Here is an 845,119-nt window from a genome sequence, read left to right on the forward strand (position 1 = left end):
GCTGCTGGCGGCTTGGTTTGTTTAAAGAACGCGTTGTACTTTCTAGGAGTCTATGGGAGTAGCCTTGACGTATTTGGACTGCATGGGCTATGACTAGATATGGACATGATTCCTATGCCTTTATAAGGATATGTTTTGTTATAACAACATAAGGGCATGAATCGGGGATATCTTGATTAGGGTCCTAGATAGATTTACAACACCTTTACGAGGCTGAAGAGCTCTTTGCTGTCATGTGCATTGTTATCCAAGCGGTCTTTGAAGGAGGATCTCTTGGCTAATCTGATGAGGTGGTGGTGTCTGCGGTTGGCGTCCTTTTGAGCTGTCTGGTTGCCCGGTGTGTGTTCGTGGAGCCATGTTTTCTCCAGTTTCCGGCATGCGCGCTTAGAGGTCTGGATCTCGTCGGTGAACCAGTTGGCTCTCTTGTTGGCGTGGCTGTTGGGGAATTTCTTGAGCGGGGCGAGGGTGTTGGCGCAGTCGTCAATCCACTGTCTGAGGTTTCGGGCTGCGGTGTCTGGGTTGGTGGGGTCGGTGGGTGGGTTCTTGGCAAGGGAGTTGATCAGCTGGTCTTCGGAGACTTTGCTCCAGCAACGGTGCGGTGGTGCGTGGTTGGTTTCTTGAAGGTGAAATGGATGCAGCTGTGGTCGGTCCAGTGGAGTTCGGTGGTGTGGTCAAGGCGACGTGGGAGCCTGTGGAGAAGACGGGATCCAGAGTGTGGCCGGCGGCGTGGGTGGGTGCGGTGACGAGTTGTCTGAGGCCGAGGTTGGCGAGGTTGTCGATCAGGGTGGCTGAGTTGGCATCGTTGTTGTTCTCAAGGTGGAAGTTCAGGTCCCCAAGGAGGATGTAGTCCGTGGAGGCGAGTGCGTGGGTGCTGGCGAGGTTGGCGATGGAGTCGCTGAACTGAGCCCGGGGTCCAGGGTGTCTGTAGATGAGTGTTCCGCTGAGGGTGGTGTTGGGGCTGGTGTGGATCCGGAAGTGCAGGTGTTCGGCAGTGTTGAGGGTGTCGTCTGCATGGGTGGTGGACTTGTGAACGATGGCTATTCCTCCTCCGATTCCGTTGGCGCGATCCCTGCGGATGATCTTGTAGCCGTCTGGGATGGCTATGGCAATGTCAGGCGCTGAGGAGTCGTTCCACCAGGTCTCGGTAAGGAAGGCCACGTCTGGGGCAGAGGTGTCGAGCAGATCCCATAGCTCGACGGCGTGTTTGCGTGCGGAAGGGGTGTTGAGGAGTCGGCAGCGGAGGTGGTTGGGTCTAGACCTTGGAGGTTTGGTGGTTCTCTCGCAGGTGAAGCTGCAGAAGTGTCTGTGGGTCCGTTTCGGGGCGGCCTGGAAGCAGGTGTGGTTTCGGCTGGCATTGAGTGCGTGGAGGGTTCTGGGGTCGTAGTGGATTCTGGTGTCTTGGCGTTCGCGGGGTCCAAAGGTTCTGGTACTGGGTGCGGTCCAGGCACGGACGGGTGCAGACGGGCTTGCCTTAGGCATGCCCTTGGCGCGCTCCAGCGGCGCGCCGTGTGCGCAGCTGCTTTTCGGCCTGCATATGAGGTGGCTTGGGAGGGAGGAGCAGCTGGGAGGCGGGAGTGTGGAGGCAAATGGGTGTGCAGGGGGGCGGGCTGCAAGGAAGCAGCGGCGGGAAAAGGCCGGATCGGGAGCAGTAGGGGGGCAGGGGGAACTGGCGCGCAGGGCAGAGGGGAGGGAAAAACCCAGTAAACAAGGAGGCAGCAGGGAGACAGGAACCAGGCAGTCAGGTGACGAGCAGTGGCGTAGGGGCGACCTGCCTGCAAGCAGGGTCAAAGGTCACAAAAAAGCACAGAAAGGTCACAAAAAATGGGGGAAATGAGTGGCACAGAGGCACAAAGGTCACAAGAAAGGGCAGAAAAGGTCACAAAAAACAGGGGGAAACGAGTGTCACAGAGGCAGAAAGGTCACAAGAAAGGGCAGAAAGGTCACAAAAACGGTGTGAAACGAGTGGCACAAAGGCAGAAAGGTCACAAGAAAGGGCAGAAAGGTCACAAAAGACAGGGGGAAACGAGTGGAACAGGAGGCAGAAAGGTCCCAAGAAAGGGCAGAAAGGTCACAAAAAACAGGGGGAAACGAGTGGCAGAGAAGCAGAAAGCTCACAAGAAAGGGCAGAAAGGTCACAAAAAAACGGGGGGAAACAAGTAGCACAGGAGGCAGAAAGGTCCCAAGAAAGGGCTGAAAGGGCACAAAAAATGGGGGGGAAACGAGTGGCACAGAGGCAGAAAGCTGACAAGAAAGGGCAGCAAGGTCACAGAAATGTGGGGGCAGCTAAGCAACAGAAGCCAAAATGGACAGAGAGACACGTTGGCCGCGAGGGGAACAGAAGGAAAAACCAGGCAAAGAGACATGGGGGCAGCGCGGGAGAGAATGGGCACAGGCGGTGCTGTGCGGAGGAGGAGCAACCTACCTGGAAGGGTCAAGGGTCCTGCGTGTTGGGTGTTCCAAATAGGGTTTCAGCTCCTCAATCAGGTCCGAATGGTCTGTGGGTGCAGCCTGTACTTGGATCTCCTCTTCAGTCTGCTGGAACAGAGTGATGCGCAGCCTGAAGATCCGTTCTTGCCTCATTCTCCTCTGTGCTAGAGCCCGAATTCGCAGCCTCCTGGCTATCACAAATAGTGCTGTCATTGTGGAAAAATCTGTTGCATTGTGGGCTGGTTTAAGTAGCTTGCACCTGGTTACCACCTGCATGCACTTGGTGGTAATTGCGGTTTCTTAATTTGCGAATTTGTGTTTTTTGCAAATTACGAATTCTTCATCCATTTCCTTGCGATTTCTTAAAATGCGATTTTAATTTTGCGAATTTCGCAAACCTGAGAAAATCGCAGTTTGAGAATTCGCACAGAAATTCTCCGATTTTTTGTTTCGCAGAATAAGGAATCGCTATTTTTGCGATTCCTTATTTTGCAATGCAAATGTATCTCATACATCGCGATTTGCGGATTTTTATCGCAAACGCTGTTTTTTGTGATTCACAGCATTTGCGATAAAAAATTTGTTTCTTACATATGCCCCTGGGTCCGTGAGTTGGTGCGTGAGTGTTTGAGTTGGTCTATGAGTGGGTGCATAAGTGTGTGACTGGGTCTGTGAGTTGGTGCATGAGTGGGTCTGTGAGTGGGTGATAAGTATCTTAGTGGCGCAGAGTGGATGTGTGAGTATCTGAGTGGATCTGTGCATGGGTCAATAACTGTCTGAGTGGGTCTGTGAGTTGGTTTATGAGTATCTGAGTAGATCTGTGAGTTGTTGCATGCATCTCAGAGTGGGTCTGTGAGTGGCTGGATAAGTGTCTGACTGGGTCTTTGAGTGGGTGCATGACTGTCTGAATTGGTCTGTAAGTGGGTATGTGAGTCTCTGAGTGAGTTTGTGAGTGGGTGAATGAGTCTGGGGGTGGGTATGTGAGTGGGTGCATGAGTATCTGAGTGAGTGTATGAGTGTCTGTGTGGGTCTGTGAGTGGGCACATGAGTCTCTAAGATAGGCTGTGAGTGGTGCGTGAGTCTCTGAGTGTGTGAGTGGGTGCATGAGTGTCTGAGTGGGTCTGTGAGTATCTGTGCAAGTCTGAGTAGGTGTGTGAGTGGGTGCATGAGTCTCTAAGTTAGGCTGTGAGTGGTGGGTGAGTCTCTGAGTGTGTGAGTGGGTGCATGAGTGTCTGAGTGGGTCTGTGAGTATCTGTGCAAGTCTGAGTAGGTGTGTGAGTGGGTGCATAAGTGTCTGGGTCTGTGTGGTGGGTACAGAAGTTTCTGAGTGGATCTGTGACTGGGAGTAAATGAGTTTCTGAGTGGATCTGTGAGTGGGTGTGTGATTGTCTAAGTGTGAGAGAGCATGAGTCAGCCACGGCTTGAGCAGGTAACAGTGGTGGGGCCAGGTAGAGGGGGATTTCAACAGAAGACCACAAGGGGAAATTCATTATTTATTTAATTTTCCCTCGTGGTTGTCTCTTGAAATCCCCCTATACACGGCCCCACTGCTCTTACCTGCACACGCTGCGGATGGTGTGAGTGCATCTGTGATTGAATGCATTAGTGCCTGAATAAGTCTGTGAATGTATTTTTGTTAATTTAATTCATGAATACCTTACAACTTCACATGGGGGGCCACCACACATTCATGAATATCAGACATTGGAAAAACAAAATTTGATGCGTTTTACAAATAAGTGGTCCCTCAAACACACCTATTATCCAGCCATGGGGTCAGAGTACCCGTTAGGATATTTTGAATATTTATTTTATGCCCCACAGAACCGTCTCCTGGTACATAAAATGGCGTCTGCGACTATCTGCTCAGATTGTGCGCAGTCAATCACAGCATTCCTGTTGGCACGTGTATTCACAAATAATCTTGAAATTGTGGTGACGTATTCTCACATCTAGAAATCCATATTTGCTCATCTTTAAAAAGCTCAAAAACTACTGTACAGATTTACACCAAATAATAAAAAGAGCTTTTTCTTGACAGAGACTTACCTTTCTGCCAAAATTAATGTTATTCCGTCCAGCGGTTCGGGAATCGGGCTGCAGTTTTGTTCAAAATCCCTATTAGAATTAACATGTGAAATACACAAATTGTTGTACTCCCTCTACTTTTTCTCATATATATATATATATATCAAACAACAAACTCCCAAGTGCTTTCGCGCACACACAGGGACACGGACTCACGATATAGCTGGTGCCAGGTTCTTGCTTTATTTAACTGGAACAGTGCTGCCTCTGACGCGTTTCGGACACAAAACGGTGTCCTTGATCACATGACATACAGCTATCAGAAATGGGAATTTAAAGGGAAATCGATGCATCCTGTGACCAAGTTGGTACTGACAATCATAGACAAAATACTATGCATTTCTGTGACTGTTTTTCATATTTAAGAGCAACAAATCAACAGATATCGTCTAAAAACATGCCACGCCTGTAAAAAATGCATGGAATATGGGTACAATATAAATTAACGCCCAAACCTTATTTAGATTCTTATTGACAAAACCTTGCTCACAATTTATAGTTTGAATACAGTCCTATAAAAGGCTTTACAAGGACAGAACAATTGTTTTCATGTCATTTACATGCTTTCATACATCATTATATACATAAAGTTCACAGTGCATATTTCAATTGAATATTAAATACAAATTCATAAAATTCCATCTTAAGAAATCGGCACTTTTTCTATACTGACCGTTCCAATACCACAGGTCCACCCGAAGAACTGTTATCTAAAGAGCACAATGTCTTCACTAGGTGTCGGTGAGTCCATAGGTAACACCGCATGCATAATAGATGTGCCTAAATACATTGGCAACTAATTGCCCTGTTGGCTTGTTAGAAGTGCAATCAGTAGTAATTTTGTCTTTATCGACAAATACCGTTGTAAAGTGACTCTTGCAATGTGCAAATACACTTATAGGGCATAATGTGCTTTAATACTAGTAAACTAGTAGCTCTATGTATAAAGTGCTAGTGTCAACTCAGTTCTGGAGCGTGTAAAGTGCAAATTGATAGAATTTTTTTAGTGCAAATTTGCAAATACGAATACAAAATGGTGATTAAAAATGAGATCATATAACGGCTGCTCGTTATCCTGTTCTCTAAATGTGGGCTCTACTATATCCCTGGTGAACCTAAGATCACTTATGTGTCTCTGGGTACAAATACCCTATTGATGATCACACTGGTTCACAATAGGACAACTTTATTTACTGTAGATCCACATGGAAGACAGTGGTCAGGGGGCGCCCTGACACTACTGTATACACCCCTATTGGCGATATATATGGCCAACTCATTAAACTCTTGATATATATATAGCTTGATCCTTACTAACAGCGAGATTGTCTGAGTCACAACATTCTATTTTAGCATCGTAAAAACAGGTACTGTTCTACCCAAGTAATGACCATGTCTGGCAACTTGGATTTGACCCACTCACAGAAAGTTGTGCAAATCGTCTCTGATATTTAAGCCAAGAGGGGTCTTTGTATCCAGCTCTACTATATATCTTGATTCGAGCTGGAACAATTATTTCTCCCTATTGCCGCCTCGTTTACCCTGTGGCACTGCGTCAATAACTAAATATTGCAAGCTATTCAAGTTACTACTATTGATTACTTTGAAGTGCCTATCGACGGGGTAGGCTAGATCAGAGTTCACTATCGCACATAGGTACTGTGAAAAAAAGACATACACTTGCAATTTAGTATATATATATCCACTCCACACTCCCTTGTGTCTACAAGGAAGACGAGCACACACAGGTCTTCACAAAGAGCTGCTTTTATTGTTGGCCATCGGCATGACGCATTTCATCTAATGACTTCCTCAGATGCCGCCTGTTGTACATTGATTCTTCATGTAATATGGTTGCCTTTTGTCTTAGTCCTTTCTTTGTGTTTTCTTGTTCTCTCTCTACCACGATGCCTATGTATGTTCTGACTTCTACCTGGAGAATTCCACTAGTGTCAGTTGGTGGTCTGGTCAGCTGGCGAGGCTTGTGCTCGGTTGTGTCCTACATTAAACCTATCTGTAACCAACACAAAGTATCCTGTCATCTTTACAACATTTTGGCGACGTTTTCTGCTGACCAGACCAGGGAAGAAACCACCAAACACAGCCTGAGCTACACCTCGCTAAAAGAACCCACAACGGTCAACCTATCTGCTGCCAGTAACATTGTCAGAGGAAGCTTGAAACAGGATGAAAGAAGAAAAACTTTACAACACCGCCATATTAAAATTCAAAAACTTCTGCCACGTTTAAATGCTGCAAGCCTCGTTGCGATTGACTGAGGCTCTGCCTGGAGAACAACATGAGAAATGTCCTGAACCCGGTAAACCAAGCCTGTTGTGGAGTAGGCACTGAATGTAAGTACTGCCCCCAGTGGGCGGTATCTGCCCTTCTCCTATGCCTGCCAGGATCTTTGTGTGTGCGGTAAGCAGCTTTCTGGAACCTATACCCCACCGCTGGAATCCTTAGGTGAGCTCCCAGGCACTACTTACGTAAGTGGTAACCCCCGCGAAGTCGCAGTCCACAGCAATGATGGTAGGGCAAAATTACAGGCAAGTGGCGGTCCAGCGTTTTCAAAAGGTTTTTGAAGTCTCCAAAAGGGCCACGAAGTCCACTGAACTGCTTTGGGGGTGGGTACTCCTTGAGACGCTTGTGGCCACACCCAAACATCCACTCTACACTCCCTTGTGTCTTCAAGGAAGACAAGCACACACAGGTCTCCACAAAGGGCTGCTTTTATTGATGACCTTCGGATTGACATGTTTCGTCTAATGACTTCCTTAGATGCAGCCATATTAAAATTCAAAAACTGCTGCCACATTTAAAAGCTGCAAGCCTCGTTGCGATTGGCTGAGGCTCAGCCGACAGAACACCATGGGAAATGTCCCGAACCCGGTAAACCAAGCCCGTTGTGGAGCAGACACCGAATGTAAGTACTGCCCCCAGTGGGCGGTGTCTGCCCTTCCCCCATGCCTGCCTGGATCTTTGAGTGTGCGGCGAGCAGCTCTCCGGGACCCTCACCCCACCGTTGGAATATATATATGTGTGTGTGTGTGTATATGTATTCACTAAAGAAAACAAACCCTCCGCCACACAAGACGTGGGTCACAGTAACTATCAATGCACACAGTGACAATGCTGGACTTTGTGCCACCTCTCCTCCACAGCTAACATGACAGCAAAATTACAGAAGACAAGCAACCAAGTGGATTTCCATGCCATGTCTGGATACTTCGTCAGACTGGTGGATTTTAATCCGCTTCAGGTCTCAGAGGTTACAAACTTGGTGTGGGCATTGAGGTTTGGGTAACCAAAGGACACCTGCCCAGCTGCGGTACTAAAACACATTCCAGAGGTCGTGGCTTCCATCCTCACGCCAGTGTTTAATACTATCATAGACGTGGGCGAATACCCTAGGCCTTGGAAATCTGCTTCTATCCTACCGCTATTGAAAAACCAATTTGGACAAAGAGGATCCCAATAATTATAGACCCATATCTCGTCTCCCGTTGCCGGCCAAGTTGCTGGAGAAAGCCATTAACAGGCAGCTTAGCGCTTTCTTTCAAAGCACTAATGTGCTTGACCTTACGCAGTTTGGGTTTCATGCAGGGCATAGCACGGAGCTGGCCCTTATCAAAGCCACAGAGGAGGTTAGAGGAGCGGTTGATCAGGGAGGTCTTGCAGTCCTGATTCTGCTGGATCTGTCCGCGGGCTTTGATACGGTCCATCACCATGTGCTGATGGACGGTTTGTCGAAGGCAGGGGTGGAAGGGAGGGTTTGGCACCTCCTGAAATCCTTCTTGACGGACAAAGTCCAAACAGTTGCGATGGAGCAGGACAAATCCAAGCTGTTTACCCTCCCATGTGGAGTGCTGCAAGGTTCCTCCTTGAGCCCAATGCTCTTTAATGTCTATGTCAGCCCGTTGGCGGCATTGATAAGATCCTTTGAGCTGCAATTAATATCTTATGCAGACGACACACAAATCGTGTTGTCCATTCAACGAGGAACAAAAGACATGATGGCCACAAGATGTCATGATTGTCTGGACGGTATCTATGGTTGGATGGCCTCTAATTGCCTGAAATTGAATGCAGGCTAGACCGAGGTCATTATATTTGGGAATAATCCACACATCTGATCTCCTGACATGTGGCCGGAGGGTATGGGGAAACTCCCAGCTCCTGTAGACAAAGCCAAAAACTTGGGTGTGATCCTGGATCACAAACTCGATTTTGGTGACTAGGTCAGCGGAGTGGTATCTACCTGTTTCTACCTCCTTAGGATTTTGAGAAAAAATCAAATTTCTCCTTCCAGCAGGTGGTTTTAGGACAGCGGTCTCAGCCCTCATCTTGTCCTGCCTTGATTACTGCAATAATCTGTACCTTAACTTGAAAAAAAACATCTGGTCATACTACAGACAGCACAAAAACAGCAGCACAACTGCTAATTGGGATACCTAGGTTAGCCTCTGCCCAAGATGGTCCCTGGCAACTGCATTGGCTACTGGTTATATACGAGCACAATTCAAGGCACTGTGCACTGTTTTTAAGGCGCTGAGTGGCACTGGCCCGGATTTTCGAACTAAGTGCTTTGAATGGTATGTTCCAGGCAGAGAGCTACGTTCCAATAATGGAGGGCTGGTAGCCGTGGCCCGAATAAGAAGGCCAGTTGGGGAGGCGAGAGTTTCTACTATGGTGCGGCGAAGTCCTGGAACAGTTTGCCAGTACATCTGAGGAAGGGCTTAGAGCTCCTTTCCTTCAGAAAGGGGCTGAAGACTTTGTTATTGACGGTTTAGCCACCCTGCTTACAGTGAGTCAGTGTGTAGCGCCAGAACACCCATGGGTAGATGCGCGCTTTATAAGCTTCGCTAATATAACATAACATTACAGTGCCCCCTGCCCCAGGGGCTGTGTTGGGTTTACCTTAGGCTTGATTTATATGTAAAAAAAAGAGTTTTAGACTTGGCAAGGTGGCTATTTTGCTGAGTTTAATTGGAAGTGTAAAACTGCTGGCAGGCTGCCATGGCAGGCCTAAGATATGCTTTATAGGTCTTCCTAAGGGGTGGCACAAATACCTCTGCAGGCCCACTAGTAGCATTTAATTTACAGGCCCTGAGTATATGATATACCACTTTTTTTTTTTTTTTTTTGGGTAAGACGTTTATTACGCATTGTCACATGAATTGTACAGTCAATCTCGCCTACAACCACAGATGGCCGGCTTTGCAATGTACACAGGAGTAAATGAACAGCTTATCATTACACAGCCCATCAGCCGACAACCATAGGTCCGGCGGCGTGAGTTCAGTAGCAGTGCAGTTGATGGTTTCGACAATGCAACCGCATGGTAGGTTCGCCTGATCAGTCTTACATTTTCCAGTTTTTCTTTTTCTGTTCCTGTCAAACAAAAAGAAAACCCCCATAACCTAGGGGGGGTATCTCAAACAACATAACAACAACCCCCTGTGAAACCCAAAGCACTGTGTCACAGCATTCTTCCCCCCACACTGCCCCATCAAGTGTAGCTCATAGCGGTCATAAGTCTTTAGCAGCCAGGCGCTCAGCCCTCAATATCTACAGACGCCACTGTCGTCAGATATTGTTGGAATGGCTCCCAGAAGTCTCTGGGGCGGGACCCCATGGGCAGCTCTTCCTCATACGTGACTAGGGTGTCTCTACAATAGGCCAGATCTTCCAGCCAGTGCTTCCCTGTTGGCTTTCGCTTACTATTCCAATGCAGGGATATTCGTCTCTTCGCCACCAATAGCGCAATCACACAAAGCTTACGCCGTCTTGCCCTCAAGTGTGGCACCAATCCCAGGAGACAGACTTTGGCAGTGCACGGCAATTGGGCCCCCAGCATAGTGTTGAGTGTCCGTATCACCTGGTCCCAGTAATGTGCTATCCCAGCGCAGTGCCATGCCAAGTGGATGAAATCCGCATGTTCCTGCCCGCACCTAGTGCATCTAGAGTCGTCTCTCAGACCATATCTGTGTAGACGTGCAGGGGTGTGGTACATCTGGTGCAAATACTTATAATGGATCAGCCTAAGATTCCCGTTAGGCGTCAGCATCCCCGTAAGCATGCAGGAGGCCTCCCAGTCCGCTTCCGTGAGATCTTCCCCCAGTGCTGTTTGCCATTTCTCCCTGGCTCTTGTTGAGGAGCCACCATTGCTAGATTGTGCGCAGCGGTACAATCGGGATACCAAGTGTGCCGCTGAGGGAGTGTTGATTACAAGTGTCAGTGGTGCGAGCTCTTGTGGTTCTGCTGGAAAAGACACAAAGTGTTCCTTCACCGCCCTCTGTAGCCTATAATAGTTGAAGCTGAACAACAGAGTTGGGTTCTGGATGTATGTGAGTTGGTTCAACTGTACAAACTGCCCTTCTTTGTACAGATCCCCAAGGGTGTCTATGCCTGCGCGCTTAAGAAGATCCATCCCCACCTGTTCTTGCGTGACAGACAGTGCCGGGTGGTGAGCCAATGGGAGTGTCGGTGCATAGAGTGGTGTGCAGTGCGCCATCTTGCTAAGTGTCCTCCATGCATCTATCGTGGTGTTCACAGGGTTTATATCATGGTCGTGTAGCCTGGGGCGTTTGTGTGTAAGAATGCTCGTTAGTGGGATGGGGTCAGCATCTCCATGTTCCACAGCCACGTGTGTCAGAAAGGGAATTTCGTGAAACCAGTAATGCGCATATTGCGCCTGTGCACACTGATAGTACAGGTAGATGTCCGGCACCTTGAATCCACCTTTGGCGTATGGGAGCGTCAATGTCTGCAGGTCTAATCTAGCCTGTTTACCCGCCCAGATGAGGGAAAGGATGAGGGATTTAATGTTACGGAACACCTCCGCCGGGGGCTTAATAGGTATATTATTGAAAAGATATAAGAATTTTGGCAGGAGCACCATCTTCACAATGGCAAGCCTGTCCGCCAAAGAGAGCGGTAGACCTATCCATCTCTTGACCTTGTCTTCCAATGCAGAGACAGCCCTCCCATAGTTGGTGCGGATTACGAGCTCTGGGTCCTTGTGAAACCAGACGCCTAGGTACTTTGTCGGTTCCTCCTGCCATTCCATGGGATAATCCAGTTGCGTGGGCTGGGTGCCATCTGTCAGTGGGAGTACGAGGGACTTGCTCCAATTAATGTGGAGCCCTGAGTATTGGCCGAATTTAATGTATTCCCGCATTAGGGGGTTAAGGTTGGACTCCGGGTTTTTTACGTATAAGACCATGTCGTCCGCGTACAGGGCGATGTGTATGGGTCGTGTGGGTAGCTGAATAGCGGAGTAGTGGTGATGCTGTCTTATTTTACACGCCAGCGGTTCCAGTATAAGGGCAAACAGCATAGGCGACAGGGGGCAGCCTTGCCTGGTGCCGCGCCCTATGATGATCGGTGATGATAGATGTTTGTTTACCCGTATGCGGGCCGTCAGGCCCGAGTACAGCATCGTGATCCAGCCGATAAATAAGGGGGGGAACCCCATCCGGAGTAGGACTGCATGTAGGAACGGCCAGGCAATCGTATCGAATGCCTTAGCCGCGTCCAGTAGGACAGCTACCGCTTTGATATCCGGTGCCAGGTAGTGCGCCAGAGCAAAAAGGGTGCGAGTGTTATGCGCAGTGGACCGGTCCGGGATGAAACCCGCCTGGTCCGGTCTTATTAACATCGGCATTAATGGCTTCAGTCGGTCCGCCAGGATGCTGGCTAGGATCTTGGTGTCAACGTTTATCAATGAAAGAGGGCGGTATGAGTCGCACTGTTCTTCGTCTTTACCAGGTTTCAGAATGGCAATGATCAACGCCTCGCGCATGGACGGTGGTAGGGTTTGGGCCTCATGGGCGGCCTCGTACAAATTTACTAGATGAGGTGCCAGCGTGCTAGCGTACATTTTATAGAATTCTATGACGAAGCCGTCTGGGCCCGGCGCTTTGCCATTAGGGAGTCTTTTGATGGTGTCGATGACTTCCTGTGTCGTAAGGGGCCTAGCTAGATATTCCCTGTGTCCATCCGCCAACCAGGCAATCTCAACATCAGCCATGTATTCTAGTATCTCCTCCCGTGGCACCTGTGCTCTGGCCTCATATAGAGCCCCATAGGATTCCCTGAATTCACCCATAATGGTTGGCATGTCGTGTGCGCGTGTGCCCTGTTTAGTGCGTATGGTCGCTATATGTTGTGGCGCCCTGCCCGAACAAATCTTTTCCGCCAAGGCCCTGCCCGGTCTACCTCCCTCCCCATAGCGTCTGGCCGTTGTTCTTTTGAATATATATTTGAGTTCGTCATCAGCAAACGTGTTATATTCTAACAGTATGGATTGTATGTCACTCAGTAGTGCTGTGTCCCCAGTGTTCGTGTAGCGCTGTTCCAGGTCCCTAAGCATCTCCTCCCTCCTACTAAGTTGGTGACGAATGTCTTTCAGTATACCAGCAGATGTGTTAATGCACACGCCCCGTATAGTCGCTTTAAAAGCTTCCCATAGGAGGCACGGGTCCTCCGTGGTGGGGGTGTTTAGGTCGAAGTAGTCGGTGATCGCTTTTTGGACTGTATCCACATAAAGCGGGTCGCGCAGAGCCTGCGCGTTGAAGCGCCAGGTGTAGGGCGGTGGGACATAGTGTTGAATTCGTAACCGTAGGAGCACAGGACTGTGATCTGACAGCGTTCTCGGGAGATGCGTTATCTGTTCCACCCAGGTGAGAACGTCCTGTGTGGCTAGCCAGAAGTCCAGTCTGGACCAGCTCTTGTTCGCAGCATTCACGTGTGTGGCCACCTGCTCTCCCGGGTGTAGTATCCTCCACAAGTCACTGACATGTAAGTCAGACATTACGTCAAGTAGCATTCCCCTCGCCTTGGTATGTTGTTCCAGTGTGTGTGCTGCCCTGTCGAGCCCATCCTTTAACGTGACGTTGAAATCCCCTCCCCAGATAACATTGTCCGCTTGAACACCAGCCACAGTATGCCACAGCCTTTCAAAAAAACCCGCATCATCTATGTTCGGGCCATACACATTCACAAGTGCCAATTTATGGTGTCTCGTCTCGCCTACCACTATTACAAAGCGCCCTCCTGGGTCAGTGTGCGTGTCAGTGATTTTGAAGTGAGTCCCTTTTTTTATCAGTATGCTGACGCCGCGGGAGTACGATGAGTAGTAGGAGCCAGTGGTGGATTCTGCCCATTTGTTGCCCAGCCCGCGTGTGGAAGTGGGTGCCATGTGAGTTTCTTGTAGGAAGGCCACATCGACCCTAAGCCTGTCAAAGTACGCAAACATTTGCCTTTTCTTTTTTGGGTTCCCCAGCCCCCTGACATTCCATGTTATGAAGTTGAGCGTGTCAAGGCGCGCCATTAGCATGCGTTACAGTGATTTTGTGCGTCGCGTAGTCTGTGCGGCCATCTATGAAACAGCGCATCCCTGACAAATGCAGTGAAGGCAGTAAAAGAGGTCGCAATGCTTCTCAGACACAGAGCAAACATAGTTATCACAATCCGCTTCCCCATCCCCCCCCCACCCACTTCAGCACCCAAACTTTGCCAAAGCCATTCCCCCCCGAACTTCAAAACTGTGAGTAAACTTTTCGTGGGGAACACCCTCCTGGGGGTGCCGCCCGAAGCACACATCTCCATCCACATAGTGGATGTGGACGGGCGCAATTTGCATGCTAGTTAAATCGACAATGTTTACACCCCATCCCCCCCATCCCGCCCCCGATCCCCCGCAGGCATTTAGTGACCATCATCGCTCTTCTCAGCCCCCCACAGTACAGGAACGCTCGTGGGTGATGCCAATCCCCCCAATGTCAGTGTCTCAGGGCACTCCAGTATGGCCGTACATAGCTTATCGTGCTAGCCACTTGTTCTTTGCCAGCGAAGGCCCCAATGTTCCTGTGTAGGTACTAGATTAAAGTCACCACATAGTACTCACTGCGTTTTCGCCCTGTACAGCTCCCGTTCATAGTCCGACAGCAGTGGGAGTCCCAGTCTCGTGGCGTATCACGTTAAGTTTCACCCAATTCGCAGTGCCCGTCGTGTGTCGCCAGCAGTGCTGAAGCTGTCTGATCAAAAGACGCTCGGCGCGCCATCCTGTCGTCAGTCATTGTCGCTCATTCTGCCCGCATTCTCTTGATGTTTCCGACGTTTGATGAGGGTCTTTATATATTCCTGTGCGGCTTGTACCGTCGTGAGGACCACCGGCTTGCCATCCGTCAGAATTTTAAGCTTTGCAGGGTACAGCATCGCGTATCCGATATCCAGCTCTCGAAGTTTCTTCTTTACAGGAGCAAACTCCTTCCTGGCCTGTTGTACCGCCATTGTGTGGTCTGGGTAGAACTCCAGCGAGTTGCCCTGATGTGTAATGGCTCCCTTCTCCCTCGCCAGCCGAAGTATAGTGTCCCTGTCTCTGTAGTTGAGTACTCTAGCGATAATTATGCGAGGCGGAGCCCCTGGTTTCGGAGTGGGGGCCAGAGAGCGGTGAGCACGTTCGATCAGGAAGACCTCAGAGAAGCTGCCAGCCCTCCACGTACGTCTCCATCTTGCCCGTGTTGGTCGATTCCGGCAGGCCCGAAATGCGCACGTTGTTGCGGCGGGACCTCGCTTCCTGGTCCTCCACCTTTGCCTTCAAGGTTTCCAGTGTCCTCTCAAGAGCGCTGTGCGTTTTGTCGGTGTCTCTGGAATGATCCTCCATCGAGGATATCCTGCGCTCCGCCTCCGTCAGCCTCTCCTCGTGTTTCTCCAGCGTGTTAGATAGAGAGTCTACCCGCGCCACGACACTGTCCATCTTGCCATTCATGTCGTGCAGGCTCTGCTGGATAGCCCTCAATACTGCTTCCATGCCAGTTCCTTCCTCTAGTGCCTGGTCTCCTTCAGCATCGTGGGCAGCGCCCGTTTTCGTCGCTTGCTTCCTTGCTTCGAAGGGCAGCTTTGACTGTTGTTTGTCCGGCTTGCCCATTGTGCCCTGGGGGTCAGCTGAGCTGGAGACTGGTGAGCTCGTTGGGGTTGCCGGCTTGGCCGTTGTCCGTGTACGTCGTAGCAGTGCTCCAGTCGCCCTCCGCGCCAAGGCCCCACTCATCAGGCCATGCACATTGCTCAGTCGCGGTGCAGGTCAGCCCCGCGCACCATGTAGGAGTGTCCTGCGGTGGTGTGGATGGTATAGGGCGCTCGCCGCGCTCTTCCCTGGCCGTGTGAGGTAGTCGCGCTTGCACTCGCGGGTCTAGTATGTCCCCTCAGGGCGGCAGTCAGCAGTGGTTAGCAGCTTCCAGCCTGCGCGCTCCGCGCCGTTTACCTCCAGTCGCTTCTCCTTCCAATGCGCCGCAGTAGCTACGCATAGAAGTGTTTCCGCGCCTTTTGGCCCATCAGTGCAGTATACTGGGAGCTGGTATCGCCTGGCGCAGGGTCTTCGAGTTTGCGTTTCACCGCCGCCGCCATTTTGGCCGCCGTGGAACGCACATCGTCCGCTGGGATTTCTGCATGGTCTGCAGGCACCTCGTACCTGTAAGTCGCCGTTTCTAGCAGCCCCTTGCTAGCGTGCCAGGGGGAGGTTCGTCCTGTGGCCGTCCAGCGGCGGTATCGCTGGGTTTCATTCGCGGACATCCCGGTCGCTGTCCGCCATTTTGGGGAGCCGGTCCGGTCCGCGAGTGGTCTTGCCGTTTTCTCTGGCGTGCGGCTTTAGTCCCGGCTGGGACCGTCACAGCGTGTAGGCGAGCCCGTCAGCCATCCATTTCGCCGGTTTGCGCGAGGATCGGGACAGTTCTGGGGCCAGGGGTTCCGATGAGATGCGCCCGTCCGGCGGAGCCGACTTAGAAGTCAGCCATCTCGCAGTGCGCCCTCTAGCGCCCCTATGATATACCACTTTAATAGGGGCTTATAAGTAAATGAAATATGCCAATCAGGTGTAAGCCAAATTTACCATATTTAAAGGAGAGAGCACAAGCACTTTACTACTGTTTAGCAGTGGTAAAGTGCACAGAGTCTTGAAACAATGAAATATACGCATGTTGGTTAGAATGAGGAGCAGGTTGTCACAGGGCCGCTGTGTTTGTGTTTTTCAACTCTAAGAACACCCTGGAGAAATACTGTAATAAAAATATTAACTCTCAAGGAAGTCTGGGGCTGATTCACAGAACTAACTAAAGACAAAATCCTAAACCTACTACTTTTGGTATTCACAGAAGTTAGGATTTTGTCTTAAGACAGACTTAAGACAGACTTCAGACAGAATCCTAACTTAAGTCTATCTTAAGTCTATCTTATGACAAAATCCTAACTTCTGTGAATACCAAAAGTAGTAAGTTTAGTATTTTGTCTTTAGTTAGTTCTGTGAATCGGGCCCTCTGTTTTTTTCCAGGTCCCATGGACTTCATTTAGATGTTGCTAGGGGTCACAGCTGGGTCCCTGTCTTGCCCCTTGCTATCCCTGGCACTGCCTTTGCCAGACTGGGCCTCAGGGCCAGGAACACGAGGGCAGCTTTATGGATGTCCGTTGGGGTTCCACTTTCCTTGTTTTCTATCCACTTTTTATCAACTTTTATTACACAAATAGTGAATACAATTTTATTTACTATTATAATTAGCTGGAATATGACTACTTTGCATCTGGGGTCAGTAAAAAATGATTTTAAATGTATGTTATGTGCGTGCCTGCTGGTGACTTGTTTTAAGTGAAAGCGAATATGAGTATTTTTGAATATGTGTGTATGCTTAAACATGGCGTGTGAGCATAAGTAGAGGTTAACTAGCGTGTGATGTCACTTCCGGTACCCCAGGCATTTTGGTGAAATGACGTTCACGGTAGGCCTAGACGAGAAAGGGTGGTTATTTCTGTCATTTGTGAGCGGAATGTCACTCTGTAGGAACCACCATGGCTTTACCAGAAGATGCATGAATAGCATCTTCGTCATCGAGCCCTTCAGCTAGGTTGATGTTGGCAGCGAACGTCTCCAGAGCTAAGATACGACAATCACGCAAACACCACACACAGCAGAAAGGAATGAAGGTGTGCAACTCATGCAGAAGAACGGGAGGGGTGCAGAGCGATTACAGGAATGTACAATGAAAGATGTTTATAGGAACCAATCACTAGGAGCCACATAAGGTGGATGAATGGCCATAATTAAACCTCGAAAATGAAAGAACAATAACGTGCAAGCACACACTGAGACACCCAACGCACTTAGACACAAGTTGGAGAACACGCGCGCGCACACCGGCAGATGGAGAGGAAGACATGATACCCAGACTCACGCACACACGCACACGTCTGTAAATGCACAGGCTGGGGACCTCACACACTCAGAGGAACGAGGATGCGCGCGCCCAGGGATGAAAGAAGCATACGCCGCTATGGACGTGTGCAGGCCGTCACCCTCAGGAAGGGCCCTCTGGATCCTGCTGCTGGCTGGACTGTGGTGAATGTGACCTCCAAGTGACCTTTCTCTGCTGCCTCAGCGCCTGAGAGGGAGTTTACATCAGGGAGAGGGTAAGGGTATGTGTCCTCTTCCCCTATAGGAGGACACAGAACTGAATGCACTGGTATACCCGAGCCAGAGGCGAGCCACGGGTGTTCTGACCCTAGGAGACACGAGCCGAGCCACAGACCAATCAAATAAGACGCTCATAGACGGCATTTTAAAATATCAAAATTACTCTTTTTTTTTTTTTAAGTCCTCATCAAGCAAAGAAAATTTAGAGAATGGAGGAGTCAGATGCCCCATTTCCTTGACTCGACCCTTTTTCCTCGAGATATTCTATTTACCTTGTCCTTTGGGGCCTCCTTTTGTCCATCTCTTGGCACATGATTAAAGTAGTGGGAAGAGCTAGTCATTTTGACTACTCGATTCAAGACTCAGCTTGAAATAAAAGGTACCTTTGCCTTAATCATTGGACCCCCTATCCGTTACCAATTTATACATTTCCCAAATGTTCCAAAACCGGTTTTTCTTACTCTGCCTCCCCTGTTTATCCAGTTTATATACCCTAAGGATTGAGTTTAACCAGTCAGAGTGTCTTGGTGGTGATTGTTTTATCCAGTTTATACATATTTCCCTCCTGGCTAACAGGATTAGTAAGAAGAGGATATTTTCTTGCCCCTTAGACAGTATGATGTTTTGTGAGTATTTACAACACCCGAAAATAATTAGATCCATGCTTACCTCAATGTGCTGTTCTATAACATCGGAAAGCATCTTACCAATCTGGTCCCAAAATTCTTCCAGCCTCGAACACTCTCGGAACATGTGTAGATCGTCCGCTCTCTCTATTCCGCATTTGGGACACTTCTTTACCATACTATTTTTAAATGTTGACAATTTATTTGGAGTCCAATATGCTCTATGTATTGTGAACAAATGATTCCTCTTCAAAGGGGCAGATTTTATCACTCTGCCTGCAATAGTATTCAAAGTTTGCCAAAGATTCCCAATGTTGCATTTGGGATTGTGAATCCCAAATGCCAAAATTGCACTCGCAAAAGGCAAGATTCTGAGAATCTTGCCCTTTGCGAGTGCAATTTTGCTTCATGAATCAGGCTGATAATCTCTTCATCCCTTCTTAAAAGGCAAGCTAAGGGTTCTCTGTAAAAATTAAAAAGTAGTTATCTATTTTTGTGCAGGGGTAACTCCGGGTTGAGATAGTCGGAAGAGTTCCCAAACTTAACAGTTAACCTCAATTAGTTACAGTTGACGGCCTAGAAGCACATCATTTGGGATATGACCCCAGGATTGTTGCCTCACAGTCTGCGATCCACAGGCTGAGCCTCTTATGTTTACTGTGAAGGACAATGCTTGGTGTATAGTCATCTTTCGACGCTGTTCAATAAAACTGACTGGCATTCATAAATGGGATAAAAAAGGGGCGTGGCCCAAAAAGTTTAACTAGGAATCAGGACTGGACTGGGTCAGAAAATACGCCCAGAAGCAAAATTGAAAGTGGCCCTCATTTGTGAATTAGATGGCTATAAAGTTGCCCATATAGGATACGAGACAGAAAAGTGAAAGCAGAGGAGGTGATGGGTAGAATTGTGGGTGGGGGGTTGGTGTGGGGAAGGGAGGGAGTGGCAAGTACTGTGTCTAATTGTATCTTTTTTCGTGAGGGTGTCCTCCAGTATGGTGAATTGAACACCTTCCCAACAGGTGTGGGAGGAGAATTTGGAAGTCTTTCCTTTTGGAGAGAATGGGTTAAGGGCCAATTGAGACAAGGATGGCCCATAAAAGGCGGTGTTCTTTGTTAAGAGTATAGATTCCGGGGGGTCGGGAGGTAGGAGGGGGAGGCGGTTGGACAAAGAGTAGAATTTGTGTAGAACTTGTGAGATGCTTTTGCCAACGTCCGACCAGAACGTCTTAGAGAAGGTACAATCTACTAGCATATGCCCCAAGTCCCCTGGTTCTCTTCCACATCTCCAGCAAGCATCAGAGAACCAAGTTTGAACAATTTGACAGGGGTACAGTAGGCCACATAGGCTACCCAACATTGACTTGGCGCTCGTGATGGAGTCAGTTTGAGGTATGATGAACCCCTATGGACTGCCAGTTCAAAGATTCCTCCTTAGTGTTGTTTGAATTGAGTAGGAGTGATATCCATTTATTTTGTACTGATTTGCTTAGAGTGGAGTTGTAGGGGAGAAAAGAGAGTAGAGTTTGGAAGTTATGTGCCTTCGTTTGGTGTAGCATTGTAGTGTGTTGGGCCTATTGGCTTACACAGGAGATTCCTGACTGCCTATAATTGCTTTAGGTTTTAGTAACTGATAAAAATCTAGGTAATTTCGGTCCAATTTAGCTATGAGTTGGGAAAAGGGTAAAGGCATGCCTGAAGTACCAAGATCTCCTACAAACAGCTTACCATTTTGTGCCAATTTCTCTAAAAATTGTGGGGCATATTATCAAGGGGGTTTATCTCCGCTTTTTTGGCTTTAAAAGCCAAGAAAGAGGAGATAAAATTATCTCCCTATTACCTAGCTGTCGCTAACACCAGTTAGCGGCAGCTAGTAGGAGATAGCGACCATCTTGGGCCCCACTTTGCATGTCAGTGATATTTATCACTAATGACATGCAAAGTGGGCGTGCCAAGATGTTAGCGACTGAAAACAGTCGCTAACATCGCTATCTCCTATTACCAACTTTTGGAGATATTCGCGCTAAGCGCGAATATCTCCAAAAGCTAACACCTGCCCTGAGCAGTTCTTAGCCATGTTATCCAATGGGAGGTGGATAACATGGCTAAGAGCATTAGCTCGGTAATGCATGAATATCGCTGATTTCTCAGCGATATTCATGCATTGCGGCCGTTGTTTATTGCATTTGCGATAAACCTTGGTAATACCAAGGTTTATCTGCGGTAAAAATCGCCGCAGCTCAGCGGTAAAATGTTGTCTCTAACCAAGCAATAGCGATAATTATCGCTATTGCTTGGTAATATGCCCCTGTGTCTTGCCTTCTAATTTCAGGTTTTCATTGCGCTACAATGAAGCTATGGGTGAATATCGCATTTTATTGGATATTTTGTTATCAATTTTGCTCATGGCCTGCAGTGTTTGAAAGGATGCTTTCAGAGTGGTCCATTTTTATTTTCTTAATGGCAATAATAATTTTACTTAAAGAGTGGCCTAGGTTGAGGGTGGTGAGAGTGGCATGGTGAAAAGACCACAAGATCTTATTGAAGGCCTTCCTCATGTCTTATGCTATTGCACAGGCATGGTGATCGAGGTGGTGGGCTTTAGCAATAGTGTGGCAAAATATTCTAATGTGATCTGCACTGAATCTGCCTTTGATGAGTCCAGATTGTGATTGATCTGTTATTATTATTTTGAAGATAGGATCCAGTCTGAGTGCATGGATTTTGAAATTGATATTTATTAGGGAACGGGGCAGTAGCTTTTGGGATTGGATGGGTCTTTTCCTTCTTTGTTTATAGCTATTATAGTTGCTTCAGCAGCAGATCCAGCGATGGCGCCTGTAAAGGAGAAATAGGAGAAGAGATCTTCTAGGGGGTGATTAGGAACAGTCCTTACGTTTGGTAAAAGGATGCTGGGAAGCCGTCTGGGCCCGGTGCCTTCCTAGCTTTGAGTTTTTTAATTGCTTTTGAAAATGAATTTCGAAGAATAGGATTTCCTAGTGAGAGTTTGGTTGCCTTTTCTACCTTGGGGATGTTAATCTTGTTGAGGTATTCTTGGCAGTTTTCCTGGGGAACATTTTTGCTATTTGAACAAAGGGTACAATATAACTTTTTAAAGGTGGATACAATGTCTTTCTCATTCATGGAGGGAATGTTGTGTTTAATAGGGATGGAGGTCATCCTGGCTTTCTGATAGTTTTTTCTATATAAGAAGCTAGTACTGTGCCAGCTTTGTTCATTCCACACAGTTTGATGACCTTATATCTTTGGACTATTGAGAAGTGCAATTTGTCCACTTAAATATATAGTCTATTCAAGAAAATGAGTTGTGGTGGTGAGAGGATAATGTACAGTCGTTGCCAGTGGTGTTGAACAGTCTCCAAATGTCTTTTAGTTTGTGGGAAATAATTAGCATCTGTTGGTGAGAATTGTTGGATTTGAAGGGGCATGCAGAATTTATTTGAAGGATGCTGTCCCAAGGGAGGTTAAAGCCTACACCTACACCGATTCTGCAGTGAGGAGGCAAGAGTGGCAGTTTTGGTACTTTTGTTTCTGGAGTTCAGTGAAGAGCCACCTGCCTTCAGAGTCTGATTATGTAGATGTAATTATGAGACCAGAAGAGCTGGAAATAAGGATGATTAGGCCATTTTTAGATCGAGCCTAGTGGCAGCACGCCTGCGCTGCTCGCCCTGCGAGACTTTTGTAGTAGAGTATGGGAGAGAAGCAGCGCCCACTCTCCGCCCATATTTTTCATTGCCGTTTGTCATATTCCTTCGTAAATGATGCATTCGGATTCATTAATAGGCTTGTTAGTCCCTCCTTAATATGACATTGTCTTCATTTCTACCCTCCCATAGGGACTGGCCCCTTTACTTCGGTTGCTACACGGGACCTGTTATTTAGTCTGTAAGCACTATTTACTTTATTGAGCTTCTCTTACTGCAGGCTGGACATGCGCTGCTTCAGCTGAAACCAACTGCTTTCAACCACTTTAACCCGGCATCATCTTGTGTCCTTTTCAACCCCCCAAGTAAAATGAATTTAGAAATGATTAGCAAATTAAGTCATGAGAATTCCAGGTAGCACATAATCCTATGTTAATGGGCTGAAGCTGACAAAATCACATCTGGAACACCATCACCACCACCACCAATACCAACACCACCAATACCACTACCACCACAGCCAATACCACTATTACCAACAATACCACCACCACCAATACCACTACCAACAATACCACTACCAATAGCACCACCACCAATACCACCACCAGCACCATCAATATCACCACCCTGCAATACCACTACCACCAATACCACCATCAATACCACCACCACCAATATCACTATCACCACCAATACCACCCCTACCAACAACAAAACTGCCACCTTCAATACCAACACCAATACCACGACCACCATCAATACCACCGCCACCAATACCACCACCACAATACCACCACCAATACCACTACCACCAATACCACCATCACCACCAATACCACCCCTACCAACATCAAAACCACCACCTCCACCAACACCACCACCAATACCACCACCAGGAATAGCACCACCTCCACGAATACCACAACCACCACTAATACAACCACCACCAATACCACCTCCACCAATAGCACCATCACCAATACCACCACCACCAATATCACCACCACCACCAATACCACCACAACCACTAATACCACCACCAATACCACCACCACCACCACCACCACCAATACCACCACAAAAAACAATACCACCACCATCACCACCAATACCACCACAAATACCACCACTAATACTACCACCACCACTAATACTACCACCACCAATAAAACCACCAATACCAACACCACCACCCCCCAATCCTACCACCACCAAGACCACCAACAACACTACAACCACCACCACCAATCCCACCATCACCACTAATACCACCATCACCACCAATACCACCCCTACCAACATCAAAACCACCACCTCCAGCAACACCACCACCAATACCTTCACCACGAATAGCACCACCTCCACGAATACCACAACCACCACCAATACAACCACCGCCAATACCACCTCCACCAATACCACCATCACAAATACCACCACCAATATCACCACCAATACCACCACCACCAATACCACCACAACCACTTATACTACCACGAATACCACCACCACCAATACTACCAGAACCACCACCACCACCAATACCACCACCACCACCACCAACAATACCACCATCACCACCAATACCACCATAAATACCACCACTAATACTACCACCACCACTAATACTACCACCACCAATACAATCAGCACCACCAATACCAACACCACCACCACCCCAATACTACCACCACCAAGACCACCAGCACCAACAACACTACAACCACCACCACCAATACCACCACCACCAATACCATCACCACCAGTACCACTACCAATACCACCACAACCAATACCACACATCACCAATGCCACCCATACCACCACCAATACCACCACCATCACCAATACCACCACCACCAACACCACCACCAATACCACAACCAATATTGCCACCATCACCATCAATACCACCACCACCAATACCACCACCACCACCAATAACACCACCAGCAATACCACCAGCATTACCACCAATACCACCACCACCAATATTACCACCACCACCAACACCATCACTACCAGTACAGTTGGGTGGGTATACGATCTAGGATATGAGAAGAAGGTTTGGAGGTGGGGATTAGATTGACTATCTCCGTTTCCAGGATAAGGTTGAAGGATTTCCAGGGTTTTGGGCGTGCTTGGGTGTGAGATCTTCTGTCCCTGGTGGTGAGATCTTGTGACTGTGGTTGTTGTCCAGTGAAAGCTCAATCTTGGTGATTTTGTCATTGAAGAAGTTGGCGAAGTTGGCGCACCGATCTTTGAAAGCTGACCTGAGGATGTAGGGAGCTTGAAAGTTTGCTGCCTAATGAGGTTGAGGAGCTCTTTGGGCCTGTTTTTTGTGTTGTTTTGGGCGCTGCAGAAACATATTTTTTTTGTTCTTTATGTGTTTTTTGTACTTTGAGCGAACTGATTTGAGTTGACATGGAGAATTTTGGAAGGGTTCTTCCGCCAGAGTCTTTCTGTAGCTCTTAGTTATTGTCTTCTTTCAAAGTTAATGTCTGTGTTGAACCAAGATCTGGATGGAATGTTTCTGACTCTATTTAGTTTCAAGGGGGCTAATTGGTCCAGAATAGATGTCATAGTTGTATTGTAATAGGAGGTGAGTTCTGTTGTGGAGAGAACCTCTGTGGGGATGGGAAGGCGAGAGCTTACATTTTCCTCTAGGTCAGCCAAGAGGATCTGCTATAAATTTCTCGGCCATTTGGGGGGGCATGGGGGTTGGTATTGGATCATTTGGTTGATGTGGAATAGAATGACTTGGTGGTCGGACAGTCAACGGGCAGGATGTGATTGATCGTGACTGTGTCTCGCTCTGCAATAATGGCATCTAGGAAAGCTACTCTGCTATGAGTTTCCTCTGAGCAGTGTTGGGTAAGGTTGCTGGTGTGAAGGAGATCCTTCAGGGTTTGGATTAGCGAGCTGTTTTCTTTGTTCCAGTGCAGGTTGAGGTCACCTAGAATTAGGTTGTTTGAGTCTCGGAGTGAGCAGAAAGCAATCAGGTCAAACAGGTGTTCACCAAATGTGTTGGTGTTGCCTGGCAGATGGTAGAGGAGATGACTTAGTAGTGTTGTTTTGTCAGTTGTCTTAATGTTGGCGATTAGGTATTCAAAGGTGTTGTAGTTGAAGGTGTTGGTTATGGATATGTTGTTCTTGTGAATGATTGCTATGCCTCCTCCTCGTTGGTCCTTTCTGTCTTTATTGATGATTGCAAAGCCTGGGGGCACCAGCATATCCATGATTAGGAAAGAGAAATCATTTAGCTAAGTCTCGGTGATAAACATGATGTCTATGTCATGTGTGAGAATTGATTCTACCAGCTCTGTTGCATGTTTGGTGGCTGATCTTCAGTTTATGAGCATGCAGTTGGTGGAGGTCCCCTCTTTTTTGGGTTTCTTCTTAGGGGGCCCTGTGGATGTTAGTGAGGAAGGCAGGGGGTCTTAGGGATCTCGAAGGGGAGTAGACTCTTCTAAATCCCGTGATCACCTGTATTTTATTTTTTTTATTGACAGTGGAGGAAGTGTCATATGAGGAGGCAAGATCCGACGCTTCGCTCGTGGACATTGCAGCTCTTGTTCTTTTGGGTCTGTGTGTCTGGTTCAAGAGGGGGGTTGAGATCCAGCTAGGGTACAGAGCCTTGGAAGGCCTTTGGTGTGTGGAGCTGGAGAAAGTGGCAGTTAGGTAGGGGCGTTGGGTGGGCTTTTGGAGCGTGGCGAGGTTCATTGTGATTTCATTAAGGCCCAGTATTATAGTTTCTAGCTGGGTTTCTAGTAGGGCAAAATGATGTGCCATCTCCTCAGAGGCGGGGGTGGATGTTTTCTGGGTGGGGTCATTCTGAGCAGGAGATAGCTTGTTGTTGCTATGTTGCCTTTTATTTTTTTTGCTGTCAGTATTGACTCTGTGGGCTGCTGTGGGCGGTATACAGACAAAATATCGAATCAAAAATATAGAATAGCACTAATATCGAAGTCAAAATATAGAATGGGCAAAATATCGAATGGACAGAATATAGTCAACAAAAATATCAAATTTAAGGAATGTAATTTAATATTGATTTTCATAAATATAGAAAGTCAAAATATCGAAGTATATAATATAGGTATGAAATATATCGAATTTTTAATAATATCGAATTTTTATAGTGTTTTGTATGTTAGTATATGTGTGAAAAGTGTATTTTTATTTTATAATTAATTTTAAGTAATGAATTTTATGTTATTTAATATTTGCGTAATTTAATTCTGTAGCGGGTTGCGTTTTTATAGGGGAATAGGGTGGGAAGTAATTTAATTGTAATTATTTAAATATTAAAATGTATTTATTGGTATTTATTTTGAATTAATTGTTAATTAATTTTTAATTGATAATGAATTAAATTTTAATTGATAATTAATTTTACTTAGTTGACTAATTGATAATTATGTTAATTGTATTAATTTATTTTCCGTAGCGGGTTGTGGGTTTATAGGGGAATAGGGTGGAATGTAATCTAATTATAATTAATTATTTATTTTAATTTATTTATTGGTATTTATCTTGAATTAATTGTTAAATAATTTTTCATTGGTAAATAATTACATTTTAATTGGTAATTATTTTTTATTAATTGATTATTGATAATTATGTTAATTATATACATTTATTTCCTGTAGCATGTGGGTTTATAGGGGAATAGGGTGGGAAATAATTTAATTGTAATTAATTAAATATTTTAATATATTTATTTGAATTAATTGTTAATTAGTTTTGTATTGCTAATTAATTAATTGTTAATTGTTAATTAATTTGCATTAATAGGTAATAAATTTTAATAATTCGTTTTTTCCGTATTTTTAATTGATTAAATATTATAATATATTAATTTATTAAGTACTTTTAATAAATGTTTTATTGGTATTAATATTTAATTTATTTTTATTAATATATGAAGTATTTACTTTGCCTACTGTTGCACTCACTGGAGTGGGAATAGTCATTTTTACCCGTACGCTATCCAATGCTTTCCCTACTGTTGCACTCTCTAGAGTGGGAATAGTAATATTTACCCCTACGCTATCCAACGCTTTCCCTACTGTTGCACTCTCTGGATTGGGAATAGTAATTTTTACCCCTACGCTATCCTACGCTTTACCTACTGTTGCACTGTCTGGAGTGGGAATAGTAATTTTTACCCTCCCGTTATCCAACGCTTTCCCTACTGTTGCACTCTCTGGAGTGGGAATAGTAATTTTTACCCTTACGCTATCCAACGCTTTCCCTACTGCTGCACTCTCTGGAGTGGGAATATTAATTTTTACCCCTACGATATCCAAGGCTTTCCCTTCTGTTGCACTCTCTGGAGTGGGAATAGTAATTTTTACCCCTACGCTATCCAACACTTACCCTACTGTTGAACTCTCTGGAGAGAGAATAGTAATTTTTACCCCTATGCTAGCCAACGCTTTCCATACAGTTGCTCTCACTGGAGTGGAAATAGTAATTTTTATCCCTACGCTATCCAACGCTTTCCCTTCTGTTGCACTCACTAGAGTGGGAATAGTAATTTTTACCCCTAAGCTATCCAACACTTTCCCTAATGTTGCACTCTCTGGAGTGAGAATAGTAATTTTTACCCCTACGCTATCCAACGCTTTCCCTACTGTTGCACTCACTGGAGTGGGTATAGTAATTTTTACCCCTACGCTATCCAACGCTTTCCCTACTGTTGCACTCACTAGAGTGGGAATAGTAATTTTTACCCCTACGCTATCCAACGCTTTCCCTACTGTTGCACTCACTGGAGTGGGTATAGTAATTTTTACCCCTATGCTATCCAACGCTTTCCCTACTGTTGCACTCACTAGAGTGGGAATAGTAATTTTACCCCTACGCTATCCAACGCTTTCCCTACTGTTGCACTCACAGGAGTGGTAATAGTAATTTTTATCCTTATGCTATCCAACGTTTACCCTACTGTTGCAGATGCTGGAGTGGTAATAGTAAATTTTACCCTCACATTATCCTACAGTAAAATATTGTATATTATTAATTAATATTATGTTAATACATATATATGTTTTAAAAAGTTAAATTGTATGTTTATTTTTTTAACTTAAATTAATTATTTAATACTTTTAACGTTATTTATGTATTTTTAAGTATGTTTTAGTTAATTATAGTTATTATTTCATAAATTTTAAATTACTTTTAAGACATTTAAACAAAATCGATATTTTGACTAACTATATATATTTTTTCGATATTTTTGTACTTACCTGTTTGTAGATAGGACTTCGATATTTTTGCTTTCTATATTTTTACTTCGATATTTTTAGTATTATATATTTTTGTATTATATATTTTGTCAGTGATCCGCTGTGGGCATGGGGTATGGCAGGTCGTGGTTTCTGTGTCCTCTTGTGTATGGGAAGAGAGAGATTGTTGACGGTCATTGACTGTGGGTTGGGGTCCTTTGTTGTTGGTGGTGATATGAGGGGGGTGTAGGTTAACCGTGGGCAATTAACTCCGCTACACTAGCAGAGGTTGAGGAGATTTGGCAACTATGCATTGCATTAAAAACACGTAATTTATTTAAAAATTCAGATTCTGCTACGTAGTGGATTGAGCTTCTGCACCCAAAACCCTATGATAAAATACCTTAACCTTTACATGCTAAAAAGTATATAACCAATTCACAAAAATGAAGTTTAAAAAATATACGGCAATTAGAGAGGTGATGATTTGGGGGTCACCCCTAGCCTAGAGGGAGGATCAAGCAGATACCTTGAACACAAAGATTATATCATGATGAACGATTTGGTGGTGGTCCCATCCTCCTAGGACCACTCCAAGCAAAGTTATGGGCAAAAATACAATGCCAACCAAAGGTCTAGCAAAGCATTATGGGGCGAGATTCAAGAGTGCAGTGAATATTATAGTATTAGCTCTCAGCTGAGTGGGAGAGCCTGCCCCTTGAGGAATGTTTTAATATTGCATACTATATTATTCACTGCACTCTAGAATCTGGTCCCAATATGCTTTGCAGTGCCTTTGGTTGGGATTGTATATTTGCTCAGGGTGGTCCTAGGAGTATAGGACCACCACTGAACCATTCAGTATGATGTGCTCTTTGTGTTCAAGGCATCTGCTTGGTTCTCTCCCTAGGTTAGGGAGTACCCCAAAATCATTACGTCTCTCACTGCTTGCTGTATTTTCATTTTCACTTTTGTGAGATGACTGTATGCATTTTAGCATGTAAAGATAGAGTTGTTTGTTGTTTAACTAAAAGTATGTTTGATGTCTGTTTTATTACTTGGGATAAGATGAGATGAGTTTCTGTTTTATTAATTGGGATAAGATGAGGGGAGATTACACCGCATTACATTGTAAAAAACACCAAATTCATGCAAAAACTCTGGAATAAGCTACTGCACCTACAAGCCTTTGATAAAACAATTTTACCTTTCCATTCTGAAAATGATATAACCAATTCACAAAAGTGAGCTTTGATAAATATCAGGCAATGACAGAGGTGATGATTTTTGGCCCGCCCTAACCTAGGTGGAGGACCAAGCAGATGCCTTAAACACAAAGAGCATATCATGCTCAACGATTGTGGTGGTCCCATCCTCCTAGGACCACACCAAGCAAAGTTATGGGCAAAAATACAATGCAAACCAAAGGCCCCGCAAAGCATTATGGGTCGATATTCTAGAGTGCAGTAAAATGACTACATAGCATGTAAAAATAGAGTTACTTGTTGCTTTACCAAAGGTATGTGAGGTTTCTGTTTTATTAATTGGGATAAGACGGAACGGAGTTGCGGAGCGGAGTTCACAGAGTTGTTCAATTCCGCAGAATTCTGTGTAGTAGTGCTCCGCCAACTACACCCACCCTTAGTGTAGGAGGCGGTCAGCAGGGGGTTGGAGAGCCTTGTCCATGGCGTTCTCGAGTTTGTATTGGAGAGGGGGATGTATTGAGTGTGTTTTGTGCGGAGAGGGCATTGGTGCGGTTGGTGTCTAGGGGGAAAGGTTGGCGGTGTTGGTATAGGGCATGGGGTTGGTTTGTGGGCTCTCCTGTCATGTCAGGCTGTCCAGGGATAGGTTGTAGGTCGGGCAGGGGGGGTGCGTTTGAGAGCGGGCGTTTCATAGCAAGGGAAAGAGGGAGTCAAATGCATCAAGGTTGTCATTGATGACTTGAATCAGGACTGTGCTGTTAGAGAAGATGGTCGCAGAGGTATTACCGCTCCGCATAGGGCGGTTAGGTATTGAGATCTTCAGTTTGCAGCTATGGGGAGTGTTAGCTGTTTTGGATATGTGAAGCTGTGATCTGAGAATGGAGTTCCAGTTTTCGTGTCTTTCCGTATGGAAAATTAGATCAATTTTTATCTGTCCTTTGGAGGAGGAGTGATAAATGTCCATGAATAGTGTTTGTGGGTGTTGTCTGATCAGTCTGTGTTTGAAGTTTCTTTTCGCTTTCAATGAGAGGTTGGGGGGAGACTGATAGAGAAGAAATTTGGTCCATATGGTTTTAGGTAATTCGGTGTGGAGGGGCTGATTTAGGTTGACGTGGCAGATGGCATTTTGTCTTAGTCAGACTGGAGTATGACTACCTTAGGGATAGGTTTGTTACATTTCCGTAGGGGAAGTCAGGGGCTTTAACATGTGGAGTGGGTCACATATGGCCTGAGCCGCCATCTTGGGGACAGGCATCGTGTGGTATGGGGAGATTAAGTGTTGTGAGACTTCCGTTTTTAGTGTTCTGCACGTCTGTGATTCGCTGTTGACATGCTCAGGGGGACGATGGGGCAGTGGAGATGGTAAATGGGGTCAAGGGCAATTGCTCGGCTTGGAGAGTGATCCGACATTTTGAAGACAGGCAGCGGGGTCACATGATCCTGGGTCTGCGCTTCTTGTAAGCAAGTAATTCAGGTGCCAATGTGTCGGTGGGTATGCCCTGTCTTGGTTCTTTTTAGAGGATTCGCCTTAGCTGAATTCTTGTTCTTAATTGGAGTGGGAAGGGGCCTTCTTGCCGCTAGGGGGAGACTTTTTGCAGCTTATCACACAGAACAGCTATTTGCTGCTCATCCAGTAGCTTCTCTCCGTATGTACTTCTTCATTTGGGTTTGTATATTCTCATTGTTGCTCCTCACACAGTTTTTCTGGAAGGTGGTAAGTCAGTATGTAAGCTCGATGGGTCACCATCTTAGGGTTAGGCATTTCTTACTTGTTTAGTGGCCATCTCAGTGCCAGGCCCCCAAGTGTTCTCAGTGCTGCCTGCGCTTCTGGGACCAGTGTATACAGTTCTGCTCCAGGTATTCTATATGGGTTTATAAATTGCCGGTATTGCTCCTTGTGCTGTTGTTCTAAGGAGCGCTTCGATGGTCAGTGACCCCATCTTTGGGGCAGGCATTTCTGTTCTGTTGAGCGGCCATGAAGTGCTTGGCCCCAACAATGATTACGGGCTGTGGGCGCTTCTTGGACAGTTATTAGCAGTTTTGCTCAGGGTACAGTGTCGTGAGGCAGATTATCGCACCTTGCGTTATGTTTGATGAGTGCGCGTTTGAGGTGGGGGAACTTTATGGAGCCGCCCTCTTAGGGTAAGTTAGACATTTCTATTCTAGTGAGCGGCCATTGATGTTTCCGCCTGCCAGTGATTTCCGACTGCGGGCGCTTCTTGAGCAACTATTTGCAGCTTTGCTCTGGGAATAGCGTGGCGTGGCACAATATCACTTCCACGCGCTGTGGTTTTAAGATCGTGCCTCTGAGATTAGTGAACTTTACGGAGCCGCCATCTTAGGGCCAGTCATACATTACTGCTCTTGTGAACAGCCATCGGGTGCTTGCCCCCCAGAGTGCACTCCTTGGACAACTATTTGTAGCTGTGATCCGGGTACAGAGTGGTGTGGCAAAGTTTTGCTCGCTGTGCTGTGTTTAATATTGAGCGTCAGTGGTGGGTGAAACTTCACGGAGCCACCATCTTAGGGTCAGGCATCTGGGTTTATTCTGCTGGCCCGCGTCTCTTCATTTCTGTGGTCTGCGAGTTAGGGGCGAGTGGCAGTGGTGATCTCATGAGAAGACCGCTTTATGCCTGGGTTATTCCGGTACTCACCGGCGTTGTTTGTTTGTCCGGGAGCGCTTATTATAATTCCTTCCCACCTTACCCCCCTATAAACCCACAACAAAATCGAATTAACATAAAATTGATAACTACTAAAAAATTAACACATATATTAAAAAACAAAAGCAATATTTAGACAAAAAATAGAGCACATACATTCAAAATACATACTAAAATAGATAACACTAATTAAAAAACAATATTTTCAACAACTATACTTTTGCAAACAGTATTATTGACTTCAATATTTTTAAAAATGATGCTTTCAAAATTTAAGTGTCACGATATTTCCAACTCCATATTTGTGTAGGTCGACATTTCCAACTCGATATTCTGCCAGCATAACGGAGAAGTTATAGTAAAATGGGCTTGTATTAACGCCAGACTCAGTTGTGCTGAGTAAAAACAGTTAACTTGGGAGACTTTTGTAGAAAGGAGGCAGGGACTTTGAGATGAGGTTGACCCTGTGGCCCTTACTTTTGGTCACATGTAATGTTTCTTTACCACACCATGGGGAAGGGAGAATGCTGGCGTCGATGTGTCTTGAAGAAAGGGGAGAACAAGGTCTATCTGCTCTTTAGGCAGGAGATAAAATGCAGAAAGGGTCAGACTAGCCACTCTGTCTTTTATATTATGGGCTGCGAGCTAAGGATGCTTAATTTAAGCTGGTAGCTGTAGATGGCGCCCAACTGCATTCTTTTTTAGGACCGGTACATTTTTTAAACTACCAGACTTTAAAACAGAACAAGACAGAAATGCATCAAAGGGTGTGGGCAGAAGGAGGGAGGGAAATATGGAAAACAGTGAAAAGGGAGGAAGCAAAGATGAGAAAGAACCCGCAACATTGAGATAATGTGAATGAAGAGTATGTTGAGTGATAATTGAAAATAGAGCCTTGGGGGCACATTAGGATGGCGGGTGGCTTTGCCTGCCCGCCCGCCACGCTAGCGGAAATCGTGACCGCCCGCCTAAAGGGCAGGGGTCCCGACATTGCCATCAGGATGCGCCCGCCACAGTGGCGGGCGCATTCCTCAATTTAACATCGTGGCGGGCGGAGCTCACTGCACCGCCCGCCACAATGTTAAAAAAAAATGCACAACCGAAGCGGCAGGCACCGCGCGGTGCCTGCCTCTTCGATTATGCAAAGGCAGGGGGGTACCACAGGTACCCCCCCATGTGCCACCCCCCTCTGGTCTTCATTCTGGGGGCCCAGAGGGGGCCCCCAGAGTGAACACCGCATGCCTTTCCGCCACGGAAAGGCATTGAAAAAAGCCCATTGTAATATGGCGGGCGTTGTCTAACAGACACCGCCATCATGTTACTCGTTTTCCACCCCGGCCGCAAGGCGACCGGGGAGGAAAACAGGCAGGCAGTATTTTGCACCGCCGCCTTCCCCTCCGCCATCCTAATAAGACGGGGAGATTTGGGCTAGCGATGTCGGGCAGTTTGCCTCCGCCAGGCCGGCGGTGGCCACTGCCAGCCTGGCGGAGGCAAACCGCCCGACATCGTAATGGACCCCTTGGTATTCAACAACCCAGCTCCACCACGGATTCCTTCACTACCACCCTTTAACAGTGCACCTCAAGGTTCCATAACCACTCTCTCTGATGCATTTAATTAGTTATATTGTGCCAGTCATACCAGTGTAGGGTGTCAGATCACTTTAGATCACACACACTACACAGAGACAATCAATCATAGGTGTGCAAATCAGTGTATGGGAAATGTTCCATACGTTTGTGGACTACAAGGTGTAGGAGTCACATGCCTTCTATACTTATAGATAGTATAGTTTAAGAGTGCTAGGTCTGGTGAAGCACCAACTCAGAATTCAAAATGTAACACAATGGTTTGGGGTTCTCTTTAAAAATCACAATTGATATCTATCCAAATGAACCAGTTTTCCAAAATTAGGATAATGAAAGACTGGGGAAAAATAATAATGCTCTTATTTATACCTTACAGTTTTCATGCAGCTCTTTGATGACGGTTAATAGATCACTATTCTATGTTAGGATTAAGCATGGGCGGATTTTGCGGATCCACGATTCGCGGATTCAGCGGATTCACGGATCGTGGATCCGCAAAATCCGCGGATTCTGCGGATTTGCGGATTTGGGGGCGGGGCTTCCTCGAGCGTGTGGGCGGGGCCAAACGGACGGGGCTTCCACGCGAGCGCACATGCCTCTTGTGTGTCTAAAAGGTCAGAGACCGATCAGAGCAGCAGATTAAGAGACAGAAGCCCCTGGTCACAGGAACAGCACGGGGGTTGCGCTCGTAAAAGTCAAAGATGCCCAGCCTCCCAACGCTCACGTTTTTTTTTGGGCTGCTGAATGAGTCACTGCATTTGCGCTTCAACTAGTTCCAGCGACCAAGTGTGTGTCACTATGCAATCGCGCCGAAGTGCGCAGGGGTCCCTTGAGTGAAATGTCCATCATAGTGGGTAAATGGCGGGAAGACGGTGCACACCTCGAGTGTGTGGGCGGGGCCAAACGGACGGGGCGTCCATGCGAGCATGCCTCTTGTGTGTATAAAAGGTCAGAGACCGATCAGAGCAGCAGATTAATTATTTAATTGTGCCAGGACCGTCGTGCCCGAATGAACCCTGCCCTTCATATTTATTCAAGAAGACACCACTGTTGAAGTAATTTACGATGGCGCCGGCAAGCTGCCAGCGCCATCCTGCAAAAGTTACTTAATTAGCTTCAACAGGAAGCTCCAACTGCTAAAATAAAGCAGGCGCTCGAGCCCCTGCTGTATCTTATCTGTTAGAGCTTCCTGTTGAAGCTAATTAAGTAACTATTGCAGGATGGGCGCTGGCAGCTTGCCGGCGCCATCGTTAATTAGGCGCGCGCGCTTGAACTTTTGACCGCAAAATCCGCTCCGATCGCGGATTGCGGATTTTCGGCAAATCCGCGAGAGTTCGCGGATCGCGGATTTGCCGAAAATCCGCAAAATCCGCGATCGGAGCGGATTTTGCGCTCATGCTTAGTTAGGATTTTAACTTATAAATAGGCCTGGGTGGTGAACGTAGCTCTGTTCACGGAATTTGCAGAGTTTTCTGCACTCTGCGGAGCTCATAGAGTGCAGAAAATTCCACTTTGCTATGTGCAGCGGAGTTTTTTCCCCACTCGCGAATGGTAAGTTCGCGATTGCAAATGGTAAGTTCCGTAGCGCAAGCTGCTGCTCGAGTAGAATTTCTATCCTAGCAGCAGGAATGCCAGCACAAACTGCAGTTCGCACTGCACTCCGCCACTCGTGGATCTTCACAGAGGTTTTTTGTAACTTCACTGAGTTCCGTGTAGCAAAACTCAGCAAACTATGGCCAGGCCTGCTTATAAACTGCAAGTAACAAAAGAACCTCTCAGACAAAAGCAGTAACCCACTGAACTATTTACCTTATATGCACGTTGTGATCTGCATGGGGCATGTTCTTTGCAGCAGGCATATTACCCACTTTGGCTACCTTACCACGAGTCACTAGACAAACCTCCAATCTCTCTCAATGAAGAACATTAATCACCAGAGTTATCTTGACATTTTCATTGTTGCCTGAAAATTGCTGGAGACCAGGAATGCAGCAGCAGGTACTTTTGAAACCATAATGCACTTGAAAACACAACACCCCCACCTGAAGTCAGCAACCTTTGTTTGCTTGGTGCATGAAGATGCAAGATTTTTTTAACATTAGGTCTGATTACTATGTGAATGTAAACAACAATAATGCATACTTGCAAACTGTAACTCCATGCCTGCCTTACCTAATGTTTCACTTCAAAACTATGCAATTGTATTTGTTTAATGAGCGTATGGTCTGACACAACAGGCACATTGTATAGAGTCACTGGAAAGTCCACAAGGTTGTCCATCCCCCCTCCCCCACAGTTTTAATGTCTCGTATGCCCCTGCTAACTGGCCTGTCAAAGTTAGCAGGGTCAAAATGGCCAGACATTTGTTAGAGAAAGATAAGGGAAGGTTTCCCTTGAGTGGCATTTAATAAAGGAAGGTTTAATAGGTATATCCTATGTTATTTATAGCAACTACAATATAAGATGAAGTGTGTAGAGCCTTCAATGGAACTTGCATCACAAGGATAAACTACCATTACTGAATCATTTGTCCATATTCAGGTAGTCCGCCAGAAAATGGTCAATGCTCAGAAAGAACCTCATTAGAATATATTGATGATTCTGAATTGGTACAGACACAAAAGATGGCTTAATTGAATTATTCAAAAAGACCAATACTTAGGTGGCTAACCTGGCATTAGTTAATTCTTTGTTCTCTCTAATAAATCTATTCGCTTAAATCAGGTGATGTTTCTTTTTCAATTTTCACACAGCTGTGAAACAGTTTGTGTCCTCATAAATTTGCATCTTGGTTAGAGTTGGAATGCCAAGGACTCCTGATAGTTGTAGTCACTTCAATGCTACTTTAGCAACACTTGCCAAATGATCAATATACCATATCTGTTGGCAACATGCAATTGGGATGGAGCATACATTTACATTTTAACATATATCATGGGTCCTGGATAGATATTTTATTGGAAATAGGACTCATAATGTTGTATGAGTGAAGATTACTTTAGTAGATCCAAAATATCACTTTATATGCTTTGTCTTGTTTCATTTCATTTACACCTGTCCAAAATAAATGTTTCCCAAAAACCTCAAGCCACATTGAACTTTAATTTGCAGCATCTCCCAGCCTGCTTCCATTATGGGAAAACAAGTCACATAGGAGCAGGTATACACATAATATATCCCTGACGAAGTTCCCAGACCTGGTTGGGCTCACGTAGTGGGCCAAAACATGTTGACACAAGGGGTATAATTGAATAATTACACTCAAGCGAACCCCACAGTTTTTGTGATTTTATGTGTACACCAGGTACCCTTGAAATAAGGAAAAATCTTTGGGTATATCTGAAGGTATTTTTAATTAATCACTCTTCTGAATCCTTGCTTGTCCGGTTTAACTTTATCTTAGAACTCACATTCTAGCTATGGGGGAGTCTGCCCTTGTGGTACCATCTTACCAGGGTGTGGATAGGCATCAAGGATGAAGCATGTCATGATTAGTGAGTTAGACGTCTAATTTAATATCTTTAAATATTGCAGAGGTTGTGAACTAATATCCTGAATTAGAGGATTTGTGTAGGTCGACATTTCCAACTCGATATTCTGCCAGCATAACCGAGAAGTTATAGTAAAATGGGCTTGTATTAACGCCAGACACAGTTGCGCTGAGTAAAAACAGTTAACTTGGGAGACTGTTTTTGTAGAAAGGAGGCAGGGACTTTGAGATGAGGTTGACCCTGTGGCCCTTACTTTTGGTCACATGTAATGTTTCTTTACCACACCATGGGGAAGGGAGAATGCTGGCGTCGATGTGTCTTGAAGAAAGGGGAGAACAAGGTCTATCTGCTCTTTAGGCAGGAGATAAAATGCAGAAAGGGTCAGACTAGCCACTCTGTCTTTTATATTATGGGCTGCGAGCTAAGGATGCTTAATTTAAGCTGGTAGCTGTAGATGGCGCCCAACTGCATTCTTTTTTAGGACCGGTACATTTTTTAAACTACCAGACTTTAAAACAGAACAAGACAGAAATGCATCAAAGGGTGTGGGCAGAAGGAGGGAGGGAAATATGGAAAACAGTGAAAAGGGAGGAAGCAAAGATGAGAAAGAACCCGCAACATTGAGATCATGTGAATGAAGAGTATGTTGAGTGATAATTGAAAATAGAGCCTTGGGGGCACATTAGGATGGCGGGTGGCTTTGCCCGCCCGCCCGCCACGCTAGCGGAAATCGTGACCGCCCGCCTAAAGGGCAGGGGTCCCGACATTGCCATCAGGATGCGCCCGCCACAGTGGCGGGCGCATTCCTCAATTTAACATCGTGGCGGGCGGAGCTCACTGCACCGCCCGCCACAATGTTAAAAAAAAATGCACAACCGAAGCGGCAGGCACCGCGCGGTGCCTGCCTCTTCGATTATGCAAAGGCAGGGGGGTACCACAGGTACCCCCCCCCATGTGCCACCCCCCTCTGGCCTTCATTCTGGGGGCCCAGAGGGGGCCCCCAGAGTGAACACTGCATGCCTTTCCACCACGGAAAGGCATTGAAAAAAGCCCATTGTAATATGGCGGGCGTTGTCTAACAGACACCGCCTCCATGTTACTCGTTTTCCGCCACGGCCGCAAGGCGACCGGGGAGGAAAACAGGCGGGCGGTATTTTGCACCGCCGCCTTCCCCTCCGTCATCCTAATAAGACGGGGGGATTTGGGCTAGCGATGTCGGGCAGTTTGCCTCCGCCAGGCCGGCGGTGGCCACTGCCAGCCTGGCGGAGGCAAACCGCCCGACATCGTAATGGACCCCTTGGTATTCAACAACCCAGCTCCACCACGGATTCCTTCACTACCACCCTTTAACAGTGCACCTCAAGGTTCCATAACCACTCTCTCTGATGCATTTAATTAGTTATATTGTGCCAGTCATACCAGTGTAGGGTGTCAGATCACTTTAGATCACACACACTACACAGAGACAATCAATCATAGGTGTGCAAATCAGTGTATGGGAAATGTTCCATACGTTTGTGGACTACAAGGTGTAGGAGTCACATGCCTTCTATACTTATAGATAGTATAGTTTAAGAGTGCTAGGTCTGGTGAAGCACCAACTCAGAATTCAAAATGTAACACAATGGTTTGGGGTTCTCTTTAAAAATCACAATTGATATCTATCCAAATGAACCAGTTTTCCAAAATTAGGATAATGAAAGACTGGGGAAAAATAATAATGCTCTTATTTATACCTTACAGTTTTCATGCAGCTCTTTGATGACGGTTAATAGATCACTATTCTATGTTAGGATTTTAACTTATAAATAGGCCTGGGTGGTGAACGTAGCTCTGTTCACGGAATTTGCAGAGTTTTCTGCACTCTGCGGAGCTCATAGAGTGCAGAAAATTCCACTTTGCTATGTGCAGCGGAGTTTTTTCCCCACTCGCGAATGGTAAGTTCGCGATTGCAAATGGTAAGTTCCGTAGCGCAAGCTGCTGCTCGAGTAGAATTTCTATCCTAGCAGCAGGAATACCAGCACAAACTGCAGTTCGCACTGCACTCCGCCACTCGTGGATCTTCACAGAGGTTTTTTGTAACTTCACTGAGTTCCGTGTAGCAAAACTCAGCAAACTATGGCCAGGCCTGCTTATAAACTGCAAGTAACAAAAGAACCTCTCAGACAAAAGCAGTAACCCACTGAACTATTTACCTTATATGCACGTTGTGATCTGCATGGGGCATGTTCTTTGCAGCAGGCATATTACCCACTTTGGCTACCTTACCACGAGTCACTAGACAAACCTCCAATCTCTCTCAATGAAGAACATTAATCACCAGAGTTATCTTGACATTTTCATTGTTGCCTGAAAATTGCTGGAGACCAGGAATGCAGCAGCAGGTACTTTTCAAACCATAATGCACTTGAAAACACAACACCCCCACCTGAAGTCAGCAACCTTTGTTTGCTTGGTGCATGAAGATGCAAGATTTTTTTAACATTAGGTCTGATTACTATGTGAATGTAAACAACAATAATGCATACTTGCAAACTGTAACTCCATGCCTGCCTTACCTAATATTTCACTTCAAAACTATGCAATTGTATTTGTTTAATGAGCGTATGGTCTGACACAACAGGCACATTGTATAGAGTCACTGGAAAGTCCACAAGGTTGTCCATCCCCCCTCCCCCACAGTTTTAATGTCTCGTATGCTCCTGCTAACTGGCCTGTCAAAGTTAGCAGGGTCAAAATGGCCAGACATTTGTTAGAGAAAGATAAGGGAAGGTTTCCCTTGAGTGGCATTTAATAAAGGAAGGTTTAATAGGTATAGCCTATGTTATTTATAGCAACTACAATATAAGATGAAGTGTGTAGAGCCTTCAATGGAACTTGCATCACAAGGATAAACTACAATTACTGAATCATTTGTCCATATTCAGGTAGTCCGCCAGAAAATGGTCAATGTTCCGAAAGAACCTCATTAGAATATATTGATGATTCTGAATTGGTACAGACACAAAAGATGGCTTAATTGAATTATTCAAAAAGACCAATACTTAGGTGGCTAACCTGGCATTAGTTAATTCTTTGTTCTCTCTAATAAATCTATTCGCTTAAATCAGGTGATGTTTCTTTTTCAATTTTCACACAGCTGTGAAACAGTTTGTGTCCTCATAAATTTGCATCTTGGTTAGAGTTGGAATGCCAAGGCCTCCTGATAGTTGTAGTCACTTCAATGCTACTTTAGCAACACTTGCCAAATGATCAATATACCATATCTGTTGGCAACATGCAATTGGGATGGAGCATACATTTACATTTTAACATATATCATGGGTCCTGGATAGATATTTTATTGGAAATAGGACTCATAATGTTGTATGAGTGAAGATTACTTTAGTAGATCCAAAATATCACTTTATATGCTTTGTCTTGTTTCCTTTCATTTACACCTGTCCAAAATAAATGTTTCCCAAAAACCTCAAGCCACATTGAACTTTAATTTGCAGCATCTCCCAGCCTGCTTCCATTATGGGAAAACAAGTCACATAGGAGCAGGTATACACATAATATATCCCTGACGAAGTTCCCAGACCTGGTTGGGCTCTCGTAGTGGGCCAAAACATGTTGACACAAGGGGTATAATTGAATAATTACACTCAAGCGAACCCCACAGTTTTTGTGATTTTATGTGTACACCAGGTACCCTTGAAATAAGGAAAAATCTTTGGGTATATCTGAAGGTATTTTTAATTAATCACTCTTCTGAATCCTTGCTTGTCCGGTTTAACTTTATCTTAGAACTCACATTCTAGCTATGGGGGAGTCTGCCCTTGTGGTACCATCTTACCAGGGTGTGGATAGGCATCAAGGATGAAGCATGTCATGATTAGTGAGTTAGACGTCTAATTTAATATCTTTAAATATTGCAGAGGTTGTGAACTAATATCCTGAATTAGAGGATTAAAGTGCAACTTACCAGAGCACACGTCCTCCTCTATTCCTGACAAACTTTCAGTAAGCAGGATGGCCAAGACCTTCTCCTCCCAGGGAAAGAGTTGTAAGGGTGTGCTGGGAGAGCCAGTGCCAGTCCTCAGAGCCTCCAGGTAGTGGCTGTTGTACTTTGTATTGACCCTTAGTATGAGGTCATTCCACCGCTTCTGCATGCCTACCTGTGTGCACAGGGTGTTATTGACAGCATTCACTCTGTCAGCTATCCTGTCCCACATTTCATTATTCGTACTGAGAGGAGGTTGCAAGACTTGGGGCCCAAAATTCAGTGGCTCTACTTTAATAATATCATCCACCATGACTGTCAGCTCTTGCTCAGTAAAACTTAGGGGCATATTATCAAGGAACGGCGTTATAATTATCGCCGCTTTAGCGGAAGAAAACTGCAGCTAAAGCGGCGATAATGGGCTTGATAGTACGCCTTTGTGAATTCCCATAGAAGCCCATGTTCTGGTCTGAACATGGGCTTCTATGGGAATTGTCTACGGCATATTATCAAGCCCGTTATCGACGTTTTAGCGGCAGTTTTCTGCCGCTAATGCAGCGATAATTATAACGCCATGCTTGATAATATGCCCCTAGGTTTTTTGTGACAGGCATGCTGTAAAAACAAATATGTGAGTGAGTATTTGAACGAGCAACCAAGTGATAGAGGTAAAAAGTTGCAAAATTAATGAAAGTAGAGGTTGTGGAGACTGCTAAATGTGAAGTAGAAAAAAGGGGTGCTTTGTCTAACAAGTGCAGTGAATGGCTGTCTTGCTGTGCTGCAGTTGTGGAGCAAATGATGCTGGTCAGGGGTGGGGTGTGTATTGTAAGGTGATTTGTAGGTGTGTCCACCGGCCAAAGGACATCAGGTATGTCGTGTTTAAATCCATCCAATGGTCACAGTTTTCTTTTTTCTTTTGGGGGGTGTGTGAACCGTGGCTGTTGGCTTCTGTTGGGTAACTGTCATTTTTTGAGCACTGGTAAAAAGACCGAGAGTATGACTGTGTAGTCATAATAAGCTCTGCGGGAGGACTGCTGACCTGGTGGCATTGGTGGATGCACAGCCAACAATTTATACTGCTGTGGTCAGCGTTTCAGACAGTAGAACTCATAATACTGCAGGCGGTAGATTGCTGGTGCAGCGGTGGCGTAAACAAAGGAGATGCGGTTCTCCGGCAGTCTGACCGCCAAACTCGTAATAAGACCCTAAATGTTGAAAGGGCCTTGTAGTTAATTAAGATCTTCATGAATATTGGGGGCTGTAACTGAACGTTCGTTATTTAATAACTTCCCAGATGTCCTTCCGTTATTGATGAAGGATAATTATAAAGCAGGCCCTAAAAAGTACCTGGGGGTTTTCAGAAGAACGGAAAGAAGTTTTTAATAATAATTTTGATCCCCTAATGAGAAAGAATGTTATCCTATTTGAAATATGGAGAGACATTTCTCTATTTTCTTGAAATATTTCTGCAACAGCAAGATCTCTGGTAAATCAACAGACTTTAACTACGAAGCTAAAGGGTTCAGATAGGGCACTGTTGGCACTGCTGATCCAAATATGATAAATTACTCTTAACTGTGTCTACTACTAAAATTAATTATAAAATGTTAAATGCACATGCATTTTTGATTTTGATAAACTGTGTGTACAAGCAGATGCTGTGTGTTTTTCCAATATTTTCACTTAACTGAGTGAACCGGGAAGATGGGAACTAAAATGGAGGTGTCCCAGGCCCTGAGTATAAAAATGTATAAATATATAAATGTTTAAATGGTCTGCATCACATTTAGACACAATGAACAATTATACCTTTCTCGGCTGTTCTTTTTTACATTGTTAAGTAAAGGTATTGAACTTATCGGTGTTAAAGAAAACTAACAAATGAATATATTAAATATTATTTTTTCTCCCTCATAATTTATATGTGTGAAGATTGCTTTAGTACATCCAGAATATCACTTTATATGCTTTGTCTTGTTCCATTTAATTCACACCTGTCCAAAATAAATATGTTTCCAAAACCTCAAGCCGCATTGAACTTTAATTTGCATTATCTCCCTGCCTGCTTCCATGATGGGAAAACAAGTCAAAGGGATTTTTTCATAAAACAGCACCTTTTCTTCAGTCATGATTAAACTTTGGGGCATATGTACTAATAAGTGAGAGAGCATGACATTAGCCTTCTTGGCTTAATGCTGCGCTCCACCACTTCAGGAACGCAGGGTTGCACCATATTTACCACATATAGTTCAGCCTTTCGTTTCCTACTGCGCTGGTGCTAAAATTAGCTTCCTTGCACAATAGTGAAAGGGTGTCTGGAATGCAGGGGAAGATCGTTTATGTGCAGGAAGGTGTCCCTTTCTGCACATAAACAATCTTTAAATTGCCTTTTGTAACTTCTATGTGTGATGCTTAGCAAAAACAAGGTGAACTGAAACATTTCTCCTCATTTCACCAGTGAAAGACCATGATTTTCCCTTGTCTCAATTTTGAAGCTGCCTTCTACTGTAAATAGGGGGCAGCGTCAAAATCAATGGGTGTTGTGGTGAAACGCAAACTGCAGCATCCATTGCCCTCCCCTTTCACGCTATAGCGTAAAAGGGGTGTCTTATTTACAAGACAGCGTTAGGCCACATTAAGTGGCTGAAGGCTGCCTTGTAAATGAGGCGAAGCCCCTAACACTACCGCAACATCCCAAAAAGTAATGTTGTGGTGGAAATAGGTGGTTGTAAATATGCCCCTTTTTTGCAATTTTTAACTATATCATAGGAAAATCACTATTAATAACATTTTATAGAGTTCCCACCACACAATTGCTTATCTTTTCATCCATCAATGTAGTATGTCACCTCCATATTCATTTGTGCACTCGCTCATCCATCCTTTTATCATTTAACTCTTTGGAGTCATTTGATATTATCTGCATAGCTCCTGCAATGTGTCCCAGTATCAACAACCTATAATGCAGCTTTGCAGGTGAAGAATTGAGCTAACACAGCCACTATCGTACATTCACTCAAAATAGCTTACACATATTGGCATTGAATCAATCAATCAAACATTTGAAGAGCGTGCTACTCACCCGTGAGGGTCTCAAGGCACTGAGGAAGGTAGGGGGAGCCGCTACTGTTCGAACAACCAGGTCTTGAGAAGTCTCCTAAAGGTTAACAGGTCCTGGGTCTGTCGCAGATGGATGGGGAGGGTGTTCCCTGTCTTAGCGGCGAGGTGAGAGAAGGATCTGCTGCCAGTGGTCATTCGGTGGATGCATGGAACGTTGGCGAGGGCGAGGTCTGTGGAGCGAAGCTGGTGGTTGTGAGTGTAGAAGCTGAGTTGTTTGTTGAGGTATGCTGGTACGGCGTCATCGAGTGCTTTGTGGGCATGGATGAGGAGCTTGAAGGTGATCCTCTTGTTGACGGGGAGCCAGTGCAGGTTCCTTAGGTGGGCAGTGATGTGGCTGTGGCAGGGGATGTCGAGGATGAGGCATGCAGAGGTGTTCTGTATATGTTGAAGTATCTTCTGGAGTTTAGCAGTGGTGGCCGCAAAGAGGGCATTGCCGTAGTCCAGCCTGCTGGAGACGAGGGCCTGGATGACCGTTCTTCTGGTTCTGGTGGGGATCCATCTGTAGATCTTGCGAAGCATACAGAGGGTGTCGAAGCAGGAGGAGGAGATGGCGTTGGTGTGGTTGGTGGGTGTTGGCGCAGCTCCCAGCGAGGCCGGCCACCAGGAGTCGTCCCAGGCGGAGGGGGTAGAGCCAAGGATGAGGACCTCCGTCTTGTCCGAGTTCAGTTTCAGGCAACTGTTTTTCATCCATTCTGCGATGGCCTTCATTCCATTGTGGAAGTTGGATTTGGCACTGGCGGGGTCGTTGGTGAAGGAGAGGATCAGCTGGGTGTAATTGGCGTATCAGATGATGTTGAGGTTGTGTGATCGGACGATGTTGGTGACCGGTGTCATGTAGACGTTAAAGAGGGTTGGACTATGGGATGATCCTTGGGATACGTCGCAGATGATCTTGGTGGCTTCAGATCGAAATGGCGGGAGGCAGACTCTCTGGGTCCTGTCGGTGAGGAAGGAAGTGATCCAGTCCATGGCTTTGTCACGGATCCCTGCATTGTAGAGGCGTGTGCACAGGGTGTGCTGGCAGACAGTTTTGAAGGTGGCCGAGACATCTAGGAGGATGAGGGCTGAGGTTTCGCTGTTGTCCAGCAGGGTCCTGATGTCGTTGGTGGCAGTGATGATGGTGGTTTCTGTGCTGTGGTTGCTGCGGAATCCAGATTGGGACGGGATCAAGGTGTTGTTCTCTTTGAGGAAGCGGGTCAGTTGTCTGTTGACAATCTTCTCGATGACTTTCGCCATGAACGGGAGCAGGGAGATGGGTCGGAAGTTCTTAAGATCCTGGGTCTGCATTGGGTTTCTTAAGTAGGGCGTTGATCTCTCTGTGTTTCCAGCTTTCTGGGAAGGTGGCGGTCTCCAATGCGCTGTTGAAGATCTTTCGAAGTTGGGGTGAGATGATGGGGCTCGCTTTGTTGAAGATGTGGTGGGGGCAGGGGTCTGACGGTGATCCGGAGAGGATGGTGTTCATGGTTGTGATGGTGTCTTTGTCGTTGACGTGGTCCAGGAGATCAGAAGGCCGGTGTTGTTGGGGGGCGGTGAGTCTAGGGTGTCGGCGGCTGTCAGGGGGGGTCTGGATGTTGAAGCTGTCGTGAATGTCTATGATCTTGCGCAGGAAGAAGGTGGCTAGAGAGTCGCAGAGGTCTTGTGGCGGCGGGATGTTGTTGGAGCTGGAGCTAGGGTTGGCAAGTTCCTTCATGATGTTGAAGAGCTCTTTGCTGTTGTGTGTGTTGTTGTCAATGCGTTCCTTGAAGGACGTCCTTTTGGCGGTTCGAATGAGTTGGTGGTGTCTGCGGCTGGTGTTCTTCAGGGCTGAATGGCTGTCCAGTGTTTGCTCGTGGCAGCATTTCTTCTCTAATCTTCGGCAGGCGTGCTTGGATTCCTGGAGTACCAGATGGCCCTTCTGTCGGTACGTCTGTTTGACGGTTTCTTGATCGGGGCGAGAGTGTTGGCGCAGTCGTTGATCCATTGTCTGAGGTTGCGGGCGGCTGTGTCAGTGTAGATGTGGACATTTGGTGGATCTCGGGCGAGGGTGGTGATTAGCTGGTCTTCGGTGACCCTGTTACAGCATTGTGTGAGGTGGTTTTCTCGAAGGAGAAGTGGATGCAGCGGTGGTCGGTCCAATGGAGTTTGGTGGTGTGGCTGAAGGTGAAGCGGCTGCTGGCGGAGAAAATGGTGTAGAGTGTGTGCCCAGTGGAATGGATGGGTGTTATGATGAGCTGTTTGAGACCGAGGTTGGCGAGGTTGTCCAGTAGTGTGGTGTAGTTGCTGTCGTAGGCGTTCTCGAGGTGGAAGTTCAGGTTTCTCAGCAGGATGTAGTCTGTGGAGGTCCAGGCATGTGGGCTGATGATGTCTGTTATGGAGTCGCTGAACTGTGTCCCGGGGGTCATTGCCAACGCTTGTTGAACTTCTATTTTCTAGACTTTACATAACTTTATCTATGATTACCCAAACACCTGGTTTGCATCTCTCCTCCTACAGAGGTCTAGGCTGCTTCACCACTGTGTGCTCTTTACCTCTAACGCTTCCCCACTGAAATGACCTGTAATGCTGCAATGTGTACCTTGCCCAGCCACCATTTTCTGCAACTAGGACGTCGCCTAAAAGACATAGACCTCTCTGCACTCCAAGGTAGGAGTAAACTCATTGAACTCAGTGGAAAACAGCTTCAAGTCTGCAGGTTCTCTCCAAATCGGTGCTCTTAACCCAAGAATCACTTTGTAATTCCAAGGATTCCTAAATCCAAGATGGGTGGCCAATGTTTTTCTTTCTTGCACCTCAAATACTAGATACAACTTCTTTCTTCAATTCATATATATACTTTTTTGCATTTTTCAAGTCATTGAGGACTTTTATGTTTCCTGCTTGGTAGTTTCTCGCTCATTCCAGACACTTCTCTCTTTACCCTTTACTCTTTGAAGTAAACGCTTGCTGGAGCAAACACATGAGAAAATAAACCTTTTATCAACTTACATAGTTTATGTTTGCCTTCTCCAATCTTTCTAATCTTTCTGCTCCAAGAAACAATCCCATCTACACCTGGATCTCCGTATGAGGCACATGGACTCCACACACATGCATTACTAGAGCTACAGAACTCTTATAAGCACTTTCTGCACTCTGTATCCCTATTGGTCACCCCCTACCTTTCTCTGCCAGTCATCAGCAATAATGCCAGTGTCTAAAAATGTTCCACTTTATATCTTGTTTTTCTGTTCACTGTGGCTTAGCTATCACCTTTTTTCTTCTAAAAGTTTGGAGGTTTTTGTACGTCTTCTGCTGTTTCCTTATAACTCATCCTCTTACGAGCAGGTGCTCAGCTCTTCTCATGGGAATAATATGAGAAACTTTGAAAACTTGATAAAGTGGGAGATGATAGAAAGCTGACTTAACTAAACTAGTAAGCAATTGTGAATCAAAACATTTTTTTTTCTTCTTAAACATGTGTTTTTCTACTGTGTTCTTCCTTCTTCCCTTATAAATGAAGATACGTTGTTCAGCATTCACATCTGGACCTTACAGGTATAGGTTAAGCATGCTTTGAAGAATACAAAATGCTTGAATTTTGTTTTAGAAATATCCAATAAGTAACACTTGAGTGGATATTCACTATGTTTCCACAGGATTTCCCAGGCAGTTCCTCTTACAATCCCGGGTAAAAATAAGGATAAAACTTAAGAGTGCGTTATGCACATATGACAAGTTTATGTATTTGTATTTCACTGACTTAAAGCAGTTCTAGTGACATTAAAATCATGTTGGAATTCATGAAGCCTTAAACAGCATGTGTTCCATGTGATCAGCTTCATTCAGACATAAAAAATCTTAGTATATCAAACCATTCCTTGTCATGGTTTTTTGCACCCCACAGGTTCTACATCCTTCCCTCACCTACTATGGCTTTCAGTCTCCTGATCTCTATTTTGCCTCTATGGCTCCCTACTTGCTAGACACTTGCAGAAATGCAGCTGCCCTGAGTTCTGTATTGTGCTGTTCAAAATAGAATCATTTCCACTCTCTTGTTCCCTTCTTTAACTTCTGTCAATCCTAGTGCTTTGAGGTAGCCTTCGAGCCACATAAATAGCAATACAAACAACTCACATACCACGCCTGTAGTTTCAGGTGACTTCAGGACAGGAATCTCTGTCTGGGTAACTGTTGGTCAGTGAGCATGGATGTAAATGTGTCTGGTGATCTCTCTGATTGGATGTTTGGGGGCTGCCTGGGTCTTGGTGCTCTGGGTAGACTATCTTGCTGCGTACCCCATGAGTTTTGTGGGAACCACATTAACAGACACAAAAACCTTGGGAAGCCTGTTGGGCTTAGTGGCTGGGCAGGAAGGGATGTGGCTGGTAGCCTCGTCACTACCACTGAGGCCATTAGCATCATAGGGGAAGGTCAATAGTGTTAACTATCTCATTGAAGAGGCTGGTGAGGATGGGTGCCAGTGTGGTGCAGAATGTCTTGTAGAAGAGGGCCGGGAAACCATCAGGGCCCAGGGATTTAGGAAGCTTGAGGTGGTCTATCGCCAAGGTCACCTCCTCTATTTGTATTGGACTATCAAGACTGTCAACCTGATCCACCGTTAATTTCAGGAGAGTGGCCTCCTGAATATAGGCAAGCGAGTCTGATTCTGAGAGATGTTCGGCTGTGTATAATTTAGTGTGGAAATCGTGAAAAGCCTGTGTGGTGTCTCAGTCCGTATAGCACTCTATACCTGTCTCATCGTAGTTCATGTGACTGAAGCTGCCTGGCATTGGGCATAGAGTTTATTGGCTAGGAGGCATCCGCATCGGTTCCCTCCTACATAACAGGAATGTCACAACCTAAGGGCGTCATACTCATCTTATCCAGATCAAACCTGGCCAGATGCTGGCGCACTGTTTCTAATTGTCGCTGCACCCGAGGGGCTCTTATGGATGCACTCTAGCACCCGCACCTGCTTTGTGAGGTCCTCCCTCTGTTCCCTCCTAATTGTATTATCCCCTGCAGAAATAGCAATAAATTCTCCCCTAGCAAAAGCTGTAAGTGTTTTCCAAAGTGTGACAGTGGAGACGTCAGGGCTATCATTAAGGGTCAGGAGTTCTTTTAATGCTGCTTCAAGGCGTTTTATCACCACCGGGCGGTGCAGGAGCGTATCGCGCAATCTCCATGTATGTGCTGGCCTGGCTGGGGAGGGGAGCGCCAATGTGAGTGTCAGTGCAGCGCGATTGGGTTGAGAGCGAGATTCAATATTTGAAGCCTTCTTACTTGGAAGCAAAAAATGGGACCCGATAAAATATTCAATCCTGGCATATGTTTTATGTGCGTGTGAATAATTGTGAAATCTATGGATTGCGGGTATAATGTGCACCAAAAATCGGCCGGTCCCTGTTCCCTCAGCCATTCCCGTCCGGCCTGTGTAATAGCATCTCCCTGCCTAAATTTCGGTGACTAACGGTCCAGTTGATTATCAAAGACTGTATTAATGCCCCCCCCCCCCATTATAAGATGACGATCGGATAAGGTAGAGAAGTCCATCACCGCTCATCGCAAGAACGACACCTGCCCCTCGTTTGGTGCATAGATAGAGCCACTAGTGTAGGATTGAGTGTCTACAGTGACTGTGTAAGCAAAGAGTCTCCCCTTGATTTCAGCCCACCTCTCACCCACTTTGCCCCTAAAAGTTCACGAGACAAGAATTATGACCCCACTGTTTTGGTGGGGTGTTAAGAGAAATATTGTTGCGGGAAAGCAATTGACCTGAGCCTGTGTACATCTGTACTCAATAGACGGGTCTCCTGTAGGAGGCAGACTTGGGCTCCAGAATGTTCTAGATAAGATAACCCAGCCCTTGGCTTGATAGGGTTATTCAACCCTCTTACATTCAATGAAAGTAGTTTAATGTTGCCTATCGTCATAGTATATCACCAAACTAACGCTGATTAAGATATAACCATCCCTCTGGACTCCGTCCCCAGTACATGCATTCAGGGGACCCAAAGACCTATCCGATAGCAAGCAACGTTGACAGTTAGGGCTGCAGATCCGTGAAACCTGGGAGGAAGAACCAACAATAGAAAAAAGGGACCCAATAAGTAAACTTACAGAGTAAATATCTAAAAGCATGGTGTAAAACATTGTCCAGAGCCACGCTGAAAAAGGGAAATTGCAATGAATGGGAACCAGTGGCCATCATCTCCCCGCACTCACCTAGTCCTGACCCCTCAGAATATGATAAGAAGATAGACAGAGGTCATCTATATACATCTACTATTTCCTTCCGCCTCACTACATTTATTCACTGGAGGGGTCTTTTGCGAGAGTCTTCAAGACTGCTTGCTGTTCTTTAGCCATGGTGGCCAGATCAGGGCACATCACACTTGTTGAAGGTTTAATTGTAGTCCACGCATGACCTGTGCACCGATTTTTGCGGACTTTGCTTTGTGGCATGCCTTCCTCCAAAGGGACCTCTATGTTTAAAAGTCTACAGGCCTCCATCACCAATCGGAGCTGCCAGAGTTCACCGTTGTAGGAGAAGTTGAGCCAGACAGGGTGGCCCAAGGAGTAGGACATGCCAGCTGACCTCAGGTGTGTGGTAACTGGTCGAAATATTTTACGCTTCACAAAGTTGAGGTGGCTAAGTCTTGATATAGGATTTGTTTCTGGCCCTTGTACTTGAATGTGGGGTCATCTCCGGTGGCAAGCAAAATCCTCTCCTTAAGTTGATAATTAGGCACACGCAAGTTAAGATGTCGGCCGAAGGGGCGTAGGCCCGGGGGCCTACTCTGTGCATGCAGTCTAGCTCAATACCAAAGTCTTCTGGCTCCCCCAATAGCGCACCATGGCCTTAATATTAGTATCCTCTGTTCCTGTTGCAATGCCCCTAATATAAACTTTATTTCGCCTAGACTGATTCTCAAGGTCCTCCGAGTGTGCCGGGAGGTCTAGATTTTGCTACCTCAAGTGAATGACTTCTTGTTGCAAGCCCTCAATCTCCTTAGCCCTGCTCGTCTAGTGAATCTTTATCGTGACAAGAGGTCACACTTCATGGTGGTGTGATCCTCTCGGAGGGAAGCAAAGAGAGACTCCCATAAAGAAGCGACTGACTGGACCCTCTGTGTCTTCAGGCCTTCCTGATTCTACTGATGGCCCCTGAAAGGGATAGCCCTCCGAGTTCATTTGAGGAGTTTTGAGGAACATATCTTTGACTGATCTATCCTTTTAATTCTTCTGGTGGTCATGTCTAAGCACACACTCACTTTGGGTAGCTCTGCTTCTCCACCTCAACAGGGAGCGGTGACAAGGGTCAGTGCCTCCCGGGGGGTACCCCCTTTGTCTCAGACGGGTCGGCGTGCATTTGTCTGCAGTCCCCACGTTTACAGTTTTCCTTGCTCTCACTGTCATAGGTGTGGGATTCTAGCTGCACCCCAGGGGGTCCTTACAATGGTCTTTTTTTCTGCAGAGCTCTCCCCTCAATGTCTCAGTAGAGCACTGCTAACGGCCCAGCTTACCCAGCGCCACGTGCCTACTTCACTCCTGTGTGGACTCCAGGGCTGTCCGTGCCATGGACTGAGAGTCTTGTCCCGAGACACCACAGGCCTGGGGCGTCTTCTCAGGTGCCAAGTACCAAGCTAGCCTGGTTGATGATGGCTGTTATGAAGTAAGCAAGCCTCAGCAAGGACTACCAGTGCAAGGGGTTCGCCCTTCTCTGCACAAAGGCCTTAGACCATAGGAAGAAGTTGGCACAGAAACTGGAAAATAGAAAAGCATAGTTTATTAAACCTTTAAAGGTGGTACTACAGTCCACACAACACCCTTCAGTATTGTACAGAGTAGCACACAAAACTTAAGCACATGGCCGCTTTTATACACAAAGAAGGGGTTCAAAAGAAGGCGGTACAGAAATGGAGCATGATTTACGCAGATATATAAGGACATTTCAGAAGTCAATCGATACATGGGTGGAGTTAACGGTTCTTGAGACCCCCAAAAGCACATTCCTATCTGAATCTAATTACAAACAGATGTGGACTCTACTGGGCATGCGCTAACACACAATGGATGCTAAATATAGCCTGTTGCTGGGCAGATTCCAAGTGTAGCTAGCAAGGAGGTAGGACAAGACTCGTGGTGACCACATGGCAATGTATGGCATACAAAATGGCCGTTTACAATTACAAAATGGAGTCGGTCAATTGCTACGATAACAGCTAAATGCAGCATGTCTTCTGCTAATGCTTAACCTAATCGCCGTTGATTTACAACAGATGACCCTTTCAGCATTAGCTGAAGCCATTCGATTTCCTAGGATAAGCTAAGTACTCATCTCTTATGTCAATGACCATCATATCAGCTATTTCTTTATTTAAATTATTTGGCATTTTGACTTCTGCAACATTTCTTTTGGTCGTAATGCAAGCAGTAATACACATAGAACATATCATAGGACTACACTGAATACACACACAGCATGTAAAGATTATTGCAACTATTACGAATAGGACAGTCAGTACTTTCCAGCCCCAAGCAGAAATTAGAGTCCAGAACCATCCTGCAAGAGTCCAAGTACCATTCTCCGTGTGGAGGTCTGCAGCGATCTTATGAAGTTTATTAATCGCTTTATATACAGATGAGTGTGGTCTGGTATGAACACACAGCAGTTACTTCCTATAATGCGACATGCACCACCTCTGTCTGCTAACATAACATCTAGAACCATTCGGTTTTGTAAAGCAACAATTCTAGCAATTTGCAACTCTTCAGTAAGGTTTCCCAGGGCTATAGCAGCTTGATTTGTGACAGCTTCCACAACTCTAGTTAATTGTCGCACCTTTCTGCTATTTAATGTAGCACCCACAAAGAAGAACAATCCTAAATTAAAATCCACATATTGTTGCAGGCTAGAATCTGTTTGATCTACATCATCAGTGGACAAGGTCCTCTTATAACGATTTACAGTAATATTACTAAGCAATTTAAGATCTCGGTGATACAATGCAGGTGCCAAAAATACGGGAGGTAACAAAAATGACACATAACACACACACCCGACCACCCAGCTGGTAGCTGGTAATAACCACGATTCCCACATATAAAATACGTATTATGGGAAGCTAAAAAGGTACTACTATTTAATCCATCGATATTCAAAACAGTAATACAGTCACTAATTCCAACAGGAATATGTCCAATGCTCTATACACATAAATCTGCTTGTGCTTGAGCGACCGAGATAACAAAATATTCACTTTCAATAGAGTCTCTCGTGTTTGTGAAGATATATGGCGTTGAAATATTGTCTGGTCAGTATTCTTCCCACTCCCATATAGTTCCATTTGCTTGAGGATATCCATATTTATCCTGGTGACACTCTTTATTCAACCGAAAAAGAAGTCTGCCTACTGTAGGCTTCCTAGTTGCGAAGAGCAGGGTATACCAGGCTCGACAAGAGTCATTATGCGAAAAAGGGAGAGGTATAAATGGAGTTCCTCCCTTCTTTTGATGTGCAGACATCATCCTACATATCCAACAGTTCGTGGCGTTTGTAGCAATGTGGGTATGATGTAGCATCTGAATGAAAGTGTTATTCAAATAGGACTGTCGGTGCTTCAATTCTTGAAACAGGAGTGTAAAGAAAAAGTGATCCTCAGGTGTCGGTTTAGTAACAACAAACAACTCACGAGCAGGAGTTGTCTCCTTAACAGACCATGTGATTGTCGCCGCAATCACCGAGACAACAATGAACCCTACTGTTGTGGACGAATCTAGGACTCTAGTTTAATATTCCCAATTTATGCCCTTATATAGTTACTAGCAGCCCGTCCTGACGTTGTCCGGGTATGAATAGCTGCTGGCCAGTAGTATATTGTTTTGTAGTATTTCGTTTTGATAGCATTTCTTATCTGTGACAGGCCTGTGAAACGCTCCGATTCACAGTGCACTGCTGATGCACTTAAGAGTGCGCGTTCAGTAGTGTGTGAACTCGAGTTTCCCTACTTTATTTTTCCTTGCAATATTATATAGTGCGAACTCGACAACATGGCATGAGCACAATTTACATTACAGAAGAACACATTCATTTGTGGTAGGCACGGGGAGACAAAGCGATTTGCCATGAATGAAAGGATGTTGAGCTGATGCCGAGATTCGAATGTAGCTCCCCAGCTCTAAAGTTCGCAATTCTAGAACTTGTGGCGGGAGGTGTGTCTAAAAGTGTATGTCGGTGCTGGCCATCAATGAGAGAGACCTGTGCATTTTTAAAATCGGTTGCATGTTGCTGGAGATGTGGGCCGCCGTGCCACCAATATACTTACCGGGGGAGGGTAAACACCCATTATTCCTCAACTTTCTTTCCGCATACCATCACTCCGCATACTTTCATTACGAAAGTACCATGACTCCACAATGCCATTATAACGCATGGCATTACATTTTATATGCTTTTACCACGCATACATTTACAACGAAATTCGTTGTGAATGCATGAATGGTAAAAGCATGTTTTTTTAAATGTTTGGATAAGGTAAGTATGGGTGTAGGGGTATATGTTTTGGGGTACTGAGGTATATGTTTTGGGGTGTTTGGGTATTTTAAGGGTTCAGATATAGTTTTGGGTTATGGGGTACAGGGGTAGTTTTAGGGTTTAGGGATAGGTATGGGTTTTGGGGTATAGGGGTATTTTAAGGGTTCAGGGCTAGGTTTGGGTTTTGGGGTACAGGGGTATTTTTAGGGTTCAGGGCTAGGTTTGGGTTTTGGGGTACAGGGGTATTTTAGGGTTCAGTGGTATGTTTGGGTTTTGGGGTACAGGGTTATTTTTATGGTTCAGGGCTAGGTTTGGGTTTTGGGGTACAGGGGTATTTTTAGGGTTCAGGGGTAGGTTTGGGTTTTGGGGTACAGGGGTAGTTTAAGGGGTCAGGGCTAGGTTTGGGTTTGGGGTACAGGGATATTTTAGGGTTCAGGGGTAGGTTTGGGTTTTGGGGTACAGGGTTTTTTTTAAGGTTCATGGCTAGGTTTGAGTTTTGGGGTACAGGGGTATTTTTAGGGTTCAGGGGTAGGTTTGGGTTTTGAGGTACAGGGGTATTTATAGGGTTCAGGGCTAGGTTTGGGTTTTGGGGTACAGGGGTATTTTTAGGGTTTAGGGATAGGTTTGGGTTTTGGGGTACAGGGTATATTTATAGGGTTAAGATGGGTTAGTGTTTAAGGGTGTTGGGGTATTTTAAGGAGTACGGGTGGGTTATGATTATGGGGTGCTGGGGTATTTAAAGGGTGCATGGTGGACACCCGGAGCTGGAATGTACAGATTCTGGGAAGAAAAAACAATGAAATATTGGGCACAAAGTTCGCTTTTCTTTTTCCGTAATCCTGCGCCCCGCACACGCCCCCAAAACACACCCACAGCACATGATATGAGACATGGCATGAAGGGCGGAACATACCACACGCCCCCAGCATTTGTCTTGCCCCCCAGCACAAGCCCACAGCACAACGCAGACACGCCCACAAGGGACTACTTTGCTGGCACGGTTCTTTTACCTTTTAAATGTATATGGTGGGCGTCTGCATAGCCTATGTCCTTCTGCTGCAACTGCCCTTTCCAATGCTGTATTGGGTGTTGTGATTGGTGCTGTGGTTCCTGAGATTACCCGCCTCAAAGGTTTGGGCTGTCTCTTTATTATTTTAGTAAGGATATCAAATCATATCCTTATATAGGCATAATAATCATACCCATATTAAAACATAGCCAATGCAGTCCAAATACGGCAAGGCTACTTCCACAGACTCCTAGAAAGCACAACGTGTTCTTAGAGAAACCAAACCTCCAGCAGCCCGGGACTTCCCCCTGCTTCTGTGTTGATTTGTCCTAGAACTCCTGGAGTCCTGAAAGAACTGCAAGTTCTTAGTGACGTCTTATGTCCAACCTTACGTCAAGCTCGTCACCTTCCAGGTATAAATATACCAGCATCTGCCCTAGCAAAACACACGGTGGTTAGGAGCAGATCGACTATCTACGTGCCCGACGCCCTGCTGTAGCAAGTGCCGAACGAAGCCGACCCTCCTGCTGATGCCCTGAGAGAGACGCTGTCTTTTCTCTTGCCGAGAAATCCAGCTCCAGTGTTTCCCGACTACCCTCGCAGGTTGCTGGGAGATCGAGTCCTGAGAGAGAGATACAAGACCTCCCACATTCTGAACAAGGTACGGAGCTGATTAGACCCTTAGAGAATTCTTGGTTTAGATTCTTGGCAGAAACTATTTAACTTTAAACTGCTTCTCCTGTACTTCTTCCCATGTACTAGACTTAGGTTAGGTACACTGGAGTAGGCGTATCTTAGAAGCACCAGTTGAGTACGTTTAGTCATTATTTTATCATTGTATGTATTTTATCCATTTTAAATACCGTATTGCTTAGAAACCATACCATGCTTTTACAGTATTATTTTATAATACTCTTTTTACTGTACGCACTTTACTTTATGGCAAGTATTGCGATTGTAGCAATTCACTTCTCTTGCATGAGAAAGAAGACTGTTGAATAAATAACCTCTTTTATTGAAAACGCCCGTCTCTCTGTTTCTCTGCACTTCTGGTGAAACTATTCAGAAAAGGGGGTGGTGATGAACAGAGTGTCTGAATTAAGCAGACCACTCTTACCCAGTCCAAAGATCAGGGCTTGATCCATCACCGTTATTTAGCTCACTGCCCCATCCGAGCTCAGAACCTGGCTACATGCAAATTAGTCTGTCCCTGGCCCAGTGCATCATGGGAACAGGGCAGACCAAACTACCAAGCCAATTCTTCACCAGAAAGGAGATAAGCTACAAGGGACCGGTTTCTGGCATTTCAGCCTCGTCGGCCCGGCTTGCTTGAATCCTGATGGAGCAGTGAGCAAGGGACTCATGTCTGAGTATACCCTGCCACACCTATAGTGGCCAAAAACGATTCAGAAAAGGGGGTGGTGATGAACAGAGTGTCTGAATTAAGCAGACCACTCTTACCCAGTCCAAAGATCAGGGCTTGATCCATCACCGTTATTTAGCTCACTGCCCCATCCGAGCTCAGAACCTGGCTATATGCAAATTAGTCTGTCCCTGGCCCAGTGCATCATGGGAACAGGGCAGACCAAACTACCAAACCAATTCTTCACCAGAAAGGAGACAAGCTACCGGGGACCGGTTTCTGGCATTTCAGCCTCGTCGGCCCGGCTTGCTTGAATCCTGATGGAGCAGTGAGCAAGGGACTCATGTCTGAGTATACCCTGCCACACCTATAGTGGCCAAAAATGATTCAGAAAAGGGGGTGGTGATGAACAGAGTGTCTGAATTAAGCAGACCACTCTTACCCAGTCCAAAGATCAGGGCTTGATCCATCACCGTTATTTAGCTCACTGCCCCATCCGAGCTCAGAACCTGGCTATATGCAAATTAGTCTGTCCCTGGCCCAGTGCATCATGGAAAAGGGCAGACCAAACTACCAAGCCAATTCTTCACCAGAAAGGAGACAAGCTACCGGGGACCGGTTTCTGGCATTTCAGCCTCGTCGGCCCGGCTTGCTTGAATCCTGATGGAGCAGTGAGCAAGGGACTCATGTCTGAGTATACCCTGCCACACCTATAGTAGCCAAAAACGATTCAGAAAAGGGGGTGGTGATGAACAGAGTGTCTGAATTAAGCAGACAACTCTTACCCAGTCCAAAGATCAGGGCTTGATCCATCACCGTTATTTAGCTCACTGCCCCATCCGAGCTCAGAACCTGGCTATATGCAAATTAGTCTGTCCCTGGCCCAGTGCATCATGGGAACAGGGCAGACCAAACTACCAAGCCAATTCTTCACCAGAAAGGAGACAAGCTACCGGGGACCGGTTTCTGGCATTTCAGTCTCGTCGGCCCGGCTTGCTTGAATCCTGATGGAGCAGTGAGCAAGGGACTCATGTCTGAGTATACCCTGCCACACCTATAGTGGCCAAAAACGATTCAGAAAAGGGGGTGGTGATGAACCTGATCTCTTGACTGGGTGAGAGTACTCTGCTTAATTCAGAGACTCTGTCCATCACCACCCCTTGTTGTAAATAATTTTGTCCACCCTAAGCGTGGAAGGGTATACTCAGATGTGAGTCCCTTGCTCATTGCACCATCAGGATTCAAGCAAGCCGGGCCGAAGACGGCTGAAATGCCAGAAACCGGTCCCCGGAAGCTTGTTTCCTTCCCAGTGTAAGAATTGGCTTTTGTAGTCTGGTCTGCCCTGTTCCCATGATGCACTGGGCCAGGGTCAGACTAATTTGCATACAGCCAGGTTCTGAAACTGGGAGGGTGCAATGAGCTAAAAAACGGTGTTGGATCTTGCCCTGATCTCTTGACTGGGTGAGAGTACTCTGCTTAATTCAGAGACTCTGTCCATCACCACCCCTTGTTGTAAATAATTCTGGTGAAACTAAGCATGCACAAGTGACTGAGTAAAATAGCTATCTATTTTTTCCGCGACTCTGGAGATATACTCCTTATTCTTGGGGGAGCAAAGTTGTTATGTTTATGCGGTTGTCAGAAACTAATCCCTTGTGAATTCGAGAAAGTTTCTAGTGACCTCTGAGCTAGCTGGCATTCATAATTAAGTCTAACATATTCAATAGAGACCTAGTCGACTTCAGTCCTACGTCTAAACTATCGTTTATGTTATTCCAATGCGCAGAGCCTATTGGGAATATAGGAACTACACTACATGGCGCCCAACGTTTGGTAAGGCGATAATTTAACGCTAGATACTAGAGTAACTCCGTTGTGCTAATAGACGTCTAGAGTGGGTGAAAGGTTAATATCCGCCAGAACTAAGTAGGATGAGAATCCTATGTATTAGTTTTTGGGTTGTTCAATGTTGAAGGATAGAGTGTTCCAAAATATTGAGCACCTAATCTTTGTTTCCTTGAAACTCGATCTGCAAACTTTTGCTCAACAAAAATGACACACAGTGAGGACGAAAGAGAACAGGAGAGAGAGACTCTGGCAACTCAACTGTTGTTAGACGACACAGCTCTCCAAAGAGACAACCCGGATGCTACAACCATCCCGGTTAATGTAAGGAATAGTGTAACTTACAAACTTATAAATAACAGAGTATCATCGAGAGATGGTACAGTTATTTTTGTAATAGAGGCACATGAGTATCGGCAGACAGAGGTATTCTTTTCATGGATAACTCTTTCAGCAGCAAATGCTGTGACACGCGAGTTCCACTTCTACAAAGAAGAGGAACCTCCAGCGGAATATGTTCATTTGAGGACATTGAAATTCCACTAACTTACCAGGAGCATCAGCTCTGGTTTAATGGTGCCCTTAAACATCACAATGAAATCACCAGGCTCGGTCCAGTAGGTAGACGAGGAGCAACATGGCCGGTATTAGCTGGTTACATACCTCATCCTGACATCGAAAGAATGTCAGATGGTGAACTATTGATTCAGTTAAAGAAATTAATAAAAAATACATAGACAATTGGTCCAATATGTCATGAGGACTTTAACAGTCCAACCAGCAATAAAAATTCCACAGCACACCCCTCACCAGGGGAACACAAACAAAATTACAGCACAGACTATACAATCAGTCATTGACAAACTACCTGCAAAACAGGAAATTACTGAAAGACTTTAAGCAAGTCTCGGCTATACTTCTAGCCAACATAAGAGGAAAAGCAGCATCTGTGGCGATACGCCAAAAATTAAAAGAAACAGAATTAGCAGACCAGCCTTTTGAACTTGCCAGAATAATTGAAAAGTGCTATGAAGAATTAGGTAGAGATAGTTTGGGTGGGAAACCTCTGAAACCACAACTACCTGAAAATCCTGAAAAATCTTTTATTAACTATAATCTCACTACTCCCAAAAAGAAATGGGAGGGTAATAAACAGACCACTCCCAGAAAGAAACAGTTTCAGTCCAGAGGAAGGTCTCCCCAAAGGAGAGAAAGATCCCCAGAACGGGGGGTAGGTCTCCCCAACGAGAGCCCTCTGAAAAAAGATACAACCTTAGAAATAGGGATAATTTGAGAAAACCTGACAGATATCAAGATAATGATACATGTCCCTCTCGATCTTTTCAGACTTCCTCACAGAAATCGGAAAGAAGAGGATGGTCAGAACATAAAGAAGAGCGCGTCAAGTCCAAAGACAAGGAACCTGCTCAACAAAGTAAAAAATCACAATTTTCCAAAAAGAAGGTACCCAGTATAAAAATAAAACATGCCGAGGATCCTGAGTACACAACTCAAGAACGGAGAATGGGCCCTGACAATGCTAGACAGTGCAGCAGAAGTGACCATAGTTCGCAAGATCCTGATGAATCTTCTGGAGACGGTGGACACGAATGAATACATTCAAGTGGAAACTGCAGACACCAGAGTCAGTGTCCCCCATAAATTATATGAAATAAAACTGCGTATATGCCACTTATGCGAGGAAATGGGCTGTGACCCAGGCTCCAGCACTATATAAAAATCATGTAGGATGGGATGAGGACTCTCCTCACTATAAAATCCAGTTAAAAAATCTACCCACTGCACAAAGGCAATATCCTGTAAAGCAGGAAGCTAAAAAACAAGTCAGGGTGATCTTAGATCAACTTGAATACCAGGGGGTGATTGAAACATGCACCTCACAAATGAACAATACTTTGTTTCCTGTCTCCAAACCAGACGATTCATATCGTCTAGTATCGGACTACAGACACCGAAACTCTTGTTGCAAAACATTTGCAGTACAAAATTCACACAGTGCAGCATTGATGAATAACAGCGTGCGCAAAAAATATAAAACGACATTAGATATTTCAAATGGTTTCTTCTGTCGAAACATTGCACCAGAATGCAGGTATTTAACCACTTTCTACAGTATGGGGGCCCAGAGGCAATTCTGTCATCTCCCACAGGGATTCAAGAATAGCCCAGGATTATTTTCAGCCAGGGTAACAGAGTTACTACAAATGTATGATGAGGAGGCATTATCTTATGTCGATGACATCTATCTTACAGACGATGACTTGGACATACACTTAAAGAGAGGGAACACCATTATACTTGGGTTCACATCTGAAGGGTACAAATTCAACTTTAAAAAATCAAGAATTGCCCACCTCACTGTCCTATTTCTGGAATATGAGTTATCAAGTGAAGGCAAAAGCCTAGCAGACAACTTCTTGGAGTAGTGTGCAGTGCTCCAAGCTCCAAAAACGCTGAAAAACTTACAATCAATTCTAGGTTTCCTGAATTTCGGAAGAACATACATTCTAAACTACGCAGAGAGGGTTAAACCTCTCTACAAATTAATCAAACCTGATTTCAAACCAAGTAATTGGACACAGAAACACACAGACATTTTACGTTCAATATAAACAGACATGTTAACTAAAACAAAACTGCAAACATGCGTAAACAAACGCAACCTTGTAATCCGAGTCATCCCAGGAAGATGCGGATTTAAGTACCTGACCTCTAATGATGGAGAAATGGTACCAATAGCTTATAAATCACACTAGTACACACAAGCCGAAATGAAATTCAGTTCTACTGACAAAATTCTGACTGCGGTTCAAACTGCTGTAGCAAAAGAAAGAGCCCTAGCCCAAGGGAATCGCATATCTGTTTTAACAGCAGTATCAGCCCTTGAAGCAGTAACAAGACCGAGTATTCGAAATGCTATAGCGTTACAATCAGAATGGATACAATGAGTTAATTCCCTTGCTGCAACAGACGTTGTACATGCATTTGATCCCAAAATGAAAAAACTAGACCATCTAGAATACGAGTATGAATGTCCTCTGCCGACCGAAATTCTGCCTCTCGAACAGTACGTCTGTGTAATCTACACAGATGGATCTGCACAACACTGGATTGTGGAAAAACAAGTATACAATGCGGCATGCGTGATTGTAAAAGGTCGCTGGCGCATAGGTAAATTCAGACCAATGGTCACTAAAACTCAATCACTCAGAAACTGTACAGCTCAGCGAGCTGAACTACAGGCTTTAAAGATGGCGCTTGAAAATGCCGATCGCGAATTCCCCACACTAATAGTGTGCAATTCACATTACTGCGTCCAGTCTTACAATAATTTCTTGCAGACCTGGATTGAAAACGATTACAAAGATGAGACAGGTGTCACAATAAAGCATAAAAAGCTATGGGAACAAGTAGTTCTTTTACAGAAAGAACTACGAAAGACTCATGTGATATATACACTGAGTCTTCAACGTGATGGCGTTCACGTTGCAGGGAATTTATTGGCTGATAAAGCTGCAAAGACAGTCGTTCAACCGGCTTCCGTAGCTACAGAAAAGCATTCTAAAAAACAAATAGATGGAGAAACTTGGCTTGCAGTAAAAGCCTCATTGGAAGGCAACTATGCAGCATTACCTCTAAATTATCCACTCACTGGTTAGAGGCGGCAGACCCGTAAGCAGAGAACGGCCCGGGACCAGGGTTCAATTCCCAATGCGGCAGGGTCGTGGACCAGGGTCAAAACGGACTCGATAATTCTCGCCTTGGTGCCTACTCTAACCAGGGAACACACTCTGCAACTCTGGGCATTAAGCTTGCCTCATCTCTACAACAGCCCCCCACAGACGCCGGGGATGCCTGGTTTCACCCTGGAGATACCCAGAAAGGGACCATCTCACAGGGAAAACCAGGACGGGTTCCCCAGTAGTCTTCAGCACCAGGATACTCCTTTGAGTCGCAGTGCGCTTTACAAGTACACCCACATTTACATTTACATTTACATAATTGATGCGAACTCCGTTCCTTTTGCTCAATTCCCTGGAGTGGGGGACAGAGTAATTCCAAACAGGAACCAGAGGGCTTACTTGATTCAAGAAGCACACATGGGAATGGGTCTTAGGCACCAAGAGATTTTAAAATCTCTAATAGAATTAAAATCGAAGTACTGGTGGCGGGGAATGAGCATGCACGTTTATAACTTTGCATTAGATTGTCAGGACTGCAATAGAGATCGCATTTGTGAACCGGACCAGATATCTGACTCAAACACAGTAAGACCAGCCCAGACATCTCTATTAGACAGCATTAGACTATCTACACTGAACCTAAAAAAACTACTATTCGATATCACTGAACCTAAAAAAAAACCTACTATTTCCTGGACTTACCATCACGAGTCGGGCCGCCGCTGATTCAGAGCGGTTCCTGGGCCCCCCTCGAGAATTGTCAGAGCCTTCGGCTCGCCTACCACCGAACTTCCGGGTACGCCTTCTTGGGTGTGGCACCCGATCACCTTGCTAGGCCCCTCCCACCCCGAAGCACAGCCAGCTTAAAAGAAATCGACCAAAGCACCATTCCCACTGATTACGAGTGAGTGTGGTGGTGTATGATGTGGTCCTGAGGCGAAAAGCCGGGACAGTGTGGTATTTTGACTAAAAACTGTTGTTGCTCGATTTTATAAGCAGCACCTTGTTCTAATTGCGCACTCGGGAAAGCCCGATTTTTAAATTGCACTGAACCTAAAAAAACTACTATTCGATATCACTGAACCTAAAAAAAAAAAAAAAACTACTATTTCCTGGACTTACCCTCACGAGTCGGGCCGCCGCTGATTCAGAGCGGTTCCTGGGCCCCCCTCGAGAATTGTCAGAGCCTTCGGCTCGCCTACCACCGAACTTCCGGGTACGCCTTCTTGGGTGTGGCACCCGATCATCTTGCTAGGCCCCTCCCACCCCGAGGCACAGCCAATACATAATGACTCCCCCTCCCAGGAGGCGCAGCTGACGGGCACAGCGGCGGCGCCGGCGGGGCGCCAAAGGTGCGCCAAAGGCAAGCCCGTCTGCGCCCGTCCGTGACCGCCCGGGACCAGGGGCCATAGCCGCTGGTCAAAGTTCACTAAGATCTTATTCCTCCAAAATATTACATCAACTATCCCTGTCTCAGGTCTTGGGACCCAACCTCACAACACTTCAACTGTCCACACTGTATGTTCCTCAGTCAACCTCCCTCACTCCCCCTCTCGTTTCGCATGTTTCTGCTTAATTGCAGATCTCTACCCAAACATGCCGTTGCACTATCCCTGCTGATCTCGGACATAGACCCCGATGCCATGTTCCTTACGGAAACATGGCTCAACTCTGACTCTGACCCCGACGTCATTCAAGCTCTCCCTACTGAATACCTTATACACCGAGTCGATCGCTCAGTAGGGAAAGGAGGCGGCATAGCCATTATTTACAAAAATCGCTATACCTGCCGATCCTCCCCCTTGAACCTTCCCAGCTGCGAACATCTTACCTTCTCGCTGGACTTCTCCCCCACCTGCACCTTCTCGGGAACTCTTATCTATCGACCACCTGGCACCCCAACCAACTTTATAAATCAGCTTGCCCCAGAGATAGCCAATGGTGTCTGCTCCTCACCTAACTACACCCTACTAGGTGACCTAAATGTGCACCTGGACGACCCTCTAAACCCAGCAGCCACCGAACTCCGCAATAACTTACTGGCACTTGATCTTTCCCAGCTAGTACAACAACCCACTCACGAAAAAGGTCACCTTCTGGACCCTATCTTTAGCAACTGCGCGCATCTTATAGTTAGTCCACCTATCACCCTTCCTTGGTCAGACCACTCTTTGATCCCATTCACATGGGCACCATTAGGACCCCGTCCCTCACCTCTCTCCGCACCTAGCAGAGGCCGCAAATGGTACCAACTTAATACCAATCAGTGGACCTCCTCACTGGAATCCTCCGTCCCACGGATTAACTCAGATCCAATTATCAGCAAAGACAACTTTAATAACTGGATCACAACCTCTCTTGACCTTATCATCCCTTTCAAGGATCTTCCATCCAAACAGAGACCAAAAAATGCCCCTTGGTACTCACAGGACCTGCGTACTCTCAAGAGAGAATGCAAGAGACTGGAAAGAAAATGGTGCCTCGACTACTCCCACAGCAGTAAAACTGAATATCGGGCGTCTATAAAATCCTATAAAACCAATATAAAAAAAGCTCAAGCCAGTTACTTTGAAAATAAGATTAATGAAGCAGCATCCAAACCTAAGGAGATCTACCAGATTGCCAAAAACCTACTCAAACTCCCTGACAAACCACCAGATCCCCTGACCGCTCAAACCCGCTGCAATGAACAGGCTGACTATTTCTACAACAAAATAGCCACAATCTATTCCTCCTTCCCCCCTCCCCCACACCCCCTCCCTGAACAGCAGTATACCAGACCCTCCCCCTTTCCCTCCTGGAATCCTTTCCACCTTTGGAGCCCGACAGCCTTGAACCCATAATACTACAAGTAAAATCTGGATCCCCCAGCGACCCAGCCCCAGCCCGCTTTTTAAAAACTATCACGCCGGTCATCCTCCCTACTATTCAGAATCTGATCAATAATTCTCTCTCAACAGGGATCGTCCCCCCTAAATGGAAACAAGCTACAGTTAAAGCCCTCCTGAAGAAACCTAACCTAGATCAGATGAACCCGGGAAACTACCGCCCGATCTCTCTGCTACCATGGATCACCAAAATCGCGGAAAAATACGTTAATCAATGTCTTACCAAATTCCTGGAAGCAAATAACTCCCTGGACACATCACAGACTGGGTTCCGCCCCATGCACGGAACCAAAACTGCACTACTAGCAGTAACAGAGGGCGCCAGAAAGATTGTAGATGAAGGTGGCACTGCGGCCATTATTTTATTGGACCTCAATGCCGCCTTCGACACTGTGAATCACGACATCTTACGCCACAGAATGTCAGAGCTTGGAATAACATCTACTGCAGCAGCCTGGCTCCATTCCTTTCTCTCAAACCGCTCCTTCAGAGTCTGCGAGGGCAATACCATCTCACCCAGCAAACCCCTCAGTTGTGGAGTGCCTCAGGTCTCGTCCCTGAGCCCCACACTGTTTAATATTTACATGCTCCCCCTCGCAGAAATAATCCGCCCTTTTGGCATTCAAGTCGTGTCATACGCCGACGACACGCAATTGGTGGTCACTCTAACTCATCCCTCCTCCCACCCCAGCGAACTCAGAAGCTGTATGGAAGCAGTCTGCACCTGGATGAGCCAGTCCTACCTAAAGCTCAATGGAGAGAAAACTGAGCTAATGGTGTTGGGCAACTCCCCCCAAAAATCCATCAACTCTCTATGGCCCCCCGCACTTGGCCCAGCCCCCCCGCCTAGGGATTCCATCAAGAGCCTGGGCATCTGGCTGGATACTGCACTTACCTTCGGCCACCAGGCAACAAAACTAGCAGCCACCTGCATGGGTATCATCAGACTCATTCGGAAGATTTTACCCCTCCTTCCTTTCAAGTCCAGACAGATCATGGTCCAGGGTCTCATCCTCTCCTGGCTTGACTTCGGCAATGCCCTATACCTAGGATCCCCTGAAGAAATCGCTAAAAAATAGCGAATTTCTACATACATCCCAATTTGAAATTCCCAAATAGCGATTCCTTAAAAATCGCTATTTGGGAATCGCAAATGATGGGGATGATACATCTGCCCCTTAGTCAGAGAAAAAATTGCAGTAAAGAAGGAATTTGGGCCTTCTTACAGAAAAGCAGTACCTGTCTTAGCAATTCAAGGAACAAGATCAGTAGTACTACCACCCCTTGCTGGTAAAAAGGAGAACTGAGTTGTATCAATAGACCTGGTAAAACCACAATCGTGTGGCCAATAATAAGTAGTAGGCCCAGTGGACTCCCAAGATGTAGCAGAAGACCAAACCTAGCTACAAGTCAAGAGGTTCAAATTGAGAGACTAATCACTTTTGATAAACCTGCAGTGTGAAAAGAAGGACTATGCAACAAAGCCATGGAACTTGTGCCTCTTGAAACCCAAATTGCAACAGTTCGTCAAGAAATACCTGTCTACAATGATGTAGCCTCTGACTATACAAATATGCTAAAGGAAGAATCAAATAGAAAGATTAATGAAAATCCTGAAGCAATTCCAACAATTGATAGAACTGCATCTGGCTACTTCATCAATTTCGATGACTTTTCTGAGGATCCTATTGAACATGAAGAACAACCAGCCAACAAAACTTTCAAAGAAAAAACAACAGAACTCTTTCATCAACTTGGAGAAACATATCTGATTTCACCATGGATTGAATTGTGGATTGTGTTAGGTGTACTTTTCCTCCTGCTCTGGCTCATTTTAGTGTTATGCTTTGGAAGGATGATTGATGGAAAATACAGTACAATGGACACAGCAAGTCAGAACGCCAACTTGGTTCTAAAGCCTCACAAATCATCTCACATTGAAAAAGGAGAACTATCATCAGTGAACATCACAGCCATTCCTATACCTGGTGGTATAGCATGGGACGCAACTGATTATGACATTTATGGCCCTTTTGAGCTTCTGAAGTATCTACACCAGTTTAAAGTTTCTTTAAGTGACTTTGTCTCGCCAAGTACTTTCTCTGATGATTGGGACTTTGAAATGATTTATAACATGATGTCAGATTTATAAATATCTGCCAAATTTACAGAACATGATTATTTAGAAGGTTCATCAAATTATGAACAAATGTACTGTTTTAATCATTATGGTCACCACTATCTGCATAAATCTGCAAATCCTAGAAATGTTTTAACTTATAATCAATGGGAACATTGTCCACCTCCGCCAAAAGGCAGCTCTAAAACATTTTTTGAGAAATTCCCATACTTCTCAGGGTTTAACACCACAGATCCAGAAACGTTTTATTTTAAAATTGTGAATAAAACAGGGATGAAAAATATGTTGACCAATACAAAACAGATATATTCTGCAAAATTTTATGAACAGTTGTCTACATTTGTTTTTGATTTCTGGAAAGACAAAATCAAAACAAAAACAATCTGGGGTTCGAAAGATTGGCAAGTGCAGGGTTTAGAATCATTATTCAGGGCCTGCATGATCCCAGAAAAAAAAATGTTCCTGAATGACACCATTCAACAAACAACCTGTCTTGGACTACCCAAGATAAAAGATTTATACCAAAGCCCATACCTGATAGTACTAGCACTACATATGAGGAGATAGATGTATCCCATATTTTAAACCAAAACAGAACAAATCATGATTGGATGATCTGGCCCACAGACACTAATATCTGTCAAGATAGATTCCTGAATAAAACACAGGGGTTCACTCAAAACAGGCCAGACCCAAGATATTCCCAGAGACAACATCCAGGGAGAGTCACCACATACTGTGTAGGAAAACTATGCCTCGAATGGCTACAGAAATCCACACTTCCTAAAATTAAGCAACACTTGACCTTACTTAAAGAAGGTGCTGACTTACGAGATTTCTTATTGGGACCTCGCAAACAATGTCAGAAACGTTTCATATACGCCGGTATATATGATGCTTACAACGAGGGTTGGAAAAATAACGCAAATTGAAACTGCTTTGAGTGGATAATACATGGAACAATAACAATACCAATTACAACATTTCAGTTTAAATATTGCCTAAAGCACATACCAGCAGGCCTTTATGAAAGGTTGGGTAATGGGTCATCAAGTCAACCTGGAGCATACCTTACACACATAAATGTAGAAATGGGGGAAATAAAGAAGTATTTCTTAGTGGGAGAAATTGTGAAAACTCACTGAGCGGTACACTACTGTGTCAAGAAATTACCTTCCATGGAGCCTGTGAAGGTTCATCTAATGACCTTTCTTGCCACCTGCACGGCACCCCTGCTGCACAAATAGAGCCTTTTTTCACACAACTTTCCAATGGCAGTTACGTTCAGTTAAGTGACCACAGCTGCTGTGGCATGGTGCCGGGAACGGCCTATCTCGTCAGTGTTATATCCAGGGTCACTTGTTGTATGCAAGTATTGTATCCAAACATTAAGCCAGACAAGGAGGCGACGATATGGCCTTCATTGAATATCTCTTCTATTCGAATTGATACTTTAAGCAGAATGAAATCCATTATTTTGCAAAAAACTGTGCCTTTGACCTCGTCTAGAGAAATGTATGACCTGCAAGTAGCAAGGACTTCTCCAGAGATACATGCATTATTATCAACAAATGCCCCGTGCATTTTGTAGAAATGCTTAGCTAAATCTTGAACATGTCTGATACCAGAGGCATCGCACATGTTTTTAAGACAATTTTTTCGGGACTATTATCACCCTTTGAAGCAGTCTTGAGCATCTTCCCGAATTTCGTGCACTCTGTGTTCGGCGGCCTGCCTCTCATCTTGGGACTCGTAGCAGGAATCTTATTTTTGTTCCTTCTGCTCCGATATGGCAAGTCCAGCCACAGGCAAGACTCAGGTTACAATGGAAGAAACGCTCCTTGCGATGCGGTACCGAGATAGGATTAGCAAAGTACTTGGCTTGGCTCGGCTAAGAGATCTGAATACCACCTGGTTCCTGTCATTCAGACCAATCTGGCAAGATTGCATCTTACCTTTTCTACGATGCCTGCTCTGCGGAGAAGAATGCGTGTTAGACGTCTGTCTCACACTCCCATCAGCAGTACCAAAGGATGTCGATACTTTGCTTGGATCGGTAACGGCTCATGCAACGTGTTGTCCCCAGCGGCTACCTATTCTGATGACAGCATTCGTTGAGACCTCACAGCTACAAGCTGGCAGTGAGGTACGAGAAGAAAGCGGCACACAGGTACAACCTTCTGTGACCATTGCTAATCTTGACAACGATGACGGCAATGCATCGCATATGTGCACTATTTCTACTTTTTCAGACATGGCCGAACTTTCACCTACTGTTGTAGACGAATTCTTTGCTAGCCTATCTGAACTAATGTTCTCCCCTAACAACGAGAATAACTTTTGAAAACAGGAGCACACAGCGTTCCCTGAACTTTGAATTTGGCCTTCGATTTTGATAAATAGAACTTCCAAACCTGTTTGAATTTTTTCTTTAAACACACAGAGATTATTTTTCCCCGTTCCCAAAATATTTACTTTTTTTTGGCACATGATACTCTGCTTAAAGTAGAACTATTCTTAGAGAACAAGAGTTCTATTTTTGAAAACCTAGAGACAATATTTAGATTTAGCCTCTGGCACATGTACAGTCTTGTATAAATATGTCATGAAATGGTCTCGACATTCTCTTCTGTATTAAGAGCCATTTCATAAATGTAAATTTCGTGAATCATTTGAAGTACAATATATGCAATATTTTGAATGATACCACTGCTTAGAAAACGTACAGTACAATACTCATTTTTCGTGTACATGCCATTTCAAATGCATTTCAAGTCTTTTGGGGTGGGATGGAAAACACATGCATAGATATGTTTTAATTGCTTAGTATTTAGTAATGATGGACATTATACGTGGAGTGGGCGTTGTGGACGAATCTAGGACTCTAGTTTAATATTCCTGATTTATGCCCTTATATAGTTCTATCAAATCATATCCTTATGTAGGCATAATAATCATACCCATATTAAGACATAGCCAATGCAGTCCAAATACGGCAAGGCTACTTCCACAGACTCCTAGAAAGCACAACGTGTTCTTAGAGAAACCAAACCTCCAGCAGCCCGGGACTCCCCCCTGCTTCTGTGTTGATTTGTCCTAGAACTCCTGGAGTCCTGAAGGAACTGCAAGTTCTAAGTGACGTCTTATGTCCAACCTTACGTCAAGCTCGGCACCTTCCAGGTATAAATATACCAGCACCTGCCCTAGCAAAACACACGGTGGTTTGGAGCAGATCGATTATCTACTTGCCCGATGCCCTGCTGTAGCAAGTGCCGAAGGAAGCGGACCCTCCCGCTGATGCACTGAGAGAGACGCTGTCTTTTCTCTTGACGAGAAATCCAGCTCCAGTGTTTCCCGGCTACCCTCGCGGGTTGCTGGGAGATCGAGTCCCGAGAGAGAGATACAAGACCTCCCACATTCTAAACAAGGTACGGAGCTGATTAGACCCTTAGAGAATTCTTGGTTTAGATTCTTGGCAGAAACTATTTAACTTTAAACTGCTTCTCCCGTACTTCTTCCCGTGTTCTAGGCTTAGGTTAGGTACACTGGGTTAGGCGTATCTTAGAAGCACCAGTTGAGTACGTTTAGTCATTATTTTATCATTGTATGTATTTTATCCATTTTAAATACCGTATGGCTTAGAAACCATACCATGCTTTTACAGTATCATTTATAATACTCTTTTTACTGTACGCACTTTACTTTATGACAAGTATTGCGATTGTAGCAATTCACTTCTCTTGCTTGAGAAAGAAGACTGTTCAATAAATAACCTCTTTTATTGAAAATGCCCGTCTCTCTGTTTCTCTGCACTTCTGGTGAAACTAAGCATGCACAAGTGCTATCTATTGTTTCCGTGACTCTGGAGATATACTCCTTATTCTTGGGGGAGCAAAGTTGTCATGTTTATGCGGTTGTCAGAAACTAATCCCTTCTTGTGAATTCGAGAAAGTTTCAAGTGACCGCTGAGCTAGCTGGCATTCATAATTAAGTCTAACATATTCAATAGAGACCTAGTCAACTTCAGTCCTACGTCTAAACTATCGTTTATGTTATTCCAATGCGCAGAGCCTATTGGGAATATAGGAACCACACTACACTACAGCACAAAATATCTTCTTCTTTCCATCTGGATAAAAGCACAGAAAAATTCTTCCTGAAAATAAAGTAGTTGTCAGAGCTCTTCCCCCTGGGTAGCAGTAGATTTCTTCACCACGGGCCAAGACGGGTGTCACTACTCTAATGCTGGGCTGATTCCCCCCCCCCCCCCCCTTGCCACATCGGCTCTCCATTTCACTAACCCAGGGGCTGCTCAGACAACTTTCACAAAACCGCAGGCTCTTTTCTCAGCCTCAAATTATATCTCATTGCTCCAGAAATTGTCGGGTCCGGGAATAACTCCTCAGATTCGTCAGGTACCACAGCACAGCCTTTCTCCGCAGTCAGAACCTCTCGATGATCAGTCAACACAGCTGGCTCCACCAAAGCAGGATGCACTCTTCGGCAGTTCACACCGTGGATCCAGTTTCTCTGATTGGTGACTCGAACCGCTGTGCTCGTAGCGAGCAACACTTGCTCAGGTCCACACCACCTTTGTTCCAGACTGCTCGACCTCTCAAAGGACTTCAGTAGAACGTAGTCCCCAGGTCAGAGATCATGGCCTTCACCTGTAGATCTGTCAGGGAGTGCTTCTCGAACCTGTTGATGAATAGAAACCAAGTTATCAGTTAATTGTGCCAAATAGTCATTCATTAAAACACAAGGTACATCATACACAGAACTCGGTTTAGGAATTCCCCAGATATTCATAGGCCGGCCAAACAGTATCTCATAAGGGGTGAGACCTGTTCGAGAATGAGGCACTGACCTAATAGACAACAATGCCAGTGGCAACGCATCTGGCCAAATCAGAGAAGTAGAAGCCTGTATCTTAGCTAATTTCAGCTTCAGAGTAGCATTGTATCTTTCCACCAGTCCTGCTGATTGCGGATGGAACACTGCATGGAACTTTTGTTTGATCCCTAATCCTTTCAGGACATACTTGATAACATTCCCTATGAAATGAGGTCCGGTATCACTCCACTAAAGTCTACAAACACCATAACAAGGGAAGAATGCCTTCAAAAGTACCTTTGCCGTAGTAATTGCAGTATTATCCTTTGTAGGGTACGCCTCAATCCATTTGCTGAAGGCACATATCACCACCAAGACATATTTCATATTATTGCAGCGTTCAAGCTGAATATAATCCATCTGCAAAACTTCAAAAGGCACAGTTGGAGTAGCAAACGCTCCTGCTGGAGTTCGTGTCCCTTTTCCAGAATTGAATTGCAGGCAAACCATACAGGACTGTACTACTCTCTTAGCTGTGCTAGCAATTTCTGGATGCTCCCAAACTCAGCTTGTGACTTCACTACATACATAGAAGTAGTGTCTGGCTGCATCGCAGTCTCACGTGCCACTCGATCTACAAAAGCATTTCCTTGTCCCACTTTATCAGTCACTTTCTTGTGGGCACTATATTTCACTATAGCTATTTCTTTGGATATGTTAATGCAGTTAAAAGATTATGAACTAATTCTCCTTAAATTATGTGCATCCAGTGTGATGTCTGAAAACCTCTTTCCTTCCAGAGCAGGCCAAAATCATGCACTACTCCAAAAGCATAGCGGCTATCTGTATAAATGTTCACACACAAACCTGTACTAAGCTCAAATGCTCGTGTCAAAGCTATTAGTTCTGCTGCTTGAGCTGAATTCTGTGGTATGGGAGCAATCTCCACTATCGTGTGAAGCGTAGTAAGTGCATATGCGGCTGAGGTTTTACCATCCGGTAACTTTAGACAAGACCCATCAACCACAGTTCTCCATCTACATCTGGAAGGGGCGTATCTTGCAAATCAATATGACCCTTTGTCTGTTCCTCAGTCAGGAAAATGCAATCATGTGTTTCATGCGCCTCAGGCTGAGTCGCTGAAAATGGCAACAACGTGGCTGGGTTTAATGTTGCACATCTCTTCAGTGTAATCTGAGGAGCTAACAGCGTCAGCTCATATCCTGTTAGACGAACACTAGTTAAATGCTGCGTCTTTGTTTGATTCAAAAGGGCATCAACATCATGGGGTACCAGCACCAACAGTTTATGTGATAAGACTATCCCTTCACTCTGGCGTATTGACACAGCTGTTGCTGCAACCGAGAGAAAACATCCAGGCAACGCTCGAGTAACAGGATCAAGTACTGCTGAAAAATATGCACAAGGGCGTTGCTTATCGCCATGTGGCTGTACTAAAACTGACAATGCACATCCATCTCTCTCGTGTACATACAATGTGAAAAGCTTTTTGTAATCTGGAGTACCTAACACTGGTGCTGAACAAAGGGCTTGTCGTAACTGTCGAAAAGCATTCTCACATTCATCTCTCCATGGAAGGGGTATTGGAGTGTCTTTTGTCAAAAGGGCTAACAAAGGTTTCACAATATATGAAAATCCTAATATCCATTGCCTACAAAAGGAAGTAAGACCCAAAAATGCTCGAACTTCTTTCTGTGTGGAAGGTACTGGTGTGTCTAAAATTGCCTGAATGCGATCTGATGTGAGTGCACACTCCTCCTTAGACAAAAGGTGACCTAAGTAGGTTACCTTTGGTCTACAATATTGCAATTTCTTTTTCAATACTTTGTGATTATGTGAAGCAAGGAAAGAAAGCAAGGACAAAGTACTCTTTTCACATTGTTCAGGGGTATCGGCTGCCAACAAAATATCATCGACATATTGTATGACCGCCACACCTTCGGGTAGGACAAAAGAATCTAGTTGTCTTTTTAGTGCTTGACTGTAAATACTAGGACTCTCAGTATAGACTTGAGGAACTCTACAAAATCTATACGATTGATTATTCAAAGTGAAACCGAACAGATATCGGCTATCAGGATGAATAGGGATCGAAAAGAAAGCGTTCTTTAAATTTATAAGAGAAAACGTGGTTGCAGTTGGTGGAACTAAAGTAAGAAGTGTCGTAATGTCGAAAACTACTGGGTATTGTGGCACCACTATCCTATTCACCTCCCGTAAGTAAATTATAAATCGATAAATCCTAGTGTCAGTGTCTTTCTTCAAATTTGGGAGAATCAGGCTGTTACAGACATTAAATCAACCTCTTCAACCACCCCTACTTCAATGAGATCTTGTACAATTTGTGTAAGTGCTTCCTCACCTTCCTGTGAAATTTTATATTGGGGCAGACGTGGCAACACAGCTCCCTCCTTTACACTAATATGCACCGGAGGAATAACCATCTGTCCAACATCAGTATCTGAAATAGCCCACAAAGTTTTATGTAGGGAGGCTAATGCAGTATCCTCTTTGACAATGCAAACTCTGTCCATCACTGGGTGATTATCACTCAAAATCACAAATACTCCTTCAGGGGAACATCTTATTGTAGCTCTGAAATACTTGAGCATATCACGACCCACAATATTATCTGGTGTATTTGGGGAGAGCAAAAACAGGCATGGAGCAGCAAATCTATCAACATGAAATGCAAGTGGTTGTGACAATGGGCTAAGGGAGGGTGTTCCATCGAACCCTATCGATGTGATCGTTCAGCCAGACAGGGGAGCCCTCGGAACCAATTGTTTAGACAGAGCGCTACGAGTAGCTCCTGTATCAACCAGAAACTGATCAGTAGAACCCAAAACATGTGCTGTAACATAAGGACCCCTCTGATCTACTGGTACTTCAATTGATTCCTTACCCCATCCTACGCAATCCTATGCATAAGCAGAATCATGTAAATCAGGCTGCACATAATCAGACATTTGGTATTGGTTACGCCTATCAAAAGTGTTGAACCCGTTTTGTGGTCGCACATTAGAGTCAAACCTAGCGTGATCGTTCGCGTTGCCCCTGGGACCTGAATATCCCGTGCGATTTCTCATTGGTCCCCGGCCACGAGCATAGCGTTGTGAGAGCAACAGTGGACACTCATCTGCCCAGTGACCACATTTTCTACAATACACGCATTGATCAACAGCCAAATTTGAACGAGTATAGGAAGAACCATAAAATCCTCGTACACCTCTATCATTATTTCTAGGGGGTGGACCATAAACCTGAGATAACATAACCTTTGTTTTTAATTCCTGGAGAGATGCCGGAGACGAGGTAGTCCAAGAGCTTTCACTAGCTTTTAAACGGCTAGCCACTCCTGGCAATAGATTTGTAACATATTTCTCTACAAACAAATGTCAGGCCGAATCGTCCATTAGCGTCTAGCCACTAAAATCATGAAATGCTTCTTCAAAACGCGTAAAGAAATCTGAAATCGATTCATCTATCTTTTGCTTACACGATGCTAAAATAGTCCAGTCAATCTTTTTAGGGGGAATGATTGTTTTTAACTTAGTTAATATCGCAGCGGGAAGATCTAAAATCAATCTACATGGCTTTTGCGCTGGTCCGCTTCCCTGATCTTCTGTCTCTATATCTGCCCATTTCGCCCATAAGCTGCGCGATCATCAACTTTACGCACGGATATCCACATATCAGGTGGTAGTATAAGCCCGAAAAATAAATCAATATCAGCTAACGTCATGGTACAAGAATTTATAGCTCCCTCAACTTCCTCATAGAAAGCGGCTGAATTTTTCCGCAGATCAGGCAATGCAGCTTTTAGTGCCATTACATATGCCCTATTCCAGGGAGTATACACCCAATTATAAATAAAATATCCCTTTTGCATGCACTATTGCGGTCTTATCTGTTCCAGAGATAGGTGTTTTCTGCCGACCGAACCCGTCCATGCATCTGCTTTCGCTTTCCGTTTCTCCTCCCGCAGACGGAGCGCCTCAGTTCGTAGTTTAAACAGCCACCTGATCGTATCAGTCACCTGGGGGAGAGTAAAGAGACCTTTACGCAATTGCTTCCAATCGGCTGCTACATCATTAGGTTCGAAAACATCAGAAAATTTCCGAAACATATCAATAACTTCTGCAAAATGCTCAGTAAAATATATTTGCTCTCTGTCCTGCCACCACCGTAAACTATCTAAGATGCTAGAAACAGTAACAGAATCATGAAGTGCCTGACGAGCAATCTTTCTAAGTTTGGCCGTACGCTCGACTGACATCATGGAAGGAGTATCTGGTTTCGTTTTATCCGTCTTAGACAGGATAAAGAGGTTGCTGAACAGCATAATGACCAGATATCTGTAATCTGCGTTTCTTTCTCAACTCTTGCTCTTTTTCATGCACACTCTTCCGTTGCTCTTTCTCAATCAGCGCTTGCTCACGTTTCTCACGCTCACGTACTTCCTCGACCCACATTCGCACACACTCAAACATATCTTGTCTGGATTTCCGCTCGAACATACACTGTTCCACATACTCAATCTTTCGCATATCAAATGACCCATACATCGGCCAACGTAACTCAGGATCCTTGCATGTGTATTTCCTCCATAATGTGCTGTACATTATAGAAGAAAGACCATATTTAAAATACATGTCCCTATTCGGCGTCCCTTCTGGGGGAGCCAGTTGCAATTCTTCAAGTCTTAACCGGTTATTTCCACAAAAGCAGCACAACCTACGAAGTGCGCTAACAGCATGCATTCCAAAAATAGTGCAAAATATGCAGTATTATAATCAAAGTAGCACTTAAAGTATCTGTAATACGCTGTTCAAATCAAAATCACAATTTTTAGAGAAAAATCTCCTCATTACCTGCCTATATGTGTTGCAACGCATATATTTCACTTACACATACACATTATGACTAGTCATATCATATCATATTGCCACAGCAAGCGTATTCTTAAACTGCCTTGCCAATCCCAGGCTTCCAAAACTCACAGCAAGTACTGCACAACGGTTCTTACCAATCACAGAGCATCCAGATTCCAACTGCCAAGTTCTAAATTCGACCAAACGGCCACTGTACGGCAAGCCAACAGAAGAGATCTCAGTCGAGGACCGACACCACCCAGACGGTCAGATCGGAAAGAAAGGAAAAAACGCCTTGGATGCCAAGACTCGGGTCTCTTCTGGCAGTGATCACATCCGCAGCGAGATTCCAATCCTTCGTCACAACCACTCCTTCGGGCATCCGAGTCGCCGATGAGCCTTACGTTGGGCACCAATTGAAGTAAGGAAGCCTCAGCAAGACCTACCAGTGCAAGGGGTTTGCCCTTCTCTGCACAAAGCCCTTAGACCATAGGAAGAAGTTGGCACAGAAACTGGAAAATACAAAAGCATAGTTTATAAAACCTTTAACGGTGGTACTACAGCCCACACAACACCCTTTAGTATTGTACAGAGTAGCACACCGAACTTAAGCACATGGCCCCTTTTATACACAAAGAAGGGGTTCAAAAGAAGGCGGTACAGACATGGAGCATGATTTACGACCATATAAGGACATTTCAGAACACAATCAATACATGGGTGGGGCTAACGGTTCTTGAGACCCCCAAAAGCACATTCCTATCTGAATCTAATTACAAACAGATGTGGACTCTACTGGGCATGCGCTAACACACAATGGATGCTAAATATAGCCTGTTGCTGGGCAGATTCCAAGTGTAGCTAGCAAGGAGGTAGGACAAGACTCGTAGCGAGCACATGGCAATGTATGGCATACAAAATGGACGTTCACAATTACAAAATGGAGTCGGTCAATTGCTACGATAACAGCTAAATGCAGCATGTCTTCTGCTAATGCTTAACCTAATCACCGTTGATTTACAACAGACGACCCTTTCAGCATTAGCTGAAGCCATTCGACTTCCTAGGATAAGCTAAGTACTCATCCCTTATGTCAATGACCATCATATCAGCTATTTCTTTATTTAAATTATTCTGCATTTTGACTTCTGCAACATTTCTTTTGGTTGTTATGCAAGCAGTAATACACATAGAAGATATCATCGGACTACACTGAATACACACACAGCATGTAAAGATTATTGCAACTATTACGAATAGGACAGTCAGTACTTTCCAGCCCCAAGCAGAAATTAGAGTCCAGAACCATCCTGCAAGAGTCCAAGTACCATTCTCCGTGTGGAGGTCTGTAGCGATCTTATGAAGTTTATTAATCGCTTTATATACAGATGAGAGTGATCTGGTATGAACACACAGCAGTTACTTCCTATAATGCGACATGCACCACCTCTGTCTGCTAACATAACATCTAGAACCATTCGGTTTTGTAAAGCAACAATTCTAGCAATTTGCAACTCTTCAGTACGGTTTCCCAGGGCTATAGCAGCTTGATTTGTGACATCTTCCACAACTCTAGTTAATTGTCGCACCTTTCTGCTATTTAATGCAGCACCCACAAAGAAGAACAATCCTAAATTAAAATCTACATAGATATACACAGTATTACTTTACCTCAAAAAGCTTTAATTACTATTTTGCTATCCTGTCCCAAACTCATTATAACTCGGGCATGGATTTCGCCACAACCACCACAGATTATGCAGTGGTGGTCCCTGGTTAATGAAATCCACAAAATGGAAGTTGGATTAGCCCGAATAAGGGGTACCAGATCTATGCTTAAAGTTGAGAAAATCTGGGGCAATTTTATTTAAAATCTTCTTTGCAGGGACTTTGTTTCTTTTTCTATTGTATGAACTTTCTTGTATAATTTGTAATTCATTTTTTTTTAGTTTGTATTATATGCCTTTCTGTATAGCTCTATGTATAGACTTTGATGATATATACGTATTCTTTTTGCTCAAGTTTTCATTATGTGCTGATAATAAAAAAAAAAAAAAAGGATGGCATACAAAATGGCCGTTCACAATTACAAAATGGAGTTGGTTCAATTGCTACGATAACAGCTAAATGCAGCATGTCTTCTGCTAATGCTTAACCTAATCGCCGTTGATTTACAACAGACGACCCTTTCAGCATTAGCTGAAGCCATTCGACTTCCTAGGATAAGCTAAGTACTCATCCCTTATGTCAATGACCATCATATCAGCTATTTCTTTATTTAAATTATTCTGCATTTTGACTTCTGCAACATTTCTTTTGGTTGTTATGCAAGCAGTAATACACATAGACGATATCATCGGACTACACTGAATACACACACAGCATGTAAAGATTATTGCAACTATTACGAATAGGACAGTCAGTACTTTCCAGCCCCAAGCAGAAATTAGAGTCCAGAACCATCCTGCAAGAGTCCAAGTACCATTCTCCGTGTGGAGGTCTGTAGCGATCTTATGAAGTTTATTAATCGCTTTATATACAGATGAGAGTGATCTGGTATGAACACACAGCAGTTACTTCCTATAATGCGACATGCACCACCTCTGTCTGCTAACATAACATCTAGAACCATTCGGTTTTGTAAAGCAACAATTCTAGCAATTTGCAACTCTTCAGTACGGTTTCCCAGGGCTATAGCAGCTTGATTTGTGACATCTTCCACAACTCTAGTTAATTGTCGCACCTTTCTGCTATTTAATGCAGCACCCACAAAGAAGAACAATCCTAAATTAAAATCTACATAGATATACACAGTATTACTTTACCTCAAAAAGCTTTAATTACTATTTTGCTATCCTGTGCCAAACTCATTATAACTCGGGCATGGATTTCGCCACAACCACCACAGATTATGCAGTGGTGGTCCCTGGTTAATGAAATCCACGAAATGGAAGTTGGATTAGCCCGAATAAGGGGTACCAGATCTATGCTTAAAGTTGAGAAAATCTGGGGCAATTTTATTTAAAATCTTCTTTGCAGGGACTTTGTTTCTTTTTCTATTGTATGAACTTTCTTGTATAATTTGTAATTCATTTTTTTTTAGTTTGTATTATATGCCTTTCTGTATAGCTCTATGTATAGACTTTGATGATATATACGTATTCTTTTTGCTCAAGTTTTCATTATGTGCTGATAATAAAAAAAAAAAAAAAAAGGATGGCATACAAAATGGCCGTTCACAATTACAAAATGGAGTTGGTTCAATTGCTACGATAACAGCTAAATGCAGCATGTCTTCTGCTTATGCTTAACCTAATCGCCGTTGATTTACAACAGTTAGCCAGAAACCAGTCCCAGGATGCTTGTTTCCGGTCCAGTGAAGACATGGCTTGGCAGTTCGGGCTGGACTGTTCACATGAGGCACAGGGTCAAGACTGATTTGCATATGGCGGTGTCTGAACTGGGGTGGCAAAGTGAGCTAAAGAGCGATGTTGGATTCAACCCAAATCTGTGACTGGGGGGAGTGTCTGAAAAGTTTCAGCGCTCCGTCCATCATCTCCTTGTGTTTGCCAAGTACCCAGATGCTATGGGGACCCAAGTAGCCGATGGCCTCCGGCCAGGCCGCACCTCACACAGGCCCTCCGTGGCACTCACCCACTGGATACAAGGTACTCTCCGGGCCTCCTGATATCAGTGGGCCTCGGGCCCATGCCACCTCCCAGTTTTTCCCCCTCTTCATCGAATCAGGGGGCCACGCGTCAGCTGCTGCACCTCGGACCATGGGCACTCAGGCCACACTCCGGCCACCCTCTGGCCACCCCCAGGCCACCCTCCAGCCGCCCTCTGCCAACTCGAACCACACCTCGATAAATTTTCAGAGACACGTCACCGGTCTCACCCTTCCTGCTGCAGTGACACAAAGGGTGTGCCTTGTGCCTCTCAGGGGAAAACATCCTTTATGACGCAACTTTTACCACGCAGTGCCTTTACAACGCAGGTTTTTCAACGTAAGTCATTACAACGAATTGCGCTGGGGGGCGCTCTAGGATAGGTAATAGTTTAATTTACTATCCAACACCTTCCCTACTATACACGGGAACTGGAGTTGGAATAGTAAATTAAACTATTCACTATCAAGCACCCCCCAACGCAAGTCGTTGTAACGACTTGCGTTGAAAAACCTGCATTGTAACAGCATGCGTGGTAAAAGCATGCATTGTAACAACGTACATCCCCTCTCAGGCCACCCTCCGCTTGTTCTCTCCAAGAGCGCTACACTGGCCAGCTACGCGGTTGCCCACAAGCTTCCTCCGCTCCGGGCTTGGTCTGGCAGCCCACAATCGCACAGCCATTCTCTACTGTTGTGCACCCCAGCCACCGGCTGATTCATCCGCTGGCTGCTTAAATGACGGGGGGAGATTCCCCTGCAGGATTTCCCCTCCTCCAGTCTCCCGTTTCGTGGCTATTGCTCGGGACCCAAACAAGTGAGAGCGGAGAGATGAAGGAGCGCAGCCTACACCTCCGCCATCTTGTCCACACCCTAAGAAACAGTTTAAATGAATGCCATTGCAAACAAACGTGTATTGTACATAACATGTGTGTTGTGTGTTTTCAAACTAACCATGCTTCGCATGAGATGCTTTCCTGTTATATATTCATTTCATTTTGTTTTTAATACTACCTTTAAATGTTCTGTATAAGTACTTGCAAAATATAACATTGTGTTACCAATTAGTTTATTTTTTTCATTATGTCCATGATTTAAATGTTTTTTAACATCCCTACAGAAGTTCTAATGTTTAGGGACGAAACGCGTTGGTTGTGTCCTTGTTCCTCTCTTTGTGGAAACAAGAAATAAAAAGAATGAATATTGACAATATGCAAAGCTTTCTTTGATGCTTCTTGATTTGCTTATTTGACATAATTTTTCATTGTGGGTATAACATGACGTTTTTGTATGACCCTGCTACTAATAGAGTGCTCCTCTCATTGTTTTTTAAAAGATAAGAATTGGGTAGCTTGAAAAGCAGTTTTTGTTTGATTTTAAGGTTGCTGTCATTACATTCTGTTAGTGTCCAGATGTTACACTAAGTCCTTTGTGAAGCATGGAAGCTATAGTAGTTCAAGTTCTACCAGAAATAGATATTTGTTTAGCTTTGAAGTCTGTAATCTCTGTTTCCAATTTACTTCCATCTGCTCTGCATCTTTCTAGCAAGATACTTCCACTTCATTGTATATGTTAAGTTTAGTTTAAGTTAAATGATCTATTTAGCACAGATTATCACCCCTAAGAGTATCGAGGCGTGGTCCATGAGCACAGGGAGATTAAGTGATTTGCCCACAATCACTGGATGTTGCTCTGATGTCAAAACCTGAAACAGGAAAACCAGCTCCCAATTTGGTAGCTCTGGCTGCTGCCCCAAATCCACTCTCCTCTGTTGACATAACACCTGATCGACAATTTGGACTGGTTTTGTTTTGGTTAGCTTCTTGGATTAATCTTACAAAAGACACAGTTTTGCAACTGGTAGTATTAAATATAGAAATTGCTCTGAATCTGTTTTTGTACTTGACTTGAAAGAGCAATCTTAACACTCATGGTTTCATGAGTAACTCAGTCCAGATAAATTCTCAATACTAATTTTTCTTCTTCTAAAACTCCAAGGATAACAATTATAAACTCCTGTGCATCTGGTTGAGTGTTTTGAGTAAATTGTACTGATCCACTACATATATCTACAAGATCTCGAATGTCTGAAGCACAATGTATTACAGTCCTACAACAATGTAAACGTTGTAGCAAATCACACAGTGTAGCGCATAATCTCTTCTGTGGTTTCTGTTCAGTTGCATTTACAAGATGTGGTAATTGAAAGATTTAATTAAGACCAACATTGACATAGCAGTCCACACCAGAAAAAATTGACAACTTGTAATCTACAATATCTACCTCATTGTCAGATTTCTTGTTCTCCTTTTTTCCCTTTTCAGTAACATCTGTAAAATCCTTTGCAGGCTTTTCTTTTGGAACAATAATTTTCATAAATGGGATACTGTCCTAAATTAGGAGCATATACACTTCTTAACTGAATGTATTCTTTGACAAAACTTGCATCAGCGCTTACTTTGCTGTCATCAAATTCAATCAAAAACAAACCAGACAATGTTCTAACTATAGATAATGCTCCATATGACATACATTTTTTAAATATAGTACTACCTATAATAATAAAAGCTGTGTCTACACTTAAACCTTGACCTCTATGCATAGTGGCATAGAGAAACTGGAAACTGCTGCTGCCAAACATACAAGTCTTTTACAAGCAAAACATGTACACTATATCCATCAATCTGCTTTATGTCATCAATGTGATCAAATTTTAATGATAAGTATTCAACCTTGTTCCTATTTGGAACAAATCCTTCCTCGACATTTAAATTACACTGCAAAATCTTTGCAAACACATGGGGGCATATTTACAAGGATTTAACGCCACCGTAGCATCATTTTGTTTATACTAAGGCTGCTTTTTTTCTCAGCGCCATATTTACAAAGTGTCTGAAAGCTTGTTAGCGACATTTTCACACAATTACTTGTAACTTTATTACCACGCCAGTTCAGTTAAAATAATATGCAAGGAAGGTGTTCCAGCGGTGTAACTCCTGCAAACCACACAACGCAATGTTTACAAGGATTTCTTTGTCTTTAAAAAAGAAAAACTGCTGCTAAGTCCGAATGAGGCAGTTTTTAACACTAGCATAAAAGTAAAACTATCCCAATTTATCCATGACAAGCTCAACTATGCCATGGATCTTCTGCTACTGCAGCTAGGAGCACCAAGGAGACCACCATGAAGGCAGTGCTAGGGAAGGGAGCAGATCTACCGTCAGAGCATCCCTCTCATTCACCTCTGGCTAGAATAGGTCATGGCCCATTACAGGCATAAGAGGGAGTTCATTGTCTGTCTTTTGAACCAGATCGCACCAAGGCTACAGCCCCAACCCAGCGCTGCATCTAAATCCCTCTGCACACCAAGCTACTCATTATCCTCCACATGCTGGTATCAGTAACTTTTCAAACTACCACCGCCAGAGTGGCAGGAATACCACAGGCATCCTTTTACCGGGTATTCCCACTGTCTTGAATGGCATTATAATCCTGATGCCACTGTACCTCTGCTTCTCCAAAACTATGCAAGAATAACTTGAAAACATACAAGGTTTTTATGACATTTCTGGCTTCCTGCATGTGTTGGGGGCAATGGACAGCACCCATGTGCAACTTGTGCCTCCTGCCGAAACTGCACACATTTACAGAAACAGGAAGCACACCTACTCAATGAATGTGCAGCCTATTGTGGACCATGTAGGTGTCTTTATCAATGGAGTCTCAAAGTACTCTGGCAGTGTCCACTACTCTAAAATCGTCTGCTAATGTGCCTTCAACCTCTGTTTCCAGAATAGCACCCAGGAGAATGGACTGCTTGTTAGTAAGTACAACTCTGACACATGACATACTACAAGGCACTCAATCATGTATGAAAACAATGTTAAGTTGATCATGTTTCCAATCACACTGTGCATTCATTATTGCTATTGCTGTGCAAAACCAAAGGGGATGATGGACCGAGTTTTGAACATTGCAAACACTCACCCCCAGTCAACTGATCTGGGTTTAATCCACCATCATACTTTAGCTCACTCCGCCACCCAATATCAGAACCGGCCATATGCAAATCCGTCTGACCCTGTGCCTCATTCAGTCCGAGCCATGTCTTTCCTGGACCGGAAACAAGCATCCTGGGACCGGTTTCGGGTTCATAACCCTTATCAGCCAGGCTATCTTGAATCCAGTGGCAAAGTGAGCAAGCGACCCACGTCTTGGCATACCCTGCCAACTTAGGGCAAACAAAGCAAAACCTGAGGGGATGCTTGTTTCTGGTCCAGGGAAGACATGGTTTGCAATGTTCAACACTCCGTCCATCATCCCCTTTCGTTTTTCTTTGTTCGCCTTAAGTTGGCAGGGTATGCCCAAACGTGGGTCCCTTGCTCACTTTGCCTCTGGATTTAAACTAGCCTGACTGATGAAAGCTGATTAGCCAGAAACTGGTTCTAGGATGCTTGTTTCCAGTCCAGGGAAGACATGGCTTGGCAGTTCTGGCTGGACTGTTCCTATGGGGCACAGGGTAGACTGATTTACATATGGCCATGTCTGAACTGGGGTGGCGTGGTGAGCTAAAGAATGATCATGGATTAAACCCAGATCAGTTCACTGGTGGCGAGTGCTTGCAATAGACAACACTCCATCCATCATCCCCTTTGGTTTTACATTATTGCTGTGGCTACAATTATTTCCAAACATATAATGAAGATACAACATTTTGTTAATATGTTGCACCACGGAGTAGGCAGGAAACAAATTAACAAATTAACACTCACTTTGTGCCTCAAGTAACAAAGTATCCTTTCAAAGTAAATAAGTCCAACACTTACTATTACAGTGCCCGTGGAATTTGCTTTCATTAGTACATTGAATGAAAATGAGGCATTTTGCAGCAATACTTTAAAAGAATTTGGCAAAACTGCACATTTACCAGTGTAAAATACTTTCTTTCAATCTGACCTTTTATCTCTGAATCTTTCTTTCCTACCTTCTATTTATTCCATCCATTTCCATTCTCCTCAATAATTTTTTACTCTTATTCTTTTCCTTCTGTTCATTCTTTTGTTTCTCATGTCATGCGCACGCCTTTCTAGCTTTCTGCCTTTCTTAATACTCTTGTTTAATTTTCTTTGCTGTTTTTCATCTTAACATTCTTCTCTCCTTGTCTTGTCCTTTCTTTTATTCATACTCCAGTCCTTCTATCGCACCTTCTCTACATCTTTCATTATCTTTTGTGATCCTTCCATTTTTTTAATTCTTTCTTTGTCTTCTTTCATTCTTTTGTACTGCCATTCAACACTCAGTTATACTTTCCATTTTATATTTTTTGTCTTATTCCATATAATTTTTTTAAATTCTGTTATCTGTTTACCTTTTATGTTTTTACCCTTCATTCCAAGCTTCATACTTTCCTTCCCTCTCATTTCTTTTCTATTCTCATTTCTAATGTTTTTGTACATCTGCTTTCTCCTAGCATTCCTTGTTTACTCATTTGCATTCTGCTTTCCTTCGGTTCCGCTGCTGCATTGTCTTTTCATCTAGCTTCATATTTTTTTTCAATATAAATAAAGTATTTTCATGTTCTCACTGTTTTAATCCTATTTGAATCTCAGTTATAATCTTGAAACTTTGGGGTATATTACTAAGGAAGGCGAAATGAAAATATCGCCGCTTTTGCGGACGTTTTTGGCCGCAAAGCGGTGACAATTTCATTGCCCTATTAGCAAACGGTCGCTAACATCAGTTAGCAACAGCTTTTAGGTGATAACGAGCAGTTGGGGTCCGCTTTGCATGTCAGCGATATTTATCGCTAATGACAAGCAAAGTGGGCGTACCCAACCTGTTAGCGAGTGAAAGCAGTCGCTAACATCACTATCGCCTATTATCAACGCAGGCGTAGCGATTAAAATATTCGCGCTAAGCGCAAATATCGCCAAACCCTAACGCCTGCTCAGACCACTTCTTAGCCTGTATATCCAATAGGAGGTGGATATTCAGGTTAGGTCCCTATTAGTGATAATGCCTGAATATCGGTGAATTTCCAGCGATATTCCCGCATTTCGCCTCTATTGCCGGATATTTTATCGCTTTGGAGATAAACATTGCTAATTGCACATTATCTCTGCGATAAAATCCAGCTATGCGCAGCGATAAAAAAAATGTCGTTAAGCCTATTTAGCTTAAATATCGCTAGTTGTTGATAATATGCCCCTTTCACTGTTCATAAGTTTCTCGATCTGACTTCCAATGATATTCCCGCCACAGATGCCAGTTAAGAAGGCCTGTAAAATTGTATTTGTATTGGTTATTTATGAGACACACTGTGACCAGAATAGTATCCTGGCACTAGCTAGCCAAACGATTCTTCAGTAGGGATATATGTAATGAAAAGAAAGTATTGTGTCGGAGAACCAGAGTTTCATCCCAATAGATAATGTGGGGAGAGTCAATTTTGTAGGGCTTTCCTAAACTTAAACAGATTGGATTGGGATCTTACTGAGACTGGTAGCTTGTTCCATAGCTGTGTTGCTTTCACATTGAAAGCACATCCTCCCTTCCGTACTTCATCAAATTTCTGTTTATGGACAATTAAGGGTGGTGCATTTCGTTAATCTGGCCTGCAGTGGCTTTGGAAATTTGTTATTTAAGGCCTTAAAAACAATACAAAGTTATTTAAAATAATCCTGTGTTTAATGGGTACCCGTGGTGATCTTTCAGAGCACCAGAGGCAGAGGAACTCCACCATCTATTTATTGTTAATTTGGCTATGACTGTCTGAATACATTCCAATTTCTTTAGCAGATAATTGAGGGGTCATAAAAGGAGAACATTGCAATAATCCAGTGTACATAGTATTTCATCTCTGGGAATCATGGATCTTGCTTGGGCAGTTAATATTGGGTACAGTTTCCTGTGGCCCCAAATCAAAGTGAAACAGATCCCTGCTACTCTAGTCACATACTTTCAAGTAAGAGGCCCTCATCCAACACTACTCCCAGATTACGGACTATCATTGAGTTGCCAGGCGGGGTCTCTGTGGATAGAGGCCAGAGATTGGCAAGTACAGATCTTGGGATTTCACTAGGGGGGCATCAGAGAAGTCCAGATTTACCTCCATTTGACTTGAGGTAGTTTACATTCATCCAACTAAATATATCTAATATGCAGGCCTGAAAATTGCTGATTGAGTCAGTCTGATTATTGTTAAGTGACAGAATCAATTGAGTGTTATCTGCTTAATTAATAATCTTGATCTTGTAAGATTTGATAAGAGAGATTTTTCGTTTGATGTGAACAATAAACAAGATTGGCCTAAGGTGGATACCTGGGGAACACCATTTCGAATTGTGAGCAGAACTGGGCATGGCTACAGCCTGACAGATTATTCTTCCTCTAGCCATGAGTGGTCCTCCACATATTGGGACAGAATGTTGCTGTCATGTTGTTCTAATATTTTTATTGGGAAAGGGAGAAGGGAATTCGGTCAATATTTGGTCAATATTGTAGGGTCCACTGAAGCTTTCTTTATTAATGGCTTAACTATAGCCCTTTTCCAACATTTTGCCACCACCCTAGTTTCAAAGGATTGATTACATAATTATAATAGAGGTGTCAATAGTTCGTCTTCCCATCTTTTCCATTGTTTTGGGAAAAGAGGGTAAGGGGTGATCACGAATTAATAGATCTATACAGTGACTTGAATGCTTCTGTAGGGATCAATACTAGTTCATTTTGCTGTAAAGGGGTTTGGACAAATGTAAAGTAGCATGCCGAGGTAGGCCATTTGTGTTGGCGGTTGAGATTTCTAATGCATAAGAATCTTCAATGTCTTCTAAAATCCTCTTGATTTCATTTTCAAAGAAGTCTGACAATTCATCACATAATTGCTGTGAAGGTATATTCCCTTGCCTGTGGAGGATGTGTGAGATTGCTGGGTATTTAAATAATCTGTCCTAATCACCCCCGCTCAAGCTGCTATAGCGGGTGCTTCCCTACGCCCATGAGTTGCACATGGTGACACTCACCAAGCAAGTGTGGCCCAGTATACCAGTCTAATGGGATGAAGAACTGTCATGTGTCATGGTTTCATGGTGAAGCACATACAATTTCATTCCTGTCTGGTAATGTGAACGATATCTGTAGAACATTGCAAGGCCCAATAGATATGAAGTAAGGAAGACCACTACAAAGAATATGACATAGTTTGCCAATGTTAATATTGTATACAATGTACAACGTGCTACCCCTTTTTAGTAAATAATAATGTAGACCGCAACATGATTACACACTTCCAATGTACAGGGACCATGTGACAGTGTGCAAGTGGTGTGCTACTCTATGGAATCACAACAGAACAACAGAGGATACAGTTGCATAGGGCTCATTGTCATCTACACTATATATAGGAGCCAAATTCTGTAGCACACATTGTAAGACGGAGAACCACATGTTTTGCAACAATGTTTTTGAAATATGCAAAACATAACCTAACATCATATCCAATCAACAAGATGGTACATGTGCACACAGGTGCAATGGTGGCTGCTTGTTTAGCCAAAAAAACATTTTGCCATTATTGAACAAAGGACAAGATTTATGTTGTGTATGTCAAAGTTAAGCACATACCTTCCACTTCCCCTTGGATGCAGGAATAGATCCGCCTTCTGCACAATCAGCGATGTACAATGGTAGAAAAAAAACACGAGGACCCATATGCACACCCAAATATTGTCTTAGACACTCAACCATCCACGATTCGTAAACATCTGGTTCAAACAGACCTTGAGAAAGCCCAACATCCCCTGTATAAACACTGTGTCCCATAAGTCATTAGCATGGGCAAGAGGAGAGATGACATAACGCACTTCTGTGAGATTGCAAAACATGGACATATAGTAGCACTGCAATAATTACACACAGCAATGCAGCATTAAATCACAAAATAAAGACACATATCACATCCAATGCACACAACATGTAAAGAATTGTAGTAACTGAATCACCCACAGCTGTCATACAAGGGCCCAGAATGTGCAGCAAGGTGTAACCTGATATACACAGACCACATCCCCTGAGACAGCTAACATTAATGTTCTTAAGGGCATGTCATGAGTGTCATAGAGGAAAGCTGTACTGCTATTGGCAGTGCAGACACACAATGGATGGATACCAAATACTGTCAAAGCTATCGCCTACACTTGGTCCAAGGTGTCATGCAGTGCAATGTACATGGTCTACTTGTTCAATGGTTCTGTGCAATCTCACAACACTTCTACCAATTTCTGTATAGTGTCCCTATAGTGGACACTGTGCACCACCATGAGTAGATAACCAGCTCACAAAAATTGGGATTCCTAACTTTACTACTACTAAATAACTTTTGTGAATACAAAAAGTCGTAAAGTTAGGATTTTTCTCGGTTTAGTAGAAGTAAAGTTAAGAATCCTAACTTTACTACTACTAAAGGCCTTTTGGGAATACAGAAAGTCGTAAAGTTAGGATTTTTCTCAGTTAGGCTTTAGAAAGCCTATCTTTACTACTACTTTATTTATTTTATTTATTTCTTTATGTATTTATTTATTTGCAAAGTTTTATATAGCGCTGGCTAGACCTGGAGGTATCAGAGCGCTTTACTTGAGGATCAGCGAGTTACAGGATACATAGTTATCTCATTTGAATCAGCGAGTTATTGGTTACATAGTTACATCAGTTTGAATCAAAGAAACACAGCGGGAGAGGGAGCAAAGGAGACCAGAACGGACAGACGAGGAAAACAAAGTCAGATGACCGGCTGGGTAGGTGACGGCCAAGGACCCAGACTCCTCTATAGCTGCTATAGGACAGCTCCACCGGGTATCGGCCATGGTTGCTCGGGCTCCACGGTATGTACAAACAGTTTTGGTATCCGCCCAGGGGGTGTTGTCATAGTTCCATCCAGCCCGAACAGCACACATAGAGAGCCCAGAAGAGCTGAGGCTATAGGCAGTTCACAAAGGGCCTTGACATTGAATTGAATTGAATTGAATATTGATTTATATAGCGCGATTGCTGCCCAATGGGCGTCCAAGCGCTGCGCATGTAGACAGAGCTGGGCAGTGCCGAAGAGGTTAGAACTCGGTGGACCTTGTAAACAGAAGAGTCTTCAGTTGTTTGCGGAAGGAGAGCAGGTTCGAGTTGGACCGGAGTTGTAAAGGAAGTGTGTTCCACAATTTCGAGGCGTTCAGAGAGAACATCCTGCCTCCGGTCCTAGCTCTCCTAACTTTTGGTACCACAGCCAAGAAAGCCTCCGCAGAGCGAAGATTTCTACTTGGGTGGTAGTGGGAGACTAAGTTGTCATTGATTGCTGGGCCTGTCTTCCAGAAGGCCCGATGGGCAATGCATAGTGCCTTGAATGCCACTCTCTGCCTCACTGGCAGCCAATGCAAGCTTTTTAATCCGGGTCTGGCTGACTGAGTGCCTGGGATCTGTAGCAAGGTACGGGCTGCACAGTTCTGTACCACCTGCAACTTTCGTAAGGTCATCTCAGGGGCTCCCACGTATAGGGCGTTGTTCGAATCTAGCCGGGACTGAATCCGGCCTTGTACTGCCACTTGTTTGGCTTCCATTGGCAGAAGGGGTAGAACCTTCCTCAGTGTTCTGAGTAGGCCAAAACATGTGGCAGATAGCTTAATGGCCTGAGTGGTGAAAGAGAGACTTTTGTCCAGCCATACTCCTAGGCTTTTTACACTTTCCTTAGGGGTAGGAGGGGTGCCCAGACAGGAAGGCCATAGGGAGATGAGTGGCACTGGTGATACTGGGCCCAGGAGCATGAGCTCAGTTTTATCTCCATTGAGTTTTAGAGAGGAGGATGTCATCCACTCCTTGACATCCTCTAGACATTTCATCAGGCCTTCCGAGGTTTGCCTGTTGCCCTCTTGAGCCAGAGAAACCAATAGCTGGGTATAGTCGGCATACGATATGATTTTAATACCGTGCGGTTCGACGACCCCAGCCAGTGGTTTCATGTATATGTTCAACAACGCAGGGCTTAAGGAAGAGCCCTGCGGCACCCCACAGCTCAGTGGTTTGCTGGCTGACACTATTTCCCCGTCAAAGATCTGAAAAGATCTGTTGGTCAGGAAGGAGTCAAGCCACCTCAGTGCATCGCCTGTTACTCCGATGTTACGTAGACGGTTCAGCAAGGTGGTATAGCTGACCGTATCAAAGGCTGCACTTAGGTCAAGGAGGATCACTGCCACTGATCCTCCTTGATCTAGTATCCTGCGTGATTCTTCGGTAACCGCTAACAAGGCGGTTTCAGTACCGTGCTTAGGTCTGAAGCCTGTCTGGGTCATGTCCAATAGCAAGTTGTTCTCAAGAAATTGGACTAACTGGGTGTTTATATGCTTCTCCAGGACCTTGCTTACCCAGGGGAGTAGTGAAATAGGATGGTAACTGGAGTGATCTTCTGGATCAAGATTGTTTTTTTTTAATAGTGCCCGTACCATGGCTCTCTTCCATACAGTAGGCACTGTACAGGAGGAAATAGAGGAGTTTAATAGATCCAGAATTACGGGAAGGGTGGCTTGGCATGCCTGGAGCAGGATCTCCGGGGGGGCTGGATCACGAGGAGAGCCAGATTTGACTTGGAGTGCCAGCTGCTTAAGGGTGTCAAGGTCTAATAGGGGGAAATGTTCAAGATTTGGCTGGTCTGGGGGGTGGGGTGTCTCGAAGATATTTGGTTGGCTGCTCCTGGATTTGTTATCCTCTTCCCTTGACAGTATCATTCCTCTAAAAAATCGTGAGATCAAAAATAGGATAAAGGGCCATGCCCTATGGTACACCTCGGAACTCCGAGACCTCCGCAAAGATTGCAAAAAGGCTGAGAGACAGTGGAGAAAAGACTGGCTCCATAGTAATAAGGACACCTACAATAGCTCGGTAAAACGATACAAATCAGCTATAAAACTAGCTAAGGCCACATTCTATGATAATAGAATAAAAAATGCGACCAATTCTGCTAAAGAATCTTACCTGATAGTCAAGGAACTACTTAACATCCCTACAGCATCTGCTGCTCTTTCCTCTCCCCCGGATAGAAGCAAGGACCTAGCCACTTACTTCGACTCCAAAATTTCGCGTATTTTGGACTCCCTCCCCTCGATCAGCCCGCTCAATCAGGCTGATACAGTCATCTGCACTAACAGCCCGCGGTTGACCTCCTTCAGAGCAGTCTCCCTCACTGAGGTCACCGCCACAATGGCCAAAATGAAAAGCGGATCCCCCTTGACCCGGCCCCTGTCAGATTCTTAAAAACTGTGTCGCCCAGCATAACCCCCATCATCAGGGATCTCATTAACACCTCTCTTTACCAAGGCTCAGTCCCTCCCAACTGGAAGAGCGCTGTCGTCAAGGCCCTGTTGAAAAAACCTCAATTGAACCCGGACGACATGGCCAATTACAGACCCATCTCGCTGCTTCCCTGTATCAGCAAGATGGCTGAGAAATTGGCTAACGTGCAACTTTCCCAATTCCTTGAGACTAACAAAATTCTGCGTCAGTCTCAAACAGGATTCCGGCCGGGCCAGGGCACGGACACTGCCCTCCTCTCCGTCATCGAGGAGGCAAGATGTATCCTGGATTCAGGAGGATCAGTGGCAGTGATCCTCCTGGATCTCAGTGCCGCCTTTGATACGGTGGATCACCGTGTCCTCCTTCATCGCCTGGCCAGGGCAGGAATTGTGGGAACTGCATATGCATGGATCGACTCCTTCCTTTCCGGTCGTTCATTTCAGGTGTGGGACGGCAATGCTCGCTCAGACCCCTTCCCTCTCACATGTGGAGTGCCCCAGGGGTCATCGCTTAGTCCCACCCTGTTTAATGTTTACATGGCCCCCTTGGAAGATGTTGTGACCCCTTACGGGATAAAAATAGTAAACTATGCTGACGACACGCAACTTGTCGTCTCTCTTTCGCACCTGGACAAGCACCCATATAATCTACTGAATTGTTTGCAGGATATCCACACCTGGATGTGCGAATCTTCCCTGAAGCTGAACGGTGCAAAAACCGAAATCATGCTCCTAGGCAACAAATGGTCTTCCATCCCTCCATCAGTTTGGCCGGATGCCTTCGGGATTATCCCCACGCCTAAGAAAGAAATGAAAACACTAGGATTCTGGCTGGAGCAGGACCTCTCCATGAGGACCCAGGCAGCCAAGACCGCTGGAACATGCTTTGGCCTTCTGCGGTCAATTCGTAAGATTCTCCCGCTTCTTCCCCCCCTATCCAGGAAACTATTGGTTCAAGGGCTTATATTAGCTCGGCTTGACTATGGGAACGCCGTGTACCTCGGAGCCCCTGAATTCACCCTGGTCAAGCTCCAACGTGCACAAAACGCTGCGGCGAGGCTCATTTTGAACCTCCCTCCCAGAGCCTCGACCAAACCGGCCCTCAAAGCTCTGCACTGGCTTCCTGTGCGCCAGCGAGTAGAGTTCAAGGCCCTGTGCACCACGCATAAACTTATCAATGGGGCTGGCCCTGCCGCCCTTAAAGACATGGTCATCCCCTACAAAGCCCCCAGAAACCTTCGCTCTGACAGGGAACATCTGGCTACAGTTCCTAAATTCAAGAAGTCGCGCACCGGTGGCCGCCGCTTCTCGGTCAATGCCTCCTTAAAATGGAACGCTCTCCCTCGCAATCTGCGTCTTGAACCCTGTCTCCCCCTCTTCCGTAAAAAACTTAAAACCTTCCTTTTCCCCAAATAGTTCCCCCGGTCTCCCTTCTCCTGGATCTCACAACTCTATAGCGCGGGGATGCCCTCGGGTCACCAGGCGCTCTATAAAATACAAAATAAATAAAAATAAATAAATTTGTGGCTGCTATCGGGAAGAAAGAGTAGATCTGGGTAACTTTATTATGGAAGAATTCCGCTAGCTCATTGCATTGGTCTTGCGTTTTTGCCAAGGGAGGAGCTATGTTCATTTTAGTGCATTTTTTTACCAAGTGAAAAATTTCCTTGGGTTTGGATTTGGCTTCCATAATTTTGTCCGCGAAGTAGGTAGCCTGGGCCGCCCTAACCCCATCTCTGTAGGCCTTGATAGCCTCTCTATATTGGGACTTTTTTTCAGGTAGGAAATCTAGACGCCACGCTCTCTCTCGTTTCCTACAGAGGCGTTTTTTTCTCTTAAAGTGTCTGAGAACCAGGGTGCTGATTTATGCAGCCTCTTTGATATAGATCCCTGAGAAGGGAGAATCGTATCCAGTGAGTTCGTGATCCAGTCCTCATAGTTCTTGTTTGCCAAGTTGGGGTCTGTGCGGGGGGACGGGCGGGTGAAATCTAAGTTGGTTATCCAAGACTCCATAGGTAGTTTAGCCCAATTCCTTTTTGTTACGACTTGGGGGGTAGGCAGGGAGGTTTCACAGGTGAGCCAGGTAAGCGGGACTAGGAAATGATCCGACCAGGGAAGGTGAGTGGGCTGGCCCTCCACCAGCTCGGTGCAGTTGCTAAAAATTGGGTCAAGTAGGTTACCCTTTTCATGAGTAGGGGCTGTGACAAGCTGACTTAATTGTAAGGCTGCTAGATCATCTGTTAGTTCCATGGCAGTATGATCTGTAGGGGAGTTGAAATGGAAATTAAGATCTCCTAGGACCGTGTAATTGGCGGAGGTCATAATTCGTTTGGCTATGATGTCTGGAAGAGACCTATGGAACAACTTAGCCGGCTCTGGGGGGCAGTATTTGTATGGTTTCACTAGAGGGACGACTATTCAGCAGGGGTTGGTGCAGCCAGCAAGCTCTACATAGTCCTGATAAGCGTGGGTATAGGTTTTACCTCAGGAACAATTGGAGGTGTCCTCAATGGGAAGGGTAGTCAGGCAGGCGCACCAGAGGGTAAGAGGACCAGAGATGGGTGAGGGCTGTCTTGGGGCCAGATAACGGACAAAACCCCTTCCGGCGTCTAATGTTTTCAGAAAGAGAGGGTAGTGCGAAGTTCCCACACCCACCTCGTGCATCACCGCTATGAACGCTTTGCTCCAAGCGCCAAGATTCAGGGTGGGGTCCAGTGACCTATTCTGTATATTCCTCAATAGGAGGCTCACATATGCCGAGTGAGTCAGTGGAGGCTTCACTCTCAGGTCCATCCCAATGAGTGTCTGTGTCTCTGGAAGGACCCCCACCCCCCCAGAAAGCGCTCCACATCAGCAGTCACATAGGGGGGTCACACATGTCACTGGAAGGACCCCCGCCTCACCATAAAGCGCTCCACGTCAGCAGTCACATAGGGGGTGTCGCATGAGGGGGGTCACCTGCCAAGCAGGCCCAGTGCAGGTCCACGGAGCGTTCAGGGTAACCAGGGGGTGGGCGCGCAGAAGGCCGACATCGAGCGCTCAATCACATTCAGAAACACCACATCGACCTCATGTGGCCCATAAGTCTCCTCAGCAGTCCTCGGACACGAAGCTGGGCCGTAGTGGAGTCACTGCATCATCTCTGGGCAGCAGGTATAGCGTGCAAGGCCTTAGTGCTCTATAAGGGGTAGCATTACGTTCTGTTTTTGCCATCACGGTGTCTCAGACGCCATTTTAAGGTCAGGCAGGCTCTATCTCACATACAGCCTCAGTACCTCCGGCCGCAGTTATGATCACCGTTACCTGGGCGGGGGAGGTCAGCACCGCAGCGGACCAGGGTTGGTGATAGCAGGGGAGCACTCGGTTAGTCGCAGCGGTACAGGGCTCCGTCTGGGAAGCATCTCTCTCCCCCGTCCGCCATCTTAGGGACGCCACTCATCTCGGCATGCTTCATCGTTTCTGTGTGAATTCAGCCTCACAGCACAGAGACGAGTGCACCATCCGATGCCCCTGCAGCTCCGATCGTGGAAGTGAGCCTCTCCGACCCAAACAGCTCTCCGAAACCGCTCAAACTTGCGCCGGAGCTGAACGCGGACCGGGAGCAGCAACGATCCGCAACCCCCGCCCCTTCCCCCACTAATTATCCCCCACTAAATGCCTTTTGTGAATACCGGGGGTCGTAAAGTTAGGATTTTGTCTCAGATTACTTTTGTGAATCTGGCTCATTGTCATTGGTGACTAATCACATCCTTTCCATTTCCATTTTCCATTTTATTTCATTTGTATCATGCATAAATCACCCGAACGTCTCAGAGTGCTAGTAGGCAAAAAGGATCCTCATGACCAACTGATACAAGGAGTAGGAGTACTCAACTGGCTAGAAGAGCCAGGTTTTCAGTTGTTTTCGAAATTTCATGTGGTCGGGCTCTAACCTCAGCTGAATAGGGAGGGAGTTCCATCCTTCAAGGCATGGCACTTTAGTGATTCTCAAACAGTGGAGTTATCACAGAGAACAATGTAAATGGCTGTGTAGTAAATGTGTAAGAAAATACCAAGCTACACTATTATGTATTTGATGTTGTTTCATGGCATGTACATGACTGTGTGCAAGGTAAATGTCAAAAGCTGGACAATGAACACAGTGCTGACTAATGTACTTCTCACCTGTAGCAGGGATTCTGTACCTACACAGAACTGTGCATAGAGACTCAGAACCTCAGTGAATTAGGGTGTACCAAAAACTCACCTTAGTATCCAAAATCCCCTACCAGACTAGCTATCAGTGTCTCATCCGTTCTTTCCTATCCCCAATGTTTAGACAACCCAGAACATGAACTCAGAACACCTCAGGTAGCGTGGAACACATGATCACTCTTTCGTTAAACCAACATATCAGTCCAGAACTAGGAGTAATGAAAACAAATGCAAGTTTGAAACATTTATTTCTAATGCCGTGTTCTCAAGCGCAGTATCTTAGATAATACAAGTGAACATATTATCAGTAACAAGGTTATCAGCATTGTTAATATTCCATAAACTACAAAGGGTGAAAGCATGTTAAAATGCTAAAAGGGAACAGTTCTAGTTAGAACCTAAGTTCACCCTCTCTTGCTAGTTTATTATATTATATCTAAAGAAGGTCTCTTTGGGTTTAGAAGGGCAGACCCATACCTCTTGGTTTTAGCAGAAACCGATCACACCATCTTCTGCACCAACTGCCTGCATACAAATCTCCATCAAGTGTATTTTCCTACGCTTGTGCAGCACATTATTAATCCCGCCTAAACCCAGAGTTGGCCACAGCTGCATACATGTTATGTCTAGACCGTGCGCTGATCAACCTGAACAACAAGCGCTGTGTTGAAACAACCTTGAAGGCCTCGGCACTCACTGTACAGACATAGATTACTAAGCAATACTGATATTAGAAGCAAACATACTGTTCTCGTGTGAAGCAAAATATCTACCAGGCCAGAAGCTATAATAACATAATTTGTCGTGTGCAGAGGCTGCAGAAAAGGAAAAATGGCGTTTAAACTCTAGTAAGCTCATGCTAACTTAACACAGCATGAAGTCACTCCCACCCCCATGTGACACACCCACATCATGATTGCTGACTAATCTAAAAAAAAATCTCCAATTTTTATGCTGTCCCAGGGTGTGCCTTTATGCCATGGGTCATAACAGCAATCAAAAATACGCAAACTCAGGTACAGATTGTCTACAATGTTGCACTTGGTCACACCAGGTCCATAGTTGAAAGGACTTTTGGCGTCTTCAAGTCCCGTTTTTGTTGTTTGGACATATGTGACGAAGATTGTTGTACTCTTCACCCGTGTTATGTAAAATCATACTTGTATGTAATATACTACACAACATATGTGTCTAAACTGATGCAGCTTTGCCCGCAGACAATGTTGTTCATGATAATCCTGAGGATGCAGATGAAGAAGAAGAGGAATTGAGGCAACCTGCCATTACAGGAGCAGCAACACAGAGGAGTGATGGAATAATAAATATTTTTTTACAGAATGACATATGATTTTAAAAATAATCCCAAAATAAGGTCATATGAAATTTCTGATATTTATATAAATAAACAGTCACTAGACTAACACCTTGAATGCAGTAATATCTAGTTTGCACATTCCATACTGTAGTTGATCCTCTCATATCTGTTTCACAGTGCAATCATTATATTGTATTGTATAGAGAATTTATATAGCGCAAAGAAAAAACTGTCTCCCTGCAGGTATCCTGGTGCTTAGACTTCAGAATGGTCAGCACGTTGGTAAACCTAAGCTGGCAGTGTAGGATCTAGGTTTCCACCCTTGGAAATAACCAGGTTTTCAGATTCATTCTGAAACAGGTCAACAAATCGGCCTGTCTGATGGTCTAAGGTAGGTCATTTCAAAGACGTGGCCCCCCATCCTGGTTTTCTTAAATCTGGTCGTCCTTATCAGGTTTGCATTAGAGGAGCAGAGCTGCCTTTTCGGATTATGCCAGGTAAATCTTTCCTGTAATGGGATGGGGCCCAAGTCATGCGCCGCTCTATACACAATACAGAGAGATTTGAAACAGATTCTCTCTTTGACAGGCAACCAGTGTAGGTCTCTCAGGGCTCTGGTTGTAGAGGCCCTACGTTGCCTGTTCATTGCCAGTTTTACTGCCATGGACTGGACTCTCTGCAGTCTCTGTAAGATATACTGCGGTGCTCCCAAATACAGAGCATTGCAGTAGTCCAACCTACTTAGGATTACGCTCCTTAATACAAGCGAGCGAGTATCTTTCGGCAGAACCGGGAGGATCTGACGTCACATCCGCAACAGAGAGAAACAAACATTAGCAGTTTTGTTTGCCTGGGACTCCATTTGGAGACTACCATCCACTAGTACCCCCAAGTTGGCATCGTTTTGGCAGGAGCAAGGGTATCTTCCTCTGGGATGAGCTTAAACTCCAGCATTGGATGTTGATGCAGGCTGGTGGGTGGGCAAAACATCCCCTCTGTTTTCCCACCATTAAATTGCAGAGAGTTTTGCCTGAGCCAGCGTACTGTCTGGAGCCTACACTCCTGGACCTTGTCCATGGACACCGCCTGTTTCACTTCCAGGGAGAACACCAATTGGGTGTCATCCGCATATTTAACCAGGTCCAATCTGTAAGACTTGATTAACAAGGGTAAAGGACGCATGTAGATGTTAAAGAGAATGGGACTTATCGCAGACCCTTGCGGAACTCCGTGAAGTACAGGGGACTGACTGGACTCAAACGGTGGCATAGTCACAGTCTCTTGCCTCCCTGAAAGATAAGATTGTAGCCACTGCAAGGCTCGACCTTTTATCCCCAAGTTTTTTTGTCTTTCCATCAGTACTGTATGGCTCACCGTATCAGATGCGGCCGACATGTCTAGGAATACTAGAACAGAGAAATCCCCCTTGTCGGCGCGCATCCGTAGATTATCCATTACGGTGACCAAGGCAGTCTCAGTACTGTGGACTAGGCGAAAGCCAAATTGATGACTATCTAGTAGCTGATTATCCTCTAGATAACCTAACAACGTTTTACTGACTAATTTCTCAAGGATTTTGACCGGGTAAGGCAAAAGGGATATAGGTCTGAAGTTAGCCGGGACCAGGGATCTAGGGAGGGTTTCGTAAGCAAAGGGGTGACTACTGCCTGTTTCCAAGCCTCCAGAACCACTCCTTCTTCCAGGGATTGGTTGCAAATTAATTGCAGCCAAGGAAGCCTTTTCTTTCCAGAAACTTTCCAGATTCTATGCGGGAGCGGATCCCGGGGGGATACTTTTGGGTAATTTGACAAAAAGGTCCTCTGAGAGAACTTGAAAGTTTTCCAGGCAGGAATTTGCCCTAAGCCCTTCTCCTGGTCTCTCAGGCGGGTCATTCTGATTATCAATATTATAAGGGTGGAGTTCACCCACAATTTTGGTGATTTTTTCTTCAAAATGTGTGGCAATTGCATCGCAGAGTTTCTGCAAACCAGTCACCTTGCTGCCGGTACAAACTGAATGGGAGAGATCCCTAACAATGTTAAACAGAGCTTTAGTACTTTTTGTAGCCAGCAGAATGGAGTTAGCATAAAAATATGCTTTAGTCCTAGCTATAGACTCTTTGTACCTGGTCTGTGCCAATTTCCTTACCTTTCTATCCATCTCTAGATAGGCCGTTCTCCATTTTCTCTCTGCCTGCTTACAGCTCAATCTTAGTGATTTCAGTTCCTCACTGAACCACGGAGTAGAGGCTTTTTTTTCTGTTTTTGAGTCTCGTTATCGGAACTATGTTGTCCAGAGAGCTAGCTATAGAACTACAGTATACTTGATAATTTTCACCAATCAAATTTGTAGGGACAAAAAGATTTTGATTCGGAAGTCCTTGGATTTTGCATAAGGGCCTGTTTTAGTTCATTATGGGCAGCTGTACATGCACCCCTGACGGACCCCACTTTTTTCTTCCCAAGAGCTTCTCAAACTGCCATCTGTGTTGTACCTTACCGCTACAGTGGTGTTTTCATAGGTAATATGCAAAAAGGAGACCAGCTCTGCATCTATCCCCAGATCACGTAACACCAGCCAACCTGTTGACATAGTCAAAAGCTGAGGTTAAGTCCATGAAGGCCAAATGAAAGACTCCCATCTTGACTGGTGCAGGTTAAGGCACTGATCCAGGGTCCCTTTTCCCCTGCCTGAAGTCATACTGCAGATCTGAGATGATATTGACCAGATCAAGATAGCCTGTTAGGCGATCCAGAATTACTTTCCCCAGTATTTTAGATGCAGAATCTAGTCACAAGATTAGTTTATAACAGGCAGCATCATCCCAGGCTCCCTTTTAAGCCCTTCCATGCTGATGACGGCCCCTGTCCATCATGCATCACGGTGGGTGTGTGCTGATGACGGCTGGGGGCCATCATGAACCCGCCCACTCATTAAAACGGCCGCACAGGCGCAGAATCCCGGCCGGGCCCAAGGGGTTAAAAAATGGGAATAACTGCCTTAGCCCAAGAGGGACGAAAATCGTTGGTGCAGGCTGCAATAAAAACATGGGTTAAAATTGTGGCCCTGACTTTGGGGTCAGCCTTTTAAAGGTCTGCTGGTAACCCATCTGGACCAGGCACCTTTCCTGCAGAGGTTGAGATAATAGCTTTGTAAACCTCATCTATGTTGAAATGGAGAGGGTTGCTAGGTATGCCAGGAACTGATTGTCCCACGGCAGATTCCACATTTACATCGCTATAGATGTTACCAAAATGCTGGACCCAGAGCTCAGTAGGTATCGTACAATCGCTGCTAGAGTTTGGTGTGTCTGAGAAATAGGGGCTTTTGACCACCAACCAAAATCTGGTGCTGTCAGCCAGGACACTGGTGAGCTTGGCTGAACGCTTTCCAAGCATGCTCCCTTATCTGCTTTTCCTTTCCTGGGCTGCAAGTTTATAGGCCTTCCTGCAACTCCTAATTAATATTGTGTCCCTTGGATTTTGCATAAGGGCCTGTTTTAGTTCATTATGGGCAGCTGTACATATATTGTCAAACCACCTCTGGCTTTTGGGCATCTGGCTCTAGTTTTGAAGGGTAAATCGGATGCTACCTGCTTAACATCTACCGCGCTAGTGGGTTTTTCCGCTGTGCGCTGAAATTTTAAAAACGAGCTGTTTGTGACAAAGCCAGCTCGTCATCCGCGTAGCGCAGGTAACGCCCATGACGAGCTGGCTTTGTCATCAGCGCTGAAGGGGTTAATAATTATGTCGAAAGCTTTAAGAGTGGCTCTGTCATGTGAGACCGTATCCATGCAGACTTGGAACTCTGGGGCACAGATGGAATGCAGATTGTCTGGAAAACTCTCCAGAATTATCATTTCCCACTTCTATCTCCTTGCTTGATTTTAGTACTGATGTTTGCATTAGAAATTTGACTCACAAGCCCCCCTTTTATGGCGGCCGACAGGGAGAGGTCCAGTATTAGGGGAATATGATCACTAAGACTGTTCCATGTGACACCCAAGTTATTGACAGCTGGCGCTAATAATGCTGATAACATTATATAATCAATTACACTAGAACTACAAGTACCTACATAGGTGGGGACTAGGGCTGAAGCATCTGATTGCTGTAGGCATTGCAAATTGTGGACTGAGAGAATTTTTTCTAAACAAATGCCCGATGGTGTATGCTAAAAATGATTGGATAAATCAGATCCATCACCCGCCTCCAATATAGAGGTACTGTTGAGACAACACTGATGGATGTCAAAGTCCTCTAAAATTAATGTGTCATGATAGACTTGACTGCTTTTCCCCAAAGCGTTCTAGGAAATCCTCTAAAGCTGATAAATGTTCTGCCTTATTAGATCTGGTGAAGGAGTTATACAAATTAACCAGTGGGGAGATTCGTACATGACAGTTCCACTGATAATACATTGGGTGAATCACAATCAATCAGTTTGGCTTTGTAAGAGAGCTTAAGTAAGAACATTAAAAAAAGAACCCCCCTAGCTCTTCCCGAGTTCAGGGGATGGCATGTTTACAAAAAGTGGTAAAAGCATCCAAGTAAAAACAATTGTCGGGCTCCCATGTTTCCTTTAAAGCAATAATGTGATGTGTACCAAAAAAACTGTTCCCAAAAATATTACCCCACTTAGACCTAAGGCCTATGTTCTAGGATAGTACTTTTATTATGGGGTCAACAGAGTTGGCCATGGTAGAGATAGAATTGGAGAGATTGTCCAACAATGGTAGAGGTGTAGGCGCGGATACACATAGCTTAGTAGGGGTGTTCAATTATAACATCTTGCCCTGGGTTTTTTCAGCCACAGGCAATAGTGAATAATTTTCATCAAAGCTCAGTGGACAGGCTAGAGGTAGATAACGGTTAGTCAGAGTTAACCTTAGATTCACATTTCTTTCTTGAGTGGACTTAACCAACTTAAACGGGAACTGACATTGGTGATTTGCTAGGGGTCGTTTAAAAGGGTAAAAGGACTGTAAGGGGGCTATTCTAATTCTGATCTTGATGCCATCCTTAAATTGGCAACCTGACAATGCTCTAGCCTGCATGGAATGCTTTAAGTTAACAATAATACAATCTCCCTCAACGTTTTTCCTGGTCTCATGACCTATCCACCCCACTCTTCTGGCTATGATGATATCGGAGGTAATCCTAGGGCCATTAATCACATAGTTATTGCACAAATGAGTGGTCTTACGGATGAGATCCAGAGAGGTTTACTTAGTGCCAGATGTAAGTGTGGGAACCACTATTAGGATGGCAACTAAAGGCGCTGATTGGGGGGAGAGGTCAATTATACTAAGGTTATTAGCTGTGTCCATATTAGGGACTGAAAGAGGAAATATGGATGGTGGGCCTTTTGTTGAAACATTCCTGTCCTTCCGTGTGGGCCATCTGGGGTGCAATGATCGGTTCCCCAGGTGTATAATTGATATAATTAGTGTTAGATTTGCTAGTTAAGGATGGTGCTGTCACTTCTTGGGAGCTGCTTGTCTACAAAACCTGGGTCGCACCACCAGACCCCAGGCAGGAGTCCCCCCTCCCTATGGCTGTTGTGTCACTTTCAGAGGGGCAATAATTATACATGGAGACAAAAGAATTCATTTTCACCTCAATCTCATCCACTTTTTAAAATATTGGGTGCTAATAAGTCTTTGGTCAGACTCTCTAACCTTACTGTGAGATTGTCCAACAGTTCCATATTACAATCAGCAGAAGGTGTGGTACTTTGTGGCTGCGGTGATTTCCTCAGTGCTCCCTTGCCCCCAGTTCTCTTTCTTTTGGTGGTTGGACAACCCAGGTAATCACCCAAAGTCAAAACAGCTGTGGGGGTGCAGATAGGGGCTTCCACCTCCTCTCTTTGGCCTACTATCAATAGTGTTCGAGACGTGAGCAGGAGCACTTCTCCTGCCGGTTCCTTCATGGCACTCTTCGTGTCACCCTCCCTTACCGATGCCAATGCTAATTTCTCAGACTCCAAAGACAGCCTTTTTTCAGTTAGGGCTATTTCCTTTGTGATAATGTTAGCAACTTTAGTTAAAAAGGAGTCTATTTCCAGAGTGGTAGTCAATGGAGGGCGCTCCGATACATTCCCACACTCATGGGGGACTCGGCAGGGGTGCCCTCTATCCCCATTTCTCTTTGCCCTCAGCATCGAACCTCTAGCCATGGCAATTCATAATAATCCAAGCATCAGGGGCATCCCGTTTACTGGAGACTCCCACAAAATCTCGCACTTTGCAGATGATGTGCTTTTATCCCTCACGGAGCCTGAAAGCTCCCTACCAAGCTTACTATCCAAGCTTGAACGCTTTGAGAAACTGTCAGGCTTTAAAATAAATGCTAGGAAGTTCTATATTCTCAATCTCTCTCTCGCGCCGGAGAAGGTTGCCCAGCTACGCTCCCTCAAGTTGCTTGCTTGAGGCTCTAAGTTTATTCAGTATCTAGGAGTCTCCCTGACACCAAACATCCGGGGGCTATAAGGGGCCAATTTTCCTCCCCTTCTTGCACAGATTCAAGCTGAGCTCACGAAGTGGAAGCCACTTTTCCTCTCCTGGCTGGGCCGCATACATGCCATTAAAATGACCCTTTTGCCCAAGCTTCTCTATTTATTTCAAGCTCTACCTATCAGACTAGACCCTGATTTCTTTCAAAAACTCAAAACCATGCTCCTGGCTACATCTGGCAGGGGGGTCATGCCCGCTTCTCCTTCTCCCTGCTTCGCCGGCCCCGCACGGATGGAGGAGTAGGCCTGCCGGACATCCAGATGTACTACAAGGCTGCTCAGTTGCGGGTACTGGTCGAATGGTCCCAGAAAGACTCTGAAACACACTGGCTTCATATGGATTGCAGTGTGACAGGTCGGACTATATGGGATCTGATGTGCCCCCTCTAGGGATAGAGCCCCAAACACCTATCTTAGCATACCTACTCACACCACTATTAGGGTATGGGACACAATTTCGGGTGACGATGGGTGGACTCACCATTCAACCCGATCCACCACACCTCCCTTTTCCCTCCGGCTTTTCATGAGGGCCCCTTTGATTCTTGGAAGCAAGGTGGCTGCTTAGCCTTGATCCATGTCTTTCGTGAAGGTGAGCCGCTCACCTTTGAGGAGTGCAAGCGGGAGATCGACCTGGAGGGTACGGAATTTTATCATTACACACAGCTAATGCACTGGGTCCTCAACCCTCAGGTTAGGGAAGCTGCAATGCGCCCCCTCACAAAATTCGAAGCCTTTCTCGCCAAGTCGTCTTCCATGAAAGGGGTGATCTCCTTTATGTACGCCCTTCTGCTCAAAACCACCCCCTCACCTCGGCCCAGATATATGGGTATGTGGGAAGACCTGATCCAACGCCCTATTTTAGATGAGGAGTGAGCCTACCTTTGGTCTGATACTATCCGATTCAACTACTCCATAGATCTTAGAGAGGCACACCTTAAAACCATGATGGACTGGTACCTACATCCCTCCAAGCTCCGGCGTATATTTCCTACTGCTTCAGACAGATGCTGGAGGGTGTGTGGGCTCCTGGGTGACTTTCAGCATATATGGTGGGATTGCCCATCTATCCGGCCCTTTTGGGAGGAACTTTAAGCCCATCTAAAGGGAATGCTGGGCTACCCTATCCCTACTACTATGGCGGGGGTTCTCTTGGGGCTGCGTGACCCTTCCCTAGAACATCAGACTTGTTCGGACAAGATGATCATGTGGTTGTGCATTGGGGCCGCCAAGGTCACTCTGGCAGTTGCCTGGAAAAAGAAGGAAGCTCCGGCTATATCCCGGAGGCATGCCCGCCTCTGGAGGCTACTGAGCCTCGAACGTATGGCTGACATCTTCAGAGACGACTACAAGAGTTTTGAATTCAAATGGGGACCGCTGGACGCTTTCCTCTCTTGAGGCCTCCCCTCTGCTGTCTGTCCTTCTACCATTAGGGCTCTACACCACAGGTTTCCGGGACGTTATAGTTAGTTGGATATTAAACTTGTACAAAACCAGAGAAATGTAACTGTTATAGTTAGTTGAGCTAACTATACTTTAAAAAAAAAATAGTACAAGAGAGGGATGACTTTTGGCCCCAGGAACCCCATCCCCTTCCCTAAACTTTGGGGACCACGGGGGAGCCCCATTGCTCTTGGACAAGGGGTGCTGCTGACATGCAGGTGCCTTTGCCCAAAAGCAATTCTGCTTTGCTTCTTGGACAATAGATCAGGTTTCCTGCTTTCGCTTCCAAGAACCATAGCAGTGTTTGCTATGTGCAATAAAAAACTGCAATGTCTCAGGGGTGGGCACCCCAGCACATTGGAGGAGCCAGCCCTGAGGGGTGGCGGTCCCTAGGGGCTTGAAAAGCTCTAAGAGGGGGGAACTGTGGCTTCCCTCTCAACATGTATGTATGTATGTATAGCATACTTATGTAGCGCGTACTGTCACCCGGAGGGTATGCTGGCGCTTGACTCCAAATCACTGAACTGGGGTGGTGTGGAGTGCAAAAAAACGATGGATTTAGGTCCAGATCTCTGTACTGGGGTGAATGCATGACATTGTTCTGCATTCTGTCCATCAACTGTTGTTTTGCATTTGACTCCAAATCACGGTACATACAGAGGAGGATCACACAGCCCTGGGAAAAAGGTGGGACTTCAGACCCTTGGCAGACATGTGAATGGCCCCGGGGAGGTAGTGGTCTCCAGGGCTAGGGGGCCTGCGAACCCCCACCCCTAATTACTTAAAGCCCTGGAGAAGTGACAGTCCCAGGTGTTTGGGGGAGCCTGTGAGGCCCCCCAACCCGAAATAAATTAAAGCCCCGGAGAGGTGGCGGTCCCCAGGGCTGCAGGGCCAATTGTGCCCCCACCTATAATTGATAAAGGCCCATGGAGGGGGCCCCCGTGGGCCCCTACATATAATTTCCACCTAGACCCCGGGACCTGACCCACACGGTGCTCAAAGAAACAAAGCGCTGGAGCCGGCGCTTTGTTTTTTTTTTGAACGGATTCGCACACCAAGCATGAATTTGGCCGAAAATATTTTTTAACAATGCTTTCTTTGGCCCTGGGGCTCCTGGTAGAAATCCATGAGCAGGCATAGGGGATCAGGGTGTTTCTACCTTGCCCCCTGGTTTTACCCAGTCACAATATGGCTGCCAACACTTCCTGGTTTAGAGTATTGACAGCCACACAAAATTAAGGTCATGCTCGGGAGGGTGCGCAAATCCTCTTCCACCCTCTCATATCAATATTTTTTTCTTTTTTATTACTCAGTAACTACTGAACGGCTTTACACAATAACTACCTTTTTGCCAAATTTGGTGCAATTCTGTTTAACTGTTCGGGCTGTAGTTGTGTCCGAAGTTCCTGTGGAAATTAACTTGCGAAAACATGTTTTGGGACCTCCATTTTTTCTCGCCCTCCACTTGACGAATCACCCCGAACCTTTCAAGACAGGAGGTGACCTGAGGGAACCATTAGTTTTGAAACTTTCATAAAGTTTCAGCAACGGCGCCAAAGATATTGGCAAAAGTAAAAACGGTTCTTGAATAGAAACAAGATCCTAACAAGATCCTAACTATAACTACCTACTGGCGACCGCCAGTATGTAATTTAAATATAAATATATATGTATATATATATTCACTGAAAAAACCATAGGTTATAGACCATATATAGTTAGGAATTAGCATTTAAAAAACCTTATTTTACTCACACAAAACCATTGAAATTCCATATATAGTTAGTTGCACTAACTATATATCGCGCACCCGCAATCCACTGCTGATCATGTCACATATTACATCATTCATGACATGGTCAGTGACATCACTGATGACATCACTGATGACATCTCAAATGACATCACTGATGACATCACTGATGACAACATCCAGTGACTGTATGTTTCTGTAAAGTTAAAATATGTCTTACAAATTGAAGAATGAGTGGATGTATAAGTGTCTGGATGAAGGATTTAGTAGGTGCGTGACTGACTGTATGAGTGAGTGATTAAATGTGTCTCACTGAATGCATGGGTTAGTGACTAAACTGTCTTAATTTGTGCATCATTATGTCTGTTGTTCTGTAAACTGCTGCATGTGTTGATCATTAGCTATACGAGAGGCTATATGTGTTATTAATTGGTTGCCCAAGTATTTCTATGGGAGATTGAGTTTGTGTGGGGGTGGCTGGAAGGTGTGTGACTCTATGCATAGATGTGTGAGCAGTTTATTCACTAGGTGTATGAGTTCAAGAGTGCATGTGGAAACAGCTACATGGGCAGTTGACTGTGTGCATGAGTGTATTGATGAGTGAATGGATATCTCAATGCTACATGTCATAGTAAGTACATATGTAAAACACAGTACATGTGAGAGTTGGCATATATAAATAACTGTGCATGAGAGCCACTGAATGAGTGAGTGGTTGTATCGATCATTGTGAACTTGTATCAGGGATTGTATAAGAGAGTAAATATGTGTTAGTATATGTTTCAATAAGTAAGGTGTGTTTAACTGTATAGTTGAAGAAATGGAGGTGAGATTGTTTCTTTGCATGACTGACTGGGTGTGTGAGTAACTCCATGGATGAGTGGCAGTGTGTGAGTGTCTGTATACACTGAGTGTATCTAAGGTTATATTAGAGTCTGAAGAGGTTTATCGTATTAGCACAAGAATGATGTCAAATGAGATGTCATCAGTGATGTCATCAGTGATGTCATTTGAGATGTCATCAGTGATGTCATCAGTGATGTCACTGACCATGTCATGAATGATGTAATATGTGACATGATCAGCAGTGGATTGCGGGTGCGCGATATATAGTTAGTGCAACTAACTATATATGGAATTTCAATGGTTTTGTGTGAGTAAAATAAGGTTTTTTAAATGCTAATTCCTAACTATATATGGTCTATAACCTATGGTTTTTTCAGTGAATTTTCAAGGTTTTGTAAATGCTAATTCCTAACTATATATGGTCTATAACCTATGGTTTTTTCAGTGAATTTCAATGGTTTTTTAATAGCAAATATCATAAGCTGTCGAATGTCAAGTACGTGGTAAGTGAAAACATTTTCGTGTTTATGCACACTGATCTGCTTTGAATGGTGCCCCCCCCCCTCATTTCTATTAGGAGTACTCTCTCTTTGCAGATAGTGAAAGGTAGTTAACGCAGGCCTTTGCCCCCGTTGTAATCCGTCGTGCCTGCTTCTCTCTCCATTTGATTGATTGTTATCCAAGTATTTACTGTTTTAGAATTAGTTCTCTTTGGTTCATTCTCTATTTACAAACAAACACAGAGTCGCAATACTCTGTTTAGTCTTTGCAGATAACGAAAAATCGTGTAAAAAAAAAAGAAAAGGAATCGAGCAAAATCAGTAGGCCACTAATGGGATCTCTTTTTGACCTCGCTAAAATAGAAACATTAGGAACAACCCCTCATGACAAATACAAAACTAGTGAGATGAACTGAACTCCACACAATGATGGCTGCAAAACAGCTCGGCTCCGCCACCCACCCCGCCCAAAATAACGATAAAGAACGGCTGCCATGATTGGTTGCGGAATGACCACGACGGAGCTACGAAATGGTGCTGCTCTCATGCTAACCCCAGCTTCAGTCTGAAACATCCAGAAACACTGTAGACTACCAATTCGATCAGTTCCGGTAGCGCCCCAATGTAACCCGGTAGAGAAGAACTAGCCCTCCCCTCTTTGACTGATGGTTCTTGTTGCCTGTCCCTTCTGTTGTCATTTAACAGAACTATTTAGCCTGCTGAAAGGGGTTGTGTTCCGACCGCTGGTTGGTGGAGACATTTTGACTATATTCTGTACCTGCGTTGTCGCGTAATGCGTCATATGACGCGCCGCGTTAGCGCATCCGGAAGTCATCCGGGGCGCGCAGCGCGTAACGTAAGCATAACAAGTCATGTGACTTGTTAATAAAACTTTTCATTGGTTCATTTTACTTTTCTTATTGTAATGATGAAAGGCTTGGTCATATGACCTAAAAATTACGCTTTTCATTACTTCCGAACATTATTTTTTCTTAAATATATGTTATAATGTTCCAGGCTAATGTACTTTCCCGGAAATTTTACAACTGTCCTGCAAGTAAAATATATTCTTTTTTCGAGAAAAAGAGCGTTTCTTCGTCCCATGACGGAGCCGTTGAGCAAAAGAGGGTCGACCTGCTGTCTTAGTCGCCGATACGCCTGAATATGAGATTCTTATCGATCACTTTATGTTGCAGGAATAGAAAACACAACAGCCCTTGACCATTTATCTTTACTGCGTTCCTTCGTATTATACCTTTTACCCTTCATGTAATTGGTCTGCTTTATTTCACTTGCCTTTTAATGATTCTAAAACAGTCACTATTATTAAAAACTTTACCAATGTATATACTACTACCATGTTTTCTTTTAAAAACCTTTATTGTGAAAATTTCATTATACAAATACGAGCCTATAACCACGTGGGCCTGCCACAGAGCAAACTGTAATCGTATATGATGAATAGACATTTACACTGTAGAGGAACGTAACGGGCGGGCCATTAGGTTGCAAGAACTAAGGTGTCTAACAGTTACGGAATCGGTGGACGTACATTTTATAATTAAAATACGACAGGGCCAGTTACAATAAAATTATCTAGATATACATTTGCGGGCAAGTACCATGGGTGACGTTAATTCGAACTTTCAACAGTACAGTAATCAATAACACATCAGAACTTAATATCAATAGGGATGTCGAAATAGTCAATCAATTCTCGTCCCCGCCCGCCATGTGCTTCAAAACTGCATACGTATCTCGTGATTTCAAGGTTCTGCAACCAGTACACAACAAGGAGTTACGAGTCCCATTTATTCCGGCGCCATTTTGGGCGAGGACGGGCAGGTCCAGGATATAGTCAAAATGTCTCTACCAACCATCGACTATGATGATGTTCATATGCTGTATTTATTAGAGTAACACTCATCTGTCCACATGAAATTAATTTGCCACAATCTAAACATGTCATTTTAATCTTTCCAAAGTTCTTCTAAATATTTGGGACCGTTTCCCTTGCCTCTGAAGCTCTCAGTGCCACTTCTTTGATGAATGTACTAGCAGGTCAGGGGTTCTCCTCCAAATCTCTCTTTTATGCAGCACTATAATTAATTGGTGCCACCTCTCCATATGACGATGCATGGTATAGTTACCACAACTATATTTTTTTTCGGTTCCTCTGGAGAGTTCATCGTGGCAGATGAAGCGTGTAACGTACCGGGCATTTACCTTTTTTTGCATGTACAGGAAAGGAAAAAAAAATCGAGCGTCCGAGTTCTAAGGTGTCCCAGGGCCATTTTAGTGGACCAGGCCCAAATCCAAAGAACAGGCCGCCATTTTGAGAGTCCTCTTGCAGCCGCCTGTCGCTGTAGCATCAAGAGCAGCCGAAACTCAGCTGAATGGCAACTGAAACGGTAAAGGGGCGCCCCACTACAGCAGACGAGCCTCCACCTAGGAAGGCCCATTCACGCCGGCTCCCCCCCCCTTCGGGCACCCCACGCCGTTATTCGGAGCAGTATTGTAGGATGGCCACACCAGTGCGGCAACTTGCTAGACATCACCTCGGTGGTAACCGAATCTCAACGCCTTGTGGTGTCTTCTATTAAAAAAACATTGTTATGCTGCCTTCGACCTATTCGCCGCAAGTGCGCACACAACTCAACTGCATAGCTTGCTAGACACCACCTCGGTGCCATCCGGATCTTGGAATGTCAGCACCTTTTGGTGTCTTCTCTTCAGAAAATATTGTTGCGCTGCCTTTGGCCCCATTCGCACATCAGTCCGCTACTGACGCCATCTCACAGGCTAATGGGGCGCCCCACGCCGACTTTCAGCATTGTAGAATGACCACACCAGTACAGCAACTTGCTAGACATCACCTCGGTGCCATCCGGATCTCGGCGCCCCACTGCAGATGAAGTGCCTCTCAACTATGAAACCACCACGGTGACATCCGGATCTTGGCGCGTTGTGCTGCCTTCGGCCTATTCGCACATCGGTCCGCTACTGACGCCATCTCACAGGCTAATGGGGCGACCCACGCCGAGTTTCAGCATTGTAGGATGACCACACCAGTACAGCAACTTGCTAGACATCACCTCGGTGCCATCCGAATCTTGGCATCTCAACGCCTAGTGGTATCTTCCATACAAAAAATATTGTTACGCTGCCTTTGGCCCCATTCGCACATCAGTCCGCAACTTAGACATCACCTCGGTGCCATCCGGATCTTGGCATCTCAGCGCCTTGTGGTGTCAGTCAGAAAATATTGTTGCGCTGCCTTTGGCCCCATTCGCACATCGGTCCCCTACTGACGCCATCTCACAGGCCAACGGGGCGCCCCACGCCGACTTTCAACATTGTAGGATGGCCACAGAAGTGCGACAACTTACTAGACACCACCTCGGTGCCATCCGGATCTTGGCGCGTTGTGCTGCCTTCGGCCTATTCGCACATCGGTCCGCTACTGACGCCATCTCACAGGCCAACGGGGCGCCCCACGCCGACTTTCAGCATTGTTGGATGGCCACACCAGTGCGGCAACTTACTAGACACCACCTCGGTGCCATCCGGATCTTGGCGCGTTGTGCTGCCTTCGGCCTATTCGCACATCGGTCCGCTACTGACGCCGCCTCACGTACCAACGTATTTTCTCCGCATTTTATACCCTGTGCCGCATAACAGGTCATGTGACTTGTTTATAAAACTTTTCATTGGTTCATTTTACTTTTGGTTTCCTAATGATGGAAGGCTTGATCATATGACCTAAAAACAACACTTTTCATTGGATGAAAACTTTTTTTTTCCCAAACGATGAAAGCCCCACCTTGTTTCTGGATGTTTCAGACTAAACTGGCGTCAGCATGAGAGCACCACCATCTCGTAGCTCCGTCGTGGTCATTCCGCGAGCAATCATGGCAGCCGCTCCCCACCAGAAGCCTGCAGGAGTCGGGGCCCCCAAAACTTTTGATGAATTCTCAAGGCGGAGGGGACGCTTTCGAGAATGGGGTCCAAGGCCTAGCAGACAAGCGTCCGATTTCCAAGGTGTCCCAGGGCCATTTCAGTGGACCAGGCCCAAAAAGGAAAGAGCCTGCCGCCATTTTGAGAGTCCTGTGACAGCCGCCTATCGCTGCACCGCAAGAGTGGGCGCAACTAAGCTGAATTGCGGCTTTTGACACAGTGGACCAAAAACGGACGGAATGGCAACTGAAACGGTAAAGGGGCGCCCCACTACAACAGATGACACTCCACCTGGAGAGGCCCGTTCACGCCGCCTCCCCCGGGGCGCCCCACGCCGTTATTCGGAGCAGCATTGTAGGATACCAAAACCAGTGCGGCAACTTACTGGACATCACCTTGGTGCCATCGTTCTGCTGCCTTGGAACTATTCGCACAACAGTTTGCTACTGATGACCCACCCCCCCGCGACGCCCCACGCCGTTATTTGCTGGGTGGCAACTTACTAGACATCACTTTCGTGTCATCTAGATTTCGGCGCGTTCTGCTGCCTTGGAACTATTCGCACAACAGTTTGCTACTGATGACCCACCCCCCGCGACGCCCCACGCCGGAAATCTGGACGTTGTGCTGCGTTGGGACTATTCGCACAGCCGACCGCTACTTCGTTGTTTTTCCCTAAAAATGTTTATATGTTATTACTATTTTTGTTTTCTTGTATATATTTATAAATTATTAAAGTTTTATAATCTTACTACTTTGTCGGAGTGCTATATATTTTTAATGTGACACATAATTGTAAAAACTTTGATGTACAAAGAGTCATCCCTGGAATCTTCCGCTTCACGCTCGGTCCCCTCCCCAATCACAATACAGGATGGTTTTCAGATAATAGCAACGCTTCTGCTGTGACGGATCTCATTGAGTGTGGGCCTTGATCTACTATAACTCCTTTGAAGAGGGGTGATTCTTTACAGCTGTGGCCATAAACTACATCTGCAGGGCTAGCTGATAGCCTAGGACCGGCCTGGACAATCGGACACAGAGGAAAAGGAGTGTCAGAGGGTGCGGTAGTGAATAGGGCGAAAGGGAGGTGTCGGGCGGGCACAGGGTGTGATTCTCAGGGAAGAGCAGCGCAGATGGGGGGAGGTTTATTACCCATGCATAAGACAGAGAGCGGGGGTGACCACTGCCTGGGTGAGATGCTTGCGAGGGTGGGGAGCCATGCTAAGGATCGACAGCGTGCACAGAGTGGGTCTGGTCAAGGCATCTAAAATGGCTGCCGTGCACGACAAAAGTGTGGCATTTGAAAAAAGACAAGATGGCGCAGACAATGTTTTTCAACACTTCCTGATTTCCTTCGAATCGAACGTTAACAGACGTTGGGGCATATTACCAAAGTTAAGCGATATTTATCACTAACGATGCATTGCAAAGATTTTTTTACCGTCAGAAATTATCGCAGATAAACCTTGCTATTATCAAGGTTTATCGCAAATACGATAAAAAACGACCGCAATGCATTAATATCGCTGAAAACTCAGCGATATTCATGCATTACCGAGCTAATGCTCTTAGCCATGTTATCCACCTCCCATTGGATAACATGGCTAAGAACTGCTCAGGGCAGCTGTTACTTTTTGGAGATATTCGCGCTTATCTCGAATATTTCCAAAAGTTGATAATAGGAGATAGCGATGTGAGCGACTGTTTCCAGTCGCTAACATCTTGGCATGCCCACTTTGCATGTCATTAGTGATAAATATCACTCACATGCAAAGTGGGGCCCAAGATGGTCGCTATCTCCTACTAGCCGTCGCTAACTGGTGTTAGCAACAGCTAGGTAATACAGATATAATTTTATCTCCGCGAAGCGGAGTGCTGTTACAGATATATATCTTGTTTTTGAACGTTAATTTCTCAAAATGCACTGAAGCACATATATTGAGACCTAGCAAAGGCACATCGGGCTACCAGTCCCTAATATTTTACCAAGTTTCGTGCAAATCCATTCAGCCGTTCGATTATTATTATTATTATTTTTTTTTGCCCCGCGGGGCCCTTTTAAAACCTCCACATCAAACCTAGGGGGTCAGCGAGGATCTACTATGCCCCCTTATGGTCATTTGCCCCTTCGCTTTGACCTCCTCTTGTCTCTCGATCCTACCGAGAGACAAGATGGCGGCCGCTACGTACTGTTTGGAATGTTTACAGACACCGGAGAGCCAATCAGCTTCGCTTCGCAAAGCTCCGTAACGCGAAAAGTACGCGAAGCAGTGCGCTGTTACAGATATATATCTTTTTTTGAACGTTAATTTCTCAAAATCCACTGAAGCACATATATTGAGACCTAGCAAAAGCACATCGGGCTACCAGTCCCTACAATTTTGCCAAGTTTCGTGCAAATCCATTCAGCCGTTCGATTATTATTATTATTTTTTTTTTTTGCCCCGCGGGGCCCTTTTAAAACCTCCACATCAAACCTAGGGGGTCAGCGAGGATCTACTATTCCCCCTTATGGTCATTTGCCCCTTCGCTTTGGCCTCCTCTTGTCTCTCGATCCTACCGAGAGACAAGATGGCGGCCGCTACGGACTGTTTGGAATGTTGACAAACGCCGGAGAACCAATCAGCTTCGCTTCACAAAGCTCCGTTGCGCGAAAAGTACGCGTCCTGGAGCGCTGCCCGGTCCGCTGTTACAGATATATATCTTTTTTTAAACGTTAATTTCTCAAAATCCACTGTAGCACATATATTGAGACCTACAAAAGGCACATCGGGCTACCAGTCCCTACAATTTTGCCAAGTTTCGTGCAAATCCATTCAGCCGTTCGGGCTAAAAGTGAGGCCAACCGCCCTATGGAAAACTCAATGTTAAAAACACGTTTTGGGACCCCCCTTTTTTCTCGACCCCCCCTGGACGAACCCCCCCCCAATTTTCAGGGGCTGCTCAGAAACAAAATGTGCCATTTTCCTGAAAATTTCAGCCAATTCCGTCCACAAACGCCAAAGTTATTAGACATAGAATTTTCAAAAAACCCATAGAGAAAAAATCCTAACTATATATACCTACTGGCGACCGCCAGTAGGTAATATATATATATATTCACTGAAAAAACCATAGGTTATAGACCATATATAGTTAGGAATTAGCATTTACAAAACCTTGAAAATTCACTGAAAAAACCATAGGTTATAGACCATATATAGTTAGGAATTAGCATTTACAAAACCTTGAAAATTCACTGCAAAAACCATAGGTTAGAGACCATATATAGTTAGCTGGACATTTTATTGACATAAAACCAATGAAATTCCATATATAGTTAGTTGCACTAACTATATATCGCGCACCCGCAATCCACTGCTGATGATGTCACATATTACATCATTCATGACATGGTCAGTGACATCACTGATGACATCACTGATGACATCTCAAATGACATCACTGATGACATCACTGATAACAACATCCAGTGATTTTTTGTTTCTATAAAGTTTAAATATGTCTTACATATTGAAGAATGAGTGGATGTGTAAGTGTCTGGACGAAGGATTTAGTAGGTGCATGACTGACTGTATGAGTGAGTGATTAAATGTGTCTCACTGAGTGCATGGGTTAGTGACTAAACTGTCTTAATTTGTGCATCATTATGTCTGTTGTTCTGTAAACTGCTGCATGTGTTGATCAGTAGCTATATGAGTAACTATATGGGTTATTGATTGATTGCCCAAGTATTTGTATGGGAGACTGAGTGTGTGTGTGGCTAGCTGGGAGGTGTGTGACTCTGTGCAGATCAATCTGTACTTGTATCAATGATTGTATAAGAAGGTAAGTATGTGTTAGTATATGTTTGAAAATGTAAGGTGCTCTATGTTTAACTGTATAGACAAGAAAATGGAAGTCTCATTGATTCTTTACAGGACTGACTAGGTGTGTGAGTAACTCCATGGATGAGTGGCAGACTGTGAGTGTCTGTATAGGTGTATGAGTGCATATGATAGTGTTGTAAAGATGAGTGATTGTATGTATGAATGATTGTATGGGTGAATGAGTGAAGGTGTGTGTAGACGTAGCAATCAGTGAGTGCGTATGTAGTAACTAGTATTGGTGTGTCAATGGTTTCAAAAATTATACTCTTTTTAACACTGGGTGAAACAGAGGTTATATTAAAATGTGAGGAGATGCATTGTATTGTCACATGAATGATATCATCAGTGATGTGGTCATTGATGTCAAATGAGATGTCATCAGTGATGTCATCAGTGATGTCATTTGAGATGTCATCAGTGATGTCATCAGTGATGTCACTGACCATGTCATGAATGATGTAATATGTGACATCATCAGCAGTGGATTGCGGGTGCGCGATATATAGTTAGTGCAACTAACTATATATGGAATTTCATTGGTTTTATGTCAATAAAATGTCCAGCTAACTATATATGGTCTCTAACCTATGGTTTTTGCAGTGAATTTTCAAGGTTTTGTAAATGCTAATTCCTAACTATATATGGTCTATAGCCTATGGTTTTTTCAGTGAATTTTCAAGGTTTTGTAAATGCTAATTCCTAACTATATATGGTCTATAACCTATGGTTTTTTCAGTGAATTTCAATGGTTTTTTAATAGCAAATATCATAAGCTGTCGAATGTCAAGTACGTGGTAAGTAAAAACATTTTCGTGTTTATGCACACTGATCTGCTTTGAATGCTGCCCCCCACCCCTCATTTCTATTAGGAGTACTCTCTCTTTGCAGATAGTGAAGGGTAGTTAACGCAGCCCTTTGCCCCCTTTGTAATCCGTCGTGCCTGCTTCTCTCTCCATTTGATTGATTGTTCTCTTTGGTTCATTCTCTATTTACAAACAAGCACAGAGTCGCAATACTCTGTTTAGTCTTTGCAGATAGCGAAAAATCGTGTAAAAAACAAAAGGAATCGAACAAAATCAGTAGGCCACTAATGGGATCTCTTTTTGACCTCGCTAAAATAGAAACATTAGGAACAACCTGTTGAAAATAGCAATGCGTATGTACATAAGCGGCGTTCATTTGTGTTCACAGTACCCCTTGTTGATTGTTTCAATCGAGCATTGAATTGTTCGAAGTTGGTTCTCTTAAGGATCTTCTCTGCCTGCAAACGAGGAAGAATAGGAATATTCTCTCTCCCTTTGCAGATAGTGAAGGGTAGGTAACGCAAGCCTTTAACACGTCGTACCTATTTCATTCCTCATTGATTGATTGATTGTCCGAACATTGACTGTTTGGGAATTAGTTCTTTTTGGAGGTATTCCCTGTTTGCAAATAAACGTAGGAAAATCTTTGCAAGTAGTGAAAGGGTACGTAATGCGGACCTTTCTCCCCCGTTGTAATCTGTCATGCCTATCTACTCCCCACTGATTGATGCACCTGTTTCACCCGGACCATTTACTAGAGATACGTCATCTGGCCCGACCAGAGAGCACCCCTAGTGAAAAGGACATATGCAATAATAACGAAGTGATCACTGTATCCTGTTAACAGAAACTTTAGCATGAAACAACCTGGAAAGAAAAGAATAGGAAAACGAAAATCAGTAGGCCACTGATGAACATGAACTTTTATTAAACAACGAACAAAGAAACGATAACATAACGTAATGATAAAACCTATTAATGTCCTAGAAACAAGAAAACGTTAAAATATGCCAGTGGTGAGAGACCAGAAAAACAGTAAGAGAAACCAAATCACCCCTCGCTGTCCCACCGCCTGCCACGCCAAAAAAATCGATAGACTAGGGAAAATGCAAGTCAGTAGAACATCCGCCCCCACTCTGGAAACTTCCAAGGTGGGGCAGGGTTGCGGCTACGCCCAGCCGGGAGCAGCCCATATAAGGCAGGTCCTGCTGCCACGCCTCGGCCAGGAGATCCTAACGTAGGGTGTAGCAGGAGGAGAGGCCGAGGCCAGCGGGACCCGGCCAGGGGATTGCCTTTACAACGCTGAACAGTTGCAGGGGGGGGGAATGTCTCCTCGACCCTCCCCTCTCTCTCCCAGTCCGGCCGCGGTGGCCCTTGAGAGTTGCAGGTACTCCCGCCACATGCTCTTCCGGTCCGGCCACCAACGGTCGGGGGGCCGAGGACGACGGGATCCGGCTGCAGCCGATAAACCAAGAAACCCGTTCATGGGGCCAGAGCCAGGGGCGTCCGGCCGACATCTACCGGAAGCCCGGCCCGAAGACGGACGGGACACTTCTTCTTTCTTGAATAATGGCTGCGACAACACTGGGGGGGGATGTCTTGCACATGCCTCCGACCCCCCCCCTCCCTCGTCCTCATCGCCTGGTCCGGCCATAACAAATCTCAAGCGAGACGCCGTGGGGTGCACTGGGAGGGAGAGACGGTGCGAACAGGCCTCTCCCGCCTCCCCAGGTGGAGGCTTCCCAGCTGCACCCTCAGCGCTCCAGGCGCCCGGAAAAGGGTTCTTCCACTGTTGCCATGCTGCAACGTCTCGCCCGGCAGGGTGGAGCCCGTCCGCTCATTTGACCCCGCGATCGCCAGTAGCTACCGAACTCTCAAAATGGCGGTCGACCTGGCAAGAGCGGGCCCAGCATAAAGAAATGGCCCGGTCACTGCTTGACTCCACCACCGTAGTCCTCCACGACCTTGAAGATTCTAGAGGAGCCGCGGGAGTCTCCGACCCCCGATGGGGAATGACTGCCATGATCGCCCGTGGAGTGAAGAAACTGTATCCGCGGGACGTCGGCGCTCCCATGCTGGCGCCAGCCTCACTTTGAATTACTAGAATCCTGCAGACCTCAGTTCCGGTGAAAGCACAGTGTGACCCGGTAGGAAAAATTGTTGCACCCCCTCCCCTTTTTCACTGATAGTTCAAACCACCGATCGTTTCCTTTGCCCTTTTAACGGAACTTTGGACTGCCTCCCCCTCTTTTACATTTTCTAGAGAAAACAAAACATTAACCACTACATTAGCATAGCAGTTGACACCAGAACTGTTTTCAAATTTAAAACCAACAACATCTTCAACAAAATCCTTTTTGTTTCTGCTGTGACCCTGCTACAGCACAGGCATTGTCCCCAGCAGTAATTCTGCGATGCCGGTAAGAATAGCTGTGGTGCCTACTGGACTCACTCACCCCCGCGGCGCCCCACGCCGTTATTTGCTGGGCGGCAACTTACTAGACATCACTTTCGTGCCATCTAGATTTCAGCGCGTTCTGCTGCCTTGGAACTATTCGCACAACAGACCGCTACTGACAAGAATATTTCATTATTGGTGCTGTCAATTTCAATAAATCTATTGGATAATTCAAAAGAAATTGCCACGGTCTCTTCGTTGTTTAAATGTTTTTACTGTTTTTGTTTTGTTGTATATATTTATATGTTATTAAAGTTTTATATTCCTACTACTTTGTTGGAGTGCTACATATTTTTAATGTGACACATAATTGTAAAAACTTTGATGTACCAAGAGTCATTCCTGGAATCTTCCGCTTCAGGCTCGGTCCCCTCCCCAATCACATATACAGGATGGTTTTCAGATAGTAGGAACACGTGTGGTGTGACGGATCTCATCGGGTGTGGGCCTTGATCTACTATAACTCCTTTGAAGAGGGGTGATTCTTTACAGCTGGGGCCATAAACTACATCTGCAGGGCTAGCTGATAGCCTGGACAATCGGACACAGAGGAAGAGGAGTGTCAGAGGGTGCGGTAGTGAATAGGGCGAAAGGGAGGTGTCGGGCGGGAACAGAGTGTGATTCTCAGGGAAGAGCAGCGCAGATGGGGGGAGGTTTATTGCCCATGCATAAGACAGAGAGCGGGGGTGACCAGTGCCTGGGGAAGATGCTTGCTAGGGTGAGGAGCCATGCTACGAATCGACAGCGTGCAGAGAGTGGGTCTGGTCAAGACATCTAAAATGGCTGCCGTGCACCACAAAAGTGTGGCATTTCAAAAAAGGCAAGATGGCGCAAACAATGTTTTTCAACACTTCCTCATTTCCTTCGAATCGAACGTTAACAGACGTTGGGGCATATTACCAAAGTTAAGCGATATTTATCGCTAACGATGCTTACCAACGAATTTTTTACCGCTAAGCATCGTCAGAAATTATCGAAGATAAACCTTGCTATTATCAAGGTTTATCGCAAATGCGATAATAAACGGCCGCAATGCATCAATATCGCTAAAAACTCAGCGATATTCATGCATTACCGAGCTAATGCTCTTAGCCATGTTATCCACCTCCCATTGGATAACATGGCTAAGAACTGCTCAGGGCAGGTGTTACTTTTTGGAGATATTCGCGCTTAGCGCGAATATCTCCAAAAGGAGATAGATATCTTGCATGTTGTAATGCAAGTTATTGTGGTATATGGAACTCATACCATAATCTCTCAGGAAAGCAGAAACTGATCCTTTTGGGACCGCCTAAAAAGGCCTAGGGGGTGAGGAGTACTCTACTTTGCCCCTTTTCACGTTCCGAACTATTTTATTTTACTCTCTTCTGTAATTACACAAAATAGCAGCGATAAGATGCATCGGAGACACACAGGGGCATATTACCAACAACTAGCAAAAATTTTTGTCTCTAACTTGTTTAGAGACAAAAATTATCGCCGCACATCGGCGATTTTTATCGCAGATAAACCTTGCTATTAGCAAGGTTTATCGCAAATGCGATAAAAAACGGCCGCAATGCATGAATATCGCTGAAAAGTCAGCGATATTCATGCATTATCGAGCAAATGCTCTTAGCCATGTTATCCACCTCCCATTGGATAACATGGTGAAGAACTGCTCAGGGCAGGTGTTAGCTTTTGGAGATATTCGCGCTTAGCGTGAATATCTCCAAAAGTTGGTAATAGGAGATAGCGATGTTAGCGACTGTTTCCAGTCGCTAACATCTTGGCACGCCCACTTTGCATGTCATTAGTGATAAATATCACTGACATGCAAAGCGGGGCCCAAGATGGTCGCTATCTCCTATTACCTGTCACTAACTGGTGTTAGCGACAGCTTGGTAATAGGGAGATAATTTTATCTCCGCTTTCTTGGCTTTTAAAGCCAAAAAAGCGGAGATAAACCCCCTTGATAATATGCCCCACAGTGAGAGAAAGGAGGCCGGAGATGAAGAAGAGATGTCAAATACACATTGGAGATAATATAGTGGCAGAAGGGAAGTAAATATGAGTAAACTTACCATGTAACATAAAAATGTTGCACTCTATACTATAAGTCTCATTTTATACTACAATCACTTCTCTACAACCTCATAAATTAAAAATAAAAATGAATAATGTCTCAAACAATTTTTGATTTCTAAATATAAATTTATTCTTCAGAATTTTCTAAATTTGAAAGAACTAGTAACATGTCCTCATCAGCAATGTCCTCATGAAAAGTCTGCAATGATGATTCTTGTAACTCTATGGTCTCCAAACATTCGATAAATTCGCCATCAAGAGATTGATCAAAAAAATCATTCAAGTCATCTCCTCCTTGTGACAATATTTCATTATTGGTGCTGTCAATTTCAATCAATGTAGTGGAATCATTCAAGTCATCTCCTCGTGACAATATTTCATTATTGGTGCTCTCAATTTCAATCAATGTAGTGGAATCATTCAAGTCATCTCCTCCTTGTGACAATATTTCATTATTGGTGCTGTCCATTTCAATCAATCTAATGGAATCATACAAGTCATCTCCTCCTTGTGACAATATTTCATTATTGGTGCTCTCAATTTCAATCAATGTAGTGGAATCATTCAAGTCATCTCCTTGTGCCAATATTTCATTATTGGTGCTGTCCATTTCAATCAATCTAATGGAATCATACAAGTCATCTCCTCCTTGTGACAATATTTCATTATTGGTGCTCTCAATTTCAATCAATGTAGTGGACAATTCAAAAGAAATTGCCACGGTCTCTTCATTGTGAGCCATTTTATTTTGAAATTGCTTGCTGTAAATTGCAGAAAAAAATAATCACTTTCATTTATCGTTTTTAGTAATACATAATATAAAACTAACTTTATCAAGTATTTAGTATAACAGAAGGACTGCAAATAAATAACAGAAAACATTTTTCAAATTATCTTCAAGTGTACAACATAGTTCCCCTTACAAATTAACAACTCACCTTTTTAAAAGTAGGAGAAGTGTTAGTACTGTGTAAATCAAACACCAGAAATTCACCACCAAAAATTCCTCACAAATGTACCTCAGACAGTAGTATCACAAAATGGCTGTGGTTTCCTCTCATTTGAAATATATACATAACCAATTAACTTTCATCACACACAAATACAAAACCAAACTAACATTTTAATTGGTTCTAAATTTCAACACTTTCAAATGTGTTTTCCCCATGCAATTTTCCATAGGACATTTACATACGTCTACAGCCTGAATGGCTGAACGGAATTACACCAAACTTGGCAAAATGGTACATCAAACCTAAGAGGTCAGGAAGGATCTACTATGCCCCCTTATGGTCATTTCCCCCTTCGCTTTGGCCTCCTCTTGTCTCTCAATCCTACTGAGAGACAAGATGGCGGCCGCTACGGACTGTTTGGAATGTTGACAGACGCCGGAGAACCAATCAGCTTCCCAAAGCTCCGTAACGCGAAAAGTACGCGAAGCGGAGCGCTGTTACAGATATATATCTTTTTTTTAACGTTAATTTCTCAAAATCCACTGGAGCACATATATTGAGACCTAGCAAAGGCACATCGGGCTACCAGTCCCTAAAATTTTCGATTATTATTATTATTTTTTTTTTTTTGCCCCACGGGGCCCTTTTAAAACCTCCACATCAAACGTAGGGGGTCAGCGAGGATCTACTATTCCCCCTTATGGTCATTTGCCCCTTCGCTTTGGCCTCCTCTTGTCTCTCGATCCTACCGAGAGACAAGATGGCGGCCGCTACGGACTGTTTGGAATGTTGACAGACGCCGGAGAACCAATCAGCTTCGCTTCACAAAGCTCCGTTGCGCGAAAAGTACGCGTCCTGGAGCGCTGCCCGGTCCGCTGTTACAGATATATATCTTTTTTTAAACGTTAATTTCTCAAAATCCACTGTAGCACATATATTGAGACCTACAAAAGGCACATCGGGCTACCAGTCCCTACAATTTTGCCAAGTTTCGTGCAAATCCATTCAGCCGTTCGGGCTAAAAGTGAGGCCAACCGCCCTATGGAAAACTCAATGTTAAAAACACGTTTTGGGACCCCCCTTTTTTCTCAGCCCCCCCTTGACGAACCCCCCCCAAATTTTCAAGGGCTGCTCAGGAACAAAATGTGCCATTTTCCTGAAAATTTCAGCTAATTCCGTCCACAAACGCCAAAGTTATTAGACATAGAATTTTCAAAAATCCCATAGAGAAAAAATCCTAACTATATATACCTACTGGCGACCGCCAGTAGGTAATATATATATATATATATATATATATATATATATTTCACTGAAAAAAAAATAGGTTTCAGGCACATTATAGTTAGAAATTAGCATTTAGGTGTTAACATTGTGCTTTGGTCTCAAGAGCATTACAATAAAGAAGCATGCAGCCAACTTAATGGCAGGTCATGATACAACCGAAGCAACTTTATGAACCTCAATCGGTCGTATAAAGAGTATTATGGTAAATTGTATACATGGAGAAATGCCAACCTTATTACTGCTGAGGAATACAAATATTTGAAAAAAGACAATCCCACTACTCCTTTATTTTATTTTATTCATAAAATACACAAGGACTAAAAACAAAACCCTGGCAGACCTATCTTCTCTGCCAGAGATGGTCTGTTGGAGCACATCACCAGATAGGTCGACTATTTCCTACAAGACTATGTAGCTCGGCCTCTAGACCCGCAGCAGACATAACTGACATCATAATGACACATGACTTAGACTTGATAATGCTAACGGAAACATGGCTCACAGAATCCTCCTTGCCACTCCTCGACATTCTTGCTCCCCAAAATGATGACATCATTATATTGGACAGGTCCGGTAAGACAGGGGGAGGTATCGCATGTATACACCATAGCAACATCACCGTAAACAGAGCCATATCCCCTCTATTCCCCTCTTGTGAATACATATGCCTTGACATCAACAGCAACAGCAAACCAATATGCTACTTACACACTAACTATCACCCACCTGGTGACAACCTCCTCTTCACCGAACACCTCATGGACATGATCACAACGAACACCGGAAGACAAAACACCCAAATATTCCTTGGAGACCTTAATCTACATTGTAACAACTACAACGACTCAGTGGTGAATAGTCTCAAAAACTTCCTCTGCGCTTTAGACCTCACCCAAATCTGCAACAGCCCTACACACGATAAAGGCTCGATCTTGGATTTAATAATCTGCAAAAACAACTCCATTCAGCTAGATTTGATCCAACCCTGTGACTGGTTTGATCATCACCTTCTTTTTCAATGAATCATTGAAATTTAACTTGGCTCAATTCACAAAACCCAAGGTCTGGAAAAGAGACATGAAAAAACTCAACCCTCTCACACTACCTTCTACCTGTTACAAGCGTCTTCTGCCCCCTGCCGACTCATCCAACGTACATGATCTCTCCAACCACTACCTCAACACTATGACTTTGATAATCAATGAGGCTGCTCCTCTTCAACTAAAGAGAGTCTCCACAAAAGACTCTAAACCCTGGTACAATGGTCTACTTAATGAAGATAGACGTTCCCTTAGAACTTCGGAACGCAACTGGAGATCAGTACCGTCTGCTAAACACCTCAAAATTCTAAGAAAAAAGAGAAACCCATACTATAGAAAGATCAAGCGCGCAAAAGCAGACTTCTTCAGCCACCAATTAGATCAAGCAAGAAACTGTCCCAAAAAATTGTTTGAGTTAATCAAAAGCCAATCTAAGGATGCACCTCAACAACCACAAGATATAGCCCGTCTCCAATCCATATGTGAAGAATTTTCTACCTTCTTTAATCTAAAGAGTGACAACATCAAGAAAGACCTCTTCAAAGACTTAAGCTTACACTCGAGCTCCCTCATTTTAACTAAGCATGGGCGAAATCTGCGAAATCGCGATCCGCATAATTCGAGAATTCTTGCGAAATTGCGCATTTTTGTTTTTTTGCGTGTTTGCGGGGCTTTTTGCGTGTTCATGAGCCGCTTGCATGGCAAAGTTACCCATGCGGTCGTGTATGGGCACAGCACCCTCTGGTTCACCACTGCCACCCTCTGGGTCATCACTGCCACCCTCTGGTTCATTACTGCCACCCTCTGGTTCACCACTGCCACCCTCAGGATCATCACTGCCACCCTCTGGTTCATTACTGCCACCCTCTGGTTCATCACAGCACCCCCTGGTTCACCAGTGCCACCCTCTGGTTCATCAATGCCACCCTCTGATTCACCACTGCCACTCTCTGGTTCATCACTGCCACCCTCTGGTTCACCACTGACACCCTCTGGTTCACCACTGACACCCTCTGGTTCACCCCTGCCACCCTCAGGTTCAGCACTCACCACTGCCACCCTCTGGTTCATCACAGCACCCTCTGGTTCACCCCTGCTGCCACCCTCTTCTTCAGCACTCACCACTGCCACCCTCTGGTTCATCACAGCACCCTCTGGTTCACCACTGTAACCCTCTGGTTCATCACTGCCACCCTCTGGTTTGCCACTGCCACCCTCTGGATCATCACTGTCCCCCTCTGGTTCATCACTGCCACCCTCTGGTTCATCACAGCACCCTCTGGTTCACCAGTGCTATCCTTTGGTTCATCACTGCCACCCTCTGGTTCACCACTGCCACCCTCTGGTTCATCACTGCCACCCTCTAGTTTGCCACTGCCACCCTCTTGATCATCACTGTCCCCCTCCGGTTCATCACTGCCACCCTCTGGTTCATCAAAGCACCCTCTGGTTCACCAGTGCCACCCTCTGGTTCATCACTGACACCCTTTGGTTCACCACTGCCACCCTCTGGTTCATCACTGCCACCCTCTGGTTCATCACAGCACTCTCTGGTTCACCACTTCCTCCCTCTGGTTCACCCCTGCCACCCTCAGGTTCACCACTCACCACTGCCACCCTCTGGTTCATTACAGCACCCTCTGGTTCACCCCTGCTGCCACCCTCTGGTTCAGCACTCATCACTGCCACCCTCTGGTTCATCACAGCACCCTCTGGTTCACCAGTGCCACCCTCTGGATCATCACTGTCCCCCTCTGGTTCATCACTGCCACCCTCTGGTTCATCACAGCACCCTCTGGTTCACCACTGCCACCCTCTGGTTCACCCCTGCCACCCTCAGGTTCAGCATTCACCACTGCCACCCTCTGGTTCATCACCGCACCCTCTGGTTCACCCCTGCTGCCACCCTCTTCTTCAGCACTCATCACTGCCACCCTCTGGTTCATCACAGCACCCTCTGGTTCACCACTGTCCTGTCACCCTCTGGTTCATCACTGCCACCCTCTGGTTTGCCACTGCCACCCTCTGTATCATCACTGTCCCCCTCTGGTTCATCACTGCCACCCTCTGGTTCATCACAGAACCCTTTGGTTCACCAGTGCCACCCTCTGGATCATCACTGTCCCCCTCTGCTTCATCACTGCCACCCTCTGGTTCATCACAGCACCCTCTGGTTCACCAGTGCCACCCTCTGGTCATCACTGCCACCCTCTGGTTCACCACTGCCAACCTCTGGTTCATCACTGCCACCCTCTGGTTCATCACAGCACCCTCTGGTTCACCACTGACACCCTCTGGTCCACCCCTGCCACCCTCAGGTTCAGCACTCACCACTGCCACCCTCTGGTTCATCACAGCACCCTCTGGTTCACCCCTGCTGCCACCCTTTGGTTCAGCACTCACCACTGCCACCCTCTGGCTCATCACAGCACCTTCTGGTTCACCACTGTCACCCTCTGGTTCATCACTGCCACCCTCTGGTTCATCACTGTCACCCTCTGGTTCATCACAGCACCCTCTGGTTCACCACTGCCACCCTCTGGATCATCACTGCCCCCCTCTGGTTAATCACTGCCACCCTCTGGTTCAACACAGCACCCTCTGGTTCACCACTGACACCCTCTGGTTCACCCCTGCCACCCTCAGGTTCAGCACTCACCACTGCCACCCTCTGGTTCACCCCTGCTGCCACCCTCTGGTTCAGCACTCACCACTGCCACCCTCTGGTTCATCACAGCACCCTCTGGTTCACCACTGCCACCCTCTGGTTCATCACTGCCACCCACTTGTTTGCCACTGCCACCCTCTGGATCATCACTGTCCCCCTCTGGTTCATCACTGCCACCCTCTGGTTCATCACAGCACCCTCTTGTTCACCAGTGCCACCCTCTGGATCATCACTGTCCCCCTTTGGTTCATCACTGCCACCCTATGGTTCATCACAGCACCCTCTGGTTCACCACTACCACCCTCTTGTTCATCACTGTAGATTATGGTGGGGAAAGCACACCTTCCCAGCCTCAACTGAGATTAATTAATTTGGGGCTGGTTAATGTGTCACTGAATTTGTGCTTCAAGTCTGGCACCTGCTTCTTTAGCTGTAAGTGCTTCCTGTTGCAGTTTAATTTTTTTTTACTGGAGCATTGTGCCATACTTGTAACTATTCTCTGACCCTGCTTTGAGGGTCAGAGCAGGGTCAGAGAACAGTTGCAAGTAGGCAACTGAACTCTGGAGGGGCCCCTCAGGAAGCACTACAGGGAACGGTTACAAATTAACTTGAACTTTTGCACTTGCTAAGTGCTTTCAGTTTTCCAAAGTTCGTTTTTCTGCCATTTCCCGAGATTCGCGGGGCGCGAATTCGTGCGAAATCGTACTTGCAATCCTGGAATTCGTGCGAATTTGTGGATCTCTTTTTTTTCGTGTTCGCGCGTTTTTTTGCTTATTCGCGGACCGCTTGCAGCGCACCGACCCCGAGGTTGCCCATGCGGTCGTGTATGGGCGCGGCCATCTTGTTTGCGTGACCTGTTTCCGTTTCCGGGCGCTAGTTGCATCCTCACGTTGTATGCGGCGCGCGTTTACGTGTTCACGGGCGTTTTCGCGTGCTCGCAAGGGAAATATCACACGAACTTACCCACGCGGTCCTCAATGGGCGCGGCCATCTTGTTTTTCATTCATTGCTATGGTTCTGTGCATGCTTTCTAATCCTCCATTCATCTGTGCAATCCTTTGGACTTTTTTATCTTTTCTACTCTATATCTATCCCTCTTTTTTTCTAGATCTATATTTTGTGTTTTTTTCAATTTTTCGGTACTTTTAAAGCTACTTTAAAAAAAAATACTTTACTTTTAACCTATTCTTTCCTTTTTTTTCTTCTTTCTACTGTATAGGACCATGGTAAAGGGAGCCGGGAAGGAGAAGGGGAAGGGTCCCGCACCCCGTACCCGGCTCCCATGCGGGCGATTGCGGGGGGAGAACATCTCAGTCCGGGAGATCTTTCGCGCGGAGGAAGTGGCCGCACTGGTTTTTTATGTCCAGCGCCGCCTCCCCCAGACCATCGCGGCAGGCGGCAGGATCTCTGGCGGGTACGGGCTCCGGGAGCGTCGGAAGTAGTGGGAGAAGGTGTGCCGGGCCATGTACCAACACTCTCGGGTCCGGCGCACCTACAACCAGGCCACGCACCGGTGGTCCGACCTCCTGGACCGTGAACCCGACCTGCTCGACCTGCTAGGAGTCGAGATCCCCGGGCTTGGAGATTAGTAGTAGCTATTTAATCACTACTCTGTTTTCTCCTGCTCTATGTGTTATCATATTGCAAATTGTTTTTTGTTTCCAAAGAGCAATAATGCTGCCGATTACATTGTAGGTAAATTATGTTTGAAAATGTTCTGTGATTGCATTTCAGGTGCACTGCTCTCCTGCTCAGTGGCAGTGCTACTATGCTTATTTGTTTTCGATTTTGTGTGTTCATTTCATTGGCCTGAGTAATTATATATGAGTGTACTTTACAGAACTGCGTAATGCTAGACATCAAGGGGCAGATTTACAATTACTGGCGCATCCCTGCAAATTAGCAGGGATGCGCCAGTAATTGTGCGCCATGCCTCCACCACCCATGGTGCGCCGCATTTACAATGCGGCGCACCATGGGGCAAAAACGACACAGAAGCATCACGCATCAGTGCCCTAAAGTCAGCGCATTGCTGGAGTTGCGTCGCAACCACGACGCAGCTCCAGCAATGCTCTTGGGTGCCCTATTTCCCCAATGCTGCGTCAAGCCGTACGTCTGCTTCAAGCAGCCGCAGGGTTTAGAGTGAGTGACACAGCATTGGCCTAAAAGTGACTGAGTGAAATCTTGTAGATTTCATTCAGCCACTTTTAAGATGCGTTCCTGCGCAGGAACGCCCTCCCTTGCGCCGGAACGACCCCTGATGGCGCAGGGCTTTACAACGTGATGCATCTCCCAGATGCGTCACGTTGTTAATATACCCCACACCATGGCGCCTCTTTTGCGTTGCCGCTGCGTCACAAAAGTCACGCAACGACGGAGCAAAAGAGCCGCAAGGGACATGTAAATCTGCCCCTAGAGACTCAAGTGCAGTCCTTCCTTTGTACACCTGCCACTAATAAGAGTGGTGGCGGATTGATAGTTTGAGTATTTTAATGACTGGTTATGTAGTAGGAAACTCACTTTTTAGTGTTCTCACTGGTCTGCAATCACGATGGACTTTGTCTGTCACTTCGCGTGCTGTGGAGTGCTGCCTGCCAGTCCTAGTCGAACCTTTTTGTAGTTGGTTTAGTGAGTTACATAACTTTCCAAGTCGATGGTCCGCGAATCCAGCAATACTAATATCCTAGTAGACCACACCAGATAGGTCAATAAATGTAGTGCAATTGTTGTCTATTTGCTATTTCCCCGAAATAATTTGTTATTGTTCTTTTGAAATGTTTGATTTGGTTGACAACATTCATCCATGTTTGGATCTTTCTTTCATGTTATACATCAGCTTCGCCCAGGGGCAAGAGGACAGAGGAGGAGGAGGTAGCGGCGCCGGCGGACGAGGACCAGGAAGGCCAGGATCGGTCCGGCGAGGGCTCCTCTGCTGGCCCCAGTAAGTTTTCATGTTAATATTAATAATTATACTTCCCTACCTTTTAGAGTACCTATTTTTCATTAACGTTCCTCATTCAATTTTTCCTACTTCGTCTTTGATCTTCTTGTAGACTGTTTCTAAATTCTTATCCTGCCTCTACTATGACTCCCTGTGGTACTACTAGGTTATTATTATTAGTCTGTCTGTGTAGCTAACTAAGCTTGCACAGTTGGCAAAAGGTGTTAAACGAAACTCCAATTCTATTCATCAATAGCTCTATGCACTGAGTGCAGTCCTCTGGGTTGTCCATAATGTCTTTTGAAGTTTTCTAAATGTTTATGCTTTGACAATTCCCAACAAAAAACTGTCAATGACCACCAAGAAAGAATAAGATACTAGTTTACTTTTTGATTGGATAGGAGGACAATCCATACTACTATTGTTGCAGGGACAATTCTGCACAAACAGAACTATGGACACTAAATAGTGCATTGTTTATCAATTATTATAGGCGCTTTTAGAATTTCCACATACCTCAGTCATAACAGAATTTGAAACCCCCATCTCCTTACTGCCTAGCAAGTGTGACAGAGTCATTTAGCTCCCTAATTTATCGATGATTGATCCCCAATGATGATTATCCAACCCAGGACATAAGACTACTGAGTCAGAATCCAGAACTGTCAGAGCCACGGACTCATGCTTGCAAATTGCAAACCCTTTCGCTCACTCACTCATGACTAAAAACCACAGAGTCTATGTAAGTTTTGAAGCTTTATTAAAAGTAAAAACATTTATTAAAATCAAGTTCATCATACAACATAAACGGTGGATTGAAAATGGAAAAGTGCTTAGTGATGTCACACATTAATTGTGGGCGAGCCCTCACCTGACTGGAACTTCAAATCTTCTTTGTGGTGCTGAATCATAGCTGACTCCGTCCTAGTGATGATGATCTGATGTTGCTCTTGTTCTTAGAAGGGAAGCTTCTGTCTGTTATGGGAAAAATGGTGCATGTTAAAAAGCAAGCATTCATCAGTTGTGCCAAAAACTGTAGCAAGACAAGCAACACCTTTCCCGGAAAAAAAGTGCAATTTTTAGTTTTGACTAGACAGCCACAAATTATAACATTTGTTTGTGTAGTCGTAGTGACATTTTTTCATTCAGAGACAAAATACTAGGGAGTGGTGTATATGGCAACTAAGAATCTGAAATGTATTTTCTAGGCGGAACATCGGCACAACCATCCACTGGTGCCGGGGCCAGCGCAGAGATGGGCACTCCTGGGGCGGAGGCGGTGCAACAGCCAGCGGAAGCTGCTGTGGGGGACAGTGGTAAGCTATTATATTCCTTACTTATTGAGATAGCAGACTGCAGAGTGTGCTCTCTGCACGGGTGCATAAGTTGTACAGTACAAGTATACTATACTGTTAAGAAGACTTACAAATTTAAAACTAAGTTTTTATTAACCAGGTAGTAGCCTCCTCTAAATTGACTTCAACTCAGCTGTCAAAGTTTTTTCGAGAATCCAAGTCAGATCAGAGATGAACTTAATGGATGGGATGAACGAAATGGGAAAGAAGGGTGTAAGTAAGTGTGGAAGGACGAGTGAGTTAAAAGTAATGATGACTGGCAAAGAATGATACGTGTTTTTGAATGCTACCCGAGGTGACTGGGAAAATGATGCATGGCCGGTTGAAGGATGAAGCAAGGATGGGTGGAAGGAGAAAAGAAAGAGGACTGCCTGGGTGGGTGAAACAGAAACTGTATGTGTGCGCAATAAATCCTTTGGTTGAAATTCAAATGCAAGTCAAGCACGGATGCATGGCTTGCGGTTTCCAAAATAAAATGAAAATGTTGTTTTCTCATGAGAAAAAGTAAGGTTTGTCCACTTGAGACATTAAGAAGAATGATTGACATTTACTTTGAATGGATGGATGCCTGGATCATGGTACTATCTGACTCATAGATATCATATGTGTATGTAGAGGGAGTAGATGGTCACTGGATGAACTAAGTGTTACTTTGAAGAGCATGTAACACCGCACCCGCACGTCCGTTCCAGTGTAGGAAAGGCAAGGAAAAGAAGTTGTAATTTTTCCGAATACTACCATGAATAGTAGCAGTACTTTGTATTGCAAGCACAGCATATATCCGGCAATTACGGGGGCCACTCACTACCTCTGTTAATAATTTTAGTACAACTCTGTCATTCATGTGTGGCCTATCAGTGTTCACTCAATAAAAAACAAAGCACCTAAAGTCATCCCATATGTAATCAAATACATATACTGTGAAGGGATAGATAATCATATTATTTATCTTCTTCATTTTCCTTTTCTAGTAGTCATTGGCACTGTAGGGTGAAAGTTAAATTAATTAAGCAGTAGCCCTTGTAACAGAGTATTCTCAGTGCCACCCGTAATAGAAAAGTAAGAGCTTCACCACCTGCATGTACTGGACTGGTACAGTAACGCAAGCCCGTGTCATCATGGCGTGCATCTATTTTTCTCGGGTGCAAGTTGACTGCGCTGGCATTATGCCGGCTTCCAGAAGTTTACGTACCAATTTCGCTAAACAAGAGAGAAGAAGAACAATAAGACTGGTGTACTGTTATAGTCGACTCTAATGAAGTGAGTCCATAGTGCTCATAGAATTGATTCCTGAAACTCCCACTAATGTTGGAGCAAGGCTGAAGAAGTGGGAGGTTAGATAGATACAGGCCACAAATGGTATGTTCTGTGCTAGCAAGTTGCTAGTTCTACTGTGACACAACTTTCTGCTGAATTATTTTGTGTTAATTTTAAAGAGCATTGGTTACAGACTATGTTTTTCTTTCTTCATACAGATGCTCCTTCCAAATTGTCACGGAAGGAGCTGGCTAGACAGGCCCGGCAACGGAAACTGGAGGCGACTGTCGCCAAATATCGGAGGCCTGTGGCCCAGGAGGAGGAGGAAATGCAGTCACAGACCACCACAACATCCACAGGGACAGCTGCATCCTCCTCCGTGCTCCCTGGGTCAGCCAGTCAGCGCAGGCCTCCAGCGGTACGAAGCCAGGGTACAGCAGCCACCCGCAACTGCCAAGCAGCCAAAAAATCAGCTGCCCCCCACAGTAGGTGCAAGGCACGCGTGCACCGCCTAACACTCAGGGTGTCCCACCTTCAGCAGGATCAAAAGAAACTGAGAATCCTGCTCAAGAACCTCCGCAAGGAGCATGACCACCTGGCCCAGAAAGTACGCCGCCGCCGGCATTAGAGAAGGAGAGACTGTCCCTTGCCCCTTTTTTAAAGACTTTTGGGGGGTGGGAATTGGGAGTTGGGTTTTTTGGACCTTGGGGACTTTTTATTTCACGGACATTCTTTGGGGTGGGGGGGTGGGTCGGGTCTTGCGGGATAGTTTATTTTCGTTAGGGATATAAATAATTATTACTTTCAACTTAAACATAGCATACGTGTTTTTACTGCAGTTGAGGCTGGAGGGGGGGGTTAACTGTAAGTTTGTTTTCCGGAAACTTAAGTGGCTTCTTGATTCAAATTGTGTAAGTAATTGCCCAAATGTTTACAAAAGTAAGTGCCTCTCACAGAGTTAGTGAATTCAATTGTCCTAGGACTTTACTAGTACCACCGCCAGTCTCTCGTCTCTCATACTACTCCATTATTCATCCTTCCCCCAAACGCTTATCTTACCTTTAATTCGTGTTTGAAATTAGGGCTAGGCACAGGGCTGGCTACATGGCTGCATGACGATTAAGGTTGGCAATCCTTGGCGGTTGAAATGGCATAATTGCGGAGGTACTAGTGGTGGTACACAGTGGCAGTTGCAGCATATGAAAAAAAAGAAATCGAAACCTTGATTGGCCTTAGCGGACCATTAGAACGGTACGATAGATACTATAGCACGTGACAGTATACTAGAACAGTGCCAAAATGTAGTCTTACAAACGCTAAAGTATTGAAAGTATAACTACTACTTGCGTGGAATTTGACATTGGCTACTACTACAAGAAATAGTACTGAAGGTGAAGGACACAGCAGCGTAATCATTTGCCACGTGTAGGAGCAGGATGTTCTTCATGATCAATCCATTTAATGGCGCCCATGAAAATCTGCTTTGATTTGCAAATAGTCATGGGTCTATGTCAAGCTGAGTCAGAATATATCCTTCGATTCCTTCACCAGCCTTGAAATGTAATTCATTTTCAGTTGCTATGACCTTATCGTCCCCAGCAAGTGTGTGGAATTATTGCTGTCATTTACTCACACATCAATGAAAACCACACAGCCCAGGGGAAGAGGGTTAGGGTTTGGAAATTGGATGGGAAGGTTTTTTTTTGGGAAAGTTTTGTTGAGAGAGGAAAAGAAAACACAGCATGGACAAACAACAAATGAAGATAAACAAATCTTTGGATATGAAGATATCCATAAATATTTTAAGAGGCATAAAGGAAGTGCATGCACTTCTGCAGGCATGAAGTTGATTGCTAAATGGATGGTTAGGTTACTTTAACTAAGTACTACTTTCAAATGAATGAAAGAATGCGACAGTATAGGGCTGCAGTAATTATGCGTTTTCACTTGCCTATCTCTGCACTCTTTGCTCATTAAATTAGTTTGAAAAATAGCAAAGTAAAACTATAAAATAGCTGGAGGGATTACTTTAGAAGCAGAGAGCAAAAATATGCAAAGTCACACTCAAAGAAGTTCACAGCAATAACATTACTTAAAAGATAAGTAGAAATGAATGGATACTGTTACTGTATGTTGTTGTACTTGTCCTGTTCAATTTGGGAAGTTGCATGCATCAAGCCATTCCTCTTATTTGCGGTATTCCTCCGTTCCATCTGATGCTCCGTCGATCAATGTTGGTGACCAGAAGACACCCTGTCCACTGCCTGCCTGGCGGATGCTGAATTGCGGGTCGCTAATGTGAAGCCTGACTTCATCCTTTGTTCCATTGCACAGGGTGAAAGCCGCCCTGTAAATGTTGATGGAAAAACAGGAAGTGATATTAAAACACCACCGAGAAAAAAATATAAGGTACGTACTCTGTGTAGTGCAAAAGGTCACAGTTTCAGTTTCAGAATCGACAGTACAATAGTTTCGAAAGGGCGTACTCTGAGTCTCCTTTTGAAGGATAAATAAGTATGGGCAAATTTTGCGGATCTTTCCCCTCAAGCTAGGTGTAGTGTAAACTACGATTTTAGAACAAAATTAGACCTTCCCAGCAGTGCTCCCAGACCCTTAAACACGGACGCTAAAATGTAGAAAACCCCCAATCAGACCCCAAAAACATGCGATACTGCTACCTGTCTGAGGCCTAGTGGAAAATGGTGACAAAACGTACTTTGGAAGTAAAGTAGGCCCAAATCCCCTCTTTCCCACCATGGATGTTCTTCAAACCACTTGCAACCAAAAGTAGTCATTTCTCGACAAGTGCTCCAAGAGTAGACCCCAGAACCCAGTTGCCAAAATCTCAAACACCCCCAAACACATGCAATACTGCTAACCCTAACGAGCCCTAAGTTAAAAATAGTGTCAAACGCTTTCTTCAACTATGCCCCAACTCCCCTTTGCCACCATGGATTTTCTCCAAACCTCTTGCAATCAAAAGTATCCATACACAGCGTTGCTCCAAGACCCCAAAACCCACCCACAAACACCAGGAACCCCCCAAGCAGGCCCCCGAAAATGCTAAAGTGAGCGAAATGCCTGAAAATGGAAAAACCTTTTCACCTCCGATTTTCTCCAAACCACTTTTATCCGGTATTAGACCTTCACAGCAATGCCCCCTGACCCCTCAACCCAGGCGAAAACAAGTAGAAGACCCCCAAACAGCCAAAAAGCAAAAATACAAAAATGGGGACTTGGACATTTTTTAGGCACATTTCCAAAATCACTCCGTGCGCGCTCTGCAGCCAGGCCCTAACTCCCCTTTGTCACCATGGATTTTCTTCAAACCACTTGCAATCAAAACTACCCATACCCAGCGTGGCTCCAAGACCCCACAACCCACCCCCAAACACCAGGAACTCCCCCAAGCAGGCCCCCGAAAACACGAAATTGAGCGAAAACTCTGTAAAGTGAAAAACCTTTTCACCACGGATTTTATCCAAAACACTTTTATCCGGTATTAGACCTTCCCAGCAATGCCCCTAGACCCGTCAACCCAGGCGAAAACAAGTAGAAGACCCCCAAACAGCCAAAAAGCAAAAATACAAAAATGGGGACTTGGACATTTTTAGGCACATTTCCAAAATCACTCCGTGCGCTCTCTGCAGCTAGGCCCTAACTCCCCTTTGCCACCATGGATTTTCTTCAAACCACTTGCAATCAAAACTACCCATACCCAGTGTTGCTCCAAGACCCCCCAACCCACCCCCAAACACCAGGTACCCCCCCAAGCAGGCCCCCGAAAGCACAAAAGTGAGCGAAAACTCTGTAAAGTGAAAAACTTTTTCACCACGGATTTTATCCAAAACACTTTTATCCGGTATTAGACCTTCCCAGCAATGCCCCATGACCCGTCAACCCAGGTGAAAACAAATAGAAGACCCCCAAACATCCAAAAAGCAAAAATGGAAAAATGGGCACTTTAACAAATATTTTGCATAGTTCCCAGATCACTCCGTGCGCGCTCTGCAGCTAGGCCCTAACTCCCCTTTGCCACCATGGATTTGCTTCAAACCTCTTGCAATCAAAAGTATCCATACCCAGAGTTGCTCCAATACCCCAAAACCCACCCACAAACACCAGGAACCCCCCAAACAGGCCCCCGAAAACACAAAAGTGAGAGAAAGCTCTGTAAAGTGAAAACCTTTATCACCACGGATTTTATCCAAAACACTTTTATCCGGTATTAGACCTTCCCAGCAATGCCCCCAGACCCGTCAACCCAGGCGAAAACAAGCAGAAGACCCCCAAACATCCAAAAAGCAAAAATGGAAAAATGGGCACTTTGACAAATTTCTGCATGCCTGAAAATGGAAAAACTTTTTCACCTCCGATTTTCTCCAAACCACTTTTACCCGGTATTAGACATTCACAGCAATGCCCCCAGACCCGTCAACCCAGGCGGAAACAAGTTTAACACCCCCAAACAGCCAAAAAGCAAAACCACAAAAAGTGAGACTAAGCTAATTTCGGGCCTACCTGGAATTCTGTCCAAATGCGCTGTGCAGCTAGGCCCTAACTCCCCTTTTCCACCATGGATTTCATGAAAAACAAATGCAATCAACATTAGACTGTGCCAGCAGTGCTCCCAGACCCCAAAACCCACCCACAAAAACCTAGAAGCCCCCCAAACAGCACCCCAAAGACAGGCAAGTGAGCAAAAACGCAAAACCTTTTTCACCATGGATTTTATCCAAAACACTTTTTTCCGATATTAGACCTTCCGAGCTATGCCCCCAGACCCCTGCAGCCACCCGCCAAAAAGCAGAACACCCCCAAACAGGCAAAAAGCAAAAATGGGCCTACCTTCAATTCAGTCCAAATACGCTCTGCAGCTAGGGCCTAACTCCTCTTTTCCACCATGGATTTCCTGAAAAACAAGTGCAATCAACATTAGACTGTGCCAGCAGTGCTCCCAGACCCCAAAACCCACCCACAAAAACCTAGAAGCCCCCCAAAAACATGCAATGCTGGTATATTCAAAACATGGCAAATTGCGCTGTTCACAAAACATTGCTATTTTCAGCACTTCCACTACTTCGATCCTCTTGAAACTCACCTGGACAGTCACTTGTTCCAGCGAGTCACAAGAATCTCAGCAAGGCAGAACAAAATCGAACCACTGCGCTCTTTGATGAAGTAGAAGAAGGTCTACGACTAGTTTTCACTTATTTTTCACCCAAACACACGCGCCCGAAAAACACCCAAGAGGCCAAAATTCTGCCAATTCTGGACCAAAGAACACCAAACTCCCCTAAAACATTGCCAACATCATTATGAACGAGCCTGCATCGGGCCCAAGCCCTAGAATCAGCCTAAACCATACCAACTTAATCCCAAAAACCCTAGTAAATCGCACTGACTGAACCCTAAACCGTAGATATGCTTTGTCTGTCTGTGTCAAAGAGCCTAGGTATGCTACATCATGAGGATGCTTCACTCAGTAGTGCCTGCCTTGACCGTCTGCATGGCCCTGCCTCAAGCATGTCCCAAAACTCCGTTCCGCTCAAGAATTTGCGATTTTTCGATACTTTCGCGAGATTTGCGAAATACCGAAAAACAGCAAATTTTGCAAACATAACGGATGTTTGGCCCAAGCTTGAGGTAGTGCCAAGACAGGCACCACTGAGTGAAGCAACCTGATGTAGCATACCTAGGGTCTTTGTCAGACAGACAAAGCATATCTAATTGTATGCAGCAAGCCACATAGCCCCAATTTTACATGAACTGCTGTCTGGAGTGGACTCTGCCTGGCATAACAACAACAGTACACTGCCTCGCCCTCGACCAATACATACCATGAATAGACAGACATGTAGTCCTGCTGTAGTAGTTGTTGTAGACTGGTTTACCTGTTTGCCACTCAAGAATTGGCCATTGTTCTTCCGTAAATCGACGCTGATAATCCATCCATCCAAGTGAGTGACTGTAAAGAAAAAAGATATATTATTTAATCAATCATCATGGTATATTGGCAAGTGAGTCCGCTCCAAGGTCATTTTACATATTTTGTGAAATGCAATATAATGGCCCCTGAATTTGAAGTACAATTTTAATCAAACAAGGTAAAAACATGAGGTACAATTACTGTGTGAAAGATTAAATAATAACTAAGACAAGACATATGAATCATCATTTCATGCAAAAAAAACAAACAGCAATTGGTTTCATCAGAGCCAGACAGACATTGCTGTCCAGTGCATGCCATCTTCTCAATTATTCATTACCTGTTCTACTTTTTGTCCGCATCTTCTTCGGAAAGTGAGGGCCCACTGGGCAGCCTCTCCTGTCAATATCAGAAGTAACTCTGTCAGCAATCAGCAAGCATGATAGTCAGTCAGTAATTTCAGTCCCACTTGAGGGGACTCGTCTTAATCCATCCATCTGCCTTGAGGGAAATGGATAGGTGGAGTCTGGAGGAGGAGTATAAAGGAGCATCATTGAGTTGTGAACTTGTGAACCTCAGGATTGCAGACTGAGGCACCCTCGAATCAATAAGGAATATAAGATGAAGACAGTGCTGCTGATGGACCTGTTGTGATTAGGTGATTAGAGTTTTGTTGTGGTAAAAGTTGGAAAACAAAGAAATACACGCAGGAATAAAAGTGAATAAGGACGAAAAAAAGGAAGTCATTTTCAGGGCTCGGTGTCAGGGAAGTAGAGCTCGTCCTCAAACTCCATGAATTGAGAAGGGAGTAGGTCAGGTAACAGAGAAGAACTTCCGTCGCCTAAGTCGGTGTCCTCTTGTTCCTGCGTGCATTCACGTACTTTGTAATCTGGTGGTATCAAGTGCTGATTCCTCTTGATCGGTGTTAACCTGTCTACATTTTTGGCCGAGAGGCGGGTCCATTTTGAAGTTACAACAGCAGCACTGAAAACACGTTCAGAAGACACGCTTGCGAGTGGGCAAGACAAATAATTTATAGCCAGGTTGGCGATCAGTGGCCATAGATCCATTTTCCTGTACCAATACAGCAATGGGTTCATATTAGCTAACACCTGTGTTGGCTCATCCAGATAGGCCTGCACCATCAACTCAAGGTTCTCCACGGTTGCTCCACTTTACGTACCATCTGTGGCCTTCTCAGCACTAGAACAAAGAAACCCTTTATGAGTTAGCCAATTCGCTTCCGACAATATTATGGCTGGGCCTGGTGCAGGTGAGAATGATGATACGGTTGCTGCTGGTGTCGTTAATGGCTGTGAGGGAAAGTGACTCCCTTCGCCCACAGATTCAGAAGTGGAACTTGAAACTGGATGGCCTGCTGATTCAGTTGGACTTCTGACGGCACCTTGAATTTTCTGCCGATCTTTTTCGAACCGACGGCACCTTGAATTTTCTGCCGATCTTTTTCGAACCGACTGGCTGACACAGCTAGCCAATGTTTGTACTTTGAAACATCTGCTTCATCAAAAGGAATGAATGCTTTGCTTGCCACTGCCTTTTTGTACTGTGGATTCAGAATAGTGGCACAAATGTAATGATGTTCTGTATGTATGTTTTGAAGCCTTTCATTGGCAACTAGGCAGTTTAATAAGTTCACCTCCAACCGATATGCATCTAGCTTTCCAACATCATCTCTGAAAGTTGAAGACACGTCCTTCAGTTGGTGCTTTAGCATGACCAACAATGGGATAGCTTTGCTGAAAGAACAGTCCTCCCTGCTGACTTCACGCGTGAAGACCTCAAAAGGACGAAGCATGTCTGTCAGGCTTTTAACTAGCTTCCATTCCTCCAACTCTAGCATCTTGTCTTTATGATCAGAACCTAGGTTAAAGACATAGTCATTGATTACCATGCACTGCTCAGACAGAAGCTCAAGCATGTAAAAGGTTGAGTTCCAACATGTTGCCACCTCCTGGATGAGTCCTTTGACTGGCACTTTACGTTCATGTTGAATGCTCCTCAGCTCCTTCCGGGCTTTAAAAGAATGGCTGAAATGTGTGCAGATTTTTCGGCAGGTGGTCAGTAACTTTTTGACTGTGTTTTCAGTTTTCAAGAAATCTTGCACAACCAGGTTTATACAGTGTGCCAAACACGGCACTAATAATAAAAAAATATTGACCCTCCTGCATGGCATTAACTATATTACTGCCATTATCTGTGGAAACATAACCAACTATGCGATTTCTTGGTTGCAGCCATTCAGAGACCTTACTGTTAAACTCCTCCAAAATGTTTTTTGCAGTATGAGTTTTCTCCATGGCAAACATGGCTAATGTTGCATGTTTCCGAGTAGCTTGAAAAACTGTGTTCAGGTCAGCAACTGCACTTGACTTGTCTCTAACCCCTGCCAAAGACCCTGCAAAATAGACCCAGTGTGCAGTGATGCACATGTAATCAAGGGCTTGGCAACTGGTCCACATGTCTGTTGTCAAGTGGATAGCGTGAACAGCACTCTTCTGCAAAGCTGCCCCAATCACCTCCAGCACATCTTGATGTAGTGCTGGAACTGCAACTCTGGCAAAATAGGACTGGCTAGGAACCTTCCATTTAGGGCAGACTGTTGCCTCTAATTCTAGAAACCCCACCCCTTCGATGAAAGAAAAAGGGAGAAGGTCCAGCGCTAAGCATTTTAGCCAGCTTTGCGTTATATAGACGTACCGTTGGGTGGTTGCGTTCAAATGGCGCCTCCGACCACAACATTTGGCGAATGGTGGGCTGGATCATTTTACGTGATGATAATGATGATGACTTCTTCAAACTAGTTAGGCCCATTGATGTAGTTTTTCGCATAGGTGTCTCTCCCACACTCTTAGTGTGCCTCATAGATGTTGCAGGGTTAGAGGGTGTGGGCGATACCACTGCAGTGCCGCTGCCAGCAGAACTGGGTGTACCAGAAAAAATGTCTGTCGCTTCTTCACTTCCCCCCTACACGATTAGCCTCTCGTCATCATCAGATGCAATATCAAGGGATACATTTGGATTTGTTTTTCTTTTGCCTTCCTCGATCTCCCTCATGTGTGCTTCCCAAATGATAGTGAGGTGTTGCTTGAGATGACCTCTCTGGCCTCTGGTACCATAGTTGGTACCAAGCTTACCCCGACTAACTAATACTTTACAAATTGAACAAACAACCATGTTTTCCGCCCTTTGGCTAACAGTAAAGAAGTCCCAAACTGGGGACTGGTGATGTCTGCTGAAGGTGGAGGTGCTACTTTGACTTTCAATGTCAGATGAAGTGGAGGATGGGCGTGGCTGAATTCGTTTCTGTTGTTCACTTACAGCACCACTACTTGAGGTCGAGCTGGATGGAGGTCCATGCCAGCCCTTCTGACTAAAAAAGTTGGGAGCTGTAGGTCGTGTTGGTGTTGTAGTTAACGGTGGTGGTACCAGTGCCACGCCGCCCATATCCCGCTCAACTGCCTTTCGGGCTAGGGTGAAAATGTCTGTCTGCTGCATGCCTGCTGGGGCTGGAGTGATGACTGTGATGACTTGGTCATCGTCAGACTGTTCATCAGCAGCAGAAGACATCGTTTCTTGTTCGTCGTCATCACCCATAAGTGGAAGCTTTGCGGGAGCCTTTCTTTTAGGCTTAGCTACATTTGTCGGCTCATGGCGTGACTCACTCTCAGACTGCATTGCTGGGTTCCAATCATGATCAAGGTCATCAGAAGGAAGAGGGCTTGAAGAAGAACTTGTAGTAGTAGTAGTATCCCTCCTTGACCTTTTGTAGCTGGGGATCTGGAAGACAATGCATAATCATCATCAGGATGAGTGGTTTCCTCGGATGATACCTCCTCTTGAATATCAATTTCCTGATGTGCCCCTACTTCTGGAGGAACAAGCGTTGTAGGCAGTTGTGCCGCTCCATGAACCTCAGTTGCACCTCTCCATGCACCTGTCCATGCGCCTCTCCTTGCACCTAAACTTGCGCCTCTACTTCCGCCTCTCCTTGCGGCACTACTTGCGCCTCTCCTTGCGACTCTAGTTCCGCCTCTACTTGCACCTCCTCTTGCCCATGTACTTGCGATTGTGTGGAAAAGTAAATTTTGCCATGTTATATGTGCCTACGTGTTCCCCATGTTATGTCATATGTGCATGATCGATATGCATGTATTCCCCTCTGATCGATTAAAGACGCAATTACAGTTGTGTCCATCTCTAGTATGCCAGTTTCCAGTTTTCGTAAATATAACGAATATCAGGCCTATGTAAAGCTACGTTGCCACGTTTTACAGTGTGCACGTTAATTCATTGAATTGTCCCCGTTTCTAGGCCTCAAAAGGGCCCGGACTCAGATTCAGCTCCTGTTTCCTGAACCCTCTCCAAGGAGCGATACAGCCCCCACCTGTATCCCTGACCCTTAGCTTACTTCCATGCCTCACAGTGCCCGGCTCGGCCTGGCTCTGCCTCTTAGTCTGCCAAAGAGTATGTTATGTTTCTAGTTATCAGTCCAGCCCTCCTTCTCTGCATTCCTAAGCTACTGAATCGCATCAATAGTTTCCGTCATGGTCTAGCCTTTATGTCTCCATGTAAGAGAAATGCTGTATTAATATTCATAGAATATTCCTCGCACACACACTACATATAGGATTATGCATGCATCAGTCTTAATGTCTGTTAGCCTTTGCCCTGATAACTTTTGGATTCTATCAACATGTTCTCTAAACACTAGATACTAGATAGGCTTTAGGTACATGTCGCTCTGACCCTCCAGACTTTAGTCTCCTCTTCTAGTACAGAAGTCATAGCCCCCCAGTTCTCCCTGGTAACACGTCATTGTCAGTTTGCGCGCACCACTAGGTTAGAGGTCCCAGCTGCTCAGATAGCCCCCTCCATGTTTCCGCCCCTTTTATGACATATTCTGTTACGTTTGCATCACATGTCTATGTATACGCCCTGTACACACCTCTTGTTACACCCACTTTATGCCTTATCTTTCGCGACTGCTACAAACTCCGCCTACTGCTACGCCTACTGTACTGAATACAATGTATTTGTTTAACTATAAATATTGTGCACTGTTATTAAAAGTTACCCCTTGTTCCTTATGCTCCCAGATCCTGCCCCCGGCAGCTGCCGGGCCCTGCCATCCCATTCCCGTACAGGCTGTCCTGTTCCAGTCCTTTATGCTTAATTAAAGCCTGTCAACTCCAGCTACCTCGAATCTTGACTCTTATTTATTGAGCTACCTGTTTATTAATTATAGTCAAAAATAGAACCGGTAATTAATTATTTATTTACCACATAATGGCGCCCGAATAGGGACTTGCCCTTTCCCCACGCGCCGGAGAAGCCACGCAAGCCCCCTGACCCTCTGCAGCCGTGACGGAACCATCCTGCGCACCGGCAGATATTTCTGCTTTAAGTATCCCTCAGGTCCACGGAGGAGACGGAGGTTGCGGTCCAGCATCCAGACGAGGCGGTGGAGGAACGCGGCGAGTCCCGACCAGAGCCCAAGCCGAGAGTCCAAGGTCCGAGGTATCCGGAGGCCCACCTGTAACTGAAGTCCGAAGTTCGTCCGTCCGTCGTCGTAGCAGTCCAGTCCAGTCCGAGGCCTTCCGTTCTTGCTGCCCGGTGAGTACCGTTGCTGGGGTAGTATCTATACAGGGTCAATTAAATTGTCTCTGGTCCGTGGGTTTGGGTACACAGATCCAACACGAAGTGTCCACTTAGGTGGATGCGGGTCCTGACGTGTCTCTTTATGGGACCGGTAAGTTTCGTACTGTTTCAGCAGTGCATCTAGTCTGTTCTAGTAAGTTCTGTTCTCGAGAAATTCATGTGTTCTGTTCTCAGTATTTCAGGTAGTATCTTGTCCGAACTGTTATTCTAAATGTTATTCCATGTGTTTTCAATGTCGTGGTATGAATGAGTTGTTTTTCAAGTAATTATTGTGTTCATTGTGTATAGTATTGTGTCTAGACTCCAGTCCAGTCATGCCTCTGTTCTCAAGATTACGTCAGTTAAAAACTAGAAAAGGTCTGCTCGAAGAAGCAGTTCCTGTCCCGCCTAGGGACAGTCCAGGTCATTTTATGTATCATAAGCATGGCATAAGTGCCATATTATATCTAGACTTATGGGTGGAGTACACCAAGGAATTAGAGGAAAAGTATAGATGGCCCGTATCGGGTACATGGGATGCCGAGTGCATCATGCGAGTAGAAGAAGCATTATGGAAAAAGAAAGCCAGACAGTCACAGAAAGATGCCATCGAGTTATGGCGCAAAGAATCTCATAAAAGAACCGAAAAAGAAATCAGAAAGTTAGAATTAAGTAGAGAATCCTCAGAAAGAGCCCAAGAAAGGGAATTAATCGAAGTAGGTGAACGAGTTAAAGCCGAACAGTCAGACAGACAGAGAAATGCCCTCATTAAGGGTATGTATCCTCTTCTTGCCGAGGGCTTGCCAAAAGCAACCCTGGAAGCACCATGTAATTTTCCGCCGCCATTAGTTCCGATTAAGCTACGTCACAAACCGACCGCAGCTGATATTTTTCTCTCGTCCTATTTGGACGACACAGTCCCAGAATATGCAAATCCTGTTCCGCCAGCTCCTGTAAATAATGTAATACCTGTTCCTCCAGCCACCGGGGCACCTGTTACAGCACCTGTTACGGTACCCCCGGTCCAGCCTACAGTACAAGTACCCGCTACATCGGTCACTCTGCCAGCACGAAGAGTATCCGTCGACGATTCCAGTTTAGGGGCCGCGGGGGGAGGTCCTCCTGGTACCCCGCCGCCACATAAACGTGTAACGTTAGTCGAGTTACATGAACGTGCGTTACAGCGTACGCCCAAACATCAGTCCGTTGCAGATATCAAGCGAGCTCTTACCGAATGCCGTTATGATCCAGTCCCAGGCGATGATAATATGGTTATATATTCATTGCGCGTAAGACGGGTGACCGAGTATTTGGACACCCTACCGAATATGAAAGAAGATCTAGACAGAATATATCGTTTCATCCGTACAGGGGATGATCCAGAAAGTATTGGCGAAATCATGTCTCTAAGGAAAGCTGAGACCCAGCTCATGCTATTAAAGTTTCTAATTAATTGTTTAGTAAGGGAACAAGATTGTCCGACTAAAGATCCGACCGAAATGAAAGTCCTGACAAGGTGGAGTGATAATATAGCCGAGGGTAGACACAAGACCCTCAGTAGTATAGAGAGTATGTACAAGAAAATTCGTAAGGAAATAATAAGGTTACACGAAAATCGTAAAGAAGCACAAGTAAGCGAGAAGGAAAACGACTCTTCTACTGAAGAGGTAGACGACGAGAATCCTACCAGAATAGCGTATGTAGGTAAATCTAGATTTCCAGACCGACATTTACGCCTAGAACACAAGAAAGTCTTTCGTCTTCCAGCACCGGAACAAGGTTCTCTAGAACAAATATTTCAAGCAACCGATCACATTCTAAAATCACGAATCGGTTATAGTGAACTCAGTACCATGCATGAACAAGAACTAGCCCGATCAGCAGTCCGATGGATTACTGATTCTACCACTTTTCCAGACGAAATAGTGGCACAAATGTTTCTGAAACTGCCCCCAGCCGAGCAGCGACTGGTGGGTATGTATATGATTCAGCACCTCATTACATTGTATGAGGGACAGCATTCTGATCCAGGTCCGTTACATGATGTTCTGAACGAGTTACTCCAGTATAAATGGAAAGGGTTAGGTACCGATTTAATTAGTGTCATTCTAGAACAGCGCCACAAATATAGAATGTTTCTGAACCCGCATTTTGTTCACGTCTCATCTCCGGAAAGTAAACCGTTTTACATAGATAGACAGCATCCGTTACGAGAAGTACATCCAGTTAGGACAACGGATGGTGAAATGCAACGAGTATTTGTTTACACCCCTATTACAAAGATGGAGCTCTTAGAGATGAAGAAATTAATTCCCTGTCACGACAAAGATCCAGCAGGGTTCCATCGAGAATTAAAAGACATGCTCCGTATGGGAGAATACACTTATCCAGATATAATTAAAATGCTAAAGGTCCTGTTGCCCGCAGGGGTATACGAGAAACTCAAGGAAAAAGAATGGGAGGTGGGAGAGAAAAAGATCGATTGGGCAGTTCTAGAAGCTGAAGATAAGATACAAGTACCAGGTACCGGTCTTGGAGACAAATGTAAAGAATTACCAGAGTTATTGATTCAGGTTTTGCCTAGGTTATTAGCCACGAAAAAGGAAGACTGGGATGCAATCTCTGCATGCAAACAGAAACAGGATGAAGACACTAGTGATTTTTATTCTAGATTTGAGAAATGCTTTATCATCAACAGTGGTTTGAAGACAGGTAGCGAGTCATACCCTCATCTTTTTGTTACTAAACTAGTCGAGAATTCAAGTCCACAAGTTAAAAATCGAGTTTTGAAAGTCGAAAGTACATGGCAAGCTAGTACCCCGTCACAGATGCTCCAGATGCTCCAGTATCACCAGAATAGAATCAGAGAAGAGCAAGAACACGAAAGGAAACGTATGAAAGATACGAAAATGAAAGTACTATTTGCACAATCTGTTCCACAAGACAGTCAGAAGAGGGGTCCGAATCAAGCCAGTCATCCTGCAGTTCCCGTTAAAGGGACATGCAATTATTGTAAACAGCCAGGTCATTTTATAAACGAGTGTGCAGTTCTGAAACACAACATAGCCACTGGTAAAACTAAAGAAAGACCACGCCCGCCTAGACAAGAACAAGTTTCACAGACTTCTCAGCCACAGAATGCACAACAGACAGTTCCAGCACCGCAGCCTATCGCTGCAACACAGCATGTTACACAGCAGATGTACCAGTATGCTCAGTCAGAGTATCCAGAGTATCAAGCATATTCATGAAACAGCCTAGAGAGGGAGGTAGGCTTGCCTCTCATCGAGATACCTGTAGATCAAGAGGGTCCCTATGTACATAGTCAAGTATTAGGGAAAGACAGAAAGTTTTTGATTGATACAGGGGCAAGTAGGACTACTATCAGTCATGACGAGGTTCCAGGGGCTCCGCTCTCAGGCTCTAGAAATGTTTCCCTTGGATTTTCAGGAAAACCTATTGTAAACGAGATATCAAAGCCAGTTACTCTAGAAGTTGGTCCATTGTCCCGAACTACTGATTTGTTACTTACGAAATCGTGTCCAGAAAATTTGTTAGGTATTAAAACATTGAAAGAATTAAGTGCAGTTATTTGCTGCTCTCCAGAAGGAATACGCTTGTTTTTGAGGGATTTCAAGGGTCACTATGTATTACGTGATTTTGATCCAAGATTGTCCAATGTACCGCAGCATTTATGGGCGCAAGGTCCAACTGATGTAGGTTTTATGCGAATCACACCCCATCGTGTGACCCTCAAGCAAGGTGTAGTCTTGCCACGAATCAGACAGTACAGATTGCCACCTGAGGCTGTAGCAGCCTTATCCAAAATTATTGACGAGCTCATTGCTCAAGGAGTGGTTGTAGAAACTGACTCCAATGTATGCAATTCTCCTATCATTCCAGTCATGAAACGTACTGATCCAAATGCACCTCCAGTATATCGATTAGTGATTGACCTTCGAGAACTTAATAAATGTATCATACCCCAGTATCCAGTAGTCCCAGATATTTCATCCCTATTAACAGCCATTGATCCTGAAGCTACATTTTTTACTGTAATAGACCTCAAGAATGCATTTTTCAGTGTTCCCATTCATCCAGACAGCCAGTACCTTTTCGGTTTTTGTTTAAATGGAAGGAGCTATAAATTCACACAAGCTCCTCAAGGTTTCACAGAAAGTCCTAGTATTTACAGTCAAGCACTTAAGAGACAACTAGACAATATTCACATGCCAGCTGACACTGCCCTGCTCCAGTATGTCGATGATCTACTGATCACAGCCCGTTCTGAACGTGACTGCGAGCGAGCGTCACTTACAGTTCTGTATTTCCTAGCCGAGATGGGGCACAAGGTGTCCCCTTCGAAGCTCCAGTTCTGTGTCCAGCAAGTGATCTACTTAGGCCACTTACTGTCCAAGTGGGGTAGGCAGTTGACACCAGACCGTATCCAGTTAATAGCGAGTCTTCCACAGCCCAAGACACAGAAGGAGGTACGTGCTTTTATCGGCCTTACTTCTTACTGCAGACAATGGATTCCTCAGTATGGAGGTACGTGCTTTTATCGGCCTTACTTCTTACTGCAGACAATGGATTCCTCAGTATGCATTTCTAGCCAAGCCACTGATACAGTTAACGACACAGGAGGCAGCTGTATCGACTGTCCTCCCTTGGACCCAGGAACATACACTTGTTTTTAATGAATTAAAGAAAGCCTTATGCCAAGCACCTGTTCTAGCTACACCGAACTACAGTAAGCCTTTTACACTTTTTGTCACAGAACGTGATGGTACTGCATTATCTGTTCTCACACAAGATCAAGCAGGACAGTACAAGCCCTGTGCTTATTTTTCGAGCACATTAGATCCAGTAGCCCAGGCTCTGCCTGCGTGCCTCAAGTCAGTTGCAGCCACAGCTCTAGCTATTAGACAAAGTGATTCCATAGTATTAGGACACTCCCTGACAGTACAAGTTCCACACTCCGTGGAAGTTCTTTTAAACCGAACACAGACTCAGCATTTGACCATTGCACGTTTAACAGGTTATGAACTGACACTGTTCCAGCCACACATAGAAATCAGACGCTGCAACGTTTTAAATCCTGCTACACTGTTACCGTCAGTTACTTCAAATCCCGCCACACATGACTGTGTGGAAGTCATTAACACTATGACTAAGCCAAGACAAGACCTGACAGACATTGCATTACCAGATCCCGACCTGACACTTTATGTGGATGGTTCATGTATGAGAACAAGTACAGGAGAACTAGTAGCCGCGTATGCAGTGACTACTGAAACAGAAGTTATTGAGACACACCGTATTGACACCCTGTCTGCTCAAGCAGCAGAGCTAGTTGCTCTGACCCAGGCCTGCATACGTGCCAAGAACCTGAAAGTAAACATATATACAGATTCACGTTACGCATTCGGAGTTGTACACGACTTCGGAGTACTCTGGCAGGAGAGAGGTTTCATGACTTCTCATGGAACCAAGATTCAGCATGGTCTCCTCATTCAAGCTCTGTTAGATGCGATACATTTACCGACAGCTATTGCTATCATGAAGTGCAAGGCACATACGAAAGTTACTGATATCATTTCCCAAGGTAATGATCTAGCAGATCGAACAGCCAAGCTTACAGCTCAGACACCAGACATTCCAGTTAACAAGACACAGACATTCATTCCAGAACAGACTACATGTATGACAGTTAAGGACCCTACACAAGATGTCATAGACATACAGTTACATGCTACTCCTGAAGAAATCAAGAAATGGTCCGAACAAGGAGGGGTCCAGACAGATCAGGGATGGGTGACGAAGGGAAAAGCCACATGGTTTCTCCCCGACTCTATGGTTCAAGTCATTATCAATACCGCACATAGTCCAGCACATTTAGGAGAAAAAGCTATGTTAGACAGTATACAGAACCTTTGGTTCAACAAGCACTTACGAGCTGCAGCCAAGCAGAAAGTCCGCACTTGTATGATATGTTGCCAGTTCAATCCAGGTAAAAGTGTCCCGGTGGAACAAGGTGGATTCCAGCCCCCTGACCACCCTTTTGAAGTCCTCCAGATGGATTATATTCAGATGGAGCGATGTCGAGGTTTCAAATATGTCCTCGTAGTTGTATGCGCTTTGTCCAGGTGGACAGAAGCATATCCAGTTCCAGATTACACAGCAGCGACCACTGCCAAGCAGTTGGTTCGTGAATTCTTCCCCCGTTATGGACTCCCTAGGGTCGTGTATTCTGATAACGGCCAGCCATTCTCATCTGAGTTAATGAAGCATGTTTCCCTTTTGTTAGGGTACCAGTGGAAGTTCCATTGTGTGCGCCATCCTGAAGCAGCCGGTCTCGTAGAGAGACATAATCAAACCCTGAAAATCCGTATTGCTAAGACATGTCAAGAGAAAGGTGTACACTGGCTAGTTGCCCTGCCAGTTGCTCTATTCTTCATGCGAATGGTTGCACACTCCAGATCAGGTCTGTCTCCTTATGAGGTCGTATTCGGCCGTCCCCCAAACATGTGGGGAACACCTAGACCCCGCAGTATAACAGATGTTTCAAGTAATATGCTGACAGATTACCTAGCTTCCTTGATGTCTGCCCTACACTCTTGTCGTTCACAGGTTGCCGCCGCATTTCCAGACAACACTGAAGTGAAACCGCATGAGGTCATCCCCGGGGATCTCGTTTTGGTCCGGAATTTTGATCGTTCAAGTCCGCTGGAGCCCCGTTGGAAGCAACCTCAACTAGTCCTTCTGACCACCCGTACGGCCGTGAAGTTGGAAGGCCGTAAGGGTTGGGTCCACCTGTCTCACGTCAAGAAATTTCATGGACTCTGTAATAAAACTTTTGCCAAGAACATTTCCAAGGATTGTTCCTTTTCTAAAGACTGCCTGAAACCAGACTCTAAACCAGACACTGATTCAAATCCAGAATTGACAGTTCCTCTGTTAGAGAAAACTCCGCAGCAGGAGTATAAATTAAAACTCCGGTCTAGTAAAATAAGTCAGCCAGTTTAATTGTCTAAGTCCCCCTCGGGTGAAACGGTTAGACAGGTATCTGACATGTATGAGATAGACCCCCATAGTGAGAGAGTTAGTCAAAACTCTATCCGATGTATCGTTTTTCTAAGTTTTCTATTGTTTCTAGGTTTGATGGTTACCTGCACAAGTTATGCATTGCATTTATGTTTTCCAATTTCTCATGTAAATAAGTTTCCTAATGCTACAGTAGAGCACACGTTTAGTGATCTGCCTCCTCACGAGTTATCCTATCGTCTTGCTATGAGAAATAACACATTCATCAGAATGTTACACTATTCACACCAGACCAGCAATGCCACTAATTGTTGGGTGTGTGGTCGACTCCCCCCTTTCCAGACACCGAAGGGAGTTCTGCCACTCTTTCCTTATCCGTTTTCACATAATGGTTTGTGTGGAGCATGGTCCATGTTAACGTCATCCTCAAATGATATGTCCCTTCTGAATAGAACATGTTTTCCAGACAAGCAAGGTCTCCCCCATAGAACAGGGTTAGATCTAGAAAATGAAGTTTATAATTTAGGTAATTATTCTTCGAATTTTATGGTCCTGAACGTTCAGTCTGATACTACTCCAGACTTACCTGCTATTTCAGTACTACCAGTCAAAGGCGAATTATGTGTCCGAAATAATGGTTCCGCACATGTAGGACATAGTGATTGTACTACTACTGTCGAGTATAGTGACAGTGGGAAATCTATTTTCAAAGCTTCACGTCATTCTTATTTTGTTTGTGGTCAGACCGCATATGTTCGTCTGCCCCTCGATTGGGATGGAACATGTTACATCGCCTTCCTACTGCCACCAGTTTTCCTAGCCCCATCTGATTATCATAGAAACACACATCTAGTACACGTCAGACATAGAAGGGAGATCGAGTCCCCGATTGTCGATCAAACTGAAACTGCTCTAGAACAGTATCAAGACTTTAATAAAGGTTTCTTCTTCTTTATAGGACCTGTCCAGAATAGTAAGTTAATACGTAGGTTAACCAGAACCCTTGAAGCAGTAGTGAATGAGACTACTTCTGCTCTAGGTAACTTAACCGAAGAGCAATCTGCTATGAGATTTGTCGTGCTCCAAAATCGTCTCGTTCTTGACGTCATACTGGCCGATAGAGGAGGAGCATGTAGAGTCATCGGATCTAGTTGCTGCATTTTCATTCCTAATAACGCGCCGTCTGTTTATTCAGCTATAACCAGACTTCATAAAATTGCCCATCAGTTACACCAGAATCCAGGCACCTGGACATGGTCCGGTTGGCTTTGGAGTATCCTATCTGCCTGGGGATGGAAAGTATTGTCATTTCTAGGTATTGCAGTAGCGATCATATTCAGTTGCTGCCTCTGTATACAATGTGGCCCTGCGATTTGCGGCATTTGCGCTACCTCTTGTATTCCTAGTCCTAAGTCCCGTTCCAAGACAATTCGAGACGAGCAAATGATGCTATATGAAATGATAGATGGTATCATGAATATTGATGTTTCCTGATGGAAACGTAGGGCACAAGGAGGGAATGTGGAAAAGTAAATTTTGCCATGTTATATGTGCCTACGTGTTCCCCATGTTATGTCATATGTGCATGATCGATATGCATGTATTCCCCTCTGATCGATTAAAGACGCAATTACAGTTGTGTCCATCTCTAGTATGCCAGTTTCCAGTTTTCGTAAATATAACGAATATCAGGCCTATGTAAAGCTACGTTGCCACGTTTTACAGTGTGCACGCTAATTCATTGAATTGTCCCCGTTTCTAGGCCTCAAAAGGGCCCGGACTCAGATTCAGCTCCTGTTTCCTGAACCCTCTCCAAGGAGCGATACAGCCCCCACCTGTATCCCTGACCCTTAGCTTACTTCCATGCCTCACAGTGCCCGGCTCGGCCTGGCTCTGCCTCTTAGTCTGCCAAAGAGTATGTTATGTTTCTAGTTATCAGTCCAGCCCTCCTTCTCTGCATTCCTAAGCTACTGAATCGCATCAATAGTTTCCGTCATGGTCTAGCCTTTATGTCTCCATGTAAGAGAAATGCTGTATTAATATTCATAGAATATTCCTCGCACACACACTACATATAGGATTATGCATGCATCAGTCTTAATGTCTGTTAGCCTTTGCCCTGATAACTTTTGGATTCTATCAACATGTTCTCTAAACACTAGATACTAGATAGGCTTTAGGTACATGTCGCTCTGACCCTCCAGACTTTAGTCTCCTCTTCTAGTACAGAAGTCATAGCCCCCCAGTTCTCCCTGGTAACACGTCATTGTCAGTTTGCGCGTACCACTAGGTTAGAGGTCCCAGCTGCTCAGGTAGCCCCCTCCATGTTTCCGCCCCTTTTATGACATATTCTGTTACGTTTGCATCACATGTCTATGTATACGCCCTGTACACACCTCTTGTTACACCCACTTTATGCCTTATCTTTCGCGACTGCTACAAACTCCGCCTACTGCTACGCCTACTGTACTGAATACAATGTATTTGTTTAACTATAAATATTGTGCACTGTTATTAAAAGTTACCCCTTGTTCCTTATGCTCCCAGATCCTGCCCCCGGCAGCTGCCGGGCCCTGCCATCCCATTCCCGTACAGGCTGTCCTGTTCCAGTCCTTTATGCTTAATTAAAGCCTGTCAACTCCAGCTACCGCGAATCTTGACTCTTATTTATTGAGCTACCTGTTTATTAATTATAGTCAAAAATAGAACCGGTAATTAATTATTTATTTACCACAATTGTACTAGTTGCACGTGTGGTTGTCGTTGTGGCTGTGGTTGTTGAACACTCGTCAGCTGAGTTACACCCGGCGTTGACTAGATGGTACTTTCTTGTGATGACCCAACATCACTGGTCGATGGTGATTGAACAACCAAAGTAGCTGCCGTAGCAGCACTCATGGTCTTGGAGCTAAGTTTGCGTGGTGGCACTGAGCCCATTGAAGCGGAGGTGCTGCTTCCAGCTTGGTCCCCGGCGGACACCGCTGCTGCTGTAGGTGTAGTTTTTTTTCCCGAAAAAGGTGTCGGTGGGCACACCAGTCTCCTTGGTAGGTGGTGCCACTTCTTCTGCTCCTTCTTTCTGGCAGTGGCACTGGCAACTTTTTTCGCTGAGGCGCTGCAGGCAACTTTCTTTGGGGCCATCTTCTTGAGATGTTAGAACAGCAGGCCGCAGTTGCACGAGTTGCAGAGTTGTCTTGGCTGTGGCCACCCGTGACGTCACGTGACGTTGTGCTGCACACACCGCTGCAGGACTTCTTCCTGGCACTGGTGGTTCTCTTGTGCACCTGAAAGCAAGGGAAGCCAAAGGAACATCAGTTAAACACCCCAAAAAGTCGAAAAATACATAAAAATCACCACAATCCCATGCCATCCATGCCCTCAATGATGTTTAAATTCAAGGCACCCCACAGAAAGACTTGGTCCATGCACCACTGAGTACCCCTGGGCATAATGGATGAAAGCAAGGCAAAATGGTTGCAGGCCTGAGTACACTGCCTGCCTTCAAAATGAGCCCCTGACCCCCAGCCACATGGCCAGGCCCTGCCTGTACCAGCCCTCAAAATGGCACCCACCCACCTGGCCAGGCCCCAACAGCACCCAAAAAGTCGAAAAACACCTATAAATCACCACAATCCAATGCCATCCATGCCCTCAATGATGTTTACGTTCAAGACACCCCACAGAAAGACTTGGTCCATGCACCACTGAGTACCCCTGGGCATAATGGATGAAAGCAAGGCAAAATGGGTGCAGGCCTGAGCACACTGCCTGCCTTCAAAATGGCCCCTACCGGAGGCCAGAGAGGTCATCTCCAAAAACACCACATTATCCAGTGGGACCTAAGTAACATCCGGAAAGCCAAAATTACAAATCCAAATGTATCCATTGATATTGCATCTGATGATGACGAGGAGTTGATCTTGCAGGGGGGAGGTGAAGAACCAGGAGACATTTTTTCTGGTACACACAGTACCACTGGCAGCAGCACTGCAGTGGTAGCTCCCAGACCCTCCTCTACCCCAACAACATCTAGGAGGCACAGTAAGAGTCTGGTAAAGACAACGATGCGAACAAGTACATAAATGAGCCTAACTGGGTTGAAGAAGTCTGGATCATCATCATCACATACGAAAACGGTCCAGACCACCATTAAAAGCATGTTTTGGTCGGAGGCGCCATTTGAATGCAACCACCCAACGGCACGTCTGTATAACGCAAACTGCCTAAAATGCTAGCGCTGGACCTTCTCCCTTTTTCTATCGTGGGAGGGGTGGGTTTTCTAGAATTTGTGGCAACAGTCTGCCCTAAATGGAAGGTTCCTAGCCGGTCCTATTTTGCCAGAGTTGCGGTTCCAGCACTACATGGGGATGTGCTGGAACTGATTGAGTCAGCTTTCCAGAAGAGTGCTGTTCACACTATCCACCTGACAACAGACATGTGGACCAGTTGCCAAGCCGTGGATTACATGTGCAACACTGCACACTGGGTCTCTCTTGCGGGTTAGAGAGAAGGTATCTGCAGGTGTTGACAATGGCACCATTTTTCAACCTTCTCGGAAACATGCTACAGTAGCCATGTTTGCCATGGAGAAATCTCATACTGCCGTAAACATTTTGGAGGAGTTTAACAGTAAGGTCTCTAAATGGCTGGTGCCAAGAAGTCGCATGATTGGTTATGTTTCCACGGATAATGGCAGTAATATAGTTAAGGCCATGAATGATGGTAAAATTGATACTTGTATAGCGCACTACTCACCCGCAAGGGTCTCATGGTGCTTGTACGAATACGGCTGTGGAACCCATCCTGGCTTTCCCTGTGAGGTGTCCACTCCTGGGCACCCCGAAGGTGGAGGCCAGGCATCCTTAGCGTTGTGGGGGACGTTGTGGAGATTAAGCAAGCTATTGCCCAGAGTTGCAGAGTGGGACTCCATGATTGGAATAGGCACCGAGGCGAGAATTATCAGGTCCGTGGAATTTTGAGCCCAAGACCCGCCGAGGCGGGGAATTGAACCCTGGTCCCCGGCTAGACCTCTGCATCAGGGTCTGCCACTCTAACCATTGAGCCACACTTCAGAGTTCCATGTTTGGCGCACAAGGGGGTGGTAATGGACGGAGCATCTGAACCAATCAAACACTCACACCCAGTCAAAAGATCTGGGTTTAATCCATCACCGTTCTTTAGCCCACTCTGCCACCCCAGTTCAGACATGGCTATATGCAAATCAGTCTGACCCTGTGCCTCATGGGAACAGTCCAGCCCGAACTGCCAAGCCATGCCTTCCCTGGACTGGAAACAAGCTTCCAAGGACCGGTTTCTGGCATTACAGCCATCTTCAGCCCGGCTTGCTTGAATCCAGTGGCAAAGTGAGCAAGGGACTCACGTCTGAGCATACCCTGCCACACTTATTGTGGCCAAAAGCGGTACAAAAGGGGGTGGTAATGGACAGAGCATTTGAACCAATCAAACACTCACACCAAGTCAAAAGATCTGGGTTTAATCCATCTCTGTTCTTTAGCCAACTCTGCCACCCCAGTTCAGACATGACTATATGCAAATCAGTCTGACCCTGTGTCTCATGGGAACAGTCCAGCCCGAACTGCCAAGCCATGCCTTCCCTGGACCGGAAACAAGCTTCCGAGGACCAGTTTCTGGCATTACAGCCGTCTTCAGCCCGGCTTGCTTGAATCCAGTGGCAAAGTGAGCAAGGGACTCACGTCTGAGCATACCCTGCCACATTTATGGCGGCCACTGGATTGTGTGTTTGGTGCACAGCATTAACTTTAACCTCTTCGACGCTGATGACGGATCCTAGCCGTCATGAGTCACGGTGGGCGTGTGCTGATGACGGCCGGGAGCCGTCATGACCACGCCCGCGATTGGAATGCTCAGAACTGCTGCGGGATTCGCGTCGCAGTGATGAGGTTATTGTTCAAGATATCTTGAAAAAATAAAACACAGTCAGCAAGTTACTGACCACCTGCCGAAGAATCTGCACACATTTCAGCCATTATTTTAATGCCGGGATGCAGCTGAGGATCATTCAACGTGACCGTAGAGTGCCAGTCAAAGGACTCATCCAGGAGGTGGCAACGCGTTGGAACTCAACTTTTTACATGCTTGAGCGTCTGTTTGAGCAGTACTTGGTAATCAATGAGTATGTCAATAACATTAACATACGGTCTGCTGCTATGAAAGACATGAGGCTGGAGGTGGAGGAATGGGACCTAGTTAAAAGCCTGACAGACATGCCTCGTTCTTTTGATGTCTTCACCCGTGAAGTCAGCAGGGAGGACTGTAGTTTGGGCAAAGCTATCCCATTGTTGCGCATGCTAGAGCACCAACTGAAGGCGGTGTCTTCAATGATTCAATTTGAACCTGAAAAACAAGACGCATATCTGTTGGCGGAGAACTTAATAAGCCGCCTAGTTGACAATGAAAGGCTTAAAAAAATACATTCAGAACAAATTACATTTGTGCCACTATTCTGGATCCACGGTACAAAAAGGCACTGACCAGCAATGCATTCATTCCTTTTGATGAAAAAGATGTTTCAAAGTACAAACAGCTAGCTCTGTCAGCCACTCGGTTCGAAAAAATGCGGCAGGAAATTGAAGCAAACTCCACAAGTACTACTGAAGCAGCAGGCCATCCAGCGTCAAGGTCCACATCTGTGGCTGAAGGCAGTCACTTTCCCTCACAGCCGTTACCGACAGCAGCAACAGTATCATCATCATCACCTGCACCAGGCCCAGCCATAATATTGTCGGAAGCGAATTGGATAACTCACCAAGGATTTGCTTGCTGCAGTGTTGTTGCAAAGGCAACACATGGTACGCAAAGTGGAGCACCCCTGGCGGGCCTTGAGTGGATGGTGCAGGCCTATCTGGATGACCCAACAGAGTTCTACATTGATTGTGACCCATTGGTGTATTGGTATGGGAAAAGGCCTCACTGGCCACTGCTCAGCAGGCTGGCTCTAAATTATTTGGCATTGCCCACTCGCAAGCGTGTCTTCGGAATGAGTTTTCAGTGCTGCTGGTGCCATTGTCACTTCAAAAAGGACCTGCCTCTCGCCCAAAAATGTGGAAAGGTTAACAATGATCAAGATGAATCAGCACTTCATACCACCAGATTACAAAATACGTGAATCTAAGCTGGAAGAAGAGGACGCCGACTTAGGTGATGGAAGATCTTCTCTGTTAGCTGACCTACTCCATGTTCAATTCACTGAGTTTGAGGACGAGCTCTACTTCCCTGACAACTAGGCTTGAAATACTTACTTTTTTTCTTCTGTCATCATTATCATAATCAAAACACTTTATTTGATTAATTAAAATCATAAAAGGCAGTAAAATTCATACAATTCGAAAACATACATCTCATATATGTACATCCTTTGTGCAAACCAGCAGTGGAGAATAAAAATTGTTTTTTCCAATAAAAACACACATGATAACAATCAACCAGATAAAAAATCAATCAATCGGGGTCGAATGGGGAAGGCAGTCTCTTTGTTTTGGCCTGCATAGCTACCACCAGAAAGCTGGCCGCATAAAAAAATGTCTCGGGGATTACGTAGTGTCTGCAAATAGGTGAGAGCAGGTCTAACTTTATAAAACCTGCGTCTCGTAAAATTGGTAACAGATATTTTTTCCTTAAATCAGGGTAAAACCCGCAAAACATAATAAAATGCATTGTATCCTGGCGAGAGAAATTGTCACAAATGCAAGGCTTACATCAATCTGGGTTGCTCCAGGACGAGTAGGTACCCAGGGAATAGTGGATTAAGTTAAATGTAAATCTGAACTATAGGAATCTGTGATAAGGATTGGAAACAATCCTCAGGTAGGGCTCAAGTGAGGGAGATGTTAGTAACACAAAACTGGCTCTGAGTGATGTTTTTTTTAATTCTCTCTCCTCACGTTCCAAACTTGCCATATCTGAATAGTGAGTCTTAATCCAGTTTACATCCTCCTTTATGATACGACCTGGGGATGAATAGAGCTCAGGGCGCCCGAGACTGTAAACACCGTTCTCAAATACTCCAGCCAGGGAACCCTTTTAGCATTATCCATTGCTACAATATCACCAAGAATCACATGGTTCAGGGTGATTTCCTGGTTTAACCAGGTTTTAGCCCAACAAATCAGTGGGGCCACCTTCAGTTTATCTGTGACATAGCCCAGCCCTACCTCACAGTGTGTGGAAAAAGTGGGGGTAGGCTGGGGCACAGTCAGAAGGGATCACAAAAATCTGTTCTCAACTAATTGAATCTTATCCTGAGAAACATAACCCCACAATGAAGACCCATACATAGCAATGGACAAGCATGTTGAGTTATAGACTTTCAACAGTGCCTCCATTGGTCAGGACCCCAACCGTTTCGTAAAGCCCATGAGTGCAGAGGTGGACCCTGCCACAGAAATACTTTTGAGCTTTATTTGGGGGCCCCAGGAGCCTTTGTCATCAAAGAGAACACCCAAATAAGAGAAAACGGCAACCCTTGACACCTCCTCTCCCTTACAAAAGAAGGATTTGGATTTAAGTCTGTTGCGAAGTTTACCCATCACCATGACATGTTATTTTTTATGTTAACTTTCAGATCCAGCGAATCCATAAAAACTCCAAAAGAGTCCAACAGTCTCTGGAGGGCCACTCCTGTGCGGGCCAATAAAACTGCATCGTACGCGTGTAGGAGAACCGGTATTACCGTTTCTCCTACCGCGGAACATCCACCTTAGGACCCCCTAAAAACGTCTCTAACACGTTAATATAATTACTAAAGAGAAGGGGGGCCAGGATACAACTTTGCCTAACCCCCCTCTCCGACCTAAAGTGGCTCGTGCATCTGCCTTCCTGAGTGACCCTAACTGTGGCATGGAGATCCTGATGTAAGGCTGCTAAGAAGCTAACCAGGGGAGGGTCAATACCAATCTCTAGTAAAATCCACCACAATTTACCCCGATTCACCAGGTCAAAGGCCGAGGATAGGTCCATAAATGCCATGAAAAGGGACCCATCCATCGCCACCGTATATTTGCTAATTAAAAGCTGTAGGTTTAAACACTGATCGAGGGTGCCTCTCTTCTCTCTAAACCCATACTGTAAATTAGAGAGGACCCCTAAACTCTATGTTATCCCTGAGTTTATGGAGTAGGACTCTGCCCAAGATTTGTACTGCAGAGTCTAGGAGGGAAATGGGTCTATAACAGGAGGGATCCTCCCGCTGCCCTTTTTTAAAAATCGGAATGATAACAGAAGTAGCCCAAGAGGCGGGGAACATGTTTGCAGTTAAATCATTAAAAACGTTTGTTAAAATCTTGGCCCATAAATTCAGGGGTTTTGCCATAAAGATCAGCTGGCACCCCATCCGGGCCCAGGGCCTTGTTTTTGGAGGTCTCCTGAATCGCCCTTTCTACTTCATCAAGGTTAAAAGATAATAGGGGCATGGACTCAGGCACCAAGGGAGGAGCAATCAAGGCACATGGGCCTACAGCGCCATAGATCTCTTTAAAATGGCGAAGCCATTATTTCATCTTGTATAACACAGTCCAGGATTGTGTTCTCTGAGGCGGCAAAGAACGGATGATTAATTGTTGCCCAAAACTTCCCACTATCATGCAATATGTCGATTGAAAAGAGCTTATCCCAGGCATCCTTTTTGACTTCTTTTTGCCGTCTGATAGTGCCTTGTTTATATGACCTCCTTAAATCTGTAATGGCCATCTTATTTCTTGGGCTAGCTTTTAGTGCTCTAAGCAAAGCCCCATGAGCCCTGGAACAACTGCTGTCGAACCATCTTGGTTGGGGGTTGCATTGCATAGTTTTTGTGGTAGTCAAGTACTTCGAAATCTGTGTGCATATTGCTTCAAAGGCACTGATAATCTCTAGTCTTGTTGAATTTCTATCAAGGCAGATGGCCATGTGCCCATCTACCTTGACGAGTAGATCCTCCAGAAAAGTTTCAGGGACCACCTTAGACCACTTTATCCTCCTTCCTTGATCTTTAGTGGCTATTGATTGACCATCCTGATAGGAACGATTCTGGATAACTGTTACAACTACTAAGTAGAACTCAAGGAACATGGGGTTGTGGTCGCTAAATATTGAAGGTATGACCTTGTAGGCCCCTAACCTATATATAACCCCGGTAGAGATAAAGATATCATCAATAACTGTGCCAGGATGGGTGCCCTTATAAGTGGCAACCCTTGCCTCCACCTCTATAAGACTTGATTCAAGGATGTTACAGTTGGCCAAGAATTCTTCAAGTGCCTCCCCTTGCCTTGCATGCTCACAGTGAGAGACTGCAGAGGCGGGCGGCCCCTCGTGAACCCCCGCATAACACTCCTCATCACAGGGGTGTATATTAAAATCACCCATAAGGATGAACTCAATTACAGTGTTTTGATTGAGACTATCGTTAAGCATAAACTTTTCCAGGGCTTCCAAATGTTGGTTACCATGTTCGTGCTCTCTGGAATTATAAAAGGTAATTAAAAGAATCTTTCGGGAGATTGAAATCGACCATTCCACTACTAGTATGTTTCACGAGCCAGATTCCATTTAATTAAAAGACCCAACGAGATTTAAAGAAAAAAGGGAAATTTTTCCTCCCTTTGCTCTCCCCACTGTACCCACAATTGCCGGAACTACAAAGCTAGTATAGCCATCCAGGCTAAAGCTACGTGAGGGGTCCCAGCATTCTTGTAAAGCAATTATGTCGTGTTTAATAAGAAATCCAACCAAACTGGTTCAGATCTCTTAGTTCTAGTGCCAGCAACATTCCAGCTAATTATTTTACATCCAGCCACTGCCTCAGTATTGGGGGGACTTGGAAAAGTGGACTGCACTGGGGCTACCTGTCAATCGTTAGCGTCTAAATCTGTTAGTGGGCTAAAGCGGTTATTTAAAGCCAAACCGGGTGCCTGAATTGCGGTACAGTTTGGAGGTGGTTGAGGGCCTGTAATAGTTGGACCTCCTCTTAGTCTTGGTCTTTGGCCCCCCACAGACAGTTGGTATGAGCAATTGAGCTGTGGTTTACGGGGTAGGAGAGCCTTGTGCCATACGGACTAAGCATTATACATATTGTTGGCCCCAAGAGGTGGGTCTGGTGGTGGATAAAAATATCCCAAGGGAACTGGTCTAAACCCTGCTTTGGCTAACTCAGATCCATCCCAGAACAATCAGTCTGCCAAATCGGGACTGTTAAAATTAACTATAACACAATCACCCTCACTGGTCTTTGAGCATTGCCCGATCCAGCCCACCCTTCTGGCCATGATGACACTTGAGGAGATATCCAAACCTCCACTGCAGTAGTTAGAACACCAGGATCTGGCCACCCTCATCAGTGCAACAGTTGATTCCTCCTCGCCAACCTTAAGCGGAGGGACCCCCAGAAAAACTGCCACTAAAGGTGCAGCCTCTGGGGGGAGATCCAGCACATCCCTCTGCCTGGGTAGCGGGAGTGCTGGGCACACAAGGCGCACCGCCTGGCAGGCTGACCAGATGGTTACGCCTACCCGAACTTAATGAGCCCAATGAGCCCAAACTCCCCCCTCCTACCATTGTAGCTACACTGACATTTGAGCTAATTGATGACAAAGGCCCATAAGATGCACCAGAAACCTCAGCCAGACCATGGCCAGAATGGGTAACAGACTTTTCCAAAGTTTTCTGGGATTTGAACTCGTTAATAAATATGTCAATATTGGCACATTTTTTTCATTAGTCTAGCAACACATGTATTCAAAGTGTCCACAATGTCTTTGACTCTATCAGCTAACAAAGGCTCAAGATGTGAAATAAATAGAGCTTCCAGCAACTCGCCCAGATTGTTCAGTGTAAGGCTATTGGTATTCACTGAGGACTCCTGCTTTTTAGCCCGTTTGCTACTACTTTTCTTGACACCCTTTCCTGCGCCCTGGGTAAGGTTTACGCTAGGTTCTAACTGCTCAACACCCTCCAGCAGAGTATTATTGGAATCAGCCATACTGGAAGGATTAGCCACAATCACAGCAGGTTCCAAGGGAATATTGGACACTGGCTCGGTCACATTGTCAATCTCCTCGCAAACCAATAGAGGTGGGGCCAAACCGAGTTCCAGCTCTGCGTTGGCAATTTCTTTGGTAAAGACCCCAACAGTAGAAGACAAGTAAGAGATGATGGATTCAGATTTCCTGGGGACTTTAGCCTTCTTTCCCCCCTCATCGGAGTGAACCTGATGTTTTCGCTTACCCATTTGTGGGCGTTAGGGGGTGGCCTGGCCCGTCCTCCTTCGTCCTCTGATGGGCGCAGAGGGGCCCGCCCTTGGGCCGGGTTTCGCCCGGTGACCGCCAGCACGCGTCCCACGATGCGGGATTCCGCTGGCAATTAAATACCCTCGAGTAATGAAGGGGAGGGGCTGCCGGTCACTCACGGCCCCCGCTGACCTCTGGGGCTTGCAGTCCTGCCCCTGTCTCCGTAGTGCTCCTGTGTGGCGATGCGTCTCCCGCGAAGCGGGAGGCACAAGAGGTGTTTGTAGCCCTCGGGTTGTGAGGGGGAGGGGCTGCCGGTCACTCATGGCCCCCGCTGACCTCTGGGGCTTGCAGTCCTGCCCCTGTCTCCTTCGTGCTCCTGTGCGGCGATGCATCTCCCGCAAAGTGGGAGGCACGAGAGGTGTTTGTAGCCCTCGGGTTGTGAGGGGGAGGGGCTGCCCATCACTCACGGCCCCCGCTGACCTCTGGGGCTTGCAGTCCTGCCCCTGTCTCCTTCGTGCTCCTGTGCGGCGATGCGTCTCCCCTTCTTCTGTCCTTAATAACTTTTATTTATGTGTGTCTTGATTTGATTTCCAACTTTTAGCACAACAAAACTTTAATCACAAAAAATCCATCAGCAGCACTGTCTTTGTCTTATTTTCCATATTGAAGGTGCCGCTGTCTGCATTTCTGAAGTTCACAAGTTCATTACTCAGTCATGCTCCTCTATCCCCCTCCTCCAGACTCCCCCTATCCATAATTTCCCTCAAGGCAGATGGCCGGATTATGCAGAATCTAGAAACTGTCGCTTCAGTTCGTACACGAGTCTCCTCAAAAGAAGTGGGACTGGAATGACTCACTATGCTGACTGCACCTTCTGAAATTGACACGAGAGGCTGCCCTGTGGCCCCTCACTTAAGAATAAGATGCTGACAAGTGGAACAGGTAAAGAATGATGAGATGGCATGCAGTGGACAACACACTGGCTGTCTGGCTCTGATGAAAGAAATTGTTGTTTATTTGTTGTACATGAAGTGAATCCTATCTATGTGTTCTGTTATTATTATTTAATCTTTTAACACCAAATGTAACTCAAGTGTACTATGTTACCTTGTTTAATACAAATTGTACTTCTACTGCAGGGGCCAGCCACTACGTTGCATTTTTCAATATGGAAAATGTCCTTGGACTCACTGTGTGTAGACAACATTGAGTTTGCCAATAATATATACCATGATGATGATGAGTCTTGATGATCAAAGTTACATAATATCTTTATTCTTTACACAGTCACTCACTGGGATGGATGGATCATCATCATTGTTGGTTTACGGAAGAACTATGGCCGTTTCGTGAGTGGTAAACAGGTAAACAAGCCCAAAACAACCACAGCAGGCCTACATGTCTGTCTAGTTGTGGAATGGGAGTGGTCGAGCCAGTGTAGTGTTATGCCAGAGACCAGACAGCAGTTCATGTAAAACAAATCCGGCTATGTGGCTTGCTGCATACAATTAGATATGCTTTGTCTGTCTGTGTCAAAGAGGTATGCTACATCATCAGGTTGGTTCACTCAGTTGTGCATGCCTTGACCGTCTGCATGGCCCTGGCCTGCTGTGTGCTAATTACTATCCTTGAAAAGGAGACTCAGAGTACGCACTTTAGAAATGAAGCTTGTATGTAATACTGTCGCCTCTGAAAGTGTTATTTTTGCACTACGCAACGTACCTTATATTTTTTCTCAGTGCTGTTTTAATATCCCTTCCTGTTTTTCCATCAACAATTACAGGCCGGCGTTTAACTTGTGTCATGGGAAAAACATTAACTCAGGCTTACCATTAGCTATCCGCAATTCCGCATCCGCCAGGCAGGCAGTGGACAGTATGTCTGGTCCCCAAGATTGGAATGGAGGAGTACCGCGAATAGGAGGAATGGCTGGATGCATGCAACTTCCCAAATTGAACAGGACAACAACAGCATACAGTTACAGTATCCTTTTCACTTCTCCTTATCTTTTAAATAACTTATAGTTGTGAACTTCTATGAGTGCGTTTGCTCTCTGCTTCAAATTCATCCCTACAGCTATTTCATAACTTTCTTTGCTATTTTAAAAACTAATGTAATGTACTACTAAGTGTTTATTCTCTCTGAGGGCAAATAGGCAAGGGAAATTGCATAATTACAGCAGCCCTGTACTGTCTAAATGTTTAGTACTACTTAGTAAGTTGTAGTAGGTACTACTTTTCAGTAACTGAACCATCCATTTAGCAAACAACTTCATGCATGCACTTCCTTTATGTCCCTTAAAAGATTGATGGATATCTTCGTATCCAAATTGTTTTTCTTCATTTGTTGTTTGTCCATGCTGTGTTTTTTTTCCTCTCTCCACAAAACTTTCCCAAAAAACCCCATTCCCATCCAATTTTCAAACCCTAACCCTCTTCCCTAAGGCTGTGTAGTTTTCATTGAGGTGTGACTAAATGACAACAATAATTCCACACACTTGCTGGGGAGGATAAGGTCAAAGCAACAGAAAAACAATTATTTCAAGGCTGGTGAAGGACTTTGAGGATATATTCTTATTCTTATTCAGCTTGACACAGACCCATGACTATTTGCAAATCAAATCTGAATTTCATGTGCGCCATCAAGTGGATTGATCATCAAGAACATCCTCCTCCTACACGTGGTGAATGATTACGCTGCTGTGTCTTCACCTTCAGTACTATTTCTTGTAGTAGCCAAAGCCAAACTCCCCGCAACTAGTAGTTATACTTTGAATACTTTAGCATTGCTTAGGCTAAATTATGGCACTGTTCTTTTGTACTGTACTATCTATCGTACTGTTCTAATGCTCCGCTCAGGCCACTCAATGTTTCATTTCCTTTTTTTTCATATGCTGCTACTGCCACTGTGTACCACCACTACTACTATCACCACAACAATGCCATTTCATCCGCCCAGGATTGCCAATCTTAATTGCCATTTGCCATGCAGCCAGCCCTGTGCCTAGCCCTATTCTCAAACATGAATAACAGGTAAAATAAGCGTTTGCGGGGAGAAAGAATAATGGAGTAGGAGGAGAGAGGAGAGACTAACGGTAGTAGTACTAGTAAAGTAGTAGGACAATTGAATTCACTAAGTCTGTAAGTGGCACTTTTGTACACATTTGGGCGATTAGACAATTTGAATCAACCCGCCAGTTAAGTTTCAGGAAAACAAATGTACAGTTAACCCCTCCGCCTCCCCAACAAAACAGTAAAAAACACATATGCTAAGTTTTTAGCCCTAACAAAAATAAACTATCCCACAAGAAGACCCGAACCACCCCCTTCCCTAACCCCAACGAATGTCCTGAAATCAAAGTCCCCAAAGTCCAAAAACCCCAACTCCCAATTCCCTCCCCAAAAGTCTTTAAAAAAGGGACAAGGGACAGTCTCTCCTCCACTACTGCCGCCGGCGGTGCCCTTTGGCCAGGTGGTCACGAGGCTCCCTGCGAAGGTCCTTGAGCAGGGATTTCAGCCTCTCAACCTCCTGCTCAAGGTAGGACACCCTGAGGAACAAGCCGGGCAGACAAGCCTTGCACCTGCTGTGGGGGGCAGCTGATTTTTTTGCTGCTTGGCCGTGGCGGGTGGCTGCGGGACCACGGCTCCGTCCCACTGAAGGCTTGCACTGACTGGATGACCCAGGGTGAGCGGAGGAGGATACAGCTGTCATGGATGTTGTTGATGTCGACTGAGACTGCGTGTCCTCCTCCTCCCTGACCACCAGCCCCCGATATTCGGCGACAATCGCCTCCAGCTTCCGTTGCCGGGCCCTCTAGCCAGCTCCTTCCATGATAGTTTGGAAGGAGCATCTATATGAAGAATGAAAAACATACTGTAACCAATGCTCTTTAAGATTAACACAAAATAATTCAGCAGAAAGTTGCAACTTGTGTCACAGTAGCACTAGCAACTTGCCAGCACAGTACATAACATTTGTGGCCTGTATCTATCTAACCTCCCACTGCATCGGCCTCTGCTCTAACATTAGTGGGAGTTTCAGGAATTCTACTAGCACTATATGGACTCACTACATTAGACTCAGCAGTACACCAGTCTTCTTCTTCTTCTCTCTTGTTTAGCGAAATTGGTACGTAAACTTGTGGAATCCGGCATAATGCCAGCGTCAACTTGCACCCGAGTAAAACAGACGCAAGCCATGATGACACAGACTTGCGTTACAGTACCAGTCCAGTACATGCAGGGGGTGAAGCTCTTACTTTTCTATTACGGGTGGCACTGGCCATACTCTGTTACAAGGGCTACTGCTTAATTAATTTAACTGTCACCCTGCACTGTCCCTGACTACTAGAAAATGAAAATGAAGAAGATAAATAATATGATCATCTATCTCTTCACAGGATATTTGTTTACATATGGGATGACTTTAGGTGCTTTGTTTTTTATTGAGTGAACACCAATAGGCCACACATGAATGACAGAATTGTAATAAAATTATTAACAGAGGTAGTGAGTGGTCCCCGTAATTGCCGGATATATGCTGTGCTTATAAACTACTGTTACTGGTCATGGTAGTATTCTGAAAAATTACAACTTCTTTTCCTCGGCTTTGCTACTCTGGCACGTACGTGCGGTGTTACATGCTCTTCAAAGTAACACTTACTTCATCCAGTGACCGTCTACTCTGTCTACATAACCTATGCTATCTATGAGTAAGATAGTACCATGATCCAGGCATCCATCCATTCAAAGTAAATGTTAATCATTCTTCTTAATGTCTCAACTGGACAAACCTTACTTTTTCTCACGGAAAAACAACCTTTATATTTTATTTTGGAAACCGCCAGCCATGCATCCGTCCTTGACTTGCATTTGAATTTGAACCAAAGGATATATTGCGCACACATACAGTTTCTGTTTCACCCACCCAGGCAGTCCTCTTTCCTTTCTCCTTCCACCCATCCTTGCTTCAGCCTTCAACCGGCCATGCATCATATTCCCAGCCACCTCGGGCAGCATTCAAAAACACGTATCATTCTTTGCCAGTCACTACTTTTAACTTGCTCGTCCTTCCTTACACCCACTAAATTTATTGACCTATCTGATGTGGTCTACTAGGATATTAGTACTGCTGGATTCGCTGACCATCTACTTGGAAAGTTATGTAACTAACTAAACCAACTACAAAAAGGTTCTACTAGGATTGGCAGGCTGCACTCCGCAGCACGTGAAGCGACAGGCACAGTCCGTCATGATTACAGACCACTAAAAAGTTTCCTACAAAATAACCAGTCATAATATACTCAAACTATCAATCCACCACCACTATCTCTTGGCACGAGTACAAAGGAAGGACTGGACTTGAGTCTCTAGTGTCTAGCATTACGCAGTTCTGTAAAGTACTCACTCATATATAATCACTCAGGCCAAATGAGCACTAAATTGAAAACAAGTAAGCATAGTAGCACCGCAAGTGAGCAGGCGAGCATCTGCAATCACAGAAGCTTTTGAAACATAATTTACTGCAGCATTCTTGCTCTTCGGAAAAAACAAATTGTAATATCACACAGAGCAGGAGAAAACAAAGTAGTGATTAAATACTAGCTACTACTTCTCACCATGGCCCGGGATCTTGACGCCCAGCAGGTCGAGCAGGTCTTGCTCCTGGTCCAGGATGTCAGACCACCGGTGCATCACCTGATTGAAGGCGCGCCGGACCCCAGACTCCCGATACATGGCCCGGCACACCTACCCCCATAGCTGGCGACGCTCCCGTAGCCCGTACCCGGCACCAGACCTGCCGCCTGCCGATACGGTCTTGGCGAGGTGGCGCTGGGTGAAGAAAACCAGTGCGGCCACCTCCACCAAGCTGAAGATCTTCCGGGGTACTACTGCCTCCCCCCTTAAGCGCTCGAAAGGGAGCCGGGTACGGGGTGCGGGAACCTTCCCCTTCATGTTCTTACCGGGTCCCTTTGCCATGGTCCTGGGCAGGAAAGGAAAATAAAATAGGAAAGAAAGAATAGGGAAAAAGTTAATAAAGAAAAGAGTTAACAAAAGTAGTTTTCAGTAACCAAAAGTAGAAAAAAACACAAAATATAGATGTACAAAAATAAAGAGATAGGTAATGAGTAAAAAAAAGTAAAAAAAATAGTTCAAGGAAACAAAGGATTGCAAAGATTAAGGGAGGATTGAAAAAGCATGCCCAGAACCATAGCAATGAATGAAAAACAAGATGGCCGCGCCCATTGCGGCCGCGTGGGTAAGTTTGCGTGATGTTTCCTCTGCGAGCACGCAGAAACGGACGCGAACACGTAATTGCGGACAGCACACAACGCGAGCATGCAACTGGCGCCCAGAAACGGAAATATGCAACGCGAAAACTGAAAACAAGATGGCCACGCCCATGTACGACCGCGGTCGCAGCGCTGAAAAAAATACCTGCGAACACGCAAAGCGCCCCGCGAACACGCAAAAATAAAAAAATCTGCATATTCGCACAAATTTGCAGATTTTGCGGACCGCAAATTTGCTTTCGCGTGAATTCGAGTACCGCAAATTCGCAAATTTCACCCATACTTAGCCCCTGGTCCCTGGCAAGTGACCCAGACTCTGTCCCCTCTGCTTTCAGGTTCTTCTCATCTTCGATCCAGGCTTGGATCCCCCCAGACACTTTCCACTTCGACGACAGCAGCACTTTGCAGCAGATCGCCATTGAAATCAATGACTATTCCCAACACCAAAAATATGTGACTTTCCCCATTCAAGTTAACGACGATTCGAGGCTGTGTTCTCACACTGCACGCATCCCCCGTGGGTCCTTGTGGGCCCAGTGATTCTACAGGCTCTAGGCTTCGTGTCTAGTCTAGTTGTGGTTCTTATACCACTTTCTTAATATATGGTTTGATACGCCCCTAGGGCTCAACGTTTATTGCGCTAATTTAATGTGTGATATTAAGTGTAACATATGTGCTTTTACTTCTAGCCTTATAAAGAGACTGGTAGGGTGTGTTTAGAATAAATAAATATATTTTATATATATACCTGGTGTGGTTCTCCTTTCATTTGGTCATTCACCAGATTATAGAATGGTAAAACAAGCTGCTTTACATTCCTTCAAGACTTAGCCTGAAGGCTGCTCTCCATAGCTATAACTAGGATAGCTTTTAAATAAGGTTGTCTTTAACCTAGCACCTCTAAGGGGTTGTTTGGACTGGTGCAAGGTGTCCACTATAACGAGTGGACAGCATATGCCAGGCCAACTTCCCACACGGGGAAAGTTTGGGAATTTCATTTTTCAAACCTATTTAACCCAAATGGCATTTCACCTCAGGAACTATGCGAAGAAATGTCAACAGATTCAATTGCGGCACACCAACTTAGCAGTTTCCTGACAGTGTGTGAGATTGAGGAGGCCCTGGCGAAGGGGATCTGCTTGAAAGCCTCAGGTCTTGATGGGGTCCCTTTAGACCTATTTAAAAGCAATCCTCAACTTCGTGCACCCCTGTTGACCAGTGTCTTTAGAGCAATGATAACTGGTCCTATTCCATCATCTTGGAAAGAGGCCACAGTGGTACCAATGTACAAAATGGGTAACAAGAACGACTTGGCTTGCTATAGGCCCATTTCTTTAATTGACTCCAACGTTAAGGTGTTGGGGAGGGTTATTCTCGCGCGCCTTGAGACCTGGGCAGATACCTCCAGGTTTATGTCCCAAACAAAATATGGCTTTAGGAGGGGATGGGGACAAATGGACAGTGCCTCAATTTGTCTTAGATTTTGGGTATGTACATGAGGGCCAGGAAGGTGTCTATCCATCTGGCCTTCATGGACTTAACCAGTGCCTTTGATATGGTTAAGCAGGGGAAATTGTGGGCACAGATGGAGAAAATGGGTTTTGAGGAAGCGCTCATCACCCTCTTGCGTAGGTTGCACGTGTCCCCACTGTTGCCATATGCTTTGGCACTGGGGGAGAGAAGACCAGGTCCATGGTCTCCTCAGAAGGGGTTCATCAGGTGTGCCTTCTGGCCCCATTTCTCTCTCATCTGTATACAAATGGCCTAGAGACATCCCTAATAGAGCAGGCACTTGACTTCTCTAGTATAGGAGGTAACCAGGTCCCTTTGTTGTTGTATGCGGACCTCACCGTCTTAATGGCCTTCACCGCCAATAGCCTCCAAAAATCATTGAATGTTTTTACTGATTTTATGTTAGCATTGGACCTAGAAGTAAATTTTATTAAATCTTATATCATGGTGTGTGAGCTCCAATCAAACTAAAACAAGAACATTTATTGTAAAGGGTACTACCATTGATAAGGTCTCCAATTTTACATATCTGGGCAATGTTTTGATTAACAAACTGTATTGGGACCATCTTGTCACAGCAAGGGTACAGCATACTAGTCGTGTAGTAGAAGTTCTATTCCGCTTCACTTGTACGCTAGTCCACAAGCCAGTAGCGAAATTGATCACCCTATACAAATCAAAATGTTTGTCTGTCGCATTGTACGGGCCAGGAGTGTGGGGACACCATAAAAGCACTCAGCTACAAATTTTAGAAAATAAGTTTAAAAAAAGGACTGTTGATGATACCAAAAAGTGCCCCCACAGTCCTTTGCCACTCATAGGTAGGGTTGGATTTTTTAGAGGACCAAATTAATATTGCCCCACTGGTTCTCTGGGCTACAATTTTGACGTAAGAGGATCTAACGTTCTCAATGGAAATTGTATGAAACTTGACACTGCCCTGGCAATTCCATGGCGTGACTATGTCAGAGAAAAAGTTAATGAGATTGGCCTGGGGCACTAATATGACAACCCGGAGAGTATTCTCACAAACATGAAATGATGATAAAAGAAGCATACTACGCTGAGTAGAATATGTCATCCGCACTCTGGAATGCAGTCACTCAGATCAGTCTACCACACAACAGCATTTTTACCTGCCCTTTACTACTAATGCACAGTTTTCGATTTCTCATGACTAGATTTCGTCTTTACATGTTGCACTTTCTTATGGCCTTTCCTAAACAGTCAGGTTGGTGCGAGAATCTTATTCCTTGTCCCTGCAATATTTTAGCTCTACACTTTATGCTGTTTTGCACACTTTATGAAGAGCCAAGGGCATGATTCCTAAGTCCTATCCTAAGGGAAATTCACCCTTGTACCTATCAGAAGGGTTGTAATTTTTTACACTCTTTGTCTACTGTTGCTATTTGCACTGCTGTGCTGAATTATATTAGAATCGCATTCTCAATAAGGAAACGGTATGACTCTTGAAAAAAGAAAATGGTGTTTTAATGGGTTTTTAAAATTTCTTTTTCTCATGTACTGATCCGATGGAAGACGATAGGCAACCAAGAGCCTTGAATTTGGGGGGTTCGGGCCTCTGAGGTTGTTAGGCCTAGTTTGTTAGGTAAATCATAAATTGCCTCAAGTATTTTAATTCTGAGCTTTTAGTGAGTTAAGTCACATTCTTGTATAAATTGGACATGCAATTTTACAGTTTTATGTATGTATGTTAAACTCTTATGGTCCCCTTGAACTGAATAAAGTTATTTTGATGATGAAAAAGATTTTCAGACATGGTGTATTGAATTGATGGTCCATTAAATTAATGCAACTGATTTACGACTCCAACTAGCAATTTTCACTCATGAAGTGATATTGTTAAGGAAAAAACATAGCTTTAAGCCTGATATTAGCTTTATGTTTGTCAAAGTGTCTTACCACCCTCATGTGCCTGATTATAACTAAGAATTCCATTTGATAATAGCTACATTCCTTTGTCTTTTACGGTGAGAAAACAAAAAAGTGACGCGAGAAATAGTTTAATCAATCCTAGCCACTGGTGTTTCTGTGGTCACATTTGTTTCTTACTGTGCCACTCCAGTCGATGATCAATCTCTTGGTCTTTCTTTTTCTCCAGTACGACCTCCATGGCCAGGCCATATGCATCTCCCATCCTGCGGCCTGACCCAAGACCAATTTCAGCCTTATTGGTCATCATGAGTGAGGTGAGTTAGTGGCACAATCTGATAGAAGCCTCAAGCCTCAGATTCCTTGCTTTAGAATATTTCCCAGGAGTCAGACTGGATCTGGAAAATCTTGAGCAGTGCCCCTGTAACCCAGTAAGTGGCATTGAATTGCTCCGCATAGGCATCATTTGCACTGGATGTGACGTTTGTGGTGCCAACATATGCACGACCCCAGGGTGCTGATATCAATTACTTTCTTTCTGCGCCACCAGCATAGATCTGAAAAAAACGACCATTTCTTTCATAGCTTTGTTGACTTTTTCAAGCATTTCTGCTCCCAGTATGCTAGGTATGTGCTCAAAAACATGTGCGGTTTAAAGCCTGTGGCGCCTGCCACTAACAAATGTCTGTGACTAACCTAAACCTGGTTTGTTTTTGGTGCCTGGAGCCAGACCCTGACTCCAGGGCCTGTCCTGACTGCCGCACTATGAATCTGGAACGATTCAGGAGCGGCCATTAAAGTTCCTGGTGGCTTGACATTGGGTGACTCTGCACCGTTACAAGTCACATGGTAGGTCTCGGGCCGGCTCTTGGAGTCATTCACTTCAGTCTTCATCAAAGTTGTCATCGAGTAAGTCCCTCAAGTGCAGAACTCCAAGTTAATGAATGAGGTACAGAAACAACATCACAAGCCTAGGATCCACTCTCTCACAATCCACCTGCAGACCCTAAGTCTGGGTCCTGCTCAAGGGCTCCTTGAATTTTTCCAGAGCTGGAGAGACCCCCACACAAATTGAATTTAATGAGATCACACACCTCATTTTTGGGAAAACAAACCCCTCTAAAGCACCTTTGGGCTTAACAGTAGTTAAGGAACACTGACTGGGTGTCTGCCCTCAAGTTCAACTTTGGTTCCTGTTGGGCCCACTAGATCCAAATCGACTCTGGTCACGAATATATGTTGATGTGCCAAACTCATAATCATTCCTAACTGCAATCCAGTGCAGAATCCACGTCGCTTGACGTAGACATCAGCGCTGACCAGAATTATACCATCTGGGCCGGACACAATGCCTTCTTACTTTGACAGACCTTGTTGGGTGTAATACTGGGGTGGTTCTGAGGATCTCTATGGTTACCATGATCCCCTTGAAGATCCTTTGGTTGAAGGTAACTGGTATAAAGACATGACTGATGCCAGTCATCTGGAACCCTCACCAAACACTGGACTCGTCTCGCCTCCTTGTGTGGCGGATGTATGACACTACAACGCATGCTTTTACCACTCATGCTGTTACGACGCAGTTTTTACAACGCATGCTGTTACAACGCATAGCGCTTTGGGGTGCTGGATAGTGAATAGTTTAATTTACTATTCCAACTCCAGTCCCCGTGGATAGTAGGGAAGGTGTTGGATAGTAAATTAAATCTATTCCCTATCCTAGAGCGCCCCCCCAGCGCAATGCGTTGTAATGACATGCGTTGTAATGGTTGCGTCGTAAAGGCACTGCATGGTAAAAGTTGCGTTGTAAAGGTTGTTTCCCTGTGTGGCTACAGAGTAAGGGACCTCCTTTATTATGGTGGCGTGGAGGGCGGCTGAGGTCTTCAGCCTCATGCTATCCTCACTAGAAGCTAGGACCAATGTTGTGGCAGAGGTGCTTTACCAGGGGGTGTTCTACTCAGAACTCCTCTTGCCCTTCTATGAAGCCCTCTCTGATGTCCTGCTGGGGGCCTGAGCCAAGTCCAAGTTCTGCGTGGTCACTCTTGCGCACAGGACGATTGCATGTCATCACCGTCCGCCACCTGTGGACCCACTTTCCCCACACAGCATACAACAACAGAGACCCTGGTGGTGCAGGCCTCAACGTCAACCTCAAAGGTGAATTCTGGTATGTTCCTCCCACTGCACAGGATAGGAAATACAAGAGGCTAGATACCTTAGGGAGGAGCAGTTTTCTTCCTCCAGCCTTGCGTTTTGTGTACACCACATGTCTCTTGGACTGAAATAACCACATGTTGTGGAACTCAGTTGTGCAAGTGATGGAGGTTTGAGCTACCTTGACTGAGGCAATTACCAATAGGAGGGATGTAATAAAGTTCACAATACAACGGGCACTGAACATAACAGACTGACTTCATCAGTGATGCTTCATCACCACGCTTGACTGGAATCAACTGGCTTCTCAGGGGATGTCCAGGCATCCCTTATGGATATGCTCTTTGGTGACAAGTCTGATTTGGCACTTGAGAACTTTAAGGAGAGCATAGCCACCACCTCGTGGCTGGGTCTCACTGAGGCACCATTCCAGCCACGCATTTCCTTTTTTTCCCTAAGGGGCTATGGCCTAGCCACCAGGACCAGTAGCCCCATTCTTTTTGTGGCCTGGAAGCAACCAAAGCCAGATATCTGCCCAGTCTGCTACTCCTCCTGCAGCTACAGCCTCCCAAACCTCATTAATGTACCCCCACAACATCACAGGCAACATTTTGGTGGCAGGATCAGGCACCACCTGCCCGCTGTCAAGCCTTAACTTCAGACAAATGGGTGCTCCACATTGCTCGGTGGGATTATGCCTTACCATTTAAAGAAAGTCTGTCACTCCTGCCACAGTCCTCAGACCAGCTGATGGAGCACAATCTCTCCCTGCTGTATCAGGAAGTGCAGGCTCTTTTGCCCAAAGATGCCACCAAGAGGGTGCCAAGATCATTACTGCACAAAACACATTACACACATCAAAATCTGACACACACAAGTTCATAATACATCCCGTCACAAATTAGAAACATATCCACACTCACTGTCATGACTACACAAATAATACACATCCTAAACATCTTTATCCCCAATTTTTTTATCTTCAACAACACTAACAAGAAATACTCCGACACAACAAATGTCAGTGACCCGTCTCTCATCCATTACATAATTTAGGGCCTGAAACATGAGCCACATGTTCCACCACCACCCCTAACACATGGACCTTCCACCATAAGAAAGCAAAAATAAAACAACATGGCACTTATCACAGTTTTGCATATTTCATGTTTATTACACAACAAGGCTACTGTACAAAAACAACACAGCTCACCAACTTACTCCCAGCCACTAACTCTTGGACATTCACATGCAGACCTAATAAAGTGCCTTATAATTCTGATAGTCAACAAATACGATATAGAAAACAGAATTGCTTTAATTATAAAGTTGATACCAGCACTAATGGCATAACTGCTACAAGTTAAAAAAATACTGCCCACTTCTCCAGAAAACAAAGTCACACTATCAATAAAACACAATCTCTAAACTGCTTAATAATAAATGCTGGTTTACTCTCTAAAAACTAGCATCACATCTACCACCTTCTCATTGAAACACAACCTGACGTACTCGTCATAACTGCATCATGGTTGGGGCATGACATGGCTCCAGTGTTGCATGAAGCCCTTCCTTCACAATATAAACTATCATACAACATCGTATAGGTGAAAGAGGAGGTGCACTAGCTATTATAATCAAGGAATCAATAAATCTAACCAAATCTGACATTTCCATACAAAATTATAAGGCCCTCTTCACCAGATACAACCCTGCACCATCTTCCTTCTGTATCTTCCTACTCCTTTACAGACCACCACCTAGCAATGTAAAATTTGCAGATATGTTTCCAGACACCGTTTCAAACCTCAGAACACTGCACTCCAACCTATGCAATCTTGGTGCCGTAAACATTTGGTTTGATAAACCCAATATGTCCAATCCAAAAACTATCATTACTGGCCTTTCATAGTGAACCTATATCGGATCATACACAAACCCACACACATTCCTGGATACATCCCAGATGCTAATTTTGTAAATTCAGAACTAGTTACTTTTGAACCAATTACTGCAGTTTCTTGGTCAGACCAACATTTGGTACCACAAATCAACGCACTTCAGGACACCTTGCACCTTGCATGCATCCAGCTATCGACCATGGAACAAACTTTTGTTGGGACCGTGTTGGAAAGGCATGGATGGTAAATGCATGCATTGTTCAGACATACAACTGGTGGTGTTCAGTCTAGAGCAATGTTTTACAAGTTTAGCCTAAAAGGTGTTTTTTCAAATATTTATTCACTTTGAGGCACTGTAGGCCATTTTTTTTATCAAGAATCATGTTGTCTGTGAGTGATCCATAGTATTATTATCCACTCCTACGATCGAACTATATTTAACACGTTATTTGAGGGAACTCTTCACCAAAAGACTCTTGGGGCACCCAAGGGCCATGTGCAGTTTATAATCTCTTTATGGTCACTTGAGGAAGGCACGAGGAGCATAGAGTCAGGACTGAAACTGAAACCTCAATTGACCACATGATATCTTTACCATATATGCAACAAAAATGCAATGGGGGTGTAGAGCAGCTGTATATAGGTGTACACCACTTGTGCAGAGAAATATTCTTTGGGGCAGATTTACAAGAAACTGATGCATCTGTATAGATGCGTCAGTTTCCCTGCGCCTGAGTGAAAAACCCTTGCACCACCATAGATGCGCAGAATTTACAATAAGGCGCACTATGGTGCAAGGATTGGCAGATGCGCCAGAAATTCTGATGCATCTGTTAGTGGAAAAAGTCACGCATTGCTGGAGTTGTGTCGCAAGCACGACACAACTTCAGCAATGCGTGTTGTGGCCTATTTCCAATACACTGCGTCACTCATTATATCTGCTTCAAGCACACGTAAGGTTTTGACGCAGTGGCGTTCTAAAAGTTACGTAGTGAAATTTTGTTGATTTCACTGCGTCCCTTTTACGAGGCTTTCCTGCGTGGGAACGCCTACCCTGCATACATTATACCTGAAGCAGGTATAATGTCACACAGGGCTTTACAACATGAAGCATCTCCCTAGATACATCACATAGTAAATTTGCCTTATTTTGTACGCCGCTGTTGCGTCACAAAAGTGCAGCAACAGCAGCGTAAAAATGACACATGATTTGCTGCCTTTTCCTATTGATACATGGTAGGAGGAAAAGTAGGAAAGGCAGCAAATGGAGGTCGAATATCACTTGTTAATGAAGGTGCATATGTCCATTGCTGTGGTAATGTATGCACTAAGAGTTCCACATCATTCCAAACGTGTTCCTTGTAATACCTTTTACTTGTTTTTACCTATACTTAGTTATTTCTTACTTGTTGTTGTCTAAGACTGCCTTCTACCTACTGTTCCAGAATGAAATGCGTGTGTTCTGAAATTCCAGTATTGTTTTGAGAAAGTTCTTTGAGAAAGTTGCTCCTTTAATGCTGTGTGGATAGGAGGTCTTTTATATCCTGAAATACCTGAAGAATAAATCTTCAGCCTCATGCTATCCTCACTAGAAGCTAGGACCAATGTTGTGGCAGAGGTGCTTTACCAGGGGGTGTTCTACTCAGAACTCCTCTTGCCCTTCTATGAAGCCCTCTCTGATGTCCTGCTGGGGGCCTGAGCCAAGTCCAAGTTCTGCGTGGTCACTCTTGCGCACAGGACGATTGCATGTCATCACCGTCCGCCACCTGTGGACCCACTTTCCCCACACAGCATACAACAACAGAGACCCTGGTGGTGCAGGCCTCAACGTCAACCTCAAAGGTGAATTCTGGTATGTTCCTCCCACTGCACAGGATAGGAAATACAAGAGGCTAGATACCTTAGGGAGGAGCAGTTTTCTTCCTCCAGCCTTGCGTTTTGTGTACACCACATGTCTCTTGGACTGAAATAACCACATGTTGTGGAACTCAGTTGTGCAAGTGATGGAGGTTTGAGCTACCTTGACTGAGGCAATTACCAATAGGAGGGATGTAATAAAGTTCACAATACAACGGGCACTGAACATAACAGACTGACTTCATCAGTGATGCTTCATCACCACGCTTGACTGGAATCAACTGGCTTCTCAGGGGATGTCCAGGCATCCCTTATGGACATGCTCTTTGGTGACAAGTCTGATTTGGCACTTGAGAACTTTAAGGAGAGCATAGCCACCACCTCGTGGCTGGGTCTCACTGAGGCACCATTCCAGCCACGCATTTCCTTTTTTTCCCTAAGGGGCTATGGCCTAGCCACCAGGACCAGTAGCCCCATTCTTTTTGTGGCCTGGAAGCAACCAAAGCCAGATATCTGCCCAGTCTGCTACTCCTCCTGCAGCTACAGCCTCCCAAACCTCATTAATGTACCCCCACAACATCACAGGCAACATTTTGGTGGCAGGATCAGGCACCACCTGCCCGCTGTCAAGCCTTAACTTCAGACAAATGGGTGCTCCACATTGCTCGGTGGGATTATGCCTTACCATTTAAAGAAAGTCTGTCACTCCTGCCACAGTCCTCAGACCAGCTGATGGAGCACAATCTCTCCCTGCTGTATCAGGAAGTGCAGGCTCTTTTGCCCAAAGATGCCACCAAGAGGGTGCCAAGATCATTACTGCACAAAACACATTACACACATCAAAATCTGACACACACAAGTTCATAATACATCCCGTCACAAATTAGAAACATATCCACACTCACTGTCATGACTACACAAATAATACACATCCTAAACATCTTTATCCCCAATTTTTTTATCTTCAACAACACTAACAAGAAATACTCCGACACAACAAATGTCAGTGACCCGTCTCTCATCCATTACATAATTTAGGGCCTGAAACATGAGCCACATGTTCCACCACCACCCCTAACACATGGACCTTCCACCATAAGAAAGCAAAAATAAAACAACATGGCACTTATCACAGTTTTGCATATTTCATGTTTATTACACAACAAGGCTACTGTACAAAAACAACACAGCTCACCAACTTACTCCCAGCCACTAACTCTTGGACATTCACATGCAGACCTAATAAAGTGCCTTATAATTCTGATAGTCAACAAATACAATATAGAAAACAGAATTGCTTTAATTATAAAGTTGATACCAGCACTAATGGCATAACTGCTACAAGTTAAAAAAATACTGCCCACTTCTCCAGAAAACAAAGTCACACTATCAATAAAACACAATCTCTAAACTGCTTAATAATAAATGCTGGTTTACTCTCTAAAAACTAGCATCACATCTACCACCTTCTCATTGAAACACAACCTGACGTACTCGTCATAACTGCATCATGGTTGGGGCATGACATGGCTCCAGTGTTGCATGAAGCCCTTCCTTCACAATATAAACTATCATACAACATCGTATAGGTGAAAGAGGAGGTGCACTAGCTATTATAATCAAGGAATCAATAAATCTAACCAAATCTGACATTTCCATACAAAATTATAAGGCCCTCTTCACCAGATACAACCCTGCACCATCTTCCTTCTGTATCTTCCTACTCCTTTACAGACCACCACCTAGCAATGTAAAATTTGCAGATATGTTTCCAGACACCGTTTCAAACCTCAGAACACTGCACTCCAACCTATGCAATCTTGGTGCCGTAAACATTTGGTTTGATAAACCCAATATGTCCAATCCAAAAACTATCATTACTGGCCCTTCATAGTGAACCTATATCGGATCATACACAAACCCACACACATTCCTGGATACATCCCAGATGCTAATTTTGTAAATTCAGAACTAGTTACTTTTGAACCAATTACTGCAGTTTCTTGGTCAGACCAACATTTGGTACCACAAATCAACGCACTTCAGGACACCTTGCACCTTGCATGCATCCAGCTATCGACCATGGAACAAACTTTTGTTGGGACCGTGTTGGAAAGGCATGGATGGTAAATGCATGCATTGTTCAGACATACAACTGGTGGTGTTCAGTCTAGAGCAATGTTTTACAAGTTTAGCCTAAAAGGTGTTTTTTCAAATATTTATTCACTTTGAGGCACTGTAGGCCATTTTTTTAATCAAGAATCATGTTGTCTGTGAGTGATCCATAGTATTATTATCCACTCCTACGATCGAACTATATTTAACACGTTATTTGAGGGAACTCTTCACCAAAAGACTCTTGGGGCACCCAAGGGCCATGTGCAGTTTATAATCTCTTTATGGTCACTTGAGGAAGGCACGAGGAGCATAGAGTCAGGACTGAAACTGAAACCTCAATTGACCACATGATATCTTTACCATATATGCAACAAAAATGCAATGGGGGTGTAGAGCAGCTGTATATAGGTGTACACCACTTGTGCAGAGAAATATTCTTTGGGGCAGATTTACAAGAAACTGATGCATCTGTATAGATGCGTCAGTTTCCCTGCGCCTGAGTGAAAAACCCTTGCACCACCATAGATGCGCAGAATTTACAATAAGGCGCACTATGGTGCAAGGATTGGCAGATGTGCCAGAAATTCTGATGCATCTGTTAGTGGAAAAAGTCACGCATTGCTGGAGTTGTGTCGCAAGCACGACACAACTTCAGCAATGCGTGTTGTGGCCTATTTCCAATACACTGCGTCACTCATTATATCTGCTTCAAGCACACGTAAGGTTTTGACGCAGTGGCGTTCTAAAAGTTACGTAGTGAAATTTTGTTGATTTCACTGCGTCCCTTTTACGAGGCTTTCCTGCGTGGGAACGCCTACCCTGCATACATTATACCTGAAGCAGGTATAATGTCACACAGGGCTTTACAACATGAAGCATCTCCCTAGATACATCACATAGTAAATTTGCCTTATTTTGTACGCCGCTGTTGCGTCACAAAAGTGCAGCAACAGCAGCGTAAAAATGACACATGATTTGCTGCCTTTTCCTATTGATACATGGTAGGAGGAAAAGTAGGAAAGGCAGCAAATGGAGGTCGAATATCACTTGTTAATGAAGGTGCATATGTCCATTGCTGTGGTAATGTATGCACTAAGAGTTCCACATCATTCCAAACGTGTTCCTTGTAATACCTTTTACTTGTTTTTACCTATACTTAGTTATTTCTTACTTGTTGTTGTCTAAGACTGCCTTCTACCTACTGTTCCAGAATGAAATGCGTGTGTTCTGAAATTCCAGTATTGTTTTGAGAAAGTTCTTTGAGAAAGTTGCTCCTTTAATGCTGTGTGGATAGGAGGTCTTTTATATCCTGAAATACCTGAAGAATAAATCTTTCATCCATCAATTATCTACTGGTGTGTCCTACTTCATTACACTGGCGACGAGGATGGGATGAACCAAAACTTGGAAGCAAGACATTTGTCTCTCATCCATGACTGAAAAAGTTAAGTATTGGGACTGCATCCTCTGTACAGCTCAAAAGGAACCTTATTAATGGTAGAGTGAGGAGTGAGCCGATAGATTCTTACACGTTCAGCAATTTCTAATTTCCAGTCTTTTCCTTGAGCTTTAGCCAACTGTATAGTCTCTTTAGTTTTGGGATGATAGAGGGAACATCTCTTGTGTTTGATGCCGTTTACTGTTAAATACTATTTCATTGCTTTTGAGACCAACTGGACTCCATTATCGGACAATATGAAGTCAGGAAGACCCTCTCTTGAAAAGATTTCTTCTAGAACGCTGATACCGCCTTATGTCTCACTGCTTCTTACAACTTTTATTTCTGGCCATCTAGAAAACATGTCAATTAAAACTAACGCAAAGTATTGACCAGAAGAACCAGAAATAGGTCCAATAATATCGAGAGCAATCTCTTCCCAACACTTGTTAGGTGTTTCTCGTATTACCATTGGTTGAACTCTCGTCTTTAATGTTTTGTCACAAGTATTACATGCTGCACAATCTCTCACCACTCGCTCAACTTGCAGATCAATACCTAGCCACCAAAAGTGCATGAAAATTCTTTCTTTGGTCTTTGAGATACAGATATCTCCTAGGTGAGCTTCATGAATGATTATAGACCACAGGTAGGAGGCACGAGTTTTGTACCCCTCCATAAGACTCCTAAGGTGAATGATAATTCATCACAAATGTTCCAGTACTTGCAAATATCTTCATCGAGACCTTTCATAATCTTCCACCCTTCAGTCACCAGTTGAGATACTTTCATAAGAACAGTACCGTCATTGAGGGAATCTTTCCACTCTTTCTCACTAAAAACATCTGTAATAATTGTGCATACTTTGCACCCATCATCATCCCACAAATCACCCTGGTTCTCTGAATCAATATTGGGATTGACAAGAGAGACAGTCTGACACTTTGTTTTTTACACCAGAAATGTTGTTCAGCACAAAGTCATAATCCTGGAGAGCAACAATACACCTGCAAATTCTTGAAGAAACAGCCTCTAAGCTTTTCTTTGTAAAGAGATCTTTCAATGGTTTATGGTCCGAGCAGACAATAAAAGAGCTTCCCCACAGGAATTTTCTTAATTTCCTAATCGCGAAGAAAATGCATAAAGTCTCCTTCTCTATGACCGAGAATTGAGCCTTGGCTCCCACAAGTGCTCTAGAAAGGAACATGATGGGCACTTCTTTATCAACTCTTATTTGTTTGAGAACTGCCCCCAGTCCCTTTGAGCTAGCACCAGTAAGCAAGAAATTCCAGTAGTGTTTTGAGAAATTTCTTTGAGAAAGTTGCTCCTTTAATGCTGTGTGGATAGGAGGTCTTTTATATCCTGAAATACCTGAAGAATAAATGTTTCATCCATCAACTATCTACTGGTGTGTGCTACTTCATTACATTCCGCTTATCCATTTAAGGGGGGGGGGGGGGGTTGAAAAAAAGAATTACAAGGGATGTGAAAAATGTATAGTTCAAACTTTACTTTTGTGTAGCCCAAACGGTGAATGATGTCATAATATATAGCTGGATATCTCCCAGCACCCTGTAAAAGCTCAAAAAACAACTGACCTTCCTAGAATTCTTACTCTGTAAAGACTACGCCCTTTTCACGTGAGGCCTCTTTAGGTGCATTCCTAGGGGAGGAAATGGTCAGGTGAGGTCGTGTTGGTCTACCGCCTCCATTTTATAGAGACCAGAACACAGTTGTGGGAAAATGCCAAGTTTATTTTCTGTCCAGTATTGTTTATTTATTTTTTATGGAAAAGAGTTATGGTTTGGAAATTTAGAAGCATTACATCGTGAGTGCTAATAATCACAGCATCTTTGCATGCAAGTTATAAACATGCACTCAAGACCACAGATAATGGGGTACTGGGTCGGCACCCATGTTTTTCACTTCTCTAGTAAGTTTGTAGCACATCATGTATTCATTCATTCATCAATGATTTCTTCGGCACTATGTGTTGCTTGCAGTCACTGAGGGTGTTCCTTGTTTTCTTGATGCATATGAAACCTTTAAAGATAAAATGAAAGTAATGTCATTGAGAAACAATTAACAAAAACATCCATATATAGTACTGAGAAAATGTGCTAGGAGAGAAAGCCAATAGTAATTCAGAAAGCCAGTTGAGAATACTTTTGGAGAGCTGAAAAAAGTCTTAAATAAAGTTTAACACTCCAATGTATTTCTGCTTGCAGAATTGCAGTAGATGCACATTTTTGCAGGTAAAAAGTAATACAAATAGTGTTTTTGTACCTATGGTCCTTTCTTATTTTTATGAGTTAAGGAGCACATTTTTCTCTGTGGAGAAGCATCTTCCCCTACTATTTTGTCCTTTTGAGATCCACTCCTGGGAAAGCACTGCTGCCTTTGCCACAACATTTTGATTTTAAAAAGTTGGGAAATTTCCTTTAAACAAGTGTGGGTGCTCAGCATTTTTATGGTCTCGGATGACAGTGGAGCTGTCGCCAGACAATTATGTCAGAATCATCAGAAGAGTATATTTAGCTCCACCCACATTTTCAGAGCTGTGTAACATCTCAGGGGCACAATACCCAGACCAGTTTTCTATCCAGTCCAAGAGATGCCTACAATGTATTCCTGCTGGGATTCCTCGCTGGACACATCATGGGACTTCTAGACCCATACCGCCCACTGTCTTCAGGTAATCATACATTCTCTAACTGCAGCTAATATCATGACAGTCCTCCAGAATAAACTACCATTTAATATGGTTAAACCCATGATTAATTTTATTTCACTTGACACCTGATGACGCATACATATGAGACTGGCGCTTTATCCTTGTTTTTTATGGTTTAAACAACTATTGCTCATAATGAACATAACTGTTCCGTGCGAGTACATCTTGTCAGTCTGACAGTGTCTCATCCACATGGTCCCCCTCAGTGGGCTTCTGCATCTCAACCTGACCCATCTGTCAGATCTCCCTCCATTCTATGAACATAATTAGTTTGTTGATTGCATCAGCAACCCTTACACTACGTTTTTTCCTGCCAATCCCTCCTCCCCCTTTTTTGCTTACATTTGGTATCTCGATGGGATTTTCATCGCAAAGATTACTATACTTCCGTTTTCAACCCGGAAGCCTAAGAGGTCCGCTCTCTAAGTTTCTTTGATGAACAACACATCACACGCCACACATGAATGTCATGATGTAGGCAACCACGCCCCACCTAATCGCCTGGAAGCCTTTCTTTAAATAGATTCCGGCCGGCGTCATGGGTGTCGTCCAGAACCACGAGTAGACCCAAAATAGGTATAAACAGCGGGCGTCCTGCCTTGACAAAGTAAGGTTTTCTTTACAGCTTAAGATACCAAACAGCCATGCTGGCTGCTTATAGAGTTTTGACCCAAGGCTCTTTTGCTTACAGAGCCATTTCGAAACCCATGTGTTTTTAACCCTGATCTCCATTACCTTTTTACCCCACCAGTGTGTGACTACAGGCATTGCCCCTTTCAGGTTCTGCTTAAAGCTACAACAAACGAACATGACTCATTACAATGCAAGTCATCACAACACGTGCTATTACAACACGGTCGTTACAATGACCGCTTTGTTACCACGCAAAGCCATTACTCAGCAAGTCATTACATTGACTTGCACTAGATGGCGAACTGACATTATAAATGTATAATTTACTATTCCAACTCTAGCCTACGTACAACTAGGGCAAGTGTTTGACTAGTAAACTATACTATTTGTAATGTTAGCACGCCATCTACTGCAAGTCGATTTAATGACTTGCGTAGCAATTGCATTGTATGGAAACTACGCAGTCGTTGTAACAACAGCGTTTTGATGGCATTGCGATGTGATGACGGCGTTGTTAAGGTTATTTCCCACAACAAAAACATAGCTAGTGTAAATATGTCTTTTTTGTGGTGCCATTTTTAGATGTGACTTGCAGTACACACAGTTAATGGCACAACAAGGCTCTCCCTTCTTTGACAGAGACAGAAGTGTGGCACCTTCTCACTGTCACAGCGGCTTTTCCATTCTTTTAATCATATACTGAAACACAATGGCATGTAACATAGGCACTTCTACAGATAGCCTACTCGTCTATTAGTTCACGTACCGCATGTTGGTTATGCACAGTGTGTTGCACTTAGTGCTGACCACATGATTGGCAGAATTGATCGACTCACTTTTGAGCGAGATTGTAAAAAACAGCGACATAGTCCAAGGAGACGGCACAAATGAAACTGTATAAAGCTTGCATTTTATGTTACTTTTCATTTTCCTTTCTTTTTCCTTACAGGTATTTATATTTTGCCAGTGGGTCCGTAGGTACGCCAACACCGCTGCATGCACGAGCGCCATGAGACCTTACGGTGATTTGTGCGCTATATAAGAATGTTTGACATTGACATTGACTTTGACACAGCACACCTTAGCACGTGTTCTGAATAAATATACACGTTGCTTGTTTTTGCCACTACCTCACTTATTTTTCACATCACCCAGTCCTGAAGAAAGCCTCCAAATTTCCAACAAGGCTAAAACCTGTTGACCACATGGACAACTGGGATCAGTTCAACTTGATGTTGTCTGCACTTCCCTTTTAAACCTTGTCCTGGGCCTCTGGGAATTGAAACCATTCAGTAAGGATTCCCAGACATTTTGAACTTGCACTATTTTTACAGCACTTTTCCTGCACATAATACACAAATTCAGCTCCGCTCTAATCAGGCGTCACAGCACAACTGGGTGGCACTTGGCTACCCAGCAGGGGCCCCGACGATTAAGCATGCCACCAACTAGGTTGGTGGGTGAAGGGTCTTTTTACAAAACTAAAGGGTATCTGGCATTCGAAAAACTTCCACTGAGTTGACTTTACTAGTCCACTGTGTTTGTTGTGATAATGCACCAGCAACTTTCGGTGACAATTAAACATATATCACCTCCGCTGCATGTATTCCCATTGGTGTTAAAGAGACCCTGTGCTTGTGCCAATATTATGAGTGTAATATATACCACTACTTACTATCATTGATCTCCTTATAGGACTGGCTGTCTACACCAAAAGCAATAATAACCTAAAAAGACAAGCACCATAGTCACCAAATATCTCTTAAGCAATACGTAGTTCAATCTCTAAGTCAGTAGAGTGATGGAGAATGTTTGTTCCTCTTCAAGAAGTCTGAGGGCTTACAAACTGCCACTCAGCATGGATCTACAATGAGACACAAAACCGTTCCTCTAATTTCTGGCAAAAAGAAGAAAAAACAACATACCATCAGGGTTCCGTACTTACGCCTCGCCTGAAACATCATCAGCTTATTAATCCAATGGTGCTAAAGCCTTACCTTATTCCTGTCACTCTTAAACTCCGGTATATATATATTGCATGTTGAAGGCACTTGTAAACACAGAGTGTAAAATGTGGCGTGATCACGCTATGTCTTCATAAGTTACCAGTATGGGCGCCATCTTTAAATGTTGTAGAACGCCTTTAGATTCTTACGGCTAGCTAAGTCAATCTGATCGATTCCTCACCCACATACTTTACCTTGAGAGGTGGGATCTATACATAAATGCACCCTAATCACGGGCATTCACACAACATGATGCCTCACTCAGCACTAATCGGGAGTGCACTCCATATTAACACAAAGTATTTTATTTTTATTTATTTAAAGAGTTTTATATAGCGCTGGCTAGACCCAAAGGTATCAGAGCGCTTTACATGAGTTTCAACAATGTAACAGAACATGTTCCACAATTACACATTACATCAAAAAATAAGCAATACATTAGGAGAGAGAAAGGAGAGAGACAAGTAGTGGAGGGGGAAGGGGAGGTGAGAAAGAGGGGATAAGGGAAGGGACAACAGGAGAGATGAAAGGAAGTCTGTCTAAAGACCGACTGGGTAGGTGACGACCAAGGAGGGAATCCATGGCCCATCTCCCCTATAGCTAAACCAGATAGCACCATCGGGCATCAAATAGCTCGGTCTCAAGTGTCGAGGGAAGAAGTTCACAGAAAAACAGGTGGGGACAAAGTGCAAGGGCAGGTGAGGGCAAAGGCAGAGACTGGAAAGAGTAGGAACGGAGAGTGGTGAGGGGTGGGGGAAGGGAGAGGGGGGAGATAAGGTCAGGAGAGACGTGGGAGTGTTTGCCTAAAGTCTGTCTGGGTAGGTGATGGTCAAGGAGGGAGTCCAAAGTCCATCTCCCCTTTAGCTAGCGAGGTAGCTCCACCGGGAATCAGACAAAAGTAGCTAGGTCTCAGCTATCTAGGGAAGTAAGAAGCATAAGGTCCTGATGGGTGGGCGGGCGGGGAATAAAACGAGACAAATGTCCGTCAGCTGTGGGAAGAAAACGAGACAAATGTCGGTGATCCAGCTGGGTAGGTGATGGCCATAGCGGTGTACCAGGGCCAGTCTCCCCTATAGCTCTGGATGCAGCTCCACCGGGAAGCGGCCATGTATGCGTTTAGGGCTCCGCCAAAGAAGAGTGAGGATCAGGAAGGGGTGAGAAGGCTAGAAATCAAAGACGTGTGGTAGGCGCTGGCGTGGATGTTAAGGTAGGATAGCGCTGGTTAGACCCGGAGGTATCAGAGCGCTTTACGTAATGACACATCGAGTTACAAGTTAAAAAAATCACAGTAGTTACTTAATGGGTAAATAAACAATACAGGAGTAAATTAGCGAACACGAGTCAGGATAGGAAAGACAGGACAGGAAAGGGACAGCAGGTAATCCACAGGGAGGAGACAGCAGCGGGGTAGTGAACGAGACAAATATCCGCGTCATGGTCAATCTCCCCTTTAGCTGTCGGTGCAGCTCCACCGGGAAGTGGCCATGTATGCATTTAGGGCACCGCCAGAGAAGAGTGAGGATCAGGAGGGGATCAGAAGACTAGAAACCAAAGACGGGTGGTAGGCGCTGGCGAGGGCGGTAAGTTAGGAAAAGGAGTGTGGTTTTTGTAGCCATTTAGAGTCGGGCACGTTGAGTCTATTAGTCTCCATGGCTCAGTGGCTAGTTCTAGTTGCCACCAGTTCTAAAGTCCGTGTACTTCCAGGCTGCAGGCATAGTCCCCACAATAGGTCCGGATGCTAGGGAAACCACAGGGCAAATTTGCGGGCCACTCCCTTGTTGCCTCTCATTCGGCACAGGCAGGCAAGTTCAGGGGGCAATTAAATGAAGTCTGTGTTGTAGCAAAGTACAGACCGCTGTATTGCCTATTGATTTTGCCGACAAGTAAATCACGGGCGCAATCTTAAGGTCAGGCCCTCTCAGATAAAGATCATTGTGTTGATGAGGTCTGATTCGTGGGAAAACTTCCTTAAAGCTTGCACACAGCTTTCAGAACGGTAGTTGTCACAGTATCAGAGATGATCAATGTGTGTCCCGCCCCATGGGCGCCATATTAGAGTGGACTAACTCTGCAGCAATCTCATGTGGCTTGCCAAAGTTACCCGCACCGTTACGTAATGTTGACCCTGCTGCCTGATTGTGATGCTAGTTTACAGGTGCTTTCTTTACACCAATGTCTGGTTATGGTGTGTTGAATGGCTACAACATTACAAACGCATATCGTCAAAATGGATCATCAAAAAATTGCGAACATCTTTAAATATGATCTAATTACAAATGTGTGGTGATGTGATCATCTCAGAGGGCTGGAACATTCCCTGATGTTATTTAGAATATTGTGTTTAACATTCTCTTGAGGCTCATAGTGGCAGTTGCTGTCTATGCCTTGGTTGTACCAGGGACGGCTCTCTGTACTCCCTAATAAATATACATCTGGAATCTCTACAGTGTAATATATCTTCATTTCACTGGCGACGAGGATGGGATGTGACTCACCCTGCCCTGCTTGACCTACATTGACCTTCTCTGCCAGCTGATCAGAAGTATTCTCGGCATAGATCATTCTGACTCAACAGTGAGTACATGTTTATATATCTTCCCAAGGGAAACATATATTCAGGAATTGGGACAGAGAGCTGTGCTCAGCAGCAGTTTATACTGTTATCAGTATCCTACGTTTATGTTTGCTGACTGTATGCCCAAAAAAGAAACATTCGGAAGAAATCAGCAAAAAGAGATTTTCTTCGAAATTTTCTTGGGGATTGATTAATTGAGGCCTAGTGATTTTTCCGCTTTGTTTGAAATTTCTGCCATTTATCGTTTGCACAAGGCATCATTGTCTGTTATCTCACCGTTGGTTTTCGGAGAGATCCTTCGCTGGCGCTGTGTTTTTCCTTCATGATGATGTTGTAGAACTTCTAAGAATCAGCGCATTTCTCCCAGTAACCTGTTGCTTCCTGTCACCTAGCTACCGGTGGCTGACTTCCAATGCATCATCGCGCAACGACGCGTTAGGCATGACGTCAAGTCAAGAAGCAATTTTATAGCTCTGTGGCACTGTGGTTTGCATAGCAATGCTACCAGGAAGCCATCAAACATTACCGGAGCCGCAACTGTACGGGAGCTGTCATCGGTAAGGAGAGCTGAACCTCCACGGTGAGTGCAGTGTTAGCCGCTTCGGTGTGAGATGCACTAAGGATAGATGCGCTTCAGCATTGGATATCAAATTGCTGCATTACAGTTATTATGCTGATACGTGCAGCTTTATCTGCATGTGTGCATGTCAGTATTGGACATCAAGTTGCTGCATTACAGTTATTACGCTGACACGCGCAGCTTTATCTGCGGGTCCTTATAGCTTTTTCACGCTGATACACACAGCACCTGTGTGTCAGTTGGCAACCTTAGGAAGTTTCACATATTTACGCTGATACACACAGCACCTGTGTGTCAGTTGGCAACTTTAGAGAGTTTTGCACATTTTCGCTGATAAACACAGCATTATTAAAGCTTCAATACATCATTACTCTTCTGTATTCAATCCCGCTGACACGCATAGCCTTTGCGTTTCAATTTCATTTTACATCCAATTTTGCTGGCATGCACAGCACTGTTTAAATACAACACTGCCATCTTATGGCATATTCCTATATTGCACTTTTATTCAGTTTCTTCAAGCAACCATTTTAGTGACATTTGCTACATCTTATAATTTAATTATCATATTTATTTTTATCTACACATTACTTGTTGACTCGGATTCTCATTTTTATCACCCTCATCTACAAACATGCAAAGTGTCACACCTCCTGCACCTTTTTTACAAGAACCTGGAGAGCCACAACTTGAATGGAAGTTATGGATTAGATATTTCAAAGCGTATTTACTATTTAGGTGCAAACGAGGGTCAAAGATACAGACCTGAAGGGAAGAAAAATTTGATGTATTATCATTTAGGAGTTGAAGGACAAAATGTTTTTGACCATTTACCTCATTTTGAACCACCAGAAAATGAAGATCCTGATGAGTTTGACATAGCTGTTATGCAGTTAGATAAGTATGTTGATGAAACAAAAAAAATAGTGGTACACAGGTACAAATTCTTTACAAGAACACAGAAACCGAATGAAAGCATAAACACTTTTATTACCGCTCTAAAAGTTCTTGCTGCCAAATGTGAATTTGATAATTTTACATCTTAACTTGTAAAGGATCAGCTTGTAGCATGGTGTTATTGAAAAAAATACAAGAAAAATTACTCACTTGTAAAGATCTCACTTTAAATGAAGCTGTCAATATCGCCAAGAACATTGAAAGCTCTATGGATGATGCAAAAACAACTTGAGTCTGCTTTATCTAATTCTACATTCTCCGGTGCTGTCACTACTAAATCTTCTTCTTCTACTCCTCTTCTTCCTAATATCTCCAGAGGATTTACTATACCTAGGGGTGGTAGAAATTTCAGACCAAATAGAAGTGAAAAAACTTTTACACCTAATAGACAATTTAACTATAGAATAAGTTGCTATAGGTGTGGATATTCTATGCATGTTGTTTCTTTTTTAAACTGCCCAGCTGTGAATCAACAATGTGATCAATGTGGAAAAATGGGTCATTTTGCGAAAGTTTGAATGAGTGGAAATAGAAGACATGTAAGATGTGTACTTAATGATTCTGATGAACAATTTGAAGACCAATTTACTGATGATATCACTAGTCAGGAGTATATTATTGTAGTAAAAAACTGTTCAGAGAAAGGTATTACGCAACATATTCCTGATCCTGAAGTTGAAGTCACCATTGAAACTAACCATATCCAACTCCTTGTTGATACAGGAGCAGGCATCACTATTGTGTCTCATGAATCATGATAGGTATTTGAAGTTCTGGCCTACCAAGAGTCTACTTACTCCTGAAATACTTACAGTAGCTTTTGAAGGCAGTAAGATCAATCTATGGGCTACTTCTGGGCTTAAATACGTGTCTTTGAAGTTGCTATCAATGGCGTTGGATCATTGTTCTTGGTCTCATCCATCAGGCTGAGATTGGTCTCACCATCAAACCTGGTTTACCTAATCCAGTTTTTATTGATCATCAAACTAACATTAATCACTCTACTCCCACTAAAAATATTAATTATCTATTGTTTAGCCCGTGGGAGCAAAAGTACAGTAACATTTTCGAAGACCGTCTAGGCAAGATCACAAATTTCCAACATTTCATCAAAATCAAAGAAAATGCGGTACCTATCAAGCACAAATTAAGAAATGTCCCCTTAAGTATAAGAGGTGATCTTTCCAAACATTTAGAATCGTTATGTAACCAAGGCATAATCAAAAAAATTGAATCTACTCTTTGGTTGTCACCCATTGTTTTGGCCAAGAAGAGGTCTGGGGATCTGAGGATGTGTGTAGACTTAAGGAGCCTTAATGATGCAATTTGGGTTGATGGTTTTCCCCTGCCACGTATTGAAGATCTCATTGCCAAAGTGGGTTCCTCCTCATGGTTTACAAAACTTGATCTTAAGGCTGCCTATCATAAGGTCGAACTACATCCTCAGTCCAGACATCTCACAGCTTTTGTCACCCCAGATGGTGTGTTTCATTTTGTCGTCCCCCCTGTGGTCTTGCTTTGATTGCTGCCATATTTCAACGATTGATGACTGAAATGTTCCATCAAAATCCCCATGTTGTTGTTTTTCAGGACGACATTCTTATTTTCACCCAAACTGAAGCTTAGCACAATTTTGTTCTTGATGAGGTGTTCAATGTTCTAGCAAATAGAGGAGTCACTTTACAAAAAAAAAAGTGTACCTTCAAGGTCAAGGAAATTGAGTATTTAGGCCATGTCATTTCCGAGAAAGGTATTAAACCAAGACCAGGTCTTACAGAAAGCATTGTTGATGCACCTCCTCCTCAAAACAAAGAACAATTCATGTTTTTTCTGTGAATTTTATTCGAAATTCACGAGGGAAATCGCTAAAACCACAGAATGCTTCAGGGCATTATTAAAATTGTTGAAATGCAAAAGAAATGCTGTAAAGTAATCCAATGGAAACTGGTGGAGCAATTATCGTGTTGCCAAGGATCCTTCTATTCCTTCTGAAAGTGTCAAAGTCAACCAAAAGGTTTCAAAGGGGGATGGTCTAAGGAAAAGTACCAGAGTTTGTGTTAGACCACGACAATTACAAGACTATTTTTAAGTTCAATTTCTTGTCTATCTTTTAGCTATGTTCTGTTTTTATCGTACTCTCTCTTTTATTTTCTTTAGCTCTCTCACTTTACTTATTTTCACTTTGTGTTTTTTATCAAAGAGGGGGAGGTGTGATGATGTGATCATCTCAGAGGGCTGGAACATACCCTGATGTCATTTAGAATATTGTGTTTAACATTCTCTTGAGGCTTATAGTGGCAGTTGCTGTCTATGCCTTGGTTGTACCAGGGACGGCTCTCTGTACTCCCTAATAAATATACAACTGGGATCTCTACAGTGTGATATATCTTCATTTCAAAATGTCATCCAACTTACGTATGTCATCTCTTCAACATTAACACTTATAAATATTGAAAGATTTTTTGAAAACAGATTTTGAAGTTAGGTGAAGTTATTGTGAAAATTGTTCAAGTAACTTATAAGTAATGTGCGGTTAATGTGTATGAGCTGGTAGCTTTAGATCACTGGTAAGAACCTAAGTGACTGAAAGGTTCTGAATGTTTTGATAACTAATGACACTATACTGCTTGTCATAAGAAGCATGCCATTTCAAATTTGTCATTCAGGTCTTACATTTTTTAATCCAAAAAGCTTCCTGTTGCAAAAGCTTTTTAGAGTTGTCTGTTCCTTGAAGGATGGGTACTTGTTCTATGATTTGAAATTTAAATTGTGCAATGGTATGCCGACTCTGATCCCAGTGCGTTGCCAAGCTTGATTTTGTGATCTTGTTCCTGATTTTACTTTTGTGCTCCGTGAGACGATTTTTAATTTTCCTTTCAGTTTTACCTATATATAATAGACCACATGGACATTGTATGGCATAAACTACATTATTTGTGTTGCAATCTGTGGAGTGTGTTAGTAAATGTAAATGTAAATGTCAAGGTATTTGTAGAGCGCACTGCCACCAAGCGGTTTCCTGGCGCTATTACTCATACCGCTGTGGAACCCTTCCTGGCTTTCCCTGTGAAGTGTCCACTCCTGGGCACCCCCAGGATGAATCTAGGCATCCTAGCGCTGTTGGGGCCAGTGTGGAGGTTAAGCAAGCTATTGCCCAGAGTTGCAGCGTGGGGCCCATGATTAGAATAGGCACCGAGGTGGGAATTGAACCCTGGTCCCGGGCCAGAACTCTGCATCAGGGTCTGCCGCTCTAACCATTGAGCCACACTCCTCCACTCATTGTTGTTAGTTTGATCCATTCTCCTGTTCTGGGATGAAGTAATATGTGTCCTGATTTGACATTGTTACAATGAATGCAGTTCCTGCATTTCTTGGGACCTGCTTTCCCTTATAATGTCTTCATCCTATTACATGATAGGATTTCATTAAGATTGCATGATCTTGTGTAAGTGAAAAGTGGTTTCTCGGTGAACAGTCCATGAAAGTACAGCTCTTCCTCTAAAATTTCTCAACATTTACAAAGGCTTGTCTTAATCTCCTTAGATACAGTGGAATATCTAGATACAAACACCATTCTGTTGGTTGTCTTCTTAGGTTTTTTCTGTAAAAGTCCTCCCTCTCAATGGACATGGGCCGTTGTGCATGTTTTTCCAACAGCTCATTAGGATATCCTAGTTCCATGAAATTGATCTTTTGGATTTCCATAGTATGTTCACATGTTGTTGTTTCTGACGATATTCTGCGCGTTCTCAAGAACTGAAAATATGGTAAATTCCTGACCAAGGTCGGGGGATGAAAACTATGAAACTATAGTGAGTTGTTTGTGTCCGTTGGTTTCATATACATTCTAGTGGTTATCTTGTTCGATGCAAGTTCAATCCAAATTTCCAGGAACCAAGCCCGCTCTTGTTGACGGTCTGCGCGTGTCCGTGCCTGGACCGCGTCTACGCCAGAACCCCTAGCCCCTGCGAATGCCACAACACCTGGCACCGCTACAACTCCAGCACCCTCATCGCACTCAATGCCAGACGATCACGCACCTACGGCCTGGCTGCCCATAAGCGCACCCAAGGACTCTTCTCCTGCCGGAACTGCAGCTTCACCAGCATCCAGCCTGCCAACCCTCCGACCAGGAAAGAACCCAACAACCTCAGAACTTTATATATCTGAAAAACGGGTATGTATGGAGGAGGTCTAGCCCCCTCCTTGATCTGCACGTCAGATGAGCGTTATGTTTCCCGTTTTTGTTGCACATATTCTCTTTGCCTGCAATCAGATCGCCCTCCTCTGTCGATCTGTTGGCTAAACCAGTTCTGAAAGGAATGAGAACAGGGATCAGGAAACTGATACCAATAAGGAGTCCTAATTTTTGTGCAATCACGAAACATTGTATCGCCTCTCAGAGGATTCTGGGGGCGGAGTACGTCCACATTGTCTAGGTTTTTGTTGATGTTTACACGTATCCCATGGAATCTTAGGAAACTCATGTGTTGGTCAGACATCCTTGTCAGAAGGAGTCTTGCCAAGCGGTGGTAGTGAAGGCCAGGTTCACAAACTATGACGTCCCAAAGACGTATATACTTTATCAATATTAATCAACAACTCTCGTTCACAGTCGACTATCGCAACAAGACCAGTGCATCAAGCTCTAGGTGCACTAAATTAATATGGGGACTACCCTGTTAGTGCTGGTCAGGAGGCCCCTTCAAGGATCAAGAGGCCTATCCAGAGAGTGACAAGCACATGGGGAAGGGCACCATTAAACCAAGTCTGGTGCTCCCAGACAGTAAGTGGAATTTCAGTAAAGGCATAGAAACAGCCAGCAGAGTGTATTCATGACAAGTATTATCATTAGCGTCCACGGCCGGGAACTTGACCCAGGAATAAAAAACTTCAAAGCGGAACGCTGCGTCCACTTCAACCACAAAAATCACAGTAGCACCTGCATTGGGAACTCCATGTTGCATTAACTGTTGGGTTACTGCTGGACAGCCATTAACAAAAAAAGCCAATGGCTAAGCCATAGCAAACCAAAAATGGATTCAAAGTGTAGCACAATCAGGGTGTAAAAAACCTTTTAATATTCAAGCTTGAAAAACCAACAGCTAGGTACTGCCTAAATACTGCGGCTGAAAAATCCATAGCACCAAGGACATCTCTGGGAAAAGGTTTGAGGGTATTGTGGACAAGCACAAGCAAAAGCACTACTTAGGGTTTCCGCAAGAAAGTACCAGACCAAATGTTGGTGGAGCCATGTTGCATGGATTCTGCGCTTAGAACAGAACTTTGCGTAGAACCATAGAACATCAAGATGTACGGACTGACTAAGCATTTCACTTCAGTACCTAAGGGTCTAAGTGCGACTAGCTATAGTGCCTCTCTTATCATCCTAACCTTACAAGTGAGTTGGCACCCCAGAACACAACCCTCTCAACCCTCTCAGGGACTGTGTTGACAGGAAGCACCACTTGCACTAGTCCACGGTAAGATAGCCAGACAACACAAAGACAGAATAGATATTTATTTTAACTATTGTGCCCTGAAATGCAGTGTACCTGGTACAATTAGAAAACAAATGCGTACTAAAAATACTGTCAGCATGGTTAATAATCCATATATCATAAAAAGTCCCATCATTTTATAGGACAGAAAAACCTAAACGCCCCCCTCCCAGCTAATAAAGCTAATGGATTATATATCAAAGATCTCAAGGATTACTGGCAGACCCCTTACCTTGGCATTCACAGATGGGTGCTCTGGATCTCAGCAGATGGAGTGCTCTTTTCATAGTAGTCTTCTTTGATGTGTTTTTTTTGCTCATGTGCTCATCTATATGATAGGACATGTGTATGCATAAACAACAGCTGCATTCTTGTGTTATGCCTAGGTGCCTGTTTCTGGCCAGAACGACTAACAAAGGAGATTATAGTTTGACCTAGTCAGTGGTGTCAGGCTACATTTTTATATAGTAAGGTATGCAAACATAATTGTGATCGACAACATGTACAATTAGGCTAACCGGAAACACATGACACTATGCCTGACAAAAGTCTCAAAGGAAGGTCTTCCTTCAGCTTGCCATCCGGCTAGTTTAGGTGGGTCTTCCAGGGCAACAGTGTTCCACCCTGTAGGTTCTGGGGTATCACCCTCAGGATCAGCTTCCTCCCATAACATAGGAAAGTCTGCAGCAGGTTTTCCACGCCACCTGTCCTTTCTCTTGCTGGCAGGGACCTCTCAGGCACGTCTGTGATCTCCAAGTTGGACCGGAGTTCTACCTGCACTGGATAGTGATTGACTTAGTCGTGCTCTGTCACACTCCTGTGACCCACATTAGGGATTACGTGCTCTGAGGACAACAGTGGAAACCAAACAGTAGTCAGAAGGGCCCCTGTGTCTTTCAGAGACTCTACCCTCTGCCTATTGGTGGTGAATCACTCCCTGTATTTCTTATTATAGTTAGGTATGTCAGCCTTTGGCACCATCTCTCCCTGTCACATAGGGGCACTAGGGAAACCTCTGTAATCCCAACAATAATAACTGGAGTCGGCTTATCCCTGAGCGCTACACTTGCAATCCCGGAGGTGGCCTCACCGTTGCCTGCAAGGATAAATGGCATCCATCTTTAACTGCTCATGCTGATAGCACACATGTCACTTGGCTTCAAGTGGTCCTGGTGTTTGTTCTGGAAACCCCCTCCTTTCCTTTGATCAGGGTTGGACTGGGTCTCCCTCTGCTGGAAACATTTTTGGGGGCCTTTAGAAAACTCTCTCAGTTTTTTTCTGTTTCTTCCCTCTCTTCTTCTGCTGGGGGGGGCCCTGTTGATCCTTCTTGGGGTCTCCCCCTGGTATTTGGTTCTGAACTGCTTCTGTGGCAAGCTCACTGAGTAAAGTGAGTTTGGAATCAATGAGATATTGGTGCTGCTCTGCAAACACAATCACTGAACATGTGCTCTTAGAGAAAAAGATTGTACAGCTCATCATAATTACTTACATTAGTGCCCTTCACATAAAGAGTGCCTTCTTGGAGTAATCCCAAAAATATACTCATGACTGGCTTGACATCTTCTGGCTGTCTCTTAAATTTAAGCTGTACTTCTCAGGAGGGTGGGGTAGATCATATTTCCTGACAAGACAAGGCTGCCTTTATGAGGGGATACTGTATCCTGCTTCCTTTTCCTAGGGCCACCAGAGAATCTGTACCCTCATTGGGCATATGACTCCAGAGATTGGCTCCCCAATCCCCCTCATTGAATCTATGCATCTACAGAGCTACTTCATAGGCTTCAAACCATTTGTTTATGTTGTCCCCACCTCATATCCAGGCACCGGGACCTTGGATATTTGGACCCTCTTGTCTTTAGACACTAGATGGTTGATGCCACCACCTTCACTAGAATCTGTGAGTATCTTTGTTTTCAAGCCCAGTTCCTTTTGACTCACTTCATGAGCCAGAAATTCTTGCATCTCCTCTAGAGCGTGTTTTCTTTCCTCCAAGGCCCTTTCTGCCTCAGCCTTTGTCTCCTCCTGGGCACTGGTGGTGGCTGCCTCCTCCATGGTCAGCCTTGTCACCTCCATGGCCATCTTTGCTTTTTCATCGTCAGCAATCGGTTTCAGCTTTGTCAGCTGCAGTTTGAAGTCTCTTTCTGCTCTCCTGTCCTCATATTTCTCAGCGGACAGGTTGGTATGGCTCACAGCCTTAGAGAAGGAAGTTGGCCTGGCTCCTGTGGACAAGTTTTCATCCTCCCCTTGTAGGAGTTTAATGATTGAAAATAGTATTAAACACCATCCGCACACTTTAAATGCTTGTGCATGTTACTAGCTGCCTTCACTTTTCTATCTGGATCTGTGGTGCTATATGAAAATGAAAATAAAGTTATTTTCCTTTGGTAACACTCTCTCTGGTAGAGAGTCTATCTAGCCACTGATTCCTCACCTTTTGAATATTCCCCATGTGTCAGACCTGATCCAGAAACCTTTCAGCAGTATCTATGTGCATTATCTGGTGGGCTGTGTGGCTCCTCACTGAAGCCGTTCCACTCTAGAAATATTATACGGAGCCCATATAGAAGCCATCCCTACGCACTGCTATCAGTTGCTTTTGAGGCTGTCCTCTCCGTCCACCAAGATGATTTATGCCTGTCTTTGGTGCAAGTTTGTGGCATGGTGTACAGATAAGAAGTTTACCTTCTGTTTGTATTCATTTCACAGGTTATTTTGCTTATTTTTACCCTAGCCCAGTAGGGCTCTGCCTTGGGCACACAGAAACGTTATTTCTCTGCCATATTGGCATTTGTGCGGTTGGCAGAGCTGAAATCCCTTTTCAAATTCTCTATTGTGCATAGGTTTATCCAAGGTCTTCAGCATATGTTTTCACCAGCTCCTTTCATTATGCCGTTGAAGGACCTCAACTTAGTTCTCATATTCTTGATGTGTGCTCCCTTTAAGCCGCTACCAAACTGATACTTTAGGCTCCTTAACTTTCATGTAGGTACATTTTATGCTCAGCCTCACCCCTCTAAAAAAGAAAAGAGACTCTTTTAGCTGGACCCAAAAAGATCACTGTTGTTTACCTTGACAGAACAAAAGAGTTCTGGATGAATGATCATGTTGAGCTGCAATGTGTCCTTCCCAGCACACGTTTATGAAGCACTACTACCTGGACAGTCAGGTTCAGCTAGATTATCATTTGCCTGTTCAGTTGCTACCGGATTTTCTAGTCTACTCGATGTAGTAGTCCCACATCTTGGGAAGTATTGCTTGGGTATCTATTCTAAGGTAAGTACTCTGTGGCTAGAGGTCTTTATCAGATTCATAAGTTACATACCTTCGGTAACGCTTTATCTGGTAGAAACAAAGTAGCTACAGTTTCCTTACCGACTCACCCATCTTCCCCACTCAGAACTAACTTTAGAGTAAAAGGTTTATTCCCTTTTTAAGTGCCCTAGTTCAAATGCACCAGTGGTAAGTGTCCTCCATAGCTCTGTGCTTCTGGCATGGAAAGTGGTGAAAAAAACCTGACGTCAGAGGGCTGGGGAGGCGTCTTAAAGGGCTCATGCATGTTACTTCTGGCACGGATGATGCTGATGCCACATGGAGCTGAACGATGCAACCTACTGGCGTGCACGGATACTGTTCACAAAAAGTTTCTGGATCCAGTCTGATGCCTGGGGAGTATTCTAAGGTAAGGAATCTGCCGCTAGATAGAGTCTTTACCAGATAAGACATTACCGAAGATAAGTAACTTGTCAGTTCAAGCCACAAAGAATCATGATCACAATCGTCTTGAATACCCGGAGTCAGAACATATTGAAGGTCTTTTGGTGCACCATGCAGGACTTGTGCCATTGAATCCAAAAGGGCAGGGCAATAACAGCCCAACCACCAGCTGCTGTTAACAGATTGGAAGGCCAGATTGGTGGAAGAAAACCCATGTTTTCCAAACATTTCCACCTGCTGTTGGGGTGGTGGTCGTAGGAAATGTATTGGGATGGAATTGGCACAAGGAGGCTTACACCACTAGGCTTTCTGGTGCTGCAGGAGAACAAAATAGGATCGCCTGCAGCAGGGTGGTGCCTGGAAATTTGTTGCTTGCTTAGGGGGCCAAAAAAACGTTTCACGCAAGCCCCCAATAAGTTATTTGGTAGTGTCTCGTTAAATGAAAGAAGGGCCTCTGAAGATGTCTGCCATGGTTGGAGAATGTCTGTCAAGACATTGGTTTTAACCTCCATGGTGGGGATTAGGAGGTCATGTACTGTCCTGCGCATTACCGTAGCATAGGGAGTGGATTCTTCTTTGGTTGGTCCGGGGGTGAGCGGAAACCCATTTCCAGTAGGGTATTGCGATTGCTGCCTCCTGTAATTCCTTGTACCAATTATCAACCTGTAGGGTTGAGCAAACTTGTTACCCATGTCACAGTAAATGTCTGAACTTGTTCTAAAAAGGGAATACAGAGGGTGCGTTCTCCCTTCTGGAGGCGGTAAATCAAGTGGAGTAAGTAGGGCTTCGGGCTCATTCAGTCACAACTTCTATTGAGGTCAAAATGGCAATGTATCAGAGGGAACTATCGGGACCTCCTGTATCGGGATCAATAGAGTCAGCATTTCATCCATCTGAGGTCGATAAAATGAGTACCATTGAGTTGGGTAACAACAAACATCTGTTATTCAGCGCCAAGATACCCATAGTGGTGAACGTACGCTTTACAAATACACCTGTTATGTTATGTTATGTTATTGGCATCGAAGTGTCTGGGCCTGGCATAGGTCATGGCACCTGAGTCGAAAGACAGGCTCACAGTGTCAAACCTGCATTGTGGATGAACCCACCCATGATACTCCAAATGGGAGGCTTCTTGGTTTCTTGGAGCCTGAAGGTGTGCCAGAGGGCGTCGGTAAGGATCCAAAGAGCAGGAGCTTGGCTGCACGGAACTGTTCGATCTGATGTAACATTGCTGTAAGTCACAGAAACCCAGGTTGTACTGGAAGGCGCTGTGGGACCGGCTCCAAAGTCATCTGACTGGCAAGGGAATGGAACTCAATTTTTATTTTTTGGTTTACTCTTCGAGATATCTGACGATTTTATGAATGGGACCAGGATCGAACTTTGGATGTGGACCAAGATGTCCGGCAAGGAGTCTTTTTATGCTTGGTGATGTAAAGCTTCACCTCGTGGTCACTGATGGACCACGAGGTTCATCAACGTGCAATTGCTCCAGACCTTGGAGCTGTGGCCCGTCCCCAGACACCACAGGGAAATCTGGTGGGAATCTATCTCAGATAATTGTGTGTGACAGTTCCTAAGGGGCATGTATAACAATATACAGTACACATTCAAATTAAGCCAATTGTTTCTTATGATAGGATATGGTGTTGGAAATGTGGAGGATGCGATGAAGTTAGTTTATAATATGAATTCTCCGGATAAATGTTTTTATATTGCCACTTTTATCTCCAAATCAATTCAGATGAGAAATAGCATGTTGTTTTAAATATTTAATTATTTTAACCTTTATTGTTTTTATTACGCACCTTTTTTAATTGTATTATATTGTTCCATGCATTTTGCCTATGTGCTTTTATGGTCATTGTATATTATGAACCGAATAAAGCTTCATGATTTGAATTGAATTGATAGGAAAAGTCAGAAATGGAGCAGGATTGTTAGAAGCGGTCATGGCTTCATGTCTGTGCACATTATGAACATGACCTATGGTGAAGGCTCTGCCAGCATTATTTTTAATTGAAAATGAGGGTAGGGACTGAGGAGCAGAAGTGTTATTGTTAAAATTAGCTTTAGAAGTATGTTTTCCTTTGTTGTGTTAACAGGAAATAAATGTTATCACATGTGCAAAATCTGCCCCATGCCAGCAGCTGAGTGGCAGGGTATTAAAGCTGCAGGAATAACAGGCATTGGATCAGCAAGTATCCCACTAAAGGGGGAGACATACTTCTCAAAGAGCTGCCATACAACCTCTAAAAATAGCATACAACCACAAAAATATATGCCAGCTAATTTACTTTTTGAACTCACAATAAAGAAGACTCCAAAGGTGCAAACACAAAATTCAGAGTTTGTGGACAGAAAGGCCTCACCCACATTTTCGCGTCATGCTTCATCATCGGCCAGTCCGACTCACCTTGCTAAGACAATGCCAACACTCAGGTCTCAACTTTGCTGTAAGGGAGAATAAGAAAAATGATTTCTGGTAAATCGAGGGATCCAGATCTATTCTTACAAATATCTCTGCATAAATGGAAGAGATTTCTTTTATTCTGTGGATACTTAGTGCAGGAGTAGAAATGCAGCATTGGATCTTAAAATGAGTTAATGTATTGTACATCCACCATAATCAACATTTGCCACTATTTTTCCTGCCCAAAAGCTGTACCCCACGCTAAAAAGGGGACAGTCCATGGCTTTCGTCAGGTCAAAATTGGTACCCCCTGTGTGTCTATGCACATAGGTAACAAGTCTTACCTCTACTGGTCCTGTAAACTGTTGTTGCCTGTAATGATAAAACACAGTTTTCCCTAAGTTTTGTCCGGAAACTTTAAAAAATACCTATGGTGAGTCTTAATCACATTAGTGCAGATGTTTGACAAATTTATGTGTAATACATGTGAAGGCCACTCTTCTCTCATATACGGCATGCTTGAACAAAGAATAGCTTGAAAACAAAAGACCATGACTGGAGTCTGCATTAAATCCTTGGATTTAAACATGATGCTATTGATTGATCATTTCATTTTACAACTATATGTGTCTGATGTACCGTGAGAGAATGAGCGGGGCACATATTTAAAATCCTTAACGTTTGTATAATCTAAGTATATCAGTCAATCAATCAGGGGTTTATAAAGTGCGCTACTCACCCGTGAGGGTCTCAAGGCGCTGGGGGGGGGGAGGGGTATAGCGTTGGATCAGTCGAAGAGCCAGGTCTTGAGGCTTTTCCTGAAGGTGTGCAGAGTAAATATATGCTCATTGGCTCTCATCATAGATTAACGCCAACAATACCTTAGGCAAAGCCGTTATTGAAAATACCCAATTACCACCAAAAATAAAGAGATATCTTCCATTATGGGTTTATGATTGGTCAAATACAAATGTTGGTTCTCTATACAGAGCCTTAGTGCTCATGTTCTACGATAGAAGTTGTTTGGAAACAATTACATTGCTTTTTCACATATGAAACAGAGAAAGCGACATAACCCTTGAAAATTAGCATGTTTACTAGCGGTGCTAGTAGGTGTGGTGGCAGCACTGCTGAAGGTCCGCTGAGCGTGGGGGGCAGATTGCGAGCTAGTGATACAGCGTGGAGCTCTTCTGTCACCCGTTCCCCATTTTGCCATGTCACTTCTTTTATTTAGCCTTTGTTGCTCGATCGTTTTTAAAATAACCTATTCCCTCATTGTCCTTACCTGATTTTATTTGGGCCAGACAGCGGGTGATCTAATACCCGTTTCCTCAGTAGGGTGTGCCTCCCTGCCCCGGTCCATCACAGCTGACGTGCCGATTGCTGTGGAGGGCAGGCGCCATCTTAGGGGAGGACCTGGCTCCCGGCAGTGACGCGCGCTGCGGTCTAGCTGGGGGTGGGGTTTAGCCTCAAATTGACCACAGGCGTGGGGCGTCTCGCGGTGCTAGTAGGTGTGGTGGCAGCACTGCTGAAGGTCCGCTGAGCGTGGGGGGCAGATTGCGAACTAGTGATACAGTGTGGAGCTCTTCTGTCACCCGTTCCCCATTTTGCCGTGTCATTTCTTTTATTTAGCCTTTGTTGCTCGATCGTTTTTAAAATAACCTATTCCCTCATTGTCCTTACCTGATTTTTTTTGGGCCAGACAGCGGGTGATATAATACCCATTTCCTCAGTAGGTGTGCCTCCCTGCCCCGGTCCATCACGGCTGACATGCCGATTGCTATGGAGGGCAGGCGCCATCTTAGGTGAGGACCTGGCTCCCGGCGGTGACGCTCGCTGCGGTCTAGCTGGGGGTGGAGTTTAGCCTCAAATTACAATGGCCCCCGGGAAGCGCAGCGGACGAGGGCAGCGGGCGCGACGATGGCGCGCCGAAGGTGCGCCTAAGGTAAGCCCGTCTGCGCCCGTCCGCGGCCAAACGGGGCACGGGGCATGTCCTTCTGCCAGCTCATTCAGATATTCATCTTCTGCCCTAACCCAGCTACATGCTAAATGGCCCCTTATTCTCACTACTCGGCTGAAACTTGAGTCACTGGGGTTATTTTGTGTCAGGGAAACTTTTCCTGAGATAAATTTTCCTCCGGCCCCAGTCTCTGCAGTTTCCCCGGCCTCATCCCCCCCCTTAGGTACTAACACCTCTTCTACTAAAGGGCCCTTATCCTCGAAACTCACTGTGAGCTACCTTAACACTCGCTCACTGGTAAGACACCAGTTGGAAATTTTTAATTATTTAGACTCTATGAAACCCGACATACTGCTGCTGACCGAGACCTGGCTCAACGCCGAGTCTTCCCCAGATATTCTTGCTGCAATCCCCCCTGGCTATTATATTCTGCAAGCAAATCGAGCCTCGGGTAGGCCAGTCGGTGGGGTAGCAGCTATTATTAAATTTTCCATCAGATTTTCTACTTTGACTACGGTCAGTATCCCTTTGGTTGATTACCTTGTGCTAAGATTGGAATCCCCAGTGCTACATCTTATTTGTGTATTAGCATATCGCCCCCCTCAACCTATGCCTAACTTCCCGACGTTGTTTGGCGACATGCTTTCTCAAATAATTATTAATAATTCCAAAATCTTAGTCCTAGGAGATTTTAACTACTGGCCTCTCGACGAGAAGGAGAGTGCTTGCTCTGTTATGTTCTCGGATCTTCTATCTGGCATGAACTGTTGTCAACATATAAATGCACCGACCCATATTAAAGGTCACGTTCTGGACCAGGTCTGGACGTCTAATGTGGAGATTTCTGTTCCCCTTATCTCCCCCTGCCTATGGTCAGACCACTTCATAATTTCCTTTTCTCTCACGGCCACCACCCACTCCAGCAGGGCCTTTGAGGGTAACTTTCTGGCAAGGAACTGGAATAGGGTCGACCTTAGTGAATTTGTTAATCTACTTAGTACCTCTTCCCCCCCTCTGCTGATCTTATTGACACCCAAGCCTCAGCCCTTATGCACTGGCTTGAATCAGCCAGTAATGCTGTTTCCCCGCTTAAACAGATCAAGCTTAAGCGCCTTCACGATGCACAAAGGTGGTTTACTGAGGATCTCAAAGCCTTAAAGCTTGGACTCAGGCAGGCTGAGCGCCGCTGGCGGGAGGCTATGCCGCAGATACAAGGTTGCGGTTTATGTCTCTGCTCAAAGAGTATAAAACAGCGGTCCTATCTGCTAAGACCTCCTATTTTTCTAAAAAAATTGTTGGCTCTGCCACCAAAACTAAAGACATCTTCTCCATTGTGGAGGAGCTGTCGCATCCAGATAGGGTCACCATTAAACCTCTCCCCTCTCAAGTGCTCCGCGATTCCCTCAATCGGTTTTTTGTGGATAAAATCTCCAACATTAAAAACAGCATCCTACCTGCAGGCCTACCTCCATCCCTTAGGCCTGATTTGTCCTTGTTATCTCCTAACCCGCAGCAATTGACTCAGATCCCTCCAATTTTAGAGGAGGAGTTTTTAGCTCTTTTAAATAAGGTCACTTCTGGGTCCCCCACGGATTGCTGTCCCCCTCTGATTCGTCACGAGGCTTTTACAGCTTGCCCGCTCCCCCCTTTGGGACTCCTGAATATGTCTCTTTCCTCTGGATTGGTTCCCAGCTCTTTCAAAATTCCCGAGGTTGTGCCCATTTTAAAAAAACCTACGGCGGACCCTACGGTCATGAGTAACTTTCGCCCCATCTCCCTTCTTCCCTACCTCAGTAAAGTTCTTGAGTCTCATGTTACCAACACTTTGAGCTCATTTATTGAACACTCCCAATATCTTGACTCCCAACAGGCCGGTTTTAGACCCGCCCACTCTACGGAGTCAGTCATACTTTCAGTTATGGAGGAACTGCGGAGAGGGGCGGACTCTAACATCAGCCAGGTCTTGGTGCTCCTGGATTTGTCGGCTGCCTTTGACACGGTCAACCATGATATTCTGGTTGATCGTGTCAGGGAGGCCGGCATTCGGGGCACCGCTCTGGACTGGGTTAGCTCCTTCCTGACTAATCGCCACCAGGCGGTCCGGCTCTCTCAGTTTACTTTACTGCTGATAGGGTCGGACTAACATGCGGCGTCCCGCAGGGTTCCTCCTTATCCCCTCTTCTTTTTAATTTATACATGACCCCCCTTATCCGGTCCTTGCGAGGTAGTCATGTCACCGCGTTTAATTACGCGCATGACATCCAGCTGATTTTTAATCTTGACGTCTCGGATGAGTCCATTTTTAATTTTTAGTCTACCCTCTGTTACATCAGTGACTGGATGGGGGTCAACCACCTCAAGCTCAACCCCGACAAGACAGAACTGGTCCTTGTCTGGGGGGCCGCCAATCCATGGAAATCCATCTTCTGGCCTGCGAGGTTAGGTCTTCCCCCTAGTCCAGTCGACTCAGCAAAAAGTCTGGGGGTCATCATTAGTAATGATCTTACGATGAAGCCCCAGATTAATGCTGTAGTCTCGTCTAGCTTCTTCCAGCTGCGAAAAGTCTGTAAGATTGCCCGCTTTTTGACCACTGAGGCCCTTACTTTAGTCCTGTTAGCTTTAGTCATCTCGAGGATAGACTATGCTAATTCCCTCTATGCAGGCATCCCGGCTTATCTATTGAAGAGGCTGCAACTCGTTCAGAACTAGGCCGTACGTCTCATCCACCATCAACCCAGGCACCAACATGTCAGTCCTCTGTTAAAATCCCTTCACTGGCTTCCTGTGTCTGAGCGTTGCAAATTTAAGTTAGGTTGTACTATTTTTAAGTCCCTTGCCGGCGTGGGCCCGTCTTTTATCACCTCACTACTACACCCTTATGTCCCTTCCCGTAATCTTCGCTCCTCCTACCTGGCCCTACTCAAGGTCCCGGTTTTTAAACGCAAGAAACACGGAGGACTGAGATTTTCATTTCTTGCCCCCTCCTTTTGGAACTCACTCCCATTAGGCATTAGATCAGCCTTTCCCTATGCCAGTTTTAGGTCCCTTCTTAAAACTTACTTGTTTTGTAATGCCTACCGCTAACGCCTTTTTCGCTCTGCGGACTGTCTTCCCCCTTCTGCTCGAGCGCCAAGAAACCGCTAGGTGTTAGTTGCGCTTTAGAAATATTTTTTACATTACATTACATTTACCTTTTCTCTCAACACCAGGTCGGTAATAGTTATTGCCTCTTGGAACGTCATGACATTAATTACTGACCAGTGATAAAGTAAGACTACAATAGCCTCTACATAAGGCTATAAGAACTGGTGTGTATTGACTATGAAATATAAAGCCTCCATACTATTAGGCATTCCTGTCAGGTGTCTTTCGGACAGGAGAGCTGTCCATTTTCCTAATGTAGAAATGTACTGATTCAAATGGCAATTTCAACTTGTTTTTTCTCTCTCATTTTTGTATTTAAACTATCAGTGTACAAGAACAGGAGTGTTCCCCCACAGGTTTGAACCCTAAAAGTAATAGGCTAAGTGGATGCACTTTTGTGTGCTCACAAATGCCATATATGTCACTTTGTATGATGTTAATAATAGCTGATGACACAATGTTACTCAGAGAATAAATTCTAGTGGATAACATAGTCTTATCATTGTCAACTACTGCTAGAGCTTTTTTCTAGATTGTATCTGCACAGGAGCTTCCTGCCGTGAAACTTTCCACAAATTGTTTTACAAATCATACTAAAAGCCCTTTTGAAGTGGCTTTCTAGGCACCATCAAAAAATCCTGTAAATCATGTCATCAGAAAGGGCAGACAAGTGTTCTTTCACCACATCTAACGTGGAATGTTTTAGCCATTCTACACACAATTTCCTCACGTTGTTACTACAGGCGAGTGTTGTGTCTGCGTGTAACGTGGGTCTGGTCTACTTATCCTGAAACCCTATGTGTTGTTGAGAAAGGTTGCATGATGACACCCATTAGTACCTAATGGCCACTCTAGCCCACCCTATGGACTGGAATGTGTGGAATTTATATCTACCATTCTTGAGCATGTTGTTGAACATTTTCTCTTTATAATTTGTGATTTGCAAACAGTTTTTTTCAGGAAAACTATTTATCTTGGTATGAGATACGTTCTAAACAAAACATAATTGCTTTAAATCAATATTGTCCTTTTAAAAATCATACCCTTGTATTGAGAACTGTGAAATAAAGGGGGCCAAGTAAATAAATTTAGTGTCTGTTAACATATTTTTCTTTGCTGGGGAAGGGCAACATTTATAATAATAAGACTCTGGGTCTATGCAGTTATTGCCAGAAAAATATACAAACTTCTGAGCAAATGTTTTGGATCTACTCAGTGGTGGCAGTGGGCAATGTTCCCAATGTGTGTAATTAAATACTGCACTTGGAGTACTAGCTCTGTGTGTGTGATATTTCTCAAAACAAAACATTTAATCAAACTAGATGTTCCATTGTACATATATTCACGTTCAATACAATATACTGTTCTAGTGCGTCAATCATTAACCTGACTGTACGTATATCTCACTCATCACACATGCTGCAAGGAGTAATGATGTCATTCAAAGAAATCTTAAATACAGATGATATATGCAAAATTTCAGTTATTCCCAAAAATATCATACGGGACCGTATATCAAACAATTCCATTAAGTACCAGAACCGCTGATTTGTTCACAAGGGAGAGGTCTCGTCGCATTTTGTGTGATGAACAATGCGGGCTTCAATGCCTCTGTTACCAGTTCAACAGCAGAGCCTTCTGGGAGATGGTGTCCATTCAGAATCAAAAAGCATACTGTCACAAATCCAATCCAAAGGAAAAGGAAGAGCAACAAAATGAAAATCCAAATGCAACTCCAAAGTCGAACAAAATATGTGTTTTTGAGCCAAATTATAAATGCAAAAGTTCCAAGCGGTGGTGGGTCTAACAAATCTGAAGAAAAAATCATCAATTTGGGAAACATAGCCTGAGGCAGTCTGTGTTAAAACAGGAACCTCATGGAGTGGTGTAGAATTGGTATTTAAGGCAAAAGGAGATGAATTATAACAACTTCCTATTTGGCACGTGGTGTTGAAACCTGTGAACTCGCCTAGTGTGATTGTGTGGTAGATATAATGTATGTATGACGGTACAACGCGTGGTATTACCAGGCGTAACGTTACAACGCGTTTTTTACAACGCAAGTCGTTACCACGATTTGCGCTGTAGGGGTGCTGGACTTGGAATAGTTAAATTTACTATTCCAACACCAGCCTACGTACAGTACGGAAGGTGTTGGAATAGTAAATCTACTATTCCTTGTCCTTGAGCGCCCTCCAGCGCAAGTCGTGGTTACGACTTGCGTTGTAAAAGACGCGTCGTAACTGTAGTGCGAGGTAACAACCGCGTTGTAAAGGATGTTCCCCAGATATAACAGGAAGCAGGAAATCCTCAGATTCATGCTATCCCCAGCCGAGGTGTAGAAACCTCAATGCCACTATGAGCTTGTAGAGAGATTTTGTGTACTGTAGTGAGAGGAGACAGGTAACTACCCAGGAGCCCTCGTGGCCTACTTTGTAGAGCTGGGCCCACGGTGTGGTTTTAGATCAATTGATACAAATCGTTTGTGTTTACAACCAGCAAGGGGCAGTAACAACTCAGATCTGGTATATCCAACTGCCAGGATAGGTCCATTGCTCTGTATGATGGACAAAATGCTCTTCTCTCGAACCAGATCCCCTATCTTTGGAATCCAGCCAGGAGTTGCTGGTTCTCCCTTCACCTTGTTAGTGGCAGAACATTTCTGAAGCTCATTGCTTTGATTGTCAAGGTCTGGAACCAACATCTTGTCCCCAAACAGGACCTCATAGGGAGGCCAACCACCCAAGGATCTTCTTGGCAGATTGTTTAAGCCTTTCTGTAGAACTTCTAGGCAACACACAGTCTTCTCAGAGGGCCCAAACAACAGTAGGCACCTCTCCGCAGGTAAAATTCCCAGCAAGGGAATTCAGGGGAGCTGGTGGTGAAGTCTTGAATCCCTGAGACTTCAGCGAGGAGGCAAGCATACTTCAAGCCCTTGGATATTCTTCTTCAAGATTATGAAAAGTTCACAAAAGTCCTCTTCCCCTTTCCTTCACAAATAAAGTAACCACTCCAGGCCAACCCTAGAAATCGCAAAACAGCACAGGAGCAGTCTCCTCCTTAATCTTCCTTGGTTCTTCTCCTTGGCAAAGGTTCGTCTTGATTCCCAGAAGTGATCTAAAGTTCTGTGGTCTAGGCCCCAATATTTATACCAGTAAATCCTTTGTCCTCTGGGGGCCGAGGGTACCTGTGCTCAGTCAAAACCAGTTCTGTGCAGCTTCCTGGCAGGAGGTGGAGACAGCATTGTTGAAAGCAGACCTGGTGAGCTAGCTGAAAGGAAATCTATGCCTCTCACTCTTTATTCAATGCAGGTCCTATTCAGCCCAGCCCTGAGCCATCAAACTGCTGGAGCCACAGCCCTCTCCAGCCCCCTGTCAATCACAAACCAGGCATGGAATACTCAATCCTAGCAGAGGCATGCTGTATGGTTAGGCAAGAAAATACCTACTTTCCAAAAGTGGTAGTTTCAAACACAGAATGTAAAAATCACCCTCACTAAAATATGTACTTTAACATTCTGAGTTCAGGCATACTAAACTCGAATTTCTATCTAGTTCCCTGGGTCAGTTAGGATTATAAGATGTTATATTCAAACTTCCCATTCTGGCCTATGGAAACAGGTAGCCTTGCAATAGTGAAAAACGAAATTGGCTGTAATTCACTATCAGGACATGCCACACGCATCAGGGCATGACCTACCTTTTACATACAATGCACCCTGCTCTTGGACCTACCTTAAGGGTGACTAATTTGTAGAAAATGGAAGGTTTAGGAACTGGCAAGTGGGTGCACTTGCCAAGTCGACATGGCTGTCCCGGACTGCACACAGGCTCAGCAATGGCAGGTCTGAGACACATTTTTCAAGCTGCTTCTGTGGGTGGCACAACCAGTGCTGCTAGTCCACCAGCAGCATTTGATTTACAGGCCCTGGGCACACATGGTGCAATGTAGGTAAATCAAATTGCCAATCACGGAGTCACTAATCCATTACAACAATTTACAATAGGGAGCACTTGCACTTTGGCACTGAATAGCAGTGGCAAAGTGCCCAAAGCATCTAGACAAGCAAAAACACAGGAGTCAACAGCAAAAAACGGAAAGGAGACCCATGCCAATGTTGCCAGGTCTAACAACAGCCTAATCTGTATACCCAGCGCTGTTCTCTGCGGAACAGTACCTTATCTAGAGGGCCCACATCCTCACAGTAATGTGGTTTGTCCAGGACTACCCAAGTGATATCTTCTTCAGTATGTCCCGCATCCAGATAATTTAGTGTAGGTTTGGTATTAGATTTCTTCCACTTGATTGAACTCCTATGTTCAATATTTCCGGTTTTGACCTTGCGGGTCTTCATACTTACGTACATCATATTACAAGGGTATTTAATCAAGTAAAAAAGTCCTTCGGAATTACAATTAGTATCACACATGAGCCACACTGGAAATGGCCCTGTGCGGGTGCCCCTTGCCAGATGGTGCATGGGGTGTCAGTGGTCATGATATTTCGTGGCCTACTGTGTACCAAAATATTACCCAAATTGCTTCTGCGTTTTCAGGTGAAGAGGGGTTTCTCACAAACATTGTTGCCCTTATTAAGAATGTGCCAATTGGTAATAATAGCCTGCTTGGTGGTCTCAGTAAGATGGCTAAACGTGCTCACACATACCAGGCGATCGGAAGAACGTTTTGGATGAGATTCTAGCAATGCTTCAAGGTTATTATTACATGCCCGATTAGATGCTCAGTAGACTAGATGGGATGGATATTGTAGTGCCAAGAGATTCTGGGTAAGATTGTTAGCATGTTCTCGATATTTCATCAACTCTGTACAATTCCTCCTTAGCCGCAGAAACTGCCCCACCTGAAGATTGTGACAAAGTGTTCATGGTTGAAAACTCCTGTAGCTCAATAGGGAGTTGCGTGCCATTGGTATAATTCCGTAAAAATCTGGCAATCGTTGGGGTATAATTTAAGGTCAAGAAAGATAGGTTCTTTCTGCCAAATTCACACGTGAATTTCAGATGAGTATTCAAAGAGTTAAGCCATACAGAAAAGGCCCCAAGGAGACCTGCTCAGCCTCCCAGATTACCAGCATGTAGTCAATATATCTCTTCCACAGTAATAAATTGCCATAGTGGCGTGGCTTTGGTCACCATGTCATGCCAACCTAGTGTTTTGTGTGTTGTGTGCCATAGTCTGACTGTGAGCTCTGTTAGTCCTGTGAGGTGAAACACTTGGACTGGTGTAAAATGTGCGCACATACCCCTGGCAGCAGAACATACCTGTCTATACGATATGCCAGATCCACCGGAGGTTAGTTAACCCATTGAATATTGACCGCTAGCCGTGCGGTCCAATAATATTTTTGGATATCATTCTGTCATATCACTTTCACATTGATTTCCAGTAATGCTATTTATGGGGGCTTTCCATCCCATAGAAGGGCTCTGACCTCGCTCTATGGTTCTAAAATATATGCGCGCAGATCTAAGGCGCGGCACTGACAAGAGACTCCTGAGGCGGAAAGCCGGGAGCGCGAAAGCTTATTTTAAATATTGTGTGATACTTTGTCTTTTTAAAACTTACCTGTGATACTTGCACTTCCTAGCACTTCCTGAACAGCGGGTCTTACGCTGCAACGTTTAGCTACATCCTGGTCGCCATTCCCGAGGGCGAGGTGCGCCACGAGACACGCCCACCTCGGTTGGCCACGCCCCCTCACCATAGGTATATATAGTGCGCGCAGATCTAAGGCGCGGCACTGACGAGAGACTCCTGAGGCGGAAAGCCGGGAGCGCGAAAGCTTATTTTAAATATTGTGTGATACTTTGTCTTTTTAAAACTTACCTGTGATACTTGCACTTCCTAGCACTTCCTGAACAGCGGGTCTTACGCTGCAACGTTTAGCTACATCCTGGTCGCCATTCCCGAGGGCGAGGTGCGCCACGAGACACGCCCACCTCGGTTGGCCACGCCCCCTTACCATAGGTATATATAGTGCGCGCAGATCTAAGGCGCGGCACTGACGAGAGACTCCTGAGGCGGAAAGCCGGAGCGCGAAAGCTTATTTTAAATATTGTGTGATACTTTGTCTTTTTAAAACTTACCTGTGATACTTGCACTTCCTAGCACTTCCTGAACAGCGGGTCTTACGCTGCAACGTTTAGCTACATCCTGGTCGCCATTCCCGAGGGCGAGGTGCGCCACGAGACACGCCCACCTCGGTTGGCCACACCCCCTCCAACGGCCCGACCACCCAACATAAAATATGTGCCTTGGCAGAAAGCGCAGCGGACGAGCGCAGCGGGCGCGACGATTGCGCGCCGAAGGCGCGCTTAAGGCAAGCTCGTCTGCGCTCGTCCGCGACCGTTCGGGGCAAGGGGCATGTCACTCTGCTCGTCTTACCACCTATTCCCCCGCCCAACTACGCTGCCTCCGGGGCCCATGGCCGTTACCTGCCTCCACTTGCTCTCGTATTTCGTCTCTTGGCCTATCTCCGCCTGCTCCTCTCACAATTCCTCTCCCACAACCTGCCCCTCCTCTTCCCTCTAGAAGTAGCGCTTCTCCTGCTACCTCTAGATCCCTCACGGCATTTTATTTGAATACTAGGTCTGCAGTAGCCCACGCCCATGAACTTTCGGTACTGCTGGATCTTCATGCTCCTGACCTTCTTTTTTTAACGGAAACTTGGTTCTGCGATGACTCCCTCCCTGCCTTACTGGCTACCCTACCAGCTCCATATTACGCTATCCGTGCAGACCGCCTAAATGGCAGAGCCGGGGGCGGGGTGGCGATCATCGCCCGAACCGACCTTCCCTTTCAAACCCTGTCCCTGCCTGATATCGCTACCACGGAGTATTTAGCTATCCGTACCACTTCCATCACGCCCCCTCTTACCTGTATATTCATCTATCGTCCCCCCAATCCCCTTTATTGTTTCTCCCGGACTTTTTGGAAGTTTTGGCCACTATCACAGTCAACAACTCTTCCATTTTGCTTTTGGGCGACTTTAATTTTTGGCCTTCTGACCCAGCCGAATGTCCATCTTCTAAGGAATTTTCAGACACCCTCTACTCTCTCAATTTCATTTCTCATATTCACTTTCCCACTCACATCAAGGGTCATACTCTTGACCAGATCTGGTCCCTAAATTGCCCCGTAGAGTCCCTTTCAATCTCGCCCTGCACTTGGTCTGATCATCACCTGATTTCCTTTGCTCTCTCTATTCACCCCCCGGTCAAGCCCCCACTTCCCAAAAATATCTGGGTTCGTGCATGGGGCCGAGTGGACCCGGATAGTCTATCCTCCCTACTTACCACCTCCCTTCCCTCCCTGCAAGACCTGTCTACCAGCTCCCAGGTCACGGCCATTGATCAATGGCTCTCTGCAGGCTGTGACTCCATTGCCCCCTTGAAACGGGTCTCAACCAAACGAGAGAAGGACGCCAATCAGTGGTTTAATCAAGATCTTAAAGCCACTGAACTGGCGGTACGTCGAGCGGAGCGGGCCTGGAGGAAAAACTACTGCCCCTCTTTGCGCTAGGAGTTTATTAACATCCTGACTCTATATAAAAAAAACATCCTGGAGGCAAAAACCATCTATTTCTCCTCCAAAATCCTCGCAGCCGAAAACAAATCGAAGGAAATCTTTTCGATCGTTCACAATCTGGCGTTTTCGGACAGAACCTCCCTCAAACCCACCCCTTCCCAGGAACTCTGTCACTCCCTCAATAACTTTTTTATTCAAAAAATCGCTACTATTAAAGCCAACATCCCCCTTCCTTCCCCTACTTTTGTGGACCCCCAGTGTCCTCCCCCCAAGGATCATCTTACCACCCTCCCACCTCTAACTAAGGAATCTCTGACTGCCATAATTCCACTCGTCAAATCTGGTTCCCCGCTAGACCCCTGCCCGGCCCATATTCTCCGTCACATTTTTTCTAGCTGTCCAGACCCCCCCCTCCACCTTCTCAATAGTTCTCTATCCCAGGGTGTGGTACCTAACTCACTTAAATCCGCTGTCATTGTCCCCATTTTGAAAAAACCGGGCGCCGATCCCTCAGTCCCAGTCAATTTTCGCCCTATCTCTCTTCTGCCGTTCCTGGCGAAAGTACTCGAGCGCCACGTCACCTACGCCTTGAGCTCTTTCGTGGAGAAGAACGGGGCTCTCGCCCCCCGCCAGGCCGGGTTCCGCCTCCTCGATTTCTCAGCCGCTTTTGACACGGTGGATCATTCCATCTTACTTGCCCGTGTCAAGGCGGCGGGGATCGGGGGCACCGCGCTGGTCTGGTTATCCTCCTTCCTGAGGGACCGCACCCAGGCAGTTTGCCTGGGCGATTTTACTGCGGACTTCCGCGATGTTAAGTGCGGGGTGCCCCAAGGTTCCCCCCTTTCCCCCCTCTTATTTAACCTTTACATCTCCCCTCTTATCTTTTCACTACAACAAATGGAGGTTGCCGTATTCAATTATGCGGACGACCTCCAGCTTGTTTTCAATCTTTCCTCTTCCCCCGATTCTGCCCTTAACTTTCAAACCATCATGATCCACATCCGAGACTGGATGAGCCACAACCATCTTAAACTCAACCCAGACAAGACTGAGCTGGTGTTGACGGGTGGTTCATCCAGCCCCTGGTCTCCCATCTTCTGGCCCCCTTCCCTTGGTTCCCCACCTGTTCCCTCTACCTCAGTTAAAACTCTAGGCATCAAGCTCAACTCCCAACTCACCCTTCACTCCCAGGTCAGCTCTGTGGTTTCTTCTTCTTTTTTGGCACTGCGTACCATACGCAAGGTGTCCCGTTTCTTTTCATTTGATGCCCTAAAACTAATCACCCTTGCCATGGTCGTATCCCGCCTGGATTATGGCAACGCCCTATATGCAGGTATTCCTGCATATAGTCTTCGGCGTTTGCAGCAGATTCAAAACCAGGCAGCGCGCCTGGTGTTCAAACTCCCAAAGTCCCACCATACCACTCACCTCCTAAAGTCCTTACATTGGCTTCCTGTCTGTGCCCGTGTCCAGTTTAAGCTTGCTTCTATCACCTTTCAAGCACGACTGGGCACGGCACCGGCTTTCATCTCATCTGCGATTATCCCCTATGTTCCCTCCAGGGAACTGCGGTCATCTACCCGATCCCTTCTCACTGTTCCGCGGTTCCGAAGAAAGAAATGGGGAGGCTCGAAATTTGCGACCCTCGCTCCGATTTTCTGGAATTCGTTGCCTTTTGAGCTTAGAGCTTCAACCTCTTACCTGCTGTTCCGGAAACAGCTCAAGGCACATCTCTTTGCCAAATTCTTTAATTAATACATCATTTTCTCATTTTCTGGTTCCAATTTAGCCCCTGTTTTTCTGCCCAGTTCTCTGTCAGATTAGCGCCATGAAACCGCTGGTGTGCGTGCGCTGTACAAATAATTTTAAATAGAAATAAAATATGCATCTGGCACTATAAACAGTGTATTTTGTAGGGCATAGAGAAAATGCGGTGGCACCATCATTTTAAAAAAAGCGGCCCTTCCCAGCAAGGAGAATGACAGTTATCCCCAAAGGTGGACTGTTAGACTTGGCATCTTTTGGCGTGTTTTCCCAGGCTTTTTGCATTCTGACCTCCCGGTTTTGACTCTGTTTTTGCTGGTGTAATGATCTGCGCACTTTCCCTCACTGCTGTCCAGTGGTTATGTGCAAGTACTCCTGTATAAAATGTGTTATAGATTGGTGTTTCCATGATAGGCCTATTTTATTTATGTGTCAGTCTCTAGTAAATTGCACTGCGGGTGCCAGGGCCTATAAACAAAATGTTGTTGGTGGGCTGCAGCACTGGATTGTGCCACTCACGCAAACAGCCCTTAAAGTGTAACTCTCGCCTGCCATTGCAGAGCCTGTGCGCAGCCCGGGCTGCCATGTCAACTTGGCATGCGCACACACTTGCAAGTCCCCAAACATTTCCCTTATCTACATGTGAGTCACCCCTAAGGTAGGCCCAAGGCCCAAGGTACCACCATGGGCAGGGTGCATTGTATGTGAAAGGTAGGACATGCCCTTGTGTGTGTGGCATGTCCTGATAGCGAATGACAGCCTAATTTGTTTTTTACTATTGCAAGGCTACTTGTTCCCCATAGGCCAGAGTGGGCAGTTTGATTATAACAACCTAACATCCTAAATGACCCAGGGAACAGGGTAGAAATTCGAGTTTAGTATGCCCGCACTCAGAATGATAAAATACATATTTTAGTGAAGTTGATTTTAACATTTGGTGTTTGAAAATACCACTTTTAGAAAGTAGATATTTTCTGACCCAACCATCCAGACTGCCCCTGCAAGCTTGTGCATTAGCTGTCAGGTTTGTGAGTGACAGGGGCTGGGGGAGACTCCAGGAGACAGGTCGAGTCAGCACAGGGCTGAATAGACATAGATGGGTAAGAGGAGTAACACCTTGCTCTGGATGGGACTGTGCCTGCCTACCACAATGCTGGCTCGACCTCCTTTGGTGTGTCTGAGAACCCGGGCCCACACTGAGGAAGAAAGAAGGTGCACACTGGCAGGATGCACCCAAGACTGGTTTGAACTATATCCAGGCACCTCTGCCTTCAGAGGACAAAGGAATTGCTGGTATAAATATTGGGGCCCAAACCCCAAGACTTTAGAACTCGCTGGAATCAAGGAACCTGCCAAGAAGAAGAGCTGGAAGAGCTGACAGGAGGAGAACTGCCCCTTTTCTGTGTTGTTGCTTTGTTGGGTTGCCCTGCAGCTGCTGCTTCTGCCTTGGGTAGTGAAAGGACTGGACTGCACTTTCTCTACTTGTGCTGAGTATCTCCAAGGCCCTGAAATCGAGCTGGCCTCCTGTTAAGAAGTCTCAGGGACTGCAAAGACTTCACCAACCTCTGGGTACTGCTCCTGGCACCGCTGTTTTAGTTGCGACAGAGAAGAGGGAACAGTGACTGTGTGGGGGCGTGGAAGGAACAGGACGGAAACTGGCTCAAGGTAAGTATGTTTTTATTTTCTTCAATACACGTTTGTTTCTGCTGGTGAGTAATTCAGTGGCAAACTGTGCGGGGTCCGTGGTGGTGTGTACTGTTCGGGTCTTCCTGATGGTTTCAGGACCGGGGCAACCTCTTCTGGTCCACTTCAGCGAGGGCAGTGTCAGCTCCCGAGTAAGAAGAAAATAGGTAGGTGTCAGCGTTTCCCACTACTAAAGGACTGGGGGTGAGGAGACCTGCAACAACCGTGCACTTTTATTTACAGTGGCGTTTGGTGAGGGGGTGAGGTGGCGGGTAAGGTAAGTGTTGGGAGGGGTTAGCCGTGTGAGTCGGAGCAGCGTGCTCTTAGTTGAACTAAGGGCGACCCCACCTCCCTGCCCAACCCGAGAGACAGTCTCGTACCTGGAGTAGCCATGCTCTCCTGTGAGCGTGGCTCGGGGATGAGTGGGGTCGTTGGCCTCTAGGCTCTGCTTCCGCCGACTCCGTATGCGGTCCTTCGTTCCTCCTTGGACTGTACACGCTGACTGTGTTCGATTCTCCCGCGGCTCCACTACTCTCCTCCTTCTCCGCGTCGGTGATGTCGCACACCATCTGCTGGGCTTCCGGGATTATATCCAGTGACTCCCTGCTGACGTTCGTTGTGGGTGGAGCCTCGTCACAGAAGTAATCCCAGTTAAAGGCTCCCTGTTCTTTTTCTTCGTGCTCAATGTCCCAAGACCAGTTCTCCTGTTGGGAACGAGAGAGAGAGGGAGACGGGGGTGACACGGTCCACCAGTCTTCTTCACGTGGCCTCTGAGGCGGGCATGCCCGTCCAAAGACTGACTCTGCCACCGACTCCATCGCTTGCCTTGTGTCCTGAAGGCACAGCAGGCCACACTGTATTGCCCTGCACCGCAAGCCTTGGTCTCACCGAAGCCGTCTGCACGATTGTCACCGAGCCGCTGCCTGTACCTCATCAAGAGGACACCGCAGCCTGCACCGCCTTGCTGCACTTTGCTGACCTAGTCTCACAGACACGATCGCCACTGGCTCGACACCCGTAACCACCTCGTCAAGCACAGCGTTCCAGCTCCGCCAGCGCCAATTTCTCTGTCGCTCACATAGTGGCCTCCCAGCACGCATCAAGCATTCTCGAAATGTACTTCAAGCCTTGGTCTCAGCGGCCCCTGGTGTCCTGAAAGCACAGCATGCCGCTTTGTATCGTCCTGCACTGCAAGCCTTGGTCTCACTGGCACGGTCTGCAGGATCGTCACCAAGCCGCTGCCTGCACCGCAGCGAGAGGACACAGCGCCCTGCACCACTTCCACTTTGCACCGTAACCACGGCAGACACCACAACCAACTCTGTTACCTACACTGCAACATACCAGGACCGCATCGAGCACCTTCTCGCCCTGCATTACAAGCCTTGGTATCAACTACGCCGTCTCGACAATCATTACCGAGCAGCTGCTCGCACTGCATCAAGAGGACACCGCACCTTGCACCGCTTCCACTTTGCATTGCAACTGTGACGGATGCCAAGACTGGCTTGCACCCCCGTGTGAGCTGCACTAATAAAGGTACTGTTAACGAGTCTGTTGACGCTGTTGCTGGCCCCGTACTGAAGCGGTCATCTGGAACTATGAGACTCTGTTGTTTTCAGCATCACCGTAGGCTCAGACCAAGCTAACAACTCGTACGAACTGTGTTTTCAACGTATTTTTGCAATTTAAAAACATCTTGCAAATTAACTATTTTTAATGTACCGTACTGTGGATTTTTACCTATTTGGTCTTGTTTTAAGTATATAAAAATATTGGCTATTTTTCAAAAATGGTGTGGTGTCCATTTTTTTGTGCTTACACTGTATTACTGTTGGTTTTGTGCAAACGCTTTACACACTGCCTCTAAGATAAGCCTGACTGCTCGTGCCAAGCTACCAAGGGGGTGAGAAGGGGTTATTTTAGGAGTGTAACTCCCTTATCCTGACTAGGAAGAAGGGTCCCTACTTGGACAAAGGTGCAAGCCCTTGCCAAATAGAGACCCCCATTTCTAACATGGCTGTCTTCCTGAAGTTGCATCAGTGGGGTCAGGAGGTTATGGGCAAGAAAGTGGTCTGAGATGGTAGTAACATATATACCAAGATATCTAAAACCATCCGTCACCACTCCTGCTGCGTACTCCGGCGGCAGGACTGGCACAGGGACTCACAGAATGTAAACCGTGGATTTGGACCAATTGATAGTGTAGACGGAGTATTTGCCAAAATTGGTGAATATTTGCAGAATGCTGGCAATGGAGGATTGTGGTGTTGGAACATATAGCAGCACATTGTTGGCGTATAAGGATATTGTATTTTCCCAATCCTCTGACCAGCGTAAACCCGGAATGAACAGGTCTCCCCAGATGCAGGTCCAGGGCCCCAGGATTAAAGCAAAGATTAGTGGCATAAGGTGACTGCCTTGTCTGGTTCCCCATTTGATGGGGAAATATTCAGGAAGTATGCCCATTCACTACCACTTTAGCCAATGGCCCCAAGTGGAGAAGTCGTAGCCAGACGAGAAACTTGGGGCCAAAGCCCATATGTTCTAGAACTCCAATTTGTCATAATGTGAACAAATACTAGAATTGTGTGATCTACTCTGGAGAGATATGTTTTTAAATAATCATCTGTGAGATATATGTCATCAACATAGGACAACGCTTCATTGTCAAAGCACTGTAACAGTTGCCTTATCCGGGCAGAGTACAAGATTGGGCTATTCTTTTATCCATGTGGCAATCAACAGCATTGTTTTTGTGACCCGAGGGCGGTAAATTAAGTCAAATACCTGCTTACAGGTGCTATGTTTTGGCAGAAAAAGACATTTGAAATGTCTAATGTGGTTTTGAAACTTTCTGCATTATATTGTTCCTTAGTGGTGCGCCCTGCACATTTTTTCTGCAAATGTTGATGTGTGACTGTTAAATTGACTACAGTCCAAGACCAAGTGATATAAATGATCTGGGCTCACTACTTGAAACAAAGGATTGTTCATTAGTGATGTGCAGGTTTCATTACACCTTAATATTCAAGTTGTGCTAGACTTTCTCTAACGTGTTTTTAAGCCTCATGTTTGCTGGGGTATTGTGGCTATACTTGTGGGCTGGACCTTATGGGTATAATATGGTAAGGAGATTCTTCATCCCACGCAGCTTGGTTGCGTATAATTCTTGGGCTTGTGCAAGGGTCCACACCTTGGCGTAGTATTTTACATTCTGGAATGTGGTCGGAGAAGTTGGTATTATTACAAACTCCTTTTCAGCATAGAGAATGTTGTAACCAAAAAATAAGTTCTCCCAAAAGAGAACATTAATAGTAGGAGGTATATCACCCCTGATTTGTAAATGTAATTCATGCAACTGGCTTGGAACACTTTATCTCTGGTCCAGTGTTTCTGCCTGGATATAGTCACTCATTGCTACTGCCCACAGACACTCTTGAAGATTATGAAGTACTGTTGTGACTTCTGCTACGCTGTCTTGCAGAATCAGATCCCACTTTCCATTCAGAAGCAGAGTTCTCAATATGTGTGGCAGGTTAAACTTTTAGCCCTGCCACTTTCTTCTTTTTAAATTGAGGCTTTTTCTGTGGAAGCTTTTCTTCCATTTGTACTGTGAAGTCAAAAAAGCTTTGTGAGTCCTTCTTTGGTTTCATGTACTCGGCCGTTCTATGTTCTGATTGTCTTCCTCTCTCCAAGCATTTTTGGATTACTCCTGAAATGAACAAGAATGATGCATATCATATCACTATACTTATACTGAGGCTGTTTAGTTGTTTCACAGATGCGCACATTGTAGCACTTTTCAGGGGACTGCTGTAAAGGACATTCTCTCTGTGGTTTAGTTTTTTCTTTATTTTTCTTATTATGCAAACATTCAGGCACCTGCTTTGAGTTATCCTTTTCAGAATTAGCTTTAACTTGTGGTTTATTTGGTCTGGCATCCAAATCATCTCGGCTTATATTTGAATAGGTGTCAGCAATCATTTTTGAAAGTTCTTGCTCCTGATCCAATAATGGAACTTGGCAAGATTCTGACATACCTCCAAAGCTGCTGCTTCCCCTTTAATATTACTTAAAATAATTGAGGAGACTATGGCATTAATTGCCAATAGGTTTAATCCCCAGGTACAGGGTTGGGGCTGCCCCATATTCATTTTGAATCTGCTTTAGCACCTCAGGCAAAACAGGAATAGATGGTGTACCATGTGTTATGGTATAGATCACAGCAAATACTGTGCCCCAAGTGGCACAGTCGTCTACCTTGGGAAGCATTCCTAATGGTAGGAACAGTGTAAGAATTCTATGTTTTTTTTAGGTCCGGTATGGGGAAATACTGCTTTAAGCTGATCTGCTTTTTGTGCAATCCTGAACAGAATTTCCTCCTGTCTGGTGGGAACTTTTCCCATTATTGAATTAATAGTCACTGGACTAATTGCTGGTATTGTTATTTGTGGTTGTGCAGCTTGAGCATTCCTCGCTGACATTATTGCAATTGTTTGCATAATGTATTATGTCATGCATCTATGTAATCTTGATGGACTTGTGTATAATGTACATAGCTCTGGGGCTGTAAAGTTTGCTACGTCCAATAACTCAGGGGGAGCAAAAAGTTCTCTCTATGTGTTGACCTTGGTGGCTCTGTTAGGTTAGCCAGACTTTCATAAATAGCACATGCACACCGAGTTTGTCTTGGGGCTAAACACACCATAAACCTGTAGTCTCCTCTGCTGTTATCTATGCAGTGAGGTGGAGCAGTCTCTAAGTTACATTTGCCAGACCTAGCAAGTGCCTTATCAAAAGACATCAGAGACCAAATCACATAAAGGAGCATGGAATCAGCTGTTAAATGCCCTTTTCCATGTTTTTGTGCCATATAGTATTCAATCAATCAATCAATCAATCAATCATCTGACTTATAAAATGCCACTTATCAGTCATGATGGCATTCAGGTGCTGATGAGAGTCCTTTCCTGAATTCCAGCAGAGACGAAGAGATCTACTAATGGCATATTGCGGGTGCCAGAAAAGAATTAGAGGAAGACAAAGCCCCAGCATATTGGGAGCGCTATGACATCATCACCCTGCAAGAAACATGGATGATGGAGTGTAAGGATATACCCAACTATACACTCCACCAAGTAAAAGCTACCAGAACACACAACTATGGAAGGCCGAAGGGCGGCTTGGCAACCTATATATCAACCACGCTAAATATCCATGCTGAACAATTACCGAGTACGAAATGGATCTACAAGTTATAAAAATGGAACAGGGTCAAAAAAATAATACAACAGTAATTTTAATAAATCTTTACATTCATCCGAATGCAAGAAAAAAAGAGGGTACAAACAGAATCATTAATGTCACTAGTTCCTTCAATCAGATTCGATAATCCAGAATGGGAGATAATATAACTGGCGATTTTAATTCATACTTAATCTTTACACCAGACGATGATGATCAGCTGCTAGCAGACAGCGAGCCATGGTCCGTTCTTCCACAAGCATATGCATTAATAAAGAGACAGGACTTAAAGGGCCAACAGTTGGTCCAAACACTAGAACATCTAGGCCTTCAAGTCCTAAATGGTAGAACAAAAGAGGACAACCCACCACGCTGGACCTATCAAGGTAATCATGGCCAGTCAATTCTAGACTATACTATTTTAACTCTTCCCTTACTGGCATGTGTGATGAAATATAAGATTAAATATTCCACCCGAAGTGATCATGCATATCAAGTATTTGAACTGGAAACAGGTTACAAGAAACTTCGTGCAGCGCCCGCCGAGCTGGGTCAGTTGACCACGATAAATCTCAAAAGAATTCGATGGTCAACAGAAACCTTACCTGAACTATCAACAATGGCAAAAGAAATAATCGAAGCCAAGAATACAACAGGCAAAAATACAGTAGAATGCTGGTCTATCTTCACTGAAACGCTATTGCTTAAGGCACTAAAAATCAATTTCGCACAGACTAGGAGGCTTAAGCCCAAAACAAATATGCCTAGGACAGCCTACTTGTTAAGAAAAGAATTAAGAAAGATGGTGAGGAAAAACAATACACAGAAAATCCCCAAACATACATGGCAGGATATAAAGATCGCCACGAGGCAGTATAACATCCAAATTTGGAAGGACCTTAAAGCACAACAGGAAAACCTCTGGACAAAATTACTTTTCAGTGCCAAACAAGCAAACAATAGTCTTTTCTGGGAACAAGTCAACAAATTGATAAGATCAAAAAAAGTGATAAACAACGCATCTGTATCAGAGAATGCATGGGCATCCCATTTAACAAAAATATTTGAGGACCAAATAACATTTGTGAGTCAGTCAACTACTTTGAATAGCAAGACCTTAATCGCAGTACCCATTGTGAAGAATCTTTCAGGATCTTTAGACAATGGAACCACCATAACCCAGGAAAGTCTGGCCCATTCTGTAGAAGATATTGCAAGAACAATAAAAAAGGGACGCAATGATGGCGCCCCAGGTCCAAATGGCATCCCTCAGGCCATTTTCAGGACGGATCCAGACTACTGGGTGACATCGCTACAAGGTCTTTATAATGAGATTACCATAACAAATACCCTCCCCACAAGCTGGAAGGGGTCAATCATTAATCTGATCCACAAGGGTGGTGACCGGGCAGATCCGGCCAATTACCGGTTAATTGCACTCATGGACATGGAAGCAAAATACTTTGCCACACTAATCCTGGAGGACCTTTTGGAATGGTCTAATACAAATGCCCTGATTCCTGTAAACCAAACTGGATTTCGTAAAGGCTGTGGCACCACAACAAATATTTTAGCTCTTGCAATGATAGCCGAAAAATGCAAACGCCAGCGAAGCCCGCTACAAGCGTGTTTTATAGACTTCAAACCGGCATTTGATCGAGTGAAACGTGGGCTACTATGGACCAAACTACACAACCTGGGGCTTCTGGAAACAATATTACACCCTATCATACAACTCTACACAAATACGTGGGTCCGTGTAAAACTGGCGAATGGTACCAAATTATCAAAAAAAATACCAACTGAGATCGGATTAAAACAAGGCTGTGTTTTAGCCCCCCATTTATTCAACCTTTTTATGTCCGACCTCTCACCTCGATTGGACCAAGCAAATGCTCACCCACCACCTCTGGGAAGACTGCCCATAACGCATCTCTCTTATGCAGACGACATCGTTTTGTTGAGCCTGACCCGTGTAGGCCTAAAAAAAGCACTTAATGAACTTTTGCTGTTTACCAAAACCAACGCACTGGAGATTAACGAGACAAAAATAAAAACTATGTCGTTCACTAACTGCTCACGATATCAGTATCATTTCAAATTAGGAGAAAAGTGCCTTGAAATAGTAAAAACCTATAAATACCTAGGGGTATATATCGACAAAAGTCTGAATTTTCAATCGCAGATTCAATATCTTGGAAAAAAAGGAAACGGAAATATTTATGCCTTTTGCGCTATCGCGAAGAAGCTATATGGCCCATCATTTACGCCTCTAATCTCTGTAATGGCCACAAAACTTCTACCGTCAATCACGTATGGAAGCATAGTGCTAAATGGGAAAGATGTTAAAATCTTAGACTCATTACAAATAAAGGCATACAAAAAAGCTTTCAGATCACCCAAGTCAGCAGCCCCGGAACAGGTCCGACTTGAATTTGGCCTCATCAAGCAGGATATTGGCAGAAAATACGCAGCAATCAAAACATGGTATAAACTATGGCAGAATCAATCTAATCTGCTAAATGATGCCTTGTGGCAAGCCCAGGAGGATCCAAACTCAAGCTACGGTAAATTAAAAAAAAAGGCATTAGATGATACTAAGACGAAGGAGCTATGGATAAAGAACCCGTCATTTCGAATCTTCCGTAGCTTAGTAAACAAGGCGTCAAAACTCTAATCATTATTGGCAGACAAAGCCATCTTGGAAAAAAGATCGCACGGATGGATGGTTCTCCAATCATATACAACACTTCGACCCGCGGAATACTTCGGAGCAACATACTCGCCGCACTTGAAACTCAAATTAATGGCAACAAGATTTGGGGTATTACCAAGCCTAGCGGAACAACCGTCGTGGAAATATAGCGGCGTCAAATCTTGTGGTTTATGTGGGGCAGCCTGGCAAGACATCATCCATCTAATATGCGTCTGTCCTAACTTAAAAATGCAACGTATGCGACTACTGAAAAAGGCATTTAATGACAGAGGAATTCGAACGTGTAGAGGTGCAATAATTAAAGGACTCAGCACGACTGACCCTCAGCTGACTTGTAAAATAATGAAATTCTTACTGTATTATGAGACAAATTTTAAATTGGCATCAGGAGAAGGACACTGTTGTTGCTTTATTGGAATGATATAATTAATATGCTTGTTCATGTTTTTTTTTTCTTTTTTAAATATTATTTTCTTTTTTCTTTTTCTCTTTTAATAATATTTTATTGTGACATTATATTTGTGATAGGATATTGTTATGGTTTTAATTAACTTAAACAATAAAGACATTCATTCATTCATACTGGTGAAAGGGGAGGTAATTCCAGGACTCCGCAACGAGGTAGGAGAAGAAGCGTCGTCCACTGTTGTTCCGGCAGATGCGGAGAAGAGAGCTAGAGAGAAGGAGAATGAACAGATGATCGGAAGGTTGGTGGAAATTCAGGTGGCGGTTAATATATGCCAGTCCTTTGGTTGTGATGGGCTTTGTGGGTGTGGGTCAGCAACTTGAATAGACATCTCTTCTTGTTGGAGAGCCAGTGGAGGGGGTGATGCGGGTCTGATTAGGAAGGGCAAGGATGAGTCTGGCTGCTGAGTTCAGTATGGTCCGCAGTCTCTTCAGGAGGTGCAAGGTGATTTCTACGTAGAGTGCATTTCCATAGCCAAGTCAGCTGGTGACAAGGGCTTGAGTTACAGTACGTCAGTTGTTGACGGGGAGTCATTTGAAGATCTTACGGATCATGCAGAGTGTGAGGAAGCAGGCAAAGATGACTGCATTGATCTGGCTTTTCCTGGCGAGTTTGCTGTCCAGGATGATACACATTGTGGGCATGGTCTATTGGAGTGGGTGAGGGTCCTAGTTTGGAAGGCCACTAGAATTTGGTCAAAGGTGAGGTATTGTTCCCAAAAATCAGTACCTCTGTCTTGTCAGAGTTGATCTTTTGGGATCTGTCCTTCCTCCATGTCGGCGACTCTCGTCATGCACCTGTAAGTTGTCCATCTTGGTGGAGGGGTTTTCTGAGTGCGAGGATATGCTGTGGGTCATTGGGGTAGTATATGTTGTTTAGTCCATTCTAAAGATGTAGACCAAACTCCTTAAATTCATCATATGTTACCGACATTACTTTGAGGAGAAGAACCTGCAGCAGGGTGCATGGTATTTTTTACCCTTTGGCAGTGGTAATTAAGTTGCTTCACTGACTTTATCAGCAAACTTAGCATTATTTCTAGCAGTCTATAAACCAAGCTACCTAACACAGCAATGACTTAAAACAGCAACAATGAAACAAAACAATGCAGCAATACAGCAAAGAAACAAGCAAACACAACAAAACACATCATAAAAAGCAAACGAAAGTAAATATCTCAACTTGAAAATACAGTAGCACGATGGCGGTGTGTTTTACTGCTGTTTTGCTGTTATGTGAGTGATTCAATATTTTTGTTGGTATGCTGTGTTGTATTGCAGTTGTGTTATTGTAATGCAGTATCGTTGTTTTACTTCCCTTGCAGACCCTATACAAATGGACACAGTCTCATTACACAATACTATGGGAACAAAGCCATTTTCATGACGGAGTAATAGAAAAACTAAGTCATAAAACTGCAGCGCCCAGGATATTATTGTGGTCCACCCTCTGATGTTATACACTACCATTCTAGCTTTATAAAAGACAACACTAACCACTATGATAGAGAGCTGGCTGAGTAATGCTCACAGCTTTAAAATGTTTTAAAATCCTTCCATCTCTCAGCTGGAGACACTATGGAACATGGACTAGGGGTGCAGCTCCTATCAGCATGAAACACTTTAGGAAAGGCTTGCAGATATGCTGGCCATAGGGCCAACGCACAGCCTGTACCATTAAGACTCTGTAATGGGTGGAGTCCTGTAGGGACAACGCCTCCTGTGGTTTAGGTTGTTTTAATCCTTTCCTGTCTTTTACTCACCTTCATACCTTCCATTGGAAATGACTGCAATATCCACATACTGAAAGAGACAATATTAAAGATTTAGATCAATATTGTATCAAGGGTTGAGCTATCATGCATACCTAATACAATAAATAACAGCACAGGCAATGCCGTTACATTTGCAGCTAAGTAGAACATTGGGGCATATTTACAAAGAAGTGGCGGAGTGAGGCATTAGCCGTTAGCGTTTCCCCTGAGGGTTTCCCCCTGAACCACCATAGTGCAAGGGTGTTTGAATGCAGGGGAAGATTGTTTATGTTCAGGCAAGTATCCCTTCCTGCACATAAACAATCTTTAAATGACATTTTGTCACTTCTAAATGTGCTGCTTAATGCAGCACACATGGACGTTACAAAATGTCTTTTTTTTAAAGATTGTTTATGTGCAGGAAGGGTCATGTTCCTGAACATAAACAATCTAAGCCATTTTGCTTTTTCCATGTTGGCTTCACAAGGCAGCATACATGGAAAAAGCAAAAACAAGGAGAAATAAAGCATTTCTTTTCTTTTTGCCAAGTTAAGACCAGGTTATCCCTGGTCTCAATTTTGGAGCTGCCACCTATTTACGCCACCCTTGTAAATAGGGGGCAGTGTCAAAAACAATGGGTGTTGCGGTGGAACGCCCACCGCAACACCCATTGCCCACCCCTTTCACTTTGAAAGGGGGCCTTATTTACAATACAGCATTAAGCCACATTAGGTGTCTAAATAAGTCAAGGCCCCGATCGCCACAGGTATGTCGAAAAATGTGACATTCCTGTGACAATAGTGGCAACTCCATTAACGTTGGCTCCATCACATTGTTCTCTTTACTTTTCATGGCGTCAGTTTCATGGGGTTTCATTTCAGTGATGTTATGTTATCGTGTTGGTATAACCAAATGCAATAAACTTTGAGAGAGCTTTGGGGTCTTAAGAAATACCATACATAATATTGTGGAACACATGGTATGCAGCAGGTTAATTTATTGTGTGGTAAGGAAGCAACAAAGGAGCAAACATCAGAAAGATGTATGAGAGAGACAACGTCTGCGGATCAGCTGGTGAGGTCATGCATAGAGGAGACAATAGTTTGTAGAGGGCAAAAGGTTGGCAGCTATGGACACCCGCCTAAGGTCTGGTGGCCAGGGGAACATACCTAAGTTGTGGAGGCCAGGGGCACCTGCCTAGGTCTAGAAGCCATGGACACCTGCCTATGGTCGGGTGGCCAGGGCACTTGCCTAAGGTATGGAGTCCACGGGCACCTGCCTAAGTTCTGGCAGCCAGGGGCGCCCGCCTAAGGTCTGATGGCCGGGGGAACGAGCCTAAGTTATGAAGGCCATGGGCACCTGCCTGAGGTCTGGAAGCCAGTGGCACCTGCCTATGGTCTGGTGGCCAGGGGGACCTGCCTAAGTTATGAAGGCCAGAGGCACCTGCCTATGATCTTGCAGCCAGGGGCACCTGCCTAAGGTCTGGTGGCCAGGGGTGCTTGCCTAAGTTAAGGAGGCCAGGGGCACCTGCTTAAGGTCTGGAAGCCAGGGGCACCTGCCTGTGGTCTGGTGGCCATGGGCGCTTGATTAAGTTAGGGAGGCCAGGGGAACTTGTCTAAGTTATGGAGGTCAGGGGCACCTGCCTAAGGTCAGGAAGCCAGGGGCATCTGCCTATGGTCTGGTGGTCATGGGGTCTTGCCTATGTTATGGAGGACAGGGGCACTGTCTAAGGTCTAGCAGCTATGGACACCTGTCTAAGGTCTGGTGGCCAGGGGTAATTGCCTAAGTTATGGAGGCCAGGGGCACCTGCCAAAGGTGTGGCAGCCAGGGGCACCTGCCTAAGGTCTGGTGGCCAGGGGTACCTTCCTAAGGCCTGGTGGCCAGGGGCACTTGCCTAAGTTATGGTGGCCTGGGGCACCTGCCCAAGGTCTGGCAGCGACGGACACCCACCTACGGTCTGGTGGCCAGGGCCACTTGCCTAAGTTATGGTGGCCTGAGGCACCTGCCTAAGGTCTGGAAGCCAGGGGCAATCACCTATGGTCTGGTGGTCAGGGGGACTTGCCTAAGTTATTGAGGCCAAGGCACCTGCCAAAGGCCTAGAAGCCAGGGGCACCCGCCTATTGTCTGGTGGCCAGGGGGACTTGCCTAAGTTATTGATGACAAGGGCACATGCCTAAGGTATGGCAGCCAGGGACACCCGCCTACGGTCTGGTGGCCCGGGGCACTTGCCTAACATCTGGAGGCCAGGGGCACCTGCCTAAGGTCTGGCAGCTAGGGGCACTGGCCTAAGTCTGGTGGCCAGGGGCATTTGCCTATCTAAGCATGCATAAAGACAGCATAATGGGTTATTAGCAAAGCATTTACAAATAAGCCTAAAAGGCACTGTATTATAACCATGGATTATATAGATTTTATATTAGGAGTTTAGAATCCGTTTAGCCTATTACTTTTGATTATTCCAGTTTTCAACAATGAATAAATAAGTATCTTGCCACATATTTAGGTAATGTTGAAGCCTTGGAGAAGCATTTATTACTGTTTAGTGTTTGGAACTCGCTGCAAAGTCAAAGTGCTTATTTGAATTTTGATGCCTTTCGTACCTGTTGATGAACTGTAAATATGTTAAAGCATGATATTATTTGTTATGTTTTGTATGCGCCCATCCATACAGATATTTTGATATAGTATTATTTACTAATAAATACACAAATTAAATTAAATATATAAAAAAACTATATATTTAAAAACATTGAACAGATATGAAACATTATAACAATACATTCCCTAGTGAGTAATATGCAAAGGACATGAGTAAGAGAAAAATGTGCTAATGTACAAATGATGCCCCCTTAGCTACGGATGGACAAAGCATGTGAATTGACAATAAGGCATTCATCCAGAATCTTTGGTGGCTTTGAGAGTCCATAAAGAGATTTGGTTGGTTATTGCTGGTCAGAGTGCCTGCCAATTACAGACTGGTTGGTATATTTGCCATATGTGAAGTCAGTGTGCCGGCTTGAAGAACCGGGTTATTTAAGACCCAGCGGTGCCAGGGGACATACCCGAAGTCTCCGGATTCACCTGTCCCAGAACTACAGAAAACGCGGTAACTTCTTGGTGACGTCAAAGATCAAATGTATTGGCTGCAACCAGTAACAGAGGTCCACGAAGTACATTGGCTGTATATTCGTAGGAGACTGCTCAATTTTACAAAGCAAGCCATCCCTTTTATACCAAATATTGTGCTTCAGGCAAACATTCCTTACTTACAGTTGACCAATCCCATGTGTACACGACAAAAAGCATTGTATGACAAACCCACATTTCATTGTCCAGCCCATCATCAATTATTGGTCGAACCCAACATTCTTCATCAGACAAGTCGAACAGACCCCTAATAAAAACGGGCACCTCCTCATCGTAAACGGACCATAAAGAAAGGAGCAGAGACAGGTGTGAGCAAGATAAGATGTAGTTGTGTGTAATAAAGGTTTCTGATGTCTTGTGCCTTGATCCGTAATCTTGATCAGCTACTGGGAAAAATGAACTGGCCTAACGAGTTTGGCTTCGGGCATCGGAGTCAGCTTGCCCAGGTCACACAGAAGTCAGCTAAAGGTGTACATGTCCCAAGGACTCATTCGTCCTTAGTCATCGGCCTATGTGAGGGCAACCACAAAATGGCTGCGTACACAAAATGGAACCTAAGGGTTCAGAACGAATTCCCTGATTTCATAGTGAATTCATCACTTGAATATGACGAAACCACTCGTACTTCTTACACTCGCCATTTTCGGTCCGCTGATACCAAAATCGTCATGATATGACGACATTTATGAAACGGGTTCAGAATTCACGGAACCTCACACCCTCCTTTTGCCCTTACATAGGCAATAACCTAAACCCATGTCAGTCTGAATCTAGGTCTATACTCATCAGATCATCAAGATGTTGCTGTAGCATCATCCTATTACTTAGCACGTCTCTTGATACAGGTCTCTTTGCACACAATGTAGCACAAAGGCCACATATAGCAGGAGCACACTGCACACGAAGACAGAACAGGAAGAGAATGGCTAAGATCATCCTAATGATCATCAGAATCTTCCATCCCCACGTGGATAACAGTTCCCAAAACCATCCCATCAACGACCAATCTCCTTTATCCACGTGTATAGATTCGGAGATCTTATGTAATTTGGAAATGGCCTGGTACACTGTCGGAGCGTTGTCTGGAATGAAAATGCAGCAACTTGATTGGATCACTTTACATACCCCACCTCGGTCTGCAAGTATTACATCTAACACAACCCTGTTCTGGAGAGTCATAAGGCGTTCCGACTGGAGCTCAGCAGTCAAGTTACTAAGGGCACCGGCAGTTTCAACTATGGTGGACTCAGCCACTCTCGTCAATTGCCGTATGTTCCTGCTGTTAACCATAGGTTCCCAAAACGGCAGAAAACCCTTCAAGAAATCTCCTAATTCTTGTCCTGCAGTATCTTCCTTACTGAAGACACCTCTAACAACTCTTGTCTTGTGGTAATCTGCCGCAGCTGTGTAGGTGGGAGGCAACAGGAACGAGACAAAACATGTGCCCGAGAAATCAGGGGGCAACCATGTGTACGCTCTATAGTAACAGACAAAATAGGTACCCTTAGCTGCTAGAAACGATGGGGAAGTCTGGGACGCAAAAACATACGTCTCAGTGCAGATACTCTTCCCTAACTGAGCTCTCGGATTCTTGCCATTACCTTGCAGACAAAGATGAACCTGATGGGGTACGATCCAAATCGGAGAGGATCTTGTCGCTCGCTGGTTCTCACTCAGACTAACTCGATATCCAGTCACGTTCCATCCAATATACGCTAGTGTCTCATCTCTCGGGATAGTCTCATAGGAAGTAGCTCCTCTAATCATGTCGACTATACCCTTAACTAGAGCACTATTCTTTGGGTTGTCCTTCACAGAACGTAGGGGTTGGACTTCACGAGCATAGATGAACATCGTTCTGTATGCCCACACAGAACCATTATAGCTAAATGGCAGGACCAGGTAGGGAATACCTTTATCAGTAGTATGAGGCATAAGACCACACACCCAACAGTTAGTTGTGTTCACTACTAATTGGTGTTGGTGCAGAAGCTGAACAAAAGAGTTATTAACAAACTCTAATCTCCTAACGGACTCATGTTCAGGCAAAGGATGAAAAGAATGCGAAGAAACAGTAGAAGAAGGGATGGGTTGTGTAGTGGGTGCAAACGTCACTTGAAAAGAGAATGTAATATATCCCATCAAAAACATCATTAAGCTAAGTAACATAAAAAGACATAATATTAAAAAACATTTTCTACTCATAATACGACACATTTTGGTTCTAAAATTCATTTCTTAAACAGGTCTCTCCATCTTGAAAAACTCCATCCTCTAACCGTGCTGCTCGCGGAGGTAGGGTGTTCCGTGCTAAGGAATGCGTCCTGTCAGTCCAGGGAACGCCCTTGGACCAACCAGAACCGTCGACCTTGTGTCTTCGGCTTGCACTCCAAAGACTTGACGCCGCGACCCTACAGCTGAACCCGGATGGCGGTTCGAAAAACAAAAATCAGTCAAAACAGTTTCTCAGTTGGGAGAGCTGAACTTTCAAAAATAGTAAAGAGGAAGAATTAGCATTTTATTTGTCCATGGTTCTCAGGCGTAAATTATAGCGGCTTTTCCCAGGCAATGTCTGGTCACAGAACAAGAATTCAGGCTCAGTAGTGTCCAATCGAACTGACGGTGGCACAGCTTCTTGCAGAAGGTCGTCACTTTCACGCTCAGAACTTGTCCCCTTTAAACGTGCATCGCTAAAAGGCAGAAAACGAGGCACAGTCTCAGTTTCAGAATCTGCAATACCCTCCTGGACCCACCGGTCGTACAAAGGGACCATCTTACAGTGTACGCCGTGTCCTCAGTTATTTTTCCCTTGTACTCGCACTGCAGATCGTGTAGAGAGCAGGACTAGATAGGGGCCGGTCCAGCGGGGCTGATCGTTCTTTGTCCGCTGAAAATTCTTTATTAACTCCCATGAGCCAGGAACGATGACATGTCCTGGATCTTCAGAAGCTAGAGGCAAAGTATCGTGAACCTGTTGGTGTAAAACACGCAATTTAGCAGTCAAAACATACAAGTAATCAAGCAGCACAGGGTGTTTAATCTCGCTGGATTTTGTCGGCCTCGGCACTCCCCATATGTTTGCCGGGCGACCAAACACGATTTCATACGGACTAAGTCCCACTCGTGAATGTACAGTCATTCTTGTCGTCAAAAGTGCTAAAGGCAAAGCATCAGGCCATTTAAGACCAGAGCCCGCTTGTATCTTGGCCAGTTTCAGTTTTAGCGTGCCATTATAACACTCTACTAGTCCAGCTGATTGGGGGTGATTTGCAGCGTGAAACTTTTGGCGGATTCTTAGCCCTTCACATACTCCCTTCATCACTTGACCCACAAATTCACTCCCATTTTCACTCCAGACCATTCTCGGCAAACCGAATCTAGGGAAAAACTCTTTGACAAGGGCTTTAGCTATGGACAGGGCAGTATTATCTTTCAGGGGATAAGCTTCTACCCATCTCGAAAAGGCACAAACCACCACAAGTACGTATTTCAGGTTGTTACATCTCTCCATGTGAATAAAATCTAGCTGCAAAACCTCGAACGGATACGTCGGAGGCGCAAAATGACCAGCTGGAGTTGGAGTTCCCTTACCAGGATTGTATTTCAGACAAACCATACAATTCCTGACAACATTCTCTGCACACTTAGGAATTCCAGCATTTTGCCATACTGGAGCCAACAACTTACAAATCCCTTTCATACTGATATGAGCCATCCCATGCGCCATCGTAACCACTGCAAGCACGTACGCATCGGGTAACAACCATCGCTGATGTTCTGACAACTCAACCCAACAACCATTCGAATCCAATTTACCCGTACTCTCTCTCCACCCACTCAACTCTTTCTCTGTAGCTTCAGCTTGGATTGACTTCACACTTTCTATCGTATCCTCACACATTCCAACGTCACCAATCCATCTTGCAGGGCCTGAAACATACATTCGACTCATCACATCCCTCGACACATCTTTCGCAACTTCATCCGCAAACGCATTACCGCGACCAACATCATCGGTAATCTTGTGCGCACTGCATTTCACAATCGCAACTTGCAACGGCAAGGTAAGTGACTCAAGGAGCTCATTCACCAACTGACCATTCTGAATTTTTGTCCCATGAGACGTGAGAAACCCACGTTCCTTCCACAAACGTCCAAAACTATGAGCCACACCAAACGCATACTTTCTGTCAGTGTATATGGTCACTTTCTTTCCTTTCGATAACACACACGCTCTCGTAAGTGCAATCACTCTGCTGCTTGGGCTAAATTATGTGGGATACGTGCAGCTTCAACAATCGTATGCAAAGTCGTAACAGCATATGCCGCAGTCGTATCACCATTCGGAAGCTTGAAGCATGAACCATCCACCCATAAGGTACCATCACATTCCGCAAAAGGAGTGTCCCTAAGATCTATTCTCTCTTTCGTTTCTTCCTCTGTCCTCAGAAAGCAATCATGTTCTTCAGAAATATCGGTCTCTACTGAAATCTGCAACAACGTGGCTGGATTCAACGTATTGCATCTCTTTATGTGCACATGGCTCGCTAAGAGTGTCAACTCATATCCTGACAATCGAGCACTAGTTAAATGCTGTGTCTTGGTTCTGTTTAACAAGGTATCCACTGCATGTGGAACCATCACAACCAGCGTATTATTCATCACCAAACCAGCAGACTGTCGAATAGAAACAGCTGCTGCCGCTGTGGCTCTCAAACAACTCGGCAATGCTCTAGCTACCGGATCCAAGGTCGACGAGAAATACGCACATGGACGTTGCTTCTCGCCGAACTGCTGTGTCAAAACCGACAATGCACATCCTTCTCTCTCGTAGACATAGAGTGTGAAAGGCTTACTGTAGTCGGGAGTACCCAACACAGGAGCCGCACATAACGCATCACGCAATTCAGAAAAACTCTTTCCACATTCGTCACTCCAAGGAACAGGATTTGGAGTATCCTTAACAGTAAGAGCTATCAAAGGTTTCGCAAAAAGCGAAAAATTTGGGATCCACTGTCTACAGTATGACGTAATACCCAAGAAAGCATGCACTTCTCTCTGTGTCGTTGGCACACTCATTTTCGCAATCGCTTGGATTCGTTCTGGGGTCAATCTTCTTCCCTTCTTCGATAAGAGATGACCTAGGTAGGTCACTTCTTGTCGACAATACTGTAACTTTGAAAGAGACACCTTGTGATGGAAGTCAGACAAATGACGCAACAATGACAAAGTAGCTTCTTTACAAATTTCCTCAGTATCAGCAGCGACTAACAAATCGTCGACGTACTGAAGTAGTGCGGCACCATCAGGTAAGACAATCGTATCAAGTTGTGATTTCAAAGCCTGGCTGTAGATTGATGGACTCTCACAATAGCCCTGAGGAGCGCGCTTGAACCGGAAACTTCAGCCTCGTAAACAGAAGCCGAAAATATCCCTACTCTCCTCGGCAATCGGGATGCTGAAGAAAGCATTCTTCAAGTCAATCACCGAAAACCAAGCAGCTGAAGCTGGAATCATAGTCAATAAGGCAGTGATATCCGGAACAACAGGAAATTGTGGCACGACGATTTTGTTAACCTCTCTAAGATCGATCCCAAACCTGTAAACAGGCGGCTGAGAAGAGTCAGTGCGTTTCAAGACAGGCAAAACAGGACTATTGCACACATTACCTCTTGTTTCCTCTATCACATCTTTCTCAATTAGATCATGGATAATCGCTAGCAACACCCTTTCACCATCACTAGAAATCCTATATTGGGGAATACGTGGCATTTTAACATTCGCTTTTAACGTCACAACATAGGGCGGTATCTCCAAGAGACCCACATCATTAGGACCAGTAGCCCAAATAGTATCAGGAAGAGAAGACAATTCTATCGGAAGTTTATCCTTCGACAAATACATCGGGGAAACCACTTTTTTACCTAATGTAAGTTGTACCCCCGAAGGAGAACAATACAACGTCGCATACAATCTTTTCAATAAATCCAATCCCAACAAGTTCTCACCACAACCTGTCGTCAGAATAAGGGGTGCTTCGAATTCACGAGGTCCAACAGAAAGAGACATAGGACTAGAAATTGGGTTTCTAACTGGGGCGCCAGAAAAACCTACTGAAACATTCGTTAAGCCAGACAAAGGTGCGCCAGGGAGTCAAGAGTGCATAATATAACTCTTTGCAGCACCAGTATCCAACAGAAAAGGCTCTGACACACCTGATGTAATCACTTTAACATAGGGTCCACTCTGATCTACTGGAACTAAAATGACTCCCTCTCTTTGTCCGTGGTTGTCCTAGCAATCATTACCGTCCATATTCTCACCTTCAACGTAATAGTCGTCAGCGTAGTACTGAGTCGTCCTACCAGACGCACCATTTTGCTGATCAAAACAATTCATCATATTTTGTGGAGGAAAGGAACGTGCGTTCTGGGGGAACCCTCCACGTCCCCTACCTCTAGGACCTTGTTGAACACCTCGACCTCTCACACCAGTAGCACCATTTGCGCGCTGTAACAGAATCGGGCAACTAATCTTAAAATGGCCTTCTTCTTTACAATATGAACACTGATTAGGGCCTACAGGAAAACGTGGCTGAGAAGACTCGATCCTTTGCGAGTTTCTCTGAAACTGCTGAGGCTGCTGATAGTCACGCTGATTACTACGAGGCGGATACGCCTGCTGTAAAAGAACCTTCGTCTTTAGCTCTTTAGTCTTTTTGTCTGCTCTATCCTTCTCGACTTTATCCCTATTTTCATAGTACTGTGCAGTAGCCAATATCTGTGCTGAAGAGGATACAGCCCAAGAACTCTCTGAATCTTTCAACTTCGTACACAACTCAGGAAGCAAATTATGCACAAACTTGTCAACAAACAACCGTTGACCACCTTCTGTGCTCATGTCTTGACCACTATGGTCAATAAACGTTTCTTCAAACCTGGTGAAGAAGTCAGATACACTTTCATCTTTCTTCTGCTTACACGCAGACAATTTATCCCAATTTACTCGCATCGCGGGCATTAAAGACTTCATGTAAGTAACAATCCTACCAGGAAGTTCTGCAACTAAAGGCTCAGGTTTAGCACCGCCAACTTGTCGGCCATCTTCCGCACTAATATTATTCCATGTGTCACCCAACTCTTGCGCATGATCCGTATGACGAATCAATCCCCATAGAGGCTGTGGAACAACATTTCCAAACAACATGTCTACATCAGCTAGATTCATAACACATGAGTCTGCCGTCTGTGACAAATCCTTATAGTACCCTGCAGGATTTTTGCGGGGGTCAGGTAAAGTCTGCTTAAGAGCCAAACACGCTGAAAATGTGCTGGTACAGCATCAATATTATGAGCGGCATCAGCCTGAACTGCTTCCTTCCACACCGGAGGAACCTCTCTCATTGGATATTGCCGCACCTTTCTCCTAACAGAAGGATCAGGCTCAAACAACGACTGAGTAGGAGACTCACTCCTAAATCACAACAACGTCGCAACTGCTTTCTCGACGTCGGAACCCACTATAGTTCCCTTCGCAAACTCAGACTGTACACGGAACAACTCAGGCGGAGTCTGTCCCAAATCACCATCTTCCCATTCTTCACGAAGGAAAGTACACATCTTATCAAAAACATATCTCTGCTTTGGTGCTTCCCATTGATGGAAGACATCCATAACAGACTCTACATCGTATCTGAAAGGGCGAGTGACCCATTTACGCGCTAAATGGTACAACACTTCCTTCTCTCGGGAATCAGGCAGTTGGCTACGCAACTGTTTACGCTCTGAAACAGGGGTCATACTCAATGACCCAAAGAAAGGAGATAAAAGACTAGTAACAGTATCAGTCATTCTCTGTCGAACAGAAGGAGAAGTCGACAAAAGAACAGGAGGAAAAACAGAATGAGACAAAGCAGACGCAGAGGCAGTATCAGAAGGAATATCAGGAACAGTAGGTAATACAGGAGGTAAAGTCGTAGGAATTAGAGACGAAGCAGGTAGCAAAGTCGGTGGCCCATGAGGAGGAGGCTGCACCAGAGGAATAGGAGCCAACTGAAGAAGAGCTGGCGGCGGAGGAATAACCGGCGGCAAAGCAACCGGAGGTTGCGGAGGTGCTGTAGCACTCTGCATATAAGGGGGTGGCGAACTCAGCAAATGCGACATCAAAGGATCTTTCTCAAGTTCCTTCGCTGCATCCTGCTGAAGAGTTGACAAAACTGGATAGCACTTATCAATCGTCATTTTACGTTGTCTGTGCAACTGCTCACTAGCTTGTTCTCCTTCATTATCTTTAAACTGTATAGCAGCCTGCATTATCGAGATACCCTTCTCTCTTTTATTTCTCTGCGCTAATTTAATTTCCTTCTGTTTGGCTTCCTTTCGCCATAGGCGGAAAGAGTCAAACATCGCCGGCCGGGCTTTCTTCTTAAAAAGTTTAACCTCTAGATTATCTAAAATCTCAGTATCAAAACTACCATATTGGGGCCATTTTAGGACACCGTCCTTCCTAGTGTATCGGATACACACTTCATTATACGTGATAGGACCCACGCCATGCTTCACATAGAGCTCATAGGTTGGAGTAACCGGACACGAGTCCTCCAATCGGGAATCCCTATTTCGACCACAACAAAACAAATTTCCAAATCTGCTAAGACCAGGCATCTTCGCTCACTAGTCTAGCTTCAAACTTCAAAGGATTATCGAATACGATAGTCTCGTGAATACACAAATCCCTCGGCTTTGGTACTTGCAAGTTCCAAATCAAAGATCCCAAGGGGATACCCAAAACTAAGGACTGGGAGACGCTCCACTCATACTTAACTGAGGTATCGATGACGTCACCAGAAGACCCGTCTATCGTCTCGCTCTACAAATCATCTAAGGCTCCAAGACAGGGCGACAGTCAGGGCAGCAGTCCTTCGTAGCCGTCGGAAAGCGGGGAACCTCGCAGCAAAGACTTTCGGACCACGACGACATACAGGGGTCGATGAAGTGGCTGGCATTCCTCCAGAATTTTCACACGAAGCTCCTCACGATCATCAGGCTTGGACCGGTACCGCTGAAGTCGCCCCACGTTGGGCGCCAAATGAAGAACCGGGTTATTTAAGACACAACGGTGCCAGGGGACACTCCCGAAGTCTACGGATTCACCTGTCCCAGAACTACAGAAAACGCGGCAACTTCTTGGTGACGTCAAAGATCAAATTTATTGGCTGCAACCAGTAACATAGGTCCACGAAGTACAATGGCTGTATATTCGTAGGAGACTGCTCAATTTTACAAAGCAAGCCATCCCTTTTATACCAAATATTGTGCTTCAGGCAAACATTCCTTACTTACAGTTGACCAATCCCATGTGTACACGACAAAAAGCATTGTATGACAAACCTACATTTCATTGTCCAGCCCCTCATCAATTATTGGTCGAACCCAACATTCTTCATCAGACAAGTCGAACAGACCCCTAATAAAAACGGGCACCTCCTCATCGTAAACAGACCATAAAGAAAGGAGCAGAGACAGGTGTGAGCAAGATAAGACGTAGTTGTGTGTAATAAAGGTTTATGATGTCTTGTGCCTTGATCCGTAATCTTGATCAGCTACTTGGAAAAAGGAACTGGCCTAACGAGTTTGGCTTCGGGCAACGGAGTCAGCTTGCCCAGGTCACACAGAAGTCAGCTAAAGGTGTACGTGTCCCAAGGACTCGTTCGGCCTTAGTCATCAGCCTATGTGAGGGCAACCACAAAATGGCTGCCGTACACAAAATGGAACCTAAGGGTTCAGAACGAATTCCCTGATTTCATAGTGAATTCATCACTTGAATATGACGAATATACTCGTACTTCTTACACTCGCCATTTTCGGTCCGCTGATACCAAAATCGTCATGATATGACGACATTTATGAAACGGGTTCAGAATTCACGGAACCTCAGGCTGTAGTTGGACTGCAGAGTGAGCTGCGGTAAAGTGGGACCCAGGCACTACTTGCAATGATAAAGGTTGTGTAAATTTCAATCTTAATCTCAGAGGTTCAGATGTGAAAACTGTTTGCTTTATGCTTCCTATTATGCATTTTCACACACCTTTGAGAATTATCCAAAAAACATCTGAAATGGGAAGATTCAGGGAATGGTCATATGCAATCAGTAGAACTCCAAAATAATGTGACCTCTTTTGATTAATAGAGGGTTGCTCTTTTCAGGCCAGTTCATATATGCATGCCAGAGTATGCTAGAGTACTCCTGTGGAACTATGTATGCTCATAAATGTTTTTGTACACTGTCCCCAATATGTTTTGTCTGATTCGACCAGTCACAAATAAGTTTCCTGTTTGAATCAGTCTGGCCAAAAGCTGGGTGCGGGGAAGTTGGGCCCTGTTTGCTTCTGACTACCATGTGTCTTTAGTGAGTGCACTTACTCCATTGACCTGTCAGGTTAGCAGTTTCAGAGGACAGATGTACATTTCATTTCACTTCACTTGGGCCAGATGAACGACCCAAGTTTTTTGTAAGTTCCTTAATGCTATTTTTGTGACTCGCAATTCGGAACTCACAAAATGCTATGTACAATATTTATGAGGCAGGTCGCAATTTGAGATGCATTGGGATGAAAGGGCCTGTAAACACCGTGGATGATGACCTGCTGGGGTCTGCTGAACACGTTGCCTGTGATTTCTTTTAACCCCTCTGTTGCTGCCGTCGGCCAACGCCCGTCGCAAGCACTACCTCGGTAGTGCTGCGCACGTCCATTGGCCGACGCGGTCCCGCCCGCGCAAAAGAACACCCACAGCGGGGAGGATTTTGCACAGCGTTAAAGGGGATAAATTAAAGAATTTATTTTCATTGAAATGCAGCCTATTTTCCTTACTGGAAAACTGGATTAAAAAAAACAAATAATAAAAATGAAAAGCTATCTTTTCATTTCTTACAAAATGTTGGCGACCACATTTACAATGGTGAAGAGGTTCCTTGGGAAACCTTCCCATTTGAAAATGAGTTACCATCCCCTTCACAGAGTCGGTAAAATATGAATGTTTTGCAACTGCATTCTGGTTGCAACACTTTTATACATGCCCCTGCGACTCGTTATTAGGAAGGGATGCCCTTGAAACACCACTTCCTAATACCGATTCTCCAACGTTATTTGGCAAGTTGGTATTAGGTTGGTACTCGCAAAATAGGATTAGTGGTCGCAAATGGCCAGATTCTCTATTTGCGACTGCTAAAAGCGGTCGTACATCTGGCCCCAAGTCTTGGTGTGGCTGGTGCATCACATAAAGGTTATCTCATCCCTGGTAAGTTTTCAGGATCTATTTTCCAGATGCATTTTTTTCAGTCGTTAAGCCACCTGGTTTCGTGGTGAGCCTCAGCTAGGCCTACCAGTGCTAGGGGTTCGCCCTTCTCTGAACAAATCCTCAGACCAATAGAATGGAAGTTGGCACAGAAACTGGAATATAAACAAAGATCTTTTATTAAACCTCATGAGGTGGAACTACATTCACACAACTCCCTTCGTTAGTGTATGAAGTAGCACACTTAACAGAAGGAGCAGGGACCTTTTATACCCAACACACAGGCTCAAAAGAAGGTGGTACAAGTACAGAAGAGAAGGTTTACATACATAAAAGGTCATACAGAAATGCACATTCAACAGTAGGGAGGAGCTAAGCAGTTTACTAAGTACGGTAAAAGTACCCTGACAGTTACAGACTAAAACATATGTGAACAGTTACAGTGTCTTCTGCGCAAGTGCAGAGTAGCTGAGCCTAAATATAGTCTGTCCATAAGCAGAGTACAAAAGTAATCGACAGCAAGGAAGGACAAAGCACATGGTGAGCACATGGCAGACAAGATGGCTACCGAAAACAAGATGGCTTCAGCTAAATGCTAACCCCGATCGCTGCCAATTTACAACACTGGGGCCTGTTGAACTTATATTGGATTAGCAAAAAGTGATTGCAATTTGTGCAACAAGTTTGAGTGAATTCAGTGGTGTTGGGCCGGGCACTTTTTGCATGGCTATCCCTCAACTTTTTGCCTTCTTCTTCCTATTTTTTTTAACTGTTTTTGTTGATTTTAAAACTCTGGGCACTTAACACTGCTGGTATCTAAAGTGCAAGAGCTGCTGTTACAGGGATTCTGCTCAGACACAGAACTGTGCACAGAGACTCAGGACCGCAGTGAATTAGGGTGTGCCAAAAACTCACCTTAGTACTCAAAATCCCCTACCAGACTAGCAATCAGTGTCACATTAGCACTTCGTCCTATAGCAAAGTAACCAATGATTAGACAACCTAGAACATGCAACTTAGGACCATCTCAGGAATGGTGGGAAGTGAAAACACTCTTTGGTTATACTCTCATACCAGTCCACAACAGGAGTAAAAAAGAGACACAATAGGGTTAAAATATTTATTTTAACGACGTGATCTCATGCACAGTATTTTAATCAACATAACCTGACATATGATCAAAAATAATATGGTCAGCATGGTTAGAACTCCAAATACAAAAGGAGGGATCATATTACAATGATAGTGCAAACAGGTGATATAGTGCCGGGATTGATTAGCCACACAGGTCTCCAAATCAGGCATAGACAAATCAGTGGGGTAAGTATATTCAGTGTCATTAGGAGGATCACCAGCAGGTTGATTCAATAAAGGATTTGTAAGTGGACTCATTGCAACTTCAGGCTCGATGGCAGGATCAGGGACCAATTTCAATAACAGACGAGGGTCCCTGAGTACAGAATACTAGGAGAGAGAGGCAGGGAGCAAAATTGAACAAGAACAAGACCTCTCCTAGAAAACACATTTAATACATTGGTAGTATATCCATTCATTTGTATATAACTTCATTGTCCCACAACAATTTATTTGAAAAACATGTTTCTTGATTATTTTTTAGACATTGAAAAATTATTATCTTTAGATATATACAATGCACATTAAAATATTATAAACACAACCGCCCCCAATCAATCTGAAGCAACCAACCATCCTCACATGCATACAAACACCCATACACAATAACACAACAATACAGAAATATATTTACAAAACAGAGCACAGAAAAAGGAGAAATATAAAAAATACAGTGATTGTACACATACAACAAGAAACAAGGGAAAGGCGCCGACGCGCGTTTCAGAAAGGACACTGTTCAGAGTTCCTTCGTCAGGGCGCAAAGAATACTGTTCTTCAAAAAGCAATGCTTTCTTCAAGTTTCAAATAGTAAATCAAACAATGTATGTTATACCAAAAGCGGGGGGATCAATCTTGAGATATTCCAAAGCATATGAGTATACTCTCCAATGCAGATAAGTCTATTCTCTGTGGGGACAATAAGACAAAGAATAATTACTAAATAAATAATTTGAACCAACCATAGAATGGTTGGTTTAAACAGAGTGTCGCACCATTGCTGGACACGAAACCGCAGGCGTCATACTATAGAGAATCGGCCACCCTGAGTGGTTTGACATTGTCAATTGAAATTTACCTGTTCCCCTTTTGCCCAGGAAGAGTAGGTATAATGTATGTTCTTGTACCCTGCACACCAAGCACAGCAACCGGAGCTCGATAGGAAGGACCAAATTATTTCTTGTTGTCGATCTTCTCTCAGATCAGTTCTCCAACTTGGGGTAGCCAGCTGACTACCCGAATCTGAAACGCAGCTTCAGATGTGGAGGGCAAGTGTTCCCTTGCAAGACTGTCTCTGGTCTTTGTAGGTTCTGCAAAACATTAGAATGTTCATCTACGTCAAAGGATGCGGCTTCCTGCGCCATGTCTAGACCATCAAGGTCCGGAACAAACTTCCTGATGCCAAAGAGCATGTCGTATGGGGTCCGCCCACCCAGAGACCTTCTAGGGAGATTATTTAGTGCACGTTGTACACTATTGAGGTGGGTAATCCAGTCTCGACCAGAACCTAAAACTTTCGCTGTCAAGGATTGCTTTAAACAAAAAACAACAAGTGATGGACTGAATGTGGATCAATGTCACACACTCCCCCAGTCAAAAGATCTGGGCCCAAATCCATCGTTTTTTTTGCACTCCACACCACCCTGGGTAAGATAATGGCTTTATGCAAATCAGCTCTGACCCTGTTGCCCCATGGGAACAGTCCAGTCCGAACTACAACAGCCATATCTTTCCCAGACCGGAATCAAGCATCCGAGGACCGGACCGGTTTCGAGGTAACACCTCTCTTTAGCCCGGCTAGCTTGACTCCAAGTGGTGTGGAGTGCCTGGGACCCACGTCTGGGCATCCCCAGCGCACTTAGGGCGGCAATTGCAAAAAACAACAAGTGATGGATTGCTTTAAGTCATGGTTCATCCGACACACAACACTATTACGCTCAGGCCGGTATGGAGATGGAAATTTGACCTGGACCCCCAATGAAGCCATGGCATCCTTGTACCCCTTAGAGGCGAACGCTGGACCCTGGTCCGAGTGGAAGGTACCACACGCAAAAATTCATACAAAGACACGCAAATCCCTTATGACAGTTCTAGCATCAGTGCTTCTTTGAGGCCACACCCAGACAAAGCACGTTCAAGAGTCAACTGCTACTAAGATGTACTTATATGCAGTATCAGAGGAGAAAGGACTGCAGTGATCCAAATAAACACATGCAAGTGGTTTATTAGATATGTACAATTGAGATTTGGGTGGGCATGCAGCAGAAGAAGGTTTAAATTGCTGACAAATGCCACATTGAAGGAGAAAATCATGTGTGTGTTTGTACAAACCCCGCCACCAATCTCGTTGCGGGAGAAGAAAAACAGTAGCTGACAAGCCGGCATGCGCCGAAGCCATCCCGATGTGGGCTGCTGTTATCAAAGCCTGACTGCGGTCCACGGTGGGAATCAACCTGTCACCAATGTCGTTAATTCTCACAAAAGGAACTTTATCAGGACTTAAATGATAAGAGTACGTCAAAGGGAAACCCTTAGGATAATTACCTCCCATCTAAGTTGTGGCAATAGCTGCCAAGATGTCATTATCAATCTTACTTTTGGACCGTGTAACCGCTGCCAATGCAAATGTTGCTACTGTTGTCTTCGCAGCCTCGTCAGCAAGACAGTTGCCAACAGCGTGAACCCCAACATGCTGGTGACCCAGAGTATGAATCACAAAGACAAATGGGAGCCGTTCTTTTAGCTTAGCTACTCGAACCCGGATCATTTTATGTTTTATTGTGCAGCCCTTGGAGTCACGATAATCATTTTGAGTCCAAAAGGGTAGATTGTCATTGTAAGACTGAACACAATAGTAAGAGTCACTCACAATAAGAGTAGTCCCACTGTGGTTTGCGTACTCCAATGCAAGCATCAGAGCACGAAGTTCTGCCAATTGGGCGGTACAGTCCCCTAATGTCTGCATATCCACGACATTGGACTTGAATTCACCATCCACCATAGTACCAACCACAATTGCGCAGGCCGCGGAATATGCGTGTCTAGAACCTGTAGCCGCTTGCGCACTTCCATCAGTGTAAATGATACAACGAAAATCCTCAAGGGGGCGCATAGTCAGAGGAGCAGGATGAACAAATTCATACTGCAAGAACTCTTGAGTCTGCAAAGAGGAATCAAAAATGAACATAACATCCGGGGAAGCCAGGGATGTAGCCCATTGTATCCACCGAGTGTACAAAGCATTGGAATTCGGTACACTGGCCTTCGCCACTGCCTCCAAGGCAGGATAAGGAGTAAGAACCACAATGCGCTTTACCTGTGACAGTGCATGTTCCGTAAGAATTGCCACCTCCACTGCTGTCAAAACTTTTTCCATAGCGGAAAATCGCAATTCAGCCAAAGTATACAAGTGTGACTTTTAAGTGATAGGGACTGTGTCACCCTCATTAAAAGTGAGGTATGTGGCTGAGGAGCTACGTCGCGAACCAAGATGGCCGCATAAGCTCCCGGCTCCGTCGACCTCCGCCGGCGGCTCGTCTATCCTGTTGTCTATCCTCTACCCACGCCCTATGCCTGGCTGCATGAAGGTTGCCTGATGCCAACGGTGCCATCCCGGACTTCCTACCTTATTCGGTGACGGAGTTATGTCGTGTCTCATCCTCGGCCTACTCCAGGGCTGCCGCCGGGACATCGATTACTGACCCATCCGAGTGGGGACTGATCAACATCGGCTGTGGGACCCAGATCGTGGCCGGTCTTCCGGATTCGAATAATTCTTTGCACTTCCGATTTGTGGCTTCGTTGATGGAGGGTGCCGGAGATGAGGCATCGTGACGTGTTGTGATCCTCCTGAGCTGTGGCCGCGGGCTGTGTGCCCGGACCCCCGTTTCCCGGTCCGGGGCTGGCGGGCTGCTCCCTCGGCCGGTGACGGTGTTGGGCGTGCCAGTTCGGGGCGCCCCTGTTGTCGAGATCGCCTGAATGTGTGCCCGAAGCCCAGCGATGTTGTCTGGGGCTTGTATCCCCCTCCGTCCTCTGGGCCCTGGGATGGAGGGGACGGGTGGTGCACCTTCGTTGAGATCCGTAATGGCAGCAATTGGGGCGCTCCGCTCCCAATTCACCGTCACGTATGTCTCTCTGGCGGCAAAGCTGGACGATGTCTGCTCGCGACCGGCCACTGACGCTGCGACACCTCAACAGCACTTTGTGGTCCCGTCGAGCGATTCGACCCGCCATTTTGAGGTTCCCGAGCGGCAGCCTGACAGTGCCTGGTCTTCCCCTCACGTTTCCTATTCGATGGAGTATCGTCGCTGGAGGTCCTGATCGTCAACGCCGAGTCTCAGGGTATTGTCGTAAGGGATTGCCGTTCTTCTTCATCCTGGCCCGTCTGTACGGCGGAGGCCGCCATTTTGTGTTCGGACTTTGTTCCATCCTCAGTGCCTCGGACTGCCGTGGACGCTTTGTCTGCCTCTGGTCGGCTGTGGCTTGGTTGGCGCGTGCCACGGGAAGGATTCGCACTGGTCAGGGCTGATTCCAACTTTGTGGTGTTCTTGCTCCTCGCCACTGCTTTGGCCTACCTGAGACGCTTTTCCTGATCGCATTTGCTGTGACTCTGGCGATAGGTCTCCCCGTGATCCTTTCAGGGTTGACTTTTACTTTTCTGGGATTGCTCAGTTCATCTTTTTGCCGGGATTGCACCGAGTATCTCACCGGGCGCTGGGGTGGGGGGTTTTCTTATTGGTGACTGTCCTCCCCGTGTTATTGCCAAATCTTTGCTTTGATTGACGATGATTGTGCCTTGGGGAGGTCACTGCTGGCGGGGGGTACCGGGTGTCCGGGAGTGTGTCTGTCTCTCTCCTCCTCCACTTCTTTTACTTTTTCCCTTTCTGTGGGGCAGTTCCGGGGCGACAGGCACGCTGTTAGTGGGTTAGGCCGTAGCCATTACAGGGGTGCGGGGTGGCGGGTGTGGGGGGGGTTTGTTATTTTAGTTTGTTTTGTTCTATGGTCCCTATCGCTCTTTTCCGGCTTTGGGAGGGTCTTTTCCTCTTTAGTAGGGTTGGCTGTCTCTTGGTCTTACACCTTTTTTCTTTTGCTGGCGTCTCAACATGCCTCTGTTTCCCTGTCCTTGGGGGGTGGGCTTTCTGGGATGATACTTAGCAATGTTGCTTTCTGTAGTGTCGCCTGCTGCCCAGTTCGGCCGCCGCGGCCGCCTAGATTTAATAGTTGCTGGAGTCATAGCCCGTCTCCGACTGTAAGTGGGGTACGTCCCCCCTCGTCTCCTTTGTGTATTTCTCCTGTAAGGTGTGACGTCCTCATTGTTGCAGCCCCTACTCTTCTCTTATATTTTAAAATGAAAACGTCCTATCCTGTGTTGCGGACCTCACAGCCACGTCTGAAATAACTCTGAATATCCTGATTGTTGATCGACCTGCGTTTCTCCTGTTCCTATTTACTGTCTTTGCGGCCGGCCATGGTGGTTGTGGGCCTGCACATGTATCTCCTTACTTTTTAAATAAAGGTTTTAAAAAAAAAAAAAAAAAGTGAGGTATGTGAAACCCACTGCCCCTGGCACGATGCTTATCACCAGGTTGGTGTGGTTATCACGAGTCGACAAGAACTTAGATTCAAGTAGGTCAGCCCGCAAAGATTGCAAGATGGCTGAATGTTCTGGCAGCCAGCCCGATTTGGAAAAAGTAGGTTGTATCAACTCATAAAGCAATTTGATACGCTGGGCATATTCCGGAATATATTTACGACCAAAATCTAAAAAACCCAGTAAGGACTGTAGATTTTTCAGTGTTGTGGGAGCACGCAAGAGTGCGCATTTGTCCAAGAAGTGAGGGGCTAAACCTCAACTCTCATTGTTGAGCTCGTAGCCCAGGAACAACACTGTGTACACTGCAATGTGTGATTTCGCAAAGTTAAACTTATAGCCAAAGTCCGCAAAACAGCAAATTATGCGGTCAACACGGCACAGATGCGGCCATAATTCGTCCTCCGTGAGATAAATGTCATCCACATGCGAACAGGCATCTGCGTTGAGCCTCTCTAGGAGAGGGACTATGCGGGCGGCAAATACGCCCGGACTATTCTTGTAGCCCATAGCCAATCGAAGGAATTGACGCTATTTGCCGCCACACGTTAAACTCGTCCACTGACTACTAAGGGGTGACAAATTATGGGCAAAAAAAAATATTGGAAATGTCTAGGGTGGTCTTAAACAGCTTGTGCACTAGACTATCCACAAGAGCAGAACTGTGAGTATTCTGCACCGCACATGTACGACAATGAGAGTTTAAGTGGCGGTAATCCAATACCAAACAGTAGGAGCCATCTGGCTTGGTCACAATAAAAAGTGGCCTTTCGCTTCTCATCGTATGGGGTATTGGAATTGGGGCTGTGGCATTGACCGCAATGGAATCTCATGTCTAGGGGTTAATTTGTCCCATCCACAATGAGCACGGTACAACGCAGGCACAAGCGCCTTAGCCCAATCTTCTGGAAAATGCAGAGCCTGCTCCCTCATCACTGTGTGCGCGAACGCAGGAAGGATCACCTCCTCCCCTTGCAGAGCAGCTAAGACCAATGGTGGGTGCCAATCGACCTCCGCCAACAAAATATCATAAGTAGTTGTTAGATTTTCCAAAAAAAACCTTTTATGGTACGTTATATGTCACCTTCAATTACAAGGACAATTTCATAAAGTCTTTCTCGGGGGGGGCCACTCTAGTGTCAGCCGTTTCCACTACAACGAAGGTGTCAGTCGCTGTCACCCTCAGTAGTTGACACAGCGCCTCTCGAACAATGGTAATCTCCACTGCACTGTCCAGCAGCGTCACCGCCCATGTTAGATTCCGAAGCTGCGTTCTCACTATCTGTGGCATATCTCGTTGTTACTGCAGCAACCTTTTTCTTCTGAAACACAACTGTGTGCTGGAATATCAACTGCAGCCATATCGAAACAGTAATAGAGAATCACAATGCAATACAAAAAGGCACAACTGGGTAGCAATTCAAACTGAAAACCTTTCTAAATTTATCAAGCATGAACAAACCTATGTAACTATAGGTAGTTATATCCGTCACTATCGTCAACTGGAAACAATAGTGAGGGGGTCCTGGACTGATACAAGCACCACTCAAGTGTCTCACAATAAGACCACACTCGTTGGCGGCGCCATGTTACAGTGATTCTGCTCAGACACAGAATTGTGCACAGAGACTCAGGACCTCAATGAATTAGGGTGTGCCAAAAACTCACCTTAGTACCCAAAATCCCCTACCAGACGAGCAATCAGTGTCACATTAGCTCTTCATCCTATAGCAAAGTAACTAATGATTAGACAACCTAGAACATGCGACTTAGGACCATCTCAGGAATGGTGGGAAGTGAGAACACTCTTTGGTTATACTCTCATACCAGTCCAGAACAGGAGTAAAAAAGAGACACAATAAGGTTAAAATATTTATTTTAACGGCGTGATCTGATGCGCAGTATTTTAATCAACCTAAGCAGACATAGGATCAAAAATAATATGGTCAGCATGGTTTCAACTACATAAAATACAAAAGGAGGAATCATATTATAATGATGGTGCAAACAGGTGATATAGCGCCTATTTTAAACACCCTCCCTATATAAGAACTATGTATTATAAAACTATAGAAGGTCTCTTGAGCTTGTTTTGGGGGACCCCATTACCTGTCCGCTCAGTAAGTATAAATTACATCAGGCCGGCTTGTATCTCTGCATGTCTGGAATCTTCCAAGTGTGTAAAATGATGGCAAGTGTGCTATGATAAAGGTGCCAGAATCTTGCTCGTCTCGCAGCTGCCAAAATGTTGTGTCTAGAATGTGTTACACTGGCATGATGATAAACAGGCTCACATGTTATGATAACTGTGACGGCTCAGCACTTAATGTACAGACTGGGGGCACGATGTATGTCTAGAGATGTCGAAAAGCAAACTTTTCTCATGTATAGACCTTCGTGAAAGCCTACTTGCAAAAAGAACTAAGCAGTGTCGTGTGCAAAAGCAGCACAAAGTAAAATGGCGTTTAAGCTTCTAATACGTCATGCTAACATAACATGCAGTCAAAAAGAGGCCCATAAACCTCACTACACTCCCTTTGTAGATTGTGATTGTAATTGGTTATCCATGATTGGCATTTGATTTACTGGTAATACCCTAGTAAATGCACTCTGTGTGCTCAGGCCCTGTAATTCAAATGCCAATAATGAGCATGCAGCACTGATTATGCCACCCAAATGAGTAGCCCTTAAAACATGTCTCAGACCTGCCACTGCAGTGTCTATGTGTGCAGTTTTAAACTGCAATGTCGACTTGGCAAGTGCTCCTAACCTTCCCTTTTTACTACATGTAAGGCACCCCAAAGGCAGCCACAGGATAGCCCCATGGGCAGGGTGCATTGCATGTGAATAGCAGGATGTGTACTAGTGTGTTTTACATGTCCTGAAAGTGAAATATTCCTAATTCGTTTTTTACTATTGAAATCCTATCTCTCCAAGTGGTTATCATTAGAGATGCCTTGTAACATCTTACAAGTGTAACATTCAATTGGGAAGCGATGGAGATTGGGAGTTTGATGTCCCTTACCTCACAATTTAAAATGACATATTTTAGTGAACTTGTTTTTTAAATTTCATGTTTACAAATACCACTTTTTAGAAAGTGGGCATTTTATTATTTTACCATCCTGCGCCTCTGCCTGCCTGTGGAATTCATGTCTGAGTGAGGTTGACAGTCGGGCTGTTTGTGCATTCACTCTAGACAGTCACACAACAGGAGCTGAGGTGTGCCCTGCATATCCTGATGGCCCATCACCAGGCTGATGGGTATTCCTGAGCTAGAGTGTTGGGAGGAGTTGTAACTGATAACTGAATAGGGCTGTGTCTGTCCTCCCACAAAGCCGTCTCACCCCGCTGTAGTGTGTCTGGAGCCAGGTCAGGGAGAGGCAGGGCAATGTGCACTACAAAGACTTTCCTTTGAAGTTTGCCTTCTTCAAAAGCAGAAACTGGTATAAATACCAGAACTGTGGCCCCTAACTAAGGAACACTTCTGGACTGTGGACTCTGCTAAGGAGAAGAGATGAATAGTTTTCAAGAGGGAACTGTCACTTCTGGACTGAGGACTCGCTAAGAAGATGAGATGAATAGCTAGCAAGAGGGAACTGTCACTTTGCTTTGTTGCTTTGCTGTGTTGGCCTGCAGTTGCTGCTTCTGTCTTGGGAAGTGAAAGGAAATTAATTTTCCATTTGAATTCCTGCTTTCCGAGTTTCTTCAAGGGCATGTGTGTGAGTGCTTCCTGTTGGAAGTCTCAGGGCCATCAAAGACTTCACCTACAGTTCCTGGACTTCATTGGAGTCCTGACCTGCCAAGGGGTTCCCAATCCAGTTCAGGGCCAATGGAGGTGTTTTGCTCTGCTGTAACTTTAAGAAACGTATTCCAGATGCCGTCACCGACTCTGCTGCCTGCACAGATGCCATGGTCACCACTTGATAGGAGAGTGCAGCATCTACCTCCACAACACCGCAGCCCTGGACTCACTGATGACGACACTTCTTGCTGACATCGATGCCACTATCTGCACTGTGGCCATGGCCAATAAACGTCCTATAATTGCATAGTAGAGTGGCAACACATCAGGCCCAATTCACAAAGGTAACCTGGGATAAAAGTCTAACTTTACAAATTTCAGTATTTACAAAGGGCATTTACCAGTAATAAAATTAAACTTTTCTCTTGGTTTAACTCAAGTTTTGGTCTCAAGTTTAACTGAGACCAAAACTTAAGTGAAACTGAGACAAAAGTCTATCTTTACTACACCTAGACATTCATCTCAATTTAAGTTTGTAAATTGGGCCCTGAGACATTTTACACAAGTCAAGTTCATTCATTAGAAACTTTATTCGGTTATTGTCATTAAAACAACAATAAAAGTACAATCAAATTTAAAACATAAAATAATAATCATGGCACAATAGAAATAAGCCGATTAGATTTCATACACAAATTGATTTTCGGGATCTAAAAATATATTTTTTTAAAGCAGAAACAGATGCCACAGTTAATGTGTTATCTAATTTCTGATTAGCTAACAAAGCAGGGCGGCACTGATTAACTTCCATGATCTTTAGTATGGGCACAATCCATCTCTTCCTTGGAATTGTGTAAGCCAAGTTATATGAATGAATGACTTAATACGAAATTTTGATAAAGCACCCTGGTGCTACAGGTAAATGATTGATCCTACTTGAAGTAACTAATTTGACAAAGTGCACAGGTAAGGTTTTACCAATTTCCGAAATTTGGTTAAATACGGTTCTGCACATAGCATTAAAAGAAATCTTTCCCATGCCTTGACCATAACCTCCACAAGGGAACGACTGCCCAGTCTGGCTCACCAGAACCTGCGTACTGTAACTAGGCAAAAAGAGCTAGAATGTAGAATCCTAACTGGATTGTACATGGTGAGACGAGTGGACAGGAAACTGTTGTTAATGTCTTCATAGATGGCCTGGTGATAACAGCAAAGAGCTTTAAAAACACTAAGTTTATAAACCATAAGACAATGAAGCAGAGAAAAAAATCAAAAAGGCTGAGGCATTTTCAACCAGCTGAGGTTTTTAGTTAGGTAGACCAACAAACAAGGCATTATAGTAGCCCAAGCTCTTCCTGGAAGAGTAGGGTAGAAATGACAATTTCTGCTTAATAATGATGAGTAAAAAAAACAGGGGGATGTGAACTTGTTAATGTGGTCCTCAATGATCAGCTATGAGTTGATATAATCCCCAAATTGTTAGCCGTCTGTAAAAGGGAAGGAGGATGTCCTAAATTGTCTGGCCACATTCCAAAGACTAGAACACAGCAGTGCCAAAGACCAAAGCTTTGGTCTTCTCCGTATTCGAAATTAGTAAATTGGATTGCATCTAGGTAGTTGCAGCCCCAGGACCGGACTTGAATTGTTTTTGAAGCAAAGGCAAATCACACTGTAATAAGAGGATGATTTGTGTATCATCCGCATAAGTAAATAAAACGGAGACCAAACAAATCAATAAGGTTGGTCAGTGGGAAACCTATAGATTGGACAATGGAGGACTTAAGGTGGAACTCTGAGGCACCCCAATGATAATAGCCTTGACAGTAGAGCAAAAAACCTGCCCTGAACTGAACTAGACCCTGACACTGATGCCAGGCTAATACAATGCCATGGGGCACATAGTCAAAGGCAGTGTATAGGTCAAGGAGAATAAATGCCAACTCCCTGATTACCACCCAATATCATTTTCAGGTTAGCCTCAATTTCTATGATTTTTGTCACGAGACGTAATAATGAAATAAGACTAAATTTAAATATGATTTCAGGGTTCCTGTAAAGGGACCACTGGAGCTTATCTCCAGGAGTTTGGGACCAATCCGGTCAGCAAAGAGTTGCATTATCTTGTAGACAAGGCGGTGACAATATGACTGACTGCCTTCAGATTAATAAACTGACATAGATCGAGGGTTGAGCCAAGGCTGTCCGATGGTCAGGGACTAACTTAGACCTGGGCAGTGTCTATGTCGCATGTCTACAGATAAGAAGCTTCCTGAATTGATAAGAATAGAAACAAATGTAGCCAAGTGTCAGTCCAAATCAGCTTCCTCGTAGCTAGAATGCAGAAAAGTGAAAAAGTCATTAAATTAACCATCACTGTGAGTGTGGTTATGTGTGGTATTGAAAAGAGCTAGATTTATTGTCAGGCCTATAACTAGATATTTTTTAACATCTGAATCAGACGAGTGATCAATGTGTAAGTTAAGATCTTCCAGCATCACTAAATTCTCCATGTCCAACAGGCAAGTTTAAGCCACCTCAGACAGAGAATTGGTAAATCTCTCACCACCTCTGGAGGGGCTATAAGAATGCATTTAAAAAAGGTAGTAGCATTGCTGTTGATTACTAATTACACCAGTGGAGTGAGGGGAAACAGAGATCTAAAAATGCAGGCAACCTTGCCTCCCACTTGATCAGGTCTGTTGATATGTTTAATAGAATAACCCCAGAGAATTGCTGACACTAAGTAAGGAGTCCAACATTCCGATAACTCTGTTTGATTACATTTTAAATCGTCACTGGAGGCCTAATTTATGAAAAGTGTCACATCGCTGCATGAAAGCGGTAATGCAACACTTTTCAATGCCCCATCCTTGCGACACCATGGATGCGCAGTTTTTACTGTACGGCGCTCCATGTCGCTAGGATGTCCAGATATATCAATATTACTAACGTATTTGCAGGTGCAAAAGTGGTGCATTGCTTGGGTGTGTCAGAAAACAGATGAAAGTCCAGCAATGTGTCCTTGCACTTGGGGCAAGCCCCATGTGAAAGGGCCTGCTTCACGCAGGTCTAAGGTTTTGATGCAAGTGACGTCCTAGAAGTGGCAAAGTGAAATCTTATAGATTTCACTGCACCACTACTACGAGCCATTTTTGCAGGTGAACGCCCACCCTGCATTCTTTATTCCTGATGCAGTTCTAATGTAGCAAAGGGCTTTACAAGGTGACGCATCTGCCTAGATGCATCACTTTGTAAATAGGGCACCGCGTGGTGCATATTTTACACTGCTGCAGCATCACAAAAATGAGATGCAAAGGCTGCGTAAAGGGCTAATAAATAAGGCCCTATGTGTTTACCCAAACATTTTATATTTAATATTACAAAGTATTGGATTCCATTCCAACAAGCCTTAGCATTGTATGAAGTGGATGCCTATGTACAGAAATTAAGTCCTGCCTGTGTCATCTTCACGTACTCCGATGAAGTATAGTGTTATAATCATACATAAAATCCAACATTTACCAATATTTGATATATACATATGGATGGTGTTTTATAGTAACTTGAATATTCCTGTGGCATTTAATAGGCTTGCTAACTTTCATGGCTCAAGTAGGGTGCAATGCCAGAAGGCTAAGAGTTGTACATTTGCACAGTTCCTAGAAGCGCTCTTTAGGGAGAAGATTCTGACACCTGATTGTTAGATATGTTTTTGCAGAGAGTAACACATTTCTGTCACATGTTGAAGCTCCATTGATTCATACTGAAAGAAAGCATATAAACACTGGTCTACATTTCCATGTATTTTAGCCCCATGCTCTAACTGACCATTTTCTAAGAAGCCCTCGTAAATTGAAATCAGGGAGGCGCTTTTTCTGTTGTCATCAGCTGTTGTACTCGGCCGGGCTTTGCTCCGCCGTGGTGCCTGTGGCCGGGCTTGGCTCCGCCGGCATTTCCCTGCACCGTGGTGTTCCCGGCCGGGCTTGGCTCCACCAGGGGGACGCCCTGACTACAATCCCCAGCTGCCCCAGCGCTACAGGACGACGCTCACGCAGAAGGGCAGCGCCGGGAGGCGCATAAAGGAGAACACGCCTCCCGGTCCCGCGGGACGCGCGCGGGAGCGCCCGGGGCTAAGCCCGGGCAAAGGGCGGGCCCTCTGAGGCCCTCTGAGAGACCGCAGGAGACCGGACCGGGCCACCCCCCTGATATTTACCTTTCACTGCCTATTAAAGGTATCCAACTCCTCCCTGATTTATATGGTAAATAGTGGATATCAGGCCTGATGGAGGTCAAAAATAAAAGTAGGGTGGCGGTCAAAAAAACACCTATGCTCACTCGCTCAACTACCAGAAAACAAACTTTGGCGCCAACCCCTCTGCCCACCTTAACTGCAATCGATAGGATGCTGCAACAGACAATTGGTGTCGTTGTCAACGCCATTGAAAGTACTGAAAGAAGATTATCACTACCAGCTAGTATGTGTTTAATAAATCAAACATCACATACCGATAATACACATGTTAGCGTTCCAAATGAGACAACAATGTCACATGATTCACTTTTATTGGAATCGTTTGCAGGTTTGCCAAGGTATGATTTTACACAATCTGATGTACCACAACTTTTAGATCCCACGGTTCCCTGTACTAGGGAGACTAGATTGTCTATAACACCTGACCTATCAGCCAGCATATTGCCACAGCCCCTAATATCTAGTATTGTGTCTGTAACTAATGGGGATTTGGATGGCTATGCTACTAATTCTGTCATTCCAACTGTACAAATCAGTGATAACAGTCTGTTAAGTAGTGAAACTGACTGTGAGCCTGTACCCTCAAAAAGGAAATTAACCCAAAGTCGAAATAGGTTAATAATAAACAACCAGACTAAAATATACAGAAGGAAAAAGAAGAGGGCTATACAAACTCTAGAAACCGATGAAAGAGAATGTGTGAGACAGCAGAACAGTGGAGGGAGACATGTAAAAGATATAAAATCACTGGAAATGCAGGCTTCTAGTAATGTCGTGGCGGTCAAAGAATGTCTCGAGAAAATGGTAAGGGTTTGCATTGCACCAGTGATGGAATCTCTGGAAATTCTAAGTAAAAAAATAGAAAACCTAGAGAAATTGGGAATAGCTAACTTGGATGTTTTAGAACAACTGGGTTCACAAGTTAGATCTCATTCAAGTAATCTAAATTCTGGGAATCAGAGTAATGGTAAATCAAGTGCAGTAAATTGTACTCCTAGTGTGCCCATTATGAAGGGAAACCCGGTACCCTCTACAAGTGGAAGGCAGAGGCCAACAACCACTGTCCCTAAGGTTATACGAGGGCAAAAGGTAGACGGGGCCCAAAGAAACACCAGAAACACCAGTGAACCCACTCCCACCTACAAGAACCTACCTGTACCAAGGCGCCATATTGATAATGTCATTCCAGCCACTATCAATTTGCCACCCGATTGCAGACCATTTGTAGCGATACTCGCGAATGTCCCCAAGTTGTTGCCTAACCAATTTGAAAATCAAGAAACCTTGAAAAATAAGACCTTGTATTGGTTGGTGAAAAATTGTGGGTTCCCAATGCGAGGCGCGGAAGAAATTATAACTACACAAAGGGTAGGTTGGGTAGGGCCTAACAAAAAGGAGGTAGATGGGGACTGCATAATCATAAATTTTAGGACTACAGAATGGGCGAGAGATTAGATTTTACATGCACCTATGCCATTGAATCACGAATATAATATCACACTGTTCCCACTTGATTATTTTTATAGGAACCAGTCAGGAAGACAAATTATTACACATAACTTCCAGCATCCAAGAGCGGCTTTTATTAACTATCCTAATGTTGTACCTATTTGTGCCCCCTTACTGCCTAACCTGTATGACAACTTCCTGGTTCCAACTTCTAATAGATTCCAGCTGCTCAGCTCACTTGAGGAGAATGATTGACTGAGCAATCCATCCCTGACACCGAGTTCTGGAAGTACTGTCATAGGTGATACATTGCCTTTGGAGAAAGAGCTGGGTGATGAAAGCTGTGTAAATAATATAACTGAACCACAATCAATTTCATCACATACCGTGCTGTGTATAGGCAATGTTGTAGATAATGAACCAATTGTAACCAATGATAATGTTAATGTTACTCCGACTGTAAGATTTGAGGCTTCAATCTTGTCTATTCACCCTGAAAGTACTAGAACTAATAATGCTGATTCTCTTGTATTTAATAGTTGGAATATAGCCGGAATTGCCTCTAAATTATGTACCCCATTTTGGGAAATTTTTATCATATGTGGTTATGACATAATTTGTCTACAAGAGACATGGCATACTGGACTAATAGAAGTTGAAGGTTACACCTCCTATAATGTGGCAGCAGTAGCTTCCAAAGCTGGTAGAGCTAAGGGAGGTCTGCTGACTTTGGTTTCAACTAAATTGACAGAATTTACTCTTGGGGAGCATTCTATAGTTTGTCAGCATGCGTCTATTGTGCGCCTAAAACATAGCCATGGTAGGGATCTAATTGTTGTAAATTTTTACAATAATATTGTGGGTCCTAAACGTGATATGATTGTTCCTGTTGTCGAACGCGCTATTGAAGCTGCAATCACTCTCTCTAAGAATAACTCTGTAATTCTGTGGTCAGGCGACTTTAACATCCAAGCCTGCAGATATGCCCGGAAGGGGATATGTGGTCACCACGAGGATTATGCAGAGGGTGACAGTGTTTATGTTAATCACTTCCCGCATAGTAATTATGGCAGCGCACTGAATAATTTAATAGCCAAGTTTAATTTGGAATTGCTTGATTGTACAAAAAACAATAATAGTGAAATTTGCCCAACTTTTAGGGGGAGAGATGCCCATACCAATATTGATCATATTTTGGTGTCTAGTGGTTCAATTTTTACCAATGTCTGGGTAATAGAGCAGCCTGTGAGTGATCACAACAGCATCTCTGTGGAGTTAATGGGTTGGGGTCAAAAAAGCGTTGTGAAAAGTAAAGCAGTTCACGGGATTTCCGCCGAAAGATCAAATGGTACAAGAATCAAGTGGATTAAGATTGACCCTAACAAACTAACAAAGGATATTCTTGGTAAATGTACCAGAGAGGTTGAATACTGCCTTGCTCCTAATGTGATAGCACCTGAGGTTCTCTCCAATTTGATGAGAATTACATGCACAGTTGAAAATTCCCTGTTAAAAAGAAACAGAAGTGTTAAGAGAAACCAAACCGTGTGGTTTGATAAACATTGTGCCGAGACCCTGAAAAAATTAAAAAGTGTACTTAATACTGAACCTAGAAATAAAGAAAGAGTCAGAGAAGAACGTACTAATTATAAACTGGCCCTGTCAATCAGGAAAAGGGAGCTACAGGACGAGGCCTGGAATAAACTCGATATGGCCGCTGTAACTAAAAACCATAAACTTTTTTGGGAAACGATTAATGGCCCATTCTTAAAGAATGAAAATATCCCTGAAGTCAGTTCCCATGTCAGCTGTCTTGCATGGATTGCACATTTTTCTGAGATTTTTAATTCAGATCTTAAATTTGATGGGTCTATTTTATGTTTTAATTGGAAGAAAATGCAGTTGTTTTTAACCCTAAATGAAGTGACAGATGCAATTAAAAATAGTAAGGGTGGTAAAGCACCCGGGCCCAATGGGGTACCCATGGATTTTTATAAGCATGAAATAACATTATGGGCCCCAATCCTAACTCGTTACTTTAATGCTGCGGTGGAAGATATTCTACCACTGACATGGGGCCAATCAATCATTATACCCCTTTATAAAAAAGGATCTAGGTCAGAGGCAAGGAACTATCGTCCAATCTCTCTTTTGGACTCGACAGTTAAAATCCTTAGTCGAGCCCTATTAGTGAGACTGGAAGCCTGGGTTGAGGAGAATAACATTCTGTCCCCAGTGCAGTATGGGTTTCGCAGGGGATTGGGAACAATGGAGCAGTGCGTGAACCTGGAACTCATAGTCGGCAAGTATACCAAAGCCAAATCTGGTAATCTTTTTCTATGCTTTGCCGACTTGAGTTCCGCGTTCGATCTGGTGGAACACGCACTGCTCTGGCCCATACTACTAACAATGGGCGCCCCCATTGAAATTATCCATCTGTTAGCTCGCTTGTATAGTAATTTATCAAGCAAAGTAAGGTTTGGAACAGATGGTGAGTGTACCCCCTTCTTTGAAGTTAAGAGAGGCATCAGTCAAGGATGCGTACTTGCCCCTTTACTATTTTCACTTTTTATTAATCATGTGGATACAGTTTTAAAATTGATTAAATCTGATGCCCCAACTATAAATGGTAACCCCGTCCCTGTCCATTTATACGCGGACGATGCGGCCCTCCTCTCTAGGACACGTAATGGACTACAACAATTAATTGACCAATTCCATATTTTTATTAAAAACAGACACTTGAAAATCAACAAAGGAAAGACTGTTACTATGGTTTGTGGTAAGAACATTAGGAAAAATAAACCTTTTTTCCTAGAAGGAGAGAAACTAGAACCTGTTAATAGTTTTTGCTATTTAGGCATCACCTTTTCGGGAAATGGGAAATGGATTATTGAACAAAATAGTGTCCTTTTCAAAATGGCCCGGAATACAAACTGTATTTTTAGATTTGCTGCTAAATTAGGGGATCGCAGAATTCGTGAAATGCTTACCCTTTTTAATGCTAGATGCATTTCCTCAGCTATATATGGAGCTGGAATATGGGGGTATGATGTACAGTGTACCAAATCTATTCAGGTGAGGGAGAATGTGTTTTTAAAAAAATTAATCAGTGTTCCAGTTACAGCTTCAACGGAGCTAATACATAAGGAATTAGATATGTATCATATCAATGATCTAATTGCCCTTCGTCCTCTATCCCTGTGGCGCTCAATATGGGCAAAAGAGGAAACCAAGTTTACACAGGACGTAATAACAGATTGTATTAAACTTGATCGCCGTTCGAACATTCCATGGCTGAAGCATATACATCATTGGTATAAAACTTTATATGGACTGGACATTTACAATGAATTAATAATGGACCCTATTTTATCAAAGCGGGAGCTGAAGGTCTCGTTTATGAAATTTACAGAAGAGACCAGGATGGAAAAATATACTAAACAGAGTACATTCAATCTTTACCAGCAATATAATATTAATGTAGGCTTCCAATCTTATTTTGTAACAGTTAGTATTCCCTCCCACCGATTTGTTTTAACCCACCTCCGTCTAGGAATTGTGCATCATCTTGTGGCTTTCCCTGTGCCTAAAAAACCTGGAACCTGTGTATGCCCATGCGATGGCAAATCAAAACAGGGCACGTGTCACTTTATGTTGTCTTGTACTTTTTATACTTTTTTAAGGAAATATTACTTGAAACCCATCTTTTTAAAATACAATACGCATCATCTACAAACAGCAATGACACTAGTTTTTAACCTAGAGTCCCCAGATGTATGCTTTCATGTGGCTACTTATATTTTAAAATGTATCTCTGCAAGAAAATCAATCATTATATGAGTTCCCTTAGCTGCTAAAATGTACTATGCACTTTAAATTTGATGTTGCTGAATCACGTATTTGTATTTTGCACACATATGTTTGTCGGACTAATTGCTGCTACTATTATGTTTTTTTTTTTGTTTTTTTTGTAGGGTAGGCTTATCACTTGTATTTTATCATTGTTTTTAGTTAATAGTTAGACTAGATGCTGCTACTTGCATATGCACTTTAGAATTGCCAACTTGCACATATACTAATCTAGAGACAATATTTAGCACTTTAAATTGCATATTTGTACATAATTAAAGGTCGTAGGATTGTTAAAACCTTAAGTCAATATTTGAACGACCCAATGACTATGCTCTATTGATTTTGCTAAAATGTCCTATCATGAGTGCTATTATGTAAAATTGTTTTCCTTTTTTTTAAATGTATGTTGCTATATGGTTGTATTTCTTTACAAACCGAATAAAGCATCTTTTGAATTGAATTGAAATCAGAATTGGTTTTGATCTCTTTTTCTGCTACTTGCTCTTTTGCTTTAAACACTAGCTGAACTTTAGCTACCTGAAGCGTTATGTTTTATTTTGAAAAGATAGTGCATTAGCTGGAAATTGCCTCAACAGACAGAAAGCAGGGGGCGTTGGACCGAGCTCGACATTTTGACTCCAGGGTAAAGGAAATGTTTCTCCCGAGGAGCTGGGGTGGAGAATGGCCAAGTGCTTGACCTGGCAATTTAGCTAAAAGTATGAGCATTAATCAAAGCAAAATTTTAGGGTAAAGTCTAACAGCGCTTACGATTTGTTTGTTGCTTGCTTGCAAGGTTTTTATTGTATGTGGTTACTGTATTGTCAAAGAGGAAGCACACAAAATGTCATCAGGGTAACAGACAATGGGAGAGTAAAAAGGATAATTGGTTGGTTAGCAAGGACTTGCAGGGTCCACCAGAAAAAAGGGAAAATGTGTAAGAGTGTGAAACAAGGAAAAAGAGTAAATGAACTCTAGAAGTAGTGCAGTAGTGGGGGCAGCAGGCAGGAGTGCCAAGACTCAGAGCGTAGACCCTAAAGAAAGGATTATGTGAGAGAAAGAGGCCGTCTGATATGGCCGCAAACACTGCTTCAGGAGCCCTCCGAGTGTTGACTCAAGATTAGTCATATGCTAGGAGATCTTTGGGTGTGAATACATGATACCTTCCCTACCTCCCACCATGAAATCAGTTAGGAAAACCTATAACTAAAGAGAGCCTTATGCCGTTTTCTATTTCACTTCTTACCTCCCTTCATGGTATGAGCTGCAGACCCTTTCCCTGTTTCTGAGTGCGAGAAAACAGTGATGGGGGCTCGACAATCTAAATGTAGTGACCTCCTCACCCAAAGGGACTCTTGCACATACTGTGTACCAACAAAATGGTAAACACATGTAAATATTTAGGAGAGTGGGTAGGGCTCACTAATGATTATGGGAAGAAGTCCATTCGGAACACAGTGACCCTAACAATAGAATATAGAATATATTATCCACATCGCTGCGGCGGCTATTCCGCCGCAGCGCTAAGGGGGCGGGGCGGCCGCATGCTGGTGACGGAACCGCTCCGTCATCAGCCGCGGTTGGGTTGTGCTCATGACGGAGCGGTTCCATCATGGCCCCGCCCGCTCAATAGAACGCTCAGCGCAGGCGTAGAATGCGCGCCGCGAAGGCGCGGGGGCCGGGCCATGACGGAACCGCTCCGTCATCAGCACAGCACCACCGCAGCTGATGACGGAGCGGTTCCGTCATCAGCATAGAAATGGTTAAATATGGCAGTAGGAGGCACATAATCATGAATTCCAAGTGTAAAATAAGGGGAAATTGAACCATTAAGTTAGCCAGCTTAGGGGCCGAGATAGGGCTTCTGTTTCAGCTGGCCCAACTCCTTCCTATCTATTGTCTTAGATCAGAGAACCATGAGCGAAACAGAAGGACAGCGAAAGCATAAGGCAGAAGGATTTGTTGGGCATGTCCCCCATGCGGGCCAATGGGTCTGGGGTTGCAGCTGATGATTCACCTGGAATTGGAGCAGCGCCTATTTAACTAGTAGTGGCAGAAGCACAAGGAGATAAGGTGTAAGCAAGCGCTGACATGAGGGGTATATGTGGTGGTATAGCGCCCAGGTCAGAGGTTGAGTCCACTACTGTGGATCGATCTAGAGAATGCATGCACTCTTCCCTGGGGCACAGAGAACAATGAAAGCAAATTCCTACAATCACTCTCAATAGCTTGACTGCAGGGTGACTGTCTAAATGGCATCCACCTTTCTTCCCACCCAAGTGAATCAAATGATGAAAGTCCATCTTGTAGGAAGCTGACTTTTTATATAGTGAACCAAAAAGAGGTACAATGTGTAAAGAATCCAGGCAAACCGCAAAGGAATTACATAGGCACAAATGACTTCCTAAATGTTTTCTTTTTTCTTGGTAGTATGAGCGAGTAGTTAGACATATCAGAGGGTAGTGCTAGGCATTTACTACACACACATGGGGCCCGATTCACAGAACTAACTTAAGACAAAATCCTAAACTTACTACCATTTTCGTATTCACAGAAGACACTTACTCATTTCGGTATTCACAGAAGTTAGGACTCCTAACTTCAGGACTACTAAATGCCGTCTGTGAATACCGAAAGTCTTAAAATTTAGATTTTTCTCAGTTTAGTAGTAGTAAAGTTAGGACTCCTAACTTTAGGACTCCTAAATGCCTTCTGTGAATACCAAAAGTCTTAAAATTAGGATTTTTCTCAATTTAGTAGTAGTAAAGTTAGAACTCCTAACTTTTGGACTCCTAAATGCCTTCTGTGAATACCGAAAGTCTTAAAATTAGGATTTTTCTCAATTTAGTAGTGGTAAAGTTAGGACTCCTAACTTTCGAACTCCTAAATGCCTTCTGTGAATACCGAAAGTCCTAAAATTAGGATGTTTCACAATTTAGTAGTAGTAAAGTTAGGACTCCTAACTTTCGGACTCCTAAATGCCTTCTGTGAATACTGAAAGTCTTAAAATTTGGATTTTTCTCAGTTTAGTAGTAGTAAAGTTAGGACTCCTAACTTTAGGACCGCTAAATGCCTTCTGTGAATACCGAAAGTCTTAAAATTAGGATTTTTCTCTACTTTACTACTACTAAATTGAGAAAATTCCTAATTTTAAGACTTTCGGTATTCACAGAAGGCATTTAGGAGTCCTAAAGTTAGGACTCCTAACTTCTGTGAATACCGAAATGAGTAAGTGTCTTCTGTGATTAGCAAAATGGTAGTAAGTTTAGGATTTTGTCTTAAGTTAGTTCTGTGAATCAGGCCTAAAGGCAGTAAGTGAGACACACTCAATAAGGAAATCACACAACAATTCATAAAAATAACACATACATTTATATAAACGTAGATACGAAGATCATCGGAATAGGGTAAGTACTTCTCGAGTTATGAATTTTTACAGTTGTCAGAAATGGACACTCAATTTCTCAAGCAGTAATTTTATTCTATGGAGGAGAAACTTGTATTGCATTCGGGCACTTGACAACGACTTACAGGACTGTTCTTCCGGACTTAAGGTGAGCATTTCGCAAGGTCCAAGACCACACCAACAGGTCACCTTAGGAAGCTCTTGGATGTCCGGGTACAAATGTGGTTTACGGCAACAGGTATCCCACTACCTTCAATGGAGAATGGTCTAGTTGCAAAGAGGCTGCAGGGTGGGACTGGGAGACCAGTCCAGGGGAACCTACAGGAGGGCTCAGCCCATGGGATACTCAAGCACGTAGGGATGCTGTTGGTCCACTTCTCCACGTGCTGTAAGGATCAGGTGCAGTGGTGTCTTTTTGCATTGGGTTCAGGTGCAGCAGTCCCTGGTTTGGAGTGAGCCTGCAGAAAGAGGTTGTAGGTGGCAACTGCAGCTCCAGTCTGGGCAAACCCATGCATGGGCCTGGCTCTTGTGAGTCTACCATATTGCATACGGGCTATGGAGCGCCGGTACATAGGTCCTTTAGGCGTAGGGTGGCAGCTGAAGCAGACTCACATCTTTAATTAGCAGGAGAGGGGCAAACAGGACAGCTGGTCCACTCACCGTGTGGGTCTCACTTGATGTGCAGGTTGTTCTTCCTCAGCATTGGTGTCGGGACTGGAAACAACAAGCCTTGGCTGCTGCAAGGGGCCCGGTACCCCAGGTGTTGATCCTGTTTGGCTCTGTTTGGTCCTGGTATTCTACCCCTCACTGGGGCGGGGGGCAGATATGACCTTTAGGAGCACAGGGTCCTCTTCCTGTGGAGCAGGTGTTCATTGGGGTCGGGAAGTGTCAACTTCATGGACCACCCCTTGCGCCTTTTGTGCCTGTGGCCGTAAGATAGTAGCTCCTCTAGTTAAAGGGAATTTCACTGCCAATTAGCGAAGCATTGGTAGCCCTCTGGGTTTCTTGTAGTCTGCACAGCAGCAGGACAAGTTCACTTCTTCCACGATTGTTGGGGGCAGCAGTTAGTAGTTGCTTCTCAGTTCTCATGACAGGACTCTTCTTTATCCACTCCTTCTCTTGATCCATCACACTCTGAAGCCTAGGGTAGTGAGGTGTAGTAGACCCCTGGGGTCACTTCACTCCCTTGATGACCACTTCCTTTGGGGAGTGGTAATCAATCACCCGGTCCCAGAATTCTGAATTCCATCACACAGATGGCGGAATTCTAAATTAGGTTTTCACTTCAGGCTTAGTCACCCTGCAGGTATGTCTAACCTGGCAGTGCAACACATCTCCTGCATAGCTAATTTCCTCATCTGTCCTGGTGCCAAATAGGCCCTGGACAACTGGCATGGGGAGGTTTGCAGCCCATCACCTCCTAGGGAAGCCAGATTTTCCTACCAAAGACGGTGGGCTCTTTAAAGCCCCATTCCTTGGAATGCTAATTTACCAGACTTCCACCGGGAGAAGGTGAAAGCACCTCTCCTCAGAGCAGGCATTGTTTGTGTGCTCTGAGAGTGGGGCACTCACCTCCTAGTGGGTGAGATACTCGTTTGTGGTAGGAGGCAGGACTCGACCAGTCACCAGCACACTAGAGGGCTGGTAAGTTTAAGGGGTACCTCTACGTTACTCTCTAGGTGCATGTAATAATAAATCCATCACTAGAATCAGTGTGGGTTTATTAATATGAGGTGCTGGATACCAAACACTATATGTTTCAGTGAAGCCATTATGTAGCTGGGGAACTCGTTTTGACTAGAGCCCAATATATACCTTAAGATGGCTACCTTGCTCAATTGCAATATCTAGCAATAGAAGTAGACATCACAGGGGCATAGCTGCTCATGCAGATATGTCCTCAAGTAAAATATAAGTAACCCTGCCTTAGGGTTCAAAGGCTTGCTGTAGGGGTGATTCATATATATTAGATGCAGTGACGTTTTCATGCCACACAGGAGTGTGTCGTGTCCCTTTTTTAGTCAAGGTTTTCACCTCGTCACTCAGCCTGCACTGGGAGTCTCTGTGGGCATATATGTTGGTCCCTCAGGGTGGCATAAGAGATGCTGCAGACCTGAGGGTCCCTCATTAGTACCCCTGCCCTAGGTACATGGAGTAACATTTACTAGGGACTTACAGTGGTTCTAAACTACTGAGCCTATTTTAGAACAAATAGAACTGGTTTCCGGAAAGGAGCACTGGCACTGAGATCTGGCCTATAAATTGGGAACAAAGTGGGGGACAACTACAACAGAAACCTAGCTCCCTACAAATCATTTTCACTTTGACTGACTCCCAGTGGCTTGACCAGAGTTGTGGTCCATGATCCTTAGCCCTCTCCCAATATAACGAGCATAAAGAAGCAATTTATCAACTTTAGGGAACATCTAACTCTGTCTCAGGAAGAACTGCTCAGTGTGCTTGAGATGTTTACACCCAACTATTTGGCAGAAATGAATCAGTTATAGCACTTGAAAGTGCCACATGAAGTGAGGGAAAAGCTGGTGGAAAAGTGCCATTACAGAGAGTTGCCCTTAGGACCGATGGGGAGTTCAAGTTGTGAAAGATGTGCTGTTTAATGTGATTTAAACATAATATACCATGCAAAAGTTCTCATTCAAAATGATCGTTTTTTACTGTACATGATTCAAATCAATCGTGTAAATAAACAAGTCTGTGAATTATAATCATTGTGTGATATACTTCAGCTTAATACATTGTTACAACACAATTGTATTTGTCTTTTTTAAAAAATCAATCAAAAAAGCATCATAAACATCAAAACATATCCCAATGCATTTCGGGTCATTACTGGACCCTTCTTCAGGGGTTATTCTTTTCAAACCAAAGTTGAATACTTCTTATCCAGTGAATGTTCAATTCTTGAAACACTTCACAGTTGTATCGCAGACCCTGTAAAATAGTTATAATCGCCTTAATGGAAATGTGAGTATTCTCAAGTAAAAGATACTACTACACTATATCTAGTGTGATTAATCGTAAGGGGTAAACTAAAGAGACTAGGTAGTGCGGGAGTGTGTGGAACCAACGTCTATACGTAAGTGTTGTTCTCGAAATTCAAACTAAACAAGTGTTAAAAATACCATCTACCACGTGTTTCTGTACCAGTCACCAAACACCAAGTGAAAAAACAAGCAACACCCCAGTGCGACTCGTGTACACCAAAAAATCACAAAACCAATGAAACAATGCCGGCTTACCCGCCCATCAGGAGCACTAGCGGATGGTCTTGAGAATTCAACGAGACTATCCGGTTCTAAAAATGCGTGAATGCAACTATCAGTCAACGAATCGTATGAGACAGAGAAACGTCTCTAAACAACATCTTTCAACTGGCTTACCTAAAAAAGACGAGCACTGTGCGCAGAAATGCCTTTATTCACACCATCTGCGGTTCTTCAAGAGACCCAATTACCTGAAGCGCACTGTAATGTAAGGGGGGAGTATATTATTTATCCGCCTTTATTTAAATCGTGTGATATGCAATCACACACCGCGAAAAGCGCTTAAGGAGTTCCTACCTTCAGTCTCACAGCGTGCTCTGCCCCTCGACCTCGTAAAAGCTTCCGGAAACAACATCCGGTCTCAAACGCCCTGTTTAAATGGTCTGACGCCCTGTGATTTAACTGATAGTCCGTTCTCTGTTCGTGCGGTCTTAAAGGGCTAGATACTTATCAGAGGCTCAAACGCGATAGAATATATAGTGTATTTGGAAAAAGAGGTGGTATTCAAAATACTACCGTTTATTGTACCAGACTCGCCGGTAAACCAAAACCATAGGTGAGATCAGAAGGTGCCAAAGTTTCAAAACCCCGTGAAACCCCCAGTGAGACATCAGAAAAGTGCCAATATTTCAAAACCCCGTAGAAACCCCAATATAAGTGCCTAAATATAATCTGATTCGACTAATACGCCAACTAATGTGCCAATCACTGGACCAAAAAATTGTTAAAAGATAAAGTGTAGTATTCCTAGCTCACTAGATGAAGAAAATGAACGGACACATCTATAACTTTCCAACCAGCGGACAAGGGAGGAGCGCTTGTAATTATGGACACTACCTTTTATGATCGAAAAGTAGAGGAGCATGTGCATGATCTATCCACGTATATTCAACTTGAAAAGGATCCCACTCTTGAATTCAGTACACTTTTAGATAAGATCATTTCCAAAGCAGAAAATGATGGTATAATCAACATCAACACGGCTAGATTTTTGAAAACCACCGAACCACAAGTGCCACATATATACATGCTCCCTAAAATTCATAAGAGCTTAGAGGACCCACCATTTCGACCTATTGTAGCTGGATGCGGATCCATACATGAACCAGTTGGACGTTATGTGGACTTTTATTTACAGCCCTTAGTACAATCATGGGGAACCTATTTGAAAGACACCACAGATTGCTTGCTTAAACTATCAGAAGTCAATCATCTTATCGACGACAGTACAATACTGTGCACCATAGACGTGGTGGCACTGTATACGTCAATCGCTCACATGGAAGGTCTGGAGGCGATAGAATGGAGACTGTTACAATCAGAGATCGATCAACAATTGTGTGTATTTTTACTTGAATTGCTACATTTTTCACTATTCCATAGTTATTTCAACTGGAAATCAGATTTCTTCTTACAGAGGACAGGTACCTCCATGGGGTTTTCTGGAGCGCCATCCTACGCTAACACATTTATGGCACATTTCGAGCAACAGTTCATACTCACAGACCAGAGATGGATGAACAATCTGATACTATTTTTAAGGTATATTGACGACATTTTGGTACTCTGGCGGGGTACCAAACAGGAACTGGTTGAAAGAATTCAAGAACTCAATGAACGTAACCCACGAATTAAATTCACTTATGACGTCCAAGATTCAAGCATACATTTTCTGGATATTGAAATATCAAAAACACCACAAGGCATCTCAACCACGGTTTACCGTAAAGCCACGGATGTGAACAATGCATTACACTATACCAGTGCACACCCAAGGAATTTGAAGAACCATCTGCCTACATCTCAACTGATGCGCATTAAAAGAATTTCCTCGGATCCAGGGGAATGTGAAAGGTCAATAAAAGAGCAATTAAAGAGGTACACTGAAAGAGGTTATCCTCAAAAAGTTCTGGAAGATGCCGATCTACGAGTACAACAAACCGATCGAGATAGCTTGTTGAAAAAAACTGAGAAGTCACCCAACGAACGTATTGTGTTCGTTATGAAACACTCTACTCAATCACAAAGAATCAGACAAATACTTAAGAAACGGTGGGAAATGATAGCGAATGAACCTGATTTCATCCACATATTCAAAAACTTTCCCATAATAGCACACACCCGAGCGAAGAATATCAGGGAAATACTTAAAAAACCTCGAAGAAATCAGACAGACACCTTTAAAGGTATGAGAAAGTGCCACAATTGTGGACAGTGCAATAACACAATAGTGAGCAAAACCTTTTCGCACCCTCAAACTGGTAAAGACATCATCCTAAAGTTTAGCGCTGATTGCAACTCTGTAGGAGTCATTTATGCAATACAATGTCCCTGTGGACTCACATATGTTGGGCGAACGTCGAGAAAAATCAAGACTCGCATTATAGAGCATAAAAGCACAATACGTAACAAGTCCACCACCTCAAGCTTAGCGACACATTGGATCAATGCAGCACACACGATACCACAGTTGAGATATACTGTATTAGAAGTGGTAGAAAAACACTCAGGCACGGATCATAATGTTGCATTGTCACGCAGAGAAACCTTTTGGATTAAGAAATTGGGCACCCTCACTCCGGGGGGGTTAAATGATCAATATGAGATGCTCTGTTTTTTATGAAAAACACATGTGCGCATGTTTATGGTTTCGAAAGGATTGACAGAGTCATCATGTTATAATGAGGTCATCTACTTGATTAGATCTATACATGTCTTGTATTCAATGTAAATGTGTTGTTTAATGAATATATTGTTTTTAAGGGAACATACATTTATCTTCACTGTAAAAACATTGTATACCACTAGTTGTTTCAACAGTTACTGTTCCAATATCAACCTGTAGTTTTATGGACACTGTCAAATCAGTTCTTATCGCCCTCCACACAGACTATCTTACATGCCGTGTTTATTTGGAGTTACTGTGACACTATCAGTGTCAGTAGCACAGCTCAATTCAGTAGATGTAAGCAATTCGTGCTTATCGCATAGCTCATCATCTCTTTGTTTAGACACTATTAGCGTTCATTTTCTTCATCTAGTGAGCTAGGAATACTACACTTTATCTTTTAACAATTTTTTGGTCCAGTGATTGGCACATTAGTTGGCGTATTAGTCGAATCAGATTATATTTAGGCACTTATATTGGGGTTTCTACGGGGTTTTGAAATATTGGCACTTTTCTGATGTCTCACTGGGGGTTTCACGGGGTTTTGAAACTTTGGCACCTTCTGATCTCACCTATGGTTTTGGTTTACCGGCGAGTCTGGTACAATAAACGGTAGTATTTTGAATACCACCTCTTTTTCCAAATACACTATATATTCTATCGCGTTTGAGCCTCTGATAAGTATCTAGCCCTTTAAGACCGCACGAACAGAGAACGGACTATCAGTTAAATCACAGGGCGTCAGACCATTTAAACAGGGCGTTTGAGACCGGATGTTGTTTCCGGAAGCTTTTACGAGGTCGAGGGGCAGAGCACGCTGTGAGACTGAAGGTAGGAACTCCTTAAGCGCTTTTCGCGGTGTGTGATTGCATATCACACGATTTAAATAAAGGCGGATAAATAATATACTCCCCCCTTACATTACAGTGCGCTTCAGGTAATTGGGTCTCTTGAAGAACCGCAGATGGTGTGAATAAAGGCATTTCTGCGCACAGTGCTCGTCTTTTTTAGGTAAGCCAGTTGAAAGATGTTGTTTAGAGACGTTTCTCTGTCTCATACGATTTGTTGACTGATAGTTGCATTCACGCATTTTTAGAACCGGATAGTCTCGTTGAATTCTCAAGACCATCCGCTAGTGCTCCTGATGGGCGGGTAAGCCGGCATTGTTTCATTGGTTTTGTGATTTTTTGGTGTACACGAGTCGCACTGGGGTGTTGCTTGTTTTTTCACTTGGTGTTTGGTGACTGGTACAGAAACACGTGGTAGATGGTATTTTTAACACTTGTTTAGTTTGAATTTCGAGAACAACACTTACGTATAGGCGTTGGTTCCACACACTCCCGCACTACCTAGTCTCTTTAGTTTACCCCTTACGATTAATCACACTAGATATAGTGTAGTAGTATCTTTTACTTGAGAATACTCACATTTCCATTAAGGCGATTATAACTATTTTACAGGGTCTGCGATACAACTGTGAAGTGTTTCAAGAATTGAACATTCACTGGATAAGAAGTATTCAACTTTGCTTTGAAAAGAATAACCCCTGAAGAAGGGTCCAGTAATGACCCGAAATGCATTGGGATATGTTTTGATGTTTATGATGCTTTTTTGATTGATTTTTTAAAAAAGACAAATACAATTGTGTTGTAACAATGTATTAAGCTGAAGTATATCACACAATGATTATAATTCACAGACTTGTTTATTTACACGATTGATTTGAATCATGTACAGTAAAAAACGATCATTTTTAATGAGAACTTTTGCATGGTATATTATGTTTAAATTTGGACAAGTACCTATAAATTTGTTTGTATATTGATGAAACCGTTAATGGACTAAGGTTGAGCTCCCAGTCTGACCTGGTTTCACCAGGTCCTTACAGAGCTGTTGTACATAGGATTGTGGGCACAATTCATAACTGGGACAGCTCCCATATCTAGTAAACTTGATTCACATTCTACAAAATTGGTTGAAATTAGGTAGGTGTGCAGGCTAGCTAATTACATTGCTGTTTAATGTGATCCCAGAGCTATGCCCTGTGAAAACTGAGGTGACTAAGAACTTGAATGGTACACAACATAAGCATGATGTGCCAGCAAATTATTTAGACAGATGTCTTTGAAAGGTATTCAGGTGGTATAGCCCATCTGCTATAGTTGGCTCAGGAAGCTGGCTGTGCTGCTTTTGTGCAGGCATTGTTACTGAATGTTAAGAAGAGAATGCTGACTCAAAACAAATATTTTGAAAATTCAAAATATGCAGCAAGTGACTAAAGGAGCCCGTTATCCTGTTATCCTGTTAGCCTGGTCACATCGCCACTGCTGAGGAGCTAGAGAGCTGGGGACACTGACTGACGTCAAGGATCCGGGGACTACACCCCCCATCATCCTTTGCGGCACGCACGATGCACACTGCGTCACATGCCGCGCACTGGGTCGCAAGCGCCAGGAGGCGCTCGAGAGGGGGCCAGGGCTCCCGCAGCGCGGGAAGCATGCGGGTGGGCCCGTCCAAGCCCTTTAGAAGCAGGAAGATGCTGGGCCGGGCCATCCCCCTATAACCTTGGACTGAAGACAACGATTCCATATGCTATATATAGGTACTGTGTAGCCGTACTGTGAATTTGATTTGCTGAACTACAAGTTACCCTAGAATGGAGAAACGTAAGGGAGGTGCGGGTACGCTAGATGCCTTTTTGGTCAGGGGGAGTCACTTTTAACACCGAAATAGAACTTACTGAGAGATGACTTTCCATGGACCTGTCTATCTTGCAGAGACATTTAACAGCAGGAACCCCTTCATCTGCAACGGGATGCACTGCCCAAGATTGTGTGCCCGATACTGCCATAAATGTTTCTCCTACTCCAACCCCGTAACACTCGCAAAATCCCCGGTAGTTTCTGCTAGAGCTACTAGGACGAGGGCCTCGAAGAATGGGATAGCTCGAAAGGTGGAAGCTGTGTCAGTAAAAAGAAAGTGGGGTTTGGGGCAAGAAAAGTAAAGGCTGTCAAGGGCTCCCAAGTAACTGTTTGTGTCAATATTAATCATAATACTTCTTCTCCCCCTTCAAAAAGCATTTCCGTTGGAACACAACTGATATAGTTCCGCCCTCACACGTTGTGAGTGCTGTTAATGCTAAGGATACTGTGACTGAGTCTGACGCCAGCCTAAATGATACAGTATTAGGAGCAGTGCTATCTTGTGTCCATGACTTGGTCGAAAAAAAATTGTTCTACTTTGGGAAAAAATACTATTTTAGACACCGCCATAAAAAACTTAAGTAGTAACAACGTGGGCCTGCAAGTGAGCAGAGTAGAAAGGGTAGACTCGAGGACAAAGTTGGATAGTTACCCACCATTAGTGCATGATGGGAAAGTCAAGAAAAATCACCTGATCATTCCCACTTCAAACAGCATGGGTGATAGCTTGCAGGAGGCATCTAATGGCATGAATGGTATGAGTGTCCAAGGCCCACATGGCCAACTGAATAATTGTATAACACCCTTAGACTCAGGAGGTGGTGTGAGTGCTCATGTTAAGAATCTAAGAGTCAATGTAACTAATGACTCTTCGAACCCTAACGTAGAAGTATTAAGTCTTCCCCCAGCTTCAAATCCTTATGTTTTAATTTTGGCTTGTGTTCCTACGTTAAGGGCTGGTCAGAGAGAAAATTGGAATGATCTACGGAATAAAACTATGGACTGGTTGATAAAACATGAAAGGTTCCATCCTTCGGATGTTGAAGAGATTTTAATTGCTGGGAGAGTAGGGTGGGTAGGCCAATCCGCAAAGAGTATAAAGGGTGACTGTGTTGTGGTTAATTTCCGTAGGCCAAAGGTGGTTTGTTACCTTTTACACCACCATGAGACAACCTTTGCTCCTAACACTGGCATTTGGCACTCGCTTTAGGATATTTCTACAAACCGTCAGCTGGATCCTTAACCAATAGACTTACACCAGTTACAACATTTATTAGGTTTCAGGCACTGTCGGACTTGGATTCCAAAGACTGACAACTACCTATAGCCCAACAGGGAAAGAAACTAGTTGTTGATTCTAATGTCTTGGAACCTATGTATTCAGTAAATGACCACACGATGGAAAATACCACTGACAAGGTCGTTGTAGGAATTGCTTGTAGCATTTTAGAAAGGGATGCAGGAGAATTAAGCATGAATATCTGTCATAGGTATCAAACATGTAACCCTGGCAATAGGCAGAAGGCTACAACATACAGTAATTCTGGTGGACCATTGACATGTATAGCAGATGTGAATGGTGTGTATGCTGAGATGGGTTCCTTAGCTCAGATTAGAGGGGGACACCACAAACAATACCACAAACAATAACTGTATTGTAATTTTGCAAATGAATGTGAGGAAATGCCAAGATTAGGAAATAAAGCTGAAGGAACAGGTTATAAACAAAATGTGGAAGAACGCCAAGTTGAGATAAAATTGACTTCGTGGAACATAGCAGGGTTTAGAAGAAATCAAGGGGATGTAATATGGCAAGAATATATGGGTCAAAGCAAAATAATTTGATTCCAAGAAACATGGGCTTTGGAAAGCCTCCACAAAGTAGGCTTTAAAACTTTTATGTTGCCCCTATACCTTCAGTTAGAGGGAGGGCCTCAGGAGGTCTTGCTATCTAGGTAAAAATTACCCTAATTGTTAATTTAAAACAGATAGATTTCCCTTGTCAGGATATTTTGGGAATAAGGTTTCTAGTACCAGACAAAAGGGAAGTATACATTCTAAATATATATTGTAGACCAAATTTAGCAAGCAAAGAATCTGAGGTTATTGAAAATTTAGATCAGTTTTTTAAGTCAGTTAACCAAAGGGCTTTGATAATTGTGGGGGGGGATTTCAACTGCAAATTCGAACCTGTTTTTGGATTTGAAAATATTTTCGAGGAAGAGGATATGGCCAATAACATCCCATCACTGGATAGTAGCCTTGTAGTATCCTGTACATATGCCGTTGCGCAGTTAATAAGATTGGCGTCAGGCCACTGCCTACGTGCCTGCAATGTACGATTGCCTTCTGATAGCCCAAATACCCCCACATTTAATAGGGACAATTCTAAAAGTTGCATAGACTATACATTGGTATATATTCCCTTATAGTCATTGGTATATGATCTAGTAATTGAGGAAAGAACTGAGAGTGACCATTACCCTTGTTGCCTGACACTGAACGCTAACCTCTTTCAGTTAGCCACTCAGAAGGTAGGTGCCAATAGCATTAGTGTAATTATCTAACAATCGTAGAGCCCTTAGGTGGCCCTCGATAGGGGGAAATGAAATGGCTATTAAAAAGATTTACAACACTTATGTCGAGATAGTTTCCCCGTACATAGATCTATCTACAACAGAGATTCAAATTACGGAAATACGTCATATGCTGGTAGAAGATCTAATGCCAATATTAAGTAAGACTCCAAAAGAACGTAAAAAGGGTGCAACAGAGGTAGCCGCAGTGGATAATCCATGGTATAATAAAGAATGCCGAGATGCAAAAAAGTATCTCATTCAGGCAACGAAAGCCAAAGATATACTGATCCTAATGGAGAAGAGAGTCCAGCACAAGAGGTTACTAATCCAGGCAAAAAAAGCTGTGAAGATAACATCTGGACTGAGTTAATTACTGCAGCTAAAATAAATGACCAATCAACCTTTTGGCGTTTGATATCAAAGGGCAACAAAAAGGGGAAATGTAGCATAGATCTTTTTTTAGATGCAAATACATGGGTAACCCATTCACCCCGCCTCTATTCTTCATCCACAAATGATATTGAGTATAGTCTACAAGACTATGAAACATCCTCAAGCTGCGCCATATTACACTTTAGTTTGAATGAAACAGTGGTCGCAATAAATGCAAGTAAAACCGGGGAAGGCACGTGGACCTGACAAGATACCAGGTGACCCATGGAGACACGATAAAGAGGTTTGGGGTCCCTACATCAATCTTTCATCCAACTTGATTGCCTCAGGCACGCCCATACCGGAAACGTGGAAAGAGGCTGAGATTGCAAACATTTTTAAAAAGGGTAACCATCATGACCCTTCGCACTATCAACCGATTAGTTTAATTGATGTTTTACATAAGATATATGCATGACACATTTTAAATAAATTGAGTGATTGGATCAAGCAGCATAATATTTTATCCAAATATCAGGCAGTTTTTAGTGCTAAAACTAGCACACTAGCACAATTGACCAGGTTTTTAGATTCCTTTGTATAATTTGGAAGTATACTACATTCAGGAAGGGCCATTTGTATATTGCTTTTGTGGACCTTAAGGCAACCTTTGATCTCATCCCTAAGAACCTCCTCTGGAAATCATTGAAAGATCAGGGAGTTCCAGGGGAAATCCTCTTGCAGATAATACGACTACATGTGGATAATTTTGCAAGGGTTAGATGGGGTCTAAAGGGTGAACTTACTGATCCTATTACCGTAAAAAGGGGGTAAGGCAGGGATGCGTGCTGGCCCCCACTCTATTTTCGCTGTATGCCAATGACATTCCTGAATATCTTTTGGACTGCGAACATGATTCTCCCAAATTAGGGGGGTTGCCAGTACCAGCACTTTTATTTGCTGATGACTCAATTTTAATATTGCAAACCCCCAAAGGACTCCAAAGTTTATTAAATACCTTTGAGACATATTGTGAAACTAAGGGCCTGGAAATAAATTCTATCAAAACAAAATATAATGCAATTAACCCACACAAATCTTTTTTTTAAAACTTAACTGTCAACAATGAGAAGATAGAATATATGCTAAATTTTAATTATTTGGGTATTCCTCTGGACACCAAAACCGCGACTAACAATACTTTTATGGTGGAGTAGAACACGTTTTTTAGAAAATTATTAAGCCCTCCGGTGCGTACACCGCTGATACCAATAGCAATGGACCTAAACATATCCCATTGTTCAAAATTAGTCACACTATCTTCACGGTTCCTATCAATGAAATCATATTGGAACTTTGAGTCTTTTTTGGACGAAATACAACCTCAGTTGGCTAAATCTTTATATTTGAAACTTCGCTATGGTGTTTTACAGATAAATGCAAATACAGTAAAATGGCTCAATAGCCATGGAGATGTTGGGACAAATGTGGGATGTTGTGTTTTATGCCATACAGGTGCAAAAGAAAATGAACTACATCTATGATTTTTCTACCCAGCTTATATACATTGCAGGAGGAAATGAATCAAACCCATTTGTTGTCTTTTGGGCACCAGATCCTGTCACGAGGCAGAAAGAATACTGCAAACAGACACCACGCAAGCAGTGGTTTTTAGTGTCAATAGATACCTGTTTGGCGTAAACCTAATAAGAAAGAGAGTAGGGTTGAAACTTTAGAATTCGTGTGCACACTTCTTAAGTACACATGGAACCCTTCCTTAGGTCTCTACTAGCTTGTTATTGCCTTACCATATTAGGCGTACCTTACGCATTTGGTACATTTTAATAGATTTTTTACAGATTATACCTGATCAATTATAAAAGATGAACTTGTTTTAAGAATATCAAAAACAAAATGCTGCTCAATACCATTTTATTAACCAATATACTAAATGATGGGATTTTATCCATATTTATTTCTCTTTTTAATCTTTAAGAAGGGTCTTGCTTTGGGACACTGATTCCCAATATCTGCGTATTTGTCCGGCAGAGTCCCTTTTGTAATTTCATAACATGATGTTTTCTTTTTTACTATGAAGTGTATTAATTGAATGTAATCTTTTATGGTTTTTCAAATCGAAATAAAGATCATTGAATTGAATTGAATTGAATTGACTAAATGAGTGGGAAGAGGAGCCCCATAAAGTGGGAATGGCAAAGAAGTACACACACATGGGAGAATTGAAAGAGGAAACAGAAGTGGCTGAGGAGAAGCTCCAGGATTAGGAGGTTCTTGCGTTGCATGCAGTCAGCTGGGCATTGTTCAGAGTCCCTACCTTTAATTTTAGGACATACCAATAGGTTCAAACTGTGTATCTAATATCGGTATACATCACTAATATCAGTTGATAAGAAGAGCCCTTATGTGAATTGTATCATTGATGGTAAATGCATCACTGGAAGTATTGACATTGGTTCAAGCCACTATGCCCATAGACGTAGTCAGTATTTCCAATCAGTAGGCCCCCTGCATTTTACTGATCCAGTGTCTATTTCTGTAGGGCATATTAGTGATAAAAATTCCTTTAAGCTTAGTAGTCCATCTTCTCCAATAAACTTGCCAGGCAGGACCAAATTGGACTGTATTGTGTACCTTACAAGGGTTGTTCTTCAATATACCTCATCAACGACCCTTGATTTAACGGAATTAGTTTCACTGGTACCATCTGCATAGTGGTCCAGAGAGGCCAATTATATAGGCTTCCTTTCATCGATGAGAAGACTCAGGGGGATATTTTCAACTGAAGGAGCAGAGTGAGGAGTTAACCGTCATGGCTTAACACCTCACTCCGCTGCTTCAGAAACACACGGCTGCACCATATTTACTAGAATATTGTGCAGCCTTGCGTTTCCCTCTGTGATGGCACTACACTTAGCAGAGTAGCGCCAACGCAGGCACCCTTACACCATAGTGCAAGGGTGCCTACATGCAAGGAGTTGATTGTTTATATACAGAAAGGTCCCCCTTCCTGCACATAAACAATCTTGAAATGTAATTTTGTCACTTCTATGTGTGCTGCTTAATGCAGCACATATGGAAGTCACGAAATGTCATTTTTTTTTAAAAACTGTTTATGTGCAGGAAGGGCATCCTTCCTGCATGTGTGAAGTTGGCCTGGTAAATGCTGTCCACTTGTTAAAGTGGGCACCCTGCACCAGTTCAAATGACTCTTATGGTGATTAGGTGAAAGATAACCTTTATGAAAGCTATCCTAGTGGTAGCTATGGAGAGCAGCCTTCAGTCTAAGTCTTGAAGGAATGTAAAGCAGCTTGTTTTACCAGATCAGAACCTCCTGAGTAGCCAAATAAAAGGAGAACCACACAAGTGTTATATAAAATATATGTATTTATTACTAAACACTCTCTACTAATCTCTATACGAGATTAGAGCACAAAGCACACACTACTTAATCAATATAATGACAGTGAATATCACAATACACAGCGGGCTCCAGGGGGAGACTGAACCAAAAACAAAAAAAAAATGGTATAACAACAACAACTTCACTAGACACAGTGCCTAGAGCACGTAGAATTGCTAGGACCACAAGGAACCATGCCAAGGAGTGACACAGGGAGCCTATGGAGGACGGGTGCAGTGTGGGAAAACAGACGCGAGCTCCGTACAAATCTATGGGAAAGTCGTGGTTGGAAAATTACAGTTTAAGGACACTTCGGAGAGGACTTCAAGCAATTCCTTTGGAACATGGAAGGTTCTAAGGTCAGCACCCTTGTGAGTACCGAGGTACCTGTGTTACCTATCCCAGAGGAGCCGGGTGCATAGGGGTCAAGTGGTGTCAGAAACCCTTTTCAATTGGGTGATTCGAGAAAGTGCCACTGCGGGGAAGATAACAAGTGTCTGGTAGAATCCAAGCCTGGATCCGAGGTGAGAAGAACCTGAAAGCAGAGGGTACAGAGTCTGGGTCACTTCAGGGTGACCAGGGACTCGATAGACAAACGCCCACCGATGCTGGGTGCTTCAGGAGTGAAGATAGAATGCTTGACTCTGCAACCACGGGGACCAAGAGATGTTGACAATGACAAAAGTCCAGAGGTGAGCTGTCCCTTGAAGAATTTCGAGTGCTGATGGGTCAGTGTACAGATTGAACACCGACAAGCCTTGGCAAAGGCAACCCACACGGGCAGAGGAAACAAGTTATGGTGAGGACCAGCAAGGTCCTGGGGACTCTCCAAGCTATGGGGAGTCAGGGCATGTCTGGAGCAAACAGGCAATCCCAAGAAAATTCATAGTGACCCTCGCTTGGACCCACAGGCCAACGGACCAGGGATCGCAAAGGGACCTCCAGCTGAATAATGAAGTACCAGTCCCCGGAGCACTCATAGGGTGGAGGCCGGAAATCTTCAGTGGAAATACTGCTCAGGGTCAGGACTACATGTAGCCCAATGCACAACCTCAGGGATCGCCAAAACGCAAATGCAGCTGCAAAAGTCCACGGTGCATAGGGGTTGGGGTTTCACGGTCCCCACGAGGGATACTGGTCTCAGGATTCCTGAGAGAGCAGATTAACTTCAGAGACGCTCAGCAACCCACCCCCTGTGTTGCAGAAAACTTCAGAGTCCTCAAGAGCTTGAGAGATGTAAACTGGTCAGAAGCGTTAAGGTGCCTGCTGCTGCAGGGGAGTAACTCCTGTACTCCAAGGTAGATTCTTCTGTCATCCAGCAAAGTGTAGACAATCTAAGTACTTGTTTTCTACTTGCAGAGTTTATTTGAGGTAAAATCTAAAGTCCTGTAGTAAGGTTTCCTACTTTATACCCAAGGAAGGGGTTGGACTAACTCTGGGGACCCACCTAGGGGAGGGTCAGGACAGAGGGGTGGATACACCCATGTCCTTGTCCAGTTTCACACCAGAGCAGGAGAAAATGGCTCCTACAACCAATTTGAGCAGGACTATGCACAGGGACACCAACTCCGCCCCAACTGCAGACTTTCTGACACTCTAAGAGTGCACCCACCCAGCCCCAATACTCTAAAACCTGTCTGGGAGGTAGGCACACCTCCCTGTGAAAGGAAACCTATTGTCAGGCCTTCCTCTGCTTGAGCTTGGCTCAGCAGCAGGAGGGCAGGCTCATGTCTGTGGCTGGCAGCATCCATTTTGTGATGCCCAGTTCGAGAAAGCTGGTACCGGATGTACTGGTGTTTCACATAAGTCTCTCTAGAAGGGTGGAATCATAATTTCCCTGTCAATTACTGCCGGGCAGGTATGATTCCAAGGTGTTTGACACCAAACACTACATGTTTCAAAGCAGCCGTTTTAAAGTTAGCATTTACCACGAGGTTATAATGACCTTAATGGTTAGCTGCATCACAGACAACCCCGGAAAATAGGTTCCGAAGGCTGCAGAGGGGCGCTGCTCATGCAGGGGCACCCTCCTACATGAAACCCAGCACCCTGCCTTCAGTATTGATAAGGCCTGCCATAGGGGTGACTGATAGGTTTATATGTGCAATGATTTAGAATAGATGGTATAGTTAACCTATATATAAGTAAGGGGTGCATGCACCACCTTACAGGCTGCAGTAGCAGACATTTGATGTAATTGTGAATGGCCTCTCAAGGGTGGCACAATACATGCTTCAGCCCCTGTGAGGCCTCTGGGGTACCTATTCCCTGGGTACATGGTGTACCATATACTAGGGACTGATAAGGGTACCCCGGTATCCAATATGGAGTGTACCTAAAGTACATGCAATTAATTTAGAGGAGAAAGCAAATAGAGTGGGGTCCTGAATAGCAGGATCCCAGTCAGTCTAGGTTGAAAACAGTGATACATCATCAACATGTGGGTGTAACAGTAAGAAGCAGATCCTACTCTCCTACACAACCCCCTCCCCCAAACATAGGGACATTAAACTAACCTTGACCAGCTGAGTCTTCTTGTTCTAAAAGGATATATCTTGAGAGTCCATCTGCATTTGCATAGTGTGGAACGGAAACGTCCCCTACCTCCCTGGGGCGATGGCTCAGCACAAACTCTCTGGGCTCCGAGCCCGACCATACCGTGTCCCTGGCAACACGGTCTCCTCCCCTTTCTCTTCCCTTGCAGGAGCCAATCGCGATAGACGGAAGACCGGAAGGACCTTGCGCTGACCCCGGAAGTCCCACCTTCGATCCCGACCCGGAACCCGGAAAAGCCGACAGCAGCGAGGAGAGAGCGTTCCAGGCGGCGGACTCGTGGCAGGAGACAGCGTGCAGAGAACCGGAGGTGGAGAACGGAGATAGCGGAGGCAGCGGAGAAGAGAAGACCGGAGGGGAGGACGAGGACATCTGGACCGAAGACTGGTGGAGTCCCCTGGAGGTGGCTGGAGAGCGGCCGCAACTCGCGGGAGAGTTGCGGCGGGGCATGTGAGTACCCTATCTCCTGGCTCCCAGGTGGACCTGTATATTTATGTAAATAGAGTACCCCTCACCGTGTAGCACCCCTAAGAGCACTGTATATATATAAATACCATAGACCACGGCCCGAGTCACGTAGAGTAGAGAATCCCACACCTGAACCCTCACCAAGTCCACCCTCTTCCTTCCCGCTCGTACTCCTTCCCATCTTCGACCCTACCGTCCCCTTCCTCACTCTCACTTTGCCCTCCGCACAACCCTGGTGTTGGTGACAGTACTCAGACAGTCCTGCGTTTGAGGACTAACCGCCCTGTTCTCTCTCCCTTTAACTCCGAGGACCGCCGGACCGGCAGGGAGAAGAAGGATCTCCTCCAGAGACGTCCAGCCAGAACCTTCCCGGACCTTCCCTCACCCGACGATGGCAGCCAGGAACACTTCCTCCATCCCTACCCTCTGCTTCTTTCCCCTCCACAACCCTGACTTTGTGTACCACAATAAAGAAAGCTAAGACATAGCTCACTACATCCGGCCTCCACGCCTGTTATTCCGGTCCGCCCAAACCCCTAGTCCACACATAATCAATCAATCAATCAATCATAACACTTGTATAGCGCACTACTCACCCGGAAGGGTCTCAAGGCGCTTGGAGGAAGGGGTCCGCTACTGCTCGAACAGCCAGGTCTTGAGTTGTCTCCTGAAGGCGAGATGGTCCTGGGTCAGCCGAAGGTGGATGGGGAGGGAGTTCCATGTCTTGGACGCCAGGTAGGAGAAGGATCTGCCTCCGGCGGTGGCTCTTCGGATGCGTGGTACGGCGGCGAGGGCGAGGCTAGTAGACCGTAGCTGGCGGGTGGGCGTGTAGAAGGTCAGGCGGTCGTTGTACTTGGGGCCCAGGTCGTGGAGAGACTTGTGTGCGTGGGTGAGGAGCCTGAACGTGATCCTCTTGTTGACGGGGAGCCAGTGCAGGTCCCTCAGGTGGCCGGAGATGTGGCTGTGTCGGGGGATGTCCAGGATGAGTCTGGCGGAGGCATTCTGGATTCGTTGGAGTTTTTTCTGTAGCTTGGCTGTGGTTCCGGCATAGAGGGTGTTTCCGTAGTCCAGTCGGCTGGTGACGAGGGCCTGGGTGACCGTCTTCCTGGTTTCGGTCGGGATCCATCGGAAGATCTTGCAAAGCATGCGTAGGGTGTGAAAGCATGATGAGGAGACGGCGTTGACTTGTCTGGTCATCGAGAGGGAGGAGTCCAGGATGAAGCCCAGGTTGCGTGCGTGGTCTTTTGGCTTGGGAGTAGTGCCCATGGGCTGGGGACCACCAGGAGTCTTCCCAGGCGGAGGGCGATGGTCCTAGGATGAGGACTTCCGTCTTGTCTGAGTTCAGTTTCAGGCGGCTGTTCTTCATCCACTCGGCGACGTCTTTCATCCCTTCGTGTAGGCTGGTTCTGGCAGTGTCGGGGTCTCTGGTGAGGGAGAGGATCAGCTGGGTGTCGTCGGCGTAGGAGATGATGTTGAGGTTGTGTTGGCATGCGATGGCTGTGAGAGGTCTTATGTAGACGTTGAAGAGGGTGGGGCTGAGTGATGATCCTAGCGGTACGCCGCAGATGACTTCGGTGGCCTTGGATCGAAACGGGGGGGAGGCGGACTCTCTGTGTTCTTCCGGCGAGGAATGAGATGATCCACTCCAGTGCCTTCTCTTGGATGCCGATGTTGCTGAGGCGTTGAACTAGGGTGCGATGGCAGACAGTGTCGAACGCTGCAGAGAGGTCCAGCAGGATGAGTGCCGCTGTTTCCCAGTTGTCCAGCAGGGCTCAGATGTCGTCGGTGGCTGCGATGAGGGCGGTCTCGGTGCTGTGGTTGGCTCCGAAACCGGACTGCGAGGGGTCGAGGGATCTGTTTGTCTCGAGGAAGGCAGCGAGCTGTCTGTTGACGATCTTCTCGATGACTTTGGCAGGAAAAGGGAGGAGCGAGATGGGGTGGAAGTTTTTGAGGTCGGTGGGGTCCGCTGTTGGTTTCTTCAGTAACAGTTACTATGTTACTATGTTACTATGTTCCACTGTATAGTCCATCCCCTGTAGGGAAATGGACCACCTTAAAAGTTTGGGGTTTTCACCCTTCATCTGTTTTAACCATAAGAGGGGCTTATGGTATGTTTGAACAGTGAAGTGAGTACCAAACAAGTATAGCCTCAGCTTCTTCAAGGCCCAAACCACAGCAAAGGCTTCCCTCACAATAGCTGACCTAACTTTTATCTCTGGGCGTCAGCCTTCTGCTAATAAAATCTACTGGCTGATCCTGACCCTCATCATTCAGTTGTGATAGCACAGCCTCTACCCCCAACTCAGAGGCATCAGTTTGAACAATGAATTATTTGGAATAGTCAGGACTTTGCAGAATGGGAGCAGTGCACATGGCCTGATTCAGGTTATCAAATACCTTTTGACAGCTAACTGTCCACTGAACTTTCTTAGGCATTCGTTTGGAAGTTAAGTCATTCAAAGGGGTCACTATAGGTCCATATCCTTTGACAAACCTCCTGTAATACCCAGCCAGGCCCAAGAAGGCTCTGAAGTGAGTTTGGGTAGTTGGAGCAACCTAGTATGGATTTTGACCTGCAATGGTTGAACCTGACCTCCACCCACAAGGTGGCCTAGGTATAAAACCTACTCTGCCCTATCTGGCACATGGTGGTCTTTTTAGTGAGGCTTGCTTTTTGCAGAGCCTCCAAAACATTTATCAGGTAGATCAGGTGATCCTCCCAGGTGGAGCTAAAGATAGTAATATCATCTAGATAAGCTGCACTATAGGCTTCCAGGCCTGTAAGGACTTTTTCCATCAACCTTTGAAAAATGGCAGGTGCATTCTTCAAACCGAAGGGCATCACCAAAAATTGGTAGTGCCCACTAAGGGTTGGGAATGCTGTTTTGGGCTTTGAATCCTCAACTAATCTGATTTGCCAGTGGCCAGCTGTCAGGTCAAATGTACTCAGAAACTTGGCTGAGGCCAATGTATCTATAAGTTTATCTGCCCTGGGTATTGGATGGGCATCAGTCTTAGTGACTGCATTGAGACCACTGTAGTCAACACAGAATCTCATCTCTCTCTTACCACCCTGGGTGTGAGGTTTTGGTACCAATACTACTGTACTAGCCCAAGGGCTATCTGAGGGCTCAATTACTCCCAGCTTCAACATTTTCTGGACTTCAGTCCTGTTGCAGTCCCTGACATGGACAGGTTGCCTGTAAATCCACTTCATGAGTGCACCAGGTAGTCTGACTTAGAGTCAGTGAAAACATATGTCTGTACTGATTGAGGACTTTCCTACAATCAGTTTGCTGCTGGTCAGTGAGGCTGTCTGCCAAGGCTACACCATCAAGTGAACCATCATCAGGGTTCTCTGAAAGCAGGTCACGGAGTGGCTCACTCTCTTCCTCCTGTCCCTCATCAGTAGCCATGAGTAAGCCCATGACTGCCCTGTCAACATATTGTTTGAGCCTCTTCACAAAGAGCACCCTATGGGGGTTCCTGGGAGTTCCACGGTCCACCAGACAGGTAACGTCTCCCTTTTGCTCCATGATTGTATGAAGGCCACTCCACTTATCTTAGAGGGCTCCTGGGGCCACAGGCTCCAACATCCATACTTTCTGCCCTGGCTGATAAACAGCCAACAAGGCCCTTTGGTCATGCCACGCCTTTTACAATTCCTGGCTAGCCTTAAGGTTTTTGATGCCTTCTTCATGTATTCAGCCATCCTAGACAGGAGACTAAGTACATAGTCCACAATATCCTGTTTAGGAGGTTTGAGAGGTAACTCCCATCCCTCCTTCACTAGACATAAAGGACTCCTAACAGGATGTCCTAACAGAAGTTCAAAAGGGCTGTAACCAAGCCCCTTCTGAGTAACCTCTCTGTAGGCAAAGAGAAGGCAGGGCCAAAGGATGTCCCATCTTCGCCTGAGCTTTACAGGGATACCTTTAATCATGCCCTTGAGGGTTTTGTTGAATCTCTCAACTAACTCATTGCATTGTGGGTGATAAGGGGTGGTGAACTTGTGTAATTTACCCCTCACTCCTTCTACATAGCAGTCAAGTAACCAGACATAAAGGTTACAACTCTGTCTGATTCTACCTCCTTAGGAAAACCCACCTTGTAAAATATTCCCTGGAGGGCTCTAGCCACAACAGGAGCTGTGGTAGTCCTAAGTGGAATTGCTTCTGGACACCTAGTGGCATGGTCCACCACCACTAGTATGAATCTGTGTCCAGATGCAGTTTGAAGATCCATGGGACCAACAATCTCAATCCCCACTCTCTCAATGGGAACCCTCACCACAGGTAGTGTTATCAGGGGGGCCTTTGTTTTACCACCTGCCTTACCACTGGCTTGGCAAGTGACACAGGAGCGACAAAACTCCTATGTGCCCTCTGACATATAAGGCCAATGAAAGTGAGGAACAAGTCTGACCCAGGTCTTGTTTTGGCATAAGTGTCCTGCTAATGGGATATCATGTGCCAGTATCAATAGGAAGCCCCTAAACTTCAGAGGTATAACCAACCTCCTGGTGGCACCAGGTTTGGGGTCTCTACCCTCTGAGTATAAGAGTCCATCACCCCAGTAGATCATGTGGGACCCACTGGCACTCCCAGCAGCCTGAGCAGCAGCTTGCTGTCTGAGGGGATCAAGAGAGGGGCATCTCAGTTGCTCCTGGCTCAGATCTGACCTGGAAAGGCCCCCTGTGCCCAAGAACTCATTCTAATCAGGTTCAAGTTCCTCTGAGTCAAAAACACAATAGGAGCTCAGAGGGAAAGAGGAAAGGGTCGCCCTCCACTCAGAAAATGTCATACAACACAAGACCCAGTCCTCGGGCGTCAAAACATGTCGGTGACTACCGTCAAGTTCCTCTGAGACAGTTCCTTCTTCAGGACTAAGATCATCTCCCTCGAGAGACTGATCTGTATTCTGAGGCAAGGGGGAAGACACTGTCTTACCCCTACTGCTTCTGCTCTTGGAAGGCATCTGGTCCATTATTCCAGGATCCAGGGCCTGTTCAGTGGAAGACATTTTTGCCTGTGACCTAGTCATGGCAAACACATATGCAGGGATGCCCAGCATTTCTGCATATGTCCTGGGTTCCACTTCAGCCCAAGCCGAAGTTTCCAAATCATTGCCCGCTAAGTATTCAACAGGGAGGTCTGCACTTACCACAACCTTCTTAGGGTCAGTTACCCCTCCCCAGGTGAAATTCACAACTGCCAAGGAATGGTCTGTCCTGACATTGCTTCCATTGGTCATTTGGCAAATCTCAACAAGTATGATCTGTTCAGGGTCCAAGAGATCTTTTGTCACCATTGTGGCACTTGCACCGGTGTCCCTGTATGCCATGGCCTCCTTACCATTGATCAAAGGCTGTTGTCTGTATTTGCCCAGATGTCTGGGACAGATAAATATTGAGGCGATATCCATGCCTCCATCAGAGACTAGCACAGCCTGAGTTGGATGTCTGACTAGGCCAGAATCCATCTCAGATCCCAGGGTTAACCCTACTAGAACCTTATTCTGTGTACCACCACCTTGAGCTGAACTAGGGGGAACAGTTGTCTTAGGGGCAGTGGTGGTTGGAGTATATTTGTTGGCCTTTGGACAATCATCATCCTTTGTCCAATGGGTCTTATCCTTACAGACATAGCACCAAGGTTTCTTTTTCCTTTCACCTTTGTTTGATTGTAACTCCCCCCAGATGAAGACGTGTGGGGCCCTTGTGAAGACTTCTGGTCTTTACCCTTCTCCCCACCCTTATCTGAGGTTTTAGAATCTTGATTCTTAGAGTCACCTCCTTGGTTCTGAGCTTTCTGCTTCACCCTGGTTCTGACCCATTTGTCTGCCTTCTTTCCCAATTCTTGGGGAGAGGTCAGATCAGAGTCCACCAGGTACTGATGCAACAACTGATTTTGACAATTATTAAGGATCTGCTCCCTTAGAATTAAAGTGTACAATCCTTTGAAATCACACACTTTACTGCCAAGTAACCAGCCTTTCAGAGCCTTAGTAGCACAATTTACAAAGTCAACCGAGCCCATTGGTCTGTGTCTTCTGGGTGTATCTGAGCTTAATCCCGAATACCTCAACAGCCGCCTCTCGTTCTACACTCCCACCCGTGAGCTCCGCTCCACCAGCCTCGCCCTCGCCAGCTTCCCACGGATTCGCAGAACCACCACCGGAGGAAGATCGTTCTCCTACCTAGCAGCCAAGACATGGAATTCCCTCCCCGCACACCTATGACTGACCCAAGACCATCTCACCTTCAGGAAACACCTCAAGACCTGGTTATTTGAGCAATATTAGGCACCCCCCCTCCCTTCAGCGCCTTGAGACCCTCACGGGTGAGTAGCGCGCTTTACAAATGTATTGATTGATTGATTGATTGATTGATTGATTGATTTACTGTTCAGTGGTTAAGCCAAACCCATCCATTAGAGCAATTTTCAGGACTGAGTAATTGTCAGCATCTTCTTCTCTTACAGTGAGGAGCTTATCTCTACCTTTGTCAGCAAAGGAGAGCCACAAGATAGCTGCCCACTGCTCTTGAGGGACCCTCTGTACTTTACATGCCCTCTCTAGAGTAGTCATACATTTGTAGATGTCATCCCCACTCTGATAGGGAGGGACTATCTTGTTCAGGTTCCTATGATCATGAGAATACTCTCTAGTTCTATTGACACTGTTGCTGCCACCATGGGACTCTAGTCCCAATCTTCTGGAAACTCTCTGGAGTTCTAGGGATTCCCTGTCTAAGGTCAATTGGTCTTCCTTGAACCTGAGTTTGATTCTCTCAAACTCTAGTAATTGGCACTTCTTATCATAAGATGATTCTCTTATATGAGAAGCAGAGGTCCCTACAAAGTACTTGAATAATTAGACTCCACAGGGGAAGTTCTTGGCAAATGCTGTACTCTTCCTGGTGGAGTAAAGAGATGGCCACTGGGGCCTTCTCCCCCACCTATAGGAAGAAATGGATTTTTCCAGGTTGAAACCATTTTGATCCTCCTGGCCGGGGTTTGAGTTCAGATCAAAGAAGTGTTCACTTCCTGCTCTTTCCTCACCTCCTTTCCCACCCGCTCTTTCTACTTAATCAGACCTTGGGGTCTTTCTGATGTAATCTAAGACCAACATCTCTACGAGACGTTGGGTGCTTGCACCTCTCCATGTCCTCAGCTTCCTAGATGTACACACATTTCTCAATTCCTGGAATGAGATATAGTCATACCTAGTTGGCAGAGAGCCACTGGCTTCTCCTCTATAAGAGATACTAGTGTTATGTGGTGTAAGCACCTACCTAACCAGTGTGAACTAAACTCTCTTGAGTTAGAGAAAGAGTATGCTAGACCCTTGACTTGCCCAACTCCAAGTTCAATAGAACTTACTTATTCTAATCTTGATGTATTATATGTGCCTAATACCTTTAGTGGTTTTCAGTTAATCACTCAATGAGATGTATCTGGTAAATCAATAGCAAGGTTGAATCCCAACAGCTGTACACCAATAAGAGAAAATGGCCTGGTATATGCTGTCCGCTTGTTAAAGTGGGCACCTTGCACCAGTCCACACAACCCTTATGGTTATTAGGTTAAAGATAACCTTCATGAAAGCTATCCTAGTTGTAGCTATGGAGAGCGGCATTCAGGCTAAGACCTGAAGGAATGTAAAGCAGCTTGTTTTTCCAGATCAGAACCTCCTGAATAACCAAATGGAAGGATAACCAAACACGTGTTATATAAAATGTATGTATTTATTACTAAACACTCTCTATTAATCTCTATATGAGATTAGAGCACAAAGATCACAATACCAAATCAATAGAACAACAGTAAATAGCACAATACACAGTGGGCTCCAGGGGGAGACCGAACCATATACTAACAAAAATGGTATAACAACAATGACTTCAATAGACACACTGCCTTGAGCACATAGAATCCCCAAAGAACCACCACAAGGAGTGACACAGGGAGCCCACGGAGGACGAGTGCAGTGTGGTAACACAGACGCTAGCTCTGTACAAGTCTATGGGAAAGTCACGGTTGGAAAATTAGAGTTTAAGGACACTTCGGAGAGGACTTCAAGCAAACCCTTACATAGAGGGTTCTAAGCTCAGCACCCTTGTGAGTACTGAGGTATCCATGTTACCTATCCCAGAATAGCCAGGTGTATATCAGTCAAGTGGTGTAGAAAAAGCCTTGTCGTTTTCAATGGCGTGATGCGAGAAAGTGCTGCTGCCGGGAAGATGAAAAGTGTACAGTGGAATCCAAGCCTCGATCTGAGGTGAGAAGAACCTGAAAGCAGAGGGGACAGAGTCTGGGTCACTTCAGGGTGACTAGGGGCTCGATATACGAATGCCCACCGCTGTCGGGTGCATCAGGTGTGAAGATAGGATGCTTGACTGTGCAGCCATGAGAACTAGGAGGCGTCGACGATGACCAAAGTCCGGAGGTGAGCTGTCCTACGAAGGGAGTACTGAGGGGTCAGTGACCGGATGGAACACCAACAAGCCTTGGCAAAGGCAACCCAAGTTACGGTGAGCACCAGCAAGGACATGGGGACTCTCCAAGCTATGGGGTGTCAGGGCACATACAGAGTAATCAGGGAAGCCCAAGGAAATTCAAAGTAACCCTTGCTAGGACCCACAGGCCAACGGATCAGGGATCGTGAAGGGACCTCGAGCTGAATCACGAAGTACCTGCCCACGGAGCACTCGTGGAGTGGAGGCCAGAAATCTTTGGTGGAAATACTACACTTAGCCCAATGCGCAGCCTCAGGGATTGCCAAAAAGCTCATGCAACTGCAAACGTACATGGTGCACAGGGGTACGGGTTGCACGATCCCCACAAGGGATACTGGTCTTGGGATTGCTGAGAGAGTAGATTGACCTCAGAGATGCTCGGGAACCACCTCTTGTGCCACAGAAATCTTCGGAGTCCTCAGGAGCATGGGAGATGCAAACCAGTCGGATGCGTGAAGGTGCCTGCTGCTGCAGGGGAGTAACTCCTTTACTCCAAGGGAGATTCTTCCAGCCGCGGTGCGTCCATTGGGGCGTAGGGGCGTAGCCCCACTAGCCCATGGACCCGCGGCTGTGCAAGGAAGTTATAAATATTTTCATTTTATTAATCCTCATGTCCAGGCCGTCAGGAATCTGGGCAGCACCCGGCGTATCCGGGAGTCGGGGGGGGAGTGCTCTGCGGCAGGGGGGCTGGACTGCTGTGCAGCTTGAGTTGAGTGACAGTCCACGTCACTCAGCTGCAGCAGCAGAGGTGTCCCGAGGCTCGAGTGCGCAACTGAAGCTCAGGGCTGAAACTAGCCCAAGCATGCGCATTAGTTTTTGTCCTGCTAGCGAGTGGCCAGGGGGGGCTGGGTTTAACCAGGCGACAGCCCCCGGCGATAGAAAGGGCGACAGGGCGAGCACGCAGTGTGCCCCCCCAGCGCCAGGATTGGCCAGTCACCACGCGCAGGGCAGGGCAATCCATTATTGGATGCCGCACCACTGCCTAATGGCCATTGGCCAATCACTGTGTCTGACTTCAGTCATGCAGTGATTGGCCAGCTGCTGACGTCACGATCCTGTTCTCTACTCTCTCTCTCTGGGTGGGTCAGGTGGTGGTGACTCTCGCTGCCTCAGCCAGCCTGTGTGCTCTCGAGTCCGTCGAACCGTCGTGTGTGAAGTACTGAGTGAGTGACCACCACCACTTCAAATCTGGTGAGATTGTGGGTTTTACGACCGTTTATGTCACATCTATCCTTATTTAACACTGGAGAAAATAAACCCCGATTCCTGATAGTGCGCTTACACAAAGAGGGCGAACATTCCCATCTTCACCTGATTTGATATTGAAACTCCAGTGCGAGATGCTCTCAAGTGTATTTTTTCACCCATCCGACTTCACCCATGTATATAACCTGGTACAGATTTTAGGTGATCAAATATTGGGAAAGCGTGCCAGTAGGGCGAGTCCCCTATTCAGAGACGTGCAAAGCAGAATTGGGTGCAAAGTGCACTCCTGGTCACTACAAACCGTGCAATGTTTACCAGGTCCACGCTTAGCGCCTAGTAAGTGGGCAGATCAAAATAGGACTCTCAGCGCTGTTTTAGGGTTAGTCATAGAAACCCTTTGCAGAAGGTAAGCATGCTGAGGCACGTTCTGCATCACTAACTGGTGGGAACACCCCCTCCCCCAACTCCCACCCACGAAAATGGACGATTATCAATGAGGGACAGCAACTTTGTTAACAAAGCAATATTCGCACCTGGTGCGGCCACTACACCTTAAGCAAGTCTGTAATAATGAATTGAAGGCAATTGTCCTGTACAGTGGGAATTCATGATATTTGTAAATTGTTTCTGCCTTATAATCGTTTTTTAAAAGTATTCAGCAATGTTTGTACTGTACTGGGGCACACAGACATATCAGTCCGGTTCTTTTTCTTCGATTTTTTAAAGTAAATAAAAAATAACTTAAAAAAGGAAGGCATCTTTGCCACACCCATACGACATATCATTTATCCAGCATTGGCAGTTTAAATGTAAAGTGCTTCTTATTTTGTTTGGATTTTTTTTTAAATCATTTAGCTGTATAGTGTGCAAGAAGAATGGGATTTTATCTAGCCGCTACCACGAGGGAAGACAAGAAGAGATGCTGAAGCTGATAACGGCAAAGAGGGGCTAATTTAAGGTTTAGTAAACCAGAAAACTCTTTGTTGCTTTGGAAAGGCACCGAGAGAGGCGCGTGTCGCGTGACCATACTTCTCACGCGAGACTGCTCTAGAGCATAAGCCCTTGGCAGTGGCGTCACTGGGGTTGGTGTCACCCGGTGCGGGTAACTCATGGTGTCACCCCCTCACGACTTACCGCATGGACCACCTCTATCGGAAATGTCCGGCGCTAGGTACTGTCTTACTCCCTCTAGCTCCCTCTCTCTGTCTAGCTCCCTCTCTCTGTCTTACTCCCTCTAGCTCCCTCTGTCTCCCTCTCTCTCTCTGTCTTACTCCCTCTAGCTCCCTCTCTCTCTGTCTTACTCCCTCTAGCTCCCTCTCTCCCTCTCTTACTCCTTCTAGCTCCCTCTCTCTGTCTTACTCCCTCTAGCTCCCTCTCTCTCTGTCTTAATCCCTCTAGCTCCCTCTCTCTGTCTTACTCCCTCTAGCTCCCGCTCTCTCTCTCTTACTCCCTCTAGCTCCCGCGCTCTCTCTTACCCCCTCTAGCTCCCTCTCTCTCTTACTCCCTTCCCTCCAGCACCCTCTTTCTCTGTCTAGCTCCCTCTCTCTCTGTTTTACTCCCTCTAGCTCCCCCTCTCTCTCTGTCTTGCTCCCTATAGCTCCCTCTCTCTCTCTTACTCCCTCAAGCTTCCTCCCTCTCTCTCTTACTCCCTATAGCCCCCTCTCTCTGTCTTGCTCCCTCTAGCTCTCTCTCTCTGTCTTACTCCCTCTAGCTCCCTCTCACTCTGTCTTGCTCCCTCTAGCTCCCTCTCTCTCTTACTCCCTCTAGCTCCCTCTCTCTGTCTAGTGCCCTCTAGCTCACTCTCTCTCTCTGTCTTACTCCCTGTAGCTCCCTCTCTCTGTCTAGCTCCCTCTCTCTCTGTCTTGCTCCCTCTAGCTCCCTCTGTCTCCCTCTCTCTGTCTTACTCCCTCTAGCTCCCTCTCTCTTCGTCTTACTCCCTCTAGCTCCCTCTCTCTTTGTCTTACTCCTTCTAGCTCCCTCTCTCTCTCTTACTCTCTCTAGCTCCCTCTCTCTCTGTCTTACTCCCTCTAGCTCCCTCTCTCTGTCTTACTCCCTTAGCTCCCGCTCTCTCTCTTACTCCCTCTAGCTCCCTCTCTCTCTTACTCCCTCTAGCTCCCTCTCTCTGTCTAGTGCCCTCTAGCTCACTCTCTCTCTGTCTTACTCCCTCTAGCTCCCTCTCTCTGTCTAGCTCCCTCTCTCTCTGTCTCCCTCTCTCTGTCTTACTCCCTCTAGCTCCCTCTCTCTTCGTCTTACTCCCTCTAGCTCCCTCTCTCTCCGTCTTACTCCCTCTAGCTCCCTCTCTCTCTGTCTTGCTCCGTCTAGCTCCCTCTCTCTCTGTCTTACTCCCTTTAGCTCCCTCTCTCTCCGTCTTAGTCCCTCTAGCACCCTCTCTCTGTCTTGCTCCCCCTCTCTCTCTTACTCCCTCTAGCTCCCTCTATGTCTTGCTCGCTCTAGCTCCCTCTCTCTATCTTACTCCCTCTAGCTCTCTCTCTCTGTCTAGCTCCCTCTCTCGCTGTCTTACTCCCTCTAGCTCCCTCTGTCTCCCTCTCTCTCTGTCTTACTCTCTCTAGCTCCCTCTCTCTCTCTGTCTTGCTCCCTCTCTCTATCTAGCTCCTTCTAGCTCCCTCTCTCTTGCTCCCTCTAGCACCCTCTGTCTCCCTCTCTCTCTGTCTTACTCCCTCTAGCTCCCTCTCTCTCTGTCTTACTCCCTCTCTCTCTGTCGTACGCCCTCTAGCTCCCTCTCTCTCTGTCTTCCTCCCTCTAGCTCCCTCTCTCTCTTACTCCCTCTAGCTCCCTCTCTCTCTGTCTTCCTCCCTCTAGCTCCCTCTCTCTCTTACTCCCTTTAGCCCCCTCTCTCTCTGTCTTCCTCCCTCTAGCTCCCTCTCTCTCTATCTTACTCCCTCTCTCTGTCTAGCTCCCTCTCTCTCTGTCTTGCTCCCTTTAGCTCCCTCTGTCTCCTTCTCTCTCTAGCTCCCTCTCTCTCTGTCTAGCTCCCTCTCTCTCTCTGTCTTACTCCCTCTAGCTCCCTCTCTCTCTGTCTTACTCCCTCTAGCTCCCGCTCTCTGTCTTACTCCCTCTAGCTCCCGCTCTCTGTCTTGCTCCCTCTAGCTCCCTCTCTCTCTTATTCCCTCTAGCTCCCTCTCTCTCTGTCTTGCTCCCTCTAGCTCCCCCTCTCTCTATCTTACTCCCTCTAGCTCCCTCTCTCTGTCTAGCTCCCCCTCTCTGTCTTACTCCCTCTAGCTCCCTCTCTCTGTGTCTTTCTCACTCTAGCTCTCTCTCCCTCTGTCTTACTCCCTCTAGCACTGCATAACTGGGTTTGGTTTGGCTTCGGTTTCGTTTCGACTTTCGTCACAGGACAACAATGCAAACCCAAACCCTTGACTACTTGACTTCTGTGACCCATCCATTCCGTGCACGTGCAGAATGCAGATGGTGCCCCTAGCTACGGCGGGCCGGGTGCGGTGGTGGCGCGCTTCTTGCACTAAAGCAGGACGCAGGTAGACTCGTCAGTGTAGGTTGGTGTCACCCCCCAGATGGGGTGACAACCGGTGCGGTCCGAACACCCCGCACCCACCTAGTGACGCCACTGGCCCTTGGAAAGAGGACTGTCAGCCGCCCTGTGCTCTAGATTGACAGGTCGGCTGCATCAGAAGGTGTTTACCTTGCCAGCGCATACTTTGTTCAAGGTACAGTGCATACCTCGACCTGCGCCGACGGGAGCTTTGAACACTAAAGCGAAGCAGGTTCGTGTATTTACCACAGCATTCTCCAGTCGATAATTTACAATTTAGAACGACGGCGCTGCCACGCTGGGTCTTGTGTGCTGCAGCCAGAGAGGCCTAGGCCGGCTCATTTCCGTTTCTGATCAAAACGGCGTTGTTGAATGACGTGTTACTTATGTTGTTATTTGCCACGCGCTGGCAAATTGTACATCCCTCCCACACACACACACTGCCAACAATTTTGCTCCGGATTGAGACAACATGGTGAGAACCGTCACGGCAAATAAAATATTGCACACCAGGGTGGGAAAAAAAATCACAATGTGCAACACCAGCGTGGAGTGCAAATTGTGCAGGGTCTGTACTGTAATCTCGTTTTGGGCACAAATTGGAGATTGATTGGTGATTGCACCCAAAAGTGGATTTGTAATCCCGCCGTTGGAATCGTGTTTCGGAAGTAGTAATTGTTGTTGACTGTAATAATCTCTCTCTAGACTCTAGTCGACGACTAGAGTCTAGAGAGAGATTAGTAGTCGATTATTTAGAACGACGTCGCTGCCACGCTGGGCCTTGTTGTGCTGCAGCCAGAGAGGCCTAGGCCCGTTTCTGATCAAAACGCCCGTTGTGAGACGTGTTATGTGCCACGCGCAAATTGTACCTCCCACACACACACACTGCCAACAATTTTGCTCCGGAGAAAACATGGTGAGAACCGTCACAGTAAATATTGCACACCAGGGTGGGAAAAAAAATCACAATGTGCATGCTTGTTAGTTCACCATCCATCACCAGTGTGAAGAGTTGAGATCCTGGTATATGTCAATGTAAGGACATATTTCCTTCTGTACTGCACCACCTGACCTTACCTTTCAGTGCACAGGCATGCAGAATGAATCCCTGTTTGCAGACAGAAGGGGATCGCGCGTACAAGGAGGCTTTGGTTGGTATAGGGGCATTTTATACAGAGCAAATTCTTTCTATTTGTTTTTATTGCAGATTTATTATATAGTGCGAGATCGACCCAAAGAATAAGATATCAGAGCACTTTACATGAGCACCAGGGACCTTACACAGTGACAAGGACACATTCTGAATTCATTATTTTGGTAGGCGCTGGAGATTAAGTGATTTGCCCAAAATTCCAGACCGGTGAGGCCACACCTAGGCTTGAACCCTGTTCCCCAGCGCTAAAGTCGGAAGCTTTAGCCGTAAGGCTACATCCACCGATGAGCTGTAGATGCTCTCTCTACATACTTTCTTTGTTGTCAATACCACAGTCAAAGTGATCCCGGCAGATTCTGGTGGACGTGAACGTGCAGATAACGCAAGCATGACATTGATTGAATTGGCGTATTTCAGGCAGCACTTTAAGCTTGAGTGCACATGGTTATTGTTTGTTTTGTTTACCAGACTCATCATCAGTGACTAAACAGAGCTTCACAAAATGCTTTGAGGTAATGCTTTACCATGCGTGGCATAGTGTTTCAGTAACATACACTTCGTGAAAGCTAAACTGTTGCTCTGGCATCCTCCAATTTATGCTTAATGTCAGGTTACGTTAATAGGGAACATGTGGTTGGAGTGAAATTAATGTAAGTGCATTACTGTGTTAGACTGGGGTGCAGTCGTTTTACTATATTAAAAGAGCAAAATCAATGCACTTTGCACAGTATGACGAACAAAACACAGAGACACAGGTCTGTAAAACAAAAGGCAGGGAAATCGACAATTGTGCTCCAAAAGCGCATGCAAATGGCTGCTTCACCTCAACCTGCCTGATTGTGTCTCTGGTCTCTGATCTATGAGATGCAGGCTCGCATGTGGTAGGAATCATGAAAAAACACTTTCTTCCTTTGATTTTCTTAATAACACCACGTAGCGCCATTAGACCATCACGAGCTTCAATGTTCCCCGGGGTAGAAAACACAGACCTGACTAGCTGCACCTGTTTTTCGCAGGGTGCAGGATGTGTCGGGTTCAGCAAACAACATTTGTTTTCATTGACCAATTATGTGTCATTTATAATTCAATTGCAAGGAAATCATTATTCCCTTACATGAACAACCCTATTATTAAGACTAATAATAACTATGAAAATGATGATGATAGTAGTAAAAATAATAATAACACAACAATAACCTGGCAAGGTACACAAGCAGCTACACTACTAATATTTTCATCTTCCAGTCGTCCAACAATTATGTCGACTGAAAGAACTTCCCTCATCGCCGGCGCTGTAGTGTCAGCTTCGTGAGGGCATTGGGTTGTAACTTCATGATCTAGGTTTTTTTTGTGTGATGTGTGTGTTACTTAAAACTCTTTAGCAAGTCGGACACCTCTCGTTTGGCACCTCTGTGCTCCCTCTGCACTTGAAGTGATTGAGAAATATCTGCGTTTATCTCTGTTCTCACTAATGTCTTGTTAATTGTGCTACAGCTGGAGACACACTGAGTGTGTCATTAATGGGGGTGAGACAGGCAGAGAGTGTGGTCGTGATTTAAGTGCTTCCAAATAAAGGCGACCAAGATGCTGAGATTGTCTCTTGGAAGTTGAGGAACAAATTAAACACTTTCCACAAAGAAGGCACATGCTCATGAGACGGAAATTCGTTAAATAAAGACATATTTACCCTGTTACACCAACAATCTAGCAATTTAAGAGCCGTGTAGGAGACAAAAAACATGTATTATTCGTTGTGCTGCAGATTTGGTTATGTGGTTTCTTATTCTTATAATTACTTTATTTCGATCTCCAGGGCCTTAGATTACTAATATGAGGACATTGACGCGGCGCTTGGACAGGTTCAACGCGACTCGGGGAGAGCGATAGGAGCGCACGAGGCAGCGAGACCCTGGTCGCGAGAGTATGGTGGGAGATAGCATGGGAGGTGAAGGGATAGAGAGGTTGGGGAGGGTGAAGTCAGCGATACTACTGTAGTGATGGAATGGGACAACGTGATAGGGAGGGGGGCATGTGAGGAAGAAGGGTTGAGAGCGATGATGGGGTGATAGGAAGCATAACATGGAAGTATGGCAGGGAGTGGAGAGCGGGAGCATGTTGAGAGGTAGGGAGGAGGGTGTTACCGACCGTATAAGCCTCAGACAGTTACAAAGTCACCCCTCTGTCCACTCTGCTGCACTGAGAGGTGTGTGTGAGGCAGCCTTCTTCTACTCTTAGAGCTGAGATTTCCATGAAAGTCTTATAGTCTGTATTCAGCACCTGAGCATAATAGGACGGAATGTATGAAGCTCTGTGGTTATACTGAATAAGCAGCTACCTATGTTATGCCATCTATTAATGTAATAACTGCACTTTCACAATTGCTTTATAACCTTCCTGCTTTCTCAAATTTGCTTGAAAATGCACGATTTTTCTTCTTTTTTTTCAAAATTTTCTTGGGGGAGGGGGTAATCCCCCAAACCCCCCTTTTGGGGTTCGGGCTCGCTCGCTGCGCTCGCTCGCTACAGTGCTGTATGCAAATCACTTTGCGCCCCACCACTTTAAAATCTCACCCACCGCCCCTGGATTCTTCTGCCGTCCAGCAAAGTGTAGACCGTCAAAGAACTTGGTTTCTGCTTGCAGAGTTTAATCCAGGTAAACTCTAAAGTCCTGTAGTCAGGTTTCCCATTAATGGAGCAAGGTTTCACATATACCAAAACTTGCTTGTATTTAGCCCTCTCTAAATAACCTGAAATATATTAACCAACATGTTTTGTTCACTAACTTTTGCACTACACGACATTTCTAGTATCTAGGGGAAGCTTACCTATGTGCTTTTACTAACAGTAACTCGAGTGAATTAATATGGCTGCCAAAAACGTGGGAAACCTTCTGCGCATGCATCTGTCACATCTACGTGGCACGACGTACCTCTATGCTTAGTAGGAAATCTTTGCTTCTGCGCACTAGTGCCAGAAAAGGCTGCTTCAAATCTCACATGCTAATGCTTATGCGGCAGCTTGTAATAAGCTTGTTCGTTCTGCTTAATTATTAAGGCACAAGTTAATATAAATTAAAAGGGTTAGAGTAGTGATAAGTGATATAATGTGTTTCTCTTTGACTTTGCTGATAGCTCGTACTTTGGGGCCAAATACTGTCACATCTTCCATCTTGAACGACGCCGCACATGCGCACTCTGACTCTGAAATTGCTGAAGCATTAGCATTGAACCTCGTCCAAGATGCATCTTACCCACGATGTCTATGAGAAAATGCCCTTGTGACCTCTGAGGGGAACTGAAAATATATAAATTGTATCAAACATGTCGAACAGTATTGTTGGGTGGAATAAAATCATGGGAAAGTAAATTGTGGGTGGGGATTCAATCAATATGAATCGAACTGAAATTACATCATTTTAGTATGGTGTGATGACCTCTCCTCATCTTTCCAACCAATCACTGAAGGGAAAACTGAACGGGCTGTACGAACCCCTATCACTGAGCATAAAAGCTGCATTAGAACCAACACTGCCACTTCTCCCATTGCCCAACACTGGCGGAACATAAGACACAACATTGCTCAACTAAAATGTGGTGTGCTTGAAGTAGTCGAGCATCACCAGGATAGGGACATGAGCAAATTCTTATTCCAGCGTGAGACCCACTGGATATGGTTCATGCAATCACTGACCCCACTAGGGCTCAATGATAAATTTGAAAGAGCATGCTTTTTATGATCTCATAGATTTTTTTCCTATTATGACATTTCCATGGTTACTGTGAGAAGGGATTCACCAATTTTGCTACAGTTAATGCTACTGTTATTAGTACGATCAACTGCACTATTCACTCTTATTGTGCTGGACATTTTGTGTATTTTCCTGCTTTCATGTACTCTTGTTCAACTTGTTCTGAAACGCTGGGCCAACCCTGATGTGAATGTTTATTTTACTTCCGAAGTTCATAGTAGCGATCGTCACTATTTTTCAGTTGTTAAGTTGACCTTTCTTCTCCATCACATCTATCACTCTCACTGAGATGGCCGCCACCAATCCTCTTCACCTAGTCCGTTTTCACTATCTAGTAAACTCTGCTATATCGAATAGTAGCCAGACTCGCTCGCGTCTTCCGTTTCGGTGAGTAATGAATGTTAGCCACCTTCTTTTTAATATCCATCGTGTCTTTGCACTTTTGTTTATCATAGCGCTTCGTGTGTGTTTTTTTAATCACACAGAGCGTTCCGAAATTTCGAATTAACCAAAGCGTCCTGCTTTGCTTGGATGTTGTCCTCCACCCATGTTACATTTGGAACACTACGCTTCACGAATTCTAAACCCTGATCGGTAAGTCAGTCATGCACAATAAGATTTTCCACCTAATTTAACTGCTTTTAACCCCTTCCATGCTGGTGACGAACCCCAGCCGTCACGCTCCATGGTGCTCGCGTGCTGATGACCGCTGGGGTTCGTCACAGCCCCGCCCTGTTCGTGCGGCTGCCGCACACGGGGGGAACCGCAGCCGCACGGAAGGGGTTAAATAGTCACAATAGCTTGTGTTAATCTTTTCCACAGCCATTTATCCGCAGTGATTAGCCCTTCACGCTGCTTTGGCTCCTCTTGAATTTTACCCTTCACTTACCGTTATTTTGTGCCTTTGACTTAACCGGGTAAGGATTAATTTCATCCCTTGCCATGTGTCATTACTCTCGACTCAACTCACTTGGTTGTCAAATCACCTGCATTTTTACTTATCATTCACTTGGGAGCTTGGTCTCTTTCTTTTTATACACATACTTTCCTCAAACCCTTTTTTTCCTCTTTAGTTAAACTAGCTGTTTATCACGATCGCAAGTATATTTGACTTAAAACTGATTATATGTCTTCCAGCATCTCTGCTCTAAGTTTGTAGTTTTCTTCGCTGTAAGAGGCAAACACATTATATTGTATATCATTGTTCTTCACAGAAGCCCCTGAAGAAGGGCAAATGTTAATGCCCAAAATGCATTGGGATTTTTAATTTATATCATGATGTCTACAGAACCTGTATACAATTGGAACTTGTGAAACCTTTAACAACTTCCATGAACTTTAAATTCAAATAAAACAAGCATCAAACCAACGATCGAAGACTTCAGTTTACAAGTTTTTCCAAATGTGGTGATACAAATGTTTATTAGTGTCCTGATAATGAATGGTATTGATTATGTGTTACTATATGTTTCCGCGGAGTACACTCTATTGAGTGACTTTAGCAGTGCACTAGGTTTCCCAGATAGCTGCAAAAGATGGCATCTCTTCAATTGTAGGGACTGAATGTTGCGCTCAACCTCCCAAACTACTGTTAGCATACCCAAGCATATTACATATATTGTAAAGAAATATCAAGAGATTCGTAGTGACTTGACCTAAGTCCCAACAGCATTTGGACGTGGTTGGCAGAAGTTTCCAGCCCTTGAGATATGAACATTTGTGAATCCTTTAAAGGTATTGCTCTTGTTGTGCTTGCCACAGATATTGCTGAAAGACTAAGATTGTGAATCATCCAATGTTCTTGCACAAATAAAGGTACTGCCAATACTCTTACCACTTCTAGGGATAGTGAGGAAAGTGATCATGATGAGGTTGATAATAACACAATAACTGAATCCTTTGCCATTGACTGGGTCCCAACTGCTGCCAAAGCTGTTGCAGCAGCAGGAGGCATGAGCTCAGGGCAAGCAGAATATATCTTCAAGATCTCTGGAGCTTTCACAGTGCTACGAGGAGCATTGCACAAAGGTAACAGGAAGTCACGGCTCACCTAATTACCTGGCAGCATGTCTGGCTTGGACCAGGGCTGGAATGGCACTGAGATGCTTGCCTTTGCCACACCACAGGTGTGTCTGCATTTAAAGGAGGACCATTCAACATGGCATAGAGTGCTGGAAAATCTTCCCTGTATCCTGGTATACTCTCAGTATTGTTATCTCTCATCTTATTGTAGAAAAATAGAAAAGAATACTGGTTTTAAGGAACGCTTGGGAATAAGACCACCTTGGAGAAATATGGTCCCCACCAAAAGCGAAATTAAAATAAAGTACAAATGCCTAATATCAACAATACCCCGATAAAAGCCAAGTTAAAATCAAATTCAGATATCCCACTCACATAAATCAATCAGAGCCAAGCAGCAATGAATGTGTCTCATCCGCATTTGCATGAATACCCCTGCTGAACAAAGTCAGGAGCTATGACCAAGCTTCCCTGCAGCCTGGTATACTCCTGGTATGGCAGATGGTAGAAAGAGAGAAAAGACAACTGCTTTAGAGGAAGATTCTGGAATACAACCCCAATCGTGACCTTCTCTCGGGGATCCTCACCTACCCCCTTTCAAGAGCCCATGCTGCCTCACAATGTCCCGCTTTGTTCCGGATAAGGCTCCACATGCTATTATGATTGGCAGAAATATGCTAGGATATATCCCAGATTAGTGGTATTCAATGTACTGTTATGGCCGGTCCATGTCTGATAATTAGGATTCCTGCTGGCTGTGTAAATGAGTTTATATCAGATTGAATGTTTGAACATTTATTTTAAAGGTGTATGCTCAAAATCCCAGTCTGCATTAGACAACCTTTGCTTATACCAAACATTTGAGCTACAGATCTATTAATCACAAAATATATATTGCACATGGGTCTGCGGAGACCAGATATATTTCTGAAAGTACACATTATTACACTGTGATTCTGGAAACAAGAATTCTCTTTCAATTTTCCTAACAAGTATTAGATACCAGATAAAGAAATATTTTGTACTACAGACCCCGAAGAGCATTAAGTCTTCAGGACCAAAAGGTCCACCTTTTAAATTGAGCAGACTCTGTTCCCCAAAACGTAGAACCGTCTGTAGTGTAATGGCATTCTGTGACATCTACAAAAATCATTATTGATCCAAGATATTGATTTGGTGGAGAAAGGGCCTTGTTTGCTGAATTTTGAAAAGTCTCTGTGGACATCTTTAACTACATCTCCTAGTAGAAACAGTTATCTTATTAAGGAGAAAATAAATGCTGCATAGATACATTTTCTGTAAATAGCATCATCTTATCAAAATGTAGCAAGAGAGTTTGAGTCTGTATAATACTTTTGCTTCAGATGATTAGGCATAACATTGTGTATTTTACTTACCACATTCTCCTCTGCTCTGACAGTGGTCGTAATCGTGTCTAAAAAAGATACAACATGAATTTTATTGCAGAGTACGTTGGGCCTGTGTCCAGAAATTAAAAACATCACTTTGATTTTCATTGTTTGGATCAATTAAAATGTATTACACTAATGCATATAATGGGAAATGTTTTTATTAAAAACTTCAATATTCACCCATGTGCTATATCATAAAAGAATAGAGAGCACTTTTGGAATAGGACTTTCTGGGTGAAGTAAAATCAAGCAGGTAGGATCTAGTGATGCTCCCACTAGCAATCATGTTTATATATTTATTAGCCAGTTCTTAGTTCAACCAGCTTATTTTACCATTATAATTTTTGTTTTTAAGATTGGATTAAATGTACGCTTCTCCGGCCTCATCATTAAGCAGAAATGTATCCTATGGTACACCACGCATTCGGTGCACCATTTTGGTACATATCACTCTGCAAGTGTATCTCCCTGTTCATATCACAGTAGCATGTAGCATAAAGAGCTGGGTTGCACAAGGGCATACAGTAGTCAATTATAGGCTCCTGAGGGTATTAGCCGGTGATCTGCATGCATGACCTTTGCTAGCCTTGCCATTGCTCTCTCAAGGTTTGGTATTAGTGTTCAGGAAGACTGTGAAACATTGTGTTATTGGTTGTGGGGGGAGAAAGTCTTGTCAGGGTGAAACACAAGCAAACCCCAAGTAACCTGTGTTTAACTCTCTGGTAGCTTGGCACAAAGCAATCAGGCTTTATGCTTTACTATGGTGTAATCTGTAATGTATTTTTGTAGCACATCAAACAGAAATAAAGTGAAAATTCAGCAGAAGAAAAAATACAACACCAATAACAGGAAAATGTAGTAAACAATCTAAGCTCAAAACAACAAAAAACCAAGTAGTAGAACCGGAAATATGAAAAAAAGATGTGAAAATAGAACCTAAAAGCACAACACGCTAATTGTAATAATCTGGGTGCGCCGGGCCAAGAAAAAGTCACAAGTTCAGGCAGAGCACACTGGAGCGACAGCTGGATGAAATGGCCCAGTTAGTTCAGCTGAGCAACGTACGTTAATCCCGGTTCCTGAGCGTTACAAGTTCTCATGTTCAGGAGGCGTTGCACAACTGCAGTGATGTGAGGCCTTGAAGATGCGGAGTGCAGTGGAGGTTCCGATGAGCTGTGATGTGAGAACCTGCGTAGAGGATGCGTTGTGCAGTGGAGGTTCTGAGGGCTGCAAAGTGAGGGACTGCATTAATAATGTGTTGAGCAGCTGCGGCTCCTAAGGCTGTGATCCGAGGTCCTGAATTGAAGATGCAACATGCAGCAGCAGTTCCGTGTTGCACCCTGTTGTGAGTCCTAACCCTCAAGTGGTGTGGTCCACCACCTGTGGGTTACGACTCACAACTGGGAGAGTCAAAATGCTGGGTTAAAGGTAGTTTAGAGCCTTTTCTGTACCTGAGGCTCAGATCAGGAGGCCAGCAAACTAGCCCTTGGAATCAATCTGGCTATCATACGTTCAAGATGCAGGTCCAGTTCTTCTCACTCGGGCAGCAAGACAGCAGAGTAGCATTCTTTCTTGCAGCACAGCAGTCCTTCCTCTGAGTCGTTCACAGGTCTTGACGTGTACTGAAGGGTGCTGTCTGAAGTTCCAATATTTATATTTGATGCCAACTTTGAAGTGTGAGAAGTTTTGAGAGGATTCTACCGCCAAAAGTGTTTGGAACTCCCTCCATGCCCTGGTCCCAGCTTGTCGGGGTACACAAAAGACTAGTGTGAAACCATTTGTGAGTGTGCTGAGGAAAGGTTTTAGAGATATACAAGTGTGGTAGGTTACAGCACCTCCCCCTCAATCTAAAAGAGATGACCCAACCTGACAACATCCATTCCCCCTTTAATCTACTATCTGGGAGGAATACACATTCTGCAGCACACATAGAAGAGGCAGTAACAAGCAGAAATTAAGATATTTTTCCTCATTACGACTCCGCTGAGAAGGCGTATCTTTTTGGGATATTCCCAGGTTTACCAGTTTTGTTAAATCTGAGAATGCATCAAAAACCAAGAGATTTGCATGCCCATAAAACACCTTTCCTGGGCAGAGTAAGGCAACACAATGGTTTGCGCTGCTTTACTACAGATTTATGAAGCCACTTAAGGCCACGCAAAGTGGCCTTGAGGGGCTTCATAAATCTCATTTAGGACTTGTGCCACTCTAGCATCACCTTGGTGGTGCAAGAGTGATGCAATTGTGCTCATAAATAGGCTCCCCAGTGCATGGCCTCACGTTGAATGTGCGAAATTAAACAAACCCTGTAAAAATGCAAGTCGTGGTGGCATACAGAAACAGGCAAGGGCTTAAGATAGCCATGTTCCAAGAAACCCACCTTATGAAGCAGTTTGAAGTATCAAATAGCCAAGAGCTGGGCATCCTATGTTATACTCCTCATCATATTCATCCCACTCCTGTTGGTTAACTATCATAGTGAAGAGACATACCATTCACACCAACATACTCACAAATGGATGAGCATGACCGGTTTGGGGTGGTCCACATCAAGCTCTGGATTCCATTTATTACCATAATTAATATATAACTCCCCAATGTGGATAACCCATGGTATTTTATAGAACAGAGATAGGGTGCTAGCACTAACTCCTGGGATGATTATACGGGGGAGTGACTCCAACACCACTTCGAACCAAAATCCGGACCAAGCAGGATGAATCAAAGATTTATCAAGGGGACATGTTAAAATGTATTCTCCTTCATAAACTATATTCTGAGGAAACACGACTTACTGAATATCTGGTGACATAGAAATCCTGCTTAAATGGGGGCTACACTCACATCTTCAATGCAAGATACCTGGTCAAGGCTGAACTTCTCTTTGGCCACAAAGGGTATGGGAGTGCACACAAGAACAATACCATACTTTGCAAAAAACATATCAGATCATTTCACCAGTCTAACACTGCTTGGAATTTCTATAATTTGTCTGAGCCCAATTGTCATGAAGGCTTCCTCCAGAAACACTCTGTAACACAGTGTTTAAAGACATCATAAGAGTAGGGATAACTGTGTACTCACCCAAAAATATGGACCCCTGGAGTCGTTGTGTACAACATGGGAAGATTTGATTTTATAATGTTCTTAACTGAACTCTGTATTCCACAACAGAATGGGGTTCTCAAAAATGTGCAGTCTCACTTGAAGAGCCTTGAGCAGGAAATCCATAATCTGAACACTAGACTCTGACCCAGCTCTCTTGGTAGAAATCCAGTAAAACAATAGCAGATTACAATGAAATTGAAGACAGAGAAGTTCAACGTCTGAAAGGAGCACTTCAACAAGGACATATGAAGAAGGGGAATATCCACGTATGTCACTGGTGGAACTGATTAAACAACAAAGGGCCACCAAAACACCAACCACAGTTTACTGTGGAACTGATCAGACATCCCCTGTCACTTAGCGGGCAGATTTACAAGCCCCTTGCGCTGCAAGTACGTCACTTTTTGTGACGCACAAGCAGCGCATTTCTTTGCCCCATATTGCTTTTCTTTGCTTTTCCTGTCCTTGAAAATACAGCCCCTTTACATGCAGCACTTTGCGTGAAAGGGGCATACCATGGGTGTTGCTGTGGATGTTCCCTTGCAACACCCAAGGAACCAGACCTTGGTTCTGCCATGCCTACATTCAGGTCTGGGAAGCAGCTGAAGATGTGTGTTACAGTGACGTGTGTTGCAGAGCCTTGCCGTTCCATACTAGACACATTATTATGATTTTATTGTTTTTGCTGACTTTTAACACTGTTGGTTACCATGAAAGTAATGTGAAAAAAAAATCACAGAAAAATGTAATGTTTCTTGTGTCTTCTGATTATTCAGGAAGTACCGCAGTGCCGGATCAGTTTGTCCCGGGCCTTGGATAGGGTTGAACATGTTCCCATGGGCCCTACAGCTGTTTTTAAGGATTGTGATGATAATGTGTCACCCCTCCCCGTATTTTAGCTTTGGACCCATCGGGCAGTCTGTGCACCATGTGCGTGCTGAGGTTTCACCAGAGGTGCAGAGAAAATAGATAGACGAGCGTTTTCAATAAAAAGGATTTATTGAACAGTGTTCTTTCTCAAGCATAAGAAGTGAACTGCTACAATCGTAAAACTGGTTACAAAATATAATGCATACAGTAGAAAGAGTAGAATAAAATAATACTGTAAGAGCATTGTATGGTTCCCAAACCATAACAAAATACATACATAAATAACAGAGGCTAAAAGTACTCAACTGGTGCTTCTAAAATACGCCTACCCCGATGTACCTATCCTAAGCTTAGTACGAGGGAAGAAGTAAGTGAGGTGTAGAATAAATATAATATCCTTTTGCCAAGAATCTGTCCAAGATTTCTCTTAGGGTCTAATCAGCTCCGTACCTTATTTTGGAATGTAGAAGGTCAGGCTCATGACTCGATTTCCCAACAACCCTCAAGGGTAGCTTGGAAACACTGGAGCTGGATTTCTCGGCAGGAGAAAAGACAGCGTCTCTCTCAGTGCGTCTGCTGGAGGGTCGGCTTCCTTCGCCACTTGCAGTAGCAGGATGCGTCGGGCAAGTAGATAGTCAAACTGCTCCAAACCACGGTGTGTTTGGTAAGGCAAGTGTGGGCATATTTATACCTTGAAGTTGCTGAGTTTGACGTAAAGGTTACATAATTACGTCATAAAAGAGTCTCAGTTCTTTGAAAACTCCATGGGTTCTTGGATAAGTCAGTTCTCGAGCAAGGGGAAGTCCCTAGCTGCTGGAGCCGAGTTTTCCAAGAAATCGTTGTAGATTTTTGGAACTAGTGGAAGTAGCCCTGCCGTATTTTGAATGCATGAGCTATGTCTAAATATGGTTAAGGTTCTTATGCCTATATAAGGACATAATGATTTATACCTATATAAGGGCATGAATCGGGAAAATTACAATAGGGTCCTAAAATGTTCCACAACATTAGGAGTTGATACTACAGCTGGTTCCGGCACAACCCTCATTTTCAGGGCCTTCACCCCTGCTGAACCAGTTTGAAGAGCTCTGTGTAGTCATGCTCTGGCTCTTTTGATCTCTGCTGACTCCTGCTGTGTCACCTTTGAGCCCCTAGGAGCTAAGAGGCCCTCAATCTGGGTTACTTCAGGCAGGTTCGGGCTTCATGCCAGCAGGACCCTCTTAGCCAGCCCTGAACCTGCGCCATGCACTTTTCCTCTGCCAATTTTGCCCTGCATGTCTATTAAGGTGTCCTGCTTATTTATCTGTTACACCCATGCTCTTTGGGATTAGATGGCACAAGTCCTCCCTGGTGTTTAGGAGGACCTTCGCCCCATCAACTCAAAGGTCTTGAGCCTGACTTTGTGTAATATACACAAGGCCAGTCGCAGATATCATCTTACCCTTTAGGATCTCAATAGTTACTTTGGCTGAAAATAAACAAAAGGTTTTCTCTCTGACTCAAAGTCAAGTCTACCCTTCTTTCTCTTTAGGCCCATGTCTTGAAAAGGTAGCTAAGTGGATGGAACACTCCTGTCTTAAGCTTTACTGGGACAAAACTGAGCTCATGTTCCTCTGCAACGGTTTTATCGCGGTGCTGACACTGGCCAGGTTGTCTAGGTCCTTCTGCCCCCTCTAAAACCATCATTAAATGCCTTGGCATGTGGCAGGATAATTCTCTCAAATTTGACTATCAGTCAGTGAAGCTTGCAACCACTTGTTATAGCATGCCCAGAATGCTTCAGAAGATTATTTCTTTTCTTTCTTTTACAGTTTAAAGGTTGGGAGTCCAGGTTCTCCTGCCTGGATTACGGGAACTCTCTTTACCTAGGAGCTCCAAACACCACAACAAAGAAATGTCAGGTGGCACAGAATTGCGCTGTGCGATTTCTATTCAATATACCTAAGAACCAATCTGCCCAACAAGCTTGGAACTCTCTTCATTGGCTCCCTGTGGCTGAGAGGACTAAGCTAAAATGCCTGTGTACTGTCATTAGGCACTGTGGGGTAAAACACCCCAGATTTCTGGCTCTTTGCTTTCATTCTACTTCCCTCGAGGAACCCTGAACTTCTCTAATGCCTACCTGCCATAAGTACCCTAAGGAGAGAAGGATTTGGAGGGTGCTCTTTTTCATACAATCCGGCGGGGTTATGGAACACCCTCCCCCTATCTCTGCGTTCTGCAAACCAGCTACTTCCCTTACAGAGAATGCTGAAACCTCAGCTGTTCCAGAATATCCCCCATCAATAGAGGTTGAAAATACCCTTCCCTATGCTTCTGTGCAGCACTATCAGTGCTGGGGTGACTATGAGTAGCTACGCCCTGTATAAGTGCTTCATAAAATAACATAAAATAACAGACGATCAAAAATTGTAGCGAAGTGGCCAATTTCACAATTTTTTACAGCTTGGACAACACCTAGTCCATTGGGTTAGATCAGTCCTCCTTGATGTATATGCCCTTAGCTGGGACTCACCTCTAAGGAGACAAGGCTGACTTGGCTCTTAAACAGTTTAAAGAAAGTAGATCTATCATCCATTCTCTGGGTCTTGGACTCTCTAGCGTGCCTCATCAGCCTTAATAGTTTCATTGCTTCTTTTCAGGCTTTGGTCGACCCATTCCTCCTTACGTACTATCAGCAGTACCAGCCTTTGCAAGGGACTCAGCCCTTTTATGGGAGCGGACGAAGGCCATTCCATCCCCACACTCAAGGTCAGCATGCTGCTTAGACCTCTGCCATCTCATTCTCCAAACATGCAAAACCACTCGCAGGAGCAAAGCCACCTGGTGGGAGGCAGAATCCACTGAATCAATGCGAATTTGCAAGAGATAACATCAGAAAAGTGGTCCTGCACAGTTTCAGAAAAAGTTATGCTCAGCATTTCATTTTGTTCACAGTCACACCTTTCAACGTCCACCCAATATCTGATGGGGGACCATCTCCCTGTTTTCAGTAGGAAGTGCAAACCCATTTGGCCTACACAGCTATAGAGAGGGTGTCAGGACCAGAAGTGAAATGTAGTTATTATTGCCACAGCTTTGTGATCCTCAAGAAGGACGCAGACCTCCAGCCGTATTTAGACCTAACTATCTCAATGCCTTCATTTGGAAAGAGAAAAAAAAGAGATGCACACTTGAAGAAATGCCCTGCATTACATGGTGTGGTTGTGAGACCTTACTGTGTAATACACTCACAATACCATCTTAGGTCCAGTCAGGCTTATTTGTAAAACATTTAGCTCAACCATGACTTACTGTGGCTTCAAGTCGCAAGGCTCAAATAAATTAACAAGTGTAAAGCATTTTAGCTAAACCAAAATAATTCAACCTTAAATCAATGCAACAAAAAAATGACATCAATTTATAAAAATAGACAGTATTTTTATGACATTTTAGACACCAAAATAAAAAAGACATACCAGACAGTTCAGAGGATATGAATATTTTAAGAAACAATAAATCACAGTTTTTCGCTTAACTACAAATAAGCACTGGAAAATTCATTTAATTTAGAGCTTAAATACTTTTACAAGAAATGTTCTATTGAAGTGGAATTGGAGTTACTTTTGGCAACCAACAGATTTAATCAGATAAAATATTTGAAAGATTTCCTAAAAATTGCAAATATTGTTGGCAAATGTATTCTCAGCACCAGAACATATTAAACATTGAGGGGCATATTGATCAAAAATTCATGCAGTCACCTTGCTGTGCTGCATGATAGGGAAAGGCTAGGAATGCACCGTACTTAACACTGCATGGCACAGGCAGGATTATATTAGTTCACGAAGGGGCACCTTTCTGCAAAATAACAATCCTGAGAGCAGCACACACAGAAAAAAGACATAATAAGGAGAAGTCCTTGTTATGCCTCAAATGGGAAGGAGTAGGATTTTGATGCATTCACAGGTTTACCAGTATTAGTCATTTTGAGAATGCACCAAAATCCATGGGTAGATGTGTGGGAACTCCGCGCTACACCCATGGAACACCTTGCCAGGGGTGAGTAACGCAACAGGGCGATTCGTGTTGTGTAGCGTTATTCTAGATTCATCAAACTGGCCTAATCTAGCATAAACAATCCAATTTAAGAGCTGTGTCGCTCTTGCACCCCGTTGTGTGGTGCAAGAGCGACACAACTCTTTAATAAATATGCAAATTTGTTATTGAAATTGTTCTTAAATAAACCTATATAGGTATACAGCAAAATATATATTTAAACATCGTAAATACTACATATTCTATTTTCATTATTTAAGACATTTAACCCCTTCGCTGCTGGGTGTTTCCCCCCGCTGTGCGGGGGGGCCACGCGCAGCCCCCCCATGCTGGTGACAAGCTGAGCTCATCATGAGGCACAGCGGAGCTGCCCTCATTACGAGCTGAGCTCGTCACGGCCACACCCGTTTTGAGAACGTTCAGCACAGCGGGATAATTAGCCCCGCGTGCGAACGTTCCAGCGGCCGTGACGAGCTCAGCTCGTCATGAGTACAGCTCAACTGTACTCCATGACGAGCTGAGCTCATCACCAGCATGGATGAGGTTAAACAACTTTCAAAATTAAAGTAAAATTCAAAGTTTACAGGCAGTGTATTTACAATTACATAAATATTATACATTTCAAAGTATAGAGGTTGTGTTAGTAGAAATGGTGGGGTCAGGAAAAATATGCTTTTAATTAAAATATGTACTCACTACTATTTCCACGTTTTGTATAACAATTGGTTGTAAATGTATATTGCTTCCTAGGAGAAAATAACTCAGCAGTCAACTTTATGCTGTTCTGGACACAACTGTATGCTTATCCATACTAATATAATAAAGAGAGAGCCCAAACCTTTGAGGCGGGTAATCTCAGGAACCACAGCACCAATCACAACACCCAATACAGCGTTGGAAAGGGCAGTTGCAGCAGAAGGACATAGGCTATGCAGACAGCCACCATATTCAATTAATAGGTAAAAGAACCGTGCCCGCAAAGTAGTCCCTTGTGGGCGTGTCTGCATTGTGCTGTGGGCGTGTGCTGGGGGCGTGACAAACGCTGGGGGCGTGTGGTACGTTCCGCCCTCTGGGCTGGACTGTTCCCATGAGGCACAGGGTCAAGGCTGATTTGCATATGGCCATGTATGAATTGGGGTGGTGTGGAATGCAAAAAAACTAGTGATTTAGGCCCAGATCTCTGTACTGGGGTGAATGTATGACATTGTTCTGCATTCTGTCCATCAACTGTTGTTTTTGCATTTGTCACCCCGAGTGGTATGGATATGCTCAGACGTGAATCCCATGCTCTCCACACCACTGGAGTCAAGCTATCCTGGCTGAAGAAACTGGTCCTAGGATGCTTGATTCCGGTCCAGGAAAGACATGGCTTGGCAGTTCGGGCAAAACTGTTCCCATGAGGCACAGGGTCAAGGCTGATTTGCATATGGCCATGTCTGAACTGGGGTAGTGTGGAGTGCAAAAAACCAATGGATTTAGGCCCAGATCTTTGTACTGGGGTGAATGTATGACATTGTTCTGCATTCTGTCCATCGACTGTTGTTTTTACGGTCCGCCCTTCATGCCATGTCTCATATCGTGTGCTGAAAGCCTGGGCGTGTGCGGGGCGATTTTTTCTTCCCAGGTTCTGTACATTCCAGCTCCGGGTGTCCACCCTGCTCCCTTTAAATATCCCTGCACCCCATAATCATAACCCACCTTTACTCCTTAAAATACCCCAACACCCTTAAACACTAACCCATCTTAACCCTATAAATATACCCTGTACCCCAAAACCAAACCTATCCCTAAACCCTAAAAATACCCCTGTACCCTAAAAGCCAAACCTAGCCCTGAACCCTATAAATACCCCTTTACCTCAACACCCAAACCTACCCCTGAACCCTAAAAATACCCCTGTACCCCAAAACCCAAACCTAGCCCTGAACCATAAAAATAACCCTGTACTCCAAAACCCAAACCTACCCCTGAACCCTAAAATACCCCTGTACCCCATAACCAAAACTATTTCTGAACCCTTAAAATACCCAAACTCCCCAAAACATATACCTTAGTACCCCAAAACATATACCCCTATACCCATACTTACCTTATCCAAACATAAAAAAAATAATGCTTTTACCATTCATGCATTTACAACGAATTTCGTTGTAAATGTATGCGTGGTAAAAGCATGTAAAATGTAATGCCATGCGTTATAATGGGATTGCGGAGTCATGGTACTTTCGTAATGAAAGTATGCGGAGTGATGGTATGCGGAAAGAAAGTTGCCGAATAATGGGTGTTTATCCTCCCCCGGTAAGTACATTGGTGGCACGGCGGCCCACATCTCCAGCAACATACTCATATTTTTTCACCACGATTTGAAAAATGGACAGGTCTCTCTCATTGATGGCCAGCACCGACATACACTTTTAGGCACACCTCCCGCCACAAGTTCTAGAATTGCGAACTTTAGAGCTGGGGAGTTACGTTTGAATCTCGGCATCAGCTCAACATCCTGTGATTCCAGGCAAATCGCTTTGTCTCATCGTGCCTACCACAAATGAATGTGTTCTTCTGTAATGAAAATTGTGCTCATGCCATGTTGTCGAGTTCGCGCTATATAATATTTCAAGGAAAAATTAAGTAGGGCAACTCGAGTTCACACACTATTGAACGCGCACTCTTAAGTGCATCAGCAGTGCACTGTGAATCGGAGCGTTTCACAGGCCTGTCACAGATAAGAAATGCTATCAAAACGAAATCCTACAAAACAATATACTACTGGCCGGCAGCAATTCATACCCGGACAACGTCGGGACGGGCTGCTAGTACCTATATATGTATGCTTATTGTAATGCATCACTTCCATTGTAGACCTCGGTCTCAATCTAGTAATTCAGCTCTGTTATGTAGCAACAGTTAATAACAAAACACTTTACACATCTATAATTCTATGTGTTATGCATGTTTTCTATTGAAAGTCTGTATTATTTGCACCAGATTCTAAATCAGGGTACTCACTGCTATGATGTAGCAACAGTTGATAACAAAACTCATTACACACAGTTGCTACGTTGCAAAGGCCTTCCAGGCCAGGTTGACAGGGATCTCTGAGAGCCTGTCAGGCTGTGCTGCTTCTCTGCTTTCAGTGAAAGCAAAAGCATAGCTGCAGGAGGGGTACAGAAGGCATGAAAGGTAGTGGGCGTTCGTTAAGAATGGTACAGAAGGTATTATTTTTTACATTTGGATAAGGGAGAAGAGACCATGTTATGTGTGGCTACCCCATTACTCCTCTGACCCTGAGTAGCAGTTGAAGAAAGAGAAGATGATTTTCAGGGCCATCCTTAAAAAAATTATTGATGAGTAAAAAGCGAATTACGTGTATGTTTTACACAAATGGGGTTAAAGAGACTTCAAATAGATAATGAGAGGCTCTCAGAATCCCACACAGAACCCTATGGAAAAAAATAGTCCTGAAATTCCCTGTTACTCAGCTCTTACAGTGTCCTCTATTATTTATACGTTATACTGTAAATGTAATTTAACGAATACAGCAAATTATGCTGCCTATGGAAGGTATATACAGTACTTAGTTTGATAATATGCAATGTCATTGTTTATGAAAACATTCATTAAAAGAAAATTGGCAAAGCTCATAGGCCTGCCTTGTCAAGCTTGTAATTTTATGTTCATTCGTATTTTTTGCCAATATATGCAATAGGCAAATGTACCTATGGTTGCAAAAAAGTCAAATCTGTCCCATAGCATGCAATGATGGATTAAGCAGAGTCCACTACAAACCAGATTCAATGATTAAGAAAAATTAACCATCCATGTTTTACCTTTTTTGCAACATTTGCAATGTGTTAACCATGCCCAACGTTCTGAAAAGTAGAGAATAAAATGTTATGAGCAAACATATGTGAATTACTGTCATTTGCACATATCAACCCTATCAGTTACGCTAAAGTAACACGCTTATCTACGACTATACCATAATGGCAAGTATAACAATGTTGTTCATCCAATGAATGTCACGTTTGATACATCAGCATACTAGTGCCTGTTTTTATTAATGCATTATAGAGATATATGAGTGAAACACAAATTATATAAAAACAAAGATAGACCCCCCTACTTTTTAGTTTTTTAACAAAAGAATATTTTATGGAACTTTTTTTTAGAAAGTTTTATGATAAGTATTTCAAAGATTTCTCTTTTCACAGAAGCTGGCAGATCATCCACAGGAACGTCGCTGCTGACATTGAAAGGCACACTGTCCCAATCTGAGGCATTCAGATCCTGGCTCTCCCACACCCAGATCTCCTGGGGTCGGCTTTCTAACTCACTTTGTGGATGGACTCATTTCAGTGCACCAATATGAATTAGGGACCAGATTTATAAACAGCTTGTGCGGGAAACATCCTTTACAACGCAACTTTTACCACGCAGTGCCTTTATGATGCAACTTTTACAACGCAAACCATTACAACGCATTGCGCTGGGGGGCGGTCTAGGATAGGGAATAGGTTTAATTTACTATCCAACACCTTCCCTACTATCCACGGGGACTGGAGTTGGAATAGTAAATTAAACTATTCACTATCCAGCGCACCAAAGCACTATGCGTTGTAAAGGTATTCGTTGTAAATATCGCATTGTAAAGGCATGCATGGTAAAAGTATGCGTTGTAACGTCATACATCCGCTTGTGCTGACCTTGCGTCACACAAAGTGATGCGAGGCCAACACAAGCCTTAATTCAGATTTACTAAACTACGCAAGGCCAGCTTGCATACCATGGTAAATCTGGAGTAACACAACACAGAGCAAGTTGCTGCCTTCTGTTATCCTGCGCTAGGGAGGCATTTCATGATTGGAGTGTGGGTGTTCCCATCACTCATCCACTCATGTATTTTGGTGCATTCCCAGCTTTACAAAGACTGGTAAACCTGATAATGGTTCAAAATGCTGGTTTTCCCAGGATACTTGCAACAAGGAGAATATGATTCTCCTCTAAGGATTGCTTTTGAGCAGGAATGTGTACCTTCAATGCTGGGTGTAAGGCGGGATGGTGCCAGCGTTGGGGCTAGGTAGCAGATTGTGCACAAGTGCAGGCAGAGAGCAGGAATTCGCCATATATTCTTAAATATTGGGCATTCCTGCCCTCTCCCTTATACCCAGTGCAGCATGTTATCTTGCTGCATTGCATGAACTATTTATGAATCTGGGCCACAGTTCTACTGCGACCTCCACACACCTCACTGAGCACAACTATATAGAAAATATGTTTGGGTCACTGTCGGTCCAACTAGATGAGTTCATGGGGACACCTAAAATAGCACGAACAAGAGTGGATAAAAAGTTACAAATGTATATATCAAAAACCCAAGTCTAGTGAATAATATATGAACAGTAACCACATAGAAAGTGAAAATAAATGCAGCAGTGCATAACATGACTAGTGAAAACTATATAAACATTCCTAACATGGTTAGCAGATCCCTAGCACCCTGTCACTACTTCCAAGTGTTATGCTAAATTTGAGCAGAAGTAGAAAAAAGCAATCTATGAAAAGAGATTTCGAAGACGGATCACGCAACATATCTTATCTCAGTACAAATAGCTGTTTACCTATTTGCTATCACAGCTCTAATCTGTAAATGATAAGCAGGGTATGGCTGAAGCACAGCACACCCGCTCCTTCTCCATTTGTAGCGGCTTCCGGCGGATTTTTCCTGGCGGATACAACTTTCTCCAGCTTTATTGAGCCTTATTGTCCCCGCCGCTATTATTCACCGATTACATTACCAAGTCTGCAATTGGATTGTACCTGCAAATACCCAAAAGTGTGGTTCTGATCGGAACCTGAAATCGACTCACGCTTCACATGGTCTAGAGCCCAGCCGGGTTGGAAGTATCACCGGCTAAGCAACCTCTCTTCTTTTCACCTGAACCTTACAGCCCTGAGGAGTCACATTGCTATGCGATGAAACACGTGTCGGCTGGCAACAAAAGATATTAAAGAAGACTTTCTTTAGACACTGTGGGGCAGATTTATGAGTTCTGGCGCATCTCTGCAAATCAGCAGGGATGCACCAGAACTGATGCGTCACGCAATTCCCTCCTTGCGGCACCACAGATGCGCCGCATTTACAATGCGGCGCACCATGGTGCAAGGCAGTGAAGATGCGTGACGCATCTCTCGGCGCACGGGCGGTGCATTGCAGGAGTCATGTTGCAAGTGCGACATGACTCCTGCAATGCACAGGGGCCACCTCTTCAATGTATGGTGCGTCACCCTTACGCCTGCTTCAAGCTGGCGTAAGGAATTGACGTAGAAAGTGACTGAGTGAAATCTCATAGATTTCACTCAGCCACTTTTAGGAGGCATTCCTGCGCAGGAACGCCCCCCCCCCTGCGCAGGAACGCCTCCTTATGGTGCAGGGGTTTCCAACGTGACGCATCTCCTAGATGCGTCACGTTGTAAATAGGGCGCATTGTTTGCGCCGCCGTTGCGTCACATTACGTGACGCAATTGCGGTGCAAGGAGGTGCAAGAGCCTCATAAATCTGCCCCTGTGTTTTCTCTGACAGCTTTATATGTATACTGTTTCGTAACATTTGTCCATTGAGACATGCACTCGAACAATTGAGAAGAAATTACTCTCTTGTTGTGTGCAATAGGCATTCTGCTTTATGTTTGTAACGTGTGTTCTGGTAACAGATGGATTCGGGGGGTTACAGGGCTTATCCCCTCGCCTACATGCACCAACACCAAATATTGATAATCCCTTTTACTTTGCGTGTACAATAGGTGAGCGCCCCTTTCCCTTTACTTTAAAAACCCTTTCTTTTGTTACATATGGCTGAAGGACACTTCTCTCCACTGTTCCAGGAGACTGGTGTGAGCTCCTGATAGTCTTGTCTCAGAGCTCCTCCAATTGAGGGTCAAATACATGCCGTTTGATGTATGTGTAAGCTAATTTAATTTATCACATATTAATAAAACTCTACTTGCAGACATTGAAGCACCAGAAAGACTCAGCAAACAGGATGATAAGTGCATCATCTCGATTTACATATAGAAAATCGTTTCCTATAACAAAAATAATAAAACAGATCAGATTCTACTAGAAGCGTAGGGATGTAATGGCAACACTCATGCCAAAAACAACAACAATATTTCAGCCGAGATAGAAGGAAGACATGAACCTAACACTTCTTTTTATGTTTAAACTTTGACACTTTCTAATAAAAATAGATAAAAGGAATCTGCAAACCAGCACTTGATAAAAATTAAAGAGGTCTACACGGGCATGGTCACAGTGTTCACAATAAAGCGGCTAGGCACTTGTAGAGTACATAAAAACACCATCCTGAAAACATAAACAACTCCACTCCACAAGGGTTTATGGAAAGCAGAGATGAGGTGAGGATTGTTCAGGTCATAGACCTGAGGTATCGAACCTGCCCACTATATGTGTACCCCCAGCTACATCTCCGTATGTAATTATAATGACAGGAATACCAGAAATTAAAAATAGCCAGAGGGAGACACAATTGGACCTCAGGAATAAATATGTGTTCTAGTTGGCAAGGTACAGACAGTTCCGATATGACAGGGGAAGTCTTAATGGTCAGTAGAGTTAGTTGGGTGGGAAGCGGTTAAAAAACAATACAAGGGGGCTGTGTAGTTATCAATTTCAAAAATCCCTAGACTGTTTGTAGTATTTTAAATCAGAAATATAGACCCCAGTACCCACCAACAGGGATAAGGGCCTTTTCACTGGACTATTTTTATTCTTATTGCCACATGACAGCTAGGGTGCATGGCAGCCCAGATCTAGGCAGGTGGCTGCTGGTACTTCAAACTGTGGGCCACTGCCACCCACCTGCTAGTCTCTTGCTATTTAATGTACCAGTAGCAAATAGATTTGGGCCCCTGGAAGAGTCTGGTTGATATACAATGACAATAGGACCAGCCCATGGATTTAGAGCCCTGAGATCTGTAAGACAATTAGAGGAGCATAGTTGCGGTCAGACCACTCGCCTAGGGGTAGGGACAGAATCAAAGGAGCTTGAAATAGTAACACAACATACGACCATTAGTGTACTAGGGTTATGGCATGAGTCGCATGCAATTCCATCTGCCCTAATCCCTGTTTCTAACAGCATACTGAGGAAAGGTGCACCCAAAAGAGTATTACTGAATTATCCCCCAGTCCAAATGAGGGACATCCAACCCCTGCTATTTATACTTTTGATGGCACCCCTGACAAACTTAACCTAGGTCATAAGTTAAGGGTCTTATCTTGGAACGTTGCTGGTCTTAAAAACAAACTGTCCTGCCCTGATTGGGGGCATTTTGTGGACCAAAATGACGTATGCATGTTCCAGGAAACCTGGACACGGGAAGACTCTCTGTGGGTGGGGTTTGCATCATTTAATGTCCCTGCTATCTGGGAGGGAAGGGGTAGACCATCTGGGGGCCTATATATCTGGGTTGGCTCTCATAAGGGCTGCAAAGTTGAACAGTTGAATCCCTTGTCTAATGTTATCCAGTGTGTGGTACTTTAATTTTCCCCTAAACTCAAGATCGCTTTTATTAACGTTTATTCACGACCTGGAAGCTTGAGCAATAAATCCCCGACTTTTGACCAACTGAATCTCTTTATTCCTACTGTCCCCCCAAATGTGTGGTTATTTGTAGGGGGAATTTGAGCCCCTAGTAAAGTCCACTGACACAACTCCTACTGAGGAGGATCTGTGATGGCTAATTCCAGACCCTCAAATCCCACCGATTGAGGCAAGGCCCCCGCTGGCACTCCAGATCAATTCGGTCACACTGACTCACTCTCTGAGAGCGTGTAACAGCAGTACTAAATCGGATATACCTGGGAAGTAAACATTCAATAGAATAGGTCAATCATCATTGCTGGACTTTATCCTAGTGGAGACCAGGGTATGGCAAAGGGTTGTTGATTTTGCTGTCCTGCTGCATCACAACAGGGATCAGAGCGCTCCGACCATGGTACTGGAGATGCCAGATTTTGGAAATGACATGGTCAGCTGCATCCCCTTAGACAATAGACTAATACTCTCCAACAACAGAAGAAGAATAAGGTGGGGGACAATTTAACAGTCACCCGATAAACTGGCCACAGTACATACAAAAATCATCCGGTCTCTTTTAGAAATCGGAGAGGTTGTCCTAGAAATGGGAGAGTCTGTCTTAGCAGAGGGTATCTTACTAACCATTAACAGAGTTGCAGATTTGCATTCAGTATTAACTTTCAAATTGGTTGATATATTTTCTCCAAAGATTCCCTGTAGGGCGAAAAAAGGGACTACACGATCCTGGTTTAACAATAGGTGCGAAAGGCTAAGCGGGCCCTGATAGACGCCATATAAGCTAAGGATATGTTCCTAACTAAACAAATGCAAGTGTTGTATGAAGAAAGTATCCAACAAGCAAAAAAGACCTGGGATTTGGATAGATGGGATGCTTTACCAAGCATTGGCAAAGTCAATAGGTCTCGTCTAAGGAGGTACAGACTATAAATTGCCCCCTGTGTTTCCACATAGCTGAACCAATTATCTGAGTACAAACAGGACTCACCTGCAGCTGATAGTGAACCAGCTCAGACCAACCACTTGTGCAGAGAGCTTCGACTGAGTGAAGTCTGCTTCCTCTGCAGAGCTGGATATCATGCAAAGTCAATAGCACTCACCTTTGTGGCCTATTGTCTCTGCCAGCGTCTTTAGTTCATTCTCACAACGTATTGAATATCAATAAAAAGGCATCATTTGTGTGCGTGTATTTCAATGAAGTGGGTGCCCTTTTCTTATTCACGATCCGAAATAGACTAGTAACTTAGCTCAAAAGCATTTCTTTGGTTTAGCAGTAAATAAAAAAATAAATAATTAGGATTACAGGAGTGAGAGCAACTGAAGAGTGAGTGAAAAGAGGTGAAAGCGGAGGAAACGAGAGACAGCAAAGATAGAGGGGCCGATTACGATGGTGGGAAGTCTGCCCCCGCTGGGCTACCGGTGAGGACCACCGGCCCGGCGGTGGTGTACTTCCCAGCATCACTCTTAAAATTCTCACCGCCAAATAAGGATGGCGGGGGGCAGGGGAAAGGTACCTCGGCGGACGGAAACACCGTCCGCTGTGGTCCCGCAAGGGGGGCCTTTTTCGCCCGCCTTGCGGGACCAGGTACAATGGGGCTAAGGCGGCGGTGTCTTGCAGGCACTGCCGTGGGCATTATAATGCCTGTCTTTTCCGGCGGAGATCCTGCCGCAAAAAGACAGGTGGAAAATGACTTTGGCGGGCCCGTAGCGGGCCCCCAGGAGGTGGGGGGGTGCTGCCCGTGGGTGGTACCTATGGTACCCCCTTGCATTTGCATGTACAAGGTGGCAGGCACTGCACAGTGCCTGCCACGTTGTACATGCAAATGTAAAACATGTATTTTTACATTGTGGCGGGTGCTGCCACCCGCCACAATGTAAACATACAGGATAAGCCCGCCAGTGTGGCGGGCGCATCCTAATTCGTTTTGTGGGACCGCCGCACCTATGGCTGGCGGTACCTTTTCCAGCAGCGATGGCAGGCAGATTTTGTCTGCCTGCCATCGTAATCGGCCCCAGAGTTCGGAGGAGAACACAAACAAGAGATTGATGACACAAGGACTGTGAGCTATGATTTTGATATATAGCATGAAAATTGAACAAATAGCATCAATCCCCATGTCTATTGCATGTGCAAACAGAGAGTGTTGAAGTAAACTTTAAATCAGTGAAATATTAGTGTCTTCACAGTACCGGAGACACCAGAATAAAGAGCTATGATAACGTGCATCATGCAAATGAAACAAAAAGAATCAACAGGGTGCACAAGGGGTCACAAACAGTAATGAATGGAGGTGACTGCATGCAACAGTGACAAGGAAGCAACTACGGGGAAAGCAGTGATGTACTCCATGACAGAGTAAGTGCTGGGTGGCTTAAAACTACAAAGCCTGTAAAATTGTCGGGGCAGTCTGTTTTTTGAAGATACTGGACAGTCAACAATAAACCCATTTCCATGTAACTTTGTCCACCCCATCTTTAAGAGGCATGGGTTTGTGGTGTTATGTTATTTTTGACTGTACATTGAAAGGTTTTTGTAGCCTATAATAAGTTAAAGGACAGATCACGATTGCAATTCAAAAGAACCTTACATGACTAAACTTTGAATAATGTATATGTAGCAATAGTTAAGGACAATGTCGATTTACTATGCTTTCCTTAATGATGGCGATATATGTCTCTACAGTTAGGTATGGAGTTAAGAATAGTCCAGGCTATCCTATATATCATTACCATCGCGATATTGCAATAGCCAATATTCTGGATACAATAGTCTTGCAGGACAACATTTAAACCCAATATTTCAGAAGAAAACACTTTGTGACTGCTACACTTGGGAAGATCCCTTGTGTGATTTCAGTAGTGCAGCACCAATGTTGACATTAACTGAGAGATATGCATGCTACATGCTGCTTATTCATTGTTTTTGAAAGACACTATAATGGGCGCTCAGTGTCATGATGCTGTTGGGTCAATAACAGTATAAGAGCTTCCTTCCTACAAAGGGTCTTGAAGATTCTGAGGTAATTTGGAGGGCATATTACCAACGATTAGCGATATTTATCGCTAACTAGGCTTAGCAACACATTTTTTATCGCTAGCATCGCTGGAAATTATTGCTGAGATAACTTGCTATTAGCAAGGTTTATCACCAAAGCGATCATTTTTCCGTCGATAGCGTGAATATCGTTGAGAATACAGCGATATTCAAGCATTAGCGACAAAATGTTCTTAGCCATGTTATCTACCTCCCATTGGATAACATGGCTAAGAACTGGTCTGAGCAGGCGTTAGTTTTTGGAGATATTCGCGCTTGGCGCGAATATTTCCAACGCAACACCTGCCTTGTTAATAGGCGATAGCGACATTATCGACTGCTTTCAGTTGCTAACGGGTTGGGTACGCCCACTTTGCATGTCATTAGCCATAAACATCGCTGACATGCCAAGGCGGCCCCAAACCGCTCGCTATCGCCTATAAGCTGTCGCTAACATCAGTTAGCGACAGCTTGCTAATGGGGCGATAGAATTATCGCCGCTTATCGCCGAAAACGGCCGCTAAATCGGCGATAATTGTCTATCGCCCTCCTTGGTAATGTGCCCCCTAGTTCTCATGGAGGAAGATGTGCATCACCAGCAGGTTACAGATTCTCAACCACTTGGGCTTAAATAAGTATATCATCCTTCCAAACTCGAATGAATACCATGGAGTCGGATAGTAAATGGCACCTGGGGCCAGATGTAGGTAGCCCAATACCGGTCGGTAATGGCCAAAAATACCAATTTTCGGCCGTTTCTTACCGGTATTGAGCATTTGGGATGTAGGAGACAGAAAATCGTCCGAATCGGTAAATTTACCGAATCGGTAAAGTTACCGAATCGGTAAACATTCCGAATCGGAAAATTTACCGAATCGGTAAATTTACCGAATCGCAACGGTTTGCGAATCGGTAAATTTACCGAATCGGTAAATTTACGGAATTGGTAAAATTACCGAATAGGTAAAATACCGAATCGGTAAATAAGAAGTGGTAAAATTGAATATTGAGATGTAGGTAAGCTCTTAAATACCGAATTTGCTTGAAATTTGGTATTTAAGAGTCGGTATTTACCATGGATTCAAATCAGGTGGTAAACAGGTGCAGCCTATAAAAAAGGACCTAAAATGCAATACTTTTTTCACAATGGCGGCATTCTATGTCATTGCGAGACGGCTACGTCTACAGGAGGAGGGAGAGAGGGAATGGCAGAGACTGGAGCAGGTCTACAGACAGAGGATCACCTTGTTCATGCTCACAGAGGCAGAGATACTCCAGAGGTACAGGTTGGACTCAGACACCATCTTGGACCTCATCAGGGACCTCCAACCACTGTTGGAGCACACTACCTCAAGGGCACATGCTAGTCCCACCCACGTGCAGGTGCTGTGCACCCTACACCTACTTGCGTCTGGGAGCTACCAGAGTGTGGGTGCTGCAGTAGGTGGGGTGACCCAGAGCAGCCTGTCACGCTTTTTCCACAAATTCCTTGACGCCATGTTACAGAGGATGGACCATTATATATCTTTCCCTGCAACCCATGCTGAACTGCTCCAAACAAAAACTGACTTTTATCTGAGGGCGCATTTCCCCAATATCATTGGCTGCATTGATGGCACCCACATTCCCATTTGTCCCCCTGCTGCCACCGAATACATATATAGGAATAGAAAGTCCACCCACACCATCAATGTGCAGATGATCTGCAATGCCAAGTGCGTCATCACTGACCTTGTGGCAAAATTTCCTGGGAGTACCCACGACTCCTTCATATTTCAAAACAGCGGTATCTATGCACGTCTGACAGCAGGGGAATTTGGTGAAGGATACCTCCTGGGTAACACACAGTGTGCGAACCCATTAACACCTAATGCAGTAAGAAGTACATGTATGCATGTGAGTAATGTATTCCCATTTCCTTTTAGGGGACAGTGCATATGCCCTATGCTCCTTCATACTCACCCCCTACCTCAACTCCTCAACACCCAACCAAAGGAGATATAACAGGGCCCACAAGAGCACAAGAAATATTGTGGAGCGTACCTTTGGTATATGGAAGAGCAGGTTCAGGTGCCTGCACAAGAGTGGAGGTGCCCGGCAGTATACCCCCATCACCTGCTATAAAATCATTGCTGCCTGTGCTATGTTGCACAACCTTGCTGTGAAGAAGGGCACTGAGGTGGAGTTGTCAGACTTTGAGGATCATGACGACGAGATTGCTGTGCCTGAAACACAACCTGCTGGAGTGTCAACACCAAGTGATGGCAGATACAGACGTGAGGAGATTACACGCAACTATTTCTGAGTAAGTAATGAGACACAGACAGGTTGTGTATGGGGCCAACGTATTTTAATGGTGCCACAACGTTCAAGCACTTAAGTGCAACAAAATAAACATAATAAACGTGGGGACTGTATGTCCCGGGTTACTTCACCCATGACTGGTAATGTCACTTGCGCCCGCGCTTCCCTGAGCCACTAGGATGTTGTTCGCTTTGTTCAGCGTGCCCTGCAGCCTCAGCTTGGTGCCTGGTACTCCTCCGTGTCTCCACATTAGTGCTTGCTATGCTGCTCCGGCTACTAGTGTCATCAGCCTCCGCCACGTCCAGGGCAGGATTCTGTGCTGTGGGAAATCAACATTGCCTCTAGTTCACTCGTCATTCTGGCCATGCCTCTGGTGACCTCAGCTGTATTCTGTGTCAAAGCCGCCTGCATATTTTTGCCTCTCCTGCATAGCAGGGATGTGGCAGTGGCCAAGCGATTGATGGCCATATTGTGGGCATGGGCATCCCTGCGCCTTGTGTGTGACAGACTGTCAAGTTTGGAGCATAGCTGCGTAATTTAGTTGCTCATCTGCTGCATCCCTGCTGCAATGTCCGTATTTGTTTTTGCAACCTCTTTTTTCGCCTCAACAATGTCTCTCATGCCCTTCCCCATGTCTCCTATTTGCACATTGAGGGCTCTGATTTGGCGTTGGCAGGCTTGGATGGATTTGCCCTGCATCCTTTGAATGCGCACCATGCTCCCCTCCAGCCCACGGAACACAGTGCCCTCACCACGTCCACCTGCACTGCTGGGTCTGCGTTGTCTTCTGCGAGCAGTGACTGTCTCATTTGTGGACTGAAGTGCTGCTGAACTCACATCTACGGTGACTTGAGCCTCCCCCTCACCCTCTGCTGCCTCCATGAATGGTAGTGGGGCCAAGACACGCCTCCTGGCTGGTGGGGTTGAAGGAGTGGACTGGAGCAGTGATGGTGAAGTTTCTGGTGAGAATACCAAGGGAGGGGATTGGGAAAGCTGTGGTGAGTGCAGCAACTCTGGGGTCTGTACAGTGTCATCTTCATGGGAGATGCCAGTCGTGTCACCTTCCTCCTGCGAGGCTTGCACTTGGCTTGGACCTGCTTCCTCACTCTCTTCCCTCGCTGGTACAGTCACTTCTGTGTCAGTGGGTCAACTGCCTGATTTGGCCCCTAGGTATAAATAAGCGTATATCAACTGAGTGTTACTGTGTCACGGTCACTACAATAAATGCTTTGCACATTTCACTTTCATTTATCTGCATTCATTTCACTAACTTGCTGATGTCTGCGCTGTTACACATGGTCTTACATTTGCTGACTACATTTCCCATAATGCATTGCTCCTGTATAGTGATAGCAGTACTGGACTGGGGTTTGCTTGTCCACAAAGGGTAAAGGGAAGCAGGTTGGTATGGGGTGTAATGCAGCGCATGCGTCTTACCTTTTTTGTTGCAGCTCTGGCTGAGCTATCCACATCTCCCAGTCCGCAGACGCTGTCTGCCTCAATGGTTGAGGCCACCAACTCCTCCAGGTCAGTCAGGGTGGGCGCTGTGTTCCTGCCTCCACCGGTTAGGCCTGCCTGCTTGTGGATTTCAGCAATTTTTTTCTTGGTGAGGCTCCTGAGGTCATAGAATGAGATCCTCAGTATTCCTGGTTGTGACTCCCACAGCATTCACTTTTTCAACAATTGCCTGCCAGATTTTTCTTTTGGCAGACTCGGGAACAGTGAATGAGTGCCTGCCAAAAAGTTTGTTGTGCACCCTCACTACCTCCTCCACAAGTACCTGCAGCTCCATTCTGCTGAACTTTATTTTCCTCTTTCTTTCTGCCTTCTGGCTTTCACTGCTGCTTGCCATTTTTCAGTTGTTAAAGTTAAAAAAAAAATCTCCCTGCTGCTCTGTGACTCTGCTCAGCTCTGACTGCCTCTCCAGAACCTTCTAATTAGTTGCAGCTGCCTGGGTAGCCACTTCCTGGTAGGGAGGGGGAGGGTGGTAGCACCTGATTGGCTGTTTTCTTAAGTTTCACTTTTGCTTCCTTTCCGATTCGGAATTTACCGATTCGGTATTTACCGATTTGGTATTTCCCATTCATTCCTATGGGCCTTTTGGGCCATAGGAATGAATGGGAAGTACCGATTCGGTAAATACGGATTCGGTAAATACGGATTCGGTAAATTCCGAAAGTCCGATTCCGAATTTTACTGATTCGGTAAAAAATAAAGATTTTTTATCTACATCTCATTTACCGATTCATGAATACCGAATCGGTAAATGAGATTTACCTACATCTGGCCCCTGATGTATAAGCAACATGAGACAAGTGAAAATGTACACTGCAAATTAAATCAAGTGATGGACAGCCGGAAGATGTTCACCTTTAAATGAACTCTTTAAACCAAAACCTGTTTTAAAGTGGAATCTACAATTTCCCTGGGTGCAGTCAGGTGGAGATGGCACAAGATAATTCTAGAGACTCCTTACTGAAGCAACAGCGTGAGGAGAAGAAACCACAAATTGTAACGCTAAATTAAAAGGTTAAACTGGCTCAGTGAAAAGAGTGCTGCGTTACAAGATCTTTATGCAAACAAGAAGTCAGGAGATCAAGTCCCAGCAAGGCTGATGTTGTCTTTGAGTACCACGATGTTAATGAATATTTATGGTTAATATTTAATACAGAAACACCATTCAGTTTGTGGTATGTGCTTTATAAATGGGATTTATATATATTTTATGTTAATACCATAAACAAGAGTGCTCAGCACATACCAATATAAGTATCAAAAAGGTGATGTAATACAATCTATAAGAATGCAATCTAGTATCAATCACAATCATAATAAATACACTCCCAAAGCCCAATAAATTTGCTGAAGACTTAGTTTTATCAAAACTTTTCTTCTTTCTTTATTTTGATAGATGATATTTTCATTCAATTGTTAAAAACATGATATATGATCATCTATCTTGTTTTTAACAATTGAATGAAAATATCATCTATCAAAATATAGAAAGAAGAAAAGTTTTGATAAAACGAAGTCTTCAGCAAATTTATTGGGCTTTGGGAGTGTATTTATTATGATTGTGATTGGTACTAGATTGCATTCTAATAGAATCACCTTTTTGATACTTTAAATATATTGGTATGTGCAGAGCACTCTTGTTTGTCGTATCAATTTTGGTTTTCCAAAATATCAAGGGAACCAGGGAGGTCAGGTTCCCAATTCGCGCACTACCACCATTCTGTTTATATTACCTAGAACTTTTTTTAAAAAAAACAGTGCAGGTCTAGGATGCCTTGACCTTTTTCTTTTGTGATTTATATATTTTATGTTAGTCTCTTTTAATATCTGCCTTTCACAGGATTGCAGCAAATGGAAAAGTGTGATAGACATTTTCCTGTAAAATTCAGTGAAACAACTCAGAAATATGGTGAAGTCTAATAGCTTTAAACTTATTTATGTAAAGAGATTAACCAGGAAAAATCTTCTTAGGTGTTATGAACTTCTAGGGTGGCTCAGATGTGAAAGCCAAAATGATTCTCAAAGAGAGACCATAAATGTTGGGGGAAAAAAGTAGGTTTACACGGATTTCTGGATACAATTTTCCACTGCTCCAGACAATAAACCATCCAACACCTAGGCCTTTATTTCTCCTGTGCTTTCCCCCCTTGAACGTTGCAGCTCTGGACTTAAAACCTTAAAGCACCACACCCAAAGGTTTATGTGCGGGGTTAAAGCAATGAGACACCCTGGCTGGCCCAAGGGATCACAAATGCTGGAGGTTAAGGGAGGGTATTCTGGAGGGCGCTCAGCATGGTTCTATGAGGCGATGGTTCGGGTGAGATTCGCTGGGATGGTCTGTAGTGGAAGGACAGGGCAAGTGGTACAGCCTGGAGGGGTGACAGAGGTTTAACTCGCCGAGGTTGGAAAGTAATGGAGAGAGGGGTTTGCATACATGTAAGAAGCCACACCGAGCAATCAGTGCCTTTTTACACACCAATACGTAAATCATTAACCACTAGTGCACACACTAACACCGGTAAATGAGTGGCTGAACACACAGGAACATAGATATAACTCTCAGAGCTCAAACATGTTTGCCACGTACAACAACGAAGACATGCTGTCCTGACATCACAGTCCTAACCGTGGAGCAGCTGAACAGCGAGCTGCTGCCTCTGGAAGAACTAAGGAGGAGGAATATCACTCGACCAGCCCAACCACAAGCCTGCTATCGGCCAGCGCTTCAACTACTGGCTATGTCATCCTGGAATTCACAGTTTGACCAAGAGGAGTGGTGGGGGCGGGCACTGGGAGAAAGAGGGAAGTGGTGCAGGAGAGACAAGGAGGAACTGCAGCTGCCTCCCTGCGCGCCGCTGCTCGCTCCCGCGGCAAAACACAGTGGGAGTGAACTTTTCAGAAGAGATGGGACTTGCACCCACCTTTAGCCATTTGCAGGCTTAGGGGCCCATTAGGATGGCAGGCAGATCGCTCCCGCCAGGCCGTCGGTAGCCACCGCCGGCCTGGCGGGGGCGATCTGCCAGCCATCCTAGCTGGAATGACCCCCTGCCATATAAGTATAGCTGGGGGTCCGCGGCAGACGGAAAGACTGTCCGCCACTTTTCCGCCCCGGTCGCCTTGCGACCGTGGTGGAAAAGGGTTTATATGGTGGGATGTCTATCAGACACCGCCAGCCATATTACAATTGGCTTTTGCAATGCCGCCACAGAAAGGCATGCAGTTTCTGCTTTGGGGGCCCGATGCAGGCTCCCATCGACTCCGAGGGTTGGAGTGTGCACATGGGGGGTACCTATGGTACCCCACAGCAGTACCATGCACGGGATGTCAGACACCGTGCGGTGCCTGCCATGCTGTGCATGGAAGTGCACAGCATGCCTTCCTGCCATTGTGACGGGCAGTTCTGAGTGCACCGCCCGCCACAATGGTAGGTTTGCAGGATGCGCCCACCACTTTGGCGGGCGCATCCAAATGCTGGCCACGGGAACCCCGCCCTTATGGCGGGCGGTCCCTATCACCGGTAGGATGACGGGCGGACAAAGTCCGCCCGTCATCCTAATGAGCCCCTTTGTTTCCAAAAAGACGTACCCAAAAGACAACCCAATGAGTGGGAGGAGTCAGAACCAAACAGAGTATTTACAAGAAGCCTCACAGGGCAGCACAGGCTCGACCTAAAAAAAGGCCTATGCAAAAAAAGACATGAAGGCATTTTGATCCATAGTCAGCACAGCAAGCAGTGAAGAGAAGCCAGCCATGGAGCCTAATATAGCAGCAGATGTATGGAAGACTCACTTCCAGGCTCTATATACCACTAAGGAAGCAGTTGGCCCAATTGATGAAACATCCACAATATCTCTGGGAAATACTTATGGCTTCTATTTGACGCTATTATAAATGGTATGGTAATCCCTGAAATTTGTTTGGGGCTGAAATTGTCCCAGTTTTTAAAAATGTTTCACCCCTTTTTCCTGCAAACTATATGCCAATCAGTTTGATCTGTGTTACCCAGAAACTGTTTGCACGGGTACTACTTGATCGCCTCCAGGTGTGGATGGAAAAGCATGAAATTCTGAGCCCATATCAAACTGGATTCAGAAAAAACATTTCCACCATTGACCAAATACATAGGCTCCAACTTTTATATTGGAAAACGGTGACAATAGAAGGTGGCAGTCTCTATTTAATATTAGTGGATCTGAATTCGGCTCTTGATTTGGTGCCCAGAGCTAAATTATGTGGTGTACTTAGAGATCTTGGGTTCTCCATCTACCTCCTAGGTTTGCTTATTACATTGCACGAAGGCAACTTCGCCCAAGTGAGGTATGGGAAATGTGGCGACCTAACCTTTCGACTCCCAGTTAACAGAGGAGTAAGGCAGGGTTGTGTGCTTGCACCTACCCTGTTTTGTCTCTTTGTTAACGCATTGATCACCCAACTCACTGAGGTTAAGGATAATGATGCCCCGAAGATAGCACGTAGGAAGGTACCAGCAATATTGTTTGTGGACGAAACCGTTTTACTGTCAAAGTCGCCTATGGGTATATAAAGGGTCTTTGATAGCTTTGATACCTTCTGTGAACTCAGGGGGCTGGAGATTAATACACAGAAGACTACATTTATGGTCTTAAACCCAGCCAACATATCACGTTCTAACCATTGCGTAGATGCCACCATGCTTGAGAGGGTGTCAGTATTTGATTACCTAGGAGTCACCATGACAGAAGATCTGGAGTGGGGACTGCAAATGGCCAAAACAAGCCTCAAGTTTGCCCAGAGTGTGGGGAGAATGGTAAAATTGTATAGAAACTCCTCCTACAAGCGAGGTGGGCCAACAACATAGAGTTACAAAGCGCAAGCAAGGGGTACAACAATGTATAGGACTGAATTATGGGGTCATTGCTCTTCTGGTAGTTTGAGTAAAAAAGAGAACAAATTTATGAGGCAGTTGTTGATCCTCTCCCCTAGTACTCTCCTTACCCCCATACAACTGGATTTAGGAATGAGCTCAATTGGGGATGAGATTAAACTTAGACCCCTAACTGTTTGGTGCAGACGTGGGTGACCCCAGAAATAGACGTTTATCGATCAGAATTAAAGGAGCTATTGAGTTTTCTGGGCGTAGGTAAAATACCGTAGTTTGCACATGTAAAGGACGAATGTTGTAGGCTGTGAAACTCAGGTTTATGGAGCAATGTAGAGGAATCATGCCCTGTAATTTCACGCTCAGAAATGGTAAGATCTTATAGGATGCACAAACTTGCGGATATCCAGGGGAATTTGGCCTTAGGACTTCTGACAGCAGAATTTGTAAAATTACTAGAGCACCAACCCTGGAAAGGAAATTGTATGTCCAGTTTAGATTTGGGACTTTGCTGATTTATGCTTTTTCTAACAAATGGTCAAAAACTACACCTCAAGGGTGCCCTGCCTGCAACTGAGAGGAAGAGTCAGAGATTCACGTTTTTTTCTTTTGCCCTGCTATAAATTAGCAAGACAGTGATGGCTTATCCAACTATGCAGGAACTTAGGGTTTGCTTACTGTGAGGAGGAATTCAGTGTCCTAAAGTACGACACTTCTACGCCCATTGTTTTTGTTGATCCTAAAATCATTAATGCAGCCCTAAAGTACATATTGTCTGCATCTTTTAACTCTTTTACTCTTTTTAAGTTTTTAATACCAAGTCTGCTGATGAAATGAGTTTTGCTTTGGCAAATTGCTTGCACAGTTGTTTATGTCCGTGTGTCTTTTACAAATGGGGAAATATAGATGGCAGCTGGAGGTGGGTAGGTTGTCCAGTGTCTAACCCAGGGTGGTGTGGAGTGCAAAAAAACGATGGATTTAGGCCAAGATCCCTGTACTGGGGTGAATGTATGACATTGTTCTATATTCTGTCCATCAACTGTGTTTTTTGCAATTTTCACCCCGAGTGGGCTGGGTATGCTCAGACGTGAGTCCCAGGCTCTCCACACCACTGGAGTCAAGCTATCCAGGCTGAATGAAGGCTGATAGCCAGAAACCGGTCCTTGGATGCTTGATTCCGGTCTGGGAAAGACATGGCTTGGTAGTTCGGACTGGACTGTTCCCATGAGGCACAGGGTCAGAGCTGATTTGCATATAGCCAGTGTCTAACCCAGGGTGGTGTGGAGTGCAAAAAAACGTTGGATTTAGGCCCAGATCCTTGTACTAGGGTGAATGTATGACATTGTTCTACATTCTGTCCATCAACTGTGTTTTTTGCAATTTTCACCCCGAGTGGGCTGGGTATGCTCAGACGTGAGTCCCAGGCTCTCCACACCACTGGAGTCAAGCTATCCAGGCTGAATGAAGGCTGATAGCCAGAAACCGGTCCTTGGATGCTTGATTCCGGTCTGGGAAAGACATGGCTTGGTAGTTTGGACTGGACTGTTCCCATGAGGCACAGGGTCTTGTGAAGCTGCCTCACAGATGGTTCACGTAATCAATAGTGAAATCTGTGCACGACTTGCAACAGACAGGTGAGGCCGAAGTGGGGCGGTGGGCCCTTGCTGTGCGCGAACAAATATCCAAGGTTGCCAATTGAGGAAATATTGCGCCTGTGATAGCCGGGGAGGCACTGAGAGCGGGGCTTTGGAGAGGACGGCCTGTCTCTGAAGAACAGTGGACATTCTGTCACTAATAATGAAGCCCAAAGGTGGGGGAGTAGACGCGTTGGGGCAGGCAGACGCCCAGGATCACGGGGATGATGCTGAGAGCATGGTGTCCGAAAGGAGGCTGAACAAACGATTAGATAAAATATTAGAGGCCATCACAGCGACGAAGGACTCCTTGCACAACGACATCACGCAGGTCGCGACGGGGCTGGGACTCCTGAGGGCTGACCACTCGAAATTGGTGGACAGGGTAAAAGAAACTGAATTGGTGGTTCAGCACTTGAAGCCGGCGGTAGTGACAATAGAACGTAAGATGGAGGATGCGTTGCAACGACTGGCGATGCTGGAGAAAAAGGCAGAGGATGCCGAAAGTAGAAATCGGCGCAACAATGTAAGAGTGGTCGGCTTGCCAGAAAAACTCGAGGGAACGGACATGATAACTAATCTAGAGAATTGGTTCAGGACGCAGGTTGCCCCGGAGGGTCTCTCCCCCTTTTTCACGCTCGAGAGGGTGCACAGAGTTCCGGCCAAGCCGCCATTGCAGGGCCGACCACCCCGACCTGTTGTGGCTAGAGTCCTTCACTACAAGGATAGAGATCTCCTGATTCAGAACGCGCGGACAATGGGACCTTTTAAAGTGGAGAACGGCACAGTCACGATCTTCCCGGACTACACACAGGAGATACAGAGGCGTAGAGCCTCGTATTTGTCGGTCAAAAAAGAACTCAGGGATGAGGGGATCCAATATTCACTGTTATTCCCTGCCAAATTACGAATCATCATGGACGGCACAACACAGTTCTTCCTGACGCCTGAGGAAGCTTGGACCTGGCTTGAATCCTACAGGGCTGGCACGGATCGTAGGAGCAAGGGAGACAGGGGACAGCCTAAACCGCTGAGGATGCGCCAATCGCAACGCATTCGTAAGAGGAACAAGACTCAACAAGCCCAACTGCTGGCACGACTGGCTGCGGACAAGCAGGATGCACTAGCGGCAACGGCAGTGATAACGGGGTCACAGAAGGAGGACTCGGTCAGGGGGTCAGAATCGGAGGACGACTGGAGTAACTGGTGCATTGAATTATCGGATGTCGACAGCGCCGAGGGACCGGATGTGACACCGAGAACGGCGGACGATCTGTAAACTGTATGGCCTTCTAGGCGAACCTCTGCCCATGGACGGAAATTAGAAGAGCTGGAGTGCCTGGTAATCTGTATGAACATTATAAATGTACCATGCTACAAAGCGGGATTGTGGGGCGGGAGGCTGGGGCGGGAGCTGCCGCCTGACGGGGTCGAGCCGAGGTCCTATTGCCCTTAAGGCAACCTGTAGTGGCTACTGCAGGATAGTCTTGTGTGTATTGTGGAGATAGTTTGGATGGGGACTGATACATTGCTATTAGGTCCTGTTCTGGGGGGGTGGGTAATGGGGGTTTTATGGGGTGTTCAAAGGATGGAAGTTAGCAGTTATGGTGTGGGCTGGCAGGGTTTGGAGAAGGGGGTGCTGGGAGAAGATAGCAATGGGAACATTACCTGAATTGAAATGTATCACATGGAATGTACGTGGGTTGCATACAATGTCCAGGCGTCATACGGTGCATGCATATTTGGTGCGACGTGGGATTCAGATTGCACTACTTCAGGAGACCCATCTTAACAAACAGGAGTGTACGGCGCTACAAAAGAGATGGCGGGGCCAGGTGTTTGGTACAGCATATTCGGCATTTGCTAGAGGGGTCTTGATATGGGTAAGAGCGGGGATTCCCTTCCAGGTCACGAATCAGGCTATTGACCCAGACGGCAGATATGTGGCGGTAGAGGGGAGACTGTATGGCAGGGAGGTGGTGCTCTGCAGTGTTTATGCCCCGAACATAGATCAGTCCCGATTCTTCAACACATTATCCGGCGCATTAGCACATTATCTGGCGGGTCCGATAATATTGGGGGGAGACTTTAATTCGATTACTGACACCACACTAGATAGATCGCACCCACCACTAGTTGAGTCCCCGGTACGCAGAGTAGCAAGACAGAGGGTGGAATGGCAGGACAGATGGGGGCTGCTTGACATATGGAGAGGACACCACCCTGGGGAGAGGGATTATTCTTTCTTTTCCGCGCTCCATGAATTGCATGTTAGAATTGATACGATCCTATGCGACTGCACGATAGATCCTTTGGCGACACACTCAGAATACTTGGCTAGGACCATTTCTGATCATAACCGCCAACTGATTTCCATTCACTGGCAGCAGGTGAGGACCGCGATCCCTAATTGGAGATTAAACCCAGAAACATTAGAAGACCAGGTTTTTAGCTCTGAGATTCGGGAGGGTGTCGAACACTATTTCACTGCAAATACAGGGACGGTGTCTACAAGAGGTATAGAATGGGATGCTTTCAAGGTAGTGATGAGGGGGATATGCATTAGCAAGCACTCGGGGAAAAGGACTGTGGTTCTGGCGGAGGTCAAGAAAGCAGAGGAGGCGCTGAGGGAGAAAGAGAAGCAGAGGCCGGGACACAAGGAATTGCAGGCGCATCTTTTAGAAGCTAAGGAATTAGTGGCTACAGAGACGGAAAGGTTGCGGTGCTATGATTACAGAAATATACGGCGAAGGTACATGCTGAGGGAGACAAGGTAGGCACGCTGCTAGCGAGGCTGGCGAACCCGGTCTCAAGGGGATGCCCGGTTCTGAGTGTGCGAACAGAAACGGGAGAGACGGTCTATTCCCAAACAGCGATCCTCTCACGCGTCTTGGATTACTACACAACCCTTTATCGGAGCCACCTGAGATAAGAGGTAGAGGAAATAGAGACATACCTGGCAGGGATTCAGTTCCCACAGCTGGAGGAGGAAGATGCTGAGAACCTGGGTCACGCTATCACACTGGCTGAGGTTATAGGAGCAATCAAGCAGATGGCAAGAAACAAGACACCGGGGGTGGACGGACTCCTGATAGAATTCTATGTCAAGTATATTAACATTCTGGCGCCCCACCTGCAGGAAGTTTTTAACGAGGCAGTGGAGCAGGGCCACCTACCCGGGTCCATGAGGGAGGCGCTGGTCGTCCCCCTGCTGAAACCTGGGAGAGAGAGCACTGACGTGACCTCCTACAGACCACTGTCCATGCTGACGGTGGACTATAAAATTCTGAGCCGCATATTGGCCACGAGACTGCTGCCACATATGACGGCACTAATCCATGTGGACCAAAATGGGTTTATTCCCACTAGGAATACATCGGCTAATATCCGCCGCCTCATGAGAGTATTAGGGAGCGATCTGAATGTGGATGAGATGCCAGCTGTGTTGTCCGTAGACATAGAAAAGGCATTTGACAGCCTGGAATGGGAGTACTTGGACAGGGTACTGGAGAAGTTCGGCCTAGGTCCTCAGTTCCGAAGATGGACGAAAGTCTTATACTCCTCAGCTACCGCCAGGGTGCGTTTGGGTTCAGTAATATCGGCAGAATATCCGGTAAAGAGGGGAACGAGACAGGGATGTTCACTTTCACCTCGATTATTCACGCTGGCAATTGAGCCTCTGGCTATTCGGGCTACAACGGGGACGGCATACGGGGGCATCATGTGCGGAGGAGATCAGCAATTTATCACATTGTATGCGGACGACCTGTTGCTGTTCTTAGAGGACGCATCTGTGGCACTGCGGGGAGCAGTACATATGCTTACAGACTTTGGGACGCTATCGGGCCTTAGAGTTAACTGGAACAAAACGTGTATCTTTCCACTGAGAGCGGAAATGCCACAAACACTGCTGATCGCAGACATGGTATGGGAGCGGTCGTGCTTCACTTATTTAGGAGTACGGATCTATCATGGTGCTGATGACTTGTTGGAAGGGAATATAGGACGCTGCATTAGAGCCTTGAAGGGCTGCATGGCGTTTTGGGCCACCCACCCACTGTCTGTGGTTGGAAGAGTGGCGCTGCTCAAAATGGTGGCCTTACCGAGACTGCTCTATTATTTCCGAACGCTGCCACTGTGGATTCCGCCCATGTTCTTTAGGGAACTGCGATCGCTCACCATTGACCTTCTATGGGGGCGCGGAAGACGACGGGTGGCGCTGGACACGCTGCGGAGGCCGAAATCGGAAGGGGGAATGGCGGTTCCTGATTTCGAACTCTACTATCTGGCAGCGCAGCTGCAGATCCTTACGCAGAATGTCGCAAAAGAGTTTAGGGGCCTACTCAGATTTGGGGGGCAGGGATGCCAAGGCATGTCCTGTCATACATAGTCATGCAGCAACAACTTGATGTGAGGGACTTGACAATGGAGGAAAGAACTCTGAAGTTATGCTGGAATAAAAGCCAAAAGAGAGCAGGGGTGGCACGTCCATATGCACCTGAGATACCTCTGGGCATGCTGACAGCGTTGCCACATGGGGGGGATTGGTCCCCCCTCATGGAATGGGAAGAGATGGGGCTGCAAATGATTGGTGACCTGTATGCGGACGGCGAGGTGTTGCCAATTCGAGCAGTGCAGGATCGGTTCGCTCTCCCGGATGGTGGTTTCCTTTTGCATATGGCTGTGACATCAGCGATAAGGAAACACTGGAAGAATGGGCAGTTGGAGTCACCGACCGCGATGGCCTGCCAATATGTGGTAATGGCGGCGGGAACAGTTAAGGCGGTCACTTGCTTGCATTCTAGAATGCTTCACGAAGGACTAGAACCCCTCACGGCCCTAAAACAAAAATGGGAAGAGAGTATAGGGAAGCCAATACCGGACACGTCATGGGGGCATGTCCTAAGAAGGACGTGGAAGGGGTGCAGGAACGCTCGATTTCAACAGGTGCATTTCTTTTGTAGTGCACAGAGCCTACCTTACCCCAGGGAGGATTAGGAAGTATTTCCATGTGGAGGATGCGAAGTGTCCTAGATGCTTGCTGCCTGAGGTGGAGCTGGAACATATGCTATGGTCCTGCCCGAAACTGGGTTCGTATTGGTCTGAGGTGGGGGCAGTGCTGAACGAAGTAACTGATAGACAGGTGGACTACGACATGGCGACCTGTCTATTGCTCTGGTTCGCTCACACGAAGACAACAAAAGTCACTAGTAAATTCATCGATCTAGGTCTTATCTTAGCCCAGAGGGAAATCACCTGGCATTGGAAATCGACAGAGGGGCCATCTAGTAGGAGGTGGGCTACTGAATTTCATAAATGGGCCCGTAGTGAAAGCACTGTAAGAATTAGGCAGGCATCTCGTACGGCTAATGTGAAAAGTTTGGAATTGGTACGAGCATGGGAGGGACTGGTACAGACATTGAGCGACTACCAGGCTGGGGAGGGGGACTAGGGTATGAGAAATTTGCCCGGGACACCATGTGATATACTGATAGCTGAGCATTGATCCTTCGGCGCGTGTCCAGCCGGAATGGCCCTGCATGCCCACACCAGCAGTAGTTCAGTAGTTGGGGGAGAGGGGGGGCAGTTATTGGTCCTGCAGATGATACAAGAGATGACTGACTACTAAGTGCCTAAGGTGAGGACATTTGAATGGGGTGTCTCTGTACAGAATTCCCCGGATTCGGGAGTGGCAAACTGAGACTGGCATTTAGATGACACACAGGTGAGGATATTCGTGGGTGGAGGAGGGCTACTGCAGTTTGCTGGCAATGTTTCTCCACAAATATCATTGGTGCTATCGGGACAAGTTATTTGTTGGGTTTAGGGGGTGGGTAGATATAGAAAAACAGATCCTAGACCACCTGCCGAGCAGATGTCATTGATTCCTTTGATATAATATTTTCAATGCCTCCTAACGATCGCCGCCCAGCCTCCGGGATGTGGGCTGAATGGCTGTGTGATGCATCCGTTACGACCTGCGTATGATATCTGTAGGGGATGGGAGAGTCGGGCCAAATGATTGTATATGCTCTGAATCTGCAATAAAAATACAATAAAAAAAAAAAAAAAAAAAAAATCAAGCGACAACCCATCACAGTACTCAAACGCAAAATGCACTTTTAAAAATAAATTACTAACTTCTAAACAATCAATACATATTTTTAAAAAAATAACACAAAAAAATAACACAAAACATAACAAAACATGTGGAACACATACATATATAATACATACTAAAATACATAGCACTAACATAAACATCGATATTATTAACATCGATATTTTTACTATCGATATTAATAACTTCGATATTAACAAAAACAATATTTCTTACCGTGAGGCCGATTCTGGTCACCGATATTCTTGATGTTGATATTATCTCCCTATGATATTTTAACCTCGATATTAATGTAGGTCGAAATAAAAAAACTCTATATTTTGTCTGTGCACCCAAAATCCATCCACGTGAAAAGAATGAACTGTTTTTCGAAATTTTATTTTAGTTTGTTCTTATGATAAAATGGCTTGTGTCCATTTACATGCTTACTATGAATAACTAACATTGAGACCATAAGCGATGTGCTTGCGATTTCCCTCTCGTAAAAAACCTTCTAAAACCGTACTTTGGAAAATGTATGGGCCCCATCGCACTACAAGGCTCTGCTACTGCCATATCAGTGATGCTTTCCAGTTTACATTTCATGTGTGTTTACCCCATCTGGCCTTCCCCAGGAGTGTTTGCTTTCCCAGATGAATTTCTATACTTTCTTAATGCAACATACAGCTCTTGTATAGTGCATATAGGGCCCTGAGTGCTTCTACGTGTCTAGGTCAGCTCAACTTATGGATTTATGCTCATGACTGTGCTACATTGGGAGGCCTGTAGTTGAGGCTGAATGCAGTGTGAGTGGTGCTAACAATACATATTAATCCAATCCTTGGCCTCTATGTAGAGCGCACAGGGCAATGGTCCCATACTTGGCTATTGTAATTTCCATTTTATCTGAAACATTAATAGACTAGGAGACACTAAAGAAAAGTGGTGTGACAGGAACCACAGGAGTGATCAAGAAAGTTTGAAGACCACTGCCCCTTCCATAGACCTGAGTGATGTTAAATTCAGTCAAAACGTTTCAGAATTGAATATTTTCATTCTAATTATTTCAATAAAAAATCATAGTTGTTACTTGTTTATCAGATGCTTCTAACAATGAAATTCTGTGGGACTATATTGAAAGTTAGAATTAACAGAAAACTGCATACATATTGTGGAAATATGTTTAATATTAGTATTTTTGGGTAAAGAACAAGGCACCTTACCTACTCCTAAATGCCCTTTGTGAATACCGAAATTTGTAAAGTTAGGATTTTGTCTCAGATTACATTTGTGAATCGGGCCCTACATTTTGGCATTTGGCAAAACACATTAGAAAGACACCTGCTCCTACCCTGCTTGCATAACCCTTCTCCCCTGGTGGAGCCTGGCTGCTGCTAAAGAATGGATTTATGGTCATTCAGAGTTGTGGATGGACTGCTAAAGACGCACTTCCTGCACTTCTGTTTGTCACCATGATTTAAACGAGGGTCCCTCGTATTGTATGTCAGATTTCTACTAAACTGAAGAAACCGACACTTCAGAATGAATCCTAACCAGATCATGCCCCTTTGACAGTATATTGGTCCCGTGCTAATAAAGGTATAGCAGCTCAGCTCATATCCTTCACAGTAGATCTCTATAGGTTTGAAATTACATTAAAACATGTGGTATAACCTCATGCATCTGACTAAGGAACACTGATTCTCCTTCCATTTAACTTATCCATCCACTCTAAGTGGTTAGGAATGGCAGCCTAACCAAGTCTGAAACTTTTCACACATTTCTCCTTTACCTACTTGTGAGTGATTATCCCTGTACTAGGGCATGGGAATGCATCATCTGCTCACTTTGATTAGCTCTCTTTGCAGGCTAGTGAAAACTGGCATATTGAAGAGATGTGCTGCACCATCTCAGACCCCATTGCCTTCAGTTGATTTTAGATGTTAGTTCCATGAAGGAGGACTGAACAAATGTTCTGAGAAAATTTGATATACCTAAGATATTGCTTTTAGAGCAATCTTTCCAAACTAATCATGCTTTGACATCTATTACTACTTCACCACAATGTATTAAAACATCAAGATTAAGCTCAGGTTATATTGAATTGTTCAAGTGTGCGCTTTCTTTCTGATGATAATAAACACCTATTTGCTTGGTGAAAGCATGGCATCATAAACCAAAATCCCTTTTAAACCTGTTGAGGTAGCTTGGTAAGCTAAGCTTGCTCTAATGAAATACGAATCAACATAGTCAAATCCTGCCAAGGCTCACTCACATCTTCATCCATTCTAGGTTGATAAAATCACCACCTCTGAATTGGGTCATTTTTAAGAGATGTTATTAGTAGACCAAGAAAATTTCAAACAGTCGTAACAAATAATATATCAAAGACGATTTTTTTTTACAGTATACAGAACGTTCAGCATAACAACACGGAACTGATCTGAATGGAGAGCTAATTGGCCACAAGTTTTCAAATAGTTCCTCTTGAACTATTTTAAAATCAATACTGTGTCTCAATGCTCTCAAATATAACTATTCGTCCCCCAGTTTACAGCACACTGAAACAAGGTATCTCATTCACTACAATCTTACATTGATGGGACGCCTTACCTCCTTTGAATGCCACTAAGAAAAGTACTGAGCTGCATGGTGAGTCCGAGCACAAAGCATTGCCTGCAGAGCACAGTGGTTTCACAGAAGGAACATTGGTCAGCACCCTAATATAAGTGGATCCAAAAAAGACATACGTATTCTATTTTTCTATTAATGATGGCGCAGTTATAATGTATCTTCTGTGTTAACAATTACTGTTTAGGTCAAGTGAAAGGCATTTCCTAGGAAGATTCAGGATGAAAGGTCATATGACCTTTCAAAAGGTGTGTGATGTCACTTCCGCCACACCTAGCATTTTGGTGAATCGACGTCCATGCGGGCCGGTTGATATAAACAGTAATATTGTTGTGGCCCACCGACAAAATGTGATAGCGCCCTCTAAGGTTTCACTTGGGCAGTCCTCCTACAGACAAACACAGAAACACAGACATTGGCAAAGCCGAGCAGCCTGAGCTTCAAGCCCCCTGAGAGGTTTGAGTTTCTGCGGGCATTTAGTTAAAAAAATAGAGATGCTATAAACATATATTACAAAATACGCTAAAAAATATAGATAAACACCATAACTACCTATAAATAAATCCATCTTTGAAAAACTCCAAAATGCACCTAAGTTCACTTTAGATATTTGTACAATTTAGTAAATATATTCTTTTCACTCAACTGGTGGGAGAAGATGCAAGTCGGTACATTGCTGAGTAGATATTTCTGCATGCTCATTTTGGTGGAGTATATTTCTAGTCTTTTGTATGGTACCCATGTGGAGCCTTAATTATGTGCATCAATAGAATGCTGTGGTGTCAGAGAGCATGTTCCAGAGTCTTTGGTTAGAATCAGTGTTTGGGTGAGATATGCAGACCTGCATACCTAAACAGCCACCTCTCCTTCCACGCACACAAAAGGCACCTCTGATCAGCCCAGCTCTATCTGGCCACCATCCCACATATCAACAAGACTAGAATGGGAGGAAAGTCCTACTCCTACATTGCCCCAGTTTAGGAAGGACATCAAGACCTGGCTTTTTGGATGATCCAAGCACTCAAGAGTGGCGCCCCTAACCCAAGCGCCTTGAGACCCTTCTGGGGGAGTACTTGCACTTTACCAGCCCCTTATTGATTGATTGATTGAGTGTGCCATGGTGGATGTGCCCGCCTCAGTCCCATATAAAATAAGTGCACCAGTGTGCTACAGGGAATGGTGCCTGAGAAGCAGGATATTGTGAATTAACTACCTTATATCAGTGGAGGGGGAAATTAAAGGGCATCGTCTACTTTCACTTCTCTGTTACACGCACACAAAATACCCATGCAGCATATTACCTTGGCAGAAGCAGCAAGAGCAACAAACATAGATGGCTAGAGGAATCCCAATTGGAAAGATCACCATTGCTGCAATGTTGAAGTATCCTGCCCCGACTCCTAAAACTGAAAAAAGAAATAAGCATTTCATGTTTCGACCAGTCTGCTCTGTTATTGTATGAGATTCAAATAATTATGAATATACTAGTATGAAAGATTAATTTGAACATTTACTTTAAACAAATTATGCGAATGCATCCACATAATGTTTGAATATATTTTAGCGATGATTTATGACAAAAAGTATTTTTAATCAATCATATTAAAAGTTTATTTTGTCCATACAAATCAAATAATTTTCTTAAATTACTTTTAGCAATTATGCTACAACAATTACTAAAATACTAGCTATAAAATCACAAGTTCAATACAAGTATCAAAATTCGTTGTGTTTACCTAAAACTATTCAATAAGGTGGGCTAATTCAGATTTTTTCCCAAACTACAGATCTTACAGATAATGTAGCTATATGTCAGTTACGGCTCTCTCGTATAAAAGAAATTACTACGTGCTTGTGCAATTATAAAGCTACAAACATCTTACATATACAAATATTTGAAGCAATGATATGTACATATTTGTCCCTAAGAGGATTTTAAAACAAAGTTTTTAGACAAAATCCAAAAAAGCATCAAGATGATATATGTACTGTTTCACTGCATAAGTTAGCAAGAGAAGTAATCTACTCTTATAGCAAACTAATCATGTCCCCACATTCTACCCATTTTACTTCTGGATCAGTCAATATTGTGGGGGGGGGGAGATTGGATTCAACAACTTGAGAGAGAGGGAAGAGACAAGACACTCTCAGTCCCCCAGGTTAGTGTATGTTAAACAACAAAAGAGTGCTGTGAGAGTAAAGTCTATTAAGCACAGTAATAGAGAAGGACAAAATCAACCTATTTGTTCGCAATGGAGGTCATTTAGGGATTTCTTTTAGAAGCCCTCACTCACCACCCTGGGTGGTGAAATGCTTCATCATCGGGCCCACCAGGAGAAGCCGAATGCATCCCAGGTGTGCTACAACGCCAGATTACTGCGGAGCTGGTTTTTCGTGACAATAGTGTGAAAAGTAGTGTGGATTAAAAAATGTCAGTAAGCTGTACCAACCAAAAAACTTTATTATGTGGTCAGCCAGACATTAATAAAATATATGTGTCGGGAAATTTACCAACTAGTGTGTTGGGTATTTCCACTTAAAGTGGGGTCGACATGTTTCTGCCCATCTATGTGTAAATTTTACTGGGCTTTCATCAGGACCGTTTAGTAATGTACCTCGGGGGTGTGGGCGCGCTAAGGCCCACCCTTACCAGAGGACGGGAAAGTTAAAATCAGGTGTAAAAATGGGTGCAAAAGAACAAACCGGAAAAAGTGAATGTTCCCTCGGATTTGAGGAACCTGTGGTCTGAAAGGAAAATGGCAAACACACAAAGAAAACAACAACCTAAAGTTAATATAATCGGTCTCAGGTTTTTTTTGCAGAAATGGTCTCTGAACACTGTGCTTGGGCTAGTCAATATACGTGCCCATGGTGCCATATAATGCTATATTAGTGCCTGAAACGCTGTCCTGGAATTCAGGCAGTCTTGGGGCATGCACTATGGCATAGAGAAATTGCAGTTTGACAGAATGGTTAATTAGACATCACTCGTGGTTCAGCGATCAATATGCCCGAATGCGGGGCTTGTGGTGATGTGATCTAAGACTATACAGATTAAAATAAGGAGAGAGATTCTCACTTGTTGCTTAAAAGATCCACACCCCATGGGTCTCGGGAGGGGGGTGGAGGCGACAATGGCACACCCTGAAAAGAGACATAGAGGTTAGATGCATGAAAAGGAATGAGAAACACAGGTTATGGGTTACTTAGCTGAATGCTGCTCTGAGAAGTATGGTCTTACGCCCGCAACGCCAAACACCCGCTCGGCACCTAGCAACTCCTGCTACCGGACCCCGTGGATAAGGTCCCGGAAGCGGAGTAACGGTAATAAGGAGTGTCGGCAGGGCAGCGGGTGTGGCTGGGCCGTGGGTGCGGCCAATAGGCGGGAACGAAGCAGAGCAAGCGTGCAGTGACGTTCGCGTGTAGGCCTCCAATCACCGGCTAATTTGAGAGCGAGGCTTGGAATACAAGCACTCGCTTGGTTGGCAAGGAAACCGCAGTGCCGTAGCGCGGACAAGGAAAGGAAAGAGACTGTATTACTAGTTGAACACGGCGGGGGCCAGGCTCGGGCAGTAAGCCATTGTTCTGTAGTCGTATATTTATATTTTTAGAATATTTAGAAGAGCGGGAGACCGGGGACACGGTAGACTATTATTGAATTTAGCAAAGGGGCGAGAGAAATATTACTTTGAAAGAAGTAATTAAATTGTAAAATTTATGAAGTACTGTTGTGATTGCGTTAAAAACATCACTGGCCAAGGTGATGAAAAAATAGGAATTGGGAGTTTCAATTATTGAAAAGGGAGGTAGTAGGTAGAACTCTGTTGGTGGGTCATTATCGTTTGAGCACTGAAGACCAGGGTATTTGGTCATTCAGCCCATTGTTATGAGTTCCCAATCTGTATACCCAGCGTTGTTCTTTTTCAAAAAGAATGCTGGCAGTATTTCTTTCCGTGGTGATTTGTTCGATGATGGTCCAGCGAAGATCATTGGGCGTATGATTCTGTTGGAGGAAATGTTCGCTCATCTTGGTGGTTGACTTACAACATCTGATGTTGCTGCGATGTTCGCAGATACGCTCTTTTACCTTGCGGGTAGTCATTCCTACATATTTCTTCTGACAAGGACATGTTATAAGGTAGACTACGTTTGTAGAGTTGCAGTTGGTGTGTGTCCTCTGTATCCATATTTTCCCTGGTTCCAATGAGAGTTGTTTCGTATGTGTCGCCAAGTGGCATAAGCTGCAATTTGAGCAGGGATAATGCCCGGTCACTGGGGGAAGACCCCAAGCATTCGTGACGGACCTCTAGTTGAGGGTGTTAGACACTTTTGTTTTAGGGCGTGTGTGTACCAAAGAGTCTTTCAGGCTCATACCTATTTTAAAAGAGAAGAGTGGTTTCTCCCAGGTCCTTTTATTACTCGTTATAATCTTCCAGTGTCTGTTGACAGATTTTTTCATGGCATCTGAAATGGAACTATATGTGGTCACACATGTTAGTGGTATGTTAGAGGATTCCTTGACAGTGTCTTCAAGGAGTGCTACACGAGGTTGATTTCTGGCACGTTTGTTTCCTTTGTCCAGGTTCTTTGCAGGGTAACCTCTTGATTTTAGTCTTTCAGTGAGGTCTGCTGCTTGGGTTTTGTAGTCCCTGATGTCACTATAGTTCCTACGTATCCTAAGGTATTGGCCGTAGGGTAGGTTCTCCCTCAAAGGCCTAGGATGAAAGCTCGAGAATTCTAACAGATTGTTTTTGGCTGTAGGTTTATAGTGTGTTTTAGTTGGTAAGACAGTGTCGCTTACTGTGATGATTACATCTAGAAATACCACTGTCTCCTTGCTGGAGCAGTTATTAAACTTCAGGTAAGGATCTCGAGTGTTTATCCAGGTTAAGAATTGTTCGAGGTTGGTCTCATCGTCCTTCCAGATCAAGAGGATATCGTCAATATACCACTTCCATAATCCTATGGAGGAGTAGTAGGGATTGTCGGTGGGCAAAACATGCTTAGTCTCGAAGTCATGGACATATAGTCCTGCAATACTAGGAGCAAAAGTACTGCCCATTGACGTACCTGTGCTTTGGAGGTAAAGCTCCCCTTGATATTCAAAATAGTTTTCTTTCAAAGCCATAGTTGCACATTGTACTATGAATTCCTTAGGTGTTCTATAGTTCCACTCATTTGAGTCTAGAGCTCTTCCCATGACTCTGAGGGTATCGTCCTGGGGAATGCTAGTGTACAGACTTTCAATGTCAAGTGTGACTAGGATGATAGAGTCTTCTGCAAAGGTGACTTGTCAGAGCAATTGTAACACATTTTTGGTATCTTTAAGGTACGTTGAGGTGTTCTGTACCAAAGGTTTTGGGTAGTGATCACAGAAAGTGGAAAGAGGTTCCAGGATGGAGCCGATACCTGACACTATAGGTCGTCCTGGGGGTGGGTTGACATTTTTATGTGTCTTGGGCAGGGTATAAAAATAAGTGATGGTGTTACCACCTGCCGTGAGAAAGGCTGCCTCATGTTTAGAGATTTGGTCGTTTTCTTCGGCGTCCTTCACTAGGCTGTGGCTGCGTGCCTTTAGTTGGGGTGTGGGATCAGTTGTGAGGGGGGTGTAGTTGGTCCTGTTATTCAGTAATTTACGGCATGTTTTGTCATAGTCCTGGGTGTTTTGGATCACTATGCCGCCTCCCTTGTCCGCTGGCTTGATAATTATTTCCGTATCCTTTTTCAATTTTTCCAATGCTTGAAATTCTAGAGCGGAAAACTTTTTGAAGGGTGTCGGTATAGGCAGGGATTCCATATAATTGAAAACCGCTTGTTCGATTGCAGTTATTTCCGCAGGGATTGTATGTGGTGGCGGGACAAAGGTAGATTTTGGTCTAAAGTTGGTGTCAAAATCAGATGAATCATTGGTGGTAGTGTCTGCTCGAGCCTCAAAAAAAGCTTTAAGTTTTAGTTTCATGAAAAATTCAGATAACTCACAGTGCAGTTTACATTTATCAGGTCTGGCAGTAGGGACAAAGCCAAGTCCTTTCTCTAGGACCTTGACTTCCATTGGACTTAGAGTTTTGTTCGAGAGGTTTGTTATTAGACTCCCTGGGCACTGGTGCCCGGTGTTGCTGTTTTGCTGCGGGTGTGGTCGCCCACTCGGTCCTCTGCTTGCCAAGTGACTTGGGTGTTTTGGTTGTTCCCTCGTCTCCTTCCTCTTCCCCTCGCGCCTCTCTCTAAAAAAGGCATCTGATGTTGATTTTGGGGATAGTGGGGTTGCATATAGGGATTCCACCCCATTAGGGGAAAAGGCGGCTGTTGTGGAAACATGAATGGAGGTGGGCCATGCCCGGGTGTACCATATGGTGGCCAACCAGATTGTTGGTTGTGAAAGTTAGATCGGCCTCTGCCGCCTCTTCGTCCTTTCTGTCTTAGGCCATAATTGCTGGAAGTACTACTGTTCGAGGAGTTGCTGTCAATATCGTCTCATTTGTTAGAATCCCGCCATGGCGGAGTGTAATCAGGTTCCGAATAGGGGTATACAGTTTTGAACTCAAATTTCTTAAGATCCTTCTGAAATTTGGTGACTTTTGATTGCATAAGAGAATCTTTATATTCAGCCAATTCCTTATTGATCTCGTCCAGCTTCTTTTTATAGCCAGTGATAGTTGTTTTAAAATGCGACTCGGTCAGTTGGATTTCGACCATAAGTGCTTCAGATAGACGCAGCGGTGTTTTTATGATTAACACTAGCCAGTCACGAGTGCCAGGCTATCATTGCCCATTCCTTACGAAATGTGGCATAGTTAAGGAATATATGTGGGGCATTGGTCACAAGAAGTCCCCTAGGTGCGGTATTAGTTGATAAGTACTGTTTCAGTATTGTGCCATGTAGAATAGTCCTTATCCGGTCTCGTTTTTGTTCCATTAGTTTCTCCCATTCTGAAGTGTGGGAAATAGCTTGTGATATTGCTGGATCCGCAAAGAGATTGGGATCAGCTAGTAGTGCTCCACCTCTTCCTCCGAAAAAGTGAGACCAAAGTTCGCCATTGTTTATATAAAATTGGTTCCCTGTGATGTACCAATTTTTTTATTCTACTCTCACAGGTGTGCGCTGCTAGAACAGATTCAACAACTTGAGAGAGAGGGAAGAGACAAGACACTCTCAGTCCCCCAGGTTAGTGTATGTTTTTTTTTTTGTTTTTTGTTTTTTTGTCCAAGACCTTTATTGTTGATATATGTCAAAGGATACACAGCTTAGTGCCCACAACCCTGAATAGGCTGGCAGCATGTTGTTACGTCCAGGTTAGTGTATGTTAAACAACAAAAGAGTGTCGTGAGAGTAAAGTCTATTAAGCACAGTAATAGAGAAGGACGAAATCATCCTATTTGTTGGCATTGGAGGTCACTTAGGGATTTCTTTTTGAAGCCCTTACTCACCACCCTGGGTGGTGACATGCTTCATCATCGGGCCCACCAGGAGAAGCCGAATGCCTCCCTGGTGTGCTACAATGCCAGATTACTGCGGAGCTGGTTTTTCGTGACAATAGTGTGAAAAGTAGTGTGGATTAAAAAATGTCAGTAAGCTGTACCAACCCAAAAACTTTATTCTGTGGTCAGCCAGACATTAATAAAATATATGTGTCGGGAAATTTACGAACTAGTGTGTTGGTTATTTCCACTTAAAGTGAGGTCGACATGTTTCTGCCCATCTATGTGTAAATTTTACTGGCCTTTCATCAGGACCGTTTAGTAATGTACCTCGGTGGTGTGGGCGCGCTAAGGCCCACCCTTACCAGAGGACGTGAAAGTTCAAATCAGGTGTAAAAATGGGTGCAAAAGAACAAACCGGAAAAAGTGAATGTTCACTTGGATTTGAGGAACCTGTGGTCTGAAAGGAAAATGACAAACACACAAAGAAAACAATAACATAAAGTTAATATGATCGGTCTTAGCGTTTTTTTGCAGAATTGTCTCTGAACACTGTGCTTGGGCTAGTCAATATGCGTGCCCATGGTGCCATATAATGCTATATTAGTGCCTGAAATGCTGTCCTGGAATTCAGGCAGTCTTGGGGCATGCACTATGGCATAGAGAAATCGCCGTTTGACAGAATGGTTAATTAGACATCACTCGTGGTTCAGCGATCAATGTGCCCGAATGCGGGGCTTGTGGTGATGTGATCTAAGACTATACAGATTAAAATAAGGAGAGAGATTCTCACTTGTTGCTTAAAAATCCACACTCCATGGGTCTCGTGAGGGGGGTGGAGGCGACAATGGCACACCCTGAAAAGGGACATAGAGGTTAGATGCACGAAAAGGAATGAGAAACACAGGTTATGGGTTACTTAGCTGAATGCTGCTCTGAGAAGTATGGTCTTACGCCCGCAACGCCAAACACCGGCTCGGCACCTAGCGACTCCTGCTACCGGACCCCGTGGATAAGGTCCCGGAAGCGGAGTAGCGGTAATAAGGAGTGTCGGCGGGGCAGCGGGCGTGGCTGGGCCGTGGGTGTGGCCAATATGTGGGAACGAGGCAGAGCAAGCGTGCAGTGACGTTCGCGTGTAGGCCTCCAATCACCGGCTAATTTGAGAGCGAGGCTTGGAATACAAGCACTCGCTTGGTTGTCAAGGAAACCGCAGTGCCATAGCGCGGACAAGGAAAGGAAAGAGACTGTATTACTAGTTGAACACGGCGGGGGCCAGGCTCGGGCAGTAAGCCAATGTTCTGTAGTCGTATATTTATATATTTAGAATATTTAGAAGAGCGGGAGACCGGGGACACAGTAGACTGTTATTGAATTTAGCAAAGGGGCGAGAGAAATATTACTTTGAAAGAAGTAATTAAATTGTAAAATTTATGAAGTACTGTTGTGATTGCGTTAAAAACATCACTGGCCAAGGTGATGAAAAAATAGGAATTGGGAGTTTCAATTAATGAAAAGGGAGGTAGTAGGTAGAACTTCGTTGGTGGGTCATTATCGTTTGAGCACTGAAGACCAGGGTATTTGGTCATTCAGCCCATTGTTATGAGTTCCCAATCTGTATACCCAGCGTTGTTCTTTTTCAAAAAGAACGCTGGCAGTATTTCTTTCCGCGGTGATTTGTTCGATGATGGTCCAGCGAAGATCATTGGGCGTATGATTCTGTTGGAGGAAATGTTCGCTCATCTTGGTGGTTGACTTACGACATCTGATGTTGCTGCGATGTTCGCAGATACGCTGTTTTACCTCTCTGAGGGCCATATGTAGAAAGCATTTTTGCACTGAAAACAGGACCACAAAAATGGTTTTGCATCAGTTCAAAGCACAGGTTGCGATTTGGTCACACATCACCTCCTCACAATTTGTGTTTGTGATTGAATTTTCTAGAAAGAGTCTGTTCAGGGCACCCCTTCCAAATACATCTTCTGAATGGGATGTATTCATAATGTTTTGCAACCGAATTCCGGTTGCAGAAAATTAATACTTTGCTGATTCCTTGAAGGAGGTGTTAACCCATTCGCAAACGGTAAGGGGTCGCAATGGGGTCCTTTCTCCTTTGGGAATGATTTTTTTTTTTTAAAGCAGGAAGTAGTCTCATTGCCTACTCCTAAAAAATGATCCTGCAAAGTTTAATTTTTTTACTTTTTGAATATATCCAGTTTTCCTTTAAGACAAATGAGCTGCATTTAAAATATTCATGAGGTAGGTAGATTTAGGTTTCACTAGGAGTTGGTATTTACGACTTGCACATTTTCGTAAATTTGGTAAGAATTGCAATTAGGAAATGGAAATTCCTATTATTTGAATATGTGGCCCTAAGAGCTTAGGGTGTGCAGATTGGTTGTGGCATCCTGGATAAGCTATTCTCCTGTAGCGATGGTGCTTTTTAGGTCGAGCAATACAGTACATGTGCTCTGTCTTCGAGACCTGCTCTAATCAGTCAGTGGCTATCCAGTCCATCCTCGTTCTTGCAATTGCCTTTCATTTGTCTGTGTCAGTATCCTTTCCAAATCCTTGCTTGCTAGTGCTCCCTTCTGCCACTTCTTTGTCCCTCCTTTCTCTCTTCTGTTTCTCCCACAGAGCAGGGGCTTGGTATTGTCCCATTTGCACTGGTTCCTTAGCAGTTCTCTGGGGGACTATTTGTTCTTGGTTTCCTGCTCTGTTACTGGTTGTCTGAGATCCGCTTCAGTGCCCTTGCTGGTTACATTTAAATATAGCATTCTTAGTGGCACAGTAGTGTTACTGCTGCCTCTCCTGCCGTGCCTACCACTACGTTGCTTGTTTCTTCTACTCCAGCTCCATGGCCAGGGAAGGCTCTCATAATGCACAGTGGCCTGGGTTTTCATTTCAAGCACAAGTGGAAATAGGCCTGCAAAACTACTCACTGCGCTTTCATGTTTCACAATAGTGCCTTTTATTTGATCAGCAGGCTGCCATACAGCTGTTTCCAATAGCCATAGGGTTAATCGCTGGTTTCACTTTCTTTGTGGTGTATTGCCCAGCTCCTGCGTCCCACCTTTTCTGCTCTCCCTCCCCCTCCCAATCAGTCAACAGGCTCCAGCAGAGCAGCGGAGCCAGGCAGACAGAGAAGGTGTCTTATTCTGCAGCCTGCCTCAGAGAAGGCGGCACTGCTGTCTGTGCCTGCTCCTCCAAGTTGCTCGGCCGTGGACTGGCTCTGCTCTTCGGGACAACTGTAGGTCTGAGCTCTTTGTATCATCTTTGTTGATCAGTGTGGTGCCTTTTCATGAGCGCCATGCTGGTTTTGCTTTCACTTTCCTGTCTTTTTCCCTGGCTCCTCCACCCCACTCTCTTTGCTCTCCTTTCTTCTCACATCATCCCCTCACCTCCTCACTCATCACAGCTTGGATTTAGGAGCTTCTATTTATTTTCCTCATTAAAAGTTAATAAAAGTCACGGAGCCACCTTTAAAACACCTCATGAAAACAATGTTTGTCAGTAGACTTGTGTTTTGCTTTTGAAATGACTTGCAGTACAGTGGATTGTAGAAGAAAAAGAAGTTTATTCAAAGTAACAACCCCAGGGAAATTCAAGGACCAACTCTCTCAGTACTGTGCATCTCTGGACTGCCTCCTGGATTCCACACTCTGGAATCCAGTGAGCACAGCAACCATAGAACATTACATCATTTCTAAGATACAACATATCTCCCTTTCTATAAAAACAACAAAACAATTACAAAACAAGAAACTAAAAAAAAACCTAAAAGAAAACATATTTGGTATGATACAAACTTGCATCCCATATTAGAATGCCCAAATCATGAACAAATGTAATCCTTCATCCACACGGGTTTACACTTAGGCCTAGTAGATAAAGACACAGAAATGGGTACATCATCTCTTTTCTCAACAGATGTTTTTGGAGAATTGTCTACCTGACCACAAATTTGTTTGCATTCAAGATCATTACATCTTGTGATACTTCTTACATTCCATTGTTTACCATCATCTAATTTCACTATGTTACCAGTCACTTGAATAATTTGTTTAGGTTTAGACCATTTAGAGGAACCAGGTTTCCGATTTCCCATTAATTGTGAGCGTACCCAATCACCAACCTTAAATGCTCTACCACTACAATTAATTTTAGAATTATTACTATGAACATATTTATTTTGATATTGTCGAACTTTAATTGCTACGTTCTTACCATCAGTTACATTTGGAATATTTCTAGACATCCATATAGGTTTGACTTTAGATCCAGCCACACGCCCCTTTAATAAGGAAAATGGAGATATTCCTGTAGCTGTATGGGGAGTATTTCTATAACACCATAACATCTCCTTAACAGCATCTTTACAGTCATCATTATTGTTGCTGGCAAGTTGGATGCATTCTTTCAACACTCGGTTGAATCTTTCTATCAAACCATTTTCTCTTGGATTATATACAGAGGTAGTAATGTGTTTTACACCAACTTTGTTTAGATAAGCAGAAAATTCCTCTGCTATAAATTGCGGACCATTATCTGATAAGATGGAACCCGGATAGCCCTCTCTACGAAAAATTCCTTCGCAAAATTCAATTATATTGGAGGCCTTGATATCCCTTACAAAAGCCACTTCAGGCCATTTAGAGTGAAAATCCATCAAGACAATTGCAAACTTATTTTCAATACCCTTGACATGAAATGGACCACAAATATCAATAGCAACTTTGTCCCAAGGCTTGTCAGGAAAAGGAGTTGCAGAAATAGTAGTTTCTTGGGATTTGTGAGATTTGTCACTAGACATACATGCTAGACAATTCCTAACGCATCTGTCTATGTCTTTGTCCATTCCAACCCACCAAAAATCATTCCTAGCTCTCCTTTTCATGCTAGTCATTCCACTGTGTCCTTCATGTAATAAATTCAATAATTTGTCACGCAAAATTGCAGGTACTACTATTCTGTCACCTCTCCTAAGAATGCCATCATATACAGATAATTCTGGCCAAACCATCTTGTAATCGGCCAAAATAGACTTGTCCAAAGATGATAGATCTACACCAACATGTAAGTTATTAATAATTTGTTGTAGAATGGTGTCCTCAGTTACAGCTTGAACCCATTCTTGTTCACTGAATGCATTATTACAGGATTTTTCGATGCTGGCAATTAACCACTCATCATTATCCTCAGTTGTATCATCCTTGTCATAAGGCAAGTGAAGGCGAGATAAACAGTCTGCATTTATATTTTTATGACCGGGAACATAGTTTATTTGAAAATTATATCCCTGTAGTCTATATAACCATTTTGCTATTCTAGGCGTGGCTCTTGAGGCACCTTTGGTGGTAAAAATATCAATGAGAGGTCGGTGATCTGTTCTCAATTCAAATGAAGTTCCCCAAATGAAAGTTTTGAAATGGTCTACACCCCACCAACATGCTAAAGCCTCCTTTTCAATTACGGAATACGAAGGTTCAGCACCCTTAAGTGTGCGAGACGCAAACGCTATAATTCGTTCAATTCCATTGTACTTTTGCATAAGAACGGCACCTAAACCATAAGCACTAGAGTCCACAACAATTATAGAAGCATGATCAGGATCATAGCGTTTGAGAGCTACAGCTTTTATGATATTATTTTTGATGTTTTCAAAAGCCTGTTGACACAAAGTTGACCACACAAAAGAAGTACCTTTTTTCATTAGCAATCTTAAATTATACACTTTGTCAGCAAAGTTTGGGACAAATTTAGAATAGTATTCAGCAAGTCCCAAAAATGATCGTAACTGATCTTTATTAATGGGGTGAGGTGCTTTTTCAATGGCATCCAATAATTTCATCTTAGGTTTAACACCTTCATTGGAAATGGTATGGCCAAGATAATCAATTTGTTTCACTCCAAACTTGCATTTTTCACCACATACAGTCAAACCAGCATCTTGTAATTTCTGCAGCACACTGTGTACAGCTTTGTCGTGAGAAAATAGATCTTTCCCCCAAATAAGAACATCGTCTTGAAATATTCTCACATTCAATTCATCCTTCAAAATACTGCACATGACTCTCTGAAAAACTGAGGATGCAGATGCCAAACCAAATGGCATTCTGAGATACTGAAAAGCACCCTCAGGCGTAATGAAAGATGTTAGATGCCTCGAGTCTGCATGTAATTTGATTTGGTGGTATGCATTTGACAAATCAATTGATGAGAAATACATGGCATCCTTAATACTTGAAATCATTTCATTGATGTGTGGCAGAGGATGTCTATCAACCCAAATATTTTTATTCAGATCTCTCAGGTCCACACACATCCTAATTTTTCCATTGGGTTTGCGAGCCAAAACAATGGGACTAAGCCAATCTGAAGCTTCGATAGGTTCTATTACTTTGGCATCGCACAATCTATTTAATTCTTCCTTCAAAGGATTTCGTAGGGCAAATGGTACATTCCTTACTTTATGAACAGATTGAATATTGTCTGTTTTTAAAATGATCTTATGTTCAAATTTGACTAAACATCCTAGATCCTTCCTAAATAATTTGGGAAAGACAGATTCCCATCTTGCAGATGAATCTTCATTAGTTAATAATACTTGGTTAAGATAATCATTAGCCAAAACTACCTGATCAGGATGATTTGGATCTAATACTAATCCCATCTTTTTAAGATCTTTCCAACTTAATAAAGCACGTCCCTGTTCAACAACAAATACTTTAGTTGAACAAGACCTACCTTTGAAAGTTACTTTGGCGTTAAAATAACCCAAAACAGGTAACTTAATGCCACAATAACCTTTAGGTCGTGCATCAGAGGTTATTAAGGTGTCTTTGTTTCCATTTTCCCACATGTTTTTATCAATGATAGTGTACGGCGAACATGAATCTGCCCAAAGCATCATGTACACTTCATTTATTAGCACTTCACATTTAGGCGGACAATAATCTTCAGAAATATCATTAACAAAATCATCCTGCAGCATCATTACTTCAATATCATTATTATTGCTGTCACTTTCCTCATCATCACTGTCAACATGAGATTCCACAAGATTTACTGAACGTTTCCAATTACTATTATCACCAGTTCTACACCATTTGGCAAAGTGACCAATTTTTTTGCATTTAATGCATGTCACCTTACTAGCAGGACATTTATTGAAGTCCGCAGTGTGTTTTTGACTACCACACCTAAAACACACTCTTTTGGTAAAACCAGATTTATTTTTAGAAAAATAAGGTTTAATCTCCTTGTTGTCACTTTTAGGATCTGACTTTTTATAACCGGTAGTTAAAGCATTGACATTACTAGATTCATCTTTAGAACTTAACTCTTTAACATAATGGGAAGTATTCTCCATCTTTCTAGCTGTATCAAGTGTTTTCTGTAAAGATGGATTTTTGAGCTCAAGTAAACGCTCTTGAATTTTGATGTTTTTAATCCTATTTATAAATTGATCTCTAATGATTTCTTCATGTAAATCTTTGAACTTACATGTAATGGTTAAGGTTCTTAAACATGCCACATATTGTTGCACATTTTCACCAGCCAATTGTGCTCTAGAGAAAAATTTGTGTCTTTCAACAACAATGCTAGTTTTTTTCTTTAATTTTCTTCTAGAGCTTTTAATGCATCAGAATATACATCTATGGATGTATCATTGGCGCTTGTTTCACTAGTTTCACTGCCTTCATCATTGTCAACAACAGTTGAAACAACACGATTTATTACAGGTAGAGTTTTTAAAACTTTTTTGCCCTCAACTCCCAAATTATGTTTTAATAATGCTAATTTCCTAGATGGCAAAAACACATCACCGCCAATTGCCTCTAAATAAGTCTCAAAAGATTCTGACCAATCCTCCCAATTCATTGATGGAGGAGCAGGAGATTGCAAAAATTTGGGAGGAGCAATTACAGAAGATGAAACATCCATAGTAAATACAATGTAATATCAAACACAATAAATAAACAAGAAGAATAAAGAAATTAACTAAAATAAATAATGTAGTCACCGTTGTCAATTGGAATATAAAATAATGAATTAAAATAAATAATGTAGTCACCGTTGTCAGAGTAGAACATATGCAGCTGTTGTTGAGTTCTACTAAACTGTTTTCATTTTGTAATGTGCGTTGAATTTCCACAATTTCATGAGGGGAATGGAGAAATCTTTAAGGAGTTCACTGTAATATCGTAAGCGCGGCACGTTTATAAGGAAATTGAAGCCGGGAGCAATGACATTGAGTTGCCGTGGAAATCAGTGGTATCCGGTTGCTATGGCGATCTAAGATGGCCGCCACGTATTCAGCGTGATGACACAGGTGTGTGTTGACGCGTGATGACGCCGTTGTGCGTTAATGCGTGATGACGCGTGAGAAAGCACAGCAATAATGGAGGAATCGAGTGCACGCAAAGAAGTTGAAAATCAACTCTGCATCTTTCAAGTAGGTAGCAATGGCAGTTCGTTAAAGTCTTTAACGTTCCCTCACGATTTAACAAACATGAATAGGTTCCAATTACGATGTTGCGCGAAAAATATTATCTTGCATATAATGCTTCACAGATTCTGACAACGAAGGATTTATCGAATAAGTTCCGAATTTAACGCACAGTTAATAGTTTTTTTTAGTTGAGTTTTAAGAAGATGTATGTAGAGAAAAAAAATTAAAATATACATCAGATACCTTGAAAATCCATTGAAATGTTCAGCTTTAATCTGGGGTTGTTCGAAATCTTCAGTTGTAAGAAAAGCTTCACTTCATCAATCGATTTTCTTCATGAATTCTTCATCTAATCAGATTTCAATTCTTTAAATCCTTCAAATCGTATCCCATCCTCGTGGCCACTGAAATGACTTGCAGTACAGTGGATTGTAGAAGAAAAAGAAGTTTATTCAAAGTAACAACCCCAGGGAAATTCAAGGACCAACTCTCTCAGTACTGTGCATCTCTGGACTGTCCCCTGGATTCCACACTCTGGAATCCAGTGAGCACAGCGACCATAGAACATTACATCATTTCTAAGATACAACAGCTTTCACATTTGGATGTAGCAAGCAAAACAGGTTTGAAATGAGGTCCTATACATGTCTCAATTATGCTTCTGCATAATGAATTAACATCACATTAGCCACCTGTTGGCCTATGCCCTCCCCTACCTCTGTTTGTTAGGGGTGGGTTACAGCCAGTTACTTGTGTGCTCGTTGCTGCTTTCAACGAGAGTGGTAAAGTTGATCTAACGTCATAATACATAAAACACATAAAATAGAACATTACCTTCAAATGTATTACAACATGTATGTGCACTGTTACAATCTTGTTTTTTGGACTAATGTAACCTTCTTTAAGGGATGATGAGGGACAGTGGACCGTGTATTGCCCACTCTGGATGTTGTCAGTCACTCATGTTTTGTTGGGGGAATAATTTGATGCCAGCTTTTCCTGTGACTCAGCTTTGCATCACGCAGCCAGCAGGGACAACTTTACTCCTAAAGAAAGGAGCTACCAGGCACCAGCAAGCATGGGCTTCAAGAGGATGCTGCAAAACTGCAGACAAAATGCAAAGATGATCATCAAGGCGGTCCATGGAGGTAGCATGGACTCCCCAGCCTCGCTGAGAGGAAACCTTTGGTACTTCTATGGAATGGGCACCCTCTGGTGCTAGCTGTACCGTGGTGATGAGGGTTGTCCTGGTGAGAAGCTGTAATTACCGTATTTTCTGATCAAGTTATCAGCTCACCCAAAGACCACAAACCCAGTCATCACGTAACTTCATCCCTTCCCAGGCCCTATTTACAACAGTACCTGGTGTACTTACCTGGGAATGGGGAACCCACACTATATACAAGCTTGCACAGCTAACATACTACTAAATCCTAGAGAAGCTACGGAATTCCATCTTATATCCTATGATCTCACCTTATAGCCCCACAACAATCTGGCTTGGGCTAATCTACTCTCACTTGTGTCGGAGAGCAGCTCCAGTGTATAACGCCCTATCCTGAGCGACCTCTCTTTTAAGTGTTCCCACTTGTAGTCCCACGACTATCCGGCCCGGACTACTCTACACCGTCGCTCCTCGGGGAGAAGCTCCAGTATATAACGCCCTATCCTGAGCGACCTCCCTTTAAAGTGTTCCCACTGTCCTAATAATACCTCCTGCTCTTCTATTGGGAATTTCCTAAGTACCTAATATCTACTGGAAGTATCTTCTATTATATATGAAATATTGTTAAGAACTGCCAAATTATTACATTCAAGAATTATTCCCTGATATGACTTACACTCTCCCCGTCATCAGTTACCTTCTCAGAGGGGAATGTCCCATCCTTCTGTTCATCAGCACCTGGCTAAAAAGAAAGGTTAACTCTATCATGGAAACAATACTCAGATGCATTTATTAAGAACTGGGGTCCCTTTTAACACAATGATAGAATGACAAGACAAAGAAAACATTGCATTATGAAATCATATGAACACCTAGCAACCTAAACATAGCTTGGAAAGTAAAGAAAAGAGTTAGTGTAGTGTATGTGTATGAGTTATGTGTATGGCGTTGGACAACAGTCACCATCAGTCCAAATAGGACAAATTATCCGGGCACCACAGAAGCGTGCCGGTCCACTGGAAGAGCTCGTTTATCAACAAGGGGGCAAAACTTCTGTTTTTGGTAAAGTGATTTATGATCGATGGAGTTAATTTAAATTGGGCAAAGTTTTGGTTGTCATACCAGTTGTTTTATTTAAATAACTTGTTGGATGACTCTACTGGGGCACGCTCACTTTTACACAAACTGAAAATCTGAAAGCGGCAGCTTTGCATCTGAGCCCCCTTTTATGCCCCACGCATCTAACATCTACGTCGTCTCTCCTCTGCCATGTATGTCGGCATGGTTTTGTTAGGTAGTGGCCACCTCATAAAACGTTGTACTTTGGTACCGAGCCTCTGGTGATCTCTGCAGTTTCTGGTTTGATTGTCCAAACTGGGTACGCGTATACAAACAAATTAAGTGCCCCTATCCTTTCTCACGGTTGCCAAGTGCTCCTGCATCAGGTCATGAGCATGCTCTGACATTGTAATCCATCACCCATTTGATGTTTTTTGTTGCCAAAACGTATAGTTAAAGCGAAACTACCAGCCCCAGAATGTAACATTTTCAGGCATATTGTTTCACTTTTAACACGTTTACTGCAGCAGCAATTCCGCCGCAGTGTGGGCGGGGCCGCGTTGACCAATGGACGTGTGCAGTACTACCGAGGTAGTGCTCGTAAAGGCTGTTGTCCGACGAACGCACGCAAGGGGTTGCCCAATGAATATATCCTGGAGGTCAAAGTTGGTAGCCCATTATGTGCACCAATACAGATCGGGGCCCCCTGGAACAGATGTAGGGCAGACTGGCAGGGGAGAAAAATAAATCCAAATTCAAAGACAAGAGGTCTGCCCTATATATTTTAATCTAAAGGCTCATAAAGAGTCCTGAGATAGTCAAGCACCACAACTTTGAGCTCACTGACGATCACGGCCGCCACATTTAAATTCTCAACACAGTTTCAAAATGAATATATAATTTTATTTTCGTATTTCATGATATAAAAGTTATTTCAAAAACATGTAGAAACATCTTCATTCAAATATATACAAAGCAAAGTAATGGAATCACAATATGAATAAATACATATCCCCTAGGCACCCTCTTATCTTTCATTCAAATTCGCAGACTCATTACACTCAACTCAAACTCCACACTCAGTCAATTCATTTAACACACTACAAGAAACCTCAAACCTCAAACCTCAAACATCCTTCGCACACAAATACACTGAGGTAATTCCGCGGTATCCTCTCAGCAACTTGCTGGGGAGACAACAGGTGGTATAGGCAGAAATGTTGATCACCACGCCGACGCGCGTTTCGGTGCCCAGTCCGTTCTACGGCGGCACCTTCATCAGGGCAAGTATACGAGGGGGAGCAAAAGGGGGGAACAACACAATTTTACAGCCGTGATCACTCTTAGATCCACACGGTGCAAGCTGGATGCCACTCACGATATCTCGAGGAGTTCAAATCGGTTAGTTAAGGTGACAGCGGTGACTCTGGCAGGGCTTTTATACTCCTAAGTGGTAGAGGCTTCCTGCTTCCAGCGTCATTTAGCTGTAGATATCCATTTTTTCACAAGAATGACTGAAGAACGGACAACTATTCAGGCAAGGTTTCCAGTTCTAAAGGTTTCTTCCCAAAGGACGATATTTCATGGCTCATGAAACCAGCAGAGAACCAGCCAGGACAGACCTCCTATTTTCGTCTAGAGGCTCTACGAAATAAGGGGGTCAGGGATTTTCATAGCGGGTCCTCAGGCAGCAGTTGTAGTGGTCCGGGTGTTCAAAAAATTATATATTCATTTTGAAACTGTGTTGAGAATTTAAATGTGGCGACCATGATGGTCAGTGAGCTCAAAGTTGTGGAGCCCCTTATGTACCACAGCTAAAGCTTTTTGTAAGTTTATAAGTATTTGCTCTGTACTTTAAGATGTCATCTAAAGTGCCCCTTCTTGTGCAGTTGAATTCTGCCACCCCCCATATGTTGGTGTTAGAAACCTAGGGGTGTTCAGGTCCTTGTTCTTGGCTAGTACAAGACGGGATGTCTGTTGCACAGTATCATTTAATAAGATCATCTGCAGTGAAATGAGGCATGCTCTAAATAGTGCCTCTGTACCCTGGACTTGCCAGTCCCTCGAACTCCAAACTGATTTTAAGTCAATTTCTTCTTTCCATAAGTCGAAACGCTGTTCAGACAATTGGGCCAAAAAGGAAGCAGAGTAAATCTGTTTAGTCTTTGTCAACATAATTTTCAGTGCTGATGTTGGTGCAACCTTATAGTAATAGGAGGCTGGATCTGTGGTGTTAAAACCTGAAAAGTATGACAATTTGTGTACAAATGTCTGTGAAGTACTTTTTGATGGTGTTGGGCATTGTTCCCACTGATGGTACTCAAAATCATTCCTAGGTGAAATGGATTTGTGCAGGAAATGATGACCATAATGTTGGTAACAGTACAATGTGTCATTATCTGAAGATCCCTCTAACATTTCATTATTAGAAAATGCATCAGTTTTCTCTAAATCAGACAGCATGTTATTAACTGTTTCAGATTCTCAATCATCAGAAAATGTACTTATGAGGTAATGATATCACTTAATGAAATTTTAAATACATGATACATTTTTGAAAGCTTGGTCAAACCAAATCTGTTAAAATCTTCCTTGTCCAATAGTATACTATCCGGTATAGGAACTGCTGTAATGTTCACTGATGACAAGTCTCTTTGCTCACGTTGTGATGACGGATGTGGCTTCAGTAGTATGTTGACCTATTGGGCTGTGGACATTTGTTGAAGATAGTGTCCATTAGTAAGCATACTAAAAGTTGGTACTAAGCCAAGGCAGAAAAGAAAAGAACTAAATCCCAGAAATTACCCAGAGGCAATACCAGGTATGTCTTATTTAGAAAGTGAAGAAAGTTATTTATGTGTTACTTGAATGGTGTTTTGGCTGGCATCATTTCCAGATCGCTTGGATCCAGAGAAAACATATCAAAGTTCATGAAATAGCTGGAAGCAGTTCGATCAATTGTAGGAATTGCATCAGGATTAGTTAAAATGTTATTTTGCTCTTTGCGAGGCATGTTGATGTAAACTTCTGTATTAGGTCTAATCGCAACTTGTGAATTATTCTGATGTTCATTTTAAGTTTGAATGTCTGGTTCAAGTGGAACAAGTTCCATAGCATTGTTGCTTAGTCCTTTATTCCTTACAGGTGGATCTTCAAACGTGATGAGTCTTCTTGGATTGTAACAAGAGGAAGGAGTCTGCTACTGTGGAGGCCAGGAGGCCTACTGCTTATTATTGGCCACATAGTGTGGTTTGATTACGTCGATTTAGACAAATCTTTACTACTTTTTCTCTGCAAGAGGTGGCAAAATTACAGTTCTTGTTACTTGTTCTGCAAGGTCTGGTACAGGTGCTCTGTATGAAGGTCCAAATTCCTTTTTGTCGGCAATATTCTCTTTGACCAGATCCCCAACTTTTGGGATCCAGACAGGTCTTGCCGTGTCTGCCTTGGCTTCCTCAGTGGCTGTCTGCTTTAGTCTGACATTGCTTTGTTTTGTCCTGGATTCATGTAGATCCTGTAAAACAGCTAAACGATCATGGATATCAAATTGTTTTTCATCCACCACTGTGCCATCACAATCAAGATCAGGTACCCATATTCGTGTCCCAAAGAGGACTCCATATGGAGGGATTCCCCCAGAGACTTTCTTGGCTGGTTGTTTAACACCCTTTGTACCCCGTAAAAGTGTTTGACCCAACTATTGCCCTTGCCTAATACCCATAGTTGTTACAAATTGCTTTAAATCCCAGTGTGTTCCCTCCACAACCGAATTCCCATTCCTTTCACATTTCTGCGTTTGTGTACAGGTGTGATTTGTATGCTATTGGTACTGTTTCTCCTTCATTGAAGGTTAAGTAAGTGTACCCACAGTGAGCCGTAATTATACAGATCACCAAGTGGCGTAGATTTACGTGTGTTTGCAAGTTTTTGGAAGCTATCATTACTTCCTGGAGTGAACAAAGTATACTAGTATGTTCGTGTGTCCAATTTCTGGCTGAAAAGTCAGGTTTTATTAAGTCGTAGAAAGGTTTTATCCTTTGTACGTAATTTAAATTGTATGTTCTGCCAAAATATAGGAATCCCAGTGTTGATTGTAAATTTTTTAATGATTTTGGAGGCTGGAGCAGCGCACACTTTTCTAAAAAGTTAGCTGCCAGACTTTTCCCTTCACTTGACAGCTCATATCCCAAAAATAGGACATTGAGGTGGGCTATTTTTGATTTTTTAAAGTTAAATTTGTAGCCCTCAGTAGCAAAATCCATGATAATGGTGCTTACCCTGGTCAAGTGCGTCTCCAAGTAGTCGTCCATTAGATAAATATCATCCACATAGGACAACGCTTCTTCATCAAATATTTGAAGTAACTCTGTTACCCTTGCTGAAAGTACCCCGGGGCTATTCTAATACCCTTGGGGGAGTCAACAAAATTGTCTCTGAGACCCTAACACTGAGAATCCAGATACCTGCTTTCAGGTGCTATATTTTGGCAGAAAAATCAATTTGAGATATCAAGGGGGCCATTAGGATGGCAGGCGGATTGCGCCGGCGGCCTGACGGGGGCAATCCGCCCGGCATCTGCTCCAGAATGACCCCCCACCATATTAGTATGGCTGGGAGGTCCACTGCGGACGGAAAGACCGTCCGCCGCTTGTCCACCCCGGTCGCAAGGCGCCACGGAAAGGCATGCAAAGACTCCCTGCAGGGGCCCGTTGTGGGCCCCCAGGGGTTCTGGGGGGTCGAGGGTGCACATGGGGGGTACCTATGGCACCCCCCAGCAGTTCCATGCACAGCATGGCAGGCACCATGCTGTGCATGGAAGTGCACAGCATGCTTTCCTGCCATTGTGGCGGGCGGTGCTGAGTGCACCGCCCGCCACAACGGTAGGAATGCAGGATGCGCCCGCCACTGTGGCGGGCGCATCCTAATGCTGCCCACGGGACCCCCGCCCTTATGGCGGGCGGTCTCTTTCACCGACAGGATGGACCCCCAAGTGTTTTGAAATTTTTCCACACAATGATGTTCATTAAATCGGCATTTTGGACAGCGAATGTCTTTGTGCATGAGTTTAAATGTCTGTAATCTAAAACTAGACGATATATATTGTCAGGTTTAGAGACGGGAAACAAACGATTGTTTATTGGAGCTTGGCCTACTGTCCACTCTTGTGTATATGTATGTTTAAATTGAACGGGAATATCATTGGAAAATGCAGGAAAAATTATGCTTTCTCCCCTGGGGCACACTCCATTACAAATGCTGGCGGCCAATCTTGTTTGTCTAAAAGGATGTCATAACCAGATGATAAGTTCTTCCAAAAGAGACCTTTTACTTTCCTGGGCTTGTCTCCCTCCATCTGGAGCATTATTTCATGTAACTTATATGGGACCCTCACCTTTTTATCCGGTGTTTCCACCGTGATGTAATCATTCAAGTCTGCTGTCATCAGAAATTCCTTCAGCATTGTCAGAGCCCATTCGCCATTCAGAAGTTGTGTCCTCAGAATTCTGGGCATGTCTGATTTTCAGACCAGCAATTTTCTTTTTCTTAAATTGAGGTTTTGATTTTGGCTTATCTTCTATTTTGGAAGTAAAGACTTGAGCTCGATGCTTGTCTCTGGACTGTGTCCTCTCCTCTCTGTGTTCTAACCGTCCTTCTCTCTCAGAGTTTTTCTTCGAGCCCTGACAGGAACAAGAAGGAATGTGTATCAGTATCCTGATACCTGTCAGGTATCCTAATATCATCCCTATTCCTAAGGTTCTGCCTCTTTTCAAAGGGCTCCTGTGGAGGAGAACTACCTCAGGACTGAGATCTGTTGTCTTTAAAAATGTGTTGTTTTTTATTTTTCCACTTCTTTTTAGAAAAAGTCGGTGTCTGCTTAGAAGTGTCCTTTTTGATACTGCCCATTCGTTGAGGTTTTAAAGCCTTTCCCCCCCAAACTATCCCTGTGCAACTCTGCATACGCAGTGTCTATTATTTTGGGTAGTTCATTCTTCTGAATTAATGGAAAGAGCTCCCGTAGGCGTTGGTGAATTGCCACTGATGCTGCTTCCCCTTTAATGTTAGCTAGTATTATGGTTGATACCTGGTCAAAGTTATTTAATAACTTCATCCCTAGGTTCAGAGCAGGCTCTGCTCCATACTCATTTTGTATTTGTCTTAATACATCTGGTATCACTGCTAATGAAGGAATACCATGAGTTCTGGTATATTTGGCAGTAAAAGACTGTACACTAAGGGGCCGATTCCAATGTCGGACAGACCTGAGTCTGTCCAACATCGGTCCGGAGCAGTAACCCACCGACCTGCTGTCGTGGGTTACTGCCCTAGTAGTACGATGCGACCGAACAGGGTTCGGTCGCATTCGTATACCTGACGATGCAAGCATGCTTTCCAGTCGGAAAGCATGCTTGCATGGCTGAGAGCAGGGGTGCAGTTCATCCCTGCACACTGTGGCCGGCACCCCAAGCTGCAGGGATCAATAGTGCCCCCATGCCACCATCTGGCGGCCTCACACCCAAGGGGGACACCCAGAGACAGTTTCCGACTGCCTTTTTCTGCCGGACAGACTGACACGAAAAGGCAGTGAAAAGCTGCCATCGTACTCCCTCGGTGAAAGAGGCGAACAGGGGAGTACTGGAAGATTTCCGGACTGCGGACGGGCTCTCCGAGCCTGTCGTCCGCAATCTGGAAATCCCAGTCGGATTCCTTCCCGACCGACATGGTTCGGAGCCCTTCCGGCCAAAATCGGAATCGGCCCCCTAGTGGTACAATTCTCTAACTGTGGTGTAATCTCCATGGGCAGGCAGATTGTTTACATTCAGGGTTTTTCAAATGGTGTGGTATTTGGGAATACTGCTTTTAACTGGGATATTTTCTGAGCTACCAAGAAAGGAATTTCTTCACGTTTTGTGGGCAATTTACCCAATATAGCGTGTAATGTTTGTGGAGTAAGTTTAGTAGCTGTGCTCTGTGAAGGAGCTGCATTTGGTGTAATTCCTGTTGACTGGACCGCTAGTGTCCTCATGACGAATTGTGTCATGTTTCTGTAAAGTTTTATCAACTCTTTGTGTTAAACGAGCAATATCTGGCTTTGTGTTAATGTCAGGATGTGGTACATAGGTCGCTAATATCCACCACGCTGCTCCTGGTCTTCCTAATGGAACGAGTCTTGCTCTTCTTCTTGAGTGGGGTAGGGTGTCATTAAACCAGAAAATATGTTCCTAGTAGGTAAGTGCAATTTTAGTCTTCTCAAACAGCGTGTAGACCGCTGGGACTTCTTCATGTGTGTAATAATGACAAGTTTTTGGCAACCTCAGAACACAACAACCCTGATTCCTCAGACTCGTGGAAACAATGTACTACTTTTCGCTCAGCCACTCGTGCTTGCTCATTTGGTCACAGAGAGTTACACAGAAGAAACATTCAAGTGTGTTTACAATAAGAATTTTGTGCACAGTTTTTCTTCTAGTGCAAAATATATGTGCTGCCACAATTGTTAAACAGTAGAAGAGATATTTGATCAGCAGCACAGTGAATAAAAAGGAATAGTACAGTTCTACCATTTTGCAATAGTCAAGAACACATACATGAATATAAAATGCATTTTTAAAATAAAGTGCATACTTCTATGATGCCTGTCTACATGTACCTAGCATGTGAGTAGATGCGAAAGAGCCAAGAAACCTGCTAGGATTTAGTCCAACCCCATTACCTGAATAATAAGAGTGTGGGACCTCGTCCTGGTCTCGATTTGGACAGCCCGCAAGGGATGATTAGACCACTGTTAGCTGGAGTGACTGCATGTAGGAGCGTCAGTGTCTCTGGTAAGTATGTCAGCCTGGAAGTCACGGTTCCCTCTAACTACTGATAGCAAGAGGTTCTGTATTTATACAGAAAAGTATAGAGTCCCTTTGTCCCTTGTGTCTTGTGTTAGCCATTGTTAGGTATGAAGATGACGTATGGGATGTACCATTTACTTAGATTTTTATGCAGGTGGATTCTAGCCCCTACCTCGTTTCCTAGAACTCTTATGAATATTTAATCATACTGGATGAGCACATTGAGGATGTTATAGGAGGCCATTGTTTGGAAAAAACTCTTGTTCTGTACCCAAACCACAGTCTAGATAAAGTTCAGCCCACAGCACCCGTCATTGAGGAGAATAGGAAACTAATGTAGGTGAAAGATTAGCCTATATAAGGGCATCTCAAACCATGCCTATATTAAGGCATCTGTATGAAACATTAAACTAGTATTTACCCATATTTTGCGGCCACACTTTAGTCTACCTTTGGTCCATTTCAAGGCAGACATATTGAACAATGTGTTGATGTAGTACAATCAAAGTTATGGTAAAAGCATTAGCAGTGTTCTGTAAGTCATTGTTATGGCTGCTGTATCCTGGTGCTCTGAGAACAGTGAGCATTGATGCCGGCAGTTGCAATGAGGCGCTATGGGAATCCGAGCTGACCCGCCACAGAGCATCGAGGGCGGTCCTCTACAGGATTAAAATACCCATTTGCACCATCTTGTTGAAGTCCTCTGCCTCGTTGTTACATTTGGAAACAGGACTGAACCTGTGCGATCACCCACCAACAGTCAGTCTTTTTTTTTAGTACTTTTGACTGACAACTTTATTGCTGCCCTCCTGCCGAGATTCGAACTGCGCAGACCTCCTCCAGCTCTTCTGTTGTTACTGCTCCTTACTTTGGTCCACCCGGAAGTAATTGAGGCTCCCCTGTGAGCACAGCTGAGCACCTGCTCTGTTTCTGCACTGCTGCTGCTCACACTGTGTTCAGAATGCCTACTCTCAACAAACAAACACTTGAGAGTCAACAAGATACCTCGCTGTGGCCTCTCCAAATGTGGCACGACTTCTGTGATCCATCATTGTCATTACCTGATTACATAAAGTATTTAATCTTGATTATTGATTATTTTTCAAAATGGATGTACTTTTCAATCGTGATGTCACCCAAGGTTGATGCTGCTTAGAATGTCAGATATTTTTCCTGGACAGTGTACTGAAAAGCAAAGTCACTGACAATGGCAAACACTTTACCTACTTTATTGTTGTTGTACGCTCTTTCTTCTATTGGGTTGGTGAAGAGTGGAAACAACACCATTAAGGAGGGGGTAAAAACCGCTTTAGCAGCAGGTCTTGAAGCTAATAATTTCCTCAAACAAAAAGGGTGGTGTTAAAATATTACACCGCATTGACTGCCGATGTATCTTCGCGGCAGCTCGCGGCTGAGACGACGCACCTCACATCATCCTCTCATACACACACTTGCATCTGAGGCGTGACGTACTACGTGGTGGCCATCTTATATTGGGATGCATTCAGGTAGTGTGTCAAAATATCATAGGCATCAATAGCGGCTGCTACCAAACCCAAGGGGTGGGAAGGGGAAGGGAATAGGAGAGGGGGTATAAAAAAAAGTACAAAAAAACCCACTTACCTGTGACTATCAGTCGCTGCCTCTCCTCCGTCTTCTTTTTCCTGTCTCCTGTCTGCCAGCAGGAAGCACTCAGGCTCCCATGAGCCAATCACAATGCTACAATTGAACATTGAGATTGGTCTGAGCACTGTGGTTCGGCTCTCAGTCGGGGTTAGGGAGCTTTTGCCTGTGCCTCACCAGGCTGTGTAATGCAGCCTGCTGGGAAAGATGCAAAGTGTGCATGACTGTTTGGCCGGCCCAAGAGGGCCAGCCAAGTAGTTGTATGCACTTCACACCTGGGCCTAGGGGCTTAAGGGCAGCCCTGGTAGAGCCATTGGAAAGCATTGCAGAGGGGCGATCAGATAGCCGGGCTCAAGGGACAGCCATCTGGTCATGCTGTGCCTTATTGGAAACGCTTTCACTTTCCTTTTGAGGGCCCATGAGCTCCATCAGGCATGGTTAGGCTTCTCCGCTTCACCAGCATCTTTAGATGGCCTCAGGCCACAGGTCAGAGGGCCCCCTCGCAGCCCTGTGCCTGAGGCCCAGCTGGGACACCAAGCCCCCGTGCCCTCCTCACCTAAAAAGTATCTATATAATTGTAGACATATTCTTTATATTGCCTCCAAGGGAAATATAGTTCCCTCTTGGAATGGAAGAAAGGCTGTGGATTCATTAATTTCAACAAATTCAATGCACACATGACATGACACAATTATGCAAACATATAAATTAAGGCAGATTCACACCTGTGGTACAGTGCAGCAATACTTTTGATGCAAATAATGTGTCCCACAGAGTATCTAAATGCCCGGCCCGGTAACAGGTTCAAACACATATACCAAGAGTCAGTACCAGAAATCAGTAATAAGTGCAGACGTACTTACAGCATCAATATTGTGCCCCATAGAGTATTTCAAATCCCTCAATACGGAGCAGGTATAGACAAAGAAGCAAATAATAGTGCAAAGATCATCCAGGGGGTTGTAGGATGAAGTGCAAAAGTGGCCAGTTTTACCGGTGACTGCTATGGCTGTGGTCTGGTATGCACAGTGTCAACAGCAAAATGCAAAAAATCTAAAAGAAATATTTCAAACACTGTACGAAGCCTCTTTTTCTCCACACTGATCGTCACTTATTCACTTATTCCTCCCACACCAACTCCTCAAGGTTCATGACCATCTGTGCTGACACCTCACCGCAACAAGAGTCTGACAGCTAGTTCCCGCACATAACAGGGCATTTGAAAAGAATTTTCACCCCCACAAATTCTGCTGTAATGTCAGCCAGCATCACTATCAATGGTCTGGCACATGAGCAGATTGCCAAGATGTCACCCAGAGGATGGGATGACCAATTCCTAAATTAATAGTGATTGGTTTAATTTTTATGAAGTTGGAAATGATCCAAGTGTTGTGAATGGTGACTTGGATGATGGTGTGTGTGATGTAGGCTCTCTAACTAAAGGGAGTCAGGAAAAAGAAAATGAGCTCGGTGTTCCAAAGAGTTTTACAAAGATAATAACTGTTAACGCAAAAGGGGCAGATTATGTGGAGTAATCACCAAACCAAAAGAATAGGACTACTTTATCATCCACGTTGAACCAAATGTTGTTGGTATGCCTTTTCTTTTTATATTATATCATATTAACTTCATCTTCCTATGCACAATTTTATTTTCTTATGATGCATGGTATGTGACTATCTGTAGAATGAAAAATACTACCATATGCGGGCTATATAGGTTATGGTTTCCTCACCCTTTCTCACATTTATTTATTGTGACTGATGGAGATGCATTTTTTTCACACCAATTTTTTCCTTTAAAGATTTACCACTCTACAAGGGTCAACACTATAAATATCGATTCCAAAATATCTAATGGACAGAATATCGATTCAAAAATATAGAATAGACAGAATATCGAACTATCAAAATATAGATAGGACAGAATATCGGAATTGGGGTAGGAAATATCGAATTCCACAATTTCAGATTTTATAATATAGATTCCCACAATATCGAATTTTATAATATAGATGCCCATAATATCGAGAAAAAAATTAGCGTTATGTATGGTAGTATATGTGTTAAAATTATGTATTATTTTTCTAATGTATGTTTAATTTTTTTAATGTAATGAATTTTATGTAATTTAATTTTTGCGTAATATAATTCCGTAGCGGGTTGTGGGTTTATAGGGGAATAGGGTGGGAAGTATTTAATTATATTAAATTAAATATTGATTTTAATTTATATGTATTGATAATTGCTTGATTGATAATTAATTATGAATTGGCAATTACAATTGATAAATTGGTAATTAGTGCATCGCATGCACTCCTGAGGCGGAAGCTGGGAGTTAGTTCCTTTCCTTTAAATTGTATTTTTTGCACGTTTTGATTTTAATAAAACTGTAAGATTCCCCTGGAATTTTTAAAGCATGCATTTAATTCTATCTGCGCTGCTTACTGGTACTGGATTGCCCCTTCTCAGCCGATTAGGTTGCTGAGTGGTTCTGGGGCTCGGAGGCGGCCGGCAATTCTCAGCGGCCATCTTGGGGTGGAGGCAGGTTAGCGCTCTAGGTGTGGGGAAGAAGGTAGACCCTCGCACTGAAGCGCATAAATTGAGCCCTGATGAAGGCTCTGGTCAGACCTAGTGCATCGCATTCACTCCTGAGGCGGAAGCCGGGAGTTAGTTCCTTTCCTTTAAATTTTAGTTTTTGCACGTTTTGATTTTAATAAAACTGTAAGATTCCCCTGGAATTTTTAAAGCACGCATTTAATTCTATCTGTGCCACTTACTGGTACTGGATTGCCCCTTCTCAGCCGGTTAGGTTGCTGAGTGGTTCTGGGGCTCGGAGGCGGCCGGCAATTCTCAGCGGCCATCTTAGGGTGGAGGCAGGTTAGCGCTCTAGGTGTGGGGAAGAGGGTAGGCCCTCGCGCTGAGAATGGGACTCAGTGCAGCAGGTAACTTGATCTACAGTGGGGAGCAGCTTCGGAACTTGAGGGGGGTTCGTGCTGTGCTTTGCCCCCACCTTATATTACCTGGGATGGTGATGATTCCTTGCTCTCACTGTAAACCTAAGTTGGGTCCCCAGATTCCATGTTTGCCAACTACTGTAAAATCAAAAACCTACTCCTTATTGCTTCTGAACTGTCGCTCTCTGCCTAAACATGCTCATGAAATGCGTTTGCTACTGGAGGATCGTGACCCGGATGTCCTTTTCCTCACGGAACCATGGCTATCTGAGGCTTCGGGCCCTGATATAGTTTGCGCCCTGCCTCCCTGTTATGTGATAAGCAGGTATGACCGTCAAACCGGACAGGAAGGAGGGATTGCAATTATTCATAAAAATTCCTTCAAGTGCCGAACCTCTGACAACCCGCTCTCTGAGTGTGAGATTTTGGAGTACGCTATTTCCTTCTCCCCTACATGTACCCTTTCGGGGATTTTGCTGTACAGACCACCGGGAGCACACAACAGTTTTTGTAGTGGTCTTCACGATAAGATTACCCATATCATAAGTAGTACTTCTAATTCTCCATTTTAGGTGATTTCAACATACATCTGGACGAGCCAGAGGCTCCTGCGGCACAAGACCTTTTGGAGGGATTGGGGATTCTACAACTTAAACAAATTGTAGATGGACCCACTCATTCAGCGGGTCACTTGATTGACCATTTTTTCACTAATCTCAATGACATGCGCTGGGTTGAGTCACTTTTCGTTCCATGGTCAGATCATTCGTTGCTTGCATTCACGTGGGCCCCGGCTGACCCCACCTATCTGGTTAAAATCTCTAAGAAGATGGGTCGAACATGGTCGAAACTTCCCGTGGAAGAATTGGCAGCTTCCCTGAAGAAGTCTCCCCCCCACTCAGTGATAACCCGGTTAGAGCTAATGCGGCCTTTAATAAGTGGCTAGAGACTTTCCTAGACCTTACCCTTCCCAAAACAGAAGTACTTCATCGCGCCGGTACTAATAAAATGCCCTGGTACTCCGCTGAATTGAAAAATTTCAAGCGTAGCTGTAAGAGGGCTGAAAGAAAATGGAGAAAGAATTTCTCCCCTGAGCACAAAAAGGAATACAGGTCTGCTCTTAGGGCATACAAGAATCAATTAAAATCGGCACAATCATCCTACTATCATGTGAAGATATCAGAGGCTGCTAATTCCCCTAGGGAAATTTATAAAAATTTTAAATCCTTGGTCACTTCCCCTTGTCCCCCGAATGAAGCTTCGGACCCTCAGAAACGCTGGAAGGAGCTAGCCAACTTCTTTGCCTCAAAGGTGTCCAATATTTATTCTGCCTTCTGTATTCATGACAGTACTCCTGACACGCCTCCCCTCTTATCGTGCCTGTACCGCCCACAACTCTTAATGCTCTCCCGCTGATTGATCTCCCCACGGTAGAAAGACTCCTCGATAATCTTAAATCTGGGTCCCCTTAAGATATCGCTCACCATCTGTACTCAAACAGGTCTCGGAGATCGTTGCCCCAGTCATCAGGGACGTCATCAACACCTCTCTGGCCGCAGGTGTGGTTCCACCTTTATGGAAGCAGGCCAGAGTTAAGGCCCTTTTAAAAAAAACCTAGCCTTGACCCAGAGGACTGGGCCAATTATCGCCCCATTTCCTTGCTCCCGGGGCTTGGCAAAATTGCAGAGAAGCATGTCAACCTGGCTCTATCTGCCTTCATTGAGAACGAGGGAGCCCTTCACCCCACCCAAACGGGGTTTAGAACTAAGCAGGGTACAGAGACCGCTCTGGTTGCGGTGGTGGAAGAAACAAGGAAAATTGTGGATGCAGGAGGCTGCGCTGCGGTGGTCCTGTTGGACCTCAGCGCAGTCTTCGATACGGTAAATCACACACTGTTGAGCCGGTGCCTGCGGGAAGCTGGTATCTCAGGGGTGGCCCTAAAATGGCTTCAATCCTTTCTTGCAGAAAGAACCTTTTCAGTTTTTGAAGAGGAATCAGCATCTAAACAACTTCCACTGCATTACGGCGTTCCCCAGGGATCATCACTGAGTCCAACCATGTTCAACATCTACATGAGGCCTTAGGCTGAGGTGGTTCTTCCCTGGGGAATCAAGTTGGTCACCTACGCCGATTATACGCAGTTGGTTGTCTCCCTTGCTAGGTCGGAAGATGTGGTCTTCGGAACAAACAATCTGTCCCCCTGTCTTACAAGAGGATGGACTCCTCTTTTTTAAAACTTAACGGGTCAAAAACTGTGATCATGCTCATGGGATATAAGGCCCCCATTAATCTTGATCCTTGGTGGCTGAAGTGTCTGGGTCCTCCCCCTGTTCCTAAGGACCAAATCAAGAGTTTGGGAGTCTGGCTCGATCCCTCTCTCAGGTGCAGGCCCGAAAGGTTGCCTCGACCTGCTTTGGCCTGCTCAGGCTGCTAAGGAAGGTTCTGACCCTTCCTCCATTTGAGGCCAGACTGCTTCGGGTCTGGTCCCTAATTCTCTCCCAACTGGACTATGCCAATGCGGTCTATCTCGGAGCCCCCGTGGGCACTATTAAAATACTTCAGTCGGTTCAGAACTGCGCAGCTCGGCTGCTACGTGAGGTACAGAGACACTGCTCTGCGAAGGCCGCAGTGCGCTCCCTACATTGGCTGCTGGTGCAGGAGAGGATCTGATTTAAGGCTATGTGTATGACTCAGAAGTCAACAACTAATAATGGCCCGGCTATCCTGCGCCCTCTGTTTTGCCATCATCAATTTTCCAGAGTACTTAGGTCTAACCATCTTATTCTTCTGACCGTCCCGAGGGTTAACAGATCACGAATGGGGGGCCGTCTGTTCTCTCTTCACGCAGCTAAATGCTGGAACCTACTTCCTGAGAACATTCGGCTCGAACCCAACCATCTCGTTTTTAGGAAACGACTGAAGACTCTCCTGTTTCACTGAGTTGTGGTGTCTTGCTTGGGTCTCAAAGTGCTGGGATGCCTTCGGGTAGCCATGCGCTATACCAAGTGTGTAATCATTCATTCAATTAATTTTTATTAATTGATTAATTTATAATTCTGTTAATTGTATTTTTTATTATTAGGAGCGGGTTGTGGGTTTATAGGGGAATAGGGTGGGAAGTAATTTAATGATAGTAAATTAAATATTACATTTTATATTGATAATTAATTAATTGATAATTAATTATTAATTGGTAATTAATGTTTATTAATTGGTAATACGTTTTTATAACTTGGTAAATCATTTTTATTAATTGATTAGTTGATAATTATGTTAATTTAATTTTTTATTATTAGGAGTGTGTTGTTGGGGGCGTTGCCTGGCGCCTGATGGCGATGCCAGAAACCGGTCCCCGGAAGCTTGTTTCCTTTCCAGTAAAGAATTGGCTTGGTAGTTTGGTCTGCCATGTTCCCATGATGCACTGGGCCAGGGTCAGACTAATTTGCATGTAGCCAGGTTCTGAACTGGGATGGTGCAGTGAGCTAAAAAACGGTGATGGATCAAGCCCTGATCTTTTGACTGGGTAGGAGTGTTCTGCTTAATTCAGATACTCTGTCCATCACCACCCCCTGTTATGAATCGTTTTGGCAACCACAAGTGTGGAAGGGTATACTCAGATGTGAGTCCCTTGCTCACTGCACCATCAGGATTCAAGCAAGCCGGGCCGAAGACGGCTGCAATGCCAGAAACCGGTCCCCGGAAGCTTGTTTCCTTTCCAGTAAAGAATTGGCTTGGTAGTTTGGTCTGCCCTGTTCCCATGATGCACTGGGCCAGGGTCAGACTAATTTGCATGTAGCCAGGTTCTGAACTGGGATGGTGCAGTGAGCTAAAAAACGGTGATGGATCAAGCCCTGATCTTTTGACTGGGTAGGAGTGTTCTGCTTAATTCAGATACTCTGTCCATCACCACCCCCTGTTATGAATCGTTTTGGCCACCACAAGTGCGGAAGGGTATACTCAGATGTGAGTCCCTTGCTCACTGCACCATCAGGATTCAAGCAAGCCGGGCCGAAGACGGCTGCAATGCCAGAAACTGGTCCCCGGAAGCTTGTTTCCTTTCCAGTAAAGAATTGGCTTGGTAGTTCGGTCTGCCCTGTTCCCATGATGCACTGGGCCAGGGTCAGACTAATTTGCATGTAGCCAGGTTCTGAACTGGGATGGTGCAGTGAGCTAAAAAACGGTGATGGATCAAGCCCTGATCTTTTGACTGGGTAGGAGTGTTCTGCTTAATTCAGATACTCTGTCCATCACCACCCCCTGTTATGAATCGTGATGGCGATGGCGGCGCTGGTGTGAGGCTCCGCAGAGGCTTGGGAGCTTCGCCGATTCAACTACCGCTTTCTACCTGTTGGACAACGTTCCCCGGCATCGGAACATCCCCGGAGGCTGCCACGGCTGTTTCCGACCCAAAATAATGCCCTGAAGACTCGGACTGCGCATTTGTATTTTTCGCCACCTCAGGTACGATGCGGCCGCCATTTTGTGCCGACCTTCCTCTCTGATTTGACTTTGCTTCACAGCGCATTTGGCAATCTTCTTGTCTTTAAAGGCTTGCAAGCTCCTCATTTTACCAGCATTCTTCAATTACCAGCTTACAGTTACGCATTGCTTCCTCACCTTGCATCTATCGCTATTTTGGCTTCATCTCCACGCCCCAGCATCTAAATACCCGCCATTTCGCGTGACTCTCTCTCATTTTATCAGAGTTATGATGGTCAGCACTGCTGGAAATAGCGCTATTACTATTAACATGCTGCTGATTAATTGAAATGCAAACTTTTCAATTCAAGTTATCTAGGTGATTTACTCCCTAGATTTTGTTACTGTGGTAGCTGGCTTCATTTCTCATAGTCACTATTGACTCGCCCCTTTACTTGCACAGTTGCTATTACACGGAGTGTCCGTTTCTTCCTTTCTCAGACTTCTGCCACAAGTTTGCTCATAGTTCTGAGATTCGGACTGTAGTGTAGCTCCTATTTTCCCAATAGGCTCTGCGCATTGGAATAGTACCTACAGCAGTAAAGGCCTAGACCAGACGTTAACTAGGTCTACTACTGTCGATACTAGACTTAATTTTTGGGTTTGCCAGCTAAGCTCAGAGTTCGCTAGAAACTTTCTCGAATGTTCAAGGAAGGAATTAACTCCCCTGATTAGACAAGAAGGGATTTAGTTTCTGACAACCATAGAACATGACAACTTTGCTCTCCCCTAATCAAGAGTCAATCTCGAGAGTCGTGTGAGCACAAGGCAATTATTTTACTCAGTCAGTACGTGCATTCTTAGTCTCATCAGAATGTAGAGAAAAGGAAGAGACGGGCGTGTTCAATAAAAAGGTGTTATTTATTGATCAGTCTCTTTTCTCATACATGAGAAATGGATCGATATTATTGCAATACTTATAGTTAAGTAAAGTGCATACATTAAAAGCAATAGTATAAAATAATACTGTAAAAACATTGATATGGTTTCTGAGCCATATGATGTTTAAAATGATTAAAATATATTTACATACACATATACATTTGACTAAACGTACTCAACTGGTGTTTCTAAATACGCCTGCCCCGTGTACCTGACCTAAGTCTAATGCGTGGGCGGGAATAGAAAGTTACAGTTTAAGTTAAGTTTGTTTTTGCCAAGTGAATAACTAAAGATTCTCTGTGAGGGGTTATTCAGTTCTGTACCTGGAATTTAGGATGGATGAGGAATAGTATCTCTTTCTCTGCTCTCGATATTCCAGGCTGCCTGCGAGGGCTGCCCAGAAACGCCGGTGCTGGGTCTCTCGGCTTGAGATAGCAGCACGTCTCTCAGCGCGTCAGGAAGGCGGGGCTGCTGCCAGCGGGGTCTGCTTCTGCTCTCGGCTTCGGCAAGTATGGCTGCTCCGTCTTGTCACCACGCGTGTGTTTGCATAGGGCAAGGTCGGCAATATTTATACCTTAAAGGTGCCGAGATTGACGTAAGGATGGACATAGATACGTCAATAAAGATGTCATACGACTTGCTCGTTAGCACATTCTTTACTAAAGTTCTCTGTGAAATCAAAACAATGGCCGCACGGATTATCCAGGTTGTCATAGGTTTGATTTGTTATGAGAACGTCGTATGCCTTATCAGGGGCTGGAGGAATGTCGCTTGTCTAATTAGATCTCAAGCGTTATGACCTAATCAGATAACACGTTCCTGTGCCGTAGTGTGACTGCGTCAGATAACGGTATCTGCATCATGGGGGTTTTCTTGCCTCATGGGCTGACTGTTAGTTAACTTGATAGTTAGTTTAACCAGAATAGGGTCAGGAATAGGGGGACTGATTCAGAACCTATAGAAATACACGACACCCACTCCACGCTAACTATGGTCATATCTACTAATCTATGCATAGTATAACATAGTACAACATACTATAGAGTATAGTGTATACCTTACCACCCCAAAATACATAAATGCATTTCGAAATTTTCAAATACACTGAAAAATTGCAGTCATATATATTGTATGCACTTAAGCTATGAATTAAATGCAAAAGTAAACACGCATTTTTATGCATTATTGCTTATTGGTATATGAGAAATACACATGAAATGGCTCTTAATATGGCTATACAGAAAGGAAGTTTGAGACCATTTCATCACATAATAAAATATTTGTCAACATACCAGCGAGCAGCTAAAGTCTATAAAGTATCTAAAAATAGAAATTTTAGTTCTCTAGGAATAGTTTCTTACTTTAAGCAGAAGATCAGTGTCCCGGGAAAAAAATATGTAGAAAAATATTTTAAGGGGCTTGCTGAAAAATATTGCTGTCCGTGAGCTGGAGTGAAATTGTTCATGTAACTTTATTTTTAAAGTTGAAGGCCGAATTCAGGGAACGCCGTGTGCGAGTTTACTCAAAAGTCTCTATTTCTGTTCTGGAGAGAACATCATATCATTCAGGCTTTCGAAAAAACTGTCAACAGCTTCATGGGAAAGTTCCACTAAGTCGGAAATAGGGGTAACCATGCATTCGTGCGCATGATTGTCTCCATTGACATTCTGATTCGCATTGCTGACAGAAGGTCGTACCTGTTCGATGTTGCTTTCATCTTGAACTTCACTACTCTTCAATCGTAGTGGTGAAGATTCCAGGAATGCCGTCATCAGGATTGGCAGCCTTTGAGGGCAGCACAAAGCGTGAACCTTGGTAGGAACCAACAGTGTATCTGCATCCACTGGCGCATCCGATTGTAGCGTCAGACAGGTGTCTAACACGCATTCTTCTCCGCATAGCAGACACCTTAGTACAGGTAAAACACACCTTTGCCACATTGGTCGAAATGATAGAAACCAAGTCATGTTCAGGTCTCTAAGCCGGGAGAGTCCCAGGATTTTTGATATCCGGTCCCGGTATCCAATGGCTAGGATCGTATCTTCCATTGTCGCGAGAGTTTGATCTGTGACATGGGTTGCCATAACGAAAAATAAGGACTAGGAATAGGATTCCTGCAATTAGTCCCAGGATCAGGGGAAGTCCGCCAAAAATCGAATGGACGAAATCTGGAAAAATACCCAGTATGGCTTTGAATGGTGTTAATGCCATCGAAAATACTGTCTTAAATACCTTTGAGACCCCAGTGGTATCAGAAATATTTAAGATTTCGCTCAGGATTTCCGCGAAATGTACAGGGGAATTAGTCGATAATAATGTATGTATCTCTGCAGTTGTCCTTGCGACTTGTAGATCATACGTTTCTTTTGATGACGTGAGCCTTGTAGGCGTCTGAAGAAGCACTGTTTTCATTCTGCTTAAAGTATCTATTCGAATAGAAGTAATTTTCAAACTGGGCCATGCCCTTGCCTCCCTGTCTGGAAAGGAGCTGGGGAATAAAGAACGTCCACAGCACTTGACCTTCGCCGTTGTAGTTACTAGATAAGGAGTCCCGGGCATAAGACTGCATTTCTGCGGTCTACAATAAGAATGTAACTCCCATTATAGAGTCTTTGAAAGAATGGTTCTATTTCAGTTGCAGGTGCGCCTTGCTGGTGACATGAAAGGTTGTATGAATTCCCTTCACAGGCTCCATGCAAACTAATTCCGTTACACAGAAGCGTGCCGCTTAGTGACATAGCACAATTGTTGCCACTAAGAAACACTTTCTGTCCTTTATTACTGACACATGCATGTGAATAGGGCAGGTTCCAAGTTGTTTTAAGGTACCCTTTTCCCAATTTCTCGTACATGCCAGCCTGTATATATTTTTGGCAGTATTGAAACCTGAAGGTTGAGATTGGAATATTTATGATTCCGTGGATTATCCATTCACTGACAGGTCGTTCTGACATTGTCAACGGTAATCTTTCTAGTTTTTCAATGCTCAAGATTGTATAATCAGCACCCTTTTGCGCCATACCGATTTGTCTATCAGTAAGGTTAAAGATTTGGAATAGTGACGTTGTGTTGATTAAACGCCAAGGCACATAGCCTGAACGCAGATTTTGTAACGTCCAGCCAAGCTGTACAATGGAACGCAATTGTGACTGACCATGTTGTAATAACAGTAAGTCTTGCGATAATATATCGATTGCTGAAGACACAATGCTGTCCAATGAAAAAATTCTGGAGGACAGAGTCATTAACCCATTGTCCACTACAGATAGTGATTTTTCCAAATTAATACGGTCAATTTCCCGTATTCTTTCTGCTGTCTCAATTTGAGTAACCTTCCAGGCCTCATTGTATGCTGCATATACAGAGGCTGCTATGAAACACTTTTGACGCTGTTTGCGTGGTCCCAGTATGAAATCACGCAAGTCAGCACCATCAGTAAGTAAAGTTAGGTGTTGCTTAATTTCAGGCAGTGTGGAAGTCTGTAGCCATTGAAGGCATAATTTGCCCACACTGTAGGTTGTTATTATCCCTGGGTGATGTCTTTGGGGATATCTAGGGTCTGGCCTGGTCATTTTGAAACCCTGTGTTTTATTCAGGAATCTATCTTGACAGTGATTTGTATCTGTGGGCCAGATCAACCATTGTTTCCAATCAGGATGTGTTCTGTTTTGGTTTAATATATGGTTTACGTCTATCTCTTCATCTGTATCAGAGCTATTGCTAAACATTGTTGGCTTTGGAATAGACGGTTTATTTAAATCTTTGATTTTGGCTAGGCCAAGACAGGTGGTTTGTTGAACAGTGTCATTTAAAAATATCATTTGTTCTGGGATCATGCAGGCTCTAAACAAAGCTTCTATACCCTGTACTTGCCATTCTTTTGTACCCCAAACACTTTTCAAATCAACATTTTTGTCCCAATAATCAAATCCAAAGGTATTCATTTTTTCAAAGAATGAATCTGAATATATCAATTTTGTGTTGGTTATCATGGTTTTCATCCCTGTCTTGTTTGACAATTTAAAATAAAAAGTTTCAGCATTACTTGTGTTAAAACCTGAAAAATATGAATATTTGTCATAAATGGTTCTTGAGCTCCCTTTTGGAGGTGTAACACAATGTTCCCATTGATTATAATTTAAAACATTTCTAGGTTGTGCAGATTTATGCAAAAAATGGTTACCATAATGGTTATAGCAATACATACTATCATAATTTGTAGAACCTTGCAAATAATCATGTTTTGTAAATTTAGCAGACATTACTAAGTCAGACATCATGTTGTTAATGCTTTCGAAGTCCCAATCATCAGCAAATGAGTTTGGTTTTGCAAAATCACTCAATGAGATCTTGATTTGGTGTGGATATTTCAGGATCTCGACCGGACCATAAATTTCATAGTCAGTGTTGTCCCAGGCTACCCCACCAGGTATCGGATTGGCTGTGAAGTTGGCTGAAGAAAGTTCTGAAGAAAGTTCTCTTTTCTCGACGTGTGAAGATGTGTGTGGTTTGAGGATCAAGTTGATGTTCTGACTTGCTGTGTCCATTTTAGCATATTTTCCCTCAATGAAGCGTCCCAAAGTAAATACCATGATGAGCCAAAGTATGAGGATAAATGCACCAAAACCCACCCAAAATTCAAACCAGATATGTTTCTTTCAGATGTTTCAAAAGTTCCTTAGCTTTGTCTTTAAAGGATTTTGATGATGGCTGTGTCTTTGATTCACTGAAGCCGTCAGAGGAATCAGCGAAGTTGATGAAGTAACCGGATGCAGTTCTGTCAATTGTTCCAATTGGTTCAGGATTTCTGTTTTTTGCATTTTCACTTGGTACTTCAGTATAGATTGGTGTGTCTCTGCTAAATGTCTTTATTTGGGTTTTCAGAGGTCTGAGTTCTATTGCATTGTTGCATAGTCCTTCTTGTTCTTCTTTAGGCGTTTCAAATGTGATGAGCCTTTTTGTTAGGACCTCTGTGCTGGTAGCAAACCTTGGTGTTCTGCTACTTATTGGGAGTCCACTTGGCCTACTGTTTGTTATCGGCCACATGTTGTGGTTTTACCAGGTCGATGGATACAACTCGGTTCTCCTTTTTTCCAGCAAGTGGCGGTAGTACAACTGATCTTGTCCCGTTGACAGACAAGACAGGAACTGCTTTTCTGTAAGAAGGCCCAAATTCCTTCTTTACCGCGATCTTCTCCCTGACTAGATCCCCGACTTTTGGAATCCAGACAGGTCTTGCTGGGACAGGTGGTGATTCTTCAGTGGTCGTTGGCTGTTGTTTCAACTGTATGTTGCTCAGGTCTTTTCTTGTTTTGTTTAAGTCCTGCAAAATAGCCAACGGTCTTTGACATCAAAGGTTTTTTCTATTACCACTGAAGTCTGACTATCAAGGTCAGAGATCAACATCCTAGTTCCGAATAATAATTCGTACGGACTGAATCCCTTCAGAGAATTTCTTGGCAAGTTATTTAGACTACGTTGGACACTTATTAGATGTTTGACCCACCCAGCTCCCAAACCTAATATCCTTTCCATTATAGATTGCTTTCTGCCTTGGTTTTTTCTTTACACCATCCCGTACCCTCAGGAAGGAAGTGAGAAGATTCCCGCTGGGCTGTGCTCATTTGGCCATGTTTCCCCCCCAGACTGGATTGCCTGAGTGAAAACAATGGTCGAACGTAGCATGCTCTTAGCGTATATGCCATTTAGACTCGCAAATCTTGTATAATAGTCCGGACGTCAGCCGAGTGCTGAGGATCTACATTATAAGTGGAAACTAGCCTGTATATGTTAATCGCAAGCCATTCTTTTTGCTGGTAATATTATCTGCCTTGATACGACGAGGTATTAAACTGCTTCTCTCCCCACTGCGATCTCTGTTGCAGTTTGGGCAGTTTTTTACAAACATGGTGTAGTGCAGGCTCATGCCTGGCCACCAGTACCGTGATTGTAATTCTTCCAGAGAATCTTTTAATTTAAGGTGTCTGAGACCCTCGCCCATGTGTGCGTCTGCGATTAACAAGTTTCTCCTGTCCATGTTTGGAATCACTCTATCCCCCACTCCAGGGATTCGAGCAAAAGGGACGGAGTTTGCATCGATTATGTATGTATAATTGAGTGGATAGTTGATCGGTAACGCTGAGCAGTCGCCTTTTAATGACGTTTTCACCACCAGCAATGTTTCACCGTCAATGTATTTTAATGTACGCTTTTTTCGAACTACGGGAGCCGGTTTAGTGGCTGCCGCTGCGGCTGTTTCAGCCAATGAATTCCCTACAACGTGAACGCCATCACGTTGATGACTCAGTGAGTGAGTCACGTGAGTCTTTGGTAGTTCTTTTTGTAAAAGAGCTATTTGTTCCCAGAGCAGTTTCTGTTTTATTTGTGCATCTGTGTCATCTTTGTAACCGTTTTGAATCCATGTCTGCAAATCGCTGTTATATGATTTGACGCAGTAATATGAATCTGACACTATAAGTGTCGGGAATTCGCGATCCGCATTATCTAGCGCCATTTTCAATCCTATTATTTCAGTTTGTTGTTCTGAATTAGTTTCTACTGAGTGTGATTTTGTTAATAGAGGTTTTAATATACCTCCGCGCCACACTTCTTTTGTAATCTCACATGTGGGGTTGTATGCTTGTTCTCCCCAAACGGAGGGTTGAGCATGTCCGTCTGTATAGATTACACAGGCGTAATGTCGTAGAGGCAGAATGTCGATTGGCAGAGGATACGTCTTTTCATATTTTAGATTTTTTAATTCTTCTAGTTCTTAGAAAATTGTCAACCAGGCTATACTTGATAATTCATATCCTACGTACAAGACTGTCAGATGGGCAATTCTGGATTTTTTAAAGTTGAATTTGTAACCCTCTGCGGCGAACCCAAGTATTATGGTGTTCACCCTTTTCAAGTGAGTCTCCAAGTCATCATCTGTTAAGTAAATGTCATCGACATAAGATAATGCTTCATCATCATATAGTTGTAGTAATTCTGTTACTCTCGCTGAGAATACCCCCGGGCTGTTCTTGTACCCCTGGGCTAACCGACAGAATTGTTTTTTGAGTGCCATTTACTGAGAATGCAGTTAAATATCTGCTCTCTGGTGCTATGTTTTGACAAAAGAATCCATTGGAGATGTCCAGGGTTGTTTTGTATTTTTTGCGCACTATGTTATTCATTAGTGCAGCACTGTGTGAGTTTTGCACTGCAAAGGTTTTGCAACATGTGTTAAGGTGTCGGTAATCCAAAACTAGACGATATGAATTGTCTGGTTTGGAGACCGGAAACAAAGGATTGTTCATTTGTGAGGTGCAAGTTTCAATCACCCCCTGGTATTCTAGCTGATCTAGTATTTCATTTACCTGTTTTTTAGCTTCTTGCTTAATTGGGTACTGCCTTTGTGCAGTAGGTTGTGATTTTAACTGGATTTTGTGAGGAGGAGAATCCTCATCCCATCCTACATGATTTTTATAAAAAGCAGGTGCTAAGGCCACTGCCCACTTTCTAGCAAGTGTGTATTTTTTATGAATCGGTATTTGATTCGAGAAGGCAGGCATAATTACTTCTTCGCCATGAGGGCACTCCCTGACAAACTCTGGTGGCCAGTCTTTTTCAGCTAGAAGGATGTCATAGCCTTTGGAGAGGTTATCCCAAAATAGTCCCCTTATTTTCCTAGTCTTATCTCCCTCTATACGTAATGTTATCTCGTATATCTTGTGGGGCTTGCTAACTCTGGTGTCTGCAGTTTCCACTTGAAGGTATTCATTCGTGTCCACTGTCTCCAGATGATTCATAAGGACTTTGCGAGCTATGCTCACCTCTGCTGCGCTGTCTAGCTTTGTCTGAGCCCACTCTCCGTTTTTCAGTTGTGTCCTCAGTATTCTCGGCATTTTTAACTACCTTGATACTGGCTACCTTCTTTTTTGGAAATTGTAATTTCTTTTTTTGTTGAGCAGGTTCCTTGTCTTTGGACTTGGCGTGCTCTTCTGATCGTCCTCTTCTTTCCGATTTCTGCGAGGAATTCTGAAAAGATTGAGAGGGACGTGTATCAATGTCTTGATATCTATCAGGTTTTTTAATATTATCCCTATTTCTAAGGTTATATCTATTCCCCGAGGGGTCACTCTGCGGTGACCTCTGTCTTTGGTTTGGAGATTTCTCTCTTCGCCTAGGAGACCTTCCTCGGGACTGGAATTTCTTTTCTTTAGGATTGGATTGTTTGTTTCCATCCCAGTTCTTTTTTGGTGAATTATTATTATTAAAAAATATTTTTTCTGGACTTGTAGTCAGTTGCGGTTTTACTGGTATTCCACCTAGACTATCTCTGCCTAGTTCTTCATAGGATTTTTCTATGATTCTTGCAATTTCAGCTGGTTGGTCTGCTATATCTGTCTCTTTTAACCTCTGGCGGATCGCCACGTTTGCTGCCTCACCTTTTATGTTGGCTAATAATATAGCCGAGACCTGCTTGAAGTCTTTTAGTAATTTCATACCAAGAGTTAAAGCAGGTTCTGGACCGTATTCATCTTGAATTTGTTTTAGCACATCTGGTATTACCGAAATGGATGGAACACCGTGCGTTTTTGTGTAGATGGAAGCAAAGACTGTACCCCAAGTGTCACAGTCCTCAATGTGTGGTGCGATTCCCATTGGGAGACATATAGTCAGAATCCTGTGTTTTTCTAATGGGGTGGTGTCAGGAAACACCGCCTCTATTTGGGTGATTTTCTGTGCCAACCAGAATGGTATTTGTTCCCGTTTAGCTGGAACTTTACCTAGGCAGGATTGGATGTTCTGTGGTGTAATTTTATTTGTGTTCCCCTGGTGAGGGGTCAGCTGTGGAAGTTTAATCGCTGGCTGAATTGTTGAAGTCCGCATTACATACTGAACTAATTGTCTATTAATTTTTAGTAGTTGTTTTAGCTGTATTAACAGCTCTGCTGCAGGCATTCTTTCGATGTCTGGATGTGGTGTGTATCCGGCTAAGACCGGCCACGTTGCTCCTGGTCTTCCTAAAGGACCGAGCCTTGTAATGTGATTGTTATGTATTAGGGCGCCATCAAATAAGAGCAAATGCTCTTGGAATTTGAGTGGTACTTCCACCTCCTCGAAAGGAGTGTATGTTTCAGGAGGTTCCTCTACTTTGTAATAGTGGAAGTACTTTGTTACAGCATTTGCTGCCGGAAAATGTATCCATGAATAGTATACCTCTGTCTGCCGATATTCGTGTGCCTCAATTACGAATATGACTGTGCCACCTCTAGGTGTCAGTCCATTTTCTATAAGTTTTAAGGTTATAGATCTCCTTTTAATGACCGGAATGAGTGTTATATTCGGGTCTGCTGCTTGCATGGTAGCATCAGCATCTGCGAGTTCAGTAGCTAATCTAACTGCCTCTCTTTCTTCATCACTGTCTCCCATTTTACAGACAGGATGGTATTATGTCTATTTGCAGATCAGGTTTCTTTATGGAACAAAGATTAGATGCACAGTATTTTGGAACTGTTTATCCTTCAACGTTGACTTGACCAAGAACCATACATAGGAGTTCCCTCCTGCGAGGTTTTGGAGGATATAACCTTTCACCCACTCCAGACGTCTTTGGAGTATTTGGGAAAAGGGGTCTGAGTGAGAAAGCACGACTGAGTTACTCTAAATGTCTTACGTTAGTTTTATCGCCCTTTCCAAACGCGTTGGGCGCCATGTGGTGTAGCTCCTATTTTCCCAATAGGCTCTGCGCATTGGAATAGTACCTACAGCAGTAAAGGCCTAGACCAGACGTTAACTAGGTCTACTACTGTCGATACTAGACTTAATTTTTGGGTTTGCCAGCTAAGCTCAGAGTTCGCTAGAAACTTTCTCGAATGTTCAAGGAAGGAATTAACTCCCCTGATTAGACAAGAAGGGATTTAGTTTCTGACAACCATAGAACATGACAACTTTGCTCTCCCCTAATCAAGAGTCAATCTCGAGAGTCGTGTGAGCACAAGGCAATTATTTTACTCAGTCAGTACGTGCATTCTTAGTCTCATCAGAATGTAGAGAAAAGGAAGAGACGGGCGTGTTCAATAAAAAGGTGTTATTTATTGATCAGTCTCTTTTCTCATACATGAGAAATGGATCGATATTATTGCAATACTTATAGTTAAGTAAAGTGCATACATTAAAAGCAATAGTATAAAATAATACTGTAAAAACATTGATATGGTTTCTGAGCCATATGATGTTTAAAATGATTAAAATATATTTACATACACATATACATTTGACTAAGCGTACTCAACTGGTGTTTCTAAATACGCCTACCCCGTGTACCTGACCTAAGTCTAATGCGTGGGCGGGAATAGAAAGTTACAGTTTAAGTTAAGTTTGTTTTTGCCAAGTGAATAACTAAAGAATTCTCTGTGAGGGGTTATTCAGTTCTGTACCTGGAATTTAGGATGGATGAGGAATAGTATCTCTTTCTCTGCTCTCGATATTCCAGGCTGCCTGCGAGGGCTGCCCAGAAACGCCGGTGCTGGGTCTCTCGGCTTGAGATAGCAGCGCGTCAGGAAGGCGGGGCTGCTGCCAGCGGGGTCTGCTTCTGCTCTCGGCTTCGGCAAGTATGGCTGCTCCGTCTTGTCACCACGCGTGTGTTTGCATAGGGCAAGGTCGGCAATATTTATACCTTAAAGGTGCCGAGATTGACGTAAGGATGGACATAGATACGTCAATAAAGATGTCATACGACTTGCTCGTTAGCACATTCTTTACTAAAGTTCTCTGTGAAATCAAAACAATGGCCGCACGGATTATCCAGGTTGTCATAGGTTTGATTTGTTATGAGAACGTCGTATGCCTTATCAGGGGCTGGAGGAATGTCGCTTGTCTAATTAGATCTCAAGCGTTATGACCTAATCAGATAACACGTTCCTGTGCCGTAGTGTGACTGCGTCAGATAACGGTATCTGCATCATGGGGGTTTTCTTGCCTCATGGGCTGACTGTTAGTTAACTTGATAGTTAGTTTAACCAGAATAGGGTCAGGAATAGGGGGACTGATTCAGAACCTATAGAAATACACGACAGGACGCCTTACCACATCTTCAAAGACAGCTCCTTTATTCAATATGCGCATATCCCCCTGCCTTCCTACCTGATCTATGGCGACCATGTTCGTGCAATTCCTTTCGTAATGTTCTTTGCTGCATGATAATTATTGCTCCCATCAACTTTATGGCCTTATGACTTTATTTACAACGCTCCTATTTCATGGCCGTACACCCCATGGTGTTTGCCCTTTCTCTGTCTATCGTTTTGCATTGCTGTTTCTGGGCGTCACAGAAGCTGTACTGAATTCTTCATTGTGATTTACTGCACAACCTCTCATCCTCAGAAGTGCCTTTTTGCACCAACTTTACTTCACCAAAGTAGTGCGCTTTCCATGGACTGTCATAGCTGCTACAGCTTCCTACAATATTTATGGGACGATTGAAATTCATGTCTCGTTTACCCTCTAAAACCAAAACAAAGGTGGCTTTTGTGAAAAACTCCAAATTGTTCTCAGAGTTTTCCAAATTAGAGGACTCTCTCACTTCATCCAGTTCTGATACTGTCATGGATCCTCCTCAGCCATCATCAGGGAAAGTTACCACCAAAAGACTAAAAAAAATCCTCCCTCGCCTCTCAAATCATCTACGCCTGTCTCCATGGAACTTTTGCTGGAATAAATAAGATCTTTTTGCCCTTTTCTGGAGGAAATTGGGACCTTGCGCCCTTTTATGGAGGAAACTAATGTTAAGCTTCAGACTCTTACGGACAATTGGTCACAAATTGAAACCAGAGTCTCTTCAGTTGAGCAGTCTGTTGCCTCATTCCAGGAAACACGCACCACAGTTTCTCACTTAACTTCACAGGTTGGCGCCCTCCAGAAGCAGGTGGAAGAATTGGAAAACAGGAATAGACGCAATAATCTACGCATTTACAGACTAGTGGAGGGTCTTGAGGGTTCAGACCCAATTGCTTTCTTTAGCTCCTTTCTTCCTGAACTGCTCCATCTACCAGAAGGAACATCTCTTAACATTCAACGTCCTCATCGATTGGGTCGTCTGCCGATGTCTGCTTCCGTGTCGCAGCGTCCAAGAGGCGTCATCATTTATTTTTTGGAGTACACTGACCTCCTGAAAGTTCTACTGGCGGCTAAGGCTTCACCAAAACTAACATGGTCTGGTTCTCCTTTGTACTTTGCTCAAGACTATGCTAAAGCAACTGCCAATCGACGAAAGGCCTTCTTAGGCATGAGGGATGTCCTTCGCTCCATGGGTGCCAGATATGGGTTGTACCACCCCTGCTTGTTCAAAGTCACCTATAACAATAAGACGACTACCTACGAAGATCCAGTGCGTCTCCAAAGCTTCATCAATGCGCACAAAACCACTGCTATGGACTCTTCTGGGCCTTCTTCATCTCATCCTGGCTGATTAACTTCTTCTGATTGCTTTTGTCATGCTGATGTTCTTGTTTTGACCATGTTTGACTTTTTTCCCCGTTTGCTTCTCTGTTGATTATCCTCTCCTTTTCATATTGTTGTTACTTACTTTTTCTTCCCTATGTTCCCAATGTGTAATTGTTTTGTATTTCCTCATTTTGCTTCCACAGGTTCCCTTCCCCGTCTGATGATGTCTCCCCGGCTTTCTGCTTAGCCATGGACGATGTTGCTGCCTTGCCTCGGTGGCTTCCCCCCCCGACTCCATTCTTGTCTTCTCCTTTTGTAGGTATGTTTTCCCCTTTTTCCTATTTGTTCTTTTATTCCCTTTTTTCCTTACCCTTCCTTTTCTATATGAGCTCTCTTGTTCATGTGAAAGTTATAACTTCTTCTTTTACAGGTTGTAGTTCTCTTCATTCTATCCCTCCACTTCCATTACTCTTCCTGTGTTTTTTGCTACTTCTCACATCACTCGCCATCAGCTATTGCTCCATTTCTCTCTATGATGTACTCTTTCCATATTTTTCTTTCCTAATCTCCATTCTATCTTTTCCTCCCCTTTCCCTTTCTTCCTACATTGACTTTTCTGTCATTCTGATATACGTTTTATTTTATAACCTCCTTTTTCAACAATACTCTTGTATTTTTTATGAACTTGTTATTTTATTGTACATGTTATGTCACTAAATATAACTTCATGGAATGTTAAGGGTATTAATTCTCCAATTAAGCGTCAACGTATTTTATCACACCTAGCCAAATTAAACGTTGACATTGCGTTTCTTCAAGAAACTCACCTTTCTGACACAGAATCTGCCAAGCTTAAAAGAGGTTGGGTGGGTGAAGTCTTTTACTCACAATGCGATGGTAAACGCAATGGTGTTGCAATTTTATGTCGTAGGTCTCTCCCTTTTACAGTTGTATCCCAAGAATCTGATACCAATGGCAGAAGGACGCATGTCAAACTATCGCTTAGAGGTGTTCCAATCTCTCTCCTTAATGTTTATGGTCCGACCACTGGTGAACCTCTTTTTTGGGCAGAATTTTCACCACGCATTACCCAATTTATGGATGACAACTTCATCCTTGCAGGGGACTGTAACCAACCCCTGGATCCATTTTTTGATAGAAAATCTGATGCCACCTATATCCCCACTGAACCACACAAATCTTTTACCCAAGCTATTTCTCAGCATAAGCTTGTTGACTCCTGGCTACTTTGTAATCCGACTTTGCAGGAGTATACCTTTTATTCACCATACCACCGTTCACAGTCACGGATTGACTAAATTTTTGTTTCCCATGACCTTGCTCAAACACTTCACTCGACGGATATTGGTCCGATTTTGCTTTCGGATTATGCCCCTGTTATGATTAGTCTTGATGTGCTCCCTAAACTTGATGGACCCAGAAGATGGCGTTTTAACAATACCCTCCTTTTAGATCCCAAATTTTCCACTTCTTTCATTGCATTCTTTGATGAATTTTTTCTATTGAACGATATTCCGCCCATCTCTAAACATATTTTATGGGATACTTTTAAAGCAGCTGCACGTGACTTCATTATCAACTATGTTGCTAAGAAACACAGATCTGCTCGTCACTCTACTAAAAACCTCCTTCTGGAAATTAAACGATTGGAACGCGCCTATTACACTTCACATTCCAAGGATAGTTTGACAACTCTGGTCGCTGCCAAACTCATGTTTAATGAAAAATCTACTGAAGATGCCTCCTTATACTTACTTAAGTCAAGTGCTAAATTTTATGGGGGTAGGAATAAAGCTGGGAAAATCCTTGCTAATTACCTGAAGGTTGATAATGAATATTGAATCTGTTTATGATACTAATGCACATTTGCAGCACAAAGATGCCGATATTCTTGCTACATTTTCCCGCTTTTATGAGACCTTATACACCTCTGATACCCAACCCTCTCCTCACTCTCTTACACATTTCTTCTCTACTATTCAGAAACCAGCACATTTCCCTCTTGATCTTTCCTCTTTGGAGACTGATATTTCACAAAAGGAGCTGCTCACTGCACTTCAACGTCTTAAACTCAACAAAGACCCTGGCCCAGACGGTTTCACCATTGAATTTTACCTTAATTTCTCCAAAATACTAATTCCTAAGCTATATTCCCTGCTTCACTCCTTTGTTCAGTCAGGTGCCTCTTCAGGGACTTTTTCGGATGCACACATTTGTTTAATACCTAAACCCGGAAAAGATGTGCAATATTGTAAAAACTACAGACCTATATCTCTTGTCAATATTGATTATAACATTTTCGCTAAATCTTTGGCTATAAGATTAGATCATTTACTCCCCGACCTCTTAGGTGAGGAACAGTCTGGCTTTGTTAAAGGTCGTTACATCACTGATAATACCAGGCTTTTATTTAATATTTTATCAAAATCCTCCCACCTCCAACATTCCCTCGCAGCAATTGCCCTAGATGCCGAGAAGGCCTTTGACAGGGTTGAATGGCCTTGCCTCTTTCATACTCTTGGATGGTTCGGATTTGACCCTAACTTTATCTCTCTAATCTCACTACTCTAGTCTCACCCAAGAGCTGCAGTTTATGCCAATGGTCAGATCTCCCCCTACTTCGATCTTGGCAGAGGAGTTCGACAGGGTTGCCCTCTCTCTCCTTTTCTTTTTAACCTTGCCTTAGAACCTTTCTTGTCCAAGCTACGCCAAAATCCTGACATATACGGTTTTCAGACCGCCGAAACTTCCATTAAACTCGCTGCTTACGCAGATGATATTTTACTCTTCATCTCAAACCCAATAGTTTCCATTCCTGCTTTCCTGGAGGAAGTTCGGCAATATTCCTCAATATCTGGTTAAAAACTTAATAATGATAAATGCGAGATCCTCTCCCTAACAAAATTCACTTTTAAACCTGACTTCAGTACCTCTACTTTTACTTGGAGCCCTTCCCACATTAAATACTTGGGTTTGCATATTACCCCTTCCATTCCTGACACTATTTCTCTATGTCTCTCTAAGTGCACTCAGAAATTATCCGACCTTACAGCCAGGTGGCACCCCCTTTATTTGTCCTGGTGGGGTCGCTTGGACACTATCAAGATGATGCTATCCCCCATTGTTTTGTACACACTCTCTAATCTCCCGGTCTCTGTTCCGGCAAAGTTCTTAAAGAAAATCAATTCAATTTTATCCTCCTTTTTGTGGCACAACAAAAAACCTAGAATGTCCCTTGCTAGACTTATATGCCTAGCTTCTGAAGGAGGAGTTAATTTTCCTGATTTTCCAACATATCACAAGCATACGTCAAGCCTCCTTTTGGCTACAAGATCCTGATTCCCCTTGCCCTTTATGGACCAAGGTTGAGCGTCTATTTCTTTTTCCTTTCTCTTTTGCTGAATATCTCTCTTTTTCTCGTAAGCCCTCCTTGACTCCTACTCTCATTTATAGATACACTGTTAAACTCCTCCTATCTTCTAATCCCCCTCCCCCTGCAACAGTTGGTGACTTTCTTTCCTCCCCCATTTGGCACAATAAATCTCTTCTAATTCGAGGTAAACCTTTATACTGGAAATCTTGGAGATCCAAGGGATTACTCTGGATATCGCAGCTCTTCTCCCATTCCACATTCTTACCTTTCTCTGCCCTAAGTTCCACTTTTGATTTACCTTCCTCATTTGCTTTCAAGTATCCTCTTCTCAAAACAGCGGTTATGGAGGTTTATACGAAGCTCTTGCAGGCGTCTTCAACCCCTACTCCACCTAACCCTGCCCTTCATCTTCACTCTATTTTGCAAGTTACTCCTAAAGCTTCTGCTATCTACAAACACCTTCATATGCACACACTCCCTAGACCCAAATCCAAGGTGGAGGAACAATGGGAGAATGATTTTTCCACTTCATGGCTGATATCTCTATGCGACAAGATTTGGACAACAATTCGTAAAACTTCTAGAGCGGCGTCCCTGATGCAATCTTTGTTCTTCATTTACAATAGATTACTTCACACACCTACTACTCTTCATAAGCGATTTCCTGTCACTTCAGACTCCTGTTGGTCTTGCACTTTACCCAATGCCAACCTTTTTCACATGCTATTTCTTTGCAAAAATGTACATGCTTTTTGGTTGCAGGTTTGGGCACAAATTAATGTTATTTGTCACACCTGCATTCCTTTCTCCCCCACCCATGTCTTCTTGGGTAGTCTTTCACCTTGCTGGGAAGTTATTCATTCTACTGTTCGTATTGTTGATTTATTATTATCAGTTGCCTTTCAACAAATTACTATTAATTGGAAATCTTCCTCAACTATTACTTTCCAAGCATGGTGTTATAATGTTTGTCACAATCACAGGCTTGACACTGCTTTTGTATTCCCTGCCCAGTTGGCAGCTAAACGTGCAGAATTGTGGCTCCCTGTTACGATGTATTTAGATAATTGTACAACCCGTTCTTTTCGTCCACAACCTGCCCAACAGGAAGTTTCCAAACCCCCTTGATTTCCCCTTTACATTCCAATTTCTATGTTAACATACTTACTTGCATAACCTTATTTGCATTTGCTGTTTATTTTTAATGATTATACTCTTCTTTTTGCTTTTCTTAATACATAGAATGAGTTCATTGTTTATTATTCACCCTCCTATTGCATACTGATCTTCCTTTACGCCTTCCCCCCTTCTTCCCTTCCCTCCTATATCTCTTTCTCATGATTATCTTACTGTATTTTGTATCATTATCTTTTATTATGATTAATAAACTTTTCTTGAACTAAAAAAAAAGGAGTGTGTTGTTGGTGTATAGGGGAATTGGTTGGGAAGTAATTTATTTGTAATAAAGTGAATATTTATTTTTATTTATATGTATTGATAATCAATTGATAATTAATTATTTATTGGTAATTCATGTAATAATTGGTAATAATTGATTTTAGTTGGTAATTAATTGTTATTAATTGCTCATTATTTTTAAATAATGTTTAATTGGAATTGATAATTAATTTAATCTTATTTTAATAATAAATAATTTCTTTCCCTACTGTTGCCCTATCTAGAGTGGGAATAGTAGTCAAGTCAAGTCAATAATTCTTTATTCAGTACTTAGAAAATACCATAAAACTGCATTTAAAACAGTTAAAATCAATAACATATAGTTCGCAACACATGATTGGAGACGATTAAACAAGCAATTCATTAAGTACCGCCCTCTTGAGTTCCTTAGCCTTACGGCAACCTTGATAAAATTCATAATGCAACACAGTGTATGAGGATCATTAGCCCTTTGCAAGAATAACAGGGCAACCTTGGCGTGTTTAAACTTGGCCTGTTTTAAAATTCCTATTAAAAAACTATGCCTAGGTAAAGCGTAAAATGGACATAATAGTACAAAATGAAGGGTGTCCTGCGGAGACCTATTGTCCCAGCCGCAGGCACCCTTGACTCAACGGTTGAGGTAAAAACTGGTGGATCAGCCAGTAGGTGGTGTAAAAAGTTGAGCCTAAAACGAGTAATTAAAAATCTGTCCTGGTTACCCCTTTCGCTTTATTGTACTGTACTGTTCTTCTGTAATAATGTAAATGTACATGTATTTGTAAATGTACATGTATTTATATAGCGCAAATCACCGACCCGGTATCTAAGCGCTTGCTTAGGGAACCCGTCCTGGTATTCCCCTGTGAGATACCCCGGCAGGGTATCCACAAGGTGAAAGCCAGGCATCCCGCCGCGAGGGGCCGTAGTGGAGATTAAGCAAGCTATTGCCCAGAGTCGCAGAGTGTGACCCCGTGAGTTGAGTAGGCACCGGAGCAAGAATTATCAAGTCCGTGGAATTTTTGATCCCAAGACCCGCCGAGGCGGGGAATGGAACCCTGGTCCACGGCCGATCTCAGCTTCCGGGTCTGCCGCCTCTAACCACTGAGCCACGCTTCTCCAATAATGTATGACTTTAAGTCTGTACTATTTGTATTTTATTTGATACTGAAACACCCAATAAAAATCTATTTGAATTAAAAATCTGTCCTGGGAGTTATACATAAGAGCAAGATATTGTTCCATTCCTTCCACTGTTTCACCATTCTATGTGCGCAGACTGAGGTTTTACTTTCCACCGAGGCCGCTCTACGTGAGGCTACATCGTCCAAGAATTTTATCTTAACTCTCAGTATATCTTGGGGGATGATTTCTATTGGGTTGATAAAAAGATCCTTACAACCAATTCCCTCAAGTGTGGACTTGACATATGTTAGCCAGGGAATGCTCATTCCATTATCCCTGTCCCTTCAGTCTCTAATAATCTGTCTGCTCAGGTCTGCCTCAGTATTTGACGAGATCTTTAGCCAGGCCATTAAAGGTCTGACCTTTATCAGGTCCTCGATGTATACCTTTCCTAGTTCTTCGTGGATAATGTAGGCGGGAATACTTTGTGGAGTTTTGAGGACCTTTCTCAGGTATTTGTTCTCCTCTGTCTGTAATTTCTGAGTGTTGACAAACCCCAAACTTCGGCCCCATATATCGTTTTTGAGCAACAGATTGAGCTGTACAGATTCATAACTTGTTCTGGCGACCATCGGCCCAGCCTGCGTCCGTAGTTAATGATCGCCCCAGTCGAGGCCACTAGTTTGGAACACCGCTCTTCAATTAAAAATTTAACATTTAAAAGCCCATCAAATAACAAGCCATGGTAAGGGAAGGTCTGTACTTGCTCTAATTTATGAGTGGGAATAGTAATTTTTACCCCATCGCTATCCAACATTTTCCCTACTGTTGGACTCTCTGGAGTGAGAAGAGTAATTTTTATCTCTATGCTATTCAACGCGTTCCCTACTGTTGCACTCACTGGAGTGGGAATAGTAATTTTTACCCCTACGCTATCCAACGCTTTCCCTACTGTTGCACTCACTGGAGAGGGAATAGTAATTTTTACCCCTACGGTATCCAACGCTTTCTCTACTGTACCACTCCTCGGAGTGGGAATAGTAATATTTACCCTCCCGCTATCCAACGCTTTCCCTACTGTTGCACTCTCTGGAGTGGGAATAGTAATTTTTACCCCTACGCTATCCAATGTTTTCACTACTGTTGCACTCATTATTAATTACCATATATTTTTTATTTTTATTAAAGTAATTATTATATTTGATTTATTTTTACATTTATATAATATGTTTATTTATATATGTATGTCAATATATTTTTATTAATGTTCTAAATAGTTTATAATTAAGATTAATAATTATTTTATAATAATATTAAGTAAATTTATATTAAAAAATTATTTTTAAATTTCTTTATTATTTTTACATTTTAGGCTTTTTTACATTATTTTAAATATGTTTTATTTAATTATGTTCATTATTTAATTACATTTCTAGTATTTTTAATACATTTAAAAAATTCTATATTTTAGTTAACTATATTTTACCATGCTATATTTTGGAATCGATATTTTAGTACTTACCTGTTTGTATATAGGCATTCTATATTCTGTCCCTCTATATTTTGCCGTCAATATTTTGATAATTCGATATTTTGTCCCTCGATATTTCAATACGGATCCCTCTACAAGATCTACCTTTTCACTTTACATCCCATTCGTTGGTGAACTCTCATGTTTTAGTTTGACACTATGATTTATTACAATCATATTATTTGTATATTTGCAGCCTGCCTTGAGAAAGCCCCAGGGGATCGAGCAGCCATTGGGTGAAAAATCTTGCTGCTGCTACTGAATTAGCACTAAAAAGTTAAAAGAATTGTTAGCACAATTTATGTTGGAAAGAGTTCTGTATTTTAAATTACAATTAATAATATGGATACCTGAACAAGAACCATAAAGGCTTCTCTTTTTTTCGGTAGACACACTAAAAATCCCTTCAGCAATGCCAGACTTTTTGCCCTTGCCAATGTTTGTTTGATATGTTTTGTTCTTTAATATATGTTTCAAAGGATGGCTATCCGACAAAAGCAATTATGATTACTTTTGGGCTTATGATCTGTAGTGCATCATTTGATAGTGGCCGTTGTGTTTTCCACCAGTTTGCCTTTCTTTTCTCACCTTGATTACATAGTGGCCCACCATAATCTTCGACACAAACGCAGTCGCGAGTCGGACAATCGCCACGACGGCAGGTTTGCCAGGAGCAGGATTGAACCTCTGTAGTGAAGGAGAAAAACCATAGACAGGAATCATAAGGAAATGTGCATAACAATAACTATAAGCACTAAATGTGATTTTGTTTTTAAACTTACTTATTATAGCACTTGGTTACCAAAAATGTAGAACACACAGATAATTTCATGTTGTTATCAAATGGCAATTTCACATCATTTCATGTTGTTATCAAATGACAATTTCACATTAGGGATGTTACAACAATATTGCAAGGACCTAGTGGCTCATGTGTTGGTTCCGAACTATTCTGTTGTCATGGTTCAGGAATGTTATAATTCAATTGATACAGAGCTGTTGCTTGGATTGGATGTGGTACTGGATGGGTTTTATCTTCTTCTTGGAAATTATCTTCAACTTCATACCTGCCTTCCTCTTAATTCCTTTTTGGAGGATTTCACAATATGTCTTCCTAACTAGCTTGAACAGGGGAACATGCATCATGACTGAGTGGGAAAGAGTGCAGGTGAGTATATATATTCTTGCATCTAGTAGATCACAGCAACATGATAACATAACCTCAAACACCCCTTCACTAGTGGTAGGTTATTGACCCCATTCTCACCCTGTTTCACATTTCACTTTGTCAGCAACAATGGGACTGGAGCATATTTCAGGATTGCCACAGTAACATCAAGCACACAGACTAACAAAGCAGTCAAAGGGGAAGGGTCACCAGTTATGCCATGACTCCTTGACAGCTCGATAAATGGAATGTGGAGGTTTGTGTATAGTGGACAAGGGAAGAGGAAAGAAAATATATCTCAGGTCTGGTATTAAGTAAGGATAGAAAAAGAGAGAGAATGGAGGTGGTTACATTTATTCTGCGAGTTGTAGTGGTTATTTGAGAGTTCACCACAACAAGTTACAAATAGTGTTTCAACATGAGCTGCTGCGGCTCCATTCTCTCAGTTCTTCCATCATTATTGAGATGCTCGTTCTAAGTTGTTGGACCAATGGTATTAACTGAAGTTAAATACTTTCAAATAATAAAATCTTGCTCTGATAATCAGAGTTTTTATAAACTTGGGTGGCAAAAGAAACATTATTCTCACTGAGTGGTGTGGCCTGATCTCCCGGAGGCTGTGGTGCCACTTCTCAACTTGCCCTTTTACTGTTTCATATAATTTTTAGGTGCTGCCTCCACAGTGCTTGAGCTGTACTTGCAAAATCAATTGTTTTGGTATATCTTAAAAGGGACTAAAATTCTGCCTTTACTTTTTATTGGTCTGTATGCTTGTCAGTTTACTTTCCTCTGTTTTGATTAGTTGTAGCTTATTCTTGCCTCTGTGTCTCTCATATCAGTTTCCCGTGGCCTAACTACTCATTCCCGTCTGTGTTGGTGGTTTGAATTTTTTTCAATTGGTTAATCCTGCATAATTTTTATTGTTTACATTTTGTTATCCTTCCCCCAAAACACCTAATATTGCTATATTGTACTAATAACAAGCAGTCATAATTGCAGTTAAAAGGGGCTTGATTTAAATGGTGCAGGAGATGCAGTCACACTGGAACCAAAACGTCTAGGGAGCCAACTAACTCATATTATTGCTAAATTTTACTTCTAAACAGACAGTCACAAGTGCAGTTATCTAGCAGACATTGGGGTTGTACCAACGGTGCAGTGACACCCGGACCAATAGCTCTATGAACGCCACTAAACAGCTTGTATTACAGTATTACTATACATTGCTACTTAACAGGTAGTCACAAGTGCAGTTACCTTGGAGGCAATAGGGTCATGATTGAAATGGTGCAGCAGATGCACTGGCACCGGCCCACACTTTGTCAGAAATCTTCTAAGCAGCTGGTATTGCTATAGTTTACAACTTAACAGACAGTCACAAGTGCAGTTACCTTGCAGGCAATAGGGTCATGATTACAATGGTGCAGCAGGTGCAAAGGCATTGGGCCCAAAATTTGTCTTAACTCGTCTAAATACCAAATATTGTTCTATTTTACTTCTAACTGGGCAGTCACAAATGCAGTTACCCTGCAGTTAAAAGGAGAATGATTTGAAAGGTGTGGCTGGTGCTGTGAGTTTGTGGTCAAAAGCTATAGGCACTCCACTAAACACAGATTATTGCAAAATGTTAAGAACTAAACAGAAGTGCTGTTACCTAGCAGTCACTAGGGTCATGGTTACAATGGAGCAGCAGGCGCAGTGACACTGGGACCAAAAGCTCCAAGCACAGCAATAACCATCTAATATTGCTATATTTTACTACTAAATAGTAACCCTGGGCAGAGCATGCAGTTTGTACTAATTCGCACTTCGCAAATTGCACGTAGTACAGTACCAAAACTGTGCTTAATCACGTAGCGTAGCAGCTAAATCAACAACATCCTCAGATGCTTTGAAAATGCAATTTTACATGTTTAAAAGCATATAACCAATTCACAAAAGTGAACTTTTACAATGAAAACATTAGGCAATGAGAGAGCTGATGATTTTGGGGTCCCCCCTAACCTAGGGGTAGGACCACGCAGATGCCTTGAACATAAAGAGCATAAACAAAAAGCACATTTTGTTGAGCTTCAGTTGGGGTTCCATCCTCTTAGGACCACCTAAAGCACAGTTATGGGCAAAAAAAACAATCCCAACCAAATGCCCCTCAAAGCATTATGGGATGAGATTAGCAGTGGGCAGTGAATATTATAGTATCCAATATCAAAATAATTCTACAAAGAGCTGCAGTTCACCTAGTCAGTACTAGATTTCCCTCACAAGTCAAATGCAAACCATTGAAATTATTCTTACATCAAGCTGCAGTTCCACTAGTCGTTACTAGATGTCCCTCACGAGTCAAAGCAAAACCATTGACACCCTTTCATCAATCATTTGCATTTGACTCGTTCAATAAGATGTGCTTTTTTGTTTTCAAGGCATCTGTTTGGTACTCCCCCTAGGTTAGAGAGGATCCCAAAATCATCACCTCTCTCACTGCTTGCAAACTTTGCGGTTTCACTTTTTTGAAAGTACTATATGCACTTTAGCATATAAAGATAGAGATACTTATTTTATGGTAACTGGAACTGTGCAGGATGCCATTTGTAATTATTTTTAATAAAAATTCATAGTGCAGACAAGTACACAGTGTCATCAGCTACACTACGCAGACTACGTGTACTATGTGAAGTTCAAAGTATACTACGTGAAGCTGCGTGTAGTGCTGCTATGCAAACTACGCCCAGGCCTAAATAGCCTGTCCCAAGAGCAGTTACCTTGCAGGCAATGAGGTCAAGATTGCAATGGTGCAGCAGGTGCAGTGGCACTTGGGCCAAAGGTTTACATAACTCCTGTAAACACCAAATAATGCTATATTTGATTACTTAACAGGGAGTCATAAGTGCAGTTATCTAGCAGGCACTAAGGTCATGATTACAAAGGTGCAGCAGGTGCAGTGGCAATGGGACCAAAAGCTCTAAGCACCCTTTTGCTATATTATAAACAGCAGTCACAATTACAGTTACTTTGCAATTAAAAAGGGCTTGCTTTGAATGGTGAAGTATGCGTAGTGGCACCGTGGTCAAAAGCTCTATGGACTCCACTAAACACATATTATTGCAAAGGTTTACTGCTAAACTGGCAGGCATTATCTCACAGGCACTAGGGTCATGATTTGCATGGTGCGACAGGTGCACTGGCTTGGGCCCAAAAGTTGTGGTACTATTTTTCTTACCTTCTGGCTGCACAGCGTTTACTGTTTACCAATACTTATGCCTTGGCTGCACTCATTTAGTATTAAATGTTTTTTTATTGAACAAAAGGCTCTCAGAAATGCAAAAGACAAGCAGCATACACAACGTAAGCAATTGGACCCAGATGCAGGGTGGTAACATCGAATCGAAGTGTCCCAAAGGGTGTATACACCCAGCCAGACCCCTGAACAATGCCCAGCAATATCTGCTCCAGAGCCAAAAGCGAAAGAGCCATATAAGGGAACACCCCCCTCCCCCATCCCCTGAAACCCCAACTACCCCGTGCCCTACCCACCCTCCTCCCCCGTTCCAGGTCCATCGCTCCATTACCAGCACTCACCCATTCTCCTGATAACAAATCAGACATCAGGCGACGACAGTCGCAACAGACGTAAGTACCGGAGGCATGTCACTTCTCTGAATTCCGTGGCCAACAGAGATAAGAATGGTTTCCATAGCTCCGCATATCTGGCCCCTTCACCTGCTTGAACCAAGGAAAGTTTCTCCTTCCCCAAAACTGACCAAAGGCGGCCTAGCCATCCCAGAAAAGATGGGACCTGTGATGTACGCCAAAGCGCCAAAATGTTTTGGATGGCGGAGCCCAGTGCAATTGCCTCTTCGCGCTCTCAAAGGGAAAGTGATAGCATTGGGGAGCCCCAGAAGAATATATGCCGGGAATCTCGGAAGTTCTGTTTCGAAGTGGGTATCAATCTCATCAAGGATCAACTTCCAGTACCCCTGTATGTGTGTGCAGTCCCACAGAAGGTGAGTCAGTGTGCCTATCGCGCAGCAGCCCCGCCAGCAGGATGCATCTCTGGCGCGGTCCATCTCGTGTAGCCGTTTTGGCGTGCAGTACCAGTAGAACACCACTTTAGTAAAAGTATCCGTCAGTCCCATGTGGTAGGCAGAGTGACGAGCTCGATAATAAATATCTTCCCATTCCTTATTGCTCAGAGCCCTCCCCAGTTCCCTCTCCCAGCGTGCCATCCCCACGTTATATACCCGGGGGTATCTCTGTAAGAGCATGCGGTAAAGGTCCGAAATGAGCCGCCTGTCCGTCGTCCACGTAATGAGCCAATATTCGTACCGGCTAAGCTTCCGGTCGGCCTTCTCCCGAACCTGGGGACTAAGCGCCCAATGACGCACCTGAAGATATCGCAGGCGCTCTGACTCTGGTAGACCCTGCTCCTGACGTAAGCGCTCAAAAGATGACACGCCCTCAGCAGAGTACATGTGGAATAAGCACCGACAACTTGCCGGACGCCACCGAGCAAATGCCTGTATATCCCTGCCAGGCCCGAAGTCTGGATTTTCCAGCAGAGGCGTCATGGGCGACGGGAAGGTCTTCAACTCGTGCCTGGCGCTAGTCTGGTCCCATACCCCCAGAGGCACTCTAATGATGTAAGACGCATAAAGGTTAGGGGGGCGATGTCGGCTGCGCAGGAAGGGGACTTCCTGTAACGTCTTCCCGCTACCGCCTGATCCTGAAAAAGCCAATGCCGCTCCGATTCCCACCTACTCCACTCTACCAGGGTCCGTAGCTTTGTCGCTTGATAATACAGTATCAAATCAGGCAGCCCCAAACCCCCCTTCTCAGGGGGGAGCATCATCAGCCTTAGCTTCATTCGAGGGCGCCTCCCATTCCAAATAAACTGTGCGAGTTCCGACTGGGTTTGGCGGATCCAACCCTCTGGGGGGCGAAGCGGTATGGCTCAGAAAATATACAAGGCATGTGGCGGGATTGTCATCTTCACTGCCGCCACCCGTCCCAGCCAGGAGAGTGGCAGATGCCGCCAGCGCCCCAACTCAGTGCGAATGGTGTGGCGGAGGTTGGCATAGTTAATACGCACCGTACCCTGTAAAGTCGCTGCCAGTTGAATCCCCAAATAGGGGACTGCCTCCGTCGCCCAGCTGAAGGGGAAACCCGCTTCTATAGAGGAGCCTGTTTGATGGTCCAGGGAGAGGTCCAGAGCTAGGGATTTCGTCATATTGACCTTGAAGCCGGGGGCTTCTGCAAACGCGTTTAAAATCTCGACGCTGGCCGGCAATGATTCCCTCGGTGTAGCCAAAGAGAGGAGTACATCATCAGCATACAAACTGATCTTGTGTGTGTATGCACCCATTTTGATCCCCTTGACTCTAGTGTCCTCCCGAAAGGCCTGCGCTAGCGGTTCCATGTATAACGCAAAAAAAAAAGGGGGAGAGGGGGCATCCCTGCCACGTTCCGCGCTCTATGGGGAAACGGGACGACGAGCATCCATTAACCCGCACCGTGGCCATGGGGAAGGTGTAACAATTCAGTACCCAAGTGCAGAACTTGGGGCCCAGACCTGCTCGCAGTAGCACCTGTTCCAAACACGGCCAATGGACCCGATCGAGCGCCTTCTCGGCGTCGATCGCCAGCATCGTGAATTCGCTGGGCAGTCTCGTGGCCCGTTTGATCAGGTGTAGCGCCCGTTTGGTATTGTCGGCTGTCTGCCTCTCAGGAATAAATCCTGTCTGGTCCGGGTCGAACAACCCCTGCATAAGCGGCACTAGCTGTGCCGCCAAAATGCTGGTATAGAGCTTGAGGTCCACATTTAGGAGGGATATGGGCCTATACGCCCCCGAATTCGTGCGATCCTTCCCAGGGTTGGGGATAACCGAGATTGTGGCGTCCATCAGGTCTCTCGGAATGGTACCGGCGTCCGAGAACGAATTATAGAGAGCAGTTAGTAGCGGTGCCAATTGGGGGGAAAAAGTTTTATAAAAGATCGCTGTGTACCCGTCCGGGCACGGTGCCTTCACCAGTTTGAGTCTCGCTACCGCAGATATTACCTCCTCTGGGCGAATCGCCCCCTCGAGGAGTTCCGCCTGGTCTGTCGACAGGGTTGGCAACGTGACCGATTGCAAGAAAGCTGCACTGTCCGCCGGATCCAAGCGGGCTCCAGCATATAAAGAGGAGTAAAAATCGCTAAAGGCATCCGCGATCTCCCTGTCTCCAGTCACCCTTCGTCCTTCCTGCGTACTGATCTCCTGCACCATGCATCGTTGTTGTCGCTCCCGTAGGGCACGCCCCAGCAGGCGCCCGCAGCGGTCCCCGCCTGTGTAATACACAAATACGCAAATATGCACCCCTGAGACGCACTCTCAGGGGCGCATATTTGGCTCGATCTTGATCGAGAGCCGCCAATTGCTGACGCGCTAGGCGCAGCTGTCGCCAAATTCCCGGCGCGCCGGTGTGCTGGTGCATCGCTTCAAGTTTGCGTGTGCTTGCTGTCAATTCCTCTCGTTTACGCGTCCGTTCCACATTCTCCACCGCAGACAGCGCTATGAACTCGCCCCGTAAAACTGCCTTGAGGGCCGACCAACGCGTGGCCAATGAGGTGTCAGTGGGCTGGTTGTGCGCTAGGTACTCTGTTATGGCCCCCCTGATTTTGTCTACTGTGGAGTAGTGTGTCCCGCAATCGCCAGCAGGGTGGGGCGTGGGGAAGGGGTGGGAATGCAAACGTAGCCGTGACCGGCGCGTGATCAGAGAGTGCCATTGCCCCTATGTCTATCTGGGACGCCAGCGCTGTGAGTGAGATGGACGTCAATAAATAATCTAGTCGTGCGTATGTTTTGTGAGCATTAGAATAGTATGTGTAATCCCTGTCCCCTGGGTGCCAGGTCCGCCACAAGTCAGTCAACCCCACCTCCCTCAACCTGCACAGCCCTCCTTCAGATAGAGTGCCCGACTGCATGGAGCGCTGTCCTGACCTATCCAGCAAGGTATCAAAAACCACATTAAGGTCGCCCCCAACCACGATGTGCCTATCAGAGAACGTGGCCACCTCGTTGAGTACCCTGTGAAAAAACTTCTCTTGCCGCTCGTTAGGTGCATAGACAGAGCAAGCAGTGAAAGTAGTATCTCCCAATAAAAACCTATATGAAAGCATTCTCCCCTTGATTTCAGCGTTCTTCTGGAGGACCTTGCCCCGAAAGCTATGGAACACTAAAATGGCGACACCCGCAGTTTTAGTGGTGGCTGAGGAGAAAAACTGCATTGGAGAATGGCGAGATTTTAACCTGTGGCAATCTTTGGAAAGGAGATGTGTTTCTTGGAGGAGGCATAGGTCTGCACCCGAGTTTTCCAGAAGCGACAAGATTGCTCTCCGCTTCACAGGGTTGTTAAGCCCTCGGACATTCAAGGTAAGGAGTCGCAAATCAGTCGGCGGCATCAGTAAGCTGCCTCAGTCCGAGCCTTGCAACCGTCTCCATGCCCCAACTCCCTCTCCCAGGGATCTCACTTCCGCACTCCTCTCCATCCACACTCGGACCTGGAACCCCCCCACCCAGCAGTAACCCCCCAAAGAACCCGAAACAACCCCTGCTCCCCCCCTACCCCCCTCCCAGTGCCCACCCTAACCCCCCCTCAAACTCCTCATCAGTCAGAATAGTCCTGGGCCAGTCAAGTCCCGTGGCAGGCCCATAGAATGAAGCAGTAAAGGGAAACGTGGCACTGGCAACCCCAGCGGGTCCCCACCCTGCCCCAATCAGACCCGCTTGATGACGAAGCTAAACGTAGAAAATCCCCCCCCTCGAGCATGAGGAAGAGACTTAGTCTTGAGACGCCGTGTCTCTGGACACTTCTTTGATGGCAGCCGCCTGCTCCTGTGCCACCGTAGTCGGATCTGGCCTGCGTGACGCCCTGGATGACCGCCTGCGTCACACTCGCTGCCAGCCCTCCCCTGTGGAGCGGGAGGGCCTTCCCTGTGAGAGCCCGCTTGCATCTTGCCTGCCGAGTCCTCCGCCATATCTATCCCCAACAGGGCGCACGTGTCCTTCAAAGACCTAAGCTGATGCAGCACACCATTCCACTTGAAAACTAGGCGAAAGGGGTGACCCCATGAATACGGGATCCCCTTCTCAGTCAGGAACGCGGTGGCGATTTTGAAGGCTCTTTTTTTTTGCAGGGTAATAACGGATAAAATTGTAATTGTAATTGTAATTTATATTTATATAGCGCATTATCACCAACGGTCTCTAAGCGCTTGCTTTGGGAACCCGTCCTGGTTTTTCCCTGTGAGATAACCCATACTGGGCACCCCCAAGGTGAAAGCCAGGCATCCCGCCGCGGGGGGCCATAGTGGAGATTAAGCAAGCTATTGCCCGGAGTTGCAGAGTGTGAACCCGTGATTCGAGCAGGCACCGAAGTGAGAATTATCGAGTCCGTGGACATTTTGGGCTCAAGACCCTGCCGCGTTGGGAATTGAACCCTGGTCCCGGGTCTGACCTCTGCTTCATGGTCTGCCTCTTCTAACCATTGAGCCACACTTCTCCGGATAGGTCCTGATAGAGAGCCACTTGCTGTCCCTGGTAACGTAGAGGCTGTTTTCGACGAGCTGCTTGCATTATCCGCTCTTTAAATGGAAAGTCAGGCAAAAATGCTAATATATCCGGGGGAGGAGCGGGCGCTTTGCGTGTTAAGCCCACTCGATGAGCTCTATCAATGCGGATCAGGAAGTCCTCACTTTCCCCCAGAATGTCTCTGAAGAGGCCCTGTAAGAACAAAGTGATATCAGTCCCTTCCGCCTTGGATGGCACCCCAGGGACACGTATGTTGTTCCTCCGTGAACGATTTTCGAGGTCCTCCGCATGTGCCTGTAACTCCAGTTGCTGCTCCTGCAGGCGTAGTAATTCCTGCTGGAGCTGCTCAACTTCCTCTCTCCGCGTTTGATCAGCATCTTCGACTGCAGCCACCCTCTCTCCCATGCCGTCCAAGTCCCGGCGAAGCTCTCTGTATTCGCCCGCCATTTCTTGTTTCAAAGTCTGAAAGTCATCCCGCAATGAGTTAAACAGGGACTCCAGGAATGTCTTAGTAATTGGGGCTTCTCCGTCCTCTCGCCCCGTAGAGTCCTTGACCACCTCCGGACCCACAGGGCTCTCCTCTCCCTTAGCGGACCCCTTCGCTAACATGTCCGGTATGGTGCGGCCGCCCTTGCGCGGCCCACCCGACATCACGAGGCACACCACTGACCTGCTCTGCGAAAGATTTCAGCTACTGCGTTAGCGTCCAGCCTCTCTGAGCTCACCACCATCACCCAGGCCCGCCGCTTCCAACAGGGGCACCCACCCTGCGCTGCTGCAGACCGAGAGTGCCGTCCACGTGGTCGGCAGTGACCGCTGTGTTCCGGGTCCTAGTCACTGCCCGGTCCTCAGTGGGGGTAGTCGCTTGCGCCCCTCCGGACTTTTCACTCGGTTGTCGGTTCCCTTCCCGATCCTGCTCTTCACCAGCCGGCCAAATCCTCAAAGAGGGGCCCCCTGTCGATCAGACCCTTATCTCAGGCCTCGCACTATGGGCAGGCTACAGAGTCCCGGTGGGCACTTTCACTCCGCAATGGTCGCGGCACGGATCCCCTACTCACTGCCACGTGGTCCTGCCAACCCGGTGGCGCTCCCTCGCTGCTCTGTGGTGGGCCCCTAGATAGCGGGGGCCAGCGGAGTAATCCCCCAAACCTCCGAGCCCCGGCCCCAGTAGGCGTGGTCTCCAATTCACCCCCGCTGCTTTCAATGAATCGTCCAGGCCTAGGCCCCGAAGTCCGGGCCTCAATATCCTCCCACGCCGCCTGCCTGCAGGTGGGCCTTGCCTCCTCCCACTGCCGCAGCCGTATATCTTCCCGTCCTCCACCGGCTCGCACTCCTCAAGGGGTCCCCTGGCAAATCCTCCTCAGCTCTCGGGGCGCCGGTATCCCCTGGGTCGACCCTCTCTCCAGGGGTAGACCCCGAATCCCGGGCCTCGATTTTCGCACCCCCGGGCTCTATGCACGTCCCGTCCGGGGGCACCACCCCCACCTCTCACCTCCGCTGTTGTCTACTTCCCGGAGCTGCTGCTCACCTCCGCCGCTCTCGGTGACAGCCTCCCGTGCTCCGCTAGCACCCAGGCCAGTCAGTGTCAGCCCCGAGTCCGTCGCGCTTAGGGGGCACTCAGCTCGCGGACCGCGGCTGCTCCGACAGGGAAAGAGCCGCCGCCTCCGTCCGCCTCTGCAGCCTCAGCCCCACCGGTAAAATCAGCGCTGCTACTCGCCTGCCAGATCGTCACAGGGCGATATTTGGGGGCGGGGGGGTTAAAAGCTATTTTGCGGGCATAAACCAAGGCCGGGATCGGGAGCCTCACAGACACACGTCTGCCGCGGTCGCCATCTTGGCCACGCCCCGGCTGCACTCATTTAAAGCTTACCTGTTTTACTCTGCTTTAGTGGGTGGAAATTTTGACTAAATTTCAAATTTCTTTATGATATTGTTTTGCTAATATAATTGCATTTTCTTTCTGTGTCATGTGTTTGTGTAGTTATTTTCTTTGTTGTGTTTGTTGTTTGCTCATTATGTAGCATTAACCCAAATGAAGTGATAGCAGTGCTTTACATGAGCACGCTCCGATGTGCTCTAACGGAATGTTTCTACCTGCTTTATTTATTTGGACAGTTTCGGTATTACATTGTAGCACTAGACATCGGCCGCAGAGTCTTGTGTTGTAAACACGGCCATGTGCCTGTTTTAAAAGTATTCCTCGAGTTTTGGGATTGCAGTCTTTTCCTTCTACTGGCCGGGAAGGGAAGCTGTACATTTTTAAGAGCAGTGAATTTGTAAATTCCAGCTGCTGGACATTGTGTGGTGATGTGTATTGCGCAACTTGGAACTATCCTATGTCATTGTGAATGTTCCTTGCACAGTGTTCTAGTTGGGGCAGTTATTTCCTTGCCATCGGCCTGCCTGCTGGGACGGCTCTCCCTTCCTGCAATAAACTACACCTGAAGAATATCTCCTCGTGTCCAGACCTCGTCTTTTCACTGGCGACGAGGGTGGGATCTACCCAGCGACCCTGCCATCTTACCAGGAAGAACTTTCAACCCTTACCGTTTTTTTTTTTCAAAAACTCTACAGTCTTCCTTCACGCAAAACCGTGAGTACATTTCCAAACCTAACTTACAAGCACTCACTCGGGAGAGCGCGGGAGAGCCGTACCCATTCTCTAACACAGTAATCTACTCCTCTGCTTCCGTACGAAAAGCACAAAAACCCACAAGGAAACCCCACCGCTCCTCTCAGAGATCCCTCTGAATTAAACAATCTCCAGAGAGGTTTCCAAGGTCCGTATAGCACACGCAACTGTTTAGAGTGAAAATAAAAAGACATTAAATTATTTATAGACGCTGGTATCCTCACCGTATTTCACCGTGTTGAGGAGATCTTCACTCGACGCTGCGTCCACTGCTATGATGACGTCGGGGAATCTTAGGCGAATGACGCGACCAGCTGTTCGCCCCTGACCAATCACAGGCGCGCTTCCACACATCCATGTTCTGTGCCAGCTCGCGTGTTACTTTCCATAGTAACCAACTTACTACCAACCAAATCCGGCACTGGATCGTCATCTGCACATGAATTGACCAGTTAAGAGGGGAATCGCAATGTCCACACGTCGGACACTTTTACCATCTCCTCGTTTTTTTTTATTTAACAAAATAAGTAAACTCCGAGATCAAATTGCTCACTCTACCAGACAATTCCTGTAACGCTGCGCTGACACACACAGCATCTACACGTGTTTGTCAAGCATTTATTTCTTTTTCATTTCACAGCGTTTAAAATGCAGAGTTCGTCTGTTTGAACAAATTCTCACGCTGCCTCGGAATTCAAAGCGAGAGACAAGATTTTCTGTCTCATACTGCCATCTAGCGACAGAAACTGGAACTAAACCAGAATTGGACAAAAAAAAAAATTTTTTTTTTTCCTTTCTTCAACACAACCCATTGCTTCTGTGATACACACACATTATTACAGTGTGTACAATTTTTTGCAGCATATTACTTCTGTGATATGCTCACATTTTTGTGGGTGGAAGTAAATCCTGGGGAATTCACATTTTTCACGACCAGCACTTATTTTATTTTATTGAAGGTCCAGAACATATTCTAATTTTCAAACAACTTTTATTGAAACTTATCCAAACTATCAAAATTAATCTACATCTCATCAGTAACTATTCCATTTAACTATGCAAAGTGTCACCCCACCAGCTCCGTTCTTGCAGGTACCTGATGATCCTCCTTTGGAATGGAAATTATGGGTCAGATCGTTCATGGCTTACTTGGGTGCCATTGATGGTCAAAGATATAGACTGGAGAGGAAAAAGAACCTCATGTACTACCATTTGGGGGTCGAAGGTCAAAATGTTTTTGACCATTTACCTCCATATGTTCCACCTGAGGGTCAAGATCCTGATGAATTTGAAATAGCTAAGGCGAAATTAGAGAAATATTTTACTAAAACAAAAAACTTAGTTGTACATAGGTATAAGTTTTTCACAAGGACACAAAAGAGTGATGAAAATATTGATACCTTCATAACTGCTTTAAAAATGTTAGCTGCAAATTGTGAATTTGACAATTTCACATCACAGCTCATTAGAGATCAGCTTGTTGCACGTTGCTATTGTAAGGAAATTCAAAAGAAGTTGCTAACGTGTAAAGACCCCTCATTAGATAAGGCGGTAGATATAGCTAAAAGCATAGAAACCTCTATGGATGATGTCAAACAGCTGGAAACAGCCTTGTCCAATACCACAATTTCTGGTGCTATGTCCAGTACCACAATCTCTGGTGCTATCTCTAATTCTCCTGCAACCAGAACTCCTTTTGTACCGCGTGGCAATTTCAGAAGACCCAATTTATCTAGAGGTGGTAGATTCAGACAGTCTGACTCTAGAATGTTCTGCTATAGATGTGGTTCTTCCTCTCACGTCTCTTCCTTTAAGAACTGTCCTGCAGCCAACCAACAATGTGGACAGTGTGGTAAAATGGGGCATTTTGCTAAGATATGCATGAGAGGCAGTAGAGGAGGCACAAGAGGAAATGTTCGATGTGTCATCAATGATGAAAGTATGAATGAAAATGGTGACAATTTTTCGTATGAGGGTGATCTTTCTCATGAAGATATCATGCATCAAGAATATGTAGTAGTAGTCATGGATTCTCATGACAAAAGTATTTCTCATGACATCCCTGATCCCGAAGTTGATGTTATCATTGGAAAAGATCACGTTCAGTTGCTAGTCGACACTGGTGCACGCATAACCATTATTTCACAAGATAAATACACCAAATTTTGGCATAACAAGAGTTTATTACCCCCAGATATCCTTACTGTGGCCTTTGAAGGCAGTAGAATTAATTTACTTGGATTTTTCTGGGCAGACATCAATATATTAGGAGTAACTATCAAGGGGAAGGTGTATGTGGCCAAGAAAGGAATTAATGTTCTTGGTCTTATCCACCAAGCTGAAATAGGTCTAACTATCAAGCCAGGATTAGCTAATCCAGTTTTCATCGACAAACAGATTAAAGACACTCCTGTTTCCGCGATTACTAATAATACACTATGCACTCATGCGCACTACACTTGGGAACAAAAGTTTAGTAGAATTTTTGAGAACCGTCTTGGAAAAATCACTAACTTTCAGCATATCATCAGAGTAAAAGACAATGTTGTTCCTACCAAACACAAATTACGCAATGTTCCTTTGAGCATCAGAAGCGATCTGTCTAAACATTTGAAGGCTCTGTGTGATCAAGGGATCATTGAAAAAGTCGAATCTACTCTATGGCTTTCCCCCATTGTCTTAGCCAAGAAGAGGTCAGGAGATTTGAGAATGTGTGTTGACTTACGCACCCTAAATGAAGCCATTTGGGTTGATGGGTTTCCTTTGCCACGAATTGAAGACCTTATTGCCAAAGTGGGATCATCTTCGTGGTTTACGAAACTTGATCTCAAAGCTGCCTATCATCAGGTAGAATTGCACCCTCAATCTAGACATCTCACTGCTTTCGTCACTCCTGATGGTGTTTTCCAATTCTGTCGTCTCCCCTTTGGGCTGGCATCTGCCGCAGCAGTCTTTCAAAGACTCATGTCGGAAATGTTTGTCCATAATCCCAATGTAGTTGTCTTTCAAGATGACATTCTCATCTTTACCAAAACAGAGAGTGAGCACGATCAAGCAATTAATGAAGTTTTCGAAGTTCTCGAAAATAGAGGTTTAACCCTGCAGAAAACTAAATGTATTTTCAAGGCCAAAGAAATAGAGTATTTAGGACATATAATTTCAGAAAAAGGTATCAAGCCTAGGCCTGGTTTGGTTAAGAGTATTATTGAAGCACCGGCTCCTCAAAACAGGGAACAACTGTTGTCTTTCCTCGGTTTGTGTGAGTTTTATGCAAAATTCATGAAAGATTTTGCAAAAACTACTGAATGTTTCAGGTCTTTACTAAAGAAAGGAGCTATTTTCGAGTGGTCAGAAGAATGCAAAAAAGGTTTCCAGATTATCAAAGATCATATACTTTCGGCTCCAGCTTTACAAGCATTTGTTGAAGGAAGACAAACTTTTGTCACAGTTGATGCATGTGAGTATGGTTTGGGTGCAGTTCTTTCTCAATGTTCTGGCGGGAAGGAATATACAGTTGGCTTTGCCTCCCGCACCCTCCGTCCTGTGGAACGGAAGTATTCCGTCATTGAAAAAGAACTTCTAGCATGCACATGGAGTGTGGAGAAATTTAAATCGTATTTGTGGGGCAGATCTTTTGTTCTCAGAACGGATCATCGACCTTTGGTTGATATCTTAAATGGAAAAAATGTCAAACGCACGACAGCTCGTTTAGCAAGGTTGTCCACGAAATTACTTGAGTTCTCCTTTAGCGTGGAATACATACCTGGAGGAAGAAACAGCAGAGCTGACTGCCTTTCCAGGCTTCCCATAACTGACAGTGATGAACAAGATTGGGAGACTGAGGTAGAGGAGTGTTTTGTTGCTAATGTCTGTCAGGAACCCATTTCTTTTCTAGAGGATGATTGGATCAAAGCACTAAGTAATGATGTAATCCTTAAAGAAGTTTCCTCTCTTATCAAAAAGGGGTGGCCGAAAGAGAAATGTCTTTCTCCCGATCTCCAAATGTTTTGGAAAATTAACACTGAGCTTTCAATGGAAAATAGTGTAATTGTCCGTGGTGACAAGTTAGTTCCTCCATCATGTTTTAGAGAGAAAATTATTTTGGCAGCACATTCTGGCCATCTCGGTGCTACCATTACTAAAAAAAAAGTGAGGTCGGATTTCTGGTGGCCAAAAATGGATTCTCAGATAGATGAGATGGTTAGATTATGTCCACGTTGTAATGCCAGTGACAAGGTATTAGTGTTGGAAGGTCTTGTTGAATCTAAGGTTTCTGTTCCAGGTCGTGCTTGGCAGAAGTTGGGAATGGACTTCTTGGGACCATTCCATGTCCTTCCCAACAACTCCAAATATTTTTTGGTTCTCATTGATCATTTGTCAAGGTGGGTCGAAGTTGAACCAATCAGTATACCAAATTCCAAAAGTGTCATTGATTGCTTGAACAGTATCTTTTTGAGAGAAGGTTATCCAGAGGAAATCTTTACTGATAACGGAGTTCAATTCATCTCTCATGAAATGAACTCCTTTTTGAGATCGTGTGGTATCAAACACACCAGAACTCCTCTTTATCATCCGCAAAGCAATGGCAAGACTGAAAGATTTAATAGAGTTATCGTGGAGTGTGTTCAATCTGCTTTCAAATCTAGAAGTTGCGTATTTAAATCAGTTAAAGATCTTGTATGGTCCTACCGCACTTCCCCTCATTCTGCTACCAATTATACCCCTTTTGAACTCATGAGAGGGAGGAAAGCGTGTTCACAAGTTTATCCTTTCTGGATGGTAAGAAATTTTCACCAAAGTGGCGACATGAGCAATATGTGGGATGCTGCTCATAGAAAATACTCTGATGTGTGTTCTAAACAGGTTAAACCTGGAAAGAAAATGTCTCACAACATTCAGATTGGAGATTGGGTAAAAGTTAAAAATCCTGTTTTAGTTAGGAAAGGTCTTTCAAAGTTTTTAGATTCTCAGCAAGTAGTGGATACTCGCAAGAATGCGGTCAGATTGACCAATGGCAATTGGTGGTGTACTTCCCAAATCGCAAAAGATCCCTCTGGTTTTTCAAGTAATGTCAACTTTAAAAATGTTTCAGAGGGGGATGGGGTTAGGAAAAGTACTAGAATGTCTGTCAGACCTAGCAAGTTGCGAGATTATGTTTAACCCTGTTGTACTTTTCACTTGAATCCAACAAGCTGCGAAGTTATGTTCAACCCTATGGTACCCCTCATTTACTTTCCCATGATCTGTGTTTTACTTTCACTGTAATTGATGTTCTGATGATTCTCTTTCCAAAAGAGGGGAGGTGTGGTGATGTGTATTGCGCAACTTGGAACTATCCTATGTCATTGTGAATGTTCCTTGCACAGTGTTCTAGTTGGGGCAGTTATTTCCTTGTCATCGGCCTGCCTGCTGGGACGGCTCTCCCTTCCTGCAATAAACTACACCTGAAGAATATCTCCTCGTGTCCAGACCTCGTCCATTCACATTGTTGTTTCATTGCCTCTTTTAAAGGTGACTATTATTTTAATATAATTTTGAATAAAAAAACCTGAAACTGTTGTTATCTTCTTCGTGGGAGTTCCATATTTTTAATGCGTAGTATTTTTGCTTCATAATTGCTTAAAAGGGTTTGGGTAATTAATACAGCCTCCTGTATTTTCATGGTTCTATAGCAACAAGAACATCAACTGCACATTCTTTAAACAGGCAAATACTTTGTCTAATTTAGTTCGCATTGTGCCTGGTATTTTAGCTTAATGTAAACAGCATCCTGTATTTTCGTTGTTATATAATATAAAGAGCATCCAACTGCATATTCTCAAAACAGGTAAAGTGTAGTTAAAGTGTAGTTATTTGGCAGCCACTAGGAACATGATTTCCATGGTGCAGCAGGTGCAGTGTCACTGGGACTTATTATACTTTTAGTTCGTATCACTGAGCTATCACCAGTGTTCGGGCTTGATGAAGCTCATTGATTTGGTCAGTGGAGGCCTTCTTGTTCTTTTTTTGGTTCCTAGAGACCATACGAACTAAAATAATCGAATACAGGCTGACTCAAGTTACAGAACGCAAGGATTGGGATTCTGAATTATGGGGAAATGTTTGTGAAACCACTGTATGTAAGGAGCCTAGGAAATTCTGTAAGTTGGTGACCCATGGAGGCCTGCAATCGCCGAGGTCTTTGGCCTATTCCACCATACCTGAGGTATAGCACTCTCATTTTATGGATTCGTGGCAGTGGGAAAAGATGCTGGGCCTGATAGTGTTCCTGGTGATCTTTTTCTTACCAACATTGAAAGCAGGGCTTGCTACTTTAAAAAGCTATCAAACTATATTCAGGAGGGGGCAAGCATTCCTGTCAGCTGTAAGGCTGCTGAAATTATGTCCATTTACAAAAAAGGCCAGTGGGTCTCAGCCTTCAACTACAGGCTGATCAGCCTCATAGATTTAGTCCTAAAGGTTTTTTGCAAGACAAATTCTGGACAAGCTTGAATCATAGCTAGACAATTACCAGGCCCTTTCATATTTGCAGCAGGGTTCAGACAAGCTACCAGTACAATTGACCACGCGTTCAGGTTCCTGTTAATCTAGTAGAAAACAGTGTTTATATCTGTTCTTTGTAGACCTAAAGTCTGCTTTCAACCTAGCGCCTCAAGATAAACTGTGGGGGGGTTCTTAAAAGCAGTAGGGTCCCACTCGCTCTTTTGGATGACACGGCCACCAGGATGCGTATACCCAAGTGAGATAGGGCCTAGGTGGGGAGCTGACCGATCAGTCAGACATCCAGAAATGGGTTTGACAAGGGTGTGTCCTTGCCTTCATCCTATTTTCTCTATATTTAAATTGTGTGGTATCTTTTGTGGAGGATGATTTACATGATGCCCCCTAGATTGTCAGATACTAAGATTCCCCTCCTATTATTGATAATGACATCCTTCTGATTTTGAAGACTCCTACAGGCCTTCCAAGTACAGTGAACAAGTTCAAAGCAGTCTGTGTCGAATGGGGGGGTCATAATTAATCACTCTATAACAAAGTTTAGGGCTATTAGCCCCCTATAACTCTTTCTGGGGTTCAATCAATCAGGCAATTTATAAAGCACGCTACATACCCGCGAGGGTCCCAAGGCGCTGGAGGGAGGGAGGCTGCACCTAGTGGTCGAAGAGCCAGGTCTTGAGCAGTCTCCTGAAGGTCTGGGGGTCTTCTGTCTGCCATAGGTGGAGAGGGAGGGAGTTCCATGTCTTGGCGGCGCGGTAGGAGAATGACCTGACTCCGGAGGTGGTTCTGTAGATGCGTGGGACGGTGGCCAGGGAGAGGTCGGCGGAGCGGAGTCTCCTGTTGGGTGCGTAGAATGATAGTCGGTTGTTGAGGTATGCCGGGCCGGTGTTGTGGAGTGCCTTGTGTGCGTGGGTAAGGATCTTGAAGGTGATTCTTCTGTCGATGGGGAGCCAGTGCAGGTTTCTCAGGTGGGGGGTGATGTGGTCTCGGCGGGGGATGGCGAGGATCAGGCGTGCAGAGGCGTTCTGGATTCTTTGGAGTCTGCTGAGGATTTTGGCTGGGGCTCCGACGTAGAGGGCGTTGCCGTAGTCAAGCCTGCTGCTGATGAGGGCGTGTGTGATAGTCTTTCGTGTCTCTGTAGGGATCCATCTGTAGATCTTGCGGAGCATGTGGAGGGTGTAGAAGCAGGTTGAGGAGGCTGCGTTGATCTGGTTGGTCATGGTGAGTTTCGAGTCGAGGATGACTCCCAGGTTGCGGGCGTGGATGGTCGGTGTGGGGGCGGTGCCCAGGGAGGTGGGCCACCAGGAGTCGTCCCAGGCTAAGGGGTTGGGCCCGAGGATGAGGATCTCTGTCTTGTCTATGTTGAGTTTGAGCCGGCTTTCTTCCATCCAGTCGGCGACCGCCTTCATACCGCGGTGGAGGTTGGCTTTGGCGGTGAGGGTTTCGTTTGTGTGGGAGAGGATCAGCTGGGTGTCGTCGGCGTAGGAGATAATGTTGAGGTCGTGGAGTCTGGTGATGCGTGCGAGTGGGGCCATGTAGATGCTGAAGAGCGTCGGGCTGAGGGATGATCCTTGCGGGACACAGCAGAACGTCTTGGTGACTTCGGAGTGGAACGGGGGGAGGCGGCCTCTTTGGGTTCTGTTGGAGAGGAAGGAGGTGATCCAGTCCAGGGCCTTGTCGCGGATCCCTGCGTTGTAGAGGCATGTGCGTAGTGTGTGATGGCAGACGGTTTCTAAGGCAGCGGAGAGGTCCAGGAGGATGAGGGCCGCTGTCTCACCGTTGTCGAGCATTAGTCTGATGTCGTCTGTGGCGTCGATGAGGGCGGTCTTGGTGCTGTGGTTCTTGCGGAAGCCTGACTGGGAGGGGTCGAGGATGTTGTTGTCTTCTAGGTAGTGTGTGAGCTGGGTGTTGACGATCTTTTCGATGACTGTAGCCGGGAACGGAAGAAGGGAGATGGGTCGGAAGTTCTTATATGCTGGGGAATAGCCCACTGAATAGACTCAGTTAGCTTGGCTATTTTGGCATTAGAATAAGCAAATCTATGTCCTGGCTGCACCTGGTGAATAAGAGAAGCCTGAATGTAAACAACCAGTTGCTATAAGTCCTCCTGAAATAGACATATTTCACCGGCACCTGAGATCTATAGGCCAATGCTGAGGACAGTTCTCTATATGGGTCTGAATTATGGGGCAAATCAAATCAGACCACACTTGGAGTGGCTGAGAATCATTCTTGAGATCATCATTTAACCTCCCCAAAAACAAACCCTTAACTCAGGCTATGGCCATTGACTCAATGATACACAAAGCCCAACTTAGACTGCTACTGTATTGGAGAAGGTTAAAGTATTCAAGGTTAAAGTATTTCGAGGTGTGTCATGGAGCACTGGAGGATGTAGTTATCTTGGATAGCTCTAGCAAAATCAAGTGTCTATCCCCGGTAAAAAAGCTTCTAGTCCATCACGGCCTAGGGGACTACTGGTCCTACCCGCTTCTACAACTTACTTGTCTAGGGCCACCCTCAAGGATGCTTTTTGGGCTTACCCAAAAAACAATGAAATGAGCAAAGTGCCCGAAGTGGCCCTTACCTACCCCTTTCTAGATTTTAACCCTGACCTTAGATTTGAGTCATTTTGAGATTACTGGCCAGATGTACAACCAGAATTGTGTGCACAAATGGGTGTGCAACCCGTTTGTGCATGCAACAACCTACTTGGCCATGTACAAACAGTATTTTGCGAGTCGCAAAAAATTGTGACTAGCAAAGTACTGTTTTGTGACTCGCTTTTAGGAAGGGGCGTTCCCTTCCGAATAGCGACCGCCAAAGCCATGTATAAATGTTTTACAACTGCAATTGCAGTTGCAAAACACTCGCAAACTACTGCCCTCTTCAAGAGGGTGGGAATGAAGTTTCAAATGGGAAGGGATCCCCAAGGGACCCCTTTCTCTTTGTGACTGGCTCCCAAAAAGTTTTTAGGGACAGGCAATGGTCCCGGGGACCACTACCTGCCTTTAAAAAATGAAACAAAAACGTGTTACTTTTTTAAAAAATGCATCCCGTTTTCCTTTAAGGAAACCGAGCTGCATAAAAAAAAAATCTTAATTGAAAAGCAGTCCCAGACATGGAGGTCTGCTGAGCCCAGCAGGCAACCATCCGTGGGAGGGCCAGCCATTCTCAATAGGGTCGCAAATTGCGAGTGGCTCATTATTATTCATGAGCCTCGCATTTTACGACCCTATTTTGAATCGTTAACAATGTCTCTGACACTGTTGTACATTCCAAGTCGCAATTTTGAATGGTCGTACATCTGGCCCTTCATTACCACACCAGCTGGAAAACATCTATACTTGAAATTTCGCTATGGCACCCTACCGCTATTATCCTTAATAGCAAAGTGGAGCCCCTACATATTTACAAGTTCCACATGCCCAGAGGAAACATTGGCCCAGTTTTATTTATTTTGCCCTGCCTATGCTCTCCCCTGGAAAGCCTGGATCAAAGCATTGTGTAGACAACTTGTTTGCAGACAGCTCCAGGTTGCCATACAGTTCCTTTGCACTGAAACCTTGCAGAAGGTTGTGTGTGCAGTGTCTTGATTTCTCCAGTGGAGTTGGGCTATTAGATGTAAAATGATGGAATGAGCCCTAGGAGGCCCTTTTGTAATGTCTCCACTTTTGCAAGCTCTCTGCTCGTCCGTGCTGAAGGGTGATACCCCGAAAATGGTCCCGGGATGTTTGGTTTCCGGTCCAGGAAGAGCCTGGTGTGGCTGTTTGGCTCGATTGTTTGTATGCAGAGTGGGGTTGAGGCTGGTTTGCATATGGCTGGCTTTATACTGGGATGGCATGGTGACCAAAACAACGATGGAATTAACCTAGACTGGAGACTGGGGTGAGTGTTTGATAGTACTCTGCATTCCGTCCATCGTTTCTTTGTGTTTGTATTGTCTACCCAAGTGGGATTGGTATGCCCAGATAAGGTACCCATTTCTTGGCCACTTTTTGGTTTAGAGTCCTATTCATATTACGTGTATGTTTTCTACTTGAAGTATGTATAATATTTACTCTTTATTTGGTCTAACCATGTCAGTATTTGCTATTTTATCCTTTTTTAATGTACTTATGACAGACAGTGTTGAGAATTTTTTTGAGGGCCTATTTTACTAATTTATAACCCCGGACAATAAATGCCTTTAGTTGGTATTGTATTTTTGCCCATACCAGTGCTTGGGATGGTCCTAGGAGGATGGGACTACCACCGAATCATTTCAGCACGATGTGCTCTTTGTGTTCAAGGCATCTGCTTGGTCAACTCCCTTGGTTAGGAAGGACCCCAAAATCATCACGTTACTCACTGCTTGCTATTTTTTATTTTCACTTTTGTGAGAGGACTATGTGCATTTAAGCATCTTCCTAGGACCACCCCAGCTGAGCCCGAGAGCCTGCCCCTTGAGGAATGTTTTGATATAGGATACTAAAATATTCCCTGCACCATAGAATATTGTCCCATAATGCTTTGCAGGGCCTTTGGTTGGGATTGTATTTTGTAACTGTGCTTGGGTTGGTCCTAGGAGGATGGGACCACCACCAATTGTTCAGCATGATGTGCTCTTTGTGTTCAATATCTGCTTGGTTCTCTCCTTAGGTTAGTCACCTCTCTCACTGCTTGCTGTACAGTTATTTTCACTTTTGTGAGGTGATCATATCCAGTTTAGCACAAAGGAATAGAGTTAGTTGTCATTTTACCAAGGTAATGTGAGGGCTCTGTTTCATTAATTGTGGTGAGATGAAATGGAGTTGCGGAGAGGAATCTACAGAGTTTTTGATCGATGTGCAGAATTCTGGGTAGTGATACTCTGTCAACTACACCCACCCTTACTAATTTTCATCTTATCTGTACAACCTGCATTATATATATTAATTATGTGGCTTATTTTGTGGTGCTGAGCTTCTCTGTTGAGCTCTTTTATGTGATGTATCTATATTGTATTTGCTTTTTGTATTTTTATGGTTGGATATACTAAATAAAGTTTCTGATGATGGCAAGTGCAAATATTTACCATTTGCTCATTATTGTTTAAGAGTTTATGTTCGTATTTAAATTTTTTCGCAATCATAAAAAAAATATGCAGCGCAAATTAAAATAAAAATTGAAAGAGGAATCTGTAATTTAAAAAAAAAGCTTGCTGTATAAAACAGTAATCTCACTTTCAGTGTGTTTCTTTCACTTATATTGCAGAAAAGCTCAGATGCTCATTGTAAAATGTAAAGTTAATTTTCATTTGTTTATCTTAACAATGGACAATAACCAGACAACACCTTTTCCTCTAGTTTTCGTAATCTTGTGTTTTTGGGATTCTCAAAAACAGCACTTGCGCTGTACTTTTATGATTTTTCAGCCATGCTTTACCTATTCTCCCCATAGCTGCACCACTTTCAAGCCTACTTATAAAGGTACATGTTTTTCTATCTTTGTCCTCCACCATTTGCTTAATTTTCCACTTTATATTACCACTAGTAAGAGCACAATATATTGCTTTTCTGTACATAAACAAGTCATAACACTTTAACAGGTTTTTTATAACTGTGACAGACTTTCTTTTAACTTAAAAAAACACACCTTATTTATAATCACGTAGGTGAATCCTAATGCATTTACTAATGCTGGTTCATCTTGTGGTCCTTTTCTTTCATCAGCCCATCTCAGCAGCATATCAGCCTGTTGAACAAGACCATCTCATTTGGGCATTACCTTGAAGAACTGTGTATTGTATTTCTGGAGTCCCTCAGCACTGATCGGGCTGTTGCTGGGTCAGTAAACATGATGGCCCTAGTTTTATGGACTACCTGCTTGATCCCTGGCATAGGCTACTCTGTAATGGCAATTGCCAGGGGTCAAAGTAGCTTCATTCAGAAGATGCTATTCAAAACATCCCCAGAATGTATGACATTACAGCACAAACATTTACAACACATGCCTTTACAACGTGATTTTTACATCGCAGCTACCATTACAACACATGATTTTACAACGCATTCCATTACAACACATTTTTGAAAACTACATTAACAACACATTCCAATACAACGCATACCATTACAATGCATACCATTACAACGCACAATACTTTTAGGGCAACAGTAGGGTAAGTGTTGGATAGTATAGGGGTAACAATTACAATTCCCACTTGATTGAGTGCAACAGTAGGGTAAGTGTTGGATAGGGTAGGGGTAACACTTAGTATTCCCACTCCTGTGAGTGCAACAGTAGGGGAAGTGTTGGATAGAGCAGGGATAAAAATTACTATTCCCACATATCTCAAAATCCATACCCACCCTAAAACCTAAAAAATCTCCATTACTTACCTTATAATGGCATGCGTTGTAATAGCATGCGTTGTAGTGACATGTGTTGTAATGGCTGCGTTGTAATGGCATATGATGTAAAGGCAGTCACATTGTAACAGCTGCGGTGTAAAGGTAGTGTGTTAGAATGACTACGTTGTAATAGATGTTTCCCGATCCTACCAGTTTGACAGCACACAATGGGTGCCCTTTGTGCTTTATAGTTTGTTTAGGAATTCCCCATGCTGTAAACAATTTTATCAACGAAAGCTAGTACCACTGCAGCTATCATAGATGTTACCAGATAAGTAAGAATATAGTAAGAATATAGACCTAGAACTCAACACATCAGTAGAGCAGCCACATCCTAAACACCAATGAAGTTGTTTTTACAAATGAGAACAGAGCATGGTTTAAACAAGACATTACCATTTCATTACGGATGGTGTATTTCCACAAAAAAAGTATTAGAATGCTACTAGTTATAAATACTTGAAAAAAAATATTACACCGAGGAGAGTAAAGGTTTATTAATATTGCAGATTCTTTTGTGTAAATTTGTAAAATCTATATTAATATGTAAATGTAAATGTAGTGGTACTTGTATAGCGCCCAAAACCACCAGGGCATCACCGGCGCTTGTACGAATACCGCTAAGGAACCCCTCCTGGCTTTTACTGTGAAGTGCCCACTCCTGGGCACCCCAAGGTGAAAGCCAGGCATCCTAGCACTTTTGGGGCCATTGTGGAGATTAAGCAAGCTATTGCCCAGAGTTGCAAAGTAGGACCCATGATTAGAATAGGCACTGAGGCAAGAAATATCGGGTCCGAGGAAATTGAGCCCAAGACCCGCTGAGGTGGGAATTTAACCTTGGTCCCGGGCCAGACCTCTGCATCAGGGTCTGCCGCTCTAACCAGTGAGCCACACTTCTCCATCTAAAGAAAAATGTAAAATGTTATTTAGCACATGGCTGCATTCTACATTGGATAGATTGTTACGTTCAGCCTAGGTACCTAGTGGGTTAAGTGTAAATTGTGGTTCTCTAATAGCTTAAAAATGCACAACTGTCGCATTTTCTAATTTATTTGTTTGGATATATCTTATTTAACCCCATTTATGGATTTCTTGGATAGCTGCCCCGAAGAATTCTTATGAAATGATGTCTAGTCACCTGCAATGCATCCTTTAAGAGTGAGCATTATGCTGTTGTTATTACCTTGATTACAGGTTGATCCTGTGTATCCGTCATTGCAAACACATCGACCAGCCTGACAAGTGCCATAATTGCAGCTTAAATCATTAGAGCATCTTAAAGGCACTATAGAAGGCGAGAAAAACAGAAAAAGCTAAGTAAGGGAAAACACATTAACAATATTTTACGTGCTATTATGAAAACAGAGAGAGAGAATCGAAGTTTGGTGCTCCATTTATTTATTGGTTTACTCATTTATGTTGTAATTTGTTCTATCGCTGCCTTAGAATTAGAATTGTATTGTACATAGAAATTATGTAACATACGTTGCATAAAAAAAGTTTTTGAAACAAATTGTCCTCATGTATGTGTTGTAAACAAAGTATGGCCCTTGTTGGTAAATAGCCCTGTAGCCAGTAGTGTAAATTATAAGAGGTTTATTAAAACTCAGGGGCATATTAGCAAGGGCACTAATGCCGATTTAGTTGAACTTTTTCCCGCTAAAGCGGAGATATTTTTATTGCCCTATCAGCAAGCTGTCGCTAACAGCAGTTAGCAACAGCTTTTAGGCGATAGCTACAGGTTTGAGGCCTGCTTTGCAGTCGCTAACACAGCTATCGCCTATTAGCAAGGCAGGCAAAGCGATAAAAAAAATCGCGCTAAGAGCAATTATTGCTATAATCTAACGCCTGCTAAAAACTTGACTTACCTGTATAGTCAATGGGGGTGGATAATCAGATTAAGCCCCCATTGGCGTTAATGCGAGAATATCGTTGGATTTCCAGCAATATTCTTGCATTTTGCCGCTGTCGCTGGATATTTTAGCACAATGGAGAAAAATGTTGCTAATAGCATGATTTCTCCGTTAAAATATCCAGCGAAAGGCAGCGATAAAAAAAAGTCACTAAGCACATTTAGCGATAAATATTGCTATTTCTTGCTAATAGGCCCCTCAGTTACAGTCAGGTCCAGGTGACTGTTAAGATGGTAAGAATGCCCACCAGGAGCAGCATCCCTGCTGCCCAACCCACTCTCACCAAATATAAATTACACTGCATAGCATCCTCACCAAACTTAGAATGGCAAAGGATAAAATTCAGCAAAAACATTGAAAGGTCCCTTGGTGAGTGATCTCTCACCCAAAATTCCTCTATAATCCCAGGTAACTAGAGACGCTACACAGAATTCCCCCAAAAGCAAAGTGGAATATCCAATCAAAAGATTACTTTCCTTCACAGAGAAGGAGGAATGACTGGCTCTATGAGGTGTGCTTATCTCCAGTCAATCTAAATCATAGGTGCAGACACGTTGACCCTGCAAGGCGCATCCATCACCATTATGCTCCCAAATTGACAGGAAATGCCTTGAGCAGACTCCGCCTCTGTCACGCTGAATACTAGATGACCGTGTAATAGAGTGCCTGCTGAGGAACCTAGTGGCGGTCCATGTAACTCTCCCCAAAGCCCTAAAATGGCTGCCAGTACGCAGTGTTGTGTCAGTTTCTTTGAGAAGTGTGACTTATTGCAGGTGTTCTCTCTTCCCTTACTTACATCAGTGTGATGGACGTACGAAGGGGGGGCAACCCGTAGAAGAGAAGGAGCCTCACTCAGGTATACTCGATGTTGAGGAGCGCTTTTATTTTGTAATGTCACAAGACAAAATGAAAACAATAGGACTCTCTTGGTTCCGAGGTGGCAGATACTTGTTGGCTCTTGATACTCTCTCTTTCCTGGTCTGGCCAGTGTTAGGTCCTTTGCCGTCAGGGATCCATGTGTTGCTCGACAGAAGGCATCAGGGGTCCGAATGACACTCGAAAGAAGGGAAAAGAGACCCTGGGTTACTGGCGCTACCGAGGCTCCGGTTATGCAAGAAGGGGGGCGGGGAGTGAGCGGATCACCAGGGACCGTTACCACAACATGAAAAACAAACAAAGTGATAAGCGCTCGTGTGTACTTAAACGGGGGTGCGATACGGCTCACACACACACACGCATGTCCCGTGACCACCCTCAACCACCCCTACCCATTCCCTCCCTGTGAAAAGACGAGTCCCCTTAATCTGGCCCCTACCTTGTGGAGCCACACCTCTCCGGAAGCGTGGCAGGGCGGAGCGTGGTCTCGTTGGCCTCCCGGCTTTCTCTGCTCCTGGGGCGACGCAGCTTCCAAGTCCGCTCTCCTCGGCTCCTGAGGCGACGCAGCTTCCAAGGTCTCTCTCCGCTGGACACCGAACTCCTTTGGCGGCTCTCTGGATGATTTCTCCTCTCCTGTCCCGGTCGCGCTGTTCTCTTCCGGGTGCCGCGCTATCTGCTCCTCTGTGGCTCCCGATTGGAGGGAGATCGATGACGTCACCGACGGAGTTCCCTCCTCCGGGAAGGCCCACGCTGCCTTAAAGGGACCGTGTCTGTCCTGTACTCGGGGCGGAAATGAACATGAGTTAAAGTCTTCATCCGGGCCGTGGCAGGCAAGGACCCCCTGACAATCAGCCTCTGCACTCATGCTTCGCTCCTCACCTGGAATCCATAATCCTGAATGTGTCATCAGAGGTCAAGGTAGTCCAGTTGGTCAAAATCTTCTGGGGCTGGAGCCATTGAGTGCAGTGGTTGCGGGTGGGGTGGGTAAGTCTTGGGTTGTGAAGCTGCCATATATCTCCTTGATCTTACAGTGGAGGAAAGTGGCAAAGCTGTCACAGAGGTCTTGGGACAGGGGGATGTCTGCTGTCTCTGTGCTGTCTTTGGCAAATTATTTGACCAAGGTTACGAGTTCTTTGTTTTTGTGTGCGTTGGCATTGATGTGTTCCTCGATTATTGCTTTCTTTGATTTTCTTATGGGATTGTGGTGTCAGGTGATGACAGATTTGAAGGCTGTGTGGTCTGGCGTAATGTTGCTGCTCCTTCATCTTTTCCTAAGCTGTCTGCAGGCCTCTTGTAGCGTGGAGGAGAACTAGCTGGCTTTCTTGAACTGCTGCTTGTCTGAGGGCTTCATAATGGGGGCCATTGTGTTGGCACAGTGGTGGAAGTTGCGCGCTGAGGTGTTGGCGTCCATGGATATCTGTGGTGGTGTCTTGCTGAGAGAGGTGGCAAGTTGGTCTTCGGTGACCTTGTTCCAACTTCTGCAAGGATTGCAGTAGGCATGCTGGTGTATGGAGGGTTTGATGAAGAAGAAGAAGTGGACACAGTGGTGGTTGGTACAGTGTGGCTTGGAGGTGTGGCTGATGGCGAAGTTCTTGATTGCAGAGAATATGGGATCCAGTGTGTCTCCTGCTGACTAGGTTGGAATTGTGACCAATGTTTTGGGTCTGATGGTGGTGAATTTGCCCAGTAGGAATAAGGTGCTGTGGTTTGAGGTTGTCTAGATGGAATTTTAGGTTGCTAAGGAGGATGTAGTTCATAGAGACGAGATTGTGGTGAATAAGGAAGTTGGTTATGGCTTTGGTAAATTAGGGGGTTGGAGGTCTGCAGACGAGGAAGCCATGTAGGGTGGTGTTTGGGTTGCTCTGGGTCTGGAAGTGGAGGTGTTCCATGTTTTGTGTATGGTTGTGGGATCTGGTTGTGAGGTGGAGGGTGTCTTTGTGTGTGATGGTAATGCCTCTTCCCGGTCGGTTTATGTGGTACTTCTGGATGATTTTGTATCTGCCGGGGATAGGGATGTCCAGTGCTGAGCTGGATTTCATACAGGTTGCAGTGAAGAAGGTGACATCGGGGGAGGAGGAGTCGGCAGGTTCCAGATCTCCACAGCATGTCTTTTTCTGTGTTCAGTAGCATACATCTGAGTTGGTCAGTGTGGTTCTTGGGGGTGGTGCGGTCAGTAAGTCTGGTGTGCGGAGGCGGGTGAAGGTGCAGATGCAGCAGGTGAACGGACCTTGGGTGTTTTCTGGAAATGCAAGGTGGCAGGAGTGGTGTTCTGTGTTGTGGGCATTGAGAGGGCTGTTGTAGTAGCGGTGGATGATCTGAGAATCAGGGTCCATGCCCCTGGTTATGGTGCAGGTGTGGACGGGTGGAGACTGGCTTGCTTTTGGGACAGCTTCGGCTCAGTGGCCTCTATTAAGTACTGTGAGGGGTAGGGCTGGGCACCTGGGAGGCGGGAAACGAGCAAGTGGTGCTGGAGGGATCCGGGCCATGTGGACAAGAAACAGCGGGACAGGGAGAGGAAAAAAATACAAAAGGTGCAGAAGTGGAGAAAGAGAAAGAAAGTGAACAGAAAAGCAGAATCAAAATCACATTTAAAGAAAAAAGAAATCAGAGGAGAAAAGGCAGAAAGCAGAGAGAAAGAGGGCAGAGCAGCAGCAGAGATTAGATGCTCTCCAGAACTAGCTGAACTGCAAGGGTCAGTCGCAGCAGCTACCAAGTGACGCTGTGTGGGATGGAAATCAGTTCACTGACAAGGAAAAGCTTTAATCAAGTTTGATTTCAATACAAAAAAAAAGAAAGGTAGCACCTGTGCTCTGTTAAAAGATATTTGTTTTCTTTAACCTAATGTGAACAAAAATGCATTACATTACAAAGCCCCACATTTTAAGATCACTGAGTTTAGAAAGTATATTTTTGTACACATCTATTAGCACGAACTCATTTATTATGGAGTCTTTCCTTAGTAAACCACTAACAATTTGTAACTTTATTTTATTTGTGAGTGCATGTTACAGACCAAAACATTCCCCCTGTCTATGAAAAAAGCTTGTTTCTGTAAACAGGCCTCCAAATCTTGTTCTTAGCTCATTATATTTGCTGTGAATTAAAAGACCAAGGTCAAATGTTAGATGCTATTTTCCGAAGTTGCCTCTTTAATATTCTTTCTCTGACTTCAAAGTCACAGGATTTGTGTCAGCAGACTTTTATTTCACCGAATGTAAACAAAGATGCATTGCATTACAACACGACACATTTTAACAACACTTACTTTAGAAGTATTTTTGTATTCTGTCCATTAGCGCCAACACATTTATTATGTATTCTTTGCTAAACATGAGCTTTATTTTATTTGTGCTTACTTGGGAATAAATACAAGCATGTTTACAAGGCTGCCCATTTGTTTTCTTTTTCCTTGACTTCAAAGTGAGAGTGTTTGTGTCAGTAGACTTGTATTTCACCTAATATGAACAAACATGTAATGCATTACAACGCACAACATTTTAAGATCACTGAGTTTAGAACGTATATTTTTGTACTGTCTATTGGAGCTGACTAATTTGTTATGTATTATGTATGTTTTGCTTAGTAAACAACTGTCAATTTTGAGCTTTATTTTATATGTATGTTTCCTTGTTAATAAATACAAGTGTGTTGCAAACCGAAACATCCCCCTCTTGATATGAAAAGTGGTTCCTACAAAAAAGAGCTCAATAATAAGGAACAGGAATTAAAGCCCCAGTATCAGTAAAGTTAGTGGGTGTTGCTGCATTCTTGGAGCAGTTTACATTAGTTCCCAGCGTCCTGCCTATTAAGAGAGAGTGGTCGCCGCTCACAGCAGTACATTTGTTATCATTTCTTGAAGCACCCTTAGGAGCATCGCCTCATGTATCCAATGACAGAAAGAAATGTTATGTTGTCAATATTCAAAATTACTGTTTACAAACTCGATGCAACAAGAAAACCTGACCGTTTAAATTTGAGTAGGTTCACATCATGGAATGAAACAGAAGTGTGTGAGTCATACGTGGACCATACTCAGCTAGTGGTGGCTCTGAGTGACGACTCCGCTTTGAGCGCATCTAAGTTTAAGAGTGGCCTAACGGCCGTGGCAAACTGGATGACCTCAAATTACCTACAGCTAAATGCCAGTAAGTCGGAGGTCTTATTGGTGGGAAAAAATGCCTCTACATGGAGAGAAAAATGGTGGCCCGAGACTCTAGGAAACCTTCCCGACCCAAAACCAGAAGTAAAAAACCTTGGAGTCTGGATAGATTCCTCCCTCAGTTTTATCAATCACATCAAGAAAGTGGCAGCCACTTGTTTTGGGATCTTACTGAATCTCAAACCTAGCTTAAAAATGTTCGACCCTTCTACTTGCCAGCTCATTGTGCAATCGACCATCCTCTCTCGCTTGAACTATGCGAGCTCCTTGCTTCTCGTGGTCAACCAGGCAGAGGTTGGAAGATTGCAGCGGGTGCAAATGCGGCAGCTAGAACCCAGATAGGCCTCCCCCGCTTTCATCCGGTTGCGGACACCTTGAGTAAACTCCATTGGCTGCCTGTGGCCAAACGGATCCAATTCAAGGTTCTTTGTCTTTCATTTAATATCCTGAAGCTCGCGACTCCACCTATGCTCTGCTCTCTCCTGACCCCATATGTTCCCCGACGATCCTTGCGTTCGGAAGGCCAGCACCTGGTAGAGGTCCCTCAGGTGAAATGCTCTCGTATGGGGCGGCCGCTCATTCCGCTATCTGGCTGTGAAACTGTGGAATGCCTTACCGTCCCAGCTGCGTGGCTTAAATGATCTCCTGATTTTCAGGAAAGCCATTAAGACTCATCTTTTCCCCTTAGGCTAGAACCCCTGTTACTGTTTTGTTAGGGCCTGCCGCACTGTGCTAGAGGCAGTTCTCTTCCTACTGTTTGAGAAGCGCCGGGACGCCCCTTAGCTGGGGAAGCTGAGCGCTATATAAAAATATGTAACATATGTAACATAACATAACTCTTTTCTAATTGGAGAAAATAGGTTACTCTTTCTCACAGTATGGGGTCATCTTTCTTTGACACAAGACGTTTTTGTGCATACTTTATTCTATTCATTTTTTCACCTCTCATATTTTACACTTGACACTTTTTTGTTCTCGTCACGGATAATAAACATGGGAAAACTGGTGAGTACCTCCCTTGGTGATGCTTACGTGAGATACTTTCTTTCCTTCACATCATTTTTCTCAAACACCTCGGGTTAGACTAGTAATTGTATGTTTGGAAAAGATAACCCTTTTTTTATATGGGACATTCTGGACCTGACGCGACTGGCAATTGACTAAAGCCAGTGGTTGGGGGGAGACATTAGAAGAATGCTTTTCGGGTTCCTAAGAAATTTTAATAAGTGGCCAAGTTTTCTTGTTGGATTGAACCTTGGAGTGGAGGGCGACCTGACTGGTTTATTCCCTCTGATGCTCCTTGTTGTGGACAACTGTGTACAGAGTCCCATGGGAACAGTATGCATCGTCATCTCTACCACTACAAACATGAGGGTCAGAAAAGCTTGCAGGTTTTTTGTTCATTTATTTTTATTAAACAGGAATGTTTGATATATCACAGGCATTGGAAAAAATAAACATTAGAGCACTGCAGAAAAGCAGACAATCATATTTAACAACAACATAAGATTCGTTTATCAATGGAAAGTACTAACCATTGACACAGCTAAATCAGAAATCATTGGAACATATCTGCACTATGACAAAGACATATTACTACTGCTTAATAGATCCACAGGAAGCCAAGGGGTAATACACGAATTTGAAGGGAAAGAATGTCATACGGTCTCCTTAACTGAGCTCTTGTTCACACTCTAATCACATTTTTTTCTTCCTCTTCCTTAAGTTACTCCACCAACTCTGTTTGCAAATTTACATTTCATTTACAGAGTTAAACCGCCCGCACACATTAATTAATCAACAAAACATTGGATGCCTGCTTAATGTGCAAACTACTGTAGTGTAGTTCCTATTATCCCAATAGGCTCTGCGCATTGGAATAATACCTTCAATAGTATAGGCCTAGACCAGACGTTAACTAGGTCTACTACTGTCGATATTAGACTTAAAGTTTTGGGTTTGCCAGCTAGCTCAGAGTTCACTAGAAACTTTCTCGAATAGGCAAGGAGGAGTTGAACCTCCCTGGATAGACAAGAAGGGATTTAGTTTCTGACAACCATAGAACATGACAACTTTGCTCTCCCCTAATCAAGAGTGTATCTCGAGAGTCGTGTGAACAAAGGGCAATTTATTTTACTCAGTCAGTACGTGCATTCTTAGTCTCATCAGATTGTAGAGAAAAGGAAGAGACGGGCGTGTTCAATAAAAGATGTTATTAATTGATCAGTCTCTTTTCTCATACAAGAGAAATGGATCGATATTATTGCAATACTTATGGTTAAGTAAAGTGCATACATTAAAAGCAGAAGTATAAAATAATACTGTAAAAACATTGATATGGTTTCTAAGCCATATGAAGGTTTAAAATGAATAAGATATATTACATACACATATACATTTGACTAATCGTACTCAACTGGTGTTTCTAACTACGCCTACCCCGTGTACCTGACCTACGTCTAATGCGTGGGCGGGAATAGAAAGTTACAGTTTAAGTTAAGTTTGTTTTTGCCAAGTGACTGACTAAAGAATTCTCTGTGAGGGGTTATTCAGTTCTGTACCTGGAATCTAGGATGGATGAGGGATGGTATCTCTCGTCTCTGGTCTCGATATTCCAGGCTGCCTGCGAGGGCTACCCGGAAGCGCCGGAGCTGGATTTCTCGGCAGGAGAAAAACGGCTTCTCGTTCTCAGCGCGTCAGGAAGGCGGGGCTGCGCCAGCGGGGTCTGCTCTGCTCTGGGCTTCGGCAAGTCTGGCTGCTCCGATCTCGTCACCACCGCGTGTGTTTGCATAGGGCAATATCGGTAATATTTATACCTTTAAGGTGCCGAGATTGACGTAAGGATGGACATAGATACGTCAATAAGGATGTCATACGACCAGGTCGTTAGCACATTCTTTTGCTGAAGTTCTCGGTGAAATCAAAACAATGGCCGCAGGGTTTTTCCCAGGTTGTCATAGGTTTGATTTGTTTTGAGAACTCCGTATGCCTTATCAGGGGCTGGAGGAATATCGCTTGTCTAATTAGATGGCAAGCGTTATGACCTAATCAGATAACACGTTCCTGTGCCGTAGTGTGGCTTTATCAGATAACGGTTCCTGCATCATGGGGGGTTTCTGCCTCATGGGATGGCTGCTAGTTAACTTGTTAATTTGTTAACCAGAATGGGGTCAGGAATAGGGGGATCGATACAGAACCTATAGGAATACATCACACCCACTCCACGCTAACTATGGACATATTTACTAATCTATGCATAGTAAAACATACTGTAGAGTATCGTGTATACCTACACCACCCCAAAATACATAAATGCATTTTGAAATTATCAAATATACGGAAAAAACAGTCACATGTAATATATGCACTCAAGCTGTAGAATAATGCTAAAGTAATCACGCATATCTATACATTATCACTAATTGGTATATGAGAATTTACACATGAAATGGCTCTTAATACAGAAAAGAAGTTCGAGACCATTTCATCACAGAATAAAATAATTATGAACAAACCAGCGGGCAGCTAACGTCTATAAGCTATCTAAAATTAGAATTTTTAGTTCTCTAAGAATAGTTCTTACTTTAAGCAGAAGATAGTGTCCCGAAAAATTCGAAAAATATTTTGGGGCTGCTGAAAAAAAAACGCTGTCTGTGAACTGGAGGGAAAATTGTTCATGGTATTTTGCTTTTCTAGTTGAAGGCCAAATTCAGGGAACGCCGTGTATGAGCTTGCTCAAAAGTCTCTATTTCTGCTCTGGTGAGAACATCATATCATTTAGACTCTCGAAAAAGTTGTCAACAGCTTCCTCGGAGAGTTCCACTAACTCGGAAATAGGTGTAACCATGCATTCGTGCGCATGATTGTCTCCATTGATATTTTGATTTTGATTGCTGACAGAAGGTCGTACCTGATCGATGCTGCTTTCATCTCGAACTTCACTACCCCTTAATCGTAGTGGTGAAGCTTCCACGAATGCCGTCATCAGGATTGGAAGCCGTTGAGGGCAGCACAAAGCATGAGCCTTTGTTGGACTCAACAATGTTTCTGCATCCATTGGCGCATCCGATTGTAGCGTCAGACAGGTGTCTAACACGCATTCTTCTCCGCATAGCAGGCACCTTAATACAGGTAAAACACATCGTTGCCACATTGGTCGAAATGATAGAAACCAAGTCATGTTCAGGTCTCTAAGCCGGGATAGTCCCAGGATTTTTGATATCCGGTCCCGGTATCCAATGGCTAGGATTGTTTCTTCCCTTGTCGCAGGTGTTTTGTCTGTGACATGGTTTGCCATAACGAAATATAAGGACTAAGAATAGGATTCCTGCAATTAGTCCCAAAATGAGGGGAAGTCCGCCAAAAATCGAATGGACGAAATCTGGAAAAATACCCAATATGGCTTTGAATGGTGTTAATGCCATCGAAAATACTGTCTTAAATACTTTTGAGACTCCACTGGTATCAGAAATATTTAAGATTTCATTCAGGATTTCTGCGAAATGTATGGGGGAATTAGTTGATAATAATGAATGTATCTCTGCAGTCGTCCTTGCGCCTTGGAGATCATACGTTTCTTTTGATGACGTGAGCTTTGTCGGCGTCTGAAGAAGCACTGTTTTCATTCTGCTTAAAGTATCTATTCGAATAGAAGTAATTTTCAAGTTGGGCCATGCCCTTGCCTCCCTGTCTGGAAAGGAGCTGGGGAACAATAAGCGTCCACAGCACTTGACCTTCGCAGTCGTAGTTACGAGATAAGGAGTCCCGGGCATAAGACTACAGCATCTGCGATCTACAATTAGAATGTAACTCCCATTATAGAGTCTCTGAAAGAATGGTTCTATCTCTGTTGCAGGTGCGCCTAGCTGGTGACATGAAAGGTTATTTGAGTTCCCTTCACAGGCTCCATGCAAACTAATTCCGTTACACAGAAGTGTACCGCTTAGTGACATCGCACAATTATTGCCACTAAGAAACACTTTCTGTCCTTTATTACTGACACATGCATGTGAATAGGGCAGGTTCCATGTCGTTTTAATGTACCCTTTTCCCAATTTTTCGTACATGCCAGCCTGTATATATTTTTGGCAGTATTGAAACCTGAAGGTTGATATTGGAATATTAATTATCCCATGTATTATCCATTCACTGACAGGTCGTTCTGACATTGTCACTGGTAATCTCTCGAGTTTCTCAATGCTCAGGATTGTATAATCAGCACCCTTCTGGGCCATACTGATTTGTCTATCAGTAAGGTTAAAGATATGGAATAGTGACGTTGTGTTGATTAAACGCCAAGGCACATAGCCTGAACGCAGATTTTGTAACGTCCAGCCAAGCTGTACAATAGAGCGCAATTGGGACTGACCGTGTTGTAATAACAGTAAGTCTTGCGATATTATGTCGATTGCTGAAGACACAATGCTGTCCAGAGAAAAAATTCTGGAGGACAGAGTCATTAACCCATTGTCCACTACAGAAAGTGATTTTTCCAAATTAATACGGTCAATTTCCCGTATCCTTTCTGCTGTCTCAATTTGAGTAACCTTCCAGGCCTCATTGTATGCTGCATATAAAGAGGTTGCTATGAAACGCTTTTGACGCTGTTTGCGTGGTCCCATAGTGAAATCACGCAAGTCAGCACCATCAGTAAGTAAAGTTAGGTGTTGCTTAATTTCTGCCAGTGTGGAAGTTTGTAGCCATTGAAGGCATAATTTGCCCACACTGTAGGTGGTTATTATCCCTGGGTGATGTCTTTGGGGATATCTAGGATCTGGCCTGGTCATTTTGAACCCCTGTGTTTTATTCAGGAATCTGTCTTGACAGTTATTAGTATCTGTGGGCCAGATCAACCACTGTGTCCAATCTGGATGTGTTCTGTTTTGGTTTAATACATAATTTACGTCTATCTCTTCGTCTGTAGAGCTATTGCTGTTCATTGTTGGTTTTGGAATAGACGGTTTGTTTAAGTCTTTGATTTTGGCTATGCCAAGACAGGTAGTTTGTTGAACAGTGTCATTTAAAAATATAATTTGTTCTGGGATCATGCAGGCTCTAAACAAGGATTCTATACCCTGTACTTGCCATTCTTTTGTGCCCCAAACACTCTTTACTTCAACATTTTTGTCCCAATAATCAAAACCAAAAGTATTCATTTGTTCAAAGAATGAGTCTGAATATATCAATTTTGTGTTGGTTATCATGGTCTTTGTCCCTGTCTTATTTGACAATTTGAAATAAAATGTTTCAGCATTACTTATGTTAAAACCTGAAAAGTATGAATATTTGTCATAAACGGTTCTTGAGCTTCCTTTTGGAGGGGTTGCACAATGTTCCCATTGATTATAATTTAAAACATTTCTAGGTTGTGCAGATCTATGTAAAAAATGGTTACCATAGTGGTTGTAGCAATACATACTATCATAATTTGTAGAACCCTGCAAATAATCATGTTTGGTAAATTTAGCAGACATCACTAAGTCAGACATCATATTGTTTATACTTTCAAAGTCCCAATCATCAGCAAATGAGCTTGGTTTTACAAAGTCACTCAATGAGATTTTAATTTGGTGTGGATATTTCAGGATTTCAACCGGACCATAGATTTCGTAGTCAGTGTTGTCCCATGCTACCCCACCCGGTATAGGATTGGCTGTGAAGTTGACTGAAGAAAGTTCTCTTTTCTCGACGTGTGAAGATGTGTGTGGTTTGAGGATCAAGTTGATTTTCTGACTTGCTGTGTCCATTTTAGCATATTTTCCCTCAATGAAGCGTCCCAAAGTTAGTATCATGATGAGCCAAAGTATGAGGATAAATGCACCAAAACCCACCCAAAATTCGATCCATGGAGAAATTAGATATGTTTCTTTCAGTTGTTTCAAAAGTACTTTAGCTTTATCTTTAAAGGTTTTTGATGATGGCTGTGTTTTTGATTCAGTGAAGCCTTCGGAGGAATCATCGAAGTTTATGAAGTAGCCGGATGCAGTTCTGTCAATTGTTCCAATTGCTTCAGGATTACTGTTTCTTGCATAGTCGTTTGTTACTTCATTATAGGTTGGTGTGTCTCTGCTAAATGTTTTTATTTGGGTGTTCAGAGGTCTAAGTTCCATTGCATTGTTGCATAGTCCTTGTTGTAGATCTGTAGGCGTTTCGAATGTGATCAGCCTCTTAGATTGAACCTCTGTGTTTGTAGCAAATCTTGGTGTTCTACTACTTATCGGGAGTCCACTTGGCCTACTATTTGTTATCGGCCACATGATTGTGGTTTTACCAGGTCGATGGATACAACTCGGTTCTCCTTTTTACCAGCAAGCGGCGGTAGTACAACTGATCTTGTCCCGTTGACAGACAAGACAGGAACTGCTTTTCTGTAAGAAGGCCCAAATTCCTTCTTTACCGCGATCTTTTCTCTGACTAGATCCCCGACTTTTGGAATCCAGACAGGTCTTGCTGGGACAGGTGGTGGTTCTTCAGTGGTTGTTGGCTGCTGTTTCAACTTTATGTTGCTCAGGTCTTTTCTTGTTTCATTTAAGTCCTGTAAAATAGCCAAACGATCTTTGATATCAAAGCTTTTTTCCTTTACCACTGTAGTCTGACTGTCAAGGTCAGAGATTAACATCCTAGTTCCAAATAATAATTCGTACGGACTGAATCCCTTCAGAGAATTTCTTGGCAGGTTATTTAGACTACGTTGGACACTTATTAGATGTTTGACCCACCCAGCTCCCGAACCTAATATCCTTTCCCGTTATAGATTGCTTTATGTCACGGTTTTTTCTTTCAACAATTCCGTTCCCCTCAGGGTGAAATGGACAAGAGTACCGCAATGTCACGCCCATGCTGACCATGGCCTCCTTATAAGCTCTAGAGCTAAAAGCAGGACCATGGTCCGAATGCAGCATGCCAATTGCGTATGTGCCGATAAAGACTCGCAAATCTTTTATAACAGTTCTGGCGTCAGCCGTTCGCTGGGGCCACATCCATATGAATCTCGTACATGAGTCCACTGCAACCAAGATATATTTATAGTTACCATCCCTTTGTAAGGGACCACAGTGGTCTAGGTAAACACAGGCTAATGGTTTATCCGAGATTAGAAGGGGCGTCTGCGCTGGGCGTCTTACTGTTGATACTTTCATTCTTTGACATATTCCACATTCTAAAACATAGTTCCTTGTTTGTCTTCTCATTTGTGGCCACCAGTATCTCTGTTTTAATAATGATACTGTGGCTGAGACGCCAGCATGTATAGAAGCAAGCCCTTCGTGTGCCGCTATTATCAGTCCTAACCTATGTTCCGTGTTTGGAATTGCCCTATCCCCCACTCCAGGGATTCGAGCAAAAGGAACATTGTTTGCATCAGTTATGTATGAGTATTTTACTGGAAAGCCTTTCGGGAGTGTTTCTATCGAATCCTTTTCTGTAGCGCTGACAGCCTGTAATATTTCGCTGTCTATTTTTGTTTTTGACCGTGTGATGGCAGCTACGGAAGCCGTTTGCACAGCTGCCTTCGCGGCCTCATCAGCCAATGAATTCCCTGCAACGTGAACGCCATCACGTTGATGACTCAGCGTATGTATCACGTGAGTCTTTGGTAGTTCTTTCTGTAATTGAACTACTTGTTCCCAGAGCATTTTATGCTTGATTGTGCCACCTTTCGCATCCTTGAAACCATTCTGAAGCCAGATCTGCAAGTATTCATTGTAAGATTGAACGCAATAATACGAATCGCACACTATGAGTGTGAGGAATTCTCGATCGGTATTCTCAAGCGCCATCTTGAACGCCAGTAGTTCAGCTCGCTGAGCTGTACAATCTCCTAAAGATTGTGTTTTAGTGATAGCTGGTTTAAATTTCCCTTCGTGCCAGCGACCTTTAACGATCGCGCACGCAGCACTGTAAGCTTGCTTACCCCCCACTGCGGGTTGTGCTGATCCGTCTGTATATATTATACAGCCGTAATGTTCTAGAGGCAGAATTTCGGTCGGCGGAGGACATTCAAATTCATATTGGAGAAATTCTTGTGTTTTTAAGTTAGGATCAAATTCGTATGCCACGTCTGTTGCAGCAAGAGAATTAGCCCACTGTATCCACCTTGGATGTAGTGCTTTAGCATTCGGAATGCTTGCCTTTGTTACCGCCTCTAGGGCTGGTATCGGTGTCACGATTATTATGCGTTTGCCTTGTGCCAGGGCTCGTTCTTTTGAGATAGCTGTCTGTGTTGCAGTTAGAATTTTTTCCGTTGGGCTGAATTTCATTTCAGCCTTAGTGTACAAGTGTGATTTGAATGCAATTGGTACCTTTTCTCCCTCATTAGAGGTCAGGTATGTGAATCCGCATCTTCCTGGGATGACTCGAATCACAAGATTGCGTGTGTTATCACGTGTTTCTAATTTTGTTTTAATTAGCATGTCTGTTTGTAAGGATCTCAGAATTTCTGTGTGTATTTGAGTCCAATTGGTTCTTTTAAAATCTGGTTTTATCAGATCATAAAGGGGTTTGACCCTTTCTGCGTAATTTGCAATGTATGTTCTTCCGAAATTTAGGAAGCCTAGAATTGACTGTAGGTTTTTTAGTGTTCTAGGTGCTTGGAGTACGGCACATTTCTCTAGGAAATTGTCAGCCAGGCTTTTGCCTTCACTTGATAATTCATATCCTAAGAACAGGACTGTCAGATGGGCAATTCTGGATTTTTTAAAGTTGAATTTGTAACCCTCTGCTGCGAACCCAAGTACTATGGTGTTCACTCTCTTCAAAGTATATGTCGTCGACATAAGATAATGCTTCGTCATCATATGTTTGTAGTAATTCTGTTACTCTCGCTGAGAATACCCCCGGGCTGTTCTTGTACCCCTGGGCTAACCGACAGAATTGTTTTTGAGTGCCATTTATTGAGAACGCAGACAAATATCTGCTCTCTGGTGCTATGTTTTGACAAAAGAATCCATTAGAGATGTCTAATGTTGTTTTGTATTTTTTGCGCACTATGTTATTCATTAGTGCGGCACTATGCGAGTTTTGTACTGCAAAAGTTTTGCAACATGAGTTAAGGTGTCGGTAATCCAAAACTAGACGATATGAATTGTCTGGTTTGGAGACCGGAAACAAAGGGTTGTTCATTTGTGAGGTGCAAGTTTCAATCACCCCCTGGTATTCTAGCTGATCTAGGATTTCTTTTACCTGTTTTTTTGCTTCTTGCTTAATTGGGTACTGCCTCTGTGCAGTAGGTTGTGATTTTAACTGGATTTTGTGAGGAGGAGAGTCCTCATCCCATCCTACATGATTTTTATATAAAGCAGGAGCTTGAGCTACTGCCCACTTTCTGGCAAGTGTGTATTTTTTATGAATTGGGATGTGATTTGAGAAGGCAGGCATAATTATTTCTTCGCCATGAGGGCACTCCCTGACAAACTCTGGTGGCCAGTCTTTTTCAGCTAGAAGGATGTCATAGCCCTTGGAGAGATTATCCCAAAATAGTCCCCTTATTTTTCTAGTCTTATCCCCTTCTATATGTAAAGTTATTTCATATATTTTGTGAGGTTTGCTAACTCTGGTGTCTGCAGTTTCCACTTGAAGATATTCATTCGTGTCCACTGTCTCCAGATGATTCATAAGGACTTTGCGAGCTATGCTCACTTCTGCTGCGCTGTCTAGCATTGTCTGAGCCCATTCTCCGTTTTTCAGTTGTGTCCTCAGTATTCTCGGCATTGTTAACTACCTTGATACTGGCTACCTTCTTTTTTGGAAATTGTAATTTCTTTTTTAGCTGAGCAGGTTCCTTGTCTTTGGACTTGGCGTGCTCTTCTCTTTGTTCTGATCGTCCTCTTCTTTCCGATTTCTGCGAGGAAGTCTGAAAAGATTGAGAGGGACGTGTATCAATGTCTTGATATCTATCAGGCTTCTTTATATTATCCCTATTTCTAAGGTTATATCTTTTCCCAGAGGGGTCACTCTGGGGTGACCTGTGTCTTTGGTTCGGAGATTTTTCTCTTCGCCTAGGAGACCTTCCTCTGGACTGGAATTTCTTTTCTTTAGGATTGGATTGTTTGTTTCCATCCCAGCTCTTTTTTTGTGATGTTGAGTTATTATTAAAAAATATTTTTTCAGGACTTTCAATCAGTTGTGGTTTTACTGGTATTCCACCTAAACTATCTCTACCTAGTTCCTCATAGGATTTTTCTATGATTCTGGCAATTTCAGCTGGTTGGTCTGCTATATCTGTCTCTTTTAACCTCTGGCGGATCGCCACGTTTGCTGCTTCTCCCTTTATGTTGGCTAATAATATAGCCGAGACCTGCTTGAAGTCTTTCAGTAATTACATACCCAGAGTTAAAGCGGGTTCCGGACCATATTCATCTTGAATTTGTTTTAGCACATCTGGTATTACCGAAATGGATGGAACACCGTGCGTTTTTGTGTAGATGGAAGCAAAGACTGTACCCCAAGTGTCACAGTCCTCAATGTGTGGTGCGATTCCCATTGGAAGACAGATAGTCAGAATCCTGTGTTTTTCTAACGGGGTGGTGTCTGGAAACACAGCCTCTATTTGGGTGATTTTTTGTGCTAACCAGAATGGTATTTGTTCCCGTTTAGCTGGTACTTTACCTAGGCAGGATTGTATGTTCTGTGGTGTAATTTTATTTGTGTTCCCCTGGTGAGGGGTCAGCTGTGGAATTCTAATTGCTGGCTGAATTGTTGAAGTCCGCATCACATATTGGACTAATTGTCTATGTATCTTTATTAATTGTTTTAGTTGTACTAAAAGATCTGCTGCAGGCATTCTTTCGAACTCTGGATGTGGTGTGTATCCGGCTAGGACCGGCCACGTTGCTCCTGGGCTACCTAAAGGACCGAGCCTGGTGATGTGATTATTATGTTTTAGGGCGCCATTAAATAAGAGCAGGTGCTCTTGAAATTTAAGTGGTACTTCCACCTCCTCGAAAGGAGTATACTCTCCAGGAGGTTCCTCTGTTTTGTAATAGTGGAAGTACTTTGTTACAGCATTTGCTGCTGGAAAATGTATCCATGAATAGTATACCTCTGTCTGCCGATATTCGTGTGCCTCTATTACGAATATGACTGTACCACCTCTAGGTGTCAGTCCATTTTCTATAAGTTTTAAGGTTATAGATTTCCTTTTGATGACCGGGATGAGTATTATATCCTGGTCTGCTTCTTGCAGTGCAGTATCATCTGCTGCGAGTTCAGTTGCTAATCTAACTGCCTCTCTTTCATCATCACTGTCTACCATTTTACCGACAGGATGGTTACTTTGTTTGTTTGCAGATCAGGTTTCTTATGGAAACAAAGATTAGATGCACAATATTTTGGAACGGTTTATCCTTCAACGTTGACTAAACCAAGTACCATACATAGGAGTTTCCTCCTGCGAGGTTTGGCGGATATTACCTTTTACCCACTCCAGACGTCTTTGGAGTATTATGGGAAAAGGGGTCTGAGTGAGAAAGCACGACTGAGTTACTCTAAATGTCTTACGTTAGTTTTATCGCCCTTCCAAACGCGTTGGGCGCCATGTAGTGTAGTTCCTATTATCCCAATAGGCTCTGCGCATTGGAATAATAACTTCAATAGTATAGGCCTAGACCAGACGTTAACTAGGTCTACTACTGTCGATATTAGACTTAAGGTTTTGGGTTTGCCAGCTAGCTCAGAGTTCACTAGAAACTTTCTCGAATAGGCAAGGAGGAGTTGAACCTCCCTGGATAGACAAGAAGGGATTTAGTTTCTGACAACCATAGAACATGACAACTTTGCTCTCCCCTAATCAAGAGTGTATCTCGAGAGTCGTGTGAACAAAAGGCAATTTATTTTACTCAGTCAGTACGTGCATTCTTAGTCTCATCAGATTGTAGAGAAACGGAAGAGACGGGCGTGTTCAATAAAAGATGTTATTTATTGATCAGTCTCTTTTCTCATACAAGAGAAATGGATCGATATTATTGCAATACTTATGGTTAAGTAAAGTGCATACATTAAAAGCAGAAGTATAAAATAATACTGTAAAAACATTGATATGGTTTCTAAGCCATATGAAGGTTTAAAATGAATAAGATATATTACATACACATATACATTTGACTAATCGTACTCAACTGGTGTTTCTAACTACGCCTACCCCGTGTACCTGACCTACGTCTAATGCGTGGGCGGGAATAGAAAGTTACAGTTTAAGTTAAGTTTGTTTTTGCCAAGTGACTGACTAAAGAATTCTCTGTGAGGGGTTATTCAGTTCTGTACCTGGAATCTAGGATGGATGAGGGATGGTATCTCTCGTCTCTGGTCTCGATATTCCAGGCTGCCTGCGAGGGCTACCCGGAAGCGCCGGAGCTGGATTTCTCGGCAGGAGAAAAACGGCTTCTCGTTCTCAGCGCGTCAGGAAGGCGGGGCTGCGCCAGCGGGGTCTGCTCTGCTCTGGGCTTCGGCAAGTCTGGCTGCTCCGATCTCGTCACCACCGCGTGTGTTTGCATAGGGCAATATCGGTAATATTTATACCTTTAAGGTGCCGAGATTGACGTAAGGATGGACATAGATACGTCAATAAGGATGTCATACGACCAGGTCGTTAGCACATTCTTTTGCTGAAGTTCTCGGTGAAATCAAAACAATGGCCGCAGGGTTTTTCCCAGGTTGTCATAGGTTTGATTTGTTTTGAGAACTCCGTATGCCTTATCAGGGGCTGGAGGAATATCGCTTGTCTAATTAGATGGCAAGCGTTATGACCTAATCAGATAAGATGTTCCTGTGCCGTAGTGTGGCTTTATCAGATAACGGTTCCTGCATCATGGGGGTTTTCTGCCTCATGGGATGGCTGCTAGTTAACTTGTTAGTTTGTTAACCAGAATAGGGTCAGGAATAGGGGGATCGATACAGAACCTATAGGAATACATCACACTACATTTACTATACACGTACACTGCTGTAGAACACAGCGAAAAATTAAAATCATTACCTCTCAAAATTACCAATACCAATGCATGTTAGTTTAAGAATGATTTTGGGAACTGGAGGGGAACATGGCGGCCGGAAGCTAACGGTTGCGGTCTGAGGCTCCTGGGCGTGCGACTACAGATCCCCTCTAGACCTCTCTTCGCCGACTCTATGAAGCATTGCGCAAATAAGGACACTCCACACAACTCTGCTACATAGCATAAAAGGTCACTTTTATTATTAGGACAGCCAAAGACAGACTCCGAACCTTACATTTATTAAACAAACACCTTTGTATAATTTTCTAAACCTTTTCCCCAACTGGTTTTTACATCACCATTCCCCAATGATTTCATTATTTGCCAAAACTCCAAAACTGTTTTAATACCAATCCAATGTTTTTCCTTCCAACTTTTCCTTTCCCTTTTCCACCTACCCTCCCCACCCCCCAGAGAGAAAGGATACATCCGCTCTAGACTATCCTATCCCCTAAAAACACGCCTAAACAAAAATATAACACAAAAGGAGAACTGTCAAGCCTGCCCTAGAATGACATTTCTTTTTTCTGCTTATTTTTATTTATAAAAAACAAAAACTGACATATATACAAAAAAAAACCCTCACCGACCTACCAAAAAATAAGGGCAGGTGGGTGGGTCAAAAGACACGACGCCACCGCTCCTTCACTCCTGTCGAGTGACGTCAACCTCCCGCTCCCACTGCGAGCACGAACCAGCCCCTCCCCATTCCCTCAACCAGCCAATCGCGCCACGTGGAAAATCCCATTGCACGAAATACCCCAGGGGGACACTGGCTCGTGCCAAGTCCCCCCGGGACCCATCGCACAAATAAGGACACTCCGCACAACTCTGCTATATAGCATAAAAGGTCACTTTTATTATCAGGAGCATTTCAGCCTTGTCGGCCCGGCTTGCTTGAATCCTGATGGAGCAGTGAGCAAGGGACTCATGTCTGAGTATACCCTGCCACACCTATAGTGGCCAAAAACGATTCAGAAAAGGGGGTGGTGATGAACAGAGTGTCTGAATTAAGCAGACCACTCTTACCCAGTCCAAAGATCAGGGCTTGATCCATCACCGTTATTTAGCTCACTGCCCCATCCCAGCTCAGAACCTGGCTATATGCAAATTCGTCTGTCCCTGGCCCAGTGCATCATGGGAACAGGGCAGACCAAACTACCAAGCCAATTCTTCACCAGAAAGGAGACAAGCTACTGGGGACCGGTTTCTGGCATTTCAGCCTCGTCGGCCCGGCTTGCTTGAATCCTGATGGAGCAGTGAGCAAGGGACTCATGTCTGAGTATACCCTGCCACACCTATAGTGGCCAAAAACGATTCAGAAAAGGGGGTGGTGATGAACAGAGTGTCTGTATTAAGCAGACCACTCTTACCCAGTCCAAAGATCAGGGCTTGATCCATCACCGTTATTTAGCTCACTGCCCCACCCCAGCTCAGAACCTGGCTATATGCAAATTAGTCTGTCCCTGGCCCAGTGCATCATGGGAACAGGGCAGACCAAACTACCAAGCCAATTCTTCACCAGAAAGGAGACAAGCTACCGGGGACCGGTTTCTGGCATTTCAGCCTCGTCGGCCCGGCTTGCTTGAATCCTGATGGAGCAGTGAGCAAGGGACTCATGTCTGAGTATACCCTGCCACACCTATAGTGGCCAAAAACGATTCAGAAAAGGGGGTGGTGATGAACAGAGTGTCTGAATTAAGCAGACCACTCTTACCCAGTCCAAAGATCAGGGCTTGATCCATCACCGTTATTTAGCTCACTGCCCCATCCCAGCTCAGAACCTGGCTATATGCAAATTAGTCTGTCCCTGGCCCAGTGCATCATGGGAACAGGGCAGACCAAACTACCAAGCCAATTCTTTACCAGAAAGGAGACAAGCTACCGGGGACCGGTTTCTGGCATTTCAGCCTCGTCGGCCCGGCTTGCTTGAATCCTGATGGAGCAGTGAGCAAGGGACTCATGTCTGAGTATACCCTGCCACACCTATAGTGGCCAAAAACGATTCAGAAAAGGGGGTGGTGATGAACAGAGTGTCTGAATTAAGCAGACCACTCTTACCCAGTCCAAAGATCAGGGCTTGATCCATCACCGTTATTTAGCTCACTGCCCCATCCCAGCTCAGAACCTGGCTATATGCAAATTAGTCTGTCCCTGGCCCAGTGCATCATGGGAACAGGGCAGACCAAACTACCAAGCCAATTCTTCACCAGAAAGGAGACAAGCTACCGGGGACCGGTTTCTGGCATTTCAGCCTCGTCGGCCCGGCTTGCTTGAATCCTGATGGAGCAGTGAGCAAGGGACTCATGTCTGAGTATACCCTGCCACACCTATAGTGGCCAAAAACGACAGGACAGATGGTGAATGAGATGAAACTCACCTTGGGCTTTCTTTGGAACAACCCCCAAAGGCGAGACCATCAAGTTGGGCAGGGGACAGTGACGAAAAGGACCCGCTATTCTGCCCAATTCCAATTCCTTATCCAGTTTAGCTCTGACTACATGAGGTAATTCTTTTGCGGATTTTAAATTATGGGCCCAACGCTGCACCCGAGGACCTTGATATCCAATCCGAAAACCTACTCTAAAACCCCAGAGCAATTTCACCGCTACCACCCCATCCGTGTAGTCCTCCAGACAGAACAGCATAGCCTGAAGCCTAATTGGGGTAGGAGCCTTTTGGTACAAGAGGTGGAAAGGTCCCTCTGCCTCTCTGCCCCCTTTCCCTTGATCCCCTTGGTGGTGATTGGGGAAACACTGAAATATGGCATGCCGGCCCCCACACTGGGCACACTCATGCTTGAATTTGCAATATTGACGGACACAGGAACCCCGATTACAGCCCCAACACGCTCCCGTGGCAGACAGCTGTCCCCTCCCCAACCCACCCACCCCCAATGGAGCGGGACGCTGGAGAAAGGGCCGATAAGTTATGGGAAGACCACTTGCCGTTTGAATCGTAGCAAATGCCTGGTGCCCTGACATCCATTGGAGCCACAGCTCCTGATCAACCTCCCCCCAAGGTTTGTCATTGAACAAACTCACTCTGGCCCTAAACTCTTCGTTGTAGTTCAACCAGGTGTAGCCTCCCGCCTGCAAATGTGCCCTCCTGATGATGTCAATGTACTTGAATAATGCCACCGCCCTCTCTGGATACCGCTCGCAATATACACTTGGAAAAATTATAAAAGCGGCCGTCCAGTTCTCTATGGTCTTAGGCACTTTGGGGCGGCAGGACAACTCCAGTTCCTCTTCCTTCGATCCCTCTCTAGCCTGCAGGTCTCTATGTAAAAGACGGAAAACGTCCACATAATCATGACTCCAAATTCTTTGCCTCGTCCTTTGTGATAAATGCGTGCCCAAGGGCATGGCCAGACCCATATAGGGTAGTTTTGTACGACCATACCCTTGAGCCTCACTCAACAAGGAACTACCTTTAGATGAAACAGGACTTGTCCCCCCCACCCCCCTCAACCTGACCCTTAGACCCCATAATTGACTGCGGTGCTTCTTGTGGTACCTTAGACAACTCATTTTGAACATTTGCACTCCCCTCTTGACCAAACTTCCCGGGCCCCTCACAAGCCGCTCGCCAAAGGCCGTGTCCACGCAGCCCACCAGTCCTTCTTACCTGAAGGCAGCTGTGTGGCCCTTTGCTGGAATTCTTTAAGACCATCACGCTGATGATGTCCGCCCGCTGTCCTCGATCTGCAGAGAAAACCGCTCCAGTTCTCTGCAACACACTAGAAGAAGTGAGATGACTCCCCCCCTCACCCCAAACTCTTGACCGCCCAAGCCAGTAGCCTCCTCCCTCAACACCCAATCCCTTGAATTAACGACATTCTCTTTGTCAATACCCTCGTATGCACCACCAAAATCATCATGAACTATAGTATCACCGAAACTTGTGCGCTGCATTGAGCCATCTCCAATGCCACCATCATATCTTACCCAATTGGACACAGGCCTCTGCTGCGAGCGCCCGGCCGATGACCCAAAATCCGCACCAGATTCGCTTCAGATATGCTGTGATGCACCCAAAGCCGCACTTTGCTTCGCCATAATAGGAACAGAACTCTGGGCAACAGACCTGTAACCAGAGTCCGCTACCAAATTCCCGCCGCTTCAGCGAGGAACCGCTTTCAACTTACCCTTTAACTATTCTGTATTTCCACCAGATACTAACTTCTTGGACAATTCAGAGTGTTTCACCCATACCCACTGCCCCTGCTGTGGACCCATATCTGAGTCAAACTCCACCTTTGGAAGACGCGGCGGTGGCCTGGGCTCCGGAAAAAACGCCACCACATCACTGTCCATGTTAGCAGCCCCATATGTGCCACAACCCCCCGCCCACAAAGAACTTGCCTCACCCACACTGACCCAACGAGCACCTTCTTCCGTCTGAAAGTCATATACCGGCGTGTCAACGTTGCCCTCCACTTGCCTGTTGTCCACTCCAAAATTCACCCTCAAGGGGGCCTCTAGCGTGAGGCAGCAAGACCTCCTGAAACTCTGCTCTCTCCTGAACCTGCATGCTGTGCATAGTTAATTCTGACTCTCCACAACCAGCAAGTCCAGCCCCAGAAACCTCCTCATGCCCCTCCTCTTCTTCATCGCTGTCCGTGGGGTAATCTACTAAAGCAGTCACAGGGCCCCCAGACCAAGCCTCAGGCGCTATGTTAATCTTAGCGTTATCCTGACCTACAACATAACGCACTGTAGGCAACTTTCCTGATAATGCTGACTCTCGTTGTATAAACCGTACACCTGGTGACTGTGCAGGCACTCCGGCTCCTGAGGCATAACCAACCAAAAGCGTGCCTTCACTTATAGAGAATTGCTGCTGACTGTTCTCTTCACTAGCGCTGCTTTTACCAGTTCGTTTCCCCGCTTTTTTCCCTGTCTGAGGGGCCATTAACACCTGTCCTCCCCTCAGCATACCCGGCTCTGATGCTGAGCGCAGAACAGCCTTCTTGCCTCGAGCTCTCTTTCCAACAGAGCGCGCTCGGTGAGGCTTCATGGCAGGCAGTGTTTCCTCACTCGCAGCCTCAACAGGACGACTGGACAGGGGCATGCATGCTGCCATAGCACGACTCACCCCTTCAGCCGCCAAGCACATCGGGTGCTTCACCTCTTCAGCGCCATCAATAAACGCTCCGGGACGCAATAAATCTGTGCGTCCCACCGCCACCAGCGCTCTCACCGCCTCACTTGCAATGTCTTCAGATGACATTGCCTCTCCGCACCTCCGCTGACACTGCAAACGCCGCTACAGCCGATAACTGTCAAACCCTGACAGGAATTCTCTCAGCTGACGCTCAAAAAACACGACGCCACCGCTCCTTCACTCCTGTCGAGTGATGTCACCCTCCCGCTCCCACCCCGAGCACGAAACAGCCCCTCCCCATTACCCCAACCAGCCAATCGCGCCGCATGGAAAATCCCATTGCGCGAAATATCCCAGGGGGACACTGGCTCGTGCCAAGTCCCCCCTGGGACCCATTTTTAGTGGATCACCCTGCCCCCCCCCCCACCCTGGACACCCCGCTTCTGCTTCTGTTCCCGTTATTTTTCCATACCTGGTCGGGTTTTCTTTTTTTCTTTTCTGTTTCGAATGCTGCCAGATTTTTGGAGTGATTCGGGAGCGTGGGAGCACGCTTTGCTGCGGTCTGCTGGTGCGGCAAGGGAGTGGCGGCAAGGGAGTGTTCCCGGCTTGCGGGTCCGGGTTTGAGCAGGCAGTGTCAGCACCTGCGGTTACACCTTGATGAAGCACAGGGATCCGAGCCAGGTGAACACGGTGAGACACTTGAAGGAGGTAGGATGTCTTGCTTCCTTTCTCCGGCCAGCTCGCTCGTGTCGCGCGAGGGTGAAGGTAAGGAAACCACATAGCTTTTTTTTAGAGACCCAGCGAGCTCACTGTCGATACTTAGAGCATCAAGCAGGGGTCGCACTGAGCAGAAGGGCTTTGTCGGGACCACACAGTTGGCAGGAGCTTCCCATTGCATGGAGAGCAGGGACGCTTCTTCTCCTTTCAGTCTCAATAACAGATATACTCTACATACCAGGGCCATTAAGTTTGACTTGGGGGCAGATTTGACTTGTTTACCGCTGCTGGCTGTGGGGGTTAGGGCCACTGCCAGGGCTATCGCCAGGGGGGCAAAGGAAAAGCCAACACTACGGAGACCACGCCCCCAGTTAGAGGGAAGGTTAAGAAAGCACCCACCTCCAAGGTCAAAATTACACCTTCTCTCAAGACGTACTACAAGGTACTTTCTACCCCTTTAACAAGGGGGGCTAAGAAAGGAAATCTGGCCACAACTAGTATGCAGTCTCCCGCTGTTTCTAACTCAGTGAGTAATGTAGGTATGGTGGCAGAAATAACTGAGTCAGCGGAATCAACTGATCCAACTAGAATCAATCTGCAAAAATTGTAAATACATTGGAAGTTATAGCGGACCAATGCCCAAATATCCATCCATCTGTTGGAACCTCGAATTCACAATCTTGGAGGTTCAAGAGGCTCAAGCTGCTGAAGAAGGTGAGCTGGGTGTCCCCTCTATGTCTGATAAGGCAGATACCATATCTGAGATACCCCCAGAGGCAGTTTCTCCTGACCCTGGCCCTGGGATTTGGGTCAGTAGCAGAAATCTTATTGGCCTTAAAAGAAGACATTGGGAAAACATTCTCTGTCTCGGAATCTGACCAAGCTGCAATTTAAGTTTCTTGTGAGGTACTAGCTCAGAAGCTAGAAGAAGTTTCCCAGAGAACCGAGGTTCTTGAAAATGAAATACCTAAAATTAAGGAACTTTACACCTATCCTCCATAGAATTGGATAAGTTAGCTTTTCAAAATAGGGATCTAAGAGACGATGTAGAGCGTCTTGAAAATAATGCAAGAAAAAACAACTTGAAACTACTAAATATTCTGGAAGATGCGGAAGGAACGGATATTAAAAGGTTTGTGATATCGCTCCTAAATGATACTGTACTGAAAGGCTCCCCAGAGTTAAATTTGATTCAGGATATTCAACGAGTACATCGTGACCCGTTTAGGAGGAACACTACAAAACAGAAACCGAGGAAAATTTTAATACATTTTCTCACATACACTATAAAGGAATTTTTTTATCCTTGGCTCTGAAGGAGGGTGTAATTAAAAATAACTCTTCTATCAATCCTTTCACTTTCATCATTAGATCGGACATTTCCCATATAACGGCAAACTAAACAATGGGAACTTGGCAAAAGAATGACAGTCCTTAATTCATTGGGGGCTAAGACTCAATTGAAATTTCCGGCATCCCTTCATTTTATGTGGAATAACCATATGTATAATCTACATAAAATCGAGGAGGTAGATGCCTTTGTTGATAAAATAAGGAGCAGGAGTGGGGTGTAGAAGCGGGGGGGACAGTTAAGATCTGATGGGAGTTCTTGGAGGGGTCTGGCTCAATCACATAAAATAAACTTTTAGAATTCACGCCCAGGGGTCTGAGATCATAAGGGTTTATGCCTAGAGCAAGGGGGGATCTCCAGGAGGGTGGGGGGGTTTGAGGGGTCACCAGGGCAGGGTGGGCCGAGGGTAGGTAGGGGGAGCACAGGTGGGGTTGCAGTGGGAGAAAAACAGAAAAAATTTCCTCAAATTGAATTTTATTTTTAAAACCAATCCACAAATAAAGCGCTTGCGTATAGTCTTGTCATCAGGAGGTCATAGCTGCCCCAATGAGTAGCGAAATAAAATTCCTTTTGTGGAATGTCAAAGGATTGAGATGTCCACGTAGACAAAGACTGGTCATGAAATATCTCGAACAATCACCTGCCCAAGTCTGTTTTTTACAAGAAACCCATCTAAGCCACCAGGAAAGTCGAGTTATTATTGATAAGTACCATTGGGTTGAAAATTATTGCTCCTCTGAACAGTCAGTGCATAATAAAGGGGTGGCTATTCTATTTAAATCTGGAGCGAGAGGGAACATCAAATCAATGTCCACTGATAAGACAGGGAGATGGATTATTGTACAGCTAGAGATTAGAAGGGTCGAGTTAACTGTAGTTTAATTTATGGTCCCAATACTGATGACCCGATACATATCTGTAAGATTCAGTCCAACATAATGGAAGCCACATCCCCTATAATAATAGTTGGTGATTTTAATGTCCTTTTTGACCCTCTTCAGGACAGATCGAATCATAATCGCGATGTCAGAGTACTCGTCAGGCTATGACAAATATGATACAAGATCTAGGGCTAGCTGATGTTTGGAGGGTTAAGAGGTGGGATAAATCAGGTTTTTAGTACTTTAGTAAAAAGCGTGGTCATTCTTCGAGAATTGATTACATCCTGGTTGATAGGATGATCTTAGATAATTTTCTCAATATCTCTATCCTACCTAGCATCATATCAGATCATGCCCCTATCTCTTTTACGTATCTTGGAAAGGGTCACAGTCTCAGGCCTAGATGGACACTGAAAAGGGCTATGTTATCTAATGAGGAAATAGTCAGGGCAATTAAATCTTCTACCCTGGATTATTTGTCTGTTAATTTGGGATCAACATCTTTAGATTTTGTCTGGGATGCCTTTAAGGCCCATTTGCGAGGGCAGCTACATGGCCTGATTGTTGTAATTTGGCAGCAATTAGCCATCCTGCATTTAGAGACTATCTTGTCCCTTTCGTGGAATCCATTTCGTATTTCTGTCAGCCATTTTGTTTGCCATGTGCTACCATGTGCTTGCCATGTGCTCTGTCCTACCTTTCTGTTAGCTGCTCTTGAAATCTGCCTAGAAACTAATTATATTTAGCATCTTCCACCGTCGCACATGCTCAGTTGAGCTTGCAGCTGTTCATGCAGCTGCTGCTAGTTTGTAAATGCAGGATGTGTTCAACAGAATTAGCAACTCTTAGCTCCTCCCACTTGTTGACTGTGCATTTTCTGTATGACCTTATATGTACCTAAAACCAGCATTTTGTACTTGTACCGCCTTCATTTGAGCCCCTGTGTGGGTATAAACGGACCAGGCTCCTTCCATTCAGTGTGCTACGTCATGCATTACCGAATGGTGTTGTGTGAACGTAGTTCCACCTCATGAGGTTTAATAAACTCTGTATTTTCTATTACAGTTTCTGTGCCAACTTCTTCCTATTGGTCTGAGGACTCTGTGCAGAGAAGGGCGAATCCCTTGCACTGGTAGGCCTTGCTGAGGCTCAACACCACATGATCTGTTCCACAAATAGGGAGGAGGCTCAAGAACTTCAGGACTTGGAAAGTGAAATTGCAAAGTTAGAAGACGTGAGGGCAAGATACTGTCAGGAGCACCCCGAAAGACTAACCCAATTATATGGTGACTTAGATCGCCTCTGTCAGGAATATAGGGGTAAACTAGATCCCAAGGTGAAGGCTGAGTGGGCGTCTCATGACATTAAAAACGTTGAGTATGGTGAAATGGCGGGTGCTCTTTTAGCCTGGAAGACAAGGACTGACAGAGCCAAAAATAACATCAGTGAATTATTAGTAGATGAGAGTGGGGCGACCTCTTGCAAATTAGAGGATATCCAAACCTGCCTCCTCTCCTTGTTCTCCAAATTGCATACAGAAGAGATCTCTCCTAGGTCGGAAAATATTCAAAAGTCGTTAAGACATGAAGATCTACCTGCATTAATAGATGCCGGCCGAGATTGTCTTGATGCTCCTATAATGGAGAGCGAGATAAGAATGTAAAGCAACATGATTAAGAAGAATAAAGCAGCTGGAATGGATGCCCTTCCTGGCGAGGTGTATAAACTCCTCCAGGATGAGCTTGTTCCGAGACTATGCAAATTATTCAATTACATCTATAGCCCGGAAGGTAAGGTCCCTAAGACATGGAAGGAGGCCACAATTGTACTCATTTTGAAGCCTGGAAAAGACCCACATAAAGCTGATTCATATATACCAATCTCCCTGCTGAGTGCTGATTATAAGATCTTCATGAGCATTTTGGAAGGAAGATTGATCAAGGTGGAACCACATTTGAATAATTGGGATCAGAAGGGTTTTATACTGGGAGCTACATTCAAGAGCAGACTCTTCAACTAATTAACACTATAGATCTGGTGGTGGCTCGGTCGAGACCCTTGGCTGTCACGGCTTTCGATGAGGCCAAGGCTTTTGATTGAGTCAGCTGGACTCACGTTCATCCGGACCTTATCAGTTGCTACCAGGGAGCCTCTGTGGTAATTCTATTAAAAGGAATGCTATCAGCAAGTTTTACCATATCCAGGGGAACAAGGCAGGGCTGTCCCATCTCGCCCTTGCTCTTTGATCTGTACATAGAGCCCCTGGCCCAGTTTAGCAGTAAATTAGCTTCATACGCTGATGATCTGTTATTATATACCAACAATATGGTGGAGGTAATACCAAGAGCGGAAGCCCTCTTGGAGGAATTTGGGGGCATATTATCAAGGACTGGTGTTAAAATTATCGCCTTTTTATCGGCAGGAAACTGCTGATAAAACGGCGATAATTAGCTTGATAATGCGCCTTTGTTAATTCCCATAGAAGCCCATGTTCTGGTGTTAACATGGGCTTCTATGGCAATTAACAAAGGCGTATTATCAAGACCATTATCGCCGTTTTATCGGCAGTTTCCTGCCGATAAAACGGCGATAATCTTAACACCGGTCCTTGATAATATGCCCCTTGGTTCTTACTCTGGGTATCTTGTTAACCCCTCTAAAACAGAGGTGATGTGCTGAAACATCAACTACTGGAATAGCAAGCTGAGCAAACAATTCAGATATTTGGGAATCAGCATAGTTAACCATTTAGAGGATATACCTCTGATAAATCTCAAAAGGTTGGCTAAAGAGGTTGATCACCACCTCGTAAGATGGAAAAATCTCCCTCTGACCATCTATGGCAAGGTCAATCTTGTCAAGATGGTTATATCACCTAAGCTATCATACCGTTTTAATGCTATTCCCCTAGATTTCCCTAGTAAGGAGATCAGTAAAAGCCAAAGTAAAATAGGCTGTTTTATCTGGTCTAATAAGAGTGCAAGACTCTCTTGGAAGAAGCTGAGACGTAAGTTGTTGAAAGGGGGTCTCGCTCTTCCTGACTTAGCCTGGTACTCTTTAGTGTTTCAATGAAAAAATATACGGATGCTGCTAATAACACCTGAGGAATCCAATTGAGGGAAGTTATTGAGAGAAATTACTACAGTGGAGGGTGGGGGTGAAGGGTTTTTATACAAATTCGGGGCAACAAGGTTTTTCAAAAAAGTTTGTCTGAAGGTTTTAAGGACATCCCTTAAAGTGTGGTACAGGGTTAGACGCAGAAGGGGAATTGGGTATTATTCTGATTTTGCCCCTATCTGGGACTCCCCTGAGTTGCCTGCCTGTTTAGATGATAGCCTTGCGTTGCAAATTAAAAGAGCCGGTCTCTTGATCTGGTTAGACCTCGTATCCTCGGACGGGGTTCTTCCGTGGGCGCTATTAGGAACTCAAATAGGTGATTCGTTTTTCTAAATTTAAATATTTAGAATTGGTCTCCTGGTATGCTGTGGAAAAGGAATCTGTCCGTGGTGATTGGGAAATTGAAAACTCCCTGAAAAACCCAAAGCCTAAAATTAAGGAGGTCGCTCTTTGGTATAGGAAACTCCTTGATGTAGACATCGCAGAACTCCTCCCACAGTATGCTATTTGGAGTCAGTCGCTCTTGGACTCGAAGGCAGACGAATTATATGACTTGACATTGCAAACTATATATAAGTTCGTCAAACCGGCTTCTTAAAAAAAGAATCATTTTTTTGTAATTAACAAACTTTATTATTATCCTGCGAAAATTGCCAGATTTGCTCCTTTAGCATCTTCTAAATGTCCGAAATGCGACTTTCCTATAGCTGATGATGTACACATATTTTATGATTGTTGTAAACTAAGTGAGTGTGGAGTGTGCTTTGGGTGCCATCTCCAAGCTCAAGATCGATAAGAACCTCCCTATAGTCATTTTTGGTATGGACCTCGAGGTGATGAACCTTCTGCAGCCAATGCAAAGAGGCTTGCTATTATATTTAATTCTTATTGCCCCAAGGGAGATTTGCAAACTCTGGAAAGACCCACAGCCCCACGCTAAGAAGAATGGTTGAAAGCAGCTTTTGCTATGGCACGCCTGGATCAGGGGTATCTAAACAATGACAACTCTAATATTTGGTCTCAGTATGTCTCATGGGGTCGAGAAATTAGTCTGGTCAGATAACCCCGGTCCTATGATTACACCAAGGTTCGCACGAAGAAGTTGGCCTGGTTAGACCTATAGCCAATGCAGTGGTAGACGTCTGGGGTGCCTAGGGTCAGAAAATGGTTTCCAGCTAAAGTTGCAGATGCTGAATGGTGAGATGAGGACTAAAAAAAAAAAAAAAAGAATGTGAAAAGCGATTTGAGCAATGGAAAATCTTTTGAAGAGAAAGAGAAAATCGAGTCATTTTTAAATGAAGGAGGCAGTGGTTAGTCAGAGAATGCAAGTAAACAGAATGAGCAAAAGGGGAGAAGGCCAGCAGTTATCCTCCCTGTGAGGGCAACGGCGCTACACCACCACGAAAGGCACCAGCTGTTCCTTTCCTGCCGTGAGGGGAACAGCACACGGAACTCAATCCCCCAGCATTCCCTGCTCTCTCGCCCACTCTGATGCGGGTAAGCGCGCCAGGAGGCGCAACAAAAAGACCTTCATCTGTCCTGCGCCCGTCAGCGCCAGGAAGAGGCAGGGCAGGGCCACCCCCTGAGCTGTTCCATTTCCCCAATTTTGCCTTTAACTCAAGGGGTAAGACTTTTGAACAATCCATATGCCCACAGTAACTTGATGATTCTGCCGCAAAACTTAATAACATTTATATGTCCCTCCTCTTACTTGGACCACTGTGGTGGTATAGCTTGAGCATTGCCCTGGAGGGATTCGCAGTTCTTTAAATGAACTGGGGGTTGATTTGCGCGATATCATTGTATTAACTGTGCCGACAGGTGGTCAGCTTTATGATTCTGACCCTTATCTGAATCCCAAGGGCGTTTAATTGCATCTGGGTAGCGGTGGGACGAGGTACATCTCGCAGGATATCTGTAACGATACCCGCGGGGAAAATGGGAAAAAGGGTAGACTCTCTCTAGCAGAAATGAATCAACATGTGAGCCTCCGACCCCAGCGATAGATAAAATGCTTCAGAGGGCTATTAGGGTGGTGTCCACGGAAATAGAGCACACGGAAAGAAGGCTATCTCTTACCCAGGATATTTTCCCACAAGAGACTGAGGCTACCCCGTCACTAATTACTAATCAAACACCGCAGCATCGTTTATGCCACTTTACATATTGCAAACTGCGGCCCAAGAAAGGCAGACACACATTATGGTGACCCCCCCCCCCCGCGGGCTGTTTAAACCAGGAAACAACCACATAGGGATAGTACGCTTACTAGCATCCCAAATAAAGGGAAACGTAAAGCAGCTTTTGGTATTGGGCCAAAGAACAAAAAATCATGTGTGACTAACCAGGTTGACACAGTGGGAATTGATGAGTCAGAACAGATAAATGGCAAATCTCAAATAAATAACTCCGCTGCAGAACAACCATCGTGGGTAGTTAATTTGATGGCTGCCCTTCTAACTTAACTAAGAGCTATATATTAAAGAAGAAATATCACCCTTAGTTACCCGCATAGATAGACTGGGGCGAGCTTGAGAGGTCACAGGAGCTCTAGCACGAAATGACCCCACGACCCGGAAAGCAGGGGGAGGGTCTGATACTGGTAGTCAAGAGGCCATCCATGGCTCAACACACACACACAAGGCGGAGTGCACATAATTGAGATCCCCTCAACCAGGGGTATACAAAGGGAATTGAGCCCTAGAACTACAACAGTCACCCAAGAGCTTAGACAAAGGTGGAGCACAACGGAAGTGAGTGGAGGGGATAAGGCTAAGCCTCCAAATAGGGAGGCTATCAGCAAACAAACTTCGCCACCGACTCAGGCTTCCATCAGTGAGAGCAAGGTGTCTCCCCTTCCTAGCATAAATCTTCCTCCAGCTTGTGCCCCTTATTGTAATAATGACAGGCGCCCATATCACTAATGAATTTCAGCTTGACCTTAGAAACAAATGTTTATTTTGGCTCGCAAGGTACAAGCATTTTGAGTATGCCGGTGCGGGGGAGATAATTATGGTCCGCAGAGTAGGTTGGCAGGGCCGTGCTCGAAAAACTGAAGCAGGGGAGTGTGTCGTTATTAACTTTAATAACCCCAACACAGCAAGAAGATTGTTATCCACACCTAACTCAGGTTACCATATGCCCACAGGAATAAGCCTACGCTCATTGGATTGCTTCTACCCCCAACAATACCCCGACCATAGAGGCAGTGCATTTCCGCTAATCCACCCCTAGGGCCCCGGTCCCCTTAAGGAATGAAGGTGGAGCAACCTCAGCAGGCGTCCTCTGTACAATATTCCAGTTAGCAATAGATATGAAAATCTGGAGGAGGTTGACTGACTAGGGGTGGGACATCTCACTGGCGATATTTGTGACAAACAGCATCCTGATCAATTTACTGAAGAAGAGTGTGCTGAGAGAGGTGTGAATGGAGTTAGTGGTGTGGTCTTGAACCACAGGCATAGCACACAAGCAGTGGGTAGCCAACTGAGTGAGGAGGCTGTTCCCATCCCCCTTGATACCACCTCGTTCCGCTGATATGGGAGTACCCAGTGTAGTACCTGCAAGACTAGCTAGGGTCCATCAGGTTGCTTACCCTTCCCCCATACCGTCTCCCTGGAGGCATCAAAAGGGGTAGGACTGATGAGCAATGACCTACGAATTCTATCATGGAATTTGGCAGGACTCAAAAAAAAATGAATATGTCCAGAATGGGGTCTTTTGTGACAACCAAGATATTTGCATATTCCAAGAGATCTGGACTTGCGAAGAAAACCACAGGGTAGGCTTTGCGCCATTTAACATCTTGGCCACCAAGGGGGGGAGGGGACGCTCGTCTGGTGGACTTGCGATCTCGGTGGGCACGCATCTTTGGTGCAAGGCAGAGCAGTTGATAACTCCCAATAATTGCATTCAATGTGTTTTGCTGTCATTCCCCAATAAGAAGAAAATCGCCCTAATGAATGTCTATTTAGGACCCGTGACCAATAGACTAGAACCTGCCACCTTAGACCATCCTTGCCACTATATTTCAACCCTGGATCCAGCAACTTTGATGATTATAGGAGGTGACTTTAATTGTCAATTCGAGCCCCTAACTGACAATTCCCAGGAGGCTCCCTCAGAAGAAGACCTTTATTGGTCAATTTCTGATTCGCAGATCACCCCAACCAAAGTATGGTTCCCTTTAGCTATAGAAATTCACTCATTTACGTTGTCCCACTCCCTGAGGGCTTGTAATGGGAGGACTAATTCGGACCTGCCTGGCAAATTTACTTTTAATAGAGATGGCCAGCTCTCGCTCATTGATTATATCATGGTAGAAATGAGAACATGGGAGAAAGTTCAAGATTTCGATGTACAACAGAGGCAGGATAGTGATCATAACGCTCTGATTTTAACCCTGAAGCTCGGGAATTTGGGTACACCTATCATCTAGCCACACCCAGCAACTATTACTGGTGCTCTAGTAACCAACAATAACCGAAGGAAATTTAGAAGAACCGTGTTCATCAATCTCCCCTCAAATTGGCAAAAGTCTACTAGCTCGCAATATGATATGAAATGATGGCTAGAATGAGGGAGTTGGGTCAGGCGGAGGTACTCGCAGGGGATAGAGACAAAGCAAAAACAATCCATGAGGAGCGAGTAGCATATTTGACCGATGTATTGTATCTGGAATCATCAAAGAGGGAAATAGATCAACCTAAATGCTCCTGGTATAACAGCAAATGCCGAAAAGCTAAACAAGAGCATGTGCAAGCGGTGAAAGCCAAAGATAGGCCAAACATTAAACTAGCCAAAATTGAGTACAGGAAGATCCTGTAGCAGGGAAACAGAAAGGTGGCCCTCAGGATTGCCCTGAAGGACAACGATTTCAAACTGTTTTGGAGGCTAGTTAACTCTGGTGAGGGGGCGGGACGTGTGGCTATAGAGCCTAATATAGCGCCCGAAGCATGGGAATCACACTTTGGGTCCCAGTTCGACTGTGAGGTGGAAGGTCCCTCAAGCCTAGATATTTCGAGTAACACCTTGGAGCACTGTCAGGAGCGTGGAGGGGATATTTTGTTGATGGAGGTTTGAAATGCTATTATCAGCCTACTCTCCAACAAAGCCGCGGGTCTCGACAAACTCCCCGGGGGACCTCTTTCAGGAGTAACTCATTGTTTGGGACCCATATTTGTGTGCTTTACTTAAAGCTATTCTGAAGGGCATGAATCCCCCTGACACTTGGAAGGGTGCAGAGATAGTACCCATATTTAAAAAGGGTTGCCCTCTGTTATACCCTCCAACTATAGACCCATCAGTTTAATCGATAACACCCAAAAACTGATGGGCCAGGGCTTATTGGCCCGCATGCAGGGGTGGATGGAGGAGCAGGGAATCTTGAGCCCCCACCAGGCTGGCTTCAGATTAAACGTGTCAACCGTGGACCGTATATTTAGATTACAGATACTTTTCTCGAAAACGGTGAAGATGGAGGGTGGCAGCCTCTATCTTATATTTGTTGATCTGAAGTAGGCCTTCGATCTTGTCCCTAGAAAGAAGTTATGGAAAGTGCTTTGGCAATCTTGGAATTCCTCCCTATCTTCTTAATGTGCTGGTGAGGTTACACATGTACAACTATGCACAAGTTAGATGCAGAAAATATGGGGAACTCTCTTTGCGCTTTCCTATCAGAAAGGGAGTGAGACAGGGATGCGTTTTAGCCCCCACACTATTTTGTCTCTGTATTAATGGGCTCATTGCTTTTTTAAACAATACAAAAGACGCTGATGCCCCAAAGCTTGCCACAGGGAAGATATCTGCGTTGATGTTTGCGGACAATACCTTGCTATTGTCCAAGTCATCCCTAGGCATTCAACGCATCCTGGATGGGTTTGCACAGTTTTGTAACATGAGGAACTTGGAGATTAATATATCTAAGACCAAATTCATGGTCTTTAACCCTCCCAAGAGCAGGTGTCCAAACCCCTTTCTCAATGGCACCCTCCTTGACAAAGTAAGGACATTTGACTATCTGGGCATTACACTGTCTGAGCAATTCGGTTGGGGCCCACAGATGACCAAAAAACGGCACAGGCTCTCCCAGACAACGGGTGGGATAATGAAAATGTTGAGAACAACTGTCTTTAAGCAGGCATCTCCTCGGGTGGAGATATTCAAGGCCCAAGCAAGAGGGGCCACACTATATGGGGCATACCTTTGGGGGCATAGTCCACTTTGGACCTTGTACAGCTAGAAAATAACTTCATGAGACAGCTTAAAGGTCTACCAAACGGTACCCCTCTAGTTCCCCTCTGCATGGACTTGGGTATGAGGCCAATTGATCAAGAGATTGCCCTCAGGACATTTTGGCGGAGGTTATAGGCAACTCCTGAGCTGACCTCTTATAAAGATGAGCTAAAGGAGCTCCTCCCCATACTTAATACCAATAAAATACCTTGGCTGGCTCATATCAGGATTCTCTCGACCAGGCAGGGGAGGACAGAGCTGTTGTCATCTCTGGAGTTACCTTGTTCTACGATATCCAGGGCGGATCGTGTAAAACATTACAGGCATTTGCACCATGAAGTATTTGAGCCATGATGACTATTTAATCACGATAATTTACAGTCTATATATCAAGTATCCTTACTCCCCCGCCCATTTTTGACAGTCATCCTTACTCTTTGACCTCACTCCCCACAGGTTCAATGCCCCCACCGTTTGTTGTCCTGATGAAGACCCCAGCCTAAGGTTTTTAGCTTTACCCTAGAACTACAGGGGTCAAAACGTCGACGATCTTCCACCTTACCCACAACTAACCATATTGTGATAATGATCTGAGTGGTTAGTTCTAGAGGCTTTTTGTATTAATGTTGATTGACATTTATGTACACAGTGTGGCTGAACTTACGAGCCAACACGCTTTGTATTTCTTGTTATAATTTGGGTCTTACTGACCAGTACCATTTCATTATTTTGTTCCCCAACCCACACCATTCCTTGCACCACCCCTCCCTTCTCCCTTGGGGCATTTTTGTTTGTTGGTCAAATTCAAAATATTATACATATACAGAACTAAAATTAAAATGTGAATCATATATTGTGTCTTGATTCTATGTGATTGGTTTACCCTGTCTCTACAGGAGAGCGCTAAAGAGGGCAGGCTGACGATGGAGTTCCTACAAATTAAAGAGGTGTACATGAAGGAACCGTTTCTGGATGTAATCTAGCCACCAATGGCCAGGAAAATGAACCTGCAATTTAGATTGGGGAACCTACTTTTGGCAGTGCATACCAGTTTGTAGGCTCCTGAGAATTTGAGAATGTGTCCCACTTGTAAATTTATGGCTGAAACTGAAATGCCTGTGCTGTTCTTCTGCCCGGCTTATGTGTTACCTCGCAAACAATGGTTAATCCAACTACGTAAAAACCTTGGGTTCACCCTTTGTGCAGAGGCTTTTTGAGTTTTAAAATATGATACTGACCCTCCAATTGTATTTGCGTTATCGCGTTTTTTAAATGCCATGTGGCACACCAAGAGAGGACTTTTGAAGCAATTATAGGGGAGGATTAATTGGAGGAACTCCTTTTTAATTTTTCTAGTGCATTGCAATGATCGTTTTGCCTTTTTTATAAATCTGAGTCTGATATGAGTTTATCAGTGGTTTTAACTGTGCATAAATTATGATAGTGTAACCATTGAAAAACTTGTGTAAATATTTGGAGATTGTCTTCTATGTACTTTTATGGCCCCAATGGCCGAAATAAAGTTTTTACAACAACAAGGTAACTACACCCAAGATCAACCAAAAAGATTAAAGTAACACAATAATTAATGTTTATAATCTAAATCATGTAGCAAACTATTCCACAAATTAGTAAAGCATTCAATCACAAAACCTGCAATTGTCAAGCAAACAGGAAGCATGCCGCCACACAACCGTATATAATAAAAATGATAACAAGTAAACTATAAGGGAAGAAAACAGGACAATACTGTACAAAGAAAAAAGCTGTGTCAGGCAACATGTGAACACAGAAAATGTGCGGCCGATAGATCCTCTCACTTTGAAGTAAGAGAAAGAAAAGTAAAGTGATGCCCTTGGAAAAGCGCGTCTGATGTTTTATCTTGGTCTTTTAATGCACAGCAGATGTGATGAGATAAGAACAAAACACACATGCCTGTTTACAAAACCACAGCTTGTAGCAAGTGAAAACATGAGGGCTTGTGTCAACTGCTCTTCAACAAAAAGTTGTTGGTCCATGCTCTTCGGATGTGCTAAACACAGGAAGAGTCATAACCCATAAATGGCGTGGGCAAATGGGGGGAAATAAATTAAATTACATTTGTTGAAAGAATAGAAGCGTGACCATGGAGCCAGCAAATGGGGACGGGCTTAAGCCTACACAGCATATACAACATGTCTTTTTTAGACAGCGTATGCGCTATCTAGCTGAGACCTAAAAAATGACGGCTGCCCATACTACCTGTTCATAGTGCATACCTGGCAGCAGACTCTAAATAGGGTGGATGGGACATCCACCTATTTTGGGGGGCATTTCACATACACCAAACTCTAAATACCCTCTATGTGTTTCAACTGAAAATAGAAAATGGACTAAACATGATAAATTGCCATTTTAGTAAAATGTTGTAATCCCGCAATAGAGGATGAACTGGTTCTCTCTTTCTCCAAAGAATGTAGTTATTCTAGTGAGATTACATTTTGTGTTGCAGCTAGCACATGGTATGTTTATTTACTTTGATTGATCATATTATATACATTGGCACAATCTATATGAATAGCACTACAAGATAAAATGTAAATGATGGCTAGTGATGGGCTTCATTCCACGACGGAGAGGAAGTCACATTTGGTAGATATACAGTGAGTAAAAAGCGCTCTTTACAAAGTTACAGACATAAACGTATAATATTTGTACAGATGTACGCTACATTTTAAGATGTGTTGTATTATAATCTAGGTATAGGTTTAATGGATGCTGTCCAAAAATACTGTGCTAAAAACTGGGGTACTAATAACCTACAATTAATCTTTTATGCGTGGGCATGCACAGGCTATAAACAACTCTTTCTTCATTACCTTCATTGCAATCTGATCCTGTATATCCAGAGTAGCAATTACATTTGCGAAATGGACAAGAGCCTTGATTACAGCTGGAAGGGGTGCAGGATGCGGCTGCTGTAGCGTGAAACAGAAAAGGTGCTGAATTACATTGAGATGGTCACAATAAGAAAATAATAAACAGAGACACAGCGAAGAAGAGCCTATTTGTTCTGGAAGTTGTAGTCTTATCTCAGGTCTGTATCTTGGAAGCCTGGGATGCATTGCTAGAACGTTCCAGATATTAGCAGTATGTTGATGGTTAAATGGAATAATTTGTTAACATTAGCTGCAGAACTACGTTTCACTCTCTTCCAGTGTAATTCAGGTAAGCAGAGCCGCTGCACACACAGTGCAGGTGCCAGCCACCCTAGCTTTGTTTTTTTTCCTCTGCGGCCCGCTAGCTTAACACCTTATGACGAGTTCAGCTCTTCATGAGGCACAGTGGAGCTGTACTCATGACGAGCTGAGCTCGTCATAACTGCCACGAAACGCCCACACATGGAAGTGGGCGGAGTTGTGATGAGCTCAACTCATCATGAGAACAGCTCCACTGTGCAGCATGATGAGCTGGGCTCATCAGGACTAAGGAGCACTGCGGCGCCGCGTGCGCACCGTGGGAGAAAAAGCCCAGCGTGGATGGGCTTAACTGCTGCATCCACCGGAACTGCTTCCGTGACCCCTGGCTTTAAATATGGCAACCTAGGGTCAAGAACACAGGGGTGGCAGCCCCGTAGGGAGTTGAGTCTGTGCCTTCCTTATTTGCCTCTCCATTTGTATTAGACTAACAGTAAATAATATACTATTTTTCACTCTTAGTGTAATTTAAAAAATGGAGCACCAACAGCTACAATGAGACATTCACTGGTAAATGAAGTCAGTAAAAAGAAAATGATTGTATTTGTACTTTATAAGCATGTATGCAGATTAGAGTGGACAGGTGTGAGAAAGAGAGTGTGAAGGTGTAAACGTGTATAGGTGAACGTGAGTGCGAGAGAGTTACAGAGGAATTATTGAGATTGTGTGTCAGTATAAGTGAGTCAGAGTGAGTGTAAATTAATCAACGAAAGTAAGAGTGACAAATTGTGAGTAAGAATAAGTATGAGGAAGTGTGACTGAGAATGAGTGTGAGTGATATTGAATGCGAGTGGAAATGATTGACAGTGAGTGACAATGAGTAAGTGCAAATGGGAGGACGAATACGTGAGCGATAATAAATGAGAATCAGGCCACCATAAAAATTTTAAGATAACTCGGGTGAATAATGTTCTTCCTGGATCGAGATTGGAGTTTTGTCCAGTGGAAGGTTTGACTCATGTTAAGGTAGCGCCAGGACTTAATATGCCTGATGCAAAGTGCATATAATGTAAATATGTCCATGGTTAGTGTTTTTGTCTGAGAGATCCTTTTGTTACATGCAGTTTATAAGTTAAAATCCTAACATAGAACAGTGAACAATTAACTGCCATCAAAGAGCTGGATGAAAACTGCAAGGTATAGATTAGAGTATTATGATTTTTCCCCAAGTTTTTCATTATCATAATGTTGCAAAAACTGTTAATTTGGGTAGAAATTAATCCTTATTATTAAAGAGAACTCCTAACCATGGTGTAACGTTTTAAATACTGAGTTTGTGCTTCTCCAGACCAAGCACTCTTAAACTATCTTGCCTACCAGTATGGATGACCTTTGACTCCTACCACTTGTAGTCATCTATCTTATCTAACATTAACTATACACTGATTTACACACGTATAATTGATTGTCCCTGTGTAATGTGTGTGTGATGTAAAGTACTCTGACACCCTACAGTAGTATGATGGTGCTATAAAACTAAATAAATGCATCCGTGAGACAGTGGTTTTGGAGAGTTGAGGGGCACTGCTAATGGGTGATAGTAAGGGAATCAATGGCAGAGGAGGTCATTGGGGCGTGTCAATCAACATTGTCACATTGGGTGTCACCGGCACTAAAGCCGCCCCTGACTATATATACCAGCCTTCTGCATCAAGTAGCTTGCGAGCTACTGGTAACTCTCCAGCTACCTATAAGTAGCTCTCCTGTGTGAAGCACAGCATACTAATTTAGAAGCTTTTGCTAGGTTCCTTAAATATATGTTAACCAAAATTGAATATGTGTGTTAATTCCGAACTCATAACTGATGTTTTGAGAAAAAGTATAACTTTTTAAAAATATATTGAAAGGTGATATTTGAGTGACAACTATTTTAGCAGGGACATAGTGTGGCTCTGATGAGCGTTTGGAAATTTGAAAGAGATATTTACACCAACATAGAAACATATGCAGATGTATTTTTGAGAGGGAATACACATTTCGCAAACGTGAAATGCATTATATGAAAACAAGGCAATGAGCCTCTGCTTTAGAATGTCTAATCCATGGCCTTTCAGAGCATATTGCAAATGAATATATATTTCATGTTAGAACTGGCCAATTGAAATGGCTGTTAAAGGCTGAACCTATTTTTCAAATGCTCAATTCAAAGTTTAAAATGTGTTCTATAAGGTTTCAATAAAAAACAGTTATAAAAACAAAGCCAGCAAGGTAGGCCCCTAATTTTGTTTGGCTTGTTAAAAAAAGGTTATGCAAGTAAGCCTTGTCTGCTGATATTTTGGGGATTCTCATTCAACGCCCATGTAAATATTCAAAGGTACTTCCAGAGTATTTAATGGTCAGTCAGGTATTGGCTATCTTCAGGTCTTGCTACAGATCACTATAGCTTTTGTCAGAGCTCCCATAATTTAGCACTTTAATGTGCGGGCAATGCAATTTGATGTCATACCTAGCCACACATTTTACACCAAACCTGCCCTCTTACTACATTTTCTATCTGAACTGAGTGCCTCTGCACCTAGATTTGATGCTAGAGTTTGTTGCAGAGATTCTGTACATACACAGAACTATGAGCAGGAAAACAGGACCTCAGTGAATAGAAGTGTGCCAATCTACCACATTAGTACCCAGAATCCCAACCGACTAGCTATAGTGTCTCATTTGTTCTCCTAATCTCAAGGAGCTACCAATGTACACAACCCGGAACACAACACTCCAGACTCTCTCAGAAATCGTGGGAACAAGAAGAGCTTTCGCTCACTCACTTGTACTTGTCAATAAAGAGAATTATCAGAGTCACTGAAATAGTTCAAAGTGTTTATTTTAACTACTGTGCTCTACAATAAAGTATAAAAGCCAGTACCAGCAGCAAAATGCGTACACTTAGCACAGTTAGCATTGTTACAATCCCATAGAATACAAAAGGAGTAGTCATTATATAAAGACCTTGGGAAAGGCAATATAATTAGGCCTAGCCACCCTCCCCTTGATTGGAAGAAGGTATTTTATATAACAGAAGATCTCTGGGAGTTGATAGAAGACCCCATACTTGCAAGCCTAAATGTAAAGTTTACATCATAGGACCAGCAGAGCTCCTCTCCATGGAATGGCTTTCTCCAAGTATGTGTGAAAAACATGCAACAACGTAATATCAAAGCTCGAGTCTTCAGTATTGCAGCTGTGTCTAACATGTTATGTCTAGGTGCTAGGGACTGATCGGAACATAATAACAAGGAGCATTGTTCAGGGACCTTGCACATCGTGTTCAGACTAAACACCAAGAAAGGCAGAGAGCGAGAAAAACAAACTACTCTCATGTAAAAGGTACAGACAAAGTGTTGTAATAACAAAGTCACGTAGTAACGTGCACAAAAGCAGTAGCATGGCAGCAAAGCTTATGCTAACTTAGCAATGTCGACAATGTCCCTAAGGGCCATAGAACAATTTCTGCTGAATTTGTAACAAAGTTGAATTTGTACATACATGTGTTTTCACACCTATAAGAGTATCCACACTCCAGTTGATGTTGCACCATGCATGATTGTAAAGTTACATATTGTTTTGCATCTGTGAGAATGTGGATTATTAGTTGAAGTGGGTGGCACTCCTCATCAAGTAATAATAACGCTATTCTTTACTAGATCAAGTTAGGTCTCAATAATGTAAACTTGAGCTCAACCCTTTGAAGCTGTAGTACAAATCAGACAGGCAAAACGTTGAAGAAATGTGTGCATGGCAATTATCAGTACCAGAACAGTTACAAACTAAAAAACACAACACAATAAAAGTCCCACTTATTTTATAGGAAATAAAAGAAGTATTGCACCAGATATATGAAATAATTATTTTGCATTTCCTAAATCGCTACTCCTTAGAACTAGCTACTAAAATAGTATGTACAAAAATAGAGATTCACTAATGCAGATTCCTACAGAGTAAGGATTGCTATTAGAAAATTGCTAGTTAACTAATATCCTGTGTGTGCTTAAAACATTTTGGAGTGCTTATTTTAAGTTACACATGGTTACCATCGACTTTGAGTCTATGGTAATAGCTTTTACCAATGCTGAATTCACATTTAGGAAATGCTGTGTACATGTGCACAGGAAATCGCAAATAGGAAAACCCTATTTGCGATTTCTTCCTGGGGTGTTGCAAAATTCGATTTCTACTGGGCAGAAATGACATTTTGTGTCATTTCTTTTAGGCCAAAATAGCAAATCAGCCCAACTACAAATGTTAAATGGGGTTGTGCATCTGGCCCTTACTGATGAATTAGAAATCAAAATGACAAAAATCTGATAAAGGGAAGCAGAGATATGGTTGTTGCTTGAACATGAAATACCTTGAAAAAACGAGAGGCAAGAGGCGTTTGGCAAAATAGGAACAGTTTGTTTAATTAAAGAATGTGACCGGGAGAACGATTACAGGTATAGGGTCTGAGGACTGTCTCAACTTACAATCCATCTGAGATGTGTTTTCCATACAATTCAGTGAATGTCAAACACAGTTTTGGCAATCCTTGTTTGGTTAGGAACGTGAACCACTGCCTTTGGAGTCGTAAATTAATTTAGTTGATGGAGAATCTAGGTGGCCTCGAACTAGCGTAGACACAATGCAGCCAGTAGGTATCATGTCCAGATGTCTGGCATGGGGCTAGCATGATCACTGCGTGTACTGTGTTCTGATTGGCAATAAGTTCTTAACTTTATGTAGCATCTGACTTTATGGTTTTGAGGGGATGTGTGTACTCCGCAGGCCATGTGTGATTTATTGGGGCAAATCTTCCTGGCCAATTGTGGTGTTGCTACGCCTATCTGTGGCAATGATCTCGGATTTACTGTTTGTGCATTTGTCTACGTGCCGCCCCATCTGTGACTTGTGAATCAGTGACCTCAGGCCTAGTTCTCAGTACATGCTTTACTACGTATTTCTGAGTTGGGGTTGACGTGGATTTCACAACAGGCAAATTTGTTAATAGAGATGAAATTTGGTTTTGATACATAAATGTATCGTTCCTCATATTGACATCAACTTACTCAATATTAACATGGTCTTTAAAAGTTTTAAATCTAAATAGAGCCTAAAACTGCAAAAGGTCAATTGCGGTTATGTGGACATGCTAGACCGGGTCCAGATCAAACGTTAGAGCCAGCCATGATCTACTGCTGGTCACAAACAGGGACCAGGTTCATCCTGGTTGAAAGTTTACTTTTTACCTGGAAGAATTTTTGGAGAAAATTCTTTGTCTGCGAGTTGGGGTGTAGGCTGATATGAAGGAGGGCTCGACGGCTGTGGCTGGGTGAAACACAGGTCCCTGGTGTGAGCCTAGGCTCCGTCAGGAAACTTGATGCTGCTGTAGTCGGCAGCAGGAAAGTTCTAAGAAGGTAAATCCTAGAATCTGTGCCTAGTAATATATTGGCAGTGTTCAGCTGCTGTTTGATGTTGGCCTTGGAGAAATCTATGTTCAGACTTGGAAATGTTTCTGAAAGTTGAGGAAACTGGAAAGATAATACCAAGAGGCGATTTGTCAGCTGCGGCTACCATGTTGACCTTGTTCATTGCTGGTTCTGTGCAGTGTCAGGTTTTGTAGATTTTAAGGTCAGAGGAGTACACTCTAACACCAGTCAAGGCTTCAGGATCCTGTGTGCACCACTTGGGGGTTAGAACTCGCAGTCCCAGAATCTACCAGCAGTGTCCATGGTGGATCCACTTGGACAAGGTCAGGTGGGCTCAGAAAGGAAGGAGGCTTCTTGCAGGCCCTTGTTTCCCTGTAGCTTAACAGATGAGTCCAGCCTTTTAATATAATGCACCTTGCCCTAGGGCCTAGGGGCACTTCAGGCCTACCTTATGGGCAACCTATTGACATTAACAAGGATAGCCCAGCTTTGAAAAAACACATTGACTCTCAAACACAGTCGGATCTCTAGTAAGGTTTGCTAATAGGGCAGCTTCATACCATTCCAGTTCAAGCGAGTGGCGTAGCTCTATATGGGGCTGATTTGTGGAACTACTGTAACTTAGACTCGCTTGTTAGAAGCAAAAATATCTTCATTAAATCTCTACCGAGGCTACCAAAGAGTGTGCCACTATTACCACTAGAGGCAGATTATGATGCGGTCGGAAAGGCACAGACCCTCAGTCGGAGCTGTTTGGACCGAATCATAATCGGCTGTTCAGATTCCTTTCAGAGGGTCCAATTTGAATGGAGACGGTTGGAAAGGAATCTGAGCCAGATTGCTGAATGGCTTTCAGCGGGCTCGGGGTGTCTGTCTGCCATTTGGAAATCCATCAGTAATCCCAAGGGTGGCTCCTTCCCCCCGAGGGCTTCGATGTTGGATTTCAACAGCCTTTCAGTGCCTGCCTTTCTGACATAGAAAGGCTGTGGGAAGTCTACTCTGGGGGCCCCTAGCAGGGCCCCCAAGGATGCACGGCCTCTGGTTTGATGTCTGCACCCATTAGAGGGCACCTTGAGGTGCCTGCCTCGGGTGCAGGGATGAACGGCACCCTCTCACTACAATGAGAGCATGCATTCTGGTTGGAATGCATGCTCCCATTGTAAAGAATAGCATTGCAGTTGAACAGAGGTTGGTTGCATCCTAATCGCTGGTTTGGGACTGCCAACAGGAGGTCGGTTGGTCCCACAACTGAATCGATGCCCGATAGATTTCCGCCCGTCCAACATCGTAATCTCCCCTCCCTCCCCTCCCCCAAAGCTTTGATTTCAATCTCGGCAAATCTCAGAGATAGACTCTCTTAAACGTAAATTATATTGGATTAGGCTTTGAGAGACAGATAATCTGGTCCTGCATAAAGACCATCTGTGGGAGCCAGTGCCCAATCAAATGGCTTCTACTATTCCTTCGGTTTCAAATGTAAAACAACTGTCTGGTCTGGTTAGGGCTGACTGAATACTGGCTGAGCTCCCATTCTTTACCTAAAGAAGTTTGAGATTCATTCAAGCACTGTTCTTCGTGATAAAATGTCAATTGTACCCTCTGGTAGCTTGACTGATTTATATTTGTCTCACACATGTGCACCTCAATTTGAGGAATTCATGGACTATATGCTGGATTGTTCCACTTTTACAGCTCCTTGAGCTGGACAACCGACACACAGCCTTAAGAATCTGTATTTCAGCTAATAGGTGCATCGTTGTTTACTCAATCTCCAATTTTTTACGCTCAAATTGGCACATCAGACAAAAGGCCGAGACAAACATTTTATCTTAAAGATGATTTTTAATGATTTTAGACCCCCTTTAATTTTTTCGTTATGCATTCTATGCTTGCTTACATTAGAACATGCCCAATTATGTTCAAGCAGTATGTAGTGCTTGTTATTGTGGTAGACAAAGCAGACCCTTTTAGAGCTTTTTATTTTCTTTCTGAGGTTTTTTGTCTTTCTGGAATTTGGTACAGCACGGAGACAATCTTATGTGCACTATCGCAAAAAAGATGAATTTTGAATTTAACCTATTTTAGAATGGTGTTTTGTAATGAACTGTGTTTTTGTGCTCCTGGAAATTATTTCTGTATGGATCGGCCCTTTTGTGTTTTTTCAACCCAAACTAAAGTTGTTTTGATGATGACATTTAAAAAGGAATCAATTAAGGTAGCCTTTTTACTAGAGAGGAATTTGGAAAGGGTAGCCAAGGAGGTTGAGAAATTCAGCGTGCGCACACATATTATGCTAAAAACAACACCAAGGACGGAGCAATACCTTATTGAGTCTCTGTCTACTCACGATAAATTTTTGTTAACCCGGTTTCGGTTGAATATGTTTGACCTCCTACTTGCCAGACCCAAATGTACTTTCAGAGGTATGGAGACTGCTTCCTGCGGCTGCGACAATCCGTCTCCGCAGGACATGCTACATGTTATGTTTTATGTAATTTTTATGCTTTCCCTCGTAAACATTTCCTGGTCCCTATTTTAAAAAGATTGAATTTTAATCAGGTTCGACCCGCACTGATGTACTCGCAATTATTGAATGATGACTGTTTACCTTTTATGCTGGGTTTTTTAAAAGCATGTGTTAATTACAGGAACTGCATGGATCAATAATGTATGCTATTCTCTCTCCCTCCTATATCTATTTATTATCTTGTTTTTTTATTGTATTACTGGCGCTCTTTTATTGATCAGGTTTGGATCGTTTTAACTGTATTATTGGTGTGTAACCAAATAAAGTTTATGAATTGAATTTAAATAAGAATGATTAGGACTTTTAAAAGGGTGACTTTGACAAGTCATAATGGCTGTTTAAACACTGCCCAGCAAGCCTGAAGTGACAGGCCTTGTGCCATGTTTTTATTTGTCACTTGGCACAATTTTGGGCTGCAGTTCACTAGTGCTAATTAACTTTTAGGCCCGGGTTCACAGAGTACTATATACTAGGGACTTGTAGGTAAGTTAACTATGCCAGTCTCGGATATGCCAATTGTACATTCTTTTAGATGCACATACACTGGTGGCTGAGCAGCGGTGCACCAGTGTTCAGAATTTATACACTAGTATTAAAATCCATCAAAAAGTGCCTATGTGTTTGTGTGTGGGCCGGCCACATAAAAAGGGCATTTTCTTATAGCACCCAATTTATTTTGCTAAATGCGACTTGAGCTTCTTAAAGTGTTGCTCAATTATAAATTTACCTTGAAAAAACAAAGACAAGAGGTGTTTGGCAAAACAGGGACAGATGGTTTAATCAAACACTATAGCCACGAACACTGTCTTAAAATACAATCATTTTAAATGTTTATTTATACATTTCTTGAAGCACCATAAATCAATTTATAGATCCTGTTTTGGTAGTAGAATGTGGGCCTAATTATGAAGCCATAAATTACTCCCACCTGATGGGAAATGCAGGTGGGTCTCCACCTTGCATGGAAACAGTGAAGCAACCAGTGAGTAACCAGTGAGTAACTCGTCCAGATATCTGCCATGGGGAGCGTGTGATCACTGAGTATGTTGTGTGTGCTGTGTCCCGATTGGATGTGTGTTCCTAACTTCAAGTGGCATCTAACTTTGGTGTTTTGGGAACCCGCACCCTTCCAGCCATGTCTGCAGGTCTGTTGTGGTGTTGCTGACTATCTGTGGGACAAATCTGGGTTTTTCATGTTCGCGTGTTTATCCTGCTGGTTATGTCATACCCATTCTGTGATCTGTCAATCAGTAGCCTCAAGCCAAGGGCACAGGGCCTGCCTGACCACGTATTTCTTACTGGAGAGGTCATATCGGGAGATTTCAACAACAGTTTCTTCAGTTTCTTGGTTTCATTTTGGTACACACGTAGTGTTGCGTACATTGACATCAACATTAACAAAAGTATTTCCGCACAAATGTTGATAATTTACTGAAGCTAAATTTGCAATTTAATCTGATTTTGTAGTTAAATGTAAGGGTCGCAACATACACGGTGGGCGCTGAATTGTAGGTCACCAGCAATAATCTCCAGCAAAAAGTGGGGGGTGACCACACCAAAAGGACATTATTTTAAAGAAACCAAATATTTTATTCTGCTAAATGTGATTTGTGCCCCTTACAGAATTTCCACATACATTTACATTCACTGAGGGTGATTTTGGAACGTAATCGGATTTTGCAGCTAAATGTAATTTTCCCTTAAATGTGATAGGACAGTCCTGCTTACTTTGCACAGATGGTCATTTAGTACCCCTTAATGTGTGCTGATGTTGTACTAAGAATGGTGTTCTGTCACACATTCTTCATCAACACCTTGGAGTCAACACCTTCTACAACATTGCACTTTCTCTACCCACAGTCGTCGATCTGTTGTGAAGCAAGAAACATCGACTACTACTCCCTAACTATCTAAAACTGTTCGGATGGAGCACTTCTTAATTACTTTCAATCTCGATCTTTACGCACCTTGCACTTGCTAAAGTTTGTGCACACATAAAAAACATTACAACAAGCATTGGTAAATGATAACGGTTTAGTTAAATGTGGTAACACATGTAAAGAGAGGCATGCATCATGCACACATAGGGCCTCATTTATTAGGTTTTACCATAGGGAAGCGCAGCAGGCTTTCCTGCTGCGCTTCCCTATGGCAAAAGAAAAGGGTAGGAATGTGCTATATCTATAAGATTACGTTACGTCGACAGTTTGTGCAGTTCTGCTTCCCTTTTCAATTCTGTAACATGTGTTGCAGTTACTGCAGGCTATGAGCTTATGAAAAATTTCACTGTACTATAAGCCACCGCCTTTCTCCACCTTGTTTGCCTGCTACTCTATCCTTTTCCTTTCCAATGTATTGTCTCCCTTCCTTGACTAGGTACAGGCTTGTGCCCAGTTAATGGTTCATTTCTCAATTTTTCTAAATTGTATTTATCCAACCTTCAAAATAAAAATCTCCTCGTCCGGCTGGACTTGGGAGAAGAAGATACATAGTCCTTATTATAAGTCTGTGTCATATATTATATGCTATATTTGTAATAAGCCTAGGACCTTTGTTTACTTTAAAACATACAATTACCCGAGGTCCCTCGCTACCTTTACGGGTTCCCTTGTTCTGTATACATGTATCTATAAGATTCGCCACATTCCTGTCCTTTTTCCCTGCGCCGGCGCACAATAGGCTGCCTGCGCCAACGCAGGCACCTTTGCACAAAAAAGTGGCTTAGTGCTGCCTGATGAATATCACGCAGGCTTTTGCGCCGCAGAATGTTCCAATGGTGCAAGGGGCCTCATAAATGAGGCCCTTACTATTTTGTCTGTCTTTCTGTGTGTTATCTGTCTCTTTATATGCTTCCTATGTCTGTGTGTTGTTTTTATTCCCCAGGCATGTGGTAAAGCTGCTTTTTACTCCCTGAGCTTGTGTTGATGGTGCCATGCATCACTGCAAGCTTGAACAACAAGCATTGGCATAGCCAATAGGTCTCGTCTTTGGGACCTTATAAGTGTTTTAGTTATCCAGCACATTATCCTTGGTGCAACAACATCAACTGTTGCGAAGCTAAACACTTATAAGGTCACAAAGGCGAGACCTATTGGCTATGCAAATGCTTGTTAATTGGGGATTCTACATGAAAGGGCGGGACATGTGGCACTCAGATTAGGAAAGCGTCGAGGCCCTAGCAGTAAGCGCTATACAAAAGGCAGCCTCACAACAATAACAATATGTACTGGATGTGTACGTCATTGTGGCGATTCTCCATAATGGGCCAACCATATAGAAATCTAATTAGACTACGTTCTAAATATTATCCCTGAAAAGCAAATTTAAGTTTCAAAGGGGTTCTGTAGTTCATGCTTTTAGTTGGACCTGCGCATTCCTAGATGTAAAAATCTTCAGGGTATGTGTTTATTTACAGAGCAGTCTACAAATATGATGTGGACTTTTGTGAAATATACATTTCCAGCCAGAACGAAGAGCAAGAGTGCATACACATGAATGTGCGTTACTTTGAAGTCCTTATGTTTTCAAGATACAATGATGTTTAAGAGGGCTCATGCACAACGCCAATTGGGTGACAACCACTGTAGACAAACAAGTAGACTCCTTGTAGTTACTTCATGTCCTTACGGCCATTGTTTCATTGGCGTTCATGAACTCAGACAGTCCTGCTAACCTCAGCTTCAGGCTACAAATGTGGAGAAAGTTAAAATTGAAAAGAGGGAAAGCCTGGCTAAAATGAGTGGAAGAAAAAAAGAGAAAAAAGAGATAAAGAGGGAGAGAAACGAGAGATAAGAAAGGTGTGTAAAATATGGGGTGGAATGAAAGGAAAAACTGAAGATAAGCGAGAACAAAAACAGATGAGAGCGACACGAGTGAAAGTACAGCAAGAGGAGGAGAATGGAAAAGCATAAATCAAGATAGGGAAGACGGAATGATGGAAAGTAAGAAGGGCAGAGATGGGTCATTGGAGGTAAAAAACGTGTGAGCTAAAGGGTGGAGAAAGGGGAGAACAAGAAATAGGGACACAAATATTAATAAAGAGGAAGGGCAAAGATGAAGCTTGCAAGAAATATGGTAGTGGAGATGAAGAATGGGAGAGAAGAAAGTGGGCAAAGTGATTTGATATAAAGGGAAGAGGAGGGAGTGGAAGATACAACAAAAGGAAAGAAGAAACATTGTGATATGTTTGAAGGGTGGTAGAAAGGCCAGAGAAATATCCGAGGCATGTAAATATTAGACGGAGGGAAAGTGAGACTGACAAGAACTCTGCAATAGATTTTGAGAAAATATTTAATTTAAAATGCTGCAATACCTGTAAAAGTTTATTTCAGAACGCTGCTTTTCATTTGAGCAAACGTGTTCTGAAGAAAGCTGCAATTCATTTAGAAGAATGTATATTTAAAAACATATAATTGTAGATAATTGTAGATCGCAGATGTTGCAGTTTGCTGCCCGGAAAACCTTATCTCATAACCGTGACTACGAAGGTCATGTGCTGTGAACGAGTATTGTTCCCAAACGATGCTCCAGACAGGGAGGCAAGGTTATGGCCCAGTTTGAAAATTTCTTCTATTCGAATTGATACTTTAAGCAGAATGAAGACTGTGCTCCTACAGACGCCAACCCGGTTAACGTCATCAAAAGAAACGTATGATCTCCAAGTTGCAAGGACAACTGCAGAGATTCATTCACTGTTATAGAGCAATTCCCCCATACATTTCGCAGAAATACTGAGCGAAATCTTAAATATTTCTGATACAAGTGGTATCTCAAGTGTATTTAAGACAGTGTTTTCGGGAGCTTTAACCCCATTCAAAGCCATCCTGGGTATTTTTCCTAATTTTGTCCATTCCGTCTTTGGCGGACTTCCTCTCCTTTTGGGACTGGTGGCAGGCATCCTATTTTTGATCCTGTTACTTCGCTATGGCAAACCATGTCACAGACAAGACACCAGTGACAATGGAAGAAACAATCCTAGCCATACGCTACAGGGACCGCATAACTAAAGTCCTTGGACTAGCCCGGCTTAGAGACCTGAACATGACTTGGTTTCTTTCATTTAGACCGATGTGGCAACGTTGTGTTATGCCTGTATTAAGGTGTTTGCTATGCGGCGAAGAATGCGTGTTGGACACCTGTCTGACACTACAATCGGATGTGCCAATGGACGCAGAGACTTTGTTGGGTCCGGTAACGGCTCATGCATTGTGCTGTCCCCAGCGGCTACCAATCCTGATGACGGCATTCGTGGAGACTTCACCACTACGATTGAAGAGTAGTGAAGTACGAGATGAAAGCAGCATCGATCAGGTACGACCTTCTGTCAGCTATGCTGATCGAAACATCAATGAAGGCAATCATGCTCATGAATGCATGTTAACAACTTTTTCCGAGTTAGTGGAACTTTCGCAAGAAGCAGTTGACAGTTTTTTCGAAAGTCTCAATGATATGATGTTTTCACCAGAGCAGAAAGAATGACTTTGAGCAAGCTAGCACACGGCATTCCCTACACCCTGAATTTGGCCTTCAACTTTGAAAATAAAGCAATAAGGAATTTTCTCACCAGTTTTACGGAGAGCGGTTACAATTTTTTGGGACACTTATCTTCTGCTTAAAGTAAAACTATTCTTAGAGAACAAAATTTCTATTTTTAGCTACTCTAGAGACGTTAGCTACCCTCTAGCATGTTCACAAGTATTTTATGATTTTGTGATGAAATGGTCTCGAATTTTTTCTTCTGTATTAAGAGCCATTTCATGTGTAATTTCCGCATTTCGTTCATGCTGATTTCAAAATATGCGTAGTAGATTTTGCATTATTATACTGCTTGAGTGCATATAGTAACTATACTCATCTTTTCGTGTATTTCGCATTTCCAATTTTCAAAATGCATATGATTGTATTTTGGGGTGGTTTGGTATACACATGCACTACTAGTTTTGTTTACTATGCCTAGATTAGTAAATATGGACATAGATTACGTGGAGTGGGTGTGATGTATTTACTATGGGTACTGTATCGATCCCCCTATTTCTGACCCTTGTCTGGTTAATAATTAACTAGCAGCCATTCAACGGCACAAAAAGCCGTTATCTGATTAGCCATACGACGGCACAGAAGCCCGTTATCTGATTAGGTCATAGCGCATGCCATCTCATTAGGCACGCTTGTTTCCTTTCCAGTGAAGAATTGGCTTGGTAGTTTGGTCTGCCCTGTTCCCATGATGCACTGGGCCAGGGAAAGACTAATTTGCATATAGCCAGGTTCTGAACTGGGATGGTGCAGTGAGCTAAAAAACTGTGATGGATCAAGCCCTGATCTGTTGACTGGGTAGGAGTGTTCTGATTAACTCAGATACTCTGTCCATCACCACCCCCTTTTTGAAATTATCTCATTAGGCAAGCACTATTTCTCCAGCCCCCTAATAGGCATACAGAGTTCTCAAAACAAATCAAACCTACAGCGACCTGGGAAATCCCCGCAGCCATTGTTTTGATTTAGCCGAGAACTTCAGTAAAGAATGTGCGAACGACCAGTTCTTATGACATCCTTATTGACGTATTTATGTCCATCCTTACGTCAATCTCGGCACCTTTCAGGTATAAATAATACTGACATTGCCTTAAGCAAGCACACGGTGGTGGTGACAAGATTGGAGCAGCGAGACTTGCCGAGGAGCCCAGCTGACAGCGAAGCCCACAGACGCTGCCCCTCCCTTCTGACGCGCTGAGAGAGAGACGCTGCCTTTTCTCCTGCCGAGAAATCCAGCCCGGCGCTTCCAGCCGCCCTCGCAGGCAGCTGGTATATCAAGCCCTGAGATAGAGATACCAGCCCTCCAGCCTTCTAAATCCCAGGTACAGAACTGAATAACCCCTTGCAGAGAATTCTTGAAGCAGATCCTTGGCAAAGCAAACTTAAGTTAAACTGCTACTTATCTACTCCCTCCCACGTATTAGGCTTAGGTCAGGTACACTGGGGTAGGCGTAGTTAGAAGCACCAGTTGAGTACGATTAGTCAATGTATATATGTATGTATCTATTTTATCCATTTTAAAGTATCATATGGCTAAGAAACCATATCAATGCTTTTACAGTATTATTTTATAATTCTGTTTTTACTGTATGCACTTTACTTAACTATAAGTATTGCCATAATAGCGATTTATTTCTCTTGTACGAGAAAAGAGACTGATCAATAAATAACATCTTTTATTGAACACGCCCGTCTCTTCCTTTTCTCTACAAACTGGTGAAACTAAGAATGCACGTACTGACTGAGTAAAATAAGTTGTCTTTTGTTTTCACACGACTCTAGAGATCTACTCTTGATTAGGGGAGAGCAAAGTTGTCATGTTCTATGGTTGTCAGAAACTAAATCCCTTCTTGTCTATCCAGGGAGGTTAAACTCCTCCTTGTCTATTCGAGAAAGTTTCTAGTGAACTCTGAGCTAGCTGGCAAACACATAACTTTAAGTCTAATATCGTCAGTAGAAGACCTAGTTAACCTCAGCCCTACGTCTATACTATTGGAAGTATTATTCCAATGCGCATAGCCTATTGGGATAATAGGAACTACACTACACTCCATCAACACCTTGCAGTCAACAACCTTCTACAACATTGCACTTTCTCTACTCACAGTCGTCAATCTGTTGTGAAGCAAGAAACATCGACTACTACTCCCTAACTATCTAAAACTGTTCGGATGAAGCACTTCTTTATTACTTTCAATATCGATCTTTACGCACCTTGCACTTGCTAAAGTTTGTGCATACATAAAACACATTACAACAAGCATTGGTAAATGATAAAGGTTTAGTTAAATGTGGTAACACATGTAAAGAGAGGCATGCATCATGCACACATAGGGCCTCATTTATGAGGTTTTGCCATAGGGAAGCACAGCAGGCTTTCCTGCTGCACTTCCCTACGGCAAAAGAAAAGGGTAGGAATGTGCTGTATCTATAAGATTCGCCACATTCCTGTCCTTTTTCCCTGCGCCGGCGCACAATGGGCTGCCCGCGCCCACGCAGGCACCTTTGCACAATGGTGCAAGGGTGCCTGCGTTGCAGGGAGGTATATTTTTGTCCAGGAAGGGAAACCTTTCTGTACAAAAATAATCATAAGAGGCTTTTCCCCTTTCTGTGCTGCAAAATGCAGCACACATAGAAGAAAAACAAATGAGGAGAAATAAAGATATTTCTCCCTGTTGCGCCTCCCTTAGGCCTCTCCTGGGGAGGCGTAAGCTTTTGGCACTGCTTCAGATTTAGGATTTCTCGTAAATCTGGGGCAGTGTCAATAGGCGGTGGATGTTGTGGGGAACTTCCTCAGCAACACCCATTGCACGCCCCTTTAACTCAGAACATTGCGATAAAGGGACTGATATTTACCAGACAGCATTAAGCCCAAAAAAGTGGCTTAGTGTTGCCTGATGAATATCACGCAGGCTTTTGCGCCGCAGAATGTTCCGATGGTGCAAGGGGCCTCATAAATGAGGCCCTTACTATTTTGTCTGTCTTTCTGTGTGTTATCTGTCTCTTTATATGCTTCCTATGTCTGTGTGTTGTTTTTATTCCCCAGGCATGTTGTAAAGCTGCTTTTTACTCCCTGAGCTTGTGTTGATGGTGCCATGCATCACTGCAAGCTTGAACAACAAGCATTGGCATAGCCAATAGGTTTCGCCTTTGGGACCTTATAAATGTTTTAGTTATCCAGCACAATATCCTTGGTGCAACAACATCAACTGTTGCGAAGCTAAACACTTATAAGGTCACAAAGACAAGACCTATTGGCTATGCAAAGGCTTGTTAATTGGGGATTCTACATGAAAAGGCGGGACATGTGGCACTCAGATTAGGAAAGCGTTGAGGCCCTAGCAGTAAGCGCTATACAAAAGGCAGCCTCACAACAATAACAATTTGTACTGGATGTGTACGTCATTGTGGCGATTCTCCATAATGGGCCAACCATATAGAAATCTAATTAGACTACGTTCTAAATATTATCCCTGAAAAGCAAATTTAAGTTTCAAAGGGGTTCTGTAGTTCATGCTTTTAGTTGGACCTGCGCATTCCTAGATGTAAAAATCTTCAGGGTATGTGTTTATTTACAGAGCAGTCTACAAATATGATGTGGACTTTTGTGAAATATACATTTCCAGCCAGAACGAAGAGCAAGAGTGCATACACATGAATGTGCGTTACTTTGAAGTCCTTATGTTTTCAAGATACAATGATGTTTAAGAGGGCTCATGCACAACGCCAATTGGGTGACAACCACTGTAGACAAACAAGTAGACTCCTTGTAGTTACTTCATGTCCTTACGGCCATTGTTTCATTGGCGTTCATGAACTCAGACAGTCCTGCTAACCTCAGCTTCAGGCTACAAATGTGGAGAAAGTTAAAATTGAAAAGAGGGAAAGCCTGGCTAAAATGAGTGGAAGAAAAAAAGAGAAAAAAGAGATAAAGAGGGAGAGAAACGAGAGATAAGAAAGGTGTGTAAAATATGGGGTGGAATGAAAGGAAGAACTGAAGATAAGCGAGAACAAAAACAGATGAAAGCGACACGAGTGAAAGTACAGCAAGAGGAGGAGAATGGAAAAGCATAAATCAAGATAGGGAAGACGGAATGATGGAAAGTAAGAAGGGCAGAGATGGGTCATTGGAGGTAAAAAACGTGTGAGCTAAAGGGTGGAGAAAGGGGAGAACAAGAAATAGGGACACAAATATTAATAAAGAGGAAGGGCAAAGATGAAGCTTGCAAGAAATATGGTAGTGGAGATGAAGAATGGGAGAGAAGAAAGTGGGCAAAGTGATTTGATATAAAGGGAAGAGGAGGGAGTGGAAGATACAACAAAAGGAAAGAAGAAACATTGTGATATGTTTGAAGGGTGGTAGAAAGGCCAGAGAAATATCCGAGGCATGTAAATATTAGACGGAGGGAAAGTGAGACTGACAAGAACTCTGCAATAGATTTTGAGAAAATATTTAATTTAAAATGCTGCAATACCTGTAAAAGTTTATTTCAGAACGCTGCTTTTCATTTGAGCAAACGTGTTCTGAAGAAAGCTGCAATTCATTTAGAAGAATGTATATTTAAAAACACTGCACTACCTTTGAATGTTTATTTAAGAGTGCTGCAAGACATTTGAGAGAAAGTTTATTGAAGAGTGCTGCAAGACTTGGAGAGAAATTTTATTTAAAAACGCTAAAGAATGCTGCATCACATTTGAAAGAAAGTTTACCTACAACGCTGCAATAACTTTAACACACAAATCTTTTATAGTGACATTGGACTCAATTTGATTGGAAGGGCCTGTAAAGGGTAGTACGTACTAGCAGCAACAGGGCAAGTAATGGTTAACTTATCTTAAACCAATTGACTTTTGTCTTGGAACACAAACGTTTAACAAGCCTAGGTGTTGTGAGCGCGCGTGCGGGCGCTGAAAGAAGAAAAACATGCAAGTAAGTGGTGCGCGCATGCATTGGCCGCGCTGCCATTAAAGTAACGTGGTCGTGCGGCCACGAAAGCAGAGTGACGAGATCTGTGGTGGGGAAGGAGGAGGGAATTGAGGCACGGAGAGAGGCACGCAAGGCTTAATGAGCCGTGACAGAAACCCACATGGCGGCTGTGTGCGTGCATGCGCAAGTGCAAGCAAGCTGGAGGCCTGGAAAAGCATGTGGTAGCACTTTCAAAAGCCACTCACTAAATTTCTCGGAGTGAAGCGCATGGGCTGGCTCAGCGAGACCTGAAAACAACTATGGCGCAGGCTTGGGAGGCACAGAAAAAGGCACATTGTGCTGAACGATGGCAAAAATAATATGTTTGCATCTGTGCCTGCTTGTATTTGCACATTAAATCCAGACCTGTAAATGAGAGACTGATCCCATTGTGGAAGCTCAGAATCTAACAATGTGTTACTAACATAACATGATCCCTTCCCTTTAGTAATGTGGGCATTATATTAATTTACATTAGAAAAACACTTGCCACCCCTGGGCTGGTTTGGTTCCAGGGTTTTATGACATTGTTCTGCGGGTAGCAACACAGTCTTGGGGAAGACAGGGTTGTATAAATGTATCACTAGGTTTAGGTGCCATGGTGGGGTTGCGTTATCTCTCATTTCAATGCTGTTAACTTCTCATTGACTCTCACCTGGATTAGATGCTCGAGGAAGGGAGACATTCCTGGAAAATTGAAAGATAGTCTTAGATGACATAATCATCAGGCTGCAAATCTCTGGTAGAGAGATCTTTGCAGGTTAACCACAAAGCACAATTTGTAAGACCAAAGGTAACATATTATCAACTGTATATCAGTAGTGTAGCATTTCGGAACTCTTGTTATGTACACTTGTAACAGTGTTAGGAAATGTTTCTGTTGGAGAAAAAAACGTGAATCAAGAACCTTTATGTCTGGTGGCAGAACAATGGTCTGTAATAGCTAGCAGGAAATAGTATAGCTCCATAGGTTACAAGCAAATCGACTTTGAGGACAGATAAGAGATATCTATTTTCAACAATGAGTGGTACCATAAGATTGATATAATACAGTCTCTTTGTGCTTACCCATGGTGACAGAACATGTGTGTTAAAAGCCATGCAATGCAACTTTAAAAAAAGAAAACAATAAAAGTACTTTTGAAAAACAATCAGACTGTTTCACAGCCTCTTCTCGTCTTGCATTCTTCTTTTGCTTGTTACATCTACCCATACTCTGCTTCTTGGTAAGATGTAATGATGTGGTCGTTGATAATGGGGAGCATCCTGTGTTGGCCGAGGGAGTCGCCAGAAAATTAAAATAACCCCACTGTAAACCAGACCACTCTGAAGGCACCAAGCAAGTGAATCAAGTGAGTCTGACCCTCCCGAGAAGAGCTCCATTGTCTATTCCATCTAGGCACCTATCTATTCATCCTTTCACCCTTCCATCCAACCACTGATATCACCATTTTACTTTTCCATTCTGTCACCCATCCATTCATTCTTTCACACATCATTCAAACCTTCACCATTCCATTAATCGGTCATTCCATTCATGGATCCATTCACCCTCCATTAACTATACATGCATACATCCATATATACATCCACCCAAATGTCCATAATTTGACTTACCCATCCATCAATAAACCTTTTAGACAATTGATTCTAGTGTCCATCTATTCTCTCACCCACTCATCTTGTCAGATGTCATTTACTCAGTCATGTTTTCACCCATCCATCATGCTCTCAGAATTCCATTTACTCTGTCATCTTTTTATCTATCCATCACTCCATCAAAATTTCTATTTACTCTACCACCCATATATTCATTCATCTTCTCAGATTTCCATTTACACTGCTACCCTTTCATCCACTCATCCATCCATACATTTATATTTCCGTTTGCTTTGCTATCCTTTTACCGACCCATGCCTCCATCATTTCATTTTCATTTACTCTGCCATCCTTTCAAACATCCATTCTCCCTGTGTTCCATTGACTCTGCCATCCTTCAAGCCATCCATCCTTTCAGATTCCCCTTAATTCTTCCATCCTTTCACCCACTCATCCATCCTCTCATCCACCCATCCATTCACCCACGCTTCTTCTCTCCCAATCATCCAACCATCCTTTCACCAGCCCCTTCTTCCACAGACTTATCCATCCATTATGTTTTTGCTTTTCTACCAACCCATCTTTCTTTCTTGTAGCACTAATTATGAGCTTTTATCTGCCAAGTTGCAGGCAAAAGACCACCATGCCACTGTAGCTACTAAAGTTAGGGGTTCACTATGCCCATGGTGTTTTTGTATGTGCAGTACGTTTTTTTTCTAACAGCGAAGACACATATTACTTCAGGCAATTTTGTGCCCCCACTGTGCGAGGGAATCAGACATTAATTCTGGCAATGCTGTTTCTGTTCTATGTGCATATCTGTACTGTTGATTTACTATACATCTCCTATTTCAGTAACACAGTTGTTCCTGCTACTGACTATACTGTACCTGTTCTGTGTGTGAGGTGAGGTTCTACTTCTTATGTCTGTCATTTCTGTGCCATGCTTACCTCCAGAGCTGGGTAGTAGAAATCTGCTGTGGTGACTTGCATTTGTGGACAGGTGTCTTGTTAGTGGTGCTCTGCATTTGGAGGCAGATTCCTGCATTGACTGCTTGCAGTGGCAGGAAGATGTGATGTGTAGTCATGGCCTGCATCTGTGGTCAGCTGTCATATCTAGTGATTACTTGTAATAGGGCTAACTGTGATCAGCTTTGTTGGTCTCCAGTTGTCGGCAGATGCCTTGCCTAGTAGTTACTTGCAGTAGTGCTGGCTCCAGTCTGCAGTAATGGCCTGAAGCTATGGGCAGGTGTGTTCTATATTGGCTGTTTAGTAGCAAGTGTGGCCTGGAGTTGTTGGAGCTATATTCTTTCTTCATCATGGCATGTAAGCGGTCTGTACTCATGGTTAGGTGTGCTCCCTCAGTGGTGATCATATGTGGTCTGCAGTGGTGGTCTGAAGTTGTGAACAGGTGTGTTCTGTAGTGGTTCTTGAACTGGTGGACAAATGTGTTCTATAGTGGTAGCATAAAGTGGCCTATACTGGCTGCTCGCAGTAGTGCCAGGTGGGATCTGCAGTTATGACCCACAGTTGTGGGAGCGTGTGAATTGTAATGTTAGTGGTTGCAGGGGTGGACTGCAGTTGTGGAGAGGTCTGTTCTTTAGTGGTTGCTTTCAGCGGATGCCAGGAGTGTTCTGCAGTGATATAGGCAGTTCTGTTCTTTAATGTTTCCTTGCACTGATAGCCATATGTGATCAGCAGTGGTGGCTTGCACGTGTGGGCAGATGTCATATGTAGTGATTATATGCAGCAGCATAGCTGTAAGCAGCAGTGGGGCCTGCAGTTATGGCTTGTAGTGGTTGTTTGCCAACCAAGTGTGATCTGCATTGGTGACCCGCAGTTATAGGCACAACCTTGTTGTACTGAGGTAGCTTTTTTTCAAGTCGCTACAGCTTCTTTCTTAGCCTAACTTAATCGTTTTATATATTCAGTTCTTTGCTAGGTGGTTATAACTCTTGTCTCACATTAAACACAAAATTACTTGATCAATGTTATAGTATTATGATAAACTCAATTTAATGAAACCTTTGTATATGAAACTTTAATGGGCTGTTTATGCTGTTTTATTTTGTAATGGTTTTAAGTAACCAAATAATAAATATAAATATATTGTAGTTGTGGTGTCATCTGCAGTCATGGGCAGATGGGATCAGTATTGAAATTTCGAGGGACAAAATATCGAATTATCAAAATATCAATGCCAAAATATCGAGGGACAGAATATAGAATGCCTATCTACAAACAGGTAAGTACTAAAATATTGATTCCAAAATATAGAATGTTAAAATATAGTTAACTAAAATATCGATTTTTTTAAATGTATTAAAAATACTAGAAATGTAATTAAATAATGTACATAATTAAATAAAACATATTTAAAATAATGTGAAAAAGCTTAAAATGTAAAAATAATAAATGAAATGTAAAAACAATGTTTTAATATCAATTTACTTTTTTAATTTAATAGTATAAAATAATTATTCATCTTAATTATAAAATATTTAGAACATTAATACAAATATATTGACATAAATATATAAATAAACATATTATATTAAATGCATTTTTTTATGGTACTTAACAATGAGTGCAACAGTAGTGAAAACGTTGGATGGCGTAGGAGTAAAAATTACTATTCCCATTCCAGAGAGTGCAAAAGTAGGGAAAACGTTGGATAGCGTAGGGGTAAAAATTACTATTCCCACTCCAGAGAGTGCAACAGTAGGAAAAGCGTTCACTAGCGGGAGGGTAAAAGTTACTATTCCCACTCCAGAGAGTGCAACAGTAGGGAAAGTGTTGGATACCGTAGGGGTAAAAATAACTATTCCAACTCCAGTGAGTGCAACAGTAGGGAAAGCGTTGGATGGCGTAGGGGTAAAAATTGCTATTCCCACTCCAGCGAGTGCAACAGTAGAGAAAGAAATTATTTAATATTAAAATAAGATTAAATTAGTTATCAATACCAATCAAAAATTAATAAAAAATAATGACCAATTAAAAACAATTAATTACCAATTAAAAAATGATTACCAATTAATAAATGAATTACCAATAAAGAATTCATTATCAATTAGTTATCAATACATATAAATAAACATAAATATTAACTTTATTACAATTAAATTACTTCCCACCCAATTCCCCTATAAACCCAGAACCCGCTCCTAATAATAAAAAACACAATTAACATAATTATCAACTACTCAATTAATAAAAATGATTTACCAATTTATAAACATTAATTACCCATTGATAATTAATTATCAATTAAGTAATTATCAATACATACACACAATGTAATAATTAATTTAATATATTTAAATTACTTCCCACCCTATTCCCCTATAAACGCCCAACCCACTCCTAATAATAAAAAATACAATAAACAGAATTATCAATTAATTAATTAATACAAATTAATTACCAATTTATAAAATGTAATTACCAATTAATAATTAATTATCAATCAATTAATTATCAATATATATATTCACTGAAAAAACCATAGGTTATAGACCATATATAGTTAGGAATTAGCATTTACAAAACCTTGAAAATTCACTGAAAAAACCATAGGTTTTAGACCATATATAGTTAGGAATTAGCATTTAAAAAACCTTATTTTACTCACACAAAACCATTGAAATTCCATATATAGTTAGTTGCACTAACTATATATTGCGCACCCGCAATCCACTGCTGATCATGTCACATATTACATCATTCATGACATGGTCAGTGACATCACTGATGACATCACTGATGACATCTCAAATGACATCACTGACGACATCACTGATGACATCTCAAATGACATCACTGATGACTACATCCAGTGACTGTATAATTCTGTAAAGTTAAAATATGTCTTACATATTGAAGAATGAGTGGATGTATGAGTGTCTTGATGAAGGATTTAGTAGGGGCATGGCTGACTGTATGAGTGACTGATTAAATGTGTCTCACTGAGTGCATGGGTTAGTGACTAAACTGTCTTAATTTGTGCATCATTATGTCTGTTGTTCTGTAAACTGCTGCATGTGTTGATCATTAGCTATATGATTAACTGTATGGGTTATTGATTGGTTGCCCAAGCATTTGTATGGGAGACTGAGTGTGTGTGTGGGTGGCTGGGAGGTGTATGACTCTCTGCATAGATGTGTGAGCAGTTGATTGACTAGATGTATGGGTTCAAAAGTGCATGTGGAAACAGCTGTATGGGCGGTTGACTGTGTGCATGAGTGTATTGGTGAGTGAATGGATATCTCAGTGCTACATGTCAAAGTAAGTACATATGTAAAACACAGTACATGTGAGAGTTGACATATATAAATAACTGTGCATAAGAGCCAGTGAATGTGTGAGTGGCTGTATGGATCATTGTGAACTTGTATCCAGGATTGTATAAGTGAGTAAATATGTTTTAGTATATGTTTGAATAAGTAAGGTGTGTATAACTGTATAGTTGAGGAAATGGAGGTGTGATTGATTCTTTGCATGACTGACTAAGTGTCTGAGTAACTCCATGGATGAGTGACAGTCTATGAGTGTCTGTTTACACTGAGTGTATCTAAGGTTATATTAGAGTCTGAAGAGGTTCATCGTATTCTCACATGAATGATGTCATCAGTGATGTGATCAGTAATGTCAAATGAGATGTCATCAGTGATGTCATCAGTGATGTCATTTGAGATGTCATCAGTGATGTCATCAGTGATGTCATTTGAGATGTCATCAGTGATGTCATCAGTGATGTCATTTGAGATGTCATCAGTGATGTCATCAGTGATGTCACTGACCATGTCATGAATGATGTAATATGTGACATGATCAGCAGTGGATTGCGGGTGCGCGATATATAGTTAGTGCAACTAACTATATATGGAATTTCAATGGTTTTGTGTGAGTAAAATAAGGTTTTTTAAATGCTAATTCCTAACTATATATGGTTTATAACCTATGGTTTTTTCAGTGAATTTTCAAGGTTTTGTAAATGCTAATTCCTAACTATATATGGTCTATAACCTATGGTTTTTTCAGTGAATTTCAATGGTTTTTTAATAGCAAATATCATAAGCTGTCGAATGTCAAGTACGTGGTAAGTGAAAACATTTTCGTGTTTATGCACACTGATCTGATTTGAATGGTGCCCCCCCCCCTCATTTCTATTAGGAGTACTCTCTCTTTGCACATAGTGAAGAGTAGTTAACGCAGGCCTTTGCCCCCGTTGTAATACGTCGTGCCTGCTTCTCTCTCCATTTGATTGATTGTTATCCAAGTATTTACTGTTTTAGAATTGGTTCTCTTTGGTTCATTCTCTATTTACAAACAAACACAGAGTCGCAATACTCTGTTTAGTCTTTGCAGATAACGAAAAATCGTGTAAAAAAAAAAAGAAAAGGAATCGAGCAAAATCAGTAGGCCACTAATGGGATCTCTTTTTGACCTCGCTAAAATAGAAACATTAGGAACAACCCCTCATGACAAATACAAAACTAGTGAGATGAACTGAACTCCACACAATGATGGCTGCAAAACAGCTCGGCTCCGCCACCCACCCCGCCCAAAATAACGATAAAGAGCGGCTGCCATGATTGGTTGCGGAATGGCCACGACGGAGCTACGAAATGGTGCTGCTCTCATGCTAACCCCAGCTTCAGTCTGAAACATCCAGAAACACTGTAGACTACCAATTCGATCAGTTCCGGTAGCGCCCCAATGTAACCCGGTAGAGAAGAACTAGCCCTCCCCTCTTTGACTGATGGTTCTTGTTGCCTGTCCCTTCTGTTGTCATTTAACAGAACTATTTAGCCTGCTGAAAGGGGTTGTGTTCCGACCGCTGGTTGGTGGAGACATTTTGACTATATTCTGGACCTGCGTTGTCGCGTAATGCGTCATATGACGCGCCGCGTTAGCGCATCCGGAAGTCATCCGGGGGCGCAGCGCGTAACGTAAGCATAACAAGTCATGTGACTTGTTAATAAAACTTTTCATTGGTTCATTTTACTTTTCTTATTCTAATGATGAAAGGCTTGGTCATATGACCTAAAAATTACGCTTTTTATTACTTCCAAACATTATTTTTTCTTAAATATATGTTATAATGTTCCAGGCTAATGTACTTTCCCGGAAAATTTACAACTGTCCTGCAAGTAAAATATATTCTTTTTTCGAGAAAAAGAGCGTTTCTTCGTCCCATGACGGAGCCGTTGAGCAAAAGAGGGTCGACCTGCTGTCTTAGTTGCCGATACGCCTGAATATGAGATTCTTATCGATCACTTTATGTTGCAGGAGTAGAAAACACAACAGCCCTTGACCATTTATCTTTACTGCGTTCCTTCGTATTATACCTTTTACCCTTCATGTAATTGGTCTGCTTTATTTCACTTGCCTTTTAATGATTCTAAAACAGTGACTATTATTAAAAACTTTACCAATGTATATACTACTACCATGTTTTCTTTTAAAAACCTTTATTGTGAAAATTTCATTATACAAATACGAGCCTATAACCACGTGGGCCGGCCACGGAGCAAACTGTAATCGTATATGATGAGTAGACATTTACACTGTAGAGGAACGTAACGGGCGGGCCATTAGGTTGCAAGAACTAAGGTGTCTAACAGTTGCGGAATCGGTGGACGTACATTTTATAATTAAAATACGACAGGGCCAGTTACAATAAAATTATCTACATATACATTTGCGGGCAAGTACCATGGGTGACGTTAATTCGAACTTTCAATAGTACAGTAATCAATAACACATCAGAACTTAATATCAATAGGGATGTCGAAATATTCAATCAATTCTCGTCCCCGCCCGCCATGTGCTTCAAAACTGCATACGTATCTCGTGATTTCAAGGTTCTGCAACCAGTACACAACAAGGAGTTACGAGTCCCATTTATTCCGGCGCCATTTTGGGCGAGGACGGGCAGGTCCAGGATATAGTCAAAATGTCTCTACCAACCCTCGACTATGATGATGTTCATATGCTGTATTTATTAGAGTAACACTCATCTGTCCACATGAAATTAATTTGCCACAATCTAAACATGTCATTTTAATCTTTCCAAAGTTCTTCTAAATATTTGGGACCGTTTCCCTTGCCTCTGATGCTGTCAGTGCCACTTCTTTGATGAATGTACTAGCAGGTCAGGGGTTCTCCTCCAAATCTCTCTTTTATGCAGCACTATAATTAATTGGTGCCACCTCTCCATATGACGATGCATGGTATAGTTACCATAACTATATTTTTTTTCGGTTCCTCTGGAGAGTTCATCGTGGCAGATGAAGCGTGTAACGTACCGGACATTTACCTTTTTTTGCATGTACAGGAAAGGAAAAAAAAATCGAGCGTCCGAGTTCTAAGGTGTCCCAGGGCCATTTTAGTGGACCAGGCCCAAATCCAAAGAACAGGCCGCCATTTTGAGAGTCCTGTTGCAGCCGCCTGTCGCTGTAGCATCAAGAGCAGCCGAAACTCAGCTGAATGGCAACTGAAACGGTAAAGGGGCGCCCCACTACAGCAGACGAGCCTCCACCTGGGAAGGCCCGTTCACGCCGCCTCCCCCCCCCCCCTTCGGGCACCCCACGCCGTTATTCGGAGCAGTATTGTAGGATGGCCACACCAGTGCTGCAACTTGCTAGACATCACCTCGGTGGTAACCGACTCTCAGCCCCTTGTAGTGTCTCCTCTTCAGAAAATATTCTTGCGCTACCTTTGCCCCATTCACACATCGGTCCGCTACTGACGCCATCTCACAGGCTAATGGGGCGCCCCACGCCGAGTTTCAGCATTGTAGGATGACCACACCAGTACAGCAACTTGCTAGACATCACCTCGGTGCCATCCGGATCTTGGCATCTCAACGCCTAGTGGTATCTTCCATACAGAAAATATTGTTGCGCTGCCTTTGGCCCCATTCGCACATCGGTCCGCAACTGACACCATCTCACAGGCCAACAGGGCACCCCACGCCGACTTTTACCATTGTAGGATGGCCACACCAGTACAGCAACTTGCTAGACATCACCTCGGTGCCATCCGGATCTTGGCATCTCAGCGCCTTGTGGTGTCTTCTATTCCGAAAATATTGTAGAAAATATTGTTGCGCTGCCTTTGGCCCCATTCGCACATCGGTCTGCAACTGACACCATCTCACAGGCCAACAGGGCGCCCCACGCCGACTTTTACCATTGTAGGATGGCCACACCAGTACAGCAACTTGCTAGACATCACCTCGGTGCCATCCGAATCTTGGCATCTCAGCGCCTTGTGGTGTCAGTCAGAAAATATTGTTGCGCTGCCTTTGTCCCCATTCGCACATCGGTCCACTACTGACACCATCTCACAGGCCAACAGGGCGCCCCACGCCGACTTTTACCATTGTAGGATGGCCACACCAGTGCCACAACTTGCTAGACACCACCTCGGTGCCATCTGGAACTTGGCATCTCAGCGCCTTGTGGTGTCTTCAATTCAGAATATATTGTTGCGCTGCCTTTGGCCCCATTCGCACATCGGTCCGCTACTGACGCCATCTCACAGGCCAACGAGGCGCCCCACGCCGACTATCAGCATTGTAGGATGGCCACACCAGTACAGCAACTTGCTAGACATCACCTCGGTGCCATCTGGATCTCGGCGCCCCACTGCAGATGAAGTGCCTCTCAACTATGAAACCACCACGGTGACATCCGGATCTTGGCGCGTTGTGCTGCCTTCGGCCTATTCGCACATCGGTCCGCTACTGACGCCATCTCACAGACTAATCGGGCGCCCCACGCCGAGTTTCAGCATTGTAGGATGACCACACCAGTGCACCTTACTAGACACCACCTCGGTGCCATCCGGATCTTGGCATCTCAGCGCCTTGTGGTGTCTTCTATTCAGAAAATATTCTTGCGCTACCTTTGCCCCATTCACACATCGGTCTGCTACTGACGCCATCTCACAGGCTAATAGGGCGCCCCACGCCGAGTTTCAGCATTGTAGGATGACCACACCAGTACAGCAACTTGCTAGACATCACCTCGGTACCATCCGGATCTTGGCATCTCAACGCCTAGTGGTATCTTCCATACAGAAAATATTGTTGAGCTGCCTTTGACCCCATTCGCACATCGGTCCGCAACTTAGACATCACCTCGGTGCCATCCGGATCTTGGCATCTCAGCGCCTTGTGGTGTCTTCTATTCGGAAAATATTGTAGAAAATATTATTGCGCTGCCTTTGGCCCCATTCGCACATCGGTCTGCAACTGACACCATCTCACAGGCCAACAGGGCGCCCCACGCCGACTTTTACCATTGTAGGATGGCCACACCAGTACAGCAACTTGCTAGACATCACCTCGGTGCCATCCGGATCTTGGCATCTCAGCGCCTTGTGGTGTCAGTCAGAAAATATTGTTGCGCTGCCTTTGGCCCCATTCGCACATCAGTCCGCTACTGACACCATCTCACAGGCCAACAGGGCGCCCCACGCCGACTTTTACCATTGTAGGATGGCCACACCAGTGCGGCAACTTACTAGACACCACCTCGGTGCCATCCGGATCTTGGCGCGTTGTGCTGCCTTCGGCCTATTCGCACATCGGTGCGCTACTGACGCAAACTCACAGTCCAACGGGGCGCCCCACGCCGACTTTCAGCATTATAGGATGGCCACACCAGTGCTGCAACTTGCTGGACACCACCTCGGTGCCATCCGGATCTTGGCGCGTTGTGTTGCCTTCGGCCTATTCGCACATCGGTCCGCTACTGACGCCGCCTCACGTGCCAACGTATTTTCTCCGCATTTTATACCCTATGCCGCATAACAGGTCATGTGACTTGTTTATAAAACTTTTCATTGGTTCATTTTACTTTTGGTTTCCTAATGATGGAAGGCTTGATCATATGACCTAAAAACAACACTTTTCATTGGATGAAAACTTTTTTTTTTTCCCAAACGATGAAAGCCCCACCTTGTTTCTGGATGTTTCAGACTGAAGCTGGCGTCAGCATGAGAGCACCACCATCTCGTAGCTCCGTCGTGGTCATTCCGCGAGCAATCATGTCAACCGCTCCCCACCAGAAGCCTACAGGAGTCGGGGGCCCCCAAAACTTTTGATAAATCCTCAAGGCGGAGGGGACGCTTTCGAGAATGGGGTCCAAGACCTAGCAGACAAGCGTCCGATTTCCAAGGTGTCCCAGGGCCATTTCAGTGGACCAGGCCCAAAAAGGAAAGAGCCTGCCGCCATTTTGAGAGTCCTGTGACAGCCGCCTATCGCTGCACCGCAAGAGTGGGCGCAACTCAGCTGAATTGCGGCTTTTGACACAGTGGATCAAAAACGGACGGAATGGCAACTGAAACGGTAAAGGGGCGCCCCACTACAACAGATGACACTCCACCTGGAGAGGCCCGTTCACGCCGCCTCCCCCGGGGCGCCCCACGCCGTTTTTCGGAGCAGCATTGTAGGATACCAAAACCAGTGCGGCAACTTACTGGACATCACCTTGGTGCCATCGTTCTGCTGCCTTGGAACTATTCGCACAACAGTTTGCTACTGATGACCCACCCCCCGCGACGCCCCACGCCGTTATTTGCTGGGTGGCAACTTACTAGACATCACTTTCGTGTCATCTAGATTTCAGCGCGTTCTGCTGCCTTGGAACTATTCGCACAACAGTTTGCTACTGATGACCCACCCCCCGCGACGCCCCACGCCGGAAATCTGGACGTTGTGCTGCGTTGGGACTATTCGCACAGCCGACCGCTACTTCGTTGTTTTTCCCTAAAAATGTTTATATGTTATTACTATTTTTGTTTTCTTGTATATATTTATAAATTATTTAAGTTTTATAATCTTACTACTTTGTCGGAGTGCTATATATTTTTAATGTGACACATAATTGTAAAAACTTTGATGTACAAAGAGTCATCCCTGGAATCTTCCGCTTCAGGCTCGGTCCCCTCCCCAATCACAATACAGGATGCTTTTCAGATAATAGGAACGCTTCTGCTGTGACGAATCTCATCGAGTGTGGGCCTTGATCTACTATAACTCCTTTGAAGAGGGGTGATTCTTTACAGCTGGGGCCATAAACTACATCTGCAGGGCTAGCTGATAGCCTAGGACCGGCCTGGACAATCGGACACAGAGGAAGAGGAGTGTCAGAGGGTGCGGTAGTGAATAGGGCGAAAGGGAGGTGTCGGGCGGGCACAGGGTGTGATTCTCAGGGAAGAGCAGCGCAGATGGGGGGAGGTTTATTACCCATGCATAAGACAGAAAGCGGGGGTGACCACTGCCTGGGAGAGATGCTTGCGAGGGTGGGGAGCCATGCTAAGGATCGACAGCGTGCAGAGAGTGGGTCTGGTCAAGGCATCTAAAATGGCTGCCGTGCACGACAAAAGTGTGGCATTTGAAAAAAGACAAGATGGCGCAGACAATGTTTTTCAACACTTCCTGATTTCCTTCGAATCGAACGTTAACAGACGTTGGGGCATATTACCAAAGTTAAGCGATATTTATCCCTAACGATGCTTAGCAACGATTTTTTTACCGCTAAGTATCGTCAGAAATTATCGCAGATAAACCTTGCTATTATCAAGGTTTATCGCAAATACGATAATAAACGACCGCAATGCATTAATATCGCTGAAAACTCAGCGATATTCATGCATTACCGAGCTAATGCTCTTAGCCATGTTATCCACCTCCCACTGGATAACATGGCTAAGAACTGCTCAGGGCAGGTGCTACTTTTTGGAGATATTCGCGCTTATCTCGAATATTTCCAAAAGTTGATAATAGGAGATAGCGATGTTAGCGACTGTTTCCAGTCGCTAACATCTTGGCACGCCCACTTTGCATGTCATTAGTGATAAATATCACTCACATGCAAAGTGGGGCCCAAGATGGTCGCTATCTCCTACTAGCCGTCGCTAACTGGTGTTAGCAACAGCTAGGTAATACAGATATAATTTTATCTCCGCGAAGCGGAGCGCTGTTACAGATATATATCTTGTTTTTGAACGTTAATTTCTCAAAATCCACTGAAGCACATATATTGAGACCTAGCAAAGGCACATCGAGCTACCAGTCCCTACAATTTTGCCAAGTTTCGTGCAAATCCATTCAGCCGTTCGATTATTATTATTATTTTTTTTTTGCCCCGCGGGGCCCTTTTAAAACCTCCACATCAAACCTAAGAGGTCAAGGAGGATCTACTATGCCCCCTTATGGTCATTTGCCCCTTCGCTTTGGTCTCCTCTTGTCTCTCGATCCTACCGAGAGACAAGATGGCGGCCGCTACGGACTGTTTGCAATGTTTACAGACGCCGGAGAACCAATCAGCTTCGCAAACCTCCGTTGCGCGAAGCGGAGCGCTGTTACAGATATATATCTTTTTTTGAACGTTAATTTCTCAAAATCCACTGGAGCACATATATTGAGACCTAACAAAGGCACATCGGGCTACCAGTCCCTAATATTTTACCAAGTTTCGTGCAAATCCATTCAGCCGTTCGATTATTATTATTATTATTTTTTTTTGCCCCGCGGGACCCTTTTAAAACCTCCACATCAAACCTAGAGGGTCAGCGAGGATCTACTATGCCCCCTTATGGTCATTTGCCCCTTCGCTTTGGCCTCCTCTTGTCTCTCGATCCTACCGAGAGACAAGATGGCGGCCGCTACGGACTGTTTGGAATGTTGACAGACGCCGGAGAACCAATCAGCTTCGCTTCACAAAGCTCCGTTGCGCGAAAAGTACGCGTAGCGGAGCGCTGCCCGGTCCGCTGTTACAGATATATATCTTTTTAGGAACGTTAATTTCTCAAAATCCACTGAAGCACATATATTGAGACCTACAAAAGGCACATCGGGCTACCAGTCCCTACAATTTTGCCAAGTTTCGTGCAAATCCATTCAGCCGTTCGAGCTAAAAGTGAGGCCAACCGCCCTATGGGAAACTCAATGTTAAAAACACGTTTTGGGACCCCCCTTTTTTCTCGGCCCCCCCTTGACGAACCCCCCCAAATTTTCAGGGGCTGCTCAGAAACAAAATGTTCCATTTTCCTGAAAATTTCAGCCAATTCCGTCCACAAACGCCAAAGTTATTAGACATAGAATTTTCAAAAATCCCATAGAGAAAAAATCCTAACTATATATACCTACTGGCGACCGCCAGTAGGTAATAAATCACAATTAATATTTAATTAATATAATTAAAAATACGTCCCACCCTATTCCCCTATAAACCCACAACCCACTATGGAATTAATTTACGCAAAAATATAACATTCATTACTTAAAAAAAATTAAACATACATTAGAAAAATAATACATAATTTTAACACATATACTACCATACATAACACTAAAACAAATTCGATTTTATGGTAAATTTATATTATGAAATTCGATATTGTGGGAATCTATATTATAAAATTCGATATTGTGGAATTTGATATTTCCTTCCCCAATTTTGATATTCTGTCCTATCTATATTTTAATAATTCGATAATCTGTTGATTCTATATTTTTGATTCAATATTCTGTCCATTCAATATTTTGGAATCGATATTTAGGGTGTTCACTGGGCAGATGTGATCTGCAGGGGTGGAAAGATGTGGTCTAAAGTGATGACCCATAGTTGAGGGCAGATGTGTGCTGTAGTGGTTGCATGCAGTGATGGCCTGCAATTGTGAACATGTGTGCTCTGTAGTTGTTACTTGCAATGGTGGCAAAGTGTGATTTGCAGTGTTAGTCTGCAGTTGCAGGCACATGTGTTCTGGAGTTGTCGCATGAGTGTTTGCAATGGGTGATCTGCAGGAATGGCTACCAATTGTGGGCCTATGTCTTCTGTATAGTTGCTTCCAGTGGTGTCCAGTTCTGATCAGCAGTGTTGTGCATGTGTGATCTGCAGTGGTGCCATGTTTGATTTGCTGTGATGGCCTGACGTTGTGGCAGGCATGTTCTGTAAAGGTTCCATGCAGTGATGGCCTGCAGTTGTTGGCAGGTGTCTTATCTGGTAGTTGCTGACACTGGTGGCCAGGTGTGATCTGCTGGGGCAGCCTGCATTTGTTAGTAGATGTCTTCTTTAGTGTTTGCTTGCAGCGGCAACCAGGTGAGATCTTCAGTGGTGGTTGCATTTGTGAGCATGTGTGTGTTCTTTAGTGGTTGCTTGCAGTGGTGGACAGTTGTGATCTGCAGTGGTGGAATGGAGTTATGGGTTAGTGTGTTCTGCAGTGCCGTGCCATGCCGATCCTCATACAAGAAGCAGGTATGAGACTATTGCAGGACGAGAAATACTGATGTGGAGAAAGGAATATTTAGTTACCTTACTCTCCTGTATTGTGTCTTAGACTGCAGGCGGTCTAGCTGGATAAGGGAACTACTACCGACTTTTGTGTGGGCCTATTTAGAAAAAATCTGGAGCATTGTTGATGCTGACGAATGATTATCTGCAGCGTACCGGGCTACACTTTAAACGAAAGAAATTCTCAGGTATTGAAGTATTCGGAATAAGAGTACATTTTTGTGTGGGATATGATTTCCGCTTTCCGCTATCATTCAGTAGATAGACAAAAAGGCAATTTTTCGTTTGCACTTGTGAACACTGGTGTCATTAAAAATGGGGATGATATTTAAACAGCAACATCTATGTTTGATGTTTGTCTCTCCATGGCAGATACTTTAACAGAATTAAGATTTTTTGTCTTCAGTCATGGATGTCTTTGGATGCAGTAGTTGTTTTCTTATGACGATAGGCAAAAGAGACCATAGCATGAAGAATGTGGTGGTGTTAGAGAAATGTGGAACCTATATGAGGTTTTGTGTACACATTTGTCATCTGTGTAATCCACTAGCTGAAAAAGTCTTCTCAGGCTGGTGTATTGGTATTTATATTGCCGGCTCTAGCTTTAACGTGGTTTTGTATTTCCCTGTATTTTTTCATACAGATAATTGGGATACATATCTTTTCATCATCTTGTTCTGAAATATACGCCTAATACGTAGGATTTGCATCTAACTAACAGGTGTGTAGTCATAGAAAAAAACACTAACCATGTTTATCATTCTGAGATTATACCGGTAGTATTGATGTAAAGTGTAGTATAATACGTGCACTTTTATTCCTAATGTTTAGATAACCATTATATGGTATCCTGGACAATTATGAAAGCCTGAGGTCTTAGTCTGATCCACCTTAAGGTAAAAAATACTTCTGTATATATGTATAGACAGGGTTATCGTCGTGTAACATAAATATAGGATCTGAGATGAAGATTCGGTCATCCTGAGTACAACAGTCTGACATATCCAATCTTAGGGCTATAGCCCATATAATATGATTTTGCACCTCTACTTGTGAGAGAATTTACATGAGGAAGGATCTCAAAGCTGAAATATACTGATGTTGACAACACAGTTATTGTATGTCCCTGATTGTGATGCAATACATGAATATTGACCAATGTCTGTGAATGTAAGGAGAATGTTTGAATAGCTTTGTTAAATTGGAACACTTTGTATAGGAGCATTGATGTATATAATAATGTAATGTGTACCTTTTTATTTCTGTTTATCTGATGCCATGTATTATATCTCTTGTTTCAGATAATATATATGAATTGTGGGAAATCGAATTTTTTAATCCTGAAGAAGGTGTTGGCTTTAAAGCCAAGTGCCAAACCGAAACGCGTCGATGCTTTTGAGCTGTAACACATTAAGTCTTTGGAAAACTACCATTCCAATTACAATAGTAGTATAGTGGATTGGAATGTGATTAAGATTTGTTCTTTGACTAATGTATTCATCTCATTTTAATTGGAAGCATTTTCCTTATTATCAATTTTCCCACTGGATGTAATTTTGTGTGTACTACTGTATTTTATTTTTAGGGATATAATATTCTGTATTATGTTTTTTAATATGTATTGTAATAAATTGTACACATTTTAACAATCTATCATTATTGTTATTATCATTTTGCTCCTGACTCGTTGCTCCAACTAGTGGTGTATGATATGATGAGGATATAAGTGTTGTCTATCTACGTAGTTTACCCAAAGGGGAAACTTTTTTGACAAAATGTTCTGCAGTGGTGGTCTGCAGTTATGGACTTGTGTGTTCCGCAGTGGTTGAGTGACAGCCACGTGTGATCAGCAGTGATGGTCTTCAGTTGTGCACAGGGGTGTTCTGTAGTGGTTGCTTGCTGTGGTGGCCTGCAATTGCAGACAGGTAATCTGTATAGTAGTTACTTGAAAGGTGTGGGCAAATGTGGTCTGTAGTGGTGGCTTGCAGTTGGGGGCAAGTGTTTGCTTGCAATGGTGGCCAGCTGTGATCTGGAGGAATGGATTGAAGTTGTGGGTAGTTGTATTGTGTAAGTTGCTTGCAGATGCAAACAACAGTTTTGGCTAGGTGTGTTTTAATGGCTGCTTGTAGTGGTGGCCATATATGATCTGCAGTGATATTCTGTAGTTGTGAGAAGGTGTGTTCGGTAGTGGTTATGCAGTAGCAATGACTGATCTGCAGTGGTGGTCTGCAGTTGTGGGCAGATGTGCTCTGTAGTGGCTGCTTGCAGTGGTGGAAAGTTGTGATCCGCTGTGATGGCCTGCAGTTGGGGGTAGGTGTGTTCTGTAGTAGTTAAATGCAACAGCTTGTAGGTGTGATCTGCAGTAATGGTCTGCAGTTGTGGGCAGGTGTCTTCTGTAGTGGTTGCTTTACAGTGGTGACCAAGTCTGGACAGCAATAGTGCCATTTAAGGGTCCTAAAGGTTGGAGACAGCCCCAGTTTTACCTGCCTTGCAAGGAATCACTTACCCGAAAGGTTGTGTCTAGATAGCAGTCTCAGAAGGGCACTTGAAGAGAAATGCTTCTAGCTATATACATTATATGAAAGTTATATAAAAGAATAAAGGAAGGGAAGAGGTAGTGGAAGGATGCATCACTAAGCTATTATTAAAGGAAGAAACTGGGAAGAGGAGTTTGCCTAATGGCTAGGGGTCGTCCTCAAATCTGGGGTACTGGGTTCCAGTCTCGGCAATGACGCTGAACATCCTGTGATTCTGGGCAAATCACTTAATCTCCCGTGCCTAACAAAAATGAATGTGTCCTCATGTAATGCAACTGGTGCTATATAAATCGCTCTGATACCCGAGTCGGGTCAAGTTTGCACTATATAAAACTCTGTAAAAAGAAAAAAAAACAAAGCGTAAATTTGTTACAACTATCCACAGTATGAAGCAGGCATTAAAATCTTTTTGGGGAGGAAGTTTCTTAACAATGTACATCCTGTGTGTTGCCTGATGACCGTTCATTATTTAGCTCCCCTGAAGCAGGGAGTCTGGTCTTGCAATCTAAAGCAAAGGGATGTAAAAGAGTCATGAACTTTAGCTCAAGAAACAATTTTAAAAAAAGAATAAAAACAATCACAAATAAATAGTTTAAATTTAAACTTAAATACTGGCAAGAAGTGAAGCCTTTAAGATTAAGGCCTGCGTCCGTCCGCCACCCCCGAGGTGGAGGGACCGTCTGCAGGGGCAGCGGCGGTCCCTCCGGTGGAATTAGGATGTTACCGCCACCCTGGCGGTCACATCCTGTATCTTCAACATTGCGGTGGGTGCTGCTTCAAGCAGCACCCGCCGCAATGTTAAAAATGCATGCATTGCATTTGCATGCACAAAGCGGCAGGCACCGCGCGGTGCCTGCCGCTTTGTGAATGCAAATGCAGGGGGTATCATAGGTTCCCCCCATGTGCACTCCCCACACCCCACAACCCGCAATGGGCCCCCAAAGAAAAGACCATATGCCTTTCCGTGGTGGCAAAGGCATGTCCTGAAGCTCATCCTAATATGGCTGGCGGTGTCTGATAGACACCGCCACCATATTAGAGCTTTTCCGCCACGGTCGGAAGGCGACCACGGTGGAAAAGCGGCGGACGGTCTTCCCGTCTGCCGATGACTCCCCAGCCATCCTAATGTGGCGGGGGGTCTTTTCATTTACCGCAGCGGTGAATCCGCATCGTCCGGGCCGGCTGTGGCTTCCGCCGGACCGGAGGATGCGGATACACCGCAATCCTAATCGACCCCTAAGTTTTGTCATTTCCTGATCCATTTCATGTTAAATGCAAATATACACTAGTAGACTGGTTTCATACAGCAAAATGTAATCCTTTAGAAGAAAAGCTGGCTTTCGCTGATTCCTTTTTAACATAATATGGCTGAAATTATATATGATTCTTCCTTCACTTGGCACTTCATTGAACTTGATTGTCTAAATAAAGTATTTTTGGATGATGTGATCTGTAGGGAAATCAGTACAATTTAACTAAACAGAATCAACTTACAAGCAGAGGAACAGAAAATAATAGTGGGCAAAATGGCAACCGGTGATGGTGCCTTTGAGTGAGCTCCGCTCCAAGTCTTGTTGAAACTAACCCTGGACGGTGAGCTACACTTCGCTCGTGGAGTTTCTAGAGTTTTCCTCACTCCGCGGTACGTGTAGCTTGCGGAGTTCTGAAAAACTCTATTCCGCTGAGCGGAGTTTTTTTTCTTCGCTCACGTTCGTCAACGTCAAGTTGGTGACCACGATTGAAGAAAATCAACCTCCCAGTGAGATTTATCCTCGTTTGTGATTGTCAACTTCAACTTGGCGAGCACGAGCGTGGAAGATTAACATTTGTTAATGCGGGGGGTGGGGGTCAGATTTCTCATTGTGAGTTGTCATGTATGCTCTCGACAGCTCGCATTGAGAAACTGACCAATCGCATTGTGAAAGATGCAGCTCGAGTATAAATCTACTGGAGCAGCGGAAAAGGAAAGAACGGACCGCTTGTGCGGTGCATGGTGCCGTTCGCAATGATTGCACAGTGCGGACAAGCATCCGGCACTGTGCAATCACTGCTAACAGCATTTTTCTATCAAACTCCACAGCTTGCGGAGCTCCGCGGAGTGCTGAAGAGTTTTTTTTGCACTTCGCGGAGTTCAGCATAGTGAAACTCCACAAACTTCACCCTGGGTTAGTTGAAACCTACCCAACTACACCTGGTGGCCGTGGGCCCTGAACCGTGACATGGGGCTCACTCCTAGATTAGTATGGAGATACTGGGCCAGCGGTTTCGCATCTGCGAGGATATGTAGGGGCGGCGGCTTGCCGCAAATGGGACCTTGTGGAAGTGGCGCAGAAAATGTGGCGGGGAGCTGGACGTGGCCTAGCTTCAGCAGCAGCGATTGGCCGAGACGCTGAGCTGATGGGCATGGGAAACTGCGGCCGGAGTAGCGGTGATTCCCCATGCCTTGTGCCGGTGACTTTCCCTGACCACTGGGGCCTGGAGCAGAGGTGAGAGGCCACAGACGTGTAGCTGAGGAGTGGACGGGGTTTGCCTCTTGCCAGCCCCACCTGAACGGCGACTCATGCTGAATTTTGCAGTGGTTGAAAAGTCCCCAATGCTGAGCGACATGTTCTAGACTGATCTCTAAGTGCAGTTCCTGGTGCTTGGCTGGGCCATATTTGTTCCACTGACTGCACCTCGTACATCTTCAATTTAGCAGAATCAAGTTACAAGCAAATTAATGGCATATAACAAGCCTTATTTATTTATTTTATTTTAGAGGTTTTATATAGTGCTGGCTGGACCCAGAGGTACCAGAGCGCTTCACATGATAGAGCTGGTTCCGGTAGGAGACCAATTACAGCATAAAAGAAAAACAAATGCATTAGAGCACTTTACAAAACTGAGATACATATGGTAAAAACAATTACAACATTTACAACATCATTATTGGATAAACAGCAGGTAAATCAGAGAATAATACAAGATTGAGGTTATAGATTTCATGCAAACAGGTACTCGAAGAAAAGAGTTGAAATACCTATAAGATATGGAAGAGCGAGTTTAAGGCGCAGGTAGAGACCTCCAATATTTATTGAGGAGGTGAATTTTGATATCTTTTTTAAAGCTGGTGTAGGAAGGGTTGCATCGTAGGTCTTTGGGGAGGGGATTCCAGATGTAGGGGGCATTTCCAGAGAAGGAGCGGGATTGAGTGTTTTTTTTTTTTAGCAGGGTGGGACAAGGAGGAGAGCATTAGTGCTTCTTAGGGGTCGTGTGCTGCCTGCTTTTCTGAGTTTATTGGCAAGGAATGGTGGAGCATTTTGATGGAGGACTCTGTGTGTAATGCATGCGTTTTTGTAGGTGATCTGCCTTCAATGGGGAGACATTTTAGAGTTTTGAGAGCTGTGGTCAAACTCTTTACAATCGGTGATGAGCTTTGCGGCAAGGTTGAGTACAGATTTGAGTGGAGCTAGGTGGACCTTGGTGATTCCGGTTAGGATGGAATTGCCGTAATCGATTTGTGAAAGGACCAGGAATTGAACCACTAATTTAAAATCTTCAGTTGGGAGAAAGGGTTTGATTTTCTTGAGATAACGGAGAGTGAAAGGGGCTCCTTCAGCTGGATTTTTGATGTGGACATATACGTTTAGACTGTTATCGAGGGAGATACCAAGAGATTGTACTGAGTTGGACAGGAGAGAGAGCAGTTGAGGGCATTGAGGTCAGAAATCAAAGTTTGAATGGGGATAGGGTTGTTTTTGGGGGAGAAGAGGATGATTTCAGTTTTTTGTGGTTGAGTTTGAGATGACTACAGTGGCACCAGGATTGGATTTTAGTGAGGGTGTTATTAAGGTGTAAGATGTCAGCGTGGGTTTTGATCTTGTAATAGCGGGTTTTATCGGCATAAAGATGGTAGTTCATACTAGGTTGATTTAGAATGAGGGTGAGGGGTTCCATAAAGAGGTTAAAGAGTGAAGATGAGAGAATAGATCCCTGGGGGACTCCTAGGTTGACCGGTGTGGGTTTAGATAGACAGTCTTAAATTTTTATTTGTTTGGTTTGATGTTGAAGATAGGAGACAAACCATTTGTGGGTAGTACCATTGAGGCCGAAGCGATCTTTGAGCACATTAAGGAGGGCAGAGTGGTTAAAAGTGTCAAAAGCTGCGGAGATATCAAGGAGGATAAGAAGACATGTTTCACCATTATCAAGGGAGTAGTGGATGTCATCAACAATGTTTAGTATGGCAGTTTCAGTGCTACAGCCTTTTCTGAAGCCTGATTGTAAGGGGTCCAGAAGGTTGAATTTTTCGATGTGTTTGTCTAATTGGAGCAAGACACTTTTTTCAAGGGCTTTAGAAAGAAGGGGGAGGTTAGTGATGGGGTGGAGTTTGTTTAAGTCATTAGGATCAGCATTAGCATTTTTGATAATGGGGGAGATTTCACCAAGTTGGAAGGACCAAGGGACACTTCCAGTAGCAAGGGAGGTGTTGATGATTGAGGTCCAGGATGGGACGATGATGTGCTTTAGGTCTTGGACAAGGTTAGAAGGGAGGGGGTCTTTGGTATGGGAGGATGTTTTTAGTTTAGTAATAATGATGTGGACTTCATGCTCAGTTACAGGGAGGAAATTATGCTAGGAGGCATTGTTTTTTGGTCATGAGTATTGGAGGTTGGGTACAAGAGGAGTAAGGTTGGGAAGGTGTGGGGGTAGTTTAGGGAGGGAATATGAGAAGGAATGTGTGATGAGGGGTTGGGGTGAGCTAAGGTAGGGGGTTGTGGTAGCAAGCCTCAGCCAGGCCTGCTACTGCAAGGGATTCACCCTTCTCTGCTTAGAGTCCTTAGACCAATAGAAAGAAGTTGGCACAAAAACTGGAATAGAAAAGACAGAGTTTATTAAACCTCATGAGGTGGAACTACATTCACAGAACACCTTTCGGTATAATATGAGGTAGCACACTGACAGAAGTAGCTTGGTCCTTTTATACCCAAACAGGGGCTCAAATGAAGGTGGTACAAGGCACAGATTGATGGTTTCAGATACATATAAGGTCATACAGAGAGTGTGCTAGCAACAAGTGGGAAGGGCTGACAGTTAGCTAATTCTGGTGGACACATCTTGACAGTTACAAGTTGGGGACAGCTGTAAGCTGAACTGGGCATGTGCAAAGCAGTAGAGGATAAATATATCTTGTCTCTAGGCAGATTTCAAGAGCAGTTAACAGGAAAGTAGGACAGAGCACATGGCAAACAAAATTGACGACAGAAATACAAAATAGATTCCGTAAATGGACAAGATAGTCTCTAATTAAGAGATGTCTTCTGCTAATGCTTAACTTAATCATTGCTAAATTACCACAGACGACCCTTTCAGCATTTGCTGAAGACATTTGTCTGTCTAGGGTAATCTGGATCTGCATCCTGTACATTGATGTTCATTATCGCAGTAACTTCACTATTTAGCATTTGTTGTTCTTTTGCAATATTTCTTTTAGCAGGTGTACAAACAGTGATGCATATGGAGCAAAGCATGGGACCATATTGTATACAAGTAGAGCGTGTAAATAGTATCACCAGTAGTATACATAGAATGGTCAGTAGTTTCCAGCCCCAAGTAACAAAGAGTGTCCATATCCAATTTGAAAATGTCCATGTACCAGTCTCTGGGTGAATGTCTGCAGCCATCTTATGCAACTTAGATATTGCATCATAAACTGAAGGTGAGGGGTCAGGTATAAAGACGCAGCAACTGCTACCGATGATGCAGCATGCACCACCTTGATTAGCCAAAATTGCATTGAGCACCATCCGATTCTGGAGGGCTACAATTCTCGCAATTTGCAGTTCTTCTGTAATGTTCCTAAGTGCTATAGCTGTCTGATTGGTGACAGCTTCCACTAAACAAATCAATCGTCTAATTTTTCTGCTATTCAATGCAGCACCCACAAAGAAGAACAAACCCGACATATTGTTGTAGAGCGGTGTCCGTCTGATCAATATCATCAGTACTTGTTGTCCGTTTATATCTATTCTTAGAAATATCTTTGCACAGTTTCAAGTCAAGATGATACGATGCAGGTGCCAAAAACACAGGGGGTAATAAAAATGATATGTAGCATACCCCTGACCACCCAACAATTAATTGGTAATATCCTTTATTACCACATACGAAATATGTATTGTGCGATGAGGTGAAGCTGCTGTTATTTATAACATAAATATTCATTACAGTAATACATTCACTTTGTCCTACAGGAATTCTTCCAGAACAACCAATACATAAATCTGCTTTTGCTCTTATTACAGATATCACAAAAAGTCCATTATTTTTAATCGTTCTCACATTTGTAAAGACATATGGGGGTCGATTCTGATTCGGGAAAAAAAACGTCCGTACGATTTGTATCCGGAGCCCTCTCCGTACGAATCGTACCCTTCCGTCCGAGTCGCGTAGTACGACCCGTATTCCGTGAATCCATCCGAATCGTCGTGATCCGTACATATTGCAAGGCTGAAACCGTGAACCATACGACTCGTACACATGCCGTACGACTCATACACATGCCGTACGACCCGATGAGTACGATCCGGACCGGGGTATGAGGACGCAATTCATACGGTCCACGTCATGTAAGGGCGAGTCGTACGGAAAAGCACACAAACACATACACACCGTACGGTCCGTATACCCCATGATCGCAGGGGTACGGTGCGTACCCCCCATAATCGCAGGGGTACGGTGGGTACCTCTGCGATCATGGGGGTTTCGCACCATACCCCATGTACAATGGGTGTACGCACTGTACCCCATGTACGCTGGGTGTACGCACCGTACCCCATGAACGCTGGGTGTACGGTGTGTACACCCAGCATACATGGGGTACGGTGCGTACACCCAGCGTACCTGGGGTACGGTACGTACCCCTGCGATCATGGGGTACGGTGCATACCCCTGCGATCATGGGGGGTATGCACCGTAACCGAGGGGGCCGTTCCGTACCTGTTTCGGCACGAACTCTGCTTTTACGGCTGTTTTCAGCTCCTGTAGAAAAAGGGTCGTACGGTGCGTACCCGACACGTATCGTATTTGCTGGGTCATAAAAACCAGCCACGAACCGTACAGATGTCGCGTACAGCGGGTTCCGAGGGAGATTCGGATGGGGATTTGATTCATACGGTCTCTGTACGACTTGTACGGAGTACGGCTCCTGGTACGAATCGTACTTCATCGTACGTACGGGGTACGTTGCAGGGTACGATTCGTATGGGAAAAACGCTCCGAACGGCTATTCGGAGCGGTTTTTCCCGAATCGGAATCGCCCCCTAGGTGTCGAAATATTGTCCGGTTGGTATTCATCCCATTCCCATTTAGTCTCTTTAGCTTGAGGATAACCATCTTCATCTTGGTAACATTCTTTATTAAATTGAAAAATTATTCCACCTTCTGAATGCTTTCCATATGCAAACAAAAGGGCATACCAAGCTTGACATGAACCATTGTGGGAAAACGGTAGAGGAATAAAAGGCGTTCCTCCTTTCTTCTGGTGTGCAGGTATCATCCCACTTACCCAACAATTAGTAGTATTTGTAGCGTTATGCGTCTATGGTACTACGTGCCAGGATGTACACTTTAGTCATCCGAGGCAGGCCTCCTGGTCCACCCTCGGTTCATAACCTCAACTAATGGCGGCAGAACCTTATCTGTTTTAATTCCCCAACTATGGAATCGTCTGCCTGAAAATCTCTGCAAGGAACAGGCACTCCTGCCTTTCAGGAAACAACTCAAGGCTCTGCTGTTTAGGGAGGCTTTGGACACAACATAAAATCCCTCTAAGCGTTGTTCTGTAACTGCTGATGGGTTTGGCTACCTTCTCATAGCGCTAAGAGACCTTCCGTGATTATGCGGATTACAAATCTGAGTTAACATAACATACTTACCTACATGTGCAATGCACAACATGGTGCATGGCACAGGGTGCGCAAATGTGAACGAGATGCTGCGCCGCATCGGCATGTCCTTTCCCAAGGCCACAGTATGCCTCCGCCGTGTTTCTGACCGTGAGCCGGGCAGTCGAATTGTGATGCAGCGGTATGACCATCCCCATGCTTGTCAGGGATCTACTGACTGCCAAATAAGTGGCGGGCAGTTTGACCGACCGGCATCTTAATGATGCCCTCAGTCTCCTAAGCCCATCCTTTGTTTCAGGGTTTTTTGTTGCAGATCATTGCCTACTGTGTCGAAGCCTGCCGACAAGCACAGTAATACCAGGAGGCAGGCTTTACCTTCAGCTAGGATGCAAAGAATGTAATTTAGGACCTCCAGCATGACCGTTCCAGTTCTGTGTCCTGATTGTGAAGAGATTAAGAGGAATTTGTTTGCTACTGTTTAGTTATCGTGCCATATATTCCTCTATTTTCTTACCCAGCAATGGGAGGTTAGTGATAGGTATACAATTGTCCATGAGACATGGATCACCATTGGATTTCTTTAAGATAGGTGATCTCCAGCCTAGTTGCTGGTGGTTGGGATACATTCTGGAGATAAGGATGCATTGGATAAATCAAGCCAAATATGGGCACACAAAAGGAAATGTGATGTGGCCCTTGAGTTTGTCCTTGCGACTTAGGGGAAACATTTGCAACATAGTTGTGTCAGAATGTTCTAATTGCAAACCTAGAACTTCAGGTCAGGGAATTTGCATGAGATTAAAATAGACTTTGCAAGGCAGGGTAGTACTATTTGCTCTTACATATCAGGAATATCCAAAATTGGTGAATGAAGGCTTTTGAAATAACAGTAGCCATGAATCTTGCAGAGATTGTTATATCAACTATGCACAGCCACTATTCAACACTTCAGCTGAAGTAAAGGCTTTGCCCCTACTTATGCAGTTGCTATAAACAAAGGTGCCAACAGTTGTTTAGAGAATAAAAACTGCAATGATGTTGATCTTCAAGCTTAAATGATTAGACTGACCAATATTGATTTGTTGTGGGTTTTCATCAGATGATAAAAAGGAAGGAATTGAAATATTGTTTTTAAACATGCTTAACATACTACCAAAACCTTTGCATTATTACACATTAGATGACATTTTAAATTCACTGTCTTGTTTTCTTAAGTTATTCCCTGATCATTTAGGGTAACAGTTCTAGTAAGTTTAGCCTTGTTTTCAACTTGGCGAAAACAAACTACTAGTTTAGTGAAGTCAGCTTTCCACTGTATTAAATTGTATCAAGTGTGCAATGCCTTCTCACATTCTTCTAAGGAGAAGAGCTCAACACCTGCTTGTTAAGTGCAATCTAGAGATCAGGTAACATCATGTGTCCTATAATCTGATTGCTCCATTGTAGAAAAAGAAGTGTGTAATTGTAGTGAATGTAACATTATATGCTGCAACAGCCTTTTACCTGTTCCTTCCACAGTTATTCCTCTGTAGGCTAGAACATTTTGTTAACATTTACAATCAGATTATACTTGCATCCATCCATCATGAGCTATGCCTGACTTGGAAAATGTTACCTCTTGTTTTTAATAAATCAAATACATATAGATGAACATACCTGCAAGAGCCAAGCTGCACCATGGAAGGCCTGGAGAGGAGAGAAGAAATAAAGGCTGTTATCATCAGGAGGTGGGAGAAAAAACAGTGTAGACGGCTGACACAAATACTGCTGAGAGACAACCCAGAAGAGGGAAGACCATGGACCACTGAAGAAAGATGTACTGGAGAGAGCTGAGGAGGAAGAGGAGAGAGTGGAGACAGCTGAGCAATACAGGGGTGAGATTGTAGACTACCACTGAAGGGAGGGCAAGAGAAGGATGAGAATTGGAAAGAGAGTGCTGCAAGCAAAATGGGAAGGTAGGAGCTTTTGGACAGATGAGGAGTGAGAGTGATCCGATAGAGTGCAGAGGACTAATTGGAAGCAGATCAAGACGGGCAAAGAACAAGGAAAGATATTAGGGACTGCTATAGGAGCACAACACTTAATAGAGATCACTGGCAACCTGAGAGAATTCATGAAGGAAGAAAGGAGAGTAATGGACAGATGAGATGGAAGAAATACACTAGAGAAAACATAGGAGTTCTGCATTTGCAGGAAATGCCTGAAAAGAAGCCTACAAGAGAGAGGAGAAAGAAAGTGGAAGCTGATAGTTAAGGAGTGATTACTTTAGAAATCTCTTTGGAAAAGAAGAAAACGTGCTGAAGGCAGCATGGAAACAAGATAGTGAAATGTGAGACATTGTAACCACTGGAGAAAAACAAAGGAGAAACAAGACAGAGCTGTGAGATTGAAGACTGGAGAAATATGTGGATTGAAAGGCAGGCCCACGAAAACTAGAGGATGAAATAGCAGAGAAAGTACCGAAATGTCAGAAAGTGTAAAGAAAATGGAGCTAGTTGGGAAGAACCAGCAGTAAAATTGAGAAATAAAAAGTGTAGCTTGGCATTGAGCCCTGGCATTATTGTTGGCAACTGGCCCAGAAAGGTAGGGTTTACCAGAAATCATACACAGTCCGGTCACTGCTTCTGAAGGTTCTCTGCTTTAGTACTGAATGGGTGTGGAGTTAATGTACCTGATTTCAGGGTCAGAAACATTGTGGCATAAGAGGGTTGTTGAACTTGTCCCTGTCTGCAAGGTCACCCCCAAACCTTTTGCCTTCACTCCTCCAATTTTAAATGAACCTGTTTTTGTTGGCTTTATGACTACAAGCCAGTGCTACAACAATTGTGCTTACTCCCCTAAATATGGAAAAATTAGCTTAGACCTAATTGGCACATTTAATTTACTTATAAGACCCTTATAGATTGTTATGCAAAATAAATATGTTTGGGGTGTTCCAATTAGAGCCTTGTCAAGTCTGATTTGCATATAGCTGGGTGCTAACTGAGGTGACATTTTGAGTAAAATAATAATGGTCTGGTATGTGCCCCGAGCAATTAGCAGAGCTAAGAAAAATGCAAGCATTCCATTCATCACATTTTTGTGTACTTTAGTTTGCTGCCCTGGTATTCCTAGATGTGGGTCTCGTGCACACTGTGTCACTTGAACCAAGCTGTACCCAGATGATAAGCCCATTACTTGGGCAAAACTGGTCCTGAGTTGCTTGTGTTCTAGCTCAGGGAGGAGCAGGCTTGGCAGTTTCTGCAGGACTTGTCCAATGTGAGCAGGGTCAAGACTGATTTGCAAAAATCTTGATCCAAATTGAGGTGACATGGTGCGCAAAATATAATTTTTGGAACACGACTACAGCACGTACCGGTGAATGGAATTACACAAAATTTGCTGAAAGCTAGATGTTGGGTCAGAAAGTGTGCTTTTTGTGATTTTATTGTAAATCCGTTCTACTTGTTTCAAAGATATTTCAGTTTTAAAAATATAGAATTCAGGGGATGTGAGTCCTTGCAGTGGATTCGTGGATCCTACTAAAATTTGATTGTCTGGCAACACTTCAACCGCAAAGTGTTGGCAGCCATCTTGGAGCTGGGCTTGAAGCCAAATCCCCCCAAAAAGTAAAATGAAAAGAAAAAGGGGCAGATATGGTGGGGGTTCCACAGGGTCCCTGCCAACAGCATTTTCTTTAATTTGTCTCATATTTGCGATTGGATCAGCAGATTTGTGGATTTTTTTTTAAAAAGACACAAGTTTGCCAGATTCCGGGGATTACCACATCCCCAGGCTAGTGAGAAGCCAGTGCAACCCCACCCCTGTAGCCAGACATGGCCACGGGGACTGCCACCATGTACCTGCAGCTCCAGCAATGCCCTGGGTTGCCCACCCCCGAGACACTGCAGTTTGCTATGGCTAGGCGGGAGCATTAATGATCAAGCCAAGCCATTGCAAACTCCGCTCTTCTTCGAATAAGGAAGGGCATGTAAAGTGCTCTTGCTTACTCGAAGCAGAGGAGAATTGCTTTTGAATTACAGAAGCAGTTCCCACTGTCCAAAAGCAATGCTGGCTACTGCAGGATGCAGGGAGCTGGCAGGGACCGGGAGGCTCCCCCGTGGACCCTAACAGAGGAGAGACGGTGCCTTGGGTGGGACCAGGGCACTGTAGAGGCCTGGCCCCCGGGATGGGATGGTGCCCAGGGCCAAAACCAGCCCAGAAAAGAGAGGCTATGCAGACCCCTTCCCTTACAAAAAAAATGATTTTCTTTCCTAAAAAAGCTCGGCAACATGATGGAGGCCACACCCATTTTCTCCAACATTCTGTAAATGTGCCTTCTGGGGGCTGCTGGTTGGAGGATGAAGTCTCCTTGACTCCAGAGGGTCCTGGGGGCCAACAAGCACTCCAGTTACATCCAGTAAGTCCCACACTAGGGGATTGCTGAGAGGTCTTTGGAGGCTATGCCCCCTTTCTCCACCACTGTGCTAACACACTTTCTGGCACATTACTGGTTAGGGAATGAATTCCACTTTACTCCTGAGGGCATCAGAACTAAAGGTGGTTTTCTTCCCCCAACCAGTAGTGCTCCAGGGGGCATGTTTGCAGAGTGGTGGAAAAAGGTAGCATGGCCTCTGACAACCTCTCAGCAATCCAGCTGTGTTGGTCTTACCGGAGGTAACTGGAGGGATAGTTGGTCCCCAAGGACCCTTAAGAGCCAAAGGGACTTCATACCCCAACTAGTAGTGCACCAGGAGGCGTGTTTGCAAAGTGGTGAAGAATAGGGGCATGGCCATCAAAAACCTCTCAGCAAACTCACTGTGTGGGACTTAATGGAGTTAACAGGAGGGATACTTGGCCACCAAGGACCCTCAATAGCCAAGGGGACTTCATACCCCTACTAGTAGTGTGCCAGGAGGCGGGGGAGAAAGGGGTGTGGACTTTGATAACCTCTCAGCAAACCTGCTGTGTGGTACCTACTGGAGGTAACAGGAGGGGCAGCAGGCCTTCAAGGACATCCTTGGGGGCTAACTAACCCTCCCGTTTCCTCCATGTGAGTCCCACACAGTGGCATTGCTAAGAGGTCTTCAGAGACCACTGCCCCTTTCTCCATCACTCTGCAAACGCACCTTCTGGCACACTAGTGGTTGGGTGATGAAGTGCACTTTACTCCTGAGGGACCTTGGGGCCCACAAAGCCATCCTGGTACCTTTTTTAAGCCCTACAAAACAGGATTCCTGAGGGCTGGTCACAGGCCTAGCCCTCTTTCTCCACCATTCTGCAAACAGGACTACTACTTTAAAAACTGACATTATAGTTAGGATGAGAATTTAAAAAAAAAAGGTTACAGGGACGTTAAAACCCACTCACTGATTCATAGATGTAGGCACACATCCACTGACTCAACTAGACAGACACTCATACACCCACTCAGTCACTAATACAGCCACTGACATATGCATTCATAAACCCATACAGCCACTCACACACTGAGTCAGTCACCCAAAAACTACTCACACACCTACTCGCTCACTCACGCTGTCAATCACACAGCTATTTACTCAAGCAGATACACACCGACTCAGTTACTCATACAGAAACTGACATTTACTCACCTATACAGTCACTGATACAAGCCGCACACAGACCAATACAGTCACTCTCACATTAACTCACTCACGCATATAGTCACTCATATATCCCATCACTCACCTATTCTGCCTGTCACATAACCAGTTACTTACGCATATACCACTGACACATCAACTTACCCACACAGCCATATACACACTCACTCACCCATACAGCCCCTCACACACACACTCACTAAACAATACAGCCACTAACTCACCTACTCACTCATCCATACAGACACTCAGACAATCATACAAGTACTCAGACAGCCAATCACTCATCAATACAGCCACTTAGACACCAACTGACACATTTATACAGATTCTCACAACCAGTCACTCACACATACATTCACTGAGACACCTAATCACTCACATATACAGTCAGTCTCGTTCTTCTGAATGGATCCATACAGGCACTCATACACCCACTAATTCACCAATACACCTTGGTATATATATTTAACACTCACAAACATGTTTAAAACAATCACAGTCACTGAATGACATCATCATTGGTCATTTCATGTGAGATGTCATCATTGATGTCATCAGTGATGTCACTGACCATGTCATGAGCGATGTAATATGTGAGGTCATAAGCAGTGCATTGCGGGGGTGAGCCTAACTATAACGTCCCTGTAAGCTTTGGTTTGTTCAATGAATTTCAAAGGTTTATTTTATTCCTTTCCAAACTATAACATCTCTGTAACCTTTGTTTTTTCCAGTGCTACACACTTTCAAGTCCACCATCGCCGCACCTCACGTCCCAGTTGCGAAAAGTCCTGCGGTGGTGAGACGCGATACACAGAACCACTTTGGCTGAGAAATCCTTGTCAACCCAAAAAACAAGTGCACTCACGGGTATTTGATCCAATTAAAACTGTACTCTGCAAGTCTCCGGAAACTGACAGATGCGTTTCGGCATGTCGCCTATATCAATGTCAGTGTGCTTACTGTCAAAGCAGAATTTAAAGAAAACAATTACAGAAATCAGAGAAGGAATTAAATTCATCGACAGTGAAGATGGTCACAAATCACTACAATTCATAAGCAACCATGGCTGCCATCGTCTAGTGGATAAAACAACATGTTATTCAATACAAGTGTCACACAATGCGCTATTCTTATATCATCATAATTCATGAATTCAGAAGATAATCAAAGGAGCATCATATGAGTGTCAAAAAATTGGGGGGATCAGGCTGTTTATACACTGCCCCCTTCTCTTTTTTTTCACCTTTGTTTCACTGTTTTCTTGTGACTCTGTTCTACAAGATGGCTGCCAACACTTCCTGGTTTGTAGTGTTGGCAGCCTATCACAGTTAAGCTCGCGATCGGGAGCGTTCGCAAACCCACTGCGTCCCTAGATATTGAAACTTTTATTTTTTTTATTTCTCAGCAAATATTGAATGGATTAAACCATTTTAAAAAAGGACGCTTTCTGAACGAAGCACTACCTTTTTGCCAAATTTGGTGTAATTCCAATCAGCAGTTCGGGCTATAGTCTTGGCTAAAGTTTCCTATGGGAAATTGATTTTCCAACTTTTATTTTTTAATTTCTCAGGAACTACTGAATGGATTTACACAATTTAACAAAAAGGACTCTTTCTGAAACAAGGGCTACAGTTTTTGCCAAATTTGGTGTAATACCGTTCAGCAGTTTGGGCGGTAGCCGTGTCTAAAGTTTCCTATGGAAAATAACATGGGGAAAACACGTTTGGGGCCCCCTTTTTTCTCGGCCCCCGTTTGATGAACCACCCTGAAACTTTCAAGACAGGAACTGACCTGAGCTGATCAAAAGTAACAAGTAGATTTGTCAATCAGTGTTAAAGATGCCAAAAAATGCATTTCCTATGGAAACTAGGTCCTAACCAGAACTCCCTACTGGCGACCGCCGGTAGGTAATATATATCTATATTCACTGAAAAAACCATAGGTTATAGACCATATATAGTTAGGAATTAGCATTTACAAAACCTTGAAAATTCACTGAAAAAACCATAGGTTATAGACCATATATAGTTAGGAATTAGCATTTAAAAAACCTTATTTTACTCACACAAAACCATTGAAATTCCATATATAGTTAGTTGCACTAACTATATATCGCGCACCCGCAATCCACTGCTGATGATGTCACATATTACATCATTCATGACATGGTCAGTGACATCACTGATGACATCACTGATGACATCTCAAATGACATCACTGATGACATCACTGATGACATCATCCAGTGACTGTGTGTTTCTGTAAAGTTTAAATATGTTTTACATATTGAAGAATGAGTAGATGTAGAAGTGTCTGGATGAAGGATTTAGTAGGTGCGTGACTGACTGTATGAGTGAGTGATTAAATGTGTCTCACTGAGTGCATGGGTTAGTGACTAAACTGTCTTAATTTGTGCATCATTATGTCTGTTGTTCTGTAAACTGCTGCATGTGTTGATCAGTAGCTATATGAGTAACTATATGGGTTATTGATTGATTGCCCAAATATTTGTATGGGAGACTGAGTGTGTGTGTGGCTGGCTGGGAGGTGTGTGACTCTGTGCAGATCAATGTGTACTTGTATCAATGATTGTATAAGAGAGTAATTATGTGTTAGTATATGTTTCAAAATGTAAGGTGCTCTATGTTTAACTGTATAGATTAGAAAATGGAAGTGTGATTGATTCTTTACAGGACTGACTAGGTGTGTGAGTAACTCCATGGATGAGTGACAGAGTGTGAGAGTCTGTATAGGTGTATGAGTGCATATGATAGTGTTGTAAAAATGAGTGATTGTATGTATGAATGATTGTATGGGTAAATGAGTGAATGTGTGTGTAAACATAGGAATCACTGAGTGCGTATGTAGTAACTAGTATTGGTGTGTCAATGGTTTCAAAAATTATACTCTGTATTTAACACTGGGTGTAACAGAGGTTATATTAAAGTGGGAAGAGATGCATTGTATTGTCACATGAATGATATCATCAGTGATGTGGTCATTGATGTCAAATGAGATGTCATCAGTGATGTCATCAGTGATGTCATTTGAGATGTCATCAGTGATGTCATCAGTGATGTCACTGACCATGTCATGAATGATGTAATATGTGACATCATCAGCAGTGGATTGCGGGTGCGCGATATATAGTTAGTGCAACTAACTATATATGGAATTTCAATGGTTTTGTGTGAGTAAAATAAGGTTTTTTAAATGCTAATTCCTAACTATATATGGTCTATAACCTATGGTTTTTTCAGTGAATTTTCAAGGTTTTGTAAATGCTAATTCCTAACTATATATGGTCTATAACCTATGGTTTTTTCAGTGAATTTTCAAGGTTTTGTAAATGCTAATTCCTAACTATATATGGTCTATAACCTATGGTTTTTTCAGTGAATTTCAATGGTTTTTTAATAGCAAATATCATAAGCTGTCGAATGTCAAGTACGTGGTAAGAATTTTTTTTTTCGTGTTTATGCACACTGATCTGCTTTGATTGCTGCCCCCCACCCCTCATTTCTATTAGGAGTACTCTCTCTTTGCAGATAGTGAAGGGTAGTTAACGCAGCCCTTTCCCCCTTTGTAATCCGTCGTGCCTGCTTCTCTCTCCATTTGATTGATTGTTCTCTTTGGTTCATTCTCTATTTACAAACAAGCACAGAGTCGCAATACTCTGTTTAGTCTTTGCAGATAGCGAAAAATCGTGTAAAAAAACAAAAGGAATCGAGCAAAATCAGTAGACCACTAATGGGATCTCTTTTGACCTCGCTAAAATAGAAACATTAGGAACAACCTGTTGAAAATAGCAATGCGTATGTATATAAGCGGCGTTCATTTGTGTTCACAGTACCCCTTGTTGATTGTTTCAATCGAGCATTGAATTGTTCGAAGTTAATTCTCTTAACGATCTTCTCTACCTGCAAACGAGGAAGAATAGGAATATTCTATCTCCCTTTGCAGATAGTGAAGGGTAGGTAACGCAAGCCTTTAACACGTCGTACCTATTTCATTCCTCATTGATTGATTGATTGTCCGAACATTGACTGTTTGGGAATTAGTTCTTTTTGGAGGTATTCCCTGTTTGCAAATAAACGTAGGAAAATCTTTGCAAGTAGTGAAAGGGTACGTAATGCGGACCGTTCTCCCCCGTTGTAATTTGTCATGCCTATCTACTCCCCACTGATTGATGCACCTTTTTCACCCGGACCATTTACTAGAGATACGTCATCTGGCCCGACCAGAGAGCACCCCTAGTGAAAAGGACATATGCAATAATAACGAAGTGATCACTGTATCCTGTTAACAGAAACTTTACCATGAAACAACCTGGAAAGAAAAAAATAGGAAAACGAAAATCAGTAGGCCACTGATGAACATGAACTTTTATTAAACAACGAACAAAGAAACGATAACATAACGTAATGATAAAACCTATTAATGTCCTAGAAACAAGAAAACGTTAAAATATGCCAGTGGTGAGAGACCACAAAAACAGTAAGAGAAACCAAATCACCCCTCGCTGTCCCACCGCCTGCCACGCCAAAAAAATCGATAGACTAGGGAAAATGCAAGTCAGTAGAACATCCACCCCCACTCTGGAAACTTCCAAGGTGGGGCAGGGTTCCGGCTACGCCCAGCCGGGAGCAGCCCATATAAGGCAGGTCCTGCTGCCACGCCTCGGCCAGGAGATCCTAACGTAGGGTGTAGCCGGAGGAGAGGCCGAGACCAGCGGGACCCGGCCAGGGGATTGCCTTTACAACGCTGAACAGTTGCAGGGGGGGGGAATGTCTCCTCGACCCTCCCCTCTCTCTCCCAGTCCGGCCGCGGTGGCCCTTGAGAGTTGCAGGTAGTCCCGCCACATGCTCTTCCGGTCCGACCACCAACGGTCGGGGGGCCGAGGCCGACGGGATCCGGCTGCAGCCGATAAACCAAGAAACCCGTTCATGGGGCCAGAGCCAGGGGCGTCCGGCCGACATCCACCGGAAGCCCGGCCCGAAGACGGACGGGACACTTCTTTCTTTTATAATGGCTGCGACAACACTGGGGGGGGATGTCTTGCACATGCCTCCGACCCCCCCCTCGTCCTCATCGCCTGGTCCGGCCATAACAAATCTCAAGCGAGACGCCGTGGGGTGCACTGGGAGGGAGAGACGGTGCGAACAGGCCTCTCCCGCCTCCCCAGGTGGAGACTTCCCAGCTGCACCCTCAGCGCTCCAGGCGGTGGCATCCTAACAACTACAGTGCTGCACAGTTTCGGAACGACCTAGATAACGGTTCTTCCACTGTGGCCATGCTGCAACGTCTCGCCCGGCAGGGTGGAGCCCGTCCGCTCATGTGACCCCGCGATCGCCGGTAGCTGCCGAACTCTCAAAATGGCGGTCGACCTGGCAAGAACATAAAGAAATGGCCCGGTCACTGGTTGACTCCACCACCGTAGTCCTCCACGACCTTGAAGATTCTAGAGGAGCCGCGGGAGTCTCCGACCCCCGATGGGGAATGACTGCCATGATCGCCCGTGGAGTGACGAAACTGTATCCGCGGGACGTCGGCGCTCCCATGCTGGCGCCAGCCTCACTTTGAATTACTACAATCCTGCAGACCTCACTTCCGGTGAAAGCACAGTGTGACCCGGTAGGAAAAATTATTGTACCCCCTCCCCTTTTTGACTGATAGTTCAAACCACCGATCCTTTCCTTTGCCCTTTTAACGGAACTTTGGACTGCCTCCCCCTCTTTTACATTTTCTAGAGAAAACAAAACATTAACCACTACATTAGCATAGCAGTTGACACCAGAACTGTTTTCAAATTGAAAACCAACAACATCTTCAACAGAATCCTTTTTGTTTCTGCTGTGACCCTGCTACAGCACAGGCATTGTCCCCAGCAGTAATTCTGCAATGCCGGTAAGAATAGCTGTGGTGCCTACTGGACTCACTCACCCCCGCGGCGCCCCACGCCGTTTTTTGCTGGGCGGCAACTTACTAGACATCACTTTCGTGCCATCTAGATTTCAGCGCGTTCTGCTGCCTTGGAACTATTCGCACAACAGACCGCTACTGACAAGAATATTTCATTATTGGTGCTGTCAATTTCAATAAATCTATTGGATAATTAAAAAGAAATTGCCACGGTCTCTTCGTTGTTTAAATGTTTTTACTGTTTTTGTTTTGTTGTATATATTTATATGTTATTAAAGTTTTATATTCCTACTACTTTGTTGGAGTGCTATATATTTTTAATGTGACACATAATTGTAAAAACTTTGATGTACAAAGAGTCATTCCTGGAATCTTCCGCTTCAGGCTCGGTCCCCTCCCCAATCACAATACAGGATGGTTTTCAGATAGTAGGAACACGTGTGGTGTGACGGATCTCATCGGGTGTGGGCCTTGATCTACTATAACTCCTTTGAAGAGGGGTGATTCTTTACAGCTGGGGCCATAAACTACATCTGCAGGGCTAGCTGATAGCCTGGACAATCGGACACAGAGAAAGAGGAGTGTCAGAGGGTGCGGTAGTGAATAGGGCGAAAGGGAGGTGTCGGGCGGGCACAGAATGTGATTCTCAGGGAAGAGCAGCGCAGATGGGGGGAGGTTTATTGCCCATGCATAAGACAGAGAGCGGTGGTGACCAGTGCCTGGGGGACATGCTTACGAGGGTGAGGAGCCATGCTACGAATCGACAGCGTGCAGAGAGTGGGTCTGGTCCAGACATCTAAAATGGCTGCCGTGCACGACAAAAGTGTGGCATTTCAAAAAAGGCAAGATGGCGCAGACAATGTTTTTCAACACTTCCTCATTTCCTTCGAATCGAACGTTAACAGACGTTGGGGCATATTACCAAAGTTAAGCGATATTTATCGCTAACGATGCTTACCAACCAATTTTTTACCACTAAGCATCGTCAGAAATTATCGAAGATAAACCTTACTATTATCAAGGTTTATCGCAAATGCGATAATAAACGGCCGCAATGCATGAATATCGCTAAAAACTCAGCGATATTCATGCATTACCGAGCTAATACTCTTAGCCATGTTATCCACCTCCCATTGGATAACATGGCTAAGAACTGCTCAGGGCAGGTGTTACTTTTTGGAGATATTCGCGCTTAGCGCGAATATCTCCAAAAGTTGGTAATAGGAGATAGATATCTTGCATGTTGTAATGCAAGTTATTGTGGTATATGGAACTCATACCATAATCTCTCAGGAAAGCAGAAACTGATCCTTTTGGGACCGCCTAAAAAGGCCTAGGGGGTGAGGAGTACTCTACTTTGCCCCCTTTTCACGTTCCGAACTATTTTATTTTACTCTCTTCTGTAATTACACAAAATACCAGCGATAAGATGCATCGGAGACACACAGTGAGAGAAAGGAGGCCGGAGATGAAGAAGACATGTCAAATACACATTGGAGATAATATAGTGGCAGAAGGGAAGTAAATATGAGTAAACTTACCATGTAACATAAAAATGTTGCACTCTATACTATAAGTCTCATTTTATACTACAATCACTTCGCTACAACCTCATAAATTAAAAATAAAAATGAATAATGTCTCAAACAATTTTTGATTTCTAAATATAAATTTATTCTTCAGAATTTTCTAAATTTGAAAGAACTAGTAACATGTCCTCATCAGCAATGTCCTCATTAAAAGTCTCCAATGATGATTCTTGTAACTCTATGGTCTCCAAACACTCGATAAATTCGCCATCAAGAGATTGATCAAAAAAATCATTCAAGTCATCTCCTCCTTCTGACAATATTTCATTATTGGTGCTGTCAATTTCAATCAATGTAGTGAAATCATTCAAGTCATCTCCTCGTGACAATATTTCATTATTGGTGCTCTCAATTTCAATCAATGTAGTGGAATCATTCAAGTCATCTCCTCCTTGTGACAATATTTCATTATTGGTGCTGTCCATTTCAATCAATCTAATGGAATCATACAAGCCATCTCCTCCTTGTGACAATATTTCATTATTGGTGCTCTCAATTTCAATCAATGTAGTGGAATCATTCAAGTCATCTCCTTGTGACAATATTTCATTCTTGGTGCTGTCCATTTCAATCAATCTAATGGAATCATACAAGTCATGTCCTCCTTGTGACAATATTTCATTATTGGTGCTCTCAATTTCAATCAATGTGTTGGACAATTCAAAAGAAATTGCCACGGTCTCTTCATTGTGAGCCATTTTATTTTGAAATTGCTTGCTGTAAATTGCAGAAAAAAATAATCACTTTCATTTATCGTCTTTAGTAATACATAATATAAAACTAACTTTATCAAGTATTTAGTATAACAGAAGGACTGCAAATAAATAACAGAAAACATTTTTCAAATTATCTTCAAGTGTACAACATAGTTCCCCATACAAATTAACAACTCACCTTTTTAAAAGTAGCAGAAGTGTTAGTACTGTGTAAATCAAACACCAGAAATTCACCACCAAAAATTCCTCACAAATGTACCTCAGACAGTAGTATCACAAAATGGCTGTGGTTTCCTCTCATTTGACATATATACATAACCAATTAACTTTCATCACACACAAATACAAAACCAAAGTAACATTTTAATTGGTTCTAAATTTCAACACTTTCAAATGTGTTTTCCCCATGCAATTTTCCATAGGACATTTACATACGTCTACAGCCTGAATGGCTGAACGGAATTACACCAAACTTGGCAAAATGGTACATCAAACCTAAGAGGTCAGGAAGGATCTACTATGCCCCCTTATGGTCATTTCCCCCTTCGCTTTGGCCTCCTCTTGTCTCTCAATCCTACCGAGGGACAAGATGGCGGCCGCTACGGACTGTTTGGAATGTTGACAGACGCCGGAGAACCAATCAGCTTCGCAAAGCTCCGTAACGCGAAAAGTACGCGAAGCGGAGCGCTGTTACAGATATATATCTTTTTTTCAACGTTAATTTCTCAAAATCCACTGGAGCACATATATTGAGACCTAGCAAAGGCACATCGGGCTACCAGTCCCTAATATTTTGCCAAGTTTCGTGCAAATCCATTCAGCCGTTCGATTATTATTATTTTGTTTTTTTTTTGCCCCGCGGGGCCCTTTTAAAACATCCACATCAAACCTAGGGGGTCAGCGAGGATCTACTATGCCCCCTTATAGTTATTTCCCCCTTTGTTTTGACCTCCTCTTGTCTCTCGATCCTACCGAGAGACAAGATGGCGGCCGCTACGGACTGTTTGGAATGTTGACAGACGCCGGAGAACCAATCAGCTTCGCTTCACAAAGCTCCGTTGCGCGAAAAGTCCGCGAACCAGAGCGCTAACCGGTCCGCTGTTACAGATATATATCTTTGTTTAAACGTTAATTTCTCAAAATCCACTGGAGCACATATATTGAGACCTACAAAAGGCACATCGGGCTACCAGTCCCTACAATTTTGCCAAGTTTCGTGCAAATCCATTCAGCCGTTCGGGCTAAAAGTGAGGCCAACCGCCCTATGGAAAACTCAATGTTAAAAACACGTTTTGGGACCCCCCTTTTTTCTCGGCCCCCACTGGACGACCCCCCCCCCAAATTTTCAAGGGCTGCTCAGAAACATAATGTGCCATTTTCCTGAAAATTTCAGCCAATTCCGTCCACAAACGCCAAAGTTATTAGACATAGAATTTTCAAAAAACCCATAGAGAAAAAATCCTAACTATATATACCTACTGGCGACCGCCAGTAGGTAATATATATATATATATATATATATACATATCGCAGCACCCTTGACACTGCAATGATATAAAATAAAAAAGAAACTTTGCTGCACAGATTACCGGATTTGTGTCCGTTTCTCTTCCTGGGAGTGCTGTTTGCGCGGTGCATCGAGGGAGCGTTAGCGTATATATATATATATATATATATGTATATTACCTACTGGCGGTCGCCAGTAGGTATATATAGTTAGGATTTTTTCTCTATGGGATTTTTGAAAATTCTATGTCTAATAACTTTGGCGTTTGTGGACGGAATTGGCTGAAATTTTCAGGAAAATGGAACATTTTGTTTCTGAGCAGCCACTGAAAATTTTGGGGGGGTTTGTCAAGGGGGGGCTGAGAAAAAAGGGGGGTCCCAAAACGTGTTTTTAACATTGAGTTTTCCATAGGGCGGTTGGCCTCACTTTTAGCCCGAACGGCTGAATGGATTTCCACGAAACTTGGCAAAATTGTAGGGACTGGTAGCCCGATGTGCCTTTGCTAGGTCTCAATATATGTGCTTCAGTGGATTTTGAGAAATTAACGTTAAAAAAAAGATATATATCTGTAACAGCGGACCGGGCAGCGCTCCGGTTCGCGGACTTGACGCGTAACGGAACTTCGCGTAGCGAAGCTGATTGGCTCTCCGGTGTCTGTCAACATTCTAAACAGTCCGGAGCGGCAGCCATCTTGTCTCTCGGTAGGATTGAGAGACAAGAGGAGGCCAAAACAAAGGGGGAAATGACCATAAGGGGGCATAGTAGATCATCCCTGACCCCCTAGATTTAATGTGGAGGCTTTAAAAGGGCCCCGCGGGGCAAAAAAAAAAAAAAAAAATTGTTTTTTTGCGTGGGTAGCGCCCGGTTCGCGAACCGCAAAGCGTTCTGGGCAGCGTACTATAAGGAAAAAAGAATGATAGACTTTTCAAATACTGTATGTTAATTGATTGTAAGTTTTGTTGATTATTTTTTAATTTTTTTATTTTTTAAGCAATTATTTATTATTGTAATTGTGTTTCAAAATGTAAAAACATTTCTAACATTTCACTAGTTTATGAATTACATATAAAAATGATTAAAGACTCAAATAATTTTTTAATATTACATATAATTTTATTTTTCGGATTGTTTTTCAAAATTTAATAGAATGCCTAACATTTGACTGTCAGATATGTCCTCTTGTTGAGTGAACATAACTTCCCACATTTGACCGTCATCATAATGAAGTAAATGATCCACAGATTCTACACATTGAACTAATTCATGGTCCCGTGATTCATCCATGAAATCTGAGTCATCATTGTCCTCAATATCTTTTTCTGTGTTGTTCTCCAGAACAATTTCGAAGGAAATATTCTGCTCACCTTCCATTTTATTGCTGTAATTTGCATAAAAAATAAATATATCAGTAGAGATAGGGCACTGATGGGTTTAAGTTCAGACAGGTACGTGTTAGTTTATAACAGAGAAGTAATCTATGGGCACTGTATGGTTTCAGGCGTGAAGTAGTTCTATTAAAAAGTGCCTGTGAAGAAGCCTAAGTAAATTCATAATTATACCACAGAAACCTAAATCAAACCATAATTATAATAAAGAAGCCTTTCTCAATGTCTAACTCTTAAAGAGGGATAGTATATAACTATCTGAAAATGTTTTCAAATTTATAAAATAATATCTCACCTTCTAAAAACAAGTTTAAGTTGTGAGTGAAAATGATCTTGCAATGTAGTTCAGGAAGTAGTAGTCAAAATGGCTGTGTTTCTCTCTCTTCCTTTATATATATTCAGGTACATAACCAATCAAATGTCAGGTAAAAAAAGTAGAAAATGAAAGTAACATTTTAATTGGTTGTCAATTCCAACACTTCAGATGTGTTTTGTGAAGTAATTTACCTCAGGGTATTTAGAGAGGTCTACAGGCTAAATGGTTAAATGGAATTTCAATCAAATTTGTGAAAATGGTAGGGATTGGTATGTAGTATGAGCTAATCTATATTTGGTGAAATTGTCTCCAGTCGCTTTTCTGTAAACAACTTTCCCACCTTTTTTGATGGTGCGCTTCCCAGGGAGCGACCCGGTACGCGAACTAGCGAGCGCCCCGGTACGCGAACCTTAAGCGTTACGGGAGTCCACCATTTTGTGTTTCGGTCGAATTAAGATACAAGATGGAGGGCAAATAATGTTCAGAATGGGTAGAAGGGGGCACAGTAGACTTATCTTGACCCCCTAGGTTTTCTGAGGGTGGCTGAGGAGGCCCATATGTGCGAAAAAAAAACATTTTTTTTTAAATTTAGCGAGGTTAGCTCCCGGTTCGCGTACCGGGTAGCGCCCCAGGGAGCGTACTTTGGTGAAAATTAGTGAAAAAAGTTAGAGTAAAATAATAATTGTGAGTGATCAGATGTAGGGTAGCTCTGAGAAGAGCTTTTGGGTTTATGGTACATTTAGGTACTTATAAGTAGGTACCAATGCACAGTCTTAAATTCAGAATGAAAATTCTGTTGCCCTCATCTGAGAAGTGAACTCCATCTCCTCTGTAGATATCTTGCATGTAGTAACGCAAGTTATTGTTGTACACGGAGCCCATTCCATGGTCTCTCATGTAAGCTGAAACAGATTTGTTTACATGCTTCCTCGACTTCTCAATTTGTGGACAAAATTGGTTTGACCACCTCCATTTCTGTCTTTGGCATATATTTGAATATACCAAGGCAGTCTGAGGAAAAAGTGCCATTAATTGCTCAAAGGTGTCCTTTAAAAGCATTTCCAGACCTACCCCAGTCAAAGTGCCCAAATCATTACCTCCACAGTGCACAATTAACAGGTCAGGTTTTGGCAAATGCATAAAGGTTTTCACCAATGGTATCAATTGGTGACATTTTAATCCTCTGTGGCCAAACCACTTAATTTCCACATCTTGTAAATTGAGGTTAGGTAAATTCCTGTTCTCAGCATACCTCTGAGCCCAATAGATGTAACTATGTCCAACAATCCAGACAGAAAACATGGTGAGAGAAGGTTCTCCTGCAGTCAGATGAAGTGTGGCAATGAAATGGCAGTTGAAAAAATAAGAGTTTAAAATGAAAAAAAACTGTGGAGTTTCTATGTTAATGAAGCAGTAACAGTGATTGGTGGATTTTGATTGCTGAAAACAGAAAGTTAGGGTGCATGGATGAGTTCTTTGAAAGATGTATTTTGAGTGGTCAAGAAAAAATCATTAAATTAAAGAATGCATTGGATATGCAGGTGCACTGAGAGTTCAGAGTTCAATTGCAACATTGTTGTGTGAACTTGCAAACACCAGAGGTCTTCCAAGAGGTGGTTGCTATGCAAAAAAAGCAGAGAGGGCAGAGGGGGGAAGGGTTTTGATTTGAAAAAAAGTGAGGGAAGAGTTTTGATTGGGTGACATGAGAGATATGTGTGAAGAATTACAGCATTTCTGTGCTTTTGATAGCTGCAGACTCTGGAGTGCATACCTTTTGCTCTGCTGAAGACAAATTGGTGTGTTTCTGAGACTGTTTTGAAACTCAAAGTATTTGCTAAGGTGAGAAAAGATTTCTTTAATTTAGATAGAGAATAGTGTGCTTTAAGGAGAAAATTATGAAGAAAGTTGTGTTTTTCAAATGTTGCTTTGTCTCAAGTGTTTTACAAATAGATTTTGTTTCTTTGAGAAGTTGTAATTGGAGAAAATGTGAAGTATTAGTACTGACAGGGTTTTTTTGTGCATAGGAGCTGTGGAGTGTTTTCAAATTATGACTTGAAAATCGTTTTTGAGGAAAAGGAATGGTTATAATATTTATGACAAGGACATAATGGTGTATGCTTCTTTATAAGGCAATTGAGTGTCTCTGGTGTTATTTTTCCCATTTTAATGTAAGACCTTTCCCTGTGGAGCAAATTGCTTGTAAATATGCTCCCACCTGTGCATGGCAAATTTAGATTTTGAATGTTTGCGTTACATAGCCATGTTAAAAGTGACACAAACATGCTGCAAAGGCAATCAAAAAACGCTTTTATGTGTCTTAAGGACATTTTAAGTCATTTCCCCATGTGCAGTGTTTTCAAATTATGACTTGAAAATCGTTTTTGAGGAAAAGGAATGGTTATAATATTTATGACAAGGACATAATGGTGTATGCTTCTTTATAAGGCAATTGAGTGTCTCTGATGTTAATTTTCCCATTTTAATGTAAGACCTTTCCCTGTGGAGCAAATTCCTTGTAAATATGCTCCCACCTGTGCATGGCAAATTTAGATTTTGAATGTTTGTGTTACATAGCCATGTTAAAAGTGACCCAACCATGCTGGAAAGGCAATCAAAAAACGCTTTCATGTGTCTTAAGGACATTTTAAGTCATTTCCCCATGTGCAGTGTTTTCAAATTATGATTTGAAAATCGTTTTTGGGGAAAAGGAATGGTTTTTAAATTTATGACAAGGACATAATGGTGTATGCTTCTTTATAAGGCATTTCGGTGTCTCTGATGTCATTTTTCCCATATTACATTAAAAGACCTTTCCCCGTGGAGCACATTCCTTGTAAATATGGTCCCACATGTGCATGGTAAATTTAGATTTTGACTGTTTGAGTTACATAGCCATGTTAAAAGTGACCCAAAAAAGTTGCAAAGGCTTTAAAAAAACACTTTCATGTGTCTTAAGGACATTTTAAGTCATTTCCCCGTGGGCAGTGTTTTCAAATTATGACTTGAAAATCGTTTTTGAGGTAAAGGAATGTTGTTAAAATGTATGTGCGCCATATGCCCCCAAATTTCTTTTTCAGGGGTGCAACAGGGTGTTCTTGAGACACCCCTGCACCTTTGGAAAAATTCCTAATTTGCGATGAGCTAATTGCTAATCGCAAATTGCACCTTCATTCCTATGGGCCTCCTGGCCCATGGAAATGAATGGGTAATTTGCAATTAGCAATTTGCTCATCGCAAATTAGGAATGGTAAAGAATCGCTATTTATTCCTTAAAATTCGCTATTTAGGAAATGCAAAATAGTTTGATGATACATATGGCGGTTCATCTCTAACAAGATAAGAAGCTTAGGGATACATTTATGATGACTGGCGCAATGAAGTGGACATCACTTACTTCATTGGTAGACCTTTACATGTAATATCTCCTCTGTATTCTTCATCAAGCGTAACTTTCATCTGCAATCCTGAGTAGGCCTCACCTTAAACAAACCTCTGGATAGGCCACACCTTATCGTCATCCTGAATTAATCATTTAAAATGCTAGGGACAGATTTATGATAGGTGTATGCCTCTTTTGCGCCACTGTGCGTCACTTTTCTGATGCAGCGGCGGTGCAAAAGATTTGCTATGAGGCGACAAAATTACAAATTCATGCATTTAGGCAGATGTGTCATGGTGTAAAAAAAACGTGCCACATGAAACCGATGCAGCAGTGATGCAAAAGATGCACCATGTTGCAAGACAGGCCTCACTTGGGGCCATATGTATCAAGCTAATTAGCATTCCCAAAGGCCGAAATTCTGCGAATTTCGGCCTTTGCGAATGCTAATTAGACAAATGGTATGTATCAAACAAGTTTGATGCAAAATAAGGAATAGCAAAATTTGCTATTCCTTATTTTGCGATTGCACTTAAGGATTTGCAAATTTTGCGATTCCTTAAATGCAATGTATCAAACAAAAAATATGCAAAAAATGCCATTAAGGATTTGCAAATTACCACCAACTTCTAGTTGGTGGTAATTTGCGAATTCTTTTCAAAAAGCTTTTTTTCCAAAAAACAAAAGGTGCCATATGACGCCCATACATGCCCTTAGGGCATGTATGTGCGCCATATGCCCCCAAATTTCTTTTTCAGGGGTGCAGCTGGGTGTTCTTGAGACACCCCTGCACCCTTGGAAATATTCCTAATTTGCGATGAGCTAATTGCTAATCGCAAATTGCACCTTCATTCCTATGGGCCTCCTGGCCCATGGAAATGAATGGGTAATTTGCAATTAGCAATTTGCTCATCGCAAATTAGGAATGGTAAAGAATCGCTATTTATTCCTTAAAATTCGCTATTTAGGAAATGCAAAATAGTTTGATGATACATATGGCGGTTCATCTCTAACAAGATAAGAAGCTTAGGGATACATTTATGATGACTGGCGCAATGAAGTGGACATCACTTACTTCATTGGTAGACCTTTACATGTATTATCTCCTCTGTATTCTTCATCAAGCGTAACTTTCATCTGCAATCCTGAGTAGGCCTCACCTTAAACAAACCTCTGGATAGGCCACACCTTATCGTCATCCTGAATTAATCATTTAAAATGCTAGGGACAGATTTATGATAGGTGTATGCCTCTTTTGCGCCACTGTGCGTCACTTTTCTGATGCAGCGGCGGTGCAAAAGATTTGCTATGAGGCGACAAAATTACAAATTCATGCATTTAGGCAGATGTGTCATGGTGTAAAAAAAACGTGCCACATGAAACCGATGCAGCAGTGATGCAAAAGATGCACCATGTTGCAAGACAGGCCTCACTTGGGGCCATATGTTTCAAGCTAATTAGCATTCGCAAAGGCCGAAATTCTGCAAATTTCGGCCTTTGCGAATGCTAATTAGACAAATGGTATGTATCAAACAAGTTTGATGCAAAATAAGGAATAGCAAAATTTGCTATTCCTTATTTTGCGATTGCACTTAAGGATTTGCAAATTTTGCGATTCCTTAAATGCAATGCTCTGCTGAAGACAAATTGGTGTGTTTCTGAGACTGTTTTGAAACTCAAAGTATTTGCTAAGGTGAGAAAAGATTTCTTTAATTTAGATAGAGAATAGTGTGCTTTAAGGAGAAAATTATGAAGAAAGTTGTGTTTTTCAAATGTTGCTTTGTCTCAAGTGTTTTACAAATAGATTTTGTTTCTTTGAGAAGTTGTAATTGGAGAAAATGTGAAGTATTAGTACTGACAGGGTTTTTTTGTGCATAGGAGCTGTGGAGTGTTTTCAAATTATGACTTGAAAATCGTTTTTGAGGAAAAGGAATGGTTATAATATTTATGACAAGGACATAATGGTGTATGCTTCTTTATAAGGCAATTGAGTGTCTCTGGTGTTATTTTTCCCATTTTAATGTAAGACCTTTCCCTGTGGAGCAAATTGCTTGTAAATATGCTCCCACCTGTGCATGGCAAATTTAGATTTTGAATGTTTGCGTTACATAGCCATGTTAAAAGTGACACAAACATGCTGCAAAGGCAATCAAAAAACGCTTTTATGTGTCTTAAGGACATTTTAAGTCATTTCCCCATGTGCAGTGTTTTCAAATTATGACTTGAAAATCGTTTTTGAGGAAAAGGAATGGTTATAATATTTATGACAAGGACATAATGGTGTATGCTTCTTTATAAGGCAATTGAGTGTCTCTGATGTTAATTTTCCCATTTTAATGTAAGACCTTTCCCTGTGGAGCAAATTCCTTGTAAATATGCTCCCACCTGTGCATGGCAAATTTAGATTTTGAATGTTTGTGTTACATAGCCATGTTAAAAGTGACCCAACCATGCTGGAAAGGCAATCAAAAAACGCTTTCATGTGTCTTAAGGACATTTTAAGTCATTTCCCCATGTGCAGTGTTTTCAAATTATGATTTGAAAATCGTTTTTGGGGAAAAGGAATGGTTTTTAAATTTATGACAAGGACATAATGGTGTATGCTTCTTTATAAGGCATTTCGGTGTCTCTGATGTCATTTTTCCCATATTACATTAAAAGACCTTTCCCCGTGGAGCACATTCCTTGTAAATATGGTCCCACATGTGCATGGTAAATTTAGATTTTGACTGTTTGAGTTACATAGCCATGTTAAAAGTGACCCAAAAAAGTTGCAAAGGCTTTAAAAAAACACTTTCATGTGTCTTAAGGACATTTTAAGTCATTTCCCCGTGGGCAGTGTTTTCAAATTATGACTTGAAAATCGTTTTTGAGGTAAAGGAATGTTGTTAAAATGTATGTGCGCCTTATGCCCCCAAATTTCTTTTTCAGGGGTGCAACAGGGTGTTCTTGAGACACCCCTGCACCTTTGGAAAAATTCCTAATTTGCGATGAGCTAATTGCTAATCGCAAATTGCACCTTCATTCCTATGGGCCTCCTGGCCCATGGAAATGAATGGGTAATTTGCAATTAGCAATTTGCTCATCGCAAATTAGGAATGGTAAAGAATCGCTATTTATTCCTTAAAATTCGCTATTTAGGAAATGCAAAATAGTTTGATGATACATATGGCGGTTCATCTCTAACAAGATAAGAAGCTTAGGGATACATTTATGATGACTGGCGCAATGAAGTGGACATCACTTACTTCATTGGTAGACCTTTACATGTAATATCTCCTCTGTATTCTTCATCAAGCGTAACTTTCATCTGCAATCCTGAGTAGGCCTCACCTTAAACAAACCTCTGGATAGGCCACACCTTATCGTCATCCTGAATTAATCATTTAAAATGCTAGGGACAGATTTATGATAGGTGTATGCCTCTTTTGCGCCACTGTGCGTCACTTTTCTGATGCAGCGGCGGTGCAAAAGATTTGCTATGAGGCGACAAAATTACAAATTCATGCATTTAGGCAGATGTGTCATGGTGTAAAAAAAACGTGCCACATGAAACCGATGCAGCAGTGATGCAAAAGATGCACCATGTTGCAAGACAGGCCTCACTTGGGGCCATATGTATCAAGCTAATTAGCATTCCCAAAGGCCGAAATTCTGCGAATTTCGGCCTTTGCGAATGCTAATTAGACAAATGGTATGTATCAAACAAGTTTGATGCAAAATAAGGAATAGCAAAATTTGCTATTCCTTATTTTGCGATTGCACTTAAGGATTTGCAAATTTTGCGATTCCTTAAATGCAATGTATCAAACAAAAAATATGCAAAAAATGCCATTAAGGATTTGCAAATTACCACCAACTTCTAGTTGGTGGTAATTTGCGAATTCTTTTCAAAAAGCTTTTTTTCCAAAAAACAAAAGGTGCCATATGACGCCCATACATGCCCTTAGGGCATGTATGTGCGCCATATGCCCCCAAATTTCTTTTTTAGGGGTGCAGCTGGGTGTTCTTGAGACACCCCTGCACCCTTGGAAATATTCCTAATTTGCGATGAGCTAATTGCTAATCGCAAATTGCACCTTCATTCCTATGGGCCTCCTGGCCCATGGAAATGAATGGGTAATTTGCAATTAGCAATTTGCTCATCGCAAATTAGGAATGGTAAAGAATCGCTATTTATTCCTTAAAATTCGCTATTTAGGAAATGCAAAATAGTTTGATGATACATATGGCGGTTCATCTCTAACAAGATAAGAAGCTTAGGGATACATTTATGATGACTGGCGCAATGAAGTGGACATCACTTACTTCATTGGTAGACCTTTACATGTATTATCTCCTCTGTATTCTTCATCAAGCGTAACTTTCATCTGCAATCCTGAGTAGGCCTCACCTTAAACAAACCTCTGGATAGGCCACACCTTATCGTCATCCTGAATTAATCATTTAAAATGCTAGGGACAGATTTATGATAGGTGTATGCCTCTTTTGCGCCACTGTGCGTCACTTTTCTGATGCAGCGGCGGTGCAAAAGATTTGCTATGAGGCGACAAAATTACAAATTCATGCATTTAGGCAGATGTGTCATGGTGTAAAAAAAACGTGCCACATGAAACCGATGCAGCAGTGATGCAAAAGATGCACCATGTTGCAAGACAGGCCTCACTTGGGGCCATATGTATCAAGCTAATTAGCATTCCCAAAGGCCGAAATTCTGCGAATTTCGGCCTTTGCGAATGCTAATTAGACAAATGGTATGTATCAAACAAGTTTGATGCAAAATAAGGAATAGCAACATTTGCTATTCCTTATTTTGCGATTGCACTTAAGGATTTGCAAATTTTGCGATTCCTTAAATGCAATGTATCAAACAAAAAATATGCAAAAAATGCCATTAAGGATTTGCAAATTACCACCAACTTCTAGTTGGTGGTAATTAGCGAATTCTTTTCAAAAAGCTTTTTTTCCAAAAAACAAAAGGTGCCATATGACGCCCATACATGCCCTTAGGGCATGTATGTGCGCCATATGCCCCCAAATTACTTTTTCAGGGGTGCAGCAGGGTGTTCTTGAGACACCCCTGCACCCTTGGAAAAATTCCTAATTTGCGATGAGCTAATTGCTAATCGCAAATTGCACCTTCATTCCTATGGGCCTCCTGGCCCATGGAAATGAATGGGTAATTTGCAATTAGCAATTTGCTCATCGCAAATTAGGAATGGTAAAGAATCGCTATTTATTCCTTAAAATTCGCTATTTAGGAAATGCAAAATAGTTTGATGATACATATGGCGGTTCATCTCTAACAAGATAAGAAGCTTAGGGATAGATTTATGATGACTGGCGCATCACCAGGGATGTGCCAGTCATCCTGCGCCGCTGTTCCGCCACCCATGGTGTGCTGCATTTACAATGCGGCGCAGCATGGGGCAAAAATGGCACAGATGCGTGACGCATCTGTGCCGTTAAGGTGGCGTATTGCTGGAGTTGTATCGCAAGTGCGATGCAGCTCCAGCAAGGCTCAGGGGTGCCCCATCTCCACAATGTTGCGTCAAGACCTATGCCTGCTTCAAGCAGGCGCAGGGTTTTGACGCAGCTTTCTCCTATCTGATTGTAAATGCGGCACACCATGGGTGGCAGAGCAGCGGTGCACGTTAACTGGTGCATGCCTGGGGATGTGCCAGTTAACATAAATCTGCCCCTTTACATTTAAGTATGTGCAGGGGACACAGAGTCGGTGAGGCTTATCCAAGGTTAAGAAGAGATGAGTCCTGTTCAGTGAAAAATTAGACATAGGCTTCACCTGCTCAGCATTGCTGGACATGGCTAAATAATAGCTGCAAAATGTTACTCTTGTTTAAGAATTTTACTATTATAATCTCTGAGATTTGTCTCTTACTCTGCAACATCTCATTGTTGTTATCTTTCTTTAAAGATAAAGACAACATCAACATGAGCGACAATCAGCAATCAGTTGATTTCGACCTCATCATTGAACTCGTAATTGAAACATCAGTGGATGTTGATCCCTTGATGATTTAAATCCTGAGGATGAAGAAGAACATGATGAGGATGCAGATTTGTCAGAATTATATGACATAGGATGGGAAGCTGACGTGCTTGAGCCTATGGAACTATAAACATTTATTTTAAAAATGTATAATAAATAAAAAGTAAAAATGTAAACCGTTTAATTTAAAAATAAAGACACCTTCAAAAACAGGTTATGTGTAGTGTCTTCAATAAAATATTAAAATATGCTCATAAAATTAGATCAGATTCACATATAAAATAGCACAGGTAAAATGAATATAAATTCCATTTCTTTTCTGCTATTTCTGTATTCTAAATTTGCCAAGCACTAAAAAATCTTCTATGTAAAAATGTCAAGTAGTGTTTTAAGTTTTTGATTACTGTTATTGATTTACTGTTGGGTAATAGTGGTTAATAACATTTTTTAATATATTTTACCACAGATTCAACTGCAGATCATTTCAAGATTTCAGGATGCCAACTAAAGAAAGACTGAGAAAGGCTGCAAAACGTCAAAGACAGCAGGTCAATGAAAAAAAGCAGCAGTCCTCTAACAAAAAGATTTGTCAAGTCACCAAGAAAGCACCGGGTAAGAGTACAAAAACATTCATAAGAAATATGTGTAGTAAAAAAAATATTACTACAGAAAATGTTTCAGTCCAGAAAAAGAGAAGCAATTCAAATGGAAAGTAAAGGCCAATGAAAAATGTTACTGCTAGAGCAAGAGATAACTCTGTGCATGATAGTAGAAGGAAACAACAGTTTAGGGACATTCGTAAACGAATGTTCCGCAACAGGATAATTGGGAATTTGTTAAAAAATATTAAGAAAGGTCAACAGAAAGTGGTTTTGTATAAGAGAAAAAAAAAGTTGAGAAAGTTATTGATCAGGCATTTGAAATTAAACGTAAGTTATTTATTTTGATAATCAATAGAATTAGGAAGCTAAACAAGGCAATTTATGATTTCAAAAGAAATAGTAGATGGAAGAGAATAGTTAATCGTAGTAATTTTTGTGAAGTTTTTTCTGGAGAATGGATGCATAGTTCAAGCTGTGAGGCATTTTTTAATGAGGAGAGTTATTTCCAGGATAATGATTTGGTGCATGCAGTTGACACCAGTGGTCGAGCTTATGAAGTGAAAGATGGTTGTCCAGTTGAAAAGAAAAACTTGTGACAACAGAGGCAGAAGAGGTGTTAGGTAATGAGGTTTTAGGAAGACATCCTAAGGGTCCTGTGTACACCTGGAAGTGTAGTATTATTTGCAGTGTGCGACAGGATTCCATCAATTTGCTTTGTGATTTTGTACGGTCATTTAATAAGAAAAGTTTGAAGCAGAAAATGAAGTTGTTGCAAGAATTAGATCCTTGCAGAGTGAGAGAAGTGACAGGTTTGCATGGTCATTCACTGGCTTGTCTTTCCGGGAGAGTATGCCAGAGTGTTTTTCATCATTTCAGGATGCTAGCAGTGCATCATAATAAAGTGAGGAAATTAGTTAGAATGTTGTATTATGCTAAGAGTCCAGCAAATATGCTTAAACAATTATGCGCTGCTCTTTTGCATGGTTCTGAAATAGATGTGAAGAATATATGTGAAGAAATTGAGTTTTGTTACTTTGGAAGTAAAGAGGAGAATGTTGAAATTGACCAAGAAGAAGCGGGTAATGTGGAAGATAGTGTACAGGTTTCCAGTACAGATAATTTCCAGAGGGAAATTGCGACGTTTCAGGTCAAATCAAGTGAGAGGCCAAATTTCACTTGTGTGTGTTGTCGACGCACTTATTGTAAGAATCAGACTAAGTTAGTGGATTTATATGCAAAAAGTGAAAGGGAAAATAATAGTGAATGGAAGGATTTCGCAACATACTTGATGGTAGAAAATTGTTTTGATTTGGGATTGGATCAATCAGATTTACAGAGAGGATTAAAGGGAAGAGTTGTTTATTTGCCTCTAGATTTGAAGAAAAACATTAACACAATTGGAGTAGAAAAAGTGGAAGAGGAACCTCTGGTTATCTTAGTTAATGGGGTTCCGACAAAGAATAAGAAAATATGGCAAGATTTAGTGGATGTTAGGAAAGTTAAAAAGGCAACATTGTATTTGAAAAAAAATAATAAATACTATAAGAATGTATATGTTGCAGAAGAGGAAGTAAGTGAGGAAGAGGATAGTGATTTGTGTGCTGGTCAAATTGAGAAAGTAGAACCCTCTACTAGTGAAGAAATATATGAACATTATAGTGTTCATCCTTTGCATTCCAAGGAAGTCATGGGGAATGCTATTGAGTTGTTTCAAATGAAACAAGCCAAAGGGAGTCCCATTAGTGTTTGGGAGGAAAGTTTGGAAGCTCGGTGTTTCCCACAGCTTTTTCCAACAGGTCAGGGAGGAAGATATGATGAGCGACCTCATCAAATTCCTGCTTCTGAATACCGGACTTTGCGATTGTATGCAGGAGATGCTAGGTTTCGACAATGCATTCCTTATTTCTTTCATCTCCTGTTTGAAAGCGATCTGTCTGGACTGTCATATGCAGTGAACCACATCTTTAAAAGTGGTATACACATGCAAAACATCTCGGCAAGTGACTTTATGGATAAAGTCAATGTCCAAGACAGTATTTTGGATTCTCACCTGATTAATCTCATGGCGTGTCAGCGTGGTACTAATGAGTACTGGTACCGTCGTCATGGTGATTTAAAATGTATGCTGAAGAATTTAGGAACTCCCACATGGTTCCTCACTCTGAGCTGTGCCGAGTATGGCTGGGAAGACTTACTTGAATTTCTACGAGAGGCAAATGCTAACGTAGAAAACATCGAATTCAAGACACCCGGAGAACTGTGCTCTTTGGATCCAGTCAATGTATGTAGGTACTTCAATCATAGATTTGAAGCTATGATGTCTTTCATCATGAATAAGAAGAATCCACCTCTTGGAGAGGTGTTGGATTTCTTCTGGAGGAAGGAGTACCAAGCAAGAGGTGCTCCTCATATACATATGTTGTTGTGGATCAAGGATGCACCTAAATTTGGAACGGATCCAGAAGACTCAGTGATGAGTTTCATACAACAGTATTCTACGTGTGCTGTTCCAAACGCAAAGGAGAAGAAAAGCCTAAGAGAAAAAGTTCTACGCTTCCAAAGCCATCGATGTGGAAAGTACTGTCGTCGTAAATTCCGAAACAAAGACAAGTTCTACACCAAATGTCGTTTCGGCTTTCCACGACCGGTGATTTCTAAAGGAAGAGTGAACAGTTTGATGTCTTCGCTGCCACATAATGTGATGAAGAAATCACCTAAAAACACATACAATTTGAAGAGGAACGAAGAGTCTAAGTACATCAACGACTACAACCCGGTGATTTTGTCCATGTGGAATGCTAACATGGATATACAGTTTGTGGCTGATAACTGTATGGCTGTGGCTCGGTATGTGACATCTTACATCACCAAAAAAGAGAAGACAGAATTAAAGTATATGTGGGAGGACATTTCCCATGAAAAGAGCCTCAGCAAGAAGTTGTACAGTTTCAGTCTGAAGATGTTGTCGCATCGAGAAATCGGAGCTTACGAATGTTCTGACCGGTTGTCTTCAGCAAGTCTCTATGCCAAGTCCAGGAGTATCGTTTGGGCGAGTCTTGGTCTTGCTGCAACGCGTAATCGAGTTCTCAAACTTGTGCGGGAAATTGAGTATTTGGCAGAAAAGGAGCCAAACAGTACCGACATTTTGAAGACCAACATGTTGGATACATATTATCCAAATCGAAGCAGTCACCTCGAGAATGTTTGTCTGTATGAGGTTCTTCAAAATTACATATTCAAGAGGAACATCAAAGAAGATACTGAGAAAGGAGTGTATGCTGTAATAGGAAGTGAGGGATGTCTGGTCAAGCAAAGAAAATGCCACTTGATAAACCATCGAAAATTGAGTGGCGAATCTCCTGAAAAAAAGGAGTTTTTCTATTTAGCACTTTTGCAACTTTTCAAGCCTTGGCGTGCAGAAGAGGAACTGCTTGGAGATTTCCTCTGTTACGAAGACTCTTTCAATGCCGCCAAGGAGACCATAGAATGTCCTGCTTTTCCCAAATATGTAGAAATGTTGAATGTGGAAATCGAGCAGGAAGCAACGATTGCAGCCGAGATTGCCAGAGACAGTTCTCAGGACAGTCAGAGTTCTGCTTCATTGAGTCAGGATCCACTAGGAGGACCTGTTATCGAAAATGAAGCTGCCACTGCTATGAATGAAGTGGAAAGAGCCATGGCACATGCTCAGGAGGATGCGGTTAACTTAGAAGAGTTGGAAAGACAACTCAACGTTGAGCAGAGGAAAATATATGACGAAGTTACCATGCAAATTGATCATGGATTAAGTCATGACAAGAAAGAGTGCTCATGTACGTTGTTGAAGCCTGTCCGACTGTACGTGAGTGGAGAAGCGGGAACTGGAAAAAGTTTCCTTATTAAAGCAATTTCATGTTATTTGCAGGAAAGGACAGAGTCATCGCTGTCTTGTGTTGTCACCGCTCCAACTGGACTGGCAGCACATAACATTAAAGTGATTACTTTACATCGTTTACTGATGCTGCCAGTGGAGCATGACAACAAATTACAATATCACAAGCTATCTGGAGATGCTTGTTGTGAAGTTTCAAGAGTCTTGAGGAAAATGAAACTTCTTATCATTGACGAAGTAAGCATGGTTTCCAATGTCATGCTTGCTTTTGTGCATTTGAGAATGCAAGAAGTTCTCAAAACAGAGTATGATGTGTTATTTGGTGGCAAACACATCATTGTTTTCGGAGATCTTCTGCAGCTGACACCAGTGAAAGGGCAACCTGTGTTCAAAATGCTCACGCATGAAGATACCAGGAAGTGCCTAGGGAGCATTGGCAACGTCAATATTTGGTTAAACTTCAATTATGCTGAACTGCATGAAAATATGCGTCAGGCGAAGGATGAAGTTTACAAGACTATTCTACAAGATGTTAGAATTGGAAAAGTGACCGAGCATGGGAAAGAAGCTTTACATGCACGATTACTGTCAAATTTATATCCAGAACAAGATGTTGTGCCTGAGAATATTTTTCAGAAAATTACTGAGAACAAATCTGGAATATGTTTGATGCCAACTCTTGCAGAATGTGCCAAATTCAACAACAAAATATTGCATTTAGAAAAGCAAGAGATTGTGAAACTGGAAGCTATTGACAGAGTAGAGCATATGGGATCAACAATTATTTTGTCTGAGAATTTGAAAACAAAATTGGATTCATTAGAGAAGAGTATATCTAAAACTGCAGGTTTTGAAAAGACTCTGAATGTGTGCTTGAACTGCCGTATAATTTTAAGAAGGAATTTACATGTTGAAAGAGGTCTGGTAAATGGATCAATGGGTAATGTTGTTGATTTTGTGAAATACAGAAATAGAGATGGAATTGAATTTTTAAAAATTAAATTTGATGACATTGAGGAAGTACAGCTAATTGGTCGTTGTTCTGCTAGATTTTTGCTTGTAAAAGACTTATATGTTCGCCGTAAGCAGTTTCCTGTTTGCTTGGCATATGCGGTGACAATCCATAAATCGCAAGGTTTAAGTGTAGACAGTGCATTGGTGAATATTGGCAGTTCTGTGTTCAAGGAGGGTATGGCATATGTGGCATTGTCACGAGTTAGAACTTTATCGGGATTGTACTTGATTGAGTGTGATGTCACAAACATTTGTGCGGATCTAGATTGTGTTAAGGAATACAATAGGTTAAGAAGAGAGTATGCGCCACATTTGCCTCAGTATCCTTTGTTTGAGAAACGTGTGGTAGGCCGGAAACAAAGAAATGTGACCAATACTGGGGAGGTTGTAGCAAAAAGACGAAAAGGCGATGAACCTGAAATTATAAGCAGAAACAAAAAGGATTCTGTTGAAGATGTTGTTGGTTTTCAATTTGAAAACAGTTCTGGTGTCACCTGCTATGCTAATGTAGTGGTTAATGTTTTGTTTTCTCTAGAAAATGTAAAAGAAGAGATTGTAGTCAATTCTGATCAAAGATTTTGCAGTTTGTTAAATTCTGTGTTAAAGAAATGTAGCACTGATAGAACAAACATAGAAAGTGTGTCTGAAATTCGAAATCTGTTAGACAGATGTTCAGGCCAAACACAATTCTCTCAAAATATTCAGCAAGATTGTCAGGAGTTTTTAATGTATATGCTTGATGTATTGCATGATGAAGGTGTAGATGTAGATCACCTGTTTGGGCTTTCTTATCAATGGCAGCATGACTGCGAGAACTGTAGGGTATCAAGTACTACTAGTGTAGACTCAGAAAGATTTATATATTTAACTTTGCCAGACAGTAAATCAGTGTCCTTTAATAAGCTAGTAAAAGCAGCTGATCACAACATGGAGTGTAGCCAATGTAAATCTGAAATGATGTCAACATTATTTATACGAACATATGGCCAGTATGTCATTTTAATGTTCCATCGATGTAGGCCTGATGGAACAAAATTGACAACTTTAATTAAAAATGTTGTGGCTTCACAGTTGTCAATATCAGGAAGGACTTTTGTAACTGCAGCAATTATATATCATGACGGTCCTTCAATAACATCAGGACATTACACAGCTTATTTAAAGTCTAGAAATGGCTGGTCATTCTGCAATGATTCTGTTTTAATTTTCAAAAAAAAATTGCCATATGACCTTAAAAACTCTTACCTGGTGTTTTTAAAACCAAAATTTTAGGGAAACAATCTTGGGATGTGCTCTGAGGAATTTCAAGAAGTTCTAATGGCTCCTACACAATTTGGCCTTGAGGATAAGTGTAGTACAGAGACATAACTTCTTACCATAACACTGGACGTCATGGAGAAATAAGTGCACTTTGAATGAGTTCAGAAAAACTGATTCTTTTTATAAGCTAATTGAAGCAGCCAATCAAAACATGGAGTAGAGGGAATGTAAGTCTGCAATGCTGTCTACTGTTTTATATTGCTTTGTGATTAAAAGTGATGTAGAGAATTAAATAATTGTAGTAGTCATAGAGGTAGTGTAAATCTGCTTCATAGTAAGCAGTATCAGTGTCATAGGAAATGTAGAACATGACTGAGGAAGAAGGGGTAGATATTACTAGTCCAGGATTGTGAAAATGATCTTCAACATTTTAATTCTGAAAGTTGCGGAAATGCCAAATGACGGGATTGGCTTACAAGAAATCCAAGAGTTATAAATGGCTCTGACAAGATTTGGCCTTGTGGAAACTTGTGGTAGAGAGCAAGAAGTCATTTATTGTATGTAACATGTTTTTCAAAACGATGGAGGTTTTCTTTCAGAAAGTGGCGGGCTGAAAGTAATAACAGCACAACAGAGTGTAAGCTGTTCATAGGACATCCTTCGACGTCATGGAAAGTAAGTTAACTTTAAGGAGTTCTGAATTCTGATTTGTTATGTTGTATGGGTTTTTTAAACACAATCATTTTGATTGTGTTTTTTTTTCCCCGCTGTTATATGATGAATACCTTCAAGTCACTGTTTTTAGTGAAATTTGATACATTCTGAGAACAGCAAAAATAAACCATTTAACATGTATAATTAATTCTGTACTGTTTCCATTTATGATGTACATGTAGAACTGTGTAGGAGGCATGGAGAAGGAGAGGTTTCTGTAAATGTCAAAGTTCTTGCATACAGTGCTCATATTCTACGTAGTCTTTCATATGATAGACTACATTTCCACAATGAGATACCTAAGCAAAGGAAACACAGGTCATATGATTGTGGAATGAGGAAAAATATTGCATGTTTTTCAATTATATTACCTGTGTTTCCTAACATTACACACCACATTGTGTAGATGAGGTTTAGGCCTGTTCCTAGAGACAGAGGAGGTCTGACATTTGTTCAAGAGTGCAGTGGACATTACTCACTTCGTTGGTAGGCCTCCACATGTATTATCTTCTCTGTATTCTTCAACAAACCTAAATTCCATCTGCAACCCTGAGTAGGACTTACCTGAAACAAATCTGTGGATAGGTTACACCTTATTGGCATCTTGAAACAATCATTTAAAATGTTAGGGTCAGATTTATGGTGGCCGTGCGCCTCTTTTGCTCCATTGTGGGTCACTTTTGTGTAAAAGATGCACCATGTTGCAAGATAGGTTTCAGTTCATCTCCAGCAAGATACCATCAGTTTAAAATGTATATAATTAGCATTGTGTAGGGGGCATGCAGAAGCAAAAGCTTTTATAAGTGTCAAAGTTGTTGCATGCAGTGCTGCACTTCTAGGTACTGTTTAATATGCTGGACTACATCTGCACTATGAGATACCTAAGCAAAGGCAACACAGGTGATGTGATTGTGAAATGAGGAAAAGAAACTCCACATTTTTCAATTACATCACCTGTGTTTCCTAAGTTTATGAATGACATTGTGCAGATGAAGTTTAGGTCTGTCCACGGACACAGAAGAGGTCTGGCCTTTGTTCAAGAGTGAAGTGGACATGACTTACTTCATTGGTAGGCCTTCACATGTATTATGTCCTCTGTTCTCTTCAACAACTCGAAATTTCATTTGGAACCCTGAGTAGGTCTCACCTCAAACAAACCTCTGGATAGGACACATCTTATTGGCATCCTGAAGCAATCATTTAAAATGTTAGTGTCTTGCGACACTTTTGTGAGACAACAGCAGTGCAAAAGATGCACCATGTTTTAAGATAGGCCTCACTTCATCTGCATCAAGATACTGTTAGTTTAAAATGTATATCTTTAGGACTGTGTAGGGGGCCTGGAGAAGCAGAAGCTTCTGTCAGTGTCAAAGTTGTTGAAAAACTGTTTGTCCTTCAATCTTTTCCCTTGTCTTTTCTAATTTTTAAATACATGTTTTAATATTTTTCAAATGTTTGTTCTCTCTTTCACAGATTGAAAGTATAAAAACAAAAAGTGAGTAATTTAACGACAATTATAAGGTAAATGTTTTGTAGTCTTTTCGTTACATTTCTATCACATTCACCTACTAGTAGTTCGACAGCTTCATTTCTTTAACCCTCAATTTCCTGCCTTTGCTACTTTCCTCATTCCTTTCTCTATTACCTTCTTACTCAACTCCTTCCACTCTTTTTCTCAGTCCCTCTCTTCTCATAGTTCCTCACTCTTGTTCACTCACTCCGTCTCTATTATTCTTAGTGTCTTTGACTGATCACTCTTTCACTACTTGTTCATAATGCTTTCTCTGTGTAGTTGAAGCACACTAAGGGGCATATTATGAACACAGCCAATAAAATTATTGCTGTTTTTATTGGCAGAAAACTGGTGCAAAAGTGGTTTTAGCAGCAGTTTTCTGCCGCAAAAGCGGCTTTGGTGACATATTTCTGCTGATAAAAGCAGCAAAACTTTTATTGCCTATGTTGATGATATGGCTCTATGTTATTTACATTTCTTTGCTGTTTCAATTAATCTTTTTCTGCTATTTTTTGTTTTCTGTTTTCTATTTTTTCTCTCTGTTATTCCCCATGTTTTAATCTTATTTTGAACATTCACTCACATTCTCCAAGAAACTCTTCTTTGTTATTGTTCTACTCTCTTTTTTTTCTTTCACTTCCTTATCTATTTTGTTTTTCACAATTATACCCTCTTCCGTCTTTTCTTCGGTAAATAGATCTATTAAACAGTATCTCTGGTTTACTCCCTATAGCTGTCTTTCTTTTAACATCACTCTCTGTTTACTTTCCTTATACTTACTCTTCTTTTTTTTTTTTTTTTGGTTCGCTCCCGGTTTGCGAACCGGAAAGCAAACGGGGAAGCGAACCAAAAGAAATAGAGCTTGCCAGAGTGCTAAACATTCTAGCAATTTTTTTTGAAAGGGAAGGTAGTTCTGAAAAGAACTTTTTTTTATGTTTTTGTTGTTTTATATATTTTTTTTTTTCTGAACATTTTTAGTTTTTTTTGTATTTTTTGAACAATTTTATATTTTTTTGTTTTTTTGGGGGGGAAACAACAAAAAACAGGCATTGAAAAGGGCTCAACAGGAGCAAAAAAAAAATTACTGTCTGGGGCGGTTAGGGCAATTATGATGTTCATAAGCTACGTTGATTAACGTTATGCTCATGTTTCCACAGGAAAGCAATGCACCGCAATGCAAACAGGTGAACTTGATGTGTGCAAAGTTCTCTTGAATGTTTGGCACGGTTTCCCGTGCCTCTGCTCCTGACAACGAAATTTGAGAAGTTGACCTGGCCACAGGAGTTGTTGTTAGGTTCTCCTGCAGGTCACGTATCTCTGCCCGGCTGTAATTCAATGGATGCCACCTGTCCATGTGCCGATGCATGGTATAGTTCCCATAGCTATACTTTTTATCTGTCCCTCTTGATAATTTCTCTTTGCAAATGAGGCAGGTGACATACCTCGCATTTACTTTTTTCTGCCCTGGAGGCATTGAAAAAAATTGCCAAATGAAACTGGCTTTCCTATGGGAAACCCGGGGCACCTCTTCCAAGAACTGTGGTCCTTCTCTCTCCTCTTCCTCTAGTTCTTCCTCTTCCTCCTCTGTGTTGGTGATGACCTGGGGAGGTGGTCCTCTCTTCCCATGAGGAGGTGGAGGTGGTGGTGGGGGTGCACCAGCTGAAGCAACTACTGAAGCCATTGCTCAAGTATGAAATAAGGTCTTCCTCTCACAAAGATGAAAGTCAGAGTGAGGAAAGAAGGAAGGGTTTTCATCATTTGGGAAAAACAATAGTTCTAAACCAATGAAAAGTGTTATTTTTAGGTCACCTGACCTAGCCTTACATCATTATGAAACCAAAAGTGAAATGAACCAATGAAAAGTTTTATTACCAAGTCACATGACCTCTCACGCTTATGTTACGCGCTGCGGAACGCGCCCCGGATCGCTTCCGGGTCGCTGCGCTTCGCGCCTCGGTTCGCGCTCCGGGGCACTTCCGGGTGCGCTAACGCGGCGCGTCATAAGATGCATTACGCGGCAACGTGATACTTCGCGCTTTCGCGACGCGACGCGGATCGCTTCCGGGTCGCTGCGCTTCGCGCCTCGGTTCGCGCTCCGGAGCACTTCCGGGTGCGCTAACGCGGCGCGTCATAAGACGCATTACGCGACAACGTGATACGTCGCGCTTCCGCGACGCGTCACGATGTTTATTTCTAACGCGGCAGTTGCGCAAACGGAACGTTTACCGGTTCGCGGACTGGGTCACGGCATCAGGATGAGCTAACGGGAAGCTTCCCAGTTCGCGAACCGGGAGCGTAGAAAAAAAATATTTAAAAAAAAAATTATTAATAAACATATAAAATATATTTTTGGATTTAAAGAAGAATACATTTTACAGCTACACATATTAGCTTTTAAAAAAACAATGAAATTCACTGAAAAAACCATAGGTTATAGACCATATATAGTTAGGAATTAGCATTTACAAAACCTTGAAAATTCACTGAAAAAACCATAGGTTATAGACCATATATAGTTAGGAATTAGCATTTAAAAAACCTTATTTTACTCACACAAAACCATTGAAATTCCATATATAGTTAGTTGTACTAACTATATATCGCGCACCCGCAATCCACTGCTGATGATGTCACATATTACATCATTCATGACATGGTCAGTGACATCGCTGATGACATCACTGATGACATCTCAAATGACATCACTGATGACATCACTGATGACATCTCAAATGACATCACTGATGACATCACTGATGACATCTCATTTGACATTACTGATCACATCACTGATGACATCATTCATGTGATAATACGATGAACCTCTTCAGACTCTAATATAACCTTAGATACACTCAGTGTAAACAGACACTCACAGACTGTCACTCATCCATGGAGTTACTCAGACACTTAGTCAGTCATGCAAAGAATCAATCACACCTCCATTTCCTCAACTATACAGTTATACGCACCTTACTTATTCAAACATATACTAACACATATTTACTCTCTTTTACAATGCCTGATACAAGTACACAATGATCCATACAGCCACTCACACATTCACTGGCTCTTATGCACAGTTATTTATATATGTCAACTGTCACATGTACTGTGTTTTACATATGTACTTACTTTGACATGTAGCACTGAGATATCCATTCACTCACCAATGCACTCAGTCAACCGCCCATACAGGTGTTTCCACATGCACTTTTGAACCCATACATCTAGTGAATCAACTGCTCACACATCTATGCACAGAGTCATACACCTCCCAGCCACCCACACACACACACTCAGTCTCCCATACAAATACTTGGGCAACCAATCAATAACCCATATACTTACTCATATAGCTACTGATCAACACATGCAGCAGTTTACAGAACAACAGACATAATGATGCACAAATTAAGACAGTTTAGTCACTAACTCATGCACTCAGTGACACACATTTATTCACTCACTCATACAGTCAATCATGCACCTAATAAATCCTTCATCCAGACACTTATACATCCACTCATTCTTCAATATGTAAGACATATTTTAACTTTACAGAAACATACAGTCACTGGATGTTGTCATCAGTGATGTCATCAGTGATGTCATTTGAGATGTCATCAGTGATGTCATCAGTGATGTCACTGACCATGTCATGAATGATGTAATATGTGACATCATCAGCAGTGGATTGCGGGTGCGCGATATATAGTTAGTACAACTAACTATATATGGAATTTCAATGGTTTTGTGTGAGTAAAATAAGGTTTTTTAAATGCTAATTCCTAACTATATATGGTCTATAACCTATGGTTTTTTCAGTGAATATATATATATATATACTTTTTTTTTGAGTTTTATATAGCGCAAACTCGACCCGAACCGAATCAGGTATCAGAGCGCTTTACATAGCACCAGTTACGTTACATGAGGACACACATTCATTTTGTTAGGCACGGGGAGATTAAGTGATTTGCCCAGAATCACAGGATGTTTGGCGGTGTTACCGAGCCTCGAACCCATATCTCCAGGTCCGAAGTCGAGCGCGCTAGCCGTTAGGCCAACTCCTCTCCTCTAATATATATATATATAATATTACCTACTGGCGGTCGCCAGTATTAGTTATAGTTAGAGCCTGTAAGTTTGGGGTCAATACTTCAGAATATCATGAGGCCTTCACCCAAGATGCATGCAAGATTAGGAGTGTGTTCACCTGTAAAACAGATTACGCTGTCTATGTATTGCAATGCAGTTGCAATTTGCAATACATTGGGAGCACCAAGCTCCCAGTGTTCAATCGTATTCTGCAGCATCTGCGGGCGATTATTAATTATGACTCAAACTATCCTGTGGCGCGTTATTTTAAACTGGTTCATCGAAATAATCTCAAGGATCAGAGGTATTTTGTTATTGACGCAGTACCTTTCTCCAAAAGGGGTGTTGACAGAGAGAGGAAACTAAGACAATTCGAGAGCCACTATATTTTACTTCTGGACACAAAGTTTCCAACTGGTCTTAACACTGGGGAAGATTTGCATAACTTTTTATAACTTTTTATAATAATTTATAGGGTTATGCCAGTTTTTGTAAATCTGTGAATGTGGCAGGCTTGTCCCTTTACTCTTATATTGTACTGTATACTATATGAGCCGTGCACTTTTTGATCTATTTCTCTGTTGCTGCTATTTACATATTACATGAATTTTAGGCCTCCTTTAACTGAATAAATTGTATCTGTATTCTTTTATGCCTTGTTTTGTATCAGATTTTTTGCTGGTTTTACTGTTTTTTCTGGTTTTACTGGTTTTAATTCGATTGAGATGAGGTATAGGAATAGGGTGGTTATTGATTGAGCATAAGGCTGACCTAATTTTCTGTTGTCGATTGTTGAGTACCTGCTGGATTTAACAGGTTTCATTATTCATTTTTGATCATGTTATACCGTTTATTCTATCTGATAAATCATTTATATGTGATCCGCAATGGTTTGCATATATAAAATGCACTTGGCACTTTATGTACCGTTTCCCTAGCTGCCAACTGATTATTTCCGGTTTTCACTTTTATGCACTTTTAGCACTTTGTAGTTTAATTTAATTTTGGGTCTGCTGCTCCCTACATATGTGTTCCATATGTACTAATGTTTTTAACCAATCATTTATGAAAATAATATGGATTGTAGTATGCACTTTTGCACAGATTAATACTGTTCTTCGTGTTTCCATTCTTCTTAACCATCAGCATTTTAGAGATTTTAATTGACAGTTTAGGTACATTTCGGTTATGCTTTTGATATTGTATGGGCACTTGCACAATATTAGTCTATTACCACCTTTCTATATATTCTACATTACAGCTATTCACATATTGGTAATAATAATGATTTACAGTCTTGTAGATTTACTATGTGATAATTTTATTAGTGGTTTTAGATTTTCTCACTTGCATTTTTAACTGAGTGTTATTTTTTTCGTATTTATGCTGATCCTACCTGCAGTATATCTTCTACCCCCTTTTGTACCGCTTTGTTTGCCATAAGTTGGCGGGGTATGCTCAGACGTGAGTACCTTGGCCACTTTGCCACTGGATTCAAGCAAGCCTGGCTGAAGACGGCTGAAATGCCAGAAATGCCAGAAACCGGTCCTGGGAAGCTTGTGTCCGGTCCAGGGAAGACATGGCTTGGCAGTTCGGGCTGGACTGTTCCCATGAGGCACAGGGTCAGACTGATTAGCATATGGCCATGTCTGAACTGGGGTGGCGGAGTGGGCTAAAGAACGGTGATAGCTTAAACCCAGATCTGTTGACTGGGTGTGAGAGTTTGATTGGTTCGGATGCTCCGATCATCTCTACCCCCTTTTTTACTGTATCTCCTCTATATCTATGATATAGTAGGTGGAGCACTTGATGAGAACACAACAGTATTTAAACTTGTGGGTTTTTGGCCATGTCATGTGATCAAGACCGGGTTTACCCGGACGAAACACACCATGCTGCTGTTTTCTGAGGAATAAAGCACAATATTGCAGTTCATTCATCGTGTGGTCCGTACCTGATTTATGCACGATTTGCACGGCTTCGGGACTGTGGTGTTCATATATAAATATATATATATAAATAAATAAATAACATAATAAAAAGAGGGGGTAATCGTTTGCTGGCACTCAGAAAACGGGAATCTAGGTGGATTTTGGACCTTGAGACGAGGTTTCCTGGTGGCCACAATCTTGATGAAGAACTGGCAACTCACTTGTATGCATAACTATTAGAAAGGGAAGGCAGATGTACATACAGAAAATGTTGGTAACATAATATACTGTAACAGATATTGATTTGTCCTGTAAACTGATTGTTTCTCAATGAGATCACTGTATATATTTAGTGCAATAAGATTTTAATTTTATCATATCATTGTTTTTTAGGACACGAGAGGGATTTCCTCATCACTGCCCTGGGCACAACACTGGTTTCTTTATTGTTTGAATTCTCTTTTAATCTATGGGGGATGAAAGTTAATTTTGGAGGATTTATAATTTGCACTTTTTCGAGCACTAGTCTTTGCAATGTATACGGCAATTGGAAAACACTGCATATAGACAGAATAGGGCGGACAAAAAATTAAAAATTAAAATGTAAGGTTTCTAGACAAGTCCGTTTACAGAGATCTCCTTGCTAAACTCCAGGAAATTTGAGTACTCAGGTACTATACCGAATGCAATGAGTTAAGCTACAAATTCAAGGATATCAGAGTAATTAGAGAATAACCTGTATATCTCAATGTTAGAATGTTGTTTTTACAATGCACAACTTCGGGATGTTATAATGAGCCAAAGTGCTTTGGTTACACCACTTAGAAATTGTTGACATTTCCGCGAGGGAGATGTATGCATGTAGAACTCCCGGGTAACTCTGTATTTGGGTACTATACCGAAGGAAAAGAGTTTTGTGTTCCAGAAACTTAGAAAATCTAAAAATGCTCTCTACGCTGCTATTAAGCACTAAAGTAAATAGGATTTAAGAATGTACTAAATGAGGAGAGCCGTAAGTTGGGTCAATTCTACTGATATCTCAATGGATTTATGTGGCATATATATTCACATATGATAGAGGAGATGCAAAAAATAATCTGCTCAATAATGTATAAATATATGGAGTGATGTACGCTATGAGACAATATAACTTACACCACTTAGAAATGGCGGAATAAGTTACATAGGAGATCATTTGACCTTTACAAACATGCCCTTGTCTATGTTGTTGATGTTTCTTTTCTTTACAAAATTGCTAAGAACATCGAGGCATTTCGTGTGAGCAAGACACAGGATTGTGTTGAAACGCGTAGCGTAATTTGGGAATAAATACTTTTTCTTCAGAACTTCGAGTGCGTATTTGCTGGAATAAGCCACTTTGGAACTTTGTAACATTAACGGCTTTTGGGTTCGCCGAATTGTACGCCACCTGACGATGGGAGGAATGATCTCGGATGGACCCTAACTGTCTGGATATATATATATATATATATATATATATATATATATATATATATATATATATTACTTCTGTTTCTCCTTCCCACGATTCCCGCAGATGAGGACACGGCACAGCAACAGGTTAGTTTTCACAAATTTAATAACACCTTGTGCAAAATAAAGTGCATCAAAACGGACGGTCTACGCGTTTCGGCTCCTTGCCTTCAACTGGTCCATAGAGTCCTCGAGTCTAGACCTCTTTTTAAATTAGTGTTATGTGTAAGTACCCTCTTCCCTTTCCATGGTCATCTAGACCAGCAACCCTACACAGTCTTTTTAGGCCAGCATATACTTTTAGCCATTTTGCATTCCCACATTACCGTAAAGTACTCATATTCAGTCAAACTTTTACAAACCACCATTATGATATTTACAATCCTAAACTTTTATAATCATAGTACTCTTTTCCCCCTGTATAGTTCAAACATATAGTAATCAATTGATTATATATTCTTTTTACCTTCTGCATTTTACTATTTGCAGTAAAGTACTATTCACATTTCCAGGGTTTACTTATTTCTAAACATATTGTCATGTCTTTATAACTATACTACAGTCCCACAAATATATGTACAATTTTTCCCAAATCATAACCGATGCAAAAAATCATGTATCTACAAGTATGTACATATTTAGTTGGTTCTAAATTCTATGGTATTTTCATGCTGGGGTTTGCGGGTTAACTATTCATGATATCTGTAAAGTACCTTGTATCAATTAAGTACCCGTCCCAATAGTCCCTTGACTTCTATGTTTGTCTTTGTTTCACTACCCTTGTTATATCCTATACAGGGCGACAATAGGGTTAAATGATATTGTGGTTTGGGTTCTGGTTTATATGCTGTATCCAACGTTGTCCTCATTTATTTTACATAATTCAACATCTTTATGATGTATATTAGTTACACTCCTCTATTGTGAACAGATCTCAGTCTCATATTTACACAACCTCAAATTCTATCTACAGATGTACATGTAGTTCGGCATCCAGATTGTGCCCAAAAGGCACCTCAGTTCCCATACTCAATATCATTCTTGATTCAAGTCTTCTCAGTTGTGCAGTTTGATCTCCACCCCTTTCTGAGATTTTACTTAACTTGATTCCTGAGTAATTAAGTAGAGTGGGATTGCTCTGGTGGTGTTTGGCAAAGTGTGTGGCCATCGGGTAGCATATATATATATATATATATATATATATATGAAAAAAGCAGTCCTTGTTCCATCAGATGATGGCGGAATTTGGTTGGTCTGGACCTCAAAAGTCTCACACAATGCAGCGGAATATAGCCAGAAAACAATCACTCCTCAAATGAGTTTGCAGGAAGACTTTTATAGTAGCAATAAAGGTGGGACAATGCAAAAAAGTGTATACGCCTTCTCTGCATTACATCATGAAAATAGTGAAAAGACTAACTGACATGCAAGTGCCAAAAATAATTAGGGTCAGACTAGTATTTATAAAATCAATAAGCAGTACATATGTATATAATGTGATCACGAAAATCTATGAAATTTCAAACATAGAGTATAAAGTGCATTATTGGAGAATAATAAATACATTGTTGAACAATATTCACTTTTTTTACATAAATGTAATTTATCCTCCTATTGCTTTGTGAAAAAAAAAAAAAAAGAACCATCCAAAAGGAATAACGACATAGTGCCATAAAATGAAAAGAATCATGAATATTCACAGTATTTAAATGGAAATACAAAACCCATATTGTGACATCATGTCAATAGTCAAATATCATAAGTGATCACATTATGATGATAACAGTAAATAGTGCTGTCTGCACAAGAGAAATATATAGCCTGAAAGAAGAGAAGGAACAATGGTGTCAAAGAATATTAAAAAGAAAAGAAAAGTGCACATATAAATAATGAAAATTAGTTAAATATATACCAAAAAGCCACAGCCGAGAATATGACAGAATAAATCAATTTGGTCTCACACTATAAATCAGCAGTCAGGGAAGAGCAATACCTAACACATTATTACCAATTGGTATATATTAAGGGTAATCACCAGACGGGACTGAATCACCAAAAGGGTACAACCACGCGGCCAACCAAGAGGTGAAAACAATATAATAGAAAACAAAAATGAAAGAAATCTTAAAAATAACAAGAACTAGAGAACATCATAGAAATTAATGAGGACCAGGTACATTGCAATAAAAAGAACAGATCATAAAAAATTGCTCAGGTCTTCTGTTAAATTCAGCCCATTAGGGCCTTGGTATCTAAGGACAGTATTAGATGTGATTCCTTCTGCCTGAGTAGCTTCATACGGTCCCCACCCCTGCCGGGTTGAGGTACCGAACACAAAACCGTGTATTCAAAATCTTTGAGCTTTTTGTCATGCACTGAGCGGAAATGTCTTGCAACAGGGTAACTGTTATCACTATTCACAATCGCACGAATGTGCTGCAGAATACGCTGGTGTACGGGAAGCTTAGTACTTCCAATGTACTCAAGATTGCAAGTACATTTCAATTTATATACAACGAACTCAGACTTACAAGTGAGATATTCACGAATGGGAATAGGTGTTGTACTAAAAGCTGTGACATAGTGTGTACTGTTCTTGGCAAAAGTGCAAGCCCGACAGGAGGTGCATTTAAAAAAACCTGTTCTATTGACAAGACTCTTTTTGATAGGACCCTCAGGCATCGGTCTGTCGAGTGCATCACGCATGGAAGGCGCCCTTCTGAATGTTATATTAGGTGAATTGGGAAGCAGTGGCCCAAGGATGACATCCGTCAATATTATGGGCCATTCCGTGCAAATAATGCGTCTGATCTTTCTTTCCTGTGTGCTAAAGTTGGTTATAAGCCTCACAGTACATTCAGAGATGGAAGTGTTGGGAATCTTGGGTGCTAGTAGTGTCTTGCGATCAAATGAGCAAGCTTTCTGAAGGGCTCTTTCCAAAATGTGGTCGGAGTAGCCTCTGTTAATGAAGCGTTGTTTAGACTCATGGAGACACATGTCAAGGGAATCTTTATCGCTGCATATCCTGCAAATGCGTATAAATTCCCCATAGCGGATACTGCTGATGGTGTGAGCAGGATGAGCCCTTCGGGCATGCAAAATTGCATTACCCGCTGTAGTCTTTCGATATAGACGGGTTTCAGTTTTGTTGTTGAAAATGTGTACATCCAAAAATTCTGCTGTGTCTGTTGTGATAGTGGATGTAAACCTGAGATTGAATTCATTGACATTCAAATAATTGACAAATGCATTAGCTTCCACTGTTGACCCCTTCCAAAATATACAAACATCGTCGATCTAATGCCAGTAATGTACAATGTTAGGTAACCATCGTTGGTGCGTGGTCCTGAGCTCGTGTTCCTCCCACCAGCCCACATGTAAACATGAGTAACTGGGGGAGAAACACGAGCCCATCGCCACACCACGCAACTGTTGGTATATCCGGCCCTGAAAATGGAAAAAGTTAGTGGTAAGGCACATTTTGATCATTTCCATTATCATTGCATTATGATCTCGAAAACAAATGTCTCTCTTGCCCAAATAATGATCGCAAGCATACATTCCTTGTTGGTGGTGAATTGAGGTGTAAAGCGACTCAATGTCCATTACCAAGAACAGATAATTGTCACACCATTCGACCTCCATGATCTTGTTAAAAAAATCTGTGGTGTCTTTCAAGAATGATGGGAGATTGGTCATATGGGGCTGCAAAAAATAATCCACATATTTGGAGAGATTTTCGTTCATGCTGCCAATAGCAGCAATGATTGGGCGTCCCGGAGTAGGAGTCAGTTGTTTATGCACTTTAGGGAGGAAATATAGGACTGGCGTGACTGGATGTTCTTTAATGAGAAAGTTACATTCATCTTTTGTTAACAGTCCTTGTCTTTTCCATGATTGAATTGTTTTACGAGTTGTATCATGGCTCTTATGCATGGCAAATTGGGTAGAGAGCAGATAGCATGAAGTGTTGAATAAATGTCTTTCTGCCTCAATGATGTAGTCTTTTGTTTGCCATAGGATCGTATTTCCCCCTTTATCAGCGTTTTTGATTATGACATCCTTATTTTTTTGCAGTTTGCTAACAAGTTGGTGGTATTGATTGTCATTATAGTTGGTTTGTTTCTTTTTATTCATGATCTCTCTGTTGAGTGCTTTCAATTCAGTAATCACCCTATCGCTAAAAGTATCCACCGCATCACGTGGCATGATAGGTAGAAAGGTGGATTTAGGGGGAAAAGGCGTAGCAGCTGAACGCCCAACATCAATGTTTTGACTCACATTAGGAATTGGTTGCGAATCATTGTCGTAGGCTAAATCCAGCAGGTTCTGCAACCCCGTGATGTCCCGTACCTGGAGGGAAGATGTTGACGCCTCAACAGTATCCGCAGTATTAGATTGATTCCGTTAGGATTCCACCTTAAAGTATTTAATCAGTTTAATTTTGCGGATGAATTTGTAGACATCTATTCGTGTCTGGTTGTAGGAGAACCTGTTTGGTGGACAATAAGATAGCCCAAGTGAAAGCAATTGTTGTTCAGCTGTAGTCAAAGTGAGATTGGTTAGATTAATGACAGTATTTTCCACCATACTAGTTATCTTCTCCAATTCCTTTTTGTTTTTCCTCGCGAGGTACTTGCGTTTGAAGATCCGCCTCCTTGAGCGCCTGCGCGGGCTGATTGATTGCCTGGTTTTGTTTGAGGTTGCCGGGAGCGCAGGGAATAACGCCGGTCCTCGCTGACAAAATTCAGCTCCTCAATCAATGAAAAATTCTCTCGAACACCAATCCCTGCGGTGGATCTCACTGATGCACTTTCATCATCACTTGCAGAGGTGAGAGAATTTATTGACAAATGATCACTGTTGTCTGTTAGTATAGTACTAGTAGACGATGTTGGTTGGATATTTGTTGGAGTAGCACTGTTTGCCACCGCCTTACGTTTCAGATTGTCATATTTTCGGGGAGAAAGTGAAAATCCTGCCAGTGGCATAGTTGTTTTTATCGTGTGCAAATTTAGTGATCTTCCTCTCAATAATTGTTTCCTCCAACTTTTTTATGCGAACGTCGATTTCTGCTTTAGTTTTAGTGATGAGATCAGTTTCACTTGAGGCTTCAAGAAGACCATTAATACGATCGATCTCAATTAATAGTTTGTTCCGATCTCATTCTGCATACCTAATAAGTATGTGTAACATATTCATTGAACTTTTTAAGTTGTTATCGGCCCATTCTTGAAGCATCTGGGGATCTGGATTATCATAGGTAGGAACAATGAGAACCCTCAGACCACGTGGTATCCTGTCAGCATCCCTGTATTTCTCGAGGGATTTTTTCTCCCACCACTTTGAAATTTCACCACGTAATAGTTTCTCTAGTACTTTCAAAAGTGTTTGTGTCTATATATATGAAACAATTCTCGCCACACGCATTCAACCTTTGCAGGTAATGACGAAGAGTAGACCCGATGTCTAGTGCCAGTTCTTAGTGCTTCATTGTGCAAATTAAAGATCGTCCAGCAAGTCCGCCATGACGCGTTTCGCCTCTGTCCAGAGGCTTGATCACATGACGTGTTGCTAACACAAAAGAGGGTACTTATAGTGCAAAATCGCGGCCAAGGTGGCAATGCTCAGTGCAGTTCAATCATAAAAACTGAAGAAAACTTCGAATAATATCATCATGATTTAAATAACAGACTCAGTGTCTAAAATCAATGATTAATCAGTGTAAAAACATGTTACAAATACAATGTTAATAAATATATACATATATGTTTACATAAATATTTAAATATTCGTATAAATACATTTTAATTCATACTAAATGTTAGTTAATTATTTCAGTTTTTCAATACTGATAACTGCGTATAAAACCCAAGTGAGTATATAAATGCATTATTGCCCTTTCTGATTAATGTCTAAAATAGAACTATAATCGGTACTCCTCTATGTAGTGCAAAAAAGAATGTGCTATTTGTGTGCAAATGCTGCTATAAAGTGCCTGTAAAGAAAATTAGTAAGGGCTATCCTGAAAAAGAAAAACCCCACAATATTTTATAAATGTGCACATTTAAAAACCAGCGATGAAAGATCAGCCTTTTTTAAGTGTGTAATTCATTTCTGTTGCGATCTTCCTCCCAGACATACCGCCGGACTGCCCGTAAAGTCCCCATGAAAAACCTATTATAGCTGCCTTGGAACTATAAGCAGGTATACAAGTCTTCACTTGCATTTAGACCTGCAGGATTCTTACTATCAAGTTCCAATATATACCGTGTCTCAAGAAGGCGTAATTGTGCTTCTCTATTTCCTCCTCGCTTGAGTGGCAGCACAGTATCAATTAAAAAATACTGTAAATGTTTGGGATCACTTTCATGCATCTGCTCAAAATGTCGTGCCACGCGGTATGCTTGATCTTTACCCGTGATGGCCCTAATGTGCTGCAGTATCCGGTTGTGGGCGGGCAGACGGGAACTCCCCACATACCGCAAATATATATATATTACCTACTGGCGGTCGCCAGTAGGTATATATAGTTAGGATTTTTTCTCAATGGGTTTTTTGAAAATTCTATGTCTAATAACTTTGGCGTTTGTGGACGGAATTGGCTGAAATTTTCTGGAAAATGGCACATTTTGTTTCTGAGCAGCCCCTGAAAATTGGGGGGGTTCGTCCAGGGGGGGTCGAGAAAAAAGGGGGGTCCCAAAACGTGTTTTTAACATTGAGTTTTCCATAGGGCGGTTGGCCTCACTTTTAGCCCGAACGGCTGAATGGATTTGCACGAAACTTGGCAAAATTGTAGGGACTGGTAGCCCGATGTGCCTTTTGTAGGTCTCAATATATGTGCTACAGTGGATTTTGAGAAATTAACGTTTAAAAAAAGATATATATCTGTAACAGCGGACCGGGCAGCGCTCCAGGACGCGTACTTTTCGCGCAACGGAGCTTTGTGAAGCGAAGCTGATTGGTTCTCCGGCGTCTGTCAACATTCCAAACAGTCCGTAGCGGCCGCCATCTTGTCTCTCGGTAGGATCGAGAGACAAGAGGAGGCCAAAGCGAAGGGGCAAATGACCATAAGGGGGAATAGTAGATCCTCGCTGACCCCCTAGGTTTGATGTGGAGGTTTTAAAAGGGCCCCGCGGGGCAAAAAAAAAAAATAATAATAATAATCGAACGGCTGAATGGATTTGCACGAAACTTGGCAAAATTGTAGGGACTGTGTAATATAAGAGGAAAAGGCTTCCAAGAGGCAATTGAATTGTTCAAGTAAGAAGAGCCTTTATTTGTAGTGCTCACAGTCTGAGCGTAAGATCCTGAATGCCGTTTAACAGTTCGGCAACTCTATTTCAGCAGTGCGTCTTTATTCAAATAACAATACACACACGCGACTCTCACACGTGGCACAAACATGCATGCACGCATCAACATTCAAGAGACAACATACAGACTCGCGGCACCAACTTACACATACACCTCACGCACACTCAACACGAGACAATCTACATTCAAACCACAACAAGGTGTTTATTGTTGTGAATGACGCGCATGAGTACACTCGCGTCATTACCAACAATAACCACACGCTACACACCTCCCTCCCTTTTTTTTTTTTTTTTAAGACAGAACAAAATCATCGAATCTTGAAGGAATTTTCCGACATCTTGAACTCCTTAACAGTTCTTGTGAATCACAATGAGTGGAAACAGTAGGTAATTCGCAGTCAGTGGTAACAGTAGATAATTCAGATGACTTTGAGTCATTAACATCAACATCCAGAAATACATTGAATGAATTATCTTCATCCAAAACCGTATTTGATGAAACATTTCCATGAAATTCTTTTCTACCATTATATTTCGAGACTCTGCTGAAATGCCACACACTACCATCAGTTACCCTAACAGCATTCTTGAACACCTCTACAACTTTAACAGGATCAGACCACTTTGCCAACCCTTTATGTACATAACTGCCTTTCTTCAACCTCACCAAATCACCAACATGTACAGACACACAACTCCTTGTTCTATCCCTTGATAATTCTTCCTTCATCTTTTCTTTATAAGCATCAACTTTCCTGCGAATCTCCTTAAAGTCCACTTCTGCAAAATCAATACGGTTCCTATCCTTATTCTTTAACCACCAAGGAACTAAATTAGTGCTGGGTTTACGCCCTCTTAACATTTCAAAAGGAGACAGTAAAGTAATAGCATTAGGAGTAGTTCTATAAGATAATAACATGGACTGTAAAGCCTTGTTCCAGCATAATCCACCTTTGACAGCTAGTTGGATAGCTTCCTTGACAACCCTATTGAATCTTTCTATTTGACCATTGGCCTCAGGATGGAATACTGCTATTCTTCTGTGAAAAATGCCACATCTACTAAAATACTTTTCCATTTGTCTACTAACAAACTGCGGACCATTATCCGTCACTACTTCCTGGGGAATACCCTCCCTGCAGAAAATTTCATCCATAAACTGTATTATAGCATCACTAGTCACTTCCTTGACCATCTTTATCTCTGGCCATTTTGAAAAGTAATCTATGAGTACTATACCAAAAGAATGTTGTTGTGGTAAAACACTGAATGGACCAATTATATCAATCCCAATCTTATTCCATGGCGATGCCGGTAAACTAACAGGTTGTGGCACACTGGGCAAAGCCTTAGCTGTTTTGTCACTGTTGGTACATAAGTCACACAATTTCACTTGTTGCTCAACAAAATAATCAATACCTGGCCACCAGAAATTATTTTTCAACCGTCTTCTAGTAACTGATATCCCAAAATGCCCAACATGTGCCAAATCCAAGAATTTTTTCCTGAGACCGAACGGTGGAATAAATTTATCATTCCTTAACAATATCCCATTTTCTATGGTTAATTCATCCTTAATCATGTGATAACTCATTAAACCACCTGTAAAATTCTTCCCTTCAGGCCAACCTTCCAACACATATTCTTTTACTTTAGTGAGTTCTAAGTCTTTGTTCATTTCCTCATTCCACGTTTCTTCTTCAACTATTGAACTTTCACCAAACACTAAATTAACATCATTGTAAACATATGCTACTTCACATTCATCTTTATCAACCATATCAGAATCCCTGCATGGTAATGGAAGCCTTGACATACAGTCTGCGTGAACATTCGATTTCCCAGGGATATATTCTAAGGAATATTGAAAATTTTGCAACCTTGATGATAATCTGGCTAATCTTGAAGAAAGAGAGCGTCCTCCACCTGGTGATAATATATGTACTAAAGGCTTGTGATCAGTTTTTATGGTGAATCTCGTTCCCCATAAGAAAGGTCGGAAATGTTCAGCACCCCAAACACACGCTAGAAGTTCTCTTTCAATCACCGAATAATGACGTTCAGACTCTCTCAATGTTCTTGAAGCATATGAAACAATCCATTCTTTACCCCATTCCTCTTGAATCAGTACAGCACCCAAACCACAATTGCTTGCATCTACTGTCACTATACATTTCTTGCCAATTACAAATGGTTTAAGACAAGGTGCCTTGGTAATCATTGACTTCACTGCATTGAATGTTCCTGTCATAGTTTCTGTCCATTCAAAGTTTGCATTTTTCTTCAAAAGCATCCTGAAAGGTTCAATTACACTCGCATAGTTTTGGATAAATTTTGAATAGAATTCAACAAGACCTAAAAATGCAACTAACTGTTCCTTGTTCTGAGGAATAGGAGCTTTGCTGATGTTTTCCAAATGTGAGTTTTTAGGTCTAATGCCATTAGCACTAATACAATGTCCAAGATATTCTACTTCATCCCTCCTAAATTTACATTTGGATGCGCGTAAAGTTAGACCCTTCTCAGCCAGGGCATTCAACACTTTAAATAAATGCTTGTCATGTTCAATTATATCTTTCCCAAAAACTAAAATGTCATCCTGGAATGCGATTGCTCCTGTTAATCCATCCAGTGTCTCTTTCATCAGCCTTTGAAAAACTGCAGCTGCACTTGCTAACCCAAAAGGCATCCTGCAAAATCTATATAGCCCTTCAGGAGTAATAAAAGCGGTCAAATCCTTTGAGTCTTCATGCAAGACCACCTGATGATACGCACTTGCTAGATCTAAACATGACATTTTTTTTGCATTGTTAAGAGTAGACACCATTTCGTGTAGATTAGGCAAAGGATGTGAGTCTACACAAATTGCATTGTTCAAACTGCGCAAATCTATGCACACACGAAGATCTCCCCCAGATTTGATCGAAATCACAATGGGAGAAACCCATGGAGACGATTCAATGGGTTCTATAATGTTCTTTTTACACATGTCATCAAGAATTTCTTTCAGCTTTCCTCTGTAAGAAAGAGGTACATTTCTTACTTTATGTCGGACAGGTAAAGCATTTGCATGTACTTTTATCCGATGTTCAAATCCCTTATATTTGCCTAGAACATCACAAAATAATTTGGGAAATGCTTCTTTAATTTTTGAGATTAAATCTCCTCCAGTTTCACCTCGTGCAGATTCATTGGGTACAGAATCAATTGCATAAACAGGTGGATCAGCACTAGGATCAAGTTTCATACCTAATTGATCAGCGTGTGGCCAACTCAATAATGAATCACCAGATTCTGTTATATACACTTTCCCATGTGCAGAGTAATTTTTAAATTTCAGTTCAGCAATGAAATAACCAATGAGTTGCAATCTATGTCCTGTATACCCACTTGGTGTGACATCTGGTGGTAATAGTCTGATATCAGGCCAGTTAGATTTGAACAAGATATTAGGTAGAACTGTGTACCATGAACAAGAGTCAACAAATACTTTGGTAGAGACTCCATTAATAGTGATAAAACACGAAGGAAATTTCCTTACTTTTTGCTCTTTAGTTATACACATTATGGTATTCACATCAAATTCACAATCACTTGAATTTTCTTGTTCTTGTTCTTGCACTAAACTGACTTTCCTTGGTGCTGATCTGCAAACTTTTGAAAAATGCCCCTTTTTTTCACATCTTGAACAAACTCTGTCTAAAGCTGGACACAATCTTGAGTTCCCCAAATGAAGATTACTACCACATCTGAAACAGTACATATTATAAGTTCTTGCATCAGGTTTCTGCCACATATTCATCCTTTGATCAGATCTTTGCCATATATTTGTTCTCTGATCAGGTTTCTGCCATCTATTCCTGTATTCATTTTTATACTGGTTATCATTCCTTGTGTTATTATATTTCCCATATTTCCCTGAATCTTTAAATCTCTCATTTTCCTTGTTTACAATTGAAATATCAGATTTACTGTTATTCTGTGAGCGTATTTCATCTACAAATTTTTCTGAATGCTCTATTGATTTTGCAATTTCAATTGCTGCATTTAAAGTCATGTCTGAAGTTGTCCATAGTCTTTGTTGTATTTTCTTGTTGTTAGTACACATAAGGATCTGGTCTCTTAAAACCTGGTCATAGTTGATGTGTTCAAAATCACAAGTAACTGCTAATGCCCTCAATGCAGATACATAGTTGTCAATGGACTCATCTGTTAGTTGTTTTCTTGAGTAAAATTTAAATCTTTCCATAACCATATTAATTTTTTTTCCATATCTAATGGCCAATTGCTTGGTAGCAATTTGATACACATTTAAATTAGAGGTGTTGCTTAATGGAGGAAGACTTTTGAACTCCTTGAGAGCTATTCCACCAAGACAGTGCTTCAATAAAGCTAATTTCCTTTCTGCTTCACATTCTCCTTCCTCTAAAACATCAACATACGCTAAAAACATAGGTTCCCAAATGTCCCATTCAATAGGAGGGTCACCTTTGCTAGCTAAAAATAAAGGAGGAGGTTGAATTCCAGTCATGGTTAATAAGAAACAAAAGATTTAAAAGTAAAGAGAAACAATTGTTTATACTAGAATTACTTGTGACTCACAACAGTGTGTGCGAATCACAGATGTCACTTACTGTCAATTTCTCCTTGTAAATGCCTCTCCAAGCAATTATATTCCAGTTGTTGTTAATCCACAGTGAGCTGAATAATAAAGTATTCGTTTTTTTTTTTTTTTTTTTTTTAGATGATGCTCAGAAAATAGCCAATGAAAAGAGCTCTTACTAATCCATTTATTGTAATCCAATCAGACACGTTGAAGAGCATCCAATAGGAGGTGCTGGTGTGAAATCTCCCAAGTGTTACAGCCAATGAGAACGATTTGTTGCAAAAATGAAAAAAAAAACCTTGAAAAATGTACTCGTTGCACGTATGGAAACGTATTCCCGATCGTCGCCAGTGTAATATAAGAGGAAAAGGCTTCCAAGAGGCAATTTAATTGTTCAAGTAAGAAGAGCCTTTATTTGTAGTGCTCACAGTCTGAGCGTAAGATCCTGAATGCCGTTTAACAGTTCGGCAACTCTATTTCAGCAGTGCGTCTTTATTCAAATAACAATACACACACGCGACTCTCACACGCGGCACAAACATGCATGCACGCATCAACATTCAAGAGACAACATACAGACTCGCGGCACCAACTTACACATACACCTCACGCACACTCAACACGAGACAATCTACATTCAAACCACAACAAGGTGTTTATTGTTGTGAATGACGCGCATGAGTACACGCGCGTCATTACCAACAATAACCACACGCTACAGACTGGTAGCCCGATGTGCCTTTGCTAGGTCTCAATATATGTGCTTCAGTGGATTTTGAGAAATTAACGTTCAAAAAAAGATATATATCTGTAACAGCGCACCGCTTCACGTACTTTTCGCGTTACGGAGCTTTGCGAAGTGAAGCTGATTGGCTCTCCGGTGTCTGTAAACATTCCAAACAGTACGTAGCGGCCGCCATCTTGTCTCTCGGTAGGATCGAGAGACAAGAGGAGGCCAAAGCGAAGGGGCAAATGACCATAAGGGGGCATAGTAGATCCTCGCTGACCCCCTAGGTTTGATGTGGAGGTTTTAAAAGGGCCCCGCGGGCCAAAAAAAAAAAATAATAATAATAATCGAACGGCTGAATGGATTTGCATGAAACTTGGTAAAATATTAGGGACTGGTAGCCCGATGTGCCTTTGCTAGGTCTCAATATATGTGCTTCAGTGCATTTTGAGAAATTAACGTTCAAAAACAAGATATATATCTGTAACAGCGCTCCGCTTCGCGGAGATAAAATTATATCTGTATTACCTAGCTGTTGCTAACACCAGTTAGCGACGGCTAGTAGGAGATAGCGACCATCTTGGGCCCCACTTTGCATGTGAGTGATATTTATCACTAATGACATGCAAAGTGGGCATGCCAAGATGTTAGCGACTGGAAACAGTCGCTAACATCGCTATCTCCTATTATCAACTTTTGGAAATATTCGAGATAAGCGCGAATATCTCCAAAAAGTAACAGCTGCCCTGAGCAGTTCTTAGCCATGTTATCCAATGGGAGGTGGATAACATGGCTAAGAGCATTAGTGCATTAATGCATGAATATCGCTGAGTTTTCAGCGATATTAATGCATTGCGGTCGTTTTTTATCGTATTTGCGATAAACCTTGATAATAGCAAGGTTTATCTGCGATAATTTCTGACGGTAAAAAAATCTTTGCAATGCATCGTTAGGGATAAATATCGCTTAACTTTGGTAATATGCCCCAACGTCTGTTAACGTTCGATTCGAAGGAAATCAGGAAGTGTTGAAAAACATTGTCTGCGCCATCTTGTCTTTTTTCAAATGCCACACTTTTGTCGTGCACGGCAGCCATTTTAGATGCCTTGACCAGACCCACTCTGTGCACGCTGTCGATCCTTAGCATGGCTCCCCACCCTCGCAAGCATCTCACCCAGGCAGTGGTCACCCCCGCTCTCTGTCTTATGCATGGGTAATAAACCTCCCCCCATCTGCGCTGCTCTTCCCTGAGAATCACACCCTGTGCCCGCCCGACACCTCCCTTTCGCCCTATTCACTACCGCACCCTCTGACACTTCTTTTCCTCTGTGTCCGATTGTCCAGGCCGGTCCTAGGCTATCAGCTAGCCCTGCAGATGTAGTTTATGGCCACAGCTGTAAAGAATCACCCCTCTTCAAAGGAGTTATAGTAGATCAAGGCCCACACTCGATGAGATCCGTCACAGCAGAAGCGTTGCTATTATCTGAAAACCATCCTGTATTGTGATTGGGGAGGGGACCGAGCGTGAAGCGGAAGATTCCAGGGATGACTCTTTGTACATCAAAGTTTTTACAATTATGTGTCACATTAAAAATATATAGCACTCCGACAAAGTAGTAAGATTATAAAACTTTAATAATTTATAAATATATACAAGAAAACAAAAATAGTAATAACATATAAACATTTTTAGGAAAAAACAACGAAGTAGCGGTCGGCTGTGCGAATAGTCCCAACGCAGCACAACGTCCAGATTTCCGGCGTGGGGCGTCGCGGGGGGTGGGTCATCAGTAGCAAACTGTTGTGCGAATAGTTCCAAGGCAGCAGAACGCGCCGAAATCTAGATGACACGAAAGTGATGTCTAGTAAGTTGCCACCCAGCAAATAACGGCGTGGGGCGTCGCGGGGGGTGGGTCATCAGTAGCAAACTGTTGTGCGAATAGTTCCAAGGCAGCAGAACGATGGCACCAAGGTGATGTCCAGTAAGTTGCCGCACTTGTTTTGGTATCCTACAATGCTGCTCCGAATAACGGCGTGGGGCGCCCCGGGGGAGGCGGCGTGAACGGGCCTCTCCAGGTGGAGTGTCATCTGTTGTAGTGGGGCGCCCCTTTACCGTTTCAGTTGCCATTCCGTCCGTTTTTGGTCCACTGTGTCAAAAGCCGCAATTCAGCTGAGTTGCGCCCACTCTTGCGGTGCAGCGATAGGCGGCTGTCACAGGACTCTCAGAATGGCGGCAGGCTCTTTCCTTTTTGGGCCTGGTCCACTGAAATGGCCCTGGGACACCTTGGAAATCGGACGCTTGTCTGCTAGGTCTTGGACCCCATTCTCGAAAGCGTCCCCTCCGCCTTGAGAATTCATCAAAAGTTTTGGGGGCCCCGACTCCTGCAGGCTTCTGGTGGGGAGCGGCTGCCATGATTGCTCGCGGAATGACCACGACGGAGCTACGAGATGGTGGTGCTCTCATGCTGACGCCAGTTTAGTCTGAAACATCCAGAAACAAGGTGGGGCTTTCATCGTTTGGGAAAAAAAAAAAAGTTTTCATCCAATGAAAAGTGTTGTTTTTAGGTCATATGATCAAGCCTTCCATCATTAGGAAACCAAAAGTAAAATGAACCAATGAAAAGTTTTATAAACAAGTCACATGACCTGTTATGCGGCATAGGGTATAAAATGCGGAGAAAATACGTTGGCACGTGAGGCGGCGTCAGTAGCGGACCGATGTGCGAATAGGCCGAAGGCAATACAACGCGCCAAGATCCGGATGGCACCGAGGTGGTGTCCAGCAAGTTGCAGCACTGGTGTGGCCATCCTACAATGCTGAAAGTCGGCGTGGGGCGCCCCGTTGGCCTGTGAGTTTGCGTCAGTAGCGGACCGATGTGCGAATAGGCCGAAGGCAGCACAACGCGCCAAGATCCGGATGGCACCGAGGTGGTGTCTAGTAAGTTGCCGCACTGGTGTGGCCATCCAACAATGCTGAAAGTCGGCGTGGGGCGCCCCGTTGGCCTGTGAGATGGCGTCAGTAGCGGACCGATGTGCGAATAGGCCGAAGTTAGCACAACGCGCCAAGATCCGGATGGCACCGAGGTGGTGTCTAGTAAGTTGTCGCACTTCTGTGGCCATCCTACAATGTTGAAAGTCGGCGTGGGGCGCCCCGTTGGCCTGTGAGATGGCGTTAGTAGCGGACCGATGTGCGAATGGGGCCAAAGGCAGCGCAACAATATTTTCTGACTGACACCACAAGGCGCTGAGATGCCAAGATCCGGATGGCACCGAGGTGATGTCTAAGTTGCGGACTGATGTGCGAATGGGGCCAAAGGCAGCGTAACAATATTTTTTGTATGGAAGATACCACTAGGCGTTGAGATGCCAAGATTCGGATGGCACCGAGGTGATGTCTAGCAAGTTGCTGTACTGGTGTGGTCATCCTACAATGCTGAAACTCGGCGTGGGTCGCCCCATTAGCCTGTGAGATGGCGTCAGTAGCGGACCGATGTGCGAATAGGCCGAAGGCAGCACAACGCGCCAAGATCCGGATGTCACCGTGGTGGTTTCATAGTTGAGAGGCACTTCATCTGCAGTGGGGCGCCGAGATCCGGATGGCACCGAGGTGATGTCTAGCAAGTTGCTGTACTGGTGTGGTCATTCTACAATGCTGAAAGTCGGCGTGGGGCGCCCCATTAGCCTGTGAGATGGCGTCAGTAGCGGACTGATGTGCGAATGGGGCCAAAGGCAGCGCAACAATATTTTCTGAAGAGAAGACACCAAAAGGTGCTGACATTCCAAGATCCGGATGGCACCGAGGTGGTGTCTAGCAAGCTATGCAGTTGAGTTGTGTACGCACTTGCGGCGAATAGGTCGAAGGCAGCATAACAATGTTTTTTGAATAGAAGACACCACAAGGCGTTGAGATTCGGTTACCACCGAGGTGATGTCTAGCAAGTTGCCGCACTGGTGTGGCCATCCTACAATACTGCTCCGAATAACGGCGTGGGGTGCCCGAAGGGGGGGGGAGCCGGCGTGAATGGGCCTTCCTAGGTGGAGGCTCGTCTGCTGTAGTGGGGCGCCCCTTTACCGTTTCAGTTGCCATTCAGCTGAGTTTCGGCTGCTCTTGATGCTACAGCGACAGGCGGCTGCAAGAGGACTCTCAAAATGGCGGCCTGTTCTTTGGATTTGGGCCTGGTCCACTAAAATGGCCCTGGGACACCTTAGAACTCGGACGCTCGATTTTTTTTTCCTTTCCTGTACATGCAAAAAAAGGTAAATGCCCGGTACGTTACACGCTTCATCTGCCACGATGAACTCTCCAGAGGAACCGAAAAAAAATATAGTTGTGGTAACTATACCATGCATCGTCATATGGAGAGGTGGCACCAATTAATTATAGTGCTGCATAAAAGAGAGATTTGGAGGAGAACCCCTGACCTGCTAGTACATTCATCAAAGAAGTGGCACTGAGAGCTTCAGAGGCAAGGGAAACGGTCCCAAATATTTAGAAGAACTTTGGAAAGATTAAAATGACATGTTTAGATTGTGGCAAATTAATTTCACGTGGACAGATGAGTGTTACTCTAATAAATACAGCATATGAACATCATCATAGTCGATGGTTGGTAGAGACATTTTGACTATATCCTGGACCTGCCCGTCCTCGCCCAAAATGGCGCCGGAATAAATGGGACTCGTAACTCCTTGTTGTGTACTGGTTGCAGAACCTTGAAATCACGAGATACGTATGCAGTTTTGAAGTACATGGCGGGCGGGGACGAGAATTGATTGACTATTTCGACATCCCTATTGATATTAAGTTCTGATGTGTTATTGATTACTGTACTGTTGAAAGTTCGAATTAACGTCACCCATGGTACTTGCCCGCAAATGTATATCTAGATAATTTTATTGTAACTGGCCCTGTCGTATTTTAATTATAAAATGTACGTCCACCGATTCCGTAACTGTTAGACACCTTAGTTCTTGCAACCTAATGGCCCGCCCGTTACGTTCCTCTACAGTGTAAATGTCTATTCATCTTATACGATTACAGTTTGCTCTGTGGCAGGCCCACGTGGTTATAGGCTCGTATTTGTATAATGACATTTTCACAATAAAGGTTTTTAAAAGAAAACATGGTAGTAGTATATACATTGGTAAAGTTTTTAATAATAGTGACTGTTTTAGAATCATTAAAAGGCAAGTGAAATAAAGCAGACCAATTACATGAAGGGTAAAAGGTATAATACGAAGGAACGCAGTAAAGATAAATGGTCAAGGGCTGTTGTGTTTTCTATTCCTGCAACATAAAGTGATCGATAAGAATCTCATATTCAGGCGTATCGGCGACTAAGACAGCAGGTCGACCCTCTTTTGCTCAACGGCTCCGTCATGGGACGAAGAAACGCTCTTTTTCTCGAAAAAAGAATATATTTTACTTGCAGGACAGTTGTAAAATTTCCGGGAAAGTACATTAGCCTGGAACATTATAACATATATTTAAGAAAAAATAATGTTCGGAAGTAATGAAAAGCGTAATTTTTAGGTCATATGACCAAGCCTTTCATCATTACAATAAGAAAAGTAAAATGAACCAATGAAAAGTTTTATTAACAAGTCGCATGACTTGTTATGCTTACGTTACGCGCTGCGCGCCCCGGATGACTTCCGGATGCGCTAACGCGGCGCATCATATGACGCATTATGCGACAACGCAGGTACAGAATATAGTGAAAATGTCTCCACCAACCAGCGGTCGGAACACAACCCCTTTCAGCAGGCTAAATAGTTCTGTTAAATGGCAACAGAAGGGACAGGCAACAAGAACCATCAGTCAAAGAGGGGAGGGCTAGTTCTTCTCTACCGGGTTACATTGGGGCGCTACCGGAACTGATCGAATTGGTAGTCTACAGTGTTTCTGGATGTTTCAGACTGAAGCTGGGGTTAGCATGAGAGCAGCACCATTTCGTAGCTCCGTCGTGGTCATTCCGCAACGAATCATGGCAGCCGTTCTTTATCGTTATTTTGGGCGGGGTGGGTGGCGGAGCCGAGCTGTTTTGCAGCCATCATTGTGTGGAGTTCAGTTCATCTCACTAGTTTTGTATTTGTCATGAGGGGTTGTTCCTAATGTTTCTATTTTAGCGAGGTCAAAAAGAGATCCCATTAGTGGCCTACTGATTTTGCTCGATTCCTTTTCTTTTTTTTTACACGATTTTTCGTTATCTGCAAAGACTAAACAGAGTATTGCGACTCTGTGTTTGTTTGTAAATAGAGAATGAACCAAAGAGAACTAATTCTAAAACAGTAAATACTTGGATAACAATCAATCAAATGGAGAGAGAAGCAGGCACGACGGATTACAACGGGGGCAAACGCCTGCGTTAACTACCTTTCACTATCTGCAAAGAGAGAGTACTCCTAATAGAAATGAGGGGGGGGGGGCACCATTCAAAGCAAATCAGTGTGCATAAACACGAAAATGTTTTCACTTACCACGTACTTGACATTCGACAGCTCATGATATTTGCTATTAAAAAAACATTGAAATTCACTGAAAAAACCATAGGTTATAGACCATATATAGTTAGGAATTAGCATTTACAAAACCTTGAAAATTCACTGAAAAAACCATAGGTTATAGACCATATATAGTTAGGAATTAGCATTTAAAAAACCTTATTTTACTCACACAAAACCATTGAAATTCCATATATAGTTAGTTGCACTAACTATATATCGCGCACCCGCAATCCACTGCTGATCATGTCACATATTACATCATTCATGACATGGTCAGTGACATCACTGATGACATCACTGATGATATCTCAAATGACATCACTGATGACATCACTGATGACATCTCATTTGACATCATTCTTGTGCTAATACGATAAACCTCTTCAGACTCTAATATAACCTTAGATACACTCAGTGTATACAGACACTCACACACTGCCACTCATCCATGGAGTTACTCACACACCCAGTCAGTCATGCAAAGAAACAATCTCACCTCCATTTCTTCAACTATACAGTTAAACACACCTTACTTATTGAAACATATACTAACACATATTTACTCTCTTATACAATCCCTGATACAAGTTCACAATGATCGATACAACCACTCACTCATTCAGTGGCTCTCATGCACAGTTATTTATATATGCCAACTCTCACATGTACTGTGTTTTACATATGTACTTACTATGACATGTAGCATTGAGATATCCATTCACTCATCAATACACTCATGCACACAGTCAACTGCCCATGTAGCTGTTTTCACATGCACTCTTGAACTCATACACCTAGTGAATAAACTGCTCACACATCTATGCATAGAGTCACACACCTTCCAGCCACCCCCACACAAACTCAATCTCCCATAGAAATACTTGGGCAACCAATTAATAACACATATAGCCTCTCGTATAGCTAATGATCAACACATGCAGCAGTTTACAGAACAACAGACATAATGATGCACAAATTAAGACAGTTTAGTCACTAACCCATGCATTCAGTGAGACACATTTAATCACTCACTCATACAGTCAGTCATGCACCTACTAAATCCTTCATCCAGACACTTATACATCCACTCAAGACATATTTTAACTTTACAGAAAAATACAGTCACTGGATGTTGTCATCAGTGATGTCATCAGTGATGTCATTTGAGATGTCATCAGTGATGTCATCAGTGATGTCACTGACCATGTCATGAATGATGTAATATGTGACATGATCAGCAGTGGATTGCGGGTGCGCGATATATAGTTAGTGCAACTAACTATATATGGAATTTCAATGGTTTTGTGTGAGTAAAATAAGGTTTTTTAAATGCTAATTCCTAACTATATATGGTCTATAACCTATGGTTTTTTCAGTGAATTTTCAAGGTTTTGTAAATGCTAATTCCTAACTATATATGGTCTATAACCTATGGTTTTTTCAGTGAATATATATATATATACATATATATATATATATATATATTTTCAAACAAAGGAGGCGGCACATCAGGAATTAATTTAAGTCTTTTTATTCAAGACTTCACCCCACCAACGCGTTTCAGCCAACACTGGCCTTGCTCATGGTTGGTTAGTCCCTCTTTAGTGTTTGTTTATATACTATCCCACTTAGAGCCATTTAGGAGGCATTGTGGGATTTGTAGTTACAGTGTCCATTTGTGAAAAATAATGAAAATAAAAGAAAGACAATATTGTGCTTTTTAAATAACTGCACATTGGTGACAAATAGTTCACTGGGGCTATATTCTTATCCAAAATTCTTGGTATAATACCCAAGTCCTGAATGCATGTTTTTCATGGCTATCGCAATGTTCATAATTTCTGGTATAGTACCCAATTATCATGACGAGAACACATTTACTATTCAAGATGAACGTGCAGATCTTCTCCAAAGTTCATCCCTTTCGGGTGTTTCGTTCTGAGTCTGACTATCATGCGAGATTCAATTTGTCGCAGTCTGCGAACCACATCACCACCTCTCTCCATTTTGTCCACCATCTTTACACCATAGAAATGCATTTGTCTCCAATCTCCATTTTGGCAAATGCTCATGTGTTTTGCTGTCGCATATTGCATATTGGAATTTTTGACTGCTCGGATGTGTTCCAAGATTCGTTTTTTTAACATACAAGTTGTACACCCCACGTACTTCAGTCCACATTTGCACTCAATGATATATACAACATTTTTCGAAGTGCAAGAGATCTGTTGTTCAATTCTCATTAGTTTTCCATCTGGTTCCTCAATCATTTTCATGCCCTTGCCAATTTTGCAAGCTTTGCAAGAGTTGCATGGTGTGAACCCTTTTCGTTGATTTTGCAGCCAATTCGTCTTATGTTTCTCTTGAAAATAACTTCGAACCAACAAATCTTTAATGGATGTGTTCTTTTTGTACGTTATTTGCGGTGTTTCACCGAGAGCTGTTCCAATGTCTGGATCCCCGGACAGTAGGTGCCAATATTTTTTCAATATGCGTGCAATTTTACCACTTTCCTTACTGAAAGTTGTGATGAATCTGGGAGGTGTGTGGGTTTCAGATTTTTTAGGCTGTTCCATTAGTGTTTGTGTTCTTGTTTTCAAATCAATCTTTCTTTTGCATTGTGTCAGCACTCTTTCTTTGTAACCTCTTGCTCTGAATCTGCTTTTGCTCTCCTTTATCACTTTTTCCGCATCTGCCGGCACAGAGCAATTTCGTTTCAGACGTGTAAACTCTCCATAGGGTATGTTTCGTAACAAGGATGTTGGATGGAAGCTTGTTCCGTGGAGCACACTGTTAGTAGCAGTTTTTTTACGAAAGAGAGTCGATTCCAGTTTATCATTCGACACATATATTTTGGTGTCCAAAAAGTCTATTTCCAACTGAATCAAGAAAATAATTATCAGAAATTGGAAAACAATCCATATGTGAATATGCAGAGAGAATTACAAAAACATCTGGAAATTTGGCATGCTAAAGGTCTAATAGATGAAGATGAAAAAAAGTATTTAACAATTGACCATCCAATAATACCCTGTATATATTTTCTCCCGAAGATTCACAAAACCTTGAACCATCCTCCTGGGAGACCAATTGTCTCAGCTTGTGGGTCATTATATGAGAACGTTTCCAACTATGTGGATAAATTCTTAGCCCCTGTTGCACAAAGTCTTCCTTCATACATTAAGGATACTGGGGACTTCCTGAGAATACTGATGAATGGAGATTGGAACCCAGAATATCTGTTAGTCACCATCGATGTAGTCTCACTCTACACCTCAATCCGTCATGAGATCGGGATGCAAGCTGTAGAATACTACCTGAAACAACGCAGCATCATTTATTTGGAACATTCACAAATGCTGATTAAAATGATTGACTTATGCCTGAGAAATAACGTATTTTTCTTTGACAAACAGTTATTTAAACAAATCTGTGGCACGACCATGGGCATTTCTCTATCTCCCAACTATGCGAACATCACAATGGGGTGGTGGGAGAAGACTGTGGCGTGGAATGAGGAGAATCAACATGATTTGGACCGAATAATATTGTGGGTGCGTTATATCGACGACCTATTTATTATTTGGCATGGTACAAATGATCAATTCCAAACTTATTTTAAGAAACTGAATCAAAATGAAATTGGTCTACAGTTTACATGTAACACCAGCACAACGGAAATAGACTTTTTGGACACCAAAATATATGTGTCGAATGATAAACTGGAATCGACTCTCTTTCGTAAAAAAACTGCTACTAACAGTGTGCTCCACGGAACAAGCTTCCATCCAACATCCTTGTTACGAAGCATACCCTATGGAGAGTTTACACGTCTGAAACGAAATTGCTCTGTGCCGGCAGATGCGGAAAAAGTGATAAAGGAGAGCAAAAGCAGATTCAGAGCAAGAGGTTACAAAGAAAGAGTGCTGACACAATGCAAAAGAAAGATTGATTTGAAAACAAGAACACAAACACTAATGGAACAGCCTAAAAAATCTGAAACCCACACACCTCCCAGATTCATCACAACTTTCAGTAAGGAAAGTGGTAAAATTGCACGCATATTGAAAAAATATTGGCACCTACTGTCCGGGGATCCAGACATTGGAACAGCTCTCGGTGAAACACCGCAAATAACGTACAAAAAGAACACATCCATTAAAGATTTGTTGGTTCGAAGTTATTTTCAAGAGAAACATAAGACGAATTGGCTGCAAAATCAACGAAAAGGGTTCACACCATGCAACTCTTGCAAAGCTTGCAAAATTGGCAAGGGCATGAAAATGATTGAGGAACCAGATGGAAAACTAATGAGAATTGAACAACAGATCTCTTGCACTTCGAAAAATGTTGTATATATCATTGAGTGCAAATGTGGACTGAAGTACGTGGGGTGTACAACTTGTATGTTAAAAAAACGAATCTTGGAACACATCCGAGCAGTCAAAAATTCCAATATGCAATATGCGACAGCAAAACACATGAGCATTTGCCAAAATGGAGATTGGAGACAAATGCATTTCTATGGTGTAAAGATGGTGGACAAAATGGAGAGAGGTGGTGATGTGGTTCGCAGACTGCGACAAATTGAATCTCGCATGATAGTCAGACTCAGAACGAAACACCCGAAAGGGATGAACTTTGGAGAAGATCTGCACGTTCATCTTGAATAGTAAATGTGTTCTCGTCATGATAATTGGGTACTATACCAGAAATTATGAACATTGCGATAGCCATGAAAAACATGCATTCAGGACTTGGGTACTATACCAAGAATTTTGGATAAGAATACAGCCCCAGTGAACTATTTGTCACCAATGTGCAGTTATTTAAAAAGCACAATATTGTCTTTCTTTTATTTTCATTATTTTTCACAAATGGACACTGTAACTACAAATCCCACAATGCCTCCTAAATGGCTCTAAGTGGGATAGTATATAAACAAACACTAAAGAGGGACTAACCAACCGTGAGCAAGGCCAGTGTTGGCTGAAACGCGTTGGTGGGGTGAAGTCTTGAATAAAAAGACTTAAATTAATTCCTGATGTGCCGCCTCCTTTGTTTGAAAAGATTTCCCTGGGTCAGGATCCGACCCCTGGGCTGAGCACACACTGCTGAGCGCTCTCGCATGGTTTGGGATCACATTGTGACACATATATATATATATACGTATATATATATACGTATATATATATATATATATTCACTGAAAAAACCATAGGTTATAGACCATATATAGTTAGGAATTAGCATTTACAAAACCTTGAAAATTCACTGAAAAAACCATAGGTTATAGACCATATATAGTTAGGAATTAGCATTTAAAAAACCTTATTTTACTCACACAAAACCATTGAAATTCCATATATAGTTAGTTGCACTAACTATATATCGCGCACCCGCAATCCACTGCTGATGATGTCACATATTACATCATTCATGACATGGTCAGTGACATCACTGATGACATCACTGATGACATCTCAAATGACATCACTGATGACATCACTGATGACATCTCAAATGACATCACTGATGTCAACATCCAGTGACTGTATGTTTCTGTAAAGTTAAAATATGTCTTACATATTGAAGAATGAGTGGATGTATAAGTGTCTGGATGAAGGATTTAGTAGGTGCGTGACTGACTGTATGAGTGAGTGATTAAATGTGTCTCACTGAATGCATGGGTTAGTGACTAAACTGTCTTAATTTGTGCATCATTATGTCTGTTGTTCTGTAAACTGCTGCATGTGTTGATCAGTAGCTATATGATTAACTATATGGGTTATTGATTGATTGTCCAAGTATTTGTATGGGAGACTGAGTGTGTGTGTGGCTGGCTGGGAGGTGTGTGACTCTGTGCAGATCAATGTGTACTTGTATCAATGATTGTATAAGAAAGTAAGTATGTGTTAGTATACGTTTGAAAATGTAAGGAGCTCTATGTTTAACTGTATAGACAAGAAAATGGAAGTGTGATTGATTCTTTACAGGACTGACTAGGTGTGTGAGTAACTCCATGGATGAGTGGCAGAGTGTGAGTGTCTGTATAGGTGTATGAGTGCATATGATAGTGTTGTAAAGATGAGTGATTGTATGTATGAATGATTGTATGGGTGAATGAGTGAATGTGTGTGTAGACGTAGGAATCAGTGAGTGCGTATGTAGTAACTAGTATTGGTGTGTCAATGGTTTCAAAATGTATACTCTGTATTTAACACTGGGTGAAACAGAGGTTATATTAAAATGTGAGGAGATGCATTGTATTGTCACATGAATGATATCATCAGTGATGTGGTCATTGATGTCAAATGAGATGTCATCAGTGATGTCATCAGTGATGTCATTTGAGATGTCATCAGTGATGTCATCAGTGACGTCACTGACCATGTCATGAATGATGTAATATGTGACATCATCAGCAGTGGATTGCGGGTGCGCGATATATAGTTAGTGCAACTAACTATATATGGAATTTCAATGGTTTTGTGTGAGTAAAATAAGGTTTTTTAAATGCTAATTCCTAGCTATATATGGTCTATAACCTATGTTTTTTTCAGTGAATTTTCAAGGTTTTGTAAATGCTAATTCCTAACTATATATGGTCTATAACCTATGGTTTTTTCAGTGAATTTCAATGGTTTTTTAATAGCAAATATCATAAGCTGTCGAATGTCAAGTACGTGGTAAGTGAAAACATTTTCGTGTTTATGCACACTGATCTGCTTTGAATGGTGCCCCCCCCTAATTTCTATTAGGAGTACTCTCTCTTTGCAGATAGTGAAAGGTAGTTATTGCAGGCCTTTGCCCCCGTTGTAATACGTCGTGCCTGCTTCTCTCTCCATTTGATTGATTGTTATCCAAGCATTTACTGTTTTAGAATTGGTTCTCTTTGGTTCATTCTCTATTTACAAACAAACACAGAGTCGCAATACTCTGTTTAGTCTTTGCAGATAACGAAAAATTGTGTAAAAAAAAAAGAAAAGGAATCGAGCAAAATCAGTAGGCCACTAATGGGATCTCTTTTTGACCTCGCTAAAATAGAAACATTAGGAACAACCCCTCATGACAAATACAAAACTAGTGAGATGAACTGAACTCCACACAATGATGGCTGCAAAACAGCTCGGCTCCGCCACGCACCCCGCCCAAAATAACGATAAAGAGCGGCTGCCATGATTGCTTGCGGAATGGCCACGACGGAGCTACGAAATGGTGGTGCTCTCATGCTAACCCCAGCTTCAGTCTGAAACATCCAGAAACACTGTAGACTACCAATTCGATCAGTTCCGGTAGCGCCCCAATGTAACCCGGTAGAGAAGAACTAGCCCTCCCCTCTTTGACTGATGGTTCTTGTTGCCTGTCCCTTCTGTTGTCATTTAACAGAACTATTTAGCCTGCTGAAAGGGGTTGTGTTCCCACCGCTGGTTGGTGGAGACATTTTGACTATATTCTGGTCCAGCGTTGTCGCGTAATGCGTCATATGACGCGCCGCGTTAGTGCATCCGGAAGTCATCCGGGGCGCGACGCGCAGCGCGTAATATAAGCATAACAAGTCATGTGACTTGTTAATAAAACTTTTCATTGGTTCATTTTACTTTTCTTATTCTAATGATGAAAGGCTTGGTCATATGACCTAAAAATTACGCTTTTTATTACTTCCGAACATTATTTTTTCTTAAATATATGTTATAATGTTCCAGGCTAATGTACTTTCCCGGAAAATTTACAACTGTCCTGCAAGTAAAATATATTCTTTTTTCGAGAAAAAGAGCGTTTCTTCGTCCCATGACGGAGCCTTTGAGCAAAAGAGGGTCGACCTGCTGTCTTAGTCGCCGATACGCCTGAATATGAGATTCTTATCGATCACTTTATGTTGCAGGAGTAGAAAACACAACAGCCCTTGACCATTTATCTTTACTGCGTTCCTGCGTATTATACCTTTTACCCTTCATGTAATTGGTCTGCTTTATTTCACTTGCCTTTTAATGATTCTAAAACAGTGACTATTATTAAAAACTTTACCAATGTATATACTACTACCATGTTTTCTTTTAAAAACCTTTATTGTGAAAATTTCATTATACAAATACGAGCCTATAACCACGTGGGCCGGCCACGGAGCAAACTGTAATCGTATATGATGAGTAGACATTTACACTGTAGAGGAACGTAACGGGCGGGCCATTAGGTTGCAAGAACTAAGGTGTCTAACAGTTGCGGAATCGGTGGACGTACATTTTATAATTAAAATACGACAGGGCCAGTTACAATAAAATTATCTAGATATACATTTGCGGGCAAGTACCATGGGTGACGTTAATTCGAACTTTCAATAGTACAGTAATCAATAACACATCAGAACTTAATATCAATAGGGATGTTGAAATATTCAATCAATTCTCGTCCCCGCCCGCCATATGCTTCAAAACTGCATACGTATCTCGTGATTTCAAGGTTCTGCAACCAGTACACAACAAGGAGTTACGAGTCCCATTTATTCCGGCGCCATTTTGGGCCAGGACGGGCAGGTCCAGGATATAGTCAAAATGTCTCTACCAACCATCGACTATGATGATGTTCATATGCTGTATTTATTAGAGTAACACTCATCTGTCCACATGAAATTAATTTGCCACAATCTAAACATGTCATTTTAATCTTTCCAAAGTTCTAAATATTTGGGACCATTTCCCTTGCCTCTGATGCTGTCAGTGCCACTTCTTTGATGAATGTACTGGCAGGTCGGGGGTTCTCCTCCAAATCTCTCTTTTATGCAGCACTATAATTAATTGGTGCCACCTCTCCATATGACGATGCATGGTATAGTTACCATAACTATATTTTTTTTCGGTTCCTCTAGAGAGTACATCGTGGCAGATGAAGCGTGTAACGTACCGGGCATTTACCTTTTTTTGCATGTACAGGAAAGGAAAAAAAAAAATCGAGCGTCCGAGTTCTAAAGTGTCCCAGGGCCATTTTAGTAGACCAGGCCCAAATCCAAAGAACAAGCCGCCATTTTGAGAGTCCTGTTGCAGCCGCCTGTCGCTGTAGCATCAACAGCGGCCAAAACTCAGCTAAATGGCAACTGAAACGGTAAAGGGGCGCCCCACTACAGCAGACGAGCCTCCACATAGGAAGGCCCGTTCACGCCGCCTCCCCCCCCCCTTCGGGCACCCCACGCCGTTATTCGGAGCAGTATTGTAGGATGGCCACACCAGTGCGGCAACTTGCTAGACATCACCTCGGTGGTAACCGAATCTCAGCGCCTTGTGGTGTCTTCTCTTCAGAAAATATTGTTGCGCTGCCTTTGGCCCCATTCGCACATTGGTCCGCTACTGACGCCATCTCACAGGCTAATGGGGCGCCCCACGCCGAGTTTCAGCATTGTAGGATGACCACACCAGTACAGCAACTTGCTAGACATCACCTCGATGCCATCCGGATCTTGGCATCTCAGCGCCTTGTGGTGTCTTCAATTCAGAATATATTGTTGCGCTGCCTTTGGCCCCATTCGCACATCGGTCCGCTACTGATGCCATCTCACAGGCCAACGGGGCGCCCACGCCGACTTTCAGCATTGTAGGATGGCCACACCAGTACAGCAACTTGCTAGACATCACCTCGATGCCATCCGGATCTTCGCATCTCAACGCCTAGTGGTATCTTCCATTCCGAAAATATTGTTGCGCTGCCTTTGGCCCCATTCGCACTTCGGTCCGCTACTGACACCATCTCACAGGCCAACAGGGCACCCCACGCCGACTTTTACCATTGTAGGATGGCCACACCAGTGCCACAACTTGCAAGACACCACCTCGGTGCCATCCGGATCTTGGCATCTCAGCGCCTTGTGGTGTCTTCTATTCAGAAAATATTGTTGCGCTGCCTTTGGCCCCATTCGCACATCGGTCCGCTACTGACGCCATCTCACAGGCCAACGGGGCGCCCCACGCCGACTTTCAACATTGTAGGATGGCCACACCAGTGCGACAACTTGCTAGACACCACCTCGGTGCCATCCGGATCTTGGCGCGTTGTGCTGCCTTCGGCCTATTCGCACATCGGTCCGCTACTGACGCGAACTCACAGGCCAACAGGGCGCCCCACGCCGACTTTCAGCATTGTAGGATGGCCACACCAGTGCTGCAACTTGCTGGACACCACCTCGGTGCCATCCGGATCTTGGCGCGCTGTGTTGCCTTCGGCCTATTCGCACATCGGTCCGCTACTGACGCCGCCTCACGTGCCAACGTATTTTCTCCGCATTTTATCCCCTATGCCGCATAACAGGTCATGTGACTTGTTTATAAAACTTTTCATTGGTTCATTTTACTTTTGGTTTCCTAATGATGGAAGGCTTGATCATATGACCTAAAAACAACACTTTTCATTGGATGAAAACTTTTTTTTTTCCCCAAACGATGAAAGCCCCACCTTGTTTCTGGATGTTTCAGACTGAAGCTGGCGTCACCATGAAAGCACCACCATCTCGTGGCTCCGTCGTAGTCATTCCGCGAGCAATCATGGCAGCCGCTCCCCACCAGAAGCCTGCAGGAGTCGGGGGCCCCCAAAACTTTTGATGAATCCTCAAGGCGGAGGGGACGCTTTCGAGAATGGGGTCCAAGACCTAGCAGACAAGCGTCCGATTTCCAAGGTGTCCCAGGGCCATTTCAGTGGACCAGGCCCAAAAAGGAAACAGCCTGCCGCCATTTTGAGAGTCCTGTGACAGCCGCCTATCGCTGCACCGCAAGAGTGGGCGCAACTCAGCTGAATTGCGGCTTTTGACACAGTGGACCAAAAGCGGACGGAATGGCAACTGAAACGGTAAAGGGGCGCCCCACTACAACAGACAAGACTCCACCTGGAGAGGCCCGTTCACGCCGCCTCCCCCGGGGCGCCCCACGCCGTTATTCGGAGCAGCATTGTAGGATACCAAAACCAGTGCGGCAACTTACTGGACATCACCTTGGTTCCATCGTTCTGCTGCCTTGGAACTATTCGCACAACAGTTTGCTACTGATGACCCACCCCCCGCGACGCCCCACGCCGAAAGCCGAAATCAGTGAAATCTGGACGTTGTGCTGCGTTGGGACTATTCGCACAGCCGAGCGCTACTTCGTTGTTTTTCCCTAAAAATGTTTATATGTTATTACTGTTTTTGTTTTCTTGTATATATTTATAAGTTATTAAAGTTTTATAATCTTACTACTTTGTTGGAGTGCTATATATTTTTAATGTGACACATAATTGTAAAAACTTTGATGTACAAAGAGTCATCCCTGGAATCTTCCGCTTCAGGCTCGGTCCCCTCCCCAATCACAATACAGGATGGTTTTCAGATAATAGGAACGCGTCTGCTGTGACGGATCTCATCGAGTGTGGGCCTTGATCTACTATAACTCCTTTGAAGAGGGGTGATTCTTTACAGCTGGGGCCATAAACTACATCTGCAGGGCTAGCTGATACCCTAGGACCGGCCTGGACAATCGGACACAGAGGAAAAGGAGTGTCAGAGGCTGCGGTAGTGAATAGGGCGAAAGGGAGGTGTCGGGCGGGCACAGGGTGTGATTCTCAGGGAAGAGCAGCGCAGATGGGGGGTGGTTTATTACCCATGCATAAGACAGAGAGCGGGGGTCACCACTGCCTGGGGGAGATGCTTGCGAGGGTGGGGAGCCATGCTAGGGATCGACATCGTGCAGAGAGTGGGTCTGGTCAAGGCATCTAAAATGACTGCCGTGCACGACAAAAGTGTGGCATTTGAAAAAAGGCAAGATGGCGCAGACAATGTTTTTCAACACTTCCTGATTTCCTTCGAATCGAACGTTAACAGACGTTGGGGCATATTACCAAAGTTAAGCGATATTTATCCCTAACGATGCTTAGCAACAAATTTTTTACCGCTAAGCATCTTCAGAAATTATCGCAGATAAACCTTGCTATTATCAAGGTTTTTCGCAAATACGATAAAAAACGACCGCAATGCATTAATATCGCTGAAAACTCAGCGATATTCATGCATTACCGAGCTAATGCTCTTAGCCATGTTATCCACCTCCCATTGGATAACATGGCTAAAACCTGCTCAGGGCAGGTGGTACCTTTTGGAGATATTCGCGCTTATCGCGAATATTTCCAAAAGTTGGTAATAGGAGATAGCGATGTTAGCGACTGTTTCCAGTCGCTAACATCTTGGCATGCCCACTTTGCATGTCATTAGTGATAAATATCACTCACATGCAAAGTGGGGCCCAAGATGGTCGCTATCTCCTACTAGCCGTCGCTAACTGGTGTTAGCAACAGCTAGGTAATACAGAGATAATTTTATCTCCGCGAAGCGGAGCGCTGTTACAGATATATATCTTGTTTTTGAACGTTAATTTCTCAAAATCCACTGAAGCACATATATTGAGACCTAGCAAAGGCACATCGAGCTACCAGTCCCTACAATTTTGCCAAGTTTCGTGCAAATCCATTCAGCCGTTCGATTATTATTATTATTTTTTTTTTTGCCCCGCGGGGTCCTTTTAAAACCTCCACATCAAACCTAAGAGGTCAAGGAGGATCTACTATGCCCCCTTATGGTCATTTGCCCCTTCGCTTTGGCCTCCTCTTGTCTCTCGATCCTACCGAGAGACAAGATGGCGGCCGCTACGGACTGTTTGCAATGTTTACAGACGCCGGAGAACCAATCAGCTTCGCAAACCTCCGTTACGCAAAGCGGAGCGCTGTTACAGATATATATCTTTTTTTGAACGTTAATTTCTCAAAATCCACTGGAGCACATATATTGAGACCTAGCAAAGGCACATCGGGCTACCAGTCCCTAATATTTTACCAAGTTTCGTGCAAATCCATTCAGCCGTTCGATTATTATTATGATTTTTTTTTTTTGCCCCGCGGGGCCCTTTTAAAACCTCCACATTAAACCTAGGGGGTCAGCGAGGATCTACTATGCCCCCTTATGGTCATTTGCCCCTTCGCTTTGGCCTCCTCTTGTCTCTCGATCCTACCGAGAGACAAGATGGCGGCCGCTACGGACTGTTTGGAATGTTCACAGACACCGGAGAACCAATCAGCTTCGCTTCACAAAGCTCCGTACCGCGAAAAGTCCGCGAACCGGAGCGCTGCCCGGTCCGCTGTTACAGATATATATCTTTTTTTGAACGTTAATTTCTCAAAATCCACTGAAGCACATATATTGAGACCTAGCAAAGGCACATCGGGCTACCAGTCCCTACAATTTTGCCAAGTTTCGTGCAAATCCATTCAGCCGTTCGGGCTAAAAGTGAGGCCAACCGCCCTATGGAAAACTCAATGTTAAAAACACGTTTTGGGACCCCCCTTTTTTCTCGGCCCCCCCTTGACGAACCCCCCCCCAAATGTTCAAGGGCTGCTCAGAAACAAAATGTGCCATTTTCCTGAAAATTTCAGCCAATTCCGTCCACAAACGCCAAAGTTATTAGACATAGAATTTTCACAAATCCCATAGAGAAAAAATCCAAACTATATATATATATATATATATATATATATATATATATATATATATATATATATATATATATATATATATATATATATATATATATATATATATATATATATATATTACCTACTGGCGGTCGCCAGTAGGTATATATAGTTAGGATTTTTTCTCTATGGGTTTTTTGAAAATTCTATGTCTAATAACTTTGGCGTTTGTGGACGGAATCGGCTGAAATTTTCAGGAAAATGGCACATTTTGTTTCTGAGCAGCCCTTGAAAATTTGGGGGGGGTTCGTCCAGTGGGGGCCGAGAAAAAAGGGGGGTCCCAAAACGTGTTTTTAACATTGAGTTTTCCATAGGGCGGTTGGCCTCACTTTTAGCCCGAACGGCTGAATGGATTTGCACGAAACTTGGCAAAATTGTAGGGACTGGTAGCCCGATGTGCCTTTTGTAGGTCTCAATATATGTGCTCCAGTGGATTTTGAGAAATTAACGTTTAAAAAAAGATATATATCTGTAACAGCGGACCGGTTAGCGCTCTGGTTCGCGGACTTTTCGCGCAACGGAGCTTTGTGAAGCGAAGCTGATTGGTTCTCCGGCGTCTGTCAACATTCCAAACAGTCCGTAGCGGCCGCCATCTTGTCTCTCGGTAGGATCGAGAGACAAGAGGAGGTCAAAACAAAGGGGGAAATAACTATAAGGGGGCATAGTAGATCCTCGCTGACCCCCTAGGTTTGATGTGGAGGTTTTAAAAGGGCCCCGCGGGGCAAAAAAAAACCAAAATAATAATAATCGAACGGCTGAATGGATTTGCACGAAACTTGGCAAAATATTAGGGACTGGTAGCCCGATGTGCCTTTGCTAGGTCTCAATATATGTGCTCCAGTGGATTTTGAGAAATTAACGTTGAAAAAAAGATATATATCTGTAACAGCGCTCCGCTTCGCGTACTTTTCGCGTTACGGAGCTTTGCGAAGCTGATTGGTTCTCCGGCGTCTGTCAACATTCCAAACAGTCCGTAGCGGCCGCCATCTTGTCCCTCGGTAGGATTGAGAGACAAGAGGAGGCCAAAGCGAAGGGGGAAATGACCATAAGGGGGCATAGTAGATCCTTCCTGACCTCTTAGGTTTGATGTACCATTTTGCCAAGTTTGGTGTAATTCCGTTCAGCCATTCAGGCTGTAGACGTATGTAAATGTCCTATGGAAAATTGCATGGGGAAAACACATTTGAAAGTGTTGAAATTTAGAACCAATTAAAATGTTACTTTGGTTTTGTATTTGTGTGTGATGAAAGTTAATTGGTTATGTATATATGTCAAATGAGAGGAAACCACAGCCATTTTGTGATACTACTGTCTGAGGTACATTTGTGAGGAATTTTTGGTGGTGAATTTCTGGTGTTTGATTTACACAGTACTAACACTTCTGCTACTTTTAAAAAGGTGAGTTGTTAATTTGTAAGGGGAACTATGTTGTACACTTGAAGATAATTTGAAAAATGTTTTCTGTTATTTATTTGCTGTCCTTCTGTTATACTAAATACTTGATGAAGTTAGTTTTATATTATGTATTACTAAAAACGATAAATGAAAGTGATTATTTTTTTCTGCAATTTACAGCAAGCAATTTCAAAATAAAATGGCTCACAATGAAGAGACCGTGGCAATTTCTTTTGAATTGTCCACTACATTGATTGAAATTGAGAGCACCAATAATGAAATATTGTCACAAGGAGGACATGACTTGTATGATTCCATTAGATTGATTGAAATGGACAGCACCAAGAATGAAATATTGTCACAAGGAGATGACTTGAATGATTCCACTACATTGATTGAAATTGAGAGCACCAATAATGAAATATTGTCACAAGGAGGAGATGGCTTGTATGATTCCATTAGATTGATTGAAATGGACAGCACCAATAATGAAATATTGTCACAAGGAGGAGATGACTTGAATGATTCCACTACATTGATTGAAATTGAGAGCACCAATAATGAAATATTGTCACGAGGAGATGACTTGAATGATTCCACTACATTGATTGAAATTGACAGCACCAATAATGAAATATTGTCAGAAGGAGGAGATGACTTGAATGATTTTTTTGATCAATCTCTTGATGGCGAATTTATCGAGTGTTTGGAGACCATAGAGTTACAAGAATCATCATTGCAGACTTTTAATGAGGAGATTCCAGATGAGATGATTGAAGAGGAAATTACTGATGAGGACATGTTACTAGTTGTTTCAAATTTAGAAAATTCTGAAGAATAAATTTATATTTAGAAATCAAAAATTGTTTGAGACATTATTTATTTTTATTTTTAATTTATGAGGTTGTAGCGAAGTGATTGTAGTATAAAATTAGACTTATAGTATAGAGTGCAACATTTTTATGTTACATGGTAAGTTTACTCATATTTACTTCCCTTCTGCCACTATATTATCTCCAATGTGTATTTGACATGTCTTCTTCATCTCCGGCCTCCTTTCTCTCACTGTGTGTCTCCGATGCATCTTATCGCTGGTATTTTGTGTAATTACAGAAGAGAGTAAAATAAAATAGTTCGGAACGTGAAAAGGGGGCAAAGTAGAGTACTCCTCACCCCCTAGGCCTTTTTAGGCGGTCCCAAAAGGATCAGTTTCTGCTTTCCTGAGAGATTATGGTATGAGTTCCATATACCACAATAACTTGCATCACAACATGCAAGATATCTATCTCCTATTACCAACTTTTGGAGATATTCGCGCTAAGCGCGAATATCTCCAAAAAGTAACACCTGCCCTGAGCAGTTCTTAGCCATGTTATCCAATGGGAGGTGGATAACATGGCTAAGAGTATTAGCTCGGTAATGCATGAATATCGCTGAGTTTTTAGCGATATTCATGCATTGCGGCCGTTTATTATCGCATTTGCGATAAACCTTGATAATAGTAAGGTTTATCTTCGATAATTTCTGACGATGCTTAGTGGTAAAAAATTGGTTGGTAAGCATCGTTAGCGATAAATATCGCTTAACTTTGGTAATATGCCCCAACGTCTGTTAACGTTCGATTCGAAGGAAATGAGGAAGTGTTGAAAAACATTGTCTGCGCCATCTTGCCTTTTTTTAAATGCCACACTTTTGTCGTGCACGGCAGCCATTTTAGATGTCTTGACCAGACCCACTCTCTGCACGCTGTCGATTCGTAGCATGGCTCCTCACCCTCGTAAGCATCTCCCCCAGGCACTGGTCACCACCGCTCTCTGTCTTATGCATGGGCAATAAACCTTCCCCCATCTGCGCTGCTCTTCCCTGAGAATCACACTCTGTGCCCGCCCGACACCTCCCTTTCGCCCTATTCACTACCGCACCCTCTGACACTCCTCTTCCTCTGTGTCCGAATGTCCAGGCCGGTCCTAGGCTATCAGCTAGCCCTGCAGATGTAGTTTATGGCCCCAGCTGTAAAGAATCACCCCTCTTCAAAGGAGTTATAGTAGATCAAGGCCCACACCCGATGTGATCCGTCACAGCACACGCGTTCCTACTATCTGAAAACCATCCTGTATTGTGATTGGGGAGAGGACCGAGCCTGAAGCGGAAGATTCCAGGAATGACTCTTTGTACATCAAAGTTTTTACAATTATGTGTCACATTAAAAATATATAGCACTCCAACAAAGTAGTAGGAATATAAAACTTTAATAACATATAAATATATACAACAAAACAAAAACAGTAAAAACATTTAAACAACGAAGAGACCGTGGCAATTTCTTTTTAATTATCCAATAGATTTATTGAAATTGACAGCACCAATAATGAAATATTCTTGTCAGTAGCGGTCTGTTGTGCGAATAGTTCCAAGGCAGCAGAACGCGCTGAAATCTAGATGGCACGAAAGTGATGTCTAGTAAGTTGCCGCCCAGCAAAAAACGGCGTGGGGCGCCGCGGGGGTGAGTGAGTCCAGTAGGCACCACAGCTATTCTTACCGGCATTGCAGAATTACTGCTGGGGACAATGCCTGTGCTGTAGCAGGGTCACAGCAGAAACAAAAAGGATTCTGTTGAAGATGTTGTTGGTTTTCAATTTGAAAACAGTTCTGGTGTCAACTGCTATGCTAATGTAGTGGTTAATGTTTTGTTTTCTCTAGAAAATGTAAAAGAGGGGGAGGCAGTCCAAAGTTCCGTTAAAAGGGCAAAGGAAAGGATCGGTGGTTTGAACTATCAGTCAAAAAGGGGAGGGGGTGCAATAATTTTTCCTACCGGGTCACACTGTGCTTTCACCGGAAGTGAGGTCTGCAGGATTGTAGTAATTCAAAGTGAGGCTGGCGCCAGCATGGGAGCGCCGACGTCCCGCGGATACAGTTTCGTCACTCCACGGGCGATCATGGCAGTCATTCCCCATCGGGGGTCGGAGACTCCCGCGGCTCCTCTAGAATCTTCAAGGTCGTGGAGGACTACGGTGGTGGAGTCAACTAGTGACCGGGCCATTTCTTTATGTTGGGCCCGCTCTTGCCAGGTCGACCGCCATTTTGAGAGTTCGGCAGCTACCGGCGATCGCGGGGTCACATGAGCGGACGGGCTCCACCCTGCCGGGCGAGACGTTGCAGCATGGCCACAGTGGAAGAACCGTTATCTAGGTCGTTCCGAAACTGTGCAGCACTGTAGTTGTTAGGATGCCACCGCCTGGAGCGCTGAGGGTGCAGCTGGGAAGCCTCCACCTGGGGAGGCGGGAGAGGCCTGTTCGCACCGTCTCTCCCTCCCAGTGCACCCCACGGCGTCTCGCTTGAGATTTGTTATGGCCGGACCAGGCGATGAGGACGAGGGGGGGTCGGAGGCATGTGCAAGACATCCCCCTCCAGTGTTGTCGCAGCCATTATAAAAGAAAGAAGTGTCCCGTCCGTCTTCGGGCCGGGCTTCCGGTGGATGTCGGCCGGACGCCCCTGGCTCTGGCCCCATGAACGGGTTTCTTGGTTTATCGGCTGCAGCCGGATCCCGTCGGCCTCGGCCCCCCGACCGTTGGTGGTCGGACCGGAAGAGCATGTGGCGGGACTACCTGCAACTCTCAAGGGCCACCGCGGCCGGACTGGGAGAGAGAGGGGAGGGTCGAGGAGACATTCCCCCCCCCTGCAACTGTTCAGCGTTGTAAAGGCAATCCCCTGGCCGGGTCCCGCTGGTCTCGGCCTCTCCTCCGGCTACACCCTACGTTAGGATCTCCTGGCCGAGGCGTGGCAGCAGAACCTGCCTTATATGGGCTGCTCCCGGCTGGGCGTAGCCGGAACCCTGCCCCACCTTGGAAGTTTCCAGAGTGGGGGTGGATGTTCTACTGACTTGCATTTTCCCTAGTCTATCGATTTTTTTGGCGTGGCAGGCGGTGGGACAGCGAGGGGTGATTTGGTTTCTCTTACTGTTTTTCTGGTCTCTCACCACTGGCATATTTTAACGTTTTCTTGTTTCTAGGACATTAATAGGTTTTATCATTACGTTATGTTATCGTTTCTTTGTTCGTTGTTTAATAAAAGTTCATGTTCATCAGTGGCCTACTGATTTTCGTTTTCCTATTTTTTTCTTTCCAGGTTGTTTCATGGTAAAGTTTCTGTTAACAGGATACAGTGATCACTTCGTTATTATTGCATATGTCCTTTTCACTAGGGGTGCTCTCTGGTCGGGCCAGATGACGTATCTCTAGTAAATGGTCCGGGTGAAAAAGGTGCATCAATCAGTGGGGAGTAGATAGGCATGACAGATTACAACGGGGGAGAACGGTCCGCATTACGTACCCTTTCACTACTTGCAAAGATTTTCCTACGTTTATTTGCAAACAGGGAATACCTCCAAAAAGAACTAATTCCCAAACAGTCAATGTTCGGACAATCAATCAATCAATGAGGAATGAAATAGGTACGACGTGTTAAAGGCTTGCGTTACCTACCCTTCACTATCTGCAAAGGGAGATAGAATATTCCTATTCTTCCTCGTTTGCAGGTAGAGAAGATCGTTAAGAGAATTAACTTCGAACAATTCAATGCTCGATTGAAACAATCAACAAGGGGTACTGTGAACACAAATGAACGCCGCTTATATACATACGCATTGCTATTTTCAACAGGTTGTTCCTAATGTTTCTATTTTAGCGAGGTCAAAAGAGATCCCATTAGTGGCCTACTGATTTTGCTCGATTCCTTTTGTTTTTTTACACGATTTTTCGCTATCTGCAAAGACTAAACAGAGTATTGCGACTCTGTGCTTGTTTGTAAATAGAGAATGAACCAAAGAGAACAATCAATCAAATGGAGAGAGAAGCAGGCACGACGGATTACAAAGGGGGAAAGGGCTGCATTAACTACCCTTCACTATCTGCAAAGAGAGAGTACTCCTAATAGAAATGAGGGGTGGGGGGCAGCAATCAAAGCAGATCAGTGTGCATAAACACGAAAAAAAAAATTCTTACCACGTACTTGACATTCGACAGCTTATGATATTTGCTATTAAAAAACCATTGAAATTCACTGAAAAAACCATAGGTTATAGACCATATATAGTTAGGAATTAGCATTTACAAAACCTTGAAAATTCACTGAAAAAACCATAGGTTATAGACCATATATAGTTAGGAATTAGCATTTAAAAAACCTTATTTTACTCACACAAAACCATTGAAATTCCATATATAGTTAGTTGCACTAACTATATATTGCGCACCCGCAATCCACTGCTGATGATGTCACATATTACATCATTCATGACATGGTCAGTGACATCACTGATGACATCACTGATGACATCTCAAATGACATCACTGATGACATCACTGATGACATCTCATTTGACATCAATGACCACATCACTGATGATATCATTCATGTGACAATACAATGCATCTCCTCACATTTTAATATAACCTCTGTTTCACCCAGTGTTAAAAACAGAGTATAATTTTTGAAACCATTGACACACCAATACTAGTTACTACATACGTACTCACTGATTCCTACGTCTACACACACATTCACTCATTCACCCATACAATCATTCATACATACAATCACTCATGTTTACAACACAATCATATGCACTCATACACCTATACAGACACTCACACTCTGCCACTCATCCATGGAGTTACTCACACACCTAGTCAGTCCTGTAAAGAATCAATCACACTTCCATTTTCTACTCTATACAGTTAAACATAGAGCACCTTACGTTTTCAACCATATACTAACACATACTTACTCTCTTATACAATCATTGATACAAGTACACATTGATCTGTACAGAGTCACACACCTCCCATCCAGCCACACACACACTCAGTCTCCCATGCAAATACTTGGGCAATCAATCAATAACCCATATAGTTACTCATATAGCTACTGATCAACACATGCAGCAGTTTACAGAACAACAGACATAATGATGCACAAATTAAGACAGTTTAGTCACTAACCCATGCACTCAGTGAGACACATTTAATCACTCACTCATACATTCAGTCATGCACCTACTAAATCCTTCGTCCAGACACTTATACATCCACTCATTCTTCAATATGTAAGACATATTTTAACTTTACAGAAACATAGTCACTGGATGTTGTCATCAGTGATGTCATCAGTGATGTCATTTGAGATGTCATCAGTGATGTCATCAGTGATGTCACTGACCATGTCATGAATGATGTAATATGTGACATCATCAGCAGTGGATTGCGGGTGCGCAATATATAGTTAGTGCAACTAACTATATATGGAATTTCAATGGTTTTGTGTGAGTAAAATAAGGTTTTTTAAATGCTAATTCCTAACTATATATGGTCTATAACCTATGGTTTTTTCAGTGAATATATATATATATATATATGTATATATATATATATATACGTTACCTACTGGCGGTCGCCAGTAGGCAGTTATAGTTAGGACCTAGCTACCATAGGAAATCCGCAACATTCTATTGGGAATAACTCTGGCGCCGGTTGAGGAATTTGCGTGTAATTTTCCAAAATGTTGGGCAGCTCCGCTCTGCTCCTTTCCTGAAAATTTCCAGGGGATTCGTGAAGTGGGGGCTGAGAAACAAGGGGGGTCCCAAAACATGTTTTCCCCATGTTAATTTCCATAGGACGTTCTGGCAAGTCTACAGCCCGAACTGCTGAACAGAATTACACAAAACTTTGCAAAATTGTAGGGACTGGTATGCAGATGTGCCTTTGATATATTTGGTGAAAATTGCACCAGTGTCTTTTTTTTTTAAATTAACTTCAAAAACACATATATATCTATAGGCGCGCTCCGAGCGCTCTCCGGTACGCGTACCGGAGAGTGCACCCAGCGCACTACGGGAGTGGGCGAGCGGAAAGCTGATTGGCTGTCGGATGTCTGTCAACATTCTAAACAGTCCGGAGAGTCCGCCATCTTGTGTCTCAGTAGAATTGAGACACAAGAGGTGAAAAAAAGGGGGAAATAATTAAAAGGGGGCAGGGTAGACACCCCCTGACCCCCTAGGTTTTTTGAGGGGGGCCTAGAAGGACCCTGAAGGGCAAAAAAACTATTAAAATAAATAAATAAATTCGCTGGGTAAGCGCTCTGTGCGTTCCAATGTACGGTCACTGGTACGCGCACCCAGAGCGTACCACAGGGAAAAACATTGAAAGGAAATAGTGTAAAATACGGATTTGAATTGCTTAGAGGTAGGGTAGCTCTAAAAAGAGCTGTTGTATTATGTGGGTGATTTAAGTACCTACAAGTAGTTACCGATGCAGAGTCTAAAATTCACTTGAATACAATTACTTTGCTACTACCTCATAAATTAGAAATAAAAATGAATATGTCAACTAATTTTTAATTTGTAAATATTAATTTATTGTTCAGAATTTTCATAATTTAATAGAACTTGTAGCATGTCCTCATCTGGAATTTCCTCTTCAATCATTGGATCAGGAATGTCCTCATTATAAGTGCACCATGATGATTCTATTGTATCCAAACATTTGATTAATTCTTCGTCAAGAGATTCATCCCAAAAATTATTTATGTTGTCTCCTCCTTGTGATAAAATGGTGCTGTCGATATCTGTGACATTTTCAATTTCAATAAATGTCGTTGAAATTTCAAATGAAATTTCCTTGGTCTCCTCATTCTGATTCATTTTAATTTCAAATTTCTTGCTGTAAATTGCAGAAAAAAGTAATCCCTTTCATTTATCGTTTTTAGTAATACATAACATAAAAGTTGCTTAATCAAGTATTTAGTTCTTTAAAATTAATTGGGGATTGGGCAGTGTATAGTATCAGGCAGGAACTAGAAATATAAAGCACTGCATGTGATGAAGCCTATCTTAATCCATAATTATAACAGAAGGACTGTAAATAACTAACAGAAAACATTTTCCAAATTATCTTAAAGTGTACAACATAGTTCTCCTTAGAAATTAACAACTCACCTTTTTGAAAGTAGAAGAGTAAGTACTGTGTATTTCAAAGTCCAGAAATTGAGCAGCCAAAATTCCTCTCAAAAGTACCTCAGACAGGAGTATCACAAAATGGCCGTGTTTTCCTCTCATTTATTTAAGATATATACATAACCAATCATACTTCATCACACACAAATTCAAAACAAAAGTAATATTTTGATTGGTTCTAAATTTCAATTCTGTCAAATGTGTTTTCCCATGCAATTTTCCATAGGACATTTAGACACGGCTACGGCCTGAACGGCTGAAAGGAATTGCACCAAAGTTGGGAAAATGATAGGCACTGGTATGTAGTAGGGTCTTTCCCATATTTGTTTAAAATTGCTCCAGTGGTTTTTATGAAAAGCAACTTCAAAATTACATATATATCTATAGGCGCGCTACGAGCGCTCACCGGTATGCTTACCAGAGAGCGCACCCGGCGCGCTACGGGAGTGCGCGAGCGGAAAGCTGATTGGCTGTCGGGTGTCTGTCAACATTCTAAACAGTCCGGAGAGTCCGCCATGTTGTATCTCGGGAAAATCGAGACACCTGAGGTTTAAAAAAAAGGGGCAAATGATTAGAAGGGGGCAGGGTAGACACCCCCTGACCCCCTAGGTTTTTTGAGGGGTGCCTGAAAGGACCCTGAAGGGCAAAAAAACTATTTTCTTTTTTTTTTAATTTTCGCCGGGTAAGCGCTGGGTGCGTTCTCAGGTGCGCTCTCCGGTACGCGCACCCTGAGCGCACCACGGGGAAAAATAGTGCAAGAAAATAGAGTAAAAAAATGTATTTGAGTGCTTAGAAGTAGGGTAGCTCTGAAAAGAGCTGTTGTGTTATGTGGGTGTTTTTTGTACCTACAAGTAGGTACCAATGCAGAGTCTCAAATTCAAGAGGAAAACTCTATTCCCCTCATCTGTAAAATGTACACCATCTCTCCTATAGATCCCTTGCATGTTGTAACGCAAGTTGTTGTTGTAAATGGAACCCATACCATAGTCTCTGAGGAAAGCAGAAACATATTTATTTACATGTTTCCTTGCTTTCTCAATCTGTGGACAAAATTGGTTGGACCAATTCCATTTTTGCCTTCGGCATATATTAGAAAATACCAAGGCAGTTTTTGGAAAAAGTAACACCAATTGCCCAAAGATGCCCTTTAAAAGCATTTCCAGACCTACCCCAATCAAAGTGCCTAGGTAATTTCCACCACAGTGCACAATTATAAGGTCAGGGTGTGGAAGATGCATAAAGGATTTTACTAATGGTATCAATTGGTGACTTCTTAATCCTCTCTGTCCAATCTACACAAGGTCCACATTTGGTAAATCAAGGTTGTAAATACCTCTGTTGCTTGCAAATTTTGCACTCCAGAAGACATAGCTATGACCCACAAACCAGACTTTTGGCATCTTGAAGGTAGATGTGCTTGTATTCAGATGAGTTGTGGAAAAGAAATGGCAGTTTGATTATGATAAAAAGTGGTTGAGATTCAGTGCACTTGAAAAGCAAGAAATGATTGGTGCTTTCTTAAAAATCTCCACTGAAAATTAGGGTGCATGCTTTTTTCTTTTAAAGAAGTCATTTCAATGGTTGAGAAAAAGTCATTTCAAGAAACATTGCACTTGATTAACTAGTACATTGAGAGGTCAAACACCCTTGCTGGATTCTTTTGCAACATAGTATGATGAACTTTTGAACTGTGTGCTGGGTTAGGTGGGAGTTACCATGGTAACAGGGTGAATGAGCACTGGGGGGTGGGTGAATGTTATGTGAGTTTCAAAGTGTTCAAATGTACAACCAATTAAAATGTGCAGTTTGGTTTTGAATTTGTGTGGGAAGAATTTTGATTGGTTTTGTACAAGAATATGGGTATGAAATTAGCAAGAATCGGTGGCATTATTCTGAGGCTCCAGTGAAAGAAGCATTATTCAGAGATTCTGCTTAAGAAAATCTGTTGAGTGTGACTAACACTGTTCTACATCTTTCAAAGCATTTTTAAAGGTGAGTAATGATTCTGTAAAAAAAGATAGAGTGCTGTATGCACTATGGGGAAGATTAAGAAGCATATTGTGCTTCTTTATTCTTGCAGTTTTGTCATGTTTTTTGTAATGTTGTTTAAAAATAGAATGGTGCATATTGGAAATGTATTTTGAAAATGAGTTAGGTTCCTGCTTTGTTTCTGTAGTGGTCATTTAAATGAGCTGTGCTTTGTGTCAAAAACGATTGAGTATGGAAAATATTTTCTGGAAAAAAGTCTGCTTTTTAAATTTTGGTGAAGCATCACACTGACTTTCTGTTTGAAAAAAGAGAAAATATTTTCACATTTTTCAATAATGTCACCTGTGCCTTGTAACAGTTTGCCTCAATTAGCTTAAAGAGTATTCTTTGCTTGTGTCTCACTTTACTCTGTGCCTGTGTGTTATCTGATATATGATTCATTTAATGAAGATACAGTGCTGGATGCAGTATAGGGAAGATTAAGAAACATATTGTGCTTATTTAATCTTGCATTGTGTCTTATGTTTTTTTGTAATGCTGTTTAAAAATTGTACAGTTCATATTGGAAATGTATTTTGTAAATGAGTTAGATTTCTGCTTTGCTTTGTAGTGGTCATTTAAAAGAGCTGTGCTTTGTGTGAAAAACAATTTACTATAGAAAATGTTTTCTGGTAAAAAGGTATGCTTAGTTGATGTCTTCAAAAATATGGAAGTACATGTTTTTTAAAGACATGGTATATTACATGTAACATCCTGGTCATGTGCCTAAGATCACACTGATGGGTGAATCAAGCTTCATTCACAGTGTGATCTTAGGCACATGATCAGAATGTTACATATAATCTACCATGTCTGTCTCTGCAAACAGTATATGTGTCTCTGCCTAAGATCACCCTGATGGGTGAATCAAGCTTCACTCACAGTGTGATCTTAGGCACATGATCCGAATGTTACATATAATCTACCATGACTGTATCTGCAAACAGTATGTGTGTCTCTGCCTAAGATCACACTGATGGGTAAATCAAGCTTCACTCACAATGTGATTTTAGGCACGTGATCAGAATGTTTTTTTTTTCTTTTTTTTTTTTTTTGGCAGAGGTAAAACATGCAAGGATATAACAGAATAAGGAATCCAACATAAGTCTTTACAAAGAACAACCATTATACAGTTTAAATCCAGTCATCAATAGGGGACCATAACTTCCGACCGAAAGTCTTCTTTTTAAGTCCCTTCAATTTATAGACTGCTTTATCCATTCTATAAACATTTAGCAGCTTTCCCAACCACAGCTCAAAAGTTGGTGGGTCTATATCCAACCATCTAGAAGTGATACAGGCTCGATAAATAGACATTCCCATAAACATAAAGTGTTCTTGATCTATAGTTAAATTCCGAGAGGGAAAATAGACACCAAGAATAATAACAGCAGGATGGAGCGTAATCTGAACATACAACAAGTTAGTCAGAAACTTTTCGATCTTCTCTATATATACGGCCAATTTAGAACAGCTATAAAACATATGAATTGAATCAGCTGCTAAGGTTCCACAACGGCTACAGTTAATACCTTTTAAAGCTTTCCATTTTGCCAGTTTTGCAGGTGTATAGTAAAGATCTAAAGTAGACATATAATGTTGACTTTTAAGAGAGCTGTTAATTAGTGTCTTATTACTCATCTCAAAAGCTTTTACCAAATCTATCCCTTCAATACAGAGCTTTCTCTGCCATTTCAGGGTTTGATGATCAAGGTCGTTCTGCAGCCTATTACTCATTAACTGATAGATGGTACCGATACGATTGTTCTTCCTAGAGCTCTCTAAGATGTCAATAGTTTCCATAGTATCAGTAAGTAATAGATTTTTTTTTCTAGGAAGCTACGAATCTGTAGATATTTAAAAAAAATCGTTCCTAGATAGACCAAATGTCTCTTGTAGTTCAGAAAAGGACATGCCTCCAAACTGAAAATGCAGCAAGGACCACCTTGAATTTTGTTTTTTTATAGTAACTGGGTTCAATGACTTTCAGCAGGCACTGCCGCGCATGAGTGCCTAGAAGCATTTCAAAGATAGAGGGTGCCATGGCCGGTTCTGTTACATAATCATGAAAAAGCAAGACCCGAATAGTTTTCAAAGTAATAGCCCAGTAATACATTCTGAAATTCGGGAACCCCAGCCCAGTAAAATATGATGGAAGAGTACACCATTTTAAAGATCTTCTAGCGCGGCGGTACCCCCACAAAAACCTGGACAACATTCTGTCTATTCTGTTGAAGAGAGACATTGAAAAAAATAAAGGAATAGTACGAAAGAAATACAAAAATTTTGGAAAAATCATCATCTTAATGACATTAGTTCGTCCGTATAACGACAAGTGTAAATTATTAAATCTTTCCAGCGTTCTATTAGTGGATATGAGTAAGGGGTCTATATTTAATGCAACAATATCCTCGACCTTAGGAGATAAAGTAACACCAAGATATGAACCAGTAGTATTTAGTGGGATGTCAGTAGGTTTACCCATTTCCGAATGTATGATCTGGGTTTTTGTGATATTAAGCTTATAACCAGAAACTTTCCCAAACTCTCTGGCCACATCGATAATTATAGGTAGCGCAGAGGAGACATCAGAAGTTACAATAGCCACGTCGTCTGCGTACGCTAGAACTTTATGGTCAACTTCGAAGAGACGAACTGGTGGGATATTAGGTTCCAGAATAAGTCTATTCAAGTAAGGTTCTAAATATAGCGCAATAGAAGCGGGGAACAGGGGCAGCCTTGTCTAGTCCCCCTAGTAATTGGAAAAGGTCTCGAGTGGTCAGTACCTAATCTTATTACACCCTTAGGATTAGAATTGAGTGATCGTACCGCTTGAATGAATTGTAGAGGAAACCCTTTCCATTCTAACACTGTCCAAAGGAATCCCCAGTCTACTCTATCAAACGCTTTTTCCGCATCGAGTAAGATCACCCCGACTGGGGATTCCTTTGCTTGTGCCCAATCTAAAAGTGTAATAACACGTTTAACATGATCAGTAGTATCTCTATATCTAATAAAACCATGTTGAATGTGAGAAACTAAGCTGGACATTACCTGGTTTAGTCTATTTGCAAGAATTTTAGAATAAATCTTACTGTCTGCAGTGATAAGAGAGATGGGTCGATATGATCCTAATTCTTTTGAGTCCTTGTTCTTCTTTAAAAAAACAACTATAATAGCGGTAGACCAGGAATCAGGTGGTTTCCCTTGAAATGCCGAATTAAAAATCTTTAACAATTCTGGTTTCAACATATGTCTGAATGTCCGGTAAAATTAAAGAGGTATCTGATCAGATCCCATGGCTTTGCCTGCCGCAAGACTCAAAATAGCATATTCGATCTCATCCCAACTTATTGAGCGTGTAAATAAATCAGTCTCTACAGAACACAATAATGATTGGTTAGTACTGTGAAGATAATTTACAGGATTGAGAGTCTTATCAACTTCATTGTTAAAGTCATTATACAATGTTTTATAGAAATCAAAGAATGATTCTAAAATTCCTTCCCTGCGTTCATGATGAGCACCATTCATATCTTTGACACCTTGAATTTCATTAATAGAAGATTTTTGGCGGAGGCGTTGTGCTAAAATGTTACCGGTGCGCTCACTATACTCATAGCGTTCAGTTTTATATAGCTTAAATTTTGATGCTACTTCGTCGGCAATATGAGTCCGTAGGCCAGAACGTTCTATTACTAGACGTAATTGCGCATCTTCTATACCTGTGTTATTTTTACATGCGGTCGAAAGATCCATCTCGATTAGCCTGATCTTATTTAGCCTCTCCTTAAAGTCTGTTTGGATTTTTTTCCTCTTAAAGTTTGCAAAACTAATTGTCTCTCCACGTACGATTGATTTAAAAGCATCCCACACCACTTGTGGGGAGGCCGTGTCGTTATTTGTTAGAAAATAGTCATTAATGATAGTCGCCATAAATTGAAGCTCTCAGCAATTATGGGTTTGTGGTCTGAAATAACTTGGGGTAGAATTTCGATACTAATTGTCTCCAAGAACTGCGAAGAGACAAAGATATAATCTAATCGGGCAAATTTCCGATGGGGACTGGAATAGAAAGTATATCCGGGATCTTTATGATACAATTTATGCCATACATCCGTTAGCCCATTATTCAAGACCAACTCCCTGAGGGCGCTATAAGTTCTAGATTTATGACCCATATATCTCCTTCCTGATTTAATATTCCAGTCAGCCGGCAGATGAATATTTAGGTCCCCACATATTATAATTGGTTGTGTCCACATAGCTAGTTCTGTATTTATAGTATTGAAAACTTCAGCGTCATCTAGATTTGGACCATACATGCAGCATATAGTGAATTTACACCCCCCAATTATTAATTCAGCAAGCCCCCATCTGCCCCATTTATCGGCTAAAGTTTTCAAACACTTCCCAACTCCCTTTCGCATACAAATAGCAATGCCTCTTTTTATACCCATCTGCTTAGATGTAAGCAACACATCCAATCCCAACTTGTCCAGAAGTGAACGCTTATCCCATGCAATATGAGTTTCCTGGATGCATAGTAAATCAATAGATAAAGTCTGGAGCATTGAGCGAAACATCCCAATCTTTTTGAAGTCATTAAGACCATTGATGTTGATTGTGCATATTTTCACCTTTTTATCCATATTGAAATAGTAATTGAAAAAAAATATTAGCAAGCATCAACAATGTATACTCCTCGCTACTACAACTTAAGTACCTAATAAGCATCCTTGCAATGAATACCTCTGCCTTACACCCCCACCACCAACCCTTGCCCCTTCCCTCCCCCACCCATTGCCCCGGAACCCCTCCCCCCACCCTCCCCATTATAGGAGGCATAGGAACTACCAGTTCCTAGAACGTATGGGTGCCGCGTCCCTGGACCATAGCGTCCTGACAAAAAAAAGGAGAAGAGGGAAACAATGAGAAAAAGAAGAAATAGAGGGAATAGAAAAAGGAGCTTAGCAATCCTACTTACAAAGAAAGAAAGAAAGAAAGAAAGAAAAATTAAAGCTTCAACAGAAATTACTAAGCTAATAGCCCTTATAATCCTACAATATAATAAACTTGTATTCTAGAAAGACTTAACTCCATATTGTTATTCAAATAGAATCCAAATATTCTTTAGCTTTGGTTTCTGAGATAAAGTATTTTACTGTGCCCTTGAATACAGTCTTTAGCTTTGCTGGGCCTTGAAGAAAGACGGCAACCTCTTTCTTTTGAAAGTCAGGAATCAGTTGTCTCAATCGCCACCGTTGGGCCACTGTGGCTTGACAATAGTCCGGTCGTACAAAAAACTGACAGCCCAGACCATCCGCTTTCTTATCAGGTCTCGCAGTCGCATAAATAGCTTCACGGGCAAGAAAGTTATTGAATGAGACCAGAATAGCCCTAGGATAATTTTCTTGGCCTTGTCGTGGGTTCCTCACAGTGAAGGGAAACCTATGAGCACGTTGTATTTCTCGTGTCCAATCCCAGTCTGTCATTTCAGGAAAGGCATCCTTTAATAGATTAATAATGAACCTCCGTGGATCAGACCCTTCTTTATTTTCGGGAATTCCCAGAAAGCGTAGATTACTTCTGCGGGCCTGATTCTCCAAATTAGCTATCTTATCAGACAGATCCTCTTTCAGGGCTTTAAAATCACCGACTTCCTGTCTCTGTGTCATACTTTCTTCTTCCAGAACAGCGATTCTGGCCTCCGCTTCAACAACTCTGTCGGTAGTCTCAGAGCACATCTTAATTGCACGACAAACTGAATTTTTAACCTTAGCACAAGTCATCTGTGTGCGTAGATTTTCGGCTTTACTTTCAGCCCTGTGACTCATCATGGTATCAAAGATCATTTTCAGAGTGATCTCTTCACTGCCTTCATTATTTTCCTGTAATAAGGCTGGATCTGAGATGGAATTGCGATTGAATCCCACAGTGTCAGTGGTATCAGTGGTGGGAACAGATACTGAATTAGGAGATAGAATATTTTCCCATCTAAGTGAATTAGGAGCAGCTTCTTTACTCCCCACACGTAGTGACCTCTTTTTCCAAAGCTTTTTTTTTATAATAGTAGCTGCGTTAGTATTGTCAGGACTCATACTAACTTCACCATCTGAAGATAGACTCTCGCAACTGAACTCTGCCCAATCTTTATTTAAGCCTGTTGCCTCATCCGAGGAAAGTTCAGACAGAGAAAAAAACTTTTCTGAGGCCTCCAGGTTGGTATACTGTGTGGGAGTTTCTGTTGCCTTCTGTTGGTCATTTTCTAATGGTACTGAAAGCGTGGGAAGAGAACAGGATCGACTAATACCGGCTCCACCGGAGACTACATCTCCCATAATACCCTTCTTCGAGGGATTAGTCAGCAACAAGTTTGAAGGATTATTGTGGTTTTCAACTGTGATAGCACATTGTTTAGACGGTTGTAATACAGTCACATCTGTGCTTTGTAAATTGCCATCAATTATTTTTTTTTTAGCCGCTTGTTTCTCAAAAAGGACAGGCAATGTTTGTGACGCAATATTCTTGGCACATGCGGCTTCATTAGGTTTCATAACAGGCTTGTTAATGTTCTTACCCTGTTTTGTAGCGGTTTTAGCAGGGGTTGGAGGTGCAGCCTCTGCCATCACGAGCTCCTCGCTGCCCGGTTCCACTCTTCTCTGGTCTCGACCTTCGCCGTCTCTCCGGTTGCTGCGGGTGCTGACAGATGAAGGTAGCGGTATCTTCTTTTTTCCCTTCCGTGAGCCACCTCCGCCTCCACCTCTACCGGGAAAAACACTGCTCTGCGCCCAGAACAGACAGAGTGTAGCGCGCCACAGCGGGGACCGCCGACTGAACTCTAGGAAGTTCAGCAACATTCGTGAACTCCGTCAGGGGATAGTTTGTGTAGTATTCACCACGGTAATATGCCGACTCGTTAGCACTTCTCCGCGCTGCTTCTCCACGCTGCTGAGGGTACTTGGTTGTGCAGCGCACACACGGGTGTCCAGCCCGGAAACGGTCAACGCCTCAAGCAGCTCCGTCCAGCAGCGGCTCCGTCCAGCAGCGGATAAACGTAGACACAAGCAGACACAAGCAGGAAAACGACCATGGGCGGCCGTACGGAATTATTCAGCCAGAATAAGTTGCGTAAGTATGCCCCTGCAGAAAAGCTATCATAGCAATTTTCCTCGAGGAAAGCGGGTTTTTCCTCTCTCCTTCTCTCCCGGACGCCTGGAACCAGGGAACAAGCTGCTCACACAGCCTTCCTCACGGCAGCCATCTTGCCTCCGACTCCAGAAAACACTGATGGGTGAATCAAGCTTCACTCACAGTGTGATCTTAGGCACGTGATCAGAATGTTACATATAATCTACCATGCCTGTCTCTGCAAACAGTATATGTGTCTCTGCCTAAGATCACACTGATGGGTGAATCAAGCTTCACTCACAGTGTGATCTTAGGCACATGATCAGAATGTTACATAAAATCTACCATGTCTGTCTCTGCAAACAATATGTGTGTCTCTGTTTCAGATCACACTGATGGGTGAATCAAACTTCACTCACAGTGTGATCTTAGGCACATGATCAGAATGTTACATATAATCTACCATGTCTGTCTCTGCAAACAGTATATGTGTCTCTGCCTAAGATCACACTGATGGGTGAATCAAGCTTCACTCACAGTGTGATCTTAGGCACATGATCAGAATGTTACATATAATCTACCATGTCTGTCTCTGTAAACAGTATGTGTGTCTCTGCCTAAGATCACACTGATGGGTGAATCAAGCTTCACTCACAGTGTGATCTTAGGCACATGATCAGAATGTTACATATAATCTACCATGTCTGTCTCTGCAAACAGTATGTGTGTCTCTGCCTAAGATCACACTGATGGGTGAATCAAGCTTCACTCACAGTGTGATCTTAGGCACATGATCAGAATGTTACATATAATCTACCATGTCTGTATCTGCAAACAGTATGTGTGTTTCTGCCTAAGATCACACTGATGGGTGAATCAAGCTTCACTCACAGTGTGATCTTAGGCACATGATCAGAATGTTACACATAATCTACCATGTCTGTCTCTGCAAACAGTATGTGTGTCTCTGCCTAAGATCACACTGATGGGTGAATCAAGCTTCACTCACAGTGTGATCTTAGGCACATGATCAGAATGTTACATATAATCTACCATGTCTGTCTCTGCAAACAGTATGTGTGTCTCTGCCTAAGATGACACTGATGGGTCAATCAAGCTTCACTCACAGTGTGATCTTAGGCACATGATCAGAATGTTACATATAATCTACAATGTCTGTCTCTGCAAACAGTATGTGTGTCTCTGCCTAAGATCACACTGATGGGTGAATCAAGCTTCACTCACAGTGTGATCTTAGGCACATGATCAGAATGTTACATATAATCTACCATGTCTGTCTCTGCAAAGAGTATGTGTGTCTTTGCCTAAGATCACACTGATGGGTAAATCAAGCTTCACTCACAGTGTGATCTTAGGCACATGATCAGAATGTTACATATAATCTACCATGTCTGTCTCTGCAAACAGTATGTGTGTCTCTGCCTAAGATCACACTGATGGGTGAATCAAGTTTCTATCACAGTGTGATCTTAGGCCCATGACACACATGTAATGACAGACATACAAAGAGAGAAATGACACACATTAAAAGAGAGATTATGCACATACATAGTGACATGAGATACAGACACAGAGTACCTTTTAAGCTAAAAGAGACAAACTGTTCGAAGGCACAGATGATATTATTGAAAAATGTGAAAATGTAATTCCTTATTTCACACAGAAACTCAGTGTGATCTTTGACAAAAAAACTTTTAGGCCAGACATTTTAACAGAAAACTTTTTACATAGTAAATCTTTTTTGACACAAAGCAAAGCACATGTAATGTAAATCAGCCTTTTGTTGTATACTAGTGTTTATATCATTTACTTATTGTAATTGCTATGTAATATGTTTGTAGTGGTCTATAATATGTTATTTTTTCTTTACCACATATTATAATCATCTCTACAAAGGAAAAACAATATGCCGTCTAAACAAAGACATGAAAAAGAATATAAAAAGGATTTACGGTCTAAGGAAAGAAAAATACAAGACTCATCTAAAACAAGATCTTCAGTGAAAACAAATAATGCTCCTGGTAAGCAAACTAAAATTTTTCTCAGGAACTTATTGAAATGTCAAAAAATAAAACATGTGACTTCAAACAAAAGTAAGACACCTTTAATTACAAAAAAGAAAGTGTGTCCCTCCAAAAATGTTAGATCTCTAGAAGGAGATGATATTGTCTTTGGCATGGAGAAATCAATTTATTGAAATTCGTAAACGAATGTTTTAGAATTATATCCAATTTATTAAAAAATGTGAAAAGGTATCAAAAAAAGACCGCTTTTTACAAGAAAAAAAACATAGTTAAGATTGTGGATGAAGCATTTAAAGTGAAAAATAAATTGTTTAGTTTAGTAATGAATAGAATTCGTACACTAGATAAAGTAATCAATGTCTTCAAATCAAAATGTAAGTGGAAGAGAGTAATTAATCAGACTAATTTTTGTGATGTTTTTTCTGGAGAATGGAAGCATAGTTCAAGTTGTGAGCCATTTTTTAATGAAGAAAGTTACTTTCAGGATAATGATTTGGTGCATGCAGTTGACACCAGTGGTCGAGCATGTGAGGTGAAGGACGGTTGTCCGGTTGAAAAAGAAAAGATTGTGCCTAGGAATACAGAAGAGGGGTTAGCTGATGAAGTTTTAGGGAGATGTCCTAAGGTGCCAGTGTATATTTGGAATTGTAGTAGTATTTGTAGTTTGCGACAGGATTCAATTGATTTATTTCACAGTTTCTTACGGACATATACTAAGAAAAGTCTAAAACAAAAAAATAAAATTTTACAAGAGTTAGATCCTTGTAGAGTGAGAGAGAAAACAGGTTTGCAAGGGCATTCAATGGCTTGTCTTTCAAGAAAAGTATGTCAGAGTGTTTTTCACCATTTTAGGATGTTAGCAGTGCATCATAATAAAGTGAGGAAATTAGTGAGAAGGTTGTATTATGCAAAAAGTCCAGCAGTTAAACTAAAACAGTTAAACAGTGCTCTTTTGCATGAAACTGAATTAGATGTGAAAAACATTTGTGAAGAAATTGAGTTTTGTTACTTTGGTGAAAAAGAGGACAATGCAGAAATTGATACACTAATAGAAAGTAATGTAGAAGAGAATGTAGAGATTTCAAGTACAGAAAAATTTGAACATGAAATTACAAAGTTTAAGGTCAATTCAAGTGAAAGGCCTAATTTTACTTGTGTGTGTTGTCGACGAACTCATTATAAGGATCAAACTAGATTAGTTGATTTATATGTAAAAAGCGAAAAGATAAATCATTTTGCAACTTATTTGTTGGTAGAAAATTCTTTTGATTTGGGTTCTGATCAACGTATTTGTAAATATTGTTATAATAAATTAAAAGAAAACAGAATGCCTGCTAGAGCTGTTCATAATAATCTGGAGTTGGTAGACATTTCTTCTGAATTGATGGATTTAAATACGTATGAGTCTATTCTGATTCAATGTGTGCATGCTTTTCAGTCTATTGTTCGCATGGAGCCTAAGACAGGACAATTGCCTCCTTCAGATTTACAGAGAGGATTAAAGGGAAGAGTTGTTTATTTGCCTCTAGATTTTAAGAAAAATATTGATACAATTGGTGTCGAAAAAGTAGAAGAGGAACCTCTGGTTATTCTAGTTAATGGGGTTCCGACAAAGAGTAAGAACATCTGGCAAGAATTAGTGGATGTTAGGAAAGTCAAGAAGGCAACGTTGTATCTGATACAAAATAATCAGTACTTTGAAAATGTGTATGTGGAAGAAGAGGAAACAACTGTAGAAGACGACACTGATTTCTCAGCTGGGCAAATTGAAAAAGTTGATGTCTCTAGAAGTGAAGATATTTATGAACATTATAGTGTTCATCCATTGCATTCCAAAGAAGTAATGGGGAATGCTATTGATTTGTTTCAAATGAAAGAAGCTAAAGGAAGTCCCATTAGTGTATGGGAAGAAAGTTTGGAAGCTCGTTGTTTTCCACAGTTATTCCCAACAGGTGAAGGTGGACGATATGACGACCGACCTGTTCAAATTCCTACATCTGAATATCAGACTTCAAGATTATATGCAGAAGATCCAAGGTTTCAACAATGCATTCCATATTTGTTCCATCTACTGTTTGAAAGTGACTTGTCTGGTTTTCTTATGCAGTAAACCATATACTGAAAAGTGGAGAACATCTACAACATGTTTCGGCAAGGGACTTTATGGATAAAGTGAAAATGCAAGACAGTGTTATGGAATCTCAGCTAATTAATATCATGACAAGTCAGCGTGGTACTAACGAGTATTGGTACCGTCGTCATGGGGAATTGAAATGTATGCCAAGAAACCTAGGAACTCCTACATGGTTCCTCTCTCTTAGCTGTGCTGAGTATGCTTGGGAAGACTTACTTGAATTTCTACGAGAGGCAAATAAAAACATTGAAAATATTGAATACAAGACACCGGGAGAACTGTGCTCTTTGGATCCAGTTAATGTATGCAGATATTTCAATCATAGGTTTGAAGCTATGATGTCTTTTATTACAAACAAAAAAAATTCTCCGCTTGGAGAGGTGTTGGATTTCTTTTTGAGAAAGGAGTATCAAGCAAGAGGTGCTCCTCACATTCATATGCTGTTATGGATTAAAGATGCTCCACAATTTGGAACAGATTCAGATGAGAAAGTGATGAATTTCATTGAGCAGTATTCTACATGTGCTGTTCCGAAAAGTACAGAAGAAAACAATTTAAGACATCAAGTTTTATGCTTTCAAACCCATCGTTGTGGGAAATACTTTCGTCGAAAATACAAATCCAAGGACAAGTTTTACACGAAATGTCGTTTTGCATTTCCACGTCCAGTAACATCAAAAGGAAGAGTGAATCATTTTATGTCTTGTCTATGACATACTGTGACAAGAAAATCACCCAAAAATACATACAACCTAAGAAGAAATGAGGAGTCCAAATACATAAATGACTACAACCCAGTCATTTTGTCCATGTGGAATGCTAACATGGATATTCAATATGTTGCTGACAACTCTATTGCTGTGGCTCGATATGTGACGTCTTACATCACAAAATCAGAAAAGACGGAACTTAAGGAAATGTGGGTGGAAATTTCACATGAAAAGAGTCTAAGCAAGAAATTATACAGTTACAGTTTGAAGATGTTGTCGCATCGAGAAATTGGAGCATACGAATGTTCTGATCGGTTATCATCAGCAAGTCTATATGCCAAATCCAGAACCATCATTTGGGTGAGTCTAGGTCTTGCTGCAACACGAAACCGAGTTTTGAAATCTGTACAAGAAATTGAGTATTTGGCGGAGAAAGAACCAGACAGTACAGATATTTTGAAGACAAACATGTTGGATACATACTATCCAAAAAGAAGTAGTCATCTTGAGAACGTTTGTCTCTATGAAGTTCTGCAAACCTATACTTTTAAGAGGAACGTCACAGAAGACATCAATAAAGGTGTATATGCTGTAATTGGATGTGAAGGCTGTCTAGTGAAACAAAGAAAAGGACATTTGATTAATCATCGAAAATTGAGTTGTGAATCTCCAGACAAAAGGGAATTTTTTTACTTTGGTCTTTTGCAACTCTTTAAGCCTTGGCGTAGAGAAGAGGAACTACTGGGAGATTTTCTTACTTATGAAGAGTCGTTCAATGCAACCAAGGATACCATAGAATGTCCTGTTTTTTCAAATTATCTGCAAATGTTGAACGAGGAAATACAGCAAGAAGCTACAATTGCAGCAGAGATTGCTAGAGACAGTTCTCAAGACAGTCAGAGTTCTGCTTCATTGAGTCAGGATCCACTAGGAGGACCAATTATACAAAATGCAGCTGCCACTGCCTTGGATGAAGTAGAAAGAGCCATGGAACTAGTTCAGGAGGATGTAGTCAACTTAGAAGATTTGGAAAAAGAACTAAACGTTGAACAGAGGCAAATATATGAGGAAGTCACAGAACACATTGAGCATGGTTTATCTCATGAAAAAAAGAGTGCTCATGTACATCATTTATACCTGTTCGACTGTACGTGAGTGGAGAAGCAGGAACTGGAAAAAGTTTTCTGATTAAAACAATTGCAATGTATCTGCAGAAAAGAACGGAGTCATCGCTGTCTTGTGTTGTTACCGCTCCAACTGGGTTGGCAGCACACAACATTAAAGGGATTACTTTACATCGCTTATTGATGCTGTCAGTAGAGCATGATAATAAATTACAATACCACAAGCTATCTGGAGAAGCATGTTGGGAAGTTTCAAGAGTCCTAAAGAAAATGAAACTTCTTATCATTGATGGTGTAAGCATGGTATGCTTGCTTTTGTGCATTTAAGAATGCAAGGAATTCTTAAAACAGAGTATGATGTGTTATTTGGAGGCGAACACATCATCGTTTTTGGAGATCTACTGCAACTAACTCCAGACTTCCTGGTATCTTTCACAGTGTGAAAGATACCAGGAAGTGCCTAGGAAGCATTGGAAATGTTAACATATGGTTACATTTCAAATATGCAGAACTGCTTCAAAATATGCGACAGGCAAAGGATGAAGATTATAAAAATATTCTACAAGATGTAAGAATTGGAAAACTAACTGAGCATGGCAAAGAAGCTTTACATGGACGATTAATTTCAAAATTGTTTCCAAAAGAAAACATTCTCCCAGAGAATATTTTTATGAAAATTCCTGAAAACAAATCTGTTATATGCTTGATGCCAACTCTAAAAGAATGTTCAATCTTCAACAACAAAATGTTAAAGTTGGAAAATCAAGAGATTGTGTAACTGGAAGCTATTGATAAAATAGAACATGAAGGAGCAACTATTGTTTTGTCTGAAAAGTTGAATTCAAAATGGGATTCTTTAGAGAAGACAATATCTAAAACTGCTGGTTTGGAAAAGACTCTGTATGCATCTTTAAGTTGTCGTATAATTTTATGACGTAATTTACATGTGCAAAGAGGTTTAGTAAATGGAGCAATGGGTCATGTTGTTGATTTTGTGAATTACCAAAATAGAGATGGAATTGAATTTCTAAAAATTAAATTTGATGGTATTAAAGAAGTACAACAAATCAGTCGTTGTTTTGCTCGATTTTTGCTTGTGAAAGATTTATATGTCCGCCGAAAACAGTTTCCTGTTTCTTTGGCATATGCAGTGACTATTCATAAATCGCAAGGTTTAAGTGTGGATACTGCTGTGTTCAAGGAGGGTATGGCATATGTTGCTTTATCTCGAGTCAGAACTTTATCTGGATTGTACTTGATTGATTTTGATGAGACAAAGATAAATGCAGATCTAAATTGTGTAAAAGAATATAATAGGTTAAGAAGAGAGTATGCTCCAAATTTACCTCAATATCCTCTATTTAAAAAGCGTGTGGTAAGCCGAAAAAGAAGAAATGAGAACAATTGTAGTGAAGTTGTAGCAAAAAGAAAAAAAGTAGATGAACCAGTAATTGTAAGCAGAAAGGAAAAGGATTCAGGTAATGATGTTGTTGGATTTCAGTTTGAAAACAGTTCTGGTGTTAAGTGCTATGCTAATGTAGTGGTTAATGTTGTTTTTTTCTCCAAACTGTACAAGACCAGATTACTGAAGATCGTGATCAAACATTTTGTTGTTTATTAAATTCTGTGTTTGACATATGTAGCAGTGATAGAACAAAAATACAAAGTGTTTCTGAAATTCGAAATGTTTTAGACATATGTTCTGGTCAAAAACTATTTTTACAGAATATTCAGCAAGACTATCAGGAATTTCTAATGTATATGCTCGTTGTTTTACAAGATGAAGGTGTAGATGTAGAAATGTAGAAAATCTTTTTGGCCTTTCTTATAAATGGCAGCATGACTGTGACAATTGCTCCTTTTCAAGTAGTACTAAAATAGACACTGAAAGATTTATATATTTGACTTTACCAGACTGCAAATCAGTGTCATTTAATAATCTAGTTAGACAAGCAAATCAAAGCATGGTCTGTACTCAATGCAAATCTGCAATGCTATCAACATTATTTATACAAAGATATGGACAGTATGTAATTTTAATGTTCCAACGATGTAGACCTGATAGAGCTAAATTGACAACTTTAATAAAAAATGTTGTGGCTTCTCAATTATCAATTTCAGGAAGACCTTTACAACTGCAGCAATTATTTACCATGATGGTTCTTCAACAACATCAGGACATTACACAGCTTATTTAATGTGTCATAAAGGATGGAATCACTGTAATGATACTCAATTGACTTTCAAACAACGTTTGCCTTCTGACTTACAAAATTCTTACCTAGTGTTCTGACAACCGAAATTTTAGGGAAGGTAATTGGCCTATGAAGATTGCAGCAGGTATTAAAATTGAGTTTGCTGTTCAAAGTTACTTTCCAAGTGACAGTGATGAGGATAATCAAAAACATGTAGTTCTGATAGAGGTAGTATATGTATTTCACATAGTGTGTGCTGTGAGTATTATAGAAAATATTAGTAAAAAGTAAGCTAGAGGTGGAAATAAAACTATTGTTTCATAATGTAAAAGATGTTGGAGCTTTTCTTTCAGAAACTCGGGTAAATGAGAATACTCTTGACTAATTTCCAAAGAAAAGGACTTTCCATATACTATTTGGCCTCGTGGAAAAGTACATGGATCAAAAGTGAGTTAAGATATGTTTTTTCAAAATGTTATGTTATTTATTCAAACGTACTATGTTTTTTTTAAACACAATCATTTTGATTGTGGTTTTTTTTGCCCACTGTTATATGATGAGTAGTTTTGAAATCACTGTTTAAAGTGAAATTCAATATATTCTGAGAACAGCAAAAATAAACCATATAACATGTTGTACAAATTATTTTGTATTTTGTATTATCTAATATATATTATTTTCCTCTTCTCTTATGCTCACTCATCTATTTCCACCCTCTATCACTCCTTTTAACTCACCCTTACTGGCCTTTTCTCACTCTCCTTCACCTCCCTTCTCTTATTCCACTTTACTAACTTATCCTCATTCTCCACTCCTTTACAACCATTTCCCTCTCCCCCATCCACCACTTTCCAGCTGTTAGTCACTCTAATTCACTTACCTTACCCTTCTTTCTTTTCTTTGTTCCCTTAATAATTCCCCTTTTCTCACACACCTTACTCCACTTCACTCACTCCTTTTCTCACTTCCTCTGTCTTCTCACATCCTCACTCTCCTTTCCTCACTTCGTCTCTCTTAGCCTCACTCTGTCGATCCTCTCACTCTCTCACTCCTCTTCCATCACGCTTACTCCCTAAAACTCATCCACTCTCCCTTACTTACCTTTCTTTGCTCTCTCACTCAGTTCCTTTCTGCCACTCATTCCTCCACTACCTCTATGTTCTCACTCCTTTACTTCCTTTGTCTCATGCTCACTTGCTTTTATCCTCTCTCTATCTTTCCTTTTTCCTCAATCTCACTGCCCTTCACTGACCCTCCCTCACCCTTGTTCCCTTACTCCAGTTCCTTCAGTTATTCTCATTCATCTTCCTTAACTCCCCTTCCTCTTTCTCTCCTCACGCACTCACTTTTTCCCAGTCCCTTTGCTTCACTTTTTTTCCCTTTCTTCCCTTCCTTTGGTGTCTCAGTCATTCGCCTTCCCTTAATCACCTTACTGCCCTTTACTCACTCTTTCTTTACTCCCTCTGTTCTCTCATATTCTCACGTGTCTTCCCTCACTCCCTCTCCTTTACCTTCACTCCCTCTGTCTCCTCACTGTCTTACAACCCTACATTCACCCTCACTCACCTTCCATGCCTCATTGTCATTAATCCACCGTTATTCACTCCTGCTTCTCTATCACTCACTCCCCTTTCTTTACTCCCCTTTCTTTCTTTAGTTTTCCTAATGCACATTTCTTTAGTATCTTACTCACCTTCATTTCTCTCTCCTGCTCTTGTTCACTTTCACTGAATGTATCCATGTCATTATTCTTTTAGTAATTTGCATTCTTTCTATTTCTTTTTAACTCTCTCTGACCTTCACCATTCCTTTGTTTTTCTTTCTGAGTCCTTCACTCCTACTTTATCTCCTACTAACCTTTTATGACTTTTAATCTCCTACTTTGTCTTTTGTATTGTAAAATATATATTATAAATATTCTAAAACAAATTCTCTTTCACAGATATTAAATTTACTGAAATATGTAATTACGTTTACATTACTTATAAGGTAAGTCTGATGTACAAAATTAACTTTCTCTATACTCTTTTCCTTAACCTCACTACTCTTCTCTCATGCTGCCACACCCCTGCTCCCTTATTGTGCTTGCCTCACTTATTCTGAATCCCCATGTTTACTCTCCTTTTCTTCACTCTTCTCTCACACTCACCTTCTTTCAGACCTTCTCCTTTACTTTCCTTCCTCTCTCTTCCCTTCCTTCGCTCCTTCACTCTATTCCCTTCCCTTACTCTCCTTACTCCACTTCAATAACTCCTTCTCATAGTCCCTCTGTCCTCTTAGTTCTACACTCTCCTTCCCTCATTCTCTCTCTGTTAGCCTCATTCTCTCCATCCCCTTAGTTTCTCACTCCTCTTCTGTCACACTCACTGTCTATAACTCAGCCATACTCCCACACCCAACTTCTTTCAGACCTTCTCCTTTACTTTCCTTTCTCTCTCTTCCCTTCTTTCACTCCTTCACTCTTCTCCCTTCTCTTATTCTCCTTACTCCACTACACTAACTCTTTCTCTTACTCCCTCTGTCCTCTTAGTTCTACACTCCCTTTCCCTCATTCTCTCTCTGTTAGTCTCATTTTTTCCATCCCCTTAGTCTCTCACTCCTCATCTGTTACGCTCACTCCCTGTAACTCAGCCATACTCCCACAGTCACCTTCTTTCAGACCTTCTCCTTTACCTTCCTTCCTGTCCCTTCCCTTCTTTCGCTCCTTCACTCTTTTCCCATCCCTTACTTTCCTTACTCCACTTCACTAACTCCTTCTCTTACTCCCTCTGTCCTCTTAGTTCTACACTCCCCTTCCTTCATTCTCTCTCTGTTAGCCTCATTCTTTCCGTCCCCTTAGTCTCTCACTCTTCTTCTGTCACGCTCACTCCCTATAACTCAGCCATACTCCCACACTCACCTTCTTTCAGACCTTCTCCTTTAATTTCCTTCCTCTCTCTTCCCTTCTTTCACTCCTTCACTCTTTTCCCTTCTCTTACTCTCCTTACTCTACTACACTAACTCTTTCTCTTACTCCCTCTGTATTCTTAGTTCTACACTCTCTTTCCCTCATTGTCTCTCTGTTAGTCTCATTCTCTCCATCTCCTTAGTCTCTCACTCCTCTTCTGTTACGCTCACTCCCTGTAACTCAGCCATACTCCCACAGTCACCTTCTTTTAGACCTTCTCCTTTACTGTCCTTCCTCTCTCTTCCCTTCCTTCACTCCTTTACTCTTTTTAATTCCCTTACTCTCCTTACTCCACTTTACTAACTCCTTCTCTTTCTCCCTCTGTCTTCTTAGTTCTACACTGCCCTTCCCTCATTCTCTCTCTGTTAGTCTCATTCTCTCCGTCCTCTTAGTCTCTCAGTCCTCTTCTATCACGCTCACTGCCTATAACTCAGCCATACTCCCACACTCACCTTCTTTCAGACTTTCTCCTTTACTTTTCTTCCTCTCTCTTCCCTTCTTTCACTCCTTCACTCTTTTCCCTTCCCTTACTCTCCTTACTCCACTTTACTAACTCCTTGTCTTACTCCCTCTGTCCTCTTAGTTCTACACTCCCCTTCCCTCATTCTCTCTCTATTAGCCTCATTCTCTCCGTCCCCTTAGTCTCTCACTCCTCTTCTGTCACGCTCACACCCTATAAGTCAGCCATACTCCCACTCTCACCTTCTTTCAATCCCCCTACTTCACTTCCCTTCCCCTCTCGTCCCTTTTTTTGCTCCCTCACTCATTTTCCTTTCCTCTCTCACTGCACTCCACTTCACTCACTCCTTTTGAATTTGTTAAGAATACAGCTCTTTTTGGGTTTTCTTTGTGAACAAAAACAAAAACAGGGAATGTCAAACTGCTCAACAGGAGCAAAAAAAGTAAAAATTAGGGCTGGGGACGGCAGCGGTGGTTTTCCCTTGTACGTACAATGTTCATGATACTTTGTTCTCCGTAACAAAGTAGTTCATCACAGTCCTTACATTTTATAGTGATGCCATCAAAAACAGGCTGAATGTTAGAAATCAGCTGCTCAGGTCTCCCTCTCACGGATGATGTAGTTGGTCCTCCAGTAGAAGTTGAAGCACCATCCCTTGGGGGATTTTGTGCCAGAGCCCTGACACTCTCCCGGGCATAGTTCTGGGGGTGCCTCCTCTGAACATGCCGAATCATGGTCGATTTGCCAAAACTATACTTCCTTGTAGGGTCACCCCGTGAAAGCACAGATTGGCAAATTCGGCACTCCACCTTTGGAGCATTCACCTTTTTTTTACCTGCTGGTATGGTAAAAAACTTCCATATGAAGTGCTCCTTTACCTTGGGCTGAGGAGCCTCTTCCTGAATGAACTCATCAGAGTCCTCACTGCTACTGGTGGGTTTAGCAGCCATTCTTTTCCCCAAAAGGTAGAACAGAAAAGAACAGGTCTTGCTGTCACCAAAGTGAAAGAAGAAGTGAAGGAAATGGGTGAGGTTTTCATTATTTGTAAAAAAACTGTTAACAACCAATGAAAAGAGTTTTTTTAAGGTCACATGACTTGACGCGCTTACGCTGTGCCCCCCTGGAGCGCTTCCGGGGACGCTTACGCAGAACGAACGTAGGCGCTTCCGTGGGCGCTTACGTGGCGCGCCTAAATTACGTTTTGCTAGCTTTACAGAAATGCAAACTCATTTTAATTCGGAAAATCAAAAATACTATTTTTATAAGTATGGTACTGAATGTCTTGCACTATTATTTAGTTTACATACATATTTTTTTTTACGAACGCAGAAATAGCGCTCTCGCTGCGCTCTCGGGTGTGCTTACCGGTGCGCGCACCTTGAGCGCTCCAGGACAAAATTATGAGAAAAAAAAACATGAAAAATACATTGAAAAAATACTTTTTGAAAAAAAATATAATAATAATTAATAGTTATAAAGAACAGCTAATAAAAAAACACTTTAAAAATCATAGGTTACAAACTCGATATACAAAGGAATTAGCTTTTAAAAAACCTTTGGAATTCACTGAAAAAACCATAGGTTTCATAATCGTAATAGTTAGGAATTAGCATTTAAAAAACCTTTGAAATTCACTGAAAAAACCATAGGTTTCACAATCGTTATAGTTAGAAATTAGCATTTAAAAAACCTTTGGAATTCACTGAAAAAACATAGGTTTCACATTTGTTATAGTTAGGAATTAGCATTTAAAAAACCTTTGAAATTCACTGAAAAAACCATAGGTTTCACACCAGTTATAGTTAGCTAAACATTTTACTCATACAAAACCATTGAAATTCCCACGTTATAGTTAGTTGGACTCACTATAACTCACGCAACCACAATCCACTGCTGATGATGTCACATATTACATCATTCATGACATGGTCAGTGACATCACTGATGACATCTCAAATGACATCACTGATGACATCTCAAATGATATCACTGATGACATCATCCAGTGAATGTGTGTTCCTGTAAAGTTAAAATGTGTTTAACATATTGAAGAATGAGTGTAATGTAATATAATGTAATGTAAATGTAATGTAAAATAAACTTGTAAAGCGCATAAATCACCCGAAGGTCTCAGAGCGCTGGCAGAAGAACCTCAGGGCCGAAAGGACAGAGTAGGTCTATGGGCTTGCAGCCAAAAAGAGCCAGGTTTTTAAGTGTTTACGGAACCTTAGATGGTTGGGTTCTGTCCTGATCTGGAGGGGAAGAGAATTCCAGGCTACAGGGGCAGTTTTACTGAAGGCCCTATCGCCATTTCTGACTGTGTGTACCCTGGGGATTGTCAGCAGTGACTTGCCATAGGCCCTTTTTTCCATAGGAAATCCGAAGCATCCTAATTAGAATAATTTTAGCACCAGTTGATGAATCTTCGTGAAATTTTCAAAACTTACGGTCAGCTCCGGTCTGCTCCTATGCTGAAATTTTCACAGTGATTCGTCAAGCGGGGGCAGAGAAAAAAGAGGGGTCCCAAAACACGTTTTCCTCAGGCAATTCCCCATAGGCTTTTTAGCCACAGCTATAGCCCGAACTGCTGAACCGATTTACGCCAAATTTGGCAAAGAGGTAGTCCTCAGGTCAGACTAGTGCCTTTTGCTTAAATGGTGTAAATCTGTTCAGTAGTTACTGAGAAAATTGCAGTTAAAATCATTTATATATCTATGGCCGCAGTGGATCCGGGCATCCTGAGTGCACCGTGAGCACCCCATGAGCGCATTATAAGCGCACCCTACCGATCACACGCTGAATGCTAATTGGCTGTCAAGTGGTTGTCAACATTCGAAACCAGGAACTGTTGGCAGCCATTTTGTGCCTCGGTAGAAGTGAGGCTGAAGAAGTTAGTGGAATATGTGTGCAAAACGTAGAAAGGGTGCAGGGTAGAAATACTTTTACCCTCTAGACCTGCTTAGGGGGCCCCAGAAGACCTGGCAGGTGTGTGTAGGGTGCGCAGACCCTACCGTATTATGGGGGGCCGTAGGGGCCCCGGGGATCATCACTCCCCAGAGCTACAAAAAAAAGGGTGGAGGGAGAGGTCCAAGGTCCCCAAAGCCGAGGGACCCCCACCCCCTTTATGTGTTGTGGGAGGGGGACTGCGTGGTCCTCCTCCTGGAGCACTCAAGGGCAACATCACCCCCCAGGGCTACAAAAAAAATGGTTGGTGGGCTGCAAGGTCTCCAAAACCCCGGGGACCACCACTCCCCAGGGCATTATGTATTGTCCATACCACCCTCCCATAGCAAGGAATTCTGTTCTCTCTTTCAAAATCTAAATCAGATTGCTTTTCCACATGGGGAGCTGCATGTTAGTAGCTCCCCATGTGGAAAAGCAATCCCGGCTCCCAAACGTGTAGAAGTTGTGCACCAAAAGCGATGGAGTCGTGCACCCTACAGATTAGGAGTCGTGCATCCAGTGTGTGCAGTCCGAGAGGCCGCCCTGAGCGCCATGCTGTATGCGCGATTTCTAATTTTCCTGTAAAAAAATAGCCCCTATTAGTGATTGCTAATATCCCCGGGAACCCCATCACCCGGCTGTTATAAAAAATGTTGTGGACCGTGGGGGGAGCCAAAATGCCCTCACTGTCCTGCCAGCTCCCCACGTCCTTTGGGAGCCGGTATTGCTTTTCCACATGGGGAGCTGCTAACATGCATGTGGAAAAGCAATCTGGTTTGGATTTTATTTATTAAGGGAAAATTCAGTAGTCAAAAAAGATTACCCCCAGTGCGGTCTGTCCGGACCACGCATCATAATGCTATTACAACGAAAATTTTACATCGTATATTCCATTACAACGCATGTTATTACAACGCATGCCATTACAAAGCTCATTCAATTACAATGCATGCCATTACAATGCAATTATTTAAATGAAAATAAGTACTTGCTTAAAAAAAATAATACATAGTTATTATTTTATAATATATAATTTAGTTTATTAATGCATCAGTGCAATTAGTTAAAACAGTACTCGGGTATAAATTAAAATACTCAGTAATTAAATGAGAGTATCTTTTGCAAGGAATGCCGGGAAAATAGGGGTTTTCGGTGAGGTAGTGTATTAAAATCAAGACAAGAACTATAAAGAAAGATTATAAATATTAGATAAATAAATGTAAGAAAACACAGATTAATTGAATTATACAAATTAATACTAGGGTTCGAATTAAAATAGTCAAAGAATAAAAGAGAGTATCTCTGGCACGGGATGCAAGGAAAATAGGGGTTTTGTGTGGGGTAGTATAGCGAAATGTAGGCAGGAACTATAAATAAAGATTATAAATATTAGTTACAGAAATGTATGAAAACACTGATTAATGGAATTAAATAAATTAATACTCGGGTATGAATTAGAATACTTGAATATTAATAGAGAGTATACAACAAATACTGGGCACACGTTTTCAAATCAACAGTGTAGATACTACTAAGGTAATCGTAATGAAGGTGACACCGTTAGTTTTCAAAACGGTTGTTTATAGGGATGGAATTTCTTCATATATGCAAAACAACGCCAGCCGACACGTGTTTCGTCAGCACAACCTGAACCGGGAACACAGAGGTTCGGATGTACATGCACGTACCCGTACGTGTACCTACCTTTATCATTTTGCTACAACAGTGCGGACCTATCCCTTCGGCTGATCTCTACTTTATCTAACCGCCCACACTTTTGGCCAACCAGACCCCGCTACCGGGTCGGAAGTATCACCGGTACCCCGATCCCCTGACCACCACGCCATTCCAGCCCTGAAGAGTCACAGGCTTGGTCCTGTTGACGAAACACGTGTCGGGTGGCGTTGTTGTGCATATATGAAGAAATTCCATCCCTATAAACAACCGTTTTGAAAACTACCGGTGTCACCTTCATTTTGATTACCTTAGTAGTATCTACACTGTTGATTTTAAAACGTGTGTCCAGTATTTGTTGTATATTGCAACGTGTTATAGGCTTTCCGCTCACAACTTCTCTAGAGGTTTTTTGTCCTCCTCTAAACTGGCAGCACCGTTAAATAACCTTGTATCCCCTTCCAACACACCAATCCCTGCCTGAGCGCCAGTGTCCTGCTACCTCCCAAACCCGTCACAGAAGAATAAGTCGGAAAAAGGGGCATGAATGTCAGTCAGTCAGTCAAAAATCTTTATTTCGATTAATTAAAATCATAAAAGAAGCAACAATACATACATACATTATGCATAAAATAGATAAAATATGTACGAATAAATAATTGTGCGTTCATTTGCAAACATCCATATATATACACTATTTACAATTCATGATTTATGCAAAATAGATGATAAGCAAATGTCTGCGTCAAACTTATAGCGCCACTATAAAATCTACAATATATAAAATCTAAAGTGCATCTTTTATGTTTCCATGATTTAAAACAAGAGTACCTCCTTCTCCTCCTACTGTGCTTAGTGCATACAGATATTACTTTTTTTATTCGCCCTGGCTGCTGCCAACAAGAAGCTTGCTACACTAAAAATAGTGCGCATGCTACTCAACAGTTGCAGATGTAGGAGTGCGGGTCTTACTTGCAGATAACCAGCTTCACGTAATATGGGGTATAGAAATTTTGTACGCGCCTTAGAGAACTTTTCACAAAACATGATCAGGTGGAGAGTATCTTGTGTGGAGAAATTGTCACAGGAGCATGGTGCAGATTCTTCAGGTTTACCCCATTGCGGAAAAATTCCTAGAGTAAGGTGTATTAAATTGAACCTAAATCTTGTCAACAAAAAGCGATGAAAAGGCTTGGTGACAATCTTCAAGTAAGGTTCAATTGATGGAGAAGTCTGTAAGAGATAGATACTTCTTGCACCTGTTTTTTTTAAGCTCCGCCTCCTCCCTATCTGCCTTCAACATGATCCTAAAATTATATTCGATCCACTCCAAATCCTCTTTCTTGATTCGCTCTGGGGCTGTATATAATTCAGGACGACCCAGTCTGACACGCGCCACTCTAACGTATGCCAGCCATGGGATTCCATCTGCCTTCTCGAGGGCTAAACAGTCTTTTAGGATAAGGTGGTTAAGAGTGATATCCTCATTGAGCCACGTCTTTACCCAACAAATCAGTGGGGCTACCTTTAAGTGGTCTGCAATGTAACCAAGACCTAGTTCAGAATGTACAGACAGGGTCGGGGATGACTGAGGTACCGCCAACAGGGATCTAAGAAACCTGTTTTCTGCAAGTTGTATTTTACCCACAGAGGCGTAGCCCCATATAGAGGCCCCATAGGAGGCAATCGTACAGCATTTAGACTTGTATATATTGAGCATGGCCTCCATGGGCCTAGCTCCCAACCTTTTGGCGAAGCTGAGGAGGGCTGATGTAGATGTTATGACAGCATTGCTCTTCTGTTTGTGCTGGGGGCCCCAATGGCCCTTCTCATCGAATAGCACTCCCAGGTAGGTGAACACCGGAACCCTAGAGAGTTGCGTGCCCAGGCATCTAAATGTATTAACCGTGCTAATCCTCCTACGAGCCCCAGCAATCATTACGTGAGATTTGCTGCTGTTTACTTTTAGGTCGAGTGACTCCATAAAGGCGCCAAAATTATCCAGAAGCCTCTGTAAACCCAGGCCTGTGCGGGCGATGAGTACGGCATCATCCACGTACAGGAGGACCGGGATACCCGATCCCCCGGCACGCGGAATGTCTACGCTGGCCCCGGCCAAGGATTTTTCCAGGCCGTTAATGTAGATTGTAAAGAGAAGAGGGGCCAAAATACAGCCTTGTCTGACCCCCCGCCTGGAATTAAATCGGCTCGTACACCTGCCGTCCTGCGTAACCCTAACGGCTGCCGCTAGGTTCTGGTGAAGGTCGCTAAGGAAGTAAACCAAGGGTGCCTCTACGCCCATTTCCAGCAGAATATGCCATAATTTGGATGTAAATACTTGTATTAAAAAAAGGGAGTAGCCTATAGAAATGCTTTTATAAGAAAAACAAGTTTAAATAAAGCCTTTTGGAAATTATCAGAAAGCTAAAAAGTATGTAAAGAGGCACGTCTACATAAACACATGATGTATTGAAACAGTGGAAATGAGAACACCTGTCAACTGAAAAACGTGAGTTAAAAGAGGGAGGAGCAATAAATTGATCCCATAGAGTGTTAACTAACCAAAAAGTATATAAACCACACCTGTGGGATGATTAGTTTCATTTCACAGAATCAATACGGGTGAAGAAACTACGAGGAAGGTAATGATACGTGGCTGCAGAAGCATCTTGAGAATATCTTTAATTTCTTTAGAGGGAACATATTGTTAATGTATATTTAAAAATACATAAAACATTATGTCCCCTGCAGAGGAGTTGGATGAATTACAATGGAGTAAGGAAAGAATATCGAAGAGAGGTAAATTATGTGAAATGGTATATGTTTGATATTTTTAAAAAGAAAGCAAGAATATTTAAATGATTATAGAAAGTAATATGTTTAAGTTTAAATGGAATATAATAACGAGTTGACAAAAGAACCATTACAAGAAATATAGGTGAATTAACGAAGTACTTCGTGCAAGGTAATGATTTGGAACGATGGTATCATCTTGAGTATATCTTTCATTTCCACAGAGGGAACATATTGTTAATGTATAATTTAATTTACATTCAACTTTATGAGTTGGATGACTTTCAACAGAGGATTTGAAAGAATAATAAATAATATTTTTTTTTAAGAATGCAAGTATAATATTATGATTTAAAAATGTACTATAAATACACTATCAACCCAAAAAGGAAATACTTTGGAATAAAGGAGAATACTCTTTATCTTCTAGAGTGAAAGTGGGCTAAAAGTATTTATTTTGGGTAGTGCTTTTACCAATTTTCACTCTTAAAGAACAGGAGGATTACCTTCGCAAGCACTTCTTATGAAAAGAAAAATATAATTGTGCCTTCAAATGTTAATTAGTAATGCTTTTATTTTTTAAATATGATTGTTAAATGTAATAATGAAATGAAATGTACATAAAAAAGAAAGATGAAGTAGTGAGGGAGTGTTTGTCATAGCACATAGTGTTTGTCATAGCACATAGTACTTTATCTGAAAGTAAAAAAGGCCAAAGATTTTAAATAAAGATGACGGGGCAACACTTACATAATGTAAACATAAGGAATGAGTGCTTATGATAAAATGTAAAAAATTTGATCCAACGCGTAATACCAATGAATGAAAAACGATTTTGCAACTCACCCATGTGATGATTTAAAAAAACTCAATAAAAATATTTTGAAACTGGTGCATTTTTCTTTCAAGGATGATTTGAAGAATTATACATTTAATGAAAGGACACAGTATTCCACGCTAAAGGAGAAAAGTCAGCACAATTATGATAGAATAGATATTAGAAAAAAATACCTTCACAGTCAACAAACTCGTAAGCAGAGTAGACAGTATAAGTTAAAAACACCCTGCCACAACTTGTTTTTGAAACACATTGTAAAATAAAGTACGTTACAAAGTGGCTTTGTACATGGTGAGGGTATCATAAGGTCACATATAATAAACAAGCCAATCAACATGAGGTTTAGGAAGCTACAGCTAAGCACAGAACAGCCAATTAAATGTTTTTTTAAATCTGCGCAAGGGAAGGGATTGGTCGGTGGTTTGGGCATACATGAGGTGTCCGAACCACTAGGACGGGCCATCACAGCGCTTGCGATGGGAGCAACTGTAAAATGACCTAGAGCACGTGCGCCCCGTCTTTTTTATTGGTAGGCTCATGTGTGTAGTGACTGGATGGGTGTGGGGTGGGTGTATACCAGGCATGAGGGAGTGTGCTGTTCTGACAACTTGACCTGGAACTAAGAAATCAGTACAATGGAAATCTGGGCAATTTTGCATTTTTATTTTTTCCTGGAAGCGTAAGGGGAGTGGGCTGGACTGACGTATGCCAGCTGCTCGAGGCTCTGAACCATGATTCTGGAGCTATGGGCATGGTTCCGACCTGAGCTATATGAGAAATCAAGTGATTCAGGTGTCCGTCTTGTAGTGCTGACGTCACCCGGATCTTAAACGCAAATGTGTCATTATATCTATAAAGTTCCACAACATGGCCAACATGGAAGGTATGGGGTATCATTGATTCTATATTCATTCATAGTTGCATACATAGACGATGATGGACATGACCCATTTCTGCGATTAGGAATGTTTGTTGTACATTCAGTGGAGTGTTGTAGCTGTAGTAATTTAAGTTGCAGTTTTTGGCATATGAAAGGCAGATAATATATATATTTATGTGGTCATTCAGATATACTGTTGAACTTGCTGCTGGAAATCAGTGTTCGACGCTCGGAGTTGCGTCCACATCTTTTTATTGTAGAGTAATGACGTAATCTACGTGTGCCTGATAATGTACTATAAATACGGTGCTCATGTAAATTGCTGATATAGTTTTGGGTTGATTTTGCGCTATATAAATATGCTAAAAATAAATTAAAAAAAGAAGGAATAGCCCACACTTACTGTCAGAGGTAAGACGGTTGTATACGCTATTTATATCACAATATAATGTGGTAGGGAGTAGGAGCACCATTTTACAAACATAATAAATACAGAGACACAAAAAGATAGTTGAAGTGTGTACGGGCATGTATGCTCGACTCCATTTTATTACTTTTTTGTTGGTAACAAGTAGAATAGTAATCATGATATCATACATAGATATTCAATCGTAAATGGTTTATGACTTCTGCTGTACAAAGGTAGGAGCACTACATGTGAAATAATACACAGAAGATTCTATCGTAAAGGGTTCATGAGTTGTGGTGCACTAAGGTAGAGTCGGTTTGTGTGGAACCTGCGATGATGTGTGGTTCAGGCAGACCGCACTGCTAATAATGTCTTTTGGCTACTGAATGTTGCCATAATAAGGCCACGTGTCAATTATTTATGGTGCACTGAGTTAGTGGTACGTCTGGTAGTCAGCGTGTTGCCTACTGGACTGCATAATCTGTAATCATGATTGAAATTAAAGATGAAACATGTATGGAATACATTGTCAACATGTGTATGTTTTAGGAACATTATAGTTCAAGTTGTGACCTGTGCTGTCCGCAGTGTAGATTGCCATTAAGTGTGCCTTTGCACTTGCAGCGTGAATTTTGTTAGAACTGATATAAAAGAAGTCTCTGAAGGAAGGCTACTAAAGGGATGTTGTATAGGGTTTGATAGACGTTTTATTTAGTTTGGTACTGCACTTTACAAATAATGAATGAAGAGTCAGTTGAATTCTGCCTGAATAAGACCACGTGCTGATGAATTATGGTGCACTGAGTTAGTAGTACCTTTGGGGCTGAGCGTGTACGTAACCTGCGATGATGCGTGGTCCGGACAGGCCGCACTGGGGGTAATGTTTTTTGACTACTGAATTTTCCCTTAATAAAGCCTCGGCCATTATTTATGGTGTACTGAGTTAGTGGTACGTCTGGTGTTTAGCGTGTGCTCACTCTGCGATGATGCGTGGTCTGAACGGGTTGCATTCAAAGCATTGAACGTTGCATACTGGATTGAATGTACTTTGAGGGGAAAAAAAACCTACCATCGATGGTTATCAATTGTTCTGCAAACTAGGTCTACTAATTGCTCCCCGTAACAAATTGAATGATTGCACTTCACGCAGTGCATTCTAACTTTCTCAAAATGGGGGCGTATGTTTGGTGGCGATGTTGCAGATTGGGAGCATTTGGTTTCCTTAACCGATTATAGTCTCTTACACAATTTGAATTGGTACTAATCTTGAATTGTGAGCCCTACTGTTTGCAGTATAGACCGGAGGCAGTCGTCAGGAAGGGCCCACAGCCATGTGGCATTGACTTGAACTGTAAAGAGTTAGTGGTAGGTGTGGCTCTCAGCATCTACGCAGCAAGCGATGATGCGTGATGTGGGCTAGCCAAACTGGGAGCAATGTTTTTTGCCTAGTGAATTCTGTCTTAATAAGGTCACGAGGAGATGACTTGTGATGCAGTGTTAGTGGTACCTGAAGAACTCAGCATGTGCGCACCCTGCGATGTTTTGTGGTTCGGGCGGGTCGCACTGGTACAATGTCTCTTGCCTACTGGAATGCGTCATGTAAAATCAACATTCCACCTGAATCGGAGCCCTCACAATGTAGATTGAAAGCAGTAGTCATCACAAACATCAAGAAATTAGTTTTGTCAATCCTTTAACAAAATCTGAGGACATAAAGTTAAGCCTGGGCATAGTTTGCGTAACAGCACTACACATAGCTTCACATAGTATACTTTGAACTTCACGTAGTCTGCGTAGCGTAGCTGATGACACTATGTACTTGTCTGTACTGTGCAAAAATTGCAAAATAATTGCAAAAAGTTTCCTGTACATGACCAGATACGATAAAATTTATATTTCTATCTTTATATGCTAAAGTGCATATAGTACTTTCACAATGGTGAAACTGAAAAATTAGCAAGCAGTGGGAGATGTGATGATTTTGGGATCCTCCCTAACCTAGGGAGAGTACCAAACAGATGCCTTGAAAACAAAAAAGCACATCTTATTGAACGATTTAGTTGTGGTCCCATCCTCTCAGGACAAACCCAAACACAGTTATTGTCAAAAAAACATTCCCAACCAAAGGCCCTGCAAGGCATTATGGGATGAGATTAGCAGTGGGCAGTGAATATTATATAGTATACAATATCAAAAAAATTCTACAAAGAGCTGCAGTTCAACTGGTGGTTACTAGATGTCCCTCACGAGTCAAATGCAAATGCTTGATGAAAGGGTTTCAATGGTTTTGCATTTGACTTGTGAGGGACATCTAGGGACGACCAGTGGAACTGCAGCTTGATGTAAGAATATTTTCAATGCTTTGCATTTGACTCGTGAGGGACATCTAGGGACGACCAGTGGAACTGCAGCTTGATGTAAGAATAATTTGAATGCTTTGCATTTGACATTGCGTTTTTAGAGTGAATTAAAAGCCCAACCAGCTTTAAAAAATAAACGGGCCGGCAACAAACCAACAATACTGAATATAAACAAAAGACTATGGCAAAGCAACAAACATTATAATGTTACATAGTTTTCTTTTCACAGAGAAGACCGTTTCAATATTTTTGTATGAATAATTTGTGCAAATATCGCTAAAGTGCAGTTAGACTTAAAACTAAATCATTTATCATAAGGATAAAAATTTAAATTGCACAAGTAGACATCAGATCATTCCCCTAAAGTAATCACGGCAAGTGCCCTAATCATCGGTCCATTGAATAGAATTGATAAATCAATTCCAATTGAGGACACTCAAAACATGTTGACATATATTAATTGAAGAAAAAAGCACATATCAAAGGACACACAACCCAAAAACCTGATAATATATACAGATAAAGTGCTAATGCAACTATCAAGGAACATCATACAGGAAAAAAAGCATAAAGTCCATTGACTAAAGTGCTAATGCATATATCAAAAAGCTTGTTACACAAGGGCCTAGGTGTAAAACCATAAAAAATGCAAATGCATATATTCAAAAAAACACATTGCAAGGAAGGTCTGAATAAATACATGCTAATGTCTAGTCAACAATGGACGTGAAAATAGAAAACCTCTGTAATATTAAAATTATCAAGTTGCTCCATCTTAGTGGTCTAAAGTGCAAAAGTGCTTGATAGTGGTGTCAGTAATGTGCAAAAAAAAAGGGCAACAGTTATCAAAACGGGAACAGCAGAATGGAGGCTCCCGAACTAAAAACCTCCTATTGATAGAGTTGGTAAGAGAACAGCCTTTGCTAAAACAATTTCAATTTCATTAATTTACATCTAAATTGAAGTTTACACAGTATGAGGGCTGGCAAATAATGAAACCAAATGGGGTCAAATGCAAGTTTGAAAAAACAGATGTTAAACCTTGCCTGTCCTAAAGACTTACTGACCCTAGATGTAAACAGATCCTATAAAAAGTTATGGAGGTCCTCATTCATATTGTGTCTATTAGGGACTTTGATATCAAGTGATAAGATGAAATGGGTTTCCTTCTGTCTGAGTAGTTTATCAAGATTCCCGCCCTGTCTGGGGTTGGGGACTGATCCCAAGACAGTGTATTCAAAGTCCTTAAGTTTGTTATTGTGTATGGACCTAAAGTGTCTAGCCACCGGATAGTTGCTATCTGAATTTACGATGGCTCTTATGTGTTGCAAAATACGCTTATAAACGGGGAGCTTCGTGCTACCAATATACTCAAGATCGCAAGTACATTTAAGTTTGTAAATAACATATTCTGACCTGCATGTCAGATGTTCTTGTATTGCGATCTTTTCCTCACTAAAAGCTGTAGTATAGTGGGTACCGTTTTTAGCAAACGTGCAAGCACGGCATCACGTGTACTTGAAGAAACCCATTTTGGATAGCCATGATTTCTTAACTGGGACCTGTCAAGGGCATCCCGCATTGAAGGGGCCCTTCTAAAAGTGATGACTGGTTGGCGAGGCATGATGGGGCCCAAAATGTTGTCAGTCATAATGATAGGCCATTTGGAACAAATAATACGGCGAATGGCTCTCTCTTGGGTACAGAAAGTTGTTATAAGGCAGATTGAACACTCTGACTTTTGGACAGCGGTTTCATTGACCAAAGGTTCTAATAATTCATCTCTGGATCTCATTTTGGCCTTCAGTAAAGCTTGATCTAAGATCTTCTATTTATAGCCTCTTTTAAGAAATCTTTGGACGGCTTCGTCTAGACAGGCATCAGCTGCTACATCCCTGCTGCATATCCGACGGATACGAATAAATTCTCCGTATGGAATGCTGTTGATGGTATGAATAGGATGGGCACTTTGGGCATAAAGAATAGAATTGCCCGTTGTTGATTTCCTAGGTTGCCTTGTTTGTAATACACCTGCCTATATACAATTTGACGTCCAAAATTCAGCCAATCCGTCATTAACTGATGCCATGAATCTCAAATTGAGATCATTAAAATTGATGTCATTCATAAAAGCCAATGCTTCTTCACACAACCCCTTCCAAATAATGCACACATCATCAATATAGCGCCAATAGTGGACAATGTGCTTCCACTAGTGTTGATGGGCGGCTCCGAGCTCGCGCTCCTCCCATACATATATATATATTCACTGAAAAAACCATAGGTTATAGACCATATATAGTTAGGAATTAGCATTTAAAAAACCTTATTTTACTCACACAAAACCATTGAAATTCCATATATAGTTAGTTGCACTAACTATATATCGCGCACCCGCAATCCACTGCTGATGATGTCACATATTACATCATTCATGACATGGTCAGTGACATCACTGATGACATCACTGATGACATCTCAAATGACATCACTGATGATATCTCATTTGACATCAATGGTCACATCAATGATGATATCATTAATGTGACAATACAATGCATCTCCTCACACTTTAATATAACCTCTGTTACAACCCAGTGTTAAATACAGAGTATAATTTTTGAAACCATTGACACACCAATACTAGTTACTACATACGCACTCACTGATTCCTACGTCTACACACACATTCACTCATTCACCCATACAATCATTCATACATACAATCACTCATCTTTACAACACTATCATATGCACTCATACACCTATACAGACACTCACACTCTGCCACTCATCCATGGAGTTACTCACACACCTAGTCAGTCCTGTAAAGAATCAATCACACTTCCATTTTCTAATCTACACAGTTAAACATAGAGTACCTTACATTTTCAAACAAATACTAACACATACTTACTCTCTTATAGAATCACTGATACAAGTACACACTTGTGGGACACCCCCGCGCCGCACGGCCACCAGCTGCTGCGTGTGCCCCAGTGCCTGCCTTCTGCCTCAGCGCCGGCCTCGCTGCCGCCTTGAGCGCTCCCCTTTGGTTTCCGCCGGTTTTTGACCTAAATTTGTGCTTGTTTTCTTTGTGTGCCGGATGATCGTTTGTTTAACTGTTTTTCCTCCGTTTTGACGTGCATTGGTGCCTGTATTTTTTTGTGCCGTTTTGCTTCGTGTTTTGCCCTCCATTTGTGCATTTGTGCTTGTCTCCTTCCTGTTTGCCCGCTCTCCCTCCCCGCTCCCGCTTCCCGCCACCGCCATTAGCCCCGCCCCTTTTCTCTTCTGTTCCCTCCCCGCTCCCGCCTCCCAGCTGCTCCGCCCACCCGCGCACTTGGCCTTAAATGGCGACCGTGCGACGCAGGTGAGTGTGACCCACTTGTGGGACACCCCCGCGCCGCACGGCCACCAGCTGCTGCGTGTGCCCCAGTGCCTGCCTTCTGCCTCAGCGCCGGCCTCGCTGCCGCCTTGAGCGCTCCCCTTTGGTTTCCGCCAGTTTTTGACCTAAATTTGTGCTTGTTTTCTTTGTGTGCCGGATGATCGTTTGTTTAACTGTTTTTCCTCCGTTTTGACCTGCATTGGTGCCTGTATTTTTTTGTGCCGTTTTGCTTCGTGTTTTGCCCTCCATTTGTGCATTTGTGCTTGTCTCCTTCCTGTTTGCCCGCTCTCCCTCCCCGCTCCCGCTTCCCGCCACCGCCATCAGCCCCGCCCCTTTTCTCTTCTGTTCCCTCCCCGCTCCCGCCTCCCAGCTGCTCCGCCCACCCGCGCACTTGGCCTTAAATGGCGACCGTGCGACACAGGTGAGTGTGACCCACTTGTGGGACACCCCCGCGCCGCACGGCCACCAGCTGCTGCGTGTGCCCCAGTGCCTGCCTTCTGCCTCAGCGCCGGCCTCGCTGCCGCCTTGAGCGCTCCCCTTTGGTTTCCGCCGGTTTTTGACCTAAATTTGTGCTTGTTTTGTTTGTGTGCCGGATGATCGTTTGTTTAACTGTTTTTCCTCCGTTTTGACCTGCATTGGTGCCTGTATTTTTTTGTGCCGTTTTGCTTCGTGTTTTGCCCTCCATTTGTGCATTTGTGCTTGTCTCCTTCCTGTTTGCCCGCTCCCGCTTCCCGCCACCGCCATTAGCCCCGCCCCTTTTCTCTTCTGTTCCCTCCCCGCTCCCGCCTCCCAGCTGCTCCGCCCACCCGCGCACTTCGCCTTAAATGGCGACCGTGCGAACGCGCAGCGGTCACGCGCAGCGGGCGCGCTGATTGTGCGCCGAAGGCGCGCCAAAGGTAAGCCCGTCTGCGCCCGTCCGCGCCTGGACCGCGCCCAGGGCCAGGACCCCTGGCCCACGAAGACCCCGTCCGACCCGCCTGACGTACTCCGCCGCCTCCCTCACCGCACTCGACACCGGCCGAATCCCAGATTGCCATCAAGCCACTCCACGACGTACCCAAGGACCTTTCAGCTGCCACGCCTGCAAGTTCTCCTGCATCCGGACCAGCCTCGCACCAGCACCCGCCAAGTCGAACACCTGCAGCACCCACCTCAAGTGCATCCTGCTCAACACCCGCTCCGTCCACAGGCACGCCATCGAACTCTGGAACCTTCTAGACGCCACATCCCCTGACGTTGCCTTCCTCACGGAGACCTGGATGAACGCCTCCTCAGCTCCCGACATCGCCATCGCTATCCCAGAGGGCTACAAGATCGTCCGGAGGGACCGAAACGCCAACCAGATGGGAGGAGGCATCGCCATCATCCACAGGAACACCATCCGTCTCACGACCAGCACCGACAACACCCTGACCAGCGCCGAACACCTGCATTTCCAGATCCACACCAACCCGAACACCACCCTCAGAGGCACCCTGATCTACCGACCCCCTGGACCATGCACACAATTCAGCGAGGACATCGCCGACTTCGTCAGCCCGCACGCCCTCCCCTCCGCTGACTACATCCTCCTGGGAGACCTCAACTTCCATCTGGAGAACAACAACGACCGCAACACCAGCACCCTGCTCGACAACCTCGCCAACCTTGGACTCAAGCAACTGGTGTCCACCCCCACCCACCTCGCCGGACACACACTCGACGCAGTCTTCTCTTCCAGCACAGACATCGACTTCAGCCACGCCACAGAGCTTCAATGGACGGACCACAGCTGCGTCCACTTCACCTTCAAGAGAACGACGACCCACCAACACCAGCAACAGGCCGCCCGCAGAAGCTGGAACAAGATCACAGCAGACCAGCTCGCCACCTCCCTGAGCCAGCACCCTCCTGCCATCTCAGCGAACACCAGCCAGGCCGCCGACAACCTCACAAAGTGGATCAGCAACTGCGCGGACAAACTCGCCCCACTGAAGACCCCGCCCAGCAGACCCGGCAGCAAGAAGGCCCCATGGTTCACCGACGAACTCAAGAGCTCCAAGAAGAACTGCCGAGCCCTCGAGAAAGTCTGGAGAAGGGAACCGACATCGGACAACAGGATCTCCTTCAAACTTGCCACCCGGAAACACCACCAGCTGATCCGCGCCGCCAAGAAAACAGCATTCAAGGACCGGTTGGACAACAACGCACACAACTGCAAGGAACTCTTCAACATCGTGAAAGAGCTTTCCAACCCCAGCGCAGGAAACAACGACATCACCCCATCGCAAGACCTCTGCAACTCCCTCGCCTCTTACTTCCACAACAAGATCGCGGACATACACAACAGCTTCAACAACCAACCAACGCTCACCATGACTGAACAACCACCCCCCACCACTACCCTCCACGCCTGGACTCCGATCAGCACCGAAGACACCATCCGCACGATGAACTCCATCCACTCCGGATCACCGACCGACCCCTGCCCCCACCACGTCTTCAACAAGGCCGACGCTGTCATCGCACCCCACTTGCGAGACATCATCAACACATCCTTCGACACCACCATCTTCCCTGAGAGCTGGAAACACGCCGAACTCAGCGCTCTACTCAAGAAACCAACAGCGGACCCCACCGACCTCAAGAACTACCGCCCCATCTCGCTCCTCCCGTTTCCAGCCAAAGTCATCGAGAAGACCGTCAACAAGCAGATGGCCGCCTTCCTCGAGACGAACAGATCCCTCGACCCCTCACAGTCCGGCTTCCGAGCCAATCACAGCACCGAGACCGCCCTCATCGCTGCCACCGATGACATCCGAGCCCTGATGGACAATGGAGAAACAGCGGCCCTCATCCTCCTAGACCTCTCCGCGGCATTCGACACGGTCTGCCACCGCACCCTAGTACGGCGCCTCAGCAACATCGGAATCCAGGACAAGGCGCTGGAATGGATCATCTCCTTCCTCAACGGAAGAACACAGAGAGTCCGCCTACCACCGTACAAGTCAGAGGCCTCCGAAGTCATCTGCGGCGTCCCTCAAGGATCATCTCTAAGCCCCACCCTCTTCAACGTCTACATGAGCCCCCTCGCGGCCATCGTACGCAAACACAACCTCAGCATAATCTCATACGCCGACGACACCCAGCTGATCCTCTCCCTGACCAACAACCCTGCCGCCGCCAGAGCCAACCTGCACGAAGGGATGAAAGAGGTGGCCGAGTGGATGACGACCAGCCGCCTGAAACTGAACTAGGACAAGACGGAGGTCCTCATCCTGGGCTCCTCGCCCTCCGCCTGGGACGACTCCTGGTGGCCTCCCGCCCTGGGCACCGCACCCAAACCGACAGACCACGCACGCAACCTGGGCTTCATCCTGGACTCCTCCCTCTCCATGACCAGGCAAGTCAACAACGTCTCCTCGGCGTGCTTCAACATCCTACGCATGCTACGGAAGATCTTCTGGTGGATCCCCACCGAGACCAGGAAGACCGTCACCCAGGCCCTCGTCACCAGCCGACTGGACTACAGCAACGCCCTCTACGCCGGTACCACCGCCAAGCTCCAGAAGAGACTCCAGCGGATCCAGAACGCCTCAGCCAGACTCATCCTCGACATCCCACGAACCAGCCACATCTCCGGTCATCTGAGAGACCTTCACTGGCTCCCCGTCAACAAAAGAATCACCTTCCGCCTCCTCACCCACGCACACAAAGCCCTACATGACCAAGGCCCGAGCTACCTCAACAGCCGAGTCAACTTCTACGCTCCCAAACGCCACCTCCGATCAGCCAACCACGCCCTCGCCGCCGTCCCCCGCATCCGAAGAGCGACTACAGGAGGAAGGTCCTTCTCCTACCTGGCCGCCAAGACCACCTCTCCTTCAGGAAGAAGCTGAAGACCTGGCTGTTCGAGCAGTAGCGGCACCCCCCCCCACCCCCCAGCGCCTTGAGACCCTACGGGTATGTAGCGCGCTTTACAAGTGTCACTGATTGACATTGATCTGCACAGAGTCACACACCTCCCAACCAGCCATACACACACTCCGTCTCCCATACAAATACTTGTGCAACCAATCAATAACCCATTTAGCTACTTATATAGCTACTGATCAACACATGCAGCAGCTTGCACAACAACAGACACACTGATGCACACTTTCAGACAGTTTAGTCACTAACCCGTGCATTTAGTAAGACACATTTAATCACTCACTCATACAGTCAATCACGCACCTACTAAAACCTTCATTCAGACACTTATACATCCACTCATTCTTCAATATGTAAAACATATTTAAACTTTACAGAAACACATAATCACTGGATGTTGTCATCAGTGATGTCATTTGAGATGTCATCAGTGATGTCATCAGTGATGTCACTGACCATGTCATGAATGATGTAATATGTGACATCATCAGCAGTGGATTGCGGGTGCGCGATATATAGTTAGTGCAACTAACTGTATATGGAATTTCAATGGTTTTGTGTGAGTAAAATAAGGTTTTTTAAATGCTAATTCCTAACTATATATGGTCTATAACCTATGGTTTTTTCAGTGAATTTTCAAGGTTTTGTAAATGCTAATTCCTAACTATATATAATCTATAACCTATGGTTTTTTCAGTGAATTTCAATGGTTTTTTAATAGCAAATATCTGTAGCTGTAAAATGTATTCTTCTTTAAATCCCAAAATATATTTTATATGTTTATTAATAACTTTTTTTTTTTTTTTTAAATGTTTTCTTCGTTCCCACTTCGCGAATCGGGAAGCTTCCCGTTAGCTGACCTTGATGCCGCGAAATAGACCGCGAGCCAGTAAACGTTTCTTTACCGCAACTGCCGCGTTAGAAAACAACATCGTGACGCCTCCCGTCCGCATGACGTTTCGCGTTGTCGCGTGATACGTCATATGACGTACTACGTTAGCGAACTGGTACGCTTACCGAGTCGCAAAGCAAAGGTTTCTGGAAGCAAACCGGAAGGCCCTGCAAAGCGTGTAACATAAACACAGCAGGTCATGTGACTTAATAATAACACTTTTCATTGGTTCATTTCACTTTTGGTTTCCTAATGATGTAAGACTAGGTCATATAATCTAAAATGAACACTTTTCATTGGTTGAGAACTATTGTTTTTCCCAAATGATGAAAATCCCTCTTTCTTTCCTCACTCTGACTTTCATCATTGTGAGAGAAAGACCCTTTGTTACCAGTGAGCAATGGCTTCTTTAGTAGCTTCAGCTGGTGCTTCCCCACCACCTCCACCACATCCAAGGAAGAGTGGACCGATGTGTGAATGTGTTCACTGTATGCAACAACTTTGACACTTACAGAAGCCTCACCTTCTCCATGCCTCCTACACAGTTCTACATGTACATCATAAATGCAAACAGAACAGAATTAATTATACATGTTAAATGGTTTATTTTTGCTGTTCTCAGAATGTATCAAATTTCACTAAAAACAGTGACTTGAAGGTATTCATCATATAACAGCGGGGAAAAAAAAACACAATCAAAATGATTGTGTTTAAAAAACCCATACAACATAACAAATCAGAATTCAGAACTCCTTAAAGTTAACTTACTTTCCATGACGGCCAAGGATGTCCTATGAACAGCTTACACTCTGTTGTGCTGTTATTACTTTCAACCCGCCACTTTCTGAAAGAAAACCTCCATCATTTTCAAAAACATGTTACATACAATAAATGACTTCTTGCTCTCTACCACAAGTTTCCACAAGGCCAAATCTTGTTAAAGCCATTTATAACTCTTGGATTTCTTGTAAGCCAATCCCGTCTTTTCGCATTTCCGCAACTTTCAGAATTAAAATGTTGAAGATCATTTACACAATCCTGGACTAGTAATATCTTCCCCTTCTTGCTCAATCATGTTCTACATTTCCTATCACACTGATACTGCTTACTATGAAGCAGACTTACACTACCTTTATGACTAGTACAATTATTTAATTCTCTACATCACTTTTAATCACAAAGCAATGTAAAACAGTAGACAGCATTGCAGACTTACATTCCCTCTACTCCATGTTTTGATTGGCTGCTTCAATTAGCTTATAAAAAGAAATAGTTTTTCTGAACTCATTCAAAGTGCACGTATTTCTCAATGACGTCCAGTGTTATGGTTAAAAGTTATGTCTCTGTACTACACTTATCCTCAAGGCCAAATAGTGTAGGAGCCATGAGAACTTCTTGAAATTCCTCAGAGCACATCCCGAGATTCTTTCCCTAAAATTTTGGTTTTAAAAACACCAGGTAAGAGTTTTTAAGGTCATATGGCAATTTTTTTTTGAAAATTAAAACAGAATCATTGCAGAATGACCAGCCATTTCTACACTTTAAATAAGCTGTATAATGTCCTGATGTTATTGAAGGACCATCATGATATATAATTGCTACAGTTACAAAAGTCCTTCCTGATATTGACAACTGTGAAGCCACAAAGTTTTTAATTAAAGTTGTCAATTTTGTTCCATCAGGCCTACATCGTTGGAACATTAAAATGACATACTGGCCATATGTTCGTATAAATAATGTGGACATCATTTCAGATTTACATTGCCTACACTCCATATTGTGATCAGCTGCTTTTACTAGCTTATGAAAAGAGACTGATTTACTGTCTGGCAAAGTTAAATATATAAATCTTTCTGAGTCTACACTAGTAGTACTTGATACCCTACAGTTCTCGCAGTCATGCTGCCATTGATAAGAAAGCCCAAACAGGTGATCTACATCTACACCTTCATCATGCAATACATCAAGCATATACATTAAAAACTCCTGACAATCTTGCTGACTATTTTGAGAGAATTGTGTTTGGCCTGAACATCTGTCTAACAGATTTCGAATTTCAGACACACTTTCTATGTTTGTTCTATCAGTGCTACATTTCTCTAACACAGAATTTAACAAACTGCAAAATCTTTGATCAGAATTGACCACAATCTCTTCTTTTACATTTTCTAGAGAAAACAAAACATTAACCACTACATTAGCATAGCAGTTGACACCAGAACTGTTTTCAAATTGAAAACCAACAACATCTTCAACAGAATCCTTTTTGTTTCTGCTTATAATTTCAGGTTCATCGACTTTTCGTCTTTTTGCTACAACCTCCCCAGTATTGGTCACATTTCTTCGTTTCCGGCCTACCACACGTTTCTCAAACAAAGGATACTGAGGCAAATGTGGCGCATACTCTCTTCTCAACCTATTGTATTCCTTAACACAATCTAGATCCGCACAAATGTTTGTGACATCACACTCAATCAAGTACAATCCCGATAAAGTCCTAACTCGTGACAATGCCACATATGCCATACCCTCCTTGAACACAGAACTGCCAATATTCACCAATGCACAGTCTACACTTAAACCTTGCGATTTATGGATTGTCACCGCATATGCCAAGCAAACAGGAAACTGCTTACGACGAACATATAAGTCTTTTACAAGCAAAAATCTAGCAGAACAACGAGCAATTAGCTGTACTTCCTCAATGCCATCAAATTTAATTTTTAAAAATTCAATTCCATCTCTATTTCTGTATTTCACAAAATCAACAACATTACCCATTGATCCATTTACCAGACCTCTTTCAACATGTAAATTCCTTCTTAAAATTATACGGCAGTTCAAGCACACATTCAGAGTCTTTTCAAAACCCGCAGTTTTAGATATACTCTTCTCTAATGAATCCAATTTTGTTTTCAGATTCTCAGACAAAATAATTGTTGATCCCATATGCTCTACTCTGTCAATAGCTTCCAATTTCACAATCTCTTGCTTTTCTAAATGCAACATTTTGTTGTTGAATTTGGCACATTCTGCAAGAGTTGGCATCAAACATATTCCAGATTTTTTCTCAGTAACTTTCTGAAAAATATTCCCAGGCACAACATCTTCGTCTGGATATAAATTTGTCAGTAATCGTGCATGTAAAGCTTCTTTCCCATGCTCGGTCACTTTTCCAATTCTAACATCTTGTAGAATAGTCTTGTAAACTTCATCCTTTGCCTGACGCATATTTTCATGCAGTTCAGCATAATTGAAGTTTAACCATATATTGACATTGCCAATACTCCCTAAGCACTTCCTGGTATCTTCATGCGTGAGCATTTTGAACACAGGTTGCCCTTTCACTGGTGTCAGCTGAAGAAGATCTCCGAAAACAATGATGTGTTTGCCACCAAATAACACATCATACTCTGTTTTGAGAACTTCTTGCATTCTCAAATGCACAAAGGCAAGCATGACATTGGAAACCATGCTTACTTCGTCAATGATAAGAAGTTTCATTTTCCTCAAGACTCTTGAAACTTCAAAACAAGCATCTCCAGATAGCTTGTGATATTCTAATTTGTTGTCATGCTCCACTGGCAGCATCAGTAAACGATGTAAAGTAATCCCTTTAATGTTATGTGCTGCCAGTCCAGTTGGAGCGGTGACAACACAAGACAGCGATGACTCTGTCCTTTCCTGCAAATAACATGAAATTGCTTTAATAAGGAAACTTTTTCCAGTTCCCGCTTCTCCACTCACGTACAGTCGGACAGGCTTCAACGACGTACATGAGCACTCTTTCTTGTCATGACTTAATCCATGATCAATTTGCATGGTAAGTTCGTCATATATTTTCCTCTGCTCAACGTTGAGTTGTCTTTCCAACTCTTCTAAGTTAACCGCATCCTCCTGAGCATGTGCCATGGCTCTTTCCACTTCATTCATAGCAGTGGCAGCTTCATTTTCGATAAGAGGTCCTCCTAGTGGATCCTGACTCAATGAAGCAGAACTCTGACTGTCCTGAGAACTGTCTCTGGCAATCTCGGCTGCAATCGTTGCTTCCTGCTCAATTTCCACATTCAACATTTCTACATATTTGGGAAAAGCAGGACATTCTATGGTCTCCTTGGCAGCATTGAATGAGTCTTCGTAACAAAGGAAATCTCCAAGCAGTTCCTCTTCTGCACGCCAAGGCTTAAAAAGTTGCAAAAGTGCTAAATAGAAAAACTCCTTTTTTTCAGGAGATTCGCCACTCAATTTTCGATGGTTTATCAAGTGGCATTTTCTTTGCTTGACCAGACATCCCTCACTTCCTATTACAGCATACACTCCTTTCTCAGTATCTTCTTTGATGTTCCTCTTGAATATGTAATTTTGCAGAACCTCATACAGACAAACATTCTCGAGGTGACTGCTTCGATTTGGATAATATGTATCCAACATGTTGCTCTTCAAAATGTCGGTACTGTTTGGCTCCTTTTCCGCCAAATACTCAATTTCCCGCACAGGTTTCAGAACTCGATTACGCGTTGCAGCAAGACCAACACTCGCCCAAACGATACTCCTGGACTTGGCATAGAGACTTGCTGAAGACAACCGGTCAGAACATTCGTAAGCTCCGATTTCTCGATGCGACAACATCTTCAGACTGAAACTGTACAACTTCTTGCTGAGGCTCTTTTCATGGGAAATGTCCTCCCACATATCCTTCAATTCTGTCTTCTCTTTTTTGGTGATGTAAGATGTCACATACCGAGCCACAGCCATACAGTTATCAGCCACAAACTGTATATCCATGTTAGCATTCCACATGGACAAAATCACCGGGTTGTAGTCGTTGATGTACTTAGACTCTTCGTTCCTCTTCAAATTGTATGTGTTTTTAGGTGATTTCTTCATCACATTATGTCGCAGCGAAGACATCAAACTGTTCACTCTTCCTTTAGAAATCACCGATCGTGGAAAGCCGAAACGACATTTGGTGTAGAACTTGTCTTTGTTCCGGAATTTACGACGACAGTACTTTCCACATCGATGGCTTTGGAAACGTAGAACTTTTTCTCTTAGGCTTTTTTTCTCCTTTGCGTTTGGAACAGCACACGTAGAATACTGTTCTATAAAACTCATCACTGAGTCGTCTGCATCCGTTCCAAATTTAGGTGCATCCTTGATCCACAGCAACATATGTATATGAGGAGCACCTCTTGCTTGGTACTCCTTCCTCCAGAAGAAATCCAACACCTCTCCAAGAGGTGGATTCTTCTTATTCATGATGAAAGACATCATACCTTCAAATCTATGATTGAAGTACCTACATACATTGACTGGATCCAAAGAGCACAGTTCTCCGGGTGTCTTGAATTCGATGTTTTCTACGTTAGCATTTGCCTCTCGTAGAAATTCAAGTAAGTCTTCCCAGCCATACTCAGCACAGCTCAAAGTGAGGAACCATGTGGGAGTTCCTAAGTTCCTCAGCATACATTTTAAATAACCATGACGACGGTACCAGTACTCATTAGTACCACGCTGACACGCCATGAGATTAATCAGGTGAGAATCCAAAATACTGTCTTGGACATTGACTTTATCCATAAAGTCACTTGCCGAGATGTTTTGCATGTGTATACCACTTTTCAAGATGTGGTTCACTGCATATGACAGTCCAGACAGATCGCTTTCAAACAGGAGATGAAACAAATAAGGAATGCATTGTCGAAACCTAGGATCTCCTGCATACAATCGCAAAGTCCGGTATTCAGATGCAGGAATTTGATGAGGTCGCTCATCATATCTTCCTCCCTGACCTGTTGGAAAAAGCTGTGGGAAACACCGAGCTTCCAAACTTTCCTCCCAAACACTAATGGGACTCCCTTTTGCTTGTTTCATTTGAAACAACTCAATAGCATTCCCCATGACTTCCTTGGAATGCAAAGGATGAACACTATAATGTTCATATATTTCTTCACTACTACAGGGTTCTACTTTCTCAATTTGACCAGCACACAAATCGCTATCCTCTTCCTCACTTACTTCCTCTTCTGCAACATATACATTTTTATAGTATTTATTATTTTTTTTCAAATACAATGTTGCCCTTTTGACTTTCCTAACATCTACTAAATCTTGCCATATTTTCTTATTCTTTGTCGGAACCCCATTAACTAAGATAACAAGAGGTTCCTCTTCCACTTTTTCTACTCCAATTGTGTTAATGTTTTTCTTCAAATCTAGAGGCAAATAAACAACTCTTCCCTTTAATCCTCTCTGTAAATCTGATGGAGGCAATTTCCCTGTCTTTGGCTCCATTCTTACAATAGCCTGAAAGGGATGGATGCTTTGAATCAAAATAGATTCATAAGTATTTAAATCCTTCAATTCAGAAGGAATCTCAACCAATTCCAGATTATTATGAACTGCTCTAGCAGGCATCTGGTTTTGATTTAATTTGTTACAACAATAAGTACACACACGTTGATCCAATCCCAAATCAAAACAATTTTCTACCATCAAGTATGTTGTAAAATCCTTCCATTCACTATTATTTTCCCTTTCACTTTTTCCATATAAATCCACTAACTTAGTCTGATTCTTATAATAAGTGCGTCGACAACACACACAAGTGAAATTTGGCCTCTCTCTTGATTTCACCTCAAACGTCGCAATTTCCCTCTGGAAATTATCTGTACTGGAAACCTGTACACTATCTTCCACATTACTCTCTTCTTCTTGGTCAATTTCAACATTCTCCTCTTTACTTCCAAAGTAACAAAACTCAATTTCTTCACATATATTCTTCACATCTATTTCAGAACCATGCAAAAGAGCAGCGCATAATTGTTTAAGCATAATTGCTGGACTCTTAGCATAATACAACATTCTAACTAATTTCCTCACTTTATTATGATGCACTGCTAGCATCCTGAAATGATGAAAAACACTCTGGCATACTCTCCTGGAAAGACAAGCCAGTGAATGACCATGCAAACCTATCACTCCTCTCACTCTGCAAGGATCTAATTCTTGCAACAACTTCATTTTCCGCTTCAAACTTTTCTTATTAAATGACCGTATAAAATCACAAAGCAAATTGATGGAATCCTGTCGTACACTGCAAATACTACTACACTTCCAGGTGTACACAGGACCCTTAGGACGTCTCCCTAAAACCTCATTACCTAACACCTCTTCTATCTCTGTTCTCACAACTTTTTCTTTTTCAACTGGACAACCATCTTTCACTTCATAAGCTCGACCACTGGTGTCAACTGCATGCACCAAATCAGTATCCTGGAAATAACTCTCCTCATTAAAAAATGCCTCAGAGCTTGAACTATGCATCCATTCTCCAGAAAAAACTTCACAAAAATTACTACGATTAACTATTCTCTTCCATCTACTATTTCTTTTGAAATCATAAATTACCTTGTTTAGCTTCCTAATTCTATTGATTGTCAAAATAAATAACTTACGTTTAATTTCAAATGCCTGATCAATAACTTTCTCAACTATTTTTTTTCTCTTACAAAAAACCACTTTCTGTTGACCTTTCTTAATATTTTTTAACAAATTCCCAATTATCCTGTTACGGAACATTCGTTTACGAATATCCCTAAACTGTTGTTTCCTTCTACTTTCATGCATAGAGTTATCTCTTACTCTAGCAGTAACATTTCTCATTGGCCTTTCCTTACCATTTGAATTCTTTCACCTTTTCTGGACTGAAACATTTTCTGTAGTAATATTGTTTTTTACTACACATATTTCTTATGACTGTTTTTGGACTCTTACCCGGTGCTTTCTTGGTGACTTGACAAATCTTTTTGTTAGAGGACTGCTGCATTATTCCATGGTCCTGCTGTCTTTGACGTTTTGCAGCCTTTCTCACTCTTTCTTTGCTAGGCATCCTAAAATCTTGAAATAATCTGCAGTTGAATCTGTGGTAAAATATAATAAAAAATGTTATTAACCACTATTACCCAACAGTAAATTAATAACAGTCATCAAAAACTTAACACACTACTTAAGTATATAATATACTGAAGCCTATCTCCAATTTTTCACTGAACAGGACTCATCTCTTCTTAACCTTGGATAAACCTCACCTACTCTGTGTCCCCTGCACATAATTAAATGTAAAGGGGCAGATTTATATTAACTAGCACATCCCCAGGGATGCACCAGTTAACGTGCACCGCTGCTCTGCCACCCACGGTGTGCCGCATTTACAATCAGATAGGACAAAGCTACATCAAAACCCTGCGCCTGCTTGAAGCAGGCATAGATCTTGACGCAGGTAGGCTGAAAGCTAAAGCAATAACTAAGTGTCGTGTGCAGAAGTTACAAAAAATGAAAAATGGCGTTTAAACCAGTAATGAGACCATGCTAACGTAACACAGAGTAAAAATATCCAGGATCTACATCAGTTTGGGGTTCACGAACCTGGCAGGTACAAGGCACTGAGGCTTTCCACCGTGCATGTCTCATCCCAAATCATATGTTGTTTGTGAATGAAACAATTTCCCAGACCAAATGCTTTGGATTGGCTACTTATAAAAAATTAAACACCCCTACTATCCCGGAGTTAGAGGAATATGATGGTTGGAGTAATTTTACTCGTTGTCCATTAAAGGTTTACAGGCCCTACTCCGTAATTCTTCCTTTAACATTTCCAGTATAAATCCAAAAGGTTGACTGCTTTGGCAACGTGCCTTATCCACGGTTTAATAACGCTGCCTTTTGCTTTATATAAGTTTTCAAATTGTATGAAATATATACCAATAGGTCGTTATTAACCTTTAGGTAGTGGTTTTCTTCATGAGGTCTGGTCGCTTCCATACACATACAGATTTTCAAAGATGATCAAGAACTTTATCTGAATGGAGAGGAATGCACTGAGACGCCAGATCATTCACTAATGTGTAGGCACATACAGTTACACGGTTCATGCAACAAACACCGACCAAATATGGCTTGCGTGTTGCAAGGCACACCAGTTCCTGCTATCATCCCCACGTTCAAGTTCTTGGAAAATGGTAGTTATTTGATGCTCAATAATGAAGATTGTTCTGGGTTAATTAAAAGTATTCATTTTATCGTAACAGTAAATGAACGGGTTATTTGCTGCAGAAATGTTCTATTTCCTCCCACACATGAACATAGGGAGTTTTCAATCTGGCCACAAATACCAACCTTGGGAGCACATTTCAACGGCATGGCAAGAATAAGAGCTCTTTTGTCTCAGAGAGAGGTGGCCTTGAGTTCGGCCTGTGAAACTTTTGTGCTTCACATAGCGAACACCCGTACAGAGGTGCAGACCCTTTTAAATACAGATTCGCCTTTCCATTTCAGCAAGATGGTTCGGACTATCTCTAACGCGTCCTCCACAAAGGGCCTGGCGCACTTTTTTAAAGTTGTTACCAGTGGTCTCGTGACTTCATTTGAGAAAATCTTTGGAGTCATCCCTGCTTTCTTTCATTCTATTTTTTCCACTCTGCTTCGTGGATTCCCATTTTTACTTGCATTACCAGCGGACGCTCTTGTGCTTTTTTACATTTTTAAATATGGATGTCCCTCCTGTGCAAGCTCCCGCCCTGCAGCTGCTGACACTGCTCCGCAATCGCATGCTAGAATATTATGGCACAATGCCGTTGGCGATATTAAGCACGGCATATGGATTATCTTTTCGATTCTCCTACTTCACCTGTGTCCAGCCTGTATTTCACTGCCTGACCTGTGATTTCGATTGGGCCATTGATTTGTGTCTCTGCGGACCGGTTTCTCCTGACGTCGACTTTAATCAGCTGATGACTCCTATCATTACTCACGAGTTGGTTTGTCCTGGCGAAAGGATTATGGCTGTGGCATTGATGCATGGACTAATTGGTCCCTGGAATTTACTGGCGGCAACACAGTCTTTCTTGGAACAGAGCTTTCTTGAAAACCCACCGAGCTGTCCTCTGATGTTGATAGAGGATCCGGTGCTGGGAGAGCACTTATGTTCTTTTCCGCTTTTAAATTGGATGGCTGAACTCTTTTCGGATGAAGACGGTGACTTCCTATTGGAGGCTGTTGCAGCTTATTTTGCATACACAGTTATGTCATAGACCTTTTTCATGTTTGATATGCTGAGTACTAGCATTTCATTGACAATTCATTGACTTATTTGTCAAGTTTTTATTATTTAGCTTGCCTATTGGCTTAAGACTCGATAAAGTACTTGGCTGTTTTATTTTTCTTTAGCATTAAATTTTCCTAGTTTTTAATGTTTTACCTTGCGGACCGTCCACATATAAAGTTGCAATCTGCTCTCATGAGATGGCACTTCTATTATCTTATTCAGTTCGTTTCCGGATCATGGGGAGGTGTCATCTAGGTCCTGGATATCTTTACACCGTGTTAAGTTAGCATGGACTCATTACCGGTTTAAACGCCATTTTTTCCTTTTTTGCAACTTCTGCACACGACACTTAGTTGTTGCTTTAGCTTTCAACCTAATAGTTCATCGTGATTTACATGAGAATAATATGTTATTGCTCTACTATCTGCTTTACTTCTTAAACTATATCTGTACAGCGAGTGCTGAAGTTTCAAGAACAACACGATACAGAATTGTTATGAGGTCTGATCTCCACGACTTCATACTCATAACATAAGTGCAGCTTCTCCCAATTCTGGGCATGAGGCGGGTTTTATATTGCTTTGCCGAACACACATACACAACACTTGATGCGGTTCACATGAAGAGAGAGCTGGTGTATGCTGATGTGATTCCTTCAAATCTAAGACACTAAAGTATCGGCACGCCCTAAACCAACACAAAGAGACCTTCTTAGCAAATAATATATTATGTGTATTAGGGAGGGTGAGATATAAGCAGCCGCGGGCCGTGGAGGGAGTTACGGTGGGGCAGGGAGGTGGGGAGGGGGAGGGGCAGGGTGGAGCCCTCTCCACCCTGCCCCTCCCCCTCCCCGCCTCCCTGCCCCACCGTAACTCCCTCCACGGCCCGCGGCTGCTTATAAGTGTTGCTAACTCTTATTCATTTACAGCATGTTAACATACTGTCACCATTCGCTTTTTATGTACTACTGACTATGCTGGTAATTTTGCTACTGATAATATGTGTACTTGTATAATCTAAGATACTACGCCTGAGAAGACGGCATTACTAAATAAACATTTCAAATACACATGTGTTCTTCTTAACTCCATGTTCTGGTTTCTAAGAAATATATAACGACCGACTGTTCATGAGTTCCACGTATCCTGAGGTACTATAAGTTCATATTCTGGATTGTCTAAACATTGAGAGTTTGTTATATCCAATGTGACACTGTACCTAGCTTGCTAAGGGGTTTTGATTACTAAGGTGAGTTTTGGGACACCCTAATTCGCCGAGGTTCCAATCCTCTGTCCACAGTTCTGTGTGAGAACAGAAACCCTGCGACAGGGGCACCCCTCAGCCTTACTGGAGCTTCATCACACTTGCGATACAACTCCAGCAATGCGCCAACTTTACGGCACAAATACGTCACGCATCTGTGCTGTTTTTGCCCCATGATGCGCCGCATTGTAAATGCAGCACACCATAGGTGACGGAACAGCGGCACAGAATGACTAACACATCCCTGGTGATGCGCCAGTCATCATAAATCTATCCCTATGCTTCTTATCTTGTTAGAGATGAACCGCCATATGTATCATCAAAGTTTTTTGCATTTCCTAAATAGCGAACTTTAAGGAATAAATAGCGATTCTTTACCATTCCTAGTTTGCGATGACCTATTTGCTAATTACAAATTACCCATTCATTTCCATGCAGCAGGAGGCCCATAGGAATGAAGGTGCAATTTGCGATTAGCAATTACCTCATCGCAAATTACGAATTTTTCCGACGGTGCAGGGGTGTCTCAAGAACACCCTGCTGCACCCCTGAAAAAGAAATTTGGGGTCATATGGCGCACATAAATTTAGAAAACATTCCTTTACCTCAAAAACGATTTTCAACTCATAATTTGAAAACACTGCACATGGGGAAATGACTTAAAATGTCCTTAAGACACATAAAAGCATTTTTTGATTGCCTTTGCAGCATGTTTCAGTCACCTTTAACATGCCTATGTAACGGAAACATTCAAAATCTAAATTTGCCATGCACAGGTGGGAGCATATTTACAAGCAATTTGCTCCACAGACAAACTTCTTACATTGAAATGGGAAAAATAACATCAGAGACTCTCAATTACCTTATAAAGAAGCAGACACCATTGTGTCCTTCTCATCAATATTAAAACCATTGCTTTTTCTCAAAAACGATTTACAAGTCATAATTTGAAAACACTCCACAGCTCCTATGCACATAAAAGCCCTGTCAGTACTAATACTTCACATTTTCTCCAATTACAATTTCTCAAAGAAACAAAATCTATTTGTGAAACACTTGAGACAAAGCAACATTTGAAAAACACAACTTTCTTCATAATTTCTCCTTAAAGCACACTATTTTCTATCTAAATTAAAGAAATCTTTTCTCACCTTAGCAAATACTTTGAGTTTCAAAACAGTCTCAGAAACACACCAATTTGTCTTCAGCAGAGCAAAAGGTATGCACTCCAGAGTCTGCAGCTATTAAAAGCACAGAAATGCTGTAATTCCTCACACATATCTCTCATGTCACCCAATCAAAACTCTTCCCTCACTTTTTTTCAAAGCAAAACCCTTCCCCCCGCTGCCCCCTCTCTGCTTTTTCTGCATAGCAACCACCTCTTGCAAGACCTCTCACACAATGTTGCAATTGAACTCTGAACTCTCAGTGCACCTGCATATCCAGAGCATTCTTTCATTTAATGATTTTTTCTTCGCCACTCAAAATACATCTTTCAACGAACTCATCCATGCACACTAACTTTCTGTTTTCAGCAATCAAAATCCACCAATCACTCTTACTGCTTCATTAACACAGAAACTCCTCAGTTTTTTTCATTTTACACTCTCATTTTTTCAACTGCCATTTCATTGCCACACTTCATCTGACTGCAGCAGAACCTTCTCTCACCATGTTTTCTGTCTGGATTGTTGGACATAGTTTCATCTATTGGGCTCAAAGGTACGCTGAAAACAGGAATTTACCTAACCTCAATTTACAAGATGTGGAAATTAAGTGGTTTGGCCACAGAGGATTAAAATGTCACCAATTGATACCATTGGTGAAAACCTTTATGCATTTGCCAAAACCTGACCTGTTAATTGTGCACTGTGGAGGTAATGATTTGGGCACTTTGACTGGGGTAGGTCTGGAAATGCTTTTAAAGGACACCTTTGAGCAATTGATGGCACTTTTTCCTCAGACTGCCTTGGTATATTCAAATATATGCCAAAGACAGAAATGGAGGTGGTCGAACCAATTTTGTCCACAAATTGAGAAATCGAGGAAGCATGTAAACAAATCTGTTTCAGCTTACATGAGAGACCATGGAATGGGCTCCCTGTACAACAATAACTTGCGTTACTACATGCAAGATATCTACAGAGGAGATGGAGTTCACTTCTCAGATGAGGGCAACAGAGTTTTCACTCTGAATTTAAGACTGTGCATTGGTACCTACTTATAAGTACCTAAATGTACCATAAACCCAAAAGCTCTTCTCAGAGCTACCCTACATCTGATCACTCACAATTATTATTTTACTCTAACATTTTTCACTAATTTTCAAGAAAGTACGCTCCCCAGAACGCTTCCCGGTTCGCGAACCGGGCGCACTACACGCAAAAAAACAAAAAAAACTGTATATTTTTTTTTTGCCCTGCGAGACCCTTTTAAAGCCTCCACATCAAACCTAGGGGGTCAGGGACGATCTACTATGCCCCCTTATGGTCATTTGCCCCTTCGCTTTGGCCTCCTCTTGTCTCTCGATCCTACCGAGAGACAAGATGGCGGCCGCTACGGACTGTTTGGAATGTTTACAGACGCCGAAAAACCAATCAGCTTCGCAAACCTCCGTAACGCGAAAAGTACGCGAAGCGGAGCGCTGTTACAGATATATATCTTTTTTTGAACGTTAATTTCTCAAAATCCACTGGAGCACATATATTGAGACCTAGCAAAGGCACATCGGGCTACCAGTCCCTACAATTTTGCCAAGTTTCGTGCAAATCCATTCAGCCGTTCGATTATTATTATTTTATTTTTTTTTGCCCCGTGGGGCCCTTTTAAAACCTCCACATCAAACCTAGGGGGTCAGCGACAATGTACTATGCCCCCTTATGGTCATTTGCCCCTTCGCTTTGGCCTCCTCTTGTCTCTCGATCCTACCGAGAGACAAGATGGCGGCCGCTACGGACTGTTTGGAATGTTGACAGACGCCGGAGAACCAATCAGCTTCGCTTCACAAAGCTCCGTTGCGCGAAAAGTACACGTCCTGGAGCGCTGCCCGGTCCGCTGTTACAGATACATATCTTTTTTTAAACGTAAATTTCTCAAAATCCACTGGAGCACATATATTGAGACCTACAAAAGGCACATCGGGCTACCAGTCCCTACAATTTTGCCAAGTTTCGTGCAAATCCATTCAGCCGTTCGGGCTAAAAGTGAGGCCAACCGCCCTATGGAAATTAACATGGGAAAAACGCGTTTTGGGACCCCCCTTTTTTCTCGGCCCCCCCTTGACGAACCCCCCAAAATTTTCAGGGGCTGCTCAGAAACAAAATGTGCCATTTTCCTGAAAATGTCAGCCAATTCCGTCCACAAACGCCAAAGTTATTAGACATAGAATTTTCAAAAATCCCATAGAGAAAAAATCCTAACTATATATACCTACTGGCGACCGCCAGTAGGTAATATATATATATATATATATATATTCACTGAAAAAACCACAGGTTTCAGGCCTTATATAGTTAGGAATTAGCATTTAAAAAAACCATTGAAATTTCTCCTATATAGTTAGTTGTACTAACTATATGTCGCTCACCCGCAATCCACTGCTGATGATGTCACATATTACATCATTCATGACATGGTCAGTGACATCACTGATGACATCTCAAATGACATCAATGATGACATCACTGATGACATCATCCAGTGAATGTGGTTTGCTTCGTTATTTAAGTATGCATTATATATATAGAAATTTGCATTGAAGTATGAGTGGATATATAAAAATAAATATTTGGATGGAGGACTTTAACAATTTATAGTGTCTCACTAAATATAGTGGATAGTGACTAAACTGTGTGAATATCTGTATCACTTTGTCAGTTGTTGTGTAAACTGGTTCTCCAGTTGGTTGCTAGCTATTTGAAAGTCTATGTTAGTTATTGATTAGTTAACTGAGTATTTGTATGGGAGAGTGAATGTGTGTGTGGTTCGGTAGAGGGTGTGTGACTGCCCAAAGATGTGTGAATAGTTGATTCAGTAGATATATGACGTTAAAACTACATGTTCTAACAGTTGTTTGGGTGAATAAATATCTTTATGGGTGTGGTGATGAGCAAATATATTTCTCAATGGTACATGTCCAACAAACTAGAAAAATAAAAGGCAGTGTATGTGTCAGTTGTTGTATATAAATAAGTATACATAAGACTCAATGATTGTGTGAGTGACTGTATAGATAACTGTATACTTGTAATAATGATTTTATAATATTCTAAATATAACTTACTATCTAAATGAATAGATGAGGTGGTGTTTGTATAAGTGTGTAGCTAAGTAAGTATGTAAGTATGATCCATTGTTTGCAGAAGTGAGTAGGATAACTTCATATGTGATTAGGTTGTGTGCTGGTGTGTAATGTCGGTATAGGTGTATAAGTATTTTTGATAGTGTTCTATTGTTCATTGACAGCATGTATGAGTGAATCTACAGGTAAGTGATTAGATGTGTGTATACATCTAGGAATGAATGAGTGGGTTTTTAAATACTTGTATTGCTGTGTCAATGGATTCAAATATGATACTCTGTATTTTACAAAGAGTGATGAAAGATTTTACTAGTGTATGAAAAGGTGTATGTGATTGTCACGTGGATGATGTCATCAGTGATGTCATCATTGATGTCATTTGAGATGTCATCAGTGATGTCACTGACCATGTCATGAATGATGTAATATGTGACATCATCAGCAGTGGATTGCGGGTGCGCGAAATATAGTTAGTACGACTAACTATAAAGGAGCAATTTCAATGGTTTTTAAAAATGCTAATTCCTAACTATATAAGGCCTGAAACCTATGGTTTTTTCAATGAATTTCAAAGGTTTTTTATATGCTAATTCCTAACTATATAATGCCTGAAACCTATGGTTTTTTCAGTGAATTTGCAAGGTTTTTTAAATGCTACTTCCTAACTATATAAGGCCTGAAACCTATGTTTTTTCAGTGAATTTGCAAGATTTTTTAAATGCTAATTCCTAACTATATAAGGCCTGAAACCTATGGTTTTTTCAGTGAATTTGCAAGGTTTTTTTAATGCTAATTCCTAACTATATCAGGCGTGAAATCTATGGTTTTTTCAATACATTTTAAAGGTTTTCTAAATGCTAATACTATTAGCGGATAACGTTTAAATATGTTAATATCCTTGTGGAACCACCTGAGCAGCCCTAGGGGGTGAAGGTGTTTCTACCCTGCCCCCTTTTTGCATTCTACATGTTTGTTTTTTCTGCTTCTTTTGTGCCTCGGTCTACCGAGCACAAGATTGCTGCCCAAACTTCCTGGTTTGGAGTGTTCACAGCCAATCAATGCAGCCCATGCTCGGAAAGGTCTGCGCGCACTCCTGATTGGCTGGCAGTCGTCTGTCAACATTCCAAACTGTCCAAATCAAGAAGTGTTGGCCACCATCTTGTGTCTCAGGAGAACTGAGGCACAAGAGAGCCCAAAACAAGAGTGGGAAACGCGAAAATTGGGCAGGGTAGAGACCCCCTGACCCCCTAGCCCTTCTCAGGGGCTCCCAGAAGGACCCCCAGGGCAAAAAAATGTTTTTTGTTTTTTTTTAATTGCGAGGTACGCGTTTTCGAAACTTTTTTTCTGGCACTTGGGGTTCTTATGGGACCCCCTGAGAAGGGCTAGTTGTCCTATGGAAAATTGCATGGGGAGAAACACGTGTTGGGACTAAGCATGGGCATAAAATCCGCTCCGCTCGCGGATTTTTGGGATTTTCGGCAAATTCGCAATCCGCGAACTCTCGCGAATTTGTCGAAAATCCGTGAATCCGCTCGCGGCGGATTTTTTGCTTGGTTGCGGCGCGCGGCATGGTGCACGGCGTTCACTTTCCGTCATTAAGCGTTTGCCGAGTTGTTTTTCTCGATCATATTTAGCGAGTGCCGCGCCATTTTGGATCTTGCTGAGTGATCCCGCGGGAGTTTGGCGCCCGCGAATACGTAATCGCGGCTTGCCACCTTGCACAGCACACCTCGCGAGAGTTCGCAATTGCGAACACGTAGTTGCGGCGAAAAGGAACAATCTCGCACTCGCGAAATAGAGATTTTGCAATTCTGCACAAGAAAATCACCAGCAAACAGGATAAACCTTCAGAAAATTATGATTTTTATCAGAATCACTCCTCAGGTTGACATTTGCATGGCCTTTATTTTTTGCAAGGAGTCAATTTTTTGGGGGGGGGAGGAAGGAAGTGCCCCACAGTCTCCAACTTCCTGTTCCTGTCCAGCAGGCTCCTCCCAGTGCTTTGTCCATCTCCTGGTCACTTTCATTTGGATCTGGAGCTGGAAGGATTACTTTTTGTGGGTGCTGCTGGATATTTGGATTTGAGGCCTTTTTGACTGTCTTTGGATCACTTTTGGATTAGAAATCAACTTTCACAAGTAAGTTTGTTTGGGGCATTACAGTTGCTGCAAGTACAATTTTGGAACTTTTTCAGAACATTAAATAAATTATATTGTTGGTAGCCACAGTATCCAGTAGGACCAGGCTTGGTTAGGGGTTCATGATACAACTGTTTTGTTGAATTTAAACACCATTGAGGCCATGGATGGGCTGGGATTGTGCTGATTTTTGTCGTTTTTTTGGGCCTGCTGGTGTGGCCCTTTGCCCAGGGGTGGTGAGTGTTGCATGGGCCTAGTCTTTCTGTGGGGTGTCTTCTTGAATTTGACATCATTGAGGCCATGGATGGGCTGGGATTGTGCTTATTTTATTGTTTTTTGTCGTTTTTTGGGGGCTGCTGGTGTGGCCTTTTGCCCAGGGGTGGTGGTGCATGGACTGAGTGTGCCTGTGGTGTGGTCTCACTCTCTTTAATGTAAACATCATGGATGGCATTGGATTGTGGTTATTTCTGGCTAGTTTTCTGTTTTTTGGGGGTGTACTGTTGATGTGGACTGGCCATGTGGGTGGTGGTGGTGGCCATCTTGAGTCCTGGCTGGTACAGGCAACATGTGCTTGGGGTGTAAGGGGCCATTTTGAAGAGAGGCAGTGTCTGAGGCCTGCACTTATTTTGCCTACTTTTCATCCATTATGCCCAGGGGTAGTGAGTGTTGCATGGGCCTAGTGTTTCTGAGGGGTGTCTTCTTGAATTTAAACACCATTGAGGCCATGGATGGGCTGGGATTGTGCTGATTTTATTGTTTTTTGTCGTTTTTTGGGGGCTGCTGGTGGGGCCTTTTGCCAAGGGGTAGTGGTGCATGGACTGAGTGTGCCTGTAGTGTGGTCTCACTCTCTTTAATGTAAACATCATGGATGGCATTGGATTGTGGTGATTTCTGGCTGGTTTTCTGTTTTTTGGGGGTGTACTGTTGATGTGGACTGGCCATGTGGGTGGTGGTGGTGGCCATCTTGAGTCCTGGCTGGTACAGGCAACATGTGCTTGGGGTGTAAGGGGCCATTTTGAAGAGAGGCAGTGTCTGAGGCCTGCACTTATTTTGCCTACTTTTCATCCATTATGCCCAGGGGTAGTGAGTGTTGCATGGGCCTAGTGTTTCTGAGGGGTGTCTTCTTGAATTTAAACACCATTGAGGCCATGGATGGGCTGGGATTGTGCTGATTTTATTGTTTTTTGTCGTTTTTTGGGGGCTGCTGGTGGGGCCTTTTGCCAAGGGGTAGTGGTGCATGGACTGAGTGTGCCTGTAGTGTGGTCTCACTCTCTTTAATGTAAACATCATGGATGGCATTGGATTGTGGTGATTTCTGGCTGGTTTTCTGTTTTTTGGGGGTGTACTGTTGATGTGGACTGGCCATGTGGGTGGTGGTGGTGGCCATCTTGAGTCCTGGCTGGTACAGGCAACATGTGCTTGGGGTGTAAGGGGCCATTTTGAAGAGAGGCAGTGTCTGAGGCCTGCACTTATTTTGCCTACTTTTCATCCATTATGCCCAGGGGTAGTGAGTGTTGCATGGGCCTAGTGTTTCTGAGGGGTGTCTTCTTGAATTTAAACACCATTGAGGCCATGGATGGGCTGGGATTGTGCTGATTTTATTGTTTTTTGTCGTTTTTTGGGGGCTGCTGGTGGGGCCTTTTGCCAAGGGGTAGTGGTGCATGGACTGAGTGTGCCTGTAGTGTGGTCTCACTCTCTTTAATGTAAACATCATGGATGGCATTGGATTGTGGTGATTTCTGGCTGGTTTTCAGTTTTTTGGGGGTGTACTGTTGATGTGGACTGGCCATGTGGGTGGTGGTGGTGGCCATCTTGAGTCCTGGCTGGTACAGGCAACATGTGCTTGGGGTGTAAGGGGCCATTTTGAAGAGAGGCAGTGTCTGAGGCCTGCACTTATTTTGCCTACTTTTCATCCATTATGCCCAGGGGTAGTGAGTGTTGCATACTTGCATGGCCCTAGTCTTTCTGTGGGGTGTCTTCAATATAAACATCATGGATGGCATGGGATTGTGCTCATTTTTCTGTCTTGTTTTGTCGATTTTTTGGGGTGTATAACTGAACTGATGTTCCTCTGTCTTCCATTGCTTTTAGGTGCACAAGACTCAAGAGAACCACCAGTGCCAGGAAGAAGTCCTGCAGCGGTGTGTGTGTGCAGCATAACGTCACGCGACGTCACGTCTGGACACAGACAACTCTGCAACTCGTGCAACTGCTGCCTGCTGTTCTGACCTGCTCTGAAGAAGATGGCCCCAAAAAAAGTAACCCGTAGCTCCTCTAGCAAGAAAGGTGCCAGTAAGGAGCAGAAGAAGCAAGTTACCAAGGAGACTGGTGTGCCGCCCGCCCCTTTTTTTGGGAGTAAAAACAAAAGTATGCCTGCAGCAGCAGCGGGATCTGCTGGGGACCAAGCTGGCAGCAGCACCCCCGCTCCATTGGGCTCAGTGCCACCACCACCACCACGCCAACTTAAGTCCAAGCCCTTGAGTGCTGCAGAGGCAGCCAGTATAGTTCTTCAATCACCATCGACCAGTGATGTTGGCTCATCGCAAGAAAGCAGCAGCAATGTCCCTCAATCAACACAAGTTGTTGTAGCTCATCTGACGAGTGTTGAACAACCACAGCCGCAACAACAATCACATGTGCAAGTACAAGCCCAAGTACATGTGGAAGGAGAGGCAGCGCAAGGAGATGCGCAAGCAGAGGTGCATGGAGGGTCACACTCACAAGTGCCCACAATAGTTGTTCCTCCCGAAGTAGGGGCACATCAGGAAATCGACAATCAAGGCGAGGTATCATTTGAGGAAGACACTCCTCCTGATGATCATTCATCTTCCACACCCCTAGCAAGGAAGAGATCAAGGGTGGTGTCTACATCTTCTTCAAGCACACCTACTTCTGATGATACGGATCAAAATTGGGAACCAGCACCACTGCCTGAGAGTGAGGCACACCATGATCTGACAAAGGTAGTTAAGCGTAAAAGGAAGCTCGTCCAAAGTCTCAGAGTTATGGAGTGTGATGATGAGGCTCAACAAGAAGTGGCGGATACTGCTGCTGATGAAGACTCTGACAACAACGACCCAGTCATCATAAAGGTCACTGCAGCTCCAGCGGGCATGCAGCAAACAGACATTTTGACCCTAGCCCGAAAAGCTGCTGAGCGTGATGATGATGTTGTCGACGAGGAGGCAGTGGAAACAACACCACAATCATTGGAGTTAAGTAGTACACCAACTCGTACCGCTTCCATATTTCTTTCTGGCAAGAAGGGACCTCCATCCAACTCGACCTTAATTAGTGGCGGTGAAAGTGCACAACGTACAAAAGTTGGGCAATCCAGATCCTCCACTTCATCTGGCATTAGCTTCATGACCACCACCACCAGTATCGCCGCCTCCTCCAGGCCCCACAGACACTTCAAGTCCCCAGTTTGGGACTTCTTTACTGTTTGTCAAAAAAATCCAAAGTTTGCCATTTGTACCCTTTGTAAGCTTGCAGTTAGTCGTGGTAAGTCAGGTACCAACTATGGTACCAGAGGCCAGAGAGGTCATCTTAGGAGACAGCACACTGTCCAATGCCTTGCGCACCTAGATGCGATCAAGGAAGCCCGAATTCAAGAAAACGTTGATGTTGCATCTGATGATGACGAGGAGGAAGAAGACGTGTCAAACACTTCCCTTACACCCAGTACCCCTGTCAGCAGCACACCCAATGTGAGGCACACTAAGAGTGTTGGAGCGAGTGAGACACCAACGCACAAAAGTTCACAAGCGAGCAAAATTGGGTCAACGAAGTCATTATCAGCCCGTAAATGCTTGGTCCAGGGCAACATTAGAACAATGTTAACTTCAGACGTGCCATATGAACGCAACCACCCACTGACGCGTCTGTATAACACTAAGCTGGCTAAAATGCTAGCTGTGGACCTTCTCCCTTTTTCTTTTGTAGAAGCGGTAGGTTTTCTAGAATTAGTGGCAACGCTCTGCCCTAAATGGAAGGTTCCTAGCCGGTTCTATTTTGCCAGAGTTGCGGTTCCAGCACTACATGAAGATGTGCTGGAGGCGATTGGGGCAGCTTTGCAGAAGAGTGCTGTTCACACAATACATCTGACAACAGACATGTGGACCAGTGGCGCAGGCGCTGATTACATGTGCATCACTGCACACTGGGTCTCTTTTTCAGGTGTTAAAGCAAAGCTAAACGCAGGTGTTGACCCGGAAAAAGTTTTCAAAGCTGCTCGGAAACATGCAACACTAGCCATGTTTGGCTTGGAGAAAAGTCACACATCCCAAAACATTTGTTATGTTTCCACGGATAATGGCGCCAATGTAGTTAAGGCCATGGCGCTGGGTCGCTATTTTAGAGTGCCGTGTTTGGCGCACTGTATCAACCTGGTAGTTCAAAAATTCTTGAGTGATAGAGACAGTGCAGCGTTCGCGGTAATGGCCACCTGCCGCAAAATGTGCAACCATTTCAGCCATTCTTTTAAGGCCCGGAAGCATCTGAGGAGGCTGCTACTTCAAAGTCGAATACCAGTGAAAGCACTCATCCAGGAGGTGGCAACACGTTGGAACTCAACCTTCTACATGCTTGAGCGTCTGTATGAGCAGTATACGGTACTCGATCACTATTTCTTCACAGAGGGTACATCTCAGAAGGAGGACATGCGGATGGGTGCAGCGCAATGGGACATAGTTAAAAGCCTGACAGACATGCTTCGTCCTTTTGAGTTCTTCACGCGTGCAGTCAGCCAGGAGGACTGTAATTTGGGAAAAGCTATCCCATTGTTGTGCATGCTGGAGCACCAACTGATGGCGGTGTCTTCTGAGTTTGAAAAAGATGTACAAAAAAAAGACCATTTCATTTTGTTTGAGAAATTATTAGAGCGCCTACGTGGTGATGAACGTCTTCAAAAGATCAAGTCAGAACAGCATTACATTTGTGCTACTATTCTGGATCCACGCTACAAAAAGGCGCTGGCAGGCGAAGCATTCTTTCCTTTTGCTGATGCAGATGTTCAAAAGTACAAACATTGGTTAGCCTGGTCAGCCAAGAGGTTTGAAAAAGAACGGCAGGTTATTGAAGGAGAAGACAGTACATCAGCATCAGCATCAGCAGGCCATCCCCAGTCACAAGAATCCACTTCTGCACCTGTGGCTGGGGCACAAGTGACCTCTCAGCCCTTAAAGACACCGGCAACCGGATCATCTGCACCACACACAAGAGTAACAGTGGCTGCTGAAGAGGATTGGCTAAGTTTGCTTGGGTATGGTACTCGAAAAAAGGTCACAGGCACAGCAAAAAGTAAGCAAAGTGGAGGAACCGTTGAGGACCTTGAGTCGATGGTGCAGGACTATCTGAATGACTCAACAGAGGTCTTTCTTAATGATGAGCCATTGCAGTATTGGCATGGGAAAAAACAATTGTGGCCACAGCTCTCCAACCTGGCTATAAACTATTTGTCTTGCCCACTCGCAAGTGTGTCTTCTGAACATGTTTTCAGTGCTGCTGGTGGCATTGTAACTCCCAAACGGAGCCGCCTCTCGCCCAAAAATGTGGAGCGGCTGACAATGATCAAGATGAATCAGCACCTCATACCACCAGATTACAAAGTACGAGAAAGCACGCCGCATGAAGACGAGGAGGACGGCAACGTAGATGAGGGGATTTGTTCTCTGTTCGGTGGCACTGACCTCATCCTGCCTGAATTCGCAGAGTATGATGACGAAATCTTCTTCTTATTCCCTGACACCGAGCCCTGAAAATGAGACAATGAATCAATAACTTTCTTTTTCGTCCTTATTCACTTTTATTCCTGTGTGTCTCTCTTTCTTTGTTTTGCACAGTTAATTTAATTCAAACTTTAATCACCTAATCCCAAAAACAAGACCATCAGCAGAACTGTCTTCACTTGTTTGCTGATTGATTTGAAGGTGCTGCAGTCTACATTCCTCAGGTTCACAAGTTCTGAAGAACATGCTCCTCTATCCTCCTCCTCCAGACTGCGATTTCCCTCAAAGCAGAGTGCTGGATTACGCCCAATGAAGAAAGACTCAGCACTTGTGGGGGTGTTCTACTTCTTTGCGGGTGAGTTGACGGATTTGGGCCCATTGCTGTGAAGCTCTAATAATGGATAAAAGTGTTTTGGACCAAATATGAGGTGGAAATTTCTTGCCGTTTTTGCTGACTTGCTTGCCTTTGAGGTGCTCTTTGGCGGGGTTCCGGGTGTTTGTGGGTGAGTTTTGGGGTCTGGGAGCACTGCTGCGACAGTCTAATCTTGATTGCATTTGCTTTTCAGGAAATCCGTGGTGGAAAACAGGAGTTATGATGATTGATGATGACCTAGCTGCACAGCGCGTTTGGACCGAAGGCCGAGAGATATTGTAAGTATGAGATTTAGCTTTTTCGCTGTTTGGGGGTGTTGTCGCGTGGTTTTTTGCGGGTGGGTTGGCGGGTCTTGCCTGGGGCATTCCTGGGAAGGTCTAATACCGGATAGAAGTGTTTTGGACAAAATCCTTAAGGAAAAGCCTTTTTTTTGCTATTTCTTCTGACATCTTGCTCAATGTAGCGTTTTGGGGGGCTTCCTGCTGTTCGTGGGTGGGTTACGGCCGGGGTCTCTGTCGAAGCACTGCTGCGACAGTCTAATCTTGATTGCATTTGCTTTTCAGGAAATCAGTGGTGGAAAACAGGAGTTATGATGATTGATGATGACCTAGCTGCACAGCGCGTTTGGACCGAAGGCCGAGAGATATTGTAAGTATGAGATTTAGCTTTTTCGCTGTTTGGGGGTGTTGTCGCGTGGTTTTTTGCGGGTGGGTTGGCGGGTCTTGCCTGGGGCATTCCTGGGAAGGTCTAATACCGGATAGAAGTGTTTTGGACAAAATCCATAAGGAAACACCAGTTTTGGCACTTTTTGTAAGTTAGGGTTCGTTAGGGTTAGCCCTAGCAGCAGGATTGCATGTGTTTCGGGGTGTTCTATTGCAACGCAGTTCTGGGGTTTTAGAGCACTGTTGGAGCGATGCTAGCTATGGATACTTTTGCTTGCTTGCAAGTGGTTTGAATACAATCCACGGTCTGTATTTGGGCCTACTGTTACTTTCAAAGTACGTTTTGTCACCATTTTTCTGCTAGGCATCGTTTTTGGAGATCTGATTGGGGGTCTTCTACATTTTTGCGACTGGCTTTAGTAAGGGTCTTGGTGGGAGCATTGCTGGGAAGGTCTAATTTTGTTCTAAAACACAGTTTACAGTACACCTAGCTTGAGGGGAAAGATCCGCTAAATTAATTTGGCCATACTTATTTATCCTTAAAAAGGTGACTCAGACAGATTACGCAATTTCAAAAATATTGTACTGTCTATTAGGAAAATCAAAGTGTGACTTTTTGCACCACACAGCGTACATACCTTATATTTATTTAGCAGTGGTATTGTAATAGCACTTCCTGTTTTCCGTTCAATAATTACAGGCCGGGTTTCAGTCAACATCCGCCGGGCAGGCAGTGGACAGGGTGTCTTCTGTCAGTGGTCACTGGTCACCATCATTGATGGACGAAGCGTCAGCTGGAATGGAGGAGTGCCGCTAATAATAGGAATTGTTTGCTGCATGCAACTTACTTACCAAATTCAACAGGACAACTCCGACAACATACAGAATACAGATACAGTATCCATTGTTTTCTTCTATGAGTGTGACTGCATGTGGTTAGCTTTAGTTTGTACCCAAAGATTTCTTTATCTTCAATTATTGTTTGTCCATGCTGTGCTTTTTTTTTCTTCTCTCAACAAAACCTACCCAAAAAGAAACCCCCATTCCCATCCATTTTCCAAACCCTAACCCTCTTCCCCCGGGCTGTGTTGTTTTGCTTGATGTCTGACTAAAATGACATCAATAATTCCACACACTTGCTGGGGAGGATAAGGTCATAGCAACAGGCTGGTGAAGGAATACGAGGATATCTTCTAGACTTACTCAGCTTCAGTACTATATCTTCTAGTAGTAGGAGCCAATGTCAAATAAATTCAACGCAAGTACTAGTTATACTTGCAAGCAAATACTTTACCATTTGTTAGGCTACATTATGGCACTGTTCTAGTGTACTGTCACCTGCTATATTCTCGATCGTACCGTAACCGTTGTAATGCTACAGTAAGGACAAACCAGGTTTCGTTTTCTTTTTTTCCATAGGCATGCAACTGCCACTGTGTCACACCACTAGTACCACCGCAATGAGGAAATTTCACCCGCCCAGGATTGCCAACGTTAATCCCCATTTCACGTGGAGCCAGCCCTGGGCCTAGCCCTAATTTCTAACACAAATTACAGGTAAGATAAGCGTTTGGTGGGAGGTAGTATAATGGAGTATTATTTAGGACTAGACGAGAGACTGACGGTAGTACTACTAAAGTCCTACGACTGTTCAGGAAAACAAACTTACTGTTACACCCCGTCCCCCACCCACCAGACTGAAAAGCAGTAAAAAACAGGTATGGTCAGATAAAGTTTAAAAATGTATATTTATGTAGCCCTAACAAAATAATCTCCCTCAAGACCCACCCTAACCCCAACGATTGTCTTTGAAACGTCCCAAAAAGAACCCAACTCCCAAATCCCACCCCCCAAAAGTCTCTAAAAAAAGGGCAAGGGACACTCCACTACTGGAGGGTGCTGGTGCATTTTGCGGCATGGGCATCATACTCCTTGCGGAGGGTGGAAAGCTCGAAGCGGAGGCCCTCCACCAAGTTCTTATAGTTATGGACCTCCTGCTCCAGGTAGGACATTCGGACTCCTAGGCGGCGTTGGCGTGCCTTGTAGCTCCTGTGGGGGGCAGCTGGTCTTTCTGTTGCTTGGCGGTGGCGGTTGGCTTTGTTAGCCCGGCTCCGTCCCGCTGGAGCACTGCCCGTGCTGGCGGCCCGTGGGGTCACGGAGGAGGATGCAGCTGTCCCAGTCAAGGATGTTGTGGTTGCACCGGTCGACTGCGTGTCCTCCTCCTCCTCCAGGGCCACCAGCCGCCGATATTCGGCGACAGTGGCATCCAGCCTCCGTTGCCGGGCCATTCGAGCCTGCTCCCTCCGTGATGTCGATTTGGAAGGAGCAACTATATGAAGAAAGAAAGACATAGTCTGTAACCAATGCTCCTTAGCATTAATAACACAAAGTGATTGAGCCGAAAGTTGGGTCACAGTACAAGTAGCAAATTGAAAGCACAGTACATAACTATTGAGGACAGTATCTATGTAACCTCCCACTTCCGCATCCTTGCTCTAACATTAGTGGTAGTTTAATGAACAAATTCTACGACCACTATGGACTTCCATTACAGTCAACTATGACAGTACACCAGTCTTATTCTTCTTCTTCTCTCTTGTTTAGGAAAATTGGTACGTTATCTTATGCAAGCCGGCAGAATGGCAGCACAGTGAACTTGCACCCGAGAAAAACAGTTGCACACCATGATGAGTGAGACAGACTTGCGTTACTGTACCGGTCCAGTACATGCAGGTGGTGAAGCTATTACTTTTCTATTACGGGTGGCACTGAGAATACTCTGTTACAAGGGCTACTGCTTAATTAATTTACCTTTCACCCTACAGTGCAAATGAGTACTAGAAAAGGAAAATGAAGAAGCTAAATAATTTGATTATCTATCACTTCACATGGGACGTATTTGATGACATATGGGATGACTTTAGGTGCTTTGCTTAATATTGAGTGAACAGTGATACACCCACACATGAATGACGTACTACAACTAAACTAAAGTTATTAAGAGAGGTACGGAGTGTCCACCGTAATAACCAGATATATGCTGTGCTTGCAGTTGCAATACAAAGTACTGCTACTATTCATGGTAGTATTGGACACATTTACAATTTCTTTTCCTTGCCTTCCCTACACTGGAACGGACGTGCGGGTGCGGTGGTACATGCTCTTCAAGGTAACACTTAGTTCATCCAGCGACCATCTACTCTCTCTAGATACACATGTGCTATCTAAGAGTCAGAGAATACCATGCTCCAGGCATCCATTCATTCAAAGTATACGCACACATACAGTTTCTGTTTCACCCACCCAGGCTGCTGTCCTTCCACCCATCCTTGCTTCATTATTGACCCAGCCATGCACCATACCATACTCTTTCCTTCCCAGCCACCTCGGGGGCCAAGCAAACACATATCGTTCTTCTTTGCCAGCCATCATACAATTTCGCGTCCCACTTACTTACACCCTTCTTTCGCTTTTCGTTCATTCCATCCATCACGTTCATCTAAGAACTTATTGGGATTCTTCTCACCAAAAACTTCACAGCTAAGTCGAAGTACATTTCGAGGAGGCTACTACCTGGTTGATTTGTAATACACCCGTGCAGAAAGCACACTATGCAGTCTTCAATCTCAATAAGTAAGGAATATATAGCTTACCTGTTCCCGCCACCACCATGTGAACCCCCACCGGACCGTCCGCCGGCTCTTGCACCGCCTCCTCCCCAGAGTCCTCGCCCAACACCGCCACCTCCGCGCTGGCCCCGTCACCAGATGTTCCACCTACAAAGTACATTTAAGAATGTTAGAATACACCACTCACTACTATATAATATTTGGTCTAGGAGTAATAAAGAAATGTTAAAAAAACAGAATACAATGTAATAATTTGTGACTGTCTACTCTAAAGTAAAAATGTCCCTTTTTCCAGGGAAGGCTGTTGTCTTGCTGCACTTTTATGCACAACTGATGAATGCTTGCTTTTTATTTTTAACACGCACCACTTTTTCTCCTAACAGACAGAAGCTTGACTTCTAAGAACACGACCAGGATCAAGTTCAAACCAGGTGAGAGCTCGGCTCGACCACAAGAAATGTGTCCAATTAATCGTCAGCACTAAGCACTTTTCCGTTTTCTTTTCAGTTAAATAGTTTTATGACAAAGTAGATTTTAATAAATGTGTTTACTTTTAATAAAGCTTTTAAACTTAAATAGACTCTGTGGTTTTTGGTCCTCCAGACTAGAGTGGATGAGCTAAAGGTTTTGGATTTTTTGCAAGCATGAGTGCCTCTGACACTTCTTGACTGTGACTCCGTACTCTTGTCCTGCGTACGATAATCTAGAGATCATTGGGGATCAATCATCGGTGACTTCGGGAGCTAAATGACTCTGCCACACTATCTAGTCAGTAAGGAGACAGTGCATAGAGCTATTGCTGAATAGAATGGGAGTCCAATGGAATTGCCAAATGTCCAATCTTAGTTAGCTACACAGACAGACTAATAAGAATAATCTAGTAATACCACAGGGAGTCATATTCGAGGCAGGATAAGAATTTATATCCAGTCTACAAGAAGATCAAAGTTCAAAGACGATTTAGAAAAAATCGAATGAGGAACGCTAGGAAAAAATAGGTACTCTTTATTAAAATTAAAACTTACTGGGGCCAGCAAAGGAGCCCTCGCCTGCCCGATCCTGGCCTGCATCCTCCTGAACAGCACCCTCCTCCTCCTGTGTCCTCTTGCCCTTGGGGGGAGCTGATGTACAACATGAAATAAAGAAAGACCAGAAAACATGGATGAGATTTGTCAACCAAATCAACCATTTCAAAAGAACAATAACAAAATATTTTGGAGAAATAGCAAATAGATAGACAACTATTCCACGGGATCTATCTCATGTGGTATACTACGTTATTCGTATTGCCTGATTTGCGGACCGTTGACTTAGAAAGTTCCTATGTAACTCAATAAACAGACTACTAAAGAGGTTTGCCTAGGCCTGGCAGGCAGCAGTCCACAGCACGCGAAGTGACAGACAAAGTCCATCCTGCTTGCAGATCAGTGAATACTCAAACTATCAATCCACCCACCACCACCACCACTATTTCTTCTTATAGCCATGTGTCTAAAGGAAGGACTGGACTTCAGTCTGTTGGGGCTGATTTAGAAGTCCCTTGCGGCTCATTTTCCTCCATTGTTGCGTGACTTTTGTGACGCAGCAGCAGAACAAAAGACTCCCCATGGTGTTGGTCCCATGGTGTTGGTGCGGCGTATATATTAAAAAAAACACATATGGGCGATGCATCACGTTGTAAAGCCCTGCGCCATCAGGGGGCGTTCCGGCGCAAGGGAGGGCGTACCTGCGCAGGAACGAATCCTAAAAGTGGCTGAGGGAAATCTACAAGATGTCAATCAGTCACTTTTAGGACAATGATGCATGACTCAAACCCTGCGCGCTTGAAGCCGACGTACGGCTTGATGCAGCATTGGGGAGATAGGGTACCCCAGAGCATTGCTGGAGCTGCGCCATCGTTGGCACGCAACTCCAGCAATGCGCCGCCTTTTCTGCACAGATGCGTAAGGCTTCTGTGACGTTTTGGGCCAATGGGTGGAGGTGGCATGGCACACAATTACTGCCGCATCCCTGCTACATTGCAGGGATGCGCCGGTAATTGAAAATATGACCCTTAGTGTCTAGCATTACGCAGTTCTTATCTTTACACTACACTCATACATAATTTCTCAGGCCAATGAAATGAACACAAAATACAAAACAAATAAGCATAGTAGCAAGCAAGGCTACTGAGAAGGAGAGCAGTGCACCTGAAATGCATAGAAGATTTTGAAATATAATTTACCTACAATGTAATCGGCAGCATTATTGCTCTTGGTAAAGAACAAAGATTTGCAAATAACAGAGCCGGATAAAACAGAGTACTGATGAATAGCTACTACTACTCACCAAGCCCGGGGACCTCTACGCCGAGCGCGTCCAGCAAGTCCCGTTCCCGGTCCATGACATCTGTCCAGCGGTGGGTGGCCGGGTTATATGTGCGCCGGACCCCAGAGAGCTTAAACATGGCCCGGCACACCTTCTCCCACCACTTCCGGCGCTCCCGGATGCCATACCCGGTTGCGATCTTGCCACCTCCCAGGATCGTCTTGGGGAGGCGGCGCTGGACGTGGAAGATGAGTGCGGCCACCTCCTCCGGGCTAAAGATCTCCCGTGGCACCACTTGCTCCCCCCTCAAACGCCCGCACGGGAGCCGGGCACGGGGTGCGGGACCCTTCCCCTTCTCAGGGTGCTTCCCGGCTCCCTTTACCATGGTCTGGGCAGAAATAAAGTTAAATGATAAAGAAGAAATAGAATAGTGAAGAAGAAAAGAAAAGAGTTTAAAAAAGTAGTTTAAAAGTAACTAAAAGTAGCAGAAAACACAAAAATATAGAGCTAGAAAAATAGAGGGATAGATAATAAGTAAAATAGATCAAATAAACTTCAAACAAGCAAAGGATGGCAGAGATTCAGAGAGGATACAGAAAGCATGCCCAGAACCATAGCAATGAATGAGAAACAAGATGGCCGCGCCCGTTCACGACCGCGTGGGTAAGTTCGCGCGAGATTTTCCTCGCGAGCACGCGCTAAATTGTACTAGCTAGCAGCACACTTTGCGAGATTACACATAGCGGCCGGAAACGGAATTACGTCACGCAAACAAGATGGCCGCGCCAGTGTACGACCGCTAGGGTAACTTGGCAAACGTATAGCTACAAGCGCCTCGCGAACACGCACAAAATCACGCGAACATACACGTCGCAAAAAAAAAATTTGTGTATTCGCAAGCATTCGCGGCTTCCGAAATCGATCTCGCACGGATTCGCGCCCCAAAAAACGCGCGAAATTGCAGAAAAAACGATTTTTGCTAAACTGAAAGCAATGAGCAGGTGCAAAAGTTCAAACTTAACATTAGTAACATTCACTGTAGTGCTTCCTGAGGGGCCCCTCCAGAGTTTGCAACTATTCTATGACCCTGCTATGACCCAAACAGCAGGCTCATAGAATAGCTACAAGTAGACCATAAGGGTCCTGTGAAAAAAAAATTCACTGCAACAGAAAGCAAATTACAGATAAGGAAGGAAGCAGGTGCCAGCCAGACTGGAACTTTCAAAATAACTGACAAATTAATCAACCCCAAATTAATTCATGGCAGTTGAAGTAGGGGAGGTGTGCTTGCTTTTTTCACCCCCCATAAACTACAGTGATAAACAAACCTAATGGGTGGCAGTGAGGATGTACTAGAGGGTGGCATGGGTGTCCAAGAGGGTGGCAGTGGTGAAACAGAGGGTGCTGTGAACCTGTGATGATAAACCAGACGTAGAAACAACATAGTCGCGGCCGTTGCGAGCCGAAAAGTAAGTTTGCAATTGCGAAATTGTCCCAAAATCGGCGCGAACGCTCGCCAACACAAAAAACGGGAAAATCCGCAAATCCGCAAGAGTTCGCGTATTTTCGCGGATTGCGAATTCGTGAATCCGCAAATTTGCGTACGCGAGATCCGCTAGATCTGCCCATGCTTAGTTGGGACCCCCCATTTTCACTGTTTTCCCCTGTGGTACGCCCAGGGTACGCGTATGGGTAAACGCACCTGTACTCGCACATGTAAACGCGCCCTGACCGTGACTTTTCGGAATTGTCTACCTGCTCGCGTTCCCAAATGCGTGTTTGCATGATAGTTCCCCCCAAGTACGCAAACAGCAATTGCGAACAGGGAAAAAGCATCGCGAACAAGCAATTCCGCATGTTCGCGGGATTTCTGCGTGTTTGCAGAGATTTTTTACCATTTCGCAGTGATTTTCATAACGCGATTACGCAAAGTCCGCCCACCCCTAGTTATAAGGTACATTTGTACAAAACAGGCCAACATTTTTTTATGTGTCCGGTCTGATGCTCCATCACAATTGTGAAGGATGTTGCGTAGCCCTATGTCAGGTGCCACATCATAATATGCACTTATGATGTAGTAAATATAGTGGATATTCCAAACCTCACGGAAAGCATTCTGACCGAATCAGTCTCGGAATGGTGTCCTACCATATCAGATTTGTGGTGTCCGACCGACCGTTTACGATAGTTCAAAAACATAGTAAGGTCGAGCCTGTGTTGTGGCTGAATACACAGGCTGCTATTCAATAAAGGGGTGGGTGGGAAAATCGTGCACCCTGTAGTGGGCACCCCTTGGTGCCTGCCACACTGTGCATGGTCTGAGAGCGGGTACCCATGGATAGCCCCACGGTCCACATTCGGAAGACCCCAGGTGAAGGGGGGACCTGCTATGGTCCCCCAATGTTGGATCCTGACAGCCAATCCATGTCGGAACAACCTATTCGGAAAGGCTGATCCAATCTGATATTGTAATATGTCAGTCAGAAATGTGGTCCATAGGCCTGTACAAGTCGGCTCTGAATAATTTTTTTCCCCGAATGCCATTCGGATCTGAGTCGGAAAGTCCGAATGCTTCCTGACTATCATAATCGGGCATTTGGAATGCTTTCCGAATCGGTCAGAATGACGGGTTCCGGATCAGTTTAGCCAACCCAAATGTCTTTCTGAGCCTTTCTGACTGAGATCGTGATCGCCCTCATAATGTTAAAGGGCAACATGTTTTATTTAAAACATATTATAAATATGTTGTTAATAAAAAATGCAATTTAATTTATTTTACAATGTCACAGATTTACTCCTTCAAAAATCTGCATGTTAGTCAGTCTGTTTTTTGTAAAAAGAATTTGATAGTTATACATTTTTGAAAAAACAGACGGGAATGTTAACACATTGGTGACAGAATAACACATACCCAAAAATGTTATTTGTATGTCATTTGGTATGTACAGATGATATATCAATGTTGAACACAAATAGATTACTTAAAAGGACTTTTGCAGTTTGAATGTTATTTCACATATATGTTGGAGTATCCCATCTAGAAAACTCTAAATCAGGCATGAAAAATGGCTCATTAGGATATTTACAAAATGAATCAAGATTAAGCGTCCGATTACGATGTGGCTTGTAAAGCATCTGACCGTGGTTTACTTTCCGATGGCCTAACTACGATCTAGGGTTAAAATGCCACCTAGGTTATGTGGGTTCATAAGAAATATGGCTGGCTGTAATCCTTTTTTTCCCCCCATACGAACCGATCAAAGAGAATTTTGAATATCACGTGATATGTAGCGTCAGCTACCTAACACCAGAAACCTTTATATTGAGTGTAAATGGTCCTATACGGCGCATAATGCCACTAGAAACTTCAATGCCCCTAATGCACAAGGGCTACATCTACATAAATTGCTGTGAGCTGCAAACCGGCCATCTTGATTTTGTGTCGAAGCAATTGAGCGCTGAGACAACACGGAGATAAACGGTAAGAAGCGCTCCCACCAGTCCCTCCGTTTTGCCTTGAATTTCAAAACTGGCAATAAGCTATTTCAGCTTCGTCTTTTCTTTAACTCGCCAGGTGCGGCAGTGCGAAGTTATCACCGAGTTTACGGGCCATCTAAGCATCATTAAGGTATGCTTGAAATTGCGCTTTTTTCAACATTCTATACGGGAGGGTTTCTCCAGCCACACAGGTCATCACAATTTCACAAATGTTCTTTTTTATAGAAAAACCGGCAGATGGTCACACTTTCCCTGATATTCAGCCGTGAAACGGCAGATACAAGGTCAGTCACCTTGCATCCATTTTTTCACTAAGACGCCGCGGACCAGCATCAGGCTGTGACATGATATACTTATACACACTTTCACCTGTTTTTTCATTAGGTTACCCACAACAAAAAGATTGAATCCTTCGGTGGTTTAGAAAATTTATGAATATATCGCCTCCTCCCCACAAAATAGGCCTGGTATGTACTAATTTTCAACGGCCAATACAAATATGAGATACTAGTAGAGACAATCATTATTTCAATTCAATTAATTCGCTTTTTTCCTTTGCATCTTGCAGATACAAAGATTAAAAACCCTGATGAGAGACCAGGGACAGTCGTCCTGGCCTCGAAACGCGTCGGTAGTTTTGTTTGGTGGAATATAATTTGATCAGGAATGACAACTAGGACTTAAGAGTCCAGTGATTATCATTATTGCTATTAATTTGGCAATATTCCCCACACATTAGATTTTTCCATTTATTGATTGTTCATATATGTATTTGTGGTGGTATTTGTGTAATGTACTTATTTCTTTGTATAATGTTAGATGTTGGATTATTTGTCAAAAATATGATTTATGTACAAAAAGTGTAATATATCTCAATGTATAGTGTGTTTTTTCTGTTGTTCAAATCAAAAATGTTTGGATGAAATACAAAATAACTGGCAATAAACGAATTTGCCCGGTTTGGAATAAATAAATATTTTTCCATTCCTTGAAAGGTTCTATTTGAAGTAAGTGTGGTGAGGCACTTTTTGTGTTTATATATCTAAATACGATCTAGGCAGTAGGAAAGTAAACCGGCTGGTCATTACGTCTCACTTCCAATAGGCTCCAGGAGTCTGTTGGCCAGTCGGGAGCCAGCCAGTAATCTCAAGGGCAGGCCTTTCTGCCCTTGAGATTACATTGCACAGTTTCTGGCATGGTTTCCATGCCGGACTGTCCGATATGGAAATCATGTCGGAAAGCGTGTTAGAGCGCCCCAGCAGGGCCCCCTTCTGTATTCGGCGTCTGGTTGGAGGCTGGGGGGACACCTATGGTGCCCCCTGTTGATCCCTGCACCTTGTGTCAGGCACCTCTAGGTGCCTGGCACGTGGTGCAGGGATGAACAACACCTCTCATTTCTCAATGGGAGCTTGTGTTATGGCTGGTTCACGGCCGTAACATGAGCTCCCATTGAGAAATGGGAGTATGTGACTGAACAGTGTTCGGTCCCATTGTAATGAGGCGGTTGGGACTGCCGACCAGAGGTTGGTTGGTCCCAGGACAAAGACGATGTCGGGTGGACTGAGGTCCACCTAACATTGTAATCAGACCCATAATCTTTTTCATATAGTAACGTTCATTTAAAAAAGTATATATATGAATCACAGTTTTGAAAATGTACTTTAACATTGGACCAACTGAAAGCCAGAAGATGATTTATATTATTTCACAATGCTACAACAAACTAAAATTAAAGTAAGATATTTTAGAGTGAAATAGAAAACGTTTTAGCTCTGTTCTAAACTGGATTAGAAATGTATCAAGACCTATGTATTTACTTATGCTGTGGAAGAAATTTAAAACAACCGGAAATATGAATTTTTTAATTTCTTAACCAGCATAAGTAAATAAATAGGATGTGATACATTAATAAGCAACTTGACTACTAAATCCATAAAATTATTTTTAACAATCGAAAAATACTTAAGTTACTTGAAGTGAGTTTTATTATAGTTAAATGCCCAATCAAATGAAACAGTGCAGTAAATATTGAACACCTTGGTTCATATTTCATGTTTCAAAATCCCCAAAAACTCAGTTGTTTTTGCCTTGTCCACAAAATGTACAAAGGGTTTTTTGCTTTATATTACTTTTTGTGACATGGATCTACTAATCCAAACAACAAATCAAAACTATTCAGGTGTTAAACATTTCCAGGAGAGAAAAGAATATGGTTAAAAGAAGTGATAAAAAATTATATATTAGTAATATTACGAAATTACATGCAGGAAATAATGCTAAAAATAAAACAAAGTGTAAAAGCTTTGAAGAAGGTAAAATATGAAAGTTTGGAATATGTTTTCAAAAAAATTAAATTCATGAAAAGCTATATTTATGATAAGCTGCATGTGCTCAGATAAATATTACTATTGTATAAGGGCCTGATTATAGCTTTGGTGGTCTGGGAGCAGACCATCACGCAGCAGTGAGGTACCCTGTACATGGAAAAATGCCATGCTGAAACCACTTTAAGGAAAACCCTCCCTAGATCCCTTAATGGCTGAAAGTTACAGACTTATTTCCCTGCTTCCAGTTATTAGTAAAATTAAATAAAAATGTATCCATATTACTGGAATTCTCTGTCATATCCAAATGGGTTTCAGAGTCGGCAACAGCACTGAAACTGCCCTTTTAGCCGTGTGTAATGAACTCAAAGCAATTTAGACACAAATGGTTCAGTGACACTTATGTCCCTGGAACTGAGCGCCACATTTGACATGGTGTCTCGTTTGACTCTGAAGTCCTCTAGAAGTCCTCTGGAAGTCATCTTAATGTAATCAAACATCTACAAATTATTAAAAATGCAACAGCACGCATTCTCCTATAGTTTCCCAAGCATGACTTGGTTTCTTCATCCTCTGCAGGGTTGCAATGGTTGCCGGTTCTTAAGAGAATCAACTTTAAAAACCTCTGTCTTGCCAACCAATTGATATACAATAAAAGTTCCCTATTACATCAGGGGCTACTACCTCAAAAAATTATTATGCTCTGCAGGTCAGAGACTTTTTACTGTACCAAAAATAAAGAAAGCTGGGAGTGGAGTGTGTTTGTATGCTCACTTGGCACCGGAGCTCAGCAACTTTCTGCTTTCATCTCTGTGAATAACTAAGGAAAAATTGAAATTCAGGAAACTACTAAAAACTCATCTTTTTGGATGATTGGCCTGCTTTAACCACTGTGTCACAGACAGCACTTTCATTACTGGAAGGCCCATTGGGTAGCCCCACGCTTCACAAATCCATAGCATAGAATATAGTAAATTTCACCTCTTTAGCATCTAACACCTTTTTCAGATAGCCTTAGATTGGAGTAAAATAGTAAATATAATACCTTTAGCGTCTAACACTGTCCCCCAATATGGTTAGATTTGAGTGATAATTAGTAAATGTCACCCTTTTACTGTACAGCAACTTCCTCCAATATGGTTAGATTGGAGTAGGAATAGTGAATGTCACCCTTTTAGTGACCAACACCTTCCCCCTATATGGTGAGACAGTTGTGAGAATAGTAAATGTCACCCCTATAGTGCCCAACACCTTCCCCCAACATGGTTAGGTTCGAGTGGAATTGGTAACTGTCAACCCTGTAGTGTTCAACACCTTCCCCTAATCTGGGTAGATTAGAGTGGGAAGAGTAAATGTCACCATTTAGGTGTCCTTCCATAAATTGGTTTATATTGGAGTACGAATACTAAATGTCACCCCTATAGTGGCCAACACCTTCTCCCAATATGTCAGATTGGCGTGGGATTAGTAAATGTCAGACTTTTAGTGTCCAACGAATTTCTGATGCTGCTTTATAATGGTGTGGGAATAATAAATCATACCCTTTTAGTTTCTAGCACTTTTTGTGTGATTATTTAAGTTTATTATTTTACACTGAAATCCTTTATCTTAATTTTATTTGTATGTAGTACAAATAGTTTGTGTTATTTTTAGTGTTTAGAAATGTGTTAAAAATAGTAAGTGGCATGTTTGTAGGCATTGATATAATTAATTACATTCTTTTATAAAACGAAGACATAACACGGCTTTCCATTTCAAATATGTTTTTAGAGTTTATTTATTGAATACTATTCCATTCTAAAAATATATATTTCAACCTGAAAATAAAAATGCATATAAATTGTACTAAATAGAAATACTTTTCATGATTTTTTATTTAAAAAAATTATAATTAACATTCTGTTTTAGCATTTCTTTCTTGGTTTTATATACATAGTATGCAGTATTATTTAATGTATACTCTACAATTTTTTAAAACATTTTTAACAATGTTATCCAACATGTTTTACATGTTTTATATTTTTTATATTTTGTTCATAAATGTACTCAACATTTTTACATTGTTTAAATGTTTATAGTTTATGGCAAGCTTTCTCCTGGTTTGCATGGTTATGATTGTAGGTGTATAATGTATTTGGTTGAATAGTAAAGATGTTGTGATATATTTGTAATATGTTTACATATAATTAAAACATGTATAGAATATTGTAGGTTTATTTCCAATAATTGTTTTATGTAAAAAGTGTTTTCTATTTTTATTAATGATTATTTAATTATTATGGCGATGATATAGTAGTTGATGATATTTCTGTTTGCGATATAGGTAAACATCAATATCAATAACAGTGATATTTGTGTCTTCAATATATGAGGTCTTACTTGTTAAGTGTAGGGAGTCAATATGTGTGTTATCAATATTTAAATGGAGATATTTATGCGTTTTCATTGATCTAAACCCTCCATGGGTTGCAAGCTGACACTGTGTTTGTGGCATTGTGTGAATATCTTTCCTCATCAAAAAGCGAAAGACAAGGTGATTCTATTTTCCCCATACTGACCTGATTCAATAACATGGTTATTTTTAGAGAACAAGTTCGGTTTCTCCAGTTTGTTGAAGAGTGTCATGCTGCAGTTCAACCAGGGAATCTGCACAGCTACATCAGTAGTTAGACAGTCTTCTAATAGCAGCCTGATAAGCTTGGGTTCCTCCTGCATCTAGATCCTATGCCACATAAGAATGAGGTGGGCTCTTTTAAGCAGGTAGAGCTAGTTGTCTACCAGGTGATCCTCATCAATAGTAATAAGCACTGCAAAGCTCCACCCTCTTGTGTGGATAATAGAGTACTTCAAAAAGGATGCATATGTACATATATTTATGTCTAATATCTATAGATAGTACATTACATAGTACATTAAATAAATGCTAGCAACCTAAAGGAAGGCAAGAAATAGGCAGATTTCATTTGTTTTTCATTTTAGACTAGAAGTAAATTTCATCAAAATTAGTCACTGATGGACTAGGGACCAGTGAAAATCCTTCCCAAATATTTTTTGCCGGAAAAGGAAAGGGAATGCGTGACAATGTTAGCCAAGAGACTGCAATACAAAGCATAAAAGAGAAAAACTGGCACAGTGCCTTTAAACCCCCTCAACACACCCTGAATCACATCATGCCTTACACATGAAAGTTAGGTCAATTGATTTTTCTGTCTCCTGGAAACAGGGTCCTGGGGAACCGTGCTATGCCTTTTTTGGCCAACAATCTGTTAATAATATTTCTAATACCTTATGTTTGGAGCTTCATACAACGTCTTTTGACTGCTCCTTTGAGACCCTTTTCTGACAGAAAAGTATATATTTTTCATGTCAAAAGGGCCTTCACTTTTTGAGAAGCGCCTTTCTGGTAAAAAAAATGAAGACACACGTAAAGCCTCACAGGGTTTGTGTATTGTGTCTTCCTTAAGATCATTTTCCTGCTGCCTGCACTCTTTCTCAATCATTTTCACATGGGTTGCAGCTCAGTAAGGAACTTGACTATGCTGCCAGACCTTTCAGAGTCTTCTACCAGAGTCCCTATTTCCTGCTCCAAAAAACTCCCCTGGGGTAGATCCAATGAGAGAAGGCATCAGTGAAAGTGGCATCACTCTAGATCGATGTCAAGAATCATGACATTGAAACAGCATGATGTTAAAGACTGACAATCTGCCTCTAGCCAGGCTCCTTCTGTGGGACCCCCCAGGGAACACACTGCGGCAGGCAAGAATAGACATTAAATAAAGCTGGTGTGGTTTTAACAGATCTACTGCTGAGTGCGTTTTCAAACGAGGATAAGTTGGAGGAAAAATGTATATATATATGCAAAAAAGTTGGGTAGTTCCCAAGTTTAGGTGGAAGGCAGCTCCTGTATGGAGCACCCTCAACCCCAGCGGCACTCTAAATTTGCTCACCTCAAATGTCTGCTTTTCTATCAAAAGGTATTGTTTTGACTTATACTGGGTGTCCCATGTTTCTGGACAAAGCTAAACCTCTCTCAAGAGGTGTAATGACAGCAAAACACTTGTCAGGGGTTGCTTTTATTCATTTAAGGCTGGCTTGGATGGTATTTTACCAATCCAAAGCTGTAATATTGTGCCTGGAGTGCTTTTGTCATTTTACAGCTCGGCGTGGATAGCACTGTGCTAATACTCTGCTTAAAGACTTTGCTGTACAAACGGCAAAAGACTTTGTCCATTACTATCTCGGCGTGGATAGCACTGTGCTAATCCAATGCTTAAAAACTTTGATAGAAAAGCAGACTTTTGAGGTGAGCAAATTTAGAATGCCGCTGGTGTTGAGGGTGCTCCATACAGGAGCTCCCTTCCACCTAAACTTGGGAACTACCCAGAGTTCTCTCCTTGTTTTTTGCATAATTTATGCATCACTCTATGCCTGCAAGGGTATTGTTTTGAGATATATATATATATATATATGTATATATATATATATATATATATATATATATATATATATATATATATATATATATATATATATATATATTATCTACTGGCGGTCGCCAGTAGGTATATATAGTTAGGATTTCTTCTCTATGGGATTTTTGACAATTCTATGTCTAATAACTTTGGCGTTTGTGGACGGAATTGGCTGAAATTTTCAGGAAAATGGCACATTTTGTTTCTGAGCAGCCCTTGAAAATTTGGGGGGGGTTCGTCAAGGGGGGGCCGAGAAAAAAGGGGGGTCCCAAAACGTGTTTTTAACATTGAGTTTTCCATAGGGCGGTTGGCCTCACTTTTAGCCCGAACGGCTGAATGGATTTGCACGAAACTTGGCAAAATTGTAGGGACTGGTAGCCCGATATGCCTTTGCTAGGTCTCAATATATGTGCTTCAGTGGATTTTGAGAAATTAACGTTCAAAAAAGATATATATCTGTAACAGCGGACCGGGCAGCGCTCCGGTTCGCGGACTTTACGCGTTACGGAGCTTTGTGAAGCGAAGCTGATTGGTTCTCCGGCGTCTGTAAACATTCCAAACAGTCCGTAGCGGCCGCCATCTTGTCTCTCGGTAGGATCGAGAGACAAGAGGAGGCCAAAGCGAAGGGGCAAATGACCATAAGGGGGCATAGTAGATCCTCCCTGACCTCTTAGGTTTGATGTACCATTTTGCCAAGTTTGGTGTGATTCCGTTCAGCCATTCAGGCTGTAGACGTATGTAAATGTCCTATGGAAAATTGCATGGGGAAAACACTTTGAAAGTGTTGAAATTTAGAACCAATTAAAATGTTACTTTGGTTTTGTATTTGTGTGTGATGAAAGTTAATTGGTTATGTATATATCTCAAATGAGAGGAAACCACAGCCATTTTGTGATACTACTGTCTGAGGTACATTTGTGAGGAATTTTTGGTTGTGAATTTCTGGTGTTTGATTTACACAGTACTAACACTTCTCCTACTTTTAAAAAGGTGAGTTGTTAATTTGTAAGGGGAACTATGTTGTACACTTGAAGATAATTTGAAAAATGTTTTCTGTTATTTATTTGCAGTCCTTCTGTTATACTAAATACTTGATAAAGTTAGTTTTATATTATGTATTACTAAAAACGATAAATGAAAGTGATTATTTTTTTCTGCAATTTACAGCAAGCAATTTCAAAATAAAATGGCTCACAATGAAGAGACCGTGGCAATTTCTTTTGAATTATCCACTACATTGATTGAAATTGACAGCACCAATAATGAAATATTGTCACAAGGAGGAGATGACTTGAATGATTTTTTTGATCAATCTGTTGATGGCGAATTTATCGAATGTTTGGAGACCATAGAGTTACAAGAATCATCATTGCAGACTTTTAATGAGGAGATTCTAGATGAGATGATTGAAGAGGAAATTCCTGATGAGGACATGTTACTAGTTCTTTCAAATTTAGAAAATTCAGAAGAATAAATTTATATTTAGAAATCAAAAATTGTTTGAGACATTATTAATTTTTATTTTTAATTTATGAGGTTGTAGCGAAGTGATTGTAGTATAAAATGAGACTTATAGTATAGAGTGCAACATTTTTATGTTACATGGTAAGTTTACTCATATTTACTTCCCTTTTCCCACTATATTATCTCCAATGTGTATTTGACATCTCTTCTTCATCTCCGGCCTCCTTTCTCTCACTGTGTGTCTCTGATGCATCTTATCGCTGCTATTTTGTGTAATTACAGAAGAGAGTAAAATAAAATAGTTCGGAACGTGAAAAGGGGGCAAAGTAGAGTACCCCTCACTCCCTAGGCCTTCTCAGGCGGTCCCAAAAGGATCAGTTTCTGCTTTCCTGAGAGATTATGGTATGATTTCCATATACCACAATAACTTGCATTACAACATGCAAGATATCTATCTCCTATTACCAACTTTTGGAGATATTCGCGCTAAGCGCGAATATCTCCAAAAACTAACACCTGCCCTGAGCAGTTCTTAGCCATGTTATCCAATGGGAGGTGGATAACATGGCTAAGAGCATTAGCTCGGTAATGCATGAATATCGCTGACTTTTTAGCGATATTCATGCATTGCGGCCGTTTTTTATCGCATTTGCGATAAACCTTGATAATAGCAAGGTTTATCTTCAATAATTTCTAACGATGATTAGCGGTAAAAAATTTGTTGGTAAGCATCGTTAGCGATAAATATCGCTTAACTTTGGTAATATGCACCAACGTCTGTTAACGTTCGATTCGAAGGAAATCAGGAAGTGTTGAAAAACATTGTTTGCGCCATCTTGCCTTTTTTGAAATGCCACACTTTTGTCGTGCACGGCAGCCATTTTAGATGCCTTGACCAGACCCACTCTCTGCACGCTGTCGATTCGTAGCATGGCTCCCCACCCTCGCAAGCATCTTCCCCAGGCACTGGTTAGCCCCGCTCTCTGTCTTATGCATGGGCAATAAACCTCCCCCCATCTGCGCTGCTCTTCCCTGAGAATCACACTCTGTGCCCGCCCGACACCTCCCTTTCGCCCTATTCACTACCACACCCTCTGACACTCCTCTTCCTCTGTGTCCGATTGTCCAGGCTATCAGCTAGCCCTGCAGATGTAGTTTATGGCCCCAGCTGTAAAGAATCACCCCTCTTCAAAGGAGTTATAGTAGATCAAGGCCCACACCCGATGAGATCCGTCACACCACACGTGTTCCTACTATCTGAAAACCATCCTGTATTGTGATTGGGGAGGGGACCGAGCCTGAAGCGGAAGATTCCAGGGATGACTCTTTGTACATCAAAGTTTTTACATTTATGTGTCACATTAAAAATATATAGCACTCCAACAAATTAGTAGGATTATAAAACTTTAATAACTTATAAATATATACAACAAAACAAAAACAGTAAAAACATTTAAACAACGAAGAGACCGTGGCAATTTCTTTTGAATTATCCAATACATTTATTGAAATTGACAGCACCAATAATGAAATATTCTCACAAGGAGGAGATGACTTGAATGATTTTTTTGATCAATCTCTTGATGGCGAATTTATCGAATGTTTGGAGACCATAGAGTTACAAGAATCATCATTGCAGACTTTTCATGAGGAAATTCCTGATGAGGACATGTTACTAGTTCTTTCAAATTATGAAAATTCAGAAGACGTTGCCTGGGTGCCGCACTGATTTGGGTATCCGGCGTGGGGCGTCCCGGGGGGTGGATTGTCAGTAGCGGTCTGTTGTGCGAATAGTTCCAAGGCAGCAGAAAGCGCTGAAATCTGGATGTCACGAAGGTGATGTCTAGTAAGTTGCCGCCCAGCAAATAACGGCGTGGGGCGCCGCGGGGGTGAGTGAGTCCAGTAGGCAGAACAGCTATACTTACCGGCATTGCAGAATTACTGCTGGGGACAATGCCTGTGCTGTAGGAGGGTCACAGCAGAAACAAAAAGGATTCTGTTAAAGATGTTGTTGGTTTTCAATTTGAAAACAGTTCTGGTGTCAACTGCTATGCTAATGTAGTGGTTAATGTTTTGTTTTCTCTAGAAAATGTAAAAGAGGGGGAGGCAGTCCAAAGTTCTGGTAAAAGGGCAAAGGAAAGGATCGGTGGTTTGAACTATCAGTCAAAAAGGGGAGGGGGTGCAACAATTTTTCCTACCGGGTCACAGTGTGCTTTCACCGGAACTGAGGTCTGCAGGATTCTAGTCATTCAAAGTGAGGCTGGCGCCAGCATGGGAGCGCCGACGTCCCGCGGATACAGTTTCCTCACTCCACGGGCGATCATGGCAGTCATTCCCCATCGGGGGTGTCTGCGGGGGTCGGAGACTCCCGCGGCTCCTCTAGAATCTTCAAGGTCGTGGAGGACTACGGTGGTGGAGTCAACCAGTGACCGGGCCATTTCTTTATGCTGGGCCCGCTTTTGCCAGGTCGACCGCCATTTTGAGAGTTCGGTAGCTACTGGCGATCGCGGGGTCAAATGAGCGGACGGGCTCCACCCTGCCTGGCGAGACGTTGCAGCATCGCCACAGTGGAAGAACCCTTTTCCGGGCGCCTAGAGCGCTGAGGGTGCAGGTGGGAAGCCTCCACTGGGGAGGCGGGAGAGGCCTGTTCGCACCGTCTCTCCCTCCCAGTGCACCCCACGGCGTCTCGCTTGAGATTTGTTATGGCCGGACCAGGCGATGAGGACGAGGGGGGGGGGTCGGAGGCATGTGCAAGACATCCCCCCCAGTGTTGTCAAAGCCATTTTCGAAGAAAGAAGAAATGTCCCGTCCGTCTTCGGGCCGGGCTTCCGGTGGATGTCGGCCGGACGCCCCTTGCTCTGGCCCCATGAACGGGTTCCTTGGTTTATCGGCTGCAGCCGGATCCCATCGGCCCCGGCCGTTGGTGGCCGGACCGGTAGAGAATGTGGCAGGACTACCTGCAACTGTCAAGGGCCACCGCGGCCGGACTGGGAGAGAGAGGGGAGGGTCGAGGACACGGACATTCCCCCCCCTGCAACTCTCCAGCGTTGTCAATCCCCCTGGCCGGGTCCCGCTGGCCTCGGCCTCTCCTCCGGCTACACCCTACGTGATGATCTCCTGGCCGAGGCGTGGCAGCAGGACCCGCCTTATATGTGTTGCTTCCGGCTGGGCGTAGCCGAAAACCTGTTGCCCTTTGGAAGTTTCTAGAATGGGGCGGATGTCTGCTGACTTCTATCTTTCCCAGTTTGCCGTTATTTGGCCGTGGCAGGCGGTGGGACAGACAGGTTTTGGGGCAGTGAGGGGCGATGTTTTCAGGTTTCTTATTACAGGCTTACTTCTAACGTTTCTTGTTTCTAGGACAATAATAGGTTTTATCATTACGTATTGTTATCGTTTCTTTGTTTGTTATTTAATAAAAAGTTCATCAGTGGCCTACTGATTTTCGTTTTCCTATTCCTTTCTTTCCAGGTTGTTTCATGCTAAAGTTTCTGTTAACAGGATACAGTGATCACTTCGTTATTATTGCATATGTCCTTTTCACTAGGGGTGCTCTCTGGTCGGGCCAGATGACCTATCTCTAGTAAATGGTCCGGGTGAAACAGGTGCATCAATCAGTGGGGAGTAGATAGGCATGACAGATTACAACGGGGGAGAAAGGTCCGCATTACCTACCCTTTCACTACTTGCAAAGATTTTCCTACGTTAATTTGCAAACAGGGAATACCTCCAAAAAGAACCAATTCCCAAACAGTCAATGTTCGGGGCAACAATCAATCAATGAGGAACGAAATAGGCACGACGTGTTAAAGGTTTGCGTTACCTACCCTTCACTATCTGCAAAGGGAGAGAGAATATTCCTATTCTTCCTCGTTTGCAGGCAGAGAAGATCCTTAAGAGAACCAACTTCGAACAATTCAATGCTCGATTCAATCAATCAATCAATGGGGAGAAAAATAGGTATGACGGATTACAATGGGGACAAAAGTCTGCATTTACCTATCCTTCACTATCTGCAAAGACTAAACAGAGTATGGCGATTCTGTGCTTGTTTGCAAATGCTTGGATAACAATCAATCAAATGGAGAGAGAAGCAGGCACGACGGATTACAACGGGGGCAAAGGCCTGCGTTAACTAACCTTCACTATCTGGAAAGAGAGAGTACTCCTAATAGAAATGAGGGGGGGGCAGCATTGAAAGCAGATCAGTGTGCATAAACACGAAAATGTTTTTTCTTACCACGTACTTGACAATCGACAGCTTATGATATTTGCTATTAAAAAACCATTGAAATTCACTGAAAAAACCATAGGTTATAGACCATATATAGTTAGGAATTAGCATTTACAAAACCTTGAAAATTCACTGAAAAAACCATAGGTTATAGACCATATATAGTTAGGAATTAGCATTTAAAAAACCTTATTTTACTCACACAAAACCATTGAAATTCCATATATAGTTAGTTGTACTAACTATATATCGCGCACCCGCAATCCACTGCTGATCATGTCACATATTACGTCATTCATGACATGGTCAGTGACATCACTGATGACATCACTGATGACATCTCAAATGACATCACTGATGACATCACTGATGACATCTCAAATGACATCACTGATGACATCACTGATGACATCTCAAATGACATCACTGATGACATCTCAAATGACATCACTGATGACATCACTGATGACATCTCATTTGACATTACTGATCACATCACTGATGACATCATTCATGTGATAATACGATGAACCTCTTCAGACTCTAATATAACCTTAGATACACTCAGTGAAAACAGACACTCACAGACTGTCACTCATCCATGGAGTTACTCACACACCTAGTCAGTCATGCAAAGAATCAATCACACCTCCATTTCCTCAACTATACAGTTATACACACCTTACTTATTGAAACATATACTAACACATATTTACTCACTTATACAATCCTGGATACAAGTTCACAATGATCCATACAGCCACTCACACATTCACTGGCTCTTATGCACAGTTATTTATATATGTCAACTCTCACATGTACTGTGTTTTACATATGTACTTACTTTGACATGTAGCACTGAGATATCCATTCACTCACCAATGCACTCATGCACACAGTCAACCGCCCATACAGATGTTTCCACATGCACTTTTAAACCCATACACCTAGTGAATCAACTGCTCACACATCTATGCAGAGAGTCATACACCTCCCAGCCACCCATAAACACTCTCAGTTTCCCATACAAATACTTGGGCAACCAATCAATAACCCATATAGTTAATCATATAGCTACTGATCAACACATGCAGCAGTTTACAGAACAACAGACATAATGATGCACAAATTAAGACAGTTTAGTCATGAACCCATGCACTCAGTGAGACACATTTAATCACTCACTCATACAGTCAGTCATGCACCTACTAAATCCTTTGTTCAGACACTTATACATCCACTCATTCTTCAATATGTAAGACATATTTTAACTTTACAGAAACATATAGTCACTGGATGTAGTCATCAGTGATGTCATCAGTGATGTAATTTGGGATGTCATCAGTGATGTCATCAGTGATGTCACTGACCATGTCATGAATGATGTAATATGTGACATGATCAGCAGTGGATTGCGGGTGCGCGATATATAGTTAGTACAACTAACTATATATGGAATTTCAATGGTTTTGTGTGAGTAAAATAAGGTTTTTTAAATACTAATTCCTAACTATATATGGTCTATAACCTATGGTTTTTTCAGTGAATTTTCAAGGTTTTGTAAATGCTAATTCCTAACTATATATGGTCTATAACCTATGGTTTTTTCAGTGTATATATATATATATATATATATATATATATATATATATATATATATATATGTATATATATATATATATATATATATATATATATATATATATATATTCATCAAAAAAGGTTGCCCATGTAAAAACGCCACCACGTCAGAGAGCTTCACCATTTTAATGATATGGGATACGGACAAGTCGCGCTTTCTCCGTCAGTGAAGCTGATGCCATACCGGTTTCGGGCTGTTGCGCCCTTGATCACTGGCTGCAAACAAAGTCCCAGCAGCCGGAAGGAGCACCATAAATACTGTGATGGGCCCGCCCCAGAGGGCGTGTGCTGCAATGACTTATGGTCCCAGTAGTTCCTTCACCTTTACCTCCGTTGGTGCTGACAAGTCTTTGTGCATAACATAAAATCCCAAGTGGGTGACTTCAGGGGAAAAGTCTTGAATTGCAAAAACCACAGGTTTCAGGGACGTTATAGTTAGCTGAGCTATCTACAACTAGCTCGGTGGCAATGCAGTGCTGATGACATCACATATTATATCACTCATGACACGGGCAGTGACATCACTGATGACATCTCTGATGACATCTCAAATCACATCACTGATGACATCACCAATATGATAATCTGACGTACCTCTTCACACCCTAATATAACCTTTGATACACTCACTCTAAAATACAACTACCATCCTCAAAACCATAGATACACCAATACCAGTTAGTATGTACCCACTCACTGATTTATAGGTCTGCACACACATCCACTCACTCTCTTGCTTCTTTCTGTGCGTGGCTTGCTTCTTCCCACACTTCTCTTGCTTCTTTCTGTACTTCTCTTGCATCTTTCATCACTTTTCCTGCTTCTTTCTGCACCTTTCTTCTTATATGTTGCACCTCCCTTGCTTATGTCTGCACTTCTCTTTCTTCACCTTTCTTCCTCTTTCTGGACCTCTCTTGCCTCTTTCTGCACCTCTCCTGTCTCTTTCTGCAACTCAAATGCCTCTTTCTGCGCCGTTCTTCTTCTTTCTATACCTCACTCTCTTCTTTTTGCACCTCTCTTGCTTCTTTCTGTGCCTGTCTTGCTTCTTTCTGCACTTCTCCTGCTTCTTTCTGCACCTCTCTTGCATCTTTCACCACTTCTCATGCTTCTTTCTGCACCTTTCTTCCTCTTTTTGTACCTCTTGCATCTTTCATCACTTCTCCTGCTTCTTTCTGCGCCTTTCTTTCTCTTTCTACACATGTCTTACCTATCTAGGTGTAGTTAGACATTAACATGTAAAAGACCTTAGAGATTCACTTAAAAAAAACACAGGTTTCAGGAATTTTATAGTTAGAAATTAGCACTTAAAAACCTTAGAAATTCACTGAAAAAAACACAGGTTTCAGGGACCTTATAGATAGAAATTAGCATTTAAAAAACCTTAGAAATTCACTGTAAAAAACGTAGGTTTCAGGAACGGTATATTTAGAAAGCAGCCTTTAAAAAAACATAGAAATTCACTTAAAAAACCCACAGGTGTAGTGGACGGTGTTGTTAGTTGGACATATCTGAAAGAGTCACGTAGTGATAGATTCCTTACCTTAGAACTACCCCCAGGGGTCAGACTGGATCCGGAAAGTTTTTCATCAGCAGTACACCTGCGCGTCGGTAGGCGTCGTCGTGCGGCTCTGCGTGCGTCGTTGGCGCCGGCATGATGCACTGGAGCTAACTAGACATTCCCACGCATGCTGACGTCATTTCTTTGTTTTTCAGTGCCAGCAAGCGCAGATCCGGGAAGAGCAAGTACCCCAAGTCACTTTTTGACTGAGTTTTTTTTAGGCCTTTTACCTCTTTTCTACTGAGTTGATCGACTCCTGGTGTCGTAGATATGCCCGGTTTCAAGAACTGCCGGGGCCTGCCTCCGCATTATGTCGGTGACGGACCCGCACCGCATGTGTCTCTACTGCCTGGGGGATGTATGACATTACAACGCATGCTTTTGCCACGCATGCCTTTACAACGCTGTTTTTACAACGCATGCCTTTACAACGCATAGTGCTTTGGGGCGCTGGATAGTGAATAGTTTAATTTACTATTCCAACTCCAGTCCCTGTGGATAGTAGGGAAGGTGTTGGATAGTAATTTAAACCTATTCCCTATCCTAGAGCGCCCCCCAGCGCAATGCGTTGTAATGGTTTGTGTTGTAAAAGTTGCGTCGTAAAGGCACTGCGTGGTAAAAGTTGCGTTGTAAAGGATGTCTCCCCTGCCTGGGGCGCGACCACGACAGCCGGGCCTTGGTCCCGAAAGTTACTGGAAGTCCGGCAGTTGGCTCCACGCCGCTCAAAGTTCCCGGTCCCGTGGGAGGTTGAGGGACAGGTCGCAGAGCCTTCACCATTGTTCCTCTGGATCTTAGTCTTGAGTCAGCATTCCAAGAAGCACCATCACTCTTTGACTTCCCCTCGCCTGTCGAGCGACGCGGCTAAGGGTGTGGCTGGTGCCACGCCCGCTACTCCGGTGGAGCCTGCAACATTGCAGCTGGTCTACCTACCCAATCATCAGCGATGCCTGCACAGGTGCAAGAATTTTTTGCTGCCATGACCCGACTCTTTCAGCCGTCTGGCCCCACCGGTACGCCTTTGGGCCCCGTGGGCCCGACTGGGGGGTCCTGCCCTTCCAAAGCCGGTGGCTTCAGCCCCGGTGCCGCTGTCGGCTTTGGCCCTGGCATTGGCTTCAGCCCCTGTGCCCCAGGACCAACTTGGATCCGGATTCGAATCACGGTGACACCGGTTGACCTGATAACACCTCCACCGGTGTCGACCCTGCCTCTGGCACCATCTCCAACGTCATCCGGTACTACCGCCGAAGTCATCTCCAGTTTCAGCCCTGAACCAGATGCGGCGCCAGAACATCTTCACTCGACGCCGATTCCGATGCCGATGGGGCCTTTGTTCGTCCTCCTTATTTTTAGCCTGTTTCACAGACTTCGGAGGAAGGGGAGGACTGGGAGGGGTCAGAGGAAGGACCCTCTCACACAACAGTGTGGTGATGATCTGGACTGGGCAGAGTATTTGGGGGATGCCAGTGCCCTTGCCTGACCTTGGCATGCTGTCTCCACCTTCCGTGGCTACGGAGGAGGGAGTTACATAGTGGTCTTGCGTAGGGCGGCCAAGACTCTCCAGCTCGAACTCTCTACAGTGGCCATCAGGACTAACCTCCTGACAGTAGTGCTTCAACTGGCAGCAACCCCTTCAGAGCCCTTGCTGCCTTTTAATGATGCACTACCTGACATTCTTTTGAGCACTTGTTCCAGGCCCAACACAGGGGCTCCTGTGGAAAGGAACGTGGCCCAACGCCATCGCCCTGCTCTGGGGAACCCCATCTCTCCAAACATCCCACTCCTGGGAGATTGATTGTCCAAGCCTTTGCATCCCAGAGCGCATTCCCTTCCGCACTCCCGGATAGGGAATCCAAGAAGCTGGAGCAGCTTGGCATGAATTTGTTTTCATCTGCCAGCTTAGGGCTACGGTCGGTGAACACTGGGCCGTTACTCCCACTGTAAGTCCAACATACGTTGTGGGCTTGATACCGCCGACTCTCTAGGCAGGGCGATTTCCATGATGGTGGAGCTTCGGCACCATGCCCTGTCTGAGAACAATTGGCTTCGCGGGGGATGTCCAGAAAACTTTGATGGACATGCCCTTTGACGGCATTCACCTTTGTGGCAACAAAGCAGATAGTGAGTTTGAACGCTTTAAGGACTCACAGGCTACAGCCAAGTCCTTGGGCCTCTCAACCACTCGCCCTCCTCTACCTTCTGCTTTTTGCTCCTTTCGTGGCCATGGAAAGGGTGCCCCAACTTGTTCATTCCAGATCCACAGGTCGATGTAGCAACAACCTCAGTGCGGCCACAGACATGGGAACCTCTGAGGCGGTTCTGGGGGCCAATGGGCGGGTCAGTCCACCTCCACAATATCCACTTCAAAGCCTTCCTAGTCTGACTTTTCAGGCCCATCAAGTGCCAGTGGGTGCACGAATACACCATTATCTCCCCCACTGGCGCAACATAACTTCAGACAAGTGGGTACTGCAAATAGTCCAATGGGGTACTCCCTTCCCTTCGAGACTACCTCTCCAGCCATGCCACCTCGGTATCACCACGTGTCTGGGGACCATCTTGCGCTTCTTCAGCAGGAAGTGACGACCTTCTTGGCCTAGGGGGGCATCAAGCACATTCCTAGGCCAGAAGTAGGTTGTGGTTGTTACTCCCACTACTTTCTGGTCCCTAAGAAGGACAAGGGCCTGTGTCCTATCTTGGACCTCAGGGACATCAGCAGCTTCCTCCGGAAGGAGAAGTTCAAGATGTTGACGTTAGCTCTGGTCTTATCTGCTCTCGACCCTGGAGACTGGATGGTAGAGTTGGACTTGCAGGACGTTTTTTTCCACATCCCCATCCTGCCGGCCCACCGGTGTTACCTGCAGTTCACGGTAGGCCATGAGGATTTTTGGTTTATTGTGCTCCCTTTCGGCATTACCAGCGCCCCTTGGGTGTTCACGAACGTGATGGAGGTGGTCGCTGCTCATCTGCGCAGATCGGGGGTTCCAGTCTTCCCCTATCTTGACAATTGGATGTTGAAGGCGGGCTCGCCACAGGCAGTCATCTCCCACCTCCAGACTATGGCCGACCTCCTGCATTTGCTAGGGTTTTCCATCAACGTGCCAAAGTCGCACCTGATTCCCTCGCAGAAGCCCCTCTTCATCAGAGCAGTTCTTGACTATGTGCAGTTTCGGGTTTATCCTCCCGAACAGTGAGTCCGGGATATTCAGGCTATGATTCAGATCTTTCAACCTAAATTCCGGGTTTTGGTCAGAATGAACCTTCGGCTACTGGGCCTGATGGCCTCCTGCATCCTGCTAGTGGATCATGCCGGATGGCATATGCAGGCTCTGCAGTGAAACTTGAAGTTCCAGTGGGAACAGCATCAGGGTAACTTGTCCGATCACGTCCAGATCTCGGAGGGCACTGCACAACATTTGCAGTGGTGGCTCACAAATCGCAATTGGGTCAATGGCAGATCCCTCTCCCTTCCCCAACCGGAGCACACAGTTGTGACGGACGCATCCCTTCTGGGATGGGGCGGCCACATGGGAGAGGTGGAGAGCAGAGGCCTCTGGTCTCCGGCTGAGTCCAGACTCCATGTCAACCTTCTGGAGCTTCAGGCAATCCAGCTTGCACTGAAGGCATTCCTTCCCTCTGTCATAGGGAGGGTAGTGCAGGTGTTCACGGAAAACACCACCGCCATGTGATACTGCAACAAACAGGGCTGGGTCGGGTTATGGACCCTATGCCAGGAGGCTCCGCGCCTCTGGACATGGCTGGAACATCAGAGCATTTCCCTGGTGGTTAAACTCCTGGCCGGTTCTCTGAAAGCAAGGTTGGACGCACTCAGCCGCCGGTGCATGATGGATTTTGAATGGCGTATGAACTCGGATGTGGCGCAAAGTCTCTTTCAGCAGTGGGGAGAGCCTTGGTTAGATCTACTCGCCACTGAAGAGAACGCACAATGTCATCAATTCTGCATGTTGGAATTTCCAAGACAGCACGACGCTTTTCGTTGCGAGTGGAGTTGCAGTCTACAATACGCCTTTCCACCTTTACCACTTCTACCCAGAGTGCTGAAGAAGATCAATTGCGACCGGGCCAAAGTCATTCTTGTGGCTCCGGACTGAGCTTGAAGAGTATGGTATCCCAAGCTACTCAGCATGGCGATTGAACCCCAGCTCTGACTGCTTCTTTTGGAGGATCTTCTGTCGCAGCAGCAGGGGAGGGTTCTCAACCCAAACCTGTCCAGCCTCTACCTCCTGGCATGGAGATTGAGTGGTGGCAGTTGACGTCTTTTGACCTGCCTACCGAAGTTTGTGATGTTATCTTGTCAGCCAGGCGTTCCTCCACTAAAACCGTATACGCCTGTAGGTAGAATAAATTTGTAGCATTTTGCAAAGGCTGTGGACCCATTTTCTGCCCCTCTTTCAGAGGTCCTTCTATTTCTCCTTTCTTTGGCCCAGCAGGGCTCGGCTATGGACACTGTCAAAGGCTATCTCTCTGCCATTTCAGCCTTTTTCCTGCTTCCAGATCTGCCTTCCCTTTTCAAGTTCCCTGTTGTAAATAGATACTTAAAAGGCATTACTTATCTTATCCCTCCTGTTCCTTTCTCAATGCCTCAGTGGGACTTGAACCTGGTTCTGACCTATCTGATGTGTGCTCCCTTTGAGCCACTTCACAACTGTCCTCTTTGTCTTCTCACTTTAAATCCAGGTTGCCATCACTCTGCCAGAAGAGTGAATGAGCGCCAGGCTCTTTCTTCTAAACCTCCATTTCTAACAGTCCATCCGGACAAAATTAATCTACGGACTCGTCCATCTTTTCTGCCAAAGGTTGTCACTGCCTTTCACATCGGGCAGACCATCACTTTGCCCACCTTCATTCCACCTCCGCTTCCCTCAAAAGAGGAAGAGAGGCTCCACCGTCTGGACCCAAAACGTGCGCTCTCATTCTACCTCAACCGCACACAACAGTTCCGGGTAGAAGACCAGCTCTTTGTTGGCTACGTGGGCACCAAGAAAGGTTGGATCATGCACAAACGGAACATCTCACGGAGACTCCGGTGGGGCTACACGCCCATTCGACCAGAGCATCGGCAGCCACTACTGCTTTGGGACGTGGAGTTCCCTTGCATGACATCTGTCAGGCAACTACATGGGGCTCGCTGCACACATTTACCAAGCACTATTGCCTGGACAGCCAAGCCGGAGAGACGGCCTCTTTGGCTGTTCTTTTCTCCAGGACTTTCTGGTGTGATCTTGGTTCGCAGACCCACCACCAGGGTTGATATTGCTGGGGTATCTATTCTAAGGTAAGGAATCTATCACTACGTGTTTCTTTCAGATGCACAAGTTACTTACCTTCGATATCTCTGTAAGAAACATTAGTAGTGATAGATTCCTTGCCCCCCACCCATCCTCCCCATTCTGAGAACTGATTCCTAGGGTTAAGGTCATCCCTTTCAGGGCCCTAGTTTCATGACACAGTGGTCAGTTTCTTGCATGGCTGTGCGTTCCTGGCACAGAAGTTGTGTACCCAACTGATGTCAGCACGCATGGGGTGTCTAAGTAGCTCCGGCAACATCATCCCGGCGCCAACTACGCCAACGATGCACGGGGAGCCGCACAACAACACCTACCCACGCGCAGGGGTACTGCTGACGAAAAACTTTCCGGATCCAGTCTGACGCCTGGGGGTAATTCTAAGGTAAGGAATTTATCACTACTAATGTTTCTTACAGATATATTGTTACCGAAGGTGAGTAACTTGTGCTTTAATCGTACAAAACCAGAGAACGTTGAGCTAACTTTAACCCGCAACACCTCAATGCACTGCTGATGATGTCACATATTACATCATTCATGAAATGGTCAGTGACATCTCTGTTGTCATCTCAAATGACATCACTGATGTCATCATCCAGTGACTATGTGTTTCTGTAAAGTTTAAATATGTTTTATATGCATCTATATATATGCCAAGATGCATTGAAGAACGAGTGGTTGTATAAGTGTCTGAATGGATGATTTAGTAGGTGCGTAACTGATTCTATAAGTGAGTGATTAATCGTGTCTTACTGAATGCATGGGTTAGTGACTAAATTGTGTGAATGTCTGTCGGAACAACAGATTCGGAAGGGCTATCCAAATCTGACATCATAATTGCTTGGTGGGAAAGCTTCTGAATTGCTCAAAATGTGACTCGTAGACATACACAATTCGGCTCCCAACAATTCGGACTTTCCAAATGCTGTCAGGTTTGGATTTGGAACCGAGTCAGAAAGTCCAAACATCATAAATGCTCGTTCAGTTAGGTTTCTGATTTGGCCAGAAACAATGTTTCCGAATCTGATTCAGCATTCGAAATCCAATTTGGAGCCTTTCCGCCAACATTGTAATCAACCCCATATGAAGTTGATTGCTGTTATCAGGGTTAATGAGAAAGTGAACATGAAGAAAATTTCTATTATGGTTCTCAGCACTAAATTTCCAAATTCACCTACACCCACTCTTATTGCTGTTCTGGAAGCATAAAAAGTAAACTAATGTTGCATGCAGGGGAAGTTTTATAAATGTGGGTCTGCATACAGAGTGCCTCTGTGCCTTCAGTCGGCATGGCAAGGAGAAGGGAGCTTTCTATTAGCAGAGTTTAGCCAAACACGGTTTCTGCTCCATATGCCCAATCTTGGTCCAAGAAGGACAGCAGTTTTAATCTGGAATCTGACTTCGTGTTGGACAGCTTATTTGACCTTCTATTTTAAGTGAGAAAATATCAGTTTTTAAATAATAAATTGACCACTGCGTAATCTAACTGAAATCCAGCCTGAACCAGTATTCTTTAAATGTGACGCCTCTGTGCACATATCATTGTTATATCTCACATGTGTACAAGACAACTCTGAAAAGTATATATTTTGGTAATAAACTAATGAGAAAACATTGTTGTTCGAGTTGAATGTGCCTTTGTGTCAAGAAAAGTTCAAATACCTTGCCTAAGGCTGAAAAGAGGAAATAACTCAAGTACATTTAAAATGAGAGGGAATCATGATGCTCTTGATAGTGTTTGAAGCCAGTCTGAAGGAGACTTACCCAAAGAGTCGTGTCAGAGTCACACAGCAAAAGCAAAATGAACAAATGATGGACGTAATGCTGAACAATGCTAACTTTCACCCTCAGTCACAAAGATCTGGGTTTAATCCTTTGTTCTTTTGCACACCATGCCCCACAGTGTGTACCCAGCTATATGCAAGTCAGACCTGACCCTGCCCCTCATAGGAACAGTCTAACCCAACCTGCCAATCCAGGTCCTCCATGGACCAGAAACAAGCATGCTGGGATTGGTTTCAATGCATAACCACACATCAGCCAGGCTAGCATGAATCCAGTAGCACAGTGAGTACGAGGCCCACGTCTGGGCATACCCTTCCCACTTAGGACAACAAAAGTAAAAGGAAAAATTGATGGATGTAATGCTGAGCAATGCAAACATTAACCCCAATCACAAAGATCTGGGTTTAAGCCATCTTTCTTTTGCACACCACGCTCCCCAGTTTGGACCCAGCTGTATACAAATCATTCTTGACCCTGCCCCTCATAGGAACAGTCCAGCCCGAACTGCCAAGCCAGGTCCTCTCTGGACCAGAAACAAGCATCCAAGGACCGGTTTCAGGGTATCACCCCTCATCAGCCAGGCTAGCTTGAATCCAGTGGCACTGTGATCATGGGACCCACGTCTGGGCTTACCCATCCCACTTAGGGTGACAAATACAAAAGGAACAAATGATGAATGGAATGTTAAACAACGCAAAGATCCAACCCCAGTCATAAAGATCTAGGTTTAATCCATCGTTATTTTGCTCACCATTGCAAAAAAATCAGTCTTGACCCTGCCCAGGTCCAGGGTGGTGGGCTTCTCATGCATCTCACGCCATTTTCTTACCCACAACGCCTCAAACACCTCAAATGATGATTAAAACACACATTTTCCTCACAATTCTGTGAAGGGAACTTCTGTAATCTGCGGGAATCTACAACATTCCTACAACCCAGCACTGCCCAACCTGTGCTGATAAAAATGCTGTGTCACTTGAGAGTCTTATTAGTCAAAGTTCGAGGCTTGCAAGAGATTCTGAGTAAAACAAACTATTGAGAGCCATGCAAGTCACTTCATCTTGGATTTCCCTAGCTGTCTAATTAAATAAACAAATTCCTGTAGCGGGCACTAGTCCTACCCGGGCAAGTGAGGTACCAGTTTTATCAGAAGATTAGAGAAACGGTGGGTGGAAGGAAGTTTGAGGTTTCAGAACTTTCCAACAAAGACATGCAAGGAAAATGAGTTTTCTGACTGAATCAACCTTGTGACAGCCACACGTTACCCCATCCTGGATTTTCCTAGGTTTTTAGTATTAAAGCATGTACAGGTTTGCTAAGTCTACCTAGGTGCTGGCTGAGCTAGGGCCCAAATCCACAACTAGTCACATTGCAAAGAAGGGTCAATTTTCAGTGGAAACATTCGATGTCCCCATGCTGCGTTTTGGGGCCATTTCTGTCGCGGGTACTAGCCCTACCCACACAAGTGTGTTACCGGCAATCACAAAATGTGATTTCTGCCCAGTAGAAATCGCATTTTGTAATTCCCTAAATATTAAATCGCAAAAAGCGATTTCCTATTTGCAATTTCCTAAACACTTGTACAAAGCATTTCCTAAATTGCGAAATGGGCATATATTTAAATACTAATACCATTGTCTCCAAGTCGAATCATGTGCAATTTAAAAAAGCACCCCAAAATGCATTTTCAAAGTGCACACATGCCCTTAGGACATGTCTGTGTTTTACATGTGCAACACTTCTTTTTGGGGTGCTTCAAGGGAGGACCTTAGGCCCATAGGCACCCTTGGTTTTGCATTACCAAATATGCCATTTCCTATTAGGGCCTATAGGCCCATTGGAACAAATGGCTTAGCATTTCCTAAATAGCTATTTCCTAATAGCGATTCCTACTCTGTATTCAATTTTTGTACATTCCATTATGCATTTCCTAAATAGCGATTTCTTAAGATTTGCTATTTAGAAAATGCAAAAACTGATTTTTTTATATCTGGCCCTTAATTTTTGGGGGAAAACCTTGAAGAATATACACAAATTACCTCTTGCTGAATTATTAATTTTTTCTAGTGTTCAAAAATGTATAGCTTTCCATGATTCACCTCATCCATGAGTTTCTACCACAAACTGGAATGATGTTGAAAGCACACAAAATATGACCAAGCATCATTGACATAGCCAATATGTTTCGCCTTTGGGACCTTATAAGTGTTTAGCCATGCAACAGTTGCTGTTGTTGCACCAAGGATATTATGCTGCATAACTAAATACTTATAAGGTCCCAAAAACTAGACCTATAAGCTATGCCAATGCTTTTTTAATCCATCTCCTTTGATTCCACAACACAAATGCACCTATAAGGAAGCTTAAAGTAACTCCACAAGTAACACTGTCCTTCTATAAAAAGTCTTTGATTTAGTCAGAAATATGGACCGCCTATGGAACCAGGCAGCTGCACCAGTTGTGGAATTGCAGTCCCCAAGTAAAGCAGGCTCGTACTACATCCGTTTTTAAAGTGAAACCCAAACAACTGCGCCCACTACTCCACGAGCTCTGCAGTAACTGTCATATTTCAGACACGCCCTGACGAAAGACAACATGCCTCCAAACTAGTAAATTGTCAAAGAATGCAAAGTAGCCGGTTGATCGTATTAAGATTCAGATGTCGGCGTGGTACCCTCAAAAGTAATACTACCGCCACACTCTCCTGCACCCGGCAGTCAGACCAAATGGTCCAACTGCAAATAAACCTAGCCAAAACTTTCATTTAACCTTTTAAAAAGGCCAGCATAGTTCTCATTAACAGAGACAAACATAAGGGCCAAAAGACCAATCGCACTTTCATGCCGCCTGCAGCGCGTGATAACTTGTTCCACTAGCAACCAGGTCTCGGCCAGAAGAGAAAAGGGGCAGAGCTGCAGGCATTTGTTTCAACTGGCATCTTAGAGAATCCTTTACATGCTGAGAATCTCACATTGGAGTGAAAAGATTGCAGGGTGTCCGATCTTGAAAGATCTTTGGCGGAGGTGTAAGGAGATGGTAAAATGCGAGGCCATGCATGTTAAAATAAACTTAAGACACTGCTTGATATTATTTGTGTGATGAAATACTATTTCCGCAAATGTCAAAATCTTTGAACAGAGAGATTTTGATAAAATACTACAGAATTTAATTACCAGATTGATTTGCACTTAAGTGGATGAAGGTTTAGCGTGCGAAAGTTCCCGATTTTAAACAGATTTTTTTTTTACATTATACATTTGTGGAAGTCAACTCATAAGCATTTGTGAACGCTATGGAAAGTCAGAACGAGATTAAGTGTGCCAAGATAGTGATATCACTGGTAATGACTGGTGTGGGCGCCCTGTCACACGAGACCAAACAATCTGCTGTGGGCAGGGGTTGGAAAGTCTCTCGGTCAGACTACAGTAATGGCCAGCGATGCGGAGGAAGAGATACAAAAGGCAGATGGTGGCTGCATGCGTGCATGCGAGCGTACAGGCAAGCTTGAGGCCAGGAAAAGCTTGTGGGTAGCACTTTGAAAATCACCTTACTAAAAGTCAAGCAGGCAGCGCAAGCGCTGCTCTAGGCTCAACCTAAAATTGGGCTATCTCCCGGTAAAATGCCACAACTGTGTTGAAATTTTTATTTTCTGGAGTCAACCCTGCCTGCTACTGAAAGCTGGGAAGATGGTGATTTTAGCATGGCAAACCTTTCTTTGAAGCTGTTTACAGGGGAAAAAACAGGCACTTTCTTCTGCAGCACTTTTTCCCATTTTTTCCCCCCAAAAACAAAATTAAGCTATATTTTGTCTTATTGCTCGGTCCCCTGCAGTGGAATCCACAAACCCTGCTACCTTTAGAATCCCCAAGATGTGGAAAAAAGGATACAAATTTGGCTTGGATAGCTTTTGTAGACAAAAAGTTATGGAGGCCCAAGCTTGACCTACCACAATTAGCCCAAAAAATAATCCCCATTGGGGGTGAAAATACTTAGTAGCAAAAGGGTAAAAGACCCCCCACCTTCTTCATCCAACTTAAAGCACTGTTATTGAGTCAGTTTTATTACACACAGTGTGATGATGTAACTGTTGAAAGATAACTATGCACAGAGCATTGTCCTTTCCAAATAATATGACTGTATTGCAGGCTGTCAGAAGAAAGGCATACAGGGAAGGCTCCTTCGCTCAGGTAGAGGAGCGTCGCCCCACTTCTCTTTGAGCAAGAAAAATTAAATGATAATCAGCTAGTTATTATCATTTTATTTTTCGCAGGTTTGGGTCTGGAATAGGGCGGGGCTTAGGGGAGCGAATCACAACGCTGCATTGCAGCATTGTGAATGGCTATGGGGAGCCTTCCTGCTTCCTCGTTCTCGTATTTGGCAGAGAAGCAAGGAGAGAAGGCCAACGGAAGTGGTTAGTGGTATTTTAGTATTTTTTATGCCCACGCCCCTTCACCCTCCTTCCCGGCCAGCTGATTCTGAAAGCCTAGTCCAAATGATGCGCTCCTTGGTCAACATCTTTACTTCATTTCAACTCATTGCCCTTAACTGATCATTTTGTGAACTCCTAAGTACATCAGGCCAGAGTTAGCCCTGCACTGAAATAGAGATTGTTTCCAAATTTAAAGAGGTCTTTTGATATTTTAAAATGTTGTCTATGTGCATTTTACAAGACATGCCGATCCAGGGCTTTAAGTGGGCGGGTACTCTCTGGTTCTGAGACCTGGTTAATGAAACAGGTCTCTGTCAAGCTGTTTATCCTCTCCTTAACTTTATTGACAAAACCACTAATCAATTATTTAACAATTAGTGTAACAAGCATTGGCAATGCCAATAGGTCAGGCTTATCAATACACTGTAGATTAATGACTGCAGTCTCCCACTTGTGCTGCTGCCCAACAAAATTACGTCATAAATTATCTAGTTATCTACGACACTTTAACTGCATTGCAATGACAGATATGTGCCCCTGTAAGATCAAACTCAAATAGATTAAATAAACAAAATTAACAAAGCTCTAGAGGACAAGCACTGTGTTAGTGGAAGAGCACAATGTCTGTCCAATCGAAACATGTACTTCTGACTCCCAACATGTGGGCGGAGCCAAGGCCCCCTCCTGGTGATACTCACATAATCACTGGGCGGAAGCTGAACTATCACACCAGACCATAAAAGCCATTAAGGTAACCCATTTCAGCAATTTTATATTTATTTCCTGTTTAGAGTTAACATGGCTGACTCTTTTAGGGAATTTGAGAGATACTTCCAGGATGTCGTGTAGGCCATTACTCTTGAATAGTTCAATCTTTGAACTGTGCTACCTTCGGGGTTTGAGAGCTCTGGAGTTGAGTCTGAAGGAAGTGCGAGTTTCTCACAGTGCTTGTCAGTGGGTCAAAAGGATATTCAGATCCTTGGTCAATCTGTAGAGCACACATAGCAAAGGTCACCTATTCTAGTTGCAATTGTGATTCAATGCAAATGTGTGTGAAGGAGCTACGACGGTTGTAAAAATATTGACAAGGTGAAGTAAAAAGAAGAGGCAGTAATTATAGGGGACTGTGTAGCGGGTGATGAAGTGAAGGTGAAGCTAGGAAGTACATTAACCCCTTAACCGCGGGGTAATTCCCCCATGGTGTAGGGGGGCGGGCACGTGCGGCGCCGTGGCACTCAGCTCGTCATGAGCCACAGTGCAGCTGTGCTCATGACAAGCTGGGTTTGTCATGACTCCGCCCAGGCGTGAATTCCCGTGCGTGACGACGAGCCATGAGCACAGCTCCACTGTGCCTCATGACGAGCTGGACTCGTCATCAGCAGGCAAGGGCGATGAAGAGAAAAGAGCTATTGGCGAAGCCCACAGTCATGGTTGGCTTTAGCTGTAAGTCAGTTGTTGTGTTTTACATCTGGATGCAACAACAGAAAGCGCAGAAAGGCACCAAAATACCGATCTGGTGGCACACCATGAAAATCCAAGAAATGTAGTTTCCATGTTTAAAGAACTCTCGCAATTACAAAGGTCACACCCCACTTATCGACCCCTCACTTAAAGATGCCTCTGAGCCTATCCTGTCTCTTCCAGTCAGGAGAAACCGGAGCTCGGCCCCGGCTCGGCTCTTGCTCGCTGCCCTCTTGTGTTCAGCGCCTCCTCTCGCTCACAGGAGGGAGAGGATACCTCAGCATCCCTGTTCAGGGTGACCCTCGGCGGCAGGGAAGCGGTACTATCTGCAAGCAGGAGCAAGAGGGATTCGCCATAACTTCCGTGCGCCCAGGAACAGGTGAGCGCGAGATTTATTTAAGTTCTTCACACAGTAATGTCACTAACACGGAGCAGCGAGGTCACTTGGAGGTCAGACTCACCACAGTCCGGCCAGCAGCAGGATCCAGAGGGCCCTTCCTGAAGGTGATGGCCTGGTCACGTCCATAGCGGTGTGTCCTCGGGTCTGTGTGCTTCTTTTAGTCCCTGGGCGCGCCATGTGACTCCTCCCTTATACTTTCTTTCTTTCTCTTTTTCGTGTCTCTCAGTGTTTTGTTCCCATCAGCCTCTCTGATTGTGCATTCCCACAATCGTTCTGCGCCGCCCCTGTTGTTCAGCGCGAGTTGCACAGCTTCATTCCTTTCTGATGTATTGGGTGTTTGCGTACTTGTCGTGTCTCACATCTGGAGACGTTCCCTCCAAGCATGAAGCAGCTGACGGGCTCGATGATGAAGATGTTATTTGTGTAGCTTGAGGTGACGTGATGACAGTTTTTGCTGAGTGACATTCCGCTCACAAATGACAGAAATAACCTCCCTTTCTCGTTTAGGGCGCGCCTAAAATCCATACTTCTTTGAGACTCAGTTATGTTGTTACAGGGATTTTTCCCCGGTTTTCCTAGAGCCGAAAATCCTAGGCACAATGGCCATGTCCTCCTTTTCTCCTTCTAACCGACATGTTATGTTGCTTTGAGCAGGAGACCTTTGCCCCTGATCCCTTAATAAGTGCATTTCATATGTTGTCTACCCAAAGCGGTACTCCTTTCAACAAGAGTTACTACTGCACGTGTGCTCTTTGATAAAAAAGTGATAGTGTGAGAAGTTGGCCTGATGTGCAGTGTTCACTATTCTAGTGATCACTATATATCAGTCCAAACAACCCTTATTGATGATTGGTTGTAAGTCAACCTTATAGACCAGCTATCCTAGTAGCATGGATACGAGCAGTCTAAGGCTAAGACTCTAGAGGGCGTGTTAAGCCAGCTGTTTTACCATCACATTACCCCTTGAACACCCAGTGAAAGGACACCACACAAGTGTTATGAAAATAAACAGTGTATTTATTAGAATCACAACAACCCTGTACTCTTTATGAGGACAGGGTGCTAGGCACACAACAAAACTCTTACGAAAATACTTAAGTTAGCACGTTATACACAAATGCCCGAGGGGCACGAAAAACCATATACTTTAAAAGTGGAATGCGAATTACTAGCAGGTAAGTAACAGTTCTAATAGGCTTTGGAATCGCTAGGACTGGACTAGGGAATCGTTAGATTACTACTAGGAGACCCAGGGGACTCGGGTGCAGAGTGTGCACTCTCACGCGGGATGCGGGACAAAGTCTATGGAAGCTAGTAAAGGCAAAGTTAGTGTTCACGGGCGAACCCGACCTGGTAGGAAGAAAACGACAGTGGATCCTGACCCTAGGATAGTGAGGCTATGCTGGGACACCGAAGTGCCGAAGTTACCTAGCCCAGGGGCTGCAGCTGCATAGGTCTGAAAAGACGTCGGGGATCTCGTTGCCGGACCAGGAGCCTGGAAGGAAGAAGTTGCTGACAGGCGACCAGTGAAGAAAAGTTCGATGGATCCAAGCCTGGATCAAGGAAGAAGAAAACCTGAAAGCAGAGGGGACCAAGTTCTTGAATCACTAGCCAGTGATTAAGTGGGCACCAGGATGGCACCGGGCGAAGTCACCGCAGTCAGGTGAGTGGGCGCTGCTGGGCTCTGCAGTCTCTCGGACCAGGAGGCGTTGTCGGCGACCAGGATGGAGGTGCGAGCTGTCCCACGAAGGTTCTTGCTGTCGACGTCGCTGGACCCAGGATTGGGCAACAAGTCTTGGCAAATGCAAGGCCCACGCGGTGGACCTAAAATGGCGTCTTGGGCGGACCAGGAGGGTCCAGGGTACTTCTCCGATGGAGGGAAGCAAGGGCCAGTCTGGAGCAACCAGACCAGCATCAGAAATGTCATCGGGCGTCGTCAGGAAGGCCACAAGCCAGCGGGCTAGTAGCCAAACAACGCGGTGGGCAGCAAAAAGCAGAAGGGCCCCACGCAGATCGTGGAGATGCTGGGGGGCTGCTCTTCGGTGCTGGAGCTGCTCAGGGTGGGGGCTTCTCGGACCCCAAAGCACTCACCAGGAATTCACTCGGCGGGCTTGTTGTTCAGAAGTCGTGCAGTCTTGAAGATGGCCGGTCCCTCGAGGTCTCGTCACACCCACGAATCTCAGCGTGACTGATGATGCAGGTAGAGGTCAGAGGTGCCAGGGAAGCTGGTTCTCGTCGAGCTGGGCAGTCGGATTCCGGAGGAAGGACTTGCAGCAGACCGCAGTGTTTCTGTAGATGGTGCCTGCGGATGCAGGGTGACTACTCCTTAGTCACAAGGGAGAAATCTTAGGAAGAAGTCTTGAGTTCCTTTCGTGGAAAGTAGTTTCAGGATTCAAAGATGATCTGATTTGGAAGGGGGCCAGTTCCTACCTTTATCCTGTAAAAGGGGGCTGGCACGCGACTAAGTCCTGCCCTATGGGTGGGACTAGGAGGGGGGTGGTTACACCCACTTCCTTGGCGGGCTTTTCCCCAGCACAGGGTCTGGAGTGACCCTGGAACTGGTTCCAGCCAGCCTATGCACAGTGAGCACCGGGGTGCCACGTGCAGTCACCTTCCTCTAAAGCCCTGCCTACCTACAATACACAAAACCCTGTCTGGGACGGTGCTGGCACCGCCCCTGGCAGGAAACCCTTTGTCCTTATCTCCTGCTCTGGGAGGACTCCCAGCAGCAGGAGGGCAGACTTGTGTCTCGGTGGCAGCATCCATTTTGTGGATGCTAAGGCTCTGTCTGACTTTAACCGGGGTTAGGGGTTACATACATGTCGTGTCCCTCTAGAAGGGTGGAATGCTAACCCCGTCGCCAGAATTGGCGAGGGGTTAGTATTCCAATTCGTATGACACCTTACTCGACATGTTTTGATAAAGCGATACCAGAGTTGGCACATAACCGCGAGGATTATAATGCACTTAAGAGTATATGGTATGCGATATCATGGAAACGGCTAAGGGATGGATCCCGAAAGCCGCAGACAGGCTCAGCTCATGCCAGAGCACCATCTCACACGATTCCAAGCACTCTGCCTTCAGGATTGTTAAGGCCTGCCATAGGAGTGACTGATAGGAGATCTATGTGTCCATTTTAGGGTTAGATATAGGTATACTATATCTAAAGCAAAGGGTGAGTACACCACCTTGCCCCAGCTGTCGTGCAGCCAGTTGTGTCAGTTTTAGTTAGTCAATCCAGGGGTGGCACAATACATGCTTCAGCCCCTGGGAGACTTCTGGGTGCACCTCAGCCCTGGGTACAGGGACTTGGAGAGGGCCCAGTGCCAATTCAGTACCTAAGTACAATTTGGATAGAGAGAACAGCTAGGCTGTGGGTCTGATTAGCAGGCCCACAGCCAGGGAAAGTCGTAAACCAGTGCAGCAAAAAGCAAAAATCTGGGTGATCATAGGATTGCAGACCCTACTCTCCTACATGACCCCCCCCCCAAACTTTGGGACAATAAACTAACCTTGACCAGGTGAGTCTTCTTGCTCTAAGTGGAAATACCTGGAGAGCCCATCAGCATTGCTGTGATCAGTCCCAGGTCTATGCTCCACTGTAAAATCCATCCCCTGTAGGGAAATGGACCACCTAAGCAGTTTGGGGTTTTCACCCTTCATCTGATTTAGCCACAAGAGGGGCTTATGGTCTGTCTGAATGGTGAAGTGAGTGCCAAACAAGTAGGCCCTCAGCTTCTTCAGGGCCCAGACCACAGCAAAGGCCTCCCTCTCAATAGCTGACCAATTTTTCTCTCTGGGTGTCAACCTCCTACTAATGAAAGCAATAGGCTGATCATTACCATCAAAATTCAGTTGAGACAGAACAGCTCCCACACCCAACTCAGAAGCATCTGTTTGGACAATGAATGGCTTGGAGTAATCTGGACTCTTGAGGATAGGTGCTGTGCACATGGCCTGCTTTAGGTCATTGAATGCTTTCTGACAGCTTGCTGTCCACTGAACTTTCTTTGGCATCTTCTTGCTTGTCAGGTCATTAAGGGGGGTCACTATGGACCCATAATTTCTGACAAACTTCCTATAGTACCCAGTCAGGCCCAAGAAAGCTCGAACCTGAGTCTGGGTGATTGGAGGAGTCCAGTCCTTGATGGCCTGTATCTTACTCTCCAGTGGCTGAACCTGGCCTCCACCTACAAGGTGGCCCAGGTATACAACCTGTGACTGCCCTATCTGGCACTTTGTGGCCTTGATAGTGAGGCCTGCCTTTTGCAGGGCCTCTAACACTTTCCTCAGGTGGACCAGGTGATCCTCCCAGGTGGAGCTAAAGACAGCAATATCGTCAAGATAAGCTGCACAGAAGTCATCCAGCCCAGTGAGGACTTGATTCACCAACCTTTGGAAGGTGGCAGGTGCATTTTTCAGTCCAAAGGGCATTACCACAAATTGATAATGCCCTCCAGGGGTAGAAAATGCTGTCTTAGGTTTGGCTTCCTCAGCTAACCTGATTTGCCAATACCCAGCTGTCAAATCAAATGTGCTTAAGAAGTTGGCAGAAGCCAATCTATCTATAAGCTCATCTGCTCTTGGTATTGGGTGGGCATCAGTCTTAGTGACTGCATTGAGGCCTCTGTAGTCTACGCAAAACCTCATCTCTCTCTTACCGCCCTGGGTGTGAGGCTTTGGCACTAGAACTACTGGGCTAGCCCAAGGGCTATCTGAGGGCTCAATGACTCCCAGCTCCAACATTTTCTGCACTTCAGTTTTGATGCAGTCTCTAACATGATCAGGCTGTCTGTAGATTTTACTCTTGACAGGCAGACTGTCTCCAGTGTCAACATCATGGGTACACCAATCAGTTTGGCTGGGTGTCAGAGAGAACATATATCTGAAGGATTGCAAGACTTGCCTGCAATCCTGTTGCTGATGTTCAGTGAGGCTGCCACAAAAGACAACACCATCAACTGATCCATCATCAGGATTCTGAGTGAGCAGGTCTGGGAGAGGGTCACTCTCTTCCTCCTGTCCCTCATCTGTGGCCATGAGCAAGCTCATGTCCTTCCTGTCAACATATGCCTTGAGCCTGTTAACATGGAGCACTCTGAGAGGGCTCCTGGGAGTTCCAAGGTCCACCAAGTAGGTAACCTCTCCCTTTTGCTCAATGATGGTGTGGGGCCCAGACCATTTGTCTTTCAGAGCTGCTGGGGCCACTGGCTCCAGCACCCACACCTTCTGTCCTGGCTGGTACACAGTCAGTACAGCCTTTTGGTCATGCCAAGCTTTTTGAAGTTCCTGGCTGGCCTCAAGGTTTTTGGATGCCTTTTCCATATACTCAGCCATCCTGGAGCGGAGACCAAGTACATAGTCCACTATGTTGGTTGCAGGCTTTTTGAGAGGTCTCTCCCATCCTTCCTTCACCAAACACAGGGGTCCTCTTACAGGATGCCCATACAGAAGCTCAAAAGGGCTGTAGCCAACCCCCTTCTGTGGGACCTCTCTGTAAGCAAACAAGAGGCAGGGGATCAGGACATCCCATCTTCTCCTAAGAGTTTCAGGTAGTCCATGAATCATCCCTTTCAGGGTCCTGTTGAATCTCTCAACAAGCCCATTGCATTGTGGATGATAGGGTGTGGTGAACTTGTAGTTCACACCACACTCTTTCCACATGGCAGTCAGATATCCTGACATGAAGTTTGTACCTCTGTCAGAAACGACCTCCTTAGGGAAACCCACTCTGGAGAACACTCCAACTAGGGCTCTTGCCACTACAGGGGCTGTAGTGGTCCTAAGGGGAATAGCCTCAGGATACCTGGTGGCATGGTCCACCACCACCAGTATAAACTTGTGTCCTGATGCTGTCTGGGGTTCCATTGGACCAACAATGTCAATCCCCACTCTTTCAAAGGAAACCCCCACCACAGGTAGTGGTATGAGGGGGGCCTTTGTTGTGCCACCTGACTTACCACTGGCTTGGCAAGTGACACATGAGCGACAAAACTCCTTGGTATTCTCATTCATATGGGGCCAGTGAAAGTGTGAGACAAGCCTGTCCCAAGTCTTTGTCTGACCTAAATGACCTGCAAGGGGAATCTCATGGGCCAAGGTGAGAAGGAAACCTCTCAGAGACAAGGGGATGACCAGCCTCCTGGTTGCACCAGGCTTGGGGTCTCGTGACTCAGAGTACAGGAGTCCATCTTCCCAGTATACCCTGTGGGCACCTGTGGCATTCCCTGCAGCCTCAGCAGCAGCCTGCTGTCTGAGGGGTTCAAGGGAAGGGCAGCTCAACTGTTCCTTCCCCAGGTCTGCTCTGGAGGGTCCCCCTGAGCCCAGAAACTCAACTTGATCAAGTTCAAGCTCTTTAGGCTCAGTTTCCCTCAGCTCTTCTAGATCAGCCTCCTCAGAGACTTGATCCTCAACCTGGGGCAAGGGGGAAGGCAAAGCCTTACCCTTACTGCTCTTCTTCTTGGGAGGTGTCTGGTCCATAATTTCAGGATCCAGCACCTGTTCAGTGGGGCATCTTCTGGCCTGTGACCTAGTCACAGCAAGCACATGTGCTGGCAAGCCTAACATCTCCATGTGAGTCCTCTGCTCCACTTCTGACCATTGTGATGACTCCAAATCATTGCCCAACAAACAATCAACTGGGAGGTCTGAACTGACTACAACTTTCTTTTGTCCCTTCACTCCACCCCAGGAGAAAGCCACAATTGCCACACTATGACTAGTAGTGACATTGCTGGCATTGGTCACCAGGAAATCAGTACCTGGCATGATCTGTCCAGGGTCCACAAAGTTAGGTGTCACCATGGTGACACTGGCACAAGTGTCCCTATAGGCCTGAGCCATTTTGCCATTAATCAAAGGTGTCTGCCTGTATTTGCCCAAAGTATTGGGACTTATTTCAGGGGACATATCCATATCCCCTGTACAGACAAGGACAGCCTGAGTGAGTGTGCCAACTAAGTTGTCAGACCCCTCAGTACCCAAGGTTAACCCAACTAATGCCTTGGGAGTGACACTACCACTACTGACTGTACTAGGGGGTGCAGTTGCTTTAGGAGCTGTAGTGGCAGGAGTTTGTCCTCCTCTTTTGGTGCACTCACTAAACCAGTGAGATTTACTTTTGCAGTACTGGCACCACCTTTTTGACTGGCCTTCTTGAGTCTTCTTCTTCTGGGAAGCCTGACCCCCACCCTCTTTGGTTTGTTGGGGACCTGGTGAAGACTTCTGGTCATTTTGCTCATTCTTAACATTACCCTTCTGGTCTGCTTTCTTCTGACCACCCTGGTTCTGGTTCTGGTTCTGCTTGATCCTTGTCCTGACCCATTTGTCTGCCTTCTTTCCCAATTCTTGGGGAGAGGTCAGATCTGAATCAACAAGGTGCTGGTGCAGCAACTGGTTCTGACAATTGTTCAACATGTGTTCTCTCATCATTAGATTATACAATCCTGTGTAATCTGTAACCTTGCTACCCAGCAACCAGCCCTCCAAAGCCTTAGTGGCACAATCCACAAAATCAGACCAGTCCTGAGACTGAGTTTTCTGGGTGTCTCTGAACAGCAACCTGTACTGCTCAATGGTTAAACCAAACCCATCAACCAGTGTGTTCTTCAGGACCTGGTAATTGTTAGCATCCTCCACTCTTGTAGTGAGGAGCTTATCTCTACCTTTACCATCAAAGGAGAGCCACAGTATAGCTGCCCACTGACTCTGGGGAATGCCCTGCACAGTGCAGGCCCTCTCCAGAGCAGCCATCCATTTCTGGATATCATCCCCTTGCTTAAAGGGGGGCACTATTTTAGTCAGGTGTTTAGTATCTAAACCCTTCTCTCTATCTCTTGGGAGATTGCTGCCACCAGTGGGAGCTAGCCCACTCATCTGCTGCTCTCTTGCCAGGGCAAGCTTCTCTTTGGCCAGGGCAATTTCTTCCCTTTCAATCCTCAGTTCAGCTTGTCTCATCCTAGCCTCATGCTCCCTTCTCTGAGGGGAAGTAAATCTCCTCTGTGGAGGATTCCTTCTCCCCTGAGAAGAGGCATTAGAGTGCAGAGATCTATTGGAGTCCCTAGAAAGAGATCTATCTCTCCTAACTCCAAGGTTAGGCCCACTTCGGGTTAGTACTGGGGGTCCCCCAGATCCTAGCCCAAGTAAGTCTAAGTTGGTCCTAGTTAGCCTTCTGACTACCTCAAGACCCTTGTCTACCTCATCCCCAGAGAGTACCTCCTGATCCTCCTCCTCAACTGCTGAATCAGTGTTGGGGAGATCTGGATCCCCAGAGGTTCCCTCTAAGGCTGGCATGTTCTCATGTAACTGAGAAAGCTTTCTGGCATCATATGTCTCTAAGAGACCTATCAGAAAGGGAGTGGTGGGGTTAGACCCCTGCTTCAGTTTTCTGGAGACACAGATTTGTCTCATCTCCTGGAAACTGAGAGCTGCATATCTTGAAGTGACCTGTGGAGGGTCAACACTGACCAGGGGAGTCTCAGTAGATTCTCCCTGGGTAGACATGCTTTTCTAGTGAGGTGTAAGTGGTGCACTTACCTACACTATATGTTTGCCTACTGATCCCTTGCTAGAGTTGTAGTTTAGGGTGTGCTAGGCCCTAGGAGCTACAACAGCTGGTTCAGTAGAACTCAGAGTATTCTAAGCTAAGTTATATGTACCTTTAGTACTTATGTGATCTTTCACAAGATATTCTTAGGGCATGTGTGGTAAAACAACAGCAAGCTCAAATCCCACCGCTGCCACCAATGTGAGAAGTTGGCCTGATGTGCAGTGTTCACTATTCTAGTGATCACTATATATCAGTCCAAACAACCCTTATTGATGATTGGTTGTAAGTCAACCTTATAGACCAGCTATCCTAGTAGCATGGATACGAGCAGTCTAAGGCTAAGACTCTAGAGGGCGTGTTAAGCCAGCTGTTTTACCATCACATTACCCCTTGAACACCCAGTGAAAGGACACCACACAAGTGTTATGAAAATAAACAGTGTATTTATTAGAATCACAACAACCCTGTACTCTTTATGAGGACAGGGTGCTAGGCACACAACAAAACTCCTAGGAAAATACTTAAGTTAGCACGTTATACACAAATGCCCGAGGGGCACGAAAAACCATATACTTTAAAAGTGGAATGCGAATTACTAGCAGGTAAGTAACAGTTCTAATAGGCTTTGGAATCGCTAGGACTGGACTAGGGAATCGTTAGATTACTACTAGGAGACCCAGGGGACTCGGGTGCAGAGTGTGCACTCTCACGCGGGATGCGGGACAAAGTCTATGGAGGCTAGTAAAGGCAAAGTTAGTGTTCACGGGCGAACCCGACCTGGTAGGAAGAAAACGACAGTGGATCCTGACCCTAGGATAGTGAGGCTATGCTGGGACACCGAAGTGCCGAAGTTACCTAGCCCAGGGGCTGCAGCTGCATAGGTCTGAAAAGACGTCGGGGATCTCGTTGCCGGACCAGGAGCCTGGAAGGAAGAAGTTGCTGACAGGCGACCAGTGAAGAAAAGTTCGATGGATCCAAGCCTGGATCAAGGAAGAAGAAAACCTGAAAGCAGAGGGGACCAAGTTCTTGAATCACTAGCCAGTGATTAAGTGGGCACCAGGATGGCACCGGGCGAAGTCACCGCAGTCAGGTGAGTGGGCGCTGCTGGGCTCTGCAGTCTCTCGGACCAGGAGGCGTTGTCGGCGACCAGGATGGAGGTGCGAGCTGTCCCACGAAGGTTCTTGCTGTCGACGTCGCTGGACCCAGGATTGGGCAACAAGTCTTGGCAAATGCAAGGCCCACGCGGTGGACCTAAAATGGCGTCTTGGGCAGACCAGGAGGGTCCAGGGTACTTCTCCGATGGAGGGAAGCAAGGGCCAGTCTGGAGCAACCAGACCAGCAGCAGAAATGTCGTCGGGCGTCGTCAGGAAGGCCACAAGCCAGCGGGCTAGTAGCCAAACAACGCGGTGGGCAGCAAAAAGCAGAAGGGCCCCACGCAGATCGTGGAGATGCTGGGGGGCTGCTCTTCGGTGCTGGAGCTGCTCAGGGTGGGGGCTTCTCGGACCCCAAAGCACTCACCAGGAATTCACTCGGCGGGCTTGTTGTTCAGAAGTCGTGCAGTCTTGAAGATGGCCGGTCCCTCGAGGTCTCGTCACACCCACGAATCTCAGCGTGACTGATGATGCAGGTAGAGGTCAGAGGTGCCAGGGAAGCCGGTTCTCGTCGAGCTGGGCAGTCGGATTCCGGAGGAAGGACTTGCAGCAGACCGCAGTGTTTCTGTAGATGGTGCCTGCGGATGCAGGGTGACTACTCCTTAGTCACAAGGGAGAAATCTTAGGAAGAAGTCTTGAGTTCCTTTCGTGGAAAGTAGTTTCAGGATTCAAAGATGATCTGATTTGGAAGGGGGCCAGTTCCTACCTTTATCCTGTAAAAGGGGGCTGGCACGCGACTAAGTCCTGCCCTATGGGTGGGACTAGGAGGGGGGTGGTTACACCCACTTCCTTGGCGGGCTTTTCCCCAGCACAGGGTCTGGAGTGACCCTGGAACTGGTTCCAGCCAGCCTATGCACAGTGAGCACCGGGGTGCCACGTGCAGTCACCTTCCTCTAAAGCCCTGCCTACCTACAATACACAAAACCCTGTCTGGGACGGTGCTGGCACCGCCCCTGGCAGGAAACCCTTTGTCCTTATCTCCTGCTCTGGGAGGACTCCCAGCAGCAGGAGGGCAGACTTGTGTCTCGGTGGCAGCATCCATTTTGTGGATGCTAAGGCTCTGTCTGACTTTAACCGGGGTTAGGGGTTACATACATGTCGTGTCCCTCTAGAAGGGTGGAATGCTAACCCCGTCGCCAGAATTGGCGAGGGGTTAGTATTCCAATTCGTATGACACCTTACTCGACATGTTTTGATAAAGCGATACCAGAGTTGGCACATAACCGCGAGGATTATAATGCACTTAAGAGTATATGCTATGCGATATCATGGAAACGGCTAAGGGATGGATCCCGAAAGCCGCAGACAGGCTCAGCTCATGCCAGAGCACCATCTCACACGATTCCAAGCACTCTGCCTTCAGGATTGTTAAGGCCTGCCATAGGAGTGACTGATAGGAGATCTATGTGTCCATTTTAGGGTTAGATATAGGTATACTATATCTAAAGCAAAGGGTGAGTACACCACCTTGCCCCAGCTGTCGTGCAGCCAGTTGTGTCAGTTTTAGTTAGTCAATCCAGGGGTGGCACAATACATGCTTCAGCCCCTGGGAGACTTCTGGGTGCACCTCAGCCCTGGGTACAGGGACTTGGAGAGGGCCCAGTGCCAATTCAGTACCTAAGTACAATTTGGATAGAGAGAACAGCTAGGCTGTGGGTCTGATTAGCAGGCCCACAGCCAGGGAAAGTCGTAAACCAGTGCAGCAAAAAGCAAAAATCTGGGTGATCATAGGATTGCAGACCCTACTCTCCTACAGATAGATTGTAGGCAAGGCCCCTGGAATTATGCAGCAGGTGAGGGTCAAATTAGGTGTGAAGTTTGAGTAAATTATGGGGCAAGAAAAGGAAAATTATGCGCATAACACGCCACATTTTGTGATAGTATTACTACATAATTGTGTCAACTTTACACTGTTTGGTAATTGGTTGCACCTTATTGGTACCAGTTTAACACCTCAATATAGCCATAAGCAATAGTAACGTGATCAGTCAACCTTTGCAAAAGGCCCTCCACTGTGTAGCAAAACATGTTGCTGCATTTATTTCTTAGTAACTTGATTCATTTTAGCTAGAATTTCTATTTGTTAAAATCTGCAGATTTTGCAGCAGATGATGGTTTATATGGCAAATCTATAATAATTCAAATATATGCAGCAGCCTAACATGCACTTAATTCCAGTGGCACTGAATATTGTTTTTTTTACCAGTGCTGCAGTGGTGAGACTGCGTCCTAGCTGTTGCGCCGCTATGTTGTGGACCAGGAAGGCACAGGAGACGGTAGGGTGTTCAGCATATGTTTATTCTTGTACATGGGTGCGCAGCTGCACGGCGCGCTCGTGGTCCCCTGACCTCTCGCCCCGAGGTCCTCCAGGCAAGTGATCCCTGACCCCCGCCCCTTGACCGGATGTGGTGTCCGGTGTCCCTGTCCCCCTGACCCTGAGCCCCAGGGTCCTAGTGTCGTCTTGTGGGCACGACATCTCCCACCTTGTTGCGAAACAAAGTTTCTTGCCACTTGTCCTTTTTGACTCATGCTCATTATCGTACAGACAGAGAGATAGAGATAGAGAGAGAGAGAGAGAGAGAGAGAGAGAGAGAGAGAGTCCCCTCACATCTCTTCCATCAGTCTCTTCATCTTTTTACATTCTCGCTTTGGTCGCTGTTCTCCAACAACGGGTGGTGGATCTTCCTGCCAGGTCTCTCTGGTCGGTTCCTCCTTTGGCATGTCTCCTTCTTCTTCTGTTTTTACCTCCTTGAAGTGGGAGTGATCTGGTGTTGGCCAGCAGCAGCGGTGATCAGGGGCCCCTTCACTTTCACCACTTTCAGCGGATCCTTTGTGTAGGAAGGTAGATCCCTGACTATGGTTGCCCCCAACTTTTTGCCTGGTGTTTTGCTGGTTTTCTGACTTAGTTGACCTGGGACCCTGCCATTCAGGGCCCCAGGCCTACTGCTCTCTCTGTAAAATGGATTCCATGTACCTTAGGTACATATCTAAATTGGATACTGAGTCACCTTATCAGTCCCTGTACAGTGTACCTTAGGTACCCAGGGCATAGGTGTACCCAGGGCCTACCAGGGGCTGCAGCATGTATTATGCCACCCCTGGCTGGCCATCCAAATCTGGCACAACTGGCTGCTTGACAGCTGGGGCAAGGTGGTGTAATCACCCTTTGCTTTAGATATAGTATACCTATATCTAACCCTAAAATGGACACACAGATCTCCTATCAGTCACTCCTATGGCAGGCCTTAACAATCCTGAAGGCAGAGTGCTTGGAATCGTGTGAGATGGTGCTCTGGCATGAGCTGAGCCTGTCTGCGGCTTTCGGGATCTATCCCTTAGCCGTTTCCATGATATCGCATACCATATACTCTTAAGTGCATTATAATCCTCGCGGTTAAATGCCAACTCTGGTATCGCTTTATCAAAACATGTCGAGTAAGGTGTCATACGAATTGGAATACTAACCCCTCGCCAATTCTGGCGACGGGGTTAGCATTCCACCCTTCTAGAGGGACACGACATGCATGTAACCTATAACCCGGTTAAAAGTCAGACAGAGCCTTAGCATCCACAAAATGGATGCTGCCACCGAGACACAAGTCTGCCCTCCTGCTGCTGGGAGTCCTCCCAGAGCAGGAGATAAGGACAAAGGGTTTCCTGCCAGGGGCGGTGCCAGCACCGTCCCAGACAGGGTTTTGTGTATTGTAGGTAGGCAGGGCTTTAGAGGAAGGTGACTGCAAGTGGCACCCCGGTGCTCACTGTGCATAGGCCGGCTGAAACCAGTTCCAGGGGCACTCCAGCCCCTGGCCTGGGGAAAGCCTGCCAAGGAAGTGGGTGTAACCACCCCCCTCCTGGTCCCACCCATAGGGCAGGACTTAGTCGCGTGCCAGCCCCCTTTTCCCAGATAAAGGTAGAGACTGGCCCCCTTCCAAATCAGATCATCTTTGAATCCTGAAACTACTTTCTACGAAAGGAACTCAAGACTTCTTCCTAAGATTTCTCCCTTGTGGCTAAGGAGTAGTCACCCTGCATCCGCAGGCACCCTCTAAAGAACACTGCGGTCTGCTGCAAGTCCTTCCTCCGGAATCCGACTGCCCAGCTCGACGAGAACCGGCTTCCCTGGCACCTCTGATCTCTACCTACATCATCAGTCACGCTGAGATTCGTGGGTGTGACGAGACCTCGAGGGACCGGCCATCTTCAAGACTGCACGACTTCTGCACAACAAGCCCGCCGAGTGAATTCCTGGTGAGTGCTTTGGGGTCCGAGAAGCCCCCACCCTGAGCAGCTCCAGCACCGAAGAGCAGCCCCCCAGCATCTCCACGATCGGCGTGGGGCCCTTCTGCTTTTGCTTTGCTCACCGCGTTGTTTGGCTACTAGCCCGCTGGCTTGTGGCCTTCTGAACGCCGCCCGACGACATTTCTGCTGCTGGTCTGGTTGCTCCAGACTGGCCCTTGCTTCCCTCCATCGGAGAAGTACCCTGGACCCTCCTGGTCCGCCCAAGACGCCATTTTAGGTCCACCGCGTGGGCCTTGCATTTGCCAAGACTTGTTGCCCAATCCTGGGTCCAGCGACGTCGACAGCAAGAACCTTCGTGGGACAGCTCGCACCTCCATCCTGGTCGCCGACAACGCCTCCTGGTCCGAGAGACTGCAGAGCCCAGCAGCGCCCACTCACCTGACTGCGGTGACTTCGCCCGGTGCCATCCTGGTGCCCACTTAATCACTGGCTAGTGATTCAAGAACTTGGTCCCCTCTGCTTTCAGGTTTCCTTCTTCCTTGATCCAGGCTTGGATCCCTCGAACTTTCCTTCACTGGTCGCCTGCCAGCAACTTCTTCCTTCCAGGCTCCTGGTCCGGCAACGAGATTCCCGACGTCTTTTCAGACCTATGCAGCTGCAGCCCCTGGGCTAGGTAACTTCGGCACTTCGGTGTCCCAGCATAGCCTCACTATCCTAGGGTCAGGATCCACTGTCGTTTTCTCCCTACCAGGTCGGGTCCGCCCGTGAACACTAACTTTGCCTTTACTAGCTTCCATAGACTTTGTCCCGCATCCCGCGTGAGAGTGCACACTCTGCACCCGAGTCCCCTAGGTCTCCTAGAAGTAATCTAACGATTCCCTAGTCAAGTCCTAGCGATTCCAAAGCCTATTAGTACTGTACTTACCTGCTAGTAATTTCGCATTCCACTTTTAGAATATATGGTTTTTCGTGCCCCTCGGGCATTTGTGTATAACGTGCTAACTTAAGTATTTTCATAAGAGTTTTGTTGTGTGCTTAGCACCCTGTCCTCATAAAGAGTACAGGGTTGTTGTGATTCTAATAAATACATTGTTTATTTTCATAACACTTGTGTGGTGTCCTTTCACTGGGTGTTCAAGGGGTAATGTGATGGTAAAACAGCTGGCTTAACACGCCCTCTAGAGTCTTAGCCTTAGACTGCTCGTATCCATGCTACTAGGATAGCTGGTCTATAAGGTTGACTTACAACCAATCATCAATAAGGGTTGTTTGAACTGATATATAGTGATCACTAGAATAGTGAACACTGCACATCAGGCCAACTTCTCACATTGGTGAGCAGCGGTTGGGATTTGAGCTTGCTGTTGTTTTACCACACATGCCCTAAGAATATCTTGTGAAAGATCACATAAGTACTAAAGGTACATATAACTTAGCTTAGAATACTCTGAGTTCTACTGAACCAGCTGTTGTAGCTCCTAGGGCCTAGCACACCCTAAACTACAACTCTAGCAAGGGATCAGTAGGCAAACATATAGTGTAGGTAAGTGCACCACTTACACCTCACTAGAAAAGCATGTCGACTCAGGGGGACTCTACTGAGACTCCCCTGGTCACTGATGACCCTCCACAGGTCACTTCCAGATATGCAGCTCTCAGCTTCCAGGAGATGAGACAGATCTGTGTCTCCAGGAAACTGAAGCAGGGGTCTAACCCCACCATTCCCTTTCTGATAGGTCTCTTAGAGACATATGATGCCAGAAAGCTTTCTCAGTTACATGAGAACATGCCAGCCTTAGAGGGAACCTCTGAGGATCCAGACCTTCCCAACATTGCTACTGCAGTTGAGGAGGGGGATCAGGAGGAACTCTCTGGGGATGAGGTAGACAAAGGTCTTGAGGTAGTCAGAAGGCTAACTAGGACCAACTTAGACTTACTTGGGCTAGGATCTGGGGGCCCCCCAGTACTAACCCGAAGTGGGCCTAACCTTGGAGTTAGGAGAGATAGATCTCTTTCTAGGGACTCCAATAGGTCTCTGCACTCTAATGCCTCTTCCCAGAGGAGAAGGAGCTCTCCCCAGTGGAGATGGACTTCCCCTCAGAGAAGAGAGCATGAAGCAAGGATGAGACAAGCCAAACTGAGGATTGAAAGGGAAGAACTTGCCCTGGCCAAAGAGAAGCTTGCCTTTGCTAGAGAGCAGCAGATGAGTGGGATAGTTCCCACTGGTGGCAGCAATCTCCCAAGAGATAGAGAGAAGGGTTTAGATACTAAACACCTGACAAAAATAGTGCCCCCCTTTAAGCAAGGGGATGACATCCAGAAATGGATGGCTGCTTTGGAGAGGGCCTGCACTGTGCAGTGCATTCCCCAGAGTCAGTGGGCAGCTATACTGTGGCTCTCCTTTGATGGTAAAGGTAGAGATAAGCTCCTCACTACAAGAGTGGAGGATGCTAACAATTACCAGGTCCTGAAAAATGCACTGGTTGATGGGTTTGGCTTAACCACTGAGCAGTACAGGTTGCTGTTCAGAGACACCCAGAAAACTCAGTCTCAGGACTGGTCTGACTTTGTTGATTGTGCCACTAAGGCTTTGGAAGGCTGGCTACTGGGTAGTAAGGTTACTGATTTCAAAGGATTGTATAATCTAATTATGAGAGAGCAAGTCTTAAATAATTGTCAGAACCAGTTATTACACCAGCACCTGGTAGACTCTGATCTGACCTCTCCACAAGAATTGGGTAAGAGGGCAGACAAATGGGTCAGAACCAGGATTAGGCCCAAGAACCAAGGTGGTGACCAGAAAAAGGAATCAACCAAGCCTCAAGAGAAGGGTGGGAATAAATCTCCAGATCAAACCACATCAGGGCCCCAAAAATCCTCTGAGGGGGGTGGGTCCCAGAATCCTTCCAATAACCAAAAGAAACCTTATTGTTATCCCTGTAAACAGGTGGGTCATTTAAAAACTGACAGCAGTTGCCCAAAGAATAACAATAAGGAAAACATACCCCCAAGTAACATTCCCAAACCTCCTGTTACTACTAGTAGTAATCCCCAGGTGGTGGGAGTGCCCCCAAGAATTTGGGTGCATTTACTTTGGGAGTTCCTGGGGACTCTGGCCTAACCAGGTCCCCAAACTTAGATACTCTTGTCTGTGAGACTGGCATGGGGTTTGCCAACTTCACAACTTGTCCCAACACTTTGGGCAAGTACAGACAGGAGCCCCTCATCAATGGTATAAAAGTTGAGGCCTATAGAGATACAGGGGCTAGCATCACTATGGTGACTGAGAGTCTAGTCCCCTCCAGGCAACTTTTACCTGGTGCCACATACCAGGTGACCAATATTGATGGAGTACAGAGAGATCATCCCATGGCAGTGGTCAATCTCAGCTGGGGAGGTGTCACTGGCCACAAGAGAGTGGCAGTGTCACCAAACTTGCCTGTAGATTGCCTACTGGGGAATGATTTAGAGCTCTCAGCCTGGGCTGAAGTAGAGCAAGAGACCCATTCTAGAATGGTGAACATCCATGGTAAGGGTAGTGGGGCAGTGGTAGCCACAGCCCCAGTCCAAGATATCCTCCCTGAACAGGTCAGGAGGGTTGTGCCAGTCACAACCCAATCTCAGACAACTTCCTTCCCAGAACAGGTTGTCAAGGCTGTGATGGTCACAGCCCACACCCAAACTGAGCCCCCTCCTGAAAAGGTTGGGAGAGTTGTGATGGCCACAGCTCAAACTCAGACAGATGACAGTGTTGTGAAGCCTGAAACTATGGATCACTCCACTCAGACAGAGAGTATTGAGGAGGAAGAGAAATCTCCCTCCCACCAGACTTTAGGAAAGGATCAGCCTCCTCAGGGAACTGATCCGACCCCTTGTGAAGAAACTGCCACAGAGGTAGTCAGGCCTAGCCTGGCAGAACCCCTGATGTCAGTGGACCCTTCCAAGGTGGGACCCAGTCTGGAGCAGGTAACCTGCCCCTCTCTACCCTGCCTCAGTCAGCCCAGGGCTGTAGAGGTCAGGGAGGCCAGTGTTGGACCCCAAGGGGCCCCCTGTCCAAAGGAATTCCCCAATCAGCAGATTAAGGGCACTGAAGCTAGTAGACCTAGCCAAGTGAAAATAAGACACACTCCTGAGGGATCCCCCTTAAAATTAGTTAGGGACCTCCCACAGATGGACACTGTTGGGCACAGCCAAACTTGGGACCTGAGGGCCCCAGACCTGACCTGTCCCTCCAGTAAGCCAAACAGAGGGACCCAACCTCCAGCTGTAGGTAGCCAGAGGTTGACCCTGAGAGCCCAAAACAACTCAGTCCTGGAAAGAAAGGCCTCTATGGTGGAAAAAGATTGGAGGAAGCTGAGCCCAAAATTAGTGGAGCCTCACTTCAGTACTTCATTTCAGCACCAGCCTTTTACTTTGCCAAAACACACCACAGGTAGAGATTCCCTATGGTGGAGACCCTCAGACACCCTTAGGGTGAGGGATTGCTTAGTGGACCATGAGATAGGGGGTAACCATGCCAGTGCTGGTACTTCCTTATATGGCCACTCAGGCAATATAGGCTTACCTGGCAAGGCTAGCCTTATCTCCTTTCGTTTGGGGGGGGGTTATGTAGGAAGGTAGATCCCTGACTATGGTTGCCCCCAACTTTTTGCCTGGTGTTTTGCTGGTTTTCTGACTTAGTTGACCTGGGACCCTGCCATTCAGGGCCCCAGGCCTACTGCTCTCTCTGTAAAATGGATTCCATGTACCTTAGGTACATATCTAAATTGGATACTGAGTCACCTTATCAGTCCCTGTACAGTGTACCTTAGGTACCCAGGGCATAGGTGTACCCAGGGCCTACCAGGGGCTGCAGCATGTATTATGCCACCCCTGGCTGGCCATCCAAATCTGGCACAACTGGCTGCTTGACAGCTGGGGCAAGGTGGTGTAATCACCCTTTGCTTTAGATATAGTATACCTATATCTAACCCTAAAATGGACACACAGATCTCCTATCAGTCACTCCTATGGCAGGCCTTAACAATCCTGAAGGCAGAGTGCTTGGAATCGTGTGAGATGGTGCTCTGGCATGAGCTGAGCCTGTCTGCGGCTTTCGGGATCTATCCCTTAGCCGTTTCCATGATATCGCATACCATATACTCTTAAGTGCATTATAATCCTCGCGGTTAAATGCCAACTCTGGTATCGCTTTATCAAAACATGTCGAGTAAGGTGTCATACGAATTGGAATACTAACCCCTCGCCAATTCTGGCGACGGGGTTAGCATTCCACCCTTCTAGAGGGACACGACATGCATGTAACCTATAACCCGGTTAAAAGTCAGACAGAGCCTTAGCATCCACAAAATGGATGCTGCCACCGAGACACAAGTCTGCCCTCCTGCTGCTGGGAGTCCTCCCAGAGCAGGAGATAAGGACAAAGGGTTTCCTGCCAGGGGCGGTGCCAGCACCGTCCCAGACAGGGTTTTGTGTATTGTAGGTAGGCAGGGCTTTAGAGGAAGGTGACTGCAAGTGGCACCCCAGTGCTCACTGTGCATAGGCCGGCTGAAACCAGTTCCAGGGGCACTCCAGCCCCTGGCCTGGGGAAAGCCCGCCAAGGAAGTGGGTGTAACCACCCCCCTCCTGGTCCCACCCATAGGGCAGGACTTAGTCGCGTGCCAGCCCCCTTTTCCCAGATAAAGGTAGAGACTGGCCCCCTTCCAAATCAGATCATCTTTGAATCCTGAAACTACTTTCTACGAAAGGAACTCAAGACTTCTTCCTAAGATTTCTCCCTTGTGGCTAAGGATTAGTCACCCTGCATCCGCAGGCACCCTCTAAAGAACACTGCGGTCTGCTGCAAGTCCTTCCTCCGGAATCCGACTGCCCAGCTCGACGAGAACCGGCTTCCCTGGCACCTCTGACCTCTACCTACATCATCAGTCACGCTGAGATTCGTGGGTGTGACGAGACCTCGAGGGACCGGCCATCTTCAAGACTGCACGACTTCTGCACAACAAGCCCGCCGAGTGAATTCCTGGTGAGTGCTTTGGGGTCCGAGAAGCCCCCACCCTGAGCAGCTCCAGCACCGAAGAGCAGCCCCCCAGCATCTCCACGATCGGCATGGGGCCCTTCTGCTTTTGCTTTGCTCACCGCGTTGTTTGGCTACTAGCCCGCTGGCTTGTGGCCTTCTGAACGACGCCCGACGACATTTCTGCTGCTGGTCTGGTTGCTCCAGACTGGCCCTTGCTTCCCTTCATCGGAGAAGTACCCTGGACCCTCCTGGTCCGCCCAAGACGCCATTTTAGGTCCACCGCGTGGGCTTTGCATTTGCCAAGACTTGTTGCCCAATCCTGGGTCCAGCGACGTCGACAGCAAGAACCTTCGTGGGACAGCTCGCACCTCCATCCTGGTCGCCGACAACGCCTCCTGGTCCGAGAGACTGCAGAGCCCAGCAGCGCCCACTCACCTGACTGCGGTGACTTCGCCCGGTGCCATCCTGGTGCCCACTTAATCACTGGCTAGTGATTCAAGAACTTGGTCCCCTCTGCTTTCAGGTTTCCTTCTTCCTTGATCCAGGCTTGGATCCCTCGAACTTTCCTTCACTGGTCGCCTGCCAGCAACTTCTTCCTTCCAGGCTCCTGGTCCGGCAACGAGATTCCCGACGTCTTTTCAGACCTATGCAGCTGCAGCCCCTGGGCTAGGTAACTTCGGCACTTCGGTGTCCCAGCATAGCCTCACTATCCTAGGGTCAGGATCCACTGTCGTTTTCTCCCTACCAGGTCGGGTCCGCCCGTGAACACTAACTTTGCCTTTACTAGCTTCCATAGACTTTGTCCCGCATCCCGCGTGAGAGTGCACACTCTGCACCCGAGTCCCCTAGGTCTCCTAGAAGTAATCTAACGATTCCCTAGTCAAGTCCTAGCGATTCCAAAGCCTATTAGTACTGTACTTACCTGCTAGTAATTTCGCATTCCACTTTTAGAATATATGGTTTTTCGTGCCCCTCGGGCATTTGTGTATAACGTGCTAACTTAAGTATTTTCATAAGAGTTTTGTTGTGTGCTTAGCACCCTGTCCTCATAAAGAGTACAGGGTTGTTGTGATTCTAATAAATACATTGTTTATTTTCATAACACTTGTGTGGTGTCCTTTCACTGGGTGTTCAAGGGGTAATGTGATGGTAAAACAGCTGGCTTAACACGCCCTCTAGAGTCTTAGCCTTAGACTGCTCGTATCCATGCTACTAGGATAGCTGGTCTATAAGGTTGACTTACAACCAATCATCAATAAGGGTTGTTTGAACTGATATATAGTGATCACTAGAATAGTGAACACTGCACATCAGGCCAACTTCCCACACTTTGCGAACGCGCTGTCTGACTTTCTCACCTGCCGCTGTTTCACGAGCACCATGTCTCCTTCCTCTAACTTATGAGGCGTGGCATGCCTTTTTTGATCGGCATACTCATTCATTTTTGCTTTCTGTCGCTTGTCTCTGATGGCGACGTCTTTCTGTTCCGCTTTTTTTTCTTCCTTCATCTGCGGCAATCTCGTTCTGCTCACTCGCCCTAGTACCAGTTCAGCGGGGCACTTCCCCGTGGAACTATGTGGTGTGTTCCGATAATCCCTTAGTACCTGGCACAGGGCTTGTCCGATCGAAATTTGAGTCAGTTTTGCTCTTTGCACCGCCTTTTTGATTGTCCCCATGAACCGCTCAGCCATCCCATTTGCTTGTGGCCACAGTGGCGTTATTCGTCTGTGACGTATGCCTAGGTACGCCATGAATCTTTTGAATTCTTCTCCTGAGAAGGGTGGGCCATTGTCTGTTTTTAATGTCTGCGGCGAGCCCCATGCTGCAAAGATGTCATCTAACACTGGTAGCGTGGCGTTCGCCAATGTTGATGACACTGGCTTTACTAGGGGAAATCTTGAGTACTCGTCTATCACAACCAGGAAATAGCTTCCTGTTTCTAGTGGCCCGTAGAAGTCTGCGGCCAGCTCGGTCCACACCGCCTGTGGTAGCGGGGACATTTGCAGGGGTTCTGGTTTTGACGGTGGTCCTGTTATTTGACATACATGGCACTTTGTCACCATCTCTTCCACCATGCTGTCAAGTCCCGGGAACCACACTTTTTCCCGCAGCATCTTTTTAGTGGCTACCATGCCCCGGTGTGACTCGCGTGCTAAATCCACCGTTCTTCTTCTTAGCGTATGGGGCATCACAATCCTCATGCCTCTCATTATTGTCCGTTTTTCGCATTCTGACAGCTCCTCATTTATTCTTTTGAATGCCAGCAGTTCCTCTTTGTTTATTCCTTTTCCTACGCCGGTGTTGCTGTTTATGTGTCTCCATCGCTGCGCCCTGGTGATCCTCATCGCCTCCTGCATGGTGGAGTCCTCTTTCGTTTCTTTATTTAGTTCACTCTCTGTTATTGTCGCCGGTGTACTGAGTTTCAGTGCGAAGTTCAGGTACTATTCTGCCATCGTGGTCTCTTGTGAGTTCTGTGGCAGGGGGTGCCTTGACACATAGTCTGCTGGGTTTTGTTCTTTTCCTGGCTTGTGAATGATTTTAAAATTGTAGTCCATGAGCCTGATTCCCCACCTTTCTATTCTTGGGGGTATCTTTGCGTTCGGGTTGCCATAGATTGTTATCAACGCCTGATGGTCAGTCACGATCGTGAACGGTTTTCCCTATACGAACATGTGGTAATGTTCACAGGCCCACACCACTGCCAGACTCTCTTTTTCGGGTTGTGAATATCCTTTCTCAACGTCTGTCAGACTCTTGCTCCCGTATGCAACGATGTGTCTAGGGGAGTCTCTCCCGGGCTGATGTTGTGCTAATATTGCTCCCAGCCCCACGGGGCTGGCATCCACTGTCAGCTCTGTGCATAGCTTCGGGTCGAAGTATGCCAAATGATCCACTACGGTCACTGCCCTTCTTATCTCTTCGAACCCTTTGTCACACTCGCTGGTCCACTGAAATTTTTGGCCTTGTTTCGTCAGTTCTCTCAGTGGCGCGCTGACGGTGGCGAAATCTTTAATGTAGCGTGCACAGTAACTTGCTAGCCCCAGAAACGATCTCACTTCCGCCACGTCTGTGGGTTTCTGTGCTTTTTCCAATGTCTCTACCTTGCTGCAGTCTGGCCGCATTCCTTTTTTGGAAAATATGTGACCGAAGAACACTAGCTCGTTTCGCCCCAGTTCGCATTTTTCTTCATTTAGCGTTAGACCTGCTTCTTCTAGATGTGAGCATACCTCCCTTAAGGCCGTGTCATGTTCTTCGTCCAACTTCCCGAACACCAGTATATCGTCACTGTAGTTCAGGCTGTTCTTGACCGGCCTGATGACTTGACGAATTGTCTCCTGAAATATTTCTGCAGCCGACGAGATCCCGAAACTCAAGCGTTTGTACCTGAATAGTCCGAGGTGGGTGGAGAACGTCGTGATGTATCGCGACTGAGGGTCTAATTCAAGTTGGTGGTACCCCTTGCACAGATCCAGTTTCGAGAACGTTCTCATGCCTGTGAGACAGCTAATCATGTCGTCTAGGTGTGGGCCAGGGTGTCGCTCACGTTCAATTGCCTTGTTCGGGATCCTCATGTCCACACATATTCTTATCTTCGATTTGTCCTTCTTTGGGACGGCCACGATGGGTGACACCCATGGTGTCGGTCCATCTGCTCGTTCTATGATGTCCTGTTTTAGTAGGGCCTCCAGCTCTTCCTCGACTTGTGGCTGTAGGTGTATGGGCACCCTTCTGTGATGTTGCGCAACTGGTCTTATTGTCTCGTCTATGTGCAACGTTATCCGCCGTCCTTTCAGCTTGCCTAAACCCTCTATCAATTTGGGGTATTCTTTTAGAATGTTCATTTTTTTTCTGACATCTGATATGTCATTTCCATTAGTCCCATCATTTGCGCCGTGACGTTGCTCAGCAAGCATGGTGCTGGGATGTCTCCTTTGAGGACATGTATCTGCTCTGTTAGCCTTTGATCCTTATATCGTAGTTCCTCTTTGAACTTCCCTAAGTTGATCACTGGACGCTTTGCCCCCCATGTGAATACTTTCACTCGGGATGACTTCAGAGCCGGCTTCACTTTCATCTTCTCATATTCAGAGACGCACATGATATTGCACGTTGCGCCGCTGTCTAACACAAACGTGGTATCATGTGGTCCCACTTTGATTGTTACTGACTCCGTTTTCTTTATTTTCTTTTTGTCCACCAGGCATATTGCTTCGTTGCATTCTTCTTCCTCTTCTTCTGAGTCTGTGTTAACCTCTGTCATGAGGTATAGCCGCTCCGTTTTTTCTTCTTCTTCTTCTTCCCCTGATTCTGCGGACGAACTCCTCACTCCTGTCTCGACATGCCTGATGTGTCTGTGCGTCGGCATCCTTCCTCTACTCGTTCTTCCACGGTCATTTCTGAACTGTGCCCCTTGACACCCACTTGCGTAGTGGTCTCGGCCGTTGCATTTTCGGCACGTCTGGCCAAATGCTGGGCATGGGCCGCCTCGGTGTGGGAACTCTAGTCAGCATCTGTAGCACGTTCCTTCTTGTTGCTTCCTCCCTGCCTGGCCGCCCCTGTCTTGTCTCCAGTTTCCTGTTTTGTTGTTGTTATTCGCCATCCGATTAATTTGTTCTCCACCTCTTCTTTTGCCACGTTCCATTTCTTTCGCGTGTGCTGTTGCTCGCGCTTCTGCCCTCCCGAGGGCGAGGATATTCTCCAATGTTATCGGTTCTTTTAGTATTCTTGTTCGGAAATCTATGTCCCGACAGCCTACGATGATCAGTAGCCGTATGGCCTGCTCGTTATCAAACTTGTCAAATGCACAGTGAGTCACTAGTTTCCTCAACTTCGTTGCGAAATCGTCTAGTGATTCCTCCGCCTGTTGGAAAGCGATCATGAAACTGTACCTCTCGAAATCGACATTTCTTTGCGGATCAAACTTGTCTGTCAGGCACTTTGTTAACTTGTCATAAGTGTCAATGTCTGCAGCTGGCAGTGTCACCAACAGATCCTCGACCTCATCGCCCACGTAGTTTAGGAACAGCCCTCGTTTCTTGGCAGCCGTGACATCTGTTGCGTCCGCGTAGTTTTCGAAACGCCTGAGCCATTTCTCCCATCTTATCCCCGTTTGCGGTTCAGACAGGCTGAATGGCAGTGGTCTTCTGTATTGCGCACTTGGTTTCGGGTCTGCCATTTCTCCTTGTTTTCCTATGTTCTGTTGCCTTTATTGTATTTTCTTTATTTCTGTCTTTTTGCCTTCATTCTCGTCTTCCTTTGTCTTTTCCCTTGTTCTCCTTTTTGTTCTTTGTCTTCTCCTTGTGTGTGCCCTTAATTCTCTTTTGTTTGTGCCCCTTTTGTTTCCTTCTTTCTCTTCTGTGTTGCCTTTATTTTCCTTCTTTCTCTCTTTTTGCCTGTATTTATTTCTTCATTTGTGTCTTTCCTTTATTTGACCTGTGCTTTATTTGCACTTTTGCCTTTTTTTTCTTGAAAATCGGCACTTCTTTTGTGCAGATCGATTTTCCTGGCCTTAAAATGGCCGCCGGGCCAATCTCCCTTCTGATTGGCTTGTTCGCCTGCTTTTAAGATGGCCCCCGATGGTCACGCGGTCTTTTGCAGCCAATGGACGTGCTGCCTGATCCTAAAATGGCCGCCAAACCTTTGCCGCTCGCCTATTGGTCCTCCCGCCTGACCCTAAGATGGCCGCCGAGACTCTCGCGAGAGCTCGCAGCAAATCTTCAATCTTCAATCTTCGCGCGTACACACACAGCGCTTACCGGGGGCAGGCAGTCTTAACTCGCAGCGGCCGGGGTGGGCTCCCGCGTCGCTGCGCTCTCTCGTCTTGCTGTTTTCGTTTCCTCCTGACCCTGGCCACCAGTCTCCTGACGCCGACCGACCTGATCCTTTCCGACGAGGTGAATCCACGCAGGTCGATGTCGCCTCCTTCGTCGCCAGTTGTCGCGTCGCTATGTTGTGGACCAGGAAGGCACAGGAGACGGTAGGGTGTTCAGCATATGTTTATTCTTGTACATGGGTGCGCAGCTGCACAGCGCGCTCGTGGTCCCCTGACCTCTCGCCCCGAGGTCCTCCAGGCAAGGTATCCCTGACCCCCGCCCCTTGACCGGATGTGGTGTCCGGTGTATCTGTCCCCCTGACCCTGAGCCCCAGGGTCCTAGTGTCGTCTTGTGGGCACGACATCAGCCCTCCCTGTGTAAATCTGTGAGCCGTGCTAAACTCAGGGGGGCCTCATTATCTGTGATTGCGTTTGATGTGCGGTAGTGTTTCTAGGTGCAGTTATGGTGCATACAATCCGATACGCTGATTTAGTGAACTGGAGAGCCATAAGTCAATGACCACCTACATAAAACAGAGCTGCCACACACAAAACCATTTCAGACCTTTCAACATGTTTCTAAATGTGTTTGTTTGTTTGTCTCCTGCTGTGCGACCAAATAATTTGTTTTTTGAAAATCTTTTTATTGACTTTTCCATACACAAGTAATTTGCCACATATTTGATATCAGTACATTTTCTGTAATATAGGAGTGCCCCCAGGTTATCCGACAGTTCACATTTACAGAATCAACACAATCTGTTATCCCTAAAATTGGGGCAAGGAAGTAAGCCTAGGCACAGTATAATCAATTTCAAAGTAGTTTCTACTGAGTCAATATGTTTATCCATGACTTGTGCACTGAATCATTACTGTCTATATGTAAAGAGCCATTATACACATTCAGTTACAAACCAAAGAAAAAAAGGCAAAGGAATGGAAAAAAACAGACAAAGCCCCTGATGTCATTAAAAGGAAACCTATTTAAACCACTAAAAACAATAGTAACTGCCATGGGTCCACGTGCTCCTATAACAGAGAAAATGTGCATCAATTTTCTAGGCAGGGACAGGGGGGGAGAAAGGGCAGGGGAGGGGCGAAGGAAGGGGTAGCAGCACCCCACGTTAAGCTGGAGGGGGGTGCAGGGCTCTCAATTCCAAAAACCCATGTCAGTCTAGCCCTCTTATTCCATCGAATCATTCCTTTCGGCTGACCCAACATATGTCGAGGCTCCCAGGTCCGAAGACTGTCTTCCCACGGTTCCGCATATGGCCGGCGCCGTTTTGCAATCCTGTCTTCCACAATCAGGGCCCTTTCCTCCCGCCTAGCCCAGCGGGAGACATCCACCTCCCATTGTGTCACCAGTAGTGGGTGTGCGGACTTCCAACCCAGTGCTAACCGTCGTTTGGCAAAGAGGAAGGCCAGGTCAGTAAACTTGTGTCCCAGCTTACTAGCTTTAGGTCTCGGAAAGAGGCCCAACAGAGAGACCTCAGGAGTACACAACAGGGTACATGACAACACCTCATTGACCATATCCACTGTCCTAACCCAATAAGCAGAGAGCTGCGGGCAGGACCAAATCATGTGATCGAAGTCTGCATCCTCTAGACAAATCTACTTTATTGTAGACCACGTTCAACCGGTGCAGGGTAAGATATGTTTGATGAAGTACATTAAAATGAAGGACCTTAAAGGCCATATTCCTCTAGACTTTCTTGGGACCTTTCAAAGCTTTTTGCCACTTCTTGTCTGTCAGGCTCCGATGTAAGGTCTCCTCCCATCGCTCCCGGAGGCTTGATAATAAACCCGGGCTTAACTCCAATATTGCAAGATAACGCCAACGAACCAGGTGCCCCGCCTAACCCAATGTCACTACCGCATTCAAAGCTGGGTGGATCTCAGGTTCCATTGTGCCATCTCCCCACAATTCCTGCATTGCTCTTTTTATTTTGTAGTAATTTAAGAATTGCCCCACTAGGAGCGCGTGATATTTTAAAAAGTAATCTAGGGGAAGCAGTTCCTTCTCCATGTAGCAGTTTCCAACCGTCAACATTCCTACTACCTCCCAACAAATTGGCGACGCGATAGTGGGCCCATCCCCGCCTGGGGGATACCTATGAGCGGGAGGCTAGGTTATAGAGCAATGTATCTCTGGAGCGCGCTGTGCACCTATCCCAACATTAACCGCCACTGAAAGAAATGTGCCCATATGTTGAATTTTCTGGCGCCTGTTTAGGAGCCTAGGAAAGAGCTTAGTCTGTACAGCACCTGCGGGGAGCGGCAACGTAACCAGGTCTCTGTCATCAAACCAACTGGCTAGCCACTGCAACTGCACAGCTAGATAGAAGGCTTCAAAGTAGGGGGCCCCCAGCCTCCCTAGCTGAAGTCGCTAGGTCTGCAATGACACCCTATTGCGACCGCCGTCTCATAGCAGGTCCCTAAAGAGTCAGTCCAAAATTTTAAACCAGGATCGCAGTATCAGCACTGGGAGGTTGACAAAATAATACAATAGACAGGGCAGGCCCACCATTTTGCATAATGCCACCGTCGCCACAATTAGCAACTTAAGAGTGCGCCAGAAGCTCACTTGCCCCCGAAGCACCCGCAGGGCCCCCGAGATTCCCCTCAAACATATCAGTCTGTGTATGGTAGATCTGTATCCCCAGATATTTAATCGACACTGGCGCCCATTCTAGGGAGGTCAGCAAGGACAGAGGTCTGTCCATGGTGGGGAACAGCAGGAACACAGAGGATTTTTTTCCCATTTGTTTGCCACCCGAATGGGTGGCAAACTCATCGAGTGTAGCTAATATAGGGCGGACCCCCTGCGTTCCATCTCGGAGATAGATCAAAACATCATCTGCATATAGCGAAATAATGTGATGGGCCCCGCCTAGGTTTATCCGCAGTTCGGCTCCCTCTCTCCGGATCCGTGCCGCCAGTGGCTCGATTGCCAGAGCAAAGAGCAATGGCGACAGGGGGCATCCCTGTCTGGTCCCTCTATAAATAGGGTAGGAGGGGGAAACTGTCATCCCCGTATGCTCTCTGGCAGTTGACGTCCCATAAAGGAGGTGAACCCACGGCAACCAGTCTTTTCCCAATTGCATCGTACCCATAACAGCCAATAGAAAGTCCCAGTGGAGGGTGTCAAACGCTTTTTTTAAATCAATGGCCACCACCACCGCCTCAGGATAGTCCTGCAGGTCCGGGTGAAACATGACATGATACAACCTCCTGATGGTATTGGGTGTTGAGCATGAGGGAATAAAACCATTCTGATCCACATGTACCAGGCTACACACATGGGGGAGGAGTCTCAGGGCCAATGCCTTACTCAAAATTTTAAAATCCATGTTTAACATGGTGAGAGGACGGAATTCAGTGAAAGGAGCTTGTATAGTCTTACTCTTGGGCAAGGGAATGACCAACGCTTCGTGTAGTGAGAGCGGTAACAACTTAGACTGAAACGCATAGACGCATTCAAGCTGCGGTGTCAATATGTCTTTATTGGTGCTGTAAAACTCTGCCGGTAGGCCATCAGGCCCAGGCGTCTTCCCCTGGGCCATGTCCCGGACCGCTGCTCTAATCTTGTCTGTGCGAATTGGATGGCCTAACGGGTCCCTGAAGGCCCGATCCAATTGCATCCTCCTGTTGCAGCCCCGGGGTATCATAAAGCATTTCGTAATATCCCCTAAATGCTGCTTTGATAGCCCTCGGGGAGAAGAGCGTGCAAACATGAAGATCTGTAATACTCATAATTGGCGTGACCCTGCTATCGGATTCGATTAACCAAGCCAAGAGCTTCCCAGCCATCCCTTCCTCTATGTGTTGGGTGGCCTGATACGTGTTAAGGTCGAGCACTCTCAGCCTATTCCAAGTGGCTCTGTACAGGCTTTTAACATCAGCTAGCTGCCCGTGGACCCCAACCCCATCAGCAATCTCCCTGTCTAAGGTCAAAATCCGTGTATCCTAATCCTCCAGTTCCCGGGTCACCAAATGTCGAGTGCCTACCGTCTGACCCAAGCAGTGTCCCCTAGTGACCACCGTAAACACCTCCCATTCCAACAGAGGTGAACTGGTGGTGCCCTGATTGTTTAAGAAATAGTCATTTACAGTTGCATAGAGTACCTGATGGAACCCATCATCCTCTAACAGAGAAGGGTTCAGTCACCACTGCGGTTTCAGGGTTGTTAGGCCTTGCATCATTGGCGTGGGTCTCCCTTCCTCTTTTAGCGTCTTATCTTTTATGTTGGCTGGATTTTGTTGCTCTGGGCACTGTGCCACTGCTAATCAGTGCCACAGCGCAAATTCTCCTTGTGTAAAGATGACTGTATGAATTGGGATAACCATAATTGGCTTCTTTGGTTTACCTGTCAGTCCCTAGTATAAGTGCACTGTGTGCGCCCAGGGCTGGTAGACCAAATACAGCTGGTGGGCCTGCAGCTCTGATTTGCGCTACCCACAGAAGCAGCTTTTAAAGTATGTTTCAGACCGGCTTTCGCACCGTGTAAGACACCTACGGCAGGGTGCGTTGTCTGTGACAGGCAGAAAATGCCTAGGTCTGTGTAGCATGTTCTAATAGAGAGGTACCCTCCATTTCACTGTTCACGATTGTGAGGCTATCCATTCCCATAGGCCAGAATGGGCAGGCTGATGATTACCTTCCATAATCCTACCTGACCCCAGGAACCTGATAGGAAATTCAAATTAAGCTCAGGACATTGCGATACACCTTTTAGTAAGGATCATGTGTATATCCCATGTTTGAAAATGCCTCTTCTAGAAACAAGGTATTTTCTAGCCTAAGCTTACCTGTAGGCTTTGCTAGTATGTGTATTGGCAGTCTGGTTTTGGAGCAGCAGGGCCAGCTGGGTCAGACCTGGCTGGAGGTAGAGATCGGCATTCAGAGCATGGGGAGGGTTGATGACTCTTTGATATGAGGAGGGTTGTGCCTGGCAAGGTGAATGATGGCTCCACCTCCCCTTGGGCGTCTGATAGCAGACCCCCTCAGTCTGAAAGGGCAGGATGTCGCCTCGTAAGTCAAGTGCTCCCCGACCCCCCAAACTGGTTCTGGCTGGATTCAGTGATTTATGACTTTAGAGAACAAAGACTTTTTAAGTATAAAATGCTGCGCTGAAACCTTTTTCAAGTATGTTCCTTCTGGATGTCAAGACGAAACTCTGTCAGAGTAAACAGAGGAAAGGACTTTAAAACTTTCACCTAGCTTGCTGAAAAAACTATCCAAGGGCCTGAATCGAGAGCGCCTCCTGCTGAAGTCTCAGGGACATTAGACTTCACCCCGTCAGCCATCGGAATTCCTGTGCGAGGATTTCTACTTGCAGATGAGGCCTCTGTTCTACTGTGAGTAACGTGGACTGGTGACCCTTGTTAACTCTGTGCGGGCCTCCACAGCTAAGAGAGAGCTGTTGCCCCTGAGAGCCCGACTTATTTTGAACCTTCGGAACCTTCGCTGAATCTGTGTGGGCCTGTTGTATATCGTTTTAGATTCTGAATGGATTTTCCCGAATCATGCCCTTACATAGATACAAATCAGACTGCCCTTATAGAGGCATAGAAATAAGGACCTTATTTAGGCATAGCCCATGCTACCCAAATACAGGCATGGCCACTTCCATCCGTTCACCAAACGTCACAATGATTTCTTGGAAAACCAGCTTAAGCCGGTAGGGATTTCCCCTTGCTTGAATATTGATTTCTCCAAGAACTCAGTTAGTTTTACAATGAACAACTATTCCCCAGGAATTCATTCATGACGTTCATATGCCCAAATTTACGTCAAAGATGGCATTCCTAAACACCTACAAGGTGTATATATATATATACCTTCACTTGCTATAGCAAAGTACGGTGGTTCAGAGCAGTTTGACGACCTACTTGCCCGACGCAGCTCGCTACAGCAAGTGCCGAAGGAAGCCGACTCTCCAGCTGAGGTGTTGTAATTTGGCAGCGATCGCGGTTAGCATTTAGCTGCATCCATCTTGTATTCAGCAGCCATCTTGTCTGCCATGTGCTTTGTGCCTCCTTTCGGTCGTTTACTCTTGCACTCTGCTCATAGACAGACTATATTTAGGCTCTGCAACTTTGCACATGCTCAGAGGAAACTGTATCCGTTGACACATGTCCTAGTTTATAACTGTCAGAGTATTTTTACCGTAATTAGTAAACTGCTAAGCTCCACCCTACTATTGACTGTGCATTTCTGTATGACCTTTTATGTAGGTAAACCTTCTTTTCTGTACTTGTACCACCTTCTTTTGAGCCTCTGTGTGGCTATAAAAGGAGCATGTTCCTTCTGTTCAGTGTGCTACTTCATTCACTACCGAAGGGAGATGTGTGAATGTAGTTCCACCTCTTGAGGTTAATAAAGCGCTGTTTTGTATTTCAGTTTCCGTGCCAACTTCTATCCTACTGGTCTGAGGACTTTGTGCAGAGAAGGGCGAACCCCTAGCACTGGTAGGCCAAGCTGCCCTCCTCTGCTGAGAAATCCAGCTCCAGTGTTTCTGACACCCCTTGCGGGGTGTTGGGAAATCGAGTCCTGAGACAGAGATACCAGACCTCCTTCATTCCAAGGCATGGAGCTGATTAGAACCTCGAGAAACCTTTGGTAGATTCTTGGCAAAACTAAACCTATGCAAAAGACTGTACTTACTTCCTCCCTCGTACTAGACTTATGTTAAGTACATTGGGGTAGGCTTATTTTAGAAGCACCAGTTGAGTATTTTAGCCTATGATATTTATGTATGTATTTTTATAAGGCTTAGAAACCATACAATGCTCTTAAAGTATTATTTCATATTAATGTTTACGCTGTATGCATTATACTTTACAGTCTGCCTAACGATTGTTGCAGTTCACCTCTCTTGCATGACAAAGAAGACTGTTCAATAAACCCTTTTTTATTAAAAACGCCCGTCTCTCTATTTCTCTGCAACTCTGTAGAAACAAAGCATGCACGATTGACTACGTGAAATACTTATCTAATGTTTTCACGACTCTGAAGATATTTGTTCCAGTCCTAGGGAAACAAAGTTTTCATGTTAATGCAGTTGTCAGAAACTAATCCCTTCTTGTGAATTCAAGAAAGTTTCTAGTGACCTCTGAGCTGGCTGGAATTCACAATTAAGTTTAGTATATTTGATAGAGACCCACTGACCTAAGTCCTATGTCAAATCTATAGGGTATATTTTTCCAATGCGCAGAGCCTTTTGGGAATATAGGAACTACACTACAGCCCGCTTCAGTTAAGAGAGAGCTGTAGCCACTGAGTGCCCACCGTTGTGCCAGCCTGGTCGAGATCAACCTTTGTCCTGTGGGCCGCCGCAGCTAAGAGACAGCTGCTGCCGCACCTTTGCCAACTTTGCATCATTGTGCTTTGTCCCGTGGGCCGCCGCAGCTAAGAGAGAGCTGCTGCTGCTGAGTGCCCACACCTTTGCCAACTTTGCCGCATCGTTATTTGTCCTGTTGGCCGTCGCAGCTAAGAGAGAGCTGCCGCCGCTGTGTGCCCCCACCTTGTTCACCATTGTCAAAGATTGTCGCTATCGTCTCATGGGCCACTGCAGCTAAGAGAGAGCTGCTGCCACTGTGAGCCCACCACGGAGCTGCACAACGAGACTCATCACCAGCCTGGGCCACCGCAGCACGTGCTGCTGCCGCTGAGAGCCCGTCTGCCCCTGAGTGCCCGAATCATTGTGGGTGCACGCTGAGGACCACTGCAGCCAGGAATTCTGGTCGTTGGGAGTCCGCCTGTCACATCTCCGCTTCTTCGAGAAGCTGCATGCTATTTCCCCTTCCAATGGCGGGTACCCGGTGTGCAATGGGTCGCGTAGGCCCCGGCCTTGAACTCAGTCAGTGTCACGTTCTGGTGAATACACTATTGCATTTTTAAGTCCCTACTGATTAACGTGCATTGTGGCTTGTTAAAACGGTTTGAGAGTCTTGAGTTAAATCTTAGATAAAGATACTATTTTTCTATACCTACTTGAGTTGTGTCCTTGTGTGGTGTTGTTACTGCCTTATTGTGCATGGTTATAAATGCTTCACACTTTACCCCTGAGATAGGTCTAACTGCTCGTGCTACATTACCATAGGGTTGAGCAGAGGTTATCAAAGGGGTTAGCCCACTTGCCCTGACTTAGGAAGAAGGGTCTCTATTTGGACATTGTCGCCAGCCATTGCCAACTAGAGACCCCCATTTCTAACATGGGACCTCTCAGGGAGCGGGGTAAAACCCAAGAGTAGGGGACTGTGGTCAGAAAGGGCCCTGCCAAGGTATTCAGCTCCCGACAATAGGGGGGGGGCAATGTGGGTGAGCAAAAAAACATGTCAATGCAGGTGTGTAGGTGGTAGAGATGAGAATAATAGGAATACTCTCTACTGTCGGCATGGGGGAGACGCCAGATATCATGAATGTTCCATCTGGAGATCCAGACCCAAAAACCCTTTAGCCATGGAGGCAGCTGTGGTGCCCTGTAGCGGAGGTGTGGACCTACCCCACTGCACATCAATTACACAATTGAAGTCACCCCCCAAGAATAGATTCTCATGGGGGAGACTCGCCAGAACACCGGAGAGACGATCCAGGAAGGATAGCTGGTCCCTGTTCGGGGCGTATACACTCCCTATTGTGCCCTCCTTGCCCTCCAAAATGCCATTAACGACCACATACATCCCCTCAGTGTCAATCACCTTCCGGATGAGCTGAAAGGGTACCCCCGATCTGACCCACACCAAGGCTCCCCGGGAGAAGGCCAAGTAACCTGTTGCAAAAACCTGTCCCCTCTATCTACCCCTCATGCGAGCAACCTCTGCCTCCATAAAGTGAGTTTCCTGCATCAAAACCACATGTACCCCTTGTCGCTTACCGTAATTCAATATATTGTATCTCCTAGCAGGCGATCCCATCCCCCTGATGTTCCATGTCATGAATTTATACTCCCCAAGGCGACCACCAGACCCTGCCATGGGAAGTCAAATCATGTCCCCCCTAACCCTCCCATCCCAACCCCAAATTCGGAGCTGCCCCGATCCCCTGGTATACGTCAACAACCCCAACAAACAAACTCTCCATCCCGAGGGCAGCCTGACAATGGTCAGCTGCCCAAACTTATACACCATGGCAGTTGCCACGTGCAAGGTGGTACCCTATACCAAATTGGAAAGGTCCAAAGCAAACGACCCTTGACAATACAGAGGGGGCGCAGCATGCACAAAATGAAAGCGGGTATGCAAAATGTCCATTCTCCCGCCATTGCTGCCTCGAAGGGCAGCTCCAGTGATGAAGCAAAGTTTCATATATGCAGAAACTTGCTTGTACTCAGCCCTCTCTAAATAACATGTAATATATTAACCAACATGTTTTGTTTACTAACATTTGCACTACACAACATTTCTAGTATATAGGGGAAGCTCGCCTATGTGCTTTTAATAATATTAACTCGAGTGAATTAAAATGGCCGCCGAAAAAGCGGGACACCTTCTGCGCATGCATCTGACTTATCTATGTGGCGCTGGATGGGAAATCTTTGCTTCTGCACACTAGTGCCAGAAATGGCTGCTTTAAATCTCACATGCTAATGCTTATGCTGCAGCTTGTACTAAAGCTTGTTATTTCTGCCTAACTATTAATGCACACGTTAAAATAAATTAATGGGGTTAGAATAGAGATAAGTGGTATACAGTGCATTCATTTATTTTTGTTCTAATATGTTTCTTTTTGACTTTGCTACTAGCTCATACTTTGCGCCTGGACACTGTCACATCTTCCATATTGAACGATGCTGTGCATGCGCACACTGACCCTGCAATTGCTGTATTGTTAGCATTGAATGATTGCCAACACCCTTCTTACCCAAGATGTTCCTGAGAACCTGCTCTACTGACCTCAAAAGAGGAAGCAAGAAGACTTAAACAAATACAATGTATATGGTTTGTATGCCAATATTGTTGGGCGGAATAAAGTAATAGGAAAGTAAATTGTGGGTGGGGATTCAATCAAAATGAATCAAATTGAAATTACATCATCTTAGTATGGTGTGATGACCTTTCCTCATCTTTTCAACCAATCACCAAAGGGGAACACATAGATTTGCAACATTTAGGGGAGGTACATTGCCCTCGAAACGGTATAACTAAGGCAGGTTTAGATATAAAAATTGTCTGACTTGTCCAAATAGCTGACCTGTCACTGACCCAACGCACTCAATAGACGATCGAGAGCAGAGGTGCTGGTGGAACACTCTGTCAGAAGAATCGATTACCCAATCGGGGTACTAATTGGCGTTCCTAGAGAGAAAGGTGTGACGCTGGCGTTGCACTTAGCTGAGGTCACCTGTCCTGATCTACACCTGTCTCGTCCCATGGGCATCTGGTCCCTAATTGTGCCCCAGCCAGTGGCCAGGATTGGGCATAGCACCATTCTAGGTAAATATAATCCATGTGGTATGTCCTTGTGCTATTTCCCTTTCTCACCCTTCCCAGGTACCAATGTCTAAAGGGGTTACTGTGATTTCTTACAAACTCTATGTCCTGCTGGTTATATTCTTGCTTGTAAAATTTATGGTCACAAGATTGTGGCACTTTTCATTTTGACTCAGAAAATCTTTCATAGATAAAGGTTTTAAAACTTTCCCCGAGTCTGTGGTTATTATAAGAAAGTAAATGTCTTTAAATATGGCCTGTTTATGCTAACTCCCTCTGATTCATAGGACAAGGATTGGTAAGTTATGGTTCACAGGAATTAGTCCTAAATCGGACCCCTGGGCAAACTGATGGGGTGACTAAATTAGTAATTGGTTAGGCAGGACTGCTAGTTCAAAGTGTGAATGTTATATGGGCCCAAGGTGAGTATGATAAACTGAACTAGTAGGTACTTGCGCGCTCTATCACCAGCCCTCCCCCTGATGCATCACCCCAGGAACCCTCCCTCCCTCCCCCTACAAGAAAAGAGAACAACATCAGAAACAATGTAGCCCTGGGACGCCGAGAGGCCTGCTCACGGTATCAAGGAGGGTAGAGGTGGGGGAGAAGGATAGAACAAGCAAGACAGACAGAGAGAGATCCCCCAGGTCACTTTTTAGCCCACAAACTCATCCGCCGTCTGCGGCGTCACCTTCGGCGTATCGTCATTCGTGGCCTGTGACGCATCAGACTCTGTTTCTTCTTCTCCATATTTGGCCTCTGAGTCTTTCTCCGAAGAAGAAGAGCCCCTTTCCTGCAGCAGGTGTGCCACAGCTGCCAGAGTTTCAGCCATCTCTGTCACCGACTGGGACGGAATAAGACCTTTGAATCTTCTGGAGTCTTTGTCTCTTCCCCGGACGTTCTGATCTAGACACCTGTTGCGCAGTATGCGGTTTATACGATTCGATCCAGTCCCAGGCATGTTGCGGGTCCTCACAGAATTTTTTTTTCCCGTCCAGCATGATCTTGAGCCGGGCAGGTAAAATTAGTGAGTACTGGATGCCTTTCTCACACAGTGTCTTTTTTATCTCTAAGAATGAAGAGCGACGACGTTGCACCTCCAGGGTGTAGTCGGGAAATAGGGAGACTTTACTGTACTCTACTGTAAAGGGACCATCGGAGCGAGCTTTCCTCAATAACAAGTCCCGATCTCGGAAATGAAGAGCCTAGCCACCACCGCACTTGGGGGACGGCCCGGTGCCGGCGGGCCGGCAGGCACCCGGTGGGCCCTCTCCAAGGTGTAAAATGGAGGGAGACCCTGGGGTGCCAAGACATCTCTCAGCCATGACTCCAGGTAGGTGACCATATCCTGCCCCTCCACTCCTTCCGGAAGGCCTACTATCTTGCCACTGTGCCTCCTATTACGACCTTCTGCATCTTCAGCTCTCTTTTCCAGGTTCGAGACCTTCCTCGCCAGCTCACAAAATTGGGCCGATAACTTGTGGTGGTCAGGGGCAAGCACCGCCAGGTCCCCCTCCGATTGTTGCACTCTGTCTGCCAGTTTTGCATGTGCGGCACGCAGCAGACCAGGCCCACCGCCACAGTGTTGATATCCTGATGTAATGTCGCCTTAGTGTCCACAATGGCATCCAGGATTTTGGCGAGCTGTTGTTGGACTGGGACCTCCACAGGATCGTCTCCCACATCCTTCACAGCCGTCTCTGTGGGATGGACCCCAGATCTGGCGAGGGTCCGGCTTGCTTTCCCCTCGGTTTACCCATGACTGGGAGCCCAGGTTCGATCACCCTCAACCGGGTCCTCCTCTCCCTGGGCTGATATGATGCCTCCTCCAGCATCACCGGTACCCACCACTCCACGGTCCGGTCGGTCTGACCGGTCCCTGCTTGCGGGTGTTTCCTGCTGACTCCCTGGTGCCTCTGTTAGACCAGGCCGATGTGACCACCCCAAACCTGGCAGGCACACCACTAGGGTCACCCCTAGGCACCAGCAGAGCTCAGCCTTAAGCCCCCAGGGGAGAGTCCCCGGTGTCCAACGTGAACAGTGTATTGTAGGTTACCCGCAGGGCCGCTGATGGGAACACCCCAAATGGATCCACCGCCTCCGTCCGCGCCCTGGACTTGACTGCCCAGCTAGAGCAACTACTTTGCCATCTCCATTACCACTGTCCCGGGCGGCACCCGAAGAAGCAAGCGGCGTGGCGCACACTGTTGTGTAGTTTCTGCCTTTCCACTTTCAAGTTGGCCTAGGCGATTTGGCTCTGCTACGTAATTCAATGCCCCTCAGTCCATGCAGAGCTCCTGAGCAGTGTAATCAGGTGAGCAATCTCCCCTTGAAGTATTTGCGTGTCACCACACCTCACTCCCACTCCGCCGAGCACCTCAATCAGTCTAGCGATCTGCCAGGAGCAAAGGGAGCAACTTCAAGCTGAAGTCTGGCTGGAGACTGCCCCACATAGGTCTCAGCAATCTGGTGTATTTGCCCCAGCTCTAACCTCCACCACCTCGGCAGGCCGAAGCACACGTGGTCACTTCCGTCGATCGGCAGTTCGTTCTCACAGCACTTGGAAAGGTCTCTGGACCCATATGCCGCCTAAGGTCATGGGAGGGGGGATCAATATAGATGTATTGCTCCCAGTGTGGCTATACCCCCAAATAGCAGCACCGTGGGACAGCCGTCCATGGTCCAGTGGGTCCAGACCGCACCACACCGCACCTCTTCTCCATCTTGCTGCAGCAATCACCTTACAGTGGGCGCGGAGGTTGCGTGAGTCCAATCTCAGGCAAAAATTCACTTTACAGTGTCTGTATGTGGACAAACTTGGCGCCTTCACGCCCACTCCGATGAGCACCTTCGCTTATGGCGCACTTGCCTCCTTCCTCTTATGTCCAGGTCTCCCAGTCGGGCTGTAGATACACCACTATTCTGCGGGAGCTACCACAGGTCCAGCCCAGGCAGTTTGTCTGCCTTCATGTAGACAGTGCTCCAAGCGGCCTCCCAGCAGCGCAGATTAATCCCACTGGTCACTGTGTCACACAGGGAGGTTGAGCTGGGTGCGAGGTAGGGTGCCAGACGACCACGAATCCCTGTGCCTCTTTCCCCTATGTCCTAGGGTGTCTGCTATGCTCTAGCAGTCCCCTGCTCCACCGATCGTGACCGTCAGTGAGACGGGGCCGCAGCCTCCATCTATGATGCAGGTTTTGTAGGAACTTCCGGTCTGCCTCAGCGCTTCAGAGGTTCCCAGAATTTGTTCGGGTCCCAAGGGGCAATGATGAGTACCCCTCTAGTTCCCGTGAGTTCTGCCCTAGGAGTGCGCCCCCAGGCACGGGCAGAATCACCAATCAGCAGGGTAATTTACTAGCCTGGTGCGGAGCTCCCAACTCACGCTTCCGTCAGCTATGGCTTTAACCCCTTCGACGCTCATGACGAGCTCAGCTCGTCATGGAGTTTCCATTGATTTCAATGGAAAGTCAATGGAGGCTTAGTAAACCCCTTAGCATCCAAGTGGTTAAAGCCATGCCCCCCTTGCGACCAAATGATTAACAGAGAATGAGGAAAAGGAGGAGAGTTGAGAGTATTTTTAAACAAAGGATACATATTGGAGATGGTTTGTGTATGGTGACAGGATCTCAACTTTTAGACCTGCTGCTCCCACACGATCTCAGCCTATGTCAAGATCCTAGCAGCTGTCCTTTCTTCTGCTATGTGTTCATTTTAGAGGGTGTTCGGTTACCTCATAAGCATCTCTCAGCAGTGGCATCTGGCCTGTACTGAGGGTGGTTGTCAGGTGCACACAAAAAAAATGACTTACCTTTCTTGCTTGCAGTGCGACGTCCTCCTCTCTCAGGTGTCTTCTGCAGGAACAGAAAACTGTAGTCCCCAATCCTGGCACTGTTCTCCCAGCATGAGAGCAGTCCCAGGATTGCATAGAACAGCCTCTCTCAGTGCTCCTAAGAGCACTGGAGGTTTGAGCTTCTCTATCCAAGCTGACTGAGAGAGTTAGGTTAGTGAACTTTAAAATGCGCATGTCTGGCTGGCCATCGCAAGATGGTCAGCCAAAGAGACATGTGCATCCCTCTTCTATACATCATCGATGAATATAAGGTACCTAACCGATGCCAAATTTGTCGCTGAATAGTAATTCACCTACCCCTACAGATTAACAAGCAAAAGTCAATTGAGTTTAACCCTTTCGACGCGCGTGACAAGGTCAGCTCGTCATGGGCGTTACCTGCGCTGCGCGTGTGACGAGCTGACCTTGTCACGTTACGAGGGTTTTTGCGAATCGCAGCGCACAGCGGGAAAACCGCTAGTGCGCATGCGGTTAAAGTGGATGACTACACCACAGACAAAAAGCAACATCCCATGGCAACAGAACATCAATGCACACACAATATTACATCCACAGATACATAAGCACTGGTACCAGGGAGACTCCTAGATTCATTAGTTCCCCGGGCAAAACTAGAATATATGAACTACATATGAATACCATAAGATGTCATGTCATAGGAAGTCACATTGCAGGAAGTTATGTTATGTTATTTTAAATATATTTGTATAGAGCATGGTTGCCCCAACACCGGGGTGTCCCAGCGCTGAAGGACGGGGGGCCAAGGAAGGTGAAGCTAGACAGGTGAAAAGACGGCCAGGTATAATCTGTTTCTAAATGCCCAAAGATCATGTGCGCAACATGCACACACGCTGTGGGCTAGATGGATGAAAACAGCAAGGTTTTAGTTTGTTTTCTGAAGGCCAGGTGGTCTTGTGTGGTGCATGCAGCAAGTGGATTGGAGTTCCATAGGGCAGGGGTCAGAGCCCTAAAAGAGCGCCCCAGCTCTGCTCCTATGCACCAGGGGAGTGCGGGCCAGATGCAGGTCTGCGGAGCCCAGTGCTCGCACTGAAATATATAATGTACACTGCCCCTGCAGTATCTTGGGACCTTGGCTGTGTAAGATCTTATGAGTGGTGCAGAGAGTTTCAAACTGGATTCTCTGTTCGATAGGCAGCCAGTGAAGACAGGGCAGGAGATGGCAGGTGTAACAGTGCTTAGGGAGGGCAAAGAGAATGCGGTCAGCCGCATTCTGTGCCCTTTGGATTCTCTTGGTGACAGTTTTATTTACGCCAAGTAGCAGTCCACTACAGTAGTCGAGACGCGACAAAACCACCAATTGAATAATCACTTGTTGAGTAGAGTCATCAAAAAAACCAGAATGGGTTTCAGACCACGTAGATGGCCAAAGCACGTACCTGCCACCTTTTTGGTGTGAAGCTCGAAAGAGAGGGCATTGTCTATCAGGACCCCCAAGTTCTTGACTGCACTTTTCGGTTGGGGTGGAGTGCCCAGTGCCAGAGGCAACTACTGATAGTCCCATTTGTGGGTATCACGGCCTACCAGGAGCACCTCTGTTTGCGAGGAATTAAGTTGTGGATAATTATCCGCCATCCAGTCTGAGATGACCAGAACATCTTCACTGAATTTCAGGGCATTAAGATGAAAGATTGATCAATCTTAGTGACTTTATCTGAAAAGATGCTATCAATTTCTTCACATCTCTCAACCGTAGCCAGTAGTTTGGGGGGCTGAGGTAGTTTGGTTTTTGGCAATGTTAAATAGTTCCCTGGGTCGATTTCTTGCCCGGTCAAGTTGTGAACAGAGGAAGGAAGCTTTTTCATTAAAGATGTGTATTTGTAGTTGGCCCTTGCAGCTCTGAGGAGAACAAGATTCGAGGGGAAAGGCTGTTGCCTCCAAGTGCATTCAGTCTGCCTGAGAGCTTGTCTCTGATTGTTAAGGTTGGTATTGAACCAGGATTTGGAGGGTTTATTTTTTTGTACTTTTAATTTGGCTGGGGCAATTTGGTCAAGGACTTCAATGATAGAATTGTTGTAATGTTCTGTAAGGCCAGTGGTACTTTGGGAGATAGGGGAAAGCCGTAGATGAGATTTTATTGTAGTCTCCAGCTTGCCTGGAGCAATAAGGTGAAGATTTCTGGTCAGATTCTTTTGTTTGATGGTGTTAGTGGGAGGGGGGGGCACCGAGCTATTGATCGTGAAGAGGATGAGGTGGTGGTCAGACCAGTCAATGGGGATAATGTGGGAAAGAGAAGCCAGATCCTTGCTAGTGATAATAACATTAAGCTTGGCACCTTTGGAGTGTGTTGGAGAATTACAGAGTTGTTTCAAGTAAGTCAATAATGAGATTAACCAAGGGGTTAATATTTGATTTACTTTGTCAATTCCTAGTATAGTGCACTGTGTGTGCCAAGGGCCTGTAAATCAAATGCTGCTAGTGGGCTGCAGCACTGATTGTGCCACCCCCAGAAGCAGTGTGTAAAATGAAACTATGGCCTACCATTGGATACCCTGTGTGCAGTCTGGAACTGCCATGTGGACTTGTCAAGTACACATACTTGCCAGTCCCTAACCTTCCCTTTTCTTACATGTTAGACACCCCTAAGGTAAGCCCTAGGTACCCCTGTGGGCAGGGTTCAATGTATGTAAAAGGTAGGACATGCCCTGGTGTGTGTGACATGTCCTGATAGTGAAATACTGCCAATTATCTTTTTTCACTATTGCAAGGCTATCTGTTCCCATAGGACAGGATGGGGAGTTTGTTTATAACATTTTATAAACATAACTACCCCTGGGAACATGGTAGGAAAATAAAGTTTAGTGTGCCTGAACTCAAAATGCATCTTTTAGTCAGGGTGGTTTTTAACTTCTGTGCTTGAAAATATCACTTTTAGAAAGCAGGTATTTTCTTGCCTAACCATCCAGTGTGCCTCTGCTAACGTGTGTGTATTGGCTGCCTGGATGTTGGTGTGACAGGGGCTGGGGAGGGGCAGTAGCTCCAGAGAGTCTGTATGAGTCAGCACTAGGCTGAATAGGTTTGGTCTGCATTTGGGGTGGTGGGAGGAGTATCACCCACACCTGAATAGGGTTGTGCTTGTCTTCCACTTATGACTCCACCCCCCTGTGATGAGTCTGATAAGCCAGGGCTGGGCTGAACAGACCTGGCTTGCATTTAGAGTAGGAGGAGGAGATTTCCTTTCACCTGCATGGTCTGGCATGGCCTGCCTTCAACAATGCTGTCTCCACCTCCTGCCAGGAAGCTGCACCAGTGAGGATAGAACTGGTTCTGGCTGGGTACAGACACTCTCTGCCTTCAGAGAACAAATTATTTTTGTGTATACAAAGTGGGGCCCAGACCCCAGAATTTTAGATCACTTCTGGGAAATCAAGAGGAACCTTTGCCAAGGAGAAAAGCTGGATAAGCTGAGGAGGAATACTGCCCCTGAGCTGTTTGCTATCTTGGGTTGGCCTGCAGTGGCTGCTTGCAGCCAAGGAAAGGAGAAAAGGACTTTGCTGTTTGCTTTGTCACCTGCTTGAAGAAAAGATCTCCAAGGGCTTGAAACTGAGCTAGACTCCTGTTCTGAAGTCTCAGGGACACAAAGACTTCACCACCAGCTCCCCTGAACTGTCTGCTGGGAGTTCTAACCTGCAAGAGGTGCCTGCTCTTGTTTTGGGCCTCTAGAGAACTGTTTTCCGCAGGGAGCTGGAAAATTGACGCAACGTGAAAAAATCGAGACGCATCTGCACCAGTTTCCAACGCATCACCGAAGAAACCGTAGCAGCACCTGTGGCGGCTCGAGAAATCACTGCACGCTGCATAAAGTGCTCCGATCTCAGAAATCAGAGATAACCGCACTGAACCCGACGCAGGCCCCGCTGTGCAGCTGCAAAAATCCACGCTTCGTCCCAGATTTTTGCATCACATCGAGGCACCAAGTCTGTCACATCGTTGGGTGACGCAGTAAGAAACCTACGCATCACCTCCCCACATAGTAAGAAACCGATGCATCACCTCCCCCGAAGCTAGGGACTGACACATCACCTTCCCTGAGTGTAAGGAACCGACACATCACCTTCCCTGCGCCCGTTTTTGTTGTTTGCATTAGCAACCAAAGTACTTTGGTGAAAAGTGTAGCATCTGCATTTTACTTTCAACTGAACTATTTCTACCATCTGAAAGCCACATTTTTATTACTGTATTGTGGATTTTTGCTGATTGGTCTTGTTTTGGTTTAGATAAAGATCACTTATTTTTCTAAACTGGTGTGGTGTCCATTTGTAGTGTTTTCACTGTATTACTGTATGTATTCACACATGCTTTACAAACCACCTCTGAGATACGCCCGTCTGCTTGTGCCAAGCAACCAAGGGGTGAGCAGGGGTTATTTTAGGAGTGTATCCCTCTTACCCTGACTAGAAGCAAGAGTCCCTATTTGGGCAAAGGTGCAAACCATTGCCAACTAGAGACCCACATTTCTAACAATTGCCCTCAGAGACCCTTACACAAAGAGAACCAACATAAAAGTATTAAACCTTAAACCCCATAGAATCAGATCACTTCTGGACTCAAGAGGACCCTTTTCCAAGGAGAAGAGCTGGAGAGCTGTGAGGAGAAGTACTATTTGCTGTGTGCTGTGGGGTTGGCCTGCAGTTTCTGCTTCAGCTGAGGAAAGGACAAAGCCTGGATATTTTTTGAAGATAACTGCTTGAAAAAGAATCTCCAAGGGCTTGTGTGTGCTAGCCTCCTGTTCTGAAGTCTCAGGGACACAAAGACTTCAACCCCTGCTCCTCTGAACTGAATTGTTGAGAGTTCTGACGTGCCAGAAGTTGCCTATTCCAGTTTTGGGCCTCTGAAGGTTGTTCCTGCTGTTGGGAGTTGGAAGGAACTTGAGAGAAGCATGTCAGGACCTGCACCGAGGCCCTGGTGACCTGCCATGAAGTGCACAACGCACTCAGTGTCCTGCGCCACAGTTCTGAAGCCCCTCGATGCCTGCCGACACCTGCAATTATCGTTTTTTCTGATGCCAGCGGTTGCACCGACTCCGTCATTGCCAGAACCTGCATCCTGTTATTCCAGCGATGATAACTGCCGAGGGGGACTCCACTAACTCGACTACTTCACACCGTCACTGAAAACGATGCCTCACTGCTGAAGCAACTGACTTCCCTTGTCCTGGATTCAACACATCATCTCCTCTCGGACCTCGACCTCAGCAGCGACGCCTCACCTACACAATGATGTGCATAATCATAGACTCGTTTACTCCAAGGTACTGTTTGTTTGCTATGTGACTCTGTGCCCGATGCTGTGATTTTCGTGGTCGGTGCCGTACTTTGGATTTATTGCTTTCATGACATTGCAATAGCCCCAGGAGGAGCTATTTGTTTTCTACAAGCTTTATTTTGCAAGCCACAGGTCTGAAATCATTTTTTGTGATATAATTTTTTATTAGTATTTCATGTACAAAAACAATGCATATAAAATAATTAACAGTATACTAGTCCATATGTGAAATAAATAATAAATTACATTAACTGATTTCAATATACTATGGAAAGGAAAATGTGTAGCATGTTAATTATACTGTCTAATTATGTAAACATTGCATTAGATAAAAGACACTATCTGTAGGTCAACACATTAGAAAGTAAAAAGATAATAAATCATGATAAGAGAGCGATATGTATATATTATAAGAGATGCTAATATCTTCAATCTAAGCAGAAAAAACTAAAACCGTTATAATCTGAATATCATATTAATAATGTGATAGAAGAGGAAAACTGTAAACATAGCCAATAAAACATTTACCTTGCCAGATATAAAAGATAGTAAACAAAATAGGAAAGATCTTTGAAATTGATATTAGATGAAGGTGTATAGGTATGTGGCATGGAAGTAGAAGAAGCACTATCTCTCACTGAAGCATCATTTAGTGTGAAGAAGGGGGCTCAAATTCGATTAAACAGATCCAACTGCTTATTTACATTATATATAACTCTTTCATGGGAAGCAGTGTGTATTATTGTTGTAAGCCAGTATTCTGGAGATGGTGGAGTTGGAGATTTCCATAATCTGAGTATGCAGATTTTGGCAGTTGCTAATGCAGTATGCAGAAGTCTACTCTGAGGTTTAGAAAGATATTGAAAGGATCTGAAATCATGTAATATAATTGTGGACGGTGAAAGCAGTAGTTGCAATGAAACAGTGTAACTTAATGTCCGGCCTATGTAATGCCAATGGCTGAGGTAGTTTGGTTTTTGGCAATGTTAAATAGTTCCCTGGGTCGATTTCTTGCCCGGTCAAGTTGTGAACAGAGGAAGGAAGCTTTTTCATTAAAGATGTGTATTTGTAGTTGGCCCTTGCAGCTCTGAGGAGAACAAGATTCGAGGGGAAAGGCTGTTGCCTCCAAGTGCATTCAGTCTGCCTGAGAGCTTGTCTCTGATTGTTAAGGTTGGTATTGAACCAGGATTTGGAGGGTTTATTTTTTTGTACTTTTAATTTGGCTGGGGCAATTTGGTCAAGGACTTCAATGATAGAATTGTTGTAATGTTCTGTAAGGCCAGTGGTACTTTGGGAGATAGGGGAAAGCCGTAGATGAGATTTTATTGTAGTCTCCAGCTTGCCTGGAGCAATAAGGTGAAGATTTCTGGTCAGATTCTTTTGTTTGATGGTGTTAGTGGGAGGGGGGGGCACCGAGCTATTGATCGTGAAGAGGATGAGGTGGTGGTCAGACCAGTCAATGGGGATAATGTGGGAAAGAGAAGCCAGATCCTTGCTAGTGATAATAACATTAAGCTTGGCACCTTTGGAGTGTGTTGGAGAATTACAGAGTTGTTTCAAGTAAGTCAATAATGAGATTAACCAAGGGGTTAATATTTGATTTACTTTGTCAATTCCTAGTATAGTGCACTGTGTGTGCCAAGGGCCTGTAAATCAAATGCTGCTAGTGGGCTGCAGCACTGATTGTGCCACCCCCAGAAGCAGTGTGTAAAATGAAACTATGGCCTACCATTGGATACCCTGTGTGCAGTCTGGAACTGCCATGTGGACTTGTCAAGTACACATACTTGCCAGTCCCTAACCTTCCCTTTTCTTACATGTTAGACACCCCTAAGGTAAGCCCTAGGTACCCCTGTGGGCAGGGTTCAATGTATGTAAAAGGTAGGACATGCCCTGGTGTGTGTGACATGTCCTGATAGTGAAATACTGCCAATTATCTTTTTTCACTATTGCAAGGCTATCTGTTCCCATAGGACAGGATGGGGAGTTTGTTTATAACATTTTATAAACATAACTACCCCTGGGAACATGGTAGGAAAATAAAGTTTAGTGTGCCTGAACTCAAAATGCATCTTTTAGTCAGGGTGGTTTTTAACTTCTGTGCTTGAAAATATCACTTTTAGAAAGCAGGTATTTTCTTGCCTAACCATCCAGTGTGCCTCTGCTAACGTGTGTGTATTGGCTGCCTGGATGTTGGTGTGACAGGGGCTGGGGAGGGGCAGTAGCTCCAGAGAGTCTGTATGAGTCAGCACTAGGCTGAATAGGTTTGGTCTGCATTTGGGGTGGTGGGAGGAGTATCACCCACACCTGAATAGGGTTGTGCTTGTCTTCCACTTATGACTCCACCCCCCTGTGATGAGTCTGATAAGCCAGGGCTGGGCTGAACAGACCTGGCTTGCATTTAGAGTAGGAGGAGGAGATTTCCTTTCACCTGCATGGTCTGGCATGGCCTGCCTTCAACAATGCTGTCTCCACCTCCTGCCAGGAAGCTGCACCAGTGAGGATAGAACTGGTTCTGGCTGGGTACAGACACTCTCTGCCTTCAGAGAACAAATTATTTTTGTGTATACAAAGTGGGGCCCAGACCCCAGAATTTTAGATCACTTCTGGGAAATCAAGAGGAACCTTTGCCAAGGAGAAAAGCTGGATAAGCTGAGGAGGAATACTGCCCCTGAGCTGTTTGCTATCTTGGGTTGGCCTGCAGTGGCTGCTTGCAGCCAAGGAAAGGAGAAAAGGACTTTGCTGTTTGCTTTGTCACCTGCTTGAAGAAAAGATCTCCAAGGGCTTGAAACTGAGCTAGACTCCTGTTCTGAAGTCTCAGGGACACAAAGACTTCACCACCAGCTCCCCTGAACTGTCTGCTGGGAGTTCTAACCTGCAAGAGGTGCCTGCTCTTGTTTTGGGCCTCTAGAGAACTGTTTTCCGCAGGGAGCTGGAAAATTGACGCAACGTGAAAAAATCGAGACGCATCTGCACCAGTTTCCAACGCATCACCGAAGAAACCGTAGCAGCACCTGTGGCGGCTCGAGAAATCACTGCACGCTGCATAAAGTGCTCCGATCTCAGAAATCAGAGATAACCGCACTGAACCCGACGCAGGCCCCGCTGTGCAGCTGCAAAAATCCACGCTTCGTCCCAGATTTTTGCATCACATCGAGGCACCAAGTCTGTCACATCGTTGGGTGACGCAGTAAGAAACCTACGCATCACCTCCCCACATAGTAAGAAACCGATGCATCACCTCCCCCGAAGCTAGGGACTGACACATCACCTTCCCTGAGTGTAAGGAACCGACACATCACCTTCCCTGCGCCCGTTTTTGTTGTTTGCATTAGCAACCAAAGTACTTTGGTGAAAAGTGTAGCATCTGCATTTTACTTTCAACTGAACTATTTCTACCATCTGAAAGCCACATTTTTATTACTGTATTGTGGATTTTTGCTGATTGGTCTTGTTTTGGTTTAGATAAAGATCACTTATTTTTCTAAACTGGTGTGGTGTCCATTTGTAGTGTTTTCACTGTATTACTGTATGTATTCACACATGCTTTACAAACCACCTCTGAGATACGCCCGTCTGCTTGTGCCAAGCAACCAAGGGGTGAGCAGGGGTTATTTTAGGAGTGTATCCCTCTTACCCTGACTAGAAGCAAGAGTCCCTATTTGGGCAAAGGTGCAAACCATTGCCAACTAGAGACCCACATTTCTAACAATTGCCCTCAGAGACCCTTACACAAAGAGAACCAACATAAAAGTATTAAACCTTAAACCCCATAGAATCAGATCACTTCTGGACTCAAGAGGACCCTTTTCCAAGGAGAAGAGCTGGAGAGCTGTGAGGAGAAGTACTATTTGCTGTGTGCTGTGGGGTTGGCCTGCAGTTTCTGCTTCAGCTGAGGAAAGGACAAAGCCTGGATATTTTTTGAAGATAACTGCTTGAAAAAGAATCTCCAAGGGCTTGTGTGTGCTAGCCTCCTGTTCTGAAGTCTCAGGGACACAAAGACTTCAACCCCTGCTCCTCTGAACTGAATTGTTGAGAGTTCTGACGTGCCAGAAGTTGCCTATTCCAGTTTTGGGCCTCTGAAGGTTGTTCCTGCTGTTGGGAGTTGGAAGGAACTTGAGAGAAGCATGTCAGGACCTGCACCGAGGCCCTGGTGACCTGCCATGAAGTGCACAACGCACTCAGTGTCCTGCGCCACAGTTCTGAAGCCCCTCGATGCCTGCCGACACCTGCAATTATCGTTTTTTCTGATGCCAGCGGTTGCACCGACTCCGTCATTGCCAGAACCTGCATCCTGTTATTCCAGCGATGATAACTGCCGAGGGGGACTCCACTAACTCGACTACTTCACACCGTCACTGAAAACGATGCCTCACTGCTGAAGCAACTGACTTCCCTTGTCCTGGATTCAACACATCATCTCCTCTCGGACCTCGACCTCAGCAGCGACGCCTCACCTACACAATGATGTGCATAATCATAGACTCGTTTACTCCAAGGTACTGTTTGTTTGCTATGTGACTCTGTGCCCGATGCTGTGATTTTCGTGGTCGGTGCCGTACTTTGGATTTATTGCTTTCATGACATTGCAATAGCCCCAGGAGGAGCTATTTGTTTTCTACAAGCTTTATTTTGCAAGCCACAGGTCTGAAATCATTTTTTGTGATATAATTTTTTATTAGTATTTCATGTACAAAAACAATGCATATAAAATATTTAACAGTATACTAGTCCATATGTGAAATAAATAATAAATTACATTAACTGATTTCAATATACTATGGAAAGGAAAATGTGTAGCATGTTAATTATACTGTCTAATTATGTAAACATTGCATTAGATAAAAGACACTATCTGTAGGTCAACACATTAGAAAGTAAAAAGATAATAAATCATGATAAGAGAGCGATATGTATATATTATAAGAGATGCTAATATCTTCAATCTAAGCAGAAAAAACTAAAACCGTTATAATCTGAATATCATATTAATAATGTGATAGAAGAGGAAAACTGTAAACATAGCCAATAAAACATTTACCTTGCCAGATATAAAAGATAGTAAACAAAATAGGAAAGATCTTTGAAATTGATATTAGATGAAGGTGTATAGGTATGTGGCATGGAAGTAGAAGAAGCACTATCTCTCACTGAAGCATCATTTAGTGTGAAGAAGGGGGCTCAAATTCGATTAAACAGATCCAACTGCTTATTTACATTATATATAACTCTTTCATGGGAAGCAGTGTGTATTATTGTTGTAAGCCAGTATTCTGGAGATGGTGGAGTTGGAGATTTCCATAATCTGAGTATGCAGATTTTGGCAGTTGCTAATGCAGTATGCAGAAGTCTACTCTGAGGTTTAGAAAGATATTGAAAGGATCTGAAATCATGTAATATAATTGTGGACGGTGAAAGCAGTAGTTGCAATGAAACAGTGTAACTTAATGTCCGGCCTATGTAATGCCAATAAGATTTAATCGTGGGACATCCACATTTAATATGCATGATATCGCAACCATAATTATTACATCTCCAGCAATTTGTATGTGGAAGTAATCCTGCGTTGTTCAACTTTACTGGGGACTAGTGCCAGTCATGGAGTAATTTGAATAAAGAAAATTTCAATCTGGATTCCCGGGCACCTTTATCTAAATTGAGTAATAAATCTATCCATTCTTGGTCACTGTAAGTGGTGGATAATCGAGATTGCCATTTCTCTTTAAGATTATTAGTAGTGGATTGAGAGAATAAATGTGAAGTGAATATCTGTTATCTGCTGATCCAGAATTATCGGCTTTGTATGGGACAGGTACCAGTCGGTTTGATCCTCGCAACCCTTTATTGGCTGCAATGCGCAAGGTTTGGCAAAGAGCACATCGCATTTTAGGTTCCAACTCACGTATTCATGTTAAAGCCCCAATTTGGAATAATACAGGTATACGAATTAAGGGTAAACCTATTCTCTGGTCTCAATGGAAAACAGCTGGAATTATCACCTTAGAACAGCTTCTACACAATGGTAACCTTAAGCCATTTAATTCATTGGTAGAGGAATTTGGAATTTCATTGCATCAGAAACAAAATTATTTACAGCTTACAACCTGTCTTAAAAAACTTTTTGGATTGCCTCCTTTTGCCTTACAAATTTCACCTCTAATATCGTATTTATCTACTTGGGGAAAATGTAAAGGAGTCACGTCAGGCTTATATAAAATATTCACTTCACATTTATTCTGAAATCATTTTTTAACATGTGTATGTTGGATTTTGTCATTTTGGTCATGTTGAGTTTAGATAAAGATACTTTATTTTCTAAACTGTTTTGGTGTCCATTTGTGGTGTTTTCCTTGGATTATTGTGTGCGCTGGTACATATACTTAACACATTGCCTTTGGGATAAGCCTATCTGCTTCTGCCAAGCTACTAAGGGGACAAGCAGGGGTTATCTAATGTGTGGATCACTGACAAAATATCGACAGACAGAATATCGAGTTACCTAAATATTGAAGCAAAAATATGGAAGTCAAGAATATCAACATCCTATCTACATCATGATTAAGTACAAAAATATCGAAAAAAAATATTGATGTAAAAAATATAGTTGCAAAAAATATCGATTTTTTAAATGTTATGAAAATAATGTAAAATAATACACATAATTAAAGGAAACATAGTTACAAATATTAAAACATGTTTAAAAATGAATAACGGATACATAATGTTAACATAAATTAAACATATACATATATAAAATAATATATATATACTTAATCCACAGAGTGTAACAGTAGGGAAGGTGTTGGATAGCGTAGGGGTAAAAATTACTATTCCCACTCCAGAGAGTGCAACAGTAGGGAAAGTGTTGGATTGCGGACAGGTACAACTTACTATCCCCATTCCAGTGAGTGCAAAAGTAGGGAAAGTGTTGGATAGCTATGGGGTAAAAATTCCCACTCCAGTGAGTGCAACAGTATGGAAATTGTTAAATAGCGTAGGGGTAAAAATGACTATTCCCACTTGAGTGAGTGCAATTGTAGGGAAAGTGTTGGGTAGCAGAGGGGTAAAAATTATTATTCCCATTGGAGTGAGTTCAAAATGAAAAACAAACAAAATATCAACTACAACACAAAATATTTGGAAAACAAAAAAAAGAAAACATATAAAAATATTGAACATCTACAAAAGATAAAAACATATAATATTAAAAAGACCTAAAAAATACATAGAAAGATTTAAAAAATATTTTTTTTACAAACAAATTACGTTTATTAGAAATTATATATAATCAAAACAATAATTATTACACACATGTAACTTTTTTTATTTTTGGCCCTATAACAACACACAATTTACAACAAACATCAATTAAAAAAAATAAGTACCTCCATAATTAACATATTTAATTATTAATGAAAGAAATATAATGATTTAAAAACTAATTAAAACAATTACAAATAATTTAGTCCCCAAACATTACCCATACAAAAACAAAGCCCACACACAAAATAAAAATAAACAATTACATAAATATTTATGAATTGATAAATTAATATCAATGATCAACTAATTATTATAAACATAAATTACTTTACACCCTCTACACCATGGGTACTCACAAACTTTCTCTCGGGGGCCATATTTACAGTTTGGTTTGTGTCCGAGGGCCGCATCGGTGGGGGCCGTACTATGAGTACCCCTGCTCTACACCAATAAACACCACAACCCACACCTAAAACCATTACACAATTTCCATAACTAATTTCACATTAATAAATTAATATCAATTAATAACAACTTAATTAATTTAAAATACTTCCCACACTTTACCACTATAAACCCAACCTCTCACATCTAAAATGAATTACACAATTGCCATATTTAAATGTGTATTAATTAATTAGCATTAATTAACAAATAATTAATTATAAATAAATTACTTCCCACCCGCTTCCCCTAAATACCCCACCAGCCACTCCTAAAAAAAACACAATTAACATAATGAATTACCAATTCATTAATCAATATTAATTAATAATCAATAAATACATATTAATAATAAATTAATTCCCACAATTAATACTATACAGTATAAATTAAATAATTATTAATAAATAAAACATATTAATACATTTATTATAATTCAATTACTCACCAAACTTTTCGCATATAAAGTCACTATCCGCTCCTAAAAAAATTACATAGTTAACATAAATCGGAAACGCCAGCGCTCTCTCGTAATAGCGATTTTCTGGACGTGGGACTAACCCATTATACACTGCAACCAACACATGATTTGGGAATGCTAAGAGCTGTATGGAAAGCATTATTTGATTTGAGTATGAGTGCGATAGAGTGCTGGCGTTTCCAAATTGGACTTTGAGACAGTGATAACACAATGCGATGCTTTGAAAAAGCCCTTGTAGGGTGAAACGTGTTGCCTGTGCGTACTTGTTACTGAAGTTAACGAAATAGAGACCCTTTCTGCTTACACCAGAATACAGTGAATGGAATTTTATTGAACATTGATACTTCGTGTTAAGATTGTATTGCCTCTCCTCTCTCTGTTAACAAGGAAATAAGATTGAGAGTCCAGTTCTACCTAGCCTTGAATCACCCCTCCTGCAGTTACTAACCTCAGAAACTACTTGATTACTGTACAGTGGGAACAGGAGGGGTGCTACAGAGCAGCCCTGTCGAAGACCTTTACTTACCAAAAACTGTTGTGTTGTTTTTCTTCTCCCCAATCTGACCATTGTAAATTTCCTGTCATGGAGTCGAAGTAAGATGTTCAGAAGATACATGGCAATGGCCATACCATGTAGACATTTCTACAGTGAATCATGTGGTATGTTGTTGAATGTGGATCACAGATCCACAGAAACTACCTAGTAGTACCTTTTTAGTCTGACATGGTTTGCCAGGATTCTGGGACAGATTCATTTTAGTCTCAGCTCGTGCTTCGAGTTTGGACAGCACTATCATAGGAACGTTTTTTTACATTACCAAACAGACTAATAGGGAAAAATGTGGCTGGGTCTTATCTGTCACCCTCTAAAAATTGGCAATATTTCTTTGTGAATTCAATTAGAGAGTAGGGGGACCTGCACATTGTGAGGTTACTTACAAAAGTGGTGTAAGGTCCTTCGAGGACAGTGTCTGATTTGTAAAACCGGGATTTTATCGTACTGGGGCTTTGCCCTTCATTTGTTTGTTTAATTGCCACAAGAATTTCCTTCAGAGTTAATGGTGGTCAAGTAGTGGAAGGTATTAGAGGCAAAACGTTGGCTATTGTGTTATTTAAAGGTTTTGTGTGAGTTTTGTGGCAAAGTGAACTCAAGAACGATGAGGCATTCAACCCAGATCTGTCACTGGGGGTGAGTGTCTGAAAAGTTTCAGCGCTCCGTCCATCATCTCTTTGTGTTTGCATAGTTTTGAGTCACACCTGATCCCATTCATGGTTTCTGCTGCTGTTACATTTTTCTCTTTGGAATACTGTTGTAGAAGCACAATGAATTACAGCGCTGAACTTCAGCAACACTGAGTATCGGGTGTGACGCACCATTACTGCACCTAGAGGCACTACAGCACATCACACACAATCATAGATAATGATGGACCCCGAATTTAGCACGTTCCACAGATGTACAGAAGGAGGGCTTGGATGAAGTCTCCCCACCTCAGCACAGGCAGAAAAAAATCCTTGAACCCGTTGACCGCGGTGCGAATTGTGCCGCGGAGCAGGTGTTTTAATCAGTGGGCGGGGTTCGGACAGCCCCCGGCCATCCTCCGCACACGCCCACCGTCTCTTGGGACGGCCGGGGGTTAATCAGGGCCACTGGAATAAAGTGAATTTTTTGCATAATCATAGATACATCACATAAACCGCAGCAAAATCTGCAGATTTAAAAAAAATGCTTCTAGCTCAAATGATTCAAAAATTACTAAAAATACAGGAACACATTTTGCTACGCAGTGGAAGGCCCTTAGCAAAGGTTGAATGGTCACCTTACTGTTGCCTTTTTGCTATATTGGGGTGTCAAACTGGTACTAATGAGGTGCGACTAATAAACAAAAGGTAATAATGACAAAATAATATACTAATACTAATACAAAATGTGGCGCATTATGCCACATAATTTAATTTTTCTTGATACATAATTTACTCAAGCTGCCACCTAATTTGGCCCTCACCTCTCTTATTATTCCAGGATCCCTGCTTATAATTAATCAACTCTTATCACTGACCAGAACATGGGTGCATTAGTAACTCGTGTTAAAAGGAGTACCGCTTGTGGTAAACAATATACAAAATTCTGTTATCGAGGGATTCCTGCAGAAAGCAACATAATATTTCTGTTAGAATGAGAAAATGAGGAGCAGGTTGACTTTGACATGCCCATTGTGGCAGGTATTTTCGACTCTAGGAACACCCTGAAGAAATCCCTGTAACAATGTAATTGACTCTCAAAGATGTATGGGGCCTTATTTATGAAGGCCTTGCGCCGCCGGTGCGTCACTTTTTCCCATTTTATAAGTGGCGCATCGGCAGCGCAAGGCCTTCATAAATAAGGCCCATGGTTTTTTGGTGCGCCCTTTTTCTGTCATTTGAGAGCGGAATGTCACTCAGCAGGAACCGCCATCACTTTACCAGAAGCCGCGTGAATAACATCTTTGTCATCGAGCCCTTCAGCGCTAAGTTGCTGGCAGGGAGCGTCTCCAGAGCTAAGATACGACAAACACGGACCTCGTACAGCAGAAAGGAATGTAGGTGTGCAGCTCGCGCTAAACAACAGCAAGGGACCACAATGATTACCGGAATACACAATCAGAGAGGCTGATGGGAACAAATTACAGGGAGGCAGAGAGAAGTGAAAGAAAGAACGTATAAAGGTGGAATCACTTAGCGTTGAGTATTGACTGTCAATGAAATACGAGGAAGGAGAGAAGGAAGTTTACACACAAGTACACACAGACTAGAGACACAATTCAATTCCAAAGCTTTATTCGATTATTATATAACAATCATAAAAGCATACAATGTTACAAATGCAGGATAAAATACACAACAAGCGGTATAAGTTACAATAAATGAAGCAGCTCAGTTGGAAACACATATTCGACCGCACAATCAAGTATTAGACAAGTTAATCCGACTTAAAACACTAGACTTTTCCAATGGGAAACAGCTTTTAAAATAAAGGTAGCAGTAAAAAAACAGATATCCAAAGTATCAAGTGCAAATAGTTATTTCATGGCTTGGGCAGTAGTGGACACAGAGTATTTCTTAAAAACAGGTTTAAGGTAATGTAAACGAATGTGCAGGTATAAAGGACAGATAAGCATAAAGTGCAGTGTGCTTTGCTTGGTTGTGCCATCGCACGGGCAAGGATTTGGACTATACATTTTCATCTGTGGGAAAGCCACCAGGTTATGGGCAATGCCTAATCTCAACCTAGTGAGAACAAACTGATGGGATTGTTTAGTGATGACTTTTAAATACAAAGGCATGCCCTTACCATCCTTCTTGTTAGAATGGTAAAAAACATGGGTTGAAAAGTGGCTACATTGGACACTACGCAAATTAGATTTGATCCCCAGGTAAACCTTTTTAACCTCCTGTTTGGGAACAGTAACAGCGCTCAAGGGGTCATCAAAAATGTCTAGATTAAAAATTTCATTGTAGGATGTTAGAACATAGTTTAACCAGGGGATCTTACGAGCATTGTCCAGCCGGAGACAGTCTAGGATAATTCGCCTAGTGAATCCTGTCTCGTCCTTTGCCCAGATTGACCTCCAGACCATAAGGGGTCTCAGGCCCATTAAATCTGTGAGGTAGTCCAGCCCCACCTCTCTATGACTCAGTTCGGTGGATGCCTAAGAGGGGAGGCACAAGAGTCTTTTAAGGAACTGGTTCTCTGTAACTTGCAGGTCCCCATGGTTACAGTAGCCCCATACACCTGAACCGTATAGAGCAATAGATGCACACCTATGCCTGTAGATGTTTAACATATCAGGGATGCGACGGCTACCCAATTTTGATGCAAAGTGGAATACTCCAGCGGAGCTTTTACCCATCTTGGTCTTCACGTTTAAAATCTCTGTTGCCCATGACCCTCTACTATTAAAAGTTATGCCAAGATAACAGATTTTGTCCACTACCTCTATTCTGTGTTCATTAAAATGGAATGGTTTAAAAAGTTTCATCTGTTTCCCACAAACCATAATGAAAGTCTTAGAGTTATTAATTTTTAATGTTCTCCCCTGGATAAAATCGTAAAAATAATTCATACGGTTTTGGTGTCCATTCGGTGTTCTCGAGAGAAGGACCGTGTCATCTGCATATAGCAGAACCGGGACAGGGTGGCCATCAATCTGTGGGGAATCTGCTTGAACCCTCTTCAATTCGGACTCCATAGAATTTATAAAAAGGGAGAAAAGTAACGGACACACATTTAAACACACTCAGATACAATCTACAGAACAAGCACACACACTGCTGATGGAGAAGCACACACAGGCATCAGGACATAGCGCTATGGACGTGGTCAGGCTGTCACCCTCAGGAAGGGCCCTCTGGATCCTGCTGCTGGCAGTGGTGAGTGTGACCTCTAAGCGACCTTTCTTTCTTCGCTGCACCGTGTTAGTGAGTTACTGTGCGATTGACCTTACAAGCCGAGGCCCATGTAGTCTTGTTGGCCCTCTGCCCACATGCTACCAATAATGGACACAAACACAGTGTGGTAGGGTACTGAAATTGGCCACGAGCATGTGCACCCAGGCCCTTTTATTTACAGGGCCACGTCACTTGTGATGCCTATGATGGATGGGTGTCGGGTGCATGTGTCCAGCCCTCGAGGGAGTGGCTGGGAATACAAATGCCTGCTGAGATACTAGAACATGTCCAGTAGGACACTACATTCCTCCTAAAGTTTACTGAAGAACAAAACAAAAACCAGTCCAACTTGTGGGGGTAAACAACAATCAACTAAACACTGCAGGGTCCATCAGCTGCACGAATCGTACAGTGGGAAGACAGCAGACAGGGGGCTGGTGACTCACACTGCAGCAGGACAATCTTCTGCCTGCACTCATCATTTAACCTGAGTGGTTCAGGACACAAATTCTGGCTTGGAGATGTCAGTCGCATTCCGGTAGCATACCCGTGGGAACATGTCCTTTGGTCTGAAGTTGCTCCACTCAGCTGACGTTGAGGATGGTCTGTGGTGGGTTCTAACAGTTCCTTAAAACAGGGTGCGTCATGAGCATGGTCGGAGTCCATGGTGAAGGTTCACAAATGTGTTGCTTGATAGACTGAAGTCTCTGTTAGACAACGTTGCTGTATCCTGTAAATCGGGGGTAGGGCACGATGAAGTCCAGCTTTCCCACCTGGGGGAGGCCTCTTGTCTGGGTTGCCACAGGACTGCTGGTGGGCTGCGCTGGGGCTGCATGTGTGCCGATGTGGGGCAGCTGCAAAACCACCGAAGAGCCTGGGCCTAGTCACTTGCAAAAACCTCAGGGTTGGATGAGTCTTGGTCCAGACATGCTCTTGCTGCCAGAATTCGAATGCAAACCAGGTTAGTGGGTAGTCTCTGGTTCTTCTTGTCGGCTGGTGTGGCAACGGTGTAGGACTCCAGTCCATGTGTTCGGTACTCTGAGGATGGTAGTCTTTGACGCACCTGACAGCACCTGACATGTTGGCATGGCCAGCCATTTTGTGAATCTGGACGACCTTCGGTGATGACTTGCCGTGATGGGTACAGGCCTTTGTTTCTTGAGTCGATCACCTGGAGTGGGGTTGGCCAGGCGCTTCCATTTTCTTTGGGTAGGCATGTGCATTCCTGCCCTTGGATGTCATGGGCTGGTAAGCTATCGGTGACAGTGGTGTGATGGATGCACTGAGCAACGTGAGGCAGAAACTCTGTTTGTGCATTCTTGCGGCTTACTCTCGGTCTGCCGCTGGGCAGTCGTCAGGTCATTCTCGGGTTGTTACCCACTTTGCTTGGGGTTGGTGTGTCAGTATGCACTCCTTCAGCAGCTCGAGTTCTCTTCAACATCAGGCCCGGCCACTCACAACTTCCCCTCCTGAACTTAGTCAACCATCAGATTCTTAGTGTATGCCATCCAGTCACACTTCCATGTTTCCTGCTGGGTGCCGTGGCATGCACATGGCAATAATGATGTGGCTGCCATTGAACCTGGACGACATGTGGTGGCGAGTTGCTGGTAGAGAGGATGTCTGGAGGGACTTTGCAGCCAGGTATCCTCATCTTGCTGAGGCTGTTCTTCACCTGTGGCATCTGCGGTCAGGAGCAGGGATGCCGTTCAACTTAAACTGCAGATGCTAGGGAATGGACAGTCGCACTGGGAAGCGGTGGAGACCGACACGGTTCATGCTAGCTGCAGCATTTGGTTTTCCCATTGAGCTGTCTCCAGGGACGTCTGTCCACTCTGGTGGCTGTCTGGTGTCTTCGGGCGCACTCTTGTCTTGTGGCGGTGAGAGTCCTTGTTCTTCTCTCCTCGGTCTCTCAGGTGCACCTGTGTTCATCCGGTTCTTCATAGTGACGGAATTGTCACTCTTTTTTCTAGTTCTTCTTCCGGGTGCAGTGGCATGCACCATCTTCCAAACAAGCCAACAGGGCCTATCAGCTTTAATGGTCTATGGGCCATGCAGGCAAGACTTCCAATTGCTCTTCTCTCTTCTTCCTCCTGGGTGCTGGATGGCAACCAGCCACTTGTCTTCTGTGTTCACTCTTCAGGAATTTTAACGGTGCTCCTCTCCCAGGGTGGCAATCGTCTTCTTCACTTAAGAGGTTGTGCTTGTGCCTTGAGCCTGCACCCTCGTGGCGCCTGCTCCTGCCTCCATTCAGCATGCTTGCCAGAGTAGGTCACTTCGTGTGATGAGCTCCTGGCTTGCTGTGCGTATGTGGCATCCGGTCACGTGTCGCCTGTTGTCAGAGCACATGTTGTAGTACAACTTGCCACGTGGAGTGTTTGACTCTCCTCTTGCCTGTCTTGGGCCACCGGCGACTCCGTCTCGAGGCAGTATGAGGGAGGACACTGCTGTGTTTGGCCCATTGCTGGATTTATCTGGTGCAGGGGAGATATGGGGGTTCTCTCTGTTGCCTTCAGCATTGCTTCTTAGTGGAGAGGTCACATTCTCCTGGGTGCCTGCCCGTGCTGTGAAACTCCTGGGTGTCTGCGCTCTTCGGACTCCGTGTTCTTGGTACTTCTTCAAGGTGCCTTTCTTGGCACTAGTTGTCCCTGTTCTGTAATTTGTGGTGATGTCCGTTCACCACTGTGGGTAAATGGTGCACTCTTCTTACTTGCAGTGGCGTAAGACAGCCACCGGGGGTTGCACTTTCAGTGCACAACTTCCTTGCGTCTTTATGGGGGTTGGCTGATTTCAGTCTCATTGCCTTCTCTGGACCTTGCTTGGTCGTCACTTGATGCTTCTTTTGGCCGGGGCAGCTGTGAGCTTCTGGTGGCTCCTTGCGGGGGTTATCAGGTCTTCCCTCTCTTGCAGCGAGTGATGAGCAGCCACCCTGAGGCATGTGGTGCTCACTTGCCTTGTTTTTTTTCCTTCGCTTTGGTATCAAGTGTGTCCTGTCCTTGTGCCTGCTGACTAGAGAGTCTGCATGACTTTCCTGTGCCTTTCTTTTAGTTTTGCTGCTGCTGACAGTGTTTCCCGCAGCTAGGTCCCACTTAGTCTGTCTCCCATCCAAATGACTGTCTGCCCACGGGGGGGGGTGTGTAGTCCTTACCCACTGATTCTGAGCTGGGTGGGAATGCTCAGTGTCAGTGCTTACCTCTGTACTCTTGCGGTAACCTGAATTTTCCACCAGATGGCAATGAAACATTAGTCATGGACTCCAGCAGTTTTCCTAACGCTGGGGTTCCAGAAATTCTTTGTATTCTGTATGTAGCTAGGCACTGTGGGGCATCCAACTTGTGCAGTCTCAGGACATCCGTAGCAGGTGTGGGCTCAGTGTGCTTTACTGATCTAGAGCAGGCGCGCAACACCCATTGGACTCACGGGCTTTCAGCCCCCCCCCCCGTCGTGCCTGTCAGCCCGGCTGACACAGCTTCGCGGGCTGGCGAGCATGTAATTGCAGCCGCACCCGAGTACTTAACAGGTCTTTAAAAGACCATTTACTTGTAAATGAGGCTTTTGTTGTGTGGTCACCCCTTCTCACAGCCACTTTGTCCGTGGTTAGAAGAATTAGCCCCCCAGAAATATTTTCAGCCCCCCCCCGAAATTTGGCTCTAGTTGCCCGCCTGATCTAGAGCATTTGTGTTTGTCAGCATGACGGTCGTAGTTCAGGAAGGGGCAACTTTTATCCATAGCTGTTGCCTGGTGCAGTGGAAGCATTCAACCGCTGAGTTTTATTTATTTAATTAATGCATTTTTATAAAGCGCAGACTTCACCCGAAGGTGTCAGAGCGCTGTACAATAAAACCATTTACGTTACATGAGAGAACTGTTACAGGAATGGAACAAACAAAAGTAGCAGGACATAGAATCAAAGCGACGCAGACAAAAGGAACGCAAAATCAAACGCAGCAAGCACAGGATGTACAAACAAAATATAAATATATGTGACAAATTTACAATGACTAAAGAACTTCCTAGCGGGGTCTGAGAAGGAGAGAATAAGTTCTGAAAGTGTCTTTGGAATAAAAGAGATTTGAGGTCCGCTTTCAAGATCTGGATGGAGGTGATGGCACGGAGCGAAGGTAGTGGTGCTGGATCTTTGAACTTGGAGGCCATAGCAGTCTGCCTCGCCATTTCTATATGGCTGCAGGGCAGGCGGGTTGCTCCGGTTGTTTGTTTTAAACAGTGGTCGAAGTGGGGAAAAAAAAGTAGGGGAACTGTGGGCGGAGAATCAGAGGGCGGGAATAACCTGAGGATTGGATCAGTGGGAGGAGTTAGAGGTGTGGCCAGGATGCGCAAAACATCCCAATCTTTAGTATTTGTGTGGCATTTCACTGACCAGTTACAGCTTATTATGTTATGTAATTCAACCAATGGATACATGATTATTTAACGATTAATATGAGATATTGACATTAGAAACATATTCCACTTTGTGAATTTATTTTAATCACAGAATGTCCCAAAAATGCTTAAAAGTGGAAGCACAAGCCATTTGTTTCCGAGCCATGGAGTTTCTGTCGTCAGCAATATACACAAAGACAATCAATTTTACGTGTGTAAATGACTGTATAGGAAATGTTACATAAGACAAAGGACTACAAGGTGTAGGAGTCACATGATAACCATACTAGTAGACCGTATAGTTTAATAGTAATTGGCCCGGAGAAACAAAAACTCAGAGTTTTAAACTTAATACCATGATTGGGGGTTCTCTTTAAAAATTATTATTGATTTGTATCAAAAATAACACTTTTTGCAACATTAGTATAATCAAAGGCTTGGGGAAAAAAACATAATGCTCTAGTTTATACCTTGCAGTTTGTATGCAGCTCTTAGATGAAAGTTAATAGCTCACTGTTCTTTGTTAGGATTTTAACTTATAAACTGCAAGTAGCAAAAGGATCTCATTGACAAAAGCAGTAACCCACTGACCTATTTACAATATGTGCACTTTGTGATGGGCCTGGTACATTTTCTTTCCATGAGTCAAAACTTCCACTAGACAAATCTCCGATCTCGCTCTAGGAAGAAGTTTATTCATCAGAGTTATCATGACATTTTTATTATTGCCGAAAATAGCTGGCGGCCAGGAAGGAGGCGGCAAGTGCTTTTAAAACCATAATATACGACGCCCCCACTCAAAGTCAGCGCCTGTTGCGGTCACACCAGTCGCACCGCCCTAGAGCCAGCTCTTCTCAGGGGTCCTGTGACCTCAGTGACAGAGTCACTGTTGCTCTAGGGTCTGCTACTCCGTAGGCCTGCCCGCAAGACTGGAGGTGAACTTCAGTATGGATTGTGGTGGGCAAGCCTTCAAGGTGAACCCACACTTGCCACTGCTAGGGTCCCCCTGCTGGTGCTAACACACCAGGGCTTTTCTGGTGCCTTCTAAGGTCTGGCATGGGAATGTGCTCCCTCAGGATAGTGGTCTGGGGGACTGTTCATGAAGGCTGAACCTGGTTCCCCAGTTCTAAATTTAGCAGCTCTGCCCCCAGTGCTACATCTGCTCCCTCACTGAACACCATACTGCCCCACTGAGAGAAACTCATACTGCCTTCAGCTACAACCCAATTTGACCTGCTATAAATAACTGGATGTGACTCAATTCAAATTACACACTAGGCAAGAGCAATATGCTGCCTAAAAGAAAAGGTAACAACGTCCTGGAAAAAGCAAACACTCATAAGGAATGAAAGATTTAATAAAGCATGTAAAATGTAAGTAGTAACATGGTGACCTTCACGCTTTTACAGTCATTATTCAGAAATCAACAAGTATTTTTGCCTGAAAAGTTAAGGACATAACTACAGGGCCCAGAAAGGACCCATTTCAATGTCCACTGCTTATATGCTTACAAAACGTAAGCAGTATGGTTTCAAAATACCTCATTTGTGAACACAAAGCCGCCGTACACATTTCATTTTCCAATCCACCCATCAACCAGGTATTGCAGTACTTCCCGGCAGGGCCGGTCCTAGGACTTTCGGGGTCCTGGGCAAATGGGAATGTGGGAGGCCCCTGAAATCTACATAAGTGACACCTTCTGGTCTCAGGGAAGCTGCTTTGTGCAGACTCCTCTTGGGCCGCAGCTCCTCTTCTCAGCCACCCCAAGCAACTCTTGTACAGCCCATTTCGAACTGTAGGTGTGAGAATTGCTTGGGGGCTGAGTTAAACCTGTGTGGCTAAAGTGCTGACAATGGGAGCCCTGCTTAGTCTCTGAACTGGCTGCCTGAGAGGTGTACCCTCCCCTAGGCCTTCCCACACCATCCCTTAGAGGCCCCAGGAGGGGGGCCCCCTCCCATGAACCCGCTTGTGAAGCATTTCTTTCACTCTGATCAGCAGACATACACGAGGACTAGTGGGGTGTTAATTGCCATTGTGGGGGGTCCCATCCTGGCAGGCAGAGTGCCAGGCCCTGGGCAGCTGCCCACACTGCCCAAGCCTTGTGCCGGCCCTGCCTCTAGGTAGGAGGTACTGGAGGAAAACAATGCTGTTCAAAGAAAGACAAGAAAACAAAAGTACCGCTTTACTGGCAAACTCTGTAAAGTGGCGCTAATGTGTTGGGGTTTGAAAAAAAATATTTAGCCACTTTAAGAACACTCCATCTTGCTTTATTTAATTATTTTTCAGAGTTTGAACATTTTATTTCCGAGGATGCACTTTGGAATAGAAAAATGTCAAAACGGCATTTCCAGCAAAGGTGGTTTTCTTTTTTGCATCCATTTCACAGGGGTACAAATGGACGACAGGAAGAGACGGTGAGAACCATTTCTTGATTCATGATTTTCGGAAAAGTGAGAAGGAGTTAGACAGAACGAGAGGGAATAGGAGTAAGAAAGAGAGGGCAGCTGCAAGCGGAAGAGCAGCAGCGGACACCCTCCTTGTCTTGTCTGGGCAGGAAGTAAGAGACAGAGACCTTTTCCTTCTCTGCTCCCCGCCCGTCCACGAACAGAATATTTCTGACGTCCAGGGACGCATGTTCATTATAAAAAAGTAGGGGAACGGAATCTACAGAATTAAAGAAGTAGGGGCACGCTGTGCCCTGCCGTTCCCGCCCACTTCGACCACTGGTTTTAAAGTAAATTTCTCGGACCTAGTGGGAGCTGAAGGTGGAGACTAAGGGACTCCCAGTGACATTGCGGTAAGGCTGCTCATGTGATGCATACGCTACTTCGTGCAAAGTCGTGGTGGCACTGTTGTTCCTTCCGGATGTAGGGTCGCCGTTTGCATCAGTTATATCTTGGGGTGCGATGCAGTGTGCTCGCTCTAGGTGGCGGCAGGGTTACCATTTTTGTTCAATCCCAAAGAATTGCAGCAGGAGTGGAAAAGGGCCCGTCATAAGACGCTAGGGACATGTAGTGCTGCAGATTCGTTGCTCCGTCCCACCTTTTCTGGGGCACGGACATGTGACGCTGGGCTGCTACTGCTGGTGCAGGCCTCAGGACATCTGAGACCAGGCCTGGTAGCATCCCTCTCCGGGTTTACCGCTTGGGTACAGTTCATCGGGACAGCTCCACTGGCTCCAGTGCACGACAAGCGAGATCCTCTGCTGTCGGGTGCTGCCACCCGTGGCACCTCTTCACTGCTGCAAAGACGGTAGGCTAGGGCAGTATGCAGCTGCTGCCCAAAGTTATTCAGGCACTCCGACTGGTAGGGGCTGCCGCAGCACACCAGGTGCCGACGCCAACATTGGGAGAGCTTTTCCTTTCTTTTCGCCCTGGGGGAGCTTACATGTACAGAATGGCATTTTGTGGGCCCGACATACATCGAAGAGCCAGGACGCCTCCAATGTTGACTCTGCTTTCTCGTTGTCTCTTGCACAGATTCATCACCCCACGTGAGAGTTGTAGATGCCGGGGCACACTGTATGTTGGGACAGCAATTCACCTCCTTTTCTCTCACCTTACCCATGTACAGACTCACAATGGGCAGCTGCAGGTGAATTATAAGTGGATGCCGACCTACTCACTCGTCGGGTGACCAACTGGCATAGGTGCAAATTCAAGACGGTGAGTGTTTAAATTCAGGACAAAGGGTCAAAATTCAGGACAAAAATTCAGGACAAAAGGTCAAAATTCAGGACAAAACTTCGGGACAAAAGGTGCGTTTTACAAACACGTCAGAGGTGGTTGCGCAATAGTATATAAGTAAGTAAATAGACAACCATCTAATTATAAGTCAAAATAGGTTTATATTAGGTTGAGACATTTGTGCACTTCACGTTTTTTCAGTATGGTCGCAGCTTACTACCTTAGACGATTCAAAATTCGCATCTCGCTCCAGCATGTACATTAGTCGCCAGACAATGGTGAACTTCTGTTTTGGACCGATGACTTCCTAATCTCCTTCTCTCTTAGCCTACCCAATAAGTCACTTAAAACAGAAATCAGATAAAGGCTAGGGCTTGGAATCAAATCACGGAAGAATCATTTAGTGCTTTCTTCCCTTGCGCATCAAGACCACAACCTCAAGACCCTACAACTACTTTAGTTACACAGTTACAATTAGATATCGAAAAAGTTCTTGACCAATGTGCCCCCAAATTTATTCGGAAACCAGTTACCAAAACCCAATCAGAAAAGTGGTATATACTGAAATTAAAACTTATGAAATGAGAGTGCAGAATTAAGGAACACAAATGGAGACTCTCAAAAACAAGTACAGATATATCTACTTTGCCGAACAAAGAACCTATCATGGGGCCTTAAAAGAGGCAAAAACAAAATACTATACAGAAAGGATTGAAAAAACTGGTAGTTCATCCAAAGAACTCTATAAAGTCATTTGCGAACTATGTAAGCCCACCTCACTGTCTCAATCCATGGTGCCTTCGCCCGAGAATTGTGAACTACTAAACAACATTATTTGTGTTGGTTTGTCGTATATCATGTACCCTTACCAATCTAAAAAGTTGACGTGCAATTTCTGCTGCTAGCACAAGACACTTTGATTTATGAAGGAGTTTATCCCACGTAATGCACTGTTTTAAATGAAATTTCATAATGGCGGATGGCATTTTATGTACACTTTTCTCAAGTTAAAAGTTTATCTGACGATTCTAAGCTGCTAGCACAAGGCACTTTAACTATTGGTGGTGTGTTGTATATTATGTATACTTAACAATTTAAAAAGTTTATCTGCAATTTTTGCTGCTAGCACAAGGCACTTTATTTCTGCTGCTGCAAGCACAATGCACTTTAACTTTTGCTGCTAATTTTTTATTAGCAAATTGTTTAATTGCAGTTGAAGAAATCATGTTAGGGCTTATCTGTGGATCTCATCTTGGATATAAAAAGTCACTGTATCTGTATATTTTTAATTAGATTTAGTTCTGGATATGTACTTTATTGTTTGTAATGATTTTATCTAATCAACAAATAAACTTTTACCTTTGCCTCTCCTTGGAAAAAAACAAAAAAACCTTCTTTATAGATAAGGTGACAAAAATGTATGCAATCTTTACTCCCACTAACAACGAAGACTTTACAGTTTGGGAAAATGTAACTCCTCACCCTGCAGCCCTCAGTCATCTAGACAGGCTGTCAACTTTTTCTGAATAACAAGTGGCCCAAGCCAAGATAGAGGTTAAGGCAGGATCTCCACTAGACCCTTGTCCATACTTTATTTTTTCCCGCCTGGTGTCAGTATTATGCCCCCAGGTCACCAAAGCCCTCAATAAATCTTTAGAGCTTGCATCCTTCCCTGATATATGGAAAAAACTGTTGTCTTCACCCTTTTAAAGAAACCAGGTCTTGAAATCTTGGATACAGCAAACTATAGGCCAATTTCCCAATTAGCATACCTGTCTAAAGGTTTAGGGAAATTGGTTAATAAACAACTCACGACTTTTATTGAAACCAATTGTCTATTAGATCCATCACAAACCAGATTTAAAGCAAACAACAGTACCGAGGCTACTTTGCTAGCTGTGTCTGATAATATTAGGTCCTTAGTCGATCAGGGCAAAGCCGTAGCACTGATCCTTTTCGACCTCGCAGCGGCTTTTCATACTGTGCCTCACAGCAAGCTTTTACAAATTCTCTATGAAAAAGGGCTCTGTTCAAATGCCCTGGCCTGGTTTGCATCTTTTCTTAAAAACCAAACCCAGGCAAAAAAAGTCAATTATGGAGTCCCGCAGGGAGGTACTTTAAGTAGGTAAGGAGCTGGTGGCAGCTACTCTAACTCCGCTTGGCGCTGACCTCGCATAGCTACGCTGGGTTCACTTACAAAATTATCAAGGGAGCTCGAGAACATTTTAAGATTGTTTTAAAATTACTTTGCACTTTGTAATAACCTGTCACAAACCCTGAATACTGATTTTAAAAGTATATTGCTCCTGGTTAGATAATTAGAGGCACGCTGTGTTTTGAAATCACTTACTTGCACACATCTAGGAATTTGTTTGTTTGCCTCCTGACCCCCGAACCGGCACTGCAGCACTGCAGCCAATCGCGGTGTGTGGAGGGCGGGGCAGAGACGGACCACACGGAGAGTCGAGCGGTTAGCGCTCTAGACCTCCGCTTTTGAAAGGGTATTTAGGCAGCGAGGAGGCAGGCGCATTTGCGGTAAGGAGCTGGTGGCAGCTACTCTAACTCCGCTTGGCGCTGACCTCGCATAGCCACGCTGGGTTCACTTACAAAATTATCAAGGGAGCTCGAGAACGTTTTAAGATTGTTTTAAAATTACTTTGCACTTTGTAATAACCTGTCACAAACCCTGAATACTGATTTTAAAAGTATATTGCTCCTGGTTAGATAATTAGAGGCACGCTGTGTTTTGAAATCACTTACTTGCACACATCTAGGAATTTGTTTGTTTGCCTCGTGACCCCCGAACCGGCACTGCAGCACTGCAGCCAATCGCGGTGTGTGGAGGGCGGGGCAGAGACGGGCCACACAGAGAGTCGAGCGGTTAGCGCTCTAGACCTCCGCTTTTGAAAGGCTGTTTAGGCAGCGAGGAGGCAGGCGCATTTGCGATAAGGAGCTGGTGGCAGCTACTCTAACTCCGCTTGGCGCTGACCTCGCATAGCCACGCTGGGTTCACCTACAAAATTATCAAGGGAGCTCGAGAACGTTTTAAGATTGTTTTAAAATTACTTTGCACTTTGTAATAACCTGTCACAAACCCTAAATACTGATTTTAAAAGTATATTGCTCCTGGTTAGATAATTAGAGGCACGCTGTGTTTTGAAATCACTTACTTGCACACATCTAGGAATTTGTTTGTTTGCCTCCTGACCCCCGAACCGGCACTGCAGCACTGCAGCCAATCGCGGTGTGTGGAGGGCGGGGCAGAGACGGACCACACGGAGAGTCGAGCAGTTAGCGCTCTAGACCTCCGCTTTTGAAAAGCTATTTAGCCCTCCTCGGCCCCAGCGCGCAGCGTTGGCGCGCAGGGTGCCGCCTAATCCTGCGCCTAAGACGAGCCAAAGACCTGCCCGTCTGCGCCCGTCCGCGACAGGACGGGGCTAGGGGCAGGATACCATGTCAATATCCCCAACTAACAAGAGGAATATCTGTCACAGGCGCCTAATCTACTCCTCACAGGTATTAGTAGGGCTTAGGGACCAACCATCTAAGATAGGCGACGGTGCCTTACAACTCGATCTGGAGGGACCTTTTTCATGTTACATCTGTCGCACACAGTTCTGCCTTCAAGCAGTGGTCAGGTGCCATCAGTGGGACCCTGCCATAATAATAATAATAATAATAATAAAGAGTTTTCTAAAGCGCGAACAGCTACCTCAACCAGGAGGTGTCCCGGCGCTACAGAGCACAACTTGACCGTGAGGACTGAGCAGAGTGAGTGACTAGTGTGGTAGGGCAAAGAGCCATGTTTTCAGCATATGTTTAAAACAGGGCTCGGAGGGGGCCTGCTGGAGGGCTGGGGGCAGAGAGTTCCAAAGTTTAGCCACATTGGCTGAGAATGTCCGACCGCCTAGCCGAGCTCTTTTTGCACGAGGGACAGCAATCAGAGCACGACTATTGGATCGGAGGGAGCGGGCTTGATTGTATCACGGTAGGCGTGTTTTTAAATAATTTGGACATGTGCCATACAACGCTCTGTATGCCAATGTAAGTGCCTTGAACTTAATTCGGCTGGCTACCGGAAGCCAGTGAAGAAGTTGGAGATGCGGAGAGACTGAATTCTTGAAAGGAATACGCATGAGCAGTCTCGCAGCCGCATTTTGGACCAGCTGTAATCGCTGTACCTGGTATTTGGGAAGGCCAAGGTACAAGCCATTGGCGTAGTCCAATCTTGATTTTACTCTGTGGCATGAATTACAGTTTTTCGGCAGTCTACCGGTAGGAGTCTCAGAATCTTACGTAGATTCCTCAACTTGCATAGGCAATTGCCAACTGTTTGCTGGATGTGGGATGTAAAGGATAGCTTGTCATCCCAGCGTATTCCCAGGTTTTTTGCCGCCCGGCTGGGTGATGGAGCGTCTCCCATCTCCGTCGGCCACCAGAGATCAGAGGGAGGGAGGGGGCCATTTCCAAAAAAGATTACTTCTGTCTTATTGGCGTTAAGTTTCAGTTTGTTCGTGTTCATCCAGGAGGCTATATCTTGGAGGCACCCTTTAAAGCGCAAGATGGATGCCTCCGACACCTCTGAGTACGGGAACACCAACTGGGTTTCGTCGGCATAGGATATTGCTTTGACTCCCCAGTTGGCTATCAGCGTGAATAGAGGGGCGAGATATAAGTTAAATAGCAAAGGGCTGAGAGCCGACCCCTGAGGAACGCCACAGCTTAGGGGCTTTGGTGCTGAGGAGGAAGTCCCCAGTGCTACCTTCTGTGTTCTCTGGGTCAGATAGGATTGAAGCCAGCTCAAAGCCCTGCCCTGGATGCCCATCTCTACCAGGCGTGACAGCAATCTCTCGTGGTCAACCGTGTCGAAGGCGGCCGATAGATCCAGTAGCACCAGCATCGCTGAGCTACCTGAATCCATCGACCATCTCAGCGACTCTGCCACCTCGATGAGTGCTGTCTCTGTGCTAAAACCGGGTCTGAAGCCCGATTGTGTCTCATGCAGAATTTCATTCTCTTCCACAAAGTTGTTAAGTTGGCGCTGAATTGCCTTCTCCAGCATTTTGCCTGGAGCAGCCAATAGAGAGATTGGGCGCAGATTGCTCAGGTCCAGGGGATCTCCGTTAGGTTTTTTCTTTATTCGGAGAAGGGTGGCATGTTTCCAGACATTCGGGAAGATCCCGGAGGAGATGGACGTGTTCAAAATTTGCTGGATTGTGGAGGCTACAAAAACAGCTATGGTGCTCCAAATTTTTGGCGGGCACGGGTCATCGGGTGAGCCTGATTTACAGCGGTTTAATTCTAGCAAGACCGTGTCCAGGGTTAGGGGCTGAAATTCTGACAGGGTCCTGCCGTCAGATATAGGTATAGCTACATCATTTTTTAGAGTGTCCTTCTCAGGCCCAAAGGACTCATAGACAAGTTTGATTTTTGAGTCAAAAAAGTCTGAGATCCTGTTACACATCATGGCTGACGGTTGAATCTCCCTTTCGATACAGCGGGGTTTGAGAAAGGATTGTACTATTTTAAAAGTTTCTTTATTTGAGTGTTCTGCTTTCAGAATCGAATCCGCGTAGAACAGTTTTTTTGCTTTCCTGATGGCTTTGTGTAACTTTTTGGTTGCTTCCTTGTATCTGGATTTATTTAGAGGATCGTAGTCTAGCCTCCAGAGCCTCTCCCGCCTTTTACATTCGGATTTCTGAGCTCCAAGGTCCTGCGAGAACCAGGGAGCCGAGGGCGAGCTACGTTTAGAAATGGTTAGTACAGCCGGCGCGATTGAGGACACCATATTCCCGACCCAGTCATTGAGCAACCGGGCATCCGCGTCGGCTCTGTGGGTGAGGGTGGGCATGTTCTGGGCTAGAACTGGGCCCATGGAGGCGGGGTAAGTTTCTTCCACTGTCTTTTCATAAAAGAGCGTTTACTAGACCCTGGTTTGTCTGTCGCTAATTTTAGTTGAAATGGAATCAGGGAGTGGTCTGACCAGATCAATGGTAGCGGCGGATCTGTGGTGGCCTTGTTGATGTTAGAGAAGATAAGGTCTAGCGTGTGGCCTGCTCTGTGCGTGGGGCCTGTGTTTAGGAGACTTAGATTGGCTGTGCTTAAGGTTGACCTCAATATGTCGGCGGGGACACAGTCCTCCTTGTCCATATGAATATTGAAGTCTCCAACCACAAGGAATTGCGGGTGCAGGAGGGAGCTTTGGATAATAGTGTCCAGTATCGGGGTCAGATTGTGATCTTCCCTTCCTGGAGGGCGATAGATAACTAATCCCGCTAGGGATAGTTGATGGCCCACCTGAAAGCAAAAATGGAGTCCCTCGAATTCCCGATTCGGGGTGGGGGCTGAGGAACTGAGTGTGAGCTGTTCTTTAAAAATAACAGCCACCCCTCCCCCTCTTTTATCGCCCATCCGGTTGGCTTGGCAGATTTTATACCCGGAGGGTACTGCCAGAGCAATGGAGGACATATTGTCCTCGTTTAGCCATGTTTCTGTTAGAAACAGTGCATCCCATTGATGCTCTTCCAGTAGTAGCCAGATTTCATCTGCGTGTTTAGCAAGAGATCTGCAATGTAGCAGGCCTGCTCTAAAATCCCTGCTGATCTCTGGTGCTGGGTTGTTGTGGTCTTTTTCTCTAGCGTCATCCAGTGCTCTGAGTAATGTCCCGCATTCTCCACAAGTGTGAGGGAGGGTGGTGGTATCAAGGTGGATCCTATGCATGCAGGTAGCTTCCCCCTTGTTAAGTGACCTGAGATTGTCACGTGACCACACGATCCTTCCCCTATGTGCCTTCTTGCCGGCAGCATGACTGGCCGTGGCCGCGGTCTGGTCGCGGACGGGCGCAGACGGGCTTGCCTTAGGGGCGCCTTCGGCGCGCAAACGCAAACGGCGCCCCCGCTGCGCCCGTCCGCTGCGCATCCGGTGGAAGCACATGTGAAATAGCAGGTGGGGGAGGGGTGTGGCCTGCCTGGTGGTGGGCGTGGCCTGTGTGTCCCAGGGGGGTGGCGGCAACACAGGGGAGTATCCCTCGGCAGCTTTCGAGCCGCTGCGCGGGAAATGCCCAAGAAGAAAAGGTAATTTTTGTTGTCAATCACAAAGAATACACTCAAAGATTAAAATGCAGTCTAAAACACAGAATACAGATTGTTAAAATCACAAAAGCGACTCTCCCGGCTGTTTTGCCTCAGGAGGTCAAGTGTTCTGACTCGAGTAGGGCTCGGCGCGTTAATTTCACTGCTCGGTGGGGGAGGGGCGTGGCCTGCCTGGTGGTGGGCGTGGCCTGTGTGTCCCAGGGGGGTGGCGGCAACACAGGAGAGTATCCCTCGGCAGCTTTCGAGCCGCTGCGCGGGAAATGCCCAAGAAGAAAAGGTAATTTTTGTTGTCAATCACAAAGAATACACTCAAAGATTAAAATGCAGTCTAAAACACAGAATACAGATTGTTAAAATCACAAAAGCGACTCTCCCGGCTGTTTTGCCTCAGGAGGTCAAGTGTTCTGACTCGAGCAGGGCTCGGCGTGTTAATTTCACTGCTCGGTGGGGGAGGGGCGTGGCCTGCCTGGTGGTGGGCATGGCCTGTGTGTCCCAGGGGGGTGGCGGCAACACAGGGGAGTATCCCTCGGCAGCTTTCGAGCCGCTGCGCGGGAAATGCCCAAGAAGAAAAGGTAATTTTTGTTGTCAATCACAAAGAATACACTCAAAGATTAAAATGCAGTCTAAAACACAGAATACAGATTGTTAAAATCACAAAAGCGACTCTCCCGGCTGTTTTGCCTCAGGAGGTCAAGTGTTCTGCAACGATGTGAACTACATAGTAATGTCCCAGCCAAGAGCACAATTCCCCCTTTGGAGAGCAAAAATCTGCTTTGCAATGTGCGCTCGCTTGTGAAGCACGCCATACAGGTTTGGGACATGATTTCCACAGAGAAACCTGACTTATGTTTCTTAACAGAGACTCGGCTCAAGCCGCACTCAGTGCCTGCCATTACATTAGGGATCCCTATGGGATATAAGATAATTAGAATGGATCGCCCTAGCAAATTAGGAGGGGGAGTAGCCATTGTATATAAGGAGGAGTTAAACATCACAATTTTGGAGGAAATTAGTACCCCGCGGATGGAACTATTGATTTTTAAACTTACCTCCGCATCTAGGGAAATTAGAAGGGGTGCAGTACTGTATCGACCCCCAGGTTCGAGTGGAAATGTTTCCATTCTCCTTATGGAGGCTCTTGCACCATACATAGAAGAAAAGCAGAACTTCCTATTAGTAGGGGACTTTAATATGCATAGCGATTCAGAAAAATGTATGTAAGCTAAAACCCTCTTAATGGATATGGAACATTTAGGTCTTAAAAAGATTAATCAGGGACCTACACACGAGGCTGGCCATACTCTGGATCTGGTGTTTTCTAACTCTCCTCTAACTACGTGTATGCCCCCTACCCAGGTCGAATGGACTGACCACTTTATTCTAAAATTTTACACTGATGCTATGGATAAGCCACGCATACAGTTGCCCTTGCCCACTAAAAGAAGACCCTGGCACAAATTAACAGCAGATAATTTTCGTGAAGCCTACCAAGCCCCCTTGATCAATGATCACAGAGGAACTATGTCAAATTAACTTGAACGGTTTGAAAAGGCAGTTAGCGAAGCAATCAACTACACCATCCCGCTGAAAATATATAAACCTTGTCAGGCAGTCAAGCAAGAAATCTGGTATTCCGAGGATCTGAGACTGATGAAACAAAAAACCATAAAGTTAGAAAAAGTATGGAGACAGTCTCGGAGATCGGAGGATAAACAACTCCATATAACCGCTCTCAGGTCTTATCACAAGGCCATAAGGGCAGCTCGGAAAAACCATATCGAGATGCAACTCACCAAGGCAGGGAAAGATTCAAAAGTTTTATTTAAGATCTTACAAACTTTTACTAAGCCTGTGGCATGTGAACCTGTAGAGGTTGCATCTCAAGATCTATGCGACGGGATCTCTCAATACTTCATGAGGAAGATAGATGCTATTTATGGAAAGATAATGACCTCAAAGAATACTGAGGTGGTCGGTCCCAATAGTCTTTTCCATAATAACACACAACACAAACCACATACTAAGTACCTAAAGAACATTCCCCCAATTTACTTAGAGGAAGTCACTGCTCTAATGACTGAGATTAAGAGTGGCAGCCTCCGAGGACCTCATCCCTGCCCGCATCATGCCCATGCTGGCAGAAGTTCTGGGCCCAGAAATCCAGCAGTTAATCAATTTGTCACTAAGTACGGGAGAGGTCCCGAGGGACTGGAAAAGGGCACTCGTGAGACCGCTGAGGAAAAATACCACCATTCCTTGGACGGAACTCACTAACCTGAGACCTATTTCTCTCCTTCCCTTTATGGGTAAAGTGATAGAGAAATTTGTTAATAGGCATCTGTCCAATTACAGGAGACAGATGGACTGGATCCATCCCAGTCGGGTTTCAGGCCGAGGCATAGCACTAAGACCACCTTGCTGTCAGTCGCAGACGATTTACACAGGTTCCAGGATAAAGGTCACTCTGTTATCCTGGTTCTGTTGGATCTGTCTGCGGCGTTTGACACCGTGTCACACGACATCTTGACCACCAGGCTTATTAACATTGGCCTGGAAGGTGAGGCCCTAGCGTGGTTGAGGAGCTTCCTGACAGACCGCACCCAAACAGTCACCTTGGGTGCCTATCGGTCAGAGGAGTTGGAGATCTCGAAGGGGGTGCCACAGGGCTCTTGTTTGAGCCCTACCTTGTTCAATATCTACGTGGCCCCCCTAGCGAACATCATGAGGTCCTATGGGTTTATCCCTGTGTCAAATGCGGATGACACCCAACTCCTCTTCCCTTTTACACACTTTACCGATGAGGTCAGGAACTCCTTCTCCCAGGGGATGAAGGTAGTGGCCCACTGGATGGCATCTAACTTCCTGCAATGTAATGTTGCTAAAACGGAAGTGATGCTGTTCGGTGAGGCCAAACTCCTGTGGTCCCCAGATTGGTGGCCGCAGGATTTGGGACCAGTCCCAGAGCCTAAACAGGTGGTAAAAAATCTCGGTGTGAGGTTGGACCAGGAGCTGTCCTTGAAGCAACATAGCAATCAAGTGGTGGGCTCCTGTTTCCATGTCATCGGAATGTTAAGGAAAGTGTTTCCCTTGCTCCCTGACTCTACCAGGAGGACGCTAGTGCAGGCCTTAGTGTTGAGTCGTTTAGACTACTGTAATGGGCTGCTTCTATCAGCTAATGAGGGAGTAATTGCCAGATTGCAGATGGTCCAAAATACTGCGGCCCGCCTTGTTCTAAACCAGCCCCCTCGCACCCCCTCCAAACCCCTCTTGAACACCCTGCATTGGCTTCCGGTCAAGCAAAGGGTGAATTACAAGACTTGTTGCATAATACACAAGTGTCTTCAGAAGAAAGGCCCTGGGTATTTGTTTAATAAATTTCTCCCCTATAAACCTTTGCGACCCTTAAGATCCAGTGAACAAGCTCTGCTGCAGGTCCCGAGAGCAAAAAAGACCAGACAGGGTGGTAGAGCCCTCTCAATTGCGGGTCCAACGCTGTGGAATAGCCTCCCAGTTTCTTTAAGACTCTGTAAGGAATATCTTCCGTTTAGGAAACAATTAAAAACCTTTTTATTTCAAAACTATTAGATAGGACATGTACTCACTGTCTATGTGTAGGAAGGTGATCCTAGCGCGTTAAAAACCCGCAAATAAAATAAAGTCCTACTCTTTTTAACATATATGTTTCTTCCCTAGCAGACATCAGCATGAAATGGGGTTTCGATATATGCTCCTTTGCTGATGACACACAATTGATAATTCCTCTGTTTGACAGACTGACAAAAGTTGACACCAACGACAATCTCAAACATTGCCTTACAGAAATTGCTGGTTGGATGTCCGGACATTGCTTAAAGCTAAATGCTGGAAAATCGGAGATCCTACTTTTTGGAGGAGCCCATGCAATTTGGGATAATAGCTGGTGGCCCCAGACACTGGTTACTGCCCCTAAACCAAGGCAGGCTGCTAAGAATTTGGGCATCACCTTTGATGACGCCCTGTGCAGAATCAAGTACGTCTACTGTGCGGGAAATGTTTTGCCACACTAAAACCTTTTAGGCAACATTTTCTCTGGATTCCTCTAAACTGTAGGAAAACGGTGACACAGGCATTTCTTGTGAGTAGGTTGGACTACGGAAATGCACTGTATGTTGGCATGGTGGACTATCTCTTCACCAGGCACCAAGTGGCTCAAAATGCCGCTGCTAAACAGATTTGCAACAATAGCAAATATAGTTCGGCCTCCTTCTTTATGAAGGAGTTACATTGGTTACCAGTACGCCAAAGAGCCAATGTTAAGCTTTTGTGCTACGCACATCAAACGCTATACAAAACTGGCCCACAAATTCTACAGGGAAAATTAGACTTTTATGTACCTTCGCGCAATCTGAGATCCCACTATCAGGCGCTGGTGTCAGGTAAGCGTATGTCTATAGTCAGGATGGGTGACCGATTCTTTTAAAAATTAGCAGCAGTTCTCTGGAATAAACTTCCATCGGAACTTCGCATGACGGAAGATAACCTAATGTTCAGGAAAAAGCTAAAAACTCACTTATTCCCATCTATCAACCTGTCAAATAGAACATCATACTCTTACATCAACTTGCACTTGCTTTGACTTAGCGCCGTGATGTCCCTTGGGATGAATGTTGCGCTCTACAAATACAATACAATACAAACCACACCTGAATATAAGTGAGGCTGCTTTTATTGTTGATTGAAAACTACTGTATATACAAGGAACTTTGCAGTGCCAGCCCCCAGTAACAAAACCGCCCCCTCCTCCCCCTTTCCAGCCTCCCAGGGAAACACCCGATGCCCGGTCCGGCAAGTCCTGCCTTGCTACCACCCTTCAATGGTGCCCCTCATCTTCACTTAGACAGTCTCTCATGTGTATTTAATTTCTCTTATAGTGTTACTCATCCCAATTATGTAGGGCAGGGTGTTGGAGTGTGTTACATCACACACATTATATAGAGACAATGACTCATATTAACGTGAAAGTCATTGTATAGGAAATGTTACTTAAGATAATGGGTGCTACAAGGTATAAATTATACCTTGTAGCACCGTATAATCATTCTTTTATCTATTATTCAATCTTTCACCATTCATTCTGTCCTTCCATCTATGTGCCCATTTATATCCAAACATATTCAACCATTTGCAAACCTATCCACCATATATCCTTCCATCCATCATTTCACTCATCCATCCCTCCATTCACCCTTCATTCATCCATCCATTATTCATCTACCCACCCTTTCACCCCATCCATCTGTACAGTCATCCATCCACTCTTCCACCCATCCATCTATTCACTCATCCATCCAGCCATTTACCCTTTCACCCATCAGCCATTCAATCACTTACTCATCCAGCCACCCAGTCACTTATCCTTCCACCCATTCACCCATCCAGCCATTCAATCACTTACTCACCCACCCATCCATCTACTCAAACATTCATTCTTTCATCCATCCACCCTTTCACTTCTTCACTCATCTATCCATCCTTTTGTCCATCTACCCCCTTCCACTCATCCATCCATCCATTCACCCTTTCACTTATCAATTCAATCCATCCACCCATTCACTCTCCCATCATCTAAGCTTTCACTCATCCATCCATCCTTTCACACACCCATCCACCCTTTTACACATACATCTACCCTTCCACCCATACATCCATCTATTTCCCTTTTCTCTCATCCATACTTCCACTCATTTACCCATCCATCCATCCTTTCTTTTATTATCTATCAATTCACCCTTTCATTCATCCTTTCAGTAATCCATCCAGCCATTCACACATTCCTTCACTTATTTACTCACCCGCCTTTTCACATTATGAGCTGAGTCTTTGTCTACAGAGTTGCAGACAGAAGAGAAGAGGCCCCTCAAGAACTTCACCCCTGCTGTAGTTCCTAAAGCAAGGGGTGGGGTGGGGTAAAGTTCACTATGCCCCTGCACATAGGCAGTCAGAAAACGTAGAAGTCATGAGTCATGCATGATGCACAGTGCCACGATGTGAGGTGACTGTGACATGGTGTTGTTTCCAGGGCTGTAAGTGGTGTAAAAAAACTGGGGGGTCTCTTCAAAGGGGGTGTTTGATGTAATTAAGGGCGTGGTTTAAAACACCTATGCTAAAAATCAGCGCTTAGCATAGTGTTCCGCCCGACTGGTATTATGTTGTTTATGTCATTGCATCCAGATATATAATACAGCAAGTATCATTACACCAACAACAAGCCAGGACTATTGGCTTTGTCAATGGTTGCTTAAAATAAAAAGCAGCAACCATGGCTTTGTTGAATCTAATATTGAAAATACTTCAGTTAAAAATTGATGAGATAGTGAAAGAACGATAACCCGTTCTTTTAACTTATTTTAAAGGCTTCTTTATATAAACTGTTTTCTAACGTTGCTAAAGTTGCAGCATTAGGGTTGTACCTTTTTTCTTACAGAATGCCCTGCTGTACTCCAAGGCTGGAGGAGGCCACCACATGCATTCACACCCCAGACTGCCCCATTGTCATTCTGTATGTGGCAATCCCCCCATAAAGAATGACAATGGGCGGGGAGGGGCTCCTCTTGTGCTCAAGGAGGAGTGCGAGGCGCCCCATCAGGAGGTGAGGCCTCTCACAGGGGTGCAGTGCTGCTCCCTGCGATGGCCAAAATTACGGACAAAAGGCGTCCGTAAAAGGGATCCTCAAAGACAACGGACGCGAGTTACAAATTACGGACTTTCCGTGAAATTTACAGACGGTTGGTCACCCAACTCACTCGCTATTATGTAATATGTAATATACTTGTAAAGCGCACAGCTGCCCCAGCAACGGGGCGTCCCGGCGCTGTATAACTCTGGGGAACCCGTCCTGGCTTTCCCTGTGGGATGGTCCCTTGCTGGGAGTCCCCAAGGTGGAGCCAGGCATCCCCGGAATTGGTGGGGCCGTTGTGGAGATTAGGCAAGCTAATGCCCAGAGTTGCCGAGTGGAACCCCTGATTAGAGTAAGCACCGAAGCGAGAATTATCGAGTCCGCTGACCAAGGTCCACGGTCCATTAGCCTTTGTCCAGCCCAGTCTCGCCTCTGGTGCTGGCAGCAGATGCGGGGTGCCTCATAGTCTGGCTCTCCTTTCCGACCTCCACGAGGATCAGCAAAAGGGAGTCCAGCAATCGCACGGGATCAGACCCGCTGTTCGCCATTGTAGTGTTGTGGGCCCTCGGCCCACAAGCTAACAATAATGGACACAAACACAGTATGGTAGGGTACTGGAACTTGCCACGAGCACATGCACCTTGGCCCTTTTATTAACAGTGCCATGTCACTCGTGACGCCTGTGATGGATGGGCGTGGCTTGAGAGGGTGGCTGGAATACAAATCCCTGCTGATACACTAGAACATGTCCAGCAGGACACGACAGCCCAAATAACTCTTGCGCTCACCTGTACCTGGTCACAGCGAAGTTATGGCGGATCTTCTTACTTCTGCTTGCTGATAGTACCACTTCCCTGCCGCCGAGGGTCACACTGGCCAGGGATGCTGATGTACCCTCTCTCTCCTGTGAGGAGAAGGCGGTGAACGTAAGAGGGAAGGGAGGCAGAGCCGTGCTCCGGTTTCTCCTGATTTGAAGAGACAGAAGCCGAATTCAGAGCCAGTTTTAAGTGGGGTGTCGATAAGTGAGGAGTGACCTATGTAATTAGGAGCGTAGTTTAAACATGAAAACTACATTTCTTTGATTTCCATGGTCTGCCACCAGATCGGTATTTTGGCGCCTCTGAGCTTTCTGTTATTGCACCCAGATATATAACACAACAACTGACATACAGTTGAAGCCAGCCATGACTGTGGGCTTTGTCAATGGATCTTTCCTCTTCATTGCCTGCTTTTCCCTCTCTCTTTAATGTACTTCCTTGCTTCACCTTCACTTCATCAGCTCCTAAACACTCACCTGTAAGCACTGCATCTTATTTTTACTTTGCCTTGTCAGTATTTTGACAGTTGTGTAGCTCCATAACACACATTTTCACAGAATAACTAGTGCAACTATCTATTCTGAATATCTTTTTGCTCCACTGACAGGCACTGTGAGAAACTCAAACTGCTTTCAGTCTTAAGCAAGAAATGTATATACATCGCTGAAATGGATTACCTTAATGGTGCAGATCTTACCAGACAATTTTGTGAGCATCACCAGGAGAGGGGCTGTGGCTCCACCCACATGTTGGAAGTCAGAAGTACATGTTCTGATTGGGCAGACATTCTGCGTTTCCACTAACAGCTGTGATAATTTTGTTTATTTTGTTTGTTTCAATTTGATCTTCCAGGGGGCACACATCTGCCATTACAATGCTATTAAAGTGTCTTAGATAACTAGATAATTTATGGCGTTTTCTCTGGCAGCAGCACAGATAGAAGAAGGGCAGTCATTAACCTACGTGGATTGTTAGGTGTGGCTTTACAGTGCATTCATAAGCCTGACCTGCTCTTGAAGAAATATAAGCTTCCTGTCCAGGACATACCTATGCTAAGGACTTTCTGAAAGTCTTGGTTGTCCTTTATATGAACTTTTCCTGTAAACCTTTACAGATAGTCCCAGAGGGATCAATCATGTATCCCTAAAGGAGAATAAGCAATAGCTGCTTTCATAGTAGAGGTGGGTGTTCCACACATTTCCCTTCCCAGAGAGTCTATTTTATTACTGTCTGTATCCAGTGGCATGGAAGAAGATGGTGCTGCTGTTTGTGACTTCCTTGCTGCAGGATTAATTACAGAATCTGGTGCAGGGTCGAATTTGAGAAAAAGAGGGTCCTGGACAGGAAGCTTATATTTCTTCAAGAGCCTAGATAGAGCAGATTTTATTGCTTCAGGTGTAAAAAATAACTGCACTGCAGACTCAAGAAGGTCAGGAACAAAAGAGAGAAGAGCCATTGACGATGCCCTATGATGTAGCATTTCAAAGATGGGCGATGTTGATATGGAATGATCAGGCATAGCAATATTTCATTTTGCTGCTTCTCTTACAAATACATCAATAAATATTGGCAGGTCATCAACTGTTGGCACCTTTGCTAGAGGTATGTTTTACAGAGTTATATAGTAATCCCTTCAAGATGATCACAAGTTCATTGTCCATGATGGAGATCTTATTCTATGTTGAATTCATGAATTCCTGCTAGTTCCTGTACCGGATCCTCTCGATCCACAGTGAGTATTTGGATTTCTTTCTCTAAACTTTGTCAGAAATGTAGGTGTTGATGTGATCTTGAACCATGTTCATGTGTTGAATGTGGGCATGTACAATCCTGTGGCCTTGGGATGTGTTGACCCGGGTGAGAACCCAAATGGATGTTGCGCCTTCGATGTAGGTGTGTAAGATAATTCTATTTGAGGAGTATGACGAGTAGGTGAGTATGTCTGAGAATGATCAACATCATTCAGTATGGAGAGGATGACGGATTAGTTTGAATGTTTTTGGCAGTGTCCCCTGATGAAGTGCGCTTGTAGCACGAAATGCATTGGTTTCTTAATAAGCACTGGGTTGGACGAACATGTGCGTTTGTCATGTTTAACCAAGAGGCCTGGATGGGCACAGTTTGAACATTAGAAGTTTGGTAAAATAGCACAACATCCCGCATGTGGCGGTGAATATGAATATAAGTGGAATGAAAACAGAGGATGAACTACGTGACTAAAATGGTTTAAAATGGAGTAAAACTGGAATAAATGCGAAGATGTGTATTACTCGCTGTGCCATTGACTTCGAGGTGAGAGTACGCCCCGACCTACTATGTTGAGAATGATCTTATCCTGGAGGGATAGGTAAGCTCTCTTTCCCAATATCCTGTAGCAATCTTTGTGAAAGTTGTATATATGGTGATAGAGATCTTGTTCTGGTTGTTAAAGGCTTCAATGTCATGACGGTGGCTTTTATGTCAAAGGCTTTGACTGAGGTTGCTTCGAGGTCAACGGAGGGAGGTTCGATGTTGATGGATGGGCTGTGATGATGGCAACTTTGATGTCAAAGGTGGTGTCTTTGACATCAATAGGTTTTTCAACTGTGACTATCAGGGTTCTTTCGCCATTGAGTGGTGTCTTTATGTTGTACCTGATGACGACGAACACACAGCCAGATTGTCAGTCTTCAACATCATGCTGTTTCAACTTCTTGCCTCTTGACTTCAATCAGGAGTAATGTTATTTCTTCTGATGTCTTGTCTTGTTGGATCTATCCCTAGGAGAGTCTTTTAAGCAGGAACAAGTTGTTCTGGTAGACAACTGACTGTCTTCATGGCCTCTGGAAGGTCTGGCAGCATATTCAAGTTCCTTTCTGTGCTGCAACCCATGTTGTCTGTCTATCCTTCAAAGTTATTCTTGAAAAGGATATAAAAAGTCAGAAGAATGATCTGCTGGAAGGCACACCATACAGACTCTGTGGGGTTCTGAGTGTGCCTTCATTTTTCCACAGGAAGGGCACTTTACAAAAGGTAAAGATATTTTGGACAAGAAAAATGACTCAAAATTCTTTAGCTGTCAAAAAAGATGTTGAGTGTAACTTATTTTAGACATGCTCTTGGATCCACACAAGTGGGTGGAGCTATTCAGTGCTTATGATTATTGATAAGGTTACCCTAGAAGACAACTGGGTCTACCTAGGTCCCTCCTCCTTCTTCTTTGGCATAGGGTCTGGACGAATAAAGAACACAAGTTTAGGAGGCTGTTAAGCAGACTGTTTAAATCAGTGTGTCAAGCTTTTTTCAGAGGAAAGATATTCAATACACAGCCACAAACCCATTGACACTTAGTATGTCAGCTTGCAGCCCACTGAGGGTTTAGAACCCTAATTGTTTTACACAACTAACCACTTAACACAGGGGTGCGTGGCTAAGGAGCCCGGCTAGTTATCCTGATTTTCGTTGTCTCAACCCGTGCCTGGGGTGAGCTCCTGCAGGCCAGACACACCGGAGTTGCTGGGGGCCTGGACCTCACCTTTTTATGGACCCCGCTCTGAGCCAGGAGTTGTAGTGGAATGACATGAGTCTGCCGCAAGATGGCAGCCTGACTAACCTACACAGCAGCGAGGCGTGCGGCGGCCTGCAGCCCATACTAGAAATCACCCACAGGGGCCAAGCTGTGATTGCCAGAGCCGATACGCTGCCTGATGTACTTTCGTTACAGAAAAGGGGGAGGTGATGAACAGAGTGTCTGAATTAAGCAGACCACTCTTACCCAGTCCAAAGATCAGGGCTTGATCCATCACCGTTATTTATCTCACTGCCCCATCCCAGCTCAGAACCTGGCTATATGCAAATTAGTCTGTCCCTGGCCCAGTGCATCATGGGAACAGGGCAGACCAAACTACCAAGCCAATTCTTCACCAGAAAGGAGACAAGCTACCGGGGACCGGTTTCTGGCATTTCAGCCTCTTCGGCCCGGCTTGCTTGAATCCTGATGGAGCAGTGAGAAAGGGACTCATGTCTGAGTATACCCTGCCACACCTATAGTGGCCAAAAACGATACAGAAAAGGGGGAGGTGATGAACAGAGTGTCTGAATTAAGCAGACCACTCTTACCCAGTCCAAAGATCAGGGCTTGATCCATCACCGTTATTTATCTCACTGCCCCATCCCAGCTCAGAACCTGGCTATATGCAAATTAGTCTGTCCCTGGCCCAGTGCATCATGGGAACAGGGCAGACCAAACTACCAAGCCAATTCTTCACCAGAAAGGAGACAAGCTACCGGGGACCGGTTTCTGGCATTTCAGCCTCTTCGGCCCGGCTTGCTTGAATCCTGATGGAGCAGTGAGAAAGGGACTCATGTCTGAGTATACCCTGCCACACCTATAGTGGCCAAAAACGATACAGAAAAGGGGGAGGTGATGAACAGAGTGTCTGAATTAAGCAGACCACTCTTACCCAGTCCAAAGATCAGGGCTTGATCCATCACCGTTATTTATCTCACTGCCCCATCCCAGCTCAGAACCTGGCTATATGCAAATTAGTCTGTCCCTGGCCCAGTGCATCATGGGAACAGGGCAGACCAAACTACCAAGCCAATTTTGTCCACCCTAAGCGTGGAAGGGTATACTCAGATGTGAGTCCCTTGCTCATTGCACCATCAGGATTCAAGCAAGCCGGGCCGAAGACGCCTGAAATGGCAGAAACCGGTCCCCGGAAGCTTGTTTCCTTCCCAGTGTAAGAATTGGCTTTTGTAGTCTGGTCTGCCCTGTTCCCATGATGCACTGGGCCAGGGACAGACTAATTTGCATACAGCCAGGTTCTGAAACTGGGATGGTGCAATGAGCTAAAAAACGGTGTTGGATCTAGCCCTGATCTCTTGACTGGGTGAGAGTACTCTGCTTAATTCAGAGACTCTGTCCATCACCACCCCTTGTTGTAAATAATTTTGTCCACCCTAAGCGTGGAAGGGTATACTCAGATGTGAGTCCCTTGCTCATTGCACCATCAGGATTCAAGCAAGCCGGGCCGAAGACGCCTGAAATGGCAGAAACCGGTCCCCGGAAGCTTGTTTCCTTCCCAGTGTAAGAATTGGCTTTTGTAGTCTGGTCTGCCCTGTTCCCATGATGCACTGGGCCAGGGACAGACTAATTTGCATACAGCCAGGTTCTGAAACTGGGATGGTGCAATGAGCTAAAAAACGGTGTTGGATCTAGCCCTGATCTCTTGACTGGGTGAGAGTACTCTGCTTAATTCAGAGACTCTGTCCATCACCACCCCTTGTTGTAAATGATGTACTTTCGTTGGCTCAGAGCCATGGTGGGGGTAATTGTAGTGGTGGACCAGAGGCCAGCAGTCTTCCTGTTGTCCTCTGGAGAGAGAGCCATCCCTGCGTGGGAGGAGCCGAAGACCCCAGGAGCAGTCCCTCTGCACTCTGTTCGAGGGAGGCCGGGAGATCTGACTTTTGAAGGCAGGGCTGGGAGCTGGACTTTTGAGCCTGAAAGCGGCTACCACAGGGGGCCCGGTGAGCGACTAGTGCAGCTTGTGAGGCCAGATCATACTGAAGCCTGTGATGGAAATAGGGGACAAGACGGTGAAGACTGGTCGGATCGGCAGAAGATGAAGGCCAGGAGAGGTGAGACTGTGCGGGGGCAGACCCACCGAGCCCTCTTCTGTCCCCCCAACCAGAGACCTGCAGCAGAGATCGGAAGTGCCGCGAGTTGAGCGAGGGGACGCCCAGGCCTGCAGTAACAACGCCTCCCGCTTGACTGGACTGGATGGGCAGCCCGGAGTGAGGGTCCCACATGAGAGGATGAGACAGACTAGCACCACCGGCATTCTGTGCACCAGGGTGGAAATAGGGCAGCCATTGGGAGCTGCAATATCGGAGGGGGCGAAAGGGACCTGGCAGGACATATACAGAGTAACCCGCGAGAGGCAGCGCAGCGCAGGTGGCAGACCCGCCGGATCCTCCCCGACGCCCCTGGGTGAGAGAGTTGCTGTAGTGGCTACAAGTATCACCATCTTTGTAGGAAGACATCAGGCCCGCAGTGGCGGGCCCCCTTGCCCAACCGGACTGATGAGGCAGCCTGGAGTGAGGGTCCCGCCTTTGTGGGCACTGCCAAATGATTCCAATGCCACCCTGTAAGTGGCGGTGGAGGGAAGGTGACTGCTGAGAGTTGGAGTGGCCCCCCCTTCCCTGCACTGGGAGACGGGTTGACCATGAAGTTGCAAACCTGAGATTTAATAGACATTACCAATCCTAGGTGCCACAGCACAGGGGGAGAGCAGGAAGCACACTGCGTTGCAGATGGATCTACGCAAGGACTAGACTTCTGATGTTAAGATAAGTAGTTTATTGGCGTCTTGCAGGAACCTCGTCAAGAATTGTTGCCCTGTGCTATTCCCTGTTGCCGTGTGGAGTTGGTGAGGCCTGGTTGTGCTGTACATTTGTGGTGAACTGATATGGCCCTTCCGCTCCCTTTGACACACTAAGAAGCAAACGCTCTCCGACGCATTGACCTGCCCCCTGTCATGACCCCAAACATTCTTGACACCATTGTACTGCAATCATCTGGGCATCCCTGGCTCTTCCATAGGCCATGGACCCCTTGAAGCCCAACTTTCCTGAGCCCTGGGCTCCGCTGGGTTGTATATTGGGAACAGTAGAAAAGTTGGTGGTGGTTGAGACCCCCCGAAGTACCAGCGTGACCTACCCCGGATGCTGTAAACACGAGGCTTTGTGAGGCGATCTTGGTGAACGCGTCTGGCGTCTGGACGAACAGTAGCGGGCCGGGTTCAACAACAAGACGGCACTCCTCAGGAAAACTCAACATCAGTGGAGAAGGCTTTGCCTGCACGCTGGAGCGGAGTGGGGCCGAGATGCAGGAGGTGGGCAGGGAAGCATGGATTAGATCAGCAACCAGAGAACAGACTGTACTGGTGTTGGGGAAGCCTAGGGGGAGACAGACAGGACCCCCTGGAGCAGAACGACAGCACGCAGAACCTAGCACTAAAAGACTCGGGAGGCGAGTTGCCGGCGGTACATGTACACTAGTGAATGACAAAGATTTTGGAGGCCATTGGCGACACCAAGGCGACATTACATCAAGACATCAGCACAGTTGCAGTAATCCTTGGCCTGTTAAGGGCGGAACACGCCAAACTGGCGGACAGAGTGAAAGAAAGAGAATCAACACTGGATGTTCTCACCCCGGTGCAGCAGGCTTTGTCATAGCTCTGTGAGGTAGTGGCCCCAGAGAGACTATCCCAGTTCTACACCCTGGAGAGGGCCATCGAGTGCCCGCTAGGCCACCAGCACCGGGAGGGCCACCGCGCCCTGTGGTGGCCAGATTGCTCCACTTCCGGGACAGAGATTTACTGTTACAGAAAGCGCACTCATAGGGGCTGTACACTGTTGAGAACAATAAGGTGTCCCTGTTGCCTGATTATACACTTGAGGTTCAGAGACGGCGTACCTCGTTCCTTGAAGTTAAAAAGGCCCTGCTCGTGGAGGGGATCCAGTACTCCCTGATATTTCCGTCCAGCCTCAAGATTATTGCTCGAGGGAAAATCCCACTTTTGCGAACACCCCAAATCGGCCTGGGAATGGATCGAGACCTATAAAATGGAGGGCCAGCCTACTCAATGGGGAGAGAAACAATTGAGTGGGGCCAGAGACCCCGGGAAGAGGCCGAGACAACGCCAATGGTGGAGGACTGCCAAAAGGCCAAGCCCATCACGAACAGCGATGGAGAGAGAAGAAGCACCACAGGCAGTCCCAGAATTGAATGGAAACAACTTTTATAATGCAGTCATTACATCACAACATCCTTTACATTGCATGTCTTTACAACTCAGCCGTTACATTGCATGTCACTACAATGCATGTCATTACAACGCATGTCACTAAAACACACGCATTACATTGCAAGCCACTACAACGCATACCATTACAACATATAGTACCCTTACACTATCCGACACTTATCCTACTATTGTACTCACTGGAGTTAGAATAGTAATTTTTACCCCTACACTATCCAACACTTACCCTACTGTTCCACTCAATGGAGTTAGAATAGTAATGTTTACCCCTACACTATCTAACACTCACCCTACTGTTACACTCACTGGAGTTAGAATAGTAATTATTACCCCTACACTATTCAACACTTACCTTAAATGCGATGTAATGGTATGCATTGTAATTATGTGCGTTATAATGGTTTGATGCGGGGGCGTGGCTTGGGCGCCGAGGTGAGATGGCAGCTCCAGCTTGAGCTCCGCTTCTCAGCGGGACGCGAAATTGCCTATGGTGCCTCTTCCTTGATGCTTTTGGTTCCAAAGTGTCGGGCTTTCACGTCGGAACATGCGGTGAGTTCCTAGACCGCTTGCCGACCGCATTGATGCCCTCATTTACACGCTAAGACTTGCGGTGAAATCTTCGTCATCGGAGACGCGGGCGGCTGCCATTTTCGGACGTCGCACCCACGTCTCTGCAACGGACCGGCAATTCTACTCCGCTTTTCTCCTCTGAGGGAATTATCACCTTGCAACTTGCTATGTGGTCTTATTTTTGACAAAACAGTCCTGAAATGCAGAGTTGAACACTAACTTTCTCTTTACTTCAACGTATGCCTTTGTTCTGAACAGGAAGATGTATCACTAACCAGCTTTCTTTTCTTGCGAGGAGTGTTATATTTGGAGTGCTATTCATGTGGCATGATTTATACCTACATTATTGCTGTCTTCACTTCCCATAAGTATTACCAGCTTTATGGCTATGTTTTTCACTTTGGAGGGATGGACGGCTGCCATTTTTGACCGCTGATGATCATGTCTCCTCATTCTTTCCTACTGTGCCATTGCTAGTACGCCTCGACCACAATGTCTTCATTAATATGAAATATTTTATCCGGTCCTTCCTGGAATAGTAAAGTTTTTTGGGTTTTTTTGCCCTCTATTTCACATACAGCTGATTCATGCCTGCTTTTGATACACTTGTTCTGGATCCCTTCATGCATCACTAATGTTTTTCTGCGGAATTGTGCATTTTGAACCTCATTCTGCTTCTTTCTTCACCACTAGATCCATCTTCCATTTTTTTTCTTATCACAATGGCACATGATGCCCAATCTACCAGATCCTCGGTAGCGGGTACTAAATCAAAGAGACAGAAAAATGACCCACCGTCTCCTATTCAGTCTTCTCAGAATACGGTATTGGACTCTATTCTAGATGAAGTTCGGAGTATTCAAACATTTATGTCTGCAACAAATGAGAAACTAAAACAAATTGAAGAAAGGTGGATTCTTATGGAAGGCAAAATCACAGAATTGGAACAACGTGTTAGTGACTTACAAGACGTATCAATAAAAATTCCAATCTTGGAATAGGAAATTCATAAACTAAAAATTCATACAGAGGACCTTGAAAATCGAAACCGTAGGAACAACCTATGCCTGTATGGTCTGCCGGAAAATGTTGAAGGTTCAAATATGATTCTATTTCTTCAGAAATTTCTTCCAGACCTTTTAGGTCTTCCATCTTTAAATAATCCACTCAACATCCAAAGAGCTCATCGTCTGGGGCGCTTAACCACTAATGCTGCAAAACCACGTGGCATCATTATGCTCTTCTTAGAATTTACTGAACTCATGTCTGTTTTAAAGGCGGCTAAACTCAAACGTCGTCTTATTTGGTCTGGCCACAATATCTTCATTTCACAGGACATTTCTAATGCAACCAAGGCGCGTCGTAAGAAGTTTCTTGCCCTGCGTCCTCAGATGAGGCATCTTAACATTCAGTATGGAATACTTCATCCTTGTCTTTGCAAGATCACCCATAATGGCCGCTCACGTTCCTTCAATGATCCTGATAAACTTAAACTCTTTCTTCATATCCTCTCTTCTAATGGGATGGACACTAATATCTGATTTCTCGAAAATTTCAGTCATGTTCTATTAAAATGAATGCCTCTCCTATTTTATGTTTATTTTCTTCTTTCTCTCTTGTTCTGCCCTATTCTTCTTTTATTTCTTATTAATCTGAGGTTCACTATTTATTTTCCTCTTTACTTCTATTTCTGAGTCCCGCTATCCTCTGCGTCACCATGCTGCCACCTCTTTTTCTCCCTCTCTTCTTACAGATCTGTTTTTTTTGCCTTGATCTGTTTGTTTGTTGTCTCCTTTCCTCTCCTCTATACTTTCAAATTTCTCTTTCCTTTCTTATCTTTTTTTCCCTCCTTCTCTCTATCTCCTTTTTTCCTCATAACTCCTCATTACCTTTTTCTGAGTTGTTTGCTCTTTCCCTTCTTCCTCCTCCGTTTTCCTCTTCTTCTTTATTTATTGTCTTCACTCTTCTTATTCTTTTTCTGGTCGTGTGTGCCTTTTTTATATTTTCATATCACCTCATCATTTTTCCTTCAATTTTTCAACACTCTCAATGTAATGTGTGGTATTATGGTACTTTATGTTTTTTTATTGCATTGTTCTCTCTATATGTAGCTCATGTGTGCTGTTTCCTTTTTTATAGTTGTACTCCTGATGTGTCTCGAATCCACATGTACTTCTCCTACCTAACCCTCCATTATGTGTAAGTTTGTCACGTGGAACGTTCGTGGTCTTGGACACCCCGTCAAACGAAAGAAGGTACTATCCCATTTATCTAAGCTTAATTCTCAAGTTTCTTTTCTTCAAGAAACTCATTGTACAGATGCTGAATCGCTTAAGTTGAAGAAGCAGTGGGTGGGACAAATTGTTTATTCTCCTGCACTGAATAAAAAGGGTGGTGTTGCTATATTATTCTATGAGTCATTATCTGCACAACTCTTGTCTACACAGTGTGATGATGGTGGACGTTGGGTAATGGCTAAGGTTGTTATTCATAATAAAACCCTAGTTCTACTGAACATTTATGGTCCTGTCAAACCAGACCCTAAATTTTGGAATGACATTAAAGTTCTGATCTCTTCCATAGACTGCCCTAATATTATTGTTGCTGCTGATCTTAACTAATGGATTGATCCTTTTTCTGACAGATTATCTAAATGTAAGTTTAATCCTGATATATCTCATAAGGCATTTCAATCGGCCATTACCTCTCGTCCACTTTATGATGTTGGGAAGCCATGTAATCCTGACTTGCTTGAATATACGTTTTTCTCCAATGTTCACCATACTCGTTCTAGGAGTGACTATGTTTTAGTTAGTAAGCCTCAACTTCCTTCTTTTCAATCTTCGTTATGTTATGTTATGTTAATAAATGATTTGTAAAGCGCGGTAACACCGATTGGTTTCCTGGCGCTGACAGAGACAGAGGACATGCTTGAACAAGGGGTAGCCAGGATTCTATTGGTATGCTTGGATGTAGAGCCAGGTTTTTAATGCTTTCCTGAATGTAAGCAAGTCCAGACAGGACCAAATTTCCAAGGGGAGAGTGTTCCACAGACGGGGAGCCAAGGTTCCAAATCTGCAACCTCCAGAGCGTTTACGGCTAAAGGATGGTGTCTGTAAGAGGCCCAGGTGGGCAGAGCGCAAATTCCGCGACGGGACATACTTGATGATTAGTTTGTCTATGAACTTTGGGCTCTTACAGTGGAGAGATTTAAAGATTATGCAGCCTGTCTTGAAGGTGCATCGCTGAGCCACAGGGAGCCAGTGGAGTTGCCTCAATAGAGGGGAAGCAGGTAGCCATCTAGGTCGATTCAAAATCAGTCTAGCCGCATAGTTCTGTACCATCTGAAGGCGTTTCAGAAGGAAAAGCGGTAGGCCCAAGTAGACAGAGTTTGCGTAATCCAGGTGGGAGATCACAGTCGCGATTACTACCTGAGTAATGGCTTCCGATGTTAAAAGTCGTTGCACTTTCCGAATTTTCCCAAGTTGGAAAAAGCACTCGGAGACCACCTGGCCCACTTGTGTTTTTAGTGATAGATCACTATTCAGGGTGACTCCAAGCGTCTTTGCCGAGGAGGAGGGGGTAGGAGCTTGGCCTAGGTCAGATGGCCAGTAGTGTGGGCCCCAGTACCTAGCACTGTCTCCAGTGAGAACCAGCTCGGTTTTTCCCGGGTTCAATATTAAATGGTTCTGGTCCATCCAGGTTTGGATGAATCTGATAGTAGACTGGAAGGTGGAAATTGATGCTTCAGAGTTTTCAATTGAAAAGATCAACTGCAAATCATCTGCATAGTTGAACACCGTTATTTGTTGGTTTTTGAGAGCCTGAATTAGGGGAAATATATAGATGTTAAACAAGTGGGGTGACAGGGAGGCCCCCTGTGGAACCCCACATGTGATGGTTTGTTTAGTGCCAAATCGAACTGCCTGTGAGCGGTTCCCCAGGAAGGATTTCAGCCAGCTGGCTGCTGTACCCTGGATGCCGGCCTGGGTGACTCGGTCGATCAGGATGGAATGATCGACCGTGTCAAAAGCGGCCGACAAATCCAGGAGTACCAGGGCCTGGGGAGAGCGTTTGTCTACGCCGTCTCGGAGGGTGTCTAGTACCGCAGTCACAACCGCCTCCATTGAGTGGGCGGGGCAAAACCCCGCCGATGGAAGTCGAGGCAGTTGGATTCCTCCAAGAAGTTAGACAGGCATTTAGCCACATGCGCCTCCATTACCTTTGCCAAGAAGGGAAGTAGGGAGATCGGAAGGTAGTTTGCCTTACAAGTTGGGTCAGCCCCGGGTTGTTTGAGGAGTGGAATCACCGTGGCTTCCTTGAAGGCCAGGGGCACTGAACCAGACGATAGTGAGTTGTTCAGGAGAGTATAGGCAGGGGTGGGAAAAGCCAAAAGGCAGCCTTTTAAGATGTAAGGAGGACATCTGTCTGACGGAGCTCCGGATTTAATTCTTACTAATAGTTCCTGGAATTGTTCTGGAGCAATAGGAGGGAAGCTACTGAGGATGCTAGAGTTATTGAAGGCGACTGTTGTTATTGGGACTTTAGAACTCGAAGATTGTGCAATGCTGGCTTTTATGTCTGCTATTTTCTCAATAAAATAAATATTGAGCGAGTCACAAAAGGTTTGTGTCGGATCTACCCTAGGACGTACACTATCCAAATTTGTCAACTCATTAAAAATAGAGAAGATGTCTTTCGATCTATTGGTTGAATTGAGAATACGAGCAGAAAAATAAGCGGATTTGGAGGAAAGAATGGACTTCATATAATCTTCCCTAGCCATAATAAATTTGCTCTTTAAGTCTGGAGCATAATTGCGTCGCCATTGTCGCTCCAATTGACGCACGGCCAGTTTCATTGCTTTTAGCTCAGGAGTAAACCATTTGTGAGCATCTGCTCGCCGGGCCAGTTTAACTGGCTTGTACGGGGCGTGGGTGTCGCTGGCTGCTTGTAGCCAGCCAGAGAGTTTGGCTTCAGAGACATTAATATCAGAATGGGGGAAAGGGATAGTGGAGGCCAGTGTCTCAAAAAAGGCTGACCTATCTAAGGAATTCCATTTCCTCGCTTGTCCTCCTGCTTTTGTGATGGTGGATCCAGGTGGGGAATAGACAAGGTTGAATTTGAGAAGGAAGTGGTCAGACCATAAGCAACGGGTGATAGTTGGGGTTGTAACTATTAAGGCATTAGTCCATATCTGGTCTAAAATATGACCTTTACAGTGGGTGGGTGCTAACACTCGTTGTGTAAAGTTTAGGTTCGTAAGAAGCTCTGTAAGTTCACTCGAGTGGGGGCCTTCCAGAGGGTCATTAAACCAGTAATTGAAGTCCCCTACCAGAACAATCCTAGCATGGTCCATAGCCAGATTAGCCATTTGCTCGCTCAATGCAAGAGGAAAAGATGGCATGGAGTCTGGGGGTCTGTACAAGAGAACACAGGCCACCGTGGTGTGAGAAGTATCACATTTTAACACCAGATTTTCTGTGTCTGGTAGGTGCAGGCAATCTTCAGAAATGGGATCCATTTTTATTTCTGACCATGCCCCCATTCATGCTGTGCTAGACCTTTTACTTACTTTTTCCCAATTTAGTCGCTGGAAACTTAATAGTTTTTTACTATCTGACACTGTTTATATTAAAGAAGCCACCACATTTATTAATTAATTTTTTACGTTTAATAATCCATTGGATACCTCTGTCTCTAATAATTTGGATGCTTTTAAAGCCACATTTCGTGCTTTCACTATTTCGTATGTATCCACCAAAAAGAAGGTTAGGCGGAAAAAATTGTAACAGGAATTCTGTTCTCCTACAGAACTGTGCATAGAGATTCGGAACCTTAGTGAATCAGGGTGCCCCAAAACTCACCTTAATACCCAAAATCCCCTTACCTAGCTAGCTACAGTGTCTCATTGGTCAGTAGGACTTCCCAATGCTTAGACAGACCAGAACATGAACTTAGAATACCTCAGGCATCGCGGAACACATGAACACTCTTTTGTTATACAATCATTACAAACCAGAACGTGGAGTAAAAGAGGACACGTGCACGTTTGAAATATTTATTTACTAATGCAAGGTTCTCAAGCGCAGTATCTTAGATAATACTAGCAAACATATTATCACAAGCAAAGTTATCAGCCTACTTAACAGTCCATATAAGGCAAAAGGTGATAGCATGCTAAATTGCTTAAATGAATAGGCTTTAGCAACATCTAAATCTCACCCTCCCTCACTAGAATAGAATATTATTATTATCTATGAAGGTCTCATTGGGTTTTAGCAGGGCGGGCCCATACCTCAAATTCTCAGTGGCAGAGGATCACATCATCTTCCACCAGCTCTCTGTATGCAAAGCATCAAGTCTCTAACCTGTGTTCTCAGCAAAGCAATATAAAACGCGCGCAAAGCCAAATCTTGGCAGCAGCTACATTCATGTTATGTCTAGAAAGGTGCGAAGATCAGTCTCTACAACAACACTGTGTCGATTTATCCTGGGAAACTTCAGCACTCACTGTGCAGACATGTTTTACCAAACAAAGCTGATATCAGGGCAATAACATATTATTCTCATCTAAATCACACCGCTCTTCTAGGTTGAAAGCTAAAATAACAATTATGTGTCGTGGGCAAAAGCAGCTAAAGGAAAAATGGCGTTTAAACATTTTAATAAGCTCACGCTAACTTAACACGGTATATAGGTAAGCAGTATCTATATGACAAAATATTCTGACCAATTACATAATCTCAAACTCCTAGAACACTCATACTACACTTCAAAATCCCCTTCTACCCTCCATGCATTAATTAAGGCCAAATCTGAATTTAATAAACTGGCAACGGTTGAAGCTTGTAATATTCTGCTCAAAATTAAATCCAAATACCATGGTGGTCAAAATAAGGCAGGGAAAATGCTTGCCAATTACCTGAAAATTAAATCTGAACGTAAAAATATTGGCCCCATTTTTAATGACTCTACTAAAAAAATTGTGGCATCAGATGAAGACATTGCAGACGTTTTTCATGAGTTTTATAGATCTCTTTATTCTGATGATACATTTCCCTCCAATCAAAATCTAAATACTTTTTTCTCGGACCTTCCTCCCCCTGTCTATCCCAGACAAATTTAATGAATTGGAGAGAGAGATTACTGCTCAAGAAATAGTTAACGTTATTAACTCTCTAAAAAAATCCAAAGCTCCTGGCCCTGATGGATTATCTGTTGAATTGTATACTACCGTCACCTCCATTTTTGTCCCTCACCTTCTGGCACTTTTTAATTCTTTTATAAAACATGCCACAGCTTCTGGTTCCTTTATGGATGCCCTAATCGTTATCATCCCCAAACCAGATAAAGATCATTCCCAGTGTAAAAACGTTCGGCCTATATCTTTGATAAATTATGATTGTAAAATATTTGCCAAGATTCTTGCGTCCAGACTTAATGCGATTGTACCCTTATTGGTTAAAACTGATCAAGTCGGATTTGTAAAGGGTAGACTGGCGTCTGATAATGCACGAATGTTCGCAAATATTATTTCCTCTGCTAAAAAATATAAATCTCCCCTTGCAGCATTATCATTGGACACCGAAAAAGCATTTGATCGTATTAATTGGCATTTTATGTTTAAAACTCTTCAATGGTTTGGTTTTGGCCCTAATTTCAAATCTTTTATTAAATTATTATACTCCTGTCCCCGGGCTAGTATTTTTGTTAATAATAATTTTTCCCAATTTTTTTCTTTGTCCCGTGGCACAAGACAGGGCTGCCCACTTTCGCCTTTACTTTTTGTCTTATGCCTTGAACCTTTTCTGGAACGTATCCGTATTAACTCACAAATATCTGGCTTTGTTCATAACTCCATTGAGACCAAAATTTCTGCTTATGCAGGCAATATCTTACTTTACATGTCAAACCCTATTGATTCACTCCCATATTTTATGGAAGAAGTCCAAATACACTCTAGCATTTCTGGTTATAAGTTAAACCTCTCAAAGACAGAAGTTTTACCTTTAAATTCTAACGGTTATCAGTTTATGTTTAATGATACCAACTTTACTTGGTGCCCTACTAAAATGAAATACCTAGATATTTGGTTCTCCCCATCCTTACACACCACTCTTAAACACATGTTTACTTCATTACTCACAAAAATGTAATCACTCCTCCATTCTTGGTCTCCCATGTTTCTTACCTGGTGGGGTAGGTTAGATGCTATAAAAATGATGATTGTCCCTCATGTAGTCTACCCATTATCTATGTTACCCTTTCGAATTCCCCTCTCCTTTTTTACTCAAATTAATTCCGTGTGTATAATCTTTTTGTGGAACAAGAAACACCCACGTATTGCTCTTGCCAGGCTTATTCGCCCTAAATCTGAGGGTGGTGTCCGTTTCCCTAATTTTAGAGCTTATCATTCAGCTTTTTTAATTAAACAAGCCTTTGCTCTCTCCCATGACTTCGTTGACATCCCTATTCCTAGATGGATTGTTTATGAACACTCCTTATTAAAGGACTTTTCTTTTCAAAATGTACTTTTTATGTCCAACATCACTTTCCTGTCACATAACCCTATTCTACGCTATTCTCAAAGTTTATTATATTACATATTTTCTAATGATTTTACCCCCTTTCAATGTTTTTTAGCATCCACAATTTGGTACAACAAATATCTCAGATATAAAGGTAAATCATTTTATTACAAATTTTGGAAAGAGAAGGGCGTTATTTTTGTTCATCAATTACTTTCCCAAAATTCTGTCATCCCTTTTTCTGCAATTACAATGTCATTTACCTGATTCATGTATATAAGAATATAATATAATTTCTAGCGCTTTACAATCACACTTACATACGTTTGACCTCCCAGATGTTACACCCTCTCTTACTCCATCTACTCATTTATACCTTTTATTCCCCACACACAGACCGAAAGCTGATCTCGTATATAAATTATTGTTAGCCAGTGTTATTGAGAGACCTAAGTCTCCTGTTGAACTTGCTTGGGAGACTGATTTATCTGTTTCTTTTTCTGTTGCAACATGGGATAAATTATGGTCTAAACTGTTTAAAGTTTCTGCTTCCGCTCGTATTACTCAATCTTTATACTTCATTTATAATAGAGCTGTTATCACCCCTGTCGCGATTTCTAAATTGTCTCCCTCTTCTCCTCTATGCTGGTCTTGTTCTACTGATACTGGCACTTTGAGACATCAACTTTATGATTGTTCTAATGTATTTATGTTTTGGAAATCTGTTTGGTCCACATGCATGAAAATTTTTAAGTTCAACCTTATATTAACTTTGCAAATTGTATTTCTAGGTTCTTTATCACCTGATGTTGATGCCTTGTTCCCTATTTCCTTGTTATTTGACCTTTTTATTGCACAAGCTTTTAAAGTTATCTTATCGTCCTAGAAAGATAATTCTACATTATCATCTGTAACTTGGTGTCATTTTATCTGTGACGAGCATAGAATTGCTACTGTTTCCTCTTCTTCTGTTTCTCAAAAAATCAAATCTGATCTTCTTTGGCTTCCCTTTACTACTTACCTTTCTTCTAACCCTCCTATACGTTAACTCTTTCTCTTTCTTTTTCCATAATATTATCTTATATAATTTTGATTCTTCCTTTCTTATCTTTCTTTCTTCCTCTTTCCTTTTCTTCCTTCTTTCTCCTTCTCCTTCCTGCTACCCCTTCTCTTTTATCTCTTTCTCATCACAAATCTATCATATGTTATATGCCTGATTGTTTATTTTACATATGTTAAATATGTTTTATTATGGCCTTTGTTTTGTATTTGAAAAATCTTTAACATTTCTTAAAACAAAAAAAAAGAATAATGGTTTGATGCATTGTAATGGAATGCGTTATGAAGTGAGTTTCCAAAAATTCAATGTTTTGGCATGCGATGTAAAAGACTGCGTTGTAAAGGACCTTGTGATGTAAACACTGTGTTGTAAAGGCATTCGTTGTAAAACTAGGCGTTGTAACATTATACATTCAAAACTAATGCAAAGTAGGAGACCCTCAACAGAAAGAGGCTCGGGGTCGAAACGAGGATCAGACGGTTCAGAGTCGGACACATTGCATAGCGGCAGCACAAGTTTACCAGTTGTAACTCCTCAAACAGCCGATGTGATTGTATGATTTATGCCTAGGGATCTCTGCTGCTTCACTATATCCTTTTCTTTCCCGCTCCTTTGGGTGGGTGAGCCAGGTCACTCATGCTTGATTTCTCATCTGTACAGTGTTCAAGTTCAAGTTTATTTTACGTTTATTCGGACCGTTGGTCCACAAACAATACATGTCGATAAAAGGTTCATCCAACAAGTTAAACAAAGCATTTCATTAGCACACATAAAACCTCCTAAAACATATTTAGTCTAAAAACCTACAATTATCTGATCTGAAAATAGCTATTTATTAAAACTCGTTAAAAAGATATACAACTGCCTTCACTTTTTGCATATATTTCCCCATAGCCACAGCAATATCTAAGTGGGCCATTTCTGTCATCAGTGTCACAGCCTGGGTCCTAGTTTTAATATCATATTTCATAAAAATTGGTTTTAAAAATGTAATACGTAAGTCCAAAAATTTCAGGCAATCAAATAAGATGTGCAGCATATCACATTTGGACCCCAAAGAGCAAAAGCAGATTCCCTCCTCATTGATTCTAGCCCGCTTTACAGAATTGTTCATGTAACAAGGGTAACTTATCAGTGTAGGGGAAACATTTAGCATTATTCCATGCGTCAATCATAAAACAGATCGAAGTTTTACTAGCGAGATAGTTTTTGTCCTGTGCATGCGATAATTCCTTCCCCGCCGACCTGAGTAACTTTTTATCAATATTAGCCACGGAGACAGTAGGGCCTACATTAACGCTCATCTTCTTACATAACTTTGTTAATTTCCCCCTGATCTCTCTTGCCCACTTTAGTTCACTGTCCTGAATTTCATTTTTGCACCATTGTGAAATTTTGGTAATTGCGCCTATTTCTAGTCGTTGCCAGAATCGCAAGAGAGCCATACCAACTTGCGTACCCCATGAAGTCAGGCCTAGTTCCAGTCTTACTGCCTGAACCATTGCTGACCGGGGGAGCATAAATAACTTTTTTAAGTTTTTACCTTCTTCCACATCCCAGATTTCCTTACCACTTAGGAACAGCAATTCAGCGCCATACAAAAATTGCGGGGGTACAATAGCAGCATAAGCTTTTAGCACTGGATTGTCGGTCATAGCACCATAGGCTTTGTTAAACAATATCAGACCGCTAATCGAGGCAGAGGTTCTTAATTTGGATGCCTCTAAGTGGGTATTCCATTTCAGATTCTGCTCGAACCATAACCCCAGATATCTATACTCTGTTACTGATTCCACTTTTTGTGACCCGATCCACCATGAGAACTCAGTTTTCCTCCGGCCAAAGCTCAATGTTTTAGTCTTGTCCATTTTTATCACAAGTTTTTTCCTTAAACAGTAGTCATTAAATACATTTAGTTTCCTTTGCAAGCCAACCTCGGTCTGGTCCATAATCACCAGATCATCAGCATAGAGTAAACATGCTATCTGCTTGCCATTTTGTTTCGGGCTTGCCCCAGTTGTATTCCCCAACATTAATGGTAGGTCAGCTAGGAACAGGGAAAACAACAGGGGAGCTAATACGCATCCCTGGCGCAGACCATTTCCAATTTCTATTTTCCCTGATAGACTACCATCTAAGACTAAAATTATCTGTGCCCAGTGTTTAGTATGGAGCATTTGTAGCAGCCGCAGTATATCATTAGGAATTCCCTGACTAATTAGAGCCTCCCATAGCAGCTCCCGCTCCACAAGATCGAAGGCTGCACGGAAGTCAACAAAACAACAGAATAACCTAACCCGAGATTCTATTGACTTCCGTGCTATGGCCCAAAGGGCAAAGCAGTGATCAATTGTAGAGTGGCCAGATTTAAACCCACCCGGGGTAACCCACCCCGTTCCGGGGGAATGATTTGGTTTTCCTCTGCCCAATCTTTTAATAAGTTTAATATTATTTTTGCAAATACTTTTTCCCCTATATCCAGGAGGTTTATCAGCCTATAGTTTTTTGGTAATTTATGGCTGCCCTTTTTATGAATAGGCCTTATAATTGCGCCCTTCCAACTTTCTGGAATAATTCCCGTGTCCAGGATTACCAGAAACATCTTAGCAAAAAACTCTGCCCACCATTCTGGACTTGTTTTAATTATCACTGCTGGGAGGTTATCTGGTCCTGCAGCGCGGTAAGCTTCAAGCTAGCTATAATCGCCGCTATATATCTTGGGGTAAAGTAGTCCTTTATATCGTCCCTCACCCGTGACCAAGCTAAGGTTCTTGGTATTGATTGTGTCGGCCATCTTCCATAGATTTCTTCCAGATAGCCAACCCAATCATCTTCAGGGGCCATGGAACCAGATTTCCCGCCCACACTCTCTTGAACTAATTTCCAGAACCCTCTTGCATCCTTGGTTTCAATCACCTCCAACATATTTGCCCAACATTTCTCTTCATACCTTCTTTTTTTATTCCGAATTAATGTTTTATACTTTAACCTTAATTTCTGAAGTGTTTGGTACTCTACAGTGAAACTGTGTACAGTGGGGGTGAGGTGGGTGGCCTGAGGGCGCCCCTGGGCATGGGGTGGATCGGCCAACTTAGGCTGAGGAGTCTAACATGTTTGTTTAGATTTTGCTGAGAGTTAGTTGAACTAGTCATGCTCCCCTGTAGGTCCTCTCACTAGCAGCTTTGGGACTTAAATGCTTACTGTAGTTTAGTATCATGCAATCTTTTTGCGAGTTTGGGCAGCTGACCGTTGTCAGCCCTCTCATGGGTAGGGGAGTTGAACTGTTGGGTTTGTTGTTACACACCAGAAATTCTTTAAAGCTTTTTCTAGCTGATGCTCGAAGGGATACGGGGGGTGAGGATGCGCTGATTGATGACACACACTATTAGTCAGGCTGAGGAGTTTAGACTCCTCACTTGGAATGTTCAAGGTATGGGCTCACCCTCCAAACGCTATAGTATACTAAACTATATAAGACGCAGGGGAGCCCATGTGGTATTGTTGCAGGAGACCCACCTAACGGAAATGGAGGTGACTAGATTGCGACGAAGGTGGAGAGGGCAACTATATGCAACTACTTACTGGGCTTTTGCGAGGGGGGTATTGATGTGGATCAGGCCAGGGTTCCCCTTTCAACTCTCCCTAAAAATCATAGGCCAAGACGGGAGGTTTGTGGTGCTCAAGGGCAGGTTGAAGGGTAGGGAATTAACATTGGGAAGTATATATGCACCAAACCGCGACCAGGTTCCCTTCCTGGACCAGCTTTCGGGGACTCTAGCTGGATTGGTGCACGAAGATCTAATACTGGGTGGGGACTATAACTGTGTGTATGACATTGAATGGGATATATCCACTCCCCCGCTACGGGGTACACTCTCTGCAACAACAGACAAGAGATTTAGGAACTGGATCATGGGGTGGAACTTGCTAGACGTCTGGAGACTTCACAATACACAACAGAAAGAATACTCCTACTATTCCCATCTATATGATTTAAATAAACGGCTGGATATGTTCCTCTGCTCTGAAAACCTGGCCCCAATGCTGTCTGGGGCTGAATACCTGGGATGATCTCTGTCTGACCATAGTCCCTTACTGTTACAATGTGCCCCTACCCCGAGAGAGCCCCAATCCCTACCTAGAGGTTGGACCTGGCCCTGTTGAAGGATGAAGGTTTTCAGCAACTCATCTCCGCGGCCCTGCAAACTTCTTTACAGAGAACCAAGATAAAACTAGCTCCCCCCTAGTGGAAGGGGATGCATTTAAAGTGGTAACCAGAGGGCAATGCCTGGGACAAGTAGTGGGGGCTAGACAAGAGATTACACGAGTGCTAGAAGACTTGGAAGCTCAAATCCTGATATTGGACACAGAGATAGAGAGTGGGGCAGAGGTACAAGGCAAATTAGCAGACGTAAAGAGCTTTTACAACTCCATGGATAAATTACTGGCACTAGATTATCAGGCTTATCAAGTAAAGCAATATGAGGAGGGAAGCAGGGCCGGGAGGCTGTTGGCCTGGTAGATTAGACCTGAAGGTAGGGGAACCCCAATCCCTAGTATCACAGATGTGGATGGACAGGTACTCTGTTCCCCAGGAGGAATTAATGAAGCGTTTTGCAAATACTACAAGACACTTTATGGGCCACCAGGAGTTAACCAGGGAAACACACTTCAGACTTATTTGAACGGGCTTTGGCTATAGGGTTTAAACTGAGATTCACGAGACTCGCTGGCGTTACCAGTTAAAACAAAATAAATCAGGGCAGCCATCAAGGAAGTGGCACAAGGGAAAACACCCGGGCCTGATTGCCTCCTGGCCGAATTTTATGTGGCCTTTGTAGATATTTTAGCTCCGAGATTGGAGAGAATGTACGCAGTTGCACTTCAGAAGAAGCAACTGCCGACGTCCCTTAGGAATGCGCTGGTGATTCCTATACCGAAGACTAAAAATGTACACATCGGAGTGATGGAATTCCGGCCTTTGGCAATGCTAAACATGGATTTCAAGACTTTAAGCAAAGCATTGGCATCCATGGAAGTTGTTCCTTTGGATTTTCTCTATTTTTTATATGGCTTCTACTTTCTCCTGCGCAATCATTGAAAGACTGACTTATGTAGCAGACTTATGTCTTTTCCAAGCTCACACATCCTGGCCAGATAATATAGAGAAAATGCGCAACCACTCCCTAGCGATTGTTTTGGCCATAGTGAGGGATTGTTTTATCACTCGGCCTTCACCGGAAGGGATAGCCGCGTCGGAGATAAATAGCTCCGAAACAGAAACTGGGATGACATCACCTATTCTGTTCCGGAATAGCAAGAGCAATGTACAGTGAAACGTAACTGACAGGAATTATCGGCCAGATTCATCATACTGAAATCAGCTCGCAAAGGGCCAGATTCTGAGAATCTGGTCCTTTGCGAGCGCTATTTTTGCATTTGGAATTCATCATTCCAAATGCAAAAATCGCTATACTAGAAATCGCTATATTGAGAAGAATCGTATTTAAGGAATCTCAATTAGAGATTCTTTAAATGCTATTCATGAACCTTTTTAAAATTGCGAATTCGCAATATGGGGGCGCTATTTACCGCGAAGTGTAACTTTGTAGTAAATAGCGAAAACTTAGAAAAATGCACTTTAGTGCATTTTTCTAAGTTGTATGTTACACACACACACATGTCCTTTGGACATGTGTGTGCGCAACACCAGTGTACATTTGCATTTCAGGGGTGCTACAGGGTGTCCTTTGGACACCCTGGCACCCTTGAAATCGCTTCCTTATTTGCGATTCGCTAATTGCTAATCGCAAATAAGGAATGACTCCCCATTCATTCCTATGGGGCTTGAGGCCCATAGGAATGAATGGGAAAGCCATTCCTTATTTGCGATTAGCAATTAGCGGATCTCAAATAAGGAAGCAGTAGAAATCGCAAAATAAATTGCGATTTCTACATGAATCCCGTTTTGCGAGTCTGTAATAGCGATTCCTTAATAATCGCTATTAAGGACTCGCTAAAGAGGACAATGATGAATCTGGGAGTATATGTAATGTGTTGCTCCTTCTATGGATGTGTAACTGTGCTGAGTGTTTCTCTGGTTCATTCCATAAATGCCAATAAAACAGATTTGTAAAAAATACAAATAAAACACCCAACACAGTTTTGTAATAAACAGATTAGGATGTAATTCAGTCCAATGATTAGAGAACGGTTCAAAATTCCAATCATTAGGGAGCGGTGAATCTGAAACTTTGGTTGAACCTAAGGTTTATTTGCAGCAACGTTATGCCCCATCAAATTGTATAAATGTTTGCTCCTTTTTAAAAATGTGCTATCAGCAGAAGGAAATCACTGATGTTTTAATGGGATAGTAGCTTTTGGGTGCGTAGCAAATACTTTGGGCCTTATTTATGAAAAGTGACGCATCACTGCGTGAAAATAGCGATGCGTCACTTTTCACTGCGCACTCCTTGCGACACCAATGATGCGTCATATTTAATGTATGACGCATCATGACGCAAGGAGTTACAGATACGTCAGTATTTCTGACGTATCTGTAAGCGCAAAAGTGACGCATTGCTGGAGTGTGTCACAAAAGTGACGCAACTCCAGCAATGCGTCCTTTCACATGGGGAAAGCCCCATGTGAAAGGGCTTACGTCAGTCTTACGCCTGCTGTGAGGCTGGCGCAAGATTTTGACGCAACAGCGTCCTAAAAGTGACGCAGTGAAATCTCATAGATTTCACTGCATCACTATTACGAGGCTTTTTGCGGGGGAACGCCCCCTCTGCATACATTATACCTGGCGCAGGTATAATGTGGCGCAGGGGTTTAAAAAGTGACGCATCTACCTAGATGCGTCACTTTTTAAATATGGCGCAACAAGGCGCATGTTTTACGCCGCCGATGTGTCACAAAAAGTGACGCATCAGCAGCGCAAAACTGACGCAAGGCCTCATAAATGAGGCAGTTAATATTTTAGGAACCTGCTGCGACTGTTGCTAATTTATGGAATGGTGTTGGGTTAGCAAAGCAATTTTTAGCTCTCTTTTTACATTTTTAGGTTATTGACAATATACTTTGGGCTCTGTGAGATTTTATGTTGTTTGAAACATGTACTTTATTTGTAACTAGCTCATTTAGAAGAAAGAAGGACCCATCGAGGACTGGTTCATCCTTGTTAGCCATACTCAAGCCTGCTCAAAGAATGCTAGCCTGCTCAAAGAATGCTTCCCCTGTGTCATCTTTCACAGAATGCAGTTTGTTCCCACTATGATGGAAAGGTGAAGTCTCCTCCTCTAGTAAGCCAGTTTTAGTATTTTGTCACAAGTGCATGTCATGGTGCCAATGTGCTATAGCCAGAATTTTGACATGGGTGCTTCTTTAGGACAATAATTACCTTCGGTATGCCAAGGCCAATGGAAAGTTTGCAATAATAACACCACATTTTAATGCTCACTTACAGACATTCACGCTTACTCCTTCTCACTCACACTCATTCTCTCGCATTCATTTATCTTACCCTCTAGCACTCACTCTTACTCTTACTCACTCATACTTTCTCATTCACACATTCACATGCACTCATTCTTCCTGACTCTAATTCTCAATTATTCTCACTGTTGGAAATGGCCCTTTTTGCAGGGTTATCCCCAAACTTTTTGCGTCCGACTCCTTTATTTTTCCTGACCCGTGGTTGTTGGCAAAAGGATTCTGGGCACTTTACCACTGCTGATAAGTGCTAAAGTGCATATGCTTCCTGTATAAATTGGTATTGTGATTGGTTATCCATGATTGACCAGGAAGTCCCTAGTACAGTGCACTGAGTTTGCCCAGGGCTTGTAAACCAAATGCTGCTAGTGGACTTACAGCACTGGTTGTGCCACCCACAGAAGCAGCCTGTAAAAGTGTGTCTCAGGTCTGCCATTGCAGAACCTGCGTGCAGTCTGGTACTGCCATGTTGACTGGGCAAGGGCACCCACTTGCCAGTCCCTAAACCTCCCCTTTTCCTCATATCAGACACCCCTATGGTAGGTCCAAGGGCAGGGTGCATTGTAAGTATAAGGTAGGACATGCCCTGGTGTGTGTGGCATGTCCTAATAGTGAATTACAGCCATTTTCGTGTTTCACTATTGCGAAGCTATCTGTTCTCCATAGGTCACAATGGGCAGTTAGAATATTACATCTTATAATCCTAACTGACTCAGGGAACATGGTAGAAATTCGAGTTTAGTATGCCTGGACTCAGAATGATAAAATGCATCTTTTAGTGAAGTTGATTTTAACATTCTGTGTTTAAAAATACCACTTTTAGAAAGTAGGTATTTTCTTAACCAAGCCTGCCTCTGCTAGGTTGTGTAATCCTTGTCTGGAGTTTTTGAGTGACAGGGCTGGGGGATTCCAGGAGACAGGGTGAGTCCGCACAGTGGTGAATAGAGAGATCTGCATCGAGATGGGAGGCGGGGACCTGAATAGGTCTGTGCCTGCCCCCACAGTGCTTGCTCCACTCCCTGTGGTGTGTCTGATGTCTCTGCCCTGCACTGTGAAAGTAAAGAAGTAGTCATGTAAACAGAGTGCTCCAGAACTGGTTTGGACTGGGCAAAGGCCCCCTGCCCTCAGAGGACTTTGAGGTATAAATATTGGGATCCCATGAAATTAGATCATCCTGGAATCAAGAAGGAACCTCTGCCAAGGAGAAAGCTGGAAGACCGAAGAGTAAGGACTGTCCTGCTGTGTGCTTGTGGACTGACCTGCAGTTGCTTTGCTGCCAAGGAGAGGGTAAGGACTTTTGCTGTGTGCTGTGTCCCCTTGCTTGAAGAGAACTCCAAGGGCCAGAGGATAGCTGCCCTCCTGTTAAGAAGTCCCATGAACAAAAGGACTTCACCCCCAGCTTCCCCCGAACTCTGTTGAGAGAGTTCTGCCCTTCCTAAAGAGCGTGATCCAATTGTGGGGCCTCTGGAAGTTGTGCCTGCTGTTTGCGAAGCTGGACGAGAAGGAAAGAAGAAGATCTGCAATTTTCACACATCACTTGCTTGCGGAGCACATCGTCGACAGTGTGAGAGAAATCCCGTCGCCACGAAGATCGTCGCAGCGCCTGTTGCCGTGCAAGAACCGACGCATTGCTCGCTTGCGGAGCGCATCGCCCCTGCACGGTAAGATTCCTGTCGCTGCGAGTAGCATCGCAGAGCATGTCATCGCTGTGAGAAATCCTACCGAACCTGCGCACCGGAATCCATACAAGGTATCTCCTCCCTCCCCATAAAGACCGGATTCCTCGCAACACTTCCGCTGCGTGCAGCAGGGCTGTCGCATCTCCTCCCCTGCGTCTCAGGAGTGACGCATCGCTTGTTCTTCAACGCTGCAGCTTCAACTTGGAACTTTTGTCTCATCTACAGGTAATTTGGGCTAAACGTGACACAACAGTGGATTATTTTGACGCAAACCCTAGAACTCTTTGAAAATCATATTCTTGAACTGTGTATGTTGGAATTTTGTCGTTTTGGTCTTGTGTAGTGTAGATTAAATAACTTTATTGTTATAAACTGTTGTGGAGTCCATTTGTGGTGTTTTCACTGTGTTACTGTGGGTATCGGTACACATACTTTACACAGTGCCTGTGATAAGCCTGTCTGCTCGTGCCAAGCTGCCCAGGGGGGTAAGCAGGGGTTATCTAAAGAGTGTATCCCCCTTGCCCTGACTAGAAGCAAGGGTCCCTATTTGGACATTGGTACCTACCTCTGGCAACTAGAGATCCCCAGATCTAACACTCACTCACTCATTCACTTTTACTTGTTACTCACACCTTCACGCACTCTTATTACCTCATTCTCACTTGCAGCACCCCATCTCATACACTGTCTCTCACTTTCACTCATTCACACTCACATTGATTCTCATTCTCACTCATTCTCAGGCACACTACCTTATACTCTCTCTTACTCACTCTTTCACAGGCATTCATTCATTTTCACTCGGTATAACTCACTCATGCTGATACTCACTCTCACTCACGTTCACCCACTCGCATGCTCACACATATGCATGCTGTTGCTCTCACCAGCAAGTTTTCATCTGCACGAATGCCCACAACTTACATTTAAAACCAGGTATTTATATTTTATTCATTTGCAAGTGAATACCCCATTTTTGGTATTAGTGCTTCATTTTTTTATTACACTAACGGTGAAGAATAGTCTAGAATTCACTGTTAGTGTAATAAATAAAATGTGATGCAATGAAGGAGCTCAGTGCCCAAATGATCTAAGGACCTGCTGCACCTGTGTTCTTGGTCCTGCTTTTGCCATCTCTGCAGCAAGGGGTCACAGCGACAGTGCCAGTGGATGCTAGTGCTAAGCTAGGGGGTTGAAGCTGCTACCTGTGGTGAACTCTTAATGATGGCCATGTCATCAGTGTTGGCCCAGAAGAGAGTGGCGACTGCGACATGTTAACTCAAGAGGCCGCGCATGACAAAGAAGTGAGATGTGCCTGCCACCTCTGCGACAAATGCCAACGCAGCACACCAAGGTCACTGGTCTTGCCTACTATCAGGACCAAGCTGCTGTAACACATAGAGTATCAGGCAAGGACTTACCTGCTTGAACACTGGGTGCTCATTTGAACATCTTGGAAACCAAGCACTAATTCTTGGTCCTGCCACGATTTACAGAAGGGTACTAGAGAGTTCACCCTGGGTGCGACAGAGCATTACGAGAAAGGAAGGGCTATAAGACCCACAGTGGAATTGTGATGAGGGAGATTTCCCTCTATACCCCTGTTGGATTGTGTAGTAATAAGTATTACTCTGACTACAGGTATTTTTGTGTTTGAAAAGGACATGCAGTGGCAGAGCGTGGAGGTATTGTGCCTGTTTGTTTGCTGTTGAGTTCTGGGTTCGAGCCTTCCACACTGCTCCCCACTACTTGCATCAGTTTGCAAATGAACTCAACCACAATGGTTGAGACCCAGTAGTCCCTGTGTGCGACGTGGCTCCTTGAGCAGGGTTTGACACCAACTTACTTGGAATAAGGGTAATAGGTAAACATTTTGGGGACCATTAATGCCCCTCAAGTATTGTCTGGTACCAAGTCATTTTGGAAAAGTGATGTCCGCATCATGTTGTAGTAAAAAGATAGAAGACTCCGCATTGGCAGCGGTCTTTCTCAACTATGGGGCCTATTAGGATGGCGGATGGACCTGCATCTGTCCGCCACCCCAGAGGTGGAGGGACCGTCAGCAGGGGCAGCGGCGGTCCCTCTGTGCAAATTAGGATGTGACAGCCACCCTGGCGGTCACATCCTGTATTTTGAACATTGCGGCGGGTGCTGCTTGAAGCAGCACCCACCGCAATGTTAAAACTGCATGTAGTGCATTTGCATGCACAAAGCGGCAGGCACCGAGCAGTGCCTGCCGCTTTGTGCATGCAAATGCAGGGGGGTACCATTGGTACCCCCCATGTGCACCCCCACCCCCCTTCACCCTGGGGGCCCGCAACGGGCCCCCAAAGAAAAAACTGTATGCCTTTTTGTGGCGGCATTGCCGCCGCGGAAAGGCATGTCCCAAGGCTAATCCTAATATGGCTGGCGGTGTCTGATAGACACCGCCACCACATTAGAGCTTTTCTGCCGCGGTCTGAAAGCGACCGCGGCGGAAAAGCGGCGGACGGTCTCCCCATCCGCCGATGACCCCCCAGCCATCCTAATCTGGCGGGGGGTCTTTACAAACACCGCAGCGGTGAATCCGCATCCTCTGGGCCGGCGGAGGCTTCCGCCGGCCCGGAGGATGCGGATTCACCGCAATCATAATCGGCCCCTATATTCAAATGAAGATAAGAGAAATGTGGTTATGACTTTACAGTAGCTTTAGTCTTTTGTGTGCCTGATTAGTTATCAGAAAATTAACTGTAAAAATGACCTGCCTTGTTTCAGATTGTCCTTCCATCAATGTATTTTACATCAATTATCGCATAGGCAGGGCTGCTGTAATGGGATTATTTTATTGACATAGGTCAATGGAGCCTTTTGCTGTGCTTCTAAATGTTTATTTTACAACTTGTAAGTGCTATAGACTTTGAATTAAAAGAGCAGTGACATTTTCTCAATGAATTAAATGGGGACATTTAAAATTGCTTAGGTGGCTGGCCCGTTGGAGTACAGCAGCGTTTACCTGGATTACACAGTAAGATAGTTGAAAGGTGGTTACGCAGCTATTGTTACCAGATAACTCAATGTCACCAAAAACCCAATGATATAACCTGGAATTCATTAGCAATTTATTCTGGGGTTCTAAGATGCAGAAGTGGGGACATTTACAACTTACATAAGGCATTAGGCTGTTAAACTAAACCCCATTGATCTGTCTCTGTTGAATATTTTCTAATTGTGAACATATCATAGTAATTCAATAATGTTCTGTGGTTTGCCTCCTCCCCTTCTGCAGACTCATCCTCCTCCTCTTCCAGCTGCAAGCATGGCTATTGTCCATTTTGCAAATGTAATTGTGATGCTGGATTTTCCGGATCAAATTGCAATGAAGGTAAGGAAGACAGCCTTGTGTATAGGCCATGCATGACCGCGCATAACCGATGCATTGTAGGTTATCAGTCCGTCAGTCGTCATCGCACTAATTATTGACCAGCATCCATTAAACCTATACCTAGATTAAAATACAACATATCTAAAAATATAGCATAAGTCATTAGAAATATTATACATTCATTCCAGAATCTTTGTAGAGAATGCTTGGTAGTAACTCACTCGACATCTGCCAAATGTGGCACCCTGTCCAGTGTGGATACAGTCCGACACTACTCATCATTTCCTTTTTATCTTGTAGGGGTATTGATATAGATTGTGCCAATGAGTACTATATGATCAACTAATGTAACTTCTATTTAATGGGTTATCAGCAACATAACATTTAATCTCATTGAAGCAACTGCATTCTTTAGAGAACAAGGGAATCAATTCATTCTTTATTGTGGATTTTCCCCATTTGTGTTGAAATCAGAACACGTCATTTTTAGTCCATGTTCTATTCTCACTTGCAAAACACATGGGGCCTTATTACGAGTTTGGCGGTTAATTCTGATCAGTGTGTAAACCCCCGTTTACACACAGTTTGAAATTATGAGTAGTTATGTATTTAATGCTGCTAATAATTATAAAAATCAATAAATATCTCAACCTTTAGGGAAACAGCCTTTACAACGAGGTGTTTACCATGTTGTATCCTTACTACACATTTTTTGACACTGATGTTTTTACAACGCATATGCTTTTACAACGTTTGCCTTTACCATGCATTTAAGGTGAGTTCCTGCGTTGTTCCGTGATACAACCAACCTTTGTTGAATTTCGGCAGATCAAGCTTTCAAAATTGAATGGGGGGACACTACTGTATTTACTGTATGTTGAACACCAGAATTCACGTTAATCCCCAACAACTTGTAATTTGTGGCATTTACCGCACTGGATAAATGGTATTGTTATTTATCATGTGCAAAAAATACACTCTATAGAATTTAATCAGAGCCATGAGGGATTATTTAGAGTTTGGTGGTTGCGGGATATGCCCCCAAAATAGGTGAACTTCCCATCTGCCCGCTCTCAGCCCACCCACCGAACCCTCCAACACCGACGACGCTGCCCATAGCCTCAGATGCTGGATTGAGGACTGCGCCAACACCCTCGCCCACTGAAGAAACCCAACAGAGACACCAGCAAGAGGGCCAGCTGGTTCACCCCAGAACTCCAAGCCTCCAAGCACGCCTGCCGTAAACTAGAGAAGAAATGGCACAGTGAGCAAACTCTGGACAGCCAGGCAGCACACAAGGACGGCATCCGCAACCACCACCACCTCATTAGGGCGGCCAAGAGACCTCTTTCAAAGACCGCCTCGACAACAACGCACACAATAGCAAGGTGCTCTTCAACATTGTGAAGGAACTCTCCAACCCCAGCTCCAACACCAATGACATCCCGCCGTCGCAAGCCCTGTGCGACTCCCTCGCCACCTTCTTCCACCGCAAGATAGCAGACATCCACGAAAGTTTCAACACCCAGACAGCCCCATCTGACAGCAACACAACAGACCCTCTGTACACCATCGACCACGACCCCCTGCTAGCCTGGGCCAGCGTGAGCATCGATGAAACCATCAAGACCATGCGCACAATCCACTCCGTCCCTCCGTCAGACCCATTCCCGCACCACGTCTTCAACAGAGCAGGCAGCTCCATCGCACCCCACCTGTGCAACGTCATCAATCTCTCCCTCGAGACCGCAACCTTCCCAGAGATCTGGAAACACACCGAGATGAACACCCTACTCAAAAAAACTAAGGCAGGCCTCAAGAACTCCGGCCCATCTCTCTGCTCCCCTTCTCGGCCAAGGTCATCGAGAAAACCGTCAACAGACAGCTAACCCGATACCTCGAAGAAAACACAATCCTGGACCCTTCCCAGTCAGGGTTCTGCAGCAACCACAGCACCGAGACTGCCCTCATCGCCGCCACCGACGACATCAGGACCCTGCTGGACAACGGCGAGACCACAGCACTCATCCTTCTAGACCTCTCTGCCACCTTCGACACCGTCTGCCACCGCACACTACGCGCGCGCCTCCATGCCGCAGGGATCCGAGACAAGGCTCTGGATTGGACCACCTCCTTCCTCTCCGGCAGAACCCAGAGTGTCTGCCTCCCCCCATTCCATTCCAAAGCCTCCGAGATCATCTGTGGCGTACCCCAGGAACCCTCCCTCACCCCGACGCCGTTCAACATTTACATGGCCCCGCTCACACACCTAGCCCGACAGCACAACCTCAACATAATCTCCTATGCCGACGGCACTCAGCTGATCCTCTCCCTCACCAAGGACCCCATCACCGCCAAAGCCAACCTCCATGAAGGAATGAAAGCCATCGTCGATTGAATGAAGACCAGCTGTCTGAAGCTGAACTCAGACAAGACGGAGGTCCTCATCCTTGGCTCCAAAACTTCAGCCTGGGATGACTCCTGGTGGCTGACGGCCGACCACGCACGCAACCTGGGAATCATCCTCGACTCAATGCTCTCAATGACCAAGCAAGTCAACGCCGTCTCGTCCTCCTGCTTCAGCACCCTCTGCATGCTCTGCAAGATCTACAGATGGATCCCGACAGATACAAGAAAGACAGTCATCCAGGCCCTTGTCAGCAGCAGACTCGACTACGGAAATGCCCTCTACGCGGGAGCCCCGACCAAGCTCATCAAACGACTACAACACATCCAAAACCCCTCGGCATGACTGATCCTCGACGTACCATGCCATGGCCACATCACCCCCCACCTGAGAAACCTGCACTGGCTCCCCGTCAACAAGAGGATATCCTTCAAGCTCCTCACCCACGCACACAAGGCACTCCACAAGACTGGCCCAGCCTACCTCAACAGACGGCTCTCCTTCTACATCTCCAACCGCCAGCTACGCTCTGCCGACCTGTCACTAGCCAACGTCCCGCGCTTCAGAAGAACAACCACCAGTGGGAGATCCTTCTCCCACCTCGCGGCCAAGACATGGAACACCCTCCCACTGAGCCTACGACAGACCCAAGACCTGCTGACCTTCAGGAGGATACTCAAGACCTGGCTATTCGAACAGTAGTGCTCCCCCCAGCGCCTTGAGACCCTCGCGGGTATGTAGTGCGCTTTACAAATGTTTGATTGATTGATTGATTGCTTTACAGTCTCCATCCATGTATACACTATGAACAGGTAAGATGGACTTCCGCCTGATTTTTGGAGGATATATTGTAATCTAATTCTGTGTTGCTACGCCATGTCAAATTGAGCCATGCGCCTAATTGTAGGGCTGCACCTCCTCCCCGACTAGCATTAGAACATTAATAATAGTATGTCCTCCAACTCATTCTACTAGCAGGGTTACAGTTTTATTCTTACATCATAAATGTTGTTCTTTGAATGATGCAGTATGTGTACAAACCTAATCTTATTCTAATTTATGTCATCAGCAGATGAGATATGGTTTCATGAATTGACAATTTAATCAACATCTGAGAAAAATGCTGTCATTTTTCTTTTCTAAACCCATCACATATGTACGTGTGTTTCTCAATCTCATATACGTATATGTAGTCTCAAATTCCACTCCCCTGAATTGCCTGTATGCAAATTAGCCTGCACATTTTGCGAAATGTAATCTTCTTTTGATCGCCTTAAGCTGATCAAAGAGCTTTCCTGGCTGTTGTATCCAACAGATGGAGTTGGTGTAGTCAAATCTGCATTGTAGGAGAGTGTTGATCTTCAGAATATGCAGCCTGGGCTCAGTGACCACAAGATCTTCTTACGGATGGCTACTTGAGTGAAGCAGGGGTGAGTGATTTTTATGGCTGAGTCTTCACAGATTGAGTGTGATCTACCAGAACACCAAGTTTGTGTACTTTTGTAGAGGACACAGGCATCTGCGCCATGATTTGTGGCCACAGGGATGCAGCATATGCTGCTTTTCCTTGGGAGATAAGTAGAATATCTTTCTTTGATGACTTAAACTTTAAGAAGTTAGTGACCATCCAGTACTAGATGAATGATAAAACTTCGGTCACAGTGCCAATGCTGTTGTCGGTCTTTTTGGGGATTATGTGTATAAGAATGGCAAAATAAGTTGAGTGTTATAATAGTATGTGTAAAAGCGGGCCTGCATGGTGAGGTAGTAGAGCACAGGCAACATGAAAAAGGTGAAAAGAAAGGGTAGAACGGTGGAACAGCGGGCGTGGCTTCGGCGCTGCAGGAAATGGCCGCCTTGCTGAGGAGCTCTGCTGGGACGTAGATGGGACGGGAGTCTTTCAAGTGCTCCCAACGTCTACAAGGTCCCATAATCTGCTCCTTCTGACCGCGGATCATCGGCTGCATATTTTGCTGTAATATCCGCCTCATGGGATAACCAGCATCATACCTTTTGCAGCTCTTTTGCCTTTGACAGGTTGCGTGTGTCCCGTGACCGCCATTTTCTCTCAACTGCCGATTCGGCAAGCGCTGCCTGTTCCCGTTCGCTCTGAGCTCTAACAATGTAGCGCCTACCTTTGAGACTTGGCTATTTTGGATTACTTGGCTCTAGCTTCGTTTTGGCTTTATGCTTCTCTCATATGACGGAATACCTTTCAATTTTCGGTACTACATCTTTATCTGTCGCCATTTTGTGATGAGCTTTATCTCACTCGCTTGACGACTCTTTCCTCTACATGTACTTCACCATAACAAGAGGCGGTCCATAACAAGCTTTTTTCCCCATGATTTTGGATTTTACATTGAGATATTGCCATACTTAATATCAATAACAAAGTCTGCTTTTCAAGAAGTTTACACCTACATGTATTGACTCTCTTTTATCAGGCTTGCTCTTCCAACAGTTTGTATTTTTCTAACTGTTTGCTATTAAGCTGTTTTGTTCTGAGCTTTTTGTCTTCCATCTGCAATTTTCACTCTCCCAATGGCGATGGCACGCCATAATCGAAATACCCCTCAGCAAACTACTGCTTCAGCACTGCCTCTGGAGGATGTTAATCCCTTTAGTGTCTTACAGGATAATTTGGAAGATGCAGCTAATGACTCTATTTCCATAAAGGGCTCCTCTCCTCATACTGCTCGCTCCAACACTAAAATTGCTTCTAAATTAAATACTTTGTCTGCTTCTATTTCAGGGAAACGTGTTAAGACAAATCCTCCATCTCCTACCAATACCTCCTCTATTTCCTTGGAACTTTTACTAGAAGAAATCCTGTAGTGTAGTTCCTATTATCCCAATAGGCTCTGCGCATTGGAATAATATCTTCAATAGTATAGACCTAGGACGGAGGTTAACTAGGTCTTCTACTGACGATATTAGACTTAAAGTTTTGTGTTTGCCAGCTAGCTCAGAGTTCACTAGAAACTTTCTCGAATAGGCAAGGAGGATTCTAACCTCCCTGGATAGACAAGAAGGGATTTATTTTCTGACAACCATAGAACATGACAACTTTGCTCTCCCCTAATCAAGAGTGTATCTCTAGAGTCGTGTGAAAACAAAAGACAACTTATTTTACTCAGTCAGTTCAGTGCATTCTTAGTTTCACCAGATTGTAGAGAAAAGGAAGAGACGGGCGTGTTCAATAAAAGATGGTATTTATTGATCAGTCTCTTTCCTCGTACAAGAGAAATGAATCGCTATTATTGCAATACTTATAGTTAAGTAAAGTGCATACAGTAAAGACAGAATTATAAAATAATATTGAAAAAGCATTGATATGGTTTCTGAGCCATATGATACTTTAAAATGGATAAAATAGATACATACATATATACATTTGACTAATCGTACTCAACTGGTGCTTCTAACCACGCCTACCCCAGTGTACCTGACCTAAGCCTAATACGTGGGCGGGAGTAGATAAGTAGCACTTTAAGTTAAGTTTGTTTTGCCAAGGGACTGACTCAAGAATTCTCTGTAAGGGGTTATTCAGTTCTGTACCTGAGATCTAGAATGGTGGAGGGCTGGTATCTCTTATCCCAGGTCTTGATATTCCAGCTGCCTGCGAGGGCTGCTTGGAAGCGCCGGAGCTGGATTTCTCGGCAGGAGAAAGGCAGCGTCTCGTTCTCAGCGCGTCAGGAAGGCGGGGCAGCATCTGTGGGCTTCGCTCTCAGCTGGGCTCCTCGGGAAGTCTCGCTGCTCCAATCTCGTCACCACCGTGTGTGTTTGCTTAAGGCAATGTCGGTAATATTTATACCTGAAAGGTGCCGAGATTGACGTAAGGATGGACATATATACGTCAATAAGGATGTCATACGAACGAGTTCGTTCGCACATTCTTTTACTGAAGTTCTCGGTGAAATCAAACAATGGCTACGGGAATTTCCCAGGTCGCTGTAGGTTTGATTTGTTTTGAGAACTCCGTATTCCTTATCAGGGGCTGGAGGAATAGTGCTTGCCTAATTAGATGGCATGCGTTATGACCTAATCAGATAACGCGCTTCTGTGCCGTGGTGTGGCTTAATCAGATAACGGTTTTTGCACCGTTGGATGGCTGCTAGTTAATTATTAACCAAACCAGGGTCAGGAATAGGAGGATCGATACAGTACCTATAGAAATACATCACACCCACTCCACGTAGACTATGTCCATATTTACAAATCTAGGCATAGTGAAACTAGTAGCGTTTGTGTATACCGTACCACCCCAAAATACATTCATATGCATTCTGAAAATTGGAATATGAAATATACGAAACACAATCACATGTACTGTATGCACAAGCAGTATAATAATGCTAAACATATAACGCATATTCCAAACTCAGCATGAATAAATTGTGAAAACTACACATGAAATGGCTCTTTTATACAGAAGAAAAGTGCGAGACCATTTCATCACAATCATAAAGTATTGTATGAAAATGCTAGAGGGTAGCTAATGTCTCTTGACTACCTAAAATAGAAATTCAGTTCTCAAAGAATAATGTCTACTTTAAGCAGAAGATAAGTGTCCCAAAAAATTGTAAATATTTTGGAATTGAGGGAGGTGAGAGGAGAAAAAAAATATTGTTCCATTTCATTGCTCTACTTTTAAAGTTGAAGGCCAAATTCAAGTTTGCAGGGAACTCCGTGTGCTAGCTTGCTCAAAGTCATTCCTTCTGCTCTGGTGAAAACATCATATCATTTAGACTGTCGAAAAAACTGTCAACAGCTTCTTGCGAAAGTTCCACTAAGTCTGAAAAAGTTGTTACCATGCATTCATGAGCATGATTGCCTTCATTGATGTTTTGATCAGCATAGCTGACTGAAGGTCGTACCTGATCGATGCTGCTTTCATCTCGTACTTCACTACCCCTCAATCTTAGTGGTGAAGTCTCCACGAATGCCGTCATCAGGATAGGTAGCCGCTGGGGGCAGCACAATGCATGAGTCGTTACCGGACCCAACAAGGTTTCTGCGTCCAATGGCACATCCGATTGTAGTGTCAAACAGGTGTACAACACGCATTCTTCGCCGCATAGCAAGCACCTTAATACAGGCATAACACAACGTTGCCACATTGGTCTAAATGAAAGAAACCAAGTCATGTTCATGTCCCGTAGCCGTGCTAGTCCAAGGACTCTAGTTATGCGGTCCCGGTAGCCAATGGCTAGGATCGTTTCTTCCCTTGTCGCAGGTGTTTTGTCTGTGACACGGTTTGCCATAGCGAAATAACAGGATCAAAAATAGGATGCCTGCCACCAGTCCCAAAAGGAGAGGAAGTCTGCCAAAAAGGGAATGGACAAAGTCTGGAAAAATACCCAGGATGGCTTTCAATGGTGTCAAAATTCCTGAAAACACTGTCTTAAATACACTTGAGACACCACTGGTATCAGAAATATTTAAGATTTTGTTCAGTATTTCTGCGAAATGTATGGGGGAATTTGTTGATAACAATAAATGAATCTCTGCCGTTGTCCTTGCAACTTGGAGATCATACGTTTCTTTTGATGACGTTAGCCTGGTCGGCGTCTGTAGGAGCACTGTCTTCATTCTGCTTAAAGTATCAATTCGAATAGAAGCAATTTTCAAATCGGGCCATAACCTTGCCTCCCTGTCTGGGGAATCGTTCGGGAACAATACCCGTCCACAGCACATGACCTTCCTAGTCACGGTTATGAGATAAGGTTTTCCGGGCAGCAAACTTCAACATCTGCGATCTACTATTAGAATGTAACTCCCGTTCGAGAGTCTACGAAAGAATGGTTCTATTTGTGTTGCAGGTGTGCCTAGCTGGTAACATGAAAGGTTATTTGAAGTCCCTTCACAGGCTCCATGCAAGCTAATACCCTGACACAGAAGTGTACCGCTTAGTGATCTTGCACAATTATTGCCACTAAGAAACACTTTCTGGCCTTTATTACTGACACATTCGTGTGTATAGGGCAAGTTCCATGTTGACTTAATGTACCCTTTACCCAACCTTTCATACTGGCCTGCCTGTATATATTTTTGGCAGTATTGAAACTGGAAAGTAGTTATCGGAATATTTATTATTCCATGTATTATCCATTCAATGACAGGTCGTTCTGACATTGTCAGAGGTAATCTCTCAAGTTTTTCAATGCTCAGAATTGTATAGTCAGCACCCTTCTGTGCCAAACTGATTTGTTTATCAGTAAGGTTAAAAATATAAAATAATGACGTTGTGTTAATTAAACGCCAAGGCACATAGCCTGAACGCAGATTTTGTAACGTCCAGCCAAGCTGTACAATAGAACGCAATTGGGACTGACCGTGTTGTAACAACAATAAGTCTTGCGATATTATATCGATTGCTGAAGACACAATGCTGTCTAGAGAATATATTCTGGAGGACAGAGTCATTTACCCATTGTCCACCACAGAAAGTGATTTTTCCAAATTAATACGGTCAATTTCCCGTATTTTCTCTGCTGTCTCAATTTGAGTTTCTTTCCAGGCTTCGTTATAAGCTGCATATATAGAGGCCGCTATGAAACGTTTTTGACGCTGTTTGCGTGGTCCCATAATGAAATCACGCAAGTCAGCACCTTCTGTAAGTAAAGTTAGGTGTTGCTTAATTTCTGCCAGTGTGGACGTTTGTAGCCATTGAAGGCAGAGCTTGCCCACGCTGTAGGTGGTTACTATCCCTGGATGTTGTCTTTGGGAATATCTAGGGTCTGGCCTGGTCAATGTGAACCCCTGTATTTTGTTCAGGAATCTGTCTTGACAGTTATTTGTATCTGTGGGCCAGATCAACCATTGTTTCCATTCAGGATGTGTTCTGTTTTGGTTTAGTATATGGTTTACGTCTATCTCAACATCTATAGAGCTATTATGGTTCACTGTTGGCTTTGGAATAGACGGTTTGTTTAAATCTTTGATTTTGGCTAAGCCAAGACAGGTAGTTTGTTGAATAGTGTCATTCAAAAATATAATTTGTTCTGGGATCATACAGGCTCTAAACAATGATTCTATACCTTGTACTTGCCAATCTCTTGTACCCCAAACAGTTTTTGCTTCAATATTATTGTTCCAGAAATCAAAACCAAATGTATTCATTTGCTCAAAAAATAAATCTGAATATATCAATTTTGTGTTTGTAAGCATGGTCTTCATACCTGTCTTATTTGACAATTTGAAATAAAATGTTTCTGCATTACTTGTGTTAAACCCTGAAAAGTATGAATATTTATCATAAAATGTTTTCGAGCTACCTTTTGGAGGAGTAGCACAATGTTCCCATTGGTTATAATTTAAACATTTCTAGGTTGTGCAGATTTGTGTAGATAATGGTTACCATTGTGGTTGTAGCAGAACATTTGATCATAATTAGACGAACCCTGCAAATAATCATGTTCTGTAAATTTAGCAGACATCACAAGATCAGACATCATATCATTAATACTTTCAAAGTCTCAATCATCAGCAAATGTGCTTGGTTTTACAAAGTCACTCAATGAGATCTTGAATTGGTGTGGATACTTCAGGATTTCAACCGGACCATAGATTTCATAATCAGTTTTGTCCCATGCTACACCGCCTGGTATAGGATTGGCTGTGAAGTTCACTGAAGAAAGTTCTCTTTTCTCGACGTGTGAAGATGTGTGTGGTTTAAGGACCAAGTTGATTTTCTGGCTTGCTGTGTCCATTTTAGCATATTTTCCTTCAATGAAATGTCCCAAGCATAGTACCATGATGAGCCAAAGTATGAGGATAAATGCACATAAGGCCACCCAAAATTCAATCCATGGAGAAATCAGATAAGTTTCTTTCAGCTGTTGAAAAAGTTCCTTAGCTTTATCTTTAAAAGATGTTGTTGATGGCTGTTTCTTAGATTCACTCAGATCTTCAGATGAATCATCGAAGTTGATGAAGTAGCCGGATGCCGTTCTGTCAATTGTTCCAATAGCTTCTGGATTACTTTTTGTTCTAGAAGTTTCTTTTGTTTTATCAGCATACTCATATGTTACTTCATTGTAGGTTGGTGTGTCTCGACTAAATGTTTTTATTTGGGTTTTTAGAGGTTCAAGTTCCATTGCTTTGTTGCATATTCCTTGTTGATGTTCTGTGGGCATTTCGAATGTGATTAGCCTCTTAGTTTGAACCTCTGGATTTGTAGCAAACCTTGGTGTTCTACTACTTATCGGGAGTCCACTTGGCCTACTGTTTGTTATCGGCCACATGATTGTGGTTTTACAAAGTCGATGGATACAAGTCTGTTCTCCTTTTTACCAGCAAGGGGCGGTAGTACTACTGATCTTGTCCCGTTGATAGACAAGACAGGAACTGCTTTCCTGTAAGAAGGCCCAAATTCCTTCTTTACCGCGATCTTCTCTCTGACTAGATCCCCGACTTTTGGAATCCAGACAGGTCTTGCTGGGACAGGTGGTTTCTCTTCAGTGGTTGTTGGCTGTTGTTTCAACTTTATGTTGCTCAGGTCTTTTCTTGTTTCATTTAAGTCCTGCAAAATAGCCAAACGATCTTTGATATCAAAGCTTTTGTCTTTAACCACTGAAGTCTGACTGTCAAGATCTTGGATCATCATTCTAGTCCCGAACAGTAGTTCGTACGGACTGAATCCCCTCAGAGAATCTCTTGGCAGGTTATTTAGACTACGTTGGACACTTATTAGATGTTTGACCCACCCAGCTCCCGAACCTAATGCCTTTGCTGTTATAGATTGCTCTATGCCTTGGTTTTTTCTTTACACCATCCCGTATCCCTCAGGAAGGAAGTGAGAAGAGTCCCGCTATGCAATGCTCATTTGGCCATACCTCCCCATAAGCTTGAGTGTTAAAGGGGAAAATATTGGTCCAAACGTAGCATGCTCCTAGCGTATATGCCATTATAGACTCGCAAATCTTTTTATAACAGTTCAGGCGTCAGCCGAGCGCTGGGGTCTACATTATAAGTGAAAGTTAGTCTTTTTGTGTTAATCTGACCTTTTTTTTTTTTTATATATATTCTTTTTGTTGGTTTTATTGACTATTGTCTAGCCCTTCTGGAGTGAAACGCCATGGTAATACACCGTTTCTCTCGCCGCTGCGATCTCTGTTGCAATCTGGGCAGTATTTTACAAAAATGTGGTGATGCAGGCTCATGCCTGGCCACCAGTACACTGATTGTAATTCTTCCAGAGAATCTTTAAGCTTGAGGTGACTAAGACCCTCACCCATGTGTGCGTCCGCTATTAACAAGCTTCTCCTGTCCGTGTTTGGAATTGCTCTATCCCCCACTCCAGGGATTCGAGCAAAAGGAACGGAGTTTGCATCGATTATGTATGTATAGTTGAGTGGGTAATTGATCGGTAGCGCTGAGCAGTCGCCCTTTGATGACGTTTTCACCGCCAGCACTGTTTCACCGTCAATGTATTTTACTGTACGCTTTTTTTTTTAGCTACGGAAGCCGATTTAGTTGCAACCGCTGTGGCTGTCTCAGCCAATGAATTCCCTGCAACGCAAACGCCATCACGCTGATGACTCACTGAATGTATCACGTGAATTTTTGGTAGTTCTTTCTTTAAAAGAACTACTTGTTCCCAAAGCTCTTTCTGCTTTATTGTGGCACCTGTGTCATCTTTGTAACCATTCTGAATCCATTTCTGCAAATCGTTATTGTATGATTTGACGCAGTAATGCGAATCGGACACTATAAGTGTTGGGAATTCGCGATCGGCATTATCTAGCGCCATTTTCAATGCTATTATTTCAGTCTGTTGTTCTGAATTAGTTTTTACTGAGTGTGTTTTTATTAATAGAGGTCTCAGTTTTCCTCCACGCCATACTTCTTTTGTAATTTCACATGTGGGGTTGTACGCTTGTTCACCCCACCCAGGTGGTTGAGCATGGCCGTCTGTATAAATTACACAGGCGTACTGTTGTAAGGGCAGAATGTCGATTGGCAGAGGGTATTGTCTCTCATATTCTAGATATTTTAATTCTTTCAGTTCTGGATCAAAATAGTATTTTATTTTTTCCGTAGCAATTGAATTTACCCATTGTATCCATTCTGGATTCAATGCTGTAGTCGGTAAATTACATGGGGTTGTTAATGCCTCAAAGGCTGATTCTGATGTTCTGACTGTAATACGTCTGCCGTCAGCTTGATCGTTTTCTTTAATGCTGAGCGTTTTTTCAGCTTCTGTGTACAAGTGTGATTTGTATGCAATTGGTACCTTTTCTCCCTCATTAGAGGTCAGGTAAGTGAATCCGCATCTTCCTGGGATGACTCGAATCACAAGGTTGCGTGTGTTATCACGTGTTTGTAATTTTGTTTTAATTAACATGTCTGTTTGTAAAGATCTCAACATTTCTGTGTGTTTTTGAGTCCAATTGATTCTTTTAAAATCTGGTTTTATTAGATCATAAAGGGGTTTGACCCTTTCTGCGTAATTTATAATGTAAGTTCTTCCGAAATTTAGGAAGCCTAGAATTGATTGTAAGTTTTTTAGTGTTCTAGGTGCTTGGATTACAGCACATTTCTCTAGGAAATTGTCAGCCAGGCTTTTGCCTTCACTTGATAGTTCATATCCTAAAAACAGGACTGTTAGATGGGCAATTCTTGATTTTTTAAAGTTGAATTTGTAACCCTCTGCTGCGAACCCAAGTATTATGGTGTTCACTCCCTTCAAGTGAGTATCCAAGTCATCATCTGTTAGATAGATGTCGTCGACATAAGATAATGCCTCGTCATCATATGTTTGTAGTAACTCTGTTACTCTCGCTGAGAATAACCCTGGGCTGTTCTTGAACCCCTGGGTTAACCGACAGAAATTATTTTGCGTGCCATTTATTGAGAACGCGGTCAAATATCTGCTTTCTGGTGCTATATTCTGACAAAAGAATCCATTAGAGATGTCTAATGTTGTTTTGTATTTTTTGCGCACTATGTTATTCATTAGTGCAGCACTATGCGAGTTTTGTACTGCAAAGGTTTTGCAACATGAGTTAAGGTGTCTGTAGTCCAAAACAAGACGATATGAATTGTCTGGTTTGGAGACAGGAAACAAAGGGTTGTTCATTTGTGAGGTGCAAGTTTCAATCACCCCCTGGTATTCAAGTTGATCTAGGATCTCTTTTACCTGTTTTTTAGCTTCTTGCTTAATCGGGTACTGCCTCTGTGCAGTAGGTTGTGATTTTAACTGGATTTTGTGAGGAGGAGAGTCCTCATCCCATCACACATGATTTTTATATAAAGCAGGAGCTTGAGCTACTGCCCACTTTCTTGCAAGTGTATATTTTTTATGAATTGGAATATGATTTGAGAAGGCAGGCATAATTATTTCTTCGCCATGTGGGCACTCCCTGACAAACTCGGGTGGCCAGTCTCGTTCAGCTAGAAGGATGTCATAGCCCTCGGAGAGATTATCCCAAAATAGACCCCTTATTTTTCTAGTCTTATCCCCCTCTATACGTAATGTTATTTCATATATTTTATGAGGTTTGCTAACTCTGGTATCTGCAGTTTCCACTTGAATGTATTCATTCGTGTCCACTGTCTCCAGATGATTCATAAGGACTTTGCGAGCTATGCTCACTTCTGCTGCGCTGTCTAGCATTGTCTGAGCCCATTCTCCGTTTTTCAGCTGTGTCCTCAGTATTCTCGGCATTTTTTATTACTTTAATACTGGCTACCTTCTTTTTTGGAAATTGTAATTTTTTATTCAGATGAGCAGGTTCCTTGTCTTTCGACTTGACGTGCTCTTCCCTGTGTTCTGATCGTCCTCTTCTTTCCGATTTCTGCGAGGAAGTCTGAAAAGATTGAGAGGGACGTGTATCAATATCTTGATATCTATCAGGTTTTTTTATATTATCCCTATTTCTAAGGTTGTATTTTTTCACAGAGGGCTCCATTTGGGGAGACTTGCGTCCTTGGTCAGGAGATCTTTCTCTCCGCCGAGGAGACCTTCCCCTGGACTGGAATCTTTTTTCTTTAGGATTGGATTGTTTATTTCCATCCCAGCTCTTTTTTTGAGTGTTTAAATTATTTTTAATAAATACCTTTTCAGGACTTTCAACTAGTTGGGGTTTCACTGGTATTCCACCCAAACTATCTCTTCCTAGTTCTTCATAGGATTTTTCTATGATTCTGGCAATTTCAGATGGTTGGTCTGCTATATTTGTCTCTTTTAACCTCTGTCGGATCGCCACATTTGCTACTTCTCCCTTTATGTTGGCTAGTAATATTGCCGGGACCTGCTTGAAGTCTTTCAGTAATTTCATACCGAGAGTTAAAGCAGGTTCTGGACCGTATTCATCTTGAATTTGTTTTAGCACATCTGGTATTACTGACATGGATGGTACACCATGTGTTTTTGTGTAAATGAAAGCAAAGACTGTTCCCCAAGTGTCACAGTCCTCCACCTGTGGTGCGATTCCCATTGGAAGACAGATAGTCAGAATCCTGTGTTTCTCAACAGGGGTGGTATCTGGAAACACCGCCTCTATTTGAGTGATTTTTTGTGCTAGCCAGAAAGGTATTTGTTCCCGTTTTGCGGGTACTTTACCTAGACGGGACTGTATGTTCTGTGGTGTAATTTTATTTGTATTCCCCTGATGAGGGGTCAGCTGTGGAATTTTAATTGCTGGTTGGACTGTTGAAGTCCGCATTACATATTGGACTAATTGTCTATGTATTTTAATTAATTGTTTTAGTTGTACTAAAAGTTCTGGTGCAGGCATTTCTTCAATGTCTGGATGTGGTGTGTATCCGGCTAGGACCGGCCACGTTGCTCCTGGTCTACCTAGTGGACCGAGCCTGGTGATGTGATTATTATGTTTTAGGGCGCCATTAAGCAAGAGCAGGTGCTCTTGGAATTTGAGTGGTACTTCCACCTCCTCGAAAGGAGTGTACTCATTAGGAGGTTCCTCAATTTTGTAATAGTGGAAGTCCTTTGTTACAGCGTTTGCTGCTGGAAAGTTTATCTATGAATAGAATACCTCTGTCTGCCGATATTCGTGTGCCTCAATTACGAATATGACTGTACCACCTCTTGGTGTCAGTCCATTTTCTATAAGTTTTAAAGTTATAGATTTTCTTATGTTGACCGGGATGAGTATTATATCCGGGTCATTTTCCTGCATAGTAGTATCAGCTGCTACGAGTTCAGCTGCTATTTTAACTGTCTCTCTTTCTTCTTCACTGTATGTCATTTTACCGACAGGAAGGTTCTTCTGTTTGTTTACAGATCAGGTTTCCACGGAAACAAAGATTAGATGCACAATATTTTGGAACAGTGTATCCTTCAACGTTGAATAAACCAAGAACCATACATAGGAGTCTCCTCCTGCGAAGTTTGGCGGATATGACCTTTCACCCACTCCAGACGTCTTTGGAGTATTATGGGAAAAAAGGGGCTCTGTGTGAAAAAGCACGACTGAGTTACTCTAATGTCTTGCGTTAGTTTTATCGCCTATCCAAACGTTGGGCGCCATGTAGTGTAGTTCCTATTATCCCAATAGGCTCTGCGCATTGGAATAATATCTTCAATAGTATAGACCTAGGACGGAGGTTAACTAGGTCTTCTACTGACGATATTAGACTTAAAGTTTTGTGTTTGCCAGCTAGCTCAGAGTTCACTAGAAACTTTCTCGAATAGGCAAGGAGGATTCTAACCTCCCTGGATAGACAAGAAGGGATTTAGTTTCTGACAACCATAGAACATGACAACTTTGCTCTCCCCTAATCAAGAGTGTATCTCTAGAGTCGTGTGAAAACAAAAGACAACTTATTTTACTCAGTCAGTTCAGTGCATTCTTAGTTTCACCAGATTGTAGAGAAAAGGAAGAGACGGGCATGTTCAATAAAAGATGGTATTTATTGATCAGTCTCTTTTCTCGTACAAGAGAAATGAATCGCTATTATTGCAATATTTATAGTTAAGTAAAGTGCATACAGTAAAGACAGAATTATAAAATAATACTGAAAAAGCATTGATATGGTTTCTGAGCCATATGATACTTTAAAATGGATAAAATAGATACATACATATATACATTTGACTAATCGTACTCAACTGGTGCTTCTAACCACGCCTACCCCAGTGTAGCTGACCTAAGCCTAATACGTGGGCGGGAGTAGATAAGTAGCAGTTTAAGTTAAGTTTGTTTTGCCAAGGGACTGACTCAAGAATTCTCTGTAAGGGGTTATTCAGTTCTGCACCTGAGATCTAGAATGGTGGAGGGCTGGTATCTCTTATCCCAGGTCTTGATATTCCAGCTGCCTGCGAGGGCTGCTTGGAAGCGCCAGAGCTGGATTTCTCGGCAGGAGAAAGGCAGCGTCTCGTTCTCAGCGCGTCAGGAAGGTGGGGCAGCGTCTGTGGGCTTCGCTCTCAGCTGGGCCCCTCGGCAAGTCTCGCTGCTCCAATCTCGTCACCACCGCGTGTCTTTGCTTAAGGCAATGTCGGTAATATTTATACCTGAAAGGTGCCGAGATTGATGTAAGGATGGACATATATACGTCAATAAGGATGTCATGCGAACGGGTTCGTTCGCACATTCTTTTACTGAAGTTCTCGGTGAAATCAAAACAATGGCTACGGGAATTTCCCAGGTCGCTGTAGGTTTGATTTGTTTTGAGAACTCCGTATTCCTTATCAGGGGCTGGAGGAATAGTGCTTGCCTAATTAGATGGCATGCGTTATGACCTAATCAGATAACGCGCTTCTGTGCCGTGGTGTGGCTTAATCAGATAACGGTTTTTGCACCGTTGGATGGCTGCTAGTTAATTATTAACCAAACCAGGGTCAGGAATAGGGGGATCGATACAGTACCTATAGAAATACATCACAATCCGTTCGCTTAAACCCTATATGGAGGAAATACGCTCAATTAAACCTTACATGGCAGACACGAATGTACGGCTCCAAAGTCCTGAGGACAACTGGACCCATACAGAATGTAAGGTCGACCATCTTGAAAAAACCATCACTTCTGTTCAAACTCTTACCGACCAGGTTCCTCATCTCCATAAAGAAATTCAAAGTCTCAAGCACCAAGCGGAAAATTTGGAAAAACGAAATAGGCGTAACAACTTACGCATTTACGGTCTTGCGGAAGGTTTTGAATTGTCAAATCCCATAACCTTTTTTCAATCATTTTTACCTCAGTTTCTTAATCTCCCAAATTCTCCAGTTTTTAACATCCAACGTGCTCATCGCCTGGGTCCGCCTTCTAGATCATCTACTTCTTCCTCTTCTATAGTTAAACCCAGAGGTGTTATTTTGTACTTTCTGGAGTATACTGATCTACTCAAGGTTCTTCAAGCTGCCAAACAGAAAGGGAAGATCATCTGGAAAGGTTCTAATCTCTTCTTTGCACAGGATTACACCAAAAGTACTTCAGATCGTCGTAAGAAATTTCTGGATATGAGACCTGCTCTCTGTTCTTTGAATGCCCGATATGGTTTATTTCATCCTTGCCTATTTAAAGTGACCTATAATAATAAGTCGACGAATTATGAAGATCCGGTTCTGTTACAGCAATTTATTGACTCCTGTGCAACTGACTCAATGGAAATTCCTCGTCCATGACTGATGCGTACCGCCTTTCTCTGTATTGGAATGTTACCTCTGTATTGAAATGATGCTTCTTTATGTTGTCCTCCTTTGTACTTCTCCTCTTATGTGTTTTGGGTCTCGTATATTTTGTATCTCGTACTCTATCCTTTGGATATTATATTTTGTATTTAATTTTCAATCCTGTTCCTGTTTTGTGCTTTGAATTTTGTATTTTGTATTTAATGTTGTTTTTCACTGTTGCTGTGTTTTTTTATTTGACTTGTTAAACTTTATTCCTTTTGTCTTTTTTCTAGATGCGATTTTGCGACCCTTTGACATATTCATTCTTCATATTCACTTGGAAGACGTTCTCCCTGCACATATCCCTTTGGTCTCTCCAGTTGGTGTGCTACTTTCCTCATGTGGTTCCAGCACCCTCAGTGTCCATGTCTCCTTGTGGTATGTCCCCTCGATATCTTCTTTTATTGTTATATGTTTCTACTGTTCTACATCTTTAATCTTTGTTTCTCTCTTTTTCAATTGCTCCTTTCCTTGTCCTTCTTCTCTCCCTCTTGCTTTTCCCTCATTTCCTCACTCTACACTGCTACTTTTTTAGTATACCTCTTACCCATTTCCTGTCTTTCCTCTTGATCCTGAATCTTTTTTACTTTCTTCTTTTCTCTACCTTCTTCTCCCTAAATACTATGGTTTTGCTTCAATATAATGCTTCCATGTTAGCTAATAAAAGTATATTTGATAGTTCATTTTTAACTATTTTTATCAATAGTATGCTTATTCTTGTTGACAGTAGAGTTTTGAATTTTTCTATTGTTTACTTTTTAATGTATATTCACTGTGCTTTATTTGATAGTTACCTCTTTGATGCTTTCATAACATTTGTGCATGTTCTCTCTACATAGTTTTCATTTAGAGTTTTAACTTACAATGTTAAAGGAGTTAGCAACCCCATAAAAAACAACAGGTGTTAACTCACCTAGCTAGATTAAATGTGGATATTGCCTTTATTCAAGAAACTCACGTATCTGATGCTGAGGCAATTAAATTGAAAAGAGGTTAGGTTGGACATGTTTTCTCATCCCCTGCTCTAGGGAAGAAGAATGGTCTATCTATTCTATGTCATAAAAAACACCAGCTTTCGATAACTCATTAGGAGAATGACCTTGAAGGTCGCTGGGTGATTGTCAAATTACTTATTGATCACATACCCTTGGTATTTATTAATGTTTATGCTCCAGATGGTGTTGATAATTCCTTTTGGACTCAAATTTCTGATAAACTTGTTTTGTTTGATGATGACTATGTTATTTTTGGAAGTGATTGTAATCAGGTCCTTGACCCTATTTTGGATAGACGCTCCTCTGTTAAATTCTCCAATACCAAGATGCATTCCCAATTCGCCTTGGCTATGCGACTCATAGCTTTAACTGACATTTGCAGGCTTTGTAATCCAGATTTACAGGAATATATTTTTTATCCTCCTCCTCACAATTCTCAATCTAGAATAGATTATCTCTTCCTCAGTAAATCCTTGTCCCAACTTGTCTCACATGCTGAGATTGGTTCTATTTTAATATCAGATCATGCCCCAGTTTTTGTTGATTTTGATCTTTTACCTTTTTCCCCGAATGCTGGTAGATGGAGTTTTAATAACTCATTATTGTCTGATCCTAATTTCACAGGCCAATTCACCTTTTTTGCATCTGAATTCTTTTCTATCAACTCTACTCCTGACTCCTCTCCGGTAATGGTATGGGATTCCTTCAAAGGTGCGGCTAGAGGATTCATTATAAATTTAGTTTAAAGGAAAAAGAAACTTTTTGAAGCCCAAAACACCCAGTTGTTAGCTAAAATTAAACACCTTGAATATTCTTATTATCGTTCTAATTCTGAAATTTCCTTAAAAAATCTTATTGAGGCAAAAATCCCTTTTAATAAGTCTTCTACGGAAGCAGCATCCGCTTATCTTTTTACGGAGTAGTGCTTGATAATATGGGGCTCAGAACAAAATGGGCAAACTTCTTGCAAATTATTTAAAGGTCAGTTGAGAGCGGACTAAGATTGAATCCATCCGTATTGATACTGGTGATTTTTTATTCAAGGATAATGATATTCTCAATGATTTTGTCTCTTTTTATAAGAACTTATATACTCCGGAACAACAGCCTTCTTCCACTGCACTTTCCTCTTTCTTCCATTCAATTCAATCTCCTCCTACGTATGACGTAGACCTTAACTCATTGGATTCAGACATCACCTTATCTGAAATCCAATCTGCTGTTTCAAAACTGAAAAGAGGTAAAGCTCATGGCCCTGATGGATTTACCATTGAATTGTATGCTCATTTCGCTCCCTTGATACTTCCCCACCTTTTATTACTTTATAAATGTTTTATACAGTCTGGCTCCTCCTCAGGTTCTTTTCAAGAAGCTGTAATTTGTTTGATTCCCAAAGAGAATAAGGATCCCTCCCTCTGTAAAAATGATCGGCCGATCTCCTTAGTTAATTTAGATTATAAGATCTTGCAATGATTCTTGCTCTTCGTATTGATCCTATTCTACCCAATATAATTGGCCCGGAGCAATCTGGATTTGTTAAAGGTAGCTTATCTTCAGATAATTCCAGAGTTTTCTTCAATATTTTAAGTAAAGCCTTTTCCCTTAATTATCCTATTGCTGCCATAGCATTAGATGCTGAAAAAGCGTTTGATAGAATTGGTTGAGATTTTATGTTTTGAGCGCTTAACTGGATTGGCTTTCCTGCTCAAACAATTTCTTACATTTCTTTATTATATTCTGATCCTAAAGCCTCTATTTTTGTCAATGGGAAATCCTCTGATTACTTTTCTCTTTTCAGAGGTGTTCGTCAGGGTTGTCCCCTTCCCCCACTTTTATTTGTAACTGCCTTAGAACCTTTCTTAACGAAAATTAGATTCGATGACAGAATCTTTGGTTTCAAACTTAACTCTTCCCATGTTAAATTATCTGTGTACGCAGACGACATCCTTCTATATTGCTCCAATCCTTCTACTTCTCTCCCAGCCTTTCACTCCCAAGTTGCTACTTTCTCTCTGTTATCGGGTTATCGACTTAATTCGGATAAAAGTGAGGTTCTCCCTTTAAATACACTTTGTCAGAAACAGGACTTTATTTCTACTGGCTTCTCCTGGAAAACCTCTAAAATTAAGTACTTAGGTTTATTTCATTTCAAAAATCTTTATTTCGATCACAGATCATAAAAGATACAAAACAAGAACATACAATTTAAAAACTTATTAAACGTAGTGTGATCCAATATGATAAAATTGATTTAAATGTTGGATAAAACAGTGGGAAAAACCGCTGGTGGAGTCCATTATACCAGTCTTTTCATCATTCGGGTTCGAGTAAACCACAATGCAGTTAAAAATTTTGAAAGTGCAAAAACTACATGAGGGGAGAGATCAGATTTTAGAACTCTATAAGCAGTTTGGAAAGATCTGAATCCCAGGTTCCTGAGCATCGGAACTAGCCAATATTTTCTGCTTCGCTCATAACCCTTACAGAAGAAGACCGCGTGCATGTCGTCCTCCTTCGGGTGAGCACACATTGGGCAAGATGGTACAGTGAAGCACGCTGTCCAGGACGCTGTGAACGAAGCTAGAGGAAGGCATCCATAGCGCCATTGTAAGAACAGTTTCCTTGTTAATGCAGGGGAAATATTGTCCAAAGTTTTTTCGAGGGAATAGGTGTCTTTCATTTTCAGGAATAAATTTGTCAGGGACCCCTCACGAGTGTCGTTGGAGGCTCTGGTGAGCATCATGGCATAGTAGGCACTCGCGAGTACCTTTTTTGAGATCTTCGTGCATGAATTAATAGGATCTGTCCATAATTCCGGGAACCCTATTTCCTCGAACCTTCCCTTGACGTAGGTCAACCAAGGAATCCTCTTTATGTTCCGTAGTTCCAGGAATTCCTGGAGTTCCTCTCTATAAGTTGCAAGATCTGGACTGGACCACAAACGCCTCCAAAATTTTAGGGGTTTGAGTCCCAACTCCTCTGTTATGGATTTAATACCCAGGTCTAATCTGAGTGGTAGTAATGGGGTACTCTGGGGAAGGGCAGCTACCTGTCTCAGAAATTTGTTCTCCGTGGACTGTAACTTCGGATGTTGGGTGTAGCCCCACAACTCACCCCCGTAAGTAACCCCTGCCCTAGCTTGTGTTTTGTATATATGAATAATTGGGGTAAGTGGTCGATAGCTTGATTTGTTTGCCAGGCGCAAAGTGCCACCCGCCAACTGTGCCAGTTTGATGGTCGCTTTGGCCTGGTGCGACGACCAGGTTAAATGTTCATTTATGGTAATGCCCAAGTATTCGATATTGTGGACCCGTTCTAGTTGGACCATGCCTAGCTTTGGAGGGGCTCTATTTCGGGAGTTAGGATTTAAAATCATGAATTTTGTTTTTGGGGGATTAACTTCCAGTCCCCGCTCAGAGCAGAAGTCTAGGAAGCCATCCAAAATGCGTTGGATCCCCATCGGGGATTTAGACAGCAACAGGGTGTCGTCCGCAAACATAATTGCAGGCACCCTGTTGCCAGTCAGCTTTGGGGCATCAGAGTTAGCAATCCTGTTGAGGTGGGCAACTACCCGGTTCACAAAGATACAAAACAGGGTAGGTGCAAGCACACAACCCTGTCTTACACCTCTGCGAACGGGGAACCTTTCGGTTAGTTTGCCACCTTTGCCACACCTAACGCGGGCATAGTTGTTAGAATGGAGTCTCATCAGAATTGCCAAAATATCCTCTGGGACTTTCAGCTCTTTCATGACGCTCCACAGCCTTGCTCTAGGCACCAAATCAAAGGCGGCGCGTAGGTCTACAAAGATGGTATAGAGACTGCCGCCCTCGATTACCGCTGTTCTCCAGTAGAGCAGTTGTAGCCTGAATATTTGGTCTGTGGTGGATACACCCTCCCGGAATCCTGCCTGGTATGGGGACAGGATATCCATTTCTTGGATCCACGCTTGCAAACGATTTAAGATCAGTTTGCCAAAAAGTTTTTGGGATATATCTATCAGACTGATAGGACGATAGTTGGATGGGAGCAGAGGGGATCCCTTTTTATAAATTGGGACTACCTCTGCTCCCATCCAAGTATCGGGCACAGTCATTCCCCCCTGGATAGCATTAAATATGATTGTGAGGTACGGTCCCCAAATCCCTGGTTCCTGTTTGAACAGGTCCCCCGGGACCCCATCCAATCCCGGGGCTTTTCCAGCAGCTAGACCTTTGATGGCCACCCTCACCTCTTTTTCGGTGAATAAGACCCCCGAAGGGGTAGGTGTAATCGAAAGTCTCTCGCTACTAGGATCCCCACCCCCCTCTGCATACAGCGCTTCAAAATGGGCCTGCCATACTGAGGGGGCTATGTTAGGCTCTAATGCTGGAGATAACTCAATCGTGCCATTCGCTACTACCCGCCAAAATTTGCGCGAGTCTCTGGTTGATAGTGCTTTCACAAGATTCTCCCAATAATCGTGGTCCCATTCCGCCTTAGCATTCACTAGGAGGGACTTGTACTTGTTTCTCCTGTCACGGATTTCTTCCCTGCTAAGGCGTCCCTTGATGGCAGATAGCAAATGGGCCTTAGCCTTCCTACATGTGGCATTATACCAAGAGGTCTTTGGCTTATAACCCTTCCTTTTCGTAGAGGATGTGAACAAGTCTTGTTCAAGGGAGTCTGAAATGTTTTTATGTATTGCTGCTAGTTCTCCTCTGGTGACTTCATCTAGGTCTTTAATGCCTCGGTCGAAGGCACACTCTAGTAATGGGATTAGCCTTTCATAGAGGCAGGGTATTTTGTCTATACTGCTAGTCAGCTTCTCCCACTTGACTTTCCTACGATTATTTTCAAGTAGGAGGCCAGACCTGACACTGCCAGATCCCTGTAATAGGTCCTGGTTCCTAGGGAGGGAATAAGTCAGTTCCAGTGAGTTATGGTCACTGTCCGTTCTTGGGCACACTATGAAGTCGATTACTGCTGGCCACATGAAAGTTTTAACCATAATATAATCTAGTCGGGATTCACTGCCGGGTTTGTTGTAAGTCGGGTTGCTTGGTATATCCGAATTACAACGCCCATTGCATGCCCTGAGACCAAGATTGAGAGTAAGGGCGTTTATTTGTAGGGCTAGGGGAGTCCAAGCCCATGGAGGTGGTGCCGCCGACTCAGGTATGAGCCAGCTGGAGTCTTCATCTAGGGAGGGACCATCGCGTAATCCGGACAGAGGTTCATAGTGGGAGTTAAAATCGCCCCCAACTAGACAAGGGAGATCACACGGGATGCCCTCTAAAAACCTAGCTAACTCGTCTATAGTGGGTGACTCATTGTGCATTTTGGTCGGCCTAGAGTAGATGTTAATAACTAGGAGCTTCGATGCGTCAGGCCATTCTAGTAGGACGGCCAACAGATCGTCGGAAGCGGTCTCCAAATCGGAGGCTTGGCAGCCTAGATCCGTTGCTATCCCTGTCATTAATCCCCCAGATGGTCTCCCCTTTCCCCCCCACTTGGCTGTTTTGGAGAAAGAAGCAAAGCCAGGTAGGTCTATTGCTTCTCGCGCCCAGGTTTCTTGTAAAAGTATTAGGTTTTTGGAACTAAGATAGGAGCCCCACTCTGGGCAATCTAATTTACTAGAGAGCCCAGCCACATTCCACGAAATTACAGTTATGTGTGGTACTTGAGCGCGTGGCGGGCTCACAGCCATATCGTTGGGCTCCTGATGGGCCTTATAAGTTGGAGAGGGATGTGTGAAGCCCGATGGGCTAGTTGCAGTTGGTGGGGAAGGATTTGTCATGGCTGACGTCTGGATCGGTTCATCTAAGCTTGTTGTCTATGTATCCTTCAGTGTATATATATTCGTATCGGGTGTGGAAACTGTCAGTGAATTGGTGATGGTTGGGGAGGTTGTGGAGGCAACGTTCCCCTCTCCAGCCACCTGTCAATCTACCATATCTAGATTACTGTATCGATTTTGTATTGGTAGATAGGCAGGATAGTGAGTTCTGTATGGTCCGGGAATTCCCCTCCTATAATCAACACCCCCCCTCCTCCTCCTAGTGACAGTTTCCCACCCAGCCTCATCTCCGTAACCAGAGAAGTGCTCAATTGGCCTCCCCCTGTGTGAAGGGTAATTGTTGGTCTCTCTGTGACAATTTTCCCATCCCTCCAAAAGCTCTTGGTGGTGTCCCCACCTGTGATCCTCAGAGTTGTATAGATTGGAGGGGTAGAAAAATGAGAGGGGGAGTGTTTGGATGATGTTACCGAAGTCCTCATCAGTAGCACAGGAGCAGATATATGCGGCTGTATTGGGGTCTCTAAAGGAGACCAAAATGCAATCTCCTCTAATGGATTTCCTAGTATGCCCCACCCATGCTACTCTCTTAGTTGTGGAAATGTCACTCGCTGTACCTCTCGGGAGAGGTCTATTTACCGAGAGCCAGTTTATTACTTTGTTCTTAAGAGAGGTGTGTGTTTCGAATGTGGGGGGGTCAAGTTCCGGGACCCCAGCCAGAACTACGGTGTAGGGGGCGGCTTCTGGTGGGAGATTTACAAACTGTAATTTTCGTTTGGTATGTTGCTTCTCTCCCTCGAGTGGGGGATCATGCTTAGTTTTAGTCAATGGCGTAGGATTTGGTTTTGATGAAGAGGCAGGTTTGGGAGTAGCAGTATTTGGTTTCTGTGAGGGTGTCGGGGCTTTGTGTGCAACTGTGGATTGTGATGCATTGTTTTTTGCAGGTTGTATGAGTTTAGGTTTTGGGTCTAATGATTTGTTATTCAATACAGCCTGCAAATTGTTACCATTAGAAGGTTTAGAGCCTGTACTCTCCTTTGATATCTTGATCATATTGCTATCAGTTTTCCTAGCATCAGCTAGTTGTACAGTTGCCTTTTCGATACTCACTAACCTTGCTTCTATCTTAATCATTCTCGCCTCCAGTGGACTTAATAGGGTCCTGAGCAGTGATCCTATATCCTCCAAGGTGATGTCATCTGAGGAGGTATCTAGTTGAACATTGGCAGTAGATTGTGAGGGTGGGGTTAATTTGGGTGGTCTGGAAGTGATTGGTGTTACTGATCTTACCCCTGTTGGAGCAAGGGCGGTAAGTTTCCTCCCCTTGCCTCTAGTTTGTTTTGATTTAGGGGTTTTGTGCCTAAGTTCTTCTTGGATTTGTGGCCCTTGCTTCTTTTTAGGGATGGCCCCCTCTCTGGCTCCCTTGTTGTTGTCGCTAATAGATTCTATGGTTGGAGCTACCTCTGTGTTCTGTGGTGGTATAGGCTGGGTGTTTTGGGTGTTGGGTAGAACCATCAGGCTCATGTCCTCTAGGTCGCTTGGAACATCTATAGTGGATTCTGGATTGGTGAATGAAGTGTCCGTGGGGTGGCATAGTACCTGTTCAGAGCTATGCCTAATAGTCCTGCCCAAACTATTTTCAGGCGTTCTAGCTAGTGCCATAGGCCCCATAGATGATCTCCTTACCCAGTCAATTTCTTGTGAAATTCTTCGCTCCAGGACTTGGATCTCTTCAATCAGGAGTGAGCCAGCCTTGGCAAAGTAGGTGTCAATAGGGCCTATGACCGCTCCGGCTGCAGCAAGGGAAGATGTTTTGCTTCTTGTTTCCCGTGTGCACATTGCTCAAGGTAACAGTAGTCTTGGTGTGACAGGCAAAGAGAGGGGGCCCGGACCGGACTCTCCCGTTCTCGAACGGCCCCAAACGGCCCGCTCTTAGCCCGGTCTTTGCCCCGGCCTGCGTCCCGCGTGCGTCCCGCGATGCGGGAGTGCCCGAGACAGGAAATACGAGGAGGCTGTGGGCGTGTCCGCCGGGGGAAGAGGCACCAGCTGTGGACAGCAGAGGCTGCTGGACCTCGCAGTCCCCCGGTAGGCTCAACGCGTTGCTGGGAGTTGTGATCGCTCACCCGGCCTGTCCTTTGCTGGGAGCGCGTGTGCTCTCTGCCGACTGCAGAGCCGCTCACACCAGCGGGCGACCGGCCCGTCAAACAGCTGAGCGGCACCCGCGCAGCGGGTGTCGCGAAAGGTGAAGGGCGAAGTAGGAGAGGTCGTCAGGGAGAAACAGCAGTCTCTAGCACTCCTTGGCGCAGTGTAGATCCGCCTGGAAGCACCCAGCAAAGCCGGTTCAACAGTGATTTAATTAACTGGAGGCTGTGGGCGTGGCCGCCGGGGGAAGAGGCACCAGCTGTGGACAGCAGAGGCTGCTGGACCTCGCAGTCCCCCGGTAGGCTCAACGCGTTGCTGGGAGTTGTGGTCGCTCACCCGGCCTGTCCTTTGCTGGGAGCGCGTGTGCTCTCTGCCGACTGCAGAGCCGCTCACACCAGCGGGGGACCGGCCCGTCAAACAGCTGAGCGGCACCCGCGCAGCGGGTGTCGCGAAAGGTGAAGGGCGAAGTAGGAGAGGTCGTCAGGGAGAAACATAGGTTTATGGTTCTCTCCCACTATTCTAGAAACTCTGAAAGAGAATTTTGATAATCTTTCCAAAACATTGTCTACATCTGTAGACCGGTGGCATCCTCTCTTTCTCTCCTGGTGGGGTCGCCTAGATTCTATTAAGATGATGCTCTCTCCACTTATTCTCTATCTTTTATCCATGATTCTAGTCCACATTCCTAATTTCTATTTTAAAAAAATTGACTCTATATTAAACAAATTTCCTTGGAAAAATAAATCTCCTCGCATAGCTCTTAATTCTCACAAAGCCGATAAACTTTCTGGTGGACTTAAATTTCCGGATTTTAAATCTTATCATTACGCTTTCTCTTTGAATCCCAAATTAACAAGATTTTCAATACCGAAATTCCTTTCTCTATCTCCAATATCTTTTTAGGCTCGTTATCACCCTCTTGGCCATACCCTACTCCTAGTCCCTCCTTACTTGATTTGCTACTAGCAATAGCCCTACACTTAATCACATCTAATTGTAAACATGCTGAGAAGGTTACCTTTTCAGCTTGGTGGAATGCTGTTTGTTTCCATCATAGATTAGATACTCATAATGTTACCCCTATATCTTTATGCATCAAAAGAGATCTCTTATGGCTACCTTTCTCCTCTTATCTAACGGATGTAGCGTCAACTTTTTCTATAATAGTTAATTCTGCGGACGAAGTTAAGAAGCCTCCATGAACTCCAGTTGTTTATTTATTTATAAGCTTTATACTTTATGATATTACTCCTTTCTCCTTTTCTTTTTCATAGACTCTATATTGATGGTTTTGTTTTATATCATATTTGATGATGTTTTTTTGATGTTATATTAGAAATATGATTCAGGTTGTAATCTCCCCTTCATTCCTCTCCAAGTTTCTTACCCCCGCCCTTTTCTTCTTTTTCCCCCCTCCCCCCAATTTCTTAGACATGGATGTAACCTGTTTGATACTGTACATTAGTATGATTTTATTATGACTTATTTCTTATGACACTTCTTTTTATGTATGGTATAATCTTTATTTCAATAAAACTTTAAACTTTAAAAAAAAGAACGGTGGAACAGCGCAGCATATCCTCTGTTCCTTCGATGGAAGTCCTGACTTTGCTGAGCTCTTATACAAGCTGTTATAATCAATAGTGTTGAATGCCGCTGACCAATCTAATAGAATCAGCATTCCAACACCACAGTTGTCCACTAGCAGTCACAGGTTGACCAAGGCAGATAATACCACCAATTTGCTGCTATGGTCAGGCTAAAAGTTAATAGGCTATTCTCTCCTGCAAAGTTTTGCAGTTGGAACGAACAACTTTTTCAGCAGCTTTCCTAGACAGGGAAGTAAAGCATTAGGACACAACTTATTTAGTCTGAGTATATTAGGTAATGATATCTTTAATACATACATGCGCTGGAACTGCCTTGGTCCAAGTCAAGTCAGGCAAGAACATGAGCTTCTCCGCTTCACTCAGTGCATGTGAATTTAAAATCAGACACACCTGTGGCTTCATGACGGCTTCTGCAGGGAGGGGTGTTAAAGAGCAACACAGGAAACAGTCAAAGGGGGCGAGACAGCAGCTGTGCCACCCTTCTTCTTCAGGGTCTAAAGACAACCCTGGGAAAACCGGGGACAGCAGTTACTCATGTCAAGAGGAGCACCGCTGTG

The 845,119-nt window shown here is 43.9% G+C and overlaps 1 protein-coding gene across 2 annotated transcripts; it reads right to left on the reverse strand.

Annotated features, from left to right (window-relative positions):
* Positions 1–186,711: 186,711 nt before the first annotated feature.
* Positions 186,712–705,056, reverse strand: LOC144807917 (uncharacterized). Of its 2 annotated transcripts, XM_078673510.1 has the most exons (13): positions 704,957–705,056; positions 517,586–517,615; positions 490,254–490,285; positions 470,800–470,898; positions 430,783–430,884; positions 404,952–405,050; positions 349,873–349,977; positions 321,706–321,747; positions 309,848–309,885; positions 232,384–232,423; positions 206,439–206,466; positions 206,098–206,135; positions 186,712–187,021 (listed from the first exon to the last, which is right to left on the reverse strand). In XM_078673510.1, the coding sequence occupies exons 1-11, from the start codon at positions 705,019–705,021 to the stop codon at positions 206,441–206,443; spliced, it is 678 nt and encodes a 225-aa protein (XP_078529636.1). In that variant the 5' UTR covers positions 705,022–705,056; the 3' UTR covers positions 186,712–187,021; positions 206,098–206,135; positions 206,439–206,440. The 2 variants fall into 2 exon arrangements, with proteins under 2 accessions (XP_078529636.1, XP_078529637.1); XM_078673511.1 differs by lacking the exon at positions 430,783–430,884.
* Between the last annotated feature and the right edge of the window lie 140,063 nt (positions 705,057–845,119).

This window comes from Lissotriton helveticus, chromosome 1_2, assembly GCF_964261635.1.
Source record: "Lissotriton helveticus chromosome 1_2, aLisHel1.1, whole genome shotgun sequence".
Classification (NCBI taxonomy): domain Eukaryota; kingdom Metazoa; phylum Chordata; class Amphibia; order Caudata; family Salamandridae; genus Lissotriton; species Lissotriton helveticus.

Bases quoted from the DNA above. Each gene is read 5' to 3' on its own strand.
- LOC144807917 (XM_078673510.1), bottom strand. From the start codon at position 705,021: ATGGACGTGACCAGGCCATCACCTTCAGGAAGGGCCCTCTGGATCCTG. The intron at 349,978-404,951 runs GTGAGAAAAGAA...TTCTTTTTTCAG, and splicing joins TGGGCCACTATGTAATCAAG to TTTTAGGAGTCGGGGCAGGA. The intron at 232,424-309,847 runs GTAAGTAAAATA...TGTCTCTTTCAG, and splicing joins TCAGAGCAGAGGAGAATGTG to TATGTGGATATTGCAGTCAT.